General features: G+C 35.3%; 2 protein-coding genes and 1 long non-coding RNA gene across 5 annotated transcripts; 2 read left to right on the forward strand and 1 right to left on the reverse strand.

Annotated features, from left to right (window-relative positions):
* The first annotated feature begins 8,076 nt into the window (after positions 1 to 8,076).
* On the forward strand, positions 8,077 to 67,780 carry MMRN1 (multimerin 1). The gene is made up of 8 exons (XM_058547508.1): positions 8,077 to 8,906; positions 27,763 to 27,882; positions 30,421 to 30,527; positions 39,889 to 39,996; positions 41,339 to 41,512; positions 46,357 to 48,345; positions 65,648 to 65,800; positions 67,029 to 67,780. The coding sequence occupies exons 1-8, from the start codon at positions 8,317 to 8,319 to the stop codon at positions 67,448 to 67,450; spliced, it is 3,663 nt and encodes a 1,220-aa protein (XP_058403491.1). The 5' UTR covers positions 8,077 to 8,316; the 3' UTR covers positions 67,451 to 67,780.
* Positions 67,781 to 231,714: 163,934 nt separating this feature from the next.
* Positions 231,715 to 906,003, forward strand: CCSER1 (coiled-coil serine rich protein 1). Of its 3 annotated transcripts, none has more exons than XM_058547509.1 (10): positions 231,715 to 232,088; positions 372,692 to 374,053; positions 386,423 to 386,607; positions 482,023 to 482,116; positions 529,678 to 529,798; positions 668,760 to 668,967; positions 741,705 to 741,782; positions 810,909 to 810,992; positions 885,687 to 885,764; positions 905,864 to 906,003. In XM_058547509.1, exons 2-10 carry the CDS (start codon positions 372,733 to 372,735, stop codon positions 905,921 to 905,923), a joined length of 2,229 nt encoding a protein of 742 aa, XP_058403492.1. In that variant the 5' UTR covers positions 231,715 to 232,088; positions 372,692 to 372,732; the 3' UTR covers positions 905,924 to 906,003. The 3 variants fall into 3 exon arrangements, with proteins under 3 accessions (XP_058403492.1, XP_058403494.1, XP_058403493.1); XM_058547510.1 differs by lacking the exon at positions 231,715 to 232,088 and adding an exon at positions 368,996 to 369,154; XM_058547511.1 differs by lacking the exons at positions 668,760 to 668,967; positions 741,705 to 741,782; positions 810,909 to 810,992; positions 885,687 to 885,764; positions 905,864 to 906,003 and adding an exon at positions 537,895 to 539,447.
* LOC131409793 (uncharacterized) lies at positions 371,196 to 372,940 on the reverse strand. The gene is made up of 3 exons (XR_009221013.1): positions 372,830 to 372,940; positions 372,187 to 372,326; positions 371,196 to 371,625 (listed from the first exon to the last, which is right to left on the reverse strand). It is a non-coding gene; the product is annotated as an uncharacterized LOC131409793 (long non-coding RNA).
* Positions 906,004 to 1,153,433: the final 247,430 nt, after the last annotated feature.

The following is a 1,153,433-nucleotide window of genomic DNA, read 5'->3' on the forward strand; positions in this document are numbered from 1 at the left end:
GATTCTATGTACGTGGGTATGTCATCTCTACATAACAACATTTTACTTTTTCCTTTACTGTCACTCTGCTTCTCATTTCTTCTGTTTGCCTTGTTGCACTGGCTGGGACTTCCAATACAACAGTGAGCAGAAGGTGTAAGAGCAAACATATTTGCTTGTTCTTTATATTAGGGGAAAAGCATTCAATGTTTTGTCATTAATAAAGATGTTATCTGTATATATTTTTTGATGGCTTTCTATTCCTAGTATGCAGACAGATTTTAATATGAACTCATGTTTAACTGTCAAATGCTTTTACTGTGTCTATTTAGACATATACACATACATTTTTTTTTCTTTAGCTAATATGGGGAATTACATTACTTGATTTCTGAATGTAAACCAACCTTGAATTCCTGGAATAATTCCCATGTGCTCATGATATATTAGCCTTTTATATAGTGCTATTGTTTAGTTACAGTATTTTTGTTTTCATGTCTGTGAAGGATACTAGTCTGTGGTTTTGTTTTTCTTGAAGTATTTAGTTTTGTAATATGTGGTATTAGTGTTTTTCTGCCCTCATAAATTGAGTTGGGATGTATTATCTCCTCTTCTATTTTTGAAAAGAGTTCACGAAGACTGGTGCTATTTCTTCCTTAAATGTTTGATAGAATTTACTAGCTAAGTCATCTTGGCCTGGAGTTTTCTTTGTTGGAAAGTTTTTATTGTGAATGGGGCTTTTTAGATTTTTTATGTCTCTTTCTATCAATTTTAGTAAGTTTTTAAATAAAAGAATATATCCCTTTCACTTAAATTGTCAAATATATCAGCATGTGGGTCTTCTGGAGACAATTTTTTTCAGGTTTTGCCTATTGAAGATGTCTTTATTTCCCCTTTACTTTGGAGGATATTTTTACTAGGGATAGAATTCTAACTTAACAGAATATTTTTTCCTTTGAGTACACCAAAGATGTCATTCCATTGTCTTCTCTCATTCATTGTAGTTAATGAAAAATCAGCCATAATTGTTGTACCCTTTATGTAATATGGCTTTGAAAAAAATTTTTTTTTAATTGAGTGCTTTCAGTATTTTCTTTTTATCTTTGTGTTTAAGGATTTTACCTACAACATGCCCAGGCATAATTTCCTTCTTGGGGTTTTCTGAAGTTCAGTGTTCGGGTTGTTGTGTTTTGTCAATTTTGGTAAATTCTTATCTATTATCTTTTAAAATTTATCTTTTGTCCTATTCTCTTTCTTTTCTCCTTTCTTTTTCTCCTTTATTTACTCCAATTATGTGTACATTAAACCATACAAAAGTGCCTCACAGACCTCATCATTGCTCCTTTTGTCTACACATTTATCTTTTTTGTGTTTTAGTTTGGATAATTTCTTTTTGACCTGTCTTCAAATTGATTGATAGCTTTCTTTGATATTTCTAGTGTGCTATTACGCTTATCAAATAAATTCTTTATTTCTGATATATTTTTATTTCCATCATTTCCATTTAATTTTTTTTTAATAATTTTCATCTCTGTTGAAATTCCCTTCATGTTCAGACATGTTGCCCACATTCTCTACCACATTCTATCATAGTTATTTTAAATTGTCTGTCTGCTACTTCTAATATCTGAGCCTTTTCTGGATCTTTTTCTATCTATGTTTTCCTTCTTGACTATAGGTTTCATTTTTTAATTTCTTCATTTGTCTCATAACTTTTGCTTATATGAGAGTCTTTATGTGTAAAAGAATTGTAGTAAATAATATTTACCTCAGAGAAAGGCATACTCCTTCTCCTGTCAGGCCTCTAGTGTGGGGGCTGAGTCACACCAATTTGTAATTGAACTAGGTCTAATCTAAACTAAAGTTGTTGCAGCTTTAACTAGTTTCACCTCACCACAGTGAGTCTAAATACTTCGATATCATGATCAGGATTTTCCTTTCAACTAAGCTTGGGATCTGTCCACTGGCAAAGCTCTGGAGAGTTCATTATTCTTTACAATACAGAAAAAAGTTCTCTGATCTTTGTGGGTATAAGGCCTAAAATTAAGATGCAATGTTATGTGCTGCCTTGACATGTGAAACCTGGAGGGCCTCAGATGGCCTAACCACAAGTTCTCTTCCTCACTCTGCTCCAGTGGATAAGGTCCCCTAGCCAAACAATCTTCCTTATCAAGGGGACCAGGCACAGTTCCTGCTTATCCATGAGTAGTGGGTTTCAGTTCCCTGCCAGCCTGTAGAATTATTCAAACAAGCCAATCGCGTTCTCCCGGGGGAGCCACAGGGCAGCCCACACTCTTGATATTACAAAGCCTGCCTCCTACAGCCCCTGGTTGTTCACTCTGTTCCTGAGTACAACCCCTGTGTGGCCCTGTGTGCTGTGTGAGTCCTCCTCTTCAGGGCTGTGAGTATATATATAAACTACTGGCAATCTCATCCATTCAGTGTCAGGCGTCATGTGTTCAGCCATCCCCATAACCCTGGGGTAGGAATTCCTCCCTCACCAGTGGGGTGAAGAGGAGGTGATTGAAACATTGTGGGACATCTCCTACTTTACAGTAAAAAATCATTGTTTAAAAATCTCTAGTAAGTTCTCTTTTTTCCCAGACCCACCCTTGGACTTCTAAACTGTGTAAAATATCTCTCCAACCATTTGCCTTATCTTCAACCTTTGGAGGAACGTTGAAGTGTACTCAGGGAAGGCCTGGCATGCCTCAAATCTATTTTCTTTTTTGGGTCTTTTGCCCTTTATCCGGCCTTTGAAGAGCTGTGACAGTGACTCAGTGAAGCCTTCTTGAAGATGAAATTTCTAGCTCCCCTGTTGGCCTTCTCTGACACTACCTCAAGGAGTGATGGGAGCTGAGACACCTTGTTACAACCTTGTGAGGGAGGAAGTCTAAGCTCTCCATCTAGCCTTTGCTGGCAGGGGTAGGGGTAGGACCACAGATTTTTTGTGTGGTGTTTGGTGGGAGTAGAGCAGTTATTGTCTAAAAAGTTTTCTGTCTTTCTACACTTACCATTTTCTGGTCCTTTGGCTTTTCTTGGGGCTTTTATTGTTTGTACCATTGATGTTTTTATTTTGCCAAATTCTCCAGTACCCAAAGAGGGAGATACGAGGCAAAAATAAAATCCAGAGAACTCAATGCTGTGTTGTTCCTTGGGTCCCCTAGACAGTCTGTCTTCTTTCCTCCACCTTTCAGAGTCTTCTTATGTTTGTTTTAAATACAGAGTCCAGGATTTTTAGATGTACATAGCAAGAGGCATAAGGAAAAATACATCTATTCCGTATTTCCAGGAGTGTAAGTCACTAGTGATAGTCACTCGATGGCCAGACATAGATTTCCATTAAGGAAATTAAAAACTGTTATTTCTAAAATGTTCAAAAGAAGTTAGCCTTACAGACTTTTTTTAATTAACTCTTTCTTTTCAAGTGTACTGTTCTACTTAAATGGGAAATATAAAATAAACAAGGGCATAGTTCTGCAACCTATCAATATGGACATTTCCTTATGAAGGATATTTGATCATCTTTTATCAATGTGTTCATTATGTTCTTAATCATAAAGTTAAAATTTAATGTTAGGACAAAATATAGGTTTTTTTTTTTCTGGCAAACTAATATGCTTCTCTCATTTAATATTAGGAATTATGTAACTCGTTATACTTCCATATTCTCTTTCCTACCAGCCCACTCAGACCTAAATTTTGTTCTTAATTTCAATTCATTTGCATATCTTAAATTTTTCTGGCATTACTACTGCTTAATTATGCCTTATTACACAGCTGTTATTCTTTGCTTTATGATTCTCACGTGCCTGTGATGGTTTCAAAATAAACTATCTCAAATTAATTTTGAAAACAGATGAGGTAGAACAATAGGCTCTTTAAATTTTATTTAGAAAGGACTTACAAGAGACAATCTGATTGAAAGGGTATTCTAGGAGACTTTTGAAGCTGTATTCATAGAGTGAGTACATTGGATTTACTTAGATTGCTTTTTTTTTCTTTTGTGTGGCTATGAGTTGGGGAAACAGACCCCCCTTCCTAACCCTCTGACAGGTGCTAGTACTGTATATAGATGTACATTCATAGTTTCAGCCATTCATTAATTTATTCAACAAATGTTTATTGAATGCCTACCAAACACTGTTCTAGATGCTGGGGGTGTAGCAGTCTTCTGGTCTGCTAGAGTTTCCATTTTAGCAAATGAAAGGAGTATGTTATCCGTGCTGTCAAGGATAAGGTGGTTATCTCTTACCATGTTGCACAGGAATTGAAAAAGGCACCCAACCAAAGAGAAAAAAAATAGTAAAGAGTAGACTAAAAGCAAACTTATAAAAACAAATTTTCCCCTCTAATTCCATAAATTCAAACTAATAGAAATCATTAGATTATTAGCAGTATCTTAATATATATTTTAGCTGTGAGATAAAAGCAAAAAATAAAGAAGTTAAAAACAATTGAGAAAATGAATTTAAGACAGTTTGAAGATTATTTTCTCTGAATATCTGTGAACTTAGGTAGTTTACTATTTCTTTTGGGGGGTATTATTAGGTGGTAGAAAGACTCTGAATTGAACATAAACATCTGTTCTATCAATTGCCTGTGTGTTACTCTAGGACGTTATTTAACTTCTTTAAGCTTAATTTTCTATCAGTAAAATAAGAGTAGAATACTTACCTAGCATGACTGGAAGAATTAAATAATATGCCAAATTTAACTTACCCAGCACATTGTTTGGCTCATCACAATCACATGTAAATTGTTTCTCTTCTTCCCCCAGCCCTTTTACTGTATGCTCATGACTCCCTTTATCCACACATAAATTTAACAGGTTTTTGTTGCTTTTCAACCAACATAACATTGAAAAAGGCTCAGAACTTTGTTTTCTGCAATTATCTTTTGACAGTGCCAATTTATAGAAGAGGACTATAATGAAATCTATTTTAAATGTTTAAACTATTTTAAGAAAATAAGAATTTCTCATGTGAAAAGGAAAGAAAGAAGCTGCTAAAAAATTCTATTAATCTAGTGGAAGTTATTCCATACTCCTAACATTATACAAAGAATAATAACTCTTGCAGCCATAAAAATGGCTTTAAATAATACATTAGCACAATCTACAATGAACTCTTCAATCTAAGATTCTCTTTTAACACACATTTGTATTTTGTTTCAACTTAAACATTTTTGTTTTTTCTTGTGGTTAGAAAATTAATTCATATGTATTATAAGGGAAAAAAGAAAAATAAAATAAACCCATTGTCTCATCAGCTAGAGAGAACCCAATTTGCAATAGATATTCAATCCCAAGTTTATGATACGATAAAAAACAACATAAAAATCTCTTGATAGCCCATAATATAACAAATTTCATAGTTTCTTTATTATAAAATTACTCAAGGTGAATGAATGGCAATAGGGTAAAACATAACTTAATATAAACAATGGGCATTGGGGATATGGCAGAATGATGCGGTCCAGTATACAAAACTCTGATGGTATAGTTTAATCCAGGGATAGTATTTAGAGTAGTTAGAAGAATGGATTGAGTATTCTTCAGGCAGTAATCCCAGGAATATTATTTTTCTTAATTGTTATTTGATGAGAATTAATGAGTCTCAGAAAGCAGAATTTGAGGTTAGGCCTCTGACAGTTTCTGCAGTACAGATATTTTATGTCTCCAATTAAGGGATGATCCATACACCTAAAACCATCAAATGAGCTGGGAGTCTCTGGGGAGTTACAGCCCAAGATGGCTTAGTGGGTTGATAATGAGATATAGAACCTTTAGCCTTTTGATCACAAGGTCACTTGTAAGCTAGGAGGGGGGTAACCAAAAGTCATTATTGGCGAATCCCTTACAAGAGGTGAAATGAATTGCTTATCTCAGTTCAGTTTTTTTTTTTTTTTTTTTTTTTTTGTGAGGAGATCAGCCCTGAGCTAACATCCGCCAATCCTCCTCTTTTTTTTTTTTTTTTTGCTGAGGAAGACGGCCCTGGGCTAACATCTGTGCCCATCTTCCTCCACTTTATATGGGACGCCGCCACAGCATGGCTTACCAAGCAGTGCGTCGGTGCGCGCCCGGGATCCGAACCAGCGAACCCCGGGCCGCCGCAGCGGAGCGCGCGCACTTAACCGCTTGCGCCACCGGGCCGGCCCCTCAGTTCAGTTTTCATTACCATTTGAGAGCTATTTGTTATCAGTTATAGATCCAATGAGTGACCCTTTACCACTAAAGTTCACTTTTTCTCAATAGGATCAAGACGTTTCTTTCAAACCGTAGAAGCAAAAAAAATCCATGAGTGCCATTATTCTGGTTGTTTCTTAAAATTTCAAGACAGTCTATTCATCTACTTTTACTAAATCTAAGGAAATGGATTTAAAATTGTACGCTAAATAGAAAAATTTTACTTGGATTTTTCTGAATTACTGTTCTGCTCTAAGCCAAAGCTAGTTGCTCATGTCTTTCCCAGATAAAGAAGTTGTGATGTCTTTTTCTTAATGTTGAAAGCCATGTTTGTGTTGTGAAAATTATGCAGTTTCATTGCTTTTGTTAGTAACTAGTTGCTGCCTGAATTGTGTGTGCTGACCTTTCTGCTCTTTTCCTAATGCAAGGTTTACGGGATTGTTCTGAGGTGTACCCGAGAGACAAATGCTTTGTTCTCCATATCAAAGTCAATTGGGGTTGCAGCTGAGTAATGTGTGCCCTAGTTTAAATAACCTCGTATTATATACTTTCTAATATGTCAACAATATGCTCATGGAAATTAATGGCAAAGATTAAGGGGAGAAAAACTATTAAGACCAAGTAGTTAGTAGTTCAGAGAAAAATTAGGCCTTTTTTAAAATCCTGGTTTCCTGTATCCAGGATTAGGGACAAGAGTATATATCTACAATATATATAACCAAACAGGCATGAAGTTTCCAATTTTCCAATTCTGAGAGAAAACATTGCATGACTGAATATTTAGCGAGAGCCTAATGCTTGGCACAGAAGTTGACAGAAAGATTAATTACACGTGGATCTAGCCTTCAAATAACATATTAGAGTCCATAAACGAATTGAGAACCAAGAATATTCTTGCTTTCCTTTATCATCTCAGAACCTAAGAGAGTACGTTGCTGAAGCCAACTGAGGGTTTGGGTAATTACTAAATGAATGAAGGAATGAATGAATGAATTGTTATGCCTTGTTATTTATATGTCCAAAGAGTCTGCTATAGAATTTTTTACAGATGAGAGGGCTTAATTGAAGTCTAAGAGTCAGAGATTTGCCAGAATAGTGAAATCCTAAATCCCATGATGTTTCTCTACTAGGAAAACGACCATAGAAAAGGGATCTACTTGGTTCTTTAATATGTGCAACTAGTATACTTTTGTACTACAGTAAAAGTACAAAAGCATTATATATAATCCCATTTTAATTTATATTCATGTGATTCTACTTTTTCTTCATACATTCGTTAGTGGTAAAATACTGATTACCCCCAACTACTAGAAGATCAGGATTAGAAAACAGAGGAAGTAAAATTCTGATTAGTCATTCCATTAATTAGTTCTGATAAAAGCTCGGAGAACAAAGTTTAAAGTGAGTTCCTTGTATACATGTATAATTTGATTATTTATGCTTTTCTTTTTTTTATTACATGTGATCATTGAGAGTAACTTCAAGTAATGCTACTGCTGAAGTGTATTTATAAAAATAGGGTTACATATATATATATATATGTATTTTTTCATAATTCAGCCTGTGATGTGTGAAAGGGCAGAGTCATTGTAAATGAGTTTTTGTTTATGTGTGTGCATGCGTATGAGTACTTGAACAGAATGTGGCTCTTTGGATGGGGCACTGTGGCAAGGAAGCGTCATAAAACTTTTTCTCAACTTCCTTGTGTAGTAGAACAAAATGTTAAGCTCCTTGATTCAGCTCATCCAAACAAAATTTCATACTCCCCACTGGACACGTAAAGTTTCTCTTCAAAATCAGCAACACGTGAAACATGAATGTACTAGGAAAGGAAAGTTACTTCATGTTTTTCTCATGGGTTTTCCTGGTAATAATTGTCTGTGCTTTCCCATTTACCCGTAGCTTCGTCAGAGACCCTTCACCGCTTCCATAGATCCATCCTACCAAAGGTCACAGATCACACAAAACCTTCAGAAACAGGAAATCAAACTTCCTGAGTCCACTACAAAACACAGAAACCTGTTTCCTCTACATATCTCAAATTGGCAAAGCTCTGTCTTAGCAGAATCAGTGTGGAAGCAGCTGTCGAAAAGGCTACAAGGACTTTATCCCCCAATTTCACATGAGCTTTCTTGCTTCAAACTACTGAGATGAAGGGAGCAAGGCTATTTGTTCTACTGTCTAGCTTATGGAGTGGGGGTTTTGGGCTTAGCAACACTAAGCGTACTTGGACTACACCTGAGGATGAAAACCCCCAGAGTAATATGACCGCTGCTTTGGTTTCCCTAAGTAAAATACGAAGTCTCCAAATGCGGCCCACCACTCAGATCGTGTCAGCCGAGCTAGCCACGACTCCTGGGACAAGAACCTCTGAAGAGAGTCTTCTAAAATCAACACTGCTTCCCTCGGAGACAAGTGCATCTCCTGAGGGTGTGAGAAACCAAACTCACACATCCACAGAGAAGACAGGAGAAGGGGTGCTGAAGTTACAAACTCCTGCCCTCCAGACCAAATCTAGCATCAAGTTGAGTCCTGGAGCAGAATCAGTGGTCCTTTCAGACTCTACGCTGGAATTTCTTCAGAGCTTTACCAGAAAATTGAATCAACAAGCAATTCCTCTCAAGTCACTTGGAGGCCTGGGAAATCGATCCCCACGGGAAACATACCTCAGCAGAGGGGACAGCAGTGGAAGCCAAAGAAACAACTCTCAAAAATCAAGTTTTGAAACAACTAGAGGAAAGTAAGAAACGTTCTTTTCTCTTTTTTCTAACTATAAGGTCTATAAGATTGCAAGCTAACAGTTAAATCTATCTCATTCCCAGAAAATGATTTCACGTTCAGGATGGAATTGAATCGTATTTTAGTTAGCTAAGATAATTGTTACCTTATCCAATGGGGAAAAGGTGGACAAACAAAATGAGGCAAGTTTGTTTTAATTGCAGTGGTCAAAGTCACCTATAGGAATACTTGTACTGGGGATAGTCACTAACAATGTAACACCACAGTGACTGAGAGTTTAGTTGAGTTAACAACTCAAGGGGATGTTGGTTGTACTCAGAACTACACCCACAACGTGAAAGAAAAAATGTCAATGCAGTTGGGATGTGAACAGATTTAAAAATGGAAACAGCCTGGTGCTGTGGAAAGTATCCAGTTATCAAGACCAAACCAAGCAGAGGTGGCTTGGAATTCTGGCTCCAGTACCGTCTGGACCTGTGACTTTGAGCAAGTCCATTGATCTCCCTGAACCTCAGTTGCTTCATATTTAAAATACAGATATGGTACAGGGAGTACAGATAAAAATCCAACTTTGCAAGGTTATCATGTGATATTCAGATTAATAATGCACGCTTCTCACACAGTAGGTGCTCAACAAATTTTGACCGGTATTGTTATATTGCGTTATGCCATCATCATGAATATGATGAAGAGACAATTTTTCAAGTTGATTTTGATTTAAAGTTAGAGCAAATTCAATTTGAAGTGTTGAAGTAAAATAATAAAACAAAGCTTGAAAGAGTATTGTTAAAGAAGACTTTCAAAAGGACCAAAAAAAAAAAACCCAAACCAAACCAACCAACAAACAAAACTCCTGTGAAAAATGCAGGTCGCTGTTTTATTCATTTAATGTTCAGAGTTATCTGTATGTTGTAGTTTGAAATACTGCAAGTTTAGTGTTATGAAACTAAACCTTTTCAAATACCTTTTATCTATAATAAAATAATTTCAAGACACCAAATAATGCCTTGGGAGCTTAGTTGAGTTAAACACCTTACTAACAACATAACATAATTCAAGTTAATGACAGTAGGTTACACCTGCTATGTGAAAGGCATCGAGTTAAAGCTGTTGTTGATACAAAGATGAGGAGACACAAGCCAAGGAGAACACAAACCGATAGATTTGTATTTATGTATTCTTTATTAGTCAAATCCATTTCTTCACTGTTTCAAAGGTTATAGAATTTTTAAAAATATATAAGTAAATCTGATTTTAATTAAAAACTTATTAACTTGGTAGAATTTGGAACAATCTCAATTTCCTATAAAACACATGCTACAGATTACAAAATATTCAACTTGAGCTGGGTAGATTTTGTCTATAACAGACATTTTAACAGATATATATTAATCTTTCTCATGTTTAGGGACAACAAAGTGTGGTCTATTAAATAATAATAACAAATGCTATTTATTGAGAGCCTTTTCTAAGTCACTTGCATGATCATTTATATTAATCATATTTTGTTAGACTCTAATTTAATTTTTAAATCAATTATGTATAACTCTTAGGCACTCATAAGAAATGATTGTGAACTTTTTAGAGATGCTGTCATCGAGAGATTTTTCAATAGAATAGGAAATATAATCAAAAGAAGAAGGGGATAATTCTAATTAAAATATCAATTAAATTTTATATGGCATATAGAAAGTGGCATATAATTGTTTCAAAATTAGAACTAGTAATTGTTAATTTGATGAATACTAGTTTTTAAATAAATGCTAGCTGTTTTATCCAAGGACCTCACTTGCAAATCTTGCAAACCTTTACTTATTTGAGGATTGTTTATACTTTGCTTATTAAGTGCCTAAGACAGTGCTTGTCTCTGGAGATACACAGAATTTTTTTAAATAAGAATAATTCCTGCCTCCAGGGAATGTCTTATAAAAAGTAATTACTGGGGCTGGCCCCGTGGCTTAGCGATTAAGTGTGCGCTCTGCTACTGGCGGCCCGAGTTCGGATCCCGGGCGCACACCAACGCACCGCTTCTTCGGCCATGCTGGGGCCATGTCCCACATACAGCAACTAGAAGGATGTGCAACTATGACATACAACTATCTACTGAGGCTTTGGGGGGAAAAAAAAGGAGAAGGATTGGCAATAGATGTTAGCACACAGCTGGTCTTCCTCAGCAAAAAGAGGAGGATTGGCAGATGTTAGCTCAAGGCTGATCTTCCTCACAAAAAAAAAAAAAAAAGCTGGAACAATCTGAACAACCAAAAAAAAAAAAAGTAATCACCAACATATCTATCAGATTTTCTAAAATTCAATACGTGTTAGGAGGAAACAAGATATTAAAGGTGTAACCTGCTGAACAGAACTTCATCTCATAAATTTTCCAATGAAAATAAATTATTTCTAGAGAAAAGTACCAACCGTACTTAGCAATTCTACAGCCTAAGGTCCTCGAGATCCTGAGGTTTTCTTTGGGTAATCCTTTCTATAAAGTCCAAGACTCCTTACTCATTAGGCCATGCAATTGGTAATGATATTAGAGAAAACTTAGGTCTGTCTCTTATGGCCACACTGCTGATGCAAAGAAGACTTGATAAGGTCAAAACAGGTCTTTCATATTTTCACTTGATTAGCAAATAATAATAATAATAGCAAACACTGGGGCCGGCCCGGTGGCGCAAGCGGTTAAGTGCGCGCGCTCCGCTGCGGCGGCCCGGGGTTCGCTGGTTCGGATCCCGGGCGCGCACCGACGCACTGCTTGGTAAGCCATGCTGTGGCGGCGTCCCATATAAAGTGGAGGAAGATAGGCACGGATGTTAGCCCAGGGCCGTCTTCCTCAGCAAAAAAGGAGGAGGATTGGCGGATGTTAGCTCAGGGCTGATCTCCTCACAAAAAAAAAAAAAAAAAAAAATAATAGCAAACACTTTGTGACATTTTTTCCTAGTACTGTACTGCTCTGTGTGAATATGTATTATATATATACTTTTTCAATCGTTTAATTATTACCATAACTCCATGAAGAAGATTCTGTTCTTGTTTCTTTACAGAGAGGTTTAACTTAATTAAGATCACTTAGCCTGTTGATCTCAGGGCAAATATTCAAACCTAGGCTGGCTGGCTGTAGAGACATAGCTCCCAACCCATACAATATACTCCTTCAGCAGGTAGAGTCTGTTATCCCAAGTGGGAAAATAAGAGTGACCAGTTTACTTCCTCGCTTATGAGCCTTCAGAGGCTGTTCTTTGCCCCCCAGATTCCTTACCCAGTTGGTCATACAAGGCCAGCCTTGATCTGGCTCCTGCTTACCTCCCCAGCCTCATTTCTGTGACTTCCTGAACATTAAAATTTGTAGTTCTCTAGTCCACAATATGCTGTTAAACCTGTCTGTTCCCTGTTTGTCCTCTGGCTGGCATGGTCTTCTTTTCCCATCACCTACTTCCTGTACACCCAACACCTCCTCCTGGAGGGCCCTTCTAAGTGTTCATACAGCTCTCTTTAGTTCATCTATCACTGCACTTATAATAGTGTATTTAATTATAGTGAACTTGTGATCTCCTAGTGTATAGGGACATATTTTCAGTTCTAGCAAAGTCTCCGGGTTATAGTAGGTACACAAATAAAATATTTAACAAACTGAATTAAAATTTATGGATCTATATGTGAACATAAAGACGAATCGTTCTCAAAGATATATTCTTATTTGTCTATGATAAAACCTGGTTGAGATTTTACTTTATTTTAAGGTTTTTTATTTCCTACTGGTCTTGGAATTTTATAGTGATTCTAAGTAAAAGGAATACTTATACCTATAGGATTTTTCTAGTATATTTTTGTTTCATCTTGTACTTTCTCTCATCTTAGTACCGCAGGAACTCCTGGCTATGCCATACCTGTGGTTTCCTGTCTGTCAGAGTGGGTGTTGGTCAGTGACAAAGCACTTTGATGAAATAGGCAGGATAAAAAGAAGGAATTAGGATGAACCTATTTATGCATTGAACAAGTATTTACTGAGCACCTAATCTGTCCCCAACGCTGTGCTTGTGCTGAGGGTAAAACAGTGAACAAAAACTACCCCCTGTCCTGCCCTCATGGAGTCTATAGTCCAGTGGGAAGGACATTAGGAGGAAAAATAGTGAATCACAAATGCTGATGTTAAATAAAAATTGTGAAAAGCATTCTGAATGAAGCTTCTGAGAGTATATAACAGGGTGAATGGCCTACCCTGGAGGTTAGCGAGCCTTCCCTGAGGGGATAATAGGTGAAATGAGGTGTTAATAGACGTCAACTGCCTGCTTAACTTCTTCCCCAATCCAACCCCTGCACACGTGTCCTGGAGTCTTCACCATCCCAGTGAGTGGCTAGTTCCATAACCAGATATCTTGGATATATCCTTGACATTTTTCTTTCCCTCCTACCTTTATCTAATCTATCAGGAAGTCTTCTTGGTGGCCCCTCCAGTAACTCCCAAATCCCTCAACTTCTCTCCACCTTCGCTACACCATCCTGGTCCTAGCCACCGTTATCTACCACTAGTCTCCCAGCTTGTCCACATGTTTCCACTCTTGCCTGCTAGAATCCTTGCTCCACACAAATGAGACATCTTTTAACCCGTTTTTTTATTGATTAAATTTGACATATAACATTGTGTAAATTTTAGGTGTTTAAACATTTAAATCAGGTTAATGCATTTCATTGGATGTAAGACCTCATCTATTGTAACTGATACATTATTTTACATATTAATAAGAAAATATGACATCATTATTTCTCAGAATTTTTAGATTTATTTCTCTCTCAGACTTTGTTGGAAATTTTTTAAATTATATATCACTCTTTTGAATATTAAAAATGAAACTGGTTAAGGTATTTCCAAGACAATGGCAATAACTATTGTCTGACCAATAGTGACTGAAAGATACCATTGATTTAAAAAATATATTCTTGATTTCAGAGATGTGTCTTAAAATCTGTGGAATTTGGTATTTTGCTCACATGCTCAAAATCACTCAGTAGCTTTCCACTAAATTTAGAATAAAATCCTAAATCCTCACCAGGGCCCACAAGGTCTTCCTTGGTATAACCCCTGCCTACCTTTATGATCTCATCTTCCATCGTGCTCCAAGCTCACTCCACTTATTTCCTCCAGCCACGCTGGCCTTCTTTCTGGTTATTGAACGTGTCAAGTTGACATGCATCTGAAGGTAACTTCCCGTTTGCTCTTGCTCGAATACTCTTCCTTCAGTGTGTAGCATGAGAGACTCTTTCTCCTCGTGCATGTCCCTCCTCACAGAGACCTTCTCTGACTACTCAGTGTAAAGTTGCCATCCTTATCACGCTGATTGTTTTCATCATAGCATTTATTTGAAATTATTGGATCAATTTATGTAGATAGTTGTGTATTTTATGTCTTTCCACAATAGAACCTACATCCCATGAAAAGGGGAACCTTGCTTTTCTTATTTACTCCTCTATTCACTGCCTGCAACAGTGCCAGGCACATAGAAAGAGCTCAATAAAACTCTGTGGAACAATGACTGGCTATTGGATGGGTTTGGAGTTCAGAGCCGAGATCAAGACTAAAGACATAAATTGGGGAAATATGGAAAATATTAGATATATGGACACTTGACTGAGGAGGATTTTTTTTTATGAAAGAGAGGAGAGGGATAGGGCAGAAACAGGGCTAGTCCAGAGAGTTTTCCAAGTTATTTTATTTTGTATAGAGAATGGTCATAAATATGGTAAAATATTAATGAAAAGGGTCAGAAGGGAAATAAAAGTTGAATATGAAAAAAGACAAATATTTTATTTGATTTCTTTTATTTACTTATTGTTTTGTGAGGAATCTCAGCCCTGAACTAACATCCATGCCAATCTTCCTCTTTTTTGCTGAGGAAGACTGGCCCTGGGCTAACATCTGTGCCCATCTTCCTCCACTTTGTATGGGAGGCTGCCACAGCATGGCTTGATAAGTGGTGTGTTGGTGCATGCCCGGGATCTGAACCCGGGCTCCAAGCCGGGTTCACTGGGCCGGCCCCTGATTTCTTTTAGATTTTCATCTGTTTATTCTACTTCTATAAGCTACATAAGCTTTATATACAAATAGGTGGCTTAAGTTAAACGAATTACGACTTCTAATATAATGTCTAAAGTGATAAGTTCTGCAAGTCTTTTATTACACCACTTGTAGATAGAAAATTTAAATACCACATTTTTAAAATTAATGTTTTAAGGGGCCGCCCAGTGGTGCAAGCGGTTAAGTGCACGTGCTCCACTACGGCAGCCTGGGGTTCACAGGTTCGGATCCTGGGTGTGCACCAACGCACCGCTTGTCAGGCCATGCTGCCACGGTGTCCCATGTAAAGTGGAGGAAATGGGCATGGATGTTAGCCCAGGACCAACCTTCCTCAGCAAAAAAAAAAAAAAAAGTTAGTGTTTTAAAATTACAAAAACTAACCATTAAATTAATTCTACTGTCTATCATAATATGCATTTTTCTGCTTATATCTGTGAATTACAAGTGAAAAATCCAATCAATTAAATTCGTGTGTTGTCTTAGTCTATTTGGGCTGCTATAACAAGGTACACAGACTGGGTGGCTTATAAACAACAGAAATGTATTTCTCACAGTTCTGGAGGCTGGAAGTCCAAGACCGGGTTGCCAACATGGTCAGGCGAAGGCCCTTTTCCTGCTTACAGGCTTCTCATTGTATCGTCACATGGCAGAAGGGGTGAGGGATCTCTGTAAGGCCTCTTTTGTAAGGGCACTAATCCCATCAAAAGGGCACTGCCCTCATGACCTAATCGTCTCCCAAAGGCCCCTCCTCTCAATACTACCATATTGGACATTTGGATTTCAACATACAAATTTTGGGGGGAACACAAACATTCAATCTATACCATATGTAGTTTGCAAAGTTATTATTAGGCCTAATAGCATACAAAGGAGATTATTCTCACATGCTGTAAAATTCTAACGAAAAACGTACCATTATATTAAAGAGTATTTTTATTTTCTTGGGAAATAAATGCATCTACTACATTACTGCCAGTGAAAAGTAATACTAAATAAAATATATTCTATATCTCAATTTTTTCTCATGAATTGTTTCCTTTTATTTCATTCCTTTGATATTTCTACTCACTAAATTACCGCTGAATACACCAACATATATTTTATTATACAGGCTAGAATTTAACGATTGTTTATATAATCCAGGTGATTAAATGAGAAATTTTTGTATCTCCTCACCCTCTGTTTTTTAAATATGAAAATATTATTTTAAAAATTTATTATTTAGGGGGAAATACTAAAAGAGTCAGTTTACAGGAACAACTGGATTAAGTGTAGAATTAAGCATCACGACATCTGTCTGCCTGCCTTTCCCGAGGATTTGTGGTCTGCACCCTGGGAAAGCCTGACACCTACTGGAACAGAAAAAATTTACAATGTCCCTGAACGTGCTGAAGTCACAGAGTGGGGGAAAAGAAACAAAAAAATAAAATTAGGTTAAATAAAACAAATTTATGAAAAAGTTATATTAAAGTAAGCTTCAGAATTGTTACTTATAAAAAATACATTTTATATATATATAATTTAATGTATCTCTTAAAAATGTACTTTAAAATGTCTTTAAAACTTAGAAAACAGGTTGGATCCAAAAAGCAAACTTATCCTGGCATGGGGACACATTCAGCTCAGTCTCCTGAAATTTTACACTGAGAATATTGTATATACTCAGTAATTTGTGACTCTGAGGCACTGTACAGTCATCTATCATCAAAAACTCAATTATATTCACCATACTGTGCCCACTACGGAAGGCAAATTAATGATGCCTGACAAGACTTTAATTGTAAAAGTTGATATATAAAAAGAGATTTCTTCTTAAAACCTAAATTAACTAGAAAATTAAAGTATCAGAAATTCCCCATGATCTGAGTTTTGCATGATTGCCTTTCAAAATTTGTTTCAAAGATTTATTTCCATGATTCTTTTATAAAACTAATACTTCTATCCCAGTTTAAATATTATGTAGAATTTTGAAAAAGGATGGACTATATAAAAGTACTTACACTAAAGTAAAATGAACTACAGACATAAATTTTTTTTTAAATAGTCATTTTCTTAAAGAGATTAGTATCAACGTGAATTTGTCTTTTGGACTATTAGCCAAAACTAAATATAAAAAGTCTAATGCTTTATTTATGTGTGATTTACATATCAAGAATCTTCTTACTAAATTTAAATTCTTACTTCTGATTTTTATTATTTCTTCTTTCATAATGTGTATATTCCCTTTGGACTACTTTCTCGTTTATGACTGGCGAACTACGTGTAAATTCTAGTCTCTCAAACCAAAAATTTGATAAAGGTCTTCCCTTTTTAGTTTGATTGAAAAAACATAGTTTTCATAACACTTGGGAAGTATTTATGTTCATAACTTCTTAAGACTATGGAGACATTTTGAACATATTTCTTCTGAAGGCTAAGCTTCATCATACGAATTGAACATAAATGATGATAGATTTCTGTAATGGTTTTCTGGAAATAATTATTGACCTGATATATATATAAGCAATTATGGGTAAGAGGAATTTATCAGGTCACTAAAGAAGCAAAAAAGAAGCCATGGCTCCACTTGCATATGAGGCAAAAAGAATTAGGAGATATATAAATATATAGATATAGTAGATATCGATTCCCTGCTTGAAAACCCACTGAACTCTCTGAATCACTTACTCATTATCAGCACGGCAAGTGTTTTACACATATTATATTAAGTCATTTAGTCTCACAGCAATCCTGTGAGGTAGGTAATAATATTATACTTATTGTGTAGAGGAGGAAGCCACATTTAGTGGACAAGTTAACGGCTAATGAGCTGCAGAGTCAAGATCTAAAAGCAGGCAGTCTGGCTCCAGCCTCCACAAGGGAACTGCTACAGTACATGCCTCTCTACTCAGGGAAAATATTCTTTGTGATTTTGTTTCGCTTATGCAGGTATCCCTGCACCTGCTCCTCCCCTCCCTTTTAATTCAACCATAGAAAAAAGAAAATACCTCCAGGCACAGAAATGGACTCTCTTCTTCATTTGTCCCCCTGCGTGGAAAAAAAAAAGAGAACAAAAATCTTGTTCTGCAGGCAGGGCTGCAGCATCAGAACCGACCTTCTAACTCTGACTTAAGAGGTGGAAAGAGCGTGTGTTCATGACAGCTATGAAGTTGAGAGAAACCTTCATTTCCCTTCTCTTCCCTTTCCTTCTTTTTCTCTTTTCTACTCTCTTTTGTCCCTTCTATCTTTTCTTTCTTTACTGTATTTATTTCTTCCTCTTTTTCTTCTTCAACTCCCTCTCATTTTGGCAAGAGGCATGCAAAATTACTTACAGCTTTCCATGACAATGTTTTCAGTATGTTTGTATTTATTTACTTTTCTTGTGGTAAAATTTTCATAACATAAAATTTACCATTTTAACCATTTTTAACTGTGCGGTTCTCTGGCCTTAAGTACCCTTACACTGTTCTGCAGCCATCCCAACCATTCGTCTTCAGAACTTTTTCATCTTTCCAAACTGAAACTCCGTACCCATTAGATAGTAACTCCCATTCCTCCCTCATCTCCCCTCCCCCACCACTCTACTCTCTGTCTCTATGAATTCAACTAATCTAGGTACCTCATATAAGTGGAATCATGTAATATTGGTCCTTTTATGACTGACTTATTTCACTTAGCATAATGTCTTCAAAGTTCCCCCATCCATATTGTAGCATGTAACAGAATTTCCTTCCTTTTTAAAGCTGAATAATATTCCATTGTAGATAGATAGATAGATAAATAGATAGATAGATGATGGATAGATAGATACATAGATATGTAGATACACAGATACATAGACACATAGATAGATATCACATTTTGTTTATCCATTCATCTGTCAATGGACACGGGTTGCTTCCACCTTTTGGCTATTGTTATCTATGATAGTTTAATGATGCTCTTACATTAGGATAGTATTCCAGAGAGAACATTCACCCTGACTGGTGGTGTTATCTGAAATCCATTCTCTTTTTACAAACTTGGAACACACATTCATCCTCATGGACTCAGTAATTGAACTATTGAACCAAATGGGACTTTATTTGAATGTTTTTTTCCCTAATTATTTATGTCAACAAAATTAAGTTTGTTAGGCTATAATCTTCCCTTTAAAAATTTATCATCCTCTTAAATTACTTTTTACTAATTTACACACATACACAAAAGAGAAGAACTTGACTGCATATGTCAGACTTCTTGTGGAGTTTAGAAAGAAATGAGCAGGTTGGATTTACAAAACATAGTAGACACTTGTCATTAAAAACACATGACTACCTTGGATATGTTTAGGAAATGTTTATCTCACTTGTCATCATTGAATTTGGTGGCGATTTTATTCCTATACACTTGAGGGTTTTAGTGTACAATGATGTGCAACGCTGTAATTTCATAATTGTGCTGTCAGTAATGGTCAGACTTAGCTCAGGTAAGTTTTTGTTGGGATGCATTTTCATGCAATAGTGGTCTTATAAAGACAATGGTGTTCCTCATGAGATAAATTAGTGACAATATGAATGAATTCTTTTCTTATGAGGATTAATTAATATTTTTCTCTCTAAATTAAATCCCATGGGAGACAGTCCATTTCCTGAGGCATTTATGAATTCATTAGCACATGTACATATTGTTGTCATTTGTAATTTGTAGTCATCTTTAGGTACAAGGTAAAGAAATGGTCATTTGAGATCTCACACTTTCCCAAATGAGGGAGGTGTGGGTGGAGGCTGGGTGAGGTGTGGGAGGCTGATAGGAGAGTCACCAGATAATCCTCTTTCTTCAGGAATGAGTTAATTTTCAGAAGTAGTCTTGTCTGCCTTGTTTTGTTTCAGTTTCCTTTTGTTCCTTTTTGAATCCCTAAGTTCATCTCAGTAAGGGAATGACAGGAAACAAATTCATAAAGACCCTCAATCCATAAAGTCTCCCCTAAACACAAAATTTTCTCCAACTTCCAAGAGAAAATTACATACCATTGGCTAGTTTATAGCAGGGATTTTGCTGGTTTACCTTGATTTCTAGGGAATATTCTCAAGACCTAGAATTTTCATGCTATTGTGTCAATTCAAGGCACAAGCTTATCAATATGAAAGTTTAAACATTCAGCCTTTTATGAAGGAATGACAAGCAATTTACCAATCTGAGTTCTAAGGACTAGTAAAACCAAACAATGTTAATTCTTAGATTGTTGTCTTTTATTTCTTAAGGAAAATATTCATTGTGGGCATTATTTAAATGCGTCCTTTGTGGCTTCAGTCCACTCTCAGTTCAGGATAAGAATGGATATGATTGAGTCACGGTTTGGTCAGGATACACTTCAAATGGCAAATGACCAATTAATGGAATTTTTTTTTACTTTAATCTTTTCACTGGCTCTCTGGAAGACTGGGTTTCTAAAACCTTTCAGTCAAATTACAGTAGATTGTTTATTTACAATGCTTCTCTTAGTTATTAGCCACAAGACTTCAAGTTGTATAAGTCAAATCTTTTATTTCGCGTGTTCCAAAAGCTAGGCTCTTGTTCATAAGTAACCAAAGATGTCTGCTTTTCCCTATAACAAACCTTTTACTTATTAACTTGGAAAATCCAAAGAATCAATACAAGCTTTTTTCAGTACATGTTGCTGCACAAAAGCAACAGAGTTCTTACCCTTAAAGAGAATCGAAAATGCAGTCTGCTGTTTGGAGGGCTACGACCCCAAAGAAAGCTAAACACTTCAATGTAGCTGCTCTCCATCCACCATAATCAGTCTGGAAAGATACAAAGGATTTCTAGATTTAAGAAAAATGCTTGTCTGAGATCATTACATTTGCCTTTATGCTGTCTGTCACCATTTTACCATGCTTCATTTTCTATTTTTAAACTTATATATTCAGATAAGTTGGTTTTAAAATTATACTTACATTTTTAAAATCCTTTAATGAGCTTATTTCATCAGTAGTATAAACCTAATTACGAGTCACACCGGGGGCTCTTTGGCTGTGGATAGATCTTCCAATTTACGCTGGATCAAAGATTGCTGGGCCCTGAGCAATCTGCCCATCTGCTTTTTGTCTCCTCAACTATTTTAGTCATGAGATTGTTTTATTGTTTAGGATTTTTAAAAATTTCTTCAGGTGACACTGTGATTTAGTCTCACAAACAATATCTACCTATCAATCCATCAGTCAATCAATCTCTTTTTTCAAAACCCGTAGTATCTAGGGACGGTGGCAGTTTTCTTTTTCCTACCTCATACTTCACCCTCCATAGTCATTTAGCCAGTGTTCCTGTGAAAATTTAACTGTGCTGCTGTTGAAGTTAGTCACTATCTGTAATCAGGATAATCAGTGGATTTGCATGAGGAATCTAATTAATTCTTTAAAGATATCCCTTTATTGTGGTACTCTTAGTTTTAAATCTTTCTTATTTCTTGCTTTTGCCAGTTCTTTATTTCACTTTATTTTGCCTCAAATATCACCATTCTTAGCAAAATGTGCCAGAGTGTCTTTTTATGTCTTTATGGAACTGAACTTTTAAACGTCTCTTCAGAAAAACTTTGTACAATAAGCTGTATGGGGCTCAATTTATCTGCCTTAGACAGATGAATGGCTGAGTCAACCTTATTTGTAGAACATTTGGTCCTAAAAAGCCTAAATATTCCAAAGCAGATGTTTACTAACTTCAATGGCTCTACTCTGGGAAAAAATGTGTTCCCTCTTTGGTCCCTTTAACATTTAGGTTGATTTTTGCATTATTTAAATTATTTTTTAAAAATGTTAAGCCTAATAGATTTCTTACATTCTACTGGTATAGAAGCATACATCTCATACTGATTTGAACTTGTAGTGATTTGATTTCACAGTCATATAATATTTCCTTCAATACTATATTTTGCAAATCATCCCCACCCTTCACTCCCCCCAAAAAAAACCTCAGTCACAAATAAGAGGGAAGAGTATAAATTAAACTTAACAAGAAACATATTCTCAGTAGGAAAAAAAAAAATAGAAATATAAAAGTAAGGAAAACAGGGCCGGCCCCGTGGCTTAGCGGTTAAGTGCGTGCGCTCCGCTGCCAGTGGCCCGGGTTCGGATCCCGGGTGCGCACCGAGGCACCACTCCTCCAGCCATGCTGAGGCCGCGTCCCACATACAGCAACTAGAAGGATGTGCAGCTAAGACAGACAACTATGTACTGGGGCGTTGGGGGAAAAATAAATAAATAAAATCTTTAAAAAAAAAAAGAAAGTAAGGAAAACAAAAATATATATAATCTAATCATTCAATTAACCTATAGTTATTAAGGACTTTCTATTCTTTGGTGTAGGCTCTTTTATTATAGAATAAGTGGTATTGCAATCAGAAATGAGGCTGATCCTTCTTTTCCTAAACAGTGTCTATGTATTCTACTGTCTACCTTTAAAAATTAGAGAAGTAATTTATGTCATATCTTACAAGCACAATAAAAACATCTGCCAGACTTCTACCTATAGCAACTAGGTTTTACCCATTTGTGTTAGACAATTTACTTTGTCATGCAATTTTAGTTTAATTATTTATTTTTTATGCAATTGCAAATAATTACTTTTTTTATGTTGGCACTTATTTAATAGTTAATATTTAAATCTCTTTATTCCCTACAACTCCATTTATAACATTAATGTATATTTTCAACTTAAAATTCCTTGAGGTAAAGAATATCTTTAAATATCTTTATCATTTTGAATGGCTTCCCCCAGAATATCATCTAATAACAGACACTTTAATAAAGGCTATTTTTGTCTGATCATGATACTTTTGTGGCAAATGACTCTGATGCTGTTAAAGTTTCTCAGCTTCATTAGAGCATGGTAGATTCATATTCCTATCCTATCTTATGTTGAAGAAAATAAGCATACATGGATAGATTTAAATGAAGTTTTTTAAAAACTGACGAGAAAAGTTATGGATGCAATATGTTCTAATTGATAAGACATGGAGATCAGAACAGCAAGTCAGCTGAATCTTTCTATAAGACAGGATTTACTTATTTTTTCTTAATCATAATGTTTTAAATTTTGTTATATTTGATACATACAAAAAGATATGTTATTAAATATATTTTTACCCTGTTATGTGTGTTTCCCTAAACAACATATCATTCACTTTTATTTTTTAGCTTTATACAACAAAAAAGCATCATATTGTATTTCTTCTGTAACATGCTTTCATCACATAAGTTTGTTATAAGTTAAATTTGGGTTATTGGATGATATTCGAGTTCATTCTCTTTTATTGGTGAATAATGTCTATTCTGTAAATATTTCAGAATGTATTTCTCCATTGTATGATAAATGGACATTTGAGTTACTTTCAGATTTTGGTAATTATGAATAATGCTTGCTGCTATATTCAGGTACATGATTCCTGGTACACATGTACAATAATTTCTCTAAAATATATACCTAGAAGTGTAACCACTGGGCCAGAGAGTATATGCATGTTCAATTTTACATGCTGTTAACAAATTGTTTTACAAAGTGGTTGTACAAATTTATAGTTTCCCCAACAGTATATAAAAGATTCCAATTCTCCCTACCCTCTGAACTTTTTTTGTTTTTCTTTTTTTGGTGATGAAGATCAGCCCTGAGCTAACATCTGTGCTAATCCTCCTCTTTTTGCTGAGGAAGACCAGCTCTGAGCTAACATCTATTGCCAATCCTCCTCCTTTTTTTTTTCCCCCAAAGCACCAGTAGATAGTTGTATGTCATAGTTGCACATCCTTCTAGTTGCTGTATGTGGAACGCGGCCTCAGCATGGCCAGAGAAGCAGTGCGTCGGTGCGAGCCCGGGATCCGAACCCGGGCCACCAGTAACCGAGCGCCCGCACTTAAACCGCTAAGCCACCGGGCCAGCCCTGAATTTTTGAGATTATCAAATTCTCAGTGTTTATTTATTTGGGGTAAAAAATATTATTCCATTGTGATCTTCATTTGTATTTTCTTGATACTAACAAACTTGACCTTCGTTTTATATGTTTAATGACCACTGGTATTTTCTTTTGTATAAAATGCTTGTTCAAGTAGTTTGCCCATTTTTTTAGTCTTTTTTTTTCTTGTCTTTATCTTACTTATAGGTAGGAATTTGTTGTTTTATGGATACTAATCCTTTTCGTGTGTGCCACATATTTTCTCCTAATTTGTAGCTTTTCTTTTCAAATTAATTCTGATGTCTTTACATGAACAAAAGTACTTAAACTTTATATATTCATGTATTTTAGTTAATACATTGATTGGCCTTATGTCTTGCAACCTTGCTAAATTCACTTACTTCCTCTAATAGTTTTTTTTTTTGTAGTTTCATTATTATCTTACACATAAAGCTCATGCTTTCTGCAAATAAATATAATTTTACTTATTAATTTCCAGTCTGTATGACTATTTCTCGTTCTTGCCTTAATACACTGGAATGACAATCCAAGGTCATGCCGATATATGCCTATACTTTCTTCTAAGAATTTTACAATTTTGGCTCTTATTTTTAAGTCTTTGATCCATTTTTGAGTTAGTTTTTATATCTGGTATGAGATAGGAGTCCAACTCCATTCATTTTCATGTGACTGTCCAGTTGTCTTACCATCATTTGTTGAAAAGAATATTCTTTCCTCATTGAATTGCTTAGCATCCTTGTCAAAAATCGATTGGTCATAAATATAAAGGTTTATTTCTGGACTCTAAATTCTATTTCAGTAATCTATATCTCTATCATTACGCCAGTTAAGTGGCTTTGTAGTAAGCTTTAAAATTGGACAATTTAAGTCCTGAGTCCTCCTCTTTTTTTCCCCAATATTGCTTTGGCAATTCTGAGTTTCATGCATTTCTGCATGAATTTCAAGAATAGCTTTAAATTTCTGCAAAAAAGGCGACTGGGATTTTGATCAGGATTCTCTTGAAGCTATAGATCAATTGGGGAAGTATTGCCATCTTAATAATATTAAATCTTCCAATCTGTGAACACTTTCCACTTATTTAGGTCACTTTTAATTTCTTTCAATGACATTTTGTAATTTTTGCACTTTTATTGTTAAATTTGTTTCTGAGTATATTATTATTTTTGATGCTATTGTAAAATGAATTGTTTTCTTAATGTCATTTTTGAGTAGTTCATTACTAGTATGTGGAAATATAATTTCTTTTTGTATATTGCAAACTTGCTGTACTTGCTTATTCGCTTTAGTGGTGTTTTTGTGCATTCCTAAGAATTTTCCACATACAGGAAATATGTATCTATAAATACATATATATGAATATAGATTTACTTCTTCCTTTCCAATATGGATGCCTTTTATTTCTTCCTCTTCCTCAATTGCCCTAACTAGAATCTCCAGTAAAATGTTAAACAGAAGTTATAAGAGCAGACATTTTTGTTTTGCTCTTGATCTCAGGGGAAAGCTTTCATTCTTTGACCATTTAGTACCATGTTAGCTGTGGATTTCTCGTAGATGTCCTTTATCAAGTCAGCATAGTTCCCTTCAATTCCTAATTTGCTTAATTTCTGTCTGCTTTTCTTTTTTTCTTTTTATATTTTGTTTTCTGGTATTTGTCTATGATGTGCTTAAATGATGTTTTACTTTGTGTTTATTCTCTTGGAATTTGTTGAGCTTCTAAGATCTGAGGTTTGATATGCTTTTATCAAATTTTTAAAAATTTCAGCCCTGATTCTTCAAACATTTATTCTATCTTGATCTCTCTGTCCTACTCTTCTAGAACTCTAACTACGTATATTTTAGACCACTTGAGTTTCTATACATTTATGTTTCAATATTTTTTCCCCTGTACTTCAGTTTGGACGGTTTCTTTTGCCCAGTCTTCAAGTTCACTGACCTTCATTTCCACAGTGTTCAAACTTCTGTTAGGCCTATCCAAGTTTTAAATCATACATTGTATGTTTTTGTTCTATTTAATGATTTCATTTTTTTTCTGAGATTTGGCATCAGTTTATTCAGTATGCTCAATTTTTCCTTTACAATCTTGGACAGATTTACAATAACTATTTTAAAGTCCTTGGTTGCTAATTCAATGTCTATGTCATCTCTGTTTTGTTTGTTTTCTTTCTATTTACTGGATTTACCTATGTATTGGTCCTATTTTCCTGCTTCTTCACATATCTAGTTTTTTTTTTGTTGTTTATGCTGAGCATTGTGGATGCTATGTTATTAGAGAGTCTGGATTTTGTTGTCTTTCATTAAAGAGCATTGATTTCTGTTCTGGCATGAAGTTATTTATGTTAAGGATTTTTTTTTAAGGTTTTGTTAGAATGTGTCTACGTTAGCTTTACCCTATTGGATGCAACCATTCTTAGGTTTCACCTGAATGCTGAATGTTTAATAAGAACTCTCCTCTCTTGCTGGTCAGAACCCTCCACTACTGAGTGATATCTGGGATCTCCATTCAGGTCATGCAGCTCCCAATCCTTGTTCTCTGCCAATCTTGCAAAGACTCACTCTTTGCAAGCATAGTATATTGTTCTGCCCCAGATTCAAGGGGACTCCTACGTTGACTTTTGAAATGACATCTCTGTCCAGCCCCCTCACTTCATTAACCTTTCCCACATATTCTTTTTTTTTTTTTTTGAGGAAGATTGGCCCTGAGCTGTTGCCAATCTTCCTTCTTTTTTCCTTTTTTCTCCCCAAAGTCCCAGTAGATAGTTGTATGTCATAGCTGGACATCCTTCTAGTTGCTCTATGTGGGACGCCCACCTCAGCATGGCTTGATGAGTGGTGCATAGGTCTGCGCCCAGGATCTGAACCCGCCAACCCTGGGCTGCTGAAGCAGAACTTGCAAACTTAACTGCTACACCACTGGGCCAGCCCTCTTTCCCACGTATTCTAACCACCTCAGCAGCCCCAAACACAGATCTCTGTTTCCTTCATCCAGTGTTCTCTTTCTTTGGGGTCCACCCCTCTGTGATGTAGTTTGAAAATCGTTTCCAGGCAGAAAACTAGATTGAATGTGATCTCACATCATGTATTTCCTTTTTCTCAAGAATCACATTGGCTCTTCCCATCAATTAATGTGATTTATTGGATTTTCTTTTAAGCCTTTCATTGACACTTAAAAATTTTGTATATTAAATCTTACTCTTCTTTTGTTGAATTTAACAAGAATACTGTTGTTATTTTTGCTACGGTAAACAGTATCTTTTTTATATTTGTTGTTGGTACATCAAATTGTAACTGATCTTAACCATGTGGCTAAACTTTTTTATTAATTATAAAAAAATTTTATATTGATCTTTACTACATTGCTGAACTCTCTAATTAACTATAATCATTTGCATGTCTTCTTTATTCACAATCCTATCATCTGCTGCTAATAACAGTTATTTCTTTCCTCTTTTCTGATCCTTATATCATTTATTTTTTTACTTTTGTCTTACTGCACATTGTTCAATAGAAGTAATGAGCCTATGTCTGAGTCTCCTATCTCAGTGCTAATATTGATATTTGCCATAAAGACAATCTTGGATTTTGACTTAGCTTACAGCTAAGGAATATAGTTCTGGTCTTAGCTCTGATGTATGCTTAATTTACTTTGATCTTGTAGTGTTTCTTTACTTTCCGTGAGTACAGCAATGCAGTAACAAGTATATTTTCTCTCATCTCTAGATATTTTAAAGCTGGATATCAATTTTTCAAGGTATCTGATCTACAATACTGGCAGTAGTAGATACAGGTCTATGAAAATAACTTTGATGAAAAGAATTCTTCTTGACAATGACTTTTTTCTAACAAAAATTATCTCTTCCTTAGGAATTGGTGTGCTTATGTACATACCAGATTATCGCCCACAGTGATACTGGACAACCAAGTCACTTATGTTCCAAATGGGAGAGAGCCCTGTGGCTGGACCAGTGGATCTTGTCCTCAGAGGTGTGTAATCATTCTTAAAAATAGCTGCTGGTTGCACCATAATCATGACATGTATGGCCTGGAATATATAGAGAAAGTTAATCATCCCAGGTATATATGTACATCAGGGTCAGGGAAGAGTTATCACATAAAACTAGATGTATGGGCTTGAGTAAGTTAAAATGCAGATACTAATAATACTTGGCTCATATGGTTGTTTTTAGAATATGTGAGATAATGCAGTAATATACTTAGACTAGTGCCTGGTACTTTGTGAATTTTCAGTAAATGTTAACTCTCATGCTTGTTTCCATTTTTACTATTACTATTACTTTTATTCTATGACCTGATCAACAATCCGGTCCTTTAATTCCTTATGAAATTCATACATAGTTTTAAAGGTTTATTGATAATTTCCCTTTCATACTAGGTCAGAGAGAAGTCTATAATTTGGCAAGCCACTAATTGCCATTATGCATTGTAAAGCAGCTTCCTGTGTCTATTTTAATGACTCACGTTAGTTGGTTTTCATTTTTAAAAAATTTATATAATTGTCCTAAAATGTGGGGCTGTGTAATTGACAAATTCTCTGAATTCATACAGTCACAGTAGCTCAGCTGGGGGTATTTCTGAAGAGGCTACAATAAAAACTAAAATTGTTATTCAGGCCATGATGGCTAATGTTATGCAAATTGTCATGGAAATAATTCAGGCAATGAATCTGACACATCGGCAATCTGGAACAGTGCACAGTAAGGATACATAAAATCAAGGTGTTTCTTAGTCCTTTGAGGAATAGCTAAGGTTCATGGTCCAGAGAGCTAAGCACATCTTAGGGATTTGGGAGAGCTGAGCTCCAGTTCTGCTTTCAACATTTACTCCCTTTGTGACAATTTCCTTGTCAACAGGAGATACAAAGAATGCATTGCTAATTCTTTAGTAATGACAATATTACCACAGTAACCCCTATCATACTGCCCTTCTGAGTTCAGGGTGAGCGTTATTTTTTTCCCTTTAAACAAACCAGAATTTATATCTTTAGTCTCATCTCTTATCTTTCTCTACCTTTGAATGAGTCTCTCCATTCATTCACTATTTCAGTTATTTATGCAACGTTTGTCACTTTTTCGTTTGTTATATCTGAGCCATGTATACCAGAGATCCAGTTTGCCAAAGCAAGAACATTGACCCCAACAAAATGCAACTAATTGCTTAAGTTCACCCTAATAATCTCTAAAGAGTCCTTTTCCAAACTGCCTCACTTCCTATTTGGCTTTAGCTACTAGACTGGAGATGATATTTCATTGGTCAGGTTTATTTACTGAATATAATCGACTGAAATAAACACAGATAAATGATTAGCCTACTTTTAGAGATGGAAGCAATCTTATAGCTCATTTTAAAATTGAGGAATAACCTCACACATATTGAATTATCTGTCAAGTTATGGCAGAAACTAAAACCCAGGTCTCCGAAAGCCCAGGCTGTTATTATGCGTTTCCTCCGCATAATTAGGATTTACCCATAAAAGTGACTACTGTTGTCTCCACATAGTTGTATGAGACAAACTCTAGATAATAACAGGGGAGGTTAACCCACACAGCATGGGTTAAAATCCCAGCTCAATCATTCTTAGATATGGGACTTCAAGCAATTTATTTAATCTCTCTGTTCCTCAGGTTCCTTATCACCAAATCAGAATAATAATAATGCTTTCCTTGTGCAACTAATTTGTGGATTCAACAAGATGATATAAACCCATTTCATAGGCCCATTTGATAAATATTAGCTAAATATGGAAGTCATAGGGATGAGAATAATATGGCCAAATTTTATTTATGATTTACATACACAGAGCAATTTAGTATCGTCTACTATTTATATTGATTGTTTAGTTGAAATGTTATGGTTTCTTCATTTCCCTTCCATGGTTTCCTCTTAGAAATAATATTTTCTCATTTTAGATCCCTTTCTCTCTCTCTTTCTCTCTCTCAGAGAGAAATACTATACGAAAGAAATAATAGTGTGGTTTAAAAACTTTGGAGATAAGGAAATGCAGGTTGAAAAATAATAATTTCAATTAGATCACTAATATCCAATTTGTTCTAAGTTGTTTGATATTGATCAGAAGGAAAACATATCCTTTTAACTATAACAATATATTAAATAATAAGAATTGAAATAACTTATCCCTGTAAACTAATTAAAAACTGGAATTAAAATAAATTTTAACATTGATTTAGTGAAGACCATTAACAAAGGAAAAGCTATAGTATCTTTAGAAAATGTAATGATGGGTATAAATTTAAAATACCAAATAGTATAACCCCTAGTGCTTTTTAAATGTATTTAAGGAAATCTAAGTTTGACAATAATATTGATGATGAAGATTATAATAGTAATAATAGATAACACTCACTGAATGCTTATTATATTTCAGGCATTGTCCCAAACACTTTAAATATAAGCACTTTAAATATAAACACTTTATATTTATTATTCCAACTGATAATTTAATGAGATAAATAATCTATTTTCCCCAATTGCTCTCCTCTTTAGGTCTCAGAAGATATCAAATGCTGTCTACAGGATGCAACATAAAATTGTTACCTCGTTGGAATGGAAGTGCTGTCCTGGCTTCAGTGGAGCTAAATGTCAGCTAAAAGGTACATTCTAATATTAATTTCATAATAACAATTAGAAGCATAAAACTTCTGAAGAATAAGCAACTGATTCCAATGAAGAAAAGAATTACATTTTCCATTTTGAACCAAGGTTAATTAACATGTAGCCAAACCATTAGGATTGTTACCTTTTCAGAACTTCCTAACTTGGTAGCTATTATAGCAGCCTAAAATCTCATAAGCTGTCCTTTAATTTCTCCCCCCATTTTTATGCTGGTTTTACATGATGAGTAAATGGAGAGCCGCCTAAATATCTTACTTGTTCTTAACTATGTGCTATAGAGACATGCCTTATTAAAATATCAGAAATCCTAATTTTATATTTTAAATAAATTATCCTTAGAAGTGACCCTATGTAAAAATAAGACTACTCTCTACTTTTGTTCCAGTTCAATTATTTGAAATAATATTGTGTTTATGAATTAAATTCAATTTTAAAGAATGTACAAATATGGCATGAATAACTCTGCTTTTTTTTTTATCCTAATGGAGCCATTTTTGTGTGTGTGTGTGTGTGTGAGGAAGATCAGCCCTGAGCTAACATCCATTGCCAATCCTCCTCTTTTTTTTTTTTCCCCCAAAGCCCCAGTAGATAGTTGTATGTCATAGTTGCACGTCCCTCTAGTTGCTGTACGTTGGACGCGGCCTCAGCATGGCTGGAGAAGCGGTAGGTCGGTGCGCACCTGGGATCCGAACCCCGGCCACCAGCAGCGGAGCGCGTGCACTTAACCGCTGAGCCACGGGGTCGGCCCTGGAGCCATTTTTTTTCAGCTGAGATTTTAAGGATTTTCTGGTGGCAAAGCTGATCAAACACATGGTAACCTGCTGTGGCCTAACATTCATGTGACTATTATTTTGCTTTTGGCTTTAAACAGGTTTCCTTTGAAAAATAAGACATGGCATCAGCATACATATTTTACATGAATGAATATTACCAGAAAGGCCATTAGCAGTGGTGGGGAATTCAATCAGCAGTGTTAAGAGGTTGTGATTAAAAATTAATGTAAGTGTGGAGAAACCATTATGATTCACATTAAGAAAAAAAGTTGTAATACAAAGGCTCCAGCAACCTTGCAGTTTAGTTGGGGGTATTATATATGGCTCTTCTAGACCATTCAATGAGAATCTGTAGGCAAATTTCACTGTAATGCTATTTGTTCTGGATCTGGCTTGAATTTCAGAGATGTTATAAAAATTCAATTCATTTTCAGAGTGTAGCAGGAATATGTACTGTGTTTATAATCAGGTGAAATGTACTTTGAAACAAAATATCATCTACACCAAAAATATTTGGAAACAAGTTAACTAAGCATATTCTAAAAAATCCAAATATTATCCTGCTTTCAAAGGACTTGTGATTTCCATGAGGGGCACAGAAATACTCACAGTGGTAAAACATGTTTGTTTCTAGTCTATATGGCAGATGGTTAAACGTTCTGGACAGTATTTAGAATTATATTTCTAAAGTCTAAGATTAGTTTTTATATATCTCTTTTCATATGAAGAAGGATATCCTAGGAATATTAATTCCATTTTTATTTCTTAAAGATTCAAGTGTTTGTTCACAGCATAACTTTCTAGAAATTTAGAATCTCGTTACATCCCCTATTGCACATAAGGGCTGAATGTAGATATGCGGCAGGAAGTAAAACGTAAATGGTAAAGGACGTTGCTGACTCCAGCTGATGAGGACTGCTATTGCTTCACGTTTCATCCTTGTATACCTACTAATCGATTATAGTCCACCATGGTGGACTATATGCACTTGGGATGGGAAAACACAGAATTCCGTCATTATAACTACACACACAAAAAAACAGAGACTAGTCGACAGTTTTGAATATCTGCTATGTACTGTCATTCCCTATTTTTTTCAAAGTATTATATGAAATATTTAAATGGAATTCAAATAGTTTAGCTTTGATTGCTTAATGAAACCTTATATTCTAATTGGAGGCAACCTGTGGATATCTTTAATACTAGATTTACAAATCGTTATTTTGAATCCCCATTAGCAAAAATGTCCCAGAATGGTTCTGACTATGACCTTCTGTCACAGTACTATAATTAGAATTACTCATAATGCAGAGATCTGCCGATTAAACTGCTGTGGTAAGGGCTTCTTTCTGTTGAAACCTATGGTAGGAATAATTTTCTGATGGCAGATATACCCACTGTGCCATGTTGTCATACAATCAATTCTGCTATAACTGTGATTCCAAAAGAACCTACTGTTGCTCCCTACAATATTCTGACCATCCTACCCTTCACTTTTATTGCAGTACATAAAAGCTGTTGAATTTTTTATTAGTGCAATTGATGTACTGGTAGTGTCAAGAACTACTGTGTCACTTTGTCCCTTGAACCATTCTTCATTATCTTATCTATCCCGGGAAGGGCGGGGGGAGTCACACATTTTTCCCTTGTGATTCCTACCCAATTACATACCAAGTTCCCCCACCCCTTTTTATCACACTGTGTATATGTGCCAACAGTCTTTTATTCTTATATGAAAGAGAAGATTGTCACGTTTCCTTTGACAACACTCTCCACACTCTCTCATATGACAAGCAGCCCCAAATACGGCAAGAATAATCAGTGTGGCTGATCCATTCTTTAAACCTCTTCGGAGCCCTCAAGGGTGTGAAATAACTTGGTTATGTAGCTACCATGATAATTACTTCAGAGCTAGTCCTTCACAATATTACAAGATTATTTCATTCATAGAATATTTGTAAAATACTACATAAATTTCACAAATCCCTGCTTCTCCAACAAGTTTCCTCCCCACAAACAAAATAAATTTCATCACACAAAAGTAATGATTTCCTTTTTTTGTGTGTGTATGTGTGTGAGAAGGACCAGCCCTGAGCTAACATCCAATGCCCATCCTCCTCTTTTTTGCTGAGGAAGACTGACCCTGGGCTAACATCCAATGCCCATCTTCCTCTACTTTATATGGGACACCGCCACAGCATGGCTTGACAAGCAGTGTTTCGCTGCGGGCTGAGGATCCGAACTGGCGAACCCCGGGCCGCCACAGCGGAGCGCGCACACTTAACCGCTTGCACCACCAGGCCAGCCCCTATGATTTCCTTTTAATATAGATTGCAGCTTTACCTTAAAAAGGGAGAGCTTTTTAAATGTACAAGAAAGATCAATAGATCAGGAATAAAATGGAACTGCAGGCAACTGTCCTCTCTTTTACTCCACTTTTCTACCTCCCTCTCTTTTTCTTTCTCCCTCTCTCTCGCTATAGATCCATCCCCAACCTGTTAGGATGGGATGTTGTGGTTCTAATCCATGGGGCAATTCTTCCCATTGTCTTATTCTATGATCTGCTGTTTATAACATTACTGAACCTCCACACAGGCTCTTTTGCTGCAACTCAGATCATCAAAATTCTGAAAATAATTCTAGATTAGCTTATTAAAAATATTAGTCATACTATCAAGAGGGAACCAATTTTTAAAAAGTCTAAGTGAATAGAACTTTGACTAGAACCTTTTAAAAGAAAGGAGCATTGAATTCAACAGCAAAGTAATAGTTCTGATATATTTTACCTTTGTTCTACCTTTTTGAGGGTCACAGTTTGTCTTCAGACAGGGATCTAATTTTGTGATCTGGTATCCAAGGCATATTTTTGAAATGTCAGTAACAACATGCTTTTTAAACCAATTTTATAAAATTTGCAATAATGCACTTCTCCAGCAGATGTCTCTAAAATGTTCCCAAGGAGAGCAAGGAAATTGTGGCTTGCTCTAATGACACAAAGGACAGGAATTTAAGTTCAAATAATTTTAACTTAGAGAAGAAGAAAGAAAAACTTCTTTGTAAATCTGTTAAAAAAAAAAAAACACCCAGTCAGCTTTAGTGACATCCTCTATATAGGAAAACAGTATTTTATAAAATTATGTTTTATAAAATCTATCTCAGATATTATGAATGCTGAAAAACTGAAATTATGCAGTTATTGGAATAAACTGACCCCTACCATATGTTATGAATAGATGAAAATATTTTATTTCATAAATGCTGTAAAATAATTCAACAAGTTATTTAAGAGCTATTGTAACTAACATTTTAAATATGGGGCTTCTCCAAGAAGATTATTTAAAAATATTACTTCAATTAATATGAAATAAAAGTTATAATATTTAAAATAGGAAAAAACTATATTTCTTTTATTTTTGCATATCTAATTCTTCCCAGTGGTGATTAATGCTTTCCTCTTTGAGAAAGAACATTACCTTCTGTAAGCATCTTGCTCAATAAAATTATGGTACAGTTAGTCAAAAGATACCATGTACCGTGAGTTCTTGTTGTACAAAATTGCCTTCTTCTATTTAACTACTAAATCTCAGTAAATCGTTGTCTATGTACTGAATGTCACCGTGCAAGTATTCACATTTCACATTCCAGGATCAGCTGGAAACCAGTCTTGTCAAGCCACACAGGAAGGTTTCTGGTTCTAAGGGGGAAAGAGCAAGCTTCCTCATTACTGAGTTGCCGTTAATGACTTCCACCATGTGCCTCCAAGGCCTGGAGAAAAAAAAAAAACACTCACAAAAAACACCTGTCTAATTAAAAAAGCCCCTAAAAAGGAAGCTGTTGCTCTTGACACTTGCCGACCTTGCTTCTCTAAGTCCTTGATCCACCAAGGTCAGAGTTCCCAGTGGAGGAAAAAAAGAGTAATTGTATGGGGAGAAAAGAAAAAAAGGAATCCAATTTTTAAAATATATTGCATTTTTTTAAAATCTGAAGTGCATAAAGATCTTTAAAAGATAATTGATTTAAATAAATGCCCTCTGTCCTTGCACCTCTTAGAAAGCATCAAGAAAAAGAGACTTAGAAATCTGCACCCTATGGAATAAAGCGAAGGTCTGTGCTTAAGTGCAAGATAAGATGGATTGCCTGGAAAACCGAGAATTCCTGGCAGTCCTGGTGGTAGGGAATACATTTGGGAAGACAGAAAGATCGCTAAATGAAAAAATAAAAGCGCATCGACCAACCAGGAACTTTATCACAGGAGAGTAACTGACTCCTCTCTTATCAGAGACCCTATCAGCACTTCTCCTCTGGCTAACTCCCGTGTGATAAATTGGGATGAATGCAAGTATTGAACACCGGTCAACAAACAGAGCTAGGAAAAGATAACACAAACTATTGAATTTGTTAAACAGGCATTTCAAGTTTTTAACAGCCTTGGCAGGGACCTCATCCAATGAATTGCTGAGAAAAGAGGTTCATATGACAATTGGATCTCAAAGATCTCGTGTGATGCTTAACAGTTGTTTCTTTTACTTCTTTTACTTTGCTATAATTTCCCCACCTATTTTCTCCTTAAACAATTCATTTTAAAATAACTATAGCTGAGAGCAAATGGGAAGTTTTATGCACCTGCGCATGTACACACATGCAATCACATTAGTTTTTGTCATTCAAAGTATTTTGAAATTAAAAGTATTTTTCCAATTCCTTTTTTTTCAAATTAGTCTATTTAAAACTTCACAAAAATATGGAGAAAATCTAATTTTACTTATTTCATACATATTATGTTTCCACATAATGAGTGATTCACCAAAGATAAGTACATAAGAAAACTAAAGATTTTCACTCGATACTTCTATGTATTATTCTTTATCCCTTTCAATTTCTCTTTTATTCTTTCTGAAGGCTTTCTTTATTTACTTTCTCTCCTCTCACTTGTCACTGATTTTAAGATTTTTTTCTTATCTTTTTAGTTTTTATTTCTAATCTGTTGATTTTCTGTAGTATGTCACTTTGTATTTCCTTATTTACAAAAATGCAGTAGCATTTTTCCAGATCACATGAATGATATTAATCTGAAATTCTTTTGACCCTAAGGTCAATAGAAAATTAGACTTGTGTGCTCTTCATTTATCTCCTTTCTATTCTCGACCCTTTACCTCCTAGCCAGGTTGTTTTCAGTTCTTGCACATTCAGAAACTTGCCTGGACTGGTGGCACAGAAAGAACTATGACTAGACGAAGTATGCCACTCAGACATGATCCTAGAAGACTTAAAATACCCCCTGCCTCCTCTTGTGTGGTTGTTTAAAAATTTATGGGGCCAGTCCCAGTGGCCTAGTGGTTAAGTTTGTTGTGCTCCACTTCGGTGACCCAGGTTAGGTTCCTGGGTGCTGTAGGAGATGAAGATTTGGCCACCCTGAAATATATGTCTTTACCTTGATTGTTTTCTCTGAGGGACATTTGACCTCCCCCACTAACTGCCTAAAGAATTTGACATGGTGGCTCCTTCCTGGAACAGATCTTCTATCATGATGGCTGTAATGATAATGTAAAATAGATGTTACAATGGGAGGGGCACCAAGCCCCTTTTATCAAAAAACTCTATCTCTCCCTGACCACATTATCTATAGATGACCCTGAAAAGAATTGTCCTCCTGCCCTCTGAAGTCCCAGGCCAGTACCCACCCCCAACACGCTCCTCACCTTTAGCTGCAATACTTAAGCAAGCAGCTTAGACAGAGGGACGAGTTGCTCATTTCTGAGTTTCTCCCATGTATACATGTTATTAAACTTGGTATTATTTTCTCCTGCTAACCTGTCTTGTTGATTATTTGGCCAGCCAGAAGAACCTTAAGTGAAAGGGCAGAGGGAGATTCTCCCTCTTCCCCCGACAGTTTAGACCTACACCACTCATCTGTCAGTGGCCATACTGTAACAGCATGCCACTTTTTGTGACTACAAAAAGGGGAAGATTGGCAATAGATGTTAGCTCAGGGGGAATCTTCGTCAGCAAAAAAAAATTATGAAGAATGATTTCTGGATTGCAATTTTAATATGAAAATGTCTGGCATTTTCTGCCTTGTAACAATGAATTTATTTATTAGAATTAGAAAATTTTGCAATTTGTTCCAAATTAGTGCTTCTTAACCAGGGTCACACATCAAAATCACCTGTAGAGTTTTAAAATATAGATACACACATGCTCAATTCCCCAGAACAGATGTGCTGAATCAGAATCTTCAGGTGAGGAATGGAAAGAACATGGACACTTTTAGTGTTTCAAAATTTATAGATGCTTCTGATTTCCATCCATGATGAGAAACTACTATTCTAAAGAAATATTTAATTTTGTGTGTGTGTGTGTGTGTGTGAGGAAGATCAGCCCTGTGCTAACATCTGCCAATCCTCCTCTTTTTTTGCCAAGGAAAACTGGCCCTGGGCTAACATCCGTGCCCATCTTCCTCCACTTTATATGGGACACCGCCACAACATGGCTTGCCAAGTGGTGTGTCGGTGTGCGCCTGGGATCCGAACCGGCGAACCCTGGGCCGCCGCAGCAGAGCGCGTGCACTTAATCGCTTGTGCCACCAGGCCAGCCCCTCTAAAGAAATATTTAAAAACCATAATATGTGTTAAAGGTTAATAATAGAAAAGGAAATGTGAATAATAACCTTGTTTGTATGCCGCAAAACAATATACTCTTTGTTTTTTGCTATAATTACGCATTGCTTCCTAACAAAGCATCCTCTGCCTACTAACTATGGTCTACCTCTTTTTGTTTTCCTATATCTAGCTCAAAAAGGTAAGCAGTAAGAAAATGAAAAGACCATGTGTTATCCTGTTAATCCCATCTATTCCTTTTGCTGTAAATAGTTACAGATCTGTATTACGCAGACTCTTTCACTGCTATGAAAAACGGGGATGGTAATGTGGTGGGAAGTTGTGGAGGAAGGTTAATCTTGATGCTTTACTCCAGTGGTTCTCAAACTTCAGTGTCCATTGGAATCACCTGGAGAGCTTGTTATAAAACACAGATTACTGCCCCACTCCAGTATTTCTTAAATTAGCACATCTAGGGTGGGATCTAGAAGCTGCATTTTTAAAAGTTCCTGGGTGATGCTGATACTGCTGATCTAGGTAGCCTGGTTTGAGAACCTTTGCTTCATTCTCTAGCTGCCCTCTGGGGTAGACTTCGATTTTAGCTGCCAGGAAAATGCTTTGTTACATCACCTAACGAGGAACCTTGATACAAAAAATTTGTGCAATTATTTAATAGATGTATTTGTGTGAATTAATTTGAATTTAGACTATAAGAATTTTATTGCTAGGACTTAACAGAAAATTAACGCTTTTCACCACCTACTGCAACCCCCAAATGAGTACATTTTTCCCCAAGCTGCAGATTGTTTTCTTCCACCAAATAAATCAACAATTACACCGGATTTATATAATATAGTGGAGAAAAAAAAAGAAACATAATCAAAACAAAAACCTTGGACATGAATGGAAATTCATTATTTTAGCTCAATGCCCAGAAGAAAAGCAATGCGAAATTCAATCTAACAATACATACTAACTCAAATTAGTGCCAAATATATTACACTTTCTATGGAGTAGAGATGTTTTAGTATTATTGTCACAGCCACATGTGCCTTCGGGAGCATAATTAACATGTGCCAGAGGTGCAGTTTCATTGGTACGTAATTTCACATGGGAAGAAGCACAGTCAGACACCAAACACTTGTTTTCTCATGTCTGATAGGCAGACTGCAATAAATAAATGTGTTCATTAGAAGTCAGCAAATTACAGACATACATTACTTGATGTGTTCAATATTTTTAATAAATCTTTCCTCTAAATTGTTTTCCCCAATGAAAAATCGTATTGCCATTTAAAATATTAACTTGATTCATGTGAAATGGGAAGCAGTTCTTTAACAGAATAGATTTACCATATAAGAATTTCCAGTTTTTCTGAAATTTCACTGATTTTACAGGTTGATTCCCTTGCAATGTGCCCTATCGTTTACTTCTACTTGGCATCCTTATGTTTTGAGCCTATGTATTTCTTAAAAATCTGGGCACAACCCATTTAAGTGGCACTATTACTTACACACATATTCTTTCAGTAAGGAACCTGTAGCTCTCCCTTATTTCCAAGTAGACACCAGTTGGAAATTACATTGTTAAACAAGCAGACATTGTGGCCATCCACTTATAAAGCTGCTATAGCTTTAACACAGCTGATTTTTAAAGTCCCCTAAATTTTGCAGGCAGGTTATGTCAGCCAGTTTACACAGCTTCCACAAACTATCATCCATTTTCGCCTAAAAGGAGATCGGAATAATTTTATTTTTTTCAAACAGAATTAGAGTCCTGCACTTCTAACACCAACATGGTAGCACATGGCTCTGCGGGTGGAGGAGAGCAGCTTACTCTGCAATCGTCGCAGACCATCATGCTTCAGCACACAGGAAAATGAATGTGAGCCACATTATTACTCAGGACAGGAAAAAATGAGGCAGTCCCGAAGCTTAACTCTCTCTCTTCTCTTTTTTGCTCCTCTCTAGCCCAGGAACAGCAGCACTTGATACACAGCAACCAGGCTGAGAGTCAAACAGCTGTTGGCAGAGGGACAGCCGAGCAGCAACAGCAGCAGCAAGACTGTGGTGACCCAGGTTACAGATTGTAATTACTATGTTCCCTAACCCAATTATTGTCAACACTATTGATGACAACTTCCAAACAAGAAATCACTTGGCTGTCAAATATCTGGTGGTGACGCATTAACATACCTCTCAATCCTTTTCTATTGATGCTGCATGTTGGGAGAAACTGTGGATGAGCTGCAGGTTCCCAGCCTGAAGGGGTCACGCATAATTATTGAAGCTCCGTGTGCAAACACAGAGGGAGAATTAAAATGCTGTCATGTTAGGTTGTAAGGAAATCACAGGTTTCCAAAATAAAATCAAACTCTTGTCCACCAAAGAATGCAATCATGGAAGAAATCTTGACATGGAAAGAACGACGATCATTTTAAGGGAGCTAAGAATCTCCCTTCCGTTGGTTGATAAGAGATCACTAAGGGATGTTGATCACTGACCAGGGAAAAAAATTGTGACTAAAAAATTGTGATCAACAAGAACCTCATGTTGATCCAAAGTTGGCGTGTCACATATTTTCTCGTCTTTCTAATCATTAATATTTTCCCATTTCTTTTGGGCTTAGCTTTCTGTCTCAGAAACATAAGGTTGGTTACTACTAAAAACATCTCTTCACTGTGTTTGGCATAGTTCTAGTCACACAGAGTAAGGCACTCAAATTGAGAAATATGACTTAAGGGGATCTTCTTAAGAGTGCAGGTGAATATATCTTAGAAACTGTACTCTAATTTTTTTAAGGGATTGGAATTCAGTGTATTCATAAGATACCATAAAATCCTCCTTACCATAAAATCCTCCTTGAATGATTGAAGTGCATATGTAAAGGCATGGAAAGGATCATTGCTATACAAAGTCATTCAAACTAAATTCTGAATCTCTTTATGTCTCATTAAAGAATATCTCGGTAAAGAATAAGATTCTCAGTATATAGATCAACTACATACATATATACAGATACGCATATTTAATGCTGGAGCACTGGATTTGAAAACAGAAGATGAGGCATTAGCTCTGTAACCTGAAGCAAATTGTTTTGGTTTTCTGACTCGCAGCTTCTTTATCTACTGAGAATGTAACAATAAGGCTTTGAGGTTGAAAAAAAAAAAAGACTGAAAAGTCTGGGAAGAGTTAAAACATTTTAGAAATCTAAGGTATTACAGTACTTTTTACTAATTTCTACCCCTAAGTAGTGTAAAATTCAGGTTGCCATTTGCTAAGTGTGTGTAGTCTATACTTTCAAATAAATAATGCAAACATGGTTCATTTGAATTACCTTTAAACCAATAGTAAAATTTGAGTGGTTTTAAATATATATATATTTTTAAATGTTTCCAATTGTCTCTTCTTCTGCATGCAGCAGTGACACAAAAAATGGCTGACCAGCTGAACCACCAGGCAATAAAATTGACCCTTCTGCAGAAGAAGATTGACAATGTTTCTTTGGCTGTGAGTGATGTAAGGAACATGTACTCTTCCCTAGAAGGGAAAATCAAGGAAGATAAAGGCAGGGAATTTCAGTCTTTTCTAAAAGGTAAAAGTAAAATAAAATAAATTATTTCTTCAGTTAAGACAAAAGGCAAATGACTCATTTATCTTTTCTCATGTCACTTTGGGCTCTTTGCTTTAGATTGGGTGGTATGGAAAGCTAAGACAGATATTTTTTGAATCAGATATTTTTAAATCACTCAATTTCTGAAATAATTTGAAACATCTAAATATTTTTTACTGTATAGTCAAATCTTTGACTGAATATTTCATCTGATTTATTGACATTATGTACTAGTTACAGCCTAACTTGTATTTCTTTATAGTTGAAATGAGCAATATTGAATTTACTTCCATTGTGGTTTTAAGTTCAAGAAAAAGATGAGGTTAAGGGATGATTATTAAGGCAGCTGCATGGTTGTCTCAATAATATTGATGGAGAGACTGAGGATAAATCTAAATGCATTACTATCCCAGAAATTATGTATATCATGGAGTATAATCAATAAAATATATCCTAAAATATCTCAGCTCAGAGAAATAATTTCTTGATCAGTGTGAATCAGTTTTGCCTGAATTTTGTTCTCTTAAAACAGCAGGCTATGTTCTTTTCTGGAGGCTCGACAGGATAATCCGTTTCGTGTTGCTATCAGAACGCATTTTCTTGCAGTTGTAGGACTGAGGCCCCGTTTTCCTGATGGCTATAAACTGAAGCTTGTTCCCAGCTTCTAGAGGCTACAGCATTTCTTGGCTATGGCCTTCTTCTCCATCTTGAAAAGCCAATAACAGCTGTGGAGTCCTCATGGTGTCTCCCAGACTCTTCTGTCTTCTTCTTCCTCTTTTAAGGACTTTTGTGATTACAGTGGACCCAGCTGGATAATCCGGGATAATCTCCTCATCTCAAGGGTCCTAACCTTAATCACATCTGCCAAGGCCCTTTTGCCACATAAGGTAACATATTCATAGGTTCAGGGAATTAGAGTGTGGACGTCTTGGGAGAGGCAGCAATATTCTGCCTGCCTCAGAGATTTATATATAATGAGAAATTACTATGGTAGTGTTATGCACAGGGTACAATTGGACTGCTTGATAATTTCAACAAATCCAGTCTAAAGGGACCAAGGAAGGCTTCTTCGAAGAGAAACCATCTCAACTGATAAGTGATGGACCAGGAGGAGTTAATCAGGCAAAGGGGTTTTAGGTAGGGCATAGATATTTCTAGGGAAGTAGTTTGGTTAATAGGAGTGTCTCAATTCATTGGGTTTACTGTATGTTTCCAAGTTTCAAGATTACTTGTCCTTTTCACTTTGTTTTATACATTAAAAAAATACTCACTCTACAATCCCATTTCTATCATCACAAGTTATTTTTTCTCTATTGCGGTTCACAGGTAAAAGAGAAAAAGGTCGAGGTTCCTATATCATCTACACTACAGTAGCAACCATGATTTTTTTAAATCATGTATATAACCGGTGCTATTAAGCCACTGAAAGAAAGACCTTGTCCGACAAACCTGGCATGTCCCCGGTGGCCAAAACTTACTGACGGCAAGCGTGAGAGAGGAATGTATTTTCCCTGAAGTGACAGCATGAGAAGGAAGTCAAATAGAAACAGTGTATAATTGACTATAACCACTGTAATGAAATCTGTTTAGCAACATTTGGTTATCATGACTTGAGAGAATTAGGCCTGTCAGCTGCATTTTGTGAAACTCCTAACAAAAATCCTGGCACTGATGTAGGAAAAAACACACACTCATAACAACAGCAACAACAAAATTCCCTCCCCAAATGGAGGCATTAACTGTGTACTGAGCACTAGCAGTTAGGAGAACCAGAGGGCTTGTAGTTAATGTTCGTCACACAACAAGAACTAAACTCCCCCCAAGGTGCTGCGCTCGCTTAGCAAAACCACAGCCTCTTCTCTGGCCTTCTTTGCATCCACAGTGAGAAGCACTGCTTTATCTGCCATTAGCCACAGAAACTGTTCCAAATCGAATGCCCCAACTCCCTAAGAGTTATCTGAGTGCTATGAGTCGGCCCCACATTCAGTCTCAGAGGGACATGCCAGGGTGTCTGACAGCAAATACATCTGTTAAGTCACCAAATACGTACAATATCATCTTTTTTAGGAAGTAGAAGCACGTGAGGCATGTGAAACAGAATCAGAGTTAAAATGAAGTGCCCACTCAGATATTGGCACAGAGCACTTTGACATATTTCTGCGCAGATGTTTTAGTAACAAATGATAGAAATGTTATCTGAAAAGCTCCGTATCCTGAAACAAGTATTTAACCTAGAAATCTGATTTCTTTTCAGACACTGCTGTGATTTTACCCTTTACTCAGTGTATTTTTCCATTAAAGCTCTAAAGCATAACAGCTAAAACACCTCCTGATTTTCATTTCCGTTGTTTGCTTTTTTTCTAATTCCTTTGGCCAAGATTCTGTACTGTACTTACCTATTTACAGTGTTTTTACCTACTACCATTCTTGTTTTGACTTTCAGATCACGTAGTTTTTCACTACCTGAAGCTAAACATCTATTGTTATTGTCTACAATTAATTAATTAATTTAATTACACTTAGGTTTTATTTTCCCATTTCAATCTTGAAAACCTTTTAAAGCCAAAATGATAAGATTGTAAATTCCAAGAAAGTCTGATTCTTAACCTTAAATATTTTATTGTATTTCGTCAAGTTGTTGCTGTCATGAGAATTAAAGACAGTTTTAACTAACAGGAGATGACTGAATGATCCTGTAGAAAGTTCAATAAAAATAACTTTGCTGTTGAGTAGCACCTTACTCAGTGAAGCTAACATATGCTATTTTTAAATCAGAAATCTAATTTTCCAAATTTCATTTTCAGTGTAGCATATAGAATGTACTCAGTGAAGATGTGTATAAATGGGTGACTAGTTAAATGCTAAGTAAAATTTAGAAAATAAAAATACTTTAAAACCTTTCTCATGTGATTCTTCATGTTATTAAATACAAAAGCTAGGAATGTTTCAGTATAATTTATCTTAATTGTGGCTATTTAATCTTTTCTAATTAATTTAGCCTTTCCTCAGTGCTTTGATGCTGTGTGTCATTGATTACTAGTCCATACTTCACTTGTTTTTTTTTCTTTTTCTATGAAGTACAAATTGATTTTCACTTACCTATGTTTTTTGGACTTTTAAATTTATTTGTTTCCACTAGGTTTAGAAATAGAAAATAAAATTTTTTCCTCTTTCTTCATTTAACAACATAGGATCTAGGGTTTCCAGGGAGATATTTATCCATGTAAACAACATTTACAGCTTTGTCTTTATACCAGATTAATGAATATCAAGATGCTTAAGCAATGCATCACTCTATTTGGTGTAATAGTTCTGTCACAATACTTTTTATGTAAGTCTCTCATGCATCTTAAATACTTTTAAAAACTCGCTTACAAAATAGAGACGTGTAGAGGCTATATATTTCTATTACAGATATTTCTATCCTATAATCATCTTTCTTTTTTTTTGTTTCTTTTGGTGAGGAAGATTGGCCCTGAGCTAACATCTGTTGCCAATCTTCCTCTTTTTCCTTGAGGAAGATGGTCCCTGAGCTAACATCTGTGCCAATCTTCCTCTATTTTATACGTGGGACGCTGCCACAGCATGGCTTGATGAGCAGTGTGTAGGTCTGCACCCGGGATCCAAACCCACAAACCCCAGGCTGTTGAAGGGCAGTCTGTGAATTTAACCACTAGGCCACTGGGCTGGACCCTATCCTATAATCATCTTTCTCGAATAGGCTTCATTGTAGCCATAACTCATTTCACAATACCCCATTGTGCCAACCTTCCTGTTTGAAATGCTTTATATTATGTTTTCTGTATTTTTATATTGTAGTCATTGACTACATTTTGGATTTGAATGGACATGTCTTTCATTTATATGCACTTCATAGCTGTGTACTGTAAATATGCCTCAAGCATATGTTTTATTTTTTCCTATTTTCTGTTTTTGTACGTAACAGGTCTTTTTGTTTGCTTGTGTTGTTTTTTTTTTACATTCTAAAATATTTATTTCCTATTCTAAATAGTTCTGAATAGTTCACCACTCTTTTCCTTTTCCTTTTCTTTTTTTTTTTAACGCTACTTTTAGAACTGACAATAATTCTAGCTTATGACCCGTCCATGCTTCTAATACTAGAGATATTAGTATGTGCTTCAATAGTGGCAAGTTTCTTTTTCTCTTTTTGTTAAGAATTAATGTCATATTATGATAATTAATGTATATCTTAAATTCCTGTTTTCATTTAACTTAGTTTTGTGATTCCCAAATATCTCATTATTATTTATTATTATTATAAAGTATTGCTGAATCTTGTGACTATTCATATTGTTCTTCATTTGGGAATCTCATTAAATTTCTTCTCTGCAGTCAATTTATTACTTCTTGTAAGCTCAAAACACAAGCTCTGAAACCTGTTTACTAGAAACCTAATAAAACAGACATGGGCTAACACCAGGTAGTATTTACTAAGGCAGAAAGCCCAAAGCCATTTATTTTCACACCAGACAAAGAGTAGACCTAGACTCATTGTATTCAAGGCCAGTTAACTAAAGTCCGTAGTAGTTCCTTCATGTCTTTTGTCCAGAGAGCCTTAGCTTTATGGTTCTAGTATGTTCTACACCACAATTGATTTCTCCCCTCAGACTTGTCAGTTAAGAAGGTGATCACCTTCTGGAAACTATGGTAATTTAAAAAATTTTATAAGTAAATGTAGTCAAAATGTTTTTTATTATTACATGTTATTGTTTAACCTCAAACATTTTTATCTTTTTAGAGACATCTAAAGTTTATATAATTAAAATCATGTATCATTTATTGTTATTTATTATTTCTTTCTTTAGGTCTAAAATCCAAAAGCATTAATGACCTGGTAAAGGATATAGTAAGAGAACAATTTAAAGTTTTTCAGAATGACATGCAAGAGAACATAGCGCAGCTCTTCAAGACTGTATCGAGTCTGTCAAAGGAACTTGAAAACACTAGACAAATAATTCAACAAGTTAACGAATCTGTGGTTTCAATAGTGGTCCAGCAAAAGTCTGTTTTAATGCAAGAAAATAGGCCCACTTTGACTGATATACTAGATCTAAAAAATCGCATTGTGAATATAAGGCAAGAAATGACCTTTACATGTGAGAAGCCTATCAAAGAACTAGAAGCAAAGCAGACTCATTTAGAAGGTGCTCTAGAACAAGAACACTTACGGAGTTTTCTGTATTATGAATCCTTCAACAAGACACTGTCTAAAATGAAGGAAGTACAGGAGCAGCTTTTATCACCTGAACAAATAGCAGGTCAGAAGAGTATTCCAGCTGCTGACTCAGTGAGCAGTAATGTCACTGAGTACATGTCTACTCTACATGAGAAAATAAAGAAGCAAGGCGTGATGATGCTGCAAATGTTTGATGATTTGCACATCCAAGACAGCAAGATTACCAATCTCACCATTGCTTTGGAGATAGAGAAAAAATCTGTCAGGGTTGAATGTGAAGACATGTTATCTAAGTGCAGAAATGATTTTAAATTTCAAATTAAGGACACAGAAGAGAATTTACAAGTGTTAAACCAAACGTTGACTGAAGTTCTCTTTCCAATGGACAATAAGGTGGATAAAATGAATGAGCAACTAAATGATTTGACTTATGATATGGAGATACTTCAACCTTTGCTTGAGCGGGGAGCATCAGTTAGAGAGACAACGACATATGAACAACCAAAGGAAGCAGTAGCTACAAAGAAAAAGGTAGAAAATCTGATTAGTGCTGTCAACGGTCTAAATCTTCTTATCAGAGAACTTTCAAAAAGACACAACTTACTTAGAAATGAAGTACAGAGTCGTGGTGATGCTTTAGACAGACGTATCAATGAATATGCCATAGAAATGGAAGATGGCCTAAATAAGACCATGACTATTATAAATAATGCCATTGATTTCATTCAAGATAACTACATGTTAAAAGAGACTTTAAGTACAATAAAGTGTAATCCTGAGGTCCATGATAAATGTACCCAAAATATGGAAACTATTTTGACGTTTATTCCTCAATTCCAACGTTTAAATGATTCTATTCAGATTTTGGTCAGTGACGATCAGAGATATAACTTTGTTTTGCAAGTTGCCAAGGCCCTTGCAGATTTTCCTAAAGATGAAAAATTAAATCAGTCCAACTTTCAAAAGATTTATCAAATGTTCAATGAAAGCACACCCCAAGTGATAAAATACCAGCAAAATATGAGTCATTTGGAAGAAAAAATACTCTCAGCCACAAAGATGTCCAAAAATTTTGAAACTCGGTTGCAAGACATTGAGTCTAAAGTAAGCAAGATGCTCATACCATATTATATTTCACTTAAAAAAGGCAGTGTAGCTATAAATGAGAGAGACCAGGCTCTTCAACTGCAGGTATTAAATTCCAGATTTAAGGCACTGGAAGCAAAATCTATCCATCTTTCAATTAACTTCTCTTTGCTTAACAAAACTCTCTATGAAGATTTAACAAGGTGTCATAATGCTTCTACAAGTATATCAGAACTGAATGCTTCCATACCTAAGTGGATAAAAGGGTCCCTACCAGATAGTCAGCTTCTTCGGAAAGATCTGACAAAATTTGTGGAATCAATAATTGAAATAAAAACTCAAATTGCTCTATCTAATTTAACTCGGTATATAAATCGATCATTGTCTGGTGGTCTTGCAAATGTTGTCAAGCCTCAGAAGCAAGTAAAACCATTGCAGAAGAAAGCCAATACACTTAAGAAACCAGCAGTGAATCTTACCACTGTCCTCATAGGCCGGGCCCAAAGAAACACAGACAACGTTGTATTTCCTGGTAAGCTACTGCCAAAAAATAACTTTCAATGGCTCCTTTAATTTAAATGATATTTAGTAGATCTGTATGGCTTAGTAAGACCATAAGGTATAAAAGGTGCCTACTTGAACTTGGGTAGATAGTCAAGTAATTTGAAGATCCCTGATGTATTATTTGGATCTAAGTCTATCCTATGTAAATTAGGCATCAATGTGAAACAAGTACTTAGAGTGTAAATATTTGTCTACATGTTTTTTAACTTTTTTGTGACAAAACCCCTATAAAACCATCAAATCTGCCCCTGTGGAACATTTTTCCTTGCATACATAATTAACAAAAGCTATTAGACAAAGAGCTCCTTGATGAATAAGACCAGACTGAGTCTTACTGGTTTTGGCATCACCTGGAAATGTTCAGTCTATGCAATAAGAAACTCAATAAGTATCTGTTGAAAGGCTGTCTGACTGAATGAATGCGTAAGTGAGCAGAAATTAGATTTGCGTAGGTGGCAGAAGGCCATGAATGCCAACCTCAGTGTTTTAGTCTGTTCAGGCTACTATAACAAAATACCACGGACTGGGTGGCTTATGAACAACAGAAATTTATTTCTCATAAGAAGGCTGGGAAGTCCCAGATTTAGGCTCCAGCATGGTCAAGTTTTGGTGGGAGCCCTCCTCCTGGTTCATAGCCATAGCCTTCTCACAGGGTGGAAGGGGAGAGTGATCTTTCTGGGTTCTCTTGTACAGGAACACTAATCCCATTTATGAGGGCTCTACTCTCATGACCTAAGTGCTTCCCAAAGGCCCCATCTCCTAATAGCATCAACTTTGGGGGTTAGGATTTCAACATATGAATTTTGGGGGGACACATTCAGACCATAGCACTAAGGCATTTAGACACAGTTTTGTTAAGAGTGGCTTTTGAAAATTTGGAGCAGAGGGTTGGATGTAGTAAGAACTGTGTCTCAGAAGCATGAAGCTAGCAGTAGTGTGCAGCATGACAGCAGAGAATGAAATTAGGGATATCAATTAGGACATTATTGAATGAATATTGACAAGAAAAAGAAGAGCAGATCTAAGAGCAGATCTGTCATTGAAACAGAGGAGACAGATGCGAGAAATGTTGTAAAAGTAAAGTCAATAGAAACAAGAGAGCAGGTAAAGTAATGATCTGAGGAACAACGAATTTTGATTGTGGTCCTAGTTGTTTCAGCAAATGTTTGTGTAGCCTGAGGTAAGTTCACCTCCCTGCATCTCAGTGTCTTCCCTTTAAGTGATGGGATTGCAATAGGTATTTTGCTGAGCTCTTTAGCAGAACTATGTTGCAGACTGCATCGCTGTAAAAAATGTGAGCTGTTCACAGGCTGAATGCATGGCCCTTGGGGAAGAGAGAGACCTAGAATATTGTAGGTTTTGAGGTTTTGAATTTGGGAAATGAGAGGGTTGCAGTACCATTAACAGATGTTGTAACCACCAGAGGAGGAGCATAAATTTAGAAGGAAGGAGAAATTCAGTGTGGTGCATATAAACTACTTAATAGTCTTTCTTTATGAATGAAGTGTTTTATGAGTATGTTTGGCATATGAGCAATATTAAATAATCTTTTCACAATGAAAAGAATAGCTACTGATCCTTACTAAAAGAAATGGCAGGGGCCAGTCCAGTGGTGTAGTGGTTAAGTTCGTGCCCTCAGCGTCAGTGGCCTGGGGTTCGCAGGTTCAGATCCCAGGCGCAGACCTATGCACCACTCATCAAGCCATTCTGCGGCAGGCATGCTATGTATAAAGTAGAGGAAGATGGGCACAGATGTTAGCCCAGGGCCAATCTTCCTCAGCAAAAAGAGGAGGATTGGCAACAGATGTTAACACAGGGCTAACCTTCCTCACCAAAAAAATAAAAAAAAAGGAAAGAAAAGGCAGTGTTCCTCTCATATGAGTCTGCTGTTAAATTGTATGCCCATTAGGATAAATTTTGTATTTTGTTGCTTTTTAATTACAAAAGGGTGATCATTATTCTAACATAATATAACTGCCTATACTTAATTTAAGAAGATTTTGGTAATATTAAAAATAACAGAATAATACACAGTTGAATTGTCTCTTGACTATTTACATTATTGTATTTATTTATGACTCCCTCCAAATTAATCTGACCCAGAAGGACTAACCTTGCACTGTGAGATCACAGAACAAACTATTTAGACTTTCATTTTTCCAAGAGAAAGGTAGTATTTCAGTACAAGATGTTCTTATAATAATAATTTTAGGAAAAATAATGAGTTTTTTTTCCACATGATTTCAATCCTTGGTCTTCCTGTGGACACTGCAAATGAGTTTCATGTAAGCTCTACAGGATGTGTGTTCATAGACCAGGCAAAATACGTCATTTTTTTTCTTAAACCGAAAAATACCTGGGTCATCTATATAGTAAGCAGAAAATTTAAATGTCTTCAAAATAATTGAAGTAAAGGGTTTAATAGATCATAGAACTAATACACTTTTAAAGTATAAGGAATGCATGTTAGGAGCTTATAAAAATTCTGTTTAGATGTTTATATAGCAGTGGACTCAAAATTGGGCCTAATGGGCTAATAATTAATTCAGTTCTGATTTTCCTTTTCCAATGATGCCTTGATAAAATTTCTTTCTATTCCTTTATTTACTGTAAGTAGAATTTTTTATAGGCATATCTACCAAAATTAATAATTAAAAGTTCTTTATTTTATCTCAGTAAAGATAACCAATAACAATATCAGGGCAATAAAGATACGTTGGCCTAATTTCATGTGTGGGATAGATATTTACTTTATGCAGGACCAGCAACATAACGTGTGCGGCCCTTTTAAACACGTGCATAGACACACATGCTCTTTAAGCCAGCCCTGCTTCTGTGGAGCGTAAAACTGATGGCATTCGTTGGACAGCTGAGCAAGTAAAGTCTATGCAAGGTGATGAAACCAGAGGACTCAGGCTAAGTTCTCCGTGAGAATAAACCAACTGCAAAATAAACTGCTTCCTTTGATACCCTGTTTTACACCAGGGGTGGGACACGCAGACACACTGGCTACATTTGGCTGTTTGCTTAACCTTTGCTACTATATTATAAATATCATGTAGCCACATTGCTCCCCTGCATAACTAACACCAGAAGATACCTTCTCATCATCTTATGAATCTCACAATAATATTATTCAGATTATAGCTGCTATCATTTGCAGAATAATAAGTGCAGTTTGTAGAAAGAAAAAATATATAAGCATAGTTTTTAAAATTTAATCTTAATTTTAATAAATGATCACTTCCTTTGAAGCCTAATATTAGTAATACTAGAACAATATCATATTGAATACTGTTTATTAACACTTACTATATATCCCAGGCACTGCACAAATTATACTGTATGTTACTTCATTTAACAATACCTATGAGGTAGCTATCCTTATTCTTATTTTGAAGATGAGTATACTAACCCCCAGAGAGATGAACTAAAGCATGCTGCTCAGGTCATGCACCTGGTAAGTGATAGAGCCTGACCCCTGGTCTGTGGACTCACAGAGATTGTAGAGTACGTTCACCCACCTTCGTCTTCCTTCTGTTTCTGTTAGAAGCATCATATCTATGCCAGAATTGGGCCATACTGGACTACTCCATACAGCCAGATTTGATAGTCCCAGGGAGTCTCTTTTCTTGAGAATCCAAATACTGCCACGTGTTTCTACATCAACCAGAATGAAGTAAGGTGCTTCTTTTCAGCTTGGCTTTCAGTGATGTGGCCAGTGGGCAGCTGTCGTTGAAAGTCACCATCAATTATTCACAAGATCTTCTTTTGACTGATGCAGTAGAAGGGCAAAATTCAGAGTACTCAGCCCTGTCATTTCCTTTTGAGCCATTCAGTTAGGCTAATTGTGATTCCTCCTAGGCCAATGCTGATAAGCTGTTCTAGCTGAATTGCTAAATATTTGATTTGTTTCTAAACAATAGACACCGAGAGGGGTTCATTTCATCTTTGAAGATTTATTTGTACAGCAATTGGCAGACTTGTCCCTGCAGAGAGAGTTTGGCTGCTTGCCTTCCAAGAGGAGCTGAGTCCTCCCGTAATGTAACGTCAGCAGCCACATTGCTGAGGAAGCGCCCTCCCGCTTGTGAGACCAACGTTTTATTTTAACCATTTCACCAATGTTTATCAAACGTATTCAGCTCTCCCTAAAAACCTCTTTTATTCATAATTACCCCTTTAACTACTCCTGTTAAGAAAGATTACATTCTATAAAAGATTTGATAGTGTACAAAATACAACTTTTTAAAATTATCACTCTGTGAATATAAGCAATTTAAAAGAGAAAAATAAGAGCATGGTGACTATTTAACTGCTTTGTATCCCTTTAAAACCATTTCTAAGTTCTGTGACTCTGCATAGAGGCAGCTGTGGTGACTAAGGAGCGCCAAATTTGAAATCAGGAAACCAGGGGTCAAGTCCTGCCTGACAACGTATTTATTTGTAATAAGTCATTTAATTTATTTTTATAAACCTTACTTTCCGCATTTATAAAATCAGAATAACATACTCATCTTACTAGTTTATTTTGAGGGTCAAGGAAATAACCTGCATAAGGTATATTATTAAGTTCATCATGACTATATGATGCAATTTTCTTAGCTGTATTCAGTGTTTGTATTTTATTTTCTCTAATACATTTACTTAATATTTGATGTGTGATTATTTCTATGCATCAATGTAAAGACTCATGATATTCCACGGTTCCATCTTTACTTTTATAAGTCACACTATTTTAAACTCAACATTTATTTATAACTGAGCTTATGCTTATCATATAATGATAAATCAGAAAGAATAAGATACAAAATACAAAGGTTTAGCCGTATTAAAATTCATGTGCATTGACAAGCACTAAAAAATATCTGCAAATTTTAATAATGTTTTTTTCCAAGGTATTTTCTACTCTTTGTATGCTTTTCCATGCTATAAAAAATTAACATTTTCAAATATACCTCAAGGTAACTAATAAGTTGACTTCTGGCCAAAATGGTTGAATATAAGCTAATTAAATTTTGAAGGATGTCTGCTTGAATTTAGGGTTTATGATGTGCTTTATAAGGTCTCTAAAACCACACACAAGTTTGGTGCTGTGGTAGATGCGCTCATGGGATTCAGCACGTAGTTATATATACAGCTAAGGTTTGTTGCAGTTAAATGATACAAGGTAGGATCAGCAAGAGGAAAAGACACAGGCAGAGTCTGGAGAAATCCATGCACAGGCTTTCTTATGCTCTCTCTCTCCCATGAGGGAGGACACTTGTGGGTGCTCTCTTTTCTAGCCTCCCGAAAATGCAGTAACGTGTGTGCAATATTTCTGCCCAGAGAAGTCCATCAGATATTCAGCATCCAAGGGTTTTATTGGGGCTTGTCTCAGTCAGTTCTGGCTGCTATAACAAAGTGTCGTAGATGGGGTAGCTTATAAAACAACAGAAATTTGTTTCCCACGGTTCTGGAAGCTGGAGGTCTGAGATCAGACCAGTATGGTTGGGTTCCGGCGAAAACTGTCTTCTTGGTTGCAGACTGTCAGCTTGTGTTCTCACATGGCAGAAAGGGAAGGACAAGAAAGCCCTCTGAGTTCTCTTTAATAAGAGCACTAATCCCATTCACGAGGGCTCTACCGTCATGACCTAGTCACCTCCCAAAGGTGCCACCTCCTAATACCATCACATTGGGGGTTAGGATTTCAACATAAGAATTTTGGAGCGACAAAAACATTTAGTCCATAACAGGGCTTGTCATATAAGTAACCTCTGCCTAGCGCATAGTAAAACTCCAGACTCCCAGAAGGAAAGCAGATGTTCAACATAAACCATATTGTTTGTACAAAGTCTGGGCACAGTGAATGACACTTATCAGTTAGGGAATGACGAGAAGCCAAGTTCCCAGAAGTGGGCCAAACCCCTTGCAAGCAGACCTCTCTAAAGACAGCAGTCTCAGACTTGCTATATTATCTCTCTTCTGCTCATGATCTTAAAGATATTCTTTGTGTCAGAATTGCTTAGGAAGCCTGTCTGCTGGGGATAGCCTCCCCAGTTTGTGTCAATAAAATATATCAGTGTTGGAGAGAATATTAAATGAACTACTTTTTGTTCATGGTTCTCTGGGAGAAGACAGGACTCCTCCAGCTTTCCGTAGGATTCCCCTTGATATGGAAGGATGACAGCTGAAGAGACAATGCTGGCAAAAATGATAGCACTTCCCTGCACCTTGTCTTGCAATAAAGTGGCCATGAAATCTAAGGTGAAGAGTCAGAACTCATGTGTTTAATGCTTACATCAGAACCAAAGTTTGGAACACATGGGCTGACAATGAAAAGGTCATGGGACAGAACACACAGTCACTGTGTCTACTTGGGTTCTTTCCCTAATAAGAATCATGGGAGATAGTCTCGACAATAGACTCTTTCTTTGACAAAAAAGTTTTGAAACAAATTTGATTATTAACTGGTCTGCAATTAAACACAATGAATAGATGTCTTTCTACTGGTCATTAGCAAACCTATGAACTCAAAATTGCATATGGCAGTATTATTTCACGTCATATTGATTATCAAACATGAAAAGGAAAGTGCAGGGGTTATTAAATCACAGATTATGAACTTGCATAGTGGTATGAATGGATATGATACTTGCATCTTGACAAAAAAATTGCAACATAAAAAGAATAGCTGTGCCATATATTAACTCCACATGAGGTTTGAAAAACATTTTAAAAGTTTTTAATTACCAATTTTACTATACACAGCTTAAAAGTGACTCTGAAAAGAAATAATAAGTATTTTATTATAGATTTAATTTGAACTAATGAAATCTATTTATGTTGATTATCATTGTTGTAGAGGAAAATATTACATGGCACTCTGTTGATGTCATTATTGAATGATGTAAACAAGACTCTTCACCTCTATAAACAAATCACCAATAAATTATTGCACAGTGTTTGGAGAACTAAAGAAATCAGTGAAAGAAGTTATCAATTTCATTGTGCCAGAGCGATATAGGAAGCAAAATACACATCTACCTTTACAAAAAAGGAAACCGTGTTTTATGGTTAATCAGTACTCCTTTAAGAATTCTTTTCTAGGCTTCGTTCTATTGATCAAGTGTTAAATTTTAAAATATGCATGGATATTTAGATTTGAGCAACATCAGCGTAAAGATGGTATCTCGAAACTCTGGGTTTTGGTGAGATAAGCCAAGGGAACACATGCATGCTGTGGAGAGGCCAGAGATAGGGGCAGAGTCAGGGGAACGGCAGCCTCTCCAGAGGTGGTTCGAGAGAGTTCAGGAGAGAATCTTGAGAAGAAATGAAGAAGCAGCAGAGCGAGCACACCGTGTGTACACACTAGTACACATCTGATTGTTATTTTCCAGTACTGCCAGGTTAAGTTAGCAGTTATGAAAGATACTCAAATAACCCAAGTAATTATCTGAGTAATAATGAGGACACATCAACACTGCCTTTCAAACAGGGCCTAAACTCAGTGACTATATTGTAAACTAAGAAATTTGCTTGAAAATGTCAAACTGCAGATCTACTTCAAGAAGATCTTTTAAAAATACCTCCCTAGATTAAAGGTACAGTAAAAGTAGAAGATCATTTTTTTTATTCAGTGTCATGTGAGCTCTAAATGTTGTGCTCAAACTCATTTAAGCAGTTTTTCTCTTAGGATCAAATGACTTATCTTTAGAATTATTACTATTATGTGAATATAGTAATAAATCATAACTTCAACTCAATTCAACAAATATTAATTAAGTGCCAAATCGAATCAGGTACTGTTCTAGATGCTTTTGATACATTGCAACATTTAAAAGAGAATGCCTATCTTCCTGGAGTTTACACTCTAGCAGGGATAGAGAGAAAGGAAAAAAGAAACATAATAAATAAAAATATAAATTACATAGTACATTAAAAGGTGGTAAATGCTATGCATAAAAGAAACAGCAGAGAAAGGTAAGGGAATCAGAACACTGTGGGACATGCTGGGGTGTGTTGGGAGCAGGTCGCAGCATCTTTAAATGAGATGATAGGATAGGCTTCAGTTGTTGGAAAAATAGTGAACTCTGTAAGAAACTGGGAATACAAACAAATAGAAAGCAAGGCCCTGGTTCAGAAACTTTGTAATTTTAACAAAAGCTGATGGTAGAAGATGTACCTAGAGAGCAATGTGATGTTTAGTTGTTGTTATGTTTCATGTTTTTTAAAATTTTTTCCATATGCTTCTGAGGACTATATTGTTATAGAACTATTTTGAATGTGGAAGAAAAGAAACATACTGCAACATATACTAAGCACTAAACGAATGTTATAAGAGTTCATTATTATAAGTGTTTAGTGTCTTATTAAGAACCAGGTGTTTGGGCAAATGTCATGGAAGAGGTAGATTTGGGCTGGGCATTCAATCAAACATTTACACCTTGTGTTGAGTGTAATATGCTTAAATTCATTCTGTTGGTAACAAAGATTTTTGAGCAGGAGTATGACATAAACATGCATGTGCATTATTAAGATTTATTCTGAGTTCTTGAGACAGATCAGTTAGAAAATCATTACAACAGCCCTGGCATGAATAGATGAAGACCTCAACTAGATGATAGAGACAGAAATAAAATGGAAGCTGGGAATGGTAGTTAAATGTGAATATATATTTAGTAGAAAATAGCTAATTGAAAATATAAACTCCTAGAGTGAAGAAAACACCAAAGTTTGAATAAAGCATCAGTGATGGGAAGTTGATCATTCCATTAATGGAAATAGGAACGTTAAGGAGGAAGACTAGATGTACACAGGAAGAGAAGTTTAGTCTGTGATACGTTAGTTTAAAGATCTTTCATCTGTACGGAAAAGTCCAAAAGTCAATTCGTGACGTAGGTCTGGAACCAGAAGAGGGTTTGTAGATAAAAGTTGAAATTATTTGCACAAAGGTGTTATTTGAGGACACAGAAGTAAATTAGATAGCTAGAGAAAAAGATGAGAATGGAAGATAGAAACATGAAGATTTCATATATTTGAAGAGAGCAGGAGAAAGAGAAAGGGAGAGAGATCATTGATGGGAAAAAGAGGAGTGATCAGGAAAGGGCCTGTGTCACGGAACTCCAAGTCTTTCCAAAAAAAGAAAAAGACAAAAAGACATAGAGATGTAGACAAGGGACTTGTGCAAAGAAAATAACAGAAGTAAAAATGTTGAGGAGACATCTGGGAAATAATAACTAGACTGGAATGGAACATAAGGTCCATCTCACAGACTATGGACAAATATGATTAGAAAGTCGGTATGACCATTTGAATGCCCCTCTGCAAAGGTGTACTCACGCTTCAGCTGTGACAAAGATATTGACTTTTTCTTTTAATTTATTTTTCCGGCTCTATGAGTAATGTATATTCATTATGGAAAATATGGAACCTCTCTAAATTACAAAGAAGAAAATAGGCTGGCATATAGTAAGCCCTCAAATAATATTAGTTTTATATTTTATTATGCATATTATACAATAATGATAATAATTACAATTTATCATAAGCATTTACTATGTGATTAGTGTTCTTATGCAGAATGCTCATTTTTTCATATAATTATTTTCTTTTCATACTACATACTAGGCATAATACCATGTATAGTACTTTACATATGTTAATATATTTGAGTTTCAAAACAATCTTTATAGGCAGTGCTATTATTATTTCCATTTTACAGATGAAGATATTGTGTCCAGACGGGTTAAGTAACTTGCATAAAATTGCAGAGCTAATTAATTTCAGAGCTGAGATTCAAACCCAAGCAATCAATCTCCTCTCATGCTCTAAATGATACACCGTCTCTCTGTTACATGAAAGAATGTACTGACATTTATTTAACCTGTATTTGACTTTTGACTTTTAAGGCATTTTCAAATTTCTCTGTATTTTAGGTAAGCTGCACTAGTAGAGAAATCTTTGCACACATCTCTAATTTTATTTCCTTAAGATAACACCCAAGAAGTAAAATTGCTTGTTCAAAGCCCATGTACGTTTTTAAAGAATTTGATAAATATTGCCAAATTTCTCTTCAGAGACTATCAATTTATACTCCCTAGAACAATTTATGAAAGTGTCTGAGTGTTAAATATGTGTATGTACACATACACACATGCACACTTTAACTTTGCATGAAAAGTTTGCCTGAAAAATCTAAAAATTTAATAATATAAGAGTTTAACAGGCAATGGTGTTTATGTTGTAGAGTGTCAGGGAAGGGTATTTCACAGCTGTACGGACAGAGGTTGTTTAGAGGCAGCCAAAGTGATTTTAAAACTACTGTAATCATCTAAATGACATAAGAAGAATGTCAACTAGGAAAGTTAATGAGGATAAACTGGAAACAATGAGTAGGGGCAACAATAAGTACTGCAACCAACAACAACAACAAAAAAAGGAGCCAGCCTGGAATATCTTCAGTGATTTTGAAATTCTAGGTAGGAAATTATGGGACTTGAAGCAGACAAGTTTGTTGGTTCGTTTGTTTATGGTATAATTTACGTACAGTTAAATTTACTGTATTGATTATGCAGTCTGTGAGTTTGGACAAATGCGTAGTCATGGAATCACCATGACAATCAAGATAGAGAACAGTTTCATCACCCCCAGAGTTTCCTTACGTACTTTTCTAGTCAAACCCTACCTCCACTCGCAGTCACTGGCAACCAGTGATCTGTTTTCTTCCCTTACAGTTTTATCTTTTCCAGAATATCTTACAAATGAAATCATACAGTGTGTGTGGGCTTTGAGTCTGGCTTCATTCTCTTAATACAATATGTTTGAGAGTCATCCATGTTGTTGCACATGTTCCTTTTTGTTACTGAGTCCACCATATGGATGGACTACATTTACCAGTTGAAGGATATTTTGGTTGTTTACACTTGGGGTGATTATGAATAAAGCTGCTATAAACATTCACATACAGGTTTTGTGTGCAATAAGCTTTCATTTCTCTTGTCTAAATATATAGCAGTAGCATAGCTTGGTTGTAAGATAAGTATAGTTTTAACTTTATAAGGAATGGCCAACCACTTGCCATTTCCACTAGTAATGTGTGAGAATGCTAATTGCTCCACAACCTTGTCAGCACATGGCAATGTCGATATTGTTTATTTTATCATATTAACAGGTGTATAGTTGTATCTAATTGTGGCTTTATTTTGCATTTTCCTAATGACTAATGATGTTGAACATATTTTAATGTATTTGCTATTTTTGTTATACTTCTTTTGATTGAAGGTTATGACTTTGAAGAAAAAGATGAAAACAGTTGACAATATCAGATAAAAACATTTAATTTTCCAGGTCATGGCTTAAAATAAAAGAATAATAGTTTAGTGATAAGGGTTAGAGTAAATCTTCTGGGACAGAGCTAATACATTTGGTAAAGATTGCTGATATGATTAAATGAGTTTTAAAATTATGTTTGAAGTGTTGAGAAGAAAGATGCCAGAAACAATATCAAGAACATCAAATGTGATTTAAAAAGCAAAAATAAAAACTGAAAATTTGAAGTAAAAGTAGTTAAGATGATTGGAAACAATATTTCCATCCATCTATACACCAATTGACAAAATATAATTAATTAGAATAATGAATTTGAAAATAGTATAAGCAAGCAAATATTCACTTTTCTAGAAGTTGTTGGAAAAGAGCATATGAATATCCTTAGAGCAATGGAAGGATAAGCCTTATTTGATAGAAACAATTTTGATAAATGGGGAGAGGGACTAGCACTGAAAGCTAATGTATCCATAAGTATGATATGGGAAACATTGTAGAGAGCACTGGAATCAGGATGAAAGGTAAAGAATAGTTCTAATGTTGCGTGGGCATATTACCTAGAGCGGAGTTATGTAGTGCATTTAAATAATGCTTACCCCTGTGTATGACAAAACTGTCCCAGAGGCAATGAGAGGTTCCCTCACTCATCTGTTGGAAGCTCCATTCTCCTCCAACCAGTGAGCAGGGTTATCTGCCTTCTGCAACGTTATTGTTTAAATGAAGAAATCAAAAATAAGATCTTAATACTAAAGTAAAACTAAGCAATAAAAAATAGAATTAAAAATAAATTTAAATAAATAATAATTAAAAGTAAAAACATTATATAAAACCTATTACATATAATATATTGTGTATACTATAAATGAAAACAAGAATGAAGTAGAAGATGTCAACACAATGTGCCCCTTCATTTTAGTCATCAAATACTTATTAAGTGGTGACCGAGTGCTGAGAAAGATTGAGTGGACAGAGCCACAAATTCAACAGTCCCTCTTCTCATGGAGCTCATATGTTAAGCAGGTAATTATAATAAAGAATGGCAAATATTAGCAAAGGCAAAGTGTTTTGAAAATGTAAGGAGCTCTCCAATCAGCTCAAATTTAACATAAACATTTATGAAATATGGAAGTAGGATTAATAGGAAAGTGTAACTTGAGCACATATTAGGGTCCAGAGAGCAAAGACCAGAACAAATTGAGACTTATGAAACATTGCAAGACAGTGGCAAATGAATTTTAGTCATGTTCAGAGCATGGAAATGGGTATTGAAAGATTAGTTACACTGTTTGCACAAGTTAGTAGAATGTTGAGTTGGCAGAACTGTTCAACTAATTGTACTGATCTCCATCAAAGAAAAGAAATGGACTGGAAACAGTTTAAGAGGCTACTGAAGCCCAAGGTAGGTGAGAAGTCGTGGAAAGTTTGCTTGAAATGATTCCATGTCTCTAGAAAAACATGCAGATGACATCATAACATCAAACTCTGCCTGATCTTTGGGAAAGTGTGAAGAAGAGAGAGAGTATTAGGGTAAGAATGTGGTCATCTTTCCTTAATTTGTTTATTCATCTTTAGGAGACATTTTAGCATTTCTATATGTCAGACACTGTACTCGTCAGTAGTGACACAAACTTCAAGAAATAGAGAATTGAGCTTGACCTTACAAAAGCTCACACTCTGGTTGGAAGTAAGAAGGACACGCGAGCAATTAAGGTAGAGTATAAGTTCAACAAGAGAACTTCAGACAATAATTAAGGGAATTAACATAATTAATTTTATGGACAAGAAGGAGGGAAGACATCAAAAAAGAAAATGATGCATAGTTGGAGTCTGATTTTTGCTGTTAATTCAAGAACAAATTGCCTATTGAGCACAAATATGTACAGGAACTTACAAAGGTACCTGTTTTTTAAGTTTTTTAGAAATAAAGTAGAAAAATACGAGTCAGATGAAGTAAAAAAAGGAGACTTGTAGTTGATTGTATAACAAAATACAAATAGTTTCAATTGACAAATCAGTGCCAGCCAATCATGAGTTGTCTGTTATCAGGTTCTGTACTTGATGCTGATCGGTTAAGTATTTTTATCAATGACTTGGATGAATACATAAAATATAAATTTAGAAGTGATAACAAAGGCAGGAGAGGTGGTTGAAACATTGCATACAGAATTAAAACAAAGAACAGATTCTGTGGACAGAGATGAGCCAAGTTTAATAAGATAAATGTATCAGTAATAATTGTGAATTCATGTTAAAATGAATTAAATGGATATGGAACTTTAGAGACCTTCAGTGACATCAGAGCATAGAAGACATGTTATGTCATAAAGTGATAATACAGATGCTAAAAGAGACAATGGACAGTTAATGCTTATGTAGCATTAATAGAAGTGTAAGATCATTTCAGCAGGGGTAACTGGCGATTGTTACCGTAGCCTGCTCGGATTAGACTCAATTCACAACATATCCAGTTCTGGGAGCCATGGGCATAATTCCATGTCCTGTAATGTGGATTATTTTGGCAGGGACTCAGAGACCAGAGATATCTAAAATATCAAAGGCGGCAAAGAAAGGAACTTAAAACGCAAACTGCAGAAGCAGGTACAGACCAGTGGGAGAGGCACCCTTGACAGATAATCACTAGGCAGCATGAGAGATGTCCTAGAAGGAAAACCGTGCGTAGTCTCAGCAAGTTTGAGCTACTACAGCAATAGGAGAAGGTGCAGGCCCCCAGGTGGACTCAAGTGGACCCCTTCTCCAGATGAATGATCCTACAAAGGAATTAGAATAGAGGGCGAAATGACACCCTGTGAAATGACTCAAAGAAGGAGAGCAAGGTAAGACCCTGTTCCTGCAAGTCATGGAACAGAAGGAGGAGAAAAATGGAATGTGCATCCTGGATGTTAAAGAGAAGGCAAAGGCCCTGGCCCAGTAGAATCAGAGTATAGCCAATAGCAATGCAGAGAAACACGTTTCTAGAGTTTCTGAAATTCTCTTGCCTAGAACAGGTTTGATCCCTGATTCATGCACAGGACAGAGATTACAGGTGAGAGTGGCGTTTTCCCATCTGGGGAAATAAGAATTATAGAGCTGGTCAGATTACATAAATAATTCAATGTTTTCCCAACTCCACTGCACAATTGATTCATTCCTAGTGAAACACACTAATTGAATACCATCCTGTGAGTCAGTCACCGAGCTAGATTCAGAGAATGTGAAAACAGATGAAGCCAGTGCTTTGACATAAAGAATTATTTGTATAGGTGATGGAGAATCACTGAAGTTTTTTAAGCTAGCAAGTAATAGGCTAGGTTTTAGAATGATAGTTAACCGCAAATGGAAGGGTTTAATAACCTATTTGCATGGTTGAGAAATTATGTTAAAGAAACGTGAGCCAGTTTGAAGCATTTCTTAAGAGATATTACATATATGTAATATTTTTCATATGTATCTTAATGAGGAAAATAGCTTATGGAATACTGCAGAGAATATATCAAGATAATTTAAATCAATTTCTTTTTTTTTTTTTGAGGAAGATTGGCCTTGAGCTAACATTTGTTGCCAATCTTCGTCCTTTTTTCCTTTTTTCTCCCCAAAGCCCCAGTAGATAGTTGCATGTCATAGTTGGACATCCTTCTAGTTGCTCTATGCTGGACGCCACCTCAGTGTGGCTTGATGAGCAGTGTGTACGTCTGTGTCCAGGATCCGAACTGGCGAACCCCAGACCGTCGAAGTCGAGCGCACAAACTTAAGCACTATGCCACTGGACTGGCCCCTAAATCAATTTCTAATTGCATAAGTAATACATGTTTTCTTTGCAAAAAATTTCATGCTCTAAATTAATCTTCCATGGTTCCCTGATTATTTATGAAATAAGTACCAATTCCCCATCCAAACATCTGAGGGTCTCCACAATCTGAATCCAGCCAACCTATTAACATTTATCCCCCATATCTCTCCATTAATCCAAGCCAAGCCACACTCTCTCCTGTGCTTCAGCCACTCAGCCCAGGCTGTTCCTAGAGTCCTGTTCCCTGTTTCTAATTAAATCTACCCCAAGTGTCAGAGCCCAGTTCAAATCCCACCACAAAAAGCCTTTCATGACTTCACATAACCAAATTTACCCCATCCTTCTGTCAACTTTACTCTAGCCATATTGACATTTTAACACAAATTGCATTATAGGGTTCTTTATTAACACAAATTGCATCACATAGGGTGACTCACTGAAATTTCCCTCCTCCAAATTTGTAGTCACATTTTATGTGAACTTGAGTTATTTAAATATAAAATAGAACGTATATAAAATGTTTATAGATCTCCCTTCTTGAGAAAAATGTTAAGCAAAGCAAATAACACTAAATTTAAAAATCATCAATCACGATTTGAAATGAGTGAATTGTAAACTGTTTACACTATTGCCACAAGGTGGTGCCATAGTGGTAACTGTGGCCAGTAATGTAATTATTCTTCCAACCCTTTCTCTGTATTTGCATAATTATGTATTATGTTTATAACCATATTCATAATTTGAGGCTTTCTAAATAAATGAAACTATTCTGTAGCTAATGTGTGAACTGGAACTTGCTGTCTTCAGTAAATCAAATGTGTTGGGGATCTACTTCATTCTTTAACTGCTGTCTAATATTCCTTACTGAAAAGATATTATAATTCCTTTCACAAGTTCCTCATCAATGGTCATTTGGGTGCCTTACAATTTTTCACTAATGCAAATAACGTCATAAAGAACATTCTGGAGCAATCATCTTTGTATACGTAGGCAAGTGTGTCTGGAGTATATATTCTGCCAGGAGAAATTTCTGACTCAAAGCAAGTGAACCTTTTTAGTTCTGATAAATGTGGTCAAATTGTCCTATTCAAAGTTCTAACAATTTAAGCTCTAACAAACATTGTATGAGAAGGCCCATTTTCCCTCATATCGCCATTACTGAATAATTTCTATCTTTTTAAATGTTGCCCTCTGATATAAAAATCTTGGTGATGGTAATTTATTATTTTTAAGTAGAAGTATGATTAAGTAGGTTTTAAAAGTATTAGTGAGCTTTTGTGTTTTTTGTTCAGTGATTTGCCAGTTCATATCATTTGCCTGTTTTTCACTTTTTTAAAGGGGGTTACAGATGTTAGCTCAGAGCCGGTCTTCCTCAGCAAAAAGAGGAGGATTAGCATGGATGTTAGCTCAGGGCTGATCTTCCTCACAAAAAAGTAAATAAATAAATAAAGGGGGTTACATTCTCTTTCTTTTGGATTAGTCAGAACTTTTCATATATTATGGATATTAGTTATTAGATAGTGGTGTCTGCTAAAAAATCTTTTCTCTTAATCTGTCACTTATCTTTGAACTTTGATAATGGTGGTTTCACTGCAAATGAGTTTTAATTCTTAGGTGGTCAAACACCAGGATTTTTTTCTTATGGCTTCTGGTTTTTGTTTTACTTTGAAAGAGTTTTCTGAAACTTTAAAGCTCTACAAAGATATTCCTTTTTTTTTTATTGTAGTGTGATCATATGGGGTTTTGTTTACATTTCGTATTTTGTACATGAGGAATTTATGTTTTTATGGATATCCAATTATCTTAGCACCATGTATTGAATAGACGTTTTTCTTCTCCAGTGATTTGAAATATTACCTTTATCACGTACCAGTTCAATTATACATGATTCCCTGGCCAGATATTCTATTCTTTATATAGTTGACCAAAATCTTAACATTTCCACACAAATAAGTGCAATAGATCATAGAATTACCCCCTCTTCGAAGAAGCAGGAAAGGGAGCTCAGAGTTAAGGGATTTGCATGATGTCCCATGACTACACTGGTGGCCAACCTGGACTGGGAACCCATTTTTCTTATTTCTAATTCAGTGTTTTTCCCATTCTGCTGCAAACTATGATTTGAGATGAACAGGAAAATAGGTCATTTTTACCCTCTTTTCTCTTGATTCTTTTTCAGTAACAGAGGAGTATTCAGACTGTAGTAGGTCCCCATGCCAGAATGGGGGCACGTGTATAAATGGAAGAACTAGCTTTGTCTGTGCTTGCCGACATCCTTTTACTGGTGACAACTGTACTGTCAAGCTGGTGGGAGAAAATGCGGTAGCTCCAGGTAAGAAAGTGCATGCAACATTGGATTTGCTCAATGTCATAAACAAAAACAGTTTTCAAAAATATTTACAAATGAATATTTAAACCCCCTGCTTAATCTGGACTCACTTGAGGATTAATTCATTTTACTTCTGAAACTTGTTGAATAATGTGCATGTTCTGTTTACATTGGAAATGTCTTTTTGTCAAGTAAATTCACAGTGACATACACTTGTTGAAATTTTCACTATTGGTACAATACAAGCAGTTTTTTTCTCTTGTGCCTCCTAAAAGAGAATATGGATATATATATCCAACTGGTATAAACTCTTTCTCCTCAAACAAGTTGTTAAAGAAATACACCTTTGATTCACATCAGATATGGTCATTTAAATGAAGCTTTAATAAGTACTTAGCAACATGTCTTCCATGAAGGTTAAGCTAATAAAGCCATTTTGACTGTGCGAGGACTGTTAGAACATGCTCGGATGTATTGAGTAGAACAAGCTGCCTTTTTGTCTATGTACCTTCATGAGTACTGGTTGCTACAAATTTACTTCAAGAGTGTAACATTTCTGATTTTTGTACAAGAAAATATGTGCAGTGTTTAAAATATATTCTCTTTGATGACAGCAAAAAATATATTTCAAATCAAGCTTTTCTTAATAATATGCTGCACAGTGAAGAACACATTTTTTAGTCTTTTTTTAAATCTCGGCCTTTGTAAGTACATTTGGCATTAATTACACAGAAAATTGCTTTTGTCTACTTCTCTGTAGTGCATATGACTTCATTTGGTTTCCGTTTTAGCCTCTGGAAACTGTTTGACAAGGTGCTGGAAAAATTGTTTCTACACCGCGTCAGCTTCAATTCCTGCAAGGGGCTTTAAAACATTCTAGCATACCATAATAATCATAGAGTGCTTTGAATTCCTTTATCTCTGGAGAGATCAAAGCAACATGTAAATTAATCTTTGAGGCATTTCTATGAGGGAGGTATGGAGCGTAATTATCATTCCATCCTGATCTAAATGGAGAAACTGAGGCTCAGAGAGGCTAAGTGATTTCAGGTAATTCAGCCAAGAGACGAGGCAGGCATCCAGACACTGTGCGCTTGTTAAATCTGATGAATGACCTTTTTCCTTCTGCTAACCCTTTTTGTAACTGAGATAAAATGATAAAAATATGAAGAAAAACAAAACAAGATAAAAACATGAAAAATTAACTCTTTCCATTTTTTTCCTCTAACAGATTTCTCCAAAGGATCTTACAGATATGCACCAATGGTGGCATTTTTTGCATCTCATACATATGGAATGACTACACCTGGTCCTATCTTATTTAATAATTTGGATGTCAATTATGGAGCTTCATATACTCCAAGAACTGGAAAATTCAGAGTTCCTTATCTTGGGGTGTATGTTTTTAAGTACACCATCGAGTCGTTGAGTGCTCATACCTCTGGATTTTTAGTGGTTGATGGAAAAGACAAGCTTGCATTTGAATCTGAAAATACTAACAGTGAAATACACTGTGATAGGGTTTTGACTGGAGATGCCTTACTAGAGTTAAATTACGGGCAGGAAGTGTGGTTGCGACTTGTAAAAGGAACAATTCCAGCCAAATATCCGCCTGCTACCACATTTAGTGGTTACTTGTTATACCGAACATGAATTAGTATGAAGGCAGACTGTCACCTTTACTGAGAAGAAGCCAGTGTTTTTATTTCTCTTTGCATGCACATCTGCTCTGTTTTTGGCTTTTCCACACAAAATGAAAATCAACTTCTTTTCTAACCTGAGTAAGGCTGTAAGTTTGTTTATTTCATAAAATTATTTGTGTATCTCTTGCATAACCTGTATAAGATGGATTCTTGTTCCTAAAAAGATTTAGCGGAACAGAAAACAAAGTGCATTTGTTAGCATAACTATTTTTGTTTTCTCATGTTAAGTCTTTTCAATGTAAAGCAACATTATAAAATGGCAATCACTCAGTATTGTCAGTCACAGTAGTCTTTCCAATAAAACACTTAACTTTTGTTATTCCCTGTGAATATAAATATATAGCATATATTTCCTAAATTCACAAATTCAAATAAATTACTCAAAGACTAAGTGTTTTTTAAACTTTGATTTTTACTCTTTACTGTTGACTTGATCAATTTTATATATTAAAATTTTCATTTCTAACCAAAATTAAGAAAGTTGAATTTGAAATTTGAAATATGCTTGACTATTGTTCTCTTCCTGTAATTAGAGGATAAAGTAATAATCGACAAATATTTGAACATTTACCCCCAAGTTGAAGGATATGTAAGTGGATCTTTTACCTGCTTCCAGCAAACAATATCTCCAGGGGAAAAAAACCATACCTTTCTCTAGCAACCTCTTCTCCAGCAGCACACGCAGACCTGCTGTATTCTTATAAAGGGCACATAATATCCTGTAGTAATAGTACAGCTTATGGGATGCTCACGATGCCCTGGTCCTCGTCTAAGAAACTTACATGTACTGTCTCATTGATTCCTCACAAAAACTCTTATCAAATGAGTATTATTATCATCATTTTTATAGTTGAAGGAACTGAGACACAGAGAGATTAGGGAATGGACCAAGCTCCACAGTTAGTAAGGACTGAGGAAAGATTCAGAATCAGGCCATGTCTTCTCCAGCGCCCACCTCCCTCCTTTCTCTATATTGCCTCCCACAGACGTACCATAATCTATTTAATAACCTCTTCCGGAAGGTCATCTAGATTGTCTCCAATGTTTTATTATAACAATACTATTGTAGTGAACACCCTTAAACATACATTCCTTACATATTCGACAAAGTATTTCTGAAGAATAGATTCTTATAAGTAATAGTAAAAATAATAATGAAAATTTTTATGGTATGGCAAGCATTTTTCATGAATTAATTTAATGCTCACTATAATCCTATGAATTATGTGTTAAACCTATGAGATACATATTACATATTATCATCCTCTTTTCACTGATGGGAAACAGAGAAGGTAACTAATTTTCCCAATAGTACAGCAAATTATGGAGAATTTCTGGAACAAAAAATAAGCATTTTTTTATTTTGATAAGTACTATCAAATTGCCCTTGAAAATATTTGTACCAATTGATAATCCTGTTTAGCTCATGTAAAAGACTGCTCTTCATCCCCCACACACTCTCACAAAACTCACAATTTTTTAAATATTGCCAATCTTGAAGGTGAAAATAGCAGAAACATGAAAAATTTTCAAATTTGCCAAAACTTGAAAGCATATGTCCTTACAAAGACTTGCACAGGAATGTTCATAGGAGATTTATTTGTAATAGCCAAAACCTAGGTACCACCCACAGGTCCAGCAACAGATGAATGGTTAAGCAAACCTCCGGGTATTTCCGTACAGTAGGGGACTGCCAAGCAATAAAAGGAATGAACACACTATGACGTGTATGGAACTCATAATAATCGTGTAGGAGAAGATTTCAAACTGCAGCCTGACGAACCTTGTCCAACCCTGCAGGGAGGCGTGAAGTATTTTTTTTTATTGAGATATAATTGACATATAACATTGTCTTAGTTTTAGGTGTGCTATGTGATGATTTGATATATGTACATATTGCACAATGATTACACAGTAAATTTAGTTAACATCCATCACCTCACGTAGTTACAATTTTTTTCCTTGTGATGAGAACTTTTAAGATCTACTCTCTTAGCAACTTTCAAAAATACAATACAGTATTTTTAACTTTAGTACTGCCCGTTGGAATGTCTCAAGTTGAACCAAAATAGCTGGGCATTTGTAGCCCAGCCTCGCTCAGTACTAGACTCAGGCTGCCCGGGAAGAGTGTGAGCTAGATGCTGAGAAGTGGAGACTGGATGACGGACAATTTCTAGTCTGTTATGTGTAAATGTGCATTTTCAAAAATATTTGGGAAGTTTTGATATTTTCTTTAGTCCTTGCCTAAAATTGCATCACAATGTAAAATGTTTTTCATTTTATTTCTTCAAGTACTCATAGAGTAAATAGAATTTTTGTTTTACAAATTTACTTTTCAACATAGATTCCAGTGATTTCAATGTACTGCTTTTTCTCTAATGCTGGCAGAACAGAAGGAAGCAAATCATTTGACAATATTTGTCACCTCCATGCACAATTTAGTTAATTGATTTTGTAATTAGATAATTGAGAACATTTAGCATTTAATGATGTTTTGGTGTTTGGAATTTTAATTATTAATATTGTTTTTTATTCTTATATGGATTTGTAGAAATACTCAAATGGCAAATTGCCACTAATAGCAAAGAGGCATTGCTGTGATCTTGTTTGGCTATTTTTTTAAAATCCACCCAATATAATGTAAGACAATTAATTTAGTAATGTATTTCTAATTGTCATGACCAAACTTACCCATGTGTAAAAATACAGCACTGAGATTTTCTTGATTTCTCCTATGGAGACAGCAAACATTGATGGATGTTATTTTGTAGATTGAATTCTAGAGGCCTTCTCTCTCACTAGACCTTCCTGCCCAGCAAGCCCCTGAAGCACACTGAGGCCCTAATTACTGCTGAGAATATCCTATCCATTCATTCATCAATTATTTAATAAATACCTACTTTGTGACTAGCAGGATAAATCATATATAAAAATAGCTGTCAAGTAAACCAGTACAGACAGATGTTGCATTTGAAATACTTGATCCAGAGTCGTGCTGGCATTCACTATGGCGAGAGGCATGGGCCGCTCTGTGAGAACGGGAAATGCGTCCTTAATAACCACCCCGTCTTATTTCTGCACCTCTGACCAAACTTCCATTACCTCCTTTAAAATCATTCCAGGAACTGAGAAAGTTCATATTTCAAATCCAAGTGTGCCTAAATGGCTCTTTCTCACTGTCTTTCACCAGTCAAAATTCTTATTTTGGAAGAATGAGCTAATATCACTTGGACATTAAGAAATGTCCATAAAATAAGCCATACTGATTTTCGGTTGACTAGCCTATTTAATCCTCTTAGAGTGGATTTTTTTGTTGTTGTCCATATGTCCCAAAATATATATTTACTCAATCAAATGAGTTTCTAATTCATAGAAGTTCAATTAAATGATATATAAATATATCATTTATATATTATATATTTATATTATGTCATTGTGTTTTAATGTAAGTATAATGTATAAATGATACATTTATACATCCATTCAGTTAGTTATATACATATTATATATATAACTTAAAGTTTTTATCTAATATATCTAATATAAATATATATATCTATTTAATATATATAAATTACATATTTTTTGTAGACATAAAACAAGATTTTTATCATGCATTTTTCATGCAAGTCTGAAGAAAATGGGTAGACAACTTGGTACTTTTATTAAAAAATTGCTGTGGTTTATTAGTGTGAATGTTTTCACATTAGGAACTAGTTGAGTAATATTCTTTGTCTTCATCAAGGGCAATTTTTAAGGTAGCAAAATTTTCCTTATTATTCAAAACTGTTTGCCTATCCTCTGTCCTTGCAAGGCAGGCGTGGTACACGTTAGAGCAGAAATGCTAGGCCTGGCCTTCCTGGATTGTACACTAAGCTGGGTTGATCTATCCTGTCAAAGGCAGAGATGTTTGCTGCCCCACTGGTTTCAAACCCTGGTTTCATCCACAAGCCGAGGACTGCTATAAAGCACCTTCCCTTGAGAGCTTTTACCACAGCTCAGTGAGAATCTTCAATGAGCTACATTGTGTTTGTGTTTAAAGAAAACAACAACAAAGTAGTGTTCGTTTCTCCGGGCTGACATCCTAATTAAACAATCCCAAACTCTGGAAAAAGTCCAAATTTTGGAATTTTTATTACTTGTTTTCATGGATTGCTTCATGAATTGTCAAAGCCCAGGTTTAAGTCAAAACATTCTTCAGATACCAAGTGTTGAATGTAGTTAATATTTAGGTATTTTAAAATATTATTTCCATAGTTTTAAAAATATCAGTCTATAGCAGATCCTGGTTGTAATGTGTTTTCCTATTAGTTAGATTCAAATAAATACTTATATCAAGCCCCCTGAAGATTACAGTGAAAATGCTACACGACACAATCTAGGAGTCAGTGTTTTTTTCAGTGTATTTGAATCCAAATCCAAAAATTTGGATTCAAATACTTATTGGAATTTCTTATTTTTTAGATTCAAGTAAAAACTCTATCAAGTCCACTCAAGTTAAGAGTGAAAATACTACATGACCCAACCCAAGGGGGAGTGTTCTTATAAATACCACTCTACTTTGCTTACTTTAGACACTAATGAAGAAATTGACTCATTAGATTCTTTTTTTTTTTTTTTTTAAGATTTTTATTTATTTTCCCCCCCCAAAGCCCCAGCAGATAGCTGCATGTCATAGTTGCACATCCCTCCAGTCGCTGTATGTGGGACACGGCCTCAGCATGGCCGGAGAAGCAGTGCGTCGATGCACGAGTACGCCCGGGATCCGAACCCGGGCCGCCAGCAGCGGAGCGCACGCACTCAACCGCTAAGCCACGGGCCGGCCCGACTCATTAGATTCTTAACACCAGGAAATAGACAATTACAGACAGTTTCTCAATTTTTTTTTTTTTTTTTTAGTTTTTTTTGTGTGTGTGAGAAAGATCAGCCCTGAGTTAACATCTGCCAATACTCCTCTTTTTGCTGAGGAAGACTGGCCCAGAGCTAACATCCATGCCCATCTTCCTCCACTTTATATGGGACGCTGCCACAGCATGGCTTGCCAAGTGGTGCATCGGGTGCGCGCCTGGGATCCGAACCGGCGAACCCCGGGGCCGCCACAGCGGAGCACGCGCACTTAACCGCTTGTGCCACTGGGTGGGCCCCTAAATTTTTTTTTTTTTTTTTTGGTAATTTACTTCCCCTCATTTATCTTTGCTGTCACCATCATCACCACCAAAGCATTTTATTGTGCATAGTATGTATAAAGAGGACCACATATCTATTTCTTCATCAATATGAAATCTGTGGATTAAAGATGACAGTAACTTGCCAGAAAACATATGTAGGAAAAATTTATTTATTTCTGCTACCTAGCCATTTCCAAAAATGACTTGAGATGGCTAGGCGGGTAATGTAATACATGAAAAACGTTAAACTTTGACAAAGACAGTTAGTTTCTACTTATACATCAAATGTATGTCAAGAACATGTACTTTTTTATCTTAATTTCTTAGATATATTCACATGCAATAATTTTCATGATTTGTCACAGAGTAAATATGCTGTTAATAAGAAATATACTACAGAGATGCCTCCCATAGTCTTAAACCCTCTTTCAATTCCTTGCTGTACCTTATCCCCTATTGTACCATTGTAGAATTGCTATTTAACCAACATGTTTAGATCTCTTTTATCCTGCTGAGGAGGCAGCTAAATCGTGTGGAAATTATTCTCTAGGATAAAACTTAAAAGACCCTCCAGAGAGTGCATGTCTTTTTAATGTGACTTTCATTGCCCTTTCTAAATCTTGTCATTAAATCTTTTGAATCATGATTCTGTTTCTAACTCTAATTCTATTTCCTTTCAACAGTCGGCACACGGACAGGTCCTCAGTGGGTTTTAGCCTATTACAAAGCTCTCTCTTAACAGCAAACTAGGAACTCTACCCTCTGCAATGAATGGAAGCAATGAACAAAGACCATAACTGCATTTCTGTATCATTTTGGCTTCCCTCTTCCCATGTAGTATACTCAAAGTAAGACGTGTTGGAGAAAACAACGACAACATCATTATCAGCAACACACACCTATATACCCTAAAGGCATTCTCAGGTATCACAAAAGAGCCTATGCTTTTAAATGTAAGAAATACATTGTAGATATCATCTGAGCAAGGCTGGTATCTGAAAACTGATTCTGTAGTCTATTTTAAAAATGGGCAGGGGCCGGCCCCACGGCGGAGCAGTTAAGTGCGAGCGCTCCGCTGCGTCCGCCCAGGGTTCACAGGTTCAGATCCTGGGCGCGCACCAACACACCGCTTGTCAGGCCATGCTGTGGTGGCATCCCATATAAAGTAGAGGAAGATGGTCACGGATGTTAGCCCAGGGCCAGTCTTCCTCAGCAAAAAGAGGAGGATTGGCAGATGTTAGCTCAGGGCTGATCTTCCTCACAAAAAAAAAAAAATGGGCAGACTAAGATCCCTACAGAGCATCTTAGAGCTCCATGAGGCCAGGTACCAATTGCGCATCAGTAAAGTTCTTGGCACTGCAGCTACTGGAAGATCATTGAGATCAGCAAATGCATAGAACACGCTGTGAACGTAGAAAGAATCGGAGTCTTAAATTCATTAAGTAAATTTTAGAAATTTAGAAAATTTCCTGTGGCAGAAAATGTACAGCAGAGACAAGAGGAAGAACGAGAAGAAAGTGCAAAACGTAAAAAAGGAGGAGGAAGACGAAGAAGAGTGGGAAGAGGAGGATGCCAACGAGAGGAGGAGGGCAGCAAGCAGCGGCAGGAGAAAAAACAACCAGAGCCAAATCGGAGAGCTTGAGAGAGAGAGCGTGGCCAGACACAGGATGCAAGAGTGAAAACCATCCGAGACATAAGATACTGGTACCATTTCATCAACTTCCCTCCAGCCTAGATGACATAAAAAACTAGCAGAGGAAATCGCTGATAGGGAAACCGCTACTGTCTCTACTCGCTCCAGCTGCCATTTTGAAAACCTGTGAATTTGTCTTGAGACAATTTTAAGACATACGTTGTCCTTTGGACTTTGTGGAATGCTATCCTCTGAGTTATGTAACACTAGCTTCGCAAACTAGGAAGGAGAGGAATAAGCATTACTCCCTAATTCCAAAAATTCTTTGTTGTTAGATGTTCTCATTTTTTTTTTCCCTCCTATTTCTTGAAACTTGGCAATTTGTCTAACAAGAGAAGAAGTTACCATCTCATAAATTGTCTTTTAGTGGAATCCCAAGATTATTTCTTGGTGTAACATGATTGTCAGCGTGTTTGTTCCACATACTCCTTGAAGTCCTATGAGGCAGCTCTGCACATTAAAAGAAAAGGCATGGATGGGTAAAGCGGGCACACTTTTAATAAATGGATCATAAGCTCCAGTAATGGAATTGCCAAGTTTCTACACTGGCATTGCTGCAGAATAAATGTACGAAGTTTTTAAATGTGTTTAAACTTTTTATATATTTTCTGAGCTCTAAAAGTAAAAAAAATGCTACAAAACTTTTTAAAATTTCTTAGAGTAGTGGCTTTAAACTGAATCTGCATTGAATTCCGATTGCCCTTAATGTAAAGTATGTTCTGTATAAATATTGATCAGAAAATAATTTGTAATAATATGTACTTTTCTCTCTCTCAAACAGCTTTTAAAAGATAAGAAAAAATAAATTTCCACCTAAAGTAAAATTTCCATTATTTCAGCCTGCATCTCTTTAGGAAAAGGCGAGAATACTGATTAACAAACATGATATAACAAGTAACAGTGGAGATGGAGTTTGGGAGAGGGGGTTCCTTATAACACCTCAGAGCAGATATCAGAGGCCCATTCTTCGGGTCTTCCCTTTCTGAAATATAACATCATCCAAGATTAAAATGACAATTTTTCAAAATCAATGAAAAGATATTCTGGAAGGTACACTATTTTGTTTTCCAGCCGTTTGTTTGGAAAAGGCAAAGAAATAAGGGCAATTCTGTTCCTTTTCTGCCCACTTTAAATCCTACTTTTACCTCTAGATAAACCCTCCCTGTTTTCTCGGGGACTCCCCACGCTTCCTGGGAGCCCCTCAGACTGCCGTCATTTACCCCTCAACAGAGAGATGTTCCAGGTGCAGACAGAGGCATTGCAGTACCTTAAACGAGACCTAATTGCCTCTCCCCGGGTCCCATTGGCAGGAACTTTTATTCATCTCTCCCCGCACATCCACTCCCTTTCTGTGAAAGCAAGCCTCAGGGCAGGACGCCCTCCTCTCCTTACCCAACAGCTTGGTTCTCTCCAGGAGCCTCTGAGCGTCAGCAAGAGAGGCTCTGGCCTCGCAAGTGAAAGGAAAGGCTTTCGTCTTTCAACTGTCGTGGCCCTACTTCTCTTGCGTCTCCCTTCTTCTCTCTCCCCTTCCCCTCCTCCCCGTCTTCCTCCTCCTCCTCCTCTTCTCTCCTCTTCTTTTTCTTTTCTAACTGCCTGTGTTTTCTCTACTTCTCTCTGAATTCCTCTTTTTTTGCTTTACTTTGTCTCTCTTTTGCTTCCTCCTTTATCCTTCTTTCTCCTTCCACTCTCCATTTCTTACACACATTTCCATAAACCACTTAAAGAATGTACAGATTATAAAATCCTGCTGTCCCTTTTTCCTCGTTTATTTTTTCTCCATAGTTTCTAAAGTCCAATAATAATTCAGAACACTCCCTAGGAAGCACTATATTTTCAATGAAACTTATTTCCATTGTATTTAGTAGTGAAGCAGCCTTAAATTGTATTTTCTTTATAAAAGTATTGCTGCTAATGTGCTGTTCAGTAGGATTCTAGAGCTATCTAAATAAATTAAACTGCTGTCTGAGTAGTATACTTCAAAGACGTAATTTACCACCATTATTTACAAGTTGCATCCAGTTTAAGCATAGATGACATTTTACTTATTTAGGGGAAATATTTGTCATATTTGTGCAAAGAAACATAGAATGACCAAAAGAAAATAAAAGATTTCGTCTATGAAAAAAGATAGCCACCTTTATAACCAAGTAATGTGAAAATAATACACAACTAAATAAAATTATTTATAATAGGGGATGAAGAAATCCTTGCGGTAAATTAGCGACTATACAAAAATATTCCAGTCAAAAAAATTTCTCTCTAAGTACAGAGCTCACATGATTGAAAATCAGTACATTTCAAGTGATGAAGATTAAGCATGATGAATGCTTGATTGTCTCAGATGAATCACATGCACTAACAGAACATCTGGTATGGCCTCCCTTCTTGTTATCTTATTGCAAATTTACAACCTATTGCAATTAAAATAACATGATTAAAATTATAGACATTTTGAATAAAGGATAATTTATAGACCTCTCTGAATAATCAAACCTATTTTGTAAATGACTGAAATTTTAAAAAAGAAAAGATTTCTGAAACTCTATATATATTGCTTTTCATTACAAAGAAACACCGGTATTTAGCATCTAGTATCTACATTCAGGCATAGCTACTACAGACAAAAAAAATAAAAAAGAGTTCCAGAATTCCAGAATCAGAAACCTTCAATAACCCACTCATTTGTTATATTTATTAGAGCTATTTGGCAGAGAATTGATGTTGATTTTTCCTGTCATCCACAATATCCACAAGGTCTAGCCCCATGGCCAGTATGTAGTAGACACTTATTTAGCATTTGTTTAATGACTGCTTTACTCAAAAAATAAATGTGTGAGTGAAGTGTTCATAAGCACATATGTTTTAGGTGTGCGCAATCATGTTGCCTAAGAAAGTAACTAAATTACTTCAAATAGAAGGATGCGTCCTTTATGCACTCAGGTGTGTGAAATTGTAAGAGAAATATTTAATGTTTATAAAAGCAATCCCTCTCATATAACTGGAGTTCCCTGTAATCGTCTGTCTTTTCAGTGTAACAATTAAATTAAATCTATGGAACTGGATTGATGCCAAATATAAGACTATAAGAAATCATTTGTAAACCACAGTTTGACTATTTACATGTTGCTAAAAGTTCTGATTCCATTATTTATTTACCTTAAGTCAAATTTTCTGACCAGAATTAATCACAGATTTAGGCACCAAGATCTTCAGATGTTCATTTGTTAACAAGGCCTGAAATCAGTCCTCAGTTGGTGGAACACAGAGGTCACACCTATTCTATGTGAGAGGCAGTCTGGTAGGGTGGGGGATCTCATGGGCAAAGTTTACTGAGTTCAAACTCCATTCATGAGCCGTTGGACTACTCTGTGCCTCATTTTCTTTATCTGTAAATAGGCGTAAAAATAGTTCCTACTGATTATTAGGATTCTTATATGGATTAAATACGACAATGCATGTAACACATTCAACACAGTGATTGGCACTCAGCAAATACTCAATGCGTGATCACTAGCACTATTATGCTGGCAAGAAGATTGTGAAGGGTAGAGGGGGGTGCACAGAGAAGGAGAAGAGACCATGAGCAACTCTCAATAACTGCTCATTGTTGGATTCAAGTTTTAACAAAGAAATAAAAAGAAGCAACAGGGGCCTCCAGGTGGCGCAAAGGGTTAAGTGCGCGAGCTCCACTTCTGCGGCCCGGGGTTCGCTGGTTCGGATCCCGGGCGCGCACCAATGCACCGCTTGTCAAGCTGTGCTGTGGCGGCGTCCCATATAAAGTGGAGGAAGATGGGCATGGATGTTAGCCCAGGGCCAGTCTTCCTCAGCAAAAAAAGAGGAGGATTGGCAGATGTTTGCACAGGGCTGATCTTCCTCACAAAAAAAAAGAAGCAACAAAATGAACAGAATTATCAGAGTAAGAAAGCTTATGAAAACAGGTAGGACAAAAGATACCATGTCTCTAGAATAAACTTGCACAGTCATCATCTGACAGACTGAAAAACTGAAAGAAGATTAATAGGTAAAAAGGCTTGCACACTGGATCGCATACGTCTGAAATGAGATATATCCTTAGCCTGAGGTAAAACATCAGTGTTTGGGGGAAAGATATAGCAAATGAGGGTATAGGAAGAAGAAAATGCAACAGAAATTTATTTGTTGAACTTCAAATGCCATATTAATTCTTCACCTTTTTTTATATCATAGTGACACAAACCTTGCAGGGGTGTAAAAAACGTCTAATGACAAAAGGATATAAAAAAAAAATCATTGCCAAGATGAAAAAGGATGTCTCACATAAATAAATGTTTTTAATTGAGATATTATTGACATATAACATTATATCAGTTTCAGGTGTATAAATAAATTTTTAAATCCATTTTTAGCCTGATTGTTGGCTTTTTAAAATCAGTTTTACCATATAGTATTCATAAATTCTTTAAGTATTATATTAACCATAAATGTCAAAATAACAGATCGCATAGAATACATAGAAGTTAAAGCTATTGAACATCACAAGCTGTTCTAATATATCAAAATTGTATGAAAATTAAATAAATCATTTTATATTGCTAAAAATTGTTTGGTTCAGTAGTGGTAAAATGCTTCACTAAAATTTCTTGATTGATCTAGCTGAAGTAAGAATTTTCAAATGTTGGGTTAAAAATATTCTTCCCTTGCTCTAGCACACTGGAAAAGACACTAAAGAAAAAGCAGAGCAGGAACAATTAACTAAAAGGCTTATTTAAGAGGTGGAATGAGTAGTAGTTTCAAGCAAGATTGTTTAGCTCAAAACCTGGCTCTGGGGCCGGCCTTGTGGCCTAGTGGTTGAGTGTGGTGCACTCTGCTTCTGCAGCCCAGGTTCGGTTCCCAGGCACAGACCTATACCACTCCTTGGTGGCCATGCTGTGGTGGTGACCCACATACAAGGTAGAGGAAGATTGGCATGGATGTTAGCTCAGGGTGAATCTTTCTCAGCAAAAAACAAAACAAAACCTGGCTCTGCCACTTACTTGCTGTGTGACCTTAGGTTAGTTACTTAATCTCCCTGAGCCTCAGTTTCATCTCCTATAAAATGAGTAATAATAATTATATCTACCTGATAGGGTTGGTGCAGGAATTAAATTAATTAGACATACGGCATTTAGAATACTAGTTGGCACATAATCAGTACTCTTGGAGTATTCACTATTGGTATTTCTGGAATTCTTCACTTAAAGTTGATGGCAAAATATATTTGAAACAATCTCAAAGTTAAAAAAAAATATGATACAATCTTTTTGAGTATCAGGACAGTTTTACTTAGAGCTGTACATTTCAGTTTATTATCTAATAAAATATTTGTTCCTAATCTCAAAGAGATTTCACTTGAAACACAGATTTTGAAATTCTCAAAAAGTCTCACTTGCAACAAATATAAAGACAAAATTACAGGAAATATTTTATTAAGAATCTCTTGAATAAACTAATGCAGAACAGAAACATTCAGATACTAAAATGAATTTCCCACTCATGATTCCCATCTACCTCTGTCACCCTCCTTAAGCTTTTTCATACATGATCAAGTACCTAGTCTATGGTACAGGTAAATCACAGATTTCAAACTTAATCCACATGGATTCCTGTATGCTTGATTTAGTTATGTGTCATTCAAATACAAGGTTAGAAATGATCTGATTAGCTATTTTGCAGCGTGGTTAAACCATTTGTGGTGTTGTGATATAATAAGAAATATATGTTTATCCTCAGTTCCTGGTGTAGAGCTTCTAAAACCCTTGTAATTTCTTGAGTGATAAGGAAGAGAGGAGTCTTTTTTTTATACATAATAAGTCCTTTTCAACTATACCTGAGTATATGTTAATTAGTGACTGGTGGCCAGCGGAACCCCTACATAGCTTTAGGATGGGGCTAGTTGCCGAGGAGCCCAACCATGTGATTAGAGGGTTGAAACTTTCAGTTCCACCCACCAGACCTCCAGGGAAGGGAGAAGGGCTGGGGATTGAGTTAATGACCAAGGGCCAATAATTTAATCAATCATGCCTAGAGGATGAAACCTCCATAAAACATTAAATGGGGGGGTTCAGAGAGCTTCTGGGTTGATGAATGCATCTGCATGCCAGGAGGGTGGTCCACCCCAAACTTCATGGAAACAGAAGGTCCTGCGCTTGGGACGCTTCCAGATCTCACCCTATGTACCTCTTCATCTGGCTGTTCGTTTGTGTCCTTTACATTATGCTATAATAAATTGGCAATAGTAAGTAGAGTTTTTTTCCTGAATTGTGTGAGCCATTATAGCAACTTATCAAAACTGAGGAAGGGATCGTGGAAACCCCTGGTTTGTAGCCAAGTCAGACAGGAGTGTGGGTAACTGGGGGACTCACTACTTGTGATTGGCGTCTGAAGTGGGGCGGGGTGAGTCTTATGGGACTGAGCCCTTAACCTATGGGCCTGCACTAACTCTGGGTAGTTAGTGTCAAAATTGAATTAAATTGTAGGAACCCCAGTTGGTGTCCATAGAGAAGTAGAGGATTTCTTGATGTGGAAAACACACACATTTGGTGTCAGAAGTGTTCTGTATAGGTAGAAAACAGATCATAGTAGTAGACCACTATGCAGAGATATTCTGAGAAAGAAATATTGATGAAAGAATAAGCATATTAAAACAATCGAGCACCCATTGACAATGAATGCAATTGGGTAGAGTAAGATGAGAATAGAACTAGGTTGAGACTGACTCGGTTGTATTGTCAGAATAGAACTAGGTTGAGACTGACTCGGTTGTATTGTCAGATTTGTGATTTGACAAAGAGAAAAGCAACAAGGTGAGAATTGACAGCATATTAACAAAAGATACCATGTCTTTGGTAATATACATATATAAATACATATATACATATACATCTGATAAATTGAACTACAGGAAAACAAAACACTGGGAGAAAATGGTTTTGCACTCTGGATTGCCCATCTACTTTCTGAAATGCAAATGCGTCATTAACCTCTAGTAAAACAATCAGTCTGTGTTTGAGGAAAAAGCTGGATATTTAAAATGAGATCATAGACAAAGGAAGACGTAATAGGAAATTATTTTCTGAAATGCAAAATTCTACTTATCTTTATGCTATTGTATAAAGCAAGTAAATATTTTGTTCCATTTAAAGTTGAAAATGATAACATTGACATGAACTATAACATGAATGTTTATAGATTAAAACTATTTTTATGATATAAAAATCCCTGAGAAAAATTACAATGGTGATATTTTATTGTTTTCTTATGATATTTGTTCACTTGATGTAACAAAATATTGGGAAAAAATTTCAACTTAACATCCAATATGAAAGAAGGACCAAATGCCTTGTTAGATGTAGCACTATGAATCTCAGGCCACAAGTGCAGGTGTCAAATTCATTTCCCTCTTTCCTAGTACTGGTTGCCCCGGAAGTGAAACCTAGCTCCTGAATTCACAATTCTATGCACGGTACACAACACTGGGAAATGTGCTTCAGTCCTCTCATCCTCATCCCCAGTCTTCTTCTCTTCTGCGCCTGCTGCTCTCTTGGAGAGCCACTCTCTTGAGCAGAGGCCTTTCTAAACCATTGGCAATAAAAATGTCTTCACTTAGTTTGGTCAAGTCATTTGATTTGTCGTAAATTAGGAAAGTAGATATACAATCAGAGGAAGTTATCATTTTTGAAATTATTCCAAAAATTCATTTGCATATTATGGTACACTATCATAGCTTTTAATCCTCACAATGGACAGCACAGTTAATTCTCTGAAAAAAAAGGGGGGGGGCACATCTGTGCTTAATTGCTTTTGTATCGAGGAAAATATAACTGCTTCATACAAAAAAAAAATAAAAGAGGTTCTCATGTTGATTTTTTAAATTATTAAATTATTTTTTAATTAAAAATCCTTCAAATATTGAAAAGCTGAAGGAGAATAATCTTATTCTATTGTATTTCATATTCTTTGACCTTCCAGAAACTGTGGATACCACTGGATATTAAAAGGGCACTCAGCTTTTCATTTATCCACAGGTTTCTTTTCTCTGGGAGGAAACAAATCAGGTATTACATGCTGAACTTTGATAATGTGCAAATGATCCGGTTACACTAACAGCAGAAATGGAAAGAGAAGAGTATTTCATGGAGGGTGGGCTGGTGATTATCCTGCCTCTGGATACTTTATTGGAAGGCAGGGGAGCTGAGGGCAGTTGTTACATAATGAGAAGCCCATTCTATTTTAAGGCACATATATTGTTTCCAATATTGAGTTAAAGTACATTTCCCTGTTATTTTCACAAGTGAATTTAGTTCTGTCCTGTAAAGTCATATAGAAAATAATTTCTGTGGTCTTGCTGCTGCTTATCAATGTCTCTTTTAGAGTGCCGTGCCCAGAAGTGAAGGCCGTGCTCCAAAGACCAGTTTAAAAGTCGTGTAGGGGGATGTTCAGAAGCCATACCTTCAGGAGTTGTCAGGGGTGTCAGGCTCTTGACAATGAGATTGTCAACATCCAGCCCTCAGCACTTCCAGTTTCCATGAATGCATCACTCAAGGATCATCTGACATAGGACCATAGGCATCTTTCTCCACTATTGTAGCAACTGAGATCTAAAATGAGTCTAGAGCCATTTCATATTATTTAAGACACGTTATAAATGAAAATGCAACACTGAACTTCATCAATGGTAAAACTTAACAACTTTAATCTAACTCTATTATGTGCTTATATACATAATTAATACAAAATGTATTGCTATAGGCTGAACTGTGTCCCCTCCCGGAAATTCATATGTTGAAATCCTGACCCCTAGTACCTCAGAATGCAACTCTATTTCGAGATAAGGTATTTAAGAAGTGATTAAGTTGAAATGAAGTCTTTAGGGTGGGCCTTAACCCACTGACTGGTGTCCTTATAATAAGAGGGGCAAGATCCTAGAGGAAAGACCATGTGAGGACAGAGCAAAAAGACAGCCACCTGTAAGCCAAAGAGAGAGGCTGCAGCAGAAACCAACCCTGCCAACATCTTGAGCTTAGACTTCTTGCCTCCGGATAAATTTCTGTTGTGTAAGCCACTCTGGATTTTACGACAACCCTAGCAAACTAATATATGTATATTGTATTATCTTATATTACTATTATATATAATCATTTATGTGAGTATTAATTATATGCAATGACATAAATAAATATATAATATATTTTATTTTATATATTAATATAAATTGATAACATTATAGCTATTTCTATATCATCTATATCTTATCTATATCTATAAATGCTCCAACAGGGTGAATTCCCTGGGAAGAGATGATATTAAGGTCAATGTAACTTATGTCAGCAAGCAAATTTTTATAAGTATTTGTATATATTAGAAAACACTAACTGTGAATTAAAAAAAAATAATAGAATGCAGAGATGATTCTACATGGAGAGCTTGTGGGGGATGTATAATTCTACTTTCCTACCAAGCAGTTTGCCTTCTCTAGCCAAGAGCGTTTTAAAAAGTGCTGACAACACACTTACACAATTGCCTCCCACCTAACAACCTTAATGAGAAATTTCTATCTGTGTTTTGATCTTCCCACAGCGTGATGGCTGCCTCTTTCAGAGTATTGTACCAGTCATTTGCTCATGCATGCTGATGAGAGCATGCTGTCAACTTTCACATTGTTGGACCTGTCTATTGTATTTGACATACTTGATCATAGGTCCTCACATTCTTATATAGCATATGTTATTGCCTTAAATAAGGCTTATTCTTTGCTCATGCAGTATATATATAGTACCTATTGTTAATATTGCTGAGCACTTTCCCATTCATTTTAAACATATCATTAAGACCCATGGAATTTAATTCTTGAATAAAAGTGGCTCCAGAATTATTGAATCTAAGTTGTATTTTCCTTCCAAGACCATCATTCTGAAGTACAGTTTCAGTTGACATTGTTGTGCTGATGATATATGAGTTTATTTTTCATCTCTCAAAAAGCAATTTAAAAATTGATTAAGTACCTGACTGTCATTTGTAAAGTAAAATTGTGAGCATCCATCCAACACCTGAATGGTGCTTTATAATTCTCACTATCATATGAATTGTATTTATTCCACAGCTATAGGGACATTTTGATTCATATATTTAGTGACAGCAGGAAACTTCACTGGATCCTACTGTAGTTCGGGTTGAAAATATTTTGGCACTTTACTTCTTTTAAATGCTTACAGAAGTGACATCTTAGAATAACACCATATTAAGGTGTCTTATATATAATAACAATTTAAAATTCAAAATGAGTCTACCAGGTAGACATTTTTATCCCTATTTTATACAACAAGTTACTGAGAGACTCATAAAGTTTGGATTATCCACCACTCTGAACTAGATGTCAGTGGGCGGATATGAACCGTGTCTGATGCCAGAATCCGCTCTCTTACCTACAGTGCTCACTAACACATAACTCCCAGTGAAATAATTGTGAATGAATTCTAGTTGGGTTCTGCACCTGAAGATTCATTATTTTAAGGTTGATATTATTTAATAAACCAGGTGTTTCAAAACAGTTATTTAAATTCATACAGCTGGTTGATCATGTGATTAACATCAAGCATTAAAAATGGTTGCATAAGCCCTACCAGAACAGAAAAAATTAGATATTTTATTTGATATTAAAATTAATGTACAAAAATAATATTAAGAAAGTGAAAAGGCAACCTACAAAATGGAAGAGATAGTCTCAATACATATAACCAACAAAGGATTTATATTTGGAACATACAGAGAACTCTTACAAATCAATAAGGAAAATATAGGTTAAAAGACGAATGGGCATAAGTCTTCTACAGGAGTTTGACAAAAGAGGATATTCAAATGGACAATGAACATTTTAAAAGCTGCGCAATACCAGGAAATCCAAAATAGAAGCACAATGGAATAAGTGTACAAACCACCGAACTGCTAAAAATAAAATGATTGAATATAACAAGAACATACTGGTAAGGATGTAGAGGAATGAAATTAAGAATTTTCCTGAGAATAAAATCATGAAACCAGGATCAGAACATGGTATTTGTCAAAGTTCATCTTTCAGACAAGGTTTGATGGGGCTGAACACGTTAATACAGGGAAAAGTTTCCTCAATAGATATTCACATATGAGAGTTCCAAACAGCATTAGGGCTGACCCAATTATTTTCAAGATACTCCAATGTTATCTCTTCATCCCTTCCTGTGACAGCTTTGAGTGACTGTGGAATAATAAACTTGAATTTGAATGTTTTTTTCACATATTTTATGGTTTTTCACCTAATAGGATTGATGTGACACTTGGAAAAGTTTGCAATGATGACTGACAAGAGCAATATTTCCATACCAACACTCTCTGTGGTATGATTTAATCGTTTAAGGCAGTGTTTTTAACTTTTTTTCTCTCTTTGGCTAGGAAAACTTATGTGTGGAGTATAAACAAATAAAATGGAAAAGAGCGTGCTGATCTGGTTTAAAAATGGCTTAGGGAGCATGAAAACCCTGCTAGCCTTCCCTGCTCCCTCCACAAGGAAGATCTTGGCCACACAATGTTTAATTCTGTCTCTCCAGGTGATTGAGAGGAAATAATGTGTAATCACCTGAATGACTAACGCACTGAAACGCTGATCTACACCACCGTTTCCAAACATTGTTTCTTTAAAAAAAGAAAATTTTCCCAAACCATCAGGAAAATTGTCCACAAATCCCAATTGAGAAACACTAATCGAGGACACTAAACTTTTAATCTAATAAAACATTTTAAATTATGAATTAGCACTATAAATTAGAAATTTCATCTAACTGTTAAAAATAATTTTTAGGGTTATCATTGAAATAAAACCATCACTGACTAACTGCCCTGAGTAACTCAAAGGAGGTTTAGGAAGCACTTAACTGTTTCTCAAAAGTTGTTTTTTAGTTATGTTAAGAGATGCAATCACCAACCACCCTGAACCAGTCCAAACTCCACTGCAAGAGTGACCAGCAAAGACGGCCGAGAAGTGTCCTAGAGTTACCTTTGCTTCATTTTAACGTTAAGATTTCTAGCCCAGGAGGAGCTTAAGCCTTCTTAGCACACCATGCGATGTATGTGAAAGCATGTTTTCAAACTGCACCTGCCTGAGCTTATGCCCATCTCTACATGTGATGACAAAACTTTCCTTTTGAATATTCATTCCCCATCCGAAATACAAGGCACCTATTTTCCCTTGCTCGGGAGCCACGGCTTTGGCAGTGATTCCCTGTGGTCTATTTGCTGCAAATTAATTTTACTTTGTGTGACAACTACTTCCGGTGAAGGCTTTGATTTCAACTCACCAAGAAGCAAACCCACTTTGGTTTGGTAACAAAACCACACAATTTATGATTTCTTTTTGAATTTTTGATTCTCAGTCTCTGTGGTTATGCATCTCTAGTTTGCCTATACAAAACTAGTTTCAGAAAACAGTGAAAGCATGGGCTTGCTTCTAATTTAATGTGAGGTTTCTGCAGCAAGGAGGCTGGCATCTGGCTGCAGCCCTGTCTGTTACTAGGTATGTGCCTGAGTAGGTCACTTCAACTCTGCATCTTTTTCCTCATCAAAAGTAAGACTTACATTAAGTGATCTTTGAGGACTTGTGGTAGGCCAAATAATATCTTCCTCTCCCAAACATAACCCCTGGGACCTATGAAGGTTACCTTTTGTATGTAATATGGCAGATGTGATTAAGGTAGGGAATCCTGAGATGGGGAGATTATCCTGGATTATCTGGTGGGCCCTAAGTGCAGCCACGATGTCATTATAAGAAGGAAACAGAGGGATATTTGATACAGATGAGGAAAAGGCAATATGATCATGGAGTGATGCAGCCACAAGCCAAGGAATGCCAGGCTCACAAGATGCTAGAAGAGCCAAGGAATAGATCCTTCTCTAGAGCCTCTGGAGGGAGCATGGCACTGCTGACATCTTGATTTTGGCCCAGTGATACTGATTTCAGACTTCTGACCTCCAGAACTGTGAGAGAATAAATTTCTGCTGTTTAAAGCCACTAAATTTTTGATAATGTGTTACAGCAGCCATAAGAAGTTAATACAGGATCCTTCCAGCTTTAAAATTCTATGGGTAACAAAAACAAATTGATGATGTGAAAGTCCACAGACATTCAGAATAATTTGCTTTTACTAACTAAAATTATAAAGTACAACTAGATATTAAGAGCTCTGAGCTTATTGACTTCCGTGACTTTGATTGGTGGAGAGATTGGCTCTGGTTATTTTACTTTATGTGAATGCTTTTTACTTGAAAAATAAAACTAGTCATTTGTTACTAGTCTGCAACTGACCTAATGTCTAACTGAGGACACTTACACTACAGTTCCCTAGGATATGGGCCCTTCCTGGCCTTTGTCCTTTCCTACCCCACAGCTCAGCCGGTGCCCTGCTCAACACTTCCCATTTACTGAGGGACCAGTTGGTTGTTTGAATATTCAATTCATTCAATGAATATTTCTTAGGAACTCACTCTCTCTCTGTTTTCCATTGTTGACTTTAATTCTTCACCTCCCTCTCACTCATCAATCTGCTCAGCTCTGGCTGTTGCCTCCGCCATTCCGGTAAAACTATTTTTCTCAATGTCACTAATATCCTCCATATGGCCAAATACAAAGGACATATTTCTGTTCTTTTCTTAACGTCCCTCCCAGCAGCACTGGACATAATTGGTTCCCTTTCTGATGAAACAGAATTTTCATCATGAAACAATTTCCTCTTTTGACTTCCACATCACCATGTTCTCCTGACAGTCTTCCTATTTCACTGTCTGCAGTTTCCCAGTCTCTGCCTCTGATCCTCTTTTACATCTGACCTCTAATTTTTAGAATTATTCAGAGCCCAAACTTGACTCCTCTTCTTTTCTATCTTTACACACTCAGCGTAGATGATGTTATCCATTCCCATGGCTTTAAATGCCTTCTGACTTCTGATGGTTCCCTGACATCTATAGCTGAACTTCACATTCATAAATCCGATTGCAAGATTCATAGCTCCTCTTGAGTACCTAATGACATCTGAAGTTTGAATTGTGCAGAAAGGACTCTACTTTTCTACTTGCACAGTCCCTTTCCCATCTGTTCTTTCTCCAGCATTCTCTGTCTTAGTAAATGTTGCCACCATCTACCAAGTTGCTACAACCATAAATCTGAGAGTTATCTTTAATACTTCTGTTTCCTTCTGCCACCATGTTAGATCCATCATCCAGTTTTGTACATTGTGACTCAAATATATTTTCTATTAACTCATTTGTCTCCATTTCCATGGCTACCATTGTCTCTAGCCTGAACTACCTTCTACTTCTAATCTTGCCTGTGTCAAACCCGTTCTCCACGTGGCAGCCACGGTCATCTTTAGATCAGTTGACATGCCTGCTTAAACATTCTAATTTCTCAATAAATAAATAAATTTTAATAAATAAAACCCCTGCCTAATGTAGCCCCTTCCTGTTCTTCAAACTCATCTTAAACTCTCCATCATAGCCACTATAAGCACACAGGACTTTCCTCAATTTCTCTAAAATATCTAGTTTTTTCCTGCTTCAAGGTCTTTAATTGACATTTCTTTCTGCGTGGAACATTCCTCCAATGCTACCCCCAGCTATTCCCATGTATGGATTTTTATTCTGGTTTCAACTTACCTTTCATCTTTTTAGAGAAATCGTCCCTGACTACACAATGCAAAAAAAAAGAAGTCTCCCCAGTTATTCTCTATCAGGGCACCCTTGTTTGTTTTCTTCACAGCACTTTTCAGAATTTGTTCCATTATTTTACTTATGTGCTTATTATTACCTGTTTCCCTTACTAGACTGTAAGTCCTATGAGGGATGAGAACTCATTAGTCTTTGTAAATGCTTTGTTTTAATTATGTTTTGCTTTTTATTTTTATTAAAGTTTTACACGTACAGACATTTTAAAAAGAAAAATAAATGCATACGCTTGGTAACAATGAAAAAGCAACCCCCTAGCCCTTCTCCCACATTTCTCCTTTTCAGTAGGCAATGATGTTCATCACTTTTAAGTGATTACTGTGGTCCATGGTTGTCAAGAACATGTTTGTATTCCTACTTCTTGATATTTCAGTTTTAGGAATCATTTGCTCACTTGGTACTGTGGAAGATGAGTTTCTGTCTTCTCCTAAGCCCACAGACACACAACCATCCCACCACCAAATCTCACAATACAGCTACAGCACTTGTTTGACTAGATTAGTATTCTACGTTTACTTGATGATGATTATACAAATACTAGTCACAGATGAATTTTCTCTGGAGTTAATGATCATATTCTTTTTGTTTGTTTGCTTGCTTAGTTTTCTCTATACTCATCACTAATTCAATCCCAAACCCTTTCCCAATTGTCTAAGTTTTCTCCTGAATAATCAGATCCCTGAGTCATTCTATCAATTTCACTTTTGACTCCAATCTAGTTTCATTCCCTCTCGGCCTGATGCACAGCTGTCGTCCAGGGATTCTTTCCACTCTCATAACGGGAATTCCCTTCTTGTCTTTCCAAGCTGAATCTATTTCATGTTTTCCTCTTTCTGGTTTTAGTCCTTTGTTTTAATGGGTCACCTTCTCTAGCTTTCTTAGAAAAAGTACAAGGGACATAATTCTTTGCTACCTACATGTCCAAAATATCTTTATCCTATCCTCATCCTTGATTGAGTGTAGATTGATTACCAATTCTCAATTTAAAATAATTATCCTTCAGTAATGTTAGCCTATTATCCAAAACCTTGTGGGCTTCCAATATGACTGCGGAGAAACTCAAAATCATTTAGCTCTTTCATCTTTTGTTAGGCCCCTCCTTTATTTTTGTTTTCCTCTCTGGAAGCTTAAGTTTACTCTTGTCCACAGTGTTTTGAATTTTCACTGTGTGTCTAGATGAGAATTTATTTGTATCTATTAATTTGAGCACTCAATGAAAATAAGGAAGGGATGAAAGTAGGAGCAGGTATATTTATACCTGAGATGACAAAATTGGGTAATTTCTAGTGGAGTTTATTTTTGTAATAAGGTGAGGTCTTCTACTGAGGGCCACAAGAATTTTTGAAAAGTTGTGCAGGTCTGTTGTGGAGAGTGGGAAAGAGTGCTTCGTAGGCAAGTTTATTCTTATTCCTAAGTAAGAATTTGGGCCTCTTTGGGTCTCAGATTTAGCTGAGGGCCCAAAAGTTCGAGAACTTATTGCTAGTTTGAGAACTAACAAATAGGTTGCAAGTATTTTCACATTTCGTAGCGATGTGCTAGACATCTCTGCAGCACTGGTAAGCAGGTGATTAAAAATCAGTTTTGTACACGTAGTCCAATACCTTCCCAAGCCATCCCCCTTTTGAGTTCTAAAGGTTTGAAGGTGAATGAACAGGAAAGAAAGAGTTTCTCTGAGAAAAGATGATGAAGTACTGTAGCATTTTCTTCTCCCGCCCCCTTCTCTCCCAGGGGAAGAGAGGATCGGGTTATTGGCCTTTTACCAGGAGCCTATGAGTGGGGAGTCAGGAGGACTGCTCAGAGACCTTGACTTATATGGCCCAGAGTTTGGGGGAGGTACTAAGACAGTGCCATTCACACCTGGAAGAGCTTATAAGTGAGATATTATGGATGGCTAGCTTCTCTGACCTCAGAGTAAGCAGAAGTGGCTCTAGTGGAAAAACAAAAAAAAAACTCCATCTGCAGGCATGTGGGATTTGGGGGGAGCTTAGGATAAATGTTTTCCCTGAGGCAGAGTCATCTTGAAGGGATCTTCCCAAGAGGATGGCCAACCAGGGCAAAAGACCATAGAAGTAAAAGGCTAGAGGTGGGAGGAGATGCAATAACAGCTCAGCCAGATATATATCACCTGTGTAAATAAAACATGCGTCATGCAAATACCCACAGAAGCATTCCAAGGGAGAAAAGCAGCTTTGAACACATGGCAAGCTTAAAAAGTTTCAAAACCAGATTGCAGCAGTACTGGTAAATAGACTCCTGATCCTTGCAGATTATAATCCAGTACTATAGTGTTGATGTTGCTGCTCAAACAGTTCCGGATATGGCCGTTGGGAGCTCTTTCAGCCTGCATCTTTTGTCCTATCAACCTGACCCTCATTTTTTGTTTTTGTCTTCTTTTAGCACGTCTGTACATTCTGACATCACAAGACGTTGTAGGTTTCTCTTGTATTTTTCCTGCCACAGCCCTGAAATCACAGCTTCTCCAAGGAGTTCTGGTTCCTTTTACCAAAGAAGGCATTGAGAAACCAAGATGTGCTTGTTGATAATATGCTAGTCACAGCTTCTAGACCATCTCAGTGTTTGGAGCTAGAAAATATATGTATGTACACTAAACCCTTACTCACACACACACACTTATGTATATTTCTATATATATCTATTTGGAGATATATTTTTAAATTAGTTCCTATGGTACCAATCTAATCCAGCACCGCAGGGTTCCTTCCAGCATCCCCCTTTTGCTCACTTGTGACCTCTTTCTCTGACAGTGAAAAATCTACTTAAAAACCTTTAAAGGGCTTTCCGTTGTGCTCAGAATAATATTTTTTTCATGGATTCCAAGCCCTATATGATCAGTCCTGCTCACTCTACTCTTACTGCTGTACACTCTACTCTGAGTTAATTGGCCTCATTTCCCTATCTTGAAAGTTCCTGTTCCATCGAAAATCTAGTTATTTGCTCTAAAGAAGACTTCCTTGTGTTCTTTGCTTTGCTAGCTCAACTCAAATGTCACCTCTTCTAAGAGGAAGGCCTTCGCCGATCATGACCAAAAGTGGCACTCTCCATATATCTCTGTCGTATCATCCTGGTGACTTCATTTACTGCACTCAGCAGTAACGGAAATAACCCTTTTATTGGTTCACTTCTTTATATTCTGTCTCCTCAATTGGAATGTTAAGTCTCAGAAGGGAAGGAACATCTCTCTGTTTTCTTTACAGCTGCATCACCAGAGCATAGAATAGCTCCTGGCACATAATAGAGACTTAATAAATATTTAGAGAATGATTCATAGAATGCCTGACAGTCAGCAATGGGAGTCTGTTCTGTCAAGATTGGACACCATGAATTTGCTATAGTACCAATATACGCACCTGTGAGAATTCAGTATCTCCTGTACAGGAAAAAAAGGTAGAGTTATCTAGGGTTGTCATTTTGCCAAATGGATGCAACAAAAAAATAAGATAAGGCTATTAAGATTATTGGGAAGAAGGAGCCGGCCAGGTGGCATAGCAGTTAAGTGCACACGCTCCGCTACGGCAGCCCAGAGTTCAGATCCCAGGTGCGCACTGACGCACCACTTGTCAAGCCATGCTGTGGCAGCATCCCATAGAAAGTGGAGGAAGATGAGCACGAATGTTAGGTCAGGGCCAGTCTTCCTCAGCAAAAAAAAGAGGAGGATTAGCAGATGTTAGCTCAGTGCTGATATTCCCCCCCCCCCAAGAAAAAAAGAATATTGGCAAGAAAGCAACTGGGCAGCAGAAGAGAAGGATGTGCAACATGAAGGATGATGTGGATATAAGCTTTCCAGAATTGTTAGTTGAAGCAGTGTGCTGCTGTTGGTAGTGAGGGGAAGAGAGTGGGAAGGCAGAAGGACTTAGACCTCTCCAAAATTACATAGTCTATACTGAATAATTAGATTTATAGCTAAACCATAGAACAGGGGGGCTGCAAGTAATATCATTTGTAATATCCTGGCCTCTGCTAAGTTTTGGAAAGAGTAGCAATCTCTGATGCTTACAGAAGATAGATGTCTTGGGACTCCATAGGAATAAACATTGGACAACTTCTGAATTCCTAATAAGTACATAGTTGTCTTGGTAGGACACCTTAATACATTATCATGCCAGCAGTTACAATAAACTCAATTTTTATCTTTCTCCAGCCCCTATGGAGATGCATCTTGGTAGGATGAATTTCTCTTGGTGGCTATAATTAGATCAGTGAATGTCTTCCCTGCCTTTTCCTCTGTAATTAACTATGTTTTATTTGGTCACTTCCCAAGAATGAGTTTTGAAGTTATATGTGCTTAGATGAAGATATAGCTAGCAGATGATTTGTGAGGCTTAATAGAGAGAGGGACCAAGAATGTGGTCCCAGACCCATCCTGATGGGAGAAAAATTAAAAAAGAAAAATTTAAAAGACCCAAACTGTACAGAATGCTCAGAACCTAACTGAAGGAATTGAATGAGACATAGATTGTTTTTCTTCTGCGTTTCATGATCTCTTTCAGGCCACTAAAGTACAATTTACTTCACTATAAGTAATTTACTAAATGCATTCTGGAGGAATCCCTGAGTCCATGTATCAGTGAAAATGAGGAATTTGTTCCTTTCTTGTAGTAACAGGCCCAACAAATTATATAGAAATTGGGGAACAAGAAATGTCATTAAATATATTGAACTGGTTGAAGTAGCAGTTTTCAAACTGTGTTCCAAGGTCAGAGGCCACTTGCAGGAGGGCAAAGTAGAGGCAGCTTCAAATAGACCAGCTCCACCTTTATCTATTTTATATATTGTGCTTCTAGATGAGATTAAATTTAAAAACAGGATTCTGCTCTAAAATAAATTAGAAAACCATTGGTCTTTTAAGCATAGAAAAAGTGGAACATCTTTAAAATAGACCACACAGCTATGTTCAAATATACTATACAACATATCAATAATATAATATTTTAAGTTTCTGTAGCTGTCATTTAAAAAATATTCTCATATATCTAATTTAGTCATTTTAAAATGAAAAGGAAATAAAAAAAAAGAAAGGGAGAAAAGAAGACAGATATGTTGGGCTGCATTCCAGTTTCAACTTTATTTGTCTTTAAGGGGAATTATTCTTTGACAGTTCCCCTTAAAATCTATGTCTACATGAAAATAGATTTTAAATAGACATGTGACTATTTCTTTTTATTCATGAAACTAATAAAACATTTCTTTAAAAATTTCCCCAGAGGAAGTGGTCTGATATTAAAATTGACCAAAACATACTAAGCACTCTGAATATTTGTTAATTAACAAATAATGAATAAATTTCAGGAAAAAATGTAAAACTATAATTTCACCTATCTATTCAAATATAAGATGATTATTAAAATTTTGTGAAAATATATATTTCCATTCATTGTCAGGAAAATTTTTCCTTTCTCTTAGTTCTCAGGAAAAAGACCTACTTGGTTCTCTCTTTTTTTTATTAAGGTGAAATTCACATAACATAAAATTAACCGTTTTAAAGTGAACAATTCAGTAGGGTATAGTACATTCACAATATTTTGTAACTCTTATCTGTATCCAATTCCAAAACATTTTCATCATCCAAACAGAAAACCCCGTACCCATTAAGCAGTCACTCCCCATTTTCCTCTCTCCTCAGCACCTGGCAACCACTGATTTGCTTTCTGACTCCATGGATTTATCTATTCCGGATCTTTCATATAAATGGAATCATGCAACACCTGACTTTTTGCAAGTGACTTATTTCACTTAGCATTAATGTTTTTGAGGTTCATCCATGTTGTAGCATGTATAAGTACTTCATTCCTTTTATTACTAAAAATATTCCATTTTATGTGTATACAACATTGTGTTTATCCGTTCATCTGTTGATAGCCATTTGAACTATTTCCACCTTTGGCTATTGTAAATAGTACTGCTCTGAATATTCATGTAAAAGTATTTTCTTGAGTACCCATTTTCAATTTTCCATGATATATAACTAAAATGGAATTGCTGGTTCATATGGTAATTCTATTTTTAATTTTTTGAGTAACTGCCAAACTGTTTGTCACAGTGGCTGCACCATTTTACATTCCCCCCAGCAAAGTACGAGGGTTCCAGTTTCTCCACATCCTCACCAATACCTGTTATTTTGCATTTGGCTGTCTTTTAATCAAACTTTTCTGTGATTAAATATAATTATTGGTTTTATGGGGAAATAAGTTATTCAAAAAAGGATTTCTTTTTTCATGCAGTTGCTTTTCTATTTTACCCAAACTGAATTTCTTACTCCTCTTCATACAATGTATATAGTATAGCTTCTGGCATTATTAAGGCCCAAATGTAGAACACCATATCATTATACTGTGGGGACCTGCTTTCTTTAAATGGAACGCCAGGATTCATTAGGAGCCCAGGTAACATTCCTAGTAATTTTTATTACTTCCCACTCCACTCCCATAATGCCATATGTTTTCTTTTCTACTAAATACTTTTGGTGTAGAGTATCTAGGTCAGTTATAGTGAACATTGGGAGAGAACAAGGAACAGAAACATAAAGATGTGAATTAGAAAATATGTTGAAAAATCACAGTTTAAACAGGTATATCCATAAAATATGCTGTTTCCCATATGTGCACAAAATTGTTTCATGGCACAAGAAAATGTAAGCCTGCGAACAATAGAAACATGGATATTTTGGCCCATCTTTTGACATTTTACCATTATTTTATGTGATTTCACTTGTAATTTTGCTTTTTGTGCATATAATTTCCTTTTTCTGCTTCATGGCTTTATCATCTAGAATCAGTTGTTTGGGTGACTCTAATGTGGCCACGTATCAGTTTAATACATTTCTGCTCAAGCAGTGATCAGTCACACGCCACCTGCCAAGCACTGTAACCGATCGCCAAGTAGACAATTTTGACAGGCTGTTCCCGGGAGATTCCTCTGCTGTTTTGTAACAGGCGGTTGCCCAGCAGGATCACAGTCTAGGAATGTAAACCCAAAAGCAAGAATGAAAAATGAGGGAAATAAAAGATGAAAGTGACTAAGCACAGGATAAAACCTTTAAAAATTAGAAGTAAGTGCTGAAAGATTATAAAAACATGAACATGGGAGAGAAACAGATTATAAAGAGTTTGGTCTTAGAATTAAAAATTTGGTCTTAGAAATTAAAAAGACAGCACAGCATCATGAGCAATGTGAATTAAATACACGACAAACAGAAATTCAGAAAATGACAAAGGGGAAAACACATAGCATTTGGAATTTTTGCCAAATAAGTTGGAAGGATAGAGGACGTAAAGCCCAATGTGGCAGAAATAAGCAAGGAAATGCAAGTTGCACACAAACAAAGCAATAATTGCTAAAGGCTCTCATTCATTGATAGAACACGTGCCTTCCCTGTATGAAGCTGGGGGTTTCACTCCCGTCATCATCCATTTATGTGCACTTGTAGGAACTCAATCGATAGTTGTTGGTTCTGTAAGAAAGAAAGGCATGCTACATAAGACATTTACATATATAAAACATAAAAAAAGCATTTTTTTTTCTTCTAACCTGTGGAAACATGTTAATTAGCATTTATTGATAGATCCTAAATGTGTCTTTTCTCTGAGACAGAATAATGTGCCTTTACTATAAGATGTACTTACCAGGAAACAACACCAGGTAAATCATGCAAATATAACCAGACGAAAGATTGTTTCCTTAAAGACTCCTGTTAAGAGTTGTAGGCTGGACTTCAGAAGCGTGATGTGGGCACCCAAAGGTTTGCTTCCACTTGACTCTGGGTGGTGTAGCAGGTGGGAGGACCGCAGACACACTCTGCTTCCTCCTGTCACGCTGAACAGCCTGGAGTACCCATAAGCAAAGAAACCAGGGCTGTTGCCTTGAATCCCGTTCAAGAGGAAGACAAAGACAGCTTTGTGCTTGCTTCGGCCCAAGGGAGAGTCTTGTGAGCACGGGATCTGTTACTGAAAACCTGCCCAGAAGAAAAGCATATTTGAGACCAGACTCTGGGTAATTGGAGATTCAAGCTTTTGTGAAGCTAGAACCTACAGGGCACAGCCCTGATTTGATTGGTAAATATGTGCCCTCTCTAAACTGTGTGGTAATATCTTCTTTCGGTGAAGACGCTAGAGCTGACTTTGTGGTAGAAAACTATTCTAGTATTATACTTGTTCATCTAAATTTTATGAGTTGTAGAACAGAGCAAGATAAAGTCACAAAGTCCATGGACACAGAAAAAAATGACTGAGTAGTTCTTTGAAGAGAGGATGGAAAAATATTGGAGAGGTATACCAAAGTGGGGGTGCATAATTAATGCATAAGAATTAAAAGTTTACGTGAGGAGCACAAAATAACTATTAAAAACGCCTTGTTGGAAAAAGAATGTTATAAAAATTTAAAAGAGTATATCTTCTAATTCTAGAAATTTCACCATTAGCTCTTTAGAATTTAAATGTAACCTTGTATTTACATACTATATGGATTCATTCTTTATGAATCAGTTTAAATAAAAGCTGTCCAGAATGGTGTCACAACAAATTTATCTAGCAGTTATAGAGATGTAGTGTAATTAGCTATTCACACGAAGTAAGTTTGATTAATAGATATCTTCAAAATAAGGTATTTCTGACATCTGTAAATTTAAGATATAGGAGAACTAAGCATAGGCAGATCTGATTCAGACATCATTAGGGGAAGGATACTGCTTGCCTGGTCAGCCCACACTATAACAGTTTTGTGATTAGAAATATGAGTTTGGCCCATGAGTTTAGATATCTCTCTTAAGGCACCAAAATAATGTTGAAAATCATTGATGAAACACTATGGAACGAACAGGTTATAGTTTATTAAAGAGACTAAGTGTTTTATAACAAATTTAAATAATATGCAGGTATAATTACAGTGAAGTTCTTGCTAATCACCAACACCTTCTTACTTAGCCACTGAAGAGACTTAGCCTAAATGAAAAGCAGTTCTATAAAGATCCTTTTGTTCTTTTATTTTCTGTTTCTTCATTTTATGATAATTTATATTCTACCTAGGATTTTGATGAAATATGTGAGACTGATCATTTCCTTTTATTAAAATTGATGGGAAAGTTTCAAAACTTCTCAGCAATTGAGAAGACATAGACCTTTAGCCTGACCAGCCTGGGTTTGAATCTTGGTTCTGTGGCCTTGGACAAGTGACATAACCCCTCTAACCCTTGGGTTCCTCAGTGTGAAATGGGACGATCTACCGTTCAGAGTCCTGTGAGGATTTGAGATACCTTACTCAGGACCTGATGCAGAGTAGGTACTTGATAAATGGCAGATTTTTTGTTTGCTTTTCTTCTCCCTCCAATTGTTCTAGGTTCAATTTCAAAACTGCAATGATTTTCTTTCTCAAACAGATTTTACTAATCCAATTTTCATTGCCCTAGTCCTTTAACAAATTGTTGACACAAAAACCCATGCAAGAAACGGAATTCTGGCAGTAAGGGTCTATCAGGTGTGTACACGCAATTGACAAGTCCTGTGTATACATTTCTCCTACAAAATGCCTTCTACTGCAGCTGCATAAGGGTTTCACCGGTACTCCTAACTCATGTGGGAAAAGAAAAGCTTCTAGGCTGACTGTGGCTTGAGCATACTATTAATAAAAATATCCTGTACTAACATATTTAGTGTGTCTTTGCAATCTCAGAGGCAGATGAGTTCAAAAAGCTGTCCCTTTGCTAAATTCTGAATTATCAATATTTCGTTGATTAACTATTTTAAAACTACTATATATGTTTACACAAATATAACCCACGTATCCCCTGGAGTTTTATCGCCTCTTGAAATCTATTAAGATAAACTTGAATCACATTCTATACCCTGTGTATAACTTGCTAAGATTTATGAAAGATTTACATAAGAATATTTGCCAGGATTTAAGAAAATTCTCAAGGGTTTATATTCAAATGGTCAATTCTGGTTCTGAGTTTCTATTTGCCCACATGCTACGTCAACCCATTCATGAATCTCAAGCTTATGCCTTAATCTCCACCAAAATTATATCACTCATGCAGGGCACATGCATGAACTAAATTTCTTTAAAGACTTTGGTGGGAGTGGTGGAGTTGAGGAAGTTTACATTGAAGCAACACCAACAACTTCCAATCAGACATTGACAACCATGTTCTTTAAAATTCTTTTGGCCACCATGCCTTGTTTCTCATTGGCACTTTATTCCATGGAATGCCCATACCTAAACTACCTGACTCAGTCCTTCTCATTTTCACCCCATTTTCTCTGCAATTTTTTTCTAATTCAGTCCTTCAAATTGTTTGCTTTCTAAAGGAGACCTTTCATGTCGTACATCACAGTATTATCTAAAGCCCTTAGTCAGCAAAAGTCATTAAATTCCCTTAGGAAGTATTGATTTACTCTTCTTTGCTAAAAGGCACAGGTGAACGAGTTTGGTCTGGTAGTGGGCACTATGGTATACCACCAAGATCCCCCTTCAAGACGAAAGGATTTCTTCCCTAGCTGATGGTAATGTCTCTGTGAGACCCGGAACTGGCTCAGGTGAATAGAGTCTCCCTGAGCAGGGTCATGCTCCCATTCTAGGGGCAGCCCAGAGCTAATGACTGGTCTATGTGGAGATATAAAGGCCTTGACCACTCACTTAAACTTAGGAAATTTGACAGGGCATCTCAGCCTCAGTGCTCCCTATGGGACCAGCTGACGGAGCTGAAGTCTTCATTGTGGCTATGTTGTAGCTCACTCTCTTCCTCTGCTCATTCCTGCTTTCCACCTTTCCTTTCCATAGTTGTTGTTTCAGAGACCACTGTCTAGTAAACTTCCTGAGTGGAATTTTTATCTCAGAGTTTACTTCCCAGCCAACCCAACCTGCAACAGTCCCTTGTTAGTAAGAATATGTAATAAGTAAGATAAAGATGTTTGAGAGTCACGGAGAAAATACGAGTGTGGAGAGACCTAAAAAAAAGAATTCAGGATAGGAAAAGTGTAATGGGGAATAACCAAGAGTTTCAACACTTAAGAATGAAAATTTTAGTTGTAACATCTTGGAAGTAACAGTCTGGTAATAGGAGAGCAAGTAGCAATTGATGGAGATAAAATAGCAAGAAAGGAAATGATCCAAAAAGAAAAGTTTCAATACACTACCGGAATATTTCTCTACAGCAGTCAAAATGGCATAGTGGGATTTGAATTATCGTTGTGCTTCCAGTCGTTTTGAAGTACACAGTGTTGTCCTCCCATGAGACACGATTTTTGGTTCATTGATTACAGATCCAAAGATTCTTACTTCTCACCTAAATATAGAAGCAGAGGATAAATGCCTGATTATGAAAACTAGGACTATTTTAACAACCCATTTGAAAAATAATTCCCAAAAGACATTGGCTGTGAAAACCGTTGAAAGATATTTCCTTGGTTTTGGTCACGGTAGGTTCACATCTGGCATTTGGTCAATCGCTCATTAAATATTAATTGGTATTATTTATGCAATTTCAACGCTCTTTTACCCTTTCAGTGGGGGAAAACCTGAGGAAATGGATTTTCAAAGGATTTGTTAGGTTCTTTCTCACTGATCTGCAGATTGCTTATCCAATTTTAAATAAATGTCTTTTTCTCATTTCCCTTTACCTTAAGCCTGAAATACAAAAGTGAATTAAGTGCAAAGAAAAGATTTTTACTTCTCAGCATGCAATTTCCTTCCAAATAAAGAAAAGTTGTTAGGTTAATTGCTATTAACATAAAGAAGAAATCACTATACTATTTAGCATTTCCTGAGTCCATTTTTAGTTTTTTAAAATATGTTAATTTTCAAATGATGTATTCCAAAATTGAGGAGTTTTATACACAAATCTGGCCCTTAAATGTGCCAAGAGTTTAAAAGTTATTTGGTGACCATGCAGGGATTTGGAAATATTATTAATTTTTGGAATAGTAACATGACTCAATGAAGCCATATAATTCTTTTTTTCAATACACATTGGAGCCACCGTTACATGCCAAGCCTTGCGTACAATGGATTTCAGAAGTAAACAGAACCTCCTGCCTACTCAGCAGGAGTTCACCTTCTAGTCAGGAGACCAATGAAAAGTTAGCAATTACAATATAGTGAGAAAAGTACTGTAATAGACCTACGCACAGAGAGTAGAGAGTAGGAAAGACCTAATTCATCCTGAGGAATGGGGCACAATCAAGGAACACTTGCTTATAGAGCCTAGGAGAAGCAGTTAGTCACGCACAAATGTGAAGTGAAATGAGGGTCGAAGACCAAGATAAGAAGGAAGCACAAGTTCAAAGCTGGAACTTGTAAGGGATCCTAACACATTCTGAGAATGGCAAGTATGTCTACACCATTGGACAGAAAGATGTATGTGTGTGTGTGTGCATGGTAGCAGATGAGGCTGAATATGCATCTAGTAAGAATTTAACAAAGAGTTTTGCATGCTACATTAAGAATTTTAACTTTGTCGTGAAGTCCATGTGGACCCAGTGAAAGATATCCCAAGAATCTTACCCAGGAAAGATGGAAGCAACTAGGGCTCTAAGAGGTTGACGGAGGTTATTCTGTTCCGTACTTATGGCCCTGGGGCAGAGTAAGGGTCTGTACCGCTAATTCTTTCCATTGGTCCTGGCTATGCACAACACAGAAGACCAGACCTCCTTGGACAGCCTATACCGGAGGTTCTCATATGAGAATCAACTGAATATCTGCTTTAATTGGTCCAAGGAGGTCTCTGGGTATGATCATTTTTAAAAAGCTCTTTAGGTGACTCTAATGGGCAGTAAAGATTGGAGCTGCTAACTTTCCCTAAGTTGTAAAAGATAATGAATAAAAATAGAACATTGTGAGGTTTATAAAGAATGGATGAAAATCGAATTATAAAGTTCAGGTATTTGAGATGCGCATATCTCCCCAGAGTCTAATGCTTAGTAGGTATTAAATAGAGGTTGTAATAAATGAATGCATTCTAAAAGATTAATGAGCTAAAGTAGAACAATTAGATAAAGTCAGTGTTGAGGGCTATCCTTCCCCCAGGACACTCTAAACACACTGTTCTTCAAACACCCTCTGCATTTTTACATATATATGCCTTTGCTATCTAGAATAATGTCCCCCAAACGATTGACATGGAAACATCCTACCATGCTTCAAGGCTGCTTTGCTGGGTTTTTCCCAACACCACCTTTGTGTCCAGAAAATGAGTTGTTGCCTTCGCTAGCCCCCTCTAGCACCATTTTATTCCTCTGATAAAACACTAACCAGGTTGTGTCTGCTGTCCTTGCTGGACTGTGTATTCCACGAAGAGGAACTCACCTCTAATCCCCTTGCAATGCTTAACAGCAAATGTTTGTTGAAAAGCTTTGAGTATGGCAAGAGGAAAAAAAGTTGCAGGTTATATATTCAAATATGCATAATGGCAAAGGTAGGTGAGCAGAGAGCAGAAGGGATGAAAGTCATTCTGAGAAGTACTTTGCTTAACTGAGAGAATAGACAGAAAGAGGTTTGGAAGAAAAAGCGCACTGATTGTTACTCAGGATTGACAGGGAGGGAAATCATTGCACGTTTCTACCTGCAGGGGACTTGGACTGTTGCTGGATTAAGTGGGAAAGGACAGAAAGGGCTTCACAATCTTCGTTTACTTTTGCATCAAGGCCATATGGAGTACGTGAGTGAACAGGCCCTCGGGGAAATTCTCAAAGCTATTTGTGATCTAAACAGTTATGTAGTGGAGCTCGAAATGATTCAACTACTGCTATCTACTATTATTTTGTGGTTTTTACGGAGTAAGAAGCTTTCTTTTTTTTTTGACTTGAGACTTTTGGGAGCACAAACAGGCAAGGGAAAACCCAACAAACTTCTTTTACCACTTTGGAAGGAAAACCAAAAGCAAAACCGCTATTTGTGGTATACCCTTAGATTTACGTGCCTGAAAGCATATGTTCAGACTCAGTCTCCAATCACACCCATGGCAACAGGGCACATATGTCACATCCACACCTATTGGTGTCAATAATTTGGATGGGCTTGTGTTAGGCATTCTGGCTTTGATTTTCTTTGTAATTTATTTCTGGAACTACAATTACCAAATTAAATTTATCCTTTACTCTTCCTTAACATATCTCGTGGTTACATGGGGAAAGAAGTACGAATACTGTATCCTCTTTAGGATATCAGCATCTCTACCATTTGGAGATTATTTATTTTGGAAATAATACAAAATGTGTACCTTAGGCTGTTTGTAATGTGCTAGAGATTAATAAGCCTCTGGGTTATTATAATATTTGCTAAAAATGGAACACTCGTTGGGGCCGGCCCGGTGGCGCAAGCGGTTAAGTGCGCGCGCTCCGCTGCTGCGGCCCGGGGTTCGCTGGTTCGGATCCCGGGCGCGCACCGACGCACTGCTTGGTAAGCCATGCTGTGGCGGCGGCCCATATAAAGTGGAGGAAGATGGGCACCGATGTTAGCCCCGGGCCGTCTTCCTCAGCAAAAAAAAAAAAAAAAAAGAGGAGGATTGGCAGATGTTAGCTCAGGGCTGATCTCCTCACAAAAAAAAAAAAAAAAAAATGGAACACTCTAGATCAGATGTTTGGAATTCAAAATATACAAACATAATACATAGGATATAATCAAACCTAAATCTTCAGATTTCATTTTCTACAAAGTCACTATAAAAGACCTTCTTATTAAGGATTAAGTAAAACTGAATAAAGGGCCAGTATCTTATTTTGTTCTTCTTTCCTGCTGATCTGATTTTTAAAATGAAGTTCAGATGTCAAAACCACTGTTGAGATAAAATAAGGTGTTTGATTTGATTCTGCCATCAATACACTGTGCAGCCATGGAGCAGGCCTTTAACCTTTTTGAAATTCGCATTCGCTATGTCAAAAAGGACTTTATTACGAGGTTAATAAGATCATGTCTGTAGAGTATTTTAAGCTCTTTTATTTTCAGAATGATAAGCAAATGTGAGGTTTTATTATCGTTATCATTGGCTTCAAAGGGAAATTTGGCTTTCATAGCTCCGTGGAGTGAAAAAAGATAAGAACCTGGCTGCTGGTGTTCAAATAAACATCAGGGTTAAAAATTCAAGGAGAAAGTGAAGAAACAGAGGGAGAAAAACCTTGTTTCATTGATACATCGGTGATAAGAGCCAGCTCGAGCAAGACGGAATCCTAAATAAACTATCCGGGCAAAACCTACATATTCTCTCTCTCTCTGTCTCTCTCTGTTTTTCTTTCTCTCTGTCACTGTCTATCTGTCTCTCTCTCTCACACACACAGGCTAAATCTTTTAAATTCACTTCTCTCTTATTCAATTTAATATATTACTCATCCTCCAATGTTAAAGTCAATAGATAAGTAAAATCACTCTAAATGTATTCCTGACTGCATTTCTTAATACATGTATTAATGGAATTTCCCTACGTGTTTAATGTTGCATATATTAATGAAAAATATAGCAGACCACTTCTGTTAGATGAGCCCCAAACACAGCTATTTGGTCCTAAGAAGTAACATCTGTAATCTTCCCGTTTGAAATGGATGGTCATATTGAGAGGAAAATAACCTTCCACGGTAGTTGGTTCTCCTATCACAGTGAAATCAAAAGTGACACATTTTTAACATAGTTTGCTGTTTGCATTTTCTTTAGCTCAACTGAGAGCAAAAAGGAAATCTGCCTTCTATATCTAGTACTGCTTATTGAAATGTAAATCACAGTAAATGACACATGTAGAAATAAATGGACAAACAGCAGAAAAAATAAAAATGCATTACCTCTCTACAGCCATTTGGCTTCTGATAGCATGAGTAAAGCTTCAGTCAGATACAATTAAATGGACCGAAGCTTTAACAGTGACTTTTGAACTGCTTGAATTAACAAAATCAATCCTCATAAATTAAGCTATCAGTGATCTATGATACAATTAAGTTCCATAATCAAAAAATGCTACAGTGCATGCCGTGTCACTTGTGCTATTTCTAACACTGAATTTTAACTACTGCTGGCTACCTCTTCCTGCAGGGTTGTATAAAACTCCATCTGGCACACGAGACACTAACATTATGATACACGGTTTCTTTTCCATTCTTCAATTTAGGCTGACATCTGGTGGTCTAGGGAAACGACAAGTAAGGCTGCTGAATATAAACCAATTCACAAATGTGGCTTTTTTCAGTTTTCCCTTTGTCTTGCTGAAGTGCTTGAAATTGCGACCAAACCAGTTAATTACATGGAAATTCACATAGAATAACAATTTAAACGGCAGAACAATAAGGGTGAAGAAAGTGACCTTGATGTGATGAATTATATACATGTAAGTATATCAAGCTCTGTAGTAACTAAAAAGCATCAATAGAAAGCACCATATATTGGCCAATTAGACCCACTCAGAAAGGGTCCTATTTAACGGCACCTCACTGGGGGATCATAATGGGAATGTGGTACATGTACGATTTCCTTCTTTCTCTCTGCTTGTCAGGATAGTTGGAGGGAGGGAAATGAAGGGAATGAGGGGGACGGGTGGAGGGAGCTACTATGTATAGTCAGAAACTGCTGTTTAAACAGGCATAAGGTAGTGTTCAAAAGTCTTTCATCTTTTATTTTTTCTTTGGGAGGAAGGGGGCACTTCCAGCAGTCAGTGGCAGTCCAGATGGCAAACACATTGGGCCAGAAGCAGGAGCAATTCAACTCTCCCTAAGCCTAGGATTAAAAAAAATAACTCTAATTAATTTACTGTGGTATATTCCACTAATTACCAAATCATGGAGGAACAGAATGATACACTGTCAGCCTTATGACTTTCATACCATTTGTACAATTTACCAGCACAGAAAAAGAAAAAAGAAAAAAGCTCCCCTGATTGTTTCTCACATTCAGCACTTAGCTATATCATTCGTAATATTTTGACCATGAAGAATCTTAATAAATGGGCATTTTTGTGTTTAGATTTTGATTACTATTTTTCTGTGTGTGTGTCTCTTGCAGTGAATGTAAATTGTACAGCAAATAAATGTAATGCTCGATTGACTGTGCTTCTATCTCCATATTTATAACAGGTTCTAGAGTGACAGAATTATGGCCAAAACTCCTTGTTATGAAGAACAACTACAAAATAAAAAAACATAAAAAAAAAAAATACTTGAATCTTGTCCAAGAAAGACCATTGTGAAGGTTTGGTTTGGTCTCTGTTTCCACTTAACCTTGTGACTCTGAAAAGGTTATTGGAAGGAGTGCCAATTATGTTGGTGTTTTTGAAATATGGCCAGGTCCTCTAGGAGGTAACCTTAAACTGCCAATACCTAATCTTGTAAAGGTCACTGAGAAGTTCAAATGAAATTGCTTTTAGTTACTATAAAACTCACCTGAGTTGAAATGAGTAAGCGGAAGGTAAAATGTTTCCAACTGCTCTTATCAGTCCTTTCTCCCTTTTAAGAGTGAAGTTTAGTTCTAAGCAGTGGCCATAATATCTCTCAAGAAAGGATTTTATTTTCCTTGGATAAACTTATAATTATTATATAAACTTTTAAAGAAGGAGAAGAATGAATACATGTTCTGTGAGAAAAATATCTACAATAAACCATCAATTGGAAAGGCAATGCCATTCTAGGAGATTTCGTGTGACTATTATATTTCATAAGAGCTAGGGCAGAGAAAAACTTAGACTGTGATTTTAGGAGTACTCGAAGAGTCTTTGTACTGCTCACATATCTTATATTGATTGCTAATGAATGAGATCTCAAAATTAGACATCAGTTCTTTCAGCTTTAGACTTTTTGGCCTCCCTGAATGTAAATATTTTTCCAAGGAATCACTTTTAGAATTATGTCTCATTTTTATCAGCCTAATTTTCTTTAGAGAAAAAGAAATGTTTCATACATGTGACTTCCATTTCTTCTTCTTCTGGACCTTCTTACTCTGGTCCAGGTATAAAAATGGTGCCACGTTCAGAGCAAGCAAAACTATTTCTTGGAAAACTTAGCATAGTATCTTAATTTGCAAAGACTTTTCCGCGTACTAGGGAGAGTCTCGAAGAAGTCTCTCATGTATGCTCTTGTGTAAGTCCTCTATTCTGAGACCACCACTGCCAAGTAATCCACATGAAGCTTCCTCGTCAGTTCCACCAGCAACCCCCCACCCCTACCCCCACCACCTCTGCTATCACCTCTATCACCACTGCTTCCTGCTGCTGCTGACGCCGTTAGTGCCAACAGAAACCACAAATGCCAGCACTATATGTCCCAACAATATACTTCTGCTGTGGCGTGCTCAAGATAGCGTGGTTTTGGCATTGGAACACAATGGCAAAAATCTTCTTCAGTTTGAGTTAGATTTCTTTCCATCTTTCCTTCCTTTCTTCTATCTTACCCTCCTTCCTTCTTTCCTTCTCCCTCCTCCCTCCCTCCCTCTCTTCTTTTTTTATCAAGAAAAGTGTTGCTTAAAGTTAAATAAGAATCAAGATCTCCTTTCCCACACAAACGTGCAGCAGATATATTTTTCAAGCTCAAACTACAGTTCCAGCATGTTTGTTCAGACCTTGATGCAAATGCAAAGAAAATTTCCATTATTTCAAAATCCATTTGACTGTGCAATTCAGGAGCTTCCATCTAATGGTCAATCGGAAATGATTAATCTGCAATGTAAATGACCAGCTAAAAGGCAAATATCAAGAGAAGAATTGAATAGAATTCTATAAATGCCTTCTGGTGATGAATATGATCAATTGAAATCATATGCTCATGGGTTGATATCAGATTTGGCAGTATTCATCTGTGTGAAAAAAACACTTCAAAAATGAAGTGGGGGCTGGCCCTGTGGCTTAGCGGTTGAGTGCGCGTGCTCCGCTACTGGCGGCCCAGGTTCGGATCCCGGGCGCGCACTGACGCACCGCTTGTCTGGCCATGCTGAGGTGGCGTTCCACATACAGCAACTAGAGGGATTTGCAACTATGACGTACAACTATCTACTGGGGCTTTGGGGAGAAAAGGGGGAAAAAAAGAGGAGGATTGGCCATAGATGTTAGCTCAGGGCTGATCTTCCTCACAAAAAAAAAGAAAAATGAAGTGGGTAAAAATCTCACTGTAGATTTGCATCAACAGATGAACCTTGCAATCAATTTTAATGATAGGGAACACTAACTTCGAGCCACAATTAAGGGAAATGTTATCCTCCACACCCCACCCTCACCCCCCCAAATAGAATTCCATTGTTATTAGTAGGCCTATACTAAAAAAACTTATATTCAATTATTACTATTGTATTTTGAATTTCTTCAATTAAAAAAAATTGAAGATTAAAAAAAAAGAAAAGTGTTGCTTTTCTTATGTATAGATGCTAAACCATGGAATAGCTTATGGAATGGAAATATGGTTACCATGTAATTTTGTAATATGGTACCAAGCTTTTAAAAATACAGAGTACTCTCAGAAAAAAGCAAGATTATATAAACTGTTGAGGACAAGAGTCAAAAATGGATCTTTCCCTTCCTAGTAGAGTAGAGCTGGATCATTTTTAGATAAACAGATTCCTTAACTGCTGATTCTATTCTAGAATCTATTTCTTAGAACTACACAGACCCATTTTTTAAACTTATACGTAGATGATAGCATAATAAAATACATGCTAAGCGAAATTTAAAGATCAAATAATATACTGTTATGTTTATGTATACGAATTACATTAGTGTCTCTTTTATTTTTTTCAAATTGCATGAAGCATGATTTAGATGTTGCCAGTTGGACTATCAGAAGGGAAACAAGAGTGGGAATCACTGAATCTAGTACATACTTTGTTTTTTCACATTTCCCCTCAAATTTTCATGAGATTTTGAGGAGGGAAAGACAACGTAATAGAGTTTTCAGTAGAACTGTTATTGAAATGGCTTTATTGCTTCTCTACTGTAAGATATGGAAATAGTGGTCATATTATGGGTGTTTCTCTTTACTATAGATAAAAATAGTAATAAAAAAGAGAACTGACTATGCGGAATTTTTTTAAAGTACATGCATTGTGGATAATACATTTTAAGTTTGGTTTTATGTAAAAATATAGGAAATGTGTTTAAACATGTAGGAGCATCTATAATTTATATACTCATTAATATTTGAATGTCATATTTTAAAATAACAATCACTGTTTCATTCTTTAATGAAACTTGACCCTGTAACAAATGAAGTTCAGTCTGATATTAGTTCATGGGTCTTAGGGGTCCATTCGAGACACTTAGAGCACTTTCTGCAACTTTAGCAGTTGGACCTACTATATGCTTCCAGGTTTAGGACACAGGGACCCTGGTTTGGGGCCAGGGCCACTGTGCCAGTCTGTCTGGATGTCATACACACAAGGTGGCTCATCTTCACGAGCAGGTTCTGTTTCCAGATGGTTAGCTTGAGTAGACAGTGAGATTAGATGTCTCTCTTGTCAGGCAGCCAAGTGTTCCTGGGATGTCCAATATTTTTGTTCAGGAAAAGTGATAGCTGGAAAAAGGCAGCTGTCATGGCTGCTGAAATTTCCTGGGTAAAGAGGAAGCGATTGCTCTTCTTTGTTGAGAGGCTGGATTTTTGTGGTCGTTGTCGTAGCTGTTTTATTTTTTCACCTGCATAGTCACAGCAAGGATTAAGATGATTGGCGTTTGTTTGTCTCCTTTGAGAGCCAGTGCTTTTCCTGCCCAGCTGCCTGTAGTTCCAGAAGCCATTATGCATGAGGTCATAGAAGCCAAGCAGCAGTTGCCTTGATTCATTCCTGAAAACTTTTTCTTCTATCCTCTTTCATTCCTAGATGTCCACATGGCCTCATGATGGGAGCCAGAATCAGAAAATGAGTCGGTCAAAGGCAGACTGAGGTTTCCCAAATGTAGCCATTGAAGAGCAGTGACTAAACTTTCCTTAAACTAAGTGGCACAGTTTGAAAAACACTTTTTTCTCTTCTCACTTATGTAACCAGGAATTTCCACCATTAGAATCATTATTTGATTAAAAGTATTATCTCTGCAAAAACAAATTATGCACCAATCACTATGCTGGGCACTGGAGATGAAAGATGACTAAGGAATCATCCAACCCTTACTACATGATGAGATCATGCTTTAGTAGAAATATACAAAGTACTGAGAAATGGAAAAGAATGAATCTGCCTAGATCAGAGAAGTGAGTCAGTGAAACTAAGACTTGAGGAATGAGTGCATTTAGCAGGTAGAGAGAGAAGCATCGTGTTTCAGAAAAAAAGAATGAAAAAGCACAACCTGTGAAAGTAATGGGAGATGAGACAAGAGTAGAAGGCAGAACATGGAGGGGTATGCGTGATTACATAAATAATTTAAATTATATCTTATAGTTTTGAGAAACTGCTTATAGATTTTAAGTAAGCGAATAGTGTGATCAGATTTCCAGCAACATGGAAAATAAATTTGAATACTGAGGGCTGAGAAGGCAGTTAGAACATTGAAACAAAGAGCTGGTTGTGATAGAGAAATGCCAATGAGAGTGGAGAAGAGCCACGAATTAGAGGTATTTAGGGATAAGGATTTCCTTTTGAAGAACATCCCTGAACGTAGTACGAGGGATATATGCATTGGATCAGTTACCTATCAAATAGCAGACATTGAAGAAATATAGCACCTGGATAGGTAAGTTCAAAGGAATCTAGGACTTGCTGAAGAATGAGAAAGGGCACCTGACATGATCCTGCAGGAACAGAGCCATAAGAGGGCGTCAAAATCATAACAACGTCCAGAGAACCCAAGTATGAAGAGCATCTACTTCCCAATTGCTCAATTGCATTGCTATACTAAGAATTTCTCAGATAATAGCAGCTAGCATTTCTATTATTTAATTTCTAGTTATTAACTCTATTAGCTCCTGATTCACCTTGTTGTGAATTGTTTACAACAATTTGAGAAAATGAAAATAATTCTTATCAAGGCCATTTTTTTCCCCAAAAATTGGGTACGCAGCATGGTGCTGGGGTTTTATAAAGACAGCATCAATATTCTTAAGGAATTTTTCCATGAGAATTTAACAGATTAATAATGTTATTATTTTCTATCCAAGTTACACAGATAAGTTATCGATGAGAACATAAAATGTACGTATAACATAAGACTTGGAATTAACTTAATGTGAGAGGTCAATTCTCAAGGTTACATGTTTATTCCTCTCTGCTGCAGGAAACACTTCGGTGAAGCATTTCAAATAATTTCCATTAACATATTTTTCAAATAATGTTAGCCTAGGTTTCTAGCTGAAAATGAAAATATTCAAATATATTCATGGCTAATCAAATCAGAAGTGTGAAACTGGTAAATAATGTGCTATTTTGTCTTATTCCAGTATCTCTAATGGTACTCAACAAATAATGCCCCATCATCTTTCTCATAACCAAATGTACTCATGGTGGCGTTGGTAGGCAGAGAGAAAAGATGACCTTTGGATTAAGGTGGAAATGGTTGGAGCATTGTGGTGAAAGCTTTCTCTCTTTAATGCAGTGAGGTTACCTCAGCCACGACATCCCACTATTTGACGTTTTGTTTAGTTTAAAATAAGAATCTGCTTTTATTAATACGTTACTTGATTTCCGTTGCAGCGATGCTGTCATGCTGTAACATAGTAGCAGTACTGACAGTATTTGCACATAATGAGATTCAACGCTTGTTTTCATTCCTATAACCGTGCTTCCAGTTCAGGACCTCATTAATTCTTGTCTTACTTACTACAATAACCTCCTGACTGGTCTCTTTGCCTTTAATCTCTCCTGACTTGAATCCATCATTCTGCCTGATTAATCTCCCTTTAGTACCATTCTACTCCCGCCACTACCCTTCTCAAAAGCTTCAATAACTCTCAACTCTCCATTTCAAAAAAAAAATATTTCAAATTCTTTAGATCAATTATTTGTAGCATTTTGGGTTCCCGCACCAAGAGAATCTGTTAATTTGCTGAAAGGTACGGACCCTCTCCTAATAAAACTGCAATTACATTTACATTTACACCAAAGTTCTATAAAATGTCCAGCTAATTCACAGATATTCTGAAATATATAGGAATAAGAACCCCTGTCTTTCATTTACTCAACAAATATTAGTGGGCTTTTACTGTTCTAAGTGCTGAGGATAAAGTAGTAAACAAAACAGATAAAAATTCCTACCCTTATTTGGTTTATTCTAGTGTGGGGAGGTAGACAATAAAGAAGATAAGTAAAATATATAGTATGTGAGATAGTGACGGGTGCTAAGGAGAAAAGAGAAATCAGAGAAGTGGTATGTGAAATGCTGCAGGGCAATTGAGAAATTAAATAGGTCAACCAGGGAAGTCCTCGTTGAGAAAGGGGTTTTTGAGCTGTTTGCTCTGAAGGGAGTGAGTGAGCTAGCCTTATGACAATAGTATATGAAGGTGGGAATACTATTCAGGCATTGAAATTAGCAAGTGCCTAGGCCCTGTGGTGAGAATGTTTGGCAAGTTTGAAAAACAAAAAGAAGACCATTCAGAGGTGTAGAGGAGAGAATAAGAAGGAGAGTAGTTACAAATGAAGTCAGAGTAACACGTAACTGGATATGTAGGTCCTTGTTAAGTCAGAGGAAGTACTGCAGTATTTATTCTGAGTGAGATGTCAGCCTTCAAGGTATACTCAAATCTCTCCACAGTCTGCTTTCAACCAACTTTTTGTCTTAACTGCGACTACTCTCCAAACCATATAACATAATTTTATTTAATCCTCACAATGTAAAATTTAACCTCTTGCATATATATATATATATACATACACACACATATATGTATATACACACATATACATATATACATATATTTTTTAAAGTGAATATGTATACAAAAATATTTTTCCTGGTATTCATAATTAGTAATTAGCTCATGCAAACTAAAATTTCAAAATTAACACTGAACCAAAGTAACATTTTGTCTTTATGGCTTATAAATCACAGACAAGTTTAAGAAAATAATATTTGTCACAGTGTTACCAAGGCAGAAAATAATTATATCAGATAAGTCATGTTATAGTAACTACTGAAGAAAAGTTGTTTCTTATTAAAAACGTTTATTTTTAGGAATTAACCCAACCACATAGTATTATATGGCCATTAAATAAAGATTCCAGACTTCTTGAAGTATTTATTAACCATCTGCTATGTTCCAGGTATCTTGCTAGGGACTGGAGATACAATGAAATGTCAATTAGATTTTGCTGCATAATAAACTACTCAAAAACTTAGTGGCCTAAAGGAACAAGCCTTTATTTTTTCTCATGATTCTGTGGATCCACTGGGCAGGTCTGGTCTGAATCAGCTTGGGTGATCTCTGTGGTCAGGTGGTGCTCGGCTGGGGCTGTTTGGTCCAGGACAACCTCAGGAACACAGCTGGCCCTGGCAGCAGGCTTGGCCTTGGGGGCTGCAGCCAAAGTAGCTCATCTCAGCTCTATGTGGTCCTTCGTCCTCCAGGAGGCTAGCCTGGACTTCTTTACCCGGGGCAGTCACAGTGATCCCAGGAGCAGCAAGGAGGGCATGTCTCACAGTGCAACTGCTTTTCAAGCCTCTGCTTAAGTCATATCTGCTATTTTATTGACCAGAGCACGTCATATGGTCAAGCCCAGAATCTGCATGGGAGGGGTCTACACGAGGGTGTGCATGTGGGAAGGCAGGGACAAATCGGGCGGCATTGCTGCAAGAGTCTACCATAAATGGTGTGCTCCTTGAAGGTGACAATTACAGTAGACTCTCTCACTTAGAGTAGTAGCAAAAAGACATTTAATATTGCAACATACATGAGTGGCATTTTGAAAAAAAGCCAAAAGGCAAATCAAACCTTGTAAAACAGCTTTTTTTTTTGAAAGTTATTCTTCAGAGAAACATGCTACTAAGAATAGCTTCTATTTGTTGACTCCCAGGTGCTTGACATACATTTTCTAATTCAATATTTACAGAAAACCTGTCAGGTAGCAAGCATTTCTCCTTTCATATAGAATGTAATTTGAGGGTCACCAGGGTTAAGTTCCTTGTTTAAGCCACCTATTCTATGGTATTTTTTACAGCAGCCCTAGCAAACTAATACACACTTGAAAAGAAAATTTTGTCAAAGTTTGTTCATCCTCCACTTGTGATTTACAGTGACCCCGATTTTCACTAGCCATTACACGCTCCAATCATCTCCCTCTCATAGATCTCAGCTAAAAGAGACTTTTAGAAAACCCAGTGTTCTACCAGTGAGGGATATAAGACCAGCAAAGTCGAATGGTTTTCCTAAGATTCTCCAGTCAGCCAGATTTCTGTATGCATTACTACTGGCCTGGTGAACACTCCAAGCTCATGACCCTGGTGGACATTCTTTGGCGGAGTGAGTCCACAGCTCCTAACGCTTTATAAACACATTCTTTACATCAATTTATGAGGAATGAAAATGAGTTCAAATGCACCTGTAATCATTTTATATTTTTAATATCCTCAGTATGAGGTAACTCAAAGGTGGGATTCCATTCTCTTTATGAATCCTGCAATAATCCTGCACGTTGCATTTTGTAGCAATAGTTTTTGTTTGAAATAATTTAAATTTGGTATTTTAAATTTCTCTTACAGTTGGAAATATTTTCATAACCAGCATTCAAATTTGTTCAAAATGGATTGCAGATTATTCTTTCATAATTACAGTATTTTTCTTGTTTAATATTTTTATCTGAAAATAATAGATTGTTTATGAATTATTTTCAGCCCTAAAATGAAATGTGATTCCTTTTGGAGCTACATTTCATACACAAATTATTACGAACAAACTAAGATTTTTACTGACATTAAATGAGAGTAGAAATAATTATTTGTTTTGGAAACAAAAGTTTAAAAAAATCATTCCTTCTATTTTAGTATACTACTCTTAACTATCTAAATACAACCTATATTGCTCCATTTATGATTAGAATTATAGCTTCTAACCATATCACTAATTGTTAGCACATTAATAATAGCTTCCATTTAAAAGGAAATAATCACTTTTTCTCAGCTTTCTGAGAGGATTTCAAATGTCTTTGGGATGAACTGTCTGGCAACTGCACAGAGTAGTATTAACCTATATCTGATAATATGTTTCGTAAACGTATTGTTTCACTAGCCTTTAGAATAGCCCCTGATCAGTGTGTAAACTGACATCCAGTTCTCTCTTCAGGGTCCCTTAAAATAAAAATTAATTTTTGCACTCTGCTCTTATCTTACTGAAAATGCAGTTCTCACTGTTTAAAATATACTTAAATATATTTTATTCTTATTGCTGTCTTTCTAAGGATATCATTGAAACTCAAAAGATTTCTAATCTGTCTCATCTTTATGTTTAATAGTCACATTACTTTAAAATACACACCACTTATATGGAAGATTAATTTCATTAGCCAATAGAAACGTGTTACTGCTGTACTTGTTACAGATTAATATCTCTTTAGAGCAACAATTTGTATTCATTTGACTTAACTATCATGAGTTCCTAGGTTGCATATTGATCTTGAGAGAATATTTTATCCAGGTTTATCTTGGGAATATATTTATTCTTTTCCGTTTAGAGAAAACTTTGATTGTGGCCAAGTCCCTCTGATTCAGAGAGGAAATGACAAATTTGTGGTTTGCCAACCAGAAAAGAATGAAGTGTGTGCTAGGGAAGGGAGGGTTTTCAGCCATCCAAGAGATAAAGAAGAAAATGAGTAGATTGACTCAAATTTAACAGCCGGAAGCTGAAGGTGAAGACATTTATGTTTTTTAGGCCTTCCTAACATCTTTTCTCTCTTCATCTGGTAAAAGCAGCCAAAATTCATTTCAGGGATTGGCACAACTGTACTGTTTTATGATCTTGGTAAGATTTTAAATCAAGCCAAAACATGAGTACGTCACCCAAATAGGTGAATCAGACTCTATTTGTTGAATATCTCCAACCATTAAATATGGAGAGGAAAGACTCAAGAACAGACAGGAAGAAGTAATCTAGACGCTGCGAGCAGAAGTAAACAGTAGTAGTGGCACCATAGACTGAATGTTTGTGTTCCCCCAAAATTCATATATTGAAATCTAATCCACAATGTGATAATATTAGGAAGGGGGATCTTAGAGAGGTGATTAGGTCATGAAGATGGAGTCTTCATGAATGGGATTAGTGTCCTTATAAAAGAGACCTCAGAGAGATCTTGCCTCCCTTCCACCATGTGAGGACACAGGGAGAAGATGAACTAGGAAGAGGGCCCTCCCCAGACACTGAATCTACCAGCAGCCTGATTTTGGATTTCCCAGCTTCCGGAACTATGAGAAATAGATGTTTGTTGTTTAGGTGACCCAGTCTATGTTATTTTTGTTTTAGTAGCCTGAACAGACTAAGACAAGTGGGTTAATTATAATTTTATAATTCATTACATACCTGATTAGAGTATTATAGATGAGAGTGTACTACAATATGAACTTTATTTGGTTTCTTCTCAAAGGAGTGAAGATTTTCTTGAATTTCCAGGAAATAGAGCCTCAAATAAGAGCTGAAAGTTTGGGAGCACCTCTGTCACTGTGCCACCAGTGTTAGTTATATGGTCCTGAGCCCATCCTCTCACTCCCAGCTCTATACATGTGAGTAGAGAATTGCTCAGCTGTTAGGAGACACAAGGGTGGATGTATGGACAGGGATAGAGCTGGACTAGAGGGAGCGTATGATCAAGTTGCTTTTTGAAAACTGTCACTGAGATACTCTAGGGAACAATGCAGGAGCAAATAGGATGTTTTCAGAAACAGTTGGTGCTGTTGATCAAAATCTACAGAACATCTGTTCTAAAGTTCCCCAATACCTTGGGTCTTTATCTGCTAAGAAGGATATTATAAAAATAGATCTGCCTGAATAGACAAGGGGATGAGTTTTTCCATATCATATGGCTGCTTGGTAAAACTAATTTAATTTTAAAAAATTAAAAATTACCTCTGACTATAGAAGCTTACCTTGCTTGAACATTATAATTTATTTTTTTAGAAATATGAAAATCACTAGTAATGAGTATTATGATAACTAACTACTCTGTACCACTGAATATCATAGGAAACCAAAATAACCTAGACAATGGAAAAAAATGGAACAAAACACATAATTCTTAATCTTAATAAAGCATGGAACTGCCAATAATATTCTGGATGTGACTGGTCACCTGTGGTTCCCCAGAGCACTTCTTGGATATTTGAAATGAGATTAAAAGCAGTCACACTGTCTTCACATTGCAGACTAGAAAAGGCCCTGTCATGTTAGCCATTAGCAAAATTTTCACTGGCAGTAAAATTCGTCTGCTTCTGCTGTCTGAAAGTATAGTGCTACAGAGTATGTCCTCCCATACAAATCCCTCCTTAAGAAATGATTGTCCCAAGAGGAAGCCCTACACTATTCTAGAAACTTCAGCCATGTATATATTAAGTGGAAGACTTACAACTGTGGTTTTTGTTTCTCAGTCCCACATAGTAGCCATTACTTCCTTTTACCTCAGTGTTATTTAGATTTTACCACTAAATAAAGGTTAGAGGTATAAAGGTTTAAGGTTAAATGCAAATGGTATGGATAGCCTGCAAGTGTAATCTGATTGTGCCTGGGTTATATGCACCCTTTGCTCTTCATAGACTTGACACATTGTTTCAAATTTGGCTTTCAGCCTTTCCAACATCTTCACAAAGAAAGTGAATACCAATAGTTGTATCTGTCATTTTGTTTTTTACGCTTTTGCCATCTAATACGAAGCTGTCACCCCCTGAGTTTCTGTTCCCTTTATACGTTGCACAGCTCGACAGCGTTTTGTTCTATTCGTCAGAACTTAGAATCCATCTGCATGGTCTTTTTCTGATCCAACTGTGTCATGTCCTTTGCTGTCTTTCCTCATCTCAAGACACTTGCACATCTTGCAGCACTACCCTTCCCTTCCACCTTACCCTTCCACCAGGCAAGTGGTCCTTTATCATTTTTCACTTATCAAGAAAGGCATGGTCCTCTATTCTGGAGATTTTGTTTATTATATATGTATTTTCCACATGTGTTAAAATCATTCAACATTACTTTTTGACAGATAATATTTTTTTTAGGAAACAGAAACATGAAACGTTAACAGGTTGGCTGTCTGTTAAACGTGCTGGGCCAGTAAAAAATAAACACACTGATGAATTTCAGTGTTCCTGTCTGCTACATTCTGACTCATTGACTATTAATGCGGCTATACAGTAAACTCAATATATTTCTGTAAAGTAGACTCCATTACTCTCTTAGAAAATTTCATCTAATGGTCAAAAATTAGCTACAGCTATAACTAACAAGGATAAATATCCAACACCATTAAGAAAATATGCAAGTGAAGTGAAAATGAAAATTTAATTGAAATGTAAGAAATGGATTGTCAAACAATTTTCTTTGATTATCCAGACTGATAAATGCTAGATAGTAAGTTGTTGTGGGGTTTTTTTTCTCCCTTAAAAGAGGGTAGAGACAATGCTTTCAAATGAAGTTCCCTGCTCTTCAATCCTATCATTCTAGCCACAGTAGTGGAGAAGAGCCCGTTCCTTTATGAAGGGCAATGTGAATAACTTAGACCTGGGTTCCTCCTCTCTGCCATTTGATAACTTTAACTTGAATCGCATCATTTAAATTTCCCATTCTCTATTTCTTCATATTTAAAATGAAAAAATTGGAGTATTTGATAGTCTAGTTATAAAACTCTGTGATGACATGACTTCACCACATTTCTCCTTTTCTATTTCTTCTCCCTTACCCCTAATTCTCTAAAAGTCCCCAGTTTCTTTCCAACTCATTAGTTTTGTGACTATTCTTCAAATTTATAAAGTTATATAATTTTATGTTAAAAATAATGTATCATTGTGTGTGCCCCTCAGATGCAGGGGAAACCCACTGTCAGTAGGTGTGCCAGCTCACCGTTCTAGGTACTCTCGCTGCAGGCACCTTTGCCACAGACGTGTTTGCCACAAGCGTTTTCACCGCAAATACATTTGCCACATAACTAATTGGATGTAAGGCAATTTTGCTGTAAAAGATAAAACCACAAAAAAATAAAAGAGGGACATTAATTAAAAAAGGCGTAATGAAACATGAAAAAACGAATAACAAAATTAAAAAGACTTTTGCGAAATACAAAATATTTGAATACATTTAAAATGTATGTATGTAGATTCACGGCAATACTGCACAAAGAACTTACTTTTTTTGTGGACTTACCTAAGCACTTGTCTTCCTTCTATGGGAAATGTGGGTTCAACTCGCATCCTTAAAGAAGAGGGCCTTGGTCGCCTTTTTCTTTTCCAATGTACTGTGTTTGAAAATAAAAAATCAACTCTCAGGGTAAATCATCGTCATCTGTCAGCTGCATAAAGCCATCAATAAAACAACGCTAACTGGAAGAAATGGTAACCATTTTAAGATCACCACCGCTGCCACGTCTACTCATACGGTATAGACCATTATGAGGGCTAGCTAAGATTTATATCATATACAAATGGAACTATGCGAGAACTTCCTCAGTGGAGAAATGAAACCGAACTGACAAAACAACATCAACAAACTGTCAGCCAGTTATTTTTTTTATCTTTTATGGAAGAAAAAGAAATTGTCAACCAGTTATTTTTTTTTGTCTCTTACCACAAAATTGCCTTATGGCCAATTAGTTACATTGCAAAATGTTTGCATTGAAAATGCCTGTGGCAAAGATGTTTACTGCGAAAGTACCGGACGTGCCAGCTGTGACTGCACAGTTCAGGAAAAGTTAATAATAGGAGATGCTTACCTAATTGACCAATTTATTTTATATATTTAGAAAGTGAAGGTCAAAGTGACTAAGTAACTGATCAAAGTTTTTAACTAATTGATAGAAGCATAAGGGATAGATTCCCTGACTCTGTATACATTTATTACCTTTTTTGCTATACATTTTCCCTAAAAAAAAAACAGATTCCCTTCAATCTGTTAATATTGTTAGGTTTGGGGTTTTTTTAAGTAAATTTTTATACTCTACTCTCAGATTAATGATTCATGGTCAACTTGTTATGAACTATCACCCTAAACCATTTTTCTGCCAGATATATGGGGTATTTTTATGTGTTTTCCCTCCCCGAGGTACAGCTCCACAATTGTCTTTATTGAACTGCATTCTCTATCTGATTATTTCTTTATTCAGCTGTGATTTCTTCCAATATTTTTGACCTTACTTAATCTTTCTGGGCCTAAATTTCCTCATTTGCGAAATAAGGGACTTTGGGTGGATTAACTCCTGGGTGGACACACTTTTTACATCCCAAACACCATTTTCCAAGTTGGGACTAAATCAATCTTCAGCTTCTTAATGCCACTTTCAGACTTAAAGAATCTATTCTGTATTTTATCATCCAGACACTTGATGAGAAGATGGACCAACACCAGGCCCCAAATCAACTCATCTAGGACACCATTTGTCACATTCTCCTGAGCTGACACTAATGCATTGATCACACCCCTATTACCCAATTATTTTCTCTGTGAGTGTTTTCAGTTTGGGGATCATTTGTTGATGTTTTACAAAATTTCTGGGGTAGATTAATTTTATTTCCTGTATCTTTATTTTTTTAAATCTTGCTTCTTCAAATTGATGAGGGTGTACAAATTCACCTTTTATATTATCATCTAAGACTTTAAAAAGATGAAAACCTTAGATCAGTTCATTTCAGTTAAAAAGATCAATATTCTATTAATTCTAGGAATACCAGATTTATCTAGTATTTAAGATTGATAGACAAATGGACTATAATTATTGTCAGAGGTTTACAAAGCTCAAATTAATCTCATAAAGTAATTTAGCTTTATTTTGTCTCCTAGAACCTTAATGGAATTAACCAAACTAGATGTTTATCATTATTTTTCAACAAATTAATATAAAATTTTGAAGGGTAAAATATAATTATTTTCCAATAACTTTCTTTAGCCTTGCTGTAAACCACAATACCAAACTCGCCTGCAGTCCTTTCAAGACATTTACTTAATTAATTCGCATCTATTTTGCTCCTTCTGTAAAATGTCTTTGAATATAACATGCTGTTCTGCTTCCAAGATTTTGTTTCTATTGTCTCTAGAAAGAGACTATGATCTTAACTTTGCCAGCAGAGGGCACATACACACATTCTTCTTTGTGTCTTCTAATCTACCAAAAGGAAATTAAAAGAAAAGCCACATTTGATGTTTTATAATATATAACCTTGTTTGAACTGAGTCTAATTGAAAAAAGAAAATAACGACAACACAATTTTAAGATTTTCTCTTAAAAGTCTAACGCCTGAATGAAAACCAAAAGACTCGCAGATACTATGTCACTGAACCAGAGTGTCAGTTTAGTATATCTGTTTTTGCTCTGCAAAATTTGGTTGGAAATTTTACCACCTGTTTTGTTCTGATCATATTTTGGTCTGGCCTTTCGGTTTTTGATATTTAATTCTGGATCTAGAATTAGCAAAGAAGTAGCAAAAAAGCAAATAAAAATAATATTTATTTACATGTTTATTTATTTGTAGAATTAGCAACAATTGAACAAGTAACAATCTTGTGTTTGAGCCTAAAGTTAATATAAACACATATGCAGAATATTGAATTTAATTGGACAGCTATTTAACTGTTTCTGAGAGAACATTTTTAAAGAAAATAAACTGGAGTAGAGCAATAAAAATTAGTCTGTTGACCATTTTGGTTAATGGTTTATGAGCAGATGTGAACATTTTCATCTTCTGGCTGCTTCCGGTGAACTAATAGAATGGTAACATTTTTTTTACACTGTCAGCTAAATGAGCACAGAGGAGCATCTATAATTTCAACGTTATGCATATGCATCATGTAATTATATAATTGCAGATATGTTGTGCCTGCGAACATCAAAAGGTTATACTTTTAAAATGGAAAAGTAATGTTGCAAAGCAGAAGTCATAGGCTCATATGCTATCTATCTCCAGTATCATAAATTTTAAGTATTTTGTGTAAGCCACCGTACAGCCTGACCTGCACCAAAACCAATCTAAAGAACTCACAAATGGAAGTTCAAATGCTGCATCGTCTAATGATTTGGGTCAAGATGATTAATAATCTTTACAGATTATTCGAAATTTTAGCATATGTGGAACAAGAGCCATCATGATATTTTATCATTGAGATGTACAAATCAGGACACGTTGGGCTTAAAAAAATTAGTTATTTGAAACTTAAATGCAAAAAATAATAACAGTGTAAGTAAAGAGTTCAGTTCAAGGCTTAGACTCTGCTATTGTTAAAATATTCTAGCAAAAGATAATTAAAAGTGATTATAGTAGAAGGAGAGACAAGGTTCCAGACAAAAGAAGCAAAAGCATGCTGAGAATATAAGACTAGTTCCATTCACAAGGAGTGTTTTTTCCAGATAAAGTCTTTTCCAATTGGGAACCCCAATAAAACCCAACAACTTCTTCCATAAGGAGTTATTTTATTTTCCAAATAAAGTCTTTTCCAATAAATCCCAATTCCAATTGTCACCCCAATTGTAAGACCACTAGAATTACTACTAATGATACCAAACATCTTGTCAGGTCTAAAAATCTTAAGTAATTAAAATTTTTGACAGTTTTTAAATTTACATATTTATCTATAGCTTTAGTTAACATCCATGTACATAATTATAAGTAATTATTATTTACTGATTTTTAAAAAGAACTCGTGCTCTGCAGCCTACAATATTATAATGCTTTTGTCTCTCTCTCTCTCTTTGACGAAATAGAGACTCTACACAGTCTTAAAACATGGAATCTGTCTGACATCCAGGAACTGAAATGCTGTTTAGAAAAAAGAGAGAGAGACTATAAGAACACAGAATAATCGGGAAGCTTGAGTACCTCACAAAGAAACAGATTGTACACGCCATGAGTACATATGTCATGCATTGTTTTCTACTGAGCTGAGAAACATCAGGCTCAAAACAATGCTTCTCTGGTACCATAGCTTGCTTTTTCTCTCTGTCCTCCCCTCTTTCTTCTTTTTTTTTCTTTCTTTCTTCTTTCTCCATTTGTTAAACTGGATTATAGCATCATAGTTTGCTGAGTTCACAGCTAATACCTTAGGTATATTTCATTTTACTTAAAAACCTGATGAGTATCATTGAAAACTAATGTGGTAATCCTACGGCATGCACTGAGCAACAAGGTCTAAAGGAGAAGATCTAGGATCAGGACTCAGTGCTCCTAATTCTTTAAAAGTTATATTATGGAGCTGGACAAACCAACCATCCTTCTTTAAGTCTCAGTTTACTTCATCTCCTAAAACAAAACAAAACAACAACAACAAAACCTGGTTCATATCTCTATGGCCCATTTAAATTGGTTGTATAACATTATTATTTTTTTTAATTTATACTACTTTGGCTTATCCAGATACTTCCAAATGTGCAGCAACTGACTTCTCCTTTAATAATAAGGAAGTAAAAAGAAACTTGTGGTTCTTAAAGGTATAAACTTACTGGGGTTTTCCACTATCTGATTCATCCTGAAATAAGGAAAGAGAACTAGAACATAAACATTGATTACTGTACCAATTAAATGAATGCATTTATCATTTTAACCATAAAATTTATCTTTTTAAGTAGTATTGTTCATGTCTTCTTTTTGACCTCTCAGGTTGTGTGAACCAACAACCTGAACTTGATAAATCAAGTCAATTAATACTTTCACCAGAAAGAGCTGAAAAAAGAATACTTTCTTCAGTTATCTGGTAGCTTTTCTATTATTAGTATTGTTTTGAGGTATTGCTCATCTTTGAAGGAAGTGGATAATATAGAAGTATGTTTTTTCTGTCCTATCTAGAATCTGCCTTGGTGCAAACTAAACCTGTTATACTGATCTGCTTATTCAGCAGCCTCTATGGGAATGATTTTGTGCTAATGATTAAACAGTAAAACATACATGTTATAATTATAATGTGATAAAAATCTTTACAAGAGATGAAATGAATAAATGAGATTGGTTTATTACTTTCCTTTCTCAACAATCGTCAAATGAGAAAAATGTGGGTAAGAATGGGTTTGTGATAAATATGTGAACAAATACTGAATTTCAGCCCTTACAGTCCTCAATTTAGTGACTTCCAGAGTACATTGCATAGATATGGGAGAGGAAGTGCTGCATCCATTGGAAAGATTTGTTTTAAACTAATTTATTACGGTTAAAGAAATGGAGCTGGAGGAAGGCAGAGAAAGGCATAGTGGAGGTCCCTAGCTATAGGAGAGCTTTCTGACGGCCACCAGAAGGCCACAGGTTTGTGGAGGTCTTCTATTTAAAAGATGGAGAGTGTATCTTGAGATTGACAGAAGGGCATTGTGTTAGTGGTGGTGATGGGAAGTGTGAGGATAGAATCTAATTAGGTGGTTGCTAGCAAGTCTGAAACAAGAGGAAGATCATATCTATTCAGCAGCTAAAATGTGCTAATACCAAATGAGATGCTTAGTCAACATAACCACCTCTGCATGTGGTAAGTGCTTATACCTCAGAAAAAAAGTTAATTTTCTCTCCTCAATTTACCAGCCTCCACTTGAAACCCAACTTTAGCCATATATTTAATGCCATATTTGAGGAAGATGTGGGTTTTTTCCCCCTTTATGAAACAGAATCAATCTGTTTCTTCCCCAGAGAGTGACATTTAATCACCCCTGTGTTATTAGGCTTATGATTGGGATTATGATTATTATTCTCATTTGCCTTGGAGGCTCTTCTTTCAAAGCCTGTATAGCAAATCTCATACGCACACAGAAAAGTCCACTGAGCACCAGTTCTCCAGCACCCTTGTTCAAGTGGATCCTGAAGAAACTTTTCTTTTTGATATTTCTTATCAGTGCATGGTCTTAAACTGTTTGTGTTCTATACAGAGTAGATGCAAGCAACACACAAACATATTTCAATTTTTAATTATATATCTGAGACAACCTTATAAATTTGATATCTAAAAATAACACTTTGGAGAAGCCCCAGTTGCCTAACGATAAGGCGTTGGCCTCCTAAAAATAACACTTTGGTCAAGATTGTTGGTTATTTTTTATACACTCCTGATTTTTTTTTAACTTTAAAAACTGATGGTGATTATTTTAAAAGTAAATAATATTGCATGGCATCTAAGAACTTATGTATACTTTCTTTTAAGAAAATCTTTAAAAGCTTTATAGTCAATTTTAAAAAGTCAATATTCTGGGCCAGCCCTGTGGCTTAGCGGTTAAGTGCGCGCACTCCGCTGCTGGTGGCCCGGGTTCAGATCCCAGGTGCGCACTGACGCACTGCTTCTCTCGCCATGCTGAGGCCGCGTCCCACATACAGCAACTAGAAGGATGTACAACTATGACATACAACTATCTACTGGGGCTCTGGGGAAAAAAAGGAGGAGGATTGGCAACAGATGTTACCTCAGAGCCAGTCTTCCTCAGCAAAAAAAAAGAGGAGGATGTTAGCTCAGGGCTGATCTTCCTCACAGAAAAAAAAAAGTCAATATTCTAAGGTCTCTATTTACTGAATCACTATTGAAAGAATATTGTGCAAATAAAGCATAGAGCAAAATGTATTATAGAGTTTTATCAGTGAAACGTTTTCTTAGATACATCTTGATATATTTTTAATTTTTTTAATTTGACAATTCAATTAATATTTATTTTAGCTCCTCATATGTAAAAGGCACTGTACTAGGTCGTTTGGGATTATTAATATCTCACTATTAAGCTCTTCCACTTTGCCAAACATTGTGCTTTACATATATCTCATTTTTCCTCAAGTAACTCCACAAGGTATTACTATTATTTCTATTTATCAATGGGAAAATTGAGACACAGAGAGGTTAACCTATTTACCCAAAGTCACACAGTTTGTAAAAGATTTGCCCCATATTTGGACACAAGTAGTATAGTTCCAGAGGCTTTATTCTTTTTAGTTTTAAAAAATGAATTTACTCTCTTTCCTTACCTACCTAGATTCAGTGGAAAAGATTTTTCATATTTCTGCTTTTTAAAAAAGATTTAGAATTGTAATAAACCAAAACAAAACAAACACAAAACCTGAAATGCATTCCCTACTGATATAATTTAATTGTTATGTTTTCTTTGGTAAGTGGTTTAAAAAGTCATTTACTTGTTCTGTAAACAAACAAAAAAACCCCCACAATACAGAGGGGCCAGCCCAGATGGCCTAGTGTTAAATTTCGGCATGCTCCGCTTCAGCGTAGGTTTGGTTCCTGGACACGGAACCACACCACTCATCTGTCAGTAGCCATGCTGTGGCAGCGGCTCACATAGAAGAACTAGAAGGATTTACAACTAGAATATACAACTGTGTTCCGGGGCTTTGGGGAGGGAAAATAAAGAGAGAGAGAGAGAGAGAGGAAGATTGGCAACAGATGTCAGCTCAGGGCGAATCTTTCCCAGCAAAAAGGAAAAAAACCAAAAAACCTGCAATATACACACATTCCATGTTATTTGGGAAATGTAATATAGAGCAAAAGTCCACATTAGCAAGAACTGGGACCAGCTACATTAATTTGTGGGGCCCAGGGCAAAATGAAAACAGAATCCCTTCTTCAAAATTTTTAAGAATTTTGAGATGGAGACAGCTGACTATTAAACCAAATGAGACTGCACAGGTCACATGCCCAGGAAGCCTGCCCTGGCAAGAAGCCAGCATTGATCTCTGAAGACCTTTTATTGCATTACTTACATTTGCATTTTCTTCCAATGGCCGAGTGACCCATGAGCCAAAGAAGATTCCTGGGAGACACAAGAGGCCGTGAGGATAGACTTTTAAGGTTTTGCCACTCCAAGTAACCTTCGTTTTCTTTGTTTCTTTTATGTTTTTATTTTTAGTTTTTTGCTTCAAAAATTTATCTGAGGGGCTGCCCCATGACCTAGTGCTTAAGTTCAGTGCACTCCTCTTTGGCAGCCCGGGTTCAGTTCCCAGGCATGGACCTACACCACTCAACGGCGGCCATGCTATGGTGGTGACCCAGATACAAAATAGAGGAAGATTGCCACAGATGTTAGCTCAAGGCAAATCTTCCTTAGCAAAAAAATAAAAATAAAAAAAATAAAAACAATTTACCTTAAAATATGGATTTCAAAGGGCAGTGAGATGACTATAGACACTAAATCTTATTTCTTGTGCTAACCCTTCCTTGCCTCAATGGGATTAAAATTTGTTTTCTAATACCACTCCTGGAATGTTGCACATTTAGGATTGTTAGAATTTTGCAAAACTTCAAGAACTGTGACTTTATAAGCAGAGCAAATTTGTGCCAACTTTTCTATTATATGGCAATTTTTTGGGTAACAAAAACAACTCCCCATTTAAAACAGATAAAATTGTATTTGTGGAATTAGGCATTGCAAGGAAGACTAAACTAAATGACTTCTAAGATCCTCACTGCAGTCATATGATTCTGTGTCTCTACCAGAGTAGAATGTTACCTGTCTGAGATGAGAACTGAGAATAGCACTCCTGCGACAAAAAGATGTTGAGCATGTGGTAATGTCTGATTCTAGAGTTTGTGTGGGCAGATAGACTATATTCCAATTTCCTCCAAATTAGGGAGAGAAGATGGAGATAAAAATATTGTATTTATTGCTGACAGAATCAAAGTAGTAAATGTGCTTTGACTCGCTGTACGTACTTACCTCCTCCAATTAAACCAACACCCCCAATCACACTCATAGCAGTTGAACAAACGCTGCTTTCCCCAAGAAAGCACCTTCAGGGAAAGAAGCAAGAAAAGATCTTGTGCTTCCTGAAGAGGAGATGATCTGAAAAAGAGAAACTAGAAAGGACTGAGCAGGCACTCATTTTCCCTGGAAAAGTAAGGAAGAAGGGTTGAGAGAAGAGTGGAGATTACATTCTAATTATGCCAAGAAGGCAGAGTTCCCATTTTGTTAGTTCACAGGAATGCTGCAAAAACCCACAAGAGCATCCCCTTCCCTGTCACTCTCCACTGTACTAGGGTTTGAATAATAAATTTTTCATTGGAGTTAGGATAGTCTTCATGGACCTAAACCCACGGCTACTTGGCACCAACAAGAGGTGCTGTGCTGCCTCCACACATGGGGTAGATGTAGGTGGTTGCATGACATGGGGGCAAGGATGCAAGCTCTGGAATTAGATGAACCTCGGTCTGAATTCTGGCTTTGCCATTGATCAGTTGCATGGTATTTTGCATTTTATGTTACAGGTCCTCTCTAGATCTCAGTGTGTTTATCTTTAACAATAGGATAACATTTTATTGTTCCAATCAAATATAACAAGAATATGTTTTTTGATAACTCTCTGTTCCTTGCTCTAAGTTACCCAGTTTGCAAAATTTAGCTCAAATTCTGCCTATTGAGATTATTCTTCAAGTTTATCACAAATATATTTTCAAGATAAATGGTGGAATTTCCAAGGTCATAAATTATCAAAAAAATTGAGGAAGGAAAATATTTTGTCACTTGAACCATCTATGATTTGCTCACTTTTCAGGTGGAAGATGACAAGGTTTTCAAATAAAAATATATTATAAACTATTTCTGAAAAGGGCCAAATAGCAAAAATTTTAGGCTTTGCTAATCATATGGTCCCTGTCACAACTATCTAACTCTGCCATTATAGTTCAAAAACTATAATACACAAATGAATGGACATAGCTGTGTTCCAATAAAACTTTATTTACAAATACATAGTTGGCTGATCTATGGTCTATCCATTAAGTATATTGAAAATAAGATAAAATGTTGGTTATGTTAGCTTCTTTTTCTGTCAATGAAAATCTTCTCAAATGCAGTATATATGACACATGACAACGGAGAAAAACTATTAAGCAGCTGCAAATACTACACTGAGAGCTGAGTATATTCCAAAGAGTGTCTAGATTCATTTTTTGTATGTGTATGTCCAGTTGTTCCAGATAGTCTTTGTAAAAAAGACTATCTTTTCTCCATTGTATTGCCTTTGCTCCTTTGTCAAAGATCAATTAACCAAATTTCCGTAAGTCTGTTTCTGAGTTCTCCATTCTGTTCCATTGATCTGTTTGTCTATTCTTTCACCAATACCACATTAGATTTATAGTGAGTCTTGAATACTGTAGTTTTATAGAAAGTCTTGAAGTCTGGTAGTGTCAGTCCTTCAAATTTGTTCTTCTTGTTTAATATTGCGTGGGTATTTTGGGTCTTTTGCCTTCTATATAAATTTTAGAATCAGTTTATCAATATCCACAAAATAACTTGCTGGGATTTTGATTGGGATTGTAGATTTTGATTGATATTTTAATGAATCTATAGATCAAGTTGAGAAGAACTCATATCTTAGCAATATTGTGTCTTCCTAGCCATGAATACGGAAGATCTATCCAGTCATTTAGTTCTTCTTTGATTTCTTTCATTAGAGTTTTGTAGTTCTTCTCATATAGATCTTATACATATTTTGTTAGATTTGTACCAAAGTATTTCATTTTTTTTGGTGCTAATGTAAATGACACTATGTGTTTTAATCTCAAATTCCATGTGTTCATTGCTGGTGTATAGGAAAGTGATGGACTTTTAATTGTGTATGCTGCAACCTTGCTAAAATCACATATTAGTTCCAGGAGTTTTTTGTCAATTCTTTTGAATTTTCTATGTAGATGATTGTCATCTGTCAAGAAAGATAGTTTTATTTCTTCTTTCCCAATCTGTATACCTTTTATTTCCTTTTCTTGTCTTATTGCACTAGCTAGGACTTCCAGTATAATGTGGTGAGAGGGGATATCCTTGCCTTTTTCCTGGTCTTAGTGGGAAAGCTTTGAGTTTCTCACTATTAAGTATGAAGTGAGCTGCAGGTTTTTTGTAGATATTCTTTACCAAGTTGAAGAAGTTCTCCTCTATTTCTAGTTTACTGAGAGCTTTTATCATGAGTGGGTGTTGGATTTTGTCAAGTACTTTCTGTATCTATTGAAGTGATCATGTGATTATTCTTCTTTAGTCTGTTAATGTGACGGTTACTTTTATTGATTCTCGAATGTTAAACCAGCCTTGCACTGCTGTGATAAATTCCACATGGTTTTGGTCTATAATTCTTTTCATACATTGTAGGATTCAATTGGCTAATATTTTGGGGAGACTTTTGCATCTATGGTCATGAAAGATATTGGTCTGTGTTTTCCACTTCTTGCAATGTCTTTGTCTGGTTTTGAGTTAGAAAATATTCCCTGTTTCTATCTTCTGAAAGAGATTATAGAGAATTGGTATAATTTCTTCCTTAAATATTTGGTAGAATGCACCAGTGAATCCATCTGGGCCTAGTGCTTTCTATCTTGGTAGGTTTTTAATTATTGATTCAATTTCTTTAATAAATATTGGCCTATTCTAATTGTCTATTTTTCTTCTTATCTGAGTTTTGACTGATTGTGTCTTTTAAGAAATTAGTCCATTTCATCTGAGTTATCAAATTTGTGGGCATAGTGTTGTTCATAGTATTCCTTTATTATCCTCTTAATGTCCATGAGATCTGTAGTAATGTTCTCTCTTTCGTTTCTGATATTAGTAATGTGTGTCCTCTTTATTTTTGCTAGAAGCACTGCTATAAGCTTATTGATTTTATTAATCTTTTCAAAAAAACAAGTTTTGGTTTAGTTGATTTTCTCTATTGATTTCCTGTTTTCAATTTCATTGATTTCTGCTCTAATTTTTGTTATTTATGTCCTCTTGTTTATTTTGGATTTAATTTGCTCTTCCTTTTCTAGTTTCCTAAGGTGTAAACTTAGATTATTGATTTTAGATCTTTCTTTTTTTTATTATATGCATTCAATGATATACATTTCCTTGTAAGTACTGCTTTTGCTGCATCCCACAAATTTTGACAATTTTTGTTTTCATTTTCATTTAGTTCAAAATAATTTTTAACTTGTCTTGAAAGTTATTCTTTGACCCATGTGTTATTTAGAAGTTATTTAGATGTTTAGTCTCCTAAACATCTTTATGCAGTTGATTTCAATTTTAATTCTGTTATGGTCTGAAAGCACACATTGTATGATTTCTATTCTTTTTAATTTGTTAAGGTGTGTTTTATGTCCCAGAATGTAGTCTGTCTTGGTGAACGTTCCATGTGAGCTTGAGAAGAATGTGTATTCTGTTCTTTTTAAATGAAGTAGTCTACAGACACAATTACATGATTGAATGATGGTGTTGTTGAGGTTGACTGTATCCTTATTGATTTTCTGCCTGCTGGATCAGTCCATTTCTTATAAAGAGGTGTTGAAGTCTCCAATTATAATAGTGAATTCATCTATTTCTCCTTGCAATTCTGTGTTTTTGCCTCACATATTCTAATGCTCTGTTGTTAGATGCATACCCACTGAAGATTGTTATGTCTTCTTGGAGAATTAACCCCTGTATCCTTATGTGATGCCCCTGTTTATTCCTGATAATTTGTCTTGATCTGAAGTCTGCTCTGTCTGAAATTAATATAGCTACTCCAGCTTTCTGTTGATTAATGTTGTCAAGGTATGTCTTTCTCCATTTCTTTACTTTTAATCTATATGTGTCCTTATATTTAAAGTAGGTTTCTTATAAACAACATATAGTTAGGGCTTGTTTTTTTTAATCGACTCTGACAATCTTTTACTTGGTATATTTAGACCATTAACATTTAAAGTAATTATTGATATGGTTTGATTGATATCTACCACATTTGTTACTGTTTTCTAGTCATTGCCCCTGTTCTTTGTTTCGTTTTTTATCTTCTACTCTTTCTCTACCTATTATGGTTTTAACTGAGGATTTTATATTATTCCGTTTTGTCTCCTTTCCTAGTATATCAATTAGACTTATTTCCTTACTTTTTCAGGGGTTGCCCTCGAGTTTGCAATATAGATTTACAACTAATCCAAGTTCACTTTCAAATAACACTATACTGCTTCACAGGAAGTACATGTGCCTTATAATAACAAATAATCCTAATTCCTCATTCCTGTCCTTTATATCATGGTTGCTATTCATTGCACTTATTCATGAGTATACATAAGATATCTATGCACACATAAATAATCAAATACATTGTTGTTATTATTATTTTGAACAAACTGTTACCTGTTAGGTCAATTACGAATAGGAAAAATAGAAGTTTTAATTTTACCTTAATTTATTTGTTCTCTAGTGCTCTTCCTTTCTTTATGTAGATCTGAGTTTCCAATCTGTATTATTTTCCTTCTCTCTGATGAACTTCTTTTAATATTTCTTGCACCGTAGTTCTACTGGCAACAAATTCTATCAATTTTTGTTGGTCTGAGAAAGTCTTTATTTCACTTTTGAAGTATAATTTTGCAGGATATAGAATTTTTAACACTTTAAATATTTCATTCCATTCTCTTCTTGCTTGCATAGTTTCTTGGGAGAAGTCAGACTTTTCTTTATCATTGCTCCTTTATAGGTAAGGTTTGTGTGTGTGTGTGTGTGTGCTTTCCTTCAAGACTTTTTCTTTGTCTTTCATTTTCTACAGTTTGAATGTGATATACTGGGTGTAGTTTATTTGAAATTTATTCTTCTTGACATTTTCTGGCCTTCCCACATCTGTGGTCTGGTGTCTGATCTTAATTTGGGGAAGCTCTCAGTTATTATTGCTTCAAGAATTTCTTCTGTTTCTCTCATTTTCCCATTCTGGTATTCCCATTATACATATTTTATGCCTTTTGTAGTTATCCCCAGTTCTTGGATATTCTGTCCCACTTTTTCCAGTCTTTACTTTTCAGTTTTTGAAGTTTCTGTTGACATATCCTCAAGCTCAGAGATTCTTTCTGCAGACATGTCCAATATACTAATAAGCCCATCAAAGACGTTCTTAATTTCTATTACCATGTTTTTATCTTGAGCATTTCTTTTTGACTGTTAGAATTTCCATCTCTCTGCTTACATTACCTATCTATTCTTCCATATTGTCTACTTTGTCTATGAGAACCCTTAGCATATTTATCACAGATTTTTTAAATTACTGGTCTCACAATCCCAACATTTCTGCCCTATCTGACTTTGGTTCTGATGCTTGCTCAGTGTCTTCAAATTGGTTTTTTTTTTCTTGTTGTATGCCTTATAATTTTTTCTTGACAGACAGACAGGCTATAGTGGGTAAAAGGAACTGTAGTAAATAGGCCTTTAGTGATGTGGTGATGAGGTGTGGGGGAGGGGAAGCATTCTATAGTCCTAGGACCTTGCGCCCTTCGTCTGTAAACTTCACAAGTATTTCTCAGTTTTTTCATCCCCTTAGGCAGGAAGGCTAGAAGTAACTGGAGTATTTTTCTTCTCCCACATGGAAGGTTAGAGAGGGCTAGAGTTGGGTATTTGCCTTACTCCAGGCCATCTGGTTTTCTGATAAAATTCCAATAGGTTAGGCTCTGATAAAATAATTTCTTGAGGGCAGGCCTTGCTAAGAAGAACACAGTGCTCTGGTATATTCCAAAATCATTTCTTTTCTCTTCCCCCTGCCAGAAGCATGAGGAGATTTTTCTCTGAGCTTTACTGTGAGAACCTGGTAGAGCTGCTGGAACTAAAACTCACAAGTGTGAGGACCCTTCCACGACTGGGTCCCTGTGGAGTTTTTAACTCACCCACTTGTCCAACAACAATTCATCAATCACAGTTTAGGTTTTCCTACCTCAGTGTTGGTTCCTGCAAAGGTTTTCACTTAGGGATTTTGGCTCCAGAAAGTTGTGATTCTCTGTATTCAGACTGTCTGTCTTTCCATTTTCGGGGGCGGCCGTTTGCTCTGTGACCTCACTTCCCTGACAGATCTAAGAAGAGATGTTGATTTTTCAGTTAGTTCTGCTTTTTCTTGTTGTTACGACAGAGTGACAACCTCCAAGCTCCTTACCTGTGAAAATGGAAACCAGAAGTCTAAAAGTAGTTTTAACCCACAAAACAGGTTTATTATGACAAAAACTTAAAATAAAAGGTGTCTGAAAACAAATTTTTAAAACCAAATGGCTGAATGCCACCCCAATCCCAAAGTCTTGAGATTTCATCTTCAATCAAATGTCATCTGAATTTTCTAATTTGCTTTGTATCAGGTTTATTATATCAGTCAATGAATATACTATATGCCAACATGAAAATCTAAAGTGTTATCCCCCTAATGATTTATTTACTGTTTTTCTTTAACCAAACAATTAATCAAATATATAATTCTAATTGAATCTAGAGCATATTGGTTAAAATAATTTTCAATATTTTTTATGAAAAGATTACATGACTATAATTTCTAAGGTTTCTCTTTCTAACCATTTAACATTTTTACTTCATGATCATATTCCAGTTAAACGTGCTACACAGCAAGGAACAGTTTATGTATATATTAAAATTTTTTTAAAACTCTAGAAGCACAAAATTAATAAGTATTTATCAAGACATGCCTCTGAATTATACACTACAATAAACAATAATTTATATGATAGAATATATTCAACTTAAAAAAAAAAACCTTATGATTTACATAAAACAATATTTTAAAAATCGAGGTGACCCACACACAGAGAGGGTGTTTTACACTGTATTTCCCTTTCCCTCAACGCCCATTTAGTGAACCAGAAAAAAAGTGCTTGCAGGAGGCAGAAAAGGTAAGAACGTGTTCTCTTGTTTTATCAAAAGGAAAACAAGACAGCTTCCCGCCCTCACTCATATATAGTTACGCACATGAATACATATGGCCAATAAAGCAGCAGTGTTTTCTATTTTCTATATTCGTTTATTACTAAATACTTGGTTTTCATTGAAAGACACTCTTCTGTGTTAAGAGGGTTGAGTCAAGTAGGTTTAGGTATTTTCAGTAATAGTTTTCAACACCACACTCTTTGAAGGGAAGGAATGCACATGACTGGTAGTACAAGCACAAAATACATCAAGAAGAGAATATGTGTCATCACCCTCATGGAAAACCTCTTTGAATGGCAGTGATGAGTCTATAAAATATGAGCAAAGCAGAGTTCCTGTTCTCTAGTAACATAGCAGTAAATAACAGAGGTTGTGCTTTAGAAAAATCCTTGATAGGTGATCTGGAATTCTTAATACAAATTCAAGTATGTCTGACAGCTCTTAATGGTTCATGTGAAATAATGAGAAAGCTATAATTCCATTATCTAGGAAAATCCTGTTTAAATTAAGTAGAACATCGTGCTTCGCTTTATCCTTCACTCAATCATTTTCTGAAGGATGGCGGGAAGGGTAGGATGGCAAAAGGGATAAAAATACATTGGTCTATTTGTCCACATCTCATTGGTCTTTCAGAATGCTCATGAAATGCATTTATATCTTTGTCCTTGGCATCAAAAGAATCCACAGAAGCTCTGAGTTTTCTTGGTAATCTTAATTAGGGACTCTTCAGAAATAATCCCCGTCTTATCCATCCGACTGAAGCCTCTGCTGCTAAGTATGCAAACAAAAAATTTACCTAAGAAAATATGTCTGTGTATGAAAGGAGAAACAGTTTGTAACGGGAAAGCTGAAAACCCCTTATTTCTTGACAGAAGGAAGTTTTATGCAAGATATATTAAGGCAGAAATTTTGACATATTTGGAATGATTTAGAAAATTACTGCATAGAATGGTTTCAGGATGAGTTGAATATTGGAAGTAAACAAAGATAAATAGACCAAAAATAGTGTTTTGTTTTTGGAAAAGACAAAGAAGAAACATAAATTTTTGTAAACAAATGTAAATTAAAAAATCAAGTTTTCAGCATATTCAGATTTATAATTTTGAGTAAGAAAAATGAATATATTGCTAATAGAAGGATAAGAAGATAGATGAGGTAGATAAACAGATATATAGATAGGTAGATAGATAGGCAGACATGCAGCATGGTCAGTCACAGCCAAATGTTCTGCAATGAAAAAAGGAGAACAATTTAGGACAGGAGTCTAAAAAACCTAACATTTCTTATTGATCACCTACACATACATCTGCACTAGATTTCCAAGAAGAAAAGTAATTATTAGTTTGTAATACCTATAAACAATATTAATAGTATGACCACCTTACTGGAATTAAAGTCTCTGCTTCTCTCTTTGCTTTGAAACAATGGACAAATTACTAAGACTTTTTGCCATATGGTTTCTCCACTATGAAAGTTGATAATGTTGACTTTCTTGCAGAGACGGTGAAAATTAATGAGACAATAATCCTGATTCTAAGGTTGAGCTAGATGTCAGAAAGATGCCACAATATTTACTATAATGAGGAGCAAAATGCTGGTCCTATAAAGGAAGCAAAATTGCCTTTGCTCAACCAAATGCAAGACCACTGACCAAGCATCTAAAAATTTCCCCCAATCTCGTTCAATGGTGAAATTGTTATTTTTTAAGACAAATTCCCTGTATAATTTATTTCATTATCTTAAAAGATAACATAAATTAGAAGCAAAGCATAGGCAAAGCTATTTAGTAACTAATAACCTCAAACCTTCAACTAAGCAGTCCTTATTGCAAAAAGACATTATTAGATTATTACTGATAATTTCCTGTGTGCCTGATTGCTCTAACACTGTTTAAAACACTACTGTCAGTTGTTATTGACAAGTAAATGACCACAATGTCATCATTTTCTTTTTCTTTTCTTTTTTTTTTGCTGAGGAAGATTCGCCCTGAGCTAACATCTGTGCCAATCTTCCTCTATTTTGCATGTGGGTCGCTATCAAAGCATGGCTGCCGACGAGTGGCACAGGTCTGTGCCCAGGAACTGAACCCGGGCCACCAAGGCGGAGTATATCAATCTTAACCGCTAGGCCGCGGGGCTGGCCCTGGTCATCATTTTCTTTTGAATAAATAAACAATGATAAAACAGCTAACACTTACCTGCCTGGCACAAAGCAAGCACTCTCAAAGTGATGGCTATTAAACTTACAAGGCACTATTCTAAATAATCTGTTAAATTCCAAAAAAGATTTACACATATTCTTTTATCGAGTCTTCCAATAACCCTATATGGGAAGTGTTTTATTATTAGCTCTTTATATATGAGTAAACTAAGACATAGATCAAGTAACTTGACCAATGTATTAGTCAGGCATGTCCAGAGAGAGATAGGAGAGATACTAGGAGAGATAAATATATGGAGATTTATTATGAGGAACTGGTTCACACGATTATGGAAGGTGAGAATCCCACGATCTGCTGTCTGCAAGCTGGAGACTCAGGAAAATTGGTGATGTAAATCAGCCCACCTCCAAAGGCCTGAGAATCAGGGGCACCAACTGTGTAAATCCCAGCCTGAGGGCAGGAAAAGATGAGATGAGATGCTCCAGCTCATGCAGAGAGACAGAAAAACAAGGGGCAAATTCCTCCTTCCTCCTCGTTTTGTTCTATTCAGACTCTCAACAGATTGGATGATGTCCACCCACATTGGGGAGGACAATCTACTTGACTGAGTCCACTGAATCGAATGCTAATCTCATTCAGAAACACCCTTGCATACACACCAGAAATAAGGTTTAAACTGGGTACCCCGTGGCCCATCAAGTTGACACATAAAATGAATCATCACAACCAAAGTGCCTCAAGTAACTGGCAGAGCTAAGATTTGAACCTAGGTCCTCCATCTATAGAGTCTGGGCTCTTAACCGTCATGTTCAATTGCCTTTGCCATATACAACATATAGGCTGATGCAGCATCTTAATGTAGTCTGTTAAATTCTAAGATTTAGCAAATGTTGAATATGCAAACTGAGAAACATTTATAATTTACCAACTATGTAATATTTTCAGAAACATCAGGCTCAGTTTGATGTTCATTAAATATTATTAGAATGTTATTAAATATTTTATTAAATATTCACAAACTGAATAATCAAAAGATCTTTACTCCTGTAGGAGAATTACAATTTACTGAATGTTTAAGATGTTTGAATAACATTTTTATGGAAAAATAATCTCTATAACTGGATTAAAATACTAGCAGCAAAATCATTTTTTATAAACTTTTTTGGATAGATTTCTATGTAGGAAACATTTGAAAAATGACTATAGAGCTTGATGCCCCTTCCCCAAACTGCCCTCTCGTAGGTGATCCCTTCTTCTGGACACTAGGGCTCTGGGGAATAGCTTGAAAACCTAATCTTAGACTAAACTAATCATTTTTACATAGCCATTATAAGAATATGCAAAAATATTTGCCTTAAAATTGCAAATATTGTTTTGTTATTATGAGAAAATGATTCTGAACTGCCTCTATTACGGACCACTGTATACCATTTTGGTCAATTTTCACAAGCTATAACATCTCAATTTTTATGTGGTGGTTTTATTATACCTCTCCTTTTGCCCATATATTTTTTCTTTGCTTTGTTAACAGTGGTGAAATAAGAAAGTGTACCCAAATAATTTTTCTTTAACATAATTATCTGATTGAATAGGAAAAAAAAAATACCTTTAAGTGTTAAATTAACTCAGCAGTCTGCTTGGGATGGGGCACCTCTAGCCCAAAAAACCATCCCACAGACGTGTGTTGAGTATCCCCTCTGAACCAGGAACTGGAGCTGTCAAGCCAATGCCCTTTGATTTGTTTCTAGCAAGTTTTGGATTGGCATAGAGATAAGTTTTGCAGCTACTTCAGAAAGCTAGATGAGGATCAGTTGGCAACGGGTGGACCTATATGTGATGAAGATACGAAGGAACAAAGAATTCTTGAATTGGGTTCTAAGTGGTGAATATAGGCAGACAACTCGTCGGTAGATGGGGAAATGCAACAGAAATGAGTGGCACCTTGCATAATAGTTATACATTTAAAATAGTAAGGTCATGCCTGTTATAAGACAGCTATTAAGCAGCTACTACGTGCCCTTTTTTCCAGTAGATGCTATGAGATCACAAGTGCATACAATTTTGTTTGTGAAATGGTTTCCTTGGATACATGCAATCCTGAAAACTGATTTGAATTTAAATTCATGAACACAATCTTACCATATTTCTTCAATAAATCCACTTTCCTAATTTATCCAGTTATTAGGTTCTTTATAATCCAGTGCTTGTGGAAACTTTAACCCGAATTTCCGTGTGGCAACCTAGTTACGGGAAACAGCATGGTCTTGTAGTTAGACAATGTGGTCTCAAACTTGGCTTCCCCATTTTCTAGTTCTGTGACCTCAAGTAAGTAAAATAATCCTCATCTCACAAAATATACCTAATAATAGATACCCAACCTGATTTCTATTACAATTAATAAGAATGCACATATAGTGAGCCCAAAAAGTGTCAGGGAAAAAAGCATCCAGTACAGAACACAGTTTTCAAGAATCTTACTAGCTTGGTAAATATCAGTAAACAAAGCCTACCTAAATATTTCAACATAGAATTCAAGGTGCACTGATGGAGATTTTACATATTTTGAAATAAATATTTTCTTGGAGCAGAGGCCCAAGAGATAAAAGATGTGAGAAAAATCCAGAGGAAGATGCAGGGCAGTCAGAAAGCAGTCAGCTTTCTCTTCTGGGATCAGCGAGAGATGGGCATTAATAGTCTCTTTCACACTGTGTTTTTGCTGGAAAATACTTAGCATAAAAATTGTCTGGATTAAGGCAGATATAGGGCTTCCCTTAGGTTGCTCTTGGGCAGAACTGTTTGAGTGGACTTGGAGGCTCCAAATTCTAAGGAGATTAAGCCAGTGGAAATAGGCCTGATAGGGCACTGGTTATCTCTTTGTATCCAGTAGGACAAGCCTTATCCACAGTAATGCAATTTCTGATGATGTTCATTTTTTCTGGTTTTACTTTAAATTGATTTAAGTAACAAAGTGATAATTGTGGGCATGAGCCAGGAGATCTTCATATCCAGGAACAAAAATGTAAAAGCTTAGCCACAGCTGATGTTCGTCTTGGGGATTTAGGGAAAAATCTGTGACACGTTACTTCTGAGGATGACTTCCACCTCGAGGCAGCCAGCGTCTGTGTGATTGCATGTGAATGCAATCACCTGTAACATTTGTAAGGCAGCGTCTATAACACCAGCTTCTCCTGGTATAGAAACTATTGAAATCAAGAGAACGCATATTTTCCTTACCTTTCCAATTAAGTCTTCCTTCAGGGGGAAAAAAGGTGTGGGTGGTCGGGGGGGATTGTTTACTTCTTACCACATGTTATTGTTTCTGCCCAAAGGTCTGACTGCCTCCTTACTCCCTCATAAACGTAATGGAATTTTATTGACCAATTCATTTTCAAAGAGACTTAAAAAGGCGTTAAACAATCAATTCTCACACAGTGTCCAATTCGGTTCTCTCACTCATTCTTTTGCCTGAGAAGAACCCGAGAGCAGTATTTACATAAAACATATTCACTCAGGAAATAGACAGTATTGCTTTTTTACTGATATTTACCAAGTTAGTAGGATTCTTGAATACTGTGTCCCTTACTGGATGGTTTTTATTACTTTCCTTCTTCCTCATTTCCCTTTTTGGTTTCAATATTCTAAATTTTATAATGGTTAAGATTTATTTACTTTTATATGTGTTGTCAAATTCTTTGGAGAAAAGCTAATTCCAAATCTCACAACAAAATTAAAATGCTTACAGAAGTAGTTACAGATGCAAGGGAATAACTTGCTCAAATATTATTGTTTCTTTTAACTGACGTCTCCTTTTCAATGACAACGACATTTTTGACAGTCAAGGTCGTTTATTGTAAGCAGCTGAGAGTAAGTCTATATTGTCAAATTTCCTTTCTCTTTGATGTGAAATGCATCATGTGAGGAAAACAATGGCTTTTCTTTTCCATTACCTTTCTAGTTTAGAACATAAACCATTCACCTCAAGGCATCTTATGATGAAAGACAATCACTTATTAAAGACTCACTTCAAATTCTAATTCCTATATGTTTCAACAAAAATACATCATATTCTTGAATTTTCTCACTTTATTACTTAACATGAAATTTTAATCAAAGAAACAATTGTACATAGAAGTTGTATCATTAGCTCATTTTAAAATGCAATTTTATTTTGGAAGCTATCGATAATTAAAACAGCAAGTGGCTTCATCTGCTTAACTACCTATATCTCATTTTTCTATACTTTATTCTTTTTTCTATATTTTTATTTTACCAAAGTATGTTTTCCTCAAGATCCCTAAAAAGCCAACAAATTTCATATTACAATTCTTATCTGCAAAGAGAGAAACTATATCCACAAAAGCATGAATAATTTTATTGTTATAACATATGTGAAGAGTGACTACTACATTCTTGAAAGAACCAGTTACATATCACTGATTTCCTCCTAGTTACAATTTACCTCTTTCACAAAATGACTTACCATCTTCTAGAAATAGAAAAAGAGAAATGCCAAAAGTCAGTGCTAGAGTAAATCGTTTTTATTGATTTCATTTCTAATAACAAATAAATTAGATTCAAAAGTGATTTTTTTCAACATGGCATAGCATTAGAAAGCCTGACAATGCTGGAATAAATTCATCTTAAATACAATTAGAAAGAAAATGTAAATGAAAATAAATTGTTCCAGATTAGCACACCAGGGTTGAAGTTAGGTGGTGACATAGGAGGTAAAGTTAGCATGGGAGAGGAAGGACCCGAGTTGGGATCTATGGCTCTGGCTCTATTTAATAGATGTGTGCACATTTGGAAAATTATTTAGCCCCTATGAGCCTCTAGTTTCCATATCTGTAAACCTCTATCAGAGTTGTTCGGGGATAAATACTTATATAAAAAAAAGTAGGGGCCAGCCTGGTCGAGTAGTGGTTAAGTTCGCGTGCTCTGCTTTGGCAGCCTGGGGTTCGCAGGTTTGGATCCTGGGCGTGGACCTACACGCCACTCATCAAGCCATGCTGAGGTGGCGTCCCACATAGAGCAACCAGAAGATGTACAACTATGACATACAACTATCTACAGTGGGCTTTGGAAAGAAAAAAGGAAAAAAGAGGAAGATTGGCAACAGATGCTAGCCCAGGGCCAATCTTCCTCAAAATAAATAAATAAATAAACTCTTAAGAAAAATGTAAAAATGAAAAGCCTTGAAAATTATAACATCTATAGAAATAAAAATGACTAATTCATTTATATCATGATAACGTTCTTTTTTACCCTTGTATTTTTATAAGTAAAATTGAAATTTTAGTACTGCAGTGAATTTAGCAGGTACAATTCCTTAGAACAATTAACTAGTTCATATCGTTATATTGTTTTATGAGCTATCTTTCTGGAATTTTCCTTTATAAAATTTAATTCCATTACTGCTCTCTAATATTGCTACTCTATTATCATAGTCTTCATTCATGCATAATTGCCCTTACTCCTTCCCATATTTCTTTTTGCTGGAGACTAATGTAAAATTGCAGTTCATTAATTATGCCATTATAAAAATCCTTGTTAATTTGATTACTTTATGCATTTATCTGTGAAACTGCCTTTTCCTGATTTTCTCCCCTGATCTAGTTATGTTTATTTCTTATTGCCTTCATCTTTTTATCTTATGTTTCTTTTTTTTTTTTTTTTTGTGAGGAAGATCAGCCCTGAGCTAACATCTGCCAATCCTCCTCTTTTTGCTGAGGAAGTCTGGCCCTGGGCTAACATCTGTGCCCATCTTCCTCCATTTTATATGGGAGGCTGTCACAGCATGGCTTGACAGTATCTTATAATTTTTTATGCAACTGAAATCAATTTATTTTGAAAGACCTGGGTGTATCTGTACCTGGATAGAACATAAAAATCTTATATGCTGCAGGTGTTTAGATCAGGAATAATCATATTAAATAGCATCCATAAAATTCCAGAGGGGATTTAAGGACTAAGGGAAGTAAAAAGGAAGATTTTAGGACATGACATGCACCTAAAATTCAGATTGAAACTGAAGTAACGTGTTGACAAAACAGCAGAGAGGAAAATCATCAAGAGACGGAAAAAAACAACAATCAATAAACTGCCTATTGAGCGTCATGAAGACCTTACAGCTAGAACAGCGGCCAGATATTTTCCTTTCAACCAAGTTTTATTGTTGTCGTTTTTACATTGTCTATAGGATTTGGCACTATTTTTATACATGTACCTAAAATGAAGAGAAAGCCCCCCCCTAAAGAATCAAAGGAATGATCAGATAGATTATAGTTACAGTCTTTACAAAACACATTAGGTTATCTTACAGACATTAACTGCTCTATTTTGCAAAAAAACAACAAAATGTTTTATGAAGACTTTTGATTGATTATTCATCTGTTTGTTTTAGGAAAATAAAAGATGGTTGAGATTGATCCTTAACGACCAACGACCAAATAACTTAATATGACTGTTTCACCATACTTAGCCACCTACCTTGACTTGCGGAGATTCCCAGGAGATGGAGGACTGTGGCAAGCATTGACACCTCTTCCTGACACTTCTGTGAGTTTCTTGGCAAAATTCCACTCCCAATTCTTCTGCCCTTCCCAGCAATCCCTTGCCAATGACTCTACCAGAGAGTTATCTCTAGGTTTGGGGACAAATTTGAAGGTTTCAAGATAAATACTTGCTCGTTTTCCCCGCTTATTTTTCCCCAGCTTTATTTTACAGACAACAGTTTTTTTTCTGAAAATGTAATAAAAGTCAAATGCATCTGCCCCTGTAAATTCTGTGAAGCGAGTTGGTTTTTTTTCTGAAAATGTAATAAAAGTCAAATGCATCTGCCCCTGTAAATTCTGTGAAGCGAGTTGGTTTAGATGAATTATGCAGCTGCTTCTTTTTTTTTTTTTTAAGATTTTATTTATTTATTTTTTCCCCCCAAAGCCCCAGCAGATAGTTGTATGTCATAGCTGCACATCCTTCTAGTTGCTGTATGTGGGACTCTGCCTCAGGGTGGACGGAGAAGTGGTGCCTCGGCCGGGATCCGAACCCGGGCCACCAGCATCGGAGCGCTCGCACTTAACCACCAAGCCACAGGGCCGGCCCCTATGTAGCTGCTTCTTTACTGTGAGTCTGAAGTCAATCTTCTCCTTGTTTGAACAGCCATCTTCCGATTTGTTTATGTTTACATCTTCATATAGGAAGTATCTTGCTAGATCTAGAAAATCCTTCTAAAAGGCCAGCATCCATAGTAGCCTTTTCTACTACATTTTTCCATAAAAACTAGGCTTTCATTAGGCTCTTTTCTAACCAACCTTTAGTGGATGAAATCGCAGTTCATGACGTTTATGATCTGAATGAGCTTCCAAAGGGCATGGTAATAGGGAAGAGAAAGCGTTGTTGCTATTATTATTAATGACTTTTTGTGTGTGTGTGTGAGGAAGATCAGCCCTGAGCTAACATCCATGCTAATCCTCCTCTTTTCGCTGAGGAAGACCGGCTCTGAGCTAACATCTATTGCCAATCCTCCTCCTTTTCTTTTTTTTTTTTCCCCCAAAGCCCCAGTAAATAGTTGTATGTCGTAGTTGCTACATCCTTCTAGTTGCTGTATGTGGGATGCGGCCTCAGCATGGCCGGAGAAGCGGTGCGTCCGAACCCAGGCCGCCAGTAGCGGAGCGCGCACTTAACCACTAAGCCACGGGGCCGGCCCTGCTATTATTATTATTGTAAATAATAACCAACATTTACGTAACATTGTATAGTTTTGAATGTTCTGGCACATGAATTACCTCATTAAACAAGACAAATGAGGAAATTCACAGTTAATAATTTCAACTCATGAATGAGATAGTTTAATTTTTCTTTCTCATTACCAGACTTGAGAAGCATGTTTATTAGATTCATATTCATTATCTGTGAGGATTCCAAATGCAGTTGGAAGGGAGTACTGAAGTGAAGGAGAATGACGTACTGTCAAGCCGTGTGATTAGAAAACACAAAATGATTTTGGCAACAAGTCATAAGAGATCACAGGACAGCAATAGATACACTGAAGTAAGAAGCTAGAAAAGCAACTAAACTTTATAAAGCAAATAAAAAGCATTGGAGCATTAGAATAATAAATTAAGGTGTTAATACCCCTTTAGAGCTCGCTTGATATGAAAGCATGTCTTAAAAACATCTGCAGAGATAGATATGGAGATTTGATTTGAGCTGCTTATGGAAAGATATATGATGGAAGAAATCACTCTTTGTCAACCAACATCAGCTAAAATTAATTTGATGTTTTCTATAATATAAAGCCTATAGTTATATATCGTCTCCCTAATTCTCTAATGTGAAATATTTGCTATCTCACCATACAATTAAAATTTATTTTTATTATTCCAATACCAATAACTGAGAGATAAATCTTTAAATAATTGGAAAATATGACATCCTCCTTGAATCCTTCTACACCATCCCCAACTCTCCAACCCCCCAATCCAATTATTAAAGAATGTAAGATGGAGATCTTGGAATTCTTTAGATAAGTTCTCAGAATATGCAAAAAAGTCTGCTGAATTTGGGGGTAGAAACCAAAGGGAATTGAGTACGTAAGAAAATGGAGGATTTATTATTAGTGTTTGGTTTGGTTCGGTTTTTTGGGGACGGGGATCTGAGTGAGGCAGAGAAGAAAGGGAAGGAACACTGAAGAAGAGAGAAGGGAAACAAATAGAAGAATGAGTCAGGAAGAGAGAAAAATGAAGGAGAACCAGAACAGCAAAAAGGTGGACAAGAAAGCCAAACAGAATGGTGAGAGGCTAAAGCGTGACTTTTAGAAATATCTAAAGAGATTTTAAGAACTGATATTTCATATTCAATTTAGATTACATTGCAGCAATGTACATTTCTAAGCCCCAAACCTTTAGTGGTTTGTTATACACGCAAAGGCTTCTCGTGCACGCACCTGTGCATGCATCCCCGTATGTGTGTGTGCGCGTGTGTGTATAAAGTAAGAGAAAGAGATAGTTAGAAACTGATGTGTGGGGCCGGCCCCGTGGCTTAGCGGTTAAGTGCGCGCTCCGCTGCTGGCGGCCCAGGTTCGGGTGCCGGGTGCGCACCGACGCACCGCTTCTCCGGCCATGCTGAGGCCGCGTCCCACATACAGCAACTAGAAGGATGTGCAGCTATGACATACAACTATCTACTGAGGCTTTGGGGGAAAAAACAAATAAATAAAATTAAAAAAAAAAAAAAAGAAACTGATGTGTGTATTTTAAATGATGAATTTAGAATATTAGTAAAAAATAAGAACACCAAAAGAAAAATTGAAAAAGTAACGAAGTTAAACATTATATTTTAATGCTTTTCTGGTGCTGGCCCCTGTGGAAAAACCAGCATTAGATTTTTGGTTTTGATTCATAAGGGAAGACCAGATACCATTATAGTGTAGCCCTTCCCATTAAACACCAGGTAAGATTGGCTGATAAGTCAGTTTAGAATGCTCTATAACTTCACCAGAATTTCTCTGCATTCCCAAGGGTCAGGGGTTGTGGCTGGTGGGGCTGGATAAGTACTCATGACTACCTTTGGCACCGGTCTTCACTTTCAGTGATTTAGTTCAGTGTCGCTATTGATCCAGACATGGAATCTAGCTCTTTTCTTCCACATTCTTAAATACTAGGGAGAGTTTACACTGTAATTAGAAATGCATTTTGACTGAAAGACCTGAAAAAGTCAAATAGTTCCTTGTTCAATGACAGGATGTCTTCTGCTTTGACAGCTTGAGGTAGAGGGAGAATAAAGAGAAGGGAACTTACCAAGATGAAAACTATTTTGTTTATGTATAATTCTAACCCCATTGATAGCCAAGTAATTTTTTTATTCTTGCCTGCATGACTTGTCGCTAGATTTATATCAAAAAATATTAAACACATATTATAACGTTTTTGTTCTATGCATGGATCTGGGAATAAATACCTTCATTACCTTGATTCTAAAAACAAGGAAACCAAAATTTATGGGTTTTCTCTTGGCTATTATTGAGTTCTAATTGTATTCTGTATTGAGTAGATTTTTGTTGTAGAGAGCAGACTCCTTGCTAGGTAGTTTGAATATAATGGATTTATTCCTGGCTCTTAAATGGCTTTCAGAATTTGGGAGAATGCTAAGAAACTGACCCAAGGCTGAACTTAATGAGTCCTAAAGTCATGCAGCCTCCAGAAAAGAGTCCTAAAGCTGTGCAGTAGAACTAGGCCACTCAGGAGTCTACTGACTTTGAAATGATGGGAACCTGTGGAATCAGGAGAGTGACTAGTAAATTAGGAAGCTGTTGCTACGGTTTCTGGCTCCAAAACGTATCACTATTACTATAACGTGTATGACTAAAATGGATGCTTCCTGTTCTGTTCCTCTTCACAGATATCCTTCTTCCAATTCTAGGTCATGAGGATACATCTATTGGTGGAAACTAAATCATGTAGGAAAACCTCAGGGAGTCTGGTAAGTGTGGCCTTTACTTTCCAGCGTCTGCACAATTAAAAGTGGATGGAATGCATTTCTAGTGAGCCAATTCATGGTACCAGCCAGATGTTCTTCTTGATTGTGGCCTCAGGGAATTAGTATGGTAATATATTCTATTAATTAAAATATTCAGAATAACCAGTACTTATGAATAAAATACGAGAATAAAATTTGAAAATTCTTATTAATATTAGGAAAGAATAGCATGTAAACTTGAATAACATAGATTTAGAGTTCTCAATTAGTGTTGTACATCCTCTACAGAGACATTTGGAAATGTATGGGAACATTGTTATTTATCATGATGACTTAAATGCCAATAGCCTCCCTCTACAGAAATATTGGCACAGGTAATCTCCAAATAATTTCAATAACCTACATTACCATCAGAAAAATTTGCTGATTTAAACATCATCTATTTTGATTTTTTCTACTCACTTATGGAAGAACACATACTCAGATGAATGTTAGTACAGACATAGATTAAAGAAAAAGAGCGTGAATAAAAGAGATTAATATTTTATGAACAAAATAATCATTTGCGTTTACTAAATAGTGGTCCTCAAAGTGTGTTAACCTAATCAGCAGCATTAGCATCACCTGGGAACTTGTTAGAAACTAAAATCTCTGGCCCCAGACCTACTGAGTCAGAAACTCTGGGGTTGGAGCCCAGCAATGTGCAGATTAACAAGCCCTCCAGGTGGTTTTGATATACTTGAAATTTTGGCAACTGCTGAAATAAAAGCGTCAAGGCATGAATGCTGTAAAAGTTTGGTGTATTTAGGAATTTGAGTTTTCAACTGCGATGGATGTGTTCAAAGGAAAGAAACATTTTATGTGAAATTGCCCGGCTTTGGGAAAATCTTTAGTCTCTCTAATAACAGTTTCTCCTAGGCATGATGTCCAAGAAGATATGGAGAATAAATTTAAAACGTGACCCACATTATGGAATTATACCAGAGGAAACCCAAAATGTACTATATTAATTTTCTATGTCTGCTGTAAAAAATAACCACAAGCTTAAGGGCACAACTTAATCATCTCACAGTGTCTGTAGATCAGAAGTCTGACATAGGTCTCACCAGGCTAAAATCAAGGTGTCAGCAGGGCAGCATTCGTTACTGGGGGCTCTGGGGAGGAATCTGCTTTCAAGCTTATTCATGTTGTTGGCCAAATTCAGTTTTGTTTAAGGTTTTAGGACTGAGATCTCCATTTTCTTCCCAACTGACAGCAGTAGGCCACCCCCTGGCTTCTGGAGGCCTCTCTCTAGTCCATGCACACAGCCACCTACATCAAATATTTCTCAAACTTGGAATCTCTGACATCCCCTATTGTTGTTCCTATTTTGCCTTCCTCTTCCACTGTATCTATCTCACTCCTGTCAGAGAAAATTCTTTGCTTTTAAGGGATCGTGTGATTAGATTGGGCCCAGCTGGATAATCTAGGTTAATTACCTTATTTTAAGGTCCCTAACCCTAATTACACTTGCAAAGTCCCTTTTGCCATGCAACGTAATGTATTCACAGGTTCCAGGGATTAGGGCACGGACATCTTTGGAGAGCCATGATTCAGCCTATCACTTGGGGGAATTCATTCATTCATACCTTCAGTCACAGCATTAACTGTGCCAGGCTCTGGATTGTAAAAAATTGAAAGCCATAGTTGCCTATTTCAAAGATTTCACAGTCTAGACTACGTGGAAGCAGATGAAGGAAACAGAGAGGGGTATCATATCTTACCGATGAGACTATTCACCTACAATAGTAATTCCTAAGTATTCTGAAAATTTATGTTAATAGTGGTATTAAATAATAACAAGAATCTCAGGCAGCAGAACTTCAGTGGCAGGTATTTTTCATTTAGAAAATCTATCCAATTATCAGGGTCCCAGGTAGAGTACTTGGTGGCAGCTAAGTCTCCAAAACTGGCGAGGAGTAGGTGACAGTGAGTCCCAAACATTAAACCAAAATAGAGTTCCATGAGGCATCATGGTGGAAACATGGTGGTAGAACTCAATCATATGGAAGTGAAAAGGAAGAGTACACCAGGATTTGGGGGAACCACGCACATACACAAGGATTTCCCTTGGTGTTGGGTCTGACTGGTACCGAGGAGACTTAGGGAAACAATTCAGGAGAACAATAGTTATCACTGGGCCACCAGAAACCCTGTGTGTTTAGAAGCAACGTAAGCTGGTATGCAAACACTTGCTGCAGGGTTCTAGATCAGGAACTGGCCCTGCAGACTGCGTCAGGAGGCCACGAACTCTCAGAACTTGAGAGTCCTTGACTACTCTCTATGTGGGTTTAGTGATTCTCTGTCAAACTACAAGCTTTTCTCCATATTTCAGATAAAAGGTGTAAAGATGTATAAGCAATATGCCAGGTGGTAATGGAGGATGAGAATTTAAGGTTTGGAACATAGAAGATATTATTGGAAACAGACTCATGTCACGTGGGACCATAGCAATTTGTTGAATTCAGCTTTTTAAGATGCTTGTAGGCTTGAATATATTATATTAATTTATTTTCCTTCCTTCCTTCCTCCCTTCTCTCCTTCCCTCATAGAGCATTTTAATACGGATTGTGTAAGATTTTTTACAATAATCCATTAGAGAGAAAATTATGAGGAGATTTGGGATATTTAAATGTTTTTAATTTGGGGGGTAGAGAACATATGAGTATATGCCAAGCCCAGATACCTTACTTTTTGCCCTGCTTGGCACAATTTGCTTCATAAATAGAGGACATACATTTCTTCCCCAAATATGAGGCATTTTGCATGAAAACAAAGAGAAATTAAGTAATTTATGAAAGATTATTTTTTCAGTGAGGAAATAACAGCTAGAATGCCACCGTTTAATTCCTAATCTCCCAATCCTCTTCTCTCATTAAAGTACAAACACAGAGGAAAGAGATAAAAGATTTATCATATTTATATGGGCAAAATTTTACTACTGATGTAAAGTGAGAGGAAGGAGAGAGCAAAGCAGGCCTTTGGGAGAACCTCTGATTCAGGAAACGTTTAACACCCTGGAAGCTTCTGAGAAGTAAAAATAAAAGAGATGAGTTGATAAGGGAGACCAGAATGTTCTGAGTGTGGGAAAGAATTGCCTTCCAGATTTTTAAAAGTCACCTTTATTAGAGTTTTGAGACTTTTTTTCTCTAATGAAAGAGCTTGACTTTTAAAGAGCCATTGGCATGTACATATGTTGATTATTGCTTCTATTTCAGTTTTATGTTAGAAATCCCACCAGAGAAGCAGTGTGGAGCTTGTAACAAGCCAGCCTGACTCAGGTGACCAAAAGTCAACCCTCAGCAAGGCATTATCCAATTCTGGAGCTGGTGCTCAGATTTCTGTGGCCTTTGGGGATTGGGTCTCACTTCCAAGTGTTTTCATAGTTGCCATGCAATATGCAAGGCTAGTAACATCGGGCTGTTCTGACGCTGTTTTAATTGTGTATGTTCACATTATAGTTTTATTGCCAATTGGATTCTGAATCTTCGTGATATTATTAGGGGGGCACAAGACCATGGATAATGGGGACAGAGGTTTACCCCTAGATTTTTGAGTACTCTAGATGTGACCTTGCATAAATTAGTTACCTTTCCTTTGATGCAGCAAGAATTGCAATTTATGTTGGCTTGTGACAAAGCTAACTGCAGCTGGTTTCCACATGCCACGTAGGATCCATATAATTTGCTGTATTTTCCTGTGAATCTTGTGTAGATTAGCTTTTACCTCATACAACCACAGAGAAAAGGAACTTCTAAAAATTGTTACAAGACACGTGTGTTAAAAAGTGTGTATTGCTATGGAAATGCTAACTAATGATAATAACTACTGCAACAGAGTTTAATTGAGGGACTAAAAATACCTCACTCCAGGCAAAATCCAACATGTTCTTTTAATTGTGCTGATATTATACAGAAGAAATAAGCAAAGATTTTAAGCTATGCTTTATTCAGTAGCCTCACTGAGCTGATTCTCTTGGGTCTTCTCATCTGAGATTGCCTCTGCTAATTGCCTTAACATTTTCCAACGAGTATATTACTGAGCCGAGAGCGCCCAGTGTCCAAACCGCTTAAGCTTGGGGCAGGTGGGCCACAGCTGCACGAGACATAAAATTACAGTTGGAATGCTGCTCTTCTTGGTCTAATTCTAAATATTTTATGCTAAAATATAGTGCCTAGATCTGGAAATATGACCATACTAATTCTCCAGGAAAACTGCCCAACATTTCCTAATTCTTCTACACTTTCAAATGAAAACCTAAGTTATATTACAGTTTTGCTATTACTAATGATTATTATTCCTTCTATGACATACAAATTATGAGAATTCTACCTTTCTTTTAAATTTATTTAATTCATTTAGTTGCTCTCCAGTCACATAAAGTCCACCATTTTACAAAACAGAATATAATAATGTTGGCAAAGTGAAGCTTTGAGGAATTATTTTTTGAGGAATTAAAGCAAAGAATCCAGAGAGACAAGCTGATTTTATTTAGCTTTCAAGCAAACAAAAGTATTTAATTTATGGAAAAGTTCTTTCTCTTGGCATTTGTCTGTTTCCTTCTTTTTATTCTCACTTGATCTCTTTTCTTCGATGGGCTATTCTTTCACTGTCCTATTTTTCTATGCTTTAACAAGAAAAGTCTCCTGGAAAGAACAATTAACATCTTCAAATGGATATAAAGGTCTTAGCTTCCTATTAGATAATAAAGACATTCTAGTTTCAAAATTCTATAAATAAATTTCCATTCAATTTCAAGGCTAGAATAGAAAGGCCTTAAAACCTTGTTAAAGACTGTTGCTGCCATTAATCCATAAAGTAAATAGATAATCCATTTAGAAATAATGTTTAAAAAAATTGAAAATCAGGGCCAGCCCCGTGGCTTGGCGGTTGGGTGCGTACGCTCTGCTACTGGTGGCCCGGGTTCAGATCCCAGGCGCCCACCAACACACCGCTTGTCCGGCCATGCTGAGGCCGCGTCCCACATACAGCAACTAGAAGGAAGTGCAGCTATGACATACACCTATCTACTGGGCCTTTGGGGAGAAAAAGGAGGAGGATTGGCAATAGATGTTAGCTCAGAGCCAGTCTTCCTCAGCAAAAAGAGGAGGATTGGCATGGATGTTAGCTCAGGGTTGATCTTCCTCACAAAAAAAAAAAAAAACATTGAAAAGCAAATTTAGTTATTTCAAAATATTAATGAGTGTCTGTTACATGGTGCAGCTGATACAAGTTTGTGAATCTCCTATTTACTAAATCTCACTACCTCTTCTATCAGACATGTCACACATATATATCTAACATCACCTGCACTGGAAAAGATGAGAGGTACCAATTGTTTGCAAATAGAATCATTCTTCATTATAAAAGACAAACATCCATCTCTCAATCTTTCTTTTTTTCTTGTCTTTTCTCTTAAATGACAGGTGTCTGTTGCTTAACCAATTTCCTTAGAATATATCATTGTTGTGGGCTGAATGTTTGTGCTCCCAAAATTTATATGTTGAAGCCCTAACTCAGTGTGATGGTATTTGGAGATGGAGCCTTTGGGAGGTAATTAGGGTTAGATGAGGTCATGAAGGTGGGGCCCCGTGGTGGGATTAGTGCCCCTTAGAGAGGAGACCCCAGGGAGCTTGTGAGCTCACGTGTAGTCTCTCTTTGCCATGTGAGGACACAGGGAAAAGGCAGCAGTCTACAAGTCAGGAAGAGAGTTCTCACCAGAACCCGACCATGCTGGCACCCTGATCTCAGAGTTCCAGTCTCCAGAACTGTGAGAAATAAATTTTTGTTGTTTCTAAGCCACCAAATCTATGGTATTTTGTTACAGCAGCCTGAAAGGACTAAGACACAGCCCAAGCTAACATGGTCATAGTATTCATTCATTTTTTTCATGGTGTATATTGATTCCAAATAGATGTGACAAGAACATATTCAATCCAAGTAGCTTTCATGACCATACCTCCCCTGCTAAGGGCACATTTACAGCCATAAATCAATGACTCAGTGCTTTCATTCTTCTGTGTATTTACTTAGCATTAATTCTACCATGAGACAATGGTGCCTTGCAAATATTGCAAATGTTTTAATACTATAACACTCAACAAGATGCAGACTCTTGCATACGTATGTTGAAAGGTGGAACAGAGCAAAATTTCTAAAGAGGTTGGTGATAAGAAGTGCTAGAACTGGAAATTTGCTTCTCATTTCTAGACAATAAAAGACACCATGTGAAACTACATTTTTTAAAAACTGCCTGTATTCTTTTCATTAGTATCATAAAACTGTTCATTACTTTGCAAATTGACTATAGTATTCATTACTAAGTGAAACAATAATTGGAAACAATGAAAAAAACAAGTTGCCTAATAAGGATAATTTATTTGCATCTAGAGAATTTATTATACTTCCATGAATTACTGTTCTTGAGTTGAGCAGCATTTACCTCCCCATAGCTGAGACAAGCTTACAATTTTGTAATCAGAGGAAAATAGCAATTTTGCTATTTCAACTAGATTATAATATATAGTCTTGTTGTTTTTTTGCCACAAAGCCCTGGCTCCTAAGCTGTAATATCTGACACTGGCATGTTTGTGTAGTGGGGCAAAAAACAAAAATGTTCTCATATATGTGCAATTCGATCTGCATCTTTTAGAACATTGTAATAAACCTCATGTTATTATCCACAAGAAATTTAACTAGGCTAATTGACTGCACAGAACAAATTAGTGTGAACCTCATTTATTTCATATAGTCATGAAAAATTGAAAATGTCTTTTTTAATTATCTAACATAGAAAGGAATGAAAGTATTACTAGGGAATTTTCAATGTGACATATAACCCAATTATATTTTAATTAATATTAAGTCTGTATATCATATATATGCATATTTTATATACATATATGTTAAAATGGAATGTTGGCTATTAGCAAGTGCTATGAAAAATAAATACCAGTTTATTAATTATAATTCAATATAAATAACTTATTTCTAAAAGCTAAATATATTAGGCTTTTTGAATTTTATGTTTCAATAAAACTGCTTTCATAGAAAACCTTTTCTCAAGCCTTTGTCTGAATATAACAATTTCTTGATAATCTGATCATGGGAAATAAAATAATTTTGTTTGTTAATAGTTATTATTGTCTTTAATAGTGCCATGATCTAATAAATACAGAAATCAAATAATCATTGTTGTTTTGGGCTTAATAGTAAAATTATAATAAAATCTCACTAATTCATACTAGTGAGAGAAGAAGAACGTAAATTCATGGAATTCTGAATCACAAGAAATACTTTGCAGAATTATGGTTTTATTATGTTCACATAGATATCAAAAGTAGGTTAACAATGTGATATCAAATAAATGTCCTGAGAAACACTGACTTAATAGATAAAAGAGAATGATTTATACAGTTTCTCATTTATCAGTGCTTGTTAATTATTAATATTATCTTTAGATTTTATTCTCCCAAACAGTTTAGATGTGCTACTTGCAAACACTATTATCAAGGCCTAATTTTTTTTAAAGCTAGCTGTATTGCCAGGGGTTTGAAATAAGTTCCAAGGGAAGAAAAATAGATTCTTCAAATTCCACTCTCAAAACCAGCTCCTTCTGCCAGCATAAATGAGAACATATTGTTCCTGCTTCCCTAGGAATAAAGGAAAATTTCTGGTAACTGAAATCAGGAGCTTAACAAGGCATATGCTCGCCACAGGTAAAAGCTATAATTCAGATAATGTGTACAATTTCTAGTCAAGTTCTAGGAAAGTTATTGTGGCTAATCTAAATATTGCCTAGAATATATAAATGACATCTACCTTAACGCTTATGAGGTACATGGTTTTTTTACCTTTCCTTAGATTTTTGAAATTGATACAAGGAAGCCTATATAAGACCTAACACTGCCAACTACATGTTTTCTCCTTAAGACCTGGGTGAGAGATGCGCACATTCGTTTATTATTTTGACAAAGATTTTGCGCCAGGCACTGAGCTAGGTTCTGAGTATACAATTCAAAACAGACACAGTCTTCATCCTCATGATACATAGAGTTAAATGCAAGAGCTGGATACCAAACAATTTACCATACAAATAGATAAATACAATTGTTATAATGCTGTGAAGGAAAAAGTAAGATGAGAAAATGGTAGGGAGATGACTGGTGGAGTAGGTGGGGTGGGTTCCAGGAATACTTTGCAATGATCTCGTCCCTTCACCCAACCCTACAGTCATCCTTCATACCAGTAACCCCCACCTCTTTTCTCTCTGTCCACATTTCTTCACGGTTCCTAAACTTTACCCTGGTTCTAATTCTAACCTGAAACCTCTCTCTTGCCTGGACTACTGCCACGGCCTCCTAACTGGGCTTCCTTTTTCCACTTCTCATTCTTCCACCGTCAGATCTTCACACAACAGCCAGGTCACTTAGCTTCCTTGACTAAAAGCCCTCAAGGGCTTTCTGCTAAATTTAGAATAAAATCCTAACTCCTGGGCACATGACTGCCTCTCACGTACTTGTAGTCTCTTTTCTTTTGTTTTGTTTACCTGAAGATGGGCTTATACACCATAAAATAAAAGCAGCCCAAGTGTAGTGGTTAGGAGAACCGTGGTGAGAACAACAGGTCCTGTATGCAGACATGCACTTCACCCTGTTTTCCCTTTGGTTTACCAGTCATCTAGGGAGACATTGGCCAAAGACAGAAGATAACTTATGGTCAATGGAAGAGTTTATTTGGTTTTCCAAATAAATTGCTACTATGTCCTGATTTTCTTTAGGCCCCAAATTAATTTTAAGTTCTGAACACATTGTCAAATATTTTGTCCTGGTGGCATATAACTTATTCAGTACAAATTTCTATTTATCTATTTATCTACATATCTGTCTCTCATTCTGGCTATCTCTCTAGTTAGTGTGTCTATCCATATGGATAATTATCTGTAATTAAAGGAACAATGTGGTGCTTAATTTTGACATTCTAATATTCCTACTACAATATCTTATTAAAACTATATATAGGAGAATTAATAAAGATCAAAAATTAGAATTTAGTACTATACTGCCAACAAATTTCTGTACGCCCTTAAAATATTTGTATAACTTCTCTAGCATCAATCAGCTTTTTTATAAAGGAAAGGAATCTCTCAATTTCTATGACTCCAGGAAATGGTTTTCAAATTTAGGAAATGTAATTCTTTTTCTATTTTATTTTTCATTTATTTATTTTTTTTGTGAGGAAGATCAGCCCTGAGCTAACATCCATGCTAATCCTCCTCTTTTTGCTGAGGAAGACCGGCTCTGAGCTAACATCTATTGCCAATCCTCCTCCTTTGTTTTTTCCCCAAAGCCCCAGTAGATAGTTGTATGTCATAGTTGCACATCCTTCTAGTTGCTGTATGTGGGACGAGGCCTCAGCATGGCTGGAGAAGCAGTGTGTTGGTGTGCGCCCTGGATCCGAACCCGGGCCACCAGTAGCGGAGCTCGGGAACTTAACCACTAAGCCACGGGGTCGGCCCATGTAATTTCTTTTCAACAAAGTGTGTTTTCATGGATGCTGACCATATATTTAAACTATTTTATTTTAATGTTAATTAAATTATGTAAATAAAAGTATGGGTTAAAATTCCTTTTGCATATAGATCTTATACATTTTAAAAGTGAAGATAATTAACAAATTAAATATAGATAAAACTATAACTCCCATAAAATTAAATGTAAGAACATAAATTTAATATGCTAGGTAATATTATTTTGTTATATTTATACTGTTGGATTTAATAATGGAAAGACATATTTGCTTGTTTTATGTCTCACATTTTATTATTTTGGTTTTTATGATTTTGATCATGATGGACTGTGATATGTGAACCTGGCTTTCATTCTTTTATTATTATTCTTCATTAGTTGAAGTTACTTAACCACATGTAGTAAAAAATGACTGAAGCAAACATAATTAAAATAAATTGTATTACAATTTGTCTGAAAGAATATGTTAGAACTGAATGGTTCACTTGGAACCCAGAAAGAGGAATCTGCCAGGATTTGGCCATGTTTTACCATCCAGCCATGTTCAGGATAGAGAAATCTTAAATTTAGAGGACATCATTAAGCTAGTCATTAGAGAGTATACTTGTTCTAGAGCACAAATCATTTCTTAGGCTTTACCTGTAGCTTAAATTAAATGAACCTTAATACCATCTATCTCTCTTTTTTCTGGTTATATTCACAAAATAATATTTTGATTACCAACTTAGAATTCCTAGTACCTTAACACTGGGAAGAAAATGCTCTGGACAGTGCACACAAATATTTTAGTCACTGAAAAAATATATTCCACGCTAGAATATAATCTGTGAGGGGAGGAAATTGTTTTTTTCCCTCCAGCTTTATTTAGGTGTAATTGACATATACGTAAGTTTGAGGTACACAATGTGATGATTTGATACATGTATATACTGCAGAATGACTATCATAATAAGGTTAGTTAACACCTCCATCACATCACATAATTACCATTTTTTTTTGTAGCGATGACATTTAAGATCTACTCTCTTAGCAACTTTCAAGTGCATAATACAGTGTTGTTAACTGTAGTCACCATGTTTTACATTGGATACCCAGAATTTATTTATCTTATAGCTAGAATTGTATACCCTTTGACCAACATCTCTGCATTTCCCCCATTCCCTAGACCCTGGCAACCATCATTCTACTCTCTATTTCTATGAGTTTGGAGTTTTTAGATTTCACATATAAGTGATATCATACAGTACTTGTCATTCTCATCTGACTTATTTCACTTAGTAATGCTCTTAAGGTCCATCTGTGTTGTCATAAAAGGAAGAATTTCCTTCATTTTTATGGCTGAATAATATTCCATTGTATATATACCACATCTTCTTTATCCATTCATCTGTCGATGGACACTTAGGTGATTTCCATATGTTGGCCATCGTGAATAATGCTGCAATGAACAGGGGGGTGCAGATATCTCTTTGAGATAGTGATTTCATTTCCTTTGAATATATACCCAGAAGTGGGATTGCTGGATCATATCATAATCCTATTTTTAACCTCTTTGAGGAAACTTCATGCTGTTTTCCACAGCGGTCAGCCTGGTGCTGGAGTGGGCCAGCACTGGGGTCTGCAGTGAAGTTGAGTTTCCACTTCATGAGAGTGTTTCCACTTCTCTGCCTGGGCCTGGAGGAGGGGTAATGAGGGTTATGTGAATCTATCTTGCATACTCTTATCAGTGTGTCTTTTCTTATTTCTGTGCTTCACCCAGGTGCTGTAATCCCTCACCTGGAATCATAGCTCTTGTGAAGGTATTTCATACACATAATGTTGTTCAAATTGATGTTTTTTGCCTTTTGTGTGTGTGTGTGTTTACCGTTAAGGCTGAGTGTGGTGGTGGTTAATGACTTTTCCCTATATCTATAATTTTTCTTTTTTTTCTTTCTTTCTTTCATAAGGAGGGAACTACACTGCAGAACCCTGCTGGCCTTTCTCTACCCTCACATTAACTCCTCCCCTGGGAGAAGTAGTGAATTAATTTGATACAAGTTTGGAATGAGAAACTGGGCACATTGATCACCCTCTTCCACAACCCTTTTTCTTTCCCATTGAAGCATCCATTGACTTTACTTCTGCCTATCTAATTAGTCATGAAAAGTTAATCCTTTCTGTGTTAGTCAAAAATTTAAATTTAACTTCTCAAGAACCTAAACATGAACTTTGTCATTAGGTGTCTTCCCATATGATGAAGAGTGTGCATATATTAATTTTTAGGTATCCATCCAAAAGCAAACAAAAGTATAAAAAAACCACTTGAGGTTGGTGTATAGCTCCTAGGGATCTATAAACCTGAGTCTGAGTGATGCAATACTCCATAGTAAGTAATGACTAATAAAATAAATAATTTATTGTAAAATAAAGGGTTTTCTTTTTATAAACTTTCTGGTATTATGTTACATTTAGGAAGACATTTGAAATTTGGATATAAATAATTAAACACAGATGTATCTTGATTAAAATGTCAATTTGATTAATTTTAAAACACTTACTATCTTCACATATGTTTTGTTAAATGCATATGTATGTATCAAACTAGCCAAACTATTGACCATAGGTGAAGCTAGACTTGGAAAAAGAAGCTAGAAGTAGATACTTGTGATACTTTTTATTTTGCTGTTTAGAAGCAGGGAAACTTAGTTTTTAGAATTTTCTGTTGTATCTCTCATGTATGTTCATTCAGCCATAATATTTATCTCACATACATACAAAATTTAATTGTCTACGTATTATATATTGTAATTTAACTTGTTAACTTTTGCCTTCACTTGGACTAAGGTCCTGTATAACTATGTGGACTCTTAAATTATTATCCGGTGGGCTGTTAGAGGACTGTGAGACTGCTGTCCAAGATACTGATCAACCCTCCATTGTTGTCATGGAAGGAGGGAGACTCTTGCCATATTATATGCTGCTTGGGAGAAAAAAATAGTCAATCTTCCTCTCAAACAATTTCCCACAAATATTATTTTTGCTTAGCTTGATTTGTCTTATGTTGGCCTTTGAAAAATCACAAAAGTTTAAAAAGTATGAAAGAGGGTTCTTATTATGGAAAAAAATTGCTATTGTATGCTTGTCTTTTTGAAAAAGACTATAAAATGAACAATATTTTTAAGGAAAACAATGAAAGAAAACCAAAAGTTTATTTTAAACCAGAAAAAGAGGAACCAACGCTTTATATGAACCGTCTGGTTAAACAATAGCTGGAATGATGGCAAGGAAATGAAAGCGATAACTGTTCTCTTTTACCTTCTACTTGACTACTCTATGTCAGCGTTTGAGCTGACTCCCTGAAATGCTGACCTCTGAGCTCCCAGGCTGAGAGACGGCACCCTCAGACCACTTCACAAATCCATGGAGTGGTACTCTGGTCGACCTTCTAACTGATGGTGAGGATTGAACACATCTATTCCAGCTTCCTGTTTCATGAAAGAGGATAAATGATTTATTGTGACTTGAACTGTGAAGGGGAGACTTGCTTGCTTAAAAATATCTCTTTCAGGAGTAGGCAAATGAAATTCCAAGATGCCAAAAAGTAGAGAGTAGGATTCATTGGTGGATTTCTGAAGATTTGTTATTGTTTTCTTGTTGTTGTCTAAGAGCCATTTGTTAAAACAGAGATATCTTTTAGGAAATAAAATATCTTAATCTTCTATCATCCTGTGTGTGAGTACATTATTATAATGCTGAATCATATTAACAAATCTTTAAATTCCTCCCAAAACAATATACAGGTTAAATATCCAAAGAGGAGAGTACCTGGAAGAAGGAAGTGGAATTCTGTTCCATAAGTTGGGAATCTAAGATATTCATTAGAGGTAAACATTTCCCACTCTCCACCTTCTTGGCTGCTTGAAAGGTTACATTTCTTGTGGCCCTAATAGTCAGGCAAACTAATGAATAGTTCTGGCCAAATAATGTGAATGAATAATGTGTGCCATTTTTATGTCGGAGCATAAAAAGCCCTCTGTTGTACACGTTCCTTTTGACTTGGTAATATAATGTTCCAGAAGGTGGCTGCTTTGACTCTGCTCTGCATCTACCAGACAATTCGCAGAGGACATGTACCTTGAAAGAAAAATAAGCCTATTGTTTTCAGCCACTGCAATTTTGAGTTTATTATGCAACATAACATAGTCCAACCTGAGTAATATATCTAACCACTTCAATAATTTCACAATTTTGTTTAAGGCCTGACTTTTCTATGAGACATGATTGTTTAGTCAAACTATATGTACTTTATTTCATATGGATATTTAGAATATATACAAATTTATATTTGTATATTCTTTAACAATTTTATAAATAGTTTTACATATATTATCTCACTTATTTTATAAAGCAGTCCTCTTAGAAAACATGAGAAAGTATTATTATTACCACTACTTATGAATTAAATAATTGAGGTTAAGAATGGTTAAACAGTTTGCTATTCAGTTGTAGAGCCAAGACTTAAATACTTGGACATATTATAATTTGCTCTTCCTCTCCCTCCACCACTCTCCTTTTACAAAATCATCATAAGCATTGTGAATACCCAAAAGGTCTGTCATGTGCAGTCAGAAAGTTAATAGATCCCATAATGCGAAGTTATATTAACTAAAAGAGAAAGGTCCTCAACTAGAATGGAATCCATGACCACTGAGGACCTTAATTACAGAGCCAAGACCCCCACATGTGGTAAAGATACATAGTCATTGATTTCGTGCAAGAGGGAACCAGTAACAAATTATGCATATTATGAATAACTTCTTTATTAAAAAATTATGGAAAAACCATTAAAAATATTGGTTAAATAGTTTCCACAAAGTAACGCTATGTATTTTCTTGAAATTAGGACTATGGAAATCAGTCTATTGCAGTAAAATTGAGGAAGCTAGTTTTAATAATTTTTATTGGGGGTCATTAGAACAACTAATATTCACAGAAACTCTGCATTTCTGTGAATCCTAAGAAAATTCTTGACAACTAGTAAATAATTACCAATAAGGAGGGGGTGGGAGGAAGGGACCAGTAAGAGGAATAAGAAAAGCACAATGTATTTATTATCAAGAAGGACAAAAGAGGCAAAACCATAAATTTAATGAATCCTGAGCATTTCTTAGTGTTTATCATGCTATCAATATTGTATAAATTTGCCTAAATGGATGCTTAAGACTTGGTGTTCATAGGAACTGCTTCCAGGATTTGAAGAAAAAATTTCTATCTTATGTCTTAGGAAGGAATCTGTTAAATGTTTGTAGAAATACGGTGGCACTTCTGCAGGCAAACCTCCCCCTATCTTCACATCTAGCCAGGTGTGAATCACAGAGCCTGCATGTCTGACTGTCTTCACAATGGAAATAAGGAATAAATGAGATTACTAGATGTAAACTCTCTTAAACGAACCATTTTAACATTCTCTTCTTCAAGAACAATCTTAATTTTTGTTACCAGCCAAGGTTATATTTAAAAATGGCACTTCTATGGAATATCTCAATTTGACTATCAGTTTAAGATTCAAGATAAACTGGTATCTTCTTCACCATATTTTTGTAGTAAATATGAATTAGGCACATAGACCATTTAAATATCTGTGTTTCCTCGTTGAATTTAGAGTGTGGCCTTGAGCAAAAAAGTTACTCCAACGTCTTCAATTTAATTGTTTCACGCCATATGCCTATATGTATACAGAGTAAGAAGCTTTTCCATCTGAAGGGATGAAGAAATTTCATTAATACTAGAGATCTATACTCTAGGAACGGAGCCAAAGCCCTGTGATTGCACCTGTTTCTTAGAGATCAGAAAAGGAATAACTGATACTTTCAGGTTTCAGGGGGTAAAGAATAGGATTTTCCCAACCTCAGCAGAAATAAGCTGTAAGAATACGTCACTCGATAGTAGCCATATGTTCCATTTCTCAGCTATTAAGGTCTCCTTCAGGACAGCTGATTAATTAGGTTTTTTAAAAGTCAGGTAATTTACACCTGTGATGTCATACATCCCTTGAGGCTGATGGACCCGAAATCCTCAGGATGTTAGCCATTCTCTAAGGTGTGGGCAGGAGGGAGAGGGAACAACTCCATAATCTGGCACAGTTGCATTTTTTAATAACGCTTACTGTTTATGTAAATGTTCCATTAACGGGAATGAGTTCCACAGTACAAGTATCAACAAAGGCCAGAGGCTCATAGAATATGACTGTAAAAGACAAAATATCTGAAAGCTTTGCTTGGAGAAAGCTTCGCTTGGAGAAAGCTTCAGCCAGCCTGCATAGACTTTCTAGTCTATCCTGTGAAAACAATTGGTGGACACTAGTGAGAATAGAGTGAACCATAGTATTAGCCTACAGGCCATACAGGTCTGTTTAAAGAATTGAGCTTAAGTACATCAATGTTCCAAAAGGAATTCTAGTTGACTTCACATAGTATCAACAACTGAGAAGGAGATGGCAAGGAGGCGGTGACCTGGGACCCATAGGTAATGTGAATAACACTGAGTAAAGAGAAAGTGTCTTTACAAGTTAAGAAAAATCTGCTTGATTCAAGTATTGCAGATACTCTCATTCGTTTTAATTTAACAGTTCTAAGACATTTATTTTCATTATTTACCAATAGGTTGGGGGATGTTGAAGATAATTTAAAAATCTGAACAAATATTCCAGAAATTGTTAGGTTTCACAGATACTCAGAGATTTAATTTGAAATGGCAACCAGTTTCTCAAACTTCTAATTTATCTTTCTTCCCAGGAGGTGATAATGCCTTAAGTACAGTAACGAAATAAATGAATTCTTAGCTTTTCTTCTTCTCACAATAGAAGTGAGTTTTGCTTTCCTTTGTTGACAGAGTTATTAGAAGCAATAAAATACTATCAGCTTCAAAAACTTCACCATGGTCATCATTGGCAAAACTACCATAACTTTCTCTTAATAAAAATCGATTGTTCAATTTTCCATGTCAGTGAAAAAGAACACTCACCAAGAAAATGAAATTTGTGTATAATCTATCCATCTAGATGAGATCACATCTCAGTCATAAGGGAAGCAAAGAGCTCTGGATAAGGAATACAAAGATCTGAGTTTTGGTTCATCTCTGCCACATATACGATACCTGGAACCTTGGGGAAATGAAGGATCAAGGCTCCTTGTCCATAATGTTAGAACTAAGGTCTTTTTTGGTTCTATGAACTATGAGTGCTATGAGGCTATTCTAGAGCTACCTAATGTGCCCTTACCTGGCAGAGTTAAGGTCATTAAGGTTCTAAAGCTTTTACTTGCTTCATTCCGCAGAATATCACTTGGACTGAGGAGAAAATAACTGTATCAATTGGAATCTTCCAGACCATCCATTAGCATTCCCATAACTCACGCACTGTATGCCCTAAGTCTAGATCAATATTTAAACATACGGGAGCTGGTGCTAAGAAATGCTCTTAGAGTAAATTTACTCATTCATTGATTTAACCAAACATTCAACAAATATTTATTGGGTAGTAATTATTTGTGAGGCACTATTTTACATAAACTGTAAGCGAGAAGAAATTCTCTGCACTCACAGAACTTATGTTGTATTAAATGCTAGTGTCCTTCATAGCAAGGATTTTTAGACCAGGTATGAGATGTCTTATCTGGGCAGAGACCCCATTCCAAACATTACTGCCAAAGAGAAGAGAGCCATGGCCTTGACAAATCATGGTGGAAGGCATAGCTGCTGAGATTCACCAACATCCAAATTTGCCCTATAAGTTTTGAAAACATATGTTCCCTATATATCAGTATTAATTATGTTTGTTAAGAATAATTATACCAGGGAAAAGTAATTAGAATATCATTAGTCAAGAATGATTATGTTTCAGATCTAAAAGGAAATTATTGATTATTTAAGAATTTATCCTTTGTGAGTGTACAAACCCAGAAATATACAATATTTATATCAGCTAGTTCTTGGCAAGAATCCTAAGCTTTTTATTTTGTTTCTGTGTTTTTTCTACTTTTTTCCAGCCCCCAACTTTTTAGCATTCTCTCATTCTTTTCTGAGACTCTTGCACTTCAAATATCCAGTGCCAGAGAAAAAGTTCTGATGAATACATTCACAACTAAGATGTCAGGGGATTGGTTAAAATACATCTAAAGGTAAATGTGAATTTTAAGAAGCAAATGGAGAAGGCAATGCATGACATAATGAATATCTCACTAATAGTGGACTCTCAGTCATCCAAGGAGTAGCTGTTCTGTGGAGGAAGAATATATAGAGGTTCCTAATCTGTTTACGAATAATGACATCCCTGGTTCCTCCATAATTGTTTCTTTAATTCATTCCACAAACTTTTATTGAACATGTTTTATGCAACAGGTATCTGCTTTGCTGGAAACATCCGTCATACACACACACACACACACACACACACACACACACAATTCCTATTCTCATGGACCTCATAGTGAAAGCAGCAATTGCCTTGGTCTGCCAGTACCTTTTCTCCATCATTCACCTCGATAAGTTTACCGGAGGATAAGCCAGTCATAGTAGTTTCCATTCTGGTCGGCCATTACCATTGGTCTAATGAGGGACAGGGGAGACAATGGATCAATGATTTCTTTTTTAAGGATTTTTACAAGTATTTAAAGCTAAATTACTTCATACTGTGCCTATAGGAAGACAGGCAAGCTCTGGCTGGTGTGACATCCATAACTATCCTGGATCCAGTCTGTGCTGAGGATTACTTGATCAGCTCTTCTCTTTATTCTTGGAAAAATACTGATATCTCATCAATAATTTCCTTTTTTACTTTCAACTGAAGAACTTGAATTTTCAAAGACAGTGTGCATAGAAGTAAGATGCTAAGCAAATCATTAGGAATTTTACAATGTATGCCATGGCAGAGAAATGACAGGGAGTCAGGGGCCCTCATGAAGGGAGACAAAGTAGACTGGAGGGTTACTGAGAGGTAACCTTAAGAAAATAACATTAGATGTGTGTTGTATTCCAGGTAGATAAAGGAATGCATCTAAAAAATTGCCCATCCTTCATTTCTTTCTTGATGTAGAATTTGAACCTAGCCCTATTAATACAGTTTCAGCATTATCTTCTTAAAACAAATATGGAAACTTTAAGTCTCTGATGCCCAGGTACCTAGCAACTTAGTGTCTTCTAGAGGTTTGATGGCTGGGGGGGGGGGGGCGGGGGTGAGGGGAAGTGAAGCATATTATACGATACCACTTAAGTTCAACTTACTATAGATGTAACTCTTCCTCCTGGGAAGTAATTCAGAATCTGAAATCAGAAGAAGAGGAACACAAAGGTCTCTTTGTCCACCTTTACTGGTTGGTTTCATTTTAGATTTCACTCATAAACTTCTTGTAATCTAATAGATATGAGCTCAGAGTCCACATTGCCTGAGAAGGAAGTACTAAGTAGGCAGCCTTCTTGTTTGTTGGTGGGAGGATAAGAACTATTCTATGCAAAGTGTTGGGAGTAACGTTGGTACTGTGCACCTTCTCTGCTATCTTCCCCTTGCAGTAACCCCAACCAGTTCAGATAATCAAGGGAATAAAACTATAATTTGGATCTAAAAGTTTGGAGAATGCCAGACAATTGTAATCTTCTAGAACACTTGTTACTTCTGGATAAAACTCTTTTTCTTATGAGAAAGGAATGAAATCATTTTGGATCCTAGCCTCTTTATTATATTATCACATCTTTAAAAAACATCTTGAGATCAAAATAATTTCGGGAACAAGTAATGGAAATAAAGCACCAGAATTTATGAATAGAGCCATAAAAATACTTTTTCTTTTGAAAAAGTACATTTTTTCTTGATGATTAGAGACATTGATCAGTTTGCATTATAACCAGTTTATTTATAATTAGTGAGAATTACTACCTATCTATCACTTACTTTTGTTGGGAAACATTAGCTGCATTTAATCCTAATAACAACTCTATGTGGCAACTATTATTAACACTACCCCCAACTTTAGAAATAAAGAAATGGAGAGCCTGCTAAAGGTCAAAGGTCACAGAGTTAATAAGTGCTGGAGTTAGGATAAAAATTTCTATTAGATGCTGAAGCCCTGTTCCTTTCACGGTACCAACCTACCTTCTAGGGGTTGAGTGTAATTTTTAACACCATAATACATATTTATTTATTCCTATATTTATGTTGTTAATTCAAAAAAAATAACTTTCTGCCAACTCATATTGCTATTAGGATAACAGGGATTATGGTGAAACGCTCCCAACATTTATAAACAAGATTGCCCTCAGGAGAGTTCAATTCATCAAATCCAAATAAAACTGCTATGATTAGCCATCTGCACTAGAAAATCAAGATACCATAAATTGTGAGTTAATGTTAAGAACATAGGAGTTCTGAGACTTACTTCAGAGACAATACTGTTTGTGCATATAATCTACCACATGGAGATCAGTATTGGCTGAACCTGTTTGGAGAAAGACTAGTGCCTATAGGAAGACAGGGAACGGAATATGGGTGCTGAGCCATGGAAGCAGGAGAAAAGAAAAGTCTCAGAAGCAAACAATGGCAGAGCATACACTCACTGTTCTGGGTAGAAGGAATCTTTGCTAAGCAGACTCAAGTGTGAAGGTTTCCTTGGCAAGTATATCCCTCTAGTACGTGAAACAACTCAGGCTACCTTAACTGAAAGTTACTTCAGACAAACTGCTTTCTCTTGTTCTGGTGCCAAGCTCACTACTGCGGTTGGCCAATTTAAGTATTCCAGTCAGCTTAATGGTTGTAAAGTAGTGCACTGATATTCTGGTTTACTCATCAACCTCTGTATGCTGGTTAATATGGGTCAATTTCTACAAATGAGAGAAACAGAGAAGTTCTCTCCTGTTATGCAGATCAAACCCTGAATATGGTGAATCAATCAAGGTAGAGGCCAATTCCCTGGAACTTCCTGAACAGTCAGGTACCTATCTCCACGTCACTGTCCTTTCATCTTATTTTTCACATTTTTTTAAGATTTCTACAATTTGTACCTATCTTGATAACTATATTCTGGGTACAAAGAAAGCATTTAGTAGAGGTGGTCTGCTAACATATTTTGGGCACCTCACTTTGGCCCAGGTCATCTATTCATTTGTTCTAAGAGATTTTCTCTCACCACTCTCTAATCCCACCCACCTGAGGTGTGTATCAAGCAGGAAAGAAAGCATTCTGCAAATTTTGTTTATGTATATATATTTCTAACTAGCATGCATGTACAGGGCAATGCAGAACTAAAAAAGGATTCAATGAATTTGTGATTTTCAAACTCATTTTAGAATTCTGTTGATATTAATGATTACGCCCTTTAACATGGTTTGGTAAAGAAAATAAGTTTGGTAATCACTATCTTGGAATAAAAACTCGAGGCCTTGGGGGGAAGCAGGACTCGCTAATACTACTTGTGCTTCTCCCCACTCTGGCATTTCCTCATCTTTTCTACACCAGCCATCTCTGTAGAGGAAGCTAATCAACGGCTGTGCAAACAAACCTAAGGGACTGAGACGGAGAGCAGAGGCCTCCTTTGAGTGCCCCTAATGTATTGTATCTTTACTCTTTCGTTATGTGGTTGCGTCCTCCTGCTGGCCTCCACCCCTCCCTTTCTCCATCACTCCCCTCACTCATATGAACCACAGATGGAAAAGGCTTGGGTCGCTGATGGTCTGTAGTCATTAGCTCATGTCTGCCACATTCAAAGGAACTCTTGGTTCTACCCAGCTAACAACGTGCTTAGTTTAAAAATGACCGTGACTGGTGGTAGCCTACTGCTTTGTCTCTCATTCCCCATAACCTGTTCTCTATTTGTTGCTCACTGTTCGGTTAGGCAATTCAACATAAATATCAGTGTGTTCCTACAGGTGCAGAATATGTTATGCTATTCCACAATAAACTAGCCCCACTATCCATTGGTAGATATTTACTTTTACTGAAGAGAAAAATAATACACACACACATACACATGCAAAAATGCACTCTTGTGGAAACTCTGAGGGAAATAAAATAAAAAAGGAAGAGATAAATGAGTAGTTTTAAAGTGCCACTTGATAAAGAAACAGAAGTGTCAGCTCTACAAAGTAAAATAGTCAGTAGAGAGGAAGATGCCTTATTCAGAATCCTTAAAGTAACGGAATCCTCGATTAGCTTGGTGGCTTGCTAATCAGTAAAGAAAATGACTAGAAATGCACTTGAGGTTGACTAAAACAGATTGCTTGAGAGAATCTGGAAGTCAAGAAGTATCCTGCTAGGTAACACATCAGAGTGTCCCCTATACTTTCTTTGCCTGACTTAAATCAATTGTAATCAGTAATTCTATATTTAAAAACAAATGCCATTTGGCGATTTACGAGTATTAGTCAAAGTATAGACATACACAAAAGGTTTATCAAAAGAAAAATAGTTTTTGCGTTTCCCTATTTGGCATCAACCTACAATCACTAGAACATATTAAAGAATATTTGCATCTCTAAACATTTCTACCTTTTCTAAAATTTAGATATATTATTTGATTTGTCATCACCTTGGAATTTTTTTTCACATTTATGTCACAGTGTCTGACATCTCTTTCATATTGTCTCTTGCAAGAAGCCAAGAGACAAATGAAGAATAAAGTGAGGAATTATATGTGTAATCTAGATATATTTTTACTCTCAGGTGACTCTGTACCAGCAAAAACAAAACAAACAAACAAAAAAACCCACCCTGGATTTATAACACACTTTAAAAATATTTACATTTATTATTTCATTTTAATCTCATAAAAGTGCAAACTTTTATTATTTCACTGTGCAAATGAAAAAACTAGACAGGAAAATAAAGTGGCTTGGCCATGGCCACAGGGCCGCTCGGTGGATGAATAGACATAGCCCCATAGAAAAATTAAATTCCGTGCTATATATTAAGTCCTTTTTGTCTCCCCTTCTCTTCCTTGGATACAGAAAACCTGCAATTCTGGTAGCTGATCATAAAAGAGAAGAAGATAAGTTAATATAAGATGTTTTCTCAGTAAATAGAACTGTGTGCTCACATCACTAAAGATGAAGCTTTTCACAAAGAATGAAAGATCTAAGTCTCTTAATTCCATCTGGAGGTTCAGATTAATTACCCTTTTCAGTCAAGGTCACTGACAGTGTAAAGACTTTCCAGCTCCCCTAGAGCCAAGTGTTATCTTTCTCATACAGCAACCATGGATGCTTAAGTAAATCAATAAATGGCAATTAGCAGGTAATAGGCATGACTTTTAAGTAGAAATAAGATATGATGATCTTGCTGTAGACACATCTGGCTAGCCATGAGTGAACAACTGCTGCTATCTTATTATTGTAATAAAAGATCCATTTCAATATAGACAGCAAAAGGCTATCAAAAAATGGAAAAAATCAGAGTATAAAATTTTCTAATTTTGCTGCTTTAAAAATAGTATTTGGTGGGATTTTATATGTTCTTGGAATGGCATGCCTCTAGAGAGAGTGATTGTGTAATATAGTATTTTTGTTTTTTATAATAGATTTTATTTTTAAGCAGTTTTAAGTTTATAGAAAAATTGAACAGAAAGTACAGAGGATTCCCATATACCCTACCCCCTACACACACACACACACACGCACCTGTGTGCGCACACAGTTTCTCATTGTTAACATCATGCATTCCTGTAGGACATTTGTTAGAACTGATGAACCAACACCGATATACTGTTATTAACTGAAGTCCATAGTTTGCATTAGTGCTCACTCTGTATTGTACAATTCTATGGATTTTGACAAATGCACAATGTCATGTATCTGCCATTACAGTATCATACAGAATACTTTCACTGCCCTAAAAATCCCCTGTGCTCCACCCTGTGCCTTTAGATAAGATTCTGTGGTACTGTATTTTTATTTATGTAGCTCTAATGTGATTGTATTTTGACCATAATATTCTATTTTATAGGTATTTCAAGACAGATTTAGGAGCTAGAATAGTGTGATTTTTCCTCTTAGAACCTCTTTGATTTTTTTTATTATACATCATTTCTATAAATTTTTTGTGGGTACTATTGTAACAAAGCAAGAATTTGACACCTTTTCCTTAACTCAAAGAATTTGCAATTTAATGCAAATCAATAAATGAATGGAGGAAAGTTAAATAGTAAAAGGCATCGGATGGCAGGCTAGAAACCAGTGGGATTAAGTGCTGAATGAGTGACACAAATAAAATTGGGGGGTGTTCAATGGAGTGATGATACCCAAGGGCATGAGGTTAAGAGAAAGGCTTAGTGGATTAGGAGGGGTTTGAAGAGGAGTGGGATACAGAAAGTCTAATAGAAGGGAGGGCATTCAAGGCAGGTGAAAGGGCTTGGTCAAAGGCTCTATGTAGGGGAATTTGTACGTCATGCCTCTATGCTGATCTCAGAGCACAGCCTGTTTGTGGGGCTCTATTTGAACCCCCTGTCAAACGCCTTTGCTCACATTCCTCACTGAGAACTTGCCAATTTTCTAGTGGCACAGCAGGGCAGCAAGACCCACCCCCTTTGCTCCCAAGACTTGCAGTCTTTGCCTTCTCAGCTCTCCTTACTGCAGCCCTGGAAAATCTCTTCCTAGTTTAGACAAACTTTTCACTTCATTTACTATGCTCAGGAATTCCAACATGGGCTTAAGCTGTCAGGTGAAAAAAAAAACCTAAAAGTGGAACTAAATGTCTTTTTTTTCCCCTAGCCTGCTTCAAATGCCCTCTAAGCCAAAGAAGTATAGGGATTTCCATGTCCGGCCTGGGTGAGGGCAAAAGGAAGAAAGGGGAAATATAGGGAGAAAATAAAAACAAAACTTAGGTTAATATTTCGAAAATCCCATCTTATCACAAAAATGACTGGAGTCAAATATCCTACACTTATTTCAAAATTAGGTACAGAACCAGAATTGTCTGATGTTACTAAGATAATCTGGTTCCCATCTCGTTAGAGATGTTGAGAGCAATTTCTAATGACAAGGGAAGAAGGACTGAGGAATGAATGAATCATATTAACAGCCTTCAGCCATGAGGCAGCATAAGACACAATAGGCCACGTTTAACAGGAAGCCCCAGGACTGGCAATTTGGCTTCAGAGGGATTCAACCCATGAGACTTTCTGTTTAAGGAGACAGATTGGACCTCCCAGGGAAGTCCCAGCCCATTAGTGCAAGAAGCAAGTCTTTAAGTCAGGAAATTAAGTTACATTAGGATAAAAATAAGTTTTCTAGGGGCCGGTGGTGTAGTGGTTAAGTTCACATGCTCTGCTTCAGCAGCCCGGGATTTGCGGGTTGAGATCCTGGTCATGGACCTACACACTGTTTATCAAGCCATGCTGTTGCGATGTCCCATTAAAAGTAGAGGAAGATGGGCACAGATGTTAGCCCAGGGCCAATCTTCCTCAGCAAAAAGGAGGAGGATTGGCAACAGATGTTATCTCAGGGCTAATCTTCCTCAAAAAGAAAAATAATAATAAGTTTCCTAGGTCTATGTGAGCAATTTGTAACAGATAGAACTTTAAAATTTGGTAAAATAATATAAAGAGATAATAAAAAGTTTGTGTTATGATCCAGCACACAAGCTCTGTCCCTTAATAAAAATAATCTCTCCTTTATGTAACTGAGTCAAGGTAAGAGAGCCCCAGAAGATGGCATTCATTATGCCAGGGCAGAGAACTCAGATGTGTTGGGGGTGAGGTTGGGGTAGAAGAGAAGAGATTAGGGAGAGGTAAATTAAAGGGAAATTATTTCTTTACTCACAGCACTTCTAACACCAAATATGTAGGTTTTCCACATCAAACAATGCTATGTGGATACTAACTAGGTGTCCAACAACTTCATTCATTCTGACACTAACTGCCCAGAGTTAGTGCAGACTCCACATGTTAAGTGCTCAGTCCCACAAGTGCCTCCCACTTTGGACAACAGTTACGAGTAGTAGGTCCCCAGGTTACCCACACTTCCATCTGACTTGGCTACAAATTGAGTGTTCCCAAGACCTCTTCTTCAGGTTCAATAATTTGCTCACAAAATGACTCAAAAACTCAGGGAAACATTTACTTATGTTTACTGGTTTGTTATAAAGGATATAGATGAACAACCAGATGAAGAGGTGCATATATAGGGTGAGGTCCAGGGGGTGCCAAGTGCAGGATCTTCTGTCCTGATGGAGTTTGAATGAGGAACCCTCCTGACCTATGGATGTTTTCACCAACTTGGAAGCTCTCTGAACCCCGTCATTTAGGAATTTTTATGGAGATTTCATCATGTGGATGTGATGAATTATTATACTCAATCTCCAGCCCCTCTTCCCTCCCCAAAGGATGGGGGAGTAGGGGAGCTGAAAGTTCCAAACTTCTAATCATGGCTTGGTCTTTCTGGTGACTAGTCCCCATTCTGCAGCCATCCAGGAGCCCACCCAGAGTCACCTCATTAGAACAAAAGACGCTCCTATTACTCAGGAAATTCCAAGAGATGTAGGAGCTCTGTATCAGGAATCGAGGCCAAAGACCAAATATATATTTCTTTCTGTGTCCCACTACTATGCTCATACTGTGTCTGAATCAGAGAGAAAATGCTCATTGTTTTTTAATAGTTTCACTTACACTTAGAAATGTAGTCTTCAGTATCTTTGTCTGATTAAATGACACCCACCTAGGATAATCTCCCTTTTGATCAACTCAAAATCAACTAATTTGGGACCTTAATTACATCTGCAAAGTCCTATCATCTTTGCCATATTCTCATCATGGCATTTTAGAATTCAGCCTAGACCAAGGAAAAGTCAATTGTCCAAAGTTCCTCTCTGATGTCAACTTGTGGAAAATATTACTATATTATTATGTTTTCTAATCTTTTATCTAAATTGAGATATTATAAACATAAAACATTTACAAATTTTAATCACATGACCAGGAATCATAGTGTCATTGAACTATTAGAGAATAAGTAGAAAAACACATTAGTCCAATTCCTTCCATCTATAAATACAATTTGGTCTCCATTGTCTAAATAATTTTTTCAGAAATATAAGCATTCAGTATTAAATTGAAACATTTACAAATGCCTGAAACTAGAGATTAATTGAGCTTTATTGACATCATCACAGAAACTCAAACAAAATGAGGTCAACCAAACAATTTTACTCTTATCACAGCCCCTTTTTTCAGATCGGAAGAAAACATGATGAATATAGCATCATTCAGGTAGTAGAAATAGACACTCGGCTATTTTTCTACAAATACTGCTTGAATGAACATTTTGATCTATGAAAATGCAAGGTTAGCTCTTTTCTTCATTTTATTTTTATTTTTTTGAAGTGTTTATATATTCAGTAGAAAATATTTCCTGGAAATACTTTTAAACCATTCTTAAGGTGGAGTACTTTATTTTTCTATGGGGTAGGGGAGGTGATTTATCTTAGTTTTAATATTGTCTCTTTAAATTTTTACATGCTTACCTGCAAAGAATGAACTTTCAGCAAATAAAAGTATGTCAGTGGGGAAACTCACAGTGATTGTTCTCTGCTGGAAGGATTAAATAAATGTAGAATTCCAAGCAGGCTTAGGCAGTGAACTGTAAAAGACCAAGAGAATGTGAGGGTAAAATAATCTATCTTCCATCACCAACTGATCATGTTGCCTGTGCCATACTCTGGAAGCAGCAATGAGGTTACCGTTCCTTTTCTCTGCCTCTCCAGCAGCTGAGAGTGGGAGCCCTCTGTACCAATACCTGCTGACAAATCAGGGCACTGCTGGCTGTTGGTAACAGGATAAGGCACGTAACCTAAGAGCCTGGCCACTGCCTGTTAGCTCTTTCAACATGAGGCTTCCTTATAACTTGTAATACCTGCCTCACTGGTTTGTTACTGAGAATCTAATGAGAGAAGATTCATAGAACTGTTTTGTAAACAATAATCTATATAAATGTTAGTTATGTATAATATTGTTTCAGGAAGTACACAGACCTGTATACATACAGTCGCACTGCATAATGACGTTTCAGTCAACGACAGACTGCCTATAGGATAGTGGTCCCACAAGATTAATGCCATATAACCTAGGTGTATGGTAGGCTATACTATCTAGGTTTGCATAAGTGCACTCTATGGTCTTCACACAATGATGAAATTGCCTAGTGACGTATTTCAGACGAGAGGAGAAACACCACATGAAGGATAGGCACCTTCGGATTTACGACAGTTAAAACCACAAGCTGATGGTTGAGATATGTATAAGAATTTAATTGATAGGTAGGTGTTATTATCCTCATCAGTAGATGAGGAAAACTGAAGGTTAGGTGTCCAGTAATTTGTTCAAGTTGAAGATGAGAACCAAAATTCGAATCCAGATAGGCCTGAGCTAAAACTTGTGGTATTTCCATTTACTTATTTCTTCGAAATATTTCTAGAGGATCCTCTAAGTTATAGAATTTCTGAGCAAAAGTGCCGTAGTTGCTGCTATCATGGAGTTTACAGTTGAGTGGGAGAAACAGAAATTAATGTAGTAATCAAACAAGGAAATGTAACTGACTTATCATTCAAGTCTCAGCAAAATATCTCCCTGGAGAACTCCTCCCCATCCCCACTAATGGTGTGGCCCCCTCCTCTCAATAGTCTCTAGCACATCACCCTGTTAGAATTTCCTTGTAGCACTTATTTGTTTGTTGACTTGCATTTTTGTTTATTTATTGCATGTATCCCACTAGACTAGAAGCTTCTGAGAGCAGGGATCTTATCTGACTAATTGACTGCTGTTCCCCAGTGCCTGGAATTATGACTGCCTGTCCTATAATTTAATTATTCATTAAATGTTTGTTGAAAGAAGGAAGGAGGAAAGAAGAGCTCCTGAGGGGGAATACAGAGTACTATGAGAATGTACTTTACCTGATGGGAGAAATCAGAGATATTTGAGGAAGTCATACTTGAATTGCAAATCTGAAGGATGAATGACATTCTAAAGGAGTAGAGTATGTGTGTGTGTGTGTGTCTGTGTGTGTCTGTGTGTGTCTGTGTGTTGGGGGAGGGGGCAGCAGGGAGTTTCAGGTAGAGGGGGTTGTGCAGAGGCCTTGGTAAGAGAGAGCATGTCAAATACGTAGAAAGGAAAAAAGGTCAAGCGCAATTTAAATGCAACAGTGGCAGGAGAAGTAGGTTAGGCCAGAGCCTTGTAGCAACTTTAACTTTATCTGAAGAGCAGATAAAAAATCTAGAAATATTTTAACCAGGAAGGAAGTATCATGATGTTTGCATTTTCGTCAAGATCTCTTTCTTGATGTGGAGAGAAGAGAGAAAACGGACAGAGTAAATGCAGAGATCCCAGTTTGGAGTCTCTGCGAGAGTCTAGAAATGAGGCCAAGAGAGTTGGATAAACTTTGATGACGGTAATAAGAAGAAAAGTTGTTGAAATCATGAGCTTGTTAGAAGAGGCAACTCTCCAGAGTCTGTGACAGATGGGAAATAAAGGGCAGAGGAGAAGGGGATGGGATGGCAGGGACAACACCAGGCAACTGGCCTGTCCAGTAGAATGGATGGTGGGGCCATCTCTGATAGGGAGCGTGGCAGAGGAGCAGGGAGGGGGTGGCATGGATCTCCGCCTCCCATTCATATGGGGTATCTCCTCTGTCTTGAAAGATTTGGTACAGCATAGATATTATTTATGTTTAAAACCCTCAGGGTTTTTAGAGCCGATTAGGACAGAGCCCACAACAGAACCCAGGTACCTTCGTTTCCATCCTCTCTGCACATGAACCATCATATTGCTTATTTTAAATAATTATTATTTTGAACTAGAAAAGTTTACACTCATATTACTATATATCTTGAAGTAATTTCCGAAAATTTTTATTAAATAAATTTAAATATAGACTTCAAGTTCCAGATTATGTTTTCAAATAAACTAATCCTGAAGATAAAATGATATACACCCTCATGAGGGTTTTTTATTTTCATTTTAAAATCAAGAATAATATCCCCCAAAATATAATTAGCTATTTTCATTTGAATACATCTATCTGAACATTCCCAAGAATTTCAAAGAATGAAGAGGGAAAATTGGAAATGGGTGAATATTGGAATAAGAACAACCAGTACCTAAAATGTGAAAGTAGAATTGGGTCTCATTATATAATATAAAAAGGATTACAAAACCCACAGCACAAAGGAGATCTGTGTCTTTTCCTTTGATGTGCCTGTGTAGTGAAACTGCAATTAGTGGTAATAGGAGTTGCATGTGTAGCTCAAAGGGGCTTGATGCAAGATTGCAGCGGGGTACAAAATGGTACAAGCAAAATCCCGTCCTCATTACCAACATGTAATTTTATTGTCTCCTTTAGATAGCATAATTTTTCCGTTATCAGAATTCCTCCAACCCATTACATCACAAATGCAATTATAAATGCATTATGAATTCATCCAAGCTGATAAAAAATCAAATGTAGCAAATTGATTTGAAGTGAAGGAGGGGGTTAGAAAGTAAATGGTGGTCAAGTTGTATATAGAATGTTACCTACTCTTCTGTTCTCATGGTTCCGAAGAATACATGCTTACTCTTAAAGACAAATATTCTGCTCTGATACAGAAGCATCTTTTTTTTTTCTTTAGGTTCTGGTTTTAACATGCTTGATTTTTCTCAGGCAGTTGGCAATCCCTTAATTTTTGTAAACTGGCATTCATTCATCTGTTCGTATAACAGTCTCTGCAGCATTTTCCTAGAATTAACTTGCTTTTACCACTCTTGCTTAGCTCTGTGTAGAACTTGCATACATGCTAACATGCATTCCACACATTCAAAGATGCATAACCATTTAAATAGGTGTGCATAACATATGCGTATATAATAGATGTATGAATGTGTTACTATACCAGCTGCTCCTACACACTGAGTGTTTATTTATATGTATACACATAATATCACAGTACACAAATAAAGCTTTTTACTTATAAGCAAATTTGTTAAGTATGTCATCGTCTTTAGCTATTTCTCTTCCCAAAAAAGTATTTGAGCATTTAACCTTTTAAGTTAAATGTCCTCCATTGATTCAGGCAGTTTCTACTCTTTTCTGCATTTTAATGCCTATTCTTCTGTCACAGAATAAAGGAATAAATTTGTTTTCAGCCTCTACAAGATTTTTGTGTTCGTTAAATAATAAACAATAAACTTTAATTCAGGTCAATAATTTTGCTGAGAATATCATGGTGAAAATGGGCTTTAACTTGAATACTGCATCTCCTTTTTCCCCTGTAATTTATTAAGGAATTACTTGCTTAAATATATGAAGCAGTGTCATAGATTACTCACACTACAATTTAAATATAAGGCAAAAATGTAATCCCTTTATTTTGTCTACTACCAGTCTGAACTTAAAAGCTCTGATTTTCTGGGTAGTAGGGGGAAAATTGTCCAATTGCTTTTAAATTTAATTTGAACAAAAGTTGAAAAATCTCTTTATGTAATGCTTACTCTCTTTGGATAAAAATTCTCAGACTTGTAGTCACTCCACCAACCTCCTCTCTCCTCTTTAAGGGAGAACTTAGTTAAAGAAAAGGTGGTGCTCCGTCCAGCAGTGGTTTCTGGGATCTGCTCTGCTCTGTCCCTGTTTACCCGACGGCTCTGTTAACCTGTTGTTGAGCACTTTAGCCAGTGATCATGATGACTGGCTCTCATCCTCTTTTCAGTCTTTATTCCCAAATAGGAGCCAGCTAAAACCTTTACCTTTTTGGTGGGTAGGGGTGTAGAAAGAGGAGACTCTGAAGGTAGAAGCTGCCTGAGAACTGAGAGGTGTGCTTGATGGAAACTCTGCCAATTTTTCACCACCAAATCTGCAAGTCCCCCCTCATCTGCACCTTGCTTTTTTCTCCTCTGTTACAATGCCCGTATATTAGAATAACCTGGAGGGCTTGTTAAATTCTAAATTGCTGAATCCCACCACGGAGTTTCTTGGATGGGGCCTGAGCATTTTCATAGCTCACATTCCCCAGTGGTGCTCGTGCTGTTGGTCTAGAGACCTCACTTTAAGAACCACTTGCAATGAGGAAGTTTAACTTTGTATCACAGATACACTGCATCCTATCCTTTTCCAGCTTCTTAGAGATCTTGCTTCATCCGTTATTCCTTCTGTTCTTTCATTCTTCAATCTCTTCCTCTTTAGGGAATCCTTTGAATCAGCATACAGGCATGGTCTGCTCTGCCAAACAAAAGCAAAATAAAATACACACACAACTACAAATAGCTTTCGTGGATCCAAGATGCATCTCTGGCTACCATATGATCTCTAAAAAGCGAAGCTTCTTGGAGGAGTTCTCTACTCACGCTGTCGCTACTTCACTACCTTTTATTTCTTCTAGATTTCTACCATCTGGGTTCTGCTTTCACTACTTTTACTACACCATAATTGCTGGTCTGGTCAATCTAAGTAAATTTTATACTTTTATGACACTATTTTACAGTTATTCTTAGCTAGGACAAAATTTTATATTGAGGAAATGAAAATTTCAGGGAATTTTGTAATTTGTAGATTCAAGTTCCAACTTGTTCTGCTACTTACAAGTTGGGTAGTTACAGGCTAGTGCTTAACCACTCTGATGCTCAATTCACAAATGTTAACTAGAGTTAATGATATCTACTTACAAGATTATTTTGAAGATAGGGCTATTGTACATATAATGCCTAGAATAGTGCATGAAATTTAAGTGGTAGCTAATAATAATAATAATAGAAATAGTAATCTAGCTTTGACATTTAAAACAGAAAAATCAGCTTATTTTGAGTCTGTGCTTTGTCAACAACTATCAGAATGCAAGAGGGTGCTGGTATTGATTTTCTAAGTGAAGTGCTTATTATATGTAAATTCTAATAATGAATCAAAAGAGTGTCTCCTACGAATTAAGCAGATCACTTGTCAAAAAACGTACCTTATCATCTAACATCCTAGAGACAGGCCACGCTGGCTCTTGAAGCACTAGAACTGAAGAACTGCCTTACTAGTTATCCAAAGGGATCCCCTGGATGCTGAACATATTCCTCCCTGTAACTCCGTTGTAACCACAACCCTAATCTTCTCATGATGGAAGTCAATTAAGCTTTGTGGAATTGACGGGTGAGAGAGAACCAGTGCATGTTGGTCAGTGCTGGCTACTTGGTAGCTCAAAGACCTGCAGTCAGGCACTGCATCTTTCCCAGGACCCAGGAACACTCAGGAACTGCTTTTCAAAAGATCAGCCATTCTCTTCTGAAGATGGTTCCAGAATCGTAGGAGGCTACACTGATTATCTTGTTGGGCTTGCCATAAACCTGACTCATAGCAGATACCTACAATATCACAAGGTCTACTGGGTCATGTGACCTAAGCAGCAAAGGTCCCTGCACTCCAGCATGGATCTGTTGCTGAACTCTTGTCCTGTTCTGTGTTCTAATCACAGTCAGCAGCTTTTCAGATCATCCAGTATAGGGGCCAGAGAGCAATACTCCCAGGTGTGGCATATGCTGCCTCCCAAACCTAAAGAGCCTCACCAGCTGCTGTGCTCCCTTCTTTGTAGTGGAAGATGCGAGGTACAATAATTTGTTCTTTTCTTTGAAGAGGTTGGCCCAGCATTCCTGAGATGACAGGACCCTTAAAAATTTGAGGGATGCAGCAAGCCCTTGAAACTTTGTTGGGTTTATCTGTCACCCTCTAGAGCACATCTGTCTTGCTAAAGCCTCCAACATACTTGTCATTTCTGGTTTATTCGGTTCTATTAGCATGATGTTATCAGTGTGGTCTGGCAGCAGGATGTTCTTCAGGATATGCAGCGTATCCAGATTTCTTTGACAGGAGAAAGCATTAAGACAGCCCTGGGGCAAGACTGTAAATGTATACTATTGTCACTTCCACGTGAATGCTAATTGTTTCTGTTCTTTTCTGAATATGGTCAAAAAGAACACATTTTCCAGATCAAAGACTTCCTACCTTGTACCTGAGGCTGTATTTATCTGTGCTAGCAAAGATAGCATGTCTAGCACAGCAACTACAATGAGGGCTACTCCTTGATTGAGTTTGTAGTAGTTGACTGGTCCTCATCCAGGAAGCATCTTGCTTTTGTAGGGACCAGACTTGTGATTTAAATGGAGATAGGCTGGGACCACCAGCTCTGCCTCCTTTAGGGGCACTATTCTCTGCCATTCCTCACTCGATATGATATTGGTTTTGATTTACAGTCTTGGCTGGGAGAGCAGTTTCAGAGGCCCCAATTGACTTTCCACACTACAGCAGGACTCAGGCAAGGGAAACAATATACAGGTGTGCTGATTACCAAATATGTCCATTTCAAGTGTACACTTGGGGAACGGGGACATTACTGGGTGGGTTCGTGAACTGAGTGGACCATTGTAGGCTAGATCTTGTAGGCAAGACTCCATTTAATACCTGGCCCTACATGCCCCTTCTCCAACAGGGGGCTCATCAAGACACTTTAGTTCCCCAGGGTTCAATGCCAACAAGGATTTTGTGTCCAATGACCTAGAAATGTTTAGATATTCTCTTTTCCTCAACGAATAGTTACTCTGAGATAGAAATTAGCATGTAAGAAGTTTAGTAGAGAGTGCTAGACAGACCATCTGTGGAAGGGCAGATAGTGAAGCAAGACTGGGCAGAGGGAGAAGTTGGGGTGCAGTGTTGACCCTATGTGGAGTTCTGAAGGTAGCCCTTTCAAGTTGTCCCACATTATGGTGAGGAGACAGGCCTTTATATGCCCCCTTCAACTACTCATTGGATGGAGGCTCTCCTGGGGAAGGGAATGTGAACTTGGACAAGGCAGCTTTCCATCTGAAGATAATTTCTTGAGAGGGCTGAGAACCGAGAATTGTCAGCCCACAAGTCTCCCAGCAACTGAGGAAAATTTTCGTCTCTAGAGATGGATCTGTGTGGCACATTACAATATACTCTGAATCTTCCATTACCCACCTGTGGGGAAATGTTGGTGCTAGAAATATACCAGGCATTCAAATCATTAATAGAGAATAAATATAAAGCCACTTGCAAAACATTGTCCCTAAACAGTTTGCTACCCTTGGGCTTTTCTTCTTCTAACAACTATGTTTTGTTTTGTTTCTCACTTTTTAAAATTGTGGTAAAATATATATAATATAAAACTTACCCTTTAAACCATTGTTAAGTGTACAAATCAGTAGCATTAAGTACATTCACAATATTGTGTGACCATCACCCCTATCCATTTCCAGAACTTTTTATCATCCCAAACAGAAACTCCATACGCATTAAATAAGGAGTCCCCATTTCCCTCTCCCTCTCAACCGCTGGTAACCTCCATTCCACATTCTGTCTCTGTGAATTTGACTATTCCAAGTACCTAAGAGGAATCATACAATATTTGTTTTTTTTGTGTCTGGCTTATTTCACTTAGCACAATGTTTTCAAGGTTTATCCACATTGTAGCATTTGTCAGAATTTCACTCCTTTTTAAGGCTGAATTTTACGTATATCACATTTTATTTATACATTCGTCCATTCATCTGTTGACAGACATTTGTGTTGTTTCCACCTTTTGACTATTGTGAATAATACTGCTATGAACATCAGTTTACAAATATCTGATTGAGTCCCTGTTTTTAATTAGCAAAAAAAATATATTTTTTTGCTAAATTTATTAAGTGGAAAAATTGGGCTCAGACAGGTTAATAACTTGCCCAAGGTCACACAGCTCCACAGGAGCAGAGCCAGGCTTGGCACCTAGAACTGTTTGCCTTGAAGACTGTGCTTTGAATCATTACTTTTTCTTATATTTAGAGAACTATTAGATCTTTGGCCTTATATTTAGAGACCTCATATTTACCTTTAAAAATGTATTTAATTACTTTAAAATGTGAAATTCCCTAAGGGAAATTTTGTGTTTTTGTTTTTGTTACAGCATATTCGTATATCTGATAAAAATATCAGTCAAGTAAATTATTTTAGTATAAGCATTTTGACAGTCATAATAGCAGCTTTTTCCTATTTGTCCTCTAATTCCATGAAAGAACATGGAATGTAGAACTAACTTAAGATATGTGTGATTTTTCATTTTCATGTATGTGAGAAGTGGAAGCAAGTCAATTTTCTACTCTATATTTTTTCACTTAATAGACATTATAACATTTTAGAGTTTTTAGGCCATTTCCCAAAAATATCATTTTATTTAGAACAAGTAGAAAGTTACTTGAAAACACTTTATTATCTTCTTTTCAGAAACAGAAAGCGTTTTTATTAGATAGTTAACTGTTTACACATTGGAAATTTTATTTTAAATCAAAGTAAATAGAAAAATAATTTAACTTGGTTTCTAGCACAATTATTTAAAACTCATTTGCTTATAATTATTTTAGGAGAAAAAATATCTTTCATAGTTAATAAAATGAATAATTTTTTTGCCTAGTCTGCTAATAGATTTACGGGCAAGTGACCATGCACAAAAAGCCAGTTTAACAAGACAATCTTTAAAAAAAAATGTTTCTCTACACTACAAAGGTTAAAAACTATATTAAGAAAACTGTGCAAAATATTTAAATGGTAGTTACATTTCTATTCTATTGCTTTCACATTTTTGTAGGAGATATTCTATAAAGTTGTACAGATAGCCATCTGAAAAAATCAAGTTAAATCAAGGCAAAAAGTTTGTAGGTCAAATTGCTTTCATATATGCTGACTTTGAGATGCAGTCTTTGGTCAGGATGCTACTTTTTCCTAGCTTGTTCCTTAATGAAATTTTCTTGTTACATTATTTATTCATTTTTTTTAAGCCATTATATCTCTACCAGACTGTGGTTTGACTGTATGCAAACTGGAATAAAGAGGTTAAGAGATCTGGAAGTCAAGATGGCGGTGTAAGCAGACTCTGAACTCAGCTCCTCCCACCGACACAGCCAATTTACAACTACTCATGGAAAAATTGACCCTGAGAGAGAACTGAAAACTGGATAAGAGGAACGCCTGCAACAAAGGACAACGCCTGCAACAAATTGAGGTGGAAGAGGCAGAAACTCTCTTCTGGAGAGAAAAAACGCCGCCTTCACAAGCCGCCAGCTTCACAGCCGCCTGGGAGCAGCACAAAGGTACGCAGCCCTCCCTGGAGGAGCGGGGCCCTGAGCCGTGGAGCGCCCCCACTGTGGGCATTTTGTGGATCCAGCACAATCAAGACGAGTGGCGTAATATCTGACTTTGCCTGCTACTAAAACATTGGGGAGTAACCCCAGAAAAGCTGGTTCACAAAGAAATTAAAACCGGCTCTTACAGGGCCCATGGGCAAACTCACCCATTTCAGAAAGCAACCTAAAATCACCAGAAAGAAAGGTGCACAGTGCTTTGGTGAAAAGAGACTCACCTGATAGGCTCTGAGTGCATCGCAGTGAAAGGTGAGCCCTCTCCAGGGACTGGGACATTGGCGGCGGCCATTGTTGTGGCCTGGTGTGCGCGTGCTGCCACAGGCACCATTGGAGTTCTCCCTGGGGCCTACTAGCCCAGAGTCTGCCCCGCCCACTAGAGCACCGATTTAATCCAGCTCAGCCAGGGCAGGCAGCCCACCCTAGAGACTGGCCCCACCCAACAACAAGCCCTCAGGCAACTTGTGGGCCTACAAAGATTGGTGACTGGATTCTCTGCAGCCTGGTGACAGAGCCCACTTCAGTGGGGCAGGGTGTGCACAAGGAGCAGATGGAGAGTGTGGGGTGGTGGTGGAGTCTGTGGGGCTCCCGTCGTGGAGAGACTGGGTTCACTTCAGGAGGTCAGGGCGCGCACATGGCGCAGGACTGTGTTGACTGTGTGTGTGGACCCATGGGCGGCAGGGCTTGTCAGCTGCAGAAGACTTGTGCTTCTCAAAGACCCACATAGGGAGTTTGCCCCACCTTCCAAAGCCTGAAACAATTGGGTGCTCCCATGCCTGAGGCCAGCCCCACCCAGCTGCAATCCTCAGAGAACTGACAAGAGACATAAAGGCTGGAGGCTTATAGCGATTGTAAGCCCTTGAGCCTAACAACCTGCCACACTGGGGGCCTACTCACTTAAAAGAAATAATGAAACACAAATGTGGTATTAGAACTTGCAGCCAACTGTGCTGGGGCTTCCCACACCTGATAAAGAGACTGAAGGGCCCACAACAACTATAAGCAGCTGAGCATTACAACAGCTGGCCAGGAGCATAACTCAGCCTCCCTGGGCGCCTACAGGGAGAGCAAACAGGCCACAACAGAAGAACACACATAGCCCACATAGGGGTCACCCCTGGAACATTGAGAACTGAGGGAGCACACTGCAGACCTCCTAAGGCATCACTTATATAAGGTCACCTATCCGAGAGCAGTAGACGTAGCTGACCTACCTAATACACAGACACAAACACAGGGAAAGAGGCAAAATGAGAAGGCAAAGCAAGACATTCCAAGTAAGTTAACAGGATAAAACCACAGAAAAGGAACTAAGTGAAACAGAAATGAGCAACCTACCCAACAAAGAGTTCAAACAAAGAGTGCTAAGGATGCTCACTGATCTGGGGAGGAGAATAGATGAACTCAGTGAGAATGTCAACAAAGACATGGAAGATATAAAAAAAAAAAATCAGAAATGAAGAATACAATACTGGAAATGAAAAATTCACTAGAAGGACTCAAAAGCAGAGTAGAGGATACAGAAGAAAGGACCTGCGAGCTGGACGAAAGACTAGTAGAAGTTACCCAAGCTGAACAGGTAAAAGAGAAAAGAATTAAAAAGAGTGAGGACAGTCTAAGGGATCTCTGGGACAACATCAAGCACACTAACATCCATGTTATAGATGTCCCACAGGGAGAAGAGTGAGACAAAGGGGCAGAGAATCTATTTCAAGAAATAATAAATGAAAACTTCCCTAACCTAAGGAAGGAAACAGACATCCAGGTAGAGGAAGCACAGAGAGCCCCAAACAAGATAAACCCAAAGAGGCCCACACCAAGACACATCATAATCAAAATGTCCAGAATTAAAGATAAAGAGAGAATCCTAAAAGCCACAAGAGAAAGACAAGTTACATACAAAGGAAACCCCATAAGGCTATCAGTTGACTTCTCAGCAGAAACCTTACAGGCTAGAAGAGAGTGGCATGATATATTTAAAGTGCTAAAAGGAAAAAATTACAGCCAAGAATACTCTACACAGCAAAGTTACCATTCAAAATGGAAGGAGAGATCAAAAGTTTGCCAGACAAGCAAAAATTAAAGGAGATTGTCACCAAGAAACCAGTGCTACAAGAAATGTTAAAGGGACCGATTTAAGGGGAAAAGAGAAGACCACAAATAGAAAAAATTATCTATTTCCATGATAAGGCGGTAATGGATACAATTGCACAAAAAGGAGGTTAGATATGGTATCAAAAACATAAAATGAGGGAGGAAGGGAGTTAAAGAGTAGAGCTTTCAGACAGAGGTCAAACTAAAGAGACTATCAATTCTGTATAGAGGACTACTAAAACACTGAGGAAAAAAAATGTTAAAAAGTGGCAGTAAGTACATACTTATCAATAGCTACTTTAAACATCAATGGACTAAGTGCTCCAATTAAAAGACATAGGGTGGCTGACTGGATAAAAAAACAAGACCCGTATATATGCTGCATACAAGAGACACACTTCAGACCTAAAGACACTCACATACTGAAAGTGAAGGGATGGAAAGAGATACTTCACACAAATAGCAATGAAAAGAAAGCTGGGGTAGCAATACTCATATCAGACAAAATAGACTTTAACACAAAAACTGTAAAAAGAGATAAAGAAGGACACTACATAATGATCAAGGGAACAATCCATCAAGAGGATATAACACTTGTAAATATCTACGCACCCAATGTAGGAGCACCTAAACATATAAAGCAATTATTAACAGACATAAAAAGAGAAATAGACGGTAACACAATAATTTTAGGGGACTTTAACACTCCACTTACACCAATGGATAGATCACCCAAACAGAAGATCAATAAGGAAACATTGGCCTTAAATGACACACTAGAACAGATGGACCTAGTAGATATATACGGAGCATTCCATCCAAAAACCAAAGGACACATGTTCTTATCAAATGACCATGGAACATTCTCCAGGATTGATCACATATTAGGCCACAAAACAAGTCTCCATAAATTTAAGAAGACTGAAATAATACCAAGTATCTTTTCTGACCACAGTGGTGTAAAACTAGAAATCAACTATAGGAAGAAAATCAGAAAAGCCACAAATATGTGGAGATTAAACAAAATGCTATGGAACAACGATTGGGTCAATGAAGATATCAAAGGAGAAATCAAAAAATACCTGGAGACATATGAAAATTAAAATATGACATGCCAGAATTTATGGGATACAGCAAAAGCGGTTCTAAGAGGGAAGTTTATAGCAATACAGGCCTATCTCAACAAACAAGAAAAATCTCAAATAAACAATCTAACAATGCACCTAAAGGAACTGGAAAAAGAAGAACAAACAAAGCCCCAAGTCAGTAGAAGAAGGGAAATAATAAAAATTGGAGCAGAAATAAATGAAACAGAGACTAAAAAAGCAATAGAAAAAATTAATAAAACCAAGAGCTGGTTCCTTGAAAAGATAAACAAAATTGACAAACCTTTAGCTAGACTCACCAAGAACAAAAGAGAAAAGGCTCAAATAAGTAAAATCAGAAATGAAAGAGGAGAAATTACAACAGACACCTCAGAAATACAAAAGATTATAAGAGAATACTATGAAAAGCTATATGCCAACAAATTGGACAATCTGGAAGAAATGGATAAATTCTTAGGATCAGACAACCTTCGAAAACTGGATCAAGAAGAAATAGAGAATTTGGATAGACCAATCACCAGTAAGGAGATAGAAATTGTAATCAAAAACCTCCCCAAAAATAAAAGTCCAGCGCCAGACGGCTTCCCTGGTGAATTCTACCAAACATTCAAAGAAGACTTAATACCTATCCTCCTCAAACTCTCCAAAAAACTTGAGGCCAGAGGGAAGCTCCCTAACTCATTCTACAAAGCCGACATTACCCTGATACCAAAACCAGACAAGGACAACAAAAAAAAAAAAAGAAAATTACAGGCCAATATCACTGATGAACATCGATGCGAAAATCCTCAACAAAATACTAGCAAATCGAATACAACAATACATTAAAAAGATTATACACCATGATCAAGTGGGATTTACTCCAGTTATGCAGGGATGGTTCAACATTCGCAAATCAATCAACGTAACACACCACATTAGTAAAATGAAGAATAAAAATCACATGATCATCTCAATAGATGCAGAGAAAGCATTTGACAAGATACAGCATCCATTTATGATAAAAACTCTGAATAAAATGTGTATAGAAGGAAATTACCTCAACACAGTAAAGGCCATATATGACAAAGCCACAGCTAATATCATCCTCAATGGTGAAAAACCTATCCCTCTAAGAACAAGAACCAGACAAGGATGCCCACTCTCACCACTCCTATTTAACATAGTACTGGAAGTCCTAGCCAGAGCAATCAGGCAAGAAAAAGAAATAAAAGGGATCCAAACTGGAAAGGGAGAAGTGAAACTCTCACTATTTGCAGATGACATGATTTTATATATAGAAAACCCTAAAGAATCCACCAAAAATCTTTTAGAAGTAATAAACGAATATGGTAAAGTTGCAGGATACAAAATCAACATACAAAAATCAGTTGCATTTCTATACACTAACAACCAAGTAGCAGAAAGAGAAATTAAGAATACAATCCCATTTACAATTGCAAGAAAAAGAATAAAATACCTAGGAATAAACTTAACCAAACAGGTGAAAGATCTGTACACTGAAAACTATAAAACATTGCTGAAAGAAATTGAAGACGACACAAAGAAATGGAAAGATATTCCGTGCTCTTGCATTGGAAGAATTAACATAGTTAAGATGTCCATACTTCCCAAAGCAAGCTATAGATTCAATGAAATCCCTATCAAAGTTCCAGCCACATTTTTCACAGAAATAGAAGAATCCTAAAATTTATAAGAAACAACAAAAGAGCCCGAATAGCTAAAGGAATCCTGAGAAAAAAGAACAAAGCTGGAGGTATCACACTCCCTGATTTCAAAATATACTACAAAGCTATAGTAACCAAAACAGCATGGTACTGGCACAAAAACAGACACACAGATCAATGGAATAGAATTGAAAGCCCAGAAATAAACCCACACATCTATGGACAGCTAATCTTCGACAAAGGAGCCAAGAACATACAAAGGAGAAAAGAAAGTCTCTTCAACAAATGGTATTGGGAAAACTGGACAGCCACTTGCAAAAAAATGAAAGTAGACCCTCAGCTTACACCATACACAAAAATTAACTCAAAATGGATTAAAGACTTGAAGGTAAGACCTGAAACTATGAAACTTCTAGAAGAAAACATAGGCAGTACGCTCTTCGACATCGGTCTTAGCAACATATTTTCAAGCACCATGTCTGACCGGGCAAGGGAAACAATAGAAAAAATAAACAAATGGGACTACATCAAACTAAAAAGCTTCTGCACAGCAAAGGAAACCATCAACAAAACAAAAAGACAACCTAACAATTGGGAGAAGATATTTGCAAACCATACATCTGATAAGGGGTTAATCTCCAAAATATATAAAGAACTCATGCATCTCAACAACAAAAAACTAACAACCCAATTAAAATATGGGCAAAAGACCTGAACAGACATTTCTCCAAAGAAGATATACAGATGGCCAACAGACACATGAAAAGATGTTCAACATCATCAACTATCAGGGAAATGCAAATCAAAACTACAATGAGATATCACCTTCGCCCGTCAGAATGGCTATAATTAACAAGACAGGAAACAACATATGTTGGAGAGGATGTGGAGAGAAGGGAACTCTCATACACTGCTGGTGGGAGTGCAAACTGGTGCAGCCACTATGGAAAACAGTATGGAGATTCCTCAAAAAATTAAGGATAGAACTGCCATATGATCCAGCTTTTCCACTGCTGGGTATTTATCCAAAGAACTTGAAAACACCAATGTGTAAAGATACATGCACCCCTGTGTTCATTGCAGCATTATTCACAATAGCCAAGACTTGGAAGCAACCTAAGTGACCATCAAAGGATGAATGGATAAGGAAGATGTGATATATATACACAATGGAATACTACTCAGCCATAAGAAATGATGAAATCCAGCCATTTGTGACAACATGGATGGACATTGAGGGTATTATGCAAAGTGAAGTAAGTCAGATGGAGAAGGTTAAATACCTTATGATCTCACTCATCAAGTAGTAGATAATAATAACAACAACAAACAAACACATAGAAACAGAGATTGGATTGGTGGTTACCAGAAGAGAAGGGGGCAGGGAGGAGGGTAAAAGGGATAATTCGTTACATGTGTGTGGTGATGGGTTGTAATTAGTATTTAGGTGGCGAACATGATGTAATCTATGCAGAAATAGAAGTATAATGATGTACACCTGAAATTTATACAATGTTATAAACCAGTGTTACTGCCATAAACAAAAAATTTAAATAAAGGAAAAAAAACAAACATAGACTTTTTTAAAAAAAGCAAACAGAAAAAGAAGTTAAGATATAGCTGAGATTCTCTAAGAATTCATCAGACTCTTCAAACTATAAGTAAAATGTATCCTGATAATTTAATCAATTAATTGATTATTAAGTGTATACAATCCAAATTGAAACACTTAGCTTCTAATCACAGCTTCACTTGAGATTGATAAGCAAAATTGGTTTACATGTCAATACTTCTCACTCCAGGTTGATGATTTGGAACAGGTATTTTCTAAAATAAATTTTTTCAAGTGTTGTCTCTTCAGATCTTTGGTCAAAAAGTTTTGGGGAGTTCCTCACAATTATCTCCTCCTAGAAAGTGATAACATGCATCAGTATACAGATTCCTCTGAGCCCTCCTGCAGTAGATAAATTTGATTAATGTATTCACTCATAATTTCTGAAACCCTGTGTTAGAAATTATATTATATATATTGAAAGCTTTTAATCTCTATGGAGTCCAGCCTGGCGATTGGCAGTAAAACAGATAGCAAAAAAGTGTCTGTGGATTTCATATTGGTATATATAAATATTTGTATGAATATATTGTTACCTGCACTAAACTTAGTTTGAGGAATATTAAGTCCCTGGCAAGATTTCATCCAGTTGGCAGTGTTTCTAAATTAACTCCTTTGATTGTTATATGTCAAGCGTATTAAACAAATGAAGGACCTGGTGATGAAAAATTAGTTACAGTTCATTGAGTTCGGGCCTAAATATATTGTGTAATTCAGAAACAATGGAATTTTTGTACTGGATAGAAAATTTAAGAAATTTTATATAGTATATAAATTGAAGTGTCCACTTTTTTATGTTCTTAGCAGAAAAATAGGTAAAATTTAAACCAGTAATATTTTATAAAAGTAGATAACTGATTTAGTGTCTTATATTTATTTTTAAAATGATTTTTATTTATTTGTATACTATACTGGTATATTGTGGAAGAGGCTTTATAAGAAAAGAAGAGATTATATGAAATAATGCCATGGTCATATGAAGGAAAGATTTGGTCATAAAGTTGTTCAGGCAATGTGTTATAACTTCCTACAGAAAAGAGAAGATGCACCAAACTTATTTAGATTTTTTCCATATACTTTTCATATAAAAAATATATGTCAGAAGAATCTCACTTTCATTTAAAAAATACGAAATGTTTGAATTAGATATGATAATTTTCTAAGGTCTGATACAAATTTTTTAGGTGCCATTGATTGAATAACAAGAAAATACACTACCGTCTCTTTTCCCTTAATGCCCAAATACTAAACTTCATTGGTAAGGTGCCCTGTATCTCTCAGTTCTGTCAGAAGAAAGAAAGGTCACCTGGTTACCTAACAGTATTTTGAGAATCTATTCACTGTCTGTGCCAATGATGGAGTGCTAGATATGCTTGAGTTCTATTGCGCAATTTATGATAGAATGAATATCAAAATTCATTTTTGTGTGGATATCAGATGTCTTTAATACAGTTAGTAATTAATTCCAGGTGCTATCACTGAGGTTCAGTGAGCTAAAGATTCCCTTGACCAACACTCACACGACGTACACTCCCTCCACTAAACTCTAAATGGCCTGAGTTATTCAAGAAGGTTGTTGGGGCCTTTGTGGAGGTCTAATAACAACTTGCATGGAATCTGAACAAATTGATAAGAAAGAGGAAGGCAGATGGAGAACGAAGTATCAACTTTATGACTATATTTATTACTTTACTACTAAGTTGGAGAATGTACTTAGCATAAGAGCTAAATGAGCTCCCTAACTACACCCCAAATTTAAACAAACCTAAGACCTAGTTCTGAGTAAGACTTATGGATTGGAAGTACGGAGGAGAATTTGTGCTATCTGCAGGCATCTGGCTCCCAAAGGAAAAAAGAGGTGAGCTGATTTAAGCAGAGCATGATTAATTTAATTTTCTCTGATTGACCAATCAGGTGAATCACACTCTTTCCTTTGGGGCAGAGTGAATTCGGTTTCCACAATGTGGAAAGACACATGAGGAGTATGGACGAAGTGTTCTCCCCTAACAAGGTTATTTGAATGATATTCAGGGAGGTAACCGTGATGTCACTGAACATACATTAACTCTTGAACCAAGAGACCTTGGTGAGAGTTTGGTTCCACCATTCAGATGCTGTTTTACCTTCAAGATGTCACAACTATCCAAGCTCCAGTTTTCTCATTTGTAAATTAATAACAATAATGCCTAACTTTTAAAGTTATTTTAAGGGTTAAAATAAATAAGGCATGTGGAAATGTATGAAACTGTGGAAATATAAAATATTACTATATTAGTAAATAGTTAATCAAGAGTTATTGAGCCCTGTGCTAAGCATTGGAAATATAAAGATGAATAAGACGTTGTCTCTGACCTTGAGTCTCACGTAAGAAATAAAAATATAAAGAGATCACTCCAGGAAAAGGGCAGTAATGCGAAATGGCCTGAGTGCTTATGGGCACACTGAAGTTTCATTCATTAAAAGCTCATGGGAATACTTAAGTTACATACAAATTTTAATATAAATCACATGAATCCATGGAATAAACAGCAAAGTTTTATGCCCATGGCTTTTTTTTCACACTCACTTGGCTCCTCTAACCAACATTTATATGAACCTAAATTCTATGAAACCAGACATGGTAGTACAGAGATCATGTCATGTGGTAGTGACATTGGATTTGCCAACATCGGGCTGTATATTGTGGGAAACTAGGGAGCATGTCACAAGACCAGCAAGCTTGTAGAGCAGGATTGACATCTGAGATGAAAGCTGAAAGCAAGAGGTTGTTCCCAGGACAATAAGAACTTGGAAAACGCAAAAGGCAAAATCCGTGCAGTAGTCCAGGATCGAAAACAAACAGAGACTAAAAATCAGGAAAACATATACGAACTATAGACTTACACAGAATTAACTCCTTAAACTGAGATAGTCCAATACATTCCACTTCTTATAAGGAGAGCTGTCTTACGCAGGCAGCTGGAAGTACTGTTCAGCCTATTTTTTTCAAAATTCTCTCATTTTTAAAAATTGTGATAAAATATATACAATGTAAAATTTACCATTTTAACCATTTTAAAGTGTACAACTCAGTGACATTAAGCACATTCATGATGTTGTACAACCATCACTACTATCCATTTTCAGAACTTTTCCATTGTCCCAAACAGAAACTCTGTCCTCATTAAACAATAACTCCCCATTCTTCTCCTGGTTCCTAGTTACTTTTATTCCACTTCCTGTCTCTGTGGATTTGCCTATTCTAGATAACATGTATCCTGGAATCATAGACTATTTCTCCTTTTGTGTTTGGTTTATTGTGTTTGGTTTATTTACATGTTGTAGCATGTATCAGAATTTCATTCCTTTTTAAGGCTGAATAACATTCCATTGCATGTATATACCGCTGGTTTTTTTGTTTTTACCACGTTCGTCTGTTGATAGACATTTGGGTTGGTTCCATCTTTTGACTTTGGTGAATAATACTGCTATGAACATTGGTTCATATTGTGATTAATGTTTCTATAAACATTAGAACATCTGTTGAGTCCCTGATTTCTATTCTTATGGATATATACTCAGAAGTGGAATTGCTGGATAATATGGCAACTCTAGGTTTAATTTTTGGGGGAACCACCATGCTGTTTTCCAGAACAGATGCACCATTTTACCTTCCCACCAGGAATGCATGAAAGTTTCAATTTCTCCACATCTTCGGCAACACTTGTTATTTTCTGGGTTTGTTTGTTTGTTTAATTATAGCCATCCTAATGGATGTGAAGTGGTTTTGATTTTCAGTTCTCTAATGACTAATGATGTTGAGTACCTTTCATGTGCTTATTAGCCATTTGTATATCTTCTTTGGAGAAATGTCTATTCATATCCTTTGCCTATTTTTGAATTGGGTTGTTTTTTTTGTTGTTGAGTTGTAGGAGTTATTTACATACTCTGAATATTAATCCTTTATCAGATATATTATTCGTAAATATTTTCTCTCATTCTGTGTGTTGCCTTCTCACTTTCTTGATAGTGTCCTTTGATGCACAGATGTTTTAGTTTTGATGAAGTCCAAATGATGTATTTTTTGTTTTGTTGCCTGCGACTTTGGTGTCATATCCAAGAAATGATTGTCAGCCTACTTTTTAAAGCAAGAAAACAATAAATAAAAATTGGAACAATGCCCAGTTAGCTTTTGCAATATTATTTATTATTTTTATCTTTCACTTCATTAAGTAAAACAAGAAAAAATGAAATGGAAGAAAATTACTGAGACAACTAAATATATTTTTCTTATTGCATACAGAATTGTTATCAAAACTCTTTAAAGCACTGAAAAGAATATGCCTAATATTATCACTGTGCTATCCCAAATAAAAAAGATAAACTCTTTCTGCCCATTGCGAACTTGAAAAAAATATTTTCATCACATTGATGAAAGGCTATAATGCCTGATTTGTTTGTAGTGACACATGAAAGGGACTGCTTCTATTACTGATGGAGAAAATTGGCAAATAGCTTGCCTTTCTTCTCAAATCTCAGTATAATTTACAGGTTAATTGTGTATCACACACACAAAGTATTCAGATTGGAGAGTTGCTTTCTCTGTGTTGTTATTGATCTAAATCCACATGAAGAAAAAAGGCATTAATTTGAGGGCAAAGAGGTGTCAGAAATGATTTATAGATTTCATGGAGTGTCAGGAAATGGACATCACTATCTAGTAGCTTTTATGAATACTAACGATGAAATTCTGAAGGAACTAGGCTGCAAAATAATCATTTCACAGAAGCAAATATTGACATAAAACCAATATGTCTTGTTCTTAAATGAATCATAGAGATGAATCATGGAGATTATTCAATATCACTGCTATGAGCAAGATGGTCTACCAAAGCTGTCTTCCAAGGGTACTAAAGCTTTTTTGTGCTCTAAAAGTGCTCTAAATTCCTGAAGCAAGAACCTAAAATAAGCCAGACTCGCCCTCATAAACAGAATGCAAAAGTCACCCATCTGTTATAAAGGAATGACCTCCATATTTACATACCCAAAAGTACCTGCTTAGAAAGCCATCTGGATAGTGTTACACTGTCCTTCTCTGCCAGAATTTGTATTAAGAGGGCTAGAAGCCACCAACAAAAAAGCAAATAACTTCAAATAGAAGATGTGGGGAAAGAATATAGATTCATACGTTCTTACCAGCAAAATTGGAGCACATGACAAGGATTAATGTTTCAACATGAAAGAAAATTTTGGCTGTTGCTGTCAGTCATTGTAATAAAGGTAAATATCTGATGCAACAATAGACACAGGCAATTATATTGAAAGGTGGGATTTGGCTGACAAGGGAAGCAGGTGCCCACCTTTTATGTATATATATATATAAAAAGCATCCGTTTCAGTTCACATAAATAGTTTGATAGCACAAAAGAAAAGGTTTTGTGGTGTTCTTTCTGATCTGTGAATGTATGTGATCTCAGTAACAAAAATTAGATTAAAACCAAATATACAGGAATCTTTATTTCTTCCTGCAACCTGATTGAGAGTTGCTCCTTAGATGAAGAGCAAATGATTTCCTTCAACCTTTTATTTCTCCAAAAATATTTCCTTCATTCTCCATCAATTAATAGGATCCCAGAAAGTCAACCCACCCCAGCCTAGTCTGCCTTCTTCAGATATATCCAAGAATTCACTAAGGTATAAGTAGGTTTTTCCTGAAAGCATCAACTACCAGGCGTACTTCTCCCACAGGGTTTTCAATTGAGAGAATATTTTTCCAGGCCCCCTGGCATGTTTGTGGGTTTTATTTTATTCAAAATGACATCTAGTCCCAGTCATAATCTGAATTACAGCAGGGCAGAGCAGGAGATAGATGATATATGAGGATGGTGATTATTCATAACTGCTGTGTTAAGAAGAAAAATAAAGAATACTTTTTCCGGTACTCAAAAAATGACACTTTTCCTAAAGGGAAGTGATTTTATATTTTGAAGTTGTTTCCTCTATGTAAATATGATTTTCTGGTGGCTCATCAAATTTCAGTTTCTATGGTACTTCTAAAATCCAGTAGATTCCAGAGTACTAGTTTTAGATTCTCAAAAAAAAAGGAAACAGATATAAAGGAAATAAAATGGTAGCTTAAATAAAACTAGTAATATTTAAGGAGAGAAATGAAAATTCCCCATGAAATAGCCTTATATATGATACAAAAATATAAAAATCACTGTCATAGACAACAATAAAAAGAGTTCAGTACACTTAAGTACAACACCATTTTCTGATCTGTGTTATCCCCAGGCCTGAAAAATAGCACCAATGTCAACTTTACATGTGATTCAAGTAATACTCTGACTATCTGGCAGGGTTGAGCTAAACCAAGGGGTTTATCAAAGTGCTGGAACAAATCACTTCAACATTGCCATTATCTGAAGGAGCAGACAAGGGTTAATCTACTGCACTGATGACTAATATTCAGCTGTGCAGGCATCAAATAACTCTGCACAGTAGTGTTAAAGGTCTTCCTGACTCAAAGACATATTTGTTCTAAAAGGGTTTGCATTTATTTGGGTGAGGGTAGAGGGTTTGGTTGTTGACCAGGTTGAGGTCACAGGGTAAGATAGGTATTTGAGAGAAGTGCACATCTTGTTTTCATTATCGAGAAGGTACAAAAAACAAGCTTTAAAAAGGCATGAAGACCTGAAAACAGACAGCTAGCTTGACTCCAACACTTATTACCTACATGTTTTTCCTTACCCCTTCATTTTCAAAAAAACCAAAATCTTTGGACTATTTTAGGAAGTTTAATCATGCTTTACTTAATTAGTCTTTTTGTCTTTACCCTCTGGCCAGAGGAGTGGTTGGGCCAGAGTGTGAGTTAAGTCTTTCTTTCCAGAGTCTTTGGAAGTTGTCCAAATTGGTTTGTCAGCCCCCAGTTCGTGGCCCTTTATCTAATGATGTGGTGGTCACAGCTGATTCTCATGTCACACGTGAAACCTATAATAAGCTGGAAAATCATTTAGTGTCTTGGGAAACAGATTAAATTTACAAAGGCATTTATCATTGCCTTGACGCTGACTTACATTTTAGTGTTTAGCATGATATGTTGTCAGTTAAAAACAAAAATTGACAATGCCAGTGCTCTTTTTGTAAAGTTCTTTGGTGCATATTATACTCTATGAAGTAGTATATATATAATAAAATAATAATAAAATATATCTGCTATCAAGTATTCACTTTTTCATTAATTAAACAAAATTTTTAAATGTCTCCCAAATTCCAATCACTGTTCTAGGTGTTAGAGTTTATAATAGTGGAAAAATAAAAGAAAAAGAAACCCTGAAGTCCTTTTCCTCATGATGAGACAACAATAGGAAAGATAAGTAAAATACATAGTACAGATTATGACAAAAGGTAAGAAAAAGAGGTAAGAGGGGAAGTAAAGCGCATGTGTGTGAGGGAGAATCTCGGGGCCGGTGGTGATTCGAACAGGAAGGACAAGAAGTCCTTACTGAAAAGGTGACATTTGAGTGACCTGGAGGAGGTGAGAGCACAAGGCATGTGATTTCCAGAGGATGAGCCTTCCAGACAGAGAGCCACTCCAAGGGCAAATGCCCTGAGGCAGGACTGCACCTGGCCTCAGCATGATGGAGCAGCGTGAGCTAGGAGGATGGGAGGAGAGTCAGGGTGGATGAGGTCAGGGAAGGGGCCAGATTTGGCAGACCTTGTTCATTATTAGGGAGCCATTGCAGGGTTTTGAGCAGAGGCGTGATATTACTTGACCTACATTTTAACACGACTGCTCTGTATTCTTTGTTGTGAATAAACTGCCAAAGACAGAGCAGAGAAACAAGTCAGGAGATTATCGCAATAATTAATAATACTTTTTTAAGAAGATAATACTTACACACACAACATTAACAGAAAATAATGCAAAGAAGGATATAATCTTGCTACTATGTGATCATCCTTTTAATTATCTTTTAGCAGATTGCCCAGCACTACCAAAGTTGTTTCACACTTTTTTTCTTTCCGTAAGCCTGAAAGTTATATCGTACTTCACTGTATAACAAACAAGAAAAAATTGCCTCCAACTTCATGAAAAACGTTCATTCATTTATTCTTTCAATAAAAAATTATTGAGCATCGAATATGTGCCAGGCATAAAGATAGTCATTAGAGATATAAAGATGAATAACAAATAGCCTTTTCTTCAAAATTCTCACAGTCTTATGAGCAAAACAGAAATATAAAAAGATATATGTAATACAATTTAGAAGCACAATGCCAGAGATATGTCCAGAGCGTTATTGAAGCATAGAGTAAGCATATGTAGAGGAAGGATATATGTTTTAGCCTAGAAATCAGAACAAGTTTCTGAGTGTTGTCCTGAGTAGATTTCACTCTCCTCAAATTCTAGTCTTCACACCCTTAGACATAGGGAAGCTATACACCTAGGAAATAGTTTTCAGAGACTTGAGAGAATTGAGTTTTCTCTTAGATACTCAAGATTCACTTTTGAATGTTTTAAACGTATGAACAATTTCAAAATGCCTACTTATGGTACATTCAATTTCATTTTTTCCTCTTGCTCTCATGTCATGAGTATCACCTGTAAAAATGGAAAGTACACCAAAGTCTGTGAATGTTCATCCATCAATTCATCTCTAGAAATCATCCAGATTTGTCTTTTTGTTGTTATTGTTCTAATGAGGTGATTCTTTTTTTAAATTTTTTAATTTTATTGCTGTCACATTGCTTTAGAACATTGTGTAAATTTCAGGTGTACATCATTATATTTTGGCTTCTGTATAGACTGCATCATGTTTACCACCAAAAGTCTAGTTTCTATCTGTCGCCATACACGTGTGTCCCTTTACCCCTTTCACCCTCCCCCCAACTCCCTTCCCCTCTGATAACTACCAATCTGTTCTCTGTATCTATGTGTGTGTTTGTTTATCTTCCACATATGAGTGAAATCATATGGTATTTGTGTTTCTCTCTCTGACTTATTTCACTTAGCTAATACCCTCAAGGTCCATCCATGTTGTCACAAATGGCATGATTTTGTCTTTTTTTTATGGCTGAGTAGTATTCCATCATGTATATATGTAATATATATGTTACATATTACATATATACCATATCTTCTTTATCCATTCATCTGTTGATGGGCACTTAGGTTGCTTCCAAGTCTTGGCTATCGTGAATAATGCTGCAATGAACATGGGGTGCATATATCTTTTTGAATTATGTTTTCATGTTCTTTGGATAAATACCTGGAAGTGGAATATCTGGATCATACGGTATTTCTATTTTTAATTTTTTGAGAAATCCTCATACTGTTTTCCATAGTGGCTGCACCAGTTTGCATTCCCACCAGTAGTGTATTGAAATGATGAGACAAATTCTGTAGAAATAAGTTATAAACCTACATTTAAAAATCAATGGAGAAACAAGATAATAGGATTTCTAAGCTGAAACAGCTAGCTGTTCCTCATTTACTCCTCCTGATTTCTCATAGAAATTATTCAAGAAAGACACAAGAAGAAACGCAGTTGTAACAGCAATGGGAACTAGGTATGCTAATTAAGTTGTACCTGAAAGACAATAGCAGGAATGCGAATGAAGTTAGTCAGAAGAAAGTTCTAGCCACTCCGTGCTGAACCTCTGTCTCAGGAACATGCAGACATCAACATCAGATATCCATTTAACACATATTTATTGAATACTCACTATGTTCTGAGAACAAGCCAAAGTCTAGAATTCAAAGGAGAGAAAGCACTGTTGCTGCTCTCAAGGAGCTTATTGTCTAATGGGGAGGATAAAAAAAGGTAACCAGGAAATGTCGAGTATATTTAAAGGTTAGTACATTGGATGCATTGGAAGTAATTAGAAGGGACATCTAACCAAGCTTAGAAGAGTCAGAGGGATGCAGCTGGATATGATATGTGGCAATGTAAAACAAAATTAGGAGCTAGTTAGAATGTGGCGGTGGTGGTGTGTGTGTGTTTAGTGGTGTGTGGTATAGTGTAGTAGAGTTGGATGAGAAGGTTGGAAGAGGTGGTGAAAAAGTTCTAAGGCTGAGTGAGCAGCATGTGCAGAGGCTTGGAAGTAGGAGACGGACTATAAGCAGTTGGTGGAATTATCATTTGGTAGAATAAGGGTGGAGAGTAGAGACTACCGGGAGAGTGATAAACAACGAAGCTACAGTAACAATCAGAGGCCAACTACAAAGGTCTTCTGTGCCATCCTGAGAAGTTTAGACTTTAGAATTTATTTTGGTGGGAAGCCTTTAAAGGGTTTAATCAGAGAATGATATGATTATATTTGCATTTTAGAAAACTAAATTAGCTACAGAGTGAAAGATCGATTGGAGTTGGGGCAGACCAGTGTGAGAGAGACTAGTTAGGAGGGTGTGGAAGAAATTTATGCTAGCAATGATAGTGGCCTGAATTAAGGTAATTGGTAGAGGTACAGCAACGAATATATTAAAGAAATATTAAATAGAAATTACAATATTCTGAGAAAATATATTAAAAAGAAAATAATAAGCTCGTGGTAATCAGTTGGATGTAAGATATCAGGAAGAAGGATTCATTAGAATGATCTCAGGGCTTTTGACTGGGACAAATGAGTAGACTACATCAAGCTTTCAAATCAGGAGGAGTGTATTTGAAGAACGAAGAGAGGAACGGCAAATTTAGTTTCAGATATATTCAGTGTGAACTGCCTGAAAAACAAGTAGAGACGTCCTCTAGTAAGTTACATATCTGGGTCTGAGAAGAAGAAATGGTGTGGCGTGGAAATTCAATCTATGGAAATGGATAAAATCACCCAGGGTGAGCAGGGAAAGTGATATGAGAAAAAGGCTGATGGTAACACCTTGAACAACATTTAAGGATGAAGCAGAATAGGAGCCTATTTTGAGACTGAGTCAGAGTAGCCAGAGAGGTAGATATAAACTAGATTATGGCAAAACAGAAAGCAAGGATTTCAAAGAATTGCTAGTATGAAATCATAATTGGCTACAAATGAGTTAATATTTATAAATCACATAGAATAATGCCTGACCTATGGCATTATTTTATAAATGACATCAAATGCTGCTGAGAAATCAAGTAGATGTAACTAAAATGCCCCTCAACATCACCAATCTGGCAATACAAATAGAGACATATTAGCAACGATACCACATTTTCTCCTTTTGTCTGCATCTGGACGTACCTTTCAGGAATACAGGTTCTGGAATGTCCATTTCAAGTGTTACTCATGTCTTTCAGCTCCTGTAACTATATGGCATATTTGTTGGTCACTCTTACTTTGAATTCCTCTTATCAATATCCTCTATGTAGTAATGTACCTTACTATCACCTCTATTAAGTGAGACAGCTGTGTTAATTCAATACTCTTGTTTCCAAATGGTCACAGATGTCTTGGTCCTTGAAATGGTTAAGTGTTATTTGAACTCATGGAGAAAGATGGCAGAACTTAGCTAGATGGAAGAGGCTGGTGTCAAGGTTCTGATGATATCAGTGAAAGAAAGCAAGTGACTAGGAGACAACGGTTGATAAGAGATACAGGATTGAAAAGATGGAGAGCAGAAGTATCAGTGGCACAGAGATTTGGACATAAGGGAGAAGGCACATCATCCGGAATCCATACTGTGAATGAAGAAGAGGATAAGATGACTTCCACTCCCAACATTGAAGTATGTAGAGCATGCAAGAATGATCATCAGTGGAAAGAGTGCCCTCAGGACGAATCAGGTTTTAGTCAAGATCGGAGTAAAATATGCTATAAAGAGACTTAGCATACAGAAGAATTTGCTTGCTGTGGAAAAGCCAGAGGGCACCAAAAAAAAGGGGGGGGGCGGGGGTGTGGGGAGAAGAGAGGATGGACTAGGGATAGGAAGAATAGGGCCATGTGGGGTTGACATTAAGAAGAAGGTGGGCAGCTGGAGGAGCTGACCCAGGAAGAGAGTGTGCCAGCTTCTTAAGAAATGTGCACTAGTGGCATAATTTGATTCTGCTCCCAAGTGGGACAATGACAAAGTGAGCTGTCACCATCTCTCTCTTCCTCAAACTATGAGATACTTTCTGAGACTAGCAGAGACATTTTCCCCCTCTTAGGGCCTCTCTCTGGTTGTCAGGCTGGGATTGTTTCACTTGTCTATCCACAGCTACAATTGGGCAAGGCACCCAAATGGATCACCTCAGTGTCATACATGTTACTTTCAGAGAGTAGTCCATCTCCTCCTGTGGGTCAGCATCATTTCTCCTGCCAAGATGGCAACTATCTGGTACAAAGTTAGGTAACTTTACACTTTCTGTCTTAGAACATGTTCCCTGCTTGCTCAGGCACTCCCCACAGAGAATGGGAGCAAATTTTAACCTATTTTGTTCAATTTTATTTCCATTATCCTAAAGCAGGGTTTCTCAGTAACAATATTATTCACATTTTGAGCTAGATAATTCTTTGTTGCGGTAGTGGGCTGTGTTGTGCAACGTATGACGTTGAGCAGCATCTCTGATCTCTACTAGGGATGCTAGTAGCGTGCCTTGACAGTGACAACCAAAATTGTCTCCAGATATCGCCAAATGTCCCCTGGGGAACAATACTGTTCCAGTTGAGAACCACTGTCCTGGAGTTAACTGAGGGTTAGAGTCGTGGTTTCTCAACAGGGCTACTAGATCTTCATGCAAATGTCACTCTGGTCTCTTGAGCTGGTGAATGAGGTTTCTTCTTGAGGTATGCAAATTAGATTCTCTTTCACACCCTCTGATCCCCTGTCCCACCTGGATCATCACAAGGAAGCCAATGTTAAGACATTGCTTCAGTGAAAACTTGCGTGGTTGACTCTATTAAAATACTGCATCTGAATTCACAAGGCCTTTTAGATCTAGGTACATTTAGGCTTTCCTTTAGCCAATATATCAGGTTCGATACAAGAAACTTGTCTTCCACTGAATCATTTAATAAGGTCTACATTCATTTTCACCTTCCAGTAACCATAGATTTAAAAAACATTTAATATTCCTCAAATTAAAATATTGGATATTTAAATGCATGGGCATTTCTGTAAGACTTTTCTTAATCTGCCCTTTAACTTCTAACAATCTTAATGCTCCACTGTCATTTACTAGCCCAGATGTTAGAAATTTTGGAATAAAGTGATCGATCTTAATCCCTGCAATATTCTTTTCAAAAGAATTAATATACTTTCTATTACCTGGATGGAGCATCTCCTCGTAAAACTTTTCAAAATTTTTGAAAAAATCAGTTATTGACTCCAAAATGTTTAGGATAACTTGCATTTGGAGGGAGGGGAGAAAAAGAGAGTAGGGTGAAAATGACCGAAAATGACTTATCAAGCCAAGAAATTACTAAACCATGAATAACGTCCTACTAGTTATACTGAGTAAGCCTTGGGAAGACTCTAGACATTGTAGTCCAGTCTTGTTTTCCGAGTTGTGGTAGTGATTGATTCAATTTATATACTAAGAAGTAATTTATCAAGAGGGATAAAATAAGAACTCACTGACGTGGGATGAGATTTTGCAATATTTTCTCTGAAATATTTTGAAGATATTCTTTTTGATAATATTGGTTTGCAGGATCAAAGAAAGTGGAAAATTTTAAATCAAGATCCTTGGAGACTTTTTACGAAGAACAAAAATACCACAAACCAATTAAATTATGTCAGCACTTTATAGACCAAAAATAAACTAAACATCATTTTTAAGAGGTTTAAAAAAATCAGTTGCATTTCTTTGAAAACTTAGAGTATCTTCCTAAGCAATTAATTAATTAGAGTATCCTCCTATGGCAAAGATAAGATAATAATTTATAATTCATCAAACCAATGGTAAATAGTTTTTGTAATGCTTCTTTAAACGTTAAATATATAACAAAAATTATTTTTAGCATACACTTAAAATTTAACACCACATAACAATTTAATTTTTTTAATTTAAAAAATTGAAGATGGAAATGCAAACCTGGATATTATATATGATACATTGTCTTATGCATTTTTCTCAGTGCATCATTTTCTTTTAATATGAAGAAGATATTTGTGAGTACCAAAAATTATGAAAGCCATACTTAAAAATGTAAAGAATATCATTTAGAACTATAGTTTAAAGAGATCCCAAAGTCAACACAAATACACACACCCTGATAAATTTTTTCTCTTGTACTTTAGCTTCCAACTTCGTGTATTATTTAAGTAACTTTTATAGAAAATTATCCCTTTGCATTACTTACAATTTCTATGTAGATTCTTCTTTGATTTAGATTTTTTTTATAACTGATAATAATACTCTCCTTAAAGGTGCTGAGAATTAATTTAAGAAAATTATTAACTCTGGAGAATGAATGGATTATTCAAAAATCATTAATGCTTCAACAATACGGAAGTGATAGGGGAAGCGAGACGGAGAATTAAGCATACAAGAGCATTGTCAAACATGCTTCCTTTGGCCCCTGCTTCTGACTCTATGCCAACCATTCCTGGAATAATGGCAGAGAAAGGTAGACGTCCGAAGTCACAAAGCCCCACTTGCCTGGCAACAGTGACTCTTTCAAGGCCCACTCTTACTCCCTGCTGAGTTGCTCCACCTCTTGTCAACCTGCTCATCTTACTTGATTCCTGACAACTCAGTGCTGGACTCCATTATCGTGATATAGGGAAGAAAATGCTTTGCATCTCAAATGCTTGGAAATCTAAATCTTTATCATGTGGTAAAACTATTCTCACTGAAATAAGTTGGTTTCCTAAAAGTTATCTTTTTACTGCTGGACAAATATTCTTGATTGAATTATGAGCTGCACGTAACGCTTGTATATGTGATTTACAAAAATGATGCTCAGATTATTCAGCTCTTTTCAAATGTATCTCAAATTTCAAATATCTACATTAGTTATAAGTAAAAACAATAGATGTTCATTTTATTACCAATATCTTTTCCTTTACGTGCATATCCATATCATAAATCGAATTGATTCTAAAAAATTATAGGGGAGAAAGAAATTTTCCTCTACCTTTCTAAGTTCTGGCTGGTCTAGAAATTAAATGGACATGAGACAGAATAACAGGAGAAAATCAAACAAAGTTTAATAACATGTATACATGGGAGAAACCCAGGAAAACTGAGTAACTTGCCAAAATGGCTGAAGCCACCACCTTAAATACCATCTTCAGCTAAAGACAAAGGAGGATGTGGGGGGTAACAGTTTGGGACTTCAAAGGGGAGGAGGGCAATTCTCATTGAGATGGAAAAGCAAATTCTTGGTAAACAAATGTTTGCCATGTCTTGCGGAGACAATGGGACATGGAGAGGACTTTGACCAAATGGGCCTTGCTGGGCTCCTCCCTGTCTACCACACCTAGTTCATATTATACATATTATAGCTCCTTCCTGGAACAGGCTTTCTATCTTAAATTCTTTTAGGCAGTCAGGGGGGGAGTTCGAAGTTTCTTCCTGAGTCTTTTATTCTCAAAAATAATCAGCTCAAAATAATCAAGCCAAAGAGATACATTTTGGGGTGGCAAATTCTTCTCCCCTAGAAAATAAATCCCTGAATTAAAAAAAACATGAAACTTAGTGGTTTCCACAAACAGGAAATACAGTGCAGCGATGCAGAGAATAAACTTTGGAACCAGACCAATCTGTATTCAGTTCCATTTACTAGCTGTGGGCCTTTTGAGCAAGTTATTTAAATTGTTTTTCAGCTATAAAATGGAAATAACACCATACGTGCTTTATAAGTTTGTATTCTGATTAAATAAAACAATGCATATAAATTACTAGCCATAGTGCTTGTCAAACAGTAAGCAGTCAGTATTAGCTATTTTTTTTATTATACAAGAATTAGTTACATAAATCTATATATGGAGCAGAAATAAAAACTGAGCAATGGATACATGAAAAATATGTGTTATGAGTGTATTTACTTTGCTTTTTATTAACCTCGGTTTCTAAATCAGGAAATTTTTGATGGTGAAACAAAGGCTTTATGGGTTTGGAAGACAGAGAGTGAGTTAGCTTCAGAGTGAAGGCTCAGGAATTATACACACTCCTGGTTGTGCAATGGCCTCTTAACTTAGACCTGACTGTGTTTAAAGTTTGAAATGAGATACATTTTTCTCAGTTTTCCTGAATGTAATCTTTGCCTAAAGTATTGAATGAATGAAAATGATTAGGATAAAATTATTTTAAGTAAAAGCAAGTGCTTCAGAGTTATATGTACTATACAAATAATTTATGCTAAATTTAGAAATTTAATATACAAATAAAACAATAATAATATTGATTTAATATAATCTGTAGTGGAAGGTAAAATTTATTTCACTTGGAAGAGATGTGAGGAAGATATAATTAACGTAATGGCCTTCCCATTATGAACTTCAAATGAACCATAAATCAATATGTTATGTAGAAAAATGGAAATGTCTGATATAAGCAATGTTATTTTCTTCCCAAACAAAACCTAATTAAACTGAAATAAAAAACATATGCATAATATAAAAATTCATAATATTTAATGTCGTATATTCTGTATTTTAATATCCTCAAATATAGGTTTTCACAAACATGATTTCATACATGTTTACTAAGTACCTTGATTCATCTAGTTATTCAGTAATTCTAAAAGCTATATTCATAGACTGAAATTTAAAGGAGGAAAAGAATAAATATCATTGTAATAGTTGTTGATAAAAAACCATAAAAATATACAAATAGATCTTGTCTTTCAAATTCTTTCATGGGTGTTATCCTTGAAAATTCCCAATTTTGATTGCTAATCTTGATATAATGTGTCCCAAAATGTTTACAAAGGGAGAGACCTGGGAATGTTTGAGTTTAGGAGTAAGGGCTGGCTGGATCCTCCTCGGACTGGAATCCCAGGGAGAGGAGCAGGCCCAATTGTTTGATCCCATTACGGAATCTGAAGTGGAGAAGGTGACATTCCTCCTTCTGGTGGTGTAATTCTGGTGACTGGAAGGCAAATATTGGGAATTATACCCTGAATCTGCACAATGATACCTAAGTTGTGGCAAGAGACTGTTAAGTGCTGAAGTTTGATAGAGAACAGGAGCCAAATGTGGAGGATCATGAGAACTGGAAAGCTCAGAGCAATTGAGTGGAGAGGATTAGCGAGGTGGCATGGTTTGCCTCCAGGGATGAAATATAGATGGCCAGGTGGCTTTTGGTCCATTCACGACAAAGGCTATAAGCATGTCAGACCACAAAGAAACCAGACTGGAAAAGAGATGAAACACTACTTCTCACTGAGGAAAAACCTGAACATTTTATGAAGTATCATTTACTCAACGTCTCTAACTATGCAAATTCTTTTTCATTCATTCATTCATTTTTATTCATTCACTCACCAAATGCATCTAGCTCACACTAGGTCCATGTAACAGATCTTCCTCGTAGGTTTGAATGTCTTAACCCCACTGGAAGCACCAGTCCGTTCAATATCTAGGGTAGCAGATAAACTCTTTCCTCTAGGATTTCCCAAAGGTTTTACAATTCCTATAGTGCCAGCAAGGGAATTATATTTGCTTAAAACTCCTAGCATTTTCCCAAGGGACTTTGACTTCTTAGTAGGATTTATGAAAGGTATTGCTGTAGACGCTCTGATTTCCAGTATTTATCTAAACAGAGTTCATCAGTAGCTCTAGAGAATAGATAATATTCTTCACAATTCTTGGTTACATTTTTATCCAGATGTGATAACTTGGAGTACTCGTTAGAAGAAAGGTTAGGCTAGGGCATAATTTGGGACCAATAGAGGACCAGAAAGAGCGGGATTAACATCAAGGCTGGTCTGAGACTTTCCCACCATGAAACATATCCGTACGCAATAGTGGAGGAGATATTATATGTTCTAAGGACTGTTGGGTTGTAAGACCTGTGGAAAATAACGAGCTGCAAATTCTGCTTCTTTTTGACCAGGATCCCTAATTTATAGTGTGCTCAGCTCAGGTGAATGATATATAGTTAGTGTTGGGTTTTTTAAGGTAGCTCCAATTTAGTTCTTTTTCAGTATTTATGTTCATACACAATTTAGGAAAAAGCAAGAAGGAATTAAAAGGAAGTTAAAAGTAACAAAGTGGGGGAAACTGTGACAGTTTACAGGACCATACAAAACTAGATGTCTTGATCATGAATAAGAGAGAGAGAGGCAAGGAGACCAAGAAAACAAAGAAAGACAGTGTGACAGTGAATGGGCCTGGCAGTGAGAGATTGGGCTAGAAGAGAGATGAGGGAACTGATTGAAATCTGAAAAGCACTTTTATCTGCTTTGAATTCTCTAATTTTTCCATTCAATGTGCACAGCCTTATAGTTTTTCAAAATTTGTCAAATTTGGCAAATATTCCAAATAAGGATGGCTGGATACAGTGTTCAAGGTCACCTCTTCCAGGCTCTATTTTGACTGCTGAAATGAGCTAGAATGCTGACAATAGAAGTAGAGCAGTTTCCAGGATTGACTGAGGCTCTACAATTACCATTTATTCTAACCAAGTCCTCATTTCCTGATGTTCAGACCAGTGAAAAAGAGCTTATCTTTAAGTTTATCCTTTTCTAATTTAAAGGAAGATTGTGCCATTGAATGGAAAAGCAGGTTTCCTTTGTGTTTTCCTAAATGTATATTTAGATTACTTTCCTACTTAATATTTATACTATGCATATATCTTTCATAAATTAAAGCACTAAAGAATCAAAAGAGCTTCATGATATGTTTACCATTAACACTTATTAAACTAGAATAAAACATTTGGAAACAGTATTTTTGGTCTAGGGTTAATAAATTCTTCATAATAAACACTTGGTTACTAACAGTCATATTACTTATGTAATTAGCCTCATGAAATTTCTGGCCTTTGCATTGTCGTACAACTTCACTACAGCACGAGTTTAATGATAAATGTTATCAGCTGACAATGCTGAGAGTCCAGCTCAGTTTCATCTCGGATGTTTTCATTTTTCCTTCCCTTAACTCACCTAACTTTAACCTTACTTGAGCCCCATCCATGTTTAGAAGGAGGCTACACCTTCTGAATCTGAATCTTGCTTCTGAAGATTTCTTAACCTCTTTGAACCTCAGTTTTTCATTTATGAAACAGAGGCAAAAATCTCTCTTACACCTGGCTGTTGTGAAGATTTAATGGAATAACATGTGCTAGCGTTTTTTCTGAATCAGGTACCTGTTCTAATTAAACCATATACTCCAACTATTATTTCTCAACTTTTAGCTCTAGTAACTTCCATGAAGCCTCTCTCTGGGAAAAGGAGGCAAGAAAACTTCTAGAAAAAAATCATTGTTTTCCTTTAGAGTGCTTATGCTAGATTATAAATTCTGTAAGGCAAATTTTAAGTGACATAAAATGGAGAAAAACACTTAAATATACTATTTAGAAAGAAAGAAATGCAGAAATAGATATTTATGGAAACTACTAATATTACCATGGTTATAAATAGCTGTAATTATCTTCTGCTGAAGGCAAAAAGTGAGTCAAATGCAAATGATCGGCTTCGTCTCCACACACACCCCCACATGCATGCACACACATCCTGAGCTGCCTGCACAGGGTGACCTCCCCCTCGGCTTTTCCACATGCCTTCTAGGAACCAGACCAGATGTTGTTGATTGTTAAACAGGTCTTATTTAAGTCCAAACTGAACCATTAGCGTTAACGCAAAAAGAGTTTTGGAATCTTGATAAAAGGAAACTTTCTGCTTTTTAAAAATGTGCACATATTTGGACCAGACTGGAAAAGGATGAACAGACATCATATAGGTATTGCAAAAAAAATAATAATAGAAACCACTTAAAATTCCACTTGTATTGTCAGTGCTACAATTTATTCTGGCATGATTCAGCTCTCCTCATTTGTTGTAATAGCCACAATTTCAATCTGTTTTCATCATGAACGTCTCTTCTCTAAGTCTTTATATTTTAAAATATATTTTAATATTTTAGCTTTAATTTTGATGGAATTTCAACTCAATATTATGATGATTTATTAATTACAAATTCTTTCTGAAGCCAGCTACTTACTTCTCTGCAATTTATAGCCTTTTAAACCTACTCAGATCAGCTTTGAAATATATAATTATGCAGCTTAAAAGTCATTTGTAATACTCATATTTCTAAGATAATCTTGTATTTTAGATATAGCTGTAGTAACATTCAAACTACATCACTAATGTTATTTGGAATGAATTTCAAAAAACTACATTACTCATTCACTTTTTTACTTTAATATCGTCATCATACAGATCACACAAAGGATTTTTTTCCCTGGAGGCCAGTCTTTAAATTCAACAGCTAGTAGTATTAAAAGGCTGTTGGGAGTTGTGGGGGGAGGGGTCTGGGTACATAGAGAGAATATGGAACTGAACAGAAGCTCAGGCAGAGGTAAAAACACCTCCTGCGTATAACAAATAAACAGTGCATGATCTCATTTATACCTCAAGGCAACCCACGAAGACCTCTACAGAATAGACAATGAAGGACTTTAACTGTAATGCTATGGAATTCACTGTGGCTATTTTAACATTTGGGGCAATTTCAGTTGGAGTAAATATATATACATAAATAAAGAATTAGGAGCTTTTCTATGTGTATTGTATTAGCGTGGGATGAAATAGCTGTCATTTAAGATAGCGAGCTTGAGCAATATAGAGTGATATGTGAAAAAGGAATTATTTTTCTTCTATTGGCTTTAAACAGCGTCAAAAGACTTTATCTATGATAAGCAGATTTTTAAACATAGAGTTATGAAATTGAAGGCATACGTAGGAAGTATTTTCTTTTAGATCCCTTTTCACTGTTTCAAATTGGCTTTTATTTCCCAAACATTTCTATGATATTTACATTCAGGTAGCTGAATCAGCAAAGGGGTTATTAGAACAGACTCGTAATGGAAATGATTTGCTCAGGGACCCCCAGCAGTAAAAGCTTTAGTACAGTGGTGCAATGTTAAATGATTTGCATGCTGGTGGGGCGAAGACACTACAGTTCTTTATTTCCCCCACTTCCTACTTCCATTACTGCAGATGGAAATAAACTCACTGAATATTACAACTGAGACAGAGAATTATTAGTTTTCACATAAACTCTTTAAGCTTCTATAGAACAATATTTTCCAGCCTTTATAAAAACCCGGGAATAATCCCCTCCCTCCTTCTGACATATAAATTGTGTTGAATTTTTAATTTTGCTAATGATGTCAGAGTACACATTGGGCATGTTCTGGGATGTTGTAAATATCTTAGATTAAAAGGAAATGTTTTTGCTGTAACATCAAGAATAAATATGTCAATTAAATAGAAAGTAGTCAATGGTCCAGAACAGGGAAAACAAACAGAAGCACAAAATAAATTGTTTGAGCATTGTTCTTCCCCTAGACCACTAAGCTCCAGATACATTGGCCTAGTTTCTGTTCCTCCTACATAAGAATATAGTAGACTCGTTCCCACCTGTGGGTCTTTGAACTAGCTGTAGCTCCTCCTTGTCATTCAGACCTCAATTTAAATATACATTCAAAGAGAGTCTTCTGTTGACACGCTCAGACCAAAGAAGTCACCCAATTACACACTGCGTATCATTTTGATTTCCTGTCCTCATAGGATTTTTCATTTCATGAAATTATCTTATGTATTTGTTTACTCATTTGTTATCTTTCTGCTTTCCTGCTCTACTCCATTCTTCTACCAACTAGAATGTAAAATCCAGGAAAGCAAGAACCCTACCTTCCTTGTCTGCTGTTTCATCTCCAGTCTGGTCTTAGAACAGTGGTCGACAAATCCTAAGTGTTCAATAAATATCTGTTGAATACTTGGAAACCTAATACTTCTTAGTAGACGAACGTTTAGAAAATAAAGCTAGCTATATTCTGGCAAACTACAAAAAATGTAATTCATGGTTTTCATCACTTATTTGTATGAGACAGGGTAATTTGGAGTTATTTTTCTAGGTATTCAGGTGCACAGTAGGTTGGAGGAATTTATATATTCACTGGTTTAGCAATTTCGTTTCAATGCATATCAATAACAATAGATAGCATATACTGAATACTTGTTCAGCTACCATGCTGAACATTCCCATGCCCTCTCATTTAATCCCCTCAAACACCAATAATAGTAAATACCATTACTACTGTCAGTTTATATGTGGACACTGAGGACCATCAAGGTTACTTCTAAAAGTTTTCTGGTGGATTCTTTAGGGTTTTCTATATATAAAATCTTGTCATCTGCAAATAGTGACAGTTTCACTTCTTCCTTTCCAACTTGGATCCCTTTTATTTCTTTCTCTTGCCTGATTGCTCTGGCTAGGACTTCCAATAGTATGTTAAATAGGAGTGGTGACAGTGGGCATCCTTGTCTGGTTCCTGTTCTTAGAGGGATAGCTTTCAGTTTTTCACCATTGAGGATGATATTAGCTGTGGGTTTGTCATATATGGTCTTTATTATGTTGAGGTACTTTCCTTCTATACCCATTTTATTCAGAGTTTTTATCATAAATGGATGCTGTATCTTGTCAAATGCTTTCTCTGCATCTATTGAGATGATCATGTGATTTTTGTTCTTCATTTTATTAATGTGGTGTATTACGTTGATTGATTTGCGAATGTTAAACCATCCCTGCATCCCTGGAATAAATCCCACTTGATCATGGTGTATAATCTTTTTAACGTATTGTTGTATGCGATTTGCTAGTATTTTGTTGAGGATTTTTGCGTCGATGTTCATCAGTGATATTGGCCTGTAATTTTCTTTTTTTGTGTTGTCCTTGTTTGGTTTTGGTATCAGGGTAATGTCAGCTTCGTAGAATGAGTTAGGGAGCTTCCCCCCTCCTCAATTTTTTGGAAGAGTTTGAGAAGGATAGGTATTAAGTCTTCTTTGAATGTTTGGTAGAATTCCCCAGGGAAGCCGTCTGGTCCTGGACTTTTATTTTTGGGGAGGTTTTTGATTACTGTTTCAATCTCCTTAATGGTGATTGGTCTATTCAAATTCTCTACTTCTTCTTGATCCAGTTTTGGAAGGTGGTATGATTCTAAGAATTTATCCATTTCTTCCAGATTGTCGAATTGGTTGGCATATAGCTTTTCATAGTATTCTCTTATAATCTTTTGTATTTCTGAGGTGTCTGTTGTAACCTCTCCTCTTTCATTTCTGATTTTACTTATTTGTGCCTTCTCTCTTTTTTTCTTGGTGAGTCTAGCTAAAGGTTTGTCAATTTTGTCGATCTTTTCAAAGAACCAGCTCTTGGTTTTATTAATTTTTTCTATTGTTTTTTTGGTCTCTATTTCATTTATTTCTGCTCTGATTTTTATGATTTCCCTTCTTCTACTGATTTTGGGCTTTGTTTGTTCTTCTTTTTCCAGTTCCTTTAGGTGCATTGTTAGATTGTTTATTTGAGATTTTTCTTGTTTGTTGAGATAGGCCTGTATCGCTATAAACTTCCCTCTTAGAACCGCTTTTGCTGTATCCCATAAATTCTGGCATGTCGTATTTTCATTTTCATTTGTCTCCAGGTATTTTTTGATTTCTTCTTTGATTTCTTCGTTAACCCAGTCGTTGTTCAGTAGCATTTTGTTTAATCTCCATGTATTTGTGGCTTTTCTGATTTTCTCCCTATAGTTGATTTCTAGTTTTACACCACTGTGGTCAGAAAAGATGCTCGGTATTATTTCAATCTTCTTAAATTTATGGAGACTTGTTTTGTGGCCTAATATGTGATCAGTCCTGGAGAATGTTCCATGTGCATTTGAAAAGAACGTGTATTCTTCGGTTTTTGGATGGAATGCTCTGTATATATCTACTAGGTCCATCTGTTCTAGTGTGTCGATTAAGGCCAATGTTTCCTTATTGATCTTCTGTTTGGACGATCTATCCGTTGGTGTAAGTGGAGTGTTGAAGTCCCCTACTATTATTGTGTTACTGTCTATTTCCATTTTTATGTCTGTTAATAATTGCTTTATATATTTGGGTGCACCTACATTGGGTGCGTAGATATTTACAAGTGTTACATCCTCTTGTTGGATTGTTCCCTTGCTCATTATGTAATGCCCTTCTTTGTCTCTTTCTACAGTTTTTGTTTTAAAGTCTATTTTGTCCGATATGAGTACTGCTACCCCAGCTTTCTTTTCATTGCCATTTGCGTGGAGTATCTTTTTCCATCCCTTCACTTTCAGTTTGTGAGTGTCTTTAGGTCTGAAGTGTGTCTCTTGTATGCAGCATATATATGGGTCTTGTTTTTTCATCCAGTCAGCCACCCTATGCCTTTTAATTGGAGCATTTAGTCCATTGACGTTTAAAGTAGCTATTGATAAGTATGTACTTACTGCCATTTTTTAACTTTTTTTTTTTTCTCAGTGTTTTAGTAGTCCTTCTCTGTTCCTTACTTCTTCTATACAGAATTGATGGTCACTTTAGCTTGACCTCTGTCTGAAAGCTGTACTCTTTAACTCCCCTCCTCCCTCCTTTTATGTTTTTAATATCATATCTAACCTCTTTTTTGTGCATTTGTATCCATTACATTCTAATCATGGAAATAGATAATTTTTCCTATTTGTGGTCTTCTCTTTTCCCCTTAAATCAGTCCCTTTAACATTTCTTGTAGCACTGGTTTCTTGGTGACAAACTCCTTTAATTTTTGCTTATCTGGGAAAATTTTGATCTCTCCTTCCATTTTGAATGATAACCTTGCTGGGTAGAGTATTCTTGGCTGTAAGTTTTTTCCTTTTAGCACTTTAAATATATCGTGCCATTCTCTTCTAGCCTGTAAGCTTTCTGCTGAGAAGTCAGCTGATAGCCTTATGGGGTTTCCTTTGTATGTAACTTGACATTCTCTTGCGGCTTTTAGGATTCTCTCTTTATCTTTAATTCTGGACATTTTGATTATGATGTGTCTTGGTGTGGGCCTCTTTGGGTTTATCTTGTTTGGGGCTCTCTGTGCTTCCTCTACCTGGATGTCTGTTTCCTTCCTTAGGTTAGGGAAGTTTTCATCTATTATTTCTTGAAATAGATTCTCTGCCCCCTTGTCTCGCTCTTCTCCTTCCGGGACACCTATAACACGGATGTTAGTGCGCTTGATGTTGTCCCAGAGGTCCCTTAGACTGTCCTCACTCTTTTTAATTCTTTTCTCTTTTACCTGTTCAGCTAGGGTAATTTCTTCTAGTCTTTCTTCCAGCTCACAGGTCCGTTCTTCTGTATCCTCTACTCTGCTTTTGAGTCCCTCTAATGAATTTTTCATTTCCAGTATTGTATTCTTCATTTCTGATTGGTTCTTTTTTATATCTTCCATTTCTTTGTTGACATTCTCACTGAGTTCATCTATTCTTCTCCCCAGATCAGTGAGCATCCTTAACACTCTTAATTTGAACTCTCTGTCGGGTAGGTTGCTCATTTCTGTTTCACTTAGTTCCTTTTCTGGGGTTTTGTCCTGTTCCCTTACTTGGAATGTATTCTTTTGCCTCCTCATTTTGCCTCTTTCCCTGTGTTTGTGTCTACCTATTAGATAGGTCAGCTACGTCTCCTGCTCTTGGATAGGTGACCTTATGTAAGTGATGCCTTAGGAGGCTTCCAGTGTGCTTCCCTCAGTTCTCAATGTTCCAGGGGTGGCCCCTATGTGGGCTACGTGTGTCCTTCTATTGTGGCCTGTTAGCTCTCCCTATAGGCGCCCAGGGAGGCTGAGTTATGCTCCTGGCCAGCTGTTGTAATGCTCAGCTGCTTGTAGTTGTTGTGGGCCCTTCAGTCTCTTTATCAGGTGTGGGGCACCCCAGCACAGTTGGCTGCAAGTTCTAATACCACATTTGTGTTGCAGTATTTCTTTTAACTGAGTAGGCCCCCAGCGTGGCAGGTTGTTTGGCTCAGGGCCTTACAATTGCTGCAAGCCTCTAGCCTATTATGTCTCTTGTCAGCTCTCTGAGGATTGCAGCTGGGTGGGGCTGGCCTCAGGCACGGGAGCACCCAATTGTTTCAGGCTTTGGAAGGTGGGGCAAACCTCCTATGTGGGTCTTTGAGAAGCACAAGTCTTCTGCAGCTGACAAGCCCTGTTGCCCACAGGTCCACACACACAGTCAACACAGTCCTGCCCCGTGTGCGTGCCCCGACCTCCCCAAGCGGACCCAGTCTCTCCACGGCGGGAGCCCCACACACTCCACCACCGCCCCACACTCTCCACCCGCTCCTTGTGCACACCCTGCCCCACTAAAGTCGGCTCAGTTGCCAGGCTGCAGAGAATCCAGTCACCAATCTATGCAGGCCCACACGTTGCCTGAGGGCTTGTTGTTGGGTGGGGCCAGTATCTAGGGTGGGCTGCCCGCCCTGGCTGAGCTGGATTAAATCGGTGCTCTAGCGGGTGGGGCAGACCCTGGGCTAGCAGGCCTCAGGGAGAACTCCAGTGGCGTCTGTGTCAGCACGCTCACACCAGGCCACAACAATGGCTGCCGCCAATGTCCCAGTCCCTGGAGAGGTCTCACCCCTCGCCGAGACGCACTCAGGGCCTATTAGGTGAGTCTGTTGTCACCAACGCACTGTGCACCTTTCTTTCTGGTGATTTTAGGATGCTTTCTGGAACAGGTGAGTTTGTGCGCGGGCCCTTTAAAAGCCAGTTTTAGTTTCTTTGTGAACCGGGTTTTCTGGGGGTGCTCCCCAATGTTTTAGTAGCAGGCAAAGTCAGATATTATGCCGCTGGTGTCGATTGTGCTGTGTCCACAAAATCCCCACAGCGGGGGCGCTCCCCGGCTCAGGGCCCCGCGCCTCCAGGGAGGCTGCGTACCTGTGAGCTGCTCCTGGCGGCCGTGAAGCTGGCGGCTTGTGAAGGCGGCGTTTTTCCTCTCCGGAAGGGAGTCTCTGCCTCTTCTACCTCAGTTAGGATTGTCCGTTGTTGCAGGAGTTCCTCTTATCCAGTTTTCAGTTCTGTCTCAGGGGTAATTTTTCGAGGAGTAGTTGTAAATTGGCTGTGTCCACGGGAGGAGGTGAGTTCAGAGTCTGCCTACCCCGCCATCTTGATTCTGCCCCGCCAGGACCATCAAGGTTAAATAACCTACCCAAAGTTGCTCTGCTGATAAAATATGGAGCAAGGATTTCAGTGAATTGAAGTGATAAATATTCTTACAAAATATTTCTAACAAGCTACTTGCATAATGCGTTCAGCAAAGTGTTCTTTCAGTGAAGAGAAGTGATGACTACATGTAATGTTTGGCGTGAGGTGTATAAGGACTTTCAAGGACACTATGGACTGGTGACGTGTATAATGCCAGTTCTGTGGAACCTGCAAAGCCGGTGATTGATCTTTTTTTTTTTTTAATTTTTTGTTTATTGCAGTAACATTGGTTTATAACATTGTAAAAATTTCAGGTGTACATCGTTATACTTCTATTTCTGCATAGATTACATCAAGTTCACCACCAAAATACTAATTACAACCCATCACCACACACGGTGATTGATCTTAATCACTACATTTTATGGTCTCTTATTGGATCAGCTGTTATGTCTGTGTATGTTTTCCTCACTTACACAGTAGGGCCATATTTTTCTTTTTCATAAAATATGCCCCCTGTTTAAGCAACAGTCAGTTGTATATTTTCCCCCAGTTTTTAGTTTTTGTTATTGTTTTATTTTGTTGAAGTAGAGATGTGCACTATCTAATCACACTTTTTCTCTTTTAACCAAGGTTCGAGTAGTCTGTGAAGATAGAAGAATGTGAAGGGAAAGAATTCAAATGGTGACCTACTTCTGTGATGGCATTAGCACACTGCCTAACCAGCACACATTCCCTGAAAAACTCTGTCAGGTGTATTATATTGTCCTATGGGAAATTGGTCAAAGAATTTGGAGGCAATTCGGATGCTGGAAATAATGTACTCATCAACTGGTAGCTCAATTCTTGAAAATGGAGTTACATGCTAAACTCAATCAACAAATTAATAAGAATGGAGTCCATCTCATGTTTGGTTTTATTTCAAAATGTGTTCATTTTGATTAAGACATTTGAAGAAATAAGTATCCACCATGTGAGTAAGACCTAAGTCCAAGGTAGTCATTACGATTACGATAAAGAAAAGAAAGAAATACGAGTGGGAGGGATGGTAACAAGGAGAAGGAAAGAAAGAGAAGTAGCAAGAGGCAGAGAAGAAGAGAGGAAGCTTAGAGGCATTGAAAACAAGAGAGAAATATTTTAGTTACCTTTAAAAACATTTGCTAAATATTTTTTTTAAAAAATCATGGAATTCTTTTCTCTGAAAAGTATTATATAGAGGTATTTGTACACTGCTATATATTCTGTGAAAAAATTAATTACCTGCAGTTACCTGAATTAAATACCTATAAACACCTTTTAAAAAACTTTTAGTGAAAGCTATCTCCCAGAAATGTAAATGTACTAATAGGACTCTATGGGTTTTATAGAATACAGACTGGAAGAACATTCAGGGACATAAATTCATGCAAATTGTTGAGGCATAACTTGCTATTGCCCTGGAGATGAAAAACCACTGTCATTTTAAATTTATTTTTGTTAATGAACACATATTTAATAGGGTAGCACATTCTATACGCTTCAGCCTTTATACTCCCCTTTAAAATTTTTTTTTCAAGAAGTAGTTAGTTGGCTAGGCTCAGGCATACATTTCCCAGGAGAACATTGAACATTAACATAGAGAACACAGATGTGCCTTCATTGAAAGAAAAATACCAAACTGAACAGATAACATAAGAATCACAGTCTTGGGGCCGGCCAGGTGGCATAGCTGTTAAGTTTGCACACTCTGCTTAGGTGGCCCTGGGGCTTGGGTGGCCTGGGGTTCGCCGGTTCCGATGCTGGATGCGGACCTATTCACCACTCATCAAGCCATGCTGAGGCAGTGTCCCACATAGAGCAACTGGAAGGATGTACAACTATGACATGCAACTATCTACTGGGGCTTTGAAGAGAAAAAAGGAGAAAAGGAGAAACATTGGCAACAGATGTTAGCTTAGGGCCAATCGTCCTCAAAAAAAAAAAAAAACAAAAAAGAATCACAGTCTTATGCCCTAAATTTGAAGAGCAGGTGAGTCATGTTATTGGAAATAATACAGCATTAATCCCAACATTATGATTACAAGGAAAAAGTGACTTTTTATAGGTAATCTAACGCTATAGCTGTATGATCTGATTTTATCAAGGTGTGATGTTTCTAAAAGATCTAAGTTAATGCATAATCCTTAAAAATTTAGATACAAATCACTTTTAAGCAGATCCTCATTGTTTACAGTCAATGCTCACATGTGTTTATATACAAAAGATAGAGAGCTTTAGAGATTATATAATTTATATAAAAATTTATATATCTTTTGATAAATCTTTAGGAAAAGAAGTTTCCAGAGTGTGTACTTGCTCTAAGCAGTCAGTAACACCCTGACCTATATTTTGAGGCTGTCATTTTTTGCAGGATATGGATAAAAATAGAATTTCTTCAAAAAATTTATGACAAAAATATTGAGTGAAATATTCACATTAGCATAACCATTTGAGTTCAGAAAGAATCGTGATTCAATTTAAACTTGCTGGTTGTTCTTTCAGTCTAGTTCTAATTGGTGTCTCCCCTAAGTAGTAGCCGCAGGGTTTGCACCAAACATTAACTTAACTTTTCCAACATACAGAGCTTCTGCAAAACAGTACATTATCTTCTTTATTTAGGCATTTTACTTGGACATAGGATTTCAAAACCAAAAAGTTAATGTTCTGATATCAATAACTAAATACAAAATTAAATAAATTAGAAGTTGACTAGAAAATTATGTGACTTTTTTTCCTCTATTGAGTCTTAAGACAAAAGAGAAATTACACAACTGTAATTTTTCATTTTTATGGTTCTCAGGAGTATATGTCCAATGTGTTGCTTTCCATGAACAGGGATTCTCAAATATATGGGTGGCATAAATATTTTCTATTATGTCCATATAAATCTGGAAAGCCATTTAAGACTTCTGAGTTAGCAATTTCATCTTATTTTAAATTAGTTATAAAAATAAAAAGTAAAATGTGTAGACTAAAGATAATTTCATAAATTTAATGTTTATTAAAATAATACTCCCAAACACAAGATTGAGTACTAAAAAGTTAACAAATATTTATTAAACTCAAAGAATGAAATAATTATTTTACTGTCACTATCTAACAAAGTTTATATAGTCAAGCAAGATGTATTTTTTAGAACTCAGGCCAGACATAACATCTGACAGGAATCCTTCCCTTGACAACCAACTCATTAAGTTTGGATTATTTATACCTATATTATATAACACAAAATATCCCATTTTGCATCTGTTGTAGTCCTTATCACACAGTTTGTAGTAATTGTCTATCGACGTATTCATCTTTCCTATTAGACTCTCAGCTTTTTGGACTATATCTTTCTTTATCTCCACGGTTTAGCACTTTGCCTAGCATGTTGCCAATGTTTAATTAAAGTTTGTGAATATTTCATTATTCACCTTTGTATCTAGCTCCTGGCACATAGTAGACACTCAATAAATATTTGTGAATGGAGTGAATAAATGGATGAATGCCATCTGCTTTTAGAATCACTGTGAAGACACATTTCTCAGTTACCACATGCCTCATAAATACTGAGATTAGGTAGGAAAAAACCAATACAAAATCTTTCAAATGTTTGTACAAAATGGCAAGAATTTGCTTTTGTTTTTTAAAAAAGTCAGTGAAGATAGTGTTGAAATCCTCTGTCTCCTTGTTGTACTTCCTGTACATGCTTCTATCATTGAATATATGGTTTTGTGCTTTTATTCAGTGATTTATTATTCATTTAACAAATATTTAATGAAGGTTATAATGCACACGGCACTCCTCTAGGCTAGGGGGTGGGGGGGACAGAAATATCGCTGTCTTCATTATATTTTACATTAGTGGGGAAAACAGACAATAAACAAGAATAAGTGCATACAATATACATTGTTTTAGATAGAGATGAATGTTAAGGAAAAATAAAACAGGTAAGGGGGCTTGGAAGCGGACGTAAGTATGTGTGTGGGGTGGAATTACTATTTTAGATACAACAGCCAGAAGAGGCTTCACTGAACTGACATTTGAGCAAAGTCTGAAAGAAAGTAAAGAAGGACCCCTGCATGTATCCCGGAAGAGGATCCACAGAGGGAAATGCACTGACAAACAGTTATGGTGATGCAGAGAGGAGTTAGGAAATGCAGGGCCTATAGACTGTTCTAACAACTTCTACTCTCAGTGAGATGGATGTCATTGTAGGAGTTTGAGCAGAACAGTGACACAATCTGACCTAGATTTTAACATGATAACCCTGTCTATTTTGTTGATAATATACTGTGAGGGGAAAAAGGTAGATGTAGAGATCAGGTAGAAGGCTATTACAATAACCTAGGTGAAAGATGATGGTGTCTTAAACTAGGTCATAGCAGTGTAAGTTTTGAGAAGTGATTGAATACTGTATATAATGTGAAGATAAAGCCAACAGGATTTGCTGACACATTAGAAGTGCATTATAAAAGAAAAAGAGAAACTAAGAATGACCCAAAGTTCTTCAACACAAACAACTGGAAGAATATTGTTGACATTGACTGAGATGGGGATGACCACATACAGAACAGGTTTTGAGAGGAATTCAGAAGGCTTTGTATATGCTAAGCTTGAGATGCTTCTAGATACAAGCAGAGATGTCAAGTGGGTAGGTAGACATGAGTTAGGAATTCAGGGCTAGAGATATAAACTTGGATGTCATCAGCAGTCACATGGTACCAAAACTCTGAGCCTAAATGAGCTCACCAAAAAAGTAGATATGAATAGAAAACAGAAGTTTAAGTCTTGAGTCTTGTAACACTCTAATGTACCGGTCATGGAAGAGAGTTGAATCCAGCAAAGGAGACTGAGAATGTACAGAGAGCAAGTTAGGAATAAAAACAGAGGACTGTGGTGTCTCAGAGCCAAAGGGAAGAAATGTTTCAAACAGAAGGAAATGACTAAAATTATGTTAATTTATGATTTAGTCATTTTTGACTCTTTTCTTTCCTTACCATGTACATCTCATTCTCAGTACTCCTTTGGTTTGTTCTACAAAATATATCCATGTAAGTGTGTGCTTCATCAGAGAAGCAGGACTAATACGAGTGATATGGACTAAGGGCTTTATTATAATGATTAGACTTTATGCAATTGTGGGAGCTAGGAAGAAGTCTATGCAAGTCCATTGCCAGTGCATCTAATCGTGTGTTTAAAGTCACTGAGATCAACAGAACTAGTAGTTGGGAAGAAAATCTGTGTGGACTGAGGGTAAGCTGGGACAAACTGGAATCCTCAGGATAAAATGGACTTCCAAAAGACAATCTCCACCTCCATCAGCTGGAATAGACTGATTAAACTAGACCCCTAAAAGACAATCTCTACCTATATCTGTCTCTCGCCACCTCCAATCTCACCGTTACAATTGATATGCAGAAGGACCCTACACAATGGAGCTTCCTGACACTTGTACAGGCACACCTTGAGAGGATAAAGGAGGAATTCTGGCAGGAGCTGAGAGAGATGCAGGCACAGCAGCTGCCTCAAACCAATAAGGTGAGCTATTGGGTCAACAACAAGGAGCATGAACTGACAAATCACCTGGTTCCTTACACTAACCTTCAGCGTATAATAAAGCTGCTGCTTCATTTCTTCCTCCCAGATCTCATGAAGACTTCTTTTCTGACAATCCTAATACAGAACCATACAGGCAAGGGAATTCTGGGAGATACAGTTCCAGTTTAGCTAGATCAATACAGTGCAAAGTCACTCCAATCCAGAATGCACTAAAGTAAAATGATGACTGAGAGTTAACTACTGTAATCTTTTGTTGTACTATGTCTATTATTGGATTGTGATTTCCTTGAAGGCAAAGAGTAACTGCTTATATACCTTTTTTATTGCACTTTATATTGTATTCTAATTATTTGTTTCCATGATTGTCTCAATGCCGAGAAATTTTTCCCCATCTTGGTATCAATATTTGGCTTGTTTAACATCTTCAATACAAATTTGTTGAATGACTAAGATCCCTTCAAATTCTATTTTTTTTATGTTTCTAGGTAAAGATATTTTGTAGATACTAACAACACAAGATTGGTGAGAATTAATACAGTTAATATAGATCTTGAAATAATTTTTATGTATCATGTTAGTGAATATGCTCCTGCAGTATGCTTAGACTGACTCTTAGTCTGTCACTTTTATCTTAGTTTTCCAGGAAAAGAATAATTAATATATCATTTGTGTTTTACTTTTGTTGACTATGTAGCTTGTCTACATAAATGATTATGCTTTATTTATCTAGGAATTCTCTCCATCCAGGACTACTTGTGAAGTTATTTCATGATGAATTTTGTTGTTTTTCTCACCTTTTTTGTTTTTATTATTTCAGATTTTTGTTCAGTATTTACTTCCTATGATTTAATCTTGTACCAGAAACATCGGATGAGCTAAAATCTCATGTTATTTTTCAGAGATGTAGCATTCTATTGGCTGAAACTCTCACCCATAAACATGGCCACAATATATGGAAAAGAAGAAGAAAAATAATTAATTGATAACTATTTATTAATGAGTCAAAAAGGTAAACACAATAATACAAAGTACTATATCTCATTCCCAGCATCAGTTAAAGCTCTTGCAAACAGTTGAGTTTATTCTGAGGTCTTTTATATCTTCCTCAGTCTTGACCTATGCTTCAGTCTAAATGATTGTGTCTGACCCCCCCCCCCCAATATTCATATGTTGAAATCCTAAAGACCAATATGATGGTATTAGGAGGTGGAGCTTTTGGGAGGTGCTTGGGTCATGAGGGCAGAACCCTCATGAACCGGATATAAAAAGAGAACCCACAGAGATCCCTCGGCCCTTCTACCATGTAGACACCCTGTAAGGACATGTGTAAGGACACATGTGACCATGTAAGGACACAGCGAGAAGGCACCAGCCATGAACCAGGAAGAGGGCTCTCACAAGAATACAACCATGCTGGCACCCTGATCTCAGGCTTCCCAGCTTCCAGAACTGTGAGAAATAAGTTTCTGTCATTTATAAGCCACCCAGTCTATGGTATTTTCTTATAGCCGCCCAAACAGACTAAGACAACCTTCTATGCCATTGCATCAAAGCTCACCACACTGCTTCCTATGACTGAATATTACTTGGTAATACCTGCAACCTTCATTTTAAAGTCAGTTCAGAAGAAAGATAACTTATGAAAGATGTTCAAAGACAAAAGACTGCCAATAGTTCAGAGGAAAATAAGGGGTCTTGAAGGAATAATGAACAATAAGGCTTCTCCACTATATACAATTTTCAAGAAATGATAATGAGAGTAAATATTCAGTCAGATGTACCATCCCTTGCCTCAGTTGAGCACCCATTATTTTGCTTCAATGAGGCACTGGGGATACAATGAGGAGTAAATCAGTCATGGGCCCACCATTGGCTTATAGTCTAGTGGGAGAGTTTTCTCTGGTTGGGGGAAGACGACGAAGTTAAAGAGTTGAATCATGAGAAGGATTCAAAGCTGCTGTTGCTGACTTGAAGAAGCAGGGAGCCATGTGTCAAGTAAACAGAGACCTCTGTCCTATAACTGCAAGAACTGAATTCTGCCAACAACCAGAAAGAGCTTGGAAGCTGATTTGTGTCCAGAGCCTCCAGATGAGAACTCAGCCTGTCTAACACCTTGATTTCAGGCTTGTGATATCGAGCAGAGAACTAGCCATACCTTGCGAGAATTCTCACCTACTGAACTGTGATCTAATAAATTAGCGTTTATTTTAAGCCACTATGTTTGTGGTAATTTGTTATGCAGCAGTAAAATCTAACACAGGTTGTCTCTGCTCCACACGGCTGGCTAGAGTGCATAGATTTGGAACTGGAGGATCTACTTCCAAGATCATTTACATGGCTGGCAAATTGGTGTTGGTTGCATGTGCAGTCTGTCAGATGGTGCTGAGGCCTGGGGGCACCAGTTCTTCTATATCAGTTCCCTACAGGAGGTAGCTAGGTTCCAAGAGCAGCTGTCCCAAGAGAACAAGGAGAAAGTGAATGGCAATTTTATGATCTGGGAAATTACATAACATCATTTTCACCATATTCTGTTGGGGAGGCAGTCACAAAGGTCTGCTCAGGTTCCAGTGGAAGGGACATAATCCTTAACACTCAATCAGAGTGATTTCAAAATCTCATTGTAAGAAGTGTACATGGGATGGGATATTTTGTGACAGGCATATTTGAAACATACAGTTACATGGTGATTTAATGACTCATTCCTGTCTCAATACCCATTTTGTTTGTTAAAATGTTAACATTTGAAGGAAAAGTTGGAAGTGATCACAGTGAAAAGGAAAGCATCATTACACCCCAATAATAGATTAGGGATGTGAACGGGGTTGGATATATAATACACATGCACATAGTAAGTCTCATAATGACAGATGTCAAGAACACTTGTTAACTCTAACATTAACTAAAATTTCTAAAAAACATCCAAGATGTTGAATGGGGAGTAAAAATATAAATTAAGATCTATTTTAATGTAAATGTGTTATTTCAACTTTAGTTAATATGCCATTAACTCAAATTATGTCATTATTGATTTCTTGAACACTTATTCAATATATAGCAATTAATATATAGCATTAGCAATAGTTACATTTCATGCGTTGTGTATTTTGGTTTGTACGGTATGTAAATGCTAAGAAACAAGAGAAACTATTATTTGGCCAGATATAAAATGTAGGCAACTATTTTATAGAGTTAAGTATCTAATTTAGGTTTATTTTTTCCAGAAAGTGAATAAAATTCAATACTGTTTTTATTTACAGAATCTAATGGTAAGTAAATATAAAGCAATAACATTAGTCCTCAGCAGATCTAGACTGCATAAAAATATACGTTATTCCTCTTGATCTTCTACATTTGGATGATTAAAAATGATTGAATCTCATTACTGAGTGAACTAGACATAAGGAAACACTTCAATTTATGATAGCATATGCATTCATTACGGAAGTAAAAATTTTGGTCAAACAATGTATAGATTTGGCAAAATAAAAATGACTTCCATTTCACATAACTTCGTAAGTCTAGAATTTCACCATATAAGAGAAGCTTCACACAAGTGACAAAAACTAGGAAATGCATTTTTCACGTTTTAATTACAATTCACATGTCTGTATCTCCTGCTGTGATGTTTTGTTAAAAAGATCTCATTTGTGAAACTGCCAGTATAGAAACTGACAGATGGTAAGACCAGTTTCCAACCTGCTTAAGTATTGGTTTAATATGGTTTAGATTATTTTATTAGCATCGTCTAGTTTTACTATATACCTACATAGTACAAGAGTATTATTACAGTTTTGTTATAGTTCTTCTATTGTTATAATTAGATCTATTTATATGATTTATACACAGATTTATTGTTATAGTTTCAGATTTTATCAGTATACTATTTTTAGAGATGATTTAACTGATGATTTCTCTAAAAAATGTGTCAAGTTCTATTTATTTTAATGAAATGTCTACAAACACATAGATGCCTGGGGACAATCATAATAGAACAACTCAAAAGCCCAACAAAAAATCACTTTGATAGATGCAACACACAGACATCAACAAATGAACGAATTAACTGAGTTAAATATTTTTTTAATATTGCATCAGAAGAGACAAATATTCAAACATGAAAATTACCTCATGAGAAGGTAAGAAATCTTGAGGTCATTAATTTTCCGAAAGACCTCATTAATCACATTTGGAAACAGAAACAAAGATAAGGAAACTATACAAAAGGAAAGGTTTCTACTGGTAAATCTGCTTATAAAGACTCCTTTGGTTTTATGTTGATAAATATTATTTTTAATACAGTTTACTCCCCTTAAAAAATAGGTGTAAATTCAGAGAACATCAATGTTGTTGTCAGTTCTCACCTCCTTCCGCCACCTCAACTTTTCTCAGTTGGATAGCCTCCCCTGGAAATTCAAGGATTATCCTCAGTCGCTGTGTAAGCGATACCTCTCCATAGCCTCTGCTTTCCATCCTCTCAGCCCATTAAATGGGCTTAGAATTAGATCACTTTGTAAACTTGGGACCTGGAAGCCCAGTGACAAGGACAGTGGCACACATTCACCTTAATAGTCTTGCTACCACGTCTGCGCCATGGGACGCATCCTTGGTGTCTGTGTAGTTCTCAGATCAAAGACAGCTCACGCAGTGAGTATTTTGACCCAGTCACCTGGGCTTAGCTTCTGCCAAGGATTCCTCTCTGAAATCCTGGTCGGTTGACCTGCTAGGCCTTTTAGTTTCCTCCACAGAGCAAGAGCATGAATAGATCCTGCTGTTCTGCCACGAGGCAGAATTTCTGCTGCAAAAAGGCAATTTACCAAGTATAGTCACCACGACCGGATTTCTGAAAAATAATTCTATCTAAATTCTTGTCTACTGTGCCTTGTCTACCTGGCAGGTTGCCCCAGTTAATGCCATATTAAGACTGAGTTTTTCCTGTGCTCTCTGGACCCTGAACTGCAGCTGAGTCAATCCTCCTGTCTCCTACTCCACACTTTCTCATCAGCCCTTGTTCTCGAACCGAGTGCAGATTTCAGCCTTGATCTCCATTGAAGGCTCCTGTTGTTCTAAGGTACCATAATGCCACTTGCATGTCACAACAGTTGTCACAAAAGAATAATTTGGCTTTTAGTAATACAGAAAAAATCCAGAATGTTAATACCAAATTTTAATCTTTTTTCTTTTTTGCATTTCTTTTATACTACTAGGCTAAAGCAAAGCGGAGAAGTGGCCTTCATCGAACTTTCTTCATAAATGATTGCATAATCATGATAGGGTATGAAGTAAATCAAAGAATGATAAAATAGCTAGGACAGGAAAAAAGAAATGTAACTTTTAAATTTATTTTCTGACACTTCATCTACAAGCATTGTTTGCACATTTTAAAGTTAATTCACTTTCTAAAACATCTTATGAATTTCATTACAGTAATAGGGTTGGAAAGAAAAATTACCTCCTTTACCTTCCCTAGGCACTAATTTTACTTCTTAGGTACCACTACTGAAGAATTTCTAATTTGGCTCATCACTTCGGTGGGAATTCAGTGCACATAAGGGGCACATATGTAATTGGCAACCTAATTTTTCTGCTTTCGTCAAATGGTGCAATGCCAAATCTTCATTGAACTTGCCAGTTAAAGGCACTTGGGAACCAAACAGCAGCAAGCATAAGAGATGAAAATGAACAAATTGGAAAGAATCATTAACTTTCTGTTTTCCTATCACAACAAAAATTATATCATTGAAAGTATAGCAAAGTGGGAAATTCTACTTGAAACATTAAACAATCTTAAAAGAGAATAATGCATTCTCTTAACTTCTAAAATGTTCATTATAATTTATAAATGGGATTTCTAGTACAGATTTTTTTCAACAAGAAATACAAAATAGTTAAAATGAATCATATTTTCATAAGTGTGTTTTAGGTTATATATTTTCATATCTTTCTGGTCTAGTGTCTAGGAATTTTAGACTTTATTTGGCAAGCAAAATTGTTAGAAAATTAAGCAAGAAATGTTGGCTTTATTTAATACCTTAATGAATAAAGGCAATTGACAGATTGTCATGGTCTCACTAATTATGAATGCAATTGAAAGTGTGAAAATTACAATCAGTTGTGGTTACCAAAAATGCCCTTGAAATATCCGGTCTAATATATAATTTTGAAGTATGCAATATAGAGTCATTATTAAATTATCATTATTATTTAACTTTTAAATTATTTTTTATTGAGGTTACATTGGTTTATAACACTATATAAATTTCAGGTGTACATCACTATATTTTGATTTCTGTGTAGACTACATCACGTTCACCACCCAAAGACTAATTACCATCCATCACCAGGCACATGTAATGTACACATGTACACATATCATCACAATAATAAATTATCATTACTGGTAACAATTAAATAAATAGAAAACTGGGACAATAAAAGCACCAAAAACTTGCCCAATATGATTGAGCATTGTCCTTAAAGGGGGACAATTTTTTAAAAATGTCTATTTACAGCTCTTAAATAAACCACATATTTATTCGCTAAGTGCAAATGTTCAGATCAGGAATATCTCTTCTACAAAACTTCCTTTTGCAGCAATGCAAGATTCCTTTAGTGAGGACTTTGGAGGAAAGCTTCCTAACTTTTTTCATTTACAAGTCCAAGTAGTTAGGACTTTTTAAATCCTTGCCTAACCCTAAAAAGTGAACATTTTGTAAACCTCTTTTGAATTATAAAAGGAAGGAAAGAAGGAGGGAGGTAGAAGGAAAATGCCAAAGGATTGTAGATCAGCTTATTTCATAATTATCAAAAGCTCTAAAGAAACCATTGAGACTTTTGACTAAGCCAGGAGCTGTGAATGGGAGGCAGTATGGACAGTAAGAGTAAGGCAGACTGAGGTTGAGTTCCAGCTGCATCACTTAGTCTGTATGTGACCTCAGGTTAACTACCTACTGTCCCCAAACCTAACTTTCTTGATCTGTAAAACTGAAGAAACGATAATAGCTTTTTCACAGGGCAGGCACACATTAAATCCCAATACACTTTGTTATACATCCATTTTCCAATGCTTAATCAAAGGAGCTAACATGATATATATCCACTGGTCCCAACTTCACTGCCCTTTCTTGATTATATGCTTAAGCCGCTGTTAGTGGACTTTAATGGACTCTAAACTTTTTGTATGAGACAGGAAAGAATTAGGGAAAAAGAAAATCAATGTCAAAAAGGGGAAATATATGGAGAATATATAATGGGCCTCCATATGATAAAAATCTGAAGACATAGCAATGGTCATGAGCTAGTAATCAGGAGAGAAGATATAACAACTGAGTTGTCAACCTTGCCACCACCTCCCTAGCCTCCTAAATGTTAACTTCCTTTTGTCACATTTATGAAAAAAAAGTTGTCCCCCAAAGCAGGGTTGTCCTCTTGCTAAAATACACATCAACCACTAATACTCATTCAAAAAGTACACCTTGCTTTTACACCCAATATATTAACATTTCAGAAGTAAGATCATGGCCAGATTATTTAGAACACACACAAGCAGACACACACACACACACACCACACACACAGTTAAATGCATTCCATCTGCTGTGTTGCCTGCTAAAGATGTAAATGTATAGGAGTGGCGATAAAAAAAGGGGGATGGATGGGACAGAGTTCAGGACCCGTGCAAACCTGAAAGGAAATGAGGCAGGGCCATGGGAGAGGGGATCAAGGGAAAATAAATTAGGTAAGTAACACCACCATGCATCAGAAGTCTTGGAGACTCTAAACTAGCAAATTTTCTCCAGGGGGCCATCAGTCAAATGATGTCAAAATGGTAGCTGGTTCTGTTTGTAAATCCGTGTTGTCAAGGAGCTTATGTGTGGGAACACAAGTTCCACTCCAGGTCACAGTCCCAATGCTCCCATTATCCTACAGAAGAATTGAAGCCCTAAATGGTTCCTGGGAGGTGTGATCTGCTTAGACGAAAGAAGCCAGGTTTCTTCCCTTGCTGCCTTGGAGAGAGGAGACGTGTAAGGATATGAATAGGTAGGGTGAGAAAGAAAAGAGGAGAAAGAACCTCACAATTTCCTCCCTGAGAGGTGGAAGAGAAAGATTACATCTGTGGTTTGGCGAGAAAAGATGCAGTGCATTTTCAGCATCCCCGCGGTCCCTCTGCAGCGCTCCAGACTCCCCCCTTCCCTTGTCTTGACCTGCCAATGCACTTGGACTCGACTTACGCACAAGGCAGGACTGAAGGGGGAGCCAAGTCAGCACGGCCGGATACGGTTTCCCCTAAAATGAAAACTCAGCAGCGCTCCAGCAGCGGGTGTGCGCGCGTTAATGTGTGAGTATGCGTGCGTGGTAAACCCGCGGACGCAGTTGGCCGGGCGCCGCCCTCCAAGCCACCCCCACCCCAGCCCAACCCCCCCACCCCGATCCCTATAAAGGCCTTGGCCGCCGCCGCCCTCCTCGCAGTCGGGGCGCGGGGCCTGCCGGGGAGGTGGCTCAGGGGTCCCCGCACAGTCACACTCCGCGCAGTCACACACTTGGAAGCGCCTCCCCACGTCCCTCCCCTGCCCTCCTCTTGCTCTGCTCTTCTCTCTCTCACCACAAATAGTCGCCGACCGACTGCCAATCCGCCTCCCTCTCTCTCTCAACAACATGACTGACTGGGAAGCGGTGGCTCAGGCAGAGCGGCTCTGCTGGCGCAGGCAGGCGGAGCAGGAGGATTATTAAATAACGCGGCTCGACTCTGTGCCACTGGGACTGGAGAGAAGGAGCCCAACAGCCGAGAAGGGGAGGGAGGGCAGAGGAGGGGGAGCAGAGGAGACACCCCCGTGCCCCGAAGACATAAATCCCTGAGTGCCCGGGAGGAGCCTTAACAAGCGGCGCGGAACCCTCAAGGTAGTAACGCCCCCGGTGCCCCCGCGCCCTGAGGGTCGCGCTTCGCGTCGCCGCCGCGCCGTGGCCGGGCCCCGGCGGACGCGGGGATGCCCGCCCGGCAGGTGACCGCGCCGTGCCCGGGCCGCCCCGGAGCAGCCCAGCCCAGGCCCAGGGCGCCGCTGCGGGCCCGGCGTGCGCGGCGCGGGGACCTGGCCCGGCGGGCGGGGCGGGAGGGAGGCGGCCGGGCGCGCTCGCCGCCGGCCCCCGACTGCCGGCGCGCTGCGTGGCCTTTTCCTCCGCGCCGCTGAACGCCCTGCGCCCCCCGGCCGCGGCTGCAGCGGGATGCGGAGCGCGGCCGGCCGAGGACGCAAGAGTTGGCGCAGGCTCCGGGCCGCTCCCCTCTCTGGCCGCTCGCGTCCCGCAGGTAGGGGCGGCCGGCTCGAGCTGGCACCCGGGCTGCAGGCGCCGGGGCGGGGGCCGGCGGGGAGCGGGAGGGGAGGGGAGCGGAGGGGAGGGGAAGGAGGGGGCGGCGAGCCGGGGCTCCCGGGGGAGCCGCAGTGCCCCAGCCGGGACCGCCTCTTGTCTCCGCCCGCTTGTCCTCGGGCGCTGGCTTCCTGGGTTGGAGACGAGACCCTCCCCAGCGAACAGCAGCGACTTAGTGTGAACAAATTGCTTTGTGGTGGCGCGTCGAGGGCTCCAGGGAGGGGTGTGTGTGTGTGTGTGTGTGTGTTCGTTCGTGTGTGTTCGCGCTCCTGACTAATCAATGCGCTGGTTCACCTGAAAAGAAAATCAGTCCTGAGGTGAAACCGCAGGTGGCCCCTTGGGCCCTCTGGTCTTTTGGCTTGTGTCCCAGGGACTCGTACACGCGCTGCTATCAAGGGGTAGGGGTGCGCGAAGGGGTGACGGAGGGATTTGTGAATGGTGCTTCTCTGCGCCTGGAGGCTGAGCCTTGCTGATGTAAAGGAGGAGGCATCCAGAGTGAGAAGAAAGGCTATTTATGGCAAAGAGTTGTGAAATTTCTCGGGGTTTCCTTCAGTGTATCCTGAACTGCTCTCTGTCTCCCTCCTTCTTTCTCTCTCCATTCTCTCCTCTCTTTTCTCAGAATTCGAAGCAATTCTGCTTCCCCCTCCACACCTCGTGGGACCTGGAATATGAAATGAGGGAAGTCAGAAAATCCCTTGTCTTTTTAAGGCAGTAAAAACATGCTTCTCAGAAGTCACTGATCTCTTGCCCTTTAATGTTTTTATGTACTTATTCTGCACTCCTTTTAACCTTTTCAGGCCCTCCATAGGACCCACAGGACAGAAGGTACCTACTTGGTTTCAACAGCTTTCATTTCTAGTATCTTTACAGTTGAATACCTTCCCACTGAAATGTAATATATCCTCCATCCGTATCCCTAAGAAAGGCTATTAAAAATAATGTACACATTTTACTGTAAAGCTGGTTTTATTAAAAGCCTTGGGGAGGAGAGAGAAGCAGACGTCTAGGTGAGTTTATATCGATTACTACTGGTTAAAAACTAGCTATTAAGAAAAGACCTGAAATATTATTAATCTAGGCTGCAACACAATTTGTTTTGGTTTCTCTATTTGCTTTGTAACAGGTACACATTCCAGACATAACTTGAAGCTTCGAGGAGACTTGGGACAGAGTCCACCAGCTATGCTTTAGCAAATTTGTTCTTAAAAGCAGCGACCTGTGCTTTTATAGAACCAATGACTGGGTTGTGACTCAGGTACTAGGACAGTGTTCTTATTATTTTAAATTGGGATGTCTCTAAGCGCCTGCCAAGCACAATGTTTTCAAAACATTGACATTCCGTGTTGCTACCACCCCTTCAATAATTTCATGGAGAAGAAAGAGAAGTAAACTGGTCAACCTATTGTCAGAGTGATTTGTCTTCATTTGATATTAATTAAGGAGCTCCTTATTTTGATCAAAACATGCCAACTGTCGGTGTTTTTCCAGTGTGAAAGTAGCTTTTCTTAACAGTCCTGTTGATTTTGAAGACAAAGCAGAGTTAAGGATTTGTTATTTTGATTCAGTTAGATTCATATTGGTTTAAAATACATTTTCAACATTGAAGCATGTGCAGTTTTATATATTACATTAGAACTTAGATTGAGAGCACCACTCTCAGGGTTAACTTTCCTGAGTCATTGGAATGTAGAAATAATGGGGAGGTTTAAAATGTGCTGGATGAAATGTATTATTGCAATCATTAAAAAGTCATTTATGAATATTTTGTTCTTTGACACTATCAAAGAATCAGCAACTGTTTACTTTAATGATTATTTATACTATAGAATGTTAATTTATATCAAACTCATGTAGAAAATGAAAAATTCATTATATTTTATCATTATTCAACTCTTTATTGCCTTTTATTACTCAACATAGTACTCAAAGAGCCTGTCATGTGCAAGGTACTATCTAGGTATTGTGGAGGAGCATATAACTCCCTTGCTCCCTGCCCTTGAGGAGCTTACTCTCCAGTTGGGAAGAATCTGATGCTCATGCTTCAACCGAGTTAACAACCCGTGGCAATAAGAGATTGCATGTCTAAAGAGGACTGCAGGAGTTCAGAGCATGATAATAACAGTTCATGCTGGGTTTTGTCTGAAAAGGCTTCAGGTGTAGGTAAGACTTGCTTGGTCTTAATCTTAAAGGATAAATGGGATTAGTGGCTTGTTGATGAGAATATAAGGTATAATAAGATGCAAGTCTCCTGGAGTTATAGAAATGATCAAAAGATATAAGGGAAGATAAGTTTGTTTTGAAATAGATTTAGATATTGCTAAGTGGTTGAATTTGTTGTGCAAAGTTCAGAGTGAGTCTGTTTTAGATGTACAACATTCTGTACACTCTATTCTTGGAATGAATTGTCAATATTTCTGTACCTAAGAAGACAGTCTTTGACGTTATATTGTCTTTTAGTGAACGAAATGCTTGACATATATTTGTAGAGAATACATACTCTAAATCTCTAAATATACCACATCACCCTAGCGTGTTGAATATGGCGTTAATAACAACGTGGCACATACAACCTCTTTATAGCAAGGTGTTTGAGATACCTCCTTAACCAACCTTCCTTAGATTTGCTCTAAAGGAAAAAATATAAGGTATGTAAAAGAACACCTGTATTACTAGTGATCAGTCATTGAATGCTTAATATTTTATTCTTCATATAAAATGTATAACCCATTAAATAACATTTTCTATAATATTTTTATATTAAAATTATTAGAATGCATACATATAATAGTTAATCTGTCCTTAAGTTATTTTCCATGAATATAGAGCTGTGATGCAGGGCTTGTGGGGAATAATTTTAGAAATGTAGCAACAATTTCAAAGATATTTTAACTATTTTCTGGTATATAGATTGTTACTAATAGGAGCAGTCCTTTTTCTAAGCATTCTGAACTTAATCATTTTTTCTTTTTGTGTATATATATATATGTTTGTGTGTGTGTGTGTGAGAGGAAGATCAGCCCTGAGCTAACATCCGATGCCAGTCCTACTCTTTTTGCTGAGGAACATTGGCCCTGGGCTAGCATTCGTGCCCATCTTCCTCTACGTTATAAGGGATGCCACCACAGCATGGCTTGACAAGCAGTGAGTCGCTGCATGCCTGGGATCCAAACCTGTGAATCCCGGGCCGCCGAAGCAGAGCGCGTACACTTAGCTGCTGCGCCACCGGGCCGGCCCCTATATATTTGTTTTTTATACAAACACAGAACTGTTTAAAATGCATTTCTCCATTTTAAGAATACAAGGGGAAATATTTGATTGACTTTGAGCCTGTCTATGCAATATGATACCCCAGAAGTATATAGTGGCGACAGTAAAGAAATAGTACAAATATTAGATATGACTTTCAATAAATAACAGAATAGTATTACTTTCAGATTAGTTGAATTAAAAGATTTTCATATTTATATTTTGTTGACAATACATAGATAAGTTTTTATAAAAGTAAAAAGCCTATTAAATCATCAGTTTCATATTCATGCAAGAATGGGGTGATTTCCAATGTAGTCAGAGTATAAACCAGCCTATCTGTTAATTGGTCTCTTTTGTGTTTGGTTTTGGACTATCTGTCACAGGTGTATCACTTTGATAATGTAATCTCTTCTACTGTATGACTGACAGCTTCTGCATGATTTCCCTATTGGATAATGACAAAATCTGCTTTATTTTGAGGACGCACGCTTCTATCAGCAATATTATCTTCGCTATGCAAGAGTGTCAGTTAACAATAAAACATGAAATCTGGGGTGGGAGAAGCAGTTAGAAAAGATGAGGAGATTGACGAAGAACACTATAATAAAAGAAACATACTTCAATATTTAGCTTAAACTAAATATAATATAAAAATGTAAAGCTGAGCAGTCTAAACTGCAGTTAATACAGAACCAAGATATTGTTATCAATTCTTATTTTAAACTGAGCATATTACATTTTAAGCTGTTTTCATGTGAGTTAAATAAAATGACAAAAAACAAAAAAAGTGGTGATTGAAAATGTTTACTGGGATCAGTGGTATGATATTATAATTTTTTTTTAAGATTTCTGCTTAGATCATTGACAGATGAAGTTAGTTGTTTGGTCAAATTCCTGGCCCTGTATCTAGATTAACTTAAAATATAGCTTTTAATTTTGCATTATTTACACTGCATTAATAATTTTAAAATTTTAATTAAAGTTATCAAAATTTTTGAATACTGTAACTATATTCTGATACTGATAAAATCTAGAGGTCATTTATGAGAAAGCATCTTACTATCCAATGGCAAATTCTTAACCTAGAGCAGTAGTTCTCAAAATGTGATTCCCTGAGCAGCAGCCCCAGTGAACGTGTTAAAATGCCAGTCCCACCACAGACTGACTGAATCAGAAACCCTGGGCTGGGGTCCTCTGTGTGATTCTTGTGCACTCTAAAGTTTGTGACCTAGAGTATTTTATAGTGAAACTTGAAGGCTGTGTCTTCCGCCCGTTTTGTATCTAAGTACTTCCTCAACTTACAGAGATAACTAAGATTCAACTATTTAGACCTGGAAAATATTACACTCTCCATTAGAAGATTTTCATCTTAACTGTATTTTTTTAAAAAAATACAGTTTCTAATTCCTGTGCACATATTTGCTGTGGATTGGGGAAGCACATAAGTGAAGAATTTAACTGGACAGTCATGACCCCAGGCTGGACCTTATTGGTAGTCATTTATAAAGCAAAAAATATGCACAATGTACAAAGGTTGGCCATTTTTTGTTTAGTTTTGACTCTTATGTAATATTTTTGGTCTTGGCATGTAGTAATCATCTTTCTCTATATAAGATTACAGTTATTTTGGCTGCGCAACAATAGCATCACGTGTGAAATGTTCTCAAAGTCTTACTGCTGAAATAAATTTTAGACTATATCTCTACGTCTTTCAAGATTAAAGATAATGTGTTTGTATCCTGTATCTCTTTTAGTATCCCTCTCCTACTCCTTCTTTCCCTCTTTCTCCCTCCCCCCTCTATTTCAGATATGAGCTCAATCATCCCTTCCCTAAGGAAACCTTTCTTGGCCTCCTTTGCTACATGAGTTGTCCTATTATATATTGTTTTAGTTCCATGTTCCTCTACCTTGTGGTACTAATTGCAATTTTAATTTTATGTGTGTTCGTGCTGTTGGTTCATTGTTGTATCATTAAGGATTAACAGTGCCCAGCACATAGTAGATGCCCAATAAATATTGGTTGAATAACTCTGTGCCCTCATTCTAAGGATGTTTTATGTTTTTCCAAAGAAAGACACTTCGAAAAAGATTTTAAAATAAAGGGAGCCCTAGAACACATGTAAACATAGGTTGTACTTTTCTTTTTATTTTGCAAATGATGAAATTTTTTTAATTAACAACAGCAGCAATGGCTATAATGTGCTGAACACTTCATACATGATAAGCACTTTATGTGTGTCATACAGTGTAATTCTCCTAGCATTATAAAATTGTTTTTCTGCGTATTTTAGAGATGAGGAAACTGAGGCTCTGTTCTATGGTCTGCCAAGCTAGCTAAGCCGAACTTTGATTTTTTTATTACAATGATGCAAAAATTATGAAACCAGTAGACAGAGAAAGTGTGAAGGGGGTGTATCTTCTCTTTATTCCTGATTTAACTCGGAGTCCAGCAATATTTGTGTGTTACTTGCCCAGTTATCACCATCTTCTGTGATGCTGTTGCTGCTTTTTGGGTGTTTGGAACAAGTGATGGAAGACATGCAAGGCAGATGCTCCCGTGTTATTGCTCTTTGCAATACTGATATTTTTCCCTTCAGTGCCATGCAGTCACCATTATCTTACCCCATCTGATGAGGATCTCCTAACTCATTAGTAGAAATTTAAGATGTAACCAAATATAATTTTAAGAATAAGTGCCTTTATGCCGAGAATGTTCAAACATTAGATAATCTCTGCGTTTGGAGACATGCAGCTTATCTTTTGGAAGGGTTCACACAGAGCTTTGAGTACTTTGCTCAAGCAAAGTTGACCTTATGTGCATCTATTAATCCAACTTGTCTCCCATGAGAAGGAAATATGATTACATGGTAGTATCAGTTTAGTTTCTTTTGGCTTTTAATCTTCAGTTCATTTATTTAAATCTGGGTTTAATCGATGTTCAAATGTTTGCAGCAAAGGAAGTATTTAAAGGTTGATTTTTTAGAAGTTCGTGGACAATCAGAGAGTTAAATTTGGTTATTCTGAAGCCCTCTACTAGACTAACTGTACAAATTTATATATTTTGTAATGTATTTAAATCAGTCAATAACATGACTAAAAGCAGATGCATTATATCAGGAAGAAAAAATAATTGGTTGTTCAACTGAATATTTCACTTATGGCCTATTTTGTAGCTTTTGTCAGAATCTGTCGCTGGAATCATTTAATCATTAACTGGAGCCTCAGCCATGCCCCTGATTCAGAAGCAATCCTTCTGTCTAGTGGAAAGATTGACTGGTTTCTAGTCCAACACTTTGGGACTTAACATCAAGCCACTCTTGATGTCCAGCTCTAATATTATAACATTTATAGTAATGCTTCTTTCTTATAACTGAGACTGATTTCTCACCTAATATTTTCTCCTGCATCTTGATAAATTACCTAGTGTCATCATTTCTCCAGCGTTTGAGCAAGGCCTTTCTTTTGACACAGACTTCTTTATTTCTTTAAGGACTAAGACCCTGCCTCTGAAACCACCTCATTTCCTGAGCCATTTTATCTGCCAGCAGACTCCCTGTAAAATAACCACTTTCCTGGTTCTCCAAACATTGCCAGCTCTTAGATGTATGCTTCATTTCCCTCCTCACTCTTGGACCTTCGTGATGCCAACTTCCTATGGCATATTGTCATGCCCCCTGATATGCAGGCTGGTTGGACTTCTTGGAATTATTTTCAATTGGATCTCTGTAGTGTTTCCCAGACTACAGTGCAAGTCTAGTATGAGGTTCTAAGCATCACCAGACTGCCTCATTTTGCTACGTGTAATCTTCCCTTACCTGGCTGTCTCCCACTGTAGAGCTACCTCATTCATCATCATTGACAACAAACATTTTGTAAATGCTTATTACGTATGTCAGTCTGCTTCAAAAAGAATGCACTTCCTATGGTTCCTGAACAGCTTAATCCACAATAAATGAAATACACAGTCTTCCATGTCTGGTTTGGTGCCCAAATATGATATATGTGTATAAATATGTGCAGAATGTGCATATTAAATCTTTAGGGTGTGCCTGTTTCTCTTTTTCTAAGTCATTGTTACTTTCAGGATGATCTGTCTCTTCTCCATTCTCCTTTATAACCTTATCTGAGTATGATATATTTGGAATGTGGAACAGCTGGAGAAACATACTCCAGACAGTGTGATGCCTTCTCTCATTTTCCCCACTCGTTAATGAGACCTAGAGGTATTCCTGTGTTCAAGAAGTGTTTGTTAAGCAGGTGTACTATCCTAATTCAACTCTTTGGGGAGTCTTAGTGATATACCTTCCTTAGCAGTGAAATTCAGACTAGCATATTTCTTATATATCTATTCACTATAATTAGCTCTTTCCTGGAAATAGTTAAATACTGTGATTCTGTTAATGAGTTGTTATTGTTGTGTGTGTGGCTTTTTTGTTTCTTGTTTGTTTTTGGCAATAGCAGCAAAGAGTATATCACAAACGTATATCAGGTTAACAAATAAAACCAAACAAATATACATGAATAAAGGCATGGCAGAAATAAACACAAATGTAGGCTTTAACATCTATGCAATTCTTTCTTTAGAAACTATTTTTATGTTTGTTTGTTTTGTTTTTGTTTATTTATAGATACACAAATTACCAGAGCATTAAGTATGGATATATGAAATGTGGTTAGTGAGCTCTCCTTTCTCATATGCAGTCTTCTTCAGGACATTCAGGAACAGCTTGAAGGGGTAAAAAAGCATACAAATATCTCATAAACATCAGATGAGAAGGTTAGGAAAAGGAAAAAAATACCTCTAAACCAAACTCAAATTCAGTATTAGAAATGCAGACTAAGAGTAACATACTTCAGGTAAAGTTTCAAAATATTGTATTGGTAATAAAACCAATGGGTCTGTACTTCAGGATTCCTGAATTTTCAAAGGAATGTTACCTGTTGGGCAGATAGGCTACGTATTTGATTTTGTTTTCAATTTTTAGTATTATATTCATGTACATACATATCTAGTGTTACCTTTTGGGCATATAGGATAGGTATTTGATTTTGTTTTAAATTCTTAATATTATATTCATGTACAAACAGACCCAAGAACACTAAAAGTATTCATTAATAAATGAATTACTTACAAGTTAGAATGCACCTCCTGTAGGAGTAATTTTAAAGCCAAGTATAGATTACTAAATTGCACCATCAAAAAAATCATTATAAATTTGTAAATAACAAGCATATAAACTTAAAGCAACATTGTGGCTAAAATTAACTTTGAGGGGTATTTCCTACAGTGTACCTCAGAGTGCAAATATGGCGGTTTTGGGAGCTATCTTCCTCATCAACACCAGTCCAGCTTCTGAAAGGAGGGCTCTGCAGTGGAAGGGTCTAAGTTGATTAGAGGGAGAGTGTAATATGAAGCATCTCTAGCGGAATTGAGAGGGTCCCAGATCCAAGTGCTGGTGGGAACACTGAAGGGATAAAGACCCGACAGTGCTAACTATCTGGTGAAGAGAAGGAAGGAGTCGCCTCTCAGGATATTTCCGAGGAGCGTCAGGTTCATTGGATGATGATACAGAAAACACACAGCTCCAGAGGTCTAATGCAGGAAACAAACAGGTATTTTTTTTTTGTGAGGAAGATCAGCCCTGTGCTAACATCTGCCAATCCTCCTCTTTTTTTGCTGAGGAAGACTGGCCCTGGGCTAACATCCGTGCCCATCCTCCTCCACTTTATATGGGATGCTGCCACAGCGTGGCTTGCCAAGTGGTGCGTCGGTGCGTGCCCGGGATCCGAACCGGTGAACCTCGGGCCGCTGCAGCGGAGTGCGCGCACTCAACCACTTGTGCCACCGGGCTGGCCCCCAGACGAAGTATTTTAAGAGCAAAATATTTTTAATTTGAATATGGGACAGATTGGTAAATTTGAAATTCTGGTGATCCTCCAATCCCCCTTCCAATCTGCTAGACCTTAGTCTCTCCAGTCACCTTGATGCAAGGGAGCTATCCAGGGTACTAGACTCCTGCTGAAATCCTCTCTTGCAAAATTGTGCAAAATATTTTGTTGTTTTTGTTTTTGCTAATCCTAGAGCTTGTCATTGCAGATGCTGCATCATTCATTTGGAGTAACTAACCTTCCATCATTTGGTTTATTCCAGTGGGTCCTTCGAGGCTCAATTCAAATTCAAGGAAGCCTACTCCAATCCCACACAAGAAGCCTATTTTGAGTTCCAGTAACAGCCTGTGTATGTCACTATCAGATCTCCATTTAAATTATCATAATTCATTTCTTGCTGGTGCTTCATGCCCACTAGATTGTGAGCTTTATGAGGGCAGGAATTTTATATTTTATTCTCTCTTTCAGTCAGCTTGTTGAAATCAGTGATGTGAAGATCCTCAGTAATTGATAAATGCATGAGTGCTGCTTAAGAGTGACTTAAATTTTGTTCGTCTTATTTGACTGCTAGCCACTGTCCTGGTCACATCTAGGCTCACTTTGAATATTGCCCTCCATGGTTTTTTCATGGACTGAAAGTTTGTTCTTAACTTGGAATTGAAAACCTTTAAAATGGCTAAAAGTCTTGAAACAGACGAAAGGACTGGTGGACCTCTAGGACCTGTGGCATCCGTGCCAGGAGCATTAGGGGGTCAGCAGGGTTTAAGGAAGCAAGAAGCAGCACAGGCTGATATGGAGAGTGGGGTTAAAGGAAAGTCTGCGTTGTCACTTCCTCAAACCAGAATCCACAACTTCCACTCCACATTCGCTTTCTAAGGCCTCTGGACTACAGGATCTCCTCTCAGTTCTTGTAGCCCAGGTCCACATTTTAAAATATTTGCAAATCTGAGGCCATGTGGGCTGGCAGAATTCAGTAAACTAATATTACTAGGCCCTGTGTCTGTTATTGGTTAATGAAACATGTATGGTTCCTTTCCTCCTGAAGCTTATGATTTAGTTCTCAGTTGCAGAACCCATATTGTCCAGTGTCCTTGGTGAGAATGGAAGCTCGTAGGCTTCTTTTATCTGTCTCTTTTGTAGCCACTTTAGTGGTCTTCTGGACTGCCATAATCACAAGACCCCGAATAGCCAAAGGAGTCCTGAGAAAAAAGAACAAAGCTGGAGGTATCACACTCTCTGATTTCAAAATATGCTACAAAGCTATAGTAACCAAAACAGCATGGTATTGGCACAAAAACAGATACACAGATCAATGGGATGGAATCGAGAGCCCAGAAATAAACCCACACATCTATGGACAGCTAATTTTTGACAAAGGAGCCAACAATATACAATGGAGAAAGGAAAATCTCTTCAACAAATGATATTGGGAAAACTGGACAGCCACATGCAAAAAAATGAAAGTAGACCATTCTTACACCATACACAAAAATTAACTCAAAATGGATTAAAGACTTGAATGTAAGACCTGGAACTATGAAACTTCTAGAAGAAAACATAGGAGGTATACTCTTTGACATCAATCTTAGCAACATATTTTCAAGCAGCATGTCTGACCGGGCAAGAGAAACAACAGAAAAAATAAACAAATGGGACTACATCAAACTAAAAAGCTTCTGCACAGCAAAGGAAACCATCAACAAAACGAAAAGACAACCTAACAATTGGGAGAAGATATTTGCAAACCGTATATCTGATAAGGGGTTAATCTCCAAAATATATAAAGAACTGATGCATCTCAACAACAAAAAAACTAACAACCCAATTAAAAAAGGGGCAAAAGACCTGAACAGACATTTCTCCAAAGAAGGTATACAGATGGCCAACAGGCACATGAGTAGATGTTGAACATCATTAACTATCAGGGAAATGCGAATTAAAACTACAATGAGAATCACCTCACGCCCTTCAGAATGGCTATAATTAACAAGACAGGAAACAAGTGTTGGAGAGGATGTGGCAAGAAGGGAACTCTCATACACTGTTGGTGGGAGTGCAAACTGGTGCAGCCACTGTGGAAGACAGTATGGAGATTCCTCAAAAAATTAAAGATAGAACTACCATGTAATCCAGCTTTTCCACTGCTGGGTATTTATCCAAAGAACATGAAAACATGAATGCGTAAAGATACATGCACCCCTGTGTTCTTTGCAGCATTATTTACAATAGCCAAGACTTGGAAGCAACCTAAATGCCCATCAAGGGACTAATGGATAAAGAAGATGTGGTGTATATACACAATGGAATACTACTCAGCCATAAGAAATGATGAAATCCAGCCATTTGTGACAACACGGATGGACATTGAGGATATTATGCTAAGCGAAGTGAGTCAGAGGGAGAAGGTCAAATACCGTATGATCTCATTCATAAGTAGAAGATAAAGACAACAACAAACACACACACACAGACAGAGATTGAATTGGTTACCAGAGGAGAAGGGGGGAGGGAGGAGGGCGAAAGGGCTGATTAGGCACATATGTGTGGTGATGGATTGTAATTAGTCTTTGGGTGGTGAACATGATGTAATCTGCAGAAATAGAAGTATAATGATGTACACCTGAAATTCATACAATGTTATAAACCAATGTTACCGCAATAAAAGAAAAAAAAAAAATTAAGTGTGCTTGTTTCCAGTACTCCACCCGCATACTTATCATTGCTCTGAATGTCCAGTGTGGCAATAAGTGATGACATCATCATAGAAAAACTCTTATTTACATGTAAGACATCCTGTCACTGGTGTGGTATTGACTTACTGATCTCTTTTACGTGATATTGGTAAATTGTGTGCCTGTCTATGTCTTCCCTTATAGGAATATTTCAAGAATAGTTTAGATAGCACAGTTTTTCTTTTGGTCAAAAATTCCCTGTATTTCAAGTGGATGAACCATAGGAAATGGTTGAGTGGCCTTTTCATGGGGGATATTTTCACTTCATAGTTCCACCTGTCACGTTTTTGAAGTATATGTACTATATCCTGTACATCATGTGTTTCTCTTTCCTGTTTTTTTTTTTTATTTCTCCTATTGCAAGCAGGAATGTTTCAATTATGAAGTATAGAAAGAAAAGCTATATTTCTTATTGATTTTTCCCTCTTGGGAACCTAGTTATATAACTCAGAGAAATAGTGTGGATTCAAACTTACATAGATGTAAAAGAAAGGCTTTTAAAAGTGTTAAAAGATGAATAAAGCAAAAGTTTTCTGTAAGCATCCTAAATAAACTCATTGTTTGGAAAACTAAAAATTTCTTTGCTAAACGTTTAGAATTATGCCAAATAATATGATCATCATTAATTTTATGGATTAGAAACCGCTAGAGCCATTTCCTAATAATACTAGAGATGAAACAGTCTTATAAAAACTATTTTTAATCTATCTAAAAGAAAACTTGCCTTAAAACTGTTTCAAGAGTGAGTATGATGTGTATTCACAGATTTGGTGTTATTTTATAATGAAACTGTAAGGAGAAAGGGATGAATTTTAGCAATCATGTGAATCATTTGTGTTGTGTCAGCGTAGCCCTAGGAATCCTCAGCACTCAGTCAAACTTAGGACTCCTTAGGGACCAAAAGTGATGATTGTCTCTGATTTAGAGTGTGGTCATGAAAAGATGGGTCCTGCTGTGATTACGTTCTTTTCTTTTTCAACAGAAGAAGGTAATACAGTTTACACCCCATCAAAACCAATTTAAGTGCCTGTAGAAATATTACCAAATTAAAAATTTTTGACTAGAGTATTGTTTGACATTGTCAAAACTTGGATCAATTTTGTTATGTATGTGTGTATGCAAACATACACACACGTGTATAGTAATGTGATTTCTTATAATGGAATCTCTTACATGGATTTCTTCTAAAAATGCAGTTGTTTTTTTTGAGGGGGAGGGGTGAATCAGTCAGTGCTCTCCAGAAAAACAGAACTGATAGTGTATATATCTGTATCATCTATCTGTAAGAAGATTTATTTTAAGGCACTAGCTCACGTGATTGTGGAAACTGGCAAATCTGAAATCTGTAGGGCAGACCAGTGGGCTGGAAAGTCAGGCAGGATTTATATGTTATAATTTGAAGGAGAAGTCCTTCTTCTCCAAGAAATTTCAGTTTTTGCTCTTAAGGCCTTCACCTGATTAGATGAGAACCACCCACATTATTGAGTGTGATCTGCTTTAGCTAAAAATCAAGTGATTGTAGATATTAATCACTTCTACAAAATGCTTTCACAACAACATTTAGACTAGTGTTTCTCCAAACAACTGGACACCATAGCTAAGCCAAAATGTCACATAAAATTTAACTGTCGTAGAAGGTGAGGGATAATATGGTAACAAACCCTTTCTAGTTTACATTTTAAGTTGGTGTATAGATGTCTTTCCATTGGCCAGGATACTTCAGCATTGGCCATTTGTTGGTGTTTGTAGACATAGGTCATCATCCATTTGTTCCTTATTTATTTTGTAATCATTTATTAAGCATGCACTATGTACAAGAGACAATGCTAGGCAATGGAATAATTTAAAGAAAGTGAATGACAGAGGCTGTATCTTCTAAGTGTGTTAATTCTAGTGGAAGAGCCACAAGTATATTAGATGCCTGTTTAAGTAAATTCTGAAGAGTGGAAATGTGCATTTTTCAACCTTGTCAATTAAGTATCATTTTCCCCATGAGCAACCAAAAAAAAAATTAATGTCAAGGGTTAATATCCCAAGTTATTATGCTTATTAGTTTAAGGATGACTCATATGTAAAATTGGAAAGTATGCTTGCCCACTGCAGGCCAACTTCATTTAGCCAATGTTGGCCATGTGTACATTGATTTTAGCACATTAAAGGATTTCTATTGTATTCAACCTGTGCAAAGGTGATTCAATATGTACTCAAACCTGTCTGACAACAGGTCTAAAAACAACTGTCATGTTTTATTGATAATCTTGCTCTTTATATAGCGTAGAGCAACAAACATTTTCTTTACTGCCTCTAAAAGGGTGGTTTATCCTGGCACTTTCTCATTCCAAAACTGTATTTTGTTTCTGTTCTGTTATTCAGTAAATATGAGCTTGTCTGCCTGGCTTTTGAGGCCCTTTCTAAGCTCACCACACCTTGCTGATCCAAACATAGATCTTCCACTGTGTTAAGGTCATGTAATTTAGAGTACCTTCACACATGCAGCATATGCATTTAATCCTATCTGTTGATGAAAATCTCAGCTGTCATTACAGGCCTAACTCCATGAAACCTTCCATGACGACTTTAAGCCGCCTGGGGAGTTTCCTTTACTGCATTCTGAGTTGTGAGCAATACCTAGATGGCACCAGACAATTAAGTACAGTCTGTTCTGCTACAATGCATTTTCTGTAATGTGAATTAGCTTCTACATGATGGGTAAATAGGGAAATTATGTCAGTATGGAAGTTGGTTCAAGTGTGATTTTTCCCCAGCATATTAATATTTAGTTTTACCAAGTAATTATGGCTGAACACAAAGTATATACTAACACTGGCAAATGCAAAATACAATAGAGGCATACCCTTTTCACTAATCTACTTTCAGCTTTTTTTAAAAAATGAAAAAGTTTGTGTATTTCTTGTATTCTTTTTTAATTAGGAACTCTACATGTTCTTTTAGGCATATTGGATTTTTATAAAAATCATTATGGTTTTGTTTAGAACTTTGTGTTATAAGTTGCATAGATTTCTACCAAGCCGTATTTTTTTGGGGGTACAATCTCTGTTATATTTATTGTCCAATTTTAAGAATGAAAGATCACGGGCCGGCCCCATGGCTTAGCGGTTAAGTGCGAGCGCTCCGCTACTGGCAGCCTGGGTTAGGATCCCAGGTGCACACCTACGCACCGCTTCTCGGGCCATGCTGAGGCCACGTCCCACATACAGCAATTAGAAGGATGTGCAGCTATGACATACAACTGTCTACTGGGGCTTTGGGGGAAAAAAAGGAGGAGGATTGGCAATAGATATTAGCTCAGAGCCGGTCTTCCTCAGCAAAAAGAGGAGGATTAGCACGGATGTTAGCTCAGGGCTGATCTTCCTCACAAAAAAAAAAGAAAGAAAGATCATGTATATTGCACTAGCAGGAATTGAACAAATTTACTTCAAATCACTCAGTATTTATTGAACATCTCCTGTGTGCCAGACACTAGTGCTAATGTTGCGTATATGAAAATGAGCAAGGCTTACTTTCGAGTACAGAGGAGACTAAGCAGAAATCTTGTATGATGGCTTACTTAGCTCAGTAGAGCTAAACTTTAACAACTCATTTTGAATACACTGTATTCTTCTCAGAATAAGTCATTTTTTTTCCATCTATATTACTTTTGTTATCATTACATTTCCTGGTAGTATATGAATTTGTGAAGTTTGTGGCTTATATTTTTTTTTCCTTTTTTTTTTTAAATTTTTTGTTTATTGCAGTAACATTGGTTTATAACATTGTGTAAATTTCAGGTGTACATCATTATACTTCTATTTCTGCATAGATTACATCATGTTCACCACCCAAATACTAATTACAACTGTGGCTTATATTTTTGTTTTGTAAATTTTTATTAAATACATTATAGAGGCCGGCCCTGTGGCACAGCGGTTAAGTGCTCGCACTCCACTGCTGACAGCCTGGGTTCGGATCCCGGGCGTGCACCGACACACTGCTTGTCAGGCCATGCTGTGGCGGCGTCCCATATAGAGTGGAGGAAGATTGGGCATGGATGTTAGCCCAGGGCCAGTCTTCCTAAGCAAAAAAAAAAAAAAAAAAAGAGGATTGGCATGGATGTTAGCCCAGGGCCAGTCTTCCTAAGCAAAAAAAAAAAAAAAATACAGGAGGATTGGCATGGATGTTAGCTCAGGGCTGATCTTCCTCACAAAAAAAAAAATACATTATAGAAAGCAAAATGTTTTAGGCCCCAGAATTTCTTGTATTTATATCTTCCATAAATTACAAAATTAAAAAAAATGCACAAAACCTAAAAGCTTAGAGAAGAAAGTATAGAACAGTATTTTTATTACCTTTGAATAGAGAAGGATAACTTAAACAAGACCCTAAAAGCAAAAACCTGAAAGAAGTAATTGACAGTTTTGAAGAACACTATTGATATATTTTTTATTAAAATTCAGAATATCTGAATGACAAAAGGCAGCATAAATTAAATGAACAGACAAATCACAGACAAGAAGAAAACATTTGCAATAAATATAACTGGTTAAGTACCTAAAACATGTAAGGAAAGCCAATAACCCAACAATAGTCTGACCAGCTACCCAATAGAAAAAAATGTACTAAAATATATGAACTAGCCACTTGTAAGAGAGGAAACTCCCTGGAAAGTAAACATGAAATATGCTTAATCTTACTAATAATTAGGGAAATGCACATTAAAACAGTGGAATGTCATTTCATAGCACTCATAATGATGAAAATTAAGGTTTAGCACTACTAAGTTTTCGTGGAAATGCGGCCTATTGTTAGTACACATTTCTTGTGAGAATGTAAATCATTATGAACACCTTCAAGACCCCTTGGGTAATATCTCTTAGAGTTGAAGATATGATAAGTCAGTGATCAAGCATTTCCACTCAGGTTTTGCATTAAAGAAATTATTGTGGATTAGAATGCATTTTCTTTTCTTTTTTTTTTTTTTTTGGTGAGATCAGCCCTATGCTAACATCTGCCAATCCTCCTCTTTTTTTGCTGAGGAAGACCGGCCCTGGGCTAACAGCCGTGCCCATCTTCCTCCACTTTATATGGGATGCCGCCACAGCATGGCCCGCCAAGCAGTGCGTCAGTGCACGCCCGGGATCTGAACTGGTGAACCCCGGCCGCTGCAGCGGAGCGCGCGCACTTAACCACTTGCGCCACCGGACCCGCCCCGGAATGGACTTTTTAAAAAAGTTCAGTGCAGCATTTTTTTTAGGTAGTGAATAACTGGCAACAATCTTAATGACTATTCACAGAAATATATTTACAAGACTTTAAAACCATTCATATTAGTCTTAAACATACAAATCAAAGTTACATACTGTACATGGATACATAATATGTATAAAAATGCATGTCGTGTACCAAATTTTGGGTAGTGATGTCTTCTGGGGAGGGAGAAAGGAAAAAAAGATTGGAAAGGAGATATATTAGCTGCTAAACTTAATGCAGCATAAACGACTATTTGTTCATTTTATAGGAGAATAAACAGATGCTCAGAGAGGTTGTGAATTGCCCACAGTCAGCCTGAGCTGTGCCTCAGGTCCCATGTTTGCTGTCAGTTTGCTGTCATCCTTAATACAAGTGAGAGAACTGTAAATTTTTTTAATATTGTATCCCGCCAAACACTGTTATTTGTGTACCCATTGTTTATAAGGCCACTTCAGCACTCAAGCTATAAGGTATCTTTTTGAAAAGTGAAAGATAGAAACTACTTGTCAGGTTGTTCCATCTGTTGCCTTTTCTTCCAATACTCAACAGTTTTTTCTTGGAATTTCAGTTTAGTGTAACTCACACCTTTCCTGAATTTGCTACCATACTTTGTTCAAATTATAGCTAGATGATGTTCACATTCTTGTCAAGGCAACTTTATTGGAGAAGGCAACCTTTACCATTCATTGGATTAATTGTAATTTCACACCTGGTGGATGATGTCTTTGCTGTTTCCCATTTCATATGACAGGAAGGTGACTAGATTATTTTAAGTGAAACATCATTAAATCAAGTACATATGGATCACCATATATCTCTTGTAACATTAATCCCACCACCAGCTATTAGTAATTGCTTCACTGCCACGGCCTTGGATATAAATTAGTTGAATTTTTGTGAATGTGGACTGTGATGTAGTGACTGCACACAGTGAAGCAGCTGAGTGAAAGCTTGTGTAAGTAGTGAGGAAAAAGAAGTGATGAGGTAGTGGAATATAATCGCAGCGTATCTAGTCATCGTTTCAGGCATGAAACGCCAGCTGGACTCTTTGGTGAACTTTAGAGTGCTTAGAATACAGTATGATCACGTAGGATTTTTGCGTTCTGTACACCACAATTACATGGAACCAGTTTCAGATATTCAGATGATTGTAATCACTAAGTAATATGCCTGTGGAAAAATTTCATTTAAAATATTTGATTCTAAGGCTTAGTTTCCCCTTTGTGAATTCAAATGTCCCATGTATTCATTTTGATCTGTTATATACTTTTTTGTATCATCCAATAGTTAAACTATTATTATCTAACATTCTAAAAATCAACCAAAGGGATCAGCTCATCTAAATTAATTACTGCTTGAGTAACATGTCTACAAAGTTTTAGGACCATTATTATGTTTATTTTAATAAATAAAATCTATTTTCTGGCCAGTTGTAATTTTGATAAGAAAAGTCTGATAGCCAATAAACTTCCAGATACCAAGTAATATGATAAAAATCTAAAAAAATTAATTCTATTTGCTTTTAGATGACATTTGACTTGCTAATTATATTCTTTTGTTACTTTCTACCTTTAAAATATTCTCATCTCGTAGGCCCCAGTTAGATTTCAAATCAAAATCTGAGAGTAGAACACCTTTCCAATTTAACAAACAAAATATATCATTTCTTATGCATGGGATAACCCCAACTAAGTGAATGTAGAATGCCACATAATCAAAATAACACCTAAATAATTAAAGAGTTACATTATAAAATAAAACTAGGAAGGGTAAATAAACAATAACTAGTTCTGCCTGCCTGTTGTGTTATATGTTATTGCCTTTAAAATAAAATTTCATTGCTATGCCAATGTTCTCTTCAGTTTCAGGCTTTGCACTCATTCTTGGATTCACACTGTCCAGAGGCTTCAGCTGACTGTCTCTGTTTAGCATTTCAGTATCTCTTGAACTCAAAGTGATTTTGTCTTTTAAATTCACAATCTGTGGATGTAGGAACTGACTACAAATGTCTGAACTGTTAGAGGACTATGATCTTTACGCAATCATTGTTTTAAAGATCACATTACAGATGTTTCATTATTGTTCTGACTGTGTTAATACATTTTCTATCTCTGAATGTCTTATAATCAAAATTATTTTTCTTCCTTTACGGTGTCTTCATCCTTTGGAAATCTTTAACTCAGGAGCTAAAACTTAGCATCCTTGGTTAATGTGTGCAAAAACAAAAAATAAAATAAAATTCTGTGGATTATAAAAATTAAAAATAAGACCAGAGTTTTCATATTATGATGATCCAGGCACTCATAGGCATTTTCTTAGGATTCATTTTTTCCCTATGATGTTGACAAATGATGCTAGAGGTGATAGATTTCCTGAAATAATCTGTGAACTGCTATTATGTAGCTTTCTAGTTGGCATTTGCTGAAAGCTAATTGCTATTAGGTATCTAGGAAGTAATATTCTTGCCTTGCTAAGACTTAAACAGCAAATAAACTTTACATAATGCCAAATATTTCGAAGTAAAATATTCAACTAAAATAGCAAACAAGAATAAGTGAGGTAAGTACTGTTCATCTTTTGATGTGTGATTCTGTAAGCTCCTAATTTTTTACGTTCTTATATTTCTAGTCTTTTGAAAAGTGACCAAATTTATATAGCACAGATGTAGAATTTTAATCTACAGTGCAAGAATAGATCAGAGGACTATTTTAATATGTAAAGTGTCTTTAAATTTTTATAGAGTGTAAAATAATACTTTCCTCATATTATGCTTTCTCTCATGTTTAAATTTAACAAATGTGAAGGGTATGTCTTTATATCATTTTTTTTCCTTCTTAAAATCATCTGTCCTACAGTACCTGTTACCTCTGATTTGGCCTGGAAAAATAGTTACCATCATTCTCATTCCTGGCAAGTTTAGTCCAGCAGCTTGTACTGGTTCAAAGAGTAGATCTCAAGAAAGATGTGAGTTAAGCAATAAAAGAGGGAGGTGGGGTTGGAAGATTTAGTTTAGTATTGATAATTTTTTAAACTTTTAACTGTTATTGAAATTGGCTAAGATAAACCCGTGTAACCAATATATTAGCCAATTTTGATGTGACCAGGTGATGTTCATAAAATATCTAATAGGTGATGATTATTTATCCAAAGGATAATCATCTATTAGAACAGCCTGCTTTTGAAGATATTTCACTAGAAGATGATCAAATTTCCCTAACTTGAAGATATGACACTGCTTTGGCCATGCTTTTATGTATTTGACTTTTGTCAAATCAGCATCAATACTGCTGTTAATCTCTGAAAGCACACACAAATTACTTGCTTTTTAAGACACTGTGATATCCTTATAAAAGTATTTAATATATAAAATATTAATTTTCCTGATCTCAATAATTTATGAAGTTAAACCATAGTGTTTTTTTTTATTGTCTTCAGGCTACCACTTGTATTTTGATCCTTTTATTTATTTATTTATGTAGTTGTTTTATTTATTTATTCAGTGATTTATTCATTTGCTATTTTATTTATTTTCAAAATGTTGTTTCAAACTTAACAGTTATTAAGTACCTTCTGTGTGCAAGGCACAGTGCTGACTGCTCAACTTTCATGGTCTCATTTTATTCTCAGAATAACCTTATGAGATAGGTTGTTTTTAATTTCCATTTTTGTTTGTAAAAATGGAGGCACAGAAAATTTAATCAATATGTCAGTGACTGCATAGCTTGTATGTGGTGGAGTAAGTTGTTATTTTGTTTTATCTTGTATAACTGGTTGATTATATCAGGTAAAGTGTTCCATTGTAAAAGAGACTTTACAAACCAGAACTTATTTCTGGTTTATTAAAATATGCATCTAGTACCTATAGATATAAAAGTAATATTGGCAATGTTCAAGCACCTAAGAGGCTACTATAAATTATTCTGAAATAATAATTTTATTAAATACATGCCTCAACACCACTAGTATTTGAGGAAATCAATGTACTGGAAGCAAGAGGCTTAAAGTCCTAGAAAATCTTCATGCCAAAGTTATTTCAGGTTTGAAAATGAGATGAGTACATCAATAAACACAAACATTTAAAATACTTTTCACGTTTATATTGAAAGACAGAAATGCTGTTCATTGGCTATACTAATGTGACTTTATTGAAAGAAAAATAGTACATCATAAGATTGTGAACGAATGTAGGTAAGAATGTGATTAATTTTGAGCAAGATCATTTATTAAAAGGTTGTTTCAAGGGTGGATTTTAGTAATTTAACTTTTTAAGTTACAGGCCCCTTTTGGGAGTTGAAGAAATTAATGGTCCTTCTTTTTTCCCCCAAATAAGCATGTGTGCATAAACAAAAAAATACTGTTTATAAGTTCCACTAGTTTGTAGATCTCCTAGAGTGTCCATGGATTTATTTTGAAAAACTCAGTACTAGTGTCCTGAAAATATTCAATCAGAAAAAAGAAAAGAATTATGTAAAAATCTTTTGTGTTGTTAGTATACCTTCGTTGACAACATAGTAAAAAAAAAATCGTTCACAAAGGAATGCATATGCTCTAGAAAATGTAGATTTTATACCGCAAGTTTGATGCAGATGTGCTCCTGGGCGTGGAGTAAAGGGCTTTTTAATCAGAGAAAAGGATCCGAGAGGTAGGGATCTATCCACCTGCGGTAACAGCCACAGCCACAGCATTCCTCAGAAGTTTTAGTCCATAAACTGCTTTCCCAAACTCTATCTCATTTGAGCCTCACTGGACAATTATTTTGATTTTGGTTTTACAATGGACACCTGAGAATTGGAAATTAAATGTATTTCCTATGATCTCACTGTCAATTAGCACTTCTGGCTTTAGCTAAACTGCTCTTTCCTCTGTCATCTTCTCACATGCCATCAAGCTGAACCTCTAACATGAACTCCTGTGTACCTCTGCTTTCCTCCCATGGGGCATAGCAATGAGAAATCTGTCTTGATTTCTTTAGTCACTTTTCTAGATGCTTCGTTTTACAAGTAGACCAAATCCTTAGTAAAAATGTGAGTAATGAAATGTATTTTAGAATGTGCGATGTATGTTATTGTAAGAACTTTATGCTTCTTATAGCATCTGTTTCATAAATCCAGTGATATTTATAATTGTAGGTAGTAGCCAGTTCTGATATTACCAGCCACTGTTCTAAGAATTTTACACATATTAACTCATTTAGTCCTCACAATAACTTGATGGAGTAGGTGATATTTTCCTTATTTTACAGATGAGGATGTTGAGGATTAGAAATGTTAAGTAAATGGTCCAAGTTTACACAGAAAGTAGTAGAGCGGTCCGTGAGGTGGGGCCCAGAATCCGTGCTCCTAACCATTTCTCTATATAGACAGGGAACCTAACTAGTTTGTGTATTTTATTGTTGTTGTCAGACCAAGCCATTTGGTGGCCGTTTCAGAAATAGTGGGAGACTAATATTGGTGAAATTGTCCACTTCTGTTTCATTGGTAATTAAAGAATACTCTTGACCATCAGGTTGGAGGAAGTGCTATTAACCCAGCATCAACTGGGAAATAGAGCAGTTGGACCAAGAGACGTCTGATGTTGCTTTTAGTTAAGCCCAACATTTAGTGATTCTTAAAAAGTGTGTTCATCTTTGGGAGAGGAAAGTAATTAATTGAAATTAGAAACAGACTCATGAATAACTTTGTCCTCTCTATGACAATTTTAGAAACACTATTTATAATGAACTAAACCATGAAACTTGTTTAGATAATTCTTTAAAATCAGAAGTAGGCTTGTTTTTAGCTGAAAATTTTATTACAAACCTATTGATCTTGAAATTATTTAGAACTTTGCTTAAAATATTTAGTGATGCAGGAGAAATAGAAACATTCAGTAAAGGGGAAAAACTAGACCGATGTATTTTTCATATTCAAGTGGTCTGTATTATACTTAAAATTAATCACCTTATGTTTTTCAGTGTAAAATAGATAGGACAATACTATAAGGAAGTCTGAAATCACCAATGTTTATGCTGACTTCCTGAGCTGTATTCAATTTTCCAAAGGAATAAAAATCAGTATAAATTAGTCTGTGTTTTAAATTTATTTTTCTGTTCTTTTTGAATGGGGACCCCATAGTAATGTCAGTTGCAGATGTGGGAAAAATGTGGGGTTTCACACATTTCTGATAAGTTCTTTCCTAGTCGTTAGTGGGGATACATGTCATCAATCTTGCCTCTTGCCACTTTAAATGAAAGAGATGCCTGATTTGTAACCAGTTGTGTTTGTGTAGGAACTCACATTTTTTTAAAGATCATTACTAGCTGGTGAAGCGTTCTGAACATAAAAACATTTATTTGTGCTTTTACCCCATTCATCTTCATCACCCCTGTCCATGTACTGAATGTAATAAGCAGTACGTTGTCATAACCAGTGCTGACCACCATGAGCCTTTCATGTATAGGGCACTGTAATTATTAAAGAGAAAAACCAATATCTTACTAAGTGAGCTTTACTCAATCTAAATTTCTTTATAGAAACACATTTCATGTCGTGCATAGGTTTAATATTTATATATAGATGGCTTTACTAACTTGTCTATTTAAGGATCTAAATAGTTAATAGCTCAGTGAAGAAATATATCCTATATTTCCCATCATTTTGGTATTATTTTATTGTTTTGCGGTTGGAGTTTATTTAAAATATCATCTTTAAAATCTTACAGAATGGATTATTACTTGTTTTTTTTCCCCCTCACAAAAGTAAAGCATTTGATTCAATAAAAGCTTCCACAACCACACTCTGGCTTGACAAAGACTTGCTCGGTTGATTAGCATGAATGAGAATATGAAAGATTTAAAGCAAAGCTGTCAAAGCAATTACAACTAAAGTCCTCCTATCGCTGAATAATGAAAATCCGTGCCTAGAACACTTTCAAATGTACCTAAGAAAATTGTACTTATGCAGAATAAAATGATAGTCTATAAAAGAAACGGAATAATAAAAGCCAACAGAAGTAAAATTGTACAGGTAGCATTTTAATATATTCTCACTACTATATTTCAGATTTATCAGAAAAATGATGATACGAGGTTTCTGCAAAAAAGTATATTTATAATGTTCAATTTAGGAATTGTTTAGATACCATATGTTCAATATCTAATTGTTTAAAAATGTTTAATTTTAAAGTGATTTTATAGGATTTCTAAAATCTACCATTTGGGATTTTTTTCTTTACAATTAAATTTTAAACCAGTCATTTAAAACGGAATACAGATATTGAAGCTGCAAAAGAGATTAATAGACATTTAATATTTAATATACACTTTTCTCTTAATGCTTTTAAATCTTAAAAACCTAGAATACATTGATAGAGTTTCAGGACAGTTTGTGTGATTAAGGAGGCTCATGGTGCAAAGACTATAACTGGAAAAAAAACTCAGATAATCATTTTATATTTTTATTAAAACAAACTCAGATAATCATTTTATATTTTTATTAAAACATAATTGATTCTAGGAGATAATTGCATAAATTGATTTTTCCCGTTTGTTTAGTTATTCAATATTAAACAGTTATTTGTCCTATTTTTACAAGGTATAAGGCATTGTGAAAGATACCAAGATGAATTAGACATGGATTGGCATTGATGGGGTTGTGTTGTAAGGAAGTAGTTATGACAAATACAGTATATATACTCTAATACATTAAATGGGTAGAATTTAAATGCCATAAAAATGCATATAAAGAGCTGTGTGGTTTTAAAGGAGAGATTATCTCTAGCTATATGTTGTATTTGAATTTGGTCCTGAAGTGTGTGTACGCGTATCAATTTAAAAGGTTTTTGCCTACAAGTGAGTAATCAAAGTATCTTAAACAACACAGGGAATTTATTGACTCATATAACTAGAAGAGTTCACACGGAGAGCAGTGAACAGATACAGTTCATTCAGAGCTGCTCTCTTTCTTTCTGATGTATCAGCTCTGCTCTTTTCCTTAACTGGTAGGAGGGTGGCAGGAGTGAATTTGGAGACTCACATAACAATCTCTAGAAGAAGAAACACTGTCCCCGTATTTCAAGGAAGTGTTCTGAGATCTACCTTGATTGGAGTGCGTAAGATACATACATGTTCAGTCTTAACCTATGGCCAAGATGAAGGAATGTGCATGTTGGCCTGAGTGAACCAAGGCTCATCTCTGGAGTTTGAAATGGGGCTTGTGAATTTCCCTGAGTATTCAACTGCATGGAAAAGAGTTTTGGGATACTGCAGTGAGAATGTATGTACTGTTGGAGATGAGAAAGGGAGAATGGATCCTGAGTAGTCAGCCTCCAATGTCCACTGGAGTGTGATTTGGACATTCAGATATCAGGAAGGACATTCAGGCAGAGTGGATTGTGTGACATATGAAGGGAGGAAAATATCACGTATGTGTAGAGAACCCTGACGATTTCAGTTTGGCTGGATAGGGTGTGCCTGAAGGGAAGTTGTAGAAAATAACAGCAAAAGGGTAAATTGGGGCCAGATGGTGGAATACCTTGAAAGCTGGGTGGTGAAATTTGAGATTTGTTCTGTAGGTGATGGGAAGTACTCAATGTTTTGAGCAGCATATCAACAAGCTCAGAGTTGCTGTTGGGATTTGAATTTGTCAGTGCCAGGTTAAAAAAAAAAAAGGTATTGAAAGTGGATCATGGTTTTTGGCTTTAGTACCTGGTTGAATGGTGATGTCATATCCTGACATGAGGAAGAAGAGGTGAGGCAGTTTTGTGAATGTCTAGCTTAGGTGTCCAGGAAGATGGCTGTTTCTTTACTATAAAGAGAAAACACAGTAGGAACAAATTTGAGGGGGAAATTGACGAGGAGTCATTATTTGGATCCACCGAGTTAGCTACTCATGGATCCATTGAATGTTAGGGCCCGTAGCATTCAATATTTCAAAGCCTTTTATTTTCCAGGTGAATAATTTAATATTCACAATATTAAGTAGTGACTTAGTTCACATTGCTTTATATTTTGGAGCTAGTTTTCACATTCAGTTCTTTTGACTCTAAGCTCAGTTCTTTGTCCATTTTAACATAGCTACCTCTGTGTTTGATTTACAGATTGATGTGTTTTACCAGAATAATAGATAATGCTTAATGAGGATCGCTTTATTTCAGGCATTATGCCAAGCTGTTTTTACTCTAATAAATAATATTTAGTTAAGAAGTGTGATAATTAAAATCGTGGTACCTAATGTTACTGAATGCTTGCAACATGACCTTTCACTATGTCAAGCAATTTACGTGTATTATATACTATGCTTTTAATAACCGTCCTATGGTAGGTATTGTTGTTTCTCATTTTACAGATTGGAAAATTTACACTTGAAGAGGTTATGTAACATGCCTACGATCACACAACCTGATGAGGCAGAGCAAGATTTGAATGCATAAAATTGTTGCACTCAAACCAGAGCACATTGCTGCCTTCAAAGTAAATCCTTAAAATGGTGGTGTAGCTTGGTGGGGGAGAGAGGGTAGACTGGAGACAGTTGCACTTAGAAATTAGAAATGTGAGACTAAAAATTCATCTATAGGTCAGACATAACAGGGCTGATGATATAGATGTCACAGTAATGTACATTAATATGAGAATTGAAGCTATGAGTTTGAGTTGGATTTACAAGGGAAAGATTAGAGAAAGAAGAGAAGAGGGCAAGAGTCAGCATCTGGGGCCAGAGACTGAGCAACTGAAAAATTAGGAGGACTGTCAGGAGAGTTCAGTGACAAAGAATACAATGGAGGTGAGATTTTCAAAACAAAGATGGCCAAATTCTCCAGTGCTACAAAAGAAGCCTATTAGGGTTGATGACTAGGAGGTCATTGGAAGCCTCTTGGGACACCAGTTTTTATCAGGTGGCAGTGGAAATAGGGTTAATGCATAGGTGCAATGGCTATTTGTAGTTGCAGAGAGATTCCATTGGAGAGGGGAATCTTAAAGAAACACAAGGGAGATAAAATAGGTAACGAAGCTTGATATTGAAGGCAATGGGAAGAAATAGAATGGAAAGTACTAGTGGAAAAAATAGCTCTTCAAAGGAAGACTGGAGAGAAAAGAGATTGAAGATTTAGGAAAAAAAACATTCTGAAGTAGAGGAAAGTGAAATTGAGAACACTCTCATTGAAGATTTCAGTGCTCTCAACCAAGTATGTGACTTAACAGTCAGTGTGCTTTGGTGTAATGGTTTTGCTAAATACTACATATACCACAATTAATAAATTCCCTAGAAACAAAAGACTTTTAAAATTCCAAAAAGATTCCAAAATTCCAAAAATTCCAAAATGCCAAAAAGATAAGCTACCAAAAATATAAATCATGCAAAATAAAACTGCCTGCCTATGCAGATGCTTGATAAAAACGTACAAATTGTAATGTTGTGTATGCAGAGACAACAGTGAATCTACCCTATGTAAACTTGTGAAGTCTTCAAATTTCCTTTCATGTTTGCTCACCTTGTGTTCTTTTCCTTCTCGCTGATGACGTTGGTTGAGTTATTACAAGTATACAGTGTCTACCTTCCCTTTTCACCCTTCCTCCATGCAGAATAAGAGCAGATTGCATAGTCAGTTTATAACAATAGTGAACATTTATTTAGCACTTACTATGTCCAAGGCACTGTTCTAATGGCTTGGACATAATGTGTCATTTATTACTCCCACCAACTCTGAGTTAGATATTATTTTTATCCAAATGTTGCAAATGAAAAAACTGAGATATAGAATTTACATAGTTGTTGATGGATTAGCTGTTTGCATTTTGTTATAATTAATTTTTTAAAAATTACCATAATAATCACTTTAAAACTTTTAACTGTGTGAAATTAAAGAGCTCCTTTTTGTAAAATAGAGTTTTTTAAGCAAGTAGAGAAATGTTGCATTGGATAGAAGGGATATCAATATCAGGTCTACTCTCCTGGTTCACAAGGTAAAAAACAAAAAAACTGAACAGTTTTATAAGGTGGAGTGTGGTGAAGTGGGAAAGGGTAAGTTGGTGAAAGTTGTAGTGTAGAAGGTGTAAGCCATGTACTCTCAGGCTGACCCTCTTTTAGACTTGGCTAGCCCGTTTTGACTGTTGCCCTCTCAGTGGAATATCTGTTGACAAACTGCCTTACCTGTTTCTTCCCTGCGTGCAAAGCAGAAGGTCTTCCTTTCGTTAACTTGCTTTCCCTTTTTCTGTTCCCAAATTGAAAGATTGGTATTTTATGTATTTACATATTTTATATGCTCTGGCATAATAAGTTCTCATGTTCCATTAATATTTAATGATTGTAATAGCATGTATTATTAATATATATGTGTATTCCTCCTCTGTCATTACTGCATCTGATAATGACATTTTGGACAAATAAGTATTTAGTTAAAATTAGTTCTTAATGCTTATATTTATCCTTCTGTATGTAAAAGTTGACATCAATGGATTGTGTGTTTCAGTTGGAAAAGAACTTCTAAAATTTATCCTTAATATAAATAAGAGTGCCAAGACCCTAAACAGTATTCTAGTAGTCTGAAAAAAAAAGTTAAGACATCAAAACCCTAACAATGGTAGAAAACTGACTTGAGCAGTTACAAAAAGAGAGTTCAATGAGTCATAAATACGCTAAATTAATTCAGAAGCAGCAGGGTGCTACAAAGATGTGGTTGCTACCTTTTGATCTGTGACAAAAAACAATTCCTTTTGTTCTTCCGTGCTATATAAGGATAGCCTCATGAGATTTTTATCCACTGAATTTACAATATTCAGTATTTGAATATAAAAGTAAGAAGAACCATGTTCTTAAAAAATGGTGGATTAGAGTGTGTCAGGAACAGTGGCTTAGATAAGTGTGTTAATATTTCAGGTTGCTAGAGAACCACTTAGTTGAATAATCTAAAACTGTTTATGTCTTCACACAGGGAGTAAGAAACGGAGAAAATTATTCAGATATGTTACAATTCAAGATTATTTTTATTCCTGTGTTTGTTTGGGTTCATTATATTTTTTATATGTTTCCAAAGAAGAGAAGCATATGATAATTACTTTCCAAATTTTTTGCCATTTAGTTTGGAGACGGCTGTTTACTCACATTCAAATAAAATCATCTTTAAATTTATTTGTGCTTTCTCATACATCAATATTGAAAAATTTTCTGGCATTTTTGTTTATGATGCAAAATTTAATTGTTGTATTGTTAGAGGCAGGTAAATGTGATAAAGTAGTTTTTAACATAGTAAATAGAGATAATAATAAATTATTTATTAATAATTATATTTGGCAGTGGAGTGAATAGCACATGTAGAAAGATAACAACATTGTTTTTTTTTTTAATGAGGTAGCTCCACTCAGACAGAGAAAGCCTGTCTTTGTTTCTTTTCTTTTTTTTTTTTGAGGAAGATTGACCCTGTGCTAACATCTGTTGCCAATCTTCCTCTTTTTTCTCCCCAAAGCCCCAGTACATAGTGGTGTATCATAGTTGTAGACTTGTAGCTCTTCTATATGGGATGCCGCCTCAGCATGACTTGGTAAGCTCTGAGTAGGTCTGTGCCCAGGGTCCCAACTGGGGAACCCCGGGCCGCCAAAGTGGAATGCTCTAACTTAACCACTGGCCCTGAGAACAGCATTCTTAATTGACTTAGAATTTATGTATTTTAGCTCCCTAGTCCTTGGCTTTGGTTTACTTTGTACATCTATCTGCTATAATTACTCTTTCTATACTAATAAAAATATGGGGGAAATTATATTTTTACTTTTGATCAAGGAATTTGATGGTTCATTTTATCAGTGCATAGGGAAATAAAGAGGACTTCAATTTTTAGTTTTTAAACCACACTTTTTCTACAAATTAAGTCATATTGATTAAATATTTGCTTTCTGCCTACAACTTTTCTAGGTACTTTACATGTATTATGTAATTTAATTTGCAACAATGACAAGAAGTATTTTCTATTATTACTCTTATTTAAAAATGAGAGATCTGAGATAGAGGAAGGTTAAGTACTTTTACCGAGCTCACCTAGGCAGCAAGGGAGGGAGGCCAAGATTACTACAAATTCTCTAACTTGACTACTTGTACCAGATTTGCCCCTCAAAGGTTAGGACTATCAAGTTAATGGACATTTGAGGACCTCATCATACCGCTTGACTTTCTGCATTTGTCAGTAAAGTGGGAATGAAAATAGGGGGAAAAGTATATTCACTAGTAACGCTTCCTTTATTTGCCTTGACATACTGAACAGGAGAGCATTTCTTTTGAAATTTTCTGGCCATTTCTGCTAAACATCTCCTTTGGCAAGGGGTGAATTGGGATGCGCTTTATTTCATTTTCAGAGCGGGATGTCTGCTGCTGTCATGGCTCATATTTGTCAGGGGCTGACCAGCACCTTTAAGGTGTCACACATGTCTCGGTCAACAGCAGGCTATCTGGCGCTTGTGACTACTTCCTGAGTTATTGTCTTCTATTAACCTAATGGCTCTCAAACTTCAATGGCTTAATAGCATTTCAGATGCTACGTGAAGATATTCCGTAGCACAACTTAAATAAAGACTTTTATTTTTTCAAATCATGAAGGAAGATAATACCTGCAATTTCTTAAATTCTTTTTTTTTTAAAGATTTTATTTATTTATTTATTTTTCCCCCAAAGCCCCAGTACATAGTTGCATGTCATAGCTGCACATCCTTCTAGTTGCTGTATGTGGGACTCGGCCTCAGCATGGCCGGACAAGCGGTGCGTCAGTGTCCGCCCGGGATCCGAACCCGGGCCGCCAGCAGCGGAGCGTGAGCACTCAATCGCCAAGCCACGGGGCCGGCCCTACAGTTTCTTAAATTCTTAAGGTTTAAAAATTTTTTCTTGGGCCGGCCTGGTGGCGCAAGCGGTTAAGTGCCCGCGCTCCGCTTTGGCGGCCTGGGGTTCGCCTGTTTGGATCTGGGCGCGCACCGATGCACCGCTTGTCAAGCCATATATGGGCAGCATCCCATATAAAGTGGAGGAAGATGGGCATGGATGTCAGCTCAGGGCCAGTCTTCCTGACAAAAAAAAAAAACTTTTTTTGTCTTCAAATTTTGGCTCTTACTATTGCTTGTCTATGGCAGAATCTGTTCGTGTGGTTATATTTATATTTTGGCACAACAGTTTATATTCAACTATTTGAGTTATGACGATAATCACAAAAAAGTTCAAGGAATAGTTGTAATTCTTTCTTCAGTGGCTGTTGGCTAACGAAGAATGCATACTTGTGTTGTTGGGCTCTTGAGGTCTTTTTGATGATCAGGATAATGAATAGGGTTGCTCAAGTAGCAGAGATGGTAGATTGATACATAAGAAAACATACGCAGTTAACTGGATATATTTAGAATTGGACTCAGTAAAATAATCTAAAATAATAGGTCCAGAAATAAAGAGAAGAGGAAAATTAGAGTTCTTACAGAAATGGAGAGAGAAGAGAGAAATTTTGAAGCAGCTACTGTGTTGAATGTAACTTTGTCTAAAGTTTTTCTGGATATTTTATTCTTTGTTGGATAGAAATCCAAATTCTCTTACCCCCCATCCCCTTATCTTATTCCCTCCAATTACCCTTTGCTGCCTCTTCACAATTGGTAAAACTTCCATGTTTTGGAGTTTTCTTTTTTGAATCTTTTAGACTTGGATTTGTGTTTTATGAATATGATAGCATGCAGAGATAGACCATAAGGCAGAACAATGAGGAACAAAATAGTATTTGATATGGTTTTTGCCAAAACCACGAAGACATATAGGTGTTTCACAAGTTGAACATGTTGAAAATCACAAATTACATCTTTTTTTTTTTTTTCCCTGGATTCTAATCCTCAGCTCCAAGACTGAATCCATTATTCACTTTGGCACTGTTTATGAGGATCTAGAATACTGATGAGCGTAATGCCTATGTCTTGTGATTGAGAGAATCTTCTCTGATAGCAACTGTGCCAAATATTAAGTTTCACTAAACACAATAGCCAGTGCTATACCTACACTTGGAAGTCAGTAAAGGACTATTTGTTTAACATGTGCCTAAAACTATTCTGAACACTGTAAGAATAGAAAAAAAAAAAGACTCCTGTTCTTAAAAAGGATTTTAATCTAATTGTTGATTTGGTTATGATTATGCCCAAAATGTTTAGTTTGGAGAATGCAGTGTGAATTGGAATTCCTGAAACTACACTAGTGTTATCCTATTATTGACCCACTCCTTTGAGGATGGCTTAGTATTAAACTAACTTGGAAAGGAGAAGAAACTCCTGATAACTCTCTTATCAGAGATACAACAATAAATAAAAACTCTCTTTGACTTCCTGGATCATATTATCTACTGGAGAAGGCAGATATGTAAACAGATTATAATTGCATGTTTCTATTATGATGGTATACGAATGTGATAAATGCTAAAATAGAGGGAAGCACAAGACAATATCTGAGAGCTGTTTTAACCTTAAAGGGCTGGTTGCCATGGGGAGGGAATCTGAATGGGAGGTGTTAACTGGGTTGAAAATTTTGTAGGAAAGGATGAGGCAACGTGAGTTCAAGAAGCAGAAGTATAACTGAGGTGGTAAACTAGGAATGGGTAAACCAGAGGATCATTAGTTCAATATAAGAATCTCTGGGGAAAGCTAGGTTAAAGCTGGAGATGTTAATGTTCAAAATTTAAGAATGGAGATTGAAGAAATGAATTCATGAGTACAGCTCATATTACAAATAATAGAAAAACTAAAATAGCTTCATATAGGAAAAAATAAGTATGTGATCCTAGATTATAGAACAGTAGACCACCTATTTAGAGCCTTGACACAGCAGTTTTTGGAAATAGGACCCTCAAGGATGCATTTTCTTTAGATGATTAAAAGTTTATAGCATTTTTTTTTATTAAAGTGAGAATAATTTTCAGATTTTAACTCCCTAGCTAATATCAGTACAAGTGAAATGTGTATATGTTTAAGGAATATAATTCAATTAAGCATTCCTTTTGTGATTTCTGAAATAACTTTACAATAATAATCAATTGCACTAAAAACAGGAAAGGTAAAAGTACCTAATTGCATTGGTTTGATCAAGTTACAAATATTTTTCTTGCAAATGTTAAAAGAATTCTAAATATCAGCTTTTAAAACTTATTTAAAGGATCATTGTGCACCAAGTTGATTTAAATAGTATATAATTAACCTATATAGATAGTTTAATTAATTTATCAGTGTTTAAGCAATTTAGGATGATGATATTCTGGGACTGAGCCCATATAATTTTTTAGGAGGTTTTTTTTTTTGGTTGTATTATTTTTTTTTTTCTTTGTGAGGAGATCAGCCCTGCGCTAACATCTGCCAATCCTCCTCTTTTGTTGCTGAGGAAGACTGGCCCTGGACTGACATCTGTGCCCATCTTCCTCCGCTTTATATGGGACGCCGCCACAGCATGGCTTGCCAAGCAGTGCATCAGTGCGCGCCCGGGATCCGAACCGGCGAACCCTAGGCTGCCGCAGCAGAGCACGCGCACTTAACCGCTTGTGCCACCGGACCGGCCCCTTTTGGTTGTATTTTTAATTCCTGAGACAATTGCTTGTTGGAAACGTCAACTTAGTGAAATTCTTAGACTTTAATCAAACATAACTTTATATTATCTTCTTATGTATATATATTTTTTGTAATGGATAGTCACATAAATGACTGCGTGAAACCAGATAAAATAAAATTCATCAATATAATTTTGGAGTTTCCATATTTCTATGTTAAAAATACTTACAAACTCAAAGAATTCCAAAGCTGCTAAATATTAAAGCATCAACGATTTAATCATTTAAAAATATCTATGTTTTATTTTAAGTATATAGTTTCTTTCTAAATATATTTTTCAATCATAACCTTTAGAAATGTGTTAATTTTCAAGATATTACAGAGGTAAGAATACACAATAAATTTAAGAAATTTAGAAGAATATTGTCAATAAGATTATAAATTCTCATATATATATATATTTTTTTTTTGTGAGGAAGACTAGCCATGAGCTAACATCTGATGCCAATCCTCCTCTTTTTGCTGAGGAAGACTGGCCCTGGGCTAACATCCATGCCCATCTTCTACTTTATATGGGACACCGCCACAGCATGGCTTGACAAGCGGTGCATTGGTGCGCCCCCGGGATCCAAACCTGAGAACCCCGGGCTACCGAAGCAGAGCTCGTGCACTTAACTGCTGCACCACCAGGCCGGCCCCTAAATTGTCATTTTATCAGTGGCTATCCACACAATAGAGTAGTCATTTATGCAAAAAGATTATGAGAAAGACAGTTTGGGACAAGTTTAATTAAGATATGAGAAAACTAAGTTACTCTCAGAAAGAAAAAGGATATCATTTGAAAAATTGTGGAGTTGCTAGAAACCATCATGTTGCTGAAATGCATTTTAAAGGTCTCTGCACCGCAGCAAAAGTTTTAATGTGGAACGTGAGAACAGTTTCTTCCATTCTCAGTACGTACTCGTCATTTCTTCCTTCCTCATTACTTAACCTTTGTCGTGTTTCTTTACTTGGTTTCTGTGGATGTGAATCACTGGGTTACTGTATGTCCTTATCCAGTGTTCCTCTCATGTTTTATTCTTAGTTCTGAGCATTAAACTCTTTTATTTAATTTTCCAGGCTGGGTCTTCTATGTTAATCCACTTATCCTGGACTCCCTCCCTTTTCCTCTTCTCCCCTACCCTCTCTCTTTCTCTCTGTCCTTATGTTTTTATCTCCCCTGGAGGGATGACTACCCTCCATTCTGGTTCAGATCATCCAAGATTCCATTTGGCTCTCATTCATTTCCAGGTTCCTCTAAAAGTTTCCAGATTTCCTCACAGTCCCAGCATCTTGGCTCCCATCTAATCTCCTGCCCATTTCACTCTACTGAAATTTGTCTATTTCCAGTCAAATGTGGCCAGACCTTCTCCTCTGGGAGACAGGTAGTGCATCTAAAAATAATTTGCCTTATGCTAGTGTTTCTATCTCAGAAATTGGATTTCTATAGAAATTCTGCTTGGGCATCCAAACAGATTCAATAACTTCGGTTATATTATGGGTAAGATTTATATTGTTGTTGTTGTTTTTCCCCTACAAACTAACTTACTGATATATAGCCATGGCTATGTGAAAAGAACCTTGAAATATCTCTCTATTCTTCAGCTCCATAAATACCTGACTTAATAATAGCTAACATTCTTTTACCATCTGCCTGACACTCAACTCAACAATTTAAAAATATTTTCAAAACATTTAGACTAAGAAATTCCCCAGTTTCCTTTGAGTGTTTACTCAAACTAAAGTCTCAAAAATATTGTTATTAAAAAGTTCCTAATAAAACCTAACCTAAATGTTCATTGTGCCTATCTGCCCTCATGAAAATATAATATTCATAATGCAAAGTAGCCATTTACTACTATTAAACACTCTCTTAACTTTCTCTTGCCTACTGTATATTCTTTTCTTAAAAGCCTTTTTAATCATACTCTTGTTAATTTTTATTGCTTTTGGTGATCTGCCAGTGTAACTTCCAAATAATAAGATGTTTTAAATTAAAAAGACTTCAAAAGTTTTTCTTCACTTAGAAGCAAATTCCACTGTGTAAGTCCCTTGAGGTCATTATAATTATTACAGTCTGTGGGGATTAGTATATTTTAAGGAGATTACTAGACTTCTTTACTTAGCAGCACAATGAGAGCGAGTGCACCATGAGAATGCAGAGCATTAAACGTTTCGGTTGTACAATTAGAAGAGTTCTGGATAAACATGTTATGTTTCAACACCCTCTTTAAAACACAACATCAAACCAACTAATTTTTATTACGTACTACTCCATATATAGTATTTACTGTAAGCGATATAGAGTACAGAAAAAATATAAGATGTGATCTTCACTGTCAAGAATTCTATAATCATTTTGAGGAAGGGATGTGTTCATGTTGGTATAAGCTTTTTATAGAATTATCTTACCAACAGCATTATTTTAATAATATATTCAGAGAAACTGAGAATCAGAGAAGTCAAGTAGTTGGCAAAGATTACACAGGTGGAAAATGACAGATTTGGAATTCCAGTTTGTCTGTCTGGGTGAAAAAATCATGCTCTTTCCTCACGTTAAATCAACTGGATAAAAAAGATAATTGTACGTGAAATAACATTAAGTCTTTGTGTGATGATGACTTCAATTGTTGAGTATAGTCTATAATTGCTCTAGAAGAACTCAGGGAGAGTAAAAGTAACCTAGAAAACTTCATGGAGGGGATGAGAATTGAGTTGTGTTTTCAAGTGGAGTAGGATAAAGATGCACACAGGGGAAGTTGAAATATAAGAGAAGAAATTGGTGCAAAGGCATGTAAGTAGAAATAGGTTATTTGTGTAGTTCAGGTGTGGAAGCTAACACATAGATTTTGTCAGTTGATAGTAGAAAGACTCTTTCAGTAATATCTTGGAAATAAGATTGGATAGGGCACACTTGTAGTAGCTATGTTGATTGATCATGAGCTAGTCATGAGTACAGTTAAGTGCTTTAAATATATTAACTCATTTAATCTGCAGAACAACCATATCAGAGGGGCACTATGATGAACTCCATTTTATGAATGAGCAAATGGTTGTGCAGAGAGATTAAATAGCTTTTCCCAAGTTTGTACAGCTAGTAAATGGAGAACTGAATTCAAAACCAGGCATTCTAGTTCTAAATCCTATACTGTTAGCCATTATACTATCCATTGCTCTGGGGAAATAATAAAATATTGCATTCAACCTTGAAAGTCATGCATACCAGCTGTACTTGGAACAGGAAAATGGAATAGTGACCTAGGATTGGAATAATGTGTGTGCCTGGTAGGGCTGGAGTTAGGTAGTGGGCGTTGTGCAATAGGATCAGAGAGTAAGATTGTAAAATCTGAAATAATTTGTGATTGGGTATAAATATTTAAGATGAGGTAAATATTCAGGTTTTTGTGCAGTTTTGGACTCTAAAATGATTGGAACAGTTGCTGGTGTCGATTACAGATAGGCAGGTTGGTTGTGAGACCTCGTTTAGAAGGGAAGTGGTTAGTTCAGTTTTCCTATTCTGAGTTGAGCCAGCTGTGAAACATCAAGAGATTGATACCCAGAAGGCATATTTTAGAATATAGGACAGACAATCCAGTGAGGAACACAGAAATTAAAATATTAACTTAGGAGTTGTGCTGTCCAATACATTTAACAGATATCTGAGTGTAAATAGTTGCTGAAGAAGTGCTGCTCAAAGTGGATTCCGTGGACCGTTACTGGTCAACAAATTGTTACCAGTCAGAATTAAGAGTAATTCATATGTATTTTATTTTACAAGGGTATTGATCTGCAATTAGGGTTAAAAAATTAGGGTTCTTTGTGACAAATAGTTTGAAAAACACATCTCTGGATGGTTACATCCCTTACTGTAATGACCAGTCAATATCAAGGTCCCTCAGACAAAGTGAGGCAGTTTCCCACATTTTAGTATCAAGCTCAATTGAATTCACTTTCTTCACTTTTGTCCCTTCCAGTGCCCGCTCCTGATAAGGAGCCTGGGTCACCAATCTTGTCCTAGAGTACAGTGTCCTAGGGTTCTCAGACAAGTACTGGGGCAGAGCATTGCTTTTCTGTAATATGTGGTTAAAGCGAATAATCCAAGAGGGAGAATCCTGTAATGGAACCAGAGTCGATCCAGACAAACCAACTCACTATATCATCAATCCAAAAAAGCTAGGCAAGGAAGTTAAAGGTTAAAAGTGAAGAACAGGAAGGAAAACAATCATTTTCTCTTGGCTTGATAAAATTTCCAAAGTCATTTTTATAGGTCACTTATAGGTTGCGATGGTCAGTGATGGATTCTTCAGGAGCAATGATTATACCTGGGCAGTTATGATCTGGCAGGCATCAGACCTGATTAAGCCAATGTCAACATGAAGATGGCTTGCTTTGTTTTTCTTAAATTGTTACTGCACCATTGCTATGCTGCCTGAGAATTCTCAGGCTATTATTATTATGTGGGATTTTCTGAGGAGGATCATCTGAGCCCCCCAGGCACTGGAGTAGGGCAGGGCATGCATTATTTAAAGCAGCGGCAGTGTAGGCTTTCCTCCAGTAAAGGTGGATTGACATTCTCTGGCCTAGGCTCCTGTCTCCCCAGGTGGAATGGTGGGGAGACAAGATTTTATCTCTGACGAACTTGGAAGTTTTGGGGCCCTCAGAGGTCTGAGATAACACCCTGTTTCTGGGTCAGCCTCTGTCCAGAGGCCGTTGCTGAAGGTCTCAAACACAGATGCCCATTTCAGGGGCCCCGTGGCGCTGTGGCCTGTGGAAAAGCGTAGGCCCCGGGTAGACGGACTGCTCCAGCCAGTTGTGGACACAGGAAGGCCAGGCCGAGGCACCAGATTCCTCCTCCCTTAAATCCAAGTCGGAAACAACACACCTACGTGATTAAACTATTTTCCTTAGTCAAAGCAGCTGATAGGTTTGTTAAAAATCTAAGGTTTCTGTGTAATGCTGAGTAAAGGGGCAAGAGAAGGTGGATATAGAGAATGCCTTCTAATAAAAAGTGGTCTGAGAGGCCTAGAAAGTCATGAGACATTCTGGAGATTGCAGGACACAGCACCGGAAAAGAGAAAGCTGCACACAAAGTGAGAACACCAGAGGTCTGCAGCGGATCTCCCTTAGGTATTCAGCTGAGTGCTAAGTAGCACATGTGTGTAAGGAGACTACCTGAGGCTGGTAAAAGAAATATCCAAAAGAGAAGCAGTAACGGTGCCTGATACTCACACAGGGCAGGAGATACTACGTGTTCTCACTAGCCACACACCTACTCGAATGACTACAGTTACAAAGACTGATCATATCACGTGTTGACGAGAATGTGGAGCAGCTGGAACCTGCATTTACTGCTGCTGGGAATGTAAAATGGTGCAACCATTTTGGACCACAGTTTGTCAGATTCTTAAAAAGTCAAACATATTTCTACCTATGACCTTTGTTATTCCAAACATAAGTTTTTACCCAAGAGAAATCAAAGCATATATCCATACAAAGACTCGTACATGCATGTTCATAACAGTTTTAATTTTAAGAGCAAGAAACTAGGAAAAAACTGAAAATATATCAACAGGGAAATGGATAAAAAAATTGTGGTATATCCCTACAGTGGAATATTACTAAGCAATATAAGGAAATGAACCATCAATACGTGCTACAACATGGGTGAATGTCAAAGTAATTATGCTGAGTGGAAGAAGCCATACAAAAAGAGTGCATAGTGTATGATTTAATTTGTATAAAAGTCTAAAAAATGAAACTAATATGATAAAAAGCAGTTCAGTTGTTCTCTGGGGAAAGGGTGGGGGTGTACACTGGCCAGGAGGGATTACATAAAGAATAAGGAAACTTTTAGAGGTGACAGATATGTTCATTTTCTTGATTGTGGTGATGGTTTCATATGCCAGAACTTATCAATTACTACAACTTAAATATGTACAGTTTATTGTCAGTTATGTCTCAAAAAGCTAAAAAAAAAAAAAAAAGGAATATAAGCAAATGGTATTAGCCAAATGAAAGGTAGACACAGTAGGTGCAATATAGGCATACCTCATTTTATTGTGCTTCACTTTATTATGTTTCACAGTTATTGTGCTTTTTACAAATTGAAGGTTTGTGACAGCTTTGCGTCAAGCAAGTCTGTCAGTGCCATTTTTCCAACATTTGCTCACTTCATGTCTGTGTGTCACATTTTGGTAATTCTTGCAATATTTCAAACTTTATTATTATATTTGTTATGGTGGTCTGTGATCAGTGATCTTTGATGTTACTATTGTAATTGTTTTTGGGCACCACACGCCACTCCCATGTAAGATGGCGAGCTTAGTTGATAAATGCTTTGTGTGTTCTGACTGCTCCATGACTGGCCGTTCCCTGTCTCTCTCCCCCTTTTCAGGCCTCCCTATTTCCTGAGACACAACAATATTGAAATTAGGCCAGTTAGTAACCCTACAGTGGCCTCTAAGTGTTCAAGTGAAAGGAAGAATCCCACATCTCTCACTTTAAATCAAAAGCTAGAAATGATTAAGCTTAGTGAGGAAGTCATGTGGAAAGCCAAGATAGGCGGAAAGCTAGGCCTCTTGCAGCAAACAATTAGCCAAGTTATGATTGCAAAGGAAAAGTTCTTGAAGGAAATTAAAAGTGCTACTCCAGTGAACACAGGAATGATAAGAAAGTGAAACAGCCTATTGCTGATATGGAGAAAGTTTTAGTGGTCTGGATAGAAGATCAAACCAGCCACAACATTCCCTTAAGCCAAAGCCTAATCCGGAGCAAGGCCCTAACTCTCTTCAAATCTATGAAGGCTGAGAGAGATGAGGAAGCTGCAGAAGAAAAGTTGGAAGCTGGCAGAGGTTGGTTCATGGGGTTTAAGGAAAGAAGCCATCTCCACTACCTGAAAGTGCAAGGTGAAGCAGCAAGTGCCGATGTAGAAGCTGCAGCAAGTTATTCAGAAGATCTAGCTAGGATAATTAATGAAGGTGCTACACTAAACAACAGATTTTCAGTGAAGAGGAAACAGCCTTATATTGGAAGAAGATGCCGTCTGGGACTTTCATAGCTAGAGAGGAGAAGTCATTGCCTAGCTTCAAAGCTTCAAAGAACAGGCTGATTCTCTTGTTAGGGGCCAGTGCAGCTGGTGACTTTAAGTTGAAGCCAGTGCTTATTTAACGTTATGAAAATCCTAGAGCCTTTAATAATTACTCTAAATTTACTCTGCCTGTACTCGATAAATGAAACAACAAAGCCAGGGTGACAGCACATCTGTATACAAGGTGATTTACTGAATATTTTGAGCCTACTCATAAGACCTAGTACTCAGAAAAAAAAGATTCTTTTCAAAATATTACTGCTCATTGGCAATGCCCTTGGTGACCCAAAAGCTCTGATGGAGGTGTACAATGAGATGAGTGTTGTTTTCATGCGTGCTAATACAGCATCTATTCTGTAGCCCATGGATCAAGGAGTAATTTTGAGTTTCAAGTCTTATTATTTAAGAAATGCATTTCATAATGCTATAGCTGCCATAGATAGTTATTCCTCTGATGGATCTGGACAAAGTAAATTGAAAATCTTCTGGAAAGAATTCACCATTCTGGTTATCATTAAGAACATTTGTGATTCACAGAAAGAGGTCAAAATATCAACATTAACAGGAGTTTGTAAGAAGTTGATTCCAACCCTCATGGATGACTTTGAGGGGTTCAGGACTTCGGTGGAGGAAGTGACTGCAGATATGGTAAAACTGGCAAGAGAACTAGAATTAGAAGTGGAGTCCGAAGATGTGACATGATAAAACCTTAATGGATGAGGAGTTGCTTCTTGTAGATGAGCAGAGAAAGTGGTTTCTTGAGATGGAATCTACTCCTGGTGAAGATACTGTTGACTTCTTCAGTAAGAAGATACTCCTGGTGAAGGTTGTTGAAATCACATCAAAGGGTTTAGAATATTATGTAAACTTAGTTAATAAAGCAGTGTCAGGATTTGAGAATATTGACTCTAATTTTGAGAGAAGTTCTGCTGTGGGGAAAATGCTATTAAATAGCATCACACGCTACAGAGAAATCATTCGTAAAGGGAGGAGTCAAATGATGCAGCAGACCTCATTGTTGTGTTATTTTAAGAAATTGCCACAGCCTCCCGAGCCTTCAGCAACCACCACCCTGCTCAGTCAGCAGCCATCAACATTGAAGCAAAACCCTCCACCAGCAAAAAGATTATGACTTGCTGAAGGCTCAGATAATGTTCAACACTTTTTGGCAATAAAGTTTTTTGTTTTTTTTTAGGTGAGGAAGTTCAGCCCTGAGCTAACATCCATGCCAATCCTCCTCTTTTTGTGTGTGTGTGTGTGTGTGTGTGCTGAAGAAGACTGGCCCTGGGCTAACATCCATGCCCATCTTCCTCCACTTTATATAGGACACTGCCACAGCATGGCCTGACAAGCAGTGCATCGATGCACGCCTGGGATCCGAACCTGGGCTGCCAGCAGCAGAGCGTGCACACTTAACTGCTACACCATAGGGCTGGCCCCAATAAAGTATTTTTTAATTAACGTTATGTATATTGTTTTTTAGACATAATGCTATTGCACACTTGGTAGACTACAGTATAATGTAAACATAACTTTAACATGTGTTGAGAAACCAAAAAATTTGTGTGACTTGCTTTATTTCAGTATTCACTTTATTGAGGTGGTCTGGAACCAAACCTGCAATATCTCTAAGACATGCCTGTAGTTATTCAGAAGAGTGTGAGAGAGAAATAGAGAATATAAATCACTTTCAACTAAGGAAAGCTATACAAAGGAGGTGGGATATGTGTTAGAACTAAAAAGTAAACATTTTGATAGGTACATGGAAGATGAATGGGGATGGGTTCAATATAAATAGAATCATCAAAGTGGAAATAATCATGGAACTTTTATGGGTTAAAGAGACTGTGATCTTAACTGGAGTGATCCCATCTGGTATTGGAGAGGGATGGACAAGAGTTGTGAGATAGGTTGGAACTTGTGAAGGACAGGCTAAGGTGTTTTGGTGTGCTTGGAATTATCAGAATGAATGAGCTCTCTGAGGGAAGGAGCTTGTTTCTGGATGAGTAGAGGGCACCAAAATGAGTCTTGAGAAGTGCTTGGGTTAGGTGAATTCAGGAAAAAGTGTTATAAAGATAAAAAAAAAGGAGTGGATGTAGAGGAACATGCAGTTATTATAGTATCAAAGAGGCCAATTGGTAAAAGAGCTTCCAAAACAAGGATTTTCCAAGCTTTTGAAACTTGGAAAGAGAAGTCTTAGAGAAGAGGAAAAATGAAAGGACCATGCTTTATCAATGAGAAGATGTTACTTTCTTCAATAAACACAATGAATGGGGTCTCCCCGAGGAACTTTGTTGAACCAACCCTGTTATCGATAGGTCTTCAATCAGAGTACACACAGAAAGGAATCTCCTGTTGAGGTTGGTGATTTCCTATGAGGAGAATTTCTGGAGGGCAAATTTTGCCTGATATTTTTGTTCCGTAAAAAATTGGCTTACTTTTAGGGCCTGGTCCCATGGCCTAGTGGTTAAGTTTGGTGTGCTCTGCTTTGGCAGCCTAGGTTCAGTTCCTGGGCGTGGACCTCAACCACTCATTGGTGGCCACACTGTGGCAGTGACCCACATACAAAATGGAGGAAGACTGGCACAGATGTTAACTCAGGGTGAGTCTTCCTCAAGCAAAAAGAGGAAGATTGGCAACAGATGTTAGCTCAGGGACAATCTTCCTCAGCAAAAAAGAAAAAAAAATTGGCTTACTTTTGGACCAACTGTGGGTATCTGAAAACTCTGAGGACCCCTGGAACCATTCCAATTACTGTTAACACTGTGATAGATCAAAAATTATTTTCACATCTTTAAACTTCAGAATGAGGAATATCTTTGAGATCTTAAAATTAGGAGGGACCTCTTAGGGAGGGCCACATTTTCTCTTTTGGGTTTCAGTGGAAACCAGGCAATGCCGAAGAGTATAATAAATCAAATGTAGTTTAGGCCTCTGTGTTATTCCCTGGGTACCAATTAGTTAGGTTGCTGTAAGTCACATTCCCTTACTTCATAATAGAACAACCTGCTGTTGATAAATGAGTTAGCATTACATTATGAGCAAAGCGTGAGGAGAGGGGTGCAAAGTTGTATTGGTGGTATATAAAGCAACCATACAGAGCTGAAGTGACAGACTGACCAGCAGTATATAAAAAGTGCCCTCTGGTAAAATTTACCATGATATTTTCAGAGAAACTGCATCCAGGACACATGGATAATGACAACACTGAACGTCATCTCTGAATATGAAAGGCATGATAGATATATGCTCAGCTATCAAAGAGCAGTTCGTTTTAAAGTAAGCCGTATTTTTCTGTAGTTGCAGGGCAAGAGAGGAGAAGATATACAAGGAATGAAGATTTTCATCTCTGACCACAGATCTTTTCAATCTAAGTGAAAACACCAACTATAGCAGCAGTAGCAACAAACTGACCAATTTCTCTTTTTGTTTGAAAGGTTCTTTGGACATTTAAAGTGCTTTTACCATAAGATGAATGGATGAGGCTTTCGGTTTCCTCTCTAGATCCCTAATCCTATGTGACGAGTCAGTAATCATCATTTCACATGTGGAGAAGAGTGCTGATGGGGTAGACTTAGAGACTGCTCCTCTATGAATATTTTGTAGGTCTTACCAAAGTGGTCACTGAGCCTCATCCACTCTTTTATTCCTCTCATATCTCTTCCCACAAACCTCCTCGAAACATCATCCCCCTTTGCCCTCTGAAAAAAATCACTCTGATGTTGGAGGCTAAATCCATCATTGCATTTGTAAGCCTAGGATCAATGGAGCTGTTACTGCTTTTCTTTACAACATTAGCTCTTTTCATACGTTTTTCATTATAAACTGTGTTGAAACCATAAGGTTTCTCATAGCAGGTCATAAAATATGTTATATTTCAAGGAGGATGTACAATTCTAGTTGTTCTGGCCATCCTTTGTTTGCATGGTCAGAGCAGCCATGGAAAGGAGCCCTGATTGCCTAAATAGAAATGTAGAGCTATTAAAATTTTTGGAGTGCATCATTTTATTTTCAAAGTAAAATTTATTGTAGTGTGTTTGAATCTAAAATGCAGCAATTTAGTATAACCAAATGAAGTTAGAACATAAACAGGAAAGTATTCCTAGGAGTTTTGCAAAATTGGTGTTTCAGGGTTTTTTTTTTTTTTGGCTTTAAAATAATGCTTGTTGAGTTTATAGTAGAAATACAGTAACTAGCAGGAAAATTAGAGAGCTTTAATAAATGAAAACAATTTGTCTTTGATGGAATTTTTTTTTTCTATTTCTGCTGCCCCTTCCTGTTTTTAGGCCTGTGTTCTAATGAGGCACTTTATGTTGGCTTTTTTGTAAGATCAAATATTTGATGTTACGTTTTGTTTGAACTATTGAAGGATTTGCTAGAAAACTCTGAGTTCAAAATGTGACATTTATTATACTATTGTGTGTCCTCACTGAGGAAAATCGAATATAAATAAGTGTTAATGAGTGTGCTGTGAAGAATAATTCATTCCCACTCAATAAATGAGAAAAACCAGGGGCGGGTATGATAAACTATACCAGATGAACAGGCTGGACTTATGAAATGACAATAGTGTGGGCACAATGATACATCCTTGAAAGACAGTTGTAATTCTTCCAAGACTTATGGAATGGAATGATCATTTTGGTCCTAAGGAGAGAAGTTTGGAGTGATTAAATTATGTATATAATTTTTAAGAATACTTTTATTTTTCAATGAAATTCTTTATGATATGTTCCCCAAATGTGAAATTTTTTTTTTCTTATATGGATAAATAGTAATCTTTGGAATTGGCTAAATAAGCATTGAACGCTTAGGGTTGTTTTTTCTCACCATTTATCCTGACAGAGAAACTTGCACATACAAGCACACGTGTGTGCACACGCACACGCACAAACACACACCCCCTCAGGTAAATTGTTTTTTAATTTCTATAGATTATCAGACTTCTAGTGATGCTGGTCTAAGCAGTTATTCCTGTTAGCTTTACACAGCTGTTGCTCTGTTTTATAAAGGAAATAGTACTCTGAGACACTGCAGGAACAATCAGAGCAAATAATCAGTTTTCTTTCCTTGAAGAAACTATTTGAGTGAAAGCCTTGGGCATGGTATGTTTAAAGAGGAAAATATAACATTAAAATAAAAGAAAATAGATAAAGCACAGAGATAAGCAAACAGTAACATCTGGAGTAAATAGGTGATTTGGCAGGAATGAAAAGTTATCTAACTGCATGTCCCCAACACGTACAAGGTATTTTCTGAGGTATGACTATAAGTATTTTAACCATTTCCTCTGAGCGGTTTTAATCATGGACACCCAGTAACTTCCAGTGAATTATTCTTACATAGTATAATTGCTGGTTTTATTAGGAATTATTTCCTGATGTTTAACCCAATTTTCCTTAATCCAATTAAACTCCATTATTTCTAGCTGGTGTAATTACAAACATACTAATGAGCCTTTCACGGTTTTGTTTCTCCACAGATCTGAAACCTTCATTGTTTTGTACCATTGGTGTTTTTTATAAGGCATATCTAAAATAAATATACAATAATCCTATCAAGTTAGAAAAGTTGAAGCACTTCTAACGTATGATGGAAATCAAAAGAGAAAGAAAATTTTTTAATTAGCTAAATTTTCTTATGGCTACTAAGCCTTTTTTTCTGTGAACATATTTGATTTTCTAAAACAGGAAAGTTGTTGGAGATGTATTAGTATTATTATATTCTGTTTTTGCTTTTGTTACATTTAGTGGAGAAAAGTAAAGAGTTTTTAGGCATTTTACAAGCCTTTTAATTGTGTATATCTTTTTTAGAGTTGGAACAAACTTTTTTAAGTACATAAGACAACTCTCAAAATTGTCGAAATTAAGAGTAAAAAGATAATTATCTCCTTTCTAAAACTCTTCCTTCTGTGTGCTCATTATTATGCATTGGCCACCTTCTTAAAAACCCTGTTTTGAATCACTGAGTTAGCATCATGTGTCTTCCAGTCACCTACCGTCTCATCATCTCATACACCAGCATCACTCCCTTTAAGGGTTGAGAGACTGAGAAAGGGAATATATAGGTACTCACTAAGTATTTCACGGGTTTGATAATAAATAATACTTAAAAATGAACATCATCATATAAATAAAATGTGGCTAAGACTGTAGGTTAAGAGCTGGTTTATATGGGTTTGAATAGTTGCTCTACCACTGCACAAGCTGACTACCTTTGTGCAATTTATTTAGCCTCTCTGTGCCTCAGTTTACTTATCTATGTGATGAGTATAACAACAATCTCTACCTCATGTGTTGTGAGAATCAAATGAGTTAATATAAACAAAATGCTTAGAAAATTGCTTGGTACAAAGTAAACAATAATTAGCTAGTGGTGGTGGTAATAGTAATGCATACAAAATGTAATTTATTTTTTCATCAAGGGAAAAGATAGGGACAATGTGATATACAAAAATGAATGAAGTTTTGATACATGCTACAACATGAATGAAACTTAAAGGCATTATTCTAATGGAAATAAGCCAGACACAAAAGGCATCGATATCTCTTTACCTGTCTTCTTCCATCTTTGCTTTCTACTCCCATCTGCAACCCATTTCAAGAGAGAACCATGGAAGGAAAAGCGTAAGGAGAATACTTAAGAAAGAGGCAAGAGAAAGAAGCAAGAGAAAAAGCAAAATTGTGCGACAGAGGAAGAGGTGCAGGGGAGGGGGTGTTAATTAGCTTTTTCCATGGCTCTAGTGAGCTCTTCAGTCTTATTTTCCTTGATGGAAACTTCAAAGGACAACTTTTTTGATTAAAAAATTAAATTTCCCCATAATTTCAATCCTTACCAATATATGAATTGGCAGACTCTGTGATAGCTTCCAAGTTTATTGACAAAAGAAAGATTCTGGTACAGCGGACAGAGCTGGTGAGTCAGCTGACAGCCCTTATCTGTCTTTCTCTACTTCTCTCAGTCCTCTGAGAGTGAAAGAAAGGAGCATTCCATGAAAGAAATCATTTGGTGAACATCTAAGGGTTGGATTGAGAAAGAATGGGGGTTTGAGTCACAGGATTTGGGATAAAATAAGGGGTCATGTGACAATAACTGTTTTTTTGTATATAGAGTTTGTGGGCACAGTATATCTTAAACAAGTCTGTTAATTTGCCTAGAGGAAAAGAAGACTGTTGGTGCTCAGATATTTTGGAGATAAAAGGCCTTTTTATATTAATGTTAGAAAAAATCTTAAAGATATCTTTAATTATGTACTACAAATAAATTGTTTTGTTTCATATTTTTTCTTTAGATTTGGGGTGGAATTGAATTGCCTTTGTCTAATTATTATAAAATTTGACTTCTTATACTTTCAAAAATAAGAGTTATGGTTTTAAAACACTAAGAATATATTTGCCTTTGATTTGATTCACTTCACTTGACCTAAAAGAAATAGAACTCAGATTTTCTATGATTATGATGGATGTAATTTTCTAGGAAGCAAAATTGGTTCAATTAGAGCAATTATTTTTTTTCATTGTTGTTAGCCCAGAAGAAGTTGAACCAGTCTGTCTGCTCTTCTTTACTGACGTCGCTCAGATATTATAGTCAATTTGCCTTACCCAGAGGTGAAGGAGTTGTTTCAGGATAAATGGTTATACTATCGGAGAATTACATGTGGATAATGATGTGAGTTTGGTAAAAATCACGATATCTGAGGCTAATTTTTCAGGAAAAGAATTGACTAAGTTTCTTTTATTTAGGCAATTGCCAATAATTGAGTATCATTATATAATTTTTAGTAAAACTTGTTTACCTCTATTTTAGAAAGGAAGATTTGAGGAAACAATATAAGCTTGGAGGAAAGACTGATGAAAAAAATTTCTTAAGACTCTTTTTTTTAGAGCAGATTTAGGTTTACAGTAAAATTGAGAGGAAGGTGCAGAGATTTCTCGTATACTCTCTGCCCTCACAAATGCATAGCCTCCCCCATTATCAACATAACTCACCAGAATGGTACATTTTTTACCAAGTGTGAACCTACATTGACACATCATAATCACCCAAAGTCCTTAGTTTACCTGAGAGTTCACTCTTGGTGTTGTATATTCAACGAGTTTAGACAAATGTATAATGACATGTATCCATCAATATAATATCATGCAGAGTATTTTGACCACTCTAAAAATCCTCTATGCTCTGCCTATTCATCTCCTTCCACCCATGCCCCTGGCAACCACTGATCTGTTGTCTCCATAGTTTTGTCTTTTCCAGAATGTCATATAGTTGGAATCGTACAGTATGTAGCCTTCTCAGATTGCCTTCTTTCACTTAGTAATACAAAGATTGACTTTTGAAAAAGTAAATATACATCTAACACATTTGATGAAATATATATCTACTACTCTTATCCTGAAAGAAAATTACATTCATCACTGACATATAAATGGAAGAACATGTTCTAAGAAATGGTTTAATAAGAGAAGGTATTAACTGTCTTTTTACTGTTGTTTGCTTTAATAAAAATTATATTTCATTAAATTATATTTGGTTTTAAATAAACTATTGCTGAAATGAAGGAAATCCATTTGTAATTAAACAGAAAAATAATTTATTTTTTCAGTACTCCTATCTCCTTTATCCAACTTTTATATCCTCAATTTCCTCAATTGGTATAATACTATGAGGAAAACATAAAATATGATTTTTCTATGTATTATTCTGAAATAGGAAACTTCTGAAAGGTTATTGGTGGATCTTGAGGAAATGTTTAAATTGTGACATCTAAGATGATTCTGAATCAAATATTCAGTATTCTCTATAAGCAAAATTGCACAGTAGATGTTTTGTCTTAATTTCTCTAGTTAGATTTCCTCCCCACTTGCATAATTCCTGTGTTCCTGTGATCTCCAGACACACACATACACACCACACCCCCCAGGCATGTAATAGTGCAGTGAGTACTGAATAATGAACTTCTAATGTAATACCTCTGAAAAGGTACTCACCCAGCTATACAACTGTTCTGACTTGAGCTTTTTCACTGACTCGATTTTTAACCCTCAGAGGCAGTCTTTGCCAAGTTTTAAATGTTTTCATAAGGACAACACTAGAAATTATTATAAATTAAATTCTCTTCTATTGTCACAGTGGGGCAGTGTCAAGGACAATTTCATTTTACTACAAATAATATTTGAAGGATATTTTCACAAACATTTCAATGAAACTTCCTTTTCAGGGTAATTGTTTATTAATTTAAGAAACTTCATTTAGATTTTATCTTTATGATACCAAGTTGCCCAATAAAGGTGGGCAAATCAATAAATAATACTGTAAAATTGTAGGTAGGTGTTGTTTATGCCTCCCCCTAGAAAAAGAAAATAGTATTTTGGGGAGCATCATAAAGCACATCTGAATGGAAATATCTCCCCAGTGGCTGCTGTGTGCCTGAAATATGCAGCACTGGTCTAGAAATAGCATAGAGCAGAGGAGATCCTGTTAGATTGTGAATATATTTCTTGAAACAAGTCAGACATTTAGCCATGGCTATAAAGTAAACACTTTTGTACATATTTGATTGTTATATTAGTTGATTGTCAGGTTAGAAAGTAGACAACAGAACAATGGAGGAATAAGATATGGGACATGAGGCTTTCATTCGAAGCAAAAGAGTACTGGTCAATCCTACGGCATATTGATCTACGTCAGGAACCCCTTTTGGGAGCTGACAACAAGATTTAGCACCAAGAAACAAATTTCCAAGTGATACCAAAATGATCTGTGGGAATGGCTCAAGATCTGACTTTAACTTCTTAAAATTTTTTAGAGTAAGTACTCTTTGTACCCAGATGTCTATTTTTTTTTTTTTAAAGATAATATTGAAGCATGAGAAGTCAAGGAACTGGCAATAGAACCTTCTGACAAATTATATTCTGAAGAGACAGTGCAGTAGACTGAAGACAAAGAGTATTTTATTGAAGTTTTTTATTAATTAAGTAAAAGTGGAAGTTTTCTGTGCATTTAACACGGCTCTATTTAACTGCTGGAAAATTCAAAGCTGTAAAATTGTTCTGAACCTCAGAAGGTAAAATTCTTGCTCAGTCTGCCAAGGATTTGATGCAACTGATGTAGTTTCTGGGCTCCTGGGATGAGCAGTGTAAACAGTGAAAAGGAATCACAATATGGTGACCTGTCTTCTGAGTGCAGATGGGTGGGGGCAAGGTGAGGGCAGAGCGGGAGGGGAGGAGGCAAGGATGAGCAGCCAGACTGAGACGATACTTTAGTTACTGCTGCAGTTCTGGGTTTTCCACATACTTTGGGACAAAAGAAAGCAGCAATTCCTGTCTCTGTGCCACAAAGTCCTTATTCTGTAGGGTTTGACAAAAACTTGAGGTTACTTGACCTAGGGAGTGGGAGTGAGGATAATCAGCCTCAGTCTTTAACTGACCTGAGGACGGTACTCACATGAATGTCAGTCACTGTTAGATCTCCAGAACCGTTGTTCAAGGTGTCTGGTACGAGTTTGACTGTCAGCAGTAATGAGTGAAGGATTGACCGGAAGGGAGTGTAAAAGGACACCTTCACACCTTCATGAATTGTTCAGATTCAGAGTCTCCAACCTTTTGTGAGAAGAAACTGCTTTTTATTTCACTGAAGCGTTGATTTCAACATATATTCAGCAAATGTTTTCTGAGGACCTCCGATGTATTTTTTTTATTGAGATATAATTGACATATAACATTGTGTAAGTTTAAGGTGTACAATGTGTTGGTTTGATACATTTATATATTGCAATATGATTACCACCGTAGTCTTAGCTAACACCACTATCACATCACAGTATTTCTTCTTTGTGGTGAGAACAATTAAGATTTAGTCTCTTAGAAACTTTGGAGTTTATAATACAGTGTTGTTGACTGTATTCACTATGCTGGTCATTAACTCTTCAGAACTTATTTATCTACTAGTTGCAAGTTTGTACCCTTAAACAACGTCTCCCCAATTCTCCCACCTCTTAGGGCCTGGTAACCCCCATTCTACTCTTGGTTTTTATGAGTTCAGCTTTTTTAGATTCCACATATAAGTGATAGAATAAAGTATTTGTCTTTCTCTGTCTGACTTGTCTCACTTAGCATAATGCCCTCACGGTCCATTTATCTTGTTGCAAATGGCAGGATTTCCTTATTTTTCATGGCTAATAATATTCCATTGTATATATATACCCCATCTTCCTTATGTATTTTGGATATTACCCTTATCAGATATATGGTTTGTGAATATTTTCCCCTGTTTTGTAGGTCACCTTTTCGATTTGTTGATTGTTTCCTTTGCTGTGCAGAAGCTCTTTAGTTTAATGTAGTCCCAGTTGTTTATTTTAGTTTTTGTTGCCTGTGCTTTTGGTATCTTATCCAGGAAATCATTGCCAAGGCCAATGTCAGGTATTTTTTTCCCTATATTTTCTTCCAGGAGTTTTATGGTTTCTGGTCTTAAATTTAAATCTTTGATCCATTTTGAGTTAATTTTTGTGAGTGGTGTAAGATAGGGGTCCAGTTTCATTCTTTTGCATGATACCCAGTTTTCCCAACACCATTTTTTGAAGAGACTGTCCTTTCCCCATTGTGTATTCTTGGCATCCTTGTCAAAAATTAGTTGACCATACATGCATGGTCAACTATATATCTGAGCTCTCGGTTCTGTTCCCTTGATCTATGTGCCTGTTTTTATGTCAGTACCATACTGTTTTGATCACTATAGCTTTGTAATATAGCTTGAAATCAGGTAGTGTGATGCCTTCAGTTTTGTTCTTTTTTCTCAGGACTTCTTTGGCTATTTGGGGTCTTTTGTGGTTCCAAACAAATTTTAGGATCAGCTTTTCTATTTCTGTGAGTAATGCCATTGGGATTTTGATTGGAATTGCACTGAATCTACTGAATTGTAGATCTCTTTGGGTAGTTTGGACATTTTCGCAATATTAATTCTTCCAAATCAAGAACACAGGATATCTGTCCATTTATTTGTGTCTTCTTTAATCTCTTTCATCAATGTCTTATAGTTTTTATTGTACAGATGTTTCACCTCCTTGGTTAGATCAGGTATTTTATTGATTTAGACGCTATTGTAAATGGGATTGCTTTCTTAATTTCTCTTTCAGATAGTTTGGTGTATAGAAATGCAACTGATTTCTTTATGTTGATTTTGTATCCTACAACTTTACTGAATTCATTTATTAGTTCTAACAGTTTTTTAGTGGAGTCTTTAGGGTTTTCTATATATAGGGTTATGTCATCTGCAAACAGAGATAATTTTACTTCTTCGTTTCTGATATGGATGCCTTTTATTTCTTTTTCTTGCATAATTGCCCTGGGTAGGACTTTTAGTACTGTGATGAATAGAAATGGTGAGAGTGGTCGTCCCTGTCTTGTTCCTGATGTTAGAGGAAAGGATCTTAACTTTTCACTATTGAGTTTGATGTTAGCTGTGGGCTTGTTGTATATAGCCTTTATTATGCTGAAGAACATTTCTTTTATATCCAATTTGTTGAACATTTTTATCATGAGGTGGTATTTTATCAGAGGCTTTTTTCTGCATCTATTGAGATAACCATATGACTTTTATCTTTCATTCTATTCATGTGGTGTCATATTTATTGATTTGTGTATGTTGAACCATCTTTGCATTCCTGGGATATATCCCACTTGATCATGGTGAGTGATTCTCCTATTTATTTATTTATTTATTTATTTTTTTTTTGTGAGGAAGATCAGCCCTGAGCTAACATCCATGCTAATCCTCCTCTTTTTGCTGAGGAAGACCGGCTCTGACCTAACATCTATTGCCAATCCTCCTCCTTTTTTTTTCCCCCCAAAGCCCCAGTAGATAGTTGTATGTCATAGTCACACATCCTTCTAGTTGCTGTATGTGGGACGCGGCCTCAGCATGGCTGGAGAAGTGGTGCGTCGGTGCGCGCCCGGGATCCCAACCCCGGCCGCCAGTAGTGGAGTGTGTGCACTTAACCACTAAGCCGCGGGGTGGCCCTCTCCTATGTATTAATGACAGATTTCTTTTCTGGCAACTTGCTATCTATAGATAAAATCTGTGATAGCTACTGAAGATAAAATAGTGAATGTGGTCTCATCTCGCCTAGATGAGTGCTAGAAAGGCAGACATGAAAGCACAATTACACAAATCATTTTTAAATGTTGATTTTGATACACACCTTGAAAAATAAGTCAAATGTACAATGTGTGTACATGATGAACAGAGGAGTAAATTTGCCTTGTGATTAGGGAAGGCATCTCAGAGGACAGAACATCTGAGAGCTAAAGGAAGGGGGGGTGCTGATTATAAAGTACTAAGCAAGTTGTACTGACATTAAACAGACTGCTGTAGTTTGTACTCCCTTCCATTCTGAGGTACTCAGTAAAGCTCAAGAGGGAAGATGTTAAATAATGCCCCTCAGTCATCAAGCAAAGTTTTAGTTTTGTTCAGTGGACTATTCATGCGTATAATATAGAAATCTCCCTTTGGAAAATGCCTAAAATAAATGATTTTTGACAATTGAATGTGTAATTAAATTTAAAATATCTGTGCTTTATACAATTTTGAGGAAGTGAGACATTATTATTGATGGAAGAAATTCTGTTTTCACAAAGGTTTACTGCATTCTTGCTTTTGGAGAGAGGCCTAATACAGATGACATGGTGCTTTTTCCATGGCAGGTGCTAAGTGTGTTTGCTGAATTGAATGCAGCTCATGTTGTGCCGTATTTGATTCCTTACAATTAGGCATTCTCCTATTGGGTTGCAGACCGTTTTCAAGGTTTATATGCATGCAACAGCTCTCAGCTGTTTTACATATCTAAAAGTAGAACAGACCAACAAATCTTTGATCTTGATCACCAAGGAATAATCTGTTTAGGACACTGTCTTTAGGCAGATGTTATTATCACTATTTTAGAGATGAGGCAGCTAAAAGTTTGAGAGACTTGCTGAAGGTCCTTCAGCACGTTTCATATTTTTATATACCGTTTCTATCATAAACTAAAAATACTTTCTGTCTTCCTCAAGGGATATGTGTCAAGTGGTTGTATCCCTGTGGTTAAGGTTAAATCACTTCTACACGTCTTGTGGGAAGTCAGTGGCACAGCTGTACGTAAAACCTAGGATATTTGACCCTGGCTTACTTTGTACTCTGCCCTCAGTATCAAAAGCAAACATTGTGACTCATTTTAGTATAGATCAGTATCTTTGTGAAGACTTAGAGAGAAAAGGTGTCACAGATCATAAAATATGAAATAGAAACCATGAGTGAGTAAACTGCTTCCTGGTCTTGAGAACAGGTAAAGTATTTATCATTTAACAGTATAAAAATCACACATATACATGTAATTATAACTGGGAAATCCATGTTTTGAACCTTCTTGGAAGCCTTAATAGAAACATGGTTTCTTTAGGGGTCTCTTCTCTATCCTAAGACTCTCTAATTTGTCTTCACATTAGGATATAGGCAAAACTGTGAAGTTTGCTGTTTTTCTTTTCTTTCTTTCTTTTTTTTTTTTTTGGTGAGTAAGATTGGCCCTGAGCTAACATTCATTGCCAATCTTCCTCTTTTTGCTGAGGGAGATCAGCCCTGAGCTAACATCTGTGCCCATCTTTCTTTATTTTGTGTGTGTGATGCCACCACAGCATGGCTCGATGAGTGATGCGTAAATGTCTGTGACCGAGATCCAAACCTGCGAACCCCCGGGCCGCCTAAGCGGAGTGCACGAACTTAACCGCTATGCCACCAGGCTGGCACCCTTCCTTTTCTCTTTTTGCTCCTCTTATCCTCTGTTCTTTGTATCTTCAAACTGCAACTTTTCAGCATGGGATTCCCCCGTTTCTCCCTTCCTAATGCACGAGCAGCTTCTTTTGTGTAGCAGCCTAGACAAAGTCTACAAGCTCAGCATCTACTCTTTCTTCGTATCTCTTTTTGCATCCTTTTTTGTTCTCTTTGCTCTGATAAGCTGATAAATTAATATTCCTTGTGGTTTTAATGACTGCTGATAGATTAATGCATCTTAATGACTGTTAATGGCTTAATCTGCTACATCTCCTGGGTAAACTATTTGTATTTTAAAAGGGCTTTCTAGAATCACAACCTTATTTAAAGAGATGACTCAGTGTGAGAATCTAAAACCTGTTGACAAATCACTGGGGAGAAATACCATATTAGATTTTTTTCACATTTTAACATCTCTGAGAACAAGGATACATTGTTAAAATCAGTGGGATAATAAAACATTGTGTCATAGTTTAATTGGAAGCATTCTTTTTTCATTCTTAGTGATGGATAAAATAAAAATGTGTCTTAAAATCAATGATGTCTTAGAATTGATGAAATACAGTAGCTGTATTTTGCCCACTCTTCAAACCATGACGTGTGGTAGGTGGTGCCTACCTCCCTTATCACACTTTACACACACACACACACACACACACACACACACACACACTACTCCTACACAAACTAAACACACGTAAATGCACACATATCCCAGTGCCATTGGACCATTGGCATCCACTAATTGGCTGCTGTGGAAGCTTCAATTAAAATTTGGGTTTTTTTTTTTGGGAGGGGGGGCTATTAAAGAAGCTTCCAAATTTGGTTTAAGAACATTTTTAAGAAATCTGCACTGGAAATGATATTTTATTTATAACATCTATTTGCTATTTTTTAAAAAAATGTCACTTATAATACTTTGATTCGTTTTATTCTGTCTCACTTTGCTTTGAGAGAGAAGTGATAAATATGAGTAAATACCACAGATGAATGTAGTGTCTTGAAGGACTGGCTATCCTTTTAAAGATGAAAAGGCTTTGTATCTGTAATTACTGATCATGTGATACACAATTTCAAATAAAAGAGTTACTGTCGTTCTTTCTTTTTGGAAGACATTAGAAACAATTGCCGAATAAAAAGCAAGCTCATCAACAACAAAAAAATCAGTCAGAAAATTGGCTAAAATTCAGCTCTTTGTGTTCTTGAGACTGAAAGCTGTAGCTGAAAGAAAGCTCTCCAATTTTCTACCATGCAAATCCACTGCCTCCTTTTGGATTGGTTTACTCTTCTGAAGCAGTTAAGTAGTAGCATTGCTTGGTGAGAAGGACATTTATTTGAATAATTCTTTGCAAATTCTGTTTATTTATCCTTCCCACCTCCCACTTCCTCCGTGGCCGTCCTGCACCACCACCTTCACACACCCCTTGGGTGATGAGATGTGGACACTAATGTATGTGCCTCTAGGATCTCTTTTAATTTTACTTCCTTGTAAGTTCAAAATTGGGATGGTGGAGTTAAGGACTTTTTAAAAAATACAATAACAGTCATATTTTCACTGTTGACAATGAGTGTATATTTTTTTCAGTATTCTTTGTGAATGAACAGCGTTTTAATTTAACTTCTATCATCAAAGTCTTATATTTAGAAGTTTTCCAAAAGTTCGAAAGCAGAGTTGGGTTTTTCAGGGCCACTGTTATGCATATACATAGTAGGGTGCAGAATAAATGGTGAAATTTGAAAATATCAAGACCTATTATTTTCAAGGAATTCTTAGTAGGTATGGCACTTAGTAAAATTATAAACTCTAATTGCTGTGAAATGTTAATATTAATCCATTAGCTGCTTCCTCATACCTCAGCCTGGATTACTGTTTTTCAGATCAACATCAAAGAGAAGTGATCTGAATGAGTAAGACATAGGACAAGAGACTGTTACTAGGAGAGTAGGAAAAACCTGATGAACCTGATGCAGTCTTGATAACTAATGGCAAGAGAAGGTTGCTACAAGCAAGTAAAGAGGATATGAGAGGGTGTGAATTCAGAAAACAAATTTCGCCTCCTTTATATTTTTGCCTAGGGTTAGCCCAGGGGCTTTGGAAATGAATGGCTGGCCTTTAGCTGACAGCAGTGTTGCAACAATTAACATCATTTTTACATAGGCATCTGTACCTTTTGATCTCTGCATTTTCATGTGAAGCTAAATCCTTAGCTGCCATGCTGTCACAATAAGGAAAGAGGTGTGTATTTAGAAGGTACCCACAAAATCCTGTTGGACCAAGGATCTGTGAAACATGGTTTTGTCAAGAAAGGCACCTGTGAGTGTATTAGAACTACAATACAATGTGGTCTATAATGAGTCTCCATCCCTAGAGAGCCCTAAAAATAGAATAGATTGCCAGGTCTTTGGATGGTTTAAGCATTAAAGTGCCTAAAGGAACGGATCTCCTCAGATGACCTCTCAGTGCCCTTTCCAGCTCTGTAATTCCTAGTCTGGGATAGTTGGTTTATGAAGTGCATTGAGCATATAAATGTGTGCAGGTATTTTAGTGTGTATACATAGATATGTGTGTATTTGTATATATGTGTGTATATGTATATATGTGTGTGTATAAATATGTATGTATAAATGTACATACCATAGTAACGTTATCTGTGTCTAATATTTTTATACTCCTTTTTTCCTACTGTTACCCTGTGCAGAATTGATTCTCTCTCTCTCCTTCCCTCTCTCCATATATTTGCTTTATATACAAAAATATATGCATATGTACTTTTGCAGCTGGATGGCCAACATATGTGGTTCTTGAAGGTTTAGTTTCCTTATTGAATAGTTTTATCTCTGATATTTTTCTAACAGAGAGCTTTCTATGTCTGTTTAACTTTAAATATTGTTTTCAGGGGGTGAAAGGCATATTTTCAATATAGTATGAATTTTGTTGTTTACTAGGAGAAAGAAAAGTAGAGCATATAGTTTAGTTTGGTGACACGTGATATTTACGGTTACTGCTAGAGAAGGAGGGTGTAGGGTAGAATCAACATCTACTTTTATTTTGTTACTGTTTGTGGAACAATAAAGTGTTTTCTGGAATGGTATTTCTGATAGAGGCATGAGACTGCAGAGGAGTAAACATCTATGCGTTGTGATTTGGCTTTAACGCATAACTACAGTTGGTCAAGAAGCTGAAGTACGAAAATGCCATGTGACTTAGCAACCACATCTAGAATGATGAATAAAACCACCCAGCTCTGGGTCAGACACAACCTACAGAAAGGACTCCTCCCGCAAAGTAAATATGAGCATTCTCAACAGTATTTGCATTCATGACCAAAAGCAATCTGCTCGATCGTTAACTCCTGTGACAGTCATGGTGGGGCAAGTTTAAAGCCTTTTACGTTGTTTTGTTAAGAACTACCTTAGTAGTTGTTTCTTGATTATGAGATTATCTACAAGGATCTGGTCATGGCCAGAGGACAGATTTCATCAGAAGGCAGAGACTTGCTTATAAATTTTTGCTACTTTTACTTAGACTAAAGGAAAAAGCATTTCATTTTTCTGCTCTCGAATATTCCTTCTCACATTTTAACACTACAGGAGCTACTCATGTATTTGTGTGTGTGTGTGTGTGTGTATGTGAGCTTGATAGCAAACATGAATTCACAAATTCTAAAGGACAAGCAATTCTTGGCCACTTGCTCCCAGACAATAGTGATAGTATTTCACTTATCTCAAACCCTGTTTTGGCTTGCATTTGCTGCTTTTGCCAAACTACCATCTGGTTACTCTGTCATCTCTCGTCAGCTCTCTTGTGTGGTTAGCAAAGAACACTTTGGGCAAGATGCTAGGTGCAGCTGTTAATAGGAGCCAAAGATTTCTTTCTGGTACTTGGAACAAAATTATTATCAGCAGCAACTTGAAAATAGGAAATTTGAAACTCTGTATGACATAAAAATATTACTGGAAATAAAACTTTATGTTTATATAGCTAATACAAATTGAAAAAGAGCACTAAAGTTTATGCTCTGTTCTTAAAAATAAATTAAAACAATCTAATGAGAGTCGAGTGTCCTGTCTAAAATTATTTAAGGAACTTTGCCTCTGATTTCTGGTTTCTCTTTGGATGAGCTTGATTGAGCAATTATTTATGCTCATAACATATTAAATTGTTCTAGGGAGGACATGGCTGGTCAAGCCCTCTCAATGCAGGGCTTCCTAGAAAACTATTGCCAGGTGCTGCTTAGAGTAGAAGGTTAGATGAGGCCTCCTTCTCCCTATGTCTCTGCCTAGTTCGTAACTGCATCATTACAACCTCAGTGTGGATGGGGTATAAAATCTGGTGCGAAACCTATCCACCAGAATGAGATAGGTGGTCATAAAGAGGTTATTTGCACCCAGTGCCTAATGCCATGCTGGCCTGGGCTGCCTGGATCTTTGTTGGCCTCAGTCGTTTAATCCATAAACAAGAGAATAGTCAAGTCCAAGTTCCAAGAAGAAGTGGAGAGACTAGAGAGAGTGGCAGTCGTTTTACTACACTAGCGATGTGCGTCGAGGATGTGGTAGAGAGGATGAGAGGGCTCACCGTAAGCGGAAACTGGCCTTTAACCCACTGTGACTATACCCACTTACGAAGAGTGTCCCAGCAACACCTCGATAATCAGATATCTCCTATCTGGGGAAGGAACTGGTAAGGAGTTAGGGAGAGGGGCTGATAGTATTTCCTCCAACAGTATCCTCTAGTGAGGAGTGGAAATTGCATCATTCTTATAAAGTAGAAACACGAGGAAAGATTCATCACAATAATCCTTCCACCTTTAAGAAATTTACAGTTTCTTTGGTGAGTCCAAACCAATAAAAATAGAGCAGTAATAAATAATATTTCCCACTGTTGAATAGGGAGCAAACTTGTGACTTTTAGAATGTGTTTTCTACTCTACATTAAATACATTGCATTGTTAGGTTATATATAAGGCATTATTCCTCTACCCTGTATTTACTAAAACCAACAGAAAAAAAGACTCCACACTAGTTATAAAGGTATAAAAATAACACAATGCAGAGAATGTGAAATAAAAATTAAAAGCACATCTCTTTAATTTATTCAATAAACATTTATTCAGTTTTTATTTTGAGAGGCAGTATTATGATACTGAGGTTGAGAATTTCAGCTCTGGAGCCATGAAGTCCTGGGTTTGAGTTCCACATTTGCCACAGTAGTTGCATGACCTTGGAAGAGGTAACTAAGATCACTAGGACTATTTTCTTATATGACAAATGGGCGTAATTAATAGTACTTAGCAGTTAAGATTGTTGTGAAGGAAAACGTAACATCCTAGTTAATAATGAAGATGATTTGTATTGTCAGTATTGAATGAAACACAATAGGTAAAAATGAAATCCCTCTTTTCGATGGGAGGTGGTTTGCTAGAGAAGGAAGTTAGTTAAAAAAATTTTTTAAAGTGTTGTATTTCTAGAGGATTACATTTGAATAGAAAACAGTAGGAACAATTTAATAAAATATACCACCAGTATATTCCCTTGTGTCGTGAAAGTATGTAGACATAGTATATCTATAAAATAAAAACAAGAATAGAAATGATTTCTTTCCCCAGAGAACTTGTGCACCACAAATAACTAAATCTTAAAATAAATTTTATTGAAATGCCTATTGTCACCACAGCATACAAATGATGCTCCATTGAGAATCTCAGGAGAAATTCCTATGTATTGAGGACAGTGACATATCATTATTTTCTCATGTCCATGATTAGTTTATTTGTGAAAAAGTAAAATCTCGTATTCTTAACTCTGGATGTGTAGGAATCATGAATGTATAATTCTGAACAATAAGACTGATTCTAAGAGTCGTATAAGAAGCCTTGTCTCCTATAGCCACCCTGAAAGCAGGACCATCTGTCTTATTCACAAACCTCAAGTGTATAACATGTTTCTGGCCCATAGTGGGTGTTCAGTAAATCTATAGAGTTGCTAAGTGAGTGAGAAATTTGTGGTCATATTTTATGTATTGTACTGCCTAGAGGTCCATTTCCTAGTACAGTGGTGAGGACGTTGAGTTTGGAATTGAAGAGCTAAGCATGAAAACAAGAGAGTTAGTGAATCTTGGAGACAGTTTTCTACTCATGAAGTTGTTTTGTAGATTAAATATGGTAATAGACACAAAATCATTTGGGGAACTGTAAAGTTGCGATACATATTCTTGAAAGTTATTACTTCATTTGATCACCTAATTACGTAGTTTTACCTGCTACAGAGTTCTTTAATCTCATCTGTACCTGTATTCCCTTGAATGCAATTTGAGAAAGCCACTTAACATTATTTTTTAATTTTTGCTCAATAATGCTAATATTCCAGTTAGTTTTATATAAGTCATTAAAAAGCTTAGAACACTATTACCGGCAGGAAGACACTTGTGTATTTTTAACATGTACCTCACTTGATAAAAAGGATAAAAAAAAGAGAAAAAAATAGATGAGGGAAGTGTACATTGATGTGTTCAATACATTCTGTAAAAGTCTAGTGCCTAGAACAGAGAAGCTAAAATAATAAATATGCACTAGAAATCTTGAAATGAGGGAGTTTATTTATATTCTCTGTATAACATATTAGGTGGTCATGGTGGACATTTTAAATATTTGTATGTTTAAATATTTATAGTATATCAACTGTAGATTTAGCAAACATTCAGTCATTCATTCAGCTAAAATTTATTAAGTTCTTTTGGAATAAGTTGATGTATTAATGTGGGTTGTCTTTGTAGGTCCAGTGGTTCAGTAGTCAAAATAGGATGCCTTAGGAAGACAAGAGGCTTTTATTCTAGGACAGTGATATTATGGTTAGAAGATTATAGTTTGGAACAAATAGCCTAGATCAGAATTCCAGCTCACTTACTTGATCAGTAACAATTTTGTACAACTTATTTAATCTAAGCCTCAGTTTTTTCATCTATGAAGTGGGCATGCTGTTGTCTGTGCCATACTGCTATTATAAAAACTAAATAAAATTATGATTGAAGGGCACTTGGTGTGGTGTCTAGCACATAAGCCAAGCTCAGTAACTGGCAGCTCTTGTTATTTGAACTTTATTATTGAACTTTATTATTGGTAGTCTGAACTTCATTGCTGGTAGTTATCTATGTAAATACATCAGTTATGTATGCTACATCTTATTTATCATACTTTAAATAATGAGAGGTTTGGACTTCGTGGTGTTTTGAATTTTCCCCAGCTTTAAAACCTATGATTCTTTGAAGTCTGAATTCTCCTGAATAACTTTTTATTGTGTGTGAATAAAGTTGGCCATGCAAATATTGAATTTATTGAACTGTAGAATATTTGATCTCATTTTTGTGGTCTTAATTGATGCTATTACTTTATGACCTGCCGATCCCTGTGGATAGCTGGAAGGCCAAAGTTTAATAGATTGTTTAAATAAAAGCGTACTTTGTTTTTCAAAAACTTTAAAAAAAGACATGGAAGCTCTGACTTTACTAGCTAAACCAAGAACAGGTCAGAAAAATACTTAAAAAAAGACATGGAAGCTCTGACTTTACTAGCTAAACCAAGAACAGGTCAGAAAAATACTTAAAGAGCATAAGAGGAAGTAATTCTTATAGTCTTAGTATAATCGCAGTAACTTTGTTACTCTTCTGAAGAAAATCTAGAAATAGTTTTTTGGAAGCATACTAAATTCTTCTGTGAGTTTCAGGAACATAGGAAATGTTCTTACATAAAATATAGGAAAGGTTGAAATGAAGAACTTTGCTTGCATTATTCTATATAGCTGCCTTAAAATAATCAATGAACTATCTCAAATCAAGTAGCTTTTAGCCAGCTTTAGGTATATATTTTTAAAATTAAATTATAGACATGTCTGTCACACTTTAATAAAAAAGGAAGCTTTAAAAAGTTAAGTAATCTTAGCCCACTGTCTTACACAATTGTTCAAGCAATGGTATATAAAGCATTTGAGTATTTGAAGTAACTGTTTTCAGAGGTAACAGTGAAATATGAGTTACTATAACATATAGATTTGGTGCTATGTCATAATAGAAATAGAAACAAAATTTTTAAAAAGCTTTTTATGCCATGGTGAAATGTTTTTTGACTCTTACTGTTGCAAATCGAGACCCTATTTTGGGTCTAACATGAAATTTCAGTGAACTTCATCTTGGTGAATTTCAGCTTTAGAAGGATTCAGCTTTTGTAGAAAACTTCAATTCACCGTCTACAGTCAGCACTAAAAGAGATGCTATTGACCTTTAAATTTCAAAAGAACTGTTTCAAATCAATCATGACAGAGACCCTTTGATGGTAATGTATAAACCCATCAGTCCAAAAAGAGCTCCTTTGAAAAAAGTGATAAAGAAATCAGTAAAGATTCTTCTCAGAAATACCTGTCCACAAGGCTTTGCATGAACAGGATAGTTTTGCTGGCATAAATGTTTTTAAACTCTTTATAATTTTATTTATTTATTTATTTTTTCCCCCAAAGCCCCAGTAGACAGTTGTATGTCATAGCTGCACATCTTTCTAGTTGCTGTATGTGGGACGCGGCCTCAGCGTGGCCGGAGAAGCGGTGTGTCAGTGCGCGCCTGGGATCTGAACCCGGGCTGCCAGCAGCGGAGCGCGCGCACTTAACCGCTAAGCCACGGGGCTGGCCCATTTTTTAAACTTTTTAGATTAGTCTAATCTTTCCATTTATTTTGACTATCTTTAGGTTATCTTTAGTTTGGTTACAACTTTAAACCCATTTTTTCAACAGATTTATCTTTCACTTATGAAAGAACGAATTGTCGATGTTTTTACTAATCTCTTTATCTAGCTTTAAGTTTTTCAAGGGTGTCTGATACCCAGAGATTCAGAGATCATCCTAATCTTTTGTAAGGAACCCATTGTTGTATCTGCTGAAATTAGCAATCTTCAGGCTTATAAATATTGATTTTGAAATAGGTTTGTTATTTAAATCTTTTGTTTTTTCTTTTTCTGAGATTTCTAAACTTAAAATATTTTAAAAAGGACATTGTAACAGAGAAAATTTAATCACAGTATCATGAGCCAAATCCATAAATATGTTAACATTTTATTAATATTAGAGCAGAAGAATTGATCTACAGGCTGTGTGAGACTTCTACTCATTTCCCTTTTCTCCAACTAAAGAACACCTAAAGGCTGTGGTAATATTTGCTGAAAATCCTGTTTAATCATTTGATTACCCATTTGGTTTTCTCAAAAAGTATTATCTAATCTTGGTCTAATAAAAGTCACTGTATAATTGCTACCATTGTAATAATTTTGTTGAAATCATTTTTCTGTTTTAAAACAAATTATTTTATAATTAAAAATTTATGCAAACCCAACTACACATAACTAACTTTCCCAGTTCTCTCCTTTTCCTCTTTTGTCAAGGAAAGTAAAACTTATTGAAGAGGAAAAATGTATGGAGGGAGACTTTGGGTAATCAGTGCTTAATTCATCCAGTATAATACTTTTCTTTTAAACACTGAAATAATTTCAGATATGCTAATTGATAATGTAATAGGCAGACCTTTGGTTTCCAAGAATCTTAAGCACTAGTATTTATTCTTTGTCAGGCATAAAGATTGAGTTGGTTTAACACACAACCTTCTGTCTAGTTTAGAATATCCTCTGGCTCCTCTATAATTGAAAAGCCCCTTCGTATTTTTCCATACCCGTGTTGCTTTGCTTTTACAAATTGTCAGAATTAATTGTTCATTTGTTGTTTTTAAAAACAATGGTAGTTTTGGAGCACTGCGCTTTGTGAGTTTGTGTGTGTTTAGTCACAGAATAGGCCACTCATATAATGTTGCTAAAGTTTCCTCTTTATCATTTACTGGGATATAATAATCCTTTTGAGTTTTATTTTGAAGAAATTAAGAGCAATAGCAAGGCAGAATTTCTTCAGAACCATAGGGTCATCAGGTACTAGCACTTGTAAAATTTGTGAACTTAGGTTGCAATTGATTTTTGAGTTTTTTCACGTTGTTTGTAGTAATAATAATAACCATATGTTGAAAACCTTGATGTGGCAGTCTCCTTACATTTATTATTTCTAATGCTTGCAAACCTTGGTATTTGCTTCTCACAGAAAAGCAATCCTAGATTCACCTAAATAATTTGCCCAATATTGCATAGAATGTAAGTGGAAGATTAGGGTTCAAATTTATGGGGTCTGACTCTCCAGTGCAGTATTTTTCCCATTGCATTATTAACTCGGCCCTTCCACCCTGACCTTGACACACACACACACACACACACATGCACACACGCACACACACACACTTCCTTTCTGACTGCTGGTAGCCTGATTCCTAGCACCCAGTCCCCTCAAAGTTGAAGCGTGATGGCATGTTGTGGTATCTCCTTCCCACAGTCCATGTCCCAGGACCATCCCACACCTAAAATATGCTCTCCAAGTAAACAGATCTTCCCTACCCCGGATTTAATTCCTTCTGACACTGCTACCTAAATTCTCTTGAGGGTTATATAATCGATGATGGCTTATTGTATTATTTTTCCTAGATATCATATGACTATTTTCAAAGTGATGTGGTTAATACTTTAACCCAGAATAACAACTGGGTGTACAAATATCTTGAACCTATTTGAGATCTTTTCAAATTTCAGGATTATTTTGCAACTAGAAAATTATATGAAAAGCAGAGAAGACCATTTTTCTTATGACCGAGGGCCATTCAGGAGGCTTCAACACTTATTGCTACAAACTTAATTCCTTAGGAAATAGATATAATTACAGCTTATCATTAGCTTAAATATTGATAAGTGTATTAATAAAAAGTAACTTGACTTGGGAAAGTTTTGTTTATTAACATGGTATTATATTACCCAGACACCTCATAAAGTGACCTGCTAATCTACTTTATTTATTTTTTTATTTTTTTGTGAGGAAGATCAGCCCTGAGCTAACATCCATGCTAACCCTCCTCTTTTTGCTGAGGAAGACCAGCTCTGAGCTAACATCCATTGCCTAATCCTCCTCCTTTTTTTCCCCCAAAGCCCCAGTAGATAGTTGTATGTCATAGTTGCACATCCTTCTGGTTGCTGTATGTGGGACGCCGCCTCAGCATGGCCGGAGAAGCGGTGCGGGGGTGCGTGCCCGGGATCCGAACCCAGGCCGCCAGTAGCGGAGCGCACGCACTTAACCGCCAAGCCACGGGGCCGGCCCGCTAATCTACTTTAATATCCTTAGATATAGTCAATGTTTATTGTGTGAGGATTATTATTTAACTATTTATGTAGCTCCTTCTATGTGCTATGTTATGATGGCACTTCCTATAAATGTGGAGATGAACAGGAATACTTTCTGTCCTTAAGAATTTCTCAGTCTGAGGGGAAAATCAGCAGCAATTTTTATTTAACATTTATGGTGAAATATATTTACTTCCCAAAGGAGTACTCCCAAAAGGTTTCAAAGTAAGTGTCCATAACTCCCTCCATACCCTGTCTGGGAACGTGAGAAGGAGATTTGACAAAAATCCCTCAATTTGTCTCAGTATGTCAAATTCTTAGAGTACGATACATGTACTAATAGAGTTGAAGGAACAAATTTGGCTCTGGCAACCCCTCACCATTCTTAAGGTAAATATACAAGTTAAACTCTAATTTCAGAACCAGTTTACTAATTAAAATAAATAATTCAATATCTACTTGATGTAATAGATCCAAGCATATTTATTTGTATTCATGTTAAACTTTTCTAGTTTCTATATAGATTGTAGGCACCTGCTCCAAAGAAGCATGCTGTAGAGACAAAGAGAAGTAAATTAGCAGAAGTTATTATGTAATTAACACAGAATATTACATAATTGAATAAAATGGGTGGTATAGACCAGAGTTGCTCCATGAAAGTATAATGCAAACCACGTGTGATTTTAAGTTTTCTAGTAGCTATACTTTAAAAAGTAAAATAAAAAGGTGGAATTGACTTTAATAATAAATTTATTTAACCTAATATATCTAAAATATTATCTTTCAACATAGAATCAATATGAAATTATTGAGACATTTACATTTTTTAACGAAACCTTTGAAATTAATGTGTACTTATAGCACATCTCAATTTAAACGGTATACAATTTAAGGAGTGTGTAATAGTCAATTTGTTATTCTTACTATATTTTCTAAGGACATTGAACAAAATATTTCCAAAAGGATATTCAATTGAATAGTAATCTTTCAAGATATGATGTGGAAATATAATTTTTTGATTTAAACAAGTGTCAAAAACTAAACTGTGCTTGGTAATTCACCATGAACCCTGGCATACTAAATTTTCTTGAATGTCTTGTAAGTAAATCTTTTTAATTTTGTTTATTAATCCGGTCTTCCCAAACTTACTGGACTAAGGAGTCTTATTTTCACAGCGCAACTATTAACATCCATGGATATGGTGTCCCGTGGACCGTATGCTTGGGAGCGCTGCTCTAATGTGTTTTCTATTTCATAAGTCTATATAAGATGTATATGAAGAGTGTCTTATCACTACTTCCAGAATTTAGGAGTACTTTAATTATGTCTTTCTGATTACATAGTCAATCTGTCACGTTTGGTTAGATGATGACATTTATTCATTTGTTCACTGAAATTACTACCTATCTTCTCATTTATGGAAATGCATTTTTCGTGAACCACAGCTGCTTATGTGATTTCTAATGACTCATGTAAATTGATAAATGATAGGCACAGTACTTTATTTGTACCTCATTAAATATTCTGCAGTTAAAAGGCCTAGGAATATTTGCAATCTGTGTTTGATTATCCACTGATTTTTAACTGATTTTCAAAAAAATTACGGGGGACTCTAAATTTTTCATCATTAGTTTTTTTTTTGTTTAAATGTATAATTACTTAATACTGTCAAGGTACTTGCCTGCAATTTGTCTCCAGAAACGACTTTGATTTCTATAGATATTCTTGTGTAGACCCAGAGGATGAAATGACTTGCCACATGATTCTACTTTTAAATATTTAATCATTTATGACAAAGTAGTTGGTTTTTCTTTCTTATGTGTTGTTTTTGTTAGGCTCTGTTTTAACAATAAATGAAAATATTTGCCTGAGATCAGTTTCAGGTCATCGTATTTTTGTCCTTCAGAAAATGCCCAGAGGCCTACCTGTGCATAGGAAATGGGGCCATTACTGTGACCATTTGGACAGAGTCTTCTATTTGGTATTGCCTCCCTTCGCTGTATAAAGAACCTGTAAAGGATGATCCACTGAAACAGATCACTCTGTGGGTACAGAAAGGAATGGACACTAAGTGTTCTGGTTGCAGGAACTCAGGTGAGGGGCACACAGAGCCTAACCTAGCACAAAGGAGTACTGCCATAGATAGGGATCTGGGCAAATGAAACCAAGGTTCAGCAGTGAGCAGCAGAGCAGGGCAGATGATGGAAGGGCAGAATCCAACAGTATCCAGCTCTAAGGTTAAGGAGGAGAGGCAGCAGCCTGACCACACCAGTCTGTGTTGTGTGGAATGGAAGACTGGCCACTTTCCTCTTTGAACTCCGTTATGTCCTAATTACTTGAGGGGACTATGATGCAAAAAACCCCCAACCTTTACTTAAGAGCCTTGCTCGAAGTACATAATAATGGATTTCCCCTGGATCTAATGAGCGGAACTCTAAGACAATTTTAATTTTATTTAAGAATAGTGGAAGGTACAATAACATATTTTCAGTGTGTGTGGTATTACACTTGCTGTTTCTCTTTATTTTGTGCCAGATTGAATTCTTAGTACTTCCTCTTGTTGGGGAAGAGGGAGAATCCCCCTCCGCCCTTTCCCTTAAGGTTCTTATGGCTGGCCAAATAATTAAAAGACAGGTTAGCAGGAGAAAATAATACCAAGTTTAATAACATGTATACATGGGAGAAACCAGGGAAACTGAGTTTCTCAGCACAATAGTGGCAATTCTCATCTTAAATGTCATCTTCAGCTAAAGACAAAGGAAGATGTTGGGGGTGGGGAGGGAGACAGAAGGGAGACAGAAATTACAGTAATCAGGGTATGCAGATTTAAGTTCTCTCCTTCTGTACTGATAAGAGTTTCCACAGATAAGGCCATCCCCCACTCTTCCCAATACAGAGAGGGAGATACCTTTACAAATGGAGATTTCCCTTATAAATATAAATGTTTGTCTGGCAACTCTTTGCAGGGCCGCCTGGAGAATGTGGCAGGGGAGAGACAGAATTTTTGATAAGACGGGCTTGTTGGTGCCTTTCTTATTGTAATATCTATTTTACATTATATTACAGCCATCGTATGATATTGGCTCCTTCCTGAAACAGGTTTTCTGTGTTAAATTCTTTAGGTAGTTTGGAGGAGGTCAAATGTCCGTCAGAGAAAATAATCGAGGTAAAGAAACATATTTCAGGGTAGCCAATTTTCATCTCCCACACTGTACAAACTAAAACTCTCTGAAGGATTAAGCTCATTGTGTTTGTCTATTTTTGTTTTTCTTTTGGTTTTTGGTATAGTCCTGTTTTAATCACATTAAGAATTAATCTTTATCAATCATCATTAAAGGGCCATCCTATTTTATTTTGTTTTTTTCCCTCTAAGATTGAGTCAAATCGTCTCATTCTGTGTTTTTGTTTTGGTTTTGGTTTGTGCAGGACTTTACTCAGTTCTAGTTCATCCTAGTCAGTTTTGTGTGGTGTTAAAAGTGCTGCAGCCTTTCTCTGTCAGTATCTTGCTGTTTTTCTATGCCCTAATCTTAACATTGTAAAAAATTAGACTTCCTGCTTACTCCTTACTAACCAGGGGCATCCCTTCTTTGCCCTTCTGTGCTCTGTTTGCACTGTTTTGAGTAGCCCAAGAAACAGCTGTGTAGGTGAAAGGTCTTTTGTTAAAAAGAAGGAAATTGAGCAGCCATTTCCCTTTTCCTTCTTTGACCTGCACTTGCAAGCAAGTGGTCTGTGCCTCACTCTTTTCTATTTACATTGTTTTAAAAGAAGCAATTATTGCTTCAGAGAACTTACTTTTGAAAATTCTACACAAAAATAGTGAAAAATTAATGCTTTAAAATTGACTGTGCATATAGCATGTTGTTTCTTAAAATTGAATTATAAGGTTTAGACAGTTGGCTTCATCTGCATTGCTTATAGCTTATTTCTGTTTGTAGTTTCAAGTATTCTGCTATGATTTCTAAAAAATACTAAATAACACATCTTTGGCAAAAGTCTCAAGAATTGTTTGATTTTGTTAGGCAGTAGTTTTGATAAGTGTAGAATATTTAAAGTCGTTATTTAAAACATTCCATTGTTTGTATTAAGCTTAGTTAATGGTCAAAAAATAAAGGATGTAAAATTAATAAAGTTATTTTTGTGAAGCTCAGATGCCTACTATGAGTTAACTTTAGCAGAGAAGTGATATTAAAATCCCATTGACACTGTGAAAATAAATCATTTGGTTTCATATAAACAGTATTTAAATAAGCCTTTCAGAATCTTTCATGATCTTTATAAATAATGATAAATATGTACATGCATGTATTAACAATGGCATAGTTTTCTTTTCCAAATTTTCTTTATTAAATTCACTGGCTAAATAATTATTTAAATAATATGTTCTGAAACTGAAATATTTTACTTTAATTTTTAATTCTGTAATTGATAGCTGTTAAAATAATTATGTTTTTCACAATCATGCTTTTGTTATATGACTTAATTAGCATTATGATAACTATATTGTGTTATGGGAGAGATGTATTTTTTTTAATTTAAATTGTCTTGTGTATTCTCACATAGTCAACATTTTACATTTACCTTAAATGGTCTACTAAGTGTTAAAAAAAAGTCCAGTTTCATAGATATTTTCTTTTGCATAATAACAATGGCTAAGAATTTAGTAGCTTTTCTTTACATCATTGGAATAAAAATAAACTTCTTGAAGAATTCTTTTATCTGCTCCTAGAAAGAATAAGAGGATTTGAAATCTCGATGTGCTACAAGATCATCAGATCTTCAATTCTGAACTTTCAGTCTTGCAAGCCTAGAAATTGGTGGGTTTCTAAAATCCCTGCTCTATTTTTTCTGTTTGTAAGAGTCATATCTCTACTGTTGATGCCACTTGGTTCAGCAAAGCCATGGTTAGTCCTATAGCATTCCAGAGTCATTGGTTTCACTGCAATTTGAGGGAAGGAGAATAACTACATAGCTGGTACACTTACATTTAAAGTGAGTAGGAATGGAGATTCTTGAGTGTTGCTCACAGGTATTTAGGAAAAACAGTTACTGTTATGACTATGGCATCTCTATTGTATTCTGTTGGATCCAAGAAAGTCATTAAAGTTACCAGCCCATAGTCAAGAAGAGGGCAGGCTGACTCTGCCTCCACGGGGGGAGAGTAGTAAAACCACACTGAAGAAGAGATGGTGGGATGGGAGTATTCTTACAGCCACCTTTGGAGAATACGATCTGCCACAGTCGGTTACTCCAAGAATCTTGAATTTCATTCTATAGATGATTGAGAGTTATTGAATAATATTAGATAGTGATAATAATATAATCAGAAATATGTTTTACAAAATATTTTTTTCCTCAAAGAGTTCAAGAGTCTCTTGAGCATATCTATAGGCAGAATGGAAAGAAGTAGAAAGAAGAAAATATCAAAGAATCTTAGAGGTGGAAGGAAACACAGAGTACTTCTTTAATGAGCAGACTCCTTCCAGTGATTTGCCTAGTTTATCTTGGTGGAACGCCAAGGTTAAGTGGAGGCATCAACCGATGTCTGCCCTTTGGCTATTTGAATACAACTCTCATCAAATACCTGCTTTCATTAAGTAGAAAAATTTCAAGATGTATCATCAAAGTGGGCACCTTCTTCTAGAGACTCTTTGATTTGTCTATAAAACTGTAATCAGGGCCGGCCCCGTGGCTTAGCGGTTAAGTGCGTGTGCTCCGCTGCTGGCGGCCCGGGTTCTGATCCCGGGCGTGCACCGACGCACTGCTTCTCTGGCCATGCTGAGGCCGCGTCCCACATACAGCAACTAGAAGGATGTGCAGCTATGACATACCACTATCTACTGGGGCTTTGGGGGGAAAAAATAAAAAATAAAATCTTTAAAACTGTAATCAAAGCATCTTATATATAGTCCAGAGATTTTTAAATTACCATGAGTTTTTGTCATTTGGAATTCCTAAATATTCACTGCAAAGAGCCCAAGTTTTGAAGATTACTCAAAAAGCAGCTGTATTTGTTTGGGTTGTCAGATATGTCAACATACAAATTCATGGTGTTTATTTAAATATGTGATGGAAACATGCATTTGAGTGTCTAATACAGCATTTTCATTTGGAAATATCTTTATTACTACTGAATATTAAAAAGTTGATAATTCCGTCTTAAGGCACTTTACATTTTCTGTCTTATTTACATCAAGTTTGCTTTTTTTATGTTGTATCACTCAAAAAGGGTAGAGACCTTCTCATATAGTTAAATGCGATTGGAGGATTGAGGTTTTTAAAGTTTTATAGGAACACAAAGTGGAAAATAGTTTCAACCCTGAATAAACTGTATTAAATATTTAATCATATTATAAAGTTGTTTACCAAAAAAATTCCATGTCTGACTTAACTGCAAATTAAATGATACTGGAGAGTTTTGAATTCTTAACTCCAAAAGAGTGTGCATATGTAGTATGTCTGACAGTTACAGGTGTCAAGGAGAGAATTAAGGCAGGATGAGAGGAATTGGGAGTGCAATAGTGGCTGCATTTTTGTGTAAGATGTTCAGGGAAGGTTCTTCTGAAAGGCAACATTTGAGCAGACATATTTGGGCGGCAAATTTGTGGGTAGACTATTTCAGGCAAACAGAATATCAAGTACAAAATCCTCTTGGCAGGAGAGGACTTGGCCTGTTGGAGATGAGAAAAAGGGAGAGTGTGTTGTAGCAGATTGGCAACATGAGATGAGGCCCAAAATGTGTATGGGGAAATTAAATTATGAAGGCCTTTGTAAGGACTTTGGCTTTTAGTCTGTGTGATATAGAAAAGATAATGAGTGTTTTTAAAGAGGAATGAGGAGATCTGACTTTGTATTTAACAGATGCACTCTGGTTTCAATGTTGCAGGGTAACTGGGAGAATGTAGGTGGTGACTTTAATGAGGGTGGTAGCCGTGGTGATAGAGTTGCTAAAGGATTGCTCAAGCATTGATGTGAGGTGTCAGAGAACAGGACCTCAGGGATGAGTGGTTTGTAGGCTGGATTGCAAAGATGGAATTACCATTTACTGAGTTGGAGAGTTTTGTGAGATGAGTGGGTATTTGGGGGAAAATTAGGTGTTTACTTTGGGACATGTTGAGATTGAGATATCTCTTAGACATCCAAGTGGAAATACTGAGTAGGCTGTAGAATATATGAATCTGGATTTCAGAGGCTGGGTCCAGGCTAGAAATATAGATTTGGGGGTACACAGTATATAACTGGATTTAAAGTGTGGAACTAGGTGAGATCACCTAGGGAAGGGGTATACTTAAGAAAGAGGAGAGATCTAAGCACTGAATGCTGAAGAGTAGGCACATGTGGAGATTGTGGAAGTGACGAGGAATAACTAGCAAGGACACCAGGAAGGAGATGCCAAGGAGGGAGATGGAAAACCAAGAATATGTTGAACCAGAAGGCAAGTAAAGAAAGAGATTAGTTAGGAAGGGATTAGTCAGCTCTGACAAATGCTGCTGATAGGTCTTAAATAAGATGAGAATGGAATTAACGGTCTTAAATAAGATGAGAATGGAATTAACAGTGGTCTTTGCAACATAGAGATCATTCATTACTTTGACAAAAGCTCCTTCACTGAAATAGTGGTGATGAAAAAACCTGATTGGAGTATGTATAAGAGAAAATGTGAGAAGCAGAATTGGAGACAGCAAGTGTGAGCAACTCTTTTGAGTGGTATTGCTATAAAAGAGAGAAGAAAAATAGGGCAATAGCTAGAGGGAGGGAGGGATAAAGGGGTTTTTGTTTGTTTGTTTTGATTGATTGTTTTAAAGACTGAATACATTATGCTTGCAGGGAATAATCTGATGGAATAATCCGGAAGAGAAGATAAAATGTACCATGCAGTTGAGAAAGAACACAGTTATTTCTGGAGCGAGGCCGTTGTTGAGTAGCTGAGAGGGGATGGAATGCAGTGCAAATGTGCAATAAGTGGCGTTGGGTAGACACATGAAGTGTTTATCATTAGTAACAGGAAGGAAGGCAGGCTGCAGGGGCACAGGGGCAAGTGGGTTGGAGATGTGGTACTGGAAGGCTGGAGAAGTTCTTTTCAAAATGCTTATGTTTATAGTGATAGACAAATCTGAGAGTGAGGATGTAGGAGAGGTACTGGATGTTCCAGGGGAAAGGAAAAGGTCTGAACAGATCAACTAGGAGGGTTGGAAACAGATAGACTAATAGGCCTGCTGGAGAGCACCCAGGGACACACTGGAGGTTAAAGCCTGTGAGTCTAAAATGCAGTCAGTCAGCACAGTGAGCAATAAATGTTGGTTCACAAAATGAATGAATTGTGGATTTCTCAGTTCTTTTAACAGCATCTAGCATTGTAGTTGCTAGGTCATTACAAGGCAATGGAAAGCAGATGTATTTCCTAAAGAAGAACATTACACTGGAAGATCCAGGCAAGTCAGTGGATTTGATAAGTAGCAAAGGCACCATCAGAGTTCTTACTTATTCAGTCTTGGGTGAAGTAAACTCTGATATTTGAACTGTTATATAGATTTTTGAGATAATCGACTTTAGAGATCATCTTTAGAACATTTTCCTAATTTTAGAAATGAAGAAACTAAGGTACAGAGAGGTTAAAGGAATCCCCTATCTTCTATTGTAGATCTTACATTAGCTTTTACAGAGAATTTTGAATATTGTAGTAAGTATGCTGTCCCAGGAATGTTACCTTTTATTCTAATCTTATTCCTTCTAATAGAGCATTCCTGTTTGGTTTTTCAATTTGTGTTTGATTGCACAGTTATGTAAATTCTTTTTGACAGATTTATTATTAAGGGGAGAAAGATGAGTAAGAATTCCAGTTTAAAAAGCTCATTAAAGAAATGTGTCATGAATTAATGTTTGGAGTGCTTTATTTTTCCTTTTACATTATTTCTTCTGGATGAATAGAAGTCGATCAAAAGAAATAGGTTATTTAAAAATGATTAGATAGGAGTTATATCAAAATTCTCTGAAGCATGTGCACTGTTCCCTAGAAATAGGTTGAATGTAATACTCAGCTAGTGAAGCATTATCATTAACAATACAAGATTAATTTGTAGCTCTTCTTTACAAAAATAGCTATAAAAAATGTTTTTTAAAGCATTTTCAAAATGTCTTTCACTTGAGTGAGCATATAGTAAATAGAAGTCCTTTCAGCAATGTATATAATTCAGCAATGTATAAAATTCCCATTTTCACTGGGAGAAGGATGTTCTTCACCTACTTGTTTACAAGAAATATAACCAGCCGCATTCTACTTTTAGCGTAGTGGCAAGTTCAGTGATGGTTGAGTAAGCCATCGCTACAGATTTCAACATAAGCTGACTTGCCTGAAGTTCAGGAAAAACACAGTTGATCGCAGTATAAAAATATGCAGCAATGCTTGTGCATACACACTTTTTAAAATCAATGTTCTGTCTACTTGGATAGCAAATACTCGTTTTAGAAGTATGTTTATATAATAAAACACATCAGATTTTCCTAACTGCTAAATTTAAAGATATGTTCTAGGTTAGTGTAGGTGCTTAGGGAGACCTAAAACTCTCCACCCGCCTGTGCTCTATTTGGCAGAGAAAATAGACACAGAACACTGGTGGTCAGGTGGGGATCAAAGTATCTACTTTAATAAGGGACCACGAACTTCCCAGTAACTTCCCAAATATAGAACTCTCTGGCAAAGGTGCAATGGAAAACATGGCTTTTTAAAAATGAAACAAATCAAAAAGATGTACAGTCACGCTCGACTTGTGCCATTCACAAGCTGTAGGCTAAGATGAAAGTCTGTAGCTCCTGCCCCAGCTCTAGTCTTTGAGACCCGCCTATGGGAATGCTGTCCTAGTGCTTGTACTACATGGGAACATGAAGCAGGTGAGTGGGCAGGGGCGGAGATGGGAGCCTTCTAGGATCAGGGTACAGCAGGTACGGAAGACAAAGGTTCTGCGACACGTGTGAATGTGTGTGTGTTCCATGTGTGTATAAATAATATTTAATGAATTATACCTACCCGCTTATGAAAAATTCTGATGGGTAAAATTTGTTGCCCTTTATGCCTCAAGAGATATGAACAAGTTGGTAGAAAGGAGCAGAAGTTTTTCCGTAACACAGACCCTTGCTACTCAAATGTGAAGTGGTCCTTGGATCAGTAGCAGCTGCATCTCTTGGAAACTCATTAGAAATGCAGAATCTCAGGCTCCATCCCTGATCTACTGAATCAGAAGGTCCCTCTCCACCACCAGGTGATTTGTTTGTATATTATATTTGAGAAGCACTCCTCTAGAGACCAGATGTGTTGCTATAAATTCCTTCTTCTGTGGACTAAGGCATCATATAGAGAAAGAGTAGAAGGATTTCTACTTACTACTGGAGTTCATACTCTTCTATTATCAAGTATTTCTTGTTTTTGAAATAGCACAAGAGATTCCAGGGGAAGGAAGTGTTTTGAGATCTTTCAACCACAAAACTGCAACAACCAGAGCATCTTATTTTTAAGATTTACACATTAGAGTTCCAACTAAGATATCATTTATAAAAGAGAATTCTGCTAAATTAAGAAAAAAAGTTTTAAAAATAAAAGAAGAGGTAAAATATTAAACTTATTGCCAGGAGATCTGCCTTTAATTATCTAGTTATGTGCAACTAGCTACATAATAAGGGCAAGTGATAACCTCACAGGGTCTTGATTTCCTCAGGAGTACTTTACTATGCATGGGTTGGAAGTGGGTTTGGAATTCCAGACAGGGTTTGGAATTCCAGACAGAAGCTTAGAATATGCAAATAAAAGTAAAAGTGATCAGAAAACCTGACACTTTTGAATAAATGAAAATTGAGTAGTTCGTCTGAAGTGTAGGGTGCCTGTAAATGCATTTGTGTGGTATTAGTGATGGGGAAGGGGACTATATCGATGAGATATGAGGTTTGTGATCGAGGCTTTGTATGCCCTCTGAAAGGGTTTGGAATTTAGTCTGAGGCCAGGAAAAGTTATTGAATGGTTTAGGAAAAGGAGTGAAGTTGGCATTTTAGAAGACTACTGCTGGCTTTAGTGCAAAGAATGGGAATCAACAAGACCACAGACAGAAAGACAAGCTAGAACTTATGTGAATAATGCAAGTGAGAATGATGATAACATGAATTAAGGATATAGATGGGAAGAAATGAACTATTTAGGAGAAAAAATCTATAGGATACACTGACTGTTGGGAGTTGGTGAGAAGGAGGAAAATGTCATGGCTAATTTCTGTGTTTTGGGCTTAAATACATGATAGGAAATATAAGGAGGAGGAGTAGGATTGGAAGAAATTGATTGATTCTGTTTTTATCAAGTTTTTTTTAGAGTAAACATTCAAATTTAGATGTCTAGTAAACAGGTATACCATAAATATTTAACTGTCTTGAGATAATACATACTTTATTATTCATTCTTATCATTCCTATTATTATATGTATGTAGACGCCTTCAAATTCACATCCTCAGTTTAGAGCACTCACTTGAACTCCAGTCCCAAATATATTTGTGAGTTTAAATTCATTTTCAATAAAAACTATGCCTTGCTTTTCATTGGAAATAAAAGTGGGGATTTTCCAGGTCCCACTGCTTGTATAGGTCATATAGAATATTATTAAATTTTAGATATTGAGAAACATAGTTATTTTGGGGCAAGGATTGTGATGAAATTTGTTTTAGTGTCACTTTTGTGTCCTAAAACGACACCTTGTAAATACCGCATCCTCAAATAGTTAGTGAATTAAACACTGGAAATCTGAGTCTGCAAATTGCTTCTGTAAATTAGCAATGAGGAAATTGATGTATGGGAAATCAACATAATATTACAGTACGTGTAATAATAATATTATGATAATAAACAAATAAGGAAAATGTTATTAATATTTCTATGATGCTGTTATTTCTTTGTCTGGAGATTACTAAAACCAGGTAATTCAAAACATTTGATTTTATCACATTAGCACTTAGGTAAAAAAAAATGTAAAACTGAACTTCTCTGATGCTTGTTTTCTCATGATTTTCTTCTCCTTTTATTTGACTTTGTCATCTGTGTCATTTTTCCCCTGCACATGTAAATCTGTTTACATTTTTCTTGATTTACTTTTGATTTTGGAAGAAAATATAGGTAACTATTAAGGACATTTAACATGCTCTGCCTTTTTCAGTGACTTTAGCTGTTGTTCTTAGAAAGATTTTAATAAAAAATATTTCTGGCAACATAACAAAACAGAAATCAGGTTTGATAGACTTCAGCATATATGAAGTGCATATCCTGTCTGAGAAAAAATTCAAGCATCCAACACAGCTGACACCTTTTCTGTACTTTGTATCCATCTCTGCTAGCCAATCTTGTGTATTTGCGGCAGCAACGACGTTGATGAATCACTTTAATTTACCAGGCAACCGACAGTTTGCCGAGACTATCTGTAAGAACCAGCTAGAGCTGGTCCTGATCGTTACAGATATGTGTATTGTTTCAAAAAATGTAACTGATCAGAAGCAATTTAGATATATCTTTGTACCACAAATATATAGAAATACATATTTAGTATCCTCTTGATATTTTTATTTTATTTATTTATTATATTTTTCTCTCATTCCTTTCTCCAATTTTTATGGAAAAACTAATACCTGTATAAATATATGCTAATTCAGTTATTTGGGAAAATTAATTGCGATGTAATTTGGCTTTTTTAAGTTTTGAGGATAATTTTTAATTAAATTTGTATAATCAGGAATTTATTTTTAGGAAACAGTATTTTTTTATACTGTTTTATATGCTTTAATGTAAGAAATCATTATTTTGACAATAGTAAGGTACGGTATCAATTTTTCACTTAAATAGTTTAGGCTTTAGGTGAGGAACAGAAAATAGAATACATGAACTCTCAAAGTATTGTATAACATTAGTGAAGATATGCCTAATGGTGGTATAAGAAAGGATAATCTTGGGAACACTGTGGAGAGAGAAGTTAATTACATGTAATATGCAGAAGTCATGTTTTCTTTAATGCTTAGAGTATATGGAAGTTATATTTTTCCAAAATGCATTCAGAGCTAACATTATATTTAGATGGTCTAGATATCTTGTCCATGATTTTTTGGTACTTTTATATAATTTTAAAATTTCAGCTTATTTATAGAGCACCTATCATATGCCAAGACCTGAACCAGGCATTTTCACATGTAATCAGTACATCAGACAGCACATTATAACATGCAGAGGGGTCCAATGTCCTCCAAATGCCTTCTGTTTTCACTTTTTGATTCCTGAAATTCTACTGATCAAACTTCAAAACTTAAAACTTTATCACTATTAAAAAAAAATATAGTATGTGTATATACATATATATATACACACACATACACACTCTATATCTATATCATCTATGTATTTTAAATTAAATTCCTAGGAGGAGTGATTCTTTAAGTCTTCTTAAATAGCTGCCCTGTGGTGTGAATGACTATAACCTCTACTATAATATGCTTTGACAGAGGAAGTAGGAATGATTCTAGAGGCTTTGAGTATTTGAACTGAACTGGTAGAGGACAAAATTTAAGAGTTAAATGATACAGAGTTGTTTGTTTATTTATTTTGCCTACATTACATGTCTAGTAGGATTGATCCATTGTTTTTACTATGATTAATTGAATAAAGCATAGCTTATATATTAGATAAATCAATTCCATACTAAAAAGCCCAAGTTATTCTTTGGTTTTTCTATGTAATATTCTAAGAGTGACTCATATGTTTTCACTTTATAACAGTAATGCAAGCACACCAAAACATCAGAGTGAATTTCTCAGGCTAGTGTAACAAAACAGGTGGGTGCGTGGGAATGATTTCTAGGGTGGGGATGTCTGTGAGAAATAATCCTTAGTTAGAGAAAGTTGTGAATGGCTTCACAAAGCACTCTAAATCAGAGAAGTCCAAGTCTTGCCACTATTTTTGTGTGCTTTCACATTTTCTGCCATATCCCTTGGTGCCTTGGTGGAACTTGGTTATATGTTTGTGGAAAGAAAGGTAACATATCTGATTTACCTACTTAGGAAAGGGTGTTGAGTGGGTTCAATAGGTTTCTGGCACTTAAAAAATATTTACAAAGCACGTTCTAAGCATTGTCTATGAATCCTCCCTCTCTAGTTGTGTGAACAATCTCTCCAAAGATTCTCTTTCAGTTCCAGAAAGCTTAAACATTCATCCTTTTATTATTTAGGTGTGTGGTCTTGGGACTGGGGTAGTTGCTGGTGCTAAAACGTACATAAAATTTTATTTAAAATTATATTATTTTAGTTTATTTAATAAGTGAATTGGTCCACCATGTTGTCACCCTAGCTGTGATTTCTCTTTATTGGGCACTTTCCCACCAAATGGGCCAATGCCAAGCTTGGTTAATAGAGGTCAGGCTGAAAGGGTGGGGCCACAGGGAGAATATAAACCATATCCATGATAGATAAGGTGACTGTACAAAATATTGTGCAAACAGGAACACTTTGAGAGTGAAAGAGGGCATTGTTAATAATAGTGCTGGAACAACGTGTGTGAACTAGGAGCATCTCAAGCAAACTGGGACATATGGTTACCCTAATGGTAGAGTTAAATGACTAAGGCTTCATTTTATTGAGAGTCGGTAGTCAGGTGAATGAATAGGCAACCCTGGTTTAAAGGCACAGGGTCAGGCAGACATGTCCCATATTTGGACAGGGACATGTTTAAGTGGGATCTTCCTAAGACCTGCTTTTCCTAGGAGAGTGTCTTGGTTCTGATTAGCATATTAAAAGAGAGACCTGCATAAAAGTTTTGGAATTTAAAATATTCTTTCATCCATTCCAATCTTTTGTGCTCTTGTAATTAATTTTCCTTACTTATCTCTCACCTCATAATTTGCCACCACATTTATACATTCCTCATTGTTGGTAGTAGGAGTTATGTGCATAGTTCAGAGGATGAATCGTTTTAATAGCATTGCTTCTGTTCTTAAAGACAAGTTTGGGCTTGACTAGATTTAGGAGTTGCTTTGAAAATTTGGCTTAGCATATTGTTTCCAAATGAAAATGAGGGACTCAGAACAAAGGAACAGATCATACAACTGATAATGCTATTTTTATTGGTATTTAAATTTCAAAGTGCTTTTATTGTCCCTGTGTCACTACAGCACTTTTTAAATATTTAATTTGTTTTCCTTGTTTTCGGTTTATATCTTTCCTATTTATATGAATATCTATCATACTTATCATTTTATATTGGGATTCTTAAGAAAACATGCTGTTTTTTTATTGAAATTTTTATTGACCTAATTGTAGATTCATATGAAGTTATCACATGCAGACATTCCATGAACCCTTTGCCCAGTTTCCCCCAATGCTAACCTCTTGCAAAATTATAATACAATATTACATCCAGGATATTTTCATTGATACAATCCACCAGTCTTATTCAGATTTCACCATTTTTGCGTGTACTCATTTGTGTGTGTGTGAGTTGTGTTTAGTTTTATACAGGTTTCTCACACGTGTAGGTCGGTCAAGATACCAAATAGTTCTGTAACCACAAAGGTTCCTTCTGTTGGCCTTATATAACTTTACCCACCTCCTTCTGCCCCACCCACCCAATCTCTAACTGCAGGCAACCACTAATATGTTCTCCATTTCTAAAATTTTGTCCTTTCAAAGATGTTATATTAATGGCATAATACAGTATGTAACCTTTTAAGATTGACTTTCCCTATGTGGTTTTTTTTTTGCTGAGAAAGATTCGCCCTGAGCTAACATCCATGCCAATCTTCCTCTATTTTGTATGTGGGTCACCACCACAGCATGGCTGCCGACAAGTGCTGTAGGTCCGTATCCAGGAACCAAAACCTGGGATGCCCAAGTGGAGCATGCCAAACTTAACCACTAAGCCACAGGGCTGGCTCCTCCCTATGTGTTTTAAACAATTAATACATATTTTTTTTCACTATATATTTTTGGTCATAAGACTGTAAGAAAGTGTGATAAAAGAATGTTTATTTTACTATTAGAGATTCAGGATAAAGTTCTATTTCTCTATATTTTAGCATATATGGAAATAACTAACTCTTTATTATTTGTGTTGATGAAGGGAGCTGAGAACTAAGTGGTTAAGAATACTACAGAGTACAAACAAGAAGTATGTGACTGTGGGTCACAAAAATACTGATTGCATAGATTTTTAACATGGGAGATTCATGTGGACATTGATGATCAGAGTGTAATATGGGCTAGGTATTTTCAGGGGTGTCACAACTAGAGAGAAAAAGGTGGAATTATTGTCAGAACAGCTAGTAATTTACATTATCTTGAGCTTGTTTTATGACCTTGAAGGACTAATATTGAGGAAGTGTGTTAAATGTGATCATTGTTAATCCAGTGATTTTAGGGACATGATTTCAAATCTAGAAGAAACTATGTAACTGAAAACTCTGTATTGCACTGAATATGATATAGGTAAAAGAAGCTTGGTCAGTTGTAGGCCCCAAATTATAGAATGTCTTTTATGTGGTTTCTTAGCTTATTTGCCCTATGAGAAAGGAAATAAACAAAATTAATATTCCTTGACTGTTATCGAAAAGATGAGATAGCAAGTGTTGGTGAGGATGTGGAGAAAGGTAACTCTTGTGCATTGTTGGAGGAAGTATAAATTGGTACAGCCACTATGGAAAACTGTATGGAGGTTCCTTAAAAAAACTAAAAATAGAATTGTGATATGATCCAGCAATCTCACTTCTGAGTATACATCTGAAGTAACTGTCTCGAAGAGATATCTGCACCCCCAAGTTCAATGTTCATTGCAGCATTATTCACAATAACCAAGATATGGACACAACCTAAGTGTCTATCAACGAATAAATGGATAAAGAAGGTGTGAGATATAATGGAATATTATTCAGCTATAAAAAAGAAAGAAATTCTGCCATTTGTGATAACATGGATGAACCTTGAGGGCATTGTGCTAAGTGAAATAAATCAGACAGAGAAAGACAAATACTGTATGATATCACTTATATGTGAAATCTAAAAGAGCCGAACTCATAGAAACAAAAAGTAGAATGTTTGTTGCCAGGGGCTGGGAGCTGGGAAAAATGGGGAGATGTTGGTCAAAGGGTACAAACTTCCAGTTATAAGATAAATAAGTTCTGGGGATCTAATGTACAGCATGGTGATTATAGTTAACAATACTGTATTATATACTTGCAAGTTGCTAAGAAGTAGATCTCAAACGTTCTCACCAAGAAAAAAAATGTTAATTATGTGAGGTGATGGAGGTGTTAACTAACCTTATTATGATAATTATTTCACTATATGTATGTGTATCAAATCATCACATTATATACCTTAAACTTACACAATGTTATATGTCAATTATGTGTCAATAAAGCTGGAAAAAAGGAAAAAAAAAACCCAAAATACAAAAAAACCCAAAATTAATATTCTTGACGATTAGATCTTTATGACTTCGTGAAGGTGGACATCCTGTCCATCTTTATATCCTCAATGCTTAGTTAAGTAAAACATATTCAGTAAATATCTGTTGAATAACTGTAGTTTATTAGAGTGGAAAGTTGTTCTATGTAAGTGTTTATTATCCTAGTACTTTTTAAAATGAATCTTCTATTTATTTATTAGTAAGAGATAGGTTGGAATATCTGAGTACCAGCATCATTTAGATCTTACTGATATGAAATTTTATATGTAGCTGTGTACAGAACCCAAGTAATTAATTCCATTTACTAGTTAGAGCTCCAGCGTTCATCAGAGGACCAAGAAAAGTCAGACCTCTGAGGTTGACATGTTACAGGGGATCTCCAGGATTGTGTTTTTTTCACTTTTTTCATTGCCCTTTTTCTATTTGCATTGCTGTGTATCACCTAAAAAATATTTTAAGTGATTTTAAAGATAGTAGATTTAACGGATTTCTCGGGGTGCTGCATTGTTCAATGACAATAGGTTTAAGTTGAAAACCCCTGGCTCCAGTGAGAGTGGTCTTTGTGGCAGAAAGTCTTTTCTATAGTTCCGTCATCATCTGGTGATTTATCATTTGCTCTTCTAGCCTACTGTAACATGTTTTTCCTTTCAATTCCCTAAGTATTTTATTTTGTAAAAAAAATGATTACGGGGCCGGCCTGGTGGCATAGCGGTTGGGTTCGCACATTCCCTGTTGGTGGCCTGGGGTTTGCTGTTTTGGATCCTGGGTGCAGACCTACTCACCACTCATCAAGCCATGCTAAGGTGGTGTCCCACATAGAGCAACTAGAAGGATGTATAATTATGACATACATCTATCTACTGGGGCTTTGGGGAGAAAAAAGGAGATTGGCAACAGATGTTAGCACCGGGCCAATCTTCCTCAAAAAAAAAAAAAAGATTACAATATACAGCACATATAATGATTAATGAATAAAACACATAATATGTTTTATTTCACACTTGATTTAAGATACATTCTGTGGAGGAGGGGGTTTTTGTTTTTTTCACATCTGTGTGTAATCTTTGGCCTATAATAACCACTCAATATAGGTTTTTTAAAAAATAAATGAGTGGTAGTGTTTGTAATTTGTATGTTTAAAAATGATGCAGAGGGCTGTTGCCAGTTCCAGTGTTCAAGAGGCTCCAGAAGTAGAAAGGCAGGTCATGGGCTTATAATTAGCCCAGCCTTTATTAGTGTACTTCTGGATGACTCTGAGTTTTCCAAGAACACGAGGGGATTCTAGTCTCTGACATGTATACCCAGGAAGGCCTCAGTGATTCAGTATGCAGGCCCTCAAAACTCCCACACACCTCACTTCCCGATCATAAGACAAGCCCATGATACTTTGCCAAATTTGGTTCAACTCATCTTGCTTCTACCCTTCTAATAACTCACCTTTCCTCAGTCCAAAGTAGCCTTCAGGTACCTCTCTTGAAGTTAAGAAGAAAAACGTAAAGGAAAAAAAGGGCCCCAAACTACAAAACTCCACTCTTGAGTAGCACAAATTTCTACAGATTCATCACCTCATTTGATTCTCATATCAATCCAAACAGATAGGTATGATATTCTCTATTTGACATTTGAGAAAATGAGGCTCATAGAGGCTGTGAAACTAGGCCAGTGTTATACATCTAGTAATGCCAGAACTGGTCTTGGGTCTTATTTCAGTAAAACTCTAAAGCTGTACTGCTGGGTTGTTGCTGGATTAGGTTGCCACATAGAAGTAATTTCTTTTTCCTTTGCTGTTATCTTTGGTATAGAACCTACTTGCTCTGTCTGGTCTGTCCCTACTTTTTCTCTTTTCTTCATTTCTGTCTTTTTTCAGCCCCTGAGGATTGATGCTTCAAAGGTACTACTGGCTTGATAACAGCCTTGCCTCAGTGATGGATTAAGTTGGCTGTAAATGCTTGGCTGCTTCTGTCATCAAGAGGTGAAATTTATTTCTCTGCCTCTTTAATTCAGGAGATAGTGGAGGTGACCTGTTTTGACCAATACAGTGTGGTTCAAGTAAAACTATGCTAATTATGGGCATAAGCATTAAGAAGCCTGGCAGCTACCACTTTCACTCTCTTGGACCCCTGAGCCACCATGGAATGTGGTTCACTACCCTGCCAGAGAGCCTGTGTAGAGAGAGAGAGAGAGAGAGAGAGAGACGCATGGTTAGCTATCAGCTGTTCCGGCCATCCCAGCTGAAGCACCAGTCATGTCAGTGAAGCCATCTTGGATTTCAGCCCCACATGAAGCTCCAGAAGACCGTTCCTGCATGAGTGACCTAAGTGAGACCAATCAAAAAACCCAGCCAGCTGAGCCTAGCTCAGATTGTAGAATCACAAGCTGAGTATTATTTTTCTATCATCTCTATGCTTATCCCAAGATACTGAGACCTCAGCCAAGGTGAGGTTCTAGTTCCTCTAGGAAAGGGAGTTCAGAGAAATTTAAGAGATTTGGAGTGTTAAAACTGGACAAATGAAAATTCAAGTGGGATAAAAAAATTATTTTCAGCTATCTGAAGGCTGCTTTGGTAAGAGGAATATAGTTGACTTTGAGAATTCAAGGAGTGGAAAGATAAAAAATGATCATAAGCCACATATGAATAAATATATTTAACGTCAGTGTGATGAAGCTTTCCTCACGTTGAAATTAAATATGGAACTGTCATATTCAGTGGACTATCCAAAATGGCATGGGGCTCAATGAAGTTAGTACATTCTCCGTCGCTGGAGAGTCATGGTGCTTCCGCTTACCACCTGGTTGAGATGTGTGGCAATGATAGAGTTATGCTGCTTGGCTTCCTTTCAAGAAAGAAGTTGTTTTTCAGCTGCGAGGAGTATAGTTAATTGACAGGTTTAGGTGCAGAAACTTGAGACTCCTTTGTAGCATTCAAGCTAAGGTGGTGCTCTTCCAAGTCATCTCCCAGCCAATGACTGAGCATGATAGGTAGTAGGGTCCTGGCCGTTTCTGCCAACGCAGGACTCTTCTGACAGCTGTCCCTGCCCTGGAGCTGCTCGTTAGATTGCTCAGGACCTTGTGAGATCTGCATTGCATTCCCTATATTGTTCTCCTTGTCCGATTCTTCTTCCTACCCTCTTTCCTTTCACAAGTGTGAGATCTGCTTTCCGGTCTGAAGGCTTCTCCTGTGTAATCCTGTTTCCTTCCTTTTGACCTTTCATAGGTGTTACTCCCCAATAAACATCTTGTATTCCTAATTCTGGCTTAGCATCTGCTTCTGTCAGGACCTGAACAAGATGCAGTGACAGAACTAAACTGACAGATGAGTCAGTTTAGAAAAATTCTAAGGTCTCTTCTAACTCTGCTGTCCTATAGTGTTATGCTCTACAGTCTAATTGCTCCTAGACAGAATTGGATAATCATTTTGCAGAAATTCTAAGAAGTAAGGCATGAGATACCTTTTGAGGTAGAGAAGACACCTGTCTAAATCACAAACTTTATACTTTGGAAAATCTATATTTTCTTTAAAATTGCAAAGGTGCATTTGTATTGTGGTCCTTAAAATTTAATTCATTTGCTAATATTTGTAACTATCTGGAGTCATTTAAATCTGCTAAACTCAGCACAAGAAGATGGAAATACATCAGTGTCTAGTAAAAGATGTCTTTAAATTAAGCTCCTTGCAACACACATGTTTTCTGGGCAGATAGCACTAACGTTGAAGATGATTAAAGAAAGAGTAGAAAAACTATCAATCCTGGGCAATTTATTATAATTTGGAAAATAATCTTCCTCGTTGCTCATATTAATATGTATCTTATTAATATGAACAATGCACCTAGATCTTGCATAATTAGTACATAACAAATAACAAATAATAATAGTTTTGAAATATGTACACTATTAAATTATGCATCTCTTAGAATATATGTGGAATTGTAGAAGAAATTAAAATGAACTGAAATTAACCTATTAATCTTGAGTTGGAATGAAGTTCTATGAGGTTTTTTTTAAAATGGTGTGCTTATGTCATATGAATGGAAAACAAATGCTTACTTTGAAGGTTTGAAGTTAGAAAATTCAAAAAATATTGTTATTTGGCCAGCCTGTGATTCCCAGACTTCCTGTGTTTACATATGTGGTAAAACTAGGGCAAAAGGAGCAGCAAAAATATAACATTCCTCAGGGGATGCATACTCCAACCTCTCGCATGCTTTTTTGAGACAAATTTTGGATTCCCTCAGTATATCGTGTGAGACTTGGTAATAAGACATAGCCCTCAGGGCACATGGAGTCTTTGATTAGCCTTCTGTTTTTAATAAAGCCACCTTTATTGAGTCTCTGTCATCTGCCAAGATAGTAAGCTAAGTTCTTTATGTAAATTACCCCATTAATTATCACAACAATCATAGTAGATAGGGACTACTATTATTTCCATTTTACATACAAGAAATCTGAAGCTTCAAGATGTTAAATAATTTGACCAATGTCACTGTAGCTCATAAATGGCAGTGCCTGGGTTTTAACCCAGCTCTGGCTGATTGCAAGGTCTGTGCTGTCGTAACCACTGTGTTAACTAGACTTTTCTATTCTCCTACTTGCTTTGCTGTGCTGTCAGTCACTGAGAGCCAGAGGTGCCACTGGTCAGCATGGAAGACCCTGCTGCTGCTGCTGCTCTGCTGTTGTCTACCACCTCTGCTGCCCTTGAGACCCAGGCTGTGGATGCTCAAGGTGCAAGGAGCTGATGTGCAGGGGGGTAAAGGAACTCTTGTTGCTGCCAAATGGGCTGTTATCACTAACTGCACTGCTGCTGTCATTAGTGCTGCTGCCAACACTGCCAGCCCTGCTGTTGCCAGTGCCAATGCTGCTGATGCCCTGGGCTCTAAGTGTCCCAGGGTGATTCTCTACACAAGTAGCTGCTTTTAGATTTCACTTGCTCATTACCTGTAGATCCTTTGCCTTAGGACTCAGGCTTAAGTCCATGGAGCCTGGGATAGAAAACTATCAGAGGTGTTTTATCTTTCCTAGCATCTGAGACAACTGGCCTTGAACCAAACATGTGCACCTCAATTTTCTTTTCTTCCTTAGAGATTTCTTTTCCTCAGAGGCTCTTCCCTCATGCAATGCCTCGCTAGCCCTGGACACATGAGCATAAACACTTGAACCTTAAAATGAACGTGAGTTAGTCTTAACATGGAAGCCCCACTACCACAGATATTTTAGTTTGAAAAAAATAATAAAAAGCACTTAGGTTTTATAATCGTGAATATATACTTATCTGTGCAAGAATTGAACATGCTAATTATTGAAGAATTACTGTGTAAGTATAAATAACTTTGCTGTCTAGCAAGGATGGTTTCTGTGTGATTTACATTATTTGTAATGAAAAATAATAATAATTACTAGAGCTCAAAAAGTCAAATCTTTCTTTGAAGCCCTATCAATAATTCATACAACTCATATCAAAAGGCTTACAGGGACAAGGTGATTTTGTTGGTGGGGGTGATTTCTTTTTTTACTTTTGCTTCCAACCCTAACTCACAAGGAGGGCAATGTTGTCTCAAAGCTGGAAAATAAGGAAGTAGCCTGAAAATGTACAAACCTCTACTCATCAAGGATATGCAAAATAAGGGATTTTTAACTGGAGGGAAAGAATGTTACATTGCTGCTGAATTCCTTATCATCTTAACTGATAGCAAAAGCCTGTTTAAATTTTTTAATTGAGAAAAGCATATGGGGGAAAAAAGAGTTCTTAGTTCTATGTAGAAGATTTTCTTTTTCTTTTCTTTTGTTGCTTACAAATAGTCTAGCAAGAAAAAAATAATTGTATCAAGATTCTGGTCAAGATCTTCTTCATCTAGGACTAAGTTTTTTTCCTTTTAGCATAAAGCAATCAATTTTCTTGTTTGAGTACAATGCAAGTTTTTATTTCCATCCCACCTGCAATAATAATTGAGAGTTTGTTTTATTTTTCACTAAGAAAATAGAGACTGGTAAATAATACTTAAAACACATGCATTTCAGACAGGGTGAGCTTCTTGATGTGTCAAATGTATGGATTTATAAAATGAATTTGCATCTGGGACTCAATTTTTTTTCCAGTAAGTTGCATGAGAAGTGTAATTTTATTTAACAAATGTAAATATGTGAATTTTGGAATGTATTTATATATTTAAAGTTATCCTGACACATACATGTTAGGATGTAGTTTTTGTATATGTGTATTTAATGTGCATTTTTTTCTTTTTTATTGATTTTTTCTTAATTTTAAAATTGTAGTGAAAGAATAATCTGTTAGTATATGATGCTTGAAAAACAACCCAATACTGTTATTGTGTTTAAACATCATACCTAGTTATGTGTTTTGTTATTTTCTGAGTTACTTGCCCGGGCATATTGAAAAGCACTCTGTCTGTGGATAAAATAAAGATCAGAAAGCAGTACAGAGGGAAATAAAATACAGTTGCCTTGCATTTGTGATTCTCCTTATTTTTTAGTTTTTAGCAGGAATTTATGCCTTTTGCATGAAGATGCTAATATTTTCCTAATATAGTTAAAATTGTAGAGGAAGAGCTTTTAAAAGTTTGTAGGATGACAGATGACATTTATAAATATTAGTGTTTATGTGTATTTAATATCCTCTCTATCATCTGCACTTAATATTTTCTTTTCATTTTAATAGTATGTAAGAAATGTTTATGCTATACTTAGAGATCCTTTTCCAGATAGTTTTTTTTTTCTTTTTCGTATGCTACAAACCTATTTAGGCAGATGAGGTTTGAAAGTAGTTGAATTCAGAGTTCATATTTGAGCAGACTGGTGGGAATATTTATCAACAGCTTTTTCAAGGAAGTATTAACTACTTTATTAAATTGATTAAAATCATTTTTTTATATTTACTATGCACAACCATGGAAAACTGCAGTTCATAAATCCTTAGAAAATTAAAACAAAGCAAAACAATGATTTGGAAAATAATCAAGTAAAGCCGTAAACTATTTAGGGAGTCTTCTGGAAATGGAAATGCTACTGAACGCTACTATACAGTGTATTTTATTTTTATGTCTGAATTTATTAACCTGTGAAAGGAGAACTTTTAAATTGAAAATAATGACAACACCCTAATTATGGTGATTTTATTGAAAGCCTACTACTGCTGTAATAAGATGTACTCTAGGTTTCCAGAGCTGTGGCAGCTGTCAAACATAACATTTTTCCCTGAGAATAGGTTTAGTGTAGTGTTTTTCAAGGACGAGTTGCTCAGCTATTGTCTCAGTGAGCACTGCTAGTTAATATTCAACAGTTTCCTTAATCAAAATTGTGTGTCCTGCTCCCTAGAGTGTTTGTTAAAGTGATTGTGTGTTTATCAGAGCCTTCAACAGCAGAAACAGAGTATTCCTGGACGAGGGTACTGGTAATGAGAACCTATATTATCCCAGGATGCTGATAAGAAACGAAAAATGCTGTCAAAATACGTTGTTTGTAAAAAAAATAATTACTACAGCTCAAAAAGTCAAACCTTTTTTGAAGCCTTTGTACTTGATATAACTTCAGTTGTTTATCTAGGATAATGGGGCGGCAGGGGTATGGTGATATCCTACTATAAACTCCAGGAACGGCATGCCGGTGATCAAATGGTCTGGGGGGTCTGTTAATCATTGCTTCTGTTGGATGGCTGGTTAAGGTTCTTCACAACATGTTTCCTTTAGATTACGGAAAGTTCTTAATGAAGTAAAGCTTGGGGGGCATTAGAGAACTCATTCTGGCATGCTACAAATAGCATTGAAAGGTCATATGGGGAAAACAAGCTTTGCCAAAAGTAAAATAATGCAAGAGCTAACATTTTCATGAAATACTGTGCCTAAGATGCAGGTTTTGACTGCTTTTGTTTTTAAATTCAAATTATTTATCTTGCTAGGCGATACTGCCCTGGAAGCAGTGCTATACTGTTGGATGTGACCTTTTCTGCCGAGAGTAGTACCTACCACTTACACACATACACACATACTCTCTCTCTCTCTGAAATAATCAAGGATACATTGTTTGAAAAATATGGTCCCTATAATATTAAAAAGAACATTTATTTTGTATTTTATTTGTTTTGTCTCTAATGGAGCCCTATGAGGAATGAAGTCTTCTGCAAACACTTCATTTTAATTGTTATATTGGTGGATTTTCCTTTAGAATCAGGACATTCAATAATAAAAACACATTTTTGGGAACTGTTTCACATAAAAAGCACTCTTTGGACATGAATTAGGAAAGAATACGCCTACATTCCATAGGAGTTAATCTTTGTAAATAATAATCTTTTTGAAGGCTACAGCCAGGGGTATTATCACTTCAGTGATACTGAGACATGTACTGCACTTTATGCATTGATGTTTGAAGTAGAAAGATGGGCACATTCATGTAAAAAAATTGATTGCTGCTACATATTTGAAACTTAAGCCATACTATTTGCTAATATTCAAAATAACTCATTTACTTGTTATTGTTATGTGTACTTAGTGTCTAACTTTACCTTTTAAATTGATCAATTTTATAGTTTTATTTATTCTTAGGTGTAGCTTATAATTGTTTCAAAATGTGAATCACAATCAGATTGATTTGATACCAGATTTTGGCAGAATTGTGTATCAGTCAGTCCAATTAGGAGATGCAAACCATAGTTGGTTAAACAAGTGAGTTTAATATAAAAATTATTAAGCTATGACAACAGAGTAACTGTGAGATATAGGGAAAGCTACACTACACCCTAAGGCTGAGGGAGTGTACCAAGGAAGGGCAAACTTGGAAGGAGTTCCGCTCTTTTGAGTAAAGATATAATTCAACCCATTGGATGGCAGAGAAGTTCACGGGTTTGGCCATGCATCCGGAGATGTTCTGCAGTTGCTGGACAGGCTGTAGGCAGAGTAGGCGGGCACTGTTGATCAAACTGGGATTGCGCATCAGAGTGCGTGAGCCCCCTCTGGGCCGCTTGGTGGGCGGAGTGAGGGGCTTGCAGAGGGAGCCAAGGACCTGTGGTGAGACTCTGGGGATTCAGGCAGGAGGCACCCAGGCCTAGAGAGAGAGGCGATTCCATTCCAGGCTGGCACAGGTTTCCGTCTGGAGAGGGCCTTGGAAAGATTGTCGCCAGGCTGGGGCCGCAAGATTGGCAAGGAGTCACTTGTTCTGAGCCCCACGTGTGGCTAGGGCAGAGCTCCACTGAAAGTCTTCACAATCACACCCAAGCCATTGACCTTCTCACGACAGAGGCTGTGGGAGGACTCCTGCGTCCTGCAGTGTCCCTCCAGCATTCCCTATCGGGAAAGCTCAACATTGTGCTCATTGTAAAGGAGAAATGCTTAAAGGAATTCCATCTGTGATCACAAAGAATGTACTTATTGAAGGGCACATTTGGAGGCTGGGAGGCAATTAATTCATAACTGGCACATGTTGCCTCACATATAGATGCTAGTTGTAGCTAATGTTACAGCAAAACCGACAATTCCAATTGCCGTAAGAATGTCCTGTTGTTTACAGGTGCCCTGATTTTAGCCCCTTGCACTTGTCTGTCCTGATTAGTCACATTATCCTTGCTTTCAGTAGCTGATCTTAGGACTGTGCTTATTGTTCATTGTATCTTTCATCCACACCACCCATCGCTCTCTGCAGGGGGATAGGAGGCCTGTCTATATAAGCCACTGTATGTATGCCTAAATCTTCAGATTAAGTGTTTGAGCAACTTCAGTGGAAGGAACTCATGGAGTATCAATAAACTCTGTTCTAATTAGAGCCATTCGGATCTCTTTTATAAGCAAGTGAGGAAACTATTTACCCCCAGAGTCTTCACTAGAAATAGCACACAGTTCATTTGGCAAAGCTAAAGAGCAATATTGATTCTGAGACTCTGAGGAACATGCAAGTGCATAGATCAATTTGTTGCTAGTCGGTCATTTTTTTTTCTCTGCTATTGGTACAACCATTATTGTGGTTTAGGTGAGAAAAAGTTATTTTTAGTGACTGCTTTCTGGTGTTCTATATCATTTACATTCATATTCATATACTGTTGTAATCATATATCAGTGAGTGGTCAACAGTTATGTATATGTAAGAGACAGGTACACAGGGGTCGAATATAGTGTTTAAAAAGATATACACTAATTAATAATTCCTGGATAAAGCTGGTTTATTATGAACCACAATAACAGCCATGTGCTAAGTCACACAATATTTATGTTTATTGTTGGTTTAAGGTAGGAGTTACCACTGGCAAGCAAATTTTTTCTAGCACCTGGGACATAGAACAGTTTTGTTATAAATGGTTTATTCTTTCTTAGGTTAAAGGAAAAAAAGCCTTTGATGGAAATACTATAATTGCTTTGGCAATTTGCTTTGGATTTATAATCTTTCCTCAGGGTGCTTTTTCCCCCCCTTTAGGTAAAAGAAGGAGGGGGAAGGGGATATTTTGTTATACATGTTAAAAAAAATTCCAACATGAATAAATCCAGCAGATAAATTGTTTGCAATTACATTTTTAAAAGACTGTTGCAGGAACATGAGCATTGAGAAACTAATATTTAAGTACAAATGGTTTATTTGTAGTGTGAAAAATAGGGGGTGCTCAAAAAACCATTATGATCAACATCTATAAAATGAGTAATGGAATGATTATAGGACAAGAAATATGCTTTGGTTCTAACATTAAGGTAAAATCTACTAACCCTGAATTTAATGCATGATAATAAGGTGTATAAATGAATTCATGTCCACCTACCATGAATATAACAAAGCGTTACATGTTGTAGGAGTAATATAAGACACTACTCCCAACTTTAATAAACTTAAAATCTGTGGCTTTTTTTTTTTTAATTTTATTTTTATTTTTTTTAAAGATTTTATTTATTTTATTTTTTCCCCCCAAAGCCCCAGTGGGTAGTTGTATGTCGTAGCTGCACATCCTTCTAGTTGCTGTATGTGGGACTCGGCCTCAGGATGAACGGAGAAGTGGTGCCTCAATGCGCACCCGGGATCCGAACCCGGGCCACCAGCATCACAGCGCGCGCGCTTAACCACCAAGCCACAGGGCCGGCCCAAATCTGTGGCTTTTAAACTGTAGATGTTTTGTTTGTTTTTGTTACGGTACCAAGAAATGTACAAAATAATTGAGTCAAAAATATGTAACTCATTTAGAACAAAAAAGTGTAAAAAAGAGATAAAAGGATGGACGTGAACATGGGGCTAATAAATGATATGGTAGGTTATCAGTTAACAAACATTCACAAAATGCATCATTTTCATGGCTCTGTGAAAATTAAGCTTGAAAACAATAAGTTTTTTTCCTTTGATTAGAAAGGGTAACAAGTAATTACAGATAGCATTTATTGAGTGTATTCTATGAAGACGACTGATATGTTCAGAATTAGTTATCTTTACAGATCCTTATGCTAGTCCTCTAAGATACATTTTATTCAGGACCTCTGAGTTTTAAATGGAAGTTTAGACACAACAGGAGACTGCATGTCGTCACAGCCAAAAGTAGTGAACAGAGATACAAATGCCAGATTGCACATCCCCCAGCCCAGGCGTTTTCCGCTATACAGTGCAGCTTCTAAAAGTTAAAAATAATTAAAGCATTTGGTTCTTTAGATATTAAGGACTTGATGATTTTGTTGACTTCCATGTTGAATTTAAAGACTTAAAATTCAGCTGGTAATTCCTATTAGCTCTGTAGTCACTCAACTTTTACTTCTGTTTCCCCTAAAGTATACACATAGATGAAAACTAAAATGTGATATGAGTGAGCAAGGCAAATATGTTTTAATTTTGAAAAATCATTTCTTTCCTACACCTAGGAAACTTCTTTTTGCTATTGAGGCTTTCACTGGTATTTTCATGTTTCCTTCTTAGCTTACATTATAGAAACTAAGTGTGTCGATTTCATCTTTGTGGCTTAGTTATAGATTCTTATTTCTCTAACATTACTTCTTAAATATTACAGTAGTTAAAATAATAATTACCACAATAGTAAATTATCAAATTTCTCTTTTGTTTTCTGTCATCCCATTATGCTAATATACGTGTTGAGTATTTTCAGGTTTATTTCTTACCTTTTCCATTAGAAAGTAAGCTACTTAAAGGTTGTATCACCATTTTTTCTTAATGAGGGAGGCTGCACACAGAGGTTATTTATATAATAAATATTGTAGATTAAACATCTGCTTATTCTGAGTGGAAAGAGAGTTATGAAATAGTGTTTTGCTAATTGTAACAAGATGCTTGATAGACGCGTGGAGTTTCCGAACTTCTTAGCAACGTTAGTCCGTTATGATAATGTGCATATTTTACAAGTTTAGAATAAGATATATTGCATTCTCATTAGTAAAAGCCCTGAAAACAGTCCAGCATTAGAAAAATTCATCAAATTTTTTTTTTTTTTTTTTTTTTGTGAGGAGATCAGCCCTGTGCTAACATCTGCCAATCCTCCTCTTTTTTTTTTGCTGAGGAAGAATGGCCCTTGGCTAACATCCGTGCCCGTCTTCCTCCATTTTATGTGGGACCCCCGCCACAGCATGGCTTGCCAAGCAGTGTGTTGGTGCGCTCCTGGGATCTGAACCGGTGAACCCCGGACCACTGCAGCGGAGAACGCGCACCTAACGGCTTGCGCCACCGGGCTGGACCCTTCATCAAATTTTTTACAATGAGGTGGTGTGATATCATCAGGCGGAGGTAAAATGCTTTGCCAGAAAGATCCAGAAATAAGTCTCAGTGCTAAAACTTGCTTAAAAATGTGCTTAGATGCATCATGACCGAGTGAATAGAGAATGCGCTTTAGAGTCACGTGACCTGGGTTTGAATTCCAACTCTATCATTAGCTCTATGAATTTAGCCAAGTTGAGTAATCTCACTCAGCCATGTTTCTTCACCTACAAAATAAAAATAATAGCATTTCTCGTGTAAGGCTTCTATGAGGATTAACTAGAATAATGAATGAAAAAGTATCTGGCATAAAGAAGATGCTCAACAAATGTAGCTACTCTTAATTTTAAATATCAAAGTCTATTCGATGCAGATTATTTGATGTACTGAAGACTATTAATATTCTGAATATTATGGGGAGAAAATCAAAGGGATTTTAAATATTACAAAAGGCCTACTTGTTCCCTAGTTTGACTATTTAAGACTGTGAGTAGCATTTTTTTAAACCTTATAAATTCTGTTTTAGGGTAAACATGTGCAATGACTTTTAGTTCTTGAGAAGATTTAGCCCAATGTTTTTGACTCTTTCATGGCATAATTAGTCTCCTCATCTGAAGGACTTGAGCTGCTGGTGGCTGACTTTTTCTCTCAGCTAATGGGTATGTTACGATCTTTAATCTGCTTCCTTTTAGCTTCTTTCTCATAAGTCACACACCTCAAGAAAAAGACATTCTTGGTGGGTTGCACTTATTATATGCTCTTTTAACAGCCCATTGTTAGTGGAGAATTAACTGTAGATTTTTTATTCATATGTATTATAAAAATCAGAGCAATTGTACATCAAGGTACCATTTGTGCTACATTTCCAAGTGAGCATATCCATCTATGTGTGAAGAATTTTTAGTTGAAGTGGTTGTTTAGTGGTACTGATTTTGACCTTGTTACTGAGTTCGTTCAGGCCAACTTCACACACTCTCTCCTTCACCTTCTAGTGTTTGTAAAATGGTCCATTGCAATGATGATGTTCAGCTTTGAAATGCTAGGCTTATCTATCTAATTAAGATGTTCCGGAACACATTATAAAATATTTGTAACCACAAGGACTCTAGTAGCTGGGGAAAACTGGACAGAATAAGTGTCTTTCCTTTTTCTCTCCTTAGGGAATAACTATGAACAGAAATTATAGAGAAGATAATTAATATTGTTCTCTAAATATTCAATCATCCTGAAATAGTTATCCCTCTCACAGGAGGGAGGATTATTATTTACTGGGATTACAAACCAATTGACCAGCTGACATTCTCTGGTTGATTATGGGTTGGTAAGGGAATGAAAAAAACCTCTATTAAGCATCAGCAATTTTACAGTTGCATTTCAAACATAACCATTTGTGCACCTGAGGCTATAAAGGCTCAGACAAGTCAAACTTTTTTTCAAGGTCATACAGTTTAAAATTGGCAAATGGAATTTCAACTCAGTTTAGTCTGATTTCAAATCCTAATCTCTGCTGCCATGTGCCTTTGTTTCTGTACTTCATTATAATGTTAACTGCCTTTCTGACTGAAATACACATGAATATGTTTGTGTTTTATTCTCAATAAAAATTCATTCATTCTTGGAATATTTATTGTGGCTCTGCTGGTGCTTAGTATTCTAGTCACTGGAGATACAGCAGTGAACAAGATGGACACAATCCCTGCTTTCATGAAGCCTATTGTCTAGTTGGGAAAGATGCCAATAACTAGTTGGAAAAACAAGCAATAAAAATACCAGGTAGTGTATGATTTCCTTCATTAAGTAGTAGATAATAACAACAATAAACAAACACATAGGGACAGAGAGTAGATTGGTGGTTACCAGAGGGGAAGGGGGGAGGGAGGAGGGTGAAAGGGATAATTCGGCACATGTGTGTGGTGATGGGTTGTAATTAGTATTTTGGTGGTGAACATGATGTAATCTATGCAGAAATAGAAGTACAATGATGTACACCTGAAATTTTTACAATGTTATAAACCAATGTTACTGCAATAAACAAAAAATTAAAAAAGAAAGAAAAAAAAAAAGAAAAAAAAAAGAAATAAAGTGCTCATTTCAGCAAAAAAAAAAAAAATACCAGGTAGTGATAGGTGCTGTGCAGAAAATTAAAATGAGATGATGTGGTTGAAAGTGACTAAGCAGCCTCTTTGGAATGGATAGTCAGGGAAGGTCTCCCTATGGAGGTGATATTTAAAACTGAGGTTTTATTGGTCAAAAAGAGTCAGTCACATGACAACTGAAAGTTGGGGAGAGGGTTGTTACCCAGGGCAAAGGACCTAAGTGTTTCTGGTAGTTATAGGAGAGTGGTGGATGATGAGGTTAGAAGGCAGGCCTGGGTCAGATCACATAAAGGATATAGAATTTATGTGCAGCTAGAAGCCACTATATGGGGTTAATCGGAGGATGGACATGAAGATAACTCTTGTAGGTCTCTAGAGTGTATTCTAGAGGCAAGAGTGGAAGCATAGATCCCAGAGAGGAGATGTGTGCTGTTGCCAACCTGAAGGTAAAGCCATGTGGCTTCGACTGCAGCGGGTTAGATGTGGGTGATGAATGAAGAGAAGAATCCTGGTTAGCCTCTTTACTTTTGTTAAGTATGTTGGTGGGTGCTGGTGCAGTTTATTGAGAAGGGGTAACAGATTTGATGGTGGGAGTGAGAAATTCAGGGTTTTGTTAGGGCCACGTTAAGTTTAAATATTAGTTTGAACCATGTGAAATTGCTTATAATCAATTTTTGACCATCAATAATGGTAATTTCAGATAGTTCAACATAATACCTATTAGATATCCTTGTGGAGATTTTAAATAGGCCATTGCGCATGTAAGTCTGAAGTACTAGGAAGCAATCTGGGGTGAATACATAGATGTGAGAGTTATCACCATGGGACCAGATGAGGTAAAGAAAAGGAGGATGTACATACAGCAAAGAACAGCGTCTGGGATAATCCAAAGTGGAGGCAAGATGAATTGTATGGGTTGGCAAGATGTGGAATGTTACTAATGAACTCCTTTTCTTTGCCTCTTTGCTATTATCTGACCCTCTCTCCTTCTGTGTATTTTGGTTGAAATCTGAATCTGAAACGTAAAATCTATCTGCTTACAAATTTTGCGTGCTATTGGTTAAGTGAGCCTTGGGTTAGTCTGAGGTTTTTTTAATAAGGCCCATATGTGGTACAATAGAGTCTGAGGACTAAACAGATGGTGAAGGTGATACATAGAACTTTCATAGCCAAAATGCCTGTCTGTTGCTCTTTTTTTGTCAAGTATAATTTTCCAACTTGTTGTCAGCGTGCATGTACATACAGACACATGCACAACCCATCAGAAACCTGGGTTAGGATTCAAAAAAACTTCCGATATTTCCCTACGAAACCGATAGTGTATTTCAGGGAATTTTTAAAAGTATCTATGCATTAGTCAAGATTAGAAACTGAAAGAATATACTGAATATGGATAAAGTAGAAAACATTTTTATGTGCTGATAGTTTGGGTTTACATATGTTTTAACTACATAGTACCAGCATTAGTTGTCAAAATTAATATGTGCCTTTGCAAACATTGGGCAAGAAAGTGCTATCAAATTCTGATCTAATACAGAGTTGAGGAAAGGTAAAGGGGAACTAGTTGTAGTTGTTGATACATACTGGTTAGTACCTGAATAATAATTCACAATAATCTTAGAAAAATATAGATAGAGAATATAACTTTGAAAAAGTATTGAAGAAAAAACTTGCTGTGCGAAATGGAGTGCTCTGAATACTAAAGTGACCAGCACTTTTTACACTATCAGATTTTATTTTAAAGTATAATTTTACACAGAATTAAACTAAGTCTTCGTTGTAAAAATCAGATTTCAACCCGAAAAGTAACTAAAAAAATGTAGGTAATTTAAAATTGGCATTACTACTTCTCCAGATTTATGGTGAATTTTGAAAACATCTGTTTTTATAGCAAGCGAGAATGGAAGTGACCATCTTAGCATAATGTAAATCTAGACTAGATAAAGAAGTAAAATTAGGAACATACAATAAATATACTACATATTTATAGGGAGATATCTGAGACACTAAATGGATTGTACAGTTATTTTCATATATCGTTATTTTCATATATATATGAAATATATAATATTCATATATATGTGAAATCTTCTTTTCCTCTTCTTTCATTTTGGAACCATCTTGTTCCTATTTATGTTTTGCTTGCTATAAAGGGAAGCATATTTGATCTGATTTTTAGAATGAAGCAGTTCCTTATTATGTATTAGAAGATATCATTTACTATAAAATTTCCATTACTACCAACATATCTTTTTGGGTCAAAAAAAATAATAGAAAAAAAATTAAAAATCATTTTGGTTGTCTACATTTGCCAAATAAAATACTGGCAGGAGTTGTATATTATGTTTTATAACTTAGTTTGAATAAATTGGGCAAATATATTTAGTTGTTTCATTGATGATTAGATTTATAGGTTTCAGAGTTCTATATGTAGAGTTGAAAATGAAAAATATGGTAAATTGGTGAATGGACTTTAGAAACAGGTACATATAACACTGGCAGAAGGACTTTGTATCTTGCATACCGTTATTTTCCTAGGGCCTGTCATAATAGATCCTTAATAAGTATGTATTGAATGAATTAATGTATTAAATTAGAAGAGTTAAAGATGAAAATCTAGGCATAAACAATTCTTGATGGTAACTTCACATAGTGGAGTCTTCATGTCACTTGACTACCACTTGCTTCCTGCTTCCTAATTGAGTTTTGCTTTGCTGGTGCTGCACCATAGCTTCTACCTCAGAATCATGACATAGTTGGTCATTTACTGATCGGTAAGCAGAGAGCTTAAAAACCTTCAGCACTTAACACTAATCTTCTGCTCAGGTCCTTACTTAACTCTTGGGTATGTGTTGCCTTTAAATACTTGGTCACTCTCAGGTCCCACTCCTGTGCTGAATCTTGTATTCTACCCGGGTCTCGCTGAGGGTAGATTCAAATTAATTCTTTCCTTACCATTGTCTTGACTTACCTGTAGAATTTTTAAATTCCTAGTTACTTTTCCTGACTGCGTAGCAAATGTCTGTTATAATTATAGGAAAATAAAAGCATCATTCTTTGGCAAAGACATAGTACACTTGTTTTTTACTCCTCATGAAAATATAGTCTTGTATTTCACAGCCCTAGTCATATAACCATCAGAGAAATTGGAGAGAGAGAGAAAAGCCTAGTGGGAAAGTTGATCTTTGTAACAATTGAAACACTTATTTGTCATGCTCAATAAGGAAAGCACACCACTAATAGTTGTGTGTATGCCTTACGATTTTCTATGTACAAGATCATGTCATCTGCAAATAGAGGTAGATTTTCTTCTTCCTTTCCAAGCTGGGTGCCTTTTTTTTTTTTTTTTTTTTGCGTACTTGTCTAGAACCTGCAGTATAATGTTGAATAGACATGGTGAAAAGTGGACTTTCTATTTGTTCCTAATTTTTTTTTTTTTTGTGAGGAAGATCGGCCCTGAGCTAACATCTGCCAATCCTCCTCTTTTTGCTGAGGAAGACTGGCCCTGGGCTAACATCCGTGCCCATCCTCCTCCACTTTATATGGGGTGCCACCAAAGCATGGCTTGACAAGCGGTGCCTCGGTGCGCGCCCGGGATCCGAACCTGCGAACCCCGGGCCGCCACAGCGTAGCACGCGCACTTAACCACTTGTGCCACGGGGCCAGCCCCCTTGTTCCTAATTTTAGAGGGAAAACATTCAGGCTTTCACTAGTAAATAATGATGATAACCATGGATTTTTCGTACGTGTCCTTTATCAGAATGAGGAAGTTTCTTTCTATGTTTAGTTTGTTGAGAGTTATATCATGAAAGAATGCTGGTATTTGTCACATACTTTTGTTGCATCTATTAGATAACCATATGGTTTTTGTTCTTAGTTCTGTTGATATAGTGTATTACGTTGATTGATTTCAGGATGTTAAATCAACCTTGCATCCTTGGAAACATTCCATTTTGTCATGGTGTATGACCATTTTATTACATTTTCTAGGATTTTGTTGCGAGTTTTGCACATAAATTCATAAGAGAAACTGGTCTTTAGTTTCCTTTTCCATACCATTGTCTGGTTTTGGTATCAGGATAATACTGGCCTCAAGAATGAATTGAGAAGCCTTTTCTCCTGTTTTTTGGACGTTTGTGAAGAATTAATATTAATTCTTCTATAAATGATTGGTAGAATTTACCAGTGAAACCATCTGGACATAGTCTTTTCTTTATGGGAAGTTTTTAAATGACTAATTATCTTTATTTATTGTAGGTCTATTCAGATTTTCTGTTTATTCATGAGTCAATTTTGATAGTTTGCATGTTTAAGTAATCTGTCCATTTCACATAAGTTATCTAATTTGTTAGCATACAGTTATTCCTAGTATTCCTTATAATTCTTTTAATTTTTGTAAGCTTGGTAGTGCTGCTCTCTCTTTTATTTTTTATTTTAATAATTTGAGTCTTCTCCCTTTTTTCTTGGTCAATCATACTGAAAGTTTGTCAGATTTTTTTGATTTCTTTGATTTTCTGCATTATTTTCCTGTTCTTTATTTCAGTAATTTGTACACTAGTCTTTATTATTTCCTTCATTCTGCTTACTTTAAATTTCATTTGCCTTTCCTTTGCCTCTGTCTTCAGGTGAAAGGTGATGCTATTGATTTGAGGTATTTCTTCTCTTTTAATATGTGTTTATTGCTGTAAATATCCCTGAATGCATTGCTTAAGCTGCATCTTATAAATTTTGTTTTCATTCATCTCAAAGCATTTTGTAATTTCCCTTTTGATTTCTTTTTTTTTTTTTTTGACCCACTGGTTATTTAGGAATGTATTATTCAGTTTCTACATATTTGTGAATTTTCCAAATTTCCTTTTGTTATTAATTTTTAACTTCATTTCTTTGTGGTTTGAGAACCTACTTTGTATGATTTCAGTTGTTCAATTGTTCAATGACTCTCTTTATCTCTAGTAATATGTTTTTTGTTAAACAGTATATTTTGTCTGATATTAATAGAACCGTTTTTGCTTTCCTATACTGCTGTTTTGTATGGTATATTTTTACTTTCATCTTGTTTGTATCTTTGAATCTAAAGTGTGTCTCCCATAGAGAGCATATTTTGGATGTTATTGTTGTTGTTTTTCTCTAGCCTGACAATCTCTTTTTGATTGGATTGTTCAATACATTCATATATAATCTTATTGTTGGTATGGTTGGATTTGTGTCTGCCATTTAACTTTATGTTTTATACACACACACATTAATATGTATTAGTTATTTTCTTGGTGGTTGTTCTAGGGCCTATAGTTTACATCATAATTTATTAGACTCTACCTCAGATTTATGCTAATTTAATTCCAATGAGTTATAGAAATGTTACTCCTATATAGCTCTATATTTGTGTCTCTTTTTGTGATATTATTTTTGTGTGTGTGTATATATGTGTGTGCATTTATATATATCTACATATATAGGGAGAGAGACAGAAACAGAGAGAGAGAGACATAGTCACAGAGAGGGAGTGTATGTTACAAACTAGATAATGCATTATTATAATTATTAGTTTTAGATAGTTGCATGTCTTTGAAGGAAGCTAAGAGAGTAAAGGAGAGCAAGTATATATTTACAGAGTTTTGTTATTTAGCCTTTCATTTACTACTCCTGGTTGTCTTCATTTCTTTCTGTGGATTCACTATACCATCTGGTGTCATTTTCTTATGCCAGCACAGCTTTGCTCCTTCTCACTTTCTTTGTGCTGTTATAAATATATTACATTTCTACAAGTTATATGCCCAACAATATAATTATATACTTTTTTTATAGCATTGCTTTAAAACAAGAGAAGAAAGAGGAAGCTGCAATTATATTGTGCTTTTAATTTTCTAATAATTACTTATTTTTACTGACACTTTGTTTTTCGGTGTAGGTTCAAATTACTGTTGGGTATCACTTGCTTTTAGCCTTAAGAACTCTGTTTAGTATTTCTTGAAAGGTAGGTATGTTAGCAGTGAATTCTCTAGGTTTTTGTTGATCTGAGAATGTCTACCTTCATTTTTGGAAGATTATTTTGCTGAATATGAGATTCCTGACTGACATTTTCTTTCCTTTCAGCACTTTGACTGTATTATCCCATTGCCTTCTGTTCTCCATTGTTTTTGATGAAAAACCAGTTGTTATTCTTATTGGGGTTTCCTGTATGTGACAAATTGTTTTCCTCTTGCTGCTTTCAAGATTTTCTTGTGCTCATTATTGTTGTTAATTTGCTTGTTTATTTGTTTAGTGATTTTGCTCAACTATTTTAGTAAATTCCATTTCCCCCACAGTGTGTAGCCTCTGATGTTGTTCTTCAGAGACACAGCCTTGGGCATGCACATAGTCACCGTGACCTCTGTTTTCCCTCAACCTCGCAAGAGATGACAGTGGCTTTAGTCATTCTTGTTGTGACTCTTTCTTACTCTGATTTCCCTGATGGATTTCTAGCTGGTCTGTCTCTTTTAGTATCATCCCCAGCTGTTAGCCTGTACTAATTGCTTGCTGATTGCTCTCTTGTTTTCAACAACACCCAGGGACATAGATTGGTCTACAGTCTGATCCACTTAAATTTGGGCCCCTTTGCAGAGGAACTCTTGGAGACCAGATTTCAAGACTTACTCCTACCCTAGGAGTGCTCTCCTTAGCTGCATTGTTCCCTGGGTCTCTCTGTTAAAACTTCTAGCTTGCCTTCTTGCTCTCATGTAGCTACTAGTCTCCTCTTAATTTCTCATTATAAAATCCTCATTCTTTTCAACTTTGTTCCTACACTTGCACTTCCCATGCTCTGTCCTAAATAAAGTTAGTCCTCTTAAGGAGACCTATGGAGCATTCGGTTCTTATGGCTTGCCCCTCTTTCTGGGAAGAACTCCTGAACCAGTGCTTCAGAACTGGCAATGGGGCAGTAGTTCACTTCTCTAGGACTGACACCTTGCTATAATGAGTGGGGTACTCTATGGGGGTGGTAGCCCTTGTTCTTCTCTTCATCTTGAACCTGCACGCTAGGAGCTTGCTTACACAAGGGTGATCAGGGCCAAGTATCATCATCCAGCCACACCTAGGGTAGTCTTTCACCCTGTAAGTGGAGGCTGGGTGAAGGGAGCCCAGACCATTTAGTTGTTCTTGCTTGGAATACAGCTTTGGCAACACAGAGCTGGGCAGGATGAGGAATGCTGGTGACTTGATCCTCCTGAGGAGACACCATAGCCCTAGACCAGGATCTGGGGGGAGAGAGAGCTCTGTGTTCTTGGTTGCACATGCCTGTAGTAGAGCTTCCATCAGGCTGAGCTGGGTAGGGGGAGGGAGTCATGGCTCAAATGCCATAGACTCTCACTGTTTTTATTGAGATTTATTAGATTTTTTTTGAATAAATCTTTCTCATGTTGCATATTCTTAGGACAATTTCCTGATATTTTAAGTGGTTGCTTTACATAATTTTCACCTGTTATGGTTGGTTCACTGGGAAGAGGGTCCACAGAGCTCTTTACACGCCCATTCTGGAAGTGCACTCTCAAAGTGATTTCTACCCTTTTCTGCATAGTATTCTCTCTCCATGTGATCATTGTGAAGTTGAAATATTCTGTAAGTTAATGGAACTTGGGATGGGTGTGAAAAACCAAGGACTTTCACAGAGATGCAATATGCATTATTGATTATTTGGATTTTTGAAACACCTTTATTCTAGGGAGCTCAAGTGTTTCTTGTTGCTTGGTAATGCTTACCAAAGATGTGTGGAAAGGGAAAATCTGATCTAAATTATGGAAACTTCTGATTAACCTAGCCTAACCTTGTTCTTTGAGAAACAAATTTGGACACTTCAATCTGAATAATGCTTTTTTTTTTTTTAAAGGTTCAACATCCACAGAAGTCTGACATGAAAATATTTAACTAAATATTACTGGTATCCTCAAGAAGTTCTGAAATGTAGCTTATAGATGAAATGTGGAGGTCTGCAGCCATACTACGATTTAAGCAAAACAAATGTATAAAAATGGAATTTACAACTGATACATTTATAAAAATTTTGTTAATTTTTAAAATAAGGAATCCCAAGAGAGTTTCTTCAAGTAGATTCCTCCTGTAGTGTTCTTAACACTTATTTTCATTTACAAAAATTTGTGTATGTTTATAAAAAAGTATATGTTGACACACACATTCCTTTTTATGAACATATTTTTCCTACCTGTATTTATTTTGCCTCTGCCAGTAAGTGTCCTCTTTTTTGGTGAATAGATAGAGTTTTTCAAATCGTATGTCAAGGAAAATTTACTCTAGTACTTTTCATCAGCAAGTAACAATACTTTAATAAACACTGTCTCCCAGTTCTTTTTAAAATATCACCAGAATTCCAATTTATTAATTTACAGAGAAAATTATAACAATTACATAGACAGAACTATTTGAATCAGCATGGTCATCTTATATTTTTCTCATTAGTGAGATTTATATGGGAAGCAAAATCACAATCAGAAGGTTGTTTGGTGACCATGGAATCTGAACAGTTATCTTTGATAATTGGAATGATTAATAGTGTTGAGCCATTTTGTTTTGCCTATCTTTTTGCGTCTTCACCCTCTCTGTTCTACTGTCAATAAATTTGAATCAATTTATAGGAATACAAGCTATAAAAAATTTAGGGCATCTCAAACATAAGGATAGTAATTCTAAAAATTTAGTGTACAAATCAACAATGGTAAATGCAAAATTTTGACATTTACAAAAATACTTTCCAAACTGTGCGTTTGGACTCCCTAAAAATTTCAATCCTAGAATAAACTTTACAGAATCTACTGATTGCAAAGTAGATGTTCGACCTTTAAATGCAGTATGTTATACTGAAATTATAACTGTTGCCAATCACCCAAAGAAGAGTAAAAGAGCACAGTTTAAGCAAGAGAAGGCTTGAGAAAATAGATCACCAATAGCCAGTGTACAAGTATGATAATGTCTAACATTTGCTTTCTGTTTCAGATACTGTTCACTTTACATGTGTAATGTCATCCAGTTGTCACAATAGGTAGGAACTTGTTATCCATTTTATAGAAGAGGAAACCGAAATTCTGGATGTTTATGTAACTTATCTCAGTTTGTACAGCTAGTTAACGATGGGACTGTGGCATTTACCCTGGCAGCCGAACTCCAGATTTCTCACTCTTACTCTGCCACATTGCATCCAAAAGTATGCAAAGATTTTTCTTTATCTTTTAGAGTTTATTTCCTTAGGTTCCACAGATTTGAAAAGCATGTTTATTGACACTGTTCCAGATCCAACTGGAGTTCTCTCTGTTCTTTTTTAGAGTGCTGGGAGAAGCCATTCCTATAGTCATAGAAATTTCCAGCAGGCTTTATGACCTGGCCCACTCTGTCTGTTGCAAAAATACATAATGTATGAGATACTTAAGTTGAAGAAGGATGTGAGAGCAAGAGCCAAAGCATAGTGTGCCAGGCATTGTTCTAGTGCCTTATGCACGTTATCTTGTTCAATCCATGGTAAAATTCTGTGCGGTGGGCTTCATTGCCTCCAGTTTTACAGATAAAGAAACTTGACCTCAGAAAGGCTAACTAATGTGCTTTTGGCTACATAGTTTATAAGTATTGGATCTGAATTGTGCACATTTGTTACAGAGATGTTGCTTTTTCCAATAGTCCCTGTCATATCATAAAATGTTTACTGAGTGCTTGGTGTTACAGGCTCTATGAGTAAGCTGTCATCAGAAGGCTTTTCTGGAGGTAGTTATTATTAATCCTGTATTAAGGATGAGAAACTGAGAATCAAAATGATTAGTCATAGGAAATTAGTTTACGTAGTTCACTTTGAGATTGCTGTGGCAGATTAATAAATGGTACAATCAAACAAAAAGTGGATCAATAATAGTTTTATTTATTCAATGTTATAGGAAATAGTGATGGTATTAATAGATTTAAAATTTACTTGAGAAATAACATGATTTTAGCAAATGAAGGAAAAGAGGTAGCATAAAATATCAATGTTCTGTGTCATAAAATGTAGCAATAACACAGCATTGTTATTCATTATCAAATATCAGTTATCAAAATGAGTGCTTATGGTTCTAGGACAACGACCCTGTATAGTTTTTTGTTTTTTTTTTTTAATTTTGAAAACATGGCACATAATGGGCACTCACTAAATGTTTATGAAGAGAGCAAACAAAATATATTTTGGTATATTTAAAACTCAAATGAGCAAAGCAGGGTTTTATGTTCGTTACGGTGGTGGAAAAGAGATTCATTCTGGGTAGATAGCATACCGCTTGTATTAGTCTAGATTCTCCAGAGAAACAGAACCAATAGGATAGATAGATAGACAGACAGACAGACAGATCTAAAGAGAGTATATTATAGATGAAGTGTGGAGGCCTGCATCTGTACTACACTTTAAGCAAATCAAATATATAAAAATTGAATTTAGGATAGATACATTTATGAAGATTTTATTAATTTTAAAATAAGAAATCCCAAAAGAATTCCTTCAAGTAGATATATAAAAACTATATATAAAGAGATTTATTTAAGGAATTGGCTCACACCATTATGGAGGCTGAGAAATCCCAAGATGGGCAATTGGCAAGCTGTAGACCCAGGAGAGCCGATGGTGTAAGTTCCAGTCTATGCCCAAGTCCAAAGGCAGGAGACGACCTGATGTCCCAGCTCGAAGACAGTCAGGCAGAGAGAGAGCAAATTCTCCCTTACTCAGCCTTTTGTTCCATTCAGACCTTTAACGGATTTGATGAGGCCCGCCAAATATCTGGGCAGCCCGTGCCCCAGTCAAGTTGACGCATAAAATTAACCATCACACTGCTCAATTTTCTAACTGTTAACTCCAATCATTTGAAAGGAGGTGATCTTGAAGTTAAGGTTCCAGATTGATGGTAAGATGATACAGAGTTTGTAACCAGCAAATATAGTATTTATAGAAGAATGACTCCAACGCTTCAGTCTGTATTTGATGGCTACTGACATCGCAAGAAATAATTATTAATAAATGATTTATTCATTAAAAAAATTATCTAAGTGAAATACTTATAAAGAATTCAAAGAATTTTTGAAAAGTGTATGATGGTTTTGAAAAATAAAAACTTCGTCTTTTATAGTTGCATTCCTCAGCGGTAACTAGTCATAATGGTTTGATATATTTCTTTCTAGCCTTTTTTCTATATGAATAAAATTAATTATATATACTATGCTAGTTTGGGTCCCCCAAGAAGCAGACACCAAAATAGAACTAGATGTGCAAGAGGTTTAATGGAGGAGACACCTGTGAAGGATAAAGGGGAGGGAGCAGAAGAAGTCTTGGAGGGCCTTCAGACTACAATGAAGATCTGACGTCTGTGTAAGGAGAGAGGGGAGGAGAATGGGGTAGGAAGAACCTCAGACAGCAGAACCATTTGAGAAAGTCTCAGCCAGTCCTATGGGTAGTCCTCAAGCAAAATTTTCCCATAATAAGAATCCTGTGTCTGGTAGGAATGACCTGATTCTAGGAGCCCCCGAGTGCTCATTCACTGGCTGGCAACAGACTGGGTATGGCCTCATGAACACCATGATGAAGTATGATGCAGTATAGCCTCATGAACTCTATGCTGGATCCAAATGTGCAGTAGCTGGAGGCTGTCAATCAGTTATGCTCTCCACAGCTGGTTCTCTTGAAGGAAGAGCTGAGTGGAGCGCCTGTATGGCTGCATCGTGTACGCATACACGTTTTACTCAATGGGATCATGGTATATGCTTATACAGTATGTTTTTGGCACTTGAAAATTTGTCATGAAATACTTCTATAATCTTTCTGGATGCTGAATAGTAATTATTCTTGTGTCTCCAGCACAATTTATCCAGCCAACCCAATATCTGAATTATTTAATTGAGAAATATTTTCTATCAACTATGTAAACTGATAGGGTATTATAATATTTAATACTTGATTTGTGAAGTACTTTTAAAATTGTGGTAGAATAGCTACATACTTTGTCATTAAACGTTCTCAGACATATTATACATCCAATGTGCCTCTCAAATTTATGAGATACAGTGAAAACATGACATGCCTAGGCTAGTCTGTAATGCTTGGACATAATCTTATTCCCGGAAACAGGTATCAGTAGTTGTTTAAAGAAGAATCTACTGTCATATTCTTACCATGTGATTTTTATATTGGTTTAATTTAATAGGATAGAAATTACTGGATTTTCTAGCTACGTGGAGATTTTCATTTTATCCTTTGCATATCTTTAACATGTTTAAGATATTGTCTGAATAATTCTATCTCTTGATACACTTATATGAAAGAATAGAATCATACTTTAGTATTATTGGAGCAATAGGAAACTTCTGGTGATTATTGAGGGCTTCTGAAAAGATTTGCATATAAGAAGCCTTTGCTTAAAGAAACTTTTGTAATTTTACTGTAATTTGAGCCTCTTTAGTTACAGATATGGAATAAGATGAGCTCTTAGGAATTTCCAAACTACAGATTCATGATTTCTGTTTCTGTATGAATATTTTGCCTCTGGAAAAAGCTTAATTGAACCATTTATTATATTAAAAATATTTTATCATGTGGACCATACCCTAAAATCAAAACTTTGAATTTGGATAGAATTGTGTTTATTTTGTGATAAAATACTTTTGAAGTTAAAAAAGTAAATTATGGTAAATAATCTTCAAATCTAAAAATAGCCTTATTACTAAATGAAAAATAGCCTTGTTACTAAATGTATTAAATGATAAGAGGTAATTGAAATGTGTAGAATTATAACATTTTTTGTAATACATTATACCGTGTTTATATTGATATCATGTATAAATTAATTAAAGCTAGCTATTTCAGTTATTCAGATGATTTTAAAGAAATGTTTTGGGGGAAATAAAGTTGATGTTGATAGATGGAAAACAATAGAATGAATTATATAAATATATTTAGAAAACAGATTCGTATTTTGATTGATAACTACAAATTACCTTATTTTATAATAGACAAGGCCAAAATCTTTTTTTTCTAAATAGATAAATAGCTATTTTTTCCCTCTTTTTTTGTATTTTTACATTTTTAAAAGGAGATGGGCCATAGAACGTCTGAAAAATATGTTTGTTTCCTCACAAAATTGGATGATGGAATAAAAGTAATTATAATGCTAAGCCTGGGATCCTTTTCTCATTGGTTTTAATGTTTATCTGACGTTGTTTCAGACTGCTGTCAGAGATCCTGGGGTGACGTTAAGCTGAACTCAGATGTTAAGGGCCCACTTTTGTCTCTGCAGAGTCCTCCTTTAACCCTGTTTTGAACTAGTTTCATGGTTGTTTTTAGGATAGTGCATGCAGTTGTCTGTGGAAATTTTTGAAATCACTCTACTCTTGAGAGAGCACAGAAAACTTGTGTTAATGATAACTCTGAAATTATGCAAGCATATAAAGAAAGGAATTGATGTTCCTAGGAATTCAACTTGATGGTAGTCACTTACATGTCACTGAAATCAACAAAATGAATTACTAATCTGTGGATAAGAAAATCCATGTAGGGGCTGGCCCAGTGGTGTAGTGGTTAAGGTCACACACTCCACTTCGGCAGCCCCGAGTTCGCAGGTTTGGATCCCGGGCATGGACCTGTGCACCACTTATCAAGCCATGCTGTGGTGGCATCCCATATAAAGTAGAGGAAGGTGGGCACGGATGTTAGCCCAGGGCCAATCTTCCTCAGCAAAAAAGAAAAAACAAAAAAAGAGGAGGATTGGCAACAGATGTTAGTTCAGGGCTAATCTTCCTCACCAAAAGAAAAAAAATGCATGTAGCTCATAATTGTTTGAACTTTGGAAATGTACCTTTAATAAAAACGTTAGGGATAATTTTAAATGATTTTCCAGTTCATTCATTCATCTTTTAAATAAATATTTTTTAATGCTGACTATATTCCAGGCATTGTTATGGGTGCTAGGGTACAGTAGAGAGCAAGACAGGTGGAGTCACTGCCCATGTGGAGCTCACTCCTGTCCAGTGAGGCAATGATAGGCAAGGAAGCAAATAGATTAGCAAGGCAGTTTGAGAGGTGGATGAGTACAACGAAGTGAGCATGTGGGGGCTGCGAGGAGATGTGCTTAAACAGTGATGGGGTAGGAGAACAAAACAATTTGATAGAGAGAGTGATCTGGGCGTCTCTATGAGGAGGTGAAATTTGAAATAAGACCTCAGCAGCAAGGAGCCGGCCGTGCACAAATCCAGGAGCAGGGGTTTCCTGGGGAGGCAGGGGTACATAAAAAGGCCCTAAGGTGCTAATATCTTGGTATAGTCAATAAAGAGAAAAACAGACTAATGTGGCTGAAACAGAACAAGCAAGGAGGATTACCTGCTATAAGATCCAAGAGGTAGGACAAGCAATTTTGCAGGCTTAAGATATATTAGAAAGATGCGCAGCTTTCAATTTGCACTTGACTTTTAGAGCTCCAACAGAAAGAGGACCTCTTGTAAAAAAATATTTGAGGACTTCATCAGTTTTTTCAAAGATGTAATCTGTGCTATTCCAAGAAAATGCTTTTTTTATTGCACAAATTCAGTAGCTATTCTTGTCAATTTTTTCTTCTTCTTGTCAATTATTTTTGTCAATTTTCTCTTCTTCCGTAAGTCTGTATCTTAATTTGTCAATGACTTTGTGTGTTTTGAGCAGTTTTCTACCTCACTTGCATGAATTTAGAGAAATCCTGCAATTTGTGCAAGCTCTGCAATTTCATTTTGGAACTTATTGCATTGTGTTTGCATTGCATTTTTGGTTGTTTACAGTAAAAGCCTAACTCCCGAAGACATTGAGGTGATTTCTGGGGAGTCATTCTAGCATTAACTGAGGTGAGAAATTTAATTGACTATTAATTTTATAAAAGGTTAGTTTATTACAGAATATTTTCTTATTAGAATAATTTTTGTCATCATGTACAACATCAACCAACAAGATTAGAATTAACAAGAACATCCTTAATAGTGTGATAGTTTCCTACTTACTACAATGCTTTTTGTAGGATTTTTTGATGTGTTTCTAAACTTTCTTTTTTTCCAACTGGTGTCAGTTAACAAATCTACTGCCCTATTCAATGTATATACATAGCTTTTAGCACACTTTTTTTTTTTCTTTTTGCTTCTGAGTTTGGGTGGTATTCTCGATGGTTGAGTTTGTTGGAACATTTCTAAACAATTGAACATTTATATCTATCTATCTATCTGAGCATTTAATATTTCTCTCCAGAATATTGTTATCTTGATCCTTATTAACTGAAGGTTTTTAGGTTTTTATCCTCTAAGTTGGTATATTAATTCTGAATTTATTCCTTCACAAAAAAAAGTCCTCTTAATAAATTCCAAATTACATTTTCTCACTAAACATAATCCATTTTCCTTTTCTGATATCCCTTGTTTATCCACCTTATTTAAATAAAGGATATAATTTTTCTTCCATCTCCAGAAACTATAAGAATACTTTAAAAATAACATCTAGTAAAGAATATTTTTGCATTTCAGATAGCTTGTGTATTATAATTTTTAACTTTGTAAATACATAGACCTTTCTAGGGTTTGCATTGAGGAGAAAAGGACATGAACTAGTTGTAATCTCTTACTTGAACATTTTTTAGTTTTTAAAATAATTATACCAAAATTAGTATAATTAGTATATAATAATTATACTGAAATAATTATACCTGCCTATATTTCCAAGGCAATATAATATAATTAATTTTATCTTTCAAACTTTATCTTTTGCGTGGATTTCAAGAGGGATCTTTACAGAAAAATCTGGTTTGAAGAAAGGCTATTTTAACATTTTAAAATAATATGTATATATGTGTATATATGTTTGTATATACACACATGTTAAAGTTAGATGACAATCATGACTAATCAGGCATTAAAAAGTAATCTGGTGAGTTTGTGGTAAATGTTCACATTTCACTAGTGTAAAATTAGGGTTGGTTAATAATTACTTTTTTCTTTAATATAATGATATAGAAACTAAAATGTGTTAATTATGATGTGATTACATCAAATCATTTTAAAGACATTTCTATCCATAGTGCTATATTTTAAAGAATGCCAATGAAAGAAGCTATCAGAAATTAAAATCAAATATTCTGTATTCTATGAGGTTTTGTGCATGGTTAGTTCAAAATCAAATGTATCTTTTTGAGTGTAGTGAGGAGAGGATATTCATACTTAAATGCTGAATACAGCTGTTTTACTCCATGAAATATTAATTACATGGTCTTAAGGATAAGAATCTCTTTTACAGTACTTCTATAAGAGAAATAATTTGGCCATCATTTTATTTCATTTTCTTGATTGAATAGATACATAGAATAAAATGCACTGTCATTTTCTGACAATCACATCCGGAGGCTCTGATTAAAACTTCTTTTATAATCTTACAGTATTTTTAGCCTTTCAAATACACATCTAGTTCTACTGTAGCCTTCAGAGATTTTGCAGCAAAGTGCTTAACTTCACTGGCTGTTCTGCAGCCCTAGATGTGAGGACCCTGAGATTTTCACATTCAGCTTTAAATTATTCCACTTAGGACTTTAGCTAAATATTTAAAACTGCAATCACCTGATAAAACTCAGCTTTAATAAATATAATAATTATTATCATAGTGAAACTGAAAAGAATCACCATCATTTATCTTAAAAATCCAATATTTCAGGTTATATGATTTAGTTTACAAGTATTGAAACAGATTTTCTTTAAAATTCTAAAATCAATCCTCCCAGCCTCCCGCCCTCCCTCCCTTCCTTCCTTTATAATTGTCATTAGAGAGCTTAATGTTAATAATCGTCATTAGAGAACTAAAATTGACTGTCGTGTGGCTTAGAAAACTCATGAAATTATTTCCTTTACATTGTTTGTAAATTATTGTTGATCTGAAGTATGTGTAGTATTTTCACCTATATATTCCAAAAGCAGATTTTTTAATTGGTGGTCTTAATCTGATCAAACATTTTCCTTTAGAGTTTTTATAGTAATGAATTTTTGATGCTAACTCACAAAAACTAACTTATGTAGTTAATATAACACAGCAACATCAATTATCATGTTGCATTATCTCCCAAATATACGTAACTTTGCCTCTCTTTTGAAAAACACGTTCTGAAGTCAGGCTCCAAACATGAGGAAAATTCTCCCTATCCCACAATCCAGCCTAGGAGGAGTAGTGATTTCCTCTTCTGCACGAAGTCGGAGAACAGGAGTAATACTCCCAGGGACAAGAAATACATGGGAGGGAAGAAGGGAAAGAGGCATCTGTGCATTCTGGCATTCTTTCAGGTTGTTGGGTCTTATTAACTGTGTTGTGATGGAAGCAGGGAAGATGGTCCATCAATAAGATAGCCCCCCTTTCATATTTATGAGTAATGCAAATTAAAAACATTTGTAGATAGATACTACCTATGTATGTTTTTCCGACATGGAATCCAATGAATTCAACGTCATTTTGTGTCCAAACTCTCTCCTTCCCCTCCCTCCCACCCCATCTGACTTTGAGAAAGAGTTGTCTTGGAGTAGATAGACTTTTATCCAACTTCAAGAAAGAACACTGGGGAGGACACATGAGGCTTCTCTTCACTTTGATAGATTCATGTCATCAGGTGTGGAAGTCATGGTGGCAAAAAAAATAGAAAACTACCAGGGATTTGTAGAGTACTAGACCTAAAAAACATCGTTCGTTGAAGATATATAGAACAATCTTTTACATACTGTATATCGTATTACTTTGTCATTGTTTTTGCTTGATCAGATGTTATCACATCTGTTTTGCTGTTGACATGGAAAAGTAAAGTAGTGGGAGGGGGCAGGGAGGGACGAATAGGCAGAGCACAGAGAATTTTTAGGGCCATGGAAATACATTGTATGATACTATGATGGATATGTGCCGTTATACATGTGTCCAACCCCATAGAATTTACAGAGAGCATTAAGAGTTGGGGGAAAAATGTGATCTGCCGTGAGTAGTCTTTACATCTTAAATCTAAGACTATATCTTTAATAATTCTATATCATTCTAGCCCACAACTTAGGATATCCCAACATTTTTATTGATTGTTATTAATTAATGAGTCTCAGTGCCAAACCATTTTTTGCCTGTGTCTCCTCAATCTTTGATGCTCTAAAAGAAAATGTTTTGAAGAGTGTTTTGTAACTCAAATTGCACTGAGAAATTCTCTTTCATCAATGCAGAACTGAGGAAAGGAGAAGGAGGAAAGAGTAACAGAGCCATTTATTGAAAAAGGGGGGTAATAGGATATAGGTCAAGGAAGTGAAAATTTGATGGCTTTGATTGGTGGTTGGCACATCATGTATTTAATCGCTTTAATGACCCCAGGGTTTTTCCATAAGAGTAGGTTTATACCTGGGAGAGTCCAGGTTTTGGTGGAAAGTACACAGCACATGGGCTGCCAATTTTCCCTCCATTGCCCATGTCACACATTATATATTACATTATGACACTTTTTCCTGCTGAGCTTAGATAGACCTCATAACTCTTCTCAAATACTTCATTCCAAGTAGACCCACTCATTAATTTAAGTTATGCTTGAGATAAAACCTATTTCCCATTTTGGGCATAGTGTAATCTAGTCATTATTGAATGTATAAAACTTAGGTGAATATAAAGATATATAGGTGTTTATGTTCTGCTGGATGCTTGTATTCTGAAAATCTCTGGAGTAAAACTAGGTAGACTATATGCAAATAGTTTTTATCAGAGTGGTGTTGGAATTGGAAAAGGATATAATGGAAAGAGTGTGGATCATATGCAATCTATTATGGAAGCTAAAGTATGGAAGCTAAAGCTAAGAGTTTATAATATTCATCAGATAACTGGAAGAAGCAGCCATATACCACTGATGCAGAGTGAAGAACAGCAAGATTCCTAGGAAGATATTGGAATGCCCAGGATGTGGTAAAGAAATAGAATAGAAATTAAATGAAAGATCTAGCCTCTGGCATTTCCATGATGAAGGCAAATCTTGTGTGATACTCTTTTTCTGCTTCTTGCTATACTGTTTCCTAATATTTTTTTCATTATGTGGAATGAAGTAGGACACACCAGATAGGAGAAATGGTTCCTCCTTCAACTATGGAATATGCAGACAATCATACCTACCTACCTACTGCTTCTAATGATTAGTGTAATCCTTAGGCTGCAATAGGATAGAATGTTTTAGGAACCCAACCTCTTGATGTGACTTGCTCTTTGAAGTAGCTGTGGCGTATGTTAATGTGTGCTGTGAATGAAAATTGTGTAATGTTTTAAAATGTGGGTGTGTGGCTTATGCATCCTAGTCAAATATTAAGAGCTTATTGTGAAATTAATCTTTGACATTTTCTCTGCCAAGACAATCCAAGCCACAAATCTAACATTCTCATGCTATGTGAAAATGGTAAGAGTCAAGGGATTTTGTTCCAAGTAAACTTGTATCAGAGAGGAGGACAAATACTCTTCAGGAGCCTGTGTTAATAAAACAGGAAGTAAAATGGGATTTGCTGAAAAGCATGAAGAATTCCCAGGAGTTGGTAAGAGGAGGATTACAAACTCACCAGTCTTATTAAAATGTTTTGTATATTTGATTTCAAGAATCTGAGGACTTAAGGAGTACAGCCACTATTCCAAATCTGGTGGACAAACTGTGATGATGAATCTTTTTGCCTCCGGAAAGTATTTTATCACCCCCCCCCATCACTCCCTGCCTCCCTCCCCCTCTGCCTTCCTCCCTTCTTTCCTTCCTTCCTCCCTCCCTCCCTCCCCAACCTCATTTTCTTTTTTTTTTTTATCCCAAGTACAAATTGAACCCAGCACTAAGCAATGCCACAGCTCTGGATAGAAGAAAGGAAAAGGAATGGGAGGAAGATTGTGCTGTTTCTTCTTATGTGACTGCTGGACCCCCAATAAATGGGCCTCTGTTTTAAGAGTTGAGGATAACAAAGAAAGTAGAAATCTAGATACTAAAAATCAGACCTAACCTAGGCCCTTATTTACATGTGCAGATAAATCTCCCAGCTATCTTCCTCTCTGCTTCAGTGAGAGTTACCAGAATGTCTCCTTGCCAAGTTAGAAAATTAGAATAAGAAAGCCAGGCTGTCCTGACACATGAGAATGTCTTTAACCCATTAATCTAAATATTTTATCACATTGGTTGAAGAACCGTTGGAAGACTTCCAATAAAGTAGAGATAAAGCTCTAGAGTCATGTTTCAACATAGATTATTATGTTAGCAGTTCCATTCCTGTTGCTTTGCAAATCACATGGTCATATTACACAGCCCGGTGTTTGTTCATATATAAAGTTATTTGAAGTTCAATAGGCAAAAACATTTGAAATCATACTGATATTTACATATGTCTGTACTGTTTTCTAACTTGAAAAGTATTTTAAACACAATAGTCTCATTTTGTTTACTAAACAAATCCAGCTCTGTGGTAGTATAGATGTTAAGAATTTCCTGCATATTTTATATATTTTTTTGACTATTATTGATTTGGATTATATACCTTCCTTCCCTCTGCCTCCCCTGCCCAGGTGATGGTTTTATTCGTCTCTTAATAAGAAAGTAAAGAAGAAATCATACTCATGCCTAGTAAAGCAATTCATAGCAATGGATCACTGACATTTTCGAGTCTATTTTTATCTGTTAGCTTTTTTCATTACAGTGTTGGAAAGTCTGAAAACTATGAATAGTAACTAGCCCATTCAAAATATACATATAGATAGACAAATGCACACCATTTACAGTTACTTCATCATCTTGGACTTTTAAACTTGAGCATAAGCAGAATTGTGTAACTGAGACAGCATTAGTTTATTCACTGAAAAAAATCCAACTTGAGTCACCATGGGGATGCCCATGATTGACTTGCTTATTTGGCTGCATTTCATTCTCACACATTTTGATGGGATAAAAACACTATATTTTCTAAACTGAATTTCAAAAGGCACTAAGGATGACTGAGCAAAGCATTCTGTTATCGGTAGTGCTCTGCTCAGATACCAGTATATGAAATCCACATTTATGTCTGCAGTTTTGGAGAACTAAGAAACATATGGTATCTTGGTTTTATACTTCCTGAATCAGCTTAATTGCATCTGCATACCAATTAGACTTGAATAAATATGTTTGAGTGCTTTTTAGTTGTTGATATTTTGCTATAAAGCTTTTTACTCAAGTTTCACTAAAAGCATTTCTAACTGTACTTGGTTTATAAATGCGTTATCATTTTCTATTAATATACAACATATGTCATATTATTTCTATTTATGCCTAATAAGAGCACTGTTTTGTGTGTCTATTTTTCTTAGTGGTTATTAATGTCAATATGATATAAAAAGTAGCTAATTCCTGTATGAACTAGATTAATTTTATATATGTATATATAAATAAAATACACATATGCATACATTGTATATATATTTTTATTGTTGCTTATAGTTAATTTCTATAATGCAATTTAGAATAGGGATGAACTTTTAACTTGTTGGTGTTATTGTTTTTAAAGCCTTTTAAGTGGTTAAGTAAATATAAGTACAAATATAGAACTGAAACTTGAGATTTATACACATTGAAATAATTGATGTTTTAGATGCTCATCTTAACTTACCCAGATTACTATACCAGTAGAGATCTGTTACAAATCCCTAAATATTAGCATTCAACAAACCTATATACCGTGTCCTCATTAGGTTTCTGTAGAGGCTTCACTCGTTTTGAGCTCTTGGAGATGACTATTTAAAGGAGTTGCATAATTCATGGAGACCTTGTGGGTCACTGTATTTCATAAGAGTCGGATGAAGGTCCATTACTCTCTTCAATCTAAGATTCTATTGATGCTGATAGAGTTTTCTATCCAGAAAAAAGGGATAGGTGAGCGCTAAGTGATCAAAGTTACATCAAAGCATTTGGCACGAGGAAGTAAAATGATTGTCATACAGCATCACTGTAGGGTTGCTTTCTTCTGCTTTGAAAATAAATGGCTCTGCTTTACCTGGATGTTCATTTCCCATATATTTCTTCCGTGTAAACTACTGTATGTAACAGTGGGAGACCATTATCTAGTAATAACATGTTATTTTACTGATATTATCTTTTAAGTAAACTGCTTAGTGAATCATCTTTCCCTTAGAAACCCTAACACTTAATGATATTTTGTGATTTAAAAGTATCTCATCTTTGTGTCACTTTAAAGTCAGATTCCATAGCACTGTTTTGATGATTATGTTACATTACATACTACTAAGTACTCTCTGTTAAATAGAATTTATAATATTCAGGTTAAATTTGCTTTATTTTTGATTTATACTTTTATTATATTTTGCAATTTCATTGTTTGGAAAGGGAAATGAAGCAGGCTTTATGATTTCAGTTAAATTGACAGATTTTAGTAAAGCAAAAGAATGATTAGTTTAGTTCACTAAAAATAATTTATAGAAATCTGATAGTTTGTGTCACATACACAAATCCCTTGATAGAAGCTTTCTCTATAAAAAAATTTTTTTTCCCAGTGATTAAGGTTAATATAACATAAATAAAGAGAAGTAACTAGCTTACAATTCAAAAGCATAATATATCTCAAGCAGCATGAAATTTTGAACCTTTAATTAATTTAAATTCAGTGAGCATTTATTACAGATATATTTCTTCAATCTTGGACAGGGCTGTTTTGCCTCAGAGAAAAATTCGTACTCATAACATTCAAAGATATCTGCACTCTAGTCCCAAATCTGTTCTTTTATCTCGTTTTGATCTCACCTCTTTGCACTTTATGTTTAGCCACTAAACTAGTACAGTACACAATACTCAAATTCCATGTGCACATAAAGCATATTTTGTTTGTTGATTGGTTTCTTTATCCGGTGGGCATCAAAATGTCGTCTAGGACTAACAGCATCAGCAACATCTGGGAACTTGTTAGAAATACTAAACCTACTATATCAGACCAAGTATTTCAGAAACTGTGGGAATAAGAACCAATAATCTGTGTATTAACAAGCCCTCCAGGTGATTCTCATGAACACTAAAATTTGAGACTAACATTTAAAAATATAGGTGAATTAAAGAGTTAAACATAAAAGTGAACTCACAAGTATTTGAAGAAATAATAGGTGAATTTTCACCTTAGAAAAGACAAAACTTTCAAAGCATAAAAGACTCAAAAATAATAAAAGATGTGAATGTTTCTCATTACGTAAAAAACAAAACCTTCAAAATGTTAAAATGTCAAAAATGAAATAGGAAAATATTTAAAAGAAATATGATAAAGAGCTATATACTTAATATATAAAGAGAACTAACAAATCAATAAGGAATAAAAGCTCCTGAAGAAAAAAAGAAAACATTGAAAGACAGTTTCCTTCTTTGTATGATTCTTTACTGTGTTTTTAAAAAAATTTAACTCTATTTTACTTTTAAAATCACAAAATTTTAATTAATAAAAAATATAAAAGAGATTTTACATTTAGATTCTCAGTTTGCTTAGTTCATCACCAAGTGAAAAGGGAATACCTTTTTTATAAAGTGCACACTATTATAAACAGCACCTAAATTTTCCAAGGCTCATGCTTGGAAAGGGGAAAAGAATAAAGAACTTACTGGAACCAAGAGGAAATTTGCATTCATGTTATAGTGGAGTGACAAGAATGCTCTCTTGTGAATTAGAAATCATGTTTCTAGTTTTTGTTCTGCTGCTAACTAGCAAATAATTACCTCACATTAGCCTTCAAGTTCTTCCTTGGTTAGCTTGGATCAGTGGTGTTCAATCTTTAGCATGCATCAGTGCATCAAAATCATCTTGGAGTCTTGGTAATACATAGATGGCTGGGTGAGACACCCACAGATTCTGATTGAGCATTTCTGCGGGTGTGGCCCAGCAATTTGCCTTTCTAATGATTTCCCAGGTCTTGCTGATGCTGCTGGTCTGGGAACAATACTTTGAGAACCACTGGCTTTAGTGATCATCAGTTAGGTTCAGTGCTTTTTAGCTCTTGCATTCCACAGCCTAATGACAAATAAGGAGAGAGAAAAAAGAGAAGTGTACCCTCAGTGCTGCTTGAAACAGAACAGATTTTTCAAGAGATGTTTATTGAATAAATGAACTCCTCACCTTAAAATCTCAAAAACGTTATGAAAACTGTTTTGTCTCAAATCTTCATGCCAGTTTGCTCCTTTATTAATAATTTCCTTCTCCAGTCTGCATCATTTTCTTTTCTTCTCAGAAGTATAATTACATTTATAGGCAGTACCACAGTATCATTCACGTTTGGTCTCTCTTTCCTTTTATATTAGTTTAATTAATTAGATTATGAACTTCTTAAGGGCAGGGAGCAAGTCTGTATTTTGCATTTTTCTATCTGCCTAGTACAGATCCCTTACTTAGTAGGAGAATTTAATGAAGTATGCTGAATCATTTCCTTGTACACAAATTTCCATTCTTTGGTAATGTCCTATCTCTCTGTCAGTATTCTTCACCCAGTTGCCTGCTTTCTTGACTTGATTTCTCAAACTGCTATGGAGAGGTGCTCTTACTCTGTCTGCATGGCCTCAGGTGAATCAGTCATTGCAGAATGGGAGAGAGACATCTTGAGGACAAATAAATGTAGTGCGATTAGACACTTTTGCCTCTGGTGGCTGCAGCCATAGTGTGTTGCTGTGGTAATTTACTAAATGGTACCCTAGTGGCCTGGAAGAATTTGTAGGCTTCAGAACAGCTTCATTTATTACCAAGAAGAGCTTTACACATAGGACTTGGGTCCAGCTACACTGAAAATGAAGCAATACAGCCATCGGGCTAAAATCCAAAATATCACTTACGGTTCTTCAATTAATCAAAATTCCAAAAACTGGGCCAGCCAAAACCAGAGGCATTTAATGCTATCAAGTTATTATTTAGGAATAAAATGGATTAGTTACTTTTATAATAGTTTAGTGTAAGATTGCTATTATACAGAAACGATTGAAGCTACCTATGTGTTTTACCTTAAGTAATTTATGGTAACTCCCTTTAAAAATATCATCCAACTGTTAAAACTTTTATGAAGAGTAGATAATATGTGAGATATTGCTTGGAAAGTTGCAACATTATATATGCACTTTATCTCAGTGATGTGAAAATTACTGAAAACAAGAGGCACTCCTCACTGCCTTGCATTATTTACTGTGTTAACTGAGGCTCCTGAGGGTTAAGTACCACAGAATCGTGCACAGCAAGGCTGCAGTTCCCAGATGCACACGTTTCAGTTAACATAGTGCCATGCAAAGTGAAGACTCCCTGCATTTAAAAATAAACCAGCAGAGTATCATTGATGCCATTGGATGCTTTTCATTTTTTATATTTTCCTGTATTCTCCGTATTTCCCAAGTTTTCTAATTTTGACATGAGAAAGGAACTTTAAATATTTAAAGTCTACGTTGCAGGAACACTTTGCTTTCAATATGAAAAAGACATTACTTATCAGTCAATATTTAATCATAATTCAAGACTTTGGGTGTCTGTTTTTCATTTGTCTATTCTATACTGACTTACCATTATGATGGTCATTTTGAGTAGCACTTCTTCCCCCAGTTAAAACAAACAAACCAACAACAATATACCCCCAGTTAATAACAAACAAACCAACAACAATATTAAAAAAAAAAAACACCCAAGGCATTTTCTTTGATTCCTGTTTTTCACCCCTCACATGCCATCCATCAGCGATTCTTTTTGGTGCTCCCCTATGATAACCAAGTCTACTATCTTGTTTATCTGTACTATGGCTATCCAAGCTAGACCACCACATTCTCCTTTGGACTATTGCAGTGATTTCCTAACTGGCTAGCTACTCCTACAATCCATCCTCTAGAAAGAAAATATCTCTTTTAACTTAGCTCACTGATGGCTGTCTCTAGCAGTTGGAATAAAATCCAAGCGTATTTCCATGGCCTATGAGGCCCCACAGGATCCAGCCCTCTACCTTCCTGACCCGCCTCATCTCATGCACTCATTCCCTTTACTCACACTGTTCCTTGAATGGATCAAACGCAGGCCTGCCCCAGGGAGTTTGTACTTGATGTTGCCTCTGCCGGAAATGCTCTTCCCAATCATCATCATTCACCTCAAATATCCCCACCTCCACACTTGCCCCCTTCACTTTTTATCTCATTACTGTAATTATTTTTTACATGACAGGTATTGCTGTCAGAGATTAAATGTCATGTTCATTTGATTTCTTGTTTATATTCTGTCTCCTTCATTGGAATAGATACTCCACCAGGAAAAGGACCTAGTCTCTTACTCTCTTTTGCATCCTCTGTGCCTAGAAGAGAGTGTGGCTCCCAGCTTTGAATTATTTGAATGTGAGTCCACTGGGCACTTTGTGTATGCTAGAGCAGTGGCATTCAGACTGTAGTATAATAACCCAGGTCTCAGGGACTCCTCCTGGTCTACATTGGCGTGCATACCTTTAGGAGAATTAATTTCTCAATCTTCAATTTCCAGTTGTGATTTTGCATGCAGTTTCCTTGCTAGAGAAGCTTCTGAGGTTTGTCAGTTCATCTTTCCACTTCACCTTTCACAATTTCCCACTTTACAAAAAAAAAAAAAAAAAAAAGGCAAAGCTTACCTCTTCTGACTTGTTCTAGGATGAATTGTCCAGTGTCTAAAAATTTCCAGGGTATCAATCAAAGGTTTAATTCCTCAGGGAGTCTCTTGAGTACTTCCTAAGGAAATTTTGGAGGGGATGGTGCCTTATTTCATAGAAGCAGTATTCCAAGTCGTTCTCCTCCTTCCTTCCTCCACCTTCCCTTCTGCTTTTTCAGTTAGATTCAGAAATGACCAGGTGAGAATGTTGACTGGGAATGTTAACAGGTTTATTTGATGATTTAAACCTTTTCTTCTGAAGAAGAATCTTCATTGGCTGGTTGGTTTGACAATGAGGATTGATTTTTCCAATTAGATTATAATGACATATATTTACATATCTTTTCCTTAAATCAAATGAGCTAAATATGCTGCTTGACAGTATTAATGAAAATATATTTAAAACACATAGAGGGTATTTAACATGCCAGAAAAATACATCTTTTGCCATAATTTAAACTAATAGAAAAATTTTTCATGGTTAACTTTTAAAGTGTGTGAAGGATTCCATAGATTTTCAGTTTAGTAAAACAAGTTTGAAATTAATTGTCTTGGATAATGTGAACAACATAAGATTTCCAAGATATCGCAGCATAAAATACATTTGAATAGAAGAAAACTAAAAAGAGAGTTTGTCTTTCACATAGAACGTTCAGGTTATTACTTCCATCTTTCCTCATTTCCAGGCCAGCAGGTCACTTCTTTTCCCTAAGGGTTTGTGGAGGCATATTATCTCATTCTGTCCAGATACAAACCATCTGAACTGGTAGCTCACCTAGAAGCAAAGAAGCCTGTTAAGAGAAAATTCTGGAAAGGGTGCTGCCTCAATAGACTTTACCCCTCCAGGCATCAAGTTCTTGAGACGAATAGATTTCTATTTCAAATTTTTGTAATAGAAAAGTTGGATGTACCTCACATAATTTTGTGATAATAAAAGTAGCTCACATCATTGTGTGCTTCCTCGGTGTTGGGCACAGGTCTAAGAACTTAACACACATTAGCTCATTTAATTCTCATAATAGTTAACTCTATTATGGTAGATGCTATTTCACACGTAGTAAAACTGAGGCTAAAAGGGAGATTAAGTAGTTTATCCAGAGTTAATAGATGCAGAAGCCGGAATTCCAAACCCAGAGAATGTGGATCCAGAAATTGAACCCATAGATTATACAGGACAAAGCCAGAATGAGATGTTTAGAAAGAAGAAAGCTAAAAAAATATTTTGAGACAACAGTGACCCTCATTTTGTAATTATCCCCTTATATTATTAAAGTATTTATAGATAGTATATACTATATACTATAAAATATATACATGGTGTTCCAATACCATTATGTGGTTTCTCCACAAACAAAGCAAGCAGGACCCCCTGTGGATTCTTCTTCCCGTTTCTGGTAACCTTCTGTTTGTTGTGTGATATTCTTTCTCTATTTTTTTTTAAGCTTGGATGCCTACTTCTTTCTTTGAAGATTTTGTTATGAATCACAAAATGTTCTTAAATCTTACTTATGTCTTTGTTTCATATTCAATCTTGGACGTGCAACTGTTAGCCAGTTAAATCTTTACAATGACACACCGTCTCTCTCCCCCCCTCCCTCCTTCCCTCTCTCTCTTTGTCTTTTGCTGTTGAACTCAACACTCTGCACATTTTTGCTAGTGGTTGTATTTTTTTTTTCCTGCAGAATTAATATTCCCTGTGACCTGTTCTTTGGAGAGTCATTTAAAACTCCTTTTGATTACCTGGCAATGAATCTGTCGTTGGAATACTAATTTGGAATACTAAGCCACTCCCAATTATGCATTCTGAGGGCAGTAATAACATTAAGAATATTATTATTTAATATCATATAATATTATTGTCACTATCTATTTTGTGCATTCAGGCAGAGTAATATAATTTCAAAATTTGTCTTTAGCATCAGAAATACCTGATTCAAATCTCAGCTTTACCTCTCTGACCCCAAATTTGTTTATCTGATAAGAATAATTGTAGTTATCTAACAAAGTTATAAGGAAGATTAAAATGAGGTAATGTATGTACTCATTAAATATGAGGTCACCTCTTCCAATGAATTTGTGACTAAGTTAAAAAAAAAAGCCACAAAAGGGAAACAAGGAAAAACTGATCATGTTAATATACCTCCTTGAAAAATAAATTTTATTTTAAAGTTATACAAAAATGGGAACAATACTCAATTATATAGATATATCAGATGCTTACAGGGCACGTTTCTTGTTGTTTATTTGAAATACAAACGTTTCTCTGGCAGTGACTCACTCTGCTTTTATTTCATTGGATTAGTTAATTCCATTATCAGGAACACTGAGCTCTGTCAATGTTAGTGTAGCTACCTATTTGTGTGTCTTTTAATGAAGTAGTTAACCAATCTGGATTTCGATTTTTTCATCCTCAAAAAGAAGTCCACCTTCCAAATGTAAAATTCCGTGCAATCATTGTGCACTGAGGCGCAGACCTCCTTAAATGTTCCAAGATGCAAAATCTCCACCTAGTGGCAACTCAAGGCAGGCACCAGGTGCAGCTGAGACAGCCCATTTGGCATCAGCATAGGTCCTTCTCTCTTGAGTTCTTTCTTATTAATTATTCTGTCAAATTAACAGTATATGACTCAGTATAAATTCAATATCAGTCAGTCATTCCTTATAGTGGTCTTTGATGCAAGACCTTAGTCTCATAAGAAGACAGCTTAGTAAATTTATTAACAAAGTTTAAGGTTTTTTTTTTTTTTATAAAGGAAAGAAATGGGCTGACTTTATTATGTCCCCTTTATTGGAATATATGTTATGTAATTCCTCTTAAAAATAAAATTTTAAGTCAAAGAACAATATAGGTAATAAAATACACTTTAATATATTTAGTAAAATCTTTTAATGATGTTTTATGGATCTAGAGGAAACCTATTGTTGGTTTACTGTTGGGCTTTTCTACTAATTTAACATTTATCTCAACATAATCTGAACTAATTTCAATCTGATAGTATATTATATCAGAGTATTTTATTATTAAAATAATGTGAAATATCAGCCATATGTCCCTTTCTGGATTCTAAAGCTATACCCCTGTTCTAGTTCATGAATTATAAACCATAATTTTAAATAAGAGAAAAGTAACAAAATATGTATATGATCCATTCATATGTATATGATTCATTCATATGAATCATGTATATATCATGTATATGATTCATTCATGTGACATACCATGTATATGATTCGTTCATATGACATATCATATCATGTATATGATTCATTCATATGACCAATGAACTTGGTCAAGTTCATTGATTACATAAGCAAATACAATATAAAGGAAAGAAAGAAACTTGTCATCATATCTCTAATTTTTTCATGTGACAAATAGACTGCATTCCCGGATATACTTGTGCTCTCATTTTTGTAAAATACACGACATCTATATTTGTGGCAATAATCTGTAGAACATTGTTTTTACCTTCTTATCTATGGAACCGTACTGAATCTAGTTCATTATTAACTTTGAACTAGAGAAAATGATATTCAGAAAGACATTTTATTATCAGATATGTGTGTGTGTATCCTAAACTTTGCAGATTGTATGCATGTATTTTAGTGAATTAGAGAGATTCACAGAATTCATGTATTCAGTTCTCTAATTTTATGAATGGGAAACAAAGTCCAAGAGAAATTATATCCACAGATGTATTATGAAACAATGTCATTGACGAATATGATCATTATATGTTGAGTTTGAAGACAACACTTAAAAGAAAAGATAAATCCAAGATTCTGTTTTTAAAATGATTCTGTCAGAATTTGTACTCCATGCCAACACATGACTGAATGGAAATTAGTATATTCTTTACTCTGCTGCTGTTAGCATAATAAAGGATACAACTGCAACAGTATCACAAAAGCTAGGCAGAATGATGTGTGGATTTACTCATATCTGTTTTTCACTCTCACCAGACCAATGTTGACTTCAATTATATTGATTTATATATAAATATAAATATATTTATATTTGTACTGGCGCATACATTGAAATGTTAGGTTCCATATTACTACCTGTGTTGATTTGTATTGTCAGGTGTCTGTATTACTGATAATATACACACACACACAGACACATAATTATAAATGTTGATTGTAGCCACCTTTAAGTTTAATCTCCTCATATATGTTCTAATTTGTATTTTAAAAATTCTTTTCCTCTGGTTTTTGTATTATCTTATACTGATACGTATATGATAGTATTTTCGTTTTCTTAATTATATATTTGTCTAATTCTATGAGCTATTCTATGCAATATCACAAATAAAATTAAAAAATTAAATGATGGATATTTACAACGTGTAACAGGAACATGATATGCTACTATCTTTGTATAGCTTTGCACTAATGTATTTTCTACAAAGCAGTTCATATGCTTTACTGTTGTTACAAAAACAATGAGAGGAAACTATTGGAAAATAAATAATAAATTTTAATTGATATACATAAATCTGAATTCTCTTTAAAATATGTCCTATACATATTTATAAGTGAAAAAACTAAAAAACTCTTATTTTTACTATTCTAATTGTTTCAAACTTTCAAGTTGAGTTGGAGTCTTCCTTCAATTCAAAAGACAATTTATTTTTATAAGATACTAATTGTTTAAAAAACATCAAAGATTTAATTTGCAAATGCATTTGGAGACTTTAATTTTTCATTTACATAAAGGATATTGTGATATTTTTGATTATTAACTGCCCAATAAATCTTAAATTGGTTTGGAAAGTTACAAGAAAGAAAAATTGACTCGGTTGTTAAAAAGGAAGGTTTCCTGCACCCTCTGCTGGTATGTACATGCAACTGCAGGTTATTTATTATAAACTTGGTCTTTTACTTTTAAGTTAAAAAAAAAGAAGATAAAATGTAAGGCAAATCCAGTCATTTTAATATTTAGTAAACAAATACACAAACCATTATAAATATCTAAAAGAGGCATGCATTTTGGATTGAGCAAATACAAACCAACCTGTTTGGTTAGTTTACTAGCCTTGAAAAGAATAGTATAATGGCATCAATTTATTATTAATGAGAAAAAGCCGTAATGCCACATACTTCCGAGTCATCATGTAACTCAAATTTATTAGCCATCTATATAAAGTAATCCGTGGTTGGTAATGTTTGTATTATGAAAATACTAAAACATTAAAAAGATTGTGAAAAGCCCGAAATGAATCATTTGAGTCTGACCTATCACTGACAACATTTAGATGAATTATCATATGGTAAAGAAATAATGAGTTTTTTTTAAGAGGAAGGAAATAGCTTTCAATAGCGAAACTAAATAGAATTTGAGCCGTTAGAAAAGTAAATCTCAGTTTATAAACAGATACAGTCTAGACTGACAGTCACATAAAATATAAATTCTAGTGTTAAAAATGTAGGTTCATGAAAAATACAGTATTTATATTAATGTAAGAATTCTTAGCACTTCCATAGGTTTTATGTTTTTAAATATTTTGTGTTAAAATATTTAAAAATTGAGATTATTGAAACATTCAGAATTGATATTTGTATGTTGTCATATTTGGTCAAATTATTTTGAGAAAAAACCTTTTCCCACGGGCTCATTCTCCTTCTTCCAGAGGCGATTACTATTATTAATTTTTGTGTACCCTCCAAGTTACTTTTAATACGTTTACATGCCAATATCCTTCAGTATTATGTAGTTTTTTGATAGGCCATATATTTTCATACTGCCTTAATTTGAATTTTTTAATTATAAAAGTAATTAATGAATTAATGCTTATTGTTAAAGCTTCATATTATGTATACCATTAATGTCCCCATTCATGACAACTCCCAATACAAAGTCCCTCTTCAAGGTTAACCCCTGTTCACACTTTGAAGTACATCCTTCCAGATTTTTTCCTGTGCATTTACACACATATGAATCTGTAGAATATTGATCATTTTTAGAATTTCATAATACATTTGTAATTTATATAAAGTGTATGTAGCACATCTTTAGCTACTTGATTTTATTAACTAAATACTTTGGAAATTTTTTTCTATATTAGTTCATATCTTTTACTTTGTATGTTATGCTCTTGTATATTATGCCGTGGAATGGATATGCCGTATTTCATTTTTTAAATTCTCCTACTAATGGGCATTTATATTGTTTTTAATTTTAACTGTTGTAAACCAGCCTTGAATGTTTCTATACATGGTTCTTTCTGCAGATGTATGAGTATTCTTCTAGGGTAAATGCTGAGAAGTGAAGTTGTTTGATTTGGTATTTTGATACATAATTTTCTAAAATGACCCTAACAATTTGCACTCCTTCACAAGTGTCTATAGGTGTCACTTCATTCACCCAAACTTGATATTATTTAGTTATAAAATGTTATGAGTGAAAAATGTTATCTTGTGGTTTTTCCTGATTAATAATGGAATGTTCATATGTTGATTAGTGATTCGTGTTTCCTCTCCTATGAAATTCCTGTCCATGCTCTTTGCTACATTTTTCCTTTGTGTTTTCTGTTTGTTAGTGCCTTATAGGAATCCTTTCTGTGTTCCCTGATTACTAATGGGTTTGAATCACTTCTCATATATTCACTGGTGATTTGTATTTCTTCTGGGAATTGCTTGTTCATGTTCTTTACTCATTTATTTATCCTTTTGGATTGTCTTTAATTGATTTATAAGAATTCTCTCTATATTCCAGATATCAATACTTGGCCTGTTTTATATGTTTCAAGTATTTTTTTTCCCATTCCTTAGAGAAATCTACAAATCGTTGACGGGCGCAGAGATACAAAAGACCAGCCACTGTCTCAAGGTATCAGTTACTGCTGCCGATCCCATGGGATCAGTCTGAAGCTAATCTCCATTTAGGACCACATCCTTGATTAGCTTTTCCTCCTGTCCTGTTGTTACCGCACAAAACCAGGGTTCTCTTCCCCATGTGCATAATCACACCAATTAATTATGGCATCAGCCTTTGGAGGGAAAAATCAACTTTTATTCTACAAGATTGATCTGCGGGGAGACAGGGAGCATGCTCTCAGATCTGTCTCCCCTATTCAGGATTTGGGGCAAAATTTAAGAGGTCAGGAGAACAGGTTGGCATGTGGAAATGCTCGTGGGACAGGTTTTGATTGGTGGGCTTCAAGCATTTAGGGTAGGGTTTTAAATATTTATGACAGGGAACATTTATGATGAGGTGAGGAAGGAATTTTAACACTGGATCTTCAAGAGTCTGACTTGCAAATTCCGGTCATGTCCCGGTCCTATGGGGAGGAGGACCTTTACTTCCAAGGTCGTTTCAGGTCACAGTTTCTTCTTTTACATGTGCTCTGGCTACGTGACTTTGCAGTTTTTCTGAAAGACGATTCTTAATCACTCTGTTGATAAGAGATGGAGTCAGTTGAACTGGTCCTGGAGGGCCTGTGGTTACACTGTCATGCCTTCTTTCCTCACCTTTTCCTGAGAGGAATTTTCTAATAAACTGTTAAACAAGAATCCCTTGCTCAGCCTCTGCTTCTAGGAAACCTAACCTAGGATGTTATGAGGAATTTTTTTTCCAAAATATTATTTTAAAACCAAACCAAATTCTTCAATGTAAGATGTGATTATAAAAAAAATAATAATTGTTCCTTATTAACAAACATATATACTTTCACATTTGTGTTATCTTCTTTAAAGTTGTATATTTTGTTATTTGTTATATTGACATTGGCATTGCTCAACAAATTTATCAAATTCATCTCTTGGGAATCGTGTTCAAGGTCTGAGACATAGTCTTTGAATATTCCTAATGTTGTCAGGTATTTGCTCCTTGAAGTCTGAATTATTTTGTTGAAAGTGAAAAAAATAAGACTAAATAATTGAACTCAATGTTTACTTAATAAAAAATTGAAAATGAACTCTTATGGTCATGAAGGAGATCAGCATGGTCAATAATACTTTGGGTCAAAACCAAGCCATGGTTGAATGAAATTATTTGTAAGAGACAAGTTAAAATATGTTTGTAATGTTGGCTACATTTCTATTTATTCATTTATATACGTACATATGTATATGTGTGTGTGTGTATCTCAATACTAATTCCAAGCCCATTGACATATAGGTACTGCAGCCTCTAACAAGCTTTCTCTCCTGTTTAGGATTGCCTCTGGAAATGACAGTGTTAGTGTACTAGTAGGCAGACTTAGAACTTCCAGCTGAGAGAGGTTGGGGAAGTTATAAGCTAAATTAAAATATATTTGCTGTGAAACAGCACAAGCATGGTTACTTGTTCTTGATAAATAATTGTAGTTATTAAACATTTATCCTGTGCTAGACCCTGTTCTAAGTGCTTTTTTGCCTTTACTTATTTGATCCTCATAAAATTTCTTTAAGTCAGGTGCAGCTACTATCCTCCTCAGGAAACTACGGCTCAGGGAGTATAGGTAACTTTTTAAGCCACTCTGAAGTCACACAACTCTTATGTGTAGTGCTGAATTCAGACCCATGAAACTCTGCTTTCTTAACAGTTATGCATTCATTGTGTATAAATCCCAGAACGTAAACTGTAACGTTCTTTAAATGTCAATGTCGTCTCATTATTTACTTAAGCCTGGTCACACGGAGGTATGGCTTTTGGACTTCTTTCTTTTTTTACTACTAACTTCTGTCTGATCTCCGGCCAAAATTCATTCTTTTTCTCTTTATTTCTCTTTTCCCTCTGTTGTCTCTTCTGATCACTAAAGAACTCTCAGGCTGGGTCTCAAGGTTACATGCCTTTCTAAGTATGTATCTTGGCCCTTGTCCTTCCATTAGTTCAGACAAGGAACTCATCTGCTTCCCAAATTCTTCTAGAATAATCTCTTTGAAATGTATTCTCCTTCCCTATTGTAGCAGTTCCCATTATCATTCTAATTGAGCACCGCTCACTCTCTTTTCACCTAGGAGATTGATTTATTCAGATCTAATCAGGGGCAATCTCTCTCTGCTTACATGCTTAGGGTCAAATCATTTTTAGTAGTCACCCAAAGGTAGACATTTCTGTATAAGCAATTGTTTGTTTGGACTATTTTCTTGTTTATTTGTTGAAAATAACTTCATGTACTCAATGTGGCTAAATTATATGCAAATTTAATAAATTGTTAATTAAACCATCAATTATGTGATTTCTGACGCTTTCTACCTTTGGCTGACAATCTCATTCTCTTCCCTGAGACTGATCTCCTGCCTGGTCCTGATCAGTCATCCTTTTAATGTATCTCATATTGTCTTCACTGACCCTACTGGCTGAATTGGCTCTTGTCTATGTCCTTCCAGTGATTTATCTGTTTAAAAAGCCTCCATTAGTTCCCCATTAGTTAAAGAGAAAGTAATAAAACATTTTGGAAATACATTTAAAGATAAATTACACGAGAGTTAAAGTAAAAGAATGTTGAGATGTAAATCGCAGGACCTTTGTGATAGAAAGAGTCTGAATTGGAGGGCTTTCCAGCTGAGCCATAACCACCTAATAGGTGTGAGACTCCTTAAACCTGCATCTAAATGACACAATTAGATAAGATTGATTTGGAAACTTCTTCAAACTAGTATCTATTTAATTTTGGTAAAAATTGATCAATGCCCTTTGATATGTTTACATACGATTTATTTTCTGCCATCACTTTCTTAATGTTGAGAATTGTTACCTAGAGAGCGTTTGGTTTATGTGAGTTTTCTTTCTTCCGTTTTCACCGTGTATCAATAGACTTTCTTTTCACTGTGGTCATTTAGGCTCTACTGGATTATTTTCTGAAATCTTTTCTGAGAAAGAATAGAGCTGAGACTGGATTTAACTTATGCAACATTCCCCACAAACGTTTCAAATATTGATCATTGTTTCTAAATTCCAATAAAAATGTACTTTCGAGAAGTTCATCATAAGGGGTTAGACTACTGACCTCAGTTTATATACCTCCCCCCCAATATTTTTAGGTGACTTACATTGGAGCACGCTTTAATAAGTAGCTCGTTTTCATCATCACTCTATGTGCTGCACCGCTTGCTTGAATGCATTTCATCAGAAAGGAAGGAACTAAAAATCTACTCTGTACCAGGCAGAATGTTGTTTCTTTTTGATGTTATACCTTCTCATCCTTAAAAAAGTCACTATAAAATAATTATTATGTATGTTCTAGTTCATGCTACTAGTAAGTGGCAGAGTTTGGATTTGAAACCAAAAATTTTTTATACTAATGGCTTGAGTGTGTAAGAGGTACTTTTTGTTTGTTTAGTTTTAGTTTTGTTGTAAAACACCCCCAGTTTTGGGAGAGAGACAAAGGATACTTAGGACTATCTCGGATGTGGGACATCAGGTGACTCTTCATCATCTTTGGCTCATAGGGAAAAAATATGAGGGCTGTCCAAATTCCAGGAAAATATTTGAAATATATTGGGAAAGAAACAGGTGAAGGGAGTTTTGTTTTGTTTCTTTTACCTGCACAGACAGACATACCTGTTTGTGTGTATGGTAATCAGTTTCCAATACCACGGCTCTAAACTCTGCATGGTGGTTTTATGTCTTCAGATAATGTCTTTGGAATCATGGAGGGAAGTGTAATTTTTTTCCCAGTATTTCTTCTTTAATATATTTTACTTTTACTTGATTTTAAATAGATAACATATTAACACTTCATACAACCCCTTTAACTAGAATTCGTGTCTTCCTCAACCATGTGAGATAAGAAATATGCCTCTAATTTTGGCAATGGATCCACCATGTGATGTTACGTTCTATTAAGGGTAATGACGGTGTTTGCTAAGGTTGCAGAGATCACTGAATGAAGTACTTCCTGGGAGCTTTTTGTTAAATACTGGTGCTAAAGAGCAGTGGATACTGTTTCTTCAGTTGGGATCAAAGACTGAATTTCACACCACTTCTAATAGGGTCAGTATGCATCTGTGTAGTGGTAGTGTTTACAAGTCAATCTAATTTTTTGTTTACTTATACAGCTTTAAAGGTATAATTAGAAGACTCTTCTTATACAATGAATTTGTTTTTCCAAAGAAAATAATATTTATGGTAGTAAAGGCCCGTGGACAATGGGCAGATCTAGTTCCACCTGTATGTTTTTAGAACCTGAGGGACTATGACTTCTGAACCAAGAAACATTAGGTGAGAATTGAGGAAATATGTTTATTTTATCTGATTTGGAAATTTATAAAAATATATGAAAATATATACAAGGTTTGCTAAGGAATTAAAGGTAATTGTTAAAATTATAATAAAAAATAAATTTGATGAGGTGTAATGTTATATTTGTCTTTCATGAATTTTTGAAGTGGATGTGATGATACATTGTTTTATGCAACTTGTTCAATATTACTGTTTTCAAATGTTAGCTAATTTTAGATTATTGAATGATTTTACAGTTTGAAAGACTTTAGCTTAACTTATGAATCTCTAAAAATTGTAATTCAACATAACCTCAAAATTATGGCTTTTATTTATGGTAGTGAGACAGAAAATGTGTTTATTTATATTTGAAATGCTGGTGTGTTCTAGTTAGAACTTCATTTTCTGAAATCCATTTACTCTATAGGTACTAATTGTATATTATGTTAGGCACTGGTGTCTCAAAGCAAAGCAGAGAGCAAAACTAAGAAACTTAAGGTAAAATAGTAAAGTCAGATAAATAAACAGATGTTTACTATGTAAGGTAATATGTGAAGATACATAACAGAGAAGTATTACATCCACAGAGGAAGAGGCTGGGAAGGGGTGTCTGGGATGGCATCCTGGAAGGGACGATGTTATAGAAGTAGAAATACTGCCACATCAAAGTTACTGGAAGGGCATCCTAAGCAGGGGGACCCACATCTGCAAATGCCCAGAAGGTGGAAGTGAACAGAAAATGGCAAGTAGTAATCAGTGCAATTAGAGAGTGAAATGTGAGGAGCGGAATGATGAATCTGGAGATGTAGATAGCATCCAGACCTTGAAGAGTCTTTCTAAAGGATATGGATAATTCCAAGCTATAGATATTTTATTTTTCTTGTGTTTACCTGGAAAGCTCTCAGTAGGAAATAAAGAACTTCACTTAAAAGACTATCAGTAGGCAAAGTGAAATCTAAAAGATTTTTCTCTCTAATAGATTTTATATCTACTCCATGTCATCCCATTCAATTTGTAAATATCTCTTAGTTTTTTGAATGTTTCCCATTCAATTTGTAAATATCTCTATGATGTTTTTACTTAAAGAAATTAGTACAAATATATTAGCAGCCTAAATATATTATTTATACCCAGTGGAAAAGTCTGGTTGTTTTCATTAAGTATTTAGGAAGAGGAGAAATTATTGTAATATTTTTTCCTGAAATGTTTTCATTAGTTAAATCCTTTGAATACTTGTTAAAGAAATATAGAACTGAGTCACTCTTTTATTTTTAAATACTGATACAAACACGAGAAATGCTAAAAGGTCAAGAAATATTTCAGTATACATAAATTCTGAAGATATTTCAATAATAATGGTAACTATCTTGACATTAATGCATTGAAGCCCCATAGGTTCACTACCAGCTGCAAATCATTATGGTTGGTAATGGTCTAATGAGAGCAAAATTCTGCACTGGGCATTGAATGGAAAGAAATCTTGTATGTAAATGAAATATCACAACTGAGAATGATGTTAATTAAGAGTGAAATCATGAAAAAAATTGTATTATTTTTTGTATCCACTTTGGAAAAATCTAAGTTGGGAGGAAAATGAGATAGTTTTAATTTGTGAAAAACTTCAAGAGCTAAAATGTCTTTGTTTATATTTTAAGCTTTCTTCAGCCAAAGCCTTACAAGAATACTTAAATATTTTGGAAGTGGCTCATACGTAGTTTGATTTAAATTCTGATTCTGTGAGTGCAATTAAAAATCATCCAATAAAGATCATATAATGTAAATCTGTTAGATTTTATACTGTTTGGAACAAAATATCAAATATTTATGAATGCATATCTGAAAAAGAAAATATTTTCCATTTTTGTCACGTATTTCTTCAAGGACATAAAACTATTTTACTTGATCAATCTCATAATGTATCTGTAAGGATGATAAAATGGAGGGCTTGTCATTTTATGTAGTTATTTGTTATTGTTTAGTAGATAGTTTTGGGTGCAAAGAAACAAAAAAATGAAATAGTCTGATTCAAGTTGACAAAGAGGGTGTGAACATTATGGTTAAGGAATTAAGTGAAATTTAGAAACAAAGCAAAACAAAACAAAATTGGAACCAAATCATGGCACATTATGAAAACCAGTGGAAAACAGTAGTTACCAGAATAGCAAGATTGACCATACAACTACGAATCCCTGAAGTAGAAGCGTATCTGGGCCTTCAGCAGCACAAGTTCTTGGCTCTTCACTCTAGTGAAAGCAGAATATAGCATGCTGATTATGAGCTGACCTTATAGTTAGATAAGGCTTAGTTTGTCTTATTCCTGCTTTACTGCTTACTAGCTGAGTGACATAGACAAGTTACCTTTCTACTGTAAAGTGTCCATAGTAATATTATTTACTTCTACAGTTATAAGCGTTAAAAGATATAATCTTTGTAAAAGTACTTCGTACATCATATTTAATGAACTGTAGCTGCCACCTTCTCCTCCTCTCCCTTTTTTCCTTTATCATTAGGACACTGACATTAATATAGTTCATAAATTTTCTATACTTCTGCTTCTCTCAGTATGTTTTCTCACTGGTCTCCACATTACCCATTGAATTAGCTTTCATTCATCTTTTCTTCAACTCGTAGCTGTGGTTTCCTCATAACTTTATCTTGTTTATAACTCTACTCTATGTCCTCTGTGGTCTGGTTTCCTCTGCCAGTGGCCTGATTATCTCTAAATTTTCTAAATCAAACTCCAAGGGGAAGAATCTGTCCCAATTGGTTTTACTTTGAGTGAAGATTCTAGTGTCATGTCATACCTTAGTCTGGTCTGTGACTCTGTGAAGCTCAGGTAAATAACTTGTTGAGTTCCATGGTACATCTGGTGCTGGCCAACTGAGACAGCGTGGGGCATTTTACTGAGAGGGGAGTGATCATGGCTGTCATATGCCTACTACATCTAAATAAATAAGCATAAAAAGTTAAGATTAAACAATTTACCAAATTATAGAACCAGTGTGAGTAGTAAGGCTGGGTCTTGAATAATGATCTTATGTCTCCCAATCCAACGCTCTTTTGAATAGACTTTAAATATTCTTGGTAATCTTGAAATTTTTGCATCATTATAAAATTTCTGTGCAAATTATTGGATAATTTTGCTACTTATAATTTCAAAAAAATCCTTAAGTATCAGAATTTTATTATTTATTGTTTTAGTTTAAACTAAATTCTATTCCATGTCTTGAAAACCAATGTTTTCTTTTCAAATGTCTTATTTATAATTGAATTCTATTGACTTGTTATATTTGTTTTAACTTTTCTTAGGCTGCTAAGTTGGCTATCACAGTGCAAGCCTTGGAGTCCCAATGGGGGACTCTGGATCAAGACGATCTACCCTGGTCTCCCGGTTGCCAATATTCAGAAGAAGTATTAGCAGAAGACATGATTCTCTTCCTTCCTCACCGTCCTCCAGTAATACAGTTGGGGTCCACAGTTCCTCTCCTTCCAGCACTAACTCAAGCTCAGGTAGTACAGGTAAACGCAGGAGCATCTTCCGTACTCCTTCCATTAGTTTCCACCATAAGAAGGGAAGTGAACCTAAGCAAGAACCTACAAACCAGAGTGTTAGTATTTCAAATGGTGCTGAAACTGGTCACAGCAGTATGCAAAAACTGAGTGTGGAAGAACATATTAAAACCAGGGGAAGACATTCTGTTGGTTTTAGTAGTTCACGAAATAAGAAGATAACAAGATCTTTGACAGAGGATTTTGAAAGGGAAAAAGAGCACTCAACTAATAAGAATGTCTTTATAAATTGCCTAAGTTCTGGCAAAAGTGAGGGGGATGATTCTGGATTCACAGAAGAACAAACTCGCCGTTCCGTTAAGCAGTCAACAAAGAAGCTGCTTACTAAATCTTTTTCGTCTCACTATAAATTTTCTAAGCCTGTTCCACAGAGCCAATCCGTTTCATTGGTACAACAATCTGGATTCTCGTTGGAAATTACACAGTACCAAGAGAGGGAACCTGTGTTAGTAAGAGCTTCTCCATCTTGTTCTGTGGATGTAACAGAACGGGCAGGAAGCTCTTTGCAATCTCCATTGCTTTCTGCTGATCTTACCACAGCTCAGACACCTTCAGAGTTCTTAGCCTTGACTGAAGATTCTGTGTCTGAAGTGGATGCATTTCCTAAAAGTGGAAGCATGGCATCCCACTGTGATAACTTTGGCCACAATGATTCTACCTCTCAGATTTCTCCCAATCCTGCTGCTGTTACAAAGACAATAGACCTTATGGGAACTGTTTCCTGTGCAATTACGTCTCCTGGGAAATACAGGTTAGAAGGTCGATATAGCACTGAATCTAATTCCTTACCAGAAACCTCTGCTGCTAATCAGAAGGAAGTGTTATTGCAAATCACTGAACTACCTATTATGAATGGAAGTGACTCAGAGCCTCACCTGTCAGCAAATACGCAAAGAGAACAACATATGGTGTTACAGAATGGTGAAACAATGCTGGCGACAAGCTCCCCCAAAAAACTTGGATTTTACGAGCAACACAAAGCAATAGCTGAACGTGTTAAAGGGATCCATCCTATTTCAGATTCAAGGATAATACCCTCTTCCGGTGATCATCATGTTTTTAGCAAAACATCGTATGGATGTGACGCAAATCCTGCTAGAGGTATGCTTATTTTCTTTGTATAATAAAGGATATGAATTAGGATTTTCATTATAATTAATCAATTTTCTTCTTCCATCTCATGAATGAAAACCACATTTTCTTTATTTTTCACTCTCTAATATTCTTTCTTGTTTATAGTTTTATTTATTTATTTATTTATTTTTGGTGAGGAAGATCAGCCCTGAGCTAACATCTGCCAGTCCTCCTCTTTTTTGCTGAGGAAGACTGGCCCTGGGCTAACATCTGTGCCCATCTTCCTCCACTTTATATGGGATGCCACCGCAGCATGGCTTGACAAGCGGTGCGTCAGTGTGCGCCTGGGATCCAAACCAGCGAACCTCGTGCCGCCGCAGCGGAGTGCGGGCACTTAACCGCTTGTGCCACCAGGCCGGCCCCTATAGTTTGTTTTAAATAGTTTCTCTACTTAATTTTAAACTTACTTCAATTGTATTATATTGAAAATGTAATTCAGCAGTATTCCTCATTTTTCTTAGTTCTGTTATCCGGATTCTGACCCTCAGAAGAAAATGGAAGGAAACTAATTTTATTTGCAATGTGGCTTTATCTAAAATAAGGACTATATTTTTTAGAATTTATGATCGAGTATTGGTATTTCTTAGTTAATGAAATGGATATATTCCAGCCAAAATCATTATAAGAGAAATTGTATAATTTAAATTCTATTTCCTATTTTAACAAAGCTTTCATTATTATATAGGATTCGTGTTTTGGTACAAATAATCTCTATCTCTAGATACAATAGAATTGCAACCTTTAAAAAGACTGTCTTTGGAGCCTGGAGACTCTGGTTCTAACCTTGCTTCTGTAACTGACTACCTGTGTAACCTTGGGTACCTCCTCTTTGGTTTAAAAAATGGGGGAGGAGAGTCTGAATTACTCCAATCTGTTATTTAACAGAAAACTTTGTTACTTAATATAAAATTCAGTTCAAGGTAATTGTTGAATATATACCACCTACTGGGATGTATTTGACATTATTTTTTATTCTTTTTTTCTCTACTATGATTACTACTACCAGTGCTACTGCTGTTGCTACTACTACTAGTAGTAATAGTTCTTCCAACCCTCAATGATTATGTCCCGTTTACTGTTCTGTGCCCTTTGGATGCATTAATTCACTGAATCCTGAAATGACTGAAATCACTACTCTTATTGTAACATACGTTAACAGGCAAGACGGTGGGAGCACAGAGAGGTTAAGCCATGTGTCTGAAGTCACAAAGTTAGTAAGTAATTGTTTGGCAAACTGTATGAGATAGGCACTAGTATGTTCCCCATTTTACAAATAAGAAAACTGAGACCAAGGGATTATACGGCTGGTAAGTAACAGAGCATTACATTACTCAATAACATTGAGTAATTATCTCAAGCCACAGCTCAGACTCTTAATGACTAGGCTGTGTACTACACGTCATGACCCGGGCTTTTTCCAGAACGTTAAGAATAATACTAAAATATTAAATAAAATTCATGTCAAATTATATATTATAATATCAAGAATCATAAGATTATATGATTTATATAACTAGTTCCTCCATAAATATAGCAATTTTAAAGCTTTAAATGCATGAATTAATTTTCCAACTGTGTTAATATTTTTCACATTTGATACAAGATCACTTTTGTCCATCTGCCTACTTTTTTCATTTTGATCTTGGTAGCCTTGTTTGTACTTTTGGCTTTAGTTATACTTGCTTAGTTCTTTAACTATAATATAATGATAAGAATGATGATGGTCATCCTTTTTGTATGCTTAATATGTGCCAAAAATGTGCTAAGCAATTTACATGGTTTTGTTTCATTTAATCCGAACCAAAATTTCATGTGGCAATTATTAACAACTAAGATTTAAGATTAAGTTAATAACTTTAAGAAATCACATTGTTAGCAAATGGTGGACCTCCGATTGGAATTTAAGCAGTTTTTAAAAGAACTCAAAAAAAGGGGAGAAATATAATTATCTTGATTATGTCTAATTCTCATTTAGAAATGACGACTTGCCTCAATGTTGAATTGAATACTGTATGTTGCTTATCTCTATGGAAACTAGAGAATGACCAACAATTATCTTGCTTGCTGTTATTAATCTGTTGGCTGAGATCCTAATTGCAAGCAGTTTGACACGTTAAACTAATTTCACTGAATTTGACAATGTGATGCCTATTCTTGGACATTAGCTGAGTATTCATATTATCTACAACTTGTAAAATATAGAGAAATAGGCAAATAAACTGGGCATGTCAACAAGGGAAAGATGATAGTATGCTATCTTTCATTTTGTGGAGATGTTCATCTGTTGTTCACAAGGATATAATTTGGAAGTTTAAAATTTTAAAACCAGTTAGGTAAATTTATTTTATGCAAGAAAGAGTTGCTAAATTGCATAATATTAAATTTATTCTGTATTTACTATGAAACATGTTTAAGCTAGTATTTAATGCAGATCTGAATGTATTAGGTGTACATTTATATCAAAATTAATAATGGAATGTTGAGCTCGCTGGCAATTTAACTTTTATTCATTGGCTTAAAAAGTTGCTTAAAAAGAACTACTGTATGTTGGCCTAATAGGTAATAGCCAAAAGTCTTTAAACCAGTAGATGGTCCTAAATAGAACAGTTCATTCATTCATTCATTCAACAAATATTTGTTTTGGCACTGTTTCAGGCGCTAAGGTTATGGCAATGAACAAAACTTACTGAAGTTAAAACTTCATGAAGCTTACTTTCTACTAGGAATACTCAGTTAACATACAAATAAATAAATGTCAGATGGTGATAACTACTGAGGATAAGTTTAAAGCAGAATAAAGGATCCTCTGGGGGGTGGGATTGTAGTTTGCATTTTTTTCGGCTTTATTGAGGTATAATTGACAAATAAAATTGTAAGATATTTAAAGTCTACAACGTGATGATTTGATATACTTATACATTGTGAAAGGATTCCCCCCATCCGAGTTAATTAACACATTCATCACCTCATATGTTTACCCTTTCGTTTCAAAGAACATTTAAGTTCTGCTCTCAGCAAATTTCAGTTATACAATACAGTGTTATCAGCTATCTCACCCTGTTAAATAGATCCTCGGACTTTATTCATCTTATAACTGAAAGTTTCTACCCTTTTACCAACCTCTCCCTATTTCCCCCATCCCCAGCCCCTGGCAACCACTTTTCTATTCTTTGTTTTTATGAGTTTGACTTTTTTATTTTTGTTTTAGTTTCCATGTATAAGTGACACCATGCGGTATTTGTCTTTCTCTGTCTGGCTTATTTCACTTAGCATAATGCCCTCCAGGTTCCTCTGTGTTGTCACAAATGACAGGATGTCCTTCTTTTTTAAGGCTGAATAATATTCCATATTTTCTTCATCCATTCATCCATCAACACACACTTAGGTTGTTTCCATACCTTGGCTGTTGTGCATAATGCTGCTGTGAACATATGAGTACAGATATCTCTTTGAGATAATGATTTCATTTCCTTGGGATATATACCTGGAAGTGGGATTGCAGGATCATATAAATCTATTTTTAATTTCTTGAGGAATTTCCATACTGTTTTCATAGTGGCTGTACCAATTTTCATTCCTACCACCAGTGCACAGGGATTCTCTTTTCTCCACATCTTCAACAACACTTGTTATCTTTTGATTTTTTGATGATAGCCTTTCTAACAGGTGTGAAGTGGTATCTCATTGTGATTTTGATTTGCATTTCCCCAGTGATTGGTGATGTTGAGCATTTTTTCATGTACTTGTTGGATATTTGTATGTCTTATTCAGAAAAATATCTATGTAGGTCCTTTGCCCATTTTTAAATTGGATTATTCTTATTTTATTTTGCTATTGAGTTGTATGAATTCCTTGTATGTTTTGGATATTAACCCCTCATCAGATATGTGATTTGCAAATATTTTCTCCCATTCCATAGGTTGTCTTTTCATTTTGTTGATTGTTTACTTCGCTGTGCAGGAGCTTTTTAGTTTGAGTTTGTTTTTGCTTTTGTTTCCTCTGCTTTTGGTATCAAATCCAAAAAATCATTGCCAAGACTAGTGTCAAGGAGCTTACCCCCTAGTTTTCTTCTAGGAGTTTTACAGATTCAGGTCTTAAACATTCATGTCTTTAATCCATTTTGAGTTGATTTTTGTGTATGGTGTAAGATAGGGATCCAGTTTCATTCTTTTGCACGTGGCTTATCCAGTTTTCCCAACACCATTTATTGATGAAACTATTCTTTCACCCATTGTACGTTCTTTGTCAAAAATTAAGGGCCCATATAAGCATGGATTTATTTCTGGGCTCTCTGTTCTGTTCCATTGATCAATGTTCTGTTCCATTGATCTATTTGTCTGTTTTTATGCCAAAACCATACTGTTTTGATTACTATAGCTTTGTAATATAGTTTGAAAGCAGAAAGTGTGATGCCTCCAGCTTTGTTCTTTTCAAGACTGCTTTGGCTATCTGGGGTCTTTTGTAGTTCCATACAAATTTTAGGATTATTTTTTCTACTTCTGTGAAAAATGTCATTGTATTTTTTTTTTTAATTTTTTGTTTATTGCAGTAACATTGCTTTATGACATTGTAAAAATTTCAGGTGTACATCATTGTACTTCTATTTCTGCATACATTACATCATGTTCACCACCAAAATACTAATTACAACCCATCACCACACACATGTACCGAATTATCCCTTTCACCCCCCTCCCTCCCCACTTCCCCTATGGTAACCACCAATCCAATCTGTGTCCCTATGTGTTTGTTTATTGTTATTATTATCTACTACTTAATGAAGGAAATCATACGGTATTTGACCTTCTCCCTCTGACTTATTTCACTTTGCATTATACCCTCAATGTCCATTCATGTTGTCACAAATGGCTGGATTTCATCGTTTCTTATGGCTGAGTAGTATTCCATTGTGTATATATACCACAGCTTCTTTATCCATTCGTCCCTTGATGGGCACTTAGGTTGCTTCCAAGTCTTGGCTATTGTGAATAATGCTGCAATGAACACAGGGGTGCATGTACCTTTACAAATTGGTGTTTTCAAGTTCTTTGGATAAATACCCAACAGTGGAATAGCTGGATCGTATGGTAGTTCTATCCTTGATTTTTTAAGGAATCTCCATACTGTTTTCCATAGTGGCTACACCAGTTTGCACTCCCACCAGCAGTGTATGAGAGTTCCCTTCTCTCCACATCCTCTCCAACATATGTTGTTTCCTGTCTTGTTAATTATAGCCATTCTGACGGGCGTGAGGTGTTATCTCATTGTAGTTTTGATTTGCATTTCCCTGATAGTTAGTGATTTTGAACATCTTTTCATGTGTCTGTTGGCCATCTGTATATCTTCTTTGGAGAAATGTCTGTTCAGGTCTTTTGCCCATTTTTTAATTCGGATGGTAGTTTTTTTGTTGTTGAGATGCATGAGTTCTTTATGTATTTTGGAGATTAAGCCCTTATCAGAAGTGTGGTTTGCAAATATCTTCTCCCAATTGTTAGGTTGTCTTTTCGTTTTGTTGATGGTTTCCTTTGCTGTGCAGAAGCTTTTTAGTTTGATGTAGTCCCATTTGTTTATTTTTCCTATTGTTTCTCTTGCCCGGTCAGACGTGGTGTTTGAAAAGATGTTGCTAAGACCGATGTCGAAGAGCGTACTGCCTATGTTTTCTTCTAGAAGTTTCACAGTTTCAGGTCTTACATTCAAGTCTTTAATCCATTTGGAGTTAATTTTTGTGTATGGTATAAGGTAAGGGTCTACTTTCATTTTTTTGCATGAGGCTATCCAGTTTTCCCAACACCATTTGTTGAAGAGACTTTCTTTTCCGCATTGTATGTTCTTGGCTCCTTTGTCAAAGATTAGCTGTCCATAGATGTGTGGGTTTATTTCTGGGCTTTCGATTCTATTCCATTGATCTGTGTGTCTGTTTTTGTGCCAGTACCATGCTGTTTTGGTTACTATAGCTTTGTAGTATATTTTGAAATCAGGGAGTGTGATACCTCCAGCCTTGTTCTTTTTTCTCAGGATTCCTTTAGCTATTCGGGGTCTTTTGTTGTTCCATATAAATTTTAGGATTCTTTGTTCTATTTCTGTGAAAAATGTTGTTGGAACTTTGATAGGGATTGCATTGAATCTATAGATGGCTTTAGGAAGTATGGACATCTCAACTATGTTAATTCTTCCAATCAAGAGCACGGAATATCTTTCCATTTCTTTGTGTCTTCTTCAATTTCTTTCAGAAATGTTTTATAGTTTTCGGTGTACAGATCTTTCACCTCTTTGGTTAAGTTTATTCCTAGGTATTTTATTCTTTTTGTTGCAATTGTAAATGGGATGGTATTCTTAATTTCTCTTTCTGCTACTTCGTTGTTAGTGTACAGAAATGCAACTGATTTTTGTATTTTGATTTTTGTATCCTACAACTTTACCATATTCGTTTATTACTTCTAAAAGTTTTCTGGTGGATTCTTTAGGGTTTTCTAGATATAAAATCATGTCATCTGCAAATAGTGACAGTTTCACTTCTTCCTTTCCAATTTGGATCCCTTTTATTTCTTTCTCTTGCCTGATTGCTCTGGCTAGGACTTCCAGTACTATGTTAAATAGGAGTGGTGAGAGTGGGCGTCCTTGTCTGGTTCCTGTTCTTAGAGGGATGGCTTTCAGTTTTTCACCATTGAGGATGATATTAGCTGTGGGTTTCTCAATTGTGGTCTTTATTATGTTGAGATACTTTCCTTCTATACCCATTTTATTCAGAGTTTTTATCATAAATGGATGCTGTATCTTGTCAAATGCTTTCTCTGCATCTATTGAGATGATCATGTGATTTTTATTCTTCATTTTATTAATGTGGTGTATTACGTTGATTGATTTGTGAATGTTAAACCATCCCTGCATCCCTGGAATAAATCCCACTTGATCATGGTGTATAATCTTTTTAACATATTGTTGTATGCGATTTGCTAGTATTTTGTTGAGGATTTTTGCATCGATGTTCATCAGTGATATTGGCCTGTAATTTTCTTTTCTTGTGTTGTCGTTGTCTGGGTTTGGTATCAGGGTAATGTCAGCTTCGTAGAATGAGTTAGGGAGCTTCCCCACCTCCTCAATTTTTTGGAAGAGTTTGAGAAGGCTAGGTATTAAGTCTTCTTTGAATGTTTGGTAGAATTCCCCAGGGAAGCCGTCTGGTCCTGGACTTTTATTTTTGGGGAGGTTTGTGATTACTGTTTCGATCTCCTTACTGGTGATTGGTCTATTCAAATTCTCTACTTCTTCTTGATCCAGTTTTGGAAGGTTGTATGATTCTAAGAATTTATCCATTTCTTCCAGATTGTCGAATTGGTTGGCATATAGCTTTTCATAGTATTCTCTTATAATCTTTTGTATTTCCGAGATGTCTGTTGTAACCTCTCCTGTTTCATTTCTGATTTTACTTATTTGTGCCTTCTCTCTTTTTTTCTTGATGAGTCTAGCTAAAGGTTTGTCAATTTGGTTGATCTTTTCAAAGAACCAGCTCTTGGTTTTATTAATTTTTTTCTATTGTTTTTTTGGTCTCTATTTCATTTATTTCTGCTCTGATTTTTATTATTTCCCTTCTTCTACTGATTTTGGGCTTGGTTTGTTCTTCTTTTTCCAGTTCCTTTAGGTGCATTGTTAGATTGTTTATTTGAGATTTTTCTTGTTTTTTGAGATAGGCCTGTATTGCTATAAACTTCCCTCTTAGAACCGCTTTTGCTGTATCCCATAAATTCTGGCATGTCGTATTTTCATTTTCATTTGTCTCCAGGTATTTTTTGATTTCTTCTTTGATTTATTCGTTAACCCAGTTGTTGTTCAGTAGCATTTTGTTTAATCTCCACGTATTTGTGGCTTTTCTGATTTTCTTCCTATAGTTGATTTCTAGTTTCATACTGTTGTGGTCAGAAAAGATGCTTGGTATTATTTCAATCTTCGTAAATTTATGGAGACTTGTTTTGTGGCCTAAGATGTGATCAATCCTGGAGAATGTTCCATGTGCATTTGAAAAGAACGTGTATTCTTTGGTTTTTGGATGGAATGCTCTGTATATATCTACTAGGTCCATCTGTGCTAGTGTGTCGTTTAGGCCAATGTTTCCTTATTCATCTTCTGTTTGGATGATCTATCCATTGGTGTAAGTGGAGTGTTAAAGTCTCCTACTATTATTGTGTTACTGTCTATTTCTGTTTTTATGTCTGTTAATAATTGCTTTATATATTTAGGTGCACGTACATTGGGTGTGTAGATATTTACAAGTGTTATATCCTCTTGTTGGATTGTTCCCTTGATCGTTATGTAATGCCCTTCTTTGTCTTGTTTTACAGTTTTTGTTTTAAAGTCTATTTTGTCTGATATGAGTACTGCTACCCCAGCTTTCTTTTCATTGCCATTTGCATGGAGTATCTTTTTCCATCCCTTCACTTTCAGTTTGTGAGTGTCTTTAGGTCTGAAGTGTGTCTCTTGTATGCAGCATATATATGGGTCTTGTTTTTTTATCCACTCAGCCACCCTATGCCTTTTAATTGGAGCATTTAGTCCATTGACGTATAAAGTAGCTATTGATAAGTATGTACTTACTGCCATTTTTTAACTTTTTTTTTTACTGATTGTTTTAGTAGTCCTTCTCTGTTCCTTTCTTCTTCTGTACAGAATTGATGGTCACTTTAGTTTGACCTCTGTCTGAAAGCTGTACTCTTTAACTCCCCTCCTCCCTCCTTTTATGTTTTTGATATCATATCTAACCTCTTTTTTGTGTATTTGTATCCACTACATTCTAATCATGGAAATAGATAATTTTTCCTATTTGTGGTCTTCTCTTTTCCCCTTAAATCAGTCCCTTTAACATTTCTTGTAGCACTGGTTTCTTGGTGACAAACTCCTTTAATTTTTGCTTGTCTGGGAAATTTTTGATCTCTCCTTCCATTTTGAATGATAACCTTGCTGGGTAGAGTATTCTTGGCTGTAAGTTTTTTCCTTTTAGCACTTTAAATATATCATGCCATTCTCTTCTAAAGAGAGTTTCTTCAGAAACCTGTAAGGTTTCTGCTGAGAAGTCAGCTGATAGCCTTATGGGGTTTCCTTTGTATGTAACTTGACATTCTCTTGCGGCTTTTAGGATTCTCTCTTTATCTTTAATTCTGGACATTTTGATTATGATGTGTCTTGGTGTGGGCCTCTTTGGGTTTATCTTGTTTGGGGCTCTCTGTACCTGGATGTCTGTTTCCTTCCTTAGATTAGGGAAGTTTTCATCTATTATTTCTTGAAATAGATTCTCTGCCCCCTTGTCTCGCTCTTCTCCTTTCGGGACACCTATAACATGGATGTTACTGCGCTTGATGTTGTCCCAGAGGTCCCTTAGACTGTCCTCACTCTTTTTAATTCTTTTCTCTTTTACCTGTTCAGCTTGGGTAATTTCTTCTAGTCTTTCTTCCAGCTCACAGATCCGTTCTTCTGTATCCTCTACTCTGCTTTTGAGTCCTTGTAATGAATTTTTCATTTCCAGTATTGTATTCTTCATTTCTGATTGGTTCTTTTTTATATCTTCCATTTCTTTGTTGACATTCTCACTGAGTTCATCTATTCTTCTCCCCAGATCAGTGAGCATCCTTAACACTCTTAGTTTGAACTCTCTGTCAGGTAGGTTGCTCATTTCTGTTTCACTTAGTTCCTTTTTTGGGGTTTTGTCCTGTTGCCTTACTTGGAATGTATTCTTTTGCCTCCTCATTTTGCCTCTTTCCCTGTGCTTGTGTCTACATATTAGGTAGGTCAGCTACGTCTCCTGCTCTTGGATAGGTGACCTTATGTGAGTGATGCCTTAGGAGGCTTCCAGTGTGCTTCCCTCAGTTCTCAATGTTCCAGGGGTGACTGCTATGTGGGCTACGTGTGTCCTTCTGTTGTGGCCTGTTTGCTCTCCCGGTAGGCGCCCTGGGAGGTTGAGTTATGCTCCTGGCCAGCTGTCGTAATGCTCAGCTGCTTGTAGTTGTTGTGGGCCCTTCAGTCCCTTTATCAGCTGTGGGGAGCCCCAGCACAGTTGGCTGCAAGTTCTAATACCAAATTTGTGTTGCAGTATCTCTTTTAAGTGAGTAGGCCCCCAGTGTGGCAGGTTGTTAGGCTCAGGGCCTTACAATTGCTGTAAGCCTCTAGCCTATTAGGTCTCTTGTCAGCTCTCTGAGGATTGCAGCTGGGTGGGGCTGGCCTCAGGCACAGGGGCACCCAATCGTTTCAGGCTTTGGAAGGTGGGGCAAACCTCCTGTGGGTCTTTGAGAAGCACAAGTCTTCTGCAGCTGACAAGCCCTGCCGCCCACAGGTCCACACACACAGTCAACACAGTCCTGCCCCGTGTGAGTGCCCCGACCTCCCCAAGCGGACCCAGTCTCTCCATGGCAGGAGCCCCACACACTCCACCACTGCCCCACACTCTCCACCGGCTCCTTGTGCACACCCTGCCCCTCTCAAGTCGGCTCAGTTGCCAGGCTGCAAAGAATCCAGTCACCAATCTATGCAGGCCCACAAGTTGCCTGAGGGCTTGTTGTTGGGTGGGGCCAGTCTCTAGGGTGGGCTGCCCACCCTGGCTGAGCTGGATTAAATCGGTGCTCTAGCGGGTGGGGCAGACCCTGGGCTAGCAGGCCTCAGGGAGAACTCCAATGGCGTCTGTGTCAGCAGGCCCACACCGGGCCACAACAATGGCCGCCGCCAATGTCCCAGTCCCTGGAGAGGTCTCACCCCTCACCGAGATGCACTCAGGGCCTATTAGGTGAGTCTCTTTTCACCACAGCACTGTGCACCTTTCTTTCTGGTGATTTTAGGATGCTTTCTGAAACGGGTGAGTTTGCGTGCGGGCCCTTTAAGAGCCAGTTTTAGTTTCTTTGTGAACCGGGTTTTCTGGGGGTGCTTCCCAGTGTTTACTAGCAGGCAAAGTCAGATATTATGCCGCTGGTGTTGATTGTGCTGTGTCCACAAAATGCCCACAGCTGGGGCGCTCCCCGGCTCAGGGCCCTGCGCCTCCAGGGAGGCTGGGTACCTGTGAAGCTGGCGGCTTGTGAAGGTGGCGTTTTTCCTCTCTAGAAGGGAGTCTCTGCCTCTTCTACCTCAGTTAGGATTGTCCGTTGTTGCAGGAGTTCCTCTTATGCAGTTTTCAGTTCTGTCTCAGGGGTAATTTTTCCACGAGTAGTTGTAAATTGGCTCTGTCCACGGGAGGAAGTGAGTTCTGAGTCTGCTTACGCCGCCATCTTGACTCCGCCCCTGTCATTGTATTTTGATAGGGATAGCATTGAATCTGTAGATCACTTTGGGTTATGTAGAGATTTTAACAGTATTAATTTCTTCAATTTATTTACATGGAATATCTTTCCATTTATTTGTGTTTTCTTCATTTTCTTTTGTCAATATGTTTTAGAGTTTTCAGTGTAGAGATCTTTCACCTCCTTGGTTAAATTTATTCTTAAGTATTTTATTCTTTTTGATGCAGTTGTAAATAGGATTTTTTTTTTAATTTCTCTTCTTGATAGTTTGTTGTTTGTAGTTTGCATTTTTGAATATAGTGAACAGTGCTATAAGGTAACATATTAGCAAAGATTTGCAGGTGATTAGAGAGTAAGATATACACATATTTAAGAGAAGTATGTTAGTGCAAAGGCTGTGGGGTAAAGATCCTGGGACTGGAGCATGCCTGTGATGTTCCAGGAACAGCAAGAGGTCCAGTGTGCCATGAGCAGGCTGAAGACAGGAGCAGTAGAATACGAGGTTAGAGAGGTGAACGGGGGAGTGATGGGGAGGCCTCCAGTGTGGGGTTGGAGAGTAGGGTCATATCATGAGGGACCTGCTATGACCTGATATATGAGCCATTGGAAAAACATCAGCTTTATGACTAGAGGAGTAATTGTGATCAATCTCACTTATGTTTTAAGTGTGTCATTCTGGTTACCATGTGGAAAATAGATTGTGTGTTGGTGGGGGAGAGGCAGATGGGAGTAGGCAAAGGCAGGAGACTATTGGAAAGTATTGCAGTAAAGGAGGCAAGCTGTGCTGGAATATTAGTGGGGGAGGTAGTGAGAAGTGATCAGATTCTGTATGCAATGTGAAGGCAGTAAGGACAGGATGTGCTTATGAGATTTATGTGAGGTACGGAGAAGCCAAGGATGACTCCAAGTTTTTGGGCTTCAAAGTGATTACATGATTAAGCAAACTAAACTACCACTATTCAAAAAGTTTGCTGTGATAGAGAATTTTTGAATGACACTAAGAGTTTCCTATTTGCTTTCAATGGAACATTTATAAAATTACATTTAAGCATTTATATTAATTTTTATTTGTTTATTTTTTTGATAGTTCTTGCCAGTAGCCTCAGTCCGTATCGCGAAGGAAGATTTATAGAGAGGCGACTGCGATCCTCATCAGAAGGAACTGCGGGGAGTAGCAGAATGATTTTGAAACCAAAAGATGGAAATGTTGAGGAAGTTAATAGTCTAAGAAAGCAAAGAGCAAGTTCATCATCTTCAAAAATGAACAGCATGGTAAGTATATACATATGCCTGCATGTAATAAAATCATTCCATGTATATCTGACATGCTCATGCCTCTTGCAAAATGAAAACAGACTGAAGAATAGACACCTTATATTTGAAGGGAAAATTGGTCTCCATAGTTGACATCACAAATCAGGGAGGCTAAATTTTCACTGGACTTAGGAGCACACCGTGATAAGTACGCTTAATTCCTGTCTTCCTTGCTTCCATGGAAAGTCTGATATTCTCCATGCTAGAACTAGACCCTGGGATATGCAAGTTGAGAACAATGCTGATCGTGAGGATACCCTCTGACATCATCATTCCACACCATCTCTCCACCCTCTAGCCACTCTAAAAGATGGCCTGTTGTAAACCACACTTATGCCGGTACCACCTTAGACCCTTTAGTGGACGCTTCTCTGCCTGTCGTTTCACAGGTGCCCCTCCACACAGGGTGACAAGCCTTGGGGGGTCAAGGCAAAATGCCTATCCAAAGCTTTAACACATTCCAGGTAATTGAGATTCCAGATTCCTGGTCCAAACCATGGGAGCCTGCTTTTAGGAAGAGAGTAGAGACGAGGTGTGTAAGGGGTAGGGTCTGAGCTTACACTTGTGGGCTGGAGTGTCTTAGAGGCACGTGTGTGACGCTCCCTCATAGTGTGAGATAGAGCCATGGATGGGAAGACTGCAGCCCAGGGGGTCCCAGAGGCCTCAGGTCTCTCAAATATTGGGGTGGGCTAGCCTTTTGGAGTTCATTTTACTCACTTTCTCACAAATGTGTCTTTTTTCAGCGGCGTCTTTAATTTCTAGTATTCAACAGTGTTTCTTTAAAATGATCTATCTACCTACCTACCTATCTTTTCATGAATATATGTGAAAAATGCTCAAAACTAAGTCACTTAGGATATTTCTATGTATTTTAGATAATTATGTTTCAAATGAAAATGTTAGCTCTTCTGGTTCTGACAGTTGTATTGTGAAGAAGCCTTAAGTTACTGAGGCACCATTTAGTGACAGCAAAACCATTGTACTTGAAGTTAGAAGTTCTGGCTCTTAGGTCAGACTCGGCCAGGTAAATCAATAACCACAAAACAGCAAATGATGATGGCTTTCTTTTTTCTATTATACTAAAAATTGATCATGTGTATGTGTATTTATATTTGTCTGTATAGAAAGATATCATATTATATTTCATCTTTCTTTTTGTTCTTTTGTGCTTTGAAAATGTTATATTATTATTGTGGCAATTGATATTTTTTGTCTAAGTACAAGAATATTTTAAAAAAGATTTCCAATTCATGCAGCATTAAAATTTGTGGTTAGTGAATTGTTATGAAACATTTCTCTTCACCAAATTTCCATTATTCCTTTATAAAGAGGTATTTAAATTAATAATTGTGCTCTATTGATTACATTTGCCCAAAGTTGGACCTTTTATGTATTCTTTATATCTTGTTTTTCATGCTACATTTAAATAATTCTCCTTGTGACATTGCAAAATCACTCTCCTTCTCAGATCAACTTTCAAGATTTAAAATTTAAAATGTCAAAATGCAAAAATGTGATTTTGTTCTTTTATTTGAGGCTTTTTATAAATTTTCAAAAAGTGTCCCTGTAGTGATGTAGGTCTTCCACTAGATGGCAGGATCACACCGTTGCTGTGGTAGGGGAGATGCTATCAAGGTTAGAACAGAAGCTTGGTTGAAATACTGTATTCACTAGATTTACGGGTAAAACTTGTTGAAATAAATACTGACATGCTTGAATTTCCACACAAAAGCTACCAAAAATTACTTTAAGACTTTACTGTTTTCTTTTGGATTTTGTAACTAATATCTCATCCCCAATTAATTTATAGTTTAATAGTTAATTTAAAATGCATAAAATATATTCTTTAACTCATAGCAGTATAAGGAAGAAATGTTAGGATTCTTTCGGTAATTTTAGATATCTGTGAAATAAGTGACATATATTTAGGAAATTATACTTATATATTTAGGAAATTATAGCTTTATGTGTGAAAAGTGACACATTTTCTGTTCCTCTTCTAAAATAATTCAAGCGAATATATGTATTTTAGAATACATCCATGGTTCAGTTATTCTTTTCTTTTAAAGCAATAATAATAGTAACATGCATTTTTCATGTTTATTTGAACCAAGGGACTGCTCTTAAATGCTTCACATTTATTATCACATCCAGTCCTCACAATACTATGAACAAAGTGATATTGTTATTGAGCACATTTTGCAAAAGAGGAAGATAAGGCACTGAGAAGATAAGCAAGTTATCCAGAAACACAGATAGGAAGTGGTAGGGATAGGATTTAGATTTGGATTCTAGCTGTCTTTAAACCCTACATGCTTGGGGGAAGTGTAATAAATTTAAAATCAATTTTTCATTTTTCTCGCATTATGTTTTTATAACAAAGTTAACATATTTAAGGCAACCTATGTTTGTTCTAAGTCTAGACTACAACCCTCTGCAAGGGATACAAAAAAGAAACAAAATTTAGCACTTTATCTAGACTTAAAATATAATATTTCTTGATATGCTGATGAATAGTATCATTGTCTTTGCTGAGAGATATTTCATCTAAAAAGGAACTTTGTCACAAAAAAAGATAATCGTACTTAGAAGGAAGTTCATGGAGATTTACTTCTACCTATAGGTTATGGCTTTATTTCTTAAGATGCTGAGGGTTCCTGAATGACCAAAGATATACCCTAATAAATTAGATAGACCACAATTCCAATGTTTTGTGTACTTTGGGGATATTTCAATCTGAAAGAGAAAGGACAGAATGTATTAACTCTTTGAACATCATGGCTCAGAAGAAATTGAACTTTACTTAAATTTATTACAAGAAACCAAACATATCTGTAACAATTTGATAAGTATTCACATTTATTGTATATTTTCAAACTGCTTTAAATAAAGCTTTCCTTAATTTTTCTCCAATGGGTAACTTTCTTGATACTTTGCTTAAGATGGTCCAAACATTTTTAAAAGTTTTCTAAAAATGGGCTCATTCTTTCTAAGAACATTCCCTCCAGACTATGGTATGTAAATAAATAAATTTAAGGATTTGTCATGGTTTCTCCAACAGCTTCACACAGTGAAGTCTAACTCCAAATATTTACAAGATCACCCTGCTCTAAAAAATAATACTAATGTGAGGATAGATTCATATGTAATGAACAATTCAGAGGACCTGGCATCATTACAGGAAGGAAAATGCCTGAGTATACGAGTAAGGATAAGCTAGGCTGTGTAATAGCAAATGACCTCTAAATCTTAATGACTTTATCATATAGATTTATTTCTCACTCAGATTACATGTTCATTGTGGAAGGTGCTGGAGTTCCATTCAACGTCTGCTCCTTCTCTATCCATTGCAAGCACTGCCTTTCACCTTGGCAAAAGAGATCTTTGGAGGTCCTCATCCAGTAGTAAATGCTCTGACCCGTGAGAGACTCACTTCACTTCCTCTCACAGCTCATTGAGCAGATTTAATCACGTGACCCAAACTAGCCACAGAAGGGGCCAGGACGTAGTCTCTTCCTTGTGTCTAGAAGATCTAGACTCAGGTATGTTTGATGGGCACTAATGACTATCATATTCCCAAATAATTTATTGTGTCTCAGTTCTTTTAACCCACTGAGATTTCCTGCTTACCTCCTCTCTCCCTTCTGTCCACAGTCATTTAATGGGCCCTGACTTTATGGCTCACACTGCACTGGTCATTGTGGTTAAAAAAGATGAAGGCATCTTGAAATTGAAGGATTCATTCATAACCTATTAATTTTGTCCTTTGAGATGTGCTCTCTTCCTGCAATGTGTATCTAAATTAACTTTACTTGATTCAGTGTCTGGGGATCCTACTATATTTGGAAGTATTTATTTTTATTACATTAAAAAGCTGGTTTGGAAAGTTGTGTTATCTTTAGATCACTCAGTAAATGCATCCACAGAGTTGCCCTCAACTATTTGTGCTAAGTGATTCTGACAGCATTTATTTGTGGCCAGTTTTACTCTGACACGGCATAATTTCTCTCATTTGCAGTTTGGCATCCTGCTGCCTTTGTGTAGAAACTGTGAATGGCATAGTAGAAACCATAGTGTAGTAAAAAATAAGGTGTAGGACTTCTTTGGTAGCAGAACAGACCAGATTTATATTTGAGAAAACATAGTTAGTTGCAGATGATTAGTATCTTATGTCATATTTTAATTCTTTGGTATGTCCAAATTCAGAATTTAGGTATTATTAACAGTAGATGAATAATCTAAGACTAATTAAGCCCTATGCTGAATAGCCAGGCACTTTACTATGCATTCACTTTTCGTCTGAGGCATACTGTTTCTCCTTTATTAGCTTATCTTTTACTGATTTATTCATTCTTTCATCAAATCATTCACATTTTCTTTCAGTAAATATTTGTTTACTGAAATGCAAAGATAAAAGAGACAACCCTTGAGGATTTTAGAGTTCCAGAATGGGAGACATTAACATGATCTGGTCAATCCAGCAGATTTAACCGTCTGACCATTGATATCAAAAGACAAAAGGACTGAAAAAGGGCCCGTGAACTCTCGTATCCCTGATTTCTATGTACTTCATCTCATGTGCTCAATTGACGCTATTAAATATGTATGTAACCTCCTTGTGTCTTTGGCTAATATCTCCCACTGAGGCCCAGCTGTGAGTGCTGAGCAAGGACCCTGAGAGGCAATGGGACAGTAAGGAAGAAAGTACAAAATTAACGTTCAAAGAGTCGGTTTCACAACGCCAGCCTCCACCATCCACTAGGCGAAAGAGCTCTCCTGGCCTCGTTTGGTATATGCGCTTTCATGCTTCCGTTTTGTGGCATGAAAGTTGTTTGACCCCAAAATTAAGAGCAAAGGAAAGATGATAATTAGAAGATCTGACTCAAGAAATTTCTTCTCTTAATCCTGAAATCTTAAGTGAGACTTTCAAATATGTACAAATGTTAATGGATTTTTGAGGGTTAAAATAATGATCTCAGCTTTTGGTGTAACTCATTGTCAGTGGAATTAAAGCAAATATCATTGCATGCTACAAGGACATTTAATGAGAAAAGGTAACCATTACTATTTTTAAGGAAATAGTAATCATTCTCCTCAATCCTTATAAATTTTAAGAAGGAAAATCACGTGTCACTCGTTAAACATGAAGTTACATTTGTTGATATACTAATTAATTTTAGATTAGCAGCCTTAATCCATAATTCTCTTATTGATTTTTCTAGTTACTAATGATACTTTGCCTATCAATATACTTTTACGTTGCATCACATATATGGCACCCACCACTTAGTTATTTGAATGTGTCTCATTTTACCTATTAGACTTCAGTCTAAAATGGGAGAAATTTTGTACATATTAACACTTCTTATAATGCTTAGTATAGTGCCTGGTGCACAGTAACATGGGTGAATTAAAGGTAAAATTGCTGATTAGATGTAATATATGCTCATATAGATATGAGTTAAGGCCTTTAGTACAATCACAGTGTGTGGTGTGCTTATGCACATTTTTTGACATTTTAATTTATTATACAAATATACAGTTGTTTTACGATGCATTGTTTGATAAAGCTCTGGTTTGTTGCTAAGTCCTTCATCAAGAAGGCCATACCAATTATTACATTGTTCCAGTGGAAACAATTCATTTTAGGATAATCAGCCTTATGGAACGATTTTCAGCATCATATCAGTACAATAGTTATGGACTGGCCATACAAAGAGGACAAGAAATAGTCAATTATTTGTGATATTTATTGGAGAACTCATTAAAAAATATAAGTTCTTGATCAAATATGTCTAAGATGGTATTTTAAAACTCTGCATATTTTATCTAGTCCAATTCACTTCATTTGTTATAAATGTGCAGATTTAGAATTGCCTTTAAAAAAGCAGAATTGGGTAAAATATCTCATTTATTTTTTTCTTTCTAGCTTTTAGGATGAGTCATTTTCATTTAGAAGCTGTCACAATTTGTATGTTTGGTGCACAATGTTATGAATATAGACGTGGACTGCATAAGGTTTTGGTCAACGACGGATGGCGTATACCAAGGTGGTCCTATAAGATTAGTATCATACAGCCTAGGTGTGTAGTAGGCTATATCATCTAGGTCTGTGTAAGTACACACTATGATGTTCGCACAATGAAGAAATCTCCTAACAACGCATTTCTCAGGACATATCCCTGTTGTTAAGCAACGCATGACTGTAGCTTATTCAGAGTTAACTCACTTCGTCTTAAATGACTTGAAGATCCGTTTGAGTAAATAGGTAAAATTGCAGTATCCTAATTATCATCATTTCTCTTCATACAGTTCACATGAAAATGTACATAGGACCTAAGTTTTTCCTCTATGATTACATTGTTAAAATTTAATCTAGGGGCCAGCCTGTGTGACGTGTGACGGTTAAAGTTCGTGTGCTGCACCTCAGCGGCCCAGGGTTCGTGGGGTCAGGATCCTGGGCGCAGACCTACACACCACTCATCAAGCCGTGCTGTGGTGGTGTCCCGTGTATAAAGTAGAAGAAGATTGGCACAGATGTTAGCTCAGTGACAATCTTCCTCACGCAAAAAGAGGAGGATTGGCAACAGATGTTAGGGCCAATCTTCCTCACCAAAAAAAAAAATTAACATAAATTGTTAGTCCATTCAGGCTGCTATAACAAAATATCACAGACTGGGTAGCTTATACAGGATAGAAATTTATTTCTCACAGTTCTGGAAGCTGGGAAGTCCAAGATCTAGGTGCCAGTATGGTTCCTGGTTCATAACCAGTACATTCTTGCTGTGTCTCACGTTGTGGAAGGGGCTAGGGATGTCTCTGGAGCTTCTTTTATGTAGTACACTAATCCCCATACATGAGAGGTCCATCCTCATGACCCAAGTACCTCCCAAAGTCCCCACATTCTAATACCATCATCTTTGGGGATGAGAGTTTTAACATGTGAATTTCGGGGGCGGGAGGACACAAACATTCAGACCATAGCAATAAGCAATCATATTGTAACAATAGCAATATTAATATATATTAAAAGCTTCATTAAGAAGGGTACATATTTTTCTTTACCATTATTTGTCAAGGAAATAATTAAAGACAGTAGTAGAAGAAAAAGATTTTTTCGCTAACCATGCTACATCTAGGATACTCATTAGACAGTTTGTATCCCTCTAAAATTAAGAAATTGGAAAATTAAGGTTGTTTACCTTTTACTCTTGGGATTAGAATGCAAAAATGACAATTTTGTTTTTAATTGGATCAAGTTATCTCAATTTTCTGTGAGATGAAAGCTATTTTATGCCTTATTTAGGTAACCCTGAGGGCTGGCACAGCTTTCATAGCATGAGAGAGAATATTTATTGATTCAGGATCCATGGCAATTCTCTGACCGTCTGAACAGCTGTACAATCTGTAACAGAATTGACCTTGAGTAAAAGAACTACCTTTTCTGAGAAAATAGTCATTGAAATTTGAAGTTTTCACATTATCCTAGTTATACAATGGAGAAAAATTTATTATTCTCAGAGTTATTCTATTATTTTGAAATTTAAATACAAAATATTAAATTAATCTTAGTAAATCAAATAAGCAAAACAAATTTTGACTTCCAAGGTCAAGAAATATATTATTATAGTAGAATTACATTTAATATTAAGCATTACAGTCAGTTTATTTATTTATTTATTTATTTTTTGTGAGGAAGATCAGCCCTGAGCTAACATCCATGCTAACCCTCCTCTTTTTGCTGAGGAAGAGCGGCTCTGAGCTAACATCTATTGCCAATTCTCCTCCTTTTTTTTTCCCCCCCAAAGCCCCAGTAGATAGTTGTATGTCATAGCTGCACATCCTTCTAGTTGCTGTATGTGGGACACGGCCTCAGTATGGCCGAAGAAGTGGTGCGTTGGTGCGCGCCCGGGATCCAAACTCGGGCCGCCAGTAGTGGAGTGCACGCACTTAACCGCTAAGCCACGGGGCCGGCTTGCATTACAGTCAGTTTATAGAAAATATATAAATATTTTAATACATTTATATTGTTTTTCAAATAATTTTAAAATGAGACACATATTTATAATGATCTCACAAACCATCATATTTGCAATGTCAAGATAAAAAGATGTCAAGATAAAATACATTAATACTGTTTTTCAAGTAATTTAAAAGTTGAGATAGATATTTATAGTTATCTCATACACTATCATATTGCAATGTCAAGATAAGATTTACAAATGAATCACACCTGTACATTTCATACTTTTCCTGCATAATGATGTTTTTGTTTGAATTGGTCATTCCTAAATTACAGTAGCTGTCATTTTATCACTTTATAATTTAATTCAGTGATCATTTCACTCTAGTGCTATAAGTTTGCTCTGAAATGCCTCCATTGTTTATATCTTTCATTGTTCCTAGCTTGTTACCTCCACCTGAAACAACCTCAGTGCTGATTTTTTTAGTTCTCTATCTTAGGCTCTTTATTGTATACAGTTGTAATTACCTTACAAAATGATGGTTTAGTACTCAGCTAGTTGTCTTCAACACTACCCAATGATTAATGCATGGGCCAGTGAGAAACACAAATAATTTTTTTGTCAAGAGAGACTCACATGAATCAGAGCTTTTATTAGGTGTTCAGAGGCACAGGTGAAGCGGGGAGAGATCTAGAATACCTTCCCAGCTCCCCGGATCCTTTCTCTCTGCATCTGATGGGCCCTGGCCCAGATCGTTGGATGAAGTTTGGATTGTTGGACGTATGTAGTCATCTCATTTACACAGAAGGAGCCATCTCAATACAAAACATCTCCATATTTTTCCTCTTCAACTCTAATCACCATGCTGTACATTACATCCCCAGAACTTATTTATCTTAGAACTGAAAGTTATTACCTTTTAACTACATGAAACATCTCCATTTTATACTCAGACAGTTATATAGCATACATGGACATTTTCCAGGGAGCCATATCCCATAAATATCTACATTCCAGCTTTATTTTTATAAGTAATCCTAGATAATTAGGCATATTCTGCTAAAACCAATTCATAGATAAACTTCCCTACTAGTGAAAACCATTTACTTTGCAGTTTGTTTGCCAGGAAGTCTGTCTTGAGTATGTTTGCAAGGAATTATACTAGGTCACTTGCCGCCTTACTTTCTAGGAAGCACACTCCATTTCCCCTTAAAACAAGGAAAAGGGATCACAGACCAGCTGCTTAACCCAGGCACTGACTATAAACTTTAAATGCTCTAATTGTTCTTGCCACCCACTCCCAAAATGTTCGAATTTTACCCATCAGGCCTTCATTTCCTCTGATCTTAGAGATATATGTGTCCCTGGATTCTTTCAAAGCAATCTTTTCTACTAGTCGTCTTGATTTCAACCCCTCGCCTCCTTTAGAACAGTACTTCATCAGTGTGTTTCTTTTGTTTCTTCTCCGTCTCTTCATTGCTGTCAGTTTACAACACCGCTGTGTTTTCCATCCTTGAGGAAAATAAACAAAAAATAACCTTTTCTCTATCTTGCCTGCTCCTAAACTTCTTCACCCTGTCCCTGTTTTTCTCTACAAGACAAACAGTTCTGAAAGAATAGCTTTCTCTTGCCAAATTTGTTTCCTCACTGCCCACAAACTCCTCAATTCCATGTATTTTAGCTCCTGTAATATACAGTTTCTCAACATCAGCACTATTGACATTTTGTTCTGAATAGTTCTTTGTTGGGGGGGAGGGCTGTCTTGTGCATTATAGGATGTTTAATAGCATCCCTGACTCGTACCCATTAAAGGCCAGTGGAACCCTCAAGTTGTGGCAGCTAAAAATACCTCCAGACATTGTGGAATATGCCCTGGTCGGCAAAGTCACCCCAGTTGAGAGCTATTCTAAAGTCATCAGTGACTTGGCCAATTTTCATATCATTTTTTTCAACCTTGTCTTTCTTGACTTCCCAGCATCTGATGCTGTTGAGGACTTGGTACACTTAACACTGTTCCTTTGTGCAGGGCTATCTCTCCTTTGGTTCTTCTTCTTTTTTCCTTCCAGACTTCTCTGCAGGCATCTTCTTCATACCCCTACTTTAAACACAGCTATTTCTTGGCATTTGGTCCTTCACCTTTTTGCCTTTTTTTTTTTTTTTCCACCTGTTCTCTCTGAAAACTTAGGATGTAGGTGAAATCTTATATGTGGATTCTAAACAAAAAGACTGGGAGTCTCATCTGACAAAATCAATAGTCTTTGAAAAACATAATATCTTGGATTTATGAAATAGAATGAGGGTTTGTGAAAGACCTATTTGCATAAGGAGAGAAGCTGAAACTCAGACGACTGAAACTTTGGAGTGGATTTGGAAAAATATGCAGTGAATTGAATTTTACCCTGATAGTTAATGGCTTCTCTCCCTTTTTTTATCCCCCATCTATATTACTATCCTATTTCTGTTTTTAGACACATATATTTCAGCCTCCTTTAAGATACTCTGATAATTCTGAACTCCACCCTGCTCTATTGCTAAAATTAGTGGAGAAGCAGCAATTATATCACTTAAAATAGGACCTCCCTATGTTGCAATAATTGTCTACCCTCACTGCTATCACCCACCATTATGCTTGCTTGTTTGTTTTTCAAATTGAAAGCAGCTTAAGTTGAGCAAAGGACAGATAGTGGCAAAAGTTCTGGGCATTGTACAAGCAACATATATTTGACCTTCCAGGAAAGCTGGCACTTGCCCACTTCTGTCCAGCTCTGTGGCCTCTGCACTGCTCTTTCTGCTTTGTCTCCTTCAGAGCTTCCTGCGGATTGTGCCTCAGGCTGGCTCTGGTCCAAGAAGAACTGGTGGTGTACAGAGTGTGTGTGTGCAAGGGGGAGGGGGAGATGTTAAGCATGACTTAAAAGGGAAGAAAATCTATAAAATACCTTTAGTTTCTAAAAATATTAGAAAAAGGTAATTTAATAAAACTGTAGTAAATTAATAAAGTCTTAAATAGCTTTATCATATTTTTATTTTTCAAAGTTCTTTTTTTCCCATATGTCTTTAGGGCCTTTTAATCTTTGATATCTTATAAGAATATGCATTTTTATTTTCTCTTTGTGAAACTTGCCTGGAATAAAAGCACATGACTTAGAAATCAAAGGCAAACTATTTCTCCTAACACATAAACGTGATCAAAATAGACAAATTTATAAAATAGGAATTCTTCAAGCTATTTGGAAAAGGACACTAAATTCCAGTCTCATCTCTTTCACTTAATAGTACTGCCCACCTCATAGAGTTGCTTAAGGATCAAATCATATATTTTATGTGAAAAGGCTATATAAATTTTAAAGTGCTATCTTGATGAAAATGACACTATATAAATTTTAAAGTGCTGTCTTGATGAAAATGACGCTTATTTTATTAATAACATGGATGAAAGCCAGAAACTGAAATAGAAGTAGTATTGCCGTTTAATCATTTAGAAAGAAAACATTTTATAAGCCGAACTCACATATAAAGTATATCTCACCACGACAAGAAGTTGAGTTGGGTCCTTTAAGCCACAATAAAAACAGCCCTTAAAAATGTCAAGTTATTTGTATATTAATGCTTTATAAGGGTAATCTACTATTTACCTGATTTCTCATTTGGTTACTTTTTGGAAACTCATACATTTTTCAAAATCAATTTATATCACTTAGAAAAAAATTAATTGAGAAGGGTACTTAAGATGTGCATATTTTGGTACATTTATGTTACACTCTAATTAGAAAGTTTACTTGACCTAGTTATTTCCTGATTATGAAATTAGGAAAAAGCCATCTGTTCTTAAGACAGGGCATCTGCCCTTGGCTATTTACAAAGAAATTTAATTTGCGTTTTTTGTTTTTTTAAATAAAAAGTAAATTTAACTATTGTGGACATTTATCTGGACACTTACATAACTCATTATATAATAACTTGATAATTACTAATTTAAAAGTATCTTCTGTTAAATCTTAAGATAATGTTATCCAAAATAGTAACAGGCAGTGACTTCAAAGACAAAAAATAATGTTAAAGAAAATAGTGAATTATAGAGTATTTGTTTTACTTTAAAAATAAATTTTGAACTGTAGTGTGTTTAGTGGTAGTACTGGTCTGTCCTGTACTAATTTAAGATCTCTAAACCTTTGTGAGAGAAACTTTCATAACACACTCAAATTTTGTTCTTGTCTTTCTTTTTCTTCATTCTATTGGAAGAATACATCCACCAGTAGGGTATTCAGCTTGAATATTTAAAGTGTGTGGATTTGAATGGGGATAACAGCTGTCAGATAATTCATATCTTGTATTAGGTGCTGGTTGGGATGAGACAGTATATCTCAGCATGCTGTTGCTTGCAGTAGATTTGTGTTCCAAAGAAATGCAGATACATTAATACAGATAGTGATTTTAAATGAAAAGAAGATCAGCCACCTAGCTATGGTTCATGAATCACAGTGATTCTCTCTCTTTTATTTTTTAATAATAATAAAAGTATATAGAAACTATCACTGAGCCAAGTGGGTGCCAGAGTACACAGATCCTAAAGATTTTACATGACCCAGCAGTCCACTGAAGTTGCTATTGCTGAGAAAAAAGAACTGAAGCAGAGATGCTGGGCTCACATTTAGAATGAGAGAAAGGAACCATTAATGCGTGCTCTTCTCCAGTAGCATTCATCTCTCTAGGAAGTCCTGCATAACAAAAGAGAGTTGAGACACCATTAAGTTTTATGAAGTGATACTATGATTTCTTGAAGGAAACTTACTGTTACGTAGCTGGAAGCCTGTAAGGTCTGTTAACTAAAGAAATTCAAAGATAGCCACTGTTGTTCGGTATATAGTTTTGTTTTGTATTTTTTGATTCAGTGCAGTGGGGTTGAACATAAAAGATGCTAAAATCTTCAGCTTTTCATGATTCTCTCCCTGTTATAAGTAGACCATTAAGTAATTTTTAAGGAGATCAGAACAATTGACCCATACAAGTGATTTTTGCAGAAATTGTTTTTTGCTCTTGTAAAACAACAATATGAAATAAAGTGATTTCCCAATTTTGACACTGTGACTGCTAAAAATTCATATATTCATTTAATAATAAGAATCCTTTTGCCATAAAATAACAAATTATTCTGGTTCAATAAGCAAGCCTATTTTACTAAAGCAATAGATAAAAGCTTCATTAAAAAATACTTCTTTTTTACCAAAACAGGATTGCTTAATAAAATCACAGTAAAATTGCTCAGGGTAAAGCAGCAGCCCAAATTGAAGAAAAATTCAAAGGATAATTCTATTAAATGGACTTAATGGCCAAGCAAAGTGAATTCTCAGTGGAACTCAGCACTAGCTTTGTGCCCAGGACAAGTTTTAGGCACTGTTAGAAGGAGATGGGGATGGCATGGTGGACAGGAAGAGGAGGTCTCTTTACTTGTGGCAGCTGAGTTATATGATGTTAAGAAAAAAGAAAAAGTCTTCTTTAAAAAAATCTTGATTTCCTGTGAGGGTCATGGAATTCTTACATTCTAAAACGAGATTCCTTATTCCCAACTACACCTAACTAGAACAGGTAAGGAATTACTGGTTCTGGAATCTGATTATTCCAGATCTAAGTAATGTATCAAACAGTGAGCAGCCCACTAACAAGTCTAAACAATAGAAGTGAGGGGATATAGTTAGCTTTTAATTATTGCTAAGGTAGCACAGAGGTTTAAGTAAGATGCATCCAAATTATTTGTTTAGAAAAGAACATTGTGGACTGTCTACCTTGAGCCAGAAACTGGGCTAGGCATTATGTGTTCAAAGAAATGTAAAACAGTTCTTTTTTTTTCTTTTATAAGGTTATATCATGTCTTTGTTCAGATAATCTCTTTCCACAAACTGCCATATCCACAAAGCAGAACTTGTAGGATGTATAACTCAGATAAGTAGAATGAGCTGTCTTCCTCTCTGTTTTTTCTTTTTTTCTCTGTCCCTTTTTTTTCTACTTCTTCTTAGCTTCAACTCCCTTCTCAAAAATAGTAATAAAACATGACTCAAAATAACAAAATTCAGTTGGATATCAATAGATCAGATTCAAGAGAGCAGGTAAACTAGGTATTGCTGCTTCTACTATTCCCTCATGTGAATCTTTTACTTAAAAAAAAAAAAAAAAAGTAACCAAATTTACTTCAGGACTATACAGGACCAGCGTCACTTTGGTTACAACATGTTACTTTAATTTTACTAAATATATTTTATTTTTGTGTCATAGTAATTTCATATTTACAGGAAAGTTAGAAGAATTATACAAAAAACTACCATATTTCCTTTACATAGGTTCATCAATTGTTAATCTTCACCACATTTTCTTTCTCTCTCTCTCTCTGTGATACCTACATACATATGTTATTTATATTATCTTCCTGGAGCATGTGAGAGTTAGTTGTACACATCATGGCCCTTTACTCCTAAATACTTCGGCTTATATTTTCTAAGAATAAGGATATTCTCTTACATCACAGTGTAAGTATCAAAATCAGGAAATTTAACCTTGACACAATATCTTATTTAACATAAAGCCATATTCAGTTTTTCCTAATTGTTTCAATTTTTTTTCGATCCAGGCTCCAATCCAGAATCGTGTGTTATGTTCAGTTATCATGTCTCTTTAGTTTCTCTTAATCTCACGTGGCGTTAACACTTGTGATGGTTATTTTGTAGAATGTTCTTCAATTCATGTTTGTCTGGTATTTCACTATTAGATTCAGCTTATGCAATTTTTGGAAGGAAAACTATATGTGTGGTATTGTGCTCTTAGTGGATCACATCAGCAGGCACATGATGTCAGTTTGTCTTGTTACTGGTGATGTTACCTTTGATCACTTGGTAAAGGTGGTGTTTACTAGGCTTCACCATTGTAAAGTTATAATTTTTCCCCTTGTTAATTAATAAGTAATCTCTGGAGAGATGCTCTGAAGTGACGTCAATTCCTGTTTCTTGTCAACTTTTACCCAGAAGTTTTAGTATCCATTGATGATTCCCTCCCAAATTATTTTTTCCTATGATACTTGCACAATAGTGATTTTATAACTCCATCATCACTTCTATATTTATTAGTTGGCATTCTACTATAGGAAAGTCTTTTCCCTTTTCCTCTGTTCAGGTAAGTATGCATGTATGTATATGTGTATATGTGTACATATGCATGTATGATTTTTCAGAACAGAATCATGGTTTCCTATTTTATTCAATGGGTTATAATTCATTATCATCGCTATTTATTTTGATGCTTAAATTATTCCAGATTTTATCTGTGGGATCCTCCTCAAGTTGGCTCCTGAATCTGTTTAAAGATTCAACTAATGAATATCTAGTCTAATGCTGTAGTTGATACTGGAAGGCTGAGTGAAGCTACCTTTTAGCAAGTACAAGGAGTGTATGTCTGGCCGAGCTTCCAGCTCTTGGTACTGGAAATATTTTAACACTTTTAAACTCTACATTGGTGTTACGAATTTCATGTTATCTACTCATCCCCAAATAATTTCAAAGAGAAATAATTGGCCATGAATGGTTTACTGTTAAACCTTATATTATATATAAGAAAATGTAATATATCTTACATATTATTTTGGGTTGAGTTACTCTTTTGCAATAAATAAATAAAAAGAATTAATTTTAAGTTAATTTATGTACTCTTCTATTCATTTATTCAGTTAACATTTATTAATTGATGTTTAAGTATTGGATTTTGTTAAGCCCTGGAGATTCAGTAAAAATATCAACAGAGTCTAGGCTACTAGGGGTCTTAGGTATAGCAAGGGGGAGATGCAGAAGTAAACAAATTTATGTATAATGGTGTTATATGTACTTTTAAGTCACTATTAGCAGGGTAGAATAGTGGCAGAAATGAGAGAGAGGTGAATTCTTGAGTGTTCACAAAAGGCTTCATAGAGTAGGTAGTATCTTAAAATAAGAGTAGTTGCTGTAAAAGTATAATTTTTAAAAGTTGAAAATATGACTTTTATATACCTCAAAGATTTATTCAAATTTATTAATGAGGGGACCAATGAAAATTAAAGCTATTTCGAGGAGTGTTTGAGGAACAGTTTATTTATAGAACATTTAATAAAGAAATATTAGAATAAGATTGTTAGTTTGATTATAAAACTGATTAATGTCTTGCAGGGTAATATACCGTAATATTTGGGGTTATCTTTCCTACAAAAACATTTGTATCTCTATTGAGCACAAATCTACAAGTTAACATATAACTTCATAGAGTCTGAGCCCTTAATTAATAGCAAATAGCAAAATCAAAAGTGGGACAGTCTCCTCAAGAACTAAATAATCCCTCAATATGACGTTGACAAGACGTGCAATCATCCTCTTGGCCTTATTTCTAATAAACGGATATTTTTTCTTAACATTGTTCTTGTTGGTCCCAAATATTTTCCAAAAATTATAACATTAGTATTGTATATTATATTAAAAATATATGCTATATTACTATATTATGTAATTATTATGATATATTAAGATTATTATTGATCTCAGGAAAAAAGGCTATGTTTTTTAATTAGGACTAATTATTTACATTTGTGCCATACGAGATGTTAATAAATTGTGCCTTCTCGAGCATAGAGTATTGAGTAACTACTATCTGGAAATGTCATTAAGAAATATAGGAATAGATCCTTTAACAGCTCTATTACTTGCAATTCAGTCCTAATGCTGGGAAACTAAGCCTGCTTCTCCATTAGATTTCACTTGTAGTACCTATAAATTTGGTGAATTCCTTTCTTTTGAGGTCATCAAAATTTGCTAAGGTCCCTATCTTTCCAGGAAGTGACTATATTTAAGAGTACAGTTCTTTCTGTGAGACTCTGAGACTACAATTTTTGAGAAGTCAATTTCTGGCTTACATATATCCAGATCTCAAAGAGTTGCTCTCCTTTTTTGGTGAACACAAAATTTTAATTAGTTTGAGCTCCCAGCCAGATAGAGAACAACAACACAAAAACCCTAAAAAATCAGATTCTCGGTTGTCTCTCACCTGATAGAGACTAGATCTCCATCCTCAACCCAATAGAGATCATCAAATGATCAGACTATTAAATTAGATACCTCACAAATAGGAAATTATCAGTCATATAAAACCATGCTCACATATACACAGATTCTTTCTTGACCATGTGGTTGAAGCTGGCTTAGGTCCGTTGCTCGCTAGTCCCTCACTTTGCTGTGGAAAGGAAAGAGCAGGGGCCGGCCTGGTGGCATAGTGGTTAAGTTCGAACACTCCACTTCAGTGGCCTGGGGTTCACTGGTTCGGATCCTGGGTGCTGACCTACGCACTGCTAATCAAGCCATGCTGAGGCGGCGTCCCACAGAGAGCAACTAGAAGGATGTACAACTATGACATACAACTATCTACTGGGGGCTTTTGGGAGGAAAAAAAGGAAAAAAGGAGGAAGATTGGCAACAGATGTTAGCTCAGGGCCAATCTTCCTCAAAAAAAAAAAAGAAAAGAAAGAAATTGCTAAAAAGAAAAAAAAAAAAAAAGAAAAAGGAACACAGCTGAAGCCATGACTTACAGAGGGTGCTTTCTCAACTATACAGTTGTAACTGGCTTAGTGATTTGAGAGCAGACACAGCATTCTTGAGGCTTGATTGTGAAAACGAGCACAGCCCTAACCGGGAGTTAGATGAGAAACAGACAAAATGACAGAATTTGTCAGAGGCAAAAACAACCTAACAAAACAAACTAACAAAACCAAAACAAACAAATAAATTCATGCAAAATCAGAAGAAAGAAAAAAATGTAGGAAAACAGAAAGTCAGCCAAAGTAAAATGCTGTTGCCACTTGGAAGTCACTTTGTGATCCAAGAAGAAGCATGTTTGGCCTTAAACAGACTGTGAAGTGACTTCTCTGGCATTGCGGTTTAATTGCTTCTAGTGTGTGAGTCCACTGGGACATCTCAGTGGGTCCTCCAAAATTGTCGAGGTATAATTTTCAAAAGTTTAAAACATGGCTTTATATAAGTATAGATTGGACAAGAATCAAAGATTTACTCAACCCGTTAATGAGAGAAACTACACAATGGTAAATTGGTTTAAAGAGCATTAGAAACTGGGTATTTATAGCAATTTAATAAAATAATTTTAGAATAATATTGCAAAATTGAATACAAAACTGGTTAATATCCTATAGGATATTACCTATCCTATTACCAGACAAAAATGTTTGTATCTCTATTGGACACAAATCCACAAGTTACGGTGTAACTCCACTGAGTCGGAGCCCTTAGTTAATAGTACGTAAATAGCAAAATCAAACAATGGTATCATCTCCTACTTAATTCAGTAATTCTTGGGAGAGCCTTCTAAACAGTATTTCAGTATGCAGTCATCTTTTTAGCCTTGTTTCTAAGTTTTGGATACTGGTTCTTAGCACAACAGTTACCCCATGGTGAGCTCAAGAGGACAGCGATTTAGACCTAGAGCAATTCAAGAGTAGTTGCATTAATGCATGAAGCATTTCTGTGAGAGGGGGTGTTGGAATAGAGGTGGGATCTTACAACAGATGAGGGGAGAGAGAGAGGGAAGAGCTAGGTCAGAGAGAGTCATACGTTATATATTAAGGATTTGAAGGAAGTCAGGAGCTGTTGATGGTTTTCAGCAGGATAGTGGTATGACAATACATGCCTTTTAGAATTATTATTCACCTAATTTTAAATGGATTGAATGAGTTCAGTAGGTGGCATAGGTTATAGTGATAAATACCTTTCATAAAACAATGGCATTTTCTTTTATTATTGTGTGAGTGCAAAATAGCATATTGCTTTTTTGTTGACATTTGAGGTAAACTTTCTATATTCCAGTTTGGTTGAGACACTTTGCTGCTAAATTAAAACTGTTCTCTCAGCACTTCCTCAAAGTTTCATTTTGTTTATTCAATTATGTGCTGTGGTACTTTTGCTTGTTTCTAAAAATTGTGAACTTGTATGGTTAAAAGCTTTCCCTTTAGTAAATAATTGTGAATAATTACTAACATATCAATTAAAACTCTCATGGAGAATAGCAATAAAGATATTCCTAAGAGAAAGAAAGCACTGAGTTCTGCCTATTTTGGCTGTTTTTGTTCTTTTTTTGAGATAACATTGATTTATAACATTGTAGAAATTTCAGATGTACATCATTATATTTCAGTTTCTGTATAGACTGCATCATGTTCACCACCAAAAGTCTAGTTGCCATCTGTCACCATACAGTTGTCTCCCTTCACCCTTTTCGCCCTCCCCCCATCCCCCCTTCTCCTCTGGTAACCACCAATCTGTTCTCTGTATCTATGTGTTTGTTTGTTTATCTTCCAGATACGAATGAAATCATAAGGTATTTGTCTTTCTCCATCTGACTTATTTCACTTAGCATAATACCCTCAAGATCCACCTATGTTGTTGCAAATGGCAAGATTTCATCTTTTTTTATGGCTGAGTAGTATTCCATTGTACATATATATGTGTAAAGACCACATCTTCTTTATCCATTCATCCCTTGGGCAGTTAGATTGTTTCCAAGTCTTGGCTATTGTGAATAATGCTGCAATGAGCATAGGGTATGCACATATCTTCTCAAATTAGTGTTTTCATGTTCTTTGGATAAATACCCAGAATTGGAATAGCTGGATCATATGGTAGTTCTATTCTTACTTTTTTGAGGGACTTCCATACTGTTTTCCATAGTGGCAGCACCAGTTTGCACTCCCACCAGCAGCTTATGAGAGTTCCCTTCTCTCCACGTCCTCTCCAACACTTGTCATTTCTTGTCTTTTTAATAGTAGTCATTCTGAGAAGTGTGAGATGATATCTCATTGTGGTTTTGATTTGTATTTCCTGTTAGTGATGTTGAGCATGCGCCTGTTGGCCATCTATATATCTTCTTTGGGAAAATGTCTATTCAGATCCTCTTCCCGTTTTTTAATCAGAATGTTTGATTTTTTATTGTTGAGTTGTATAAGTTCTATATATATTTTGGATATTAACCAGATACTGGAAATATGATTTGCAGATATCTTCTCCCAATGAGTAGGTTGTCTTTTTGTTTTATTGATTTCCTTTGCTGTGCTGAAGCTTTTTAGTTTGATGTAGTCCCATTTGTTTATGTTTTTCTTTTGTTTCCCTTTTGGCTGTTTTTCTTTACTCTGCAATTTGTTTACCATTCTTACATTATAAAGTATATAATTATACTCAGTTATAAAGTACCATAATTTATTAGCTACTGAAGTCACACAGCCTAATTTATGAACAACCCATGTATCTGGCCAAGCCGTTTTCTTCATACTCACTAACTGAGCTGTCACCCTGTAAAATGCCCATATAACTTTGCACAAAGTGCAATGTGAAAGGTGACACAACATAATAGGAGGAGTTCGTAGAAAGAGAAAATCTTATTTGTAGGCAGTGGGGTTGTGAGTGTAGAGGTTGATACTCTGATTGCATTGTAATTAGCCACGTTTTTGTTTTTGTTTTCCTGTGTACTCATTCTAGCTCAGCTGCTTTCTTCAAAATGCATCTTTTTACTAAATGTGGTGGACATGAAGGAACAGGGGGCCAGAGATGCAATCTATCTGAGCTGATTGCAAGATTCTCTTCTAATCAAAATGATGTGTCTTGATTAAGAAAGAAAAATTAACTGTCACATAGGCTTCTTAACTGATAGAAAAAGAAGTGCCACACTCTCTTTGTAAACCATTTTCTAAGCCAGTTCAGGGAGTGAACTTAAAGACACCAGACTAATTAATTAATGATGGGTGTATTAGAAATGAGAAATACAAACAACTGTGTCTGAAAAGATGGAAGAAGTAGTGATTATATATAAGCTTTCAAGTCATTATTATTTTCAAGTATTTGTTATTAGGAGACATTCAGATCTTTCTTTTTTTCCTGATGCCTAAAAAGTATGCTTTTTATGGCTATTTCACCTATAATTTTTACAATTAAACATTTTATAACATTTCTCTCTCCTTTTTTTTAACCCTTATCAGAGCAAACATTTATCCCATAAATTAGTTTGTATTCAGGGATAGGGAAATTGGGAAGTTAGTATTTATTGGGAGTTTATTCTGTATGGTGGGTTAACCTAGTCACTCTTCATGTGGGAAATATTATTTCATGTTTATAACTCTTTCTAAGAAGAAAAATTCTCACTAAAGAGCTCTTTGCACTTTTATTAAATGGTTGTAATCATTAAAATTCTCTTTTCCTGTTGAACTGAATCCTCCCCTCTTCTAACTTCTATCTAGTTCTCTGATGCTACACACAATTCTAGTCCTTCATATATTTAAAGCTTTGTTAAAAAAATATTTATGGCATCTTTTAACAATAAGGAGGGTTAAAACCTGTATATTCTTTCAATAGTCAGAACCCTCACCATTTTGTTATTCCATTTATAGTCTTTTTTTGGGAAAAAAAAATCTTTAAAAACGTGTAATATCCACCAATAAATAGCATAAATCACATATACTCTGCGTGCTGAGTGAAGAGGGATAATTAATTTCTTTTTCTTTTTTTTTTTTTTGGCTGTACTCAGACCCTGGAATTTCTTTAAGTTGAAAAATTACTTATTTTATATTCTTCTAAGAGATTTTAGCCCCAACCAAAAAATTTCCACAGAATGATTATTTTGTCTACTGGCTTGGTTAATTTAACTGACAGTTATGTATTATTGACTTAAAGGACCAAAGAGACAATAGTAGAATTGTTTCTTTTAGTTGTATAGATTTGGTTAAGGATTTCTCCTTTGGATAACTGATATGTGGAATGATATTTCAGATTCCAACTCTAGGATTCTACATGTTGTATTAGAAAATGTAAAATGAATAAAAGCATTGTGACCAAACTGAACTAAAAATTCTGTGCTTTCATTTGTAGAATATTGTTTAAATCTCAACCAGTTTTTACCTCTGTTCTTCTTAGAGTTAATTTGAAATGATTAGTTTTAAGTAAGAATGGGAACAGCCTGTTAAAGACTTCAGAAAAACGTTTTGTAAATTTCTGAGTGCCCTTATTATGCAAGAAGAATTACATCATCCTGGTCCTTATCCTTGAGGACATGTGTCCTGGATTGAGGTCCCAGAGTAGAGGTATTGAGTAGGAGAGCTTACTTTTGCTCATATTGTCAGGAAAGGAGTCATTTCTGATGATGATGTGTGTTCGCTTTGCTAATGTAAATCCAATTGTAAAAATACACATTTATAAAATAAGGGAATTTGGACGTTATTATTTTTTTGTATAAGATTTATTGTAAACATCCTCGATAACAAATCCTTTTTTGCGTTCATCAGCAGCAGCAATAACTGATATTTATTAAGGGCCGTCTATAGGGTAGCTTCAAGTCCAGAATCAAAAGTGAACACATAATAGATGGTTTATTGATATATTGTTATAAAAGGCAAGACGTAAGTCTTGGCTCAGAAAACGAGATGCAGTGGAAAGAAAATAGAACTTGGAATCTAGATTTAGTAAGATACTTACTCTCTTGTATTTTCACATCTCTGAGCTGAAAACCTATGCTTTTAATGCCTATTTCATATGGTAGTTGTGGAAAATTAAATGGAATTTAAATTAAAATTGGGGTATTTTTCATGCAAACTGGTAGCAGCCAAGTTAAGTTTCTGTTGTGTATCTATGTGAAAGAGAGACCTTTACAGTGAAGGCTGCTTTCAAGATCTCAAAGCACCGCTTCAAATCACCATCATTAGAAGAGAGATTCAGCCATGACCGCCAGCAGCCTTGAGCAGCGATGAGCATCCCAGAAGGCAAGCCAGTAGCCAGGGTTGTGAGCCATGTTTTTACAGTGTAGTAGTGAAATCACTGCCTTGGTTGTTCAGACTTTTAAACCAAAAGATATGAAGTTCAAATACTAAAAACAAGGAGAGCCTTGAGACCTCTTTTACCAGAGGACCCTCTACCTGGAAAATGCAGTGGTCCTTCAGTTCCATCTGATGTTAAGATATCTGGCCTTCACAAGACACCCGTCTCTATGACTAACTTTGCTCATAACAGAATCATTGAGGCCTGAACATCTGTTTTCTGACTATGCTAGTGTTCCAAAGTCCCTCACAGATTATGCCTGTGAGGGGTGCAGGATGAAAGAAGCAGGATTGGGCAGAAGAATAAGTTGCACTGTGGTGCAGTGGAACAGGGCCTCAGCTGATCCTACAGTGACCTCTCGGGCTGAGATGGTCCTTCATATTTGTCTCAAATTGAGACAAAGGGAAGCATTCTCTATACTTCACAATGCCATTGAATATAGGCTGCCATGAGAAGGGGTTGTGACCCACATTGGGCAAAGTAGCAAGGGCTGAGAGCTGAGGCCAAGTCCTGGAGGGGGACTCAGTTAAGACCTATCAGTTGCCAAAACACAGCAGCTGGGGGACGCGTGTTTCAGCCCTGGATGTGGGGGTCAGGGGGTCACTTTAGCCAGCAGAGTATCTAATTTCATCTTCACAAGAAACCCATACATTACACATTATTGTTATCCACATTTTACAAATAAGGAAAATGAGGTACATAGATAATAATTAACATCTGATAAATGTGCTAATATTTTTAATTTTTTTTCAAGACCCCTTGACATTCTTCAAAATTAGTGAGGACTTGAAAGAGCTTTTGTTTTGGGGGGTTATATCAATTACTATTTACCATATTAGTAATTGAAACAGGCATTTGAAAAATATTGTCATTTTCACATAATAGTAATGAACCTATGTTAAATAAAATAATTTTATGAAAAATAACTATTTTCCCCAAATAAAGGAATTAGCGAGGACAATGACATTTTGTCACTATCACAAACCATTTGACGGTGGTGGTACATTTTTGCAGATCTCTTTATTATCTGGCTCAATAGAGGACAGCTAGGCTCTCATAACAATTTCTGCGTTCAATCTGTAGGAGTAAGTTGTTTCGTAAGAGCATTAGGCCTCACACACAGATGTGTAGTTGGAAAAGGCTAGTTCTTTAAAGTTTAGTTGGACTTTAGTGGGATCTGAAACCATGTCAGTGAACTTTTCATACTCTGAAATAAGTGATGCTGCTGATATTCATACTATACTCTTGTGAAGCCCCTGTCTGATTATTCTTAAAACATGTCACATTTACTTCCAATTCTGGGACTTGGCTCATTTTGTTATCCTCCCCAGCATCTCATGCCTTCCTTTTCATTTACACCTTCCTACTTATTGCTAAATGTCTAATTCAAGTCGTTCTTCTCTTTTTTTTTTTTTTTTAAAGATTTTATTTATTTATTTTTCCCCCAAAGCCCCAGTACATAGTTGTCTGTCATAGCTGCACATCCTTCTAGTTGCTGTATGTGGGACGCGGCCTCAGCATGGCTGGAGGAGTGGTGCCTCGGTGCGCACCCGGGATCCGAACCCCGGCCGCTGGCAGCGGAGCGCACGCACTTAACCGCTAAGCCACGGGGCCGGCCCAAGTCCTTCTTCTCTTGAGAAGCCCTCTTTGAGTATTCTAGTCTTTACTGATTTAAACCTCTGTTTTGATCTTCTGTAACGCTGGTAGTTTATACTGTATCGTTCATTCATTTATTCGTATCCTATGAGATTTGGTAATAATATTGCTCACATTTTTACAGATAAGGAAACTGAAGCACAGGAACAGTCAGTAACGTTAAGTAACTTGCCCAAAGTCATAAAACTAGTAAGTATAGGGATAGGTCCAGAAAATCTGACTCTAGAATCTGTGCTCTTAATCCCTACTTTAAAGGAAGAGACAATGAATGCTCTTTTTTTTTTAAAATTTTTTATTTATTGCAGTAACATTGGTTTATAACATTGTATAAATTTCAGGTGTACATCATTATACTTCTATTTCTGCATAGATTACATCATGTTCACCACCCAAATACTAATAACAACCCATCACCACACACATGTGCCAAATTATCCCTTTCGCCCTCCTCCCTCCCCCCTTCACCTCTGGTAACCACCAATCCAATCTCTGTCTCTATGTGTTTGTTTATTGTTGTTATTATCTACTACTTAATGAAGGAAATCATACAGTATTTGACCTCCCTCTGACTTATTTCACTTTGCATAATGCCCTCAATGTCCATCCATGTTGTCACAAATGGCTGGATTTCATCGTTTCTTATGGCTGAGTAGTATTCCATTGTGTATATATACCACATCTTCTTTATCCATTCGTCCCTTGATGGGCACTTAGGTTGCTTCCTCTTGATTACAGCTTGGGTTTTTGGTAGTTGAAGTCTTTTCTACCCGACATTATGAGCTTTAGAAAGCACTGATTATTCGTTGATACTACGCATCTAGGTTAGCTGATTAACCATTACTTAGAATTCTTCAAGTGTTTCAAATATTAAAACTCTAAGGTTTTCTCTGAATAGGATACTATTCTCACGGTAATCCACTATAAGGAAATTGTCCGTTAGGTTTTAGCAACTAGCTGTGTCATTTTACTTTGTAATTACTATCTTGTAGACTTTTATAGAACTTCATTCCTTTTCCTCAGTACACTTATCCCAGTTTGTGGTTATACATTTATTAGTGTTATTATTTGATTAATATCATTCTCTCACACTAGACTATAGACTTGATGAAAATTGTAATGATATCATTTCATGATCACCATTGTAATCTCCACAATGACTTGGTGCCTGGAAATTATTGGATACTCACTAAGTATTTCTTGACTGAATAAGTTAGCCTTAATGGAACTCTGTTTTTCTTTATAAAATCAGGAGATTAGATTATCTCAAAATAAGGATATTTCTTCCTTTTTTAATACTGTTAACTTTTAAATAGAGATGCTGCTATGCTGTATTTTTAGAAAAGTTTTCAGCATTAACTCTTGTTTATGATGCATTTTCTTCATTGTTACAAGTTTATGCAGGTTCTTGTAATAATGAATACAGCAAAAGTCAAATATTGAACTCTTGGAGGCCTGATTATGCCCACATTCTTCAGAAGGAACCCAATTATCAGGAATGTAAACTAATCAATTTAAGATTATAACTATGTTTTTTAAGTGATTTTCTGATTGTTTTTTTTTCCCCATTACTTTCTATCTACTTCTTTATGCTTTTTTGTTATCTGCAATTATATTAGTTCCTTATTTTAAACAACAACTTTCTAGCTATTTTCATTCCCTTGCACCTTAGACAGGAAAACCAAGCAAAACATAAAAGTATGATGTCTTTTTTGTAAGGAAATAAAAATATTCCATCGTGATTCTCCTATGAGGGCTTGAGGCTCCATTGTTTTATCCCCAGCATCGTGCCCCAGCATAGTATTCATATCAGTCAGGAATGTTTGTTGAGTTTAACTTAATTGACTACTTTCTGGCTCTGTACTTTAATTTACACAAGAAGTACTGAGAATGTGTTACTTAAATCAGGCACACTATCTATCTGCTTCAGTTAATTACTATTCTTTTTGTAGTGAGCAGTGCCGGTGAGAAAAGCTATCTCCTCTTAGGTGTATGTTCTTTGCTGACCAGATATTCCACGTGAGGAATATCTCTTAGTATTGTATTCACATCATAACACAATCCAGGCCTAATCACATAAAACAATAAATTAGTACAGTGATTTCCAATTTGTAGATTATGTTTTTCTGGTAGGCAGCTTAGTTTCTGCAAGGAGTCCTGAGTAAAAGCAGTGTCTGTTGAATAAATAACATGATGTGCACACGTGTGCTTCACTAGATTTAAATGTTTGTTGTAATTTTTTATAATAAATTATCCATATATTTACGTAGTTGATAATATGATCCTTGGGGAAGAAGAATTCTTTTCTCTCTATAGAGCTTTAGACTAGTAAATCCCATTGCCTACTTTCCCCTGTTACTCATGCCAAAAAACAAACTCATCCTTGCCTGTGTTCCTCTTCTGAGAACTTTCATTCACAAATTCGTTTGTCCTAAGACTCAGAATCTGACCAATTTTCACCATCTACGTGTTTGGAAACATTACCATGTTCCCAGCTCACCTTCTTGGCTGGATTATTGCAATAGCCTCCCACCGTTCTCCCTACTTCTGTTCTGTTCTTGCTCACTTATAGTCCGTTGTCTTCACAGCTGCTAGAGTGGTCCTGTAATATCTAAATTAAATTGTGTTATGTCTATTCTTAACATTTTCCACTGGTTTCCCACTCCCCCAAAGAAAAAGAAAAGGACTTACATTAGAAGAAATTTCCCTTAATGATCCTGTTCCTCGCTTTCACACTACACTTATCTTCTATGACTTTACTTTTGGCTTGCTTCACTAGCCACTCCGTCCTCTCTGATTTTTCTCCAGCTTGTTGAGCAATTTCTCATCTCGGTCTTTTTGCACTTATAGTTCCTGCTGCCTGGAACACGTTTCCTCCAGATGTTTGCATGTCGTCCTCCCTAATTTCCTTTGGATTTCTGATCAGATATCACTTTATCATTGCGCTATCCCTGGCCATTGTATATAGAACACTTTCCTTATCATCCTATGTCCTCTTTACCCTTCTTTATTGTTTTCTTCATATCACTTATCACCAGTTTACATATTATGTATTTGTTTACCTGTTTGTTGTTGGCCTCACCTCGTATTAGAATAAAAGATCCTTGAGGGCATGGACTTGTATTTTTTTAATGAAATATCACCAAGGCCTAGAACAGAGTTTTACACAAAGCAGGCACGAAATACATATTAAATGTATGAAAGAAAGAAGAAATGAATAATTAAGATGAAGATTTATTAATTCATAATAAGCTTTTGTTATTTTATACTTTATCCTCAATGACAATTAAAAATCTATCTACTACTACTTTTTCCTCCAATACTTCAAATGGTTTTATGCCTCTGGAATACGAGCTTGCTAAAACAGACTTTTTCTAAATCACTGAATTACATATTAATTTCTCCCTTGCCCACACAAAAGAAGAATTACTGCAAGTGGTGCAAGGACTTTTCTTATGTTAAGATATAAATCATAATCATGAATGTAAGGCTCTGACTGTATTTGTTTATTCTAAAACATTGATTTACATTCATCCTTATGCATGCAAAGCAGGAGGAGTTTGACTCCTCTGTTCTTTCCTTGTAAATTTCCTGTGTAAGCAAAGAGAATTTTGTCTAAAAAAAAAGTCCTCAGAGAAGTCTGCACTATTACTTAAATTGTTTCTGTCAAATTGAATTTCATTTGTGAATTTGTGGTAGTTTAAAACATTTAGAAATCAGACATTTTGGCATATGTACTTTATGGATTCAGAGGAAATTATAATTACAGCAGTTATAAAGCAATGAAAAAAATTAAAAGCTGTTGAATCAGCCAATACAAATCATATTGCATAATTTATAATTTTAAACTCTCTGTAATTCAATTGATTTAACATGCCAACTTTTCTGTGCTTTACAACTTGGCAATTTCAAGCAATTTAATAGATTTCCCCTTTTTTATTTCTAACCATTCCCATAAGATTCACGGAAGTGCTGGAAATACTAATATCATTCAGAGTACACTTTCCATTAATTTGAAATTTTATTATTAATTGTAGTTATTCATCCATTTCAGAGAGTTGTTGACAATACAGCCCAATGACATTTCTCAAAATGAACATTTGATTCGTCTTGGAATTAAGTACCAAGCTGGAACACTGAATATTTAACCAAATGATTGGATATGTTTAATAACAGTAAAGTTTTGAATAAATTTTCAGTATTTTTTTTGTTTGTTTGTTTATTGCAGTAACATTGGTTTATAACATTGTAAAAATTTCAGGTGTACATCATTATACTTCTATTTCTGCATAGATTACATTATGTTCACCACCAAAATACTAATTACAACCCATCACCACACACATGTACCAAATTATCCCTTTCACCCTCCTCCCTCCCCCCTTCCCCTCTGGTAACCACCAATCCAATGTCTGTCCCTATGTGTTTGTTTATTGTTGTTAATATCTACTACTTAATGAAGGAAATCATACGGTATTTGACCTTCTCCCTCTGACTTATTTCACTTTGCATTATACCCTCAATGTCCATCCATGTTGTCACGAATGGCTGGATTTCATCGTTTCTTATGGCTGAGTAGTATTCCATTGTGTATATATACCACATCTTCTTTATCCATCCGTCCCTTGATGGGCACTCAGGTTGCTTCCAAGTCTTGGCTATTGTGAATAATTCTGCAATGAACACAGGGGTGCATGTACCTTTACAAATTGGTGTTTTCAAGTTCTTTGGATAAATACCCAGCAGTGGAATAGCTGGATCATATGGTAGTTCTATCCTTGATTTTTTGAGGAATCTCCATACTGTTTTCCATAGTGGCTGCACCAGTTTGCACTCCCACCAGCAGTGTATGAGAGTTCCCTTCTCTCCACATCCTCTCCAACACATGTTGTTTCCTGTCTTGTTAATTATAGCCATTCTGATGGGCGTGAGGTGATATCTCATTATAGTTTTGATTTGCATTTCCCTGATAGTTAGTGATTTTGAACATCTTTTCATGTGTCTGTTGGCCATCTGTATATCTTCTTTGGAGAAATGTCTGTTCAGGTCTTTTGCCCATTTTTTAATTGGGTTGGTAGTTTTTTTGTTATTGAGATGCATGAGTTCTTTATATATTTTGGAGATTAAGCCCTTATCAGAAGTATGGTTTGCAAATATCTTCTCCCAATTGTTAGGTTGTCTTTTTGTTTTGTTGATGATTTCCTTTGCTATGCAGACGTTTTTTAGTTTGATGTAGTCCCATTTGTTTATTTTTTCTATTGTTTCTCTTGCCCGGTCAGACATGGTGTTTGAAAAGATGTTGCTAAGACCAGTGTCGAAAAGCGTACTGCCTATGTTTTCTTCTAGAAGTTTCACAGTTTCAGGTCTTACATTCAAGTTTTTAATCCATTTGGAGTTAATTTTTGTGTATGGTATAAGGTAAGGGTCTACTTTCATTTTTTTGCATGTGCACATTTTTTGCATGTGCATTTTTTGCTATCCAGTTTTCCCAACACCATTTGTTGAAGAGACTTTCTTTTCCCCATTGTATGTTCTTGGCTCCTTTGTCAAAGATTAGCTGTCCATAGATGTGTGGGTTTATTTCTGGGCTTTCGATTCTATTCCGTTAATCTGTGTGTCTGTTTTTGTGCCAGTACCATGCTGTTTTGGTTACTATAGCTTTGTAGTATATTTTGAAATTGGGGAGTGTGATACCTCCAGCTTTGTTCTTTTTTCTCAGGATTCCTTTAGCTATTCGGGGTCTTTTGTTGTTCCATATAAATTTTAGGATTCTTTGTTCTATTTCTGTGAAAAATGTTGTTGGAACTTTGATAGGGATTGCATTGAATCTATAGATGGCTTTAGGAAGTATGGACATCTCAACTATGTTAATTCTTCCAATCCAAGAGCACGGAATATCTTTCCATTTCTTTGTGTCGTCTTCAATTTCTTTCAGAAATGTTTTATAGTTTTCAGTGTACAGATCTTTCACCTCTTTGGTTAAGTTTATTCCTAGGTATTTTATTCTTTTTGTTGCAATTGTAAATGGGATGGTATTCTTAATTTCTCTTTCTGCTACTTCATTGTTAGTGTACAGAAATGCAACTGATTTTTGTATGTTGATTTTGTATCCTGCAACTTTACCATATTCGTTTATTACTTCTAAAAGTTTTCTGGTGGATTCTTTAGGGTTTTCTAGATATAAAATCATGTCATCCGCAAATAGTGACAGTTTCACTTCTTCCTTTCCAATTTGGATCCCTTTTATTTCTTTCTCTTGCCTGATTGCTCTGGCTAGGACTTCCAGTACTATGTTAAATAGGAGTGGTGAGAGTGGGCGTCCTTGTCTGGTTCCTGTTCTTAGAAGGATAGCTTTCAGTTTTTCACCATTGAGGATGATATTAGCTGTGGGTTTGTCATATATGGTCTTTATTATGTTGAGGAACTTTCCTTCTATACCCATTTTATTCAGAGTTTTTATCATAAATGGATGCTGTATCTTGTCAAATGCTTTCCCTGCATCTATTGAGATGATCATGTGATTTTTATTCTTCATTTTATTAATGTGGTGTATTACGTTGATTAATTTGCGAACGTTAAACCATCCCTGCATCCCTGGAATAAATCCCACTTGATCATGGTGTATAATCTTTTTAACATATTGTTGTATGCGATTTGCTAGTATTTTGTTGAGGATTTTTGCATCGATGTTCATCAGTGATATTGGCCTGTAATTTTCTTTTCTTGTGTTGTCCTTGTCTGGTTTTGGTATCAGGGTAATATCAGCTTCGTAGAATGAGTTGGGGAGCTTCCCCCACTCCTCAATTTTTTGGAAGAGTTTGAGAAGGCTAGGTATTAAGTCTTCTTTGAATGTTTGGTAGAATTCCCCAGGGAAGCCGTCTGGTCCTGGACTTTTATTTTTGGGGAGGTTTGTGATTACTGTTTCGATCTCCTTACTGGTGATTGGTCTATTCAAATTCTCTACTTCTTCTTGATCCAGTTTTGGAAGATTGTATGATTCTAAGAATTTATCCATTTCTTCCAGATTGTCGAATTGGTTGGCATATAGCTTTTCATAGTATTCTCTTATAATCTTTTGTATTTCCGAGGTGTCTGTTGTAACCTCTCCTGTTTCATTTCTGATTTTACTTATTTGTGCCTTCTCTCTTTTTTTCTTGGTGAGTCTAGCTAAAGGTTTGTCAATTTGGTTGATCTTTTCAAAGAACCAGCTCTTGGTTTTATTAATTTTTTCGATTGTTTTTTTGGTCTCTATTTCATTTATTTCTGCTCTGATTTTTATTATTTCCCTTCTTCTACTGATTTTGGGCTTGGTTTGTTCTTCTTTTTCCAGTTCCTTTAGGTGCATTGTTAGATTGTTTATTTGAGATTTTTCTTGTTTTTTGAGATAGGCCTGTATTGCTATAAACTTCCCTCTTAGAACCGCTTTTGCTGTATCCCATAAATTCTGGCATGTCGTATTTTCATTTTCATTTGTCTCCAGGTATTTTTTGATTTCTTCGTTGACCCAGTCGTTGCTCAGTAGCATTTTGTTTAATCTCCACGTATTTGTGGCTTTTCTGATTTTCTTCCTGTCGTTGCTTTCTAGTTTCATACAGTTGTGGTCAGAAAAGATGCTTGGTATTATTTCAATCTTCTTAAATTTATGGAGACTTGTTTTGTGGCCTAAGATGTGATCAATCCTGGAGAATGTTCCATGTGCATTTGAAAAGAACGTATATTCTTCGGTTTTTGGATGGAATGCTCTGTATATATCTACTAGGTCCATCTGATCTAGTGTGTCGTTTAAGGCCAATGTTTCCTTATTGATCTTCTGTTTGGATGATCTATCCGTTGGTGTAAGTGGAGTGTTAAAGTCCCCTACTATTATTGTGTTACTGTCTATTTCTGTTTTTATGTCTGTTAATAATTGCTTTATATATTTAGGTGCACGTACATTGGGTGCGTAGATATTTACGAGTGTTATATCCTCTTGTTGGATTGTTCCCTTGATCGTTATGTAATGTCCTTCTTTGTCTCTTTTTACAGTTTTTGTTTTAAAGTGTATTTTGTCTGATATGAGTACTGCTACCCCAGCTTTCTTTTCATTGCCATTTGCGTGGAGTATCTTTTTCCATCCCTTCACTTTCAGTTTGTGAGTGTCTTTAGGTCTGAAGTGTGTCTCTTGTATGCAGCATATATATGGGTCTTGTTTTTTTATCCACTCAGCCACCCTATGCCTTTTAATTGGAGCATTTAGTCCATTGACGTGTAAAGTAGCTATTGATAAGTATGTACTTACTGCCATTTTTTAACTTTTTTTTTTTCTGAGTGTTTTAGTAGTCCATCTCTCTTCCTTTCTTCTTCTATACAGAATTGATGGTCACTTTAGTTTGACCTCTGTCTGAAAGCTGTACTCTTTAACTCCCCTCCTCCCTCCTTTTATGTTTTTGATATCATATCTAACCTCTTTTTTGTGCATTTGTATCCATTATGTTCTTATCATGGAAATAGATAATTTTTCCTATTTGTGGTCTTCTCTTTTCCCCTTAAATCAGTCCCTTTAACATTTCTTGTAGCACTGGTTTCTTGGTGACAAACTCCTTTAATTTTTGCTTGTCTGGGAAATTTTTGATCTCTCCTTCCATTTTGAATGATAACCTTGCTGGGTAGAGTATTCTTGGCTGTAAGTTTTTTCCTTTTAGCACTTTAAATATATCATGCCATTCTCTTCTAGTCTGTAAGGTTTCTGCTGAGAAGTCAGCTGATAGCCTTATGGGGTTTCCTTTGTATGTAACTTGACATTCTCTTGCGGCTTTTAGGATTCTCTCTTTATCTTTAATTCTGGACATTTTGATTATGATGTGTCTTGGTGTGGGCCTCTTTGGGTTTATCTTGTTTGGGGCTCTCTGTGCTTCCTCTACCTGGATGTCTGTTTCCTTCCTTAGGTTAGGGAAGTTTTGATCTATTATTTCTTGAAATAGATTCTCTGCCCCCTTGTCTCGCTTTACTCTTTCCAGGACACCTGTAACACGGATGTTAGTGCGCTTGATGTTGTCCCAGAGGTCCCTTAGACTGTCCTCACTCTTTTTAATTCTTTTCTCTTTTACCTGTTCAGCTTGGGTAATTTCTTCTAGTCTTTCGTCCAGCTCACAGATCCATTCTTCTGTATCCTCTACTCTGCTTTTGAGTCCCTCTAGTGAATTTTTCATTTCCAGTATTGTATTTTTCATTTCTGATTGGTTCTTTTTTATATCTTCCATTTCTTTGTTGACATTCTCACTGAGTTCATCTATTCTTCTCCCCTGATCAGTGAGCATCCTTAACACTCTTAGTTTGAACTCTCTGTCAGGTAGGTTGCTCATTTCTGTTTCAACCAGTTCCTTTTCTGGGGTTTTGTCCTGTTCCCTTACTTGGAGTGTATTCCTTTGCCTCCTCATTTTGCCTCTTCTCACTGAGTTCATCTGTTCTTCTCCCCAGATCAGTGAGCATCCTTAACACTCTTAGTTTGAACTCTCTGTCAGGTAGGTTGCTCATTTCTTTTTCACCCAGTTCCTTTTCTGGAGTTTTGTCCTGTTCCCTTACTTGGAATGTATTCCTTTGCCTCCTCATTTTGCCTCTTTCCCTGTGCCTGTGTCTATGTATTAGGTAGGTCAGCTACGTCTCCTGCTCTTGGATAGGTGACCTTATGTGAGTGATGCCTTAGGAGGCTTCCAGTGTGCTTCCCTCAGTTCTCAGTGTTCCAGGGGTGACCCCTATGTGGGCTACGTGTGTCCTTCTGTTGGGGCTTGTTTGCTGTCCCTGTAGGCACCCAGGGAGGCTGAGTTATGCTCCTGGCCAGCTGTCGTAATGCTCAGCTGCTTGTAGTTGTTGTGGGCCCTTCAGTCTCTTTATCAGGTGTGGGGAGCCCCAGCACAGTTGGCTGCAAGTTCTAATACCACATTTGTGTTGCAGTATTTCTTTTAAGTGAGTAGGCCCCCAGCGTGGCAGGTTGTTAGGCTCAGGGCCTTACTATTGCTGTAAGCCTCTAGCCTATTAGGTCTCTTGTCAGCTCTCTGAGGATTGCACCTGGGTGGGGCTGGACTCAGGCACAGGAGCACCCAATTGTTTCAGGCTTTGGAAGGTGGGGCAAACCCCCTATGTGGGTCTTTGAGAAGCACAAGTCTTCTGCAGCTGACAAGCCCTGCCGCCCACAGGTCCACACACACAGTCAACACAGTCCTGCCCCGTGTGCGTGCCCTGACCTCCCCAAGCGGACCCAGTCTCTCCATGGCAGGAGCCCCACACACTCCACCACTGCCCCACACTCTCCACCTGCTCCTTGTGCACACCCTGCCCCTCTCAAGTCGGCTCAGTTGCCAGGCTGCAGAGAATCCAGTCACCAATCTATGCAGGCCCACAAGTTGCCTGAGGGCTTGTTGTTGGGTGGGGCCAGTCTCTAGGGTGGGCTGCCCGCCCTGGCTGAGCTGGATTAAATCGGGTGCTCTAGCGAGTGGAGCAGACCCTGGGCTAGCAGGCCTCAGGGAGAACTCCAATGGCGTCTGTGTCAGCAGGCCCACACCGGGCCACAACAATGGCCGCCGCCAATGTCCCAGTCCCTGGAGAGGTCTCACCCCTCACCGAGATGCACTCAGGGCCTATTAGGTGAGTCTCTTTTCACCACAGCACTGTACACCTTTCTTTCTGGTGATTTTAGGATGCTTTCTGAAACGGGTGAGTTTGCGCGCGGGCCCTTTAAGAGCCAGTTTTAGTTTCTTTGTGAACCGGGTTTTCTGGGGGTGCTCCCCAGTGTTTACTAGCAGGCAAAGTCAGATATTATGCCGCTGGTGTCGATTGTGCTGGGTCCACAAAATGCCCACAGCTGGGGCGCTCCCCAGCTCAGGGCCCCACGCCTCCAGGGAGGCTGCGTACCTGTGAAGCTGGCGGCTTGTGAAGGTGGCGTTTTTCCTCTCTAGAAGGGAGTCTCTGCCTCTTCTACCTCAGTTAGGATTGTCCGTTGTTGCAGGAGTTCCTCTTATGCAGTTTTCAGTTCTGTCTCGGGTACTTTTTCCACGAGTAGTTGTAAATTGACTGTGTCGACGGGAGGAGGTGAGTTCAGAGTCTGCCTATGCCACCATCTTGACTTCCCCTTCAATTTATGTTTAATACATATTTTAGCATATGAATTGAAAAATGCTCAAGACTTGAATATTAGTAATGGGTTTTCATTGTAAAGCGAGTTATGACGTAATATGGGAGAAATTGTACATATTTCCAAATAGAGTATGATTTTGAGAATTCTTGCTGTCATTATAGGATTGATAATTTCATGCTTTTTTTGAAAATCATCACATTGAAAAGATCAGTTGAAATATCTAGTTCCTCACATATAAATTTCTACCCAACAGCATCTTTACCCCTGCATTTTGATGTGAAATCAGTGAAAGTTTATTTGATAAAGTACTTAACTCTGTGATCTTATAAGAGTTTCATTAACTTCTTCCTGGGTGAAAAATATCTCTTGTTTCTTTAACAGTAACGTGACAAGGTTAGGAAATATATAAATTAAATTATGATTCATAATAGGTAACACAGCAGGTGATTTTCTGACTCTCTGGAGTCTTATAAATCAACAAAGAGCATTTTCTAGTATAATATTCTTTGGATAAAATTGTTGAGAAGAAAACATTAATTTTTTATATCATCCCAAGGACTCCAAATATTATACTTGTTATTACTTTTGCTTCTACCAGTTCAGATGAGTCAAATAAAATAGCAATCTTATGTAATATTTATTTACCAATTCATTTATATTTATACTGCATTGTATTTTATGATCAATGGATAAAGAAGCTTTAACTTGTTGGTGTGACTATTAGGCTGTTTGGACAGTGAATTCAGTTTCTTTTTTCCTAGGCTGAACTTGATTTATTATTAACAAATACTCTTTCATTTGGAATTTGACCTGAATCTGCTTTAATCATGGAGATTAAATGAGACTGAGAAATAATAGATATGAAAGAAACTTAGAGTATCTTGCAGCATATTTTATTATGGAATGCTTAACTTACATCCATAGATAAAGCAATGAAACACTTCAATATCAATTAGAGATATAATTTTAAAACCTAAGGATTTAGTAGAATAGTAATTAGCTGGCACTGCTCTCTTCTCATGATCACCTCCCCTTGAAGTACTAAAAAATCTGGTTCATCTTTAGTTTCAAAAGGCAATGTTGGAGACCTACTAGCAAAATAAGACAGCAAATTATTTTCTTTTAAATGCAAGCATTGTGTAAGATCCGAATTTAAGATAAGAGCTGAAAGGGGGAGGTTGTACCAAGAGAATGTGTTTCTTTTCTAGTTTCTTTACACCAATAAAGATAACTTTGAGCTGGGGATGGATGAGAGCAATTTAATTGATCCACGAATCTAATATTTTTGTGGCACTAGAGTGAATTGATACCATGGCATGTATGAGGTCTCCACACTTGCTCTATTCTTATCATCACCTGGCCAGTGATTTCACGTCTCTCATCATCTTGCTCTCTGTATCTCACTGTAAGTCCGTCAAACACTGATGCTGCCACCCTACCCATCCTCCATTTTCAGAAGATAACCTTGCCTACCTTTCTTTCCAGAGAGAAAATGGAGACTATGGGAGTTGAACTCACTCAGTTTCCCACACTACTTCTCACATATAGGTTTATATCTAGTTGCATTCAGTGTCATTTCTTTCATTCCAGTCTTGAAGGAAAGTTCATTAGTCAAGAACCTTGTTTACAACTGAAAGAAGCACAGCACTGAATATCCCTCTGCCACCCTACTTCTCATTTCCGTTCATAGCAAATTACTGTGAAATCTTTCACTTTCTTATCACCTAGTAAGTTTTCAACAGACTCCAGCATTTTGTGGAAACTGCTCTTGCTAAGGATGCCCGTAGTTTCCTCGTTATCATCAGGGGACTTCATCATCCTTCTCTTCTCGATCATTTTGTATTGTTAATTATTCCCTTCTTCTTAAAACACACTTTTGGCCTCCAGATCATTGTATTCTTTCTTCTTTTCTTATTCTCTTGCTCCTGTCTTCTTAATTTCTTTTGCTAATGCCTTTTCCTTAAGTGTGGATGTTTCCCAGATATTTGTTCCAGGCATTTATCTTCTTTTTCAATGCATTTTCCCCTGAATGATTTAATCCACCTAACTCTTAGTTGATGACAAAATCTCTATCTTCAGGTCAACCTCCATACCCTTTTAAATATCAAGTTCCATTAATACAGCTTCTTAATTCGCACCTCACACTGTCTTCTCTCCATTCTCATTATCATTACTTGAATTCAGGTAGTGCAATAAGTAATTATTACTTGTTATTTACCACCTAGGTAACTGCAATAGCTTTCAAACTAGACTCTATTCTTTAGTGTTGATCTGCTCTAACACATTCTCACATCGTTGTAATAAGAATTTTTCTTTAACACAAAGTGTGTCATATTACTTTTCTGTGATTTAAAACAGTCAAAATAAATCCAAATAGTTTATTAGACCCTTTAGGGCCTTATGATTGCCTTCATCTCCATCATTACCTCTAATATTTTCCCGTTTGCAACATGTATGAAAATCATACTTAGCCGAATTATTTGAAACAAAATTAACTTCATTTTGCCTTGCATTTGTTTATCTTTCTGCTTAAAATATTCTTGACATACAAACAATTTGTACATTTCATATTGTATTTCAAGATTTGACTCACGGGCCCTCTCCCAAGGTACTGTGTCCTGTGTATGTTCCTTTTATAGTTCTTGTGCTTATTTGCATTTATTCGTATAATGTTCATCTTTTTTTACTGGCTTCTTAGTACAGCATACATGTAGACACAATATTTTATTTGTCTATAGGCCCTCATGCCAAATATAGTAACTTGTGCTTTATAAATACTCACTAAACATTTGAATGAATGTATGTACGAACATTCTAAGAGACATAACCAAATAAGAACAAAATGGGATAACTTCGAAAGAGAACTTGTGTGTATTAGATATGCTGATTTATTTTTGGAGAATTTATATTTGATGAGATCACTTTCTCATTGTGTATATAAAATATTGAATATTTATAAATTCAATTTCCTCATAATATTCATCTGACAAACTCCAGTCCGATAATCCATGATTCCCACCTTTAACGCTCTGTTCATCTGCCAAAGATGCAGAGAGGAAAAAAAAATAGAAGAAAGAATGAAATGATGTTCTCTCCAGGTAAAGTCTTTTGCCCTATCAAATGGTTTATTGTCAGAACCAAATATGATTTTATCAATGATAGTTACATTTAAAAGATTGTTTGTATGTAAGCTGACCTATAAGAAGAACAGTTAACAGAAATATATGTGTGGGAATGTAACGGTAGAACCACAGAGGTTGAAGTCATTGATTGCCATGTTACTGACAAAGTATTTGAATGGAAGAAACAAATAGAGATCAAGCTGTCTCCTAAACTGTATGGGTGCTATAGGTATTTTTTGCAGTTTTAATATTTTGGAGTTGAAAACTTTTAAGAAAAATCTATTAATTTGTGGTGGTGAATGCTAAGCAAAGAATATCTTTTTAAGAAAACTTAGATGCTGGCATGCTTATCTTTTCCAATGTAATATTTTATAACACAAATTTTAGGTTCTCTTTTAGTTATTCTTAGGAAGAGGTGATGAGAATTTTTTCTATCTGTTTGAAAATATGCAGTATGAAACTCTTAAATAATTTCTGGTACAGAAGATACAGTTTCTTCTGTTTGGGAGAGTAACTTTCAATCATGTAATAAACAAAGGAATAAATAAATAAACAAAAATATTTCCTGAACTTATGCGAAAGGCACTGAGAGTCCAGCCATGAACAAGACACATGGCCATTACTGTGTCATCATTTCTCTCTTGGATTAATTTAAAATAGGTTCCCATGGGATCTCTCTGTATTTCTCTGACCATTTTCCAAACTGTATTTCAGACAGAGTAATCATTATGAAATACAAATCTTATCATATCATCTCTCTGTTTAAACTGTTTCAGAAATTAAACATTGTTCTTAGAATAAAGAGCAAAAAAAAAATTTATTTTTTCTCTGTAGGCTGTGATGGTCTGAGCCCTACCTGTCTCTGCAGTCTCATTCCACACCACTCTTCCCCTTTCTTCCTATTGTCACACACTTTCCTTCCTTAAGTTCTTTGAGTATCCTGCTTTCTTCTGCCATAGGACCTTTGCACATGCTGCTCTTTCTGTATGAAATGCTCTTAAATGAGGTTAAAAAACAATCCAAATAACAAACGTCACTTAGATCAATGGTGATGGAATGTTATATAAATAATCCTTTGTAAAATGTATAGAAATGCTATGGCTTAACAAAGGAATTTTACACATAAATATAGATAAACACAATATGATCATAAAGTATACTTAAAACTGTATACATATGCCTAAAATTTAATCCATATTTTATACAGTTTAGTCAGTTATATACTTCTTATCACCGTGTAGCTGTCTCCTCTTTATCCACAATGATAAAGTTATGAAAATTAATATTCATTTTGTTTTGAGGCATTTTCTATAATTATGTGATATATCAATAATAGATTGTGTCAGTGAAAATTTAGATTACACTCAACATAATTCCACTTAAGATCAAGATTTAATTTGAATACTAAGCCTGAAAGCTCTTTAACTTTGAATGCTTGCCATTATCAAGTAAAATCATTTTTAATTTATCTAAATTTGACGAGCTTTGAAGTGCTTGATGAAATTTTATTCGAAAGTGTCAATGTGGTCATGATTTAGTGGTACTCAAAATGTGTGTGTGTATGTCTAGGTTTGTGGCATACCTCAGAAATAATGTATTATGATACTTGCATGCATATAAGTACGACTTCATTTAGAAAACATATTGTTCTCCTATCTAGTTTGACCTGGTAATGGAAATACAAAGAACTGTTGCAATTTTCATATTTACTCTTTATAACATTGCATCTTTTTAATAAAAAGTAACAATGTAAATGATCAGCAACTCTGAAAAAAAATCACATAAATTCTTCCCCAGTAGCCTTTAATTCAGGCTGTAGTAGACAATATAATTACTTTAAAAAGAAGGAACAGTAAAAATTCTGCCAAGTAATGTAGGTCAGATTTTATGGAAATGTTTGTATGCCTTACACAAGTGAGTATTAAGCTGTTTTGATCCCTAGTTATTTGAAAGAATATATTTTTCTTCCCAGAATACTATAGCTCTGATCTTTTTGAAAGATCTCTGTTTTAAAGTAAAAGAAAATTTATTTTTGTTTGTATGTTTATAACGTAATTTTGTGTTTGCTGAGTTTTCCTACCCGTGATTAAATACATTATGGAAGCACTGAAAAGGATGATTGGAATAAGCAAAAGCATTAACAATAGTACAGATTTGTCTCGAACATTTTTCTTATTTATCAGGCTTCAAACTTATGAGAAACTAATTTCATTTTGGGAGACTGAATACTATACAATTTTTAAAATATTCAGTGATAAGTTTTGACATCTTTTTTTTCTTTTTATTTTGATGAGTAGAATATAGTGAGCTTTTTAGTGTCCCTAATGGAGACATTAGGATTATTGCATTAGTTTCCTAGCTGGTCCCTTTGTTCAGTCTTTTTCCCCCACAAACTGTTGTGCATATGACTGCCAGACTAGTCTTCCTAAAGCACTGTACTCATCATAGATCTCAACTACATTTTTACTATCTGGATTATGACTTTATACATATTTCTTTATCTCTTTCTTTTTTTTCTATTAATATCTGAGTTTATAGAAATTAGAAACCATTTATAATTTAAGTATATGGACAATACTATATCTGAAGTTTAGTAAATGTGAGGAAATGGCTTTTAAAGAATAAATTCCAGTTTGTGTAAAATCATAATGGCTTCCCTCTAACATAAACTGAGAACAAGTTGTGAGGAATTCCCTCTTATGTGCCTAAGAGCCAGAAAGCCAGTCTACATGAATTGGAGAGCAGTAGAAGGTGAAATTTAAATTATGCAAGTATATTTACTTTCTAGTTTTAGATTATCAATTATCTAGTAGGCATAAAATTATTCTTTTAAATCATTACTGTAATTTCATTTATTTATTCAACAGATAATATATGCAAAGCACTGAGGTAGATATTTGGCAAAGTCAATGTAAAATATAAAAAAATCTTTTTAGATTTCAAGTCATATAGTCTTAGCAGTCAACAAATGTTAGAAACAATGAAATAGTTGTGTAATTATACAGAAGCATATGTGAGTAATTGCTTAAGAAATAGAATGGCAACTGTAGCATATGATTCTAGAGTCCACCTTCCCAGCTTGTCTCGTGGTGCTGGTCTCTAATTTTACTGAAAGACCTTTTGTTTCTCAGCATGCCATCCTCTTATTTATATACCCCAGTCACCTTGTATATTGTTTTTCTTCTTCTATAATACTTTCTCCTTTAAAATTTTTTACCCTTATCTGTCAGATAAGCATCATTTCTCTATGCTTTCTGAAAGACTCCTTCTTCTTGTCTCCTATGACACATTGTGTGAACCTCTAATAGTATTTAACTCTATTAATTGTAACAACAGTTATAGTTATAACAATAGCTAATATTCATTGAGCTCTCACTATGTTCTGGTCCTGTGCTAGGAGCTGTTCAAGCATCGTCATGTTAACCATAAAAACCTTTATGAGGCACATCCTTCATTCACATGAGGTATATGAGCCTTAGCGAGGTTAAGTAATTTGTTGAAGATCCCATAGATGGTAAGGATTAAAACCTCTAAACTATCTCAATCCAAAGTCCATAATCACAAACACTATTCCATATTGTCTCCAAAGATACACAAACAACAAACAAACAGTTGTGCTTTCCTATTGTACTCTTAGCCCCTCAAAGACAGGAACTATGCCATTTCAAGTTTTAAAACAAAATTACCTCATTCAGGGCCTGCCATATAGTAGATGATAATCAATACTGAATTAATGACTAAGTAAGTAAGTAAATACATCAATACATCAAAGAATACGTGCTGGAGGAATCACTACAGGATGAACCTGCAGGGTGGGAGGACTGAAGAAAGTCTCAGAGAAGATGAGGGTAAACTGAGCACTGAAATATGTGCATGAAAAAAGAGAGGGAGATAAACGCAGCAGATTATCTGGGAGGGTAATAAAAGAATCATGAGCAAATTCTTGGAAACCTGGCAATGCTCAGGGAAAAATGGAGAAGTTTTCCCATTGCAATAAGGAACCAGGCAAGGATAATTTTGATCATGACTATTATTTAACATTGTTCTGAAGATATGTGCCAATGTAATTCAATTAGATGAAGAAATAAGAATTTGAGAGGAAGAGGTAAAATTATCATCATTTGCCAATGATATGATTGTTTACATAGAAAAAACTGAAGAGAGTTATTTGAAAAACACAAAAACAAAAGAGAATTCAATTAATATGGCAATATAAAATATTAATATACAGAGATAATTTAATTGCTTTCTTATGTTACAGTAAAAACTATTTGGAAGATCTAGCGAAAGTAAATAATGCATTTAAAATAGCACTAAGAATAATAAAATACTTAAACCGTACATGAAAAATACAAGATAATTTCAAAGAAAATTTTGTGATACACAGGACAAATTATGAAGAAATGGAATAGTAGACCATAGTCTTGGATAAGAAGAATCAGTTTCATAAATATGTTGTTTCCCCAGGTTTATCTATAAATTAATTATATTTCAATATATATCAACAGATTTTTAAAAGGATTATAATAGATGATTTATAACACTTAGAAGGAAATGAACAAATAAGGTAAGCCAGGAAACTTTTGAAAGGGAAGAATAATAAGAAGGTACTAGTAAGATCAGATTTTAAAACATATAAAGCTACGGGAATTAAAAGAGATGCTATTTTCTCAACAACAAAAAAACTAACAACCCAATTAAAAGATGGGCAAAAGACCTGAACAGACGTTTCTCCAAAGAAGATATACAGATGGCAAACAGACACATGAAAAGATGTTCAAAATCATTAACTATCAGGGAAATGCAAATCAAAACTACAATGAGATATCACCTCACGCCCGTCAGAATGGCTATAATTAACAAGACAGGAAACAGCATGTGTTGGAGAGGATGTGGAGAGAAGGGAACCCTCATGCACTGCTGGTGAGAGTGCAAACTGGTGCAGCCACTATGGAAAACAGTATGGAGACTCCTCAAAAAATTAAGGATAGAACTACCATATGATCCAGGTATTCCACTGCTGGGTATTTATCCAAAGAACTTGAAAACACCAATGCATAAAGATACATGCACCCCTGTGTTCATTGCAGCATTATTCACAATAGCCAAGACTTGGAAGCAACCTAAGTGCCCATCAAGGGACGAATGGATAAAGAAGATGTGGTATATATACACAATGGAATACTACTCAGCCATAAGAAACGATGAAATCCAGTCATTTGTGTCAACATGGATGGACATTGAGGGCATTATGCAAAGTGAAATAAGTCAGAGGGAGAAGGTCAAATACTGTATGATTTCCTTCATTAAGTAGTAGATAATAACAACAATAAACAAACACATAGAGACAGAGATTGGATTGGTGGTTACCAGAGGGGACGGGGGAGGGAGGAGGGCGAAAGGGATAATTTGGCTCATATGTGTGGTGATGGGTTGTAATTGGTATTTGAGTGGTGAACATGATGTAATCTATGCAGAAATAGAAGTACAATGATGTACACCTGAAATTTATACAATGTTATAAACCAATGTTACTGCAATAAACAAAAATTAAAAAAATAAATAAAATAAAATAAAAGAGATTCTATTCTAACAGATATTATTGATGAAATCCAGCCATTTTTGACAACATGGATGGATGTTGAGGGTATTATGCTGAGCGAAATAAATCAGAAGGAGAAGGTCAAATACTGTATGATGTCACTCATAAGTACAAGATAAAAACAACAACAAACAAACACATAAAGACAAAGATTGGATTGGTGGTTACCAGAGGGGAAGGAGGGAGGGAGGAGGGCGAAAGGGATGATTAGGCACATGTGTGTGGTGATGGATTATAATTAGTATTTGGGTGGTGAACATGATGTAATCTATGCAGAAATAGAAGTCTAATGATGTACATCTGAAATGTATACAAATTTAAATTTGTATAATTTACAAATTTTACAAATTTGTAATTTAAATTACAAATCAAATTTAAATTACAAATTTAAAATTGTATAATTAAATTTGTACACCTGAAATTTATACACCTGAAATGTTATAAACCAATGTTACCACAATAAAAAAAAAATAAGTAAATAAGTAAATAAAGTATATTGTAAAGCTACAGAAATTAAAGTTTGGTACTGGTGCATGTACAGTCAGATGAATGGAACAAAGAAAAACAAGTAACAGGGCCGGCCCCATGGCTTAGTGGTTAAGTGCACACGCTCGGCTACTGGTGGCCCGGGTTCGGATCCCCGGTGCCCACTGACACACTGCTTTTCCAGCCATGCTGAGGCCGCGTCCCACATACAGCAACTAGAAGGATGTGCAACTATGACATACAACTATCTACTGGGGCTTTGGGGGAAAAAAAAAAGTGGAGGATTGGCAATAGATGTTAGCTCAGAGCCGATCTTCCTCAGCAAAGAGAGGAGGATTGGCATGGATGTTAGCTTAGGGCTGATCTTCTTCACAAAAAAAAACAAAAAAACAAGTAACAGATCCAAATATGTAGAGAAATTCAATATACAATAAAGGTGGCATTTGTAATCAATGAGCAAAGATAAATTATCTAGTAAATAGTTTGGGATATCTTGGTAGTCATCTGAAAAAAAGTTAAAATTGCACCTCTCCTTTATCATGTTTTATACCAAAATGAATTCCACAGAGAAGGCAAAATATGAAGCCATAAAAGACTTGTAAGAAAACCTGATTTCTACAAAAAAAATCTCAAGATGGAAAAGATCTTTCTAATTATATCACATACTTGAAGAAATAAAATATAATAAATATGAATACATACAAATAGAACAGAACTCCACTTGTAGTAATAACAGCAAAAAAAGCTTTCAGAAAATACTAAAAAAACAGAAAAGAAAACAAGTTTGTCCCTGTGTATGTTCAACTACCATTTGTGGAAAAAAAGAAAAGAATGTCTATATATTTGATGAAGACAAAAGAAAGAGGTCGCAGTGGTTGACTCTGGAGGAAAAATGGATTGCTGAAGAGCAAGAGTAGGAATGAAGTATACTTTTCTCTCTGTATAGATATCCTTTGCACATTCTGAGTTGGGTGCTGTGTCTATATTTTATCTTTGCATAAGAAATGATGCATACAAACTACTTAGTTATAGTACATAAAAATGTGAGTGTGTATCTTGTGACCGATCTGTGGATGAAAATGAAACCATCTGGTTCTCATTTATGTTTTCTGCTTTTTTGTCTTTTTCAATAGAAAGACCCTATTTACTTCATTTTTTAATAATAATTTCCAAATGCCCTTATCTTATGCACGGTGATTCATAATTCTAAATTTAGTTTTTCATTAAAAAAATATGGAGATCATAACAGAACATGGTTTAGTAAAAGAACCGTTAAATCACTTTTTTCATCTATAAAATGGGGCAATATTATATACCTTGAGGATTAAGAGAAACAGTGTTGGTAAGGCATTTAGTAACGTACACAATTTTGAACATCTGTGTGTTTCCTTAATCATATTTAATTTCTGTGTAGCTTACCTCTCCCGCAGAGCCATTTTGGATACTTAACTAACACCATCTGTGATTGCTTAACAGTTCCTGATAGCCTACAATATGCAGACCTATTCTAGGAACTGAGGAAATATTAACTGTCATCAGACATCCTGGTAAGTGATACGAGTGGAGGTGTTGTGAAAGTAAAAATGAGGAACACAGAGGAGAATTCCTAATTTAGCCGTGGGGAGTCAGGAGATACTTCACTGAGGAGTGGACAACTGAAGCTATGTCTTAAAACTGGAATATAACTTAAAGAAAATAAGGGACTTGTGCAAATCTGAGATTCAAAGAGCACAACATGTAGCGGGAGTGAAGCAGGCACACCGAAATGTGGTGAGAATTGAGGATTAAAAATTATGGAACCACAAACACTGTGTCTCGTGCTAAAGAGCTTGAGTTTAAATTCTGAAAGACTTTTAAAAAATGACTACATTATCAGATTTGAACATTAAAAAGTTACCCAGAGAGACTATCAGTTTGGACAAGATGGCATGGACCTATTTCTTTCTGCTCCCCTTTGCTAAGTACAGTTGTAAACTCTGGAAATAATGCAAGAAGCAGCCAGAGGGAAATCCTGAAAGGTGGTAAGAAAAGGAAAATTGCTTTGAGATCCTAGATCTGGAGGAACAGCACAGAGGAATGGCGTACTACATCCTCTTACCCAATAGAAAGATGTGATCCAGACCCAAATTTTTCTTGACCTCAGCCTGGCAACAGAAAGCAACCCAGGTAGATGTGTGCCTCCTTTGGATCAATATGGCAAGCTGTATACCACTGCAGGGGAAGCGCTTTCCTTCTCTGCTGCATCTGAGACTTCCCTCTCCAATGGACAGATGCAGGGTGGCCAAGCAGCACCTGCCAGTGGAATCCCACCACAATAAGTGGCCCAGCTCTGGAAGCCTCTTTGTCTGTGCAGAAGTGAGACTCCCTTCCCCCACGAGGAAATATCAGAGCAGCAGGTATCACTGGCAAGAGAAAGCCCATCCAAACAATGGTTCCTGTGAGCCTGAGACCTCCTGCCGCGCCCCCCAGACACATCATGGATTCTTGGAGGAAGCTGTAGCAGGGATCTGCCACAGCCAACACACATAGTGATTTCTGTCCCAAACAGGCAGAGAGATTCTGCCACAACATGTGTTTGGCCCAGAAATCTTCTCCATGCCTGCAGGCCTGAGACCCTCCACCACCAAGAGACACCCAGTGCCTGGGAAACATCTTTTACCTTGTCAGTACCACCAGCAAAGACTAGCGACACCAAATAAACCAGAAGACCAAAATAACACTGCAAGTGCTCTGAAAATTAAACTCCCTTTGGAACCACAGCCCAAAAACATAGGCAAGGACCTATGTACTAAACCTAGAGAGGGTGACTTCTTGCTAAAGTAAAGATTTATATAGCTCACAGAGTCTGTTAGCATAGTAAGCAAAATGCTCAGGAAACAATCACAAATCATCCATCATATCAAGAACCAGGAAAATCACAACTTAAAGGACAAAATACCATCAACAGATGCCAACATAAATCAGATGTAATTATCTGATGATGATTTTGAAACAGCTATCATAAAAATGCTAGAATAGTGTATTGCAAATTTTCTTGAATAAAAGGAAAAAGAAAATTTCAGTAAAGAAATGAAAGTTATAAAAGAAGAAATGGAGGAGCCGACCTGGTAGCATAGCGGTTAAGTTTGCACGCTCTGCTTCAGCACCACCGGGGGGATTCGCAGGTTTGGGTCCCGGGTGTCGGACCGGCGCACTGCTTGTCAAGTGAGGCTGTGGCAGTGTCCCATGTAAAGTAGAGGAAGATGGGCACAGATATTAACCCAGAGCCAATCTGCCTCAGCAAAAAGAGGAGGATTGGCATTGGACATTAGCTCAAGGGTAATCTTCCTCACAAGAAAAAAAGAAGAAGAAGAAGAAAAAGAAATGGATATTGTAGAAATGGAAAATATAATACCAGAAATTAAAAAAAAAAAACTTGTTGGATAGGTTCAGTGGTAGAGTGGATAGCAGAGGATAGAATTAGTCAACTAGAGAACAGACCAATAGAATCTACTTAATCTGAAAAACAGAGAAAAAATAGACTTCAAAAAAAGCAAGAAAATTAACAGCCATAGAGACCTATAGGACAATAACAGAAGATCCAACATTCCTATCACTGGAGTTCCAGAAGGAAAGGAGAAAAAGAGCTGAAAGAGTGTTCAAAGAAATAATGGCAAAAAACTTTTCAAATTTTGGAAAGACACAAATCTACACATCCAAGAAGCTAAATGAACCCCAAGCAGGATAAACTGAAAGACATCCAAGGAAAAACACTTCATAATTAAACTCTTGAAAACAGCCAGAGAAACATTTGCATTGTCTATAGGGGAACAACTATTAGAATGACAGCAACTTGTCATTGGAAACCACTGAGGCCAAATGGAAGTATCGTGGCATTTCTCAAGTGCCAATAGAAAAGAACGATCAGCTGCAAATTCTATATCTGGTGAAACTAAACTCCAGGAATGAAGGGGAAATAAAAATATTCTCAGATGAAGGAAAACTAAAGGAATTTGTTACTGACAGACCTACGCTTAAAAATTTGCTAAATGAACTTCTTTGAATAGAAAGGAAAGGGTTAAAGAAAGAATCTTGGAGCATCAGGAAAGAAGAAAAAACAACAGAAAGAGCAGAGATATGGGTATATACAATAGACTATCTTTTTCCTCACGAGTTTTACAAATCACGTTTAATAATTGAAACAGAAATTTTTACACCATCTGATACTTAAGACAATTATATTTAAAAGTGGGGAAAGTGGGGCTGGCCTGGTGGCATAGTGGTCAAGTTCACGTGCTCTGCTTGAGCAACCCAGGGTTCGCGGGTTCGGGTCCTGGGCGTGGACCTACACACCGCTCATCAAGCCATGTTGTGGCGGCGTCCCACATACAAAATAGAGGAAGATTGACACAGATGTTAGCTCAGAGACAATCTTCCTCAAGCAAAAAGAGGAAGATTGGCAACCAATGTTAGCTCAGTGCCAATCTTCCTCACTAAGAAAAAAAAACAAGCGGGCAAGGTAAAGGGACCTACATAGAATTGAGGTTTCCACATTTCACTTGAAGCAGTAAAACGTTAATACGATAGATGGTCTTAAGTCACATTTGTATGTTGTAATACCCAGAGCAACCACTACAGGAATTATACCAAGAGATACACTTAAAAACACTATAAATATATAAGATGTAATCATAACAAATGTTTAAGTGACCCACAGGGAAACAAGAAATGAGAAACAGAGGAACGAAAAACAAAGGAAACAAACAGAAAACAAATAATAAAATGGCGGGCTTATATCCCAACATATCAATGATTACTGTAAATATAAATGATCTGAATACACACCAATTAAATGACAGTAATTGACAGAGTGGATAACAGAAGATGACCCAAATACATGCTGTCTACAAGAAGCTCATTTCAAACATAATGACATAGGTATGTTGAAAGTAAAAGCAGGCATAAAGATGTGCAATGCAAACATTAATATAAAAAAATCAGGAGTGGCTATATTAATATCTCATTAACTAGACTCCAGAACAAATAAAATTAGTAGAGAAAAAGAACAACTCACATATTAATAAAAGAAATAACCTGCCAGGAAGACCTAATCCTAAATAGTAGCACCTTGATATATATGAAACAAAACTGAAAGAGCTGAAAGGAGAAATAGGTAAATCCATAATTATATTTTGGAACTTCAACACCACTCTATCAGCAACAGATAGAACTACAGCATAGAAAATCAGCAAGGATGTAGAAGATCTGAAAAATAGTCAACCAACAGATTCTATCTAATATTTATAAAACAATCCACCCAACACCACCAGAATATGCTTTTTTTTCCCTCAAGTGCCCATGGAACATTCACCAAATAACCAAATCCTGGATCATAAAACAAGCCTGAACAAATCTCAATATCAACATTCTGGTTGTTATATTATAATAGAGTTTGAAAAATGTTACCATTGAGGGAAACTGTTTAATGTACATGAGATTAGTGTTTTTTTGTTTGTTTGCTTGCTGAGGTAGATTCACCGTGAGCTAACATCCATTGCCAATCATCCTCTTTTTGCTTGAGGAAGATTCTCCCTGAGCTAACATCTATGCTAAGCTTCCTCTATTTTGTATGTGGGTTGCCACCACAGCATGCTTTATTCGTAATTGCCAAAACTTGGAAGCAACCAAGATGTCCTTCAGTAGGTGAATGGATAGATGAAATGAACTGTGCTGCATCCAGACAATAGAATATTGTTCAGTGCTAAAAGGAAGTAGGCTATCAACTCATGAAAAGACATGGAGGGAACTTAAATGCATCTTACTAAGTGAAAGAAGCCAATCTGAAGGCTACGTACTATATGATTCCAGCTATAGTACATTCAGGAAAAGGCAAAACTATGAAGACAGTGAAAGGATCAGTGGTTGCCAAGGGTTGAAGGGAGAGAGGGGTGAACAGACAGTCACAGAGGATCTTTAGAGGAAAAATTGCTCTGTATGATATAATGGTGGATACATGTTGTTATACATTTGTCCAAACCTATAGAATGTACAACACCAACAGTGAACCCTAATGTAAACTATGGACTTCAGGTGATAATGATGTGTTTATGTAGGTTCATTAGTTGGAATAAGTGTGCTGCTTTCATGGAGGCTGTTGATAATTAGAGAGGCTATGCATGTGCAGGGGTTGGGGGTAAATGGGAAATCTCTGTACCTTCCTCTCAATTTAGCTGTGAACCTAAAACTGCTCTAACAAATAGTCTAAAAAAATTTAATGCAATGGCAATAAAAATGCCAATAGATTATTAAAGAGTTAATGTTAGAAGTCTCAGCTCTTAATTCATTTGCATATTTGAAGCTTTTACATTATTTTTATTGTATAAAAAATGTAATTCAACAAATGTGGAAATTATACACATGTAACTTAAGATAAAAAGAATAGATGAGGGTGGGAAGTTAACAGTAATAATTATTTTGTGAGGAAATCAGGCCAGTGAGTCTCAAATTATAGTTGTTAACTTAGAGAAATTTTCACCTTTATACCATTGTTGAAATTAATAACAGAAGATAATAATATAGTACATGTTTTGGATGTATCAAGGAAATTAAAAATTTAGTGCATAGTTAAATGTGTAGTTAGGTAGAGTTCCTCTTCAATTATTCACTGAAAGAGAACATTTAAAATATAACCTGATACATTTTATTGATTATAATGATTACAAAAATGAATTTTATTAAATGAATTTTCACGGAGCCCAACATCTTTAGTGATTTTCTTGCCTACTTGGTATTTGTGAATGACGTTAGATATGTCGACTTATATGTGTCTTCAAATTCGTATCCAATTAAAAGTATTAATGCCTTATATTTGAGAGTTCTTATGCTGGGCATTTTCACAGAATTTCTCATCCTTATAAATACTGTAACAGCTGAGTAGTATCTGGCCCCCATTATTTTTCAAATAAAATTTAGATAACTTATGATTTTCTTTCTAGCGGGAAGATTCTATGTCTATTAGAAATATTTCCATATTACAAATATTGGCTTTTCTCAGTTTCTGCATTCTTCTTCCCAGCTCATTTTGTTGTTGTTGTTGTTGCTTAATCAGAAATAGATTACAAAGCTTCTTTTTTTTTTTTCCTCCAGCAGTCTACATTACTCTCTTCGGTTTCACCATTTCATTCTTTCTAGTTGATCTCATTAACTCTGCTAAAAGAAGGCGAATACTGAGCCTCAAATAGTTCATTTTTCCAAGATCACACACCCAGTTAAGGAACATACAGACTTAAGACTTCTGGACAAGAACCAGTTCTCTATCTACTATCTTAAACTGTATCTATAAAAAAGGAATACTCTTTAAAAAATGCATATGCCTATAAATCGTTTCTTTGGGACAATGGAACACATCATTCCCATTTATTAAATAGAAGCATCTCTCAGAAGGAAGAGGCTAACAAATTATAGAAAAAGAAAAAAAGAGATCATCCAGGTAATGGGCTAATTTAAATGATTTTATTTAATCAGTATTGTTATTTTATAGCTGGCATGGATTTTTAACTTTCTTTGTGTCACGTCTCCCACTTTACATGCAATTTGTAATAATTATTTTGTTTCATCCTCATAATCCTATGAGTAAGGGCTATTAAAATCTACATGTAAGCATTATATATAACGAAACGTGAGTTATTTTCCCTATTTTCAGATGAAGAAAGCCAGGTTTCAGAGAGGATAAATAACTTGGATTTCTCACACACTCCACTGAGTGGGGAAGCTGAGATAGGGAGGGGTGTGTTAAGACTCTAAAGCTTGTCTTCTTTCCACTACTCCATGGCATAGTAAAGAATATGCATAGATATAATATCCTTATTACCCTGTAACTATATGTTTTGCAACATTATTGAGAGAAAAATCACCTTGGTTCTTGGCATCTGTTCAGATGCTGACTTAATGGCACTTGTAGTGGAATTTACTAACTTCTTCATTTGCTGAACCAATTGGAAAGAAAAGTTTTCCAAGGACCTTATGGCTGCCAAAGGGCTACTGTGAATTATTGTGAATATAAATTATCTCCTTGCTATGATTTAGAGATTACTTTCATGTTAGAAATAGTCAAATGTGTATGGACCCATTTGGTAGGCATTGGTGACAAGTCCATTGTTTTAATTGGCCAACCACCAATCATTATATTTTGAAATTTCAACTATGTTATTTGATTCATTTGACATCATATGTCTTTATCAAAAGTATGTAATTCATAAGAACACTTCTGTAATCATGCTGAGAAATCTCCCTGTTTCTCTCAATAAAATGAACAGTTTGCACAACTTAAAGTATATGGAAGACAACATATACATCCATTCTGTATTTAGACTTTTTAATATTTGTGTAGCTATATTATTTTATAACCTCTAGTATTTTACGATTTACAATATTTTTTCCATCCCACAACTTATATGTAGGGTTGAATTTTCCTTTTAAGAACTACTTATTCATTCACTAATTGTTAATATTAAGAACTAATGGTCTTAATGTAATTGCAATGTTTGCAGTTATTTTAAATTGAGAAATATTGAAATAATTGTATTTATGAAATTTTCTGAAATGGACAACTATATGAATTTTATGTAAAAAATTAAGCTCCTTAGTTTACAGTGTAGTGATTAACAGCTAGTGTTTGGGAATCAGACTTCCTTGCCTTAAACATTTATTAGCTATGTGACTTTGGAACATCAAGTTATAATATCTAAGCCTCATTTTATTTATCTACAAAATGAGAACAATAATACCGACCTCATAGATTTTTAAGTAAAGACTGAATGAGATAATCAATTTAAAACCCATAGAGAGACAATAAATTTTATCTACTATCTTTGTTATTGTTAGATTTGAATATTATTAACTCCTCTATTTAATACAGGTACCATATAACCCATGCATTAAATATGTATTTTTAAAATTTCTTTAATAATTTCTGGTAATATTTTAGAAGTAAAGTTAAATAATATCTCATCTGCCAGACAAGATAAATGAGTCTATGTTATTTGCACTATAAGTCGCAGAGATTTTTTATCTTACAAGGCTTTGAAAATTCAGGGAATTTAAGGCAGAACTAAAGTGAGCTCGTCTAAAGTTCATTCAGAAATAGACCTGCAGAAAACATTCTGATCAATAAGTTTTATTTGAAAGACTCAAGTAGGTTATAAAATTACTTTTTAAGAGTCTAGTAAAAACGGTGAGGTCTACCCTTATTAAATCAATAATAAATGATTGGAGGATTCAGTTTTTTTTTGCCTTTTTATCATCCAAACTTTATTCAATTGCAGAATTTCAGTGCTATATTGAAAACAAACTTGTACATTATTACTTAAAAATCACCTCTGAGATGGTTTTTAAAAATTATTTTATGTGTTATTATAATTCTCCATATCAGGTATAGGCCACCTCTATTGAAAGAACTTGGCTTCAGTATTCTGTACAGTTAATCTTACTATGGTCCAGTTGATGACAGTATTGTACTTGGTAAAGTCACAGTCTTGGGTGATTTTTATACTTGGTTTCTTGTGGAAGAGTATAAAGTAAGCCCTTCAATTAAAACATAAATTATGAGGGACTTATTTTCTGCTAATACCTAAGTGGTTATAATTTAGAAATGTTTTGTGGAGGAACCAAATGGCAACATGGTAAAATTGTTACATGTCAGAGAAGAGGTACTCCTGAGAAAAGAGGAAATAGAGGTTTTCCAGGATTTAAAATTAATGGTTTTGAAAGATTTTTAGCTTTCATTATTCTTAATAGCATTTTCACTTACAGAAAAAGGTAACCAGGGACTGCATTAAGAAAAGAATGCACATTCATTGTTTAAGAGGTCAAGTAACAAGCTTACAATTCAAGGAAACATGGTGTGTGTCACAAAAAGAATTGATCCCTAATAGCAGGATGTTTCTGCTTTTGTCTCACTGATATGATTTAGCAGGTCACTCAAAACTATCAGGTCAGCTCCGTCACTAGGAATAAAGAGTAAAAGGGCATTTCCTGCTTCTCAACCTTTAAAGCTTTCTTGAAAGTAAGTCCCGAATAATGATGCTCAAAATATTTTAATCAGAAACAGAAAAAATGACCTTGTCCTTACCATTAGAAAACATTATTCTAACAATTAAATCAAACTTGTATAAAGCACTTCAAAAAAATATGTGGAGTCCTTGGGAATCATCTGATTTTAAAACCTAATCAATAAAACCTTGGTAAGATGTCTTAGTTCTTAGCTGAAGCTTAACTGCAAGGAAGAAAAAAAAGAACTTCTTGTAAAACTATAACATTTTGACAAAAGATATTTTGAAAGTAAGTGTAAATAATACAGTATGTCAAATAGTCACCTTGTCAATATGGTGATTTTTTTGTTTTCCTGGACATTTTGTTTGCATTTTACATTACCTCAACTTGGGTTTTAATACTTTAGATAAAAAAGCAAAGATAAGTATCCCATGTAGTCAAAGTGCTTCTGTCTAATCAGGTGACCCTCCACCACCACTAACTAGCCGAATAACTTTGGCCAGATTATTTAACCACATTTTCCTTATCTGAAATTTGAAATTATTGATGTTATTTAATACATGGAAAGTTCTTAACAGTATGTGATACCAAATAGTTTTCAATAAGTATTAGTTATTTTATCTTTTCTAGTAATAATTTGGACAAAATGTATCCAATGCTTGAGACTTATTCGTGAACTAGTGCATTTAAAAATATATCTTAGGGCCGGGCCTGTGGCTTAGTGGTTAAGTGCGCACGCTCCGCTGCTGGCGGCCCGGGTTCGGATCCCGGGCGCACATCGACGCACCGCTTCTCTGGCCATGCTGAGGCCGTGTCCCACATGCAGCAACTAGAAGGATGTGCAACTATGACATACAACTATCTACTGGGGCTTTGGGGGAAAAAATAAATAAATAAAAAAAATTATTAAAAAAATATATATCTTAAATTTTAGTAGAAAAAAAGATTAAATTGATATTCTGTGTTGATCTTTATTGTCTAATTCATCATATTTACAATATATGAATTATATTATTAAAATGCAGGATATTTGATGTTTTATGCAGAAAATTAATTTGGAAGAGAAAGAAATTTGAAGGTTTTATAACAGCAAAAATAAATTTTTAGTAAAATGTCTATAATTTCAGTTAATAAATTGAAAACAGGTGATAAAGGCATTATCATTCTTGACTCTATTGGTTGGGATGTAGGTTGTGTGTGCTTAATCAGAAACGATAATCAAGAAATATTTATTGATTACTTCATAAGGCACTTAGTTCATTGTAGCGCATGCCAAGAATTATAAATGATCACATCATGCATAAGATACTCACAAAAAAATTGGAGATAATGTTCTCTAAAATTCATGAAAGGAGAGTTAAATAAAATGTGATGACAGTAATTTGGTGTCACATGGCATCATGTGTTCAATTGCCAAATGAGCATCATAAAGCAAGATGTATTATGAAATCAGTCAGAGAGGAGATACAATATGCCTGAACACTGCAGAATAGGATTGATGGAAGAGCTTATATTTTAATTGAGCTTTGAATAGTGAGTAAGATTTGACTAGGAATAACAGAAAGAAAAGACTATTGGGGAGAGGAAATGGAGTAAGCAATCATTACGTCACATTACTCAAAAGAGGAAGTAATGCTAATAAAGCAATTCTGAATAAAAATATAGTGTGCCAAAACACTTTGAAAATTGTATACACTATAAAAATTAGTTATAACTCTACTTTCGAAGAGTATCATTAAATTCTGTAGAAGATATCTTATTTATTTTTGCTAGAACTAGTAGTTTATATTTATTGAGCACATAATCTCTAGAGAGCTTGAGAATGTGCTGGTTTATTAGGGTAAGATCAGCCTCCAACTATAGGTTTGTGGTAGATAAGTTGTGCAATCAATAATCTGCACTTAAATAATCATAAAGCGTCTACAGGATATGTTTGTTCTGTAAAGCAGGGATCTTGGAAGTGTAGAGGGTTCATCACTCTGTTTTGATCTTTTGTCTGGTGAGGTCCAGGAGTCCATTTGGCGGAAAGGAGCTCTTCATAGCTGTGTTTCTCTCAGTATCCACCCATCCCTACCTGATAATGGTAACATATGCATGTGAGTTACCGTAAGGGAGGAAGAACTGTTACTCTACCCTCTAGGTCCTTCTGGCTGGTCTAAGAATTAAATTGGTATGAAACAGCATAACAGGAGAAAATCAAACAAAGTTTAATAACATGTATACATGGGAGAAACCCAGGAAATCTGAATAACTCACCAAATGGTGGAAGCCACCACCTTAAATACCATCTTCAGCTAAGGACAAAGGAGGATGTTGGGGGTAGTGGTTTGAGACTTCAAAGGGGAGGAAGGCAATTCACATGGAGATGGAAAAGCAAATGTTTGATAAGCAAATGTTCATAAACAAACGTTGACTATGCCTTATAAAGATAATGAGAAATGGAGAGGACTTTGATTAAAAAGCCTTTGTTGGGTACTTCCCTGTGTATCACGCCTTAAATTCTTATCTTAAATCATATACTTATTCTTTTAGGCAGTTATGGGGAAGGTCAAAGTTTCTTTCAGAGTCTTTTGTTCTTAAAAATAATCAAGCCAAAGAGACACATTTTGGGGTGGCAAATTCTGATCCCCCACACTACCATATATGAAAGGTTATATTCCTGTAGATATAAATTATGTGCATTTTCAATGCAGTACTCAACATTAAAAGTTTATTGATTGTTTACAGTGCTCTACTTTCATAATATTTTCATTGACTCTGAGACATAATCAAGAGAAACAAAATAGAATGATTTTTACTAATTAATTCACATAATTCTACACATGGGTATATCCATAGTTCATTTTGTGCAGGGGAAGTCTTTAAAGAACCTACAGGTGCCTTTATCTCAACCTACTTAGAATCTAAGTTTCTCAAAATGAATCAAATATAGTTCTGCTGAAACAGGAAAATCTATGCTTTTCATTTCCAAAGACGGGCACTCTTCATATACAGTGCTTTCTTTAGTAGTAGGGGAATATTTTATAATAGTAATTAAAAAGTAAATTATTAAAATTTTAGTTTTAAATTCTGGTTTTGCCATTGTATGACATATCACACAATAAAGTCTCAGTTTATTCATATGCAAAGCAGAAATAACATGTGTGTGTGAAAAATGTGTGTGTATACTTGTGAGGATTAAATAAGATAATTGTTAATAGTTTTAATATTACTTCAGGTCTCAGCATACAGTAGGTGTGTGTAATACTCTATACTTGTTAGCACCATTGTGAGTGCTATGGGTTCTACTACTCTCCGTTATTTGCTTCCGCTCCATCTCTCTCTCTTTTTCCATCTGTTCTACAATATCTAGCTTAAATAAATTTACAACATTCTCTTCTATTTGTTCTCTTTGGCTATTTCTCTGGGAACTTTGGATTACTTCCAAATGGGTAAAGACAGCCTATGCCTCAAGATAAATTTAGAATAAACTCTTAACCGGTAGTATGATAGGTCCGGAGGATGCTGGGAGATACTTCTCCATGGTTCTCTCATGCTTCTTGTGAGCACTGACGGCCTTTGATTTCAGACTACCTTTTCAAGAATGTTTGTATAGTCTATCTTGGAAGGTATATTTAGTGTCTGTCTCCTGAACACAAAGCATGTTTGTTTACTCTCTTCTATAATAAGTCTCCCTCTGGCGCAAAGTTTAGGCAGGCTTACTTCCCACTTTAAAAGATTCAGGTTCTCTAAGCTCGGTGTTCCTCTCTTGTGGTACACCCCACTGCGTGTGCAGGTATCATCTGGCCTTCTTTGTGTCGCCCCTTGAGAATTAAGGCTCAGAGAACCCATGCAAATGCTGACTCTAGTTACTACTATTGCCATGAGTAATAAAGGCATTTGTCTCTAACACAGTGATCTTGTCAACATTCATGAAACTAAATCATGGCCAGATAATGCCAGCGCATATAATAAAGTCTCAGACCTCAGTTGTTGACAGGGATTAAGGGAATGGAGGGAGTTTGGGGGGGAAATGAAGGGAGTTTTGGTGGAAAACAACTCAAAATGTCAAATTGGTACACAAGCAGTATTTAACCTAAACTCATCCAGTTAAAATTATATCCACAGTTTTAGGAAACATTTAAAGTTTTTCAGATATCACCAAAAATGTAAAAACGATGCTAGTAAAATGGTTTAGAAGCTTGAATCAGTACATAAATTGCTTGATTTTGAGAGATGAAAGGCTAGGAGTTATTGAAAATGATCGCATATTGCTCTCTAGTTCTTAAGTAAAATCTCCTTCTTCAGAATGTTAGAATGGGACCAAGTTAGTTAGAAAAGAGTCCCAGCTACATGCTCTCTAGCAATTTCCTTCCTTTCCCAGTGTTTTCTCCACTGTTCCTGCCCTGACTCTGTAAGGAGGTCACCACAGCCACAGGCATCAGTTTGCTTGTCTTTGACTCGCCAGCGCTTTTCATAAAGTAGAGAGGCGTCGTTCTACGGGCTGCAGTCCGATTGCAGTGAACCAGGCTTTCTTCCTTCACAATGAACACAATGTGATATCAATAGTTTCCTATGGGGAATGCCTGCTAAGTTGTGTGAGTAGATTAATTTTGTCAATTTGTGGATTTGTAGGAAAATTGCAAATTGAGTAATATACATTATCATTTAAAGTGAATGTGGATCTCAAATATTTATTTATTTATTAAACACTTAATATTGCACTGAGTTTACAAGTATTAATTCATTAATCCACATAATAATTCTATTATCCCTATTTTACATATAAGACAATAGAGGCACTAACAGGCTAAGTAACTTGTGTCAGGTTGCGCAGCTAATATATAGCAAAGCTGGGACTCAGTATGAGTGAAGGAACAGATAGCTGAAATGGCCCCAGACCTTGTTTTCCAGTTTAGACCGACGAATTTTAGATTACTTCTCTCCTTGCCAATTTCTAATCAAACATTTGTCATAGTACTTTGTAGTCATTTGATTTTGTTCTCTCTCTAAATAAACAGTAAGCACCCCAAGAGCAGGAATGTCTTTTGTGTGTTAAATTGTGTTTTCTTTCTTTTTCATTTTTGTATCCCAAATCCTGAAGGAACACTAAGAGACTTTTTGGCACATAATAGGTGCTCTGTAAATGCTTATTGAATGAATATCAGTGTGGCCCTAAAGTATACCACATCTTTAGTGGATTTCTCTTTGTTTTACATTTCCTGACTTTGAGTGCACTCATGTGTTTGAGAATTTTATTCCAAAAGAAACTGCTTACCCAAAGGCAACTTGGCTGGCCTACTGTCATTTGGCCAACACAGACTTTCAAGTGAAGGAAAAAAAGGGAAAATTATTTAAAAAGGCATGTGCCTTCCAAAGACACTAAAGAAAATTGTCAAACAAAAAATAGTGAAGTTATTTTATTATTAATATATAAGCTACAATTTTAAACTTACAGTATTTTATAATTTTATGTTTTATGTAATTGTCTCTAGTTGGTTTTCCCAGCCACTATTGTTAGTAGAACTTTTCTGTAGTGGTCTAATGCTGCCAGCTAGAGTGTGGAAGAAGTCTCTTTTAAAAACACGTTTATTCTGCAAAGAGATGGAATAATATCTTATAATGTGAAATAATTTCCATAGTCACATTATATTTATACTGTTGTGGTATCCCTTGAAAAACTGTTTAGGGATACACTTTGGTTTGTTACCTTTTCAAAATTAGCATTTGTTATTTGAAAGCTTGTTCCTTGTAAACTTTGTTTCCATGCTGGAAAGCAAGTGAAAGAACAAGAGTAGGAAATGATCTTGCTTTATAGTAAATTGGATTATAAAGTCTTTCTTTTTCTCATGTAGCGTGGTGGGAGGAAGGAGCTTTATACTCAAACTAAAAATAATCTCTGTGTGACACCTATATTTTTACCTTTTAAGAGACAATAAAATTGATTCCTGGGGATGGGGGTGCGTAGAGCAGAAAAAGTGAGCCTTTTTGAATTATCTGTCTCTTTCCTCCAAATTCAGGTAATCCTGTATCTCCCTCTACTCACGTTTTTCGCACAAACTCCAAGCCTCTTTATTGCCAAAGATGAAGTTTACTGTCTTTAGTGAGAGAAGTTTGAAGATTGTATGAATTGCCAGATGAAATGAAAGGCTGAGAACCACTGAAAAGATGGTATTCTGGTATTAGAAGAAAATTGCAGTTTAAAAAACTTGATATTTGACTTATTTGTTAGTGAAAATATAAGCTATGGAGTAAAATTTAAAGCCAAGTTCTTACCAAAAATAAGCTCAAACAGTATACAGAACTTATATAGTAAAGAGCATTAAAGTGGTTTTATGTTTAAAATAATACTTTATATTTAAAAATATCTAGCTAATTCTACTTTAAATTGCATTTTTTATTACTGTCTACTCAGCCCTAACTCATGATGTGGGAAGTATTAATATTTTGTGCTTACCAGATTGGTTGCTGTATAGAAAACAGTCGATATGAGGATGTAAATATTAAACAAAATATAGTACAGTTAATGGCTAAAAATGAGAAGATCTGCAACTTGGAGTTCACACTGAGAAGAAAAAAAAAATAAAAGAGAATCTATCTTAAAGTTCAAAATGAAATTTTGAAAGTATCAAACAAAAAGCTAAAAAAAAAATAACAGGAAATGATTAAGGTATTTACAAATACATGCATTTTAAAATATGCACACAAGTCTTGCTCCACGAGTTCTCTTTTTTTTCATTTTCATGGGAAATAACAACAAAGAATCACAGCAGTGTTAAAACAGGTTAAAGAAATGGGGAATTGGAAAGCAGGCTAGAGGAAGAAGACGGAAAACTGGGAACATAAAACAAGGTAATTGATTAAGAAATGATTGATGTTAAAATGGCTGTGAAATTGGAACACAATTAAAAATAATTAGAATAAAAACTATCAGTAGATAGATGGCTTTTCCCTGTAGTCCCAAATGTTTAGTTTGCTCTAGTTACATCTGAAGTTTCTTAGAAGGGCAGGGCAGAGGAAAGGCTTCTCTGAAGACTCCTGCTCATCAGAGACAACCCTAAATCTGCAGATCATAGTCAGTAGCCTGGCTCTGAGCAAAGGACTGTGTGTGTGTGTGTGTGTGTGTGTATGTATATATACATTTCTCATATTTTTCTTCCATTTATCTCTTAATTTCTGCTTGAATTAGTCAAAAAATGTACACACTTCAAAGATCATAGTATAAAGATTTTGTGATTTTTTAAAATTGTTTAAATACATATTTAAATGTTCCTGTTAGATAATCATAATTGATAAGTGAGCAAACATTTTTCTGCAATGTGCAGGGGCCTTGGTATCATCGATTATACTAGTGAGATTATCTTTACGTTCGTTTTCCTTTTAACATATTATGAAATTAATAGTATGTAAAATAATAGTTTCTTGCATACTACAGCATTTTTATCTAATTTTTTTCTCAGTAGTTTTGGCCGAAAATTAAATTTCAAAGCCAAAAATCATAAAGCTCAATGTTTCTATAAAAGACATAATCAAAGAATGGTTTAAACGTTGGTTATCAGTAAAGCTGTTCAGTATTCGATAGCCATGGTAACAGTTAAGATTTAAAATAATGGCAATAGCATATCTATCATGACATTATATTTACAGTGTTATTTTTATATGTCATTAGCCATTTCTTTTATAAAATTAGAATTCTATTTCTAAATAAAAAGACTACTTTCTATTCAAGTTCCTTTATAACAACTGAACATAAAGATGCCAATATTTTAATCACTTTGTAATCAATATCATTGTGTATTTTAAATAATACATTTGAGGTAAGGGTTTAATTACTTAGATTTTTATTATACCCAATGCAAAGTAAATTTAAATGACATGGTCTGTTTCATAAATTTTATATATAATGATTTAACTAACTGAACAAAAAGTGGATATTCTTAGAAATCACTGTGGGGGATCAGAATTTGCCACCCCAAAATGTGTCTCCTTGGCTTGATTATTTTTAAAAACAAAAGACTCTGCAAGAAATTTTGACCTTCATCCTAACTGCCTAAAAGAATTTAAGATAGAAGGCCTGTTCCAGGAAAGAGCTAATACCATAAGACAACTATGGTATAATATAAACTAGGTGTGGTAGACAGAGAGGAACCTAACAAGGGCCTTTTAATGAAACTCCTCTCCATCTCTCATTGTCTTTGCAAGGCATGGTCAACATTTGTTTATCAAACATTTGCTTTTCCATATCCATGTACCATATCCATGTAAATTGCTTTCCACCTTTGCAAGGCAGTTGCCGTTGAAGTCCCAGACCTCTACCCACAACATTCTTCTTTGTCCTTAGCTGAAGATGGTATTTAAGATAATGGCTTCCACCATTTGGACCAGTTACTTAGTTTTACTGGGTTTCTCCTGTGTATACATGTTATTAAACTTTGTTTAATTTTCTCCTGTTATTCTGTCTCATGTCACTTTAATTCTTAGACCAGCCAGAAGGACCTAGCGGTGGAGGAATAGTTCTTCCTCCTCTACACCGTGTATAGACAACTAGGAGTCTTCTGTGGTAAGATGATTGAATGAAGAGAGATCACAGAATTCCCTTGCTACAAAATTTAATAAAAGGTATATAAAGTCAGCAAAATCAAAACAAACAAAACATTTTCTTAACCTATGAGAATACAATACCATGTCTTTAAAAGGATGTTCTTAGGGAAGGGCAAGCAATCATTATGGAAAGCCAATAAAAATTTATGTACTACACTATATTGGAACAATTATATAATGTTGATAGAATTGTCAATATTAAAAAAAGTGAGATTAAAAAGTAAAAGATACAGGGCCGGCCCGGTGGCGCAATTGGTTAAGTGCGCGCGCTCCGCTGCGGCGGCCCGGGGTTCGCTGGTTCGGATCCCGGGCGCGCACCGACGCACTGCTTGGCAAGCCATGCTGTGGCGGCGTCCCATATAAAGTGGAGGAAGATGGGCACAGATGTTAGCCCAGGGCCGTCTTCCTCAGCAAAAAAAAAAAAAAAAAAGAGGAGGATTGGCAGATGTTAGCACAGGGCTGATCTCCTCACAAAAAAAAAAAAAAAAAAAAAAAAAAAGTAAAAGATACAAAAAGCATCTAAAGCAAAAAGATGAAGGAAAGGGACAAAGAATGGAATAAACAAACACCCAAAAATGCATTCTGGAATAATGATAAACATTTCATTCTGGAAAACAAAAACAATCAACAGAAGAAAATTCCACAGAAGAAGTAACATGCATTTTAGGGTAGTGAATAAGCACAAAGGCTCCATAAGGCAGACTGATGGGGGTGAATGCCAGATCCAGTGAGATCTTGGGCAAGTAACTTAATGTTTCTGTTTTTTAGTTTCCTCATATCTAAATGAGGATAATAAGCATTTTCCTCCAGGATTTTTGTAGAAAAATTAAACATGCTATTACCTGAAGAATAGTGGCTGGCAGATAGTCATGTACTTATTAAGTTTTAGCTAATCGTATTTTGTATTTAGAAGAGGTTAAGGAAGAGAGAACTGAAAGAGAAATGCAAAGGAGAAATTAATTTAAAAATAAAGCATCAAAGATAGAATATATCAACAGAAAAAAGCAGAATTTTTGGAGCTAAGACTATAAAATGAGAAAAGAAAATAAAACAGCAAGATCTTTGCAGGATTAATTTATTAAACATAATGAATGTGGAAGTTATGGCTGAAAACTGAGTTGGTGACAGAGACAAAATTTCAGCAAATAGTCTAATTAAATATTAGAGGGAAATATCAGTGATTAAAACACTTAGAAAGGACAAACTCAGTGGAGAAAAACATTTGAAATGAGCACGATGGGGTCCAGGAAGTAAAGAAGTTAACACATTTGAACAGAAAAAATCCTCAAATATTTACTAATATAAAAAATTACTGAAATAAAGGAAAAAATAATGGTGTGGATTAAAAGGGTTATACAATATTTCAGGAAATTTGATACAAAGTAATTAATAGGAATTGCCTGTAAAGTTTCTGAAATTTGAGAGTAAAGAAAGAATTCTACAAGTTTTCGGGCATTAAGGTCAAATCTTTTTCAAAGGGGAAACATTTCTGATGGTCCTCAGACTTTTACAGAAGAACATTCAATTCCATAGGATAATGAATTAATAGATATGAAGTTCTGAGAAACAAAAAGTATAATCTGAGAGTTTATACATGTCTAAGTTGTCACTCAAATTAGGGCAAAGTGTCCAGGTAGAAACTCAGGCAAGATGACAACCATGATCACTTATGAGAAAAACTCAAATGAAATTCTGTCAACCATATTATAAATGAATAAGATTTTGCTTTAAAAAGAGGGAATTGGATTAGATTAAAAATATAAATGTGGACGTGTGTGTGTGTGCATGCATGCATATGTGTGTTTAAAGCTAATCCTTTCCTTTTTTTTTTTTTTTTTTTTTTGTGAGGAGATCAGCCCTGAGCTAACATCCACCAATCCTCCTCCTTTTTTGCTGAGGAAGACGGCCCTGGGCTAACATCGGTGCCTATCTTCCTCCACTTTATATGGGACGCCGCCACAGCATGGCTTACCAAGCAGTGCGTCGGTGCACGCCTGGGATCCGAACCAGCGAATCCTGGGCCGCCGCAGCGGAGCGCGCGCACTTAACCGCTTGCGCCACCGGGCCGGCCCCTCCTTTTTTTTTTTAAGCAAAAGTTTATCCCTTCATGTCTTGGTTGACAGAACTTTATTGGTCAGAAGATAAATATTGAAGCCTGGACAATGTAAAAATAACAACAACAACAATAATAATAATCACAAATACAAATGCAAAGTTATGAGGTAGAGGGGAGAAGCCGAAAGGAATATAAATGCACTATTTCTTTTTTTCTTCTTTCATAGTTAGAAGTCATTACATACTACTTAAATTTGATAAAATTTCAAAAATAACAGTATGAATTATGTAAGTTTCTAAAGTAAAGGCCAGAAAAACTAAAAAATTATACATTATAAAAGTTTGATATAGGGGCCGGCCTGGTGGCGCAAGCAGTTAAGTAAGTGCGCGCACTCTGCTGCGGTGGCCCGGGGTTCGCCGGTTTGGATCCCGGGTGCACACCAATGCCCCACTTGTCAAGCCATGCTGTGGCGGCGTCCCATATAAAGTGGAGGAAAATGGGCACAGATGTTAGCCCAGGGCCAGTCTTCCTCAGCAAAAAGAGGAAGGATTGGCAGATGTTAGCTCAGGGCTGATCTTCCTCACCAAAAAAAAAAAAAAAAAAAAAATTGATATATGTGTCTTTTATTATGCCAGGACCATACTGTTTTGATTACTGTAGCTTTGTAGTATAGTTTGAAATCAGGAAGTGTGATGCTTCCAGTTTTGTTGTTCTTTCTCAAGTTTGCTATAGCTATTCAGAGTCTTTTGTGGTACTTTTCCAATTTTAGGATTGTTTTTTCTATTTATGTGAAAAATACCATTGGAATTTTGATAGGGATTGCATTGAGTCTGTAGATCACTTTGGGTAGTATGGACATTTCAACAATATTAATTCTTCCAATCCGTAAACACAGGTTATCTTTCCATTTATTTGTGTCTTCTTTAATTTCATTCATCAATACCTTCATTCATTCATCAATACCTTAATATTTTCACCTCCTTGGTTCAGTTTATTCCTAAGTATTTTATTGTTTTTGATGCTATTGTAAATGGGATTGTCTTCTTTATTTCTTTTTTCAGATAGTTTGTTGTTAGTGTATAGAAATGGAACTGATTTTTGTATGTTGATTTTATATCCTGCAACTTTACTGAATTTATGTATGTTTTAACAGTTTTTTGGTACAGTCTTTAGGGTTTTCTATATATAAGATCGTGTCATCTGCAAACAAACAATTTTACTTCTTTTCCAAATTAGATGCCTCTTATTTCTTTTTCTTGTGTAATTGCTCTAAGACTGTCAGTACTATGTTGAATGGAAGTGGTGAGAGTGGATGCCCTTGTTTTTTTTCTGATCTTTGAGGAAAATCTTTTAGCTTTTCATGGTTGAGTGTGATGTTAGGTGTAGGCTTGTTATATATGGCCTTTATTATGTGGAGGTACATTCCTTAACACATGACGTTTTAAGGGAGAAGACTGAGGATCCAGTGAGCTAACTTTATTGTTGTTTGATTTGGAGCCTTTTTTTTTTAATTGATGTTTTAATAGTTTTTAACATTGTGAAATTTTGGGTTGTACATTTTTGTTTGTCCATCACCATATATATGTCTCCCTTCACCCGTTGTGCCCACCCCCCACCCCCATTGCCCCTGGTAACCACAATACAGTTTTCTCTGTCCATGTGTTGATTTATATTCCACATATGAGTGAGATCATACAGTGTTTGTCTTTCTCTTTCTGGCTTACTTCACTTAACATAATACCCTCCAGGCCCCTCCATGTTGTTGCAAATGGGACGATTTTATCTTTCTTTATGGCTGAGTGGTATTGATTTGGAATCTTTTAACTGTGTTCTATAATTCCCTCACCTAAATGAAGTATTCAATTAAAAAAATACTCTCCTTAATTTTCTCTTCTGTCACAAAGATTTAAAAGACTTGATGGTGACTTTAGTTAATAATACTGTATTTTATACTTGAAATTTGCTAAAGGAATAGCTCTTAAGTGTTCTCAGCACACACAAAAAAGGTAACTGTAGGGGGCTGGCCCCGGGGCGTAGCGGTTAAGTGCTCGCGCTCTGCTTCTCGTGGGCTGGGTTCGGATCCTGGGCGCGCACCTATGCATCGCTTGTCAGGCCATGCTGTGGTGGTGTCCCACATAAAGTGGAGGAAGATGGGCACGGATGTCAGCTCAGGGCCAGTCTTCCTCAGCTTAAAGAGGAAGATTGGAATGGATGTTAGCTCAGGGCTGGTCTTCCTCACACACACACAAAAAAAACTAAATAAGGTGATGGGTATGTTAATTAGTGTGATAGTGGTAATCATTTCACAATGTAGATGTATATCAAAACATCATGTTGTGCCCCTTAAATATGTACAATTTTTATTTTCAATTATACCACAATAAAGCTGGAAAATAATAAAATGCTAAAAGACTTGAGATATATTCCAATAAACAAGAAGCTACTGAAGTATTTTTCTACATATAAGGGATAGTACTATTTTTACAGTGGTAGGCAAACAAAGTACCAGTTTTAAGCAAAACTCTAAAGTTGGCAAAGTCTGTCTCCAATCTTTTAGCCTTGCTTTTGTGATAACTGATAACATTGAGAGTCTTAGCTTTCGCCTTGCCTGTAACAGGAAACTCTGAGTCTCCAATTCTGTGATTTCAGTCTCTTTGTGTTTATGGAAGAGTTATTTTTTGGGGGAAAGAACAATGCAATGTACTTATATATCTTATTGCCTATCACCCAATTTGCCTTCAGATGTTATTTCAAAGCCACCACTTTCAAACCATAAATATATGATAGATGAATTTAATCCATAATGTTTATTAGGATGAATTATTTTACTACATAGCCATAAATATTCCTCCTAATACCTCGGTGATAAATTTGAATAATTGGTGCATTCATTATTATTCGCGTTAAGGGAAAGAGTTGTTTTGGAATATGGGGATTTCAGGGAAGGCTAGACAACTGTCTTTGAAGGTCCTCAGTTGGAAACATGGGAGAGCAGAGCCATAAAATGTTACATAAGGTTACGGAAAAGTAATAGCAAATAATATGTTTTAGAATTCTTCTCTGACTTCTATGTGTGTATGTGTTTGTGTAAACTCGTTACTATTAAGAAATATTTGGTTGCTGTTGCTTTAAGATATTGGGAAGAGGTTAATATGTGTTTGTTTTCTTAGCAGCGCTTTTAAACTTAATATGACTTTACTGGTTTAAACACTTGTGGATGATCTGGTATAATGAAAACTTTTCCAGTTTATTTGATGCCAAGTTAAAAAATTTAACAGCATAAATTTTTTTTTCTTTTTCTTTTGTGAGGAAGATTAGCCCTGAGCTAACATCCTTTGCCAATCCTCCTCTTTTTGCTGAGGAAGATTGGCGCTGGGCTAGCATCCATGTCCATCTTCCTCTGCTTTATATGGGACGCCGCCACAGCATGGCTTGATGAGCAGTGCGTCAGTCTGTGCCTGGGATCCAAACCTGGGAACCCCAGGCCGCTGACGCAGAGCGCACAAACTTAACCGCTATGCCACCGGGCCAGCCCCATAAATTTTTTTATTAATATTTTTAACTTAATCTTAGGAGTTTTACCTAGCAGAATTATTTATAAAACCTTAATCAAAGAAACCCAAAATATCTGGCATAGACATCTGCTACCACATTGACCTCCGGGTTATCTTGGCTGCTCTGCCTGGCTTGGCAGGTGCCTGCATCTTTCTTTAAAATTCCAAATTGGTCTTTCCATATCTGCGGTTTCTATGAAGATGTCAGTCTTCCCATATAGAGGAGAATGTTTTTAAATTAAAGTTATAGGAAGAGAAGGGTGGCTTTATAGAATTTCTAAAACCAGAGCTCAAAGCCCGTAAAAAGTATGTTGATTTTCACTTATTTCTGGAAAATTAACTATAGATGGTAGGTTGTTTTCACATTGCACAACTAAAGCCTCAAGAGAGTATAGTGGTCTTGAATTAAAAATAAATGATTTTACATATTTTATATGCTTTTATTCATCTACATTTCTCAGTTTTAAAAGTAAAATTGAACATTATTCAAAATTTAGCATGTTTTGTATGTCTTCTGTGGGAAATTTGCTTATAAAAATCAAAGAGTTTGCGTTTTCTTTCCTAGATTATTACGTACATTCTTTTAAGAAAGCCCATTTTTTTTTTTTTTTTGTGAGGAAGATCAGCCCTGAGCTAACATCCATGCTAATCCTCCTCTTTTTGCTGAGGAAGACCGGCTCTAAGCTAACATCTATTGCCAATCCTCCTCCTTTTTTTTTCCCCCGAAGCCCCAGTCGATAGTTGTATGTCATAGTTGCACATCCTTCTAGTTGCTGTATGTGGGACGCGGCCTCAGCATGGCCAGAGAAGCGGTGTGTCAATGCGCGCCCGGGATCCGAACCCGGGCCACCGGTAGCAGAGCGCGTGCACTTAACCGCTAAGCCACGGGGCCGGCCCAAGAAAGCCCATTGTAAATGATCTTTTTCAAAGGATAAAAGCTTTTCAAATTTTTTTCTTGTATGAAAGACATTCAAAACTTTTACCTTATGCGCATAGCATTTTAATCGTGGTTGCAAAGGATTCTGCAGGTTTAAAGCTCCTGCTTTTTTTATTGCTATTTTTGTTATATATATATATTTCCTCTTGAAGCATGTGAAATTGCAGGAGGTGAAATATTTAATTTTGACCATGAATTATTCAGATTTGTTTCTCAAAATTAACATTAGTTTAAATGGCTTAACATTTTACTTTGGTGATTCTTGGATTTTCTAATGCAGCTCATAAAGCTACATTTCTTAGCTGGTACACAGCTTGATGAATTAGCAGCTACAAGCTATTGTGGGAAATAAACCCAGACCTTGCCTATAAATAACTGTCTAATTTTAATCTGATTTTCTAGCATCATGAAAGGTACAGCTTCATGTAGTTTTATAGTACGTGTGATCATCTTGTTTACGTTTTTGAGGAGATGGGTGGAAGCAAATGAATCCAATTAATCTCCTTAAAATATCCCTGCTCCAAGAAATCCATTATCCTTCCAGAAAATAATCCCTGTGTTGTCTTTTTTAATCATGAAATTGTGAAGTATAGAGATAATATGCCCTTCAGGAATTAACTCTTTTGGTTCTATTCCTTAATTATACTAATATCTATAACTGAATATGTAAATAAAATTTGTTTATAAATAATTGCTATACCTTAACACAACATATGATATTTTACATATTTTACTCATTTTAAAGTGAGATAACTTCATTATTCGAAATATGAATGAGTTTATACATATTGAAAACAAATAATAAGACTAGTAATTAGCCAAAGAAGAAAACAGTGATGAAAGAGGTTGATGTAAAAGCATCATAGCAACAAAAAATACTGTTGTTTTTATTATCATTATTATGATAGGGAATAATTTGGAGTTACAAGAGGTCTTAGGGATCACCAAGTTCAACCTGTTTTTATTATGGATGAAGAGACCTGGTTAAATTAGTAGCACCGTAAACTGAAACCAGTGTTAGGGTCAGAGTCACATTGCAGGTCAAATGAAACCAAGAATTTCCTTGCTGGTAATTATTTGATGAGAACCATGTAAAAAACCATCCTTAGATGATTGCATGTATCAATTTGCTGTAAATTAATGTGGATGACCTAGAAAAAAATGAATGTGAATGGAATTAATTTAGAATACTAATGGATAAACTGTTCATCCTAAAGTGTATATCTAAAAGAGAAAAAAAATAAATTAAAAAATCAAAGAACGTAAACCCATACCTATAGTCTCTGAAAGATGACATCTTATTCAACTACTAGTTAATAATCATTTTTGAATTCTTTGAATATGCTTGTACTCTTCAATTGCCACGTGCTTTCTTGGGCTACAAAGGACTAGAGGACCTGGTTTCTGCCATCAGGGAGCTCAAAGTCTTCCTGGGAAAAAGAATGCTTGGTTATATGACCACATAATTCTGTGGTGTCGTCTAGGTAATTTGTTCAATAAAAGTTTGAAAATGGTGTTACTTGCTTTGAATGGAACAATAAGAAAATGTTTAAAATTTGAGTAGCAATGAAATAGCGGGTAATGGGGGAAGAAAGCAGTATTGTGAGGAGGATGATATGCGTGAGCATACAGAGGAGAAATATCTAAGTGATATTGCAACATGGTGTGGTATGTTTAATAGGTCATTTTTGGAAGCTATTTTGAGATTATATTGTATAGGTGTCTGAATATTGTATCAATAGTCTTAGAATCAAGTCTTCATTTTATTAAAAGGTATTGCAACTTTTTTTCAGAAGAGAAGTGTTATGATGAATCTGATGCTTAAAATACATTAATCTGATGGTAGTAATATGTATGGAGCTCCCTAAAGAAATGAAAGAATACTTCCTGTCTCTATGAATTTGATTACTTTAAGTACCTCATATGAGTGCAATCATATAGTATTTGTTTTTTTTGTGACTGGCTTATTTCACTAAGCGTGTCTTCAAGTTTCATCCATGTGTCAGAATTTTCTTCTTTTTTAAGGCTGAGTTATGTTCCGTTGTATGTATATACCACATTTAGTTTGTCCATTCATCTGTCGATGGACATTGGGTTGCTTCCACCTTTTGGCTGTTGTAAATAATGCTACTATGAACATGTGCTTGGGAGAGGGGGAAATGGGGAGTTGCTTTTTAATGAGTATCGAGTTTCAGTTTGGCAAGACGAAGAGTTCTGGAGATGGATGGTGGTGATGGCTGCACAGTAATGTGGATGTAGTTAACACCAGTGAACTGTACACTTAAAAGTAGAAAAGATGGCAACTTTTATCTTATGTATATTTTACTACAATTAAAAGTTAAAAAAGGGGCCGGCCGGGTGGCGCAAGTGGTTGGGTGCACACGCTCCACTGCAGCGGCCTGTGGTTCGCCGGTTCGGATCCCGGGCGCGCACCGACGCACTGCTTGGCAAGCCATGCTGTGGCGGCGTCCCATATAAAGTGGAGGAAGATGGGCACGGATGTTAGCTCAGGGCCAGTCTTCCACAGCAAAAAAAGAGGAGGATTGGCAGATGTTAGCTCAGGGCTGATCTTCCTCAGGAAAAAAAAAAAGTTAAAAAAATAAATTAAATTTAAACAAACAAAAAAAGAAATGAAAGAATAAAGGAGATGCAAACTATCACATTAGCCAAGCCAAGGCATGAGATCATAAGGACCCAAACTTTATTAAGCCATGCTACTACTCATGCATCCAACCATCCATCTGTCCATTTAATCCAGAATCTGTTGAGAATCTACTGATCTTTAGGTGGTATGTGAGATCAAACAGGACTGACTGGTATAGTGTGTGTGTGTGTGTGTGTGTGTGTGTGTGTGTGTGTATGGGTGGTGTGTAGTGAAGGGAGGACAGACATATAAGGTGAAGATTATCATATATTGCTCTAAGGGATATGATAGAGTTATGTTTGGACATAAAGACCCATAACTCACCGTCATTAGGAAGGATTTTGTAGAAATTATGCTTGATAAAAAAATCACCCTGGTTGACAGAAATATTGGAAGCAACAGGATTAGTATGTAAAAAATATAGTACTGGAGAGTATTGCACAAATATAGTACTGGAAAGTATTGCAGAAATAAATATGGTGTAATATGGTTGGAATTAAGTGCCTATTCAGTGAAACAATAAGTCATGATATTGGAAACAGGTGTATTCCTTAAAAGTATAATTAACCAATACATTGCTTTGCACACTGTTCTATCAGAAATATAACTCCATTATTTTACTTTTTAATTAGGTCATTTATTTTGTGATTAATGGCTTTAAGAAATGTAATCAGGTTTGTAGTTTAAAAAGTGCTAAATAATAGTACAAACGATGCATATTTTATTGAGAACATTCATTTTAGCACTTTGATGGGAAAGAATTCTCCATAGTTCTCTAGCATTTTTCCATGTCTTGTGAACAAAGTCACTGTTGTTGTCACAGACGTTTTGAGAATATTTGTATGTATGTATTTTTTATTTTATTATTTTTTTCTGAGGAAGATTAGCCCTGAGCTAACATCTGTTGCCAATCCTCCTCTTTTTGCTGAGGAAGATTGGCCCTGGGCTAATGTCCATGCCCATCTTCCTTTACTTTATATGGAACACCACCACAGCATGGCTTGATAAGCGATGCGTAGGTCTGCGCCCGGGATCCGAACCTGTGAACCCCGGGCTACCAAAGTGGAGTGCGCGAACTTAACCACTACGCCACTGGGCGGGCCGCTCAGAGTATTTTTTTTAGTGGGTTTTGGAGACTGTAAAGGTGCCTTGGCTTCCTCAGAGAGATTTCCAAGGTAGACTCCCATGATAAACCATAGATAAAGTATTCAGGCTGATACTGCCGTGGATTGGAGTTACCATGCTAATGAAGGTGACCCACTGGAGAATGAGACGCTGACCCAAAAAATTCTAGATAAATTCTTGCACTCAGTCTTGCTACCCAAGATAGTTCCCCTAGCCTTTCTGATGAAAACAGGTGAGAACTTAAGAGATGCTATGCCAGTGGGGCAGCAAGTACTATGGATTAATATGTACTCCTTTAGAAATTTACTGCTGTGAAAGTCAAGCCTAAGTCAGCCAAAAGAAGCAGACTTATGGCTTTTGCAGGAAAGCGATGTGACTATGACTGTTAAAGGGTCATTAAGTCTGAAATAGATGGTTTCACTAATGATGATCCTGCCAGTCAGTATTGGGTTTTAGAAGTTTATTTAGTTGATCTACAAGCCACTGCCACACCACTCGAAGTTGAAAGTAAGTGAGAAGTCTTGTTTAATAACATGGAGCCTAGATCCAATCTAAGTAGCTTTAAGAAGAAAGATAGTTATGGATGAAACTAAAGTTTCCCTGTTCCCCCTTGGGAACAGGGACCCCACTGATCCATCTGCATATGCTGAGGAACTTCAAGGAGGAAAGGGATTCCAACTTTTATGGTTCTGTTGGATACAGACATCCAAGTCACTTTCCTCCTCAGGGCCATATGGGGAGGGGGCGTCAAAATTCAACTGATGGGATATGGGCAAGGTTCTCAGAGGAGCAAGGGAGCTATAGTCACCTTGTGAGTGAGGCCCTTTGGGAAAATTCAGTGTTCTATTTTTATTGCTGTCACTTCTGAATATATAGTAGAAAATTGATCTATTATACGCTTGTACTTCCCAGTCCCACAAGTGCCAGCGAAAAGTCTCCTAATAGGAATTGCACATGTACAGAAGTGCTCATCCCCTTGGGGCCCCACAACCTAATGACTCCGTTAAGCTACAATCTCTGTTACTGATGGTTTTGCCAGTTATAGGATCTGGCAAAGGGAAGCAGCCTCCACCCGATAGGTGCTCCTTGGGGTTTTAGGCTTATTAGGACTACCAGGCACTCCTTTTGAAAAGCAGCTATTTGATTGCTGCTGAGCTCTTGTCAAAATCCAATACCTTGGTTTTCTTTGGCCTGATATTCCCATTTTGGGGTAGATCACCTCAATGACTAATTAAATGGGAAGGGCCCAACAAGCCTTGCTTGTCAGATGGAAATGGTATATTCAAAAATGCAACTGGCCTGGCTCCAGGGGCATCTCAGTTTTAAATAAAAAAGTAGGAGTTAACCTTTTGGGGAAAATTTTCTGCCCCACTCTATTGCCTGTTGCAAATCCACTGACTTAATAGGGACGTGGATTCAAGGTTTCCCATAAATGCCTGGGCCTGAATCACTGATGATTAGGCTTAATTGAAACCCAGTAATATCTGCTGGGCTGCTGAAGCTGTAGAAACTGCACCGGCTATGCAGAACCAAAATGCATATGGTCATCCTGTTCAGTCGGCAGAACTCAAGTCTGTTGTCATAGCTCTGGCCAATACCCCTTTGAGGAACATTATTAGATTTTACCGACCCTTGGCAGTTGCAAGTGATCTGTTTAATCTGTGATTTGGAAAACTAAAGACTGGTATCTTTAATACCCTCCTTGGGACCATGAAGAGTGGAAATAACTTGCAGCTTCCGATTGAACTATCTGGGTCACTCATGTAGGTATTCACGGTAATGGCCTCTTCTCTGGCAAGACCAACTGGAGTCAAGCTGCTGATCCAGCCTGCACTGCCCAGATTGCACCATTTCTAGATCCATCATTGTACTGGAAGTGGCAGTACATCCACCATCACGGACTAGACACAAAATAAAGGACCCTAGGTTTCTTATGCAGAGGCTACCACTGCATGCAAGACTTGTAACTCCTGCCAAAGTTGATGTGCTTTTCTTGCATGGTGAGGCTAGTCCCATTACACAGAGCATTGCCCCCACCCATGCCTGGCACATTAGCTGTATTGGACCTTTGACCCCTTCTCGGTGGTACCTCACTGCTGTTTACACTTTTTCAGATTACAGTGCTATTCCAGTTCAATCAGCCCACTTTGGCCACACCTTTATGGGCCTTGAAACTAATCTTTGTCATATGTTTTGCTTTCCAGACTTTTCTAGTATGACATTAGTGCTCCTTTTATTACAAAAGCCACTAGATAATGGGCTGATAGTTAAGATATTTAATGAACCTTCCACACCCCCTATCATCTACAGTTATCTGTTGTTGAGTGTTGGAATGGCTTGCTCAATAATTAACTCAAAAAGAGGTCTTACTCTACCCCCTTCATCTCTTCCCGGTCAAAAAATCTTAATAAGAAAGTAGTCATTGAGTGCAGCTGTCCCCAGAAGGGATCATATTCTCTCAGCCACTATCTGATAAAAGGGGTGGAGGTTATATAGACCTATTTTGAAGATTTGGGATTTCACCTATTATTTGGCATGATGTATCTTTCTTTCCCCCAGTGGCAACCTCAATTTGGCCCTCTGGGTAACATCCCAGCCTAAATAGGGCCCCGAGGATTCAAACTTAATTTTAGTTTATCCACCTGGGTTCTTTTCTTGACTTGACATGCTCCTAGATGGATTGAGTACACTGGTAAGTATCTTTGGAGTGGTCCACAGGAACCACTTGGATGATACAGTGAGTCTCTATAGGACTTAAGAAAATGCCTTCGTCCTCTTTTACCTATTCTTTTCAGATGAGAGGGCTAGGTGGGAGTTGAGGATGACTGGGAAAAGGTAAAGTGTAACTACTGGAATGGGACCTGAGAGTTTTATGGTAGTACAGGGAGAGCAACAACTCCAGAACCTGGAGAGAGAACAACTTAGACTCAGAGGTGAGTGGGGGAGGGAGGGATATTTTAATAATCCTTTTCTTTCAGAACCACACCTGTTCCCTTCCTCATGCAGGAAAACAACCTGGTGTGGCTCATTTGAACTACTACAATCTCCTTAAATTTAATTGAGTGCTGGGTTCACTGTGCCCCACCTGATGGCTCTAACCATGATTTGATTACCATTGCTCTCAACTTGACTGAGAAGTCTATTGGTTACAGCAGGGGTGGCTCCAATTTTTGCACCTTCCATGCAAAACACCTGCCAAACCTCCCAGTGTCTTCCACACCCTGATTTCCATAGTTATCACTGAGTCATTTTGTAGGGCAGACAAATGCCACCTGACTGGTGCCATGGATGTCAAGACAGGTTGGACTGATTTCCTTCAGGCAGTCCCTTCAAAAGCAAAGGCTAGATTCAATTATTTGAACTTAGCTGGGTACCCAAGGCTTGCCAGCCAACTGGGAGGCCATGTTGGAGGCACTGTCAACCTGTACCCCCTATTTGGGGAGGAGTGATGATTGTTAAAAACACTTTTGTTCCAGGGGGACCATATGTGGCCCTCATACTGTACTTTTTGTGTAGAAGCTAGGAATTAACTTGCCTCCCTTCTGAAAACAGGTGTATTATAGGGGTGGTCATATTGACCTTCAAGTATTTAAGGCAATACCACCAGTAGATCATGTAGCCCTCAGATGACTACAGAGAGCTCTCCAAAATTAGGTTGCCTGTGGTTACTAGGGAGTTTTCCAGGGGGGGTAAGTGACTTGTTATTAATGTGCAGTTATCCCTACAATGGGAATCACCAGTTGGAAAAGTGGTACAAAATTTCTCCCTGCTTTCAGCTGCAATGATCAATGACATGACTTTGGCTGTTATGGGCATTCAGGTCAGCCTCAACTCACTGACCAGGGTAGTTATGGATGATAGATTTGCCCTAGGCTTTCTCCTTACCTGCCAAGGCTGAGTCGGTGCAATTTTTAATACTTCCTGCTGTACCTGGGTTAATGTCTTGGGTCAAGTGGAAAGGTGAATCAGAAAGCCACATGGCTTTTAAGGCAGTCCCTGATCCGTTGTAATATTTGTTCAAATATCTGAGTCTGGGACCCTGGGGGACATGGTTGAGTTCAATTCTGCAAGTCAGCCTCATATTGTTGCTCAGAGTCTTGTTGCTAGTAGCCTTAATTAAATGCTCTATGAGACAAATTGGATAGATTTGGTCCCAGCCTCTGTCAGTCAAATTAATCAGAGTGGCCAGCAGGGTGTTGTATGATGGAAAAATTCTGCAAAGTTAAGCCGATGTAGAAAAGAGTTGGATATTGTTAAGATATGGTGTTCTCCATGGATCTCTCATATGTCTGTACCTCTTGCAAGCAGAGGCACTCACTGCCTTTGTGCTAGAATGTTTTTTCAAGGATGTTTAGTAGTAGAAAGACTTGGAAGATAGAGATAGTGCCTTATTCAGAAGCAAACGGCAAGTATGCTTCCTCCCACTATCAAAGATTTGCATTCTACCTGCACCTTCCAAACAGGGTTCGTCTCCTGTAATACAACCTGGTACACATACCCATATCACCTGGCTCTTAGTGTTGACTTTTTCCTTAGGAAAAAGGAAATCATCTCTTCCTGTAGGAAATCATCTCAAAAAAATGCTGACACTCTGGCTATTAGGAAATCATCTCAAAAAAATGCTGACACTCTGGCTATTAGGAAATCATCACAAAAAAATGCTGACACTCTGGCTATTGCTATTGGTGTGAGTAATAAAATTCTTTGGTCTGACCTAAAAGTCTTATGTTTTCTTCTAGCAAACATAAAGCTGTAGTAGTTAAAAGTTAGCTTGTAGATAGGGTAAAATCTTAGACATTTCACAGACACTTCTTCATAGATGTATTATGTTTGAAGTTATAAAATAACATTAATGTGTTGTTGAAGCTAATTTTCACGGGGGGGAATATATCCCACCAACATTTATTGTTAGGTAATAAAATCTCATTTTTACTGAAATTTAGCTCCATAAAATACTTTGCTATCCAAAATCTGTACATGTGCCAAACTGTCCGTTGACACTGTACAGCACTGGTATAATTAGGTAAAAGTGCTGGATAAATTGTGTGTAATCTAGGTAGCAGAATCCTAAATCATTCTAATGGAAAGTGGATTACTCAGCAACATATAAATACAAAAGAGCCATGGTCTCCAAGGAAAATATTAGTAGCACATCAAAAGCTGTTAATTTGTTGAAAAAATAACATCTGAGACGTGGAATTATTAAATAACCAGAAAACACATGAGGTAAATATTGCTAAAATTTTGATAATAGGTAACCAAGATGAGTGTTTTTACAGAGATTAACAAAGTATAATTGAAAATAGACAATCATTAGAGAAATTAACTGTGGATGAAACATTTCCATAGAAAATATTTGTAATTTAGTTTTTAATAGCTCTAAACTTTTTGGGGGGCTGGCCCGGTGGCGTAGCGATTAAGTTTGCGCATTCCAGTTCAGCAGCCCGAGGTTCACTGGTTCGGATCCTGGGTGCGGACCTACTCACTGCTCATCAAGCCATGCTGAGGCGGTGTCCCACCTAGAAGAACTAGAAGGGCCTACAACTAGGATATGCAACTATGTACCGAGGCTTTGGGGAGAAAAAAGAAAAAGAGGAAGATTGGCAACAGATGTTAGCTCAGGGCCAGTCTTCCTCAAAAAAAAAAAAAAAGCTCTAAACTTTTTTTTATGAAGATAGGGTAAATAATAGAAATAGTATCATTTTTTTTTCCTCTCACTAGTTTTTGTTTCATCTCTAATTTCTCCTTGTCATTTAGCTCTTATTTCTTCCCTATCAATAAATTATATTATGCACTCATTCATTCATTCATTTATTCATTCATTTGGCAAGTATGTATTAAACATCTGTTATTCATTGAGCAACACTGTTCAGGTATTTATGGCATTGTTTAGAATTTAGTAATTTCAGGTTTCTAGAAAATCCTAGGTCTGCCGGCACTAAGTTGATCTCTACCTACAATAAACAGTACTACTTGTGGATGGGCCAGCTATTTTTAGCTCTGACAAAACTAAAATGTATTAACTGACTTGATAACTAGAATTAATAATAAGAAATATTTGCAAAACAATTTTCTTTCAGAATTTTATCCTAACAACAAATGTGAGCTAGGTAAGCAGGACTGATTATTTCCATTTTACAGAAAGAGAACACAAGTCTTTAAGAGGAAGTGATCCCAAGTTAGGTTATACAGTCAATATTAGATTTTTGCAAAAAATTATGTGCCCTCTCACTATACTCTACATACATTTGGCAGATGATGGAGTGAGTTAAAAGATTTCTAACTGCAGTATGGAGTTAATCTTTATATCCTTAGTGGCTTTTGAAAATACAATTTAAGACTGGATCTGACTGAAATAGCACTGAGGACATAAGCTCATTTAATTCTCAACTCTGTGATATCCCAAATATACCTAAGATAATGTGTCTTGATTTTGCAGCTTAGAATTGGAAAGTAAATCAAGAGATATTTTAGTGTGGTAAATTTGGACCTGCTTTCAGACATAGTTGTCTAAGTTACTGTTATTACCAAAATAATGCATCATAAATTTGCAGAACACATTTGATTGTAATGCAATAGAGACATGAATTCTTGTACCAATGAATTTATATTCTTAAAGTCTCTCTGCAAGGAAGAGTAATATATCCTATAATTTAAATATATAGCAACTCAGTTCTTGCCACATGTCTCAGTGTTTATGGACGTCATTTAAAGTGTGCAAAGTTAAAAAAAAAAGCTCAGTCCATAAGATTTGAAACACATTATAAAATCCCCTTAGGGAAGTTGTACACAAAGTATATTGCCAATATGACAGTCAATAATGTCAATGATAAAAAGAAAGTAATAGAGACCTGATAAAGGATAGGAACACAAGACTATTTAAAGTCTATTGCAGAGGAACAATTATTGGGACATTACAGAACTTAAAGATGAAATTAGAAGAATAGGAAGCATATGAAATAAAAGTCAAAACAGAATGAGAATTTATTAGTTGGGATAGACTGGACTATATGATGCTAAGAAATAAACCATGAAAAATATTAATGGCTTAAACACAGCACAAGTTTATTTCTGGCTCACACAAAATTCAATGTGGATCTGGCAGCTCTCCAGGCAGTTCTCCTTCATATTGTGACTCAGAGACTTTCTGCATTTTGTGCTCCTGTCATCTTAATGTATGGGATTATCTGAGTGGAGGGAGATAGTGTTGGAGGTTTATACAGGATGAAACATTTTAAGGTCAAAACCTGGTCACATGGCTCTAACGTTAATTCCAAGGGAGTCTGTGGTGTGTACGTTAATGTCAATTTATAAGAAAAAGCTGAATATCTGGAGTAATGAAACAAAAAGAATCTTTCCTCCATGTCAGATAACCAGGTGAAGCACACTCTGAGGAACTTAAGCCTCTAGGATATCAGTGATTGCAATGCTTTCTCACATGACTAATGGTAATGTAGAAGATACAACATTTGGAATACAGAGGAAGGGGAAAAAGTGGTATATCACAGAGGAGCTATAATAGTGGTGATAATAGTTAAGACTGTGTGATGGAAAACTTTGAAATAAAAAATGGCAGTTTGACTTTGTACAGAAATTGGGATGTATATGGCATGGTATAAGAATGAGAGCTATTCTCAGAATTGTAATAAAAGCACTGGTAGTTGTAATAAGTGTTCTGGATGTCTCAGAAAGTAGTTAACAAAAAAGAAGTGATGTTTCATAGCACAAACATGTGATGAAGTTGAAGTGAGAAAATGATAAAAATAAATTCCTCTCCTCTGATAAGAAGTATAAATTAAATAAATCCTCAGGTACTAATTTTCATAAATTTTAAAAGGTAATAATTAATCATTAAGTCATTAATGATCTTTATGTTCAAGGCACTTTATATATTATTACTATTTGTGTCTTCATATAGATTTATATTAATTTTTGAACATTTGCCTATTTATTATATGTGGAAAGATACAACATTTAACCTTAATTGAAATTGCTTTTGCCACCCAGTGTACATTTAAATTCTTTGACTTTCATAACTATTCAAATTAATTATTTCACTATTTTATTTTGGAATCTCTTTTGAAATGTGCTTTTCTTATGTTTTCTGAAAATGTTTCAACTAATTTCAAGTTTCTGTTACCTGGATCTAGCCATGTGAGGAAAAGTTGTCATTGTTCATGCCTTTAAAACTTTTAATTGACAGCCATTCCCAATCTCCTTCATTTTCTAGGTAAGAATTAGAGTCTCATTTATGATGAAGTGACCCTCTTAGGACCAGACATCTAATAAATAGCCAATTCATTTAAGAAGTGTGAGATTTTGTGCCTCCCTGCATGCTCCCAAAGAGTTTATAGTCCAATGTTTAAGAACTGATTGCAGTGCAGTGCAAAGTGCTAATACAGAAGTAAGCATAAATGGTGTGAGAGCACACAGGAAGGCACCCAGCCCAGACCAGAGAGTTGGACCCTGATGGCATCCCAGACTGTTGGCCAACCCAGGGTCAAAGTCTTCAAAGAATACCACAGGAGCAGAGGAACTAACAATGATAAGACTTGTGCCTGCTATGAGCAAGGATTATTGTATGAGGACAGAGCAGTTGTGGCTTGAAAGCAAGTCTGGGAAACCAGTCTTATCCGGCCACCACTACGCACCATGTGGTAATTAATATGCAGCATAATTACAGCAGAAGGGAATGACCAGGTAGGACTTCATTTTAACATCTTGAATTCCTTTAGGTTATTCATTTTAAAATATAAAAGACTTTTTTTTTCATTATTCTCCAAGACTTTCCTTAAATTTATGAAGCAAATTTGAAAAGTCTGAGCTTTTTAGAAACAAAGGTACATTTTATGGGAAAATGATGAAAATGATAGCTTCATAAAAATGCAAAGGCATATTTCACATATACTTTGCATTATATATAGGTCTGTGTATTTATAAAATGTGAACAAATGAACATGTAACTGTATTAAGAATTTTTTTTAATACTTGCACCCCAAAGAATATCACGGTGTACATGGAATTAATAATGGTCACTTTATTTCACATATGTAATGATCTTGTTGCCATGAAGGAAAATAAAAGGAAAAGGAAAATGCACATAATGAATGCATTTTAGGGTAATGGTCATAAAAATAAATCTTAATCTGTAATCATAAGAATGAAAAGAAAATGAGTTGCCAGAGGAAAAAAAGTTTATAGTAACATTGCATTGTAAAGCAACTATAATTTCATTTAAAAATTTAATTTTATTGATGTTTCTCTTATTATGTTTCTTTAATTCTAATCATTATTTATATACCTTCCATCATTATATTATAAATTCTATTAATTTATACATTAATGAAATTGAATTGATTGGTTTGTATTGATGGGTTTTGAACTCTGAAGTAGATTTTTGTTAATTATAAAGCACTTCATTTACTTAGAAATCTTGATAGTCCAGTTATAGCAGTAAAAGCTGGTGTGAATGGTTGGACAGGATAAAATATTCCAATTTTGTCTTTAATTTTGCAAGTGATGTAGGTGAAAGAAAAATATTTGTCTAAATTTTATATTGATCTAACCAGAAGGATAAATTTATTTGAAAATTTTTGTATCAAATAAATAACATAGCCAAACAAACACATATGGAGAGCAGATTGGTGTTTCCCAGAGGGGGAGGGGTGGAGGGAGAGTGAAAGAGCTAAAAGGGCACGTGAGTGTGGTGATGGGTTACAACTAGCCGAAAAGTGGAAACAACCCAAATGTTCATCAGCTGGACTAATGGGTAAATAAGATGTGGTATATTTTTAGAAAGGAATATTGTTTGGCAATAAAAAAGAATGAAGTGCTGGTACAGGCCACAGCATAAATGGACCTTGAAAATATGCTAAGTGAAAGAAACCAATCACAAAGGACTACATATTGTATAATTCCATTTATATGAAATGTTCAGAATAGGGAACTCTATAGTGACAGGAAGTCAATTAGTGGTTACCTAAAGCTTGGAGGCGGTAATGGGGGAGGTTGGGGAAGTGGGGATGGCTAAGGAGTACAGGATTTCTTTTCTGGGTAATCAAAATGTTCTAAAATTGATTGTGGTGATGGATGCACAACTTTTTGAATATACTAAAAGCCACTGCACTGAACTGTACAATTTAAATGGATAAATCGTATAATGTGTAAATTGTATCTTAATAAAGCTATTAAAAAAATAAGTTAACAAACATGTCAAACTAAAGAAATGAACCAATTCTATTCTGGCTTGACTCTCTTCTACTACAATTATTTTTCTGATTTGTACCCTAAGGATATTTTCTTGTTATCTACATTTTAGATGAAATTAATATTGATATGTATTTGATATTTATGACTATATTTATTTTGTGACTATATGTGTGTTTTTATTATAGAGTATTTGTCAGTGTTGTGTGTTTTAAACTAATCCTTCAACGAATAGGAAGTAGGACTATATGCCTTTATAGATTGCTATAGATATTGAAGCACTAAAGATATTCCTCTTGATAATAAAGCACTTCTAAACTAGTTATGTTCATATATTAATATTGCTGAAATGTTTGTTCTTCTTTCTCTTGGATGATGTAACACTGTTTTTATTTTAGTCATTAAAATACAATTCTTTCCACTACATAAAAGAATGTAAATTCAATCTTTCAAATAGATAGAAAGTTCTAATTTTATAAGGAAAAAAAAAGATACTCTTCAATTGCTTCTGGTGTGCTACTTCTGCCAGTGAGGTTTTATTTCTTCATAACTTAATACAAAGTACATTAATATGAAAATGATTCGGTAAGTGGAATTATAATGCTTCCCAGCATAACTCCAATATGATACTTTTAACAAATGAAATATAAAAACTATTTAAATAACTGAATTTCTCATGAAGTCAGAAAATGCTCTAATTTATGTATTATGCTGTTCTATTTAACAAGTTCAAGCTTCATGACAGTATGTTACTTGCACAATACCTGAAGGTTGCACATATAGAAGGTTCTCAATAATATTGATTAAATTAAATTATTAATATATTCAAGACTGTGCTAAGCCTCGGAGCAGCTGCAAAGGGAGAATAATACACCACATTTGCTTTCAAAATGAGGTAAATAAGAATATCACAAGCCACATGGGAAGAAATTAATGTTAGTAATTCATGCAGTTAAGGGAAATTAATGTTAACCACGTGAAGATGAGGGAGTGTTCACAAAGGGAATGGAACATTAGTTGGACCTTGATGGAAGTGTAAATAAAAGATGGAAATTTGGTTTAATTTGCAACTGTGAAAAAGAAAGAAAATGTCAAGCAAAATATCAAAGGTTAGACTTTTTTTAAACATTATCAAAAACCATAGTGAAGGATCATTTGTATGTGAAAGGAATTACAGATAGGGAAAGTAGATTTTCAGGGGTCATTTGCCCTCTTTTCCCTGAAAAGGGAATCACAGCTCAAAGAGGTTAGTTAACTTGTTTGAAATTCCGTAGAATCTCAAATGGGAGCATACCCATTTGGGAAGTTTTGAGGAAAACAGTTAAGATCTTTTTTACAACACTATGCATGCTCACTTATGTCCAAACATCTAGTAAAATGCTAGTAGCCTTTTCAAAAAAAAAAATAGTTCTTAGTATTTGAGACGATTACCTTCAATATCTCCAGAAACCACACACACACACACACACACACACACACACACACACACACGCGTCACGTGAAGGGAAGCTTAGTGGAGAAACTTTTATTCTTCAGGTGAATGTTTGTTTAAATCTTGGTTCTGCCACTTTTTGTGTCATGGTCTTAGGCTAGTTATTTAATTTTTCTAACCTTCAAGTTTTTCATCTGTAAAACAGTGCATGCTTTTGTGGCTGTTAAGATCCATTAGAAAATGTTTTCTTACAGTGCATTCTGGGCAGAGTAGGTGGGATGATTTTCCTAAAATGTATATTTCAGCGTGTCACTCTCCAGTGATTTCTAAATTCCTTACCTGCCTGAAAGGTATTATCAAATGACCTAGATACTGTGTGCCTTTCTAGTCTCCTTTTGTACCACTCTCACCTCATCTCTCTGCTCCAACCATTCTAGCTTTCTCTCTGCCCTCACATCCCAAGCTCACACCCACTCTAGATGATTTGCATATACTGTTTCTTCTGTTGGGAATATTTTTCCTTCCGATTTTCGTATGTCTCCTTATCTTCATGACTCAGCCCAAATGACACCTTTAGAAAGGCCTTCCCTCACACCTCATGTAAAGTAGCTGCCTCCTGTAACCAGTAAATATTATATTAATCTTTTTTAAAAAATAGCATTTATCAGTAGCTGAAATTATCTTATTTGTATGTTTATTGTCTAGATTAGGAAACTTTTTTGTTCATTATTCAGAATATAGTACTGTTTCTGGAAGTTGATAAGTTTTCAATAAATATTGTTGAATAAGGGAATAAATTAATTTTTGTTACCAAAGTTATGAATCAAATATGGAAAATTTGAGGAAAATACATAGAAAATAATCAGTAAGTCTTTAATTCAGACAATATATACAAAATTTTGGTATATATTATTTTAGTGAATTACTTGTTTATGTAATATTAAAAAGTAAACATTGATTTAAAAAATAAAAATAAAAAACATCACAATGATACTTCCCACCTGCAGATATAGCTCTGGAATCTGACAAAGTAGAGAAAAAGTCATATGACATATTTTTTTTTGTATTTAGACAAATAATCTAAGACTAAATTAGGTCAGGAGCTGTGCACTGTCTATGGAAGCATAGTATATGTGTGTTAAAGAACTGGGTCTTACCCAAAAAGATATTATTAGGTAAATGAGATATTATTTTCCATACACCATAATGATACAACATTAAAGATTCTGAAGGCACAAGAACTCTCTGCTCAGACGCAGCACAAAGAGTGAGACAGTTATATATGTTTTTCTGGACTTCTCTAGTAGGGAGTTCAATGAGTAGTCCATATTATTCCCTAGGCAAATACACTCTGCTTAGTGTGCGAACAGTTGGTGGTCTTATGTTCCAGGAGAACCATCTCTGATTGCACATAAAGGGAGTTTTTTAGAGAAAGGCTTTTGAACTTTCCTATCATTATCAAGAAGCATTTTTTAGCACCTGTTATAAGTAGTGTTATAAAAAATGCCTGTGATAAATAATAAAGTACAAATATGTTACCTTGGGCATTTGGGGCAAGGGCATAGATTCAGTGCAATGAAAGAAATGCAAATGATATTTTCATAAGACAACCCATAAATATGTTTGGTTGTAATAATAAGTTTGCAGGAAGCAATTTTGGAGAGGTAGATAGAAATCATATTGTGGGGTTTTGAATGACAAGGGAGTTAGTATTTATTCTGTAGACACATACCATTAACATCTTTTCATGTGTAAGGCAATGAGAGAATATATACAAATGAATCCTTTAATGAGAATAATCCCAGAGTAGTGTGGAAAAAGAATTATAAGTGAAAGTTGAAGAATTGAAATGGTTCTTAGCAAAAAGTTGACAGGGATGCCAATTAGGAGATAATGAAGTACTATTCATAACTGTGGACTGTTCAATTCCCCTAGAAAACAAAGAAAAATGAAGGCTAGAAATAATGATCTCTCTCTGATATTTTTTTTTAAATACTAGAATTCTAAATATTTTAATTGTTGTAGTACTCTTTTCCACATTACCATGTTCATCTCTAGCCAATTACACATGATGTAGTTGTGGTATTGTATTGACCAGATGTTGCTTCTATTGGAGTTAAGACTATTTGATACAGGTTATTTATTTGTATTGTTTTATTGATAATAACACAAGCTGATGTAGTCAGATTTAGAATCAAGGAGATGGCATCTGTGATATTGTTTCTACTTTGTCATGAATATAGAAGCCCTAAAGACATCATTTTTTTATCTCTATATTTTAAATGATAACAAGAAAAAAACATGCATTTTTAAATTAACAGCAGTCATTAAATTTTAATTTTAAATTATGAAGTTTGCTAATTATGTAATATATTTACATTTTCTAGTTTTCTCTTTTTATTACTTAATTATAAAAATTAACTTTAATTTATTCCCTTACATAGATTAAAATGAAAATTTTCAGAGTTCAATTTTAAATATTATCTGAATTCAGATATTGGTTTAAAATCCATATAAAATCTGTAGTTATATGAATCCATATAATTGTCAACTTTTCCTAAAAAGTGAAATATTATAGCATGAGATTTAAGTTTTAGTATTTTAGTACTATGCTACTTGGAATAACTTATAGAATCATTTACCTTTTATTAGTATAAAGGGAAGAATTAGCAACTCTGGGCATAGCTTTAAAAATCTCATTTTGCTAAATATTTAATATTTAAATATGAAAAAATATACAATAATCAAAACAAAATATTGTCCTTTGCACATATTTATAATGGTAATATATTATTTTAATGAATAACATAAGATTGCCATTCGTATTTGCAAAATGTACATTTTTGGACTTGTAGTTGGAAGCCTTATGAGTAAAAGCTGATAGAATTAAGACAAATATTTGAAAATATTCATTAAGAATATTTTTTGAGGCACCAGCCCCGTGGCCTAGTGGTTAAGTTTGGTGCGCTCCTCCGCTTCGGTGTCTGGGTTTGCGGGTTCGGATCCTGGGTGTGGACCTACACCACTCGTCAGCCATGCTGTGGCAGAGACTCACATACGGGATAGAGGATGATGGGCACAGATGTTAGCTCAGGGCTAATCTTCCTCAAGCAAAAAGGAGGAAGAATGGCGACGGATGTTAGCTCAGGGCAAATCTTTCTTAGCAAAAAAAATATATATTTTTATATATATTATTTTATACATATTTTATATGTATATATTTTTATATATACAAAAATTATATATATATTTTTTACATATACAAAAATTATATATATATATATATTTTTTTTGAGCTGACAAATTTATGAGGTAAATCAATCCTAGCAAAGAGCAAGCTGTGCTTGGAAATACTTTATGGCTGCTGTGTTGAGGGGTGACGGTAACTCTATTATGATTGAGTATGCTTTCTTTACCCAATCAGGAAATCAAAACCAAATAAATATCCCCAGAGCAGTAATTATAAAATACTGTCATGTTAATTGCTCTTTCCAAAAAAATACCAGTGTAATCATATCATGAAAAATATATGCATGTATTGGTGTATTACCTTCTCTTCTCCACTGCATATATAGGTCTGCACAGCTCAACTCTTATCAAATTGTATGTACCCAGCCTTATTTCGATGCCTGTTTTGGATGATGTGTGTGTACCTTGTCACTTTTATATCTCTTACTTTTTACAATTCCTGTAATTTATCTTTGTGGAGTAGTATGAATTATTTAAAGACACTTAGCAAATTAGTTGATTTTATCTTTTTTCCCAAGTAAAAAGCAAATGTATAATTGTAAGGCAACTCTCAGAATGTATTTTTAGACCCACACAGGGAGGTTTGACTGAGGGTCCTCTACAGTCGCTATATCATACATTTTCAATAATAAAATAATTTTTTTTTTGGTCATCTGTGGAAAGTCCCATGATTAGACTAGTGGAGAATAAAATATATATCCTAGCATCACCTGGTTATAATGTACAATGACTAGAAGAATATAGACTAGGTTGACTATCACTGATTAATATGAATAATTCTCTCTTCACTTTTGGACTAAATAATGATCAGAGCAGTTCTACTATGTCATTAAATATTACGTAGACAACTATTGAAGTCCAGACCAGGATGCCAGATCTTGCCTTTTAGATATTTTAAGCCTGTTTGGAAAGTTCGTCAATGAAAATATAACAGTATATAAAAATTCAATTAATAACATCTTTATAATACCACAATTAAAGAATATTTTAATAATCTCCTTTTATAAAATTCTTTCTTTGAGCAATACTTCCTTGTGTTGTGACATGTCTCAGCTTCCTTTATTTTTATCAGGATCATAATTATTATCTTTATTGCAGTAAAGAGACAAGGCTAAAGGGTTATTTTAGAACAGGCCTTATGGAGTGGTTACACATTAATGGAATGATCAGAGCTTGTTTTTCAACTTCGTAGCTTTAGAAATTCAATTTTGTTGTTTCAGCCAATAGCAACCAGGCTCTGGAGAATTGATTCACACCAACCAAACACAAGAGACTGATTTATAAATGATGACACCTATTTCATTTTTTTATGAGATTGGTATTCCTTTGCTAGAATATAGTTATCTGTAAGGTCTGTGTGGAAAGAAAACATACCTATTATGTTCATTGTTATATCCCTAGAATTTAGAAAACTGTTTTGAATTCCTTCATTAATAATTATTTAGTTTACTCTTAATGACTTGAAGTCATTTGGAAGATTACATGAGTAATCAGTATTGTTGACAGATTTTTAAATGTCTGCTTAGAGAATACTTAGTAATAACTGTACTTGATTTAACATCCAATTTATTAATCTTAGAAATTTAGTAAATAATTAGTATTTCTTTACAATTAAACAATCAACTCTTCTCAAAATATTTACATAAATCTTACATACCATTAAATTGGAATATGTATTAAATTAAATTTTCCATGGACTTTAAACATGGGTTTAAATTTTATATAATTGAATTCTTCCCAGTGTTATATTAAAATACCAAATCTAACATGTCAATTTATCTTAAATGCTTTAGCCACTTTTAAAGAAGAAAATTATACATATTACAATGATTCCAAAGCAAATCAATATATTTATCCTAAAACTTGTCACAAATGTGCTCAGACTAGAGATTTACATTTCTTTTTATCTTTTTCCTTCTTACAATTTGCTGATATAGAAATTTTCATATTTTCCCTGGAATTTCAGAAATATCTGAGTCTATTTTTGTACTTTTCTAGGATTTTGTTACCATGCTAGACTTAAAAGACAAGGAAGATTATTTCTTAAATTTGCACATGCTGGGTTGTTGACTAGTAATTCTTATCTAGTCATTGGAATTTACTGTACATTCAGAGATGATTCAAACTCAAGGTACTGGCTGAGGTTGAACTTTCCTTTTACAATTAAACTTTTTACTTGTTACATGCCCTGATGCCTTTATTTATTTACTTATTTATTTTTTTAGGTTCAAGCCTAACTTTTAATTTTCTGCAATATTGGTGTCTCCTCCAAAATGATTTGCTTTTAAGTCCCAATTGCTTGTGTTACATAACAGTTTCCCTGTTATTATGTTATATATATGCTGATATATTAGCGTTATTAAAAACTCATGGACTTTCATGATTATATCTTTATTATGTATAGCTATCTGGGTTTTCATCTACCAGGAGATGAGAGACTATTTCTGCTTAGTTACCACTTCTAGATATTCTGCTAATTTATTAACTGTGTCCTCTTAGATACTGGGTACGATCATTAGTACTATTAAAGGCTGGACTCCTCTTCTACTTGGTTGTTATGTGTGACCATAAGTGCTGGTCAGTCTTTTCTATTCCTGCTGCAGAACTACTTTTGATGCTCCTACTTTGCATACAAGTCTACCCTTACACAGATAGAAAGAAATATGTCTTCATATTATAAATGTATGTATAATTAGAAAAACAAAATACCCATATATTAACTATTTATTTAAAACAATAGAGGGCCGGCCTGGTGGTGTAGCTGGTAAGTTCGCATGCTCCACTTCGGCAGCCCGGGGTCCACAGGTTCGGGTCCCAGCTGTGGACCTGCGCACCTCTTCTCAAGCCATGCTGTGGCGGCGTCCCATATAAAGTAGAGGAAGATGGTCACAGATGTTAGCTCAGGGCCAATCTTCCTCAGCAAAAAAGAAGAGGATTGGCATTGGATGTTAGCTCAGGGCCAATCTCCCTCACCAAAAAAAAACCCCAATAGACATTAAAGATATCTGCCCTGTTTGTGCTTTTTTGTATGTCTATCATTACTGCCTCTTCATATCCTTCATATTAACTTTTCTGTTTGAGTATTATGAACTCTTAGCCTTCAACAACTCAAATTGTTTCATTTAGCCATAATGATTATTGTTTTTTTGATGTTCATAATGTTAGAGATTACCCAGGGAGAAGCCATTTAGATTGCTTTCCTTAGCCTTTCAAAACTGCCTCTGACTCTTTTTTTTCAGATGAACCTTGTTTTATGGCAACAAAGGTATGTTCCAGAAATAGTCTGTGTTTTTTCCTTTCTTTTCTTTTCCTTTTCCTAGTAACTAAGGAGCCCTGGTTCCTTTTTTGTTGGTGATATTTGGCAATGAGTGTCTGGATTGCCCATAAGTGCTGGCTGAGGGCAAAAGTACTGTTGCTACTATTGATCTTTTTTAAGGACAGATCTGGAAAAGATATTTCTTTAAGGTTTATGAGTTCTTATAGCTTTTTTCTGTAACATATTATGCTGCTGCATCTACTCTCCTTTTATTATGAAGTTTCACCTGCTTCAAAGACTCTCCACTACATTATCAAGAAAGTTGATTTGTAAGCAAGATATCAAAGCAAAGCAATTTAGAATGGGTAGATTTAAGAACAATTCATCCAGCCCGTTGGTAAATGGACCTGCTAGTCCAAATGTCAAGAGTCACCTGCAAAAAGAGAATGAAATTAGAACAATATAGTGAGTTTTCCAAATTTCATTTGTTCACTTTCTTGGTTTATTTGCTTAAATTAAATGTTAGAATAGCAGTGGTAGGGATTTTTAAGTATTTCCTTGTTAAAAAATAAAATGTTTTTTAAAATTTTATTTTTTCTAACTGTGGATGGATATGTTAACTTTGAATTTTTGTAAAATTCGAAAGGTTTGAACAATCCAACCTTGAAAAGATCATGTATGCCTCTGGACCTCAGGAACTTCTAGAACCAGGAGCCAGAAGACCTACTACTACTAACAGGAAACAGAAGTCCTACTACTTTTCATTTTTCAAGTAGACTTAGACTGGTTTTAACCATACAATGAAATCCTTGGCCACTGTGATGACAGCATTTTGCATCTTGCAATATCTATCACCAGACAGAAACTTTTCTCATTTCTGTGAAAGGGCTCTGATCAGCAAGTTTGGTTAAGATGCCCATCTTGGACCAACCACCAAGGACAAGGAGTTTGACTTATGTAAGAACCTGGTAGCTTTTTTAATAGCTAGATGGATTGAATGAGGTGGTTCCAAAGAAAAGTGAGGAATGCTGTGCAAACCTTGTCATAGAAGCTATAACGAGCAAGAAGTCGTTACTTGACATAACACAAAAGGGTGACAGTCATATGCCAGGCACTCATTTATTTCCTTTCTTCCTTTGTTCTGACTTCCATTGCTTTCTAAATGTTGTTAATTGTATTATTTTACTGGGGCTGCCTTAACAAACTATCATAGATTCGGTGGCTTAAACAACAGAAATTTATTTTTTTATAGTTCTGTAGGCTGGAAGTCCAAGTTCAAGGTGTAGGGAGGTTTGGTTTCTCCTGTAGACTCTCTCCTTGGCTTGCATATGGCTACCTTTTGGCTGTGTCTTCACATGGTCGTCCATTTGTGTGTGTTATCTGTGTCGTAATATCTTCTCATAAGAACGCCAGTCATATTGGATTAGGGTCCACCCATATGACCTGCTTGAACTGTAATTTCTTCTTTAAGAGTCCTATCGTCAAACACAGTCACGTTCTAAGGTATTGGGGGTTTGAACTTCAAAATATGAATTTTGGATGGAAACAAGACCATAATATTGGCCAATGAAATTCAAAATCCAAGTATAAAATTATTTAGGATAATTTTAAGCTGGATAATTTACTACATTTTCACTACAAAACAATTTTTTTTTATACCAATGTATTCTTGACTACCAGATTAAGATTCTCTCATTTGGAGAGTGCTTAATAAACACTAATAATCGTATCTTTACAAAATCTCCCCTTTCTAAACTCTTTGTTTTTCCCATTTAACTTCAATTATGTTTCTTTTGTTGTCTCTATTTTGCATTTTTGAAGATGGCAGCTTATCTTTTGTTGCCTATACTTTGTAACATCTTTTTGATGCCATATAAATAAGCAGCTTATCCTCAGTGGGCTATCCCTGCCACAGTATATCACAGAGCTTACAATAAACAGTTGATTTTATTTATAGTTTAAATTACTAGTTACCTTGTAACTAATACAGATACAATGCAATGCAATACAGTACAATACAATAATAGTTGCTTGTAACTTTCATGTGTAGAAAGAAGCACTTAGATTTGGGGATATTTATCACTGAAACTATCGTGCTCTATTTATGGATAATACATGTTTATAAAGTTTAATAATGTTTAATTCAATTTTTTTACTGTGATAGTAGTTTATTTAAAAGTTGCAGCATTCTTTTAATTCCAAGAACCGGGGGCATTCAGTGGCCATATGACAATATCATTAGGCTTTCCTTATGAGTATTTTCTTCTTTGAAAATAAATTATGTTAACATTCAAATCAATGGAAAAAGTGATCTGAGATGTGGCATCATTCAGTATTTAGGTTGTTGTTCTTGATGTCCTTTTTTCTGTATTTTTGTTATTTCAATCTTAGTCTCTAAATGTAAGTTGTTGTTTTGCTTAATGTATTCACTACCTATCTATATACACACATATGCAAATCAAGACTTTATTCCTCCCTCAAGAATTCTGATCTCTACACATCAGTGTTTCCCCTCAAAATTTCTCAATATATCCTTCTAGTTTACTTTGCTATTTGCCCTCTTGAAAAAAAAAAGAGGGCCGGCCCCGTGGCTTAGTGGTTAAGTGAGCGCGCTCCACTGCTGGCGACCCGGGTTCAGATCCCAGGCTCGCACCGACGCGCTGCTTCTCTGGCCATGCTGAGGCCGCGTCCCACATACAGCAACTAGAAGGATGTGCAGCTATGACACACAACTATCTACTGGGGCTTTGGGGGGAAAAAATAAATAAATAAAATCTTTAAAAAAAAAAAAAAAAAAGAAACATAATCTAGCTCTGATGTTTATGGAATTTTGGAAGTCAATAATTAATTTTTAATTTGATATTACTGCCTCTGTTCATTTCTCCTAATCTAAAGCAAATGATTGGGAAATGATAACTGGATTCCCACTTCCAAGTATGGTCTAAATTAATGTCTCACAGTTGGCACTATATACAAAATTTGAGCAACAGTTCATTAAATGTGTCAGAAGAATGTTACACAGATTTGAAAGATAAATATTAGATAAAGAATCTAAAGTTTCAGTTCACAGACTTCTATATATTCTTTATATATATAGAATATATAGGTAAACCTTTATATGTCTTTGTGCACTTTTAATGAACAAAAGCTTATCTTTTTTCATGTTCATTAAAGAAATTTTGACTAAAATAAACTTTCCTGTATTCTTCTAATATCTTTGATACCTGCTCATATGTACTTCTGTTTAATTACAAGTAACTCATCCTTTAAAAAAGCTTATGTGCAAATAATTGGAAAAGTTAAGATTTTTATAATAATTCTTGGAATTTTTTATTGGACTGATAATTTGAAAGCCTATAAGATAGTCAAATAATTTCTGAGATTCAGTTAAAACTTTTCATTTCTAATTTTGAGTTCTTTTTTGTCTCATGGCCTCTGCATATGAATATTTCCTCAGTTTCTCAGTGTTTTGGTCTCTAACTATTGATTTTACTTTTTTCTCAGGATGTTTTGAATAATTTGGGATCTTGTGAACTAGATGAAGATGACCTAATGCTTGATCTAGAATTTTTAGAGGAACAGAATCTTCATCCTTCGGGTAAGTTTTGAATAAATGCACAATATCATACAACTCTGATCCTAGTCATTTAACTTTCATTGATAAGCTAAGTATTATTTAGACTGCATTCAGTCTTTTCAATCCCCACTTTGTGTATTCTGTATGCTAGGTACCAGGGACACATGATTCTGGTGATCTTAAAACCTATTATGGAAATATATATTCGATTGGAAGATAATTATAAAATAAGAAAAAACTATAAAAAGTCACTTCAAAGAAGGAAATTCTAATTAAACATTTAATGCAAAAGTTAATGTTTTCTCTTTTTTTGGAAGAAAACAATTACAATCTCATTTTTCCTTTGGAAGGAAATGGAAGTTTTGGACTCAAATCGATTTACTCTTCCAAATATTAACCCCTTGAATAATAACTGCATAGGTTAATATTGATGCAATAAGGTTGACCTCAACATTAATAATTACCGATAGCAACCACAAATGCATACTCATTAACACATGCACACACATAGAGTTATAGTATGAGATAAATAAATTCTTGTTGAATGAATTAAGAGGGGAGCCCATTGTATTTGTAATAGTTTAAATTTATATTAAAGCATAAAATGTCATGTCTCCAAATATCAAAATTATTCCCTTTGAAGTAGGTTATAGGAATTAATTGTTCATTCAGATTTAGATATTTGATTATAAAGGCAAGCTTTTACTTATTTTTTTATTGTTAATAATACCTTTAACATAGTTATTTTCAAGTTAAGTTAGAAATAGCATTAAACTGGAGCTTAAAAATCTTGGGTCCTACTGCATACATTTGAGAAAATCAACCTCTTGGATTTTAGTGTCCATATTTTTAACTTTTAGGAATTAGACATAATCTCTAAGGTTATTTCCAACTGTAATATTTTTATGAATGATTTTTGTTCATGCAGTATTTTTATATTATAGATAATATCATATAAACAATTGTCAAAAGAAGGCAATGACAATATTTATATTTTATTACACTCTATATTAGGCTAATATCAAAAAGAAGCTACTTAAAAAAATTTTTTTAGTTATATATAAATTTAGGATAACAATTTCTTGAAATATTCTTCCTGCACTTGATTTGCCAGATATTCTTTTAAAAATGTAGATTTTTCTCACTTTTATACAGATACCTTATACAGTTTTGTCATTCATGTGTATTTATCTTAAAAGAGTTACACATGGTGGGGCTGGCCCTGTAGCCTAGTGGTTAAGTTCGGCACGCTCCACTTTGGCAGCCGGAGTTCAGTTCCAGGGCACGGACCTACACCACTTGTTGGCGGTCACGCAGTGGTGGAGATCCACATACAAAATAGAGGAAGACTGGCACAGATGTTAGCTCAGGGTGAATCTTCCTCAAGCAAAAAAGAGGAGGATTGGCACAGATATTAGCTCAGGGCAAATCTTCCTCAGCAAAAAAAAAAAAAAAGAAAAAAGAAAAAAAGAGTTACACATGGTGAGAAGAATATACACCCTTTTGGAGGGAAATCTGTCAATATCTAGCAAAACTATATGTGCATTTACCTGTAGATCCAACTATCCAACTTCTAGAAATTTAATCCTGAGACGCTGGAAATATACAAAGTAATGTATGCAAATAACTATTGATTGCACAATATTTGCAATAAAATATTGGGAACACCTCAAATTTCCTTCAACAGGACACTTGTTGACTATACAGTGATATACTAAGCAGCCATTAAAAGGAATAATGAAGGATCTGTATGTGCTATGGCATGATTGTAAGGATATATTATTGATGGAGAACTTTGCAATGATGGATTAGACTTGCAAGACGTAAACCCACTGATCAATCTTAATATCACTAAAAGTGTAACAACTAGACATTTTGTCCCTATAATGCAATGCCTAGAGAAGTACACAGCTCTACCACTCCTGCCCACAAGTACTTAGATCTACTTAAGTCCCTTGGTTAAGCTGTGATTTCATAGGAAATACTGGAATGAGGGGAGTTGGAATGTTAAATGGCATGATGAGATTGACAGCACCCAAATATAGCAAATGGGGAATTCTACAGGATAAATGATCTGGTTTCTTCAACAAATAAATGGCACAATAAAAAGAGGAGAGCTTTTTTAAGATTAGATTAAAAGAAGAAAATGCAATGTGACATCTTTGTTGGCATACTTATTGAAATATAAAAACACAGTAAAAAGATATTTCCGAGTTAATCAGAGAAATCTGAAAAATAAATTATTACGGAATTATTATTTATTTTGTTGGGTGTTGAATATTTTTGTTTTGTTTTTTAAGGAAAACTTTTTATAGAGATGCATGTGGTTGAAACAATATGGTATCTGAGATTTGCTTTACCAACCAGTATGGAGGAGGGCATAGAAGAAGTTGGCAAATTGTTGCAAATTATCAAAGCTGGGCCATAGGTTTTGGGGTGAAAGCTTCATGCATTAATTATAATATTCTCTCTATTTTATGTATTTTTAAAGATTTTCACAATAAAGATAAAACCAAGTAATAATTAAAAAGAATTATGGGTAATGTAGCAATCTCAGTTTATGTTTGGTAGGCAACCACAATAAAGAGCAAAGAATGACTTAAAAATATGAAGACTTAGCTCAATTTATTTGCTTGGGAACAAAATAAACATCTTTAAACTTTATTCTCTCTTTTATAAAGTAATGAGTGCTATGTACTTCATTAGTTTATTGTAAAGAAAAAAATGATATAATAAATTCTATGACTCTCCTCTGTCTACTTCAAGGTGTGGATAGCTTGGTTGAAGCTAAAACTAGGATACCTTAAGAATCAACTGAATTAACCAAATTTTTCACAAGATAAATGATGTTACTTTGCATATCTGAAGTAAAGTTCTGATAAATGAGATATTCCTTAGAGTGACTAGTTTATTTAATGTTACTTAATAAAATGTCTTTTGAAAACATATTTTGCTTTGGATGCCATGTTGTGGGGCTTTAAAAAAGCCACAAATATCTGTTTATGCACATTAGCTCAGAAAGAAGAATTTCTGGTTGAATTGGCTTTACACAATTTATTTTCTTTATTAAGCAACATAAAGGTCTTCTCAGAATATAAGAAGCTCATTATTGATAATTAGTATTGATAAAAAGCTCATTAGTGCTAAAGATTCCAAAATGATGGTTTAAATAAAAGTGATTTTCAAAAGTCTGAAAACTAAAATAATGATATCAATAAATTCTACTACCTACATTACTGAAAATCATTAAAGAGTTAAAAACTTTTTAAGGACAAGACATATTAATTTTTGGCTATAGAGTCTTATTAAAGCAAAGATTTATAGGGATTTATAGTAAAGCTTATTATAATGGCCAAGATGAATTTTGTAAGAGACCAGAAAAGTATTTTTATTTTGAAAATATTAAGTCAGGCCGGCCCCATGGCTTAGTGGTTAAGTGCACGTGCTCCGCTGCTGGCGGCCCGGGGTTTGGGTCCCGGGCGCGCACTGTCGCACCGCTTCTCCGGCCATGCTGAGGCGGCGTCCCACATACAGCAACTAGAAGGATGTGCAGCTATGACATACAACTATCTACTGGGGCTTTGGGGAAAAAAAAGGAGAAGGATTTGCAATAGATATTAGCTCAGAGCCGGTCTTCCTCAGCAAAAAGAGAAAGATTAACACGGATGTTAGCTCAGGGCTGACCTTCCTCAAAAAAAAAGAAAATATTAAGTCAAATATTTGTAGTAATTGTGTTATATGTGGGATTTATAAATTTTATTCATTTTAACATACAATTCATAATGGTTAGATTTGCAAAGACTAGAGAAATCATCATGTATAGAAAGTGTAGACATTCTGCTGTCCTTTTTACTACAGTAATTTGCACATAGTAGATGCTCAATTGGTGTCTATTAATGTGATTTTATTTAAAACATAGCCAAACATCTTTGGACATGTATATAGTGAATACAAATGGATTTAAAAAGAAAATAAGAACAAAAGTTAGTAAAGTGCATTTTCTTTTTCTTTGCAGAAAATCAAGCACCTTTAATTAAGTGATCTATTTTATTGGACAGAGTTTGAAAATTTGTATTTAAAAATTTCCTTGCATTTTTTCAAAATGTAATTGGTCACTGCTCATAGTGAGTGATTTAACATGCAAAGAGACATTCTAAAGGACAATAGAATGTATGGTAAATGTACATATGTTAACACTCACATAATAGTAATGATTGTTGGTTGATATACCACAGTTGTCCCTTGGTATTCACGGGGTGATTGGTTCCAGGACCACTGGATGCTCAAGTCCTGTATATAATGAAATGATGTAGTATATAACTTACACCTATCATCCCTTGTACTTTAAATCATCTCTAGATTACTTATAATACCTAATACATTGTAAATGCTATTTAAATAGTTCTTAGACTGTATTGTTTAGGGAATAATGATAAGAAAAAAAGTCTGTACATGTTTAGTGCAGATGCAGCCTTTGCAGGCGATTTGATTCACGGTTGGTTGAATCCGCGGATGCGGATACGGAGGGCCGACACTGTACCTGCAGTATAAGCAATATGAACTAAAGTATATCAACTAGCCAAGTAAAATATCAGAATAGCACAAACAAAAGAGAAAACGCCAATTTGAGTTTTGTGGTTCAAGGTCTGTGTCATAGAAACGCTCATATACTTTCACATTTGAATATGTATCTGTGTAGTACATCATGTTGTTAAATTTGTGCTTATGACTCTACCTACCTTGGTAAAAATGGCTGTTAATTATTGTGGTCATAATAATTCTGGACATCTTTTAATATGCTTTTTATTTCATTCTTTGCTATCTCTATTTTCATCTACAAGTGGATTGTAAGTTTGAGGTGAGGTTTTTAAAAGTTTGGTTTTGACTAGTGAACAATTTGAATAAAGTTCCATGAATCATTTGAATATATAAATATATCTATGGAGTCCTAAACTGACGCACTTCCTTGCTAAAGGGAGAGGTAGTACAAATAATAGTGCAAATAAAATATCTGTTTTATAGTGCAGTCAGTGGATGTTATCTTTTTTTTTTTTTAATGAAAGCAAGAAAGGGCAATTTCAATGAAAGAAAGGTATATGAATTCAAAGTGGATTCCCAAAAGGAGACTTGCTTTGAGGGGAAAAAAATAAAAGCCACTATTCTGAATAATTTATTCTGAGTGTGGCATTATCTAATTTTATTTTCAAAAATTCTAATATAAAAGCTAAACTTTTAGATTAAAAAGCCTATAGATAAGCCTTCCAGGTGTCTTTTATTATGTTTTCTTGAATTAATGCTTAAATTACTTTTTTAGATAATATTTTTTATGAATAATTAATAAGCATCATGTTTCAAATACAGGATTATCAATTTGTTTAATACCAGGCATTTCATTTCCCCTGTAGTAAAATATTATATTCATTGTTTCTCTATTTAATAAATTATTTATAATGCATAATGACCAAACACAGTTATTTTTAATTTAAAAGCATGAGATGCTATCATTTATACTTTGATAAATTAAAAAATATTTTAGTGACTCTTCCCACTTTTTATATCTCTCTTCACTCTCTTATTCATGTTGGTTTCGTGTTGTTTTTGCCATGAACTGAGTCATGCATGATATTAGCAATGATGTTGGTTAGATATACCTCAACATTGGTTTGGGGAAAAAAAAAGTACTAACAAAATTTATAGTATTTAATATTTCTAAGACTCAAATAACTGACCTTAAAATTTCCTTACAGTGAAATATATCATATGAAGTATACAATCTGTCAAAGAAAAAATACCAGCAATATATTTTTGCTTAATTTTTTATATACTTTTACATTTTTGTGTTTAGGATTTTTTTCCATTCATTTAAGTATCTTGCAAAATAATAATAATTTGAGGAAAATAGGATAATGATAAAAGAAAGATATGAAAAATAAGATGAAGCCATACATAAGGTTAACAAACAAAATGTATACTAGTATTACCACTATGACAGAATAAAATGTTACTTGGAGTGTTCAGCCAGCACATATGGAAAGAAACACAACCAGTTGTGTAATTAAAAATATATGCTATAAATCATTCAATCAACCAATCAAAGCATTTTGTTTTAAATAAAAGAATTCTTGTTACCAGGAACTGAAAGGTATTTTGCTCGCATGTCTTCATAAGGTAGACACGATTGATAGCAAGAACAATTTCCTCAGCAACTCCTCTCAGTATAAGCTGTGGCATCATGCTACCAGTTCAGTAGAAGCAGTTCTAAATGTTGACACATCATGTAGCAAAAGTTAGGAGCTTTATGAGGGTCTTGCATAATCCAAAAATAAAATCCTGTTCCTTGCACATAGTTCATATTCCTTGGATAATTTTAATATTGACAATAGTTAAAGTAAGTGTGGTCAAGCATGTTTCTCAGACATTAGGTAATTATTATAAAGTCTAGTAGAATATCTAAATGTTAAGCAATGTTACTTCTTGATGAGTCCTCCAAAATGAACTGTTTGCAAAATGTAACCCTTATGTAACTGAATAAGTTAACTTTTCTACAAATAGATGTTATCAAAATGCCTGTTAAATATTGAAGAGTGCACACTGTTCAATAAAGAAAGAAGAATACAAATTTGAGTTTTCGTTTTGGAATACTTAATCTTTAGCTATTCTTTTCCACAGTAAACTAGAACAAGGTCACACTTCTGTTGAGGCTGCTCTTAGTATCATCTTCATAGCGGCAGAAGCTGATGGGAAACATGCACCTGGCTAATTTGACAGTGAAGCATCATAATTAATTAAATGAGTTAAAGTTAAAAGGAAAGAAGGCTAAAACACATTTTAGTGTTACCTGTTGGGAAGATACGTATTAAAATACTATTTCTCCACTTCTTTCCTTGGCTCTTGTGTTAATACTAGGAGTGGGTTGTGTATAAGCTTTAGCAATTAGTAGCTGGAGACCTAAATTGATGGGAAGGAAAACTGAATGCCTATAATGAACCATGCTCTTTTCCTAAGCTATCTCAAGTTAATTGTCACAGTAACACTTTGAGAGGAAATTGCATCTTAAAGACCCATTCAAATTAAAGAAACTACAAATTAATATGGAAAGAGAGCAGGCACTTTGAAGACAAACACATCCAGGTTAGAATTCCAGCTCTACCGCAGGGGTCTTGGGCACGTGATCCAATCTTTCTGAGTCCCTTTTTCTCATTTGTAAAATGACAATAAAAATGTCTATCTCAAAATATCATCCCACTTAAATCGGTGGCATGTTTATATGTAAAGTGCCTTTCACAGTTGCCTAGAATAAAATAGGAGCCCAGTGCAAGTTGGTTACTTCTCCTGAAATCTTAAATTCCTTGTCAAACAGTTTGTCCTATCATTGGTTCTTTTTCATAGTCCATAATTTCTTAATGCTTCATCATTATTACATATTATTTTAAAATATGCTTTCTGGTTTGAATTTTTATCTAAATTCTATGTAACATTTTAAGTGATGTTTTATTAGTATTAATTATTAAAAAAATAATTAAGGCACTTTGCTTATAACAGGTGGTACTTTGTGTTAAAACCGATACATTTAAATGCATGAAAACTTTTTTTCCAGATATTTGTCATGTGTCCTAAATTCTACAACATTTTTAATATAGTAATTTGTCAAAGAAAGAATAAATTCCTATGTTAAATACTTTAAAACTTAACCCAAATCATGAATGTTCAGAGAGAAAGCCAAGTTTCTTTGTATTAAATTTGATCTTTACAATTTGCAGATGAGTTACTCAATTGAAAATATATTTTACTTATTTATCATTCTTTGATAAAAAGAATGTAAAGGTCATTTGGATGATCGAATGAAGAAATTTTATGTTGTTTTTGTTATTTATTTTGGACTTTATATCTAAAAACACCTAGGGCAATATCTCTTGGTATATGTCCAGATGCAAGTGGGAAAGTAATGGCCCAATGATATCAATTAGGAATTAATTAGGTAGTTGCTAAATTATTTTGAGTTTCATGAGCAAGCAATATAAAATTCTGCAGTAAATTAGGAACTCCTCCTGCACCTATTAATTAAGGAAGTAACTTTTGTTATTAATTTTTAATGGATAATAGCATAGCAGAGTTGAGATAAAACCCTTGTGGCTTTGCTAATATGAACGGTAATGTATAAATTGCAACAACATTCACACAGGGAAAATTATAAATATCAACTATAAGTTTTGACAAGGTTTGTTATGTCTGGGTCAGAAAAAGTGTGTAAGATATCTCCAATCTGATAGTATAAAGCAAAGAAACATATGACACTTAATTTTTGGAGTATAATATAGTGGCTAAAAATCTGAACTCGGGAGTTAGACAAATCTCAGCCACCTACCAGGCTATGTAAATTTGAACAAATTGTTTAATCTCTCTCAGCTTCCATTTCCTTATTTGAAAATGGGAGCAATAGAAGTATCTACCTCATAAGTTTGTCGTGAGGAATAATAAGTTAACGCATAGTAGAATGCTCTGTCTCATGTCTGGCATGTAACAGTTTTTTAAGAACTATAGCTAGTTCTATTTTTTACAATGTGCATGATAAAATATGATATACCTGAGGATTAATAAGAATCCAGTCTTGCCAATTTTGATGATTTTTCCAGTCTCTGTTAGTGGAAGATCACCACCACATTTTCAAGTATAGTATTTCTCAAATTTTAGGTATAGAATGCCACAACACATGCAATTAATTTTGTGACTATTATGTATTTCCAAAGTTATACAATTATAACATTAAAGAAAATAGAAGAATAATATAACATTTATTGAGTCTATGTGCAATTCAATGATGTAAATAATCCCTTTACATTTGAGAAAATTAACGCTTTGAGTGATAAAATATTACAGGCAATAGATGTCCCAGCTAGACGCCAACAAGTTTTTCTAACTCTGAAGGCTCTGTGTTTAATTGTTATGATTCTTTTGACTAACCAAATTAATTCATATAAAATCTTAAAATCACAAGTACACTGAAGCTTTTGTTTCAAACTGGCTCTTCTCACTATTAACTTTTTCAGTTACAGGCATCACTTATATATGTTTGCCTTTGACTTTATGCAAGAAGCTGAAATTAACTTAGATTTGTTTACTGAAGCATCTATGTGGTGCCAAGCACTGGTGTAGGCACTTTGTTGTTTTTGTTTTTGAGCTATACTTTATAAGAACTTGGATTATCTCATTTAATCCTAAAAGCAACTCTCTAGAAAGTATTACTATTCTTGCTTTATAGATGAAGGAATCGAGACCCAGAAGAGCATTGTTATTGGTCCAGGATTACAGAGCTTGTAAGTGACAGAACTAGGATTTAAATTATACCGTTGTGACTTGATGCTACCTCCTGTTTTCACTATACAGAGCTGTCGATGTTTAGTTACTAGAAGGAGCAGTTATAATGAAGGTGCAGAGTGCTCTCTTGTAATACGCTATTTTGCGTAACACTGTAGTGAGGATGCAGTTGTGACGTTAGTTGTCCCTTCATGGGTTTCATCAACTGATGCTATTGCTCTTTTCATTTCTGTTTTAAAAAGGTTAGAGTACCTGTTTTCTGCTTGGTTGCCATTAGATGGCAATCTTGTTCTGATAATGATGATAGTAACCATCAAACATTTGTATTCAGCTTTATAGTTTACAAGAGATTTCAAACATGTTATCTCATCAAATTATCACAATAACACTCTGAAATACATGTTAATATATCCCAAGTACAGTGGAGGAAGCAAATACTCTATGGTTGGAAAACTTATCTAAGTTCACACAGCCAATATTAACCCAGATCTTACCGTTAGATGACAGGTTCTTTTCACTATCTTTCTAGACCTTGCTGCTTCTAATTTTACATAAAATTCAGATATATTTGGTTATATATTTTCCAAAGCCACTGAAAATTATAGTAACATGTTAGGAGAAAAGAGTTGCTTCAAGCAGGCATGCTGAATGTGGTGAAAAATAAGGTCTGTGAGCCAAAAAGCAAGAGAAAAGGCAAAAAGCTTTGAAAAGTACACAAAATCATAAAGCAGAACAGTGTGGGGTCATTTAATGTAGAAACAGCCATCTCCATCCGTATCAGCAGGTCATGAGGCATTACTGTATTGTAATACATTACTCCATTGCATTTTAAAAATTATTATAGCCCTGAATCCTCAAGAAAAACAAGTTATATTCTGCATACTCTGGTAAGGTGGTACGCTGTATAATTAACTTTGGAAATATATCTATCTGAACTGTTTTTTTTAACTCTTTAATATGTGAAGAGGAAAAAATTCCTTAGTTCTTCATAAACTTTATCCAGAAAGTATCATGTCATAAGAATTCCATATTGTAAAAATTTGAATATATTTTAAAATACTTTTTATATAATTTTTATATTTTTCTGCATATTCCTTCCCCCAAGTTGTTAAAAATGACTGACTAGACATAAGGAGAGTTGTGTGAAAAAGTTTGCTAATTGTCATCCTTGAAAAAACAATAATTTATTTATGGTGTATTGATAGGATATAGAGGTCATGATATTGCTTAAATGCAAGACTATGCAATTATCAGTAATACCTATTTTCAGGGTCGATAGTTCTAAATTTTAATGGTTTTTGTTTATTTGTAGCTTTTGGTTGAGCAGTTCATTAATTGACCAATTGATTAATTCATTAATTTAATAATTCATTTTCAATTCCCATCTTTTAAATTTCAAAGTTACTGTTTTTCAATATGATGTTCACCTGGGCACCTTATTTTCAGTATTCAGTTCACTCTGTTAAATGGTGTACTTAAGTGATAGAAGAATGGCCCTAACTGGAAGAGAATTTCCGGTACTGTGAAGTAGAGCCTCTCTTGCTTCTGCTCCCCATGAATATTCAGAGCCTTAAAGGTCATGTTGAAGGTCACACGGTTAGTTGACAGTAGAAACAGCCCTGTGAATAAGAAATTGACTAGTACCATTTAGTAAGCACAATTGCAATTAATTATTTTATTTTTTATTTTAGTTGCCAACAGAGTGATCACTTGTATTTGTGGATTTAAATTCTTTTTTTTTTTTTTGTGAGGAAGATCAGCCCTGAGCTAACATCCATGCTAATCCTCCTCTTTTTGCTGAGGAAGACTGGCTCTGAGCTAACATCTATTGCCAATCCTCCTCCTTTTTTTCCCCAAAGCCCCAGTAGATAGCTGTATGTCATAGCTGCACATCCTTCTAGTTGCTGTATGTGGGACGCTGCCTCAGCATGGGTGGAGAAGCGGTACGCACCCCTGGGATCTGAACCCGGCTGCCAGTTGTGGAGCGCGTGCACTTAACCACTAAGCCACAGGGCCAGCCCCTTAAATTTGTGTATTTAAAAGTGCCTCTGGCTATTTTGCCTGTCAGGTGTTGTAAGACTTCAAGAGGATTGCTGTAGCTACAAAGAGCTCTTGTAGATGGAAGAGTTTTCAAAATCTCATCCAATATAGCTGAAAAATGTTGACACATTCTGACCTAATTTAATATTAAATGACAACAATTTTAATGAAGTCACAGAATTTACTTGTAACCTGCTATTGTAGCATTTTCTACCATTATAAACTGTCTTCTGCTGTGTAAAAGGGCAGTCAATGGCTCAAGTTCATTAGAGGATACAGTCAAAGGAAAAGATTTCTTTCGTTCGGCATGGTTTTTCTGGAGCAATTAGAAAGAAAATATGTGTCTCAATATAAAATTTCATGGCCTCTTACAATTATGTGGTGACATCTCCATACAATTGCTTGAATAATGCCAGCAACATCAGCTGTCACTATCAAAACGAATAAGTAATTAAGAAAGCAAATGCTGGTCTTTCTTCTGAAGAAGTAGAATATTTATGTATTTAAAATTGTTCACCAACAAGAAAAATAACCACTGACATGAAACATAATTTTCTACACTGCCTGAGGCAGAAAAGAGAGAAATGGTAATGAACATTCACACTATTACAACAAATTAAGTTGTAATTGTACGCAGTAAAAACAGTTACGGAGTTTCTATTCCTTGGATTATAAAATTTTAATAGCATCATTTTATCAGGTGTTACTACAGCATCTTGCCCTTTTTGTTTATATTTTGATTCTCCATCTTATTAATCAAAATTTCCAAAAGTTTACAGTGGAATTGGGGGTCTCTTATTCTTATAGGACCATGTTTTCTATAACCATACATCTTAATATACTAGAATAACTTAAATAAGACCAAGATTTATCTGAATAATTAGTAGATTTGAGTGGTACCATGATATTAGCGTCAAATGCTGGCTCTCCAACATTTTGATAAGAAGTTGTTCAGTTTATTGCTTACTGAGGTGAGGGGAAAACGCCACCTCTACTGAACTCTTGTTGTATTTTGAAGGGGTAAATTAGGATTTATTGAGATTTTGAATTTGATTTAAGGCAAATCTTTCAATTTGGGGGCTTGATTGGGATTGGGTAAAGATCATGATGTAATAGTTTAGGGATGTAGGATTGGTGGAAACAGCAAGGGAGGGATTTTAAGGTGAAAGGTTTAGTGATTCTTAGGGCATAAGCTGTGTGTTGATGCTTTGTGATGGAATTGATGATCTTTTGGGAAATCCTTGTAATGAACAATGAAGTTATATGGAATAGTTAAGTTATTCCAATATAAACAATGAGATAGTAAAATGATGTTCGTTTAGACAGTCACCTCTTTGGAGGTTGGTGGTTTTAGGTCTCAGTCTCCCCACTGAGGGAGACAGAAGCATAGGCTGCTTTCAACTGGAGGCATGATCAACCAGATTTTCGCTATTGTTTGAGGTGTCACAATCACATATCTAATCGTCGTCTCACCATCCATAAAAGTCAGATTTTCCTCTTCTCTCTGCTGGATGACCTTTTCTTTGCTGGATCATTTGATGGAGCAGCAGCTGTGTAACATACTTAAGACTCTGTAGATGACACATCTGAACTCCTAAACGAACAGTAGAAGAAGGATTCTGATCGGGATTTTTGTCCATTCTCAGCTAACAGTCACCAGTGCTAGACGGAAAGCGGACATCTCTCTCAGACTAAGATATTTTAGAACTTTGTCTCAAGTAAAGCCTGCTCACAACATCCTAAAATTGACAGGATATATGGGAACATAGTCTGAGTGATGGGTTAAACCAGCTTCCATGTTTGAAGATGATTGAGACCTGAAAAGTCTCTTTTATTGTATCCTTGTGAGATTTCGTCTGCTAGTTATACATCACTCCTATGCACTGAGCATCTGGGCTTTTTTCGATATCTTGGCACCAATAGTAACTTGGATCTGCTCTCTCAATTAGAGCATCCACAGATCAGAAAACTATTAAAATACATATTATTTGGGAGAAATAATGATAAAAATATTCTAAGGAAAATGGAAATAGAGGTTATCACCAGTTTTACCAAGTGGTTCTTTTTAAAAACATATTTCAATGATTTAAAGTTTCATGTTATTTCACATTGTAATATCTCAGATATTGATATATATGTTTATAATGAAGATATTTTAGCATTGTCTCCTAGATTGATAGCAATTTTGTTTTTCTTTTAAAGAGATACATAAAATGTCTGTCTTGCAATCAATAGTGTCTTAGATCCAAAAAAATGTATTAGATAAGAAAAATAAGAATATGAGAGACCAGTAGGGGTGAAATATTAACCTGTGCATCTGTGACTTCAGATCTGCTCCATTCAAAGAATCTAGAATAGCCCCCAATTCTGATTGGACACACTTATTAGACTCATGTTTACTTTTACATTGTTTTATTATTTTCAAAGGTAAAACATTTATCATCTTCAGTATAGTATTGAAGTACTATAGTACTCATGTTTCTCTACTTGTGTTCGTGGATTATACAGCATATTTTATTGTTTTGTGCTTATCTATGCATTTATATGTTTATATTTTTTCCTAGCCCTACCTACTATGATCTTTATTATTCTTACATATAAAATATACTACCCTTGAGAGAAGAGATTTCTGTTACTAAGAAGTACATTTTTTATCTCATATTCTACGTTTTTATCACTCTGTGAAACTAAGAGAGGTCAACTTCAACCATCACTTAGAAATATTGACTCCAAATCTCTACCTCCAGTTCAACCCTCTCTCATGATGTACAGATGTATGTATTTAACAGTGTGCTAGTGATTTCATCCAGTCAGTTATATGCTTTAGATTTAATAGATTCAAGGTTAACCTTATTCTTCCTGCCTCTTAATTTGTTCTTGCCCTATTTATTTCCTGTCTTGATAATGACACCATCACGCAGACTACAAAATTTGAAACCAGGTGTCACTAGCTTTAACTGATTCTACTTTTTAGCTATTCTTGTGTCTGTACCCTTCTCTCCACAATTCCTATTTCAGCCTTTGTTCAGACCAGCATCATTTTTCCTCTAAGTCTGTGTGACTCTGTGGTTTTTGAGGCCCTTTCTCTGGCCCTAGTGTCCGTTAGTGCCATCTTTGTTTTTGTGTTTTCTCCCAGTGCCAACTGTGATGTGGAACTCAGGGTCTCTTTCAGTTTTCCATCTCTTACCCCACCCCACAAAAATTTTCTATCAAATAAAAACTTCCATGATTACTGTTGACTTCATTTCGGCTTTGGGAGTCATGGGGAGTAATCACCTAGTGCAGATGAGAGCACAGCGGTTGAAAATGCACAGAGGTGAGAGAGAATGTAGAATATTCAGGAGTTTCATTTTGCTATCTCTTTTGGACTTTCTCTGTTTCTTTCCTACAGCCACATTCTTCTCCAAATTCTGGCCCATTTGTCCTCTTTCTTTCTTTAACTCACCTAAAGCAGATCTACGGGCTACTCTTAGGGCTAGGTGTCACCTGGCTCACGGGCCTGAAGGCACAAACTTCACCCTAAAAATGGATTAGCAGAGCATTTTCCCAACAAAAGCAAGGCTCTCCCAGCTGGGTTCTCATAACTGTTCCTAGAAGATTAATCTAGTCTCTATCTCCTTACATATGCTTACCTCCTGTTTTATCTCTAAGTTTGACCTCCTCTAATCCATTCTCCATATTACCCACAAGATGGGCTAACACACCAACCTCATCTTGGTCACTGACATATTTAAAAATCTTTCAGTGATCCCCATTGCTTTTATTATAAATTCCACTTTCATTAGCATGCCTTACAGAACTCCCAAGCTTTAACACTCACCACTTTTTCTACATACTAAGATTGACTTCCAGCAAATTATTTATTGAAGGTATACTATCGGCCCTGGGAATATGGTAGCAAACATGGGCCATGTAGCATATGGTCTAATGGAAAATTCTATTTTTAAACAATTGTTAAGGAAGAAAAGAGCAGTGTGCAGTGGAAGGATACAGCAATTTGGGTGGCGAGGAAAGATTTCCTGAGGAGGTGACATTTAGGCTTTTACATGAAGGATAAGTGGGTATTGGATGAGGAGGTGGGGGAAATTGTTTAGCAAATTGGAATTCGTAGAGGAAAGTGTGACACATGGGAGACCTTCAAGGAAGCCCAACATGCTTTGGTAGAGTAGGGAATAAATAGCGCCAGATGAATGACTTGAATGCACCACATTCTCTCTCACCTATGTGATGTTTCACGTGCTATTTTCTCATCCTGTAATGTTCCTTTCTTTCGTATTAACTATCAGTGTTCAACTGCTAAAACAAAGTCTGAAAACCACTGATGTATTTCAAGAGTCAATATGTGCTCACGGAAAGAAAGTGTAGTGCAAGGCAATGATGATAAGGGCTAAATAAATATCAGCTGTTATATTCAGGGGAAAGAGATATTTCTGTGGGCTGCAGTAGGTGGGATAGACTTGAACTGTATTTAAATAAAGTGCAATAAAGGTTGGGATGGGGAGGCATTCCACAAGCAGGAATCAATATAAAGAATAGATTAAAGAGATGAATATTTAAGTATATATGAAAAATAATAGAGGGTTAGACCAGAAAAGCAGAGATTCCTTAGGAACTATACATACAATTGTTAATCCTGTTATTTTCTTTTTTCTCATGCGTTTTTAAATAGTCAAAATCAAAATAGGGCTTTGTTTCTGACTTTTGTTATAAAGTAAAATACTAAATGTATACATATTTGAATAAAGGGAAAACTTGTTCTTTTCAAATATGTGACTCTGCAGATATATATCAATAAAAATCATCATAAAGTGTTAACCAGCAATGATAGCTCTGTAAATTGGGACTTTTCTAAATAATGCTGTACCTCTGTTTCTAGCAGAATTGCTTTCAAGTTGTTCCAAACAATCTTCTCAATGAAAATGTCTAAAAAAATTCTAGATAATTCTTTAAAAAAATTTTTAAATGGTTTTTATGAGATAAGAAAGTAATATATCTGCAGAAAACAAAAATAAACTTCAAGTGCAAATCTTTAAAAGTAAGTAATTATCAAAGGCAGCTTTCTTTCTAACCAAACAGGAGTCAGTTTATAAATGTTAAGGGCCATTTTTATGTGTCTGGTAGCCAAATCTGTATTCATATTTTTTACCCTAGTGGGAACTAATATAGATAGTTTTCCTAGTGAGTCCTTTAGTTCTTTGAGGATTTTTTCTCTAACACTAAAAAATTAGGACAAAAATTATTAAAGTTATTAAAAAAGATCATATTTTGAAAAAGAAAGGGAACTTAGATATGTTCTAATCTAACAGTCTTTATATATGAGGAAATTCAAATCAATGAGTAAGATGACTTAGCATCATCTAACTTGCAAAAACATAGAATATAGAATGGAAGGATTTGAATTAATCTTTTGTATATATATTTTAATAAAATTAATGAATATTATAAATTAAAATGTAATTTAAAGCTTTGTTAAGTGACTTTGAGTCTAGATAATGTACTATAAGGCTGTTTTATCACACCTTTAAAAAATTTGTGGTTGACGTTATTCAAGAGCTATAGTCCAGCTACAGTGATTATTTTAGGAAACATCAAACACTCAGTGGAAAGAAAACTACAATTTAAACAAAAACTTAAGCAGGGGTATTTCTTTAACAACTCTATGATCTTGAGTGTATATACACATGATTGAACGTAGAGCTGAAATTCCAAGTGTATTTTAAATTTAATTTTAATTATATTCAGTAATATATATTTATATGTGCTAATTTTGAGCTTAGAGGCATGATGAGATTTTTGTTATTCTAGAATAAAGCAAACTGTACTCTTAATGATTAGAATGTAATGTTAATCAGCCCCATTTTGCAACCTAGCTTTTATTATAGCCACCAGGAACAGAATCTCATTTCTGTAAGAGGCATACCTGTGGTTGTGTTATATTAGCAGATATTTTAGTACTACTGGCTGTTCCTGCCTGACACAGTTTGCAGATATAATGCCCATAGGTTCTAAATCAAACAAGTGCCACAGATGGATTTGCTAATCTAACTTTAATTTTTCCTTTTCTATCCTTATATTTTCAGTACTCCTCAGGAGATGAATATATTTGCTAAGAATACAAAAGCTTTAGCCTATTATGCAAAATGTAAAAGTTGTTTTATTAGGCAGAATTTTACAGCTGAATCTGTCCTTTTTATTTTTCTGCTTCTACATTACCATCTTTCTCTGACCTATATCTCTCTCTCTCTCCGAGAATAACAAAAGAGGAAATGCTTTGGTATATTTAGTGAGTAACAGAATTATATGGAAAAGTATATATTTATTTTTGATAAAGTAAAAGAGTAAGTAAATAATATGAAAATCAGAACGTCAAAATGATATTTTAAATGAAGCTCATTGATAATGGTGAACCAAGCTTGTAGCCAAAGAATGTATTCTCTCAGGAGAAATACTTTATGAGACATGTCTCACACATAATTACTACAGGAGATGCTTCCTGTTTATCTGTAAAAATTTAAATGGTCTTACCTTAGGCCTTTGAATTTATTCTCACACATTTGGTCCTTTGTTAGTAATAAGTATAGCCTTGGATGCCTGCATAGGAATTCTGCTCATCCTATGGTAGATGCTATTATTATTATTATTATTATTTGCAAAATTAGAAGGATGCTAAATATGATTTAAATCTTTCTCCTAATATCAAAGCTGTCAGGAAACTGCCTATCTCGTGAAAATTTGAGAATTAATCACAAAAATTATACATTTAAAATTCTGTGGTCATGGAAGAATAAAAAAAAACCCTCTGTGGGTAAATAACTTTTAGAAACATTTACACAGAAGTGAATTTGTGTGTAACTAAAACAAATCAAATTGAACTCTGTTTTGCTTGTAAGTCAGTGTTTTATTTTGTGCTTTATGGAGTTCAATGAATAGTTTTTAAGACATGCTCATAGACTGTAATAAGGAAAGGCATATACACTGTTCCCATAGACATGCTCGGTGCTTTTTTTTTTGTTTAGAACAGAAATAATTGAGTGCGTGTGTGTGTGTGTGTGTGTGTGTGTGTATCTTGGGGGCAGGGGTGAGAGAGAGAGAAGGCGGGTAAGGAAGGGGAAAGAGGAGAGAGAGATTAGGGAGGATTAAGCAATGAATAAATGAATGTGTAAATTCATTATAAAAATTTAATAATAAAAAAGATTTATCCTTATAAAAAGATTAAGATAACAATTCAGTGATCCATAAGAATGTTTGATTGGAAATCCCTGAGAATAGTTATAGATCATGAGGCATTTCAGATATATTTTTTGAAGAAAACAAATTATCTATAACTACATATGCTTCTCTTTAACCATACCACGTTTGACACACAGCAAATTCCATTTATCAGAGGTTTTTCTAGAGTATTAACTATTTTGTCAAAGTGCTTTTGGATGAAGAAAAATAATGCACTAATTTTCATTTACTCAATTGCTTTAGAGAAATAAAAGTCACATTGAAAATATAAGTAGTATAGAATAAATCAACCCGCAGGACTAAGTTGATAGCAAACGCATATTTTCTTTTATTGGAAGTAAATATCTGTATTAAAAATTACCATTTGCTACAAATAAATTATATAGATACTTTACTCTAAAGAAAGGGAGCAAAACTTCTCACTCCTTAAGTGTGGGCTGCACATAATGACTTCCTTCCAAAGAGTACAGTGTGGTAAGGGGGAAAAAAAACAATACTCTTACAGTGGAGAAATTTGACACACACTGTACAGTTGATATGATGTCAATGGTACTTTACCTCCATAATCTTCTTCCTAAAACCCATAACCCCAGTCTAATCATGAGAGAAATATAAGACAAATTCCAATGGAGGAGCATTCTACAATATACCTGACCGGTACTCCTCAAAATTGGTAGGGTCATCAAAAACAAGGAAAGTCTGAGAAACTGTCACAACCAAGAGAAGGCTAAGGAGATAAATTAGGTTCTTGGACCCGATTCCAGTGTGTGTGTGTGTGTGTGTCTGGGCTTCCCCATACCAACAAGCAATTCTCAGACACCAGCAGTGTGTCAGAGAATTCAACTCAGTTCAACTCAATTCTGACGCTATCTACCCAGAGATAGAATCAAATTCCAAAGGTAAAGGGCTCAGTGCCACAAGACCATCCTCCACTTCGGATGCCAATTGCAAGCCCAGGTTACCTGTGCTTCTGACCAACTAGCTACAAGTCGCAAGTTTCAATGACGCCCTCCAACTCAAGATGCCAGTCACAAGTCCAGGTTGTTACCTATACTTCTCACTGACTGGCTATAAATCAGAGGTTCCCACAACCCCCTTGGGTTTGATTAATTTGCTAGAACAGCTCACAGAACTCAAGAAAACAGTTTCTCCCTAGATTATTGATTTATTACAAAGGATATTAAAAGACGAATCAATAGCCAGATGAAGAAATACATAAAGTAAGGTCCTGAACAAAGGAGCTTCTGACCTCTTGGAGCTTGGGATCTGGCTGATGGCGCATGGAGGAAGTGTTCTGGTTCTTTAGCCTGGAAGCTCTTGGAAAACTATTGGGTTTTTATGGAGGCTTCATTACATGGGCATAATTGTTAAATCATCAGCTGTTGGCTGTTGTCCGCTCCAGCCCCTCTCCCCTCTCAGGAGGTAGGGGGATGGGACTGAAAGTTCCAGCCCTCTAATCACATGGCTGTTTCCTCTGGTGCCCAGCCCCCATCCTTAGGTGATCTAGGGGCAATCCAAAAGTCGCCTCATTAACATAATAAAAGATTCCTTTATCACTCTCATTACTTAAGAAATTCCAAGAATTTTAGGAGTTCTGTGCCAGAAATGGAGACAAAGACCAAATATATATATTTCTTTCTATGAATCACAGTATCACAAGAGACATGACAACTAAATGTAATGCAGTATCCTGGAACAAAAAAGAGACATTAAGTAAAAACTAAGGAAATCTGGATAAAATATATCTTTTAGTGTATAATAATATATTAATATTATTTCATTAATTGTAACAAATGTACTGTGCTATTATAAGATGTTAATAGGGTAAATTGTGTGCTTAGGGGGGTATATGGGCACTCTGTACTATCTGCTTATTTTTCTGTAAATTTAAAACTATTTTAAAATCTTTAAAATGATCTTTATAATCATATATAATATGAGATTTAAGGGTACATATCTTTACATTTCAGGAAAATATGATACTATTATAGATTATTTCTTTTATTCCCAAGAGTTATAAAACAGTATTTGTGAAAAAGCTTTGAAATAACACCTGTGATTTGGAAAATATTGTCAGAAAACTATGTGTAAATTGTGTCAAACTGCTCTTGGTGACTTGACGTTAAAGAAAGGAATTATTTCAGACTATATTTTAAATGACATAAGCAGATAAAGACTTATAGGTCAAAAAACTGTAGAGTGAAAATTATTCCAACGACAACATACCATGTTGCCAGAGATTATGTGGCTTGCCAAAATTTAAGCAACAAGATGATCCTCATGTTTGTCAAATGTGTGATTTGAATGGCGTGTCTGTTAGTTTTCAATTTTTGACTCTTTAGTTAGGATGAAGATAGTAGGGGTCAGAGTAAATAAATTTCAGCATTTTAGAATTATCGTTTTATGTTTCACATCATTTCAACACACATTATGTGTTTAGCAAAGATCTATACTGTCTCATGTATAATTCTTAAAATGACCCAATAGGTAAAAGAGGCAAATGAATCAATCATTAAATGAAAACCAAACAACGTTCTGTGAAAGCATAAAGAAAGAATAATCAATTCTGATGTCCAGGGATGGGAAGCATCAGACAAATCTCCAGTCTTTATGGACCAAGTCTTGAAAACCAAATGGACATCCTTGAGAAAAGCAGGTGTGTGCAGTGGGTACAGCAGATGCCTTCCAAACAGTCTAGGTCCTCAACAAATTTTAGGAAAAATTTAAATAGTGGTAGTAGTTATCATTTAGTTATACTTTCTACCTGGTACACTTCCAAAGAGGATTTCAATTGTCATTTTCTTCTTTGTATAAATTAATGAGATTGCAGTTACAATTTGGACTCATTTTATACGTTAAATGAATATCTGATAAACTGTGAAAATGAATATTTACATATCAAGGTATATCTAACATTTGAATTTCTATTTCAGATGTATTCTAACTAGGGAAAAAAATGATCCCAACCATACAAAAAGATGGAAAATGTAAAAAGGAGGTAAAAATCACTTGTGACAATGTCAAAATTTATTTTCAAGGAGATTTCTGCCTTTGTGAGTGCAGAGTCTGTATGCATTTAAATCTCCAGTACAAACTCTGAGTGAAATTCATCAAAAGGGAAATCAATCCATATTATCTTAGTACTCTTAAAAGCATATGTAAATTAAAATACATCACATATCTAATTCCAATTTTATTGACAGTTCTTACCGCCTCTCAGGGATTTGAATGTTTAAATATTTTAGCAGACACACTGGTTAGTGTTTCAGGAATATCACTGCTTCAGAAGTATAGCAAAATTCACCAGCTGTGAAAGCCATACAGCAAACATTTTTTCAAGATTTTTTTTTTTATGCTCAAGTATGTGGTTCCTATGTTTATGTATTCACGCTCTACCTTTTTCTCTCAGGGGATTTAATTAATCCTATAATAAATGTGGGTGTGTGTGTGTGTGTGTGTGTTAATTACTGACTGATGCATAATGAGGTGATTTTTTTGTACCTGACACATTGGTTTTAGAGAACTTCATTAGGAAAACATTTGCAGTATTGCCTGAGCTAGTAAAGGATTTGAAGATATTTTCAATACTTCTGTGATAATGAAAACATTTCACCAATAGCAGAAATCCAAGTGATCATTATAAAACGTTAGAAATAGAAATAATATTTTTTGTGCTGTATTACATGCATAAATCTAAATTTATGCTATGTAAAATTGTTTAAGGATAAGATGATTTCTTTTGTAGGAAAAAAGGGAGCAGAAACATTTGAGTGTAGAAATAATAAAATAGAACTCATGTAATTTGTTTTTAATTTTAAGGAATTATGTTTATGGACTTTTTATCTCTGTAATGCTGGCTTAAAGAAAGGAGGATTTCCTAAATGCTCACATTTTAATAGTTTAAATTTCCTAGGAGGGAATGATGGGTGGAGAATTGGTATAAAAATTGTGAAATTGAGGGGAAGAACCTTTGGAACTGATTTTTCTCAGGTTAAACACCAAGTTTTTTAAAAGATTTAACTTAATGGCTTATTTTTAATTGTACAGGAGGCTTGGTTTACAGAGATGAATGATATATGTTTCCTTTTAGATCTTTACCTAGCTCCAGTAAGGAATGATTTCCTAGAATGTTCCTGTCTCTAGAGACCTAGAGACCAGGTCTCTAACCTGCAACTCTCAAATAAGCGTCCCATAAATTGATCTTAGTGAGTCATTTGATATAGTTTATAAAAACAAACAAATAAAGAACAACAAACCAAAACCCTTCCTTTTAGGAATCTTTCAAGTTAACTTGGCTGTGCATTCACATAGACAAATCTGATGACCTTAAACTAAGGGTAGTTACAAAAAGCACTGTCACTGCAACGTAGAAACAGATGTCTACTTCTAGCAGCTCAGTTTGGGAAGAAAAGTAGGCTTTTACTTGAAATCTCAGCTGTTAGTGAGGTTAAAGTTATTGTACTGACTAACTCTGTAAAGGAATTAGTATGGTTAGAAAAATGCATAAAACAAAGCCACATGACTAGTCTTTAGAGGGCATTCTGTGAATTTCTAGGAAAACTCCACAATCGTCTGACTTTGATAGGAATGGTACACTGGGGCGTGATAATGTGGGGAAAGTCTGCCGTTACTGGTAGCTCCAGAAATAGTAAAGTCCTGAAATCCTATGTCAGTTTCCTACTCACTGTTGCTTACAATGTTTAAGATTTTTAAATCCCATCAATTTAGTGGTACTTAGAGATGTAAATTTAGAAATCCTTCTTTCTGTACTCAGGAGAGTGTATAAGAAATAAAATGGTCGTGCTTGGTTGCCATTTATTAGTGTAGTACTAATGTTCCCTCAGTCTTCACTGATCTTCCAAGTTAGTTTCCTGTAATATTGTTGGGTTAGTGGTTGCCCCGTCTCAGCACTTGTGATCTAATTGGAATAAAGAGCATTTGCTTGTACCTCAGAGTAACGTTCATAAATCAGTGGTAAATGTATATGGCTAACAAATGACCCTTCCTCTCTCCTCTAAAATCTGAATTTGTCCTAAGTCCACTAGCTTCGGACAGCTGAATATAGGTGTCATCCCATTTGACCTTCTTCAGCATAGAGACATGCCTATGAATGCTAATGCTGGGACCCCCAGCATCCTTGGGTCACTGGTTGCTGATGATTCTGTTGCATCCTTTCTCATCCAGACCACCCTTCTGTACCTTTCTGCATCTTTCTGTATCCAGCCCACCTTTCTCATTTTGAAACCCCCAGATCTCCTCATGGGTCTGGCAGTCATGGTTATTACTAGAGAATAAACATGTTCTGGCACATAATAGGTCCTGAAGAATGGTGTTTTAAAAAAATGAATGAATACAATTTGAATTATTACTTGATAGAGTAATTATTTAAGATTTGTGGCATTAAACTTTTAAAATTAATGACATAATACTTACAGTAGGAATCTTTTTATTAAATAAAATAAAGTCTTAATCAGAGACAACTATAAAGAAAATTTATTTTGGGGGTTTAAAAAATGAGGGAGGTGCTTAGCTTTTGTCCTGGACAGTCACCTATAGGGTTTTCTGTCTAAGTTAATCACCCAGATTCTGAAATCAGCCATACTTCTTTTTGACTCCCAGTTCTGACACTAACTCTGTAAACTTAATAGTTACTTAACCACATTATAATTTTTTCTTTACAGTAAAGTGAACATAATATATGTCTAAATCATAAGATATATCTAAGGATTATATTAAGCAAAGAATATGGATATTAAAATATTAAGCATTCAGTAAATTTGAGTTATTATTCCTTCTTCCTTGAATTCTTCTTTTGATTTCCAGGAAACCACTTTTATCTGTTTTTCTATCTACCTCAAAGTCCCCTTTGCTAGGTATTTCTCATCTCCATATTATTTAAATATTTGGCTTGTTCTTAGGCTCCATTTGCAGACTTTTAAAAACTTCTGCTTGTACCTGTACCTTTGACTGTTTCATCTAATCTCCTGGCTTTGTGTTGGTTAATGCATACAACTCTCAAGTTTCTCTCTCCGGCCCATAAATCTCTCCTGTACTCCAGAAACATATATTAACTATCTACTTGAGATCTTCACTTCGATGTCTATTAGGCCCCTGAAATATGTCCCAAACCAAACTCTGCTTTTTACTCCTTGGTCCCCGAAAATTTGCGCTTCTCCTTCTCGCTCATTTCAACAACTAAGTCCCTTCTTTCAGTTGCTAAAGATTATAACGTGGGGGTGCCTCTGTCTCATCTTTTTCTTTTTTTTATGTGTAATTCTTTACATCTTACCTGTAAGCCTTTGATAAATTCTGTGGGCTCTGGCAATAGGAATGAAATTGCTCATCATTGACTCATGTACCAAGGAGATGGAATTACCATTATTACCTTCTTAGACCAATAGTTCTTCAAGTATGGTCAGTGGACTCTTGAAAGTCCCACAAGCCCTTTCCTGGGGACCCATGATGTCAAAACTATTTTTGTAATAATACCAAGACATTAAAAATTTTAATGTTTTCTTATCTATAGACTAATAATAAGAACAGTAGTACCAAATCTTAGCATAGTGTCTCACACACAGTATACATAATAAATGTTATTGAATAATTTATTAAAATATTATTGAATATGTTAAAGCTATTGAAAGAAATTAGTGGACTACACAGCAAGTTAGGTGGCCTGATATCCAGAACCAGGCTCTTTACCATAACGCTATAGTCTCAACAATAAAGTACAGTGATTTTTTGGAAAATTTGCTTAATGTTGGACTTTTGATGGTTTTCTGTCTTCTTATGTCTTTAGTGTACTCTTTTGAATAAAAATTGCACTCTCATTTCATAGGAGAGGGCAGATAATGGAGTTTTAGAATGAAAGAGTATTTACAATTTTGATTCTCTAGATATATACTGGCAAATGGTATATCAAGAGGATTAGATAAAATTATAGGCCAACAGTTGCATATGAGAAACTATTTTACCATATCCTCTTTAGGATTGTTACCATTTTCAAGTTTTTGATATTTTGATAGCTAAAAAGGTTTACATTATTTGAATTTACAACTTGTCATTCACAACTGTGGTTGAATCCATTTTTCAGTTTCTAGTTGTCTTTTTGTTTTCTCTTTTGAATTTTGTTTATTTTTTTATAGGTCCATCAGATTGTTGTTGTCACAATCTTAGTTTATCTCTAGCAATGTCAGACCATGCATGAGCTCTCCCATTCCTTTCTTGTCTTCATTTTACTTTTGTCTTTAGAAATTAAGTAAAAGTAATTTTGACATTTGATTTTTATATGAAAACAGTATTTCAAATGCTTAAACAAGACAATGGAAGAACAATTTACTACTAACTTCTAGTAGCTAAATAATTCTACCCTTCCCTATTTTTAATTGGCAAACTGAATTTGTAACCCTTTCCTATCTCTAGGTATTCTTAGACACTGGGAAATGGGGCCATAATATTTCCCAGGCTCATAGCCTCACTATGATGTAAAATTCCCAAGTCTTTAGAAACTACAGCAACTACTAAAACCCAACAGAATAGAAGTTGTTCAAAAAAAATAACATTTGACTTTAGTTTTAAAGAATAAGGAGGAGTTTTAAAGAATAAGGAGGAGTTTATCAGGCCAAAAAGGAAAGGAAGCACCGCATCAAAGGCAGAATAGTCTGGGTGAAGGAGCAGAAACCTGGAAGGGCAGAGAGCATTCGGGGTGCAGCAAGTGGTCTGGTGTGATGTGAAAGGAGACTGGGGGATGAGCCTGTGAGGCTGCTGGCACCTGATTTGAGGAAGCTTGTATTCCAGACTAGGGAGTTTAGGCTTTATTTTGTGAGTAGTTGGGGATTTGGTAAAGATTTTTCTACACAGAGGAAAATCAAAGTTGTGATTTGAAGGAGTTCATATAATGTTAGCAGCCCACTAGCTTATCTTCTTTACTGAATCCTTCTCCCAACTCCTGCCTCTCTCCTTTCTTCTTCCTCTTTTGTTTTTGGACATCTGTGAGGTTAACATTGGCCTCTGTGTGATTGTAAATAGTAGTCTCATGTCAGGATCATGAACTTTCTCATTCTTTCCTCTTCCTCATTTTCATTATGTTCTTTTAATGTAAGCAAAAGTTATTTTTCACCTTTGAATCTAATGTGAAAATAGTGTTAAAATGTCTAAACAAGCAAATAGTACTATAGCTTACTCAACTTCACTAACTGAGGTTTCATTATTGTAAAGAGGCAAAAAGAAGAGCAAGTTTATAAGTGTGAGCAACAGGGAGAAATCCAAATTTACTAATATTTTTCAGACAATTTTATGCTGACTTTTGTAAGCTTCTGTTCATTTAATAATAACTTAAATGAGTATTTTTAAAATATTCATATTTTAATATTACATTTAATTTAATATTTTATATTGATACTTAGCCATTCAATTCTAAATTAGTTTACTTCTTAGAAAAATGTAAATATAAGATATTGGAACCAGAAGTCATGTTTCTCTGAAAGAAACTTTTATTTCTGGAGGGATCTCATCTCTTAGAATTTAGGTCCAGTGATTGTTATTTATTGAGGAACAAACTAAACAAATTAACACCAATATAGTGCTCCTTCTGTTGATCAATTGTGTGGAATATTTATCTCTTGCCTAAAAGCATAATGAAAAAATAGGATTTCAGTATTCTTCTAACTTACCACTAGACCAGTAAAAATTATTCCTTTGGCTTGTAATTAAATCTGAATCTTTGTAAGAGGGTGAGGAACATTAAGTGATGGCAAATTAATAGTGTTTTATTTGTGCTGATTTATTTATGTACATCAAGATGACAATATTTTAAGTTAACTGTTTTCACCTAAGCTGTATAATATCTGGCTGCCTCAGATAATGATGCTTTAAAGTTCAGTCAACATTCAATTTTACTCCTGGGCAATAAATGATAGAGATTCATTGTATATTTAAAATATTCCTGTTGATGTTTGCTTTAAAAGAGCATGGATTTTTATTTTCAATCACATTTATTAGATATTAAGTTGTTTAGAATGAAATACAAGGGATGTTTTATTTTTGCTAATTTGTTTAAGCGCTTTGTTCAATTTAAATGGATTATAACATTTGCAACTTAAATCAAAATACAAAAATTTCAGTATCTGTGATCTCATAGATTAGTAGGAAGTTATGTTTTCTCCTACATATACCATATACTTGACAGAGATCAAGACTGAACTCAGAGAAGGCTCATAACAACAACATCAAAAAATACAGCGATCCTTACAAAGGATTGTGTTTTTACTTGTGTATACTAGCACAGTCAGTTACATTAAGGGAGATGCCATGCCTTGATTAATGGCATTATTGATCATGAATAAATGAAAATGTCCTTATCTGGTAGTTAATTTGGGTTGCCTTTTAAGAAAATCCAATAGACAAAATTCCAAATAAAATACAGACACCTATAAATTTATTGGTATGAATCTACAGTGGAAAACCAAGCTAGAAAATACAATATTCTGAGCTTAGCAATGATGTGAGTATTGTGAACACAAGGCACATTTTTGAATACCACATCTATTTCAAAATGAAAAACTGAGCCTGAGTAAGAGCTTACAGCTAGAAGGGAGTTAGAAATCATCTAATTTTTAGGCTTCAGTACATTAGATGAAGAAATTGAGACCTAAAGTCATACAAACAGTTAAAATAAAATCTATTTATGAGAGTCAAATCCTGACTCTAAGTCTAGTATGTTTATACCATAAAAAATCGATTCATCTGACAATGCCATACATATCAGTAAAATTTTGTAATAGTAAATATATAGTATATATAATTATGCATGTAGACATATTCCATATGTGTATTAGCAATGTACATACTGGCATGTATAATATTATATCAGCCTTTATAATCAAGGAAAATGTTATTTTTAGGATGAAAAGCCTCAAAATTAGAAACAGGGAGAGAAGTTTCTCATTTTTATTCTTTGTTAGATTTGGAGATGTAATTTATATTCAACACATACACATATATATGTGAAGATGTGTATGTTTATATGTGTATTCATGTGTAAGTATATATAGTAATATAATCATATAAATACTTATACTATATATATATTTTTCACTCTTGAGTGAGAGTCGTCATTCATCGTTATGGACAGAAATGGCAGGATGAGATAGGAAGACAGCTTGGAAGCAGAAAACTTAAACTTAAATTTCCTCTTTTACTTAATAGCTGGCTGTCTTTGGAAAACTGGTTAATATCCCTGAAACTATTTTGCTTTCTTTTCTGTAAAATGGGAATAATGAAACCATATTTGCTTGTTGTAGGGAAGGTTAAAGATAAGGCATCTGATGTGGTCAGCAGAGTCATTTCATGTTGTTCTATTTGTACTGTGAGCACATTGAAGCCAGTGGGCTCTTTATGTCTCAATATGGTATTTCTAACATACTAACATGATTTAAATCTGAAAATATGATACTATTGATTACTTGGGTAATTACCAGAAGTGGAATTATGTTAGTATACATGAAATGATCCTTGGGAATTGAATAGCTAGTTGTGATTTAATGTCCATAAGTCTTTATTCTTCTTGGCTAATTGTGATCTGAATTTTTATCACCAATAGATAAAAACATGGACTTTGCAATCAGAGAGACTTGTCTTAAAGCCCTGGAGTAGCCACTTTATAACTGTGTGAGCATTTTACTTGCAACTCTATATTTCTATAAAAAAATAGTAATAATATTAATAATACCTGAAAAAGTTATTGTGAGGATTAAATGAAATAACACGTTTAAAAAGCTTATCACAGTGCTCAATACAGAAAACTCAATAAATGTTAACTACTCTATTATTATAGTCATTATCATTGTTATTACTAATGCTGTGGCACTTTTCATCTCTCTTAAGAAACCAAACAATCTTTACACACTTTTAGAAGTATAAAAGTTATGAGTAACAGGACAGATAGCAATAGTTTTGGAGAAAGATATATAACCAGTATTTCGTTGGTATTAACATGGGGAGACAATAAATGGAATAATTTATTTTAAGGGTTATCACATTTTGATTAGTTGGGATCCTTTCAAAGTCTAATTCATCCATTATTTTATAGCTTCATTTTGTTCTTATGCTGCCAAACATTGATAATTTCTATAATTCTTTAAAGACTGCAAACTTATAAATGGCATTGTTAAAGTAATTTACCAAAAAAACTGATTAGTACTGTAATAGAGCAATAATGAAAGAGATAATTGTAGGAAAAGAAAAGGAAGACCTAATTCATGCACCTGGATAACATACTTGTAAGACTAATTTATTTTATTGGTGAAGTCATAAAGTCTAATCTAAAAAAAACAATGACAACAATAAATATTGCACAAAGATTTATTGAAAGAAAACAAGATATTTCATAGTAGATCAACATCCTTGACATCTGTAATCAAGATTGATGTTGTCCTTAAAGAAGAAAGTTATGGATTCCTACTATATCTATCTATCTATCTATCTATCTATCTATCTATCTATCTATCTATCTGTCACTTATCTATCTACCTTACTGTCAAAGAAAAGGTTATTGCACTCTGGTCCTAAATCATTATGAAAATAATATTCTTATTTGGCATAATATAGATAATAAAATTGTGAATTGATCTAATGAGCGTATTTGAAACATGAAAAAAATTGCATTATTTGTGGTTTTTTAGGTGACATCCTATTATCCTTTAAAGAAAATAAAAAAGACCTGAGTGGTAAAATATTATGCAGTTCTAATTTAATTCCTATATCATTTTGGTTATTGTCATTTTAACAGAGCTTTAAAAAGAATATACTTAAAAAGACTATTTTTTAATAATTGATAAATATTTCATATTCTTTTAATTCATTTGCAAAAGGCTATATTTCTAATATATCCATCCCTTGATACTTATAACTGGAGTGGAATCAGATATCAGTTAATTTTTAGACTTATTCTGCTCTGTTCCAAAATGTCCCCTTAGAGACTTTCCATCTGTATCTCCTAATTCTGGCTTAAGGCCGTTCAGTGAAAAAAAGTGCAGGGATTGCTAGGGTAACTTCAGCTTCGGGATCTACTTCTGAATACTGTCTAAGGACAAAGAGTCCATCCCTACAGTCTCCAATGGGCTCCTTTCTTTGCTTGCTGGGTAGATTAGAGTGCAAACTATGTTCAGAGGAAACATTTTGAGGACAGTCTCCAAAAGATCTTGTTCCACAGTATAGATTTTCTAAATTTTTTTTTTTCTGTGCAGTTTGGGATGTTTTCTATCACCCTTAAAACCTTTTCTATTTGTTATTCTCATTCTTTGTTTCCTGAGGTAATTACTAACCTATGCACAAATTGATATGGACCTACATACTGGATTATGTTCTTAGAACTATTTTAAATTTCTGTGAGAATATCTTTCTCTTCTGTCTAGGCTTTGAAAAGTCTTAAATAAACGTTTACTTTTAGCTCAAACTGAGACCAGGGCTTAAAATTGCAGTCCCTTACATATGGAACTTGCCCTATTCTCAGGGAGCTTTAACTTTAAGAGGCAATTTAGCTTTGAGAGATTTCTTCTGACTAGAGAAGAAGAGTAGTAGGTCAGAAAAGATAACGAAGGGACATGGGAAGAGTGGGAAGAGGGAAGAATAGTAGGATAAAGGCAATTAGTTAGGTTTAAGTTATGGTTTGAAGGATCTAAAAGAGATAGTTTAAAGGATTTTAGCTTAGTCAAAGAATTCCTTAAGAAGATAATTTTGGAATCTGAGTTTCTTTTGGAGACTTCCTCAAACCAAGGAAAATCCAGACAATTGAATATTTGGGATTTTTTTCCCTTTTTGTTTTAAGGCTTTTTTCATATAAACAATTTTATTCATATTAAAAATTTCCCAAATTTGCCTATATTATTGTCTTAGCTTGGGCTGCCACAATAAACTACCACAGACTGGGTGGTTTAAATAACCAAAATTTATTTTCTCATAATTCTCAAGGCAAGAATTCTAAAATCAAGGTGCCAGCATGGTCAGTTTCTGTTGAGAGCTCTCTTCCTGGCTTGTAGATGACTGCCTTCTCACAGTGTTCTTATATGGTGTGAAGAGAGAGAGTGAAAGCTCTCTGGTGTCTCTTCTTATAAGGACACTAATCCCATCATGAGGGCCCCACCCTCATGACCTCATCTAAACTTAATTATCTCCCAAAGGCTCCATCTCCAAATACCATCCCATTGGAGGTTAGGGCTTCAGCAGAGGACTTTTGGGAGGACACAGTTCAGTCCATAGCCATTGTCTGTGTTGAAATTATTCCATTTAGAAAGATAGCACTTGAATTAGACTTATTGTAAGAAAGCATTTAAGAGATAAACCTGTGAGAGTCTAGCAATAGTTGGTCCAGGTGCTTCTGCACCTTGTGTCTATACACTGGAACATAATAGTTGGCTGTGTCTAAGAGCACACACAAGAAATCTTTATTCCCTGATAGTCGAATGTTTGGAGATGAGACATATCTGGAAATAACTGTCATGGACATAACAGGACAAGCTGAGGAAAGTTATCGTAAGTTTCTGATAGGTGCCACAAGGCAAAGTCTGTCCTATTTAGCTGTTGATTAAACAAGATATTTTATTTGTTAGTTCTCTGGGCTGGCTCAGGTGTCAGTCTTGTTGAACTTATGTCTGTCCTCTGCCTTGTGTATTAACCTATATATACTCACTAAAGAGAAAGATGAGAACAGTCAAGAAGATCAGCAATATTTTCAGTAACAAGACATATTGCTACCAAGTATGAATTTTTAAATCTGATCAGATAATCAAAAGATCCCTTAAAGCCAGGATCAATCTCACACACAATTTAGTACTACAGCCAGAGAGAGCATTCTTCATGCTTTACTAATATCTAACTGCCATTTGTTCTTTTTCAACATGACAAAGAAAGAAGATAAGTGAAGGTGAAGCGCAAGCGTAGCCATTTGAAACACTGACCCTGGGCTACCTCTATAAGGATTTTACGAAGCTGGCATCTTTCTCATAGCTAGTTTAGGTTCTTGCCAGCTTATCAAAAAGTCACATCTTTCAAATTCCTTTAACGTCTTTATCATCCATTATTTAATAAGAACACTAATCTTGGCTTCTGTTTGCTATATTCGTATTTCCCATAGTAAACGCTAGAGCTGACATTACTGTGATGTCATATTCTATGATGGCGGATTGGACCAGTAATATTAATGACATTTTCTCATCCTACTGTATCCATGTTTTATTTTATGTTGTCACAAATATAACATTGATAATCTAAGAAAGAAATATTATATATCAGAATTTGAATCTGAATATTAAAAGCTCCTATTTTATATACACATAGTATTTGAAAAATACCCTTATCAAAAAGGTGAAAAATGTCATGGGTCTGTACAAATTATTTCTCATGTGAAAAGATTTGACTATTAGCCAGTCATGCTAGAGAGCTTTTCAAAGAGTGATACTTTCTCTGGGCAGAGATCAGCAGCCTTTCAGAAATGATGTTCCAGTGAATGTCTAAAGGAAAGTCTGTTGATTACAGTAATTATCTCAAGACCTTGTGGACTGAGAATCTTCATTTCACCCTGGAATATGAATTAAATTGTGCTGGTGTCTTATTTAGATGTACATAATTTCTGGACATCGCAGTGCTGTAAAATGTAGATGTGACTTGCATCTGTCTAGGAAGGCTAATGGGGCTTGAGGAAAGGGAATGTTGTAACAAAGAAAATGATTCTTCAGAATTAAGAGATTTATTAGTAAACTATGAAAAGTTAGATCCTTTTAGGTAACTAAGTCTTTAAGGAGAGACCTAGAGGAAATTAAGAGAGGTTTGATATTGCTGTTGTTCCTTCTTCCTCCCTAGTAAACTGCATGGTACTCGTATGGAAATCTTGGGCTGTTACAGTTACTTGTCATATTTGGTTGAATGCACAGAACATTGCTATATATTTTGACTTATTTGATTATGTGTTCCTAGAGCCTTTTATTTTACTCATTGGACTAGCAGTGTATATTTCTCAAGATTAGCTCTTGTGGAAATTTAGCATTTGTTTATGAATTGAGAACTTTGGTCCTACAGGATGAAATACCAATGAATTTGGCTTGATATTTATGGCTCTGCATAACTTGGTCCCCTATGCAATTTTTACCTATGCCATTATACTTCCTGATTTTACCAGCTCAACCATAGATTGTAGCTGTGCTAATTTCCTCAAAGGCCATCCTTATTCTGGCTTCTATATCTTTACTTAACGTTTGACTATCTACCTCTTTTTCATCTAATCAGATTGTACTCAAATTAGTTGATAGTCACTTTCTCTTCTAAGTGTAAATTTAAATATAGAAAGAACAGACTCCTAAATATTAGGCAGTTACTTCACATGAAGTGGAATGGAAGGTGGCAAACGGAAGATAATTTTTCTTTTTTTTTTTGGCAATTCAGAATCTGTTTAATGATAGCAAAGAGTGAGCAGCCTAAAACCATTAGCTGCAATATATTTCAGTTCTTTGTGTTATTTAAATCATAAATACACCTTACACATTTCTTTGTGATTTGTAATTCATATGTAAAATTCTGAAGAGTGGGTCTTCTTTTTAGGAGATAATTGAATAATTTATTTAACTTCTTAAAAGTGAGGATGAACATTGTGTAGGTTATATTACTCCTCATACTTCTGCAAAGTGAAACCCATTAAATAACCGTCAGTACTGCAGAACTAAAGACTAATCAATTATGTCTCATAACCTGGGAGAAATTCTTCATATACCTAATGTAATTTCTTCAACAAAGATTAATAATTCATTTGATACTTGTTTTTTTATTCTGGTCAGCCAAAAAGGTATTGCAAAAAAGGAGCAGAGAAAAGGGAGAGGGAGAGGGGAGGGGGGTTGGAGGAGGAGGAGATTTATTTGTCATATGATAACATTGACTATATTATGTTAGAAGTAAAAGCAGATATATGAGGAAAAATAGAAAGATTTAGCTGTTAGAAAAAGTCTTGTTTATTCAGTAACTACTCATTAGTTGATAATATTCAATCTAGTTAAAAAAATTAGAGACCGAAAGATGTGAGAGAAAATTTACTGAGATGTTTTGGGAAAAAAGAAAAGAAAAAGAAATTATCTAGACTACTTCTTACTAGAACCTGTGTAGTCCAACCACTAGCTTCTGACAGTGTTGAAATCAAATAGTAATAATTCCCTGAATGGGCAGGGACTTTTTTTCTGTTTTGTTCAGTATTGTATCTTCAGAGCCTAGAATATGGCTGGCCCAAGTATGGACTTAATAAGTATTTTTTTAATAAATTGTCTTTTGTATTCAATTAAATTACATAGGATATGTATGTAAAGTGACTAGTCATTCAATAACTATTTTAATTTGTATTAGATTATAAATTCCATGCAGACTAAAAACTAAGACTTGCGTTGATACCTTAATACATATTGTGTTTCGTGTAATAATCATCAGTATTGAAAACAAGCAAACATCTAACTCACAAATTACCCAAGGCGAAACAACTTCCATTGTGCTGGTAGGAAAAGAAATGCGAGGTGATCATGAAAGCTGACACAGGTGAAAATTAGATATATTTTTGTCTAATAAATGGCAACACCTATAGGAAAAATATATTCAACATAGTTTTATTTACATATAATAAACAGAATTTTAGGAAACAGAATTTCCTTTACCATAAGTTTTAAAAGATTTCTTTTAAAAGATTGTAATGTAATCCAGGTAGAATATGTTTCTTAACATGTGTAATGTTGACACACTTATCTAGAAAGAGTGACAGTAAAATGCGTTTTGGTTTTACTCCCCTTCCCCTGAGGACATTTTCTATTGCCTGTGTGGAATGCTTTGCAAATTCTTTATATTCTACTATATCAAACACTGTCTTTCTCTTACGTTTTTAAATTTGTGTGTGTGTTCTAAAGTCTAGGATATCAGATTGCAGAAATTTTAGGTTAAGCATTATTTAAATGACTTAGCCCTTGTCGTGCATGTGCCAGAATGGGTAACAACTATGATTTCATCTTATGCCTGGAAAATTCATAAAGTATTGTTTTGGGTGGTGGAGCAGATACTTATTTGTCTATATTTGCTGTTGCAAAATTGCTCCAAGGATAGCTCTAGGGCTCTTCCAATGTTTGAAATGAGAAACATAACTGGGAAAGTCAGCACATTTACCAGACAGGTTTTTTTTTCCTCTGGATGAATTGAATATATGTATTTTGCTGTTTATATTATTATTTTTTATTTCCATAGTATTGAGCTGCAGAGAAGTGCTGAATGAGAATTTTAACTATCAATCTCTTGTAATTTTCATTCATAGATTCCACACACATGACATGTGGGCAAGTCTTTGTGGCACTTATGTCAAGAATTTTTTTCCCCGTATCATTTAGATAACAATTCTAATGAAAACCTGTCCAGGGGCATCAAAATCTATTTTTGTCATTAATTATAAGTGCTCTTTGTGATTGTATTGTTTATCTGTTGCTGCATAACAAATTTTCCTAAAACTTAATGGCTTAAAACAGCAGACATCTTTCATCTTTTGTGATTTTTATGGGTCAGGAATTCAGACAGGGTGCAGCAGGGAAACTTTTCCTCTGCTCTACGATGTTTAAGGCCTCAGCTAGCATATAAAGCTCTTTCACTCATGTTCAGTGGTTGTTGGTAGCTGTCAACTGAGGGCCTTGATGCAGCTGTCAGCCAGAACATCCATGTGGACTTGGTTTCCTCACAACATGGTGGCTGGTTTCCAGTAGCAAGTGTCCCAAGACAGAGGCAGAAGACACGGTGCCTTCTGTGACCTAGCCTTGAAAGTCACATGGCATCACTTCCGTCACATTCTTTTAGTCAAAGCAGTCACAAAGGTCATACAGGTTCAGAGGGAGGGAACTGATATCTTACCGCTCAAGTAGAGCGTCACAAACAAGCAGGATGGGATATACAGTGATGTGGCGAATTTGGAAAGTACAGTCTACCACAGTGTGTGTTAACAGTCCTGCAAAGTTTAACATGGAAAGTTTAATGAACAAAATATGTACCTTCTACTTGAATTACTCAGAAGCAGTAGACCACAGATGATGATGTCATTCTAATATTATGTGTGGAATCTGTGCCAATGCTGATGGACTTACAAACCTCTAGTGCTACTGTTGTTTCCATATATAGTCTTCTGTGGAAGCCAGGAAAACACCTAACCTAGGGTCTTATACTCTAAAGGGTAGCTGTGCGGATAAAGAAATGCTGATAAAGTTTTTAATACCCAGGTTATCAGAAAGCAATAATAGTTGTGGATATGACTCTACTCTTTCTGATGCTCTCTGTATATTATATGTGTATATGTATGAAATGTATGTATGCATGTATTATCAGTATTATATATATGTATATATGTAGTATGTATATGTACATATATACACACACATACAATTACACTATTTACTTATTTATCTATTTATTTGTTATTTATTTATTTTTTTTCGTGAGGAAGATCAGCCCTGAGCTAACATCCGTGCCAATTCTCCTCTTTTTGCTGAGGAACACCGGCCCCGAGCTAACATCTATTGCCAATGTTCCTCCTTTTTGTTCCCTTTTTCTCCCCAAAGCCCCAGTAGATAGTTGTATGTCACAGTTGCACATGGTTCTAGTTGCTGTATGTGGGACGCCGCCTCAGCATGGCCAGACAAGCAGTGTGTAGGTGCGCGCCTGGGATCCGAACCCCGGCCGCCAGTAGCGGAGCACGCGCACTCAACTGCCAAGCCACAGGGCCGGCCCCACAATTTATTTTTAAGTACACTAACACTCTAGATCACATTTGGAAGAAGACAACCAGAATGACAAGGTAATAAACTCTCCAGCTTTAGAATTAGTGAAGCATGAGCTGAATAGCCTGAAGGGACATCTGTCAGAGATTTTGAGATGGAAGAGGGTAGTAGTAGGAGCAATAGAGATTTAATCATTAGGTGGGAGGTTGGACTGAAACTCTTTTTAATTATTTATATTTCACTTAATTATTAATATTAGTAAAAGTAATTCTTTAGTCCTTTTCCTAAAATGGCTATTGTATTACTTTGGTGGTGCTGCCATAACAAAGTACCACAGACTGGGTGGCTTAAACAACAGAAATTAATTTTCTCACCGTTCTGGAGACTAGAAGTTTGAGTTCAAGGTGTCCACAGGTTTGATTTCTTCTGAGGCCTCTCTCCTTGGCTTGTAGATGCTGTCTTCTCTCTGTTTCAACTCATGGTCTTCCCTCTATGTGTGTCTGTATTTAAATCTTTTCTTCTTATAAGGACACCAGTCATATTGGATTAGGGCCCAGCCTGATGACCTCATTTTTACTTAAGAACATCTTTAAAGACCATTTCTCCACATACAGTCACATTCTCAGGTACTAGGGGTTAGGCTCTCAGCATATGAATTTTGTGGTGAGACAAACTTCAGCCTAAAACAGCCATCAGATAATATTTATTAAAATAAATAATAAATTTTTATTTATTTATCTCTCTATTAAAATAAAATAACACTTTATCCATAAATTTCCTACTCTGCAGTCAGGAGGGATTTCTAAATGTTTGTTTCACGTTCAACATTCAGGAAAGCCATTGGCTATTTCAGCTTACGTTTGATGTGTCCAGAGCACATTTCTTTTTTTTGGTGAGGAAAATCAGCCCTGAGCTAACATCTGCCAATCCTCCTCTTTTTGCTGAGGAAGACTGGCCCTGGGCTAACATCCATGCCCATCTTCCTCCACTTTATATGGGACGCCGCCACAGCATGGCTTGACAAGCGGTGCGTCAGTGCGCACCCGGGATCCGAACTGGCAAACCCCGGGCTGCCGCAGCAGAGTGCGCACACTTAACCGCTTGCGCCACGGGCCCGGCCCCCAGAGCACATTTTTGCCTGCCCCAAACATAGCAGTGTTTGAGTTAGAATAACAAAATAAGTAACCTTACAAACTGAATTCATATTTTTGCATTGTTATGTATTTCTCTATCACTGATGAGGTTCCAGTTTTATGCTAGAAAATATTTGCACAACGTAAAGATTTGTGAAAAGAGCTATTCAAAAGCTGAGACAAGAAATAAAATGAGATTAAACATGCAATTTCAAGGAACAAAATTTTATAATAAACCTAATAGCTGTCCAAAAATGTGTCACTAGATGAAAGGTTACTATTGATACACAACAACAAAAGTACCAAAATTTGGATCAAGTGAGATAAACCTGACTAAATTTAATGTTGCTTTTTACATTTTATAGTTTTGTCCAAAGTTTCCAGGATATATTAATTTTCAGGTCTATTTCTGTATGTTTTTCCTCTAATCAGTTTTTGCTTTAGGATACTAACAATTTCTATGCAATTCATTGACATCTGTGAAAAAAAAAAATCCCAAGATGATATTATCCTTACACAGTTTGGTTGTACAACATAGTTTTAAAATTTAAATTGTTATTTAAATTACCTCAAGTAATTTGAAGGTCTTTGCTTCCTGCTTTTGTCAATTCTTCTTTCTCATCTGTCTATACTTTCACTATATCTTCTGTTTTTGTAATATACTGAGAATTGTGTTTTATTTTAATAAAGGAGCAAGTAAATTTAGACTAGTAATATGGGTTTGAAATAAAAGTGTTAAAATGACTGAACACTCCCCACTCTTGTTTTTTCCCCTCCTTTCCACTACACTGCCACTTCCAATGATAGGAAGCCCTCACCATGTCTCACGTCATTTATTTCAGTAGTATTGTCGGTGGTCTTGCCTAATCTTGTTCCTGTACTTTGATGTTGTCCAGGCTCTTTGTAGAAAATATATAGTTGATCATGCTGCTTCTTTGTTAAACAATTGATAGGCGATTCTCATTAACTTCAGAATCAAATACTAATGTTTTAGAGTTGCTTGGAAGATCCTTAGGTATTGGCAATAACTTTTATCTCCGTTCTTCAATGTCTTGTGTCTTGTCTAGGCCCCAGCTGCATTGAATTATTTGAATTTCTCAAGATATGTGACATTTTCTCATATCTCATTGCCTTTTAGCACACTCTTTTCTATGCTTGGCTAGCATCTTTTCTTTTCCATAATGCCTCAGTTCATTTTTCTTCAACCTCTCATTTATTAGACAAATATTTATTGAGTCCCTCCTTTATGCCTGGCACTGTGCTTAGTAACAGGAGTGAACAAGATAGCAGTGTTCCTGCTATTCCAATCCTGCTGATTACTTTACCTGGCAGGCTTCTATGATAGCACTTCCTATATGTTGTGATTTCCCCACTACACTAAGTTACATCATGGCAAATACTTTGTCTTTTGTCACCATCAGTCTTGTACCTATTACAGTGCCTGGATGTAGTATAGCTCAGTGAATGCTGCTAATGGAATGAATGTATGTACCTGCTTTTGCTCAATGTGTGTTTGTTTATAGTCATGATGTAATGACATTTTATCTGCTTATTTTTCAATTCCCCTTTCAATTCTGGACTCTTATTGTTTCATCAGAAGAACCTTTTATAAGCACTGAATTAAGGATGTTAATTCAAATATTTAGAGGTTTACCAAAACTAGTATGTAATACCAAAATGTTATTGTTGATGGTGTATTTATCAACCAGAGAAACAGAACCAGTTGCTTGGCTTATGTAATTGTGGGGACTGGCTAGGCAAGCCCAAAATCTGTGGAGCTCACCATCAGGAAGGGCAGGCTGGAACTTTTGCACGGGCAGAATTTGTATCTTCATCAAGAAGCCTCAGCTGCTCTTAAGTCTTTTCAACTGATTGGATCAGACCCACCCAGATGATCTACAATAATCCCCCTTAACTGTAATGGGCTGTAATCATATCTACAAAATATCTTCACAGCACATCTAGATTAGTGTTTGATTGAATAATGGGGATCTGATGTATCAAAAAAAAAATCAAAACTAGTTATAAATAATAATATTTGGTAACATTCTTACCTGGTAAACTTCTTACCTTTTCTCCAGCATTTTCTTAAGCAATTCACATGCATTAACTCATTTAATCCTCACAATGCAAGAGGAAGATATTGTTATTATTCATATTTTACTAATGAGAAAAAACTGCAAAGACAGGTAAATTTGATTTGAGAATTTATTCCTCTAGAAGATATACATTTCACAAAAACATGTATTTTTGTCATTTATATTTACAAGTATATCTCAAGCACCTATAACAATACTGGACAATAAAAATCAACAGCAATTGATTACAAATAAATTTGAAAATATGTATTTTTCTAAATTATATATCTTTCTTTGCCATGGGTAAATTTACCTAATAATGAGTTTCATCGTAACACTTGCCACTCATTCTCCAGTGGAGCAATAGGAAAAGAGTTGTTCTAAGTCATTTTGAAGGACAGAGCTTGAAACTTGAAGCATTTGTATGAGTCAAAACTCTATGTTCTGAGGCAAAGTACTTAATGATTATACAGTTTTCTTAGGGTAAAGAATTCAGTTGTAAGAATATTATTGAATAGAAATGTAATTGAAAAAGATCAACTATTAAACTATTAATTTTGCTCTTCAGAACCCTTGATACATTATATTTAAATGAGAATCAACACAAAGTAAGATCAATAGCGTGGGGACTGGAGGCAAATTTGTTGGTTTCTGGTTTTGCTAGTCCCAAGCTCTGTGACCTTGAACAGCGTAAAATGGGGATAATAGAACTTACCCCATAGAATTTGCCTGAGGGGTAAAGACGATAAGTGCATAGTTAGTACATAGAACTATGCGTACCACGTAATGTCATTTGAGCGTTTGTTAAATAAATGTTACCTTTTTGCTGAGTTAAGCTTTACCAGTGGGTTGTTCCGTGGTAAATATGTGGATCTTGGATATTTGGAGAGGAAAATAGGAAAGTGAACACTCTTCCAAGTCAAAAGCAAATTGTTTTCTTTTAAGCCTACAGTTTGTTCATTGATAGTAAACTATTCTGGTGAATTGGGATGGTGACTTCAAATGTAGTTATACATGATACTTAGAAGTTAACTGTATTCTAGGCACCTTCGGTAATTTGAATGTTTTAATTTTGCATGAAAGAAAAAAATGCCTCTGCTAATAAATCTTCGGCATTTTTGTGAACATTTATTAAAATATATTGTTTCTTGGTGCTTTAAAATTGATTTTATAAATCAAAAGACCAAACAAAGATAGAAGTTCAGTAATTAAATGAAATAGTTTTGATATATCAAACTGGAGAAAAAGAGTAACACAATTTCAATGTTTAGGTTTTACATCTCTGTTTATTATGAGTGTGAAAGAAACATTTGTAGAATACAGCAATAATGGAGAATCATTTCATGTAATGGTATTGTTTGTGGTGTAATAAAAGGTTACATGACAAAGTCAGACTACTCAATTTTAAACCTAGAAATGATTTCTACTGTGCCCCAATATTTGCAGATTTCTGACTTAGGGGCCCCAGTGGGTTTAATCATCCTTGGTGTTCATATACTTATAACCACCTAGAAAGAAATGAGAGTAGTGCTTAGAACAAAATCTTAGGATAAGTAAGTAAGTAAGTAATTCTTGTGACTCTCAAACATTTTTCCTCATTTTTAAACCTGTATATGTATAATCTCGTAATCAAATGTCAGTTTCTCATGTCTGAATCATTCTTCTCATATTAACTGATGATTGTGACAACTGACTTCCTTTAGATGCAATTCCAGCATTTCTACATTCGACCTTCACAGAATGCCCTGATTAGTGACCCCAATCTTGACAGAAAGGCTCCGTCTGTCTAGACAGAATTGGGGACTTTAATTTTTCAGTCAGCCTTACTCTGACATTCTCTAGTAACAGAAACCTGTGATGGAATTTTCTGCACTTCATGCAATACATTTAAACAAATATTCCTTTCACAAAAGAGCAAATTTAGCGTATAAATTTGTAGGTTGGTGCCTCAAATTATTATTTGCACCTTGGTTGGAAGTAATAGTGAAAAACATATTGATTTTTCAGCTCATGGGTGTTGGAAAGTTACTTGAATATGCAATGCCTTGACACTGTCTCATATTTAAGTTGCCTTATGAAATAATTATCTGCTGTTCCATAAGTTTACCTTTTTAAAATTTAGAAGTGAATATAATTTTCCATACATTATTAAAGCTAGCTTTATAAATACAATTAAGTAATGTGAGTAATTAAAAATTGGGGGAGTTTCTGTTTGTTCCACTCTCTGCTTTCTCCTAAAGCCACAGTTCTTTCCATCATGTGAGTTTGATCTGAATAGTGAACCATTTGCATTTTGATGTGATTTGGAAAGTACAGAAATCATCCCTGCCTCAAACCAGGGTTCCTACAATTTTGACAGTAGTTAGACATGCCACTATGATTCAGTCACTTAGATTAACAATTAAAAGACCTGGTAGTAAGAAAATGCATTAATTTGAGGGGAATCCACAAAATGAGGATTATAATTTTAACAACAAACTAGATCAGTCATTTACAGTGCTTTCTGAAAAAGTGATTTTTGTTTCTCTTTTTGGGGAAGGGGAAGCATTCAGAAATGAAATTAAATTTAATCTGATTAAATAAGAAAAATAGTTTTCCTGAAGGAATTTCAAGAAGTTCCGTTGTTTTTAAGCCAATATCTGTATTCCACACCTCTGTTCATCTGCTCTGTTTTCATGATTATATTTCAACATATGTTTTATTTTTCCCGTTTATAAAAGTGAGAAAAGATCACTATAGGAAATTTGGAAAATACTGAAAAATAAAGAAGAAAATGAAATCACTCATTATCAGATAACCCAAACTTTAACTTCTGTAGTAATTTTTATACATTTACCTTTAGTATGGTGTAGTATATAAGCGCAATCTTTCTCAGTTATCGGAAAAATTTGTATTCTTGTTTCACAGAGTTCAATATAATTAGCAAACCATATTAAATTGGGTTACTTCAGTTCTCTTTTTTAAAGAAATTTGTCTTACAAATTTGAACATGTCTTACAAATGTGAACAAGTGTGAACTACACTGTTCCATAAAAACTGTATACTGTTTTCTTCTTATATCTCTAACATGTTTAAAAATGTTCTCATTGTCTTATTAATGAAGTAGTAAGATAGAGACTTGTGTTGGCAAACAGTTATGATTCTCACTTTATTTCCATTGATCTTATGGTATAATTTCCTTTCAGAGTCTGGCAATAAATCAGCATTTGTGTCAGAAATATTTGAATTTTTCTATCTTAAATAGAAATTTGTAAGGTGTTTTATCACGGATATTAAATAAATATCATTTTAAAATATGAATTTCCCTGATTCCCTCTGACATCCATATTCTTTTGTAAAATGCTTTAGGGCAACAAAATGACTATGATCTTTCCTTGAAAAGCAAATGTTTAAACCCCACTAACTTTAGAGGTCTTTTTTAAACTTGAAATTTCCTTTCAATCTGTATCATCAATGTTTATTTTAATGGAAAATATAATGTTTTCTCCTTAGTTAGTAATATTCATATTATGCTTCAAGAGTAATTTATGCCTTTGTGGCATGGTAAAATATGAAAATAATATCCAACAATTTGTATGCTAACCAAATTACTACACAGCGTAGTTCACATCAGAGCCATTGTGATATAAGGTTCTGATTTCATTTTATTTTAATTTACTCTTTAAATGTGGACCATAGTTTTGAAGAATATCTTTTGCTTTGTCAGAATATAATGATCATGTAAATATCTGCTACTCTTGACCCTCAGAAATTCTTTGTCTTCTCAGTGACATATTGCTAAGATTTATTTCTTTTTTTCTTTCTACCTCAGAATGAAAGATAGCCTAGGCGTATTCTTTGTTTTGAAAAATCTGTACTTCTCTTTTATTATTCCATTCACTTTTTTTAAAGTTATAACTTCTCTGTTACTTATTTGCCTAACTTCCGTTTGTTACACTAGTTCTTGTATCTTATGATAAATGAAATTTAAAGATATTAAAACTTGAGTGTAATTTAATTTCAGCCAACTATAAAAGCTCAATCATTTACATGGAACTCCCAATCATCCATCTTCAGACAGGTCCATTAATTGTCACTTTCATCATAGAACAATTGATGAGGCTTATTTGCTTATTGACTTAGTTATTCATTATGTTTTAGTTTCAATACTTTTGAGTGCAATGTCAGTTGTTCCATCCTCTAGATCATAAAAATTAAGTATTGATACTCATTTTACCTTGAGTAAACAAATGCTGAAATGTTTCTTGTTCACTTACAGCATTTTCTCTGCTCCCTTCTCTCTTTTCCTTTTTAAAAATAACTTAGCTCTATTTTCCCTCATAGAGATCTAGGTAGATGCTTTCGCCTAATCTGGTCAGAAGCTTCTTGCCCTAATACTTGAGAAAAGTCTCTAGAAGATTAAATCAAAGCTTCATTAAGAACTTGGGGGGAGCGGGGACATTTCTTTCTTGTCCACAGTAGAATCCTACTATTAAGCGTATTTCTTGGAACATACCAGTTAGTTCACTAAATATTTATTGAATAAGTGAATGTTATCCCAGAGGAATGAATCAGTAATGTTCTTCTTAGTCTGTTTCTTCACTAGCAGTGTTTAAGGTAACAGTGGATATTTAAAATATACTAGAGTTTTCTTCTCCCAACTATGGTAGAATTGTTTGTCATAGACTCAAAGCTCATGCCAAGAACAAGTAGAGAAAATTAAATTAAAAAAACAAGAAACAAAAGTCTGTTTGATGGTATTGGAGAAATTATGAGGAAACCAGGGCTTCTCCTCCTTGACACATACGAGACACTAATCTTTGTCTCGAGCACCATAAGATTGTTTTAAATTCAGCTCTGCTTTTAGTGGTCATCTATTTTATATCTCAGACTCTGTCCCTAAGCAGATTAGTAATTCTGCAGATATTTTGAGGGGAAAATTGAAGAACATTGGGATCATTTTTTACACCTCTTTCTCTTTGAGATCATGGCCCCGCACTTCTGGGCTGACTTGCCTGCCCCTATTGTATTTTTCCTTCTCTTTCATTAATGTGTGCCGTCATCTTTGGTATTTGCCTCTTTCTATGTTGAAGAGAGGGTTAATTTGTTGTCCCCCTCTTAGTCCTTGAAATGATTGCTTAGATCAGTGATTATTGGCCTTTCATTTATAATCAACTCAAATATCACTCCAGCACTATCAGTTTTCATTTCTTTGCTGCATTTTCATTTCCATTAGCAAATTCATTCCTGAAATTATCCATTTTTGTAAAATGGTGTTATTTAACTAAACCATGTAACTGAAATTTGTGCATACCAGAACCACATAAAATGAGGACTGAATATATATATATATATTTATTTATTATCCATTTTTATCAGGAAAATATAAATTAAAGCTACAATGTGATACCACTATACACTTATAGAAATAGCTGTATTAGGCAGAATTCTGAGATGACCCATGACTCTAGCCCTTGTATAATTCCTTCCACTCGGAAGATTATAGGACGTCACTAATGTAATTATGTTACATGGCAAAAGGGAATTTGCAGATGTAATTTAGGTTACTAATCAGTTGACTTTGAATTAATAAAAAAGGAGATCATTTGTATGGGCCTAACCTAATGACATGAGCCCTTTAAAATCAGAGAATTTTTTCCCATCTGTTAGCAGCAGAAGAAATCAGAGAGATTTGAAGCATGAGAAACTTCAATGTGAGGGATGTTATCCATTGCTGAGATGGACAGGCCATTGGCCACTGATCTGTGAGTTGCTTCTAGGAGGTCAGAGTGGTCACTGGCCAACAGGCAGCAAGGTAAAGGAGACCTGAGTCCTATTACCTCAAGGAACTAAATTCTGCTAACAACCTAAATGAGTTTGGAAGTAGATTCTTCCCCCAGAATCTCTAGATAAGAGCATAGCCTAGCTGACAACTTGACATTGGCCTTCTGAGACCCTAATCGGAGAACTCAGCTGAACCCACCTGGATTTCTAACCTACAGAACTGTGGGATAATAAACATGTGTTGTTTTAAGCTGCTAAATTTGTGTTAGATTGTTATGCAGCCATAGAAAATTAATACAATATTAAAATTTTAAAAAGAATAAAAACTGGTAAAACCAAATGTTGGTACAAATGTGGAACAACTGAAACTTACTCTGTTTTGGGGAATGCAAATTAGTATGATCGGTTCAGAAAACTGATAGGCAGTATCTACTAAAGCTGAACATAAAGCATATGAACATACCCTAGGAGCAATTACAGCTTCTACATATTTTTACAATATAAATCATTTGTACACCAAAAAAAAAAAAAAAAGTACAAACAGGTTTATTTTATAGAAATTTTGAAATAGCCCAGACCAGAAAGAATCCAAGCATCCCTCACCAATAAAATGTATAAATGTATTGTGGTGTGTTCATTCAATGGAGAGTGACAAGCTGTAAGAATGAATCAATTACTGCTACCCATGAATGAGTCCTACGAATGTGTGTTGAATGAAATAAGCCACACATAAAAGAGTCCATACACAGAAGAGTATGATCTCATTTATGTAAAGGTCAGCGATAGGCAAAACTAATCCGTGGTTATATAACTGATAACAATGGCTAAGTTGGGAGGCTACAGTAGCGATTGGGAAGGGGTACCACAGGGAGATTTAGGGTACTGGTAGTGCCCTGTTTAATGATCTTGATGCTGACTAAACAGGTGTGTTCATGTTGCAAAGATTAATTTAACTGTGTGTGATTTGTGCACTTCTCATTTTTCAATGAGATGCTTTATTTAAATGAAGGACTATAAAGTGTTGGCAACACCTTTTCCACTGTGTGGCTTAAAAAAAGAAAAATTGCCTAAGGTCATTCAGCTTGTGAGTGGAAAGACTTAGAATGGAAAATGATAATTAAGGATAATTTAATGATAATTAATGTTTTAGTTGAATTATCTCTCATTCAGCTGAAAATAAAAGAGAAAAAAGAAAAGTGAGAATAGTCGATAAATAATTTTGACATTTACAATTAATTTTTTTAATAATACAGTTTGCCGGGAGGATTCATACCACTCTGTGGTGTCATGTGCTGCTGTAGTTCTCACGCCTGTGGAACCAACAATAGAAATGAAGAAAAGAGAAGAACTGAAATTTCCTGAACCTTCCAAACAGTAAGTTGTTCATTTGATTTTTCAGAGCTTTGTCAAACTAATTAGATAACTGATCAGAATTAAATCTCTCAGAAATTGTGATTTATAATGAATGTATTAATACTAGTATGTTGAGAGAATAGAAATAAATTTTGTACAACATTTTAAAAAATCAATTTATCCTATATTGCCTCAGTGAATTTCCATGTCTTCTAACTTTGTGTGTTTGAACCATACGCCATTCAAGTTTCATTTTGTTACCTTGTCTTAGGGACATGGGTAAGTGGACTGAAACACTTCATTTCCTTAGCCCTGTGATTGTGGATGTACTGCTCTTGGATTGCTTATTTTATAGTTATATGTTTTAATGGTCTAAAATGTGATCAGTTTTTAATGTAAACTTTTTTGCTTTAAGTTGGTTTGCATTTTTATAAGAAATGAAAGCTATTCTTTTTAACTCTTTTTATTATCCCAAATTAAAACTTTGCATTATTTAGTGCTTCCATATTTTTTGCCATTTAAACAGATCAAGCTTCATTTAAATTTAAATTTGATCTTATATTGAATAAATGATAGATTTCTTTTCTTATAATGACTCTAAAGAGAATTAAATTCACGGTAACACATGTAAGAGACATGACTTGAAATAGCGAGTAAACTAGCATTATTTCTAGTTATGCATTAAGTAAATCAAAAGGGAAAACCTACTGATGATTTTCTAGTGAAAGTAGTGCCATGCCTGCTTTAAGGTCTCGGGTTGGAGACTACGCAATGTATGGTGTTGCCGTGGATTGATGGCTGGACCACCACATGAATGAGGTGCAAGTTACCTTGAAGCACCTAATATTTTTCCCCATTGGGTTACGCTGTATCATACTTGTTTGTTTCTTGATGTCTTTCTACTGGATAAGCTCCTGAAGACAGAGTTTCCTGGAACTGATAATGTCTGATACTCTTTGTGAAATCAATTAGAAAATTTCTTAATGTTATATTCCATAATGTTGAATTCAAATGGAGCAATGTATATATTTGATTGCATGAAGATATTCAGTATTAACATTCTCATTATAGAGAAAAGAAATACCAATTCAGAAAGTAATGATTGTAATTCAGTTTTAATACAACCTAGAAGTGAAAACAATTTAACTACTCTTAATATAGTCTAATTTTTAGGTTCCAAAAGCCATTTTTGTCTAATAGGAGGAAAATTACATCTCATATATGCCAATTGAATTATATTAGAAAACTCAAACATGTTTTCCTGCAATGTATATATGAGTTTACATAAGTTATCTATATATTTGTAAATTAGATCTTAAATTCTTTTCATTATCTTTCAATGACTTTGTTCAAAACTTGTGAATAGTGTTATTTGCTTATATAAAATGTCTTTTTTCCCGTCTTTAGCTACTTCATAAATATTCATTCTTCTTTATTCTGAGGTATATATTAAAGCAGACAGCGTTTGTTAACTGGCTATTCTTTTTCTTCCTGTTACCCTACATCCACTCTGATACTCCTCTGCATTCTCTGAATCTACTTTCTTATTTAAACATTCTCCCTCAACAATATCATTCATTCATTCATTTGAATTTTGTTATTGTTTTTGTTTTCATGAGCCAGAGGGACCTTGGTTAAAATCTTAACTCTGCTACGTATTAGATGGAAATTGGGGAGATTTTATTAAAACTCTTTGTGCTTTCATTTCCTCTTCTGTTAATTGGGGTGATATCACCATCCTTACAGGGTCGTTGTGAGTATTATGTGAAGTGATATTGGTAAAGGACCTGAAATCTAAAAATTCATGAAAATATTAGTTATATTACTCCTTTCATAGCTTCAGCTATCGACAGTACCAATAAATTAACAGATACATATTTTTCTCTTAAATCCTCTTCTTTATTCAAATCTAATATATAGTTGTTGACCTAACTAGGGGTCCTGCCAGCATCTTATACTAAGTATGTATAAAACCAAATTAATGACTCCTCTAGCCTGCTTAAACTTTTGATTCTTTCTGATTTCTATATTTCTGTATTTTTCTTTTCTTAAAATCTCAATATGTTTTCTCCCTCACATCTCACATTCAATTAGTTATTGATTACTTGATTAATGTCTCTTTTATAGTCTTCTTACCATTTGAGCTGACCAGGAAGGCATATACATCTCATATTTTTAAAATTTTTCTAACGTATATATTCAATTGTGATCTTAATGAAGCCATTCAAATAGTGGTCATCTATCAAATGGAGATTACATATGCCCTCTGTGCCTCACACTGCTACTTTGAGAATTAAATGATAGGTGTGAATATATGGCAAGAACACAATATACATGCAAGGCATAGTGATTAATTCAAAACTCTTATTTGCCAATGAGAGAAGCTCCAATGCAAATTGGTTTCATAAAAATCAAGGGTGGTGGATGTTATTGGCTCATGTAATTGACAAGTATAGAGTTAGAAATTTCCTCAAGTATGGTTGAGTCTGGTACTCAAATGATGTCATAAAGGGTCGTTCTCTCCATCTGCGTCTCTTTACTCTGCTTTCCTGTTTGTAGTTTCCATTTTCAGGGAGATTCCTCTAATGATGACATTACTGCCTTCAGCAGCTATTGGGGTGAATTTTTATCTTTTCAACAAATCCAGTGGAAAGTGATGGTTTGTCTTTTCCTTTAATCAAAACATAAAAGCCCCAGATTTGAGTGTCATTGGCTTTGACTAGCTTAGCTTGTTTGACATGACTATGCTGAGGCAATTGCTGTGTCCAGGAGTATTTGATGATATGATTTGCTAGAACCAGATTACGTAACAAATTCTGGAGCCAAGAGTGAAGATGAGAGCGGAAAGGTGATTCCACACTTGAAATATGCGTGATGGTGATAAAAGAAGGCAGGGATGGATGCTAGGAAGTCAAAACAATGGATGTTCAATATAGATAGTAATATTATCACCATTAGTTTTAAAAGTCGTACTCTTTGTTATATTTAAACTATAGACATTGAAATATTAACATTAAAACACAATTATGTATATCTTTATTTCTTGTTTTAAATGATTTTTCACCTATTTAATTTTATTCATATTGTTTGATCTAGCTGTGCTATTGAGAGACGATATAACTTGGTGGTTAGGAATTCAGGCCTTGGGCTAGTTTTTTGAAACTTTCTTAACCATAATATGTGTCTTTTTAATGTGGAAGTTACTTTCTGTACCTTACAATAAATATATTAGGTAAATAACCATATCACATTTTTATAGATGGAGTTACCAGAACCCTGTGGGGTATTAGTTTTGTGTATTTTGGATTTCCCATTAGGAAAAATAACAACTCACCAATAAAATACTGATATATTAGAATGCTTTAAGTTGAGACCTTGTCTTTGGATACTTAATATTTCCTTTAAATTTAGGATGGAATTATTTCCTTAAGTAAATTTTCCCCTCTAATTTTACAGGCTTCACATGATAAACCATTGAGTCTTTGAAACATAGGACTCATAGAGTCATGTAATTCAGAACTCAGCAAATCTCTAGCTCAGAAGAACTGCAATAATCTTCTTAGTATATGGGCTTTGGAATACGTCAGATTGCAAATAAGAAAGAATATGAGGATATTATAATCTAAGTGAAGAGGTAAAACATACACCTAAAAAGATAAATCATGGTATAAAGGCACCAGATGCTGTTTATTCAATGTCAGGTATAGATTTTAGTTAGGCATATAATTGTTTAAAATTAGGTCAGATTTATTGATATATCAGTATAAATTTATGAAAATAAACCCAGAATATTGGTTTTAATTATACCATTGTATTGATATTTCATTTTAGAATGTAAGAAACACTTCATGACTGAAATATTTGTATTATCTTATCAACTTTTAGTCATTTTCTGGTGGTAGATAAGTATTCTGATTTTGATGATTTGTTTTTAAATATTCTTATGTATTTCTCAGCTTTTAGACATATTCAACAAGAAAAAAATAGGAATTATTAATTCGTATTAGGAATGAAGTATAACTTTTTCAGCATAGCAAGTGATAGAGAGAAAATAGCTAAATCTTTTAGGAAAGAAAGCTACATCCTGAGCACTATAGTGGGAGAGAGTCAGAGCTTTTCTCTTGGTGATATATCTAAAGTTTATCTTCCTTCAGAAAACAAAGGTGTGAATCTTACTTCAGTTTTCAGTCTCATCTGATTGGTAGCTCAGAATGCCATGAAAAGGATAAATTTGCTAGAAAAATTTAAAAATCTGTTTGATCCCAAAAGAGTATACAATTTTCAAATATTTGATCATAAGCGTAGAATGTTGGGATCAAAGGTTTAAGTGTGCAGCTTTATAAATTTATAAAATCCTAATATTAAAAATATGTCCACATATCCAGCCACACTCACTGTGTCACTCAAACCTATACATTTCTCAAATCACAGTTATGTGGAAATGAGCACCTAAATGTACATAAATTTCAAACTCTGAAGAGAATGAAAGAGTACTGCTTCCATGATTGGTTATGGATTTTATCTTGTGCTTTTACTAGAAGTATGTTTGTTGAAATACATATACTTGGTTTGAACATACCATGGCTCAGTATCTGAAATGAAAGGATTTTATGGCCATTGTAGATTTAGAACTCTAGGTGAAAGAAAGAGAGAGAAATTATTCTATTCCTTCTTTGTCCATTTCCATGTTTTGTTTGTTTGTTTGTTTGTTTTTGTGAGGAAGATCAGCCCTGAGCTAACATCCATTGCCAATTCTCCTCCTTTTTTTTTTTTTCTCGTTTTCTCCTCAAGGCCCCAGTAGATAGTTGTATGTTATAGTTGCACATCCTTCTAGTTGCTGTATGTGGGACGCCGCCTCAGCATGGCCGGACAAGCGGTGGGTTGGTGCGCGCCCGGGATGTGAACCCGGGCCGCCAGTAGCGGAGAACACGCACTTAACCACTAAGCCACGGGCCTGGCCCCTGTTTGTTTGTTTTATATGGAGAGATCTAAAGTTCCTAAGAGATTTGATTTATTGTTTCTATTTGTGGAAATGAACCTAACATGCTGTCATTCCCTCCAAGTTTCAAGGCCTCCTGTAGGGCTTCATTTTGTTAACATGAAGAAGGTTCATTGAACTGCTTCTGAAAGGGCACAGATGCTATCATTTAGTACAGCAAGTCTTATTTTTTAAGAATGGCTAAAACTAACCTATTTTATTCTTAGAGGATACTTAAGTATACACATTTAAAGTTCTATCAGCTCTTTTTATTTGGTTTTGTCTGAATGAATAATATATGTTAAAATTGGAAGAGTTTAAGTACTCTCTAATGTCATCTATAAAGTTGTTACACAAACTCTGTAGTTGTACTGGAGACACATCAAAGAGTCCTATTATCAGCTAATCTCCAAGTTTCCTTTACAAATTTCAGGGGAACATATTTATTTATGCTTTCAAGTAGACATTTATTCACTAATTTAATCCATCAAAAATAGATAATTCTTGAGTATTTGCTTTGTTCTTGGCACTGTCTCAGGGCTGGGGATTTTGAGTTGAAAAGCAGACGCTCCTGAAATTTACAGTGTAATCAGGGAGACACACATTAATTAATTACGTGAATCAAGAAATCCAAGATTGTAGATGTGACAATGGCTATAATGTAGAGGTTTATCATGTTATAAGAGCTTATAGTATGGGGCTTTAGGATAGCCACGGAGGTCAGGGAAAACTTCTGAGGAAGGGACTCATGGGCTAACATCTGAAGGATATTACCTAAGTGAAAAAGCAAGGGAAGAACTTACCAGCAGAGAGAACATCTAGTTCAAATACTCTGTGATGGCTGGGAGCAGGGAGAAATTGAAAGAAGGCTGGTGGAAGTGAAAGGAAGCCAAAAACATGTTTTTAAGCAGGGCCCAGGTGTCATGATCAGATTTGCCCTTTGAAACCTGGTTCTCTTAGAGAATAAATTGGGTGTGGTGGGGACAGTGGAGTGATGGAGCCAGCTTGGGAGAGCCAATCTGTTACCATTTCTTCTCAACTCTGGGTTCAGTCATCTCACATTGGAAGCTTGAAATCAGCCATGATGAGTGTATTTATACCATAGAAATTGGCAAATCCTACAAAAGAGGGCTTTTCCCTCCCCCAGAGAGCTGGTTGTTAACTGCTTACCAGCACATCACTAAATGGAGGACAAGTTGAGTGGCTGTAGTGAGACCATCTAGGTGATTACTGGCAGTAGCTGGACTAGGGTGCTGGCACTGGAGGTGGTGAAATGTGAAAAGAGAACTAAATCAATATATATTTCAGAACCTAGGCAAATTAAATTTACTTATTAAATGAAAACTTGCAATATATTATCAAGCACCTGCAATACAGATGAAGATGAAATATTACCTGTATTACTAAATGTAATACTCTGACAATCCTAACATGTTATTTTGGATTAGTAATAGTTCAGTCAAGGGAGAGTTTTCATATTCTTTTAATTAATATTGAGTATTGTCAATGGAACTGTGTAAGTGGGAACATAAAAGTGCACTTTGCACAAAATTCCTCTCCAAATCATTGTCATTCATTCTCACTGAAAATGCACATAAATATAAGTAAATTCCACTTTGGTCCTTATATAAATTCTTATGATTCTTTACTAATAGTTTTCTTCCTATATTTGGTTTCTAGCCTTAATTTACCCTCCATTACTTGGTGCCTTAAAAAACTCCCATTTAAAAATATCAGAAACTGAGGCATGACACAAATGGAATCACACAGGTGGTGGCCTCTTGTGCAAGCCTTCTTTCACTCAGCATGTTTTTGAGATTTGTCCATGTTATTGTGTGTACCCTGATCCATGCCCTCCTGTTAGTGAGCAGCGTTGTATCACGTGGATGTGTCACAGTTTGGCTTTTCATTCAGTTCCATCCTCTTTTGGCCACACTGCAAACTCACTGAATCACAGAGCCACAGGGCCTCTGGGTGTGCATAAAGGGGTCATAAAGTCCATCTTTATCCAACTCCATCCTTGCATTAGTGACATCCAATGCTTGATTCACTGCCTGTGAAACAGTGCCTCACCCCTGCTTGCACACTTCCAATGACAGACAACTCATTCCCTTAGAGGCATCTTCTGTCCTTGGCCAGCCCGGCCTGTTAGAAAACCCTTCTTCATTTTCAGCCCAAATCCACCTCCCCGGATCATCTCCACAGAGGTCCTAGTTCTCATCCTGGGGCCGGTCAGGGATAGTCAGCCCCCTCCTCCACACCACAGGCCTTGGGGCTCCAGGAGGCACAACCATCACCCAGTAGGGTATGGTAAATGTTTAACTAAAGCTCTCATTTATTTATTTTTGTTGGTGTATAATATTTCATTATATAAATGTATCAAAATGTATTTATCAAATCTGTTAATGGATATGTACACAGCTTCGATGTTTGCTTTATGAACAGTTCTGCTGTGGACACTCCTGGGCCCCTGGAGCCCGTGTGAGGTTTCTCTGGAAGTAGGAGGGCGGAGTTGTAAGGCACATACATCTTTCTCTTCAACAGATGGTGCTAATTCCTTCTCCAGGAGTCCTCAGTGTCCATGCTCTTGCCCACACTTAGCCTTGTAGAACTTTTATACTTTTGCCAGCCTTCTGGGTGTGAACTGGCATCTCATTGTGGTTTTGATTTACACTGACTTATTTCTAGTGATGTTGAGCATCTTTGCAAGTGTTTATTGGGCATTTGTGTTTCCTGTTCCATAAATTTCCTCTTTATATCTTTTGTCCATTTCTCTATTGGTGTGTATGTCTTTCCCTTATATTTATTTGGACGAGTTCTTTGTATATTCTGATATCCAAACCTGAATTGCTATGTGCTTTGCAAATCTTGCTTCCTGTTTGTGGGATGACTTTTAATAAGTTGTGACTTTTGATAAACATAATTTTTATTTGAAAAAAAAGAAATGATGCAAGCATAGGATAACTATCAGGATACTACTGTGAATATGAGACCACCCTCCTCCCAGGCAGGTTTTCAAAAGAAACAGCACCTGTTTTGTGATGTTGGCCAATTCAAGGCTAGAAACAGCTCTCAGGAGAGTTAAGTGAAGAGATTTCCATGGAGGGGGCTGTTGCCTAAATGTGAGTCTCCTCCACAGCTGCTGGAAGAGGAGTTGGAGTTGGGAGGAGTCACTTTCTGATCCTAAGCCTCGCGAAGAGTCTTGAAGAGAATCATTTGGAGAGTTTCACGTGTGTTCTCTGCAGTGGGAAACACAAAGGACAGATGCTGATTTATACCTGAGAAAACTGAAGCAGACCGTGGACTGGAATCTGACACCTGTCCAGAAAATCTAGAGAGAGAAGATGGGTGGCCAACTGCGAAAGCAGCACCATCTTGAACTCTCAAAGCTGGTCAGGGAGGCCACAATTTTTTTAGTGAACCATCTGGAGGATAAGGAAACCTGGGAAATAGAGGTGAAGGGTGCTCAGCCTCCTCAATAAGGGAACTGCAGGGGAGTGGGCCGGAAGGAGACCTCTGAAGAGACCACTTGTGTGCCCATTGCTAGGCCCTAGAGCCAAGTAAAGTATCCTTAAAACTCCTCTGACCAGCGGAGGACCCCTCCCCTCCACCTTTCACCGTGGTGGCAGGAGAACATTTACTGTGAGGCTGAGGAAGTTTAAGTTTCAGGGCCCTCACTGGCACTGGGGTCCTCCACAAGGTCCTAGAAGGGATCCTGCTATTTTGTTTTTCTTCTTCTTACTTATGTGTTACTTTTTAAAAAGACCCCTCTAGATTTTATAAACTTCAGGCTTCCAAAAACCTGGATCTGTCCATTAGTACCACTGCCCTTAGATCCAGGCAGTGAGGATTCTTGCCTTAGTTCTGCACTTGAGAGGACTCAGTTATGTCCCTTCTCTGGCTGTGCCTCTTTCCACAAGGCAAGAATTCCAAAGAGCCAAGGGTCCCACTCACCAGGAGCCTATGCCTCCACCACCCACCATGCCACGAATTTCCTGTTCAGTGGCCCTGAGTCCTCCCCTCTAGGGTGCGCTACCCACGGCCCGTGGTGCTACAAAGAACAGCTGATCACTGGCTGTGGACAGAGCTTAGAGGGGTGGCTGGGACATTCACCCTCTGGCCTCTGAGGCCCTGAGTGTGCAGGAAGAAGCCCAGGGTGGGCAGGAAAGAAGAGTAGGCTAGGTGTTCGATCAATTAAGCTATATAAATGGATGTCACTTGTGAGAGGATCCTTCTGCATTTCATAGTATCTATTCACCTTATTGGAAGATGTGGTCTCATAAGTCACTGGTTTATTAAATTAAAAAAAAAAACTCAAGAAAGTTGATTGTTTTCAGACTTCATGTGTTACTCAAGAACCAATGGATTTTAGTACCAAATAAATAAATAAAAATCCCCAGAGAAACCGCTCTCCTTGATTGAGTGTTGTTATTTTTATCTTTCTGTCGTTTACTGCTCCATAGTGAGTCATAATATCTGGTCCCCTGTGCAGACAACCTGTCAAGTTAAGATATCCTGTTGTAACATATGCATCTGGTTTGACAGTCCTTCTTTGTATATTGAACACACAAATGCTATTTTTCAGCTGAGTTGGGACAGCCTGATAAGATGACTGGAGTGTTTCAGTTCACCAGTGCAGTACAGTAACATTGTTCTCTTTATAGTGCAATATAAATACAATTTATCAGATCGCTGAGAAAGACTGCAGGTGCACCACCATTGTTGTGAACATAGCTCCTATGCACAGATGAAAGGCATGGGGCCAGCGTTCAACTGCCCCTGCTAACATCATCCCAGGGAAAAATTCTGTTTTCAGATAAATGACACATTTCATTTGAATTTATTATATAGTGTAGATAATAGCATAAACGATTTAATAACACTACAAAGAAACGCCATATTACCCAATTTTAATTTCCTATTTTTCCCTAGAAGGGATAGACTAGTAGAAAAACCAAAAGCTTTGAAATCTAGTATATCTATACTTAGCAGCCAGATGATATGGAGCAAGTTATTCATTTTATTGAAATTAAGTATCCTCATTGATAAAATATGGACAATAGCGTCTGCTTTGTGAGATGTTTTAAGTATTCAAAATTTAAATGTAAAACAGGTAGAATAATTCTGGGAACAAAGAAGAAAAACAATAAAAAGTGACTGATTTAATATCTCTTGTATGAGGAAGTGGGGGGTGAGGATAGAGGAGGAGGGCTATAAAAATACATGCTGTTCTATGGATTTTGTGATTTTAGATATTTCCTCAAGTTTACTTACTCATAACATGATTATCTCCTTATTTTGTAAGGAAGTGTTATCTTTTTTTTATCTGCTCGATTTGAATCTCTTTTACAACAAATATTGCCTTTTTATCTTCTGTGATACTTAGGATAATAATAACTAGTAGATACTCAAAAAAATACTGGAGAATTGATTAATTTTTATTTATTTTTGAGGTAAAATGCATTGTCTTTGGAAAGTAGAACCAACCATTATACTTGTCTGACACTATCAAACTGAAAATAAAGTTAGGTTTGATTAATGCATAGCCACTGTTAATATTTCAATATTAACATACTAAATATTTGAATAATTAATATTTGAACATGTCACATGGAATTCAAACAGTAATTTTATTATACAGATTGAAAAGAAAAATCTCTGAACTAGGAGTCTGGAAACCTGACTCCGACGTCTGGGACAGGGCAAGACTGTTTGTGTTTCCAAACCATAGTTCTCTGTAAAACAAACATTGGCAACACAAACTTCAGGGAGAAGTTCTATGGAGTAAAAGTCTAGGAAAGCATGTTGTAAAATGTGAAGGGGCCTAATTTTTTTCTTTGCTTTATAGAGGAATCTATAATAAACATTTAGGAATATTCTCAAATTTCTTTGAATTAAAGCATTCCTATGATTGATAGAAAAATCAAGGTGCTTGTCGACTAATTGACTCCCATGCACTCTGTGATATTTGAACACCTTTATTATGGTACCTATTAGAGAAAATATAGTTGCCTGTATTCTGTGCTGTCTCTTACCAGACGTTGAAAACAGGTATTTTTTGAGGATAGATCTTTTCTTTCTTTCCTTTTTTTTTTTTTTGAGGAAGATTGGCCCTGCGCTAACATCTGTGGCCAATCTTCCTCTTTTTCTTTTTTCTCCCTAAAGCCCCAGTACATAGTTGTGTACCATAGTTGTAGAGGTGTAGCTCTTCTTCATGGGACACTGCCTCAGCATGGCTTGATGAGCGGTGAGTAGGTCCATGCCCTGGATCCAAACCACGAACCCTGGGACGCCAAAGCGGAATGCTTGAACTTAACCGCTATGCCACCTGGCTGGCCCTGAGGACAGATATTTTCTATCAGTGTTTTTTGGTTTTGTTTTTTGTTTTTTAATCTCCTGTGTTTAGCACAAAATTTTATACACTGTAGGCACTGGATTATTATTTGTTGAATTTATAAATATATTGTTTAAAATAATGTACTTGTTTATTAAGTAGCACTTGTATAGCTCATATTGTGTCATGCACTACTCTAAGCTTTGTAAATATTAACTCATTTAATTTTCCCGACAATATTGTGTGCTATTAGTATCCCCAGGTTACCCCTGAGGAAACCAAGGCACACAGAGATTAAGTAACTTGTTCAAGTTGACCCTTTAAAAAAGAAGAATAAATTATACTTTCTTTTCAGTTACTTTAATTACTAAATGTTGAACCTGACATACTAAGCAATCATTCTTTTTTTTTTCCTTCATGTTCAGTTCTTTTTATAGGCTTTTGCAACCTTAAAAATATGGATGCCATTATAAACCAATAATGCAAAAAGATGATTAGCATTTGCAAATCAACAGAATAAATAGAACTTAAGTAACAAAATTCTTCACTGTTGATTATCACAATCAATCAGTACCTCTTCATTTATGCATATATTTCTCCTCAAATGAGCCAGAAAGAAAAGAAAACTGTTTTTTTAATGCTTCTGTCCTACATAGTGTCATTCATTTTACTAGCTACTTGTTAACACCTTTTTTGGTAAGTTTCTCTTTTTTTATGTTTCTTTGGAAAATAACTTTTATTAAGTTCATGTAGATAAAGTTAAAATTATGTATTTTGTCAAGGAGTAAAGAGGCACATATGAATTTAGAGAGATGGTATAAGACGGAAAAAAAACCAAGATGTTCTCTCCAATGAATGTATCCGTTTAAAATGTCACCTGCTTCAAGAAATATCATAATACAGTGCATCAAAATAAAGTATTGTTAAAGGAATTTAGATATTTAGATACTCTTTTAAGAATTTAGTTATTGAATGACTTTTACTTTTTTGCAGAATTCAGCTTAGCATTTTCTCTGTAGTTTGGGACCGGAAATAATGTCATGTTTTTGGTTCTGTGTAGATCTAAAAGGCATAATGAAGATCTACAGGGAAGATATGTACAAAGATGGATTATGGTATAAGGATGGATTTTGATAACAGTCAATAGATGTAGCAGGCGGCTTGTCACTGAAATTTTATATGACTGTTTTGTATAGATGATGCAGGTGGATTTAGGCATCATAGGGGTAACAGGACCCAGTGATCCTTAAAATCCCTTCCAATCTACAGAATCTGTTCCAGACATCAACTGCATTATTATTATTATTATTATTATTAAGTCAAAGTATATTTTTTTGATTTAAAAATGTTATATTTAGTTTAAGACAAGATATAGCATAACTTGGTCAATTACAACAAAGTGATTTTTATTTTTTTAACAAAACTAAAGTATAAGAAAAGATTTTTAAAGGGTGCTGTGTTTTTATATCAATTATTTTTATTTGTATTTTCTATGTGTTTAGTTGTTCCATACCAGTTATAATTTCACCACAGGGCTATTGGGTTTTTTTTTTCTTACTCTGACTGTAAAGAGTTTTTGTCTTTCATTTGTTTTTGGTTTTAAACTGCATTGAGATGGTTGAATATAAAAAAAATTCATGTTGCACTTCTGATATTTCTGGAATATTAGAATGATGCCAAATTTTTATTTATATGCCCTGTAAAATGCTATGTGGTATTTTTTATGTAATAGTTCATTACACTTTATTAAATTGAATTCAGTTGTAATCCCTTTTTATGAAGGATGTCAAGAAATTAGCAAAGTTCTAAAATGTCAACCATTTGACATCTTATTGTTTAAATAAAGAAACAGCCGTACTACATAGTAGAAAGAATGTAAACTGAAATATACAAACTGTTACCATGGCCCCAGGTCTTTCATAATCTGAATGTCTGACCTTAAGTAAATAATTTGATTTCTGTGTTATCTCCTCTTTAAAATGAAACATTTAAAGTAAATATTTGTAAGGTCCCATAATCTCTTACTCTGACATTCTGAGTTGCTATTTTAACATTCTTTGTCCTATGTAATTTCAAAAATTTTATAAAATAAGCAATATGAATTAAATATTGGTGAATTTATAATAATTTTCTATTTTGAACATTTTTGTCATTTAGAAGCTATTCTGTTACGTTTACATCAAGCTATAGACTCTAGTGTCTTCTGAACTAAAACCTGTCACATTCCAGATGGAAATTTAAACATTTTTCCTTTCTTAGTAACACATTATATTTCATTCAGTATGTTCTAATTTTCTTGTTCCATCTCATCATATGCTGACTGAATAATGTCAAGGACTAAATTAAGTGTGTAAATGCCAAAAGTCAATATCAGACTAATGAGATTCACAGAAATATATGTTTATTCTCTTTTTTCTCCTAAGTGTATTATTTCTATTGTACTGTAAATCACTATGAAAATAATTTCAAACTTGTTCATCCATTCGGAATGGGGTAATAGAGAAGAAATCTCCTTTTCTGTATTTTGCCATTTGAAATTCACCTATTTTCAAGAGAAGTATGCTCTTTAGTTAAAGAAAAACTGAAAATCATTGTATTATATTAACTGTGCACACATTTTATCATTTAATTGGAATAAGAAACAAATTAGAAAGTATTTTAAAAATGAATGAAACTTCACTTTCAGAAAATTGATAATGTCAAAAATATAACAGGAAGCAGCTGGCTGACAGCAATTTTATGATTTAAATTTAATGTAGTTTCCACATATTTCACATCATTAATTACCTGGCAATTTAAAATTTTTTGCATGGTAAATGGCTACCATTTAAATTTAGAACTGAATACTTGATTAAGTTTTATGGTTATAAGATTAATGTGCCACAAAGAAGTATTTTTCTCCTTATATTAGAAAGAAAAAAATAACAACTACCAGGAATGACTTGTTAAATCTACTGTACTGTTATCTCAGTTATTGATCACGTTTTCTCCCATACTTGTAGTTGACCTGGAGGGGAAAAGAAATTATTAGAAGCTATTAGAGCTCCCTGAAAGAAATTGGAAATGATTTATTTCACCCATCACTATGACAGGATTTAGAATATTATAACAGAATATTACAACATCCTTTATACTTTCTGTTTTCTTAACAAAACTGACAAAGCTTTAAATGTTCTTTGATGACCCAGAGGTCCCAGAGAGTAATCTGTAACTACTTCAGCGCACCATATGGAGTGAACTGAGAGCAAAATGAAAGTTCAAAAGCCAGCTAGATGCATTGCCAGGTGGTATTGGATACACTGCTCTCTAACCACTTGTCTTCAGAAATTTGGTTGAGTTAAGGCTGTGATTCAGGGAGGTTGGTCTATGTTGTGCCAGTAAAGGCAAAGTTTGGTTCTCGTTTTACTCGTCCTCCATTCCACTGGTAACCCAGTGATGATCTCTAATGCCGGAGGAAATTGCCGGGCAGAGAGGCAGAGACTCTCATGTGTATTTCCTATTAATCAATACTTTTTTCGAGTATAAGTGACAGATACTCAACTCAAAAAGATCTTAGGAACAAAAACAAAAAAATGCAGACTCATAGAAATTTACAATATGAATTTCTTCAAGGAACTTATATTTTTCTGCTGTACATATTTTATGTATCTGATTATTTTGTGCCAGTGGGAAGAATACTATTGTCAAAATAGCTATTGTGTATACTGTGTAAATTCAATATTCATTTGACACAAAAGTAACTCATTGTTTCAATTTCAAGGTTCAGAGATATTATTGGGCTTGTTAAATTATAGATATTAAGCATTGATTGTTCTTCCTGTCCCAAAATAAAAATATCACTGAAAATCTCAATAAAAATTTCCTATTAAAATGACATTATAATTCTATGTCAATAATGATGATAAAGATAAATATATAAATTATTAAAAATTATAAATATATATAAATTTATATAAATATATAAATTTTTATAAAAATTTATAAATGTTATTGTACATTGTTACAAATTAGTATTTCCACTTCTCATGTGCAGCATTGTTACCTTATACACAAGGTAACACAATTTTTAACACAATTTTTCAAAAATATATCAAAATCACCCAATGAGATATATAAGTTAATCTGAAAGCAGGAATTAATCAAGTGTAAAATATTACTTCTAAGTCATTAAATGGACAGAATGATAACAAATGTAAACTAATTATTATGTGAAACTAAATAACCATGTTTATGTTTAATAGGTCAACAATTCGTGGAATAAGTTTAATATGGTTTCACTGCCTTTAAAATAAAAGCTCATGGGAATCATAAGTAAAAGTAGACCACATATGTACTGTTTTCTGCACTGCTTACGTGCTTAGTCTGAAAGGAGGTTTCTTGGTAAGCCGCAAAACTTCAGCTTCAGGCCAGAATCAGTCAACATTTTTATTCCGTGTTCAATGATATACGAAAGCTTTTAAAAAAGTGTGGAAAAATGATGCAGTGCTGTGGAAAACAGTATGACAGTTCCTCAAAAAATTAAACAGAATACTTGTATGATCTGGCAATTCCACTTCTGGGTATACACCCAAAAGAATTGAAAAAAGGGACTCCAACGTGTTTATAGCAGCATCATTCATAATGGCAAGCCAATAGATGGAAACAACCCAAGTGTCCACTGACAAATGAACAGATACACAAAATGTGGTATATAGATACAATGGAATATTATTCAGCCTTAAAAAGGAAGGAAATACTGACACATGCTACAACATGGACGGACTTTGAAGACATTATGCTAAATGAAATAAGCCGGTAACCAAAGGACAAATACTGTATGATTCCACTTATATGAGATACTTAGAGTAGTCAAATTCATAGAGACAGAGACAGAATGGTGGTTTTCAGGGGCTGGCAGAGGGTGGAATGGGGGATTATTATTTAATGGGTATGGATTTCAGTTTGGTAAGATGAAAATGTTCTGGAGATGGATGGTGGCACAACAATGTGACTATACATAATGCCACCCAACCACATATTTTGAAATGATTAAAATTGTAAATTTTGTGTTATGCGTATTTTACCACACACACACAAAAGTGTGGAGGACTCGGAGAAAGATAGTTTATATCAAAGATTAGTGCCAAACTGATGGTGTTCACTAAAGCAATGGTTAAACATCCAAGCTCCAAGAGCCTATCCTAGGAGATTTATATTTCCCAACCAGCCTTTCCAGTCCTGTATATTCAACGTTCTACTCTTCGTCTCTCCTTGGATGCCTCATAAGCATCACAAACTCAGCATGACTAATTGTGAATTTCCTGTCCAACAACCATCCTAGCAGCTTAAATAAACAGACAAAGGCATTTTTCCAAGACCTAGTTCTCCTCATATGTTAGCTATCTCAGTAAACAGTTTTACCATCCACTGATTGTTCCTTCTTGAAGCCAAGGACGGTTCTTGATACCAAGTCTCTCATCAGGTTATGTCTAGATGTCACCTTACAAACTTCTCAGCTGGTCTCAGTAGCCTCCAAAGTGGAATTCCACATTTATTCCTGTTCCTTCTTCAATCCAGTCTTCACAACTCAGAGATCTTTCAAAAATGAAATCTCAAAACCATTGCTCTTCGAGTAAAGTTAAATTTTTTTTCAACATTTCCTTCAGGGCCTTGAGTTATCTATCTCCCTTCCACCTCTCCCTTTGACCTATCTCAAGCCAGTTCCCTCTTTCTCTCCCCCCACACTGGCCTTTCAGTTCTCAAGTACATACCTTCTCCTTTTACTCGGGGCTTGAATACATATTGTTTGCTTTGCCTGGAATTCTCCTCTTATCTTGTATACTGACTGGCTTCTATTCATTTCTTGTTTTAAAGGTCACCTCTTCAAGTAAGGGGTCTCTGTTATGTGCTCTACATTCTGTAGTTTTCCTTTACTTTATTTACCATGGAAATAATTAAATATGTGAAAAAATGTAACCTAATGAATAATTGTGATCATCAGTCCTTTAAGTCACACTTTTCCTCCATATCCAAATAAAACGTCAAGGATTTTACTTCTAAGGACTATGTTAAATACAATGGTCCTCACCCCCACCCCCACATCTCAGAAAATTATCAGTAATTCCTTTCCTTCTGGTCATATCTTCCTCCAATATTCTCTTTTGCCTAAATCCTTGATCTATAGCAGCTATTTTGTGTGTGTGTATGTGAGGAAGATTAACCCTGAGCTAACATCCAATGCCAATCCTCCTCTTTTTGCTGAGGAAGATTGGCCCTGGGCTAACATCCGTGCCCATCTTCCTCCACTTTATATGGGATGCTGCCACAGCATGGCTTAACAAGCAGTGCATCAGTGCACACCCGGGATCCGAACCTGCGAACCCCAGGCTGCCAAAGCGGAGCGGGCGCACTTAACCGCTATACCACTGGGCCAGCCCCTATATCAGCTCTGTTTTAGCCTCCTATGTACAGTGTCCTGCCATCAGTGTCCTAAAGTTCCCCTTAAGTCCTGACATGGACTGCTTCTCTCTTGCTGTTTTTTCCCTCAGTATTCTTTCTATCAAGATCCTTCTCCGCTTTCTACTCTCATCCTGTGTCTGCCTCACACTCACTCCAGAGTTGCCTCTTGAAAACACATTATGGAAAATAATACTGGTTGTCTACAACAACAGTTTTCGTCTTCTTTCTTACGATAGATCCCTTCTGTTTTGAGGTCAGCAATATACCTGCCACAAATGATGAGTCATGTCTGGTTGAGGCTTCACTAGTCATGGCTCTCTCATTCCTACTTACTAGGCTTTTGTCTTCAGGTGGGTATGTGAGTCGGTATAGACAATGAGACATAATTCAACTAAAGGCTTCTGAGAAATGTTTTCCTCTTGAAACATAGACAAAAAGCTCTTTTTTGTCATCTTGTTTCCCTTCTTGCTATGGATTTTGTTTATGAAGACGGTATGCTTGGACCTACAGCACCCATCTTGAGACTGTAAGACTATATTTAAATATTTGAGCCGGTAAACCAATAAGCTGAGAAGAATGCCAAGTGAACCCCTAGCTACCGTAATTTATGTTAGATAAATAATAAATGTTCTTATCCTTTAAGACATCTTTCTAGGGAATTCTGTTTCATACTACTTGACACACCCAGAACTCCTGCTATTTTCTTAAACAGAGCAACTAACATTTTTGTCTTCAACTTTCCCACTTAGATCATGCCCAGGAGCACTTCTCATGTTAAAAAAAGCCACTTTAAGTAGATCATAGATGCCCTTCTCTCAGAATTTCAATGAACAGCAGTCATTTTCTCTTTTTGTAAATAATATTCCCTTCCATTACATATTTGCTTGATAAGTGTTTATCACAATAATTTTTTAATTTGATGAATGCAGGGAACCTTTTTTTATTCACCATTACATTTGAAGGTCTTAGCATAGCACCAAACTCATAGTAGGCGCTATAAGCATGTATGGAATAAATAATTGAAACGATGAATATTAATCTAATGTTATATGGGTTGTAGTATGTGTTGAGATGTCAACACAGGTTAGTAGAAAGGCTCCTCATAAGGAATGATATTTTAACAGACTGGAATGTTTGTTAGAGTTTACCACATAGAAAAAATGGAAAAAGTCAGGGCTTCAGAGATAGCATGTTCCTTGTCCCTGAACTACCATTTGTGAGGAAATTTATCATGAGTGGTTAGATGACATGATCATTTAAGTGCTCTGTAGTCCAACATTTATAAGTAAAGAAAGCCACATATATCTGAAGATAATATGTATAAGAAAAAGGCTTCTAAATGTGAATTCAGTAAATATTCCAAAATTTTATATGAAATAGTGAGAAAAGATTTAAGTGGCTGAAAACTGACACATCACAAAGATAATTTGTTTACCTTATATTTTACAACCTTTAGGTTATAATTACAACTTTGGGAAAGGTATAATATTTTCAACAAAATAGAATGATAGCTCTGAAAATATGACATCCTTCACTTCAGTTGTATATAATTATGTTAAGAGGATCATTTTCACAAGAATATACCAGGATTTCATTGACTTTTCCAAAAGCCTTTTAAAATCAGCAATTAATGTAAAAATCATCTTTCAAGCTTCTTGTATTGAGGGTGGGGATTGGAATGGGAAGAGAGTGTTTGAGAGAGGATTAATTTTATAAGTAGTCAGTTCACTTGTACATATTTCATTGCATGGTAAATTTTACGTGTCTATATAGAATCATAAATATAGAGACTTGGGTAATAAATACTAAGATAATGAGAATGCCTTGGACTTTACTGAGTTCTGGAATTAATAATTAATGATGTGGGTAGATAATTTTCCAAATCCATGATTAAGTTTTCTCTGATAACTAAAGCCATTCTTCAACGTTTATTTCTTTCAAGGAGCATACTTTCTTGATTCATATTTCAGTGTATTATACAGGGTCATTAACACCAGTGTACGAGGGAAAGATGAAGAGAAAATATTTCCACATAGAGAAATAGAATATGATCTCAAGTGTTAAAAATGAATTCCAATATCTTATATCTAAATCTTATATGTGAAAATCCTCTTATTTTGGGCTGCAAGTGATAACTAGTATTCTATTTTAAGACAGATTTAGGAAATACACAGGGCAGTGGTAAAGAGCTCAGTTTTGAGGGTCAACATTCTCATAATATCAGCTGAGATTTTGCTAATCTTGGGCAAAGTGGGGAATTATCAACTTAGACTTTACTTCTGAATTCTTGTTCTGTCTCTTGAAAGTTTGGTGACCTTGAGCAAGTTACATAATTTCTCTGGATCTTAGGGATTTACACATTTGGAAATTTATACTCAATTTATAGACTCATTAGAGGGATTTTTAAAAAGTCTGCAAAGTATCAAGTTTATAGTTGGTACTCAATAAATAGGTACTCTAGGTACTCAATTCTAGTACCTAGAATTTTTGTCGAAGACTACCTGCTTTTCTCAAATAACAATTAAAATAAAATTCTGCCATTTAATTAGCTCCCTACACCTTAAAACTCGTGGTCCCAACTCCAGGATACTTTCTTCAAGAATAGAGCAGTTCTTTCCGTAGACAAGAAATGGGTCTCCTGGGTTAGATAGCCATTCGTTCAAAGTAATATTCTTTTCCGGTTCCTAGTACGGCTTGTGGCTGCCTGTAGCTCTTGCCTTAATTTCTGACCCTGGTTCTCCTTGCCTGTGCCTGATTTCTATAGTTTCTCTTCTTTCTCATTGGGCATTCTTTTAAGATGCTCTCATAATTTCTAGTTCCTAATCTTAATCTGGTTTCAACATAATCCTGTCTGCAAATTTACTAAGTATTAAAATTGATTCTTCTATGTTCTCACAATCTTGGTCCAGTTGTTCCCTGAAGTAACTATTTGTCTGAACACTAATGTGGTGTACCACTCCCTCCTCCAATTTTAGGGAGTTGGATTTTATCTTGGGAAAGTCACTTAAATTTTTGAGCCCTTGTCACTTCTTGTTGAAATGATTAATATCCAATAACCTAACAACGAAAGGTTGTTATACTTAGATGATGATGCTTTAAAAATTATTAGGAGCAATTTAAAGGTTTACTATTTTTATGAATTTGACTTGACTAACATGACCACTGTTAATGGCCAGCTTGGTGCTGATCTCCCCAGTTAGTTAGCTTGTTAAGACATGCCACTTGTGTCTACTTACTTTAGAAATGGACATTTATCCATCTACTAGGTGGTTACAGCTTAGCTGCGTTGATACCTACTTTACTTCATCTTTATGGGCAACTGAGTGCCTGAAAAGCAATGTATTTCATGCCAGCAAATATATAAATCATTTCTCCAAATAAATAATACCCTATTGTAGAATTAATTCTATGTGAGCTAAAGAATGCCCACTAATTTTTATATGGGTACTTAAAAAAGTAAAAAGAGAAGTAACATGTAATCATAATAACAAAACAAATGAACAATGATTTATATCCTATGCCATATTATCATTTATTTTTAATGACAGTTCTAAATATAAGGCAGAGATCATCAGTTTACAAATGTGGAGGTTGAGGATCCAAGACATTAAATAAAAGGCCCACGGTTATTCAGTTTGGGGTTCTAGATTGTAAACAGATATTTCTATCATTATCAGGCCCCTGCAGCAGTGGAATAGAATAGGAGACTCAAAACCCTTTTGCTTTTACTGCTGAAAGACAGTATGACATTAAAATTAATTAAGATCAATTCACATTTTTGTTTTCCTCAGGAAAGGGATTCATTCAAATAATACCTTTCACAAAAACATTTTAATGTCGTTATCTGCTCAGAGTTTAAAAATAAACAAAAACCTCTCAAAGAATAAATGGGACCTATTTCCTGAGGTAACCTTAATAATACTGCTGGAACATAATTTAGATAACATAGGTCCAGAGTGACTTAATAAAAGCATAATAGATTCCACTTGAAGGCATAACAATTAAAGAAGCTTGATAGAACGGCCTCAGTTCCTATGGTGATAGTTACGGAGCTATTGAGGGACAGTTTGAAAGGCACCAAAGAATCATTGTGTTCTTTTCAGAAAATGATCTGTGATAGATTTATTAAAAAGTAGAAAATAGAAAAATTTATACTTTAAATTATTTTACTCAATAATATTTGTATTGAGGAGTTGGAATTTAAGGCAAATGCATTCAGTATAGAATGTTGACCCACAGATTCAAATGGAATTGAAAGCAATAAATTTATCAATAGATTTTATACGTTTTACTATTTATAAAAGGTGAGTAGGGGCTGGCCCTGTGGCATAGTAGTTAAGTTTGGTGCTTTCCACTTTGGTGGCCTGGGATCTCGGGTTTGGATCCTGGGTGGGGACCTACACCACTCATCAGCCATGCTGTGGCAGTGACCCACATACAAAAGGGAAAGATTGGCACAGTTGTTAGCTCAGGGCTAATCTTCCTCAAGCAAAAAAAAGAGGAGAATTGGCAACAGATGTTAGCTCAGGGCAAATCTTCCCTGGCAAAAATAAAATAAAATAATAGGTGAGTAGATTCTATTTCTTAGAATTGATTTGTACTCTTGAACTGAGGTATGACTCATTTCCATTTTTCCAGATTTTTATGAGGTCCTCTGGTTAACCTTTGAGTGAATGTATTGGTCATTTTAGTCAAACATCATTAAGTTTAATCAACCATGATTAATTCAACCAGTATTTTCCTTGAAATAGATGGAAACTAACCACAAAAACCCCAAAGAAAGTAAAAGTCATCAAATACATAAAATGGAAGAAAGACCAACATGAATCATTATTTATTTATTGTGATTTCTAAGGCAACAATATTGAAGTGATAAAAATAAAAGTAATATTGCAAAGTTATGTTTTACTAACTGAAAAATGTTTAACAATACCAATAGTCTTCATTTTGCATGGTACCATGTTAACTGAAACCCATGCATATTAGAACCGTGTCCTTGCTTTGATTAAATTTCAGTTACCACAGAACCTTGCAAAAATGAGGCTGTGGTTTTGCTATGCATCAGTTTCAGTTAATATGGTACCATGCAAAGAGAGAACTGTGTGTATTTAACTGTGAGATAATTCCTATATTATACTATGATGACAAAGCAAGCAAGAACCATCAATCAATATTAATATATGTTGAGTATATGAAGAGTTGATTATTTCTTATTATATCCTCCTCATAACTAGGAATGAAAACACATTATCCATCTACTCTAGATAGAATTTTTTCTAATGTTAACTTGCTTTTACAAACTATTTGGGGGAACTTTTCCACCATTTTTGTGGCAATTGATTGTTTAATCAGGAAAGATACTTAATGCTTATGGGGCTGGCCTGGTGGCATAGTGGTTAAGTTCACGTGCTCTGCTTCAGCGGCCTGGGGTTCGCAGATTTGAATCCCGGGCACGCACCGATGCACCACTCATCAAGCCATGCTGTGGTTGCGTCCCACATGCAAAATAGAGAAAGATAGGTATAGATGTTAGCTCAGAGCCAATCTTCCTCAGCAAAAAGAGGAAGATTGGCAACAGATGTTAGCTCAGGGCCAATCTTCTTCACCAAAAAAAAGCTTAATTTAAAATGTAGGTTTTTTTTTTTTTTTACCTTGCTGCATTCCTCAACAGATTAGAAGTAGCACATCACAAATATGTGTAATGTTATAATAAGTTAGAAATAGAATGGAGAAACTCGATATAAAGCCAGAGAAAAATACAAATCATTGTATTGGCCATGTTTGCTGCACTAACAGTTCAGAACAAACAGCTGCCCATCTCTGAGCTCATTGGTCTTAGGATCAGTGTGCTTCTGCTTTGCTTTCTGAAATTAGGCTACAGTGGCTTAACTTGGCTTTGGCTAAGTGTTGGATTCAGGCCTGGTATGCTTGTCTCCTCATTCTGGCATCAGCACCTACTCGGGGCATGCTCTTCACCTGGTGGAGTGCAGGAGGATGAGAGTGAGTTGGAATCATGAAATGTCTTTTAAAGGATGCATTAAAAACTAGCATTCTGGCACTTCTGCCCACATTCCAGTTTTTATAGCATGTCTCATGGATAAGTCCAAACTCCATGGAGTCAGAAAATCGAGTCTATTCGTAGGGAAGCTATAGCGAGGGAAGGGAGGGAAGGAAAAGGGGTAGTTGTTCACAGATACCATCTAGCACATATACCATTCATGAGTTTTAATATACTTGCTCTAGCTGAGCATTAATGTGTATTTTGATTACATTAATAGACAGTAAAAAAAAGCTGAAACACCATCATTTACAAAGGTCTTATTATATTCAGAATATTAACATTTTTGATAAGGTTTATGTTGAGAACATATTCATAAAACCTGATATATAACACAGATCTGAAGTAAAAGTTATGAAGCATTACTGCTTACTGCTTTCAGTTCAAATCAATAACTTGGTGTGATTATTTCATCAACAATTGTCTGGTTTAATATTATTTCAGTGTAGACAGGTGCAATAAATTTTAGATGATAAAAATTCTGTCTTGTGTATTCTGTAACAAAGGATTAATGTTTTCCATAAAAAGATGATATCATCCTCATATTCTTAAAGTCTTCATATTGACATCACAAAAAGAATTCAAATAGATAAAAATTATTTATGTGTCCTAAATATTTACAAGTCTTTTTTTGTTTTACGGGTGACATATAACAAATAGTAGTATCACTTAAGATCTTTAAATAGAGACAGAAATCAAGACAAAGATTAAAATTAGGCATCATTCTCTCCTAAAATTTTATTAAAACAATTTTTTTACATTTTAAATTTTTACATTTATTTAACTCTAGTGATAAGTATCCAAGAGTCTGCAAGTGCTGAGTCAAGTATATAACATTAAAACCCTAATTAATTATTAGGAAATCCTTTATCAATACATAAATCCTATGTTTCTAAAAATAAAATTAGTTTTGAAATATACATGTTAGTATCAGATTTTAAGGTCTTATTACCGTATGACTAAATCCATGCCCTGATTCCACAATGTTAACTTGATACTGTGTTTTACTTCAACTATGTGCAAGGTACCTACTATGTGCAAGGTACACGTACTAAATGTATGTCTACCGAATTCCCTAGTGAAAAAGCACTTGCTTCTTACTCAAAAACTGCCAAGAAATTTATTTCATGTCTCCAGACATGAAATGTTGCCTTCCCTACTGCTCAAACTTATGCTATTTACTGCCTATTTAAATTTCTCTGATTGCATTCTTAGCAAAAACTGTGCCTGTGTGATGAAATTTGGGACATCCAGTTAGTGCTTGAATCAAACTCTTCATTTCCCTTTGCAGGCTTGTCTCTTGGTTTTTGAACATGGTTCTGGATTCATGTTGATATATGCAAATTATGCAATGGTCTTGCCTTTATTTTTTTCACTCCGTTTATTTACCTAAGCTTGTATGTCTTGCTAACCAGTGCTGACCATGCTAAGGGTGTTCCAATCCTTTTTCTAACAAACTAATCGAAATATTATAAGTGCAGCAGCAGCAGAATTTTTGTCAGATCTTAGTGACAGCTATAAGCAAGAAAAAAGATTGATGAAACTGTGACTTTTCCTGTTCCATCACACCTTGAGGTTTTAGGGCACTCTCTGAAAGGGACATGTTTGGGCTCTTTAGCTATGACCAAGCCGTCACTTGTGTTCCTTTGGGGTTAATTCAGAAAGCAGCCAAGGACAGGTTTATTTCATGGAAAACCGGAAATGAGGAGGGGCCGAATTAGTCATCTGTACAAAAAATTGGTTTAAAATTGCGATGTCACGAAGTACAGAAAAAAAAACAAGAGAAATTTAAAAGTACTGCATATAACATTTCTTTCCTATAAGTGGTTTCTTCTGTTCTGGTAACCATTTTGGCCCTTTTTGAGTTTGTCATCCTGGTGTTTAAAGGCCACATTAATCCTCTCTCTTTTTTTCATGCTAGAAAACAGCACACAGTAGACTAATTCTGAATTGCTGCTCTTTAATATTATTATGAAGCCCCAGATAATTGGTCTGAGTGTGAATTATCTCACCATGTTCTGAAATGGGCATGTAAGTCTGATTTGTATAACAAGGAGAAAGCAGACTAAGAGGTCTGTGTACTTGCTCCATATCTTTTGATTTAGTTAATATTGATGTCAGTTTACCTAGAAATAGTGTTAGAACATAGATGAATGTAGATTTGAAATAAAAGCAACTGACAAACAAAACAAACAAGCAAGCCAACAAATAAATCAACAAATAAATGTTTTTTATCATAAGATGTGAAGACATATTTAGGGGAGAATGTCTTGTATGACTTCTAAAATCAGACTAATCATAGGAAATTAATAGTAGCCTTGCATTGTTTCAGAATTTTATGAATTTATAGGTAAAATATGTATAGTGACAATAATTAGGAAACAAAGGAAAAGGATATCAAATTTTTCCTAAAAGCAAACAAACAAAAAATAAAATCATGCCAGTAGTAGAGTATGGTAAATATAAAAGAATATATGTGAACTATGTGTGGTGATGGATGTTAACTAGACTTACTGTGGTGATCATTTCACAATATATACAAATATTGAATCATTATGTTGTACACCTGGAACTAATACAGTATTATATGTCAATTATATCTCAATTTACAAAAAAAAAAGAATATATGGAGCAATTATAGTGTGTAACTTTATGAAGTGTTTTCATTTTTTTTCCGTTTCAATAGATAAAATAGTTTTTTCTTCATAGACACTAATACAAAAAGAAAAAAGGTTAAATATTGAGGAGGAATTTATTCCTTTGTACCTTTCCTGACCTTCAGTAAAAGTTCACTTTTAAATCATTTTATTCTTAGTGATGATGATAAATGCATTTGATATTCCTAGGAATTTCACTTGGAAAAGATAAAAGATTTCATAATAATAGAATGTTGGCTGAGTAACTGGTTATTGCATACTTAAATTTCTGGTCTTTAACATGACATAAAAGTCCTAGATCCTGGTAATTAGCGATATTAATATCTGTTGATATAAAATGACTGTGTTAATCCAGGGCTCATAAACACTGTCGGTTTTAGAGGATTATGTTTTAGCAAGTAAATTGTGTCCTTTGACTTAAGAATAATTGCTTCTCCTTTGCCTCCACTCTTTTCTTTTTGCTTTGGACTGTTGATGACAACCAGGTTGCCCTTTTGATGCACTTTAATACTTTCTATGACAGTTGAGCTACTGTTCTCTATGCTCACAATGGGAAAATGCCAATGGGAAATATTGCTCTGTGACTTTGGAAGATGCAAATATTTCAGAAATATGAGATATGTACCTTGGCATATGTTTCTAAGCTGTAGTGTGTTGTCTGGGAAAAAATTGCAAATCTGTTTTTAAAAATAGCCTAGCAAATGGAAGAAACACAATTAAGAAAACTCTTTTCTAAATGTATTTTTGGACCTTTCCAATGAGATATGGATAGTATCCAGTTATATATTTTTTATTGTTTTTTTTTAATTGAAGTAAAGTTGACAGAATATTATATTAGTTTCAGGTGTACAACCTGGTAATTTGACATTTATTTACATTACAAAATGATCACCTTAACAAGCCTAATAACCATCTGTCATTATAAAAGTTATTATAATATTGTTGACTGTATTTCCTATGCTGTACATTACATCCCCATGACTTATTTTTTTTATAACTGGAAGTTTGTGCCTCTTATCCCTTGAAAGTTTGTACCTATTTCACCCTTTCCTCTACCCGTCTCCCCTCTGGAAACCACCAATTTGTTCTCTATATTTATGAGTCTGTTTCTGTTTTGATTTTTTTTTTTTAAGATTCCTCATATAAGTGAAATCATATGGAATTCTTCTTTCTCTGTCTGGCTTATGTCACTTAGCATAATACCCTTCAGATCCATTCATGTTGTCTCAAATGAGAGGATTTCATTCTTTTTTATGGCTGAGTAATATTCCATAGTATATATATATATATGTATATACTATGGTATATGTATATATACACACAACATCTTCTTTATCCATTCATCTACTGATGGACACTTAGGTTGTTTCTCTGTCTTCACTGTTGTAAATAATGCTGCAGTGAACATAGGGGTGCACATATCTTTTCGAATTAGTGTTTTTATTTCCCTCAGATAAATACCAAGGAGTCCATATGGTAGTTCTATTTTTAATTTTTTGAGGAACCTCTATACTGTTTTCCATAGTGGTTGCACCAATTTACGTTCCCACCAACTGTGCACAAGTGTTTCCTTTTCTCCACATCTTTGCCAACACTCATTTCTTGTCTTTTTGTTAATAGCCATTCTAACAGATGTAAGGTGATATCTCATTGTGGTTTTTATTTGTATTTCCCTCATAATTAGTGCTGTTGAGCACCTTTACATGTACCTGTTGGCCGTCTGTATGTCTTTTTGGAAAAATGTCTATTCAAGTCCTCTGCGCATTTTTTAATTAGATTATTTGTTTTCTTTGATCTTGAGTTGCATGAGTTCTTTATATATTTTGGATATTAACATGTTATCGGATATATCATTTCCAAATATATTCTCCCATTCAGTAGGTTGCTTTTTTGTTTTGTTGATGGTTTCCTTTGCCGTTCAAAAGTTTTTTAGTTTAATGTAGGCCCATTCGTTTGTTTTTACTTTTGTTGCCCTTGCCTGAGGAGACATATTCAAAAAAATATTGCTAAGACTGATGTAAAGAGTTTACTGCCTATGTTTTCTTCTAAGAGTTCTATAGTTTCAGGTCTTAATTTAAGAAAAGAAAACTGGGGTAGCAATACTTAGACAAATTAGACTTTAAAACAAAAAGTATAACAAGAGACAAAGAAGGGCCTTACAGGATGATGAAGGGAACAATCCAACAAAAGATGTAACACTTGTAAATATCTGTGTGCCCACCATAGAACCTAAATACATAAAGCAAATAATAACAGACATAAAAGGAGAAATTGACAGTAACACAGTAATAGTAGGGGACTTCAACACCCTACTTACATCAATGGATATGTCATCCAGACAGAATATTGATAAAGAAACATTGGCCTTAAACAATACATTAGACCAGATGGACTTAATAGATATATATAGAACATTCCATCCCCAAACAGCAGAATACATATTCTTTTTCAAATGCACATGGAACATTCTCAAGAATAGATCACGTTAGGCCACAAAACAAGCCTTAATACATTTAAGAAGATTGAAATATCAAGCATCTTTTCCAACCACAATGGTATGAAACTAGAAATCAATTACAGAGAAGAAAACTGGAAAACACAAACACATGGAGGCTAAACAACACCCTACTAAACAGCCAGTGGGTCAAGGAAGAAATAAAAAAATACCATTAGATGAATGAAAATGAAAACACAGTTTTCCAAAATCTATGGTATGCAGCAAAAGCAGTACTAATAGGGAAGTTGATAGCAATACAGGCCTACCTCAAGAAACAAGAAAAATCTCAAGCAATCTAACTTTACATCTAAAAGAACCACCCAAAGTTAGTAGAAGGAAGGAAATAATAAAAATCCAGTTATGTTTTTATCTAAATGCTTTTACAAAATAATACTTCACTAATTTACCCAAACTTAATTTTTGTAGAAGAAAATCTCAAATAGCTTTATAGGAATAAACTTCAATTTACCAAATTTATCTTTTTTCAGTTGTTTAATATAATTACTAATAGTGACTAATGAAAGAACTTCATACTTATCTTAGAAATTCCTTAAGTTTGAACAATCTCAGGCACAAGAATCTACCATATGTTAAGCAGACTATTTCACAATATGTAAAACTATAAAACACATAATATAATATTTTAAAAGCCAAAGATGAATAATTTTAGAGTTTTTAAAAGTATGTTCTCTAAGTAGTACAACACTTTGCACAAAGGAGGAGCCGAATAAATGTTCTGCTAAAATTATTTGAATTATTTGGTTCTCAGAAGATGTATGCAATAATGTTTCTCATCAGTTTAAACTTAAACCCTGTACAGTATGATCTAGAGAATTAAAAAAAAAAAAATAGAAGCAACTCTCATCCACAAAATTTCCTTCTGGATTATAATTTTTAAATTAGAATGTAATTGCATATCGGAAATAAAATCTATACATAGTTTTCCAAGTTTAAGATTTTATTACTTTATACAATTACCTTCCATTGTTGTGTAAATACACTAAAATTTTGGTATGAGGCCTAACACATTTAGAAGAGTTAGTCACATGAAATATTATTTTGTGCTCAAACATTGCAGAGCATGTCTTTAAATGCCTATTCAAAATGAGATTAGTGTTGTGAAAGCATCAATGTTCTTTTTCTTTTTTTCCTGGCTGCTTTATCCTGGAGTTTTAGATATAAGGGAAAAAAATCCTCTTATTGTTTTTAAAATTGTATTTATGTCTTTCAAGATTTCTACAAATCTGTTTTCTAAATTGTATCGTCAATTCAATATATATTAAACAATAATATAATTTCTCTATTTTAGTATGAAAGGATTTTTTTGCTCTTATAATTCTATTCAAATAATATTTGTTCCTGTTAATACAAATGTATTGCAGTTCATTTTGAAGGAAGCTACACATAGTCTGGTACATTCTTATAATAGCCATGGACCTCTGTGTGGGTGACTAGAGAAAATGTGAAGATTCTTTTTGAAAGTTTCAGAATTGGTACTAATGCCAAAATTTAGTGTCTCTGATTTTCTGTGGATTAAGTTTTACAATCTTAGCTGTGGGCATTCTGCTATATATTATAAGATTGAGCAAAGACCTTTCTAGTTTCGAACAAATCTTGCTTAATTTGTCCCTGCCCCTTCTTGCACTCAATAACTTTTAAAATTTCTATTCTTCATCTATTGCAAAATTATGTCGTTTATATCAAAGTGTCACTTGACCACTATTATCATGATTTATCTCACTTGCTTCAAGCCTTTACTTAGAAAATTCTCAGTGTAATTGTTAATGAACGAGCCCAGTGATGATTTGGGGTGATTTTATATGTATGTATCTTTATGGATAGAGATTGTATATATGTATGTGTGTGTGTACGTATAAATGATAGATATAGAGATAGAGATAGATGTATAAGTCTTAAATACAGGGATAGAAAAAGGATACAGATGTAAGATGCATTCCATTGTTTTTATAGTCCGGTATGGTCAATTTAAACTATACACCAGTCTTCTAATATTGAATATAATGATAAATTAAGATACAATGATGGTAACTAATGTTTGCTGAATGTTTTTGTTTTGCATCAGGCACAATGATAGCCATGTTTTTAAATCTTGACAGTAATACTGCAAGGGTAGATGTCGTTTTCATACCATGACATGATGAGGTGAACTGAAATCCTCACAAATTATTTAACTTCTCTGAGCCTCAGTTCTCTAAAATGGTGACGAAGAGTTTCGTGCAAGTTCTAGACCCTCAAAAATTATTTGTTGAGAAGCTCCAATTAGTGTTCCTTAGCCTTTCTTAACCCTTGGGGTAGGATTGCTTTCCTTTACTGTTTCCACAGCACTTTGATCTTATCTCTATAATAGCACTTAAAACTTTGTCTTGTAATTCCACTTCCCTATATCTTTGGGAACAAAGGGCTGTTTTATTCAACTTCTACTCTCTGTGCCTTGCTCAGACCTTGGCACATGTAGTTGCTTAGTAAATGTTTTGTTGAATTAGTGTTTAAGTACATAAAGCAAAATCCTAAATTTTCTCGTCTCCTTTATGAGTCTGTAAGTTATCTGTAAGTGATTATTCCTAAAAAGATAGCATCAATCTAAAGCAAGCCAATGATCATTAGAAAACTCTGATCATTTATCAGAGTATTCTTCTAGTTAGTTGTTTTATGGTTAGAAGAAAGAGAGTTTAGAAAATGTTTTTTTCATGTCATAGACAAAATTCCAGTAAAAGAACATAAGTAAAATGAAAACTACTTATATTTTTCTTATTTGTGTCTTAAGGGCTTTATTAAGCACCATTGAGCTTGGCTTACATTTCAACTTTTTTTTTTATTTTTATGTAAATTAAATATTTCTTAGTATTTAAATCTGAACTTTGGAAAGTAACAAGCATTGTTAAATTCCATTTATATTCTGAATTCTATATTTCACTCAACTTGCCTCTTGTTTTGGACGTTAGATATTCTTTTGTAGCTTGTATACCAATAATCTGGTTCTGCTATTAACAGGTAGATGGATAGGTTTGGTTGATACACTCTCTTTTCAGTTCTCTTGTCTCTTAAATAAAATCTTTAAGTAGTTATTTCATGATTTTAATGCTTATATTTTATGCACAATTTTGACATTTAACAAGGAAAATTGAAGAATTAAATGAAGCATGAAGGAATGTGGATTTGTACATAGAAATAAAATCCAAGCATGACAGAACACTCTGGTTTTGTTCTTTGCACTGATTTCTGTTTGCTAAAATAGTAGCGATTATTTCTACGCTGTATCCTAAAGCAATAAAAGCACAATGGCTCAGAACAGAGCTGCAAAAAAATAGACATATTGTAACTTGTACCATTATTCCTTATCTCCTTCCTTTGTCGCTTAAAAATGGAAAAAAAGAAAGAATAAAAGACGTAAATGAAAGAAAGGGGCAAATAATCAACAATGATAGAGGACTTTATACTGTCCAAACATTATTTGAAGAAAAATATTTCTCTATCTAATTTCAAACTGTGATTGTCAATCTCTGAGATTTTGAGTTTATTTATCTTGCGTGGAGAATTGCTTCATATTTCTCTTTCCCAAAAATAGAAAAGAGAAAGAGATATAAGACATATTTTTGTGTATATCCATTACCATCTTTTTCTAATCAAGGTGTGACTGTTCCCCCATCTGGCCACTTCTCTGCAGGGCCTCTGACTGTGAAAGCCAGGAGCTGATGTCAAGGGTAATTTTCAGTGATTAGTTAGGATTATCTTTAGTCGTGCAAGCTTTGCTTCCACAGAGAACTGGCTTTTAAAATATGATTTCCCTTTTCTAAAACAAGTATTGACAACTCATTGAGAAAAAAAGATAGCCAACTTTATTTTACATAGATATAAGGTAACTTTTGTAAGCATAAACATAAAAAGAACCCTGAAAATAAATAATGGAGTAAATGTATAGATAATATAATGTCTATATAGAAACAAATTAGGGCCTATATGTTAACTTATGTGTGAATTTGATTTCATTTTGTATTGTTGGTGCTTAATATAGTTAATTGATTATCTTTGAATTGGGTGACTAAGAAAGGAATGGATGCAAAAGAACTTTTAGGATTTAAGGAAAATTTGTTATTGTGGAGAACACTGAAATGGCCTCTCAGAGAAGCAGTTGTACTGGGAAATGGAACACGCCATGAGTAGAAGAATAAAGTTATCCGGTGGTTAATTGATAATATCTAAGCAAGAAGGAGCAAGATTTGGTCTATCCATCTATCTATCTATCTATCTATCTATCTATCTATCTATCTATCCATCCATCCATCTATCCATCCATCCATCCATCCATCCATCTCTCTCTCTCTCTCTCTCCCCCCCCATCATCTCTCTGTCTTGTCTTATCTATACTTATACATCTATACCTTATAAATGTTATTCAGCAATCTTGTTTGTTAAAATTGAAGTTGTTCTTTTTCTGTTTTTTTTTTCTTTAGTTAGACCTCACACATTTTTTTTTTTCAAATTTTTATTCTAGATGAAACTCACTGTGCTGTCTTGCTCATTGTAGCTCCCTTCCTCTTACATTTGGAATCATTTAGATCTTTTCTCAACATAGGAGATCTCTAAACTTTCTTTGCCATATATCCTTTGGGTCTGCCCTCCCTCAAGAAAGAGGCATATGCTAAATGTTTCCTTACATCTTCAATTGAAAATTATCTCTTCTGAGCTTCAGTATATTGGTGAGACATCTAGGGGATGGTGATTGGACGTTGTTGTCAATTATTTCTTGATTGCTTCCCTCATGAATTAGTTCTACGGCAGTATCAGATGTAATGGAGACAATTTTGCACTTTCATTACTGGTAGCAGGGCGATCTAGCCTAATTACAATTAATATTCTCATATTTTTAAAACATAGAGCTTATTTTAACATAATTAAACACTTATGCTCATTGACTGTAGAAATGACTTTATCTTAGCAGTTGATTGTCCTCTGTTAAATACCATAACTAATTTTGAAGTATACGATTTTTTGATGTTTACTAAACAATCTTATTAAAATATTAGCATATATTTAATGTATTGCTTTTTAAAGAAAGTTTGCATTTTAAAACATTTTGCTAAGTATATGTGTTTATACATGCATGTGTATACACCTATATATGTGTGTATATATGTATTTAATAAATGTAAAGAATTAAACCTCTGTTAGGAGTCCCAATTGTAGAAGCATTTGAGAGTTATGTTTTTGCCAGTTCACGTTTGTATATATGTATGTACGTGAGTGTGTGGGTGTGTATGTGTCTGTGAAAAAAGTTGTAATGGTGATATACTTTGGTCACAGCATAAAGCCGCTAATTATTTCTTCTGACATCTAAACAAAAGGCCAACCTTTACTCTACATGGCCTTTCTGAAAGATTTAGATATATGAGGGCCAGAGATTCTTCTGCTAATTAATAATATTCCAGGAGAATTTAAGTCTCTATAGCACCTAGGTGGAAGAATAAACACCAAATAATACCAAGAATAATGCATTATTAATATATCCTTTAAAAACACCTGTCTGAAATATGCCAAGTCATTCTTCAACTGTAAGTCAGACATAAAAGCTCTACTGAGTAAAACGAGGATTGAATTATCTTTTCCCCTAACTACAACTGCAGGCTTTTTTTTAATTATCATAATGCTGTGTGACTTGATTTTCCTCAAGCCAACCACCATCTTTAACCTGAAATAGTGAATCTTTGATTAAGAACAATTTTAGAGAATAACCTTTTTATTATACCTTCTTCCTGGCCACTGATTTCTTGATGATTGTACTTGAGCTTTATTACCACGATTATTTCCTGATTGTTTTTCTCACTTATTAGTTCCATTTCTATCCTAAATTACAGCAGGATGCTGCCTGGAGATGTAATGGTACCTTCATTACTGATAGCTGGGTGGGCTAGCCTAACATTGATTAACATACTTGAATATTTGAAATATATGCTTTGTAGAACTGAGTATTAATGTTATGACTATTAATATGTACCTTGAGTATAGAGACAATTTTGTCTTAGCAATTGTCTTGGTATCTCAAAAATCATAACTAAATTTTTATGAGACATAGAGATTAAATTTGTATCTAAAGGCAATTAATGCCCTGCGTCTGTAGTAATGTCAAATTTTCACGGTTTATTAATCTCACAGTATGCTAGAATTTAAACGTTTCTCCTTTAGATGTGCTCATTCACATTGGAATATAATATGTGATGTTGAAGGAGTTCTTAAAGGACAAATGCAGGCAAAAATAAATGAAATGGAATAAATATATCCTAGGATATGCAGCAAAATATTACATTACCAATAATGTCATACATTTTAGAACTTTATGCTTTCTGTATTCTTTTAGGTATTTATTGCTAGTTAGCCTTCCCTGAAATGAAATTGAAATCAACAAAAGTATTAAACAGTCTCTAAATAGCCAAAATAGATTAAAGTAGTTTTGTATTCTAGGATGAAATTTTTTTTTTAATAAACTTTTTGATATTTAGTAACTGATAATTCTCTCTTCCAAGTTACCCTCACTTAAACTAATGATAATAAGAGTACCAACTATTAATTTTTATTTATCTTGCCTTTTTTTTTAACCTTTTGAACATACATTTCCACTGGCTTAATCACACATGAGACAGAATAATGAGAAGTATTAACAAGGCTAGTTGTAGACTTCAATGTTGTCTTTTCCAGCTTTCCCATGTTACTCATCCTGCTGTCATCAAGTGTTTCTTATGCCCTCTTTCACCTCATGGAAGGTTCTTATTCCAACAATGAGGAAAAGATGATTTGGGGAAGTGTAGGAGATGAAAATCCTGAGCTGTACTGCTGTCATGAGCTGCCTTAAAGACCTGCTCTCGGACATTATCCCATAGCTGGGGTAATAATGGAAGCTGTAGCAATATCTCTGGAGAATTCACAGAGCCAGCAAGAGCAGAGCTGAGGCACAGTCAGCAAGGAAAGCCACTGGCCCTGATGGTGCTGAGGGAAAGTAGACAATGAGCCATGGCCATCTCAGCAGCAAGGTGCTGGCTCAGGGCAGCAGTGACCAGACGGACAAGGGAAATTTGATGCAGGGAGAGGAGGCTGGGAACCATTGAGGTCCAAGGACCAAATCCTAAATTGTTCCAGTATGAAGAGGTCAAAGAGATGAGGACAAACCAACAAAGAGACTGAGAAGGAGTAGCCAATGAGGGAGAAGAAATACCAGGAGAGTGACATCCTGGAAGTGGTTTTCATGTCCTGGAAGTGAAGCAGGAAAGTGTTTCTAGCATGAGACAGAAATCAACTGTGTCAAATGTTGCTGAGAGGCAGAGTAAGATGAAGACGGAAGTCATTAGTAACTTTAACAGCAGCGGTAACAGTGATGTGGTGAAGGTCAAAGTGCTGTTAGAATGAGGTCAGAGAGAATGGATACAGAGTAATTGGAGTTTGTGAGTATAGGAAACTCTTTCAACCAGGTTTTTTATGAAGCAGAATAGAAAAATCAGGCAGTAGCTTGAGGGAGAATTGGGGTAAAAGGAATTTTTTAAGCATGTTTGGATGCTGCTGCAAGTAATAAAATGAAAGGAGAAAAAGTGATGATATGGGAGAGAGAAAGAAAATAATTGCTGTGAGAAGCATTCCTTGAGGGACTCTGGTTCACCATTGGAGGGCTAGTCTAACCTGGAAGAGCCAACAATTTATCCTTGGGACAAAGAGGAAAGCAAATACATGGAAACATGTGCTCATAGGTGTAAGTTTGTGGTTGTGGGGTTTGTGGAGTTCTTTTGTTGCTATTTGCATATTCTGTGTTCTCAGTGAAATAGGAAGCAAGATAATCAGCTGAGCATGAGGATGAGCAAGGAAGTATTGGAGGTTTGAGAGGAAACGAATGTAGTGATCTAGGACAGGGTCTGAACACTGAGGAGTATGTAAACTTTGGAATGGGTAGTGGTCACAGATCAGTTTTAAAAATTCATTTTCAAAGTCCTCTTTGTTTATGGTGTTCTATCCTGAAATTGATCTACCTGAGAGTGGAGCTGCTATATAGGCTCTTCTTCCTCACCTCTCCTTTCATTTTCTCTACCACATACCTCCCAACCAGTCTGGATCCCCTCTGGTGCATTGCCCCTGGGTGAAGAAACCTCGGACTCAAAACAGAAAGACAAATTTAAAATATTATCATTTGAGTTAAGAAAGTGAATGACTCAACATCTAGGTAACAAGGCTTTTTGCAAATCAAATGGTTTCCAAATTCTTTACTTTTATCAAAAACAAGGACCTAATCAATTTAACAACTGTTAGATAATCAGTAATTGCATTTGGTGATGTATCATTATGTGATTTTTGGCATTCTTAGGCCTTCAATAAATTAACAGACATTCCTATAATAAATCTCTTTCCATTCCCTTTACTTATTTATTCTATAAAAAGGATAATGGGGAATAGAAATGATATTGAACTCAGGCTAATTTTAGCAATAATATCAATCCATCGATACATATGCTAATCAAGACAAAATCAGAAAAAACAAAACCTAAAAATGCCTTTATATATTATACCGTGATGTAGTCCAATAAAATAATACATTTATAATTACTAATCAAGATATCAAATATATTTATATATTTTGATTAATTGTAAATTACTAATAATTGTAATAAGTTAATGTAACAGAAAAAATGAATACTTAAAGCTTAGTAGTCCCCAAAATAATTTATATACATAAACTATATTTCTTTTCAAACAAATAACACGTTTATTGTTTACCAAAAATTATATAATTTTCAACTGTTTTAATTTGTGATAAAGATTTTAAATTTTATTTAGAAAATGGTGGGGTGTAGAATTTTTCAAAACTGTCCTAAAAGGTTCACAAGCAAAACAGCTTGTTCATTACTGGTGGAGAGTGGTGGAATGTGTGCATTAGAGAAATAAAGTTGCCAGGCAAAACAGAAAAACTCATTTGAGATTAGAGAGGGTGAGTGTAAAGGAAGCTCACTCAGCATAGTTTGGTGTTTTTCTCCCATCATGTTCAGTTGCATAGATGCCAACATGGAGTAGAAATAGCGCTGTATTTTACCAGGGTTGTTTGGCCAAAGGAATTGAGGATGTGTGCTGTAAAGTGATATGATGACGAACCACGGAATTTACGCAGGGTAAAGAGGTGGGTGAAGAACACTGAAACAACAAAATACAATTGTCAATCAATGGTCTCTGCAGGGTGGAAAAATTGTTGCAATCTGGGTACTCACAGATAAAGAGTGTTTGAAGGTTGGAATGTCTGAAATTGCGATATTGAATGAATTGCAATTATTATCAAAGACAAGGTCCAGGTTTAACTGCTTTTATATTATTTTGTCTTTTTCTCCCCACTAAAGCTTAAGATCCATTAGGGCAGAGAATTTTTATTTCCTCTCTCCCACTTGCTGCATCCCTAGTGCCTAAAACGTTACCTGATGGATTCAGAGAAGCCGAACAATAAATCCTTGTTGAATAGATGAATGAAAAGTGTATGACCGTAGGAAAGAATGACTGAGGCTGGGTGCGTGAAAAGATCCTTGGAGGAGACTGGGTTCAAGAACTAGAGAGGCATGGGAGACAACTAGAGTAAATCGGGAAACAGAATCTTCAAAACATGAGAAGGTGTGAGAGATGTGGTAGACGCCTGCAAAGCTGAGGAGCCGTTGTTGGTGTGTTTGATGACATGAGATTTAAGGCTGGGAATCGATTAGGGAGGCAGGAGGGAGAATGTTCCAAAAGTATCAAGGATACTAATGCTGCCTACATGCTCAGGGAAATAGGGGAATGGGAGAGAAGCAGCTCTCATATGAGAAAGCTGTGGGGAAGCTGTGACTTCAAGAGCTAGATTTCAGTAAGAGCTAATAGAGAAGAAAATTTACAAAAGAAAAGTTGAGATTTGCAGATAACTGATGCGAATTTCAGAGGAGAAGGTGAAAGGGTTTTAGGAGTTGGGTAGCAACTTGAGGCTTCTTGAATAATGGATTCTTTCTAGTAATAGATGTCTTGAATTTGATGAGATTAATCTGCTGCATGAATGATGAATTAAGATGACAAATTTTCTAGCGAAATTTTATATTCTATTTTCAGTGATTAAAAATCAATTTGATAAAGGCACTTATCAAATGATCTTTTTTTATTTTAGATGTGATTAATCAAACATTATTTTCAGTAGTGTGTTTATTTTAGTAACTATGGACTACAGATATAGAATGAATTAAGGTATAGTTCAGATAACATTTTTAATGGATTATAGCTGTAGAATGATATGGGAATATAGTTCAAAAAACATTTCAAACCTTTGTAATCCTATATATGCATGTATAAATATATGACTTTATATTATATGAATATATAATTCATGGTTAATTTCTACAGATATAAATAAATCCATACAAGAAAAGAAGCAAATACAAAGTATAAATTTTTTTTAAAAAATCAGGTTTATGCAATGATATTTAAAGTCCTTGTCGATTATAGTATTTGGTGATACCATAGTTAGATTTTTCTACCGCATAGAGACTATCTTGCCTGGCTTGTGATGCCCACAATTTTCACATGCCCCATATAATGAATCACTAAGATTTTCTTACTAAATTTGAACACTTTTGAGGGCTGTATTCCTTTGTTTTTCTGTATTATCACACCACCAGTAGTTTAGTGGTGGTCTAGTGATGTTGAAATTATTTTTATATATTCCTTTCTTATCTCATTCAACTCTTCCTAGACTTTACAGATTTCACTGTGTCTCCTTTGTTTTCTGTACTGTTTACACAATAAAATATTGCTAATTACAGTAATACTTATATAGCACTTATCAATTCCAGGCCCATAAATCTAAGATGTTAACTTATTCAAATCTCACAAGTCTATGTGATAGGTTCCTATTATTATCCTCTTCAAACAAATGGGGGCAAAAACTGAGGCAGAGAGAGAGTGAGTAGCTTGGTTAAGATAAAAAATAGTATATCGCACGGTTAGAATTCAAACCCAGAGGTCAGCCTCCAGAAACCATGCTTTTAGCCGCTACATTCCAACCTCTGTAAGGTCCATAGCTGACGAATAGTTTGCACTCAACAGTGTAACAGAAAGAGCACTTACTGAATTGATCTTTTCTGTCAGTTAGCTATTTAACAAGTGCCTACAGTGCCAACATTGTTTTCCAGGTAATAAAACTGAAATGGCTCCTCCCTTCATGAAGCCTAGAGTTGAGTGATAAATATACAAACATAGCTTGCATATACACTTGCAAAATTGTGAGTACTGAGAACTAAACAAACAAGTATTATAGGATACTATGAAATATAGGACCTCTTTTGGACTGCGTGGACAGGCCCTTTCTGAAGAAATGCTATTTAAGGCAGACTTGAATTATGACGAGGAGTCTGCCAGGTGTTTAGTGACGGAAGAATTTCAGGCAGAGGAAATTGTATATGAGAAGGCCAGGATTCCTGGAACTGAGAAAGAGAGTAAGAACCCTTATTTTGTGTATCACTTGGGTCTAAACAGGAAACAGATGGCACACTAAAACTTAGGATACTTCAATGGGGGTTTATTTACAAAGAGACTAATTGCAAAGGTGTAGGCTGGATATAGGTGTCATTTAAGGAATGATGCAAGAACTTGGGGTGAACAGTGGTGGAACTATTACTACTCCAAGACCAAAAGAGGGAAACAGAGGTTGCTGGAACTGAGAAGGAGAGGGTCATCTAGGGCCGACCTCCTTATGAGAGCAGTGACCTTCAGTCAAGGGAGATAGCTAGCTAGAGCCAGAAAAATAAATAAATAAATCTGCGATCACATTTTACATCCTGCCTTCCAAGATCCTAATGGGACTGGCTCTTCATTGCCTGCACACTATCAAAGGAAAGGGCATAAGAGTCCGTTCAATTCAGCCTTCCAGGGCAGAGAGTATAGTGAAAAGGTAGAGAGGCAGTTTGGATGTCAATTAGATTTTTTGTCAGCTAGACGATCATGCCATGTATTTAGGTCATGTTATAGAATTTGTCTTTTATTTCAGGCAAAATGGGGAGCCTTTGAAATGGGGAGCAGATTGTTGTTAAAGGTTCTGAGACCAATTTCCAATGCAGGACAGGGGTGGTGGGGTAGAGGATGGGATTTCCCCATACTAACTAGCAAGTCTCTGACACCAGCTGGGTGTCCTGCAGTTCAACTCAATTCTGACACTATCTACCTAGAGATAACAGCAGATCCCACAGGTTAAGGGCTCAGTCCTGCAAGACTGCCCCCTCACCACTTCAGATGCAAGTCCAGGCTGTCACCTGTGCTTCTGACCAACCAGCTATACATGGGACGTTCCAACGACCCCCTTCTTGGGTTCAGTTAAATTCCTAGAGCAGCTCACAGAACTCAGAGAAACATTTTACTTACTAGATCACCAGTTTATTATAAAAGGATGTAGCTCAGCAACAGCCAGATGGAAGAGATGCTTAGGGCTAGGTATGGGGAAAGGGCTTGGAGCTTCCATGCCTTGTCTGAACGCACCACTCTCCCCAAATCTCGGTGTTCACCAACCCGGAAGCTCTCTCAACCCAGTGCGTTTGAGTTTTTATGGAGGCTTCATTACATAGGCATGCTTGATGAAATCATTGGTCATCGGGGATTGAACTCAGTCTCTAGCCCCTCTCCCCTCCCAGGAGGTTAGGTATGGGACTGAAAGCTTCAGCCCTCTAATCACAAAGTTGGTTCCTCTGGCAACCAGCCCCCATCCTTAGGTGAGATCCAAAAGTCGCCTCATTAACATAACAAAAGACACCTTTGTCTCTCTGTCACTTAGGAAATTCCAAGGGTTTTAGGAGCTCTTTGCCAGAAAAAGGGATGGAGACCAAATACATATTTCTGATTGTAAATCACAGTATCACAGTTGTGATCAGATTTGTATTTGAAAAAACAAGTTATTCTGGCTGCTGAAGTGCTTCATTGGTGAACTGTGGGTGGGAGAACGTGTGGGGGTTATGGGGGATTTGAAGGGACAAGAACAGAAGTGGGGGTGGGAGAAACAAGTTATTTGGTAATCCATAAAGTGGCTCCAATTAGTGTGGTTGTTGATCTTTTTTGAAGGTACAATTAACAGGATTTGATAATAGTTTGGATGAACAGGTTGACATAAAGTGTCACAGTGACTCTTGCATATCGTGTATCTGACTTGCGTAACTGGGTGGATGCTGGTGCCACAAACTGCCATGGGAAGAATTATTTTATCAAGAGAATAGGGTAAGGATATTGACCAAGGATTGGAGTTTTAGACATAAAATGTTCAAGTAGAAGTGTCAACAAGTTGAATATCCAAGTTTAAACCAGTCTAGTCAAGAGGCATACATTTGAGAGTCCTCTGCAAGTAGACTTAATGTTATGTAATGATGATATCATTTAAAGGAAGACTGTATTGAGGGGCCAGAAGGGAGACAGAACTAAGCCCAATAAACCTGGGACATTTAGAGGAGGCATGTTAGACAGGGAGCCAGCAAAGGAGTCCATATACTAGCACAAAGCTAGCACTTTTATGTAAGTTATCCCACTTAGATTATAATAATTTTATGAAGTAGGTATTATAATATTATGAGTGAGGATCTGAGAATCAGATTAATCAAGGTGGTTATAAGTTAGCTTTGATTTTTGCCTCACTCAAAAACTAATGCATTTTCCATGGCTGTCTATCATAAATGATAAATGCTTGTTAAAGTGAAGTAAACATCTTCCTAGAACAGTGATAGACAAAAAAAAAAAGGAAAAAATATGAATGAGGGAAGTAGTTTTAAGTACCTCTCAATTCATATATCACATCTGCGATATGTAAATTAAATTATAATTAACTAACCTTCTTGTTTTCTCTGGTGATATGGTTTTCTGTTTTTTAAATGGGGTTAACTCATGCAACTAAAACATTTAAAAATAGACTTTGCCGTAGAGTTGCCAAAAATTTGGTTTTACTACCTAATTGGTGAAAATTAATTTAATCCCCAAGGTAGATTTATGAAGAATTTTGGTACTTATTTCCAACAATATATTCCTAATAACTGAGCATGTAATTTATTAGTAGAGACTACAGAGTAGGTGTTTGAAATGTGCAGTTGAAAACAAGTCTTTACATCTAAACCTCATCACATAAAATATGAAATCCATTATTTTCTATTAGCATATTGACAATAGAGCTTTAAACATCTTTGGTAATGATCGAAGTTTCATAATCAGTCCATTAACCACAAGATAACTGTCATGAACTCAAATAAGTGTCCATAATGATCAGTAAGTACTTCTACTGAAGCGTCCATATATACTTGAGAGAGGGAAGTATCTTTCAATTTGTAATAACACAGTGACTGTAATAAGTCCTAAGTAGAAAATATTAAGGAACATGTGGCTTTGTCATGATTTTAGGTGTTCAGATAGAAAATTTCTCTTAATCTTAAACTTTTCTAGTTTGTAGCATTTCTAGATATTACATTTTTGCCACGTGAAAATCATTTATACATTTTATTTCTCAGTGAGGAAGATTAGCCCTAAGCTAACATCCATTGCCGATCCTCCTGTTTTTACTGAGGAAGATTGCCCCTGGGCTAACATCTGTGCCCATCTTCCTCTACTTTATATGGGACACCTCCACAGCATGGCTTGATAAACGGTGCATAGGTCCGCGCCTGGGATCTGAACCTGCGAACCCCAGGCCACCGAAGTGGTGCGCATGAACTTAACCACTATGCCACCAGGCCGGCCCTATACAATTTTTATATCATATTTACATTGTAAACTTATAAAGGCTAACAATTTATATTAGGACATATAAGTAGATTGCATTTCTATTTGTTTGCACATTTTATGATCTTTACATCAAACATATTTACATAGCAGAAAATATCTGAGCTACAAAAGAGGAAATTTGTTTCCATTGAATACTACGTCTTGGTACTAAGGGAGGATTATCAGTAGAATTATTTTTTGAAATATTTGCTTAGAGGTGTGGATACGATTTGTACTTTAAATTTGTGGTGAAAGCATTTTTAAGTTTATAGTAAATTTTTTTGGGGGGGGGGAATTGAAGTTACAGTTTGGAGATAACTTGTACAATCTATTCATTCATTCTACCTTCTATGTGCCAGCACTCTTCTAGCTCTTGATAATATAGCTTTTAAAAAATCTGACAAGGTCTTCACTTTCATGAAGCTTACAGCAAACTAAGGATGGAAAATAAGTACATTTTAATATTGCTGTTATTGTTCTGATGCAGTTGTTGTAAAACTGTTATTCAGGAAAAAATCTAAGATGTATAGTTTATTAACAATAAGTTATGTTAAACAGTCTAATAATTTTACAACTTCTTAGAATTTGATCGTGTTGTCACAATTTGAAACTTGACGTTTATAATGTATAAATCCCAAAAACAAGTATTACAGAAAAAAGGATAAAAACAATGAGATGTTTCCAAAGTATTGTTAAGATTATAATTAATGAGCTACTTTCAAAGTGATGTTAATACATTATAGTATGAAGTCTATTACAAATTCTTTATTTCTATGTAAGGTTGATTTTAGCAAATAATATTGAGAAAAATAATCTAATTCCACTAAATGGTAATTATGAGGCTTAATGTTACTAGTTTTTGGCATTACCAGAATCAGACTTAAAATATTGATTTCAATACTGAGATACTGTTGATAGCACTGTTATCAAACCACTGTTATCAAACCAAAACATCTGATAGCAGATGTGGAGGAGTTATAATTCTTGGACTAATGCTTTGGAACCAAAAGATAATTTACATTTCATTAATGTTTAATTATCTCAGAACATCTCTGTTCTGCCAGTGACAGATGGATCCAGGAAAAATTAAAATCGTCTTAACTCTTATGTTATTTAAAAACTAGATTTTCTTTGAAGTGAAAACTGTACATTGACTTGTTTAAAAATGTATGGTGCAGTGGTTATGGCATGAATTTTGAAATCATACCTCCTTGGATAAGAATTTGTATACCAGCACTTATTAGTGGTTTAAGTATCTCAAAGCTCCATTTTCCTCTTACATAAGATGAGATATTAATACTGCTTATGTCATAGGTTAAGGTAATATTATATGAGATAACCTATATTAGTTGAGATAACACTGCTGGGCACAAAATAAGCCTTTAATAAATGCTAGCTGTTATTTTTTGTATTTATCATTAATATCATAGTTATTATAATGCTAATATACCAAAATTTAATTATTACATGTTACATATAATATAATAATTATAATATTAAATCCATTGATTATAGTATAATCTGGTTATATTATAATCATAATTATTATTTGAAAAATGCTAAAAATATAGGTATCTGTTTTCATACGGAATATACATAAATAAATTAGTTTGTAGATTACATTATATAGATAGCATGGAATTTTCTGTCACCTAAAAGGGCTTGTGAATATTAATGTCATCAGAATGTTAGTCAGTTGGTTCTCAGCTGGTTTTACTGACATTGTGATTAAGCATTATATTCCAGCTTCTTGCTGGCTTCCTTCCAACTCCAAGGTCCTTCAGGACCATGTCTTGTTTATGGTGGAATTCCTAACGTTTAGTGTATTTCCTCTTACGTATGAATGAATTAATAAAAAATTCATCAAATTTATTTTAAAAGCACAAAAAAAAGCTTTTCTCTTTAATGGTGGATCAAATGTGTCATCTTTTTGAAAGGTATTGGTATACTATACGGTAAAAGAACGCTTGGGCACAAAGGAAAGAAGAAACAAATGATCTAAAGGCAATGTTTATTAAAATAGATAAGTGAGTAAAACTGTATGATTAAGTTTTTACCTTGCGGTGGGGGAGGAATATGAAACATTAAAGCTAGTTTGGTCATAATTACTTATAATCATTGACATCATTTTAAAAATCTGAAAAGTGCTCTAGAAATGGATTCTTTTCATTTAATAGACTTAACTCAGGTGAAAAAGAAAAGTTCAATTTCCTGTCTGTCTCTGTGCTTTTCTGTTCTGTTGCCCTAAAGTTTCCGATCTATTGCTCTCAATATCTAACATATATCAAATCTGTACCTACAAAATAACAGACTTAAACATCCCTAATCAAAAAATTACATGACGTAATAAACTACTAATGAAAAAGGAAAGACTGATGAAAGGACCGATTGTGAAGAATATGGTTATGATAATACTTGTGTTTGCTAGTAAGAGCAGGGTAAAGGATTGAGCATTAAGAGTTTACAAAACAAGCATAGTGAGAAAGGGGAATTCGCACAATTCGTGTGATGGAGGAGTATGCATTTGCCTGAATTTTCACCGTTGTTCACCACCCGAAAGCTTTTTACCCTCAAGAACAGGGTAAGCCCTCTGAAACATAACTGTCTACTGGAGAGCACAGTGTATGAATGGCTAATTGCAGCAAGGAGAATGAAATGGTAACTATAAAACTAAATTGTAGTCCTGAAAAGCAAGTGGATGAAAACTCATTCCTCTCTGCAGGTTAAAGACAGAAGCACTCCAGGATTCATTTTTTAGACCAAGCAATCTTTTCTTTCTTTGAATATAGTGAAAAAAGCTATTGACTTATTTTCTTATGTTCTGTTTTGCAAGTATTATTTTTCTTCTCACATATGAGTTTTGGGCCTTTCTGAAATAGCTGTCATTAATTTAAGCCTAAGAGAATGTTGGCCAAGATAGCATTTGAAATGGAAATCACTCCCATTTCTCAAAATTTTCTTCTGTTCAGACTGTCAGACCGAGCTGACTGGTCTCTCCTTTTCAGTCTTCATTGACTCCTTTTCCCATTTCATTCCTTAAATGTTAATGGTCGATAATGAACCTCTTCTTTGTCTGCTCTCTGAAGACTCCTCTTGGGTTACCTAATCAATGATTTTGGTTTAAATACTCTCTAGTGAAAACTCTAAAATCTGTTTCCATTTTCTATCATTGAGCTTCAGAACTTTATTTCCAGTTTTCTACATACGCAAACCTGAACTGATATCTGCTCAGTTCCATACAGTTCCTCTTGCTCCTTTATTCCCAGTTGTGGATAATAATATCATCATCTAACCAATCCCCCCAGCTAAACAATCTCAGTGTAATACAGGTTTCTTTCTTACTCCCACACCTCAGCCTATAAGCCACCACCTATAGGTTCTAGTGTAGCATTTCTCTTCTAATCAGAGCTTTTATGTGCCACAGCTTGAGGTCATACATTCATCATTTTCCTCCTGTATTATTGAACCATCTCCTAACTGAGCTCTCTGCCACTTTCCTCAACCAGTACAGATGATGAGTCTGACATGAGTTATCTACTGAAATCCAGTTTGGATCTGTTATTCTTCTGCTAAACTATCTCCACATACCTCTACTAACCATAGTCTTGAGTCCAAACCCCATTACACTTCTAAGTCTAGACTTGAACTTTCTCTCTGACCTCATTGGTGACCATTTCCCACCAGGGAGGCCATATCCTATGCTCCTGTATAGGAATTTATCCCCATCTTCTGGGCCTGCCTTCTCAGAGTCTTTGCCCATGATTTCCCATCTGTATGAAATGGATTTCCTTCTGAAATACTTGTTGAACTCCTACACATTCTCCAAGACCTGGCATAAATATCACCTCTTCTGTGAAGACTTTCCTCACACCACTTTGGTCTTTTATGCTCTGTTACAGAACATAACACACATGATTTGTGTTTATAAATGTTCCCTTACAAGAAAATAGTTTTTTCTGATGATAGGAATTATGTTTTATGTTTCCTATACATAGTATAATGCCTGTTTCAAAGTAGGCATCATTTAAATATGAATTGAATGATTATGTTCTATTACTGCCCTAAATTAAGTCTCTTAGTTGGAGTGGTTTACAATCTCTGTGATATTATTGGCTGCCTGTTTTAACATATTCTAATTGTAAATCTTATAATTATTTAGCCCTCACCTTTAGCTTTATTCCTGCTCCAAGCTCTACAGCCAACCTTTCATTAGATTAGGAACATTATAAGAATCTCTAGGTCAACAGTAAATTGGTTTGGGATTGAGAATGGCTGAATCTAATTATTATGTATTGCCATTATAAGCCACATACTTCATTAAATATTTTAAACACCCAAATAATTCTTACAGGAGCACTATGAAATAACCAATATGCTCATTTTACTAATTAAGAAAATGAGAAACTGAAGAAATTGTTCAAATTTATATTCTAGTAACTGGCAGAGCTGGGAATCAGACTCATATCAGTTTCTTAACAAAGGTGCCAATATTGTAGACAATTTGCACCAATTTATTTTTTTTCCAGTTTTATTGAGAAATAATTGACATACATCACTGTTTAAGGTGTACAGCATGATAGTTTGACTTACATATATTGTGAAATGATCACCACAATAGATTTAGTTTACATTCATCATGTTATATAGATAGAATAAAAAGAAAAGAAAAAAATTTCTTCTTGTGATAAGAACTCTTAAGATCTAGTCTCTTAACAGCTTTCCTATATATCATACAGCAGGGTTAACTATAGTCTTCATGTTATACATTATGTCTTTGGTGCTTATTTATCTTATAACAGGAAGTTTGTACCTTTTGACCATCTTCCTTTAATTCCCCCTCCCCCAATCCCCTGCCTTTGGTAACCACAAATCTGATCTCTTTTTCTATGAGTTGGTGGGATTTTTTTTGTTTGGTTTTGTTTTTTAGATTTCACATATAAGTGAGGACATACAGTATTTGTCTTTCTCTGTCTGATTTATTTCACATAGCATAATGCCTTCAAGGTCCGTCCATGTTATTGCAAATGGTAGAATTTTATCGTTTTTTTTTTATGGCTGAATAATATTCCATTCTCTCTCTACATATACCACAACTTCTTTATCCATTCATCTATCAGTGTACTCTTAGGTTGTTTCCATGTCTTGGCTATTGTAAATAATGCTGCTATAAACCTGGGGGTGCATGATCTTTTCTTTTCTTTTTTTTTCCATTTTATTTTATTTATTTATTTTTTTTAAGGAGGATCAGCCCTGAGCTAACAACCATGCCAGTCCTCCTCTTTTTGCTGAGGAAGACTGGCCCTGAGCTAACATCCATGCCCATCTTCCTCCACTTTATGTGGGATGCCACCACAGCATGGCCTGACAAGTGGTGTGTTGGCAGGCGCCCAGGATCCGAACCAAGGATACCAGCAGTGGAGCGCATGCACTTAACCGCTACGCCACGGGGCCGGCCCCTGCATGATCTTTTCAAGTTAGTGTTTCCATTTCCTATGGATATATTCCCAGAAGTGGAATTGCTGGATCATATGGTAGTTCTATTTTTAATTTTTTGAGGAACCTCCAAACTATTTTCATTAGTGGCTGCACCAATTTACATTCCCACCAACAGCAGCATCAATTTAAAATTGTTTCTGGTCCTATTGTAACTCTATACATAATTGACTTAACTGGGCTCTTGCTTTCTTTCCTAGCAACCAACTTTTATTCTATTTTTGATCATCTTCTTAGAATTGATTAGTTGGCAAATAAAGGGTGATATTCCCACATCTCTTACATGCAATAAATATAACCATATATGTATAGTGATTCATTACATAACTAGGTTAATGTAATATAAATAGCATAGGATTTGAGAATGTATTTATTGCTTTTATCATTCTTGGTAGTGTTTAGAGGTAGACTAGAAAGACTATCCAAGTTCTGTGATTCAGGAACTTTAAGTTCCAGGTTTGGCTCTATTGCTACTTGCAGTTTAACCTTAGGCAAGTCAGTCTCCTCATCTGGAAAGATGATTTTTGTGATTCTCCAAATCCTAAATTATAATGGATCTGGAAAGTCGGAAGACCTTCTGAAAGTTTGTAGAAGAATCAGAAAGAAAGGAATACCTGAAAAATAGCTATAAAATGCCAACAGTAATCATTATAGGCATATAATCATGAAATTCATACTGTATCAGCATTAAGCTAAAGATGCCAATATCTAAAAAGCATGGCCTGTGTTTATGAAGTTGAAAGCCTAGGTGGCGAGAAGAGATAAATTTTAAAGATACACCTCACAGTTTGAAATATATCTAATGTTCTAAGAGATAAGAGCTCAACAGGAGCAGGTGAAAAAAGAAGCATTTATTATGAGAGTAAGAGAAGAGCATTTCAGGCTGAGCCCAAACTAGGAAGGAATTCTAGAAATGAGTAAACGAGCATTTATCCTTTTGCCTGAATTCCTTAAAGATGGGGCTATTTCTTTGTAAAGTAAAGATACCTTAGAAGCTTGATTAGAATTAAGCTTCATAGAGGGAAACAACATATCTTTATACTGATAAGAAAAAACTTCAGGCCTGTTTTCCAGGGAGATAGGGCTTAAGTAACACCGCAGCAAGCTGCCACATTTGTGTCCAGTGGTTAGCCCAGGGGAATACAGCTGGAGCAGAGCTAGCGGAAAACCAGCAAGATGCAGCTTCCAAAACCCAAGCCCCTTGTGACTAATTCTTGCTTTCTTCAGGATGAAGATTAAATTTTTCACTACTACAAAAATCAGACAAATGAAATTCAGCTTTCTTTTTTATCCTCACATGCTCTTGTTGTTCCTGTAAATCTTTTAATTTTCTAATTTTGTTGCCCTTTTTCTTTTTTTCAATCAACTAAATTGTAACAGCTAATATTAGAATATCTAGTTGTAGTGACAGAAAGGAGAGTTGAAAGCAAGAAGTGACATATGAAACTTAGTCTCACTATGTGCTATCGTGCGGATACTGAAGGTTCTACAAGAACCTTCCTATTTGAAGTGCTAGGCAGTTAATATTAAAATACCGTTTTTAAGATTTAGATACTTTCTGGTTCATGGACACTATATATTTTTTAATCCTCAGCTATTTCATACCCAGATAAGATCAAAATATTAACATAAATTATCAAGATCAAAATTAATCTTCTTCCAGAAATAAAGCTTACCTTTGAGCTCACTAGGTCTATTAATTTAAATTTTCTTCAAGTGGAAGAAAAGCCAAATAATTGTGTGTCTCTATATGTGTTTTGTTTTACTTCAAAAACCAAAGGTAAAAGAAATATTCAATTTCATTTAACAAATATATGTGAACTTTTCTTATATAAAGCTCATACAAGAAAAGGAGAAGTCATTTTTATCTAAAATTAAGCAAATTGCATCACAGGCAAAAACACTCTGCAAACTAGTTTCATAGTCAAATAAAAACAGTGTTTAAAATCCATAATTTGTATAAAATCTGTGATTTATATGGTGTTTGCTGTTTTCTAATGGTTCAAAATATTGATTTCCCATTATCTTTCCTAATGAAATAGTGATCAGTTTCTGAAAATGTTTGTATTGAATACAAAAGATAGTTAAATGCCTAGGAGAATATTTTCATATACAAAACTTGTCTTTTAAAAAAATTAATCTTTGTAAATTTAGATTTTTTAAAGGCTCCAAAGCTCTTAGAAGACAGTTGATTTTAGGCATTGTATGTACCATCGTTAGTATTGCCCTAGGTTCATCATAACTTAAACCAAAAGGAAAAAAATGCTTTCAAAGTGTAATTTTACTGTTTCTGTCCTTAACTAAAGTGTGAGTGTATTTGTTCTTTTTTCTTGTAATAACCTACATTTTATCTTCATTTCAAATTTTACATGCCTACCATTTCAAGACTGTTTCCTCTGTCTCTTAATGATTAAATCATGATCAAACAATATTTACTTTTCATGTTCATGGCACCTGTACTATTACATAGCAAGATATAATTAGCTGCAGTTTAAAATCTTTCAGTGTTTTAGTTAACATGCCTGCTTAGTAGTTTTTAAAACATGCTTTCGACAGTTTTTCAGATGACAGCTATAGTTTTCTCACTTTAAAGTTATCTGATAGCTGCCTTTAATAGAACATAATCTTCTTTTACACAGTGAGAAGATATATGTAATATAATTTTCCATTTACACTAGGAGGGGAGAATGCTGCTTTGACCTCTTCCCAGATTCTCTCTTTCCTTCTAACTACACTCTGATCCTATTGCACTGGATTTGGTTTGCCAAGCAAAATCGCTGCCTTAACCCATCCCGGTATATTATTAAAACAAACAAAACCCCAGACAGATTTTGAAGTCACCTGGCTTTGAATCACAGCTCTCTCACTTAAAAATGCCTAAAGCAATTTTTTAATGGCCGTGAGCCTCGGCTTTCTCCACTGTAACATGTAGGTAACATCATAGGCTCTTTGTGAGAATTAAATTGGACAATTAATACAGAAATATTATACCAGTGCACCTTGTTTATAATAATTCTTATTAAATGTTAGATGATGTTATTAATTACACTAATATTTGCCAATTTTATCACAAATTAGAACAATCTCTTACCAGTGCAGTTTTTTCCTCCACAGAAATAGGACTCGTTAGACTTTGCTAATGGAATTTACATTAGCTAAAATTAATTTTAGCTAGACTGATGAATACAACAACAATTTCCAAAAAGTATACAATTTAAATTACTAACATAAAAGACTTATTTAATACAATTGGCTCTTATTTATATATTTTTTGTATCTGATGTATCCTGAATTCTACATAGTTTGCGTAAATTACTGAATTTTAAATTTTGTTTGGCTATTGGTAGTTCAATAAATCGATAATATTGTTTAAGTACAAATAAAGAAAATATATAATAGTTCTTAAAGCTTTATGTAAAATACACAGGTCTTAGAAGGAAGCCATACTATTCTCTATTTATATTTTTATCACCATATTAAATCCTTTTGCTGACAGCATAGGGGAAATTATCATGATTTAAAGAGTGAATTTTTATCAGTATTTGACAGAGACGGAAAAATAATGGTAACGTATAAACAGTTATTTGTAACAAAAATTAACTTGAAAGTGGCAGTTGCTCAGTATTTCATTTATATATATTTATTCTAGGCAGTAGGTGGGTCCCCTTTTAAGCTGGCTTTGAGAATGTACATTTTGGATATGCAATGACTAAAGAAATGCAGATGAGGAAATAGTTATGTGGCATGTTTTGCAGTTTTTTCCCCTCTGCCCTCACTTACTTGAAATGTAGTCCATGATTTTCGGTATTGACTTATTAAACTATCATTTTTTTAACACTGACCAGTTTCTCTTTGCTGCTCTATGTCCCCCTCCTCCCCAAAAATGTCTACACTACCAAAAATCTAAATAAAACGCAAACTAATATGATCCAGATACGCAACTAATAAAGACACTTCTTAACTTTTTGTTGCCATGCCTTGGTGGAGTCAGTTTGATTTAAAACTTTGTCTTTAGTAGTGCAGTTTTAGAAATTTGACTTTATCCAGTTGCTCATGGATATTTCTGGGTTAGAATTAATTTACTCCGACCAAACTTAAAAGAGCTCGTAATATCACTTCATTTATGTTCAGTAAGTTTACCTGAAGAGATTCTGTTTAGTTCCACTCTATGATGTCACTGTAAAAGTAAATTTGTCTGTCAAGCACAGGTGTGTTCTGTTGCTCAGTGATTTTTTTTTTTCAGTCATCTGAGAAAGTAAATTTGCTTGAAACTTCATCCATGCCTCTAGATGTTGTGAAATGGAACTCATTCATTCTAAATGGAGTATAGGGAAATTTTAAAGGCATATTACATCACCTTATCTGTTTTTGCTAATACGCAATTGTTTTTTATGTTACATTTTCTATTGCTTTGTTAAATGACTGGTGAAATGAGACTTTCACATATCCCTTGAGGAAGTCCTTCAGGAAATTAGAGACATAGTGAGTTTAAAGCTCTTTTTGAGAGTTAATTAAATTTCCCTTTTCTGAAATTTAAACAATTACATCTAGTTATTCTCAGAGTTTACTACCTATAAACTTTCCATTTTACACTTGCCCAGCATCCAAATTTTTGAATGCAGTTGAACTGATACCGGCTCAAGACAAGGTTGACATAAGGGAAGCCATATTGTAGAAAAGAAAAACTCTATTGTAACTTTGAACGACCTCTGACAAACTAACCCAGCTGGATATGCACCCTCCAGGAGATCTAACTGCTATGTAGATTTTACAACCCCTGCTTGTGCATGTACCTCCCAGCTGCGATAAGATGATAACTGCTTTTTTGAGTTCCTTAGGAATGTGATGACCCTCGAACAGAGAATCTATGCTGATAGCCATCATCAGTGAAAACTGAAAGATTTGGTGTCGCACCCCCAGTCTGTAACACCAGAAGGTCAACATTCCTAACCCCCTCCCCAGTAACCCGATGGCCTACATAATTGCTGTAAGATTTCGTGCCCCCTTAAGATGGTTCTTTTGGACATGAGTCGGCCATCTTCCCTCTTACTAGCAAGCTGTAATAAAAAAGTCCTTTTTCTCCTACCACCTTGCCTCTTGACTATTGGCATGTCTTGCGGCGAGCAGAAGGCCCCACGTTGGGCCATAACAGAACTACCTCTCGTTTTCTGTATACTTTTGCAATATTTTAAAATGTCAGACTTACTTTGCTTATATTTTTCAATATTTAGGTGAGGTTTTACCTACATTACAATCAATAATAGAAATTGGTATTTGTCTCATGCCTAATCTCATGTTGGCTGATGGTTGAGAAAGGATTTTTGACGTCTTTTTGTGTTTTTCTTTTGTTCTCAACATAATGATTTGTATATTGGACAGCTAAACATTGTAGACAGATATCTGCTGTTTGATTCTAAAACTTGTGATAAATTATTCTTTTTGATTAAATTAATATTTAGTAAGCATCTTGTATAAGTCACTCAGGCATGATGAGAAAACAATACGTACAATCCTCTTTCTTTTAAATATTTTACAGTCTAATAACTGATCTTAAGTCGTAGTACATGTGTCTACACTTTGTGTTTCTGGGGCAGTTTGACTTTGTAATCACGATGTTTTAATGTATTAGTGACACCTTTTTCATGTTTTCTAAAAATGACTAATACTCCCTTGTTATTTATCTAACAATTTAATGATATAAGAACACTATACAGAAACCAACTGTTTTTACAGACAAGAAAATGAATACACTACTCATTATTGCTATTATCCAGTTATCAATATTTAGCAAAATATGGACGTTGTTAAAATATGTCCAATTTTCTGAAAATAATAACATAAATCTAAATTACTTTTCAGCTCTTCTATTAAGAGTTCTGGTCCAATAATATTCATGCTAGGTATACTTTGTTTTCTCGAACTTTCCTAAAACTCAGTAGAAATAGATAAAACAGATAGTTCTTTAGATGTAGGCAAAATATTACAAACTACCATATGATGATCACTATTCTTTTAGAGAATATTGCTCTATCAAGAAAAGGGAAAAGGTATTTTCCCTCACGCCATTCAAGAGTTTATATTCACAGGGAGCTCTCAGCAGCCATATATATAGTTTAAAACTGTTCTATACAGTTCTAAAGCTAGAATCTCCTATATGTAATTATATAACAACAATGGGGAAATACAGAACAGAATTTAATTGTCATCTAATCATAGTCTTTTCTGTAATTCTACTAAAAAGATTAGCCAACGTGTTAGTTTTCAGACTGTTACGTTGATGAAACTGTGCCCAAATATGTGTTCCTATTCAGAAGAAAAATTAAAATACTGTCAAAAGCAAAGATTTTACTTATATCAGAGAAATGATTTTCCTTAAAAGCAGATGTGTATAACATCCATGCCCATCTTCCTCTATTTTATATGGGACACTGCCACAGCATGGCTTGACAAGCCGTCCATCTGTCTGCGCCCTGGATCCCAACCTGCAAACCCTGGGTCACTAAAGCGAAATGCACGAACTTAACCGCTGTTTGTTTTTTTTGTTTTTTTTTTAATTTTCTGCTTTTGAAGTTACAAGCTGTTACTCACCAGGTGTCTTTCTTTAGTGTTTGTGTGGTTTTGAGCGTGAATATTTATTTTACAAGTCCATTCAACAAACTATTAAGCTTTTAAATCATTAAGAAGAGGGGAAATGCTTTCATTGCACCTTGGAATGTCAATTATTTAAAGAATAATTAAATGTTTGAATCATAATTAGAGTCAGAATAGTCTGGATACACTTGCTGGTTTGGAACTGAGAATAAGTTACTTAAAAATAGAGAGCTACTTTGTAGCCAAATGTATGATATTGTTATATCCCATCACTGAAAATTCTGAGAAAAAACAGTCTGTACTCTGGCCACACACACACATAAATATGTTTTTCCAGTTGAGTCTTTCACAAGTCAGCTACCCAGTTTTCTATTAAATTTTACTCAGGTAAAACTCAAAAAGCACTCTGTCAGCATGTCAGGTATGAATACATGCTTTCAACAGTTTGATCATATGAATCAGAAAGCATTACACTGAAGTTACTGTTAGATCGAAAGGGTCTTTACAATAAGGCAATATAAAAGTAGCTTCTTAGAATATGATTTTAAAGGAGTACATATATGTTTTTCTCGTAAGAACAAATAAAATATATTCCTATGAGACCTCTTTTGGCAAACCTTACAATTCCGAGTAAGTAATAGTGCAGATGAGAGAACATGTGATAACTTTATAAATCAAAAGTCTGCTTATTTATCTTATGGGACCATTTAGCCCCTTGTAGCTATTGCCCCATCTCTCTCAAATCTTTCAAAACTAAGCTTCTTGAGAGAGTTCACACTTTCCATTTTCTCACACCATTTATTTTCCAACTATTTGATTTTCATATCTCTAAATCCAGCAGGCACATTTCAGTCTTCCTTTTACAGAGACTTGGTGTATTTTGAAACAATTAGTCACATCTACCATTTTAAACACCTTTTCTTTGGCTTCCATAATCCCATGTTTTCCTCTTTCTTCTGTTCTCTCTGACCATTTTTTCTCAGTGTCCTTTTGTACTCAGTTTCTACTCTGCTAGCCTCTTCTACTCAGTCTTTTAAGGTTAGAGCTTCTTATGGTTGTCTTCTAGACCAGGGGGGTCAAAATTTTTCTGTAAAGGGCCAAATAGTAATTATCTTAGGCTTTGTGGGACATGTGGTCTCTGTGACAGCTATTCAGCTTTGCTGCTGTAGCATGAAAGCCGCCAAACACAACACATGCGTGAGTGAGGCTGTGTTTCTAGAGCCTCGCTCTTGCATTTTATTCTCTTATGTTGTTCTGCTTATTTTCTTTTTGTTAAAATAATTTTGAATGAGATTCCAGCAAAATTGTTTACTGCTTCTCAGAGTTAAGGGAGTTAGTTTTATAGAGGGAAGATTTGTTAAGGATGGCTTTTCTAGCTTCATAACTGTAGACCTTCCGATTCTTTTATTTTCACAAAATGATCAAAATGATTGATCTGTACTTTTAATCATCTGCCTCCTCTATACTCCCCCCAAGTGTCTATCTTTACCTTTTCCTATCTTTGTCTCTATAGTTTCTGTTTTTTGTCTTTATAATTTAAATTATACTCCCAGGAGTTTCTTTCCGGTGTGAAACTTTGTCCTGGAAAGGAACTTAGGTTTCTCAGCTTTGAGATTTCACATGATCTAGATTACTACACTACCTTTCTGACTTTACCGTGGTCCCCTTGCATTCACCCACAAATTTTGAGTCTTCAGTGTTTCCTCTTTGTTTGAGCTTCTGTTCTCTGATTGGCTCACTGTGCTTACCAAAGTTCTCCATTAATGAGTTGGGCTTTCAGGGCCGTCAGAAGACTGGGTGCCTTGCTCCTGCTTCCTCTTGCACAAGTACTGATACTGTGAGGATTTTGTAGTTATTGGTGATTTTACTAATTGGTATTTTGGAGTTCATAGTATAGTTTATAACTGGAATTTGTAGTAGATGGCCAGGGATTTTTAGTTTTGCTATACTCTTTTTATGGGAGGTTTGGGGAAGATTCAAGATCTGTTCCATTTCTTTATTTTCCGATAATCCTTTCATAGAAGTCATTTGATGTATTTATTCTTTAAATTGGTAAAGGTAAATGTCCCAGAATTCTAGATTCTAGTATTTGAGGGTATTTTTGTTTATCATTTTATCCATTGATTGGTTCTTTTATTGATTAAAAAATGGTGTTCATTTATTGAGTGTCTACTATATAAACATTGACTAAATGTTTGTGATTCAGGAAATATAGAATGTTCCAGATATCATGTCAGGTGCTGTAACAAAGAATATGCCATTTATCCTTCAGAACAACCCAATTTCCATTTTCTGTATCAAAGGCTGAAAGCAATTATGTTGCTGAAGTGTCACAGATAACGTTATAGGATGATACAGGAAGACAGCACACATTTCAGAAATAAACCAATGGGAAAAATACGTTGAGTACCTTGTATTTAATATTCAGATACTTTGCTTTCCCTTTAGAATTTAATTTATTCTTCATAAGAATCCTATTAAGTGGAATTAATCACATTTTCACAGATGAGGAGATGAAGCTCCATTTAAATGCCTTGACTATCATCTGCCATAATATAATATAATATAATAATATATAATAATATATGACATGTGAACTACCATATGTTGACACTAATATTCCATTATTTAGAAATGCTTTAGATTTCCCCCCTTATAGTATTGAGGCTTTGATAGTTAGGAATATCTGTGCTTATTTGCAACATAGCTGACAGGATTAAGTATGTATCTTGTCACCGAGAAAAACATACTCATGCTTCATGCTATTTACATGGCTTGGCCTTCATTATCATTATCTTCCCTCTGCTTACTATACTCTGGAGGTACCAGGTATTTGAATGCCAGGTATTGTGGCAGTCATTGACTTCAATGTGTGCCTAGAGTCTCTAGCTTGACCTTGATTAATCTAGAATGAGGAGAAAGCTGTGACTTAACTGAAAGTACGCTGGCTGATAATTGAAGATCTGGCTTAATTACCCTGATAATTGAAGAATTGGGTTAATTCCCAGTTCTATTATTGATGTTGCTTTGAATTTAGTCTTCTCATTTAATCTCTCTCACCATTGTTACCCTTTTTATAGAATGAGGAAAACTCTAGCTACCTTGTATGGTTATCACCATCTTTAAATTTGTGTCAGATTTGTGTAGTATATCCTTTAAGGAGGACTGGTGAGAGCAGAATTCCCCAAATTCCTATATGTTGAAAACTGTTTTTCTCTGTCCTTGGTATTCATTGAGTTTTCTTGTTTGTTTGTGGCCTTGCTTTGTATAGTACTTTCAAAATGTCTGATAGTAATCTAATTATTTTGCCTTTGTAAATTATTTGCCACTTTTGCCTTGGAGACCTTGAGGATTTTGTCTTTATCTTTGAAATTATTCTGGGTCAGTTTTCCCAACTGACCCTTTTAATGTGTAGATTCAGGTCTTTTTCTTTCTCTGGAAAGTTTCTTGATTTAAAATTTTAATTATTAGCTCTGCTCTATTGTTTTGTTTTTCTTCTATCAAATTAATACATAGTAATTCAAATATTAATTACTATTTTGCCTGTCTTTCATTTTCACTACCTTTTTTCTGACCCTTTTACTTTTTTTAAGTCATTTTCATGCTTTTGGTTATTTTCCTGCCTTACTTCAATGATTCTTAGTAAATTTATATTGAGTTTTTTCTGCTTTGTAATGCTTTGTAATACATCTTGTAATGTATTCTCCGTTTCAGAGATAATTTTGTCTTTTTCTTCTGTTTCTTTCCTGAGATCAGTCGACTTTTTTTCCATTTATCCATTTTTTTCCACTTCGTTTTTAGATTTTGAATTTCTGATTAAAGGTGTTTTTAAATGTTATCAGATTGTTGTTTGAGTGTATTTAATTCTGCATGTGTGTTAACAGTTTTCTGCTTTGTGTAAACAGTAGTTTCTTAGCTTAACAAAACAGTAGTTGCTTTGTGTAAGGGAATTTTCTTCAGTTGATATGTGTGGAATTTTGTTTCTCAATTTTCTGCAGTAGCTCTGTAAGGACTTCCCTTTCCTCTTCTTCACCTTTATGTTATAGGGATTTTATACAACATTCATAGTTTAATACTTTCCTCTTCTCTCAGTGTGGCAAATCCAGGTACTTTATTGTATTGTGTTGTTTTCCTGATGGGGAAGGGGGTGTGAATCCTCCAATTTTTTGGTTCACATTTTGTCGTGCAGGATCCTAAATTTTCTTTTGTTTTTCCTTCATCATCGAATTGCCAAAGGGTAGTTTTGTCTTTTTTCTTTCCCATAAGTTGTGCTTTTCAAAAAGTTCTCCTTTAAATTGCGGCTCTCTTTAAATTACGAGTCTTTTAAATTACACCTGTCCCTTTAAAAGGCATCTGACCTTTTAAATTGTGCTTCCTTAGATATCCCTTCCCTGTAGTCCCCACTCTGAGCTGCAGACATTTTTCCATTATTTTCAAGTATAGGGTGGATTTTATCTTCTAAGCGATTGTTGCAAATTACTCCTTCTTTTATCTTCCTCTCAGTTTTGCTCAGCCTATGTGTGCAAGTTTATGGGTAGGGATGGGCTACAGCATGAGAGAGGATTTTGCAGCTTGCCTTTCTCTATCTTCAAGTTATGCTTGAAGAATTTACATGGAATTTAGTTTTCCCACTGGGTGTTTTTATGTAGAATTTAATTTTCCTTGTTTTTATGTAGAATTTAAGGTTTTCCTTATTTGGGGGGATATTGTGAGAGATAAGTAGCTATATTGTCACGATCATCCTCACCTACCCTGTAAGTCTTTTAAAAAGTTTTTACTTGAAAAACTAGAGTTATATTGTTTTACTCCTTGACAGCTTTGATTTACCTTTGCTCAGATTTTCCTTCATAAACTAGCTTGAGAGCATTGTGCATTGTTTTGCAGCCTGATGTACTATATTTTGTAACAGCCTAACCATGGCTCATTTTAAATCATGTTGTAGCCTGCTTATGAAACAAAATTAATCCATTGATGGATTATTCACTTGTTCTTTAATTGAAATATTTGATATATTTATCTTACAAAGTCTCTAGAGTATCTCTGTAGAGTAGTTAATTCCTCTTCAGAAATAATGAAATGATATAATAATTATAATGTGAAATATAATGGCGAGGACCTTGTGGAATGAATCATTCAAGTATAAAATATTTTTAATTTTTTGACTTTTCGTTTTTGCATTATGTCAATTATTTGACTTCTGATATTTTTGTAAATGTTAATAAACAGAACAAAATTTTCCTTGCACAAAGTTGCTAAATATTTTGTTTGTGTGGATATTTCTACCAATGACAAAATCCATTAACACAAAATGCAGCATAATTTCTATAATAGCTTTTTTCCAGTAAATTTCATATATTTAAATAATTTTGGGAAAGCATAAACTTTGGTTATTCTATTGGGATATTGATACTTGGAAAGTTTTTAGAAATTCTTTAAAATTAAATAATGTAAATAATTAGTAGCCACACTTGCTAAGTAATGCATATATTGCTAACTGCATGGACAGTTTAACTAGATGAAATTTGAATTCTCATATATTTTGTAAATACTATGAGGATACACAAGTGAAATATTATAAAAGAGAAAGTTGAAGAATGAGTTAAAGGATGATCTTACGTAATATTCATAAGAATGTGAGATTAACTAATTGGAAGAAAAAAATGTGATTTTTTTTTCATGAAATGATGAATAACTAAAAGAATTAATACCGATTATTCACTGGCATTTGAGATTTTATTTGAATCAGAGACTCAGAAATGTTAGATTATATTTAGATTCTGGAATGATGTTTTAATTGGTTTACTTCCAGTCGCCATTATTTAATTTTAGTTTAGTGTGAATCATCCTTGGAATATACAATCTCAATAAAACACACAACGTGTTGACTACATCAGTTGATTTAAAATGTCAAATACATTCTCCCATCCTAGAATCCACATCTTCCCATTTTCACTTTCACCATCCTAGTCCCATCACCTCTCCTCTTTAAGAGCCTCCCTCCTTGGATAGCAGCATCCACTCTTGCCAGTGTCGATCTGTTCTCCACACTACAGCCTGAGTGATCGTAACGTGCAGTATGTGGTGTGGTCATACCATTGCTTTCTCATCCCCAGCTCACCCCCTGTCATTTAAGACATGTCAGTATCCTCTAATTGCTCACCGTGTAGAGATCAAAACCTTTAACCTGGCTTACAAGGCCCCACGTGGTCTTCCCTCTACCTTCACTCTAGCCAGATTCTGTAGTATTCTCACTCTCATAATATGTGCAGCAGTCACATCAGTTTTCTTTCATTTCCTCAAATATATCATGCTCCTTCTGCCCACAAGGTCCTTCCACACCATGTTTTTGTTGTCTACAAGTCCTGCCCACCCCATTCCCCCCACTTTGTATGTGGGGGAATGGAGGCTCTTAACTCTTCTTCACTCAAATCTCTCACATGTTTATTGTCTACTGTCTGCCTCCTCAGGATGCCAGGAGTTCTGTACTTGTGGACTCATGGATCAAATCAGACCCTCTGTGAACTCTGTTGGGGAAAAAAATTCATCCACATTTTCATTAACCTCACTGAAACTCATCATTTCCTTCAAGTATGAATTTAGGCAACAAGCTATAACAGTATCTGCAGTTCCTCTGACTTTGTCACAAATACATATAACATATATTTTTATATCACGTTAGACTTGTGGAAGAGATTTCAAAGTGTCATTTAAGCTCATCATTATATTAAATTACAGTAGCTATTCTGCTACTAGATCTTGTTATTTAGTTTGTAAATAAAGAAACATATATTACTATATCATAAATTTGTTTTTAATATTTTAGGTGCCGTTTTGCAATATAATGGCTTTCCTTTATAATCCTAGGTATTTTATTTTATGCATTTAAAAACGTAATTCTAAAAAGGGGTCCATGTGCTTTGCAAAACTAACAAAGGGGTACAGAGTACAAAAATATTTATGGACACCTTCCCTAGAATAATAACCCTAAGGAAGACAGAGGTTCACTGATTTAGCCTAAGTGCCTAAAACATTCTCTGGAATGTAGTGGGTTCTCAGTACATATGTGCTAAATGAAGGAATGGCCGTTCGACTGAGCCTTCTGTATAATTCATCTTCTTTGACTTCTAGACGTGGTAAAATACCCTGTCATAAGCTCTCATGGGACCAGTTCTGCTCATCTTTAGCTCTTGTTGCAATTTCTAGTTTACGTTTCTTTTTACTGTAATTCAATTGTCATCCTCACTAGAATACATACTCTGAGTATATAGGCACCATATCTCCATTACATGCATTTCCTGCACCTCGCACAGAGCCTGGCAAATAAATGTTTGTTGAATGAACTATATATTATGTTGAGGAGCTACTTCCTGTCCTAAAGTTTTGTAGAGACTATGAGAACTGTAAAATAATTATAGCACAGGGCAATAACCCTGACAAGCAATCCTTCAACCCACCAGCCAAATAAACAAATAAAACCCACAAGAAGGTACAAATACAATGTTATGGGAATTGAAGGTAGTTGTATAGAGGTCAATATGTAGTTTTTGTAAGTAGTGGTAATTTACCTGACTTTCAAAAAAGAGGTAGGATTTCCAAGGCATTTATAGTTAAAGACTCTTGTATTCTGAGAAAGGGGAAGAAGAACAGCAAAAGCTTGCAAATGGGAAGAGGAGGGCAAGTTCAGACACTGACCACAGGCTCTGTGTAAGGATGGAGTGAATTGTCTCTGCAGGTAGATTTTGGCTAGGTTCAGAATAAACCTAAATGCTAAGATAAGGTCTTGGATTTAGTTGATTTGGTAGGCAGTGCATCTCCATTGACAATTTTTGAAAAGTGAAATATTCAAAGCTAAGCAGTGGGAAGATCCAACTTAACGTAGAAAAATAATATTGTGAAATGCGTTTTCCAGATAAATATAGAACATGTTTTACAGATTCATAAGATTTCTTAAATTTAACAACCGTATTTTATATTTACCAAAAATACCTTAAATAAATTTTGTAAGGATATAGGGAAAATAGATAAGAAAAACAGATGTCTTATTTTTTTTTTTACCTCTAAGAGGAAAGATCTGCATTATCATATCAAGTAGATAATGAGATTAATGCTTGACTTGTCTCCAAAGAAAGGTCACCATGCCTGTTCAATAGCATTATTTCAAAAGCCATAATACACAACAGCAGAGCCCATGCTTGAAATTATTTCATTTTTATGTAGTTAAAATCTTGATGACATGGCAGAAGATTCCCATGGTGAAAAGACCAAAGAAAGCCATTTCCACAGGCTTTAATTATGGTATCATTTTTCATTCACTCTCCTTATTAAAATGCACTTACCATGTTGCAGATCCTCAAAACTAAGGAAATCAAGAGCATTCAAATATTCTTTAAAATCTGTTGAAAAATGATGAATAAATAAGTGCAATATTAGCATCAGTATTTTCTCATTCCAAATATTACTATTTGGTTATAATCTTCTTTATTTGTCCCCTGAAAAAAAAGTTTTTTTTAATTGATGTATTTGTATGAATTACTAGATCTAGCTGTGTGTAGATGAGATTACACTACAGTATAGCAGAGAGTTTAGGAGCTTTTAGAGCTTATGGGTTTTCACACAGACCTTGGTCCCAACACCTACTCTGCTGCTTCCCAACCGTTGAACTTCAGGTAAGTTGCACAACTGTTAGGAGCTATAGTTTCTATAACATAAAACAGAAACAACAATAATGGGATTGCTGTAAGAATTACTTGACATAATGAATGCATAACACAGTGGCTGACATTTTAGTTATCAATCAATAAACATTTGTTGTTTCACAAGTAAGGTATTATGATCATGCATGATAGAGATTGAAACTTGAAATAATCTTCCCCCTGTTTTCTAAAATCCCACACTTCAACTTTTCACCAAGCCCTCTACTTGAAATTCCACCATTTCTTGATTCATTGGATTAGAAAAATCTCTTTGCCACTGTAACCATGGGAGTTATAGATATTGGCCATTCAATTCTTTCATCCTGGATGAAACTGTGGTTAGCGAAGTGAAGAGGGAAATGGAGAGGGTGAAGAGAAACTAATTTGAAGAAAAGGACCTTAAAATTGTTGAATGTCAAAGCAGGAAGCCAGAGAACAATGTGAATAAAACAAAACAAGGGAAGACAGTTTGAGAATGAAAGTGAGAGTAAAAGTGAAGAGAGCCCTCTCTCTACTGCTTATTAAATTTATAATTTTGGTTAAGTTAATTTTCTTGTCCTTAAAGTCAGCTCTTCTCTGCCTTTCTCACAGGATACTGAAAGACTGGAGAGAGAGTGAGCTCAAGATTCAGATTGCCTGGTTTGAGATCCTATCTCAAATTCTATAAATTGTCTAATCTGGAGCAAATTACTTGACAACTACAAACATAAATTTATCAATCTGTAAAATGGTGACTGTTAGTAGTACCTAACTCAAAGGGATTATATATATTTGGTTTATGAATGCTATGATGTTATACAAATATAAATTATTTTCAAAACTGGCACTGCCCTTTGCTTTCTTAGGTACAAATAAATGTTTTTCTGTTACCCTAGTACCACACATCCTTTCCCTGGAAATAGTCTGTTAAATATTCAATGACAATGCTGTTTATCTATATGCATATTCTGAAACTTGTTATTTAAGTTTTTTATCTGATAACATTTATTCAAAGGAAATTTGGGAACCAGGTGTTTCTTAATTTACTTTTGGTTTTGTATGATTTTGTGAAGTTGCAAATTTAAAATGATAATATGGAAACAGTGCTTCATTAGTGATATTCTCCTATAACTCCGTATCTCACTAACCATATTTTGCAACCATTTGCTTAAAACATTGATTTATTGTTGAAAGAACTATCCAAAGAGAAACCCAGATTAAAAAGCACAAAATTTCAGAAAGCATTTTGTTGGGGAGTTCCAGTTATCTGTTCAAACTGAAAGAAATAGAAATAGTCATCAAAATGACTAAGGGTTATATAGCCTCGAATTTCTCTTTGTTACATAATGACATTATTTAAGATGGACTGTCAGATCCCGTTAGGTTTACCGATATATTCCGTAGTTTAGATGAAAACTGAGTTTTCACTCAGCGGGAGGAAAGTGAGAAATACACTTCTTCTAGTCAGGCTCAGAGATGTTATTCTTTTTCTGTTGTTGCTATCGGCTAACAATTGCATCGATAATAAGAAAGCCATCAAGCTGAGCTGCATGCACCATAATGAAGTTGTTTTGATGCAAATAAGTCTCAGTCACTTAGGGTTCTCAGTTGTGACAAACTGTGCTAACAAACTCTATAAATCAAATCAGAACTGAATTGCAAGTGTATGTGCTAGATAAAAGAGGGGAAAAGCTTTTATCTTTCAGTAGGCTTAATAGTTATTTGCATAACTATAAAGACTTAAAATATTTACTGTAGAAAAATATGAATGTTGTTACCAATATTTTTAAAAAGTCAGTTTTCAATATCACAGAAGTCTTAATAGAGTTTTTGTTAAAAAAGTATTATGAGGCAGGTGAGCCTATGTTATATTTGGGATAGTATATTTTTCTAGCATGTGTAAACAAATCCCTGAAAATAACTGTTTTTTTTTTCCTTTGTATTGGCATTGGGGTTGGTCTGAAGAGGAGAAAAAGGAATTTACTAAAATTGTTTGCTATTTAAAAAAAAATTATGCTTACACCTTACACATATTCACATTTATTTCAAAACTCTTATTTTTAAAAACTTGATTCATGGAAACATTGGCATTTGGGACCTTTATGTTTACCTGATTAACATTTGCTGGTAATACATGTCAGTCAACCTAAAGAATTAGAGACTGAATAGATTTCATAGTAGGAGTTCAAATGCAGTTGCCCATGTTTCATATTATTGCGTCATTTGTTCACATTTCCCTCAGTGATTGTTGAATAGAAATTATAACACTTATGTATAGAGCAACCTTCCATGGACCTGAAAGAATAGATACCAACCTGAAATACACTGAGTTACTGTAAAAGTCTTAGCCATGTGTATCTTAAGTTTTCACTCTTTGCTGCTAGGTGCAATTTGACAATGGGTCTTTGCTGTAAAGGAAGAGATTGTGAATATGTAGATAGGCATTAAAGCCTGAATTTGTAAGCAGTCATATTGTGCTACATTGTAGTCATAAATGTTTCTAGATGGGAATTAGATTTGAAAAATTTAGCCACCAATGGAAATAAGCATTTCAAAATCTTGTGGGTGACTGTTTTTTGTTTTTTAATTAAGTCTGAAGAGAGTGCACAGGATGACACATAGTAAATAGGTGCTGTCACCTTAAATTTCCAGTCACCCCATGACAAGAGTGCGTGGCAGCGGTGCTATAGACCTTCACACCGCAAAATGAGTTTGCTTATCAGCCATGGAGTGAAATGTTTGTGTGTCTCACAAGAATGTCTGGTATACGCTTCTTTAACTCCACCTGAAGGACTCTTCACTGCATTTTAAGATAATATCGCGTGTAACTGAAACCATTTCCAAACTGGCCACTAGCTCACTCTTAGAATGAGTTTTTTAGTTAATAAATCTTTCTAAAGGTAGGTGATGAATAATTGGTTAGACATGGTTAGGACTAGTGTTAAACCTTCAAGTCAGAAATTGTGAAAGAGTCGGAGATTTCACCCTGAACTCAGGCTAATAAGTTACAATTTCATAGATATTGGCAGAAAGATATGAGGCATCTGGGTCAGAGAAAAAAGAATTTATAATTTACAACAAAAGCAGCACCCAGAGTAAGCTTGTTACGTGATGAGGGCCAAGTGAAGCCTGTACATGTGATGAGGGTATATTTCCGAAGAAGAAGCCTGAGATTAGAAGATTCTGTCGTTTATAGAAGCTTTTGGCAAACCTGCCCATTCTCTCTCTGGAGAAAACATTATCTTTATTACTCTGTGCAAAGTTAGGGAATAATCCACAAGACCGTTCTCACTTCTGACATCAATTACGAGTTCTGGCGTCACCAAAACCACCTTCAGTTTTGATAATTTGCTGTACAGACTCACAGAACTCACTGACAGCTGTTATACTTGAGGTTATGGTGTATTATGAGGAAAGAATATAGATTAATATCATCCAAGGGAAAAGATGTATGCGGCAGAGTCCAGGAAACTTCCAAGCGCAGAGCTTTCAATTGTCGTCTCCCAGCGGAGTCATGGACAGCGCTATTTTTCCAACAACTCTGGGTGACAGCATGGACAAAGCATTGCCAAACCAGGGAGGTACACCTAAGCCTTGGTGTCCAGAGTTTTTATTGAGGCTCTGTTACTTAAGCATAATTGACTGCCCACATGGCCAGTCTTTGTCTCCAGCCCATCCAGAGGGCAAGCTGATACTCTGTGACCCAATGCCTCCCGACCCAAATTAATCTACTGTGGCCAGCTCCCTCCCAAATTCCTATTGTTAGACTACCCAGTGTGACCTGATGCCTCCAGACAAACAGAAACACTTCTATCAGGCATGACATTCCAAGGTTTAGAGATTACTTTGTAGAAGCCAAGAAGAAAGTTAAATTTAGGTAAGGTTAAATTCCTTACCACATACCTTGAAAAGTAAGCAAATCTCACTCAGGAGGGGAGCGAGTTATCTTTATCTTTGTCTTTTCAGAGCTCTCTGCTTATACAAATTTCTGACAAACTAGTCTTGAAGCAAATTGTCTATTAATGCCTAGGTGTGTAGATTCATGGAGAATAGTCTGCCAATGACTAGGTAGTACTTGGCATTTTTTTTTCTTCAAGATTTTATTTATTTATTTTTACCCCCCAAAGCCCCAGTAGATAGTTGTATCTCATAGCTGCACATCCTTCTAGTGCTGTATGTGGGATGTGGCCTCAGCATGGCCGGAGATGCGGTGCGGCGGTGCGCACCCGGGATCTGAACCCGGGCCGCCAGCAGCGGAGCGCGCGCACTTAACCGCTAAGCCACTGGGCCGGCCCGGTAGTGCTTTGCATTTGATAAAACTTATCTTTTCAGATCCCCATTCCCCAATTTCTTGCCCTTCAGGTGGACTAGAGCCCTTCTCTCCATGTTATATTCATTAGATCTGCAGAAAATGATCAATCTACTTCTTTAACCTCTATGGTTGGTAATAGAGAAAGTCTTTCCACATTGGGAGGGCCTTTTACATCCCTTAGGCGTAGATATATAGCTTGAGCAAACTTGGGGAGACTTTCAATGGGAAGAGAAACCACAGGTTACCTGGAGGTGATAGCAGTAGGTCTCTTCATGAGATGGCATTATTGAAATTTGTTTCTATTTTTTTCTCCAAAAAACAATGTGGTTCCTCAATAGATATAGAATTAAAAAAAAACTATCCATGATTTAGAATTTAAGGAGCTAATTTCATGTGTTCTTTAAAATGCTATCCTCTTTTGAGAGTGACAGTCTCCTCTTTGCCCCCATCACCCAGTGGTTGGAAGCTCTGCCCCTACCACCCAGTGGTTAGAAAGGAGAGGACGGGTGCTCCTCTCTGCCTCCACTAACCCCCCGTAACTGTTAATACACTTGTATGTTCAACCGTGACTCTTGCTCCACCAAATTCATTTTCCCTGTAGTGTTCCCACTGATCCAAAAGGGAGAAGCATCTGATGCTCCTTTTTATGTATTTGGTTCAAGCATAATACCTTTCCTTGATATCCCATAGTAACAGTTGAAACCTTTAAAAAGATTTTTCTAAAAGCTGTGGCAGCTTCTCCTACCTATTTTCACTAAAACATGACGTCCATAAAAAAAAGAATTTCACTGTCAAACACATTTGGAAAGTGCTGTAAACAGTATTTTCCTCTAGGGAAATTCAAAATACACATTATGCATAAAAGGCTGTAACAGAATCCTGCAGCAAAATCTAGACAGGAGAATAACAACACGTAAATAAATACGGAGTACAGCAGGCAACTAACATGTTTTCTCATAAGATATGGTTTGCGCCCTGTGGCATCAGATCTGAGTGTCGAGGGCTGCCTTTCATGTGAAAGAGCTCTATCTTAGCCTTATTGCCTAGGAGCACTGGCTGAACTAGGTTGCCTCCTTAAGATCTAGACTTAAGAAAGTGAAGCTCACAGAAAGAGGTTATTTCCTCTCCTGCTTACCTAACACTTTCCTTCTAAGTTCTTTTTCTTCTCTATGGATATATACTGGTATGACTGGGACTATTAGGGAAGAGTAAGGCCATCTTCCGGCTGTGGCTTTGCTCTCTCACTCAACAGGATGCCAAATTCAGTGTAATACACTGCCTCCATAATTCTTACAGAAGATGCAGTAATTAGAGCAGGCATGAGGTGGTGGAGACATCAGTGTTCTCATTTCACTGATATTTCCTATGTATAGATTCTGTGTAACTCTGGGATCAGGAGATTTTTCTGCCCTGAATAATGGCTGGATCAATTGTTTCTTTTCTAGCTATGCCTTAGTGTGCTTAGATCTGCCTTAGTATACTAATGTTGTATATATAAAATGACTAATGTCGAAGCAAGAGAATTTATTGGAAAATCATTTCAATTCCTTATTTTCTACAAAATTTGTTATGTACTTGTAGTTATAAAACGAATTACTTTTAAAATATATATGTATTTCCTATAAAGGATATAGATTTTTTAAGTGGAAATGATACTTTACAATATTTTGTCCTTTCTTTGAGAGCCTGGCATCCCTCAACTATGAAAATCGTCTACTTGAGGAACTTGAAATTCCTGAGAAGACTTAGAGAGTGTCCTATTTATAAATATACTACATTTGGTCAACTTACAGTCATTCTTCAGGTTTCCTTTGTTTTTTATTCACTTTTGAAGCTCTTTACTTTTTATCGACTAGAACACACTGGGTTTAACTTTCAAAAGGCTTTCCAAAGCCTAATTTATAAATCCAGGGCTTCATATATGTATATCGCGTACTTAAGGCTGTCAAAATTTGATTGAGCATGAGCTTTAATGGATTTGCAGGAAGAATTATTAAAACATTTGATCTACATTTCATACTTGAAAGGTCAGAAAGATAAAACATGTTTGCAGATAAATTCATGTGAGATAAGTTTAGAGAGATTAATTTCATGGTATTTATGGCTTGTTTGGGAGACATTTTGTCTATGCCTGTTGTTAAGCAATGCCAATAGAGATCTATAGTGTGACACTATTTTATTAGCAAAAGATGAAGGATAGTTGTGTATTTAATAAAGTTTATAATTGTTGTACTCTTTTGAAAGTGCTCCTATTAGGAATGTTTAATTATATATTTTAAAATAAAATGCCTATTTCTTCACAATTTATATCCAGAAAAACAGCATTGTTATTTGCCATTGTCAAAGAGAAATATGTTGTGTGAACATGTTCATGCCTTTCACTTTTATTTTTATATTGACATTTTATTTTTAGTCTCATAGTCCAATTTCTTCTACCTGAAATGTCTTATGGACTAATTAAACTCAAATACGTATCATTTATGAAAAACAGAGAAAATGAAAACATATTTTGTGTCTTATTCTTTCAAAAACTTTCGAACTTGGAATTCTGAATTAGAGAAAACATTTAGAAAATAAGGACATTCCAAGAAAAATATCTCAATTCTTTCTCTAAGATACATGTCTGATAAACGTTATCAGATATACTTTCATTAATCTTAATTTAGATGTGAAAATGGGGTGTTTCAGACAAGCATTCGTAGCACTGTTGAGATTTGAGTTAGGCCATGAAACACAGTTAGAATTTGATACACCTGGGCTAGGGGAGAAAGCGTTGGCAAGTGATGGGAACGTGTAAGGTATGCGCATAGAACCCTTTATTGGATGTATATAAAGAACAACTTTGGATGCTGCATAGGACAAGTGAATAGCAATGTGATTGAAAAGATAAATAAGAGACCAGGTAAGAGACCCCAGCTAAAAAACCCTTTTGAATGCTAAGTAAGGAGTATAATCCTCATTGTATAGATAAGGATAGAGTGGGGGCAATATTTCAGGATGATGTTCCAGGTAAATGTGCAATGGATTGAAAAGGAGATTGGTGTTTAAGAGATGATTGAGACTAGGTGAGAGATAAAAAGTACCTGTATTTAAATAAAGAATAAAGGAAAAATAATATTAAGGGGATTTACAAGGTAACTTCAATAAGTCTTGGTACCTACTGGACATGGGGGAGAAGAAGACTAAAAGCCACTCCCAGAATTTCCAAGCTAGGTGACTAAGAGTAGTGGTGACACTAACAAAAATAAAAGTTACTGCATCATTATCAAAACCGTCTATTAGATTCCTTTGTAAGTATTTAGATTGAGCTTTTTTCAGTGCTTAATCATCCTCCCATTTGGGAACTTGGAAAATGTAGGTTGGATACCAGGGGAGGAGTATCCAGTGGAGAGTTGAGAGGGAGGGGCATTTATAAGGAAGAGATACTTGATTTGTCTTCTGGTAGAGTAACGCTTGCTGAATATATATATGTATATTGAGGGAAAACTATGCAGCATATTCGAAGTTAAGTAATCTTTACCCTTTAAGGTATGTTATTTACTAATATTTTATACTTACTGAAGATGAAATTCCGTAAGAGGGGAATAATCACTTGGAAAGGTGCTTGATCCTTCATAAAATTTAATTTTTTAATTTACTAATTAATTTACTAATCCCATTATTTCCTGCTTTATTTGAGGTTCTATAATATTGTCTCATTTATCCAAATATTACCAAGTAACTTTTTGGTAAATGAACTTTTCATTCATTTACTTTTATTTTTTTCAAAATTACATCTTCCAATTCCTTTAAGCTACCACAAATTAATCTAGAAAACTATGTTATTCAGACAAAAAAAGTTTTGTGAAACAAATTGAAATTGAAAAGGATGAAGAATGTCAATGGGCATAAAAGAGCAGTTGTTCTTCAATGTAACCATCAAAGTTGAAAAAGAAGGGAGAGAGAGAGAGAACTAACATTCAAGCGCTTGAAAAGAAGTAGGTTCATTTAGTATCTCAAATTAAGGGTTTGGGGGAGGGGGTGGTGGTGGCTGTTGTAGTAGTTGAAAGTCACTTCATAAGTGATCGTTAACATCTTTCCGGTTAGAAATATTATTTGAATATTGTTATATAAAACAGATAGGATGACTTGGTTTGTTAAAACTTATATTCTTTACTATGCTTTGTGCCTGAACTTTAATTTAGGGAAAGGGTTAGTTGACTGTGGTACTATGATAAGCGTCCTTGGAATACATTTACTCTTCAGAATTTAGAAAAAGGTAGCCAAGGGTAGGCTGACATTTCAGTATTGCAGAGGTTTTCTTTTTTTTTAAAGACAGTTGGGAATATGTATGTGACATGATTCCTCAGCATATTAGTTTCCTCATACACTGCTGTGCCAAAGTACCACAAGGTGGGTGACTTAAAGCAACAGAAATTTATTCTTGCACAGTTCTGGAGACTAGAAGTCCAAAAGCAAGGTGCCAGCGGAGTTGTCAGCCCTGCTTCTGAGGGCTCCAAGGGAGACTCTGTTCTATGCGTCTCTTAGCTTCTGGTGAAGGCTGGCAATCCTTGGCATTTCTTGGCTTCTAGATGCATCACTCCAGTCTCTGCTTGTATCTTCACATGGCATTTTCCTTGTGACTCTGCCTTCACATGGCCATCTTCTTATAAGGACACCAGTCATAATGGATTAGGGGCCCATTCTACTCCAATATGACCTCATCTTGACTACGTACATCAGCAACAACCATTATTTCTCAATAAGGTCACATTCTGAGATTCTAGGGGTTAGGACATCAACATACCTTTTTTGGGGGGGAATACAAATTAACTCATAACAGTATAGCTGTATCATTCAGGGTTCTTCAGAGAAAGAGGACCAATAGGAAATACATATATAATATATATAATTATATACGTAATATATTATATATATATTTTTAAGATTTATTTTAAGAATTTGGATCACACAATATTGGGGGCTGGCAGGTCCAAAATCCATAGGGCAGGTTGGCAGGCTAAAAACTCAAGCAGAATTTCTATGTTACAGTCTTGGGGCAGAATTCCTTCTTCCCCAGGAAACAGTTTTTTTTGCTCTTAAGGATAAGTCCCAATCCCATTATTGAGAGTAATCTCCTTTACTTAAAGTCAACTGATTGTAAATATTAATCACATCTATAAAATACCTTCACAGTAACATCTAGACTACTGTTTGACCAAACAACTGGGCACCATAGCCAAGCCAAGTTGATATATAAAATAACCATCACACTCAGCAAAAATGAGATAATGAAAAGCTTGGACTTAGAAGAGAGAATATGTGTAATTAAAAATCTCTTTGGATAGAAGGATTGCTAGTTTCACATTTGGATATTTTAATAATGCTGTTCAAATTATTGGCTAATATTTAGGTGAGGTTCTCTAGATATGAAATTCTTACTGTTATCGTTACTGTGGATATTTTGACTCTTGAGTCTATTTTATCAATACACATTGTTTCCCTGATCATCATCATGAGTCAGACCATCTCTTTTCCCTATATTCTACCTAAAATTGTTCTTCTAGGAAGGGTATGTGGTATTTCAGCATATTTTGCATTGCTTTAATTACTAATTAAGTGAAATTATATACTATAATTAAAATATAATCTATATCTAATATATAAATATGTATGTATATTTAATAGCCTGGAATGTTAACTGCCTGCTATACTTTTCTAATTCTGGAAATGAAGTTTCTGACAAAGACGTGTGATGATAGAATGCATGATATTTATCAGCGTCTCCCCATTACTCTTATTGTGAAGTCCAAATCACTTAACACGTCTTGCAAGAGCCAGGAAAATCTGGTCCTTACTTTCCGTTCAAGCGTCGTTTTTCACCTTCTACTCCAGCTTTACTGGACTTCTGTTTGTTCCCTGAAAATGACTTTGCCCTTGCTTCCAGGCCTGAGAACTCACTTTTCTCTTAGCCACAATACTTTCTTCTCTATCCAGCCTCTCTCTTCCCACCTTTTACTTGGTACCCAAGCATGTTTTATGTTTCAGCGAGTCTCATGCGTCCTTTAGGTTTTACTTCCTCTGGAGAGCCTTATGAATATCCCCACAATATATTAGGCACCCTTCACCTCTATACTCAAAGTATCTTGTAATTCTTTTTCATTGCCCACTTTCTTTCTAATATATAAATTGCCTATTTCCTTATATCTTGTCGTCATTGGACTCTAAGCATTGTAAAGATAGAGACTATGTCCATCTTATTCACTCTTGTAGCCTCAGCCTCTAAGCACAGGGCAAGTACATGTTAGTTGTTGAATGTTAAATGAATTAATCGATCTATTACCTTATTAAAATTAACTCATATGACAAATGGTAGGCCTGTACTTCAACACAAACATTTCATAAAGATTGAAAATATGGAAATATTAAATGTAAAAATAGGATGTTAATTTGAGTAACAATTTTTAAACAAATCTTCAGGAAGGAGTGTGCTTTATACTCTGCTATGTGATTAGCCTTTTATAGCTCTTTGCTTGCCTGCCATGGAGAAATTATTTAACACCTGTTAGTTATTGATTATATCAAAGTAGACTGTGAGATTATTCCTTCATTCTTAACATTGAAATAATTGACCTGAGCTCTCTTTACATTTAACTTAAAGTGTAATCTCTGAACCAGAGTGTTAACTCTTAAGGATGCATGAGTGGTCCTTAAATTAACATTTTTTTTCCAAATATAGCTTTATTCAAATATTGTATTGTTTGTGTGCTGAAGTTCTCTTTATAAAATGTTAATTGAATTGTGTTCCTAATCATAAAATAATTTTAAATTTCAAACATTCTTATAAAATAAAAAGAAACTAATAAATATTAGCCTTAAGAAGAAAAGGGTAAATGCAGGCAAAGTTGATTGAATTACTTATTATCATTTCCAATTATATATGTTTTCTGGGTCTCATTTTTAATAAGTAAATATGTATTATGGCTGGACTGCATTGGAACTATTAACAAAGTACCACGAGGTGACAGAGCCCATGTCCTGCCAATCATCCAGTGCCCACAAGTGCTCAATCACATTTATCAAGGAAGGAAGACCAAGTTAATTATAAATTTGGGAAATGGTTAAATCACCTGTTTGAACAGATTAAAAAATAACCCTTTTCACTGTGTTATTTCAGTATCTTTACTTGATGCTTATCTTTACTCTTTGCACATCTATGATCAGGAGAAAGTTACTGTATAGTGCAAAGAGTTGGATTCCGAGACAGAAATTTAAGTACTACTTAATTCATTTAAACTCTTTGACGTACATTTTCTCATCTGTAAAATAAGAAAACTACTGCCTCAAAGAGATGTCCACACACCAACTCATCAAAATAATGTAATTTAAGACATTTTAAAACCAAAGTGCTGTATGTGAACTACGTATTATTACAAAATTTTGTGTTTCTTCTCCTCTACATATCGTAATGTTCAATACAGCATTATAGGTAAAAGCAGAAAATTGAAGAGAACAAATATTAATAATCAATAAATGTTCAAATAAATTATGATACACCCAAAATGTGTGATAATGTGCTTCTATTAAAACAAATAAGGAGGATTTATATTTACTACCATAGAAGGATGTCCATGACATATTGTGAAATTAAAAGTAAACTTGTAAGCTTGGAAGCGTAGATGTCAAACTGTTAACTGTTATCCCTTCCTCGAGAGTAGGGGTGGAGTATTCTAGGAGGAGTTTCAGTTTTTTCCATGTATGCACTATTTGAATTTTTTTAATAATAAAAATGGATTACCTTTGCCATAAAGATTCAGTTCACCTTTAAATAATAAAAATGTCCAATGAATTTAAAAATACTATCCTATTTTGGGGAATGTCAATTACATATGGGCATGTCTGGAGAACTACATTGTTCCATTGAGCATGGGGGACGGCTCACATACGAGATTATATTGCTATCTATTGCCGTGTACCAGCCAGCTAAAAGTGCTCCCAAAAGGACAGGAGCCAAAGTATAATGGAGAATTTCCAAACAGAAGTTCTTGAAAGAATGCCAGTGTTAGGGAGAACTTAGGTTTCTGTAATTGAATGCAGGTTTTACTTTTCTTAGCCCGAAGCTAGAGGATTTGACTTATCATATCTAGTTGCTAATGGAGATATTAGGGAAGTAGAATATGATGCTGTTGATGCTACTAATCTCTTTAGCACCCAGGAGGGTTAAGAAGACGACATGTTCGAGTTGGTAAAGAGGAGAAGAGAGCCAATTCCTAATTAGATTTTTCCTTGAATCTGCAATAACAGGAGTGTTCTAAAAACTGATAAACACTTCGGTTACATCAAGGACTTTTATATTCCCTTTTTTATTATGCCAGATGTGTGCTGCCAACTTAAGTAATTACTGTTTTCCCAGGAGGAAGTGTGCTGAAGTGTATTTTTTGCTCAAAAATGTGCTAACCAAAAAAAATTCCGCTTTTTTCCTCTTTTGAGTTCTTCATTTTCACAAAAGTGAAATAATGTATAAAGCGTTTTTTAAAACTTCACATAGTAGCATTTATATAAGAAAGCTTTTTGATATAGTACAGATATAGAACTCGGAGACTTGCCAAGAGAAGACTTATCCTGACGGTTTTCATCTTAGATAACACAATAATAGAAGCATCAAAAATATGTAGGCGTGTTGTATGTTCATATAAAATTATTCAGACATGTTTTTGCAGCCAATGACTTCTGTTTATGTTCTAGTAAAAGTATTCAGTTACTTTTATTTGTATTTAATATTTCTAGAATATTTAAATATAATAAACAGGGATCCACTTTCATCATTGTCTGCAAGTGAGTATTTAAAGCTCATTTTCACCAGCAATTTTTGCTCTTTGTGATTAACTTCCATGAGAATGTGATTGATATGAGATTATACTCTTCCCAATTTCAAATAACTCTTCGATTTTAATTTCTCCTTTGTAAATGTCAATATGATTTGAATATAAGGAAAAAAATAAGGGACATACTTAGAAAAAATATGTGTAAATGATATGTCTTTGTTATTGCTATATACTAAATACTAACTGTTGCCTAAAGAAACTAGTAGTCATCAAATTCACTAATTAGTGACCTATTTACACTTCAATTGATAATAACAATCACTGGCTTAAGCAAGATATTATTTTACAAATATATCAATACAGATGAATGAAAAGGTTTATGATTTATTTTCAAGGTCATGAATATCACACATCTTAGATTTCACAATAGAGAACATTGCTTACATAGCATTTTACTTGAGACAGCAGATTATTTTATATTATAATAAAAATTAAACATCCAAATTTATTTCCTAATGTTTAAGCAGTCGGCATTCATAATGTGCACAGTAGCCAGGGCTCCAGTTCTTTTTAATAGTACCTTGCAATTAAATATAAACAGGAGAAATATAACAAATCAGCATCTAATATGCCAGGTTGTTACAGTATACTTAAGGAGGGAAAAAAAGGTTATTTTGCTACATTTTTAGCTACTCGATATGAAGGTAGACAAAAACACATGCTGTGAAAACTTCCACAAATAAGCTGACTCAACTAAGTGATAGAGAGCTTTAACTCTTTAAGAAAAATAGAAAGCAGACGAGAGTTTATACTTCCACACAACTTTCTTGGCTTTTATATGAACAGTAAAATATTTACTAAATACATACATAGAAGAACAAGAACAATGTGAATATGCATTGTAGAAATCAGATCTTATACGCAGAATATATCTGTTAAACAACAGGTTTATCAAGTGGAAAAATTATATATCTATATGTGTATACATATATGCATATATAAATGTGTATACATTTAAAAATTTCAATGATCTAGTCATAAGAGAAAACAGAAGACTGCATTCAGGGTGAGGAAAACAAATCTGTAGTCATGAGAGAAAGAGATTTGTATAACACCTACTGCGTGTTAAGTATTAGGTTATGTGCTAGAGGTATAAACATAAATAGAAAATAAGGAACTGTGGTAGGGAAAAATATGTGAATAAACTATCATAGCACACAGTGTAGCAATGATTAGAACCAAGTTTTATTCCAGAATGAATCTAGAATACAATTTTAATTAGAAAATTAAGTGTGTAAATGCTGCATTTTTTTTTTCTTTGTGAGGAAGACTAGCCCTGAGCTAACATCTGTTGCCCATCCTCCTCTTTTTGCTGAGGAAGGTTGGCCCTGGGCTAACATCCATGCCCATCTTCCTCTACTTTTTTTATATTGGGATGCCTGCCGCAGTGTGGCTTGATGCGTGGTGCATGGGTCCACGCCTGAGATCTGAACCTACAAACCCTGGGCTGCCACAGCGGAGTGCGCGAACTTAACCACTACGCCACCGGGTAGGTGCCCAAAACTGCATGTTTTTAAACATCGGAATGCATGAATACACTTTCTTATCTCCTTAACTGTGAAATTCTTATTTTATACCTAGGAATTCTAGGAAGAGTCTACTGGAGGCATCAATTAGAATATCAATTATATTTAACATTTTCAGTCTGCTAATTAAATATATTCCATTTTACTGAATTATTGTTTATTATGATATTATTACTGGAGTTAGAATTATAATAGCAAGAAATTTAGATTGAAAGATTTTTTAAGCAATATCAAGCTTAAATACTTTTACTTAAATTTTTATTATATGACTAATCACATTCACCCCCCTATTTGTTATCAAATGTAAATAAAAATGTATACCAATGTTCAATAACTTATTTTTTAAACATATGATACATATCAACTAATTTAAAAGTATGCACTATATATACTCTGTTTTTATTTTTCTTTCCTCTCCTGCTATGCTTATGACATCTCCTCCACCACAATAATCTAGATTTACAAATTCACGATTTCAAAGAGGTATAGCAAAAGGCTTATGAGATTATTCTAGAGTCAGCGTCTATGATTTTTGAAAGTAAGCTAAAAGTAGTCGGTAAATAATACCTATCTTGGATTTGGTATGTCATTCATTGCCCATAATCGCTTATTAATCATTATCTTGCAACCAGAATAATTGAGATACAACAAAGATTTTTGTAGTTATCAGGAGGCGTCAGAGAACAGAGAGTTAAGAAATGTTGAGATTCTAAATATATCATATTAACAGATGATTGTGGTCCTACTACCAGTCATAATCACTGGTAGAACCAATGGGTCCCGTTTACCTTTACTTTTATTAGTTGTTTAGGAACATTAGCCTAATGAATGCACTTTGTCCTCAAGTAGTACTCATTAACCAAAAAAAAAAAAAAAGTTTTTAAGCATTTTATTTTAAATAAGTATCTGTTTTAGTAAATATTGTAGTTGAAGGTAGGGTCAGAGACACCTACTTTGTAGTAAATAGCACTAGTGATTTTATAGACATTTTCTCAAGACATTGTACCTCAATTTCAGCAATAGAATTTCATTTAATAAAAAATGTTTATATTGAAATTTGTCTTTAAATAATTCATACAAAATCAAGTGCAGGAGAGAAATCCTACAGTATTTCTTTGTAGTGTCTTTATTCACATTCTCTTCCAATATTTTCCCAATACCAAGGTAATTCAAAATGTGTAAACCAGTCCAACCTTTTTCTGCTAGATAGAATTAGATTAAAAAAAAGACAAGTGACACATTTACACATTGACGTGTATTCTTGCTACTCATTTTTCTTCAACATCCTTTGATGATTTTTCCTGTTTTTTCAACTATAAATGTAGTATCCATAGCCTTATCAGTCAGAATCTCTGCAGGGGGAAAAAAGGGCACACAAATTTGATAAGTCAAGAAGGGTTTAATAGAGACTGTTTACGAAGATGTGGGTGAAATATAGGTAAATCACAAGGCTTGTGGCCATATTAGGGCCATGTTTTGTTTGGGGGGCAAATTATGCTCAGAGATTGAGATTGTCTGTCAACCATTTATTTAACACAGGTTCGCTGCAGGAATTGTAATTTATAATAATAATATATCACAAGCCAATAGCCTATAGGATAATGTCTCTTAATAAGCCTATAAAGAAATAAAATACTCCAGGGGCCGGCCCCATGGCATAGTGGTTAAGTGCGCACACTCCACTGCTGGCGGCCTGGGTTCGGATCCCGGGTGCCCACCAATGCACTGCTTGTCAGGCCGTGCTGTGGCAGCATCCCACATAAAGTGGAGGAAGATGGGCATGGATGTTAGCTCAGGGCCAGTCTTCCTCAGCAAAAAAAAAAAAAAAAAGGATTGGCATGGATGTTAGCTGAGTGCTGATCTTCCTCAAAAAAAAACAACAAGAAATAAAAATACTCCAAACCAATGATAGATTAATTACACTATTGTTCCAGGCTAAGAGGAGATGAAAGAAATAAAATCCAAATTTAGTTGAGGTGTACCTTTCTACGAGTCGGTTCTCGGCAGAGATGACTTAGCCAACCAGGAGCTGACGTCCAGCTGCCAGTGCAAAGTGAGAGTCCCTAGTTGCCAGAGCGCCTTGCTAGGGAACAACAGCGCTGGTGTTGTGGACAAGATGGTCTTCTTCATAGGGCCGCTGCATGGTTTTCACCACTGCCAGTAGAGTCGCCTTCCCGCGGCAGGAGCTGATGCCCCAAGCTCTTTGGAGAGCTGTTTAAGTCAGCAAAGAGTCGTCTTGCCCAGACCGAACACTCTAGGGTAAGTTTCGCAAACTCTTGGTATTTAAAGGCTAAATGTTCCCTAGCCATAGCTGCTTCTCCACGTGTTCTTATCCATAAGCTCCCAGCAGTGCCTGTCATCAGCGAAGCCACTGCGTGCTTGTCGATGACAGCATCCTGACGCAGCTTTGTCAATGTAAATAGCTTCACTCGCAGATCAGAACAACTTTGCTTAAGTCATAAACAAGTGGATTTGAAGTCATATCAAACCAATATACAACAGGCTGTTACTTTAATTAGGTCTGAAAAGACAAGTGGAGGAGGAAGAAATTACTTTCATTAGGAGGAAGGAAGTCTTGTACAGAAAGTGAACCTGAGGCAAATTTTGATCTTTGTGAGCTAGATGCATCCAGTCGAAACAATACATGGGAAGGAGCCAGGGGAATAAAAACCTTGCCCTCCTTCCTTCTGATCTCCATTGGACGTCCCCATTGGCTGAACCTAACAGGAAGCTAGTGGGCTAAGGAGCTTGCTGGTGTAGCCTATACAGGTGAGTCTACTAGGGCAGAGAATAGGCTGTGGAATGTGGAGACGAATCTGGAGGGACAAATGGAAAATAGCTGGTACAGTAGCTATGGCCACTTCTATGCTTCTTCAACATTCTGTGTTTTTTCAGGCCTCACCATTCCCTGTTTTTGTTGCCTTAACTGAGGAAGGAATTTCAGGTTATATTACCAAAGCATTTCAATGGGGCAGCCCCGGAGGGGGATATCTAAGGTCATGTGGAGTCTTGCAGTTCTTCCAAAACCACACTTAAAATAGAGTCCATCCTGGTACCCAAGAAAAGGCTGCTTATAAGGCCTGGATTCTGGGAAATATTCTGGGAATTGGCTGCAAATGATGAGCATCAGAGATTTCTCAGACTAGAATAAAACTGTTCAGATTTACTCATAACTCTTAATGGAGAGATGCTAGTCAATGAAAAATTACAATAAAAGAAAGGTGTCAGCAGAAGTACAGTCTACCACTTTATTGATGGTTTGGTGACTTTATCCACTTCCTGAGCAGTGGGCATTTTCTGTGTAAATACAGCAAAACGTTACAGTATGGTACATAAAATCGTGTTCTTGGTGTCAATCTTGGGCTCCAGTCCCAGCTTTTCTACTGACTAGCTCTGTGGTCATAGGCAAGTCAGTTTTTCTTGCTGAGTTTCAGTGTCTGCATATACAAACATAGATAGTGTTTACATCTACTGTTTGGGCTGTTGAGACTGCATGAGATAAAATGCAAATAAATCATACAGCATGCTGTCTGACATACACTAAGCTGTTTATAACAGTTAGCTATTATTTTAAAATAAAAGTGGAGTAATTTGGTTTTATTAGGCAGTAGACTGCCTCAGCAACAAATATCATGTCCAAACTCAAAGCAAGAAGATGAGGAAAAGCAAAAGGACTGTACCTGCTGCATTTCTCCTCTTTATCAGGATGACAATGGCTTTTTGTCAAGATGCAAAAAGCAGATGTTTACTTAGGTTTTATTGGCAAGAATAGGATCTTATAACCAAGGCTAGAAAATAGGAGCACAGGATCGTTATACCTGGATTAGAGTGATCATCCTTCATCATGCAGCCTCTGGACACTAAGTACAAATTCAGACAAAATTAGGGATTGTATGGCAATAAAGAAGAGCAGAATGAGTAGGAAACTAATGTTGTGTAGGACATCAGCATTTTGCTTTGTCATTATTTCCTGTCTTGGAAGGATAATCTAGCAAACTCGGAAGATGTTTCTCAGCAAGGGCTTCCACAAAGGTGGCAAGGTGTTAACATGGTAACACTTGGCAGTGTTTCTCATATTCTCAAGTGTGGACACTTTAAAAGTATTTAATTCCATATTCTTAATATGTGATTATTGTGTTATGAAGTGTGAAAAAGTTGGATGTTAATTTAGAAATACTTAGTTTTTAAAAATTTGATTTTGAGTTGTTTTTATTTTTGTAAATGTTTCTTTTCAAGCATGATTCCAATTGTGTTATTTTAAAAAATGGTATATAGAATTCTTTTGCTATTAGGTAATAAATAAAGGATGCATCTAAGAAGTTTGTAACCTTTGTTTTTTCCTGCCACTGAGATAAGCTTGAATTGACAAAGAATGTCTTCTAGAGACTAATGATGATCAGGAAAAAATTTGCCAGCAATTCATAGTAGTTGCTAACGAATGGAAGCAATGTGTTCCTTTCTCTAGCATGGTTGGTTTGCAATCAAAAGAATCAGACATTCTAAAATGTTCTCTATAAAAACCTTAATTATTGTTGTTTAAGCTTGAATCTGTAGTGGACACCTTTAATATAAATTAAATAAAATTAACATATAACTTATAGGAATCATTGAAACAAATGTTTCCTTTTTGAAATATGAGCTTCATTCTTTAATTCCTTATAAATTCCAGGACATCACCTCACTTTTAAACTCACCTGTTTCCTGGCTAACCTAGGTAACCTATATAACCAAGCGTAAGCTCTCTGGTGTCTCTTCTTATAAGGGTATCACCCTCATGACCTCATCTAAACCTAATTATCTCCCAAAGGCTCCATCTCCAAATACCATTACATTGGTGGTTAGGGCTTCAACATACAAATTTTGGGGGCACTCAATTCAGTTCATAGCAAGTATCTACTACATACCTAGAACTGTGCTGGGAGCTTTGTTTCCAGTATTTATCTAAAAGGTCAGTAACATTACCCTCATATAACTCAAACTTTCAAAAGAATTGGTCACGTAAAATAAATGATAGAAATAGCTATGAGGGGCCGGCCCTGTGGCGTAGCGGGTAACTCCCGCGCTCCGCTGCTGGCAGCCTGGGTTCAGATCCCGGGCGCACACCGACGCACCGCTTGTCAGGCCATGCTGAGGCGGCGTCCCATATAAAGTGGAGGAAGATGGGCACGGATGTTAGCTCAGAGCTGGTCTTCTTCAGCAAAAGGAGGAGGATTGGCATGGATGTTAACCCAGGGCTGATCTTCCTCACAAAACAAGAAAAAAAAAAAGAAATAGCTATGAAACAACGAGAAATGGCATCAGTATGGGAGGACACTCTTCTTTAGTGAAAAGGAGACAGCTGCCACTTAGCTACAGTGGTTGTTATTGTGTAGTCATGGCAGCTAAGCATTACCCAGTTTTAAGTTTTTAAAGAGAATGTAGAGTATGTGGAGTTTTATGTGAAATATTCCTAGATTTAATGTTGGCAGTTGAGTCACCTTTTTAACTGCATTGTAGGTAAAACAGAACCAAATTTAGCCCAAGGGCTGCCAGTTTGCAAGGTCTGCTCTAAGAGATTTTATAGGCTTCTTGGTACCAACTTGCTGCTAAATGGCAAAGCAAGATTTCAGCCCAGGTCTACCTGGGTCCACTGCTCTCCTTTCCTCTAATCTACACTGTCTTCTGAGCTCCAAGCCTGTGTAAACACCACTGTCTAATTTCTATATTCCTACTTTTAGGCCACTGAACATTTCTAGATAAGGTTATGAAATTAAACTGGATACTGTCCGAAGTTAGCTGCCTCTCTTTTATTAATCATTCCTTACCTTAACAATATTTCCACAGGTTATATACCCAAGAGAGTGATAGCACATAGGATATTTATTAGGGAGTGATTTGAGGATCACCATCTACTGAATGGGAGGGGAAAAGCCAGGATTAGGCAGAGAGAGAAATTGAGCTGCAATCCAGTTTCAACAAAGGCCTCAGCCAACCCGTGGGAAGCTAGGGTGGCTCAAGCTGGAGTGAGGGGTTCAGGCCTTTGTAAACTCGCACTGACAGGTGATTGGATCTGGCTGCCCTGGGGATCTCTCTTGAGCTGCTTCTAAAAAGGGCTGACAGCTGAAGGTTTTCTCCCGACCGCACTCTCTTTCACTGTTATAGTAAAAGCCTGTAATAACACACCCTAGCATAACAAGATTTTGGATATAATATAATTGATGATTTGCTTGACCTCCGTTCTCAAACATACTGGCTATATTTTGTATCTTCTGTGGGAAAAGGGAAGGGAAAGCCCAAAGGGGAAGGAATAGGCCACCCTTTCTCAGGTAGCCAGGAAACCAAAGATGTGACCCTGAATCCTAGCTCCAAATGAATTCTCTAGAATTCTCTAGATCAGATTGAGGAAATGGATAATGAACAATCGGAGATTTCTAGAATTGTAGGCATTGTGTTGGAAGTGCCATCCAGACACATGACGCAGAATTTGCCTTATCAATACTCAGTGTGGACTGTACAACTTTGCCAAAAGGCTCCAAATTGCCCGGGTCAGACAGGGATGAAACTTGATGGGTGAACTCCATAATTTATTGACATTTTTATTTTGTTTTACAGGGATTGCTATCCACATTACAGTGCTCATTATAAAGATGATGTGCTTGATCTGCATCAATGTCAACTTCATGGGCCCCGAATGGCACTTTGTAGGGATTTTAAACTCTTAATTAAATATATGATTTATTGGAAATTATTCACCTATTATTCATTCCCCTTAGTATCCAAAATGCCTTTCTTATGTAATTTTAAGTTAACACCTTTATCTTGAACAATAATATTAATACTATTCTAAATTTCTACCTACTTTATCAAAATATTGATATTCTTTTTATAGGGTGGTTCTTTATTACTGTCACTTATTTAATGACTGAATATGTTGTAAATCTGATTTGTCTCTGCCTGTTTAAAATTATTTCTTGTTGTTTAAAAAGCCTTAAAAAAATGAAATGAAGCTTATCTCAATTCATCTGGCAGGTGACCTTACACATAACGAGGAATTGGTCTGTTGCTCATTTAATCATAATATGTTAATTAAGTTAATGTTAATCTATTCTCACTGGATATTTGTTCTCATTTACAATTTTATCATATTCATATAAAAATAACAGAAAGTCTATTTCAGAAACCCATGTCAGTGAACTTTCCCAAGATAATATACAATGAATATGTTATGACTCACCCTTCATAGATCTGTCCAGAAACAGAAGACACCTCTCATTATTTTCTGATCCATTCTATCTCCTACCTCACCTCTGCCAAGTAATTTCTGTTCTACACAACTCTTAGTGGCCCTCTGAAATTATCAATTTAAAAGATACTCACCAAGACTCAGCCTGAGAAGGAAATAGCTCATTTATGGATCCTTTCATTGGTTTATGGATCCATGGCACCCTAGAGAGTACCACAAATCTTCATGATATACCAAGTGTTAACTTTAATGTTTGTATATTTAATTTAACTGAAAGATGTGTAAAATCTCATAGAGTCAAATAGCTCCCTCTTGGCTCAACATAGAAAGTTGAGATTAAAGCATGTTATTCCAATAGATATCAATCATAATTTATAGCCCGTAATTTATTTTTGAATCTATATTTCCGGTGTATACAATGTGAAAGAGCAATTGAAGTTTCCCCCCTAGGGCTTATTTGCGTCCCACTTCTGGTCTTACAAAGATTACATTATCTATCTAGACTTCCTCTGCGTTACCCTGCCATTTGCAACAGTGTAGCCATTAAAGTAAGTTCATCAAGTAACCTTCTGTGACCACAAATAGCAGGAGGGCAGTTGTAAGCACGTCTGTCTTTACAAATAATCTTTTCCTATTTATCCAACTCGTTATAGGACTTTGTTTTTACTTTATTATTTGAGGATTGGAAAATAATATTAATGATAATAATCACCATACGTGGAGAGGGAATTGACTGTGAAGGTGAATTTGAAATCACGCTATGTTTCACATGTAGTGTACTCTCCACTGGTTTCTGTTGAAGCTACTGTTTGGCATTACTAATGACTCTGACACATTCCGTATTTGGTTGCCACTCATCAGATTGGTTTAATATCCACCGCCTCCAAAAGTCATTTTGGATATTCTATATATTAAGCAGAATTAAAAATCAAAGGGAAAACACACAGTAAAGCATATTTTAATATTGTAAGTTCCATTAAAAAAATTCACTATATGCCTCCCCTTCTTGCAAAAGAAAATGAGGAAAGTTAAAATAAGACACAAATATTTATTTTTTAAATAAAACAAGACATAAAGATAATTTTTAAAATTGGAAGGGATATTGATAAATTTACTCCAAATGCAAGACTAAGAGAAGTTCTTATAATATTTAAACTACAATTGTATTTGATTTAACACTATAAAAACAATTGTGTTGAATTTCATACCCTTTTAACTTTCCCTGAAAATTTGCCATTTATAAAAATTGTTGATCTGTTTTGGCATTTTGCAATGTTCAAAGATATGCTATTATCTTTGAATAGAACAGATATATTCTGTTCTATTAACACTTATTTTGCTATTACTTATATGGGTTAAAAATTGTTAATTTACCCATAATAAACAAGTGACAAATAAAACACCTGCTTTTATGTCTTTGGGCGCGAAAATACATTTTAGACTTTATCAATTCATAGTTCATAAAGATACCAAATTCTGTTCCATCTTGGCTTGTCTTCATGTGTCTCTTGGAAATTACCTCATCACAAAGATTTTTAAAAGCATCTTCTTTTTGCTGACACCATTTAAGACTATGGAGTGAGTGAAGAATGTTTTTTTTGTTTTAGCAAAACAAAAATGAAATGTTACCTGAGCAAAGTTTCATAGAACCTGATGGTTTCTCTCCTTGCATCAGTACTGATATATTCTAATGCAACTTGGGTAGTTATTTTGATAAATTAATATTTCTCCTTTGTCTAAAACGAACACTGCAGTGATTTAGCTTGATTATGATGGTTTCTTTATACATTTAGTGTTGGATACTTAAAATTTATGAAATAGTATCTCTATGAATTTAAATAATATTATAATAAATATGCAAAATTATAGCCAGAAAATGGATTGAATCTACTTTTAAATCGTGAACCATAAATATTGTTTAATATAATGCCACATAAACCAGAGAAATAACATTGATTATTTTACTAAATTTGTAAGGGATCATAAGTGTTATGAGGACAGGAATAATATCTGTTTTGTTTCCTGCTGTGTACTAGAATTCAGCACAATCCTTGATGCATAGAAAATCCTCAATAAATATCTTTGAATTATAAACACTTAAATATAATTAATAAATGATGTGATGGTAAAGCATCTTTTAATAAAATAGAATACCATAGTAGCATTTTTAGTGTTTTCAAGAATATGTTAACCAAATTATTTTGCCCAAACTACAGCTATATAAATAAAAATATGATATAGTGATTTTCCTTTCCTAATATTATAAACTTGTAATGTTTGAGTGTTTTCCTCCCTTCTCATGCAGGAATATACAGAGAGGAGCTGAAAGTATTCAAAATAATATTTTGAGATATTTTTATATCTAGGATTTCAGAACCTTGATTGCACCATTTTCTCCCAAACTGTTGTCTCCTGCCTTTAACTTTTTCTCTCACCACTGCTCCGTGGTTCATCAATTTCTGCTTATTCCTTTCATTTATGACTTGATCCCTTATTAAATTTCATCTGTGATTCAATTTAGCCATGAGTTGTCAGTGATATCCCAGCCATTCTGTTAACATGTAGAATTACATCATTGTAATAAATATCTGATCTGAGCTTCAAATGTACCCTCAATGCCACACAAGACTTTTTTATCTAATGATTTTCCTCTCTTTTACTTTAGACAATAATATAAATCTTCTTTCTCCTCAAAGTCTTTGCTCTCTCTCTCTTCTCATTCTTAATCCTTGTGTGTTTAGAAATGAAATTTTCATTCTACTTTATTTAATGAACAGTTTAGCGGGATATGTAATTATTATGTTCTGGAGAGAAGAATAGTTCAGTCTCCTCCACAGAAGTGGGCAGGATGACTTGGCTCTCTTCTTGGTGGTAACCTTGTTCTGCTGGATGTTAGGTTTATAACTTCCTTCACCATGCTGTCAGTTCCCACTCCTGTATCTGTTTTTATTTTCCATTCTTCGTCTTTTGTAGTTTCCCCTCTTTCTTTTTATCTTTGTAGGCTAACACCTTTTCAATTATTCTTTGCAATCATTCTAGTAGCCTTTTGGGAGAGACAGGAGATAAATGCATTTAGTCAATCCACTATGTTTAATAGAAAGAGCCTACTTTTCTTTTTTTTTCATCCCTTCTCTTTCTGCTCAAACTGATTCTATCGAAGCTGGACCTTCCCATTTTCTTCAGTTTTTCCGTTCGTTTTTTCTTTTTATTCAATTTATTTAAACAAAACAAAAACAATTCACCCATTTCTCCAACCTCCCACCCCCTGCCTCTGGCAACCACCAATGTGTTTTCTGTTATCTATGAGCTTATTTTTTTTTTTTTAATATATATATTTTTTAGATTCCACATATAAGAGATGGTACAGTATTTGTCTTTCTCTGTCTGACTTATTTCAGTTAGCATAATGCCCTCAAGGTCCACCCATGTTGTCGCAAATGGCAAGATTTCATTCTTTTTTATTGCTGAATAATATTTCATTTTGTATATATAGCACAATTTCTTTATCCATTCATCCATCAATGGATACTTAGGTTCTTTCCGTAAATTGGCTGTTGTAAATAATGCTGCAGTGACCATGAGGGTGTATATATCTTAGAGTTTTCATGTTCTTTGGATAAATACCCAGAAGTGGAATTGCTGGATCATATGGTAGTTCTATTTTTGTTTTTTTGAGGAACCTCCATACTGTTTTCTATAGAGACTACACTAATTTACATCCCCGCCAACAGTTCACAAGGGTTCCCTTTCTCTATATCCTTGCCAACACTTATTTCTAGCCTTTTTGGTAATAGTCATTCTAACAGATGTGAGCTGGTATCTCATTGTGGTTTTGATTTGCATTTCTTTGATGATTAGTGATGTTGAGCCTCTTTTCATGTACCTATTGGCCATCTGTATGTCTTCTTTGAAAAAATATCTATGCAGATTTTCTGCCCATTTTTTAATCAGATTGCTTGTTTTTTTGCTATTGATTTGTATGAGTTCTTTATATATTTTAGATATTAGCCCCTTATCAGATATATGATTTGCAAATATTTTCTCCCATTCTGTAGGTTGCCTTTTCATTTTGTTGATGGTTTCCTTTGCTGTGCAGAAGTTTTGTAGTTTGATGTAGTCCTACTTGTTTATTTTTTATTTTTGTGCTTAGAGTCTAGTTTTTAAAAATTATACTTTTTTATAATAATTCCTTTTTACGCTACCCAAAATAGGATGAATTTGAGTAAATTGTTGAGACAATGATAAATCCTATATTTATTGAATCCTAATCTAAACCTCTTACTTTGATAGAATTCTTTATACCTTATTTCATTTACTTCTTCCAATGTAACTTGAGATAACACTATTTTCATTTAGAAGATAACAAAACTGAAACTCTGAGAGGTTGTTACTTATCCATTCTCACAAAATGAATAAAGAGAAATGTCTTATCTGCCAGGACTACTTGATTCAAAAATTCAAGAGTGTCTTTGCAAAAATATCCTATTTGAAGACAATTTGATGGAGATTTTTTTGATATTACTGTAAGAAATATGACTATTTAAACAAATAATTTTTCATTTCATGATGTACATCTGAGATTTCATGACTTACACTTTCATGGTATATAATAAGCTATCATTATGGAGATTTAATAATGTTCCTACTCAATAACAATAACAGTGTTAATATTCATCACCTTTGGGAAAAGCTGTATATTTTCAAAACACTTTTTTTTTTTTTTTCCTGAGGCAGATTGTCCCTGAGCTAACATCTGTGCCAATCCTCCTCTATTTTGTACGTGGGTTGCCGCCACAGCGTGGCCCCCAATGAGTGGTGTAGGTTCGTGCCTGAGAACCAAACCTGGGCCATTGAAGCAGAGCACACCAAACTTGACCACTAGGCCAGGGAGCTGGCCCCTCAAAACACATTTTTTTAAATATTTTCCCAACTAGGAAGTACTGTGATACAGTAGAAAGAGAACTGACTTAGAGTTTGTCCAACATGGGTTAGACATGTTACTTTTTACGAATAACGTAATATCTGAGACTAAATACCCTCTCTTACAACTTGTGAGTAAAAGAAAAAAATAACTTTGAAGACTTGTAAGAATTAACAGTTAATATATATAGATTATTGTGTTTTGTTTGCTATTGCTTCCATATAATAAATTAACACAAACTTAGTGGTTTAAAATAATCTAAATTTATTATAGGTCAGAATTCCAGCGTGGGTCTCACTTGGCTAAATCAGGCTGTCAGCAGGACTGCTTTCTTTCCTGGGGGCTCTAGGGAAGAATCCATTCCTTGCCTTTTCTAGCTTCTAGAGGCCCCCTACATTCTTTCACTCCTGGTCCGCTTCCTCCTTCTTCAAAGCTGCAAAGGCAGGTTGAGTCCTTGTCATGTTACATCACTCTGGCCCTATCTTTTGCCTCTTCCACATTTAAGAACCCGTGTGATTACATTGAATCCACCTGGATAATCCTGGATAATCTCCTATCCCAAGGTCAGTTGATTACCAACTTTAATTGCATCTGCAACCTTAATACCCTTTTGCCATGTAACATAGTATATTTGCAAGTTCCAGGTATGTATGTATTAGGATATGAACATCTTTGGGGAGCCATTGTTCTGCCTGCCACAAGTGTCTAGGAAAATTTCTGACATAGACTATCAATAAATGGAATTTATTATTATTCCTTAAATTTTAATTTCACATATATTATCTAGATTTCCATTAATTGTTGAATTCACAGGAACCCTGGAGGTAGGCAAGGCAGGTATTTACTCTAGCTTTACAGATATTTCATCTTGTTTAAAACATTGGTACTTGTGACATAGGAATGCAAATCATAATCTTCTCTATATACTTTGAGTGCTTATAAAAGTTATAAATATAATGTTGTCTATGACTGTTCATTTAATAAATGGAAAGCTGATTGAAGTTTTTTTTTTAATCAAGAAAATAACATCTTCACTATTTAAAATGATTTATATTTTTAAAATATAAAGCTAAAGAAAAAATGGTAATGCTTATTTTCAATGTTTGGTCACAGAGAAGATTAAATTTTATACATGCAGAATTACAAGTTTACCATTGTTCGAATTATCTCATTTTAATAATGAAACTGAGATGCTGAAATAATATTTTCAAGGGCTTTGTTTGCTTGTGTTTAATGTAGGCCTAGCAGGTCTGCTGATATTCTTGCAATGAACAGAGTCATTTTGAGCAATGCAGAGGTAACAACTCTACTAAGTGTTTTCTGATCTAACAATTTTTTTTTCCTATGGGAGCAATTATTGTACAAAGTGACAAAGTGGTAAGGGCAAAAATCTAGTTACCAATCACATAAAATCACTTCTTTATTTCAGAGTTGGGATTCTTGATCTCATTAATAGCCTGAAATTGCATGACAAGCTTTTCCATTTAGACAATTAACATATTAATGTACTTCATGTGCTATCCATCTCTTCATATACAATTTTTCAGAAAGACTATCCATACCGCTTACACTGATGTCCCATGGCTATTTTCAAAAGCAATATGTAATTACTAGATGGTATAAAATACTAATATACAGCACCGAGGGGAAATTATTGACTTTCAGAAATGAAAAATTACAGACAAATATTTTTGTAAATCTCTAAAACTCAGATATTGAGGGACAGTATTAGGGTAATTCGTTTTCCGATTCATTTCCTCCCGTACTTGGACTTTTTGTGCAGTTTGGCAAATCAAGTCTTTTTGTGGGGACTGGGGGATAATTTCATTCATAGGGAAGGAGGATTTTCAAAAAAAGATGAGTGTAGTCTTATATAGTTCTGTAAATTGAATTTATTACACATTTCTCTTCTTCCCTTTTGTCAGTCTATAGCAAAAATGCATACTTACCATCAAGAAAAAATAAAAGTGAAGAAAAAGGTCACAGCAGTTTTAAAAAAATAATCGTTTTATGTTAGCATATAAAATCAGGTTTGTTTGTGCCTCATTTAGATTTCTTGTTTATTGAAATGCAGGGGAGGCTGAGTTATACTATTTTTCAAAATATATAAATATATATAAATACACATACACACAAATAATTGTGCCACTGAATATTGTAAATGATATCACCTGTGTAGTTAATGGATTATTTCTGAAGCTGAACTACTGCATGTCAGTTCCAGGTTCTCCTGCTTGCTATGTGACCTCAGGGAAATTATTTAACCTTTCTGTTCCTTAGTTTCCTCATGTGTCAAATGTGAAGCGTTGTCAACCAGAGAAACTCACCTAAGCCTTGGTGTCCAGAGTTTTTATTGCAGGTCAGATACTTAGGTATGCAACTTCTGTGTGACTGACCTCAGCTACTTGGACTCCAATGCCCAAAAGCAAAAAACAAGCATTCACTGGGAATCACATCACTAGCTTAAATATCTGATCAGACTGATACTGTGCAGCCCAAGGCCTCAGGCATACAAAACCACTCTTATTAGGCAGAATATTCTAAGGGCTCAGAACTCATCTCCCAGGCCCTGGCCCGGGGCGGTCCTGAAAACATGCCTTCTTTGGGAATGTGCCGGGTTTGAACAACACAGACCTGCTGAGTTAATACTTTCCTTTACAAGGCTCCTGAATAAACACTTCTCAATTCTTTATGTTATAAATTATGTCAAAAATACTCAAGAGCAAAGGCATAGATATTTGCTAAAAACTATTTAAATTCCTGTTACTACATATAACACATTTTAGCCTTTATTGGTGGAAACCATCCAAGTGTACTTCTTTCACTGGAAAATACATTTGATTTTAAAAAGGAAACTAAGATTTAAAACAAGATACCTTGCTTAACAGAATCCTTGGGGAAAAGTGAGTTCTGATTAATTATGTACTTTATTTACAAAGGGTTAACTAGAAAAACCTTTTTAACTGAAAGGTTAAACTTTTTAACTGAAAATAATTCTGAAATGTTTTAGAATTGTTTTCTAATCTACAAAAATCTGCTTTAACATTTTATCCAATAAATTGCATATTTTCCATCCAAAGACATTAATTGAAACAGCTACAAAATATGAAACAAAAATGGTTAATAAATATATAGTAGCATAAATAATTTAATCTGTGATACTATATTACAGATTTGTAGTACCTCAAAATTACTCCCATTAATTATTGTTAGAATATATGGATGAATCAGTGCTAATCTACACAAAGAGTGGTTAAAGAAAACTCTTGAAACAATTTAGTTATGAATACATGTAAAAGATACGTTGTAATCTTTGATTTGAGGAAAAAAAGACATTTAGAACGCCAATTCAACAATTCATTTTTGTTAGGGACATTCAGTAGGAAAATGGAATGATGAGGGAATCACTGTGAGACGGAAAGGGAAGGAGACCTTGTTCAGAACTGTTTGGTTAGGTTCTGCTTGATGCTAGTGTCATCAAGGAAAGATATTGTTAAGAAGGTAAAAGATATATAATGTGTGTGTGTGTGTGCGTGAAATACATATTTTGTGTGGTTGTATGTAATTAGCACCTAAAGAATTGTCAAGAATTGTTTTGGGGGAAGTTCCTTTAGTGGAAATAACTTAGGTTTTGATAACAGAAAATAGGAGTCCCATGTCTGCCTCCTGCTCTCTGTGTGACCTTGATCAAAGTATTTACCTCCTTTTTGACCAAAGTATTTTACACCTCAGTTTCCTCATCTGTAATTTGGGTTGAGTTTAGGTAAGAAAGTTTAGTTTAAGCAGAGGAAGGCATGCCCTGGCTTGGATCTAAACTGTGTTCAATCCTGGAATTTAGAAATGCCTAGGGCACGTTTGCCTTGCCTGACAAATGGGCAGAGCAGGCCTGTGGAAAGTACATTTGCATGGGGACTCGCTGCTTTACATTACTGCAAAGCCTTAGTGTTTGGGGGAAAATTAGTGAATCTTTGTAAAGTTTTAGTGGTGGTGGCAGCAATTCTTCATTTGCACGGTGGTGTTGGGCAGTATCTGACAGGGTGTGCACTGTCATATGGGGAATGCTCTAAGATTTCGTGAGCTGAGTAGGTTTGTTTTGTTTTTTCATATATGGGAATCCCAGAGAGTCTCTTAAAAATTTGGAGGAGGAGGAATTTGCTGGATTTCTGTATTAGTTGGTGGCACAAGAATTGGTAAAATATGTTACATAGGAATAAAACTACTACTCCACATGATTAGTATAAAAATCAAATTAGATAATGACTGTAAAAACACTTTATAAACCATCGAATGCTAGGGAATGTTAAAATAACCATTATTTATCAATTGGTTAACACCAATGTACAACTGAACACAGATTCTAAAGAAGAACCTTTCTATAGATGTGTCAGGTGAACTCATTCAATGACAGAATTTTCTCTCATTTTTTTGTCCTCTTAGCTAGGCACCACCTGATAAAATAACTGTAATTCAAATTTGGTAATAGTCTGTAGGGGACATGCATATTTAAAGAAGCTCTTTCAGGTATTATTATGTTGATGATAATGTTCACACTGTAAGACATCAAGGGTGAAGTGGAAAATTGATCCAATTATCTGGTTAATTTATGCTTGAGAAAAATTATAACTTTTTGCATAGCCTATGAAAAATTGACTAATATTACAAACTCACCTACTTTTAACTCTATTTCTCTAAGAGAAATTTTTTAGATTGATATACTAATCAGTAATCTTCCAAAGAATCATGATTAATAGCATTTTTCAGTTCTCAAATACATTGTTTGTTTTATCTGTACTGAATTTATTTTTCAGATAAATCTTAGTAGTTAGTAGGAGTAGGTAGTAGATGTTATTTTTCTTTATTGTACCTCGGTTCATTATATTACATTTTTTCACATTTTTTGGTTTGCAAATGTTTTTTGGACTGATGTGTGCTTCTGTGAATTTTGTATATGCTCAAAAATTCTTTTTTATAGATAATAAGAAAAGGAAAAATATATTTTCTGTCAAATATGCTAAAATGTTAACCCATATTTTATTGATGACTGAGCCTTTAAATAATTTTTTTGCGGAGAAATATCCTGAGTATTGATTTTCAGTCAAGCATGTCTTATCTCAAAGGTCACAATTCTCTAATGAGAACACCTTTTTTTATGGTTTTCTAGCACATCTGTTTTTAGTTTCAGCTAAATACAAGAGGTTAAAAATTAACCATGGATGAAAAGATTCAAGGGAAAAATCAGATTTCTCTTTCCAGATATCAAAGTAGAGTACTGTAAATGTTAAATAAAATATTTTAGGAATGACATATAATTTATGTTCTCTTTGGAATATGTAGCAATTTACTTTTAATTGGAATATATTTTTTCATCGTTAGTGCCGATAATATAAAACATAATTTAAGAGAAAAATTTTTTATCAAGATTATAATTATGCCAACTCAGCCAGATATCACTGTGGTATGAGGAATTCTAAGATCGTCTCCAGGATTCCCACCTCCTTGTGTATATACCCTATACTCACCTAGGACTATCAGTGTGATGGCTTTCACTCCTGTGACTAGGTTAAGTCATAAAGCAAAAGGGATTCTGCATATGTAATTAATATTCCAAATCATTGACCATTAAATATGGCAGTTATCCAGGTTTGCTTGATCTAATCATGGAAGACTTGTGAGTTTGGGTCTGGAGGTTAGAGAAGGATGAACTCAGAGATTCCAAGCATGAGAGGGATTTGACCTGCCTTGGTTGGCTTGAAGAAGAGGCTACTCATGGCAGAGAATGAGGGTAGCATCTAGTTGCCTATTTCTAGTTGAGAGCCAGGGAGGAAGTGAGGACTTCAGTTATTTCAACCACAAGGAACTTAACTCTCCCAGCAGAATGAGCTTGTCAATGCTTGGGAGTGAACTTTTTCCCCAGAAACTCCAGAAAAGAACCCAGGCAGCTGACACTTTGATTTCAGCTTTGAACAGAACCCACCCACTATATGACAGATTTCTGACCAATGGAATTGTTAGCTAAAGAAAATGCGTGTTGTTTTAAGGTGCTAAATTTATGGTGACTTGTTTTGCATCAATAGAAAGCTAATGCGGTTACTGTAAATTTATCCAAAGAAATATGCCATGTAACAGTATTTAATAACAGACTTTTAAAATAAAAATTTAAAATGATCCAGTTAATTGGAATTATGCCCAAAACAATAACATATAAAAATATGTAGGAAACCATAGATTCTCAAGCATTCTTTTTTTTTTTTTTTCTGGTGAGAAAGATTAGTCCTGAGCTAACATCTGTTGCCAATCCTCCTCTTTTTGCTGAGGAGGATTGGCCCTGGGCTAATGTCCATGCCCATCTTCCTCTACTTTATATGTGGGACACCTGCCACAGCATGGCTCGATAAGTGGTGCATAGGTCTGCTCCTGGGATCCGAACCTGTGAACCCTGAGCCGCCAAAGCAGAGCGCATGAATATATTTAACCACTTCACCACCGGGCTGGCCCCTCAAGCATTCATTTTAATAAGCAAATGGTTTGTAGTCAGTATTATTGTTAATTATTTATTTTTTGTAAAATGAAAAAATTGATTAATATTTGGAAGCTCTTGTAATTATACGTTTTCTTTTTAGTACTGCAAAGAAAAACCTAATGATGCTAAGATTGACAACATTAGTATCCCATGATGCATCTATTTTCTATATTTCCAAAAACATATTTTAATTATTCCAGCAGAAAACTCTATTTTTATTTTTTTTCAGACTTTGAAATAGAATTCCAAAGCTGAGAACTTAAGTGCCTTAGGTGCTAAAGACATATTCTCTCAATAATTTTCTACTTTGAAAAGAATTTTTGATTTTCAACTTGTTACCATTCAATGTGGGACAACATGGCAAAGATTTTAAGGAAAAATGAAAAAGTTATACGTTTTCATTGTCGCCTTACAATAAAACTGTGCTGTAGAATTTTATACGCAAATGTAGTAGATATTCTAAAATATCAGATTTTTAAACTAGTGAGTAGTTAAAAAAATAATAACCTGTCCCTTCTTTTCAGTGTATGAGACTTTAAGATTTAAATTGTTTTAGAGTATATTTGCAATAATAATTATCTAAATAGTGATAAAATAATATGATTGGCAAAACATCATTAGAAATTTTTATAAAAAAGAGAAATTACAAATATTGGGATTTTAAAAAAATTCATTACTACTTAAGACTTGTGAACAAATTGTGGAAAACTGAAGGCAAAAAATTCATGAAGCTTAATTTAAAGTCATGACTTTGCCAGATTGAGCTGGATTAATTGTTAAGAGCTGATTTGTACCACCAAATTACATTGATTTTTTCTTTTTCTTCCCACAGAATCTATGGGAAGTTCTTTAAAAGAAAATTCTTTTAAAGAAAGATGCATCCTTTATTCCTAGTTCACTGACTGATACATAGGAGATATTAAATAAATGTTTGCAAAATGGATGAATAATATAGTACATTAAAATGGAACTCTAATTCTGCTGTGTATAATAGAGTACATTTTTACTGATAGTTTTGAATAGACTAAATCAACTGGGATATTTAGACTTTCATTTTTGCATATAGTCTACTTGTTATAATAAATAAAGATCAACAAAGGATAAACATGTGTAATAACACAAAATGTATTCCTAATTTTTCCATATAAATATTCATAAAGAAATGTGATGGTGCTTTTCTGAGTTGTACTGGTAGTCAGACTGAGAATGAGATGCTGCAGTCAACTGGACATACTGTCTGACTCTCAGTGAGTAAGAAAGGACTGGTCTGCCAAGAAGCAGCATCTGTATCATGGTATTCTAGTACAGCTGAACCAGATCACAGTCCCTACCCAGGAAGTGGATTATAATCTAGTACGGGTTGCTGCAATAAGGCAAATATACTAACAACTGAAATACAAGGAAAGTGTGCTGAAGAATAATGAATGTATGGAAATATGAGAGTCAAAGGGAGAAATTATTCAGTTGGGTATACCAGGAAAGCATTTATTAAAATTAGAATGGGCATCAAAGTGGGAGTTAAGTCTGAAAGATTTGTTGAGTAAGGATGAATGGATGATGGGGTTAGGGAGAATAATCCTAGTATAGTACTACACTGCCGGAAAGTGACGTAATTTTCTGCTTTAATGCAAATTTGAAGGCCACTCAACAGAAATTAGGTCAAATTTTTCTCCTCACCACTTCAAATAAGCTTCTCTGCATGCTTCTTTTTCACTTTTTTTTTTTTGGCTTCCAGGCCTGAGATCAACTTTGTCTCTTCTTGTGAATAACCTGTCCTATTCCCGGCCTATTTCTAACTTCTCCGTTAAATTCCTTCCCAATTACCTTCTCTACCTTTTTCTTTTTAGTTTTTACTAGCTTCTTTTATCTTTGATCCAGACTCAACACCTTGGAATCATTTTACCAGTTTTTGTCTAATGACTGAATTTTTCCAATCCAAGTGATTTTGATTCAGCTCTGACAGGGGCTGTCACATTCATCCGTTCACATCCATTCATAGTACCACTGCCTAATGTCAGGCCCTCTTTGGCTCATATCTGGACCAGTGCAGTGGCTTCCTAATTGGTATCCTTGCCTTAAATATCTTTTCCCTTTTATGCATCCACATTACTCATCTTAGAACACATCTTCATGCGTATTGCTTCCTTAAGCACAAGATTCCAGTAGCTTCCTAATGAATGGAGTATTAATATTTAATTTTGCCAGAAATTTTTTGTAATCTGTTTTTCTCCAGGTGTCAAAAATCAGTCTCAAAGGTTAGAATAAAGTGCAATGTTCTTATTTAATTCTCCTTTGCTAGCCAAAGACAAAAACAAATATGACTGCCTTCTTCTAAACTCCTACAAGTAATTGCTTTGAATCAATGTAATTACGTAGCCCAAACTGCCGCCAGCATTTTTAGCTTATCTCCTTTTGTTGTAATATATAAGGACAAAGATTACAATATTTGTATATATTCACATTACTAAAATAGCACCTTACATATTATAGGTACTGAGTAGGCATTAATTCAAGGATTTAAAGTCCTGACTTTACATGTCTTTAGGATTCCTGCATTTGAGTAAGAGCTTGTTTGCCATTACGTGTTGAAAATATAAAGACAATGTATGCATTGCTGTCATCAAAAGTTGTATGTGTTTTTGTATTTTTTTCTTTTTTGAATCTATAAAGTTGTTAGATTGAAAAAGAGTTTCATATACTAAGGACATGGTAGTCATAGTGAGGCGTTATTTAAACTATGACAGATATTTTATTTGAAGGCTTGGATTTTAATAGTTTACAAAAATCTAAAGAAAAAAGCAAAACCAATATAGCAGAAATTGGACATATTTTTTAAATTCCAAAAATGTTCAAACATATCACATTATGATGATTAAAATATTGATTTATTCTAACATTAATTAAAATGTTGCTGTTCCATGAGTTCATCATATAAAGCCCTGGCATGTTCCTCCCATTTTTCATCAAATATCAATAATGACAAGCTGTTGGGAAGTATAATTACTCAAAGTTCTTTATTTTTACAAAATGTTGTGTAGCCTATTTCAGCACATTCTAAAAAATTCTATCACATGCTATTTAAACTAGAAAATTCCTATCAAAATATGTGAAGTATGGTTGACAGAGAAGATTTCTTGCTGTGTTTTAGATTTGTTTATGTTTTCCTTATTTTGAAATATCTCACATTACTAGGATGGCTCCATTATGAATTAGCCATATTGTATTGTGTTACCTATTGAAACTTCTTATAATAAGAAGTTTTCCCTTACTCTAGAAGGAAAACATTGAATTGGAACTCACACATTGTCCCTCTTTATTTGCAGGCTTGCAAGTTTGACTATATTATAGACCTTAAAGGGAGTGTTAGACTTTGGGTCATTAGTATTTATTTATTAATTTTTGTGTGTTTCTGTGTTCATTTAACAGATTAAAAATGTTTATAGGGATACACAGAGAAACAGTTACAGGTGCATGTGTGTGGTAGTAGTGACTATATGAAATACCCCACAGCAATTATGTTTAATTTTGTGACCTTACCTCCTTTGTTATGAATGAAGTGTGTATCCTGAGGATATATAAACTTATTTGCTACTTTAATCTTGATATTTAGAGCTCTGGCAACAATTAGCTGTTCAGCTCTTGTACACATAGCACTTCCTTCTCTGTAACTGATACCTGATGACGATTAATCATCTAGTGCTTTCTTCCATAGGCTCCTATTACTTTGTATTTTTATTTAATGTTCCGCTTTTTTTTCATCCATTGAATTAGAGTGTGAAAACTTAAAGCTTGCAGACAATGTCTTATAGTGCTTTGTATCCTCTGAAGCTCCTAATACAACTCTCTGCACACACTAGGCTGTATAATACAGCCGGCAAAGCATGTGGTTTGAAGTTCAGAGGGTTTGGATTCAAATTCTGGTTCTATGTGTTAACTCGTTGCTTTTGGGAAAAATCTCAGTCTCATTGAGCTCCAGTCACTTCTAAAATTTTAGGCTCAGGGGTTCAGGTCAGTAATAGTCTTTCAAGATCAAATGAAGATATTTGTACAACATAAGTTCCAGGCAGCTTTAATGTATATTGTAGAATTCATTATTAGATAAATTTTAATATTAGATGAAGAGTATAATAACTTAAAATATATAGAGAGAGATTATTAATACTTACAAAATGTTGCTATCTCAATGAAACGTATTCTGGATTTATTGTATTATATCAGACCACTGGAAAACGAAATAGGTTCCAACTCATTTAGTTGTTCCAACTTAACTTAAAAAACAAATATAAAAACAAACAAAATCCTGTGATTCTAATGCTATCAGTTAAATCATAGAGGCTCTTTTGATTCCACCAACATCACTAACTCTTTTGTATTTTGTATATTATTGTATTTTCTCCCTGTGTGTAATATTCACATTAGCTTTCTTTACTCCTAAACTCTGCTTAGATGCTTCTCTTCTGTGGTCCCATAACAACATAGGTATTTCCTATTATATTGTATATTATAGTTTATTCATGTTATTCTGTACTTGACATAGTTCTATTCAAGATTATAGGTTATTATGTTTAACACATAATAAGGACTCAGTAAATATTTATCAAATATATAAATGCAGATTTATAGCCTAATTAAATATAAATGTGGGCTTGTTTTTAAATGGCTTTATTTTAGAGAAAGAAAAATCTTGACAATTCAAATTTAAATAAAATCTTTTGAACCTTTTCTTTGGGGATATGTCTATTGACATTCACTAGGCAAATTTGCTATGATTCCCTCACTTTTTTTTTAAGAAAAGGAAAAAACACACATCAAACTAGCTTAAGAAAAAAGGTGTTTTCTTGCCTCTTTTAACTGACAAGGAAAGGGTATGACATGGCTTGAGTGGTGTGATCATGGCTCTGGCTGCTTCTGCTCCCTGTGTGGTCTCGGGCTCTTGGCTTGGCTCTTTCCACTTAGAGAAAACTATGGCTTTTCTTGGGGCTAAACTTTGCTTCTTGCCCCTCTTAGTCCGGGTAGAAGTCTGGTGGTACATGTATAAATACTTAGGGAAGGATTTAACTAGCTGTTTGAGTCTAGTGCCTGTCCTCTGACTAATCAATCACTGCACCGAAGGGGTGGATAAGGTCATGTTATGAGACACCCTGATCACCTTCCACCTCTACAGTAGACAGTCTCACAGGACTGAATAGATTGGGGAAGGAGTTATTTTCGAGAGGAAGGCATGCAAGACAGGTAAAAGCACTTCCTCACTATATTGTGTTTCTTTAGCTTTGCCTTTACATAGCAAAGAAATAGAAATGCTTCCACTGAAGTTTTCTTCTAAACTACCCTACCTTGTCAAACGATATGTAGGGTTTTACCAGCAGAACATGGAATTGTGAAATTTTTCATTTCAGAAATCTGCCTAAAAATAATGAAAATATCAAGCAAAATGTTAAGAGACTCTGGAAAAAGCTCAGCATTGCCATTTTACATTTTATCTCTCTTTTGAAATCTTGTTTTGATTATACAAGTAAAAATTCTAACAAATAATAGTCTGGTTTTGTTTGTTATAATATTTGATAGAAACATATAATAAGTTGAGTTGAAATAATGATGCTTAATAACTAAAATGTGATGTTCCACAGGATCAGGTGCCTTTTTTGTCCAAAGGTTGAAAATATAGGAGACAAATGACCATCCCAGAGTCAAAACTTTGTTTTAGGTATGTACTAGATATCAGCCACAACAGCTCTGTTGTTAGCTGCCTTGAAAACAAGAGAAATTCTGTTCTTAGGGCAGCATTTAGAATTTAGATGACCTCAGTTCTATTGGTAATGTGCCTATTATATGTTGTTTATATTTAATATCATAAGTAATGTATTTTTATACCTTAAGTGATGCACCCAAATTATGATGATTAATTATTTAATTTCATCTACCTGTGCCCAAATATTTTTAGTTATTTATCAGAGCATTCATCATAAGATACATGTATTAAACATGTTATCCATAATGTTATTCTACTGTTGTAAATTCTTGAAATAAATCTGACCCCATCCACTACTTCTGATCATGTAATTTTTATTATGATAGAGAGAATTTAGTTCATAATGAAGGTTCAGGAATATATAATATCTTGGTTGGAATTTATCAGGTGTCTGGTGAAATTAAAACCTATAGTGATTTTTAAAGAGAGGCAGAGAAAATATTGTCGCTTCAAGCAGTTATTTTAACAGCTGAGTTTTTTATGTTGAAAGTAAACTAGAAGTAAGGAACACTTTGTATTTGAAAATGGTGGTAGAAACTTGAAATATTTATACATTAATAGTTAAATCAACTAAGGTAAGATTGAATATATTTATAAAATTCTTATTCTAAATACTGGAAGGAATTCTAGATTAACTTTATGATATATTTTAAATCTTTGAAATTAATTGATCTTAGAAAGTTTGTATTCCTAGTTTGGGCTTCTCAGACATAATTGAAATAATTAATTTTACCAAGGAATAAAATAAATATAAGCATATGATGGCTTTAAGAATGTGCACATAATTGTGAAATCAAGTCCTTACTTGATTCTGATCTTAATTAGTAGTTTAAAATATTGTAAAGTGAGAGACCAACATACTTCAGTTTTTATTTATTTGTTTATTTATTTGTTTATTTTTTGAGAAAGATTGGCTCTGAGCTAACATCTGTTGCCAATCCTCTTCTTTTTGCTGAAAAAGATTGGCTTTGAGCTAACATCTGTGTCCATCTTCCTCTAGTTTGTATATGGGACGCCGCCAAACATGGCTTGATGAGCGGTGCATCAGTCTGTGCCCGGGATTCGAACCTGTGAATCCCGGGCCACCAAAGCGGAGCACATGAACTTAACTGCTAGGCCACCAGGCAGGCCCCCTATACTTCAGTTTTCAGTATTAATATCGTACATTTTCTTTGTGCTCCCTTACCAGACCTAGGTGCTTTCTGTTTGAATTTAAACATTTTTTTTTCACAAAAATTAAGGAGTAATAAGGAATCGAATATTATTAATTAGACTGTATTCAGCAGAGCATATTTTCCATGGGGGCTATGTTGCAGACTTTATATGGAAAGAGGAAAACCTTCTAAACAGTATAGGCCAGTGCTTCACAAACTTTTGTGTCCATGCAAATCGCTTGGAGAGTTTGGTGAAGCACTAACTGATTCTTGGACCCCACTACCAGGGGTTCTGATTCAGTATGTGAGGTTTGAGCGTTTGCATTTCTGATATACTCTCAGGTGATGCTGATGCTAATGGTTTGTGGAGCACCCTTTAAATAGCGTGGATGTAGACTCCAATTGGAAAACAAAAACTATTTCCCATTTTCAAAATCAAATTACAAGAATTAAAAGAAAGAAAATTAAAATATACACATTAAAAATAAAAGCAAATTTAGAAATTAAAAGTTAAAAATTAAAAGCAAATAAAAATATATGTATAATTATATTAATTAGGTATAATAAGGAATATTTTTCTTTATTCAATTGAGAAAGTTATTAAATGTTTTTGAAAAGTTTATTCATATCTGATTTTATGATGGTGAACTAAATATAAAGGATATAGATATTATATATAATGATTTAAAGTATAGGACATGCACCAACAGTGATATAATTTTTAAAAATTTAGTGTTTAAGCTTATTTCTATATTGACGATATATAGCTATACAACACATTCTGATCATGAGTCTACTTGATTTTTTCCTAGGACAATTTAAAGTGTTAGGCCAATAAACTTAGCTTAGGTACAGAGTTTATTGCTTTACAAGCTCCTAGTGACAATCAGGTACAATCAATATGAAAAAATAAGAGAATGGATTCAATGCTCCTGTTATGGATAAGTACAAGAACATATCCCCATAAAAATAGTTGCTAAACCAGATAATTTTCCTTACAGAAAAAAGACAGACTTGAAGCATAAATAATAATTTACATGCCATATTAAATGATTAAAATGTCATAAGATTGTTGCAAAAAAGATAAAGATTTTAGAAAAGACCACGATTTTAAGAAATATCAAGGATATTGAGGTGAGAGAATTTATGGTAAATGACAGGCTGATAGATTGAATAATGGACCTTAGATATTGTCAAAGAAAGATAATGGAAAGAATAAATAATTTATAAGGCATTTAAAAACTAACAGATTAAAATGTTTTCGGTGTTTTTATGACTTATTTTCAATCATTCTCATTCACATGACTGGTTAGTATTGACCTAAAAGTTCAATCTCTTAAGTTAGCAATTTCAAACACAGGAGTTCCATAAAATGTAATGTCTATTTCTATAGAAATGTAAATTCTGTATTCCAATTGGTTTGCTTAACAAATAAACCCACGGACTTTATAAAGTTGAAATCAAGATTCATAGCACTCTGAATAAGCTATAAATATAATGTCACCTGCAATAGGAAAATCAAAGATGAACTGAAAGAATCAAATGTTTATCTGTTCTCCTTGATTCATGCCTCTTTGATCATTCTAAACTTAAGTATATGGTATTATGACTCCCTAACTGAACTTGGGTTGTTCTGCAATTACATTTACCATGTATTTTGTCTTACTGGAGGCTACATGTTACTTTTTATTTATGCAAATTTCTTAAGCTGTAACTGGCATACAATAAACTGCATTTTCCTGCTATTGAACATCTTTTTCTGAGCTTATTTGCCACCTGTATATCTTCTGTGGTGGAGTATCTGTTTAACTATTTTGCTTGTTTTTTTTTTCAGTTTTTTTTTTTTGGTGAGGAAGATTGGCCCTGAGCTAACATCAGTTGCCAATCTTCCTCTTTTTGCTTGAGGAAGATTGTTGCTGAGCTAACATCTGTGCCAATCTTCCTCTATTTTGTATGTGGGACGCTACAACAACATGGCTTGATTAGTGGTGCGTAGGTCCATGCCTAAGATCTGAACTCACGAACCCCAGGCCACCGAAGCAGAGCGTGTGAGCTTAACCACTATGCCACCAGGCTAGCCCCAAGATGTTGCCTGTTTTTAAAATATATTTTTATTGAGATTGTTAGAGTTCTTTATGTATTCTGGATACATGTCATTTATCAGATATATGCTTTGCAAAAATTTCCTTCCAGATTGTGGCTTATTTTTCCATTCTCTGAACAATGTCTTTTGAAGAGACAGTTTTTTATAATTTATAATTTTTATAAAGTTTATAATTATTATAAAGTCTTATTAATCAGTTTTTTTCTGTGGATTGAGATTCATTGAGAGTTTGTTGCAGTATCTAAGAAATATTTCTGTAACCCAATGCCACAGAAGTTTTATCCTGTTTTCTTTTTGAGGTTTTATAGTTAAAGCCTTTACAGTTATATCTCTGATTCTTTTTTAGACTAATTTTTGTATAGAGTGTGAGGTATAGTATTAATTCTTTGTTTTTTGGTATATGGTTTCCATTTTGGACAGAGAACGTGCTTTGTATGACTTGAATTCCTTTAAATTTTTAAGATTTATATTATAGTCCTCATGGTAAATGTTCCATGTGAACTTGAGAAGAATGTGTGTTGTGCTGTTAATGGATGCAGTGGTCTATAAATTTCACGTGGATCAGGTTGGTTGATTGTGTTATTCTGGTCTTCTACATTCTTATTGAATTTATGTCTATTCTTTCTATCAGTATTAAGAGAAGGGTATTGAAATCTCTGACTATAATTATGGATTTTCATTCTGTCAGTTTTTGCTTCATGTATTTTGAAGTTCTGTGATTAGGTACAAAAATATTTCTATTAGGTACAAAAATATTTCCTCTTGAACTAAGACCCCTTAATCAATATGAAGTGACCTTCTTATACACGGAAATAATTTTGCCCTGAAATCTACTTTGGCTAGTGTTAATATAGCCTCTCCTGCTTTCTTTTGATTAGTGTTTACATGGTATATATTCTTCCATCATTTTCTTTTAATCGATTTATACCTTTATATTTGAAGTTGGTTTTTTATAGGCACTATATAGGTAGATCTTCAGCTTGATCTAGTTGACAATATCTGCCTTTTAATTGGGCTATCTCAGCCTCCCAGTTTCCATCGTAGCTTATCAATCTTATTCATTTTAATGCATGCACGGTATTCCATTTTATTGCCCAGTGGCCAAGCACTTTCAAAGCAGCGAGCAACTGGTAGGCCAGCTTGCTGTATATTGTGGATTTGGTCCATAAGAAAACAATGAGCCCCAGTGGATTTAGACAGTTTGTTACTCATAGCCCAGCAAACAGCATGACGTTCTTGTCCACACCAGTTCCTCTGGATGCCCCAAGTCCCATGGAGGCAATGTAGAAAGAGTCCAGGTGAATACTGTGCATGTAGGGCTCTTGTGACAGAGGAGGAACACTTCTAATCTTACAAGGGAACTGCTAACAAATCTGCCCAACCTTTGCCACTTAGGGAAATATTGTCTTTGTTACCCTGATCAGGAGTCAAATCTGCCCTTTCTCCTGGAGGGAGACACTCTGTCATTCTGGAATGCCTCTGGGGAGGAGAAGAGACTCTAGCTTTATTACCCTGGGGTGTAAGCAAGTCTGTTCCCTGCCCTGGAGCAGCCTCGCAAACATTCTTACAGGAAGCTGTCGATGCCCTTTGTTCAGAGGGTGTGCAGCAATGACAGACTCATGGGGAATTACCTCCCAATATATGTAGATACCAGTCACAGTTCTGTCAGAAAAATAGAAGCCACTCTAACTATTTTGAGTACAAAAGGATTTAATACAGGGAATTAGAGGCTTAAGCAGTGGTTGGAAGGACAGGGCAGCCCTGTTGGGGAGGCCCTGTGCTTGCTATCAGGGTATCTGGAAGTGCAGGAAGGGCAGGTGAGCTGATGCTGCAGATCTCTGCTGCCTGTGCTATAAAAGTGTTTAATTCTCAGGAGGATGCCTGAAAGCTATTGGCAAAACTCCAAGTCTTCAGCCTGCTTTAGCACGCCAATGCCCTTGTGCCTGTCCTCAGCGGCGCCAGACAATAATGGCTTATCTTACTCTTGCACGTTCCAAATCTCATTCAGGTGATTTTCATTGGCACAATCTGCTGGCACTCTGGGAATTTGGGAAGGATAGCTCCAGACTCTTCCTCTGTATTATAGGAGAGTGTAGATGAAGGCGAGTGATGCTCAGTTGACAGTAAACAATCCATCAAAGTCTTTATTAATGTAAATTCTAATAGTTTTTCTCTTACGCGCAATACTTTAGTAAATAACTTCATACATCTCCCTTTTGGTACATATGAAAGGATTTCTGTTGGATTGATTCCTAGAAATGGAATGGCTCACAGTGTGTGCCTAGCTCACATTTTAATAGATGGTACCAAATCACTCTCCAAAAGCAGTTGCTTTCCAAGGAGTAACCACAGGAGACTGGAGGAAGGAAAAGCCTGTTTGCAGATAATTTAGGAGCAGAGCTTAGTACCCAGGTCTCTCCTTCGTGGACAGTGACTCAGTGCCTTTGGGTGGTGACTCTGTGAGGCAATGAGAGGGAAGAAGAAAGAGTGGTGGCCCTTTGATACTTCATTATAAGACCTAATATCTAACATCACTCCCTTAACTACTGAGAAGGAAAGAAGTAAAGGATTGAAGTCTTGTCTGATAGGTGCTATGCCAACAGTTTTCACATGAATTTAACAATCTAATTGTCATTATAATTCTATGAACAGGTATATTATTCTCACCATGCTCCCTGATGAGCTCTTGAGGCGTGGCTGTGAGGTAACTTGTTGAAGATCATGCATTTAATAAATGGTAGGGATAAGATTCAAAACGGCTGTGAAAGATTACAAAACCTGTCTTCCTTTTCTGTTTGCCACAGACATCTTCCTTCCTGATAAACATCCTTGAGCCTCCTATTATTCTTTTACGACTGTCTTACTCTCTTCAAGGCTGCCCATGTATATTAGAAAGAAGTCAGACTTTGGAGGTGCAAATATTTTAATTTAAATTGAAATTTGAGTCCCATCTCCACCATTTACTATCCTTATGATTTTTGAGCAGTTCAGTTAAGCTCCCTGAACTTTAGTTTCAACATTTATAAAACAGATATAATAATACACACCTGGCAAGGCTGTTGTGAGAATTAGAGATAATATATACACTGTGCTACATTGTTACAGCATGAGTGTGTGCACCTGTGACCATGGGGCAAGAAGGTTAAGAATATAGAACTCAGGACCAGCACATGATGAAGATGGTGAAACTAGATTCAAAAGTGTGCAGCTGCTGTAAATCATGTGTATGACTGTATAAATATGGACTACTAAAGTTGATATTTCTAACTCTTCAAAATCATGCATTAAGTCTGACATGTCTATCGCTTCACAAATCAAAGCAAGCTGAGAGAAAAAGGGAAAAATATTTGAAAATCAAAAATATAGACTATAATGTAATGTGCCTACAAGACTACAAGTCCAGTCTAAAATATAATTAATTTACTTTCATTTTTTCTTCGTAAGGAAAAGTGGCTGGTAGTACTCCCTCACTATGTCTTTTTCTGTCTTGCCCTAATGCAGGTGAGCTAGGAAATCAGGAACAGCTTGAAAATCTTGGTGATGTGCTAGTGGCATTCATATTAGAATAAAATGTATATCCTTCGACTGCTTGCTAAAAATGTAAATGCACTTTTAAAATTTTCTAGACTTACTAGTGCCAGTGTGTTTAAACTGGCCAAAAATTTTTGTGTAAGTTTTGTGTATTTTTTTCAAAATACTGAGACAGTAAAAATATTTAGTTTGGTTACCACAGTATATCTTAGAAATATATATTTCTGGTTTCATGGCACAAACTCATTTGAATGCAACTATAATTAACATATTATGCTAAATTTAATGGTTAAATTAAAATTGATACCTTTTTCTTTTGATAGTTTTCTTGATTCTGAGGAGTCTTATAAAGGGGTAGTATATTTTTTGTCTTATATAGACACCTATTTGTTGGTGATTTCCTTTTGCTCAGAAATTTGTCTTTGAAAGAAAGTAAGTATAATTTTGGGGTGAATAAAGAATGCTTTTTTAAAATTTTAAATGTAAAAGAGAAAAATGTATACACTTGGAATCTATTATCAATGTTATGCCTTTATCTCTTCTTTGCCAGAGGTAATGTTCAACCAGTTGTTATTATAATTGCATTGAATAGAGTTTGTATCTCACTTTTTCATTGTGTGATTATGAACAAACTATTTTTCTAATTTGTCTATAAATAATTTTTTATTACTTTTATTCTTAAAGTACTATGCATCATTTCATAGAAAATCACTGGCATGGATATGCAGCAAAAAGTGGATAAAAAAATCCTAATTTAATGGTTCATTTCCTGAAATTATTGTGTCTCTCCGAGGCAATAATGTTCACTGGTGTATGTACTGTTCTGTTCTGAAATAACACCGGGGCATCTCAAGCTATGAGGGTTAGTGTGACACTCAGACAGATAAACCTGATCATAATGTATAAATATTAGTGCTGGCATTCAGACTCAGGCTGAGCTTTTGCATTTACACACCAAATAGTTATCTTTCAAAAAAATATTGTTGTAGATAAATGTAGGCCTGAAGATGTTTTCATGACTTTCCTGTTTATATGTTGTTAGTAAAAAGAAGGATTCCAGTGAATCACAATAATCGTTGCTAATGGAGGGGAACGGGGTAAGATTAATTCCCATCTTGTAGGGAGGAAAGATTTTACAGATGGTTTTAGTTATGCATTTAGTTATGGGTGCCTCTGAAGTTCTGAAATGTACTACATTTTAACCAAAAGGTTAGAGTATCTAACATTACTTATTGACTCTATCTAAAAAGCAATGAAAACAGTTGGCTGTTTTAGACATTCATGTATATTTTGATGTGTACCTCAATATTTAAGAGAATAAATCTTATCTGAGAGATAAGATGTGGTTGCTCTTAAACCAGACAAATATAGCAAATTCTGAGGGAGGGGGATATTAGTTTGTCAGGGCTGCTGGAACAAAGTTCAAAGCAAAGTGGGTGGCTTAAATAACAGAAATTTTTCCTCTCCAAGTTCTTGAGGCTGGAAGTCTGAGATCCGGGTGTTAACAGGGCTGGTTCCTTCTGGGGGCTGTGAGGAAGATTCTGTTTCATGCCTCTCTCCAGCTTCTGGTGATTCCCTGGCAATCTTAGGCCTTCCTTGGTGTGTAGAAGCATCACTGTGATCTCTGCTTTCCTCTTCACGTGGCATTCTCTCTGTGTGCTGTTTGTGCCCGTATTTCTCATTCTTATAACACTAGTTATATTGGAGTAGGGGCCCGCCTACTCCATGATGACTTCATCTTAACATCTGCAAGAGCCCAATTCCCAAATATGATCACTTTCTGAGGTACTGGAGATTCGTATTTCAACATATAAATTTTGGGGAGACATAATTCAACTCATAACAGAGAGTATTAAATACATGTAATTCCCTTCTTAAACGTGGATCTCGAAATTCAACTTTTCCTTTCCCTCCCTCTCAACTAAATTTCAGTTCAAAACATGATAGAATCTGAAGGAAAGACTGCACTTAGGGCCTGCAAATTTCAAGGCAGAAAATAACACTTAAGCACGCTGAAGTCAAGGTGGAGTCAGTATACAGTGCTCATCTCAAAGCTGTTTTTGATAAAATTGACTCTCCACTTTTCTTAAGCACTTTTAAAGCTGTTAAAGATGTTTATTTTCAACGTTCCTTTCTGAAAATTGACATGTTATTCAGAGATTTTGGGAAAAAAAAGAAATAAGGACAAGATTAGATAAATGCAAAGAAAGGCCCAAGTAAGGGCAGGAGAGGTTCATGTGCACCAATCAATGATAACTATTTGAGAAATAAACAGAAAATTAACCACAGTTGGGTTGTTTGGTTTGCTTCATTGAACATGATAGGGCATAAACAAATGGACGTTCTTCATTTGTTGACTTTTTTTAAATGCGTACTCTATGGCAGGTATTGTTCTAGGCAGTTGTGGTAGGTCAATGAATAGAACAGACAAATGACCCTCCCATCTTGGAGCTTACATTTAGGGGAAGTAGAAAGGCCATAAACGCTGAACATAATAAATAAGTGATCTCCATTTTACCTTGTATAAAATGGAAGTAATAATTGAAGCTAGCTCATAGGTTTGTCGTAAGGATTAAATACGATGATATATGTAAAGCTCCTAGCAAAGTGCCTGTCACATAGAAAGCACTTCATTAGTGTTAGAAATGATAAAGATGACAATGGTGATAATGATGACAATTGCTAGATATAACCCTGCTTATGCCTTACCACTTCTACCACTTCTCTGGTTGAGGAGTAATGTGAGGGACCCCACCGGCATAGCATGAGCACCACCCCTAGACATCAACTGTGACAAGTACTAAATTCAGAGTTAAAAACATGATGTGATGGACATTCAAACAATACATGACTTTCACACACATATATACATGTACACACGCGTACACACACACCAACCAGACCAAATATCTTTGTCTGATACAAAAATGTTTGTTATAAATAAAACACATCCTTAATAACCAGTAGAATTTCTTGCCAGTCTGAGTAGCCATTTATTTAATATTTAATCTAGATTTGAAAACTTAATTGATAAGTTCATTGAAAAGCTATGATAATCTTCTGATATTTGTGTTTAATCTCATTCTATGACATTCTCTGACAAAATTGTCAATGACACTTTCTCCTGACTCTTTTTAATGACCCATATATCCCCCCTACAAATTTGAAGGTCATCAATGTGAATGAAATAAGCCTAAAATATTTTATTTTTAATTGCTTAGTAAATGCTACTTTTTCTTTTCTCCTTTCCCTTCAAAGGGCTAAAGTATGAAGTGGAACGTATTCTAAATTCTCCTTTTCTTTATTGATATTCAAGTTCAGAATGATGAATATGATTGGATTCAACTTGATTGCATATCCAAACATAGAATTATTAAGATACCACATACATATCTATCTTTTCATTGTAAATATATTATTCACTTGGTCCCTAAATTTAGTCATAAAACTCTTGACCAAGTCTAAAGATTTGCTTTTTTTTGTTGTTAAAGCACTCTAATTTTGAATTTTTCAGCATAATTTCATAATTTTTCATTACCTATTTCTTCTATTTTTAATCATTTGTAATAGCATCATATTGCTTACAACTGAAACTTAAAATGTTGCTTTGCTTGTCATGACTTTTCCTTTTGATACATAATCTGATTAACTAATACATATGACATGAAAAAATACAAAGAATTTCTCCTGGTATTCCCCTTCAGGAAGAGAAAACAGGGGGCCAGCCCTGGTGGCCTAGTGGTTAAGTTCAGCATGTTCTGCTTTGGCGGCCCAGGTTCGGTTCCCATGTGCAGATCTACACCACTCAGTTAGTGGCCATGCTGTGCTGGTGGCCCACCTACTAAAAAATAGAGGAAGATTGGCACAGATGTTAGCTCAGGGGGAATCTTCCTCAGCAAAAAAAAAAAAAGAGAGAGAGAGAAGACAGTCTAGTCTGCCTCTCTTTTTCTCTTTTGTACTTTTGAAGTCTCAGATACATTTCTTGTCAAAGAAAAAGCAAGTGTTTAGGTGTTTTGTATTCATTTCATAAACTAGAAATATGGAGATTGGAATTATGCTTTTACTGTAGATTCTGTAATTGTGCCATTAAGGAAATGGGTAAAATATTTTGTAAAAAGTATCTTACAGTTTTACTTTTCTTCATTTTAAAAGAGCAAATAAATCTGAGTAAGACATAATTTAGTCAAACAAAACTGAGATTTGTGTATGTAGTTATGCTCTAAATTGCTCTCCTGGGTCTTATGTATTTTGAATATTGAGGACGTTATTACTTAGTGAACTGTTCCAGGTAAAAGCTTTTAGTTTTTATTACTCATTTTTTTCTGCAAAATAGCTATTTTTTGTAAATATAAGGTTTCCAGGGGTGTTAAGATCTTCCGTAGGTATGTAGAAGTACAAATAGATCATTAAATGAGATATTTATTACAAAGCACATAGTACAGGGTCTGGCACACAGTAGGAATTAAAGAGCTGTTAGTTGTTCCTATATTATTTTATTTATAAAATGTTTTGCAGACATTGAAAGTTTGATTTTTTTTTACTTTAGGGAAGTTTTTGACATTTTAATAGGTAATATCAACATATGTTATTTTCTAAAAGTATATGATACCTCAAAAATAGATTATATATTTGCATATGTAATTTATATACAAATATATATATGTACATATAGATTATATATATGTAATTGGAATTGATTTTAAAAGGTTTTTAGAACATTTTTCTTATAAATGGACACTACTCCTGATTTCAGACCTTTTATTTTCTCATTCATTCTTTAACTTCAGCTGTCTATTGGTAGTTTTCTATTTCACTTAGATCATTTTCAATTAGAAAATTTAGAGAAAAACATGAAATTCATCTAAAGACAATATAGTTTGTTATAGACCAAAGATTTTGTTGGGAAAGGAGTGAATATGTCCTTTGGGCTCCTTTCAGTAGTCTACCAAATGAGCCATAGCCTGAAAAAGTTAAAACATTAGAAATAAAATGTGTTTGTAGCTCCCTCATATGCAATTAAACTGCAGTAATGACCTCACTGTAATTTATGAAATTAAATACATGAATACACTGGAAAATGTATTCTCAGAATAATCAGGTATTCACTTAACTTGCATCCTGATGTAATATCGTTTTAGAAACTCTTGGAGAACAGTTTACATTTAGTATCTTGAGTAGTGCTGTTTAATAGAACTTTCTGTTCTATTGGAAATGTTCTCTGTGATGTCCAAATAGCCACATGTGGTTATTGAACAATTGAAATATGGCAAGTGTGGCTGAGGAACTAAATTTTTAATTTTATTTACTTTTCATGAATTTAAATTTAGCTACGTGCGTTTAGAGGCTATGTTATTGGACAGCAGAGATCTAAGTATCTTTTTTTCTATATACTCCCACCAGTGTTGTAATCATTGGATTAATATGCACTGTCACTGTATTATCTATGTCTTGTAGTTATTTACAAAAACTCATTTTTAAGAATGTTTACAGTACTAGAAAAAAAAGCAATAGTCATATCATGATTGTTGAAGTGAATTTGGAATCAGGTATATCCCAAAACATTATAATGGCCATAACTAGAGCCAAATTGTAATTTTTTATATTATATGTCACTTTTCATGAAACAAAATAATGTATTTTTAATATATAATTTTCTCACTGTATAGACTGGATATTTATTCTGAGAGCCATATTTGTTGTGATGATTTTCACACATTTAAGAATAAAGTCTGGGACATGTACTACATACCAGACACAGGCACTCAGCAAATACAGTAATTGGTAAATGAATGAATAGACATAGGTAGAGAAAACATTGAAAATGTTTTGTTGGCAGTGTTAACGTTTTTTCCTAAGACAATAGAGAACATGTAATGAAACCTCAATTTTCAATCCAGACAGGTGCTATTATAGCATTATGGCGTGTTACACAAATACTGATATCCTCTCATTAAACTCATCATGGCCCTTTTCTCACAGGTGTGAGATGGCTTTTTGAATTTATTGGCCAAAAGACACATATTTAATACTCTGGAAAAAAATTTTCCTTTCATTTTATATGGACAATACAAAAACTTCATTGTTTACTATTACTAATCTGAAGAATCATGTTTGTATGGCATAAATTTCATTTCCAAACGTGACATAAGAGAGCCCTGCAATTTTTAGAATTTGAAAAATCTACCAACTGCAAAGCTCCTGAGCCGCTGCAGAGTGTCCACAGCTTTCTTTGCTGGGGTTAATTGCTGTAAAGCTCTGGCCGACAAGTGTTGAAAGAGACATCACAAAATGAACTGGAGCAGCGAAGCTGAAATGAAGCCCTGGCCAACGTGTTTAAAAAATAACAAACAAAACTTAGAGGATACAATCAATATCAGAAACAAGTTTATAAGGCTAACAACTTAACACTGGGAATGCCAATTTCATAAACAATGGAAAAATGGATTCATCCTCTTTTCTTTCCTTACACATTGAATATCTGATGATGTGACAAGTACTGCATCTCCTAGAAGTTTGATGCAAGACAATTTCCCTAACACATTTCTGCAGGTTTTGCAAGCAGACATACTGACTGCCTTTCTTTTTAAACATCTTTTCAAGGATGCTTGTTTTTATACCAGTCAGCCTTGGAAGATGCAGTGTTTTTTTTGTGTGTGTGACTTACAGCCTTGAAAATTTGAGATAGTTCCTTTCTCTGCAACAAAGGACAGGCATGCCTACTGCTTATTATACAAGACTCAGTTTCCCTAAGATCAAGCCTCTCCTGCAACATGATCTACTGTGTTTGCAGATGTCAAACACGTCTTTGAATCACCCTGTGGGAATTGGGGCTTAGGGAACTGCCTCAAGAAAATACTGATTCTCTAGCCACTGCTATCCCTGTGAGTAATGAAGTCCTTTATGTCTGACCCAGAAATCTTGTGTCTTCTGCCAGCATTCCTGAAAACGACTGGTTCACCTGTTACATAACAAGTAGAGTAAAATCTCAGACCCTTCACAGTTCTTTACGTAGTTTCATCATTCTTAAAAGTTTCTTGGCATCTCAAAAATTATGGAAATCTTATTTAATCATTTAAAATTATGTTTTTAAAATATAGTCTGTTTGTATGGATTAAGCCAGAATGTATAAATATACACAGATATAACTGGCTGTCAAGTATCTGTGTATAGAAAGTATCTGTCTATGAAAATAGTAATGTTTATAATTGTCTACAAAAAACTCTTCTATCTACAAAAATATGTACATTTATAATTTGTTGTTTTATAACTCTAGATGTATTCCCTCACATAAATATCAATTTAACATTTTATTTTTGCTATAGATGTATGCAAATGAGGAAACAAAATACTGTAATAGAGATTAAATAATTAGAATAGGCCCATTAATAATTTTGAAAAGAAAAATCATTTCTAAAACAGAAGGTACTATCAAGAAAATTCAAATCACTAGAATGGCAATAACGTAAATATGTTTAAAATATAGTATTTTTTTATCCGCGGTATTTAGATCACAGATCTCAGTTTCTGTGGGTAAGGAGTTTGCACAGGGATTAGTCCCTCTCTGTTCAGGGACTCGTGGGGCTACAATCATGATGTTGGCTAGCTTGAGTCTCATCTGAGGCTCCTCTTCCAAGCTCAGGTGTTCGTTGGCAGAATTGATTTCCTTGGGTCTGTAGAATTCATGGTGGCTTTGACTTCAAGCCCAGCGGAACACACCTCTGATGCTTTATCTTCTTTTAAAGGCTCCTCTGATTGAGTCGGCCCATAAGGATAAGCTTTTTTGTTATTAACTGAAAGACACCTGATTATCAAACTAATCACGTGATGTCCCATCATATTCACGGGTTCCACCTACAGAAAGGGAGGAGAATATACAGAGCATGAACACCAGGGGCTGGAATCTTAGCTGCCATCTTAGAGTTCTACCTACTATGATGACAAATAAATGCATTATCAATAAAATATACATCATTAATAGACAATATCAACAAAAATGAGATACATATATAATTTTAAACTACACAAATGTTGTATTTCCATTAAACTTTCTATTATGGTCCAGAAAATAATATGTTTTCACCATATAGCCTTTCTAATTTCCTTTTCTCTTCATTTTGTTTCACTTGATCCCTGATTTTTCTGCTTCTATAGAAGGGTTTTTAACGTGGACCTTCTATACAGTCTATTGTTTAGAAACTTCAATCTATTTTATAATAAAGTAGCTTACTTTTTGATGACGTTTAAAAGTCCTGTTTACATTTACAAATTTCCCCCAAAAAGAAAAGTAATTATAGCCTATAAAATAATTCTCAATGCCTATCAAGCAAATAAGAAAATCTATTATTTTTCTGTCACTAATAATCTACTACTTTATTAATTAATTAAAGACAGAATTTAACAGAGAAATTTCAACAGTATGAGGTTCAGTTACTCAGAGACAGTATGTCTAAGCATTTTAGACTTTTACAGTTTTGATAACAACCACTTGTAAGGGTGGAGGGAGTAAAAGAAACTGAGCATACTGTTTGCCAGTCAATTTCTTAGGAATTTTATAAAAGTAAGACATTCGAGGAACACTTTTTAATAACATGAATGATTATTTTAACTTTTTTTATAACTTTTATTTTGAAAAAATTTAGACTTACGGAAAAATTTCATAAAGGGTACTTGTGTTCCCACATACCCTTCACCAAGATTCCCTTAACGTTAACATCTTTTATACCATAGTAAAATGACCAAAATCAATACAATATTGATATGATATATTAATTATACTGTAGACTCCTTTATTTGGATTTCCTCTGCTTTTTCACTAATTTCCTTTTTCTGTTATAGGATCCAAGCCAGGATCCCACATCACATGTAGCTGTGCTATTCTCCTTAGTCTTCTCCATCCTGTGCCAACTCCTTAGTCTTTCCTTGTCTTCATGCTTTTGAGGAGGACTAGACAGGTATTTTGTAGATCAGCCCTTAATTGGGAGTTGTCTGATATGTTTTTCCTCATTAGATTGAGGCTAATTTTTGGCAAGAATGCCACAAAAGGAAAATAGTCTAATATCAACCATGATATTGATCTGTCTGTTACTGGGATGTTAACCTTGATCACCTGGCTAAGATGTTGCCTATCAGGTTTCTCCACTATAAAGTTGCTGTTTTTCTCTTTTAAATATTATATGTCCAAGGGGAGATATTTTTAAGACCATGCAAATATCCTGTTTTTCCTCAAACTTTCACCCAGTAATTTTAGCATCCGTGGGTGGATCTTGCCTCCAACAATTATTATTGTGGTGTTCTGTTGGTGATTTTCTATTTCTCTCATTGAGAATTGGAGAAATTGGAATCATTTTTTAAGGGAGCCCTGTTCCTTTCCCCTCTTTTAAAAATATGTTTACTCAATTATTTATATTAGTATGGCCTCATAGATGTTTATTTTATTTTATAGGTATAATAGAATACTGTTGTTATTTATTTTATTTCTCAAATTGTTTCAGCTTTGGCCATTGGGAGTTCTTTTCGGTTGGCTTCTGTGCCCTTTTGACATACCACCATCCTTTTGTGAGCATTTCTTTAGTTTTTGGCATCACAAGATGCCGCAGGCTCATCTTGTATTTTTCCTGCTCCAGTCTGGAATCAATCACTTCTCCAAGGAGCCAATTTCTTTAGTATAAAAATGGTTTTAGAAACCAAGAGCTGGGTGCTAGATGTGCTTATGCTTTTTGTTTGTCATTGCTTCTAGGTTCTGTCATTGGACAGACCTAGAAAATATATGTGTGATACTTATCCATTTAAGCTCCTCTTTCAGAAAGAAATAACAGTTTAGTCCCTTGCTACCCAGAGTGTGGTCTGTGGATCAGCAGCATTGACATCACCTGAGAGTTTGTTGGAAATCCAGAATGTCCACTACACAACCTAATGCATCGGAATCTCCATTAAACAAGGTTGAGAAGCACGATCTAGACAGCAGTGTTTCTCTTATTCCCCTCGGTTAAAAATCATTAGAAGAGATTGTTAAGAATTCGGTTTACCAGGCCTCTACTCAGTAGATTCTGGTTCAGTCAGTTTTGATTCTCATATTTTTAACTAATGCTTCAGGTGATTCTTGACATTAAGTAGGTTTAGAAGCACTCATGTATAGGTTTATCAGGGGTGGCTGCAATAATGGGAATGTCCTTAATATTTGAAATGGTGCTATCCTCGACATAAATCAGGTTATGTATTTTCCTATTGATTCTTAATACTTTACATTTGGAAAGCACTTCATATATTTCAAAGTGCTTTTGTATCAGTTATGTTTGAAAAAGTATCTTTCACAAATAATCATCATCACTCTAGGCCTTCCTTCATATTACCTCCAGAGTTATCTTCCTAAAAGGAAGATGAATCCATCTGAGTCTTCTCTTCAAAAACTTCAAAAGTGTGTCGTTAGCTCTAAAACCAAACAAGTTTTGTCTAGGCATATATGGCCTGCCATGATTTCCCTCCAATCTTAACTTTGTAGCCTTATCTCTCTATGCATATACCCCTACCCAGTGGTTTTAATCACTTTGTTCTCTCTGTATGGGATCCTTTCCCCGCCTCACCGCGTTTGTTCTGATAGCATTCTGTTAACATCCAATACCTGCCTCAAATGGTGCTGCCTCCAAGATGGAACCCTGGATTCCTGTGGTTGTCTGTAATAACTCCATCTTGGATGTGCACTGTGTTTGGCCGTAGTAGAGGTGTGATCAGTTTTCTTTATTCTGCCATGTAGTCATGCATAGATACGTGTTCTGACTGCATCCCTTGCTAGATAATGAGAACGTTAAGAATAGAAATCAGGCCATAATGGGATCATGTATCTTTCTCTAGGTGTTAGTAAGGGTTAAATTGTTTTACTTTTCTCTTTACTATAGTTGATATTGAATGGTTTATATATTTGTTTTATAAGGGAATTAAGATGATTAAGACATGTTGTTAAAAAGAATCAATGCCAATTATATTTAAATACTAATGTGAAATTTTCTAGTCTGTCAAATGATGTCCATGCCAGCACTGCTATATAAAAAAACAACGAAAAAGAAAAGAAAAAAAAAAGCAGTCTAAATAGTTTTCCTTAATGATAGAAAGAAGAGAACAAGTTCTGGAAGAAGAAATAAAATATTCTATTTAAAGACATTATTCCAAATTTCAAGTTACAATGGGAACACTTGGCACAACTATTTTGGAAGGAAAACTACAGACCATTATATCAGTATGTGATATCTGATGCCTTACAACATTCATATATTGTCCAAATAGGATACTTATTAGGTATCAGATATCTCCATCTGTATTTACCTAACTAGCTAGTTAGCTAGCTATCTTAGAGATACTTTGTATAGGTGAACACTCAGAAAACATTTATAAATAAAAGTATATGAGACTAGATAAATGCAACCCAATAGGATGTGTGCTTTGGTAATCACTGGCATATTAGAGTCATTGGTCTTAAAATATTCAACTCATGTTTTAAATTATTTTATTCCTTACTTGACTCATTTAAGGTTCATATTGATTAGTGTGATTTCGGTTGGAAGATGTATAATTTACAGAAGAAAAAGTTATATTTACTCATATGGAATATCAATTTAAATATGTGATTTCAAGAAACAGTAATCACAAAAGATCCCAAGGAACCTGCCCTTCTGTCTAAGCAAAAATTCTGCTGCCCTTCTGATGTCATGCCCACTCCTCTCACCTTAAACATTTGAGAAAAACAGTTGTGAACAATTATAAAGAACTACTTATAGCCATTACTTACACATATCATACATGTGTAGATAAATTATTAAATTTAATATCATATAAATATTTTAAATGGTGTTTTTTGGAGTGACATCTTGACAGTGAGGTTATTGATCTACTTCGGTTGCTAGAACAGAGAAGTTTTATGCTACTTATTGTACCACTTGAATAATTTGCTTCTAAAAATGTGAAAATACCTGGAATTCAAACCAATAATTACCCTAAACAATACAACAGTAAACTTCATCTGTCAGTTTTATTGTGAACACGATAGTTGTCAATAAAAAAAGGTGCCCATTTATAATATACAGACAAATAATATCAAATTTATTAATATGAATTGAACAAATAAAGCTGCGATGTATAGTACAGATGGCAGACTGAATCATGCTACAGTGCAATTATAAAATAAGGAAAAATCAAATCTCAAAACGGTAAATATTTTTAATAAACAAAAAAAAGGCAGTCAATAATGACAAAATTATAGAAAAGAATGAAGATATGTTACCTTTCTTTAATGATTGGACTGTTTTAGTGACTATCATTTCCTGGTCTCTTTCTTTGTATATGAGAGAGCTAAGATGTAAATTCAGGAGATTTTGTTTTAGTACATGAATGAGAGGTCAAAGGCAGAGTGCTTTATCCCTTTGATGCCTTAACATCCATATAAGATCAGTAGAATTTATTCAAATCTCAGTTGGTTGCAGAGAGAGAACAAAATGATCTCAGGAGTAGAAGATATTCATTCACCCATGCTTAGTCTGCCTGGTGTTGAAAAACCCAAAATAGGCCTTTTCTAAAATGTAAGTTCAGTTCTTATGTGATTGGCATATTTCATTTGTGTGTGTGTTCATTACTAAACAAAGCCTTAGAGGGATATTTTTATAATACTATTTCATGTGAAGAAAACTTATTTCTTTATATATATGTACATGTATGTATGTATATATTCCTTTACTTTCTTTTCTTCTTTTCTTTTGTTTTAAATGACAGCTACAGATAAGCCAGTAGCAAATATTTCTATTGATAGCTCAATAAAAGTACAATTTAAAGTTACTAAGATCATTTACAAATAAAGTGCTTTAAATCTTAAAACAACATTAAAGCAGAAAATAAAATATTTTGACCTACATGACATTTTTATCTCAAGATAAAATTTGAGTTTATAGAGAATTTCTTAGAGAAAATATAGGGGAAAAAAAAAGTGGAATACCAATTAGGTCATTTTAAAAAAAGGTGGAAAGCATATCCTAAAGTTCCTGTTGATAATCTAGTAGGCAATATACTTGGAGAATAGGAGATAGTCTATCATTTAAAAGACAAGGTAATCACAGAAAGCAACTATCAATTTTTACCTTTCTAATGAACAAAAAGAGAAGAGGGGTTAAAGTCAATTTTTTGGAGTTACCAATGAAAAGAAACTTAGGTGGTATAACAAAAAACTTGTAAGATTTATAATGCATGCAACTCCATTTTAAAGCAGGATATTTCCACATTAAAACAAAGCTCATATAATTTTCTAATGCTGACCTTCAGCCACTTTATTTTCCCTGGTGAAAAGAGGTCAGAGAACACTAGTTTAGAACCAGTTATGTATTTTTCCTTCTAAATGGAAGAGAAATTGATTGACAGAATATATGGCTCCCTGTGTAGTATGATTTGAGAAACCTAAAGCCACAAAATGTCTGTTTTGAGCAGACAACATGCCCTAAATTTTAGTGTATGAAGTCATTCCTTCTGGATAAGAAGTAATCTGTTAAAATAAAAATGTTGTACCACTCTCTTATCAGCTACCAGCACATTAGCTGGATTAATTACCTAAGAGGGGTCAGGGTGGTGAGGGCCAGGGCACAGCATCACTATGTTTTGACAGAGTAGTTACAAAAAGTGAATGGCCTCTGACTTAGAAAGTGCAAAATGAAATACAGCCTCCCAATAATGAATTCTGAATATCCAGAGAGCAGTAATTCTCTAAAGCAAACCTGGAGAAGATCACAGAGAAGGACATGACAAGAATACACCAAAGGGTATGAGGGCATTGGAAAAAACTGTGTTACATTTTACACTTAAATCTTGGGTCTGCCAAATGTAAAACATAGGGTTCTTTGCTGCAAGCCCCAGAAACCTCACTTCATTAAAAAAAAAGAAGAAAGATAATTTTTGTAAGGATATACACTAGCTCACAGAGATAAAGAAAAAGCCAAACAGACCTCAAGAAGAACAGAAACATGGTAATCTCAGGGACCTGAGATAGCAGGGCCAGCCACATAATTTGTGGGCCCAGTGAAAGATAAAAATGCAAGGCTCCTTGTTCAAGAATTATTGAGAATTTCAAGATGGTGATAGCAGAACATTAAACCAAGCGTAGGGCCCTTCTAAGAGCCAGGCCTGTGTGACTGCACAGGATGCAAACCCATGAAATTTGGCCCCAGGTTGCAGGAATGAATGGATAAATTCTTCAAGACTCCACCATTAGAATAAGTCAGCTGCTATGGTTTTCTGTCCATGGGCTGTGTTGCTCAAGATTCACATTTCTGGGAACCAGAGTTTGTAGGACAAGCCCAAGTCATGTGACCACCAGGAGCAAGAGATGGGGGGACCTTATTTAGCAGTCCCATCAAGACTGCATGTAATCATGGAGGAGAGGAGGGACTTTCTCAAAGGAAAATAAAGGCATTATTAGCAAAGAAAGGGAGAGAATTTCTTCATGTGCAGGAAAAAAACAACAGATGGTCACATAAGAAGAAAAAATATGAATCTATTCTAACACTACTATGACCAGCTTCTAAGAAGTTGCCTCTGAGAACATGAATAGTTTATTTATAACAGTGCTCCTAGTAACACCTCCTGTGGGTCATAGACACTCAGTTTTAAATATCCCCAAATGGTTAACTTCAATGATACTAGGAGACTTTTTTTTTTAGCAAAATTGTTTTCAGTTAAATTTCCCAGTATAAATTATTATAATTTCCTACTCTTCTATGAAACTATTGAAGAATAAGATATAAAAATATTTTAGATGGAAAAAGAAATAAAAAGATCATAGAAATTACTGAGGTAAGTAAGATTAGCTTAGATTTTTCAATCAGTACGTATTATGACATTTAGAGTCTGGCTTAGTGAGCACCTTGAATTTTTGCCAAGCAGCTGTCTCTAGGGGGAGCAGAGAGGTTAGGACAAGGACGCTGGAGCCAGAATCTTTGAATTTAAAGCCCAGTTTTGCTGTTTGCATCCTGTTCAGTCTCTGTGCCTTAGAGTCCTCCTCTGTCAATTATTAGTATCATAATTGACTACTAACTATATTAAAAGGTGAGATAATGTAAGATGTAATTAAGACGTATAATTAAAGAAAACAATTTTTTTTCTTTTCAGGCATTAAAAAGTAGATGTAAACAATCTAATAGTATCATTTTGGGGAAGACTTGTTTTAGGAATGGAACTTGATTTGTTTCTGAGGAATTTTTTTTTTTTTTTTCCTGTTACCCTTCCTAAATGGGTAGTTGTCTCTGGAGAGGAAAGAGCAAAACGGAGGTTTTCTTTTATCAGTTCTTCTTTGGTGTAAAGAAAGGGGCTGGGTATTTTCTTTCTCATCCTCATCTCTGTTTCAAAGACAATTGAACATTGATGCCAATCTGTGTTTCTGCTGCTTGTGTAAAAGAGAAACCGTCCAGCTCCACCAACAACCACTGCTATCTGGTTTTAAATGTCAAGTGTACTTCAGCATAGAAAGAAAGAAACTGAGATAACATTCAGGGAGGAATATATTGGAGCCAAAGATAGAGTCCAACAATCTAAGTGTCTGTGTCTTCAAGACAGGGGTTAGGAAAAGATTTGTCAACAGAAACCTAAAACGTTTTGCAGTTTCTGACTTATCTAACCTTGTGATTTATAGCCACATATCATGTTTATGTGCATGATTGTAGTATTTGTCTATGTTGGTGCTATGCTGATGAGTAATGGAAAGGTAGTTCAGCTACTTTATATTGAATCATTTAAATCAGTTCATCTATGACACTCTGTCTTTATGTCACTCCTTTCAGGGTCTAGCCTCAGATTCTCTTACTAGCCTCAAGGATTTTTTGTTTGTTCCTTGCAGCAGATATTTATACGTTGACAGTTCTTTGATGTATAATTATGTATAAACCAAGTTATACGCTTTTCCTTTACACAAATAATCTGGCCTGTTACTTATACAAAGCCCAGTGGTTTCTCTGTTTCAAAGAGAGGGTAAGGGTAAACATTCTGTTTCAGAGAGAAAAAAGATAGGCAGTCTCTGTCTTTCTTGTCCATTTATGGTTAAGTTTATTATTGTTTACAAAACAACTTCATTTTTAGCATCAACACCATTTGATGGTTCTACATGTCGACAGTGTGCTTTCACTATCATGATGTTTATTATAATATTTAGCATTGAGATTTGAAATAAATTTAACACTTTTTTTGAGGCAGTTTTGTAGTCAGCCATCTGAACATCTCCCTAGGAAATTATTTCCTATAATATTTCAAAAATGTAGTTTCTTAGGACATTAATAGGTATTATATATTATATATATAATAGGTATTAAATATTATATATATTTATTGAAAGAATGAATGCAAGTTCAAATGAGTTTAGGAAATACAGGGTTAAACATAGTTAGAAGAGTTCTTTACCGGAACTTTTCAATTATTATTATGCTAATACTACCACCGTGAGCTCCTAAAGATTTAAACATATTTTAAACATATTTGATCATCGATATTTTATTTAAAAATAAAAAGGAATTATATTTTTTAGCCCCAAATCCACATCTGTTCTTTATATCACACGAGAGCAGTCTGTTATAGGGTTGGAGGGAGCTATGTTCTATTTACTACGCATGGCAGCTGCAATTTGAAACAGCCGTCAACGCCTGGACTGTGGCCTTGTAACCCAAACTGAAAGATATCTTTAGGTTTGAAGGACTGAATTATAGTTCACAGTATATTGCTAATATCATAATTGACTATTAAAATATCTTAAAAGGTGATACAATTTACGATATAATTAGGACTGGTAATTAAAGAAAACAATATTTATTGATGACAAGTTCATTTATTTTCAGGTGGTTTCTAATTTTTCTTAATCTTACTTTAAGCACAAAGTTCAGTGCTCATTACTTTAGTAACTCATTCAGTACTCATTCCAAAAGCCACTTAATTTCTAGAATTAAGGCTCTGGGACAGCTTATTGGCTAGAGCCTAATGATATACTTTTCATTTAGTAGGAAAGATCTTCAAAATAAGTGGGAAACTACACATTGTTTTCTATATTATTAAAAATGAGATTATCCTCACACAAACAATTGTGCCTCCACCACAACTTTATTTTATGTAAAATAGTTCTTCCTGAGAAGAGCTCAGGATGAGCTGGGTTTAAACCCAGTTACTATGAAAATTCCCACCTGCAATTTCTTTTTGTGCAACTACTTCGTATGTATACTCATACTCCATCCTAGTTTTCATTATCATTATTATTTCTGTTATTGTTATTGTTTTCATTCTACTTGATGTTAATCTCTTCTTTCTCTATCTACCCCTAATGTGTTGACCCAGGAGATTTTTACTACCTTGAATAGTTTTGTCTTTGGTAAGGCTCCCAAGATAAATCAAGAGTGCTCCGTGGGAAACTGTAATATGTAAACCCATTACTTAAGATTAATAAGATAGACTTCTTAGCACATGTGTTTAGTGTATGTGAAATTGCCATATATTAATTAATTCATTCAACAAATACTTATAAATTCAACAAATACTTATTGAGAGACTGCTGGGTGCTAGGCATTGGGAAATACAAAGATTACCAAAAGAGAGCCTCTACCTTCTTTGGCGTTACTGGACCAAAAAGAAGAGGCAACTAGTACAGCCTGAGGTAGAAGGAAGGATTGGAGAGGACTTCCTGGGAGAGGGAGTGTATTAATCCAGATTAAAAGGATAAATATAAATTAGCCACATTATATCAGAACTCACATATATCCTGGGAAAAATTATGTCCAGTGAGCATGAGAAGATATGTCTAACCTATTCTGCTACTATACAACATGTTTTGTTTGTCTCGTTAAGGCTAAATGCATTGAACCAGCAAGAGGAGACTATGACACAGTGGGCTGGAAATAGAGCCCTGGGATTCACGCATTTAGAAGTAACCCAGATGATTTTGTGTATGTATGAGTGAGTCTGTCAAGATATTTGTAAATCCTTCATTTTATGTAACGTGGAAAATCTTAGTTTTCTAGTTGAAATTGAATGTAGACCATCACAATGCCTTTTGTTACTCACCGCAGGAATGGAATCTGGAAAATTTGATTGATAAGATTGATGTAGGTTTTATTAATTTTTCTTTCTCAAATTGATAACGTTCTGTGGCTCTAAAGATTTACTCAAAGTCATAGTCTCCAACTCTTATAGCTTTGAAAAGTATTGTAAGTTTTACAGTTTGCTTGCCACTGTGTATTATGCCAATAATTTTAGGTATTGCCTTTGTGCCAAGTTACAGAGCAAGAATTGATTTTCTATTTGGAAACACTACTTCCTAGATTATACTTTCATGGCTAACATTTATCACACTTAGATTGCCAGATCCTGAATATTTTTAAAAGGTGAAGGGGATAGAATAATTTTTTAAAACTACCTAGTTGCTTGTAGGTTGTATAACTTTTAGCATATCATCAGTGGTATATATTATTTCAGAATTTTTATTATAATTGACCCTAGCTGCTTATATTTGTAAAATATTGCATTTTATAAAAGTTACTTAGATACCTAGAGGCAAATTGAAGACATTCTGTAGTTCCGTTTTGTTTTTTAAGTTCTGGTAATAACACAAATTATCAGAAGCAAGTATACAAGTAACATATTTTTTATAAACTTCCTTGTAAATTATATCTAAAAACCATTATGTGCTCTCCTTAAATGGTCATAAAAGAAGAATTTTACATACAAGTTCTTAAAATAATCACATTAAGTTCTAAATATTTTATGTGATAATGAAATAGGATGGGTTTTGTGGTGGTAATTTGGTTCTGAAAGATTAATCGAATTCCCTGCATGATGTAGATCTGAAGCAAGACAGTGGTGTTTTTGTGACTCATGATCTTGATATTGGAGGGAAGAGGGCAGGCAACAAGTAGCATTGGAAATAAAATCATTTTCAAAAATATAATTTTCATCTTTAAAAATGATGATTATCGGGGCCAGCTGGGTGGTGCAGCGGTTAAGTGCACGTGCTCTGCTTTTGCGGCCCAGGGCTTGCAAGTTCGGATCCCGGGCATGGATGACGCACCGCTTGTCAGGCCATGCTGTGGCGGTGTCCCGTATAAAGTAGTGGAAGATGGGCACGGATGTTAGCCCAGGGCCAGTCTTCCTCAGCAAAAAGAGGAGGATTGGCAACGGATGTTAGCTCAGGGCTGATCTTCCTCACCAAAAAAAAAAAGGATGACTATCTTATTGATTCTATTACACTACAAATACGAAACTCATTGTTGAAAAGAAATTCATTTTAAGAAAAAGAAAAAGAAAAAATTTATAATAGGCAAGTCATGTTAGAGCTTGAGACTTTTTAAAAAATATATTGTTTTTAAAAAGCAAAAATAAATAACAAATTCTATGTATTTCTTTCACTAAAAATACTTCACATTAATTATAATATATAAAATTAAAATAACAAATATATTTATTAGGTAACTATAAAATGTGCATCCTAGGTAACTATAAAAAGTGCCCAGTGTCTAAAATAGATTTATAGAATACTGTCACCAACAAAGACATTAACTAGAAAAAAGTAATATAGTAAAACTCCTTCCCATTTTTAGAGTTTTCATCTTTATAAATGCATTTGAAAGTAAATTTACCAACAATTTGCTGCAGTGGAATTGAACTTTTAGCAATTTTAAAAAGCTCTTCAGTGTCGTTCCTCAGAGATTAGATTTTGTTCAACTTTAATTTGCTTTTCTTGTATAGTTTAAAATTTCCCACATAAAATCACTTCCATAGGGTGATGGATGAGAGGGTGGGAAAATTTTCCAGATTCGTACAAAAGAGAGATGTGAAATAAGGAAAATGTTGAATGTAAAAGTCTGCAAACACATCAGAGAATTGATGTCGTTTATATGATGAATTGCCTGGAAGACTAGAGAGAAAGAATTTTAGCTTTTTTAAAAGCATTTGATTGATATCTATTAGACAATGGAAGACCAGCCAGTCTGTGAGATTTTCTAAATTAAGAATCACTTCTATAATATCAGGGGGCAATAAATAAGAATTTGATTGATTTCCATCTATATAAAATGTTTTTGATGATTTTGTGCCCCTGCCTTTCTGTCAGTTTTAGTGCTCTGGGAAAGAAAACCAATCATACTATTAATTCAGTCATAGCATAATTAAAACATATACTACCTACAATTAAATGAGTAATTGCAAAGTGAAAAATACATACATGTGCAAAAACAGATTTGGTGTGTAGCTTTGTATGTATGCATGCACATGGGATTTTTTAAACAGTAATTTGAGTCATTCTTTGCTGAACTTTGATATACTTTCATCTCTACATTCATTAATTCTAATTCTTTTTCTTAGTGAAATGATCTTTAAACTGATTTTAAATCACACATGAAAACAAAAGGAGAGAATGGGAGGGAGAAACGTGCCTGACGTTAATAGCGTGGAGAAAAGCTACTGAACACAGACAATCAAGTCAGCCTTTTTTTTTTTTTTTTTAAGGCTAAATAAGTACTTTTAAGGTTTGTATGAGCAGGTTTGTGTTCATAGAATATCTATTTTCTCTAAAATTTCGGAGAATGAAATTATAACTTTTCTAGGGAGTAAGAGTCCTTCCTAAGACTGTACCTTAATATTTTACTGTTTTCTAGCTTCAGTGGAAATAAAATAGATAAATACAAGTATATTTTAAATTTTAACCCTATTAAAAGATGATGCAGTATGGACAAAAGAGCACTGGACTAGAAGTCAGGAGACCAGAATTCTGCACCGTCTTCGTTGTGGACACTTAGAAAATTAGTTTAGGCTTGAGCTTCTTTATCTATTAAATGGGAATGTTAAACTAGATGGACTATAATGCTTTTTCTAGCACTAAATTTGATTGTTCTATTAATATGAGTATTGCATACAATTGTGCTGTAAGGTTTGGTGGTTTACATTAATCAACAAGAAAGGTAAGTACTGTCCTTAATTCCTTGGAACATGCCAGCCTCAAACATAACCATTAAAGGAATACATGATTTATTATGGTCTCACTGTTATTCTAGGTTTAGTGTCCTTACTGGAATATATTCTTTAGTAGTTATACTAGTTAGAATGCTTTCAGCTCCAAGTAAGAGAAGAACCTAACTATAGTTCATTGAACAGTCAAAAAATATGTTATCTTGTCTAACAAGAAATCTGGAGGTTGCAAGTCTCCAGTGTTTGTTAATTCAGAGAAACTATGATATCATCAAGAAGGTAGGTCTACTCAATTTTGTTGCTCTTCAGTTTTCCCTGTGTCTCTTCCTATTTGCTGAGTACACCAACCCTTCCAAGCAGTACATCAAGTCGAAACAATATCCAAAGACGGCTGTCTCTTTCCTGAGTCTCTTCTTACCAGAGAGGAAACATTTCCTTGAAGACCCGCACCAGACTTCCTGTCATTTCTTGGAGCCATAGGAGAGCCAGCATTTGAACCAATTAGGGAGTTATTTGCTTTTGTTTTCGTTTTAAAGAGGCAGGAGGAAGGTGTGAAAGAATAGTGGGCAGGCAGCCAACAATGTTTGCCATAGTAATTTTTTCCTTTCAGAAATTCTATCAATTGGTTCTGGAGTTTCCTTTTTTTTAACATATATAGTTTTTGTTTCTCTGATGAGACTGACCATATATATTCATTATGTCCATTTTTTCTAATAAAACTTTGAATATATTTATAATAGCTGCTTAAAATCCTTGTTTGCTAATTCCAATATATGTGTCATCTCGTGGCTATGAGTTGTTTTTCTGCTTCTTTCCATGTCTGTTCATTTGAGCATTTGCCAGACATTGTGGATGACATATTTTTGAGAGTCTGTATTGGATTGTCTTTCTTTAGAGAAAAAAAGAGTGTTGTTCTAGCAGGCAGTTAATTTACAAGGAGATCAGATTGATTTTTTGAGGGTTTTGTAAAGTTCGGAACTCTCGTGTCTCCTAGCACTGTGAGACTTTGTCACTGGCAGATACTCTCCTATATCTACATAGGCACAAAAACTGCAGCCTCTGTTTTTACAGACCGCATCCAAGTTCAGTACCCTGAAACCACTACAGTGGCAACTCATGTAATTATTGCAGTTTTATTTTTGCTCTTTTGGCACCTGGAAATTTTCCTGTCTTTGCCTCCTGCACTGTAATATGTTTAAAAATAAATGTGGTTATAATTTGTCTAGTATTTCTGTGTATTTGGAGCAGGAGGTGAAGTGGAGTCCAATGTGTTCCCAGAATCTCCTCAAATTAATTTTTTAACCACGTCTCTGATAGGTGCTACAAAGGAGGGCTTAGCATAGAAAATAGGAACCTATGTGTGTTTGAAGGGTGGGGTACCAGATGTAAAGGAGGTTTCCCTGAGGAAGTGATGTATTTTAAGGAGAGATCTGAAGGTGAGTAAGCAATACTTTTCATGCAGATAGAACAACATATGCAAAGGGCTTCAGGCAGGATGGAGCTCGGCACATTTCAGGGCCTGAATGAAGGCTGGTGTGACTGGAATTCAAAAATCAAGGAAGCAGCTGTTATAAGACGAGGTTTGGTGAGGCAGACAGTTGCTAGATTATGGAGGACCTTTATGACTATGTTAAGATATTTGGATTTTATCTTGCCTTTCCACATATCACAGGTAGTAGTGAACTCCTTCTCATATGTAAATTCATATCTAACTGTGAAGTGTTAACAAGTTCTTATAACCACTGTACTACTGTGGAGGGAAGGATGCTGGTTCCATCTCTTCCAGAAATATGGATAATAACCAATTATAAAACAATTTGAGAAGAAATGCTTTCCTAAAATGACACTTGCAGAGAAACAATATATTTTGAAAGAAAATATGAGAAAAATAGATAGTTTATTTATCAACAATAGTAGTTAGTTCTAGTTCTAGTTCTTTTTGTAGTTAGTTCCTTAGACAGTTTTTGTTAGGTTCTGGGATGCCGGTTCATTAATACAAATTTATACCCTGTGCCTATCTTTGAGTTATTCAAGCTAAGATTTCATTTACCATGAATAACCTGGATCTTTTTAAAATGAGGTTCAGATAACAATGAGTTTCCCAAAGTAGGGTTTTTAAAAACTATTATATTCTGCAAATCTACTTAATGAAGCTTTGGAAGCCAGTTGTATACGTATGCTTATTTATTATGCTGGGCAAATAGAGATTGTATTTTGTTATGAGAGGTTCGGGGATTCGATCGGAGATGTAAAAGACACTTTCCACTCCAAACAAATGGACTGAAGGTATATTTTATTATATAGAGGATAGTAAAGGCGATAGTCCGCAAACAGATCCGAATAGGTCGAATATTAAGAGGGAAAAAACATCAGCCCGACTGGAAAGGGAAAACATCCACATCAGCTGAAGAGAAATGACACAAATCAACCGGAAAGAGAAACACCAGGTTGACCGAAAAGAGAACACATCAAATCAATTACTTCACATCAAATCAATTACTCACAACATCCACGCCCCACTGCCGGGAGAGCCCTGTCAATCGACGCGGCTGGGCAAGGATCACACGTCCTGGGCAAGGTGTCCCTTCCACAGGTGGAACTCTCACCGGGTCTCAGTCCCCAGCAGTTGTGTACATACATTGTTTTCTTTGGTTATCGTCTTAGCCCGGCACAGATGGCCAGTCCGTCCCGTGCTACGACGCTCCAAGAGCCTTGAAGTGTTACAACTTGCAACTCTCTCCGTGGGAGAAGGGCCAGTTCCCACCATGCAGAAAGCAGCTTTTATATTTCTTTTTGTGGTGGTGGCTGTAGGTCAATGGAGCGGCCAAACATGGCTGTACTCATGTCAAGACATATTTACTTTTCCATTCTGTGGAAATCTGGTTCAGAAATCATAGTCACATTATAATGAGTAAATCACTGAGATCCCTTATGACCATAGACATTCACTATAATGAAAAGTGTTAGTGCACTGAATAAATAAGGACCGGCTCCTATGATGGGTGAGAGCATCAATCCTTTGAAACTGATGTGGTCTTGTATTTTGTTAGTCATTTTGGCCATTATATTGGGAAGTTTTCAAATCATTTGAAGAGTGCATGTAGGTGGAAAGAAAATTTCTCACTATCAAAATGATAGTGCTGGTTATAACTAAATGAGAAAAAGTCTTGAAAATACTCTTATTTTCTCCCCCTGTTAAGGAGAAATCCTTTAATCACTCTATTTTATGTCAAGATGTATATTTTTTCCATTAAACTTGTCTGTCATACTTAAAATAGAATTGCAGGAGAACTTTTGAACTAGCTTGGTAGAAAATTCCTTTCACACAAAGTATCCCAGTGACAAAGTACAGAGCCGATTCACCATGGTAGTTCACGTTAATTGTTTTAAGTACGGGTTGAAACTCTTAAGTTTCTCAAATTGAAACTTTCAAGAATTCGGTTAATGTAACATTTATGAGTTTTGCTGTTGATCCTACTCAAAACCTTAGTTATTTTGGTACTTATGGACTGAGAAAGGCCTGTTAATCTCCATTCAACTTTATCTAAATGCTAGTAAATTCTAAATTATACAGACTTGGTTAGTATTCATAACTAACAAGGCAAGTGTAAATATTACTGAGCAATTCTACCCAAGATTCATAGAGTTGACACAGAGAGGGTGATTGTATATAAATGTGCTTAGTGGAGATTACATTGTCTCTGTTTTTTGTTCGCAGTATTTACGGTGATTAATGAACCACTGTATCAGCCCTCAGTATCTTACTCTTTTTTTTTGGCCAAGTTAAGGAACTATCTTTTTTTGATATAAACCGTGTTTGTTCAGTTTCTCAAAACTGTAATACTTCAGAGTTGGCAGACAGAGAGCTGTATATTCCAAAGTGCATGGATTTTATTCTCTGGTGGGCCCTGCTAATGCAGGGACAGGAGAGCATCTGAACCTGGCTCTACCCCCCTGGCCTTATTATGGGTTGTCTGTGCTAGTGGAAATTCTGGCTCCGTATTAGAGATTTTTCTTTTCTTGTCAACTACAGGGATAGATTTTTTTTTTTTTTTTTGCGAGGAAGACCAGCCCTTAGCTAACATCTGATGCCAATCCTCCTCTTTTTGGCTGAGGAAGACTGGCCTTGGGCTAACGTCCATGCCCATCTTCCTCTACTTTATATGGGACGCCGCCACAGCATGGCTTGACAAGCGGTGTGTCGATGTGCGCCCAGGATCGGAACAAGCGAACCCCAGGCCACCGCAGCAGAGCGCGCGCACTTAACCGCTTGTACCACTGGGCCGGCCCTGGGATACATTGTTTTTTTAGGTGAATTTACCCAGAGACACTTGGGTATTTTTGGCCCAATAAAAGTCTATTGGTAAAAACATTGATATTTAAAATATTAAACAGTTATAAACCCCAGGCACCAATCAATCAGAAATACAATGGCCGTAAACACAGAACAGGATGCCTGTGCTGGCCTAGCAGCTGAGTAGCAGGCCTATTTCAGCCCTTTTCATTAACTGCCTCAACCTAATTAAGAATGGTTTTGATTACTGTGGTCTTGTAGGTGACTATTTTTCATGTACAAGTAAAATGTTTCAAGATAAAAAGATTTGTTTTTCATATGTGAAATATTAGCTGTTGTTTTTTGGTATCAGCTGCTAAAAAGTTAATAATCGTAGTGAGCCTCTTGAGGTCAGTGACTGAGTCCTATTAATCTCTGCAACTTCAGCCACTGTTATTCTGCTGGATACAACATGGATGTTTTCCATAATTGTGAAGAAATTCCATCATTCTCTCTTTTGGGAATTAAGAATAGATCCAAACTTTTGAAGTATAAAACAAATGGCTATTTTTGTCTTCTAAATGCATTTCTGTATATAGCCCTTTTTAACTATCTGGAAAAGGCAGAGATCCTGAGATTTGTAAATGTTAAACTATAATCCACAGAATCTCAGTAAATTCCTGAAATTGGTTGTAGAGCTTCACACTAGTATGGTTTCTGAAAGCTTTGTCAATCTTCACTGACGTTTAGATTCACGATTGAACAAATAGGTTCAAAGAAACAGCAATCTAGCCAAAGAAATTATAAAAACGTTAGTTTAATTATTTTATTAGGAGAGTGCTAGAAACTTTCAAACCGTGGGTGGCAGCCCTGCAATACCTAATGATTCACTTCTAGAAAAATGTCTGTGTACCAATGAGAGTGTATGCATAGATTATTACAGAGAATTATGTTTTATTCATTCTCTCATTATTGTAGTCTTTTATTCAGCTTCAATTGTATAATTATTTACTGAGTTGCCTAATATGTGCCAGACACCAGGCAAGCTCACAACTTAAACTTGATAAATCTTTGAAAATTCTATTATAACTAAAATACTGTTATATATAATGTGATTTCTAGTTTTTATATTCCATTTTATTCTTCTTGGTCTTAGAGAAAATAGCCTAGAAGACCTAGAAGAAGATTTTTATTTCTAAAAATATTTTATTGTATTCATTGTATATGAATGATTGTATAGTTCACTATAAGTTGTTTATAATTAAAATGAATGTCATATCAGATAAAATATACTTTTTTTCTTTTTTTTTTTTTGCTGAGGAAGAGTAGCCCTGAGCTAACATATGTGCCAGTCTTCCTCTTTTTTTTTTTTTTTTTGCTTGGGGAAGATTAGCCCTGAGCTAACATCTGTGCCAGTCTTCCTATATTTTGTATGTGGGTCACCGCCACAGCACGGCTGACAAATGGTATATGTCCATGCCTGGGATCCAAACCTGTGAACCAGGGGGCTGGCCCCCAGGTAAAATATATTTTAAAAATGAAAATATAAATGAGTCTTGGTATAATTATAGGTATATTTTTGTTTTTGTTCTTTTGCTTGCTTGTTTTTCACACAAGGTGAGATGTAGAATTGTGTAGTGATTTAGAGCTCAAGTGCAATAATCTCAGCTGTCTCTCGTTTGCTGTGTGACCATCAGCATGTTACTTAAACTCTCTGAGACTCGTATCTCTCAACTGTGAAATGGGTATTATAACAGTACCTACCTCAAAGAGGTGTTGTGAGTAGTAAGTGGTTTAACATATGTAAAGTCCTTACAAGACTACCTGATATACATTAAGTATTACAATATGTGCACATTATGTAGTTAGTAGGAAAAAAGATCTTATCTTGCAAGAGTGCTTAGATTGGTTCATTGCAGGTCTACTTCTTACTAGCTGTTTAACTCTGAGAAAAGTTACTTATCTGGGCCTCAGTTTTCTCATATGTAAAATGGAAATGCTCATTATATCTACCTCTTGGATTTGTTCAAGATTTGAATGAATTAACACACGTGAAATGGTTAGCAGTACTTGGCCCATAGTCAGCCCTCAAAAAATGTTAGCCATGACTATTTATTTAGTATTTCATTATAGATATAGTAATTACTATTTTATCATTGAACATTTGTGATCAATGAATATACCTGTGTATACCTGTGAAGACAAATAAACAATTGATGTGATCCAAAAATGTGTTTTCTTTGCTAATTTTCCAATACTTTATAAATTAAATTATACTATTTGTGAATAATCAGATTTGAATAAAATTAACTGAGGATATATTTTCTTATTTGCATCTTTGCCTAACCTTGGTGGCAAGTTCCAAGGCAGCTCTATTTTTTCTCAGTTTAGGTTGCTGAGTGACCTTGTCATATAATTTGGGAAATAATATACATAAAAGCTATTGAAATTGAGCACAAGTCCTAAAGTATTTTTTCATAAATATCGTGAGCTATGTTATAATATTAATTGTCATTATTGTATAGGCCCCTTGGTTTTAACGAATGGAAACAAACTTAGACAAACTCATTAAAAAAGACTATTTCATAGGCTCCTCTTTTCGTACTATTTTTAGATCTGCCTGATCTGCACCTTTGGAAAATTGTTAATCTTAGTATCTTTTCTTTTACATATACTTCCAGTGTTAGCCATGTTAAATGATTTTCAAAATGTATTATTTTCAAGTAATTGATTGTCAAGTAGATTGTCAAGTTGATTGTCAAGTAGAACAAAATAAATATGTGTTTTTTCCCCCACACATAACTATGCTAAAAATTTAATGACTATTTTGATAAGCATGCTAATTACATATCGAGTTGTGCATTTTCCGTTTATTTCACTAATTTCACATAAAATTCTGTGCATACTAGTCTTCCTTAATTCCTAAAATGGTCATTGGTTACTTTAGTAATTTAATATAATAATTGCCAAAATTATGTTATCCTAATTTTGATTTCTTAATCTTTCCTTTCCAGTTAATTTTTAAGCATATTTTCAGAAAATCTTTATATGAAATTTCTCTTTCAGTGATTTCTGTTGACTTTCAACATTTTTAAAAGAGTTAAATAAGTGTAAACACAGTTATCATATATAAATGAAATTTGGTTGTCATTGAATCTTACTACTAAATATAAAATTGACCCATTTCATAGTTTTGACAAAAGATTTAGGAATTTTCAAAGATTAATATGAGGAAATGACCAGGGTGACAAGGAAATTTTTTCTAGCTCACTACTGACATTGATCAACAACTTGGAAAATGCTGCTCTGAATATGCTACATTGTAATTTTTGTTCACTTTTTTTCTTCTTAGGAACCTTTCCCTGAAGTTAACGAAAGACGTTGATCAGGAAGCCAGGTGTTCCCACATCAGCCGAATGCCCAGCAGTCCATCTGCTGATTGGCCCCTGCAAGGTGTGGAAGAAAATGGAGGCATAGATTCTCTGCCATTCAGACTGATGTTACAGGATTGCACAGCCGTCAAGACGTTGTTATTAAAGATGAAGAGAGTTCTTCAAGAGGTAATGGTTTACTCTAAGATTAATGTCTTTCAGTGCTGGTAGACCTGGCTAGTCCCTGCCTCTATCGATAATTAACTGCATGACCCTGGGCAGGGGTGGGCTATCCTCTAGGAGCTCAGCTTTTCACGTATGTCAAATAAAGGATTTAGAGTTCTGGTTTATAAGGCATTCTTCAGCCTTAAGTCTAAGATTTGTGAAGGAATTGAAAAAGAATAAATTGACACCAAGCCTGGGGAAAGTCAGGTAAAGAGAAATGGACATCAGCTATTAAGTTATGTTTATATGTCATTATAAAGCTATTGAGAGATCTATTAAATGGACTTTACTTTGATGATACGTGAGGCTTAGTTTATATGATACCATAAAAGTAGTTTATTTAGTCATTTTTGTCCCAGTAAAAATCAGTGTAGTAAAATTTAATCTGAAACTTTGACTGATTTTGCCCATTGAACACAGCTGCCCTCCTACAACTTATGCTCAGTTAAAGGATGAGCTAGTTAGGAAACTGCATGATGGAGTCTCTCCCCTTTATGTCCAGGAATCAGCCATTCGTTAGGATTCAAGGGTGTTTATGGCTTTATTGTTATAATTACAAGTTATGTTCTTTGGGGGATTTTTGTGAAAAAGGTACACATTAATATTATTTCAAAGTGTAAAGTGAGGAGGGGTTAGAAATTTTAAATGACTTTCCTCTAGTAGGTGTGAATTCAAGACAACAGCCTGAGATTTCTGACTCTAAATTCTGTGACTTTTTATTGTATCCCATTATCATTCAGTTGATGGGACATATGAATAAATAGTGTGAGAACAAAAAGGTGTAACTATTTAGAAGGAATAGTATTATGGCTCCCTTACAATGATGATTACTGATATTTGCTTTTCTAAGTCTTTGATGATAATAACAGTGCTGGCAGCTACCACTAGAGGCCAGAATGGAATCAGGAAGAGAAAAGGGAACTTGAAAGAAACGATTGGCATAGACTCTTGGGGGGCATCCAGTCACGTGTTCTTATCAACTGTTAAAGTAAAAACTGGAAGAGATCTCTGTATCCCATACCAGTTTATATCACTGGTATGGTCTTTGCGTCTAGAATCTGTGCAGTGGTGTGCAGGAGTGGTGTGCTTATGCTTGATGACCATTAGAATTTCAGGAATTTTATGAGCTTGCAGTTAAGCACAGGCATAAAAAAGTAAACTGTATATGCTTGTAATGAAACAAATTATATTTTTTAAAGCATAGTCAGTACTCAAAACTCATCATTTCCTATTTACTTTACTACATTTTACTATTAACTGCACTCTTGAGCTTATTTACATCTATTGGATCTATACGTGGAAATACTATATAATAGCTATTGTGCATATTTCCCAATTTTAGATTCGTGTATGTCATTTTGGTAGCTTGAAATCAGCCAGGTGGGAGTATTATGCCACGGAAATTGTCAAACATTATAAATTAGGGCTTTTAATCTTTGGTGAGCTTGTTGTCAAATATTTACCAGCACACCACTGTCTGTATGACTGTATGGTGTCTATACTGATAGAAGCGTTCTCCTGCACTTGTGGAATCTCCCTGACCTTTGGCTTAACATGCAGTATGAACCTCTTTGAACAAGGCAAACTTAATAACAGCTGTTATATTAAAAGATATTAATCTCAAAGTCTATAACACTCAACTGTTCAGCTTTCTACTTTTCTCTTTGATCTGGATTTTAATAAAAAATTAATGTAAGTAAAGGGAAGTAGAAGACCTGACAGGAAGTGTCAAGAGGCTTTCTTAGGGTATTTAATTTTATAATTTAAAAAAATATATATAATAAAAAATAAATAATAAAATAAATAAAAATAATATAAATAGATAAAATAATAAAAATGTATAATAAAAAAATAGTGATATTCACTATAGAATCAATGTTCAGAATATATTGAGATTGTTTTTATGCTTTCATCTATTTTTCTTCAGTATTTGAAGAAACTGAAGAGAATTGATTATTAAAGCTGATGTGCAATGAGCAATAATTACATGTTTATTAAGCCCATTCAGAGAGCAGGGGTCTTTTTTTTTTTTTCCCCACTGAGGAAGATTTGCCCTTAGCTAACATCCGTGCCAATCTTCTTCTACTTTTTTAGTATGTGGGCCCAGGCCAGTAACAGAGTGGTGTAGGTCCGTGCCCAGGAACTGAACCCAGGCCGCCCAAACAGAGTGCACTGAACTTAACCACTAGGCCACCGGGGTTGGCCTGAGAGAGCAGGGGGTCTTATTCTTTATGGTCAATAAGAAAAGAAATATTATTATATGATTATCATAGACAGCTGTTAAAGTAATAAGATATTTATAATAGATGCCTTTAAAGAAAATAGTTTATTTGAAATCTTCTCTAAGCAAGGAATATTCAAATAGCAATTCACATTTCATTACTAAATTTGAGTTTAATACCAACCATTCATCTTAAATTAACAACATCGTTTTAATATAGAAAAATAGTGTTTATTCCTATTTTATGAACTTATCTTTTATGGTACATAGTAGTCCAACTTTTGTACATAGATTATTTTTTAACTGCAGAAGATCCCAATTATTTGATTTTTAAGATAAAAGGTAACTAATGAATTTAGTATATCACACTAGAAAATGTTCTTAATTGAGATTTTTCCTAATGGTACATCTTAGATATTAATTTTGAAGTGGGTCGAGTGTGAATAATCTGAATGGAGTCGTGCGCTCCTAATTTTGTTCGCCTTCTTTGAAGATCAGTTGCTATTATTAAAATACACGTGCATATTCCCAGCAACCCCAAACATCAACTCCTTTATTAAAAAAAAAAAAACTGACTTTGGGCCCTTAGAAATTCTATTATAACTTTATTCTTTAGTACTAGTAATAAAAGAAGTGACTGTAGCAAGGGAAGAGAGCTATGTAAATTTTTTTCTTGATCTTTTGTTAATTTTTTTGATATAATTCTGTTATCTGTAAAAGAGAGAATGCTTAATATCTACAGAGATAGTTTCTGTTCTAATGTTTCCTTTCAGTTTGTTCTGTTCTCTTTTTGTTACTCTCTTATGATAAAATTTGTTTGTACCGTATGGTAACTGACCAAGAAAACTACTGGGAAGACATTTCAGGTATGAGGAATAGTGTAGTTTCTAATAAGATAACAGGTAATAAGAATGTTTGTTCAAGGTTGTTTGTAATCCCCCTCCCCCAAAGCCCCAGCCTTTTTAATTTATATAATACAATAAATCAAAATTTGTGGGATAGAGTTGAAACCATGTTTGGAGGAAAATTTATAGCTTTAAAAGTTTATATTTGGGCCAGCCCCGTGGCTTAGCGGTTAAGTGCGCGCGCTCCGCTGCTGGCGGCCTGGGTTCGTATCCCGGGTGCGCACCGACGCGCCGCTTCTCCAGCCACGCTGAGGCCACGTCCCACATACAGCGATTGGAAGGATGTGCAGCTATGACATATGACTATTTACTGGGGCTTTGGGGGAAAAAAATAAAATAAAATTATAAGAAAGAAGAAAAGTTTATATTTAAAGGAAGAAAGTACTATAATTGATTATCTAAGTTTCTTCCTTAAGAAGCTAGAAAAAGAAGGGCAAATGGACCCCAAGGAGGTAATAGAAAGAAATATAAAGAACAAAATTAATGTAATTGAAAACAGACCAATAATAGAAAAATTACAAAGCCCAAATTGGTTTCTTGGGAAATTTTTAAAAAAATGGCTGTTGAAGAAAAAAATTAAAGAAAAAATAAGAAACATGAATTACTAATATCAGCAATGAATCAAGGGGGGAATAATTACTACAAATCCTAAAGATAGTAAAAGGATAATAAGGAAATATTATGAACAACAGTACGGCAATGAATATAACAGTATAGATGAAAAGCACAAATTCCTTGAAAAATACAACTTTCCAAAGTGACACAAGATGAAATTAATCATATGAGTAGTCCAATTGCTATTAAATGAATAGATTTTATTATTAAAAAAAGAAAAAGCTTTCCTTAAAGAAAAATCTAAAAGCCCAGGAGGTTTCACTGGTGAATTCTATCAAATATTTAAGAAAAACTTGAAACCAATATTACTTTTAAAAAAATTGGGAAACAGAGGAACAGAATATGCTTCTCTGGCTTCCCCCAGATTGTGCAATCCGCGAGAGAGAACAAGACAAAATGCAGATGTCTTTTATAACTTAGTCTCAGAAGTAACATGCCATCACTTTTGTAAATTTATTGGTCACAAAGAACAACCTTGATTCAGCACAGGAGGGCACTACACAAAGGCCTGGATACCAGGAGATGGGGAAGATTGTGACCCTTCTTGGAGGCTGACTACCACATTCCACCCTCTGGCCCCTAGTGATACATCCCTCCCAATGCAAAGTACACTTATCCCTCCCAAGGCCACCCAAAGGATCATTCCATTACAGCATCAGCTCAGAGTACAGAATCTCCTCATGTAAAGCATGTGTGTAAAGATGACGCTTAAGTATAGCAACTCAGGTATAGTTCTCCATTTGAAGACCTGTGAACTAATGCATAGGTTAGCAGTTTCTTGATTAGGAGTTAAAGCCTGGAAATAATTCTCCATGACTTTTAGTTCCTTCCCCTGTACTCTTAGTTCTGTTCTCCGAGTCATCCTTTCTTTTCTTATAAAATTAGCACATGTTTGCAGCTTAATAGTTTTCTCATTCTTAATGTGCTTGTAGACATTGGTATCCAAAGGCATTTTTTTTCTTCTGTACTGTCTCTGTTCCTTTAAGTCTAAACTACAAAGTGTTTTTGTGAGTATAACTCTTAAATTCTTCTTGAATCTCTTGTGAACCTTGCTCGTTAGGGCTTTATTCCATTAGACAAAAGCCACACCTACAAATGTCTTCAAGATAAGCCATTCTTTAGCTTGAAATAGCTAACAGACAACCCCTTTAAGCTTCTGGTTGAGAGGATTTGTGGGACATACCGTAAAACCTGCAACTAACAGCACCTTTTATCTGACTGAACTAGATACTCTGCCGTACTACTTTTCACCTTGCAGAATAGCTCTACATATACTAAATAAATTCCTAAGGTCACAAAAACTGTTTATATCTGGATTGGTGTAGTTGTTGCATAGATTTACATTTTATCAAAGCTCATCAAATTATACATTTAATTAGACAATACATGGACTGTCATCACATAACTGATTTAACTGATAATATCAGTCCTTCCATTTTGTGGGATTGCTGTTCTTCCCTTGGAAGACCTGTAGAAGAGCTATGACTATTTGTTGTACAGACTAAGGGTACTATTGTTAGTTCTTACAAATTGTTATTGCAGTTTAATTTTCTTCTCATTTTTAAAATAACATAAGTAAAAAAAAAGAAATCAACAGTGTAACACTGTCTTCATACCCAGCAGTGGATCACATTGTATACTCCCTGAAGAAACCTATGGTTTAAATAATGGCATATTTTAGATTCACTGAGAATGGATCAGTTGCTGGATAAGAATATTCTGCCTACATAAGGCCTGGCTCTTCATGAAGCTATAAAACTTGATCTGGAAATTAGATAAGAAGAGGAGGGAAGTGTAATTCCATAACTCTTTTGTTATGTAAGCAACCTTAACTTTCAGTAATCCTCTGGGAGAGATTAGAAAAATTAGAGAAAAATTCTTCCCTAAACCCCAGCCCCATTACACTCACAGAGTCCCACTGGAAGAAATATATTAGAGGGGTAAAAATCACAGGTGTTTGGAATCATGGAGAGCTAGGTGTCAATCTCACTGCCGCCACTTCATAGCTGCCACAAGTTTTTTAAGGTATTTAAGTCTCTGTTTCATCACATGCAATATTACTAGCTATCTTATAGAGTTATTTAGACAATTAAACAGTAAAATGTATATAACAGGTAATCACAGTGGGAGTGTGGCATAAGCACCCATGGACATGAGCTACTGTAATGATCTTGTTTGTGTGATTATTACTGACTGTATTAAGCCAGGTGGAAAATATTTGAGGTTTCTTAAACACTTGGAAATATACCACTAAATGTTGTTTAATAGAACAAAGTATTGTATTTATTGAATAATAATTCAAAAATAATAATTGTTAATAAAGGCCCTACTAGCTGAAACTAAAAGTAGAGGTCTTGTTGCCATTTATGCTTTTCTGGGCTTTCAATTGTGGTAGCACATTTGACCTGACATTTCTTGGCAAAAGAGCTACTACATGTCAACTGAATTTTCTGTTTACAGTCAATATATAAGAAAGATTTTTCCAAGTGAGAAATCATAGTGACAGACTATGGTGGTAGCAGTTGAGAGAGAGAAAAGAGAAAAAGATGTGTGATGTGTTTTAGAAGTAATGTGAACAGTACTTGCTGGTGAATTGGAATTGGTTGGTGACAGAAAGACAAAAAGCAAGGGTAACTGAGAATTGTAGTTTGAATAACGGTTGGCTATTACTGCCATTTTCTGAGAGCGGGAAGACTAGGAGAGGAGTAACCCATGTGAGGCAGAAAGGAAACCAGTATTCTGTTTTGGCCAGGTTAAAGTTGAGATGCTTATTTAGACATGTAAGTGTATGTATCAAGTAGAAATTTGCATTAATGTGTCTGCAAGCCCAGAAAGATCAGGCCTAGAAATATAGACTGAGTATTCATGATTATACAGATTCTGTTTAAAGTTATAAAAGAGAGAACTTGCATTTAAAACCAGGGTGGGAAGCTCCAGTGATGATCAGATGATCAAGAAAAAGAGTATCCAATAAGATGGGAAGAAGACTGAGAGTGTAGTGTCAAGAAAGCCAAGAGCAAACATTGCTTCAAGAAGGCCAACTTGAGGAATGGTGGTGAGAAGTAAGTATGGTATGAAAAGAAAAGATAAGCAATCAATGAATTTGGCAACCCATTGATTAATTCCAAAATCGTATTACCTAGGCTTTAGGAATTTCAATATGTAAAACAACCTAGTCAAAGTGTTAATTTATAAAGCCAAAGCCTAGAATAGAAATAGTAACCATTTCCAGCTGGTTCTCAGTCGTTATATTACTGTACTAGAACAGGCTGCTCAGATTTAAATTTCAGTTCTTACTAGGCACATGTGACTTTGGGCAAGGTGCTTAATCTCTCCATAAAAATCTGGTCTCTTCCAGAATGGAATTACTGGGTAAGTGCATGTTCAAAACTACTAGATGATATCAAGGTTTTTCTAAAGTACTTTTACCAAATTACTCTCCCAGCAGGGTATAGCATATTCATGGAATAGAATACTTTATGTTCATGTATCATGTCCCATGAAGAATATTTTGAGCACAAAAATTAAGTCACAGATAAATTCATACAGAATATAGAATTCAAAAATATGCAAAGCTGAGGAGAGAAGTCAAGATGGTGGCATAGGCAGACTCTGAACTCACCTTCTCCCTCGGACACAGCCTATTTACAACTATTCTTGGAAAAATTACCCCTGAGACAGAATTGAAAACTGGATAAGAACAACTCCTGCAACAAAGGACAATCCTAATTGAGGTGGAAGAGGCAGAAACTCCCTTCTGGAGAGGAAAAATGCCGCCTTCACAAGCCGCCAGCTTCACGGCCGCCTGGGAGCAGCCCAAAGGTGCACAGCCCTCACTGGAGGAGCGGGGCCCTGAGCCGGGGAGCGCCCCCACTTTGGGCATTTTTTGGACCCAGCACAACTGAGGCGAGTGGCATAATATCTGACTTTGCCTGCTACAAAAACATTGGGGAGCACCCCAAGAAAAGCTGGTTCACAAAGAAATTAAAACCGGCTCTTAAAGGGCCTATGCACAAACTCGCCTGTTTCAGAAGGCAACCTAAAATCACCAGAAAGAAAGGTGCACAGCTCTTTGGGGAAAAGAGACACACCTGATAGGCTCTGAGTGCATCTCGGTGAGAGGTAAGACCTCTCCAGGGACTGAGACATTGGTGGCCGACATTGTAGTGGCCTGGTGTGGGCGTGCTGACACAGATGCTGGCAGACATCATTGGAGTTCTCCCTGGGGCCTGCTAGCCCAGGGTCTGCCCCACCCACTAGAGCACCAATTTAATCCAGCTCAGCGAGGGCACACAGCCCACTCTAGAGACTGGCCCCACCCAACAACAAGCCCTCGGGCAACTTGTGGGCCTGCTAAGGGAGCTGCCTGGATTCTCCACAGCCTGGCTGGAGACTTCCTCCACCTCTGTAGGGCGGGTGTGTGCAAGAAGCGGGTGGAGAGCGTGGGGCATTGGTGGAGTGTGTGGGGCTCCCACCTTGGAGAGACTGGGTCCACTTCAGGAGGTCGAGGCGTGTGCATGGGGCTGGACTGTGTTGACTGCGTGTGTGGATCTGTGGGTGGTGGGGCTTGTCAGCTGCAGAAGACATGTGCCTCTCAAAGACCCACATAGGGGGTTTGCCCCACCTTCCAAAGCCTGAAACAATTGGGTGCTCCCAGGCCTGAGGCCAGCCCCACCCGGCTGCAATCCTCAGAGAGTTGACAAGGGACCTAAAGGCTAGAGGCTTATAGTAATTGTAAGCCCCTGAGCCTAACAACCTGCCTACTCACTCAATGGAAATACGGCAACAGGAATGTGCTATTAGACCTTGCAGCCAACTGTGCTGGGGCTCCCCACACCCGATAAAGAGACTGAAGGACCCACAACAACTACAAGCAGCAGAGCATTACAACAGCTGGCCAGGAGCTTAGCTCAGCCTCCCTGGGCACCTACGGGAAGAACAACTCCACCACAACAGAAGACACACGTAGCCCACACAGGGGTCACTCCTGGAACATTTGCAGCTGGAGAGGAAAGGGAAGCACACTGCCAGGCCTCCTAAGGCAGCACTTATATAAGGTCACCTCTCCGAGAGCAGGAGACGTAGCTGACCTACCTAATACACAGACACAAGCACAGGGAAAGAGGCAAAATGAGGAGGCAAAGGAATACGTTCCAAGTAAGGGAACAGGACAAAACCCCAGAAAAGGAACTAAGTGAAACAGAAATGAGCAACCTACCCGACAGAGAGTTCAAACAAAGAGTGTTAAGGATGCTCACTGATCTTGGGAGAAGAAGGGATGAACTCAGTGAGAATGTCAACAAAGAAATGGAAGATATAAAAAAGAACCAATCAGAAATGAAGAATACAATACTGGAAATGAAAAATTCACTAGAGGGACTGAAAAGCAGAGTAGAAGATACAGAAGAACAGATCTGTGAGCTGGACAAAAGACTAGAAGAAATCACCCAAGCTGAACAGATAAAAGAAAAAAGAATTAAAAAGAGTGAGGACAGTCTAAGGGACCTCTGGGACAACATCAAGCACACTAACATCCGTGTTATAAGTGTCCCAGAAGGAGAAGAGGGAGACGAAGGGGCAGAGAATCTATTTGAAGAAATAATAGATGAAAAAAAGAAGAACAAACAAAGCCCCAAATCAGTAGAAGAAGGGAAATAGTAAAAATCAGAGCAGAAATAAATGAAATAGAGACAAAAAAATAATAGAAAAAATTAATAAAACCAAGAACTGCTTCTTTGAAAAGATAAATAAAATTGACAAACCTTTAGCTAGACTCACCAAGAAAAAAAGAGAGGAGGCTCAAATAAGTAAAATCAGATATGAAAGAGAAGAAATTACAATGGACACCTCAGAAATACAAAAGATTATAAGAGAATACTATGAAAAGCTATATGCCAACAAATTCGACAATCTGGAAGAAATGGATAAATTCTTAGAATCATACAACCTTCCAAAACTGGATCAAGAAGAAATAGAGAATTTGAATAGATGAATCACGAGTAAGGAGATCGAAACAGTAATAAAAAACCTCTCCAAAAATAAAAGTCCAGGACCCGATGGCTTCCCTGGAGAATTCTACCAAACTTTCAAAGAAGACTTAATACCTATCCTTCTCAAACTCTTCCAAAAAATTGAGGGGGGGGGGGAAGCTCCCTAACTCATTCTACGAAGCTGACGTTACCCTGATACCAAAACCAGACAAGGACAACACAAAAAAATAAAATTGTAGGCCAATATCACTGATGAACATCGATGCAAAAATCCTCAACAAAATACTAGCAAATCGCATGCAACGATGTTTTAAAAAGATTATACATCATGATCAGGTGGGATTTATTCCAGGGATGCAGGGATGGTTCAACATTCGCAAATCAATCGACATGATACACCACATTAATAAAATGAAGAATAAAAATCACATGATCATCTCAATAGCTGCAGAGAAAGCATTTGACAAGATACAGCATCCATTTATGATAAAACCTCTAAATGAAATGGGTATAGAAGGAAAGTACCTCAATGTAATAAAGGCCATATATGAGAAACCCACAGCTAATATCATCCTCAATGGTGAAAAACTAAAAGCTATCCCTCTAAGAACAGGAAGCAAACAAGGATGCCCACTCTCACCACTCCTATTTAACGTAGTACTGGAAGTCCTAGCCCGAGCAATCAGGCAAGAAAAAGAAATAAAAGGGATCCAAATTGGAAAGGAAGAAGTGAAACTGTCACTATTTGCAGATGACATGATTTTATATATGGAAAACCCTAAAGAATCCACTGAAAGACTTTTAGAAGTCATAAACAAATACAGTAAAGTTGCAGGATACAAAATGAACATACGGGGCCGGCCCCGTGGCTTAGCGGTTAAGTGCGCGCACTCCGCTGCTGGTGGCCCGGGTTCGGATCCTGGGCGCGCACTGATGCACTGCTTCTCCGGCCACGCTGAGGCCGCATCCTACATACAGCAACTAGAAGGACGTGCAGCTATGACATACAACTATCTACTGGGGCTTTCGGGGAAAAATAAATAAATAAATAAAATTAAAAAAAAAAAGATCAACATACAAAAATCAGTTGCATTTCTATACACTAACAACAAAGTAGCAGAAAGAGAAATTAAGAATACAATCCCATTTACAATGGCAACGAAAAGAATAAAATACCTAGGAATAAACTTAACCAAAGAGGTGAAAGATCTGTGTACTGAAAACTATAAAACATTGCTGAAAGAAACTGAAGAAGACACAAAGAAATGGAAAGATATTCCATGCTCTTGGATTGGAAGAATTAGCATAAATAAAATGTCCATACTTCCTAAAGCAATCTATAGATTCAGTGCAATCCCTATCAAAGTTCCAACAATATTTTTCACAGAAATAGAACAAAGAATCCTAAAATTTATATGGAACAACAAAAGACCCCGAATAGCTAAAGGAATCCTGAGAAAAAAGAACAAAGCTGGAGGTATCACACTCCCTGCTTTCAAAATATACTACAAAGTTATAGTAACCAAAACAGCATGGTACTGGCACAAAAACAGACACACAGATCAATGAAATAGAATCGAAAGCTCAGAAATAAACCCACACATCTATGGATAGCTAATCTTCGATAAAGGAGCCAAGAACATACAATGGAGAAAGGAAAGTCTCTTCAACAAATGGTGTTGGGAAAACTGGACAGCCACATGCAAAAAAATGAAAATAGACCCTTACCTTACACCATATGCAAAAATTAACTCCAAATGGATTAAAGACTTGAATGTAAGACCTGAAACCATGAAACTTCTAGAAGAAAGCATAGGCAGTATGCTCTTCAACATCGGTCTTGGGCCGGTCCTGTGGCTTAGCGGTTAAGCGCACACGCTCCACTACTGGCGGCCCAGGTTCAGATCCCAGGTGCGCACTGATGCACTGCTTCTCCAGCCATGCTGAGGCCACGTCCCACATACAGCAACTAGAAGGGTGTGCAGCTATGACATACAACTGTCTACTGGGGCTTTGGGGGAAAAAAAAAAAGGGGAGGATTGGCAATAGATGTTAGCTCTGGGCCGGTCTTCCTCAGCAAAAAGAGGAGGATTAGCATGGATGTTAGTTCAGGGCTGATCTTCCTCACAAATGCATAAAGATACGTGCATCCCTCTGTTCATTGCAGCATTATTCACAATAGCCAAGTTTTGGAAGCAATCTAAGTGCCCATCAAGGGAAGAATGTATAAAGATGTGGTATTTATACACAATGGAATACTACTCAGCCATAAGAAACGATGAAGTCCAGCCATTTGTGACCACATGGATGGACATTGAGGGTATTACGCAAAGTTAAATAAGTCAGAGTGAGAAGGTCAAATATTGTATTATCTCAGTCATAAGTGGAAGATAAAAACAACAACAAACAAACAGTTAGAGACAGGATTGGATTGGTGGTTACCAGAGGGGAAGCGGGGAGGGAGGAGGGTTAAAGGGATAATTAGGCACATGTGTGCAGTGATGGATTGTAATTCGTATTTAGGTGGTGAACATGAGAACATAATGTAATCCATGCAGAAATAGAAGTATAATGAGGTACACCTGAAATTTATACAATGTTATAAACCAATGTTACTGCAATAAACAAAAAACAAAAAATATGCAAAGCTATATAATATATTAAAGAATATATATTTTTAGTATATATTTACTTTATATAGAATATAAGTTTATTTAATATACTTATGCAAAGCTTAATAATATATTATTAAAGACTATATATTTACTGTATATATACTTTATATTTACTATATATACATGTTTATATATGTCTATAATATATATTATATAATTTAATATATATTTATAAGTATATATGTAATTTACTATATATATAGTAAAGCCATGGAAAAAAGTAAAAGGGTGTTAAACATAATATTCGGAATAAGATTACCTGTGTAGAATTAGTGGGCAAAGAGGGTGTGTACATGTGCGATTAAGGAGGGTCCAACAGAGGACTTAGAAGCTATTATTTATTTTATATTCACAGTATATTTTCTTATATGTTTCTTTCAAAATCTTTATGTTTACATAATATTTTCTTATATGTGTGAAATGCATTAGAAAATTCCGTCTTTCCAAATTGTTCATACTTGGAGTGGGTCCCTGTCCACTAACTCCGTCCCCCGCAGCCCTGTTTTCCTCTGTGTCTCTCTGCCTGTGAAAGTTGCAGAAATATTTTGGCTACTTCTTTGCCATCAATGTATTTTCTGATGTTTAGTTTATATTGAAATAAAAATGGAGTGGGATCACAGTGAGAAAGTGTATGCCTATCAGCCAGAGAATTCTTTCCTTGTATGTGTACTTATATTATGAGCTAGTCGTGTATGTTATTTTATTGCTTAAAAAAAAACTGCAACCCACAGTATTAATGATAAATGCCACCCTCACTGTACCTGAATGCTGTTGGTTATTTGTGTTATAATCATATTCAATAATTAATCAAATAACCACTAATATGTTTTTGCTATGCACGTGTAACTTTCAGTTTTCTTCATGAATCTGGTGTTCATGTCTCTACTGTAATACAACTCACATATTATTGTGTAATTCAATAGGCTAAATCTGACATCAGAATTTCAGGATGCAGCAGCGGACATACAGCAGATATACCCTCCAGGATCTCCGGGGGATACTCAGAGCAGTCAGCACTGCTGGTGGGGGAGGGAGGGGGAGGGCAGGGAGCGACTTAAGCAAATGGTACTGTGGAAAGCCTGCAATTGTGTTCCTTTGAGACACATTTTTACTGGAATTGTGTTTTGTTTTTGTTTGAAAATCAGAATCAAAGGCATATTTAACAGTGAAAATGCCTATTTTTAATTACTGGCTATGTAAAAGATGGTGTTAAAAATGTATATAACATAATGCAAGTGCCCAGGAGTAATATATACCTTAAAGTATTCACATGTTTACAGATGAGCAAAACTGTTCTAGCATCTAGTGACTAATTTTGATGGTGGGTGGTTATTCCTTAACTATGTCATTTTAACCTTGATGAAAATGAAAACTTGAGAAAATTAGCTATTGACTTTAGTGTAATTTCCTAATAGAAATATAGATGTTTACTACTTCAAATATAATTTTAAATAGATTATTTCCTGTTAGTGCTTTTTATATGAGGACTAGCTATTAAAATCAAAATGACTCAAATTATATTTACAGGGCCGGTCCCATGGCTTAGCAGTTAAGTGCGTGCGCTCCGCTGCTGGCGTCCCAGGTTCGGATCCTGGGTGCGCCCCGACGCACCGCTTCTCTGGCCATGCTGAGGCCGCGTCCCATAGACAGCAACTAGAAGGATGTGCAGCTATGACATACAACTCTCTACTGGGGCTTTGGGGGAAAAATAAATAAATTTAAAAAAAAATTATATTTACAACAAATACGTGTGAAAACAAATAGATTTCTCTTGTTCTCTTTGATTAGATAGGCTTCTGGGCAGAGTAAGGGGAGAAGAGTTTACAAAAGAGTAATGAATTATCATAAAAGATTTGAATCACTTATCTCAAAAATATACAAATATTGTTTTATGGTCCGTGGTCTTCATTAGAGGTCAGCAAACTTTTTCTGTAAAGTCCTGGCCAGATAGTCTATATTGTAACAACTGAACTGAGTTGCATTAAGGAAGCAGCTATACAAGATGAACGAATGAGCATAGCTGAGTCCCATAAAACTTTGTTTACAAAAACAGGCAGCAGTCCAGGTTTGGTTATGTCCTGGGCCTGTCATCCACTCCTACTTCAGAAAGAGGTGCTTAGAGTATCATGAGGAGGCATTGTGTAGTTAAGAGCATTAGTTTTAGGGGCCAGAATATACTGTCTAAATCCCATCTTTTTACTTCACTAGCTTAATGACGCTAGGTAAGTCAAACTCTGTAGATAGTAATATGAACATATCACTTAGTTTTGTTGAGAACGTTAAATGTGTTAATCTGTTTAAAATGCATGGAGCAGTGTTGGACTCATAGCAAGTGCTCAGTGTGTATTAGTCATTATTTTATTATTATCACCAAAGTCTGAGGACCACTAATGAAATAAAGATCATAGATTCACCATTAGGTAAACCTGAATTCAAATCTTAGATGTACAACAATTTAGCAATATTATTTAATTCAGTTCCTTGATGTGCATTAGGTTTCCTCACATACAACAAGAGGATAAAAATTCTTATAAATTTTATTGTGAAGATTAGATTTAAATTGTGTCTGGCACATTGAGGGTATAATGCAAAGTGAAATAAGTCAGAGGGAGAAGGTCAAATACTGTATGATTTCCTTCATTAAGTAGTAGATAATAACAACAATAAACAAACACATAGGGACAGAGATTGGATTGGTGGTTACCAGAGGGAATGGGGGGAGGGAGGAGGGTGAAAGGGATAATTCGGTACATGTGTGTGGTGATGGCTTGTAATTAGTATTTTGGTGGTGAACATGATGTAGTCCATGCAGAAATAGAAGCACAATGATGTACACCTGAAATTTTTACAATGTTATAAACCAACGTTACTGCAATAAACAAAAAATTAAAAAAAAATAATAAATAAATAAAATTAAAAAAATTAAAAAAATTGTGTCTGGCGATGGACAGGTCGAAATAAATGTTAGTTCCCTTCTCTCTCTTCTCCTCCTCCCTTTTAAAAAACTTATTCTAACACTAATTCTAAATTTACTACCCAGATTGAGATTTGATTCCCAGCTTGATAGCACATCTGTGATTCTTATTTCCTCTAGAGCTGGCCCTTGATTTTAGTATTCCTATGTCTTGTATTCTCCAGAGCTCAAGTCCAACTCTTGAGCCCCAGGCTGGTGCAAAGATTGTTTTGCTGGTTCACAGAATTCCTAAATTCTGCATGTCCACCTTTCTAAATCTCTGATCAAATTGCATGGTTTTATAGTAAATTTTGGGTAGGTATCAGTGAATAAATAGTATGTCCAAAAATAGTACCTATCTGTAGATTTTAAAGTCTTTCCAAAATTTTGTTAAGAAATATTCATAAATGTTTTCTAAAATAATAGCCTGTTTTAAAATGATTTTCTTGCAAGGAATTCTATGTTATAGAAACGATTTTCTTAGCAGCCATTTCCATAGCAGATTTCCATTTTCAGCCAACATACAAACAATTTTAATTCATCTCCATCTTGTCTCAAACAGTTCTCCTTTCCATCAAGGTGGCACTTAGTCTGGATTTACCATGATTTAAAACATTATTTTAATAATGTAATCTAAGATTAAATTTAATTATAATTCACTGTTATCTTAATTATATTATGGTGTTTAGTTCTTATTTGGGGCTTTGTGAAAAGCTCACAGTCAGCATGTTGCTTTGTTCCATTTAACTTTTGGAATATCTACCATGGTTTGGACACATGGTTATTGATAAGATGTGGTCTAATTCAGTATTTACTGAAAGTTCTGTGTCCCAGAGTGCCTCTATTGCTTTTGAAACCTAAGGCTGTTTTGAAACTTAAGGCCAATTTTCTAATATTATAAGGCTTCCTGCTTTACTACATATTCTTGGAAAAAATATTTTTATTTAAGGACTTCAGAAATTTCCTTGGCTGGGGCTATGTCAAATTTAACTGCCACTGGAGAGATAATTGCAACCCGTAAATATTCTTGAATTTTTTCTTCTGAACATTTCTCTTTAGTTAGTTGACATCCAAGACTATCCATCTTACTGGCAAATTGTTTAGTACCTATCAAAACTATATTTTTTCCCTCAGAAAAGGAAACAGTTTTTTTGGTAAAGAACAGTGAGCAAAAAGCACTTAATGTTGCTATGGATGCATATAACTGTGTGGACCACAGACCAAGAAACTGCTGGCATTGATTTGGGGAGCAAAAATCCTGCAGATAATATGTACATCTCTGTGCATACAGCAAATGTAGGAATTTCTTGTTGAAAAATTGTCACACAGTGTAGTAATTCAAGTGTGGATTTGAGAATATTGTAATGTTTGAGAACAGAAGAGATACCACGATGCCAGATGTATATTTATGTGTGTGTCTGTGCATGTGTGTGTATGTGGACAAACGCCTATGTGTGTTGGGGGTTGTTGAGTGTACAGGCATACCTCAAAGATATTGTGGGTTTGGATCTTGCCCTCAAGAAAGGTATACAAGTTTCTTTTTTTTTTTTTTTTAATTTTTATTCAATTTATTTAAACTTAAAAAAAAAAAGCTCACTAATTTCACCCACCCCCTACCCCCGCCTCTTGCAATTACCAATTAGTTCTCTGTATCTATGAGCTTGGTTTCTTTTTTTAGATTCCACATATAACAGAGATCATATGGTATTTGTCTTTCTCTGTCTGACTTATTTCACTTAGCATAATGTCCTCAAGGTCCATCCAGGTTTTTGCAAATGGTAGGATTTCATTCTTTTTATGATTGAATAATATTCCATTCACAAGTTTTTCATCCATTCATCCATCAATGGATTGTTTCCATATCTTGGCTATTATAAATAATGCTGCGATGATCATGGGATGTATGTGTCTTTTCAAGTTAGTGTTTTCATTTTCTTCAGATACCTACCCAGAAGTGGAATTGCTGAATCATATGGTAGTTCTAATTTTAATTTTTTGAGGAACCTCCATACTGTTTTCCATAGTGGTTCCACCAATTTACATTCCCACCAACAGTGCACAAGGGTTCCCTTTCCTCCACATCCTTGCCAATACTTAATTCTTGTCTTTTTGATAATGAGGTGAGATATCACCTCATTGTGGTTTTGATTTGCATTTCCCTGATTATTAATGATGTTGAGTATCTTTTTGTGTACGTGTTGGCCATGTATATGTCTTCTTTGGAAAAATGTCTATGCAGATCTTCTGCCCATTTTTTAATTGGATTGTTTGTTTTTTTGCTATTGAGTTCTTTTTATATTTTGGATATTAGCCCCTTATGAGATATATGATTTGCAATTATATTCTCCCATTCAGTAGGTTGCCTTTTCATTTGGTTGATGGTTTCCTTTGCTGTGAAGAAACTTTTTAGTTTGATGTAGTTCCACTTGTTTATTTTTAATTTTGTTGCTTTTGCTTTGCTGTCAGATTCAAAAAATCATCGTCAAGAGCAATGACAAAGAGCATACCGCCTATATTTTCTTCTAGGCGTTTTATGGTTTTCAGGTCTTGTATATTCAAGTCTTTAATTAATCCATTTTGAGTTAATTTTTGTGTGTGGTATATGATAGTGATCCACTTTCATTCTTTTGAATGTAGCTGTCCAATTTTCCCAGCACTGTTTGTTGAGAAGACTGTCCTTTCCCCATTGTATATTCTTGGCTCCTTTGTTGTAAATTAATTGACCATATATGTGTGGGTTTATTTCTGTGCTCTCTGTTCTTTCCATTGACCTATGTGTCTGTTTTTATGCCAATACTATACTGTTTTAATTACTATATTTTGAAATTAGGGAGTGTGATGCCTCTAGTTTTGTTCTTCTTTCTCAAGATGGCTTTGTCTATTTCGGGTCTTTTGTGATTTCCTCCAAATTTTGGGAGTGTTTGTTCTATTTATGTGAAAAATATCATTGGAATTTTTGTAGGGATTGCATTGAATCTGAAGATTGCTTTGGGTAATATGGACATTTTGACAATATTAATTCTTCCAATCCATAAGCATGGTATATCTTTTCATTTATTTGTGTCTTCTTCAATTTCTTTCACTAATGTCTTATAGTTTTCAAAATACAGGACTTTCACCTTCTTGGTTAAGTTTATTTCTAGGTATTTTATTCTTTTTGATGCAATTGTAAATGAGATTGTTCTCTTAATTTCTCTTTTTGATAGTTCATTATTAGTGTAAAGAAGTACAACAAATTTTTGTGTATTGATTTTGTATCCTGCAACTTTACTGAATTTGTTTATTAGTTCTAACATTTTTTTGATGGAGTCTTTAGGATTTTCTATATATAATATCATGTCATCTACAAATAGTGACAGCTTTACTTCTTCCTTTCCAATTTAGATGCCTTTTATTTCTTTTTCTTGCCTAATTACTCTGGCTAGGACTTCCAATACTATGTTGAAAAAGTGGTGAGAATGGGCATCCTTCTCTTGTTCTTGATCTTAGAGAAAAAACTTTCAGCTTTTTACACTTGAGCATCATGTTAGCTGTGGATTTGTCATATGTGGCTTTTATTATGTTGAGGTACATTCTCTCTATACCCACTTGGTTGAGAGTTTTTATTATGAATGGATGTTGAATTTTGTCAAATGCTTTTTGTGCATCTATTGAGATGATCATATAATTTTTAACCCTTATTTTTTTAATATGATGTATCATGTTGACTGATTTACAGGTGTTGACTGTCTTTGCATCCCTGGAATAAATCCCACTTGACCATGGTGTATGATCCTTCTAATGTATTGTTGAATTTGGTTTGCTAATATTTTGGGAGGAATTTTGCGTATATGTTCACCTTGCATATTGGCCTGTAATTTTCTTTTTTTACGGCATTCTTGTCTGGTTTTGAGTAAGTATATCAGAGTAATGCTGGCCTTATAAAATGTGTTTGGAGGAGTTCCCCTCTCTTCTATTTTTTGGAAAGGTTTGAAAAGAATTGGTGTTAATTTTTCTTTCAACGTTTAGTAGAATTCACCAGGGAAGCTGAATGGTCCTGGACTTTTGTTTGGTGGGAGGTTTTTGATTACTGATTCAATCTCCTTGCTAGTAATTAATCTATTCGGATTTTCTATTTTATCATGATTCATTCTTTGTAGGTTGTCTGTTTCTAGAAATTTATTCATTTCTTCTAGGTTGTCCAATTTGTTGATGTATAATTGTTCATAGTAGTCTCTTATCCTTTGTATTCTGTGGTGTCCTGTGGTGTCCATTGTAATTTCTCTTCTCATTTCTGATTTTATTTATTTTGGTCCTCTCCCTGTTTTTCATGATGAATCTAGCTAAAAGTGTGTCAATTCTGTTTATCTTTTCACAAAACCAGCTCTGCGTTTCACTGATCTTTTCTACTGTGTTATTAGTCTCTATTTCATTTGTATATGCTCTAAGGTTTATTATTTTCTTCCTTCTACTAACTTTGGGCTTCATTTGTTCTTCTTTTTGTAGTGCCTTGCAGTATAAATTTTGTTTATTTGAGACTTTTGTTGTTTCTTGAGTTAGGCATTTATCACTATGGACTTCTCTTTTAGAACTGCTTTTGCTGCATCCCATAAATTTTGGTATGTTACATTTCTATTTTTCTTTGTCTCAAGGTAGTTTTTGATTTCCTCTTTAACCCATTGGTTATTCAGTAGCATGTTGTTTAATCTACACATATTTGTGAATTTCCTAGTTTTCTTCATGTAATTAATTTCTAATTTCATGTAGTTATGGCCAGAAAAGATGCTTCTTATGATTTCAGTCCTCTTAAATATATTAAGACTTGGTTTGTGGCCTAACATATGATTTATCTTGGAAACTGTTCCATGTGCACTTGAGAAGAATGGATATCCTGTTGTATTTGGATGGAATGTGCTGTAAACATCTGTTAAGTCCATCTGGTCTAACATGTCATTTAAAGCCAATGTTTCCTTATTGATTTGCTGTCTGAATGATCTATCCGTTGATGTAAATGGGGTATTAAAGTCCCCTAGTATTATCGTATTCCTGTCTATTTCTCCCTTTAGGTTTGTTAATATTTGCTTTATATATTTAGGTGCTCCTATGTTGGGTGCATAAATATTTACAATGTTATATCCTCTTGTTGGATATAACCCAACAAGATTGGATAACCCCTTTATCATTATGTAACACTCTTCTTTGTTTCTTATTACAGAATTTCTTTTAAAGTCTATTTTGTGTAATATAAGTATAGCTACTCCAGCTTTCTTTTGGTTTCCACTTGCGTGGAATATCTTTTTCCATCCCGTCACTCTCAGTCTGTGTGTGTCCCTACGTCTGAAGTATATCTCCTGTAGACAGCTTATAAATGGATCTTGTCTTTTTTATGCATTCAGCCACTGTTTGTCTTTTGTTTGGAAAATTTAATCCATTTATATTTAAAGCAATTATTGATAGGTATGTGCTTATTGCTGTTTCGTTAGTTGCTTTTAGCTGTTTTTGTAGTTCCTCTCTGTTCCTTTCTTCTTCTCTTGCTCTCTTATGTTGTGATGGGGTGACTTTTTTTAGTGGTATGCTTATATTCCTTTCTTTTTATATTTTGTCTATTTACTATAGATTATTGCTTTGTGGTTACCATGAAGCTTATATATAACTTATATCTATAATAGTCTATTTTAAATTGATAACAACTTAAGTTTAATCCTATTCTGAAGCTTAACATTTTTACTCTCCCGCTATGTTTTATGTTTTTGATGTCACATTTTGCATCTTTTTATCTTGTGTATCTCTTAACTAATTATTGTAGTCATAGTTATTTTTACTACTTTTGTCTTTTAGCCTTTATACTAGCTTTATAAGTAATTAATCCTCTATGTTTACTATATATTTACTTTTCCAGTGACGGTTATTCTTTCATATGTGTTCTTGTTACTAATTAGCACTCTTTCTTTTCCACTTAAAGAAGTCCTTTTAACATTTCTTGTAAGGTCAGTTTAGTGTTGATGACCTTCTTTAGCTTTTGCTTATCTGGAAAACTCTTTATCTGTCCTTCAATTCTGAATGATAACTTTGCTGGATAGAGTATTCTTGGTTGGAAATTTTTTTTCTTTCAGCACTTTGAATATATTGTGCCACTCCCTCTGGTTTGCAAAGTTTGTTCTGAAAAATCTGCTGTTATTCTTATGGGGCCTAAAGTCTTAAGTTTCTTGTATTCAGAAAATAAAGTCAAGCTTAAATCCTGAAGTTTCTGTGGGTGTAGGGCATAGTATAAGAGATAGGTCCCCAAAAATTTATATATTGAAACCGTAACCTCTAATGTGGCTGTATTTGGAAAGAGGGTCTTTAAAGGAGTAATTAAGGTTAAATGAGGTCATAAGGATGGGGCCCAAATCCAATATGACTGATGTTTTATACTAAGAGAGAGAGACACCAGGGATGCACCTGTACAGAGGAAATTTGGACATTGACAGGCATGGAGAGAAGACCCATATAAAGACAAAGAGAGAAGATGATCACATGCAAGCCAAGGAGAGAGGCTTCAGGAGAAACCAAACTTCCCCACACCTTTGTGTTGAACTTCTTGCCTCCAGAATTGTGAGAAAATAAATTTCTGTTATTTAAATCACCCAGCCTATGGTATTTTGTTACAGCAGCTCTAGAAAACTAATATACCAGCCAACATCCCAAATAGAAGGAACCAAACCAAAAGCAGATTTTATACAGGGAAACTTAGGGCTTTGTCTGTTATTATATAGAGGACCACCAAGAGAGTGACATTGTCTTATGATATTTATAAAAAAGCACAAGCTAGCTGCTTCTTCTTACACATTCATCTGTGCATATGACAAGGAAGCTTGGCAGCTTTGTACTGGTAGCAAAAATGAGGCAAGAATGTTACCTGAATGGTTTCGTTGTTAAAATGGCCAAGAGATTAAGTTAATTTTATGCTAATTTTTTGTACAGAAGCATGCTGTGAAAATAGCAGTCCTGCCTGTCCAGAAATTAATCTGGTGTCAATATGCAGGGTTTACTGGAGTAAAAATTGTTGGGGGGAATGAAGATCAGCTTAGACTGATTCAAGTTTGAGGTAATAAGAGAATGGAGCAGTGTCAATAGGTATCTAGGAAAAGAGAGGGAACTGAAAGTTAAATCAAAATTGAAATGAAGAGATTAATGATTCATTTTTTATAGGGATTGAGAAGAAAACACATCAAAGATTGTTCTCATATTATAAACCTGGGATGTGAAAAGAATGACACTGCCCAACATTAAAGAGGAAGTTCAAAATTCTAGTTCTGGAGACAAATCATGAGCTTGATTTGATTTATGGTAGATTTGAGATAGTGGTGGCTTATCCAAATAGCTCATTCATATGACTTAGGAATAAGTCATCAAGACAGAAGAGGCTAGTATAAAAGGCTTGTCTAAAGTTACACATTTGTGAATTTATTTGCTTAGGTATGCTTAAGTGTTGATGTGATTCGTTATCAATCTATGATTTGTGAAGTGGACAAGCTTAGGGAAAGTTAAAAGAGAAGAGTAGAAACAAATGGGTCTGAAGAAAACAAAGGTAAAGTGTACAAAGAAGCAGAGTTATAAAACAATTAACTAGCATTTATATAGTGCTGACAGTGTGCAAGGCATTGTTGTAAGGCGTTTACAAATATTATCCCACTTAATCTTCCTCACAGCCCTCTGATAATAGTGTTCTTATCATCAGACCTGTTTCATAGGTAGAGAAGTTGGGATGCAGAGTGGTTGGGGATTCTGAAGCGAGGATTTTAAATAGCCAAGGCACTCAGAGCTCACACCCCAACCCCTATGTTATGCTGCCTCTTTAAAAAACATATAGATTTGGTGAAAATAAAAGGCCAAAAGAGTGGAGAAAAGGGGAGAATATTCTTAAACAAAAATGGAAAGCGTTGTCATATTTAAATTTTCTGCAGAAGTAAGGAGAATAAAGAAAGAGTTTATTGGATTAGATTAACAATGAAGTCCTTGATTTAAAAAAAGGACGGGTTAAGATAATAACAGGATAGGTTGGATTCTAGATTTTGGATTCTAGATTTTGGATGAAAATTATGATGGGAAAAGGAAGGTTATGAATAGAGACAAGTCATTCTTAAAAACACCAAAAAGAAACAAACTTCAAACCTGATTTTGAAATGAAAGAAGGGAGGTACTTAGTGAATGGAAGAAAGCACCATATCTCTGGTCCAGTCTCTTCACCTGCTGGTATCTCTTCTTAAATATGTCACCCCCTTCGCACTCAGCATGGTCATGAATGGTGCTTCTTAGTGTTAATATTCCCTTTCCCGAAATATCTACATGTTATTTCCACCACCATTTTCCTAAATACCAAGACTTAAAACTGGGTCCCCACTTTGACACAGCTTTCCTCTTAGCCAATGTATCAGTAAATCCTATTCTTTCTCTAAAATCCTTTTTTTACCTCATCATTTACTGTCCATTTCTGTAATCAATGCTTTAGTCCAAATTTTCATTGCCTTGAGTATATGAAATATTACAGTAGTCTCATAACCAAGAGGTAGTATTGCAAAGTGTTTAAGAGCAGAAGCTATTAAGTCACAGACTTTGGATAGAATCCCATGTCTGACATTTGCATACTAGTTGCCTTTAGAGAAGTTATTTAATGTCTCCAAATTTGTTTCCTCATCTGTAGAATGAAGAATTAAATAATAATATGTCATAAGGGTAATAATTACTGCGTAGTAAAAACAAGAGAGAGAGAAAGAGAGGATAGCTATTATTTTTCTCCTTTCTCTTCTCTAATCCAGTCTTATCTGTTTTATCATGTTATTTTTTTCGAAAAATTCGAACAACTCCCTATTTCATAGAAGATAAAGGGTAACTTCTCATCCTTTATTCAGAGCTCTTCTAATCTGGTTATCCAGCCTTATCTCTCAGTTAACGTCTCTGCTCTACTCTGGTCAATTTGGCCTTTTCATTATCCTCTGACATGCCTTGCTGGTTTCTTTCTGCAAAGTCTCGCACATTTTATTCCCTGAGGCTTGGCATGCCCTTCTCCCCCTACTTTGCCTGCGCAAATTCTTAACTTTAGATTTCACCTCTTTAATAAGCCTTCCTTGATGTTCTTAGTGCCTCTTACCTGCATTTAATCATTCACATCCTGGCTCTATAATTTAGCTGTTATTAAGATCAGTGAAGGTGTTCCCAGCTAGAGGCCACATCTTTGTTTCCTTTGTATTTCCTAGAGCACCTAGCACAACCATGGGTAGAGGGGGACACTAAATATTCTTCAATGTATGAAGAGAGTATATGGATATTGCAGAGAGAAGGAAGACAATTTTATTGTCTACATAAATGTTTTAAATTTATTTTTTAAATTTGAACTGAGGTGATGGCACAAGTGGTTATTGAATACTTGTTGATTCTTATAAAATTGATTCCTGATATCTGGATTTTACAAGATGAAGGACACCAGTTTCATTCATTTCTGAATTTTGTTTCTTTTTTTTTTTTGTGAGGAAGATCAGCCCTGAGCTAACATCCATGCCAATCCTCCTCCTTTTGCTGGGGAAGACTGGCCCTGAGCTAACATCTATTGCCAGTCCTCCTCCTTTTTTTTTTCCCTTTTTCTCCCCAAAGCCCCGGTAGATAGTTGTATGTTGTAGTTGCACATCCTGCTAGTTGCTGTATGTGGGACATCACCTCAGCATGGCTGGACAAGCAGTGAGTCGGTGAGTGCCTGGATCCGAACCCGGGCCACCAGTAGTGGAGTGTGCGCACTTAACCACTAAGCCACAGGGCCGGCCCCTGAATTTTATTTCTTTAAGATTTGTTTTAGCAGTCTCTTAATAAAAAAAGAAAGAAAAATGAAAGCCTAAAACCTTAATAGACATAATGAAAAAAGTAAATTGGCACATAAATGTACAGAGACTAATATTATAGTATTTAATTTTGTATAATTATTTTAAGTATTTATTTTATTCATTTATTTAGTGTGTGTGTGTGTGTGTGTGTGTGTGTGTGTGTGTGAGGAAGATCAGCCCTGAGCTAACATCCACGCCAATCCTCCTCTTTTTGCTGAGGAAGGCTGGCCCTGAGCTAACATCCGTGCCCATCTTCCTCCACTTTATATGGGATGCCGCCACAGCATGGCCTGACAAGCGGTGTGTCGGTGCGTGTCCAGGATCCGAACCCGTGCTGCCAGCAACGGAGCACGCGCACTTAACCGCTACGCCACCGGCTGGCCCCTGTATAATTATTTTAAACATCATTAAACCAGCAGCAAAACCAACACTCATAGAAACCATTATGCTAATTGACTTAAATGTGTTCTACTCAGTGACAAATCCACATTGATTCAACTTGGAAGATAGAGATAGTGTTCCCCCTTAGGGCAGAGGGCAAATTCACTTTTTGACCAGAGTAGTAGAGACAATATTTCCTTCTAGGACAAAGTTCGGGCAGTTTGCTAGCAGCACCTTTAAAAGATGGTAGTTTTCTAAGTTTGGGGTTCTTAAGTTGTGACACAGTGTGTATGCCACATCCACCTGGGTTGCTCTGTATAGCCCCCAGTGGGACTTGGGGGCAGGGTGGACAAGGAGAAGTGATGAAAACATTAAGCTCATGCTGCCTGCTGTATCCTGAGTAATAAGTCTCTGTGTCTCTGACCCAGGAGTCTCAAGTCTTCTACTAGTATCAGTGAAATTGTGGCGTGCTAATTTATTTGTATTTATTGAGTAAAATCTCAAATCTTTCACAGTTCTTTTCAAGGTTCATGTGCAAAATTTTCTTTAGAAATAATTTATAAATTTAGAAATAATTATAAATTTATAAATATATAAATTTGTAAGTAAATTTACTTCTTAAATAAATAAAATGAATAAATTAAATTCAAAATATTTAAAAATATGATTTTCATATTTCAGGATGACTAAGCATGCAGTAAAATAATGCAGCCCCACGTTAACACTAGAATCAAGACTCCCTAGTTTTGTGGTATCCTTTATAAGAATGTTTTCATATGATTATAGAAGTAGTATTGAAAGAGTACATCTCGCAGTTCATCAATACTTTTCTGCTGAAAACATGGGCTCTTACTTTTGATGTAGACAGTTAGTGATCTGTTTACCTGTATTACAAGTCTTTCAACTGCCGTATATTCTTACCAGACAACCTACTTGCCTTCATAAAATAGATTTCTTTGGGTATACAAGTTCACATTTCTAAAAAAATTAATCTTACTTTGAATTTGCAGTTATCAGAACTGTGCAGGTTTTTTGTGTACTTGTTTTTATTTTTAATGATAATACATTATTTACTCTTAAAAGCAAGTTGCATAGTGATGAATATAGAATAAATTTTTTAATAAAAAGTGTATCTTTATATGTTTGTATATCTTTATATGTTTGTATATATTTTTATATATTTTGTATGTTTGTAAAAGCATGGGCATGTGAGGAAGGCTGCACATCAAACTGGTATTATATGTTGCCTAAGAAGTTATAGGAGAGTGGAGGGAGATGATTACATCTCCCTCCTTGCACAACTCTATGCTTATGTTATTTTTCTCTGGCAATGTGAATTTATTGTTTTTAATCTAGAAAGGCAAACCAATAAAGTATTTTTAATGAAACAAATGTACATATTGAAGAAATGAAAAAATGAATTAAATTAAATTAAAATTATGATAGACACCCATGTCAGTCAATTATTTACATTAATATTTCAGCACAACGTATATCAATTCACAAGCCTGAATAAAATTTTGAAATACCTTATATTTTTACATAGTTTTTATGAATTCCCAGTAAATTCAGCCACCACAGTACCTATTTTGTATTTTATATAATCTGAGGCATCTTGATGCTCTGCTTTCCACAAATAATTTTTTTCTTACTTTAAAATGTATATAGTGGTATAATTTTATATTTGTTTGAAAATATGTATTTCTTCAAAAAGGCATTCATCAATTTGAATCATGGAAAATGTGGGATCTCTTAGATTCTGTTTGTGTTATGGTATAAAATTGAAATCAGATTATGTTAATTCATTGGGATGCTTTATTTAACAATATTTAATTAGTTTTCAAGGGCTAATATTCAAAATAGTTTATGTAATGGAATAACATAGGTTTTATAATTTTCCATAAGCTATGCTATAAAAAAGGAATCCTTATTACTTGAATTTACTTGAAATTTTTGAATTCTTATATGTTTATTTTTATATTTTATGTCTCATTTTATATACTATATTCTAATTCTTATAGATGTGGTTATTTTAGGTTTTTATATATTAAACATAGCTTGAATATTTACATATTAGACATATTTTACTTAATGTACTTGTATTTTCCTTTCTAAATATGCATTGTTTGTTTCTAAGTATGCATTGCTCCAATTTTAAAAATGCGTTACTATGTATTTACATAGCATTGTGAGTTTTTAAAAATCTAATTACGTATCTTTTCTTTAATAGCTTAATAATAGCCTAGCTTCCTAGGCAAATTTTCCCCTTTGTTTATTCATTCATTCAAAAGGCATTTCTTTAGCCCTTGTTACATGCCTGACCCTGTCTCAGTTCTTTGAGATATATGAGTCACATCTCTGTTGTGAGTGAAGGAGTCACATCCAACTTAAACTTCTTTGGGAATCTATTGCCACACAAAACTAGTAAGTATAAGAGTGAGTATGGTGCTCTTGCCAAAAAAGAGATTTAGAAGGGTTGTTGAGCTGGCCAGATCATAGATTTTCACTGGATGGGTGGGGTGGAGAGGAAGAAGATAAATAAAATTGAGCTTGATTCTTGTCTTCCGAAATTTCAATTAATTTCAGTAGATGAAGCAGTGCAGTCATTTATAATGAAATACTATTGAGAGATAATTTTGGATAGTTAGATTTAGATTATTCTCACAATTCTTTATATTTTAGAAGAAGAGATTTCTTACATTCTGTTCTGTGCCTATAGATCGCATTAATATCACTATGGAAAAAAGTGTGTTGGATCTCTTGCCTGGTGATTTTTGATAGAGTAATTACATGAATTTTAGTTTTGTGTTTCTCATATCAGATCTAGCAGGTTCAATAAGGAATACAATGATTCTCTGTTTATCTGAGTTATGGATAATCATAATAAAGTCTTATAATAGGATCCTCATATCTGCTGCTCTTTAAAGAGTCCTGGTTTGATGAAGTGAAAGATGCATTTTATGAACAAATTTCTGTAGCACATTTTGTGATGTGCTTTATGGCATGATAATAACAGTCTAGTGTTTTCATGGTTTTTGATAGCTACTTGTTGGATGGTAAAGAGAACTTTAGAAAGTTTTTATTGTCTTTTCTTTCACATTAAAACAGAAACATTCTATTTTTAACCTTTGCTTTCCTTGTCCATCCCATAAAGAGAAAACATTTTTCTTCTCTAATATTTGGAGTACATTTGTGAAACTCTGAAGATGAGTATGATCAGATCTAGAAAATTCAGATCTGATCTGGTCTCACCTAGATCTTTCTGGCAAAATCCACAGTGTTCTCAGATTAGTCCAGTTGATATAATGTGTTTCTCTGTAGTTTTCAATTTAGAATTTTCCTGAGTCCTGGTTTGGGCAATATTAAGAATATCTTTAAAACTGTGAGAGCTGCCAAAATATAGCTTGAATAAACATGTATGTGAGCATTTATTCAGAATTTAAATGACAAGTAAAAAGATAGGATTAAACACTTGAGTCCAAATAGAAGCATTATTAATTTTATACTGCCTTACAACCATAAACATTTTTTAAATAATATACCTTAAGTCTGATAATCAAAGAAATAGAAGAGTAAATATCCTCAGAATACAAGTGACAAGATATTCTAAGAGATTATAGTATAATGTAGTTATAATATTCTTAGCCTTTTGCTTTTACTAATATCCTGCCTCTCCAAGTCTGGAATAACTTACTTTAATTTCTTTTATTCTCCATCACCTTCAAATTGCTTTGGCCACCTCTTTATTTCATCTATCTCCCTAGAGAGAGAAAAAGATATTCAGTAGTTTGACATTCAAAATCTTTATTTTTAAGGTTTTTTTTTTAAAAAACTGTTGTTGTTTAACAAAATGGATTTTTAAAAACTCCTTGAAATGTCTAAATGTGCCCGATAAAAATTACCTATGCCCTCGACAATTTATTTTTCTCTATATATTCTGTAAGTTTCTGAGGGAGGTGTGTTAAAACCTTCAACTATGATTATGAATTTTTCTATTTCTTCTTTTTGTTCTGTCAATTTTGTTTTATGTATTTTGAAACCATATTATTGAATAGATTGACCCTTTTGTAATTATGATATGTTTATTTTCATCTCTATTAAACCTTTTTGTGCTAAGTAGATTTAGTCTATTATTAATATTGCTTTAATAGTTTCTATTGGTTACCATTTGCCTGGTATGTATTTTCCATTCCTTTATGTTTCATATTTCTGTATATTTATATTTTACATGTGTCTGTAGTAAACAGAACACAGTTCGCTTTTTTCCCCCAAACTCCAAATTTAAAAATTCTTATCTTTTAATTGAAGCCTGTTTGCCTTTAATGTAACTACTGAAATATTTGAATTGAAATGTATGATCTTAATATTTGTTTTCTATTTGTCCCACTTGTTCTGTGCTTTCTTTTGTATCTCTTTGGATTAATTATTTTTAAATTGTTCCATTTCCTCTTTTATTAGTTTGTTAGTTATATGATATTTTAAAACTATTCTTTTAGTAGTTATGCTAGAGATTACAACATATACCTTTGACCTCGAAAACCTAATTTAAATGAATACTTATATGATATTCTGTGTAATATTAGGATCTTAAAACACTTATACTTTAATTCCATTTGTCTCTCAGTCATGTCTTTAGTCACGTATTTTAATTCTTCAGATATATACCCAAAATACATTATCACACCTTCAATATTCATTAAGATTTACTCAAATATTTACTATTTTCTTTGAACCTTATACATTCATACATCTCTGTGTTTCTATCTGAGATCATTGTCCTAATGCTTGAAAAACTTTCTTAATATTTGTTTTAGTATGGGTATGCTGGTGATGAACTCCTTCTGTCTCTGTCTCTCCATTCTTTTTTCCCCTCAAATACCTATTTCAATTTTATATTTAAGCATATTTTTAGTAGATATAGAATTCTGTGCTTACAGTTATTTTTATTTTTAGCACTTTTATTTTCTGGCTTCCATTCTGATGAGATTTTTATTATTGCTTTTTAGAAGCTAATATGTCTTTCCTCTGCCTACTTTTAACCTTTTTTTGCCTTTGGCTTTTAGTAGTCTGATGTACGTTCTGTGAATTTTTTTTTCTATTTCTTCTTCTTGTGGTTCAAATCTGTGGCTAGATTTGAAACAATCTGATCCAGGATATCTGTAAATATTGCTTCTGCCTGTCTCCTCTCTTTTTTACTTCTAGGATTCCAATTCATATATGTTGATGTTTCACCATATACTATATATCTCATCTTTTTTATCTGTATTTCAATTGTTTATCCTCTCCATGTTTCATTCTGAATATTTTCATGTGACCTACATTTCACTTCACTAATCCACTCTTCAGCTGTGTTGAGTCCACTGTTAACCCCATGTAATATTAAATTTCAATTACTGTATCTTCCGCTCCATTTGATTTTATATCATAATTTTTAATTCTCTGCTGATATTTTCCATTTTGCCCTGTAATTTCTTGATCACATTAGTTATAATTATGTTAAAAGTCCGTGTGTTACAATCCTATATCTGGATCTCCTTTGGGCCTGTTTATATTATCTGGCTTTTTCCTTGTTGTTTATTTATTTGTTTCTCTCTCCTGGTAGACCTGTTAACGTTTAATTAAATGACAGGTAATTTGAGGCTCTAGATTTTATTAACTTCCTGCAGAAAGGATTTGTTTTTGCAAGTAATTAAGATCTAGGCATTTCATCTCAAGTCAATCAGGGATTGGAGTGATTCCAAGATGAATGTCAGTCATTGGTAACCTGGTTGGGTTACCAAAGGAAGGAAAGCCAAAAGTTTCCCCAGGACCTCTTCTCCCGGGAGATGTGGATCACAGTGTTGTCCTCTTAATTCAGTCTCACTGTTGATAACTCTGCTTAAGATCTCTCCTTTTCAGCCACTGCTTTCTGCTCAGTTTCTCAGGTTTTGCTTTCAAATTGGCAAATGACTCTGAAAGGACAAACACTATTTCTTCCTCTCTTCTCTATTACCACTACGCTCAACACTTCTGACACCAGATGTGTGTGGATTTTCCCCAGACCAACCGCTTCTCCAGTTCTCTGCAGATACCAACTGGATGTCTTACAATTGAATTCATTCTGACGCAATCTACCTGGAGTTAGCATCATATCTCACAAATTAAGGGCTCATTCCTACAAGACTACTCCCATTTCAGACTCCAATCTCAAATCCAGGTTGTTACCTGTGCTTCTGACCAACTGGCTATAAATTGGAGGTCTCTACACCTCCTCTTTGGGTTTGATAATTTTCTAGAACAGCTCACAGAATTCAGGAAAACAGTTTACTTACTATATTACTGGTTTATTATAAGAGGATACAGATCAGGAACAGCCAGACAAAAGAGGCATAGGGCAAGGTATGGGAAGGGGTATGGAACGTCCATGTCCTCTCCAGGCATGCCACCCTCCCGGCACCTCCGTGTGTTCACCAACCCAGAAACTCTCTGAATCCCTGTGGCTAGGATTTTTATAGAGGCTTCATTACATAGGAATGATTGATTAAGTCATTGGCCATTGGTGATTAAGTCCATCTCCAGCCCCTCTCCCCTCCCTGGAGGTTGGGTGATAGGGCTGAAAGTTTCAATGATGTAATCACATGGTTGGTTCCCCTGGCAACTAGTCCCCATCCTCAGGAGCCCCCAGCCACCAGTCATCTCATTAGTTTACAAAAAGACATTTATCACTTGGGAGATTCCAAGGGTTTTAGGAAACCGGGGCAGAGACCAAATATATATTAAATTATGTCACAGACTCCAAGGATAAAAGTAGCACCAAATGTCACATTTACCTCTTTGGGCTTCTGTTTTTTTCTGGAATCTTGAGTTTTCAGGTCTTTGACTTTTCAAGGCTACATTGGTGGTCTTGTGAGTTCTCCAAATAGATGTTGTTTTTGGTTAGACTTTTCCAGTTTTTCTTGGTAGAAGCATTGGTCTAACCCAGGAGTTAGAGAACTGTGGCTTGTGTATCAAATATATCTTGCTACCTGCTTTTATAAATAAAGTTTTATTGAAACATAGCCATAACTTTTTGGTTACATATTGTCTATAGCTGCTTTCTGGCTACAAAGGCAGACTTGGATCAAAGTTAGATAGTTGTGACAGAGACTGTATGGCCTGCAAAGCCTAACATGTTTACTATCTGGCCCTTTCCAGAAAAAAATTTGCCAACTTTTGCTCTAATCCACTACAACCAGACAAAAAAGAACTAAAATTATTTATAATCTATCCATTTCTTTTGACCCTTTTGGGAGAATAGCCTTGTCTTGGATTAAAATTTTTAAAAAATACATTTAAAACATAACTATTTTTCATCTGTAACAAAAAAGTTTAGTGGTAGTTTCTGTTTTCACTGTCTGAATTTCACTATATTGTTGTTTATTGCAACCAAAACTTATTTTTGCATTATTTGGGCAAATTATTTTAAACTAGAAGACTCTAGGAAAAATTCTGCAGCAATCAAAAAAATGCCAAGAGACAAATTTGTCTTGTAATTTGAAACTATACTACTTATTTATATAATCTGAACAAAACAAAAAATTTATTTACTGAACTTTCAACTATTTAAGTCACTAGAGTGTAAACATTTATGTAGCTAGTTTGCCATTACCTGAATTTGGATGAACCCTCAGTTACCTGGTGCATAGATTACTGTCAAGCCATTAGAGTTTCTCTTTGTGAAATTCAGAGTAATATTCTTGAATTAACAGTAGGTTATTCCTACTGTCAACCATATTTATGCAAATAATTCTTAGTAGCTCGCCTCTAGGAATAACTGAAAAAAGATATGATTGTCAGATTAAAGCTGTGCATTTAAAGAGTTAGTAAACGTTTAAATATACTGAGAGTGGATATTTTCTTTATGAGCCATATAATTTAGTATGGGACCACTGAGTTTGATCCTTCACAGCACTTCACAAATTAGAAATCTTAGAATATGTGATTCCATCTGTAGTTACACAGTCTTAAGTAATTTGAGACCAAATAACCATATTGAGTTTTCGATGAATGTGTTATATACACACATGTATGATATTTGCTGTCTTATGTTCTTGCCTTTGTATGTGGTTTCAGGAATGAAGCAAAAGGTGATACTTACAATCCTTCTATTGTGAATTTGACTCTCAAAATAATTAAACATGATAGGCTTTTTTCAGAACTGCAGGTGACAATGAAGACCTACTCCTGAATTAATGACTATGGGACTTGTTGTCACAGTAGTTTTCTAAATTGATCTCAATATAAAGAATTTCTGGAAGATCATTCTCTTGATGCTGCTACCTTGTAGGCACAACCCACTGAAGGATCCAGCAAATAAATAGACAAAGAGCAAAGGTAATTTTATACCACCCCAGTGCTGAGTTAAGAGTTCCCAATTCTGGATGTCACTTTCTAAATATGAATCTCAGTTCTACCACTTAAAAAGTGGGTACCCAAAGCAAGTAACTTTTCTTTCTCTTTGGGGATAAGAATTGTTACCTACTTCATAAAATTAAGAGGATTAAATGAGATAAACCCACTAGAAGTACTAGGGGGTTTATCTCGTGTAAAGAACATATTAGTTACTCAAAATAAGTTGTTAACAGTGTTTTTTCCATCACCATTACCATCACCACCAACAACAGCAGCACCATAGTACTTCCAAACTTTTTATTGTGGGTTCAAAAAGTTATTATTATTATTATAACTTTTTAATTTTAACTATGAGTATGATTCATAGAACTAGCTAGATTTTTAAACCAATATTGTATAATGAATTTTATTACTCCACTAATCTTTCTGTGGTAATTATATTTCCATAGTCACTTTACATAATATTTGAACTTTTAAAAAATTGCCTTAATAAATGTATTTATAAGCTGAAGGTAGAAGTTTAAATGTTTACTCTAGCTGTTCTGATTTTTAATGAAAAGTTAAAAAGTAAATGTTTACTCTAGCTGTTCTGATTTTTAATGAAAAGTTAAAAAGTATTTGGATGGTACACTTATGATACACACTTTTCACTGTATGTAAATTTTACCTTAAAAAATCCTGTGAACAAATATTAAACTCTAGTTAATAATATGCATTCTAAAGTGTTTAAGAATAGCATATACTGATATCTGGAATTTACTTTGAAATGCATCAGGAAAAATAGATGAATTGATGTACGGATATAGAGGTAGATAAATAGATATATATTTATATATAGATGTATATATAGGTATATAGATAGATATACATACATATTTATATATGATGCAGCAAATTTATCAGAATTTTAATTTTAGAATTAGAGGTGAATATATGTTTTCACCATATAATTCTTTCAACTTTTAGTTATGTTTTTACATTTTTCATTCCTGTATTACTGCCTTCCCCCAGCTCCAAACAAATTATAACTTACCTACAGAATTTCTTATAATGAGTTTTGTTTATTCATCTTTGTTCCTTTAAATTATTGTGTAATTTTTAAAGCTGCTTTAGAATAGCTGGCAATCATTAAGGTAGTCAGTTATACCTTTATTCTCTTAATCACAAGAATCTCAAGCTTTTCTGCAATTCCCAGGGGAGAGCTGGCAAATGTATTTGTATATTACTAGAAAAGCAGTAGAAGGAAAGAATAGAAGACGCAATGGAAATGCTTCCTGTGAGGAAGCATTAATCTAATAGAGATTATTCAGCCTGAAGAACACAAGGTTGATGCACAATATGCAATGAAATGGATTTAACTACAGCCTGAGATGATGTATGTTAGCTATAAAGGGGAACCTCCTAGTGCTGATTGATGGTTACTGGACTGTGGCACAGGTTAGACAGAGGTTGTGGGGTAACTCCAAAATTTCCTAAAATGTCCTACTTGGGCAAGCACAGGGATTGTCTGTGCTTGGTATTACTGAAAATCATGAAAATGCAAAGATTTTAGGCTCATGGTTTTTTTTCTTTTTAAAATCAGAGTTTAGTAATATGGAATTTAAAAAATGTAAACTGAACATAATGTGGGAACTATCAGAAAATGTATTGCCTTGTTGAGTAAACTGCTTCAATCCCACTTTAAAAACAAAAAAGATTTCTTTTAGGTTCTTTTTAAGTGACAGTTGATAAGCTATAATAACTCACTTGTTTCTCCTAAATTACCCTTTTATGGGGAAGAGTAGCTCCACTGGGTGTCAGGGCATTAGTGTTCCAATATGGGCTCTGCTACTTACTGACTGACTGTGTTATCTGGGATAAGTCATTTTTATTTTCTGCATCTCCTTTTACTCATTATACTAGTTGATCTCTAAGATTTTCTAATTGCAACATTCTATTAAATGAAAAAAAAGAAAAATGCATATTTTAGTCTGCTTTATCAAGGCACATTAAATGCACCTCTCACAGTGTTTAACATGCATTCTAATGAGGTCATTTATTCTGTTGGAAAAATCTTGCAAAGTGCACAATATTTGAACTAAATTTGATTTGCGTTTCCACGTAGCTAGCATATGTAATTTAGGAGAGAAAATAAATTATAAAAAATAAAACCTATTTTTAGGAAAGAGAGTTTTAATGAAAGCCAGTGGTCTTACTAAATCTATTACTCTCTTTTGTTTGCTGCCATGGAAACTCTCGAAGCTGCAAGTCATGCATTAAAGTGATATCACTGTATCTGACTCAGGACTCAGGATCTACTATCTCAGGATCTAAGGATGCCTCTTAAATCATATTTTCTTTCTTTGCCAGTTTTATTATTATTATTATTATTATTATTATTATTATTATTATTATTGCTTAGAAATACTCAATCACCAAAGTTATATTCTATAACCTTAAAGGGTAGAATATTTATTTCAGAAATTTAGATCCCTAATTGGCAGTACCTTATCATACACATTCTTCTGCTATACACACATAAGAGTCATTTGAGGAACCTTTAAAATAATGATTTTAATGTTCTGAAACAGTGATTCTATTAAATTATACTATTCTTCAAAATTTTTTGAAATATTCATTTAAAAATATTTTTAAAATATTTTTATTTTATTATTTATTTATTTTATTTTATTATATGTTAACCAAATCTAAAACCTAAGATTGCCAGTTATGTTGTTCCCCATAGCAATATATTGTTAATGGACAGATATGTAACTATTAGTTATATCTGTATTACCAAGACAAAATAATAATGTATTATTATTATTACTTATATGTCTAAGTGTCAAGCATGAGTATTCCTAATTCCGTACATAAAATTTTTAATGTTATTTTCTAATTGTTTTGAAAGCAAAATTAATGCCTAAGAATGTAAGTTGCCTGTGTACTACTACTGGTTTAAAGATAGGAATTGGTTTTCAGTTCAGGGAAAACTTAAAAAAAAAAACTCTGCTGGGCCGGCCCCGTGGCTTAGCGGTTAAGTGCGCACGCTCCGCTGCTGGCGGCCCGGGTTCGGATCCCGGGCGTGCACTGACGCACTGCTTCTCCGGCCATGCTGAGGCCGCGTCCCACATACAGCAACTAGAAGGATGTGCAACTACGACATACAACTATCTACTGAGGCTTTGGGGGAAAAATAAATAAATAAATAAAATCTTTAAAAAAAAAAAAAACTCTGCTTAGTTTACAAGGGATTCTATGCACATAACCACTTTGGGACATTCATTTCTGAGATGAACATTTAAGAGTCAAAAGATTAACTTAAAAATAGAGATGTTGTAAATATAGTAGAAATACTGTGAAATACATACAATATTGTCTGTGTACTTCATTATTTACTAGTGAAATAACATGATTTCTCATTTCATTACAAGTTTCCAGCTAGATGGCAAGCAATTCAAAATGGGACTTAATATAATGGTATAATTTTGTGATTAATGTGTCTCCTTGAAACTTTCAATTGTAAATTATATTTTAATTTGGGAATGTGTTCACACAGCATAAACACAGCATAAAATCATACTATATACAAATGGAAAAGGTTTTTTTTTACCAAAGCATTAAAGCAATTTTGTTAAGTCAATAGAATTTATTAGCACCATATTTTTTGTACCTATATGTACTACTATGTGGTTTACATTAATGATTATAATAACAGTAAAATAATTCCATGAATTTATACACTTGGGTGATTGATGTGTGTCTATTTATAAAATTTCTTAAGAAACTAAAACATTTATTACATTTTTTTGGCATAAAGTAGTATGGTTTTACTGAATTTTAGTGTTTTGTCAAGATTATTATATATCTTGTAGCAAAGTAGGTCTTTGTGAAGATTATTACATTAAAAATGAATCTTAAATTCATGTCTATATTCAGCAAACTTATTTTTCCATTTCTTTTGTCTTTTTATTAAATTATTATCCAATACAATTTTATTGAGTGCCTATTAAGTTCTAGCACCCTGGTAGGTGGTGGGATATAGTATGGCTATAATCAAGGTCCCTGCTCTAACAGTATAGCAGAGAAGAAAAACATTAAACAAATACTTATAAGTGTCAGGTATCCCGTGTATTTTCGGGGCTTTGGGACATATAGAAATAATCCAGGCAAAGGGAGGGGTTCTGAGGACTGAAACATGCTGAGACTTGAGGAATGAGAAGAGTGTTTCTGGCTGAGGGAAATACCATTCTGAAGGCATTAAGGCAAGGTGTGTAGAAAGCAGTGGTGTATTAGTTTTCTATTGCGGCTGTAACAAATTACCACAAACTCAGCAGCTTAAAATAACACAAATTTATTATCTCATTAGTTTTGTAGGTCAGAAGTTTGAGATGGTAGTTCATCTGGTTTCTCTGATCCGAGTCTCACAAGGCAAAAATCAAGGTGTCAGCAGGCTGGGCTCTTATCTGGAGATTCTGAGGGTAAGAAGGGTGGGAGGAGGGAATCCTTTTCCAAGCTAATTCAGGTTGGTGGCCGAATTCATTTCCTGTGGTTGTAGGGGCTGAGGTTCCCATTTCCTTGCTGGCTGTCAGCCAGGAGCAACTTAGGGCCCCCTGCATAATTGTCACCTTGCTCCCTCCAACAGTGCGTGGAGTATTTCTCATCCATTGTACCTCTCTGACTTCTCCTTCTGCCACATCCCCTCTGAATCTTTTTCTGCCTTCATCTGGGAAAAAGTTCTGCTCTTTAGAGCCCATGTGACTGTATTGGGCCTACCCAGGTAATTCAGGATAATCTATCTGTCTTAAAGTCAACTGATTAGTAATTTTGATTACATTGGCAGAGTCCCTTTTGCTATGTGCTGTAACATAGTCACAGGCTTACACCGTGGGCATAGATCATGGGGCCAAAATTCCGCCAAAGGTCAAGGAACTTAGTGGCCAAGTTGTTTGGATCATGTGTTTGGACATTGAAGTCAGCCGAATGATGACATGGTTGTGGTAGAGAGGAAAACTAAAGTCAAATGCAAAGTCTCCGGTAAGTGAAGGACAGTGACCTGGATGTTGGCAGGTACTAGACACCAGGATGGGTAGAGTGTGGCCTGAGCCTCACAGATTAGAGGAACATTGCAGGCTGTGAAAGGATGATGATTGGGAAGCTGCACGAGAGTGCTCTATCAAGTGCGGAAGAAAGAAGTGCCTCCGACTGAGAGAACTCAGGGGAATCCAAGTGCTTGGAAGAGGCCCCGGTCTCCGATAGGTCAGATGTTGGACTGAATGGTCTCACAAACAGTTCATGATGTTGAGGAGTTTATGTAAAGTGGAACAGGCTTTCTATGGATAAAATAGAAAATTTGGGAGAGAGAAGAGCAATCGGGGGAATGGATCAAGAGAGAGAACACAAATTGCATCATGGGGCTGGGAGCATCAGAGAGATAGGACAGAAAGTTGGGGTAAAGGCAAAGTGAACTGAGTTGGCTACAGATTTGCCAAGAAAATAAGAAATCTAACAGTCACTTGGAAGTGGATACATTTCTTTCAGTAGTTATCAAGTGATCTGCAGAGGAAGTCTAGTAGCTGAGAACTGCATGGTCTTCAATGGTGGGTGGTAGAATTGATACTGAGCTGACTTTAGGGACTATGAGGTCTAGAGGATGCATGACCCAACTCAACCATTTGTTGCCCTTCCTTATTTGGTATGTCTTAGGAGAGTGAGTACCCCATAATGGCTAGGAACACAAACTGTGGCACCGGGTGCATGAGTTCCAGTCTTGGCCTTGTAACCGTGAACAAGTTACTTAACCCCTTATGCCCCTGATTCTTCAGCTGCCAAGTGGAAATGATGACAGTGGTGATGGTCTCATTGGGTAGTTGTGAAGATTAAATGAGTACATGGCCCATTATAAGCCTTCATAACTGTTAGCTGATATTATTTAATAGTCACTTCTGCAATTTTTTGCCTACTCATATAAGATTTAAATATTACAGAACCTGCAAGACAAACAGTTTTTCAGACTGGAGATCAATGCTAAGCTTAATAATTTTGTGTATGTCATTTTGGTTCAATTGTGCTGCCTAACAAACACAATATTAACCTCAGGAAGGTACGTATTATTGCTTGTGTGTTCTGGTGGAGCTGTGTCACCATAGTTGTTGGGAAAATAGGTTACAGTTTAAGTGATTTTAGCAGATCTAAAGATGCTAATCTGAGTAAAGTAAACTTGCCTGATGGATTGTTTTTTCTTTAATAAAAAGAGCCATGATCTTCTAGAAATAAAACTCTTGAGAAATGTATTTGTCACTGAAGACAAAGGGATCCAATGATTGTCTAGGTATAGTAGTCACAATAAATATCTACTGTCACCTATAGACAGGCAAAAAAAATATACTTGACTTCTGTTATTGGAAAACTGCCCATCTATTTTCTAGCTCTCTCCTCCAGGCATCCTTCCATGGGGAATTGCCCTTGTACAACTCAATTTGCAGCAGAGTGAAAAATTTTTAAGATAAGGAGTCATTTCCTAAAATGCTAGCCTATTGCCTATAGTTCAAACTATACAGTTGACAATTTGAAACCTCTTAAATGCTCATTTTTATGCTATGTGAGTTGAATATGTCGTAGAATTCATTCTGATTTATTTTACAAAGAAAATATTCTAAATGCATCAGAGTGTTTGATGCTGCATCTGATTTAAAAAAGAATGATTTTACAAGGCTGTAAAAAAATCATTTACAGGGGATGTGAGATGAAATGTGTTTTCAAATACATCTTGATTAAAATAGTTTATTTCAATGGATTAAAAGTTTTCAAAGTATATTGAGTTCAAATATTAAGTAATTGGTAATTGTGATTTTGGTAATTGTTTTTTTAGATTAACTTTTTCTATTCTTAACTATAAAATGAATACTATCGGTTCAGCATATTTTGATTGGTTGCTGGTTATTTTTTTTAAAAATTGATATGTACAAGGTACTTTGTTAATCATTTTATGGGATGTAAAAATTATTCAATTTAGTTCCTGCCTCAGGGTACTAATACAACTAAAGGATGATCATGTACACACGTGACTATTGTGCAAGGTACAGTATAATAAGGACCATAGGGTAATGCAAAACAGAATAGAGGGTAAGCAGGGAGAGATTACCAGAAATTTGACAATCAAATTCTCTTTTTAAATTTCAGTTATACAATGGAAATATAAAGTGTAAAAATAGGGTACAGAACGTGTAATATAATCACAATATAATAACCTCTAATAAAGCATATGTTTATAAATACACATATACGAATAGAAAATATGAAGTATGCCCATTATACTTTTAGGCATTTCCCTCTACTATTTTGTTAGATGGTGTGTTCACAAGATAAGGACGTGAAGGAAGTGAGAGAGGGCAGGGGAAGTCACTAAGCCAGAATGTGATGTCTGTTGGAGTCTAGATTCAGCCTGATCCCATGGGGACAGGAGGAGGCTCTGTTGCAGGACTTTTACCAGACCGTTGGTCCCACCTTGAGGCAGAGGGGCTGGCCTGTTGTACCTGCACGTATCAGTTACTGACTTTGGGGAAGAGGGCTGGGAGTCTCCTAGGTGAGGCAGCTTCCCGTGGGCAAAGGGAGATTCTCCAAGGAAGGAAGCAACTATGGTCCTTTAACTATGGACCTTTAGCAGCCAACATTCATAGCAGCTGGTCCTAATAAAGTGGGTATGGACAGGGCATCAGAAGTGTTCAGTATAAATTGTTGAGCAGTCAAGACCATAGCCACATTTAATTACACACACACACACACACACGGAATCATCGAGTACCTATTAACTACTGAAAATGAACAGTGAACTATTATAGGTTAAAAAAAAATACATAACCTCCTTCTTTATCCAGTAAGATGGGAGCAACAGTCAAGTATATTAATATTTATGTATAATGAGTTATATGCTAAAGTAATATTCCATATACAACTATTATAGAAAGGCAGAGAAGAGCTCAACTTTTGCTACTGTAGGGGAAGAAGAACATTCCTCTACCCTCTAGGTCCTTCTGGCTGGGCTATGAATTAAACTGACATGAGACAGAATAACAGGAGGAAATCAGACAAAGCTTTATAACATGTATACATGGGAGACACCCAGGAAAACTGAGCAACTCAGCCAAAATGGCTGAAGCTGCCACTTTAAATATCTTCAGCTAAAGACAAAGAAGGATGTTGGGGGTCGGGGGAGTCGGTTATGGGAGATTACCAGAAGTGTGCAGTTTTTTAAAAAATAACCAGCCAAAAATAATCCTCATGCCAAAGAGACACATCTTGAAGTGGCAAATTCTGATCCCCCACACTACCTGCTATTTATATATATTTTTAAGTGCACTCAGCAAACAAAAAAAAGTATATGATTTTTTAAACATAAAATTTTAAGCTTCACTTCTCTGAAAAGTTCAACCGTATGGAGTGTCTTTTTTTTTTCTTTTGGTGAGGAAGATTGTCCCTGAGCTAACATCTATGCCAATATTCCTCTATTTTTCATATGGGACGCCGCCACAGCATAGCTTCGTGAGTGGTGCATATGTCCCTGGCCGGGATCTGAACCTGTGAACCCCAGGCCACTGAATTGGAGTGCGTGAACTTAACCACTACACTACCAGCCCAGCCCATGGAGTGTCTTACTTCTATGCAATGCTGTATGAACTATGTATGTCCACTGACATACCTGTGCCTGTGACATGACATGTGTAGTAACATCTCATTTATCCACTTGCCACTTATCTCCAAACGTAAAATAATTAAAACGTGATGTGTGATCATTACTATTTGGAAACAATAAACGAACTCCTGACAGTCACAATAAAGGGGACAAAATGTTGTGCTGGCTGAGGCACATGCATCCTGCTGTTGGGAAAGCATAATTAAAAAACAAAATTTTTCCCAGTCCAGAAATCCTCTCCACAAAGGTAGAAGAGAAAGAAAACACTTTTATTATTGAATAAGCATTAAACCAGAATATGATGCGCAGCACAGGCAATCCACTAAGAGACTGTAAAGACAGAAATCTCACCCTTTTATATAGCCAAGCAGATACAACCCATTACATATATGTTTTCAAAATAAACAATAACTAGTCCTCAAGTAAGGAGAACTAGATAGCACCTTTTGTCACACATAGTTCATCCTAAATTTACCTGGTAATTGGGGTGACCATCTGTGTTAACTAATTGGCTTTATCCAGGGGAGAAACAAACTTCTATCTTTATGACAGGAAGTGGTTTTGCAGCTTGGAGCAAGGTGCCCAGAAAGTTGGGCAACTACTCTCCCACAGAAACTGGGAGATGGGGGCACTCTCTATCTCTCTTGGTGTTTGCATTTCAAAGAGATGGCTCCCAGGTCCTTGAGAAGGAAGTCCTGGGTCTAAAAGCTGACAAAAGGCCTATCTAGCTTTCAAAAGGATGTGTATACATTTTAAAGAGAAGAAAAACTACTTACAATTACAAGTTTTCTAAAGTAAATGCTCTAAGAAAATGGAGAGGAGGAAAAGCTCTGCTATTATTTTCAAGAGTGAGAATGAAGCCTCTTATTTTTCCTTACACTACTCATGTTGGAGCTCCTTAGGCCCCAGGGGAATCATTTACTCTCACTCCTGATGTGGTTATGTAGTTTCAAATCCCACAGCAGATTGTACATTTTCTGGGATGCAGGCTTCTTGTTAGAGGCAGACATGCTGACTGCAGCATGATGAGGGACGACTGTCAAGTCTGACAGTGAGGAAAGAGAGATACCTGTAAAAAGCAGCTGGAGAGGTATGAGCAGGAAGAAGGGAGGAGAGGACAGAGGAGGAAGAGGGAAGCAGTCAGGACCCTTCTCTAGTGGGGAGAAACAGTCCTGCCACCTTGGGAACCCCTGAGGGCATCGTTTTACTACCACACAAAAATTATAGTTGACCTGTAAGAGTATAACTTTATGATCACTAAATTGTTTAAATCCACAGACAGTCTCAAGGTTGCTTTGAGGTCACATTCCCAATATCTTAAATGATGCCCTTTGTCATGTCTCCTTCAGGTTTCTCTCCTTTCCTCACAGCCTGTAAGAAAATGTGCACATGTTCTGTAAGCGAGTGGTTGTTGGTTTTATTAGGGGTTGTGTACAAATTATTTTGTATGTGGATAAGTCACCCCCAGGATACATCAGGGGACCCTGACCCAGGATGCAGTCAAAGAGCAATTGCTTTATTGCAGTTGTAAACAAACTGTTTTTGTCTTACATTATTATGGCTATTTTTCAGTGGATGGTTTAGTAAGTGTAGCATATGCTCAGCAAATATAGATGCACAGTCTCTGAAACCAGACTCCCTGGGTTCAGATCCCAACTGGGTCATGTATTGTCTGTGCAACCTTGAGCAAGTTATTTCAACCTCTCATATCACACTTTCCTCATTTTAAAATGGTGATTATTAATAGTGTTTACCTCATAGGGTTGTGATGAGAATTAAATGAGTTTTCAGAAAGAGAGAGACAGAGAGACAAGTTGTCAAAACAAATCAACAAATATAAACTGTTATTTATAAACTATTACTTATACAATCATGCACCACGGAATATTGTTTTGGCCAATGACAGACCACATATATGACAGTAGTCCTATAAGATGAGTACCATACAGCCTAGGTGTGTAGTAGGCTATACCCTCAAGGTTTGTGTAAGTGCACTCTACGTTGTTCACACAATGACAAAATCTCCTAAAGACACATTTCTCAGAATGACTCCCCGTTAAGCAACACAGGACTGTACTAGCAACAAGTCTTACTTCAACCTGGAGACAATTTATGCTTTATTTAAGGAAGAAAAAAAGAGACGAGTAATATTTTTTAGGAGAATTTCTAACCAAAATGCATGCTTTTTATCACGTTGAGAGTGTACTCTCTAAGGATTCAAGAAAAAATATGTTGCATATTATCATATATTCAGTAAATGTTTATTGTATAGCTAATTATAGCAGAGTTTATTTTGTAGATTCACAAAATATTAGTTTGAAATCATATTGGTATATTTTGTTTTTTGAGGAAGGTTGACCCTGCGCTAACATCTGTTGCCAACCTTCCCCTTTTTCGTTTTTTCTCCCCAAAGTCCCAGTACAGAGTTGTATATCATAGTTGTAGAGTTTGAACCGGCAAACCCTGGGCCCGCCGAAGTGGAACTCGCAAACTTAACTGCTACGCCACCGGGCTGGCCCCTAGTATATTTTTTTTAGTTTACTTATGTTGAACTCAATTTTATGGTTTTGTATATTAGTGTAATCTTATAGTTAGGCCATTTTTTTTTTTGCCTTTACTGACATATATTTTGATATTAATGATATATTTAAAGACTTTTGTGTTAATACACGTAATCTGATTCATTATATGTAAGTTTATATTCTGTCCCACATGGTAGCACGTGTTTATTTGTGGATTGAATTAAGAAGTGAGAATTGTACAAACCTCACAGAACTCAAGAAAATAGTAAATATTAAAAAATTTTCTTTTGGTGTCGTAGTATGGGGTTGTAAGGGAAAGGGAAGAAATGTCAAAATGTTTACAATTTTCAAGTATTGCCTTGAGAAAGCAAAGGTAATCCTCTACTTGACCACTACTGCTGGCACTAGACTGAATAAAAATAAATTATTTATTTCTTACATTTTTATGTTTTACTGAACTGCTGGTGCTAAAAGCTGCTGAGAAGTGTGAAGCAAGCTTTTCCCTGCTTCTTTCATGTCCCAACATGGGTGTAAGTAGCCTGCAGAAAATTACATGTATGTGTGTGTATGTGCGTATGTATAATTATTATTATATACATTATAATTTGTAATCCTTCTCAGAATAGATTTAGAAACAAATCTACTTTAAGTTCTAATAATTCTATTTATATTGATTTCATCATAAATTGTGCCTATGCTAAAAATAACAGTCATAAGACTTAGAATTTATCATCAGCTTAATTAGATCCTTTCAGGTCTTAAAAAAATATGTTTTTGTCTGTAGAATGACAACAGGTGCTTTTCACCAGATACAGTACGTCACGGACTGGTGATGCCTTCTTCTTTTCCTGTATCTTAACGTTATAGAGAATTGTTTCTCCAAGAGGTCTGTATTAGTCAGGATAGGCTAGGTTATATGTTAATACAAATTATTACAAAATCTCAGTGGTTTAACATAAGTTTACTCCTTGCTTTTGCTACATGTCAGTTATGCAGCTGGGGTTCTTTTCCATAAAGTCATTTAGGGTCCCAGACTGACTGTTGAAGGCACCATATATCCTGTAGCTGCACCTTTTTGGTCACCACCGTAGCAAAAGGGAACTCATGGTGGGCTCATGCCTGTTCTTCTGGGCTTTATCCCAGAAGAGTCCAACTTTATTTCAGTTCATAGCCCTCTAGCATGAACTAGTCTCCAAACCCCACCTAATCAAGAGGAATGGGCGGAAACAGAAGTGATTGTTGGTGAACGCTAGTAATGTCTACTGATATCCAGGAGCTCATTTTGCCTTGAATGTATGTAACAGTTTATGTAAATTCTAAGAACTTGATGAATACGTAGGTGTTACTGTACATATCCTGTTTGTTAATTGCTAAATAGCTCTAAATTTGGAATCAATTTTAATTATTAAATTTTGGAAGTATTTTTTTATGCTTTGACATAAAAAATTTATATTTATAAGTTTATAAATTAAATTTATATTTATATAACATATAAATTTATAAATATATATTTATAAGTTTATAAATTTAAAAATTTATATTTATATAATTTATAAGTAAATTATAATCTTCCTCAGGTTGTTCTTGAACATCCAATTACAATAAATGACTATGTTGCCTAATGGCAATCATATTACTCTTACTTAATCCATATTTTCCACACTTCTTTATGTATCACAGTTTAGTTAATACATAGCAAAAACGTGGATTGGCTTTCACTAATCTCTGAGTCATTTTAAGTTGTAATTTAAAAAACCTGACCAGTTGCTAAATAATCTCACTATGAAAAAACTTGCAGGGGAAATTAACAATTTGTGCAATGGAAATGGTTTCAAAATAGACAAGTTTTAATAAAATTGTTTTGGAATCAACATTTCTTTATTCACCAAGTATATGTATTTAAAAATATTTTCTGCTGTAATGATTAATTATGATTTTACTTTTAAACTAGTAAAAAGAAAAAAATAGGCCCATTTGAATTAAGAGAAAATAAGCCTATCCCTAAAATGGAGAATTTGGGGGTTTGCTAAAATTAATAAAAAATATAATGTCTCAAGTAATAAATTAGTGAGGGATTCTTTGTTTGATAGTAGTCTGACACTGTCTTATACAGCATGTTTCTTTGACTGAAAGAGCAAATGTAACAAAATAATTGCTGTCTTCTTTCAGTCTTTTCTTCTAACGTATTTCTGAGCCTTCAGCAGTTAATAGCAATTATACAAAACATGCTTTCCCAAAGCCTCCAACCTGTCATATTTTGTTTTGTTTGTACTCTAGAGAATGCTCTGAGTTTGACGGATGTAGTGATTATGTTTTGAATTAACAGCTTCACATCATCTAAAATTTAAAATAAAGTCTTATAACATTGTCAAAATTAGAAAAGTGGTGATCAGAGTTACAGTTTGTTGAACAAAGGACTGTATCTATGTTGCTTCACTTTTCTTTATTTTGGAATGTAATCATTTTCTTCAAGAAAATGTGTTGTATCTGGGAAAGAAGGGTTGAAATATGTTTCCTTTAACTGCACTGAGCTTTAATTTCCTTGTTTCCAAAATGAGATTATAAATTTCTCTCTCTTTTGAGGATCAAATAGTATAACTAGCATAGTGCCTGCCATGCTATACCCACTTAAAAAATAACATCCTATCTGTTATTTTTGTCCTTACTGCTTAAGCCTTGTGTTTGTTCAAGTTTATAAATTCTTAGAGCTAGAAGGAATCTTTAAAGTCCTGTGGTTTCTTTACATGTTATATTTTAAATTATCTTTCTTTATCTATTATTTTTGGTAAGTGTGTTTCCTGGTTTAGAATTTTAGAGTCAAGGAAATAGAGAAAACAATAACATGGGCTAGGCTAGAGTTATTAATTAATATTATTCCTTTTATAGAAAGTAATAAGTAGTAGTTGTGGTTGTATTTGAAATTTGGACACAGTTCCACCCACTGATAATCTACCATATAGTGTAGAATGTTTTGATCTGCAAGTCACAGAAAACTTCAGCTCGAGCCTGCTTAGACCACATCCACAACTGGTGGGTCCTGAGGCAGGATGAGTTCCAGGCATAGAACAATCAGTGGTTGGTCATCTTATTCAGTGCCCAGGTGCTTTGCAGCATTTTACCTTGTTGTCACTGGTGATAGCATCCTCAGGCTAGTAACGAGGTGGCAGGGGCATTTCCAGGCTATACCTCCAGACACAGCCACATCCAAAGAAGAGAATCAATCATTTTTTGTGTTTCATTCTTGAGATCAAGGAAACTTTCCCCCAGAGATCCCAGTAGATTTATCATAATTATCTTATTCCTACAAAAAATACTGGAAAGCAGAATAATATCATCACTCATTTAGGAATTTAATGGATATTAGGATGTCAATCAATGACACCACTACAGGCCACAGTTTTAGCTACCCAGCATACAAACACACGTTCTTCTCATACATAGGCATCCCCAATAATGGCCATGCCTGTATGAAATATATTTGTACCTCCCCCAAAATGAGACAACACAAAGACTCATACGGTTACTAAAGCAAGCTCAAGTTCAAGATCTCCATGTTAACTGTAGTCTTTTCCATCGATTAGAATGTAACTGTTTATAGTCCAGTGAAACAGAAATTTTTGACTCTGTCCAAGGTAGATAATTTCTGATAGTGAAGAATAGGAAAGACTACTACCATAAACATTCTCCTTCCAAAAAAGGGGAAAACAAAACACAGTGGTACTGATTCATAGCATGTCACACTCTGAAGGAAAATAATAGTGAATACTCCCAGCTCTGGTAGTTGACTAAACTCCTTTTTCTGCAAATCTGACAGCTTCATGTTTGGGCGTGGGGAGTGGGGTGGCAACCTCCTTGTGTATATCCACTGTGGGCATTTTGGGGGTGGGCATGCAGAGGAATGCCTTACCTTGGGACTGGAGAACTTCAACGGTTCCCTTCCTGTTGAGTGGGTTTGGTGAGCTGAAGATTGGTCTAATCACGGCAATACCCTCCTCGTGAGGCTTAGAGTCACTTTGGTAATGCAGTTACCTTAAAAATTTAGTTGGCTTCTAACTCTTTTGCATTCACTTCTATAACGTCGCCAGAGAGCTGGCTCAGCAAGTCATTTTTCCTGGGAAGTCCAATCCTAGCCACAGGCCTCAGAATCTCATCCATCCCCTCCCTCAACTCCCCAGTAATCATCATTTAATGACTTCTGCCATGAGGAAAATCAAATGAATAGCCTGATGTGGAAAGGCACGTATATAATTAGTCCTTTTCATTTACATTTTAAAGATAAGATTGTCCCCTTTACTAGGTGAATAATGTTTAACCAGAGGTGTTTGCTAGAAGTCTGGGGTTATAGGATTTCCTTTTGCTCTGATCAAATATTCTGCTCAGTCTCCACTCTCACTCTCTCTGTTTGCATTACCTATAGCTTTGAGTAGAAAGTTTGGCTTTTTAAACCCCAAAAAGTTCCACATTATTGGACTATAAATCAATTTACATTATAGCCTACAAACATGAAGAACCTCTTTAAGCAGAATTGTATTTTATTCCTTCTCTGCTTTTCAATACATCAACTTTAGCCCAAGCATAACTCTTTCTTGAAGGACTAACTGAGAGTTGCAAGTAGCCAAAATACGAGCATTCTGAAAATTTCCTGTCAGTTCTCCAAATGAGCAAACATTTAGCCAAATGCTTCAACACCACACAAGGGTCATTGACCACGAAACTTTGAAGAGTGCAGTGGATCATCCTTTCCCTTGCTTTATCTCCTTTTTTTCACCAATGCAACATTTTAGTCTGTTACTTGTGACAACTCATTTGTGGTGACATAATTGGTATCAGGATGCTTCTGTCAGCAAGCAACTGAAAACATCAATTAGATAAAGGAAATTATGCCACACAACTGGATATAATGAGGTCCCTGTGTGCCATATATCAGGGTTTGGCTCTTCTGTAATTTTCTTGGCCAATGCCTTTCTCCGGGACTGACAGCCAAAGAGCTTCAGCTCTTTCAGACAAGATAGTGACAACGACTAGAAGAGAAAGGAATAATTTCTTCTCAGGTCTCTTAGATGTGAGTAAATTTTTCATAGAAACACTTCAAAATTCTTCTCTTAATGTCTAATGTAAAGTTTTTTAGAACATATAGTTCATTATCAACAGGTCACCGTCAGCGAGAAGAGATTGCTTCATACTGCAAGGAAATACCTTTCTGGGATTCTGGAAAGCAGAAGACAGAAATATTTTTCAGGGACACCTGAGTTCTGACTCTGATCCAACCCCCGAGACCATCCCCAAGCTCACTCACCTTTGTTAAGGTGGCCTTGTGGATGCTGAGTTTTGTTCAGAAAGCTTGATAGTCATAAACATTTCTTTGTGGAAGAGTATAGGTTGTTCGTGTATGTTTTTCTGAGATGTTAATAGAAACCCAAATATAAAAGGGCAAAGGTATAGCAAACATTAGTCTATGCTCTCAACTCTGTCTGGAGGTTACCTACAGGCCATGTGTTCAGGACATTTGTGCACCTCATTAGGGAACCAGGGGCCAGAGACAATCACCCAAGACATGCTGCTCCCATTCCCAATAGCCTTTTCATAGCCCTCTATTGTTCTATATCCTTTGCTAAATAATTTCTCATTCTTAAAGTGTGTGTATGTGTGTGTGTGCACATGTGTGTGTGTATTGTCTCTTTCTGCAAATCCACAAACCACAAAAAAAACTATACACAAAACTTCTGTGAAATAATTTAATAATATACACTACCTAACGTTACAAGCATCCTTTTAAAAGGTTTTCTACCTAGGCTACTCCTTAGATGATGGTTGCAGTATTATACACTTGCCATCCCATCAAAAATGAGTACCCTGGGCCTGCCCAGTGGCATAGTGGTTAAGTTCAGCACACTTACCTTCAGCAGCCCGGGGTTCATGGGTTCAGATCCTGGGCACGGACCTACACCACTCATCAAGCCATGTTGTGGCAGTGACCCACATACAAAGTAGAGGAAGATTGGTACAGTTGTTAGCTCAGGGCCAATCTTCCTCAAGCAAAAAGAGGAGGATTGGCAACAGATGTTAGCTCATGGCCAATCTTCCTCACCCCCCGAAAAAAATGAGTACCCTAATAAACATATACTGAATTTTAAAAATTGAAATAAATTTTAGCCTCTCAAAAGAGTAAATAAGACCTACTAAAATTTTCAGGTAAATAACCTTGTTAATCTCCATGCACGATAATGTTTGATAGTGGCATGTGTATGTCTCCTGTGAGACTGTTCTTACAACATTCAAATGTTGTACTCATATACTGAGACAAAGAAAATGTATGAAAAACCCATTTAACTGATGCATCTATGGAACTTTTAAACACTTTAAATGAAATATCTACTTTGAGCAGGCAAGTATTTATAAAATTACCATTTGATAAATCACTTGTGCTTTCAGATTCTGAGGCACCTCAAGACTCAGTATAAATATATGATATTATTTTTTTATTCAAATAGATATCTGAAAATATTTTCATATTGTCATACTAGAGAGCTACTAAAATTGCTTTAGAAGATAGCTAGTGTACATGTATCTGGTCTAAGACGGATAAAGACAACCTGAGTAGTAATGTTTGAGGTAAAACAGTCGTACGCATGCCACATGTACTCTGGTAAGACCACGCATTTACCTAACCATTTAGACATGGCAGCTCTTCTCGATGTGTACTTAATTCCGTTTTCAAGGTCTTGTGGTATTTTAATTTTTGGAAATGCTGAAGATATATGAGTTCAAACTTGAAGACATTTTCTCTCTCAGTCTTTTAGCATCCAAATTAGTGTAGGAAACACTGAATTAGATCTGGAGAAGGGAAAGCAAGATCCAGGCCCAGTGGAAATGACTGAGCAAATTACTCGGAATTCTGGATGCTCATGAGTGTTCAGTAGGTCAAAGTTTAAGTCTTCAAAGTAAACAATGATAGATCAAACTCCTGAAAGCTCTCTATGAGTAAAAAGCAATCTTTTATACTATCCAGCATGTCTGGTTATGCTGCATTATTTGGTGGTTAAAAAGAGAAGATGTAGTTTTAAATAATTCTTTAATATAGGTAACATTGAATTAAGATTTTTAACATTTAATTTAAATACTATCCACTTATCACTTATTCATACTTGGCTCTATGCCAGGGACAGGCTTCGGTGCTGGGACTTCAGAAATAATCCCAAGCTACCCAGATTCAAGGACTGCCATAGATTGGATGCTCCGATAAGTACATCCTGAGCTTAAGGTTTAGGTATAAGTGATTAATATTAAGAAAGTGCTCCCAGCGGCCGGCCCCGTGGCTTAGCGGTTAGGTGCACGCACTCTGCTACTGGCGGCCCAGGTTCGGATCCTGGGCACGCACCAACGCACTGCTTGTCCAGCCATGCTGAGGCTGTGTCCCACATACAGCAACTAGAAGGATGTGCAACTATGACATACAACTATCTACTGGGGCTTTGGGGGGAATAAAAAAACAAAAAGGAAGAGGATTGGCAATAGATGTTAGCTCAGAGCCGGTCTTCCTCAGCAAAAAGAGGAGGATTAGCATGGATGTTAGCTCAGGGCTGATCTTCCTCACCAAAAAAAAAAAAAAAAAAAAAGGAAAGAAAAAGAAAGTGCTCCCAGGAGAAAGCAGTTAGGGAGGGGAGAAAACAGGAACTGGAAGACAAAGAAGCCAGGCAATGGAGAAATTTCAGTTGAAGTTCCAGATGCACCCTGATCCTATGGGAAGCTCGGGAGGTTAAATTAGACCTCAGAGTTTGCCCTGCCTTTGGGCAAAGGAGTAGGGCTTTTATACTCCAGAGGCCAGGACAGGAGGCAGTGGGGGTGTGGAAGTGTGGTGATGCTGAAAACTCTCAGGTACATCCAGTAACTGCAGTAAGTAAGAAGACTCCAGGGCCCAGGGCAGTTCTCTGAAGGATGTAGAAGTCAGCCTTTAGAAGCAAGGCACACATGAACTTGGCAGGCGTGCACAGAGCTGGCCAAAGGGATGGGAAGCAATATGTGCGGGGCACCAGCAGTGATTACTATCAGACGTTCATGTTCTGGAAAAGGTGCTAAGCTTTAAAAATATGAGTGTGACAAATGCAATAATATATTGGTGTTCAAAGCACAGTAATAACTCAGGAATGGAGCTGGATAACTCTCTAGGTGGTAGGGATGGGGATCAAGGGATGCTTGAGTAGAAAGATGAAGAGAAAACTAAATGCTAATCTGTTTGCCACTATAAACTAAGTATTAAAAGTGTGGGTCTGGTTTGATGATCAATGCTTATTTATTGGAAAATTAATATTTCACCTACCCCTTAGAGGAAAGTTTCTTTTAGTCAGTTTCTTGTGTTTTCTTCTCAAATCCCAAATTGTCCCACTGAATGAAATAATTATTGTCCTTTAAAACCTATTAAAAATTCCCTCTTGGAGAAACCCGTTGTCCTGTGTGTCAGATGTTCCTAGAGTTATTTAAGTTCAGTTTGGTCTTCTGCTTCTCCTTGCCTTATTTCCTCTTCTTTTTTCTGAATTGTATTTTTGCCACCCTGTCCCTGAGACCGTATTCTTTCCCTGTGCATGAGCTGTACTCCCTTCACCAGTCTATCCTCCTCCCTCAGCCAGAAAATACCTTATTGCCTCCTTAGTTTTTTCTGACGGTCTTTAGGCTAAAATAGGCAGTTTAATTCTCTGGAATCATCATTTAGGATTGAGATTCCAATTTCCTGATAAGATGATACCATGTAGACTGTGATCCTAGAATACAAAGTTATGTACTTTTATCTGGAGCTTTCTGTTTTCTGTTCCAAGGAGTCTGACTCAAACTCCGAAGTCAGACATATAATCCCAGTTCTGCCACTTACTTGGTGTGTAACTTTTATCAATATACTTAACCTCTCTAAGTCTCAATTTCTCCATCTAGAAAATAGAGATAATAGTCATCCATATCTCATATGGTTGCTGTGATTACTAAATATATGCTCAGTGCAGTTCCTGGTAGAGCCTTAGTAGATGATAGCAACTATTAGTAATAACCATACAAACAATAATATAGAAGCCTTGCTTCAGGGCAATTAGTGAAGTAGAAACACTTCTCTTAATAAATTTACTATTAAATCTTTATCCTATGGTTTATATAAACATACATAAAACTCCTAAGTTTTACTAAAAGATATGCCTCTCAGTCTGTTATAGATATATCTGTCTCCTACAATTTAAATAGCCTTGATTGTCTTAAGTCCATTGCAGATTAGACTAGTATTTCTCAAGCCACATTCCAAAGATCTTTTATATTAAGTAAGATGTTAATTGGTGTTCCGGGAGAATACACCACAAAATAACTGAATAAAAGTTTTTTTTAATTTAGCAATTAATTATCCTTTTACAATTTACTTTCAAGATGTATATGAAAAATACATATTTATGGAGCTCTTGTGATCATGATAAATCTGATTTAAGAAGATATTTTTCATTTGCAAATCCCATTCAAGTTGAAAGCTAAATTACATGAAACATTAAGCAATTATGTTTAACTTTTTCTTTGATTCATAGACAGTTTTGCTAACTACCTGTCCAATAACTGGTCTATATTATGCAGCTTAGCTTATAATTTTATATGTCTTTGTTATGTTACTAAATGCTTTATTAAGTATGATAATCAAATGCTGATCATTTCTAACTTCAAATAAATGTTTGTCATCTACTTTAATCCTAGAGCACATTTTATTTCATGACTGCCTGATTGTGTTCCATTAATGTGTTATAATGCAAAAAATACTACATAGTCAAATAAGTTTGGAAAACCCTGGATTAGAAGGAATAAATTAGGAAAGGGTTTTGCTAGAGACATAATGATGGCAGTGACATGAAGGAACACTTGACAGAGTGGCAGTAATTCAAGCTGCAGTCCCAGTATAACAAAGAACAGGAGAGTAATTGATGTTTATAATGATATTCCTAAATCATAAATTAGAATGAACTATGGTTCAGTATACTCAAATTAATAAGGCAGGGGTATATGTAATGGATTTTATAATAATGTCTATCTAACATAGAATTTTTAAAAGAAATTTTGACATTGAAATGGGAACTTTAGTTATCTTGAAAAATGTAAAATGCCTCATTCCATAATCATGTTGGTTAAATAACTTGTTAATTTTGAAGTATGAATTCTACTATATGAATGACCATTATTTATTAACCATTTCAATTACCTAACATAATTAGAATAGTACAATGCCTTGAACACATTAAATTAGCTAAAATAAGTTCTTCAACAGAATGTAACACTGTCAATCATAAATTACCATATTATTTTATTTTATTTTAGTCCTTCAGCACTAAACAACGTGCAATAGTATCAAATACAACTGTATCAAATTAAGCTTAACATTAAAAGATGTATTTTATTTTGCTCATTTCTCATTCAAATGTAATAGATGACTTGTTGACTCTCAAAATTATTCCTACTTCTTTCTTGATTATATGCATGTTCTTTATTCTTTCTAAAGATGCTTGTCTCTTTATTTCTGGAAAGAAATTAATACTATCCCGGAAAGATGGGCACAGTTTCATAATGTCAGAGTCAGGGTTAAAGCTCAGGAGAGTGGGACTTCTAGGGATGAGGTTGAGCTCGTTAAATATTATTCTACTTCACAGTGGCCAGAGTCTTCAAATTCTCTCTTGAAAAACAACTAACATTTAATGAGTGCTTACTAAGTGGAGTTACTGATCGAAGACAAGAGCTTTATATGTATAAACATATTTAATATTTACAAAAATCTCATGAGATAAAAACTGTAAGAACAAATGTTAAAATTATTATTTCCATTTTAGAGAGGTGAAAATGGTTTATGGAAATGGTTTAAAATAATTCTTACCCCATATTCATATGTTCCCATTTATTCTTTCCCAGCTGCAAGTTGAGTTGGATTTCCTAGGTTGTGAAGAAAGGGAAGTAATTATAAAACTCAATTTTTATATCATTCAGGAAAGGAAATTTGTTATCCTGATGGGATCAGTCAAGAGAAAATTGCATTGAGGTGATAAGCAGGAGAATATTGTGAACAAATGATAAAAAGTGGGATATGTTTGATGACTTTGGAAAGGTGCCCTATTGATAGTTCACTGTTCTCGCCAATTTTGCAACTAATTATTGTGTAACCTCTGGAAATTCTCCAGGCTTCAGTTTCTTCTAAAATAAGATTTGGGTCTAAATTATTTCTAAATTTTGTAATTTTTGTGATACTCTGAAGTTATGCTACCAAAGCTACACCAAAGCCAGTCAATTCCCTAAGTGTCTAAGGTATATCTTGCACAATACTAGCTACTATGGGGAGTTAGTACTTTCTTCAGTAGGAAGGAAGGAAGGAAGGAGAAGGAGGGAGGGTGGAGGAGGGAAAAATTTCTGTCCTTCAGTTTGTAATTTAGTTGTGAGAACAAAGGCACATACAAGTTAAAAACTCTGAAAAATTCTTTTGTGACAGCGAAAGTTCCGTGGCAATTTATATTTGCTCTAATAGTCTTAACCACGACAAATAAACTGAAGGAGAGTAATGACTATTGTGGTACATAAAGAACACTGGAGTAGGAGTCAGAAAATCTCAAACAAATCCCAATTTTGCAATGTCGTCCTTGTTGAGTGAAAATAGCAATAATTATGAGCATCTATCATGAATTAGGTACTTTGCTAACTACTTCACGTATGTTAATAATCCTCAATTCTAATGTATCAAAATGGAGCCTTCAAATTTTAGTGATTAAAACCACAACTTATTTCTTTTCCCAGTAGAAAAATTCTATTTATGTTATGGGCTTTTTCATGAATCCTTGTGTTCAGGAAGCTATAGAAGTTGAGTGAGTAGTCATTTAATGTTGGCTAGGCAGCTAATTTACTCGATCTGAAGTATGATGGTAACTTTCCCTGCTTAATTGAGAGAAAAGGTCAATAGAAAGTAGGAAAGAAAGTTTCAGTAGAGTTCTTTTGTGTTCATCCTACCAGCTTTCAGTGCCAGTGGAATGTTCTGTGCCATAGACAAACGTAATGGTTCAAGATGTTCTATTCTTTGGGGACATGGAAAATGGCTGCAGCTTTGTTTGGTTTTTGTTTCCTCAAAAAAATTTCCAGAGCTGTGAGTAACTCTCAAAATCTTTTTTCAATCTTACAAAGAGTCAGAGTGCTTATTAAATGTGGCAGCCTCTGCCAAATGCTCCCTTTAGTATAAAAAGCTCCATTAAGCCAGTGTATTGGGCATTTTCTCCCTGCATAATACGTGTGTGTGTGTGTGCGTGTTTGTGTGTTTTAATTTATGAAACCAGTTTAAACACTGCATTCTTAAAAAGCTGGCTTTAATAGAGAATTTTATAGAGAAGAAAGATGCTTGGAAATCATTTACTATATTACCAAATCTGAATGCCAATGAGCTGCAATTTACCAATCACACACATTCTTTATTAATGTTGCCTTCTCTTGCTTTCAGAAAGCATGTAGGGAGAAGGCCAGAATTGGAAAAAATGGTTTTTTTCTCTATAATCTTGAATTTCTGATCTGTATACGCTTTGGCAACCATTAGGAAACTAAAAGATGTTATAATTGAAAAAGAAATTAAAATGTTAAATTCAAGGACAGTGCTTTGAATAAAAACCTCAGATAATGAGGACTTGGTAAGTTCATCAGTTATAAATAAAAGATCCAGCATAAATGAGGAATTTTGTGACTTGTGAGAGTGAAGAAGTTTTAAAATGCATCTAATACAATGAAATGTTATAGGGGAATTAATTTATAAACCAAATCATTGATCTATAGAAACTAGATAATAACATCTCACTTTTATTGCACATTTTCAATTTATAGGATGCTATATGAGAGTCCTAGAACTTGAAGCTAAAATGGATCTTAAAAATTCTCTTTATTTGTTTATTCTTGGGTAGATACTTGAAGTATCATAGAATGTTGGGTCTAGAAAGGAGTAAAGAATGAACTAAACCTCTTATTTACATCGGAGGAAAGTGTAAAGACAAAGCAGTGGAGATTGTCCAGGTTCATGTGAGGTTTGTCTGGGGTCACATGACACTCAATAGCTCATTTAAATGAGTCTCAACAGCTTATGAATTTGAGAAGGAAAAACAAATGTTCTCTTTACTTTAGTGAATTTTCTTTTACTTCATTTACTGATATTATTATACCAAATACTTATATTTTGATACCCTGGTAGTGGTATTTATATTTTTTCAAGAAACTTTCTTTACATTATTGTATAAAATTTTCATGATACTTTATTGAGTGCATGTGCTGTTGGTATTATATGAGTGTAGTCATGTTAAGATTGATTATTTAGAAATAGTTATTGGACAAAAGATGTAGGTAATCTAAGACAGTAAATGAATTCCTCAATACCACTTAAATTTATTACTATGAATTTTTAAATTAATAATTTAAATGCTGCACTTTCTTGAAATAATTATTCTTATTAAAAACTCATTGGGTACTTTCCCCAAATATAAAGCTTATTATCCAACTATCAATTTTAATTTATAGGCAGTGAACATTAAAGAGTTGGATTAACTATAAGCTGATTTTATTTTTTTTATTTCATTTTAATTGATAATGAAGTGTGCTGCCAGTCGGGGTGAATGATGTTCAGAGATTTGTGCACCTGTGTTTTGTGGCTGAATTTATTTACATTCCCATTAACTGATTAGCTCCTGGCAAGTAGTTCCACATTCAACAATTATTCATAAAAATGCCTAATTGTATTTGTTATATATTTATCAATTTGGATGACACAATAGATATTCTAACATGCTGGGTATTTTACTATAGTTTAAATTAATGGAGAAACTGCTAATTTTTTGAAAGCTATGAACAGAAAGCTACTTAAGTCCTATTAAGCAGAACTTACCAAAACAAGATCTTTCCAAAGTGGTTTAAATGCTTGGTTTTGTTTTTAACCAATTATCTAAATTCATAATGATAAACTGTGTAACAAACTATGTAATAAACCCTAATTGGATAGTGATGGTAGTTTCTGTGATATAAAGATGAAAAACACATGAACCTGTCCTGAAAGTGGCTCACATTTTTATCAGACAGACACATAAACAAATAATTTCAGTGTATCATGATAATAGCTAAAACCTAGCACTTATCACTGTATGAGTGCCTGCTCTATTTTTATTAGTTTTACCTCATTTACTCCTCCCAGCAGCCCTTAAGAGTGGGTTCTATTACCATCTCCATTTTACAGAGGAGCAAACACTACCCAGAGAGTATATGTAACTTGCCTATGGTCATATAATTAGTAATTTGCTAAGCTGAGATTGGAACCAAGCAGCCTGAATCTCACTCAAAGAAAAGAGGTATACATGGGATACAGTTGTAGCAGAATTACAGCTTGAGAAATGAGTGTAAAAATGTGCTAATTAAGGGCTGCACAGTGATGGAAAAGAAAATTGTTGGGGGAAGGAAGGGAACAGTTGGAGTTTTCTGGGCTAAGAGAAGATATTTAGTGAGGGCAACGAGCTATGAGACCAGTGGATGTAGGCAGGAACTGTAGCAGTTTCTTATTACCACAGCCATGTTTCTCAAGACTGTGTTTCTGCAGACCATCTGAAGCAACAAGCCCTTGGATACATGTTCAATATACAGATTCCTAAATCGTGTCATAGACCTACTGAGTCAGAATCTCCGCAGTGGGACCAAAGGAGCATTTTAGTAGAGCATGTCAGGTGATTAACTGCCCTGCATCATAATTTTCAGGATCCTGTACAAGACTATAAAGTTCAAGATGAGAAGTGTCAGATGAGAAGGCCAGCAAGATAGATAAGGACCCAATCATAAGAGGCCTTTTAAATTGTCCTCTTCCTGATTAAATTATTTTACTAAATAATAAACAGTATTTCAAAACACATACTAAATATTAACATAGATTAAAAACACAGGAGTAAAATAAGAAGTTCAACAGACAAAAGTGAAGCAAAATTCTTTGTTTCATATTCTTACTTCATTTATCCTCTAAAGCAATCCATAAGAAAATACGAATTCTTACCTATTATTTTATCGAGATATTACACTTCTGCCCCGGCCCCCTAAATCATTCTAGTCCATTTATTTCTTACTTGCACAAATCTTTACTTCTTTAAGAAATCTTTCAAAACACATGACCATGGGCCGGTCCCGTGGCTTGGCGGTTGGGTCCGCGCGCTCTGCTACTGGCGGCCCGGGGTTTGGATCCCCGGGCGCGCACCGACGTGCCGCGTCTCCAGCCATGCTGGGGCTGTGTCCCACATACAGCAACTGGAGGGATGTGCAACTATGACATACAACTATCTACTGGGGCTTTGGGGGAAGAAAATAAATAAATAAAAAAATTACAAAACATATGACCAAATTCATTCATTTATTTAACCTAATGATTCTCAGTCCTGGTGGCACATAAAGATGATCTGGGGAACTTTTTATAAAGGAGTATAAAAGGAGAGCAATTGATTTACGGGCACTTTTTTCTAGTGTCTGCAGTGTGAAAGCCTTTTTACCCTATACTCTGAGGAATACATGTGTAAGATAAGTACACTACCCACAGAGAGCTTGAAATCTAGAGAGGAAATAAGATATGTACGAAACAACGTAATAAGTTAAATCATTGTAAGAGCCCCAAAAAGGTACAGATAATGTGCTGCAGGAGTTCAGAGAATTGCAATCTTGCCTGCTGTTGAAGGCGTTGGGGAAGTTTTCCTAGAGGAGTGGGCGTTTGAGTTTGGTTGTGGATGATGGATGAGATTTTGATATTACAGTTACTGAGGAAGAGCATTTCCAGATGTTCTAGTGGAGAAGTGACTGAAAGCAAGTTAAGTTGGGTGAAGGGAATTATCATTAAAAGGATTGTTGGAAACCAGCTGATAATCTATCTTGCTAGTTGTCCTCACTTAGGTAAGCAAAGGTGATAGAATTAAGAGAGAAGGTTGGTTTAAGTTGGAGGGGCCTAAATGCCAGTCTAAAGAGTGTGGAATTCATTTATGGCCCTAAGAGAAATATTGAAATCTTTCAACAAAGGGGAGGCGTGAAGAGCCATGTTTCAGAAAGATCAGTCTGCTCGTAGAGTGTGGGAAGAATTAGAGACGGGAGAGACTGAGTTAGGGGGATGTCTTAAGATACAATAGTACAGACAAGGATTATGATATTTTGAATCAGGTCTTTAGTCCAATAAAGAGATGGAAACTGAGGGGCCAGCCAAGTGGCATAGTGGTTAAGTTCACTCACTCTGCTTCGGCATCCCAGGGTTCACAGGTTTGGATCCTGGGCACAGATCTATGCACCGCTTATCAAGCCATGCTGTGGCAGGCATCCCGCATGTAAAGTAGAGGAAAATGGGCATGGATGTTAGCCCAGGGCCAATCTTCCTCAGCAAAAAGAGGAGGATTGGCAACAGATGTTAGCTCCGGGCCAGTCTTCCTCACCAAAAAAAAAAAAAAAAAGAGAGAGAGAGAAAGAGATGGAAACTGAGAAAATGATAAGAGTTCACAAAACAAATCTTATTTAGGAATTGACCTTCCCCATGAATTTTGTGATTATTTCTTTATAGAAAGTGAAGAAATAAAAAAATAAACAAATAAATGCAATTAAAGCTTCATCTGCTCCCTTTCAAGGTCTCGTATAATTAATTGTATGTAGTTTATGTCTGTCTCTTGAATGTGTCCAGTGGTTTGCAGATAAATCATTAACAATCAGCTCTCCAAATAAAAAAGCCCTGATTTGTAGCATTTGCCAGTTTCTGTGGTGTAAATTATTCTTCCATGACTAATTTCCAACTACTAATGTGATATAACTGAACGTGAATTTGGGTAGTTTGGGGAGGAAAACTTCTCTACCAACTTAGGACTGATTGTCCTGGGCCCCTCAAATTAACTGACAATAGACATTAACAGGAGAAAAGTTTATTATGCATGTGGAGCTACTCAGTGGTGAGTAACTCACTGAATAGACAGGGGTAAAGGTTTCTAAATCAAAAGGTGGGGCCCAGTTTAAGGCTTAAGTGGGAAAGTATAGAAGGTTCTACTGGGCGTTTTGATGCGAACGGACAGCTGGATTTGCACTTCTGGTACTAAGAGATCAGTGGCGGCTGTATTTTTGGAAGGATCTGCTTAACTTTAGATAATTTTTCTTCCTGTGGCTACCGATTATTCAGAAGTTTTCAGTTTAAAATAATTTTTACAACGCTTTGGTGCGCTGTTAATTCCTTCTGGAAGAGATGAACACAATCAACTGTAGGGAGCCCTGGCCAGGTGGCTCCTACACATCATTGTATGTACCCCACCTCAAAATCGCCTTTTTCTTGTGGTGAATTAAATCCTTTAAAAACAAACAAAGAAACAAACAAGAAAATCAAAACCTGAAGTTGCCGTTAACAGCTGCGATTTGTGCATAGTAGAGGAGATATCCTTGGTAATCAGGACTTAGCTATTGGGACTGGACAGATTTTGGTGGACTACATGGTTTCTTTATAACTTTAGGGAGTTTGGACAAGGATGGAGTGTGGAAAGTAAACTGTATGTTACCCTCATAAAGATTAGAGTATATAATACGGCAAAACAAAATTTAGACAATGGGTGTAAAGTTGAAGTGCATGCTTCCTATTTATTCTACTCATTTCCTTGTTTGGTTTTCATTTGTTGTAAATTGGTTAAGTTGGTCATTGGTATATTTGCTACAGGAAGATGCTAAAGTTCTTGTCCTCTTTGAGAGGGTTTGTGAAAGAATAATTTAGGCGAAGTCACCTTAGTTTCCAGGTAGCATAAGCCAGGTGGTGGCTATTTTCACGACCACATCCCTCATGTTGCGGGGCCTAGAGAAGAAGCCAGTGTCCTTCTTGCTCCTCCTCGCAATTTCCTGACCTCTGTCCCTTCTGTCCCCTAATAACTCTTGGCCTGAAGCTCATGCCATTAGACTGTACGACTTGTTACCTTTCTTTAGTGCAGTCTTTATTAGATCCCTATCACACTTCTCTCGCTGTTCTTTGAAGATTATAGATCCTTACTCATTTTCATTATTTCCAATATTGCTCCTGAAATAGTTATAATTTTAAAAATCATTGCCTCACCTTGGCATCTCAGGTCCTTGAACTCCTGTGTTTTCCATGATCTTGTCTTCTATCCTATCTCAGCCAATGTATGCAAGTACTTACCTGACATCTCTACTGTGATATCCAAATAGAATTTCAAACTTAACTTTAACAAACTGAATTACAGATTTTTTTTTATCACTTCAGATATGTTCCTTCTGCAGTCTTTCCTGTCTCGGTAAATTCCTACTTAATCCTTCTGTTTACTCAGGCAAAACCTTGGAAATCACCCCTGACTTCTGTATTTCTCTCATAGCCCATATCCAAACCATCAAGAAATTCTGTTATGTCTACCTTCAAAATATATTTCACCACCTGAAGGGATAAAAACCTTGTCCAAACCATCTCTCAATGTATTATAATCACCTTCTAATTGGTCTTTCAGCTTCCACAACTTGCCCTTCTGCAGTCTTTTTTTAACCTAGCACTTGCCACATTTTTTTCATTATAAATAAGTTATCAAATCCACCCCACACTCAAGGGGGAGGGGATTACACAAGAGGGCAAATACAAGAAGGCAGGGGTCATTGGAGGCCATTCTAGAAGCTGCCTACCTCAGGTAGCATATCCAATTCTAAGTACTAGGCCTGGCACTCAGAATTTAAAGCTAGAAGCTTACCAGCCCTCTGTAACAGACACAGAATTCAACTGTCTTCCAGTTTAAAAGCTGCAACATTATCCTATCTACCAACACTTAAAAAGTCCAAGAGTGGAAAGACACTTTCCTTCGAGCTCATTACTACACCAGCCAAATCTGCTAATAAAAAGCTGTTCTGTATAGTTCAAGGTCAACCTGCAGCAGCTTGCAACTCCTGGCGTCTGTGTTTTGGCTGAAACTACACATGGCCTTTGTCTTTCTGAGGTTCTTGGGTCCCAGCTGCTTTGCTGAGGCCCATTCACCTCACAAACCATCACTTAAGACTCACAAGGATGTAAAAATAGCTGCTTGCTGTCAGAAAAGTCTCCATAAGTTGCAGACAACCCTCTAGGCTAAACTCATGATCTGAAGCTTAAAACTCTTACTCAGACCTTAGCAGTAAAAAGCCTACTGCATCGCTGTTCAACAGAACACATGTTCTCTGAGTGTGATCCTGCTAGCGAAAGAAAGAGGAATGAGCTGCACCAAGCACACCGAGTTCATCCATCCCTACTGTATCAGCAAGAAAAGTGATGCTTTCTTTGCTTGGCAGAGAAGCTGAGAGTGTAACTCTAGTAGAGCTCCTTCTATGTGAAAGGAAACACCAGGAATAAGGAATGTGTTCCCATCAAACTTCAAAATTTTCTGAATATTTTATTTGTATTATAATTTTATGTTTTCTTTAATATGCAGAAAATTCAACATAGTCATATATATATCAATCTTTGACTTTATGATTTATTTATGGTTAGAAAAGCCGTCCCCATTCTATGTTAATGGATAAATAATGTTTACCTATATTTTCTTCAAGTGCTTATTTTGGGTTTTTATATTTAGCAGTTTCATCAATTTAGAGTTTATTTTAATGAAATTTAAGAATATATTTTTCCCCTAATAATTAACCAATTGGTAAATCACAGCCTGTTAAATAGCCTGATATGTTTCTCTTTACCTATTGAAGGTACAATAAATTTAGAACTCTGAAACTTCTCAAGTAGGAGTAAAAATCAGTACATTAGCCTTGGAGGAAAATTTGAGACTATATGTGAAATTAGCCAATTATATGCATATTCTTTAACTGAAACTTTATAATTCCATAAATTTATTAAAAGAATTAATCACAGGGGCCGGCCCCGTGGCCGAGCGGTTAGGTGCGCACGCTGCGCTGCTGGCGGCCCCGCACTTCGGATCCCGGGCACGCACCCCAGGCACCACTTGTCAAGCCATGCTGTGGTGGCGTCCCATATAAAGTGGAGGAAGATAGGAACAGATGTTAGCCCAGGGCCAGTCTTCCTCAGCAAAGAGGAGGATTGGCATGGATGTTAGCTTAGAGCTGATCTTCCTCACACACAAAAAGAGAATTAATCACAGATCTGTTTTAAGAATGTCATCACAGCATTAATTATAAAGAAAAAATGGCAATACAAAAATGCCTAAAATTAGAAGCTTGGGTAGATGAATAAAGTTATACATGGATGGATCTTCAGGGCATTATGCTAAGTGAAATAAGTCAGAGGGATAAAGCCAAATACCATATGATTTCACCCGTACGTGGAAGATAAAAACAACAACAAGAACAAACAAACACATAGAGAATAGATTGGTGGTTACCAGAAGGGAAGGAGGGAAGGAGGAGGGCAAAAGGGGTAAAAGGGCATGTGTGTATGGTGATGGATGGCCGTTAGACTTTGGATGGTGAACATGATATAGTCTACACAGAAATCCAAGTATAATGATGTACACTTGATGTATTTATATAATGTTCTAAACCAGTGTTACCTAAAAAAAAAAATCTCTGTGATTTTAAGAAGAAGAACTTCACCCAGAGCTTTTGTTTACTTTGTGGATCTGTACTAAAGGCCCTTTGAAGTAGAGAATACATGGTGAGACATTGGGAAAATAGTCACTCTTAAGCCTCATATGAGTGTGTACACTGATAGACTCTCCATGCAGGACAATTTGGCAACGTCATTCAGAATTACAAATTGAATATATCTTTTAGCTGAGTAATTCTAAATCCAAAAATTTATCTTATAGATAAATATGCATGCAATATAAGATTATTCATTTCAGCTCTGTTTGTAGTAGCTAAAGGGTGGGAATGTAGCTCTGGTTAACTATATTATGATATAGCCATAAAATGAAATACTATATAGCCATATGAAAGAATGAGGGGCCTTATTATATACAAATACATGGTAATTTGAAAAAGGCAAGGGGAAGAACAGTATGTATAACATGTTATCCTATATGTATAAAGGATGGCTGGGGCATAGGAGTAGAAGAGAGACTATTTCCTGGTAAAAGATGTGTGCCTTTGAATTTTGGACTATTTGACTGTGTTATCTAGTCAAAAGTAAATAAAAATATAATTACTAAATAGAAAAAGATAAGTAAATGCATTCTTATATCCAGGCATTTTTTGATGAGAGTTTTTATCATAAATGGATGTTGGATCTTGTCAAATGCCTTCTCTGCATCTATTGAGATGACCATGTGGTTTTTATTCCTCGTTTTGTTGATGTGGTGTATCACGTTGATTGATTTGCGGATGTTGAACCATCCCTGTGTCACTGGTATAGATCCCACTTGATCATGGTGTATGATCTTTTTAATGTATTGCTGTATTCGGTTTGCCAGTATTCTTTTTTTTTTTTTTGTGAGGAGATCAGCCCTGTGCTAACATCTGCCAATCCTCCTCTTTGTTTGCTGAGGAAGACTGGCCCTGGGCTAACATCCGTGCCCATCTTCCTCCACTTTATATGGGACGCCACCACAGCATGGCTTGCCAAGCAGTGCAATGGTGCACGCCCGGGATCCGAACCGGCGAACCCCGGGCCACTGCAGCAGAGCACGCGCACTTAACCGCTTGCGCCACCGGGCTGGCCCCCGGTTTGCCAGTATTTTGTTGAGGATTTTTGCATCTATGTTCATCAGCGATATGGGCCTGTAATTTTCCTTTTTTGTATTGTCTTTGTCTGACTTTGGTATCAGGGTGATGTTGGCCTCATAGAATGATTTAGGAAGTGTTCCATCTTCCTCTATTTTTTGGAATAGCTTGAGAAGGATGGGTGTTAGATCTTCTTTGAATGTTTGGTAAAATTCACCGGAGAAGCTGTCTGGTCCTGGACTTTTGTTTTTTGAGAGGTTTTTGATTACTATTTCAATCTCTTTACTTGTGATTGGTCTATTCAGATTCTCTATTTCTTCTTGGTTCAGTTTTGGGAGGTTGTATTAGTCTAAGAATTTATCCATTTCTTCTAGATTGTCCAATTTGTTGGCATATAGTTTCTCATAGTATTCTCTTATAATCCTTTGTATTTCCGTGGTATCCATTGTAATTTCTCCTCTTTCATTTCTAATTTTATTTATTTGAGCCTTTTCTCTTTTTTTCTTAGTAAGTCTGGCTAAGTGTTTCTCAATTTTCTTTATTTTCTCAAAGAATCAACTCTTTGTTTCATTAATCCTTTCTACTGTTTTTTTTTTGGTCTCAATTTCATTTATTTCTGCTCTAATTTTTATTATTTCTCTCCTTCTGCTGACTTTGGGCTTTGTTTGTTCTTGTTTTTCTAGTTCTGTTAGGTGTAATTTAAGATTGCTTATCTGGGCTTTTTCTTGTTTGTTGAGGTGGGCCTGTATTGCTATGGAATTCCCTCTCAGGACTGCTTTTGCTGCATCCCATGTGAGTTGGTATGGCATATTTTCGTTTTCGTTTGTTTCCAGATATTTTTTGATTTCTCCTTTAATTTTGTCAGTGATCCATTGGTGGTTCAGTAGCATGTTATTCAACCTCCACATCTTTGTCACTTTCCCAGTTTTTTTCTTGTGGTTGATTTCCAGTTTCATAGCATTATGGTCTGAAAAAATGCTTGTTATGATTTCAATCTTCTTGAATTTATTGAGGCTTGCCTTGTTTCCCAACATATGGTCTATCCTTGAGAATGTTCCATGCGTGCTTGAGAAGAATGTGTAGTCAGCTGTTTTTGGATGAAGTGCTCTGTATCTGTCTACTAGGTCCATCTCATCCAGATTTTCATTTAAGTCCACTGTTTGTTTATTGGTTTTTTGTCTGGATGATCTATCCATTGATGTTAGTGGGGTATTAAGTTCCCCTACTATTATTGTGTTGTTGTTAACAGGTGTTTTTTGACCAAATCTCATGAAACTCCAGATTCAAAAATATATAATCTGTGTCCCCCAAAATTTAGAAAATAATTTAATAAATTATTTTGCTGTCACATAAATAGTCCTAACTTCTCAGCCTGAAACAGAATAGCATCTGGGATCTCTGCTCTACTTGTGTCAGCCAATTCCAAATTTTAAGTGCTATAACTTGTAGCTTTCCAACCATAGTGATTATTCCTGTATTAAAAAGGATGCTTAAATCTTAGGTACAGTGCCTTATGAACATTATTACTTACATAGAGCTTTATCAGAGATTATCAGAGATTATCATAGAGATTATCAGAATGTCATATATGTCCTTAGGACTCAGTTTCTTTCTCTCCATTTCTTGGATTGGCTCTGTGTTGGATTTGTTCCTAGTGATGTCCCATCTACTTGGTAGTCCACATTTAAAAGGATAGACTACTGAAACATGCAATGACATGATATGCTAAATTTCAAAATCATTTTTCTGAGTGAACAAGCTGGACCCAAAATAATTCATATTGTACATTTCCATGTATAATAAACTCCAGGGAAGGCAAAATTAACCTATAGTGATATAGGATATTGTGTTGCCTGTGACCAGGGATGGGAGGTGCTTGAATGCAAAGGAACATGAGGGAACATTTTGAGGTGATGGAAATGTTCTGTGTCTTGATTTTGGTGGTGGTTACACATGTGGGTACATTTGTCAAAACTCATCTAACTATACACTTTAAAAAGTTGCATTTTAGTATAGGTATGTTATAGTTCAGTAGAGTTGATTTTAAAAAGAAGATGGGTTGGAGCTGAGGGATGAGATAGTGTGCAAATTTAGAGAACTTATATCCTAAAAACAGCAACAACAAAGTGAGTAATTTCTTCAAAACTAGATGAGTAGAGAGAGTTCTGAGGAACAATATGCATGAGAAGAGGGTGATATTCCCTAGAATATCTCTGATTTTCTCAAAGGCAAATACTTGTCTAGATTTTATTATTAAACTTAAAGATCATACTTAATGTTTTGCTCAATTTGGAGAAAAATAAAAGAGAACATACATGAGATAGAAATAGAAAGGGAGAAAGTAACATTTTAAGTGTAGGAAAAATGTTAGGTTCGTATCATTTAATCACTCTAATGTTGGAAAGAAGCAGGTGTCTATCGGACTTAGAACCAGAAAACCAAGTTTTAGGACACCTGTTAGAATTAGGATAGGCTTCTTATAACATGTCAAGAACATCTAGTATAGTCTCCAATGGTCAAAAACCCAAGTGAGTTACATCAGAATTAAGGAGATTCCTTCTGTTGGGATGATTTGCTTCTTGTACAGAATAACTCTTCTATATTCCCATGGGATTGACTTTCACATTATGTGAACCAACCATTTTCAAAGTCGCTGAAATATATTAAAAGCAGATGAAGCCATAATTCTAACAAAATATTTTATGAAGAAAATTTGGAAGACACATACTGTTATCTTTTAAAAACATCAAATGTAACTTATGAAGTACTTCATTAATTTGTATTTAGATGTACAATTGAGTTGGTATTGCTATCACTGAATGAAAGGGTAAATGAATTAAAATAGGAAGTATTGATAAGACTTATATCTGAAAGGTTTACTGTAGTATTTTATCTAAAAGCGTAGACAAATTGGAATGACACCCAAATTACAGATCACTGAAACACAAATGGAAAAGTAATAAGCTAAAAATTAAGATATTTTTATTCTATTTTTTTGGTATGTATTTCTCAACTTGATAAAGTGCACTTTATCAGATGTTGTCATCTAAGATTGATTTGTTTTTTTTAAAACATTTTTCTCAAGATTCCCTAACAGCAATAGAATTAAAGTGTCACACTATAAGATGGATTTGAAAGTGAAAGCTAGAACAAAGTTTTCTCCAAGAATGATATTCAATGAATCAAGGTTACATGATGCAAATTTTTATTTTATTTTTTTAAATTATTTTATTGAGATCATAATGATGGTTTATAACTGTGTAATTTCAGGAGTACATTATTAAATATCAGTTTCTGGGGGCCGGCCGGGTGGCACAAGCGGTTAAGTGCGCGTGCTCCACTTCGGCGGCCTGGGGTTCACTGGTTCGGATCCCTGGCGTGCACCCATGCACCACTTGTCAGGCCATGCTGTGGCAGGCATCCCATATAAAGTGGAGGAAGATGGGCATGGATGTTAGCCCAGGGCCAGTCTACCTCAGCTAAAAGAGGAGGATTGGCAGATGTTAGCTCAGGGCCGTTCTTCCTCACAGAAAAAAAATGAATAAATAAATATCAGTTTCTGTATAGACTGCATCATGCTCAACACCAATAATCTAATTTTTATCCTTCTCCATACATATGTGCCCTCTTACCCCTGTCGCCCACTCCCTAACCCCCTTCCCCTCTGGTAACCACTAATCTGTTCAGATCGTCCCATTTGCAACAACGTGGATGGATCTTGAGAGTATTATGTTAAGCGAAATAAGCCAGACAGAAAGAGAAGCACCACATGACTTCACTCATATGTGGAAGATAAACATGATGCAAATTTTAGAGCCTGCTTTCTAAAGTGCTTGGAATGATACCTTTATTTCTGGGAAGTTGTAGGAGACCTCAACCCTAAAAGAAGTTTACCATGAAGCTTGATTTTGAGCTCATCTTCTTATGGAAGTTCAAAAACCTTCATCTGCAAGAATATGATCCAGGCTTTTAAATTTTTATGACTGAATGTCATCAATGTTCGTGAATATATGATTTTTAAGGGCTGGATACTTTTATATGCTATGCAGAATATCAATACTTCAGGAAAATATCAGATAATTCAACTACATATGAACTGTGTTCTATCATTTGCTTCATTTGTCATGAGAAATCTAATGATGAGAGAAATAGGTCGTCTTGTTTTTCTATTTCTACAAAAAAGTTTCACTTGTTTCTTATGTTAGAAACCTGCGGTAAATCATTCCTAAGAAAACTTCTGTTTCTCCATTACATCATATAATCAGATAGCAAAAGTCAGCATTTCAGAATATTTCCTGATTTTTATCAAATAAATGGCTAAGAAGCTCTGCGTAAATTTAGAAATTAGTCAGTAACTAACTCACCTCAATTATCTGCATGTATTTCCCTGCTTCCTTTAGTAAATTATTGTTCAATTTTTACCTAATTTCCTCCTTTAGACATTTTAACTCAATGTGTAGTCTTACATCAATTTCTAAAGTAGGTGCATGTTATATAAAAATTATATTGAGTATCTTGGTTCCTGAGTTTATAGTTTTTATCCATTGTTTCTGGACTAGACAGTCAGAAGTAATTGCACTTTAGTGAGTATTTAAAATGTGTCTGGTTTATTGAATCAAATGAACTGAAAATAACCTTTAAATAGAAAGAGAATCTAAGAATTTGTAGCAGTTGCAACATCTATTCTTCGAATGTGTTCTTTTGTTGAAACTTAAGTCAGCCAAACTTGTCCACTTGTTCCCTTAACTCAATCAAGGTTGATTCATGCTTTTGCTTTAATATTTACTGCAAAATTTTCTGTATTTGTGTGCATGTACATTTGGAGCTTAGACTGAAAAGTAGTGTGCATTCTTTTCAATGTTTTATTTGTTTATCTATTCAACTGGAAGAATTCCTCTGAGACAATGAGTTAAGAATATAGTAAAAATGGGCCGGCCCTGTGGCTTGGTGGTTGAGTGCGTGCGCTGCGATGCTGGTGGCCCGGGTTCGGATCCCGGGTGCGCATCGAGGCACCGCTTCTCCGTTCATCCTGAGGCCGAGTCCCACATACAGCAACTAGAAGGATGTGCAGCTACGACACACAACTATCCACTGGGGCCTTGGGGGGAAAAAATAAAATAAATAAAATATTTAAAAAAAAAAAAAAAAAGAATGTAGTAAAATAACTTCTGTTGCTCCCTATTATCAATGTCTTTTTCTTGCTTTTAGAAAAAATGACAAGCATCTAACTCATATCTCTTTATGTAGGCTAATCTCTTCTTTAAGAAATTCCAGTTGATTATGTTTTTAAAAGACTAGAAGAATAGCATTAGCAACATTCCAATAATTTTCTTATATTTGTGTAAATCTTTTGTCCTTAAAATTTTTGTTTAGCATAATATAATAAGAAAGGTTGTAAAATGTTAGGGGCTACGAATATGGGAATTTTAAAAATTTAATATTTCTTCATTTTGCAATTGTGTATTAATTGCAGATATGCTTTTCATCATGAATAAAAACTGGGTATCATTATTTAAATCTCTATAAAATAAAAAAATGAATAATATGTGTTTGAAAATCAATCTGAAAGACATAAAATTAACGACATAGTGAATTATTACAGATATAGTTTAATTTTCAAAGAAAAGATAAAAATAGAAATTAAACAAATATAATACTAAATACCATCTTAACCCAAAAGATGATTATTATATTTAATAAAATGCACTTGGAAAGTACATTGAGAAATAATTTGTCTAATTTCCAAAATAACTATTTCTAAATAAGAAATGATTCATTGTATAATAATAATTTGAACTTTTCTACACCTATATTTCACTTATTTATTTTTTTATTTTAACATGAAGGATTAGAGTCTAAATTAGGAGTAATAAAAATGACTACAAAACAGTATCTCTTTAATTCCATTTTGTTTTCCTTGCAGAGTGCAGATATGAGCCCAGCAAGTAGCACCACCTCTCTTCCTGTTAGTCCTCTTACTGAAGAGCCATTGCCTTTCAAGGTAAAAAATAAACAAAAAATAATTGTTTATTTTTAGGATAGTTAATAAATATTTATTTTACTATAGTAAGATAAATGGTTCATGTATAGATGATGAGGTAATCTGCTTTAATCTGTAAGGATCTTATTTCAGATGCCAAATCTTTTTTGTTGTTGTTGTTGTTCTGTTGTCATTCCAGTTGGTAAATAAAGGTAGATGTTTGGAATAGAAATTAATACTTTACGGCATACATTGTTTGCCTTGCACGTAAGAGACAGTGATTTCATTGTTAGTAGTTTGATGTCACGTGAATTAGAGGTTTAACATCTTTTGTCTATGTTAATTTAGCAATAAGTTTAGAATGAAATGTTCAGCCCTTATCAAGTGGTTAAATTTTCATTGATGACTCTAGGTCATAATTAGTTAATTATGTAATCTTTACAAAATAATAGTCAAAATCAAGAATTGAAATATGGAATCATGCCTCAAAACACATTATATTTTAAAAATATTTAAGTAAATATGCAAATAGGTATTTAAGAAGTATGATTTGTAGAATTCTTCAGTTTGGGAGGCTATATACATTACAAATATGAAGTTGTTTTCTTGTTTTGCTATTTAAGATTAGATGTTTCTCCTTAAGTGAAAGCTTGTAGATCAGCTATTTTATATCTGTACTGGGGATGTGTGGATTACATTAAGATTATCATAAAGAATAGCAATCCTTAAGATCATGGGGAGAAAATTGGAAAGTTGAGATGATGCACTTACTTGTGTGCAATGGTTTCAGTTTAGTTTGGTGTGAAGACATGTAATTGCACATTTTGGGGTTCGTTATGACTGTCATGATTTTTGTATTTTATCATAAAATGGTTATTGTTGTGGGTTTTTTTCTTTTTCATATGAAGACTATATCTTATTCAGTTTCATATTGCTTACACTTTGTACAGTGGCTGGTGTGGATTTCCATATACTCCATATTTGCTGTATTGTTAAAATGAAAATAATACAAGGCTATGAATTCCATTGTCGGTCTTTAGTTTTCTAATTATGGATGCTTTGTTGCTTAATGATAGACAGTAATAATTGTTAAAAACTCATTTTATTTCAGAGAATTGTTAAATACTGAATAGTATTCTGATTACATTATTTACTGAGAAATATTTCGTTATTATTCTACAATAAAAGGAGAAAATAATACCGATATTTAAAAGTTTATAATTACTTGATATTTCCTTCTTACGGTGTATGGGACAAAATTTACAGAAGAATCATATCTTTAGCAAGATTTTAATTGAATTATCAGAGTCACTAGAAACTATTTTCTCTTTTTAATATATTGATAATGACTACAGTCCTTAAAAATTAATGTATTTTTTAACAAAGATAAAAGAAAAGGTCAGAGAGATTCCAAATCTGCTGACATAAAGCCAATATAAATATAATTATTTTAGTTAGTTTCTCTGACTGGTTCTAAGAGATCAATATTGTTTCTGTGTTAGTGTGTGTAAGTGGTTTTATAGGCAATTAAAACTTCCAAGTGCTTATAATATATAATATTGACTTTTGGTAGCCAATATAGTTATAGCACCTCTTAGTTTACTTCTTTTGTGAAAGAAATATTATTTATATTTTTTCAAAAAATTTTTATCAGATATGAAAATATCCCACTAGTATTTAAAAGTATATAAAATTAATGTTTGAAATAAAACTCCTGCATTTGCTTCTTTTATTTTCAGTTTATAAATTTTTATCATGTACATGAGTAATATAATACTTATTTATCCTTATATAAACATCAAATATATAGAAACTATTTTGAGATACACTTTAGCAGTATAGTACATTATAATTGCAAAAACGTGTTTAACACAAAGAAGACATTTAAGTTTTCTGATAACTATATCCTGAAAAATCCTGATATTGTAATTCATTTGTATCTAAAATTTTGTTTAAAACTATGATATTTGACCAACATGGTAACTAGAAAAAAAATGATTATCTTTTTTTTCTCATTCCCCATGAATGGGGCATGGTCTTTCATCTTAAAATAAGATTAATTCTCTTTAACCTCCTAGCTTTCTTTTCTAAGACGCTGATTACAGCACCCAACTCCATAACCATCCGCCTTAATCTTAGAAGAGCAAGGCCTCTGAAAGATAAGCTTTGGTGGCTGGTTGAAGGACTTGACTTTGCTGTTTCTCCTGGGAATTAATTAGGTTACTAAAAGAAAAGTATTTCATCCTTTTTCTTGGTCTGTTTTGGGAGCACTCATACAGCAGCTGGAGGAAGATATCCTGTTTGGCTCAAGTGTTTGTCAAGATAAATGCTTTCCTTTAAAAATTATCTTTAGAATGACATTCAGATTAAATTGATTTTAACCATACTATTTCAAATAATGACAAAAGGTATGTTATGTATTTTCTAAAAACGCTAATAATTACTTTCCCACTAATACATCTACCTTAATTCTTGACTTGAATGTTAGATGAGAAATTGGCATCAATAGGAATGTACCACAGTAGGATCTATTAAATTAAATGTGGAAGAAAACTGGGTAGCCTCCTGGAGAACTTCCCAGAGTCAAGAGTAGTAGGTTAAACTTTAGAGATATGTGAATTAAAGATGTCAATAAAATCTTGTTGGGGACCAGATGCTTCTCCTCCACAGTAAGGCAGTGTTTTTCAATACTATTAGCCTTGGACCCCATTCTTCAATTTAATTTTTAAACAAAAACAGATCTGCATTGAAATATAGTCCAAGCCCCATATATTACTCACTTCTCTATTCCCCCCCACAGAACAGCTCACCTCCTGCTAAACTTCTTGCCCTTGGCAGTTAAAACCCACTGCTGTAGTGTTTTGTTTCGCTTAGCTAGTCTTTCAAAAATGAAGACATTTCCCACAAAAATCCATCCAGTCTTCCCTTAAACAATTGCAAGATCTGGAAACTCTATACCTTTCTTTCAGATAGAACTGATTGACTAGAGATAAGTAGAGTTATCTGGACAGGGCACATGAGCGCCACTTCACCACAGTCGTCACCATTCCCTACTGTGTTCATGCCTGGCCATGAAAACATTTGAGTGTATCCCTTTGTAGAAAAAGATGTGTAATTCACAACCTTCCACATATACTGCAAGTAATAAACCCACAGATTTCCTGGTCAGACTCAGTGCTGAGAAGTTTCTAGGATTCCAAATTCTTATAATTTTGCAGACCATTGTTATGGACATATATTTGGGGGAAAAAAGGTAAATATATAACCTCTGTTTTTTAAATAATATTCCACATTACATAAACTATATACACATGTGGTCTGACACATGCCTTTACCTCATTGTGGAAGCACAAATGGATAACTAATTTCATGTGGGGGGGAACAGTATTTTATCAACTAACTGTAATAGAATCATAAAAAATCATTCAAGATCATTCATCTAAGTGAGACTTTGGTCTGAGAAAAAAAGGGAGTAAACTGCTTAAAAGTTGATTAAAATTTTCATGTTTTTCTGTAGAATAACACTGAACCAAGTTGACCTTATTAATTTTGATGTACCCTTTCTACCCTATTCTCCCATTCTCCCTCTCTCTCAACCATATAATCACTTCCAATCTAACCTGATTCCTCTCTCCCTTTGTTAGGTTCAGTCAGATGTTCCACACTAAAGATGCCTTGGGCCACCAAATATTACTATTCTTTAGTAGGATGACCCTTTTAATATATTTGTTTATGCGTAGTTATTAACAGCCTCAATCCGTTACTGAAGTAACACTCCTGAAGCTAAAGCTGGCTGATTGTTCCTGACTCCTCCATAGTAGTACACTTGATCTTGGGCCATGTGCTTTTTTCCAACCAGATTTATCACATATTTTTTAACTTATTTGTGCCTAAATGAACCATGATGGCTTGATTTTAGTCCCTTTTCCTCCAAAAAGCATCTTTTCTTTGATTAGATGTATTATAAAAAGGTATTATCCTACTTACCCTTTTATTCTTACCTTGTGATAAAGTCAACAAGAAAGAAACAAATTCAATTCTATTTTAATTTAGACTTTGCTTCAAAAGTAGACAAACACTGAAGAACACCCTGCATTCAGCAATCTTTCAAGTCTAACAATGAACAAAAATAACTCATTGCCTTTCTTGGCTCATTGACTGCTCCTTCTCTGTGGTATTTGGGCTCCTGGAGTGTGTGAGTTTGAGTATCCAGTGCCTAGAATACGCGATGGAGCCACCCTCTCTGAGGTCCAGCCACCTTCCCCAGGAGCCGACACTGGGTGGTGCTGGGCTTTTTCCTGGGTCTCCCTTCTTGTGAAATCCCCGGTTCTCTGACTCCTTTTCCTCAACCTCAGAAATCATGGTTTGGTCTAGACTAGAGAAGCTCTATCTTTTCAGGTTTTTCTCAGAGATTATCCTTTTCTGCTTTAACCAGCCAGGCCACTGGAAAAATCTCCTCAGTGTACATTTTAGAAACAGAATTGAGGAAAGGAATTGTCTGAAGTGTCTGAAGATTCTTCTGCTCTGACACAAAGCTCACTTTAAGAAGCAAAGAGCCACCTTTTTTAAGCAAGGGCCGGAGAGAAGGAAATAGAGAAACAAATTATCCTGCCATGCAACGCTGGGATGTTAGGGAGAGAAATGATGCTTAACTCCACTTGACCATAGAGCCTACAGTCAGGACTTAGTAACATGTAGTAACACATGTGGTTTGCTCTCAGTGATATAAAATATATAGTGTGTAGAAAAAAGATTCCAGAAAATATGCAACTATCAACCATCAACTATTTGGCTGGATCATACTTTTTACAAGTTTTTTTCTATAGTTCATATAATGACCACTTATTTCTATTTTAAGAACAATATTCATTTTTAAGAAAGTGAAAAATAGAGTTGGGAACATTAGAGGCGGTGTAGCCTAGTGAGGAGACTGGCTGGGATCAAATCGCAGTTCTGCCACTTTCTGTTTGTGTGACCTGGAGCCAGTTACTTGGTGTCCCAATTTCTCCATCTATAAAGTGAAAACAACAGCAACCCCTCCTTCACTGGGTTCTTATAAGGTTTATTAACAAGTTAATAAATAGAAAGTGCTTAGAATAGCACATAGTAAACAGTATGTAAGTGTTAACTCTTATTTTTTATAGAAGAGATATCTCTAAGTTTAAGGCAAGACAGTCCTATATGTTATAAATAACATGAAGCAGAGTTATTTCCACTCACTGCCTTGTACTTTATTTCCAAATGTGGGAGTAGAGATATATTTTAAACATAAATCCTTTATTCTGATTTACTTTAAGAATAGTGTTTAATATTTATTCGTAGGAGCCATCGTATTTGTTTTATACCCTTGAGTATTCAGATGAGCTCGTACATCAGATTCCTCTTATGAAAAATAATTAATGGAAATGTTCGTTAATTATGAGGGAGAAGGAGTAAATATAATGAATTTGTCTTAAGGGAAAACTGGTACATTTTTTAAATAAAACATTACTTGAAAAAAAGAAATACACAATAGTTTCTGTAACCATAAGGATGTATGGTATCTTTTTATCAGGAATGCACCATAGTATATTTTTCTTTAATTTCCCAGGTAGCCTCCTAAATGCAAGCTACATTAAGGAACATTGTTCAATCACATTAGATCCTGGGAAAAACCGCATTGTGAACAAAGCATTGTTAATGTTTTACTCTTTATATGTTATAACATCAGTATGCTAAGTAGTGTCTATTTATTTTGTCTGACAACAACATAATGGAAAAGAGCACATTTGCAGACTCCAGGAGAGAGGAGTGAGACAGTGGCATGACCTCCACAGCATCGTCTGTTGTATGTCCTGCATAAATTTAGAATTTTTGTGTGTGAGTGTTTTTGTTGTTGTTTTTCATTCAGTGAATTTAATGATCTCCCTTAGTATTGGAAATCACTTTTTCAATGTCCCAGAAAGAGCCCCAAATGGTATATTTTGCATTTCTGGTCATTTTTTGACTAGGCCATCTATTCATTCATTCATTTGTTGATGAATCAGTTTATTGAGTACCTACCATGTCCTTGATAATATTCTAGGCACTGGTGCTTCAGTGTAAACAACGCAGACTAAATTCCTGCTTTCATGGTATTCGGGTTCTAATGAAGAGAAATAGACAATAAAATAAATATATAACATGTCAGGTAGGGATGATAAATGTTATGGTGAAAAATAAAGCAGGATTTGGAGAACAGAAAGTGCTCTGTAGTGTGTTATTGTTTCAAAAAGGATGGTCAAAGAAGGTCATTCTGATTAGGGGACATTTTGGTGGAGAACACAATGAAGAAAGAGAAACAGCCACTCATCTATCTGTGGGAAGAAGCTTGAGAACAACAAATGCAAAAGCTATGAGGCAGAACACCATGGCCTTTTTAGGATCTGCTAGAGAGCCATTGTGGCTGGAGCTGAGTGAATGAGGGGGCAAGAAGTAAGAGATGAGGTCAGAGAGAAACCAGACCAGGAAGAGCCTTGTAGCCATAGTAAAGACTTGGGATCTTACTTTCTATGAGATGGGAAACCACTGGAGTGTTTTGGGAAAAAGAAAGACATGATTAGACTTTATTCTGAAACTATTACTCTGACTTCAGTGTAGATGTAGGCAGCAAGTGGGCTTGATAGGAGAAGGAAGTCAAGCTCCTGCAGGTGAGAGATAGTGGTAGCTTAACTGGGGTGGTCAAAGTTGAGAATGTAAGCATTGGTGGGATTTTGGACACACTTTAAATGTGAGTCAGCAGGATTTGTTAATGGATTGTGTGTGGGATATCAAAACAGAGCAATGTCCAAGATTATTCCTGATTCTAATATTCTCTATATTTTCCTGTTTTTACCTCTTTTGCTATCTTTCTGATGTTGCAAATAAGTAGATATCATGAGGTAGAGATTAATGAAGTCTTATTTGTTTGTTGATTTGGTTTAATTTTGTTAGTAGTAGTGAGGCAGAGGGACTAAACGTGAGATAGCAGATAATGTCAGTTTTACTAGGGCTAATATTCAATTCTACAAGGAATAGTAGTTTCTGGCAATCTATTTTCTCTCTCAGATAACTGAAACCACACAGATAAAGCTAAGTTTAACTTACAATTTGATGTGGATTCTTATAGATCAATAATTATGGAATGGAAACATGTCTCATTAGTGCTTAGAGGAAGAAATAAGCAGGAAAAAAAATTCTCCAAGGGTTAGCTGATGAATTTTGAATATAAAATCACACTATAATTATATATTTAAGGAATCAATTTATGATATGATAATAATTTTAAATACAAAATGGCATCAATGTGTTTCCCTAATGGGAATAAATTTTAAGAGGGATCTATTATCTATAATATGCATATTTTAAGCAATTATTTTTGATGACAAAAATAAAGTGATTGTTTTAGTTATCTCTGTGTAATAAACCATTTCAAAACTTGACAGCATGAAACAATAATTTCATATTGTTTTTTGTGATTCTGTAGATTGACTGAGCTTATCTGGACAGTTCTTATTTGAGGTTTTACAAGTAGGTACGGTAAGATGTAGGCTGAGAATGGAGTTATCTGAAGACTCAAGTGGGATAGATGTCCAGGGTGACTCCTTACAGACTAGCTCGAGTTTTCTCACAGCAGGGTGGTTTTAGAGTACTTAAACTTGTTGCCTGGCAGCTGGCTTCTCCCAGAGTGAATGTTCCAAGAGAAGAGGAAGTAGAAGCTGCCAGGCCAATTACTAACTAGACACAAAAATATATAGCTTCACCTCCACCTCCTTCTGTTGGTTAAGCAGTTACAAGGTGGTTCGACGGTCCCCGAGACGACACCTACATTCAGACATTTGTTAGAAGGACTTACAGAACTCAGCATGTAGTCATACAGAACATACACACTCTCTTCTCCCAGCAATGTATGTGGTGTTCTACCCAGTGAAGCCCATTAAGAATTTAGCACCCAAAGATTTTATTGGGGGCTGGTCACATAGGAACCCTGTGCCTAGCGCATACAGAAATTCCAAACTTCTAGAAAGAAATCAGGTGTTCACCATAAACAATATTGTTTGTACAAATGGTTTAGGAACAGTGAACCACTCTTATCATTTATGGAAAGTTTGATATAGTGTAGGATACTGTTTACCAGTCAAGTTCTCAGAAGCCAGCCAATGGCCAACCTTGCAAACAGACCTTTGTAAGGATAGCGTATTAGTTTGCTAGGGCTGCCATGACAAAATGCTGTTCATGCACATCTGTGGTGTCTCTTCCTCTTTTTGTAAGGACACCAGTTATATTTTATTAGGGCCCACCCAAATGGCCTCATCTTAACTTAATCACCTCTTTAAAGACCTTATCTCCAAATATAGTTACATTCTGAGGTACTGGGAATTGGAACTTCAACATATGAATTTTGGGGGATACAATTCAGCCCACAACAGATAGATAGACACAAGATTGCTATGTTACCTCTTTTCTGGACACAGGGCCAACCATGACTCAAGGGAAAGGAAAATAAACTTCATCTCTTGATGGGGAATGACAAAGATTCGCGGCAATCTTTTTTTTTGTTTTTTTGAGAAAAATTGGCCCTGAGCTAACATCTGTTGCCAATCTTCCTCCTTTTTTCTTTTTTCTCCCCAAAGCCCACAGTACATAGTTGTATATCCTAGTTGTAGGTCCTTCTAGTTCTTCTATGTAGGACGCCGCCTTAGCATGGCTTAATGATCGGTGAGTAGGTCCGTGCCCAGGCCACCGAAGTGGAACACGTGAACTTAACCACTGTGTCACCAGGCCAGCCCCCAGCAGTCTTTAATCTACCATATTGATAGGTGATATTCTTTTATTAATCCAGTTTTCAGTGCTATTAAATTCTCAGTCAAGTGTGAGGAGTTTGGGTTTGAGGGAGGGTAGAGGAAAACATGAAATTTCCTTAAATGTTTCTGTATATGCATCATGTACTCATCTGATGATATTTTCCAATGCTATTTTAATTTCCATTAAATTTGGAAGCTTCCCTTAAATGTCACCATATTTGAATTAATTTGCAGTCCTTAAAACCTTATGGTTGAAAGTATCAAAGAATTATGGCTTTAAAAAATATTCTACTAAATTCTTCATTATAATCACTGAGAATAAAATTTAAATTAAAATAACAACTACCAAACAATATTTCTATATTGTATTTGTGTAGTATTATTTTATGTTAACTTTTTTCCTTCTGGATCTGTCAAGATAAGTTTTGAATGAACATAATACCTATTATTTGACTTTTACAGACAGCATTACTGATGTGTGATGAATGCTCATATAGTAAGAAAAATGATAATTTTATATCCTGATAAAACAAAGCTATTTTTACATAAATTAAAGCCAAAACTGATTTTGTTTAATTTGTGTTAAAAGATATGCAATATCTCTCAGACATAGTGGACCTCAGGGAAAAAGGTTTTAATGGAAAAAATAAGCAAATACTTTAATGTTGCCTACTAGCTTCATATTGCTGTCCAAATCCTTCTCATGCACTGTCCAAATGATTTCAGGAAGGCATGTACAAGATATAGAACTTGTCAACATTAATACATGCTAAAAATAATGGTGTACCCCCTCCTTCCCCATCCCCAGCCTGCACATTCATTTTCTTCCTTAAATTTAAATCTCAATGAGTTTCTTCATCTTTGCATATGTTGGTGCCTTATATTTCTCCTAAATTTTTTTAATTCTCTAAATGTTATTGATATAAAACTTTCTGTGTAAAAAGACTTATTTTAGCATGCTTTCAGATCATCAGGCCATACTCTGCTTACTCTAAGCAAAGAGCTCCTTTGACCTATGTAGTAGATAAGATTTACTGAGCATCTGTTAAAGATAATCTTGGAAAATTGAGTTCAAGGATCCATTTTTTTATATCACTGAGTTAAACAGAGCACCAGAAAACTACGTGATAACGTGGATTTGGATTGTATTTCATAGTTGGCAAAAGTAAGGATTTTGTAGGAAAAGCTTGAATTTAGAATACAGGTACAGAACATGGGTGGATAGAATTCAGGTACGGAACATAGGAAGATATTTCTGGATTCATTTGCACATAGACAGGATTTTGAACTACTGCTAGCAAAATCCTAAAGCCCATAAAAGCCTTGAAAATGTGTGAAATAAAAACAACTTTATGTGTTCCTTGAAAGAAAATGAATTTTAAAAAGCTGAGTCATTATGACCTCAGCCTTGGTTTGGGGACCCCCCTTCAGAGTGAATTGGCATCACTGAAACATTTGTTCTGTCTGCCAACAAGATGCCAGGACAATTTTGTTTGGAAACAGTTGAAGTCAACATGTGTACAGTTGGCTGGTGCTCTGTTCCTCAACATCTGTTAGTCTCAAGTGTCTAGAAAACCTTCATGTGAGATAATAGCAGAAGTGGCATTCATTGCTGTACACACCAATATTAATAAGATCTCTTTTTTAACATCTAATGCAGACATCAGATATTGGAATTGGCTTGGGATTAACAGTGTATTTGAGATGATAACATTATTATCAATGATAATTTAAGCAACTAATTTCGTGTATGGCATGTCCAGTGTTTATTTCTTATCTCAGTATCACCATTTCATACATACTCTGCATCATATACACTCATTCTTTGTTGTTGTTTAATATAATCTCTGGCATTACTTCAGAGTTTACCTATAAATTGTAAAGTATACTGTAACATATTTTTCTTTAAGAAATTAACAAAGTAAAATTCAAAGACTATGATTTATTATTAACATACTCGTTTGGATGGACCATGAATATGAGAAACTATCAAAAGTGGACTCAGCATGAATTTAGTTTATCTTGCAATGAATTCTATCTGTTCTATCTTAAAATTGTCTACTTAAATAACAAATTAATTTTAGAAGTTGAGTCATATCAATATGCACTTGCAACTATAAAAAAATGTACGTGGAATTAAGTACAGTTAATTCTACCATACATCAAATAATTTAGAAATGGTTGTATTTTCCTTGGTAACTACATAAAGTTAAAGAATATTAGACCTGAGTGTCTTATTAAGACATTGAACGTCCATTGTTTTAATTGTACTATATGGAGGTTTTAAATGGCCATGCTGTCAGATGTAATAAAATGAGTAAAATAAGCAAATATTCTGTTCTGAAGTTTTTGCATCATAAATTTAACATTTCTTCACTTGCATTTTCATGCCACACAAATAATTTGGCAGAGATTCTACTATTTATAGTAATTCTGCTTGGCAAAATTGGCATATTGATGACACAAATTAAAAGTTGGCTAATAATTATGAAAAATCAGAAAATTCTATTTACTCTTGCCCATAGTAAAGATATTATTAATAGCATAGGGAAATTTATGAACATCTCTTTAAAATGCATTCCAAAAGAGATAAGGAAAGATACAATGTGCTTTCGCAGAAACTAACTTTTATCCCCTTGGATAGTGGCTGATCCATAGCACAGAACATTAGAAGGTAAACAATTGCCAGATTGGATGTATTAGACTGTAATTAACAGCCTAATAGCAATAATTGTGAAGATAGATATAATTTGAATGTTCTCAGTAACTGTTGATGTCAGATTCTTAGCTAAGGAAATTCTGTTTTCTTTTAAGTTCTTGCATCGTATTATCAGCAGTCAGCTTGTGTCTATACCTGGACATGTCCTTTTTCTCAGTTAGTCTCTTTTACTCTAGTAAATCTGATGTCAGGAAATGTGACAAATGCTGATGATGCTGGCTAAACCTGTTATATTAGAATTTTATTGCATATATTTCGTATTAAGAACAAAGGTTCATTTAGAGTAGATAGGCCTTGCTTAACAAGAGAGGCTTTGGCAGCAGTATTTAAGCCTGGAAGTTTTTAAAAAGCTGAAAAGAATTGTCAAAACATAATTAAGGGTAGAGGAATTAAGCTCACTTTTCTCCCTCAAGTGTCTTTGCCAGGCAATAGAACCTTTGGCAACAGAGCCAAGTAGAAAGGTGGAGCCATGCCAGTTGCTACACCATGTTAAAGAGAGATTAGTCAGAATTTCTGGTGATAATACCCACAGGAATACCCGACAGTGGTCTATCCTCTCGTTAACATTAGCTGTTTCTCTCCTTTTCTTCCTCTTTCCTATGGGCCTTAGTCATTTCATGATATTAGTTCTACTATTGTCATTTCTCACTATTTCTTTTGCTTTTTTGAATGTGGTAAGACGTTCAGAACAATTAACAAGCAGTTATTGTGGTCCTACCATGTGTCAGACCTTATATAAAGGTACTGGGGCAGAAATATTTTATTCTGACTGTAGAAAGCTACAGAAAATTATAGTGATGGTTGTATTTGAACATGGCCGGGGAAAGTGCAAAGTACTTCAAAGTATTTCAAAAGTGCCAAGAGGGGGTTGAGGAAAGAGAAGAGTTGTGAGATCTGAGCCAAGGGAGAAGTAAGATCCAAGGTCTCAAGCTTTAGGCCATGAGGGTCTAGAAGTTGTAGATATTCAGTCATGTGTTGCCCATGTGGTAAGGAAGAAGTTGTTTGGTGTGAAAGGACATTATACACTTTATAAAGAACTTATGCTACCTTCTACAGACAGTGAGGTACAGGAAGCAAGCAAGACTTGTGTCTTAGTCTGTTCAGGCTATAACAAAATACCACAAACTAGGAAGCTTATAAACAATGGAAATTTATTTTTCACAGTTCTGGAGGCTGTGAAGTCCAAGATCAAAGCACCAGCAGATTCAGTGTCTTCTGAGGGCTCACCTCCCAGACAGCTGTCTTTTTGTCTTTTCTCTGTAACCTCACTTGGTAGAAGGGGCAGAGGAGCTCTCTGGGGCCTCTTTTTTTTTTCTTTTTTTTTGAGGAAGATTAGCCCTGAGCTAACATCTATTTCTGGGGCCTCTTTTATAAGAGCACTAATTCCATTCATGAGGGCTCTGGTCTCACGACATAATCACCTCCCAAAGGCCGTACCTCCTAATACTATCACCTTGGCATGTTAGGATTTCAACATATGAAGTTTGGGGGGACACAAATATTCAGACCATAACAAGTTGAGCAAATAGTAAGATGTACAATGAAGAAAATTTTATAATTCTTTTTGAGCTTGATTTCCACAGAAAGGGTTCTGAACTTTATTTGAAATTTGTCAATTCCTAGAATATCAAATGGTACTAACCAAATACAAATTATAAGAAATATGAAGAATTTTCATGTTATCCACTATTATTGATTGCCTGCATCTATACATGCCCCACATAGGATGAAAATTGCATATATTCATATTAGAATAATAGAGTGTACAGGTAATCTAGGCTATCATGAACATATACTAAAAGATCCACACATCTATATTTATCTAATTGTTCTATCTTAAGAAGTTGTACTTTGTGTATTAGTCTCATATTGCTGCTATAACAAATTACCACAAACTTGATGGCTTAAAACAGTTCACATTTAGCATCTTATAGTTCTGGAAGTCAGAAGTCAGAATTGGGTCCCCTAGACTGAAATCAAAGTGTTTGGCAGAGCTGAGTTCTTTCTGGAGGCTCTAGGGAATAATCCATTTACTTGCTTTTTTGAGCTTCTAAAGGTTGCCTGCATTCCTTGGCTCATTGTTTCCTTCCATCTTCAGCACTAGCAATGGCTGTCAAGTCTTTCTTATGCTACATCGCTCTGGTTCTGACTCTTCTGCCTCCCTCTTGGACATTTAAGGATCCTTAAGATTTCACTGGGTCCACCAGACAATCCAGGAAAATCTTTCTATTTTAAAGTCAAGTGATTTGTTACCTTAATTTCATCTGCAGCCTTCATTCCCCTTTGCCACAGACATCATCGGAGGAGGGAGGGCACTCTCCTCCCTGTCACAGTTAGTGACATCACATATATAAGATCCGAGTCTTATTCCTGGCAGAAAAATCTTTCTGTTCATAAATGTTGAGCTGATACTTTAAGTAATTAGTCTGTACATTACTCTTTCCTTTCCTTAATTGTTAATTGGTTATTATATTAACACAGAGAAAAGAATTTCTATTGTGCTGAATTACAAAAGCTATTTCCTTTACCATTACTACACTGCCCCATCTTCCCTGTCTGGCAAACTTCTAATCCCTGCTTAATGCCCAATTAAATGCCACTCCTTCTGTGAAGAGTCCTTCCAATTTTCCCTACAATTCCTCCCCGCAATACTTTAATCCAACTTCTAATATAGAGCTATAAAATTATAAGTATGTTTATTTACAATCTTTCCATTAGATGTAATTGTTCATAAATGCAGATGTCACATTTTATATTCTTTATATTCCCTATTTCAGTGCCTAGTATAGAACTAGTATATAACGCTAATAATAAATGATTGAGTGAATTATTGAATGAATGAATGGTGGAAAAAACTTTCACTTAAGACCTAACTTCTTCTCAAGTGTTTTATCCTATTAAAATCAAAATAGTCATTTTATTAAATTAGCCATTGGTAAGTTGAAATAATATAACAAAGCCTATCAAGTTATACAAATAGTATCAGCTACCACATTTTCTGTAACTTATTCTCGTTTTTCCCTACAATTCTAAGCAAAGCTGGACCACTCCTAAGTGTAAATTATCCATTATGAGACTAACTCAGTACTCAGGAATTCAGTATTCAGTTGCCCTTGTTGTTTGTCAGGATCTCATCTTGTGTTCTAAAAAGTTGGCTTCTGCTTTAACTGGTATTTATCTGATAACCAGTGTCTAAGAGACAGCTGCATTCCTGCCAACTACCGATTTGGACTTATAAATAGTACCTTTCCTGAGATTTTTCATGGCCAAATGCTAGAAGTTTTAGATACAGACTCATTTCTCCAGATTGGAAATACTGAACGCTGTCTACTTCTTTAGAGTATTAATCCTCAATGCACACGATTATTGTCTCATTTTACAGATAAGGAAATTGAAGCTTAGAGCAGTTTAGAACCTGACTAGAGGTCACAGTGCTGGTAAATGGCTCAGCAGGAATTCTAACTCAGGTTTTTCAAATTCTAAAGACTGCAGCTTTAACTGCTGTACTACAGAAAGTCTACAGTGTTTTTATTTTAAGCATGATTCTGACTGTTCATTGGTTTTATATAACTGAAGGGGGATAAAAATAGAAATAAAGGTAGAGATAGAAAAGGAGAGGAAAAAAAGAGAAGAAAAGAGAAGTAAAGACGGAGAAAAGGTATAAGAAAGCATGCCTCTGTTCTTTAGCTTTGGCTTCTGTTGAGATCATAATCCTACTAAGGTTATGTTTTTCTTTTATTAACAGACCTAATAATTTTGAGCCCTCTTTGCAATCCTGGAATGAGAGCCACCTAGAATATTGGTGTTTTTATAGGTGCAGAGAATATAATTTGCTTTAGCTCATTTACACAGAAGGGATTTTGTTATAGAGTATTTGATAATTTATGGAATTTCTTGGAAAGTCAGTAAACCATGCTTTGATATATGTGGACAAAATGCCAAGAGAGATTTCTGCTTGGAAGGGATAGGCTATGCTGCCAGATTGACAGCAAGAGAGGGAAAAGAGATGGAGATATGGGGTTTTCAGGATTTAATATATAGTTTTGGGGGGCAAGGGGGAGAGAATGAGAATTTGAGAATTGGTGATGGGTGGTTGGTTTGGGGGTATTAATGGTTAGGAAGAATAAGATTGTCCAAGAAGGGTGAGACAAGATGATGAAGACAGTTATCTAGTCATCTCAAACTTTTTTCTTTTTTTTTCAAATTCTGACATGAGTACATTTTTTTAGTTTAATTTTTTTACCTTTTGACCCCCTTCACCCATTTCTCTCACCCCTCACTCTGCCTATGGAAACCACCAATCTGTTTTCTGTATCTATGAAGTTGTTGTTTTGTTGTTTTTTTTTAGATTCCACATATGAGATAGATCATACAGTATGTGTCTTTTTCTGTCTGACTTACTTCACTTAGCATAATGCCCTCAAGGTCCATCCTTGTTGTCACAGATGGCAGAATTTCATTCTTTTTTATGGCTTAATAATATTCCATTGTATACATATGTACCACAATTTCTTCATCCATTTGTTCACCAGTGGACACTTAGGTTGTTTCCATAGCTTGCTATTGTAAATAATGCTGCAGTGAACATGGAGGTGCATATATCTTTTTGAGTTAGTATTTTCCTTTTCTTTGAATACATAGCCAGAAGTGGAATAGCTGGATCATATGGTAGTTCTATTTTTAATTTTTTGAGGAACCTCCATGTTTCCCATAGTGGATGCATGAATTTACATTCCCACCAACAGTACACAAGGGTTCCCTTTTCTCCACGTCCTCACCATCACTTGTTATTTCTTCTCCTGTTGATAATAGCCATTCTAACAGGCGTGAGGTGATATCTCATTGTGGTTTTGGTTTGCATTTCCCTGATGATTAATGATATTGAGCATCTTTTCGTGTATCTGTTGGCCATCTATGTGTCTTCTTTGGAAAAATATGTATTCATTTTAATTTAATCTACCTATTTTCAATAAGATACTCCCCCACTTTTGCCTGATATTTCTTTAATTCATCTAATTTTCTTTCTGAAGAGAATAAACTTCTAGCTTCTGCTAGGGATGAAGTTGCCTGGCTGCATGGCATACTTTCAACCAATCCTTTGGTTGTCAGCTCTGTCTTTATTCCCACTTTTGTAAGTACACAGCTTTTCTGTGGTCCCACAGTAAAAGTTATTTGAGGATGAAGAAGTGCACTACTGGTTCGGGTTTCAGATTTCTTGTGTCTGTCTGCTTTCCAATTTCCTTTTCCAACTACTGTCTACTCTCAAAGTGCTTAGATTTTACAATGGACTTCTTATTTTAAAATGTACCTTTTTTCTACATTCTGTTTAAAAAAATAAATATACATATTTATATAGTTATATAAATATATATATTTACATATGTACTTATATAATGTATAGAGAGAGTTTTTACATTCATGTTTTAAAGAACTTTGAAGAATAATTCTATGTTAAAACCAAGCTAAATACTCTATACATGGTTATAAAATGTAACAAACAGTAAACATTCGGCTTTATATGAATATTGGTAAAGGATAAGAGCTGATGTCTACTTAGTTTTATTACCAGACCAAATGTGGGTCCCTTCTTAGGTGTTCAATCAAACTGCACCAGAAGTAGTTGTTTCAGAAATCTAATTTTTATTTGCAGCATGCAGCAAAGAAAAAGGTGGAGACCATGGGGAATAATTTCACAAAGTTATGGCCCCTAGAGCATGGGGAGGTGGGTAATATTATTTGGGGTAGGGGGTGAATATTCAAAGGGAAAGTTTCATCATCGCATGTAGAGGTGGTCATAAGCTTGCACATGAGTGGTTTAAAATCATGCTTCTACGTACATCGCATGACCTAAAAATGGGTGCTTTGCCTCTCCCAGAGGAGGGGAATTTATGATGTAAATGAGGGCAGGTTACTTTAGTACAATTTTCAGCCTATCTGTGCAGGTGCCTGTCTTGTGGTTGTGGTCTGGGACGATCTGGTCCAGTTCAGTGCAGCTGGGTCCATAGCAGTTGTCACTTAGAGCCTCTTCCTGGAACACAGCTGAAAACCGGCATTGCTCAAGTCCCCAACGTGTTAGGTAAAGGAACCCCTGCACCTTGCAAGAAGACAAGAGAATTAGGTCTAACATAAAAGTTAGATTTTTTTAAGCAGGGCAAGAGAAATGGGTTAGGGTCCATGTCTGGTGACAGTTTGACAGGACTAAATGGCAGTTAGCATTATGAATTTTGTTTTAACTTTTCTCTTTCCTTGTCACACAGACTATATGCATTAAGTGTTTAAGAAGAGAGCTGGTTAAAGAACTTGGAATTGACTCTTCTCTGAAATATGTCTTAATAAAGCATTGTCTATTAGGAAAGCATCAGGACTTCATGAATAATCATTTCTATATTATGGTAAATATGCTGGAACTAACTTGTTTTAATTCTACTTAATTTAGTGCATGCAAAGATTTGGTGAAAGCTTCAGTAAAGTTCTGCAAAAATCGGTGCATAAACTCAGATATGTTTATAGAAAGATTCACATGTTCAAAATTGTCTCTAAGAGATGAGTATAAAGCACACATATAAAAAAGTGAGACAAGTTTCCATAAGCCACATGGTTTAATATCATTACTTTACAATATTATAAGTTAGTTTTAAAGCTTTAGTTAAAAATACAGAATGAGATTTATTAATGTACACAAAATTCTGTTTTTCATGTATTCATATTGTATAATTAGGTTATTAGGTACATAATTTAATACATTTTTATGTGGTAAAAACAGTTTAACTGTCAGCAGCTGCCTCTAAAATAGCTTTACATTTTTTCAGATTTAAATTACCTGTTGACTTGAGTAAGTCATTATAATTTTGTCCTAACATTATGTAACATATGGTGTTTACATTCTTCTCAAGAGCTCCTTGAGGGAAAAAAAATATACAGAAATATCAATATAAATAGTAATTTAAGGAACCAATGAAAAATATATGCCAAGATTAGTAGTAGTTAATAGGATATTAAATAGTTGTTAAAGTATTTGAATGTGTTGGATTTATTGTATTATTGAATTATGAGATTGTGTTTTCAATTGTTTGCTGGGTCTTGGCATCTTTATGTAATATATTCATTTTGAGTAATCTATTTTCTAAATTGAAGTTTATAGATTTTTAGTATTTCGTAGAATTCATTTTAAGCTATGTGTTACTCTTTCTGAATAACAAAGCATTATTTTACGTCTATTTTTATATTTTAGACTTCAACATACAAGAGGCAGATAATCCAATATTTTTTTAATTAAGAAGTATAAGACAAAATTTGTTTTAAGACAACGTTAAAAGTTATAAACTTATTCAAAATTCTAGGATACTTAATTGTGATTTTAAAATGGGCTTTGTACCAAATGTTTGCTCAGAAGTTATCTGTTTAGAATGTTTCTCCTGCTAAACCACAAAACCTTTTTAAACCCAGTTTAACTAAAAGGTAGCTATAGTACAAGCTTTGATATCTTGAGCACTTCCAATGGGCTAGACAGATTTTAAGGTGTTTTACATATATTTTTCTCAGGAAAAACTCCGTAAGTTAGGCTAGGCGTTTTGAACCCCATTTTCCATAAGAAGAAACTGAGACCAGAGTCTTTAATATTTCCAGTATATCTCTAATAAATGGCAGAGCCAGAATGATTTCAAAACCCATGCTTTAGACTACTATGCTCTACTACAGGTTGTGCCTTGACCTATCCACAATTGTCTGGCTATGTCACCTGTATTGATTGAATGAAGACAAGGACTGGATCAGAGTATCTTTTATGACCATTGGAAGGATGTTTTGACTAGATTATTCAGTATCATAGAAGAGTATATTATCTTGATTCCTATTAACATAAACAATGATAAATACTTTTAAATAAATCTAATAGCATATAGTTCTTTTTCAATTGCAGGTAAGTCCTCTGTTTCTGTGGAATAATTCATCACACATTTTTCTTTGCGATTTAAGAAACATATTGCCTTCTGAATGCACAGGAGAGAATACTCTCCTCTCTAACCTTATCTAGACTGCTTCTAGGGGTTAGATAAAATGTGGGCCTAAAGTAATGTGTTAATCTACATTTGGATCAGCATAAGTAAGATATACAATTTTTTTAAAAGTATGGTACTCTAATTTCTTTCTTTTTTTTAAATTTCAGGTGTACTCTAGTTTCTCATGAGTCATTTTTCAAATATTAGAGGCAGTTTTCATTCTGGGAGGTTAAAGTTCTGGAGGTTGATCTCAAGTGATATTGATATTAAGGAATATGTAAATATGTCAATAGTGCATTGTCCTTGGTCTCAGTCTGCCTCCCTGCATCTTTTCTCCTCTCTAGATACACTCACTCCCTCGTTGATTTCATACCATCTGTGATGTGATGGCTCCCCGTTATTTTGTCTCCATCCCAGACTTCTCTGAGTTTCAGTCTCATATACACAAATGCTTACTCAGTGTTTCCACTTGGGTATCTACCAGGAATCCCCAAATTGACAAAACCATTCCAAACTTTTGATTTTGATCCCATTATACCCACCTCACTTTCCTAAATCTACCCATCTCTGAGTCTCCACATCTCCTTCACAATTTCAATAAATAGTTTCATTGACTTCTTCATTGCTCAGGCCAAAAAAAAAAAGGAAAGAACAAAAAAAGAATAGAATTTTATCCTTGATTCTTCTCATTCCTTCCTACACACATTCCATCCATAAACAAGTCAACTTTGCCTTGAAAATATATAAGTATATTCCAAATCCGTCCATTTCTTCCACTTAACACTACCATCATCATCATCTGTCACCTAGAATATTGCATTGGTTTCTTGCTCGTCTCCCTGTTTCTATTCTTGTCTCCCTTATAATCCATTTTCCACAAAGGAGCCCGTGTTTTCTTTATAAAAGGTAAGTTGGATTGTGTTGTTCCCCTGCCTGAAACACTCCAGTGGCTTCCTATCAAATGCAAGGTTCAAGTGAAACTACTTGCCATGAGCTGCACGCCTTGTTTCTTGTAGCCCGTGGTAGCTCTTCCAACCTCATCTCTGATTTCTCTTGCATGTCTTTTCTAGCCCTAGCCATGCTGACCTTCATGTTGTTCCTCAAACACACCAAGTTTTCTTCTTCCTTGGGACAGTTGTACTGACTTTTTCTTTTGTTCCCGTCTTTCATTCTCCAAATTCCCATATGGCTCATTTTCTCGCTGCATTTAACAATCTGTATCTATGTTAGCTCATCAGAAGAGCCTTCCCCAACTACCCTGCCTAAAATGGCTGTCACATTCCAGCTCCTTTTCCTAGTTTATTTTTCTTCATGCATTTATTATTTTTCATAGCACAAAACCCTTGTCACCTGACATGATACTGTAGATGTGTATTTAAAATCAGTATTGCACAGTAAAATAGAAGCTCAGCACAGGCAGGAACTTATTCAGCCATTTTCATTGTTTCCCCATCTCATACAACAATGACTAGCACAGAATACCTATTTAATAAATATTAGTTAAATGAAAAATATATTGTTATTTCATGTTGTGTTTTACTTTAACACATATGTTTATGTATATTTAACACACTTATATACCTAAGTTTATATACGTGTATATTATGATATGCAGAGGGGCAGGGATTTATTATCATTGTTTATGTTAATAGAAATCATGATAATATGTTCTTCTATGATACTGAATTATCTAGTCAAAATATTTTTTGAGTGGTCATAAATCTAATCTAGTCCTTGTCGTCATCCAATTAATACAGGTGACATAGAATGAGCCAGATAATTGTATATGTACAATTCACGGTACAACCTGTAGTCCAGAATAAAGAAGTGAGGGTTTTAATTTGATGTAACCTGTTATGGTGAGGTTGTTTATCACTCTCCCTTGTATACCCTTTCTTTCCTTTAACAGCATCTAATCTTTTTCTGACTTGAACACCTGGATAACATTTTTGGTACCTTGTTTTAGTTAGAAATTGTGTTTAGCTACAAAAACAAAAGGAAAAAAAAAAAAACAGAAAACAAAGTAACAGTGACTTAAACCCTATTGTTGATGGAAATAATCCATAATCAATCTATAAATCAAAAGTGGGGTGAGTTTATTATGAGCCATTTTGAGGACTATAACCCAGGAGAACTTTTCCACCAAGGAAAGAAGCTCTCCAAAGAAGTGGAGTGTACAGAGTGGTGATATACCATCTTGGAACAAAGAGCAGCCATCACATATGACAGGACGATCTCTTTTACTACTGTCACAAGATACTTTGCTAGCACAGCAGATCAGTGGTCACAAGGTGAGCACAGTAAGTCAGTAATTAATCCTTAGTTTCTGGGAAGAAATGCTTATCCTTAAAGAAATGCTGATGTGGAGGAGGCAACATTGTCTTTAAGGGCATCATTCATGTTTTGGGGACATTGTAAATGTTTAAAGCAGATGTACAATGCATGCTCAACAGGCCACATTAGGCCTTTGTGGAAAAACAAGTTCAGGCCGAATTAGTTTTAAACCAAATGGCTTCCTCATATACTCCAATATATCCTATTGCTTTTCATTTATTCATCACTTTTCCCTTTTTGATCAGTAATCTTTCAGTAGAAAGCATTGATGATCAAAATATTGTCCCTTGCTGCCTGCCCTGGGTCCATCATGTCCCTGAGTGCTAGGCTTTTTTCTCATTTATTTGCCCAGTTATTCATATTGGGGGAAAATGGTCAGATATAGTGGACAAGCATAGAGGAATATATTAACAGGGGAAGAGTTTCATAGGTTATATCATTTTTCAGTTAATTTTAGATTGTCACACAAACATTGTACATGTGCTTTTGCGTGAATCCTTATGCTTACATTGTTTACAATTATAGAACAGGTATGGTAACAATGATGATAATTCAATATTTGAAAAGATTAGTTTTAAAATAAGTTCTTAGGCATAGTCTTTATCAGAAAAGGAAATTCATCCGGGGTTGTAAGATTAATCGGCCATCTCAAGCCACTGAGCAATCATTACTCCAGCCTGCATCCCAGTCTTACAACGCTGAGTAAAGAAAGTAGTAATTAGTTTGAATATTATGACTAATACAAGAATTCCAAGGAGTAAGATAAATAGGAATTGCAATCCAGATTGCAAAAGGGAGCCAATACCTGAAGGGAGCCAACCAAACAAATCAAGACTGGGTGTAGGATCGCTTAAAGCATTCACCTACTTTTTCATGTGCTTTAGCAGAGATGACACATTGGAAGACTCATCAGGTGTAAAAACACAGCATTGAGTTTGAGTGGTTGCACATATACCACCTTGAGATGCAGTTAGAATATCTAAGGCCATTCTATTTTGAAGGACAGCCTTTCTCATTAAAGACATTTCAGTATTTAATAGGGCTGTTCTTGTTTATCATTAAGAGTGTGTTAAGCAAATTTAGTCAGAGCTTCTGTATGTGATGTGACATCTTCTAGCCCCAAAGAAGGAGCAAACATAGCCACTAGGTGGTCATACCAGTGGGACAATGAACAAGTCCATCTGGCCTTAAGGAGATAAAGATGGGCAACTGATGTTAGCTCAGGGAGACTCCATCTCTGCATCCAAGGGAAGCCCAGAGTGCAGCATCCTAGCCATCTGGGTGGTAGCCAAAGCCAGAGGTTTATTCCACACAGCCATTGAGTTCCATTAGGAGCTACCCAATAAGTTCCTGGCCTTCAAGACAAGTCTGTTCCAAACTAATTATTATTATTATTTTTTAAGTATGATAGTATTCTGAAAACCTCAAGTGGAATAATTATAAAATTGTATATGGGTATATGGTTTAAGCATTACAAGGGTTTAAATGAGGAGATAAAAGGTTGGGAATATAGGCCTGGTCTGGAATCTTGGGACAGCTGTCTACAACAGATGCCCTCTTCTTCTCATCCTGGTTTGGTGTTATTTGTCTTAGTTAGTTAATGTTGGGTATCAGAAATAGGAACTGAAACCACCTTCTGGCACACCTGATTCTGCAGCACATGAATTGGTTAAGCGTACATGGTATGGTCCTTTCCAGTGGGGCTGTAAATAGTCTTTTATCTGATGTCTTTTCTAGTAAACAAAATCTTCAGGTTGTAGTCCATGACCCTTAAGGTCTTCATCTTCTGAGAGCTCACTGTGAAAAGAGTCAGCTACCAACTTCTCATTTTTTTTAAGTATCTTAATGAGATTTTGACAACAATGTAGGATATCTCCTTTAAGCATAGTTGGTTCATACATTCCTTTGTCTAATTGCATAGGCCGTCCAGTGATTATTCCAAAAGGAGACAGCTGATGTTTACCAAAGGGTGTAGATCTAAGATTGAGGAGCACTACAGGAAGAGCTTTTGGCCTTGAGTGATTAAATGCTTCTTATAGCTTTGCCAGTTGAGTTTTGATGGTGCCGTTAGTTAAAATGTTGTATTATTGGCCAAATGTCACAAATAGATTTAATTATTTGCCTGGTGAAATGAGTTCCCCACTCACTGTGTAACTAGGTAGGAATTCCTCAAACAGGAATTATCTTTTCCAATAATAATTTATCTGCTGCTAAAGAAGCCATTGCTCTTCTGCAAGGAAAGGCCTCAACCCAATGTGAGAGCATACAGATCATTACCAAGATATATTTATCCTTTAGATGGTGGCATTTGAACAAAGTCTAATTGCCATACCTCAAAAGGTCCCTTATGAAGGGGAGAGGGGCCTTATGACCCATGAAATGGTTTCCTTACAAAAAACAAGTGTAATTAGTTTAGTATCCTCCTCTTTATAGAAAGAGAGAAGATTTGAATTTGGGGGCAGCTTGTCAAAAATATTGAAAGGTTTTAAAGCACTTGGTCAAACAAGATCAAGTGTTTGCTAATCTTGCGTCCCTGTGAAACAGTGGTGACTGTGAAACAATGCTTAGTTATCCATTCAGTCATGGTTGACAATTAAAGATTTTCAGGCAAATACAGAAAATTAAAATAGCTATAAGAAAAATCCCCAGCTCCTGTGATTAAAGAGCTGATAAAACAATACAAGACATTTGCTTTGATAAAACGTAAAATCTCTACCCTTCTGGTAGACTACTCAAAAGTAAAAAAAAAATAACCTTTCATAATGTTTTTATCAAGAGCAAACTAAAAGTTCAGGAAAATTATCTTTTTAAGACAAAAAAAATTCTAATTTTTGAACCAGCTTACTTTTAATATTAAAACTTATTCACTTAATTAAATTCATTTTAATTTTAGCCAACTTGACCATGCACAAAATTCTTTCTTCAGGGTTCGTCTTCCACAAACCCTTTATAACTTTCTTTTTACATTCAGAATTTGCCTTCTTTCTTCCCTGCTAATACTTTATGACAAATTTGTCTTTCTTAACAAAACGAACAAAAATATCTCTATTCCTTAAATCTTCTTTACTAAAAACATACATCTTACTTTCTTTAATTTTTTATATTGGTATCCTGTGGACTGACATAGTCACAAATACTGTCTAGAAACATGTGCTGTCTCATAGAAAATTTTCTCAGCATGGTGCAAAATATGTTTATCAATAAACTGAAGTATTTTTCTAATTTCTCTTTAATAAGAAACTAAAGGTAGATAAGTCTATGTTTAGTAATTAAGATCTAATATTTTATCTTATGTGGAAATGACCTAGATACTCAATAAAATTTATCATTTAACCTAATTTAGCAAAACTCTAAGGTTTCAAGTTACCAAAAGGTTTTTTTTTTTTTTTTCTGGAACTTCATTTTTACTAGATGTCAGTTGTTATGATGGAATGCCAATAAAATCTAATGTTTAAATAATACAATAATTTGTTGTTACCAAAATGTTTTGAAGTTGCTTTTTTATTTTTATTTTTTTTGGTGAGGAAGATTCACACTGGGCTAACATCCATTGGCAATCTTCCTCCTTTTTTTGCTTGAGAAAGACTAGCCCTGAGCTAGCATCTGTGCCAGTCTTCCTCTATTTTGTATGAGGGATGCCTCCACAACATGGCAGATGAGTGGAGTAGGTCCATGCCCGGGATCTGAACCTGTGAACCTGGGCTGCCAAAGTGGAGCACACAGAACTTTAACCACTCAGCCACCTTCAAGTTATTTTAGGTCATACTTTAGGCCAGCCCCCTGAAGTTATTTTAAATACATGTACCATAACACTTAATTATTGTTTAAAAGTTCACAAAACTTTATCTTTTTCACATTTATTTAGTTTACTTGTTCCCAATAATTATTTAGATTGCCTCCAAGATTTCATGAGATATTAGGCAAAATTAGCTATCATTCCAAGTTATTATTTTGCTAACAAGTTTTGTAACAGAGATAGTATGAGCTTATTTGACCATAAACCTGGGTAGAATAAAGGCTGCATGTTTGCATCTTATCCAATGTTGACAACTCACATTCCTATTTCAATCAAACCAACAAACTTAAATAAGCTGTCACTTACCAAAGATTATTTTATATCATGTTAACTTGAAAGACATTTGGGTTAGTTTCCATTACATTTATATAAGTGCTTACTTTAAGCCAATTGAATAGAGCTCTTTTGGAAATTATACCATCCAGAGATTTAAAAAAAATCACACACGTATATAACATATATATAGACACACATACACAGAGACTCCACAGCTATTGCTTTAAAATTACTGCCGTGAACCAAGTATTGTAACACAAAGCTCACTAGTTATGAATCCAAATTTTTTTTTAAGCTTTTTCTACTAATATTTGTGGAGAAGACACTCAAGATGCTAGATTTTGGGCAAGGGTGTACTTAAGGCCATTTTTCTTTCCTTTTTCCTTTTTCCTTTTTTTCCCTTCAGTCTTAGGAATTGGTGATGGGCTAGATAACAGTTCCCAGAGAGGCTATAAGCCTTTTGCGATAAAGGAAATAAGTGGAATCTGAACTAGCTCTAGAGCTTTTGCAAAAATTTGTAAGTTGGGGACAGTTCTTAATTCCTCAGAAATTTGGGTTGTAACTTAAACAACATTATAGGCTGATCTACCTGTCCAACTACATCATCCATAATTTGTTTGTTTCCCTCTGGATGCTTAGGTTTATTTTGACATAGAGAAAAAGGCCAGGGAAAAAAATTCTTACCAGGCTCTGAATATCAGCTTCCAGTTTGGCTGAATTTCTGGTTATAAGTTGCTGAATCCTTTCAAATAATCTTGTCAGGTTTCAGCTGGCAGAAGTGAACAACTTCATTAATCTTTATCATAGCAGTTTCCCGGAAAATTTCTCAGTCTCATTAACTCTGGGAGGGGCTCATATTGGGCCCTCCTTTGAAGGTAGATTACGGGGGTGCCTGTAAAGCTATGACCTAATATATTTTTCTTTTAGGTACCTTTTATAACTTAATTTTTTATTACTTTTTTGCAACAAAGCTTTCAATAAGGTTATTTTGGAATTTTAAAGTTTTTGCTTTTAAGTGTACTTAAATGATCTTATCTAATCAGAACTTTCCTTCTAATGACCAATGTGATTCCCCTGAGGCTGACGGCAGTTTGGTAGGACCCTTAGCCACGAATGGAGTGTGACCTGCATTTCTGTCCGACCATCTCTGACCACAGAATCAGGTGCAACTGCATTTTTGTCTGAACCGTATTTTGGGGTCTCCAATCTGAGGATTATCAAGCCAAGCTCTCAGGACTTGAAACAAGCTTAGTAAGATTTTGCTATTCTTTGTAAAATTTTACAGCTTCCGGATCCTTTAGTTTTTGAGCAGTTATGCTGGAAGGTGGCACACTTGACTCTTGAAAGTTTTCTCTGTTATTTTAAACTATCCCAGGTTATCTTGCCAGCCTTTACAGTTATCCCCATTTTGTTAAGCACTTGCAAGTCTCAGCAGGAAGCCAGCTGGAGTTCCAAGGGGGCTGGAGGGGGGTCAGGGGGGTGCTACTCATTTGGGAACTGGTCGGCTTTTAGAAGTGCAATTTCCTGTTTTTCTTTTAGATTCGTTTTACTATAAAGCCTGAACAATTTCTAGGGACAGTGTAGTGGATCAAAAATATGCTGCTTGTGAGTGTTACTCCCTAAAGAAAGCTTGTAAACACTCTCTTATGTGCCTTGGTTTCTCCTTCCGGCAGTCTAATTCTGCTGTGGGGGCTTGGAGTGCAGGAAGACCACTCCTCATATGCATGTCCCTGGCGGAGCCTTTAATTAATTATCATGAATAACAATGGAGTTCCCTATGGGACCACTACACATCACAAGGATTGAGGATTGATCCTCCGACACTTCCACAAGGTTCTCAGTCACCTAAGAAGGCCTTTCCACTGGACGGAGCTGGTATCCCTTCTCTTTGGAGTTGAACAAGTTCAGACTCTCATTTCTCTGTCTAATGATTTGTTCAGATTTTATAGGCACAATTCTTTCCAATTTAAACCTAAATTAAAAGATCAGCCTGTCCCATTCGCTCCAAAGCTCCCCCTATGCTCCCCTGGCCTAGAATATTCCTCCTAGGTTCCTCTTACCTGGGTTATGTATTGGTACCCCCCTTAAGACACCTAGTCTTAAGGCTTGAAACAGCTCAGATAAACTCTGGATCATTGACTTAAAATAAGGAGGTCTGGATTTCAGAAGAACTCACCAGGGTCACCTGAAGAAATGCAGTGATCTGGGGGCACTCAATGGGTCCCTGTTGGTACCAAATGCTGGTTCAGTGTAGATTCCAGGTGGTCTCCAGTGGGTTTCTCTGAAATCCTGCCGTGACTACGCCAAGAAATGTCAATGCAAATAATGCATAATCAACCCATAAATCAAAAGTGGGGTGAGTTTATTATGAGCCATTTTGAGGACTATAGCCAGGAGAACTTTTCCACCAAGGAAGGAAGCTCTCCAGAGAAGTGGAGTATACAGAGTCGTTATATACCATCTTGGAACAAAAAAGCAGCCATCACATATGACAGGACTATCTCTTTTGCTACTGCCACAAGATGCTTTGCTAGCACAGCAGATCAGTGGTCACAAGGTGAGCATAGCAAGTCAGTAATCCTTAGTTTCTGGGAAGAAATGCTTATCCTTAAAGAAATGCTAATATGGGGGAGGCAACATCCCTATCTTTAAGAGCATCATTCTTGGCTTTGGGACATTGTAAATGTTTAAAGCAGATGTACAATGCATGCTCGACGGGCCACATCCAGCCTTTCTGAAAAACAAGGTCAGGCCGAATTAGTTTTAAACCAAATGGCTTCCTCATATACTACAATATATCCTATTGCTTTTTATTTATTCATCACGATTGTACTTATTTTTACACATAAAATTGGTCTGGAGGTAGCAGCCCATAGTAGGTAAGTAGGGCTGTTCCTGCAAATTTCTGGGACCCTGACTCCTATTATCATTCTACTCTGCTTTCCTCATCTCCAGCTTCTGTATTAAAGGACACCTTATCATAGTCTAGTGAAGTTCTTGTCTTCACAGCAGTGTTCCAGGTAGTAGTAGGGAGGAAATGGGGAAGGAGGAAAGAGACATACTTGCCAGCTGAGTCAGCTTCATATTAGGAGCCGCTCTGGAAACCCCACGGAACACTTCTGCTGGGTGTCATTGGCCAAACCTCACTGCAAAGAAGGCTGGAAAAATGTAATCTGGTAATTAGATACATTGCTACTCCAAATAACATCAGATTTGTGTTACTAGGAAAAAAAGGGAGTAGATATTGGTGGACAAATAATGGTCTATTTCAAATACATCTCTTAGTTTCTTATAGAATGTTTTCTCTGTTATTATAATTATTGGCCTGTTTATCTTCCATATCTTCCTTATACACTCCACCCTCCTATATGGTATTATTGTGCTCTCTCTATATTTGCCGGCTCATCTAGCAGTGTATTTTACACAATAGTTAGTAAATACTTGTTAAATTTGGATTCAAATGACTCAAACCTATTAGCTTGATTTCATTAGCAACCTATTCTGGCAGATGCTAAAAAGCTGGAGAAGGCTTGTCTCTTGTGTTGTCAGTGCTTCTACACATATTTTAAAAACAAGAAAAATGAACGTGTTCTGTTTAGTACTGTATTCTCACATAAATGGCCAAATTGCCTACTTAAATTTGAAAGAAAACCCAACTGAGGTATCAACAGACTTAGAAAGAGAACTATTTGCAATGCAAACACTGTTAACTGTGATATGTACTAAACAAAATAAACAAAAACTTGAACCTCCTAAAGTAATTTGTGAATAAAAGAGCTATCAGTTACCTTAATGAAGTTAAACGCAGGGGAAAAAAATCCAACAATACTTGCTCCTTTGGCTAAATTGTATACAGCATAGAACTTACATTTCTAAAATATATTTCCCATTTTACTCAGGATATATTTTCATTTTACCTAAAAACCGAGCTTTTAAAATACAGAAGAAAATATTTAATATCAAATTGTTACGTTCCAAATGCCAAATACCATCTCTATGGTTTGTATAACTTTATAATGATTTCATTAACATAAGATTTGTGTCTATATTTAATTCTTATACATAGAAATACAAGCAACTTTTCAACATTTTTCAGGATACTTCTTGAAGAGTAACATGCATCAAAATAATCAATTTAAGTTTTTAAATGAAATTTAGCTAGTATGGTCTGTTTTCAGTGTCTAAGTTTCTGAGCAATCTGTAGACTTGTTTGATGACATTGTGTCCAACTATTACTGACAGTTTTATGTCATGTGCCAAATAGTGTCTATTTTAAATTTTGAAGTACTTATGATATGCGCACACATTAATTTTCTTACAATTTTCTTAAAATAATTGAAAGATATGAAAATTATATTCTGAGTTCTCAAGTCAAATTTTGAACTGAGAGAACAAGAACCACATCCATACATTTTTTTTGTATACTCTGAAATACCTACCTAGCAAAGTGCCTGGAATATTTTACATTTTCATTAAGTACTTATTGAATAAAAGTACTTAAATTTCATTAAGTACTTCTTGAAAGTATAGGAGAACATAATGTTAAAATGATGAAACAAGGAACACAGAGGATGCTTATATGTGTTTTTTCCACTGATATGAATATACTGTTTAAACCAAAAATAAATTTATGAAAACTCAGATTTTAACCCAGGTTAAAACTTTAAGTCATTTGAGGGTAACCTTTTTTCCCCTCTTATCATAAAAAAATCATTTCCTTTTATAAAAAGATTTATCATGAGTTGTTATTACTTTGTCCTACTTTTAAAGTGGGATTGGGTAAGAGGTAATAAAGCTCTGGTTCTAGGTAGCGTACCAGAATCTTGGTCACAGATCCATAGAACCAAGGAGGCAGAAAAATGCCAGATTGCAAGTGAGCAAAGAATCCACATCAAGTTGCTAATTAGGGAACTAGTCTCAGGGGACTCCAGGTACAGAGGCAGAGACCAGCTGCTGCACTCCTCATTCAGTTTTAACAGCGGTGAGCTGAGCCAGGGAGAGCATTACAGGGGCTGTGGAGTTATTCCTTCGACAGCTCGATACTTCTTTCTACATTTAAATGTGGTTTAAAACATATAGTAGGCAAAGCTCAAAATGGGAAAGAGGATTATTGACATGGATGATAGCCCCTGTTTCTTTTGCTCCCATCAAGAGAAAAAGAACTGAATTATATTTTTGTAGTCAAAATTTATATTTTTGTAGTCAAAATAATAAAGATGTGAGGTGAAAAAAATTAGTGGTTTTTATCTTTGGTGTGCTAATGGAGAAATTGTTTAGTAATTTAAAACATTCTAATTACAGAATAAAAAACAAGACTTTTATGTTAGGGGAAATAAAATGTTTACCATCCAAAGAACAGATAGTCAAAGACATTTATAAGTGATAAGTGATAATTTCTAAAAAAAATTCAAATAGATTGAATTCCTTAAATACAATTTAGATAGCAGCTATGAAGTCTATGCACCTCATACTTAATTTTACTATTTCTAAAATAAACAATTTTAGCTTTATTATGATGCTGTAGAGGGCGGCAAATAACGTTTTCCTCTACCCTTCTGAGTTTTCTACTGGAATCCCTGTCACAGACAGATCAATGAGAGAAAAGCATACAGATTTATCTAACATAAATTTTACGTGACACAGGAGCCTTCATAAGGAAATGAAGACCCAAAGAAATGGTTAAACCTGAGTGTTTTTATGCTAGGTTTGATGAAGAGTGGAAAGTCATGGAAAGATATGATAGGACAAAGAGTATGAACTAAGTGTGGTAAACCTGAGGGAAACTTGGTAGAAACTCTTCCTTCAGAATCCTCTCTGTGTCCCTTCATCTTCGGAGATAAGGATGCTCCTTTACTCTGGGTATGGGGAGAGCACCTTTCACCTGAGGGTTTTATGACTTGCTTCAGGAGAAGATTATAAGTCCTTTCTGCACCTGCCATTTCTCAACTTCCTTCAACTTGAGATATTGCCAAGGTGCCGTATTTTGTGGTAACGTGTCCTGAACCCTATCAATGCCAAACTAAATGTGATTTGTAATTGTTTTCCATCATGTGCTCAATGATTTCACATCATTATGTTCAAGTCAACAGCTATACACTTGGCCCTTCTAACTATAGGTTATTGTGCCCAATCCTGTCAAGGATGCTAAAATGAGGAAGATGTAGATCTTGTTCTCCAAGAGATTAAAAACACTGTGTTGAATAAGAAACTAACAAAAATACTACAATAGGATGACTAAGATGGTAAATTGAGAGAAGTTCACATGTCTCATGGTGATGATTAAGGAGGATAAACTGTTTGGAGGGAGAGAAAACTTAATGATATTTCAGACTATTGTTTCTGACTTTTCTCCGTTTTGTCATGACCTTTTAGTATTCCACATCCTCCCTCTAATCCCTTTTCTCTTAAATCCTTTTTTGTCTTTATTGGAAGAACTTGTGCCTCCTCTTAAGTCATCTGTGTGATCAAAACTTAGTCATCCTTAAAGTCAAAGATCCATTATCATATTCTCTAAGCAATATTTCCAGACACCAACACCTCCTCTTAAGTAGTGAATGATATCTTGCTTTTGTTTTTATCCTCTCTACACCTCAAAACAAGCTCAATTATAGTACCCATGACAGTGCATTGGAATCATTTCTGTCTGCCTCTCCATTAGACTGTAATTGATGTGAAAGTAAGCATGATATATTATTTATCTCAGAATCAGTTGTGCATAATGCATTGTCTAAAGTACCTGATCAATAATCGACTTGCAATGAATCTCACTGAATGGGAAGAATACCTAGAAAATTGCATCCAGTTTTTTCAGGATGTTGGGAATAGGAAAAAACTCAAGCTACCTCAGTAAAAGTGGATTTATTTTATAAATAAAACAGGGAATTAAGGAGGAAAAGAAGTAGTCCCAGAAGCAAAATAGCTGGAAGCAGTGGTGTGCTGGTTAAATGTTTAATAATCAGCTCTTTAAAAGGAAAAAAAACTGATGTATAGCATTTGCCAATTTCTGTGGTGTTCTTGCTCCGCCGTGGCCAGTTTCAAGCTAGCAAGCCAAGTCACTGAACTTGGAGGTAGGAAAAGACGAGCACAGTCAGCTCTTGCAAGCTGATGCAAGGCAACTCCAGGAGAGAACTCGTGGTGAACTGGACAACTCTTCCTTCTCTTTAGTGTGTCACCGCGGCTCCCATGGTCTAACACTCAGCAGCCACAACGTTAGCCTGCCACGCTCCTGACTCCTCTTCTGAGCTGCTTTTCTTTATCTGCCTTTTTTCCTCTGCTATTGCCTAACTTCCCTCAATTTCCTTTTTCTAGCTGGTAACCTCTGCTTAGGATTGGCTTCTGTTGTCACATCGTTCCTATCATGTCAAGTCCTCTGTTCACCAATGTTTGTATGCAGTATCTAATAGCTACTGTAAACTCTTTCACATACATTTGGGACAGTTGATATTTAGACTTGTTGAGGGAAATTTTTATTGATTTGGCAAGTTACTATCTAGTATAAAATGCCAAAGTTAGTGCCCTCACTAATGGTCTCTCCTTCTGCTTCTGCCAAGGTCAGCTTTGGGGCCAAGCTGCTCCCACTTACCCATCGCTCAGCTGTGGCTGGCATCACAGAATCACCTCATATGATAAAACAAGGCCTATAAGTAAGAAACTTCTCAGAAACAGCTGTAGGAATGGAAGTTCTCTGGTGTTTTACTTTGTACATACAGCCTTTCTGTGAGAGAGAGCTATGAATACACTGTATATTTCTCAAGGACAGAGAAGAGCATATGCCACAATTTATAACTCTCTATGATGCTAGTGTTTTCATATGCACAAAATACTGTTGATATAATCTGATGGCACAGAATAATTAGAATTTTTCTGTAAACTTGATCTCTTGGTCATAAGTTGCGATTGCTTTAACATAAAATGTCCAGCTACTGCCTTTAAATTTAACTCAGGTAGAAAACCTGAATTCATAGGTGTCTGAAACGTCTTGGAAAAGTGCCACTATGAGATATACATAAGTATTTTTAAACCTATTAAATACTAAGCATTTTTAAGTGTGTATATATCTTATATAAATGTGTATACATAAATGTATTAAATGTATATATATACATGTAAACAAATTAAATGTGTGTATATGTATGTATATATCTATTCAGAAATAGAAAGTCTATGTCTGTATATACAAGACAGATTTAAATATTTTCAACAATCTCCCCAGCACCACCACACATACACCACAAGTGTGTATTAATAAAAAAGCAATGATCAATAAATCAAGAGCACATTTATTAATTTCACAAAATTTACAAAATATAAGAAGTTTGACTTAAAGAAAGGCACATTCATATGGTTAAAATAGTTATATAAAATTACTTAAATATCATCATATGAATTTTCTTTAAAATTATGTTTTAATATTGTAAAAGATTATAGATAGGTATAAATATTCCACTAACAAACTTTATAAATATAGATTTCTTTAGTTTTACTATGAGGAAAATGTACCAAATTAAAATCGTCTTTTAAGCAATAATTATTGGCTGTTTAGAATAAGACATGCAGGATGTATAATAAGTAAATGAGTAAATGAAATAATAAATGTAATTTTGGGTTGAAAAGTAACTGTAATTTCAACCAGTAAATTATTTTTAGAATACACTCAACTTAAGATATTATGTTCACTTACAATGTGAATACCGACTGGACATAATTTTATTCTCTTTTAATGTTTGAATTAATGCTACTATTAATAGGATCTTACCATTAACATCTAGTAGGGGCAGATATGAGCTCATTTCTATTTTCCTATCATATAAAATGTGCAGTCTTCAGTAATTTGAATTTTTATCTTGTCATTTTAGCTCTTTTATGGCATTTACTATCATAGTTATAAAATTAAAATATTGTTGTCTATTAATACTTGAAAAATGATAAAAAGTAAATTTCATAATACTATTTCTAACTCATTTAAGACTGAAGTATTTTGTCTGATTTGTTGTTAACAAGTTATTGATAATAGCCATCTAGTAAAAAACTAGCAGACTTTCAATTTATGAAAAATATTTAGTTTAAACAAATAGTAATGTTCTATCCCATTAAGGAATGGAATATTCTAGTGATTAAAAATACAAGTTTTAGAAATAGATCTAAGTTGAATCCTTGCTCTGTTTCTCCTTATGGGCCTGTAGATAAGTTTATGTACTCACTACCTTATGAATGAGTTCTGTGTCTGAGGTTATAAAAATCAGACAGACAGGATCTCTGTTGTCATGAAACTTTCTGTTTTTTTGGTGAATACAGGCAGTAAGCAAATACTTACGGGGTGATAGCAGAGAAGTACTGAGAACTACAGGAGTAAAGAGCGGGGGTGATTAATCTGTTTTCAGAATCAGAAAGGCCTGAAAAAAGTGGCGTTTAAGCTGACATTTGAAGGAAAATTAAAATTAGCTGGATGAATCCGAATATATGAAATGGCAAATAACAACACATAATTTATAAGTCTCTGTAAATTAAGTTAAAATGACGCCTGTACAGCCCCTAACACAGTTCCCTGTCACGTGGTAGGTGCTAAATAAGTGCCGGGTGCTGCTGTTGTCCTGACTCGACCGACACGCTTGTATCATACCTTATGGTTTCACCTGTGATCACAATTATCCAATTGTGTTTTAACTCTTTAAGTACATAAATCAGTGGGGAAAAGACAGCTTTTAGCCATCAATGGGGAAGTCAAGTTCTATGACTAGATACAGTATCATTCAGTGAATAGATGCATTTATGACCCACTACTTCCAGTCCTCTGGCCTCTTAGTTATCAGATAAATATGTATAATTTCCAACTAATTATTCAACTATCCAGGAGCCAATGTCTTCAAAAAAGATAATTAAAAACAATAACAACAACGTGTTGATTTAGTCTGTTGGATCCGAAGAAGGGTATTTTACGACTCAGTATCTATAAACATTATCCCAAATTGAGATTGAACTGGAAAAGAATCTGATGCAGAGCTTCCTTAAAATCAGTGCCTTGGGGCTGGCGCCATGGCTTAGCTGTTAAGTTCGTGCACTCCGCTACTGGCGGCCCAGGTTCGGATCAGGTGCGTACTGGCACATCCCTTCTCCAGCCATGCTGAGGCCGCATCCCACATACAGCAACTAGAAGGATGTGCAACTATCACGTACAACTATCTACTGGGGCTTTGGGGAGAAAAAGGGGAAAAAAAGGAGGAGACTTGGCAATAGATGTTAGCTCAGGGCCCGTCTTTCTCAGCAAAAAGAGGAGGATTGGCATGGATGTTAGCTCAGGGCTGATCTTCCTGGCAAAAAAAAAAAAAAAAAAAGCAGTGCCTTGCCTTTGGGCATCATTAAATAACTGAATTAAAAACGTAGGCTCACTGATTCACTGATTTTTCCTTCCACTTCTTTGTAAGAATAGCAGATTAGAGATGAAGTGAATTTCTAAACTGTTGTAATCGGCCAAAGTGAGAAGAAATGGTTCACATCAAGAGAAGACACCAAAGTGTCAGTCATTTCATCAGGAGGCTGACCAACATGACTAAGAATAATTGAGGAATGGTCAAGTAATAGTAAAATAATTGTTCTAGAAGGCTAGGGAATATAAAAACATAGAAAGAGTGCAATTTCAAAAACGACCTACAGGGGCCGGCCCGGTGGCGCAAGCGGTTAAGTGCGCGCGCTCCGCTGCGGCGGCCCGGGGTTCGCTGGTTCGGATCCCAGGCGCGCACCGACGCACTGCTTGGCAAGCCATGCTGTGGCGGCGTCCCATATAAAGTGGAGGAAGATGGGCACAGATGTTAGCCCAGGGCTGTCTTCCTCAGCAAAAAAAGAGGAGGATTGGCGGATGTTAGCACAGGGCTGTTCTCCTCACAAAAAAAAAAAAAAAAACGACCTACATATGTTTAACATTTTAAGGGGTAAACTTTAGTTACATGAAAAGTTCACTCGTGACTTCTCCCTAGTCTTGATACTGAACCAAGTGGGCTTGCCTCCTGGTGAGTTAAATAGGGACTCTACACCAGTGGAAGTTGTCTCACAAAGTAAAGTGTATCTGCAACAAATAGGAGGCCATGAGGAATCATTTCCAAAGTCATGGTGTCCCTGAACAAAGGAAAGCAGGAACTTTTATTTGGTTGGCGAATGAATATTCAAAAGGGAGAGGTGGTCATTCACTTGCACAGGCTCAGTTGGAGAACATGTGTCCGCATTATGAGGCCTAAGCTCCTCCTGGAGAGATCTTTGCATTAAAGATAAGACAAGGGTCATGGGCATAGCTCTTGTGGTGAGGGTTGGTCAGTTTCAGGATGGCTGGTGGTTACATCTCCTTAACACACAAAAGGAAGAGAAACAACCTGGAAAAACAGTTAGTTGCTTCCAAACCCACCTTTGAGTTTCTCCAGGCACCTAGTCAGTGACAGTCTGAACCACTCTCTTTGCTCATCCAGGACTGCAGCAGCCTCTGACCTGACCGCCCAGTATCGTCTCTTGTATGCCTATTCCCAACCAAAGCCATTCTCTACAATGTAGCCATAGTTATTTCAAAATAAAAATTTGATCATGTCTCTTACTTCTGTAAAAATTTTAATGGCTTCTAATAATAGTGCTTATGTAAAAGCCCCAAATCCTTTTTCTTATTTCATACTGAAAATAATCGTCTCATTTTTTATGAAATAAAGAAATGCATGTTGTAGTAGGCTGAAAAATGGCTCCCCAAAGTTATCATGTCCTAATTCCAACCTGTAAATATTACCTTGCTGGAAAAAAGGATTCTTTGCAAATGTGATTAAATTAATGATCTTGAGATGAGGAGATTATGCCAGTTTATCTGGGTGGATCCTAAATGCAATCACAAGTGTCATTACGAGAGAGGCAGAGAGATTTGACACAAAAAGAAGAGGAGGCAATGTGGCAACAGAGGAAAGGATTGGAGTGACGCAGCTATAAGCAAAGGAGTGTCAGCCACCACCAGAACCAGAAAGAGGCAAGGAATGGGTTCTCCTCCGGAGCCTCCAGAGAAAATGTAGCTCTGCCATCACCTTGATTTCAGGCCAGTGATGCTGATTTTGGGCTTCTGGCCTCCAGAACTGGGAAAGAATAAATTTCTGTTTTAATCCTTCAAGTTTGTGATAATTTGTTACAGTAGCCATAGGAAATAAATATATATTTTTTTGTAAAACAAATAAAAACAAAAGAATAATGAATAGTATAAGTATTCAAAATAGTTTAAAATATTTCCATTCTAAGCTAACCATATTTATTGACCAATTTAGTGATTAATGTTTTAAGCATCTCTTTATGCATAAATCCCTTAGATGTGTGAATCCTTAGATATGCATCCCCTTGTATCAGCCGTGCTTAGAGCTCAGCAAGCTGTTTCAATCTGCAGAAATGAGTCATTCTTCAGTTTAGGGGTTTTTTATTTTTGTTTTTTAAAGTTATTACATAGTTACTGTCTCTATTCCATCTCTTCCTTATCGTCAGTCTGGAAATTCCATTATTTGCAAATTATGTCTCCTGGATTCATTTTCCAAATCTGTCTTGTTTTCTGGTAATTTTTATCTCTTTATTTTTTGTTTTTTTCTCTCTGTGCTTTAATTTATTTCCTTTACTTGATATTTCAGTCACTAAATGAGGTCTCAGAAGGGAATGTCTTCTTTTTCCATCGCCTTACATAAGTTTTTGGGTTACAATATGTTTATTTGGTTCTAGAAAGACTGTAGTTGAGCTTCAGCTTCCTTAAATTTTGTTTCCGTTCTTGTTCAAGTGGTCACCTGCTCCTCCGGCAGTTTTATTTTGACCAAACTCTACAGGACAAGGGGACTTCCACCTGATTCTTCTTTTTCAGAGCACCCACCATACTTCTAGCACTTCTATGAAATCTGACCTTCCAGGTAGATTGTAATAATCAATGAGGACAGGCTTGCATTTAATATATATTTATTTAATAGACAAATGAAAAGCATTTCAGGAGATAATGTCTCCAAACAAGGTATATGTCTTTTTTTATTTGTTTTTAACAGGATTAACTTTGACCAATGGAATATAAGTAGAACTGTAATCCAGGAAGTTCATCTGCTATGGAGAAGAACCAGTACTTGGTCTTTAAGTATAAACATCATCGTTACTAATAAAGCTGCATTTATGGAACATGCTGAAAATACTGATTAATTTTTCTTAGGTGTCTTATGCTTACAGAAACATCAGTTGTAACCTAGTTAGTGATGGTGGTCCCTGAGGTGTGGGCTGCATGGAGCATAATGGCAAGCCTTATTTAAACAGAACGCAAAGCAGAGTATCAAGGCCATAATATTTTCTCTGTAAGAATTGAAGTATTTATTAAAATTGTGAAATTTAAAAAATATTAATTCTAATATTAACTTTCACAACTTAACCTGTTATTAAACCATTTAAAAGAATGATGAAGAATATCTCATTTAATTTATGCCAAGTTATTTCTCTCACCTAGAGAATTAGTTGAAAATCCCTAACCTGTGATTTCCTGAAAAGTCAGTTATAACTTGGATATTAGTAGCAATCCATGCTCTCTTTTTCTGCTGTCCTGTGTGACTTCCAAATACTTTAATGAATTATACTGTTAACCAATATATATTCCTCACTACCTAATAAACAGACCAATCGTTTTGTAAAGACAAAATAATTTTTCTTTACTCTATGAAGTATCTCACTGTTCTCATTCTTTTTTGGTGGTCTATGTGCCTTTCTTTTCCCAAAGGAAAAGTGGAGAAAAAAAGCATGGCAACCCGGTGTGTCTGCAACAGTCTCTCTAAAGTGCCTCTGTCCAAGTTTCCTCCCAATCAGGAACATAATTCTTAGCAAACAGGTCACTAACGCACTTAATTAACTCTCTCTTGTGTTCTTAGAGGCGAGTCTGTATCAAACCTGAATTAACTTAGTATTTAACAACCTGTACAAGGCCTTTGGGAAGCCTGTTTTTAACAAAAATGGTTTATTAAATAGCCTTTGGTCTCCTTAAAGGATTCAGAATCACTGCATAAAATCCTAATACACTTATTAGCAATGCATACATATCCAGATTTTAAACAGTGAGAGATAAATTTCTTTCTGCCTCCCTGAGGGGCATCTTAATATTGCTTTTCTTTAAACATTTCTTGACCTATGAACACCTGATATACAGATATTTTACTCAAGGACCACTCCCGAACTTTGGCAATTAAGAAATACACCTGAACACCTGTTTAGTATTGCTCTGTTCTCTTTATTAGGATCTGAGATGCAGAGATTTGAAGCAGAGTCACTCCCTCTTCCCATTTTTACCACTAATACAACCTTTTTTCTTCTTTTTTAAAAATATTTACTCTTTGCTAGTCACTCCACTATAGGCAGGGTTGCAGAGTCAGTTAAGCCATGGTTTCTTTCCCCAGGAAATTGCAGTCTAATGAGGAATGGGGTAGGAAAACAAACTACAATTATAGGCAAGACTGTGAAGGGTTAAAATAAATTTTTAAGTAAATACAAAAATGGGGCATCTAATTTAGATCAAGAGATTCCAGATTTCCCAGAGAGGGCAATATTTGAGCTGAATTTTTAAGAATGAGTCAGATTGTGCTAGATTAGGGAAAGGCCATTCTGAGCAGAAAGGAAGACGGTGGAAATATGGAGGTGAGTGTGGCTTGTCTGAGGCCATATAAGTAGTTCATGATTGTTAGCTGTGTGGGTTCTTATGGGGGTGGGGGGTAGGGGTGTGGTTGAAGCCAAAGGATCATTGAAAGCATTGGAGGAAGAAAAGGGAATACATATATTAAATTTTAATTAACTTTGATGGAAAACTTTACAACATAAAGTGTTAGAAATTTGGGGACTTGTAGTATTCCAAAAGTCTAAACAAGAAACCCATCAATCTCAATTAAACAGCCTATCCATATTTGAACTTAGCAGATGAGAGCTTCTAATGCAGATAGATACTCTATTTATGAAAATAACTTGCTGAAAGTTTTGTTCACATAATTTTCCCAGTTCACATAAAATGCTATTTATGCAAAATTTTTATTTACAACTCAGATTTTCAGGATCATGTGTGTTAAGTAACACCAGGTACAGCTAAGTAGAGAGAAGTAAAATATCTGAATGCTCAAATATAAATTAATCTATTTTATTTGAATATATTATCTATATGTAATAAATTGTATATGAAGAATATGAATGGAACCATAATCAAAATGACCTTGTCATTATGTAATAAATGCCACCTAGTATTAAAATTTAATTTTATAAACATACATACACATATATATGGAGTTTTAAAAATTTTTTCTGAATTCCTTCTCTGTGTTCACAAATTCTGACAGTAACTCATATTTATTTCCTCTCCATTGATACAGAAGTAGGGACAGTGTGAAGATATAAAACATTTATGAGATCTAAGAAAGCTTAAGTTTCGTGCACTAGAACTCATATGAGATGTGATCTATTCTTTGTAGTTTAGAGAGCCAAAGCAATTTATCACTACCTTAGCAGTCGGTTCAACTTAAGATGAATTACCTGTCGAATGTGATTGTTCTACTGAGCAAGTTGAATACTGTTTATCTGACTAGAGAATGGTGCCCAGCTACCTCACAGATGCTCTGTGCATCATTCAAATTTGGAAAAATACGTATGATAGTCATTATCTTAATGTTACGAAATTTGCCCAGCAGAGGCTTCTGGACTGAGTCCATAGGAGGACATTTAAAGAAATGCATGATGCAAAAGATTCATTGTTCTGCTTTTCTGTGTTCCTACAGGTGTTTTTTTTAAAGTATAAGAAACTAATCTGAAATGAATTTAGCAGTAGTGCAACTATTCATAATTCTACAGGAGACAAAATGCAAATGTAGAACAAAATTTTTTTTTTAGTGGAAAGAATCATAACATGATTGTATTTGAACTTTGGATTTGCCATTTTTTTGATGATCTAAGTAGTGTTGTAGGTTTAAACAGTTAGTTCTTCTGCTTTGAAAATTATCTGTGACCCTTTCCTTCCTAGAGATCAGTTGAATTCCAGTTTGCTGATGCTAAACTGAACCAACTGATTGTCCTAACTTCGTGAACTCAAAAGGCTACTTCATGTGTATGTCTTTGTGGCTGTCATTAGCTAGATTACTGAGAAAAATATAATTCTTACAAAGTTATATGATGTATTAGATCATTCATATCTAGGCTACCTTTCTTGGACTCTCTCTTTCACTCTCCCTTGCATCACTTGCCCTGGGGAAGCTTCCGTGTCGCGAGGCAGCCTTATGAAGACACCTAATGAGTGCGCTTGGGAAAGGATCCGTCAACTCCAGTGGAACTACAGTTGAGAAGACTACAGCCCTGGCTTGCATCTGGATGACAATCTCAAGAGATCTTAAGCCAACACCCAACTAAGCCACACCCAGATTCCTGACTCTCAGAAACTGTCTGAGATGATAAATATTTGTTCCATTTAATTCATTACTCAGCTACAGATAATTATAACAACACTCACTAAGTGTTTACTACTAAATTTGTGAGTGAAAGGTTAAAAACCTGAAATTAAAAAAAGAAAAATTAAAGCATATAAGGATTACCATTTATAGACTGGGCCATGGGTCATTTAGATCAATATGTCAACAATAACATATATATATATATCAAAGAATGAGTTATTAAATAATATTTTCAGTATTTTAATATTATCTTCAAATGTTATGGAAGAAGCCCAAAGCAAGTTACTTTCCTTATATTAACTATTGTTTATTTGTTATCCTTCAGTGTATTTAGTGGTTACCATGCACTATACCCACCACTGTTCTTCCTTTTTCTCTCTCTCATTCTGTCCTCCTCTACTGCCCCTCTCCTCCAAATCTCTTTCACTGGCACTCTCTCTCTCTCACTCAATTGCTTCACTTTCTTTCTTTCTCTCTCACAAGCTGTCTTTTTCTCTTTCACACATATACACACTCACAAAAGCACAACCACGTGCAAATGACAAATTGAGCTGTTGACATAGTCAAAACTCTAGGAATCAAATAAAATTTGTTGCGCAATAGTTTACCAAAAATCTGAATTGAACAAGTCATTTGAGCAACAATGCAAATAAAATTTATCACTTAAATTAGAGAAATAGCAGTTTTGATGTTTTTAATTTGTTTCAAAAGAAAAAAAAAATACTAGAGGCAAGAGTTTGTTGTTTGTTTGTTTTAAAACCCATTTAGAACCTTATGATTATCCTGCAAGTATGGAATATCGTTTTTTGTGAGACTGCTTTTGCTATCATAAATGTAGCTATGGAATTTTTAATGCGTTATTGGTTATTCAACCTTTTACGTAACTATAATTTTAAGGTGCTTACATGCTCCTAATATTTACATAAGTTATCCTAATCCACCCCTGTTGGTTTTTGTCTTAGCTCAGGCCGCTGTAACTAAATACCATAGAGTGGATGGCTTAAGCAACAGATTCCCATAGTTCTGGAGGCTGGGAAGTCCAAGATCAAGGTGTCAAATTTGATTACTTGTGAAGGCCCCTTCCTGGCTTGCAGACAGCCACTTTCTTGTGTCCTCACATGGCAGAGAGGGAAAGAGAATGTTCTGGTCTCTCTGCCTCTTCTTAGAAGCACACTAATCCCTTTATGAGGGCCCTATTCTGGTGACCTCATCTAACTCTTAATTACCTCCCAAAGACCCACCTCCAAATACCTTCACATTGGTCATTAGGGCTTCCACATATGGATTTGAGGAGAACACAACCATTCATTACATAACATTTTTATATTTAAGATAAAATCTCTTCATTAGAAATAAAATATGAAATATTTTTCATTTCTAATGATATTTTTGTTTAATTATAAAATATGTTATTCTAAGCCTATTTGATTTATTAAATTTATCACCCAAATGTTTAAGTAAAATATATTGTTCATTATTTGTTATATATAAATGTTATTTTTCATACTAGTGATTTGATAATCATCTATCTTTCTTTAAATATTATTGTGACCACATTTTTTATGCAGAAATGGATGTTCTTAATAAAATTATATTTTCATTGACCTATTTATACCATCTTAAAATTTTATACTTGAATTGGTAGAAATCAAAGTCTATTATTTGTACATCCTGCTTTTTCTTTCCTTCCAACTAGAAAGATATAGCGCTAAAACTCTTTTACCAAATAAAGTGATTGTATTTAGAAAACGTCAGGCACTAAGAAACAAAGAAGTGGAACAAAATTGACATTTCCATAAAAACAGAAGTACTATTTTGAATGTAAACAACGTCCAAATATGTTGTTTTGGGCCATAATGCATGAGATGGTTTAGTTAATTTGGAGGTTTTCAATTTTCTGCTGATTTCGTTGATCCTGATATTGGCATGGGAAGTTGGATTTCACTTGGAACCCCAGCAAATAATACTTGTTTTTCTTTTTACACACAGCTTTTCGTGATGTATCCTCTGGTTTCCTATTACTATTTCTACATTGTGGTGACTTAAATTGGTGTCGTGGAGTGATTCTTAGGTGTTATTACCACTGGCAGTTGGTAGAAAGTAAAACATATAATCAGTATAAATTTTGCATATATGGACCCCCAAGTTTTGGTCTTTATCTAAATCCCAGGTGCTGTCAGACTGAGACAAGAAATCATACAATCCTACTCATAAGCTTTAGTTCTACGGTGACTTTTCACTCTGAGGACATTTGGTCTCAAAGCAAAAAAGCTACTAACGCTTTTGTAATAAAAAAGAAAAGGAAATGATTCTTCAGAAAATATAAAACATAAAATATCAAATTATAAACACATTCCATTATTTTTTAGAAATTTTCCTAGCGTTGTCGTTCAAAGATATGTTTTAGAGGGACAGTGAGGATTATCATTAGAGTTTTGTTTTTGAATCAATGTATTATTTAATAAAATTTCCAGTGGTTAAATAAAAATGTGACAGAAAACATATAGCAAACTTCATATCAATTACTATTCACTATCAAAATTAAGACTAGTTTTTGACAGGCGGTAACACTTACCAAATATATGCTTATTATTTTTTGATAACTGTTTCATCTATGGCAATAGGCAACATTTCTCACAGAAAATGTCAGGTGTATCAGATTCACTGCTGGAACAAAATGCAAATATTTCAGTGTCATTCGAAAAATTGTCAAGGAATTATAACTTTTTTATGGCAGATAAATCAATCAATCACCAGACTGCTTTCATACTTGAAAATGTTTCCATGCTTAGGCTTAAGTTATTGTAGTTTTCAAACACTTGAGTTGTGGTGTAGTAGATAAAACGAAGCCTCAAATCATTCTGTAATCTCAAGAACATCCTGGCAGAATTACTGTGACTTGTCCGTTAAAATGGATCTCCTCTTAAAGAAAAGTAGGCTTTTTTATTGTGTTAAAAAATGATTTTATCTATTAAGTGTCTTTTCTTGTGATGATCCTTTCCTTTTATGACCTCAAAGGAAAAATATTTTCTTCCTCCCAAGTTTTTATATCCTCTTATACCCACTAATCAATAATCTGTATTGCAAACAAAACAAAATGTAATCCAAAAAGAGTAATTTTTTTAAACGAATACAAAACGGGCGAACATTTCTAATACTACTGATTGCTCTTATCTTAATTTGCAGCATATGCATTGTTTAATTTTGTGGTGCTTTCTGCCTTTAATAAAAGCAATCGATGGCAGACTTCAATGCTGAATCACTATGTCATAGGACAGGAAATCAGAATGTTTACAATGTAATTTTAAAAGCTACTGGTAAACCGTAGGCAAGCAACTTTCTTTAGGACATTAAAAATGCTTGTTGGGGGGGGCCACCCGGTGGTGCAGCGGTTAAGTGCGCATGCTCTGCTTCGGTGGCCCGGGGTTCTCAGGTTCGAATCCCGGGCGCACACCAACGCACCGCTTGTTAAACCATGCTGTGGCAGCGTCCGATATAAAGTAGAGGAAGATGGGCACGGATGTTAGCCCAGGGCAAGTCTTCCTCAAGAAAAGGGGGAGGATTGGCATCGGATGTTAGCTCAGGGCTAGTACTCCTCACAAAAAAAAAAAAAAAAAATGCTTGTTGGGATTTGGACCTGGGGTGCTTTGTTGTGGCTGTTACTGTTAATGATGATGGTTAGGTTTGTTTGTTGTTGTTGTTGTTTTAATAAGACTACTCAGAAATAGAAGGACATAGTTAAATGCCTTTCCATCTTATTCTCAATATTTTTAAAGTTAGACTTTGTCCAACCTAGGTGGCATCTATATTGAATGGAAGAACATTTGCTGGTATTTTGCGCATTTGTTGCTTAATGGTACCTTATTGAACTGTAATGCTTTATAATTAGAATATTTCCAGTAAAAACAAAACACATTAGATGAGAGGCCAGAAATTCCAGTTCTCCACCTGAAATTACAATCGCATTATTTCTATAATAGCAGAGGAAAGTTAGAATGTCTTAGGTGCATAGCTCACAAATTTGGAGGAATAATTCTAAATTTCTAAATTCTAAATAAATAAACAATTCTAAAATTCGAAATTCTGAAAGAATGTATTCATAAAAGTAAAGGCTAGATTGAGGAATCAGAAACTTCAACATGCTGTCAATATATGTAAAAATGTAATATTCATTTCTTGAGAGTGAAATGAGGATTGTGCTTCCTAAACACTACTTAATACGATATGGTAAAATAAAATTTGGTAAGTTATGAATGGTATGAGTGCCTTGGGAGTGAGGTAGTATAGGAGTACATAGGTTTTCCTTTATTTTCTAGTTAGTCTATGAGGTTTAACTTCTGATATTTATATGAGGCCAAAATCTTAATCGTGAAATGATTGTAAGGTTAATGTTGACCTCGGTGAAAAAAAAAGGCATTAAGAACATTTAAAAAAGAATATTTTGTGTTAGTCAGAACTTATTAAAAGAGCTGAGTCAATTCCTGTGGAATAGGTTTATAATTTTTCATTTACTTCTGATCTGAAATATGTTGTATATTTGGATTTGCTTCCTTCAGATTGTGACTTGATTTTTCTATTTGATCAAGGTTATGGATGTGTTGTTCCTTGGGGGTGGTGATGGTTAAGAAATACTATTTGAAGGATTACTTTGTTAGAAAATCTGGTTACTAACATTTTCATGATAATATGTAAGTCATAGAAAATTTGCATTGAGATTTAATGGATAAATCCAAGATACTTAAACCTTTTGCCATAATTATGAGTCTAGCACCCTGTATGCCACAACAGTATTTTGAAGTACTATACTTTGCACTCTGCTTCACAAAAATAGTTGATCTGATAAATTCCTTTTTGCTAGATGCTGTCATGTCCATCTTTTTAATGCCCTCTTTGTTCATTGTAAGTGCCATTAGCCATACTGCCTAATGAAAGGTACCTCATATCAAGTCTGATTACTGCTCTAATGTTTTCCAGGCGTGCTTGGTGATGAGTCTGGCATATGAAACAATTTCCTACAGTAATAAAACTAATTAAAGTAGGCAGTCATCCACATACCACTTTCTAATGAATTATAATAAGCTCATTAATCTCGCTTACTCTTTTTCCAAAAAGTCCATCCATAGGGCCTGTATTTAAGAGTAAAATTCTCAGCCTTAAAAATGGACAACTATTACAGAATCAAAGAATATTTTGTGGATTTAAGTTAAAAAATCATAGATTGCTGATCAATGCTTTAAATGAAATGTGTGGCTTCTAAACTCTGCCCAGATTGCATATTGACAAGATCCTTTTCTCTTCGAGTTCTCTTATAATTGATTTAACAAAGGAAAAATGATTCGTTGTATAATAATAACTCTTCAGCACCTTGAAGGCTAAAATTGAATGAACCCACTCCACATTTCCTCCTGGAGATCATATGAGAATGATGAATTGAGTACTTGAGATCAAGTGATAAAAACATAGCCTGTTTCCTCTCCAGAGAGAGCTAGAATATCTGCTCAAAATGTCAAAACATAATAATAATTATTTTTTGTTAACTCTTCTCTAAATTTGTCTAGTGCCTGATGAAACAAAGTAAGAATTATTATTCCATTCAGTTACAGATAGTTTGGCAATGTAGACCTATTGTTCTGGAGATAATTTTATAGTGAAAGAGATAAGGTTGCTAAATGTAGCACATGGAGAGACAATTTCTGAACTACACATGTTATTAGTAAGAAAATATATTTTGGGGGAAAATGGGGGTTTATTCTGGCTTCATTATAATTTGATGTTTTAAAAATATAGTAGTTTCCATTCTGAAGCTCATTACTACTATGATACACATATAGATTTCTCCCTGAATAAGTTGATTATAAATATATAGATTTCAAAACTAATACAAAATGATTATAATGGGTTAACTGAAAATAGACAGGCACATTTTAACTTATGGAATTAACATTCAAAATTTTTATTTACCTTCATGAATTTTTAGCTAATATTTCATAGTTCTTTAAAGGCGAATAGGTTGGATATTCTGTGTGGAGTATTTCCTTTTGTAAAACAGATGTTTAAAAGTCTGACAGCTTCAGTAGGTAGAGTCTTGGTAAACCTGTCACTGAGCAAAGTGTCTCTGAGTCTGGGATCAGCGGTAACTGTGGTGGCCGGTTGCTGTTGTATGTGACGATGAGTTGGTTCCATGCTGTGAACAACAATTAGGGGAAGAGCTTTTGGTACAGGTTCCTCCATTATCTAGCTGTATGGTTTGAGAAAGTAATTTACTCAGCATCTATTTCAGTATCTAAATGTGTAAAATGTGGGGATGAGGCCAGAACAGTGCATCCCAACGTGTTGACAGTGCCACTGAGAGTAATTTGGTGTTTTAAGTAATTTTTTAAAACAACAATAAAAAAAATAATGTATTGTATGAAGTTAAACAATTTCCTTTCAAAATTCCAGTTCAATTTTTGTGAAATCAAGAAGATATATTTTGTGCTACAAGTCCTTAATATTTCTCTAACACTCATTTTTTTGACAAAGCTGGTGAATCTTTTTGTAGTTTCTAAGAGACAAGAGAAACATGCTACTGAACAGAAAAATGTTGCGTCTAAGTCTTATTAAGAGAAGTAAATTTCTTGGAAGCTACCTCAAAGATAACAGAAAATTGAAAAAGAGCTTTAGGAAGATTTTCAGAGCTCCAATTGATCTTGTTTTGAATAGAAATCTTTGACAAAGACTTACTCTAATTAGTAGATCTAATTAATGGTACCTATTAAGAGCTAGCTATACATCGAATAAACTTTGGTAATGTACTTTAATGTTAATAGCAAACATGACTCGTCATCATAACATCCAACATTTATGTAGTGCTTAATAACTAGTATTTACTGAGAGCTTGGAAGTCTGGCACTCCTTCTAAATGATTTACATGTATTAACATGTATGAGTCTTCATCACTCATTTTAATGTTTACAACAACCATATAAGTTAAACACTAATATTTTCCTTATTTCTTTATTTTTCATATGAGGAAAATGAAGTACTAGGATGTTAAGGAATTTGAGAAAAGTCAGACAGCTAGTAAAATATAAAGATTTTTTAATTGTGTGAGTATCCAGATACCCCATACATTTCTGTTTCTTACTGTTCTCCATCCCACCACCCCCAGTAAGCCTTAGTTAACTTAGTCCTCTCGGTTCTCAACTGGAAGCTTGTTTCTTTCAACATTATATTCCTAGTATCTGGCACATGGTAGGCACTCGAAAAGTATTTGTTGAATAAATGTATGAATAGATTAATCAATAAATGCCATAAAAGACAACTTAAAAAAATGCCTCTACACATAACCTGTTAGGCTCTAAGACCCCACACCCAGCACTTCCTGTTCCCCAGCCCTCACTTAGTTTTCTCCTGATAATTTGTCACCAGTTCTGTTATTAATCTTGGATAATTTGGAACCAGAACAGTGTGCTTTAATGTCAGCATGTATAATAGCTTCAAATGAAAACTCCATTGCTTATCTCCTTCCACTACTTAACTGTGTGACGTTAGAAGATGTATTTAAAGCTCTCTGAGTTTTGGTTTTCTTATCTATACTATATAAATATACAAATCTACCATATCTACCCAGCAGGATTATTTTACTAACTAAATTAAATGTGTTTAAAACACCTAAGAATGCTTGGCATATTGTAGAGGTTTTATGAAAGAGGCAATATAGCATCATATTGAAATATCTAGACATTGGAGCCAAACAGACCTATAGTTAGTCTGGGAGATAGAGTATATTATTTACACATTTGAAGCATTAGTTTCTCAACACTTAATCACAAAACACAAGTTCCTAACACAAGGTTATTGTAAGGGTTAAATAAGATAATTTATCCAGAACGCCTGATATACAATTAAAACAAAAAAAAGTTAGATGCTTCTTTCAGTAATAGTTCTCCTGTCCTTTAAATTTTCTCTTCTTTTGGTTTAATATCTTGGGAGGAAAAAGAAGACAATTCACTGACTCATGACTGAATACATTTATTAGACTATTTTCTCTTTAAAATATAAACACTATTTTTGCCTGATAACAGTATAACTCAAATTATATTATCTTGAACACTATGCTGCTTAAAGTTACTATTGTAGGAAGTAGAAAATTCAGGTCTAACAAAAGTTAATTTGTTGAGTCTGTATTTTACAGACCTCTGGCAATTGGAAGACTATGATAGGGAGACGATTTATACTGTGTCTCTGTATTCATAAGTCCCTGAATAGAACGAAACACAATTCAAGCGTTTGAAAAATACATTGAAGAAGATTAATTTGAAAGTAGGATGTGCATGAGTACTTGGATAGATGTATCTCATGTTGAGTGATTGCAAGTAAGCCTTGCTGTAAAGTATCTAAGAAGCAAAAGTTATTGTAATTGAGTTCTGTATTAAAAGCCAGTGTGTTAGTGGAAATGCATTCGTGTAGAAAACTAAACCAAGCCAACACACAAACAAAATGAAAAACCAAATCTATCATTCCCCAAACCAACACCCCAGAGATTATGTATTTTTCCTATATTTTGTTTCATGTTTGGAGAGGAAACAGTCTTCTGCAATGAAGCTAATGAACTTCTTGTGGGATACCGCATTTACGCTAGAGGGAACCCTGCATTCCTCAAGATTCTTGATCCATTAGAGATAGGGTTAGAGGTTCTTGGTTGACTTCTGAAAATTCTGTACTAAACTACATTGAATTAATTTGCAATTATGTATTTTAAAATCAGGTGCATTAATACCTTGGTAAAAATTATTTTAGACAGTAATTGAGCATTTTGTTAGAGGACTTGGGACAAAATCAGTAATTCAGGGCCACTACTATCAGCTTAGTTAAAAATACTATTATTTCCTTTCTCTAATATAGTAATAGCCTCCTAATTGGTATCCTCACTTCCTCTCTTACAACTTTACCCCCCTCCATATTTCCCAATCATTCTTCCAGCTTTATGCAAATATATCATATCCATACTAAAAACTGTTATCCTTAAGATAAAATCTAACAAGCACAAATGAAATGGCTTATTTTACAGCGTTGTCAAGTGTTATTTTGTGTCATTCTGTCCCTTTGCTTTATACTTCATGTATATTAGATATCTTTTATTTCCTTGAACTTGCTGTATTCCCTTTTACCTTAGTTCAAGTGTGTTTTGTTTTTCTTTTCCCATAGCAAAATCATACTCATCTTTCACGTTTTGGCTTGAACATTACTTCATCAAAAAAGACTAGACGGAGTTTCTTTAGACCTAGTAAATCTCTTCCGTAACAACATCATACTTTAAAAATCCATCCCTTGTGCTGGAAAGTATAAGCATCCTTGTTCTGTCTTATTTGCTGTTATATTCTCAGACCCTTTTCCAATGGCTAAGCATTTAACATTCACTTATTTCTAAATACTCTACTGAATGAAAGATGTTTAAAGTAATAAGAGTTATAAGATGCAAGCTCATATGAGACTTTCCCTAAAGGTTATGCATACATCCTTACGATGTCAGATTCTATCTCACTGATCCCCTCCCCACGCAGACATTCTTCCATGATATAGAGCCTGCCAGCTGAAAAAGGCCTGATACTCCCTTGAAGCTAGAGCTTGGTTGTGTGACACAATCCTGGCTACTGGGTCAGAGGAAAAAATCTGCATTGGATGAAAAATATTTGTGAGGAGAGACTGTCCTTCCCACTGTTAAATCCAGTTGATTGAAAACATGCTTTTTGGATCTGTGTTTGCTTTCCTACAACTTTGAAGGATCACACCTGAGAACTAATAATGCTAAGCCTTTGAGGATGAGTGAGAATGAAATAGAAAATATCTGGGTCTTTGAGGATGTTATGCTGCTGAATTAATTGAGTCTGGAACCACCTACTTCTGGTCATCTTGTTATATGAGATGACAAATATCTTTTCTGTTTAAGCCACTTCAGATGGGTGTCTTTTTACTTATTGTCAGAAGCACTCTAATTGATACAGAGGCGCTCAGGACTTGATCTTCCCTGAGTCTGTGTTTTGTAGTTGGAGTAAGGAAGGCTAGGTTGTCTGCTTCTCAGTGAGGGTGACTTTATTCTCTAGTCTCTGTGTTCTTTTCCAAATGAGAGATGGGCTGGAATCCCAAAAAAGTAAGCCCAAACATCGGTGTCTTTTTATGCTTACTTCTAATTGATCTCTAAGAATATTTCAGGTTCATTAATGATCCTCAAAATAATTCAAGCAAAATTCTGAGATAGTAGAAGAAGTACAAATACAGTCATTTATTTTTATTGTATTTGCAGGCTGCATGCCCTAGGGAAGTCTGAAAATTTTCCCTGACTAATGTCAAATGAACACCAGGGGTTAAGGAGGCCTGGTTATCCACCATGACTTTATGTATTCAAAAGTTGAAGATGGGAGGCAATGGAGGAAGGCCTTCTTCCATCCAATTAACTATAGCTGAAAGGAAAAGGGGCAGGCAAAGGACAGTAGGCTTTCACATCTCACTGACATTCATTCAAATGATTCTCTTGAAATAATGATGAACTATGGAGGCCCTGTAAGCAAGACGGGTGGTCAGGAAGGCTCCTTGCCTAGGAATACTGTCTTTTTACTTTATTAACATACTTTGTAAAGGTAACCTAAATTCACTGAAGTATCAACATTTCTGTATATGTGTGATCTTCAAGAGACCATGAACTCTTGGAATCTAGAATAGAAAGAGTATTTCTGATAACACTTTTCCCTATAGAACCAGACACTGAGCTCAACTCAGAAATTAGTCACTCATCAAACATGCAGTATGTAAACTTCCTTTGTAATGTAAGTATAATTATGGAATCTTAGCTAGTGGGGCTTCCCTGAGCAACTGCTTTCCAGTAAAATCTCAGTAATACCACCTAACTCAAAGCTTTTCTATAAAATCAAACCTAATGAAATGATGGATTTAAAGCCCATTGAACTGGGTGAGTAATCGTCCCTTATTTCTCTAGAAGTTAAATTTGGAAGATTTTTTTCTGATAAAATATGGAATAGAAAAATTAGTTAAACTGTTTTCTTTCTTTGTGAGGCAAAAAAATAGTATTTTATACACTTTTTTTCTGTGTTCTTTTAGAAATATCTTTATATGTAATGTGCAATCTTGGCTTTAGATATTAGAGAAAATAAAAATTTGTGCATTTTTTTCTCAATTTTCTATAGCTATTGTCTATAAGTATGAAATCATGGTTTTTGTTATTGAAATATTGACAGTCTTTTATTTTAGCTCTTTTGATAACTTTTGTGTTTGCCTTGAGCAAGTCACTTATCTTTTCTATTTATATTTTCTATTTCAATTTACTTACGAAAGACAGGAATAATGATTGTGATATACTTTACAAAAAGATAAAGTCATCTTGAAAAGAATGGTGAAAACCAAAGCAGTGTTTAATGCCAGATATGTCAACAAAAATAAAACAAAGAACATTTCTATTATAAAGTATTCTTCTAAATGATTTTTGTTACTGTGAAAGGCAGTAAAATTATTTCCTGATAAATGCTTTCTTGAGTATTCAGGGATGAATTGTCCAGGATTAAAAGATATGTATATATATAAAATATATATCTCCAGAGTCTTCATTATACAGCACATTCCCTGGCCTGCCCTCATTGAATTGTTAATTAGAATGCCACCAGGAAGCAGCTACTGGCATCATTAATGGAATATATATTTGTGGGCAAAATATCTTCCCTTAAGGAATTTCTGGACTAATCTAAGGAAATCAAAATTAACTTTAACTTCAAATTGTGGCCTAATTTTTCTACTAAAGCTTTAAGGGCACATAGGATAGTAGATGACTCACCCATTCATTCATTCAATTGATATTTACTGAACTGCTCCTCTGTGACAGTTACTGGACTAGATGATTTGTGATGTATAAAGATAAAATATGGTTCCTATCCTCAAAGAGCTTACATTTAATAGAGAAATTAAGAAATATACATAAATAACTCTATTAAAGTTCTCTTTTTTTGCTATTGAAACAAAGGCAAGAAGAGCAATTCTGAGACAAATGAAGAATTCTAACCGGATGTAAAGGCCTGAATTAAGGCAGTGGCAATGGGAATTGAAGAAAGAGAATGAATTAAAAGAATTTTGGAGTCAGAAAGTTGTTTGTTGGTTGGTTGGTTATGGAATGTGGGAGAAGATGAGAAGTCAAGGATGAGGACTTCTGGTTTCCATTCCAACAAGTAAAGAGCTTGGAAGTCATCACCTCTGTTTTTACAACAGGAAAAAATCTGAACAAACTGAAAATCAGTAACTTTTCTTGGGCCTATCAGAGAAATAAGGCCATGGAAACAACCACCACCCCAGGTAAATATGGGGAATCACAGCTGAAATCCATTTACCTGGAGCAGAAGTCACAGAAGCCATAAAATGGTAGGAACACTTAAATGGTAATTTTGATGAATTGCTGGAAGCTCTGTGTGGACTAGCTTGACAGTAGGAAACTCCTGGAGACCATATTCTTGGGGAGGACCCACCCTTTCATGAGTCTTACCTCTAGGAATCCAGCCGGTTCTCATGGTGTAGCACTAGAAAAAAAATATCCTGTGTCCTTGGGAGAGAGATGGAAAAGTAATCATTTAAAATAAAGCCCAGAGCATTCTTCATTACAAAGGCTTACTCTCTTGGAGAAAAGACTTTACCGTACAGAGCCTTCTTTCCTCCAGGAGGAGGGGCACTTAACCAATTCCAGCCCTCTTTACCTTTCCTGTCTGACTTGAGGTGGGGTGGAAATAAAGCTAAGAAAGACATATGAAGGTAACAACCAACTCAGAGACACAGGCCCACTAAAAGACTGATATTTAATTATAAGATTATAGAATACTTCCCTCCCCAACTCCTTACCATGACATCAACAGGGTTCCAGTATAATAATAGTGGATTACAGCTGAAAGAGCTGCAGGGCACAGACTCTATTTAGAAGGTGTTCTTAGAGTAACCCAGAGACAGCAGAGGCGACAATAGAGGAATTTGAAGCCTTTTGCACCTATACCTACAGCAAATACTAAACACAGCCCAACTTCTAGCAATATTAACATAAAAACTCACTCTATTTACCTCAGTTATTATTACCCTATATCACCTCCAGCTTTCAAAAAAAATTACAAGGCATGCTAACAGACAAGAAAAAACACAGTCTGAAGAAACAAAGCAAGCAGCAAAACCAGACTTATATATGACACAGATTTTGGAATTATCAGACAGGGAATTTAAAATAATTATAATTAATACATTAAGCCTTCTAATGGAAAAAATAAACAACATGCAAGAACAAATGGGGACTGTAAGCAGAGAGTTGGAACCTCTAAGAAAAAAATCAAAAGGAAATGCTAAAAACCAAAAGCACTGCAACATAAATGAAGAATGCCTTTGATGGCCCCATTAGCAGGTTAAACACTAGTGAGGAAAGAATCAGTGAGCTTGAAGATATGTCAACTGAAACAGAAAGAGAAAACAGAATGAAAAAATCAATAAAACACCAGAATATCCAAGAACTCTGGGATAATTTTAGAGAATATAACTTGTGCATAATTGGAATACCAGAGGAAGAGAGAGTGGAGCAGAAGAAATATTTAAAGTAATAATGGCCAAGACTTTTTCAAAATTGACAGACACCAAACCACAGTGCCAAGAAACTCAGAGAATTCCAAGCAAGATATAACAAAAAAATCTACACCTATGCATGTCATACTGAAATTGCAGAAAACCTAAAAGAAAGAGAAAATCTTGAAAAAATCCAGAGAAAGAAAATAACTTACCTATAGATGAAAAAGAGTAAGAATTACAACATACTTCTTGTCATAAACTATGCCAGCAAGATAATGAAGTGAAATACAGTACTAAAATAAGTCAAGGATGAATCAGGTTTCCTGATAAAGTTATAGGGGAGATAATGCAATTAACTGAGACCAGAAGTATAGGAGAAGTAATGGGTTGCCTGCTGGGGTGATGACTTGAGATTTGAAAATTTGAGTCTGGCACACTTGGAATATAACAAGTGCAAGTCTCCAGGAGGCAGTTAGAAATTGGGCACAAAGTTTCAGTAGCTGGTAGGGGGGATTGATAAATAGTATTGAAGTGTTAGTTTATAGGTAGTTGCTAATACAATAAGTCTTTAAGCTGAAGCATTTAAGGGGAGATGGGAGAGAGCTTCAGACAGAAACCTGGGAAATGTTAACTTTTAAAGAACAAAGTAAAAGGAAAAAAATAGTAGTTAAAGAGTTTGAAAAGTATCCAAACTGTATCACAGGAGAAAATTCTAGTGCAAGTCCAGGAGGAAGGGATATTTTAAAGAAGGGATTTTGTATTGACAAGTTTAAAGCATAGATCAAGCTGAGGACTGAAAATTGTTTCTACTTAGCACTGATGAGAGCAGTTTTAATTAAATGACTAGAGTGGAAATCAGATTTCAAAGGCAGGAAGGTTGAACAATTATTAGTTATTTATTCATCGTGGCTAAATGAGGGTGTGGATTCTATAAGTAGTTTCTCTTTGATGAATTTCATTAATAAAAGTGGGGGAGAGTCAGGAGTAGAAGTCAGAAAACACAAAATGTTTGTTTTAGGAAAGGTAGAAACTTCATCCAGTTTAAAACCTGAGAGAACTAGAAGAGTTCTCTCTTCACTACAGTCTCTCTTCACTAAAGTCACTACAATTTAGAGGGCTCTCCTCTTACACCAGTATTTTGAAAATAGTGAACAAGTGCTTAATCTTTCCCATACTGTTCATGATTTTGTATACAACTAACTCTGAATAGTTCATGGAAAACCTGTCTTTTCCCCCATCATCCTGGATAATGCGAAGAGTTTGCCATATGAGGACAATTTATGGCATGTTGTGATTACAATAGCAACGTTATACCAGTTATCATAAATGCATATGCTTATTTTATATATTCTAGTAACTGTTCCTTTATTCAACTGATTTTCAATAATGATGTGTTCCAAAGAGTGAGGTTAAAAAGATTAAAAAAGACGGGTTCCAACTCACACTTCCAATTGGATCTCATAAACCTGGAGGGGTGATATGGAGAGGAGGAGACTATAAATCTTTGAAATGCTTTCCAGGTGATTTAAAGTCTGCATTCACTCCCTGTTGAAACCTACCTATCCGATTTGCTACCAATGTACTGGCTTCCTTCAATATGTAGTTTTCTTCTCTCTTTTTTTTTTATGATGTTATAATCCTGTGACTTGACTGGCTCTCTTCTTATGATGTTAGACCTTGCACAGCTGGACAAAATTACAGTAGCAACAGAAGAATAGAAATTATATTTAAATTCATAGTCAAAGTGAACAGAAAGGTCTATTACTCTCAAGATAGTATACCATTAAAGTGCAAATCTCTCAATGTGACAAGTTTATAATAAAGACCTCATACATTACAATTACAATTTCTGTGTTCGAGCAAAATAACTTGACAATTATTGACAGAAATAAGGTACCATTCATTTTTACAATATATTACTTTCTAAATAAATCTCAGTCTAATGTCATTTAAAACTGTATGTTAAAGTTGTACACTTTCATAAGTTGCCATTTGTTTTCTTTACAATCTTAACATTTTAGTAGATTTACAATAACGTCTTTTTGAACTAACAGTTGTATGCTTTCTTAAACTGAATTAACAAAATGCTTATTGCTTTCCCGTGTGTAAAGAGTACTTAGTATCAAAAGGACTCAAAGACGCCATTCTTTCCCTGCAGGTGCTTGTAATTTAGCCTTTCCACTCCGAGTATTTGGTGTCTAGTAAATATTCACGCAGTTTCAATTTTGTGGGGCTGGGGAGTATTTATGTGAAATTGTTTCCTAACATTTCCTTTTCCCTATTTACTAAAATAAAAAAATCTGGTCTTGACTACTTAAGTTCTAGTCCTCCCTACCCTCTGATGGGGGAGTTCTTTATCAGATACGTTATCATGAGTTTTATGATGCGGAATCAGAAGGGAAGCTGGGCAGGTAGAGAGACATATGACTCCTAAGCAAGGGCTGTCACTTGCTCCAGAATTAAGTAGTGACTAAATATGCAAAGATAAGGGTGTATTATGTTTATAACTTAAAGGAATAAAGAACTACTGTTATATTAGTTATACTAATAAGCCCATTCGTTTCTAATACAGATTATCATAAGAAATACTTGGAGAGCTTTGGAGGTTAGAGACATAGAAGAAGGTCATGGTTTATGGACTCTTTTTTCCATCCTTTCTTCTTTCTATTTGCTCATTTATTAATTATTGAAAAAATCATATATCAATTTAATTACTTATACATATACAGTTGGCCCTCCGCATCCTCGAGTTCCACATCTGGGGATCCGAGGTTGGTTGAATCCCCAGATTCCAAACCCGTGAATGCCGAGGACTGACTAAGGGATTTGAGCATCTGGGGATTTTGGTATCTGAGAGGGTCCTGGCACCAATCCCCACCCCCCCATACAGAGGGACAACTGTATAATTTATAAGAATGTATAGCAGTTGAAAATTATGGTTATATCTATGTGTTAGTTTCCTAGGGCTGCTGTAACAAAGTACTACAGACTGAGTAGCTTAAGCAACAGAAATTTATTGTCTCACTGTTCTGGAGGCTAGAATTCTGAGATCAAGGAGTAGCAGAACTGTGCTCCCCTTGAAGGTGCTGATATTCACTGATTTTGGAGGTAAGGGCAGGACAACTTTGGGGTGCTGTTTTAGACATTCTACCTACCACAGCCTAATTGTGGTTGTTTCCCTTATATGTGCTTGAATGATTCTCACTGTGGAAAAATAATATACCGTGATCTTCTTTTATGAGGAAAACTGAGCTCTGAGAAGTAGTACAGACCACTACTGAGGTATGCTAGTTTTGTGATAATGCAGACTTGAGTTTACTTTAGTAATAATTGTTTTTTAGTTTTATAGTATAGGAAAGTTGTTATAACACAAAAATGTGGTTAATAACACTTCCCTGGTAAAAATGATGTGAGTATCCATTGATGATATATGCAGAGCATTTGGAATTATTTTAGACTTTCAATACACAGTAGTTTTGTTATCAGTAATTGATTTATTCAAGGTCACACAGCTAAATTGTAACACAACAAAGACTGAAATGCAAGTCTGCTCTGTCTGGATTGAGAGACAGCAAGAGGTAACATGAAAAACGTGGCTAGATTTGTAGATTTTCTTCTATATTAGATGATAGTTTTTACGATAATTTAATGTTGTTTAATAATAATCTAAAACTTCTCAAAACTCTTAAATTTAATTTATAGGATCTTTAAGCCAAAATTTTTGTTTTGTAATGAAGTTAATTATACTGTTGGGCACAGTATGCAGGCATTCACTGCATAAGTGTGGGGGATCAGAATTTGCCACCCCAAAATGTGTCTCTTTGGTTTGATTATTTTTAAGAACAAAAGACTCAGAAAGAAACTTTGACCTTCTCCTTAACTGCCTAAAAGAATTTAAGATAGAAGGCCTGTTCCAGGAAGGAGCTAACACCATAAGATAACTATAGTATAATATAAACTAGGTGTGGTAGACAGGGAGGAACCTAGCAAGGCCCATTTAATCAAAGTCCTCCCCTTGTACCATTGTTTATGCAAGGCATGGCAGACATTTGTTTACTAAACATTTGCTTTTCCCTCTCCATGTGAATTGCCTTCCTCCCTTTTGAAGTCTCAAACCACTACCCCCAACATCCTCCTTTGTCTTTAGCTGAAGATGCTATTTAAGGTGGTGGCTTTAACCATTTTGGTGACTTACTCAGTTTTCCTGGGTTTCTCCCATGTATACATGTTATTAAATTTGTTTGATTTTCTCCTGTTATTCTGTCTCATGTCAATTTAATTCTTAGACCAGCCAGAAGGACCTAGAGGGTGAAGGAATATTCTTTCTCCCCTACATAATCAGCCATTCAAAAGTGTATCTACTTCATAAGTTGAAAAATCGACTTTCCCCAAATTCATGTATATGCCATCTTAAAATACTCATGCTTTACAATGTGCATATAATGAGTATTTGAAGATACTACTGTGTGTGCTGTTGCTATCCATTAGTGCTTTAAGAAAGAACAGAGCATGACCTTTACTCCTTTCCTTACTATCTAATACTGGTTTATGTTTTCTAGCTGTGATGTGTAGCCTCAGCTAATGTTCATTGCTTTTTTCACAGCTTAGTTTTCTGACCTCCCAGACTGCCTGAAACCACTGCTTAAATTGAGTCACATTATCTGTGATTCCTGTAGAGCACAATGTTGAGCTCTCTGCTTTTTCTCCTCCCCAGAGTTGTGCAATTATGCCAGAATCTTTGAAAAACATTCATAAAGCATTACTCGTGTCTGTATTTTTCATCATTGTCGCAATTCAGCACCCCTTAAAATAGGATACTATGTATTTTTTAGGATCTGCTAGTATTAGGAATGTCTCTCCTCTCTGATTTTTACTCTTCTTGATTAACATATAAAACTAAAAGGGCTTTAGTTTCCCTTTATTATGCAAAAAACAATGCATTAAGTATTGCCAAGCAGTGCCCATCATTATTCACACTGTTCTTCCCCTCTGTCTGAAGGTGGCATAGATGTCCAGAGCCTAAGAGCTGGTTCAGCTGCCTTGTCCCAGGAGGATGGCAGAAGGGCGCCCACTACCTGCAGCCAGCCCCTGCCAGCACTATGTGTCATGAGATTTAAAGATTCACTTGGTGGCGGGACATAACACACTGACACTCAGATGAAAGGCAGAACTCTTTGTTACTTACACCTCCAAACGAGAGACGGCTGCCGGGCAAGGCCATGCTGAGGTTGCCCCTGGGGACAGAGTAATAGCAAACTGGAGCTGTAGGGGACAGTTTATGTATGGCAGGCAGGATGGGATTAGCTAGGTTTCCAGGGCTCCCTGAGGATTGGCTAATTTGAATCATTTCAGGAGCTCTGGGGGTAGAGAGGCCGTCTCTAGATGCCTGATACCTTGAGGCTGGTAGTAACGGCCCTGGAGTTCGAGGGCCCAATAACAGAAGTCTTGGGAGTGTGGACTTAATCAGCTATTCAAGAAGGGCCCCTAGGCAGGGCCTCAAAACTGGGTCAAGATAGCATTTTAGACAGAACAAAACAGCTGTATGACACACTTCTAGGTAGGGAATGGGCTGTGTTTGATGTCTTTGATTACTTTTCCTTCCCAGAAACTGAGTTTGTAGTTTTGTTCAAACATAATTCTCTTACTTCATTCAGGATGTTGCGGGATAAGATGTCCTTTATTCCTTACTAAAACATGAGAAGCAAGTAAGCATGCTTTCATAACAGAAAGGAACTTTTTTTTTTTTTTTTTGCTGAGGAAGATTCTCCCTGAGCTAACATCTGCTGCCAATCTTCCTCTTTTTTTACTTGAGGAAGATTAGCCCTGAGCTACCATCTGTGCCAGGCTTCCTCTACTTTATATGTGCGTTGCCACCACAGTGTGGCTGATGAGTGGTGTAGGTCTGCGCCTGGGATCTGAACCCTCAAACCCAGGTCACCAAAGTGGAGTTAACCACTATACCATGGGGCTGGCCCCCAGAAAGGAACTTTTAACAGGATGTTTTTAACCATTTAATTTTTTTTTTTATTTTTTGGTATAGTCTACATTGTGGGAAGGGTCATTTAAGCAATTGCTCACCTTGTTTAAGAAATAGAGGGGTAATGACAATTGTGCCTGTCTTTTGTGAAGGAAAAAAATGCTGGTATTGGAGAATCTCCAGACCTCTTAAGGACATTTCTTTCCCCAAGAATTTCGTATCAAGCAGTCCAATGGAACAATATAAATTAATGTTACTTTATCACTTGCTGACTTTCTTTGTTGAGAAGCCCATTGTTGATGAGTTTATGAAGATATTTATGTCTTAAGTATAGTGTTCATAATTGATTTTGATGAAACTCATGGGTGTAGGAGATCAGGAAACTAATTTGTCATACCTACTATCTCATTCTATGACACTGAGAAATTTGTTTTTTATCCTTTACCTGGAAAATACTATCCTTTTAAGGCTTTAGAAAATGAAATACCAATGTTTGCTTTCTAAAATTTTAGTTTTCACAAAAAACTGGATGAATCAAAGAACAGAATAGTGAAAACTTCGAGTAAATATTTTTATAAGCATTATGACTTAAGTTAAAATATTCTGTTCACTTACTGGATAGAAAAAAATTAAGATGGACTACATTGTATCAAAAGAATTGCACAACCCAATCTTTTCTTAATGCAAGAAAATGAATCTAAGACAACTTTAACAACTTGGAAATGACAAGCCCATAGTCTCAAGGAACTGTTTTAACATGTTAGCAAATTTCTCAGTATAGGCTAATGTTTTTTAATTACTCCAAAAAACGTAGGAATACAATGAACTTTGTTGAGAGGTTAATGAACACGACTTAAGGGTATTATTATTAATGGTTTCCTTTTATTTGATCTTTGCCACAATTGTCTTTGCATCATTTTTATGCCTAAAGCCCTACTTATCCTGGAAGTGTACCATTTTGTTCAATAACTGATCAAGAAAGATTCTGATAGTAAAAAGAAATTCAGTACATAAAAGTATTTTATAACTCATAAAGGCCCTAGACAAATAATAAGATATTGTTTTCATTATCTTTTGAGTGATGGAGATCAGTAAGAAGTCTTAAGATTTCCTAAGAGTAACACCTGCAAATGAAAAGATTATGCTGATATCCAAACAGTCTCTTCTTTAATTGCTTGAAAATCATCGTCAATGTGTCACTATGTCAAGGCATAATGCTGTTTCCTGATTTGATTTATATGCTAAAAAATACATTTCTAAGATAGTCACTTTGAACACCTTTTGAATGCCTTTTTTATTTTTGTATTTTTATGAAAAAATGTTTAGGAAAAAGCACACTGTTATTGTAAGTCAATCGAATGTTAGTTCATCTCAAGTGAGTGTATAAAGTCAAATCTGGAATCTTTTTTCATTGAATGTTTGTAAAAAGAAAATTATTTTTATAGCATCATATAGCAATTATTGATACTGAAATGATTTATACTTTTTTCAATTATTTTAAATTAAATAATAAAGAATTAGACTAGAGCTTTTATTGACCTTATTTTCAATATTCGAAAAGCACTTCCTCTTACAGTCGTGTTTAGACGATATATGCCTGCACTGCTTTATTTCACTAGCTACCCAGGTGTTGCAGATAGCATGCTACCTTAAAGCTAAGTTAACAGAAGAGTTATATGAGGTCGGTTATTTAGGTAGAGCTACAAAATGCACTGTCAATTGTTATACATTTTTGTGTTTTCTAATCTCTGCCCTGCTGTCCTCTCCTACATATTCCTATTTCTTTCTTCTCTTGTTCATAACATTCTGTCCTTCTTTACTCTGATGGAGTTGTCTGTTTCCTTTATGTTTTAATCTTTTGACCTTTTCATTTACAAGAATGAGGAATCAGCTTGTAAGTCATAATGAAAAGCCCTCTAGAGAGAAGACCAGAAGTCTATAAATAGAAAGAGAGTCATGATGACTCAATACCAATTTTGACGTGTTTTTGTAACTAGTGGCCAAGAATTATGTTCATAATATTACCTGAGGAATTATGTGGAGGTTTGTGAATTAGAAAATATTATTTGATTTTTTAATCTGCATTTCTAATTTCAGCATAAGATCATTTTCAAGGCGATTTACAGGTTCTATTTGCGTTTAATATTTTGGCCCTTGATTTCTGTTTATACAATAGTCTTAAACGATGAGGTGATTCTAATTCCAGGAAAAAATAAATTGTAGAATATGTGTGTTTGGAGTCAGCTAACTGAATTTGAGACAAATTAACCAAATCTGGGTGTCTGGCTCTAACTTTTCAAATTTATAAAGTAAAAGTACAAGAATAAGATAATTTGTAAGGAATTTTTATATCTGTATTTCTGATTCTCTAGTAGGTTATACAATGAGAATGTAAATATTCCTTTCATGCATGAAATGAGTTATTTGGAAGTTATGTAAATATAATTTAAATCACAAAAATCATAAATTTAATCACAAAATATTTTATTTTAGAAATTAGCTGTATATAATTTTATACAACTACAATGAATCATAATTTACACTAATTTACATTAATTTAAATAAATTACACTACATAAATCACACAATTTACACTATATAATTATTATAGAATTATAATAATTTGGAGTTTGTCCATATGTTCTGGTGATCTCTATAACAAATCATCCCAAAATTTGGTGGCTTAAAACTATACTTTATTTTGTTTACAATTTTGTAAGTCAGGAATTTGGGAATAATTCAACTCAGGCAGTTATAGTGAGATATTGGCTGGGGCTTTGGTCACCTGAAGGCTCCATTGGGCTAGATGTGCAAGAGGCCTCACTCTCGTGGCTGGCAATTGATACTGGGTGCCCTCTGGCAGCTCATATGGGGCTGTCAAAAGAAGCTCAGTGTGGCTTGTTCTTCTCCACATGGCTGCTGGGTTCTTTCTGCAAGGAAGTATCCTGAGAGGGAGCATTCTAAGAGGCCAATTGCTGAAGCTGAGAGGCCTTTTCTGATCTAGCCCTGAAAGTCATGCAGAGTTACTTCCATTGTATTCTGTTGGTCAAGCAAGTCTATAAGACCAACTCAGATCCAAGGAGAGAGCTTTAGACTCCATCTTTCAATAGGAATAGTAGCAAAGGATTTGTAGCCATCTTTAATCTACCATACTATGAGTTCCATATTTATGAATAATTATTGAATTAGGAAATAATAGAATTGAATTTTAGTCCTAAAAATTAATTATACTTGAATAAGAAACAGAGGATGTCATAATTATTAATTATATATTTTCCTTTCTATGAATAAAATGCATTTAAATAAGCATAAGGTTAAATTGGTTACATTAGGCTACAAGTTAATGGAATAATCTTATTTTGAAAGCCAAGAATATTAAAATCCAGTTAATTCTACACATCAATATGATTTCTAATTCAATAGATTATTCCTCCAAATACATCCAGGAATTTTGCAAATATAATGAGAATGTTGAGAGAATATTGCTCTCAGCCTTCATCTGAGAGTAAGCGTTGTTCAAGGGCTTTCATTTTGTGTATTAGACAGATACTTCTGTGAATACCACATGAACAAATAACAACTAAAAACAAAACTCTAGGATTCATTTCAAAGTCATTCATAGAGAAAGCTTTTATAAATTGGCTTCTGATGACGTACGATAAATATTTAATGTGTGTTATTCCATAAATAAAAGTAAATGATACATTAGTACCTACCTGATTTTAAGCTGCGAGATTATGTACTTCTTGGACAAGTTCCCCAGGAGTAAAATCAGAGAATTGTGTAAAGTGAGCATGGTTTTGGAAAACTAAGTTTCTTTACAATTGCTATTAGCCACAATATAGGCAAATCTTCCATTTTAAACTAATCAACAAAATATTAATTAGCTAATATACAAAAGTATTGTTACCGCACAAAACTGGGGTTCTTTGCCTGATTCGCATAAACAAGCCAATTAATTATGGCACCAGCCTTTGAGGGGAGAAATCAGCTTTTATTCTGCAAGATCGATCTCCAGGGAGATGGGGCGTGTGCCCTCAGATCTGTCTCCCTGATTCAGGATTTGGGACAAAATTTAAGAGGTTAGGGAGATCAGGCTGGCACGTGGAAACACTGGTGGGACAGGTTTTGATTGGTGGGCTTCAGGTATTTACGATAAGGTTTTAAACATTTTTGATGAGGTTCTAAATGTTTTGCATGAGGTGCGGAAGAAATTTTAACACCGGAGCTTCCTGAAAGAGGGACCCCTCACTTCTGATAAGAGTCTGGCTTTCAAGTTCGGGTCGCATCCTGATCCTTGGGTTCTGTAGAAGGAGGATCTTTGGTTCTGAGATCATTTCAGGTCACGATTTCTTCTTTTGTGTATGCCCTGGCTACGTGACTTTGCAGTTTTTCTGAAACACAATCCTTAATTACTTTGTTGTTAAGAGATGAGGTCTGTTCAAACTGGCTCTAAATGGGCCCGTGGTTACAGTATCGTTTATAATTAATCAACAAACAATTGTAGTAGATTCAGGCTGAGGCTCAGATCCCCTTTCAATAGAGGACTCACTGCCCAGCTGCAAGTCCTGTGGTTAGCTCACTGCCTCCAGCTGAAGTCAGTCTCATCTCTAGGTGGTCTGAGACAATGAGTAAAGTAACCGCAGCTGAGATCTAGTTCTTGCGGCAGCCCCCAACCAATGACTGAAAAGGGAGTGGTATAAGAGCCTACCCACTTCCGGCAACAAGGGAGTCCTCTAACAGGCGGTCTTGGCTTTGGAGCTCCTCATTTGGCTGGCAGAGGATTTGTCAGGTATGACTCTTGGTCCAGCTGTCCCACTGCCCAACTCTAATTCTTCCCCTTTTCTTTTCGCATGGATTTATTCTCTGATAAGTCTTTGGCACCCTTAACTCCACCTCATTATTTGTTTCCTGGAGACTCCAACCTGTGTCAGCATTTTTTTAATGAAGGGAAATATTATGTTATTAATAATATTAATATAATAAATATTATGTTTTTTCTTAAGTGAAATATTATGCAAGACTTTGGGAATATAAGTACTAATACAATAGAGTTTTTGTTATCAGGTAGTTTATAGTCTGGTGTTATCAACCTACGCAGAAATGTCCATGGGGCTCAAAGAAGTTAAGTAACTAGCACGGAACCACAGGGCTAGTTAACTGAAGCACCAAGGATTTGATCCTAGATCTCTCTGATTCTAAGAAACATCTTTACTCTCTTACCTACCTCTTAAGTCTGCTAATTTTTCTTTTGCATTAATATTAAAAACGATGCATATAAACTCTATCCATGTAAACCCGTGATTTAGGAAATAAATAAGACGACTACAAAAGAGAATAGACAGAGATAATTAGCATCTCCCAGTCAAGCTGGTCGCCAGCAAATTAAAGGAGATATTAGTAAATTAAACCGTGTGTTCTGTATTGCTTAGTATAGAGGAATTAGAAATTATTAACACCATGAGAACCAGAATAAACAAGTATTCTGTTTTCTCTAATCCATTAGCTATTTTCTTCCTTGTCAGCTCAGATAACGGTAACAGATTCGGAAAAAGTGGAAATTCTAATATTTCTACTGTTTGGTCATTTTATGGGAAGGAAACATGGATTTGAGCATTTTATGTGTCAATTACAATGTTTAGTGCTAATAATATGCTAATGAAGTAGTCTATCCACTCAAGTGGGGGGGGTGAGGAGGGGGCAGGTGGGGGGAGGGCACTAGTCCAGTGACGCTGGAGAATAAACAAACAACACTTTGAGTATTAGGACCGTATGAAACAATGCATGATTTAGATGCTATGGAGCATGCCCTCACCCTCAAGGAATATGTCTTAACTTAGCCAACAAGGGAAAGCTCCCTAGTGGAATGAGTAATGCTTGAAATGCATCTTAGAGCATGAGAAATGGTAGGGGATAGAGGGATGCAGTGGGTAGAAGGCAATATAATCCAGAGATGTGCATGTATAAAGCAAGGAGACGTGAAACAACATTTTGCATTTCAGTTATGTAGGATCTGTAGGAGTGAGCAAAGGTTGGAAATGAAAAACTTTGAAGCTCTGGAAATACGCAAGTAGCAGACAACGAAAGGCACTATATGCTATGCTAAAGAGTTTTGACTTTATTTTTTTTCCTAAAAGAAGGTGTGATTAGCTGTTAAATTAAAAAGTGATGATATTAATTCCCATTTAGGAAAATATCTGGCAGGGAAAGTGACAGAGAAAACCAGTTTAGAGACTATTGCAGTCAAGTCAGGTAAGAAGCAGTGAGTTCCTAGACTAAGTCAATGAGGAATAGAGAATCCAAGAAATATCAAGGAAATAGAGATTAAAGAATTTGATACGAGATTTGGTTCAGAGTAAGAGCTGAGAATATGGGATGGCTTCCTGGTTATTATTTTAGGAAATAGGAAGATAATGGGAGAAATAAGTAGAAGTGAAGTTTGGGGGTGGGGGTAAAGGACGTTGAGATGAAGGTTTAGTTGGAATGTCTATGGAACAAGGCTGAGTATATGTTCAGAAAGTAGTTTCAGTTATGGGTTGAAGCTTGGAAAATAGATAGGTCTAAATTAAGCAGTTGTATCTGAGAGTTACCAGCACAGAGTAATAGAGAGCATAGATTGGATGTTTTTGTACATAGAGGCTGTAGCTGAGTGTATGTGTAGAGAGAGAGGATTCAATGTCCAAAGATAGAGCTTTAGTGAAAGGAACAAATGTTATAGGGACGCCATTAAAGGTAAAGACTGTACCACAGCCTTTGGTTTCGGAATGAATATTTAATTATACTAAGGGAACAAATGGTAGGTAAAGTATCTCTTTTAGAGAACAGTTATTTTTATTCCACTGATTATGTATGCATAGGAATGGAAGGAAAGAATTTAGGAGGACTCCCGGGTTTCTGTTTTAGGCAACAAAATGGACAAATGCATATCAAAAGAAAAAAAGACTCACACAAGGAAAAAACCTGCGTGTATATCTATCTATATCTATATATCTATCTCATCATTTATAGCACAATAACATCTTTGGCTACATTAGCTTGTTTGTTTTTCAACTTAGAATATATTATGAAAAATATCATACTGGAGGAAATTTATTTTAATTTAAAATATCACACACTAGAAGAAATTTCAGTTTCATTAGTCAGATGCAATTATCTCCCACTGTGTGAAGCTGACTTTCCTTATCAAGAGCAAAGTGAAAGGGCTGAGCTTATTCCGTCTCTTTGATGTTTTTATAGGATATAATGAAAGACGAATGCTCAATGCTGAAGCTGCAGCTGAAAGAGAGGGATGAACTCATTTCCCAACTTCAGGAAGAGCTGGTAAGTGATGGCAATATTTGGCCCACAAGCGTACTTTCCTTGCAAGGTTATTTGCTATAAACCCTACAACAGCTTATTTATTAACACTAATATTATTAATTATCTATAAACTGTTGGTGATTCAATCGGATTAATTATCAATTTTATAATCCTATGATAATGAACTGTAGATCTTTGACAAGCTGAAAAATAGAGAATGTTTTATAATTTATATTGAACTTTATATAATTCCAGAAACAGATCTCTGAAACAGGGTTACGCATTTCAGTTGTATCTATCAAAAATCATGAAGGCTAAGGCCACATTTTATTTTGTAAAGTGCATGATTGTATCTCTGTAGCAGTATGGAGTTAAATCATGTCATATGAAGCAAAGTACTGAATAATCTTGCAAACAAAAACAGATTTTACTTTTTATTTTCATAGAGTTACAGAAAATGTGTTAACCTAATGAGATTTTTTGTTAATGTAGAAATATTATATAAATCCCAAATATGTTAAAAAAAAAAAAAAAACCCAAAAATGTGAAATGGGTATAGTTCATGTTTCTGGGGTGTTTTTTAATGTGACATTAAAAATGTAATAAATCCTACTTTCATAACAAACATGTTTGGCAGTTAACAGGAATAGCAGTGGGCCCTACTTTTTCTAAGTATGTGTTTTCAATTTATGTATGTATATGAGCAGTACTTTGCAATAAAACACATTTGCTCTGGATATAAATAAAAAAATGATAGTTTTCTAAAAGAAGAATGAAAAAGAAAAGAAAGAGAAAGGAATTTTAATTCATCAAGTTTTCTTAACAATACCCGTAAAATGAAGAAATACTATACAATACAAGAGGCCCTGACTCACTATCAAGATCAAAAAATAAATCCTACATTAACAAATGATGTATTAAGTAATTATTAAATAAAATTATATGGATAAAACAGATTTTATAGACCATCAAGCTTCTGAGAACTCTTAAAATGTTAGTGAGACAGCAGACAAATTTGGAGCATATTTTGATTCTTGACAGCTGATAGTGTTTTTAATGAAATTTGACTTCTATTTAGACTGTTGGGTTGTTGATGATTGTTGGTCCCATAAGCATGTTATTGTGGCTTTAGAAAACCCATCAAATGGATGGCAGTTACACTTTGGGTGGTGAACACAATGTAGTCTACAAAAAAAAAAAAAAAAAAGAAAACCCATAAACCTGTACTTAAAATAGTAATAGTATTAGACAAAAAGAACATGTCTTACATAACTGGGAGTAACCTTTTGTAAATATAAGTGATTTACAATATAAATTTTACATATTACATAAGGAAAACATTTGTATATTTAATGTAACCCTGTATATAGTGTAATCAAGCTTTCTTTAGCATACAAAAATATCTTTGAGTTCAATACAAATCATATGTAGATATTTCTTATCTACATATATGGCTGCATAGTGGCTACATAATGGCTGCATAGATTCATCGGTTTTAACATAGCAGAGACTCTATCATTCATTTTGTCAGAGAATGCTTATTTTGGATAATTAACTCAGAGTATTCATTTTTTTCCCCTCAACATTGGTTGTGATCAGATGTAAAACATAGCATATACAAGAAATCAGACCTTCATTTGTTGAATGAAATGGGAAGGAAAATGATTACTTTCAGAGCCAATATTACATAGCTATAATTAAAGTAATTTAGCATGTCTTCCTCCAAGAAAAAGTCCTCTGTTGGCTGATTCAGTAAAATGAAGCACAAGTTTTTTTTTTCTTTTAAACTTGAATTACCCAAATTGACTACTTAGCCTCTAAAATTTCCCAGGTAACAATCGAGGTACTATTTTAATTTTTGTGCTATGTAGTTTGCATAATCATCTTGAATATTTCAACAAAGGAAAATGTTAACATTTGAAAATATAGTCTGTTTTATTAAAGAGGACTGTAGTTAAAGAGGAAAGTGTGTAAGTGATGATTTAAGAATTTAAGGAAGAAGAAATATTGTTAAAAAGAAAAAGGCATTATTAAAACTGGATTTGGAACATGGAGGAAGGGTGGGAACCACATAAAAGTGATACAAACCACTTGCATCCATTGAAAATTAAGTACTAGTACTTCTGATCCTGATCATAACTAATGACATTTTGACAAGGTGGAGGTTAAACATTATACTTTACCTTCCTAAATTTGAAAATTTCACAATATTTTAGAAACCAGTTTAGCTGAACTCTATTATAATACAGATTCATAATCAGTAATAATTTAGAACTTTTTGCTTGAGGAATATTGTCCCTGAGCTAACATCCATGCCAGTCCTTCTCTACTTTGTATGTGGCATGCTGCCACAGCATGACTTGATGAGTGGGGTACCGGTTCACGCCCAGGATCTGAACCTGTGAACCCCAGGCCACTGAAGCAGAATGTACGAACTTAACCATTGCGCCACCGGGCCAACTCCAGAACTAGTTTAGTTTTTATTGTTTATCATAGGTTTCTCATTTCTTGACCACTGCTATTATCATAAGCAAATTTACCTACATGTATGTATTGTAAAACAAATTTAGATGTAATTATACCAAGAAAAGATTTATACTCAAAGCTTTATTTTTTACAATTATTTGTTTACTTATTTAGCCTTATTTTGATAGTTTTATGAGTTTTAAAAAAGTTAGTCAAGGGCACTGTGGGTTTGGGGCAAAATAGATGTTTTTAAATGCAAGTTTTTGGTTATTTCTTTATCTTAGATCGGAGTTTCTCGACAACAGCACTATTGCCATTTTGGGCCAGATTATTCTTTGTTTTAAGTGGCTGTCCTGTGCATTGTAGGATGTTTAGCAGCATCCCTGGCCTCTCCCCTCTAGATGCCAATAGCACCCTCCAGGCATTGCCGAATGTCCTTGGGGGCAAACTGCCCCCAATTGAGAACCACTACTTTAGGGATATTAGATTAAATTCTAGTCCCCAATGAAAGTGTATGTTATAAGATAAACATTTACTTGTTGATACCCAGTAAAAAACAAAAGTTCTGCAGAAGGGATGGACCCCTCTTTTGACTATTTACATAAATAGCCATTTTTATGCTGTTTTAGGCTGCTAGGGCTGCTATAACAAAATACTATAGACTGGGTGGCTTAAACAACAGAATTTTTTTTTTTTTTTTACAGTCCTGAAGGCTGGCAGTCCAAGATCAGGGTGCCAGCATGGTTGGGTTCTGGTGAGAGCTCTCCTCCTGGCTTGAACATAGATGGCTGCTTCTAGCTATGTGCTCACAGGCCTTTGCTCAGTGCATGTGCATGGAAAGGGGGAGAGGAAGAAAGAGGGTGTAAATTCTTTGATGTCGCTTCTCATAAAGGCACTAATCCATCAGGAGGGCCCTTCCCTCCTGACCTCATCTAAATGCAAGCATCTCCCAAAGACCCCATCTCCAAATACCATCACACTGGGGGTTAGGGCTTCAACATTTGAATTTGGGAAAGACCAAGTTCAGTCCATAGCACATACTGTTTATACTCATGCCTACTTAATATTAGCAAGTAAAATTGTGGACAAAGAGTTCTATTATATTTCTTTTTCAAGCACCAAATGAACTTTTCAAACATTATCGTTCTTCTGTACTGTGTGATTTCAGAATTATTACCTTGGTTCACCTTTTCTTTCTTGCTAGATTGGTAGATTTTACAAAGCATAAATATACCAAGAAACTCAAAATAATTTGATTTTAGATTATGTATTGATATTGTTTGGGCAAATTATCCACATTATTAACTGCATCTCTAATACGGCTGTATTCTGTAGTCAACTCTCAATTTATCCCTTCCTGTTCTCTTTAAAAAGAAGAAAACAAGTGTTTTGTACTCTTGGGAACAATTTCAAGATGTCTGAAATTATTATCCCTGTAATTTGTGTGCATTACTTACATTGGTGAGATTTACTGATTTTGTTAATAGATAAAAATAATCATTAGCACATATTTTTTGATGTCCAAGGGGATATTAAATATTACAATATCAGAGTGTCCTAGGATTGTATATGTGGTAGGGCAGCTAACTGGAGACAACAAGAAATAGACTCTTCAGATAGGAGTTTTGGGTATGGTAAACAGAAAGAAACTGGTCCCACATGGGACATCTGCTCCCAACTGCTTTATAGTAGAACAAATCTCCTCTGCATTGCTGTGAGGTAACATGAAGGGCACTGGCTAGCCATCCCTATGTGACGTGGGCTATGTAAATAAAATTTTTTATGTTGACAGTAAATTATAGCTTGTATTAGTCTTGTAAAGTGTGTTCACAAAAAGTTGGAAGAAGCCAAACAAAATTTGAAATTCTCAAGTTTAAGACCACTCTCCCATCAAATAAGAATTTTTGAAATGTTTTTACTTTCCTCTCTCTTCCCTCCCCTAGAAACTTGTTTCAATTTTGCTGAGCTTGTTGAGGACTTTTAGAGATTTCAGTTCTTTTAGTTGGTTTTCCTTTGAAACATATTTCTTCTCTCTCAAGAATACTTATTTGTGACTTAAATATTTGCAAATCGCTACTCACAGTATTATTATCTATTTAGATTTAAACTGTGTGTAGTATAAGATTTCTTACACATCACTGTTTCTCCTCCTCTTCATCTTTCTTCATTTTATGTTCTATGTTCTCTTCTGATTCACTTAGTGTTTCCTTCAGATGGGATATTGATGATGTAGTCTCTAAATCTTTGAATATCTCTTTACCTTGAAAGATGAAGGATACTGCTATGTGTTGAATTGTGTCCCCCCAAAATTTGTATGTTGAAGTCTTAGCCCCTAATGTGACTGTATTTGGAGATAGGGCTTTTAGGAGGTAACTGGGTTAAATGAAGTCATAAAGGTGGAGTCCTAATTTGATAGAATTCATGCATAGCCTTGTAAGAAGAGAAAGAGAAATCTCTCTTTCTCTGTGCACAGGCACCAAGGAAAGGCCGTATGAATGCACAGTAAGAAGGCAGCTTTCTGAAGCCAGGAAGAGAGCCCTCACTAGAACCCAACCTTGTGGGCACCCTGATCTTGAACTTCCAGTCTCCAGAACTGTGAAAAAATTAATTTCTGCTTTATAAGCCACTCAGTCTATGGTATTTTGTGTAATGGCAGCCTGAGCTGAGACAGATGCCATGTCTAAGCATAGTATTTTTAAGTCTTGGTCTTTTTTTCCTTAGTACATAATACTCCATGGTTTTTTAGATTCAGGTGCTGCACATGACATTTTTTGATGGTTTACATAGGTGTGTGACATTATTTTTCTTCCTTAATTCTGACTGGTATTCAGTAATCCTATTCAATTGATTCAAGTTTTCCTTTAAATTAGAGAATTTTTTTCCTCCTGAAACCCATATTTTCATATTTGATCTCATAGATCGATCCTTCAAGTCCCTTATATTTTTCTCTTACTATTAAACTGTTTTGTCTTTAGCTAATATTTCTTCCACTAATATTCTAAGCCACTAATTTGATTCTCAATGATGACTACACTTTTATAGTCTAGTAAATGTTCAAATTCAGAAATTTTTTTTTAAATATAGAAAATAATTTTTATGCTTTAATTATATACCAGTAAATATTCCTAGTACTGTTTTCTTAATTTGTCATTTGTGCCCTACAGCATTTCTCTTGCACTTGAAGTGGCCTGTCCTTGATATTTCTCTTGTCCTTCCTTCCTAGGTCTTGGGTCCTCCTAAGATACACTATTACTTTCTTTTGCTTGTTCATTACTCTACTTATCCTCAGTACTCAGGTAAAAAACTTGGAAAATTTAACTCACAAATGGTCAAAGGCCCAATAAAATCTGCTTTTGTTGGCTGATGACAATGAACAAATTTAAAGCTTGTCTTCATTTTTCTTTTGTTACACTTTGAGTTCTCCTCAGTTACAGATGTTAGAACACTGCTGGCCAATCTGGGTGGCTGCACTGCAGTTTACCCAGCCAGGAATACTCTGCTGATCCTCCTGGGATAAGAAATTGGGAAAGTACCACCCTTCCTTGCAAGGGTGGATATATTCCATCAGCACTGCTGTCTCCAGAAGCTTTGATTTCTCATCCTTAACCCAGACATATTGGCTGCTAGTCCAATAGTTTCAGTTAAGCCCAGAGGAAAACAAAGTCTTGAGCCTGCTCTCTTCTCCCAACTCCCATCAGAACCTGAACTCTCCCACATATGCCTCTGAGCCTTGCCTTCCTGCCCCAGCCTCTGCTTCAGCTTAGAAGTTAGTGTTAACTTGGGAGAGGATGGTGTCAGGGTTTTGTATTCAGGATACTATCTTCTTTTGAGACTCTTTCTTCGTGTTCCCTCTGTTGAGCAAACCCAAAATGGTAATTGCATTGTGCAATCTCCCCCTCCACAATCTACATCTTGGCAAGAATTCACTGGCAACCACATTACATGAACTCCAAGGCGTACACCAGGTTTGGTTAACTTTACATTGGGTTGGAAGATGAAATGAGAAATAGAACAAAGGAGGCATTTCTTCCCTTCATCTTCCTATAGACTGACCTTCTTTGTTTAAAGAGGAGAGTGAGTCAATATAGTGATATAAAAAATCAGAATATGAGTGGCTAGCCTAATTGCCTGTGTGACTAGATTTAGGTATTTTTCTTTTTTGGGGGGCTCAGTTTCTTCAATTTTCAAATATTACCATAACATTAGAAATATAGAAAAATATTAAATATCAATAGTGAATTTGATAAATAAATTACAATATATTTATATAGGTATAGTATATATTATATTACATATAATATATGTTTACAGAGCTGTATATTTATAAAATTATTAAGTAGGGAGAAGTAGATTTTAGAACTGCATATAATATGATAACATGATATAAACAACATGTGTACATAGAAAGTCTTGTATAATTAACAATATTTATCTTTAGGTAACATGAGTGTTTAATTGCTATTATATAATTTGGTAGGGTTTCACTTTTAGTAACAAGTATATATTTCCTTTACAATCAGAAAAAAAATCAGACATATCTCTTTGGAAAATAAATGAAGAATTTAGATGCAATGACTGGTTTTCATCCTGTGTTCGTGTGTTGGAGGCATCTTAGTCTGCTCGGGCTGCTGTAACAAAATACTGTAAACTGGGTGGCTTAAACAACAGACATTTATTACATATCTGGAGGCTAGAAGTCCAAGATCAAGGTGCCGGCAGGTTCCCTGTCTGGTGAGAGCCTTCTTTCTGGCTTGTAGATGGCTCTTATCTCCTTATGTCCTCACGTGGCCTTTCTTTGGTGCATGGACCCAGGGAGGAGGAGAGAGAGAGCTCTTGTGACCCTTCTTATAAATCACGAATGTCATCATGAGGGCCCTACCTTCATGACCTAATCTAACCCTCATTACCTCCCAAAGGGCCTTCCTCCAAATACCATCACATTGGGGGTTAGGACTTCAACATATGAATTTTGGGGGACATAAACATTTAGTTCATAACAGAAAAAAAAAAGAGTATCAGAGAGGTCTTGGGAAATTCTACCCCCTCACTATAACCCCTTAATGATAGCAATTATGATGTTACTGTTTTTGCATATCACAATTCTCTGCAGGATTCTAGTTGACAAAAAGTCACATCTGAGAATAAAATCAAACACACAAACAAACAAAAACCTGGACAAGATGATTGCTAAGGACTACTGTGAATTATTAGATCACAGTAGAAAATGAGATGAAAAGCTGTGACATATACTTTGCTGAGGATTATTCACCATCATGTTGATTGAGCAAGATGTTAATTAATTGAAGGTATGAGAAAAGAACTCACATTCAAGTCAGGAATGATAAGTTTTTGATAAATAATATTTGGATATATATTCTAAAATATCTTTTTTTATTTTGTAGACTATATTGAATTCTGTCAATATTAAAAATCTAACTCTCCCACCCAGCAGAGAGATTTAGGGATTTCATGAACATACTTTACAAGATATTTAGTGCATAGGTGTAGATTTAGACCAGAAGTCTAAACATAACAGCTAAAGTAAGAATACTTTATCAAAATAAATTATAATGATAAAAGGTATTTAAAATAATTGCATATTATTTTTAACCTTAGGTTTAACTTTATTAAATTTAATGATATAAAGCAGAGAAATATTTTTCTCACTTACGAGAAAGTTTTAGATCTTTTCTCAGCTATTTAGCGAAGATCGAGTTGAAGAATGCAGTGTAGTTTTATTGCTAGTATGAAACTGAGGAACATTGTAAATATTACCTTCTTGTGCCTAAAATAAATCTGAGAGATTTATCATAAACGTTGATGGTGAAGTGTAACCTTGTGTTTTGAGGGGACAGATATTTTCTTGTAAATGATTATTAATCTTGTAAATGGTTTCAGGAATCTTATAAATGGTTTCACACTATGGGTAAAAAGTGTGCCCCTTGTGATATCAGAAATTGAAGAAAGTGTATTTGGTATTTATTTATAGATGGATTGAAAACATTTCTAAATAAGTGAAAGTAACTTAAAAATGAAAAGAAGAATAACTTTAGTTGGACCTATGACTGTGAAGAATGAAATGGCCCTAGTTAGGATCAGTCTACCATACTGTGAATTGACTGTTTTGTTTTACCAGTAATTTGGATGCCTGTTACTTATACTCTGTGAAAAATATTAAATGAATTTGTATGGGTAACCACATTAGAAAAGTGAATTGTCAGTAATTTATGATTATAAACTTTTATGATTTTTACCATTTCACACTCTTCCATTGGATACTTTTATTCGTTTTTTAGCTGATCTGAGTAAAAAGCATCAGATGCAGCTTTTTACAGTGTATTTCTTTAAAAACACATATATTTCTATTTAAAAGACTAGTTTAAATGGATCACCCAAAAACAAAGTAAGTTTTCTGGGCAGAAAAGTTCAATTAGCCCTGTCTAGGAATAAATATACACTTTAATACAGCTCTCATTAAAACAATAAAGAAAAATAAAACAAGGCAAAATAAAAATAGTTACCGTGTTCCCTTCTTAATCTTCCTCTGTTTACCAGCATAACATTTACACTAATCAGAAGGTCGTGGAAGCTGTCAGTTACCTTAACCACCATATGATTCTAGTTTAATCAGTAACGGAGTGCATTGACTGTGGAGCATTTAAAACAATAATAAAACTGACTAAGAGTTACCGTATCTACTATTACCATAAGCCACCATTTCAAAAAATGTCAGTGATAAGACTCCTTTCTGAAAAGTTTTTTTTGTGGGTCTGAATTCTTATTCAGTAACTCCAGTTATGATTGGGTGTTACATTTTACACAAATGCACTTTTAAAAATTTCAATTATCACATTTTTATTACTCATCTCCTAATAAACATTGTATTTTTAAATGAAAGTTAATTGGGAGAACTTCCAGTTATAGAGTTGAAACATACACAGAGACTTAGCAGTTCAGAATCCTCCAGCGAGCTTTAAGCTCAGTGTCTGTTTCTAACTCCTGTGCTACCTATTAATATATTCAACAAAAATTCAAAATAAGCAATGAGAGCATAGTTATTGTAAAGATGAAAGAAAGAGTGACTTCAATTCTGTCATTTGATGTGACCATTTGGAGTATTTATTTAAGATTTAAACAAATAGAGGGAGAACTGTGAGGTATATATTTTTGGGGGAAATACTTGCAAATTTTAGTTCGTATATTGAATATTTTACTAAATTTTAATATCTTCAATTCTGAACTTTATTTTTCATTTTAAATTTATGTTTCATTTTAATTATATGTTTTAAAACTAATGCATTAATAAAGAACGTTACATCAGGGCACAATTGCGTAGTTGCCTAAAATTGTATCTTTTGCAAACTGTTATTAAACAAATATTGTGTTTATTAAAACATTATTTTTTTACATAATCATATTACAAAATTCAATACAACAAAGTTTTACTAGCTGCATTTCTTCTCTGGCCATTACTAATATTCATCTTATGTCACGATTATTATTTAAAGTAAGTTTTTCTTATAGAAGAGGAAAGTTTTAAAAATGATCCACGCCAGGTATCCAATATAATAGGTACATCACTGAGTTGAACACCTCTTCCTCCTGCAATGTACAAACTAACTCGAGAAAGCCAGATCACAAAAAGAAGTTTAAAAAAATATATATCCCTTTTTGTGTTGTTCAACCTTCTTTGTTCTCATTCAAAGCAAATATTGAAAATTATATTCTTGCTTGAGTGTAAGTAAACATGTAAACAATCATTTTTGCCCAGCCTTTTAAAATGCCATTTACTTTATTTAAATGTAAGCTAAGCTCTCAGCTCATCTTTTAGTATTTGAATAGCAAAGCATGGGGCTGCATAAAGGCATGTGTAGAATTGATGAATTTTGAAAAATTGAAGGCAATTGAAGAACTGAAAGTGTAGCATTATGTGTAATCAGGTTACTATGCATAATAAAAAAGGGGGAGCTAAAAATAAAAGACTCTGACTAGGAAATACATATGGCTAAATAGCACTTTATCAAGAATCTGGAGAGAAGAGTAATTTTGATTTGGTTTAAAAATATATTCAGTATTCAAATTGAATAAAATTGTATGCCCTTGAAGCTTTAATAACAGAATAATTCTTACTTGATAAGAGAAACATTCTTTTTGCATGAAAATCGTATCCTGAATTCATCTTAAAAGTAATTCCCCGCTTGCTCTACATTCCATTATAATTTATGGTATTATTTCATGCCAGTCATTTTAAGATGGAATATTACAGGCCCATGGATGATTTGCACAAGAACAGATAGCTGTAAGTACTTTCAAATCCTCTTTCTTTCTCATATTTAGGTAACATTAAGAACAGAAAAGAAATAGATTAGGTATACTTAAACATTATTCAAGTGTCAGGCTACTTTCCTTTGTTCAGGCAAATTAATTGCATGAATTCCAGAAAAGGCTTATCTCAGCAGTAATTACTCTCCCTGTGAGGTCCGTGGGACAGATGTACAGTGTAGATGTGACAATATCCTATGATACATAATGGGGATTAGCCTCCAGTTCCTTACTCCAGTACCCTGATGAAGAGCTGCCAAAAAGATATAATCTTTAATATTCTACCTCACTTGCCTTGGCAATCCTACATATTTGTTTAAGTCTTTATCACGAAGTGTTGTCACACTACGGCATGGATATAGGGAAATAATTGTGGTGATTTAAATGCCGGTATGAAGATGTTTACCTTTAAGACATACATAGGTTTTAAAAGGAACAAGTAGCCATGTGATGGCCAAATGAGGCATATAGCTGGAATTATACATAAAGTTGTTAGATATTTTTCATTTAGTCTATAAGGTATGTCATATAATTTAGTAGTTTTCCCTTCATTCTTTTATTATTTGTTTTATTATACCAATCAAGATTCCAGTGCTTAGAGTAATTTACCAAATAAAACTATTTAAGAAGTCAACTGGACATAAAGATAGCCACAGGCTTAGAATTAGGAAAAAAATATATATATACAAATCATGTTCTGAATTACTGGGGTAGTAAATAATATGCAAAAGGATAATATATACATGTTGTGTGTGTGCACACACGCATGTATTTGTTATATGTGTGTAGATGTGTGTGTATGAATGCTTTAGGTTTATTATTGCCTTTAATTTTTATAATAAAATTTAGAAGTGCACACTATTGCTTCCAGGTTATCTATAATAAAACTGATATTCAGAGGGATTAAGTGATCCGTTCAGGTCTGCATAATAAGTGATAGAATTAGGATTTGAAGCAAAGTCTGTCTGACTCCATGAACATGTTTTTCCCCCTACTACATCATAAATTACAAAGTGATGAGGTTAGTGCTGTACAATAGGACACCACAATTCTCCTTGGCTTCGTATCAATACCATAACAAAAAACAACAGCTCCTGTTTATTGATTGCTTAGCCTGGTAGTAGCAGTCAGACTTGGGTGGTTGGGGTACCGAGTTGTGTGATACAAAACAGGAAGACTGATATCAGAGCAATCACCTACAGCAACTTCTCACTGCCTGGTGGAGAGCATGGCGCTTCCCTCAGCAAGGGCGTGGGACATCACAGACACATTGAATGTCATTTCTGTTTCCTGTCCTTTTTCATGGACATTCCCTGCATCTGAGTAAGGACACTAAATGAAGCCCATTTTTAAAAAGTTCTTGTAAAATCATGGCTTGGCATCGTCATGAGTGATGAAGACAGGAAGAGAGAAAAATCTATCTTATCTAAAAGCTAAGAAAACAAATGTTTTTTCATGATCTTCAGTGTATCTCTATGTCTATATATGTGTGTCAATACAATATCTACATACTCACACATATGTAGTTCGTATCAATAAATCTACCATAGTCAGTCAAGCACAGACTGAAGGGATTGCCGAAAGTGAGCAAACCCACTAATCCAAACAAACATCAGTGAGTATCTGATGTCATCTGCTGACAGAATTATTTCATTCAGTTAATGAAAAACACATGAATGAATGGGCTGGAGATGGTTTTTCATAATGTAGTACCATCTCACTTCCCAACTATTTGAGCTGTTTCTAGGACTATTTTAAGTTCTATAAGGAATAAAAAAGAGGATTCCTTCTATAAGGAATAAAAAAGAGGACTTAAAATTTAACCAGGCGTCTTTCCCACCAGGAAGCTTGGGCATAAGTGCCCTCCTGTGTGCTCCTCTGTCACACTCAAAGAAAAACCAAGGAAACAGCATTCGACAGAACAATGAAAAATTTTTGCAGAAATTTAGGTAGTGCTAATGTAGTCTGCTTCTCCTCGTTTTTACAAGAAAAAGCATTTGATGCAATAAAACAATTAGACGGCTCTCTTAAGCTAATTTTTTAGAAGTAATGGTCTATTATGTGAATAATTAGTAATAGAAAGTAGCTATGGCTAGGAAGTTAATGCTACCAGAGAAAGAATAGCTGCTGTAAAACCTAAGTGTAAATGGAAGAGTAAAAATTAACTTAAAATGGCAAACATATTTGTAACCTATGTTTGTGAAAGTACGAAAGACTGAGACGTACATGAGGCAAATATGTGCCTATACTGTGTGTCGATACAACGCTAGGCAATTTGCTTATGTATCTCACATGACCTTTAGTCATATTTTTTTCTTAATAATCGAGCAAGTTAAGGCTTAAAGATATTAAATGGCTCAGAGTTACAGAACTACAGGATGTCATTTAAAGAATCTATGTATGTATAAATTAAATTTGACTATGTTTGTTATGGAGAGGCAAAAAGTGCTTCACTGCAATGGTCCTTAAATCAAATATTTCTCACTATTTGTCCCGTGCACAGACTGGTGGAGTGCCAGGCTGAGAGGAACAAAGAAAACAGAGCCCATAGCAAGTCAGTGTTTATAGGGATGTCAGAGCTATTGAAGTTTGTGGAACTTGGTTGCTTTGGAAGAGAGCTCCTTAAAATTCTTATATAATTTCCCAGACGCAATTGCCAATATTCCTTTTATTAAATTCTCAATTCCTAGTACATTTCACAGCTCTTGGTTTATTTGCCAGCCACCCAAGATTAATTTGATTCAGTATTTAAAGGCTTCCAGGGTTTGAGGCTGCTGTACCCACCCTTTCTTTCCCTTCAAATGCATAACTTTTGTCAGTTGTCCTACATCTGTGAGCAAACTAGTTTGGTAGCAATACTAAATAAATTACTATTAAAAAAAAGTGATGTGAATTCTAATAAGAAATGTGGAGAAGTAAAACATGTAATGTCAACATAATAGATGTCCAATCCATGTAAGCTCCTCCTCCCCTTGTTCTTTGTTTATTTTAGTTTTTATTCTTACTCATCCTGTATTCCATTTACTGTTCCCAACTACTCTGAATTATGTCGGTTTTGTTGTCATTCTCACTGCATTGCAAACAGAGAAACTAAGGTTCAGCACAATTAATGAACTTTTCCATCAGCTACTGAGCAGCAGATGTGAGACTGGAGGATGCTTGAGGTGGTGCTGCCCTGCCTTTGCTTAAGACTGACTCCTTCACGCTGGATATGCAAAGAGATGCCAAATTTTGGAGGAGGGGAGGTAGGATAGAATCAATTGAAAAGATATTTACTTATTGATTCTCACTTCCTAGCTAATCTGACCTTTTCAATTAAAAATAATAGGCACTATTCATAGTTCTCTATCATTTTTTACACTGAGATTTTGGAGTGTATAGCCTGTCTTGTTATAATCCCTCATTTAAGAAAACTATATCATTATATAATTTTCCATGGATGAAAGTCTATACATTTTTTTTCCTCCTCTGAACTTTGTCACAATAGGCATATTTGTTTTAGCAAAAATAGGCTACTAGAAAGATGATGCCATGCCTGTTACACTGCTCAAGATTGGCTATATGATTTGTTTATCTCCAATATGTTGCAAGAGGCAGACACTTGGCAAGTTTAGTGTCATCTATCGATGTGATTGAACTTAAGGTTGGGTGAATAACGCTTCATTTCATCCTTGAAACTTTATGAACACAGCTGTCTAATATTATATCAACAACAATGCTGCTTCTTAAAGAAGTCTCACTATTTGCGTATTGTAATGGAGGGTTTTTTTTTTTTTTACATGAAATGATAACCTTGACTAAATTTTAGGTAAAATTTATTTTAGACTATATTTTTGAAGTCTGTTTTTAATGAAAGTTATCTCATGGCAGAAGAGAAAAAAACATATGTTACCCATTATTCCACTACCCCAACATAATTCTTTTGGGAAAAAATCAAGAGTTTTCCCCCTTTTTTATATAGTTGAAATGATAATAACTACATATTTTGTACTCTGATTTTTTCGTAATTATATATTAAATATATTTTATATGTCTAATTATTTTTCTTAAAATAAATTCTCAAAAGCAACATTACGGGAGTAAAGGGTAAGACATCCTTTTTTACAAGCATTAGTTGTTAACTACTTAACTTTTTTCTAATTCAGTGGTATAAGTACATGGTTACTAGTAATTTTTTTTTGTCAATTGTATATTCAAATAAGCGTATATTAAATGGATGCTTTTCTTGAAACAAAATGAAATTTTAGTGACTCTAAGTTTTCTCTCCCTACTGGAAATATCTGCAAATAAATAGAAAATTCTTGATTTTAGTTGCATATATTCAGCTAAAGCTATAGATGTAGATATACATTTGATAATATAACCAAAACTATGGCAATATTTTTCTGAGTCATAGCAAATGGGCAAACTATATAAACGAATGAAGCTTCAGTGTTTACTATGTGTAAAAAGTTGTCTGGTTCTTTAAAACTACAGAGCTTAAACAAGCATGTTAATTGCTTTGAGTAGACTTTTTTCCTTGTCCAATGATTTTTCTCTCGTTATGTATCCTGACGTATGGTTACCAAAGTGCCCTAGCTTAGAGATCCATAAAGAAAAGAAGTACTGCTTTCTGGAAACATATCATACCTGTCATTAGGCAAGGGAACATTATTCCTTTCGTCAGTTCCAAAATCTGCAAAAATTTTTCATATTCTTATTTTACTCAGAAGCATTTAACTACTAAAAATGCACACCAAAGGGCACTGACAAGGCCAGATTTCCCCAACACTTTACAGATCTGTCCTTCCAGAACTAAATGGTATGTACTCGAACAAAATATTATGGAACAATGAAATTGCAACTTATTTATAGTGTTCTTCCATGGGTAAAATATTAATCTTTTTGTAAAGAATACACTTTCTGTGTATAAATGGGAAGATCCAAACCTACTGATAAACTAAGTACATTTTCTCCTATTCATACTCCATCTTTGGGGAAACGGGAAGATGTTGTGCACTTATTGTAGCTTTCAAGACAACACATCTTTCATTATTCAGTGCTTTTCCAATAACTTAAGGAGCTAGTTCTCCTCTCTTTAACGCAAGGACAGTGTAAAGTAGTCTCTGAAGTTATGGAGACTACTAATAACCCTGATTATTCCTTGGGACTTTTTTTCTTGGCAATAAGAAATGACTAAGTGTATCCCTGTAAAGACATTTCATTTGTTCATTGCCACTCAGTTCTCAGTATTAAGAACCAGTCCATGAAACAGTGCGTGACCCATAAGCACTCAAATGTGTATTTAATGAATAAATGAATATATTATTCAAAGTAGGCAAATAAATTCCTAATTTCTCAATTGAAATAAACAAGTAAACCCTTCAATGCGTTATATTTGCAGCTCTAAATGAATTTTTGTGTGTTTCCACAGTTTAAAGGAAGTTCTCTGTAAGATCACTGTCAGTTTGCCCTTATGGAAGTCACATGCCTAATTCCCTTCCCAGTGTTCACAAGGTGATTATTAATGATCAGGGTAAACTCTAAAGTGAATAATTTATTTCTTGCTAAGGGTCAACTTTTTTAAGTCACTAGGATTTCATGCATGATTCTCAAAGGGTAAGTTGAATATTAGTACCTCAGTACGCTGAAAGAATTATTGATACTAAACACCACATTGATGTTAGATGCTACTTGAATTAATAGTTTCAGTTCACTCTTCCTTTTCCTGTTAAGATTCCTTGGCTAATTACAGTGCAGGGAAAAAAGTTAATTCCATTCTAGGAGTATTAGTAGATAATTTTCAAGTGTTTATCACTAGTGCAAAGCAAGAATTGTTTCTGTATTAAACATGATATGTCATTTTTTCAACTGCTTCTGATATTTTAAAGTACCTTTTCCATTTGGCATCTATCAACATTTTTTCTTAGGATTTTAATTTTACCTTTTTCCAAACTAATGCAACTGATTACATCTTTATATTTGAACTTCTAAAATACAATGATATCAGACATGTTGGCTGCCTAACATTTAAGGCCTCTTTTATGGTGTGAAGTATTTATTACCATGGATCCATGAGACCACCCTGCAAGACTGTAATCCCAGTTCAGTGATATGCGTAGAATCACTGTGTGTTGATACATGGGATTTGCCCCCTGAGCGTATTTTATTTAAATCTGATTGCAAGACATTTTCTTTTCTTTCTCCATACATCATTGATAACATCTAATGCTTTGTCAGCAGCGCCTGGAACTCTCATCAAAGATGACAGCTTAGGAAAACCGAATTTTCCCAGAGAGACATATCCAACTAGAATATAGTTTTAATTTTGCCAAGTTGAAATAGATTATGCCAGATTGTTTTAATTGTCTGCAAGACATCTGGGAGAATTTTGCTGCAGTCTAGAGAATCATATGCCATTGTGAAATGTTTGCCTTATTACAGGCACCACAAGGTCTGGGACATAACAGTGCGTGTTTCCTAATTTTCTAGCAACTCCACTTTACGGAATTAAGCCTAGAATGCAGTGAAAGGGACTCTGCCTTTTAAAATTAGTGCTCTCATATATGACTTAAGGGTATTTCAGGAATTCAGGGGAAACAGTCCCATTTTGGTCACCTTCCCAGCATTCTGAGATAGTAGACTTCTGTTCTGACCTGGCATGAAATTTTTGATATTCTATATGTGTAAATTGTATGGTACTATTGGGTAGAACATTTTTAGGTAAATATAAAATTGACAAATAGAATTTCATCCATTTTCATCCATGCCCCTCATTCTGTTACCTTTCTGATATTGATGAACAGGAACGTAATCAGTAAGCACACAGAACAGAAATTTAAATCAAGCTAACCTTCGAGTCTGTCATCTGATGAAGGATTAGTAGTCAAATGTCAGAAACTAGAGAAAAGTTTTTGTTTATAACTTAAAATGAATGAGCAGACACACATTCTACTGAGCTTCCTTGGCTCACAAGCCCTGCCGTGTAGCTCCTCTTTCCTTCTCGGCCCTCTCTGACATACTCCTGGAGATACTGGCAGACGATCTAATCCTTTTAGTCTATCAAAATTTAAATAAAGATTTCTAAATTCTAACATGGTAATGTTGTATGGGGTACACATATCTATATAGGAAAATAAATCATATCAGTTAGTATATTTTTGAAATTCAAGAAAATGAGTAATTTTTCTGGTAAATGAGTTCTCATGGAATATTTTCATCATTAGGATAGAATTGACACTATAAACTTATGTAATTATTTAAAAATATTTTAGTTGTCCAATTTAATTCAGTTGTCCAATAATTAAATTATTGGAATATTTAAATTAACTATTTTGTACGTTAAATACATATTTGAGTTTAATTTGTATCAACTGCTCAATGGCTTTCAGCCTGTGAACTGCCAAGCATTTTGTGTGTCTTCCATATTGCTAACTGCTTTGAGAAATATTATGATCTTTGTTCAAGAAGGAGTCTATAATCTAGATGAGGAATCTAAAATAACACATATAAGCAGCTAATATCACATAATAAATTTCTTGGTTAAGCTTATAACACACCTAAAAATATCTGTTCATCAAACATGTGTATGAGCATAGATTTAAGTAAGTAGAACATGTTTAAATAAACAAATGTGAGTGAACTTTTCATACAGCTCCGACTACAAGGTCTGAAAAAATTGAAATCTGAACATGGGATAGGACGTGGACCTGTGCCCTCCATATGCCTTAGATCTTATAACAAAATACCACAGACTGGGTGGCTTATAAACAACAAGCATTTATCTCTCACAGTTCTGGAGATCAGGGCGCCAGGATGGTTGGGTTCTAGTAAGGGCTGTCTTCCAGGTTGTAGACTGATGACTTCTAGTTGTATTTTTACATGGCAGAAAGAGAGGAAGCTAGCTCTCTGGCCTAGGTGGGATTAATGACTTTAATCCCATTCCTGAGAGTTCTGCTCTCATGATTTAATTACCTCCCAAAGGCCCCACCACGTAAAGCATCACTTTGGGGATTAGATTTCAGTATATGAATTATGGGGAGACACAAGCATTCAGTCTATAACAGATCTGTAGAACATATGCTGACTAAACTTGCTGCAAACTCATTGCTGCATCACACCCAAGACCCAAGAGTGGCACCACAAAGAAGGAAGACTTGCTTCTAGAGGCAGGCCCTAAGCCCTGGTCCAAGGATGTTTACGTGGAAGGAGGAGAAAGCCCACATTAATAGATCAGATTATCTCGAAAGAGAGACTGTTGGAAAGGCTGAGCTTCCCATATTTCATGCTTTTGCCCAATCTCACCAACTAGATAAGACATTTCTTTTCTGTTGTTGAAGCGTAGGTTAGGAGGATAGAATAAAGACTGGAAATCCTTCTCCCATTCTTCCAAAAGAGTAGAAGTTCATACTTTAAAAACTAAGCTTAATAGGAACACTATAAGAGAAAGAAAATGGTTTCCCCAAAGGGAAGTGTATATAAGACTGATACATGAACTGTCTCTTTATTCTATCTTATAGTCACTAGCCAATACTCTGGTCTTTGAGTTAGGAACTTGGATTGAAATTACAGTCATGTGTTGCATAATGATGTTCTGGTCGATGATGGACTGCATATATGATGGTGGTCCCATAAGATTAGTACCATATACCCTAGGTATTTAGTAGGCTATACCATCTAGGTTTATGTAAGTATACTCTGTGATGTTCACACAACAACAAAATTGCCTAATGACACATTTCTCAGAATGTATCCGCATCCTTAAGTGACACATGACTGGAATTATAATAATATAGTGATATAACACAATATAATAAGTTATAAAAATATAATAGTATAATGATACAATATATATTATACAATACATATAAAAATATATAATGTGACATATGTTCTATAAAGCATCCTTTTGATCTCTGCTGCTTTGGTAACTTGAGGTTTATTATTTTATTAAATCTGCTGTTAAAATGAGCATCATTTATTTAATTTAGTAGAGGAGAGAATCCTTCATTTTACTAGAGAGAAAAAATTTAAATCAGTTCTACCAACATCGAATATTAAATGTGTGTGGGTGGAGAAGAATGAGAAGAAAGGTTGTATCTTAATTCAGAATTAGAAAGGAGACAAAATAACCATTTTCTATTACAAAAGAAGTTGACTCTATGACATTAATTTCTCCATGAGAAATCTGTAATCTTCATTTTAGAGAAATTAATTGGTAGCGGTACTATTTATGAAGTGCTGTGTGCTCAAATCCTTGAAGAACTTTTCTACATTATGATTAGCCTAAGATGTGTAGCCTGGAGTGTTTCACATTTTTCTAGCTTTGTGATTACATCCTCCCACTAAGTATCTGATGAACTGAAGAAGACAGCTCTGAATTTCAGCCAACTCAGGGATAAGTGTTTTTTTTTTTTTTTTTGTAAGGAAGATCAGCCCTAAGCTAACATCCATGCCAATCTTCCTCTTTTTGCTGAGGAAGACTGGCCCTGGGCTAACATCTGTGTCCATCTTCCTCCACTTTATATGGGACGCCGCCACAGCATGGCCTGACAAGCGGTGCATAAGTGTGTGCCCAGGATCCAAACCCGGGCTGCTGGCAGTGGAGCTCACACACTTAACCTCTACACCACGGGGCCGGCCCCAGGAGTAAGTTTTTATGAGTACTAAAAAAAAATAATTTAAAATGTCAATGTTCAAAATGTTTTATAGTTCCTATATTTTATGTCTTCATTGGCTAAAGTGCCCATGTGTGAGACTTAAAGCTGATCAACAAAGGGACATTATGTTGCAGAAAGAAACATCCTCATCGGTGAAAGCTGTAAAGCCTCTTACATTTCTTTTTTTAATAGTTATAACCCTGTCTGCAAGTCACCGTGAATTTCCATGGCAGTTGTGGCATTTCTCATGAGAGAGTAAATTCATTTTTCAGTTGGTGAAGTGGCATCTGGGTTAATGGGAAAGCAGAATTTTTTGTTTTCAACCTCTTAAACTTTTAAAAATGACAATGCGTACCATGCTACTGTGTAATCGTTACATAAGTTAGGCAGACTACCCGATTACTCACAGCTCTAAAATGCCTCTGGCACTTCCGGATTGAGAGTTTCACCTGTATCCTAGAGATGCTGAGTCAGCAGTTAGAGTCAGTTATCACTAAATGATGCTTTTCTTCCCCTTTGGAAGATACGGTTAGTGTCTAAAAACCTCTGTAGCTAGTATAGAAACAAGAATGATGCATGCCTTCTCAAGAATAACATTTATTATCAAAATTTTAGTTTGTGACTTAGATAACTCATTCCTAAGACAAGAAATCAGGAATATTTGGGGGCGAGGGCGGGAAGAAACATAAAAATCAATGCTTAATGAAAAATAAAATATCCCTGCGTGTATTCCCTGACGTAGTCTGGGTCAGGATGCGTTTTGTATTAGAACTACTTATGATGTCAGTTTTTTCCTTTGCCCAGGTGTCTGGCTACCCTGGAGAATTTTAAAAGCTACATTGAATTTTATTACATTATAAATCAAGTAGAAACTGTATTATCTCTATTTGAGGGTTGTCCAGGTACTCTGTTCATCCTCAAGATAACGCAAGAAAACTCTTAAGTAGAAAGAATGTGGTTGCTCTTGCCAGTTCCTGTGACTTGCCCAGTGAATGAGAATTTGGGCAGGTGTCACAAATAGGAACTTCTTGTATTTAATCTACATAACTTCTGTCATTTTTGCATTTCCTTTCTCCTGAATGTTAGCCTATTTAATGGTTTCTCTTTTTTTCCCATTAAAAAATGATGTTTGGCATTAGTGAGTGCTCAGTAAACATTAATTACTCCACCCTACTAGTCTTCATCATACTAGTTTGTTAGTCAATATAACTTATCACCAGTTTCTTATTTAAAACATCTTTTAAAAAGCTGTATTTTGCAAGCATTTTTCTCCTGTCTTTAAAAAAAATTATTAGTAATTAAATTAATAATATTGGGCTCGCCCCGTGGCTTAGTGGTTTGGTGCTCACACTCCGCTGCTGGCGGCCCAGCTTCGGATCCCTGGCGCAAACCGACACATCGCTTGTCCGGCCAGGCTGAGGCCGCATCCCACGTACAGCAACTAGAAGGATGTGCAGCTATGACATACAACTATCTACTGGGGCTTTGGGGAGAAGAAGGGAAAAAAAGGAGGAGGATTGGCAATAGATGTTAGCTCAGGGCCGGTCTTCCTCAGTAAAAAGAGGAGGATTAGCACGGATGTTAGCTCAGGGCTGATCTTCCTCACAAAAAAAAAAAAAAATTAATTGTTAACACTCTTGGTATTTTTTCTCCAAGGAACAAGTTAGACAGGAAATGTGAGGTTTCTGGGTTTTGGTTTTTTTGTATGCTTAAACTCTAAATCCTTGATTGGGTTAGTTCTATGGCTGAATGGAGTCATCTCTTTGCTTGTTGGGATTCAATTGTTCTTCTCAGGGAGAGGAGGAATAAATAGGAAACTAGCAGGAACATGGAGGCAAGGTAGGTACAGAAATGATGACCCCAGGGATGAAACCAACATCTGGATTGTACAGGAAACCAGTCTATTTTAGATAAGCATTAGAGTCTGAAAGAGGAGGAGGAATTTTGGGGTGCCAAATGGGGTGTGGCTGATACCGAGCAATGGGCTCCCTCTGCTCACTGAGATCTGAGCCAATTAATCACAAGTTAGAGATCAAGAAACAAAGTTTAATTAGATTAGCCAGCAAATCGGAAGACAGATGTCTAATGTCTCAAGAATGCATCTTCAAAGATTACAGAATCTTGAGGCAGTTATATAGGGAAAATGGGCAGTAAAGTGGGGATCCAGGGATGTTGGTCTCCAGGCATGATGAGCTCCAGGCATGATATTATTCTATTCTTCTGTCAGCTGTGATGGATACCTTGTAGGTGTGTTTCCCACCTTTGGTCAGCCTATTTCTGGAGAAAAACTCCTAGAACAAAGTTTTTGATTTATCAAGCTATTGGGGAGTACAAACATAAGCGGAGGCCATAAGTCAGGAGAGCATGTGAATTTTTTGGAGTACGTGCAGAGCAGCGAACAGTCACAGGGAGGAGGGGTGGGGCCATCTGGTGTAACAAGATGGCGTCACTTATGCTCACTTACATGGCTTTGGACATACAGAGAAGACACTATGGGAACTGGGCTGAGATGCCTGATCGTCAAAGAGAACCATCAGAAAATGAAGTAGGAAATAGCAAGAAATGGGCTCAACCTGAGGGAAAATAGTCCCTACAGGAAAGAGAGAGACATGAAGGACCCTGCCCACTGTAGGGTAAGGGCGGGGGTTCTTACAGAATTAGTTCCAGAAGGGAATGGGTCATTCCAAGACACTCATGTCTAGTGTGACTGCATTCTGGTTTACCAAAGACAATGCCTGATCACCGAGTTATTATTCCATCTTTAGTAACAGTCCTCTTTCCCATGCTCAAAAATGTAACAGTTTTCATAATAAATTATATGCTCACTTTGTATAATACCCAAGCGATGTGTATGAGGAGACTTCTGCCTAATAGGCTATGAAATTGCTTGTGTCTTCCCGCCAAAAAATTATGATATCCTGAAATAAAAGTAAGATTTTAGGTTGAGTGAACATCTGAAGATTATTTCTAGACTATAAGTTCAAGGGAAGGGCGTCTCTTAACAAGTCAACGTGGGTTAATAAGCGTGGGTCCTTGGGAGCTGCACTGAACAGTTTAAGGCCCAATTTTCCACCATTTATTATTTGTTATGACCTTGGGCAAATCACTTAACATCTCATTTCCTCAGTTTTCTCATCTGTGGCATAGAGGTAATAATAGTATCTACTTCATACTTCTGTGGTGTGGATTAAATGAGTCAATGAAAAACAGTGTGCTTTTAATACTATGGCTATTTGCTGCCAAAGTGGTCCCCAAAGTGGAAATCTGCTACCTACAGATTTCCAGATGTTGTTTGATCTGCTGGATTAAAGTTTATTTACAGGAGAAATTGGTAATAAACTAAAAGTCAGGTCTTTTACCAATGTTGCCTAAGACTGTCTAAAGCACTCTGCAAATGTGAAGTGTTATTAACCTGCATTCATATTTTGAGTTTTTGATATCATTTTGCTTTTAATACTTTAGAATATGATTTAAAATTCTTTTCATTTGATCCTTTCTTAAGAATAATCCTTTTTCTGTCTCAACATCAAAATATTTGCTGGAGGATTATATCTTTAATGATGTAATGTCAAACTTTTCTCATATTTTGTTACACCCAACATAAAATCACTTTTTTTGATACTTATTTATCCTTCCCTTCATCTTTTGCTGGTTTTTCCATATGCCCCTTGTTGTGTATCTGGCCAAGCCACTTGATACAAAATCTTTTTTAAAACAAATCTTTTAAATTTTCTTGACAGTGTGAGTCTATTTAAAGAAGAATGCACATTATATTCCTCTCTCTAGGCATAGAATCTGTTTTACCAATTTTTTTCATTCTATGATTATTACTGCAATCCATCAGGAAAACTTAACTACCTGATGAGTCTAATAACATTGCTTAGTCTCTTGAAGCTTAACGGTAATAATATAAAATGTATTCTTTTATGTATTCAGTACTCTTGAGCCCTAGCCAAACCTTTCAAGATTTTGTGAATTTTTCAAGCACTCTATGACATCATATATTATTACATGTTAGATGTTCTCCAAGACATTGTTATAAATCATGTCACCATTCCAACCTCCTTTCCAGTAATATATATATTTATATATATGTATATAAATTGAGATATATATTACAACTAGATATTACTAAACTAACACTATACTTCAGAGTTCTTAAATTATATTTGCTTAAGCATACATGATAAAAATACAGTTTCTAAGCCCAGGGCATTGACTCATATTTCACAGTAATTATTGGCAGGAACAAATGTTGGTATCATTGCAGATGAGCCTCATTACTAGAACTACTTTCCCCTCACTTATTCCTCCACGTCAGCCTCCTTATTCTTCCATGAACACACAAAGCATGCTCCCCCTTTCGGATTATTTCCCTTAGCTGCTTCTCAGACAAGAACATTCTTCCCCCAATTCAGGTGGTCACTACCTCTTGTCCTTCAAAAATTTGCTCAAATGTTACTTTCTCAAATTCCCGTACTCTACCCTGTTTAAAATTGCATTATATGCCCCTACATTATATGCTCTATTCCCATTACTGTTTTCTTTCTCCCACAGTATTTGTTACCTTCTAATACACAATATTATTTACTTATTTATATGCTTGTAGTTAATATCTACCCACCTCAGCCCAAATGTAAGTGCCAGGAAGCAGAGAGATTTGTTTCATTTCACCCATGTGTCCTTAGTTTCTAGGCAAAGGGTCAGCAGACTTTTTCTGTAAAGGGCCAGATAACAAATGTTTTAGACTTTGTGGGCCATACAGTGGTCTGTCTCAGATAAGCTGTGCCGTTGTGGCCTGAAAGCAGCTATAGACAGTGTGTAAATGATGGATGTGGCTGTGTCCCAATGAAATGCTATTTACCGAAACAGACTGTAGGCTGGATTTGGTTATAGTTTGCTGATAATGTCTGGCACATAGTCAACTCTTAATAAATATTTATTGAATGAATGACACAAGTGTATTGAAACTAAACGTCGCTAAAAAGTGAGCATAAATTACCTAACACGTTTACCTCTTCTTTCACCCTAAAATTGATAGTCATTTCTTCTCATTTAAAATGTTTACTCTGGCCTTACTGCTCATCTTAAACAAAGGAGTTCCTCATTCCATCAAAACTAACATGTATTCTTATATATGGCAGACTTGACTGGAGTACAAGAGAGTTATTAGAATCATAACAAGCAGTAAAAGACTGTCCTGGGCCGGAGGGCCAGCAAATCCCTGAGTTTGAGAATAGGATTAAGCATATTGGTTAGTTTTTATTTTTTTTTAATTTAATTCCCCAACAACAAAAGCATTTCTTCAACATTTTAAGAGGTCGTGATTTCTATAGTGTGTATTGTTCTTTCTTATTTCAACTGTGAGAATAAGAGATTTTCCTATTTCTGGAGTTAGAGATAAACCTCAGATGGCGGCAGCAGACTTGCCACTGTTACTTCCTCGGTCTGGAGCACATTTCTAAGCAGCAACACAGATGCAGACTAGTTAGTGTCGTAGTGCTATAAATCTTTTTAAAGGTGTGATTTATGAGTGTTATTGATCGTAAGTGCTCAGAGTAAGAAAATGAAGGAAAGTAGCTTTGTCTGATCACAGTAGAACACTGTGAGTTTATTCGACAACACACTGAAAGGTGACTCAGCCGCTCAAAAATGGAGAATTAGTTCATCATCTCATATATAAATGTCTTTTGAAATTCATTGAATCATTTTGTTTCCGATAATCTTCAGAAGACTGTCTTGCCCAAGAACTTTAAAGTGATCGTGTGCTCATTCTAAATAGGGGTATGCGTGCTTGTGTGTAGAAACCTTTCAGAATGGAAGTGAAATTTTTCTGTCTTAAAGAAATGTATCCGTGTATAGCCATGGGAGGTGTGGAAAGTTTAGGTATAGTATGCATCCTCAGAAAACCTGTTTGCTGTCTTTGGAATAGAATTATTTTCTGTATGGAAATTTGTTTTAACATTGTTATTTGGACTTGCCTAATAGAGATATTAGTTTTGGCATTTAGGTTATATCAAGATGCAGACTGACACATGGTCCATTGGTTACCTTCATGAAAACATCCAGAATAATTGACCCAAGTGTATACATTTTAGAACTGCTAAAAGCTATTAGGTTTTAAGTTTAAGAAATAATAATGTATAAAATACAGAGTAAAATTTTCAGAAATAATTTATTTTAATTAAACTTAAGATGAAGGAATTAATTATTTTCTATTACATCAGCAAAAGAGATTTTATTAACTCTGTGTTCTCAGGCAGATGTGGAAGGGGAGTCCTTTATCCATGAATAATATTGTATTAAATTAGATAATTTGTTGTTTTGACAAAGATTCTTTTGGTACAATTTTGTATCATATTTTACATTTAAACAATAAACAGATATTCTGACATAATATGATTATTATGAATTAGTTTTATTTTGGTTTAATTTTCTATACTAGTCGTTATTCCTTTTGAAACTTATTCCCACGTTTATAACACACAGCTTAATTGGTTACCCATATTTTCTTAACTGCTATATCAGAGGTTGTATTTATTCGTTAAATCATTCACCAACACATTGAATGTTTACTTTATGTCAGGACCCGGGAATCAAAAGAAGGGTAAAATGTGATTCTTTTTTTTTTTTTTGGTGAGGAAGATCAGCCCTGAGCTAACATCCAATGCCAATCCTCCTCTTTTTTGCTGAGGAAGACGGGCCCTGGGCTAACATCTGTGCCGATCTTCCTCTACTTTATATGGGACTCCGCCACAGCATGGCTTGTCAAGAGGTGTGTCGGGTGCGCGCCCGGGATCCGAACCTGAGAACACCAGGCTGCCAAAGCGGAGCATGCGCACTTAACCGCTACACCACTGGGCCGACCCCAAAATATTATTCTTATACTTAAACCATTATAGTTTTATGGGAAATATAAATATATATTAGTAAATAAATTATTTCAATTCAGTGTGAGAAATGCTGTGGCAGATGTATGCACAGGCTGTACGGGCATGTCATCAGGGGAGCCCCTAATATGGCCTGGGACAGTGTCCCCTTGGTTCTGATAGGGAGACCTTGATCTTTGTCACTTAGCATCTCACAAGTCTCCCTCTGGATCTTGCCCTTGCTCCTCATTATAGGTTCTTTCCTTCATCATCTCAAAATATTTTCTTGTATTGCTTTTTCATTCTAGTGAGATTTCCTATATTAAATCCAAAATTTTTATAATTTTATTATTTCCATTTCTCATTTCTCAATTTTTTCTTATTGTTTCCTCTCTTTTATATTAGAAATTTTCTATAGCCGCATTGTCGATCAAGTAATGAACATTTGCTTCACTAGACTCAATCTTTATCAGTATTTCCTTTAGCTTTCTCAGTTTGACATATTTTAAATGTAAACTTATGTATGTATACTTTAAAAAACAAAGAAAAAAGGGGAAAAGTAGCAAGACTTCCACAAAATAATATAAAAATAACATTATAATTCAAATCAAATAGACACTGTGGGTTTGCAGTGTTTTCATGAGTCTTTTCATAAATTTTTTTTCAGATTTTATGTTTTGATTTGTTTGGTGCTTTTAGTTTCTGCCATAGATATGCAGTTTTTATTCTGATGATTTTTTTCTTTTCTGTTTCTTTATTATTCAAAGATCTCCATTGATATATAATATATGTAAGTATACATATCCCAACAGTATATTTGTTTTTCAAACTTAGTATATGGTAGTCATATCATGATTAGATAAGACAAATATTTGCCATTCTGATTATACAAGATTTGTTTTTAAGGCACATTGTCATGGCTTGTTCTTTATGCTTGCTGCATTTGTAATTTGTCTGATGCAGTCACAGGAATTAATAACTCATAACTGTATGTTTGTAAGTGTAAATACTATGTGAGGTGGTAGAAACTGATGGTTCAAAAAGTGAGTGCATAGCAGCAATGGGGCAAATATACATCAATTCCATGTAAAAATGGCACTCAAATATTAAGTCAGTTTTACAGAAATTATAGCTGAAAGCTAAGGGCAGAAAATGGACCTAAGATATAGATAGCAGGAGGGGAAATATTAAGAAAAGTATAAAAGGGTAGTATAAATGTAAGTAAATTTCCTTCTTCCCCCAGGATAAAGACACAGTGAATGAGAGCCCTTTTCTCCAAGCTTGACAATGTCTCAAATTTTCTAAAATAATCTAGTCTCCTTTTCTAGTCATCATCATTTAAATGCACAAGCTTAAAGTGATTTTGATTTACTTACAACTCATTCTTGCTACTCAGAATTAACACCCTCCAGAAGACCTAATAATGGTCAATTAATAGATCATTTTATTTTATGGTCATATGCATGGCCTTTCCTGAATGTGGTAAACACTTTTGGAAAACGTCTCAGAGGAGCAGACTCTGGAGTAAGTAGCAGAGGTGAACGCAAAGGAACTCTATAGGCACGTACTTTAACCCTCAAGATTCTATCCCTAAATGGAAACACAGAATCAGAGTTCTAGGTTCTTACCATGGATGGACATCTTGACCTTTTTTTGCTAGTCGCTATTAGTTATACTTGTGGAGCCTTGCCTGAAGTACATGGAAGTCTGTCCAATCCTCTAAATGGTCAGAATTTCACCCTTGATCCGATTCAGAACACAAAGTCTATGCACTTCTACTACATTATTTTGGCTACTTATGGAACTTTTTTCTTCTCATTTAACATTTACCATCCTGCCATTTACCCACTGAGCTAGATTGCTCTTTAACTTTAGGGCACTGTGACTATTAATGTTGAACATGTTTTTTTTTAAATTATGATCAGTAGCGTCAGTGTGCAGCTCATCTGGTAATTGTACGTAAGTATGTGGCATACCTTTCTGTGTGCTAATATTACTCTTCCCCTTTTGATTTGCCTGTCACTTCCTTTCTCTAAGACATTCAGAAATTTCTTTTATCTCTTAACATACATATAAACTTTCTCAAACCCTTTGTGAAAGACTGTATCAGTTATGGTCCTGTCAAGAGATAGAAACTACACAGTAATTTGGACAGAAGTTAATATAAAGAATTACTAACTATATTAGTAGATTCAGGTAATGCAGCATTAGCTACTATATAGTAGAGAACTCTGAAGGATATAGAAATAGCAGATACAAAGAGCAGCCACTATTCCTAAGACTGAGATAAAGCAACCAAGGAGAGTCCACTCACCCCAGGCTGAGATCTAGACCTTGTTGGAGAGAGCAAACCTATGGCTCACCAAATGGCAGAGAAGTCATTATGGTGCTGCACTGGCAGAATTTACTGCGAGTCTGCTCTCTGTTACTTGCTGCATCCACCCTTTAGAGTGCTGGGGAATGCTGTTGATGGGGAGTATCTTTGTGGAAGCACGCTTCTACAAGATTACCTAAGAAGGTTGCTGGGGAAAGCTTCTGGCCATTGAGTGCTCCTGGCTGTCCTGCACTGCAGGAACTGGGCAGTGGGGAAGCCCAGGTGCTACAGTAGCCAGATGCTTCGGAAGCTGCCTAAACTCTAGGAGCCTGGCTCTGGAGAAGCTGCTCACATTACAGAAGCATTTTGAAAGAGCACATTGGAACCAAGAAGGAAAACACCTTTCTCCTGCAATGTCTCTCTAGCACATTCTACTGATAAAGCTTAACTTCTTACTTGCTGGCAAAGGAAGACTCTTTAACACCCCAACTCCATTTTTGCACAACAAGCAATAAAGGGTAAATTTGGAGCTGAAAGACAATTGACAACTGGCACAAAATCCTTGTCATGAACAAATAATTAGCTGTGTCTTTGCTTTAATTTGACTGTATGTGATTTGCAGAATAATCTACAAGACTTTATATACAAAAAAGAAACTAATAATCTTATTGTAGAGCAATTCATAGATCTGATAGTTTAAAGCTCTCTCTAGGTTCTGGCAAATGTAGTTATTTGCCCCAAGGCTAGTGATTTGAGAGAGACCTTAAGCTGCTTTCAAGATCAAACACCTGCATTTGTACAGTGATTCAGGATGGCTTTGGGCAGGAGCACAAGATAATGCAAATAGAAAGTATGAAATTAAAAAAGTCCAAGGTTTCATCATGTACAGAATCAAAACAATAGCAACAACAACAGAAAGAGACAAGAACCTGAGATCCCTCTCCTGCCTCTGTTCATATCCTACCACTTTACTGCCTTCTTCTTTGTAAGGTTGACTTTTTTTGATGGATGGAGGAAAGAATGAAAGTTTATGCATAGAATGGGTGATATTTCTATCACACAGTACCTTTCAGAGATTGTTACTTTTTTCTAATATAGCCTTCGTTTTCAAGAATTTTTAACAAAAATCTTAGGGAAAAAAGGAACTCAATGAACCAAAGCAGTGCTGCTATAATTTGTTTTACTAATTAATAAGTCCAAGAAAATCAGACAAGACGTAAGTGTAAACAAAATTATAATTAAAAATCCAATTTAACATTTAAGCTAAGAATGAATTATTATTTCTGATCAATAAGTTATTGATCCATTTCGTGGGGCCACCTTGAGTTTTCTCTATGCCTTTGTTTTAACCTTTACATCTGAAAAACACATTTTAGCTATATAAGCCAATACCTATAAAGATCATATTTCATTAAAGATTTTATGTGTTATAATGAAAACAACTAGGAAATGAGCATATTGGTTTAAACTGACTTTGAAAGAGCAAGCCATATATACTTTGGATAGTTTTGAGGAATAATACAGTGTTTCTAATTTCTTGTATTTTACTTCTCATTTCACAAATGGCAACCTCGACATTAGTAAGACTTTTATGGTTGCTGAGGAGATAAAACTAATTCAAATTGGCTTGAGGAAAATGCATTCACTCATGAAACCCAGGGGAAGGTATAACAATAAACCACAGGAAAGAAGGGGTGCAGCCCACTTTTTCCACTGATACAAATCAGTCACCTCATTTATCCCTGAGGTGTTTGCTAGCACTTACTATCTGCATGTCAAAAGGAGAGCCCGGAAATGCGCAGAGTGTGGCTCCTGGCCTCACTGAATATGAAATTCTGTTTACTTCAGTTTAGCAAAGGCATAGTGAGCTGCTGATATGTTCCAATCGCTCTTCAAGGAGCTGGAGATACAACAATGAATAAGATATGATCCACATTTCCTGAGAAATAGTAGTTGATTTCCAGACGTGATGGTTGTGAAATCCTTCACAATGGATATATTGGGAAATAATTTGGATCCTGAGGAAAGGATAGTCTTTAGTTACATGATTAGAAGAAGATTCATATTGGGTTAATAGTGCAAACTGGCATAAAAGTTCAAAAGGCATGTTTAGGGAATCTGAAGTAAATGAGTTTGGCTGGAATGCAAAGCCTGGGTAAAGGTAGTACGCTAAAAAGGAGCATCTTCCGCACTGGAGTTAGGAGACTGGATTTATTCAAAGTAGTTGCTTCACTCAAATTCTAAAAGGGAATATTTCAAGTGTTTGTTGCTTTTGTGGGGAGAGAGGGAGAATCCCCCTCTGCCCTTTCCCTTAAGGTTCTTACGGCTGGCCAAATAATCAAGAAGACAGGTTAGCAGGAGAAAATAATACCAAGTTTAATAACATGTATACATGGGAGAAACTCAGAAATGAGCAACTCTTCTCTCTGTCTAAGCTGCTTGCTTAAGTATTGTAGCTAAAGGTGAGGAAGGTGTTGGGGGTGGGTAGTGGTCTGGGACTTCAGAGGCCAGGAAGACAATTCTTTTTAGGGTCATCTATAGATAATGTGGTCAGGGAGAGAGAGAGTTTTTTGATAAAAGGGGCTTGGTGCCCCTCCCATTGTAACATCTATTTTACATTATCATTACAGCCATCATGATAGAAGATCTGTTCCAGGAAGGAGCCACCATGTCAAATTTTTTAGGCAGTTAGTGGAGGAGGTCAAATGTCCCTCAGAGAAAACAATCAAGGTAAAGAGATATATTTCAGGGTGGCTAAATCTTGATCTCCCACACTTTGTTATCACTCAGATCATGTCTTATAAGCAATTATCCGCTCTCTGTATAAGGTCATTGTTTACATTGCTATTTCACTTTAGGAAAGCGTGTGCTGACTACTGCCAGGGAGCTACAGTAATATTTTTGAAGTCCGTTACACAGTGCTCCAGTCGAGGACACTTCCCCGAGTTCTCTCGGCTGACATACGGCCCATGGCCTCCGCTTGCTCTCCTGTCCTCTAAATCCTCAGGCCGCTTCCTCTCCCACACTCAGTTGTGCAGGTGAATGCAGCCTCTCTTTTTCTTTTCTTGATGGCCAAAAAGGAGCATTCGGAACCTTTTTTTAATTTAAAAATTATCGGCATTCTTGATGCTGTCTTTCTTACTGTCTTTAGGATTGCTCCTTTTGTTTTCGTTCTCTCCAGATCTCGCAGCACCACTTTGCCTTTTACCACCACTGCTCCCTCTATGCTTGGTGGAGACAAAAGACAAAGCGTAGTTTGGGAATCCCACTCCTATTTGTTCAATCAATTTATGTTTTTATTTTTATTTTTTGGAATAAGTCGAGCTTCTGGGGTGAAGGTAAAGCCACTACACATAAATATTTTGCTCCCTGTATCATTTACTCCTGCAACAGATGAGGCAAAAGGAAAGTCTGAAAAACACGTTTGGATATTAAATCTTATAACTGGTTTCCACTATCAACATTTTTTTGCATTTCTATGTAGTGCAATTATTATTCATAGAGTTCTTCAATCATTTTTACTTAAAATTATTTTTCTGCCAGCTTTCTATCCCTAAAATATGATAGAATGTTTTTTGTTGTTGGAGATATGTGATATTTATTAACTGGTGACTTTACGTTGTGGCTTCACTATCAGATATCCATTTGCTAACTCTAGATCTTGAAATGATAAGAAACAGTTGTTTGGGAGCATTTCATATAAAGAAAGGCATTGCTTTTGGAGTCAGGCAAACTTCTACATTTATTAGTTGTATTTTAAGTACTTACTTTCTGCCTCAATGTCTTCACCTATGACACATGAATAATGACATGTTCATTCATGCATTCATTCAGTACTTTTTAGCACCTGATTTACGTAGGAACTGTGTTAAGCAACAGCCAATGCAGAGTAAAGGTAAAACGTGGTCACTGCATTTAAGACACTCATTGCTACTTCTCAGATTAAATTACATAACTGATATAAAAATATTAATTCAGTACACATTCAACTAAATTTGGTTATTTCCTCTCTCTCCCTTATCTCTCTGCAGTGCCACTTCTAAAATTCAGCTCCTTGTTGATTGGCCTCAACGCATTTGGTATCTTCCTCGTTATGTTTTGTTTGGATGAGCTAATGCTCATTTCTAATTTCTAATTCTAATTTCTAATTTCTAATGCATTTGGTTTACTTAGAAATGTTATTGCTGCAGTTACTAGTTTGCAAGATTATTTTACAAGATAATTTAATATCTGGAAAATAAATATTCATTTTAAAATTATGTTTAAATTTAAAAATCTTTAGCTTATATCTGTTGATAGGTTCACTTAAAGAACGTATAAAATGATTTTGAAATTTCAGAAATGAGTGTAGCAATTAGGATCAGATTTGTGGAGAATAATGTGTGTTTGATAAGTTTATTCCTCTGGAGCAGCATGCCATGTTTTATAACATAGTATAATTATAGAAATAACCATTTTCCCAGATCTAAATGCAATGTGGTATAGAATTCTGGACTAGGAATCCAGTGTTAAATTCTAACCATATTTTTAACTCATATTAGTTTATTAGCTGTGACTTGAGGTAATTCACTTTATCTCTTTTTCCTCAATTTCCATCTGTAAAATGCAAATAATGGTATCTCTGCGTGCTTCGTAGTGTTGTTGTCCACTTGAATGTAGCTGTCCACATTATGATTTGAGCAAAGGGGAAAGAAATATTCACCTCAGTAAAGTGCCTTCACAAATGGCTGAAGTAAAAACGATGCCTCCAACGGCAGAGCGTACTAGGCTTTCTCAATTTCCTGGATACACAGAGTCTAATGGCTATTTAGATCAAATAAGACAATCTTTATGTAGAGGCCCTTCAGTTTGTGTAGTAATATGTAAAGTTAAGCATTTTCAATTTCTGTTTTCCACAAAGTGAAATTATTTATTTTAAGGAAGCTAAATACTTCATATTTGAAAATTATTGTCTGTAGCATTTCAGTTGTTAATACATGGGATAAATATTGTTATTCATGCGTTGAAGTGACTTTTCCACTTCAAAGTGTTATCTTTAAAGGAAAACAATGCATAAAAAATTGCATTTCTTACTTTGAGTGCATCTATAGTCATAGTAGTAAGAAAGCGTGATCTGATATCACTATATAATTTAGAAATATTTTCTTGTGGCATTTAATCTATGCAGGTACTCTACAGAATTGATATAACTGATACATTTTTCTTAAGAAATGATTTTGCCCTACACATTTGCTTATCGTCTTCCTGTTGTGGAAGAAAGGAAGGGAGAAAGGGGTAAGGGAAGGAAGGAGGGAAGTAGGAAGAGCTAAGAGAAATAGTGGCTTTATCAGATTGTGCTTATAAGGTGACTACATACAACTCTTGAGAAATAACTGAAAGATCGAAAGAAATTTCAGAGTGTGTTCATGGTTTTCACAAAGTTGTGTCACGCACTTGACATTTATGGTTTAAATTAAAAGAGAAAGGTAAGAATGAAAAGTGAATGTCTAATTTCACAGGTCTAATGTTTGAAGTGGCAGAAGTGAGCAATAACCAGAAAAATTTCATGTAACATTGCACAAAGAATATTGGACCAGATCTAGTCCCATACCTGACAAACTATTTTTGTAAATCTACAGAATTCACTTAATTCTCTTTTCCTTAATCTTCTCATGTGTAATTTCAGTTTCTTGGAAAAATGTATGAAAACATAATTTTAGTCATTTTTAAACTAATTTTATACATTTCACATTGTTTTTGAAGAAAATGTTATAGCACACTTAATATAAGTGCAAATTTTGAAAAGTATGTTGACTGCATTTCTTTATCCCTTTCTTTCTGAGAGGAAAGGCTCTTTCCTCTAATGAACCTTCATCATTCACAAAGCTTCATGGACTTCTGATTCATGTTGAAGGGGCAGAAGACTATTCTCTACCCACTCTGGGTCCTTTCTTGGTGGGCTACAAATTAAATTGACATGAGACCGAATATCAGGAGAAAATCAAACAAAGCTTTATAACATGTATACATAGGAGAGACCCAGAAAAACTGGGTAACTCAACAAAATGGCGGAGGTTCTCATCTTTAAATAGCATATTCAGGTAAAGACAAAGGAGGATGTTGGGGATGGAGGGAATCAGCTATGGGAGATTACCAGAAAAGCACAGTAAACAAGAGTATGTAGGTTTAAGTCCTCGCCTTCTGCACTGATAAGAGTTTCTAGAGATTAGGTCATCCCCCTTTCTTCCCAGTACAGAGAGAGAGATACCTTTACAAATGGAGATTTCCCTTGTGAATGTAAATGTTTCTTACAAAGGGTAACTTCTACTTTTACTTGGTTTTCAGAGCTTTGATAAGAATGGGCTTAGTAAGGACCCTCGCAGTCTATCCATACCCAGAGTTATCTATGGTGCTGGCCTGTCCTGGGGACAGGCCTTCTATCTTAAATTCTTTTAGGCAGTTAGTGAGGAGGAAGTCAAAGTTTCTTTCCGGGTCTTTTGTTCTTGGAAATAATCAAGGTAAAGAAACATATTTTGAAGTGGCCAACTCTGACTCCTGATAATGTAGATAATCAGAATTTGTATTTAATTGTTTTCCTTGAGACACTTGTTTATATGATTGTTTTTATGCTATTAAAAATTATTTTTCATAAAATTGGCACTTCAATTTTATATTTCTCCATTTATATTTCTCCAATTTTATGTTATGGTTCATATAACTAGTCTTTGTAGCAATTCTCAAATCGTTGTTTTCCTTTACCATATTATGTGGTATAAATATTATTTAATCTAAAATGCTGCAATAGATTGAGTTAGGGTACAAATCCTAAACTTCTAGTTTAATATGTTGCCTTTTAGAATCTGTGCAGACTTAAGATTTGTTATCAGATTCGAAAGTAAACTAAAGTAACTTTGGATCTTTGTCCTTATTGAAATGAGTGAATGTGTATTTATTTTTAACATAGATTTTATTTCATATATATAGTTTAGTTCTCAAATAAATAAGACTTCACTAAGGTAGTTGTATTTAAAAATGTGATATCTTTGTAATCAAACAGGATTTAGTTTGAATAATAAATGCTTCAGTAGATTTGAGGCAAGAAAATGTGCAACTTTGCATCAAAGTTTAAAAGTCTGGTACTTCAAAGAGTACTATCAAGAAAGTGAAAAGACAACCTACAGAATGGGAGAAAATATTTGCAAATTATACATCTGATAAGGGACTTGTATCCAGAATATATAAAGAACTCTTACAATTCAATAATAAAGGACAAATAACCCACTTTTAAAATGGGCAAAGGAGTTGAATACACATTTCTCAATAGAAGATATACAAGCAGCCAATAAGCACATGAAAACAATGCTTAACATCATTAGTCATTAGGGAAATGCAAACCAAAAATACAAGAGATAACACTCGACACCCACTAGAACAGCTGTAATAAAGAAGACAGACAATAAGAAATATTGAGGAAGATGTGGAGAAATTAGAATCCTCATACATTCCTGGTGGGGAAATAAGAGGGTGCAACGGTTTGGAAACAGTTGGACAGTTCCTCAAAAAGCTAAGTATAGAGTTAACATGTGAGCCAGTAATCTATTCCCAGGTATATACTCAAGAGAGTTGAAAACATATGTGCACTAAAAACCTGTACGTGATATTCACAGCAACATTATTAATAATAGCCAAAGGTGGAAAAAACCCAAGTGTCCATCAACTGATGAGTGGATAAACAAATGTTGTATATCCATGTAGTGGAATGTTAGCCATAAAAAGTAATGAAGTATTGATACATGCTACAACATGGGTGAAACTTGAAAACAGCCAAGTGAAAGAAGGCAGACACGAAAAGCCATACACTATCTTATTCCACTTATATGAAATATCCATAATAGGCAAATCTATACAGACAAAAAGTAGGTTAGTGGTTGCCAGAGGATGCAGGAGTAGGGAGCGGAGAATGACAGCTAATGGATGTAGAGTATTTCTTCAGAGTGAAGAGAATCTTCTGGAATTACATAGTGGTGATGGTTGTACAACTCTGTGATTATACTAAAAACTACTGAAATGTACACTTTGAAAAGGTGAATTTTATGGTATATTAATTATAACTTAATAAAAAAATTTATAAAATAATAATAATAATAATAAATAAATATTTTTGAATTGGAATATGTGCCTTTCAGGAAACAAATAGGATACAAAGAAAGAAAATAATTCAGGGGGATAAAATTTAAAAAGAAATGAGGTTAGATTTTATCAGAAGCAGAAAAAGCTTTCAGATTTATTATTGAATGCAGAGTTGTCTACTAAAGATATAAGAAGTTAAAATTTGAACTAAATCATAAATCCAAATGCTAAGCACTGAGGGATGTAATGTGTGTATAAATTAGTACCTGAAGGGTTTGTAGCTTATGATTCTAATGAATAGATTTCAAAAGCAATAACACAATATTATCATGTATAATGATTAAAGTTGCAGTGTTATACACATGCAGCTATAGAATTATAATCACTCTACTCATTTAAGTACCTGAGAGGTTACATTTTAGGATAAAAAATAATCTTATAAGTAAACATTTAAGATGCTTTGAAGTTTTCATATTTTAATAACACACCATTGTAGTAGAATAGGCTGTTTAGTACTTTAACTTTTAATGAATTAATAGGTTTTGTTTAAAGTCAGAGAAGGTACAAAAAAATTAACCTTTTAAAGTTTAAGCAAGTATCAGTGAGAAGACATTTAAAAAAACCTTTTAGAGGTATCATAATTTGATTAACTTGGAATTTCTAATAATAATTTTAAATTTGAATAGTTTTTTTTTGAACTTTCTAGTATACCTTGTAAATACCATGTCTCATTTGACCCTCAGAAAATCTGTGAGATAGGGCGTAGAGCTATCGTTCCTCAATTTTTACCAATGAGGAAACAGGGAAAGTGAGATTAAATGTAATATTGCATGGTTTGATGATTTATTATAAAGCCAGAATGGAACCCACAGATCTCCTAATATGGCGCTCCATCTATTGTCTTTTTCTGTTAGACTACTGTTAATGGAGCACTGGTGTTGGTGGGGTGAGAGAAGGATGGGATGATGGGAGACTAATAGTCCAGAATAATAATTTGATAAAGAATATACTAGGAGCAGGTAGTTCAGAATCTAAGTAAAAAATTAAAAATAAAATTTATTGGACAATTATTAGACACATTTCTGAGCACATTACCTTATAAGATTTTTGTGAAGTAGGATTTAGCTATTTATTAAAAGAGACTCAAGAGCTTCTCAGCATAAAAATATATGTTATCAATTAGATCATGTTTACCACATGTACTTAAAAAGTGTCTGGGCTGCTGTTATGTCCCCAAGACTAGTAAATAATTGTGTAAGTTAGAAACAACATACCAAATGGTCCCTCTTCCCAAATGAAAGTCAATTACTCTCTAATAAAATGTTTCAGTAAAGCATTTTGGCTGTTTCTTTTTAGGAATGACAATTGATCTAATGGTGGCCCCGGGTTTTGTTTCTCCTCTCATGCCTTATGTGACTATAAATCTACTTCTACCTTTTAAGATAGTAGAATGTCACAATACAGTGCTCTTTGCTAGTTTTACCAACCATGAGACATCCCTTACCATCTCAAGATGATATGATGGCACTTTTACTTTACTCCAACTGTAGAGGCTTTTCCTGATCTCATCCTACCTTCAGGATGGAAATCAGATAATGTAACATGAGGACACAAAAGCTATTGTTTCAGGACAAAAGTTGCAGGATAGAGATGGGCCTTCATTCTGTAGCTGGGCTCCAAGAAAAAACAATTACTTTTCAACATATTAATGTTCTCAACAGACTGGCCTGATTTGGAATTGAGACCACTATTTGCCACATCGATATGTCTTCTCTCCCTTGTATTATTAAACTGTAGATTTAGAAGATAGCACTTGACATAGTACTTCCCAACCTTTGTTATTATTGGAGTGCAATATTTTTGCCTTTTAGGGAATTCCTAGATATAACACTTTGCCTTATTTTATTTTCCTTAGAAAGTATCTTATTAACATTTTATTCTTATGAGGTACAAATAATGAATATATTATTCACAGGAATCATTATTTTCTTCTGCCTCACCAGTTCAATAACTACATTCTTTTTCAATCAGATTATAGATACTTTTACACATCATATCTCATTAACTGCTAATGTAAGAATAAATATGATCATACATTATATGCCCTTTTTCCTTCCCTTATCTCTCATTTTTCTTATCCCTCATTTTGTGACTAGCCCAAATAATGCTATACATTTGAAGATTGTAACATACTCAATTAGAAAAAAAGGAATGAATGAAAAAGAAGAAAGGAAGAAAGGGAGGAAGGGGAGGAAAAACGCTTTGTTAAATCCTCAGTTGCTAACAGTTGATACCCGCATACTCTGAGGAGCGGAATTGTAGTTCTGTGTAGCAATACTTTGTCATTAAAGTGCCAATGGACACCCTTTAGCACTTAGGTGACCAAGAGAGTCTCTTGTAGACCAGACTTCTTCCTGCTTTGTCCACCTCTGCTTACCACCTTTTATTGAATTTTCTCCACCACGATGATCTGTGCTGGGATATTACTTTCTTGTAGCAGGGGTCTTCGTCTCCATTTTCTCCTTGTGAACTTGCTTCTAGTTCGCCGCACTAATGTTTTCACAGGCTTGTTTCCTCCCATATTTCCATAAACTATTGTTTGCTTGCCGTATTTACTCCTTAGCCTTGATTTCAGTGTGCTGGCTTAATGCTGCCCTTCTGCTTCCTAACCTGAGTGCTCTGTACTTGCTTTCTGTATGCCTCTGTGATAAACAGATTCTTCTGTTCTGCAACTTTTGTCAGAAAAAGAACAAGTTTGATTTGTGTTCCGAGTGAAGAGCAGATCTACAGATGCAGTAACATTCCCTGAAATCTGTGAGAGCTATGGTATTTCTTTCCTAATTATTGCTGTTTCCAGAACCAAGGCACAATATCTGGCCCAATAAATGTTTGGGCCTGGTCTAGAGCAGGTCAGATGAGATGCCTGTTTATGCCATGTCCAACATTCTTGAAGGCTGCAAATTTCATTTATATCTTCACATAGACTATGTTACAAGAGACTTGTAATTAATGACATTTCTATGACCTAGGCTAGGTATTCTCAATAGATTTTGGCTATTAATATTAAATATTAAGAGATACATTTTTCCATATGCCTCAAAACATTTTGAAGTTATAAGACTCTTAGGTTTCTGTTACTTTTTTGTTTTAATCTAAGCAACAATTTCTTATTTTGATGAATCCAATATGTTCTTTTCTTTGTGAAATCATGGAAAATAGATGTTATTTTATAAACATAGTAATTGTAATACAGACAAGTCGGTTCTCAAGGACATAGAAGTATATACTGACAGGAACAAGCTAGAATTTGACTTCTGATTCTCACTCACAAACCAAAGCCCTCATTATAGTTATGATTAAGGATAGAGAATGAGGAAGATAATTCAAAAAGTCTCTTTAGAATTTTCCTTAAGGTTATTTCATTTCAATTCGACATAGTTTTATTTAGTCAGAGCTGACCTTTTGAACAGTGAAAAGACAATTTCACCTTCAATTGAACATTAATTCGTACTAATTAGAAGTTAGGAAGTCATGTGACTGCAAGAGCTGAGCAAGCTTGGCATAACTGAGGGGATTTTAAAAAGTGTACCTTCAGACTCTGATATGTCTGATACCTTTGCCAACCATTTGCTGTTGGTTATGAACACACTGTTGTTAAGATTTAGTGTCTCATACAGTAATCTAGGCAGCTAGTGGACATATGGTCCATCAATAATAGAGTGATTCATATTTTCTCTCTCTCTAGCGTCATACCCACCTCTTTTTTTGCCTCTCTACACAGCTCTCATAATCATTTCAGTATGAAAGACACTGTAAGTCATATATTTAATTAAACTTCTAGGGGACAATTAAAAAACAACACCACAGCTTTATTGTCTCGTTTTCCTTTATTTCCTTATCTCCCCTCCATATGCACACTTCTGTTCTACTTTCCCATTCTTCTCTCTTAGCCCTTCGTTCCCTTTTCTCCTTTCCAATGGCTAGTGCTGCTACCTTATAAAACTACAGATAATTAAAAGTCATTTACTGATGTGACTAATTTGCTTTGAGAAAATATTTGAGCATGTTATAAATGAGTTAGTAGTTGAAGTAATGAAGCAAGTTACAAAGGCAAAGAAGCATTAATCTTCTTTTGCAAAGGGTCTTTATAGTCCCTTCCCAGAACAGGATGTCTGCATATGAGAGAAAATTAACGTAGAAGAGCAGTGAGATTGTTTGTATAGGCATTACCCAAAATATTCACCCACAATTTGGTATCTAATTATTGATACACTCCCACCTTTTCAAATCTTTTTTATTTTTCTTGTTTAAGATAACCCATCAAATTTAGACCTAAATTTTCGGGTACAAGTTGAATCTACAGCATAAGAAATTTCCCAAAGGGTAGAACAGCTATGGACGCTCAATTTCTTAAGATGCCGCGTATCTAACCAGAGTTTACATAGGTTAAACACTACCCTCACTTCCCCATTTCTTTTCACCTAGACCGTTTAATTAGCTGGTTTCCTTCCATCCACACACCATTCCCCTCCCACTCTATCCTATTCAGGGTGCTATACCCCAGCCAGAAGACTTTTCATGGCTTACTATTGGGTGAGACTTAACAGACAATTCATAACCAAACCTCACAATACCTTACTAGTGTTATCTCCTGCCACACACCCCATGCACACTGTACCCTTAGAACAACTCCATAGTAGGGAACAAAGAAACTGAATTGAGTGTACAGCTGATCATCTTTGAAACACTTATAAATATTTAACTTTTAAATTAATAAAGAAACTTACTAACTATGGATTGTCTTACTACAACCCATAGGAATGCAAAAAATTTGTATTCCAAATGACCAATCAAAATTTTCTTAATTTTTGAAAACTGAAGAGATTTCTAGGTTTTTATTCTATTTCATATTTTATTCATATATCATAATTCCTTAAATTTCCCCCAATTTTTATTTTTATATTTAATTTTAAATATACCTATTTTTTGGATATTTTTCTTAAGTCTATTAAGATTCAAGTTATTTAGAAAGATGCTATTTTTCAGTTGCTCTTTTCTAGGAAACTTTGGGTGGGATGCAAAACAGAGATTATCAGAGTGGTGAGGAGCACTTCTTCCAAATAGATCTGTCCAGATACATCTGAGTTTGAAGAATGGCTTTGGCATTACTAGCAGGGTGACTCTGGCAAATTACTTAAATTCCCTGAATCACATGTGAAAAATGGTGGTAATAATATCTACCACATAATGTGTCGCAAAGGTTGAGTTGATGCATGTAGTTAATCCTCAGTGTATGTCAGTTATTATCAATGATGGTTATTATTGTGTAAGTTTATAAAATATATGTATATATATATATAAATATTTTATTTGCCTAGGCTGGGAAGGAACATCAAAATTAGAAATAGTCGATGTAGCAATACCAAAGTCAATACAATACTATTGAAATAATATTGAAAAAATCAAAACTAACTGAACTTGTTTTCTGTTTTTTATGAACATATATGACGCTTCAAAATAGAATTAAAAATTTTGTCATCAGTAATTTAGGTAGATATTTTGAAAAAATTGATATGTACCTTTGATGCATGTGTGGTTAAAAAAGGGAAGTAGGTGGAAAGTATAATGTGAACTGAGGTCTGTAATGTTAAAATATAAAGTTTATAATAACACAATTATAGTTGGTCTTACTTTTAGAATATAGATTATAATGAGGCTATTTATATATGGACAAGTTTTGTGTGTGTGTGTGTACGTGTGAAATACACATATGCATATATATGTATATGTGCATATATACATCTTGTGAATTATTTTGCAGGTATATTTAAAAAAAGCTTTCCCAGGTGCCTGAGTAAAATAATATTCTGCATTTTACAATCTCCTTCACAAGAAGAAGAATATCCCTATTTACTTTGTTATTTCCTGTTAAGGACACCAACAGTCACTTTGGACAATGGCAATCATAGTAATAACATTTATAGTAGCTAATATTTATTGAGCTCATATCATGTACCAACCATAATTCTAAAATTCTCTGATTTATGTAAAAATGTAATTCTTATAACCTTCCTATAAAGTTTAAACTATCACTGTCACCATTTTATAGAGGAGGAAACTAAGACTAATCTGCTTTAGAAGTGATTTAAACACAGTAACCCTATAATTTTCCTTAAAAACAGCCTTAAATTTATAAAAATATTCATTGATCTCGATTTATCTACAAATAGGTTCTTAATGTCTTCTCGATGAAAGGCTGTGAGGCACATCTTAAGTTATTGTATTCTACAGCCTTTCCTAAACTCAAAGAGGCATTTTGCTGGATTAACACCAGCCTACCTAATAGCAATAAAATAATTGTTTGTCTCTATTGAAAAGTAAAATGTGCGTTTTGAATTTTAATGAGCAAATAAAAACATGAAACTTCATATGATGAATTAATAGCAAAGAATAGAAAGTTAGACTCAGCAACTTTTTTACATTTAGATTTGCATGTCAATATTAGAGAGATGGTGGGTGAAGATGCTTAACTGAGCATGTCACTTCATTTAGAGATGGCTGAAATCTTTATTAACAATGTGTGTAGTGTATATGTATACTTTCAGATGGAATACTGAGAATTATTTTTATTAAGAATCAAATGACTATTTTAGATATCAATTTCTTTGGTTTTATATTGTATTAATGGATGAAAAGTTTGATCAGTATGGTCCTATCTTTATAAAACCTTAAGTGATTATTGCAGCCTTCATTGATTCTTTTTCTCCTGTAATTTAGCCACTAATTTTATGGTTGTATAGTTACCCTAATTATGGTTTCACCTGTTATTTTTAATTCTTTAGATTGTGCACATCTGAAGTACAGAGACTATATATTTATGCTTTTGTCTTTCCCATGGGGCTTATATAAATCCTCTGCACATAATAGGTGTTTAATAATTTCTTCTTAATTAATTCAAACTGTAAACAATAGCTTTTGACTATAAACTTCTCTTATAGACCCTGCTGTAGCTCTTCAATGCAATATAATTAGTAATGTCTAAAATTTTGACAAATATTAAAATAAGGTATCCATTGTTAAATACTTGCTGTGATTTCCAAATTCTCCAACTGAGACTCAAATTTCCTTAAAAACTTTTGTCCAATTTATGTCTCTGATTTTCACTTTTGGTGTTCAGTTCTTGTCAATATCAAACCAAAACCTTTAAAATGATGTTTACCTTTAATATGCCATGCAGATCTCTAATTGTAAACAATTAATATTCTGATGCTCAGATCATTATTTTTAAAAATTATGAGACCCTGCATGATTTATTATGCCTTTTGACCAGTAATCGTATTGAATATGCACAAATAATGTTAAGTGCTAAGAATATCTAAGTGAAATGGTATACATACATGCCGAAATGTATATGTACAAATACATTTTTCTCAGAAGAGAAAAATGGCAATGGAATTGTTATAGCAAATATATGGGGACAGCAAATATTAAGCTAAAAATTGGAGTTCCTTGACCTTCTTATTACTGGTTCTGTTACTGTCTCTGCCCCTAATAGTGACGGATGGCATTCAGAGTCTCGATGGGCTGTTCCCATATTTCAGATTTACCAAGATGCATTATTAATAACTGACTTTATATAAATTCTGTTTTCAAAAATGTAAGCAAATAATTACATATAGCACTATGCTACTAAGTATGTGTTAATAATTTAGTTTTCAACCTTTCCTTCTTTAATGTGTTTTCAAGGTGAAAGAATGCTGGTGTAGTGAAAAGTGAATGATTCCTTCACATTTGGCTTTTTCTTCTATCTTCAACTTAAAAGTTAACTATGTTCCCAGTCAGAGGTATTGAATAATGTTTCCTTCTACCTAAAATTGCTGTTGAAGCATTTTTTTTTTCCCTCTTACACTTCCAGTTATCTCTAGGCACAGCTTTAGGTAATATTTTAAAAGTTACAAAAATATTTTCTTATGATATGATTACATAAATCCTTTATCTACAAGCACAAATCATTCAAGAGTTTGTATTTGAAGTTTTTAAAATAAGCATATAAAGCTAGTGGCTATGTAGTAAACCTCTAAACTTATTTAAACTGTTCCTTTTTTGCCTTATTCTTGTAAAAATATTTTGTCTTTCAACTCTAGAGGAAGTTTTTCTTTCTATAAAGAAATCTCGCCATGGGGTTTCTATTTTAATACTAGTCTTGTGGATGGGGCATTTGGCCAGGTCATCAAATGATCTAGATCTCACCAGCTGCTACTGTTTCCCACTGCCCACCCCCGGCCTTGAGAAAGTCACTTAACTTTCTTAGGTACCTGTTTCTATCTTTATCTAAAAATGCCATAAAAATAAATTCAACAAATACTTATAGCTGACTTTAATATTCATAAGTTGATATTCTTTAAAGGAAATACCTTATCATCTCTTTGTTTTCTTTGCTCATCTTGTTTAGGCACTTAGAAAACCCAAGGCCCAACTTATATGTATGGGTGTATGTATGTATATATATTGTGTTTTTTTTCAAGATCTTGAATTCTCTAATGATCTATGGCATGGAGGAGCCTGTATCAGCTGGGCCACTTGAACAATTGTGTTGTACATCATGTCGAACAAAGAAAAAGGGACATGGTAAATGAATATCCTTTTGTTTGGATGGTTATTAAATGCCTTCGCTTTCATACAATGAGAAATTTGATAAACAGAGTTGAGCCTCATGGTTAATGACATATCTAGATTCTGGAATGTCTGTAAATAATGGAGGAACTTCATTATAAACAATGGAGGATAAAACAAAGAACCTCTTCTCTGATACATGAGAATAAATTACTTCGCATCTCATCTATATTTAGAGAATGATGTTGAAGTCTATATATTTATCCTCTGATATACGTTTTTGGATAAATGATGGTGCTCTTTTTGTTTAAATCTGAAGTCCAAATGGCTTAATACAATAAAATGTGACATTTTATAGGCATTTTGTAACACGTCTTGCATGTCACTATAGTGCAGTTACATACGATATCAATTATTCCCTAAGGTATTATGTAGTTGTAGATCATAAACTTTTTGCTTAAATTAAACATCACAGCTGGTTGCTTTAATTTGATGCATTATACCACAAATGTTTCAACAGCTTGACTAAAATGAGCCATACTGCAGATTCAAAAGAAGAGCGAAGGTCAATGCACATGAAGCCTAGTCATTTGCAAATTTACTTTGGGCATATTAAAAAGCATTCTGCAGAATAATGGAATGTAACCAAACAAAATAAAAGAAAAACAGAGTAGACTATTGCAATTGTGTTTCACTTATGGAAAGCAATACTATAAATTCTTAATCTCATGACAGTGTTTATAATAGCACTTTTAAAAAATCATGAATACAGTGCTTTTGAGAGTGTTGTTTACTTCTTCCATTGTGATAACCCTGCCTGCCTCTTTCCAACTTTAAACATCATTAAATCCGCAAAGGAAGGCAGTTAGCAGAAAAGAAAGACCAAAATAATTGCCCTCCTGCTCACTCTTTACCCAGGAAGCTTTATTTTCCCCCTCAATTAAAAGACCAGAAAAGCTGTCTTTTCACTCATTCTATTTCCACTCCAAAAGTCTTTAGCTAAGAGGATTGATAATAATACCATTGATTATCATTCATTACAACATAAACCCAATTTTAAAACTATTGTAACTCCAAGGGTGTTCTTCTAGCCCATAGCAATTAGCCCTAAATATTATTGTTAAAGCACTTCATAAGTTAAAATCCATCACTTACCATCAGAAAGAAAGTCTCCTAAATTATGTGTCAGCAACACAACAGACATGCAAGAAATTAGTGCAATAGGTTAATGCTATGATATTTCAAGATATAAAAAAAATTGTAACTGAGTTACTTCCTTATTAGTCATAACACTGTAGAATTTTAAAGCTGAATGAGAGCTAAAAGATCTCTAAGAGAATTTGTTCTCAACAACATCTGTCTAATCATCATCTCTCAGTTCAGAATCATGAGTTGTCCCTACTGTGTAACTCCCTTAGTGTGCCATTTGGAGCCCAATCCAATCCCATCCATGTATCCCTAAATTGTACTCAATTACATACTCTGATCCAGCCGTTGTGTGTGTGTGTTTTTTTTCCTTAGCCGGTATTTTAAATCTCTTCTTCCTCTCGACATAGCTCAATTACTATCTCCTCCTAGAATTATCCTGAATTTTTTCAATCAAAATGAATTCCTTATTGGTGTAGCCACAAAACTTGATTATTATGGAATTTCAGTTATGGAATTCCTTTGTTTCATATTAGAGTTATTTTACCATCCAGAGTATAAACTCCTTTATATTAGAGTTATTTTACCATCCAGAGTATAAACTCCTTCATATTAGAGTTATTTTACCATCCAGAGTATAAACTCCTTCGTATTAGAGTTATTTTACCAGCCAGAGTATAAACTCCTTTGCTTCGTGTATCATTAATTTCTTCTTCAGCTCTCCATTCCTCTATGTACCTAATTAATGTACACTGAGGTGAATTGCATCATCAATCTAATCCAACACTTTTTTAAATGGAGAAAGCTGAGTTTCAGAGAGATTGTGTTTTCTAAACAAATAAATTAGTATTGTTTCCAGGATCAAAAACCCATTTCTGGCTCATCATACAGAGCTGCCTCATGACAAAGGTGAAAAGCTTGCTCTGCTCAAAGTTACTGATATAATCAGAGTTTGGAACTACAAGTTTCAAGTTGCTCCATGCAGCCTTCATTGTCTTTAGGAGCAGGAAACATGCCCTGAGCTCCTTATCTCTTGTTCCCACCTCTCCTGTGAACCAGTATTTCTGGAGTTGATTTCAGCGGCAGTAGTAATCTGCTTTACCTCTCCTTGCCTGCTACCTGGAGGAAAGTGTAATCAATTGCAAAGAATATGGCATTTATAGTAGAGGAACTCCAGTGTGGTTGTGTTTCCTAACTTTGCATTTGCATTATTGTTATTTTGAGGTCACTCTTAGCCCCATGCCCTTGCACAACTTAAGGGCTCTCTCAAGCTACTAGTCTATCCTCAGTGGAGAGGCATATCTGCTCTGGAGATGGATGTTCTGGGTTTGAATCTCACTTACCAGTTCTGTGACCTTAAATAAGATAGTAAACTCATCTGTACCTCAGATTTCTAATGTGAGAATTAGAATAATACGTAATAGTTGTTGTAAGAATTAAGTGAATTAGTAATTGTGAAGCATTTAGTATACCATACAGGTTTCCCCTGGTATCGGCATTTTCTTAGAACTGAAACGGCCATTTCATTTCCTTCCAGACATAACAAAAATGATGCCTTCAAAAAAGTATTCTTCTTCCAAATATCCTCAATGGCATTACCTCCAGAGTTTTTAGTTTCTCTCTATCACTTTTTTCCTGAGCACTCAGTGTGTTTGAGCATGTTTTCCATCAGATAACTTCACTGCCTAAAATCCTTCACTGGCATAGCATTGCAAATTCCTAGGTGCGTGAGCATCCCAGTTTGAAAGATTTAAAATATTCTCTCATATTTTCATTTTAATGGACTCTTCATTATCTAATGACTAGTGTGGAAACTTCAGGTCTGGGAAAGGTTATGGTTGAGGGAGATTTAGCAGTAGGCTGGGGACTTTCATATCATAATATATTGCCCATCGTTGAGGTCAGAACTGGTTTTAAATATACAGCAAAAGACACTGATAACACAGGCTGAAGCCTCTGTGAACTACTAGCCAAGGGGACTCCTTTAAGGACTTTGATATTAACAGCCATGATATGCTTCTCAGAACTCCTCACAGCAAGATGGTAACAAGTTTATTCCATTTTGTGTGGATTCAAAAGGGACTTGGGGAATAAATAGTATAAACATATTTTAAAAGAAGCATTGGCATATTTCCATAGGACGCAGAAGATATTTTAATGGTTTTCTTCTAAAATTAGACATTTTATAATTTTATACTTTATTATGACTCTTGTATGTTGTTTCTGCAATGCTATAAATGTGAGGGAGCTACTGTTTAATTTACTAAATTTCACCATTTCACTTTTAAATTAAAACTGTTGGCTCAAACTAAGCTGATGATCTTTATCATTTAGTAGCAATTTCTACTTCCAAGAATGAATAAATGGTTTTAACATTATTTTTGCAATTGAAAAAGCAAAACTTCTGTGAGAAATTCACACAGTTAAATCATTAATTACAAAATATTGAGAAACTGTGAATTTACCTAATTATACTTCCTATTACATATATGATTTTTATCAGTGTTTTCTCTAAAATTTTTTCTCTAGAAGCCCTTTTTAATGGTCTTTTTATGTCCTCAAGTAGCTAGATTCTTTACTTCCATTACTTCTAAGATTTATTGTTTCACCACGTATCTAGTTTGAAATTAGTATGAAGTATACAGGCAATTGAAGTGTAATTGTAGTATGCTTAAGTATGATTTCTTAATCTCTTATTTTCTTACATAGGAAAAGCCCTTTAAAGTTCTTGGCAATTATAAAACATTGTGTATGTTACAATTTAAATTTAAAAACTTAAGATTTATAGTTTTAATATAAAATTTTACTCATTTAAATATCAGCCTCAATCTTATTTCTCTAATGCAGTGTTTATCATCTTAAAGTACTTTCAAAGTATAAACACACACACACATATATAAGGTAGAGGAGGGGGCTTGGAGAGAGAGAGAAAAAGAACGAATGAGAACGAAATTAAAACTGGACAAAAAGGAAAGGACTAAAAAAAAATAACTTATTTTTCATTTGGGAGAAAAAAAGAAAGAAACTCCCAAACAGTGTACTTTGAGATGACACCAAAACTTTTTGTCCATTTCATTATCCTCGATTTAAAGAGGAAAAAAAAAAACACTTGTAGGTGAAGCCCACTCTGTCTCCCTACCCTTCTCCTATCTACACCACCCTCAAAATGCAACTCATGTTGATTAGACAACATAATATAATGATCGTCTATCATTATATATCATGTCTTTCACAGTCCTTTATTTTTTCTGTAACCACCAAGCAAAATGTGAGTGACAGTATGTCATGTGTAAGCCGTAGTCATGATAAAGAGCTCAAGTCACTGACACAAGTTTTCAGAAGGATGTGGACAGATAGATCTGCCTGTGTAAACCTGCTCACATATGAACACATACACATACACAGAGCCATTCAGAAACCATGGACAAAGCATAAAATTTTGAATATAAAGACTGATATTTAGCAAAACATGAAGATTCTAGATACATTTAAACTGTTTACTAAATATTTTATATTGGACATTTTTTCTGAACTTAAAAAAATTTCATTTATAATGGTGATACGTGAAATTCCTATGTCACAAGGCTGCTGTGAGAATCAAATGAGCTAATATATGTGAAAATCCTTTAAAAATTAGGAATTGAGAAGAAATTGGAAAGAGTTTTTAAAGAATTACAGTTAAAAGAGCCAATGCTTTTATAACTGAGCTCCATCTAATCATTAAGGAATAAATGATTCTTATTTTACTCATTTATTCTACACCATAGAAAGCACTGAATGGCTTTTTCTAATTCATTCTAAAATTCTAGTCTAACTTTGATACTGAAAATAACAAAGTCAGCTGCACCCAGAATGTATAAAACAATTTCACTTAGGAATAGGATACATAATTTCTTAGTGAAGTATTTGCAAATAAAGTCTAGCCATGAATTGAAAAGAATTATACAAACAGTAGGCAACGTTTATCGAGTGCTTACATGATCTTACTTCTTGTTAATAACAACTCTATGACATAGTTTCTATTATTATCCCAATTTGACTGATGAGAAAATTGAGGCCTTGGGAGGTAAAGTAACTGTCCCATCACACAAATGTAGTAAGTAGTACAGGTAGAATTTGAAACCCTGTACTCTGACTCCTGAGCTTATGGTCTTAGCAACATACTATCCTCTTTTTCTGACCATGTAAAATTCAAGAATAGTTAAGTCTTCAGTAAATCTATCAATATAATTCATGATAACAGTGGAAACAACTGTAAATTGTTTCCATATGTGAATAGAGATTATCTTATCATCAATGACAAACAACAGACTTTGTATAAAAACCCCACAAAACTTTGTTTTATTTTTAAAATACGCATGTTCACTAAAGATGTTGTACATTTAAATTCAGTTCAGGTCCCACTAATATTGATCAGGGCACCTACAATATACCAGGAATAGTGTACTCAGGATGCATAAAGAGTGATAAGATGGAGGAAACAAGGAATTCGGCCTACCCTAAGAACAAAGGATCCCTGAAGGATGAATAAAGATAGACAAGTGAAGAACGTCTGAGGAGTTTTTCGGGCAGAATGAACAGCAAATGTATGTCATTCTAAAATTGCCGGATATACATGGGGAACTAAAGATAATTGAGTGTTCATCGAGAGAAGTGTGAGGTGGAGAGCGACAGAGGTGAAGCTGGGAAAGGGGCGGGCCCCAGTTAGCAGAGAGCCTTCTGTCGTCCTGTTGTGGTCAAGTGCTTTGGCTTCATGGTGTGGAAACTATTGCAAGCCATTTCCTCTTTCAGGCGGGTTATATCTGAGGGCTATAGAGTGAAATTAAACAAAGAGATTGAAATAATACAGAAAGTTGACACGGGCCTTAAAAGGACAATTGAAGAGAAAGAGATGCATTTAGGAACTGTTAGGAGTTAAAATCATCAGAGACGGGTGACCAATTAGAGAAGAATGTAAGGTGACCTCTATATAGGACTGGGTGACATGTGAAGCCATTTCTGATATTCAGAAGTGAGGAGGCAGAGCCAGTAAGGGAGTGGAGGAGGCTGATGTGTTCATCATGTTCATTTTTAAGTGTCTAAGAGACCTCAGGTAGCAATATCAGATCCAGATAGATGCAGGTGACTGGAGCTCGGTACAATGGATGTGGACCTTGTAGACCCACAGGTGGTCCTGAAACCATGCAAAGAGCATTAAGGAGGGTTTTACACGGCATAGTGTTTGGCATTTATGACTTCTCCAAAGTTATTTATTGAAAAATTAATTAAAGCAAGGTACACTGAGTCAAGAGAAGAATGTAGAAGAATAGCACCATTTAGGGGCAAGAGGAAGCACCCACAGGGTGGGGGAGATACATATAATATGATATAATTTATATCAATCTTGTCTGTGGTCATATATGTATGTACTAAAATTGTAAAGGAATCCAGGGAAAGTAAGCATCAAATTACATTAGTGATAACTCTAGGTAGAGAGGGAGGTAAATTGGACAGCTATACAGAGGACTTCAGTATCTCTATTTCTATTAAAAAAAAAACTAAAGAAACAGGAAAACATGCTAAAATTTGACAAACGCTTAGTGAGTCCATAAGTATACGCTATTTTTAATACATTTATGTATGCTTGAAATATTTCCTGATAACTTTTATTAAAGAGTAACTGGAAAATGTGGAACAGAATCAGTTAAGTGTGAACTAGACTTTGTAAAACCTGAACTTGAAGGTTCAAGGATGAGAGAGAGTTAGAGTAGACTCAAGACAAGGAGAGATTTTTTTTTTAAGATAGAGATTTCAGCATTTTATAGATTGAAGGAAAGGGCACGTAGAGAAGGACAGTTTTTTGAAATATAGTTTTTGAAATATAGAGGATGTCTCAACAATATGGTGTGAAATCAAAAATGAGAAAACTCATATCATCCTGTATGATGTTTGTCTTTCAAATTCCATTACAATGGAGCTGGAACTTCTATATTTTTAATATATGCCTTAGCATACTAAAAGCATAAACTCATTTTATCTAGTTCTGCATTATAATAAAGAACTAAGGGGATAATGTTATACTTCTTATATGACATCATTCAAGACATTATAGTAAGGCAATTGCACAATCTTTATTCCTCAGAGGAAATTAGTGACCATGAGACTTTCACAAATTGCAGTGCATTTATATTTTAAAGCATCATCACGTGGTTACAGTATTCTCACTAATACACCAAAACAAACTGGAAAGAGAGCACCTGCTAAAAGAAAAGAGAAGGAAAATGTGTTAGCCAACATATAATTCTATATTTCTGAATATTGAGGGGCGTCGTAAAGATTAAATATAATTGAAGTTATGGAAATGTCACAGGATGGTAATGGAGACTCTATTATTTATAATATAGAATTTCTTAAAGACATCAAGAATTACTGTTCCAGGTAAAATATGCAGGCCTCTGACCTGTCCTGTGTAACAACACCTGTTGTGATTCTGTGCGTCAGAAATTCTTTTAGGATCTTGGGCAATTTAGTTGGAAGTACCTTTTATTTTTGCTGAATTCATCCTGCTTTTGGCGATGTTTTTCCATTTGGCCCTTAAAGAATACAGAATGGTTTCCTGAGAAGCATTTTCAGCTACAAGGGCACTGTTTAGTGTGTTAAAACAATAATGGAGTTAGGGAAATGATGACAATGATAGGAGATAATATTTGAGAGAAATTATTATCACTGGTAAAAGATGGCATTACAGCCATCTCCTGAGTGACAGAAACTCTCTTAATGAAATGCCAAATTTATTGAATTCCTAAATCACATCAAATGTTAGGGCAAATGTGCCAAATGAGTGAGACTTCAGCTGCTGTTACTGCTAATCCTATTACCACAAATCCTTTGTTCCTTATTCATTTCATTTGATATCGTTCTCTCTCTGATCCTTTTCCCAATTTTTTTTCCTCTCAATCCAGTCACTGATGCCTCTGCATCTTGGTGTCAGTTCACCATCTTGGGCAAGCTACCTTGAAATCCCTCTCACCTCCTGACCCCCAGCAGCTGCTCTCCATTGCTGTTCTCCAGTGACCTCTGCCCCTCCACATTAACCAAGGTGTCATATATGAGCTGGACAGTCTTCCTAGTCAGATGATCAGTCTTCAAAGTGTTGGCTGCTGTTACAACAGCACTGGAATTCAAATTCGAGGAGTAGATGTTCCCTTCAGCTTTTGAGAATTTAAAGCTCAAATTCTAAATCTAAATCTAAATCTAATTCTTGGGATAATTATCACATAGGCAAAAACAACTCATGGTACCTCCCAACTTGCAGATGTGGGCTCCTTTTAATCTTCTTATCTCCTCTTGCCTTCATTCTCCTTTAATTTCATCTTTCAGGCGTCAGTTTTCTGCTTCAGCCTCAGTCTAATGTGTCATGGAAGGAATTCATCTCATATTCTCAAACACAATAATGGCCAGTCTAAGTGAGCTACCTCCCCCCAGAAATGCCTGTCAGTTTCAATGAAGAATTTTAAACATCAGTGGGGGAGAAAGTCTTGTTTGGCAAACGTTTAGATATTTCTGAAATGATATAGATAGTTGCCTATTTATGTTAATTTGTAAGAAGATTTTTATCTCTACGTTATAATCTTCAAAACTGGTAATAATTGCTAATTATTGGTAAGAATGGTAATAATAACACTGAAAATGTATCATTTACCAGATTTTCTTCTCATTTAATCCTCAGAACAACTCTGTGATGCAATATATGATTATCCTCATTTTAATGATCAAAAAGTTGAGATGCAGAAACAGGTTTATAAACTTGCCCAAAGTCAGCTGACAAAGAAAAGTTAGTGCTGCAGAGCTCTTGCTCTTACTTATAATAATGCTAATATTATTAACCAAGTCCTTAAAACTACCCTGTCTGCTGAGTGGAAAAGGGAAAATTAGGGCGATACTGAACTCATTGCATTCTCAATGCTCAGAAACTTCTGAGCATTCTCCAGCTGAATTGTTGTTTCTGCTTTTCGATATCCAGTAAGTATCACCCGGATTGAAACTACTTAGAAGAAATGAGACCTATAGACTTACCAAATCAAAACATTTAAATAAGGTGATTAAAAAAAAACACAGGTATAAATATCCCTTAATGATGAAGGATGTAAAACTTACAGAAATGGTTACACAGTGCATGATACAATGAAGATGCTACCCGATAGACTTAGGGCTTCCCAGAGCCAGGCCACCAATTATAGGGGTTGAGGATACTCAACCCTGAGCCAGCAGGGAATAATGATTCTACAAGGAACAGAAACTTACCTTGGTCTTGGAGAGGAGGAAAGGGAGCAGGGAGGGGGAGTGGGGATTGAGAGGGGTTATATTCTTCTGAATCACCCCTGCCTGACTGTTCTGGAGACCCTGGTTCCTTGCCCATGTGCAAGAAGTTGTGCAAAGTGACTCCAGTGCATTCTTGTAACTGGGTAAATTGAAGGTTAACTTCTTGAGCATTTTGTTGCTGAGATCAGGCCATCCTAAAGTCCATTCTTGCACCATTTCTCTCTCTTCTGAAAGAAATTATAAATTCACACATTTAGGAACCTCTAAGAACATTCCAGATTCTCAGACTATCCAGAAGAGGTATCAAGTCTAATTTGAAAAAATAAATAAATAAGACATACCAATTAGGAATCAACAATGACAGAGACTAACACAGCCCTTAAAGGGACATTTGGATTTTATAGTGATGAAGAAAACAGAAATACAGTGTGGACAATGGAGAGCAAATTGGAAAGAGCCAATGTAAAAACCAAATGAGAAGGCAAATTAAGTTAAGAGTAAATTGAAGTCATATAATTACAGGCCCTGGAGAATACATAATTATATTGGTGATAGTAAATACACAACCAACTTTATTTAAAATTTTCTTTATTTATGTCTTGAAAAGAATTTAATCCAACTGTGTAATAAGTAATACTTGTATTACAACTGAATTCAAGAAGTTCAGTTGTAATGGCAATGAAAAACAACTATGAATTCTTTACATGTGGAATATTAAAAAATTAGATTAAAGAGGAAAACAATTTTACATCCTAATTCACCACATTATTTTATTACTGATTTATTCTACCATTTATACTTTTATATTGTATATTAAAAATATAAAATATATTAAAAGTATATATACTTTTATAATCAAGAAGTGCCCTTTCTTGATTTAGATATACTTTGAAAGGGCAAGAGGAGAAAGAGTAATGAATAAGAGGGCAATAAAAAGATCAGAGCAATGATCCTATTTTTCTATTTTCTGAAAATATAATGGAGACTTAGCCTTGGCTTAGAGTTTTGTTTTGTATTTTACCATTTGATCTCTGTTGTTTACTACAAGAATCAGCATGTGGTACTATTTTAAAATGAGTAAAATAAAACTTTTAATGTTTATCTTTTAACTAAATTGGAAAAAAATCGCTTGTAACTTGGAAGGATGCTTTAACGTTTCTGCATATGTTTTCATCAAAGTCTAGTTAAGTTCTTCAAAAATAAGCTTGAGAATCTCAAGTGAAAAAAATGTGGTCTCTTAAAGAGAGAGACAGACAGATGTTCTCAATTTTCTATCCAATACAGTCTCTCTTGATATTACGAGAGCGTTGGTAAATATTTATAACTTCATATTGAGCAATTCTTTATTCTTCCTTTTCGGGGTCAGCAAATAGTTATCAAAATTTATAAATATTTTCACTTGATTTTTTTAATACATGAAATATTAGAAATATTTCTAAAAATCAAATTATGATTATTACATAGCCATGTCATACATGTTAATAAGATATACAAGTATATGTTTATGCAAGTATAATTTTTAAAAATTTTCTTTGAAAACCCAGTCCCTCAAAATTAGCTTTTTTTATTTTGAAATGAGTAACTCAGAGTGTAGATAGCATAAATATGAAAGTACATTAGCTCAAAAAAAGAACATGTAAACAAATTAAATTTACTAATGATGCTCAAGAGAGTGAATATAGCAATATGAAGAAACCCATTATAATATTTTCTTTTTTGCTCAATGGCAAACTTCTCATCTTTTTAGAGTTAAAGTCAGGACTGCCCCCATGTATTCTATGGAGAAATGCTGTTAAATAACAAATCCACAAAAACAGTGCTTATAAAAAAAATAAAGTTAGGTTATTAACGTAGCAGTGTCATTGAAAGTGACCTGACATGAGGGAGTGGAGACCTGGTATCTGGTCTTTGATTTGCTGCTTACTAGGCTTGTGACTCTGGGAAATGTATTTTACCTCTCTGAGCTTCAGATGCCTCACGTCTTATTTCAGGAAGTAGACTCGAAAGTCATTTCCAGATAAACTGTCAAGTGCTGCCAGTGTGCTGCCCATTTCCCCTTAGATTCCTTCACCATTTGCGTGTGTGCGCGTGTGTGCACACGTTCAGTCTCAGCAGCTAGCAGCTGACTATTTCTGTCAGAGAGCTGTCCTTAGCTATGGGAACCTAAGGCCCAGTTCGCTTGCAGAGCCAGCCTCCCTTAACCAGTGACCCACCTGCGTGGAGGGATCCATACCCGGGCGCCATATCACTAACTCCCTTACGTTTAGACAGAGACAATTTTTAGATGAGACTTCCCGTCTTTCCAGAGCTTTTCCTGAGGAATGGAGCCAAAGCCACCCTCTGAGATCCTAAATCACTGTTGGATGCACTTCTTCCCTTGCCTTTCCAACTTCCTCACTCTCTTACCATTATTTTTCCTGGAAGCATTTCCTAATAAATCAGTTTCACAGGAATTCTCATCTTGGAGTCCATTTCTAGATATCCCAAGCAATAATAATTTTTTAAATTGAGATATAACTGACATATAAACATTATAAGCAATAATATTCTGATTCTTTTTCTTTTGGTTTGACATTGGTTTATGTGAACTCTATCTAATGTCTGGCATTAGATAATGCACCTCATCTCAGAAAAGTATTGCAAGAACTGCTGTACCACAATCTGTGCCTAAAAAAGTCATTATAAATGTTATTATAAATAAGATCTCTAAGATAATATAGTTACTTTATGTAATAAACTAATGATAATACTATTTATATTATCAAGGGTATTATGGATATTTGGAGGTATCCTTGCTATCTGTGAACCACTAACATAGATTCGTATAAATCAGACATTTCCCAAGTAAATTTAAAAGCTTACTGAAAAATGTAATCTATTTTGAGGGTGAGATGGAAAAAGCAAAAAGAAAACAGTATAAATAAAGGATCAAACTAAAATAAGTAAAAACCAAGTGAATTGGGCAAGTGAATTAGACATACATTTAAAAATACAGAATTAGCATAGCATATTAAGGCTTATTTTAGATAAAAAGATATTAATAAAGGACTAATAAAACATATGTATATGATTTCAATATCAAGTAAACTCAGATTGATTCTATTTTGTGTTGTCGTTTACTTTAAAAATCAAAATAATACTTTAAAAAATACTGTTTGATAGTACTGGTAATACATATTATATAATCTTTGCCAGTTATTCACAAAGCTTTGAAAATGCTGGCATGTGGAAGTACATGAATTATTTAACGACAAAAGAAATTACTTTTGATAAAGACTAATTGTGGTTTTAATCAGATAAGTTGAATGATGTAAATTCTTTTGAAGACTAAAATATTTCTGAGGGAAAGACCTCTTTGATATGTGCCAATATATCAGAATACTTTTTTTTCCTCCCAACTGGCAAGTGAAATAAGAAAAATAAGCACAATGGCTAAACTTGACATTTATTTTCTCTATTTCACAATCATTTCCCTTGAATTCAACCTGAGAGTGAGGCTTGTATTTGTCTGAAAAAAAAAAATAGTTTAACGTTAACAGCATGTTCACTCTTATTTTGCTGATCCATAATTTCAACTATTGCTCTAAAGTTTCACAGTTTGGCGTATATCATTTTGACAGATTCTTGAAGAACTTAAATGCTACCTAGAGATGTAATATCACCAAGATCTGTACTGCACTGCCACACAGACTTCATTCTTGTGGTAATGGCAGCTGTCTTCTCTACCTTCTTCAATTGATTCCATGTAACCTATTTTATTAATGCACATCACCTAGCAAACTGAGATGAAACGTTTACTTGTTTCTTTTATCTTATTGTCTTGGATTTTAAATAAAATTATCTAAAAAGATATTTTATTATTGACCTTATATAATCTGAAGATGAGAATTGATGCACAGGGTATACTTTCCTTTGGAATTAGGCTAAGAAAACACAATTGTCCTACTATTATATTTTCACTGGCAGTGGAATTTTAGTTATAAATTTCTCATCTTATTGTACTTATTTATTAATTTACTAGCCATCTCCTTGTATTATTATTATTATTATTTTATTTATTTATTTTTTACTTTGACTGGAACAGGACCATGTGTACTAGGCAACTGTAAAGTCGCATAAAGCTGGAAACCATCCAAAGGAGGATTCATTTTTTTTGTTTGCTTGTTCATCAGCAATTAAGATTGCTACTCCAGTTTTCTCTTAATTTACATTTTTCAGCTGTATATTTTCAATCCTTTTATTTCAATCTTTCTGTGTCTTTTTTTGTTTTTACATACAATATATTGTTGGATCTTATTTTCGTTTCTTCAATTCGTGGGCCTTTGTTCTTTTTTTTGTTAGTTCAATTCATCTTCATTTGTTTTAGTTTCTAACTAGGATTTGATTCTGCCATGTTGTTTAATGTCTTTCATATCCTGTACTTAATGTACTCTTTTAATGCAATTTTATAAAATTTTCTTCTGGTGTTTAAAAGTTATATACATTAATTTTATTATTATTTTTCTTAAGAAACACATGGGGTAACTTCTATTTCTTAATCAATGTCTGTATCAATGACTGTATCGTTCATCTTACAAACGAAACACATTTGTACACCTCATGTCTTTTGTTCTGTTCACCTCCCATTATATTACTAATGCCTGGAATATTATTTCTGGTAACATAGATAAACTTTCTCTTTCTCTTATCTTCTCTCCCTCTCTTTTTCTTCCTCCCTCCCTTCCTTCCTCCCTTCCTTCCTTCCTCCCTTCCTTCCTTCCTCCCTTCCTTCCTCCCTCCCTCCCTCCCTTCCCATCTTCCCTCTCCCCTCTCTGTCTCCCTCCCCTCCCCCTCCCCCCCTTCCTTCCTTTCTTCATTCATGTATTATAGTATATTTCATTAAAATTATTCAGTTATCTTTATTAATACTGTGCTCCAGAAAGCATTTATTTTGTCCAGTTGATTACTTATCTTTGGGGTGCAGGCGCTCCTCAGGAGTCTTGTTCATTTGGCCTGTGAGCTCATATTACCTTTGGAATATTGACTCTTTGGTCTTGGAGAAGGAGCACAGGCCAGACCATAGTCTTTGTCAGTCTAGGCTAGTTCAGGATGTGTGTACGTCGGGAGCAGGGCATAGGGCGGTTAGGCACCACCAACCAGAGTCATCGCTTTGTTTTGCAACAACCCAGCAAGAAACAACCCTGTCAGGATTTCACCCTAAATCCTTAGGGAGTGTAATATAGGGAGAAGGCAGTTTTACAAAGTTATAGTCCACACACCCTGGGGGTTGGATTGGGAGAAGTAAACGACTAAATGCCCAAATCATGTCAGCCTCCACCTGCTTTTACCTCATCCAGTGAGATTCTTGCCCACGTAGATACTTACAGCAGTGTTTTGAGGAAGGGGGATGGGCAGTGATTGTCCAAAGGGAAGGAAATGGGAGGGTGGGGTGAGGAGAGACAGAATTTAAATTATCCTTCCATTGCTGCCTCTAGCTTCTCTCTGCCCTGAGCTGTGGCCACCCACTCCTCACACAGGACAGTTTAAAATACTGCAGCTGTGGTTGTTGTTAGGTCTTGGATTCTGTCTTTCCCTGTTGTGTCCTCAGCATCATTTTTAGAAGAGGTAACCAGCAACCCATACAGGTTGGACATCTTGTTGAACACATGAATTTGTGTGGGGGTGGAGAATTTGTATCCGTATTCAATATGCATTATTTATGGAAAGACTTTCTATTCAGTGGTTTATAATTTTTCCTGTAACTCACTTTCCTCTTTTAAATTGTTCACATATTTATTTTCTGTTATTTTATAATTTTACATGTATAGATTTCATAGCTAGACAACGTAGTTGTAGAGTTGAAAATCAATGTTTATTTCACAATGAGAAATTCTCCATTTACAAAGAAAATAGATATTCTGAAATCTGACCTTATAGATATTCCTTTGAAAGGACAAATAAATGAAGTGTGAAAATGCCAAGAAGCAACTATATGTTTTTGTGAAAATTTGTTTATATGCAATTTTTAAATGCATTGATAATTCACAAATATAAAAACAGAATAGATAACGTGTGAAGAGACTTCTGAAATCTCATCCAAAATTTTGTTCTTTTGTGAATACAATTGAACTAAATATTACGTCTTTTATAACTTAATCTCTGTACATTATTTTAATGGATTAAACCACCTTATCATCATTTGCAAATGAAAGCAGTACACCAATCAAAGGAAAAAATTGATATATATTTGTTTCTTTGCACATTCTTGCTTACCTGAAAGCGTCATTATGAGTACATGGCCTTACACTGGAAGCGCTAAGGCAGCAAATACTATCAGACAACTACTACTTATTTAAATTCTAGTTCATTTTATTGATTCACCGCACCACCTCCCTCCAAGAAAGTAACTGGCTTTGTTCCAAGAAACGCTAGCTGTACTGTCATCGACTCCATCTCTCCCTCTCCCCCTTCTCCACCCCACCTCCCCTTTGTCCTTCTCAATGTACTTCTCTTCCTTTGCCATTTCTTCACCATTTATTTACTCTCCCTTCCTCACATTTTCCCCTTTTTTTCTTTCTCTTCTTCCTTCATTATCAAGTAGTAGTGGTACCATTTCTCATACTTGCAAGTACCTATGATGGTTATGTCTGTTATTCGTTAAATGCTTTCCATGTGCCGGACAGTGTGCTCAGCTTTTTACCATATGAATAATTAGAGTTTGTAGTGCCTGGGTTTCTGCTATGGTCTGAATGTTTTTGTCCTCCCAAAATTCCTGTATTGAATCCTAAACCCCAAGGTGATAGTATTAGGAGATGGGGACTTTGGGAAGTAATTAAGTGGAGGGCAGAGCCCTCATAAATGGGATTAATGCCTTTATAAAAAGACCCCAGAGAGATATCTCTAACCCCTTCCACCCTGTGAGGACACAGTGAGAAGGCACCATCTGTGAGGAAGCAGGCCCTCATCAGACACCAAATCTGCTGGTGCCTTGATCTTAGACTTCCAGCCTCCAGAACTGTGAGAAATAAATTTCTGTTGTTTATAAGCCACGCAGTCTATAGCATTTTGCTACAGCAGCCCAAACAGACTAAGACAGATTCAATAGAAATTGGTATGTGATTCCATTAAAATTATGCTCTGACAGCTTTGAAATTAGATTAAAATTAATAGACTAATGAATTTAGATTAATAAAGGTAGATTTAAAAACTCTAGAGTTGTTTGTATACACTTTGAATAAAGTATATAGTCTCTCTGTGTACTTTGTTCCTGTTGATTTAGATGTTTTACTAAAAAGGGAGCAAATACATAATACTGCAGGTGTAAGTGTTTATGAGAGTTGAAAATGGAATAACACTACAATTAAATTGCCCATAAATTTTTTTTAATGAATTGTTACTTTTAAATACTCTGCCTGTATTCTTTTCTTTGCATTAGAACACTAACCAAAAAATATATGGTACCTTGTAATAAACTCAGTAGATGTTATCATATACAACAATGACATTTACGGGTGACTGAAAATTATCCTTTTGGATTACTAAATTCTGTATTAAATTGTTTTACAAGAGATTGGTAACATTAGGTTGAACTCAAACTACTTTGGGCTCTCTAAGAATAAATAGAAGTTGCAAGGTTTTCTTTGCTTAGCTCTTTCAGAAAGAATAAAAATATGTAAAACTATTTGCATTGTAATTGCAGGAATCAAATAGTTTCACTTGATCCAAAAAGAAGTGAAATGTGTAAAATCATTTATATTTTAAATCACAAGAATCCTGAGCCAAGCCAAGAAGAAGGTGAAGTTAAACATACTTGAGGCTTTGGGTGAAGTATAATAAAAAACACACCTTAGAGAGCTTATCAGATTTCTTGAACAAAAGGGAATACATTTTTTTTCTGAACTAAATAGTGTGTGGGGAGTAGTAGACCAGACAAACAGCCAGAGACCAGATCATGAAGAGCCAGATGAACAACGCTAAAGAGTTTTTGTAAGAAATTTGTAAGAAACAAACAAAGCATGATCTGATTTTATTTTAGAAAGATCAGTTTGGCTGCAATATCCAGCATATATTAAGTGAAACAAAACTGGAGAAGAGAGTACTGTTAAAAGCTTATTGCTGTGACTCTGGAGAAAAATTATGAGGGCCTGGAGTAAACACTGTTGGTTAAAATAGAGAGGAAGGGACACATTTGAAGGCTATTTAGGAAGAGAATTTCTTGGTCTTGTGATGAATAAACATGAGAAGCTAAGCATCCAGGATGACCCCTAGGGTCTTTATTGGGAGATTCTTTGGTAATGATACCTTTTACTGGAACGAGGAATCCAAAAAGAAAGGAAAATGTTAGATGACAAGTTTTGTTTAGAATATGCTGAGATTGTGATGCATGAGGGCTATCCAAGTGGGCACGCCTAGTAGGCAGTTTGACATATGAGATAGACATTGTTCAAAGAAGTTGCATTGATTTTACTAATAAAATGAATGAAATGGGTGGATGTGATATTATCTTTCATAGTCTTGATTTGCTTTGTTGTGGCTTTTATTATTAATAGTTTTAATTCAAGTCAACTTCAGTTCTTAAGCCTCTGGCGTCACTGGGATTTATTTGATATTCTCAAAATTGAATATCTTTTTATTAACAAGTATGAAGGGAAATAAATATAACAGACAAAGCATAAAAAGGAAAGTTAGTGTACATACATCTAGTATTATTCATTCTCCCTTGTTAATAAGCAAATATGAACTTGAAATAAGATTATGTTCACTAATCTAGCTAATATTTTTTTAAATATAAATTCAATACTGGGAGCATTGCTGAAAAACTGGTACCACATATTCATTTTTAATGTCATTTTTACTTGTTACAATCTTTGGGAACACAATTTAGCAATATCTAACATGATCCCTAAAGATATCCATACTATTTGGTTAATTCTATTCCCACAGGTTATCTTTGGGAATAATTTAAAATAAAAAAAGTGATATGTACAAAAAATGTTCAATATGGTTCTAAAATTAGTCGAAATATTCTAAGATTTGACAAATAATGTAATATCAGCAAAATGCAATAGTATATGCCCATTACAAATTCTCAGTGTAGGGAATGGAGGATGAAATTAAAAGAAGTTTCATTAGACATTGAATTTTATATTTTTTTTTTACTCATAAAATTATTAAGTGGATTTCATTTCCTTTTTCGTGGGACTAATTACAGTACTTGTTTTAAACTTATATTTACGTATCAAAATCATAAACATTTATTTTTTCTAGTATTATAACAAACTTGTAGAAAAGAAGACTTATTATAATTGTGGAACAATGTACTTGTACCTAACAACGTATATATTAATAATAAAAATTGAAAACAAAATGAGGAGAGGCAAAGGAAGGAGAAGCGTGCTAATGCCACAGCCTTCCATGACAGAGGACTGCCAGATGCTATCTGAATCGGACATGTCGAGAGAGAGAGGTTTAAACATATCACTTAAAATATCAGTGATTATTAGAAGAATTAAAAACAATGCCATTAATAATTATATAGCCAATGAAACTTGGAGGGTTAAAGAGAAAGTGGAGGATAAAGAAAGTATGTTTATTCCTTCAATTTTTATTGAGATAATAATGGTGTCTAAATGTGATTAATCAAGAAATAGAGGAAATTATATTTTAAATTATTGTTGTAACCTCAAGAATAAATAAAAACAGAAATAGTTAAGTGTGTTTAAATCTGTAGGTGGGACCCAGGTGAGAGGAGAATATTTTCGCTTTTATTTTTACGTACTTTTATATGCTTTGTGTGGGGACATTTAAAAACATTACATCTATAATATTATCTAGCTTTAAAAATAGTTGCTATTAATATTATTTGATACTGAAATGTCCATTATATAATAGGAAAAAGAGCTGAGTACAAAATAATATGTAGGCACTATGATTGAAAATAGATAAAATAGGTATGCATAGTAGCCAACATGCAAGTAATACATATAGATATACACAGAATGTGATTATATACACATATAATGATTTTATTAAAATTTCATTTTTCATTTCTTAATTTGTAATAATTTAAATACAAATTTTAAGTAAACTTTTTTTTTTTTAAAAGGTAAATAAAACTGGACTTGAACACTGTGACTTACGATCCTACCACTATTTATTGAGTTTTTGGAAATATTTAATTTCTTGGGGATTAGTTTCTCTTTCCTTGACTTTTGATTTTGACTTTCTCTTTTCCTTGACTAGGTCTCTTTTGATTATAAATGTCAGGAAGACGATTTGGTCTTCTTTAAACTAAAATGGGAATTTATTAAAAGACTGAGGTGACTCTGACTCATGAAACCAAAGACAAGGCTGAGACTGGGCCCCAGGAGCAACTGTAATTAACAATTCAGGTGATAGTGACTTGCATGCTCTACACTCATCTCTGCTGCTCCTTTTTTTCTTTTGTTTTCTCCTTTTTTTTTTAGAGACCAACTTCTGCTGTTTCTTTTGTCTGTACCGCCATAAACGTGACCACTGCTAGCTCTCAAACTTTACTACTTTTGATCTAAGCATCACAAGAAAGTTTAACTTATTTTTCTTACTTCTTATACCAAAATCGCCAGAAAAGTTTTCTAGCCCAGCTTGGGAAAAACGTCCGCTCCCTGCAAATCAATGAACTGTGACAGAGTGATCATATTGCACTATCTGGCAGCTCTGGCAGTCGCCATGTGCTAAAGGGGAGGAAGGTGAAGTTCCCAGGAAAGTGTGTATGTGTGAGGGGAGCCATGAGGAGTGCTGGTTAGAAAAGATGAGCATCTGCTACCACATGAAAGATGAATGCATTAAGGTAAAGATTCTATGTGATTGTAGCCCGGTTACTAGCACTATTTATAGCTTTCAGCAACCTAACCCTCTCTTACGACTCATGTCACCAGGTTCATGCTTGGATATCTCACAGTTATCTCATTTCTAATTTGCTCAATATGTCCCTTTCCACCCTCGTTCTCAATTCATGCTGCTTCTTGATCCCCTATTCACTCCTGTTTCCAATTCAGCCTTCTTCTCCTGCAGTGTTCTCCATATCAGAAATGCCACCCTCATCCAGCCTCCCAGTTTGCTCAGAACAGAAACTTGGGAGTCATTCTTGACTTTTCCCTTTTCCTTAAACCACCTATATAATAAATTACTAGCTTTTAAATCTAGCTCTTATTTTGAGTCTGGAAAATGTATAGGATTCTATCTCTCTTGCCCAAAGAATTTCTTCTAGACTACTGCACTATCTCCCAAATTCCCTTCTTCCCATATCTTCCCTGCTTCTATTTTCTCCATATAGCCACCAGAATGATGTTGGCTAAACACAATTGAATCATCCTTACAACATTTCTGTGTTTCCCGTTGAACTTAACATAAAAGCCAATGCTTAGCAGAGCCTACAATCATTCTATGCTGGTATGCCTCTTGCTCACTGAGTTCTAGACACACTGTACTTTTTTCAGTTTCTCAAATGAGCTTTTTCCAGTCTCTCTTTCTTAAACAGTCCCCTTCTTACTGCCTGTCTATGTCCTTCTATAGGTAAGGCCCATTCTATCATCACGTATAAATAATGGAGATCCCTTATGTTAGTCTCTCTCCTAGCAACTCATTGCTTGCCTTTATATCACTTACCAAAATTTGTGATTTTATACCTATTGGTATGTTTCCTTGTGGGAAACCTACTCCCCTGTGAACTGCAAGCAGTGAAACAGCAAAGATAATAATGTTTTATTTACCAGTCTCTATGTAACGAGAGCATTGTGTTTAGCACTGTATACATACCACTCTCCTGAGGGAGCCTGCGTCTCTTCTGCCAGCTGCACAGCCAGCAGAGTTGTGCTCTAAAATGGCTCACAGTGAACAATTAGCCAAAAATCTTATAGAAATAGTTTTATTTGTAAATATAAAATATATAAAATAATGCAACATATATTAAATAGAATAAAATATTTCTATTTACACAGAAAGAGTGAACTCATAGTTTAATTTGCATACTTAAATGTACTATAATTCCTCATGGATAAATTAATAAATTATAGATACTCATTAAATATTTGTTGGAGTCAGTTAAGTCCAGCTTTAAATCTCTTTGCCTACCATTTCTGTTTAAAAGATGAGTAAGCAGATGTCCAAAGCAACTAAGTAATTCTTCTAGCCACATATAATCCCTTCAGAGTCTCTGTCTTATTAGATTTTGCTCTTCAGATATACATATGTGGGGCTATATTTTATTTTATTTTTTACTTTTGCTTATGAGTATGCTGAAGGAAATTTGAAGGATAATGCATTTGATGGCAGTCAGAATTTCTTGAGTTTGCCAGCAAAGTTTGATCTGTGTGTTCAATTTGTCTGGTGAAGTTTGATGCATGACATCCGTTGTTTCCCAGCTGATTGTCAACCTGTAATGCTGTGCTGACTCTGCAAGTCTTCAGTCATCTTATTCTTGTCTGCCTTATGCTTGTGTTTCCAAATGCTGTCATCAGCATATTGCTATTAATGAATGACTACCTTGAAGACTTTTGTGTCACTTCACAGTTTATTATAAGAATTTTTGTATATATTAAAATTAAATCAATACCAGAAAATAAAATTCTCACAATCCTCTAAAGTGAATCTTTTCTTCAAAATGGGAATCTCATTTTTAAACCATAATGATAAAGTGAGCAGAGTGCTATATATCCTGACCTCCCTGAATAAAAATATCAGGCAAAGAAAAGCTAGAGGAATCCTTGTCATACTTTCAAGATGTCAATCTCAATATTGCAGGCAGGTTTCCGTTTTTAATGATACAGATTTTTTATATATATGGGAACAATTTTCAAGGTTGAATTAAGGTCTTATGGTTGTTGTATTGGTCAACACTATTATAAATCTCCGGGAACTTCCCAATAACTATATTAAAACTCCATTTTTCCAAGTTGATTCAGTGTGTGTGTTTGAGGTTTAAAAGGTGCAATAAGCAACATCCTTCTTTGACCTCCTAAATTTAAAACTAATTGCAAAATAGAAGATTCAGAGAGATTGAATTATAATATAATACAATCCAAACCTGGATTGGAATGCAGCCATATAAGCTTCCAATACATTCTTATCTGAACTGAAGTGACCCACTGAAGTTGCTGACACAAAGGGAAAATTGCAGACCTCTCCCACAGGGCAAGAGTCTGTAAGCTTATGTCTGGACAAGCTGAGATTTCATCCTGTGGACAGGCCATGCCAGTAAGAAGCAGCTTATTTATCCCAAGGTCACCTACCAGTTTATAGACGAAGAGGAGTAAGTGAGAGGTAGGGAAAGAAACTAGAAGTATACTTCCAGCAGAAGGCCCGTCATGCAAATATGGACCAGGGGAATGGAATGTCCCCTGACAAATAGAAAGCATGTGTTATAGACCAGGATACTGTTAATGAGGGAATGTTTGGAACTTGGTGTTTCAAAAAATTCTCCTGGGTCCTATTTTCTATAGAAGACACTTCTACATTCATTATTTCTTTTTCTCTAATTACCTTCATTAGATGAATCACCTCATTAATTTCTCACTCACAATATAAAATTCAGGCAAGAGTGAGGATGGAGTACATAAGCTTTTCTTGAAAAAAAAAATCCTAATCTATTCATGAAAATGTCTCTCACTTGATGTTACAGTATCAAATCCAGACATATATTTGATTTGTACCTATTCATTAATGTCCTCACTTTTGTGTCTCTACTTTCTTTCTTCTCCCTTTCTTTTGTTTTCTCTCAAAGCATTTGTACAGCTTAGGATTACTAGAAAAACCTCTAGTTCATATATCTTTTCCAATCTGTCCCTACTTAAATTTATATACCATACAAATGTCAGAAATTTTACTGGATTTGTCGTGTCACCAATATTAAATTCCCTATAGCAAATGCTTCTGCATTATGCCAAGTTCACCAGCTGGTCTCTGATGAATACTCTCAAACCTCATGCATCATCTCTCATTCACTACTTCATTTATTCAAAAAAGTATCGAGCACCTGGAATGTGCCAAAAACTATGTTAGGCAATGTGGAGTGAATATGGCTCTAAAAACCCATGATCCTTGTTGTAAGGAGCTTATGTGCTAGTGCAGAAGACAGACCAAATTTAGGCAAACAGCCAAATAAAAGAAATAATTGTCAGTTGAAATGAGAGACATTTAGTAAAAAGAAGGTTAAAAGAGAGAATCACCTGGAGATGGGAATCTACTTTCAAGAGGCTATCTCTAAGGCAGTAACACTTAATATGAAGAACATTCCAAATGGAGGAAATAGCATGTTAAAAGTCCATGTGCAAAAAATCTCGATCCACTCAAGCAACTGAAAGAAAATAAGCATGAGTCACTTTTGCAAGGGGAAGATTGGTTTGAGATGACATTAGCATAATAAATAAGGGCCAGGAAAGGCAGGGACTGTACATCATGGTAAAGGTTTACTTTTTATTATATAGACCAGAACTGTTTGATAGAAATATAAAACGAGCAACAAATGATAGTCATTTGTGTACTTTAATATTTCAAATACATTTTATTTAACTTAATATATCCAAAATAGTATCATTTAAGATGTAATAAATATAAAATTAGTGATGAGATTTTATTAATGAAGTTTTTTGTACCTAAGTCTTCAAAATGCAGTGTGTATTTTACACTTAGCACACATCTCAATTTGGACTAGCCACATTTCAGGTGCTCATTTGACACATGTGGCTAGTGGCTACCCTATTGGGATGGATATTAACAGGTTTTAAGCAAGAGAATAATGTGATCCAAGTCACATTTTCAGGTTACTTTGCTGTTATTTACAGATAAGTTGGAGTATAGAAAGTATGGGTAAAGACAGGGATACCAGTTAGGAGGCTGTATTAGTTTCCTTTGGCTGCTGTAACCAAGTACCACAAATTGGCTGACTTAAAACAATAGAAATTTATTCTCTCACAGTTCTGGAGACTAGAAGTCTGAAATCAAGGTGTCCACAAAACCATATTCTCTCTGAAGGCTTTAGGGAAGGGTCCTTTACTGCCTCTTCTGGTAGTTGCTGGCAGTCCTTGTCATTGCTTGGCTTATAGATGCCTCACTCTAATCTCTGCCTCTGTCTTCATAGGACCTTCTCTTCTATATATCTGTGTTGCTGTGTCCAAATATCCCTCTTCTTATAAGGGCGCCAATTTTATTGGATTTATGATTCATCCTAATCCAGTATAACCTCATCTTAACTTGATTACATCTGCAAAGATCCTATTTCCTAATAAGGTCACATTCACAAGTTCCATGACATGAATAGACATGAATTTTGGCGGATGCTATTCAACCCAGTTCAGAGGCTATTGGAGTAAAAGATGGTGATGGCTTGTGCACACCTGGCATACATCTATGCTGCATTCCCCTGCTCGCCCCTAGGTAGTAGATCAGGGTAGTGACTGTAGACATAAAAGGAACAAGTGATTGTGAAATAAATTTTAGAGATGCAATTAAGAGATGTCTTGAATCATGGAGGGGCCAGGCCCAAACAATGTGGGTAATATTTCTCAATCACAGCTTCTCCATGCCTTTCCTGATCAGTCACTAAATGCCTACTGTTTTTAACCCAGGAAATTCATGTCTCTGGCTTCTAAATGATCTAACTTAAAGACATTTCCTTCGTGTCCCTCTTTATGAGACCTTTCTTAATTAGCTCCATCTTACTGAGAAGAGTATTCAACTAGAAGAAATTGATTAGCCTGTCATAATCACTAAAGAAATCAAATATATATTTGTTTAGTGGTGTTAATATATGGTACAACATGCTCTTTGAAAAAAAAGTCAGGAACTAGAACACTAATGTTAGAATTGAAGTAGAAAACATCATTCAGTTCTTTTGGGGGGAAAAACAGTTGGCATACTTTACATCTCGAATTTTGCATGCAGTTCTCTGGGTACCAGTATCTCTAATGATTTCAGTCTCCAAAGATATAAAAATTCATAATTTACATTTTTGGTACATCTATCTCTTAAATGAAGTGACATAAACTTTTCTTACATTTAGGTATATTTTCAGTTTGTACCATCTCTTATGGGTAATGAATTCCATAAATTTAAAATATGCTGTGTAATGATATGTCCTCTTAATTGCAGAAAAAATCACCTCCAATGCAGTCTCAAAGCGGTAGATGGTGGAGGATATCAGGCAGTTTCCTAGTTCAGGTGTCATAAGTTCAGATGAAAATAAATATGTTATCCAGATGTTTGTTGTGTTGATTTACAGACATTTCCTCCAGGTCGGGGTCCTCTAATACAGACAGCTCTTAGCTAAGTTGAAGGGCAGTACTGACCAGTGGAGCTGTTTAAGTATGTAGCTGATACTAGTACTCACATTCCAAACTCTCATGCTGAAATTGAGTGATGAGTGCGTAGGGATTCTTTGTGTTCTTCTCCCTACTTTTTGTTTTATGTTAGCAATTTTTCATAACAAGAAGAAAATAATATTTAGATTTTAATGTTTTCTTCATAGTTCCAAGAAATTTTATGTTCTCTGTGAGGAAGTTTGATTTTCTTGGTCACTGTTGATGCTTGTTTATAATTCTACTGATGTCTTCAGTGATAAGCCCTCATTAAAGGTGGGGGAAAATAATCCATGTGAGCTCTATAGTATTGTCTTTTCATGCCTGAGCTTGTCCGTGGGCTTGGTATCATTAAGCACTCCCAATGATTTTCCCTTTAGTTTTTTGCTTTTGTTTTGTTTAAATATCTTTTATTATTGACATTGAAGTCCATTACAAGCCTATGTTCAAATTCTTTTTGACCCACCGAATTTCTAGTTTCAACTTGACTCCGAACACTTTGTGAATTTTCTTGGTTGAATTACATTACTTTTCAATTTTAAAAGTTAGCTTTTCTCCTCTTTTAGAGCGTGAATCTTTCAATACTATTTCTCTTTCCATAAACTTTAACCTTTAGACCCATGACTTAGGATCTAAAGTTAGGATTATACTATTTTAAGCAGACTTTGTATTCTTTTACATTTTTAAGATATTCCTTTTCCCAATTCAAAGCTACTCTTTACAAAACTTTTTTTCTTTTTTTTTTGTGAAGAAGTTGGCCCAGACCTAACATCTGTTGCCAGTCTTCCTCTTTTTTAGCTTGAGGAAGATCCGAACCTGCAAACCCGGGCCGCCGAAGCGGAGCATGCCAAACTCAACCACTATGCCATGGGGCCAGCCTCCAAAACTTTATTTTTTAACAATACAGATGCTTTTGTTTTTTTTTCTCTTCACCTTCAGCCTGAAGGAACGTAATCATATAGTAGTGCTGTAGGCACTATTACATATATTTCCTATATCAGTCTTTGTTAATTTTATTAATGAGTGCATTTCCTTTTATTATAGTTTCTAAAGCTAACTACTACAAGTAGGCCCTCATGTTCTGTTTTTTATGTTTATCTCCTTTTCATCTTGTAGATGAATTTCACCAACTTCTCTGTAGATAATTAAAATAATAATTCAAGATAAAATAGAGTTGTATCTTGAGATTATTGAATATTTTCTTTTCAGCTTAATAAACACAACTTGTTACTTCTCATTTTAAATTTAGTTGAAAAATGCGGCCACGTTTCACTTATCTTTTTCAAACAATTGAAATCTTACCTCACTTGCATTACATCTTCCTGAATTATCTAATCTGCATTTCATTTTTGTCTGAATAGCAGCACTAGAAGTTTTGTAATAGGGAAGTTAGAACCTATGACACGTTAATAGTCAATAAAGTATTACTTTTCTCTATTTCAGTAAGTCAGATAAATTGTTTTCCTATACTATGTATGCTGTTTGTTAAACAACTCAGCTAACTTGCAAATCTCATGCAGAACTGGGGGAAAGAGAAGAGGGCATGGAGAGTGGAGGAAAGTAGCAGGAAGGGGAAGGTGGAGGAATGGAGAGGGGAAAGAGGAAGGGAAAGTTTTGTGTAATTGGAGTTCTTGGTAGTAAGGTTCATGATGACCACTATTCCTTCCTGGAAAAAGGTGAATTAAATCACAGTTTTTATCATTAAGATATTATACAACTATTTTATTAAGCATTCAAAAGAAATTCTCCTTTAAAGCAAGTTAAGGCAAAAACAGTCTAGTGGAATCACATGAACTTCTTTGGAAAGTTTCTCAAGGTATTTAAATTTTCTAAACTGTATTATTCTCATTGAAAATGGGTGACAATAGTAGTAAAAATCCCAAGATGAAATGTGATCCTGTGAGTATAGCACCCCCAGCTGTTCCAGGCACACAGTAGACACATTACAGAATAATTGAGCTCAAGATCCCCTTTTATTTTAAGTGACATATTTAGGAATGAGAAAAGAAAGCCTCAGCCAGAAACCCAGTCAAATTAGTAGACCAGAATTAGTACATTTGCATTGGAGATATGAAATCCCAAACTTTCCTCATGCATTGCTTCCCTTACCTAGTTATAACAGCATTAAGTGAGTATCAAATCCCTTAAAGTAGAGATTCCTAAATGTGTAGATTCCAGGAGCAGAGGATTAAGAAGCCAAAAAAAAAAAAAAAAAAACCTAAATAGAATCCACTAGATGGTATTATTTATTGAAAATGTTTTGGATTTTAAATGTAAATACTCTGAAACTAGATAAATAAAATCCTGTCAATTTAATTTACAAAAAATAGTTACCAAGAAACAACATAAGCATTTGGTCTTGGATTCAAGCAAATCATGTCTCTCTAGCGTTCAACTGTGGTTCTGACTCAGCAGTTCCTGTACTAAAAGAACAGATGCCAAAGGTAGAGTAGTTATGACCTGAAGATTAAAGCTCTGAATACTTAAGCTGATATGCAAAACAGTAACAGAGCAAAGCATACACAAAGAGAATCATGAATTGTACACTAATCAAATCTTAATAAATGGGGACTATTAGCATAGAAGCACATGAGTCACCAACAGTGTTGTATTTTTTTTTTCTACAGGAGAAAGTCCAGCATTTACAGAAGGCTTTTGCTTCAAGGGTAGATAAATCCACACAGACAGAACTTCTAGGCTATGATGTAAGTAGCTATATAAAACCATTTTTATCTTCTTTATTGGTATTCAGACCTCCACAGCTTATTTACCTCTGCTGCTGCTGTGTCCATGCATTGATTTAATAGGATTTAGTGGTGCGCCATTCATCTTTTCCTCTTAAATAATCCCCAAATACCATCTGGAACTGAAAAAGATAATTACAGGTACCGACTAGCATACCGATGTCTTATTAATTTTTTTTTAAACCAACATCTCTAATACAGTCTTTTGAATTAGTAAATTTGCAGACATGTGGAAGATACATATGTAGGACAATTTATTTTTAAGAAAGTACTAATTTATTTATTAACAGTTTAATAAAGTTATTAAGCTTGCAATCACCAGCCAAGTGCATCATTTTTACACTGTTGCACATAAAAGAAAATACAACTTTGTAGAGAAATTTACAATAATATTTTAGCTCTGGGCTTCAGTGCAGGCTGCAGAAAGTAATTTAATTGGAAGTTATCATTTTTTCTGAGTGTGAAATACTTGTTGAATTGTCCATATAGGACTGTAAAACATGTTTTAATACAAGAATGCTTCTAGTAACACTGGATGATTTTGGATAACTTTGATTCAAATACCTATCTTAAATGCAGCTATGAAATTTTCATTTTGCCTAAGTTCATGACTTTAAATTTTCTTTTGATGAAAAAATAAAGGAATTAGCTTCTTTATCTTGTATCTAACATTTGTGAGAACTCCCTCTTATATATATAAAAACATTTATTAATATTTTATCACTTTATTGACAAGTATGAATAGAATAGAGATAATTTTAAGTTGTTTTATGAAGGTGTATAATGATAAAATGTGTGTTTATCTGCAGGTTCTCGTTATGTAAAAATGTATGTTACTTTTGTGTTGCCTTGCAAAGTGTATTAATATATTTAATATAAAGCTACTTGTCTCTATTAGGAAATAAACTAAAGTTTTGAATTCCATCACTAATTGTTTTCAGATGTTTATATACATTATTTTTTTAATTTAAAAAGCATTAAAAGCTATGCTTTTCTTTTGAATTTTTCTGTTACATTTATTTTAATAATAATGAATAATGATGAATAATGTTTATTCTAGATACCTAAATATTCTAATATCAATATTGTGACTATAATATAATACTTGTTGAATACCAGTGTTATATATTATTTAAATGATATTAATACTTCATATTTTAAAAAAGAAATGATTTTTACTAAGTTCAAAGAGGATTTACCACAAGTATTTCAATATTTATCTCTTTTGTAGGAATCCTTTTTTCTGTTTAAAAATTTTACAGTACATATTATTTGTATATCAGTCCCTAGGGTATAAACCCAGTTTGTATTTTACAAATAATAACCTATGTATTTTTAAATCTGCAAGCCAGAGAGCTGTCCAATAAGTAATAAATTTATAGTTTCTGTTAAATCTTATTCAAACACAACAAAATCATATAACACAGGAGCTATAACTTAGCTTAGAGTCCACCTACTTCACAGCCCTCACTTTTCAAATAAATTGAGTTCCAGAGGAGTGAAGTCACTTGTTCACTACCATGTGATCTGTGTGGAAGTCTAGTCTTTTATTAAATGTAATGTATTCTTAAAGCAAGGAAAAGGGAAAACACTTATGCATTTGGATTCAAATATTCCATTTTACCCAATTTAAGAAAATGATGGTTGGGAGACTGAATTCTAAGTTTCTAAATGACTGACTATAAATATAGAATGTAAGAAATCTATAACACTATTAGTGACTGCTTGTGAGAAATGGTTGCTAAGAAATGAATGGTGCCTGTGGGGAGACAACGAAGCTGTAGCTACGAGCAGCCTCTATGTATTGGGTCTCTATGCCCTATAATTTTCTTGTTTCTAAAAAATTTCTTATATCAAAGTTATTTAGTTCTCTAAATATGTAAATAAAAATTAAAAATAAAGCCATGCACATAGTTAATCCTTATTAAGTCTTCTTTGTTCCTAGCTTCTTTTCATATCTGACAGTAAGAGCCTAACATATTTTACTGGATTGAATAAAGGTTAAAGAATAATAATTTCTTGGCAGTGAGTCCTTAAAGGATACCCTTGTACAAGTGTCTGTTATGATTTGGGTGGTCGTTAACATACAATAATAATCTGCTCTGAAAATTTCTTGCTTCACACTAGTGATATATTCTAGGCCATAATCATCAGAATCAGCAAACTAATTACAAAAATATGCATATAGAAGCTTATGCCAGTAATTAGATGTAATTGTAGTAATAAATTTTAGGGCATTTTGTATGGAAAAAAACTAAGGAGGGAAATATTTTAAATAAACAAATTAGAGATAAGTAAAACATTTTAAATATGATGAATTGTGTGACTATTTGGAATATATGATTCCATCAACAGTGTAATTTTTTCTATGACTGGGATATATTTTCTATACTTTTTCAATATCTATTTATAAATAATTTTCCACATTTTCATATGTAATGAGAATAACTTATCCTTTGATTTATAATATTTTGCTCACATTTTTCTCAGGAAATATAGTCTGACATTATTTTAATTGGTCACAAATATGATATATATACCCACATATATACACTATATCTATTTATAATTTGCAATAGTATTTGTCAGGAAAAAATAATGAAAAATCTTGTAGAAATCTTGTACCTTATGGATGATTCTTATACTCTTTTGCTTTCTTCCTAAAGCTGTCAATATTAGCCACAAATTGTTATTTATGGATCATTACGATCATGTATCAATGATATGAGTGTCAGAATATGAGAGACTACAAGTATCCATTAATATAATTTCCTTGGGAAGATAGCTGTTGCTACACATTTTGCTTAAGATAAGAAATAGAATCCCCAGAAGACATTAATTATAATGAAAATTATTAAAAGAAATTTCCAAAAATCCACTGCAGTGATTAAGTTCAAAAGTTTGCACAATAAACTACTTCTATCCTACAACAGATTTATCAGGAGACTTGAAACTATGTTAGTGTACAGTGTGCTCTGATTTCTAATGCACATGGCAAGGATTATTTAAAAAATAAATTCAGTACCTCAGCAAGAGCCTATAAACACAATAGTTCTTGTGATGAGGGAGATTGTTAAATAAATGATGAATGTGTGTTAAATAAATGATGAATGTGTCTTACATAATCAATGCCAATTTAACCTGTTTCACCTTCCTTTGTCTGCACAGGCTTAGTTTATTGAGAGATCAAAGAATAATTTCTTAGGTGTCACTTGTGTTATTAAAACAGGATAGAAGATGAATAGATGTAGTCAAGTAGCAATGTTGCCCATTACAAGATTACATTTAGAAGTAGGGAAAATTCTTCTGATGACGTGAACTATATAAGTAGATGCTTCAACATAGCACATATGCTGTCTGTAAATATTTTATAGTTTGAACTACTGCAAATAACATTTTGGTTAAAATAATTGAGAATGAATAGCCAAATGCTATAGTGAAGATATTATATTCTCACACTGAGAAAATTCAGGCACCGTTATTAATTTGACATCATCATGGATAGCTTTTTTTGTTCTTAACTTTCTTTTGGTGTTCTATGGAAGATTGTCTTTTTAAATATGATTGACTTTAAGTATAAATTTTCCTTTCAGTTAGTGCCTGAACTTGACTCAAAACAGTCACAGGGTCTCTAAGTTGCTCTTAGAAGCAAAAGCACTAAAATTTTAAGAGGTTTCTTACTTCCATTAGTGTATGTTTTATACTTATATTTAATAAGAAATATTATTAGTCTTGAACTTGCTTCGGTCATATTTTCTTTAAGAGTTTTGAATTTATCAAGTATTTCATCAAATATTGAATTATTATTCATCATCGTTAGCCAAATGAAAACCACTAATGATATTTAGACGATTTAAAATTGACTGAATTGTAGCATCACATATATTTTGTCTCAGTCATGTGAGTGAAGCATAAATCAGTTTGGAAATGTACGCTCATACCACAGTGTGTTTTGCAGATATTTTAACACATTTTTCAAATGGTGAGATTTGCCTTATAAATGCAGTTTTCTACTTATATGCTAGGGAAATAATAATACTAGTTGCATTATGAATACACATTTTGAAAATCTTAATGCAATTATCTGTATATTCTCAATCTGTGCTACTTTTCTTAGATTTAATTTTTGGAGGTCCTCCTGATACAGTAAGTAGTGTGCAGGGAGGTCTGACAAATATGAAAGCAGTTTATCATGTAAGGAATAAGAATGATCAGTTTTTACTGTAATTGCTTTATTAGCTATTAGAGCCGGAGAGTATTTTGTGTTATGCTAATATTAGATATTAATATTAAATCATCCTATGGATTAAGCCCAATTCTAAGAATTGAGTAACTATCAATTAGGCATTCTTATCCAGCAGCTAATAAACTGTAGTTTGTTAGAGCTTTCTATTTTGGATCCCTTCATTGCTATCATCTTTCTTAAATTCAGTACTTCTGATCATGCATCAATGTGCCCCAGCATTTAGTAGATGAGAGCCTCTCCCCACATGCTTCACTTATTTATATTTCCTTATCTTAGTTATTTCTGTTTATTTTTACAAATTAAAAAAAAATCAGGTTTAAAAACTGGATGATATATTCCCAGTTTTTGTTTTTTTGTGAGGAAGATCGGCCCTGAGCTAACATCTGCCAATCCTCCTCTTTTTGCTGAGGAAGACTGGCCCTGGGCTAACATCCATGCCCATCTTCCTCTACTTTATATGGGATGCCACCACAGCATGGCTTGCCAAACAGTGTGTCGGTGCACGCCCGAGATCTGAACCGGCGAACCCCGGGCCGCCACAGTGGAGCACATGCACTTAACCGCTTGCGCCACCGGGCCGGCCCCCTCATCTTTCTTTTTTTGGATGTACTCTCTCCACTCACTTCTCTCTCTGTGTACCACTCTTCTTCCAGTTCAGGCAGTGTTGAATTTATATACTTTTAATGTATAATTAGACTTCATTGTATGTCAGTGCATCCCATTTATCAGAGGTGTGACAGTAAAAGTAAACAAATGTAGAAAACACTCAATAATTACTTGGTGAAAAAATAAATGAACAGATTAATTGAAAGACTCTAATGTTTTTATAGTCCTAAAAATCTTTAACAAATCAGTATGCATTGTTTTACTTTATTTACAAAAATCATACAGAAATACATATTGCTATCCTACATTATTATGTGGTATTACTTTGTTATATCTAACAAATGTTTTGAAGTGACTACTTTGTGCCTTTTAGAACTAAGCATTAAATGCAAATCGACATAGACAACCAATGATTTTTAAACATAAGTCCACCATGCAGTTGCCTTTACAGTCTTGCATTGAACGCTACTTTCTAAAATCCTGAATCTTTATCTAGGAGCCAAATCATTCCTGGAATGCCTCCAGGTCTTTAATTGAGCTCTGACTACAAAGAATTAGCACTAGTTAACTGATAATCCTTTTGTTAAGAGAATTTGTGGTTGAAATCCTTATGGAGAAAATAGCAAGGCTGGGTGTTAACTATGAAAGCTCTTGTAATTGCAAAAATATTCATTAAAATAAAACAATAAAAGAGCTCTCCCACACACAAATATTTTATATAGCTTAAATTATGTGGGGGAGGAAAAATAACATTCTCTCTATCCTTCTGGTTTCTTGGTTGAGACTTCCCTAAAATAAGAGACAGATTAACAAGAGAAAAGCAAACAGAAATTTAGTAATATGTACACTTTCTGTATACCTGGGACATACCCAGGAAAACTGAGTTAACTCCCCAAAGTGGCCCAAGCTACCACCTTAAATACCATCTCCTGCTAAAGACAAAAGATGACGGTGGGGGCAGGGAGAGGCCAGATAGCGGAGGTTACCAGGAAAAGCACAGTAAGCAAGAGTAAAGTTTTTATCCAGGTTTAAATTGATGCCTTCTCCATTGGTAAGAGTTTCCAGAGATTTAGAGTCATCCTCCTCTTCCTGGTACAGAAAGGGAGACACCCTTACAAATGGAGATTTCTGTTATAAATGTAAATGTCTCTTACAAAAGGGTAACTTTTGTTCGGTTTTCAAAGGTTCTCCTGTGTCTGCAGTTTCTCAAAAAGAACTAGCTCAAGCAACTAGAAGAATGTACAACTATGAAATGCAACGATCTACTGGAGCTTTGGGGAGAAAAGGAAGAAGATTGGCAACAGATGTTAGCTCAGGGCTAATCTTCCTCAAAAAGAAAATTTAAAAAAAAAAAGAAAGAAAAAAAAGCTAGCACAAGACAATCATTATGCCAGAGAGGCATATTTTGGGGTGTCAAATTCTGCTCCCCTTCACTAGCTTATACCTTCTAATAAAGAACTGGTAATAATTCTAGGGAGAAAAAGACATTAAAGTATTAGATTATTAATGTTTCAAAATAAAGATGTAAAGTGTTTTTATAACATTTTTATAAATAACTGTAGAGAACTAAAGAAACAAAGAGTTACATAAATGTTGGGCTTCATACCAAACAAGCAAAGGAATAGGAATGTTCAGAATATTACATTACAGACAGTTTCCTAAAAGAGAGCTACGTGTAGTGTTAACCTTGTGCTTTGTAAAGAAAGAATACCAGGAAATTATACTCTTATGTGACGGCACATTGTTAAGATGGTAATTAGAATTTAAATTTATAAAGCTGAATTACTATAGAGAAAGTTTATACCAAAAAGAGTGTTATTTGCAATTCAGAGTACTGAAAGAGTCAAAGTTCTTTACATGTCAGAATTACTTCAGATTTTTCATTATTTTATGAGTTTTCTGCTAGTAAATGGATTTATAGATTTGGATTTAATCCATCAAATTAAAGGAGAATTTGTTTCAAATATAGTCTAATACAGAGTAATTTTCAGGAAGAAAGATACTCTAAACAGGTTCAGCATTCTTACATTGGAATAGTATAACCTAAAAATTGGTGAATTGTTTATTTTGTAAGCCTAAGAAAAGACTAATGTAGAACTGGAAATATAGTGTTTTTCAACTTTTCAGATTGTACAAAGTAACTAATATTGTTCCAAAAATGCTACTTAGAAGTCTTTTTTAACTTATGATAAAGTTGCTACAAACCCTAATTGAGTCTGAAAGGATTAATTTTTCTTCTTTGAGAGAGCATGAGTAGTGACTCACTATTGGGCCTTAAGAAATATGAAACTAAAAGGAACTGAATGTAAATCATAAAAATATATCAAAATTACTTAGTGAGTGTATTTTCTACTCTTTTAAAAGTTTTTTCCTCCATCTTGATTTTTTAGTATGTTAAAGCATGTAAACACTGAATAATTATCTGTAAATATAATACATGTACAGAAACATATGTATTTGCATATATTTTCGGCATTTCAAACATAATGGATATTATTTTACTGTAAATTAATAAATGTTTTTACTTCATAAAGTAAATGAATAAATATCATTCAATCATGTGAAGAGCTTAAACACTTTTTACATTTCTTTTTAAAATGTTTTCCTTTTAAAGAACAGCATTGTCATATGGCACAATCCCCTATAGAGGGGAATTTTGAAAACTCTAACAAAACTGTATATGGTTTTATCATCCATCTAGCAGTACTAGCTCTAGAAGTCTACCCTGAACATACACATTCATATATACCAAATATCATGTCCATGAGGTTTTCTTTATGGGCATTATTTGTAATAGCTAAAGATGAAAAACACCACCAATGTCCCTCACTAGGGGGCTATTTGATAATGGCTAATTCTTGAAAGAGAGGATTGGAAAGCCAAAAAAAACAGAAAACGTCAGTGTTCTGATATGGAGTAATCTCTAGACTCTGTTAGTAAGTGAAACAATCAAGACATGAAGCAGTTATGTAGTATTTCATTTTTGTAATATTTTGTGTATGTATAGATAACAGAAAAAAACAGAATAGTAAAAATGTTTACCTATAAAGAAATGCAAGAGAGAAGTGTAGAATAGTGTGGAAGAGATGACAATAAGGTGAGAATTGTTTTAAGTATATATTTTAATATAGTTTTCTTGGGAAAAAAGAAAAATACAAGATTAAAATGCACTTAAAATAGATAAACTTATCAGTACGTCAAATTGGTATCATAACTACAGAGAAAAAAATATTTTTTAAAAGTGTTTTGGAACCCATTTCTCTGGTTGTACTTTTTTAGTTGACTATAGTCTAAGGACAAAAAATACTGCAAAAAGTCTAAAACTTGACTCAGTAGTAAAATTATATTACTACTAGTGTAATAATTTTGAAGTTATTTATATACAGTGTAAGATTCAACTAATAATTAAATCAAACATTACTAGTACCCAGGTATTTCAGGATGAGAGAAAAGAAATATAACTATGAAAATAAAAAGGTTGAGCTAGCCCAGATGGCCTAGTGGTTAAAGTTTGGCATGCTTCAGTTGGGCAGCCCTGGTTTGGTTCTGGGCGTGGAACTACACCACTCATCTGTCAGTAGCCATGCTGTGGAGGTGGCTCACATAGAAGAACCAGAAGAACTTACAACTATACACAACTGTGTACTGTTTCCCTCCCTTTGGGAGGGAAAAAGAAGAAAGAAGGAAGAAGATTGGCAACAGATGTTAGCATAGGGCGAAACTTCTCCTGCAAAAAAAAAAAAAAGAAAGATATTTAAGAAGTTGAAGGGAAAAATTCTGTAATGTAATATTCAAATAGAAACTATCAACATGATCTCATAATTTACTAGTTAAAGACTATTTCCTAGGTCTGCCCACTGAAAGAGTCTAAAGCAATAGTTAGAGAACTTCTAACCTGAAACAATTCAAGCTTATAGGCCTAACTTTCAGTATACAGGAAATACAGGAGGTAGATGGACATGTAAAACAATACCACAAGTCAACAATCAGACAAATTCCAGATGTGCAGTGTTCTGAGACAACTGACATGGTACTCGTAAAAAAGAAAATGCCATTAAAAATTAGGGGATTATCATGATTAAAGAGACTAAAGAGACACAATGACAAATGTAATGTGTATGTATAATATATGTATGTGTATATTATACATACAGAAATACGTGTGTGTGTGTGTGTCTAAAGAGAGGGGGAGGGAAAGGAGAAACACAAGCAGCTATGGCTACTCTTAATTACTGAATCTAAGGGATAGTTATGCAGGTGCTAATGGTATCAGTTTTTCTATTTTTCTGTAGGCTTAGAAGTTTTCCCAGTAAAGGGAAAGGCTATCTAATTAAAAAAAAATTAGCAGGAAGATTTAAATGCCATTACATTTCAGACGTGATGCATGGTCCAGGACTAAATCTTGGGTTGGGCAGTCCAGCAGTAACATGTATTTGAAAGACATTTGAAGAAATTTGAATAAGGATACCTATTGGATAAGATGCAAACTTATTGATTCGGAAAGTTGGAAGTCATTTACTAGGGAAAAAATAAGGCAGCAAGTACAGTAACTTAAGAAACGGAATGTACTTCATGGTCTCATTTTGGTAAAAAAAAAAAATATGTGAAAATGAATACATAAAGTTGATGTGATCATCTCTGGTTTGGTAGGAATATGGCACTTAATTTCCTTATTTCTGCTTATCTCTTTTTCTCACGTTTTGCAATGAACATGTGTGCCTTTATAATAATTTGTAATTTCAGTGTAGAAGTATATTATTTAAGAAGGCAAACTCTCCAGCACTGCTGTAATGAATATAAAATTATGTTTGTACAATGTATTTAATTTCAAGTACTACTTCCCTACAAAATAAAATAACCTGGAAATTTTTGAGGAAATGAAATATTTAAGACACTTTTCTTCTAAAATATAATTAAAAATAAATATTAAGTATTGGAGGGTTTTTTTTCTAATTTGACATTATATTGAATGCATTATATTTTAAAGCCCAAGATGATTAATCTATTTTGTAACCAATTTTCTTAATTTACAATATCCCCAGAGTGCTTAATGGTAAGAAAGAATCGTATCTTTCAAATTATTGTTGTCCCTACAGCGTAGTCATGGGGAACCATTCATTCTCATTAGTTGAGCTTTATATTTCTTTGCGGTGCTCTCTGTGTGCTACTAGCTAAAAATGACAGAGAAGTATTGGAGCTTTTTGTCCTCACTACATGAAAAGTACTAAAATATTATAAACTTTTGTGGTAGGAGAAATGTTAGTGTCATATATTTTAGTGACATTTATGTCTCTGAATGTATTCAACCTATTATGATATTTTTCCCTTCATTTTACTAACGTTAGAATGTTAAAAGGTAGAACTGGGTTAGAGTTTTATTAAATATATGAATGTTAGGAGGCTTGAAATACACTTGTCAAATGACAAAAATAATACAATTTAGTAACAAGTTTGATGTCCTTTATTCACGGGAAAACAATCCATGGATTGGGGAGTGCAGTGCCTCGTAAGCAGTTGGAGCGCTCTTCCTAAGGGATTTTAGGCAAGAGCGAGTTTTATAGAACATTAGAAGCAGCAATGCGAAATAGAACGTGATTGGCTAGGAGGTTGGGGATTTCCTGGTAAGGTCATTTTCCAGGGTAAAGTGAGCTAGTAAAGCTGAGTTGGAGGGTTGTGATTGGTTTATGTTAGGTTTCCTAGACAGTGAGGCATTTCCCGTAAGTGCAGGCTGACAGATTTAGATTTGTGATGTGGTTGGGCCACTGGGGCAGCCTTCATTTTGTGGGTCCTTATATACAAATGTCCTTTATCAATTCCCCCCTTTTATGAGTACTCTCAGTTGTACTGAGTTGTGCAGTTGTACTGAGAGTATTGATCAAAATTTAAGTTATTAGCGCCACTCAGCTACTGCTTTTTGTTGATGTGGAGTCAGGTTGGGTCTCTGACTGGAATTCATAGGTTAGAATATTGAGGTCTCAGTCCCTCAGTTGGCCATTTTCTTCATCCTGTTTTTGACATTCTAGACAAAGCGAGATCATTTGTCGCGTCACCAGCGGCTGCATGCCTGCATTTAAAGTCTTTGAGAGGACACAGTGCACCAGGGAGGCTATTAGAATGACTCCACACAGGATAACACCTAACATTTAGAGGGCACTCTGAAACCACAGTCCCCATGATCCAAACTACCTCAGATCAAATAGATCAAATAAAGACTCTGTTGAAGAAGTCACTTTCTAAAGCCAAGTGGCTTGTTCAGTGATCTTATGTAGCTGAGTCTCAACTTCCCTAGAAGTGTTAATCCAATTGTGGCAAGTGATGTTGGCCACAGCACAGACACCTTCTTGCTCAGCTAAAAGATAATCAAGGGCTGTCCTATCATGAAGAACAACTTTGACCAGAGAGTCTAGGGATTTTTGTTGGGCAACTATTGCTCTAGCAGCAAATTCTGCGGTATCTTCAAGAGTCAAGGAGAGGTTCCGGATCGTAGCCTTATTTACCCAGGAGAGTAGGGATCTGCCAAAGGAAGCAAATTTTGTATTATGAATGCCTCCTGGTAATTCCTGTTTGGTTCAATAATGCAAATTGAGGAAGGTTGACCAGAGAGAAGTCTGTTTGGCTCTGCACAGTTAGGGGTACAGTTAGATAACCCAAAAGCACTATCTGGTTAAGCACCAGCCATCTAGGCATTCATAGGCACGAGAAGGATGTTTTCCCTTAAAACTGCCCAGACAAAAATAAACCCTGCTTGGGCACACACTACTCCCATTAAAGTAGTAGTATTAATGGATTCATTTGCTGGGATTTTTTCATTTGACCAATTAAACCATGGATCAGTTAGGTTTTCATTGCATGTGGGAAGGTAATTTCTAGTCTAAAATAAAAGGAGGTTCTAAACTCTTTGTGGAGGTGGGTGCTTGTGGAAAAATCTGCAGTTCCAGCCCAGGGGCAGTGTGTATTTAGATAATCATAAGAACGTGGTGGTGAGAATGTACTTATGTTTTAAAGGAATTCCTCTCTGTCTGAGCTTGTACAGTTATGACAGGGCAAAGGTTAAAGCAAGGCGTTAGATGCTCTGGCAGTAAAATTTGGACTCTGTAAGTGACTTATAAGGGGGGTTGATTGCAGTTTATGGTGACATTGGGAATGGAAGAAAAATTGGTCACAGGGAAGATCAGGATGTCTTTAACATCATGGACAGATCAGAGTTTTTAATGACAAATCCAACAGTCTGAAAAGTTACCCCCCTTAGCAATGGCCTGGGAGATATGGATGATAGCTTTATCTTTTCAGGCCAACACCAGAGTAAAGGAAGGAAAGAGAAAACGAAGAGTATCACGTTTGAGGTTACAGTATGGGGTCTTGATCTGGTGTCTTGGGCGGAAGCAGTCTACTTTGTGATGTCAATGATTTCTCATTCTAGTAAGCTTGAGACACAGGCCAGTGGTGGGAGTGCCAGTCCAGGAATCGTTGGCACCCTCTTCAGTTGAGAGAAGTGGATCCAGGGTCCGATGTCCTGAAGCTTGACTGCTGTGTTGGTGGTGAGGAGCACTTGATAGGGTCCCTTGCGCTGAGGCTTGAGGGTGGATATTTTCTGACGTCTCTTCCAGAAGACCCAAATTCCAGGTTCCAGGTTGTGGGGAGGAAAGTTTATGGAATCTGTATCAGGAAAGGCTTCTTTAGTCTGTTGGAAATATGCCTTGGCATAATGCTTAAGAGATTTGTAATATTGTACTATTTCAGGATAAACGAGAGAAGTGTCAACATGAGGTGTGACGTAAAGGACATGGGTCTCCCTGTGATAATTTCATAACGAGTCAATTTGTGAGTTCCACATGGTGTGCTTTGTATAGCAAGTCGGGCTAAAGGTAGAACTTTGGGCCATGGGAGTCCTGTGGATTCCAAAAACTTGGATAGTTCAAGCTTGAGGATTATCATTGGTTCTTTCAAATTTTCCTGATGATAGAGGATGGTAGGGAGAATGGTAATGCTATGTGGTATGGAGAATCTTATTGAGGGCCTGTACAATTTGTCCAGTGAAATGGGTCCCATGGTCACTGGAAATTTCTCTAGGTATGCCCCAAATTGGGATAACATGTTCTAAAGGGTTTTTTTGCAACAGTAAGGGCATCAGTCTTTCTACAAGAGAAAGCCTCAACCCATCCAGAAAATAAGCAAATAAAAACTAGTACATATTGATAACCTTTCACCAGGGGAAGTTGAGTGAAACCCAGTTGCAAATGTTCAAATGATCTCGTCAGGGGCAATTATTCCTCCTGAAACTTGGATGCTTTTACCAGGATTATGAGTTGTGACAGGTCATGCACCAATTAGAAACTGTAGTTGCAGCCTTATGGCAATTTCCCCACCAATACTGTCCCATAATTTGGATCTTTTACCAGTTCCACGGGGTGTCATAGAATGTAAGGTACAGAGTAGGGGGCACCTTGAGGGACTCTGGAAGCACCAGGTGGCCATCCTGACTCTCCCAGAGCTTGAGGTCTTATTGAATTTACAATCTTTTGATTTCCAGTATTGCTGTTCCCAGGAGAGGAAGTAGTTTGTTGTGAAATCATGACCTGTGATGTTAGAGGTTGAGTTAGAAAATTAACGGGCCTCTGACCCATGCAGTGGGTTTCATTAGTCTCTGTGGATGCGGCAGCTTTGGCATGAAAATCTGCCTATGCATTTCTCTGGTATTCGGGCTCAATTCTTTTAGGGTGAGCCTCGATCTTAATTATAGTGATTTAGAGGAGAGTAGAAAGGCAGAGAGTTCTTCTACTTGTACTCCATTTTTAGTAGGAGTGCTGCTTGAAGTTAGAAAACCTCTTTGCTTCCATAATATTCCAAAATCATGTCCCACAACAAAGGCATAGCGGCTGTCAGTGTAAGTGTTAACTGGTTTTTCTTGAGCGATTATGCATGCTCTGATCAAGGCAAATAATTCTGTCTGTTATGCTGAATTACATTTGGGGAGAGGTCTGTGTTCAATTAACTCATATTGAGTAGTGACTGCATAACCAGCTTGATATTTTCCCTGTTTACTTTTGGTATAGGACCCATCCACATATAGAATTAAATCTGGTTTATGTAGGAATATAGCCTTTAAATCTAGACATGGAGTAACTAATTGAAAAGTGACTGTCTCACAGTCACGTTCTTCTCCGTCACTCGATAAAGGAAGTAAGGGAGCAGGATTAAGAATGTTGCAGCATTTAAGATGTATGTTAGGTGGAGATAAAAGTAGGAGTTCATAAGTAGTGAGTCTATTGAGGAAAGATGCTGAGTTAGAGCTGAACAGCATGAGGTATTTGGAGATAAACATCGTGTCCTAAGGTCAGATCTGCTGAGGCTTCTACTAATTTAGCTGCAGCTGTGACCACCTTAAGACAATTTGGATAAGCTCTAGCTACTGAGTCCAACTGCATGCTACAGTTACGCGATAGGTCTCGTCCTCTACCGTGGTCTTGAGTTAAAACTTCTAAATCCTGATTATTCCTTTCATGGATGAATAAGGTAAAAGCCTTGTCATAGTTGGGTAGGCCCAATGCTGGGGGATTTTAGAGCGCTGTCTTAGGGTCAATAAATGCTTGTTCATATTTGTCTTTCCACGGTTGGATTTCCAGTGTAGAGCTTTTGGTGAGTTCATAGAGAGGGGAAGCTGCCAAACAAAAACTAGGAACCCTAAGCTGGCAATGTCCTGCCAGGGCCTAATAACCCTCTAAGTTGTTTGTGTGTGTGTGTGTGTGGTAGGCTTTGGAAAGTTTTGTGTTAATTGTGTATGCTTTGGAGAAAGGAAAATCCTCTGAGTGCTTAAGTCATGTTCTAAATAGTGAACAACCTGTTTGCAAAATTGAAGTTTTTCCTTTGAGGCTTTGTGATCTTTGTTTGCCAACTGTTAGAGTAAACATATTGAGTCTAATTCAGAGGCTTCCTGCATGGAAGAACATAGAAACGGATTGTCCACATATTGTCAAATTGAAGACCCCTGAGGGAACTGTAGGGTGCTTATTAGATCATGATGAAGGGCTTGCGAAAAAGAGGTGAAAGCTTCAGTAAATCTCTGAGGCATTACAGTCCAAGTATATTGCCAATTGTTTCATGTAAAGGCAAATAAATATTGGCTATTTGGATCCACAAGGATGCTAAAGAAGGCTAAATGTAAGTCTACCACTGTGAACCATTTAGCAGTTGATGGGACCTGTGATAATAAGGTGTTTGGATTGGATACCACTGAAAAACAAGTCACAATTTTATTTGTCACCCTTAGATCTTCGACAGGTTGTCATCCACATCCATTTGGCTTTTTAGTTAGGAGGATGGGAGTGTTACAAGGGCTGATGCAAGGGAAAAATAACCCTCGTGAAATTAGATTCAACAATGGAGGTGAGTCTTTGTATGGCCTCTAGTTTTAATGGTTATTGAGGCAATTTAGGCAAAGGTTTGGTAAAATCTATCTGGATTTTTATGGGTTCAGCACTCTTGATTTTTCCAGTGTCTGTTGATGAAGTTGCGCAGAGAGTCTGGAGAACTTCAGATAACTTTGGAGTCTCATAGGGTGACTAATCTTCAGTATTATCTGTAGCAAATTGTAAGGCACGTAAGAATTCCAATTCAGGTTGGTCAGAAAATTCAAGGGCAATTTCTCCATCTTTATGTATCCATGTAATTTAGATAAAAGATCTCAGCTGATTAAATTCACAGGGGTTGAATCACAAAGTAGAAAGGTATGATTGTCAGAGATTGGTCCTAGGGTCATCTGAACCAGTTTTGATAGATATTCTTGTTGTGTCTTATTTGAAACCCCCACTGTTTTATATTGTTTTTTGCCCCAAGGGATAGGTTGCTTTAAAAGGTGGGATTTAACATAGATAAGGTTGTTCCTGTGTCTACTAAAGCTGCACATGTTTCTCCATTTATTTTGATTTGATGAATTTCACCACATTCATTTAGAGGGATTCAGGAAGTAGCTTTTGTATATTTCCCTCAAAGCCCTGTCACTGAGGTGTTTTTAGAAATATGGAGGATGAGTTTCAGCACTTGTTTGTTTTCTTTGGGGACAATTTCTTTTCCAGTGTCCCATCTGTTTACAGATATTATGTGGGCCTGGGTGCCAGGATTGTTTAGGTCGGGCCCCTTGAGGTTTAAAATGATAAGATGGCTTGTTTGTTGGCTGAGGCCCTTGTAATTGTTGGGGCTGGAGGGTCATGGTTTGGTGGCTTTGCTTTTCTTTCCTAATTCTAAAGTACGGTCAAAATGTTCAGCCAGAATACGAACTTCTTCAATATGCATGACTTCCCATTCCCATCTATTCTGGATCATACTGGGAAGATCAGGGAAGAGGCTGCTCATATAGAGGGCCATGAGAGCAGGTTGATTTGAGGGAGTTATTTTGGTAAAACCTGAGTGTCTCAGAAATAAAGCTTCTAATCTAGGTCTAAAACCTGCTACAGATTCATCCTTTTTTTTTGTTTGTTTACAAGACTGAATGAACAATAGTCTACTCGTTTTTGGTGAAAATACTTTGAGAAATCTTAAGAAATCTTGAGCTGTTTTACAAGCTCATCTAGCATCTCTGGCAGTAGCTTGGGCTTCTGATCTAAGTTCCTTCTCAGGTTTCATCCAGTCTGCCTCTCTCAACCATTTTCGGGCTTCTCCTGGACCCATCAGCATATGTATTAATTGGTATAGGTCAGAGAGTCCCAGGTCATAAGCATTAATCAGGATTCTAAATTCCTCGGTAAATTTTTGAGGATCCTCTTTTGATTTAGGGAAGTCTTACTATGGCTCATAGGTCAGCCTTGGACCATGGTTTAAAAGTGGTTCGGGGAATAAATTTAGGAGCATCCTTATCTTTATTAGGATTTTCTACTGGCCTAGTTTTAAAAGGGAATTGAATGATAAGATCTTCAGAATGGAAAGGGAGCTCCAACAGTGAGTTGAAAGTCTCAGGGTAGTTAGGAAGAGTGGGATAGATAAGGGGGGGTGAAATCAGGGTTAGAGCATCTTTTCTGATTCCTTAGATTTCTGTTGTTTTTGTAATGAATCTTTAAGAGACATGATTTTTGTGGTATAATTAAAGAAAGTATCCCATTCTTTTTGTTTAGTTTTTGAGCCTCTATGCTCAGGGGTTTTTCATAAATATATAATCTTGTCTAGGTTATAACAGCCCCAAAATGGCCCCTATAATTCTAAATTATCTTTGGTTATTTCTTGCCAGTGTTTTAGGAATTAACAGCTGTTTGCACGCTATTTATTTATCATAAAAAAGGCAGGAGTCCCAGGAGGTGGGTCCCTGCTTTCTTTAGATTGAGAGGTACCCATTAATTTCCCTTGTTGAAATAATCTTTCCTAACTCAACCAGGCTTACAGTTTCTGACTGCCTGTGCACAGCTCCTGAGACCTGTAAGTCTCACTGAAAATCTGGAGTCTTTCACACCCCAATTTGTACTGTATGAAAAATCTGGAATCTTTTACACCCCAATTTTCCACCCAAAAGGATTAGGACAAACAAACTCGAAGAGCTCAGAAACAAAATAAGCGGAGCTCAATCCAAGAAAAGATTACTGCAGATCCCAGAGAGTGGCTGAAAAGGCAGCAAACCAAAAGGGCTGTGGGTCCCTTCACCTGCATCTAGGAGCCGTCCCTGCAATCTTCAGCAGCTGTCTTCAGATCCCATCCTCATTGCCATCAGATGACTAAAATAATACAATTTAGTAACAAGTTTGATGTCCTTTATTCAGGGGAAAACAATCCACGGCTTGGGGGAGTGCAGTGCCTCACAAGCAGCGGAGCGCTCTTCCTGAGGGCTTTTGGGCAAGAGTGAGTTTTATAGAACATTAGAAGCAGCAACTCAGAATAGGGCGTGATTGGCTAGGAGGTTGGGGATTTCCTGAGAAGTCTGTTTTCCAAGGTAAAGTGAGCTAGTAAAGCTGAGTTGGAGGATTGTGAGTGGTTTATGTTAGGTTTCCTAGACAGTGAGGCATTTCCCGTAAGTGCGGGCTGACTTGGGTTTGGTTTTGTGACGTGGGCCCGGCCACTGAGGCAGCCTTTGTTTTGTGGATCTTGATACATGAGTTTCCTTTATCACACTGTAAAACGGAATTCCAGATTTCTAAATTACATAAAATAAAATGTAATAATATATTCCCTCTGTCTTTTCACATTCATCTAACTAGCATTTGGAGAACAGGTACTGGATGCTAGACATCTGTTAAATGTTTGCTAGTGTTAATGATTCTGCAGACTTTTTTTTTTTGAAGAACATGTTTGGCAAATTCTTATCTGCCTCTGTGTACAACATACAGTTATGGCCCTGTGGTTATTTTCATCACAATATATTTCACCCTTTTTTATTTATGTAGTCATTTAAAAAATAAAAATAAAGAGAGGTGTTCCGGGCACTGAGATTGGAGCAGTGAACAAGAGACAGATAAGTTTCCTTTCTTCATAATCCTCATATTCTAGTGGATGAAGAGAGACAATCAATTAGAAATGGTAGAAATAAACAGGAGAAGTTCACAGTGATAAGGGCCATTATATAAATAAGCAGAGATGAGATTAAGAGATGAATCAGGTGAAGAGGAGGGCCTGTGCTAGAAAAGACTTGTCAGGGAAGACCTTTCTGAGGATGTTACCTTTGACCTATAACCTGAGTGATGGGTCAGCTGTTCACAGAACTCAGCATCTTGATGGGAAATCATACTACAAAGAACAGTCACCTTCCAGTACTGCTTGCTGCTTCAGGACCTCCTGGCGTTGGTTTTGGTCTTGTCTTCCTACTTACAGACTCGACACATTCCAATCTATATAGCACCCCAGATAAATCTGCAAAAAAGAAAATAAACACAAACACACAGCTTACATTGTATTTCTACATTAAAACTCTCTCTCTCTCTCAATGGCTCACTAACCCTTAAAGGATAAAATCCACTTTTCTCAAATCAGCATTTATAACTGCTAAAATTTTACCCTTTCCATAAACAAATACATGGACAAAGAGAACAGATTAGTGGTTGCCAGAGGGGAAGGGGGTTGGGGAGTGGGCATAAGGGGTAAAGGGGCACTATGGTCACTGGCAAATAGTAATGTACAACTGAAATTTCACAATATTATAAACTATTATGACACCAAGAAAAAAAAGAAAAAAACATTTTACCCTTTCCTATTTATGCAATTTTAGTTACTACTGTTCCCAAACATAAACCTTTTATTCCACTTACCTGCTCCAAAATAAATTGCTGTTTCTTGTCTCCAGTGTTTAGTGTTTTAGTTAGTTAGTTTTGTTTTCTTTTAAATTAACCCTTTTATCTGGAATACCCCTCCCCTATATCTCTTTCCAGTCTCATATCCTTGATTTGACCACCCAAACTAGGAGTGATCCCTCTTTCCATAGAACTACTTCAGCAGTTATCAGTTCTGTATAACCTACCATCTTGTAGTTGTCAGTACTATACATTGTTATCAGTTCTCTATATTGATCTCCTATATATTGACCTATAACCTATTGTCTTGTAGTATGGCTCATCTTTTCTATATTCGTTTATATCTTTCCAACTGAATTCTACATTTGTTGGGGGCAGGTGCCATATTCTATACTTCTTGGATCCTGTATTTCTTTTTATACGTATTATCTGCACAGTGGAGTTCCTTTTATTTTAACAGGTGAAAGATTTTGAAATGTTTTAATTTCCTATCACTTAAAACTGCAATAAAGTTTTACAAATAATAATAATTGTTGCAGATTAACAAAATTCTGTTGGAGCTTCGTGTATAGGCCCTTGGATGATGACTGTGTTCTACAAAAATATCAGGAAGGCCATGTGAGACTTATGTGTTACTTGTTTAATTTTCTTGAGATATTTTGCTTGAGGAATACATAAAGGAAAGAGTTGAGTAAAACTTATTTTTTACTTTACTTATAAAATGAAGAAAATAATAAAATATTGCCAATTGATATTCCTTCTTTCCTCTTGTGTTTGGTTGTAAAATGTATTTAATTAGAAGCTGGGAGCCTGTGTTACTAATATAAATATTTTTAATAAGTTTTAATAGTAATTTTGACTTAGAAAATCATAAATAGAATAGTTCTATGTTGGTCTGTGTTTTTTTTATTGTTTAACGTTTTAATCTTCGTATTAAATAAAATTTCATTTCGTTTTATTAATTTTATGTCATTCATTTATTTATTTTTTGTTTTCTTCTTTTCAAGGCCCTGTGGAATCCTACATGCACTGAAGGTTTATTTAAACCAGTACATATTTCAACCTAGGTTAGATCATTATTTGACCATAAGATATGTATCACGAATCTGTGACATGTTAAATATTGAATAAAATGAATTTTCCATCATTCCATATTTTAGCTATTTCTGAATATGTAATACAGAAATGTTTCCATTCCAAATATTTTATAGTTTTTGAATTTGTACACAGTTGCATAGAATATTGATAGATGAAGATTCAGCTAACATATTCCTACCTTATTCCTATTATAGTTTTAAAACAACAGTAGACTTTTATTTAAAAATGATCTCTATATGCAGCTATTCTAAAATGTAATATTCCACTTGGCAGTGCATATTTTTTCTTCAACCTTCTCATCCATATCATTTGTCTGTCTGGCTATAGTCTTCATTTAATTTAACCACATATTCTATGCATGTTAGTTAAGTCTAGTTTCTCCTATTCTAGTGGGATTCTATTTAGTTCCTACTGAAGAACTAAATTATCTTGAACTATTTTTCCGTTGAATTGAGATCAAAAGATAAAAGCAGTATGTGTTCAAATGAAATAAATAATGAAGAGTCTTATTCTAACTACAGAGAAGCAAAAACCTATTTATATCTCTAAACAAGTGAAGAAAGTTTATTGGATATTGACCTCATATTGAGGGAAGTTTCTTGAATGTGTCATAAAAGAAAACCTGTCTCCTGGACTTGGCATCACTGATGTCTGTGTGTCCCTGTTTATTACCCGTCTGTAATAGCTCACTTTAATTATCAAATGTCCAGGGAGCAAGAAGACACTCTTGAATGTTGTAGTTTACTGAAAGGAAAAGTGACAGAGCTCAGAGAGTGGCTCAGTGTTGTGGGGAAGGGTGCAGGGCACTAGAAGAGACATAGAGCTAAGGAGAAGAAAGCAGATTTTACTGAGTTCTCTGTAGTTTGCAGATAGGCAATGAAACAATCATGGTTAATGGTGGTAACATTCAGAAGTATGTTGTAAAAGTTCTTAAATTATTTGAATCACTATGTAACATATCATGTCAATGATCAAATGCTGAGTTTAAACCATGGTGTTAAAATAAAACTATAAATATATTTATTTACATGAAAACATTGTATGTGTCCTTGTTGACATTTCCAGTTAAAACACTCTTTTATGATCCAAGATACAAAAACTTTTGTTCTCTAACAGTGTTATAGAGTTTATTCTTTTATCCTCTTCTATATCTATCTTTTTATTGTTTTATTTTATATTTAAAACCTTTAAATGTAGATAATGTAAGAAACCCCAACACCTACAATAAAGCACTCCCCTGGTAAAGATTTTTATCAACTTGAATGGTTGATATCATTTTAAAGAAGAAGAAAGAATTCAATTAAAGATATTTGACTAGGATACAAAGGAAAAAAACACACACGAAAACTTGTACTAGCAACTAGATTAAGTCAATGAAGAAAGGTACTTTTTTCATCAAAAGCAATGTAGCAGAAACTGTCAATATAGACAAGAAAATCCACCTACCTCAAAAGTTATAATTTCTTGATTTTTTTTAACACCAGTAAGACCTTTTAGTGCTGCTTCCTCGAAAATTTTATTTATTTATTTGATTGAGAACCTTGGACTGAATATATATCAGTGAACATGTTTATAAGTTAATTTTACTTTCAGGGGGATATATTTTAAGACTTTCTCACAACGTTTATTATTTGACATTTAACTATTAAAATATTTTGTATTTATTTGATTACATTAAAGTGAATTAAAAATAAGGATTAGGGGCTGGCCCAGTGGGGTAGCAGTTAAGTTCGTGTGCTCTGCTTCGGCTGCCCGGAGTTTGCAGGTTCGGATCCCAGGCGCAGACCAACGCACCACTTGTCAAGCCATGCTGTGCTGGTGTCCCATATAAAGTAGAGGAAGATGGGCACACATGTTAGCTCAAGGCCAATCTTCCTCAGCAAAAAGAGGAGGATTGGCAACGGATGTTAGCTCAAGGCTAATCTTCCTCACAAAAAAAAAAGGGGGGGGGGATTAAAGGCGGTGTTGTTATTGTTTAGAAAAATGTGTAAGAACCCTTGTAATTACTGTACCATATTTGAGATATAACAAAACTAAGGTTGATAATTGTTCCTAAAGGAGAGATAGGAGACGTCACAGTATATCCGACAGTTGCAAATAGTGCAACATCAGTGTTTGTTGATGACAGGAAGCATTATGCTTTACTATTATGCCTGCATGTTTATCCAAAATACTCTGACAGTCACTAACTCAAGATAAGAGAGGGACAAACTTAATTATATTCATTTTGCTAATAAGGAAAGTGGTATTTGAAGAGGTTGAGTGACTTTCTCAAGTTTATGTAACTTCTAAGTGTCAAAGCCATAGATTGTGCTCAAGTGTTCCAGACTGGGATTTTGTTTTGTTTTTCTGATTTCAGAATGCTGATGCATTGCATGATTGCAAAAGTCAATAAAAATTATATGTGGATTACATATGCAAATATATAGATAATTGTATATTATATATATATATAATTAAAGATTGAATTTCTCTGAAATCTGCTTCATGGACTAGGGATAATTGTGATAATAAAGATTACTATGTGGGGGTTGGCCCGGTGGCGTAGCAGTTATGTTTACACATTCTGCTTCGGCGGCCCGGGGCTTGCTGGTTTGGATCCTGGACGCGGACCTACTCACCACTCATCGAGCCATGCTGAGGCGGTGTCCCACATAGAAGAGCTACAACTCTACAACTATGATATACAACTATGTACTGGGGCTTTGCGGAGAAAAAAGGAAAAGGAAGATTGGCAACAGATGTTAGCACAGGGCCAGTCTTCCTCAGAAAAAAAAAAGATTGCTATGTGAATGCCCACCTTTCTAAGATGTATAATATATGAGCTAAGGAAATAATTTTATAATACTGAGAATTATTTATCCATATATAGAGAAGTACTAGGAAGGAAAACCGTGGAAACTTGTGCTAGATATTTCAACAATTATTAACACATATTTTATCTATATTTTAAATCATTCTGAAAATTTAATTTGTTGTGCCCCAAGATATATGCATGTTAAATGTTCTTATTTAGCATATTTTTAAATATAGGCAACTTATCATTCTCAGATTTATGACATATAGCTGTATTTTAAATGATTTTTTAAATGAAGATTCTAAAGTAAGTATATGTTGTTATACACATATAATTTTGTTATAACGCATAAAAACTTCCTTGCTAAATTTTTAAAAATTGTGTCATTTTTTGTAATTATCTAAATTTTATATTTTAAATATTTGTTTATTTTGAAAAAAAATGTACTTCTATATTTAACTTGCTGCTAGAGGCAGGAATATCCAAATTTAACAAAGAGTTGCTTTTCATGTTGTTGTATTTGGTGTCTATTTGTCCTTACAAGATTCTCTACCTGTAGGTCTATCCTATCTTAACTTTTTATGTATAATCACTCTTTCTAAGAAAAATCTCTGTCTTGGTGCTTTTTTTTGGTGACATTAATCACTATTATGATATGCGCTGGCACCTTGAACAAAATTGTAATACTAACTCATATATTTTCCAACATATGTCAGCTTCATTTGATATATGTGGTTGAAACAAGTCCACATGTCAATGATAGATTGATGTGTATATTCTCCGTTGAAAAGAACTGTTATTCTGGATATTAATAATCATTAAGAACTGTTAGAATGTCCTATGCCTTCCAAGTAATGTCTGTTAGATATCTGAATTTGCATAATATGTTTATACCATTAATTATAATGAAGAAGAGTAGGCTAGGCTATAAAACGGGGAGAAAAGAAAGAGATGTAAGCATTTTTCTTATGTTTTACCCCAAACCAAACATCCTGAGTATATCTATTGGATATTCTCTTGCCTCTATTTTGTAAAAGGTTTTCTCCACTTTTCTGTTTTCCTCTTTGAATGCTGTATATTGATGTACACATAGGAGGTTGATAAACAGGAGGCTCAAATGATAATACAATATTTTCTGGTGACTGTTCCTAATATCTGAAAGCTATTCATTGCATCCTTAATTTATAAACATCATGGTCAGATTATACACACACACACGTGTATGAAATGAGGAAAGCCTCATTTTAAAGTCATCTTTTTAAAAAAGGAACTTGATCAGGTGGAGGAAATTTGTAGGTAGCATGAGCATTCCTAGGGAAGAAAAGGGACGAGCTTCCTGACTCCTGGGAAGAGCAATGACAAATGAGTGCTAAGTGGATTCTGAGGGAGAAAGACACTTATTGCAGCAAGGGTAAAATGATTGTTACCATACTTTCCTCAAAGATTTAGTTTAGTTTTTTTTTTAATTTCCATTTTTTTTTTTAATGTAAGACTCAAGAGATGAAGAAAGTGTTCCCTTGCCTGGTAAGGAAGAATAGACAGCAACTTAAACTTTGATGAACAATCTGGAAGGCTTAGGTACTAATAAATTTTGAATATAATGATCCAGAAGAGTGAGTAAATATCATGCCTTCCTACTCAGCCTCTTCATAGAATTCTCTTCTTCATAAAGCTGGCAAGATTTCTCACCTGGAAAGAGATTTATGTGTACCTTTTTTCACTAAGAATAGCAGAGTATACTTGAAAGACAAAGTAACTTCACTAGGCAATAATGATGCTACACAGATTTTAATTTTCTTTACATCATGGTTTGTATATGTTTTAAGAAGCTACCATGTTAATGTAGATTTGGAGTTTAATTTGTATTACTAGCACAATTTTTATACAATTTTACTTTATGATTTACTTTGTTGTATAAACTTTACAAACGTTGTATTAACTTTGTTTTTGGAGATCTCTATCATCTGACTGCCATTTGGTCATAGCCACATGAATTTTAAGAATAGGATCCTGAAAATTAAGGACTAGTCTTTTGAAAATTACCTTTTCCATTTCAGTATTGCAAATACAACATGAGTAAAAATTTATATATGCATAAATACATACTATAATATATTTTTTCTAATGCTTTGTTATCAGAATGTAAACTTTAGAAGGCAAAACTCTTGGTTTTTTATTAATTTGATTTAAAAGTAAAAAGTATCTTGTAGTAGAATGTCATGTATACATTGGAAATTTATTGTTAGTTTTTAATGAGAAAAAAATAGTATCTGGTGAGCTAATACAAAGGATCAGATTGTTAAATCAGACTCACACAAATTGTAGGTCTTACCCAATATCAAGCTTTATTAATCATTTCAAAGGTTCTGGCAACCAAGCTCAGAGGAAGGAGGAATAGGTCTGGGATGCTGAGGGCAACATCTCCAAGCTCTTTCATCCCGCACTGAACATCCATCCACTCTCTGATCCAGAGTAATACATCAGATCTCCAAGTGAGTGTTTGTGGGGCTACCTCACACAGCAGGAGGAATATTTCATCCATGAAACATATCCATTTCATATCCCAGTGACATGTTCCAGGGAGCCATGCTCAGAAATCAAGATTCTAAGTTTATTTACTCAACTCAGTCCCTAACCAGGGACATACTATTAAAATTTCCGAAGATAAGAAACCTCCTTCTAGCAAACACTAATAGTTTATTTTCCTGGAGATCTAGTTTTCATGTTGACAAGGAGATTAGACGAGGTTACCTCCCTTCTTTTCTTTCCCTTGGAGAAAAGTCAGTTACCTTAAGGCCTCCTCCCCAGCCGCTCCATTTGCACCGTTCACTCTGAGAATGATACTCTATTGGAATGGATGGTAAACCCAGTGTTCTGGATTTTTCATTTCTCTTTAATTGTAGAGAAAATTCTTTGTAAGAAAAAGTTTATCTGACCAAGATTGCAGTTATCTTTGGTTTCTCTTCTGTGTTTTCAATGTTTCAAAGCGCAGTTTGAGGCAAGAGATAGGATACTGGTTTTCTTGGAGATTATCTTTCTGTTTGTTTTTATTTTTCGCTTAAGGCAAGCTTTCAGGAATTGCAATTTTTTTTTTTTTAAGGAAGATTAGCCCTGAGCTAACATCTGTTACCAATCTTCCTCTTTTTTGCTGAGGAAGACTGGCCCTGGGCTAACATCTATGCCCTTCTTCCTCTACTTTATATGGGATGCCACCACAGCATGGCTTGATAAATGGGGTGTAGGTCCACACCCAGGATCCGAACCTGCAAACCCCGGGGGTGCCAAAGCAGAGCATGTGAACTGAACTGCTATGCCACCGGGCTGGCCCCAGGAATCGCAATTTTTGAAAGTCAAGAATTTTGTGATTCAGTTGGGGGAAAAAAGTAAAATTTCTGAAAATAAAGTGTGCTATAATATACTGTGTAAGAGAAGAGCTAGTTATTTAAATTTATATATCATTTATAAATATTTGTTTTATTCTTTGTTTCCATTTGCTATGTATACAAAACTACTACTGGAGCAATAATCTGTTTGGCTAATTGGAGTAGAGTATATTTTTTATATTTTCTTCTTTCAGTTGTACTATATACCTCATTATATATTTTCTTGAATATAAAATGCCTGGTTTTAAGATATTTCAAATGTAGGCTTAGGTAAAATCTCTATTCTTTTACATTTCATTTTCTTCTACTTTGTATGTATCAAAAGTACAATAGAAAAATTCCCATAAGAGAAAAGACATATAAGAAAAACTGAATCCAATATTTGCAGCCTGATTTATCTGTTCTCCTGCTGTTCCTGAAACAGACTGTGTTACTTCTACCCTCAAGTCTCAGTGCCTTTACTCACATCAGTCCCCTAAGCTATAGAGGTATTTCTTCTCTCTTAGATTGTTCACATGAAGAGGAAACCAGGTTCTGGATTCCCCACGCCACCTCTAACATATTCCCTGGCTTCTCCATGCATAATTGAACTCCATCTTCTCTAAATCATTCTGCAGTTCAGTGATGGCTAACATTTTTGACTCTTACTATGGGTCAAGTTCTGTTCTAAAGGCTTTACATGTTTTAACTATTTTAATCCTCACAAAAGCCTATGAGGTAGCTACTGTTATATTTTTTGCAAGCAAGAAAGCTGAAGTATAGAGAAGTTAAGTAACTTGCCCCAAATTACACTTTTAGAAAGTTACTGGGCAGTGTTTAAGCAGGGCTTTCTGGATCCAGAGCTGGACTTCAAACACAGCTCGCTATGGCCTCTCAGGTGAATCACAGAATACGTGAATTTATCTGCGTTATTTCGTATGTGCTACTCTTATCATCCCAACCAAGGTATGAGCTCTTTAAAGTGAGGAACATATTGTATAGGATTGGTCGATCATCTTTAAAGATTCGGGAGGGGGTTTTCTAGAGGTAATTTAATTCAACCTGCTTACTTTACAGTTTTAGTTAAGTGATTTGTCTGTACAAGGATTCAAAGAAGTTTACTTATTTGTCCAAACTCACAACAGAAAGTTCATCAGAGCTTAGACTAGAATACTGGTCTTTGTTTCTGATTTATGGAGCAAAGACAGGCCAGCCTACATTCAGAATTTAAATGTAAACCCTTGTGGGCCTAAGAGAGGGTACTAGAGAGAATCGTGACTCATGTTCTCTAAGGTTGAACAAGTGTCTAGATCCTGAAAGCTGTATGTCAGCAGGCTTTAACATAGTGATTCTCAGTGGAGCAAAAGTGGTGGAAGACCGTCTCAAGGATTGAAAAGCTGGCTGGGAAAAAGCTGTCTTCTCCAACTCAGGAGCACTGGTCTTGGAATCACAGTCCATTGTACTTTCTATTACTTATCTGAGTCTACTCATCTTTGTGCTTCTCCTACTGGGAAAATGTGGGTACACTAATAACAGGGTAAAAGAATACTTTCCAAATGATGCTAGTTAATAGTATTGGTGTCACTACTCTCACATTGCACTTACTCTTATTTATCATAATTTAAATAGATAGTATTATTATAAATCTATTCTGCTTAATAGAGAGATATCACATATAGATCATTCAGGGGTATGCTGCTTTTCAAAAAAAATAAAACTAAAATTCTAGCAAGGTAACTTTTTGCTTTTGATTTTTACAATTATAATTATGAGTAGTCATCCTAGTATTACAAACATGAGCAAATGCAAGGTTCTGTAGCAGTTCTTCTAGGTGGAGAGAATAACGGCTCATATTTATTAGATGCTACTATGTGCCAAGCAGCATTCTCAATGCTGTATGTGTGTTGACTCACACAATCTTAAACAAGAACAAGACAAATTTTCTCATTTTACAGAGGGGGAAATCAAGGCATAGCAAGGTAACATAAAATTCCCAAGGTAATATCAAGTGAGTGGTGACGGAGCTGGAATATGAATCCAAACAGTCTTGATTCCAGAATTCACACCCTTAATCACTACACCGTGTGGTCTCCCAAATAGAACAGAATAAACTGAATCCATGGTTATGCTGCAGAAACAACAATTTCCAAATTTTAGTGACTTTAACGTCTATTATTTATTTGTTGATTATGCTATACATCTATTGCTGCCATCAGGCAACTCTCCAGGCGCACTGGAAGATTCAGGTTGATGGAACAATCTTCATCTGTTATGTTGCAGCCTTTGAAGGAAAGAGAGTCACAAATTGCACAGTGGGTCTTAAATTTCCACTCAGAAGTGGCAGATAACACTTCTGCTCACATTTCGTTGGTCAAAACAAAGTCTTACAATCACAGCCAACAAACTCCAAGGGGGCAGGGAGGACCCAACCAACCACATGCCCAGAAGGGGGAAAACCAAGGAAAACTGGCAAACAGCACCAAGCCTACTGTTGTATCTTTTTTTTTCCTCTGAATTAATCTGGTTTTAATTAAAACTTGAAAATTATCATTTGGTAAAAATGCTGACATAAAAATCCTTTCATTCCATCACAGTTTTTCAGGAAAACCTAGTTCCAAATTTTTTAAACCTGTAAGTGAGTACCCCCTCCTTAAAATGCCATGTGTACATCTCAATTTTTAATATATGACATAAACATATTACTTACCCCTATTCTCTGGATATGTTTCCATCACTACGCTAGATTTTCAAATATTACTGTTTTTATAAAAATATTTCTGCTTATAATCAACGGACTATCTACTGAGTTGCCTAGAATTTGTTGATGTTACCACAGTCCTATTCCAGCTTGTTTTAACTATTTTGAAATAAATGATCATACCCATACCTATAATAGAGTTTTTTTCAGGGGTACTTGACAGTAAATTGTCTAAGTATCATTATTGTACTTGTCAGAATAATTCATGATGACAATGTTATTCCGACAACATTTTTTAGTCATTTACCTCCTTACAACCTTATCATTAATTACATTTTTCCTCTGTATCACTAGAGATTTTAAGTGACAAGTATAATATTTTAAATGTGTGAACAAAAATGACTTTCTTGTTCTCAAACAATATGCTATGCTTGATCCAGAAATAGATAATTTGCATCAACTGAAGCAAAGAGGTTTCATGTAAGTTTTTCTCCTCTCTAATTTATTGTTAAAGCCTTCTCATATTATCTTCTAAATTGTGTGTTGTATTTTCAACCTTTCTGATATAAAAATATGATCACCTTCAATTCCTACAATACACAGTTGATGTTTTTATTTAATGAGAAAATTGTCTATTGAGATTTTAATTTGTAAGCAAATCAAGCTACATCTTTCTGCATGCCTTTTTTTCACTGTTGAATGTAAAGTGAAATCCTTGGTATACTTCCAATCTGTTCTTAATTTGCTGATTCCTACTATACTAATTGATTCAAACTATTTTCATTGTAAGTAAAATAAATAGGTCAACATTCATTAGGTCAGTATGGTAGTTAACATTACCAAAGCTATCTTTAACTTTAGTCTAAAATATAATTATATATAATATATATTCTCATTTTTTAGACTGATCTTTTCTAAATTCATTTTCAGAATATAGAAATAATTATGTAAGTTGGAAGAGAGCATTAATCATAATGTTAGAAATACATATTTTGTGTTCTCAATATTTTATTCACATTTATACTTTTCTGTATTTATATCATATAGGATGAAAAGAAAATTTGTGAATACTATATTATCAGCTATGTTTTACTGTCACAATTTCAAATCTTATCAATACAATTTTTAAAAACAAAACATAAAAAAGATATTAATTCCCTCTGTCAGAATTAATTTCTAAGTTTTAAAATATAGATTCTGACATTTGTAAGCAATTTTTATGCATTAGAAAGGTCAAAAAAACTGGAAATGGCAAAATTAAAGCGGCTGAATCAATCAATCAATACTATTTAGTAAGAATTAATTGTGCATGTAAGAACAGTTTGCAAACTGGGAGCCTTCAAATTCAAAGACTGGTGAAGCTCAGGGGCATGATGTTACAGGATGGCTTAAATGTGAAAAGGAGGAAGTTGTCTACCCTTTATGACAATTTATTATTACAATGGGGGTTTCCAGATGGCCGAGGATTGGTTGAAAGTGATTATCTCATACCATTTTTAAGGAGATGGCTTGTTTTTTTATGATTGTCAGAGGCATTTACAAGAAATAACCTGAGTTAGTTTTGCTTATGTTCATGAAATAAGATAGATTTAGATTTGCTTACGTGGCTTAGATGGTTTTGTCTGCTCAGGGAATTCTCAAGGCCAGTCTCCATTTTGTATTTAATTTTAACAGAAAAAATAGAAGTAGGTGAAATATTCAGAATATTAGGTTGAGTATAAGTTTGATTTGTCAACCAAACTTTTTTAGGAAATCATTGTTTGCATTGATTCACATTATTTTTGTTTATTTATTTGGGAAATGTTTACTAAATAGAATGTGTTGGGGCATAAAACCATGTAACACCAACCAACCACAGATAAGTAGAGACTACCTGAATATATTGGTATCATCACAATGCCTTTTAATGTTATTATAATTACTATAACAAAAATGTCTGATATGAAGTGTGATAATTTCAGAAACATAATGTATTTTAGTATAATTTGAGATCTCCTATCAGCTTATTGATTTTTAGGATTATCTTATGGATTTTTATAGAGGAAGAGAAGAGATGCTAACATATTAAATACCTCTGAATATCAGACTAGGCATAGTTAGTGCTTTTCAATATGTTCTATCTACTTTTCTATAACTTTTATTAATTTCTGTATGAAAAGGGTACGTTTGATGTCTGTTTATATGAACACTATGCTGCATAGGAACCCAGTTTAATCTTTTCAGTTCCATCAAATATTTAAGAATGACTTCAACTTTAATAAGAATAAAGCAATCATAAAATATGACTGGATGACACAAAAATACATAAGTGAATATTTAACTTGAAAGAATATCATATTCTCAGATTGGTAAAATATAGTAACTACTAAAGACTCAGAGCACAATGTAGTAAGTAGTCAAAGATAGGTGTGGTCACAATTATTGTCACTACAGGGGGTCAGGAGCAGCACTATAAGTACCCAATTGATAGTTAAATGCCCATCTGCAGTTAAATGTTTTGTTCTCATGGGATATATTCAGGAAAACAATTCATTACAATACAGTAAAGTAAATACTATATCATCCATATGACAAAATATGTATTGACTATCTGTTATATGAGGCACTTGCGTAGGTGCTGGGTGTACACAGTAAACAGAACAACTACACTTCCCCTCCATGGCATTTTCAGTACCCGTAACAACTGAGAGTAGCAAGACCTGTCATTATCCCTTCTCTGCAGGTGAAAACATGGAGGTTTAGAGAGGATAAATAACTGGCCTGATGTCACAATAAGTACTGTCTCCTATGTTAGTCTGACAACAGAGACCCAGCCCATTATCATCACACACACCTCTCTACCAGGTATAGTGTTGCAAGAGGAGTGGTCATCTCTGAAAGGTGCAAAAAGGCAGGGATGCTTTTGTTTCATTGTGAGGCAGATGGGGATGGAAATGGGCTGAAAGAACCACAGTGAGTTAACAACTCTATGACCTAGACTACTTGCTAGGATCCCAATTAAAACTATATTTTAATAAAAAGAGAAAGTAAATGAAAAAGACAAAAGACAATAGACAATCTTGAAAACGTTTTGATTGTTGTATTATATGGTGGAGTAATGCCTTAGAGAATGAATGAGTTTGAATTTCATTTTATCACACTGCCTCTACATTTCTGAGCTATCACACTGAGGTCTTATAAATTTAATTTTTTTTTTCTCTGAGACTAACTAAACTTGATGGAAACTGAAATGTATTTTTTATTACCAACTACATCTGCTGGTGAAGACCCAAATAAACAAAGAGCAAAACTGAATTATGGTGCTGCATTCTAATATCGTCACCTCCTAATCAAATATAGAAACTCTTAAGAAAAGAAAAAATGTTGAATTAGCATAGATCTAGCCATCTGATTCAGAAAGGTAGGGTGGAAGTCATCTCTGTTTTCTGTATAGGCTTTTGTAGAACTGTAGAGCCAGGAGGCATATTTATAGCCCTTTAACAAGCGTGCATGGTAATTAAAAACAGCAAGATTTCCGCCTGCATAGCCTGATTATCTTGAGGATGGAGATAACCACTTTTAGCTGACTCCAGGGTACTCTTGAGAGCAGTAAGATTGCACTGTGGAGTCTCTATTTGTTTATCCTACATGTAATTGAAACAAAGCTGACATGCTACTCTGGTGCTCTCTTCTGCCCTATATGCTTAGGGAACCATATGTTACGTTTCCAAGTTTCACAAATATGTTTAGCATTGTTAATCACAAACAAGTGTGAGATCTCTCACTGTCATTGACTTTCATTCAATAATCGTTTATTGGGTATCTCCTATGCACCCGGGATAGGTACTTTTGTAAGCAGAGTTAGAAGGAGTATAAGACTAGAAATTTCACTCAGGATTGATTGAGATTAACAGGATAAGTTATAAATTTCGTCTTACTAGTAAGTGCCTGACTGTGATTTCTCAGGAACAGTGACATCTTAGTTTTGACAAAAAGTACTCAGTGACTGAATAGTTTGTCATGGAATTCCATTGAGAAAAGAAATTTTTGGGCCAAAAGGGAAGAAAATGCTGTGAAGGGCACACCTCCTTTTTTAACAGAGAATTTTTTTAAAAATCTGGGAAATTTTTTTCAGTTATCTTTTTTCCTTTTATAAAATGTCTCTAGAGAAAGAAGAGTGCTGAAAGTGTGGGTAAATTTTCTATGTAAGATCTATGAAAGTTTTCATAAAATCTACTGGCAACATATTTTGTAGAAGATTCACAAGGTTTGTAAGAAGTCCAATAAGATTAAAAAAAAGAAATATATTTTGTAAATATTAATGAAGAGATGTCATAAAAAGCTACATTTTAATAACTCTTGGCATATCCTGCAGAGAGAATTTGATGTCTGGCTTCCTATAGACAGATTTGAAGACTTTCAGTAAGCAAGAGCAATTGTCATTTTTATTCTGACTGCTTCTAAATTCTTTACTCTGGTTTTTTATTACTGCAAGTAGAAGGTAGATTTTTTAGGGAGGAGATAGTGAGGTATTTATTACACATGAACTCTAATGTTTAGGCTCACTTCCAGTCGTAGTACGATAACTATCTAGGGATTCTCTGAATGTTAATTTTACACATACACCTTTCTTTTCTTTTCTCACTTTGTCATGAATAGAGATAAAACACTAACTGTCCGTTTTTCATGGAATATTAAAAAAAAGTAAAACTTAAATCACATTGCAGGAAAATTCACTGATAAAGGACCCTTTCATGGAAGCATAGATCAATCAGAGATAATTAAAGGCATTTCCTTTTTGTTGATTCAGTATGAAAGTATTTATTAAAAGGTAGCAAAGCAAATGTATGAAAAGAAAATATTGAGTCAAACTGTAAGAGAGGAGAGCAAGAAAAAAAAATCTCTGGATAGCCCATGTTAAGTCTTTTTTATTACCGTCTTTAGAGCAGTGATGTACTCAATCAGAAGCAATTTCCCACCCACCTCCACCACCAAGGAACACTGTGCAATGTCTGGAGACATTTCTGGTTGTCACAGTTGGGGGGTGCTACTAGCATCTAGTGGGTAGAGTCCAGGGATGCTGCTTATTAATATCCCACAATGCACGTGACAGCTCCCAACAGCAAAGAATAGTCCAGCCCGACATGTCAATAGAGCCAAGTCTGAGAAACCTTAGTCTAGATCGTAGTTGTTAATGCTGAAATCTTTATTGGTAACTAAGATGTTTTATAGCGCTTTTCAGGAAAATAACAAAAAGACTTGTTTACTAACTCGTGTCATTATTTTCTGCCTGGGGAAGCACCGTAATGTCATATTCCTAGACGCTTCATTTCTCTAGTCCCCTTCTTACAACTGACTCAGAACTGAGTCTCTTTTACCTCAAGGTAGCCTATCACATTCTCCAAGGTTACCTCTGAACAGTTCTATTTTCAGCCCATCGCTTTCCCATGGCAATGTTTGAGTCAGGGTATCTAGGGAAATAAATTTTCATTATAGACTATTTTTACATGTGCCTCTACTACACCCATTAAACTCCAGAAGATCATATACACGTTATATCCTCGAAACACCCTTGAGACCCATACACACAGAAATCTAGTAATGATCCTGAGTTTTAAATATTTTTTTCAAAACTCTAGGGACCATAGAAAGAAATTATTTAAATCATTTCTGATTTAATATTTACCTTCTTATATATATCTCCTAATAGATTCTTTTGTATATTATTTTTCTATACAAAAGATTTTCATATGTAACTTCAGTGAAATTGCATATTGACATCCATATGTGTTGTATTCATATATTATTTTTATCATCTAGTTAAGTTTTGTTATAGTTACAAAACAAAAAAAAAATGACTAGTATATTAGTGATTAACTTTTGATATAAACTAGAAAATTAAAGACTGGAAATCAAGTTGATCATCTTAGAAAATCAAGGAAAATATTTTTTCCAATTTAATTTTAGGAAAACAATTCTCACTTAAAATAGTGTTTTTATTGATTTTTTATTTAAAAAAAATAGAGATTTGTAGAAATAAAAGTATTCTATTTGGGCCGGCCCCATGGCTGAGTGGTTAAAGTTGCAGGTGCTCCGCTTTGGTGGCCTGGGTTCGCAGGTTCAGATCCCGGGCACGGCCCTACTCCGCTCGTCAGCCATGCTGTGGAGGCGTCCCACATACAAAATAGGGGAAGATTGGCACAGATGTTCCCTCAGGGTGAATCTTCCTCACAAAGAGAAAAAAATTCTATTACACAATGAAATTTTTTTTACTAGCAGTAATCATTCAATAAATATTCATTGATCATTTACTATTGACATGGCATTGCATAAGTTCTCCACCTAGAAATATTTCAGAATATACTAGTATTTAAATAATAATTGAAAGTTAAATAAATATGAAAGTAAGGAGAGGAATAGATTTTATTTCACCAGCCTGCCTTTTTATATGCATATACAAACATTCATACATATATATGTTTAATACTGTTTCAAATATTCTTTTATGGATATGTGTATATTTGTACTTAAGTATGTCTATTTTTATCAGTAAATGCACATATTATGTAGATAATCTTATGTTGACTCACTTTTTTTGGTGAGTCACTGAATAGAATCCATAGTGTAAGTTCAGCGAGTTATTTGTACCTGTAAACCTTCAAATAAAAAGCAACAGACTTAAAAACAAAATCTCTTATCATCTTGTAAGTCCATATCACCTTTCTAGTAATCTCTTTAGCAGTACGAGAAAATGATAAAGCTCTGTAGCACTGTCATAACAGAAGAGGTTCTTAAATTTTTCTTCAATTGCATTCTATGTTGCTTCTCAGAAAATTAATGTATACCCTCTATACTGTTAGCCAATTTGGTAAAAGTTTGTTGATTTTCATCCATAAATACTTCCACTAAGTCATGATTTTTATAACATTTCTCTTTTGAGACACATTTTTATAGACCATTGGAAAGCATATACTTTCTATATTTTACTTATTATTTATTAAATATGTGACTACATGAGACAAATTTTTATCCTGTATTTGCAGCATAAAATATATTTTGTGTGCTTCAAAATGAAAGGATCCTATGGAACTGATATTACTTCTGTATTTGTTCTTTCTCTCAGAACAATGTTTTATTATAATAAGGACATTTTAGTAGTTAACATTTTTATTTTTATTGAATTTCAACAATAAATTAGCCAATCTTTTAATTTGTTCAATTTTTAATTTACACTTTACTCAATATGTAACTGGGTGTTTATCTTATGAAAGATGATTGTCTTAGTATATCACAAGAAGTTGAAGGAATTCTTAACACAGTTCTCATCCCCAGTATCTCAAAAAATTGGTAATGTTAGTTTAATATTATTCCAAGTTAGTTCAAACAAATAGTGCTTTCAATTTCCAGTTAGTGTTAGACCAAATGAAAACATGTACTGAATGAAAAACCAAAAATCCCATAGGTAGTCTCAGTCTTTATGTGAATATTTCTTTATAAATCCTCGTGAAATGAGTTTTACCTAGTGAAACGTGAAAACATTTTTAATCTATTACGATAGTTTTGAAATTAGTTCTTGTGTATGGATAGCAAGCAGTCCATTTATTTAAAAATAAAGAAGAACGAAGACTAAGTAATAAAATGGTTGATTTTCGTCAAAACTATTTTGCAGAGGTGACCAGTGACTGAAATAGCAATGTTGTTCAGAATAAACACTTCTCTGAAGGCATATTTAGTATGAGCACCTAAAGTAAGAAATCAAAACACACACACACACACACACACACAGAAAAGGCTGGAAAGATATACACCAATATTTTACTGTGTTTATCTTTTTGCGCTGGGACTATGTGATTTCTCTGTCCTTTTTATTTATGGCTACTAAATTTTTTCCATAATGAACGCAATGTTTTATGATAATGAACTGAAATTTATTTTTTAAATAATATGTGAAGGAGAACAAGTTTGATAACATACAAAGTGAAATGTGTTGTGTCCTGGACATCGTGATGTAGCTGGTGCTCCTTCCTGCCGACCTCTAACTCACCTGTGATCTATTCTCCACACATCAGCTGGAGGGCTGCCCCTCAGGACCTCCCATGACTTCCAGTTTCACGATGGGTGAAATTTGAAGTCCTTACACAGTTTGACCCACCAACACCTCACCCCTTCACGTCTCTAACCTCTTGGGCTCTCTTCTCCCTGCACGCCTGCTTTGCCATTACCACACTGGCTTTGTTTCTCCTTTGTGAATCCAGCCTCAGGGATGTGCTCCTCTGATCCTTCTGCCTGGAATTATCTTCTGCCAGATGCCTTCATGCTCAGTACCTCACCTCTTAGAGTCTTTCCTGGGCTAAATAATATTGTTAATATCCAGCTCACATTTCCTATTTCCTTTTCTTGCTTAATTTTTCTCCTTAGCACTTGTCACCATCTAACATGTTAGTATTTTATGTATTTATTCCCTCTCCCCATTTGAATGTAAACTCAAGGAAGGCAAGGATTTTTTTTTTTCAATAATTTTATTTATTTATATTTTCCCCCAAAGCCCCAGTAGATAGTTGTATGTCATAGATGCACATCCTTCTAGTTGCTGTACATGGGACGCTGCCTCAGCACGGCTGGAGAAGCGGTGCGTCGATGCGCACCCGGGATCCGAACCCCGGGCCGCCAGCAGCAGAGCGCGCACACTTAACCGCTAAGCCACAGGGCCCGCCCCAGGCAGGGATTTTAATCCTTTTTTTTTTCATTGCTATACTCCTGCACTTAGAAGAGTAGCTGGTCACAAGCAGCCCCTCAGTAAGTGTCCTATGAATGAGGAACACCAGGGGCTTGCAAAGCACAAGGCTGATGTCACTTTTCAGGAGTGCCACACTTGTGTTGGTTTTAATTCCTGGTACAAGATCTGGCAAATCACTCCTGTGAGATTGCAGCAGGCAAGCATTAGCTGACAGAATAAGGCAAATTGACTGAAGGAAATTAAACCAACAAGGATAGACATCCTGCAACTCCAAGTCGCATTGAATCAAAGTCCCAACAGTCAACATTCCCTCACAGCGCTTCCCAACCTTTTCATAGTGTGGCACCCATAGAAAATGATAATATTTGAATAGGATATTGGAGCAAATAGACAAAGCTGTTAGTGGCCAGAAGATACTGCCCCAAGACGTTCCACTCTAACAGGTATCTCATCACACTTGTAATAAAGTCTAAATCTTTAATCTGGTTACAGCCTTGTGTGATCTGCCTCCTGATTGCTTTTCTAACTTCAGAAGAAGACCTTATTCTTCTCGCCTTCATGCAATGGCTTCACTTCTATTACTAGAATATATTAAGTCCCATCTTACGGCATCTGTACTAGATGTTTCCTTCCTCTGAAAGGCTCCCTCCTTGTTGCCATTCTGACTCTTGTAATTCAGATCACAGCTTGAATTTAACCTGCTCAGAAAGACCATTTCGTATCATCCAATCTAAAGAAGCCAAATAGTTAATCTCTCTCACATCACCACATTTAGTGTTCTGCATAAGATTCATTGACACCTAGTATTTTTCTTGTGTATATATCTCTGCATTTGTTTAATCTCTGACTCCGCGGGCCTGAGCAGGAAACCTCTCTCTTGTTCACTGCAAGATGTGCAGCACCTGGAACAGGGCCTCGACCATCACGGGTGTTCAGTAAATATTTGTTTAGGGCTGGCCCCGTGGCTTAGCGATTAAGTGCGCGCGCTCCGCTGTTGGCGGCCCGGGTTCGGATCCCAGGTGCGCACCGACGCACAGCTTCTCTGGCCATGCTGAGGCCGCGTCCCACATACAGCAACTAGAAGGATGTGCAACTATGACATACAACTATCTACTGGGGTTTTGGGGGGAAAAAAAATAAATAAAATTATGAAAAATATATATATATTTGTTTAAAATTTATAAATAAAATTAAAATTAATTTTAAAACATAAAATTTATAAATACAATTAATTTCTTATAAACAAAAAGTGTTTAATGATATTGCCAAGTATTTTAGAAGTTAGTCTACAGCTAAAAAATGATTTCCTTATATAATTCCAATGAAATAAAAACCCACAGAAGCATTATTATGTAAGTGGTTTGAGCCCAGATTTTGGCTTAAGAAAGACCCACTATCTATGATCTGGGATAACTTACTTAATTTGCCAGAGCCTCCATGCCCTCATGTAAAAAAGGAGGATAATATTAAATTCATAGGCTTTTTCTAAGGGTAAAATTAAATACTGTGTGTGAAATAGTATATGAGTGGCATGAGTAGGTAAGGAAACCTCTTGAACCAAGTCCCCACTGATGGAGAGAGAATTTTCAGACCAAGTGTCTAAAATAATTCATTCTTTTCTTTATTCATTGATTCATTCAATAAAACGTTGAGAAGCTTCTATGTTTCCTGTGAATATGCTGCATGTGAGCCATCGAGAAACTCATTTGTACCCATCTTGACTACATTTCTTATGGAGAGAAGCCTGTAAATAAGCAACTAACATGCACTTTAAGAAGTGCTGTGCTATTAGTTTCTGCAAGCATTTCCTGGGAAGCATGGATTCAGACAAAACTCCGTCTGATGTTTCTAACTGAGGGTGAATCTGAAAAGAGAATAGCAGTTTGCCCGATGAATGAAAGTGGGGAAGTGATTTCAGGCACATGAAATTGCAAAGGCACAGAGAGAGGAGAGAACAGGGAGAATGACAAAAACATTTGCAACAAGTAGAGGAATTACTGGTAAATATGGCCAAAAAGCTAAGGTTTAGATTTTAGACTGACAGAGTCCCCTGGTGGAGAACCCTTGTTTGTGTCGCTTCAGATATTTAGATAACACCCAGCCTAACAGGTCATTGCATGTTGACATACAAAATGGTCAAGGTGTGGGACCTCTGGCTTGGTTCCTGAAAATAATAATTTAAACTTGCACCTGCAGGGAGCTTGAAAAGCCATATTCACTCAATTGGGAAAAATAGAGAATAATGTCTTAGAGTTTGAAGAGGCACTTGGGGTTCCTTGAGAGAGCTTCAGATTAGCTAAGGGACCAACAAACACCAGTCCTTAATTAAGAGCACCTGTTGGATGTTTTTGTGGAATCCTCTCAGGGATATTTTGAAAATGTGTTTATGGTATACATCAAGTTTTATTTAATGTTTAAGGCCCCTGAATTTTCTCTGAATTATAAATAATCCTTCTTTTTTCAGAAAGCTATGATCACTTACAATCCAAATGGTCATGGGCAAAGTAACTATGCATTAAAGTAGCTGTCAATCTCTGCCATACCAGCTTGTTGTGATAAGATTTATAAGTAATCAGTGCTCTGCTGGTTTCCTTGTCTCCTTTCTCAATTCTGCAAGGGGCTAAAAAAACAGCAGGGTTATAGGTCTCAGCTCTCATCCTTCTAAATGCTGTGGCTATTGGCTGTATCCCATGTAGTCTCCCTACCTACCCCTTGAGAAGGGTTTCCTGTCCGGGAACGTTAGCTGGTATGTCTCTGCTTGAGTTTGTGGTAAACCTGTTTTTCTGCACTGGTGCTCTGGGACAGGCTGTGTGTTGTGGGGGAGGGATGCTACACTGCAGTTCAACCAGGTGTTGTGGCCTACTTGCCAACCTTAGAGGCAAGCCTCCATCCTCTTCTGTCCCAATTTATGTTTAGATTATTGAAATATAATTTTCAAAAAGTTAAAAGCATGACTCATACAAATATAAAGTGAATGTTTTCAAAGATTTTATTCAACACAGTAATTAATTAGGTTATCAGTGAGATGTTAAAATTGTTTCAAATTGCATTTGAGTAATGCAATGAAGATATTTATGGGCAATGAAGAATGTTAGAATAATATTGGACTTGTCTCTTCATCAGATAGAAATTATTTGCATCTCTATCGTAAATTCTGTATGGTAACATCTGTTCCTACAGAATTATAAAATAGCCCCATCAATAGGAAGTCAGTGCATCATGCTATAGCACAGCATGACACTGAAAGAATACAGTAATCTCTTTACCTGTTTCCAGTATCTATATTGTATTTACACAGCCATGTCCTCAAACAGCTCCCTAAAATTGTTTTTGAAGAATATGACCTATTAGATATTTAGTCACCAGTTTCGAGTTAAGCTTTGATGTTTGAAAACCTCTTTGTCTCTTATTGTTATGAGTGCTTATTTCCTGATAGTATTCCCTCAGTTCTTCTTTACTCCTAACTATCCTGGGTGCTAATCCTGACAATAACAAATACATACCTCAGACCCAAATGGTTGATGGCCTCAACCAGATATACAGTGGGCTCTCAGATTCTGAGAAATACACTACACCACACCTGCCCTTTCTTGAACACTTTATTAGTCTTTTTATTAGGCATTTTATTCATCATTTTGCCATAATAATGTTGCATAAAAAACTTCCCCCAAACCCACTGGCAACAAGCATTCATTTCTTTGCTCATGGGACTGTGGTTTGGCTATGGCTGTGCTGGATTCTGTTGGAATTTACCAGGTTTACTTCCAGGCTGAGGCTCCACATGATTCCTCATTTTCCCCGTATTCTTTTTGTACTAGATCCCGAAAGGGCAGAACTATGGCAAACTGCATAATTATTGCATGACATTTGATAGTATCCCCTTAACCAAAGCAAGTTGCAGAGCAAACTCCAGTATCTGTGGAGCAAGAAGTATACTCCACTCACAGTGGGAGGAGGAAATTGAGTATTTGATTAACAAAAATCTAAACTATCACAGACATGTATTTTATGAGACATATTCCTAAAACACCAATTCCTAGGTAGTGTATCTTAGCTAAGATAAGCACCCCCTGGGGTGAACATTGAACAAAAGTAATGTTTTATGATTCTAGATGGACATACAGAGGTTCATAGTAATGATTGTTCTAGTTCTTGAGCATTTACTCCATGCCAGGCGCTTGGTCAGATGTTAGGATCCATTTTTTCTGATGCTAAAAATAACTCAACAAGTCAATTCTTCTTCTTCTTCTTTTTTTTTTTTTGGTGAGGAAGATTAGCCCTGAGCTAACATCTGTCACCCATCCTCCTCTTTTTGCTGAGGAAGACTGGCCCTGAGCTAACATCGGTGCCCATCTTCCTCCACTTTATATGGGATGCCGCCACAGCGTGGCTTGATGAGCAGTGCACGCCCGGGATCTGAACACCAGGCCGCCAGAGCGGAGCACCTGCACTTAACCGCTATACCACCGGGCTGGCACCACCAAGTAAATTCTTATAGATAAACAAACTGAAACTCAGGGAAAGTAAGTTGTCAAAAGTTCACACCATTAGTAAGTGGCAGACCTGACTTTTCTTTTTCTTTTGTTTATAACTTACTCATGCCAGGCACTGTACTAAATGATTCATAAATTTTATACCATTTAATTCTAAAAATAACAATAGTAAGTACCCCCACTTTTTTATGAGAAAACTAGGCTTCATAGGATTAAATAATGTGCTAAGGATAAATTAGACACCATTACCTGGGACTTCAATATATAGTCCGCGATCGGGTGAAGGAATAGACCTCAAATTCTTGATTAAGTTCTGCTTCCGGGGTTTTTTTTTTCTTTGGTAGCAATCTATCTTGTTTGCCTACCTCAATAAGTCCATACTTTGATCTTGAATCACAGCAAGTCTCTTATTCTTGCCTGTGACCTCTGAGCTCTTCACCCTAACTTTGCCATTCGATAGAGAGCTTTTGTATTCTGGACCTCGCTTCTACTTTACTGTAACTGCTTCAGACTTATAACCCAGTTCAGACTGTTGATCATACTTTTTGCTTCTGCATTAGGTTTGCCTATGCTTGTCTCTGAATTGTGCTCCAGCATGACAGCTTAGCAAAAATGACCTAAATCCCATCCCTTGAAGATAAGGAAATAGCTTTCTTTTGTCATAATTGGACATTTAATGCTATGAGTTAGAATGGAAAGATACCTGAAATTATATTTTACAGAGCATGTCTGTTCACATCGTTTTCATTAATCATTCTTTTTAAAAAAGATTTCATTTAATGCTTTTATATGCAAGACACTGAGAAGCACAGTTCAAGAATATGGAGATGAAGATTAGACATTACTCTGAAATGGATTCACCCATTAAGAAAATTATACTCACTAGAGACACTCCGTAGTAAAATAAAATACCTTGTTTCTAACCTTTGCATCTCTCTTTCCCCATGGTAGAGATACAAATGTCCCTCACCTACATTCTGGTATCTTTTCAGTCTTTGTTTGTTGCCCCTGTTTCTCTTGTACCCAGTCTACATCATTAGGCTCAGTGATATCCCTACCTGAAACCTCAGTTGCACGTCAATTCCTAAGACAATTTGAACTGAAGTGGGAAGCAGATTTATCTGACCTGTGCCCCACTCAGCCTACCCTCAGTCTAGATGAATTTGGTATTGTCGTCCTCGTTTGCCCTCTTTCTGTGAACCAATGCCTCACTGCTAACCAGCAGGCTTTCATTTTGATCCAGTGTCTAGGCTCCCCTCGCCTGCATCCCAGAGCTCTTCTTCGGGTAATGGAACTACTGTACTTGGAGTCCCAACTCGTGACTTCTTGCTACAGCAGCCGGAGCTGTGTTCCTGTTCTTAACTATTAGACTAGACTGGGTCAAGAGGTGTCTATGAGCTTGTGAAATACTTACTTAGCAACTTAATATAATTATGCACTGCAATAAGTGCTTTATAAATATTGTAAGGGAGGTAGCATTGTTGTCCCCATTTTATAGGTGAAGTAACTAAGTGATAGAGAGATGAGGTAACCCAGGCAGTCTGGCTCAGAGTCCATGTACTTAACCTCCATGCAATCTGCTTCTCAAATTATATCATCCACTTAGAGCTGTGCCTTCATTGTCAGCCCCTATAGCTTTAACATTGTCCCTAGCACCTGTGCCCTTGTAGGAAATGGAGCCAGTGTTGACTTTCGGCCCTCCATGCCATCAGCTCTATTGGTCATGGTGCATCAACAAACTCTGAGATTTCCCAGTAGTACCTGCCTCTACATTCTACTTTATTGCATTCTTTTTGTTATATTCCTGGGCCTCCCAGGTTCAAATTGCTTACCCACCAAGATTTTCTCCCTATTTGGAGTTCACTTTTCCAATAGCCGTATCCTGATCCTCTTCTGCCTATCCAGTACCTGTCAAATGATTCTGCCTAATTCCAGTATAGACCTTCTAGCTTGCCCCTTTCTCATTCTCGTATATACATCCTTAAATATGCATATCATGAGGTAACAACTCTGGCCCAATTCAGTGACCAAAAAAGATGAACCACTATGTCATCTGATCCATCTTTCAGCTTTATACCTTATGAATGGGAAATATAGGTACACGTCTATACCTGTATTAGATGTGTTAGATGTGTTAGTAAGTGTGTATGTGTGAAACTTATGGAAAGTGGAACAATGTGTCCAAAGCAAAAAAAATCTGTTTCAAATGAATATTTGAATATTAATGTAAGGTTTTATATCTTAGGTACTGACAACTTAAGAATGGATTAGAGATCATTGACAGATCATACAAATTTGACTTCAAAATGGCATTTATTAAATTGCCCATTTAAATTGTAAGTTACGTTCGTTGAACTACTGCTCAGCATAGTGGAAAAATATTGTAATTACAAAAGACTAGAATATGCGTAATAGGCTTTAGTATCTATATAATATAGAATTATCTTATTTCATTTGACTGGTCTGAATGTTGACAATTGATTCCTGAAATTAATTGATTTGGATTGATCCTTTTCTCTGTAAGCCTGATGGCACTAACAGGAAAAATAAATAAATAAGAACAGAAAAGTTTCAACACTCACAGTGATTAGACAATCTCATTTCAGGAAAAAACATTGTTAAAGTCCTTGTTCATTGAGCACTTTTTCTATGCTAATGAGAATTCTCATTCAGTTCTCACAACCCTATGAGAAAGGCTTAGTCCCCATCTGAGAAGAAGCTGGGATTTAGAGTGGTTCAGTAATCTGTCCATGGTAACACAGTTAGTAGTAATTAGTGGAGCCAGGAATTAGCCCAAAGTTTTGCTAAATCACTGAGAATCTGTACCATTTATATTTCCTCAACCTCCCAATTATGATCCCAATGTAAAAAAAACTGTTTCTCATGATAAAAGATAAAAATAGTGAGACATAAGTGAGCATGAAAAATGGAAGAGAGCAAAATTATTGATTTCTCTTTTGTTATAAAGCTGAAATGATGGCTTTTGCCATATCATAGGCAAGGCCATGAATAAGAACTTATTATTCTGTATTTAATGTACTGCTTAAAGAAAGGAATGACAGAATATTATTTTGACTGCATTGGCTTAATTTTTAAATAGGAATATATTGAATCTAAATTCAATTTGACAGTAAAATAAAGTAGTTGAAATTCTGAATATTTATATGCCCTTAAACTTGCTTCTCAGAATGTATCTCAGTGGGCCACAAAGCTAACATTTTTAACTAAATATAACCACATTACATCCGGGATAAATGTAGGGCTTGGTAATAGGCGTTTGAAATATGTAATATGTTTAAGCAAGCAATGTGTAGTAGAGTAATGTACATGACAGATGACAGAATATTAAGTAATGGCAAAAGACAAGATATCTTGGGGTCTTACCTTTCAGTTTCTAGGTGGCATTACAGATGTAACAGGATTATTTTTCTACACTCACTGTAGCCATGTTTTTAATATAGGGCTATTTTAAAATTCATTTGTTCACTTTTGGATAGTGAAAAATTCCACTAGTCACTGAAGGCAGTTTATTAGCATTAATGATAATATAGCCAGAGTAGCAGGGAAGGAACAAATTAAAACGTGAATTTAGGCAATTAGATATTACTCTATTTTAGAGAAAGAAAAATCGTCTTTTAAATCTGAACGCTATTATTTTTTAGTAAGATGATAAATCATATTGGATTTTAAATGTATTGCTAATTGTTCAGATATTTTTAATTTAAAATATGTGTTCTTAATAAGTAATTGTTATTGGATAATTATTGTTGCACTGAAAAGCTCTTACCAATATATTTACATATAATCTTTGAAGGTATTTGTGGAAACTAACCTTGACTTTAAAATTATAAAACAAATTTGACCTGAAGATCTGTCGAATAGCATCCTGTATCTCTGAGGATGTGATCTAACAGAACTCTGGAACTAGGTTCCCTATGTACCAAGATTTTCAGTCTGTGAATTATGGAAATCGATACATAGATGATAGATAGACCTAGACATAGATTTTTTTTTAGTATCTGTTATGGACTGAATTGTGTCCCCTCCAAACTCATATGTTAGAGTCCTAACTCCCAGTTCCCTAGAATGTGGCAGTATCTGGAGCTTGGGCCTTTAAAGAGGTAATTAAGGCTAGTTGAAATCATTTAAAAGAGGGTGAGCCCTAATTCAATATGACTAGTGTCCTTATAGGAAAAGGGAGAGACACCGGGGATGCGCATGCACAGAAAAAAGGCCATGTGAGGACACAGCAAGAAGACGGCCATCTGCAAGCCAAGGAAAGAGGCCCTGGGGAAACCAAAACAGCTGACACCTTGATCTCGGACTTCTAGCCTCCAAAACAGTGAGAAAATAAATTTGTGTCATTTAAGCCACCCCATCTGTGGTATTTAGTTGTGATATGCCTAGCAAACTAATACAGTGTATTACCATCTATTGAAAGATTCAAATAAAAATATCTATGCAATAGGGCTTCAAAAAGTTAGGAGTTACTGTCAAATATTTTATTTTTCTCTGTCTCCTGCTGTTTTGATAAAGATTTAATTCTGCCATTTATTAACTGTGTGACCTTAAACCTCTCATTTAACTCCTCTGTTTTGGTACCTTCATTTTATAAAGTCTGAGGTTTATTTCTGGAATTGGTTCAGTTTGCCCTAAAATTTTCTATTTTTAACATTGCAAATGTAATAAGTACATAAAAGGCAATTAATCTGCAGAAAATATTTGCCATCAATTTTGGCAAGTAGAGTTAATATCTTAGTTTATATTCAAAAGGAACATACGTATTAAAGAAAGGCATTGAGATTCAAATTAATAAATTGGAAAGGGAATGAACGCATAATTTAAGAAAAATTTAAATACAACTGATGAAGATATAGAAAAAATGAAAAAATGTTCTGTCACCAAAATACAAATAAAGCAAGGTTTCATTTTTCATACTCAAAACTCTAAAGGGTTTAACATTATACTAATTGAGTGTAGATAGTATGACATGTTTACTGCTGTTGTAAGATTAATTAGCAATAATTTGTTGTCAAGTAATTGGGCAGTAAGAATCTGGATTAAAAAAATATTCACAGCCTTCAACACCATAATTCTATTTCTGGAAATCTATCTTAAAATATAAATCAAAATAGTATAAACACTTTAAGGTTAAAATAATGATTGTAGCATTATTTATCATAGTAAAAAATTAGAAATAATACAATAATGTAAGTGAATATTTAAGTAAAGTATGTTATGGTCATTTTGTAAATAAATAAAAATAAAGCAATGCACCAAGTAAAATATTGCTGGAGAATCCATAGTATTATGTAATCAGTTGTAGGTGATAAAAATGTGAGTGATTATTTTCTCCAGAAGCTTTTGAACATTTTCAGGGTTTTCTATGACTATTCCTTATTGTGACATACACAATTAATTTTCTGCCCAAAGCTTTTTTCTGTTTCTTCCTTACTAACAAAACTCTGAGTTTTTTAAACAGGCATTATGCCCAGTTAAAAATATTAATTTAGCATCCCTTGAAGATAGTGGTGCCATGAGATAGTTGTGCTTAATGGAATATACACAGAACGGATTGAGTGAGGCTTCCAAGAAATTTCTCTAAAATGGTTAGTCTTTTATGGCAGTCACCTTTTGTTCTCTGTCTTTCCCCTTTTCGTGCCTGGAATAAAAATACAATGCTGGAGGTGAAACAACCAACTTGCAACCCCAAGACCACAAATGTGAAGCTAAAAACCCATTGGAAGGAAGGGTTAGCAGAAAAACAGAAAGCATCTGGATTTCTGATATCATTTTGGAGACTGTTCCAGCTGTGAGCTACCTACCTCCAGACTTCTTAAGGGACAAAAATTAAATCTCTAATTTGTTTAAGCCGTTGCTTAATTACATTTTCTGATACTTGCAGCTAAAAGCAATCCCTCATACATTTATATATGTATTACATATGTAAATGCATGTATTGTATATTTTTTAACTGATTGGGATTGTAAGTTTCTAATTAATTGCAAATTATCTGTATAAATTGAACATATATATATTTGCAATTATATATATTTATATACATATATATTAACGAATAGGAGTACACTGGACAGAGAAAGAACTGTATATATAGATAGATACATATATATATGAATGAATGTATGCTTGACAGAGAAATATGTACATGTACATATGTACAGTCATGCACCCCATAACAACGTTTCTGTCAGTGACAGACCGCATGAACAACAGTGGTCCCATTAAGATTATAATGGGGCTGAAAAAGTCCTATTGCCTAGTGATGTCATAACCTTACACCTGGATGTGGATGAGGATGACGTTGAGGGGCTCCTAGAGATGATTCCTAAGGAATTGATTAATGAAGAGTTGTTGGAACTGGAACAGGAGTGCATAATTGAAGAAGAGGCAAGAGAAAAGAAAACTACAGGAGAAGAAAAAGAAGAACCTCCAAGAAAATTCACAGAGAAGAGTTTATCAGAATCTTCTGCAGACCTCAAAAAGTTTCTTAAAAGTTTTGAAAACACGGACCCCAACACCGAAAGGTTTTCATTAACAGACAGAAATGCTCATGTACATTATCTGCTTGCGAGCAAATCTATGATGAAAAAAGAAACAAATGAAGCAAACCACCATGAATATATTTTTGAAAAGGGTGACTCCTCCACAAGAAGAGCCTCAGGCAGGTCCTGCAGGAGGTATTCCAGAAGAAGACATTGTTATCATAGGAGATGACAGCTCCATGAGAGTTACTGCCCCTGAAGACCTTCCAGTGGGACAAGATGTGGAGGTGGAAGACAACGATATTGATGATCCTGACCCTGTGTAGGCCTAGGCTAATGTGTGTGTTTGTGTCTTAGTTTTTAACAAAAAAATTTAAAAAGTAAAAACAAGTGAATAATTTTTTAAATAGAAAAAAGCTTATAGAATAAGGATATAATGAAAGGAAATATTTTTGCACTTCTGTTCAATATGTTTGTGTTTTAAGCTAAGTGTTATTACAAAAGAGTAAGTTAAAAAAATTGAAAGGTATATAAAGTAAAAAAGTTACTATAAGCTAAGGTTAATTTATTATTGAAGAAAGAAAAAATTTTTTTATAAATTTAGTGTAGCCTAAGTGTACAGTGTTCGTAAAGTCTACAGGAGTGTACAGTATGTCCTAGGCCTTCACTGACCCAGAGCACCCTACGGTTCTGCAAGCTCCATACATAGTAACTGCTCTATATGGGTGTACCATTTTTTATCTTTTATATCATATTTTTACTGTAACTTTTCTGTGTTTAGATATGTTTAGATACACAAATACTTGCCATTGTGTTACATTTACTGACAGTATTCAGTACAGTAACATGCTGTACAGGTTTGTAGCCTAGGAGCAATGGCTATACCATATAGCCTAGGTGTGTAGTAGGCTATACCATCTAGGTTTGTGTAAGTACACTCTATGATGTTCACACAACGAAATCACCTAACAAACACATTTCTCAGAACGTATCCCTGTTGTTAAGCAACACGTGACTTTGCATGTGTATACATATGTGTATATATATGTATGTAGTTCTTTCTCTGTCCAGCATACATTCACTTATATGTATGTATACACATATGAATGCACATGTGTATGTGTGTGTGTTTAATTCTATCTCTGGCTAGTGTACTCTTAACTTGTTCAAGATTTAGCTCAAAGGTACTTCCTCTGGGAGGCATCCTCATTCTGCCTTCTTATAACTTGAATTGTGCCTCTATTATAACGTGTATGGGCTTATATTGTAATAATTTGTTTATTACATGTGCCTTCCCACTCCCTTTAATTATCAGTTGATGGGCAGAGATATTTTATCACTCATCATTGATGCACATTTTAATATTAGACAATAGATAAGTAGATAGGTAAAAATCCTAATGATTTACTTAGATATCATTTCATTTTGATTATTCTCTTTAATTAGCATTCTCAGTTCCTTTCCGGTGCCCCATGTGCTGTTATGTACAAAACAGGCATTCTGTGATGTCATTGATTAACTGATAACATATGTAATACATGTATAGTAGGGTTTCTGATATCTGCAATTTGCCTCTAAAATCTGATGCATTAGACCTGATGTTCAGTGTTCTAGAATCTAGACTCAAAGTGTGAGAGGCTATTTTAAAATATTTCCGCAGGATGTCTTTTCAGGGTATGCATCAGCAACAGTGTTGCAAATGGCCTGGCCCACACATTATGAAACCGAACTGTGTGGGTATAGGCCTGAGCCCCACCAGTTACTAGCTCTGCGAGTTCAAGGAAGTCACTTAATCATTTATATCTTTGATTCCTCTTTGGTAATAAGGGGATAATAACATCATTTTCCTTATATTTTTTTGGTGAGAATTTAAGCACTTAGAGCAATGTTGGGCATTTAGGAAATTCTCAATAAATACTATCTATAAATAATGGTTTGCGGTATTATGTACGTAATGAGATCCTAATCTGCCACTTTAAAAATACCTCTCAGGAGGTTGTCTTTCCAGAATGTTTATTATTTTCTTTTCTTTTTCATTGCTTCATTAAATTTTCAGTTAATTAATATATTTATGTTACAATAATCTAATTTAGATTCAGCGTATAATGCTGAATTGCCTAACATAGGTTCTCAATATGAAAATAATAATTCTTTAGACTGAACAAAAATGAGTCAGAGTAAGATTGAAACTGTGATCTCCAAATTAATTTCGTGGCAAGGATCTATAGACTGTAATTCAATCTTTCTCTTTGTCTCTGTTAGGTTAGAAGATGTTCCCTGGGGAAATGTGAAGATTACATATTTTGTATGCATGATTTGTAAAGAAGCCATTGATAGGAGTTGTTTATGTGATCATCTTTAGAAAGCTTGTGTGATAAATTTCAGCTCTTAAGAGATTTCACTTCAAAAACAGTGCTCTGAATCCAGTAATTTTGTAAGGAACCTTTTACTGTCACAAAATATGTATTTAAACATTATGACTATAAAAACAAGGTTAATTGTCTCCATAATTACATTAAATGTAAAAAGAATCATAAGTGTATTCTGGAAGAGAAAAAACAACCAACCAACTACTTTTAAGCATCCTAAAATAAACAGCATTCTTTCCGTATTCCTAAGTAAGTTATACTTTGCAATATGAAATTACTAGTTATAAATTGCTTTCTTATTCATATATGTGTGTATATTTAAACAATTTGTGTTTATATATGTATGTGTATACTTAAATATTTTAAATTTGTATCTTTGAAAGCATGGACAATTGGATACCTGTACATTCACCAAATTACCCTATTTTTAATTTATTAATTTATTTAATTATCAACAATTTATTGAGGGCTTCTCATGAATTGAGCATTCTAGGTGCTATGGATGAGTAGAACAGATAAGGTCCTATTCTCATGGAGCTTATCTATCTACTAAAATATTTTATATTTTAAATGTAATGTATTCATCTATATTCCTAGACAGATGTTAAGAAAAATATCTCCAGATTTGTTCATATGGTGTGTGGCTTATTCAACTTGCTTATTTATTTGTTCATTATGCAAATACTTATTGATTATCTAATATGAGCTAGTACTTGTGGTAGTTATTGAGGCTATCCCCAAGGACATTTGAGATTACCTTTTTCTGCCCTCTGCCATATGACTTGCGTTGGCCAGTAAAACGTGAGTGGGACTTGTGACTTCTGTTACTTCCGAGCAGATTTAAAAGTCGAAGTGATCCTGAAAGATGTGGCAAATGGGGGCTGTGTGATTGAGTGACAATAATGAATAGAGCTACCCTGCAGATGCACATTGTCCTGTAGATTGAGGTGAAAGGTACTTTCATTGGGGTAAGCCATGAAATCTTGGAGTGGTTTTTGTTAGGGAGGCATAACTTAACATATGCTGACTGATATAGCACCATTCTAGGTGCTGAGGATGGAATAGTGAGCAAAGCAGATAAAATACCTGTGTATATGGAGCTGATGTTCAAGCAATCAAACTAAAAATTAAAAATAATAATGGTAGATATACATAATATGAAGACAGATAGTGAAAAGTGCTATAAAAATAAAGTTTAGTGAGGAGATAAAGAATGGCAGTGGATGCTGTTTTAGATGGAATGGCCAGGAAAGTCATTTCTGCAGAGATGATACTTGACCAGAGAGCTGGTTTAAAAGAGGACAAGAGGTCTCAGGGAATGCACCAGCGACCGTGTTGCAAAAGGCCTAGCACGCAGGTTCTAAGATCAAACTGTGTGGATGTGGGGCTGAACCCAGCAGTCATTGGCTTTTGCAAATATCTGGAGAAACAGTGAGGAAATGTGGAGGCTCTGATGCAAGAGAGTGCTCCATGTGGTCAGCTTCGAGCCCAATGTGCCTGCAGTGGACTGTGCAAAGGGGAGACTTGCAGGAGGTATGCATTTAAAGGTTGTGCGAGTTCACAGATCAAGTAAGACATCATAGGTGTTGATAATAAGTGAGAGAAGAAAGTTTTGAACACAGGAATTATATGATTTGACTTATGATTTTAAAAGATCACTTTGACTTCTTGGCGAAGAATAAACTAGAGGGGCACAAGTGGAAGCAGAAAGACTGGTTAAGACTTTCTTACAGTACTGACTACTTAGGACACTTTTGCAGTACTGGGTAGTTGTGACAGAGGCAATGCAAAGTGTCAAAATAAGATTTGGAGATCAAACCAACAGGGTTTGCTCTGACATTGTTGTTATGAGATGAAGGGAATGTGGCAGGGATAGCAGGAAAGAAGGATAGAGCAGGGGATGGAAGGATAGATAAGAGAGAAGGCCTAGAAACATATACCAGCAGGAAAGAATGTCAGGATGAATGCCTGCAATAAAGAGAATGAGAAATCAGATCTCATTCTGAACTCTGGAGCAGAGTTGACCTTGATCTATATTGAGGGGCTAATACTCTATCACAGTTGTTCTTTCCTTACCAGGAACATTATCTGAGATTCACGGAGTGCACACTGTTGGTACCCTGCCCGTATGCCCTTGACAAGTTACCATTTCTGTGCTTGTAGGTCCAACTCCCAGTCCAGTTGAGCAACTTTGCCTGGAGGCTCTATCGGTGGATGCAAAGTGCCAGGGAATTTATTCCTTCTAGAGGAAACCCTCAAATAATTACTTACAGAGATTGGGGGTAAATAACCAGCTCCCTAAGCCTTGGACAGAATAACTCTGAGGTTTGTTCTACACTGGCACCTAGAGTTTCCTGGTGGGATTAAGCTCCATTTGATAAAAATTTATTGAAGTTGAATATTTTCTAAAATAAAACCTATGATTTTTACATAGTGAGAGTGAGTCAACATTTACTGATGGTTCATAGGTACAATATTGCAAAGATTGTATTTAATCCTCAAAGCAACCATATAAGGTTTGTAGTTGGGAGCTGCTGGAAGAGGAAGTAACTGTTTAAATGTAAGATTGAAACATGACAAGGGCAAGGGTTCTTTTTTTTTCTGTTTTATTTACTGATGAATCCCAAAGACCTAGAAGAATCCTTGTCACATACAGGCGCTCACTGACGTTGTAAAGAACACTTAAACTAAAAATAATTCACCTCTGTCTGGGCAGGGTGTTGTTTTTGATGGGGAACCCAGACTCAAGGGGGTATCTATCTGAGCTATGAAGGAGAAAGGAGCTTTCAAGCAAGCCAGAGAGATCAACTGAGGAATCACAGCAATTAGTGGGACAACACGTATAAGGTCCCCTCAACTTTGTGGATGTTATAAACATGTTTTAGAGAAGCATTAACTAAGGCTCAGAGAGTAAAACAGTTTATTCACAGTCCCCAAACTGATAAATAAAAGAGACTAGATTTGAGCTCGCACTTGTCTGTCTCCATTCACCTTAGCATAATCTTGAGAACTGGCCAAGGTTAGGCAGTTATGCTTTAGAGAGACTGGATATAAGTCCATATTCTTTAAAACAGAGACTTTTTTTTTTTTTTTTTTTTAACAACTGCCTTAGCTTGGGCTGCTATAATAAAATATCATAAACTGGATGGCTTAAACAAGAAACGTTAATTTCTCAGTTTTAGAAGCTGAGAAGAGCCCTTTTCCTGGTTTGCAGGCAGCGGCCTTCTTGCTGTATTGTCACATGATGGAGAGAGAAAGATCCCTAGTCTCTTTCTCCTCTTATAAGATAGGGCACTAATTCCACCATGGGGACTCCACCGTCAAGACCTTATCTAAACATAGTTACCTCCCAAAGGCCCCACCTCCAAATACCATTACAGTAGAGATTAGGATTTCCACATATGAATTTGTGGGAGGATACATTCCAGTCTATAGCAATTAACATAAATTTACAGGATAGTTTCAATATTACCTCTTAAGTGTAATTGGGGGTTTAAGCAAGGCTTAATCTGGGACCAGAATGGGAAATATGTTATAGAATGCTGTACTAGATCCAATGCGGTGCTGGGAGGGGGAAGCCTGACACGTCCTCCTTCATATTTTAACAAGTAAATGGTAACATAAAAAAAAGTTCTGCAAAATATGAAAAATTACAACTATTTAAATGAAAGTGCCTGAAATAAACAAACTGCTATCAGGAAAGAAGGTAAAATTCAACTAACAGGTATTCCCACAAAGGAGAAAAGAGGGTTACTCCTTTGAACCTAAGAGGCTAAAAAGAGCAAGAAAGATCTTCTCTAATAAGACTTCTATAATAGATTCCTGAGGCTAGAGACCCTAGAGCCAAAACAAAGCAAAACAAAAAACAAACAATGGGCAGAGTCCTTAGAAGCAGGCCGCTGGATCCACACTCACTCGCACCCTCAGGCTGAGAACACAATTCACACTCGTGGAAGTGTATCTAAGTGCATCTCCTCAGGTTTTCCGTGACCCCAGTCGATGGGCCTCTCCTCAGTCCCTCTCCTTTGCCAGTCAGCAGCATGATTTAGGTTATGCCTATTCATCCTACCCCCGCCTCCAGCACAGGAACCCAAGCACTTTCTTTCATGAATCACTATCATAACCTTTTAACAGTGGGGAGTATTTTAAAATAAAAGCAAAGAAGTTGAGATTTTTTGAATTCCATTTTTGCCCTTGGATAAAAATAATCAGTTATTAAGGTATCAGATTTTTACAGAGGATATCTCATGTCATTTTTTTTAAAGATTATTTACACATCATTCTCTTTGTCTAAAAAACGTGTTTCTCTAATTCTAATTCCCAAAGTCTAACCTTATTCCCCCTTCACATACTAAAGAAGTTGTTTTCAATAACTCTACCTGTTATTTTGTGAAATTCACTGTAAATAATTTGAGTAGAGAACTGGGTATATGGCCTCCAAAGTCTCTTCTGTCACTGAAATTCTCTGATCCTCTGCTTATATCTTCCTTTAACTCCCTCCAGAAGTGTTCATTATTAGAAATACCTGAGGAGAGCCAGCCCTGATGGCCTAGTGGTTAAAGTTCGGCGCTTTCTGTTTCTGCGGCCCAAGTTCAGTTCCCAGTCAGGGAACCACACTACTTGTCTGTCAGTAGCCATGCTGTGGTGGCAGCTCACATAGAAGAACTAGAAGGACTTACAGCTATGTACTGGGGCTTTGGGGAGGAAAGAGAAAAGAGAGAGGAAGATTGGCAACAGATGTTAGCTCAGGGCAAATCTTTCCCAGAAAAAGAAATACCTGAAGACTCCTGTCTTAATACTGTTTACCGATAATACAGGGCCCGGAGGACCCTAGTATAGCAAGGCTTTGGTGTATTCAAGCAAGACTAACAACCCCAAAGAATTTAAGGAAGGAAATAATTTACAAATACCACAAAACAAAACAAAAAATGCCCTAAAGGGAAAGGAATAGAAATTATGTATTTGGGCTATTAGACATTCTTTTCTCACATACTTAGTCTTTAATATGTTAGCTAATAAGATTTAACACCCAAACATTTTTCTCTAGAGCATACTTCATCTTATTATATACTATTCTTTTTCTTTAGTGGATCATCTACGGTACTCATTTGCCTAGGTATCCCACAGTTTGGTGTGTAATCACACACTGTTTATTCAATTCTCTAAATTCTTGTCTCCTTGGGAGATTATGAGTAATTCAGTTCACTAAAGTACTGGTTTCTCTCTTTTTTATCAGCTACAGTACTGAAGTAACCATTATTATACTTCTCTGTAACCAATAGTCCTGGGCACAATGCCTTGTTAATAATAAATTCCCTAATATTGGTTGAGTTAATGAATAAATGAGTGAGGACTTGCTGAGCTGAATTAAAATTAAATGCACACTGGAGGAGAATTACTGTTTGTAGGAAGCACCGAAAGTATTTTTATTATCTAAGCTATTCACATGCCATTCATCCTTAGATGTATATTATTGAGGAAGTGCTAGGTGCCAAGTAGTTTTAAATGCTTTACTTACATCATCTCACTTAATCCTCACAAGAACCCCAAAGAAACAATTAGTCATAAATCCTTTATTTGCAACTGATAGAAAATTCAACTCAAGTTTACTTAAACAACAAGGGGGTTAAGGTGTAACTTCATTCTGGGCCCACGTGGGCAAGGATATGTCTCCTGGCTCTACATCATCTAGGTAGGCTCCTGGTAGTGGCTGTCAGTAGCTTTAGATTCTCTCCCTTTTGGTTGCAGTTACAGAGAAAACAAGCTCATACCTTCTAAATATTGGAAATGCAGGAAGGAGTCATTCTAAGTGTCTGCAAATGTCTCTCCAGATAAGCTATGTACCCATCCTGAACCAATCATTGTAACCACTAGGGTGGAGTATGCTGCTGATTTAACCTAATCAGGATCTCCTGGAATGAGTGATGTCAAATCACTTGGAATCATATAGACTCAGAGGGGGAAATAAATTGACAGGAATATCAAGGTATGTTTATTTAAGAATGTAGAGATGGTCACAGGAATGCAAAACTGATAAAAGAAAACTGCTACATCCATTACCTCTCTTTTAAAGGTAAGGAAACAAAGATGCAAAGGGTTGTGTCACTTTCCCAAAATTACACAGCTAATACTGGCAGAACTGCAATTCAAAATCGTCTGTCTCCAACACCAATATGTTACACGACCTCCCTTAAATGTTTATTCACTGTCCTTAGCTCGGCAATCTGCCATCTCAAAAGTGCTTGTAAAGTCTCCTGCCAATGAAAGCGTATCCTGTGGACTATCAGTACTAGCCATAAATATATTTTCTTTTTATAACACAACTTTATTTGAATGATGTGTCTCTATCCTGCTATTCATTTCTATTTAACTGGTAAAATTTTCATTCACTACCTACTTTCTCTTCCAGAAGCTAATGCCCACTCATTTATATTTTAGAAATGTGCCAATTGAAGAAAAAAGAGAAAAGAAAAAAAGAATTACTTGTCCAATCAACAGTGACAGAAAATTGGTAGGAGCCATATTAATGACAGCAAAAATATTAGAGCATTAACCAATGCATTCAGTGTAGGATTTACTTTTTATTCAATAATTTTTGCAATGAGTCCAGTAGTAGTTTAAGATTAAGGAAATTAGCTTGTTCTGGGTAAATATTATTTTTGCATTCTGATATTCCACAACTGAAAAACTATTCACTAGAGTTTAGAGTACATGAAATGAATTGATTACTACACATAAAAAAAATCTCATAAAACTTTATCAGTTTAATTTCATACATATTTAATATATCTTAATATTTATAATTTGAAGAGTGTGTATTTGGGCCATTTTCCCTAATGTGAATTAGATTTATTAAATCTGAAAGTGTTTCCTTTGCCCAGTACTTTCCACTAATTCCAAAGAAAACTTTTGAATCAAGTTTTGGTAACTTTTTAGAGTCCTATTTTCTCTTTTTCTCTCACTTTTTACTGGAGGAAGATTGCTTCACTGATTTTCATATCCAAAATTAGTCTGACTCGTTTTAACCCTGATGTTTTGAATATGTTTTTAGCTAATATTTATGAATATTTCTATTTCATAAGAAGAAGTTCAAACAAGTTAGTCTAAAAATCTGAATGTCCTCAATTTTGTAATAGAATTTAAAACATTGATTATTTCTAAAACAAAAATGTTAAAGAAAAAATAGAGTGTATATATGAACTTGTATTTAAACATTTCATGTGCCTGGATCAGTTGGAGGGAGAACGCTAAATCAAAGAGCTTGCAGACCCAAGGAAAGCATAGAGGAGGAGGCAGGGGTCATCAGACCAAGAGTGGAGCCCAATGAGTCACCAGACCACAGGGACTAACACACATCCTAAAATCTGAGGAACTGAGTCAACCATCAGGTTTGGGCCAGTCTTGGGTAAAAACCTGGCCATAGAGGGCCTGGCAGTCTTTGACATGGGAAGTGTTATGGAATGACTGTTATATTAGCTCCAACAGACTGCTGTTAACAAATACCTAAAATTGTGGAAGGGGCTTAGGAACTGGGTAATGAGTAGAGAGGCTGGAGGAGTTTTGAGGTGCATGCTAGAAAAAGCCTAGATTGTCATGAAGGGACTGTTGGTAGAAATATGGGTGTTAAATGTGATTCTGGTGAAGGCTCAGAAAGTGAATAGGAGAGCTGGAGAGAAAGCCTTTGTCTTCTTAGAGAATACATAAATAATCATGAACAAAATGTTGGTAGAAATATGGATTTTAAAGGGCATTCTGGTGAGGCCTCAGAAATGAGGAACATACTGTTAGAAAATGGAGAAAAGGTGATCCATGTCATAAAGTGTCAAAGAACTTGACTGAATTGTGTTCTTGTGTTTTGTGGAAGATAAAATGATAAAATTGGATATTTAGCTGAAAAGATTTCTAAGCAAAATGTTGAAGTTGTTGCCTGGGTTCTCCTGACTGCTTATAGTAAAATGTGAGAGGAGAGAGATGCATTAAAGAAGGAATTGTTAAATAAAAAAGGAACTAGAACTTAAAAATTTGGAAAATTCTTAGCTTCTCCATATTGCAAAAGTGAGAAAGCATGTTTTGAGAACACCAAAGTGTTACCAAACCAAAGCAGGTCCTCTTTTTGGTAAGTTGAAGTCAGAGCCTTCACCAGAAGTAGTTGTCACACAAAGTAAGATTTATTTGCAGCAAGCAGAAGCCCGTGGCGAATTATTTCCAAAGCAGTGTCTCCCAGAGCAAGGAAAGCAGGGGCCTTTTATTTCTGATGGGGAATGAATATTCAAAAAGGAAGTTTCATCATCACATGTAGAGGTTGGTGTAAGCTCACGCCAGGGTGGTTGGAAAATATGCTTCCACATACATCACAGGTTATAATGATAAGGCCTAAGATCCTCCTGGGGCAGAGATCTTAACATTAAAATGAAACAAATGTAATCCTTGGGCACTTGTCAGCCCATCTGTGCAGGTGTTGCCCTTGCAGTGGGATTTGGACTGGTTCAGGGCGGTTGGTGATTGCATCTCTTAACATAACTAAGAAAACAATTTGGAAAAACAGTTAAGTACTTCCAAAACCTTCTTTGAGTTACTGCGAGCACTTAGTCAGTGACAAAAGATGTGGCTGGACTATAGCTTGATAAAGAGATTATGGGATTATATGAGCAGAAACACTACTAGTGTGAATTGAAGGAGTAAAACGTGGACAAAATCAAAGAAGGCTGTCAGACTTCTTAGATTCTACAGGACCAGAAAATAGAGCTATTTGGCTGTGAATGTGCCTCATCCTTCAAGAAGAAAGGAAGAATGATGCCAAGGCAATTCAGAGATATACAGAGCTGCCACTCTCACTGCAGGCCCAAGGGGCAGGGCTGATTCCTACTGGTTTCAAAGAGTGGGGATCCTTCCCTTTTGGGATGCCAGTAGTCCACCATGCAGTGCCTCAGGGGCAAGGCCAAGGCCAAGGCCCAGTGTGTGGCTGCCCCACTGAGCTGAAGGGATAGGGCCTTCCCGCAGAACCGTAGGGGTGATGCTGCCATCCCAGGGGGCCTGGAGAGCAGAGCAAAGATGAGTATTCTCAAACTCTAAGATTTAATGCAGTGTACCCTGTTAAGTTTAAGCTTTGGAATCGGAATGTCTATCTTATGCCTGTCCTACCGGTGTATTTTGGAAGCACTTAACCTGTCTGGTCTCACAGGTTCACAGCTGAGAGGAATTTTGCCTCAGGATGAACTATATATCACGTCTCACCCATACATGATTTAGATGCGACTTTGGACTTTAGACTTGTTGCTGGAATGAGTTAAGATTTTTGGGGCCATTGAGATGGAATGAATGCATTTTACATGTGAGAAGGACATGGATTTTGGGAGGCCAGGGGTAGAACATCATGGACTGATTATGTGTCACCCAAATTCATATGTTAAAGCCCTAACCCTGAGAATGTCTGTATTTGGAGTAAAAAAGTAATTAAGGTTAAATGAGGTCATAAAGGTGGGGTCCTGATTCCATCAAATTAGCGTCCTTATAGGAAGAGATACCAGAGAACTTGCTCGCTTGCCCTCCCCCGACAACCCTCCACCCCGAACACCAGAACACTGCAAGCCAGGAAGAGAGCTCTCACCAGAACCCCACCATGCTGGTGCCCTGATCTTGGACTTGCAGCTCCAGATCTGTGAGAAAATAAATTTCTGCTATTTAAGCCACCCAATCTGTGGTATTTTTTTTATAGAAGCCTGAGCAAATTAATACAGGAAGGGTGGCTAAATTTAAATTGCAAGGGAAAAATCACAAGTCATTGGTATAATTTAATTTACAATTTTGCTATCATTACAAACGTAATATCTGTCAAAGCCCTCAGACCAAGACCACCAGGGAAATCTGTCGATCATATAAGGCTGGATTGATTAAACTTCCAGAGTAAGGGATAGCACCCATCTTTACAGAGAAAGAGTTAAGGAAGAGTCGTATAGAATTTGTGGGGCTAGGGGGTTTCAGGACAGATGCTAGCAAATGAGGTCTGGGCAAGGATTGGTCAGAATTTATAAACTGCGTGACTTGGTGAAACTGTCCATAGTCTTCTATTTGGAAGACATGAACCCATGCTGTCTACAGAGTTAATTGTTAGATCAATTTGTGGTTGTATCAGGAAAATATATATGTGAAGCAGCTGGTGCTAAAACAATTTAAACTTAGGTAGTTGGTCTGGCAAGACATGGTTTGTACAGTTTATCTATGTTGCAAATCGTAGTCCAATTTTGTAGTTTGTCTTTCATTTCTTATCTAATACTCAGAATAGTGCCTTGCCGTCTCAATTTATTCTTCACCCACAGCCCTTTCATAGCGTTTAGACTAGATCTTTCATTTTCTTGATTTAAATATTTTACAATTTATCTAAAAGTCAAGCCAAACCATTATATTCTTTTTTTTCCTAGTTTTATTGAGATATAACTGACATATAGCATTGTGTAAGTTTAAGGTATACAATGTGTTGATTTGATACACCAATGTATTGCAAAATGATTACCACCATAGCATTAGCTAACACCTCCATCATGTCACATAATTACCATTTCTTTTTTGTGGTGGGAACATATAAGATCTAGTCTCTTAGCATCTTTCAAGTTAATAATACTGTATTATTATAACTATAGTCACCATGCTGTACATTAGATCCTCAGAACTTATTCTTTTATAACTGGAAGTTTGTACCCTTTGACCAACATCTCCCCATTTTCCCCACACCCCAGCCCCTGGCAACCACTATTCTACTCTGTTTCTGTGAGTTTGGCTCTTTTAGATTCCACATATAAATGATATCGTACAGTATTTCTTTCTCTGTCTGACTTGTTTCACTTAGCAAGATGCCCTTAAAGTCCATTCATATTGTTGTAAATGGCAGGATTTTCTTCTTTCTCATGATTGAAAAATATTCCATTGTATATATATACCACAGCTGCTTTATCCATTCATCCATCAATTGACACTTAGATTGTTTCCATATCTTGGCTATTTTGAATAATGCTGCAATGAATATGGGAGTACAGATATCTCTTCAAGATCCTATTTTCATTTCCTTTGGATATATACCCAGAAGTGGGATTGCTACATCATAAGGTAGTTCTATTTTTAATTTTTTGAAGAATCTCCATATTGTTTTCATAGTGGCTATACCATTTTACATCCCCACCAACAGTGCAAAAAGGTTCCCTTTTCTCCACATCCTCACCAGCACTTGTTATCTTGTCATTTTGATAATAGCCATTCTAACAGGTATGAGGCGATATCTTATTGTGGTTTTGATTTGCATTTCCCTGACAACTGGTGATGTTGAACACCTTTTCATGTGCCTGTTGGCTATTTGTATGTTGTTTTTGGAAAAATGTTTGTAAACCATTATATTCTTTATCACATTTTCCTAGTGACTATTTTGTCTTGTTCTGGACTTGCCTTCTCCTGTGGGTCTTAACTCTAAGCACTCTTTTTATCTGGTTAAAAATATACAATAGTATAATTTCTGGGTAAATCCTTCTGAAATGTAACTTCCCTCAATGCTTTGAGATTTTCAAATATTGGTCAATTTCTTAAATATATGATTCTTATACCAAGGTGCTAGTCTTAAAGACTATTAAAGTTGCTAGATAATTTGGGAGAAAAAAGTATTTAATTTTATCATGTTTTCATTTAACATGTATTTATTGTATAAAATTATCATGATTTTTTTCGTCTTTAGCACTAGACTTAAAAATATCTTTGCTTAGATCACAGTAGCATGCTTTGCCCCATAGATATCTGAGGGTGCAAATTCATTTGCTTTTGCTGTTAATTGTACTCCAGAAGAAAAGTTTGATAAGTACTGCCATAGCAAAATCATTATTAAATAGAGTCTAATTTACTTATATAAATTTTATAAGGTTTAATATCTTCCATTGTGTGAAATAGTGATAGTTTATAACAGGTCTAGCCAATATTTTAATAGAAATTATTATAAAGAGGGTATCTGGCATAAGCTAAAATCCACATTTTAGTAGGTTGGAATAAAGAAAACAAATTTAAAAGTTCATGTCTTGACATTTTCATTAGTTAATATGACATGACATTGACATTTTTTTCCTTATCCTGCCGGTTTAACTTGCTCAGGAGTCATATCTTTCTGCAATGCCAGCAGGAAATTTTGATTATGTTAAAATAAGCCAACTGTTACTGGTGTTACTCACCATATTTTTATCTGATAAAAGAAAATGACAAAATGATATTTCTAAAATTATGTTACTGTGTTATAGGAGAGGTACCAGTGACATTTATACTTAATATTTGTTTTTAAGAAAAGTAAACTATAAATATTTATAATATCATATGATAGATTTGTTAGCTAATTTGTTTCATTTCCATTGTTGCAACTCTCACATATTTCTATTTGATGCTGGTACTTTACAAATTTTAAACTCTGACAAAACATGGGAAATTAGAAGCCATTACAGTAAGTAAATAGCTTAATGAGATTATCCTGCTAGATTTGGCAGAAGTCAATGGCCTGTTTTTTTGTTTTGTTTTGTTTTGTTTTTGAAAGCAAACTAATCACCAGCTATGGCCAGACACAGCATCTCTAAGTTGAACACTGTGATAAGCTATGCAATATATGTTTTATAAATTTACCTAGGCTTCCATTTAGCAGTCCATGATGCCAGAACTCAGAAGTTCCATACAATTTGCTAAGGTTTTTAAAAACTTTAGGTTGACTGTTTTGAGGCACATCCTGAAATTCTGAGGGTATGAAACCGTCTGTATAACCAAAGACATTTTCCTGTTGCTTTCAGAAAGATTTTTATACCTCAAAACGGAAGAATCATGGAATCTGTTTATATGTGTGTATGTGCACATGCACACACATATACTCTCTCTTAACAATTGTCTTCCAGTCTCCTCTTGAATGTTCCAACAAAAGTAAACCTAAATCTTCTCATTATGGAACAACTTAAATTGCTTGGAAATATAATCAATATGGATATTTGTGAATCTTTATCTTTTATGTGTCTTTCATCTAAATGATGAAACATATCTGGGGTATAATGTTTTGAAGGAGAATAAAAAAGATCTGTTTACGCCACTCAAAATACACTCCATCTATCTCTGCCAGAGCATCTGAAAAGATGGGGAAACTAGGCCATCTGGAAAAGTTTGTGAGAATTGTAGTTTCATTTTGAATGGGTAAATTATTGAGGGTATTTCTAATCTAAAGGTAAAAGAAAGACTGACTTGAATGGAGAAATAATGTCTCAGAGTAAGATGAGTGAGGTTCCTTCTGAGGTGAAGCAGGAAGAATGAGTAGGAATTTCAGATGCCTAAGACTAAAAATGGAGATGTTACCCTATCTTAAATCTATGACAATTGTTTTCAGTGTCTGGGTTGGAGCCTCAGATGTTTCAAGTGTTAAAAGCTTCTCAAGAGATTCTAATCTCTAGCTATGTTGAAAACCACTAAGCTGGAAAAATAGGTCTTAGATTTGCCAGGAGAGAGGGATAGAGATGAGATAGGAGATATAGAAAGAAAAGAAAAGGAGAGAGAAAGATTGGTGGGAGGGAGATGATCTGGAAATATATAAAGCATTAATATTAGAAATCTTATGGTTCTAGCACTTGGTTATTGATTCTTCAGGACTTTAGTAGCCTAGGGTACTCAGAAGATGTCTTGTCCCTGAGATTTTTAGACTCAGATTGTCACCAGCTCCAGTCAGATCGGTGTGGTGAGGTCCCAGGTTCTTGGTCCACAAACACAAAAGAATTTGAGAGTGGACACACAGCAGAGGTTTTAACAGAGGAGGATTTATTAGTAAAGTGAAAGTACACCCCAAGGGGAGGGGTGGGCAGGCTCGAGGTGAGCAACTGCCCCGAAGTTGTGGTGGTCGGTGATTTTGGAATGTCTGTCCAGGGGGTGGGTGAGGGTCTGGGAAAATGGGCCAGCCGGGGCATTGGCTCCACCCCCCCGTGGGGAGGGGGAGATCTTTTCCTTACATAGGCATCTCCGAACTGTCATGGCAGTGATCCCCCACAAGGAGGTCTAAACCACAATGCAAATGAGGGTACAATGAGGCTTGGGGCTACTCTGGATCTGTGTCAGGGGGAGTGCTGCGTGTCCGAAGAGCTGCTGCCCAGTAATGAGGACGCTGCAGCTGGCGGAATGACCTTGCTCCCAGCTCATATCTAGCTTCCTGCCTATCTCAAGATGAGATCTTGAAACATAAATGGGCTTTAAGAGATTACGGGATATATGAAACCATTATCTCGAAGAAATATCTGTGCTCCTATCCTCATGGCAGCATTATTCACAATACTCAAGGTATAGAAACAATCTAAGTGTCCATCAATGGATGAATGGATCAAGAAAATGTGGTATTCAATAGAATATTATTCAGCATTAAAAAGAAGGAAATCCTGACATTTGTGACAACATGGATAAACCTGGAGGGCATTATGCTAAGTGAAATAGGCCAGACAGAAAGACAAATACTGCATGGTATCACTTGCATGTGGAGTCAAAAAAAAAAAAAAACAACTCATAGAAACAAGGTAGAAAAATGGTTGCCAGGGGCTGAGGGTGAGGGAAAATAGGGAGAAGTTGGTAAAAGAGTATAAACTTTCAGTTATGAGGTGAATAATGTCTGAGGATCTAATGTATAACATGGTGACTATAGTTGATCACACTGTATTGTATAATTGAAATTTGCAAAGAGAATAGAACTTAAATGTTCTCACCAAAAAAAAAAAAAAAAGGTAAATATGTGAGGTGATGGATGTGTTAATTAACTCGATAGGGGGAATCCTTTCACAATGTATATGTATATCAAATCATCATGTGTACACTTTAAATATCTTACAATTTTGTTTGTCAATTATACCTCAAAAACCTGACAAAAACAATTGTGAGACATTATGAGATGGATCCTTAGATATCATATTAGCCCTATTGTAGATTGAATGCATTAATTATCCCTTTTTAAAAATTAATTCTCTACAATGTAGTTCAAAGAGTGCTTGCAGGTGGAGAGTAGAGTGCGGTATTTCGCAAGTTTCTGGAAACAGCTGCAACTACAAGAAATAGGAAGACCACCTGACAAGGACCTGAACTGTGTACCCCATCGGCATCAGTGATGTGAATTGCACTCACTGGGTCAAAATGTACCACGGAGTAACACATGTTCTTCTTAAAGTATGATGTGCATAACCAAAGACAGTATTTCAAGCTCGGTTTGGCCATTGCAGGGAATATAAACTTACCTTTCTTGATCTGGATACTATATAGCTTTTAATGCTGCCAAAGATTTCATTAGCATTTCTGGCTGCTTTCTCAGACTCGGCAATCATTCTGAGCTTGCAGTGAGTACTCCTTACTCCTTGGGGAGTGTTTCTGGAAAGCATGTCTTCCCTACTTCAGAGTCAGATGAAGTGAATCTGTAGGTGCAGATTCTTGGCCCCAGATATGCCAAATCAGAATCTCTGCGAGTAAGGCCCAAGAATATACAAGTACAATCTACTCTCTAGGTCTTTCTAAAACACTCTGTTTGAGAATAGGTCTTACATTCCACTGGGAGAGTTGAAGGGGCTATTACCACTTATAAATACAGCGATTTGAGGTGAATTTGGCATTAATGGAAACAACAAGAAGATTAATCAAAGACAGACTTATAGTTGAGTCTGAGACTAGGTAGTAGAAGGTATGGGGCAGGAAAAAACACAACAAATAAATTGAGAAGCTTTACTTGGAGCCAGAAGAATAATCCACTTTGGAAAACAAATATAAAGCAGGTGTCATGCCATATAGAAAAGAAAATAAGAAGTGATAGTCAGAAAGCCACATTTCAGAGCAGGGAAATATTTCAAGATAGTTACTGCACTGTAACTGTTTTGTGCTGCTATAGAAAAAGACACAATCAAAGACGTAATTATTTCCAATAATTCATGGAACATGATCTCATCTAGTTCCTAATGCTTTGCAATGCTAATGTAAATTTAGGATTCGTCCCCATTCCCATATGCCAGGGCTGTTATTTTAAAATTTTAAATTCTAAATTTTCATGATTTAACTACCTACACTCTAGATCAATGTTTATTTTTTTTAAATTAAATTTAATTTTTTATTGAGATATAATTGACATACAACATCATATTAGTTTCAGGGGTATAATATCGTGATTCAATATTTATATATTTTGTGAAATGATCAGTAAAATCAGTCTAGTTAACATCTATCACCATACATAGTTGCAGATTTTTTTCCTTATGATGAGAACTTTTAAGATCTACTCTCTTAGCAACTTTCAATTATGTAATATAGTTTTAATAACTATAGTCACCATGTGGTACATTACATCCCCATGACTTACTTATTTTATAACTTAAGTTTGTACCATTTGACCCCCTTCACCCATTTTGCCCACTCCCCACTCTCCACTTCTGGCAACCACCAATCTGTCCTCTGTATCTGTGAGCTTGGTGTTTTGATTTTTTTAGATTCCACATTTAGGTGAGTAGATCAGATCACAATAATTGCGGAATCCCAGGATCCATGCTCAGGGACTAAATTTGTAAACATTGTTTGGGGGGCTCAGGAATCCACCTTTTTAACAAGCACTCACTCAAGTGGTTTCTTGAGGAAGTGATCTATATTTTGAACATTCCTCTTGGTCTTGTCCTCTTGTCTCTTCCAGGATAAACTCCTTTCAAGTTTTCCCTTTCTCATTGAACCTTCAACTTCTCTGTTGCCTTGGATTCTTCTCCTCAGTATGAGCAAATTTAAGACACTTGCATCATAAGTTTATTTCCTTTTAAACATGTATTAGTTTTCTAGAGCTGCCTTAACAAATTACCCACAAATTGGATGGCTTAAAACAACAGCAATTTGTCTCACAGTTCTGTAGCGTAGAAGTCTGAAATCCAGGCATCAGCAGACTGTGCTCCTTCTGAAGCCTCTAGAGAAGGATCCTTCCTTGCCTCCTGCAGGTTCTGGTCGCCCAGGCATCCCTTGGTTTGCAGCAGCGTAATTCTAATCTCTGCCTCAGTCTTTGCATGGCCATCCTCCTTCTTTGTGTATGGCTCCGTGTCTTCACATGGTGTTCTCCTCTCTGTGTTTCCATTTTCTTCTAAGGACACGAGTCATTTTGAACTAGGGCCCAGATTAGGATTTCATCCTAACCTGATTGCATCTGCAGAGATCCTATTTCCAAATAAAGTCACTTTCACAGCTACCAGGGGTTAGGACTTCAACATATCTTTTGGGGGGCACACTTCAACCCATAACAAAGCTGTGTGTTACAATCTAGCTACCGTCCCATCTCTCTCCTTTCTTCCTCAGCTAAGATTCTGAAACAAATAGCCTACACTCATTGTTATTACTTTGTCAACTACTGAAAACTGGCTTTGGACCCCACTAGCCCACTGAAACTGTGCTTTCTAGAGTAATTATTGAACTCTTAATTGATAAGTCTAAAGAGCACTTATTAGTTCTTGTCTTACTTGGTATCTTTACTGCACTCCAGGATAGTGAGCATTCTCTTCTTGAAGCTCCTATTTGAATGAACCTAAGTCAACCTGGTTACATACAACCTTTAGTTTCACTTTGGTAGATCAATAAAGCCATGAAAGAAGTTATAATGAAAGCAAATCTTAGATAAAATTATGCCACATGCTGATAATTTTAATTGAACTTTAGAAACACTAGCACAAAATCAGTTCCTGAAAACTGTGCCATTAATTGTGGGAACTTAGTGTTCTTTGTCCTTTCAGTGCTCCAACCATCACTTTGCGTGTAATGTTTACACAAAGTAGATACAACAAAAGGCAGAATTCTATTACTTTGCATAAGCTCATGCATCATATCACACTACCTATGCAATAGTATTTAAATACCATTATAGTGTAACTCTCACCTTGTTTTCTTTCCATATCTAGGAATACTGTTCCTTTTTCTTCAGTAATCCTTTTATTCTATTGTAAATTGACTGATAATGATAATTACTCAATTAAATATCTATTGCTGAGTAATGATATTACAACTATCTTAGTGGCATAAAACAATATACATTTATTATCCCACAGTTTTTGTGGATCAGGAGTTCAGGTATGGCTTAACTGTGTCTTCTGCTTAGAGACTCACAAGGCTGTGATCAAAGTGATCATCAAAACTGTGGTCTCATCTGAGGCTCAACTAGGGAATGATCTACTTACAAACTCAGTAAGATTGTTGGTAGAATTCCTTGCAGTTTTATGGCTGAGGTCCTCAGTTCCTTGCTGGCTGTTAGCTGGAGGCCACCCTCAGCAATTAGAGGTCACTTGTAATTCCTCACTACATGAGGTTCCCCAATATGACACTTGCTTCCTCAAAGGTGGTGAGACTCCAGCAAGATGAGTGCTACAATCTTATGTAATCACATAATCATATATAGATAATCGTGTCCATTCCATCTATTGTTTAGAAGCAAGTCACAGATCCTTCTCACACTCAAGGAGTGGGGCTCACACACAGGCATGAATACCAGGAGGTGAGCATCTTGGGAGCCATCTTGTATGTCTTCTGTACCCTCACATTCGGTTTTCCAACTCTGAATATTCTGCTTAGGTAATCTCACCTTCATATACCACTTTAACTGCTAGCTATATACTGTTGGTTTCAAAATCTATACCCCAGTCTAAATTTCTCTCCTAAGATCTCAGTCCATATAGTCTATTCCCTTTAGATATTTTTATGTGAATGTAGACATTTCTATGTAGAAACCAATATCAACACTATTCCTTTCTCTCCAAATGGCTCCTCCCTCTTTCTGCCATCTTAGATGATGACACATACTACACGGAGTGCATGTGCATCGCAAACCTGAGACTGTGATTTAATTATTCTGGAGTGGAACCCAAACATCAATATTTTAAAGAAGCTTTCCAAGTGATTCTAATTGGCAGCTCTAATTGATAACTGATGATCTATAGCATTACTCTGCGTTGTCTGCTTCATAACATGAATTACCATCTGAAATTACTAACCTCCTTTATTGCCTAATTCTTTTCTGTCTCTCCCTTAGAATGTAAGCTGCTTAAAAGCTTATTCATTGGTATATTACCAATATATATAACAATGTTTGGCATATTGTAGGTAGTCAGTAACTTACTTATTGAATGATTAAATTATAAATACCACTAATTATGGGTGAGCATTATGATAAGTGCTTTACAGACATTATTTCATGAATCCTCACAAAAACCTTAGGAGTCTATTTTCAATACTATTTTTCTTCTTTTATCTATTAGGTAAGTGTGGCAAAGTAATTTACCCAAGGTCACATGTAAAGTAGAGCTGAAATTGAGACCAGGTCTCCATAACTCTAAAGCTCATAGCTTTGACCAATGTGCTATATGTATGCTGTCCAGCTATATGCATTTGTTGCTCAAATTGTTATGCCTTTGACTATGTTGCTTCTTTTTGGAATAGCCTCCTTCTTTGGTGATTCATTAATCCACTGTAATAGGATTAGAAGTCACATCCTCTGTCCACCAGAATATGGTTGTCTCTTCCTTTTGCTCAACAACCTTACATATTCTGTTTTTTGACTCTAATGGTTATTCTAAATGCAGTTATTATCAAGCAATGTATACTGTTTACAAACAATATTCCAGACACAGAGCAGAATCATACTGACATGCTTCCCGTTCTACACTTTGATTCATAACTTTCATCCACCAATCCCTTTATATTTTACAATCATGAATTCCCCAAACATCCCATGAGGTAAATGAATATTTATTATTTCCACTTTACAGATGCATAAAGTTATACATAGACTAATTAAATAAGTTCTTCAAGGGCAGATAGTAAGTTGATTTGAAAATTCAAGGTTAGCATTGAATATTCCAGATTCCTGCTTCTAAAAGGAAAGGGTAATGTCTTAAGTTGGTTTCATTATACATAGCTTAAAATACTTGTTTCAAGCTTTCACGATATATCCTCCATTGGTTTGTGGACATTGCCCAGAAGAATTCACAATAAATTGATATTCAGCCCTTAGATATGGATGCACTTTGCATCTGTTGGCTTCTGTGGGAGATGCAAAAATGAAGCTGAAGAAGGAATTTAGCCCATAGTAATTATATCTTCCAGTAGAGATTCTGGTAATTATGTTTGAAGATTTTTTTCACTATATAATTTAAAGGTTTTTATTCTGTAATGTAGCTCTAATTTAGCATATAGAAGTAAGCAGCTAATTACGCTGAGATTACTTTCTACTCACAGGCAACATTTAGAACATAATCAGAGTTATTATTACAAAATTGTTTAACGTTGTATTACTATTTATGAATATGAACCCAAACCAAAATGCATAACATAATAACATAATTAAGAAAGACTATATTATTTCAACGTGTTGCTATTTAAATAACAAATTAAAACTATATGTCCTCTATTTCACAAGTGGTAGATTTTTAGACTCATAAAAGATTCTTAGTTGATTTGTAACCTCATATCTGGCTCTTAAGTAAGATGATGCATTTTTCTGATTCATTTCTTATTCTTAAATTTTTTTTAAATGTAAAACTGATTTAACAACGACATACATATATAATGTATCACCTCTACATATAATTTTTAAATTGTTCAGATTTTGAGATTTTGTTGAATCTACATTTAAATTTAGATGCGTGGTCAAAATCGTTGTGATTGAAAGGCACAACAATGCTATAAATAAGAAAAAGAAATTAATGTACAAAAGGAAATTTCTTTAATGTTAAATAGGATTTTACTTTCATCTGCACACGTCGCTTAAATCATTGATGGGCATATGCACTAACATAAAATTTCCTAGCAATATGACAAATCTGTTTTGCAGATGTGTGTCTTAGAAAGATAGGCATTAGATATAAATCATCGTAATGAATAATATTTTTTTATTGATGTTTTAATAGTTTATAACATTGTGAAATTTTTGGTTGTACATTTTTGTTTGTCCATCACCATATGTATGTCTCCCTTCACCCCTTGTGCCCACCCCCTACCCCCATTGCCCCTGGTAACCACAATACAGTTTTCTCTGTCCATGTGTTGGTTTATATTCCACATATGAGTGAGATCTACAGTGTTTGTCTTTCTCTTTCTGGCTTATTTCACTTAACATAATACCCTCCAGGCCCATCCATGTTGTTGCAAATGGGACAATTTTGTCTTTTTTTATGGCTGAGTAGTATTCCATTGTATATATATACCACATCTTCTTGATCCAATCATCAGTCGAGGGGCACTTAGGTTGCTTCCACTTCTTGGCTATAGTGAATAATGCTGCAATGAACATAGGGGTGCATGAGCCTCTTTGGATTGTTGATTTCAGGTTCGTTGGATAGATTCCCAGTAGTGGGATAGCTGGATCATAGGGTATTTCCATTATTAATTCTTTGAGGAATCTCCATACCGTTTTCCATAGAGGCTGCAGCAGTTTGCATTCCCACCAGCTGTGTATGAGGGTTCCTGTTTCTCCACATCGTCTCCTACATTTGTTGTTTTTTGTCTTGGTGACATAGCCATTCTAACGGGCGTGAGGTGATATTTTAGTGTTGTTTTGATTTGCATTTCTCTGTTGATTAGTGATGTTGAACATCTTTTCATGTGCCTATTGGCCATCTGTATATCTTCTTTGGAGAAGTGTCTGTTCATTTCCTCTGCCCATTTTCGTGACCGGGTTGTTTGTTTTTTTGTTGTTCAGTTGTGTGAGTTTTTTATATATTATGGAGATTAACCACTTGTCAGATATATGTTTTACATATATTTTCTCCTAGCTGGTGGGTTGTCTGTTCATCTTGATTCTGGTTTCGTTTGTCTTGTAGAAGCTCTTTAATCTGATAAAGTCCCACTTGCTTATTTTTTCTTTAGTTTCCCTAGTCTGGGTAGGCATGTCATCTGAAAAGATTCCTTTATGACCAATGTCAAATAGTGTGTTGCCTATATTTTCTTCTATGAGTTTTATAGTTTCAAGTCTCACCTTCAGGTCTTTGATCCATTTTGGGTTAATTTTTGTGAATGGCGATAGCAGATGGTCCGCTTTCATTCTTTTGCATGTGGCTGTCCAGTTTTCCCAACATTTATTGAAGAGACTTTCCTTTCTCCATTATATATTCTTAGCTCCTTTGTCGAAAATTAGCTGTCCATGTATGTGTGGTTTTATTTCTGGGCTTTAAATTCTGGTCCATTGATCTGTGTGTCTGTTTTTGTACCAGTACCATGCTGTTTTGATTACTATTGCTTTGTAGTATGTTTTGAAGTCAGGGATTGTAATGCCTCCAGCTTTGTTCTTTTTTCTTAGGATTGCTTTAGCTATTCGGGGTCTTTTGTTGCCCCATATGAATTTTAGTATTCTTTTTTCTATTTCCATGAATAATGTCATTGGGATTCTGATTGGGATTGCATTGAATCTGTAGATTGCTTTAGGTAATATAGACATTTTAACTATGTTTATTCTTCCAATCCATGTGCATGGGATGTCTTGCCATTCTTTATGTCATCATCGATTTCTTTCAATAATGTCTTGTAGTTTTCATTGTATAGGTCTTTCACCTCCTTGGTAAGATTTATCCCTAGATATTTTATTCTTTTTGATGCAATTGTAAATGGTATTATCTTTTTGAGCTCTCTTTCTGTTAGTTCATTATTAGCATACAGAAATGCAACTGATTTTTCTAGATTGATTTTGTACCCTGTGACTTTGCTGTAGTTGTTGATTCTTTCTAATAGTTTTCCAACAGATTCGTTAGGGTTTTCTATATATAAAATCATGTCATCTGCAAATAGTGAGAGTTTCACTTCTTTGTTGCCTATTTGGATTCCTTTTATTCCTTTCTCCTGTCTAATTGCTCTGGCCAAAACCTCCAGTACTATGTTGAATAGGAGTGGTGAGAGTGGGCAGCCCTGCCTCATTCCTGTTCTCAGAGGAATGGCTTTCAGTCTTTCCCCGTTGAGTATGATGTTGGCTGTGGGTTTGTCATAAATAACCTTAATTATGTTCAGGTACTTTCCTTCTATACTCATTTTGTTAAGAGTTTTTATCATAAATGGATGTTGTATCTTGTCAAATACCTTCTCTGCATCTATTGAGATGACCATGTGGTTTTTATTCTTTGTTTTGTTGATGTGGTGTATCACATTGATTGATTTGTGGATGTTGAACCATCCCTGCGTCCCTAGTATAAATCCCACTTGATTGTGGTGTATGATCTTTTTAATGTATTGCTGTATTCGGTTTGCCAATATTTTGTTGAGAATTTTTGCAACTACGTTTATCAGCAATATTGGCCTGTAATTTTCCTTCTTTGTATTGTCTTTGTCTGGCTTTGGTATCAGGGTGATGTTGGCCTCGTAGAATGAGTTAGGAAGTGTTCCATCTTCCTCTATTTTTTGGAATAGTTTGAGAAGGATGGGTATTAAATCTTCTTTAAATGTTTGGTAAAATTCACCGGAGAAGCCATCTGGTCCTGGACTTTTATTTTTTGGGAAGTTTTTGATTACTATTTCAATCTCTTTACTTGTGATTGGTCTATTCAGATTCTCCATTTCTTCTTGGTTCAGTTTTGAGAGGTTGTATGAGTCTAAGAATTTATCCATTTCTTCTAGATTGTCCAATTTGTTGGCATGTAATTTCTCATAGTATTCTCTTATAATCCTTTGTATTTCTGTGATATCCATTGTAATTTCTCCTCTTTCATTTCTAATTTTTTCTACTTGAGCCTTTTCTCTTTTTTTCTTAGTAAGTCTGGCTAAGGGTTTGTCAATTTTGTTTATCTTCTCAAAGAACCAACTCTTTGTTTCATTAATCCTTTCTACTGTGTTTTTGGTCTCCATTTATTTCTGCTCTAATTTTTATTATTTCTCTCCTTCTGCTGACTTTGGGCTTTGTTTGTTCTTGTTTTTCTAGTTCTGTTAGGTGTAATTTAAGGTTGCTTATTTGGGCTTTTTCTTGTTTGTTAAGGTGGGCTTGTATTGCTATGAGTTTCCCTCTCAGGACCACTTTTGCTGCATCCCATATGGTTTGGTATGGCATATTTTCATTTTCGTTTGTTTCCAGATAGTTTTTGATTTCTCCTTTAGTTTCATCAATGATCCATTGGTTGTTCAGTAGCATGTTGTTTAATCTTCACATTTTTGTCACTTTCCCAGTTTTTTTTCGTGGTTGATTTCCAGTTTCATAGCATTGTGGTCTGAAAAGATGCTTGTTATGATTTCAATCTTCTTAAATTTATTGAGGCTTGCTTTGTTTCCCAACATATTTTCTATCCTTGAGAATGTTCCATGTGTGCTTGAGAAGAATGTGTAGTCAGCTGTTTTTGGATGGAGTGCTCTGTATATGTCTACTAGGTCCATCTCGTCCAGATTTTCATTTAAGTCCACTATTTCTTTATTGACTTTTTGTCTGGATGATCTATCCATTGGTGTAAGTGGGGTAGTAAGATCCCCTACTATTATTGTGTTGTTGTTAATATCTCCTTTTAGGTTTGTTAATGGTTGCTTTATGTACATTGGTTCTCCTATGTTGGATGCATATATATTTATAAGTGATATGTCTTCTTGGTGGAGTGTCCCTTTTATCATTATATATTTCCCTTCTTTGTCTCTCTTAACCTGTTTTATCTTGAAGTCTGCTTTGTCTGATATGAGTATGGCAACACCTGCTTTCTTTTGTTTGCTATTAGCTTGGAATATTGTCTTCCATCCTTTCACTCTGAGGCTATGCTTGTCTTTAGAGCTGAGATGTGTTTCCTGGAAGCAGCATATTGTTGGGTCTTGCTTTTTAATTCATCCTGCCACTCTGTATCTTTTGACTGGAGAGTTCGGTCCATTTACTAATAATTTTATTTATTTATTTATTTTTTCCCCCAAAGCCCCAGTAGATAGTTGTATGTCATAGTTGCACATCCTTCTAGTTGCTGCATGTGGGACTCGGCCTCAGCATGGCCGGAGAAGTGCCACGTCGGTGTGTGCCCAGGATCCGAACTCGGGCCGCCAGCAGCGGAGCGTGCGCACCCAACTGCTAAGCCACCGGGCCAGCCCTCAATCCATTTACATTTAGGGTTATTATTGATATATGAGGGCTTAATGTTGCTGTTTTGTCACTTATTTTCCTGTTCCTTTGCATTTCCTTTGTTTCTTGTCCCATTTGTTTCTGACTGCCAATTCAGTTTGGTTGTTCTGTCTTACGACTCTTCTAGTTTTCTCTTTGTTTATCATATGTGATTTTGTTTTTATTATTTGTTTAGTGGTTACCTTGAGGTTTGTATAAAAAATCTTGTGTATGATATAGTCCATTATCTGATGGCCTCTTATTTCCTTATACTAAGTCAATTCAATCACTTTCCTCTTCCCCTTCTAAGTCACTCTTATTATACCTTATTCTATCTTGTGTTGTGGGAGTGTGTTTACAGTGATGAAGTTGTATTTATTTTTGGTGAATTCCTTCCTTTGATCTTTGATTTTGGTATTTAAATGGTTGCTAACCTATTCTGGTAAAGATCTACTATTTTTCTGATTTTGTCTACCTATTTTTCTCCTTGCTCCGATCTTTGTATTCCCTTTCTTTTCTTTTTTTCAGGTCTGAGGGCCTTCTTGGGTATTTCTTATAGTGGGGGTCTCGTGGCCATGAACTCCCTGAGCTTTTGTTTATCTGGGAAAGTTACTATTTCTCCATCATATTTGAAGGATATTTTTGCTGGATAGAATAATCTGGCTGAAAGTTTTTGTCTTTCAGTATTTTGAATATATCATTCCAGTCTCTCCTAGCCTGTAAAGTTTCTGTTGAGAAATCCGCTGAGAGCCTGATGGGAGTTCCTTTGTACGTTATTTTTTGTTTTTGTCTAGCTGCCCTTAATATTGTTTCTTTGTCATTGACTTCGGCCAGCCTTACCACTGCATGTCGTGAAGTGGGCCTTTTTCTGTTGACATATTTAGGTGACCTATTGGCTTCACTTACTGGTATTTCCTGCTCCTTCCCCAGATTTGGGAAGTTCTCAGCTATTATTTCCTTGAATAGGCTCTCTGTTCCTCTTTCCCTCTCTTGTTCCTGAGGAATACCTATAATTCTTATGTTACATTTCCTAATAGAGTCAGATATTTCTCAGAGACTTTCTTCATTTCTTTTTAGTCTTAGTTCTCTCTCCTCTTCCATCTGGAGTATATCTGTATTCCTATCCTCTATAATGCTAATTCTTTCCTCCATATTGTCAGCTCTGTTCTTTAAAGGTTTCAGATTCTCCCTTATCTCCTCCATTGTGTTCTTCATCTCCATCAGTACTGATTGGTTTTTCTTTATGATTTCAATCTGTTTTGTGAAGAAACTCCTAATCTCATTGAATTGTTTGTGTTCTCTTATATTTCGTTGAGTTATTTTATGATAGCTACTTTGAAATCTCTGTCGTTTAGGTTATGGATTCCTGTGTCTTCAGCATTGGTTTCTGGGTGCTTGTCATTTTCCTTTTGGTCTGGTGATTTCATGTACCTTTGCATTGTGGTTCCTGTATTGGCTTTGTTTTTCCTCATCCTGGAAATCTCTGGTTGCAATTTCCACCCGCCGCCACTGTGTGGGGGTTAAGGGCTGTGTAATCTGAGCCCCCTGCACTCTGTCCCAGCTGCTGGCTGTGATCGGCTGGCTGCTTGGTCTGGTCTGGTTGGCTGAGCTGCAGTGTCCGGCTTGTGGGGAGGGGGAGGGCTCTCTCTTTTGCCCACTGGGTCCCTGGTGTGGGGGGCTTCACGCTCACCCCTCATTATCCACTCTCCTGGGGTGCTCAGATGTTGATGGTAGCCCGCAGTTCTGAGTCCTCTGTGTGGGAGTTTCCCACTGGCTGAGAGAGCCCAAAGAGTTACGGTTTCCCCGCAGAGGGCCGCCCTTCCCCCCTCTCTGGGAGCCACGCAGACCGGGATCGCTGATGTGATGAGAAGGGAGAGGAGTTCTCCTTACCTCTCCCCACTTCCCCTGGGGGCCCAGCATGTTCCACTCTCAGATGTTCAGCAGTGTGGATCTCTCCGATCTTGCTTTCCGCTGTCTAGGAGTCTGTTGTTGGTCTGTGACTGTTTCTTTTGTTGTATCTTATCAGGGGAAGAGTTTATGGGAAAAACTCACTCTGCCAAGATGCTGACATCACTCCTGAATAATATTTTTAGTCAGGGACTCCTCAGCTGTCTATTCCACGAACTCCTATGAAGAATTAGTTGCAGCCATTTCAGGATATCTTAACAAATTTGCTAGGTTATGCAATTTAAATGTTAACTTCCTGAGACAGCTGCTCCAGTAATAGTTAGATGACTAGATGATACTTCAATTTATTTGTTTCTGATGGCTTTCCACTTATTTGCATGTACCAGAGGACCTTGTCTTGAAGAAGAAAATAAAAACAGATTGAATCAGTACACCTGGCGGTGTGACTTTTTTAGGTTCTAATTGAATAGCTAAGGGAGAATTGGATGACTTTCATTTGTTAGTCAATTTCGATCATTCTACTAGTAGAAATCATCTTACTGATTTGCCAGTGTTCTCACCACCAAATTTCACATCAACCTTCTGCTCCTCCTCTACCATTCCAAACCATTGGCAAACACTAATATGTTCTCCTTTCTAAAATTTTGTCATTTCAAAAATGTTATATAAATGGAATCATACATTATATAATCTTTTGAAATTGGCTTCATTTTACTTAGTGTAATCTCACAAAGAATAATCCAAAATGTATGTATCAATAGTTTGTTCCTTTTTATTCTGAAGTAGTATTCTATGATAGTTATGTACCACAGTTTGTTTACCTATTGACCAACTGAAAGACATTTGGGCTGTCTCTAGTTTTTAAATATTATGAATAAAGCTGCTGTGAAATTCATGTACAAGTTTTTGTTTGAACTGGTTTCATTTCTCTGGAATAAGTGCCCAACCCAAGAGTACAATAGCTGGACTTTACTGAGTGTAAGTTTCCTTTTACTCCTATAACAAATTACATAGCCTTGGTGGCTTAAACAATGTGAGACTTGTTATCTTATAGTTCTGGAGGTTATAAATCTCACAGGCCTAACATCGAGGTGACTGCAGGGCTATGTTCCTTTTGGAGGATCTAGGAAAGAATCTACTTCCCAGCTTTTCCAAATTCTAGAGGCTGTCCACTTCCCTTGATCATAGACCCTTACTCTATCTTCAAAGACCAGCAGCATAGCATCTTCAAATCTCTCTCTTTCTCTCCTTCACCACCCACCTCTGCTTCTGTTGTTACATCTTCTTTTCTGATTCTGACTGTCCTGCTTTCCTCTTTTCCTTTTAAGAACCTTTGTGAACACTCTGGGCCCACATGGATAATCTAGCTAATCTTTCCATCTCAAGATCTTTAATCACTTCTGCAATGTCGCTTTTGCCAAGTAAAGTTACATAAAGTAACATTCTCAGGTTCTGGAGATTAGGATGTAGATTTATTTTGATGGGAAGGAGGGCAGATTGGCATCATTCTGCCTATAATATATGGCAGAATAAGTGCATATTGGGTTTTATGAGTAACTGCCAAACTTTTGCAGAGTGACATTATCATTTTACCTTACTGTGTCCAATATATATGAATGATCCAGTTTCTGTTCATCTTCACTAGCGTTGAGTGTTGCCGCTTTTTTTTATTTTATCCATTTTGATATGTACAGGCATACCCAATTTTATTGTGCTTTGCTTTATTGCACTTTGCAGATATTATATTTTTTACAAATTGAAGGTTTGTGGCAGTCTTGCATCGAGTAAGTCTATGGGTGCCATTTTTTTCCAACAGCATTTGCTCACTTCATGTGTCTATGTCACATTTTGGTGATTCTCACAATATTTCAAACTTTTTCATTATTATATTTGTTATGGTGGTCTGTGATCAGTGATCTTTGTTACTAGTATAATTGTTTTAGTGCCTCATGAACCGCACCCATGTAAGATGGCAGACTTAATAAATGTTGCATGTGTTCTGACTGCTGCACTGTCCGGCCATTCCCCTGTCTCTCTCCCTCTTCTCAGGCCTCCCTATTCCCTGAGACACAACAATATTGAAATTAGGCCAGTTAACAACCCTACAGTGGCCTCTAAGTGTTCAAGTGAAAGGAAGAGTCGCACGTCTCACTTTAAATCAAAAGCTAGTAATGATTAAGCTTAGTGAGGAAGGCATGTTGAAAGCTGAGATAGGCCAAAAGCCAGGCCTCTTGCACCAAACAGTTAGCCAAGTTGTGAATGTAAAGGAAAAGTTCTTGAAGGAAATTAAAAGTGCTACTCCAGTGAACACACGAATGATCAGAAAGTGAAACAGCCTTATTGCTGACACAGAGAAAGTTTTAGTGGTCTGGATAGAAGATCAAATCAGCCACAATATTCCTTTAAGCCAAAGCCTAATGCAGAGCAAGGCCCTAACTCTCTTCAGTTCTGTGAAGCTGAGAGAGGTGAGGAAACTGCAGCAGAAAAGTTTGAGGCTAACAGATGTTGGTTCATGAGATTTAAGAAAAGAAGCCTTTTCCATAACATAAAAGTGCAAGGTGAAGCAGCAAGTGCTGATGTAGAAGCTGCAGCAAATTATTCAGAAGATCTAGCTAAGATAATTAATGAAGGTGGCTACACTAAACAACAGATTTTCAATGTCGATAAAATAGCCTTAAATTGGAAGAAGATGTCATCTAGAACTTTCATAGTTAGAGAGGAGAAGTCAGTGCCTGGCTTCAAAGCTTCAAAGTGTAGGCTGACTCTCTTGTTAGGGCCTAATGCAGCTAGTGACTTTAAGTTGAAGCCAATGCTCATTTATCATTCCAGAAATCCTAGGGCCATTAAGAATCATGCTAAGCTACTCTGACTGTACTCTATAATGGAAGAACAAAGCCTGGATGACAGCACATCTGTTTACAACATGGTTTACTGAATATTTTAAGCCTGCTGTTGAGACCTACTGCTCAGAAAAAGAGATTCCTTTCAAAATATGACTGCTCATTGACAATGCCCCTCACCCAAGAGCTCTGATGGAGTTGTACAACAAGATGAATGTTGTTTTCATATCTGGTAATACAACATCCATTCTGCAGTCCATGGATCAAGGAGTAATTTTGACCTTCAAGTCTTATTATTTAAGAAATACATTTCCTAAGGCTATAGCTGCCATAGATAGTGATTCCTTTAATGGATCTGGGCAAAGTAAATTGAAAACCTTCTGGAAAGGATTAACCATTCTAGACGTCATTAAGAACATTCGTGATTCATAGGAAGAGGTAAAAATATCAACGTTAACACAAGTTTGGAAGAAGTGGATTCTAGCCCACATGGATGACTTTGAGGGTTTAAGACTTTAGTGGAGGAAGTAACTGCAGGTGTGGGGGGAAATAGCAAGAGAACAAGAATTAGAAGTGGAGCCTGAAGACGTGACTGAACTGCTGCAATCTCATGGTAAGACTTTAACAGATGAGGAGTTGCTTCTTGTGGATGAGCAAAGAAAGTGGTTTTTTGAGATGGAATCTACTCCTGGTAAAAATGCTGTGAAGGTTATTGAAATAACAACAAAGGATTTAGAATATTATGTACAAAAGTTAATAAAGCAGCAGCAGAGTTTGAGAGGATTCACTCCAATTTTGAAAGAAGTTCTACTGTGGGTAAAATGCCATCAGCCACATTGCATGCTACATAGAAACTGTGAAGGGAAGAGTCAATCGATGCAGCAAACTTCACTGTTGTTTAATTTTAAGCAATTGCCACAGGCACCCTATCTTCAGCAACCACCACCCTGATTAGTCAGCAGCCATCAACATCAAGGCAAGACCCTCCACCAGCAAAGAGATTATGACTCACTAAAGGCTGGCATTCAGCTAAAAAAATGCTGAAAGAATGCTGATGGTTAACATCTTTTAGCAATAAACTATTTTTTATGATTTTTATTTATTTATTTTTTTGCAAGGAAGATCAGCCCTGAGCTAACATCCATGCCAATCTTACTCCTTTTGCTCGGGAAGACCCGCCCTGGGCTAACATCTGTGCCCATCTTCTTCCACTTTATATGGGACACCGCCACAGCATGGCCTGACAAGCGGTGCATCAGTGCGCACCCGGGATCCGAACCTGGGCCACCAGCAGCGGAGCGCGCACACTTAACTGCTACGCCACGGGGCCGGCCCCTAAAGTATTTTTTAATTAAAGTACGTATATTGCTTTTTCAGACACAATGCTATTGCACATTTAATAGAGTGCAGTATGGTGTAACAAAACTTTTATGTGCACTGGGAAACCAAAAAATTTGCGTAAGTCACTTTATTGTGATATTTGCTTTATTGCAGTGGTCTGGAACCTAACCCACAATATCTCCGAGGTATGCCTATATGCAGTGACTGTCTCCTTGTGGTTTTAATTTACATTTCCCTGATGGCTAATGTTGAACATCTTATTATGTGTTTGTTTGCCATTGGCATATCTTCTTTAGTGAAATGTGTTTGTTTCTTTTGCCCATGTCTAAATGGATTATTTGGGTTTTTTACTGTTGAGTTTTGAATATTCTTTATATATTGTATATCGTAGTCCTTAATCAGCTATGTGGTTTGCAAATCTTTTCTTCCTGTCTGCAGCCTGTCTTTTTACCTCTTCACATGGTCTCTCACAGACCAAAAGTTATTTGGATGAGCCAAAAGTCTTCTGATTTAGTAAATTATTCTTGCTAACTTTTAGAGCTATTGAATTTTTCAGGAAAACTAGTAAGGGAATTACAGGATAATTGACAAATCATATTCATAAATTGCTGCATTCAAGTAAATAGGATCCCACATATTAGCCAGTTTACTCTTGGGCTTTGTTACGTGCACTATGACTGCTAGATTTTTCTGTAACTCTTTTGCCACATATTAGAGTAAACATATAATTTCTCTTTATTAAACCAAAAACATGACACTTTGGTAAATTTCTTTATGATATATGAAGGGAAATTTTACTAATTGGTTGCTAAAATCGATCAGTTTATGGAAAATTAGGGGCTATGTGTATGTTTTTCTTTATTTTCTTTGTCCTTGTCAAATAATTAGTTATAGCTAGTTTTAGAAAACGAATTGTGTTGTGAGAGCCTCTAAAAAATACCAGCATGTGTTAAAACATCATAGGACTTTTATTTCTTTTTTTGTAATGATATACCTGTGTATTCACTTCTTAAGTACATCCCAATGGTTTTCGATAAAGAAGAACATATGCAATAAAGTGAATAAAATGGAAAAAGAAAAAGACTTTGGAAGGACTGTGAGGTTAGTTAATATGATTATGTATCTTTTGTGACTTTTAGCTTCCTAGAATTCATCTCTCACGTACATGTGCACACTCACACACCAACAAAAGTATGTGGGAATGTATATATAAGGTGCATAATTCTTGTCCAAATGAGGGAAGTATTCCTGTTCCTGAAGAGAAGCAAAGATTTCCCTCTTGCTAAACTGCTGAGGAAATTTCTCCCTTGGAAATTTTATGAAGGATACACTGAAAGAAAAGAAGCTATAATTTTATAATGAACAAATGATTTTTCACTTGGCTATTTCTTACAATGATGCCTGATGAAAGCTGAGGGCATATTATTAAAGTACAGCTCTGAAAAGGTATTTCTACTAATATGATCTTAGTATTCAGCTGAAAAGAATAGAACATGCTTGCTATAATTTCCCCTATTAAATATTTTTTTATTAAGAATAAAAACTTGCTTTAATCATCTATTTAAACACTCACTTTTTTTTCTTTTTTTGGAATTTCTCTTTTTCTTGATAAGTTGTATTGGACTACACATACCTAATTACTTTTGAGTGTTTTTTGAAGGTCCAAATTATTTCATAAAACTACTTCTAGAAGTAATATTTAAAATAAATCACATCCCTTAAAAAGAATGACATCAAGGATGAGATAAACTAGTTGTAACTTTTAATAATTCTACTGAAGTAAAGAGTTTAGATGGTAGATTGTAATTTAGATGAGTTCATTCTTGTCTTAAAGTTACGTATTGAAGCCTGACACTAAAAATTTGTGTTTTAGAATGTTTTCTTTGATGCAGATCAGAAGTTTAGTAGCTTCCTGTCCAATTCTTGCAGTTCTATAAGGGAAATTCTGATAATTTAGTTTGCAGTTTAACCAAATCGACTCTGTTCTAACTCTGTCAATCCTGTGAAATCTAAAAGTCTTCTTGAAGTATGAATATGATCTCTATTATCACTCTAAAAAATTCTACAAATATAAATCTTATGAGTGGTTAGTTGTTAAAAGGATCAAATCTAAGAAAAACTCAAGTTTCATTACAAGAGAAATCTAGTATATTTTTTGTTATTTTTGATGATAGAGGACAAATTCAATTTAATCCAGATTTGTGCATTTGGATCCCACGTTAACTTTTACCATTTCTGATGCACTAAAAAGAAATATATTCTTTTGATGCCAAGAATTTTGTTTACCCAAATTATTCATCTGTTCCAGAACAATAATCTTGCACATTGAATGACGAAAACATAAGGTAATTTTTAAATGAACAATTATTGTATTTTCCATGGAGTTTTCTCAACAAAACATTTTATACCAAATTATTTCCCATATTTACTTTAAATCGTTGCAAAAAAATGAAATTATATTTACTTTTTTATGTTATATACCTTTCTAAATGAATTCATGCTTTATTTTATACCAGTTAATATAATCTACAAAGAGACAAGTAATTAGTATATAATCCATAAAAGTCTATTGCTAAGTGCTCTGAAAATAAACACAGTTTTTATAAACAATGTTATTATTTGAACATTATATTTTGAAAGCTTAAGTCAGCTTGTCATAAATTTGCATCGCAGGTGTAATTTAGTATTGCATAATATATTCTTTCCCTTCTCATCTCCCCTTTTTTTTTTCTTTTAAACAAATTCTTACTGTTTTTTTTTTTGCATCTCAGCCTTAAAATAAATTCTTCAGGGAGACCTTCCCACTGTAGAATAGTTTTTCCTGCTATATGCTCTAATGATAGCACCCTGTACTACCAATATCATAGAACTTAAAATATTTTATTTTGCTTAGATGTTTAATATCTTTTTTGCATTTATGATTTAAGCCCTGTGGTGGCAGACTTCCAATATATCTTCTTCTACTCTCTATCTCAGGGCTTAGACCCAGAGACTGGCTCATAATGTATACACAATAAATATTTGTTGAATACATACATGAATAAAATTATCACTGGTAAGAATGATTATAACTAATATCATTGATAAATAATAGAAAAATAAAAGAAACTTTTTAAGAAGAGTCCTTCAAAAGCACATCTATAATTCATTCCTTTTCTTATTCATTCTCCAGGTATTTATTTTATTCCTAGATTTTCTTAAAACATCTTGGTAGCTAGTGGGCCTATCAAGATGAATAAAAACCAGTCTGTGACTTAATTTGCATTCTATTCGTGGAGACAGACACCTGTCCAAATAACTGTAATACAGTGTCATAAATCCATAACAGACACATAAGCTTGTTAAGGAAGCAAGACCTCACAGAGGAGGTGATGTGGAATTGAACAACCACCTGAAATATTTGACTTCCTTTATTTTTTTTCCAGTCTAAATATAAATAAATAGAGAGCTAAATATTCATTGGTTCATTGTTGCCATGTAGCAATGTGGGGCAGATTTTTTCAATTCTTTGAGGAGTGCTTTCATTATCATTATTGATTTTGAAGATGTTTATACAGCAACAGTTACTGTTCTTTCTGGTTTTCTTATGGCAATACAAGCCATGACTAAAGAAGGGTAAGTGAATAATGTTTTCCTGCAATACTGTTTTGTCAACTTTTAATCTCTTTCCATGGACTTCAGCTACTTATGCCTTTCCAAATCAAATACCATCCACACTACTCTTGGCACTGGTTACAGATACAATTATGAAAGCACTCACAAAGTAGAGAAATTTGTTATAATATCTTTAGAGTTACCAGCAGTCATTGCGTCTGGTGGTGTTGGTGTACTGCACAGCTCCAGGGGGATTTGCCTCAGAGATGTGCAGTGTGCAATCAGCTTAATGATAGCCAGTGGTTCCTGGCGTGATGGAACAATCCTAAAAAATAATGTAACCAGAATAGTAAGCACTGGCCCTTTTGCTTTTCGCCTAAAATTAGCCTCAGTAATCAAAATTCTTAATCTACCTTCTTTTTCCTTTCCTATTGATTTTATTTAAAACAAATTATTCTTGTGGAATGTTTGCATTGACATTACTGAATTGGCTGATAACCAATGCTAGTTATTGCCATGATGATATAGGAAACAGATCATTGGCCTTGCTGAAAATTGCATTGAGTAATAAATGTAGCTTGAATCATTGCAAATTTCTGAAAACTGGTGGTACTAAGATCAAGATCCTGAGTTCAATAATTTTTTGATCAGTTAGTTATAATTTTTATAGGACAGTACTCTTAACCCCATAAAATTATCTCAAAAATAGCATCAGTTATGATAATGACAATGGTTTTGTATAGAAGGGATTTAGCGTAGAATAGATCTGTTGTCGCTATTAGGTGAAACATTTTTAGAGCCCTTTGTCTTAGAATAATAGATCAGAAGCACATAGATGATGGTGCATTTTGAAAGCCCATTTAAAATATATAGTGGTAATATTTTATTACTACAAATTCAGGGGTATAATAATTGATTATTTCCTTCCTGTAGCAATAAAGATGCAAACATCTAATATATAGCTGTTATCCTTCTTTTTTTTTTTGGGTCTATTTAATTTACATCTCAACATAATGACAGTTACATCTTTTCAGTTTCCTAAACTTCTCAGTGAAAATAATGATGAACTCTATCTATTTAACAGTCCTTTCCCCTTTCTTTCCATGAAGATAGAAGGCCAACATGTTTGGAGAGTATTTGCACATGTGATTCTCAAGTTAATCATAAATACTGGGAATCTTTTCTGGTAGTATGAGAAATACTAATTTTTGAATATGATATTTTAAAAAATCAATCTAATTATGTAAGTTAATGCTTACTGAAATACTTATGTTCATTGATCTATAGTTTTTATGAAGCTTATGTAATATTTTAATGGACACAATTCTGTCATTTTGCAGCTTTAACATGATAACGTTGCAGCTCTGACTTTAAACTACTGTGTAAAAACAGTCTTTTTAGTAAAAAGGTAAAAATTAATAAATAGTAATGAAATCATTTCAGCTTTTCCATAATGAGATCAAGTGTGTATGCACAAAATTCTTTTGATCAGTATAATTGCTTTCTTGAGTTCTATGTGCCTGGTAAGTTAGAAATAATGTTGTATTACACTTAGGAATCTTCCAGAAAGAGCATCTGAGTATGTTATTTCCTGTTTAACATTGAGCTGACAGGCTTACAGATGTTAGGTAAATATAATGTCAATGAAAAGAATCTCAATAGGAGCTTCAAACACTCAAAACCTCTGCTTATGAAAGCTTCTCTAATATTCCCAGATTTAATGATTAATGCCTGATTTGCTCGTGAATGAAAAGGTTTTTGTCTTTGGCATAAACATTTCATGTGTTTCTGAGCAATTTATTTATCCAGTAGTAGATGTTATTTCTAAGTTCTTCACAGCTGTATTCTGGTTGATGAAGCAAGGTCAAAGAGACACTCTTTCACATCTTGGCCTCTAAGACCTCCGCCTCTTGTTCTGTTAACACAGGTGGGAATGAGTGGGAGCACATTTATCCTGTCCTTCTCCATGTAGGAGAGGGACTTGGAGAGAGAAGCAGTTATTGAATAGGGAGAGCGTTGTCCTGTACTCCTCTTTCTTTTTTTTTGTTTTGTTTTGTTTTTTTATTTTTTATTTATTTATTTATTTTTTGTGAGGAAGATCAGCCCTGAGCTAACATCCATGCTAATCCTCCTCTTTTTGCTGAGGAAGACCGGCTCTGAGCTAACATCTATTGCCAATCCTCCTCCTTTTTGTGCCCCCAAAGCCCCAGTAGATAGTTGTATGTCATAGTTGCACATCCTTCTAGTTGCTGTATGTGCGACACGGCCTCAGCATGGCCGGAGAAGCGGTGCGTCGGTGCGCACCCGGAATCCAAACCCGGGCCGCCAGTAGCGGAACGCGCGCACTTAACCGCTAAGCCACTGGCCTGGCCCATCTGTACTCCTCTTTCTATATCCCCTCTGAGTGTTGTACGTCTGACGTTTTGGTATGTTTATACTCTGGAATCACCCTAGGGAATAATTTTCTTGTCTGCCTTTATCCACCTTTCAAATAAGCCTGAAATAAGTCTGAAAGTCACTCTGCCTTGACCTGTGGCAATAGAGTTAACACAAGATTTCCTTCCACCTAGTGATTACCCAGACGCTGCTAAGGACAGGTCCTTTGTTAGACAAAAGAATAAAATGTCGATAGTGTTACAGTGTGAAGTTATTGTGGCTATTTAGTCTTCAGTGAAAACTATGGTTCTACCACTTAGCACATTAAGACCACTTCCCATTTTATTGTGTTTTACATATTACAAAGCATTTATACACACACACACACACACATACATATTATCAAAATTGATTTTTATAATTCTGTGAGATGGGAATGAACCTTCAGATTGTTAAACACCCAAGGCACTCCTCAGAACTGCCTTCAGCCCAGAGTCTTTTTAAAGGAAGATAATACTGCAAGATAAAGAACTGATTATAGGGAGCCGGCCCAGTGGCATAGCAGTTAAGTTCACGCATTCTGCTTCGGTGGCCTAGGGTTGCTGGTTTGGATCCTGGGCGTGGACCTACTCACCGCTCATCAAGCCATGCTGAGGCAGCGTCCTACATAGAAGAACTAGAAGGACCTACAACTAGGATATACAACTGTGCACTGGGGCTTTGGGGAGAAAAAAGAAAAAGAGGAAGATTGGCAACAGATGCTACCTCAGGGCCAATCTTCCTCAAAAAAAGAAAAGTGATTATAGTTACTGAATGCCTCCTTATAGAGAGGTGAGTGGAGTCTGTCTCGAAGAGTTTAAATTGTGCAAGGTCATACAAGCCACGTCAACCTGGGGAGAAAATGGAGTCGTATTAATAGAATTTAAAACAAGAGATATAAAACATTTGTCTGACATTTACAAACTTTCACCCCAATCCAGAACCACTTAAAGTCTCCAACAGGATTTTCTAGATCAAGTTTTTTTTTCTTTTCTTTTTTTTAATTGAGGTGTAATTGACATACAACATTATATTAGTTTCAGTTATGCAACATAATGATTCAATATTTGTATACTATGTGAAATGATCACCATGGTAAGTCTAGTTAACATTTGTCACCTCACATATTTATAAAATTTTTTTTTCTCATGATGGGAACTTTTAAAATTTACTCTCTTAGCAATTTTCATATATGCAATACAGTATTATTAACTATAGTCACCATGCTGTACAACACATCCCCATGACTTATTATTTTATACCTGGAAGTTTGTACCTTTTGACCCCCTTTACCCATTTCTCCCACCCCCTACCTCCTGCCACTGTCAACCACCAATCTGTTCTCTGTATATGTGAGCTTAGTTTTTTTTGTTTTGTTTTTGTTTTTCTTAGATTCCGCATCTAAGTGAGATCATATGTTATTTGTCTTGCTCAATGTGACTTATTTCCCTTAGCATAATGCCCTCAAGGTCCATCCATGTTGTTGCAAATGGCAACACTTCCTTCTTTTTTATGGCTGAATAAATATTCATCCCATAATATTCATTCATTCCATATACACGATATATATATTGTGTGTAGGTATGCATATATTGTGTATACAGAATATATATATACTATTTATATATACATACATATATATGTATACTATATATATATACACAATGGAATATTATTGGTATATATTACATCTCACATCTTCTTTATCCATTCTCTGTGGACACTTAACGTTGTTTCCATATCCTGGCCATTGTAAATAATACTTAAATGAACATGGGGGTGCATATATCTTTTCAAGTTATGTTTTCATTTTCTTTGGATAAATACCCAGAAGTGGAATTGCTAGATCATATGGTAGTTCTATTTTTAATTTTGGGGAGAGCCTCCATACTGTTTTCCGTAGTGACTACACCAGTTACATTTCTACCAACAGTGCACAAGGGTTCTCTTTTCTCCACGTCCTTGCCAACACTTGTCATTTCTTATCTTTTTGGTAATAGTCATTCTGACAGATGTGAGGTGATATCTCATTGTGGTTTTGATTTGCATTTCCCTGATGATTGGTGATGCTGAGCATCTTTTCATGTACATGTTGGCATCTGAATTTCTTTGAAAAAATGGTTGTTCAAATCTTCTGCCCACTTTTTTTCCTGTTGAATAGTATGAGTTCTTTATATGTTTTGGATATTAACCTCTTATCAGATGTATGATTTGCAAATATTTTCTCCCATTCAGTAGGTTGCCTTTTCATTTTGTTGATGATTTCCTTTGCTGTACAGAAACTTTTTAGTTTGATGTAGTCTCACTTGTTTATTTTTGCTTTTGTTGTTTTTGCTTTTGGTGTCAGATTCAAAAAATTATTGCCAAGACCTACGTCAAGGAGCTTACTGCCTATGTTTTCTTCTAGGAGAAACATTTTTTGGTTTCAGGTCTTACCTTCAAGTCTTTAATCCATTTTGAGTTAATTTTTGTGTGTGGTATAAGATAGTGGTCCCTTTTAATTCTTTTGCATGTGCCTGTCTAATTTTCCCAGAACCACTTATTGAAGAGACTATCCTTTCCCCATTGTATATTCTTGGCAAATTTGTTTTATATTAATTAACCAGATATGTGTGGGTTTATTTCTGTGCTCTCAGAATATTCTGTCCCATTGATCTGTATGTCTGTTTTTATGCCAATCCCATACTATTTTAATTACCATAGCTTTGTAGTATAGTTTGAAATCAGGGAGTGTGTGATGCCTCCAGCTTTGTCCTTCTTTCTCAAGATTGCTTTGGCTATTTGGCGTCTTCTGTGGTTCCATACAAATTTTTGGACTGTTCTAATTTTGTGAAAAATGCCATTGGAATTTTGATAGGGATTGCATTGATTCTGTTGATTGCTTTGGGTGGTATGGACATTTTAGCAATATCAATTTATCCAATCCATGAGCACAAAATATCTTTCCATTTGTTTGTGTCTTCAGTTTCCTTTATTAATGTCATACAGTTTTCAATGTACAAGTCTTTCACCACCTGGGTTAAATGTATTCTTAGGTTTTTATTCTTTTTGATGCAACTGTAAATGGGATTATTTTTTAATTTTTCTGATAGTTCATTATTAGTGTATAGAAACTTAACAGATTTTTGTATATTGGTTTTGTATCCTGCAACTTGACTGAATTCGTTATTAGTTCTAACAGTTTTTTGGTGGAGTTTTTGGGTTTTATATATATAATATCATGTCATCTGCAAATAGTGACAGTTTTACTTCTTCGTTTCTGATTTGAATGCCTTTAATTTCTTTTTCTTGCCTAATTGCTCTGGCTAGGACATCCAATACAATGTTGAATAAAGTGGTGAGAGTGGACATCCTTGTCTTGCTCCTTATCTTAGAGGAAAAGCTTTCAGCTTTTCGCTAAGTGTGATGTTAGCTGTGGGTTTGTCATATATGCCTTTTATTATGTTGAGATGCATTCTCTCTATACTCACTTTGTTGAGAATTTTTATCATAGATGGATGTTGAATTTCGTCAAATGCTTTTTCTGCATCTATTGAGATTCTCATATGATTTTTACCCTTCATTTTGTTAATGTAGTGTATCACATTGATTTGCAATGGAACCATTCTTGCAGCCCTGGAATAAATCCCACTTGATTGTGATGTATGATCCTTTTAATGTATTGTTGAATTTGGTTTGCTAATATTTTGTTGAGGATTTTTGCATCTATGTTCGTCAGGGATATTGGCCTGTAGTTTTCTTTTCTTGCAGTGTTTTTGTCTGGTTTCGTATCAAGGTAATGCTGGTTTCATAAAGTGCATGTGGAAGCATTCCCTCTTCTTCTATTTTTTTGGAAGAGTTTGAGAAGGATTGGTACTCATTCTTCTTTGAATGTTTGGTAGAATTCACCAGTGAAGCCATTTGGTCCTGGACTTCTGTTTGTTGGGAGATTTTTGATTACTGAATCAATCTCCTTAGTAATAATCAGCCTGTTCAGATTTTCTATTTCTTCATGATTCAGTCTTAGTAGGTGTTATGTTTCTAGGAATTGATCCATTTCTTCTAGGTTGTCACATTTGTTGATAAATAATTATTCATAGTAGTCTCTTATGATTCTTTGTATTTCTGTGATATCAATTGTAACATCTCATCTTTTCTTTCTGATTTTATTTATTTGAGTCCTTTCTCTTTTTCTTGGTAAGCCTAGCTAAAAGTTTTTCAGTTTTGTTTATCTTTTCAAAGAACCAGCTCTTAGCTTCATTGATCTTTTATATTGCTTTTTAGTCTCTATTTCATTTATTTCTGCTGTGATCTTTGTTATTTCTAAGTCTTTTCTTTCACCAAGTCTTCTTATCCATCCTGTGGCATTCCTTATTTTCCTTCTTTTTTTTTTTCAGCTCCCTTATGACAGTTCTGTGAGTAAGACAGGTTATGACCCCAAGCTGAAATCTATGCTGCCAGTTTAAAAAACCAAGCACATAACAGTCCAAATGTTATAGCTTTCATGAATGTATAAACCAGAATGTCACTTATTACTTAGGAGAATGAATTTTAAGACAAACTCTTTGGCAGACTTTTAATTTTCTGTGGACTTTTCTTCACCTCTTATACCTGCTGGACATGGGGATAGATTTTGCTACCCATTATTTAGTATTGCTCATCTATTTGAACTCTCAGAAATCTATAGCTATGTTTAATGTAGATTAAAGCTTCCAAATATTGCTACATAAAAATAATAAAAAAAAAAAACTTATAGGACCAAATCTGATACATTTAATAAAAGCATAAGTGATATCAGCTTTTTCTCTTTAACTGACTTGCTGTTTCTTCTACCCTAAGACTACCTCTGGTCACTTTCACTGCTTCTACTTCTTCATACCAGCTCTCTCACTACCACCACTTGTGCTATAAAAGCTGCTATATTCTTTAAATGTTATATTCTATAAAAGTTATATTCTCTAACCTTAAGCACTTTATTACCTAATGAATTCTTCTGAGTACTAAGCAACTAAGCTTCTTATAATACCCTTCTCTGAAGCAGTTACACTCGCTGTGTAATACAGAGTTCTTGCTGTTTGTTTAACAAAGCCAAATTCTTATTTATTGACAAATTCAAAACAAATGTAAACATAGATTTAAAAATATTAATAGGTATCTACTCCATACATAATCCTAAATGAGAGGTTAAAAATCAACTATTTAACTTGATTTATGCTAAAAATAATAAATACTATAAAGATATATGGTGGGTTATTTTTTTTCCTGTACTGCAAAATTTGGATTGCCATACCAAAGATAATTAAAGTCAGTCTATGTGGGACTGGAAGACAATATTTGACAGAAAAGTTCAAGTTCGGAGAGAATTAAACCCACAGCTTATCTCAGTGGAAATTGTGAGGATAAATTTCTTTTTGAAGCTTTGTATTGTTTTTAAGGAAAAAGTACAATATAAATGCAAACATATTGAATAGCTCACTGACCCAAAATAAAGCATTTTCTGAGGAAAATACTTTATCTGTACTTGTCTCCATCCTATATTTTAAATAAATAATGATGCTAGTATATACATCTATTTTATTATCTAATAACTCATCTTACCGTTACATAATTTGAATATAATAATATTACAGGAAAGTTATATTTTTATTAAACTTATTTTATGTTTATCTCATAAGATTATAATTTTCAAAAAACATATATTGTTACCTTCAAATGAATTGAACTATATACCAGCAAAACTGTCTGTGCTGTTAGATTAATAAAAGTAGGTTATATCAGAAAAATTATGCATATTCAAATTTTTAATTGGATCTACTACTTTTCAAATATTTATTTTCAACAACTTGTTTTAACTAATCTGATACTGTGATTAGCTGCTATCTCTCTTCATCACATGGAATTAATGTAAGAATCCTAATTATTTAAATGGAAGGAAGGAAAGAAGGGAGGGAGGGAGGAAAATAATTAATTTTAACAAAGGGCCTGAATAATCCATAAACCAGGTGCTTTGGGGCATAAATTTTAAAAGTTTTATCAATCTTTAATATAAATGATGCTTTTAAGTTGTAGGGGTTAATTTTTCTCTGGTGTTGTTTTAGCATAGTTGATTTATTATTACCATAATCAATTTTTATGTTTGAGAGAATACAATATTTAAATCTCTATTTACATGTGCCTATTATAAAGTCTATACAGATATTAGTAGTTACTTTGCTATGTAAAAGATTGCTTTTGCACATGCAAAAATATAATAGTCTTTTCATTTTAGACCAAATGTATTAAAGGCCATTCAATAATAACTAGAGAATAAACTTTAATTTCAGTGTCTGAAAAGGTCCTTATTCAGTTCATATATTTGTTGGCTTTTATACTGTTAAAATGTTTTGAATTCCACATTTATAGAGACCTTAGAGCTATTCAAATATAAAATGTTAAGGATTAAATTTAATAGCATTTTTGTAAACATGAAAAAATATATACGTACACTTGGTGCTTGATTTATTAAGATTTAATTTAAAACAGCTTATGTTTATTTCTCTAAGAATACTTATTACTGAACAAATTTCTCATTTGGATCAAGAGTACTCTGTCTACATTCATGCAATTTACACAAGTTATTGACTTTAAGCGGTAGGAAATGTTTATAAAAAAATAACAACAATAAGTATAGTTTTAATGTCTCTCCATTTTCATTAGAAGTTGACTGGATGATGTTGAGTATATCTTACTTTTGAACTTGTACTTTTAATTTTTCTTCAGAAGTCTAACAAAATAAGCTTGATCTCAGTGAAATGATTTGTAAATAGTTTTGTACTGTTTTATGTCTTTAAAGGCTTCTGAAATTCATCCTTAATATATCAGCAGAAAAAATGCAATTATATATGATTATTTCTTCTGACTTGAATAAGCAACAGAAAAATTATTCCTTGCATATTTTAAATATACGGCAAACTTTCGACATACAGTTAAAATAATCATCAACATTATCATCATCAATACCAGCATCATCATTATCATTTTACTATCATCTCCATCACGATTATGACCATGATAGTTATTGCACATTCTAGGCCATGTAACAAGTAAAATTAATCTCTTCCTATTCCAATTACCTATTATTGATAATAGCTCTTATATTGATATTCTGAAAAAAGAAATTATATATATATACACACTGTATATAAATAATATATAGTATATGCTATATATGCTATTTAAAATAAAAAGTAAATTTTTGGTTGGTACCTAAAATGTAGTGTACTAGATGCTGTACATGCAGATTGAAATGTTGTGTCCCTAACTTAAGTAACTCCCTGCCTAGTATATAGTGGGAGGATATGGTTTTAGAAAGATGTGTTTTTGTTGCTGTTTGTTTTATGTCAGTTTGTTTGTTTTAAAGTATGAGTGGTTCGAGCATTTTTGTATATAGGATAAAGTGGGCGTAAGGAGGGGGAGATTGAATACAGGAGAGGAATAAGTGTAAGGAAAGAGGCTGTAGGAGATAGGAAGGAATACAGCTCAAAGCAGAGGAACTGGTCTAAGTCTGGAAGTACCTGCCTCCAGAAGAGGCTTCAGGTGGGGGTAATAAGAATAAATGAAAACCCAATGAGATTGTTGGGGCAGAGCTTGTTCAGCAGGAGGGAGGGCCGAAAATTGAGGGAGATTACACCTAACGGCCTTGGTTTTCTTAGTGAAAGCACAGCTAATGTCAGCTTTCGAGACTTCTTAACTCGTTCCCTCCATCTCCTAATGAGGGAGAAGTAGAGGCCTAAGGAAAATAAACAAGTTTTGTAACAACAGCAATGGAGAATGATGGGAAAGAGAATAAAATGGGGAGATATGGAAGGATTGGTAAACATTGCTCAAGATGTTTTACATTAGACCTCAATCTTACACTAGTATTGCTTTCAGGTGCTTTTAATGGTAGATTGAATTTAAGCAGGAAGAGTATCTTTACCTGCCATTTGCACATGTCAGAGTTCTAGAGTTCAGATTGCACCTACAGGGGCTTCATGATGTTTCTTATTAACAAGTTGTATAAGAAGAGGAAAAGATGTTAAATAAGGGAGGCCCAGGAAAGTCAGTGAAGTATATTCTGGGAGCTTCAGTGAAGCTACAGTCATGAGCCAGATAACATTTCCATCAGTGATGGACCGCATATATGATGGTGGTCCCATAAGATTAGTAGCATATACCCTACATGTGTAGTGGGCCATACCATCTGGGTTTGTGTAAGTACGCTGTATGATGTTCACAAAGGATGAAATCACCTAACAATGCATTTCTCAGTACATATTCCCATCGTTAAGCGATGCATGACTATACATCAACCAGGGATTTATGTAAGTGAAGTCTGCCACATATTCTAGAATCTGACATTTGCTGTGTCCTAACACCAGCCCCAACTTATTAACCTTATTTCTTTATTTTTTTAAAAATATATTCTGATCATAGGTATGGCCATGTAGCCATGAAGAGGAAGTTTTGTTCTATGATTTCTTAAAATTCTAGGTCACTAGGAATTGAGGAATTTTATAGGAACATTTGAAAGAACAATTATCATGTTGATTTTATTCTAGATTTAGATGGGAAGGAGATGAAAGAACTAGTGTCATTTAGAAAGTCCCCAGTGCATAAAACACGTAGAGCTATCAAATACCTCTGTGTTTTTTCCCTGGGCAATTTCATTGACAACCATGGTTCTAGTTAAAATGAGCAGTTCTCACTATTCTTGCATCTATTTCTTCAGCTCAGCCCTCCATCATTTGCTTCAGAATTGCATTTCTTATGTTCAGCGTATCGCAAGCCACACTCATCTTCTCCAAAACAAAACTGTACTTTTGTAATACTTCTGTAGTATTTCCTTTTAATAAATGGTACCAGTGAAGCCAGGAAGCCATTGTCCTCCTCCTTCACTACCTGCTTCACATCAATTATCAAGTCCTGTTGAAGTTATCTCCACATACGCAGGTCATTTTTGTGTCTCATTTGGACTACTGGTCTCCTAAATTATCTCCTTATCTTCAATCTTGATGTCATTCTCCAGCTTCTTCGACAGATAGTCATCTTATTAAAACATATATTTGGTCAGATTATTCCTTAATTTAAAATCTTGAATGATTTTCTATTACCCTTAGGGTAAGAATCTTTTGCTTTGACATGGTTATCAAGTACTCCATAATCTGGCATCTGCCCACCTCCTTGGCTTCATTTCTTTTCACACCTCTATAGTATGCTAAACTCTTGCTCTACTGTTTTTTTGTTTCTTTTAAATTCAATAGCACAGTGTCTTAGGCCTCTGAATCTTTTCTCATGTTGCCCCCACCTTTGCCTGGTACATTACTTCCTAATCCCTATCTTTGCCTGGGCCAATCCTTACTTACCCTACAGTTGTAAATTTAAATGTTATTTCCTTCAGACATTGTTGGATGCCACACTCTGTGTTCTTATAGCATCCTATACTTCCCCTATGATTATGCTCATCCCATATTATTGTGATAATCACTTATTATTTGGCTCCTTAATTGACTTTTCCCTCCACTGCTCTGTGTGACAGCACAGATCAAGTCTACTTCCTTCATCACCATCGGTTAGTGCAATGTCCGACATAGGCTCTCAATAAATGGTTGTTAAATGAGTGACTGGAATGCTGTGAATTCAAATATGATATGATAATGGATGTTTTTATTTTCACTATTCAAAATTTCAGTTTATCTCTCGATGTGCTATTTTAAGATACTTCCTTTCAATATTTATTCCTATGTTTAGGACAAAGTCTTTGCTTATGTTTCTATAAATAAATTTATTTATAGATTGATTTATGGAATATGTATTTTGAACTGAGTCTCACTCAAAATGCTCCACATTGGCTACTCCCAAATTTCAATCTTAGTATATATGAGTTTTGTGTAAAACTATTTAGAATTTATTCTTGTTACTGTTTAGTTTTACATTCAAAAGACATAGTCATGCCTTATTGAGTCTAAGAACACAAATGATTTTAGCTTACTTTATGAAAGAGTTCCTCATTAGGGTTTGCCTTGGTAACTGTAAAATTTGATTAATATCAAGAGCATAGAAAGGCAATACTCTTAGCGTTGTGTTGGTTTTTGAAGGTCCATGTGATGATTTAAAGGACAAATAAGGCAAACCTGTGTCTCCAGTTATGTTTATTCATGCACACAACCAGCCTTTCTTCTCTTTCATAAGCAGTTTTGCATCTGTTGCTTACCACCAGAGAGATAATCAATAATGATGACTAATAATGTCATGTAACTCACTCAGAAGAGGCGTATTACATGGACTTTAGAAGCGAATTACATGAAAATCCCCCCTGAAATGCCACAGGAGTCATTGATGAATGGGATGCTTAGAGCATAGTACATGCCAGACTAGCTTTAGACAGCATAATGATTTTGCCCATAAGTAAATAAGTAAATCTTTGTCATCACACACTGCTATCTTTAAGCTTACTCTCCAGTTACAGGCAACTATGAACAAATATGATATATTCACCTAATAGCCATTAAAGGAGAAAGATTATATATAATTTCAAACTGATGCTAGCTTTCAAAAAGAGAAATTACCACCAATTTTAATTGAAGAAAACTTCATCAGAGCTATTATTTATTGAGTGAAAAATATAATGTACCTACAATCTCTTTGGGGGTAAAAAAAAAAGGAATAAGAAAGGGTTAAAACTTAGAAAAAATTCACTTTGAAAATACATGCTTACATAAGAAATAGTCTTATCTGTATTTGGAGTTCAAATTTAAATTTTCGTATATAACCAGAAGTAATATAAAGTCATGTCATGGATGCTGCTATAGACCCACATCCCTTACAAAGTTGTATGTACTTATTTCTTGAACGATATGTAGCCTTTTGATAACTGTTCTTTAATTATTGATAAGTAACTTTAATAAACATTGTGTCACTCTTTAAAAGTATACACCTTGACAACTTTACAAGAGCAAGAAAATACGGTAGTGTCCCCCTTATCTGCAGTTTCAGTTATCCGCAGTCAACCATGGCCTGGAGGCAGATGATCCTCCTAACATATCATCAGAAGGTCAACAATAGCCTAACACTATATCACAATGCCTAGGTCATTCACTCCCCTCATTTCATCACATGTGTATTTTATCATCTCACATCATCACAAGAAGGAGTATGCGTACAGTAAACTAAGATACTTAGAGAGAGAGAGAGACCACATTCCCGTAACTTCTATTACAGTATATTGTTATAATTCTATTTTATTATTAGTTAGTGTTAATCTCTTACTGTGCCTAATTTATAGATTAAACTTTGTCATAGATATGTATGTGTAGGAAAAAACATAGTATGTATAGGGTTCAGTACTCTCTGCAGTTTTAGGCATCCACTAGGGGTCTTGGAACATGTCTCCCATGAAAAGGGGGGACAACTGTACTAGAAAATCTGGAGTTTGTATATATATACAAATATATTTGGTTTTAGATCCTGTCTATTTCCCAATTTGTCATTAGACAAAAAGTATCTAAGGTGCTTATGTTTTCTTTGTTTCTGTTTTACATTTATTTTCTACTTGGAGACTAAGACTCAAGGACCTTGAGCCTTATATAAATGTGCTCTTTTATATACTGTACCATATGGAAAACTTAAACCGCTTCTGATTATAAGTAACCTAAAGTTATTGCTATGTTCCTTTAGATCTTTGAAAAAAATGAGATACTTTGAAGTTAATGTCTTAAAGAAATATTCTTCTAGGGAACAGCTTTCCATTAAGAGATTATGCCAATAGGAAGCAACTGATTTTTGAAATTAAATCCCTATATGACCAACAGGAAGAATTGGCAAGATTTGCTTTTAAACTTATAGGGCAATTTTTAAATTTCTCATCACATTTTTACACAGGTCTCTAGCTTTGCCTCTTCTTTTTCTCTTTTCCTTCCTTCCTTTCTTCCTCAATGACTTCTAAGTCACTGTTAGAAGAAAAGAGAAATTATAGCACACACTGTGCCAAGAGCCTGAAAAGCTCTTCTCCAGGAGATAGTACATTTGATGAAAAGAAAAAACTATTCCTACAGGTTATTTTTATACAGACAATATTAGAAATGATAGACTTTGAGAAAAGTCTTAGGCTGATTATATAAATCATAAACATTTCAAATGGATCTTTAGACAATAACTCTAATAAAAAATAATTACTAATTTGCAATGACAAAGTGTATATTTGCAATCTAATTGCTCAGTCAGTGCACATATTTTTGTGAAAAACAGGATGAGTCAAAGCATTATTATTCTTCCCTTTTTATTCAGAAATGCATTTTTGTGTTTTATTTTTCAGTAGAAATATTTTATCATTTCCTCTTAGCTTAATGAAGTTTAGGCTGAGTGATTCAGTTACTCAACACATATGTGTTTTACCATCTACTATGTCCCAGAAACTGTAAAAGACATGGAACAAATGATGTACAATGTCTCCCCTGAACCAGTGCCCACAAAGTCAGCATCATGAGACATCCCAAGTGGTGGGAGCAAGGACAATATTCTGTAGGGAAAACTTCCAAGTTGACAGGGTTTTTAAAGATCTAATGTGAATGATTCATTTGGTTTCAGTTAATATGTGTGAACATACGCATAGATACGGACAGAAATACAACATAATAGAGGGAAGGTATATTTCCAATGGTTAAAATTTTCTGTATCTTGTAATTGTGAGTACCTTCAAAATCAATATATTTTGGGCCATTTAATCCAATGCTTCTCGAAATGTGATTTGCAAAATGTTTATTGCTGGTACAAAATAAGTGTGGAGATTGAAAGTAAGGTGTTTACAAACTTCTCTAGAAATTTGATAGAGTAATTTTATATCTGTTGAATCTAATAGTATAAGAAGAGATGCTTCCGTTTTACATATTTTTGTTTTTACTTTTATTTCTGGAATTGATTTGTATTGTGTTTTCTAAAACATTGGTCTGTGACAGATTGAAAAGTTTTTAAAAAATATTCTTCACCATAGATTATTTGAGAAACACTTAATTTAAGTTGTAAATAAGAATGCTAATGAGAAATGAAAGGAAGTTTTGCCTTTTATAAATCGAACTTTATAAAATCTGTGAGTACTAAAATCCTTTGTTAATCCCCGTCAAAATTTGCACAAAGAAGTTTTCTTTATTCTTAAATATTGTTCAGTGGATTGAGATAATCAACTTTAATCAACCCTAGAAAGAAAATAAATGGGGTACCTGATTTATTTCAATTCTGTTATCCAAAATAATGCTAATATATCCAAATTATGTGAGTTGCACCTCTCATTTCTATTTCTATTTATAGATATAATGCAAACTTGTAGACACTTTAAAATAGTATTTATTAGTAATTCTCTTTCATGTGAATTACCATACAATCATATAAGAAAGCTCATGTTGGGCCAGCCCGGTGGGGCAGGCACTTAAGTGTGCGTGCTCTGCTGCAGTGGCCGGGGGTTTACCAGTTCGGATCCTGGGTGCACACCAAAGCACGGCTTGGCAAGCCATGCTGTGGCTGTGTCCCATATAAAGTGGAGGAAGATGGGCACGGATATTAGCCCAGGGCCAGTCTTCCTCAGCAACAAAAAGTGGAGGATTGGCAGATGTTAGCACAGGGCTGATCTCACAAAAAAAAAAAAAAAAAAAAAACCCATGTTAAATGAGCACAATTATATTTTTGTCAGTGTAATATTTTACTAAGGAATTTGTCACATTTAACATATATTTAAGGGTGAACAAAAATTTTTAAGATGAAATGTTGCTAACTATTACAGCTTTATAAGATGTCTTTACAGGAACAAATAACATTCTGAAGATCTTATAGCCCTGATCTAATAAACACACATATTTTTTAGAACATGTTTATTTTGTATAATTTGTATTTTCTGTGGTGTCCCGCCTGGGACTTTAAAAAATAGAAAGAATAATAGTTGAAGAAACAGTATTCTCCAACAACTCTATGGAACCTTCAGCTCTTTAAAGTCACTTTCTTATTTCTGAGAGTCTTCGGGGAGAATCTCACATATGCTTAGAAGTGTATGTAGCATCTTCCATTTTCACTTCATTCATTCATTCTCTGATTTCTGCTCTGGCACTTTGAGATGATGTTAGATACTGAGGCTTCGGAAAGCCTGGAAAGTCAGGAATTCCTGTGAAGGTGCATACCTGTTCCACTGTGACTGACACCAGTAGGATGTCCCGACAGTACTGGCTGAAGTCATTCTGTGGAAGAGCTGAGCCTCTCTGAAACTTCTGTTCTCTGCAGGAGCTAGCATGCGGTGCCAAAGACAGCAGGGTGTTTTGCAGTCATGATTACACCCAGTCCCAGAAACACCCAGGACTCTGAGCTAAAAAGGGGAAATTCTTTTCGCTGACATTCCTGTCACACTGTTGCTGCAATGGACCCCAAACTCTAGACTTTCTGCTTTTGATAGCTTATTGTTTGTTTAAATCAGCTCCTTCCATTTTTAAGTTTACTCTATATGTGTATGTATGTTTGGTTTTCATTTTGATTGTTTACCTGTTTATTTTTAATTAACAGCTTTTGTCTTTCTGGGAACACAGCATGCACTCATTGAGGATAGGGCTAGGGGAAGAGAGATGAGCAATCTGAGTAACAAACATGACAGGATCCTTTGCTGGGGCAATTTCAATGCACCAAGCTTGTGCTTTGACTTCCGATGGTCTACTTGTTACCGTCATGTAAACTGGCCCTGGAAGACCAAATGCATTCTGCATCTTAGGGTGTTTACAGATTAGACAGAAGGTAGAATTGTCACATAAGCAAGCATTTCTTAGAGCATCATTTGCTAAAGGAGATGTACACAACACCTTAAACTTGCCTTATACTTCACAATACATACATACATAAAATTATAGATCATCATACATTTTGCCATTGCTCCTTTTTTCTTCTATTTCCTTGTAGTCTTCTTTATCCCCCTCAACCCATATCTATTGTTCAGGTCTCCTTCTATGGTTTCTCCTTACTGAAGAATGAAAAAGTAAGCCTAAGTATTTGGCCTTAATGAATTAAAGCTTTAAAGGAAATGAAACTGAAAATCATCTTTTAAGTCATTTTTTGTGTGTGTGTTTGAGGAAGATTAGCCCTGAGCTAGCATCCCATGCCAATCCTCCTCTTTTTGCTGAGGAAGCTTGGCCCTGGGCTAACATTTGTGCCCATCTTCCTCTACTTTATATGAGACGCCTCCACAGCATGGCTTGACAAGCGGTGCATAGGTCCACACCTGGGATCTGAACCCGTGAACCCCGGGCTGCCGAAGCGGAGCACAGGTACTTAACCTCTGCACCACAGGGCCGGCCCCGTTTTGAGTCATTTTTCAAATTACCTTAACTGTTTTTCTAAGTGCCAGTTAAATTTCAACATTTCATGAAACTATGTTCTTATGGTCCTGATAATATTCATAGTCTTGTGGTCCATTATTGTACTAAACTAACTTTGAAATATGTGATTAGAAATGCATTTTAAATCATCAGATGTTCCAGATCCATGAGGACTTTTTTTCTTTGTGATAAGAAAATAAAATCTTTGGTTGTACATACAGAGAATAGTAGATTGGACTGATTTGATTATTCTTCAATTAAAGTTCACTATGTACCATTGTAGCACCTATTCTGTAAGTATTTTCTGAGTTAATAGCTTAGTGTAAAGTTTAAAAAGCGTCATCCTTAAAAATGAAATAGCCAGTTGCTTTACCAGCAAAATGAGTTTATTTGGGAATGACAGAGAATTGCAATTCAGGATAAGCAAGCTATGGTGAAATACAGGCAAGTCCAGAGAACAAAGGAGAGGGGCTTGCTTTTACAGAGGAAAAGGGCGAGTTGGTAGGAGCTATAAACAGAATCCATTGGAGGAAAGTGGGAGTTCAAAGTGCAGTGGCTTCTCATTGACTGAGTTGTGACAGTCTTTCATTGGCTGAGTTGTTGCTGGGTAAGGAGAAATCTTCCTTCCTCCTGCTGGAGTAGTAAAGTAGGTTTTTTCCTGTTGGAAAATGCAATTGAGATGAGTGGTAGGATGTGAGAGCTCCCCCTTTTAGCCTCCTGACTCCATTTTAAATGAAGGTTATTTTATTCAATTTCACAAAAGTTATTAAACAGATTTAAACAGTCTTGTTTAATGGAAGAAACCACGTTTCTGCACACCATTAGCTGAAAGGTATTAATAAAAGTTTTGGCTTATTACACAATAAGGATGAAAACTAGGGGTATTCACTTTACCAAGAAAAGTCCAAGGTTGGCATGAAGCCCATGGGAAAATTATAGTTTTAAATTAAATTTAAAATTATGTATCACTCTGTTAATTTATTTTTTTTTGAATTTTAAATTTTATTTAGGTTTAATTAATTAAAATTTAAATAGCCACATGTGGCTAGTGGCTGCCATATAAGGCAGTGAAGATTTGGAGCCAATTGAGGGGGAGATGACACAGAAAGGGGAAGGAGGAGAGGGGCATGCCAGCCATGTGGCTGTGACCAGCCTTGGGAGTTTGTTTTTTAAACCATTCTACTCTCTGCTTCTATGAGTTTGCTTCCTCCTGTAAATGAGATCATGCCATATTCGTCTTTCTGTATCTGGCTTCTTTCACTTCCAGCTTCATCCATGTTGTTGCAAACGGCAGTTTCCTTCTTTTTTAAGGCTGAATAGTATTCTATTGTATGTATATACGTACTGCATTTTCTTTTTCCATTCATCCATTCATGGACGTTTAGGTTGCTTTCATGTCTTGGCCATTGTGAATAGTGCTGCACTGAACATGGGACGGCAGATATCCCTTTGAGATCCTGATTTCAATTCCTTCAGATAGATAGACAGAAATGGGATTGCTGGATCATATGGTAGTTCTGTTTTTAATTTCTTGAGGAACCTCCATACTGTTTTCCGTAGTGGCTGAATCAATTTACATTCCCACCAACAGTGCACAAAGGTTCCCTTTTCTCCACATCCTCACCAACACTTATCTTCTGTCTTTTAATAATAACCATTCTAACATTTGTGAGGTGACATCTTATTGTGGTTTAGATTTGCATTTCCCTGATGATAAGTGATGTTGAGCAGCTTTTCAAATATCTGTTGGCCATTTGTATGTCTTCTTTGGAGAAATGTCTATTCTGTTTCTTTGCCCATTTTTCAGCTGGGTTATTTGGTTTTTTGTTATGAGTTATATGAGTTCCTTATATCAGCCCGGGGAGTTTTGAAGAGAGAGCCAGAGGACAGTTCTGTCCAGAGGGCCTTCCCACCAGGGCTCTTGTATGTCCTTCCTTCTCGGACATTTATGGAGCAGCCAGGCAGGCCAGACAGCGGGTAGGGCCGACTAATCCATTAGGTACAATGCCCAGGGTCCACGAAAACGTTTTAATTTCCCTCGCTGGTATCCGGGGTCCCGACTCCCCGACGGGGCACAAGAGGCGGGGCTTCCTTGCTGCCGACCTCACTCTGTTAATTTCTAAAGCAAAACTATGATTGACAGAATATTATTTTCTCTTAGTGTTATTTCTAGATCAGTCCTGTTTAAATAAATGCTAGTAGTAATCACCCATATAAAACTGTGCTAAGATTGTGGGGGACTGCCAGATAAAGTAGAGGATGCCCATGTTAAATTTGAATTTCAGATAAATAACAAACAACTGTTTAGAATACGTATGTCCCAAATATGTATGAGACACATTTATACTAAAGAATTCACTATTTATCTGAAATTCAAATTTAGCTGGGTTTCCTCTATTTTTAATTGCTAAATCTATAGCCCTAAACCAGGAACCAAGGAAAACAATCATGAAAGTGATGACTAATGAACATAGTTAGCTAGCTTAGTTAATTCTTAACTTTCTTCAATAAGAAAATAGAAATTATCTCCAAGATAGCATAATAGGTGCATATGCAGAAAAAAAATGCACGTTTAATGTCTTCTTGCTCTAGTTATTACTAGATCGGTGAAAACAGTGTATCTATTTGAAAGATTTATTTGTAGCCAACCTGATGAAATGAAATGTCTTTTATGGATGTAATATATATAGTTTGAGGTGCCTGTCCTGCTCACAGCCCCCTTCTTTGCCTTGAAGGTGGGATAAGCTTATGTGGTAATGTTATAGCATTTATAACTCTTCCTCTTCTCCCCTGAAACACACCAGTCTTTTAGCCACTGCTGGTGGATCAGAGTCCACATCTAATTTCAGTGGGGGCATATTGCCCTATGAATTTCAGATTGTGTTAATGTGAGCCAGAGCAAACTTTTGAGGGGGAGCAGAGCTTAGATTATGTTGAGTTCTGGCAGGAAGAGTTAACATATATGTCAAAACCACATATAAGCCAAAATTGTGGAGAGCAGGAACAAATGCCTTGTCAGGTATAGCTTGAATATCCTCTACCTAATTCTGCTGAATATATTCTGATCATTGTAATTCTACTCATTTTAGTTAGAACATAAAGAAGGAAAAATGGGTGAGTAAAGGAAATCATTATGTGTAAAAATTCAGATGAGGAACACTATTGATTTATTAGAGTAAATTCGATAATTGTAATTGAGCATACTTGTAATAACTAAAAACATTCAATTTTTATATTTATATATCTACAATTTAATAATAATCTTATATTTTTGAAATTAAAGAAATATTTGATAAGTTTATCAGCACGGAGTGCTTTTCTTCTCCATTAATCAGAAATAAAATATTAGGAGTCCTAAGTTGGTTACAGTATGAGTGGACAAGGTGGAACTATAAGAATATACATAAGTGTTGCCTTTGAAATGATTGAGTTTAAGGGGGAAAATTTTGCTAGGGTGGCACACTTACTACTGGTGCAAAAATAACTCAAAGGATACCTCCTAATGCCGTCACACCAGGCATTATTTGCTAACAAAAAATAGAATAGTTTTATTATTTGCACACAATTATATGTAATACTTACCAAGCATGTCAGTAAATAACATCTAAACAAAAGAGAGCATGAAGATTAGAAAAACACATAATCCTCCACTAATACACAAAAGTAATCTGCTTGTTTCTTTGGTGCTTGTTAAGAGTTTCCTGGTTATTCATGTGTCCAGAAAAAAATTAATGCTTGAAGCCCTAAACCTGGTGAATATAATGAGCTTGGCTCCCCGTGGATCTGAAAAAAATTAGATTGTTGGTTTGAGACAGATGCAGCTACAACCAGAGGGAATGCTTTTGCATTCGCATCACAGTGTAGCAGAAACATCATTTAGAAACTTTAATACATATTAATACTATGTTCAACACAATTATAAGCTCCAGCAAACAAAAAATAAAGATCCAAGAGAAGAATGGAGTTACTCAGTACTCGACACTCCACTAACAACAGTGACAGTCATTGGTAACTCTAGAATTAATTTTAGTATACAAACTAGAATAAAATCTTACTTAAATGCACTAGAAATACATTAAAAACAAGGTCAGGAAAAGGAATACAGAGTGATACTCTTCACAGTGTAAAGCAAATGAAATAACCATGAATCCACTAGTCATAGTTTTCCTATTTCTTCTTATTAAATAGATTCATATTTGTGATCTCAAAAAGTAATTATTAGCTTAGAATTTTATTAGATCCTTCTTACTAATTTTAGTAGAATATTTTTTCGTATAGGTTTTTTTTACATAAAAGTATATAGAAGTGCTGAAGATAGTTCTTAAGGAAATCATATGCCAAAGGCAAAACTGTGCTCCAAGAGACTCATAAAAATTATTTTAAAATAAGTAAATACCAGATATTAGAGATAAGCCACCTAGAACCCTTGAGAAGCAAGGGGAGCGGGATCTGCACTGAGAACAGTCATAGCCCATAGTAAAATCTATGTAAATGGATAAGTCTCTACCTCCGTGTTTATTTCACTGCACTATAGAAAAACTAGACACTGAATTCACCCTGCTGACAATGTGCAAACATTTGTACCACTAAAATGTTATTGTTTTATATAGATTTATTCATTACCTGCTGCAAAATTCATTAGTATTTCTTGGCTGTTAACTTCATCAATTAGAAAATAATATTCAAGTCATAAGTGGTATAATTATTATTATTGCTACCTGTTTTTTTGAGCACTAAAGATAAGCCAGTAAGTGTGCTAAGCAATGTGTTGGAGAACACACAGAAAATGATAGAATGGGTAATTGAAGTCTATGAATTTAAAAAAAGCCAGAAAGCCACATTATTAATATATTAAGAGAATCCAAAGAAATGTCTGAAAATTCGTTGAAGAGTTGAGATACCAACACTGTCCAATTGAACATTTGGTGATATTGGGAATGTTCTGTACCTACTCTATCCAATACGGGAGTCACAAGCCATATATAGCTATTGAGCACTTGAAATGTGGATATTGTGGCTGAGGGACTGCATTTTGTATCTTACTACGTTTTAACTAATTTAAATTTAAATAACTACATGTGGCTGTTGGGCAGCACAGCTCTAGACAGGCCACAAGGGAGAGCCGATACCACCCTGGAGGCTGAGGGAGCTGTGGACGCAGGACTCGTGAGCGAGTCCTTGGTCGTTCATTTCTGTGGGAAGGAAGTGGCCTTCTCAACGTAAGAAGGAAAAGGGGTTAGCAGATGGGGTAAATGAAAACCAGAGTAGAAAGAATTTACAGAGGTCTCAAACTAATGGTCCCTGGTCCATATTGAATGTGTTAAAAAGTAGAAAATTTACATAAAAACCTCAACTTCCAGCTTCTCTGAAAAAAAAATAGGAATATATGAAGCAAATTAACTAGGCTCGCTGAGGCATATTTTCTTCACTTGTAAAATGCAAAAACTGCATGAAGAGACACCATTCCACACTATTCTGTTAGACATATTTCTGTTTTTATTGTATCTATTTAGCACAGTTGTTTATAGCAATTGTCTAATATGTCCAAGGTCACACCTTCTGTCCTCAGAAAGTTCAGTTAGTTTCAGACTGTTGACTAGGCAGCCATCTCATAAATATTTGTCTTTGCTTATGGGGAAAATCAGAAGTGTAAGTATATGTTTCTGCTGAGTAAAGTAAAGGAGCAGATCTCTTTCACAGTGGTTCATTTTTGTAATCTTCACATATAGACAGTATACAAAATAAGTTGGACCATTACAGATGTCACTGCCTGGATGAGCTTCACTTGGTCATAAAATGTGTAATTAATTTTTCAAATAACTGTTTATTATATGCCCTACGTTGTACAGGTGTATTAGGTTATCTTGGAATAAATTCTTCCTCTGACACAGTGCCCTACAATACTCTATTTGTCCTACATGGATGAGAACTTTACCCCTAAACAGTAGTTTATGTACTGGGTGTACTGGAAGACATACGTTTGACAGCAAATATTTAGTTAATAAATGGATTTTATTTTCAAGGTGTTTATTCCTTCTGGTTACTGATTTATAACAAAGATTTACAAATACTTGTTCAATAAGAGCTCCCTGGAATTTAGAAATAATACCTGCAAAATGCGCGATAAATGTCAAGCCTCCCATATAAAAATTTCTAAGTTGCATGTTGTTTGGTTTGACTATATTTTTCTGTGAGGCTTTTAAAAATCTAAAGCTGTCAGAGTCTTTTTGACCACTTCTCTGTTTTGTATAATTTCAGCCCTATTTTTTTTCTTTAGGATTACTTGGTTTTCTGAGAATTAAATCTTCCTTTGGAGTTACATAAATTCTGTAAGGATTCAAAATACCACAGATTATTTATAATAATATTTAAAAAACATTTTTTTCAATTTGTTTAAACTAAAAAACCATAAACAGTTCACCTATTTCTCCCCTCCTCCACTCTCTGCCTCTGGCAACCACCCATCTATTCTCTGTATCCATGAGCTTGTTTCTTAAAAAAAAAAAAAAAATTAAATATTTATTATATGTAATATATATATTCCACATATAAGAGAGATCATATGGTATTTATCTTTCTCTGTCTGACTTATTTCACTTAGCACAATGCCTTCAAGGTCCATCCATGTTGTCACAAATAGCAAGATTTCATTCTTTTTTATGGCTGGATAATATTCTATTATATATATACACACACACACACACACCACAATTTCCTTATCCATTTATCCATCGATGGAGACTTAGTTTGTTTCCATATCTTGGCTATTGAAAATAATGCTACAATGAACATGAGAGTGCATATATCTTTTCAAATTAGTGTTTTCTTTGGATAAATACCAAGAAATAGAATTGCTGGATCATATGGTTCTATTTTTAATTTTTTGAGGAACCTGCATACTGTTTTCCATAAAAGGCTGCACCAATTTACGTTCCTACCAACAGTGCAAAAGGGTTGTCTTTTCTCCACATTCTCGCCAATGTTTGTTATTTCTTTTCTTTTTGATAATAGCTATTCTAACAGGTATGAGATGATATCTCGTTGTGGTTTTGATTTGCCTTTCCCTGATGGTTAGTGATGTAGAGCATCTTTTCATGTATCTGTGGTCCATCTGTATGTCTTTTTTGGAAAAATGTCTATTTAGATCTTCTGCCCATTTTTTAATTGGATTTTCTTTTTGCTATTGAGTTGTATGAGTTCTTTACATATTTTGGATATTAACCCCTTATCAGATACATGATTTGCAAATATTTTCTCACATTCAGTAGGTTGCCTTTTCATTTCGTTGATGGTTTCCTTTGCTCTGCAGAAGCTTTTATTTTGATGTAGTCTCGCTTGTTTATTTTTGCTCTTGTTTTTAATACTTAAAAATGACATTATTTTTAAATGATTACAACATAGATACATTTTGGTAATGTATGGCATCAAGTAAATGAAATGAATCATTAAAAGATAAAAATCTATTCTGTAAAAATTTATCTCTTACCACAAATTCATTCTTGTGTCACATAGATCTTTTTTTCCTAATATTATTTAACCTTGATAAATGTTGTATCTTAAGTAACAGTGATTATTTCTGAACCATAAATATTTTAGATGCTAAGTTATTTTGTCACCTCAGTCAGTTCTGGCTTCATACTCCTACATTTGTACATTTTATTTTGGAACAGTACTTGTTATAAAGTAATTGTCTAACAATGGAAAAAAAACAAAATGTTTGCTACCTTTGCATAACTCCTTATCTTGTTTTGATACTATAGTTCCATTAATTCTCTAGCCTATATTTATATTGTTTACATGTTACAAATTTCTTCAAAGAACTTTGCCTTGGGAGTGAATATTTTTTTTTTTTTTTTTTTTTTTTTTGTGAGGAGATCAGCCCTGAGCTAACATCCGCCAATCCTCCTCTTTTTTTTTTTTTGCTGAGGAAGACGGCCCTGGGCTAACATCGGTGCCCATCTTCCTCCACTTTATATGGGACGCCGCCACAGCATGGCTTACCAAGCAGTGCGTCGGTGCGCGCCCGGGATCCGAACCAGCGAACCCCGGGCCGCCGCAGCGGAGCGCGCGCACTTAACCGCTTGCGCCACCGGGCCGGCCCCGGGAGTGAATATTTTAATGCACATCTTCAACTATTGATATTTTTGATAGGTCAGACAAAGCTGGAATAATGTCTGACTCATCTGTATTCCATAAATCTAGAATAAAGAGTTCAAAGAAAATTGAGGCATCATTTCTACTCTCAACAGTGTAGGAGAGACTAAGAAAACCAAGTGAAGACTAAAAAAGGAGAAAAAGAAAAGTCAACACATCGCAGTGTTATAAGGCAGCACAAGCAACACACAAAAATACCAGAAAAAAGCAGAGATTCATCTTGCTTTTGAAAAGCAGGAAGGGTTTTGAGGGAAAGTGCCATTCATGTCAGACTTGGAGTAACAAATAGGATTTCCATAGATGGGAAATGGACATAGATTAAGAGGGTAGGTTAGAGTTAACTTCTAGATGTTTGAAATAATGACTGGATTTTATTGCAGGAAATAGGGAGATAGTGAAGATTTTTAATTTACAGGAACAAGGATCATGTTTCTTAATTGTTATTCAGAGCCTAGTTCTCAGATATTAGCATACAGCAGGATTACCTGAAGGCATTCAAAACACAGATTAACTTGGCCTCGAGCCAGTGGTTCTGATTCAGTAAATCATGAATGGGCCCAGGAATTTGCTTTTCTAACTAGTTCCCAGATGATGCTGATACAGGTGGCTTGGGACCACTCTCAGTGAACCATTGATCTAGAGTAAAACTTTCCCCTTAGTAGTTCCCTCCTGCCTCCCAGTAAAGGAGTCAAATAATGTTGAACTTTTATTTTATTAGCTGCTAACTTGTAATGTATTGTGAAACACTAGGAGAGACAAACCCTAGAAGAAAATACGTAAAAATACACAAAATGCAACCTGTAAAAGTAAATGATAGTAACTAGAGTAAGAAATGCTGGAAACTATAACACTATTTTACCTGTGTCAGTTAGAGTCCTGGTAGGAAACAGAATTCACACAGATGGTTTAAATAAAGTGTTTAATGAAGAGATAGTTATAGAAATATGGACATAGTTGAGGCAGCTGGAAGCGATGCCACTCCTAGGTGCCGAGGGGAAAGTGGGAATAGTGTTACCAGAGTCCCTGGAGAGCTGGTGCCGTGAAGCAGAGGCCAGCTCCAGGAAAGGAGTTGGAGTTTTCCTAGAGGGATGCAGCTTTTGCCAGCGAAGTATTGAAGCAGAGGAGGTAGAAAGAAATACCCCAGCATCTCTCTCTCTTCGTACTCCAGTCTCCTGTTGAAGCCTCCTTTTGGCTAAAACCAAACTGAAGCCAGTGTGTGAGGGTACATGTGGGGGCAACAGCCAGTGTGATCAATGTCCAAGGCACAGATATGTTCCCAGAAGGCTGAAGATTACAAGTGAGGGACCTGGTTCTACCTTCCCTCGTGTTAATTTTAAGCCCTGGTCCCGGTTCTATTTTATGCCTTTGTATTTGGGGAGCAACAGGCTGAGCGTCAAGCAGCATGGAGATGAGATGAGCAGTGTAATTGCTTACTTACTAGGGACTCAGAAGTGTTTTTGGAGCCTCTTTATCAATTGGGCAAAAGTTCAAATACACCTACTGCAGCAGAACCTTAAGCATAAGCACTCATAACTCAAAAATGCTGTTAAAAGCCTGCTGTTTGCTCTGAGTATAAGGAGATAAATGATTGTCCAATTCAAGCCACGCAGGGACAATTGCTCTTTTTTGAGTTGACTTCTAAGGCCCTGAGGCTGTTGTATAAATACCAAGAAGGCAGTAAGAGCATAGCTGTCCCATCATCAAAGAGGAAGCACCTTTTAGAATTGGTTTAAATACCGGAAGGTAGTTCAATATGTTAAATACCAGCACTATTTTATAATTCTCAGTCACAAACAAGAGATTGCTTTTATTGTCTCAAGTATTTTAGGATCCTTTCTTGTAGTCTCTCCAGAATTTCTGAAGCCAGAGCAGAGGCAGAATTCATTGCTCGATAATAGCAATAAGACAAGTCTCGACATTCAAGATGATAGAAGGATCCCAATTGTCTTCTTAGCCATAAGTCCAATGACTTTTCTTTATGTATCCTAACATAAGACAAAGTTTTTTACCCAAAATGCCACTTGTTTAACTCACTCTGCATTTTTGCTTATGCAATTTATTTTGCTGAAACCACTTTTTCGTTTTTGTGTCTGCTTGTTAAAATACATAAAGTTTCATCTCAAATACTTGTCTTCCCATGAATCCTTCCTTGATTCTTCCAACGCAGAGCTTGAATACCCAAAGCACAATGTGTTACTTTTAAGCCACTTTTATCCTACCTTATATTATAGTTAAAAATGACTAAACATTTTGGGGCTGGGCTGGTGGCGTAGCAGTTAAGTTCTCGTGCTCTGCTTCCGCCGTCTGGGGGTGGCAGGTTCAGATTCCAGGCGTGGACCTGTGCACCGCTTGTCAAGCCATGCTGTGGCAGCGTCCCATATAAAGTAGAGGAAGATGGGCATGGATGTTAGCCCAGGGACAATCTTCTTCAGCAAAAAGAGGAGGATTGGCAATGGATGTTAGCTCAGGGCTAATCTTCCTCACAAAAGAAAAAAAAAAAAGCTAAACATTTTATACCTTCAATTTGAAGCATGTTTTACCATCTACTGCAGTGATTTATAGAGAAATATTTGTATGGGCCTTGAAAATGGAATATCTGAATAGCTGTATGAGTCTCTATAAGCTACTTAATTTAGTGTCCAGTCTCATTTACAAAATGATGACTATCTAATTTACCTCAATGTATTAAGATGAAGTTCAAATGAATAAATGGTGATGAAAATTAGCAAATGGAAGAGAAGACTATAAATATTAGTTCAATTACTTTATTATTTTTTGTGTCTTTTACATGGTATGAAACCAGAAAGTTTGTATTAAATTGAATTAAATTGGAAGTTCATAGAAAAATATACTGGAATTAAAAATCCTTAATTATCCTGAGTGCATAAAGAGGAAGAGAGAAGGGAAAAATATCTCCACATTTTCTTTTTAATTTCAAAGCCAAGGCAAAACACATATGCATGTATGTGCAGGTACATATGTATGTGAGGCTTGTTTCAAAAAGATTTTAGAATGTTTTGTAAAGATGTATAAGAAATGTCAAGGTGTACCAACAGAATCATAAAACAAAGGAGATGAGACACTGAGGTCAAAAGTAAAATCAGGGATGGAAAGTGAGATAAAATCAGGATTCCGATTAGTATACTGCAAATATGCCCTAAGAGCCTCATCACTTGCTCGAATTAGGCCAAGAGATGAGTTCTAAATGTTCTAGAACCTGAAACAAAGTTTTATTTTAGGTGTAGATCCCCCAAAATATTATGAGAGTCAAACATAAGGAAAAATAAAAAGATAAATTAATTAAGAGAAAGACAACTATTTCAGCAACTGAGTCCAAAGAAAAAATTCATCCTTTAGCCTCTTTAAGAAGATGGTGTATCCTAATGTGGTGAACAGTGACATTCTTAGAGTAAATGTATATTGCATTTGGATATTTCCCTTCGCACAAGTGGAGGACACCATGCCAAAGTAGAGCTCTGTAAGCCTACCCCACAGGGGATCATTATCATTGAGTTATGTGATTTTCTCAGGTGACAATCAACAGAGACACTTTAATATGCCCAAGAAAAAGGGACTGTATATTTTTCAGATAATCTACCATAAATTTTGTTGCTCTAAATTGAGCTTTTGATTACTACCGTCAAATGGTTAAGGTGATGGCAAGTACCTTTTCTGATCTAAGACCATTTGACTTAACAGTCAGTCAAGCAGGGACTATAATTGATAGGTTCTGACAGATGCCTGGATTAAAGATCATTATATCTCTTAAATTCAAGTGGGAAGGCTGATCTCAATACTGGTAAAGAAGGAATTATGTAAATATCTGGAAAAACTAACTTCAGACTGTTAACAGTATCATCTCTATGGTGTGAGATTATTCGGATGGAGGGAGCTATAATGTATTTTCTTTTTTATTACATATTTCATACTTTGTAAGTTTTTTTTACAGTATAATACATTGCTTTAACATTAAATAAAAAGATTCTGGAACCCCACAGCAAATCAAAACTAAAAATAAACTAGTAAGTAATTCTGGGTTGTCTGCACAACCAATTGAATGTCTGATTAAGGGTTTCATGTTCTCAGCCAGAAATAGTGGTTCCCAAACTGTTGATTACAACTCACTAGTAGAATGCCACAAAATAGGCACAGTAGGCCCCCCTTATCACGGGAGATATGTTCCAAGACCCCCAGTGGATGCCTGAAACCGTGGATAGTACCAAACCCTATATGTACTATGTTTTTTCCTATATATACATACCTATGATAAAGTTTAATTCATAAATTAGGCACAGTAAGAGATTAACAATAACTAATAATAAAATAGAATTATAACAATATACTATAATAAAAGTTATATGAATGTGGTCTCTCTCAAAATCTTATTGTACAGTACTCACCCTTCTTGTGGTGATGTGAGATGATACAATGCCTGTGTGTTGAGATGAAGTGAAGTGAATGACCTAGGAAGTTTTCAAACTGTGGTTGACCACGGGTAACTGAAACCTCAGCAAGTAAAACTGTGGAGAAGGGGGGCTACTGTATTCAATGATAAATACATTTTGGAAATGCAATCTATATATCATCCTCTTGGTAATTCATAATATACATGACTATATTAAACCTTTGAAGTCTTGTATTAAAGAATAATTTTGGACTTTGTTTAACCCACAAGAGTTCGAAGTTGGCAGGGCACCTGAAAATATGTATGAAGAGGATGTTTGGTTGTCACAAGATTGGATGGAGATGGTTGATATTTAGTGAGCTGGGACCAGGGATACTAAAAATGCTACAATATATCAGACACTTTCACAAAATAAAGATATCCAAGTGCTTAAAATATCAAAAGTTTCCTCATTGAGAAATACTATTTTTAACAAACTTATTTGACATGAAACAATATTTTTGTAGCATTCTTATGACATACTGTAGAATGGTGATTATTCTGAAATTTATATTTTAGTCTAAAGCGATAGATTCCAGTGTACACTTCCTTTCTTGATATTCCACTTGGTTGTCTTAAAAATGTCTCAAAGTTAATGTGTCTGAAATAGAACTACTGATTTTCATTCTCCACCAAAATTTCTACTTTCCCAAATCAGAATATTTTTCATTTTCATGAATAGAACTATCAGCCATTTATTTGTTCAAGACAGAAACTATTAGCCTAAATTTTTGTTTACATCCCATATCCTCTTTAGCCCATTCCACCTGCAAAATATATTTTGATTCTTTATTTCTATAATCATGAAAGGTCAAAAACCTTAAGTGAGGGTATAATATAAAATATAAGACTAGAAATATTAAAATAGAGATTTTTTTCCTTTAGAGGAGAAGAAAAAACTTAGAATAGAAGTGAAGAATAATGTCAGAAAAATGGAACCCCAAATTTAAAGAAAGAGAGAGTGAACTAAATTTGGAATATAAATAGTTGGCTGAACTACTAGAATAGCCACCCAAGTGGTGGTGTCTCTGCATTCTCCTTGCAACCTGTTCCCCACCTCTCCTCCTACACACACACTCTTACACACACACACACACACACACACACACACACACACACACACATACTCCTTTGCTCAGAGGCAGGCTACTGACCATGATCTACAGATTTAGGGTTGTCTCAGGTGAGCAGGAGTCTTCAGAGAAGCCTTCCCTCTCCCTGCCCTTCTAAGAAACTTCAGATGTAGCTGGAGCAAACTAAACTTTTGGGACTAGAAGGAAAAGCCATCTGTCTGCTGATAGTTTTTATTTTATTTATTTACAACTGTGTTCCAATTTCACCACTGTTTTAACACCAGTCTTTTCTTAATCAATAACCTTGTTTTATATTTCCACTTGTCCCTCTCTTCCTGTGGTCTGCTTTCCCATTTACAAAAATGGGGCTCCTGATAAGTGTATAAGCTTCTTTCTGGGAGATGCCAGCAAGCTGTAGTAAGGCAGAGGGAGAGTGCAAAGATGGTGTCCACAGGCCTATGTTTCCTGAGAGTAGCTCCATAGGCCCCTAGATGTGTGCCAAACCTGAAGCCTACTCCTCAGGCCGAAATTATAGGACAAGGAAAAAGGCCTCTTTTGCAGAAAGACTGGGAGTGTGTTTGTCTGTTGTCTGTGCAGTGCTCTGGGGGTGGTAGCCTGCCAAGAACTGTCTCTCCAATTGTTACAGTCCCATGGGACCCAGGAATGCAAGCCCCCCTGGCCTCCAGAGCAAGGTGGTCAAGGGGCATCCTCTGGGCATCCTGGGCCCTAGACATAAAAATCAGGACACAAGACACATGTAAGGGCTCCCTACCGGGAGATACTGGCACTCTGGAGCACAGCAGAAGGAGAGTGTGAAGATAGTGCCCACACCCTGAGATCTGTGGAAAGGATTACAGTCAGCCCTTAGATGTGTGTTTAATTAGAATCCTGCCCCTTAGGCTGCATCTATAATGATTAGCTGATAGGCCTGTTTGACAGAGAGACTGAGCTTCCAAGTCCATTGCCTCTTGCTGTGCCCTGGGGATGGTAGCTGATTAAGAACTCTTTTTCCATGTGGTATATATATACAATGGAATACTACTCAGCCATAAAAAAAGACAAAATCGTCCCATTCGCAACAACATGGATGGGCCTGGAGCGTATTATGTTAAGTGAAATAAGCCAGAAAGAGAAAGACAAACACTGTATGATCTCCCTCATATGTGGAATATAAACCAACACATGGACAGAGAAAACTGGACTGTGGTTACCTGGGCAGTGGGGGTGGGGGGTGGGCACAAGGGGTGAAGGGAGTCATATATGGGGTGATGGACAAACAAAAATATACAACCCAAAATTTCACAATGTTAGAAACCATTAAAACATCAATTAAAAAAAAAAAAAAAAAAGGAACTCTTTTTCCATTGGTTACAGTCCTGTGAGACCCATCAGTGTAAGCCCTGCTGGCCACTAGAGTCTGGCCATGTAGAGGTGTCCACTGGAGGCAGCTGCAAAAGTCAGGGTGCCAGGCAAGGGTATAAGCTCTTTTCTGGGAGATACCAGCATGCCGGAGCAAGGCAGAGGGAGAGTGCAAAGATGGCATCCACTGGCCTCTGTTTCCTGCCGAGCACTTCCTGAGGCCACTAGATGCGTGTCAAACCAGAAGCCTGCCCCTCAGGCCAAAGCTCCTGGACCAGCAAATAGGCCTCTTTCACAGTAAGACTGGGGGTGTTTCAGTCTGTTGTCTATGCAATCCCTGGGGATGCAATCTCTTTGATTGTTAGAGTTTCTCGGGACCCAGGAATGCAAGATCCTCTGGCCTCCAGAGCCAGGCGATCAGGGGCATCCCCTGGGCAGTCGCTGCAAAAATCAGCACACCAGACAAGTGTAAAGACTCCCCTCTGGGAGATACTGGTGTTCTGGAGTGCAGCAGAGGGAGAGCACAAAGATGATGCCTGCTGGCTATAGCAAGGCGGAGGGGAAGTGTCAAGATGGTGCCAGCAGGAAAAAGAAAAAGACAGCACCCAGTGGCTAGAGCAAGGCAGAGGGAGAGTGCAAAGATGGTGCCCACCAGTCCTTGTTCCAGACAGTGCCCCGGCAGCTCTGAGATGTGTGTGTTAAATTAGGTGCTTGCTTCTCAGGCCAATGTTTAATATATACACAAATGAGCCTTTTTCACTTATTCTGAGCATCACTGCCTCTGAGCTGCGCCCTGGGGCCAGTGAGTGCGAGTGTGAAAGCCCTTTATGAGCCATTTCTCAGATTGCTACAGTACAGTGGGTCTCGTGGATGTGAGCCCATTGGTTTTCAAAGCTAGATGTTTTGGAGGCTTGTCTCTCAGGTACAGGTCTTAAAAGTTGGGGGGGCCAATGTGGGGTTCAAACTCTTCGCTCCTGAGGGAGAAGCTCCCAGTTTTAAGTTCTCTCCTGACTGTGGGTCGCTGGGCAGGAGTGGGCTGTATGGGAAGACTGTGTCCCAGCCTCTCCTACCCACTTCCGTGTGGTTTTCTTCTCATTTTCCTGATGTGTAGTTGTTGCTCAGCCAGCCTTTAGGTTTTTTTCAGAGAAAATAATTTCATACATAGCTGTAGACTGGGTGTGTGAGGGGGAAGAGGGTGAGTTCAGGACCTTCCTACATTGCCATCTAGAACCCAAGGCTAGAATGTTATTTTACAATGAATCCAGTTTTGTAAAATATATACACATATACCACAACCATATCTCTGGAGAGTTAAAATATGAAAAAATTTTATTTTTTTCTTAAAGTATCTGTACATATATTATACTTGAACAATGAACATATGTTAGTTTTGTGATGAGGAAAAGAAATATATTTCAATGCTTCAGTTCTTTATTTGGGAACCTGACAACTATATCATAGAGATAATGTCAATTGAAGGGTACTCTGTCCACAAAGTTCTCCAGCCAGACCAAGAGGGCCAGTTGAAGTATTGACACAAGGAGAATTCATTGCCTCTCTGTGCACGAGCAGTACAGATTGTCCTTGTTAAATATCTGAAGTTTATTGCTGGTGTAATACATTTTCATTACATTTCATTTACAGTAAAGAAATATATAGCAAAGAAATGAAACATTGCTCATTTGAATCTTCTGTAAATGAAAGATGACATACTGTTTCCTAAGGTACTTGTAAAGAATATATAATAAAAGGAGACTATGTTTTAAGTGAGAGGTTCAGAACAGTAGCTAATGTTCCTTAGCCAAGACTACAAATATGCAATTAACATAAGGTTAAAAAAAGTAAAAGGCAAAAGAAAAAAAAAATTAATGTGAATAGAGTAAAATTCTTAAAAATATACTTTGATTACAAATATAGTTGAAATAATTTATTAGCCTCATGAAATGGGATGATTAAAGAACAAAATATTATAAACAACAATTAATTATAATGGAATAAAGATGATCATGTATCCTTGACTTGATTTTCCAACCTATTTCTTTTAATTGTGGATTAGCATTTGATTTGGTTAAAACACTGTTGAATTAGCAAACATTAAATAAGACAAATTCATCCTTGCATATTTTCCCACTTTTTCTGTTTATTGCATAGATTCTATCTTACATCTCTTTGTTAAAATAATAGTATGAAATGAAAAGGTAGATGATGTAGGAGTAATGTTTCATTAAGGGATGAAGGGAAAGATGGGGTTTATATATCTTTCTATGCTCAAGAAGAGGACATAGTGAGACCAAAACCAGCGATAGCCAAAAGGCAACTTAAAATGGTAGGTTGACCAGTGAACCCTAAATAGGCTAATTTTAGGAATACTTGTAGCTTTAAAAATTATAATTTCTTAGTTCCATCTCAGAATCCTTTCCATATCCTTTAAGCACAAAATGGGATCTTGGTCTATGCAAAAGTTATACTAGTATATGACATTTATTTTTACTTGTTGTGTGTTCTGGACATCTCTCCAATATCAGCACATTAAGTCTACCTCATTCTTTCTAATTGCTGTATAATACCCTATTGTGTGGAAATGGGAAAATTATATTTCGCTGTTCTTTTATTTTGGGGAATTTAAGCTGTTTCCATTTGGTTACTATTTTTTTAGATGGTGCAAAGACACACAAAAATGTGTGTTTGTGTACGCATACATATGCACAAACACACACATATATACATACTGTGTATATATAAATGCATATATATGTGTAATATGTATATATACACTTCGGTGATTATATCTGCAAAGAAAATTCTTAAATGTAGAATTATAAATGTGTATATGTGTGTGTATATATGTAATATGCATATATATGTATATATATATATAATGTATGTCCACATACACACACATACATTTGAGCAAGCGCATCTATCAGGACAATTGTTAAAAGTGGAATTACTGTGCTGAGGGGTATGCACACTTTAAATTTTGGAAACTATTTGCATAGTCAACGTACTTGTCTTCTGGGTCTGTTGTCATGCATAGAAAGGCCTGCTTCACTCTGAGATTACATGAAACATAACAAAACAAAAAACTTCTGTTTTGTTCTAATATTTTATGGCTTCAACTCATATGTTTGATTCTTTGATGCAGGTTGAATTTATTGTGGAGAAAGGAATGAGAGAGGAATACAAAATTATAGTGAGAAAATCACGGCTTAAATAGTTGACTACTACTCGTTCACGGTCTCAGGTCTGCGGATATCTAAGACAATGGCAAACATGAAGACTGTGTGTGAGAATATCTTGAGCACAAAAACATAATAAAAAATGAGCATTAATACTTCCCATGTTCTAGATATTTTGGTTCATTTATTTTAATCCTTTAATCAGAAAAACTTTGTCTTATAATACACTAATAATCAAAAAATAATGTTCAATAAAGAGTCAAATAGAACTGATGATTTAACTCACCAGAAAGAATTAAAGTCATGCACCACACATTCTATATTGAGTGTGTATTGTGGGGAAGGATATAATCCTAAATCATATCCAAAATACTAGCAGAGTCTAGGATCCAAAGAAGAAAAAGACATCCTAAGGGACAGGGAGGGTAATAAATAGTGTTAGAAACAAAAGAAGTATGATACAGGCTGGGTTGGCAGGATGTTTAAAGGCAGAGAACTGATAGGCTAGTCAAGTAGAATGAAAAAAAACCAGTGTTTTGAACAAGAGACAAAATATATATTCAGGACAAATTGATCTGCCATTTCAGGAGAAACAGAGAATTCATAGCAATCTAGGATGGAGCCTTATTCCCAAGAGCTTTCACTGCTACTTTTGTGCTTTCTAGTGGGGAGCTCCTACAGGTAAGGGACATTAAAAAAAATTATTTGGAGCAATTTCTTCTGGCATCAGAGTATCAAATGGATTGAGGGAGAGGAATCAGAAAAGCAATGGAATTTGCTGTGGAATTTTATTTTTCCATCGTATAATTAATCCATGCTATAAGTCTGAGGCTCTCATCTCTACCTTAGAAGGTTTTCATGCTTATCATTTGAATTTCATTTAAAGGGTTGCTTGATCCTTTGTGTATATTGTTCTCTCACATATTATTCATTTTGGTCAGTAACAACTTAGCAGCCTTATAAATGGTAAATTTATGTGAGAAATTCTTGTTCTATATTCCTCTCTATTACTTTTTTTTTTTTTTTGACTAGCATTGCTTGTGGGTTACATTGGAGAAAGAAAGTCTGAAAAAAATTTTCTTCATTTCTGATATTTAGTGCTAACTCTGGAACAGACATGCATCACTTGGAGATAATTAGAAGCAAAGAATCCCCATGACTTTGTGAACAGATCCCCAGATATGGACAGTGCCATCACTGGCAGCACTTGAGTTGGATATGACAGCTACCAGGTGTTACAGGCTTCCTTGTTTTTAAAGGAAGAGAAAAAAATATGTAAGCACCTTCACAAATGAAGCAGAACAGATTCTGCCAACATAAAATGCCTGGGATACATTTCAACAAAGTAAATTCCAGCTGTTTTAAGAACCAAACAACCTGTTTCAGTACACATGAATTATAATGTTCCTAAACCTTTCGTTCTCAAAAATCACTCAGATGTGCCTCAGGTACTTGAGAGGGAGTTCGATTCTTGCCAAGCTCCTGAGGATGAACAGACATTGTTTGACTGATTGAAATGGTCACATCTAAGGTCCACTTCTTAGTTCTTTGTTTATTAGAAAATATGATTCTGACTCTATCAGTGATCTTCCTTTTCATGTGTTAATTGACCTTTTTCATTCAGTTGTAAAATCTAAATAGGAAGAAAGAAAAAGACATTGCCTTAATTTTCATGGTATTTTTTGTTTGCTTTTGCAAAAGTGTTTATTTGTAAAAATAAAATTAATTAGATGTCTCCTTGTTTGTTTTATCAAAGCATGTCTTATGCATGCATTAATGAGGATAGAAAGATAACTTCGGTCTTTCCCCAATATTCAGTACATAATCTTCCATCTAAAATCTGCTCCTCTTCCTCTTTTCCCACATTAGTAAATGTTACCATTATTTGATCAATTGTTCCTGCAAGAAACTTGGAATTCTGGAAACTTTCAGTTGATCATACAAGTTTTTAAAATTTGCTCACCCTCATAAGGCCCCATTGAAATGGCAATGAAAGGATATTTTAAAGGATGTAATCCCAAGACCACAGTAACGTGATTGAGTGTCCTCTGCAGATGTGAGATTTTAATATGTTTCTAGAAGATGGAAAGGAGATGGAAGACTGGTAGCTGTTGAATAAGTGAGGGACATTGGCAGCTTGTTACATGGGCAGAGGGGCATGCAGCTTGAGAAAGAAAGAACCTGTCCTGTAGACCTCAGAGAAACTTGTGACTTAGAAAGTCTGGATTTGAAGATCAGTGGTAAGATATAAGACTATAAACAGGGATGTTAATTTGAAAGGCTATTCTTGGAATAGTTGATCCCCGACTATGAGGGCTAAATTTCCAGCAGCCAGGAATCTAACACACTAGAGGAAAAAAAAGGGGGGGGTGTGTGTCAAAGATGAGGGGGGAGGGGTTACTTTTCTAAGGAAAATAAACATGATCTGAGAAGATCTAGGGCAGCTGGGAAAGTGTTTTAAAAACAAAGATCTCTATATTCTGACATTTGTGGGTTCCTCAAACACAAAGCAAAAAAACAAAAACAAAAACATCTGGTTTCTTGCCCAATCACCAAAAAGCAAAACCTTCTCCCTTCTAGTCAACTATTCCCACCATCTTATACAGAGCTCCCAGGCAGCTTTTGTTGTCTCATCATTAAATGTGTATAGACAGCCAAGTATCATACAACATGTGCAGTCAGAAAGCAACATGAAATAAAAGGCCTGAAAGAAATAACTAAAAAAAAAAAAAAAAAAAAAAGCGATAACAACAAATTTTATTTAGTTTCCAGAGACAACCCTAGAACATAAGACATTCATTAAAAAAAGAAACATGTTGTTATGAAAATGAAACAATCATAAAAAAAGGAAAATATCTGAAAGACCAAAAATAAAATGCCCCAAATTATTCTTTAGAGACTCAAAAGTAGAAAACTTGTCCTTCCTAGAAAGGGGAAGAATTAATGAGAGATAATACAAGATAAATAGCGTAATCAAGCAGGTTCAATATCTTATGCATAGGATACAATGTTCAGATTGATAGATAGAACCAAGTACACAGTCCACCTATAAATCTATGATTGTAAAATTGCAAGAAACAAAACATAAAGAGCTTCCGTAAGAGGAAAACTTAATCACCTGAAAACAAACATGGAAAATTCTAACATCTGACTTCTCATCAGAAAGCTAGATTCTAGAAGACAATGGACAAGTTATTTAAAACTCTGAGGGAATATTATAATTAACCTAGAATTCTATACCCAGGTAAACTATCAACATGAGAGTAAAATAAAGATCTTTTTACACATGCAATGGCCCAGGGCATTTACCTCCAATGTACCTTTACTAAGGACATCACTAGTAAAAGGAAGGATAGAACCAAGAAATAGGAGGCTATGTGGTCTAGAAAATAGTGAAACCAAGTGTTTGGTGGTGGAATTCTCTCCCAAGTGAAATTTCAACAGTTGGCCTAGAGAACATCTAATCCATAACGGAGCCAAACAGAGTCCTCTGGAAAGGAGGGCTCCAGGAAATAAACAGAACAGACAGAATGGTTAAAAGTTGAAAATGTATAAAGAAAAGAGGAGAAATCATTTGAACTCTACTTTAGGAACAATATTCTTCGATTGGCATCATAGTTAAGACAGAGTATAGAGCAGTAAATATAATCCTAGTAGATTTTTGGCTTTACAGTGAACAAAATTTTCACAATCATATTTTTTCCAACTTTTATAATTAATTTATAGACAAATCAATAATGGTTTAACTATGATTTATCTTGGCCTAGATGATCCTGTAGTCTCTATCTGTCCCTTCATCCCAGCCTTATTTTATACAACCCTCTCCATAATCCCAATACACTTCAACTGAAGTTGATCTATCAATTTCTCATACACACTAAGGTCTCTTCCACCTCAGGGCCTTTACACAAGCTTTCCCATCTGCCTGGGATTACCGTTCCTGCTCTCTCAGCCAACTCCTAAACTCTTTCTGATTTCTCAGATAAACCTGCCCTAACTCCCTTCACCAGCTTGTGTCCACCTGCTCCTCTCCTTCAAAGCACCTGACATATAATAAGAGATTAGAAAGTCTTTGTTCATCATATGAATAAGTGCTTTTTTTCTTGCAAAAAAATTCTCCCTGCTGGAATACTGTTTTCTGTTTCTTCGTTAAAAAAGTTATCATTTATATACTTGCTTAGGTGACATACCTGTTTTGCAATCTTCAGTCTCTTGCTCAGAAAAGAACTTATTCCCTCTCCTTTTGATTTGTAGTGTGTGCTACCTTATATTATTCTTTGTTGGGCTTACCTAGATTGTGAGCAGGGGAGACAGAGGGCTGTCTCTCACATATATAAACCTAGAATTGTGCCATATAGTTAGAAGATAACCCACTATCATTGATAATATTCCTACAAGGAGGGGCACTGACGCTCATCTTGGAATTATTCTACCACTTATAAATTCTGCAAAGTCACTGAGCCAACCTTTTTGAATATCTAAATCAGTCCAGTAAAATCCCTGAATTAAAAAATTTTTTAAATAAAATTTAATTGCTAAAAGAGTGCTTATTAATATGTGAAATTATGCTCTTAATTAAATGTTACATAATTTATAAAAATAAATAAAAATTACTTTGTGTTTGATATTATCTCAAGTGTTAAGAAAAGATTTGATACCCTTTTATAGCATTCATACATTTTAACGATTGGGTTCCTCCTTTTAAAAAAGAGATATTCCTTACAAAAGTTTTCAAAATCCCTTGAAAACATCGTATCTGTTTCATTTTTATTCATACAGAGGGCCAAATCAAAACTCCATTACAATGGCAGTATTTGTTGCATCTCTATTCTAGAATCCTATATAGTATCCAAAATGATACTGGGGTTCTTTGATATCTTTCCTTTAAAAAATTCATTTCCATTATACAGTTAGATGAGAATAATGTGAAACTTTAGGGTATAATAAAAACAGACACCTGTGGACAGATGACTAGTCTATCTACATATATTTTTTGGTTTTTTTAACTACTCTTCTGATTATTTTCAATTAAAGTCCAAAGTTAATTTTGTCACTCTTGGGTATTCAAATATTATAGGCTATAATTTTTTTTTAATTTTTTTAAAATTAATTTTTTTATTGCAGTGTATAGGCTATAACTTAAAGTCTCTTAAATGTTCTGCCTATGTATGTTTTTCTATTTTTACAGAATTCTTGCACATTCTACTACTTAATGATACTAACAACTTTTATTTTTAGTAATTATTAGAAATTAAACTTAAAAATGTTAAGCTTTAAGGTGGCATAGTGGCTAAGTTTGCGAACTCTTGCTTTGGCGGTCTGGGGTTCGCAGGTTTTGATCCCAGGCATGGAGCTATGCACCGCTTACCAAGCCATGCTGTGGTAGGCATCCCACATAAAATAGAGGAAGATGGGCACAGATGTTAGCTCAGGGCCAATCTTCCTCAGCAAAAAGAGGAGGGTTGGCAACAGATGTTAGTTCAGGGCTAATCTTCCTCACCAAAAAAAAAATGTTAAGCTTTAATCATTTAATCAGAACTGCTTTTCTTGGATATTTTTTGCAGCACTATTTATTTTCTGTCTTTTTCATTGTTTCTTTACTCAGATAGTAAGATTCAAATCTAAAAATCATGTTCCTGAGCTCATACATGAAAAGCTTATTTCTCATTCACACTATGTCCATTATGTTTAAGCCAGATCTCTTCCATTTTATACCTATGAAACTGGGACATATAGCTTTGAAAGTTGGGAAGCACCAAAAGAGGGAGAGATGTTATGTTTTTATGGGTAAAATTGTTCGTATCACTTCCATCCTAATCCTATTGACTAGAACTCAGTCACGTGGCCTCAACAAACTGCAAAGGATGCTGGGAAATGCGGCAAAGCAGAAGCCATTGAGCAGTAAAATGAGAGTTGCAATGAGCTGATTTTTAGCTTTTAGTTTTATTTTTAAGTCCCAGTTTGATGTTAAACAAAAATTATGCAACTTCAAAATTATTTCTACCTAGATTTCGTGCCCCTTTTCTGTACCTGTTTATTTTAATATATATGTAAAAATAAAAAAGAATTTAAATGTGATACCCTGAAAAATAATGTTCTAGCTCTCTAAACCAGAATAAGCAAGACGTATTTCTTGACTCAGCTTGCCCACAAAAACCAGTTACAAGCACAATTTGTGTCACATGGCCTTTTCCCTCTCCCACTCATTTCTGACTTCCTACCAATTGGAGCCCATCTCTGATTGCTCCTAATTTTGGCTCTATTTTCCGTATATGACTACAGTTCTGCTCCTCCATAATTAGTATTGACATTTAGACTTCAGATTCCTCCTGTGAACTTGAATTTAGTTCACTATTGGGGTTATGGGGGAGAATTCAGCTTTGGAGGGAAAATTGCTGTCTAATTCTAATCACTCGGAGGCCGTTTTTAAATGTATGCTGGTGAACTGCTACAATGAACAAAGTGCTGAGGCATCTATGACGTAGGTAGCCAAAATTTATTTAAGTCATACATGAATATTGTTCAGAAAATAATCTCAAATCCTTAGAATCTTAAAGTATATTATGGTAATACATATCAAATGTTCTATTTATCTAAATCAAACTTTCAGCCAGCAACATGTATATATTAATTTCCTCTAATAAATAAACAGTAAGCCCTCATTTTTGCTCTTTGGGGGTAAATTTATTATTTTACAAGCTCCTATCTCAAAAAACTCGTTATAAAGAAATTTTATTTTTCGTTGACCCCTGACGGAAAAACCACTCATATGAGACTTTACTAATGGTATAATGACAAATATTTACTGTGTAGCTATTAAAGAGGTTTTATTATATTTCTGTGAATATTAATTTCCTTTTAATTAATTGAAGTAACTGCCAGAATGACTTAGAAAGGTAGATGGCAGTGATTAAATCATATTATACATATCAAATAAGCATCATATAAGATTTTTAAATATATAACCTCAACAACTAATTTCTTCTCCTCCATTTGTTTTCCTCAGACATTTAAAAATATATTTATATTCTTTCCTTTTTGTTCCTCAATTTGCTATAACTTTCGAAAAAAATCAACTTCTAATTTAGGGAAAATATGTAGTATTCAACTATCAAATAATGTATTTTTGTTTATAAAGATGTTTCAAAAAAGGAGACAAATATAATAATTGTAATTAAAATGTAATTTCTATTACTTGATAAATTCTCTATTCTCATGGATCGGTTATAGGAGAGGGATTATAATGAATTTCATGTGTACAATTGTACATAATTACTTAATAATCTAATACCCCTCTGAAAAGCATGATTATATACTATCCTTCACTTTTGTGATGGACATAGGACTTCCAGAATTCCTACTCATGATGAAATCCTTCTGCATTTCTAAAATTTATTGGCAGTCCAAAATAGAATCATTTGTGAAATGAGCTTATGTTGGTGGAGCAGTGATTCTTCATAGTAATTATGCATTCCAAAAATCACTAAAATGAGTTTCAAGAACACACTGCACTATGGTCATAGGAGGATCAAATAATGGGATTCCCTATATCTCTCTGTGAGTTCATCCCATTCTTAATGATCCATTACTGGCATAATAAGGGCTTAAATATAAACTATTAATGATAAAACTCTAATAATAATAAGCTAAATTGTGGGATATTTAAGGCTTTTAGCATACTTAAAGGATAATTTTTAAAGACCAGCAGTTGACCTTAGAGGCACACAAGAGGAAAGACATGGACATCTTAATAGTTTTTATTAATATTAACTAGGAATGACTGTCATTAATGTGGATCCATTTAATAAACATGCTTTAAATGAGAGAGAAGGTCAACACAATAAGGAACGAAGACATATTTGTTCATCGTAAGACATTAACCAGTTTCCAGAGTTTAACCAAGAAGAAGGCACTGTGAATTCTACCAACGATAATGATATTTAGAGGAAGTCATGATAAGTAGATCTGAGAATAATACAACTGGGGCTGGCCCCGTGGCTTGGCGGTTAAGTGCGCGTGCTCCGCCACTGGCGGCCTGGGTTCGGATCCCGGGTGCGCGCTGACGCACCACTTCTCCGGCCGTGCTGAGGCCCTGTCCCACATACAGCAACTAGAAGGATGTGCAACTATGAGGTACAACTATCTACTGGGGGGCTTTGGGGGAAAAAAAAGGAGGAGGATTAGGCAATGGATGTTAGTTCAGAGCCAGTCTTCCTCAGCAAAAAGAGGAGGATTAGCACTGATGTTAGCTCAGGGCTGATCTTCCTCACAAAAAAAATACCTTGTTGTAAAAAAAATAAATAAATAATACAATTAATTGGGTACATTCATTGCACAGATTTGATTTCTGTATATGGCACATGGTGAATTTTTACCAATGATGAAATAAAAATTAGAAGAGTTAAATAATTTACCCAATGTCATATAACAGACAAAGGATCATATCGGAATTTAGTCCTGGCTATCAATTCCAGAGCCTGAACTTAATTGAAGCTGGTGAAGAAAGAGGATAACAAACACAAAAAGAAAAAGATTTTTCCATTTTTAAAGACATTATAACTTTCTTTGTGATATTTCTCCTTTCTTATCTATGTTATTTTTTAATGAGAAAAGGGCCAAATTAAACAAAATAAATAAAGGTAATCTCAGCTTTGAGGCAGAAGTATAAATTGGTGCAAGAACAGTAACCAAATTGTTATTCTTTGTGGGCAAAGCAAATTTAACCAAATCGCTACACTAACGACCTGTAGAACTAAAGTACCAGCCCTGAATCATTGCTATGAAAAATGTCTATTCTGGGTAGATGAATAATAAGTATTAATTTAATGAAATTTTATGAAATGTTTATTTTAAAGCTACAGGGAAAGAAGCACTACTTCATTTGTAATTTAAGAAATATTTTCAGATTCCATGTTTATACGGTAATCTGATGATCTTTAATGGATAGAACACAGAATCAGTTATCAGAAGTCTGAGGTGTTGGCCTAGACAACTACTCATCCACTGTTTGACTATTCATAATAGTCGCCTCTCTGAACTTAAATATCTGTCCTCCATGGTAAAATTTGGCTTTTAATTTCTGCCTTACCTACCTCATGGACGTGTTTTCACAATCAAGCAGGAAATTTTATACACACACGTATGCGTACTTGTGTATACATATACATATACATAATAGGTGTATATATATATATATATATATAATTTAAAAAATACATATCCTAAACTATTTAATAACCTGCTACTGTTTCTTTGTGTAAATTAACCCCATTTAAAACAGTTCTTGCACTGAAGTGTAATGTCTTGCACTGCCACAACCCACTGACTAGTAGTATAAATATTGTATTTATGCAAATTAAGATGACAAAAGTGCAAAGACATGCTTAACAAAGTCTCTTTGCAAATCTATTTAGCTTTGCTTTGTTTAGGCTGGTAGAGTAGTACATTCTTTGGAAAGAGGCCTGAAGAACTACTGTGGAAAGTTAGAATGAAAGATAGAGAAGCAGAGGCTGGACCAGATATCCACGTAGCTTAATAATTTATCTTCTGAGTCTCTGTGTGTGTCTCTGAATTCCACTTGGTTTCATAGCACAGTTTACTGTTCACCTCTTTTTTCAAGGTTCTGTATCTCCTTTTTGGAGCAGCTATCTCCTTGAAAACAAACAAGAAATTTGAAATACCCCCTGCACTGTTACCATTTTATTCTTTTATTATAATAATATTTCCAACAGGAGGAAAAAGTATAAGCTTTGCCTTGATTGATGATATTCTAGCTTTCCTCTTTTTGGAATTTTACACCAGATAGGGGAATTTCTTTTTAGGGTACATGTTGAATGCTAGATTTATAAATAAACAAAATAACATCAAGATTTAGAGGTGTTATTTTACACATTTCTATCTGTTTTGAGAATAGAAGTACTTGGAAAAGAATATTTGAAACACAGAAGACAGACAGTAGGTTAATATCCATAACGTGCAAAGAGATCTTAACAAATGCCAAGAAGGAGACAAAGCAACGAGTGCAAATTGTATCAAAAAACAAGTAAAAGGAAATACATTCAAATGGAAAATAAATATGAAAAGATTCAAACTTACTAATTGTCAGAATGCAACTTACATTTACAATGAGTTATCACTTTATATCCTGTAAACTTGCAAAAAAATTTTAAAAACCTGTAACAGCAATTGCTGGCTGGGAAAATGCCTATATTGCTGGTGGAAATGTGAATTTTCACAGGCACTTTTTTCAGCTTTATTGAGGTATAATTGACATAAAATTGTTAAGATATTTAAAGTGTGCATTGTGGTGATTCGATAAACATATATGTTGAGAAAGGATTCCCCCCACCTAATTAACATATCCATCACCTCACATATTTATCCTTTTGTGTGTGTGTGAGAACATTTAACATTTTAGTGAGAACAATCATTTTAAAAACATTCTGGCAACATCTGTTGAAATTAAAATACATGTATTCTTTGACCCAGCAACCTGCTCCTCGAAATTCATCACACAGACATAAAATCACTAGTGCTTAAAGATATATGTACAATTATTTATTTGAAGCATTGTTGATAGTAGTAAAATACTAAAAATGAATTGATGGTCCATCAATATTAGAAGAGCTAGGTAAATTGTCATGCATTTATACCATGGGATATAATGCATCCTGGGAAGGAAGTAAGGCAGACAGGCAGTTAGTTTTTTGAAGAATAGATGTTTTTCAATAAAAGATTTGTGTACCTTTCCAAGGTAATATTGCTTGATTTATTCCATGCCATGACTTTTGAGTGAATATTTTTATTTGTGCATTATGTCACACATGTTGCTTCGTTCTGTACAAATATTAAAATATCCGTTTTTACAAATTTAAGACTCAGTAAAACAGTTGTTCACGGTAGTAGTATTTTACTAGAGATGCTATCTTCTAAATTAATATTACAGTTGGATAATCACATTTAAAAATCTACCTCAGTAAGGACATCAGTTCATAGGAAAAGAAATTCTATTTTCTTCATGCTTCATCTGAAACTTTAAAACCAATTTTAAAAAGCTATTTTCTGTGAGAAAATACAAGATAATTACTTGAAATAACTTTTTGATGTAATTGTTATAGAAGACTAGTTTTGGAGGGTTTTGTGAAAAAATAAGATGCTCTTTATATGATTGCGATTCTGAGATATATGTGTTGAATAGAACAGGAATATCATCCTTAATATTAACAATTTATATGCTATCGTTGTTATGAAATAAATATCTAGAAAGATTAACATGACAGAATTGATTAAAATAATAAATATATTTTTTCCATTTGCCATGCAAGTTGTTGGATTATCTTTAAATGCTGAGTACAGGGATCCAAGAGAGAAATTGTATACTGAAGGGAAATTACTATATGATAAAAGGAGAGCTTAAGGTACTCATATTTGCCAGTGAAAACCTTCATTCTGGCGATATAGAGGTATGTTGTACAATGTAAAAATACTTAAAGAATGCTAAAACAAAGGAGGTATAAACTAAAATCCAAAAAGAAAATGTTTTAAAAATTTATTTTTATACTCAAAGCTACCATATATATTTAATGCTGTTGTTAAGATTTCACATATAATTCCGACCCTCATATAGTTATAAACTTGTTTGGAGTTATTATGGAGCATGCTTTTTCATGCTCCCAAAGCCAATTTTAAAATGCTATGTATATGTACTTGAAAATTTTGATTAAGCATTCTCATTGAATTAAATATTAGAATTTTATTTATAGTATGTGCTTTTCTACTTCCAAAAAGCATTTAAAATACCTTACAATAATATATTTTGTAATCATATACAGATGGTCCCCTACTTATAATGTTTTGGCTTATGATTTTTCGACTTGACGGTGGTGTGAAGGTGATAGGCGTTCAGTAGAAACTGTACTGCGAATTTTGAATTTTGATCTTTTCCTGGGCTGGCGATATACAATAGAATCCTCTCTTGTGATGCTGGGCAGCGACAGTGAGCCGCAGCTCCCAGTCAGCCATGATCATCGGGGTAAACAACGGATACACTTACAACCATTCTCTACCCAGACAACCATGCTGTTTTTCACTTTCAGTACAGTATTCAAAAAATTACATGAGATATTCAACACTGTATTATAAAATAGGCTTTGTGTTAGATGATTTTGCCCCACTGTAGGCTAATGTAAGTGTTCTGAGCATGTTTAAGGTAGGCTAAGCTAAGCTATGATGTTCAGTAGGTTAGGTGGATTAAATGCACATTCAACTTAGGATATTTTCAACCTAACAATGGGTTTATTGGAACGTAACCCCATCGTAAGTTGAGAAAGATCTGTATGTCAAAGCTTGTAAGATAGAAATCTAGAAAGAGTAGCAAGCGTAATAAACACACTAGCCCTCAGTGTCCAGAATAAACTTACTAGTTATTCAAAAGAAAGAAAGGTTTTCAAGTGATTTAATTCTAAATCATCTAATTATATGGGTGATAAGGATGAAAGCAATGAATAAATGCAGTCACACGTTCATTATGCCCCTGACAATGCACCTGTTTCTGAAAATAGTTAACAATCTTCTGACACTGCTAATAGAACTTTCAGAACTTTATTTTTTGTAGGAATTACTTATATCAACCCTCAGTTTAAAAAAAAAGGTCTACATTAAATTTAAACTTGATAAAAAACATTTCTACAAGGTTATGAGCTACTGATGTCTAGATATATAATACTTAAATGGTCTCATTTCAAGTAGAGAAATTATAATAGCTAAAGGAGTAGATGGAAAGCATGTTTTTGGGTTATTTTCATTTATGTAGTTTCTCTCAGCCAGACTTTTAAAATGAGCTGGAAAGCAATAGAATCAAAGTTAAGATCTGTAGTTACAACCTTGCGCACTTGTATTTTATATATTTTATGATACTACACAGCAGGTGTTAGGAAGGGAGATATGTATTCTAACCACAGTGCGGGGGTCACACAACCCATTTCTCTGCTAGAGTAATTCAAGGCTCCGCTCTGAATAATAAGATGCCATCTTTAAAAAAATCTTTAGATTTAATTTAATTTTTAATTTAAAATCTAAAATTTTTAAATGCCATCATCTACATGGCTAACATATGTAAATTCTTTAGCTATTTCTAAAAAAAAAGAAAAAACATTTTAGGTACAGACGTCGTTTTTTCACTGGATAAACTTGGAAAACTTCTTAGGCTCATGATCAGTACTAGGTAATCTGTACTTACTCTTTAATGGTAACTTCTGTAAAGCTTTATTTCATCATCTATGTATGGCCTAGAAGTTGAAACAAGATAACTTCCACTGCATGCATCGTTTCCTGCTATTGAACACTTGAGGACCTCAATCCTTTTCCTAGATACTTGGGTAGCAAAGGATGCAGAAGACTTCTAGAGATAACGTTTAAAGGAAAGGAAATTTTGTGTTTATTTCACATAAATGTAGATCTATATATATCTATCTATCTCTTCATCTATCGGTCTAGATATAGAGGTAGAGTGATAACTAATATGATATTTCAAGAACAGCTATTAATATTTTCTCCTGTCCATATAAATAATGATTAAAAAAATCTTGATTTACTGTATTTACTTTATTCAAGACAGTATTATAAAATATAATTTTGATTGTCAAGCCTTCAAAGCTCCTTTAAATGCCTGAGATTACATCTTTACTATAATAGGCCACAATTTTTAAAATCTATGAAACTTAATAAGATGGGAATAGCTTGTTTACATCTAAAGTTAAAACATTTAAAGTATATTAAATTGGTGGTTGAACTCTGTAGGTGTTCTCCTCTGGCAAGGTTGATTTAGCATGTATAAATCATTAAAATAATGGAAAATAACCCAAGCTCAAGTGGAATAGAAATGACTATTTAACAAAATAGTTTTAAAAAGTAGTTTGATAATAAACTTAGAAAAAAAATGCCCTTGAGGAAACCATAATCCTTTGGAAAATCTTTTTCCAAGATCATCACCACTTTTGTGTGTGAATTTATATATTTTTACTTTTTGTTCAGTTTTTCAAAACAGCCCCATGTGGATAATTTAGCAGGTAAACTGAGTGTCATACAGCCTATGTAAGTTCAGCATCTTTACCCATTAAATAAACGGCCAAGGTCGCATTCCTGCCAGGTCTGTCCGATTGTAACATCTCCATCCCCTTTCTGCTTCAGATCAAATGCCAGATTCTTAAAATTCTCTTTCCTCACAAGCCTGGGCTATGTCATCTTGTACTATTTTCTGCTGTACGGTTATCATGGTCTGCTGTTCAGACAGGTATCTCTCATTTCTAGATGAGTTTTTAATTTTTTAAATCATAATCATACTTGTTTTAGGCCAGCCTTCCAATCTTGTATTCTCATTCTTATTTGCTCAAATATTACTTCATCACTGTTTTTCCCAGAAGTCTTATCCTCCTAGTATTATTTTCTTTTCTGGCCTGCTAGCTGTAGAAAGCACATTTTCTTCCTTTTAGGAAGTCTCCTTTGCTCTAGGCCTTAGAAGCCCTAAGCTTAACATAGTAGTTTATGGAACACTATTAAGTAAGCATGATTTTTCCCATCTCGTAGATGAGAAAATTGAGGCTTATGAAGTTTAAGTAACTTGCTCAGGGATACATAGCTCTTAAGTGGAGGATCTGGGAATTGAGCTAGTTCTGTATGTAGGATCTGGGAATTGAGCTAGTTCTGTATGTAACCAGTATGCTATATTGCCTTCTCCACAATGAGGAATTTAGAAGGTTGATTTATCATAATCTGTATCTTGCTCTATAATAGTTCCTTCGGTCATTTTCCCTCCAAATGCAGGATACCAAATCTATTTCCCATGCAAAACTAAAAAATGTTTACTAGTGGTAGAAAGCAGTATGTGGTTTTTAAAAGAAAAATGTCATGGAATTTGAAAGAATATTATATTACTTTGGTAGTATTTTAAGATTGCCAAAAAACCACCCTTGGGAATGCTTTCATCTTGTGCCACATCCTAATATGGTTTATATTCTGCTTATATTACTCATAGCAATCCCCTAAACCTCACTAGTTCTTGAATTTGTTTGTACATAATGAAAAAAGATTGTTTTTGGAACCAAGTCACTTAAGGTGGAATGTGTATGTGTGTTTAATAAAAGATTTGATTTGTGTTCATTTATTAAGGAAATATGTATATATCTCCAAAGTACCAACCCTAAATTTGAATACTAAATCTCTTTCTGTTATGTTAATGATTTAATAATAACTCTGAGTAGTTTGAATAAAAAGGTTTAAGTGCAAAATATTGATAAGAAGTATGTTCTTTGTTTTTAAAATGAAAGCAGCATAACACAAATTCTATTAGCCAGATAGAAGAATAAACTCAGAAATAAATAACTAAAAAAAAAAAGCCAACCAAATAGAATTCATAATTTCATTACAGGTCCATCAGTCATCGTTTCATTTTATGTGACTACTTTTCAGTTTTTAGAAAAACTAATTCCACCTAGCATGAGTTTATATGTGGTAAGTTTTTCTTTGAGACATTTATAGAAGATAGGACCAGTAGTACATTAAAACATGTCTGTATGCTTTAGGACAATCATGATTTTCAAAAAAGCCTGTATTACAGATCTCGAAAAACCTCCTCATTAGTCTGAGTAGTGATGGGTTCACACAGACCTCTCTATCGCTGCTGAAATGCCAACAAAATAGTAATTACTTGCTTCTCTGGGATCAATTTTCTTGCCATAGTTCAGGCTACTGAACAATCATTCAGTCAATCTTTTAGTTGTGGTCCTTTAAGGAACTCCTTTTTTCCCTGACTGAGGTCACTATTCAATTCAGGAGGATTTACTAATATTTTGAGAGCTCTGAATCTTTTCTCCTTTTATCCAATATCTTTAAAATTCCTCATGAACTGTTCTAATAGTAACAGAAAATATTCAGCCATCTATTATTTTGCTGTTAAAACCAATATTTCCTGCAATTTAGTTGAGGAGCATTGGGCATTATCAAGTGTAGATAAGTGAAAGATAAATCATAAATATTTATTAGGAAATATTGCAAAGTTTTAACCTTAATAAATAAAAAAAATTGGCTAGTCCTTTTACAAAACATAATTCTAGGGGCCAACCTGGTGGCGCAAGTGGTTAAGTGCGCGCGTTCCACTGTGGCAGCCTGGGGTTCGCCGGTTTGGATCCTGGGCACGCACCAACGCACTGCTTGGCAAGCCATGGTGTGGCGGCGTCCCATATAAAGTGGAGGAAGATGGGCACAGATGTTAGCCCAGGGCCAGTCTTCCTCAGCAAAAAAAAAAAAAAAAAAGAGGAGGATTGGCAGATGTTAGCACAGTGCTAATCTCCGAACACTCACACAAAAAACATAATTCTATTCTTTACCTCTGGCCAAATTGGGATAATTTAGTGAGAAATATAAATAAGAATGCTCCTTAAAAGTAGAAGAATGCATTTTCAAAGCTATGAAGGTAAAATGACAACTTGACATTAGAATTTATGTATCCACTGGGAAATTCTCCGAAGCAAGTTCTTTTAAAATGTCATTGAACCAGTTCTCAACCTCTCCAGCTGTTGCCACTGCTGAGTGGTTCTACTTCATTTACTCTTGGCTCTCGTATCACATCCAAGCTTGCAGTTCTTCAGGCTGGTTAGTTGCTCCCTTCTCTGAAGGCTGGTTTTCTGTACCCGACCTCAGTGCTAGACCCTGTGTCCTCATCCACATATGTAACGTGTTTCCTCATTCAACAATTTAAATGGGGTTGGCGATGGCGTAAATATTACATATGCTAACAGCTGGTACATTTAACAGGAAAATATTCACCTTTATTTGCGGACCATAATTTTTCATAATAATTTTTTCACATATTCTTCCTCAGGGACTTTGTCTTCCCCATGTGAAGTAAATGTCAAAATGTTTTGAAATACTAAATACTCATAAAATGTCCTGTTATATTGTTGGTAGTTGCCATAAAAAATGGTTCTTTCCTGAATTCTTCTATGTGAAAAACAATACTTAGGCATATTTTTACCATTTCAGTTTGCATTGGCATGATTCTTAGTGAGAATGAACTGAAATCTGATTACTGGTTTTTTTTTGCTCACACTCCTAAGTAATGACTTCAAAACGTACTTTGGTTTCCAGATCGCAGCACACAATGACAAATATCATCTTATTAGATATTCGTAATAAGCCTCTAATATCCTTAGGGTTCATATTGTAAATGAAAAAAATATTATGAGGTTAAATGACTTGTGCAAGGCTGTTTCAGTACAGATACTTTCAACTGCAAATAACAAAAACGCGACTCAAGCTCAAATAATAAATTGATTATTCACGTAAGAGAAAAGACAAGTTTCAAGTCCTACTTAATCCAGTGGCTCCAGCTCTGTATCCATTTCCCTGGAATTTATTTTTGCCCTGTCCACCAGGTTTGTTGTGTCATCATTATGCTGGGAATGAAATAGCTAGAGGAGATACCTGTCTCAAATTTCTCTGAGGAGATGTCCAGCAAGGAGAGAGACATTTCTGTGGCTAACCTAAGATTAAATTCAAGTTTCCCAGGAGCTATAATAAGCTTCATTTCATCCTATTGCCCAAATTTGATCTTATGCTCATTTCTGAGCTAATTTATGTTGACAGAAGTGTGTCATTCATTGATAATTTCTTCTATTATTTCTCCTTGATAACAATGATTATGATTAGAACAGTAAATAAACAAATATAGATGGTCTCCGACTTAACCATGGTTCAACTTAACAATTTTTCAACTTTACAATGGTGTGAAAGTAATACACATTTAGTAGAAACCGTACTTCAAATTTTTGAATTTTGATCTAATCTCAGGCTAGTGATATGCAGTATGATACTCTCTTGTCACGTTGGGCAGTAGTGATGAGTCACTGCTCCTAGTCAGCCATGTGATCATGAGGGTGAATGACCAGTACACTTACAACCCTTCTGTACCTGTACAACCATGCTGGTTTTCACTTGCAGTACAGTATTCAATAAACTACATGAGCTATTCAACACTTTATTATACAATAGGCTTTGTGTTAGATGATTTTGCCCCGCTGTAGGCTAAGTGTTCTGAGCTCCTGTAAGGTAGGCTAGGCTAAGCTATGATGTTCAGTAGGTTAGGTGTATGAAATGCATTTTTGACTTATTTTCACCGTACGATGGGTTTACTGGGACATAACTCCATCGTAAGTCAAGGAAGATCTGTATTTGTGTGTGCAATTAACAGTTTAATTTCTCTCACCTGTGGTAGAACGTAAACTCCTCAGGGTAGGATTTGTGTCTTTTGTTTCTCACTGTAGCACAGCATAGCTAAGTCCCTTGAACACAGTAGATATTTAATAAATATTTGGTTGTTAAGTTAATTAAAGGAAGTTCTTGTAGTTACTTTTTATGGTAGTTAGTACAGTCATGCAACACTTAACGATGGGGGTATGTTCTGAGAAATGCATCATTAGGTGATTTGGTCGTTGTACGAATATCATAGAGTATACTTACACAAACCTAGATGGTATAACTACTACACACCTAGGCTATATGGTATAGCGTATTGCTCCTAGGCCACAAACCTGTACAGCATGTTACTGTACTGAAAACTGTAGGCAACTGTAACACAATGGCAAGTATTTGTGTATCTAAACATATCTAAACATAGGAAAGGTATAGTAAAAATATTGTTTAAAGGTAAAAAATTGTACACATGTAGAGGGCACTTACCGTGAATGGAGCTTCAAGACTGGAAGTTGCTCTGGGTGAGTCAGTGAGTGAGTGGTGAGTGAACATGAAGGCCTAGCACATTACTGTACGTTACGGTAGACTTTATCAACACTAGACACTCAGGGTACACTAAATTTATAGAAAAGTATTTTTCTTTCTGCAATAATAAATTAACCATAGCTCACTGTAACTTTTTTACTTTATAAACTTTAATTTTAAAAAACTTTTTGACTCTTGTAATAACAGCTTAAAACACAAACACACTCTACAGCTGAACAAAAATATTTTCTTTTTTTGTATCCTTATTCTATAAGCTTTTTTCTGTTTTTAAATTTAATTTTTTTTGTTGTTGTTTTTTTTTACTTTTTAAACTTTTTTGTTAAAAACTAAGACACAAACACACACATTAGCCTAGGCCTACAAAGGGGTCAAGACCATGAATATCACTGTCTTCCACCTCCACATCTTATCCCACTGGAAGGTCTTCAGGGGCAATAACACACATGGAGCTGTCATCTCCTGCGATAACAATGCCTTCTTCCAGAATACCTCCTAAAGGACCTCAAGGTTTGTTTACACCAGCATCACCACAAATATGTGAGTAATGCATTACAAAATGATGTTATGACAGCTGCAATGTCACTAGGTGATAGAATTTTTCAGCCCTATTATAATCTTATGGGACCATCATCATATATGTGGCTCATCATTGACTAAAATATCATTGTGCAGTGTATGACTGTATTTTATTTAGGTAGAATAGGGACTGGAGGCCATCAACTCTTCCTGGGGGCAGAATTTACTACAGGAAATATTTAAGCTTTTATCCTTGTCATGCAGGATCTTAGTACATTTCTATACTTTCTCTCTCTAGTCTTTTACTGTCAATATGACAGATATAAAGACACCATATTTACTCACTAACAAGACGAGGTGCAAAAATGGTCTCATCTCTTTCTCAAATCAACTGCAATTAGCAGAAGTTCATTAACTGTGGGTTAAACTTTGCTTTCCCGTTAATTATTCAGACTACTCCAGAGTTTATACCCCAAAAAGGGATCACATTTGATTTTCTCACCCAGGTGGAGGGAACACTAGAATTCCTCCTTGAATCCCTGCCATTGATTCCTGCTGTCATGCAGTGTCAATTGTTGATGCCCAGGTATGTACAGTACAACAGATCTGTGATGTTACCTTGTTGATGCTCATTGTACAGGCTCACTCTGTCCCTCCAGGATAATGATACCCAACTTCTGGGCTCATCTAGGACAAAGATTTCTTGGAGTTTATCTTCTAATATTGCAACTCTTGGTGCTAACCTACTTCAATGCCTACATAGCCATCTCTCTGGCACCAGGTGGTTCCTGGAGTTCTGATTTGGACTGGCTCATAGGTCTATTACATCAAAGCACTTTGCTCCTTCTCTTGAGCTGACCCGTATCTAAAAGTCAAGCAGAATATTGTTATCATTTTATTCCTAAAAACATAAAGAATCCATGAATATCTGTTTTCTCCCAAGTTTGTTCATACAAGAGCAAACTGGACTCATCGTTTAGAGACATTCTAACTTCAATAACTGTAAGATAATTCTCTTGTCATCTCTTTCACTAAAGAAGAGAAAAAGAAAATCCACAAATATAATCTCTAGTAGGATTTCCCCAGTATTAAGTACCTCTTAGGTTGGAACTTGTTTTTGTTTTGTATACACACTGATTTATGTAAACATGGCAAGGGAATCCTGAAATCAAAATCCCAGGAATAACCAATGATTTCATTAGGCCTACTTTAGTACTCTATTAGACTATACTAAGATATCAGATAACATTCACATTTATATTATTAAAAAATATGTTATTTTTGAAATGAAAAACTGGTGTCTAGCTATGGCATGAATAGTTACATTCAAATCAAATAGAAAGTCGTGAAGTTTTGTGTTCCAAACTAAAACAAAGGAACAGGAAAATGCTATAGTGTTATTCAAGAGGAATCATGTTACAACACACCTCTATACATACTCTGCTGGGTTCTCACTAGTCATGTGGACGCATCGCAACATCTCAAATTCTCAATTGCTTCATCTGCAAATTTGGTATAATAATAAGTCCTAATCCTTAAGGTGACACTTGGGATTAAATGAGATAAGGCATACCATGTACTTAGCAGCTTAGTGCCTAGCTCACAATAAATACTTAATAAGAGTTATTACTATTATAATTATTCTTCTCTAATTAACTTTCACACTTGGAGATGAAAATAAAGAGGTGCTTGCATGGTAATTATCAAATTTTTTTTACTTGAATTAGATGCTTTCTGGAGTCTTGCTGGTGCATTAAAAAAAAAACTTATTTGGAACTTATTTTTTATTCTTGAGTAGCTATTTATCTTTTCTCCTTTTCATATTTCTGATTCTTTCTTGTTTCTCTCATAGTGAAAGTACAGGCCTTTATATTTCTAACCTTGTATGTAGAGATCAGAATTGAATGGAACTACACCTTCCTGATTCTTTTTCCAAGTTTAAGCCTAAAACCTAGAATTAGAAGGGAAAGAAATCCTAATTACATATAACAAAGTTTAGCTGTATTTCACACAACTTAACTTTCATCTCAGCATCTCTACGACAGTGGCAAGGAAATGTTATTATCCCATTTTACATATTCAGAATTGGTTCCCAATGAGATTAAATAATTTCCCTAAGGTCTCATGTCTGGGAAATGGCAGGATAGTAACTTGATCATAAAACCCAGTGATGTTTTCTTTCTACTGCATTATCTCCCTATTATCTTTCAAAACACAACTTAATCTTTTAAAAAATACATTTTACTTATCTTGTCTTTCACTCTCCCATCTTTTAGCTAGGCATGCTTAAACTATGCTGTTGTGAGCAAAAGGAATTGCTAATAGAGGAATAAAGTGTTAGGAGATATAGGGCACAATTAATTTTTCTGTGTAACACTCAGAAAGTGTAACATCACTTTCGTAATGAGAATCTCCCAATGAGTGAAAGATGTTTGTCAAGAGAAGTAACAAGACAGTATCTAAGTAATTGCTTCTTGTTTCGAGAGTCTCAAGAATGTTGGGTAATTTTCTGGAAATGACTCATAGAACTCAGAGGCAGTTGTACTCATGGCTATGGTTTATTATGGTGAAAGGGTACACAACAGGATCAGCAAGGGAAAAGACACATTGGGCAGAGTCTGGAGGAATCCATGCACAGGATTTGGAAAGTCTTGCCTCTCAGGGGAGTGCCACACAGAACGTGCTCCTTCCTCCAGCTGCTAAATACAGGAACACATATGCTGTGTTTCTGCTCAGGAAAGCCTGCTATAGACTCAGTACACAATCTTTGTTGGGAACTGGTCATACAGGCACTCTCTGCCTGTGTGATCAGCAACAGTCATAGAAATTCCAGATTCCCAGAAGGAAAGCAGATATTCACCATAAATCAGGCTGATACAGTGAATTCAGCACCCCAGGCAAACAAAAGAGCCTTCTCAGTGTAGAGAACTTCACAGGCCAGGTTCCCAGGCACCAACCAAGGGCCAGCCCTGCGAGTAGGTTTTTCTAAAGAGCAGTATGAGACCTGCTATGTTAACTCTCTCTTCTACACTTTCCAGTGCCAATATGTCAGGGACAGTGGAACACAGCAGTATTTTGAATCAGAATAATGGCAGTATTCTTCTGTTATCGGTAGAAGAATCTTATTAGTGTAAGCCTGAGTTTTCAAAGTTTTCTTCAGAATTTGACCTTCATTGTAGAGACAGTACAATGGTTAAATATAACTCAGTGTCATACATTTATTAAGATCTGTTTCCCTGTTCTATAGAGAACACTCAAAAAAAAAAAAAGTGTAGTGCTTTGGTAAAGCTAAGGCCAAGATGCACATGGATATTTAACATACAGAGTAGACCATGGTAAATGCTTTAATAAGTGTTCAAAGGATTAAGGAAGTGTAAGGAAAGGGAATAGGAATATCCTTTAAGAAAATTTAAAAAAGCTCTAGGAGGTAGTAACACTTGAGCTTTATCATCCTTAAAGATTTCTATGGCAAAGATAATATAGTGACATTCTTGTTATAGGGCACAAACACAAAGAGCTGTGAATATACAAGATATTGGGAAACGTTGAGTACTTTGGTTTAATACAATGTTACACAATAATATACATTATTAAATAATTGATATAATAGTGATAATTATATTCATATTACACTGTTAATATTAATTATCATAATATTAATTAAACATGAGGTTGGAAGTGTGAATTGAGCCAGGGTTGCAAGGGTTTTAAATTCCATACCAAAGGGATTGGTTTATTCATTTCCTATCAAAAAAGGAGAACCAGGGGCCGGCCCCATGGTGTAGTGGTTAAGTTTGGTGCGTTCCGCTTTGGTGGCCTGGGTTTGCGAGTTTGGATCTTAGGCGCAGACCTACACCACTTGTCAGCCACGCTGTGGTGGTGACCCACATATAAAGTAGAGGAAGATTGGCGCAGATGTTAGCTCAGGGCTAAGCTTCCTCAGCCAAAAATAAAGAACCATCCCATTGGCTATTATGCCGCAAATTATTTCTCGTAATATTGGAAAATAATGTGATCGCACCTGTGGTCATGTATATCACTTAGGAAATTATAACGATTTTAGAAACTGTGTGCCAGGAACTGTGGATGGAGACCAAAATCTATTTCTTATTATAAATCACATTATCACAACTTATTTTTTAATGTTTCATATGGATTTGATTTTTGTCTCATTACCTATACAATAAAGAACAATAAAGACAATTTAGCAAGACCTGATCTAATTGTACTGGTATATTTAAACAAATTCCTTGAGGAATTTTATTACATTTATTGATAAAGATTTCAACTTCATTGGACTTAGATTATTATCTGATACACATATATGTCTAGAAATTATAAGTGATTTTTTACCCAATCATACCGAAAATTTTATATTCACTTTTGTGAATCTCATAATTGAATATGTCTATATTAATACTGAGTTAAAAGTGTTAGGAAAATACTAAGATTCAATATGTAGTAATTTACTCTAAATGCTAGATGCTAAGTGTACTTATATCTATAAAAATGAAATTATATAAAGTGTGTAATTACTGTATTAAACATTATTCATACACTTTAAATAAAATTGTCTTTTCATTTTATAACTAATTTGTAGTATTTTATGTTTTTCCATCAAGTTTTTTTTGTTTCTCTTCGATTGGGACAAGATGTGCTTGGAAAGATAGAAATAATTCAGAAGTAAGATGTAAGGAGACCACTTTATTGAGGACATTATTCATGTAAACTATTTTCAAAAATATTAAAGAGCCACCAAAATGGGTCACGTTCTATAAGTGATAGATTTGGGTTTTGAAACAAATGTTGCATACTTTCCTCCTTAAAAACCATGCCATTCTGAGGAAGAACTAATTATCTTAAGGCTCTCAGTCAACTGTTGCCAAATGGCCTCACAGTTAGCGACAGAAGAGAAATGAAGCACAGAGCGGTAAACCTTGGGGATTCACCTGGCCTCCTTTGCAGCCAAGATTTTTCCTATGGTGTCAGACAACAATTAAAGAACCTCAAATTGAAGGTGACTCAGAAAAGGGCCAACTGAAAAGTGTAACTCTCTCAACCAGGTCATTCACATCACAGTAAAAGAATAACCAGAACATAGTGAAAGAACAAAAAGAGGAAAGGAACACTTTGAAAAGCAGAGATGAGTAGGTAATTAGCCTTATGGATGTGTGGAGAAGTAGAACAAATACTGGCATCATGTATACTGTGGACCCTCACTAACTACCTGTGTAATCTTGAGAAGTCATATTCCTTGCCTGTAGGCCTCAGTTTCCTCACAAATAAAATAAGAAAGATGTGCTAAAGGATTTCTTAAGCTGTTTTTTAATGCTACCATTCTATAAATCTTTATGGAAAATTACATATTAGTAAAATATTTTAATGAAAGCACCATAAGAAACATACCTTGTCTGTCTTGGCCCAGTCCATAGAATATGGCCTAGCACATGGTAGGCACTCAAAATAATATTTGTTGATTGAAAGAATAAGCCGGAAAATAAAAGTGAGGGGTTGGTGTGTCGGTTACATGACTATCAGCGGAAAGATGGCATATACTAACATAAACATCACTGCATTAAGACTCTGTCCCTCCCTTCTTCTTTAAGGTAAATTTCACCCTTGGTGATGGTGGGTAAGAAGGGAGTCCCTAGGGAATTTTCAGTTTCTCAGAGGTTTGCAGGCCCTTGGTTGGAAAATCTGCAAAGTGGTTGACGTCCTTAAGGTTAAAGAATACTATTTCTGACCAGTTCTCTGCCATACAAGTAACCCTAGACCCTCAAGCTGTGGTCAGATTGCTATTTCATGAGGAACAGTGCCTAATGTTTCCATGGCTACGCTTTCAAGTTGAATGAATCAGAGAACAATATCGTTAGAGTTAACACAGTATTTAATTTCAAAATATATCTTCGCAACTGGTACATCCTGGCTAACCCTTGCCAAATTTAGCCATAGAATTTACTTAATTAGCTCCTCCTTACTATTACAAATCACTACTAATTTGAATCAAAATCTGATGATTGCAAATCATGTATTTAAAGCATTACCTGACTTTTGAAAGATATGTCATTACCAGATTGGGAGGATAAAAATATACCCCAAATAGTTGCAACATTTGCTTCTTAATGTTCATAGATTTTCAGGAGGGATCCAATTTCCAGAAATTCATAATGCAAATGCGGTTGTATTAGAGTAGAAACTATAGGGAAATGGAAATTGTCATTTTATTTTCAGGTAGGTCTTTGGTTTGAGAGGACATTAAATTACATTATGGAACATTGATCTGTCAGATGAAAATTTAAGCCATGGTGCATTTTCTGACTTGCAGTCTGAGGCTACACATTTTTTTTTCTGTTCCATTTTGTTGTTCCTAGAAATTAATAATGACAGAAATAAACACATTTTAATAATGTAAGATCTCCAGCAGTGGATTTTGACACAACTGATTTATTTGTTTAATATTGAGCCTTCAATAGAGTTACTCAGACAATATAGAATTGTACATTATGAATACTAAGTTTAAAAGTGGAAACTTTAAATGGATATGCTGAAAGCCATGCCAATTTACAAGGTAATAATTATTAAAAATATAAAGTACAGCAAAGTTTAAATAATGCACTCATACTGGCACTGGTTACTTGTTTAATATTTTGGAAAGGTGTTAAAATAGTTGAGGGAGATTTTTAAAGAAAAGCACTGAGCCGTTAGATTAATGTAGGCAAAGGCCACTACTATTCATACAGTTCTTGAGTTGAAATTGATTAGATAGCAAAGCTCAAATATTAAAATTGAGAGGTTTAAAAAATTAATTTTCTGAAATAAAGGAAAATCTCAGTATTTTAGAGCTAAAAGAGACATTCAAGACTATCTAGTCCAATTTTCTAATTTTCCTGAAAAAGAAATGTGATCTCAGAGGTTTGGATGATTTGCCAAGGGTCAGTGAGAGAAAGGAACCATTTTATTCAATTCATTTTTCTTCTGAATGAAATTGAATTGCAAATATTAGAGTCTCTATGTTAATACTATGTTTATACAAAAGAGGAAATAAATATCTGTTTTATAAGAATTGTACAGGCTTATTCATTCAGTTTACTCAATAAATATTTGTTTATCACCTACTAAGTGCCAGGCTCTGTTCTAAGCACTGGGGATATAAAGTTTTATAGACATGTTGCTTGCTGTCATGGACTTTACATTCTGGTGAGAGGAAATAGCTGATACACAAAATAATAAATAGATGAATGAATAAGAAAGAAAAATATTTTTTAGTGGTAAGTCTCAAGCACGAAATTAAAGTTGGATGATGTTACAGTAAATAACGTGATATCTATTTTAGATTCAGTGTTCATGGACAGCCTCTGACACAGTAAATTTAAACTAGGATTCGAATGGCAAGAAGGTCACCCTATAACCGTAAGAAGATTATGGAGGGAGATCATTACAAGAAGGCAGCAGCCGGTACAAAATCTCTACAGTAGGAAAGATTCAGATTTTGAGAAAATGTTGAGTGCAAATTTCAAATTTATGACCAGAAATTTAAACACAAGACTCTATTTTTCTGTTTTCACACATAGTTATTAGGTGCAGTTATACCTTATGTCAGCGATATCCAGAGCTTAGGCTTTGCTAGGGAAGAACAACAGAGGAAGAAGGATCCAAAAAGTTGAAAGGATTTTACATCAGCCTAATGATAATCATGGGCCTTGGACTCAGCTGAAAGAGAGGGAACGGAGAGGGAAACTGAGGGAGAAAGCAATAGGCTGCAGTGACTGAAGGTCTCCATGAGTTTGAAGAATTTTTGGATGAAAAGTTTAGATTAATAGTGAGAAACTCCCAAAAGCATTTGAGTATTTTTGTTAGTTGTTATAAATGGCAACTCTAAACGTCATCTGAAAGGCATTATTAGCAATATAGATTCAAAGGAAGCTTTGGGAAAGGTAATGAGATGTCTTTGAAAATGTATCAGTTACGTGCTTGAGGCACTTCTTGTGGAAAAGTGGCACTTAAAATGGAAAACTTGTATTCAAACTATTTAATTACGTATCTTTGGACAGATTCTTTTAATTATATGAACTAATGGTTCTCATCATAAGAATGATGGTCTTTTCAATCCCCCAGATCCAGTATATTCAAGAGTCTCTTGAACTTCACCAGTTTAAATGCCTGAAGTTACCCAAATCACTTTGTACACAAATATAGGTGAACAACTGTGTTAGTATTTACCAGATTTAGGGGGAGGGGAGATGTGCTAGTTCTTCTAGAAGGTTCCTTACAAGAAATGACAAGCTTACAGGAAATGACATAGCTAAAGAGAGTGAAAGGCAGAGAAGGATGAGAAAAAACATTCATTAAAAAGATGGCAACTTCAGAATATATAGCATATAGACATCATTGTCCCCCAAATCTCAAGCTCTTCTAAAAGACTGAGTTGGAGAAAGCTGCTTTTTATGACTTATATCAGTGGTGAAGAAATAGCCTTATATGACTACTGGAGAATAAAAGGATGATGGATTTTTCAGCTTGAAATTATTTTAATAGCTAAAATAATTGTTTTCCCCATATGATCAAAACATGCACACAAATATTCGTGTACCTATAAACCTCGGGAATTAGGAGTCTTAGAGTGTGCTTTCTAGAGCATTTTTTTGCTTAGCTGAAAAAACAAATAACTGGAAACACAACCTATTTCACTTAAAATGTATGCAAACCACAGTACTCAAATTAATACAAAAATTTGAAAGGCAAGTAATCAACAAGAGAAACACTCCACACATTTTGTTGCTTTTGAAAGCCGAATATAAAATGCATGTAGATATCCTATTACTAATTAACTCCTAATTGCTTGCTTGACTTGTTTTTTAAGTACCTAAAAGTATGCCCATGTAAAAATTCTGGTAACACAAAGATCAAAGGAAGCAGTTAAAAATATCTCCACACAGATCTTGCTCTGGTAGAAATCAGTTGCACCTGTCATTGCTCCCTGCACTCAAAATCTGATATGAGAGGGAAAAAATCTTTAAATACATTATCTGGTCATATAAATGGAAGCGAGAATCCAGTGCACTATTTTTTAGTGCAATAATGGAAAGTCAGATTATATGGGCACACACTCACATATAGATATATTAACACAAAATAATAAAGTCATAATCACTAGATTATAAGCTCCAGGAGGATAAGAATTATTGTCTGTTTTATTCATGGCTGTTTCCCCAGAGCCTGGAAGAGAGTCTGGCATATGGTTGATGCCCCTGCACATGTAACCCACGTGGTCGTTGTGAAATGCATAATTAGGTAAAGCCCTTAAACTGTTGCAATCCTCAGTGTCTAATAGTAGTAAGCATCAAATATAATAGAATCTGTGTTTATGTACAATGATGCTTTCTTTTTGACTTTTTTCTCTTTCCAAAGAGTAAACTTCTTTTTCCAGAAGCGAGGAGCATATAAATTCCTCCTACCACTTCAATGAAGCTGGGAACACAGGGTTGTATACAGAGACTTGGCCAGAGAACCCGCAGATACGGCGAAAAGAGGGCATCATGGAGAGGTGCCCTTAACAAGTAGCCAGGGCGGGGAAAAATCCCTTTTCTTCCCTTCTTGTCTTCTTGTGGCTGAACTAATAGTAAAATTGACATAAGACCAGATTAACAGAAGAAAAACCTGATTTAATACGTACGTGTTGGAGGCCATAAAGAAAGGATGCTCATTGAGTGAACAAAACAGGCAGTATATATATCTTTTACACAAAGAAACATAAATTTCTGAAGAATTGACAGGACAAAGAAACTTAGGTTGGGGTACATAATTAGTGAGGAATTTAAGCAGAGTTTGGGCTTGAGGTAATAAATTAGCAAGGTTTGTTTATTCAGATTTGTCAGCCTTGAATCTCCTAGCTCTGGTGATAAGGATGCAGGGAGAGCACCTTTCACATGGGAGATTAATTTCCTGCTTTCAGGGGAACAGAGACAGGAGGGTCAGAATGCCCTTTTTGCTTCTTAAGTAACTTTAATTCTCAATAACTAATAAGCGATTGTGGGATATTTTGGGGTGGCCTGCCCTGGGCCCCAACAAAGTAGAGTGAGACACCCATTCTGGGCAATAAGTAAATAGCAGTAGGAATTTTGCAGGGTCCCTTTAGCAAGGAATTGTAGATGTTGAGATTTCTACAAATAATAGTGACCTTGATAAATGAGAATATATCTTAACACAGACTACCACGAGAAGAGATGTGTTTGCAACACAGGAAAGAGGATGAACAGAACATGGACCAGTCAGCCAGATAGAAGAAAAAGTTAAATATAAGCGTTTTCTAGTATCTCTTGGATTTTCATCAAGAGATCCTACTTAACAAGAAGGAATTGGCAGTGTCAGTTCAGTATCAGAAACTCAATGAATATCATTTAGAATTCATTGTGTATATCATATATAACTTTATCATTTTACAAACAGCTGTTATAAATTCATAATATAGATTCATTCTGAACTAAACCTTTTTAAATTTTTAAATTATGATAAAACTAAATATTTACTCTAGGTATTTTGGTAGATTTCTGTAATCCATGCTATTTAATTGAATTCAGTTTATATTTCTAAACTTGCATATATTGATTTAATTTTCATCCTGAAATAATTGTTGTCATCTTGGTAGAAAGGGGACCTTGTCCAGTTGAGAATGGTGCTCTAAGGGATATTCTGAAATCAACAATTTTTTCTCATAAGGTCTTTGTCACTGGTTGTTGCTTAGGCATTTAAGAGAAAAACATGATGGCACACTTTCTTTGGTGTTGTCAAAAGATATAGTGTGATAAGAAAATGCTGACACTCCTAAAATTATAAATGAAATTTTAGATTTTTGTTGATTTAACATTGATAGGAATAAATGAATTTATTTTATCTGATAGATGACTAAAACCAGCACGACTTGTACAATTTAGAAATATAAATTGAGATAGTACAGATTGGGTAGAACTCTTTAGATACATGGATGAATAGAAAAGTAATTATTCCATTTATTCAATAAACATTTAAATACTTATTTAGCACTTACCATATTCCAGGCACTGTTTGGACAATTGGGATAATTTAGAAAACATTACAACAAAGATCTCTGTCTTTGTGGCACTTAAATACTAATATGGAAAGATAGATAATACACAATAATAATAAATTTATAAGGTATGTTTAAAGATTTTAAGTGCCCCTGGAGGTGAAGGAAGCAGTAGACTATAATATCAAATAGGGTGATAAAAGTAGACCTCACTGAGAAGGTAAGGTATAAGCAAAGATTTGAGAAGCTGGGGGAGTTGCTCACGCAGGTATCTAGGTGAAGAAAGTTCCAGCCCATGGGATGAGCTCCTAGTCCAAAAGCCTGTGGTAGAAGAATGCCTGATGTGTCCAAGGACTTGAGAGAGCCAGATTCTGTCAAGGAATGATGAGAATGGAGTTTAGAAAGAGATGGGGTCAAAAGTTATAGATAGACGTATAGACTGATAGATAACCATATTCTAGCTATTAATCTTCTCTCTTGAACTACTTAAGTAGATTCTCTTTTTTAATCTTCCATGGTAAGAATTTAAAAGACAGCTTACTAGACAGATTAATAATTCAATTATCTTAGCATAACAAAGGAGTAATTTTTCAAATATTTCATGATGCCACATTCCACACATTAGATGCTAACTCTGTCTATATCTGTTTAAATTCACAGTTGGACAGATGTTTACCAGCATGAGAGAACTCTAAAGCAATACACCTTTCACTGACAATATTTAAGGTTACTCGTTTCTGAAACTGTATACTTAACCTCCTGTGTAAGTTTTAGATTAATGAATAGAGGTTGTCAGAAACAATATTACTTAAAGTCATAGTAGAAGTTCCATGTTGTTGATTAGCTTCATATCTGAAATGGAAAGACACCTTCATCACAAATGACCATCCAGCTATGAACATCAGAAACACTGGAAATACTCCAGTTTTAGTGTGAACTTCATTGTATCTAAGCTCATAAAAATATGAGGACCCGAGTCCCCGGAGCAGAAGGAATTTAACTTATGCAGTGTACCAAGATGAGAACGGCTAGAAAACTGGAGGCATGAAAGTGCTATACTTGTTGAATATTTTAGTTAGCCTAGAGCAATGATAATCACAGACAAACTTTATGAAATGTTATTTGTGCCCACAGTTACATTAATTTTCTTTTAATCTTTGTCTGCCCCAGGAAATATTTCAATTGAATTTCACATTTCTTTCCAAGAAATCAAGGAGCTCTGGAATCCAATCTCATTTACTTTAACTTTTTTTTTTCACAGTTATTTTCAAATCTTAAATGAATTCAAAACCAAGAATTTATTATCTTGCATTTACTTCTTCAATATGTAAATATGACGTGGCTTAGGTGAACTTTAATATGATTCTGGAATTAGGCTTACTCATCTAATGGGTCACTCAATTATTCATTTATTAAACACATATTTATCTAATTCATATTAGATATTCGTCTCAATACACATAAAACATAAAGTGATAGTTGCTTTTGGAGGTAGTATGTATAGTGGTTGCAAAAGAAGCTCTGTAATCAGTTACTCTGGGTCCAATACTCAACTCTTCCTCCTTCTAGCTGTGTCTCCTTAGGCGGGTTAATTAACCTCTCTTTGCCTCAATTACCTTATGACAAAAATGGAAATTAATAATGGCACCTGCAACATAGTGTAATTGTAAGGAATAAAAAATAAGTCATGTAAAGTGCTTAGCATAGTGCCTGTCTTCTAGTAAGAATTCAACAAATGTGTACTATTTTTGTTATATGCATATGTGTACATTTAAAAATATCCTGTTGTGTAGTTGCAATATTACTTAGGAAATATGGGATGATTTTCCATTTCTAAAGTGTCAGATGTTTAGCAATGAAGAATGGCAAAGTCCCTAAAAATAATGACTTATCTTGGTTTTTGAAAAGGCAAATGAGTAATTCAAAGCTTCCAGTGACTGCATTACAGATATCATGGTATAGAGTTTCAAAGATGACTAGAATGACTAACTTTGAAAAAAAAAGGAAAGGTGAGTTTGATAAATTTTTACATTTGGCTGTTTTTTGTCTTGGGATGGATTTTAGCCCAAATCCTGATGAACTCTGTAAAATTTTCAAGCAGGTACACTACAAATCTCTTTGTGACATAATTTCAACATAGTAAAAGAAAAAAAGGTTTTTCTAATATTATGGCTAAAAGAGAGAAAAGAGAATCACAAAGAATATTTAAACTATGTTCATTAACTTTAAAGGAAGACTAGAAATTATACGTAAGAGTGAATTCTTACAGTTTTTAAGTAGACTTAGCAGACTTGGAAAAGTTTCTGAATTTCTAAGTCTACTCTGTAAACCTATGACTGGTCACACATCTCAATACTGTCACTTACAAAATGAATCCTAAATAAGTCTAAGGTTAGAAATCCAAATATACAACTAAAGAGGTTTTATCAACAATGTAATTGAAACTTGATGCTGAATTTCCAGTCTGCACAGCAAGCTGGTAGATGAAAAAGTAGATATCCAAATTAAGATAACCAGAATTTAGGAACCAAATCAAGTGGATAATAGGTTTGTCAAGCTATGTTCAAACTTGTTAGGATTTCTTAACTTCTTGAGTAGTTTCATCAGTTTCACTGAGAAGCCATGTAAGATAGAAAGATGCATAACAAGAACCTGTAAGAGAACCAATCTGCCTTTCTTAAAATTGCAACATAGCACAGATATTAGATTTTAAAGCTTTACAGAGGTCATCCAGTACAACTCTCGATATCCTCCCACCTCCACATCATTTTCTTGATAGGTGAAACAAAACCCAGAGTTGATCATTGTCCTTATCCTCCAAGAGTGTGCTTTTCTCCCCAAAAGGCCCCAGTTTAAAAAGAAGAAATGCAGTGGTAAGAAGCGGGGAGACCAAAAGTATTTTCCAAACACTCTTGTGGTTCTTTTGGGCCGTATAGCATAGCTGTAGAATGGAACTAACAATAGCAAGAACTAAGGTGGCACATCTTATTTTGCCTAAAGAAAGCAGTTTGAAGACAGACAGAACACAATAACTAAAAGATCATTTTCATTTCAGCTCAATGTGGGAAGAACTATTTGGTTGTAATATGTAATAAGATTATTCTAAGAATTGAATTAATCCAGGTAAAATACTTGCAGCAGTGCTTGACACTTAAACAACACCTGAAAATATCAGTCATTTTTATAACTGTAATAATAAGTAGTCTTTCATTTGGATAACACCGACAAGAGCATTAACATCTTAATAAAAATCAGTACATATTGGGGTTAATTATGTACTGGCACTGAGCTGTGTTTTATACGGATTTTCTCACTTATTCCTATGAATTACCTCAATTTTACAGCTGTGGGACCTTGGACATAAAGTAGTTAAGGAATGCACCAGAAGTTGTACAGCTTTTAAGACAATGATTTATAACAGAACTACTTGAGCAATTTGGTAAAAGAAAGATAGTTCTAGATTTGGGAGCAACTGGCTAGAGTTTGAGCCCCAAATTTGCCACTTAAAAGTCTCCTGCTGCAAGCCCCCATATTTGTCAAATGAAGAGATTGAACTACAAATACATTTCCTTCTAGCTCTTTTTTCTGCCTCCATAGCCAAAGCTAAATGTAAAAAGTGACACAGTTATTGAAGGTCTTTTAAAAATTAATTTTTGTTTTATCCAGTTAAATCATAACTACTTTCTACACTTAAGAAAAATTATGACAATGAAATCTCCACAGTGATGGAAACAAAATATTTATTCTGTGTGTTCATTCTATAGTTTTCCATATTGGGACAATAAATCATCCAAATCTAAGGATATTGGGTACTAGGTTTCTGACTTGTTGTTTATAGGGAAACAGGGGAAATCTTTATGATATGACAGCCATTTTGTAAAGGTTTGTAATCATTATGAAGAAGGTCTACCTCCATGTAAACTTTAGATAACCTCACACCCTAGAATAGTTACTGGGGGTGTTCACGCAGATGTCTGAATGCTGTTCTGCAAGAGAAATTTTGGTAGAAAATTTTATTTTTTTCACTTAATGGCTTTTTCCCCTTAATGCCTTACTAAACTATCTTAATTTGGCACATTGCAGAACATTTGCTTTGGGGTAATTTTCTTCTACCTACAACTTATAACATTTTGGTTTGGTCTCATGTGTTTAATTTTGATCAACACAAAGAGTTTATACTCTCTTGTGAGAAAATACATATAGTGAGCAAAATACATTTTCCTCAACCATATCTCCCAGGGTATTTTTAAATATGATTTTCTCAAGACATACTGGATAAATATTATATCTGTAGTGTTTGAGAATAATGAAGTGAATTTTTATGTCACTTAAAATTTTGTCAATCTTGCATTAATTTTGAGTCAATCAGTATGCATATATATTTATATACACAACTTTTACTGTACTTGTGAACTTCAAGTTTTTCTGAGAGTCAGATTGTTTCAGTAGAATTAATAGAATAATTACACAAAATATAAAAATAGAATAGAATAAAAATAGAATAGAATAATTACACAAAATATAAAAATGTCAAGTATTTTTTAATTTAAAAATGTAAAAATTGTGTGGTATATATGTTAAGTGAAAACAAAGAAGGGGTTTGGGTTCCTTGAGATTAATATTTCTTTTGGAAATATTCCTTTTCGTAAAAGTTATTGCCTGGTTAATTTGAGTGATGTTATGGTCTAATCTTTCAAAGCAAATTGACCAAGTTACTGTCAGTATAAGTCAGCAAAAATCAAGACTGGTGTAGTTTTCCTAGTAGAAACTGGAAGTCACAGTTGGTACTTCTCCTAGCAGCTTTCCCCACTGAAACCACTTGACCTTCCAACTTGAAGGCTCAGTCTTGCTCTAGTACTCAGACTAATTTCTGCCCTCAGTTAGGGCTTCGCATCTCCCAGGTAATACCTCAAGAGTTCTAGTGAATCTTACTATACCCTAGGTCATTTGACTTCTCCATTGAGACACGTTCTTGCCTAAGGCCCTGTTAGTGTATGGAGAATCTTCTTAGATCATTATTCTTACTATATGGCTCCCAAATTCTTGCCATCAGATTTTCTGACTCAGTTCTTCAACCTCGAGATTGGTCTTTTAATAATTTAGTGCCTAAATTATGACCAAGCTTTTTACAAGTTGACACAGTATATTATATCTACCCTGGCAAGCTTACTCTCTAGCCCCTATTCCAGCAGAGCAGGTGTGCTTTAAGTCCTAACACCCAGCTCCTCTTAATCACTGTGTTGCCTTGAAAAATCATCATGAATCATATATATGTTCCATGTTATAATAAATTTGTGTTTATAAGTATATAACACATTAAACATTTTGACTAGCATGAATTTAAACGAACTTGACTAAGGATGAATAGATGAACTTGGTATGTAGGCTCTTAAAATATTGGTTTAAGTTTTGCTTTTGTACTTACTAGCTCTGGTACTCACATCAGATAATTTAAATTTTGTAAGCTTCAATTTGCTCCTTTGAAAAAATAAAATACTTACCTTGACTTTTGCTTCCATTCATGAAAGAGTAATAGCTATAAAACTTGCGCTCCTCCTGCAATATTTTAAAAACTGGACAAAACATATACAGTCATGTACTGCTTATGAAAGCAGACATTGTGAAATGCCCATAAGGACATTTCGATCAACAATGGACCACATATACAACAGTGGTCCCATAAGATTATAATAGAGCTGAAAAACCCTACCACCTAGTGATGTCATAACCGTTGTAATGTCATAAGACGATGTATTACCCATGTGTTTGTAGTGATGCTGGTATAAACAAAACTACTGCACTGCCAGTCATATAAAAATATAGCACATACACTTATGTGCCATACATAACACTTGGTAATGATAATAAACACCATGTTACTAGTTTATGTATTTATTGTACTATGCATTTTATCATTATTTTTAGAGTGTACTCTTCCTAGTTACAAAAGAAAGTTTACTGTGAAACAGTATACCATATTATGCCAGCAGCAGCCTCATACATCTTGTGTTTACAGTATCTCTTGATTGCATCATTTTCTCTTGTGCTTGATTTAATCTTGTGTTGTTTTGTTCATCATGGCCCCTAAGTGCACAAAATCCACTGCTAATGTTGCCAGTAAAAGGCCATGTTGAGCGATTGACCCAGAAACAAAATTAAAAGTGATTAAGGGCTATACAGGTGGAAAATCAGTGATGGTTATTGCTCACCAGTCAGGCATGTCCCATTCCACCACAGCCACGATCTTGAAGAAGAAGAACAAAGTGACAGAAGCTGTTAAAGGATCTGCTTCACTGAAGGAAATAAGACTAGTAAAAAGTTGAGAAGGGCCTCTATCAGACGTGCAAAAACTTCTAATGACCTGGATTGAAGACCAGACACAGATGTATATCCCTCTCAGCACCATGGTGATCACGGCGAAAGCAAAAACTTGGTGATGTTGGAAGAAAGGTTGGGCTCAACTACGATGTTGAATTTTCTGTTAGCTCTGGGTGGTCTAAACAACTCAAGAATTGTTATTCATTACATAATGTGGGAGTGACTGGTGAGTCTATGAGTGCTGATGTGAAGGCAGCTGAAGAATTTTTGGAAACTCTAGATAAGCTGATTGTGGAGGAAAATTACTTCCAGACCAAATATTCAATATAGATGACACCTCCCTACTCTGGAAACAGATGCCTGAAAGGACTTTCATCCAAAATGAGGCCAAGTCAATGCCAGGTTTCAAGGCTTTTAAGGACAGGCTGACAATCTTGCTTGGGGGCAATATTGCAGGCTACAAATTGAAACCCTTTGTGATCTGGCACAGTGAGCACCCTTCAAGTATGTCAGTAAGAATGCACTGCCAGTGAACTACAGGAGCAATAAGAAGTCATGAATGACCCAGCTCCTCTTCCAAGATGCCCTCCTGAATTGCTATGCCAGCTAAACGGAGGAATACTGTTTGGAAAATAACATACCTTTCAAGATTTTGCTTATTATTGATAATACCCCAGATATCCTCCTTTTGTTGGTGATCTTCATCTCAATATCAAAACAATGTTTCTCCCTCCAAACACTACCTCTTTGATCCAACTGATGGGTCAAGGAGTTAGAGCAGCTTTTAAGGTCTACAACCTGAGGAGGAAATTTGCCCAGGCTATTGCTGCAATTGAGGAAGACACTGATGCAGTTCTGGGAGGATTACAACATCTATGACCACATCAAGAACCTTACTCGGGCTTGGGGTGATGTCATTAAGGAGTATATGAGGGCATCTGGAAGAAGACACTCAAGAGGTTCACCCATGACTTCAAAGGATTTGCCGAGGATGAAGAGGTTGCAAAAATCAATAAGGCTGTGGTTGAGACGATAGACAACTTTCACCTGGGTGTGGATGACAATAACATTGAGGAGCTCTTAGCGGTGGTTCCTGAGGAATTGACTAATGAGGAGTTGTTGGATCTGGAAGAGGAAGGCATAGCTGAAGGAGAGGCAAGAGAAAAGGAAACTGCAGGAGAAGAAAAAAACGTAGAACTCCCAAGAAAATTCACATGAAGTGTTTTAGCAGAAGCTTTTGCAGAACTCAACAAGCTCCTTAAAAAGTTTGAAAACATGGACCCCAACACCTAAAAGTCTTCATTAACAAAGGGGAATGTTCGTGGTGCATTATCTACATACAAACAAATGTATGATGAACAAAACAAACAAACAAAAAAAACGAAGCAAACAACTGTGGACAAATTTCTGAGAAGAGTGGCACCTCCTCAATAAGAGCCTTAGGTGGGTCCTTCAGGATGTGTTCCAGAAGAAGGCATTATTTTCATAGGAGATGACTGCTCCATTTGTGTTATTACCCCTGAAGACCTTCCAGTGGGACAAGATGTGGAAATGGAAGACATTGGTATTGATGATCCTCACCCTGTGTAGGCCTAGGCTAATGAGTGTGTTTGTGTCTTAGTTTTTAACAAAAAAGTTTAAAAAGTGAAAAAAAAAAGCTTATAAAATAGGGATATAAAGAAAATACTTTTGTACGGCTGTACAATGTATTTGTGTTTTAAGCTAAATGTTGTTACAAAAAGGTCAAAAGTTAAAAAAATTAAAATCTTATGAAGTAAAAACGTTACAGTAAGCTAAGATTAATTTATTATTGAAGAAAGAAAAAAACTTTTTTTTTTATAAATTTAGTGTAGTCTAATTATACAGTGTTTAAAAACTCTATAGTAGTGTCCAGTAATGTCATAGGCCTTCACATTCACTCACTGACTCACTCAGAGCAACTACCAGTCCTGTAAGCTCCATTCATGATAAGTGCCCTCTACAGGTGTACCATTTTCTATCTTTTATACTATATTTTGACTGTACCTTTTCCATGTTTACATATGTTTAGATACACAAATACCTACTGTTGTGTTACGATTGCTGACAGTATTCATTACAGTAACATGCTGTACAGGTATGTAGCCTAGGAGCAATGGCTGTACCATCTAGGTTTGTGTAAGTACACTCTGTGATGATTGCAAAATGACAGAATCACCTAACGATGCATTTCTCAGAAGGTATCCCGCTGTTAAGCTACACATGACTGTAAAGTAATTCTCAAACATTAAAAAACAGGGAAGCACCTAAATGCCTGAGTGAAGGGAAACAAATAAAGAGAGGCTTACAACACCTGGATTTCTGCCTGGAGGCGATTTTTGGACCATGGTGCCTGGAGGAACAGCCCAAACAGAACTTTAAGGTCTTTAAATTTTGTAGTTGAGGAGACAAAGATTTGAGTTTGGAGAGAAAAAGGCAGCTAGAATTTGTGGGTCAGATTACCATAAAGGAGGGAACTACACAGAGAATGAGCTCTAGAAATCTGCATAGGTCTTCCCTTGAGAATTTTGGTTGAATAGCAGTCTTTACATTTGTAGAGTGAAATTGCACAAGGCCAGGCAAAGAACAACTACTGGAAAAAAAATAATAATTACCAGAGAACTTTAAGTAGAAGAATTCTCAGAGCTTTCACAGGTCTGGGTACTTTTTAAATTCCCATCATTCAGGTGAGCCTCATTTAATACACGAGGTATTCAGGAGAGAGCACAAAAGGGTAAAGCTTTAGTAATAGGGATAAATAACTCTAAAGACTACTTGAGACCCATCTTAAAAATTTTTTAAAAACAGGCTTCAGAAGGATCAGTCTGACCCACTAGCCCTCTGCCAGAACCAGTGCTAACTCCTAATATAAGAATTCTCCTAAGAATAAACAAACATTCTCCTATTCTTAGGAGAATAACTCCTAAGAATAAACAAAATCTAGCATTAAACAAAATAAAAACCACTGTATCTGGCAACTAATAAAAAAAATTACTGGTGGGGCCGGCCCAGTGGCGCAAGCGGTTAGGTGCGCGCGCTCCGCTGCGGCGGCCCGGGGTTCGCTGGTTCGGATCCCGGGCGCGCACCGACGCACTGCTTGGCAAGCCATGCTGTGGCGGCGTCCCATGTAAAGTGGAGGAAGATGGGCACAGATGTTAGCCCAGGGCCGTCTTCCTCAGCAAAAAAAGAGGAGGATTGGCGGATGTTAGCACAGGGCTGATCTCCTCACAAAAAAAAAAAAAAAAAAAAAAAAAAAAAATTACTGGAAATAGGAAAGAAATAGGAAAATGTACCTCATAACCAGGAGAAAATTCAGTCAATAGAGACAGAACTGGAAATGACAGATGATAGAATTAACAGACAAGAAGTTCAAAACACTATTGTAAATATGTCAAGGACTTAAAGAATAGTATGAATATAGTGAGAGAAAAAAAATTCAAATTGAATTTCTAGAGATGAAAACTAAGATGTCTGAAATAAAAAATTCATTGAATGGAATCATTAGCAGATTAGACACTGCAGAAGAAAAAAATCAATGAATTTGAATATGTAGCAATAGAAAATATACAAAATGAGGCACTAAGAGAAGAGAAAGACTTTAAAAAAGTAAATACCGTGTCAGTGGCATATGGGACAATAACAAGCCATTTAACATTTAATTTGAGTCCCAGAATTAGATGGCAGGAGAAGCAGAAAACAGAAAAATTGTTTGAAGAAATAATGGCCAATTTCCCCTCCAAATTTTAGGAAAGTAATAGCTACCTCAAAAGGTTGTCTTGAGTACAAAGTGAGAAAATGTGTGTAAAAAAACTTTTTTCTTGTGCTTAGTTCGTATGAATATTCTCACTGTTTATTGTTTATAAATATTTTCTAGATATTTTGCATTCTTCAAATAAAAAACACAAAATAAGGATATTTTGTTCAAATTGATCTTATATTTACACATATTATATATGTGTAATAATGATGATAAAAATTAGAATAAGAAGAGGAGGAAGAAGAAAGAGAAGAAAAAGAAGATAATAATTGCTATTTTGGGGTATGCTGTACCTGGCCTTTTGCTAAGTGCTGTACACATATTATTGATTCTTTATAGCAACCGTATGAGATAGTTACTGTATTTATTATTATTTTTCAAGTACAAAAAATGAGGTTGAGAGATATTGTGTGATTTGGTAGAGAGCACACAGAGGAAGCTGGCCAACCAGAAATTTAAATTCCTATCAGTCTAAATTCAAAAGCACGTCGTGATACTCTTTCCCATATTCTAAAGTTATGAGCGTGAATACCTCTCTAGAGTTTATTTTTAGCCTACACTGCCAGGTTTAAGAAATATTTTGTTTTATATCTCTTTTTTAAATGAAATTTAGGCTCTTCAAAATGTATTCTGTAAATGTAGATAATTTTCTACACTTAGAAATCAGGCTACCATTTATTTACAAGAATAACTGGTTTGCCAGGTTGATTCTACAGCCTTAGTTTCTAGAGTCAACAGAGTAATAGTCTATTTTTTAAAATGAAATGGACTTAGTTAAGATTTGTTCATGTGTGTTTGTCTAAACAATTCAAGAAATGAGTTTTATATAGGAAGAGATAAAATTTTAAAAACCCCTTGGAAACCTTTTAAACATAAATGCTGTCACCAAATGGAAAAATCTGATCCTATAAGTTATTTTTCTTATAACTGTGAATACTTAATATATAAGTTATTGCACTTCCAATGTTCTGCTTAACACAGCAACAAAACAGTAACAATCTTTCTTAAATTTGAAAATATAAAGCTAGAAATATGATATTTAAATCTAGGATATCTTTCTCACAGGTCAATTTTCTTACCAGATGTATTGGTGATACTGCAGAATATATAGTTGAGGTTATGGGCTATTCAGATTTTTATCAGAAATAGAGAAATACTTTGACTTAAATCAAAATTCTTAATGAGAATGTGAGAAATTAAGTTTGTTTTCTAAAGCTGTGTCTCATAATTTAGAGGCATGTGAAAAAATGTTTATGATAAAGATAAATCCCAGTATTTGTTTGCATTTTTTTCCAATTTTCCCCTGCTAGCGTTTCTAAAAAAAAAAAAGGAAAAAATGAAATGTAGATGTAGACTAAATTATGATAATATGTGAGTCCTCATTTGTGTCTGTCTTTGGTATTTTAAATTTTACTGCCAGTTTTCAGAAACCGCTATCAAAGTAAGCATTTGCTTAAAGAACAAGTCTGAAGTCCTTTTGAAAGACTTCACAATTTGGTCAGTTTTTTCGCCTTATTTTCCCACCACTCCTTCTTGTCCAACACACAATATATACGCCAGCTAAACCACCTACCTTTTCTAGACTTCTTAGAGCAGTGCTTCTCAAACTGTAGCATGCATCTGAGTCACCTAGAAGTTGTGTTCAAATGTATATTCTTCCTCAGCAGGTCCTGGGTGGAGTCTGAGAGTCTGAATTTTTTTTTTTAATAATAATAGCAATTTTTTTTTGTTGAGGTGTAGTTGACTTATTATATTAGTTTTAGGTGTACAACATAATGATTTGGTATTTATATGTATTGTGAAATTATCACCACAATAAGTCTGGTTAACATTCAACACCATACATAGTTACAAAAAATATTTTTTTCCTTTTAAGATTTACTCTCTTGGCAACTTTCAAATATTCAATACAGTATCATTAAATATAGTTACCATGCTGTACATTGCATCCCCATGGAGACTGCATTTCTAATGAGTTCAGGTGATATGATATGATAAGATATATCAGGCACCACACTTAGAGTAGCCAGGTTTTTAGAGTCCTGCATTCTGTTCTCTTTCTGCATTCCCTCCTCAGCCTCTAAGACTGTTTGATGCAGTCCTCCTCTGTGGTCTTCTGTGTGAATGCCCATTCCCCGGCTGTCTGAAGCTCTCTCATCTTATGCTCAGAGAAAATTTTATATACCTGACATCATTCTCCCAAAGTTTATTTTCAGTTTTGTGTGTCTAGTCAATGATCTCCTAAACTTTGAGGACTATTTATTATTTATTTTGATATCCTCAATATCTAGCATGATGCCTGGCCCATAGTAAGTATATAATAAATATGTATTGTAAAATAATTAAAGGAAGTGATCAAGAGAGGGAGAGAAAGAGAATAGAAGGTAAGAAAAAGGAAGGAATGTAAAAAGGAAGAATTAGGTACTGTGAGATCATGTTTTACTGCAATTTTCATACTGCCCCTCAACATGCAAAGTTACTCCTGTAGGAAAATAACAGAAATTGAGGCTTTCATTGTGTTTAGAGGGGAAAAAACTCTTCCATTATTTTGCATTCTAATAGCAACATTTCCAGTGAAGGTAGATCGATAGATGGGTAGACAGATAGACTCTTTGGTTCCCTTTCTATGTCACAGGCACATTTTGTAATAGGCTTGCTAAGAAAAAGATGAACTCTTCTTCCATTAAGCATAGTGTTTGTTGGAGACTTTAAGTTGATCCCTTCCCGTTTTAGTGTTGAAAGCAGTTATGATAGTAGAAGATAGAGAAAGTCCTTTGTCAGAAGATCAAATCCTGACTATTTCCTAGATGATCACCAGTGCTGCAAAGGATGCTGCTGCTTTTATCAACCTTACTTATGTTTGGGTCCTGAGATGTGCCAGGTGCAATGCAGAAGGGTAGGAGCCTCTTATCACAGCATATCCTGTATGTACTATTGCAGTTTTAAACAGCACATTTCAGATTGTGGTTTCGCCAAGGGACAGGCAATCATTGCTAAAACAAATACTTGACATTTTATTTTTACTTGTGGTCCTAGGACTTAGCAACAAATACATTGATATCACCTTTAAAGACTTACTCACATATAGATATGGGCATATGTGTGAGATATTTATCTATATTCAGATCTTTGTTAAGTGAATTCTTTTCTTTTACTTCAAAATTCTTGCACTAGTACTGATTGTTAGTTACTTCTTCTTTGCCAACGATAATATATTTTGTTTTTTTCTTTCAGGGTTTGAACTTGAAAAGACTGGAGGCAGTACAAGGAGGGAGAGAGGTAAGAAAGGGAGAGGGATAGGGTGAAAGAGAAAATGGTGACCATGTTGCAGTGATGTGATTAGTGATGGGAACTGACGAGGACGATGATGGTAATGGCGATGGGGATATGTTGAGAGGAATTTTGTGTCTATATGTCCCATTCACTCTGGCCAAAGTACATTTTATACATGTTTATGTAAATTTATTATTTGCGCTTATTCCTCTGAAGCTGAAGAAAATACTGTTTCTCTGGCCAGGCAAGCAGTGTTTCTGTTAACATGGATTTTTATAGCAGCAGGGCCCTCTAGACAGGGCAGAAAAGTCTTTTTAAACAAACATTACAATGCAATATTTAAAATGATTTACTGAAAAATTAGCAAAATTCTAACAAAGCAAACATTTTCTGACATCTGGAATTCTTCACTCTCCTATCCAAGGCCGTCGGCGTACGCTCCTAGGCTGGTATGCGTTATTAGATAGTGTGAAGTTGCTCTGGTAAGAAAAACAATTTTAAAACTTATTCCAGATGCTTTATAAAGAGGGGAAACTTAATGGTACCAAACATAAAACCATATCATGTATATCATTATTTTCTAATTCTACCTGAACGTGCAGACTTAGCCTCGATTAAAATTCTTTCCATGCAAAATGTGTAAATGCTGTACTTTGCTCTGTGATTTAGGTTGTTGGGGGTGGGGAGAGGGTGGAATGTTTATTTCAGTAAATCAATATTTTCTTCTTCCTCAAAAGATAATTTTATTTTTTGGTGATGTTTATATGATACTTTTTGGGCAAAAGGGAAGATATTTTGTCTTACAAAATGAGAAAATAAATCTTACTCCCCTCTCCATCTGTGGCTTCTCTTTCTGTAAAAACAGATTTCTTCTGTATTAAATACGTGGTGTTTGCCCCTTCTTTCCTTGCTGTTTTAATTTCCAGTTGTGTGTTTTCAGTATTTGACATTTTAGTTCCTAGTAAACTTGTCATTTAGGGCCTCTTTCCCGTTTATTTGCTATTTTCCATCCAGAAGAATCTGTTCCTTTTGAGGGACACATAATAGTTGGCTCACGTTGGCAGAAGAGCTGGAGAAGATGAGATATAGATAAATCTTTAGACATTTTTCATGTTGTAGGAGAGCAGGGTAATAAAGACATAGACATCAGTAAAGACAGAGTGGGGAAAAAATGATGTGTACTGCGTAAGGAAGACCTCAGGGCCATTTACAGTTTTCTAAGGGTAACTACTTTCACTCAGACGTGACCAAAATGGATCTACTTAGAGAAAGAACTTAACTCATCATCTTCTAAATGAAAATTCACATCCAAGCAGTATTGCCACAGTTTATCTCTGCTGATTCAGTGCCTTTAAGGACATAAAATTTGGAGTTAGCCAGCTTCTCTCTGCTGTATCCTAGTCCAATAGCAACTATGTGTCCAAAGAAGGAAAACTTAAATCCATATACCCATGTAATGGCATTGCTAAATGGTAGCAAAATTCTTCATTTGTTTTATTAAGATTTTATAGTTTTTCATGTTATTTTTAAAACCCTAATGACTGGTTTTTATTGAAAAGAGTTGCTGTTAAATTTTATTGCTTATTTTTTATTTAATTTCCTCTGATTTTATTTTTATTAGAAATGCACTTACAGGTAAAGAACATGTCAATAATGTGTTTTAAATTAAAAAAATATTTTTTCTTGAAACTATTTTATGGTTTGTGTGAAGGTCAAATTTTTAATGGCCTACAATTTAATATTTATATCTGCATAGAGGAGACAATCTTGATTTGGACGTTCTCCATGATGTTAGTGGAATGATTCTGAAGAAGGTAAGATCATCACGTGAATGATAGCCCAGTAACATCTTCTCCATTTGACACCCCTACTCAGGGAATAAAAATAAATGTCAACTATTAAAATTCAAAGCAACCACTTCCCTTCCTCTCTGGACAACATTGGATTACTTGGGCATACTTCTATTCACCCTAACACTTGCCTTAGCTTTCCCCGTGATTGTAAAGCCTAGTATATTCATTCTGTGGTCAGAAAAGTCTGAGAAGTATCAGACAATCAGGTGAAATATGTTGTGAAAACTCTTCTGTCAAGTCTCAGTAGTAGGTGATCTGTAAATAGAGAGAGAAATTACTGTTGAGAGCCTCCTGATCTCTCTTGCCTCTGAAGTGTGACGTATACCTTTCTGATTCCTATTTGCTGTTTGTTCTATTGTATGTGTGTGTTACAGAGATGTATAACATACTTTTGATTTGTTAAACTGAAATGTGTGGATTTAGAAAACTCTTACTCAAAACATTCTCTTCGAATTTATCATCCTAATGTTGTGATTGATGAAGATTTAATGACAATGATTACTTCTTAAGATGAATTAATTTGTCTTAGTTCAAATGACAGATATTCCCAATAGGTGTTGATGGATATAATACCTATTTGGCCTATTACCAAATATTTATAAGAAGTTTTAAGAAGTGTCATTTAAAATGTTCTATTTACTTACTGGAGGTAATGACAACAGTTAGAGTATGCATAGAAAATTGAAGCCGGCAGTAATATGCTATTTAGCTAAGTGGTAAATACTATTAAAAAGCTAATTGCTAGACAAGAAGGCCAGATTTGAACACTACATGCTGTATAAAAATATAAATTAAGAAATGATTAAAATATAAATTACTTTTTGAAGGAAATAGAAATGGGTAGCATCTGAGTCACTTGTATTATTGTGAAATATTTGAAAATAGATATTAGTTGTATAAAAAAAGTTACATTAATATTTTTGCCTATTTATACATCCATACTGTGTATAAGTTTAGGGGGCTAATCATAATAGAAAATAACAAGGTTGTTTAAAAAGGGAGTTAGTGGAATGCTGTACAAAATGTGATTATTTAACCAATATTTCTATCTGATTGTAAGTCAACTTCCTGCCTCCATTGGGTTCTTGTGACTCATAGAAAAACCTCAGTGAAAATTAACTGGGTATGATGCATAGAGAAATCGTTACATTTCTTTTCTCAAGGAATTTCTGTTCTCCCATACAGTGCTTTTATTGTTAAATGTGAATAAAACCAAGGTATTGTCAGTTTTCTTAAAAGACTATATGCCTTTGTTATTTTAAATGGTATTCTATTTTCCAAAGTACATTTTTTGTTAACTAACTTAGTTAAAGATTCATTAAAGATTCATCTGTGTTTGTGTGTACACACTAATTTTGAATGTCAAATTAATCTCTACTTTCACCCTACTGCAAAAATACTCAATCATCCATATTCTGGATATCTTATGTCACAAGTCTAAATACACATGGTAAGAGACTTTGTATCATGGATGAAGAAAACTAATTATTATGGTTGGATATCTAAATCAGTGTTAAACATTTAATTTCAGAAATTCTACTGAATGTGGTAAGCTATTGTGGCAGACGGTGGTTAATGGAGCCTTTGGATTGTGGCTGTGTTGTTGGAAGTTATGGAGATTCCAGAACCATAGAGACAATGGAAATAAAGTGCCAGTGTGTAATGATCAAGAATCACTTTTATATAACTTGCAGAGTTCAGATCTCTCAAAGTGATGACGAAATAAGTAGAGATAATGTTGACATTCTTCACCTGGAATTCTGAAGATAAGTTTCATATTGGTACAATTAAACATTTCAAATAAATAGTTTCATACTCTTATAAGACAAATTGTGAATACGCTTCTTAAACATCTGAAAGAAAACTAACACAGGATAATTTCTAGAGGCAGTCCTCAGAAATATAAACAAAAATCATTATAGACATATTCATCACTTTACTAGAAAAATTCCCTGTTGTGGTTTGGATATTTTTCAGTTGATTATATTTGGCCATGCCAATGATATAAAAAATTCTACTTTTACTTGGGAGATTGCAAGTATAAACAGATAGATTCTGATAGACACATAGTTAGGAAAAAGTGGACGTTTCATATTATTAACATAGCTGATTTATGACTGTGTCATTCTTAAGAAAATCATGAGCATGTTTTGCAACCTATCTGTTTTGTAGTCTAGAATGCGTCACTAACTTCCTCTGTTCGACTACAGTGTTCCCAATCCTCTGTTTTCTTTGCCAAAAACCATAATAGGAAATTATAGATGATATAAACTTTTAATACTTAAAGAAACATAATTATTCAGAGACATTTGAAAAAGGTAGATTGAAAATCAAATGTTTGGTTAAATGCTATTTTTCCAACCCTATTTTATGCTTAAATGCATTAATCATTTAAAATAATAATTCAAGATTTTCTATGTATGTAAAGTATCACTGGAGCATATAATATTCCTAAAGAAAGTAATTATTTTATTCTTATAAATAGTGGATTTTATGCCTTTGCTAATATAGTTGGATAGAGTTGTTTATCCCTTGATGAATTACCTATTTCTACTTGAACTTGAAAGTCATTTTTAAATGTTAGCCCCCAAAGGGAGAAAATTCAAAGAATGAGTTAAGTGATATTCTATATTTCAAAATAATTTGTCTAGCTGGAGTATTAACACAAACATTATTTCAAGTGGAACAAAATAAAAATCGCCATTGATTTCTCTTTCCATTTATAATTTAAATAGAATTATTAAGCACATTATTTTAGGTCTAGGTTATTGCTTAAGAAAACTCACTATTAATTCTCTCAGGTCCAACAGACCACTGGAGAGAACTGTTTTTTAAATGAATAAAAGAAGAAAATATGTGAGTTCTAAGAATAAAACTAAAATTGAAGAAAGTATATTTTTCTTGGAAATGAGTTAACAAAAAGTGCTGAAGTGCCATTGTTCTCTTAAAATCTAATATTTTATGTAATTTTGAAATTACGGAAGATAACTATACTTCTTTTATAGCTTTGTGCATCAAATAAAAAATCTTCAGGAAACAAATCAGAATTGCCAGTTATCTTTAATAATTTTTCTGCAAAACTTACTTCCATTTACATGTTTTCTTTATTCAATATTCAGAATAGATTGAATGTTTCTACTTTTGTTCAAATTTAGCTATCTCATTCTTGGTTGCTGTAGAGTTTTGTAGAATAAGAGATTATTTTATAACCTCAGTGATGACACAATTTTGGGGGAAATATATACTGGCTAATATATATTCTTCTTTGAGACAAAGAAGACATAAAGGCCGAGACAAAGATAACTCTTCTGTTTATGACTAGAATTATTCAACGGTTCAGTGCCTATAGTTTGCCACTAGGATGTATTTGATTTACAGTTTGATTTTGAGATCAAGAGACCTTTTAAGGACTCAGTAAAAAATAAAATATCTCTATTTTTTCCCCCTTCTTGGAATTCACAGGCAATAAAGGAAGAAAAACATCTTTGTGCTTCTAAATCAATACTTAATTGAAAGAGTAACACTTTATAAGACCATAATAATTATTCCTGTTTCAAAAAGTTATTGAGAGGATAGAATGAGTTAATATGTGTGAAGCTCTTTGAGCAGTGCCTGCCACGTAGGAAGCGCCCCATAAATGGCAACAATTACTATTATTATTTTTCATATCATCTGCTCTTCCCTTCATCTTTTCTTCTGTCAGAAACAGTTTGAGTGTCATATTGTTGGAAGATTTTACTATCTGCATAGACTAGCCTACACCATGGGAGTCAATGATATCCAAGTCCTAGTCTGACTTTTAAAGGATTTTACATTCTAAATTGGTTTTGAGATAACACATTCCAAAATAGGACAACAAAATATATTTGGAATCCGTCATTGAATCTCAAAAATTCTTAATTCCATATTTCATATTACAAATGAGAGAAAAATTTATTTACCTTTTCCACTTATAGTATTGTTTACCGAGACCAGTGCCTAAGGCCTATAGGTTTTATAATCTATTTTTTACATCCTCCATACTTTCTGGGGGATCTTCAAATTGGATTTTGAAGATCTCTTCTACACTTGTAGACCACTGACATTCCAAGAGACTATCCAAAAGAAACCTGCTAACAGAGCAAAACTAAGTTTCTCAGATCTACTTCAGTAAGAAAGAACACATTCTTAGCAGTATCTCAAATGAGGAAAAAAATCCAAAAGAAGAGCATACCATTTAATTTTTTCTCTTTCCTTCGGAAATGTTTGACTAACTATCTAGGTTAGATATTCCTAGAGTACGTACATAGTGACAGAACGATATTTCCCAAGAGAAGCAGAAAAAAAGAGAGGAAAGGAGAGAAGTGGGAGGGAGCCAGCTTCAGAGAGACATGAAATCATCACAATGGAAGGATAAAAGAAGCCTCAAATATAGGAAACCATTACACACATACACAGAGCCACACAGAAGAATATTTACAACAGATTTAAACAATAACTTGAACCCTAGTGAATTCCATCAAGCAAAACTCCAGCAATCATTTTCATGATAAAGTTCTCCAGAATAGACTCTGCAATTTCAGATTGTATTGGGTAGAATTATGCCAGTTAGAGACATATACACATGAATTAAAATGTAAAGTAAGCAGGAATTTGACCCAGAAGGCCAAATAGGTTGAGAAGACCACATGAAAGTTTTGCTTGGGCAGCCTTCTGTCATAAGAACCTGGGCTAAGACCACGTGGGGTTCCTGACCAACCCTCTAACTCCAAGCAAAATGAAACTAAGAGAAACCAACAAAGACAAGATTGAAGAAAGTCCTTGTAAGGTTTTGAAAGGATACTCAAGATAAAATTTGTCAAAAGGAAATCAGTCTGACAAAACCTTCTGAACTCATGAGTGCTTGGAGTTAAGACCTCTTGTTACTGACTCACAATGGAGAGTCACGAAAACAGACCAATAGACCAGTGTTGTAAGGAAAAGAGCAGGGGTTTTCATCTAGGATAAGTTTTCAAATTTGATGAGATAATCAAAGGATTGCTAAAAAGCATTCTTATTCCTAGGAGGCAGAAACTCTGCATTTGGGAGGTTGACAAAAAGAGGCTCCAGTTTAGGCCCAATGCAGAGCTTACCTCACTATTGTTGTTAAAGAGACCCCTGAATGAGAGACTTAAATGGCCTCAGAGGAACATGTTTTAGGTAGAGAAGTTTAAGTCAGGTTGCACAGGGCTCAATGGAACCTCTATTGTACTCTACAATTTTTTGACTATTGGCCTCACAAACAAAAAACCTTTTGATCAAACAAGACTAAGTTTGTTAGACTTACTGCAATAAAAAAGAACACTACACTCACAAAGGTCTCTAAATGGGGAAAATAGGGGAGGATATTTAGAGGGTGTTAAGGTCCAGGCAGGATGATTTGAAAGCAAGTCTTGTAAGGTAGGTAATAGGTAGAGATTAGGCAGAGTTTATGATAATATAGCTATGCATTGATGTGCACAACAGATAAAATGAATTGAGATTCTGACTTTAGGGTTTTGAAATGCAACATATTTTCCTCATTTATGAGTCTTTTGTTTTCAAAAATATTTGGATATAATTAAGGGTTTGTAATTTTAAAGTGGATTTTACAAAGAGATGAGGTTTAAGAAGGATTATGGTAGAAGGATTTTGATTTTCCAATCAATATAAATTTAGATATCTGTTTTTATAAGGAACATATATTATTTTTAGAATCAGTTAAACCCTGGAGATGTTTTCAGCTGAAAAGACAAGAACAAATCATGATTTTTATTTCACTGCCTTATATTTTTATTTGAATGCATAGTCTTAAACTCATAGGAATTTTTTTTGCATTGTCCTTTTAATTTGTGTATGTAACTGAATATGCATTTATTTCTTGCCCTTTACCTATGTCAATTAATATAAAAGGAAAATACTACTCCAGATGGTTGAACTGATTTAGGCTGCTTTCATCCGAGAATTATTCATATATAAATGAGGAGATCTCTTATGATTCCTTTCTTAATTACAAGTAGAAGCCAATTGCCACCTTAAAAATATACAGAGGAAAATAAACATTTTTATTATTTTTATACTTATCCATAACTTAGTAAAAGACTTTATTTTCTGTTTGGATTTATATTTTCATGTAGAACAAATAATTCCCATGTACATGTTCAATTATTGGCTTTGCTGACTAATGTATTAAAATCCTGCAAACCTACAATGGAAACACAGTGCTTCTCTTCTCTGCAGAACTTCACTGCCTTCCTTCTCTCTGCTTGGAAATGGAACACCAAATGTCTTTCCATCCTTCTGTCATCCCTCCAGTTGAGGACAATTATTTGACATTACGTCTACTCTCTGTTCATATCCTGTCCTCAAACTCACTTTGAGACAGTTCTCTGGAAATCAATGCTCAGTCAGCCCAAGGGAATAGGAGCACTCCTGATTGGTTCCATTGCTTTCCTTTAGTTATCTCACAGAACCCATCAGTCCCTTAACAGTGATCACCACATTGTCACTCCACATTGTTAGTATGTAACTGAAAATCTTTAGTATGTAACTGAAAATCTTTAAATAAGATTATCTAATAGCAGTAAAAATAGTGTATTTATGATTCTTCAGCTCCTAAGAAACATTGTACTGTCAAATATTTCATAAACAATTGTTTTAATTAGATTAAAAATGTAAAGATTAGAGCATTTCAGACTTACACATAACAGTTACGTTCAAAATAATAGCTTTAAGTACAATTGCTGTTACACACTGTATTAGTTTGCTAAGGCTGCCATAACAAAGTCCCATAGACTGGGTCCCTTTAACAATAAAAATTTATTTTCTCACAGTTCTGGAGCTAGAAGCCCAAGATCAAGGTGTTGGCAGGTTTGGTTTCTTCTGAGGCTTCTCTCCTTGGCTTGTAGATGTCTGCCTTTTTGCTGTGTCTTCACATGGTCTCTCCTATGGGTGCTCATATCCCCAGTGTTTCTTTGTGTGTACAAATTTCCTCTTATAAGGGCAAGTCAGATTGGTTTGGGTCCACTCTAATGGCCTCATTTTACCTTAATTACCTGTTTAAAGGCCCCATCTTCAAATGCAGTCACATTCTGAGGTACTGGGGGTTAGGACTTCAACATATGAATTTGGGGAAGGGGGAACACAATGTAGCCCATAATATACTCTAAAAGTAATACAGTTGCTCCATCCGTTTTCCTCAAAAGAGAAGCTTCCTCTTCGCCCTTCACCTATTTACTCAGGAGCCTCTATTCTCTTCAATAACCTTGAAATTTGGTTACATTCAACTTCCAACCATCAATGGTAAATAATTAAAGAATAAACTAACACATGTAAACACTTCCTTATCTACAATTCTAATATTCCAGATGTTTTGAAAACTGATTTTTTTTCTCCCCAAAGAGAGGCTCAAGCTCATTTGGTGGCCCAAACCTGACCTGAACTAATATGAACCTATTTATAGTCTTTCTTTTTCCCACTTAGCGTGAACATTTATATGTTTTGCTACAGAAGTATCAGTGAGTTTATGTAGGCTGCTGCTCCAAACCCTACTGGGGATATTCAAATGATATGGTATATGCTCTGTAATACCATTATAAAATCAGGGTAATTCTGAATTACCAGATACATTTGTTCTTAAGAATTGTGGATAAGCAATTGTAGATCTGTTATAGGATACATTGCACTCTTAACCACTAGAAAAATAGGGTCTCATTTCTTCACCATAAAAATTTTAAATTAACACTTGGTAAGTGCTTATCATTGTTGTAATCATTTTACACATATTTACTCATTTAATCCTCCCAGCAAACTTTTGAAATAGCTGCTACTATCATTCTCATTTCAAAGAAGAAGAAGCAAAATCACAAAAAAGTTTAAATAACTAGCCCTAAGTCTTATAATTAGTAAGTGGTGATGCCAAGATTCAAAGCTAGGAAATTTGACTCCAGAGTAAAACTTCAACATGACACTATGACTTATAAGGAGAAAAATGTATAGATTTACTGCTACTGGATGTTTTGACTCCTGGTGTTCCTCAGGAGAATTATCTAATTTTCACTTGCTAAACATTCATATTATCTCTCTCTCTTCCCCTCTCCCCATCCATCTTCTTGCCTACCTATTTGTTGCATATAGGCATTTTCTCATCCAGGACCATGACCACAGCTACAATTTTGTTTTGGTTAGGGATCATTTGATTACAAAGAATAGAAACCTACTTAAAACTTATGTTAAACCACATAGTGTCAAGCCCATCCATTTGCAGGGAATATTTCTGGATCTTTTGGAAAATGGACAATAATTAGTTCTTTTTTTCTATTTCTCTGTTCTCTAATTCTATGTCATTCTTCTTTCTGTATAAACTAGGTAGCTTCTTTACTTTCTTTTACTTATACTTTGTCCCCCATGACTACCTCTAAATGATGGTCTCAGTTATCTACTCCACAGTTGGACAATCACTTCTAATTATAGACGGTGTGGTATTATAACTTTCCCTAGCTCATCCACGTGGTTCAATCAAATAAATATACTTTAGCAACAGGAACTAGGATAAGGAAAAGGATTTTTTCTCTGTCTCTTTCCATTTTTTTTCTCTTTCTGTTTTTTTCCTCTTTCTTTTTTTTCTCTTTATGATGTTCACATGATAAAAGCACCATTTAATTCATCTTTTTAGTTTACTACTGGTACTGTGGTAGAAGATTCTCATGATCTGGATGCTCTCCTTAAGACAGTTGTGGTTAGGGAAGATATACTGTTAGTGACTCTTCCAGAAAGAAGGTTGGGCCACGTTTTTCACTTTCTTTTGTTAGTTTTAAATCAATAGAGGTTGAGTTAGGAAGATAAAAAATTTATCTGAAACAAGCAGTTTGTGCGATTTTCCTCTTCATTGAGACTTAGTCCTCTTAATCAGATCCTGACGGTCATTGCAAAGTTAGCTTCTCAATTGTCCCTCTCGTCTAAGTCTGTTATATCTGGAGTGGGGTGGGGGTGTCTTATGTTTCACTGATTAAAAATAGCATACCCTATGAATGGAGGCAAATGTTGGCAATACAGTAAATTAAAACAATTCTCTATCTAGATATTACTGATCCAATGTATATCTGATCCACTGTATTTCTTAAATCAAAGCATTGCTGTTATGTGAATTCTGACCATTAGCATGACCTGTACCTCTCTTTTGTTCGCTAAAGGGAAGGATATCAGACAATATTCTGCCTGGGAAAATTCACAATGCACTTGCTTGTCCATTTCTGCATGGCATTGGGGGTAGACAGTCACAAATAGGACCTAGAGGAATATTCTCTAAAATAGTTGAGAGAAAATATAAGGCTTATTTGAATTTGTAAGTGCTCAAAAATGTTACATTAAAAATGAGTAAATTAATAATATTTAGCAATTTTAACTCATCTGCCCATTTACAAGTGATGCCATGCCAAACCAAATCATGAGTGTTGTCCTATGCTTGGTTATGTAAAAATTAATTGAAATATAGATCTATTTAATGTTCTAGAAGTCTAAATTTTAGAAATTAAAAATTTATTTGTTGAAAAACATGGAATCAATTTTAACATTCTGTGCATACTGTTGATAACCTGTTGGCCACCTTTTACCAAAAATGGAGAAATAGTTCTTGGTCCCTTTCTTGCTTCCAGTTGTAGCCTATCGAAGATGTTGTTGCTTTCTCCTCTGACAAGTTACATTTAATAACACATTAACTCTAGTTTACTTTCTGGAAGTAAAGGTCACAAAGAATATTGAGAATAAGTAGTACCTAGTAAAAAAATGTTGTAAGTGTACGACATTTTTTGACAAGAGATCAAGAGCATCAGGAAAAGCAAATGATCTAACAATTTTGCCTTGAAAAAAATATTACTGGGGCCGGCGCAGTGGTGAAGTGTACACTCTCTGCTTCGGCGGCCCGGGGTTTGCAGGTTCAGATCCCGGCCGTGTACCGACGCACCGCTTGTCAAGCCTTGCTGTGGCGGCGTCCCATATAAAGTGGAGGAAGATGGGCGTGCATGTTAGCCCAGGGCCAGTCTGCCTAAGCAAAAAGAGGAGGATTGGCATCGGATGTTAGCTCAGGGCTAGTCTTTCTCTCTCACACACACACACACACACAAATATTACTAATCTTAGTAAATGACTTTTGATGGAATAAAAGAGGTGATAGTCATGTTGAAAATAGTTCAAGAGTTGGCAACAAAAAAATGAATGTAAAAAGCATATTTAAGAACCCACCAAGTGAAAGGAATTTAAAAGAACAATGAAGTGCTGCCTGGAGAACATAGTAACTTCAGTATTCATTTTTAAGAATGGAGTAATTCATAGATGTTTTTAAGTAAAATTCAGACAATTTGAGGTCAAAGAAAGCTGCAAATGATTTAGGCATTAATGGAACCAATGGCTTCAATAGGATCATAAAATAATTTGTAAGAATTTTACATATGTTTCACGGACAAAGACATCTGTGGCACAAAAATTCATTAAATTTTTCCCAAAGGAGAAATGACTATAAATTAGAGGCAGTGTAAGATAGTAGGCTTTTTAGAGAGCACATATTTTGGAGCTTTCAATCCTAGTTCTACCCTTTGCTCAGCAATGTGATGTTGAGCAAGTTGCATAACCTATCTGTACCTCAGTTTCTTCGTTTTAAAATTAAAATTTGTGTTGTACCTTATCTCATAGAATTGTTATGAATGAGAAGATGAGATTGCATATGAAAAATAATGATCTGAATGCCAATAAAAATACCCAATAAGAAAGTTTTTAGTGCTGTTATTGTTACTGTTACCTTGAATTACTAAAAGACAGTAGATATTCCATGAGTATAAAGTCACTTTCTCAGCACCACATCTCAGATTGAATGTTGCCTATTCAAAGAAAAATTTCCCAGGATTTCTACTTGCAAAAATAATACTGGATGCAGAGTTCTGTTATATCATTATGTTTATTATATTGTATTGTGGCTCTTTTTGTTTGTCTCTTCACCAGTTTGTCATGTAGGCTGAGTTCCTAGAGAACAGAGTCTTATTCAGCTTACACCCATAAAACCTTATATAGTTCCTGATATATAGTAAGCATCCAATTAATTCCATTTGTTCCCATTATATCCTACTTAAAGAGATAGATGCGGATAATGGTTTATCACATTTTAGGTGAATTTGAGGTATAAAAATTTGAAATAGTGAGAAAAATAAATATTTATAAAGCCCCAATTGTGGGGAAAAAATTTAATATAGTTGAATTTTTTTTTTTTTTTTTTACTTTGTCAAGTTTTATAATTTCAAAGCTGGTGATCCAAGTGAATTTTAAAGTGTGTTTTTACTCTTGTACGATGGGGCTAATTTGGCTGGTTAAATTACCCGTTATCCTTTGTCAGGATTAAATTATGCAACGTCTTCAGGCATTCGTCATGTTCGTCTAATATGACCACTCTGAACTGTGATTCCCTTTTGAACAAATAAGATTGATTCACGTGCAGAGAAGATTAACTGATTGCCCAAACTGATTGCATGTAAATTCAGTACTTAGGTTTTGAAATGACATAGTTAAATGATAGTTAAACTCATTTGTGATAATTAAGGAAGGACACTCTTTAAAATGACACGTGAAGTGACACATGAATACGAGGACCAAGAGACTGAGCATTAGCATATAGAAAATATTAGTCATGGGGTGACAAAATTAATTGACAGAACAGGTATTTTTTATAATTTCTGCTAACATGATAAAAGATGAAAAAATAAGGGCAGAATTTGAGTTTTAAAAATAAAAGAGTTATATTTTTTAGGGAGCCATAAATTTGTAGGTACTTAACTGACAAAATAGCTTGAGTAACTCTTCTCTTTCAACCTAACAGTGCTGCAAGTATAGAATTAATATCCTAAATTCGTGAGGTAGTGTGTAATAAAAAACATTAAACCAACTGGGCTCTTTTCCCAGAAAACCACTGAAGCAAGAAATACATGTATCAGGAGAGAGGAAAGAGAAAAAAGAAGACAATAAAACAAAAAAATGGAAAGAAAACTAGATGACCAAATTTAGGGGATAAGTAGAAAAGCTGTGCATTTTATATGCAATCAAATAAAATTTCCCATCTGACCTAGAAAGACTACACACAAAGCATAAACCAGAATTTTTGTTATGAGAGGAAAATTCAAATACAACTTATTTCCTAAAACTGTGGGGAAAGAACTTTATAGCTTTGCTTTTAAACCTAAAGATCAGCTTAAACATATTTTCAAAAGCTATGTTCTGGTGTAGCGAGATATTCCTATCACCACCTATTTCCAAAGCCATTTTGTTTTTTAAGCATGTGTTATAACTGACTAAGGGATTGTTCTGAGCAAATCAAGGGTGAGTCCACTGCTTATTTGGGGCCTACTTATTAAATTATGGTGTTTCCTAAGATCCTGACCTATCTCTTAGCCCTTCCTCTGAAACATTTTTCTCTAGGTAGTGGTATCCTCTCTGGTGGCTGTAACGTTGACTGTACGCTGATGGTTCTGAAGTCTCTACCTCCAATCCAGGTCTCTCTCCAGACTTATGTGTCTAGTCACTTATTGGACATTTCTACTTAAATATTCTTTAAATTTTAAAGATGTGTACAAAGACAATGAATTCATAATCTTTGTTATCTTTGTTCTTCCCTCCTCCATAAACCAGTTCCTTCGGCTCTGTTTTCTATTTACTGACATTACTTCTTAACAGTTACTCATTCCAGAAAACATGGAATCAGCCTCATTTCCTCTTCCTCCTGTGTGTTTCACATCCTCAAGGTCATTATGCAGTCTCCACTCTACTTACTTCAGATATGTCTCTCAGTTATATTTCCTCCTGTCTATCCCATTTCTGCTGAGTAAATTTGGATCTTCATCACCTCTCAAGGGAAATATAATAATCTGTTGACTGGTTCTCCAGCTTCTGTTCTCTCCCATCTCCAATCTAGGAGACTTCCTCACTAAAGAATGTTACTATCTTCTTGTCACACAAAGTGTTAAACTCTTTAGCATAACAACCAAGAATTCAGCAAATAGGCCTTAACTTACCATTTTATAAATCTCCAGATTTCCCCATTTCTTCTTTAGTTAAACTATAATGAGGGAATTTTATGCATTCTTTAAGACCAGTACAAATGCCATCTCCTTTGGCAGAGTGAGTTACCTGTTTTGTAGCATATCTGCACTTTTTCTTACTGCTGTTGTAGAGGTAATTACATTTTTTACAGTAATTGGCTAAAGTGTCTGGTCTGCTAAAGCCAGAGCTTCCCTAGGGTAGGTATTGTGTCTTTTACATCTTTGCAATCCTCAGAACTTGATTTAGGAGCCTAGAACATAGGAGATACTTAATGAATATTTGCTGATGGAATGAATGCATGACGTGTTGGGAGACTCTATGTTTCCGAGGTGGCCTTCCTGAGGTTTGCAGGAATTACCACCAGATGTAACTAGCACATTTCCAATAGCAATTTCTGAGGCAAGAACTAACCTTTACTGAGCACCTTCTATGTGCCAGGCCCTTTTTAATAATTCTGCGAAGTAGGTATTATTACCACAAATCTACCTTGGAAACAGATGCTTAGAATGATTAATAGGTCATAGAGCCAGTATGATGTAGAGGTGGGACTAAAATCTACAAGTGTCTGCCATCAGAACCTTTTAATATTTTATATGTGGTGAGTTTGAATTTTATGTGAAATCAAATTATGTGATTTGAAAGTTAGCAATATAGAAGGATAATACATTTTCAATGTATTCCAAAAATTAGAAATAATATTAACCCTCTATATTAAAAATGCATGAAGAATGGCATGTCAAAGTTGAAGGGCCGAATGAATAATAAATGGTGTTGATGCTATTTCTACAAAGGGATATCTCTTTAGAAAATAAGCAAGAATACTCATCAATCTTTGTCAATATTTGCATTGAATTAAGAGAGTTTTAAATTATGTGAGGTCATTAGCAACATGTTTCTCAAATAAAATGTGCCCAGTTTGTTCTCCTTTCTTATCAGAAAACAGCATCAATTTATGTTTTTTGAAACTGATAATGCCTAGAGAAATGCTCTGTGTATATATGCCTTCCATCTTTTACTTTCTACTTCTGCCTGGCACAGGGTACATACTCAAAAAAATTATTTATTGGGATAATGAATGCATAAATAAATGAATAGTTGGATAAATCAAGAAAGTTAGGGAGAGATTTGGTGATTACTCAGTGGCTTCCTTCTCCTGTTCCCCTACCCATCTCTGGCATTTTGCACTGAGAAAACACCATGGAAGCTCCAGGAATCCATAATGCATAGGTTGTACACTCTGATTTAGTTTAAGAGAGAGAGGACAGCTTAGTGATGAGAAAATGGAGCCAGAATGGCCAGGAGCAAATCTCAGCTAGGTCACTTACTAGTAATTACCTTCCAGTAATGGTATTACTAGTAATTAACAATGGCAAAGCATTAGAAACTGTGCCTCAGTTTTCTCATCCTTAAAATTGGGGATGATAACAATATCTACTTCATAGGGTTATTGTGAAGGTTAAGTGAGCGTGAATATGCAAAACCATTAGAACACTATATACCATAAATGCTGTAAGGTGTTTGTTGTTGCTATTTATTGCTGCTGTTGTTGATGTTAAAGAAAACTGCAGCTCAGAGAGGTCACAAACGAACTGCCCAATAGATTTCCTGGTTTTCTCCTCAAGTGTTAAGCAAAGTACAGGAATCCTTTTTTATTTCAATCTGCATGAAGAATTAGATTCACTTGTGGGAAGTTTTGGGAGTTTTTTTTTTTTAATAATTCTAGGAGGAAAAAAATGATTTAAAAAAGATTTTACTTAAACATAAATGAGAGATTAGTGATTTTAATTGTTAATTATACTTATTTAGCTATTTTAATATAATCAAGTTTTTATATTTGTTTGCTTTTAAAGAAAAGATGAGTACAAAATCTGTCTGTGAGTCTGTCAATGAATCGGACCTCAAGAAACCATCTGCATTCAGGTCATGAGCCATAAAAAGGCACCACCTGATGGCAGAATGTTCTAATTGCAGGTAAAAAGCTAAACAGAAACAATCAGCTTTTAGTGCTAAGCCAGCAAACTGAAACAATAAGGTAGCATTCATTACTGTAATATCCATTTATTTATATAAATTTTGGTTCCATACAAATGAGCCTTGAGGCTTAGCAGGACTAGAAACTAGTTGGAGACTGTGAATATGATCACTGAATGTGAGAGCTCCCAGAGGCATCACAGTGTTATGCCTGAAACCAGTCAGCCTGGGTTCAAATCCTGGCTTCACCTCTTATTAGCTGTTGAATTGACCTTAAGCAAGATAGTTAACTTCTTCATGGCTCAGAATTCTTGTCTAGAACCTACCTCAGGGTTATTGTGGATTAAGTAGCTTATATTTATAAGATTTTTAGAACAGTACCTGATGCAGAATGAGTGTATAAGTGCTTATTAAGTAAAAAGATGGAAGTACTTTATTGCATATTCATTTCAGTGGAATTCATAAGATGAGACCAAAACCTTTTTTAAAGATACATTAATGGTTCAGCAGGTGTTTCATACAGGGTTACAAAGTCAAAGTTCTGAAAGGTACCTGCCCTATGTAACCTTGTATTGTAAGGAGGAATTTTATGTAGTCCCAACCAACCAACACTATAAAACAGAAAAGAAAAATGATTAAGAGCAGCAGTTCTGTGATGTTAGCAACACTTTAAAAGTCCTGGCTTTGCTCCTCATCACTTATATGGCCAAAAGTTACTCATTTTCCTTAAAACCTGTTTTCTAATTTTAGTCCAATAGTAAGAACAAAAAAAAATTGTTTGTAATTTATATCATCCTTATTTACTTTCCAGCAAAATTCAATGGCTCCTTCTCTTTTACCTATGTGATTAAGCCTCGCCATCTTTGATATTTCAAAATACAGGCCCCAAATGTATTTTAAATCATTTTATATTTATAGAGTTCTAAATTTTATTACATATTAGATAGCATTATGTATGTCCAATATGTATTTGATTTTTTTTTTTTGCTATACCCAAGATTCAATATTTTCTCCTAGTCATTGATGCTATGCTAAGGAAAGATGCATGGGTACTCTAAACATAAAAAGTACAAATTTTAGAAAATACTAATTAACAATATATCTGTTTTTCCTCTCCTTTGTAGTAATGTTTATGGAAGAAGTAACAATTGTAGTTAGAGAGCCTCATCTTAAAGTTTCTTTCAGACTGGATACTTCGTAGGAAACTAAAGCACTGAATGGAAAATAAACTTTTATGGGTAAACACCTTTTTATACTTACCCAAAGAATGCCTTCTGTTTATATGAACAAAGGCTTCCTTCATAATTATACTCCAGTGCTCTTTCTGTCTGTTTTGCATAATATCTAACTTGCAGCTTTCTCATTGATATAAGTGTTAAGACTATGTCATTTTGAAGATGAGTATTATGATCAACTCTTTCCAGTAGTTTTTTTGTAGAAAATGTTTTCTGTAGTGAAATTTAGGTAAATTGTTCAAATTTAGAAACCTTGATAATATAGCCTCATTTCTTCCACAGGCAGTCTAGGTAAGGAAAATGTGCTTTAGGATTCTCAGTGAATGTGCCAGTCAGTGTTTAAAAGATAACTTAAATTTCCTTCTTTAAAAGAGATGGGAAGAAGTGAGTTATTGAAGTTGCAATCTTCCGTTTTGATATTCACATATAAAAGAGGGCAGATGTTCTTTTCTGCTAAATCATTCCCATAATACATTTGCCCTGTATTCAGAGATGAATATGCTGACTGCCAAGCCTTGGCAGAAGGTTTCAGGAAAACATTGATTAAACTCCATTGGTAAACAAAGGCGAGAAGATTAGGCATCTAGAATGTAGTGTTGTTCTTTCAACCTTTTCTTAGCCTCTCGCCTCTTACAAACTTTCTTTGATTCGTAGTATTAAGCCTAAAAAGAACTATTGTTTTTAATGTATTTTCAGACAATGAAAATTATATATATATATATAATATATATGGCCAGCATCAAATCCCTGAAAATATTCCTAGACCACCTTTTTAATATTCATCTTCACTCATATTTATAGAATTTGCATAGCCTTTAAATATATTTTCTGAGATACTAAAAAGAGGATAAAATAATAGTTAATTAACAGATTCAAAATACACTTTCTATAATCAAAATAAATGGTTGGTTAAGTCAGTTTTTCAAACTGGAGGTAACTGTAGATGCTAGCTAATAAATCATTTATACTAATTATGTATAAATAAAAAATCAATAAATTTATGAATATTTACTATTACACAGTAGATTAATGGGACTGCCTTCAAAGTTTATAGAAATATATAGATTAATAGTTAATTGGTATATGGTAGATAGATAGATGAATAGATGTATCTATACACAGGGTATATTGTGTAATTTAGATTTATACATATGTGTGTATATCTTGTTTTGTTTTTTTGTGAGGAAGATTAGCTCTGAGCTAACATCTGTAGCCAATCCTCCTCTTTTTTGCTGAGGAAGATTGGCCCTGGGCTAACATCCTTGCCCATGTTCCTCTACCTTTATATGGGGAACGCCTGCCACAGCATGGCTTGATAAGCAGTGCATAGGTCCACACCAGGGATCCAAACCCGTGAACCCCGGGTCGCCGAAGTGAAGTGTGCGAGCTTAACCACTACGCCACCGGGCAAGCCCCCATGCATAGCATGTTTTTAAAAAAGAATTCCTAATTAGTATATGATGAAAAAAATTAGTTAGGAGGATATAATAAGGATTGGGAAAGTTTAGAAAAGTGGAGACTTTCCAAACTTTGTGATGTTTTATAGATTAATTTCAAAGATAATAAAAAACTGATGTACAACTGAATTTACGTGATGACTAAAGTAGTTTAAGCTTGGTTTTAATATAAGGGATATTAATTATAAGATATATCAAAATAGAAGGGAAGGTATTTTTATTATTTAATAACAATTTGCATAATAATTTTCATTTAACATTCAAGGATGAATAGCTATACCAGTTTTCATTCATTAATTCAATATTTATTAAATTCTTGCTATGATCAAAGAACTCTATTAGAGTTAAGTAAATTTTTCAACATGATACTTGACCACAACAAAGTATAGTTGGAGCAAAATTTGGCTGTGGTTTGTGGAGGTAATTGCATGAGACATAGACTTCAGAGAGAGACAGAGAATTCCACTATGTAATTGTCTGCTTATTCTTATATCAACATGATGATGATGAAAACTGAAAGTCAGCCAGGGTGGAGTTAATATGAAGGATGATTTGACTTATCTTAGAGATTAATTCAATGTTACTTGAAAGGAAGAAACAAAGACAATTGCAAGGTTTTAAGTTTGATAGATCTAACTATGTGACAAATGTAAGGAGGCTCAGAGGAAAGCCAAAACGTGGGATGATGGTTTAGTTTTAAACTTTTTTTTTTTTTTTTTAAGATAAAGTGAATACTTGTGAAAATTCTCACTGCTTAGCTCATGAGAGAAAGCTGCCAGGAGACAGAATAGTTTTAGGGACAATCCTGGGAAGTCATCTTCAGACAGGGAATAGTTGAATCCAGGAGGGAAATTGAAATCTTTAAGGTGCAGAGAAAAAAACCCAGATCACTATGGATGGAGCCTTGACTGTATTTACACATCAAAGACAATCAGGAAGAGGAACCCAAGATGGAGATAGAATAATAACAACCAGAAACAAACAAAATAAAACCAGGATAGTGTAGCAATCATGGGAAGGGTTTCAAGAGTAAAGAATGAGTACCTCAAAAACATGCGTTCTCTTTTTTGTATTCTAAATAGATAAACCTCTCCCCTTGCTATTCTGACTTGGAAAAGGGCCATCCAGAAATGGGTGTTTAACAAAAACATTTTGATGTTTTAATTTGAATATTTGAGCTTTCTGAACTAAATTCTGTATTTATATGATATAAAGTGTTTGCCACCATCGTTTATCCTCCTGTGGAGACTTGAAATATCCGTCCCCACTCCCACTCCCCGTTAGAGATTTATATTGTCATCAAGCTCAGTGGTGCACATTATTTCTTGTAACTTTTTTCCTACTCTTATCAATCTGATGCCTGGTCTCATGATGGCAAAATAATAATGAAAAATGACTTGTTTTTATTCCTAGTCCCCATTTCTGAATATTAATAATACTACCAATATAGATCAAAAGATTTGTCAAAGTTCTGACACTTCCAACAGAGTCCACCATTAAGAATCTATCTGCTGTGTCAGCTGAAGAAGTTGTCAGCCAAGAGGAAAGTGTTTCATATTTTCTCCCTTGTATAGTAGGAGAGTATGGCTATTAATTGGTTTTATCATTTTAAAGACAGATGACACAACATTATGTAAAATGAAAGTATTTCGCTTGGATTATGTGCTATGTCTCCCTTAATTGAATGAAAATCTCTTTCCCAGGTTTTCAGAAAATGCATTGTTAACTTTAGTATCTAATCATAAATATGAATTTTGAGCAAAAATATACTTATTTTTTTTTTACTTTTAGATGAATTTACACCGAAAAATATTTTTAGGAAGTACAATCCTTTACTTTAAAAAGGAAAGCTCTTTTTTTTTTTTTTTTTTTTTTTTTTGCTGAGGAAGATTTGCCCTGAGCTAACATCTGTTGCCAATCCTCCTCTTTTTGCTTGAGGAAGATTCACCCTGAGTTAACATCTGTGCCAGTCTTCCTCCATTTTGTTTGTGGGTCACCACCACAGCATGGTCGACAAGTAGTGTAGGTCTATGCCCAGAATCCAAACCCACAAACCCAGGCCACCGAAGTGGAGTGCGCGAACCCAACCACTAGCCCACGGGGTCGGCCCTGGAAAGTACTTTTTTAAAAAAGTAGTTAATTTATGCTAGCAATAAAATTACTTTCAATTATTGATAAAATTTTGATTGTAATATCTATTTACTTTTTCACAAATAGATTGACTACCTTCTTCCCAAAACAATCGAGTTAAACATTTTAAAAAATTTATTTCAACTTTCTGGGCACAAGTAAGTTCTTTCGAAAAAGAAACTCTGTGCAGTTCATTTCTAGATCACAAACCTAGCATCTAGAGGAGTCTAAAAAGTTACTGAATGAATAGCCGAACTATTTTTTTTTCCATTTTGCACTTTAGAGGGTAATACAACCCACAAGTGTTTTATTTTTCCTTAGACTCTTTTAGGATAGAAGGTAGACTTATTACATACCTTGTACTTATAGTTTACCTGCTAGAAGCAGGTATATTTGAATTGTTCCCAACTTACTTTTAGTTAAAACTAAAAATATGTATAACTATTTCTGCTTAATATTTATTTAAAGCTATAATAAAAAGAAAATACTGTTTATTCCTACCTTTTTATAATCTGATGTATTCCTATTTTCCTTTTTGGTCACTCATTTAAATATGGATTATTCTTTCTACTCAAAACTATTGGAGAGCCTTATTTGGAAAATAATTAAGACTACTCCACATAAAATAATTTCTATTTGATTTATTTTGATATCCACAAATAATTTATAATTCCATCATGATTCGCTTTACATACTACTTATCACTCCAGTCCATTTTACACGTGAAAGAAGATTTGGGGCAGAAGATTCTCACTTATTTCAGAGACAATGGAGAAAAAAATCACTTGTGTGGTTTTTTCTGCCCTAAAATTACTTAAAAGTTTGGAGTTATTTTGTAGCATTTCAAAAACATAACCCTGGGGCCTGCCCAGTGGCGTAGTGGTTAAGTTCACACACTCCGCTTCGGCGGCCCGGGGCTCGCAGGTTCCGATCCCAGGCGCTGACCTACACACTGCTTATTAAGCCATGCTGTGGCAGGCGTCCCATATATAAAGTAGAGGAAGATGGGCACGGATGTTAGTTCAGGGCCAGTCTTCCTCAGCAAAAAGAGAAGGATTAGCAGCAGATGTTAGCTCAGGGCTAATCTTCCTCACCAAAAAAATAAATAAAATAAAAAATAAAAACATAACCCACTTTGGTACTTGGAATGGAATTTGTATTCTGAGAGACTAATCCTGATTCAGGAATATAAGCATGTCTTTAAAATTTATTATAACAAATGAGCCCTGATTGGTTAAGAATTGGATAAAAAAGTCAATAGTAAATATTAATGGGTCCCTTGATACTATCACTAAGGCTTAACTTGATCTCTATTAACTTTGTAGACTTGTAGATACAGAAGTAATTATTGACCAAACTTAAGATAATTTACTACTGATACTCATTTCTTGAGCTTAATGGTCAACATTTCTTTGAAAGTATGTAATCCATTACTAATGTGTAATATATTTCAACAACTTGACAATTTTTTTCCGACTCTTCTACACGTTTTAGTGCCTCAGTAATGTAAACTTGAAAAACAATGTGCAAGTATCAAATGTGATTCTCTTAGCTAACCATGATTCTCAAAAGATTCCTATTTTTAAAATGACACAAACAACCAAAACTAGAAGGAGGAGAAAACCTACCGAATATAATCTAAGGCAAGTGATAACCACAACCCATCACTGTAAATATGGATCATATTCCTTTGGGAAAGTTCTTTGCTTTCTTATTTCAAAGATATAACAGTACATTTAACTCATTACCAAGAAGGACAAAGACAAATGATATTTTCCTGTGTGCCTGCCCCTGACATAGTATGTTAGGAAAGAGAACATATATAAAAAGATGAGGATCTTACCACAATATCCTCCTCTCCTGAAGGCAACAGCCGTCAAATGCCGGCCTGATCTGGATATGTGAGAAAACAAATCTTACCTCGAAGGAAGACTGTGGTGGTGATTAACATCTTAGAATGGACAATTTTGATTTCTGAATCAAGGCTATATTATTACTTTAAATGATTTTATCTAAATGTGAGCAGAAAATTCATGAGACCTGGCCAAATTCTCATATAGAGCAGAAAGACTTCCACTCTGTTGAATAAATATTAGAGGAACAGTGGGATAAAATTATAGTTGGGCCTTTATTATGCTACAATCATGCTTATTCAATGGTATTATTTTATTAAAAGAAAGTATATTTCATTTCAACTATATTACTATATCTATGCCAATGAACATACCCATGAATTTTATGAACAAATTGATTTTCTTTCAAATAGCACAATTTTCATTAAATATTTCACATTTTGTCTCATTACTCACATTGCCGTTTGACTAGTTAGATTCATTATAGCACTGCAACTTAAAGACATTTTTCATTCAAGGAATTGCTCATGATAAAAAATACAAAAGAATCAGTAAAATATTTACCAAAATACTTTAATACTTTGTTGTAATCTAAATGCTTTTGTAGGAATCAGAACTTTGACGTGAGTGTAGTCGTTTTACTAATAAATATAGGAAGTTATTTAATGTAAAATGATATAGTCACCTTTGTATTTAATTAAATGATTAAGATATTTAATTAAATGCCCCTGGTTTTAGCAAGGAGTCAGGAAGGCTGGAATCTGCCATGAAGTCTGGCACAAACTAGGCACCCTGTAAATATTTCTTATTTTTGTAGATTCTGACTTTGACTCTGGGCAAGTTGCTTAATCTCTCAGTGACTCAGTTTTCTTATCACCAAATGCATTTGTGTGATAGAGACTCTTTCTTTCAGAATAACTGTATAATATCCCTTATTATATTCCTTTGCAGTTGCTTTGCTATCAGTTGAAGGGAGTTAAAATTCAGATGTTTAATTTCATCACTATAACAATTTACAAGAGGAGAATACCTTAGGATTTGCTGTATGTAACTGAGACAGATTTATGTATTTATGAAATTAAAATCAGTGTTTTGGAGCTAACATTGATATAGTGTCAACCTAATTTAATTAAACCTAGAACTAGTGTGCTGGCATTGCCTCAGTATTTTCTGCTGTCCATTTTTTTGTTTATCTAATTGTATGCCATTATAAAGAGTTCATATTTACTGGGAGCAGAACACACTGACCGAAATTAACTGGAATGATAGAATTGCCTTGTATGATGAAATCTGTCTTTTCTATGACTACTATGGATTTCATTGCTGGACTATTTTACTAAAATATAATATTTGTATTACTCTAAAGTAAAATTAACACATCTTTTCCTGATGTCCACATTGTATACTAATTGTTAGTGCATTTTTCCTTTCTAAATGTTATTTAACTGTAGTAGAATATTGCAGTCTTTAAAAAATTTCGGATATTGTCATTAATCCTCTTCAGAAGGAAGATATAATTATGCAACTGAAAATACAATGTAAATATAACAGCATAGGAAATCCTGCATTGTTAATTTTAAAAACTATGTCTGACTTAAAAAATTAATGATGCATATTTTTTCTATGAGACTCATGCTACTGACTGGAATACATAATTTCTCATACCTGCATGCCTTTACACATGCAACTATTATCTCTGCCCCGAATGCAGTTCATTTATCCTCTTCACCCCATCGACATTTTCTGTCTGGCTAACTCTGAGGAATACTTTAGGACTGGACTCAACCATCACCAGATTGACTTAGAAGCTACTCGGTGCTCCCACTCTAATATATTCTTGTCTCAGTTATGGTGCATACCACAATGTATACAAATACTTGATTTAGTTCATTATCTTTTCACAATTTGATAAACTCTTTGAATACAGGAACTCTGTCTTACTCATTTTTATATCCCAGCACCTAGAACAATCTCTACCATAGAAGTAGACTCTTATTTAATGTGTGTGAAAGGATGAACAAATGAATCAACAGATTTTCATGGTTGGTTTACTAAGTCTCAGTAACCAGAGTTGAAAAGTGTTGCATGAGGTTAAACATCATGGGCTGAGAGTCAAAGTCTTTTTCCTAAATGGATTTAAATTTTATGATATCAAAGCTTAATCCCCTTTCAACTTTCTCACTGACTTATTCTGAACAAGAGAACAGCCTTCTTTTGTGCTTTAGCCTAATTCTCTTATCCTCCTTTGAACTAGCTTTCTTTCTCTACATGCTACTAGTTTTTAAGGGAAAGCAAGGTTAATATATTTTTAAAACTTCATGGAAAGTAGGTCCTCTGTGGATTGCAAGTGCAAATAGAAATATTGAATTTGAGCTAAATACTCTCTAAAATAAACTTATAATTTTATTTCTTCTGTACTTTAAAACTATTACATGTGATTAAACCTTGTTTCTGTTTCAATCAATGTATCGGATTAGTACATATCCCTTTAATGTATAGTTTTTATTACACATTTAAATTATTTAAATTAGTATAATTCTTTAAAAATACATTGCATCAGGAATTATGAAATAATTACTACTTATAGTAATATTATATACTTACTATATACTTATATACCGTATTTTAATTTGTATATTATTTGCATGAAACATCATGTGTAATAATGTATATCTAGGGAATAAATTCTCATTAAAACTAATTTTATACATAGAAGCTTGTTTTGTAGTAAAATCTAACATTATTCCTACTAAAAAACATATCACAGCAATTTTGTTGATATTAGCTTTATAAACTTTACATACCAAGAATTCCTTTAGTAAATAGTATAATTTATGCAGCATTAGAGATCCATACACACCTTGTGTTGAAAATACGTAGTGTAGGAACATTCATGTTTGTAAAGCAGATTAATTAAGAAATATTTTCTTTGCAAGAAGATTTTTGCTTTAGAATCGATTTCTTACCCATCTAGCTTCCATAGTGCCCTTACAAAACACTTACATTAAGAAAAATGCCTTACACAAAAATTTCAGAAATTCATCTGTTATATCACACAGATATATGGTTAAACATACCCTAGAGGATTCATGCAGAATAAATATATTTTATAGTTTATCAATAAATATGAATTTAAAAAAGGGTATATGTTTTCAGTTTTAGCCTAGAGAAATGAGAACTTCTGTATATAATTGGAAAATTGAAAAAAACTAGCTACATACATGAAAAAAAAGTCTACTTAATCCAGGCATGAGAATTAGCTCTTTTTAAAACTTATTTCAATTTCAGAACTCCAATAAATCACAAGAGGACTAATAAAAGTCTGAGTTTAAGCCTAGAATATATTAAATATATCTTCTCCTTTTTAAAAAAATTTGCTTTCATGGAAATTTTAGAAAATGAATAGACTGAAAGTATATTCCAATATACATAGGAGAAAAAAGCTATATATAAATTAGAGTAAGATCTATGCATATTTTTCTATCTAAAAATAAATTTTCCATATATAATGTTTTAAAACTTTTTTCTAATAATAAAGGTAATGCAAGTTCATTGTCATAAGTTTAGAAAATATGTATAAACAAAATGAATAAAATAAATATATCTGTAAAATTCAGCATCCAAAGATACATCTGTTAACCCTCCAACAAGTAGGAGGCTACTTTCTATTTTCCTTAATCAAAAATATTTAGAAGAATTACCCCAACACAAAAGGCTGATTTAACCCTTGTCCATCTTACATGTTTTCCTTCTACATATTTTTCTATTTCTCTATTTGCCTATGTGTGTATATAGTATAGGTTCATAATATTTGTATTTTTGTACTTTACAAGGACAAGAATTTCCAAACATTTGTCAGTTCCCACATTAAATTAGCAGAAATATTTTAGTACCTTATTACAGTAAAGTAAATAATCATAAAAGAAAAACAGGGGAAGGTTGTAAGCATGAAATTATGTGGCCCTAAAATAAAATGAAATATATGCCATTTTATTTATTAGGAGAGTCATAATTTAGAATGATACAGTACTTTTAAAGTTGTTTCACGTATTCAGTTATAGAATAGACTAGATGAGAATGGATATTCTCATATGAATTTTATTGAAGAATGGCTGAAACCATTGAGATAAGACCAACTATTCTGTCACAAGTTTGGGATTAGCAGATATGCCACCCTTTACTATGTAGCACTACGTGCCTCACAGCAAAGTACTCAACACAAATGTGAATGGTAATAAAGCAAAAAATAAATCTGAGATTGAGGATATAGTGCCTGTATGCAAAAACTTGAAGTGAACAAGATAGATTTTTCAGGATATATTTTTGTTGTCACTCGGGAGGAAAATAGGATCACAAAAACACGAATGACTAGAAGGATGCCTTACAGCAGAGACCATTTATCCTCAGTTTGGAAAGAGCTCTTTGTAATTGACTCAGTCCTGCTTCTGCCATCATCCCCTGGAGAGCAACAAGCCGAACCATGTGTCACCTCATATGAAGTACAATCAGAGGGATATGGTGGGCCAAAGAGCTACAATGCTTTCAAATTCCAATCTGCAAATAATCTACAAATCCCTGTGATTCCTCTGGAATTATCAAGGACATCATGTGGATAAAATAAGTCCAGGCAATGAGTGAGACAGAATTGGGAGATCCTGGAGAATATGAATTTAATCAGCTTACTATTCAGGAGCCTGTGCTCCTTCTATGTCAAAACAGGTTCCTGTCACCGTGCTGACCATGTGCCCAAGAATTGGCCTCCCCTCGTTTGTCATTCTGCTACAGGTGCATTTCCTCAGAAAGGCCACGAGCATAAGTATTATCATTCACACAGAGATCAATTTCTTTTGACAGCAAAATGTTGCAGGCCCAAATTTGCATTTGCAGTGTGGTAATTTTTTAAGTCTACAAATTGCAGATTTTGAATGCCCCTGCTGTTTCTTTTACTAGCTTTTATGCTTTTTGCTCCTGAAAAAAAAAGAAAACTCTCATCTGTTCTTTTATTAAGCATTATACAGTTGTATTTATTTTGTAAAATTATTTTGAAGTTAATAAAATATTTCCCAATGCAAGATAGTTTGCTTCCTGGATGATGACCAAGGATGTACCGACTGGTCATAGTTAACCAAAGAATTAGACGAATTTATTTGGTTCAATTAAGCAAATAGTTACTGCATGCCTACTAGGTACAAAGTATTGTTGTGGATGCAATGGAATGTAGATGGGCCTCAGATGTCAAAAATCATATTGCTTTTGGGCACATATAAGGTCACATTAACATAAATGCTCAAATATCTATTGCACTTACAACACTCCCAGACCCTTAGCCCTTTTGAAAAGTGCCTCAATAAAATATTTCTGGCAGCTCCCAAGAGAGTCTAAAGTGTTCCAACGTGAGTACAATCCTGTTAGTCCTGTTGCCACTCTCCCACAAAAAACATGTGGGCCTCTGGATGTCTGTCATCTGGGCTCTGCTGCCAGAATGCCACTCAATGTCATCTTCCTCGTAAGTCTGCTTTGACTGGTCCCACAGGTTGCCGCCTGAATCATTTCCTTCAGTTTCTGCCTCTCCAACTCCTCTCTCTGCAGGGTCAACAAAAACAAAAACAAACCAACCAAATCCATGACATCCTTTCATAATCTTATCAGTTCCTTCATTTCAATTCTATTATCTCCTTCAATTTAAAAAAAAATTAGGGCCGGCCCCGTGGCTTAGCAGTTAAGTGCGTGCGCTCCGCTGCTGGCGGCCTGGGTTCGGATCCTAGGCGCACACCGACGCACCGCTTCTCCGGCCATGCTGAGGCCGTGTCCCACATACAGCAACTAGAAGGATGTGCAGCTATGACATACAACTATCTACTGGGGCTTTGGGGGAAAAAAATAAATAAAATTTTTTAAAAAATGCACATTTTACAAAGATAAATAGATGTAAACTTCAATACTTCATCAGTCACTTCCTGAATTTTCTTCAGGCTCAATTGAAGCCTGCCACTACACAAAAGGAATTTATACTCTAGTGGTCTAACTGGGGCAGTTACTAGAGTCAAGCATGATGTGATTACTAAGGTAAAACATAAGTAACTTGTTTTGGAGATTAAAAAGTAAATAAACAGGAAACGTTTGGTTCTAATCCTAAGAGTCAAATAAGGCTTGGTATTGGAGATAGCATTTATATTGAGGATGGAAGAATGAGTCAGATTTCAAGTTAATTTGGAGTGGGGAAGGTGGAGTAGCAAGCATTGTTCACTCAGGTTACAGTACAAAAGACACAGAGAAGTGAAAGGGCTTGTAACTCCAAATTTCTAAATGTTCTCTGGATGGCAGGCTAAGGAAGAGTTGGTCGTGTGAAAACAGACTAGAGCTAGACTGTGATGATTTAAGATGCTTTGGATTCTATACCAAACATCACGCATTTTTTCAGGTGGATAATTAGGGACATCATCAGGAATTCTAAATAGAATAATGTATTTATGCTTCAAGTAATAGAGGAAGGTCTGACTGAAAGAAAAATTAGGATATTTATTATCTCACATAACAAGAAGGGGTAGAAATAAGGTGGATCCAGGGATATAGTGAATTCAACCATTCAGTGAAAGCATGGCTTCAACTCCACTTCTCTGCAATTCTTTCCCCTCATTGGTTCTATATGGCTGAATTAGTTTCAAGCATCACATTCTCAGTCAGGCCCAAGCATTTGTTTTTTCATGTTCTTTATATAAGAACTTTACCTAGAAATTTTACCCAGTAGACCCCTCCTCCTGTGTCAATGGCCAAAATCCTTCCATAAACCTATTCAGAAAATGATCAGTGATATGGGAATGGAATTTCCAATTCCTAGATGAAGCATAGTTGCCAGATTCCCCCAAATATGAGGCCAATTGATATCTGAACAAAATCAGGGTTGTGTTAGCAAGGAAGAAATTGGGAAAAGGATAGAGAGCCAACTAAGTCTGACAAAAAATTAACATGATGACATCTGCATTTTAGACACCTAACTGTGGAGGTAGAGTTTGAAATAAGTTAAAAAGTGTAAAGACAAGAAACAAAGAAATCCCAAGAGTTTAGTGCAATGATATAAGAGATAATGGAAATTTAAACTAAGGCATGGAACCAAAATAAGAGTGGGCAGAGAGATGGATTAGATAAGAATTTCAAATGAAGTATAGACATCACCAGTGGTCTCTTGGACATGAAGAGTGAGGGAAAAGACAGAGATAACCACAGGGCTGAAAATGGAAATTTAGCAATATCTTTCACTGAGCTGATAAAGACAAGAGTAGAATAAGGATAAATGGTTACCAGGTCTTTATTTTGAGAATATAAAGGTAAATGACTCCATTCTAGTTGATCTATATGGAGAAAATTAACCAGAGACTGTACTGATTAGGAATTTTTAAGTTCTGGACATGAAATTTTTCTATAGAAGTGAATTTATTCTTTATTTATATGTTGTTTTTGTTTTTCAATACCTCTTCAAATTCAGTTGAAGAAATATTTTATGAAAAATTATTTTAATAAAGGTTACTGACCTTATAAACAGAGCTCTGACTCTTCTCAGTTATATAGTTTTAACATATGCTTTTGAATATTTATTATTTAAGAAAAATCAGGCTAGTATGCTAGCAGTACAAAAAAGGTAATGTAGCCATGTCTGTGATATTTAAATTCAATTTCAACTAATTAAAAAAATTATCAGACGCTATGTCAGCATATTTGGAGAAAATTTTTTTATAAAGAACAAACTCCAAATGGCTTATTTATTTTTTTTTGGCTTATTTCTATTTACTATTTTAAATACATAAACTAATATTCAGCAACAAAGAAACACTGTTTCAATCAAGCCTTTATGAGTATAATTAAGCAACATTCACAGTATCCTACAACTTGAATTTATAAACTCTTCAACTTATACATAAATTAAATTATCTTACCCACTATGACCAGATAATATAGGAAATGGTTTTATATCTGAACAGGTCCTTGTCAATTCTAAATGTTTATTATGGTGTCTGCTTTTCTCACTCCTGTTCTTTGTAGTTTCTCCCCTTCTTGTTCCTCATAGTAATTTCTCTCTCATATAGCCTTTCATCTTTACATTGTAAAATATTTTATATAATTGAAATATATGTATCTGAACTGATGTCAACAAAATAGATTTGATGTATTTAATAGTCTCAGTTAACCCATACCTCTCTCTGATCCTTAGAAAGGCTTGCTTGGTATACGACTGAAAAGCTGACAAAAAAAGCTTTGTATGTTGTAAGAGAAGCAATTACCTATTGTCCCACTGTTGGGAAGGAAATACCCAATTGTCTTACATATATTGCTAATGTTAATAATAACTAGTTAAAGATCTGAACATAAGACAAAGTTTGGGAAATTAAATTGCTCTCAGTTATTTTTTATTAGGCATATTATTTAGGTTAAAACACTTTATATACCTAATTTTCTTTCCACAGCTCTTTCTAGAACTTTGATATATCATGAAAAGAGCTATAGACATTCACATACTGTATTTTAAAAAAGAATAAAAACATATAATTCTTGTGGATCTGTATATGTATGCATGTATATTAGAGAAACAAACATACAGTTCTTGAGAATCTGAATATGTACACACACATTTTAGAGAAAATAGTTTTCAAGAGAGACTTATCACTTTGGCTCAGGAGAACAATGATGTGAATAATGGAATAACATTAGCTAATATTCCACCCATAATCATGTTTTCCCGACTGTCTTCAAAATGTCCTTCATAGCTATTTTTATTTTATTTCATTTTTTCAATATAGGATCCAATTAAGACTCATGTATTGTATTCAGTGTTCATAGTACTTTAGTCTCCCTTCATCTAGAATATTCCTCCCCTCCTTTCTTTGTGTATCTTCTGATGTTAATATTTTTGAAGATTCCAACTCTATGATTGTATAGAACCTTCTCAACCTGGCTTTGTCTAATAGTTTCCTCATTGTTTGATTCAGGTTAAATATCTGTGTCAAGAATACTACATAGATGATGTGTATACAAGCAGCATGTAATGTCCTTGTTCTTAGGAATACATGCTGACTTTTTTAGGTATGAATTATCATGGTGTATGCAACTACTTTCAGATGGTTCAGGAAAAGAAAAAACATCTACATGCATGTGTGTATCTATGTATGTCTACAGATATAGCTATACCTATATCTACGTATCTAGAGAGGGCATGAGAAAAAGAATCAGATACAAGCAAGAGATAAAGCACGTGGTAACAATTGGTAAATCTGGGTGAAGGGTGTACCAATGATCATTGACCTAGTCTGTCAACTGTTCAGTAGGTTTGAAACACTTCAAAATAAAAAGTGGGGGAAACAATGGGGTGGAATAGTGAAAGGCACACAGTATGGAGTTGCCACGCTGAGGTAGAGTAGCCATTCAGCCACTTGCTCTCTGTGTTATTTTGGATAAATTATTGAAAATATCTGATCTCATGTATCTCAACCTTAAAATAAAGATGGAAATACTGAGTGTATATGTTGTTTTAAAGATTAGAAAGATAACAGATACCAGAGCTTTTCACACAGTATAGCTAGATAGAGAATACCAAAACAACCTCAGATTCTCTCAAACTGGAAGCTCAGTGCACTCTGCTATCTTACAGACAGACCTGGAAAATGAATAACGAATACATTCATCATTTTGGAAAATGGCAGAAGTTTAAATTGGTTTGTTGTTCTATTAGAGAAATGAATTTTGCATAGTTCAAATGACTTGATGACTATAAATAAAATGAAGTTCAAAGATGACTAGTACAGAGTTAATTAGTTTAGGAAATCAATAAAAACCCCCACACAAATATAAGATGAATAAGGATTCTTTTGGGTTACAGAAGGTCATAGAGGGCTTTAATGTAAACATGTGAATAATACAGTGCAGAATCTAAAATAGGAAAGTGACACTAGGATATGTAAATGCCAATATTATAGCACTAGCAAGCTCCCTCTAACTTCAGATTTGATACATAATTGCCCTGAAACTGGAATGAGACCTGAAGAATTGATTCATTCATTCTGTGGGTATATATTTATTGAGCACCTCTTCTTCTTCTAAGCCCTCTGTTAGTGTCCCAATATGAAAACAAATGAAATGAACATCCTTGCCTTCAAGGAGTTCACAGTCAAGTGGAGCAGACATATATAGGCAATTACAATTATATCTTCCCGTGAGGTAACTACTGGATTTGGGTGCTCATTTTGAAGCAACATCTAAACATTTCTTGGAGTATTAGGACGGTTTTGTGAAACTAGTAACATTTAAGTTGAGATACAACTTTTAGTTTAGAACAGATGATTTAAAATGTAAAAGGGAAAAAAATAGATCTATTCTTGAACTTAAAATATATGACCTGTTAGAGACTTAAGACTCTTTTGCTCTTAGTTTTTATGAGTTCTAGGCCAATAAGTAATAAGAAAACATATAATGAAATAATTTTTCTTTCTAATTAACTTTAGGTTTGTATTTTTTGGGGATAGAATCCTTACTGCCTGATTTGGTTGGGGCTTTATCTATGTTTGAAACAAATTCACTAGCATATTGAAACTAAGCTACAAATTTTCAATTATTTAAAAGATTGAAGAGTCCTGAATGTTGTTATCCAAGTAAAAGGTTTTGTTCTGATTCCTCCTTTTTCTTGTCTTCTATTCTTCTCTTCTCTTTTCTTTTCTTTAAAAAATATTAATTTGTTCCTTTCTCTTTTCTTCTTCCCTTCCCTTCTGGCCCCTTTCTTCTCTCCTTTCCTTTTCCTTCCCTTCTTTTCCCTTCCTTTCCATTCTTTTGAAGTAAGGTCTCATGAGCCAGGAACAAAGAGGATTCAGGGTTCAAGAGATGCCATGATCATCAGTGGGCCTGAGGAGTCATTGGGGTGAGGAAGCAGCTAATGGAGTCAGAGATTGATTACACAGGAAATGAACAAGCAAGTAAATATATTAATGATAATAAGCATCAATTTCTCACTGTTAGAGAAGAGGTTTACAAATATGGAAATAGTGAAGGCAGATTGACATCTGTGGTGTTGGGTTAGACTTGGAGGCAATGGTGGGAACTTGATTTTTATTAGATAGAAAGAAAGAAATATGGATATAGACAGATATCTATATGTGTGTGTACTTTTGCACACATATATTTCCTAGCTTTGTCTTTTGAGAGGGCCAAGAAGCAATGACATGCAGAAGCTATGATTTCACCAAGTACAATCTTAAATACCATTCTCTACTCAAAGACATCAGAGCTCTTGGAGTGATGACTGGTTACAGGATTGGGGCAGTGAAAGTCCAAGATGAGCCTGCAGTATCCTGTTTTACAGGGATAAAAGTGCTCAAAAGATGATGGGTTGTTGTCAAAGAAAAAGTAGTAGCTAGCTAAGGTTCTTCACAGAGAAAATCTAGGACAATTTAAGCATCAAAGTAAATATAACAGATTATTACCTATGGAATAAAATAGAAACCCTTGAGTCCATACTGACATCAAGAAATAAATATTAATTAAACAAGTGAGGAGAAAGTAAAGTTCTTCCTTACAGTAGAATGCCAACTAATAAATGTGGAAGAATGGTGAATTAGACAATCACCATTTGGCAACTGTCATAATCATAATCGATTTAGACAAGAATTGTCAGTGGATGCTAACAAGACAGTGAAAGTTTGTTGACAATAAAATATTTGCAGAGTCTCAAAATAACCTCCACAAAATACTTATTAATTACAAAGGGAAAAATAGTAACTTTGCAGTGATGATTGAAGCCATCATCTTAACCAAATGATCACTAGTAATGGGACAAATTGACATCATTTTTGTAATATACCTAATAAAAGTATAGAATCTGAAACTAATCGTAAAGCAATGTCAAATAAACTAAAATTGAGGAGCACTCTATCAACTGACCGGCCATACTCTTAAAACATGTTCAGGCCATAAAAGTAAAGGTAATATATAGGAACAGTTCCAGATTGAAGGAGATTAAAGAGATATGACCAAAAAATGCAACATGTGTTCTTGGATTGGATTCCAGACCAGACGGAAAAAATATCTGAAGAAGGAATTATTGAGACAGTTGTCAAAATTCGAATGGGATCTGTGTATTAAATGGCAGTCTAGATAGTGGTATTGTTTTCAATGTTAATTTGCTGATTTAGATAGTTAAACTGGGGTTATATAAAGATTGTCTGTTTAACTTAGGAAATTCACACTAAAATTTTTAGCAGTAATGGAGTATCCTATCTGCAACTTATGTTCAAATGATTCAGTAAAAAATATTACGCACACATATACCCTCAGGAAAGAGAGAGAGAGAGACAGAGAGAAAGAGAAAGAGAAGAGGAGGAGGGAAGGAGAAAGAGAGGGAGGGAGGAAAGGGGGAAGGAAAAGTAGTAAGATATTCACAAGTGGGGGCCCTGGGTGCTGGATGAAGGGAGTTATTTATATTATTTTTGCAAATTTTCTGTAAGTTTATTTTAAAAAAATAACTCTAAACTAAATTAATCTATATTTTATGGTTCTTGGAAATCATGAGTATATTGGTGTAAACTTGAATTAAATGTCTAAATAATTGAAATAACTTAAATGCTGAGGTAATGATATACATATATTATGTAGCAGGACATTAAAATTCCATCTTTATTGCCTATATTTATTGGTGTCCAAAAATATGTGGTTATATTGATCATACTGAAAGTTTTTAGTTCCTCAATCCTTATTTTCTTGAGATAAAATCCAAACTTTTACCATCTAAGATTCCTCAAAACCTGATGTTCTTAAACTTTCCAGCCCCATTATCTACCTCTATCCCACATCAACTTCTTGCTACAACTACACTGAACATCTTGCATTTCACTGAGTAAGACATTACCCCTCACACCTCACACACTTGTCAGTGCTTTTTCTTTTATCTGCAACTTCCTTGTCCTCTCCCCACTCATCTTCATCCTACCTTCTTTGCCTGACTAATTCCTACTTTGCTTTCAAGGCTTAGTTCAAGCATCACTTCCTCCAGGAGGTATTTCTTTACTCCACCTCTTGTTTGAGTTGTTTCCTTCCCCTGTGGGTCCACTTACTGTTAATATTCTGTGCTTACCTCTCTCAGAGCACTTACTGTCCTCTATTTTTTTAAATGAGTTTCCTTGGCTGTGGTGTCACCAGCCTGTGAGCTTCTTTCAAGTCTTTTATCTCAATTTCTGTATTCAACCTTTATCTCTTCTATCTCCCACTCTAACCTAGGATAGATGCTCTAAAAATGTTTCTTTTTGTACAATACTTGATTTATAAGTATATATAAATAGTAAGCTCCTTGCCATTAGGAGAATTTTCTTCTGTGTTTTCTGAACATAATGAATATTTTATATTTAAACTATGAGATAGTATTACAAGGTTGTATCTAGAAAAAAAATGAAAAGTATGTATTTATTCAAACATGCTCCCATATGAGATACCAAAGATAGTTAATAAAGATAGGTCTTATTTATTCAAAAACTATTTTTTCACTTTGAGCATTGTGTTTTGTTTTTACAAAGTTACTTGTGAATTTTCGTTCTTATTTTTTGTCACTGTATATGTCAAATTACAGTGTGGTAAAAACTGAGGTTTCCTTTTTCCAGTTTTACAGGCTATGATCCATAGTCTTTTGAAAGACTTTGATTTTATAATTAAATAATTGGAGTTTGGTAGTTTTCCCAAAAACTAAAAACCTGGACTTTACAGAACATCCAAGATTTCTCTTTAAATGGTGATGATGCAAGTGCTGATAAAAATTCTTCGTTTGTGCTTGTCATTTTATTTTCCTTCTTGTAAAGAAGTGATAATTAACTTTTGTTTTAGATATTTTATGTAACATAATTGTTATTGGAATGCATTTAGAAAGAGTTTCAACTTATACCCGTGTTCTTAGAGAATTAGGAGTGTTTCATTGCTAAGCAAGATTGCTGAGCGTTCTGCAGGAGATTTGTAACAGTTTTACACAACATTATCAATTCGGGAAATTGTTTTTTATTTTATCTTATTTTGTGTTATGTGTGATTATTATTTTTTATTGACGTATAATTGACATACAGTATCCTATTAGTTTCAGGTGTACACCATGGTGTTTTAATGTTTATATACATTACGAAATGATCACCACGATAAGTCGTTACCATCTGTCACTATACAATGTTATTACAATATTATTGACTATATTCCCTATGCTGCATATTACACCTCCATAACTTATTAATTTTATAACTGGAAGTTTGTACCTCTTAGTCTCCTTCACCTATTTCACCCATCCCCCGACCACTCCCACCTCTGGTAACCACCAGTTTGTTTCTTGTATCTATGAGTCTGTTTCTGTTCTATTTTGTTTTTTCATTTGTTTTGTTTTTTAGATTCCACTTGTAAGTGAAATCATACGGTATTTGTCTTTGTCTGACTAATATCACTTAGCATAATACCCTCTAGGTTCATCTACGTTCTCACAAATGGCAAGATTTCATACTACATCTTCTTTATCCATTCATCTATTGGTGGACACTTAGGTTGCTTCCGTATCTTGGCTATTGTAAATAACGCTGCAGTGAACATAGGGATGTGTATATCTTTTTGAATTAGTCATTTTCTTCAGATAAATATCCAGAAGTGGAATTGCTGGATCATATGGTAATTCCATTTTTAACTTTTTGAGGAACCTTCATACTGTTTTCCATAGTGGCTGCATCAATTTACATTCCCACCAACAGTGTACAAGGGTTCCCTTTTCTCCACATCCTCGCCAAAACTTCTTGTCTTTTTGATAATAGCCATTCTGACAGGTATGAGGTGATATCTCTTTGTGGTTTGGTTTACTTTTCCCTAATGATTAGTGATGTTGAACATCTTTTCATGTACCTGTTGGCCATCTGTATATCTTCTTTGGTAAAATGCCTATTCAAGTCCCCTGCCCATTTTTAAATTGGGTTGTTTGTTTTTTGATATTGAGTTCTGTATGTTCTTTATATATTTTGGATATTAATCCCTTATCTTATCAGGTGTATGATTTGCAAATATCTTCTCTCATTCAATAGGTCATTTTTTCATTTTGTTGATGGTTTCCTTTACTGTGCAAAAGCTTTTTAGTTTGATGTAATCTCATTTGTTTATTTTTGCTTTTGTTGCCCTTGCCTGAGGAGACTAAAAAGATATTGCTAAGACTGATGTCAAAAAGCTGACTGCCTATGTTTTCTTCTGGGAGTTTTATGGTTTCAGGTCTTACATTCAAGTATTTAATCCATTTTGAATTTATTTTTGTATATGGTGTAACATAGTGGTCCAGTTTTGTTCTTTTGCATGTAGCTGTCCAATTTTCCTAACACTATTTACTGAAAAGACTGTCTTTTCCCCATTGTATATTATTGCCTCCTTTGTCATAGATTGACTATATGTACATGAGTTTATTTCTGGGCTCTATTTTATTCCATTGATCTATGTGTCTGTTTTCATGCCAGTACCATACTATTTTGATTACTATCATTTTGTAGTATAGTTTGAAATCAGGGAGCATGATACCTCTAGCTTTGTTCTTCTTTCTCAAGATTACTTTGGCTATTAGGAGTCTTTTGTGGTTCCATACAAATTTTAGAATTTTTTTTTTCTAGTTCTGTGAAAAATGCCATTAGATGCTCTAAATGTCTTTTGATTGGGATTGCATTGAATCTGTAGATTGCTTAGGGTAATATGGACATTTTAACTTTGTTAATTCTTCCAATCCATGAGAACAGAATATCTTTCCATTTCTTTATGTCTTTGATTTCTTTCAGTAGTGTCTTATAGGTTTCAGTGTATAGGTCTTTCACCTTCTTGGTTAAATTTATTTCTAGATATTTTATTCTTTTAATGTAGTTGCATGTGGGATTGCTTTTTTTAACTTCTCTTTCTAATAGCTTATTAGTGTATAGAAACACAGCAGATTCCTGTATATTAATTTTGTATCTTGCAACTTTACTAAATTCATTTATTAGTTCTAATAGTTTTTGGTGGAGTCTTTAGGGTTTTCTATATCCAGTCATGCACCACATAACAACGTTTTCGTCAACAACGGACCACAAATGTGACAGTTGTCCCATAAGATTAGTACTGCATAGCCTAGATGTGTAGTAAGCTATACCATCTAGGTTTGTGTTTGTACCCTCTATGATGTTCACACAATGAGAAAATCACCTATTGACACATTTCTCAGAACGTATCCCCATCATTAGGTGATGCATGACTGTATAGTATCATGTCATCCGCAAATAGTGGCAGTTTTACTTCCTTTCCAAATTGGATGCCTGTTTTTCTATTTCTTGCCTAATTGTTGTGGCTAGGACTTCCAAAAGTATATTGAATAGAAGTGGTGAGAATGGACATCCTTGTCTTATTCCTGATCTTAGAGGAAATGCTTTCAGCTTTTTACTGTTGAGTATGATGTTAGTTGTGGGTTTATCATATATGGCTTTTATTATTTTGAGGTAAGTTTCTTCTGTACTCACTTTGTTGAGTTTTTTTTTAGTCATAAATGGATACTGAATTTGTCTAATGCTTTTTCTGCATCTGTTGAGATGATGATGTGATTTTTCTCCTTCATTTTGTTAATGTGGTGTATCGAGTTGATTTGTGGATTTTGAACCATCCTTACATCAAGGGAAATTTATTCCATGGATGTAATGAATCATGGTGTATGATTCATTTAATGTGTTGTTGAATTTGATTTGCTAATATTTTGTTGAGGATTTTTGCATCTATGTTCATCAGGGATATTGGCCTGTAATTTTTTTTGTGTGTGTGGTATCTTTGTCTAGTTTTGGTATCAGGGTAACACTGGCTTTGTAAAATGAGTTTGGAAGCGTTCCTTCCTCTTCAGTTTTTTGGACTAGTTTGAGAAGTATAGGTTTAAATGTTTGGTAGAATTTACTTGTGAGGCAATCTTGTCCTGGACTTTTGTTTTTTGAGAGTTTTTAAATTACTGATTCAATTTCATTACTTCTCATTTGTCTATTCAGATGTTTTATTTCTTCATGATTTGGTCTTAGAAGATTTTGTGTTTCTAGGAATTTATTCATTTCTTCTAGGCTTTCCATTTTGTTGGCCTATAATTGTTTGTAGTAGTCTCTTATGATGCTCTGTGTTTCTCTGGTATCAGTTGTAATTCTTTCATTTCTGATATTATTTATTTGAGTCCTCTCTCTTTTTTTCTTGGTGAGTCTGGCTAAAAGTTTATTGATTTTGTTTATCTTTCCAAAGAACCAGGTTTTAGTTTTATTGATCATTTCTATTTTTTTCTTTTAGTCTCTAATTCATTTATTTCTTCTCCAATCTTTATTATTTCTTTCCTTCTACTAACTTTGAACTTTGTTTCTTCTTTTTTTTCTAGTTCCTTTAGGTATAAAGTTAGATTATTTATTTGAGATTTTTCTTGTTTCTTGAGGGAGGCATTTATCACTATGAATGCCCCTCTTTAAACTGCTTTTGCTGCATTCCATAGATTTTGGAAAGTTTGTTTCCATTTTCATTTGTCTCAAGGTATTTTTTGATTTTCTCTTTGATTTCTTCAATGACCCATTGGTTGTTTAGTAGCATGTTGTTTAGTCTTTACATGTTTGTGTTTTTTCCAGATTTCTTCTTGTAATTGATTTCTAGTTTCATATTGTTGTGGTCAGAAAAATGTTTGCTGTGATTTCAATCTTATTGAATTTACTGAGACTTGTTGTGTGTCCTGACATGTGATCTATCTTGGAGAACGATTCATGTACACTTGAAAAGAATGTGTATCCTGCAGTTAGTGGATTAAATGTTCTGTATATATCTATTAAGTCCATCTGGTCTGATGTGTCAGTTAAGCCCAAAGTTTCCTTATTGATTTTCTGTCTAGATGATTTATCTATTGATGTAAGTGGGGTATTAAGGTCCCTTACTATTATTATATTACTGTCAATTTCTCCCTTTATGTCTGTTAATGTTTACTTTATATATTTAGGTGATCCTATGTTGGGTACACAAATATTTACAAATGTTATATCCTCTTCTTGAATTGACACCTTTGTAATTATGTAATGCCTTTCTTTGTCTTTTGTTACAGTCTTTGTTTTAAAGTCTATTTTGTCTGGTATGAGTATTGCTACCCCAGCTTTCTTTCGCTTTCATTTGCATGGAATATCTTTTTCCATTCCCTCATTTTCAATCTGTGAGTGTCTTTAGGTCTGAAGTGAGTCTCTTGTAGGCAGCATATATATGAGTCTTGTTTTTTTTTTTATCCATTTAGCCACCCTATGTCTTTTGATTGGAGCATTTAATCTGTTTACATTTAAAGTAATTATTGATAGGTATGTACATATTGCCGTTTTGTTAATTGTTTTCTAGTTGTTTTTGTAGTTCTTCTCTGTTTCTTTCTTCTTCTCTTGATCTTTTCCCTTGTGGTTTAATATTTTTCTTTAGTGTTATGTTTGGGTTCCTTTTTCTCTATTTTTTGTGTATCTATTGTAGGTTTTTGGGTTGTGGTTACCAGGAGTTTCATATATATTGGCCTGTATACATAGCAGTCTATTTTAAGCTGATAGTCACTTTGGTCTGAACGCGTTCTAAAAGCACTATGTTTTTACCCTTCCTCCCATATTTTATGTTTTTGATGTCATATTTTACATCTTTTTATTTTGTGTATCCCTTAACTACTTATTGTAGTTATAGTTTATTTTACTTCTTTCGTCTTTTAACCTTCATACTTGCTGTTTAAATGTCTGATCCACTGCCTTTACTACCTATTTACCTTTACCAGTGAGACTTTTTCTTTCATATATTTTCTTATTTCTAGTTATGGCCTTTTCTGTTTCACTTAAAGAAGACCTTTTAACATTTCTTGTAAGCCCTGTTTAGTGGTGATGAACTCCTTTAGTTTTTGCTTGTCTGGGAAACTCTGTATCTCTCTTTAAATTATGAATGATAACCTTGCCAAGTAAAGTATTCTTAGTTGTACATTTTTTTCCTTTCAGCACTTTAAATATATATTGCCACTCCCCTCTAGCCTGCAAAGTTTCTGTTGAAAAACCTACTGATAGTCTTATGGGATTTCCCTTGTGTGTGACCAGTTGTTTTTCTCTTCATACCTTTAAGATCTCTCTTTATCTTTAACTTTTGCCATTTTAAGTATAATATGTTGTGGTGTGGATCTCTTTAGGGTCATCTTGTTTGCGACACTCTGTGCTTCCTAGACCTGGATATCTGTTTCCTTCCCCAGGTTAAGGAAGTTTTCAGCCATTATTTCTTCAAATAACTTTTCTGCCCCTTTCTCTCTCTCTTCTCCTTCTGGGACCCATATACTGTGAATGTTAGTTTGCTTGATGTTGTCCCAGAGGTCCCTTAAACTATCCTCATTTTTTAAAATTCTTTTTACTGTTCTGGTGGGGTGATTTCCACTATTTTGTTTTCCAGATCCCTGATGCGTTCTTCTGTTATCATCTAATCTGCTGTTGATTTATGGATGATTATTTTTCTACTCTCCAACCCACACTTCTTTGGGTTTAAAGTCCATTAAAACATAATATTTTGGGGGCTGGCCCCATGCCACATGGGGTTACACATGGGGTTAGGCCCAGTGTGTTTCACTTTGGCAGCCTGGGTCCACAGGTTCAGATACCGGGTGCGGACCTACACCACGTGTCAGCCATGCTGTGGTGGTGACCCACATACAAAATAGAGGAAGATTGGCACAGATGTTAGCTCAGGGCTAATCTTCCTCAAGCCAAAAAATAGGAAGATTGGCAACAGATGTTAGCTCAGGGTGAATCTTCCTCAGCAAAGAAAAAAAAAAAACATAATATTTTCTTCTATAACTCCCACCAGTATATCGATTTCCTGTCATTACTAGCCAAATGTAGATTAATATCCCCTATGTTTGCTTTCCTATATCCCCTTTAAAACCTTTCTTACCACCTTCATGGTGTTCTAATGTGTTCCAAATATTTAATTATAGGCAAGGAGATTCCTTTGCTTTTTAAAATTATTAACGGAATTTAACCAAGCCTTATTTCCCCTTTACTTCTCTCTCTCCCTTCTCCCTTCCTTCCTCCTCTTTTTCTCCTTTTCTTTTCCTTTCCTTCTTACTTCCTTTTATTCTTCCTCTCATGTTCTTTTATTTGTTCCTAAAATTTTACCATTGCTATTTTACCTCTTTCTTGCCATGTTATACCCTTTTTGACAAGAACAGAATAGAGATACATTTGAAAAAATAAAATAAAAAACTTTTTTCACTGCTAATTTCTAATTCCTTCCTTAAACATGTGTGGGTACATGTGTATATATTTGTGTGTATTCTTATATCATCACTATTATGGGATTCAAGAATAATGAGATTGGGCCGGCCCGGTGGCTTAGCGGTTAAGTGCATGCACTCCGCTACTGGCGGCCCAGGTTTGGATCCCAGTGGCGCACTGACGCACCGCTTCTCCGCCCAGGCTGAGGCTGCGTCCCACATACAGCAACTAGAAGGATGTGCAACTATGACATGCAACTATCTACTGGGGGGCTTTGGGGAAGAAAAAAAAAAAATGAGGAGGATTGGCAATGGATGTTAGCTCAGAGCTGGTCTTCCTCAGCAAAAAGAGGAGAATTAGCACGGATGTTAGCTCAGGGCTGATCTCCCTCACACACACACACACACAAAAAAGAACAATGAGATTGAGTTTTAGTTCTTCTGAATGATTTCCTACAAGTTATTTATTTTCTCTATTTATTTTCTCCATATCTCAGTTTCTGAAGTTTCATAATATAACTAATAAAATCTGATTCTTCTTTTCACAAAATGGTCTTATTTATATATTGATGTCTATAAACTTATTATAAAATATAGTCTATTTGCTTGTGCAGAGCAGTCATCAGTTCACTATAAATGAATAAGATTGGGAAAGCATAATATTGCAAGTCACAAGTCCCAAATATTTGATTATCCCTGTAGTAGTCATGAGGCCAAATTTCAAAGAGCCCTCCAAAACTTCAGAGGCAAGCTCATTAGAATTCTATCTGTTCATTAAGTTCTTTTTTATGTTAAATTGCCAATTAATAGAGGTGATACATAGGCAAACTCACTACCTCCAAGATTCAGTAGCAGATATCTGATTATGTATCTTCTCCTTTTTCTTATCCAATTATAAGGATCTGTTATAAAAAATGTTTCACTATCTTATTAAATAAGTTAAATTCAAATAAAAATTGTCATAGTGTGGTGATAGATATTTTTACCTTGTACTCTGAATCTATTCAAATATATTTTATTATAAATTTATTTTGATTAATTGTAACATTGTTTGAAGCACTTTCTAGGAAACAAATATAAAATTTTATTTATGCTGAAATCAGTATCTTACACCCCAAGTGATCCTACTCTTTTTTTTTTTTACATTTTTTTAAAATTTTAAAGCACTTTTCTGTAAAGCAACAGTTTGGGATAAGAAAGTGCTTGAGAGAGGTAGTGATTGGTAAAAAATGTTATTAAAGAAATGTCTTTGTGAGCCTCTTGCAAATCTACTGGTTATGTGGAGAAGACCTTAGGGAAAAAGGCCAGAAATGCAGAGAAAATTGCTAGACTTTGGAATTAAATACAAGCACATAGGGAAAATGATCCAAGCACTATTTATTAACTGTCTATTTTGTGCTAAGCATTGTGCTACATACTTTCCTCAGAACAGCCATTTGAGAAGGATTTATTCTCCTCAATTTGTGGAAGAAGCAAATTAGAATGAGAGACGTTAGGTCATGTTTCTAAGTTCTCTTTCTGAGATTTACATTTTTTTTTCTTTAGCACATATTGAATAGAAAGAGTAAAAAGACAAGAGATAGCAGAACCCAGAGAATGATATAAATGTAACCACTGTCACGGGGGTCTTAGTAGGGGTGCAGTGTTGGCGTCCCGAAGTGTTCTGATTAATAAAACCTATCTTTCAACACCTCCAGCAAAATACGTAGAAAATATCACAAATATTTGAGATAACATTTAAGAGCAGAGTTGATAGGAGTAACCTAGAAAATTAAATTAAGGAGATCATGTTAAACTAGACACTTACCTAATGTCTAATATAGATTTGTGGTAGGCAGGAAGAGCAGTGATTAAAACTAAGGGCAATACAATTGATTCCCTGAAACCCTTTTGTATAAATTTGCCAGCTACTGTTTTTCAGCTGGCCCATTGAGACTAGTTTGCTTTACAGCTTCTTGTTTTGAAAAAGGAAAAAGTTCTTGTTCACAAGAAAAGATAGCTGAGGATAAATTACATGTGCTCCAAGAATAAGTAAAATATTTCTTATTGAAATTTGTAAAATGAAATGACTTATTGAATAGTTTCTCCATAGATGCACGGAAATGATGAAAAATTGTGCTTTATTCCTTATAACTACTTGGATAGTATATGTGAAATTATTTTTTATTTAGACATAAGGCTCTGTTTGCATATTAGACAAACTATTTTTCTCTTTCTTTTGGTGGTCTGAGAACTAATTTCAATGCGAGGAGAGGGGTTCCTGCACAACACCAAGCGATTCTTAGATACGAGCAAGGTGTCTGAGAGTTCAGCTCAATTCTGATACTATCTACCTGAAGATAGAATCAGACTCCACAGGTAACGTGCTCGGTCCCACAAGGCTGCTCTCCACTTCAGATGCCAGTCGCAAGCCCAAATTGTTGTCTGTGCTTCTGACCAACCGGCTACAATTTGGAGGTTCCAACAACCCCCCTCCAACTCAGGATGCCAATTGAAAGTCCAGGTTGTTAACTGTATTTCTGACCCACTGGCTATAAATCAGAGGTTCCCATGACCCCCTCCTTGGGTTCCATTAATTTGCTAGAACAGCTCACAGAACTCAAGAAAACCCATTTACTCTCCAGATTACCAATTTATTACAAAGGTTATTAAAGGATATGAGTCAACAGCCAGATGAAGAGACACATAGGATGAGGTTCCAAACAAAGGAACTTCTGCTCTCGTGGAGCTTGGGATCCAGCACAGTGGCAAGTAGAAGCATTCTGGTTCCACGGCATGGAAGCTCCTTGAACTTCCTTTTGAGTTCTTATGGAGGCTTCATTACGTACACATGATTAACTCATTGGTCATTGGTGGTTGATTCAAATTCTGGCCCCTCTCCCCTCCCCAGAAATCAGGGGATGAGACTGAAAATTCTGACTTTCTATTCATAGTTGGTTCCCCTGGCAACAAGTCCCTATCCTTAGATGCTTTACACAAGTCACCTCATTCACATAAACCCAGCTATGGTGGAAACGGCTTGTTATGAATAACAGGGCACTGGTTTCACCTTTATGGCTCTGAAGAGTTTTCAAGAACTGAGGACAAGAGACCAAATATTATAACAAAAGATACTACCATTGCTCTTATCCTCAGGAAATTCCAAGGGTTTTGGGAGCTATGAGCCAATAACTGTGAACAAAGACCAAATGTATGTGAGAAATATATTTTGGTCATCTGAATGACTATATACATATATTTCTTATAAATCACAATATCACACTCCTTATACCACACCATTTGATATTTGAAAATATAGTATAAAGATAAGGAAAAATAATAGGGATGCAGGAAATGAAAACACTAGTTCATTTTGGAGTGTTTGTTATAGCTTTATAAACAATATTCAAAATATCAAATATATTTGACTTAAAATATTAACTTAGTGATTTATTAAATAATGATCTTTTAAAACTCCAATAATAAATTATTTTCTAAGCTTTTATTTAGTTTTTCAGATTTAAGATGATAACTTTTAGAAGCTATGCTTTGCCAATTACCCTTTATTTTTGGTATTAGAATATATTTACATTCCCCTTGTCTGAGTCAATCTAAAAAAATAAAATCTTTACCTTTTGGAATTTAAATAAGTATTAATCTATCACATTTGATTAAGGAGAGAATTTTGAACATTCCGTAAAATCTTTACCTTCCTCCAAGTGAAAATTAATTTTTCAATTGGAGTGATACCATTTGTAGCAATAAAAGTTAGGGACAGCAGACCAGGTTTTTACATTGATTGCCGTTGATGATTATACGCCATTCCCACATGATGTTCTAATGTAGCCTGTTGTTGAGGAAGCCATCTAATTAAGTCTAATTTTAATCCTTCACAAAAAAATACAAATGGAAATCAGAAAATGTATCATAAAATAGTTAAATACATTCATGGCAAAATGTGACATCTGCCAAGAGAGACAAAATGCTACATGTAAAATACTAAAAATGTTAATTGATGGGATATTTTGAGGTTTAACAGCTACAGTAAATTCCTAGGCAGGATACTTTCACATACAACTACTTTATTCCTTAAACATAAAGTTTTCTGATACTCTCCATATATTTTCTTTAGTAGAGGTAGAGTTTATTTGAAGAAATAAACAAAAGTATATCTGCCTATAATTCAGGGTTGTTTTAATTGCATGCTTTATTCTTAGGGTAACACAAGTAATATCATAGAATATAGAATTGAAACGGCTCCTATAATGTCTTTCATAATTTAAGTAAATTTATGATAGTACATTATACACAGTTCAAAAATCTTTACCATAGCAACCCTTAGAGATAATTCTCACATCAATGGTGGGACACTCTATCTTTTGAGCTGGTCTGATCTTATATTTTTATATACCTTTAATTGCTCTAAAGTCCTCTTTTCAATTGCGACTCATTTATTCATCGAGCAGAGGTTTATCGAGCTTTTGAAATATTCCAGACACAGTTCTGGGAGCTAGAATTCTATCAGTGAGCCCCACAGACTGGGCTCCTGCCCTTGAGGAGGTTAACTCTGCTGGGAGTAGATATTTTTTAAAAATCACTTTCTTTTAACTCGTATTTCTCTGAAGCCTCTTAAGTGTCAGGCATTATCAAAAATAAATTTCTAAAAGATAGAAATAAACAAACAAACAAACAAGTACATATGTAAGACAAATACCAGATAATGACAAAGGCTTTTTAGAGAATTGAAATTGGGCGATATAATCATATTGATGCATTATTTTTACTCAGTATTGCTCTATGTCAGGTACAATTCTAAGTGCTCATTTAATCTTTTTAACTGTGCTGGGTAGTATGCTAACAAAATCTCCAATTTACAGATGAAATTGGGGCACAGAGAGGTCTATAACTTGCCTAAAATCACACAGCTATTAAGTAGCAAAGCCGGGATGCAATCTCAAGCAGTTTTGTTCCAGAGCTCATGTTTATTATCTAAGCAATATGTGCTTCCGTTAGCCTTCGTAGCATTAAAAAAAAAAAAAAAAGGAAATAAATCCTAAAATCTAGAGGCTTAAAACAATATCCCATAATTCTGAGAGTTGGTCATGGTAAGTTTGAGAGGCCTACCAGGTATCCATTTGAAGATGTCAAGAACTTTGGAACTATGAGCCCGTAGTTCTGTTGAGATGTCAGAGAGGAGGATACAACTTGGGAGTCATGAGCACGGAGAGAAGGCCAGCTTTCCCGTGACTTGCATCTAACCATCCTAGTTTTGTCTGATGGATTGATAGAGAACAAATTCTCTCTCTCTTCTACTTGCTAAATTCATACATTTGAAAACAGTTAATTATATCTCCCTTTATTCCATTAGTCTGTTGCTGAAACAATGAAAAAAATTGGTAAGAGAGAAAATGGTATAGGACATTGAAGAGGAAAGAGAAACTATTAAAATTAAAAAAAAATCAATGTACAGAGTTTGGAATGGTGACAATTTTCCAATAAGAGAAATTCATGAATAAGACCATATTTCGTTTGAATCACAGAAACTTGTGCTTAAAAGAATCCTTGAAAATTGAACACTAATATTAAGGAATATTTTAATATTTTTAATGTTATTAAATTACAAATATTTAAAGGTATTCACAAAAATCTTTATTTTTAAGATCCTTATCTTTTAGAAACAATGGTGAAATATTTATGGATGACTGAATATAATATCTGGGACTACCTCAAAATAATATAGGGAGTAGGTAGTTGGAGATATAGATAAATAATATTATTTACAAATTGGCAATTGTTCAAGCTGGATGATGGCCAAATAGGAGTTCATTATAGTATTCTACTATTGCATATACTTGGAATTTTCCATTATAAGAATTAAAAGCAGATAATAATACGAATAAAACATTTAAAAATTAATAAATGACATCATACTTACATGTTATCTAGTCTCACCCCTTAGAAGCTTAATTCTGCTCTACAAAATCTCTGTTACATCATCATTTACTCTATCCTTTACTTTATCTAATAATGAAAAATTCCTTACTTTTTGTATCTTACAACTGTTCTGATTTTTGGAAGTTTATCTTTTTTGGTTATATATGCTGTCTCCCTATAATTTCACATATTTATTTCCTTTTTTTCAGTATATTTTTAGAGATATCAAAAGAATACATTTTCATTTAAGAAAAGCTTTAAAATCTTCTGAAATATTGAGCAATGGTGAGGGTCCAATTGAGAAGACTAACCATAAATAAAAGCTATAAAATAGAAACTTCTTCTTCTTTCTGAAGCCAAAACCATAAATCTACCTGCATTTACACACATTTTCTTTCTTCCCTCCTGTTAAATGCAAAACACATTCCTCCTCTTGCCAAGACAGTTTCTTCACTTATGCCCTTAAATTTTATGCCCATCCTTCTCTGGGATGTCTTTTGGTTTATCACTCCATCCTTCTGCATCTTCACCTTATTCCTTCTATTGATTTCTTCTCATCAGAACATGTATCACTATTATTTAAAAAAAAAAGTCCTCTCTCATCTCTATATTTTCTTCCACGTATTTATCTTCAATTTACTCTTGAATCACTTTGATCTGTCTTTGATTTCGATCCTTTATTATAGTGGACTCTTTCAAAGAAGGGTGCTAGGACCTATATTTCTCATCCTGCCATGCCTCTTGTGTCTTCTAGGCAACCTGTATGCCTCTTGTCTCTTCTAGGCAAATCTGTATGCCAACTACTTACAAATGTTTATCTCCAGTCTAAATCTGTTTTCTGAAACACCTATTTGGTTGCTGTTGTTTATCTCAAAACTAACTTGATTGACACTGAAATCTTGGCCTTTGCCCTCAAGCCTGGTCCTTTTATAGTCTTGCCCAACTCAGTAAATCACATCATCATCTTCATATCCACTCCATCACCAAGTCCTGGTCTTATATACAAGCGTGTATCTTACATGTAGCTAATATCCAACTACTTAGCATTTTTACTACCGTTCCCTTAATTCAAACCACCATCATCTTTAACTTTGGTTACTGTAACAGCCTCTTACTGACTACCATGCTTGGAAGAACAGGCGGAGAGCCTTTACTTGTTTGTTTTTTGTGAGGAGGATTAGCCCTGAGCTAACATCTGTTGCCAATCCGCCTCTTTTTGCTGAGGAATATTGGCCCTGAGCTAACATCCATGCCCATTTTCCTCTACTTTATATGTGGGACGCCTGCCACAGCATGGCTTGATAAGCGGTGCCTAGGTCTGCGCCCGGGATCCGAACCTGCAAACCCTGGGCTGGCAAAGCGGAGCACGTGAACTTAACCAATATGCCACTGGGATGGCCCCTGCAGAGATCTTTTAAAACACAACTTAAATGTTTCACTCACTTGCTTGAAATGCTTTACTATCTTCCCGTTTTATTTAGAGTAAAATTCAAACTAGCAGCAAGTTAATTTGTAACGTTATCCTTTTTTTAAATTTTGCTTTAATTCCCTTCCCAGGGGGCCTATTCTTGTATATAATTGCCATTCACTGTTTACAGCCACCAAATAAGTTTTTAATTATCAAAAGTAGGTTTTTTTCTCATTTATTCGGTATTTGCATTGTATAGTTCCCCGTAGAAGAAATTTAAAAAACATCATACTTTGAAAAGAACTTTTCAGTTTAAAACTATTATCTCTTTATCCTAGAGAGTGATGAGTTTTCAAGAAGAAATGTGAACCAATCTTAAAATTGTTAGTGTTAAAATGATGCCCCCCTATATATATTTACCTAAAAGAATAATATCTGTGTAGTTTTTGTCACTAAATTTTTAGGTTAATTTTACAAATTTCAATTTAAAAAATTTTAAATTACTTTTACTGGATTTATAGATGTATATAAGGATAAAAAACACACCATATGTCTAATTTTCTAATCTTAAAAACATTATATAGATACAATTTTCTCCAAGTCATCGTTACATAGATACTAAGTTATATAGATAAAAATTATGTCACTACTGACAAATACCTATATAGTGCTTGCTTTGCTAGGTACTCTTCCATGTGCATTACGTATATTAATTCATTTATTCCTCACACAATCCTTTGAGGTAGGTATAATCCCTATTTTATAGATTAGGGAACTGAGACATGTGGTTTAAGTAACTTGCCCAAAATAAAGTGGTAGGACAAAAGTGAACCCAGTAGTCTGACTCTAAAATCTGCTCTTAACTACTGTATAAACTGCCTCTCACAGTGGGATGATGATGATGATGATGACTGTTATTATTTTCATCATCTTTATTATTTCATAACTCCTGGTAATTAAATTTCTTTAACTTTTTTTTATATTTCCATTCACTTTGTTGAGGTCTCCAGTGCTTTATTCCCCTAATTTTAATACAATACATTGGCTACTGTCTATCTTCACTCAGCAGCCTTTATCTCTTGACTAAATATTTTTTTAATACTTAGCTTTCTCATTCTCACATTGTTTCCTTTTACCTCCTGTGAGCCTATGTACTAAAAAATTTCCTATTAAATTCCTTTATTCCTCTCCCTGGACTGGGATATGCTGGTCCTCCTAGAGCCTCTATACAGGATGATAGTGGTAGGTCCTTCATCAGGAATCGTCTTTGACCTGGAACAGGGGTCAGCAAACTACAGCCAGTGGGCCAAATGCAGCTTGCTGCCTGTTTTTGTATGGTCTGCAAGTTAGCATATTTTTTCTATTTTTAAATGGTTTAAAAAAAACAATAAAAGAAAAATATTTTATAACACACACAGTTATATACAATTCAAATTTCAGCATCTGTAAATAAAATTTATTGGAACGCAGACCAGCCCAATTTTTCACAATTGTCGGGGCCAGCCCCGTGGTGCAGCGGTTAAGTGCTCGCGCTCTGCTGCTGGCGACCCGGGTTCGGATCCTGGGCGCACACCCACGTACCGCATGTCAGGCCATGCTGTGGCGGCGTTCCACATAAAGTGGAGGAAGATGGGCACGAGTGTTAGCTCAGGGCCAGTCTTCCTCAGCAAAAAGAGGAGGATTGGCGTGGATGTTAGCTCAGGGCTGATCTTCCTCACAAAAAAAAAAAAAAAAAAGAATTGTCTGTGACTACTTTCACACTACAATGACAGAGTTCAGTAGTCATGGCAAGCACCATGGCCCACAAAGGCTAAAATATTTCTTTTCTGATTCTTTACCAATAAAGTTTGTCAACCCCCAACCTAGAACCTTTCTCTTCCAATGTGCTCACTCCTTCCTTACATGAAGAGTTCAGTCTCTGCTTGAGAACGTTACCCAGTTAAACTACCACCAGCTCAGACCTTGCTCATTTCCAACCTCACTCTAATTCTTGTATAACTGCCGTATGGAAAAATAAACTACCTTAGACAGAATGGTCTCATATTTATCTATCCTTGTTAATATCCTTGGGCAGCCCAAACTTTTATTGTTGTTGTTCAAAACCAGATTTATTTTCCAGAACTTAAGTACTAATAGTCATTTTAAGAAAATATTCAGAGAGAAAATGCTTAATATTATAAGCTGAAATTAATAAATAATAAAATATTTTTGGTTTCTCTCTTTTTTTCACGAGTCCAGCAGCTTTATATTATAAGGCATTTCTCTTTGTTTAATTATGTATTATTGTGTTGTATTTATTAGAGTTATCATCTTTCATGGTGATTTTCTTTGGTTTTCTCTGGGATTTAAATGTGTTACCTGGCCTATAATGATAACAGATACTTGCTTTTTGTACTTTGGTATTCAATATGCAGAAATCTTAAACTGTCTGAACATGAAATACAATTTGATTCAACAGGTGTTAGCATGCTTCATTTATATTTATATCTCCATCTATATGGTAATGTGAGGAACAGCACTTAAAGAACCTACTCCCACTTGGCTAGATCTTGGCTTTCCAGCATTTGTAACTTTTATTGCAAATGATATGTCAAACCTGATGGCCTAAATACAGCACCCAATCTGGGAACCCTAGCTCCCTGGCATATGCGTAGTCTTCTTTACAGGAAACATAATAAGCAGTCAAACATCTTTTTGATTGTCCATGTTCCTTTTTCAAAATCTTATATTTAGTAGAGAATAAGGCAAAGGAGATCTCCAAAGTTATTAGATTGAAGTATTTTTTTCAGGTAATAGAAGGATCTTATTCTTCACCTTTACTTGAATTTGTACTAAGTTGCAGAACAGGGTTGAAAGTGATAGATTCCACTTCTCAAAAAGCTGGATTTGCTAAGATGTAATGTTGAGTCTTACATTTATATCTACTGAGCCTACTGTCTTTGTGAAATAAAAGAAGAAGGATTTGTATTAGATCATATGATATTTCAGTGTTAGATTCAGGGGCACCAGTTTTGAATGCTCCTTACTCAAAGCAGCAAAGGAACAGTATTTTGTACTTTCAAATCATTTGAATATCCATCAGTTAATATGAAATATGCTATTTGAATGTTAAAATACACTGAGAACCGTTGTATGCCCTCCCTTGCCTAAACATATTTTTGCTCCATGAGGGTTACCTTTGTTGGCACAGAACAGGATCCTTTCACAGCTCAGGGGAGAGGCATGGTATTGGTGGGTCCCCTCTCAGAAAAATCAACAATCATCTTTGCTTTAGAACTATTGTCTTCTAAATTATTCACTTTCTCCCTACTTCATAAACTTTTCTTCTCCTTTTATCATAGAGGAAATTCTGCTCTGATATCATAATATTATATACTACATCCTCTCTACCGTATGACACATAGTAAAATTTTGTGCACAGTTTACCAAAATTTTCCTGTGATATATGATTGGAAAATTTGTGAATTTAGAAAATCAATCTCTTTCTCTCTCTTTCTCTGTCGCACACGTGCGCACACGCGCTCGCGCACACACACATGGCTTTTCAAGACTTTAGTTTTGCTAGGGTCTCAGTAAGTCCAGTTTGCACCTCAGAGTTGAATAGTGACTCCCTCATTGCTTGCTCCATGTTGTGATTTCCCACAAAGTAATGAAAACAGTTAAGGAGAGAGTCACAAGACAATTAGGACCCAGGAATTACTGGGAATAAAAACACATCAGTTTACTATCTCAAAATCTCTCTCCCTTTTAACTTCTTGCCAGGACTATAGCTTTGAACTTTTGTCATTGCCTCCTCCTCTCCCTCTACGCCTTCATGCAGTTGAAGCTTCCTCAGTACAGCTCAGATCATATTTCTCCCCTTCTTAAGACTCTCAGTGATGTGATTTCCCACTGCCTGTTAAATTAAGGACGGATCTGAATTTTAGTACTCAAGATGTTACTAGTATGCCTCTGACTGGCTTTAAATCTGACACTCCTCTCATACGTTCCCTGGACTTCAGCAACGTGCACTTTCCCACTTTTGGTGATACTATTTCCTCTGATTAGAATGTGCCCTCTTATAACTCTGCCTGTCAAAATATCAGCTATTCTTTAATGCCTGTATTAAATCAGTGCCATGCCGAAAGCTTTTGACCCCAGTGAGATGAGAAACATGTTAACTCATTCTGGATTCCACTCTGACACCTGTGTTGCTCGCTTGTATTCTTGTCATTATATACTGTGATAGGAGTTACTTTCCAAAATTAGATAAATGCCACTGTCAAAAGCAAAATGATATTATGCCTATTAGTAGTACACATATTTTTTTAAAATAAATTTGGAAACTTGAAATGTTAGTTACTAATTATTAGATCACGTCCAAGAAGCATTATTTATCCTCCAAAGTGGAAAGATTCCCTCCATTAATATTTTCTAATTCCTCCCGTTCTTTAGTAATTTATCAGAGAGGCTGTGCAGCAGAGAATTATTTTAAAAAATTAGAAACAATATATATGTACAAGTTTTCTATTTTGTCTAGATAAAAATATAATTTTTTTTTTTTTTTGTGAGGAGATCAGCCCTGTGCTAACATCCGCCAATCCTCCTCTTTTTTTGCCAAGGAAGATGGCCCTGGGCTAACATCTGTGCCCATCCTCCTCCACTTTATATGGGAGGCCGCCATAGCATGGCCTGCCAAAGCAGTGCATCGGTGCACGCCCGGGATCCGAACCAGCGAACCCCGGGCCGCCGCAGCAGAGCGCGCGCACCCAACCGCTTGCGCCACCGGGCCGGCCCCGATAAAAATATAATTTTAAGTGCAATTGAGAAACATTTTGAGGATCTAATTCTAAAAGATTAATTTTTTAGACTAACAAATTCTAAAAGATTTTAAATACTATAAATGTTTACTGTATAATCATGCTTTTGAGACAATCATTAATTCTATAATTTTAAGATTTTTTTTACAGCTACGTTTTTATTACTGAGATCGAGAAGTGAGGCAATCTTCGGTAATTAAACATAATAATGAAATTTCGTTGCATCTAAGTGATAAATGGTTTTGACAAGGGACATATTGGTTTACATAAAGATTAAGATAAAAATTTAAAAATCCAAATCTTATCCTATAAATTATGTCATTTGTTAATTAATTCATTAATTCAGCAAACATTTGTTGAGCATTGTGTATGTGCCAGATGCAAACTGTGCTACATACTGGGATTAAAAAAGTGATGAAAATAGACACGCTTTTTGACACTACCCAAATGTTCATCTCAAACTGATGTTAGTTACTCTAATAAGGAATATTGCCCAGACAGAAAGTCTAATGAGCTTTCAATTGGCCACGAGTAAATAATTAATCATGACATCTCATGAGCGCCTAATTTTTTTAAATGATGTTTTAAGATGAAGTATATAAAACAGTGTAACACATATACTTAATAATTATTCTGATTTATGTCCGTTTTTGTACACCAGAGAGACATCTTAAGTTATTTTTAGCATTTTTTTCTCTCTTCATTTTGTGGCATGTCACTAGTGGTTTAAAGTTGGATAAGAAAATATTTTCAGTGAAAATATGGTTTATTTAAAAAAATTTTTTACACAAAACCAGCCTCATGTAAAGAGAACTTTGATTTACTGGAAATTTAACATGGAAACATTAATGCTTTCATTTCTTTGATCTAATTCTTCCTTTTCTTTGGTCTCACTTTTTCACTCTACTGGGCCACAAGAAATAATTTTCTTTTTTTTTTTGGTGAGAAAGATTGGCCCTGAGCTAACATCTGTTGCCAGTCTTCCTCCACTTTGTATGTGGGTTGCTGCCACAGCATAGCTTGAGGAGTGGTATAAGTCCGCACCTGGGATCCAAACCTGCAAACCTGGGCTGCTGAAGCAGAGCGCGCTGAAGCTAACCACTACACCACCAGGCTGGCCCCAAGAAGAAATAATTTTTAAAGCCTTGAGTAATATTTCTTTATAACAAATGCCAAATACACATGATTTTTTCAACTTACTAGTTTCCACTAATTTTCTGTAAGAATTTACAAAGACAAGATAAAATTTTAAAGCAGAGGAAATAATATATATTAAGTGGATAATATAAAAAATGACAGACAATAAAATCAACAGCGTTAAAAATACTAGTATGTATGCTAAGCTAATTTTTACCCCCTAAAGTACAGATATGAATGTCTATAAAATATAAATTGTTCCATATATGAATGTATTTTGCCTTACATGTTATTTACTGATACTCTGATTATTATTTCTCAGGTTTGAATAAATATAAAAATTAAATATATGACAGGAATTAAATAGAATGCTTAAAATTGATAACTGCAGTATTTCATCCATTTGTTTTAATTGATTTGGAAAATATGGCAATTGTCATGTTACATTTGTGTTTATTATACCCAAAGCAATCTGTAACATAAAACTCACTTTGGGTAAATATTTAAATTAAATTGTGATTACATGTGCATTTTGTGGACAGTTTAATTGCATTTTCAATTATTCAATTGTTCATTTAATGTTTATAGGTAGAACTGAGGAAACTGAGGCTTAGGAAATACACATGATTTGCCCAAATTCACAATTTTATTGAGAAAGTCAATATGTTCAATTAAAAATGTTATATCTCAGTCTCTCTTAGAAGTAGTGTTGAACATGTCTCACTGTTGTTATGATCAATGTGGGCTAAATACAAGTTGAAACCTCTTTAAAAATTAGGCAGATTCAACTGGCCTGTGCCCTGTTTGACTTTCACATGTCCATCTACTTTCTGCATGAAATGTAGACATAAAGGTTGAAGCTGCAGGACCCATCTTGAAACTTGGAAAAGCTAAGAGGATCTAAAAAACCCGTATCCTTGTTACTGGACATTGTCCCGTCTCCTGGCTGATGTCACCCGAAATAAAAACTCTTTCCTTGCCATAAGCCTGGCATTCCAGTTTTATTTGGCCCCTCTTGTGTGGCAGGTAAAGAACCTGGGTATGTATCCAGTAACACCCTGACATCTGAAGCCATTGCATTAGATCTGAATGTCTACTTCCCAACTCAAGGTTATGTTAGAGAAAAACGTGCTCCTATTATGTGTAATACTCTGTTATTTGGATATTTTGTTATATCAAGACAAACTCAATCCTTAAATATTGTGCATATTTACAGGTGCATGGTGGATTGTGCATTTTATACAAATCCAATAAAAAGGAGTGAGAAAAGTATATACCAATTGATCAAAAGGTACAGAAGAAAACATGTGAAAGAACTTGTACCTCTGCCTGGAAACACATGACTGTGATACTTGTTATTAAAATGAGAAGAATGGTGGATAACCCCCAAGTAGAAAGAGGGAGATAACTCAAATATCTTATACTTTGGGTGTGAAATTTTCTTGAGTGTAATAGAACCTGATTCAAGGAAGCTCTGGGTTTAAACCACTTTTAATGGTTTATCTAAATTGTTATTTTGGAGTTTATTATTCATGTTTTCTCCTTACAAATAGAAGAAAATCAAAACCATTTTTTCTTAATGAATTTTTAGTAGACAATCACTGTCAAGTTTACACACCCACACTATTTCCCATAACTGATCTTTATTGGTGAGTTGGGGGAAATTCATAACACTGACCTGTCCTTGGCTTTACAACACAAGCCTGGAACCTACCAACCTGCAAGCAATCCACCATAGTCTGGTCAGGGAAATGAGCGACCTTTTGCTAAGGCAGCTGCCAGTGCCATACAGTTTATCAGGCATGATAAAGTTACATGATCTTCAACCATCTTCCTAGGCGCAACCCAGCCTCAGCATGCTTGGATGCTGTGCCTGAGCAAGGGATGAAGAGCTGCTGACCACATGGCCCCTCCTGATTCATAAATGATTTTTGAGTGCTGCCATACAAAATATGCACATGTTGTATGTAGTCTGCAACAGTGTGTTTCAAGTTTCTCTAAATCTAGCACCAAGTTTTTTCCAAAATAGACAGAATAGAAACATCTTTGCAAAGTAATCAGTAAAATAACTTATTATCACATCTGAAACAGGACTCTGAAAATTACAGCTAGAAAGAAATTCTGAATATGGACGTATATTGTATTAAATACATTTCACCCCTAAATATTTGCCCTTTCATCCCATAGGAAAATATATCTGCATATTTAAGCTACAAAATTATGCCTAGAGATCTAAAAGTCTAAGTTATTGTTTACACAAGTTCAACTAATTGTTTGATGTAAATAATTACTTAGCAGATGATATCAGCAGACATCTGTTTGCTTAATTTTGGAGAGGTTTCTCTTGAGTAGTCTAGCTTCATGAATTAATGCTGAAACTTGGCTGAGTCACAAAGTAAGCAAAATAAACATTGATTTTAGTCAGAAGCCACAGAAATATTAAAAGTCACAGAAATATTTCTGAAATGGACTTTTAACAAATTGTCAGCTTAACCTACTCAACTTACAAACATACAGAGTATCTGGAATTTCTGTTTTCAGAATTTTGTCTAAACTATTATAGTACCCCAGGCCTCAAATAATTTGATTCTACTGAGCTCAATTTTTCATTCCAAGGGATATGACAGTTGTATGTACTATTTTTTATCTAAATTATACATCTTATATAAAAGAGTGGAATATCTAGGCAAAATTTGAAAGTGATATTCACCTGACAATTGGATGCAATAAAAAAATCTAATATACATAATTATTTTGTTAACCTATGAATCATAAAGCTGTCACCAGGAAAAATAATAATTTTGAGTAGCACAGGTTTAATTCATTTTTATAGTATTTCAATCCATTTAAGTTTTTATGATGTCCTCCTTCTTGAAAAATTCAGGGTTAACCTTTGCTATTTGATACATGCTTTTTCCCCTAAAGATATTCTCATCTTCTTTATATTCAATAAAGTACAAATTCCTAGGTTCTGATATATTTTACAAGGCAAAGCACCTTACACTTTTTACCTTTTATAATGGCCCAATGATATAAATTGATATTTTTTAAATGTCATGTGAAACATAGTAACAATATAAGAAAATCCATGACCCTTACAATGTCATATCACATATTATTAATAGATTCGAGTTTAGAAATAGGAACTCTAGATTGTATTATTTGATTTCGCTGTTTATTGACTTAAAGACTCAAAATAATCTGGAATATTAGGGCTATATATATTGTTAAAATCAAATTTTGCTAATCAATGCAAATGGATAAAAACATATTAAACATATTGATATCCAAAAATAGATATCAATAATACAAAAGTAAAAAAAATAAAGATATTTATTTAATTCTGGCTCCAGAACGCATTTTGTATATTTTTAGTAGCACATTTTACTTAATATTTTTGCCTGTTCTGTTTCCTTCAGTTTTTTTTCCAGTTCTATTGAGAAATAATTGACATACATTATTTATAAGTTTAAGGCATGCAGCATGATGGTTTGATTTACATCTATTGTGAAATGATCACCATAATAGGTTCAGCTAACATCCATCTTATGATATAGGTACAATTAAAAGAAAAGGAAGAAGAAAAGAATAAAGGAAAAAAAAATTTTTTCTTTTGATGAGAACTCTTAGGATTTACTCTCAACTTTCCTATATGTTATACAGCAGTGTTGGCTATAGACATCATGTTGTACCTTACATCCCTACTACTTATTTATCTTATAACTAGAAATTTATACTCTTTGACAACCTTCTTCCAATTGCCCCTCTCCCCGCCCCCCGCCTCTGACAACCACAAGTCTGATCTCTTTTTCTATGAGTTTGTATTTTTTTTGGATTCTACATATAAGTGAGATCATATAGTATTTGCCTTTCTCTATCTAACTTATTTCACTTAGCTTAGTGCCTTCAAGGTCCATCCATGTTGTTGCAAATAGTGAGATTTCCTCATTTTTTGTGGCTGAATAACATTTTATTGCATATATATACAACTTCTTTATCCATTCATCCATTGATAGACACTTAGGTTGTTTCTATGTCTTGGCTATTGTAAATAATGCTGCTATGAACATGCGGCTGCAGATATCTTTTCAAGTTAGTATTTTTGAGACTTTTGGATATATTCCCAGAAGTGGAATTACTGGATCATATGGTAGTTCTATTTTTAATTTTTTGAGGATCCTCCATACTATTTTTCCATGGACTGCACCAATTTACAATCCAAGGGTTTGTTTTTCCCCACATCCATGCTAGTGTTTTTTATCTCTTGTCTTTTTGCTGATGGCCATTCTAACAAGTATGAGGTGATATTTCATTGTGGTTTTAATTTGCAATCCCTTAACGACTAGTGATGTTGAACATCTTTTCATGTACCAGTTGGCCTTTTGTGTATCTTCTTTGGAGAAATGTCTATTCAGGTCATTTGGCCATTTTTTAATTGGACTATTTCTTTTTTTGCTATTGAGCTGTGTGAGTTCTTTCTATGTTTTGGATATTAACCCCTTATCAGATATACGGTTCGCAAATATTTTTTCCCATTCCATATGTTGTCTTTTTACTTTGTTTATAGTTTCTCTTGCCGTGCAGAAGATTTTTAGTTTGATGTCGTCCCACTTGTTTATTTTTGATTTTGTTGCTTGTACTTTAGGTGTCATATGTAAAAAATCATTACCAAGACTCATGTAAAGGAACTTTGTTCCAATTTTTTTCTAGGAGTTTCATGATTTCAGATCTTAAGACTTACATTTAAGTCTTCAATCCATTTTGAATTAATTTTTGTGAGTGGTGTAAGATATGGGTCCAGTTTCCTTCTTTTACATGGGAATACCCAATTATCCCAGCACCATTTATTGAAGAGACTGTCTTTTCTCCATTGAGTATTCTTGGCTACCTTGCCAAATACTAGTTGACCATATATACTTGGGTTTATTTCTAGGCTCTCAATTCTGTTCTATTGGTCTATTTATCTATTTTTATGCCAGTACCATACTGTGTTTTTTTTTTTGTGTGAGGAAGATTAACCCTGAGCTAACATCCATGCTAATCCTCCTCTTTTTGCTGAGGAAGACCGGCTCTGAGCTAACATCTATTGCCAATCCTTCTCCTTTTTTTTTTCCCCAAAGCCCCAGTAGATAGTTGTACGTCATAGTTGCACATCCTGCTAGTTGCTGTATGTGGGACGCGGCCTCAGCATGGCCGGAGAAGCGGTGCATTGGTGCGCGCCCGGGATCTGAACCTGGGCTGCCAGTAGCGGAGCACGCCCACCTAACCGCTAAGCCACGGGGCCGGCCCAGTACCATACTGTTTTGATGACTATAGCTTTATAGTATAGCTTGAAATCAGGAAATGTGTTGCTTCCTGCTTTGTTCTTCATTCTCAGGAATTCTTTGGCTATTTGAGATCTTTTGTGATTCCATATAATTTAGGAATGTTTTTTCTACTTGTGTAAAAAATGCCATTGGAATCTTGTTAGGGATTGCATTGAATCTATAGATGGCTTTCGGTAGTATTGATATTTTAACAATATTAATTCTTCCAATCTGTGAACATGGGATACTTTTTCATTTATTTGTGTCTTTGATTTCTTTCATCAATGTCTGGTAGACAATTTCAGCATAAGACCTTTCACCTCCTTAGTTAAATTTATTCCTAAGTACTTTATTGTTTTTGATGCTATTATAAATTAGATCAATTTTTTTGCCTTTTCTGGTAATAAATTTGCGTTATTAAAAAAAAATGATAGAATAAAAAAGGGTATCTGATCTTCATTTACCTTTTGGCCTTGTTGATCTCCAAAATGAAATGTTCATGGAATCAACATATATTTATTGTCTAGTGATGACATTTAAAGAGCTATGCTAAGCAAGTAGATGTGAGGCTAGAATGAAGATTTTGATAAATTTATTCTTTGTGACTTTAAAGCACTTGAGTGAATATTTACTCAGATCTCTCTAGTCTCATAGGAAATAGAAATTAGTCAAGGAAAATCTCATAAGTAAATATATAAAAGTGATAACAGACTTTCAGAGGCATTCAGAGTCCTTGCTACACTCCAGGAAAGACTCCAGTGTGCATGTCACTGCTCTCTCCAGGAAGCCTGGCACTGAGCTACTTTATGGCTCTATTTCTGAGTTCAGGGGAGGTCATTCATTCTACTTTCACTTTCTCTATTTGCTTCTTCACTCAAAAAGGGTAAGAAAGAAAGGATGAGTGGAAGAAAATAATTTAATGTATACCTACTCAATAAACTTATGTTGTATTGCCATTTCTCCAACAAACCTTAAATGAATTGGAGTAAGTTACAGAAAAAAGTAAAGCTAAATGTATATCTGATTTTGTTAATTTTTCAGTAGTCTTAAGACTGAAGAGTTTTTATTTATATATTTGAGCAGAATTTGTTTTCATAATTACACATATTTATTGAAAATAAATTAGAAAGTACGAATAACTAAGAAGAAACCACCTCTAATGCCAAATATGTCCTCAATTAACTGAAAGGCTTTTGATGTTTAAGAATTTGACAGAGGTAAACACTAATGAGAATTCTGAGCATTGAAGCCACATCACTTTGAAAAACTGTTTAAAGAGTTAAATCAACTAACTCCTTAAATAACATATTCTAATTTGAGTGATACTCTTTCCTCTACTTTTTGTTTTTTAAACATTGTTTAAAAATTTTGCTCTTCATATTTTAGGACATTTATTTTATGTTATCATCATTATCTTCATTTAGTATACATTTTTAATACCTCAGTATGATATTATTGATTTATGATCTACATTTCTTTTAATGGAAGAAAATGATTATAACCCATTTTCATGAAACAAGAGATTTTGATAAAACAAAAATTTTACCAAGCTACTACACTTTATTATTTTCATAATTTGAACTACTAAATGTGAGTGTTTTAAAATTATTATTTCACTACTAATGTTTAAATTTTGTCATGTCATTGATAAAATCAGAGCATCCAAATAATTTATGGTTCTTTAAATATTCACTGATTTCAGGGGCTGGCCCAGTGGTGTAGTGGTTAAGTTCGCGTGCTCCGCTTCTGCGGCCTGGGTTCACTGGTTTGGATCCCAGGCGGGGACCTATGCATGGTTCATCAAGCCATGCTGTGGTGGCATCCCACATACTAAATAGAGGAAGATTGGCACAGATGTTAACTCAGGGGCAATCTTGCTCACCAAAAAAAAAAAGTCATTCATTTCAAACATATATTGAGCACCTCCTCTGAGACAGGCCTCATCTAGTACATGTATGTCAGATTGTTTTCACTTGTGTAAATTAATCATAGACTTTTAAACCTGGAGGGAATTTTCAAAATTATAGTCTAAATCAGATTTCTCATTTTGAATATAAAAAAGTAACAAAATAACAACAAAGTCCCAGAGAACTTAAGTAGTTTCCCCAAAGGGTTGAAAAACAAACTCTCTGAAATAAGATAAATTATGAACATAGATATTAAGAAACTTGGTGATTTCTATAAAATCACACTAAAATTCTCTAGAGTAGGCAAGGGAAGGGAAATTTTACAAAATAGAGATGATTTTTTTTTTATTGATGTTTTAATGGTTTCTAACATTGTGAAATTTTGGGTTGTACATTTTTGTTTGTCCATCACCATATATATGACTCCCTTCACCCCTTGTGCCCACCCCCCTCCCCCCCTCCCCCCACCCCCACTGCCCCTGGTAACCACAGTCCAGTTTTCTCTGTCCATGTGTTGGTTTATATTCCGCATATGAGTGAGATCATACAGTGTTTGTCTTTCTCTTTCTGGCTTATTTCACTTAACATAATACGCTCCAGGCCCATCCATGTTGTTGCAAATGGGATGATTTTGTCTTTTTTTATGGCTGAGTAGTATTCCATTGTATATATATATACCACATTTTCTTAATCCAGTCATCAGTCGAGGGACACTTAGGTTGCTTCCACTTCTTGGCTATGGTGAATAATGCTGCAATGAACATAGGGATGCATAAGCCTCTTTGGATTGTTGATTTCAGGTGCATTGGATAGATTCCCAGTAGTGGGATGGCTGGATCATAGGGCATCTCTATTTTTAATTCTTTGAGGAATCTCCATACCGTTTTCCATAGAGGCTGCACCAATCTGCATTCCCACCAGCTGTGTATGAGGGTTCCTGTTTCTCCACATCCTCTCCAACATTTGTTGTTTTTTGTCTTGGTGATTATAGCCATTCTAACGGGCGTGAGGTGGTATCTTAGTGTTGTTTTGATTTGCATTTTCAAAATAGAGATGATTTTTAATCATGACAACAGGTTTTTCCCTAATTTGTTTAAGGTTGCTGTAATGGTTATTCTCATAATTTCCCAATAGAATTATCTTAATATAGTTACAATAGTTCCAGAGAGTAGAAGATTAAAAAAAAAAACAAAAAACTTTGAGCCAAGCTTAGGAGAGGAACAACTATAAATTATACTTATAAAAAATGCATAAATATAAAGAACGTCCATCATGATTCTTCATCTGTAGCTATCAACTGGTGTTGGTTCTACATAAAACTTATCACTTGTGTGAACTTTTTTATTTTAGTTTAAATAAATTGAATAAAAATTAAAAATAAATAAAAAAATTGTACATAAAAAAACTAAGCATCTACACAGGTCTGGAAATAAAATCAAGGTTAGTTTAAGTTGCAAATAACAAGGATTAGGAACAAAGTTATCAAATGTTTATATCTTTAAATTTTGCTCTATCATTTTTAAATGTAGCATTTCTTTATGATATCTTTTTAGGTGATTTTAGAAAAATTATATATAATTTATATTATTGCCCATTTTGTCTCTGTATTAGAATGAACGCCTAATTTCTTTCTGAAGAGGATTTTGCCCTGCCAAATGGACCTCTTAGTGAAAGACCTTATAAAGTATAGTTTTAGAAAAAGGAAATCCATCTACGCTTGCTCTGCAGTGAATTGGCTAACAGAAGCTCTTCCTCTCAGTAATCATAACCCTGAACTCACTGTTGCTCAGAAACTTTTACAGCACTTTCCTGAGGGAACATGCTCAGTTCTTCCATTTCTTCACCTCCTCTAAGAATCCAATGAAGGCTATTGGTGCTATCGGCTCCCTAGAGAAAAACACACGTACAGTGCACACAGTCCCCCTCCAAACACACACCAGTTGTCAGGAGGTTCACAGATTTTTCTGATGCCTAAGCTTCTACCCTAGACACTCTAAGATCCTCTTGGATTAGGGCAGACCACCATACACCTGAAGCTGGACTGCGACTTACTAGTGCTCTGTGAAATTCCTTTTATCGCATTATGTTCTGGTAAGAAGCCACCAACTTTTACTGAGGTGCATTAAGAAACAGCCCTATAAAACCCATCACACTATTTACTGTAAGGATGATTTTAAAGGATTGTTTATTACATTAAATAGCAATTTTCTGTTAGGACCCGCAGGAAGAACTTCACCGTGGGATCAACATCAAGAATAGTGAGACTTAGGCAATTGGTTTGTTTTACCTCATGAACACTGCAGTTGATTCCTTTTTCCTCTTCTAGAAAGCTCTGTGACCCTAAGCCAGGTATAGGAACTTCAAGGGTACATATTGTATGCTAATTTAATTCCTGGTCCCATCTCATTTTCCTATCATTATTTGCATGTTGCTTCATTTTTTCAATTTTAATTTATTTCTATCATGCTATATTTTGCTTTGGAAGCTGCCTTAACTTTGTTTTAGACAAGGAGGGGTATGAATAAATAAAATATTCTGGGTTTATTTTTTCTTTCCTAAATTTTCTTTTTCTTTTTTGGAAGGAGGAAGGGAGTCTGGAAAATTTTATGGTTCTAACATTTCTTTACATTAACATTTACAAGTACAGTGTAGAAGGTTAGGACATATGATTATACCCTACTTATAAAATTTGAGGAAAAGAACTGTCGAAAACTAAAACCAAAAATAAATATAATACTATACGAACATTACACAGGACTAATATAAAACTGTTAACCAATGAGCTATTTTATCTCTTTTGATATCAAAACAGGAGGAAATGGGCTTAGACTGCAGAAAGAAAAATGTAAATTGGACATGTGGACAGGTTATTCACTTAACAAATATATTTCCCGGCTGGAAATGTAGTGATCTTTCTACTTCGGCACAAGGGCTTAGGGGACATCCAGCACGACCGTCTCACTTTAAAATATTTACTTATTATGTGGATCAGATCAACCTCAGATCAAAACATAGCCCATAAAATGTAAACCCACACCATAAAAGTCAATGGAAACAGTCATTTTAGAAAAGATATTAGTATATCCCCCTCAACACCTGTGTGACTGAAAAAAAACCCCAAAACCCAAAAATGTCACCACTTGGCTCCTATAGAAGTGCTTTGTAAATCTTGAGAAAATTCTTATTTTAATATTACAATTATGGTACTTACCAATGTTTATTTTCTTCTCAGTTTTCAGTAAACGTTGTCCATAACAATGCTTTGTCAGGTTTATTAGTAGCAGTCATTTCTCAGTGTTGATGTTATGGTGCTTTGGTTTTCTTGGACAGTGTATCCTGATTGTATTTTAAACTAAGTTATCCAAAGCCTTCCACTACTTTGATTATTTTATTTTGCCAAATATTTTGAAAGCTGAAGGAAGATCTTGTTTAGAGGTCTTGAGGGAAAATATAGGATTGACCTGTTCCAAGTGTTACATATTTACAGAAATAGCTAATATTTAGAAAATTGCTATTATGCTGCTTTTTATGATTGCTGATAAATCTTTTTAAATGCTTTTTAGTGTATTCTGGACTGAGAGGAGAATGGCAGCAGGTCCTTAGTCTTGTTACTGGTGTATCCTAGGATGTTACCTGAGTAACATTGAGTAGGTATTCTGTAAATATTCAATAAATATCACTTGAATGAATGAGTGATCTGACTATTCATATGTTTAATGTGTTTGTGATTCAGGCATTATACTCATACTGAGAAAATGTAGACCCAAAAAATGTTAAGTGAGTTGTGTGCCTGCCAGAACAGTCATAATGTACCTGTAGTTGTTAGCATTGTGACAGTTAGGTCTAGCATGCCTGTCTATATGTGTTCCAGAAAGAGAGATCTGTCACTCTTACTGTGAGAAAAAAAACTTTAGGAATTACTAGAGTAATAGAGTAGAAGAGTTATAAATAGAATATCTAGAAATATAATCTGTTAGAATTTTGCTTTTCTAGAAGGTATCTGCAAACCCCCCAAATTGTGTACATGATGGTTTCAAATCTATATGTGAGGTCTCTAGAATAACTTAAATATCAATTGATTTAAAAAAAATAAACATTGTAGCATTTAGCAGATAAAAGGTAACTCCTAAAACTTGCCATAACCTTAGCTTAATAATAGTCAGGTCATTACAATCTTATCTTTATCAACAAAAATGATTTATGATTATAACTGTTTTCTATTCTTCATCTGATATAGGAAGAATCCAAGTGTTCCAAGAGGTATCATGCCCTGGATTTAAAATCAGGTTTAGAGCACATAGATGTACTTATTTTGATGCCGCTGTATTCATTCTTAATTAGGGCAGGAGATGCTGAAAATTTATTTAGTGATAAAGTTAATAATTCTCCTCCTGTAGCATCTGGTCTCAAGTGGCCTGGAGTCGTTGTCTAACCTGAATTTGAGAACAGTTGAGAAAGTTGCTCTATATGACCTCATTTGAATTATAGTCATTGATATAGCAAGTCTCTTTAAACTCATCAGGAAATTTCCTGAATATCCTGCTGTCCTTGGCCCAATATTTCTCTGAATCCAAATGAAATAGCTGAGGACCACAGAGAAATACAATTTGGTTAATTCTGTTTTTCTTTCATTTAAATTTTTAATTTGTTCCTTCCCAAAGGATTATATATATATATATATACAAGCTTATGATTTATAGATATATGGAGTTTTTAAAAAATGATGTAAAACATAAATTGAGCATTTGTTATTTGAATTTTTAAGTTTTGATTAACAATTTATTAACCTTTGAATTTAAATGAGTGGTTTTATTTATTTTTTGTTTAAATTATTTGAGTTATTAAAAGTATTTTTACATATTTAGAAATATCAGGTCTGGGATAACTGAATAATCTAGGCTTTACATGCAGTTATATTCTAGATATAAAATAAAAAATTCAGTTTAAAGTGATAAATGCAAAAATTTTGTGTTCCACATGGTTTCTTTCTGAGAACAGTAAGATATCGTTTAGGAAATATTAACTATTTAATATCTGTTATGTGTTCAAATTAAGTAAAAGGGATTGAATTTATTTAAAATTTAAGTGATGGACCTTTTTCTAGGCTTCAAGTACCTTATAGAAGCAATTTCTTTTTCCTCAATCAAGATTAAATGACCAACTAATTCACCTAGTAGAATTTAAATCTTAAATTTAAATCTTTAAATCTCTGTTCTCCTGAGCCTCTCATGTCAATCACGGTCATCTTTAATGTCAACTATTAACTTTACCAAATGAAAATTAACGGTATGCAACATAAATTATCTCAATTTTTGCTTCTATCAACTCACTTTTTCTCTCTATTATTACTCACCCACTCACTGAACTCATTGAATCTCCTTTCCTTTAGTCCCTTTTCTTTATCCTAGGATATTGTCTGGGAGCATTCTTTACAGCAGCAGAAGAGTCTGGTGTAGGTGTTGTCCTCTTGTGTCCTGTGAGCAGGTCACTGAGTGGCCCATGCGGAGATCTACTGGGAGCTGCAGTACCTGTCTAGTTTTGTGGACATCTTGGCATCTACTGTTGAAATCTATGGCCCTACCATGGCCTTTGTTTACTAAGGTGCCTGCACTCCATGGTTTCTTTAACCCAAGCCAAGTCCTCCTCATGCCCATTGGTTCACGTAGGACATCTGTTTCCTTCACCAAGATCTCTTAGATCACTAGAGTGAACTTCTCTAGTTGTAAACAGTACTAGATACATTATTGGGTTTTACCTTCAATTTTCAGCTTTCTTTTGAGAGTTTTAGTAACCTCAGCGACTCTAGCATCATCTTATCCCTCCTTTGATCCCTTCTAAATCTTGGCAAGCTCTTTTGAACACCAATGTGGCTTTTCCTCTTCCCATGTAGCAAGAACTTCCTTCTTTTACATCATATCCTCTATCCTTTCTATATTTGTCTTACAGCAAAACTGTTAATGCAGACATCTAAGCCTTTCTCTTAATATGTAAAGGAAACTTTTTGAACTTAAGAATTTCTTTTTTTTCCCCACACAAAGCCTGACTTTCAAGACTATGTCTTTTAAGGACTTGAAAAAAGAATCTAAATAGTAACTCAGAGCTAAGCAATGACCTCTCTTGTTGAGACTATTCACAAACACTCCCAACAGAAATGAATGTCATCGAGTTAAAGGCTGGGGAGCTGTAGGCCAATATGATTTACAGAGAGTAAAAAGCACATTTGTTTCATGGTCTCAAAATATTATCCCCTCTCAATGTGTATTACTTTACTTATTATTTTATCCTTAAAAGAAGTCTTGGAATAAGATAAAACTTAGCTTGAATCCTAACTTCACGGATGCTTAGACCTCAATTTCCTCATCTGTAAAATGTCAATAACGATGTATACCTGGTTGTTATCAGAATTAAATGAGTTAATTAGAATAATGTCTGAAACATAATAGATGCTTTACAACATATGCTATTAACATTACTATCAGAATAGTATTTAATCGTTGTTTGATGACTAACGGTGAAAATATAGGTAAATCTCAAGCACCGTATTAAGCTTTTAGAAAGTTCTCTACAGAAGTTAATTACCTTTCTCCAGCTTTGCTTTTTTCAAAGCCAACACCCTTACCTCTGCTCTGAGTGACATGATTTCCTGTGTCCTAAATAGGCTTGTTGTCGTTAAATATCTATTTCTGTTGTATATTCAGTTTCTTTCCACTGACTCTTTCTTCTTATATTTAAATCCCCTCTGTTCTAAAGAAGTTGCTAATTTCTGCTTCAAGCTTTCTTCTTTCTAGTGCCAGACTTCTTGGATACATATTGGGCTTGTGTATTCTTGTGATTGCCCCGCCTTTGAACCTAGTTACCATTTTCATAGAATTTCCTTACTTTATGAATCCTGGTGAGAGAGAGAGCTATTCTCACTCGAGAAGCTGAAAGTGCCAGATACTCACTTCCCTAGCTTTCTTCACTACTGGGGGGGACACATGACCCGGCTCCATTAATCTGATGTTCATATTCCAAAGACACAGTCATAGCTCATCACTTTCAAGGCAGTTTCCACAGTTTCAGGGAGATTGAGGGCCTAGGGCAGTAGAGACAGTGATATTAATGGTGCTATCCTTTGTCCAGAGCCAGCTGGCTTGAAAGTGCAAACTTGACTACCTGGTACTACAATGTGATGGCAGTGTGGCCTCATTGGATCTTGACCATGATGTGCATGGCCCTGAATTGGATTACCCAGCCCTTCTTTCAGTTCTGATAACTACTCCATATCCTTTTAATAAATTCCTTTTCTGCTTCACTCAGCCAGAGTTGGTTTCTATTGCTTGCAACCAAGAACCCTGAGTGAGATAAGAGAGTAGCCTATTTTTGCTGCCTCATCTCTGCTCTGTTCTGCCTTTAACTCACTGCCAGCCAGGTTTCATCTGCATTGAAGTTGGACTTTTTTGGGGCGAAGTGACCTAACTCTTGCCAAAGAAAAAGTCTCACCCCTGATCCTGCGGAGACTCACTGCACCACAAGACAACACTGATCATGCTTTCCCTTGAAACATTATCATCCTCTCCTGACTCCACCCTGACACCCGCCTCCAGTATTATAGCCTGCCTTCTTTCCATGGGCTTGCATTTTAATTGTGGTTGTGTTCCCTGGCTTGGCTGTTTTCTCACCACATTTCTACAAATTTCTCTAGGAGAATTTTTCTGCTTCTACAACTTCAATTTCTCTTTGAGATTTCCAACTTCAAATCACAAGCCATGATTTTTTTCTTTTGTTTTGTTTTTTAAATTTTATTGGATGTCATGCCCAATGTCATGCCCAGATTTCAAAATGTTTGCTGGATAACTGTCTACCCTATATGCACCTCAGGAGCAATATGTCCCAAGTTTCAGCTTCCCACCAAGCCTGCTCCACCTAGGACATTCTCTATTTTAGTTAATGGTGTGTTCTCAGGTAATGAGAGTTGTCAAATGCTCCCTTTCTTTTTCCTTTTTGCCACTACTTTTCATTAGCAGCAAAACTTGTTTCTATCCCTGAAATCTCTTATATCTCTTCTTTTTTGCCCATCTCTTGGCAGAACCTTGGTTTGGCTCTCATTATATTTTAGTTGCTTTCTGTTTTCTTTGATTCTGTCTTCATTGAATCCATTCCCACATTTTTGGCAGCATTATCTTCCTAAAATACAGCGTGATGATGTTTCCTTTCTAGTCAAAAAATCTAGTTTTTACAAAATAACATCTAAATTATTTATTCTTACATTTCTAACCTTAATCTTTCTAATAGTGTCTACTATGGACAGTGTCCCTGGTATATTGGTAAAATTTATACTGCTAAAAATGGATTTTCTACCCACATTTTTTGATCAAACTGTTTTTTTTCTGACTGAAATGTCATTTCCCTCATATCAGCCTTTCAGAGCCTTATACATCTCTAAAAGCTTAGCTGACTTCCTACTTTTTCTAGAAGACTTCCCCAAATTATACATGTAGAATTCATATTTCCTTATATCCTCATAGAATTTATTATCAATATTTATATCTTTTTCTTAACTATGTTGTGTCTTATCCTTATCTTTTCTATAATAACTAAACACGGCCTTTTACCTCAGTGTCATTTGGTTTTTTTAATTTAAGTACATTTCTGTCCAGAGAAGCATATACTTCTTTTTCCCGTGTGCCCTGTCTTTGCAAAAAATTTTATCTGTGGCAAACATCTATTACAATAATCCAGTTCCATGATAAGTGAGTTTTTCTTAAAGTAATGAAAATAGGACCCATCATTTATTCATAGGAAATTAAAATCAACTTTGTTTCTGTTCTTAATGTTCTGAATATCATAAAGACTGATAAAGGAAAACCATCAAAAAAGAGCTCCTCTCTCCAGTGTGGAAAGAACCCTGGACTAGTTCTAGCTTTATACTCAGTTGTAACCTCAGATAAATCATTTAATCTCCCCAGGCTTAAATTTATTCATGATAATAATGGGGCAAATGTGTCAGAATTACCATAAAAGTCCAAAAAAGATAGTGTAAGTAATAACACCATTAAAATATATAAAATATTATATGAATACAAAATACTGTACTTATTGTGTTATTATTTTTCAGTGTTGCCACTACCACCAATCCAAGCTTGTTGGTGTGCTCCTAAGTCCCTATTTTGAGCTCAATGTCACTTCTAAGATATCCGTACCCCTATATAGGAAACAATGCCCCACTGCTCTTATATTTTCACTCCTACTTTAGAATTATCTTCCTGCTTGTTTTATTGATTTTTTTCAGAGGCTCCTGGCCTCATGCCCCTTACGGTTGCTATGTTTTTGGTAATAGGGGTTTTACAATTGTGTTTTAGTTTGAGGCAATTCTTGACTGACTCAATAAGAACCCAACCTGTAAGATTCCTCTTCTGATTTTAAAAGATGTTGATTCTAAATCAATTTAGCCAATATATATTAAAATGAACAATGTGAAATGTCCTAGTAGAGTATTGTAGATGACAGCTCCTCATAAGAATGAGGGATAGGTCAAGCCAAAATATAATTGCAGAACAAAGAAGAATTTAGTAAATGCCTATAAGAAGTAAAAATAAAATGCTATAAGGATTCAGAATAGAAGGAAATAAAATCTCAGGCAATAGTAACAGGTATAAAAGTCTTTCTAAGAAAGAGGTGACATTTGGGATGAGTCTTGAAAATTGAGAAATATTTATTGATTGTCATAAGCATTCCTAGCACAGTGAATCATGTCACATAAATGTGAAAAAGGAATAATTTTCATCAACATCCCAAGTTTCCTTTGTATCATTATAACAAATCTATGTGGTGGAAAACACACACACACCCACTCACACTCACACACACATACACAGGGATAATAGTTGTTGTCTGCAAATGGGACTGGAGTTTCACTGGAGTAATTTATGATGCATGTTATTATGAGATTTCATCATATTTGTCAGAATAAGGTCTACTGTGCAATTCACACCCTGTGTAAAGATCATAGCTTACTCGTATTCATGGAATTCGAGTTTTTACCATAGGAAAGTCTCTAAGTTTTTTTGTTGCTTTAAAAAAATATCTCATATGCCCTGTCTACAAAAAATAACTGGATTGTCTGAGAACTTACACTTGAATATTATTAAATAAAGGAAGAAAGTGATACTAAATCTTCAATATTTATTTCTTCATTTTCCTAATTGGAAAAATTGAAATATTTTTAAATAAATTGTTGGGTGTTAAAGTCAGTGTTTTTGAGCCTGACTGGTCAGTAGATATAATTATTTTCACTAATAGATATAGGTTATCTATGCTAAGAGAGCTATTAATTCTGGACCATGATGCAAATGTTTTAGCAATTCAGAACACTGCAATGCCAATTAGTGAAAATAGAGATAAAAAAAAGTTTTTTGTTAATGTGTGTGGGGTCGTGACTATCATTGGATGTGCTCTGTCAAAGCCAATATGCCCAATATTAAAATATTTTTTAAATGTTTGAGGTCTTCCCTTGTTTATAGTTCAAATTCTACCTTACACAGAAGTCAAATATATAAAGTGCTGGTATTTTAGAAGGCACAGAAGTACGTTTAGACACGTACTAGGATTAGGGAAGTAAGCAACCTTCACCAACTTCATGGGAAATTTTTGAGGACAGTAATATAAGTGACATTACAGAATCTTCCTCATGGTCTACTTGAGAATAGTAATATAACCCACAAGTAACAGATGGGAGAAATTGATTTCATGAGAAGCTGTGTTCTGAAATCAGAAGATGCTTAAGATTCTTATACCTATTGTGACTTACCGATGTGCTCTGCTACTCAAGATTTTTGTAAAGCTTCAATTTTAGTTATTCTCATTAGTATAAATACAACAAAACTTTTAATCTTCATACCTGTTATAAGAAAAAATATTCAAAGATGGTTTCTCTCTCGTATCTGTGTCTCAGATCTGTCTATGTGGGTTCCTGGGAGCTACAGCCACCCAGAGTCTTCAGATTCCGTTGCTTTCTTCCCACTGCAGCCATCTTCCACTCTGCAGTGATTCACACCACTCCTCTTCTTACAACTCTGCCATAACTTCTCCTTGCCCTTAAGACAGAGCCTCCATCCTTTAAATGGACCTCCAAAGACGACATTTCCCTTCTTCCTTGTTTCCAGCCCAACAAGGCCAAGGCGACTGCAGGATGAATCTAACAATTTTCTAAATTCACCAAATTTGCCAATTTACTCAAAACTTAGAATATTCTTCTTGATTATAGTCAATGATATATTCAACATAGAAAAATGGAAAAAAGTTGAACTGTAAAAAGCTAAGGGTGAGAGATTAGATTTATTTCTTAAAAATAATATTCTTTTTATGAATATATTTTGTTTTAAAAGTCTTCTTGAATATAGCCATAAACATATTTTACTGATGAATAGATCTCAAATCTTAGCATTTAAAGAATCATTTAGATCTCTGCTGTTATAGTTAGAGGAAATTAGGAAGAGACAGGGCACCCTCTGCCATTTTAAAGAAACAGCACAACCTTGGCTGCTGATGCCCGCGTAAAGAGAGACTGAGTGGCTGAAAGTGGGAGGTTGGGGTGACACAGAGAGAGAAGACAGAGGCAAAAGAGAAAAGTCTGAAGGTTATGACGACTCACCTGTCCATACTCTACTAATCCAGCTACTAGGTATTGCTGTAAGCTTTGTAAGTTACTATAAGAAACAAGATATTGGTAAATATATAAATTTGATGAATCAATCATTTGGTAAATTGTTGCTTTCAGTGAATTAGCCACTTTTGAGAAGTGACTTTCAATGTATTGAGCTACAGCCATCTATTTTAAGTCCATCTCACCCTTCCACTTATTATTCTAATCGTAATAACCTCCTTTGGGGCTCGTGTATTAGCATTTCCTCTTATTTAGCAGTAATTCTAAATATTTCCTATTGTCCAAAATCCACTTCCTCTCACTATTCTGCAGATTAAACTGTGTTACTCTTCAGGTACAGACTTAAAAGTCAGTTGTCTCGGAAGTCTTCTTTAGCCCCTATATCGATCAAGGATCCTATTTCAGGAAAGAGATCTACTCTAAGGATTTTACACATAAATGGATTTATTAGAGTAGTGACGACTCTTGAAAATGTGGGATTGGCTAAAGTAGCAGACTCTAGGCCGATCTTTTAAGAACACCTCCCGAAACCACACCAGAGAACTGCACTGCCGGAGGAGCTGCGTCTTCTGCCAGGATCAAGAAGCTTTGTTATCAGGAAGCTGCCGCCAGAGCTCCTGGCCCCAGAATCGCACAACCCGTACCATGATCCATGTCAGCGAAACATCTGCCATCTGCCCTTGCTTTCTCCCCACATGATTCATTTCTGAATCCAAGCTTTATGTGAACACATTTGATGAGCAGGCCCATCCATCCCAGCTTCAAGGGAGACTTGGAATTACGAATTTTAAGCTTTCCAGCCTCTGCTGTATAAGAAGGCATTCTGAAAGGGGGTTGAGAGAGTCAGTTCAAAGAATCCCCTAAACTTGTCCTCTATAGTGGCCCCTTGCCACATGAGGCTGTTCAGCACTTGAAATGTGGCTAATGTGCCCAAGGAACTGAATTTCTTACTTTATTTAATCTTGGTTTACTTAAATTTAAATTTCACAATTGAAGTAGTGTAAAATATTTTTTTGTTAAACATGATTTTATTGTTTTGGGAAGACTATGTTCTACTTTAGGTGTTACATTTTATAACATATGGCTGCTTAATCTTAGCGTGCATTTACATTTTAGTTTTTTTTTTTTTTTAAGGGAGGAATTCTAAATGAAATGGCAATCTTTTTGAACCAGGAAGGAGAGAGAATGGCAGGAAGGCATTTTCTCCCAGAGGAAAGCACAGTCTCCAGTGTGTAGGCAGGCATTTTAGAGCTGATTCTGCTTTTTTTTTTAATTTCTTTATTATTGTTTTTGTTTTTTTTTGAGGAAGATTGGCCCTGAGCTAATATCTGTTGCCTATCTTCCTCTTTTGTTTTTTCTTTTTTCTCCCCAAAGCCTCAGTACATAGTTGTGTATCCTAGTTGTTGGTCCTTCTAGTTCTTCTACGTGGGACGCAGCCTCAGCGTGGCTTAATGAGCAGTAAGTAGGTCCACGCCCAGGATCTGAACTGGAGAAGTTTGGGCCACTGAAGTGGAACACGTGAACTTAATTGCTGTGCCACCGGGCCGGCCCCTACATTTTAGTTATTTTAATATGGCCACTAGAAAATGTAAAATTACACATGTGCCTTGCACTATATTTCCATTGGACAGTGCTGCTCTAACCCCTAGACTGCGATAGGCCTCACTATGTGTCCCTAGAGTACCCCATATTTCCCTGGTCTTGACATTCACTCAGTTTTTTATAATAACTACTGCATATGTCTGTCCCCTAGCTTGTAAAATTAGGGAATGGAAATGCTGTATCTTTTTTGCCATCATTTTCCCTAGCACAATGCCTAGAAAAAATAGGCAATAAAATTATACCAAATGAAAGAGTGAATAACTCTAAGAATGGATGTGAAGAAAAAGAGCTGGGAACCCATGAAGCTTAGTAAACGTTATGCTAAGGTTTTATTATTCTTTAATCAATACAAGCAATTACTTTTAAATTAGTTGAGATTAACCATTAATTTTCATAGTAGCTTAAATTCTAAATGACTGACAATTAAAGATACTTTTCCATTATACATTATATTATTTTCTATTAGTTTCCTTTTTTAAGAAGAAACAGAGAAAAGAAAAGACCTTCCTGAGATTTTTCATTGGAGATGCCACATTAGGATTGTAATTTTAAAAATCGATTTCTGTATAGATGCAACAATGTGACATAACCCAATGCCACCTGCAGAGTGTCTCAGGGAGTTTAAAATAGTATTTTGCTGTTTTAATATGAGAGAAATTTATAGTGTTAATTTTAGTACAAATGAGAGATTAAAACAATTATTTCTAGTGTTGCAAAACATAAAGAGAAAAATGATTAACTCTAATAGGAATGTTCTTTTTTTTTAATGAGGAAGCCCTTTGGAAAATAATATTTCAAAATTCTCATGCTTTAATGAAAATGGGAGAAGAGGCTATTTCTTAGAACCTTAGGAGAGTAGAAATAGAGGGAGTGGAATCTATGTCATCACATGTATATATAAACATAAAAATGCACACGCCACAGGGATGGAACAAGAAGATGGGAGTGTCAGAAGTCATGGGACAAGTACAGTACTAAGATGAGCATCAATTTTTTAAAGAAAATTTTTTTGAAATGGGGGCAAAAAGAAAGATAAGTGTAGGAAGTTCTCATCAGAAACAAGGACCAAATTTAAAATGAATCTACTTAAAATGATGTGTCAGTTAAGACTTTTAGTTTAAAACAAATCTAACTGGAGTTTAAGCAAAGGGTGTATATTTGCTGAAGTAATGAAAAAATATTTCTGAATCAATGAATTGTCTTCTACTTTTTAATATTAATTGATGAAATTTATTTTGCATTTTCATTCTAAATTGAATCAAGACTAGTAAATGAGGATTTTATGTTTCAGTAAACAGCATATCAATTCTCCTAAAGGCGGAGTTACTTAATTGGGTCCATACACATTTTTCATCCTCAGTGGTATGTTTTCAGAATGTTTTGACAATATGTATGGTTAATCTCCTTGCTGTTTTATTCCATTTCTACTGTCATTCTTTATATTCCATGTATTTTTTGTTAATCTTAAATTTGCAAAAGAAAATGTATTTTCAAATTATTTTGTATTTAACTAAAATAGTTATGTATTACTCTTTAAATTAAGTAAGTATTTCTAGAAGAATTTTTTTTTGGAAGATCATTTGGACAATGCATTTTTGTGAAGCTAATAAAGCATACTTCAGAAATGTCCATATGGAGTAAAAATGGATCAATTAAGCAGCAAAACCACAGATATTGCAGTTAGGGTGAGTCATTTATAAATGATTAAGAAAATAAGCAAATAGCGTAATGCTTTTCAGTAAATGTACTGTGCAGTAGCAGGGATGGGACAAGGAAAAAAATGTGTGATTTGGGTATGTTTTCAAGTAGAGCACAATCCAGAAGCATTTCCCTTTCCATCCAAAGTCACGTCCATCTTTCAAGCTCTCCTAAATCTAGGTGGCAGGAGTAAATGAGAACAGACTTGAAGGAGGACCATACTTTAGGACTCTTCAGTATTTGCATGAATTTGTAACTCAACAGATAAAAACATTAAAAGCTACAGTTATATTTAAAAAATGTTGCTGAAAACTTTGTACTTTAATGCCTAAAAAGTGACCAGTTATAGAAAAGTTAAGATTTTTTAAAAACTTTGCAGTCAGTTTATAGTCCGTGATAAGTAATTTTACCAACATGATATGAAACAAGTAGAGTGGATAATTTATATCAGTTTGAGACATAGGTAAGAAATAAGCATTTCATAAAATCAAATGGCAAAGAAAAAGTCTATGTAGGATATATTAAATTCTCTTTAATAACAGATGCATATTATAGTTACATATGTACATTAATTTTACTCATATTGAAGTATATTTGATTATGTTTAATTGTTTAATAAACAGTATATAGTATATTTCATAAAGTTATGTCAGTTATTAACCAACTTCTATTGTGATTTTTATAAAATCTAGTTTAAAAAAAGCCCTCAGGTTTTTAAAAAGTATCCGATCTGCTAAATGGAGCAGAAAAGTACTCAGAAGAACAGAGACTGGCCTGGTGGCATAGCAGTTAAGTTCACGGGCTCCGCTTTGGTGGCCCAGGGTTCACCGGTTAGGATCCTGGGTGCAGAGCTACACACTGCTCATCAAGCCATGCTGAGGCAGCGTCCCACATAGAGCAACTAGAAGGATGTGTAACTATGACATACAACTATCTCCTGGGGCTTTGGGGAGAAAAAGGGAAAAAAAGGAGCAAGATTGGCAACAGATGTTAGCTCGGGGCCAATTTTCCTCCAAAAAAAAAAAAAAGTATTAACAAAGAACACTTTACAAGCAACATTTAGTGAAAGTTTACTATGCGCCTGACACTGTGTTCCACACTCTGTATGTACCAGTCTTAGCAAATGTTTGTAATGGCCCAATTATATAGCTACTTTCCAGAGTCCTTATATATAATGGTGCTTCCCAAATAACTATTTTTATATAGACATGCCACACTTTGTAAGAATTACACTTATCTATATTTCCAGGGAGCTAACGAAATCAGTATTTTGTAGTACTGGAGCCGTTTGGCTCAAGCCTGCAACTTGATCAAAGCAGACTGAGAATGTATCTTCTACTTTATGTGTGGAAATAACCCATAATAAGCTCAGCTTCTGTGAATAAATGAATGAATGATTCTTGTTACCATGCTGAAGTATATAGGATCAAGGGCTCAGTCGCAAAAATTACAACTATTTCAGATATAGATGAGAGAGATGAATTAAATGAAATGCCTGTTGCACATGGAAATACAAGCTGTCGTTATCAATGTGAAGGTTTATACAGGTGATAAACTCAGATTTAAATTCCATTCAGATTGCACTAAGGAGGCAAATCTTGCAGTATCATGCATACATGGAATTTTTTTACACTGCATAAAATATATCAGTTTTTCCTATTAGTTGGACGATTGTTATAAAATGCAGGCAGGTGATATCATGGGATTATAGATTTGATTACCTGTGAATTTCTGATATACTTACAGTATTAGTTGGAGGCATGTGTACGTAGGGGGGAGAGTATTCTTGAATATGGTCATAGTGCTATGATGCAAAGATTTTAATATTTCCTTCCAAAATCACCTCAGTAGATGAAGTACTTTCTTTAGGATAATGAGATTGCTCTATCGTTATCATATTGTAACAACTCAAATATAAAAATAGGACATCAAGTATGATGTGATTATTAACAACAGGATGTTACAATTTATCAAATAATGAATTCACAATTCTTAATGAGGCATAACATCCTGCTAAAGTTGCTGAAGTTGCTCTTCATAACCCTGGTTTCAAATTTTCCGCTGTACTTCTTTTGGTTCATCAGGGCAGAATTCCAAGTATGTGCTAATCTCATCTTATTTTCAGCACTTTTTTGTCTCATAAATGCTATCGGTAGAAATGTACCTAATGTAGATATTGATCTCTATTGGTCCCCTGCTTGTGTTAGTTAGGATATGAGTTTGGCTGCTGTGACAGAGATCCAAAATAACTATTAAAAAAAAAAAAGACCAAAAAAGGGGCCGGTCCAATGGCGTAGCGGTTAAGTTCGTGCGCTCCACTTTGACGGCCTGGAGTTCACAGGTTCAGATCCTGGCGCGGACCAATGCACTGCTTGTCAAGCCACGCTGTGGTGGTGTCCCATATAAAGTAGAGGAAGAGGGGCACAGGTGTTAGCCCAGGGCCAATCTTCCTCAGCAAAAAGATGAGGATTGGCAACAGATGTTAGCTCAGGGATAATCTTCCTCACACACACGCACACACAAAAAGACCAAAATGGTAGGGAGAGTCTACCCTATGAAGTCGTCAGGCTCCATGTTTCTTTTATCTTGTTGCTCTGTCAGGTTTAGGGATTGCGCTTCTTTGCATGGTTCAAGATGACCCCATATCACACTCACACAAAATGGGAGTTGAACACATCACTTCCACTTGCCTCTTTTTATGCATGTCTTGGAATTGTGGTCACACCTGACTGCAATGGAAGCTAGGAAATGTAGTCTTTACTCGGTGTGGTTATGAGCCTCTGCTAAAAATTGTAGGTTCCATCACTCAAAAAGAGAGAGAGTATGGACGATGGGAGACAACCAGTAGCCTTTGCCACAATGTCAAGGGTGTTTCTCTGTTGTTTACAGAGGCAGGAAAGCATTTAAGGACTATTTTTTTCTTTTTGTTAAAGAACTTTTCAAAGGCATAATTTCTACAAAGGGTGATGGATGTTCAACTTTGATGTTGAACTTCAAAAAATATAATCACTGACCGTGGATCCAGGAATTAAAAGAAATTGAGACTATGTTTAAAATATATTTCCTTATTTCTCCCTTCTCCCCTGTGTAAGCTGTAAGGTACATAAGAGCATCAGGTGTCCACAGGACGTAAACGATAAACACTGAAATGAGATTTAGAGAAAACTGGGAGATAATACTAGTTTTATATATATACATATATATGTTGTACTCCATAGTTTTCATTTATCTATGAAGATAAGCATTTTCATGGAAAGAATGTTGATCAAGAATAATGGTTTGATCCCTAGTATTGGGACACTGAGAGTAATAGCAGGCAATATCTTAAATTATAACTTTATGAAAGACATAAGAATATGGGATAAATTCACAGACTTTTCTGTATAATCTTGGATTAGTGAAGGCTTAAAGATCCTTGATTCAGACATTGCATTAGAAATTGCTTTCAGTAATCAGTGATTCTCAACCTGGGAAATTTTGCTCCCCCATGGACTTTAGGCAATATCTGGAGACATTTTTGGTTGCCACAACTGAGGGAGGGATGCTACAGGATCTAATGGGTAGAGAACCCAAGGATGAAGCTTAACACGCTACAATGCCCACAACAGCCCCCAACAAGAAAGAATTATCCACTTCAAAATGTCAATAGTGCCATTTTTGGGAAATCCTTGTCTAAATCATGCAATAATGTGAACTTGCTCTTAGCATGAAAAAACCTGCAATCTATGTAATCCAAACTGTAATCCGTCTGGTTATTATGTCCATACAAGGATTTCAATATGTATTTGTTAGAAAGTCAGATTTTAAGAATAGTATCCTGTTGGATTTGATGAGTTAGTCAAAAAAGGCCTGTGATTATCTGAGAGTTGAGGTTTAAAATAGAGTTATTTAGGATTAGCCATTTCAGTACTAGTGAATACCTACCAAGTACATTCGATTAGTTTTGAAATAAATTAGTTTCAGCTTTTGATTCTGGCAATAACTAGCAGACTTATAACTTAAGTGGTATAAATGTTTATGCTTATCTTTCTATTTACCACACTTTGCTATAACTACAGACTACCAACTTTTATCCAATAAGATGATAATTTTATCAAATAGGAAGAGTTTTTTATAAGTATTTCTGAGACAAAGTCTCATTTGAAAAAAATGTAAAATTTTATTGTAACTGATATTTATTCATTCAACAAATACACATTGATTGCCTAGTGCAATTCTGTTCCAGGTGTTGGAGCTATAGCAGTGAATTAAATGTCCTCATGGAGTTAGATAGACAATAAGCACACACCCACACACACCCATACACATACACACATCTATATGTATATAAAACATATACATCAATAAAAATATATCTGTATATGCATACATATATATATATATACACACACACATGTATGCTATGTTAAAATATGTGTGCATATGTTCAGTGCTATGTTAAAAAAATAGGATAAGTGGAAAACCAAGTGCTTGCATAGGAGAATAAAGACCTCTGTGATAAAGTGATATCTGAGAAGAGACCAAATGAAAATATTAACACTCTGAATCAAGTAGCAGATTTGATCAGATTTTGAAGGATTGGTACTTGATTATTTCTATAAAGTCTATAACTTTATGATCATAGTAATTACTGTCTGTTGAATAAATGCATTAGATCTCAGAGTTTAATAGTGATTAGTGGTAAAATATTATTGTCTAATTGTAGAAAATAATTTTCTTGAGTAATAGAATTTGGTAACTCTAAGTAGAAAGCCTTATAAGCATTTTATAATAATTTAATATATGATTTGTACCTCTAGATGTCAAATTATTGACTGGAATATAATTTTTTATAACTGTGGTTAAATACGTAATGATTTGAACTGGAAGTAATGTGGTTGTCCAGGCAAGTTTATTGTTACCATAATTTATAATATGAGACAGTTTAGTCATTTGTCCTTTTGTCCTTTGTAAATATAAAGCCTAAGAATTGTCTCTGTCCTCAAGGGGGTGACTTACAAAAAAGTGCCTTAAAAGATTGCCACAGCAGTAGTAAAAGCCCGCACAGGGCACAGTGTAGACACAGTGAATGTAGTTCTAAGTGGGAGAAGCAATCAGAGACCTTTGAACTCACAGCTGAACTCATCAGCAAGCTTGCGTAAGCGGTGAATGAGATTGATTTAAGCCATAGAAGACTATAAAGCCTTCACTTCAGCCTGCTTTGCTGTAAAAGCCCTGAGGTTCTCATATTTAGATGTGCTATTACGTATTTACATATTTAAATTTGTATATTGTATATGTATAAATATATATGTGTATTAAGTATTTATATTTATACTATTATACATATATATTTGTTACTATCCTTTTAACTATCTTCATATTTGAAACAGAATATAAAAATTTCAGTTGGTATATACAAAGTCTACTCTGGCTAATTTCTTCTCAATCAATTCCTTAAAACTTCTTGCAAGATATGAATCTTTTGCTTTAAGACATTCTGCTTGCTGTAGAATGTACTTTTCTTTCAACACATGAACGTCATGAACAATATGTGTTCTCCCAAAATGTACATCATTTTTAGTTGCCAGAAATATTTTATTTAATAAAAAAAAGTTAGTATGGGGTGTTATTTTTGACATAAATCATAACTAAAGAAAAATATTGAAATCACAATGTTATTAATATTTTTCTGAAAATAACTTATTTTGCAAATAAAATTAAACATTTTTATGATCTTTAAGTAAAAATGAAAGGCAGCACTTAAAAACTCTTATATAAGGACATGATATTTCCTTACATTCCTTAATCTAGTATTCTTCTTTTTTGTGTGTGTGAGGAAGATTAGCCCTGAGCTAACATCTGTGCCCATCTTCTTCTATCTTATGTGGGAGGCTGCCACAGCATGGCTTGACAAGCAGTGCTTAGGTTCGTGCCTGGGATCCGAATCCGCAAACCCCGGGCTGCCGAAGTGGAGCATGCAAACTTAACCACTATGCCACTGGGCTGGCCCCCTTGATCTAGCATTCTTAATCCATTAAATTTTCCACACAGATAATTCAAAAACAATACTCATTATTGTATCTAAAAATATTTAAAATTACCTGTGATTTATAAGACTGTTTATTTTGAAATTGAATGTGCAGTCAAATATTTATTAATAATGAAATTTGAAGGCACTTGGGTTATTGAGATATTATGAATATACTTGAGAAAATTTGGTAATTAAATTTTCCCTTCAATATTAAATTAAAATTGAAATCTTTAGCTGACAGTTTTGCTCATTAAAAAGCAGTTAGGCCGCTTACTGTCTATAGAATGTACACACACATTGTTTCAGGAGAAAATACATGACCTCAGTTATTACTAATACCACTTTCTTTATTTGATATATTTCAAGCATCGCTAGGAACACTTAAAAACATTATCTTTAATTACAGACACTCCATGCCTCTTTAACCTGAGGTCAGTAAAAATTAAGTACATTTTATATTAGTGATGTTGAAAACAACTAGTGGCAAGAATCCTTGTCATTTCCGCGTGAACTGGTGGTGGGGAATAGAGGACAATCTACTTTTACTCCTAAATTTTCACTGACACTTTTCTTATACCAAAATCTATACCTTGATTTTTTTCTTTTCTTTCTTTCTCTTTTTCTCTCTTTCTCTGTCTCTTTCTTTCTCTTTCTCTTCCTTTCTTCCTTTCTTTCCTCTCTCTGTCTTTCTCCCTCCCTTCTTCCCTCTCTCTCTCTCTCTTTCACACAGCTCCTCTTGGATTTCTCTTTATTTCTCTGTTTTGTCATTGCTAGTCTCTGGAGATATAACAGTATAACAGTAAATATTTTTTGAAGGATTATTTGACGTTTCAGTCATTCATTCAACAAACATTTATTGAGCACAGCTCTGTACTAGGCACTGTGAGAAGTACTGGGAATGGAGCAAAGAACAAGATCAACATAAGCCCTAGCAAGCAAGACAGTCTTTAAATAAAGAATAAAAGTAAAGTAACATCTTATGATACGAGAAGTACAAAAAGCTAAGGGAAAATAGAGCAAAGATACCCAATATAATGTAAGCATCCAAATAAAGTGCCTTGTGGGAATTATGTTTCGACTGAAATCTGAAGGAATAGATCGATGAATTACAATGTTCTGGGGAAAGGAACAATGTGTATGGATGCATGAAAGAAAGAGAGAGCATTGTTCATTGAAAACACTGAAGAATTTTGCTGTGGCTTTGTAACAGAATGTTCCTTGAAGGTTCAATTTTATATTTTTGTGCTTGCTTTATCAAGAGAAGAAAAGACTCATCAGTTTATAACCACATCCGCCCAATGGGGTCAGTAATAATTCTAATAATGTATATAAATATCCAATCACTATGCTGTACACCTGAAACTAATAGGGTAGTGTATGTCAATTATACTTCAATTAAAAACAAAGCATCCTTACCTCTAAGGAGTACATTGGTCTTTGTGTTGGAAAGATGCAATTAGACTCCTGTGCCTAAAAGGTGCTGAAAAGAAGAAGAAAGCATGCTTCAAAAATGGAATTCTTGTGGAGTAAAAGAAAACTTCATTTTTAGGTCAAAACTCGTTCCTAGGACCTCAACCTGTATAGGGATATTTGTTTATTTTCAACAAATATTTCTTGAATACAACTACAATAATACAGACAAGGCCTTGCTCCCTTGGAACTCAAATTCTAATGGAAAAGCAGTATAAGAGGCCTGAAGGACTGGAGACTAAGAGGGGTGACTGGCAGGTTAAGTGAGAGGCACTCTAAAGGAGCTTAGCTCCTGTTTAAGAAATAGGCTATCTATTCAGATGTGTGTATCTGGTCAGACGGTAGAGGACCAGCCGTCAACTGCAACACCCGATGAGGCAAGAAACGTTGGTAGCAATGGCTGTAGCAGATACCTAGACTCTGTCCTGTGTGTAGTGGACGTCAGAAGGACTTCTGTTTTACTCTGCATTTACCTTGGGAGATTGTTGAATCATTCTTGATTTGATGTGCCTTTTGTACATGAGTCTCTGGAATCTTCTATTTGGGTGGGGTTTGCACATTCTCTTAGACATTGTGGTACTCACCTTTAAGTTCCAAACAACCAGACTTGCAGGTGTGATATTTCCTTCCTTCACCTCTCTCTATCCAGAAAGGAAAATTAGATATGTGCATGGATACTAAGAGTGACAGTCGCAAGATGGACCAGGGAAAGGACATGTTACATAAAGGAAACAACATGTGTGAAAGCATGGAGATGTAATGAGTATTAGGAATATAAATAGAAACGTAGTTGGAGAAGGTGTTGAGCCTGTATTGATTCTATTAATTAAGGGAGAGAGAGCTATTGAGAGTTTCAAGCATGATTGAAGGGGACAAATCTGGGAGGGAGATTGATAAGCAAAAATTGATAATATTCTGGGAAATGAATGATATGAATTTAAACTAATGTAATGATATTTGGTGATAAAAAATTGAATCTGATAAATATTTAGAGGCTAGAAATAAAAAGACTGTATTACTCAATTTATGTCAGAAAATTGAGTGCAAACAAAAGACATGAAAAAACATTTCAGATAATCTTTCCATAATTGCTTTACTCAACAAATGTTAATGGTGCATTTACTATGTCAGGCAATTCCCTAAACACTAGTGTTAATGGTAAGTAAAAGAGAAATATTCCTTTCTCTCACATAAACTTATTAGCCTTTATTATAAATTTTTATTTTAATGTAGCTTATATTAAATTCAAATCTTAAAAGTATTTAAAATGCTCACCACGATGACTAAAATTAAAAGGACTGACATCACCAATGTTGAAACTGAGATGGGAACTGACCAGAACCAGAACTCTCATACGTTGTTGGTGGGAGTATAAAATGGCACAGCCTCTTTGGAAAAATGTTTTAATAGTTTTGTATAAAACAAAACATATATCTCCCTGATGACTAAGCAAACCTGATTATAGATACTTACTCCTAAAAAAAAAAGCTTATGTTTCCAAATAGATTTGTACCAGAATGTTTAGAGTAGTAGCTTCATTTATAATAGCCAAAAACTGGAGCCAACTAGGTGTCCATCAATAGGAGAATGGAAACAAACTAGGGCATATTCACATGAAATACTAACAACAATAAAAAATAACGAAACCTTGATGCATGCAGCAACACGGATAAATTGCAAAACATTATTCTGAGTGAAAGAAGCCACGACAAAAGATTACATGCTGTATTATTCCATTTATATTAAATTCTAGAATAAGCAGAACTAATCTATTGTGACAAAAGAAAAATTGGAACAGTAATGGCCTCTGGGGGTGGGGGCAAGGGAAGAAGATGAGGGAATTGCTGGGATGATAATAATGTTCTATCATGTAATGTTCTGTGATAGCAGTATGGGTTACAGACACTTATGCACTTCATTATGTGTAAATTTTACCTCAAAGGGAAAAAAGGAGATGTAGACAAAAACCAAAAGGACTTAAAGTAATGGTGTGAATTTGCTTTACAGTGTTTTGGTGAAAGAAATGTTATTGTACTTTATTTGCTTTAAATCAAATTCAATTTGAAGTTTTTTTTAATCAGTGTAACAAGAAATTCCATCTGAGTTCTTTTTGTGAGGCTCCTCTCATTCCTGAAGATTATTTCAATATTCAAGGAATTTACATGATCTCATAAAATGAGAGAGGGTCCTGGTTCCAACAGCCCCATGGTTTATAATATTTCATATGGTCACTATATTGCTGTGAAGTCTGGTCCTCCATCTTTTTTTGGGCGCTGTTGCCTGGGTGGACTCGCAGATGCCGGGTCAAGTGTGGTCATAGTGGTTAACCTTCAAAGATATCCTGTAGCCATGCCTTGCTGGTCCTAGTTTCAGATGGAGAGGGGGCAAGATATATGCCATTTGATGAAATTGCTACATCCTCTTCCTCTTCCTGGTAGTAGCCAAACTTACTTTGTCCCTCCTAAGACTGGCCACTTATGCCTTCTCTTCTTATGGTGTCAGCTCCTTGCCCCTCACCATCAAGTACCTAGTAACTTTTATCTTTAATGCTAAAAGAAAAAAAGGCCATTAATAGACCTTTGAAGCAAGGGCTTCCACATTCATCAAACAAAGACCTAAACAACTTTGTGGTATTGAGGAAGGAAAAATACTTCTCATTCTTTCAAATCTCTTATAACAAGGAGATCAAAACACAATCCAATATGTCAATAAATTATCCTGCCAAAATAATATAGTTGCAAAGTCATGAAACATACAGGCAAACAAAATGAGTATACCAAGCAATGGACTAAGTTTAATTGTTTGTCTAATAGGAGTCTTTCTAAGCTTAAACCAATTTATATTCTGAGCATATCACATAACTTGCATTTTTTGACTAACAATCAGAATGGGGGAAAATACTACTAGAACAAGGAAAGTTTTCAAAAGATTATCATTGCCATCTTCCCAGCTCTGGGTCTAAATTATATGAGATACACAGAGGAGCAATGTAAAAAGACCAGATTATCGCCTTTGTTAATTAGTAGGAATGGGCTTCCTAACACCGACCTTTAGAATTAGGCAAACTTACCCACCTAAGAGCTGTCAAACTTGGGTTAGGGAAAACTTTCCCTCCACGGAGGATCAACAGATCCCAAAAAGAAGAAGCATAGACCTGAGCCAGGCATAACTGGTTTGCTTTTCCCAAGTTTACCACTCATATAATCAGTCACTAACTCTTGGGAAGAAAGAGCAAAGTGTGAGCGGAGGCCGGGAGCTGCACTAGTGGATGTTCCTGCACAAAGAGAGATGCCAGAAATGGGGAGAAGCATTTCCTCAAAACAATTGTAGCGAGGTGTTAGTAAATACTAACTGATTGTTTTGGCAGTAATTTGAGCCCAAAGTGACCATCTGAGAGGAGAATGAAGTCATGCTTAATCTAAGCAGATTATAAGATTTTCAACATATGTTTATCTTTCTGTTTCTGACAAATACTTCAATGGTGTGAATAAATGAGGGAATGAAAATTTTGTAACAAAACATTGCAATAAATGAATGGAATGTTAGAAAGAAAATGAAAGAAACATTCATGGAAATGATTTGGCAATATCTGTTCTAGGCCAACTGTAGTAGATGAACTCTTTAGCTCCATGGGGGTGAAAATGAGATTAGGCTGTCCAAGGATAGACCATATACGTGCTTCCAGAATCTGGAGTCTGAAGTCCAGTACCCAGGTCAGCCCAGCAGGCCTGAGCAGACACAGATGTGACGTCAGAACAAAGAACTAGTAGTTATAAATTGATAAAAAATGACGTGGATAAACATAGGCACAAGGCAAGGATTCAAAGATGAAAACCCTTTGAAAGGCAGAGCCAGCGGCTGAGGTCCCATATATTACTTATTTATTTAAACAATGTATTGAGGAACTACACATTTTTTACCAATCCTCTTCTAGATACTGAGAATACAGCACTGAATAAAACAAACAAAACCCCTCTTCTTATAGAGCTTACATTCCAGTTCAATGAATGGACAATAAACAAACAAATTCATATATTATACTATACTGTGCTATACTATAAGAACGGGAAAAGTGCCACAATTCAAATGAATCAGGAGATGTGATGGAGAGTGATTGGGTTTGGGTGAGGAAGTATGTTCCAGGTAGAAGGAATAACAATGGCAAAGATCTGAGGCAAGCTTGTGCTTGGTGTGTTCAAGGAACAAGAAATGCTTTGAGGCCAGAGTGAGAAGAAAAAGGAAGAGATGATGTTGGAAATTAGATATTGTCCAGTGTATGGAGGACTTTGCAGGTCCAAGTAGCAGTGTTGTCTTTTATTCACGTTGTTGTCCAAGCTCTCCTTCCTCCTCTTCTTCCTTTCCTGAACATTTCAGTCCTAAAGCCATTACGTGGGGCCTAGTAAGGTAGGCATAAACACGCACCTGGGGGGGTAGGCCGTGGTGGATCAGTGCAGGTGTAGGAGCTTAAACAAGGTCAAGAGAATGTCCCCCTAGGAGTACTGAATAAACATGGGGTATTAGCGTCCAATAAAGGTATCCACAGGGGAGAGGTGGTATTCAGGAATCAATATGTGGTGAGGAACCCAAAGAGATGAGAGGGATTTCCATATGGAGCAATGGTCCAGTGTGGGATGTCAGAACCTCAAGTGGTATGGAGGGTGCAGCAGAAGTGAAGGCAGATTTGTTACAAGGAGGAAGATTGATAAAATAAGTAAATATATTAAGGATAATGAGAAGGAGATTTCTACTTACTAAAATTAGAGATATAGGTGTGAATTCATGGTTTTTAATAGATATAGATATATGGAGAAATATACATTATACATAATATATATATGTAACTGTGTACATAAAAATATCTACTTACATATATTTTCTATTTCTATCCACTGAGAATGCCTGGGAGCAACAATATCTCAATAGCAATCAGCACACTAGCACCCAGATCTTAGCTTCTAATACCATTCTTCTCTAAAGGAAACCAGGACTCCTTGGAGAAACGGTTGATTCCAGAGCTGGGTCGGGAAAAGTACAAGATGATTATGGAATAACTTACTGTGCCAAAAAGCAAAGAAATACTCAAAAGATGATGGTGACCTATCAAAATGACACAGAAACCTTCTTGAAAGGGCTTCCACTTGCCAAATATGGAACAAATTGAGTACCCAAATAAATGCTCTTTATACATTACAACCCATTGAATAATTAGGAAACCATGAATCCACACAGCTATAAGTAAAGTGATAAATTGCAAGTTTGATGAAGAGTGGCATATTTAAATAGTTTCAAAGTATCTACCCATAAAATACTTAATAATTGAAAAGAGAAACAGCATGTATTTCCTTGAAGTTAATCAAATAATCAAAGTGACATCATTGGTAAAGGGACAAATCAAAATTATATGTCACCTGATAAGATGCAATGACAGCGCAATGTCTCTTTCATAATATTCCTCCCAAATAAGCATAATCTAAATACAAGAAGATATCATTCAGTCCCAAATAAAGGGATATTCTACAAAATAACTTCAAAATCTTCAAAAGTATCGAGGACATGAAAGTGAAGAAAAAGCTGAGTAACTATGGTAAACTACACACACACACACAAAGTACAGTAAAAAATGATAAAAAGAGACATGACAAATACAATACATTTTCCTGAGCTGAATCCATTTGCTAAAAAGTACATTATTTGGACAATTGGTGACACTTGAATGAGGTCTGAGGATTAGATTGTAGAAATGTCAATGTCAATTAAGTTCCTGATGTTGATGATTGTATTGTGGTTACATGGGAGAATGCCCTTTTTTTTGTGGTAATACACACTAAGTATTTACGTGTGGTGAGGTTGGCAGGTTGGCAATTTATTCTAAAATGGTTTAGGAAAAATATTCTTAGTATTGAACATTGTATATATTTTATATATATATAATTTTATTGAACATTTTATATAAGGTTAAGGTTGTTAGAAATTGAATAAAAAATAGCAAATTGTGTGGGAAGCCATTGGTGATATTTTCAGGGGGTGAAATGATCTTCCTTAAGTTTGAAAAGAAACATCATGGCTGCTGTGTAGACAAGATGCTGGGGTTGAGGATGGAGAATGGGCAAGTGTCGAAAAGGAGAGACAAATTGAGACGCCATTGCGATAATTCAGAGGAAGATGGTGGCAGCTTGAACTGAGGATTAATGGAGGAGGTGGTGAGCATCGATTGGATTCGAAACAATATTTTGAAACATTAACCTACAACACTTGCTGGATGTGGAGTATATAGGGAAGACAAAAAGTATAGGATGACTTCAAGGTGAGACAAAAGTTCTTAGACCCAAAGGCATTGATTGCTATAGCTGCCTTTAATCTGTACATTTTCTTCTTCTTGTATTACTGCTCCCATTCTTAAAGGTGTGATAATATTGCAACAATATTCTGAAAATAAGTTATTGAGAAATAAGCTAGTCATGAGTTATAGAACTATGCTGTTTACAGAAGCCCAACAAAGATACTACTGTTTATTCTATCAACAAGAGTGTGGGAAACAATGTAGCATAGTGATTGGAGTAAGTACTATGGTATTAGACACACATGGTTTGAGGTCTAGCTTAGCCAATTATAATTTTGGACAAGTTGCTTAAACTCTAGAAAGTCGGTATCCTCATATATGTAAAATGAGAGGTAATAGTATCTACTTCACAGAATTGTATAAGGATTAATTGATAATATAAAGTGGTTAGCATTGAGCTAGATATTATTGTTGTAGTCACTATTATTAGTAGTAGCATTGTGTGATATCTCTAAAGACTTCTAATAGATTTTCTTTTTAATCTGAAGTAATTATTAGTTTTAAAAAATGTGTGGAAGAAAAATGGAAGAAACCCAGCAATTGCTATCAAAGATTATCTTTGAAATTTGTGACAATGGTTAATTGTGTTTTCAAATCTCTTAAATTATGCACATTTCCCATAGTTTGCTTATATTCAAAAGATGAAAAAATTATTTAAAAATTTTAATACTACGTTGGTCAGAGAAAATTGCCTTAATTTATATCAGTGTTGCTAGTATTTTAGATGCAAGCATTTGGTATAATATTCACTCCAGACAGATGAATGTTCTTGTTGCTTAGAACAAAACATACTTTTTTCAATGCCTTCCTTCCTAATCCAATTTTATATTCTTTATTTATCATGCCCAATTATTATGCTAGGGCTCAGTTGAAAACAGTTGTTCTTAATTGTAAAATTGAACTGCGCCCCATTAAGCTCTTGCCTAGCTGCTTTTGAGATCCTTGGTGGTTTGGAATGTGGGGATGCATCCACATTTTGTCTCTGCCAGTTCTTTTTATCTTTTCTCTCTAATGCTGTCCCTTCAGTGTTTCAGCTGCTAAGCGGTTCTAGCGTATGTCTGATATAATTTTCTAATGACTGATGCATTGTTCTCACTAGTGATATGTCAACAGGAATGCCACTTGTGCCTGAGAATTCAGAACCAACAGGATTGTATATTTTACCCAAGCCAGAGGGAAAATGTGGAACTAAATAGAAAGAAGCATTCCAGTTCTGTGTTTGTTAACTTCTGATATTTAATTTTGCACCAACTGTAACTGTAAAAAGAAAAACAGTGGAAATTACATGAGCTTTATAACTAAGCCACAAAAAAGATTTGACATATTTTTGACTGTTTTTTAAAAATTGTGATATTTCAACTTTTTATATGGATGTTTGGACATTTATTTATTCACTATTTGTGAATGACTACCTTGTGCCAAGCACTAGTTTGGGTGCTGGGGGGATAATGTAGATATATTCTCGCTCTCATAGAGCCTAGAATCTACTTTACAGTGTATAGTTTTACCAGATTAGATCTTCCAGCTTCAAAGATACTGAGTTGTTTTATTGTGATACATTAGAAAGAGTTAGTGTTACATATATCCATGTTAAAACTGGGTGAGATTCTTGCTACCTATATCACCTTTGTAAATTACTTAACCATTGTGAGTTTCAGGTATGATGAATATAAAATGAAGTGTGCTGGGTCTCCCTATAAAATGGATGCTGCATTCTAGGCAGGATTCTAGACATCCACAAGGCTTTTAGAAAAGGAGAAGAGCTCTGTGAATAAATGTGATCCAATAGTCAAGCTGCACAATCAAGGTAGCGAGAAGCTTGTAGGCTGGGTTTACAACTTGGGTTCACAAAACTCAATTTATTTGACACCAAAGTCATTGCTGCAATAAGAAGCACATGCTCCTTTAATGAAGTCAGGATCTCAAGTTTTAAACCTGATGTTGGGCTTTATACTAATTCTGTTGGTTGCTGTCAAGTTGGTATATCATGCTTTCTCCGCCCTCTGGACCAAGCGCATTGTTAAGGATTCTTCCATGGAGAAGCCCTAACTGTTTACCACTATGCTTGTTACATTGTCTCACGTAGCAGCCTTCCTATTTCCATGGAGATGCCAGAGAGCGTTTGTCTGTTTGAGTTATAGACAACACCTTTCCAATACTCAGAGAGCTGGATCTTATATGTGGGTTTGCTCGGGGTCTTTGAGGTTAGAAAAGAGAACATAAATTTCACTCTTATGTTGTATACTTTGTATACCTCATGCCTGCCAACAAAAGAATGCCAGAAGTATCAAAGAAAAGCATGTAACAAGGAAGGAGTCAGTGAGAAATCACACGGAAGTTTCTTTTTGTTCTCTTCATCCACACAGAGCAAAGTACCCATTTATGTATTTACTGAAGTCACAATACATTTTTGTGCTTTGGTTGTACATTTTGTATTTTGATTGTCATTTGAGACTAAATAAAAAATAAAACCCTATCCCAGCACCCTATACCTGAGTATTCACTTAATTTCAGTGCCCCTCCCCTATAAGGAGATAATTAGCCAATTAAAGTGGTCGTTGCCCACTTCTGTTTCTCTCTAACATATTAGTTCTTTTTATATCCTCACATCCCCTAATGCCTACTGAAAAGATCTTATTTCTCTACTTATTTATTGTTCATCTTTCTTTACTGATTTTCACTAGAATAGAAGCTACTTGTCTTTCGTGTTCACATTGAGACAACTGTGGTTAGAACGTGCCTAAAAGACAACATACTCACTAATTTGAGTGAATAAAAAAGTCAGTCTCCTTTAAATGAAATGATACTATCTCTTCTATAAGTGATTGTTTATAAAAGAAAATTAGAAATTCCTTCACCTAACACTTGCTATAAGAAGAGTTTATTACAGAGAATATTTGTATCAGAAAAAGAATTATTTTATTAATCTTAAAGTAAATCTTTCTGTTCATTTCAATTAAATCCTCCTTTATTTGAGATTTCATTGACCAAGACATTCAGTTAACTGGAACTTCATATATATAATATAATGGTAATTTAATTCACAATGAAAGTACTGAGAAATCACACTGGTGTCAAAAATGACGACTGTCTCTTATTTTCTTGGGCACACTGGATGTCTCCTGGCTTATGAGATTTTAGCAGATACATCACAAATTGAGTCTTTAAAATAGTCTTTTTTCCCTAATTCATGGTATACTGAAAAATATGGAAAACTTGAAAGAAATCTAGAGTAGGCTTCCTACCTCAAATAATAATAGTTCTATTAAACAAAACAGAACAAAAGGTAGAAAAAAAGTCAAGCAAGCAAGCAGGAAAGAAAAAGCAAAAATATATCAAAGAGTAGGCAATAGATAATGAGTTCCTACTATTTCCTAGGAAAATATTATTTGGATAGAAAATCAAATTTAGAAGATGTGTCTGAAAAGTACATTGTAGTTAGTTAACCATCTTTGTCAAATACAACTCATAAACACTTTTAGACAATATTCCTGGTTTCAAGAGTTAGTTAAAAAAAGAACTTAGAATAAATAAAACAAATAATAATCATAGCGTATTATAGGAGGAAATGAAAGATTTTTGAAAAACAGTAAGTACTGTAATAATTCCAAAGAGGGAAAAATCACTCTGGCACAGGTAGCCTAGGAAAGCATAAATGAAATTTAGGGTAGGACCTAGATAATTGGCAAGGTGAAAAAACCCAAGTTTTTAGAAGGAAAAATAGAGGATGGATAGTGAGAAGATCTATAGGGCTGTACAGGCGCCAATGGGGGAAAGGTTGGACAAGGAAGATTCCAGACACATACCGGATTTACTGAGGGGCACTGAGGGATTTAGACTTCATTGCATAGGCAGTATGAGTCCCAGAAAGCATTAGATTAACCAGTATATCTCGGGTTTCCCATTTAACAGATGCAGACATGACTAGTATCTCTACTATGGGTTTTTTAAGAATTTTTTCTTCAACTCAGTCAGAAGTCATCTTGTTTTATAAATAATAATAAAGTCGATCCTTTCAAAAATAAAATATTTATTGAGTATAAAAAATTAATGGTAAGCTACTTTTTTTCATAACTAAAAAATGCTTTCCAGACATTTTTCATATTTGGAAGGAAGCCTGAAATGTAGCCACATCAGAAGTTGGTCAAAGTTTGTTTGTTGAGTGTGTCAGATGTAGAACTTTTACTGAGCTGTTCCTTAAAATAATTTTTACACCAAATGTGAGAGAAAAAAGCAAACAAAAACTTTACCTGGCTTCCAAAACAAATTAGTTAAAACATTGTGAATTAACCTTGCTTCCAATTCTCTCACATCAATGTACATTTATCTTCCATGCTGCTAACATACGTTTAATGAAATGGTAGTTTTGTACAAAAGCATGCACAAGTCCAACAAGAGACAAAATAAAATTGTAGGTACACTGTAGGAGGCAAAGAGGTGAAGCCCATGTTTTAACGTTCATTCTTAAGTAAGTAGGCAACCAAATAGCCAAAATGCAAAGGTTTTCCCATGTTCTTAGCTTTGACCGATAGAACTTTATGTGATAATTGAAATATTCTGTATCTGCACTGTCCATCAATAGCCGCTAGTCACATGTGACTGTTGAACATTTGAAATGTGACTAGTATGACTAACTGAATTTTTAATTTTATTTAGCTTTAATTAATTTAAATTTAAATAGTGTAGGTTATATAATTTTATCAAGGTAGACAGGCAATTCATATCACATAGGCCAAAAATACCAATAATTAGGAAATCTGGAGGGTCAAGTGTAAGTCTTGAAATTAGTAGCATCTATATTCCCTGTATACAGTAGTATCTTCCCCTTTAAATGTGTCCCATCTATGCTAAAATAATTTGGGCGTTAAATACAGAGAATATTTCATTTCCAAACTCCTATCCCTTTTTCTCATTGTAACTTTTTTTAAACAATAAATTAATTCCTTCAGACTATAAGAAGAGACTACAAGGAGAAAGCAAAGTTAACAATAGACTTGACGTTGGCTCACAGGGATTAAGAATGAAAAATATGTGTAATAGGTAAGTTATAAAAGAGGCAATATCAAATATCTACAGTTATCCATTGAGTTTCTATTTAGGTACCGGTAGATGGCTTCACTCTTGAAAATACTTTTTATGTCAAATCAGAATGTTTTAAAGCACATATGAAATTTCTTAACTTTATTTCTAAAAATAACAAGGTTTTGAGACGTTCATATCACAATAAGATAGAATTCTTGAAATGAAATGTTATTGTAATAGGATTTTGTCTTGAAAGAGATATGAAATATATATTTATTTTAAAATTCAAGACTATTAAAATTCAGATGTAATCATGGTAGATATACACCTACACATTTTTATTTTACTTAGGAATAAAAAAGAAAGGTAAAATATTCCTGGATGTCAAAAGGGTAAATGAAATACTCAGTTTTTAAAATATTTTATGATATAGATAACAAATTTTTAACTAAAGACTGGCAAGAACCCACACGAGAAGACATAAGATCTGTACCCTGTTTCTCTCTGCCATGGACATGCGTGAGTGTTTTGTGGCTGTAACGTCGTGTGAATTAGTTTTGAATCTCTTGTGTATTCATGTGCAGGTTTTATAGTCAGAGTTTGGCTTGAATCCTAATCCTGATACTTTTAATCTGTGTGACATTGGGTAAATTGTGTTACATTGCGTACTCAGAGGATATTTTGTAATGAGATGGAAAGAGCCAAGAATATAGGTTATTCTTTTGGAAGAATCTGAGTACCTAACCTTCTGGGTCAGACACTGGTACTGTAAGTCAGACCAAAGGAGAGATAATGTATGGTCTGGAAAAGGGAAGTGGAAATGGTTTTAAATTGATAGACAAAAAATATGAGCAGAACAAAATCCCTAAAATGAATAAATAAAGACAGAAAAGGAGTAAATGAAAGAAGACAGTGAGAGAGACATTAAAGAAGTGGTCAAGGAAAAATGCAAGGCGGGAAATGATAATGGCTCAGAAACAGAGGTGACAAAACGTATGGAGGAGTGGGTTAGTTAATTTGGAAGAATTAACCACTATGTTAAATATATTATTATATGTTAATATGTATTGGTATTTGTTAAATTTGAATTTCTGACATAGCTTTTTGTGTGATAGGTATGGTAAACCCTTGGAATTTGCAAAAGAGAAAAAATTAAGAGTTTTGAAAATCTGAAACTGAAGTAAAAGAGAAAATTTGTGCCAGTAATTTAAATTAAAAATTCTCCTCTTAAATACAAATAGGTCAGAATTCTGTATGGCTTACTATTTTTTTTGCGGTGGGTGATGTGAATGAATACATATAAGAACATCTGGGCTGGACGGTGGAGAAGGTGCTCCTTAATGGCATCATCAATGATAAATAATTTTGTAGTGTAGTCATTAAGGGCATGCATGCACTTTGAAGGAAGACTGCAAATATGACTTGAACACTTCTGGCTATGTGACTTTGAACAAAGTTCAATATATTTTTTTCTTCCTGTTTTTATTGGTGTGAAGTTGTTAGATAAATCTAAGTACATTTGAATTGCACATTGGAACTTGCTGTTTAAATACAACAAATCGTGTGGTCCAATGGTTTAGAGCATTACATGCTCTAGATCAAGACTATCTCAGTTTGAATATCACTTCAACAGTTACTACCCAAGTGACATTGAACAAGTATATCTCAGCCTCACTTGCATCATCTGTAAAATGGCCATAATAATCATAATAGATATAGTTAGCACACGAATATGAGGATTAAATGAAGTGATCCACATAAAGCTTTTAGCAAAGTTCCTGACATACCTGCATACTTAAAAGTTACTCCCCATAACTTTATGAATTATAAATTGTATAGTTACTCATTATTTTATTTTTGTAAATATGAATGTCGTTACATAAGGAACCTCAACTTACTAATGAGCTGTTTTCTACAATTTATTTTAGTTATCTAAAACATATAGTACATAAATACTAGGTATATATAGGAGTTCACACAATTTTTATATCATAAAGGAGTTGAAAATAGCTACAAATTAAAATAGCAGACAATATTTAATGAGAAATAAAGAAAACCAGCAAATAAAGGAATCAGCAAGTAGAAAACAGAGTAAAAAATGACACAGTGCTTTCTCTTAACTGGAGTCTACTTATTAACTTACAGAACAACTTGAGGGCATTTATTTTTAAGTCTGTGTCTTGATTTTAATAATATTCTGTAGTGTATGTGTATGAAGACGAATTTCTTTTTTGCAATAAAAAGGCATCTCATAAAACGGTTAAATTAGAGAGTCTCAAAATGGAGTTACGAATTTTTTGTTTACTTCTTCAAAAGATACCATACATTCACTCAATTTTGAGAAAAAAATCTCAAATTGACTCTAACTCAGATGATTAAGGATTATGCATTTTATAATGAAATCAGTGTAAATAAGACAGGCTGTGTAAGTAAGCAAAGAGAAAAAAATAAAAAGAGACTATGTAGATTCATCACTTAACTTGGTTTCTGTTTTTAGAATATAGATTTCAGCCAGTCGGCGTCTTCTTCTGAGCAGGCAGTCCTGTGCGTGATTTTACCATGCCTGTCCCCAACCAGATTCACTCACCTGCACAGGGGACTTTTCTGCTCCTTCTCCCATCATTAAAGGAACAAATTGAACAGAGAAAGGAACAGAAAATATTTTTAGAAGGTTGAAGAACTGTCATAATTTGAATAAACTTATGTTGGAGAATCCTACTACTTGGTTTCTTTAAGTAAGGTATAATTTTAAATAGAATAATTGTCTAATATTCTTGAAAACTAACAAACACATTTTTTTAAGGAATACAGTTCTATTTTTTGAAGGCAAACACCTGTTTCTTTGGTTAAAAAACATATTCTCAAGATTGTTTAAAAGGAAACACACATGCACACACACACACATACTAAAAATTTAAATATTTTCAGCTTCTTACATAAAGTATACCAACGTTAAATTTTACATAAATATAATATAAGCTGATTAGTAGTTAAACATAACAATCTGAAAATAAACATAAATGATTTTTAAAGAAATATACTTCTCTTTAAAATAAATTCCATTGTAGTTAATCCCCAGTATAAATAAAATATATAATCCATTAAATAGCAGAAAGAATAAGATCATTTTTACATGTGTATTACAAAAAGTGTTTTCATCTTTACTAATATATTTCATTAACTAGCAGCATGGCCTATAAAATCCTTTTCATTGTTGATTTCTGATTGTAAATGGAGTAAAGATGGAATCCATCCCCTTCACCTTGTAGCCAAAAAAGGACAAGAAAAAAATATGTACAAAACAAAGCTCATATGTATCAATGAATCAAGACAAATGAGGAAGAGCTGAGAAATGCCTTGAAGGTCAAATGGGATTATGAGGATAGCTTTAAACTGCCTCCGGGCTGCTGATCTCAGCTGAAACTAGCAGAGCACAATTCTTTCAAGTTTGTTACAAATCTTGAGCAGGAAAGACAACAATCCTTTATTTGGAACATCAGAAAGCTGAACAGGCTAGCTTTGGGAGATTCCTATAACTGATTTGGCAACAAGAAGCTTAGTAGAACAGGCTAATGATAAATCACGTTGAATCCATTGGCACCATTGGTGTGGGAAACACAAGACATCCGCGGTGTGAGCAGCACATGGCTGACAATCTCTGGTATCTGAGGACAAGTAAAGTCTCAGAGAACCCATTCATACACAATACTTTGTGTTACATGAAACTTCAAAATGAAATAGGAGGAATTACAGCCGGTGGGCAATGTCACCCTCACCTCAGCACCTCTATCAAAGAAACAAAACAAAACAAAAACCTGCAAAAGAGAACACAAACGATGAAATATATATATGTTATTTCTACATATACATGTCAAGTCCCAGAATTAAAAAAATATCATAGAGAATTCTTTTGGGCATCTGGGAAAAATTCTCCAGTCGTTTGAGAGGACAAAAATCATGTTAGTCTCGAACTTCTTCCTAATGACATTCAATTTTAGAATTTAAAGGTTTAATTCTTAG

Source organism: Diceros bicornis, chromosome 8 (assembly GCF_020826845.1).
Source record: "Diceros bicornis minor isolate mBicDic1 chromosome 8, mDicBic1.mat.cur, whole genome shotgun sequence".
In the NCBI taxonomy this organism is placed as follows: Eukaryota; Metazoa; Chordata; class Mammalia; order Perissodactyla; family Rhinocerotidae; genus Diceros; species Diceros bicornis.

What these genes read in the sequence shown, in the direction of transcription:
- CCSER1 (XM_058547509.1), top strand. Translation starts at nt 372,733, where the DNA reads ATGGGGGACTCTGGATCAAGACGATCTACCCTGGTCTCCCGGTTGCCA. An exon ending in CTTCAAAAATGAACAGCATG is followed by an intron (nt 386,608 to 482,022) that starts GTAAGTATATAC and finishes CTTTTTTCTCAG; the next exon opens with GATGTTTTGAATAATTTGGG. An exon ending in AAGAGCCATTGCCTTTCAAG is followed by an intron (nt 741,783 to 810,908) that starts GTAAAAAATAAA and finishes ATGTTTTTATAG; the next exon opens with GATATAATGAAAGACGAATG.
- MMRN1 (XM_058547508.1), top strand. Translation starts at nt 8,317, where the DNA reads ATGAAGGGAGCAAGGCTATTTGTTCTACTGTCTAGCTTATGGAGTGGG. An exon ending in ATTTCAGTCTTTTCTAAAAG is followed by an intron (nt 41,513 to 46,356) that starts GTAAAAGTAAAA and finishes TTCTTTCTTTAG; the next exon opens with GTCTAAAATCCAAAAGCATT. An exon ending in AGACAACGTTGTATTTCCTG is followed by an intron (nt 48,346 to 65,647) that starts GTAAGCTACTGC and finishes ATTCTTTTTCAG; the next exon opens with TAACAGAGGAGTATTCAGAC.